The sequence below is a fragment of the Pseudophryne corroboree genome, chromosome 8 (genome assembly GCF_028390025.1).
Source record: "Pseudophryne corroboree isolate aPseCor3 chromosome 8, aPseCor3.hap2, whole genome shotgun sequence".
NCBI classification, from domain to species: Eukaryota; Metazoa; Chordata; class Amphibia; order Anura; family Myobatrachidae; genus Pseudophryne; species Pseudophryne corroboree.
Genome location: NC_086451.1, coordinates 139069790 through 140223222, shown reverse-complemented (window position 1 = coordinate 140223222; position 1153433 = coordinate 139069790). Strand labels below are relative to the sequence as shown.

The 1153433-nt window shown below is 45.2% G+C and overlaps 2 protein-coding genes, 1 long non-coding RNA gene and 4 pseudogenes across 7 annotated transcripts in view; 5 read left to right on the top strand and 2 right to left on the bottom strand.

Moving 5' to 3' along the window:
* Positions 1–4308, top strand: part of ANAPC13 (anaphase promoting complex subunit 13) — a 27331-nt gene extending 23023 nt beyond the window's left edge. For all 4 annotated transcript variants that reach the window (XM_063936973.1, XM_063936972.1, XM_063936974.1 and 1 more), the window contains exon 3: positions 4080–4308. In XM_063936973.1, the coding sequence (XP_063793043.1) occupies positions 4080–4205 (126 nt within the window). In that variant the 3' untranslated portion in view covers positions 4206–4308. The remainder of the gene's footprint in view (positions 1–4079) is intronic.
* A 174242-nt stretch (positions 4309–178550) lies between these two features.
* Positions 178551–178669, top strand: LOC134950058 (5S ribosomal RNA; annotated as a pseudogene).
* A 9717-nt stretch (positions 178670–188386) lies between these two features.
* On the top strand, positions 188387–833042 carry LOC134948761 (gamma-aminobutyric acid receptor subunit beta-4). 2 transcript variants are annotated; one of them, XM_063936970.1, is made up of 9 exons: positions 188387–188606; positions 467405–467493; positions 572088–572155; positions 656061–656281; positions 712006–712088; positions 736668–736808; positions 810908–811060; positions 811234–811490; positions 831664–833042. In XM_063936970.1, exons 3-9 carry the CDS (start codon positions 572108–572110, stop codon positions 832030–832032), a joined length of 1272 nt encoding a protein of 423 aa, XP_063793040.1. In that variant the 5' UTR covers positions 188387–188606; positions 467405–467493; positions 572088–572107; the 3' UTR covers positions 832033–833042. The 2 variants fall into 2 exon arrangements, with proteins under 2 accessions (XP_063793040.1, XP_063793039.1); XM_063936969.1 differs by lacking the exon at positions 188387–188606 and adding an exon at positions 199068–199807.
* On the bottom strand, positions 262352–268439 carry LOC134947564 (uncharacterized). The gene is made up of 3 exons (XR_010182624.1): positions 268361–268439; positions 267532–267874; positions 262352–262607 (listed from the first exon to the last, which is right to left on the bottom strand). It is a non-coding gene; the product is annotated as an uncharacterized LOC134947564 (long non-coding RNA).
* On the bottom strand, positions 729036–729154 carry LOC134950137 (5S ribosomal RNA; annotated as a pseudogene).
* Positions 730071–730189, top strand: LOC134950148 (5S ribosomal RNA; annotated as a pseudogene).
* A 261646-nt stretch (positions 833043–1094688) lies between the features above and the next one.
* LOC134951411 (5S ribosomal RNA) lies at positions 1094689–1094807 on the top strand (annotated as a pseudogene).
* Positions 1094808–1153433: the final 58626 nt, after the last annotated feature.

Sequence of the window (1153433 nt, the reverse complement as noted above, 5' to 3'; positions counted from 1 at the left end):
ATGGGAGCTGCATGTATGGGTTAATAGTGTACCCTATTCCTGCGGTTGGAGCTGTAGGGGCCAACCTGTCAGCTATACTGGATAGGGTCTGTGCAAATATGGCCCAAGGTGGATCTATTTGTTGTTGAACAGGGATCTGCCTTGCAATCTGCTGAAATGAAAAACAATTTGCACATAACCCATCATTTCCCAAAGATTGAGTTATTAACCCCACCTTGCAGGATAAACATGTTTTGAGTGTTGGTGTTAATGTAACCTCGTCACCTTTGCCGCTCTTACACATGATAAATAATCAACTTTTTCCACAGTATACTACACAATATGTGACTGAAAACACTTTATATTGCATAAAAGTGATATCAATCTGACCCCAACCCAAGCACCAGCATTGAGGTTCAGAAAAAAACACTGACAAACATATATAAAGTCAGCAATCACACTAGCAGTCAGCCACATGATATATATTAGTCATAAGAGCATATTATCAACTACAAACACATTTCAAGTATGTAGGCGTACATTTACTGTTTTCTGTACTATATAGTTATTTTAATGTATTCAGACGCAATTGCGGAGAAAACCACAGTATTGTACAAAACTCATATGCAATAGGCACTAAACTTAACTATTTATACTAACACAGTAGATAGAAATTTAGTGCTGTATAACCCTTACTCTGTAGAGTGGGATACAGGGAGACTCACCCCACTTCCAGGATCGATCAATACGTTTAGAAACCACTAAGTGGATCCAGACGCTACTAGTGTACACTACCGCTCTGGTATTTTTATTGGACACAAACGCTCCGTAAACGTTGGTGCATGCAGACGCTCATGTCTGCGACCCAGTCTGTTAGCGGTAAACTTCAGTGTATACAACCGCAGCGGCATATGCTGCGACCGAGGTGGTAGCGTCTGAGACGGAAGTGAGGTAATCAGTTCATGGCGGGAGACGTACGGTAACTGGTCATGAACTGGGGGGAGGGACGACCAGGAGAGCGTCTGACTCCCCACTGCTGACATCAACCCTAGGGATCGTGGCCTCAAACTAATCCTGGCGCCTTATGTTCCCTAAAGCCTAGCGCTAGAGCACCCATTGTGATGGCATGCCAGCTACTGTTTGGTAGTCTCCTCCCAAATCAGTGCGGCTGTGTCCGTATTCCCCTTCTAAGCGGAACCGATGCCTTACCTTCTCCCCGTGCACTGGCCACAGCCTGGTAACGTCTGCTGGACCTGCTAGTAATATCCGACACAGACGCCCATCGAGAGAGCACTTGTACCGTGGGTAAGCATTGCGACCCGGCGGAGAGTTGTTGGAGCGACTCTTTCCCATATGCGTGTAAGACGCTGTTAGGAAAGATCACTCAAAAAATAGTAAGACTATAAACATAAATCAAAATTAAAGCTTAGGGCTGCCAAATACAGCAGCCCTGTGACCATGGTCCGACTCCTGTCGCACCAAACAAACAAACAAACAAACTGATTTGACTGATTCGGTGGGCAGGATTATATGGACGAGCCCGGTGCATCCTGGGAGGCCACAAAGCTTGTGATCGATTTGGTGCCAATCCGTTGACGCTCCAGCATATCCCAATGTTATCCTGTGGACCCTGCCGGAGAAATGAAAGTGGAGTAACAGGAGAGGAGCGGAAGGGAAGCAGAGGGGTGGATGGGAAATGGGAGGGATGAGAGGAGATGGTGTAGGAGACTAGGGGGGAAAGATTCAGGACAGTTGCATACCTCCCAAATGTCCCAGTTTTTGAATACTGTCTCATTGCCACACCTGCGGGCTGCAGTGTCCCATGGAATGGGGTTGGGGGGGGGGGGAGGGGGGGTTGTTAGGTCTCTCTCACCTCTTGTTCTGCAAAGAGAGAGGCAATGCAGTAAACATTGTGAGTTATGTGATTGTTTGCTATCTACAGCATATGATAAGGGTAAATAGGGAACATGTGGAGAGATAATTTTGGAAGACGTGGAATGCATTCTGCATTATATTGGGATGTAGTTACTATCCCGGCGGTCAGAATACAGACCCCAGGATCCCGACCGCTGAGAATGCCGACAGCTGCGCCAGGGCTGTCCCCACTTGTGGGAAAAGAACCTGTGGCGAGCCATCGAGCCCGCAAGGGGCTTTCTAGCGCTCGCCCCACTGCCGATACTGATTTTCAGGATCCCGGCTGCCGGTTCCATCCCCAACCCTTATATTTATCCATCACTTAAAGAGAGTGTGACATCCATACAAAATGATTCCCTGCCATGCAGGGTGGATGGACACAGTCATGATGAATGGGAAACTATTCCAGAGAGACAAAACAGTAAAAAAAAATAAAAAAAAAAGCCTCCCTTGGTCAGCCCCTCTTGGAAGGAGTTCTAGTGGCATGAGTGAGACGTCATAGATTCCACAGCATGCACGCTTAGAAGCACAGGCAAATAAGAACTCGGACCGTTTGCTTTGTCTTAGAAGCATTGATAAATTCACTTAGTCTTATGGTGTGTACACACTAGGCAATGGCCGGCTGGACCATGCAGCTTTGGACGATGAATATGAATTGAGCTGCATGCACGACCGAGACAGAGGGTCGTTAACGATATAGTAAACTGTATCGCTAAGGAGGGGGAAAATGAGCGATATAGTTCACTATATCGTTAAGTGTGTACCCACCTTTAGAAGCATTGGCAAATAAGAACTCGGACCATTTACAAGAACAGGATCTAAACGTTCCTGGTGACAGTGTTATTGTGTGTTTGAAGTACATCTAGCCAACCCAAATTTCTGTAATCTGCAACATACTGTACTGTTTTTGACGGGGCTGATGGTGGCTTTCAAAATGTGTAAAGAATAACATGTTAATCAGCTATTTACAAACAAAAGGATACGATTAGGTGTTATAACATCTACCCTAATTTAAGTCACCATGCATTGTGTGACTTTCCACATGCTGCTGACTCACTTCTGAGATTAATGGTGGTTTATTTGTGGCAACTGCATATTGCTGTTAAATTCTTGATTTCCAGCAAAACTAAAATGCAGAAACTTTATTGTAATCCATTTATGATTCCAACTCTTTTTTTATCTTTATCTTGGTGACCACCAAACTCACAGTAATCAAAAGACAATTTTAGAATAAGATCAGTTAGGCACATACAGGTACACCAACCGATAATCCAGCAACCTTGTTTCCAGCACTGTGCTGGATTATCCGTTTTCCCGGATTATCGGTGGTACATACAGCAGCATCCTGTCATTTTACCCTCCCACCCCTCACCGCCTAAAATCTTAATCCTAAAGCTCCTGCTGCCTGACTCCCTCCCATAGCCTAATGGGCCCTACACACATAGCGACCCGCCGCCAAGCTGCCCGACGGCCGATACGGCAGACGCGCGACCCGGCGACGGGTTTCTTTACTCCCCCCGTCACCCTGCCCCATAGCACTGCATGCTAATATGGACGAGATTGTCCATATTGGCCTGCATGTTTAAACGAGCCGGCACCAGCGATGAACGAGCGCGGGGCCACGCATTGTTCATCGGTGGTCCCTACACACTGAAAGATATGAACGGTATCTCGTTCATTAATGAACGAGATCGTTCATATCTTTCACTGGTATCGACCAGTGTGTAGGGCCCATAACTGAGCCCTCCTGTAACCAAACTACCCCCTGCAGCACCTAAACCTCCTGCAGCCTGACACACACACACACACACCCCCCCCCCCCCCCCCCCCCCCCCCCCCGCTAACTGTACCCCACAGTCTAACTCCTCAATGCACCCTAATTCCCCCGGGCACCTGATGTGTCCTGATTAAATGTTGCACCTGTAGTTGTATGTTTATTTGTATTATATTGTATCAGTTGTCTTGTAAAAATGATCTGACCATTACAGTATAATAATAAGCATGGTTAAGATTAATATTGTGTGTATTTTCAATTGATAATGTATAATATAACTAAATACATAATATATCTGGAATGATGTTACAGAGGAATACTTATTTACGTAAATTTTTTGTAAAGTGGCTGCGGAGGGATTACTTGCTAAACTAAAAAAAAAAAAAAAAATATTTCTTGTTTTCCTCTACAGAATGAACTTCCAGAGCCTGAACAGGATAATGGTGGAATAATGGAGTCTGTCAAAGAGCAGGAAATGAAATGGGCAGATCTGGCACTACAGTATCTGCATGAAAACATTCCATTGTCAGGGAGTTAAATGTTCTTAAGTTCATCGTTTCTTACAGTACCGAAAGGAAATGACTAATTATTCACTGTTTTTTGTTGTTGTTGTTTTTTAGGAAATAAATTGATTCATGGTGTGGGTTTGTGTTTGTAAGGGTAAACAATATACATATTATTGTGACTGAGGGGCATATGTACTAAGCCTTGGAGAGAGATAAAGTACCAGCCAATGAACCCCTAACTGTCATGTTTGAAAACTGACAGGCTGTAATTGTAAAGTTATAATTGGTAGCTGGTTGGTTTTCTCCAAGGCTTAGTAGATATACCCCTGCATGTACTGAGGGGCTGTAGCAGAGGTGAAGGCAAGTTGGTTCTAATTGCTTCTGCATTCCATGCACAGAAATATTTCCTTTACACGTCTATGGCTGGAGCGTTGCTATCCGTGTACTTGGCTTCATAGCTGACATCCTGGTCCATGCGCATTTGCACCAGCCCTGTCTTTGATGCAAAAGATCATCTGAAAACAGACTTATTTATGCATAGACACAAATCTGCATACTCCACAGTTCTGGATACATATACCCTTACAGAATTTATCCTGTGTGAGATTATTCTAGTACAACCCAATTACACCCCTTTAGTCACAAGTGACGTTTAGTTCAGTTTGTGTGTTATTGCATTGCCTGTAGTTGCATGTACTCTGTTTTGGAGCATGCGCCAGCAGGACACAGAAGATACAGATGTGGCTTCAATTGTGCAAAACTATCCTCCTCTGTGCACTTGGTCCATGGCATCTCGGTCATTCTCGCTCACAATGTACGTCTTATTTGTATAAATAAAACAAGGGTGACAAAACGACATTGCTCATTTGTACATCTGTGCACGAATGAGTCTGAATCCATATATCCCCACAACGATTAAAACGCAGGCTATACAATGGAGAAGAGGAAAGAGGGGTAGTGGGAGGTTCCCCCCCCAAAGAAGGAAAGCACAATTCCTTAATCAGGAGGACAACAAACAGGAACAGTTAACCTCTCAGAGAAACTCTATCAGACCCACAGATCCAGGTATTAAATAAGGGACTAAAATTTGCACCTGATTCTAATGTCAATAAATTTGACTTACTTATAGATTTAAACAAATTTATCAGAATACTTACCCTTCAAAGACACTTTTTAAAGAATCCTGTGCCTAAATTTGTATATGAGCCGAAAGAAAAAACAGTTGTACCTCTTCCCTCTAAATACTATCCAGTGGAATCATGGGGAAGCTATATTGACATTTCTGCAGCGGGGTACACTGGTATTCCACAGGGAATAACATCGGGGTGTAGAGTAGGATCTTGATCCGAGGCACCAACAGGCTAAAAGCTTTGTTCCCAAGATGCTCAGTGCCGCCTCCTCTATAACCCCGCCTCCGAGCACAGAAGCTCAGTTTGTAAGTTGGTGCCTGCAGTGGAGGCAACTAACAGGCAGGGCTGCTCCTGCAGCCCTAAGAAGAGCTATTTTAAAGAAGATAGAAGACTTCAAGGGCTGCAGCAGAGGCACTCTAGTGCTACATATTCTGATATCTCCTGCTGCAGCTCCATCACCTCCCCCCCAGTGACGCTTTATACTCCCGCATCCCTTGTTGCTGGGTACTTGCAGCGGAGGCTCCGGTTCTTCACCCAGGGCACACACACTAACCAAAGTTCTCCGTGGCTGCACTCAGGGAGGAGGTAAGAGGGTCCCCCAGGCAGGACCCTCTGGAAATCGCGATCCGCCGTAGCCATTAGGAGGCAGGACGCATGCACTGGCGTCGACACTGGCAGTACAGGGACCCCACTAGACAACCATGGCAAGGGCACAGGTCGGATTCTATAATCCATTTTATTAAGGCCCGCAGTACCCAGTGGTGAAGTCCAGCAATGGGATAAGGCTCTGGCCTGTAGCCCCTCACCCAGCCCCTTGGTGCCATTTAGAGTAAATGTTCCCGCCCTGGAGCTGCATCTCTCTGTCTCCCTCACTCCCTGTCAGCGTTTGGGCGCCATTACACACAGCTGCGCCGATTCTGGGACTGCTGAGTGATGTCTCCTCTGTAAAGCCGCCTTTATCATCAGCGCTGTGCATTTGCAGGACATTTAAGTATTCTACATGTCATTTAGACAATGTTAGTTAAGAACAAGTGCATACTTCAGGGTTATTTAGTACAAGTACCCTGTGATATTCATCCAGTTTTTCTCTAACGTCCTAGTGGATGCTGGGGACTCCGAAAGGACCATGGGGAATGGCGGCTCCGCAGGAGACTGGGCACAAAAGTAAAAAGCTTTAGGACCACCTGGTGTGCACTGGCTCCTCCCCCTATGACCCTCCTCCAAGCCTCAGTTAGATTTTTGTGCCCGAACGAGACGGGTGCAGGCTAAGGGGCTCTCCTGAGCTGCTTAGTGTAAAAGTTTAAAGTAGGTTTTTTATTTTCAGTGAGACCTGCTGGCAACAGGCTCACTGCACCGAGGGACTAAGGGGAGAAGAAGCGAACTCACCTGCGTGCAGAGTGGATTGGGCTTCTTAGGCTACTGGACATTAGCTCCAGAGGGACGATCACAGGCCCAGCCATGGATGGGTCCCAGAGCCGCGCCGCCGGCCCCCTTACAGAGCCAGAAGACTGAAGAGGTCCAGAAAATCGGCGGCAGAAGACGTCCTGTCTTCAATAAGGTAGCGCACAGCACCGCAGCTGTGCGCCATTGCTCTCAGCACACTTCACACTCCGGTCACTGAGGGTGCAGGGCGCTGGGGGGGGGGCGCCCTGAGACGCAATAAAAACACCTTTTTTGGCAAAAAATACATCACATATAGCTCCTGGGCTATATGGATGCATTTAACCCCTGCCAATTTTTCCATAAAAAAGCGGGAGAAAGGCCGCCGAGAAGGGGGCGGAGCCTATCTCCTCAGCACACTGGCGCCATTTTTTCCTCACAGCTCTGTTGGAGGAAGGCTCCCTGACTCTCCCCTGCAGTCCTGCACTACAGAAACAGGGTAAAACAAGAGAGGGGGGGCACTAAATTGGCATATAAATATATACAGCAGCTATATTAGGGAAAAACACTTATATAAGGTTATCCCTATATATATATTTCTCTAACGTCCTAGTGGATGCTGGGGACTCCGAAAGGACCATGGGGAATAGCGGCTCCGCAGGAGACTGGGCACAAAGTAAAAGCTTTAGGACTAGCTGGTGTGCACTGGCTCCTCCCCCTATGACCCTCCTCCAAGCCTCAGTCAAGATTTTGTGCCCGAACGAGAAGGGTGCAATCTAGGTGGCTCTCCTGAGCTGCTTAGAGTAAAAGTTTAAATAGGTTTTTTTATTTTCAGTGAGACCTGCTGGCAACAGGCTCACTGCATCGAGGGACTAAGGGGAGAAGAAGCGAACTCACCTGCGTGCAGAGTGGATTGGGCTTCTTAGGCTACTGGACATTAGCTCCAGAGGGACGATCACAGGCCCAGCCATGGATGGGTCCCGGAGCCGCGCCGCCGGCCCCCTTACAGATGCTGAAGCAAGAAGAGGTCCATAAATCGGCGGCAGAAGACTTTCCTGTCTTCATAAGGTAGCGCACAGCACTGCAGCTGTGCGCCATTGCTCTCAGCACACTTCACACTTCGGTCACTGAGGGTGCAGGGCGCTGGGGGGGGGGGGGGGCGCCCTGAGACGCAATAAAAACACCTTTTTTGGCAAAAAATACATCACATATAGCTCCTGGGCTATATGGATGTATTTAACCCCTGCCAGTTTTCCAGAAAAAAGCGGGAGAAGAGCCCGACGTGAAGGGGGCGGGGCCTATCTCCTCAGCACACCGCCATTTTTCCCACACAGCTCCGCTGGTAGGAAGGCTCCCAGAATCTCCCCTGCATCCTGCAACTACAGAAACAGGGTAAAAAAGAGAGGGGGGCACTTATTTGGCAAAATAACAGATATAAGCAGCTATAAGGGATAGACACTTATTGTAAGGTTGTCCCTATACATATATAGCGCTCTGGTGTGTGCTGGCAAACTCTCCCTCTGTCTCCCCAAGGGGCTAAGTGGGTCCTGTCCTCTATCAGAGCATTCCCTGTGTGTGTGCTGGGTGTCGGTACGTGTGTGTCGACATGTATGAGGAGGAAAATGATGTGGAGGCGGAGCAATTGCCTATAATGGTGATGTCACCCCCTAGGGAGTCGACACCTAAATGGATGGCCGTAATTAAGGAATTACGTGACAGTGTCGGCACGTTACAGAAAACTGTTGACGACATGAGACAGCCGGCAGCTCAGTTAGTGCCTGTCCAGGCGTCTCAAACACCGTCAGGGGCTATTAAACGCCCGTTACCTCAGTGGGTCGACACGGACACAGACACTGACTCCAGTGTCGACGGTGAAGAAACAAACGTATTTTCCAGTAGGGCCACACGTTACATGATCACGGCAATGAAGGAGGTTTTGCACATCTCTGATACTGCAAGTACCACAAAAAGGGGTATTATGTGGGGTGTGAAAAAACTACCCGTAGTTTTTCCTGAATCAGAGGAATTGAATGAAGTGTGTGATGAAGCGTGGGTTACCCCCGACAAAAAACTGCTAATTTCTAAAAAATTATTGGCACTATATCCCTTCCCACCAGAGGTTAGGGCTCGTTGGGAAACACCCCCTAGGGTGGATAAGGTGCTCACACGCTTATCAAAACAAGTGGCGTTACCGTCTCCAGAAACGGCCGCCCTTAAGGAGCCAGCAGATAGGAGGCTGGAAAATATTCTTAAAAGTATATACACTCATACTGGTGTTATACTGCGACCAGCAATCGCCTCAGCCTGGATGTGCAGTGCTGGGGTGGCTTGGTCGGATTCCCTGACTGAAAATATTGATACCCTGGACAGGGACAATATATTATTGACTATAGAGCATTTAAAGGATGCATTCCTATATATGCGAGATGCACAGAGAGACATTTGCACTCTGGCATCAAGAGTAAGTGCGATGTCCATTTCTGCCAGAAGAGGATTATGGACGCGACAGTGGTCAGGGGATGCGGATTCCAAACGGCATATGGAAGTATTGCCGTATAAAGGGGAGGAGTTATTTGGGGGCGGTCTATCGGACCTGGTGGCCACGGCAACGGCTGGGAAATCCACCTTTTTACCCCAAGTCACCTCGCAGCAGAAAAAGATACCGTCTTTTCAGGCTCAGTCCTTTCGTCCCCATAAGGGCAAGCGGGCAAAAGGCCACTCATATCTGCCCCGGGGCAGAGGAAGGGGAAAAAGACTGCAACAGACAGCTTCTTCCCACGAACAGAAGCCCTCCCCCGCTTCTGCCAAGTCCTCAGCATGACGCTGGGGCCTTACAAGCGGACTCAGGCACGGTGGGGGCCCGTCTCAAGAATTTCAGCGCGCAGTGGGCTCACTCGCAAGTGGACCCCTGGATCCTGCAGGTAGTATCTCAGGGGTACAAATTGGAATTCGAGACGTCTCCCCCTCGCCGGTTCCTGAAGTCTGCTTTACCAACGTCTACCCCCGACAGGGAGGCGGTATTGGAAGCCATTCACAAGCTGTATTCCCAGCAAGTGATAATCAAGGTACCCCTCCTACAACAGGGAAAGGGGTATTACTCCACGCTGTTTGTGGTACCGAAGCCGGACGGCTCGGTGAGACCCATTTTAAATCTGAAAGCCTTGAACACTTACATAAAAAGGTTCAAGTTCAAGATGGAGTCACTCAGAGCAGTGATAGCGAACCTGGAAGAAGGGGACTACATGGTGTCTCTGGACATCAAGGATGCTTACCTCCATGTCCCAATTTGCCCTTCTCACCAAGGGTACCTCAGGTTTGTGGTACAGAACTGTCACTATCAGTTTCAGACGCTGCCGTTTGGATTGTCCACGGCACCCCGGGTCTTTACCAAGGTAATGGCCGAAATGATGATTCTTCTTCGAAGAAAAGGCGTCTTAATTATCCCTTACTTGGACGATCTCCTGATAAGGGCACGGTCCAGAGAACAGTTAGAGGTCGGAGTAGCACTATCTCAAATAGTACTACGACAGCACGGATGGATTCTAAATATTCCAAAATCGCAGCTGATTCCGACGACACGTCTGCTGTTCCTAGGGATGATTCTGGACACAGTACAGAAAAAGGTGTTTCTCCTGGAAGAGAAAGCCAGGGAGTTATCCGACCTAGTCAGGAAACTCCTAAGACCAGGCCAGGTGTCAGTGCATCAGTGCACAAGGGTCCTGGGAAAGATGGTGGCTTCTTACAAAGCGATTCCATTCAGCAGATTCCACGCAAGAACTTTTCAGTTGGATCTGCTAGACAAATGGTCCGGATCGCATCTTCAAATGCATCAGCGGATAACCCTGTCTCCAAGGACAAGGGTGTCTCTCCTGTGGTGGTTACAGAGTGCTCATCTCCTAGAGGGCCGCAGATTCGGCATTCAGGATTGGGTCCTGGTGACCACGGATGCCAGCCTGAGAGGCTGGGGAGCAGTCACACAGGGAAAAAATTTCCAGGGCTTGTGGTCAAGCATGGAAACGTCACTTCACATAAATATCCTGGAACTAAGGGCCATTTACAATGCCCTAAGTCAGGCAAGGCCTCTGCTTCAGGGTCAGCCAGTATTGATCCAGTCGGACAACATCACGGCAGTCGCCCACGTAAACAGACAGGGCGGCACAAGAAGCAGGAGGGCAATGACGGAAGTGGCAAGGATTCTTCGCTGGGCGGAAAATCATGTGATAGCACTGTCAGCAGTGTTCATTCCGGGAGTGGACAACTGGGAAGCAGACTTCCTCAGCAGACACGATCTTCACCCGGGGGAGTGGGGACTTCACCCAGAAGTCTTCCACATGATTGTGAACCGTTGGGAAAAACCAAAGGTGGACATGATGGCGTCCCGCCTCAACAAAAAACTGGACAGATATTGCGCCAGGTCAAGGGACCCTCAGGCAATAGCTGTGGACGCTCTGATAACACCGTGGGTGTACCGGTCAGTGTATGTGTTCCCTCCTCTTCCTCTCATACCAAAAGTACTGAGATTCATAAGAAGGAGAGGAGTAAAGACTATACTCGTGGCTCCGGATTGGCCAAGAAGGACTTGGTACCCGGAAATTCAAGAGATGCTCACGGAAGACCCGTGGCCTCTACCTCTAAGACAGGACCTGCTCCAGCAGGGACCATGTTTGTTCCAAGACTTACCGCGGCTGCGTTTGACGGCATGGCGGTTGAACGCCGGATCCTGAAGGAAAAAGGCATTCCGGATGAAGTCATCCCTACCCTGATCAAAGCCAGGAAGGATGTAACCGTACAACATTATCACCGTATTTGGCGTAAATATGTTGCGTGGTGCGAGGCCAGGAAGGCCCCTACGGAGGAATTTCAACTGGGTTGATTCCTGCATTTCCTGCAAACAGGACTGTCTATGGGCCTCAAATTAGGGTCCATTAAGGTTCAAATTTCGGCCCTGTCGATATTCTTCCAAAAAGAACTAGCTTCTGTTCCTGAAGTTCAGACGTTTGTCAAGGGAGTACTGCATATACAGCCTCCTTTTGTGCCTCCAGTGGCACCTTGGGATCTCAATGTAGTGTTGGGATTCCTAAAATCACATTGGTTTGAACCACTCACCACTGTGGACTTGAAATATCTCACATGGAAAGTGGTAATGCTGTTAGCCCTGGCTTCAGCCAGGCGTGTATCAGAATTGGCGGCTTTATCCTATAAAAGCCCTTACCTAATTTTTCATACGGACAGGGCAGAATTGAGGACTCGTCCTCAATTTCTCCCTAAGGTGGTTTCAGCATTTCACTTAAACCAACCTATTGTGGTGCCTGCGGCTACTAGGGACTTGGAGGATTCCAAGTTGCTGGACGTAGTCAGGGCCCTGAAAATATATGTTTCCAGGACGGCTGGAGTCAGAAAATCTGACTCGCTGTTTATTCTGTATGCACCCAACAAGCTGGGTGCTCCTGCTTCTAAGCAGACGATTGCTCGTTGGATTTGTAGTACAATTCAGCTTGCACATTCTGTGGCAGGCCTGCCACAGCCAAAATCTGTAAAAGCCCATTCCACACGGAAAGTGGGCTCATCTTGGGCGGCTGCCCGAGGGGTCTCGGCTTTACAACTTTGCCGAGCAGCTACTTGGTCAGGGGCAAACACGTTTGCTAAATTCTACAAATTTGATACCCTGGCTGAGGAGGACCTGGAGTTCTCTCATTCGGTGCTGCAGAGTCATCCGCACTCTCCCGCCCGTTTGGGAGCTTTGGTATAATCCCCATGGTCCTTTCGGAGTCCCCAGCATCCACTAGGACGTTAGAGAAAATAAGAATTTACTTACCGATAATTCTATTTCTCATAGTCCGTAGTGGATGCTGGGCGCCCATCCCAAGTGCGGATTGTCTGCATTACTTGTACATAGTTATTGTTACAAAAATCGGGTTATTGTTGTTGTGAGCCATCTTTTCAGAGGCTCCTTCTGTTATCATGCTGTTAACTGGGTTCAGATCACAAGTTGTACGGTGTGATTGGTGTGGCTGGTATGAGTCTTACCCGGGATTCAAAATCCTTCCTTATTGTGTACGCTCGTCCGGGCACAGTATCCTAACTGAGGCTTGGAGGAGGGTCATAGGGGGAGGAGCCAGTGCACACCAGCTAGTCCTAAAGCTTTTACTTTGTGCCCAGTCTCCTGCGGAGCCGCTATTCCCCATGGTCCTTTCGGAGTCCCCAGCATCCACTACGGACTATGAGAAATAGAATTATCGGTAAGTAAATTCTTATTATAGCGCTCTGGTGTGTGCTGGCAAACTCTCCCTCTGTCTCCCCAAAGGGCTAGTGGGGTCCTGTCCTCTATCAGAGCATTCCCTGTGTGTTTTCTGTGTGTCGGTACGTTGTGTCGACATGTATGAGGAGGAAAGCGGTGTGGAGGCGGAGCAATTGCCTGTGTTAGTGATGTCACCCCCTAGGGAGTCGACACCTGACTGGATGGTCTTATGGAAAGAATTACGTGATAGTGTCAGCACTTTACAAAAGACTGTTGACGACATGAGACAGCCGGCAAATCAGTTAATACCTGTACAGGCGTCTCAAACACCGTCAGGGGCTCTAAAGCGCCCGTTACCTCAGGTCGATACAGACACGGACACTGACTCCAGTGTCGACGGTGAGGAAACAAACGTATTTTCCAGTAGGGCCACACGTTACATGATCACGGCAATGAAGGAGGTTTTGAACATTTCTGATACTACAAGTACCACAAAAAAGGGTATTATGTGGGGTGTGAAAAAACTACCCGTAGTTTTTCCCGAATCAGATGAATTAAATGAGGTGTGTGATGAAGCGTGGGTTTCCCCCGATAAAAAACTGCTAATTTCTAAAAAGGGCATTATAACCTTTCCCGTCAGAGGTTAGGGCACGTTGGGAAACACCCCCTAGGGTAGATAAGGCGCTCACACGCTTAACAAAACAAGTGGCGTTACCGTCTCCTGATACGGCCGCCCTCAAGGAACCAGCTGATAGGAAGCTGGAAAATATCCTAAAAAGTATATACACACATACTGGTATTATACTGCGACCAGCAATCGCCTCAGCCTGGATGTGCAGTGCTGGGGTGGCTTGGTCGGATTCCCTGACTGAAAATATTGATACCCTGGACAGGGACAATATATTATTGACTATAGAGCATTTAAAGGATGCATTCCTATATATGCGAGATGCACAGAGAGACATTTGCACTCTGGCATCAAGAGTAAGTGCGATGTCCATTTCTGCCAGAAGAGGATTATGGACGCGACAGTGGTCAGGGGATGCGGATTCCAATATGGAAGTATTGCCGTATAAAGGGGAGGAGTTATTTGGGGTCGGTCTATCGGACCTGGTGGCCACGGCAACGGCTGGGAAATCCACCTTTTTACCCCAAGTCACCTCGCAGCAGAAAAAGATACCGTCTTTTCAGGCTCAGTCCTTTCGTCCCCATAAGGGCAAGCGGGCAAAAGGCCACTCATATCTGCCCCGGGGCAGAGGAAGGGGAAAAAGACTGCAGCAGACAGCCTCTTCCCACGAGCAGAAGCCCTCCCCCGCTTCTGCCAAGTCCTCAGCATGACGCTGGGGCCTTACAAGCGGACTCAGGCACGGTGGGGGCCCGTCTCAAGAATTTCAGCGCGCAGTGGGCTCACTCGCAAGTGGACCCCTGGATCCTGCAGGTAGTATCTCAGGGGTACAAATTGGAATTCGAGACGTCTCCCCCTCGCCGGTTCCTGAAGTCTGCTTTACCAACGTCTCCCCCCGACAGGGAGGCGGTATTGGAAGCCATTCACAAGCTGTATTCCCAGCAGGTGATAATCAAGGTACCCCTCCTACAACAGGGAAAGGGGTATTATTCCACGCTGTTTGTGGTACCGAAGCCGGACGGCTCGGTGAGACCCATTTTAAATCTGAAATCCTTGAACACTTACATAAAAAGGTTCAAGTTCAAGATGGAGTCACTCAGAGCAGTGATAGCGAACCTGGAAGAAGGGGACTATATGGTGTCGCTGGACATCAAGGATGCTTACCTCCATGTCCCAATTTGCCCTTCTCACCAAGGGTACCTCAGGTTTGTGGTACAGAACTGTCACTATCAGTTTCAGATGCTGCCGTTTGGATTGTCCACGGCACCCCGGGTCTTTACCAAGGTAATGGCCGAAATGATGATTCTTCTTCGAAGAAAAGGCGTCTTAATTATCCCTTACTTGGACGATCTCCTGATAAGGGCAAGGTCCAGAGAACAGTTAGAGGTCGGAGTAGCACTATCTCAAGTAGTACTACGACAGCACGGATGGATTCTAAATATTCCAAAATCGCAGCTGATTCCGACGACACGTCTGCTGTTCCTAGGGATGATTCTGGACACAGTACAGAAAAAGGTGTTTCTCCCGGAAGAGAAAGCCAGGGAGTTATCCGACCTAGTCAGGAACCTCCTAAGACCAGGCCAAGTGTCAGTACATCAATGCACAAGGGTCCTGGGAAAGATGGTGGCTTCTTACGAAGCGATTCCATTCGGCAGATTCCACGCAAGAACTTTTCAGTGGGATCTGCTGGACAAATGGTCCGGATCGCATCTTCAAATGCATCAGCGGATAACCCTGTCTCCAAGGACAAGGGTGTCTCTCCTGTGGTGGTTACAGAGTGCTCATCTCCTAGAGGGCCGCAGATTCGGCATTCAGGATTGGGTCCTGGTGACCACGGATGCCAGCCTGAGAGGCTGGGGAGCAGTCACACAGGGAAGAAATTTCCAGGGCTTGTGGTCAAGCATGGAAACGTCACTTCACATAAATATCCTGGAACTAAGGGCCATTTACAATGCCCTAAGTCAGGCAAGACCTCTGCTTCAGGGTCAGCCGGTGTTGATACAGTCGGACAATATCACGGCAGTCGCCCACGTAAACAGACAGGGCGGCACAAGAAGCAGGAGGGCAATGATGGAAGTGGCAAGGATTCTTCGCTGGGCGGAAAATCATGTGATAGCACTGTCAGCAGTGTTCATTCCGGGAGTGGACAACTGGGAAGCAGACTTCCTCAGCAGACACGATCTTCACCCGGGGGAGTGGGGACTTCACCCAGAAGTCTTCCACATGATTGTGAACCGTTGGGAAAAACCAAAGGTGGACATGATGGCGTCCCGCCTCAACAAAAAACTGGACAGATATTGCGCCAGGTCAAGGGACCCTCAGGCAATAGCTGTGGACGCTCTGGTAACACCGTGGGTGTACCAGTCGGTGTATGTGTTCCCTCCTCTTCCTCTCATACCAAAAGTACTGAGAATCATAAGAAGGAGAGGAGTAAAGACTATACTCGTGGCTCCGGATTGGCCAAGAAGGACTTGGTACCCGGAAATTCAAGAGATGCTCACGGAAGACCCGTGGCCTCTACCTCTAAGAAAGGACCTGCTCCAGCAGGGACCATGTCTGTTCCAAGACTTACCGCGGCTGCGTTTGACGGCATGGCGGTTGAACGCCGGATCCTGAAGGAAAAAGGCATTCCGGATGAAGTCATCCCTACCCTGATCAAAGCCAGGAAGGATGTAACCGTACAACATTATCACCGTATTTGGCGTAAATATGTTGCGTGGTGCGAGGCCAGGAAGGCCCCTACAGAGGAATTTCAACTGGGTCGATTCCTGCATTTCCTGCAAACAGGACTGTCTATGGGCCTCAAATTAGGGTCCATTAAGGTTCAAATTTCGGCCCTGTCAATATTCTTCCAAAAAGAACTAGCTTCTGTTCCTGAAGTTCAGACGTTTGTCAAGGGAGTACTGCATATACAGCCTCCTTTTGTGCCTCCAGTGGCACCTTGGGATCTCAATGTAGTTTTGGGATTCCTAAAATCACATTGGTTTGAACCACTCACCACTGTGGACTTAAAATATCTCACATGGAAAGTGGTAATGCTGTTAGCCCTGGCTTCAGCCAGGCGTGTATCAGAATTGGCGGTTTTATCCTATAAAAGCCCTTACCTAATTTTTCATACGGACAGGGCAGAATTGAGGACTCGTCCTCAATTTCTCCCTAAGGTGGTTTCAGCATTTCACTTAAACCAGCCTATTGTGGTGCCTGCGGCTACTAGGGACTTGGAGGATTCCAAGTTGCTGGACGTAGTCAGGGCCCTGAAAATATATGTTTCCAGGACGGCTGGAGTCAGAAAATCTGACTCGCTGTTTATCCTGTATGCACCCAACAAGCTGGGTGCTCCTGCTTCTAAGCAGACGATTGCTCGTTGGATTTGTAGTACAATTCAGCTTGCACATTCTGTGGCAGGCCTGCCACAGCCAAAATCTGTAAAAGCCCATTCCACACGGAAAGTGGGCTCATCTTGGGCGGCTGCCCGAGGGGTCTCGGCTTTACAACTTTGCCGAGCAGCTACTTGGTCAGGGGCAAACACGTTTGCTAAATTCTACAAATTTGATACCCTGGCTGAGGAGGACCTGGAGTTCTCTCATTCGGTGCTGCAGAGTCATCCGCACTCTCCCGCCCGTTTGGGAGCTTTGGTATAATCCCCATGGTCCTCTCGGAGTCCCCAGCATCCACTAGGACGTTAGAGAAAATAAGAATTTACTTACCGATAATTCTATTTCTCATAGTCCGTAGTGGATGCTGGGCGCCCATCCCAAGTGCGGATTGTCTGCATTACTTGTACATAGTTATTGTTACAAAAATCGGGTTATTGTTGTTGTGAGCCATCTTTTCAGAGGCTCCTTCTGTTATCATGCTGTTAACTGGGTTCAGATCACAAGTTGTACGGTGTGATTGGTGTGGCTGGTATGAGTCTTACCCGGGATTCAAAATCCTTCCTTATTGTGTACGCTCGTCCGGGCACAGTATTCTAACTGAGGCTTGGAGGAGGGTCATAGGGGGAGGAGCCAGTGCACACCAGGTGGTCCTAAAGCTTTTTACTTTTGTGCCCAGTCTCCTGCGGAGCCGCCATTCCCCATGGTCCTTTCGGAGTCCCCAGCATCCACTACGGACTATGAGAAATAGAATTATCGGTAAGTAAATTCTTATTTTACTGTACATTGATATATCTGTTTATATACATAGCTTTACTCAGTAATAGTATTGCTAGTCCAGTGCAGTTTTATTGTTTGTCATAATTCCTGCATTGTACATGTGAGTGTGTGTGTGTGTGTGTGAATATAGCTGCTGGGTGATCTCTACTCCACGTATCTCACTCCTACTGCTATCCCTATATTCTGAAACCTGAGGAGGTTCTGTGCGTCAGGGTTATTAGGTAATATACAGTAGGTATTTCACAGGATATATGTATTTTGTATTTTTCTCTGTGTTTTTCAGTCACATTTTACCTCAGAAATCCTCTGTTTGTGCTGTTATCCTCTGTTTGTGTTAGGTATTATATCTGCTGATATTGTACTGTGTCGCCCAAGGTTTACGCTTTCATATCATGTCCGCTACAGGGGCCGATGGGTCTGGGGCTGATTCCCGCGTGCGCGGTTATGATGTCCCAGATGCATTTGAGGATAACATGGCTGCAGATGGTTCAGGTTTTGGGGGTTCTGTACCCCCCAGTCAGTTTGTAACAACGGTGGCACATCAGGGCCCGGCTTGGGCTGCCTTTTCTAATTTACTGACTACGCTGGTAACTAGACTCGCGCCCCCTATGGGACCTCCTGTGCCTTATCAGCCTTATATGGTCCCTGCGGTTAATCCGCCATGGACAGATGCTCTGTCCACTCAGTTACAGCAATTGAATAACTCTTTGGATAAACGTATTCCTGACCCTCGCCCGCCTAAGACTAAATCTAAGAAGTCCTCTAAGCGAACTGTTCCTTCCTCTCAATCCACGCATGTTCTGGATACCTCTTCCGATGAAGATGGTGTGTATACTGACCCCACAGACTCTGATCATGACATTTCTGATGGGGAATTTGTTTCACAGGTGGATGTTCCTGATCTATTAGAGGCTATCAGGCTCATTCTTCAGATTGATTATGATGATCCTGAGCCTGCTACTACATCTAAGAAACCGGACAGGTTCAAACGTCAAAAGGTTACTAAATTGGTTTTACCTCATTCTGACCACTTGGTTGACATACGTCAGGAGTCCTGGGAGAACCCAGGAAAGAAATTCACCCCACACAAGAAGATGCTAGGCCGCTATCCCCTTGCGGCAGAATTGAGTAAAAATTGGGAAACGCCACTGCCGGTGGATTCGCAAATCGCTCGGCTGGTGGTGTCATCTGCTCTGCCTGTCACTACCGTCACTTCTCTCAAGGAGCCGACGGATAAGCGTGTGGAGGGATGCTTAAAAGCTATCTATACCCATGCAGGGGCTGCGCATAGGCCCACCATTGCGGCTACTTGGGCCGCAAAAACTATTGAGGCGTGGGCTCAGGAAATAGAGGCTGAGTTTCCATCCAATTTTTCTGAACATGCCAGACAATGTCTCTCTTATATTGTCACGGCATCTCATTACATTAAAGAAGCAGCTTCAGATGCAGGTGTTCTGGCGGCCAAGGCTGCTACGACATCCATTTTGGCTTGCCGTATTCTCTGGTTGCGGTCCTGGTCGGTGGACTTCGACTCTAAGAAAACCCTGGAGGTGCTCCCGTTTAAACTAAACATCCTCTTTGGTGAGGATTTCAACAAGATTGTCGCTGACTTGGCGTCTGCTAAGACTGCATGTCTACGTAGTACTACTCGTTCGGCCCCCGAATGCTAAGAGTACTTCAAAGGGTCAGGCTTAGCCGAAACAGTCTCGCACTTCCAAAACCACCAAGCCTAAACGTGCCTGGGCTGCCCATCAGCTGGCTTCCAAATCGGACAAGCCTGCGGCATGATGGGGCGGGCCTCCCCCTGGGGGATCCCAGGGTGGTAGGCCAATTTCTACAGTTCACCCAGGTATAGTTGAAGACCACTTCAGATGCTTGGGTGCGGGAAGTCGTCACTCACGGATACGCTATATCCTTCAAGACACGTCTCCCTCCTCGCTGTTGCCTGACGGACATCCCCTCGGATCAAATGAAGGCAACAACTCTCTGTTTAATGGTACAATCCCTTCTGGACACCGGAGTGGTAGAACCGGTGCCTCTGGTTCAACGCTGTTCCTAGTCCCCAAACCGAATTGTTCCTCCCGGCCCATTCTCAACCACAAATCTTTGAACAAGTTTGTGAGGGTCTCCAAGTTTCATATGGAGACCCTTCGCTCTATTGTCCTGGCTTTGGAACCAGTGGACTATATGGTATCCCTGGATATACAGGATGCTTGCCTGCATATCCTCATTGCCAATAACAAACCGCAGGTATTGCTGATGTGACATGGCAATCTCCATTACCAATTCCGGGCCTTATCGTTTGGTCTGACCACGGCTCCGCAAATTTTCACCAAGGTCATGGCAGTTATGACTGCGTCACTCCGCCGTCGGTGCATCCGGATCCTGCCGTATCTGGACAATCTGCTGATCCTGGCCAATTCCCCAGAAGTTCTCCATCATTTGGATCTGACGGTCTAGTTTCTACAAGCCCACGGGTGGCTCATCAACTGGAAGAAATCATCCCTGGTTCCTGCCCAGAGCATAGTGCTTTTGGGAGCGTTGTTGGACACACATAACCAGAGGTTGTTTTTGTCACAGGAGAAAGTCCTGAAGCTTCAGGACAAGATACGTGCTTCCTCTCTCGTCCGCGTGTGTCGATACACTCGGCGATGCAAGTACTTGGCCTTATGGTGTCGGCTTTCGACATGGTGGAGTATGCTTAATTTCATTCCCGCCCACTGCAGAAACTGATTCTTGCCAAGTGGGACCATCAGGTCTCAAATGATCTCCTTGTCTCTGGAGGTCTGTCTGTCACTGACCTGGTGGCTGCAGGACCATTGATTGAGCAGGTGTTGTCCTTTCTGGATCTCCAACTGGGTCCTTCTGACGACTGATGCCAGTCTGAGGGGTTGGGGTGCGGTGTTGGAGCAACACTGTCTTCTGGGCCGGTGGACAAGGGAGGAGTCTCTCCTCCTGATAAACATTCTGGAATTGCGGGCAGTGTCAATGCTCTGAAACTGGCCCGGCATCTGGTACTGAACAGGCCTGTTCAAGTACAGTCAGACAACGCCACCACGGTGGCATACATAAATCATCAAAGCGGCACTCGAAGCCGCATGGCAATGTTGGAAGTATCAAAGGTTCTTCAATGGGCAAAACGCCATCTGCCAGCCATATCAGTAGTGTTCATTCCGGGGGTCCTCAACTAGGAAGCGGACTTCCTCAGTCGTCAGGACGTACATGCCGGAGAGTGGAGCCTTCATCCAGAAGTATTTCAAACTCCTAGTGGACAAGTGTGGCCTACCAGATGTAGACCTGATGGCGTCTCGACACAATCACAAGTTTCCGGTCTTCGAAGCAAGAACAAGGTATCCTCAAGCGGCATTCGTGGACGCACTGGCAATTCCATGGAACTTTCGGCTGCCATACGTGTTCCCTCCTGTGTCACTCCTGCTCAGAGTAGTGAGGAAGTTCAAGCAAGAAGGAGGAATCTCTCTTCTAATAGCTCCAGCGTGGCCCAGACCGCATTGATCTCAGCCCTACAGGGTCTCTCGCTAGAGTGTCCTCTTCTGCTTCCACAACGACCAGACCTCCTCGTTTTTAGGGCCCTTGTGTTTACCAGGATTTGGCCTAACAAGCTTTGACGGCGTGGCTCTTGAACCTTCCGTACTGAGGGCCAAAGGATTTTCTGAGGCGGTCATTCAAACTATGTTGAAGGCCCGTAAGCCGGCTTCTGCTCGGATTTACCATAGGGTCTGGAATTCTTACTATGCTTGGTGCGCATCTAACAATCATGACGTTTACAAATTTAGTACGGCCAAACTTTTGGCCTTCCTACAACAGGGCCTGGACATGGGCTTTCGGCTGGCCTCCCTCAAGGTTCATATTTCTGCCTTGTCGGTATGGTTTCAGAGTAAAATTGCGACTCTGCCTGATGTTCATACCTACACTCAGGGTGTTTTGCGGATTCAACCTCCCTATGTATTACCTGTGGCTCCTTGGGATTTGTCGGTGGTTCTGGAGGCTTTGCAAGAGTCTCCGTTTGAACCTCTTGAATCTGCGGACCTTAAGTGGCTTTCCCTCAAGGACTTGTTTCTGCTGGCTATTGCCTCTGCTAGACTGGTATCAGATTTGGGTGACTTGTTTTGTAGGTCCCCCTATCTGATTTTTCACCGTGACCGGGCAGTTCTTCTAACGCGCCCTGGTTACCTAACCAAGTCTTCTTTCCACCTTAACCAGGAGATTGTGGTTCCGGCTTTTGTCTCTCCTGATTTATCCTCCAAAGAGCGGTCTTTGGATGTGGTACGAGCTCTCCGTATCTATGTGAAGAGGATAGCCTCCTTTAGGAAGGCTGATTCTCTCTTTGTACTGTTTGGTTTTCACAAACGTGGCTGGCCTGCTAACAAGCAGACCTTGGCCAGATGGATTAGAATGGTGATTGCACATGCTTATGTACAGGCTGGCCTTCCAGCTCCGGCTACTATCGAAGCCCATTCTACTTGGGCTGTTGGACCTTCTTGGGCGGTCCGCCGTGGTGCGACCCTTGAACAATTGTACAAGGCGACTACGTGGTCCTCAGTGAACACATTCATAGGGTTCTATGCTTTCGATACTTCCGCCTCCCAAGATGCTTCCTTTGGATGCCGTGTTCTTGTGCCCGCTACAGTGCGTCCCCTCCCATGAGGAACTGCTTTAGGACACCAACCACCGATGTTATTCCCTGTGGAATACCAGTGTACCCCGCTGCAGAAAAGGAGATTTATGGTAAAAACTTACCCTTGTTAAATCTCTTTCTGCGAGGTACACAGGATTCCACAGGGCGACCACCCTGATGCTTTTAGCTTCTTTGGGTTGGTGTGGCATTAGCCGCTGATACACCACATTCTCATGACAGGAGAAGGTATGTGGCTACTAACGGCTGTCGTCTCTTTTGCCTGCTACTGCATTGGACTGGTTAATGAAGCTGAGCGCCTGTGCACGGAGGCGGGGTTATAGAGGAGAGCATAGCGCTGAGCATTTTGGTGACAGTCAAAGCTTTTAGCCTGTTGGTGCCTCGGATCAAGATTCTACTCTACACCCCAATGTTATTCTCTGTGGAATCCAGTGTACCTTGCAGAAAGAGATTTAACAAGGGTAAGTTCTTACCATAAATCTCATTTTCCTATGATTCAGTTGAGGAGGATTTTATAAAGTTAGCAGTACAAAATATAAGAAAAAGTTCAAATCTAAATTCTACAGAATGACAGGCAGTGAAAGAATTAAAATCTGATGGAGACATAATAATAAAACAGGCAGATAAAGGGGGGGGGGGGGCAGTGGTGATTCAAAGTAGAGAAACATATGCGAATGAAGCCTATAGAATCATTGATGACACTTCCATCTGTGTGAAACTAGAAAGAGACCCTACAGCAGAATATAAAATATAAGAATCTATATGACTTGCTCAATAAATCAAAAAATTATCAGATTAGTTGTGAAAAAGATTTCAATTATCTGTATGCCAAATCCCCTGGGATAGCCATTTTATATCAATTACCCAAAGTACACAAGAACAAGAAATGCCCTCCAGGTAGCTATTATCTCAGGTATGGAATCTCTAACAGCAAACTTTATCACATTTTGTGCATTTAAAACTCCAAAAATACGTAAAAACTTTAAAATCGTATTTAAAAGACTCCACAGCAATCCTTAGAGAATATCAGGACATACATTGGCACACCAGTTTTCTCTGGCTAACCATTGACGTAAAGGCACTCTATTCTTCTATTCTGCATAATAAGGGCCTACTGGCGGTAGAAAAAAATCTTAATCGGGTTACCGAAATCACCCCCAATTCCAGAAAATGAATTCTAGCCCGTATTAAATATATATCACAATTATTTCAAATTTGAGAATGTATATTATCTTCAAAAGAAGTGCACTGCTAAGGGTACAAAATTAGCACCCTCCTATGCAGAGGTGTAGCTAGGTACGATGGTGCCCGGGGCAATATTTTGGCGCCCCCCTCCACTGCATTGGGTGCCTAGCTAACATGTGGTGACATATTACATTTGAAAAGAAACAATATATAAAAATCCTAAATTGGTGACAGGGCTGATTCTAAACCTCATGGAGCTCAGTGCAAAAGTTTCCTTTGACTGCCCCCAATGTTTTAAATCCTGTCAGTGCATGCCGAAGGCTTGCAACAACAATATAGGGGCATGGCAGTATGGACTGTGCAATGGTTAGCATTACTGCCTCACAGCACTGAGGTCATGGGTTCGATTTCCACCATGGCCTAACTTTGTGGAGTTTGTATATTCTCCCCATGCATATGTGTGCACTATATAAATAACTGGTAATAATAAATAATGCCTTCATTAAGAAGGTGCGTGGAATAGTACCAAGTCACATTGTACCGCACATTAGTACTACCCCTTATACACATTATGCCACACAGTAGAGCCCCTTATACAAGTAACACAATGATTGAGCCCCATATACACATTACACCATGGTAGAGCTATGGAAGTAGCTGTTTTTAACTACATGTTTGATTCACATAAATTAAAAACACTATATATGCCCCGACTGACCTCACACCCCCCAATTTCCCAATGAAAATAAAGCCCCAAATGTGATCCCCCCACAGACCTGATAACACCCCAATCTCTGAACGTAAATTCCCCAAAACTGCCCCCCCCCCCACCCCACAGATCTGATAATCTCCCAATGCCTCAGTGAAAATAATGGCCCATATGAAACCCCCACAGACCTGAAACTCCCCCCCCAACTCTTAATTAAAATCATGCACCAAAATTTCCCCTGCTCCCTGATTTGATAATCACCCAATGCTTCAATGAAAATAATACCCTAAAACTGCCATCCCAGACCTGATAATACCACTATGTTAAATGGAAATAATGTCCCATAACTGCCTGAGGGGCAGAGAGAGATGTGCCGCAGCAGCCTGAGGGACAGAGAGAGCTGCATCACAGCAGCCTGTGGGGTATAGAGAAATGCTGCAGCAGCCTGACAGAGTGAGTTGCTGCAGCTTCTAATGCAGAGAGAGGTGCTGGGGCAGAGAGAGGTGCTGCAGCATCATTTTTGCTTACACAATAATGATGTACCAAATACTTCCAAACTTCAAATAGATAGTCATAGACTTTCCTTTGGATAATCGGTGGTATAGATAAAGAGGAACACAAAACATAGTGCAATCATGTTGGTTATATATACAGGTTGAGTATCCCATATCCAAATATTCCGAAATACGGAATATTCCGAAATACGGAATTTTTTGAGTGAGACTGAGATAGTGACACCTTTGTTTTCTGATGGCTCAATGTACACAAACTTTGTTTAATGCACAAAGTTATTAAAAATATTGTATTAAATGACATTCAGGCTGTGTGTATAAGGTGTATATGAAACATAAATGAATTGTGTGTATGTACACTGTCGAAGTCGGAAAATATTGCAATACACACACCACATGCAAACACCACACAGATGGCATCCATATATGTACTTAGTCTGGCGTGCGTGCAGCATACTCGCAAATTGCGTACAATCGCCTCCCACGGGAGTGCGCGTACGGGCGTGGTATGAGCAATTACAGAAACATTCTTTCTATTAATACAGACACATGCCACAGTGCTCAGCCTGTGTCGAGTTACTGTTCACACACAAGCTAATCAAACCACACATACACATTCTTCTAAAACAATGTCTTGAATATATCAAGACATGTCTTGTTTACGCAAAGGTTTGTGATCATGAAACAGGCACCCTGATCTGTGAGGAAAGTAAATATCTCTAGTTATCCTTATTGTTTCAGAGTATATACTGAAGACAACACAAACCGAACAAGTCATCGTTTGGTGGGAGCCAGAACAATGGGAGACAAATATCCCAATAGATACACATAAGCCTGCGTTTTCAAATTATTAACTACAGGCAGCCTGCAGTCTAGAAAACCTTTGATATAATAGCAGGGAAACACTTATATATATATATATATATATATATATATATATTTGTGTGTATCTTGAGAATGGTTGGTCATTTCATGTGTAGGATCATGTTGCCTGGAGATAACATAAAGTAACCTAATGAACATGGAAATATCTGTCACACATTACATATTTCCCAAACTTGGTACACACATTACACATTGTCTCCCCTTTCCCCTCATGCAACTTTTACTTATTTACAAGGCACAACAAGGGAATTATTCACCTTTACAGTATGCGAGGGGACAGTAACTGATCAGAGCATCATGCATGGTATCTACGTGTTCGGATAATTATGAGTAATAATCCGGTGTTGGTTTGGAGAAGATCGCATGTCGTTGCGAATAGTTATTCGCAAAGGCAGATTAAAGGTATATTTGTGTTTATTATGTACTTGGTATGCGGCTGGAATCCAGAGCTGACCAGCTGTAACACACCCCTGGATCAAGGCATCGCCCATCTCTTCAAACCGACCAATGACCTCTCCTGTACTGTAAACGACCATCCCTCCAACCAATCGGTGGAGAGCATACAACCCCATTGTACTATATTTTGGGCAAGGGTATATAAACCTTGCACCTGGGCCGGTCGCTCTCTCTCTCTCTTGCTCTAAGGTCATCTTTCCAGATCGACTAGAGGACCGGATCCGGGTTGCGCAGGCGAACAAACGTACGTATCATTGGGTGTGACTCTCTGTGATTGAATTGTATTGTGTTGTACCATATATATTTTAACTTATTGTAATCCCCTTTTACAAATATATTATTACTTGTTGCTGCTTTGGACCACAACATACAATCAAATACTGGTGTCGCATTCAGTTTCTGTTGAGCGTTTGTATAGTGTAATTGCCACACCTAGAGCTGCCTCGTGCTCTCAGCGTGTCGGTCTGTGTGTATGCACTGAGTGTAAGCTGCACGGCTATTCCGGCGTGTGTACGCAAAGTGCGTGCACAGTACGGGACTGTGTACGCTAACTGGGGACAGAGTACGTAGGTAAAGGATTTATTACAGCGGCTTCAGTTACAGTGTGCAATAGGGGTTGGTGGCTACTTTCCAAGAAGTCTATCGAACTTCTCAGTTGAGGGCATTGTCCGGCTCGTCTCATACCCGGCTTTTGCACAACATTGCAGGCGCTTGCCAGCAGCAAAGGGTGGATTAGCATTATTATATTGTGTTGAGCTATCTTGTGCTGCTGAACCGCGCCTGTACTGCATTGGTTAGGGATGCTGGCGTGAACCGGTAAGGACAAAGGAAAAAAAAAAAGCCATTTAAAAGTGTTTTGTTTTTTTTGTTTTGCACATGTAACCTTGCGTAAAGGCGCACACAGCGTACCCATACTTTGCATCCATCCCACATATTGTTGCCATAGGTTATAACGGTCATTTATAGGTTTGTGTGAAACCGGATACATATGTGTTGCTGTATACATTTGAAGTAACTGTGTTAATGATATAGTTGTAAGAACACAAAACGCAGCTCTGGCCTAGTACTTTAGGTTAAACAGAGCAATTGTGGGGTGTGTTCGTGAGCGACAATAGTTTATAGCGCTCACATTTATACTGTGTGATTTGTTTTAGTGCGGGCGCACTTTTGTACACGTGGCCCGGACAAAGTACGTGAGCACGCACAAGCGTGAAAAGGCACGTGTGGTTGCGTAATTACGCAAGTTGCGTAAGATCGCTAACGCCAAGGACAAACCACACAATAGTTCAATTTAAAGCGGAGTAGTAGATGTTTATCTACAAATAGCACATAACTATCCGGTTTCAAACGCAGATTAGAATAACATTGATAAAGTGTGTTACCTCTGGGGAAAGCTATCAGTTAACAGGAAAGGATATTTTTCTGATCAGAAAACTATTGAGTATTAGTGTGGGCTGAAAAAGGTGTGAATGTATTGAACCCCGCTTGGTGAACTCGGTGAAACTCAGTGAACTTGGTGAGCACGGTCTAGGTGAACACGTGCAACGGAGTGTGATAAAGCTTTGTGAAGTTGTTGTTTTAAAGGTTTTTTTTCTTGGTATTACACTCCGGCTGTTTTGGAGCACAGTGTGAAGACTCCAGTGATCCTACAACTTATAGATAGCAAGTGTCTATAAGCGGTACGATTGGACCGCACGGTTGTGTGAGCGATACGTGGCGCAACGTGATACGAAGTTTTGCATATTTGTGCGTAAATCTCGTCATCATACGCGTTGTGTAAAGCACATGCAAGCGTGATTTGTGTAAAAATTGTCTTTTAGGCAGATATTCACTGGGTACGGTAAGTTACTCCTAAAGGCCCAGGGGATATAGGCCGAAGTAGGGCCTGCACTGGCTACGCGTGTCTGCTAAATAGGGCGGATCCGTGGTACTCGGAGCAGAAGAAGTTAGTGGAAGAACTTTGAGGACTTCCACCGTTAGACTACTGTGTTTGGAGCATTTTAGGAAGTTTTCTCATGTTAAAAGAGTCCACAGAGGGAGCCAAGTGCACAACACAGGGACGTTCCTCAGTCAGGGTTCAGACAGCAGAATTGAGACCCAGGGGGTCAGCTCGGTTGGTAATGTGGGGGAAGTATGGTACCCACACTGAGACCTTTTGTGATGAATGGACACGAATGACTGGGGGATAAAGCATCATTTCCTGGGATAGGTAGTTTTGATCCAGAGGTACTACACAAGGGCCCTCATTCCGAGTTGTTCGCTCGCAAGCTGCTTTTAGCAGCATTGCACACGCTAAGCCGCCGCCTACTGGGAGTGAATCTTAGCTTCTTAAAATTGCGAACGAAAGATTCGCATTATTGCGAAAATACATCTCTGTGCAGTTTCTGAGTAGCTCGAGACTTACTCTTCCAGTGCGATCAGTTCAGTGCTTGTCGTTCCTGGTTTGACGTCACAAACACACCCAGCGTTCGCCCAGACACTCCTCCGTTTCTCCAGCCACTCCCGCTTTTTTTCCCACACACCCATAAAACGGCCTGTTTCCGCCCAGAAACACCCACTTCCTGTCAATCACATTACGATCACCAGAACGAAGCAAATTCCTAACTGCATAGCAAATTTACTTGGCGCAGTCGCAGTGCGGACATTGCGCATGCGCACTAAGCGGAAAATCGCTGCGATGCGAAAAAATTTATCGAGCGAACAACTCGGAATGACCTCCAATGTAAGGATTAGAATATGCCTGTTCAAATCCAGAAAGCAAAGGGTAAGGCATACAGATTGTTTAAACTTGTGGCAACAAGAGGGGGATGTGCAAAGGGAGCTTGCTCGCACAGCAAGTTCCAAACCAGGCAGAAGTGTGAATGCGACAGCACCACCACCACCATATGTTGATGGAGAGAAGAGTGTCACCACCAATGATACAAAGGTAGAGGTCAGGGAAATGTGCAGCGAATGTATTAAAACTAACGCTTGTACCTTGTACCCTGTTTTACCTTCTCCCCAAGATTACAGCAACGTAGAGGATGAGCCTAGCATGATCTCAGCCCTTGCCCTGGCTGCCACCATACACGACACAAGGGTGGGCATTGCCCAACCACCAAGGGCAGTGGCCACATCAGCCAGTGAGGGGGCAGATGAGATCGTGGCGACTGGTAAGTACGGTACCGTCCATTATGCAGAAACAGTGACTCCCCGTATTGTAGAGACAAACAAGAAAGATGTGGTTGAGTTGCATCCAGTTAGGGTGATTGCAGTCCCTAACGGGAGAACTGACACTCAGGGGGTGACCCCAATCAGGAACATTGCAATGTACTGTCCCTGGTCCCGTATGGAGCTGAGGTCAATTATGGCAGAATTCCCTGACCCCAGAAAGGATTTAGTCGGATGCCAGAAATATATAAGAGATTTAGGACTTTCCCAAGAACCCACAAACAAAGATTGGCGGACGGTGTTGCGAGCGAGTCTCCCCTCTAACATTGACATCCCAAAATTTATTACAGACTGCAACCTAGATGCAGAAGTGCCACTCACTGATGCTTACAATCAGGAGAATGTCAGGCAAATCAATATACAACTAGGTTTGTATTTCCCAGCCGTAGTTAGATGGAATAAGATTTTTTCCATAAGACAGAAAGAGAATGAACTGGCATCCGAATATTTCCACAGAGCTTTGATGGAAATGGCTAAATTCACTGGGGTTGAGGATATTAGAGACAATGTCAACCACAGGGAAGTAGCTGTCTCTATTAATGGAGGGATTGAAGGAGGCACTGAAAATCAGGGTGCAAACTTCTCTGCCAAACTGGAGGGGTATTACGGTGACTGCACTTAGGGAATCAGCACTGGAGCACGACCGTAATATCCAGAAAACCAGGGAGGCACAGGGGGAGCGGTTGATGGTGATGAGCATCCAAGCACTGGAAGGAGCACCAACTCGACCAAAACCCCAGGCCCCTGACACATGGAAAAAGCCAAGAGTTTTGTTATCTGTGTAAAAGGGAAGGGCATTATGCCAGCAATTGTAACAGCACACAAAAATTCAGACCCCCTAGACAAGAACACGAGCAAAGTAATTATACACATAGAGGAGATCAGGGATCATACAGGAGAGAGTACGAGCCGCATAGAGGGGAAACAAGGAGATACCCACCACAGGAGGACTGGCGAGCCCCAGAAGACTTACCGTTATCCCCCTCACATATCATAGCCGCCAACGCCCAAAGGGTGGGTCCACGGCCCCAATAGAGGTTAGGCCACACCTGTAGTCTGCAGCCTGTGAAGCTGATCGCTGGCCCTGGGAATGAACCTGAGGTCTTGGTCAAAGTAGCAGGAACACTACAACCATTTCTTGTAGATACAGGGGCGGCCAGATCTGTACTCAAAGCTCCAACCAATTTACTGACCACGGGCAAAACAATTTCGGCTATGGGAGTAACAGGAACGGTGCAACACTACCCTTTGAGTAGACCGGCAGAGATTACGATAGGGCCCCTGCAGACCAAACACTCTTTTCTGCTGGCTGCATCGGCTCCGACTAATCTGCTTGGCAGAGATTTATTGTGTAAAATGCGGTGTGTCATATATTGTACTCCTGAGGGTGTCTTCTTGGATATACCCGAGAATCACGTTCAAGAAGTGCAAGATATATTAGACACCCCTCAAAGGCTAATGTCGCACTCTGCTGTTATAGACAAGTGTCCATCAAAGGTAGAGGAAATGATCTCACAAATACCGGGTTCCCTTTGGACCAAAGATGGACAAGACACTGGATTGATGGCGAATGTAGCTCCAGTAGTAGTGCAAGTAAAAGATGGTAGGATAGCTCCAAAAATCCCTCAGTATCCTCTGAAGCCAGAGGTAGAATCAGGAGTGTACCCCGTCATAGAGCGCTTGCTACAACAGGGCATCCTAGTCAGGACGTCCAGCACTGCCAATAGTCCCATCTTCCCTGTGAAAAAGAGTGGGGGGAGGGGTTACCGGCTAGTGCAGGATTTAAGAGGGGTGAACAAAATAGTTGAGAGTCAATTCCCCGTAGTGCCCAATCCAGCTGTCATCTTGATGCAGATCCCCGCAACCTCTTCATACTTCACTGTCATTGATCTCTGTTCTGCCTTCTTTTCTGTCCCTCTCCACCCCGACAGTCAGTACCTTTTCGCCTTCTCTTACAGGGGAGTACAGTACACCTGGACTCGTCTCCCCCAAGGCTTCATTGACAGCCCAAGTATCTTCTCCCAAGCACTGCATGACTGTTTGCAATCCTTTCAACCTGAAAATGGCTCAGTGCTAATACAGTATGTTGATGACTTATTGTTGTGCTCTGACTCATTTGAAACGTCCTTGGCAGATATGAAGCAGCTGCTGCTTCACCTCTCCCAGACAGGACACAAGGTTTCAAAGGATAAATTACAGTTGTGCAGTAAAAGGGTAAGGTATTTGGGGCATTGCTTGACACAAGGACAACGACACCTCACTGCTGATAGGATAGAAGCGATTCGCAACATGACTCTGCCACAAACCCAGCAACAGATCCGCACTTTCCTAGGAATGTGTGGGTACTGCCGAAACTGGATCCCAGGGTTCTTCATACTGGCTTTACCTTTGCAAGAGATGGTCTCTTCAAACAAACCAGATCGGATTTCGCACACAGATGAGTCCAAACTGGCATTTGAGAGACTCAAACAGTGCCTATCACAGGCACCTGCATTAGGTATGCCAGATTATGGGAAACCCTTTGAATTGTACGGTACAGAGAGTGCTGGGTGTGTGGCAGGTGTTTTAACACAGAAACATGGTGATGCCAGCAGACCAGTAGCATACTACAGTGCACAGTTGGACACTGTAGCACGGTCTCTCCCTACATGCTTGCGAAGTGTTGCAGCGATAGCTTTGCTAGTGAGTAAGAGCGAAGACGTAGTATTATGACACAACCTGACCATCCATAAACCTCATGCAGTATCAGCCTTACTGAACTCTGCCCAAACCAGACATGTCTCATCTGCGCGGTTTACAAGGTGGGAATTATCACTAATTGCCCCTGTAAACATCACCATAAAGAGATGCAGCTCACTAAATCCTGCAATTTATCTGCCAAGTGTGCCTGGACAGGCACAAAGGGTGGAGGATGAGAATGATGGTGAAGGAGGATTTAGTGCAGACACTGATACGCATGATTGTATGGAATATCTGAACCAGACTTTCACTGCGAGACCTGACATTAGTGACAACCCACTGGAAAACGTAGATTTTACTTTTTACACTGAAGGTAGTTGCCACAGACAGACGGACTCGGGAGACCTGTGTACTGGATACGCAGTCGTAGATGACAGAGGTATCATAGAAGCTGAGCCCCTGGGCCCACCGCACTCAGCACAAGTTGCTGAGCTGGTCGCCCTAACCAGAGCGTGTGAATTGGCCAAGGGTAAGTCAACTAATATATACACAGATTCTAGGTATGCCTTTGGAGTGGTACATGATTTCGGGGGCCCTATGGCGCCTCAGAAATTTCATGACAGCAGCTGGCACACCCGTGGCGCATGCGACCCACATCAAAAGATTGCTATCAGCAATACAAGACCCCAACAGAGTGGCTGTTATCAAGTGCAAAGCCCACACTTACAGTCAAGACCCAGTCTCACTTGGTAACAGCCGGGCAGACGAAGCTGCCAAGGCAGCAGCAAGTTCAGCCACACTAACCAACATCACACCACTGATGACATTTAACACAATAAGCACACAACAACTCATTGAAATGCAAGATTTGTGTTCCCTGCAGGAGAAGTCCATCTGGAAGGCGAAGGGATATGGAAGAGAGTCTTCGGGCCTCTGGACAGATGGGCACGGTAAGCCAGTGGCCCCCAAGGCATATCTTCCAGCCCTACCAGAAGCAGCTCACGGCCTGACCCACTTGGGCAAGGAAGGTATGTGCAAACTGGTCAGGGCATACTGGAGTGCACCAGGGTTCTCATCTCATGCAGGTAGGAGGGCAATGGCTTGTATTACCTGCATGAGAAAGAATGTTGGGAAGACAATACCGACGGAACCATCCCATATCCCTCCTACGGACGGACCCTTCCAGGTAATACAAATAGACTTCATACAGTTACTACCCTGTAGGGATCTGAAATATGTCCTAGTGTGTACAGATGTCTTTTCAAATTGGGTAGAAGCATTCCCCGCTGCCACAAATACTGCTACGTTCACTGCAAAGAAAATTGTGCAGGAATTTGTGTGTAGATATGGTATCCCTAGAATAATTGAAAGTGATAGGGGTACCCATTTTACAGGTGAAGTCTTTCAGGTCATGTGCAAACTGATGAGTATTAATAGCAAGCTACATACTCCGTACCGGCCACAGGCGAGCGCAAAGGTGGAGAGAATGAATAGCACTATTAAGAACAAGCTTAGCAAAGTGATGGTTGAAACTGGATTGTTGTGGCCAGAGGCATTGCCACTAGTGTTGTACAGCATCAGAACCACTCCCAGGTCACCACTTAACCTATCACCCTTTGAAGTTCTTTTTGGGCGACAACCTCACGTAATGATTGACCCCCAGGATGATTTGAAATGTAATAATGAAGTGACTGTGCAATATTTGGTTAGGATGAGCCAGCAGCTCAGAAATCAACAAAGAAATCTAAAGCTGGTGATTCCTGACCTACCAAACAGTAATTGTCATGACATTGAACCTGGGGACTTTGTGATGATTCGAAATTTCTTACGCTCAGGTTTCCTCATTGACAGGTGGGAAGGACCGTACCAAGTTTTATTGACCAGTGCAACAGCACTGAAGGTCGGCGAAAGAGAGACTTGGGTCCACTCGTCCCACTGCAAGAAAGTTGCTGACCCGGAGAAGACTCGTGACAAAGAGCAGGTGGAAGAGAACCTCGTATCACTAGAGTGCTTGTTCCGGGAAAGTTGAGAGGCAGGACTGTTGAAAGGCATCTGAGCACGGAGAGTAACGAGAGTTAGAACGGTTGTCGTACCATTTTCTTTTTTCACCTCCCCCTGCATTTTTCCTTTCTTTTCTCTTTCTTATTTTCCTCCTTTCCCCTAACGAAATGGATCGGTTACAAGAGACTGTGTTTCGGGTTCTGTTAGTGACTTTGGTTTTAATAAGGACAACTTGTTTTTGTGAGGGTCCCAGAGAGGTGGAGCAAGGATCTGGAGTGAGTTCTGATGGAGAGTACGGGTTGGTAGGACCCCAGGATCAGCGTATCACTTTCGCCAAGGCTAGCATCAGAAAAAGGTCTGGTAGTCACGGAGCTCGGGGTCACTGTGAAGGGTTATTGTCTGTAGAGTACTGTATATGCAAGAAATGCGACAACATAGTCGGAGACGGGTGCATCCAGAAATGTCAGTCCATTTATAATATCCCCACGGACAGGCATCCCCTGAGTGATTACCACTCATTAGTGGGTAAGGTCTTGTCAAAGTCAGAAAAATATCACTATGCACACTGCCATATTTGCACCTCATATGTGTCCCTGCTGCGCATGCGTGCGCTCTCCCGTGCGTGCGCATACTCGCTGTTGCGGGCACCCGCAGGCGCACGGTATGCGCATTTACGGTAGAGATTGTATGCGTCTAGCGGGCGACTCTTTCGTTACATATTTTCACCATATAATGTATTTTGTAGATTATGGTCCCTTTGATAGAATCTGAAAGTTTGGTTAATGTAGAATGTTCATGGACAGAGAAATCCCTCTTTGTTTGATACGAAGGGTCAGATAGGAGTAATACAGTGGTGTTTAGTATCCATCGGAAGAGTATTTAATTAGCAATATTCCGGTGTTGGTTTGAAGCGAATTAATCGCTCGTGCAAATAGTTATGGACATAAGAAGTTTATGTCCATTTACTATTATTTGCACTTACTTATCCATGCGGCGGGAAACCTAGTTTCCCACCCACCTGAGCAGTTGGAAATCGTCACAGCCCACCTGTATGAATCAACCTATGACCTTTTGTTATAATGCGAGGAGAAATTCCTGTGTCCAATGAACAATGAGATTGTAGGGACCATTGAATCGTATTGTGTGTGGGGCATAAATAGACAAGCCGATCACATCCAGCTCTCACTCTTCAACGGTTCTCATTGCTGATAATCGGGAGCTGGATGTCCAGAGGCGCATGCGATCGTTCCCCTTTGTGCGTAAGTTTTCTCCGCAATCATATTGTATTTCTTGTTATTGTGGGCCATTTCTCTCTCTCTCTCTTCTCCCCTTTCTCTCTTAATTTTTCTGCAAACGTAATTGTATTATATTGTATTTCCTGTGTAGTTATCTGGTTAGTTAGTCTATGTTATATTGTAGTGTGTGACTTGTATTGTATTATTCTTTTTGCAAGTAATAACATTCATATAAGGCGTTAGACCCTAAGCACGGTATCGGTGTATTTCTTATAGTGTTAAGTATTTTCAGAGCGTCGGTGACGCTCGAACAGCTTTTAAGATAATCAGGCTACACAAGGTTGCATCTACACTCTATCATTACACTAAGGGTTTGCTGCATAATACATTGTTTATGGTTTAGATATAAAGGTTTAACATTGTGAGCGTCAGCGCCGCTGGTGATCTCCTCGTGGTCCCGAGCGTCCGCTACGCTATAGCGAATCATTACGTTAGTCAGCAGCCAATAGCGTGCCTGCCTGTGATCTCTTGGCCGTGAGCGAACGTGACGCTTGAGCGTCTCGACCACGGCTAAGCGATTGTTACGCAACGTGCGTACCCTTACGGTACTCCATACGTAAATAGCGTACAGTGTTCTTAGACCTCATAAAGGGTGTTATATAAGATAAATCTTTAGCTTTATCAATTGGGGGCTCGTCCTGTCCTTCACATATCTCTGCTAGGTAATTTCAGCAGACATTATCCATCAGCAAAGGGCGGGAGATCACATTCTTCGCAGTGCTGACGGGATAAGCGTCTGCTTCGCTTAGTAAAGGGTGCTGAGGGAATCCGGAACCGGAGGTAAGAACAACACGCTAGTGTCTTTTAAAACTGTTTATTTCTATCTTGCGTACGCACACACGCATATCTGCATTTCTTTTTCGTGTATTTTCATATATCACTCTCCTGTTTGCCATTTTAAATTGATAAAACGTGCTAAGAGAGATTTGTCGCTATTTCATAGTTAAAGTGTAAAAGTAATATATTAAGGGATAAAGTGTAAAGCACACACGCAGCTCTACCTAAAGGTACAAGGAGAGATTGGTGTGGGGTTCAGTAGAGGATCGAGGATCATCTACATTGATAAACGTGTACATTGTGTTACGGTGGACATTGGTTTTGTGTACACGTGTCTCTAACAAAGGGCTGAGACTCGCGTACGCAAAGGCCGACGCACACAGCGTAAATTACGCAACGGAGCGTCTGGGTACGCCCACGTAACTCAAGTCACACGATAGTGTTGATTTTTAACAAGCTAAAAGGTGGCAACGCGATAAATAGCGCAACAGGCGATAAATAGCGCAACAGGCGATAAGTAGCGCAACAGGCGATAAATAGCGCAAGTTTATTTTAGTATTCGAAATTTAAATTAACAGATCCTTCTCCAAATTTACAACACATCTGGTCTAAAGAAAATTTCTGCGCAGAAATAGAAATAGAAACAAAAGTGTATATGTGGTGAGTGAGTGTTTGTTTTTACAATTTTGGGGATTGAACCACAGAAATCATCGAGTTCTCGTGAAGGTACATACGTGTAAGTGACATGCACGGTGGCTAGGGAGGCATCCCTGGTTAAACATAAAATTTGAGCATTAGAGTGTAGCGGATCAGGAGGTATAGCAGACCAGGAGGTCAGACCAGGAGGTCGTATAACAGACCAGGAGGTCTAGGTACAAAGAAGTCCGCTATAGAGACAAGGCACAACACCAAGAAGGGTTGGTGCAACACCCATATAGGCCAATAAAGCTCAGGCTGAAGGAATTCGCAGCTGCCGAATGTCGATTCCACTGGTCGCTCCGTACATAAGATTAGTTGCTTATGTACTGAACGATTGTACCGCACGTAATTGTGTGCATTAGTTAGTAACCTGACCAGTACCATTTGTGTACAAACCCGGTCACAAACGCTATTTGTACATTCTAACGTGATTTGTGTAATTTTTTATTTTTTCAAAAAGGGAAGTTCGCTGGTCACTCTAGAACTATCCGACAACCCCACCTTTACTGGAAAGGGTTAATGCTCTTCGGATCATACCTACATGTTCCAGTAAACTAAGGTTAATAGGGGCCCTGGGTCGAGTACGCCAGCACTATATCAGTGTGTGGGCATATTGGTCGGCGTGGGCGAGTGAGTGAGGTGCTCGGTAAACTTCACCGTCAACCTATCTTTGAATATTTTGTTTTTTTTGTAAGGGTTCGCTGAACACCCTGATATAAAGGTCAGAGGTAGAGCAAGCAACACCTGCAAATTATGGGGGCCAGTTGTTCAGGAAGGGGGCGATCAACCTCGGTTCGGGTTGATTCTGTAAACCGACCAGTCGGGTCGGCAAGGTATGTAATGTGTGAAAAATACGGAAGACACACAGAAATTTTATGTGATGAATGGGAGAAAATGACTGTACATGACGGGGAGAAATTCCCAAGAGTAGGCAGCTTCAGCCCAGAAGTGTTGCAAAATTTAAGGAGAAGGATATGTCTCATTAAATCAGCAAAGAGACGAATCAAACATTATGATTATTTGCAGTTATGGCAACAGGAGGGTGAAATACAGAGAGGATTGGCTCAGGCGGCGGGATCTGGCCCTATCAGGAAACTGATAGCCACGGCCCCACCGCCACCATACATATCAGGAGAGAAATTGGTTGCGGAGAATGACGCATCAGGGGGTAACAAACAGGCACTTAGCAACTGTATAAATGTTAAGGATAATGTTAATAAGTTAACCCATGCAAGTATTAACCCGTGCAAGTTGTACCCTGTTTTGAACTTTCCCCAGGAGTGTGATCAAGAGGACGAATCGGCAACAATATCGGCGCTCTCTCTAGCAGCCACTATATCAGAAACGGGTGGTCTTCTGTTTGCCGGCGGTCGGCCTCCCGGCGCTCAGTATACCGGCGCCGGGAGCCCGACAGCCGGCATACCGACAATTATTTTCCCTCGTGGGGGTCCACGACCCCCATAGAGGGAGAATAAAATAGTGTGGCGCGCGTAGCGCGCCACCGTGCCCGTAGCGTGGCGAGCGCAGCGAGCCCGCAAGGGGCTCATTTGCGCTCGCCAAGCTGTCGGCAAGCCGGCGGTCGGGCTCCCGGCGCCGGGATGCTGGTCGCCGGGAGCCCGACCGCCGGCCAGCCGTAGTGAACCCATCAGAAACGACAGTAGGCACGGCCCAACCCATAAGATTAGTAACAAAGCCCCCTAGCGGAGGGACAGGTGAGGTCGTATCAACGGGTAAGTACGGCACCATACACTATGCTGAAACCATTTCACCACAGGCTGTAGAATCTACACAGAATGATGTTGTTAGATTTAATCCTGTTAAGGTAATAGTAGTGCCAAATGGGAAAACGGACACTTCAGGAGTCACTCCTGTTAGGAACATTGCCATGTACAGCCCGTTTTCCCGAATGGAATTAAGAACCAGTGTCTGAATTCCCTGATCCTAGAAAAGACTTAGTTGCTAGCCAAAAATACATCAGAGACCTAGGAAACACTTTAGAGCCCAATAACAAAGATTGGCAGATATTGCTGAGGGCTTGTTTACCCTCCAATGTCGACGCAGCTCAATTTTTAGCTGACTGTGGACTGGATCAGGATGTACCTCTTACAGATGTGTACAACAAAGACAATGTAAAAAGAATAAATTTACAGTTAAAGGAGTATTTTCCAGCTGTGGCCAAATGGAATAGAATTTTTTCCATTAAACAAAAAGAGACAGAAACAGCTGCTGATTATTTTCACCGGGCATTATTAGAAATGGCAAAGTACACTGGCATAGAGGACATTAGGACCAATGCAAACCATCAAGAAATAGCAGTATCTGTGCTAATGGATGGTTTAAAAGAGGCATTAAAGACCAGGGTACAGACCACACAACCATGTTGGCGAGGTCTGTCGGTGGCTACTTTGAGAGAGGCTGCTATTGATCACGACCGGAATATCACCAGACACAGGGAGTCACAAGGTGATAAGTTAATGTCAGTAAGTATACAGGCCCTGACCACAAAACAGCCTGTGTTTATATCACCAAACCCTGTGGGTAAGTCAAATGTGGTAACATGTTATTTTTGTCATAAACAGGGACACATAGCACGAGATTGTAGAGCGAAAAATTCGCAAAGATCATACCAACCCCCTAGACAACGACACGACACACGACATTGGGAGCAAGGTCCGCAGAGACGGAGTTATGAGCCACATACAGGGGAAACAAAAAGATACCCCCCGAACAGAGACTGTGTCACAATCCTGACTGTAGGTTTATATTTGGTGACTTACCCCTGCCATCTGTCCTGGATCCTGTGTCTTTTCACTCACGGAGTTAAACAGCTTGTCAGCACTATGAGTTTTCCTGAGTTCTCTGCCTGAGAGGTAATCAGCTCCACCTGTGGTGATCTCCTGTGTGAGGCTGAATTCAGTAATCTAAAAGCAAGCATCCTGTGTTTTGCAGAAGTCCAGGCTTCAGTGTTCTCTTGGCCTGCTAGGCCTCATTCTACATCACAGCCTTGGCTAGAGTAGTCACATGACAGTGACATCACCTAATCCTGCCCACCAATCATCAAGGACCAGGAAGTATAAATCAGGAGGCTGAGTTGGAATCTGGGCCAGTTCCTTGTGTCACATACAGCCTTGTGTGGGTCTTAAGCTGAGCTCCCTAAAGGTAACCTTTGTACCTAAGTTCCTGTGGAAACTCTGTTCCCTTGTTACCGTTTGGTTTATTTGTGTGTTGCCATTTGATTTCACCATTTCCCTGAGTCTCAATGTAAAGGTACAGCTGCAATGTTTCGTCTTAAAGGCACAGTACTGAATTCCGTGTTCTCCACTGAAAACCACAGCTGTCGTGTTTCAGTTTTACTACTGTTGTAGTTGGGATCTCCAGGGCTCAGTACCTCGTGCCTCAGCATCTCCGTGCTTCCAGCATCTCCGTGCCTCAGCATCTCCGTGCCTCAGCACCTCCGTGCTTCCAGCACCTCAGTATCTCCGTGACTCAGCATCTCCGTGACTCAGCATCTCCGTGCCTCAGCACCTCAGTGCCTCAGCATCTCCGTGCCTCAGAGCCTCAGTACCTCCGTGCCTCAGTACCTCCGTGCCTCAGTACCTCCGTGCTTCCAGCACCTCCGTGCCACAGCACCTCCGTGTCTCAGCACCTCCGTGCCACAGCACCTCCGTGTCTCAGCACCTCCGTGCCACAGCACCTCCGTGTCTCAGCACCTCAGTGCCTCAGCACCTCCGTGCTTCCAGCACCTCCGTGCATCAGTACCTCCGTGCCTCAGTATCTCCGTGCCTCAGTACCTCCGTGCCTCAGTGCCTCCGTGCTTCCAGCACCTCCATGCCACAGCACCTCCGTGCCACAGCACCTCCGTGCCTCAGTACCTCCGTGCCTCGGCATCTCCGTGCTTCCAGCACCTCTGTGCCTCAGCACCCCTACGCACCCCAGTGTCTCTACGCACCCAGTGCCTCCACGCACCTCAGTGCCTCCACGCACCTCAGTGCCTCCACGTACCTCAGTGTCTCCAAGCACCTCAGTGTCTCCAAGCACCTCAGTGTCTCCATGCACCTCAGTGTCCGCAAGCACCTCAGTGTCCACAAGCACCTCAGTGTCCGCAAGCACCTCAGTGTCTCCAAGCACCCCGTGCCCTTTAGCACAATTATACCTGGTATTCTTCACTGATTCATCAGTGCCTTTCCAGTTCTGTCTTTCAGGAGACCTTCAGCATGCCTCCTGTCTGCCGACCTAATCCTGCATGAGGAGAACCTAGATTCGGCCATCTCTGCTGCGGTTCCTCTTCCCAGTCACCGGAAGAAACCCAGAGTCCACAACAGTCCCAAACCAGGTCAGTGGTAGTATTCATATAATCCTCCAGTCGCCCGCACAGACCTCACTAACACCGGGTTCACAAAACCTTAGTCATGACAGTAGGAACTGGCCACATGGACCCGGCCGAAAGTGTTTGTCTGTCGCATGACCTCCTAAGCAATATTGCAGGACGCTTGGAAGGTCTGGAGTCGACTCAGCATCGATTGGCACAGTGTCTGCAGCGGAATTCGTCCTCCAGAGATTCTATGACCTTCTGCTCTAAGACTCCTGACCAACTGCAGATTTTCTACCAGATGTTACTACAGTTACAAGAACTTTTGCCTAGTATTCTCTCTGTGATGCCTGATCTCCTCAGGAATACTACCAACGTTGTTGATCCTGTTTTGTCCCATCCAGTTAATAGAGTCTCTTCCTCTGCGCAAGGGAAAGTTTTTCATCAGAGCTATCCACGGCCCAAGCTCTCTGAAGCTGAACGTCAGCGGCGTAAGGAGCTACATCTCTGTCTTTACTGTGGAAATTCTGGTCATTTTGTTAAAGACTGCATTCTTCGCAAGCCAGGTAATAGTGACAAATCTCAGTATCATAGTGCTCATGTCTACAAGTCATCCACAGTATCCGATCCTTCTGCTGCTGACGGGGGTATCAAGAAGGCTACTCTTCTGAGAGAGACTCAAATTTATGACTGGGGTCCGGTGGTTAAAAGACCTTATCCCAAGTTGGGTGTCCAGAGAAGAATGTTCAAGCCATTTACAGTCACAGAGGAGTCCGTGTCCACAGCCCCAGGAGGGGCGTCTTCAGAGCGTCCAGCCCCAGGAGGGGCGTTTTCAGAGCGTCCAGCCCCAGGAGGGGCATTTTCAGAGCGTCCAGCCCCAGGAGGGGCGTCTTCAGAGCGTCCAGCCCCAGGAGGGGCGTCTTCAGAGCGTCCAGCCCCAGGAGGGGCGTCTTCAGAGCGTCCAGCCCCAGGAGGGGCGTCTTCAGAGCGTCCAGCCCCAGTGAGTCTTCAGAGTGCTGCCCAGCCAGTGAGTCTTCAGAGTGCTGCCCAGCCAGTGAGTCTTCAGAGTGCTGCCCAGCCAGTGAGTCTTCAGAGTGCTGCCCAGCCAGTGAGTCTTCAGAGTGCTGCCCAGCCAGTGAGTCTTCAGAGTGCTGCCCAGCCAGAGATTCTACAGAGTGCTGCCCAGCCAGAGATTCTACAGAGTGCTGCCCAGCCAGAGATTCTACAGAGTGCTGCCCAGCCCCGTGAAGAGAGGGCTCTTGCCTCAGCCCAGCCCCGTGAAGAGGGGACTCTTGCCTCAGCCCAGCCCCGTGAAGTGGGGGCTCTTGCCTCAGCCCAGCCCTGTGAAGAAAGGGCTCAGCCCGTCCCGGTTCCAGCCGGTCCAGCAATACTCCAGGCCCTGCCTGGTCAGTCCGTCCCGGTTCCAGACGGTCCAGCAATATTCCAGGCCCTGCCTGGTCAGTCCGTCCCGGTTCCAGCCGGTCCAGCAATACTCCAGGCCCAGCCTGGTCAGTCCGTCCCGGTTCCAGCCGGTCCAGCAATACTCCAGGCTCCGCCTGGTCAGTCCGTCCCGGTTCTAGCCGGTCCAGCAATACTCCAGGCTCCGCCTGGTCAGTCCGTCCCGGTTCCAGCCGGTCCAGCAATACTCCAGGTTCTGCCTGGTCAGTCCGTCCCGGTTACAGCCGGTCCAGCAATACTCCAGGACCAGCCTGGTCCGTCTCCTTTGGCTCCAGCCAATTCAAGTATCCTCGGATCCAATCCAGTCCTACTCGTCCAGCCAAAGCTTTCTTCAGTTTCATCCTCTAAGCCTGCCAAAGATAGTCCAAGTATCTCCTTCCGTAGGAATCCGACCATTCAGGTTGGTCATGTAGGAGTCTCTCCTAGCTCAATACTAAGTTCTCCGCCAAAGAATTTAAAGTTACAGTGCACTTCTAGGTCATTTTCAAACTGTGTATCTAAAGGAGATTCGTATTTTCCGTTAGACTTGGACTCAGACTCTGAATTTGATCCAGTTTATGATGCTACTCCTTTCCTGGGAGGTGCTGTTCCTTCCTGTTATGCTTCCATGCATGAAGAGGTTCCAGAATCACCAAAAAGCTCTACAGGTCTCTGTATGAAAAGTCCTCGTTATAGAACAAGATTTAATTTAAGCCTCAGTGGAGTGCTAGCTTCGAAAGCACAATCTTCTCGCACTACAAAACGAGGAGAGGAACCTTCTACAGTTTATTCCTCAGTCCTTTCGGATGAAGGAAATTCCAGTCTTGTCTATGATGGATGGTCTACCTGTTCTGAAGATGAAGATCAGGAAGACTTCTAAAGAATCCAGCTTAAGTTTTGTTCTGGACCCTCTGGTTTCCACTTTTTAGAAGCTTTGTGTACAAGTTATTCATCAAGTTCCTCTAAGATTCAAGATGGGTGTCCGGAGTCCACCCTTGAAGAGGGGGATACTGTCACAATCCTGACTGTAGGTTTATATTTGGTGACTTACCCCTGCCATCTGTCCTGGATCCTGTGTCTTTTCACTCACGGAGTTAAACAGCTTGTCAGCACTATGAGTTTTCCTGAGTTCTCTGCCTGAGAGGTAATCAGCTCCACCTGTGGTGATCTCCTGTGTGAGGCTGAATTCAGTAATCTAAAAGCAAGCATCCTGTGTTTTGCAGAAGTCCAGGCTTCAGTGTTCTCTTGGCCTGCTAGGCCTCATTCTACATCACAGCCTTGGCTAGAGTAGTCACATGACAGTGACATCACCTAATCCTGCCCACCAATCATCAAGGACCAGGAAGTATAAATCAGGAGGCTGAGTTGGAATCTGGGCCAGTTCCTTGTGTCACATACAGCCTTGTGTGGGTCTTAAGCTGAGCTCCCTAAAGGTAACCTTTGTACCTAAGTTCCTGTGGAAACTCTGTTCCCTTGTTACCGTTTGGTTTATTTGTGTGTTGCCATTTGATTTCACCATTTCCCTGAGTCTCAATGTAAAGGTACAGCTGCAATGTTTCGTCTTAAAGGCACAGTACTGAATTCCGTGTTCTCCACTGAAAACCACAGCTGTCGTGTTTCAGTTTTACTACTGTTGTAGTTGGGATCTCCAGGGCTCAGTACCTCGTGCCTCAGCATCTCCGTGCTTCCAGCATCTCCGTGCCTCAGCATCTCCGTGCCTCAGCACCTCCGTGCTTCCAGCACCTCAGTATCTCCGTGACTCAGCATCTCCGTGACTCAGCATCTCCGTGCCTCAGCACCTCAGTGCCTCAGCATCTCCGTGCCTCAGAGCCTCAGTACCTCCGTGCCTCAGTACCTCCGTGCCTCAGTACCTCCGTGCTTCCAGCACCTCCGTGCCACAGCACCTCCGTGCCACAGCACCTCCGTGTCTCAGCACCTCCGTGCCACAGCACCTCCGTGTCTCAGCACCTCAGTGCCTCAGCACCTCCGTGCATCAGTACCTCCGTGCCTCAGTATCTCCGTGCCTCAGTACCTCCGTGCCTCAGTGCCTCCGTGCTTCCAGCACCTCCGTGCCACAGCACCTCCGTGCCTCAGTACCTCCGTGCCTCGGCATCTCCGTGCTTCCAGCACCTCCGTGCCTCAGCACCCCTACGCACCCCAGTGTCTCTACGCACCCAGTGCCTCCACGCACCTCAGTGCCTCCACGCACCTCAGTGCCTCCACGTACCTCAGTGTCTCCAAGCACCTCAGTGTCTCCAAGCACCTCAGTGTCTCCAAGCACCTCAGTGTCCGCAAGCACCTCAGTGTCCGCAAGCACCTCAGTGTCCGCAAGCACCTCAGTGTCTCCAAGCACCCCGTGCCCTTTAGCACAATTATACCTGGTATTCTTCACTGATTCATCAGTGCCTTTCCAGTTCTGTCTTTCAGGAGACCTTCAGCATGCCTCCTGTCTGCCGACCTAATCCTGCATGAGGAGAACCTAGATTCGGCCATCTCTGCTGCGGTTCCTCTTCCCAGTCACCGGAAGAAACCCAGAGTCCACAACAGTCCCAAACCAGGTCAGTGGTAGTATCCATATAATCCTCCAGTCGCCCGCACAGACCTCACTAACACCGGGTTCACAAAACCTTAGTCATGACAGACTGGCACGCCTCTGGTAGTTCCCAGCTAACTCCCTCACAAGTAGTTGCTGCCAGCGGGATTCAGGGAGGTCACCATACCCAATAGGGGTGTGGCCATACCTGTAATCTCCAGCCAGTAAAATTGATTGCAAATCTTGGAAGTGAACCCGAGATTGCCATGAATGTAGCTGGTAAAACATTAAACTTTCTTGTAGATACGGGGGCGGCCAAATCAGTGATAAATTCGACAGTGGGCATGAGAACCACTGGTAAGACAATTCCAGCCATAGGAGTAACGGGAGTAGTCCAGCACTACCCTGTTAGCAAACCAGCCGAGATTACAATAGGGCCTTTACATACCAAGCATTCCTTTTTGCTGGCTGCATCGGCACCGACTAATCTCCTGGGAAGAGACTTATTGTGTAAAATGGGGTGCGTCATTTATTGTACTCCTGAAGGTGTATTCTTGGACATACCTGAGAATCACGCTCAGGAAGTGCGAGACATGTTAGACTCCCCATCAAAATTAATGTCACATACCATTATGACAAATAGGACTCCATCCCAAGTAGAAGAAATGACATCCCAGATACCAGAGTCACTTTGGACTAAAGATGGACAGGACACTGGATTAATGGCAAACGTAGCTCCGGTAGTTGTACAAGTAAAAGATGGTAGGATAGCTCCAAAAATCCCACAGTACCCTCTGAAGCCAGAGGTGGAGTTAGGAGTGTATCCCGTAATAGAGCGCTTGCTACAACAGGGCATTCTGGTAAGAACGTCCAGCACTGCCAATAGTCCCATCTTCCCTGTTAAAAAGAGTGGGGGGAGGGGTTACCGGCTAGTGCAGGATCTAAGGGGGATTAACAAAATAGTTGAGAGTCAGTTCCCCGTAGTGCCAAATCCAGCTGTCATCCTTATGCAAATCCCTCCCACTGCGAAATTTTTCACTGTTATTGACCTCTGCTCCGCTTTCTTTTCGGTACCCCTACACCCTGACAGCCAATACTTGTTTGCATTCACATACAGAGGAGTCCAATACACATGGACTCGATTACCACAAGGTTTCATAGACAGTCCAAGTATATTTTCCCAGGCTTTGCATGATTGTTTACAGTCTTTCCAACCAGAGAGTGGATCAGTATTAATACAGTACGTGGATGATCTACTACTGTGTTCTGATTCAGTGGAAGCATCCCTGAAGGATACGAAACAGCTCCTGTTTCATCTTTCAGACACAGGACACAAGGTTTCCAAAGACAAGTTACAATTATGCCAAACTAAGGTAAAATATTTGGGACACTGTCTAACACAAGGACTGAGACACCTGACCACTGATAGAATTCAAGCAATTAGAGACATGACTCTGCCACAAACCCAGCAACAGATCAGAACATTTTTAGGAATGTGTGGGTATTGGCGTAACTGGATCCCAGGGTTTTCCATTCTAGCGTTACCTTTGCAGGAGATGGTCTCCTCAAACAAACCTGATCGGATTTCGCATACAGACGAGTCCGAGATGGCATTTGAGAGACTTAAACAGTGCCTAACGCAGGCACCAGCATTAGGTATGCCAGACTATGGGAAACCCTTTGAGCTGTACGGAACAGAAAGCGCTGGTTGCGCGGCAGGCGTCTTAACCCAAAAGCACGGTGATGCCAGCAGGCCAGTAGCATACTACAGCGCTCAGCTAGATACGGTAGCGCGATCCCTCCCCACATGCTTGCGAAGCGTTGCTGCGATAGCATTGCTAGTAACGAAAAGCGAAGATGTAGTGCTAGGTCACAACCTCACAATTCATACACCACATGCAGTGTCAGCCTTGCTAAATTCTGCCCAAACCAGGCACGTCTCATCAGCACGGTTTACAAGATGGGAATTGGCACTAATGGCCCCCGTAAACATCACCATAAGGAGATGCAGTGCATTAAATCCTGCAACATATCTCCCAGGTGTGCCTGGACAGGTACAAAGGGTGGAGGATGAGAGTGGTGGGGAAGGAGAATTTAATACAAAGGAGGACACACATGATTGTATGGAATATTTGACCCAAAATTTTACCGCAAGGCCTGACATCAGTGACAACCCACTGGAAGATGTAGATCTAACTTTCTACACGGACGGTAGTTGTCACAGACAGTCAGACTCGGGAGACTTGTGTACTGGATACGCAGTCGTAGATGACCAAGGCACCATAGAAGCAGAACCGCTAGGCCCACCTCACTCAGCCCAGGTTGCTGAACTGGTCGCCCTAACCAGAGCATGTGAATTGGCTAAGGGCAAATCAGCCAATATCTACACCGACTCTAGATACGCATTCAGGGTAGTCCATGATTTCGGAGCCCTATGGCGCCTCAGAAATTTCATGACGGCAGCTGGTACACCGGTAGCGCATGCAACTCACATCAAAAGGCTTCTAACAGCGATACAGGAACCTGACAGAGTGGCTGTTATCAAGTGTAAAGCACACACATATAGTCAAGACCCAGTATCACTTGGTAACAGCCGAGCAGACGAAGCTGCTAAGTTAGCAGCCGGTACCCCCAGACAGACAGACACCACACAACTGATGGTATTTAATACCATCAACACACAGAAGTTGTGTGAAATGCAAAATTTGTGTTCCACACAGGAAAAGGCAGTCTGGAAGGCAAAGGGATATGGCCAGGAGTCCTCAGGACTCTGGACGGATGGACATGGTAAACCGGTGGCCCCCAGAGCATATCTTCCATGTTTAGCTGAGGCAGCTCACGGGCTGACTCATCTGGGCAAGGAAGGAATGTGCAAGTTGGTAAGAGCATATTGGTGCGCCCCAGGATTTTCATCTCATGCAAGTAAAAGAGCAATGTCATGCCTTACATGCTTGAGAAAGAATATCGGAAAGGCAATACCAACAGAACCATCTCATATCCCACCTGCAGGCGGCCCTTTTCAGGTAATACAGATTGACTTTATCCAATTACCCCCTTGTCGAAATTTGAAATATGTACTTGTTTGTATAGATGTATTCTCAAATTGGGTCGAAGCATTTCCTGCGGCCACAAATACTGCTATGTTTACTGCTAAGAAAATTGTGCAGGAATTTGTATGTAGATATGGTATCCCTAGAATTATCGAAAGTGATAGGGGTACCCATTTTACAGGTGATGTCTTTCAAGGAATGTGTAAGTTGATGGGAATTGATAGCAAGCTGCACACTCCATACCGTCCACAGGCGAGTGCGAAGGTGGAAAGAGTGAACAGCACTATTAAAAATAAACTGAGCAAAGTTATGGCAGAGACAGGATTGACATGGCCAGAAGCTTTACCCATTGTACTGTACAGCATCAGAACCACTCCCAGGTCCCCTCTTAATCTGTCTCCCTTTGAAATCTTGTTTGGTCGACAACCGCATGTTATGATTAACCCTCAGGATGATTTGAAGTGTAACAATAAAGTGACTGTAAAATACTTAATTAACATGAGTAAACAGCTAAGGAATCAAAATGATAATTTGAAGTTGGTGATTCCTGATTTACCAGATAGTAATTGTCATGACATTGAACCTGGGGATTATGTAATGATACGGAATTTTCTACGCTCAGGTTGCCTTATTGACAGATGGGAAGGACCATACCAAGTCTTATTGACTAGCACTACAGCATTGAAAGTTGCCGAGAGAGAGACTTGGGTTCATTCGTCCCATTGTAAGAAGGTTGCTGATCCAGAGAGGTCCCGTGATAAGGAACAGACGGTAGAGGAAGTTGTATCACTGGAGTGTCTGTTCCAGGAGGACTGAGGCGGCACCTGAGCATTGAAAATCACAAGATCAAAAGCAGTTGTCGATTCCCTGTTCCCTTTTATTGTTTTTATCCACTTCCCATCCCCTCTCCCTCAAATTATTTTTTCCCCTTCTCATTCTTCTTCGTTTCCTCCTATAAGATGGACTTGCCTCAAGAGACTGTGATCCGGATTTTCCTGTTGACCATGATGTTGACCAGAGCAGTCTGTTCCGGCGAGAGTACCATGGAGGTCGAGAAAGGTTCTGGAATGGGTTCTGATGACAGAGATGGAGGCGTAGTTTTCCAAGAGCAACCTAATCAACAAGTAAAGGCGAGTATCAGAAAACGATCCGATAGCATTGACAATAGAAGGAATTGTGAAGGATTGTTAGCTGAAGAAAACTGTATCTGTAGGCTCTGTGACAACGTAGTTGAGGATGGGTGCATTAAGAAATGCCAATCCAGTTTTAATATCCACATGGACCGGCATCCATTGAGTGACTATCACTCCTTAGTGGGTAGTGTGTTAAATCAGACAGATTGTTGGGTATGCTCTCAAGTACCTCAAGGTCATAGCAAATCAGGACTAGTACCATTTCCTTTAACGATAGGGGAGGTACGATAGGGGAGGTACTTGAGCTAAAGGGTGGGAGACCGGTGGACAGGAGGTTTAATATCTCCAGTCCTCCTAGTTTGAAGCTCCACCAATATCATGTGGATAGATCCCTAATATGTTTCAACATCTCCAATCCCCGAAAGCCGGGAAATTGGGAAATGTCATGGAGTAACCAAACCATGACCTTTTCATATAGAGCAGATAGAATGCCGACAGATACAGAGCTTATACGCCACATAGCCAGTAGAGAAAAATCTTTCCGGTATAGGTATACCCTAGGAAGTAGGATTACGAGAGTTGGAGAGGTATCACCAGGATACTGCGCACATATCGTACAAACTGATACGTGTACTAAACAGATGGGAGCATTAGGGTTAGGAGATTTCACATGGAAGATGTGTAATATGGTTATGTCCTACTCCGTCCCATATGTTCTCCCCGATGATGCATATTTCATATGCGGGAGGAAGGCGTATAAGTGGCTTGCCCCAAACTCTGAAGGATTGTGTTATATTGGAAAAGTACTGCCTGAAGTAATGACTGTATCACATGCCAAAATGAAAGATATTCACCGTGTTGCCCAAGCTCCTTATACTCACACCCATTACGAGCACGTAGTTAAACGGCACCTGATAGAAAGAACAGAGCATCCGGCCTCTGACATGATCCATGAATCCACCGGAATTCAGTTTCTAATCGCGTTAGACATCACTCGCACCGCCAGAGGAGTGTTGAATTATAAATACATATCTGCGCTCGCAAATTTGTTAGACAATATCACAGAAATGTATGATGACACGTTTAGGTATACTGGAAGAGAACTTCAAGCTTATAAAACAGAACTGGTTCAGCATAGAATGGTTCTTAATTATCTCACAGCAGTGACAGGCAGATATTGCATCACACTGGCAACGCAGTACGGCGTGAAATGCTGCACATATATTACGAATAGCACCGAGGACCCGGTCGAGGTCATAGACCAAAAGATGGACGATATTCTCCAATTGAAGTGGGAATTTCGCAGGAGACACAATCTCACCCTTGCTGCTGTAGGTAATAAGCTGACTGGTTGGGTGTCATGGTTGAACCCGCGAAATTGGTTCTCTGGTTTAGGAGAATGGGCTCAAGGAGTCATAATGGATGTAGGGAAGTTTCTCCTATGTATCTTAGGTGTTATCATAACGATTGGCTTGATATTTAGATGCGGTCAGGCTTTAATGAAGTGCAAACGTCGTACCAGGGTAATGAGTTTAAGGAGTGAGGAAATTGTAATTCCAATGGATTTGATTTATGACCCAACTGTAGAAACAATGATGTGATGAAAATGCGATTTCTACGGTCCGTTTCTTTCACCTGTTTTTCTGGTTTTTCCAAGGTAAAAAGACCCACTTTTGACGAGGAATTTGATGATCCGGTATACAGACAACTGATGGATTAAAGAAGAAGTTTTGACAACCTTATACACAGATTTTGATGAACAATGCCATAGACCCCCAGTTTCCCTAGAAATTTTAAAATTACGCTAGCCCAACACTTTTGTAAGCCTATGGACATTGACAAAGCTTTTTGCCCACACGCCTTTTGGCAAAAGCACAAAGAAGACTGCATTCAACAGACACCGAACAAGACTTCAACCGACAAATGTTCATTAACCTGACATAGAATACCACTGCATTTACCGTAATTATGTCTTTTCTTCATCTCTACAACCTTCAGGTAATTACACACATAGTCGATAGGGAATACAGGCACAGATATCAGCAATCACATATTCCCCCATTCATGTATCATCAACTAAAATGTGCTCCCCATTTTGTTGCAACCAAAATCCGAAAAGAGCTCGGTAAAGTTTGACAGCCCATCCACAGACCCGTACCACGGGATAAGAAGGAATTCAAATGTATACTTCGCAATACCTCGAAGCTTGATTTAAAACACGTACGGCACGATGATACATGACCCCCAAACACGGATTCATACACACATGCTTCTGCTATCTCACTAGGTCATACCCTCTTCACACCTTCTCCTCTCTCCTCCCTTACCCAACCATGGAAATGTATTAACCCCTGACATATATTTTTCTCGTTTTGAAATGTTTTAGGAAGTGGCAGTTATTGTTGACTGCCAAAGGGTGGACTGTCAAAGTCAGAAAAATATCACTATACACACTGCCATATTTGCACCTCATATGTGTCCCTGCTGCGCATGCGTGCGCTCTCCCGTGCGTGCGCATACTCGCTGTTGCGGGCACCCGCAGGCGCACGGTATGCGCATTTACGGTAGAGATTGTATGCGTCTAGCGGGCGACTCTTTCGTTACATATTTTCACCATATAATGTATTTTGTAGATTATGGTCCCTTTGATAGAATCTGAAAGTTTGGTTAATGTAGAATGTTCATGGACAGAGAAATCCCTCTTTGTTTGATACGAAGGGTCAGACGGGAGTAATACAGTGGTGTTTAGTATCCATCGGAAGAGTATTTAATTAGCAATATTCCGGTGTTGGTTTGAAGCGAATTAATCGCTCGTGCGAATAGTTATGGACATAAGAAGTTTATGTCCATTTACTATTATTTGCACTTACTTATCCATGCGGCGGAAAACCTAGTTTCCCACCCACCAGAGCAGTTGGAAATCGTCACAGCCCACCTGTATGAATCAACCTATGACCTTTTGTTATAATGCGAGGAGAAATTCCTGTGTCCAATGAACAATGAGATTGTAGGGACCATTGAATCGTATTGTGTGTGGGGCATAAATAGACAAGCCGATCACATCCAGCTCTCACTCTTCAACGGTTCTCATTGCTGATAATCGGGAGCTGGATGTCCAGAGGCGCATGCGATCGTTCCCCTTTGTGCGTAAGTTTTCTCCGCAATCATATTGTATTTCTTGTTATTGTGGGCCATTTCTCTCTCTCTCTCTTCTCCCCTTTCTCTCTTAATTTTCCTGCAAACGTAATTGTATTATATTGTATTTCCTGTGTAGTTATCTGGTTAGTTAGTCTATGTTATATTGTAGTGTGTGACTTGTATTGTATTATTCTTTTTGCAAGTAATAACATTCATATAAGGCGTTAGACCCTAAGCACGGTATCGGTGTATTTCTTATAGTGTTAAGTATTTTCAGAGCGTCGGTGACGCTCGAACAGCTTTTAAGATAATCAGGCTACACAAGGTTGCATCTACACTCTTTCATTACACTAAGGGTTTGCTGCATAATACATTGTTTATGGTTTAGATATAAAGGTTTAACATTGTGAGCGTCAGCGCCGCTGGTGATCTCCTCGTGGTCCCGAGCGTCCGCTACGCTATAGCGAATCATTACGTTAGTCAGCAGCCAATAGCGTGCCTGCCTGTGATCTATTGGCCGTGAGCGAACGTGACGCTTGAGCGTCTCGACCACGGCTAAGCGATTGTTACGCAACGTGCGTACCCTTACGGTACTCCATACGTAAATAGCGTACAGTGTTCTTAGACCTCATAAAGGATGTTATATAAGATAAATATTTAGCTTTATCAGTCTTAAACCAAACAGAATGCTGGGTGTGCTCACATGTACCTCAAGGACAGAGTAAATCGGGATTAGTGCCACTTCCTTTAACGATAGATGAGGTACTTGAATTATAAGGGGGAAGACCGGTGGACAGGAAATTCAATATATCTAGACCCCCTAGCTTGAAGCTCCACCAGTTCCATGTAGATAAGTCACTAGTCTGTTTCAACGTGTCCAATTTCAGACAACCAGGAAATTGGGAAGTAACATGGAATAATCAGACAATGACCTTCTCACACAGAGCCGATAAAATCGCTATCGATTCTGAACTTGTGCGCAAGGTAGCCACTAGTGGGAGGTATTTTCGATACAGGTACACACGTGGCAGCAAGACCATGTGGGCTGGGAAAGTACCGCAAGAATATTGTGCACATATTATCCAGCATGAAACTTGTATGGAACAGATGAGAGAACTAGGGACTGGTTTCTTTCCATGGAAGATATGTAATATGGTGATGCTGCATTTTGTCCCCTATGTTCTTCCAGATGATACTTATTTCATATGTGGGAGGAAAGCGTACAAGTGGCTGACTCCGAGCTCTGAAGGGTTGTGTTATATTGGCAGAGTACTACCAAATGTTATTACTATAACCCATGACCTAATGAAAGATGTTCACCGCAACGCTCAGACTCCGTATACTCATACCCATTATGAGCATATTGTCAAGAGACACCTCATAGCTAGGACAGAGCACGCAGGCTCTGATTTGATCCATGAATCTACCGGGATTCAAATTCTCCTCGCATTAGATGTCACCCATACTGCCAGGGGAGTTATAAATTATAGGTATATCCATGCACTGGCGAACTTGATAGACAATATTACCGAAATGTATGATGACACCTTCAGGCACACTGGCAGGGAACTGCAGGCTTATAAGAATGAATTGATCCAGCATAGGATGGTTTTAAATTATGTTACAGCTGTGACGGGTGGGTACTGTGTTACTCTAGCTACTCAGTATGGTGTAAAGTGCTGTACCTACATCACAAACAGCACCAACGACCCCACGGAGGTCATCGACCAAAAGATGGATGAGATCCTACAACTTAAATGGGAATTTAGGAGACGACACAATCTGACGTTAACAGCTGTGGGTGATGAAGTGATCGGCTGGGCCTCTTGGTTGAACCCACTCAAATGGTTCTCAGGGCTAGGAGAGTGGGCACAGAATGTGATTGCCAGTGTGGGGAAGATTCTTCTCCTGATCTTAGATGTCGTCATAATTGTCGGGTTAATATTTAAATGTGCTCGAATTTTGACGCGGCGCAAGCAAAGCATAAATTTAATGAGTCTAAGGGGCGAGGGTGTTGTAATAGCGGCAGACTTGACTTATGACCCTTCTGTTGAGACAGTGTTATGATAAAGATTGAAAATGAATTTCATGGCCTGTTTCTGTTTACCTTCTCTCTGTTTCCCCCTTACCCAGGAAATCCACAAACCAGAACCCTACTCATCAATCACCAAAAATGACATTTTATTGTTGTATGTACCGTTACATGTCTTCTGTTCATCTCTGTAGGGCTAGGTTAGTGAAACACACATAGTCATTAGATAATAGGGACACATAATTGCTCACACATATGGATCCCCACAATGTGTCATCAGATAAATGTGCTCCCCGTTTATCATATAGCTCGGTGGAGTTTGTTGGACCATGTACAGACCCTTAATATGGGATGAGAAGGAATATAATGAATACTTTGCAAAGCCTAGAAGCTAGTGATGCACGATGATACATCCCCCTCAGGCAGTTACTCATACATACACGTTTTTTCTATCACACTAGGCCATCCATTTCTCACCTATGACCTTTTCTCCCTCTTCCAAGGTACATACTCGCCCATTGTAATGTATAGCATGTAAATATTTTTTTTTCTGTTATTAATATTAGTGGCAGTTATTGTTGACTGCCAAAGGGTGGACTGTCGAAGTCGGAAAATATTGCAATACACACACCACATGCAAACACCACACAGATGGCATCCATATATGTACTTAGTCTGGCGTGCGTGCAGCATACTCGCAAATTGCGTACAATCGCCTCCCACGGGAGTGCGCGTACGGGCGTGGTATGAGCAATTACAGAAAGATTCTTACTATTAATACAGACACATGCCACAGTGCCCAGCCTGTGTCGAGTTACTGTTCACACACAAGCTAATCAAACCACACATACACATTCTTCTAAAACAATGTCTTGAATATATCAAGACATGTCTTGTTTACGCAAAGGTTTGTGATCATGAAACAGGCACCCTGATCTGTGAGGAAAGTAAATATCTCTAGTTATCCTTATTGTTTCAGAGTGTATACTGAAGACAACACAAACCGAACAAGTCATCGTTTGGTGGGAGCCAGAACAATGGGAGACAAATATCCCAATAGATACACATAAGCCTGCGTTTTCAAATTATTAACTACAGGCAGCCTGCAGTCTAGAAAACCTTTGATATAATAGCAGGGAAACACACATATATATATATATATATATATATATATTTATTTGTGTGTATCTTGAGAATGGTTGGTCATTTCATGTGTAGGATCATGTTGCCTGGAGATAACATAAAGTAACCTAATGAACATGGAAATATCTGTCACACATTACATATTTCCCAAACTTGGTACACACATTACACATTGTCTCCCCTTTCCCCTCATGCAACTTTTACTTATTTACAAGGCACAACAAGGGAATTATACACCTTTACAGTATGCGAGGGGACAGTAACTGATCAGAGCATCATGCATGGTATCTACGTGTTCGGATAATTATGAGTAATAATCCGGTGTTGGTTTGGAGAAGATCGCATGTCGTTGCGAATAGTTATTCGCAAAGGCAGATTAAAGGTATATTTGTGTTTATTATGTACTTGGTATGCGGCTGGAATCCAGAGCTGACCAGCTGTAACACACCCCTGGATCAAGGCATCGCCCATCTCTTCAAACTGACCAATGACCTCTCCTGTACTGTAAACGACCATCCCTCCAACCAATCGGTGGAGAGCATACAACCCTATTGTATTATATTTTGGGCAAGGGTATATAAACCTTGCACCTGGGCCGGTCGCTCTCTCTCTCTTGCTCTAAGGTCATCTTTCCAGATCGACTAGAGGACCGGATCCGGGTTGCGCAGGCGAACAAACGTACGTATCATTGGGTGTGACTCTCTCTCTGTGATTGAATTGTATTGTGTTGTACCATATATATTTTAACTTATTGTAATCCCCTTTTACAAATATATTATTACTTGTTGCTGCTTTGGACCACAACATACAATCAAATACTGGTGTCGCATTCAGTTTCTGTTGAGCGTTTGTATAGTGTAATTGCCACACCTAGAGCTGCCTCGTGCTCTCAGCGTGTCGGTCTGTGTGTATGCACTGAGTGTAAGCTGCACGGCTATTCCGGCGTGTGTACGCAAAGTGCGTGCACAGTACGGGACTGTGTACGCTAACTGGGGACAGAGTACGTAGGTAAAGGATTTATTACAGCGGCCGCAGCGGCTTCAGTTACAGTGTGCAATAGGAGTTAGTGGCTACTTTCCAAGAAGTCTATCGAACGTCTCAACACATACTTTGTTTAATGCACAAAGTTATTAAAAATATTCTATTAAATAACCTTCAGGCTGTGTGTATAAGGTGTATATGATGATAAATGCATTCTGTGCTTAGACTTAGGTCCCATCGCCATGATATCTCATTATGGTATGCAATTATTCCAAAATATGGAAAAATCCAATATCCAAAATACTTCTGGTCCCAATCATTTTGGATAAGGGATACTCAACCTGTATGAATCTTTATTTATTACTGGTCCCACTCACATGAAGGAACAAGCCACAAATATGTTAACCACATGTTTTCTCCATCAGGCACTTGAAATATAAAATAATAATAGTGCAATACCATCTGTGAATGTAGTTAAAAAGAATTTTAATAAAATACACTCAAAAACAGTGATTAAAAACGGCATATAACAAAGAGGTGCTGAGGAGACATCTGGGGAGCAAGATATCGCAATTCGCAATTACAGGAGTATAGTCACCAAAAAGTCCCGGTTACTCAGGTGTCCCCCAGGTTACTTATCATGGCCTCCAGCTCCTTGGTCCTCAGAACGGCACACACGATCTTGAGCGCTTTCGGATGAATATCCTTCTGAAGCTTAAGGGACAACCGTACTATTAACTTTAAATACTGTCCTGATTACAAATGTGGAACAGCTGTAACTGGATGCACCACTAGCGTCCTCCCGGCGGCCGATTACGCGTCACAGGAAGTGACTTTTTTTGCGTTCCATTCACATTCCCGGAAGGCGCGTCACCGGAAGTGATGTTTGCGCGCCATAGCAGTGAAGCTATATGTTCCAGCTCACAATACTAGCGTTCTATAGTATGTAAAGAATCCAAGTCTCTCACAAGACAATCCATAGGCACCAAAACATAAAAACAAATATAAAAAACAACATTTGAATGGACATAGAGAAATTGCTCAAGACAATTTAATGTTCACTGAAATAAAGAGATAAGAGAACCTACAGGATCCACTTAAGTTCGAAGTCACTATTAAGCCCTAATGGTACTAAGGTCTTTAGTTTGTATATCCATTTCATTTCGATTTTGGAAAGGATCACATCAATTTCTTTATTACGTGGTGTTGGGCTAATTGATTGAATCCCCCAGAAGGACTTAAAATTACATGGTTTGCATGCATGTTTTAACTTAAAGTGCTTGGAGACCGTATGAGTATCGAAGCCCTTTTTTACATTATAAATATGTTCAAATAGTCTGGTTTTTAGACAGTCTTTCCGACATATATTAAGCCACAGTCACACTCTAGTGCATAGATAACATTTCTCGAATTGCATGTAATGAAATCCCTTATTGGATAAGTGGTACCTCTCACTGTAAATTCTTTCATTTTACTCACTCCCTTTGTGCATTTACACATTGCACAAAGCCCGCATCTGTAAAACCCTACTTCTTTTAGGTGCATCAATTGAACTATGTACCAATTTATCTTTCAGGGATTTTGATCTGCTATAGATAAAGCTAGGCTTATCTGGTAGTAAAACACCCAAAATGGGGTCTTTAGTAAGTACCTTCCAATGTTTCTTCATAATTAATTCAATTTCTTTATGCTGAGAATTAATTTAGAGACAAAAGACCATTTAAAAGTATTTTCTTTATACTTCTCTCGATTAGTACCTTGTATTAGATCTATTCTATTCTCTATGCTAGTTTTCTCCTGGGCCTTTGTTAGCGCTTCCATGGTGTATCCTTTCTCAATGAAACATTCGCATAATTCTCTCGTCTGAAGTTCAAAACCTTTGGTTCTGTGCAATTACGTTTTATTCTTAAAAACTGGCTATATGGTATCCCATCGCACCAATGCTCATGATGTTGACTAGCCCTCTCATTAAAACTATTGGAGTCGGTGGGTTTACGATATAATTTAGTATTAAGTGATCCATTTTCTATATAAATATATAGATCCAAATACATTATTTCTTTCTGGCTTACAGTAGTAGTTTTATATTGAATTGGTTATTACCAAGAAATTCAATAAAAGAATCCAACACCTCTGGACTTTTATCCCATACAAACAACAAATCATCATTGATGATTTGTTGTTTGTATGGGATGAAAGTCCAGAGGAGTTGGATTCCTTTATTATAGGAAAATAAATAAATATATATATATATTTCTCTAACGTCCTAGAGGATGCTGGGACTCCTTAAGGACCATGGGGATAGACGGGCTCCGCAGGAGACATGGGCACTTTAAGAAAGACTTTGGATCTGGGTGTGCACTGGCTCCTCCGTCTATGCCCCTCCTCCAGACCTCAGTTTGATACTGTGCCCAGTGGAGACTGGGGACTTTCAGGGAGCTCTCCTGAGTTTCCTGTAAAAGAAAGTATTTTAGTTAGGTTTTTTATTTTCAGGGAGCCTGCTGGCAACAGACTCCCTGCATCGTGGGACTGAGGAGAGAGAAACAGACCCACTTCTCTGAGTTTCAGGGCTCTGTTTCTTAGGCTACTGGACACCATTAGCTCCAGAGGGATTGGTACGCAGGTCTCACCCTCGCCGTCCGTCCCAGAGCCGTGCCGCCGTCCTCCTCGCAGAGCCGGAAGAAAGAAACCGGGTCAGTATGTGAGGAAAAGACTTCAGAAGCGGCAGAAGACATGATCTTCATAAGAGGTAACGCACAGCAGTGAAGCGGTGCGCCATTGCTCCCATTCACCTCACACACTCCGGTCACTGTAAGGGTGCAGGGCGCAGGGGGGGTGCCCTGGGCAGCAATAAACACCTCAGGTGGCAAATACACATATATACATGTACAGCTGGGCACTGTACATGTATAAAAAGAGCCCCCGCCATGTTATTAGTAAATTTGAGCGGGACAGTAGCCCGCCGCCGAGGGGGTGGGGCTTCTCCCTCAGCACTCACCAGCGCCATTTTTTCTCCGCTGAGAGGAAGCTCCCCGGACTCTCCCCTGCTTGACACACGGTGAAAGAGGGTTTTAAAGTAGAGGGGGGGCACATAATTGGCGCATATACATTATACATAAGCGCTACTGGGTAAACATTCTGTGTTTTTTCCTGGGTCATATAGCGCTGGGGTGTGTGCTGGCATACTCTCTCTCTGTCTCTCCAAAGGGCCTGGTGGGGAACCTGTCTTCAGAAAAGAGCTTCCCTGTGTGTGTGTGGTGTGTCGGTACGCGTGTGTCGACATGTCTGAGGTTGAAGGCTCACCTAAGGAGGAGGGGGAGTGTATGAATATTAGGTCTCCGTCGGCAGCGCCGACACCTGCCTGGATGGATATGTGGAATGTTTTAAGTGCTAATGGTAATTTATTGCACAAAAGATTAGAAGCTGAAGCTAGGGTACAGTCAGGGAGTCAACCCATGTCTGTCCCTATGTCGCCGGGACCTTCGGGGTCTCAGAAGCGCCCACTATCCCAAATAGTTGACACAGATACCGACACGGATTCAGACTCCAGTGTCGACTACGATGATGCAAAATTGCAGCCAAGGGTGGCTAAATGTATTCGATATATGATTATCGCAATTAAAGATGTTTTGCATATTACTGAGGAACCCCCTGTCCCTGACACGAGGGTACACATGTATAAGGGAAAGAAACCTAAGGTCACCTTTCCCTCCTCACATGAGCTGAACGAATTATGCGAAAAAGCGTGGGAAACTCCAGACAAAAAGCTGCAGATTCCCAAAAGGATTCTAACAGCGTATCCTTTCCCGTCAAAGGACAGAATACGGTGGGAATCCTCCCCTAGGGTAGACAAAGCTTTGACACGCTTATCAAAAAAGATAGCGCTCCCGTCCCAAGATATGGCTATCCTCAAGGATCCTGCTGACCGCAAGCAGGAGGTTACCTTGAAGTCCATTTACACTCATTCTGGTACGTTGCTCAGGCCGGCAATTGCGTCGGCCTGGGTTTGTAGTGCTGTAGCAGCATGGACAGATTCTTTATCAGCGGATATTGAGACCCTTGATAAGGATACCATTTTAATGACCCTAGGGCATATAAAAGATGCTGTCTTATATATGAGGGATGCTCAAAGAGACATTAGTTTACTGTTTTCCAGAATAAACGCTATGTCCATTTCTGCTATGCGAGTCTTATGGACCCGACAGTGGACGGGGGATGCCGACTCAAAGAGGCATATGGAGTTTTTGCCGTACAAGGGTGAGGAATTGTTTGGAGAGGGCCTCTCGGACCTCGTCTCCACAGCTACGGCAGGTTAATCGAATTTTTTGCCTTATGTTCCTTCACAATATAAGAAAGCGCCTCTTTATCAAATGCAGTCCTTTCGTTCAAATAAAAGCATAAGAGTACGTGGATTGTCCTTTCTTGCCAGGGGTAAGGGCAGAGGAAAAAAAGCTGCACAACACAGCTAGTTCCCAGGAACAGAAGTCCTCCCCAGCCTCTGCAAAATCCACCGCATGACGCTGGGGCTCCCGTGAGGGAGTCCGCTCCAGTGGGGGCACGTCTTCGACTTTTCAGCCACATCTGGGTTCAAACACAGGTAGATCCCTGGGCAATGGAAATTGTTTCCCAGGGATACAGGCTGGAATTCAAAGAGGTGCCTCCTCGCCGGTTTTTCAAATCGGCGCTACCAACTTCTCCCCTGGAAAGGGAGATAGTGTTACAGGCGATTCAAAAATTGTGTCTTCAACAAGTGGTGGCCGAGGTTCCCCTGCTTCAGAGGGGGAAGGGGTACTACTCAACCCTGTTTGTGGTCCCGAAACCGGACGGTTCGGTCAGACCCATTTTGAATTTAAAATCCCTGAACCTTTACGTAAAACGGTTCAAGTTCAAGATGGAATCGCTCAGGGTGGTCATCGCCAGCCTGGAAGGGGGGGATTTTATGGTATCGCTGGACATAAAGGATGCATACCTGCATGTTCCCATATATCCTCCTCATCAGGCGTACCTGAGATTTGTGATACAGGATTGTCATTATCAATTTCAGACGTTGCCGTTTGGGCTTTCCACGGCCCGAGAATTTTCACCAAGGTAATGGCGGAAATGATGGTGCTCCTGCGAAAGCAGGGTATCACAATTATCCCGTACTTGGACGATCTCCTCATAAAAGCGAGATCACGGGAGAAGTTGCAGAACAGCGTATCCCTTTCACTGAAGGTGTTACAGCGACACGGCTGGATTCTCAATATTCCAAAGTCGCAGCTGGATCCTACGACTCGCCTGTCCTTCTTGGGCATGATTCTGGACACAGACCAGAAAAGGGTTTTTCTTCCGGAAGAAAAAGCGCAGGAACTCATGACTCTAGTCAAGAACCTGTTGAAGCCGAAACAAGTGTCAGTGCATCATTGCACTCAAGTCCTGGAAAAAATGGTGGCGACATACGAAGCCATTCCCTTCGGCAGGTTCCATGCAAGGACTTTCCAGTGGGACCTATTGGTCAAATGGTCCGGGTCACATCTGCACATGCATCAGCGGATCACCCTGTCCCCCAGGGCCAGGGTTTCTCTCCTGTGGTGGCTGCAGAGTGCTCACTTTCTAGAGGGCCGCAGGTTCGGCATTCAGGATTGGATCCTGGTGACTATGGATGCGAGCCTCCGCGGTTGGGGAGCAGTCACACAGAGAAGAAATTTCCAAGGCCTTTGGTCAAGTCAAGAGACTTGTCTTCACTTCAACATCCTGGAACTGAGGGCCATGTTCAACGCCCTACGTCAAGCGGAAACCTTACTTTGCGACCGACCGGTGCTGATTCAGTCGGACAACGTCACCGCAGTAGCTCATGTAAACCGCCAAGGCGGCACAAGGAGCAGAGTGGCGATGGCGGAAGCCACTAGAATTCTTCGTTGGGCAGAGAATCATGTAAGTGCACTGTCAGCAGTGTTCATTCCGGGAGTGGACAACTGGGAAGCAGACTTCCTCAGCCGACACGACCTGCATCCAGGAGAGTGGGGACTTCATCAGGAATCTTCGCACAGATTGCAAGTCGGTGGGGATTGCCCCAAATAGACATGATGGCGTCCTGTCTCAACTAAAAGCTACAAAGGTATTGCGCCAGGTCAAGAGATCCTCAGGCGTTAGCTTTGGACGCCCTAGTGGCACCATGGGTGTTTCAGTCGGTCTATGTATTTCCTCCTCTTCCTCTCATACCCAAGGTGTTGAGAATAATAAGAAAAAGAGGAGTGAGAACAATACTCATTGTTCCGGATTGGCCACGAAGGACCTGGTATCCGGATCTGCAGGAAATGCTCACAGAAGATCCGTGGCCTCTTCCTCTAAGACAGGACCTGTTGCAACAGGGTCCCTGTCTGTTCCAAGACTTACCGCGGCTGCGTTTGACGTCATGGCGGTTGAACGCCGGATCCTAGCGGAAAAAGGTATTCCGGATGAGGTCATTCCTACGCTAATACAGGCTAGGAAGGGCGTGACATCTAAACATTATCACCGGATATGGCGAAAATATGTTTCTTGGTGCCAGGCCAGGAATGATCCTACGGAAGAATTCCATCTAGGCCGTTTTCTTCACTTCCTACAGACTGGAGTGAATTTGTGCCTAAAGTTAGGCTCCATTAAAGTTCAGATTTCGGCCTTATCCATTTTTCTTTCAAAAGGAATTGGCCTCTCTGCCTGAAGTACAGACTTTTGTGAAGGGAGAACTGCATATTCAGCCTCCTTTTGTGCCTCCGGTGGCACCTTGGGACCTTAACGTGGTGTTAAGTTTTCTTAAGTCACATTGGTTTGAACCACTTCAAACAGTGGAGTTGAAATATCTCACTTGGAAGGTGGTCATTTTGTTAGCATTGGCTTCGGCGAGGCGAGTTTCGGAATTGGCGGCTTTATCACATAAAAGCCCCTATCTGGTTTTCCATATGGATAGAGCGTAATTGCGGTCCTCAATTCCTACCTAAGGTGGTCTCATCCTTTCATATAAACCAACCTATTGTCGTGCCTGTGGCTACACGGGACTTGGAGGATTCCGAGTCCCTTGATGTGGTAAGGGCTTTGAAGATTTACGTGGCCAGAACGGCTAGGATCAGAAAAACAGAAGCACGGTTTGTCTTATATGCAGCCAACAAGGTTGGCGGCCCTGCTTCAAAGCAGACTATTGCTCGCTGGATCTGTAACACGATTCAGCAGGCGTATTCTACGGCAGGATTGCCGTTACCAAAATCGGTTAAGGCCCATTCCACTAGGAAGGTGGGCTCGTCTTGGGCGACTGCCCGAGGGGTCTCGGCACTACAGCTGTGCCGAGCTGCTACTTGGTCGGGGTCAAACACCTTTGCAAAGTTCTATACGTTTGATACCCTGGCTGAGGAGGACCTCCTGTTTGCTCGTTCGGTGCTGCAAAGTCATCCGCACTCTCCCGCCAGTTTGCGAGCTTTGGTATAATCTCCATGGTCCTTACGGAGTCCCAGCATCCTCTAGGACGTTAGAGAAAATAAGATTTTAAACCTACCGGTAAATCTTTTTCTCGTAGTCCGTAGAGGATGCTGGGCGCCCGTCCCAAGTGCAGACTATTTCTGCAAGACTTGTATATAGTTGTTGCTTTCATAAGGGTTCTATTATAGTTTACTCGGTTATGGACCGATGATATGTTGTTGTTCATACCGTTAACTAGATTGTATATCACAGATTATACGGTGTGATTGGTGTGGCTGGTATGAATCTTGCCCTTAGATTAACTAAAATCCTTTCCTCGTACTGTCCGTATCCTCTGGGCACAGTTTCTCTAACTGAGGTCTGGAGGAGGGGCATAGAGGGAGGAGCCAGTGCACACCCAGATCCAAAGTCTTTCTTAAAGTGCCCATGTCTCCTGCGGAGCCCGTCTATCCCCATGGTCCTTACGGAGTCCCAGCATCCTCTACGGACTACGAGAAAAAGATTTACTGGTAGGTTTAAAATCTTATTATATATATATTTTTTTTTTCCTATATATAGAAAATGGATCACTTAATACTAAATTATATCGTAAACCCACCGACTCCAATAGTTTTATTGAGAGGGCTAGTCAACATCATGAGCATTGGTTTGATGGGATACCATATAGCCAATTTTTAAGAATTAAACGTAATTGCACAGAATGTGAATGGAACGCAAAAAAAGTCACTTCTTGTGACGCGGAATCGGCCACCGGGAGGACGCTAGTGGCGCGTCCAGTTACAGCTGTTCCCCAGTTGTAATCAGGACAGTATTTAAAGCTAATAGTACGGTTGTCCCTTATGCTTCAGAAGAAGGATATTCATCAGAAAGCGCACAAGCAGGAGATCGTGTGTGCCGTTCTGAGGACCAGGGAGCCAGAGGCCGTGATAAGTAACCTGGGGGACACCTGAGTAACCGGGACTTTTAGTGACTATACTGTAATTGCGAATTGCGGTATCTTGCGCTCCAGATGTCTCCTCAGCACCTCTTTGTTATATGCCATTTTTAATCAGTGTTTGTGGGTGTATTTTATTAAAATTCTTTTTAACTACATTCACAGATGGTATTGCACTATTATTATTTTATATTTCAAGTGCCTGATGGAGAAAATATGTGTTTAACATATTTATGAAGTGGAATTGTGCATATCCAGAGTCTTGATTTCTACATGTAATTTGCTTGTTCCTTCATGTGAGTAGGACCAGTAATAAATAAAGATTCATATATATTATCAACAGGGACGTGCAGTGAGCTAAAAGGCTAAGGAGGCACTAGCTGGCACCAGAGCCATATTTACACACAAAATATGAGCCAAAGGGTACATCTGGGCATTATACACAGGTGTAGCATTATAAACTCCTGGAAATTTGGTGAGTTTTGATCAGAGATGGGTTGAAAAGATAAGCAGGTGAGGCAGTGCCATATACTTTTTACCCCAGAGTTTTGGCTATAAAAATGATTAGAATAATGCAAAGAAGATATTTCTAACATATTCTTTGAATTTTCATATACTTTATACAATCAAAACTCTGGTACAAACGTAAGTATGACAGGAAAGGCTCTGTCTCACCTGCCTCACCCCACTGCACATCACTGATTATCAACAGGATTGCACTATGTTTTTGTTCTTCGGGAGGCTTGCCACCTAGCAACTGCAGGTAGGTTAGGCAGCAAGCCTCCCGAAAACGCTGAGGGAGAGAAAGTGAGTTTTCACCTCTCTCCCTCATAGCTCCAGCGGCGGGCGAGCGCGCGCGCCCGTGGTCACGTGCACGCGTGCGGTCACGTGAGCGCGCGCCCCCATCGCTGGTCAGATTTTTCTGTCAGCGATGGCATGGAGGACAGCGTTTCTGTATCAGCTACAGATTCACTGTCTCTGTCCTCCATGGCTGGCAGTATAGGGGGGAAAAGAGCCCTTAAAAGGGCACTAACACACTCCTCATCTTCTTCCTCATCTGAGGAAATATTTACAAAAAAAAAAAGACTAAGTCAGCCAGAAGTATTATTGAGTCTGACTCCTCTGATTCTGAGGTAAGAAAATCACCTCAGCAGCATGAAGGGTTATCCCACAGCTCAGGGACCCCTTTTGCACACAAGAAAAAATTAGACAGACAAAATTAAGTCTTACGATAAGGGGACCTGTTCAGGTGAAATTCCCCCATTTCCCGGTATTGTCCGTAGCAGACAACTTAACAGTGCTCGGAGCAAGCACACTACTTCTGCCCGTAGCTGGCAAAATATTCCTGTCCGTAGCAGGCAGCCCGAAGGTACCCACTCTCAGTATATGGGGTCACCTACCAGACAGCCACATTCTTCCCATAGGGAACAAGGGACCTCTTCCTCAGTAGACTGGGAATCTAAGGAAGTGACAAGATCATCCGCTTCTTCCCAGCGTGGGGAATTTAGCGATATCCAAATGGCTAGGGTGGCTCTAGCGGGAAAAACTCCACCTAAATTATATGCCGCGCACTGGGCACTAAAGCATGAGTCTGAAGTCCAGAAGTTGGCTCAGCTGGCATTTAGGGCAACACTGATTAAAGAAGATGAGCTAGTGTTGCGCTCCTATACAGGGTTACCAGACGTCCCTGCACTATTTGCCCTGGGCATTGACCCAGCTCTAACATCAATAGTGGGTGGAAAAAGATATAACGACCCCACTGACCGCTCTTTTAGAAAGATACAGTATAAAATAGCGGACGCAGCCGGACCCCTCCTGTATGTACTTGACAAAGCAGAAAGAGAAGGGGAATCCAGCGTCTCCCTAGACTCACTAGTGGCATCCAAGCTTACTCTACTTAAGACCATTAGTAGTGCAACGCTGATTATAGGCCAAACCTTTAATCACATTACAAATATCAACAGATCTAGATGGCTTACTACCGCAGGCCTAGCAGATCTAGCTCCAAGGTCACTAGAATTCCCTAACTTGGATAATGCTGACCTTTTCGGGCCCCAATTCATTGAGGAAATAAAAATACGACACAAGGTCCGTACATCTTTCTCTGACCTCAAAAAGGCAACGAGCATTTCAAAAAGCCCTTTCCCCAAGGGGGCCGGACTTCAAGAGCCACAGGTCCGACCCGAGACTTCCAAGGCACAAGAAGAGCCCAGACAGGAGGCTTCGGTAACAGAACAAACGACGCCTCTAGAGCATCGTCCTCAAACACCTGGAACAACTCCAAGAGAGGACGCAATTTCGGTAAGCATACCCACACACCCTGTTCCACACAAAACACTCAATCAAGCTTTTACAGAATGGCAAAAGATTTCAACAGACAAATGGTTAATGAGAACAATTAGGCTCGGCCTGAACCTTCCCCTAATTCGGTTCCCACACCAGATACTCCATATTCCTTGTTCAAGGGATTGCAGTCCTCAACTAGACGAGGTACTTACAATAGCCCTGCTTCAGGAGAAAATAGAACCAGCAAACCCAGCAGTTTCGGGCTGGATAAGCCACCTGTTTCCAATAATCAAACAAGACGGTTCAGTAAGACCAGTGTTAAATGTCAGAGGGCTGAACCGTTACCTAAAACCAAAAAGGTTTCGCATGGAGGGTATCGCAGACATCCCATTCCTACTCACAAGGGACTGCTTCTGCATAAAACTAGATTTAAAAGAAGCTTTCCACTCTATATCGGTTCACCCCAACCACAGGCGGTTTCTCAGATTCGCTTGGAAAGGCAGTATACTCACAAGGGACTGCTTCTGCATAAAACTAGATTTAAAAGAAGCTTTCCACTCTATATCGGTTCACCCCAACCACAGGCGGTTTCTCAGATTCGCTTGGAAAGGCAGTATATATCAGTGGACTGTCATGGTATTTGGCCTCTCCTGTGCACCTTATACATTTACACGGGTCATGAAATCGGTAATATCCCAGCAGGGCGTACTCTGCATTGTTTACTTAGGCGATATATTAATAGTGCACCCGGACCTCAATACTATTCTGAAACACAGAGAACTAGCTCTCTCCCTGTTATCCAGTTTGGGCTTTACTCTGAGCACCCAGAAGTCCATCCTTACCCCAACCAGAACATTGACGTTTTTGGGGTTCGATCTGGACACCCATTTTTTCTCTCTAGCGGTCCCACCAGACAAATGGCTACACACGAAACTTTTCATACAAAAAACTGTAAACAAATGCAGACTGTCACTTCGGGACTTTGCGAAAATCATTGGGAAGATGATTGCGACATCCCCGGGTTTCAACACGCACCCCTACTATGCAGAGAAATGCAGGGTCTTCTCAGATCCCTAATTCATAATCAATACACCTGGACAGATACAATATTCCTGTCAAAGAGAGCGAAGACAGAATTGTCCCAATGGAACAGTCTTCCGATTCCTCCTCCTCGCCCTCTCCTAGACCCCCCACCTTCCATGACAATAACCACAGACACGTCTCTAACAGAATGGGGAGGCTTCTCACAAGAAAGAGCAGTCAGGGGCACTTGGTCGGCCGAGGAATCCCAACTGTTCATAAACATTTTAGAACTACGGGTGGCAAAACTAGCTTTAAAAACCTAGTTCCTAAACACATGACGAACACTTGCATACAACTATGTTTGGACAACACAACAGCGGTGTCATACATAAACAAAATGGGAGGCACCAAGTCAATATCACTTTGCAGAGAAGCCCTAGAAATTTGGTAATGGGCAACCCAAAGAGACATCATCCTTCTCGCATCGTATATTCCGGGTCAACTAAATGAACTGGCAGACTCGTTATCCCGTGAGAAAATTTCCCTAAACTCCATGGCACTAAAAAGTAAAGTTTTCCAAAAAATAATAGATACTTTCGGAAAATTAGAAATAGACCTCTTTGCCAATCCCACAAATGCCCAGATCCCATGCTTCGTATCTAGAATATGGACCAAAGGAGTATAGAAAATGGATGCGATGTCCTTCCCATGGACGGACATCCCTCACCCTTACGCATTCCCTCCCCCAGCCCTTCTACTGAAAGTCCTTAAAAAAATCAGGGAAGACCGGGTACCCCAGATAGTGCTAGTGTACCCTCTGTGGCCATGCAGAGTTTGGTTTCCACTAATCAGCCAACTACGCATAGGCCCCAAAATTCCACTGGGACTGTCCAGGTAATGCTTCCAGGGAACTCCCGACATACTGGAGACTCTTCCCCAGTGCATGTGGATGGCAATATCACTGGGCTGTTAACTGACCGTTCTCTAGCATCTCCTACAAAAGCACTAATTAACGCTTCCTTAAGACCCCGCACTAGAGCTAGATATTGCGCAATTATCAAAGAATTAAATCTCTGGAAATCTCAACAAAATTCATCTACTCGGGGTTCACTACTCCATTTAGCTTTAGACTTTCTAGCCTCTAAATATCAAGCCGGCCTAGCCTCGGCTACACTAAGATCGTATGGCTCTGCTTTGGCCATTATGATTCCAAACCTAACTCACAATAAACTCTACATCCGCCTACTCAGAGGTATTCACCTCTCTAGGCCCCTCCAACCAAAATATTCTAATACCCGGGACATTGAACCATTCCTATCATTCCTGGCTTCATGGGAAGCAGACGCTAACATCAGTATACTTTCTCGCAAACTGGCATCCCTAGTAGCGCTGGCTAAAGCAGCAAGGGGGGCCGAACTTACCCTCATTCACATCTCAGACCCATGGCTATCGTACACCCCAACAGGATACCATATCATCCTCAACGGACATACAAAAACCTCTTCATTCAATACCCCAATAGTAGAATTTTATATTATAAAAGATACCTCAGAACCTAATCTATGCGTAGCCGCATGCTTATCAACCTACCTTTCCTTAACCTCACCTATTAGGGACAATATCACCCAGCTTTTCATCACCTGTAGAAAAGCCTATCGTCCCGCTAAATCCGCAACAATTAGGGGATGGATAGTAACCTCTATGAGGGAAGCAGGAATTGATACCAGGGCCGTCATCAAGGGGGTGCTAGGGGTACACTTGTCCCGAGCCCAGTACTCTGACAGAGAGTGGAGGGCCCAGGCCACTCATACCGCCCGCCGCTGCTGCTTTTCCCGGCGCAGCAGTACTGCCCACGGCCGCTGCTGCTTCTAATTCCTGGCCGGCACCGGCTGTACTGCCTGCGGCCGCTGCTGTTAATATTTCCAGCACCACTGCCCTTCTCCCCTCGCTGCCGTTAAAACTTCATCCCCGCAGCAGCTCCTCCCTGCCACTCCCAAGTCCTGAGGCTTTGCCTGTGTAGCAGAATACAGTGAGAATGAGCCACGGCAGGGAGGGGTCACGGTGACGCTGGAAACAGTGCAGTAGTGGAGTGGAGTAGTGGGCGGGGGGCAGTCAGCACCTTCATGCCGCTGCTGCCGGGGGTCTGGCTGCTGGGAGCCACGCACCTCCTCCCCCAGGACGGCCCACAGTAGCAGCTCCTCCCCACCTTGGGGGCCCCCGGGTCGCGACACTGAGCCAGAGCCCAGCACAGTAGAAGCAGGAGGATGGTATTTTCCAAGGAGCAGCTGTATGAGCTGTGGCTGCTTTACCAGGTGAGCACCCGTATGTATACACCTGTATACAGACACACCTGGGGGCCCTACCTGTACACACCTGGGTCACACCAGTCCAGTGTCTCCCCCCTTTCCCTCCCCAACTGCCCCCCCACCCTAACCCCCCAGCCAGTAGTCACAGTGCCCTTCAACCTCATTCAGCAGTGTCCCCCCTTTTCAAGCCTAGTGTTTGCCCCTCCTATCTCTATTTCACAGCCTCTCATCCCATCCAGCTCAGTACCCTCCACATATAGTACCCACCTTCCCCCTCTCCAGTCCAGTGGCTACCACTTGCTCACTGACCCCCCTATCTCAGTGTCTCACACCCTGCCAGCCCAGTATCTCTCCCCCATTCCCTTCCAAACCAGCCCACTGCCCCATCTCACTGACCACCACCTAGAACCCCCTCCAGCCCAGTGTCCTCCACATATATCACCCCATCCAGTCCAGTGGCCCCACCTGCTCACTGACCCCCCATCTCAATGTCTCACACCCCTGCAGCAAAACAGTGGTAAATAAAATATATTATTATGCTTTTTTTGATGTTCCTTAATTAATTTATTTAAAGATATTAAATTCAGATTTTTGTAGTATTTATTTGTATTGTGCAAACATTAAAAAAAAAAATTAAAAAAAGATTATATATATATATATACTGTATATAAACATAGGGAGGTACATATTATATATTCACATAGCATGTGTGTGTGTGTGTGTGTGTGTGTGTGTATATATATATATATATATATATATATATATATATAGATGTATATTCTTGCAGTGTGCTCGGGGGGTACTTTCAAAAAGTTGCTATGGGGCCCACAAAGGTCTAGTTACGCCCCTGTACAATAAAAATTTTTGTACAGTGCGGCATGATGTCATGACGTCACGCCGCGCCAGTAAACAGAGTAAGAGCCACGGTGTCGGAGTCAGGACTGAGGAGCGGACATCACTGGGCGTGTGGTGTGAAGAACGGACCGAAGTGGAGGAGGTCTTTTCACAGCAAGATAGGTAAGTATGTATTGATTTAATTGTTTGCGAGAGAGGCAGAAGAGGGCCCGGGGATGGCTGTGAAGAAAATTTTAGGAGGACACACTGTGCGTTTCAGGGCTTGTCCATAGAGGGGTCAGAGGACTGCCTGGCTGCATTTTGTTTTCCACTGAATTAAGGACTATTAAAATATGTTTTCATTTAATTAAACCTTTATCAAAGAACATTATTCCTTTGCTTATATTGAAGGATAAAGGAGATAAAATTAAAAAAGAAGCATAGTTTAGGTGCAATTTTCCAGATCCGACTAGGGTTGCCAATTGCTGTATAATCCCATCCCTTTCTATGCTTACTGCACACACATTGCAAGCAAGCTGGTTGATGTGGTTATTGTGGAAGAACAGACTATCTGTGTGGCAGTACAGATGGTGTAATGGTTAGCATTACTGTCTCAAAGGGTTCAAAGCCCCCCATGGCTCTAATTGTGTGGAGTTTGTATATTCTCCCTGTGCTTGTGTGGGTTTTTCCCGGCTGCTTCAAGTTACAAATATGTTTAAAACTGTGCTTAAAATGCTATATGTTATACGTGCAGATGTTGCAAGAAAATTTGAAAACAGATTAATAATGTTTTTCACATAATGCAATGCATAATATATATTTTTTATTTAAACCTAGATATGAATTGGACAGGCTTGCTCTAATTGTATGAAAGAGATGCAGTTAATTGGCTGGCAGTCGGGATCCCGGCTGCCAGAATACCAATGCCAAAATATCTGACTAAAATATTTTTTGTAAAAGGGGGGCTCTGCCTATTTTGTCAGTCCCGGGCCCCACAATTTCTGATGGCAGCCCTGATTGATACAGACCGTTTTTAAAGCCATTCCCTTCGGGGAGCAGCTGCAACAAGAGCGGCTGCTAAAGGCATTATGTTAGTGGCAAGATGGTCCTCCGCACGTACTTTTGAAAGACACTATTGGAGACCAACCGATCTACAAAAGATTGAGTTTCTAAGAGCAACCACCAGGTATGTGGTAGTCTACCCACCTGCTGTTGCTAGGTGGCAAGCCTCCCGAGGAACTAAACACTGGTTTGCAGGAATCAATGATCTGAAACTGGATTTGTTCTAGGGAACAGGGTTGCCACCTAACAACAGCTCCCATCCGTCCCACCCTTGGTTTACACCAATGTAGCTAGGTCTTTTGTTTCCTCTTGAGAACTCTACCGGATATTAATATTCCACTTTTTTCAATATTCCAATTTTACAATATTCCACTTTTCTTCCCTAAGGCGGACCAAGGGACCAAAAGAAGCTGCAAGCAGCTGCCAATAAAGATCAGAAGTAGACGTCGTCCTTCCTCTAAGAATTAAGCAGAATGTGGCTCCAGGCTCTACTCGTTTCAAGTTTCGTTCCTACTACTTTCGTTTACAACATTCAGTTCGTAAACCCATTGCTATAGCCCAACTGTTGCCATAGGGCTGTCAGTTTACAGTTTAAATAAATCATTCCTGGTTTCAAGGCACTTCCTGTTTGTGGTTTTTTCTTACAGTGTCTAATCCAGGTGAAATTAAGCCTGAAGGTTATCCTGCCTTCATATATGCTTTGGGGACAGGTTTGTCACCAGTGAGCTTCCGAAAAATCTTATCAGCGGTGGGGGCGCACGCTCACGTTACCGCACGCGTGCACGTGACGCAGCGTGCACGTGACCGTGGGCACGCACAAGCGCCCGCCGCTGGAGCTGTGAGGGAGAGAGGTGAAAACTCTTTCACTTTCTCTCCCTCAGCGTTTTCGGGAGGCTTGCTGCCTAACCCACCTGCTGTTGCTAGGTGGCAACCCTGTTCCCTAGAACAAATCCGGTCTGCAGATCATAGATTCCTGCAAACCAGTGTTTGTGTTGCTCTTTATCTATAGCACCGATTATCCAAAGGAAAGTCTATGGGGTATATGCAATTGCGGTCGAATTCTGGCTGGAATTCGATCGTTTTTTAATTCGACACAATTCGACAGTCAGACACCCTGCCGCCGGGACCCGAATTCGACATATTCAATAAAAAACGGATTCGACAGTCCCGCTGTCGAAAAACGGACCAATTGACGGATAGTGTGCGTCCTGGATTCGACTTTTTGGATGGCACAAAAGTGTTTAAAAAACCCAGAAAAAAATTGCGTGGGGTCCCCCCTCCTAAGCATAACCACCCTCGGGCTCTTTGAGCCGGTCCTGGTTGTAAAAATACGGGGGGAAAATTGACAGAGGATCCCCCGTATTTTTACAACCAGCACCGGGCTCTGCGTCCGGTCCTGGTGCAAAAAATACGGGGGGTAAAAAGCGTAGGGGTCCCCCATATTTTTAACACCAGCACCGGGCTCCACTAGTCAGAGAGATAATGCCACAGCCGGGGGACACTTTTATATCGGTCCCTGCGGCCCTGGCATTAAATCACTAACTAGTCACCCCTGGCCCGGGTACCCTGGAGGAGTGGGGACCCCTTAAATCAAGGGGTCCCCCCCTCCAGCCACCCAAGGGCCAGGGGTGAAGCCCGAGGCTGTCCCCCCATCCAAGGGCTGCGGATGGGGGGCTGATAGCCTTGTGTCAAATAAAAGAATATTGTTTTTTGTAGCATAACTACAAGTCCCAGCAAGCCTCCCCCGCAAGCTGGTACTTGGAGAACCACAAGTACCAGCATGCGGGGGGGGGGGGGGGGGGAACGGGCCCGCTGGTACCTGTAGTTCTACTGCAAAAAAAATACCCAAATAAAAACAGTACACGCACACTGTGAAAGTAAAAACTTTATTACATACATGCACGCCGACACACACACATACTTACCTATGTTCACACGCTGACTCTGTCTCCATGTAGAACCCAAGGGGTACCTGAAAATAAAATTATACTCACAAAAATACTGTGTAGCATCTGTCCTCTCCTCCTTATAATCCACGTACTTGGCAAAAAAACAAACCGCATTACCCGGTTGACGCACTGAAAGGGGTCCCATGTTTACACATGGGACCCATTTCCCCGAATGCCGGGACCCCCCGGCATTCCTTTTGTATATATACTCTAAACACTTTAACCCCCTAAGGGCTTAAATGAAGGATTAATCATCCCCTTTTTGTAGATATAACATCTTTTTTTTTAGATTTTACCAACATGAAATTTCTTATATATTAAAAACTTCCCTGTATGTCATATACTTATTATTGTTTCATTACAATACTATAATATATTTGAGGTCATTTTACAGTATAGTGTATTGGCTGTCTGCTCTAATGAGGGGGGTCATCATTGTGAAAGCCCTTATACTCATATAGAGAGATACATATATGGTCAAAAAATACAGAAAGAATGGTTAAATATGGTGATCATGCCCAACATGTATTGCTCACAAAACTATGTTGTTTGCTACTTATTCATTGGTAAATCATTGTGTAAAAAAAATTGCTGTATTCCTTATAATTATTCACTGTCTGTGTAAAATTATTTCATAACTACTTCTTTTCACCTTTTTGAATAAATTTTTTACATGATTTGTCTTTTTTTAATTTATAACATATTACAATGAAATGTGTAGTATGTTTGTACATGTGTTTGTCATATCTTCCACAGTGACCTACTATATTATAATACGTTAACCATTTGTGGGATATATATATATATATATATATATATATATGTATATATATTACACACACACACTGCTCAAAAAAATAAAGGGAACACTTAAACAACACAATGTAACTCCAAGTCAATCACACTTCTGTGAAATCAAACTGTCCACTTAGGAAGCAACACTGATTGACAATCAATTTCATATGCTGTTGTGCAAATGGAATAGACAACAGGTGGAAATTATAGGCAATTAGCAAGACACCCCCAATAAAGGAGTTGTTCTGCAGGTGGTGACCACAGACCACTTCTCAGCTCCTATGCTTTCTGGCTGATGTTTTGATCACTTTTGAAAGCTGGCGGTGCTTTCACTCTAGTGGTAGCATGAGACGGAGTCTACAACCCACACAAGTGGCTCAGGTAGTGCAGCTCATCCAGGATGGCACATCAATGTGAGCTGTGGCAAGAAGGTTTGCTGTGTCTGTCAGCGTAGTGTCCAGAGCATGGAGGCGCTACCAGGAGACAGGCCAGTACATCAGGAGACGTGGAGGAGGCCGTAGGAGGGCAACAACCCAGCAGCAGGACCGCTACCTCCGCCTTTGTGCAAGAAGGAACAGGAGGAGCACTGCCAGAGCCCTGCAAAATGACCCCCAGCAAGCCACAAATGTGCATGTGTCTACTCAAACAATCAGAAACAGACTCCATGAGGGTGGTATGAGGGCCCGACGTCCACAGGTGGGGGTTGTGCTTACAGCCCAACACCGTGCAGGACGTTTGGCATTTGCCAGAGAACACCAAGATTGGCAAATTCGCCACTGGCACCCTGTGCTCTTCACAGATGAAAGCAGGTTCTCACTGAGCACATGTGACAGATGTGACAGTCTGGAGACACCAAGGAGAACGTTCTGCTCCCTGCAACATCCTCCAGCATGACCGGTTTGGCAGTGGGTCAGTAATGGTGTGGGGTGGCATTTCTTTGGGGGGCCGCACAGCCCTCCGTGTGCTCACCAGAGGTAGCCTGACTGCCATTAGGTACCGAGATGAGATCCTCAGACCCCTTGTGAGACCATATGCTGGTGCAGTTGGCCCTGGGTTCCTCCTAATGCAAGACAATGCTAGACCTCATGTGGCTGAAGTGTGTCAGCAGTTCCTGCAAGACGAAGGCATTGTTGCTATGGACTGGCCCGCCTGTTCCCCAGACCTGAATCCAATTGAGCACATCTGGGACATCATGTCTCGCTCCATCCACCAACGCCACGTTGCACCACAGACTGTCCAGGAGTTGGCGAATGCTTTAGTCCAGGTCTGGGAGGAGATCCCTCCGGAGACCATCCGCCACCTCATCAGGAGCATGCCCAGGCATTGTAGGTAGGTCATACAGGCACGTGGAGGCCACACACACTACTGAGCCTCATTTTGACTTGTTTTAAGGACATTACATCAAAGTTGGATCAGCCTGTAGTGTGTTTTTCCACTTTAATTTTGAGTGTGACTCCAAATCCAGACCTCCATGGGTTAATAAATTTGATTTCCATTGATAATTTTTGTGTGATTTTATTGTGAGCACATTCAACTATGTAAAGAACAAAGTATTTGTTCTTTACATTCATTCAGATCTAGGAGGTGTTATATCTATGTGTGTGTGTGTGTGTGTGTGTGTGTGTGTGTGTGTGTGTGTGTGTGTGTGTATATATATATATATATATATATATAATTTATTTATTTTTTCCACAAACTGCACACATCACCTGTAGGTGCTTGTTCCAATGAAATTTCACAAAACAATCTTCATCCTCACATCCAGCAGAGCTGAGTAAGTAGAAGGGATCAGCACAACCAATAGAATCATAAAAGTCAATTTATTCCACCATATTAAAGTGCTTCCAACAGTGCTCAAACCACTATAAAATATTACATATCCAAAGTAGCAGCGTGTTGTCGAAGTCGGAAAATATTACAGTACACACATCACATACAAACTCCACAGATGGCCTCCATGCGCGTACTTGTTCTGCCGTGCGTGCGCATATTCGCAAATTGTGTATGACCGCTCACGCGGTCGTGCGTGTTAGCGCGTGGTATGAGTAATTACGGTAGCATTTGTACTCGCATGGAAAAGCCACAAAGACATATCACATATTTAATCCACATAGTGCACAATGAACACATAGCCCACATGCACCACACCAGCAATTTATACTTGTTTAAATGGTACAACAACAAAGGGATTCACCTTTACAGGATATGAGGGAACAGCATTAGGTTATGAGGTGGTGTTTGGTATCCAGCTGTAGGGTATTTTAAGGGCAAAATTCCGGTAGCAGCTTGCAGAAGATAGCATGCTCCTGCGAATAATTATGCGCAGGAACAGAATATTACTATTATACTGTATTTACTGTACTCTGATATTCGGCGGGAACCCAGTGGAGACCAACTGCAAGCACACCTGGAACAGACATCGCCCACCTATTCAAACCAACCTATGACCCACCCTGTACTGTAAATGACCATCCCTTTGACCTATGGATGAAGAGGTTACAGTTTCCAATGTATTGTGTTTTTACCAACTGTATAAAGGCCAAAGCTGCCTAGCCGGTATCTCTCTCTCTCTGAAGGTCATCTTGCTAGATTGATCTGAGCACCGGACCGTGTGGCGCTGGCAAAACCAAACGTATGTACCATTGTATTGTAGCCTCTTTTCTCTTATTGTAATTGTATATTTGTTGTAACCCCCTTTTATCAATTATATGTTGGCGGGTCGGATCCCAACTTCTTAAATACAATTGGTGTCTTGTCTCTTTTCCTGCTAAGGTATTAAATGTATTTCAGCCACACGTGATGCTGCATTGTGCTCTCAGCGTGTCGGTGTGTGTGTATGCACTACGTGTACTTTGTACGTCCGTCGCGGCATGTGTACGCAAAATGCGTACACGGTACGGGGCTTTGTACGCTAACAAAATGTACGTAGGTTAAGGATTGAATACAGCGGCCGCAGCAGCTCGATTTTAATGTGTATTGAGTGTATTTTAAAGTATTGCTTTTAGTCCTGTAAGTAAATCAGCATTTACAATTGGGGGCTCGATCCGGTTTTTCACACGCTCATAGGCTAGCAGATTATAGCAGACTTTAATCTATCAGCAAAGGGTGGAGACACATCTTTAAGTAAAACCTTTTTCTGGTTGCTTGGATGTTTTAAAACCCTATTTGTGTGCTGTTAGATTGTGTCTGCTCTGTCTGGTCTGCAGAGGTGCTGAAAGAACCCAGAGGTAAACAGGAAAAAAGCTATTTAAAAATCGGTGTAATTTTTTTTGGTGCCAAAAGCGTACACAAAGCGTAACAAAGCGTACCAATATTTTGCATACTCCCCCCACATAGTGTTGCCATAGGTTATTAGTCATTTTAGACCTGTGTGAAATCGGATACATTTGTTGCTAAATAGATAAATTTGAAATAAGTGTATTAAGGGAGTAATTATAAAGACACAAAACGCAGTTCTGGCCTGGTTGTAAAGGTTTACACAGAACACGGTGGGTTGTGTTTGTGAGCGATTATAGTTTGTATTGCTCACATTTATAGAGATTGTGTGGTTTGTTTTATTGCGGACGCACGTTTGTACACGTGGTCCGGACAAAGTACAGGGTCGCACACGCGGCGTAAAAGGCACACAAGGTTCTGTAGGAGTATGGACGCTAAGTACAAATCACACGATAGTTGTTCAATTAAAAGGTGGGATAGTATACATTTAATACAATAGCACATAACTATCCGATTTTAAAAGCAGGTTACCTTAAGTATTTAGTTTAAAACTGTAAGTACCTCTGGTGTAAAGTAACCAACCTAAGGTAGTGGAAATTTTCTGTACAGAAAAGAAAAACAAGGTGTATTTGAGTGAGTGAAAGCGGAGTGAGTGGAGCTGAACCCCAGAAATTCGGGGCCCGTGGGAACACTGGGTTAGTAGAGGCCCAGTGGCGTAAGGTTCGCTACCTTACGTGAACATATTGTGGAAATACGCAAGTCGTGAGGAGACTTGCACAGGAGCGTGGTAGGGAATTGTGAATTGAGAATTGTGACCCCCATGTCGTTTTTGTTACGCTCCGGCTGAGGATCGCAGCTTGTGAATTCAACTCCCGCGATCGTAGGGCATATAGATAACTAGTATCTATAGGCTGTGCGATTGAACTGCACGTCCGTGTGTTCTACACAGCGCAACGTGATACCATTGTGTCATATGCGCTGTGGAAAAGCATACACAGGCGTGATTGTGTAAACAAAGGGGTTTTTCTTTGATAACGTCGGGAAATCTCCCTGGTGGACTTTCATTGGAAAGGGTGAACAATAGTTATCTAATTTCTCTGTTTTTCACCCTACAAAAAACTTCCAGTGGAAAGATACTGAAAAGGAATTTTTCGCTGCCTCTCTCAGGAAAATATTCCAACAGAACCTCCACCGAAAGAAATTGCGGTGCTGTAAGGTCTTATAGGAGCCCTAAGTTGGGTACATTGCGATACACTATCGACAGTGTATCATTGTACTGGCCAGCATGGGCGAGAGCGAGTGAAAGGCACTCGAGTAACTTTCACCGTCTGCTTGCATTGAGTATTTTGGTGTTTGTGGGTAAAGACCCACACTTATGGGAGCCAGTTGCTCAAGTGAGAGACGTTCAGTATGCAGGGTTCAGGCTGGAGAATTGCAGCCCAGGGGGTCAGCAAGGTTTATTATGTGTGGGAAATATGGTTCACACGCAGAGGCTTATTGCAATGAATGGGTACGTATGACTGCTAAAGATAGGGCATCATTCCCTGGGGTGGGTAGCTTTGAATCAGAGGTTCTGCATAACATAAGGATTAAAATATGTCTGATTAAATCTAGAAAATAAAGTATCAGACATAACGATTGTTTAAATCTGTGGCAGCAAGAAGGGGAGGTACAAAGGGAACTAACTCACACAGCAAGTTCCAAACCTGGCAGGGATGTGAGTATGAGCACACCATTATCGACACAAGTCGAAGGGCAGGAAATGGCTACAATCAATGGTACATCTGTAAATGATAGTAGAATGCAGAAGCAATGTGTTAACCCTAACCCGTGCAAGTTGTATCCTGTTTTGAAATCTCTCCAAGGTTATAGGTCACAGGAAGATGAAGGATCCAGCCTAATCTCAGCCCTCATTCAGGCAGTCACCTTACAGGAAACTCAGATGGGCCAGGCCCAACCAGTAAGAGCAGTAACAGTGTCCCCCACTGAAAGGACTGGTGAGATCACAGCTATCGGTAAGTGTGAGACTGTTCATTACACGGAGACATTAACACCTCACAGTGAGCAGATTAGGAATGGAATGGTAGGATTACATCCTGTCTTGGAAATAGTAACTCCCAATAGGAGGACCGATAGTCAGGGAATAATCCTCACCAGGAACAATGCAATGTATTGCCCGAGGTCCAGATCAGAGCTGCGGTCAATCATTTCAGAATGCCCCGATCCCCAAAAGCATTTAGCCAGATGTCAGAAGTTTATCAGGGATCTGGGTAATACCCATGAACGGCAAACAAAGATTGGTGGACACTTTTGAAAGCGTGCCTACCCCCTAATATTGACACCCAAAAATGTATTACGGATTGTAAATTAGAGTCGGATAGTCCTATGACTGACAAACACAAACAGGAGAACGTGGAACGAATTAACATACAACTAGGATTGTATTTCCCCACTGCTGTTAAGTGGAGCAAAATTTTCTCCATAAGACAGAAGGACAGTGAAATGACATCTGAATATTTCCATAGGGCTTTGCAAATAATGGCTAGATACACTGGGGTATCGGATATAGGGAATGATGAAAATTACGGGGAGGTGGCTGTCTCTGTGCTAATGGACGGGCTCAATAAGGCATTGAGGGTCAGGGTGCAGACTTCTTTACCAAATTGGAAAGGGGTCACAGTAGATAATCTTAGAGAGTGTGCTATTGAACATCACAAGAATATTGATAGGCGCAGAGAACAACAGGAGGATAGGCTGAGGACTGAAAATACACAGGCTCTTACAGCAAAGTCCCATCTACCTAAACCCCAGACCATTGATGTTTGGAAAAGATCAAGACTGTAGTAGGACACATAGTCAATATAGACCCCCTAGACAGAAAACACAAGCCACATTATTAAACACATAGATGGGACCAAGGGACATATATAAGGAATCACAAGCCATATAGAAAACACAGATTCGGCTAATGGGAAGAACAAAATAAATGCAACATTACCCTTTGACAAAACTTGCTAGGGTTAAGATGGGGCCTCTAAACTTTTGCTTCTTCTTCTAGCAGAAATGGCCCCTGTTTAACTTAACAGGAGCTTTGTTAGATATGATATACATGTAATGTGCTCCCGCTCAGTAAGTACAAAGTATGTCAGACACCCACGAAGACTTATGTTACAGTTCTCTGTTCTAGATTCATGCCCATCACAGGTAGAGGAAATTATCTCACAGATACCGGGTTCCCTATGAACTTAGGATGGACAGGACACTGAATTGATGGACTTTGGACAGATGGACATGGTAAGCCAGTGGCCCCCAGAACATATCTCCCAAGTCTAGCTGAGGCGGCACACGGTCTGACTCATCTGGGCAAGGAGGGTATGTGCAAGCTGGTAAGAGCCTACTGGAGTGCACCAGGATTCTCTTGTCATGCAGGTAAGAAAGCAATGACATGTCTTACTTGCTTGAGGAAGAATATTGGTAAGGCAATACCAACGGAGCCATCCCATATCCCTCCTACAGACGGACCTTTTCAGGTAATACAAAACGACTTCATACAGTTACCACCCTGTAGGAATTTGAAATATGCGTTATGTACTGATGTGTTTTCCAATTGGGTAGAAGCATTCCCTGCTGCCACAAATACTGCTGGGTTCACTGCAAAGAAATTCATGCAGGAATTTGTGTGCAGATATGGTATCCCTAGAATGATTGAAAGTGATAGGGGTACCCATTTTACAGGTGAAGTCTTTCAGGTCATGTGCAAACTGATGGGAATTAATAGCAAGCTGCATACTCCGTACCGACCACAGGCGAGTGCAAAGGTGGAGAGAATGAACAGCACTATTAAGAACAAGCTGAGCAAAGTGATGGCTGAAACTGGATTGTTGTGGCCAGAAACTTTGCCACTAGTGTTGTACAGCATCAGAACCACTCCTAGGTCACCGCTTAACTTATCACCCTTTGAAATTCTTTTTGGTCGACAACCCCATGTAATGATAGACCACCAGGATGATTTGAAATGCAATAACGAAATAACTGTGCAATACTTGGTTAGGATGAGCCAGCAGCTGAGAAATCAACAAAGAAATCTAAAGCTGGTGATTCCTGACCTACCGAACGGTAATTGTCATGACATTGAGCCTGGGGATTATGTGATGATTCTAAATTTTCTACGCTCAGGTTGCCTCATAGACAGGTGGGAAGGACCATATCAAGTCTTGTTAACCAGCATGACAGCACTAAAGGTCGCCGAAAGAGAGACTTGGGTCCACTCGTCCCACTGCAAGAAGGTCGCTGACCCGGAGAACTGTGTGTTCAAAGAGCAAGGTGAAGAGAATCTCGTATCACTAGAGTGTTTGTTCCGGGAAAGCTGAGAGGCAGGACTGTTGAAACAGCACCTGCGCGCAGATAACAACAAGATCAGAGGCGGTTGTCGTACCAGTTTTCTTTTTTCACCTCCCACTGCCTTTTTCTCTTTCTCCCCCCTCCTTATCTTCCTTCTTTTCCCTTAACGAAATGGATCTACCTCAAGGGACGTGTTTCGGGTTTTTCTAGTAATTCTATTTTTGATCAGGACAATCTGTTTTGGTGAGGGTCCCAGAGAGGTCGTGCAGGGATCTGGAATGGGTTCTGATGGCAAGTACGGATTTGTAGGATCTCAGGAGCAGCACATCACTCAAGTAAAGGCTGGTATCAGTAAGCGCTCTGGTAGTCATGGAGCTCGGAGGCAATGTGAGGGGTTATTGTCTGATGAATACTGTATTTATAGAAATTGCGAGAACATAGTCGAAGATGGGTGCATCCAGAGATGTCAGTCCAACATTAATATCGACATGGACCGACATCCGTTGAGTGATTACCACTCATTAGTGGGTAAAGTCTTAAACCAGACAGAATGTTGGGTGTGCTCACAAGTACCTCAAGGACAGAGTAAGTCAGGATTAGTACTATACCCTTTAGCAATAGATGAGGTACTCGAATTACGGGGTGGGAGACCGGTGGACAAGAAATTCAATATATCTAGGCCCCCTAGCTTGAAGCTCCACCAGTACAACGTAGATAGGTCCCTGTTGTGTTTTAATATTTCCAATTTCCAAAAACCAGGAAATTGGGAAGTGACGTGGAATAACCAATGACCTTTTCACACAGAGCTGATAGGATTCCTATCGACTCTGAACTTGTACGCAAGATAGCCAACAGTGGGAAGTATTTTTGGTACCGGTATACACGTGGAAGCAAAACCATGTGGGTTGGAAAGATATTGCAGGGGTATTGTGCCCACATCATCCAGCCTGATACTTGTACTGAGCAAATGGGAGAACTAGGGACTGGATTCTTTACATGGAAGATTTGCAATATGATGATGTTACATTTTGTCCACTATGTTCTCCCAGATTATGCCTATTTCATATGTGGGAGGAAAGCATAAAAGTGGCTTACTCCGAGCTGGGAGGGATTGTGTTATATTGGGAGAGTACTACCAGAGGTCATGACCATAACCCACGACAAAATGAAAGACGTTCACAGCAGCGCTCAGACTCCTTATACTCATACTCACTATGAACACATCAAGAGACACCTCATAGATAGGACAGAGCACACAGCCTCTGATTTGATTCACGAATCCACCGGGATTCAAGTTCTTCTCGCATTAGATATCACCCATACTGCCAGAGGAACTATAAATTATAGGTACATCCATGCGCTAGCGAACTTGATAGATAATATCACTGAGATGTATGATGACACCTTCAGGTATACAGGAATGGATTTACAAGCCTACAAGAAATAATTGATCCAGCACAGTCAGGGTTAGGAGAGTGGGCACAGAATGTTATTATGAGTGTGGGAAAGTTTCTCCTAATAATTATTGGTCTGATATTCAAGTGTGTTCGAATTCTAACATGGCGCAAGCACGGCACAAATTTGATGAGTCTAAGGAGTGAGGGCGTTGTCACAGCAGCAGATTTGGTTTATGACCCATCAATAGAAACAGTGTTATGATAAGGATTGCAAATTAATTTCATGGCCTGTTTCTTTCACCATTTATTCTCTGTCTCCCCCTTTACCCAGAAAACATCCAACCGGAAAAGACGTCAACCCTACCCAATGTTTATGTGAATGTATTTTTATATATATATGTGTCTTATCTTCATCTCTGCAACCCTCAGTTAATGGCACATATAGTTGACAGGTGTTATACACATATAGTAGCATTCACATATATTCCCCCTCCATGTATCATCAACTAAATGTGCTCCCCATTTGTTAGAAGCCGAAAAGAGCTTGGTAGTGTTTGTTTGCCCATTTACAGACCCTTAATACGGGATGAGAAGGATTTAATGTATACTTCGCAATACCTTGAAGCTTACCTAGAACATATACGGCACGATGATACATACCCCTCAGACATTGATTCATACATACACGCTTTTACTATCCCACTAGGCTATACATTTCCCACCTACAACTCTCCCCCAATCATCCAAGCTTGTATATAAATTGTATAGGTAATATTTTTAGTTTATTAGTTAAGAGTGGCAGTTATTGATGACTGCCAAAGGGTGGACTGTCGAAGTCGGAAAATATTACAATACACACATCACGTACAAACTCCACACAGATGGCCTCCATGCGCGTACTTGTTCTGCCATGCGTGCGCATATTCGCAAATTGCGTATGACCGCTCACGCGGTCGTGCATGTTAGCGCGTGGTATGAGTAATTACGGTAGCATTTGTACTCGCATGGAAAAGCCACAAAGACATATCACATATTTAATCCACATAGTGCAAAATGAACACATAGCCCACATGCACCACACCAGCAATTTATACTTGTTTAAATGGTACAACAACAAAGGGAGTCACCTTTACAGGATATGAGGGGACAGCATTAGGTTATGAGGTGGTGTTTGGTATCCAGCTGTAGGGTATTTTAAGGGCAAAATTCCGGTAGCAGTTTGCAGAAGATAGCATGCTTCTGCGCATAATTATGCGCAGGAACAGAATATTACTATTATACTGTATTTACTGTACTCTGATATTCGGCGGGAACCCAGTGGAGACCAACTGCAAGCACACCTGGAACAGACATCGCCCACCTATTCAAACCAACCTATGACTCCTCCTGTACTGTAAATGACCAGCCCTTTGACCTATGGATGAAGAGGTTACAGTTTCCATTGTATTGTGTTTTTACCAACTGTATAAAAGCCAAAGCTGCCTAGCCGGTCTCTCTCTCTCTCTGAAGGTCATCTTACTAGATTGATCTGAGCACCGGACCGTGTGGCGCTGGCAAAACCAAACGTATGTACCATTGTATTGTAGCCTCTTTTCTCTTATTGTAATTGTATATTTGTTGTAACCCCTTTTTATCAATTATATGTTGGCAGGTCGGATCCCAACTTCTTAAATATAATTGGTGTCTCTAGTCTCTTTTCCTGCTAAGGTATTAAATGTATTTCAGCCACACGTGATGCTGCATTGTGCTCTCAGCGTGTCGGTGTGTGTGTATGCACTGCGTGTACTTCGTACATCCATCGCGGCATGTGTACGCAAAGTGCAAACATGGTACGGGGCTTTGTACGCTAACTGAGTAAAAAGTATGTAGGTTAAGGAGTGAATACAGCGGCCGCAGCGGCTCGATTTTAATGTGTATTGAGTGTATTTTAAAGTATTGCTTTTAGTCCTGTAAGTAAATCAGCATTTACAGTGTATTAGCATATTATCACTTGGGGAGAGTGGTATATATGAGGACAAAGGAGTGATATTGCGCCACATGCGAAAACAGACAAACTCTCAGAAGATTTATACTATATAAGTAAAAACTATTACCCAAACTCTGTGGGTGTAGTATGTCACATCAATACCACCCAAACTCTATATAGGGCGTCTGCTCTCCCCCAAGAAAACAGGAATGGTAAGTCCCTGAAAACAAATTAATCTAGCGTAAGAGGATGAGGGCTAAAGCGACCAATGGTGTCTAGATAATTTTTATAAAAAAAATAATATACATATACCCACTGTTAAAAAATGTATAAGCAATTTATTAACAAAATTCTAAAGTATCACATTAATATAATTGTAAAAAATGGGATACAAAATACATGAATAAAAATATATATAAATACTCTAAGAAGTGCAGTTTTATATTAAAGAGGTAAGTATCTTATCTGGATCTAGGTCAGTACTGGTTGTCCAACGTGTTTTGTCTCAACAGACTTCATCAAGGGGTGAATACAGAATGGGACTGAATGTCTATTTATACTAGTAGTGATCTGACCTCAATTGTGACATCATATCCTGTCTAAGAATTAGACTTATTGTTACTGGAGTCAATACGAGAGTTATATAATCAGTATCTATATTATAAGGTATTTAGGAAGACCGCTTAGACTAACTATGTCATTATACTAAAATATAATAATTCTAGTTCAAAACATGTTTAGATTCGGAGAGCGGTCACTTCCGCCTCTCTTCCGGTATCTGAGCACACGTAGTACGCATGCCCGGCACTTCCGCCCCGCTTCTGGGGTCCTTCTGTTCATGCGCCTGCTGTAATCACTGACAGCGGATGTTAGGAGAGCCCATGTATCGGCGGTGCTGTGAATTCATATATCTTACGGACGCCAGTGTGACCAGAAAACTTGGAGGAGTGAGCCCATTGTAGCCAGGGGTGTAAGGAGGGTGGCTCCAGTGGGCCACGCGACTGACAGTTGCAGATCAGGAGGAGGAGAAGCAGAGGGGGTGCACACTGACTCAGAGACTAGATAGAGAACAGGGCATGCCAGAGGTGAAAGCAGGAGCCACTGACAGCCGGAGCTCTGCCCGCCATCTTTATATGTCTCACTGTCAGCTTGTAGCTGTGCAGCAGGGTTACTTCTGTCCTGCAGCACCACTCTCTGCCCCCGCTGCTGCATCACCTCTCTTTTTCTGGAAGTTGCAGCACATGTCTACTTCAGATGCTGCAGCAGCTCTATCTGCCCTAACTGCTGCAACACCTCTTTCTGACCCAGCTGGTTGATGCAGCACATCTCTCTACATTGATGTTGCAGCACCTCTCTCTGCCCCAGCACCTCTCTCTGCATTAGAAGCTGCAGCAACTCACTCTGTCAGGCTGCTGCAGCATTTCTCTCTACCCCACAGACTGCTGTGATCCAGCTCTCTCTGTCCCTCAGGCTGCTGCGGCACATCTCTCTCTGCCCCTCAGGCAGTTATGGGACATTATTTCCATTTAACATAGTGGTATTATCAGGTCTGGTATGGCAGTTTTAGGGTATTATTTTCATTGAGGCATTGGGTGATTATCAAATCGTGGGGGCAGGGGAAAATTTTGCTGCATTATTTTAATTGAGAGTTTGGGGGGAGTCTCATTTGGGTCATTTTCATTGAGGCATTGGGAGATTATCAGATCTGGGGGGGCAGTTTTGGGGAATTATTTTCATTCAGAGATTGGGGTGGTATCAGGTCTGTGAGGGTTCACATTTAGGGCTTTATTTTCATTGGGAAATTGGGGGTTGTGAGGTCAGGTAAATAGTTAAAAACAGCCACTTCCATAGCTCTACCATGGTGTAATGTGTATATGGGGCTCAATCATTGTGTTATTTGTATAAGGGGCTCTACTGTGTGACGTCATGTGTATAAGGGGCTCTACTGTGTGGCATAATGTGTATAAGGGGTAGTACTAATGTGCGGTACCATGTGAATTGATACTATTCCACACACCTTCCTAATGAAGGCATTGTTTATTTATTATTACCAGTTATTTATATAGTGCACACATATGCATGGGGAGAATATACAAACTCCACAAAGTTAGGCCATGGTGGAAATCGAACCCATGACCTCAGTGCTGTGAGGCAGTAATGCTAACCATTACACAGTCCATACTGCCATGCCCGTATGTTTTTGTTGCAAGCCTTCGGCATGCACTGACAGGATTTAAAACATTGGGGGCAGTCAAAGGAAATTTTGCTCTGAGTTCCATGAGGTTTAAAACCAGCCCTGTCACCAATTTAGGATTTTTAAATATTGTTTCTTTTCATATGTAATATGTCACCACATGATAGCTAGGCACCCAATTCAGTGGGGCGCCAAAACATACCCTTGCTCTGGGCACCATGGCGCCTAGCTACACCTCTGATTGTAGCAGCTTTGTGCGAGACTCAACCAAAACTGAAGATCTTCCTAGAGGCCGTGAGAGTGTTGTTGGACCAGCTGTAATTGATATAGGTTTAATAATCAAACTCTTTTTGGAGGAGTTTTCCTCATCTGTAGCGGATAAAGAACGAGACAAGGCATCTTCTTTTGAGTTGAGGATACCAGCACGGTACTTGATAATAAAAGAGAATCGAGTAAAGAAGAGAGACCATCTTGCTTGATGAGGGTTTAAACATTGAGCACTTTTGATATATAGCAAGTTCTTGTGAACTGTGTAAATCGTGAAAGGGTGTTTCGCACCCTCGAGTAAATATCTCCACTCTTCAAAAGCCGATTTAATCACCAAAAGTTCCTGGTCTCCAATAGAATAGTTGCGTTCTGCGGGAGAATACTTTCGAGAGTAGTAGCCGCAAGGATGCAATTTCCCATCGGAAGAGTACTGAGAAAGAACGGCTCCAAGTCCGACTGAAGAGGCGTCAACTTCAAGTACGAAAGCTTTTTTAAAATAGGGCTGTTGTAATACAGGTGCTGACATAAATGCTGACTTTAAGTGACTTAATGCCTTGATGGCTTCTTGTGCCTAAAGACTTGGATCCGCACCCTTCTTGTTCAGGGTAGTAATGGGACCTATAATAATGGAGAATCCCTTAATACATTTTCTGTAATAATTGTCGAAGCCTAAAAATCTCTGCACAGACTTTAAGGAAAGTGGTTGGGACCAATCTCAGATCGCTTTTTATTTTCTCTGAATCCATGCGAAGTTCAGTGCCTGAAATGACATATCCGAGGAATGGTATTGAAGACACTTCGGAAGTGCATTTAGAGATCTTGCCATACAGATGAATTTTGTGATGATGTTGTAACACCTCTTTGACTCGGAGTCTGTGTTCAGAAAGGTTTTCGAGAGAAAATAAGAATATCGTACAGATAGACCATGACACTTTGATACAGCATATTCCGGAAAATTTCATTAACAAAGCCCTGAAAGACCACGGGGGCATCACTGAGCCCGAACGGCATTACCAGATATTCGTAATGCCCGTCTCTGGTGTTAATAGCGGTCTTCCACTCGTCTCCTTGTCTAATACGAATGAGGTTGTAAGCTTACGTCGAGTTTTGTGAAAATCATTGCTCCACGGACTTTATCAAACAATTCGGTAATCAGAGGAAGTGGATATCCATTCTTAACCGTGATATCATTTAAGCCTGTGCATGAAATTATGCATGGTTTCAGCCTGCCATCTTTTTTCTTTTACAAAAAAAAAAAAAAAACAGCCCCAGCTGGGGAACTAGACATTCAAATGAATCCCTTCTGAAGATTTTCCTTAATATAGGCTGACATTGTGTCAGGAACTGGTGCAGAATCCGGAATTTGGGATCAGGTACCAAGTGGTTGACGTTACCCAGAACAGAGGCGCGGAGTCTAACACGCCGGAAGGTTTTCACCAGGGAACCCCGCAAGGGGATATGGGCTTCGCGGCTTCAGACGTGCAGGTCGCGGCCCCCTGTCTGGGTCACTTGATACCTGAACTGGACTGGAGTTATGGTAGAGGTGTTGTATATGACCAACCGCAGGGATACACAGGAACAAACAGGAACTGGAGAAGGTGGCAGGGTGCACACGGCCAGATGGTACGCTGGGGCCAAGGAGATGGAACAGCAGCAGGCACTCCAGGGGTGACACAGGAGGTAGCGGCAGTCGGCAGACTAAAGTCATCAGCAAGATGTTGAAGATGGAATTCAATACTGGAACAAGGCAATACCCACTGGACAGAGGAACCAGGAAGCAGAACACCACATGGAGTAGTTATAACTGGCAAAGCCTCTTGGGATTGAGAGGCTTAAAAGAACAGGCTGGACCAATCAGTTGTGAGCACCAGACAGGCCCCCAGTAATTGATATAACATGCAGCTGCAGTGCAGACTGAGCAGGCTGACAAGCTGAATAGTAGTTTCCAGGTAACGAGCTGTAATTACAGAATCCAGACACCTGTGAAGTCAGTTGCTGAGTGCAGGAGCAAAGGCACTGGGAGACAACTATGCAGGAGCTAGCTGTGAACTGTAGTTCCACAAACTGAAGCAAAGGTAATTTATAACAAAAACAAAACATGAGTGCTCAGGATTGTAACAGTACCCCCCCCTTGAAGAGGGGTTAAGAACCCCTAGAACCAGGCTTATCCGGAAATTCACAGAAGAAAGACCTCTTAAGTCTGGGTGCATGAAGAAACCGCTCTGGTACCCAGGTTCTCTCTTCCAGACCGTAACCCTTCCAATGCACGAGGAAATGAACTTGACCCCTCCTGAACTTGGAATCCAGAATCTTTTCCACAACAAACTCCTTGTGACCTTGAACTAACACAGCGGCAGGCCTTCTGGAAAGAGACCTTCTAAATCTCTGGGACACAAATGCTGGTTTCAACAAGGAACAGTGGAAAGTGTTATTGATCTAAAGTGATTTTGGTAAAAGGAGTCGAAAGGCTACTGGATTAATCTGTTTAATAATCCGGAATGGACCAATGAACCTAGGCCCAAATTTTTGAGAGGGCTGGCGTAACTTGATATTTCGAGTGGACAGTCACACCATGTCACCCACTTTAAGAGTACAAGGTCTTCGTCGTCTGTCAGCAAATTGTTTGGAACGAACAGAGACTTGGTTGAGTGCCATACGTACTCTCCTCCAAATTTTCCTCAAACGAGCTACAGGATCAAGGGAAGAAGTCTGTTGCTACAGGATGTCAAAAGCGTTAGACCTAGGATGGAACCCAGAGAGACAAAAGAAGGGTGACATGGATGAAGAAGAGTGACTGGAATTATTATATGCAAATTCAGCAAATGCCAGATGGTCCACCCAATCGTTATGGTACTTGGAAACATAACAACGGAGATACTGTTCAAGAGACTGGTTCACTCGCTCAGTCTGTCCATTGGATTGCGGATGATAACCAGAGGACAGACTAAGATTAATATCCAAGGCTGAACAGAAAGCTCGCCAGAATTGAGCAATAAACTGAGTTCCTCTGTCGGAGATGATGTCCTGTGTAATCCATGTAATTTAAAGATATGTTGGATAAACAAGGTTGCCAATTCCCTGGCACTGGGGAGCTTGCGAAGAGGAACAAAGTGAGCCATCTTACTGAACCGGTCTACCACAACCCAAATGGTATTGTACCCCGATGACTTGGGAAGATCAACCACAAAGTCCATAGAAATATGGGACCAAGGTCTTGAGGGAACCGTAAGAGGCGTAAGATGTCCCATGGGAGCTTTACGAGGAGTTTTATGTTGAGCACAGATCTCACAAGCAAGAATGAACTCTCTAACATCCTGATACATAGAAGGCCACCAAACTGAGCGAGACAATAAATCCAGAGTCTTAGAAATCCCTGGATGCCCAGAGACTCTTTTTACATGAAATTCAGATAAAACTGCTTTTCTTTACTCTTTAGGGACAAAGAGGAGTCTTGAGGGAGTCCCCATGGGTGCAAGAGACTGTTTGGCTTGAATCTGGGAGACTAAATCTTGAGCAAGACCAGCATGGATATTGGAAACAGGAATAATTGGTTCAGAAGAGCAGGATGAATTTTGAATTGGAAGGAAGCTTCGTGACAAGGCATCTGCTTTAAGATTCTTCGATCCTGGCCGATAGGAGATCACATAGTTGAATCTAGTGAAGAATAATGCCCATCGTGCCTGTCTTGGATTCAGTCTCTTGGCTGACTCAATATAGGATAAGTTTTTATGTTCAGTGAGGATTGTCATCACGTGTCTCGCCCCTTCCAACCAATGCCTCCATTCTTCTAGAGCCCACTTGATAGCAAGCAGTTCACGATTTCCAACATCATAGTTGGCTTCGGCAGGAGAGAACTTTCTGGACAGAAAAGAGCACGGGTGAAGTTTAGAATCCACAGGATCTTTCTGTGATAGGACTGCTCCCACTCCCACTTCAGAAGCATCCACTTCCATAACAAAAGGCAGGTCAGGATTTGGATGACTAAGAACAGGTGCAGATATAAAGGCTTTTTTTAACTTGAGAAAAGCTTGTAGAGCTGAAGGTGACCAATGTGATGGATCCGCACCTTTCTTGGTCAAAGCAACAATAGGTGCAACAATGTCTGAAAATGAACGAATAAATCTCCTGTAATAATTAGCGAACCCAAGAAAGCGTTGTATAGCTTTAAGGTTAGTAGGTTGTGCCCAATCTTGAATTGCTTGAAGCTTACTGGGATCCATGGAGAACCCCTTGGGAGAGATGACGTATCCTAAGAAAGCGACTTCCTTCACTTCGAATTCACATTTTTCTAACTTGGCGTATAGATGGTGCTCCCGGAGCTTTTGCAACACCATCTGGACATGGACTCGATGCTGCTCAAGTGACCGTGAATATATCAGGATGTCGTCCAAGTAGACCACAACAAATTTTCCCAGGAATTCTCGGAGCACATCATTGATAAAATCTTGGAAGACGGCAGGAGCATTTGACAATCCAAATGGCATAACAAGGTATTCATAATGCCCAGAATGAGTGTTGAAGGCCGTCTTCCACTCGTCACCGGCCTTAATTCGTATGAGGTTATATGCCCCCCGAAGATCAATTTTAGAGAAGATTTCCGCCATCCGGAGTTGATCAAACAACACGGAAATCAAAGGCAAAGGATAAGAATTCTTAACCGTGATTTTGTTGAGTCCTCTATAATCAATGCATGGACGTAAGGAGCCATCCTTTTTTGCCTCAAAGAAGAATCCTGCTCCTACTGGTGATTTTGAGGGACGAATAAACCCTTTGCTTAGGTTCTCCTGAATATAGTCTTCCATGGCTTTAGTTTCTGGCAAAGAAAGAGCATATAATCTACCCTTAGGTAATTTATCTTCGGATACCAGACTGATGGCACAGTCGTAAGGTCGATGGGGGGGGGGGGGGAGAGTATCCGCCTCTTTCTTGGAGAAGACATCCGCAAATGAATGATATGGAGTCGGTAGCCCCTCTGGTATAACTTGAGAGCATCGCACTGGCAAGGACAGACATCTTCCTGTACATTCTGTTCCCCACTGTAAGAGTTCTCCTGTCTTCCAGCAGATGGATGGATTATGGGATTTCAACCATGGAAGCCCTAGGACTATGGAGGCCATGGGGCAATTGACAAGGAGGAAAATAATCTTCTCCGAATGCAGAAGACCAGTAGTTAAATGAACAGGAGGAGTTTGCTGAGACACTTGCCCACTGAGGAGGGGTTACCGTCAAGGCCACAAATAGTCACAGAAGGCTTCATCTTTAGTATAGGAATGTTCCATGACCGGGCGAAAGAGATATCCATAAAGTTGGCAGCTGCACCACAATCAACAAAAGCCTTGACTGCAACTTGCTGAGTAGGTAGACTAATTTGAACTGGAAGCAAGACTGAATTTTTTGGAGAGATTCCAGCCAGACCCAGGAGTAACTACCCTTTTACCCCTGGGTCTTGTCTTTTCCCGACTTCAGGGTGCAAACATTAGCAAAATGACCCTTTGCTCCACAATATAAGCATAGGCCCATAGATCGTCTACGAGATTTTTCCTGAGCAGAAAGACGAAAGGCCCCAATCTGCATGGGTTCACTGGAATCTTCGGCATCTTCCAAGGCTACTGCTGAGGGAGATGGTGACCCTCCACCTTTCTCCATCCTCCGTTCCCTGATCCGACGATCTACTCGAATTGCTAACTGCATGAGCTTGTCCAGGGTTTCAGGAGTAGGATACTGGACAAGGTAATCTTTAATTTGCTCAGTGAGGCCTAAGCGGAACTGACTTCGGAGGGCTGGGTCATTCCAACCACTATCACCTGCCCATCTGCGAAACTCAGTGCAGTATACCTCGGCCGTGTTTTTCCCTTGTCTCAGGGCTCGTAAGTGAGCCTCTGCAGAAGCTGCTCGGTCCGGGTCATCATAAAGAATTCCTAGGGTGCTAAAAAAGGCATCCACTGTGTGCAAGGCGGGATTCTCCGTTTTTAATCCGAACTCCCAGGACTGGGGTTCCCCCTGCAGGAGGGAGATGATGATACCTACTCGCTGAGCCTCAGAACCAGACGATAATGGCCGGAGTCTGAAATATAGCTTGCAGCTATCACGGAAATTCTGGAACTGTTTCCGGTCACCTGTAAACCGATCTGGAAGATGCAGCTTTGGTTCAGGCCCAGGAGCTCTGGTTACAACCAATGACCTGCTAGTTTCTTCCTGGGTGGAAACTCGGAGCTTTAGATCTTGCAGTTGCTGCGTCAAATTTTGTATTTGACCCGCCAAGATTTGAGCCGGATTTTGCTGTGACGGGTCCATGCCCAGGAAGTGGTGGGCCAGTTATAATGTCAGGAACTGGTGCAGAATCCGGAATTCGGGATCAGGTACCAAGTGGTTGACGTTACCCAGAACAGAGGCGCGGAGTCTAACACGCCGGAAGGTTTTCACCAGGGAACCCCGCAAGGGGATATGGGCTTCGCGGCTTCCGACGTGCAGGTCGCGGCCCCCTGTCTGGGTCACTTGATACCTGAACTGGACTGGAGTTATGGTAGAGGTGTTGTATATGACCAACCGCAGGGATACACAGGAACAAACAGGAACTGGAGAAGGTGGCAGGGTGCACACGGCCAGATGGTACGCTGGGGCCAAGGAGATGGAACAGCAGCAGGCACTCCAGGGGTGACACAGGAGGTAGCGGCAGTCGGCAGACTAAAGTCATCAGCAAGATGTTGAAGATGGAATTCAATACTGGAACAAGGCAATACCCACTGGACAGAGGAACCAGGAAGCAGAACACCACATGGAGTAGTTATAACTGGCAAAGCCTCTTGGGATTGAGAGGCTTAAAAGAACAGGCTGGACCAATCAGTTGTGAGCACCAGACAGGCCCCCAGTAATTGATATAACATGCAGCTGCAGTGCAGACTGAGCAGGCTGACAAGCTGAATAGTAGTTTCCAGGTAACGAGCTGTAATTACAGAATCCAGACACCTGTGAAGTCAGTTGCTGAGTGCAGGAGCAAAGGCACTGGGAGACAACTATGCAGGAGCTAGCTGTGACCTGTAGTTCCACAAACTGAAGCAAAGGTAATTTATAACAAAAACAAAACATGAGTGCTCAGGATTGTAACACATTGCTTGTGATTCAGGCAAAGATATGCCCGACCTCTGGGAGGCATTTTTCCGGGAATCAAATTAATTGGACAATCCCACGGTCTGTGTGAAGGTAATTGGTCGGTTGCATGTTCCGAAAATACGTCAGTTAACTCCTGATAGTCTTCTTGGAAGAAGTTCTTGAACTGGCTTTGAAGAAACTTGCAAGGGACAGACCGTCAAAAGACCTTTAGAAAAACAATAAGGACTACAAGATGAAATCTGCGAAGAGACCCAATCGATATGAGGGCTGTGGATCCTTAGCCATGGTAATCCTAAAACCAAGTCGTGAGACATCTCAGGAACTACCAAAAATTCCAAACATTCGTGATGCAAGACTCCTAATTACAGCTCAAGAATTCCGGTGTGGAAAGACACAGTGCCATTAGAAATTTGAGTTTGGGTTCTATTGACAGCAGTCACCATGACTGGATGGTCGATGGGCTTTAATTGTAGACACATCTTTTGCACACAATTAGCAGCGATAAAGTTCCTGGCAGCTCCGGAATCCAATAGTGCAGAAAGAGACTTTGTCACGGACCTGGAAGACAACTGTACAGGAAGTAGACAGACCAAACTTGGAGAAGATTTGGATACAACTCCTAACTTGACTCCTCCAGAACAAGCTAGGATAGTTAATTTCCCGGATGAGACTTACAAAACTTAAGAAAATGATCCACTGCTCCACAATAAAGACACAATTGCGGTGGCGTTGACATTCGTACGCAGTCAGACGAGAACGGTTAACCTGCATTGGTTCATTCTGGCATGGAGAAGAGGCCCATCTAGTAAGAGGAACCCGTGATCGATCTGCACGACTACGTTCACTACCGCGTTCACGCAAACGCAGGTCCACTTTCACACAGAGCAAAATTAGCTCCTCAAGCTGGTTAGGCAGATCCTGAGTGACCAGTTCATCTTTAAGGCGGTCTGAAAGGCCATTCCAAAATGCCACTCTAAGGGCCTTGTTGTTCCAACGGAGTTCCGAAGCAATAGTCTGGAACTGAACAACTTACTGTCCAACAGAACGAGAACCCTGCCGGATATGAAGAAGATCTGAAGAAGCTGCGGTGGACCGGCCAGGCTCATCAAAAATCCTTTGAAAGGACTTTTTAAACTCTGGATACAAGTGAGTCAGAAAGTTCCCACAACAGAGACACCCTGTCCAAGGCTGATCCTTCAAGCAAGGAGATGATGTATGCCCCCTTGGACCTATCAGTAGGAAAATTGTGTGACAGCAATTCAAAATGAACCTCGTATTGGTTTAAAAATCCTCTGCAATGCTTAGGATCTCCGTTATACCAGTATGCAGTGGGAAGTTGCAAACAAGACCTGACTGCACCTTGTGGCGGAGTAGTTCTGGGAATCATTACCGGAGCAGCTGGAGTCAGAGTTCGCATTGATAAGTCCATTGGACCTAAGTATACTGTCACAGAGCGGGGGGTGGATGTTGGATCTGTGTGGGGAGAGAGCAGGAGATGAGCACCTGTGTGGGGCAGGAGGAGGGGGTCAGAGGATGATGTGGATGGGTGGAGTTGGAGCTACTAGAGGAGAGAGAGCAGGAGAGGGGAACTTGAGGGGGGATCCGGTCTGAAGATCAACACTGTCTAGGTCGACAATGTTTAGGTCGACCACTATAGGTCGACAGTCACTAGGTCGACAGGGTTGGAAGGTCGACAGAGTTTCTAGGTCGACATGTGCTAGGTCGACAGGTCAAAAAATCGGCATGAGTTTTTCACATTTTTTTTGAACTTTTTCATACTTAACAATCCATGTGAACTACGATTGGAAAGGTAATCTGTGCCAAGCGAAGCGATGCACCTTGCCCTCGCATGGCTCGCTGCGCTCACCATGAGAGGGGACACGGTGCATAATTCGGCTTTCCGGTCACTGGGGGTAATTCTGAGTTGATCGCAGCTTCAAGTTTGTTAGCAATTGGGCAAAACCATGTGCACTGCAGGGGAGGCAGATATAACATGTGCAGAGAGAGGTAGATTTTGGTGGGGTGTGTTCAATCTGCAATCTAAATTGCAGTGTAAAAATAAAGCAGCCAGTGTTTACCCTGCACAGAAACAATATAACCCACCCAAATCTAACTCTCTCTGCAAATGTTATATCTGCCCCCCTGCAGTGCACATGGTTTTGCCCAACTGCTAAAAAATTTTCTGCTGCGATCAACTTGGAATTACCCCCACTGTACGCAAAAAATGACACAAAAAACAACATGTTGACCTTTCGACCTAGCACATGTCGACCTAAAAACCCTGTCGACCTTCCAACCCTGTCGACCTAATGAGTGTCGACCTATAGTGGTCGGCCTAAACATTGTCGACCTAGACAGTGTCGATCTAATGATCCACACCCCTTGAGGGGGGGAGGTCAGGGGATGTTATAGATGATGGGGTGGGAGTTTGGAGCTGTAATGGAAGAGCAAGTGAGAGGAAATTGCAGAGAGGGTGAGTATGTAGCACTGGGGGGAGCAGGAAAGGGGAACCGAGGGTGGAGGGAGAGGAAAGGAAGGTGAGTAATAGTAAGGAAAGGCGCCAGACCAAGAAAACAAGCCACTCACTGTGCCTCACAATGAATCTGCTTCCCATAAAATAAGGCATTTTGGGTCAGGAACTGTATGTTGGTAAAGAAATCACATGTAACCATAGTCATTGGAGTGTTGTGGGTGTGTATGTAAATCTTAGTGCAATTCTGAGTCATATGGGCAAATAAAGTCTGTTTCAGAAGTATCTCATGGGATGGTGGAAATTATAATGATTGTAATGATAATATTGTTATGGTGCAAATATGGGATGGTGCAAATTATAATGATTATAATGATAATATTATTTGGCATAATATGTAATTTGGGGGCACACTGGGCTGTTTAATGTGATTTTGGGGCACAGTGTGGTGTATGAATTAAAGGCAAGTTGCGGCAGTGTGCATACAGTGTCCTCGGTTCCTGAGAGCATGCTTTAGTGGTGGTGGAGAGGACCTAAAGCATATTTTTGTACCTGGGCCACCACTCGCTAGCAAGGGCATAGCTACCATAGGTGCAGGGGATGCGGCTGCTATGAGGCCCGAGTTGTATCTGGGACCCGAGCCTTCCCCTGCACCCACTCTCACGGACTCTCACTGCTGCTGCAGCACGCCGCCCACCGCTAACCTAGTTTAGTATTGGTGTCGCGACATCAGCAGCTCACACCTTGCTGTCTCACCGGCAGGCCAGGCACCCATGTGATAGTTAGCGCTGAAGTCATTCTGAATCCGACCAGCAGCCAATCAGGAGCAGCTGCTGTGGCAGCTCTGAGTCCTGATTGACTGGTGATCGGTGCAAGATTCAAAATGACAGCAGCGCTGAATCTGACTTTGGTTATGGCCGGGGCACGGCATGCAGAGCGGAGTGTGGTCATCCCTCCTACCTTGCGGTGCTGCTGCTGTGTTCACCTTCTGTGACCTCCCCCACTCTCCTCTCAGGTACTTATTTGTAGATATAGGAGGAAAAAAAACCTATATCGAAGCCAAGTTCAGGGGGTGATGGAACCGGATCAGTTCAGGTCTCCAGGAAACTCCCCTTGAAGGTTTATTGGCCCGGCACAGGTCTATGCAGGATGATTGACAGTCTGGTCCCTCCCAGGGGACCAGTTATCTTACTGCATATGGCAGCTAGTGGCTCTGTTCCTCCCTGTGAGTAACTGTGTCCCCGCCCCCTGACAGCAGCATACCGTCACAGTCACACTGTCTCAGGAGAATGAGCAGCAAAAGAGGAGTATTCCCCGGGCGGCGAATCTGTGCAGTTGGGGCATGGAATTCTGCTATGGGGCCCCAAATGGCATAGCTACGCCCCTGCTCACTAGTATCAGTTCTGGATACAGCCAAGTTGATCTGGCTCAGAATAGGATGGACATATGAAGATAAATAAATTAACAACTGTGCATGTGCTGTGTACAAATACAGTTGCATCAATGAACAGAGATCTGTATGACAAAGAATCATTCCTTTTTCCTTATAACACTGAATTTAGTAGAAGCTTAGCAACATAGTCTAATTGCAGTATTTTAATGAAAGATGTCTTGTACCCATTTGACTGTTTATATTTTTATTCCACTTACCATTTTACTGCTAAAGTCATTCACGACCAACAATTTTGTTTGAATTAATATAATTTGTAATATTGTAGCTCACACATAGGGGATAGGATGCATCAAACCTAAAAATGCTGTCAAACCTCCGACAATACAGTTTGGCTGCATTTCTCATATGTACCAAGCTCGCTTGGACCAGGTAGGCAATGTCAATGCCTACTAGAAGATGGCAATGCCTAATTATCGTAATGTTCCCTTAGAGGGATCCAATTGGATCCCTCCCAGTATCCTCTGCAGCACATGCGTCAGATGATGCATGTGCAGATAGGATTCCCAGGTCATTAAACCAGAAGTCTTACCATTGCATAGGACAGCTCTTATCGTGAGAGCTGTCCATGGTGAATGTATTTAATGGTACTAAACGGCGTCATGATTGTGATAAGTGGAATGATTCATTGCATCCACATGTGGTACAAAATGTTGACATTTGGAATGTTGATATTCAAAATGTCAAAATTGTCTGAATGTCGACAGTCAACATGTCAAAATAGCATTTTTAGAGTGTTTAAACTCTAATCTCAGCCTAACCTTACACCTAACACTAACTGTAGCCCCTCACTAACCCTAACCATCAACCTAAACCTATCATAACATGGACTGCGGACATTGTGCGGGTGGACATTCACAATGTCAACATTATGCCCATATAGACCTCGTGATTGTCAGCATTTTCACTGTCAGCATTTTAACTATGTCAACATGCTGGCAGGGGTGCCATTAGTAACTGTGGGGCCAGGGACTGACAAAATAGACAGACTCCTGCCCTGACATCATTGCTACACCCAGGCCCGGCGCTCACCGCTCAGCAAAGGGATGCAGTGCAGGGAGGTGGCAGGAAGGAGAGGCGCTCTTCCTGCTCAGTATCCCTGTGCCGAGCAAACGTCCCTGCTGCCGCCGGCTGCTGTGCCCTTCCAGAGGCATCAGGACGGGGAGGGGGGGGGGGGGGGGGCGGCAAGGGGGCAGCTGGCCCCCCCAAACATGAGAGGGGCCGGCCAGAGTTGGCCTTACCTAGAGACATTCTAGGCAAATCATCAATGCCTTAAGGTATCCCCAGCCTAAGACCAGTCTGCCTCCCCACCGCTCACTGCCAGCAGGAAAAGTGTAGTGTGTGGCCGATACGGGAACGGAGAATGTGGAGCGAGGGTGAGGAAGACAGCTCAGCAGCAGCAATGGTGATCAGCATGCAGGGATGTGGGGGCATGGTTTGGGTGGAGCGTGAGCCAGTGAGGCTGACTTTTGACACCGTGCAGTGGTGGATATAGCAGCGGTGCAGCCAGTGCATTGCACGAGACCCACTGCTGTCAAGGGGCCCACAGCCAGTGGTATTACTCATTACACACCGCCTGACACTGTGCTGCAGGCAGTAATGAGAAGAGGAGCAGAGACGCTACAATGATATGAGGAGGAGGAAGGGGGACTCGGGGAGCTCCAACCGCTTAATGTAGGAACATCACTTGGCCCTTTACGTCTTTGCCCCCACCTGCATTGCAGCTCTCTCTTGTTGGCCGCACTGACTGATGGGAGGAGGGACGGACCGGAGCTCCGGGGCTGGCTGCAGCTGCAGTGAGTACTCGGAGCCTAGCAGCTTAACAACGGAGCCAGTGAGTAGAAAGACAAGCAGCTGCCAGGCTTAGCAAAGTATATTTTGAAATTTAATTTTTTTAGATACCATGGTACTAAAATCTCTCTCTCTCTCTCTCTCTCTCTCGTCTACTTATTTACCTCTACTGTATATCTCTATCTGTCTGTCTGTCTATCTATCTATCTCTACTGTATATCTATGTCTGTCTATCTATCTATCTATCTATCTATCTATCTATCTATCTATCTATCTATCTATCTATCTCTACTGTATATCTATGTCTGTCTATCTATCTATCTATCTATCTCTACTGTATATCTATGTCTGTCTGTCTGTCTGTCTGTCTGTCTATCTATCTATCTATCTATCTATCTATCTATCTATCTATCTATCTATCGCTACTGTATATCTATGTCTATCTATTTCTCTATCTCTACAGTATATTTATGTTTGTTTATCTATGCCAATTCCCACCACCTGCCGAGCAATTTGCATTAGTTGCTATCTGTTCTGACTAGCAAGCACTTTTTTTAAAGGGATCTTTTATATAACTATTACTGCTATATTTATTTATTTTGCATTGTATTCATTGTTTATGTCTGCAGATCCCCGTGTGTGGTTTCTATTAGAATAGACATTTTGGGAGGAGTAGATATGGAAGCAACAAGGTGGGAGGAAGCAGCAGCGATACACAGGCCCCAGTGTGTATATCACCATGCTCAGGGCCGTCTTAACAGCTGTGTGGGCCCCTGGGCACAACAATGCACTGGGGCCCCTACCTATCCTCCAGCGGTAGGGGTTGGGGGTGCTATCAGCGGCAGCTTTGATGGCCCGTGGGCGGCAGGGGGTGTTCTATCTGTCGCTCAGCATGTACTGTAGGACCTGGAGCAGTGATTTCTGTTAATTAATCCTTTACTGCACAGATGGGTCAGAAGTGAGAACACTAAACTGTAGAAGGTGGCATTGGGCTGAATGAAGGGGCCCTGGTACATAACTTCCAGGATGGTAGGGGGTTTTTAATGTGCAGGGGAGGGGTGGATAGTGGAGTTGGCTTAATATTCATTATTTGGGAGGACAGCTTGCTTGACTGCAGATATCTCCAGTACCTGTAAATAGATTTCTTAGCTTTCAATGGGATAAAAACACTAGAGAGTCTCACCTTTCAGGAGGTACTGGGGACTTGGGGATCAGAGTTCAGGAGCCAGAGCAATCCACCAACGAAAATATAAAACTGTATACCAGGCGTGTGGAGCTGGAGCAGAGACCAGCTGCTGGAAGGCTGATATCTCTGGTTCTGGGCATAGTAGAGACAAGCTGCCAGTGTTCACCAAAAGGGGAGAGTCCCAGATTTTGGAGTATACCGTCAGAAAAACTGTAAGTCAAACAGAATCTGAGATATCTGGCTGGGTAGAGCAATTAACAGGCTTGGATGGAGACCACTGCTTTGAAGTCGGATATCTCTGGTTCCCCTGGCCCGATTTTAAAAAATCTGGTACCCCTGGAAAGAGGGGACCCTCAGCTATCAGTCTAGGGCCCTTATACCCCTGGGGCCCTTGGGCAAGAGCCCATTGAGCCCATACGGAAAGACGGCCCTGACCATGCTCCTCAGGCCCCATTATGTGTCACTATATCCCTATTTCAGGCCCCTGTGTATGTCACCATGCCCCCCCCCCCCACACCCCCACACCCCGGTCCCAGTATGTATTTCACCATGTCCCCCAACAAAGGGAGAGCTCGGCAGCCATTTGAGTTCAGTGGCCGAACAGGGTTGGACACAGGACCAATCTGGCGGGGGACCTCCGGGCACATAGAGATGGGATCCAGTACCAGTCCACAGACAAGAACTTTGCCAATGGTGAGCAGAGGTAAGCAGTCAGTACATCCATTCACACACATCCATCCCACTGGAGCTTCCAGCTCGCTCCACTCCCTCTCTCTCTCCCTGTCCCACTCTCTCACCCTAACACTCTCTGTCCTCTTTCCCCTCTCTCTCTCCCTGACACTCTTTATCTCTTCATGACACTCTCTCTCTCTACCTGACACTCTCCCTCTCTTCCTGACACTGTTTCCCTCTCTCTCTTCCTGACACTGTCTCCATCTCTCTCTCCCTGACACGTCTCTCTCTTTCTATCCTTGATACTCTCCCTTTCTGTCCCGTGGTGCCGCCTTCCATTTCGTCCCCATAGTCCCGACTCCTCCTCCCGGTAACTCCGCCCCCTGGGGCAACAAAATGAGGCTCTAACTCTCCCCCCAACCTATAAATGTTCTGATGCCCCTACGCCTGTCACAGTCTACCACAGGCAGCAGCGCCAGCAGCATGAAGCCTCCTCTCCCCTCCTCTCTCCTTCCCTGTCACAGACTCACAGACAAAGTGGTCAGTGCGGACCTAAAAGAGGGCGGAACTACATGGGTTAAGGGGGCAGAGCTACACTGGACTAGGCTGCAGACTGCACTGCAACACGGGAGGATGGGCTGCCAGACTTCCTTATGTAAGTGGCTGGAAAGAGAGTGAGTGAAAGTGTGTGTGTGTATGTATACAGTATATGTATATATGTGTGTGTGTGTGTGTGTGTGTGTGTGTGTGTGTGCAACTGTGTATGTGTGTAATGTATGTACAGTATGTGTGTTGTGTGTGACTGTGTGGCATAATGTGTGTAAGTGTCACTGCTGCAGGGGGCGTTACGTGTGCAAGCATCACTAGTACAGTGGGCGTTACATGTGCAAGCGTCACTACTACAGGGGGCATTATGTGTACAAGTGTCACTACTACAGGGGGAGTTACGTGTGTAAGCATCACTACTACAGGGGGCATTACGTATGCAAGTGTCACTACTACTGGGGGCTTTACGTGTGTAAGCATCACTGGTACAGGGGGCATTACATGTGTCTGCGTCACTACTACAGGGGGCGTTACATGTGCAATCGTCACTACTGCAGGGGGCATTACATGTGCAAGTGTCACTAATACAGGGGGCATTACATGTGCAAGCATCACTACTACTGTGGGCTTTACGTGTGCAAGCATCACTGGTACAGGGGGCATTACGTGTGTAAGCGTCACTGCTACAGGAGCATTACGTGTGTAAGCATCACTACTAAAGGGGGCGTTACGTGTGTAAGCGTCATTGGTACAGGGGGCATTGTGTGTGTAAGAGTCACTGGTATAGGGGGCGTTACGTGTGTAAGCGTCACTGCTACATGGGGCATTATGTGTGTAAGTATCACTACTACAGGGTGCTTTACGTGTGTAAGCGTCCTTGGTACAGGGGGCGTTGCGTGTGTAAGAGTCACTGATACAGGGGGTGTTGCGTGTGTAAGCGTCACCACTACAGGGGGCGTTACGTGTGTAAGCGTCACTGGTACAGGGGGGGTTACATGTCTAAGCGGCACTACTACAGGGAGCATTATGTGTATAAGTGTCACTGCTACAGGGTGGTGTTATATGTGCTGTCCCATTGTAAAGTATAGGAGGGCGCAAATTTATAGTTTGCAGGGGGGCGCCGAACACCCTTGCATCGGCCCTAGCTACACCTTTTTGAGAAGCATCCACTAACAGGAGCATAACAGGCCCAATTCCTTTTTGAACACAAATAAAAAATTTTAACAGTGCCTATAAACAGCCCCACTTTCTTTTTGGACACAGCTAGCTAGCCCCACTTGCTGGCTGGACAGAGATGGTAGCGCTGCACAGATACTGCCACACTGCTGGCTGGATGGATGTTGCCTGATAGTGCCACACAGATGGCCCAATGATACACAACAAATGGCCTCTGATACACAGGTAGTGGACACAGCCAGTCCACTCTCTTCAATCTTCACTGACGTCTGTTCCCGCCCCCAACAACACTCCTTTCCTTTTATACTGGTGGATGGATCTGCTCTGCTCGTCAGTCTAATTCCGCCCGGCACTGTGACATGGCCAATAAGCTGCGATCAGAGCCGGCCCTAACCAATATGATGCCCTAGGCAAAATTTTGGCTGGTGCCCCCTAGCACCACCGCTGGTTCCGCCTCTGACCTTGCACCTCTTTCCCAGCACCGTCACCCCTCTCCCATAGCAGTCCCTATTTTGGTGTTTGTACCCCCTATATTTTAAATAGGAACAGTTTGCACATTTGGCGCACAGCCCAAAAAGGGGTGTGTTTTTGCTGGCAAGGGGCATGGCCACACAATAGTAACCCCAATTCCAATTACGCCACACAGTACTGAAACTTTATTCACATTTTATCATGCGATAGTGTCCATAATTCATATTACATCCCACAGTAGTATCACTTTACCTTATAAACGTTACTCCTCACAGTAGTGCCCCTTATTCACATTACATCACACTGAATTGCTCCTTATTCACATTATACCACACCCAATTGCTCTTTATTCACATTAGACGACACAGTAGTGCCCTTTCTATACGCAACGCCACATAGTAGAGCACCATATACACATAATGGCACACATTAGTAATGCATTTATACACAATTCCACACAGTAATGCCCCTTACACATATGAGACACATTAATGTCCTAATAAACATAATGTGCCTTACACATTATGACAACCTTTATTAATGCCCTTTTACACATAATGTCCCTTACACATATGCCGCACATTATTAATGCCCTTATACACATAATGAAACACATAGTGCCCCCTACACATTTGCTGCACATTATTAGTGCCCCTACACACATAATGACACACATACAGTAGTACCCTGTTACAAATATGCCACACATTATTAATGCCCTTATACACATAATGACACACATAGTGCTTCTTACACATATGTTGCACATTATTAATGCATTTTTACATGACACACATAATGCTCCTTACACATATTCCGAACACTACTGCACAACCAACCCACTCACATGCACACAGCACTCACACTGCCACTAACACTGTGACCTCTGCCTCTGCCTGGATACAGATGTGTCCTCATAAATCTTGCCTCAATGCTAATGTCCGGCACCTTTTTTTTATGAAAATGCATCTTATTTGCATTGCTATGTGGCTAGGATGCACAAGCAGCTTCTGTTGATTAAACTGATATGCAGCATGCCTATATACTGTGTGAGACTGTGCCTGTATCTGCATATGAAATGCTACATACAGAATATAGGCATGCCGCATATCATTTTAATCAACAGAAGCTGCTGATGCCCCTAGGCATATCAAATTCCCTAGGCAATTGCCTAGTTTGCTTATGCCTATGGCCGGCTCTGGCTGCGCTGCACTAATGTATCTATATGAATCATCAGTGTAGCATGACTTTTGGCCGTATCAAAGTGCCAGATAGCAGGGAAAGACCACCCGAGAAGTGAAGCATGGGGAGAACACTGATATAAATATATATATATATATATATCTATATATATCTATCTATATATATATATATATATATATATATAGATGGAGGGAAGTGCGGCACTCGGCTCTTAATGAATATTACAAAGTCAAATATTGATATAACAACGTTTCAGTGCCTCCGCACTGTCGTCGGGTTTTATCAATTATTGTACACTATCCCTCTGCTGTGACTATTCCTCCAAGAGCTCACACCGTAAGGTGAGGAGGATTGTCATTATAACATCATAAGCATTTTTTGGTGTGTGTACCAAACATTGAATATGTTTTATATTGTCAAAAAATCCTTTTGAGTATGGATTAAAGATTATACACAAAGTATTTTTCTTTCACTAAATTGTATATTTTTGTCGGGTGATTTTCTCTGGTGAGAGGGTTTCTCTTTAGGCTTCAATCAGGAGCTGTCTAAGAGAATAAAGAACTCAAGAGAATTCTTGAATCTGGAAGTGACCAATTATCAGCCAGTTGCACTGCCTCAGCGCACTCTGTATTTATTGTTTGTATCCATTTCCAAGATCCCACTAACAGGGGACCTTTCAGGGGTGCTGCTATACCTCAGCGCAGGAAGGGTATTTTTGTTTTTGTCATATATATATATATATATATTTCTCCAACGGCGGCACTCCGGACTTGTAAAAATTACTCAGAGTCAGTTGTGTATAGCAACGTTTCAGTGCTCTGCGGCGCTTTTATCAAGCCATATAAACCATACAAATCAAAGCATTTTTATACATACCGCCACCAACACCCGTGATCCTCGCCGTCCCTTCTGTTCCGGTCATTGCTGACCTCACAGGAAGTGACGACGGGTCTCCCTGACAACCATATAAACAAAACAAAAAACACTGCCGTGCAGTGGCTAAATGACATATATAAAGATAAAAACAATCGAATACAAGTGTTTATGACCAGAGTCATATACCATATAATACATATGTAATCACAATTAAAATATGTAGATGTTGAGCAGATTGAATTGGAGCGCTACCATATATGTGTTTCATTTTTTTCATATATATAATGTAAATATTTAGCCGGGGTGGTAAACCTGGCACTAATAATTAGTATGAATTTTGATCATATTACACAACTGACTCTGAGTCCGGAGTGCCGCCGTTAGAGAAATATATGATAAGCACCTAGCCTGGATGACTAAGTGTTGGAGGGCAACTGGCAAAGTATCTTTTCGATTCACCTGGGGAGTGCCGGAGCTGGGAGCACTATATTTGTCTACCTGCACAGCAGCTGAACCCATGCTGATTGGAGTTCCATATGCATTGCAGTGAGAATCCAAGGCACCCTGGTATCGTGAGTAAGCCACTCAGCTTAGTGAAGCTCTCACATGACTGTTATTACAAGCTGATTCTTGTGAACACAAGTGTTTTGGGACTGACCGTGGTTGTGGCCGCAGATGCCTTGAAGCTACGTATTAGTTCCTTCTGCCTACATGTTTTATTGGTGGCTGTTGCTCAATATTCCATATCCTGAATTGACAATTATTTATTTAGAAAAATTACGTGCAACATATGACTTTTCAGCTGTGGCCGTGGTAGCCTAGAAGCTGTTCTTTATACCTGTGATAGGAGATAAAGGTTTGCCTTTTTAGCCTCTAGTTGATTGAGATAATTTCCAATTGATCACAGCTGCTTTCTGATTATTTGGATTAGTTCCATTTGAAATACGGAGCGAGCTATTAGCATGGCTGCAGAAAATGTAGAAGGTTTACATCAGAGGATCGTATTGGATCCAGGATCAATCTTCAGTTTCTCTGACTCTGAAGTTGTGCCATTTTATCCATTAATGTTTTCAACGAGACATTGCCGGTATCTTCCTCAGTAGAACTATTTAACAACTTACTACGGCTTAAAAAGAAAGAAATTGACTTTTTATACCATGGGATAACCTTAACAAGTTATTACAAGGATAAACGTATACCAAGGGGTTTTAGAATTAAAAATTCACCCACCATAGGTAGATACAATGTGGACTTTTGTAAAAAATGGGCGTCCATCTTGAATAAGTGCTCGTATGATTTGTTACTTCTGGTAATAGAAGAATCCAAGCGAGAGATTTCTGTCTTAAAGGATAAAATTGGCGTTTTTGAAGCAGCACATTTAAACACCTTGGTTGCTGATAAACAAGGTGATTGGATCAATAAAATCAACTCACAATTAGATGTGTATAAAAATGATTTGATCAAATTTAAAGCTGAAAAAAGACGTAAAGTTGATATGGACTACGAACAACAAAGGGTGTACCCATGGTTAACAGGGGCATATCCACGTGACGACAGATGCCCGTTGTTTAGACGCACATTACATCGATCTAGACCTGACACTTCAGATGATTATAGCACTACTGAAAGTGAGAATGAATCCGGCCGCACGAGAGGGCGAGGAAGGGGCCGCAATAGTTCACCAGTAGGGCAACGCACCAGGGCACGTTTTTTAGATCAACACACCGATTCACCCGTCGTGGCAAGCAAAACACGAGGCAAAGGAAATGTCAAAAAGCCACCGAGGGGGTCGAAAGACTTAATTTATAATCTTTCAGATAGGACATTATCTGACTGTGAACTGTCGGTATTGGGTAGGGGGTTATCATTTGTACCTACTGTCCCATTCGATAAGGTACAATGGAAGATTGAATTATATCAATTAAACCGTAGTTTAAGATTAAAATAATTTTTTGGGACAAAACCCATGGCTCCCTCTGCTTTGCCACCTCAGCTGCTTAAATTGCAAAATCAATCTAAATTTGATCCTGCTAGTAATATTGCAGCGATTAAAACATACAGTCGGATGTTGGACAAGGCAGTATGTGAATCTCCCTTGTCTAAAAAACCAAAATATTGGAATCTTTCTAGGGAAGAACGCTTAGCTTTAAAACAATTACAGAATTATGATGACATCGTGTTTCGTCAGGCAGACAAGGGCGGGGCACTTGTAGTCCTTAATCTGTCTGATTATAAAGCTGAGGTGTCAAGGCAATTGGAGGATGGCAAGATTTATAGATTATTAGATTGTGATCCCACGATGGTTTTTAAAAGGGAGTTGGACACGTTATTAACACAAGCGTGTACACATGGTTGGATTTCTGACGATTTGAAAACAGCTTTAATGGTACAGTGGCCGATCAAGCCTCTTATGTACATGATACCTAAAATCCATAAGAGCCTCCAAAACCCTCCTGGGCGTCCGATTATTTCGGCAAGAGGTTCTTTATACCAACCTATTTCAACATATTTGGATACTCTTATGCAACCGTGTGTACAGGCAAAACCCACCTACCTTAAAGACACGAACAGTCTTTTGTTGTCATTAAAAAATCTTGCAGATTTACCTGAGAATTGTTATCTGTGTTCGGTTGATGTGTGCAGCCTATATACCTGCATCCCTCACGATGCAGGTATACAGGCAGCCAGATCACTACTCACTGGGAATCCATTATACAAAGGACCACCAGTGCAATTTTTTATGCAACTTTTAGAATTGGTGTTGACGCAGAATTATTTTTGTTATGATAACGCTGTATACCTTCAAACATCTGGATGTGCGATGGGGTCCAATGTGGCCCCATCCTACGCAAATTCATATATGTTCCAAATTGAACAACACTTATTTTTTGTCAATAGGTACACCGCGAGTAAAATATTGACTTATTTTAGATTCATAGATGATCTTCTCATTGTATGGGGAGGTACAAAAACTGAGTTTGAGACACTTATGGCTGACCACAATAAGAGCGATTGTCCTGCTAAGCTCACCTTTACTATGGATACTAATACTGTCAACTTTTTGGATGTGGCCCTGGTCAAGGAGAATGGCAGATTGTTGCCTTCCCTGTTTGTCAAACCCACAGATAGAAATAACTTACTTCATGCAAGTAGTGCACATCCTGAACCATTGAAGAATGCGTTACCTTATTCCCAGTTTCTGAGAGCATTGCGGATCTCTAAAAACAGGGAATTAGGCGTTCAACAAGTAGATGTGATGGTAAAAAAAATTCTAGATAGAGGCTATAGTGCAGCAGTTCTAGCAAAGGCAAGGGCTAAAGCACTAGCAGTCTCTCCTGATGAGTTATTTAGATCTCGTAAGGATATGAAAAATTCCAACCGACATATTTGGTGCAATAAATACACACATTTAAGCCCTTATATTAAAAAGAAGGCCAACGAATTGTGGCCAATTGTAGAAACAGACAAAGATTTGGTTGCATTAAATCAGAAATCATTGATGACTTGTTATAAAAGAGGAAAGAACTTGAGAGATTACTTGGTACACAACGATGTTTCCAACTTGGGCAAAAAGGAAAACATAAGCTTTTTGGGAAAACCGAAAAACGGATGTTTTAAATGCCCTAACTGCACCACATGTGGATATTTGTTGACAGGACCCACTTTTAATCATCCTCATACAGGTGTTAAATATACTATCAGACATCGATTAACTTGCACAAGCCGTTTTGTGGTATATATCATAATTTGTCCTTGCTCAATAATGTATGTTGGCAAAACTGAAGTCACGTTTCGTGAACGTATGGCTCAACATCGTACAGCCATCCGTGCAGCCATTAACACAGGTACCAGCATACAACCGGTTGCCCGACATTTTTGGGAGGCTAGACATAATCTATCAGCCTTACGTTATCGTATTATTGATCACATACCTCCATTAGCAAGGGGTGGTGATAGATCTGCCCGACTATTACAGAGGGAATGTGAATGGATTATGCGTCTAGATACGTTAGCCCCGCGAGGCTTGAATGAAAATTTGGGGATGCAGATTTTCATTCGATAGACCTCAAAACACCATCAACAATTTACGAGTTATTAAATGTAATATACATTTTATGTGTAATCACAATTAAAATATGTAGATGTTGAGCAGATTGAATTGGAGCGCTACCATATATGTGTTTCATTTTTTCATATATATAATGTAAATATTTAGCCGGAGTGGTAAACCTGGCACTAATAATTAGTATGAATTTTGATCATATTACATATGTATTATATGGTATATGACTCTGGTCATAAACACTTGTAGTCGATTGTTTTTATCTTTATATATGTCATTTAGCCACTGCACGGCGGTGTTTTTTGTTTTGTTTATATGGTTGTCAGGGAGACCCGTCGTCACTTCCTGTGAGGTCAGCAATGACCGGAACAGAAGGGACGGCGAGGATCACGGGTGTTGGTGGCGGTATCTATAAAAATGCTTTGATTTGTATGGTTTATATGGCTTGATAAAAGCGCCGCAGAGCGCTGAAACGTTGCTATACACAACTGACTGAGTAATTTTTACAAGTCCGGAGTGCCGCCGTTGGAGAAATATATGATAAGCACCTAGCCTAGATGACTAAGTGTTGGAGGGCACCTGGCAAAGTATCTTTTCGATTCACCTGGGGAGTGCCGGAGCTGGGAGCACTATATATATATATATATATATATATATATACTAGGTGATTCATCGCGCCCTACGGGCGCTCTTCACACCGTCGGAAGGGGCTGCGCCCCTGTAACCTGAGTATCGTGCAAATGTATTCTTGGCTCAAACCCATGGCAGAGATCTGCTTTGCACCCGTGCGATGCAGTGTGGTAGGGAGAAGCTACGGAGAGGTGTTGCAGGTGTGGTAGGGGCGGGTGTGCTGCGGGTGGTGTTGGGGGTCCGGTGGGATGGCAGGCCGGTGAGGGGCTGGGGTTACGTGGGTGGGAAAGGGGCGGTGGTGCGGTGGATGGTGGATGGGTTTCAGAGGCACTGCGGGTGATGTAGGGGTGGGTGTGGGTGTGCTGTGGGTGGGATGGAGGTAGGTATAGTATATTTGTTATACATAGGCAGAATACAGTAGTGCATATACAGTTTGAGATAGTGGGGAGGTGGGTTACCCAGAATGTGACGGGTTATGCAGCTCTGCAGCCCTCCAGCCTCTGGATCTATGCGCTGGGTGTCCCCCTTGTCCTCAGGCTCCATCCGCCTGCTACTGCTGCTGGCCCCGCTCCGGTGTCCACACGTAGCGGCTGGGTATGTATTTGCTGCTGTAGGTCAGGGCGAGTAGGCAGAGGTTGTGCCTGATACCGCTCTGGAGCACGCAGGGGCAGAGGAGCAGTTTGGTGTGCGTGCTCCAGAGCATCCCCAGCTCCTTCCATACAGCGGGGACGGGGGATGAGTCCAGGTAGCGAGAGGGGCGCAGTATGAGGGGACGGCGCGGCATCCCAGTGTCCGGCAGCGGCGCCATGCGTGAGAGCCAGCAGGAGTGAAGCCTAGCACTGCTAGCAGCTAGCCGCAGCGGCCAATGACAGCGCGGGCTTCCGCCATCTGTCCAATGGCTGCGTCGGAGGGCGGGACGTGGACGGAGCCTTAACCTGGTGCAGCTGCTGATGTCTCCGCACACAATCCAGCGGTCTGTACTGGTCTCAATAATTACATCCTGCGGTACTTTTATCATCAGTAACTCTATCTATATAGCCTATTCGCCTATGTATTCTCCTATATCTCTCCTATATATTAGGGCAGATCTGTGACTTGACTCCGCCCAGCGATGTGACTCCGCCCAGCGTTAGCAAATGAGTCACAAAGTCACAGATCTGGGCTAATATATAGGAGATATATATGTATATATATATATATATATTGATAAAGCTAATTATTTATCTTATAACATTCACTATATTTTGGTAAGAGACTCAGTACGCAATGGGCGTACGGGGTACCGTAAGGGTACGCACTTAGCGTAGCAGACGCTAGGCCGTGGTCGAGACGCACGAGCGGCACGTTCGCTCACGGCTTACGCTGGGTATCGAGCACGCTATAGGCGGTCCGAGTACCGTAATGCTACGCTACTAGCGTAGCGGACGCTGTGCCCACAAGAGGAACACGAGCAGCGCAATCGCTCACAGGATAACACACTGTAAACCTTGTATGCAACACAATGTAACGCTGATTAACCTCTATTATATAAAAGCTGCTTGAGCGATTGAGACACTCCGAATACCCTTAGCAATGTAATGATAAACACACAATACCTTGTAAGGTTCCAAAACCTTTATCTAGATGATTTTAGTATGTAAAAGGGGAAAATAGTTACAGCTTATACACTACAGCACTAACATAAAACACCTAAACAAAATAACTGAAATTATACAATATACAACAGCGTCTTAATCCTAAACAATAACAGAGAGAGAGAGAGAGTATGGCAAATACAAACAGAGAATAAGTTGGTTACAGAGAAAAACTTACACACTGGGGAATGATCGCTGCGCAGTCCTGGTACCAGCTCTCTAGTTAGTCAATGATGAAAGCCGTTGTGGAGAGTAGACTGAGCTGGGCCAGGCTGGCTGTTCTTATATACACTATATACAGTACACTACAAAGGGCCCTACAATCTCATTGTTCATTGGACACAGGAATCTGTCTTCACATTATAACAAAAGGTCATAGGTTGATTCGAACAGGTGGGTTGTGACTATTTCATACTGCTCAGGTGGGAGGGAATCTCAGGATTCCCGCCGCATGGATAATGAACTGCAAATATAGTAAATGTCCATAAACTTCTTATAAACATAACTATTCACAGGAGTGATTAATCTCTTTCAAACCAATACCGGAATGTTTCTAATAATATACTCTACCGTTGCATACTAAACACCACTGCTCAAAACCTGTCTGACCCTTCGTATCATGTAAAGAGGGATCTCTCTGTCCATGAACCAGTTACACTAAACAAACTTACTGATATTATTAAAGGGAATATTACCTACAAAACATGCTATGTGGGTTAAATATACTATAAACGAATCGCCCGCTACAAGCTCATAAACTCTACTGTAAATACGCATATACCGCGCGTACTCGCCGGGGCGAGCGTACGCACTTTGCGGACATGTGCACGTACAGCAGACTGAATGTACGCGCAGCGGGCATGAGCATTGGGGTTAGTACAAGGCGATGAGAATAACGATATTTTTCGACTTTGACAGTCCACCCTTTGGCAGTCACCAATAACTGCCACTTCCTAAACAGTTCAAACAGAAAAAATATATGTCATCATGTAAATACCTTTTTGTGATTGGGTAAAGGGAGGAGAGGAGAAGGTGGGAAAAGTATGACCTAGTGAGACAGTAAAAGCATGTGTGTATGAAATCCATGTTTGAGGGGTCATGTATCATCGTGTTGTACGTGTTTTAAATCAAGCTTCGAGGTATTGCGAAGTATACATTTGAATCCTTCTTATCCCGTATCAAGGGTCTGTGGATGGGCTGTCAAACTCTACCGAACTCTTTTCGGCTTTTGGTTGCAACAAATGGGGGAGCACATTTAGTTGATGATACATGAAGGGGGGGAACATGTGAATGCTAATATGTGAGAATCACCTGTCGACTATGTGAGATACTACCTGGAGGTTGTAGAGATGAAGATAAGAAACAATCGTTATAAATGCAGTCGTAAACTATGTGAGTTTAAATAAACAGTCACCGATTGAGGTCTTGTCTGATGTCTTGTCTGATGTACATGTTGTCTGGTGTCTCTTGGTGCTTTTGTTGTAAATAGCGAGCAAAAGCCGTTCCAGTGTCCATAAAATTACAGTCTCTAAAGTATTGGGCTTTCGTAAAAAGTTAAAGTCACTAGGGATATTGGGGGTCTGGGACATAGTTCATCAATGGTCTGTATAAACGAGGTTGTCAAATTCTTCTTCCAAGCGGATGTCTTTGTACCTTGGAGGAAAACAAAGGAGAAACGGGTGAAAGAAACGGACCGTGGAATCACATTTTCATCACAACATTGTCTCTATCGTTGGGTCATAAATCAAATTAGTTGTTGTTATTACGGTGTCCTCGCTCCTCAGACTCATCACTCTGGTACTACCTTTACACTTCGTTAAAGTCCGAACGCATCTAAATCTCAGACCAACCAATATGACGACTCCCAGAATACACAAGAGAAATTTCCCTACATCCATTATAATACCTTGGGCCCATTCTCCTAAACCAGAGAACCAATTTCGTGGGTTCAACCATGACACCCAACTGGTCAGCTCATTACTCACAGCCGCGAGTGTGAGATTGTGTTTCCTTCGAAACTCCCACTTCAATTGCAAAATGTCATCCATCTTTTGGTCTATGACCTCAGCCGGGTCCTGTTTGTAATATACTCAGTGCTGTTTGTAATATACGTGCAGCACTTTACTCCATATTGAGTTGCTAGGGTAACACAATACCCGCCTGTCACTGCTGTGAGGTAATTGAGAATCATCCTATGCTGAACCAGCTCTGTTTTGTAGGCTTGTAACTCTTTCCCAGTGTACCTGAACGTGTCGTCATACATTTCGGTGATATTGTCTAACAAGTTTGCTAGCGCAGATATATATCTATAACTTATCACTCCTCTGGCGGTACGAGTGATATCTAACGCGAGTAGGAATTGAATCCCGGTGGATTCATGGATCAGATCAGAGGCCGGATGCTCTGTCCTTTCAATCAGGTGCCGTTTAACGATGTGCTCGTAATGAGTGTGAGTATAAGGAGCTTGGGCACCGCGGTGAATGTCTTTCATTTTGTTATGGGATACAGTCAGTACTTCAGGCAGTACTTTTCCAATGTAACACAATCCCTATGAGTTTGGGGCAAGCCACTTATACGCCTTTCTCCCGCATATGAAATATGCATCATCGAGGAGAACATATGGGACAGAGTATGACATAACCATGTTACAAATTTTCCATGTGAAATCTCCTAACCCTAACTCTCCCATCTGTCTAGTACACGTATCAGGTTGTACGATATGTGCACAGTATCCTGGTGATACTTCTCCAACTCGCATGGTCCTGCTTCCTAGAGTGTACCTATACCGGAAATATTTTCCACTGTTGGCTATCTGGCGTATAAGCTCTGTGTCTATGGGCATTCTATCGGCTCTATATGAAAATGTCATGGTTTGATTACTCCATGACACTTCCCAATTTCCCGGCTTTCGGGGATTGGAAATGTTAAAGCATACTAAGGACCTATCCACATGATATTGGTGGAGCTTCAAACTAGGAGGACTAGAGATATTAAATCTCTTGTCCACCGGCCTCCCACCACTTAACTCAAGTACCTCTCCTACAGTTAAAGGGAATGGTACTAGTCCTGATTTGCTATGACCTTGAGGCACTTGAGAGCATACCCAACAGTCTGTCTGGTTTAACACTTTACCCACTAAGGAGTGATAGTCACTCAATGGATGCCGGTCCATGTGGACATTAAAACTGGACTGACATTTCTTGATGCACCCATCCTCAACTATATTGTCACAATGCCTACAGATGCAGTTCTCTTCAGCTAACAATCCTTCACAATTCCTTCTATTGTCAATGCTACCAGATCGTTTTCTGATACTCGCCTTTACTCTGTGATTATGTTGCTCTTGGAAAACTACGCCTCCATCCTGGTCATCAGAACCCATTCCAGATCCTTTCTCGACCTCCATGGTACTCTCACCGAAACAGACTGCTCTGGTCAACATCATGGTCAACAGGAAAATCTGGATCACAGTCTCTTGGGGCAAGTCCATCTTACAGGAGGAAAAGGAGAAAAATAAGAAAGGGGGAGGAAAATAGGAGGAAGATGGGAACTGGAGAAAATAACAAAAGGGAAAAAGAAATCTGGCTCGACAAACGCCTCCGGTCTTATTATTCTCAGCGCTCAGGTGTCGTCTCAACCTTCCCGGAACAGACACTCTAGTGATACAACCTCTACCGTCTGTTCTTTATCACGGGACTTCTCTGGGTCAGCAACCTTTTTACAATGAGACGAATGGATCCAAGTCTCTCTCTCGGCAACCTTCAATGCTGTTGTGCTGGTCAATAAGACTTGATATGGTCCTTCCCATCTGTCAATAAGGCAACCTGAGCGTAGAAAATTCCGTATCATTACATAATCCCCAGGTTCAATGTCATGACAATTACTGTCTGGCAAATCAGGAATCACCAACTTTAGATTATCATTCTGATTCCTCAATTGCTTACTCATCTTAACCAAATACTTTACAGTTACTTCATTGTTACATTTCAAATCATCCTGGGGGTTAATCATAACATGGGGTTGTCGACCAAACAGAATTTCAAAAGGAGACAGATTAAGAGGGGACCTGGGAGTGGTTCTGATGCTATATAATACGATTGGCAAAGCTTCGGGCCACAACAATCCTGTTTCAGCCATTACCTTGCTTAATTTGTTTTTAATAGTGCTGTTTACTCATTCCACTTTCGCACTCGCCTGGGGGCGGTACGGAGTGTGCAGCTTACTATTAATTCCCATCAACTTACACATTACTTGAAAAACTTCACCTGTAAAATGGGTTCCCCTATCACTCTCAATGATTCTAGGGATACCGTACCTACACACAAATTCCTGCACAATTTTCTTTGCAGTAAACACAGCGGTATTTGTGGCCGCGGGAAATGCTTCAACCCAATTTGAGAACACGTCAATACAAACCAATACATACTTTAAATTTCTACAAGTTGGCAATTGTATGAAATCAATTTGTATTACCTGGAAAGGGCCATCTGTAGGAGGAATATGGGATGGCTCTGTTGGTATTGCCTTTCCGATATTCTTCCTCAAGCAGGTGAGACATGTCATCGCTCTTTTACCCGCATGGGAAGAAAATCCTGGGCGCACCAATAAGCTCTTACCAACTTACACATTCCTTCTTTGCCTAGATGAGTCAGCCCATGTGCCGCTTCCGCTAGACTTGGAAGGTATGCTCTGGGTGCCACTGGCTTACCCTGTCCATCTGTCCAGAGTCCTGAGGACTCCTGGCCATATCCTTTTGACCTCCAAACTGCCTTTTCTTGTGGTGAACACAAATTTTGCATTTCATATAATTTCTGTGTGTTTACAGTATTAAATACCACCAGTTGTGTGCTGTCTGTCTGTATGGGGGTACTGGCTGCTGATTTAGCAGCTTCGTCTGCTCGGCTGTTACCAAGTGATACCGGGTCTTGGCTATACGTGTGGGCTTTACACTTGATAACAGCCACTCTGTCGGGTTCTTGTATCGCTGTTAGAAGTCTTTTGATGTGGGCTGCATGCGCTACGGGTGTGCCAGCTGCCGTCATGAAATTTCTGAGGCGCCATAGGGCCCCGAAATCATGGACTACTCCGAAGGCGTACCTAGAATCTGTGTAGATATTGGCTGACTTGTCTTTAGCCAATTCACATGCTCTGGTTAGGGCAACCAGTTCAGCAACTTGTGCTGAGTGTGGTGGGCCTAGGGGTTCCGCTTCTATGGTACCTTAGTCATCTACGACTGCGTATCCAGTACACAAGTCTCCCGAGTCCGTCTGTCTGTGACAACTGCCGTCAGTGTAGAAAGTAAAATCTACATCTTCCAGTGGGTTGTCACTGATGTCAGGCCTTGCCATGAAATTTTGGGTCAAATATTCCATACAATCATGTGTGTCATTTTCCTTACTAAATCCTCCTTCACCATCACTCTCATCCTCCACCCTTTGTGCCTGTCCAGGCACACCTGGGAGATATGTTGCAGGATGGTGATGTTTACGGGGGCCATCAACGCCAATTCCCATCTTGTAAACCGCGCTGATGTGTCTGGTTTGGGCAGAATTCAGTAAAGCTGACACTGCATGTGGCGTATGAATTGTGAGGTTGTGTCCTAGCACTACATCTTCGCTTTTACTTACTAGCAATGCTATTGCTGCTACACTTCGCAAGCATGTGGGGAGGGATCGCGCTACCGTGTCTAGCTGAGCGCTTTAGTAGGCTACCGGCCTGCTGGCATCACCATGCTTCTGGGTTAAGACACCTGCCGCGCACCCAGCACTCTCTGTTCCGTACAGCTCAAAGGGTTTTCCATAATCTGGCATGCCTAATGCTGGTGCCTGCGTTAGGCACTGTTTAAGTCTCTCAAATGCCATCTCAGACTCGTCTGTGTGCGAAATCCGATCAGGTTTGTTTGATGAGACCATCTCCTGCAAAGGCAGGGCCAGTATAGAAAACCCTGGGATCCAGTTACGGCAATACCCACACATTCCTAAAAACGTTCTTATCTGTTGCTGGGTTTGTGGCAGGGTCATGTCACGAATTGCTTGAATTCTATCAGCGGTGAGGTGTCTCAGTCCTTGTGTCAGACAGTGTCCCAAATATTTTACCTTGGTCTGGCATAATTGTAACTTGTCTTTGGAAACCTTGTGTCCGGTGTCTGAAAGATGAAACAGGAGTTGTTTCGTATCTCTCAGGGACGATTCAAGTGAATCTGAACACAGCAGTAGGTCATCTACGTACTGTATTAATATTGATCCACTCTCAGGTTGAAAAGACTGTAAACAATCATGCAAGGCCTGCGAGAAAATACTTGGACTGTCAATGAAACCTTGTGGTAATCGAGTCCAGGTTTACTGAACTCCTCTGTATGTAAATGCGAATAAGTATTGACTGTCAGGGTGCAGAGGTACCGAGAAGAAAGCGGAGCAGAGGTCAATAACAGTGAAAAATTTGGCAGTGGGAGGGATTTGCATAAGGATGACAGCTGGATTTGGCACTACGGGGAATTGACTCTCAACTATTTTGTTGATCCCTCTTAGATCCTGCACTAATCTGTAACCCCTCCCCCCACTCTTTTTAACAGGGAAGATGGGACTATTGGCAGTGCTGGACGTCCTTACCAGAATGCCCTGTTGTAGCAAGCGCTCTATTACAGGGTAAACTCCTAACTCCACCTCTGGCTTCAGAGGGTATTGTGGGATTTTTGGAGCTATCCTACCATCTTTTACTTGTACAACTACTGGGGCTACGTTTGCCATTAATCCAGTGTCTTGTCCATCCTTGGTCCAAAGTGATTCCGGTATCTGGGAAATCATTTCCTCTACCTTGGACGGACACCTATTTACAACAACAGTGTGTGACATTAATCTTGTTGGGGAATCTAGCATATCCTGCACTTCCTGAGTGTGGTTTTCGAGTATGTCCAAGGACACACCTTCAGGAGTACAATATATGACACCTCCCATTTTGCACAGTAAATCTCTCCCTAGGAGATTAGTCGGAGCCGATGCAGCCAGCAGAAAAGAATGCTTGGTATGCAAAGGCCCTATCGTAATCTCTGCAGGTTTGCTTAAAGGGTAGTGTTGTACTACTCCTGTTACTCCCATGGCTGGAATTGTTTTACCAGTGGTTCTCATGCCCACGGTCGAATTTATCACTAACTTGGCCGCCCCCGTATCTACAAGGAAATTTAGAGATTTACCAGCTACATCAATTGTGACCTCGGGTTCACTTCCAAGGCTCGCAATTAATTTCACTGGCTGCAGACTACAGGTGTGGCCCCACCCCTATTGTATGTGGTGACCTCCCTGCATTGCGCTGGCAGCTATTACCTGTGAAGGGGGTAAATGGGAACTATCAGAGACTTGCCAGTCTCTTCTTGGGGGATACCTTTTTGTTTCCCCTGCGTGTGGCTCATAACTCCGTCTCTGCGGTCCTTGATCCCACTTTTGTGTGTCATGTCGTTGTCTAGGGGGTTGATATGATTTTTGTGCATTTTTCAATCTACAGTCTCGTGCAAAATGTCCCTCTTTATGACAGTAATAACAAGTTACCACATTTGACTTACCCACAGGGGTCTGAGACTTATGCTGTGTTGGCCTTGTGGTAAGGGCCTGTATACTTACGGCCATCAGCTTATCACTCTGCGACTCCCTGTGTCTGGTGATGTTCCGATCATGATCAATAGCGGCCTCTCTCAAAGTAGCCACCAACAAACCTCGCCAACATGGTTGGGTGGTCTGTACCCTCGTCCTCAATACTTCCTTTAAACCATCCATTAACACAGATACTGCTACTTCTCTATGATTCACATTTGTCTTAATGTCTTCTATCCCTGTATACTTAGCCATTTCCTGCAGTGCCCGATGAAAATAATCAGCAGCTATTTCTCCCTCTTTTTGCTTGATGGAGAAAATGTTGTTCCATTTAGCAACAGCTGGGAAATATACTCCTAGCTGCAAATTAATTCTTTTCACATTATCTTGATTGTACTCCTCAGTAAGGGGTACCTCTTCATCTAGTCTACAGTCAGCTATAAATCTCGCTGAGTCGACATTGGAGGGTAAACATGCCCTCAGCAATGTCCGCCAATCTTTGTTATTGGGCTCCACAGTATTTCCTAGCTCTCTAATGTACTTCTGGCTTGCAACTAGATCTTCCCTAGGATCAGGGAATTCAGACACCATTGATCTTAATTCCGTTCGGGAAAAGGGGCAATGCATGGCGATGTTTCTGACAGGAGTGACTCCTGAAGTGTCAGTTTTCCCATTTGGTACTGCAATTACCCTAACGGGATTAAGTTCAATAACATCATTCTGAGTAGATTCTACAACATGTGGTGTAATGGTTTCTGCATAGTGTACAGTGCCGTACTTACCAGTTGATACGACCTCACCTGTCCCTCCACTAGGGGCCTTTGATACTGCTCTTACTGGTTGGGCTGTGCCCACTGTTGTTTCTGCTATGGTGGCTGCTAGAGAGAGTGCCGATATTGTTGTGGGCTCATCCTCTTGGTCACAATCCTGGGGAAAGTTTAAAACAGGGTACAGCTTGCACGGGTTAGTATTAGCATCAGCAATCTTAGTTACATTATTCTTAACATCTATACAGTTACTAAGTGCATGTTTATCATACACCAGTGTGCCATTCTCTGTAACCACTTTATCTCCCGTTATGTATGGTGGTGGTGGTGCGGTGGCTATCAGTTTCCTGATAGGGTTAGATCTAGCCGCTTGAGCCAATCCTCTTTGTATTTCACCTTCCTGCTGCCATAATTGTAAATAATCATAATGTTTGATCCGTCTCTTTGCAGATTTAATGAGACATATCCTTCTCCTTAGATTTTGTAACACCTCGGGGCTAAAACTGCCTACCCGTGGGAACTTTTCCCCGTCATGCACAGTCATTCTTTCCCATTCATCGCACAAAACCTCTGTGTGTGAACCGTATTTCTCACACATGATATACCTTGCCGACCCTATTGGCCGGTTTACTAAATCAACCTGAACCAGGGTTGATCGCCCCCTACCTGAACAACTGGCCCCCATCTTTGCAGGTGTTGCTTTCACTACCTCTGACCTTCAAATCAGGGTCTTCAGCGAACCCTTACAAAAACCAAGATGTCCGGGGTAGGCCGACGGTGAAAGTTTCAACCGAGTGCTTTCACACACTTCTCGCCCACGTTGGCCAGTACTGCAATCACTGACTCAGAGCTGCTGTACCCAACCTAGGGCCCCTATGAACCTTTATTTACTGGGGCGTTGTGGGAGTAGGTTACCCGTCCCCAGCAAGTATCGGTTGTTAGAGAATTCCTGAGTGACCAGCGAACCTCCCTTAAAATAAAAAAAAATTACACAAATCACGTTAGAATGTACAAATAGCGTTTATGACCCCTCTAGCGTACGCAAATGGTACTGGGTCAAGTTACAAACTAATGCACACAATTACATGCGGTACAATCATTCTGCACATAAGCAACTAATCAATGGAATCGAAAATTGTGGCTGCGAATTCCTTCAGCCAGAGCTTGATGGCCTATATGGGTACCGCACCAACCCTCCTGGGGTTGTGCTTCTTGACTTTATCTTATAGCGGACTTCCTAGTCTGCTGCACCTAGACCTCCTGGTCTGTCTCTGGACCTCCTGGTCCGTGACCTCCTAATCTGCTATGCTCTAATGCTCTTATTTCAATATTTAACAAGGGATGCCTCCCAAGCCACCACGCGCCGTCACTTTCACGGATGTACCTCACGAGAACTCGACTTCCGGGGGTTCCAACCAAAAATGAGAAACTTATATATATATGCACACACTCTTTCACCTCATATACTCTTTTCTTTCGTTTCTGTACAGAAATCCCTTTCATTCAGTATCACAGTCTAGTCCCGAAAGGAGTTACAACTAGAGAAGGATCTTTACGCTAAAATTTAGGACACTGAGATTGACTTGCGCTATTATCGCGTTGCTTCCGTATCGCCTACTAAAACGATACTATCATGTGATTTGTATCATGTGGGCATACCCATACGCTCCGTTGCGTAATATACGCTACTTGTGTAAGCCCTTGCCCCGCCCTTTGTTAGGGACACGTGTACACAGGCCAGACACGTCCACAGTAACACAAGTAACACGTTTCTATCAATTCAAATGATATTTAACTGTAATCATATACTGAACACCACACAGATTTCACTTGTATCTTAGGCAAAGCCGTGTGCGTGTTTTACAAATTACTTCCTTACGTATTAATTTTACTTTTAACTACCAATAGCAACAAATCTTTCTCAGCACGTTATCAATGATAAATGGCAAACAGGAAGGCGAGATGTGAAATGACACAAATGAAAAATGCAGGTGTGTGCGTGTGTTGCGTACGCAATGTGTATCAAACAGAAATAAAACAGTTTTAAAAGACAATAGCGCACTGTTCTTACTTTCCGGTTCCGGATTCCACCAGCACTCCTACAGCGTAGCGATGCAGACGCTTATCTAGTCAGCACTACCGTATCCCTCACCACCAACACGGATACGAAGGGATACACCTTCCCGCCCTTTGCTCACAGATAAAGTCTGCTTGTGTTCGCTAGAGCGGATATGTGGAGGACGGACGAGCCGCCAATTGATAAAGCTAATTATTTATCTTATAACATTTACTATATTTTGGTAAGAGACTCAGTACACAATGGGCGTACGGGGTACCGTAAGGGTACGCACTTAGCGTAGCAGACGCTAGGCCGTGGTCGAGACGCAAGAGCGGCATGTTCGCTCACGGTTTACGCTGGGTATCGAGCACGCTATAGGCGGTCCGAGTACCGTAATGCTACGCTACTAGCATAGCGGACGCTGTGCCCACAAGAGGAACACGAGCGGCGCAAACGCTCACAGGATGACACACAGTAAACCTTGTATGCAACACAATGTAACGCTGATTAACCTCTATTATATAAAAGCTGCTTGAGCGATTGAGATACTCCGAATACCCTTAGCAATGTAATGATAAACACACAATACCTTGTAAGGTTCCAAAACCTTTATCTAGATGATTTTAGTATGTAAAAGGGGAAAACAGTTACAGCTTATACACTACAGCACTAACATAAAACACCTAAACAAAATAACTGAAATTATACAATATACAACAGCGTCTTAATCCTAAACAATAACAGAGAGAGAGAGAGAGAGAGAGAGAGTATGGCAAATACAAACAGAGAATAAGTTGGTTACAGAGAAAAACTTACACACTGGGGAATGATGCTGCGCAGTCCTGGTACCAGCTCTCTAGTTAGTCAATGATGAAAACCGTTGTGGAGAGTAGACTGAGCTGGGCCAGGCTGGCTGTTCTTATATACACTACATACAGTACACTACAAAGGGCCCTACAATCTCATTGTTCATTGGACACAGGAATCTGTCTTCACATTATAACAAAAGGTCATAGGTTGATTCGAACAGGTGGGTTGTGACTATTTCATACTGCTCAGGTGGGAGGGAATCTCAGGATTCCCGCCGCATGGATAATGAACTGCAAATATAGTAAATGTCCATAAACTTCTTATAAACATAACTATTCGCAGGAGCGATTAATCTCTTTCAAACCAATACCGGAATGTTTCTAATAATATACTCTACCGTTGCATACTAAACACCACTGCTCAAAACCTGTCTGACCCTTCGTATCATGTAAAGAGGGATCTCTCTGTCCATGAACCAGTTACACTAAACAAACTTACTGATATTATTAAAGGGAATATTACCTACAAAACATGCTATGTGGGTTAAATATACTATAAACGAATCGCCCGCTACAAGCTCATAAACTCTACCGTAAATACGCATATACCGCGCGTACTCGCCGGGGCGAGCGTACGCACTTTGCGGACATGTGCACGTACAGCAGGCTGAATGTACGCGCAGCGGGCATGAGCATTGGGGTTAGTACAAGGCGATGAGAATAACGATATTTTTCGACTTTGACAATATTTATATAAGGAATCATATAGCCCGGCACTCCCTTGATAAAGTCCGTGCCCCTGTGCCCTCAGTGGAACAATCTCTTATTCACACCTTGACAAAGGGGTTGAACTCCCCGAAACGTTGGTGCTATTCTGATGTGATTTTTGACCAATACACAGCATCTTCATAAGACCCTGAGTGACGCAGTATTTTTTGCTATATATATATATATATATATATATATATATATATATATATATATATATATCTATATCAAACAGCAGTAACCCCACTTCATAGTAAGCCAAACAGGTACCCAATTCATATCATGCCACACCGCAGTATACCTTAATTCATATTAAGCCACACAGCAGGGCCCCCAATTCATAGTAAGCCACACAGCAGGGCCCCCAATTCATAGTAAGCCACACAGCAGGGCCCCCAATTCATAGTAAGCCACACAGCAGGGCCCCCAATTCATAGTAAGCCACAGAGCAGGACACACAATTTATAGTACAGAGAATGTCATGTCAGCAGCTGAGGAGGGTGCTGAGGGTACAGGGGTTATATATCAGCAAAGGATTCCGGGGAACTGTGGGTTGCCATGCAAGCAGATTGGTACAGGATTCTGAGGAGACTTGATATCAGCAGAAGTAGGGTATGGTAATGAGAAGACCCGGTGATAGTGGATGAGTAATGGAACTGGTGAGGTGCCATGTCAGCAGGAGGGGGAAACTAGAGCAGATTGAGACTGCTGATGTCTACAAAGAGTGACAGAACCACAGTACTCTGTTATTCAATCAGGATACATAGGGTCCAGAGATCAACACACACTGACCTGACTCTGCTCTGATAACCCAGCATTATTCTATCTCATAAAGGGGCCTAATTATCATTAAAAATATTTGTGACATATTCCCTCATTTTGGGGGATATCTTCAAATATTTTGTATCACCCCAATATATGAAGGAGGGATCGCAGAAGATGTCTCCAATATCTGCTGTGGTCCCTCCATTTCCAACAATAGTCACAGCTCCCATAGGTTTTTATGGGGGATGTGGTGCTGTTTTACCAAGCTCCAGCATGCCTCGCATTAGCTGCTGTAGTCTAAGGGCTACACTACAAAAATTACAGAACCCTCCCGGCATTGACAGCTGCATACGCATGGTCAACAGGCCGTGCATGTGCAGGAGTCTCAACATAGGATTGAAGAGACTGCTGATACTGGGCCTAATTCAGAGTTGATCGCAGCAGCAAATTTATTAGTAGTTGGGCAAAACTATTGGGGTCATTCCGAGTTGATCGCTTTTCGATGTGTACGCAAGCAGCGTTCGTACGGCAGCATACACTCCGCACGAGTGCAAATAAACGCCCACCACGTACAACTGCAAACGAATGTGCAGCAATGCACAAAGTGGGTGTTTGCTATTGTGCTTCGCATGACTGCCAAACGCATCGCTAGCAACACGGGGAATGTCGTACATGTGTGATTCATTCAGTAGCTTGCAAATATTCACACAATGTTTTTTTTTCTTCCTTTTTTGTTTTTTTCACATCCCATTCCTTTCTAAAGGTGCATACACACGGAGCGATATAACTGAGCGATTTTGACTATATAGTCAAAATTGCTCAGAAAGTTAGTGCATATCGCTCCGTGTGTATACAAGCAGCGATAGCGATGCGCGTCCCTGCTAGGTCGCTATCGCTGGGAAAAATAGACTGAGCAGGCAAGTCAATTTAGACTAGGTCGCTGGAGAAGTTAGTTAAAATCGCTTATATTTTAAGTGCCCAGCAATATTTCCCAGCGATAGCGATCTTTAGCCACTCCCCGCCGCCCCTTTTACCTCAGTGCGTGGAGGCTGAAGTTGAGGGAACAGCACAGCAGCATTCCGAACTGAATATACTCATCAAACTGTGAGTATATTATGGACTGCTGTTCTCACACTCGTGCCTGGTGTCCGGTCCGCGGGGGGATGAGAGGGGGAGGAACGGCCGCTTTGTACTGTGCGTCCCCTGGCCGCTATGCAGTGTCCGCGGTCAGGGGGGAGGAATGGGCGCTCTCCACTGTCCGTCCCCTGGCCGCTCTGCAGTGTCCGCGGTCCGGGGGGATGGAGGGGGAGGAATGGGCGCTCTGTACTGTCCGTTCCGGGGGGTGGGTGGGGGCACGGGGGGGGGGAAGATTGGCTACAGTGGGATGGTGCTGTGTGGGGGTTACCTGCTGCACAGTGGGCCGGAGCTCAGCTTCCCTGTGCGTGTAGAGGCTGGGAGCAGCTCTACTGGCTGACGTCCGGGGTGTTTGGGGGGAGAGAGAAACGGAGATGGTGCTATGCTGCCTGGTGGGGGGGGGGATGGAGCAGGTTCTATCTGTCAATGGGGGGGGGATGGAGCAGGTTCTGTCTGTCAATGGGTGGGATGGAGAAGGTTCTGTCTGTCAATGAGGGGGGGGATGGAGAAGGTTCTGTCTGTCAATGAGGGGGGGTGGGGTGGAGAAGGTTCTGTCTGTCAATGGGGGGGGTGGAGAAGGTTCTGTCTGTCTATGGGGGTGAGGGTTGATGGTACTGTCATGTCTGTCTATTGGTGGAGGGGGGTGTGTGCCTGCATTGTCTGTATGTGGAGGGAGGGTGGGGGTGCCGGCGCTGTCTGTGTGTGGAGGGAGGGTGGGGGTGCCGGCGCTGTCAGTTGTCTGTGTGTGGAGGGAGGTGCGGGTGCCGGCGCTGTCTGTTGTCTGTGTGTGGAGGGAGGGTGGGGGTGCCGGCGCTGTCTGTGTGTGGAGGGAGGGTGGGGGTGCCGGCGCTGTCTGTGTGTGGAGGAAGGGTGGGGGTGCCGGCGCTGTCAGTTGTCTGTGTGTGGAGGGAGGGTGGGGGTGCCAGCGCTGTCTGTGTGTGGAGATAGGGTGGGGGTGCCGGCGCTGTCTGTGTGTGGTGGGAGGGTGGGGGTGCCGGCACTGTCTGCGTGTGAAGTGAAGGGTGGGGGTGCCGGCGCTGTCTGTGTGTGGAGGGAGGGTGGGGGTGCCGGCGCTGTCTGTGTGTGGAGGGAGGGTGGGGGTGCCGGCACTGTCTGTGTGTGAAGTGAAGGGTGGGGGTGCCGGCGCTGTCTGTGTGTGGAGGGAGGGTGGGGGTGCCGGCGCTGTCTGTGTGTGGAGGTAAGGGTTGGGGTGCCGGCGTTTTCTGTGTGTGGAGGGAGGTGCGGGTGCCGGCGCTGTCTGTTGTCTGTGTGTGGAGGGAGGGTGGGGGTGCCGGCCCTGTCTGTGTGTGGAGGGAGGGTGGGGGTGCCGGCGCTGTCTGTGTGTGGAGGGAGGGTGGGGGTGCCGGCGCTGTCAGTTGTCTGTGTGTGGAGGGAGGGTGGGGGTGCCAGCGCTGTCTGTGTGTGGAGATAGGGTGGGGGTGCCGGCGCAGTCTGTGTGTGGAGGAAGGGTGGGGGTGCCAGCACTGTCTGTGTGTGAAGTGAAGGGTGGGGGTGCCGGCGCTGTCTGTGTGTGGAGGGAGGGTGGGGGTGCCGGCGCTGTCTGTGTGTGGAGGGAGGGTGGGGGTGCCGGCACTGTCTGTGTGTGAAGTGAAGGGTGGGGGTGCCGGCGCTGTCTGTTTGTGGAGGGAGGGTGGGTGTGCAGGCGCTGTCTGTGTGTGGAGGTAAGGGTTGGGGTGCCGGCGTTGTCTGTGTGTGGAGGGAGGGTGGGGGTGCCTGCGCTGTCTGTGCGTGGAGGGAGGGTGGGGGTGCTGGCGCTGTCAGTTGTCTGTGTGTGGAGGGAGGGTGGGGGTGCCAGCGCTGTCTGTGTGTGGAGGGAGAGTGGGGGTGCCGGCGCTGTCTGTGTGTGGAGGGAGGGTGGGGGTGCCGGCGCTGTCTGCGTGTGGAGGGAGGGTGGGGGTGCCGGCGCTGTCAGTTGTCTGTGTGTGGAGGGAGGGTGGTGGTGCCGGCGCTGTCTGTTGTCTGTGTGTGGAGGGAGGGTGAAGGTACATGTGCTGTCTGGGTGTGGAGGTGCATTCGCTGTCTTGTGTGGAGGGAAAGGGGGCTGATCAGGGTGACTGCGCTGTGTATGGAGGATGTAATATTAAACACCATATGCGCCGCCTGGCTTCAGGGACACACTCAGCGCCATCCCACTGTGCAGCCATCCCCCCACCCCCAGACCTGACAATACTGGGACGAAGTGGGACGAACTGCATCGGATAATAGGTGAGGTTTTTTTTTTACAGGTACCCCTATTGGATTCTACTGGACAAGGGGACGTGATTGGCGGCGTGGGATGTAGGTAAGTATGTGTGAGTGTGGAAGTGTGTTTAAATAAATTTTTACTGTCACGGTGTGTGAGTTGTGTTTTTATTTGGGTATTTCTTTTGTTGTGGAACTACAGGTACCATTGGGTCCGTTATTTCTCCGCATGCTGGTACTTGGGGTTTTCCAAGTATCAGCATGAGGGGGAGGCTTTCTGGTACTTGTAGTTCCACAGCAAAAGACAATATTCTTTTTTTGTCACTTTGAAAGACTATCAGCCCCCCATCCACTGCCCAGGGATGGGGGGGACAGCCTCGGGCTTCACCCCTGGCCCTTGGGTGGCTGGAGGGGGGGTGACCCCTTGATTTTAGGGGTCCCCAGTCCTCCAGGGTACCCCGGCCAGGGGTGACTAGTTGGTGATTTAATGCCAGGGCCGCAGGGACCAATATCAAAGTGTCCCCCGGCTGTGGCATTATCTCACTGACTAGTGGAGCCCGGTGCTGGTGTTAAAAATACGGGGGACCCCTATGCTTTTTGTCCCCCATATTTTTTGCACCAGGACCAGGCGCAGAGCCCGGTGCCGGTTGTTAAAATATGGGGGAACCCCTGCCAATTTTTTCCCTGTATTTTTACAACCAGGACTGGCTCAAAGAGCCCGAGGCTGGTTATGCTTTGGAGGGGGGACCCCACGCCATTTTTTTTCTTATTTTTAACCCTTTCACACCCCTTCCCACTGATAAACATGCACGGATCTCACTGATCCGTTCATGTAGGGCCGGCACTTCCATTAGGCAGCTTTAGGCATGTGCCTATGGGAGGCAGGACTTGACGGGGCGGCCCGCTGTGGCTGCCTGTGAGAAAAATGTAGGATCACCCATCCTGCAAAGATAGCGAACGCATTTCTCACCAGCACCACCAGCTCCTGTCTTGTTTGAGGCTCCGAACAGTTGACCCTCCAGCTGCGGCTGCCCGCCCCCCGCCAGCCGCTTCTGCCCGCACCCTTGTCGGCCGCTTCTGCCCGCACCCCCACCCGATGCATCTGTCCACCGCCTCTGTTGAGCTCTTGTCCGGTAACGGAGCTCCACTCACCTCTGATCTTTTTTTGGATGCCAGAGTACCTGCCCGCCTGCTGCCTCCCTGGTCTCCATCCCTCTGGTGACATCACCGGAATCCTCCAGGGTGAATATAGTGAGCTTCGAGTCCTGGCCGATCCTGACCTGGTCTGTTAAAAGACTGCGGCTACAGAGCAGACTGCAGGCGGGACCCCTGCTTCACTGGGACTCCTTCTGCAGCCATAAAGGTGCCCTTATAATGCAAGATGTGTGTGTGTGTGTGTGTGTGTGTGTGTGTGTGTGTGTGTGTGTGTGTGTGTGTGTGTGTGTGTGCATATATATATATATATATATATATATATATATAAAATGTGTGCGTGTGTGTGTGTGTATATATATATATATATATATATATATATACACATACATACACACACACACTCACATCTTGCATATATATATTTATATATAAATATATATATATATATATATATATATATATATAAAAGAGCAAAGAAATGGCAGCGGCACTTCGTTAAAGTAAATCAACAAACGTGTATTTAAAGTGAAAATAACATCATAATGGTCACATGAAGAACCTTCATGTGACCATTATGATGTTATTTTCACTTTAAATACACATTTGTTGATTTACTTTAACGGAGTGCCGCTGCCATTTCTTTGCTCTTTTGTGGATTGTTTGCTGCGGAGGGCATCCGGATTCATTGTAATTTACTGGGAGTGCCGGGCATTTCAACACTTTATATATATCATGCAGGACAGCAGTCAACACATCAGAAAGAAGGTCTAGGGGGTGCAAGAAATTAAGTAATAATAGAGACACTGGGGGTAATTCCAAGTTGATCGCAGCAGGATTATTGTTAGCAATTGGGCAAAACCATGTGCACTGCAGGGGAGGCTGATATAACATGTGCAGAGAGAGTTAGATTTGGGAGGAGTGTGTTCAAACTGCAATCTAAATTGCAGTGTAAAAATAAAGCAGCCAGTATTTACCCTGCACAGAAATAAAATAACCCACCCAAATCTAACTCTCTCTGCACATGTTATATCTGCCTCCCCTGCAGTGCACATGGTTTTGCCCAATTGCTATCAAAAATCCTGCTGCGATCAACTTGGAATTACCCCCACTCTCTTTCCTAAAGAAAAACACACAAAAATCCCCAGCACTCGCGATTGAGATGAAAGCAGGACAAGATTTATTCTTCAACAAGAATCCATAGTAGGTAAATCCTACAGCTGTGGGCCACAGCTGTAGGATTTACCTACTATGGATTCTAATTGAAGAATAAACCTTGTCCTCTCTCTCTGTATATATACGTGTGTGTATGTATATAACTCCCAGCTCCATATAGAAGTCTGTATATCTGTCCATTGTCCACCCCCACCCCCTACACACACACTATACCTTGCCTGGGGGTCACCACAAAATGTAACACCTAGTGGGCTTTTTCATTTATTTATTTTTTTCATTTTTCGGGGGGGGTGGGGTGGGGGTGGGGGGGGGGGGGCGTGCAGTAGGCATTATGCCTAGGGTGCACAGACACCTTGCACCGGCCCTGCGTGCATGCCTATCAGAACACGGTAAAAAAAAAAGCAGGTCTATTTGAAAACTGCTTTTTTTTACGAATTGTACTTTTTCCCGGCAGTGTATGGCTATTGTCGGCAGTGATTGAGATTAGTAAATGACCGAGTTCTATAATAACAGGCGTGTTTGACCGATGGTGTATTCATTCGTATTTTTTTTCTCAGCCCACGAAAAAAAACCCCGAATGCCCTCATCACTGCCGAGATTGGTGTTTAGTAAATGACCGACATGACACTTTGAAGAAAAAACATCAACGCGGTCAAAATCGGGAGCTTAGTAAATATACCCCTCTGTCTTTCCCTGTCTCTCTCTTCCTCCATCTCTCTCTCGAATTCCAGTGACTGTACCAAGTCCAAAAAATCATCTGTTGGGAGGCCGTCGTTCAGTATACCGATGCCGGCATTCCAATCACAGTAATGCCAACAAGGGTGCAGAGAGTACCCAAACCTCCCTCCCGTACCCCTAACCCTCCCACTCTGTAGACTATACCTAACCCGCCCCCCTTAGTGCCTAACCCCCCTCTCTGTAGCCTAACCCTCAAACACCCCCCCCCCCCCCGAGTGTGCCTAACCATAACCCATAACCCCCCCTGCGTGCTGTGGCAGGGCTGGCTCCAGGCATGTTCCAATAGAGTGGCCACGCAGGGCGGCAGCCTTAAAGGGTGGCGCATGCTAGTGCCGCCATATTAGAGCCTGCCTGCAGCCCGGTCCTGCAGTAGTGGCTGTGTGCGCCAATGATGGGGGAGTACTGTGGGTGGGACAAAGCTAAACTACTCTGCACGCTGTGCGGCACCAGCGTCACACAGCGCGCACAGATTAGCTTTGCTTTAGTCCGCCCACAGCACTCCCCCTCGTCGGCACACACAGCCACTGATAGGACTCAGCCAGAAGGTGGGCCGCGGGATGGACACTGGTGCAGACTCAGTGCAGCTGGCACTCTGGGGGCAAGTGTATCTGGCTCTGTTGGGTGCACGTGTATCTGGCACTGCTGCGGGCATATACTGTGTATCTGGCACTGCTGCGGGCATATGCTGTGTATCTGGCACTACTGGGGGTGTATGTGTATTTGGCACTACTGGGAGTATATGTGTAACTGGCACTGCACACTATACTGGAGACATTATGTGTAAAGTACACTACTGTGAGCGTTATGTGTAAGGCTGCTAATTGTGTGTGTGAAAATATATCTATAGTCTGATAATATAAAGTTGCAAGGCCACGCCCACTTCCCCCCCAAAAAAAGGGGGGGCCACACTTTCAAATTTCCTCGCTCTGGGTGCTAGTAGGCCTGGTGCCGGCCCTGTGCTTTGGGGATTCCAGCGTCTATATTACGGCTGCCGAGATCCCCACAGCTGGGAATCTGAACGCATACCTTGAGTATGATAACTGCCCAAAAGCATTGTCACCCTCTCGCCCCCCACCCCCTGCAATACTTTTGTAATGTCTAAATCCAGTCTCTGGCTCCGATCATAGCAGCACCATGAACCCATTGCATATATAAAATGTATGTTTTAGTAATGTGTTTAGAATAATTTATTGACCTGTTTTTTAATGTAATAATTGCTAAGTGCTCTACCTGGCGCAAAGTGTATAACGTGCTCTACCTGTTGCAATGGGTGTAGTACTGCTGACTTACCGACTCCGGGATCCCGGCAGCATACCGACGCCGGGATCCCGGCGGGGAGGGGAGAGTGCAGCAAGCCCCTTGCGGGCTCGCTGCGCTCGCCACGCTGCGGGCTCGGTGGCGACTTGCGGTCGCCACGGGTTCTATTCCCACTTTATGGGTGTCGTGGACACCCACAAGTGGAAATAGTCCCTGTTGGTCGGCATGCTGACCATCGGGATAATGAGCCGTCGGGCTGGTGGAGGAGGTCATGTGACTGTCGGTCAGCTGACCGGCGGTCACATGAATACCACCCGTTGCAATGTGTACTGTATAATGTGCTGTACCTCGTGCAATGTGTATTGCTCTGCCCGGTGCAATGTGTATAATGTGCTTTAACAGGTGCAGGGGAAGTGGGGGCAGATATGTGTTTTTCAACCACTGCATTTCTGGGGGCATATTTGTTTACCAGGCACTGTGTTTTTAATTTTTACACAGAAATGGCTAGTGAGCAGTATCGTCAATTCTGGGCAGTCTTCATTGAAATTTATCATGAGAATGAGTGCCTGTGGAGAGTGAAGAGCGCAGACTATTCCAACAGGACCAAGAAGAATCGGGCATTTCAACAGTTGATCGAGTACAGTAGAGGCCAAAACAGTTCTGCAGACATTGCTTGGGTGAAGAAGAAAATTGCTAATTTCCGAACAGTCTTCATAAAGGAGCACAAGAGGGTGGAAGAGTCACAGCGATCAGGAGCCGGGACAGATGAGGTCTATAAGCCGACGCTGTGGTACTATGACCTCTTCAAGTTCACATTGGAGCAGGAGCCGCGGACAAGGTCACTGGGAAGCCTGGATCCAGAATCTCCAATCCTCATGGAAGAGGAGGCCCAGGAGAGTTTGGATCTGGTAAGTACATACATATTTGTATTGTATTGTTCCCACAACATTTTGACTTGGAATCAATTTGTGGTTTTCAATTATTTTGCAGGATCTTACCCAGGAGCTGGAGGTGGAGCAGTCGACTCCGGAATCTGCAGAGGTGGTCGAGTCTGAGGAATCTGCAGCACCTCAGCCACGTCCTCCCACACGACGGAGGACATCCAGGAGGGTCACCTCTGCCGCCTCCAGCTCACAACATTTTTTTTACATATGCTGAGGAGGTTCTGAATAGGTCCCCGGATTATGAACAAACCTTTGCCAATTTCATCGCGGCGGAGATGAGGCAGATAACTGAGGATCAAAAGAGGATCCACAAGAGCCTGGTACTTGATGCTACCACACGCGCCATCGACCGGACACTGGTCGATGAGTGTAAGATAGTGCCACCTGCCAGACGCCATCTCCAAAATGTTCCCCCATCCACCTTTCCACATCACCATCCCATGCAGTATGCGCCGAGAAACCCTCCTCATCAGATGTCTTATTTTCCGGCGGGACCCACACAGCCCAGCCCCTCCCCTCAGCCTCACACGTCGTCCAGTGGCATGTACTCCGACATGCCACCTTCATAGGCATCGGTCCTGGGCGATCCTCATTTTTTTCATTTATAATTTTGTTTTTCAGCCCGGTTTTTTAGTAAGTGTAAAAATCTGTTGTTGAACTTTTCCTACACTGTTGCTCCAAGTGAACTATACTGAGGTCTATAGTTCTGCAGCGTTGGTTTTATCACCTCATTGTCCCGGACTTTTGATCGTTGTGATGAGTCCACTAATTGTGCTCCTTCAAGAGACTGTTCGGAAAAGTGCACTATTTCTTCTTCACCCAGTGCATGTTCGCAGCACTGTTAGCCTCTACTGTACTGTTGTAAGAGTTATGCCCGATTCTTCTAATGTTCTGTTGGGATAGTCCGCGCAAAAGGGCAGTTATTCTCATGATACAGTTAATGAAGCCTGCCCAGAATTGGCTTTATACTGTAATATTTTCAAATTTTATAAAGTTTTGCAAAAGCTACAAATTGTCTTGAGTATTTTTTCCAATTCAGTATGGGTGATTTATATTGTAACTTTTTAAAAGAAGATATTTCTTTAAACAGCACAGGACCAGTCTTCCCAAAACCATGAGATATTCAGTGATTGCTAAAACGCACCATAGTGCGTATTATATCCAGTTTTGTGGACTGGAGACCCACATTGCCAAACTGGGTGGGTCCCCAGGACACGCTATGCTGCAATCAATCACTGAGTGTTCTCGTGGTGGGAGGAGCCAGCCAGCCGCTGAGTGTTACTGCAGCAAGAGGGGCGAGCTAGGATCAGTGTTACCGCAACGGAAGGGGGTAGCCAGGGAGCTGAGTGTTCCCACGGCGGGACTAGAGTGGGGAGCAGGGAGCTGAGTGTTACCTCAGTGGAAGGGGAAGCCGGGCGCTGTATTACCGTGATAGGAGAGGGAAGCTGGGCGATGAGTGTTACCGATGGGAGGTGAGTTCATGGGCACCAAAAGATCTAATCTATCTATGTAACAGAAGAAACTAATAGTACTAGTATACTAGTACTTAAACCCCTTTCACATCACACATATAACCGGATATCGACCCGCTATATTGCCGGGTCGGCTCGGGTTACTGTGCGATGTGAAAGGGGCCATGGAGAATTCCCGGTCTGCCTTACCCGGTAATTCAACCCAGTTTAGAACAAGGGTTATTCCCGGGTTGAATACTGGGTCAGTGGCAGTGTAAATGGGTTACTGAGGCGATGCAACCTGGGCCCCATTCACTACATAGGGAGAGGCGGTGCAGAGATGACCTTATCTCCCAGTGCTGCTGCCAGCTCTGCCCCCTCCAATGTTATTGCAACCATCACGACATATTGCCAGGTCAGGAAGCCTGCCAAAGACTGCCGTTAGGGTCCATTGCCAAATTCCACCCGGGAAAGCCCCATTTCCAAATCCAGGGTGGGATTCAGCATTGGAGATGTGAAATGGGTATTGTATATTGCACTTGTTTACATAGATGTTTGGATATGTGGTTAATCAGGATGAATAATGAAATCCTGACTGCCGCCACAACGATATACAAGATAACAACATCGGGATGCAGGCCACCCGAATGCAGTCAGTGGGTCAAGCACAAATAAGCACCTTGCGGGATCCCAAGTATGTCCCTGTTATTTAGCTGCAGTGCAGTTACGTTTTTAAAACCACAATATGCAAACAAATATGTAAATTTGTAATAGATGGTGGCACAAATCTCTTTGTCATTAACCGATGACTCTCTGGCTTCATAAAATTTGGGTAATCTTTTAAAAAATACTGCACAGAGGGAAACACAAGGCCTTGCATGGAGGTAAGGGATTTGTAATTAATTTCAGGACACGGTTCAATTAGCTAACAAATACAAATTTAAAACAAATCAAAATCGCAGACACAAAGTAAAAAGGACACACCAAAACCATGCAGCAGACATCATTTATTTCACCACAGATAGTAACCAATCCCTGAAATACATTTACTCAATTGCAGTGTCCTGCCAGTCCTCTGCCCCAACACCGTTAAAGTAGGCCATGTACTCCTCAATGACTTTTTTGGCCTTTGTATTGGTGGCTTGGGCGTTATGTCCTACAGGTGTTTACACACCAGGCCACCTGGCATAGTCAGGATCGCGTGGCTTGTCTATTGGCGGTGCTGTAGGCGGTGACCTTGTGGGTGTTTTTTTGCGCCTCAAATAATTGTGCAAGGCGCAACACCCAAACACCACCCAGTTTATTTTGTCCACCCTCAAATCAATTGGAGAAGTGAAGATACGAAATCGCCTACTCATGATCCCAAAAGTATTCTCCACTACGCGTCGGGCCCGAGACAGGCGAAAGTTATAGATCCTCTTTTCCAAGGTAAGTTGCCTTTGAGGGTAGGGCTTTAGAATGTGTTCATACAGAGCAAAGGCTACATCTCCTACAAATACAAAATTCAGCCCTTGCGTGCACTCCTCTGCTTTAGGCAGATGTAGCTGCTGTGTGAGGAGCCGCCGATAGAAGCCGGTGTCTTTTAATGAACCCCCATCTGAGGCTCTCCCATTTTTGCCAACATCTATGAAAATAAATTCGTAGTTGGCATTAACAATTGCCATAAGGACTATGCTGAAAAAGCCCTTATAGTTGTAGTAAAGGGAGCCACTCTTGGAAGGAGGTGTTATGCGCACGTGCTTCCCGCCAATTGCTCCGCCACAATTAGGAAAATGCCAGCTCTTTTTTAAATCCTCAGCAATGACTCTCCATTCCTCGGCAGAGGCAGGAAACTAAAAAAAAATGAAAAGTAAAATTTTCAGACCACACACAGACTGATGTTGGCATCACCCCAGCAGACGGGATCCCGTGATGCAGGATAGCCATGCTTGTGACCCAAACATCCTGAGGGTAAATGTAGTAAGACAGGAGCTGTATTTAAGATGGCCTGTTGTCCGTAGCAAACAAACTCATTCCAGGTATTAACTTCTACTAAGTGCTTGAATAATGAGAAGTAGAATCTGATTATTTGCTAAGGGTAACAATCCATCTTAAAAACATCTCTCATCTAAGTAAATGAACCCACTATTGTCTCTCTTGGGGTGTCCAATCCTGGAGTCAGTGGCGTAAGTTCGTCCCAGTTGCTCGGAGGCAAGATAAATATTGGCTCCCCCCTATATTTAGATAAATATGTGTATGTAATGTATATGTGCGTATGTGTATATTTTATATATATATATATATATATATATATATATACTGTATATATGTGTGTGTGCGTGTGTGGAGTGTTCTGAAAAAGAATTATATACTGTATATATACATTTCACTGTGTAAATCACACATTTTTTAGCAGTCATACACAGGATTAGAACCCATGACCTGTTACACTGACAGCAGACACTTTACTGATGGAGCTATTTGCTCCTGTACAGTAAGTATGAGAATTCTTATGTGTAATTGTCAGAGAAGTAACTTCATATAGTGAGACTTCTCACATTTCCTATACAGGAGCAAACAGCTTCATCAGTAAGGTGCCTGATTCCAGTGTAATAGGTTGTGGTTTCTAATCCTGGGTATGACACTTGTAAAATGTACAAGTCTACAGTATAAAAATGGTGTGATTTGTAAGGTGCAGGGACCAGTGAGGAAGTTGGCCACTGAAAAAGACAGCGGCAGCTATCAAATAACTTAATTCAATGGTGTCACAGAATGGAGGATAAGTGCCCCCCTTCAGAGCAGGAGCCCGGTGGCAGGTGACTCCATTGCCTCCCAGAGTTCTGCCTCTGCCTGGAGTGAAAATCTAATATGTGGATCGCTTAATGTCCACAGCGTGGGGAGCTCAGCAAGGGCTTCTTTCGCATTTGTCCCGCATCTGGCATTACTGTGGGCAGCATCCCACAAAACAAATTAACTAATATTAATGCAATGCCAAGACCATACAAATATGGTCCAAAACAACATGTGATGTATGTACTATGTAATGGAAAGTGTGGAGAAGTGAGCAAGTGGTGAGGTTGCCCATGTCAACCGCTCATATTTGAGGTTTTAAGTTTTCAAAGTTGCATAGTAGACTAATTTATATAGCAGCTAATTGTATGCCATTGCTAACCTCTCTAGCTTACTTCTTCACACTTTCCACAGGTTATTACATGACCCCCATAGGTGCCTAGATGGTGGCATTGATTTTGGCGGACAGATTTTGGCCACTGTAATTACAGATGCCAGAATGGTGGCAAGGAACAGATTAGAAACCCAAACAATTGTTATTATTCAGTTGTGGTTTGCGCACCCATTGTGACTTTATGCCAACTGGAATGCCTGCATCGTCATGATGGCCGCTGGGACCCCAAACGGCAGATGCATGCCAGGAAGCAGGCAACATACAGATTGTGTCTGTAACCAGCACAGTTTTACACCCCACAAACACTATTTTGACTGTCACACAATAAATCCTCCATAACCTCCACCCCCTCCCCAGCCCCACCCCCAGGTCATCACACACACCTCAGAAGCAATACACAGTATACACGGCTAACCATCTACAAAAGCATGCTGTAATGAAATCATTAAAATATTACATAATAAAAAAACATTTTGCCTGTCACACAATCAAATCTCCATTCCCCCCAGGTCATTACACACAAATCAGAAGCATACACTTTATACACAGCAACCCACCAGAAAAGCATGCTAACATTAACCTGGGTGACATGTTTAAAGCTATGCAGTAGCCCACATTAGACACTTTAAAAAACCCTGCATGTTCTTACCTTAAAGTAGTCCTTTTTAAGGACGGTGTACAAGGCCTTGCAGGTCTCCGGAATGATGAGCCCCAAAGCCTGAGGGGAGATCAGGGTGCTGAACTTCAGGTCCTGCAGTGATCTCCCGGTAGCCACGTAGCGCAGGGTAGCCACTAGTGAGGAGCGGGTTCGGTTCCTCGGAATCCGAACCCGCCCGAACTTCACCTTTTTTTTACACGGGTCCGAGCGACTCGGATCCTCCCGCCTTGCTCGGTTAACCCGAGCGCGCCCGAACGTCATCATCCCGCTGTCGGATTCTCGCGAGACTCGGATTCTATATAAGGGAGCCGCGCGTCGCCGCCATTTTCACACGTGCATTGAGATTGATAGGGAGAGGACGTGGCTGGCGTCCTCTCCGTTATAGTAGAACACAGAGTGACTTAGTTAGTTATAATTGGGGGGACGGGGAGCAGCTGTTAGGGAGTACAGTGCAGGGTTTTGATTAGTTTAATCCTTTGTTTCTCTGCCTGAAAAAAAGTCTCCACCATATCTGTGCTCACTCAGTGTGCTGCACTGCTGCATGATATATCTGTGCTGAGTGCACTGCTCACACTGCCTAATTGTGGGGACTGGGGAGCAGTTATAGCAGGAGTACAGTGCACAGTTTTGCTGACAGTGACCACCAGTCCAGTATACGTTTGTCTGCCTGAAAAACACTGTGGTGTTTTTTTTTTCTTTCTTCATACTAGTTTGTTTAGCAGTCTGCTGACAGTGTCCACCAGGTCCGTTATACAGTATATTATATATATATAAGCACTAAGCAGCAGTACGGTAGGCCACGGCTGTACCTACCTCTGTGTCGTCAGTGCACTTGTCGTCCATAAGTATAAGTAATACTATACTATCCATCCATCTACATTGTATACCTGTGGTGTTTTTTTTTTCTTTCTTCATACTAGTTTGTTTAGCAGTCTGCTGACAGTGTCCACCAGGTCCGTTATACAGTATATTATATATATAAGCACTAAGCAGCAGTACGGTAGGCCACGGCTGTACCTACCTCTGTGTCGTCAGTGCACTCGTCCATAAGTATAAGTAATACTATACTATCCATCCATCTACATTGTATACCTGTGGTGTTTTTTTTTTCTTTCTTCATACTAGTTTGTTTAGCAGTCTGCTGACAGTGTCCACCAGGTCCGTTATACAGTATATTATATATATAAGCACTAAGCAGCAGTACGGTAGGCCACGGCTGTACCTACCTCTGTGTCGTCAGTGCACTCGTCGTCCATAAGTATAAGTAATACTAATACTATCCATCCATCTACATTGTGTACCTGTGGTGTTTTTTTTTCTTTCTTCATACTAGTTTGTTTAGCAGTCTGCTGACAGTGTCCACCAGGTCCGTTATACAGTATATTATATATATAAGCACTAAGCAGCAGTACGGTAGGCCACGGCTGTACCTACCTCTGTGTCGTCAGTGCACTCGTCCATAAGTATAAGTAATACTATACTTTCCATCCATCTACATTGTATACCTGTGGTGTTTTTTTTTCTTTCTTCATACTAGTTTGTTTAGCAGTCTGCTGACAGTGTCCACCAGGTCCGTTATACAGTATATTATATATATAAGCACTAAGCAGCAGTACGGTAAGCCACGGCTGTACCTACCTCTGTATCGTCAGTGCACTCATCCATAAGTATAAGTAATACTATACTATCCATCCATCTACATTGTATACCTGTGGTGTTTTTTTTTCTTTCTTCATACTAGTTTGTTTAGCAGTCTGCTGACAGTGTCCACCAGGTCCGTTATACAGTATATTATATATATAAGCACTAAGCAGCAGTACGGTAGGCCACGGCTGTACCTACCTCTGTGTCGTCAGTGCACTCATCGTCCATAAGTATAAGTAATACTATACTATCCATCCATCTACATTGTGTACCTGTGGTGTTTTTTTTTCCTTTCTTCATACTAGTTTGTTTAGCAGTCTGCTGACAGTGTCCACCAGGTCCGTTATACAGTATATTATATATATAAGCACTAAGCAGCAGTACGGTAGGCCACGGCTGTACCTACCTCTGTGTCGTCAGTGCACTCGTCGTCCATAAGTATAAGTAATACTAATACTATCCATCCATCTACATTGTATACCTGTGGTGTTTTTTTTTTCTTTCTTCATACTAGTTTGTTTAGCAGTCTGCTGACAGTGTCCACCAGGTCCGTTATACAGTATATTATATATATAAGCACTAAGCAGCAGTACGGTAGGCCACGGCTGTACCTACCTCTGTGTCGTCAGTGCACTCGTCGTCCATAAGTATAAGTAATACTATACTATCCATCCATCTACATTGTATACCTGTGGTGTTTTTTTTTTTCTTTCTTCATACTAGTTTGTTTAGCAGTCTGCTGACAGTGTCCACCAGGTCCGTTATACAGTATATTATATATATAAGCACTAAGCAGCAGTACGGTAGGCCACGGCTGTACCTACCTCTGTGTCATCAGTGCACTCGTCGTCCATAAGTATAAGTAATACTATACTATCCATCCATCTACATTGTATACCTGTGGTGTTTTTTTTTCTTTCTTCATACTAGTTTGTTTAGCAGTCTGCTGACAGTGTCCACCAGGTCCGTTATACAGTATATTATATATATAAGCACTAAGCAGCAGTACGGTAGGCCACGGCTGTACCTACCTCTGTGTCGTCAGTGCACTCGTCGTCCATAAGTATAAGTAATACTATACTATCCATCCATCTACATTGTATACCTGTGGTGTTTTTTCTTTCTTTCTTCATACTAGTTTGTTTAGCAGTCTGCTTACAGTGTCCACCAGGTCCGTTATACAGTATATTATATATATAAGCACTAAGCAGCAGTACGGTAGGCCACGGCTGTACCTACCTCTGTGTCGTCAGTGCACTCGTCGTCCATAAGTATAAGTAATACTATACTATCCATCCATCTACATTGTATACCTGTGGTGTTTTTTATTTCTTTCTTCATACTAGTTTGCTTAGCAGTCTGCTGACAGTGTCCACCAGGTCCGTTATACAGTATATTATATATATAAGCACTAAGCAGCAGTACGATAGGCCACGGCTGTACCTACCTCTGTGTCGTCAGTGCACTCGTCGTCCATAAGTATAAGTAATACTATACTATCCATCCATCTACATTGTGTACCTGTGGTGTTTTTTTTTCCTTTCCTCATACTAGTTTGTTTAGCAGTCTGCTGACAGTGTCCACCAGGTCCGTTATACAGTATATTATATATATAAGCACTAAGCAGCAGTACGGTAGGCCACGGCTGTACCTACCTCTGTGTCGTCAGTGCACTCGTCGTCCATAAGTATAAGTAATACTAATACTATCCATCCATCTACATTGTATACCTGTGGTGTTTTTTTTTTCTTTCTTCATACTAGTTTGTTTAGCAGTCTGCTGACAGTGTCCACCAGGTCCGTTATACAGTATATTATATATATAAGCACTAAGCAGCAGTACGGTAGGCCACGGCTGTACCTACCTCTGTGTCGTCAGTGCACTCGTCGTCCATAAGTATAAGTAATACTATACTATCCATACATCTACATTGTATACCTGTGGTGTTTTTTTTTCTTTCTTCATACTAGTTTGTTTAGCAGTCTGCTGACAGTGTCCACCAGGTCCGTTATACAGTATATTATATATATAAGCACTAAGCAGCAGTACGGTAGGCCACGGCTGTACCTACCTCTGTGTCATCAGTGCACTCGTCGTCCATAAGTATAAGTAATACTATACTATCCATCCATCTACATTGTATACCTGTGGTGTTTTTTTTTTCTTTCTTCATACTAGTTTGTTTAGCAGTCTGCTGACAGTGTCCACCAGGTCCGTTATACAGTATATTATATATATAAGCACTAAGCAGCAGTACGGTAGGCCACGGCTGTACCTATCTCTGTGTCATCAGTGCACTCGTTGTCCATAAGTATAAGTAATACTATACTATCCATCCATCTACATTGTATACCTGTGGTGTTTTTTTTTTCTTTCTTCATACTAGTTTGTTTAGCAGTCTGCTGACAGTGTCCACCAGGTCCGTTATACAGTATATTATATATATAAGCACTAAGCAGCAGTACGGTAGGCCACAGCTGTACCTACCTCTGTGTCGTCACTCGTCGTCCATAAGTATAAGTAATAATAGTATACTATCCATCCATCTACATTGTATACCTGTGGTGGCTTTTAATATGGTGGCGCAAAATATGGAGAACAAAAATGTGGAGGTTAAAAAAATAGGGAAAGATCAAGATCCACTTCCACCTCGTGCTGAAGCTGCTGCCACTAGTCATGGCCGAGACGATGAAATGCCATCAACGTCGTCTGCCAAGGCCGATGCCCAATGTCATAGTACAGAGCATGTAAAATCCAAAACACAAAAGATCAGTAAAAAAATGACCCAAAAATCTAAATTAAAAGCGTCTGAGGAGAAGCGTAAACTTGCCAATATGCCATTTACGACACGGAGTGGCAAGGAATGGCTGAGGCCCTGGCCTATGTTCATGGCTAGTGGTTCAGCTTCACATGAGGATGGAAGCACTCATCCTCTCGCTAGAAAAAAGAAAAGACTTGCGGCAAAAGCACAGCAAAGAACTGTGCGTTCTTCGAAATCCCAAATCCCAAAGGAGAGTCCAATTGTGTCGGTTGCGATGCCTGACCTTCCCAACACTGGACGGGAAGAGCTTGCGCCTTCCACCATTTGCACGCCCCCTGCAAGTGTTGAAAGGAGCACCCGCAGTCCAGTTCCTGATAGTGAAATTGAAGATGTCAGTGTTGAAGTACACCAGGATGAGGATATGGGTGTTGCTGGCTCTGGGGAGGAAATTGACAAGGAGGATTCTGATGGTGAGGTGGTTTGTTTAAGTCAGGCACCCGGGGAGACACCTGTTGTCCGTGGGAGGAATATGGCCATTGACATGCCTTGTGAAAATACCAAAAAAATCAGCTCTTCAGTGTGGAAGTATTTCAACAGAAATGCGGACAACAGGTGTCAAGCCGTGTGTTGCCTTTGTCAAGCTGTAATAAGTAGGGGTAAGGACGTTAACCACCTCGGAACATCCTCCCTTATACGTCACCTGCAGCGCATTCATAATAAGTCAGTGACAAGTTCAAAAACTTTGGGCGACAGCAGGAAGCAGTCCACTGACCAGTAAATACCTTCCTCTTGTAACCAAGCTCGCGCAAACCACACCACCAACTCCCTCAGTGTCAATTTCCTCCTTACCCAGGAAAGCCAATAGTCCTGCAGGCCATGTCACTGGCAAGTCTGACGAGTCCTCTCCTGCCTGGGATTCCTCCGATGCATCCTTGAGTGTAACGCCTACTGCTGCTGGCGCTGCTGTTGTTGCTGCTGGGAGTCGATCGTCATCCCAGAGGGGAAGTCGGAAGACCACTTGTACTACTTCCAGTAAGCAATTGACTGTCCAACAGTCCTTTGCGAGGAAGATGAAATATCACAGCAGTCATCCTGTTGCAAAGCGGATAACTGAGACCTTGACAACTATGTTGGTGTTAGACGTGCGTCCGGTATCCGCCGTTAGTTCACAGGGAACTAAACAATTTCTTGAGGTAGTGTGCCCCCGTTACCAAATACCATCTAGGTTCCACTTCTCTAGGCAGGCGATACCGAGAATGTACACGGACGTCAGAAAAAGACTCACCAGTGTCCTAAAAAAATGCAGTTGTACCCAATGTCCACTTAACCACGGACATGTGGACAAGTGGAGCAGGGCAGACTCAGGACTACATGACTGTGACAGCCCACTGGGTAGATGTATTGCCTCCCGCTGCAAGAACAGCAGCGGCGGCACCAGTAGCAGCATCTCGCAAACGCCAACTCGTTCCTAGGCAGGCTACGCTTTGTATCACCGCTTTCCAGAATACGCACACAGCTGAAAACCTCTTACGGCAACTGAGGAAGATCATCGCAGAATGGCTTACCCCAATTGGACTCTCCTGGGGATTTGTGGCATCGGACAACGCCAGCAATATTGTGCGTGCATTACATCTGGGCAAATTCCAGCACGTCCCATGTTTTGCACATACCTTGAATTTGGTGGTGCAGAATTATTTAAAAAACGACAGGGGCGTGCAAGAGATGCTGTCGGTGGCCAGACGAATTGCGGGCCACTTTCGGCGTACAGGCACCGCGTACAGAAGACTGGAGCACCACCAAAAAAACCTGAACCTGCCCTGCCATCATCTGAAGCAAGAGGTGGTAACGAGGTGGAATTAATCCCTCTATATGCTTCAGAGGATGGAGGAGCAGCAAAAGGCCATTCAAGCCTATACATCTGGCCACGATATAGGCAAAGGAGGTGTAATGCACCTGTCTCAAGCGCAGTGGAGAATGATTTCAACGTTGTGCAAGGTTCTGCTGCCCTTTGAACTTGCCACACGTGAAGTCAGTTCAGACACTGCCAGCCTGAGTCAGGTCATTCCCCTCATCAGGCTTTTGCAGAAGAAGCTGGAGGCATTGAAGGAGGAGCTAAAACAGAGCGATTCCGTTAGGCATGTGGGACTTGTGGATGGAGCCCTTCATTCGCTTAACCAGGATTCACGTGTGGTTTATCTGTTGAAATCAGAGCACTACATTTTGGCCACCGTGCTCGATCCAAGATTTAAAACCTACGTTGGATCTCTCTTTCCGGCAGACACAAGTCTGCAGGGGTTCAAAGAACTGCTGGTGAGAAAATTGTCAAGTCAAGCGGAACGCGACCTGTCAACATCTCCTCCTTCACATTCTCCCGCAACTGGGGGTGCGAGGAAAAGGCTACGAATTCCGAGCCCACCCGCTGGCGGTGATGCAGGGCAGTCTGGAGCGACTGCTGATGCTGACATCTGGTCCGGACTGAAGGACCTGCCAACGATTACTGACATGTCGTCTACTGTCACTGCATATGATTGTCTCACCATTGAAAGAATGGTGGAGGATTATATGAGTGACCGCATCCAAGTAGGCACGTCAGACAGTCCGTACGTATACTGGCAGGGAAAAGAGGCAATTTGGAGGCCCTTGCACAAACTGGCTTTATTCTACCTAAGTTGCCCTCCCTCAAGTGTGTACTCTGAAAGAGTGTTTAGTGCCGCCGCTCACCTTGTCAGCAATCGGCGTACGAGGTTACTTCCAGAAAATGTGGAGAAGATGATGTTCATTAAAATGAATTATAATCAATTCCTCCATGGAGACATTCACCAGCAGCAATTGCCTCCAGAAAGTACACAGGGACCTGAGATGGTGGATTCCAGTGGGGACGAATTAATAATCTGTGAGGAGGGGGATGTACACAGTGAAAGGGGTGATGAATCGGACGATGATGATGAGGTGGACATCTTGCCTCTGTAGAGCCAGTTTGTGCAAGGAGAGATTGATTGCTTCTTTTTTGGTGGGGGCCCAAACCAACCAGTCATTTCAGTCACAGTCGTGTGGCAGACCCTGTCGCTGAAATGATGGGTTGGTTAAAGTGTGCATGTCCTGTTTATACAACATAAGGGTGGGTGGGAGGGCCCAAGGACAATTCCATCTTGCACCTCTTTTTTCTTTCATTTTTCTTTGCGTCATGTGCTGTTTGGGGAGTATTTTTTGGAAGGGCCATCCTGCGTGACACTGCAGTGCCACTCCTAGATGGGCCAGGTGTTTGTGTCGGCCACTAGGGTCGCTTAGCTTACTCACACAGCTACCTCATTGCGCCTCTTTTTTTTTCTTCTTTGCGTCATGTGCTGTTTGGGGAGTATTTTTTGGAAGGGCCATCCTGCGTGACACTGCAGTGCCACTCCTAGATGGGCCAGGTGTTTGTGTCGGCCACTAGGGTCGCTTAGCTTACTCACACAGCTACCTCATTGTGCCTCTTTTTTTTCTTCTTTGCGTCATGTGCTGTTTGGGGAGTATTTTTTGGAAGGGCCATCCTGCCTGACACTGCAGTGCCACTCCTAGATGGGCCAGGTGTTTGTGTCGGCCATTTGGGTCGCTTAGCTTAGCCATCCAGTGACCTCGGTGCAAATTTTAGGACTAAAAATAATATTGTGAGGTGTGAGGTGTTCAGAATAGACTGAAAATGAGTGGAAATTATGGTTATTGAGGTTAATAATACTATGGGATCAAAATGACCCCCAAATTCAATGATTTAAGCTGTTTTTTAGGGTTTTTGAAAAAAACACCTGAATCCAAAACACACCCGAATCCGACAAAAAAAATTCGGTGAGGTTTTGCCAAAACGCGTTCGAACCCAAAACACGGCCGCGGAACTGAACCCAAAACCAAAACACAAAACCCGAAAAATTGCCGGTGCACATCACTAGTAGCCACCAGACGGTCCTGCACAGATATGGCCTTCCGCATGTTCGTATCCTGCTTCTGAATGAGAGGTGTCACCAGTCGCAGCAGCTCCTGGAACATCTCCTCGTCCATCCGCAGATAATTCCGGTAATCCTCCGGATTGTTCTCCTGAATCTGCTTCAGCAATGGCATATGAGAGAGAGATTCCCTCTGCAACAGCCACTGTTTGGTCCAACAGGATCGAGCACGTCTCCTCTCCCTCCTCCGTGCTCTCTCCATATCCCACACTGCCACAGCCTGAGCATATAATACCCTGACTTGGTAGTTGTGATCCATAATGAAAAGCTCTTTGTTCTGACTTGCCAAACAAAGAATAGCGCACTAGCAATGTGAAGCGTTCAAGTAGGTAAACCTAACTAGAACTAGCCACAGAGCATATAATGCACTGAGTTATAATGGCTGATGCTATTTATTACCACAATACTGACACAACCCCCACTGTGTAATATCACCCTATTTTAGTGACACTCCCCACCCTATCAAAACTCCCTATGTGCACAGATAGTGACACTCTCCCACCCTGTACAATCAACCTATTACAGCCACCCTGTAAAATCATCCTATATATGACACTCCCTCACTCATCCCCTTATTTAAATGAGATAGTCAAAATCTCCCATAGCCAAAATCTCCCATAGCCAAAATCTCTTGCACACTTAGGCCCTCATTCCGAGTTGTTCGCAGCAGTTCATCGCATCGCAAACGGCAAAAAAACGCTACCTGCGCATGCGCGAATGCTGAAGTGCGCGTGCGCAAAGGGAGCGATACGAAGCTTGTGCAAACTTACTAACTGAAATTCTGCTCGTAACACAACACCGAAAACAGGATGTGACGGAGGCTTGGCTTCGCTATCTAACGAAATGGGCGTGAAAGTGGGCGTATAGTGTGGGAGTATGCAACCAGCAGTAGGTGTGTTTTTAGCAGAAATGCGTATCCGATGTTAAAATGTACACAACAAATGTTCGCTATCTTGTGGCAGCTGAAGAGTAAGTCTGCATCTACTCTGCAGTTGCGAAGTACTGTTACAAGTGTGTCTGGTCTAATTATCAATTAATTGGTCAATGAATTCACCTGTTCAGCAATTACTTCCCAAACACTGCAGTTACAAACGACTCCAAACAGCAATTGTCTGGCCACATAAGATTTTTAGTGTTAGCACCTATAAATGTGACACGCTAACAAATCATTCAATTTTGTTGTTAAATTGTAAAATAAACTTTGTTGTTAAATGCAGAGGCGGAACTACCGCCAGTGCAACCAGTGCGTTGCACTGGGGCCCGCCTCTGTCCAGGGGCCCAAAGCATGTAATGAGTCAAACTGACTCATTACATGCCGCTGCGTGCTGCGGGCAACCGCTGCCCGCAGCGCACAGCCACCCAGAGAGGAGAGGAGCAGCGGTACGGGGGAGAAGGAGAAGGAGGAGGAGGGAGCCGGAGGAGGGAGCCGCAGCAGCGCTTTGTTACTGGTGGAGGCGCTGCTGCTGCTGCCCCTCTGCTTCACTATAGGCTGTCTTCCGAGAACAGCCTATAGTGAAGCAGAGGGGCAGCAGCAGCAGCGCCTCCACCACTAACACAGCGCTGCTGCGGCTCCCTCCTCCACCTCCCTCCTCCTCCTTCTCTCCTGCCCGGGAATCGTCTGACGCTGCACCGAGGAGCTTGAGCCAGCGGAGAGGGTAAGTATAATTCTTCTTTCTTTCTTTCTTTCTTTCTTTCTTTCTTTCTTTCTTTCTTTCTTTTCTACAAAAAAGGGGGACTGTCTGCCACAATGTGTAAAAAGGGGGAATCTGCTTGCCGCAATGTGTAAAAAGGGGGAATCTGCTTGCCGCTATGTGTTAAAACGGGGAATCTGCCTGCTGCTATGTGTAAAAATGGGGAATCTGCCTGCCGCTATGTGTAAAAATGGGGAATCTGCCTGCCGCAATGTGTAAAAATGGGGAATCTGCCTGCCGCTATGTGTAAAAATGGGAAATCTGTCTGCCGTAGTGTGTAAAAAGGGGGAACCTGCCTGCCGCAATGAGTAAAACCGGGGAATCTGCCTGCCGCAATGTGTAAAAAGGGGGAATCTGCCTGCCGCAATGTGTAAAAACGGGGAATCTGCCTGCCGCAATGTGTAAAAAGGGGGAATCTGCCTGCCGCAATGTGTAAAAACGGGGAATCTGCTTGCCGCAATGTGTAAAAAGGGGGAATCTGCCTGCCGCAATGTGTAAAAAGGGGGACTGTCTGCCGTAATGTGTAACAAGGGCACGCTGTCTGCCGTAATGTGTAACAACAAGGGCACACTGTCTGCCGTAATGTGTAACAAGGGCACGCTGTCTGCCGTAATGTGTAACAAGGGCACGCTGTCTGCCGTAATGTGTAACAAGGGCACGCTGTCTGCCGTAATGTGTAACAAGGGCACGCTGTCTGCCGTAATGTGTAAAAAGCGTACGCTGTCTGCCGCTATGTTTAACAAGGGCACGCTGTCTGCCGTTATGTGAAAAAAGTGTACGCTGTCTGCCGTAATGTGTAACAAGGGCACGCTGTCTGCCGTAATGTGTAAAAAGGGCACGCTGTCTGCCGTTATGTGTAAAAAGCGTACGCTGTCTGTTGCTATGTGTAACAAGGGCACGCTGTCCGCCGTTATGTGAAAAAAGTGTACGCTGTCTGTTGCTATGTGTAACAAGGGCACGCTGTCTGCCGTTATGTGTAAAAAGGGTACGCTGTCTGGCGCTATGTTTAACAAGGGCATGCTGTCTGCCGTTATTTGTAAAAAGTGTACGCTGTCTGCTGCTATGTGTAACAAGGGCACGCTGTCTGCCGTTATGTGTAAAAAGGGGACGCTGTCTGCCGTTATGTGTAAAAAGTGCACGCTGTCTGCCGTTATGTGTAAAAAGTGCACGCTGTCTGCCGTTATGTGTAAAAAGGGCACGCTGTCTGCTGCTATGTGTAAAAAAGGGGGACGCTGTCTGCTGTAATGTGTAAAAAGAGGAATCTGTCCGCCGTAAGGTGTAAAAGGGTCTCTACCTGGTGTAGTGGTGCTACTGTGCGGCGTAATTTGAATAATGGAGACTACTGTGCACCGTTTTATGAATTGGTATTATTTTGTGGCCACACCCCTTCCCCACGAAGCCACGCCACTATGTATTTTTGCGCACGCCTGCGGCGCGCACTGCCCCTGTTTTGCATGCAGGTGTGGGGCTCCGATGCCATTTCTTGCACACAGTGCTAAAATGTCTAGTTACGGCACTGTTGCTAGGTATCCACTTCCCTGAGCAGGTCCCCCTCACCAGATCCTCTCCAGGGGTGAGGGGGTGGACTTGGATGGGATGGGGGGGGGGGGCAAGCCATTTTGTCGCACATGGGCCCACCGCTCGCTAGTTCCGCCACTGGTTAAATGCATGTTGTAATTATGTTTTTTATACTATCAAATGTAATCAAGTGGGAATAAACCAAGTTATAAACTACATCAGCAAAATCTTCTACACATACACATATTCCTTTGTACATACCAAATAACGTGAAATACATAATGCAGCCTACACTTAATGTTACTTAAGACAATTGTTTTTTTTTTAAATTATGTGTCCATATATAATATTATGCCATGTTGCCCCTAGTAACCCAACAACCTTAGTTGTCTATTTCATTTATATTCCCAGTTAAGTGTTGTGCAAGCCATACATGTTTGAAAATATATTAGGCAATGTTTGTCTGAATATTTTGATTGTTCCCTTGTCCCACAAATGTCTATATGCCATGTTACATTTTACAGGACACAATTTTCCATAGTGCATAACCTTTAATAAAACTCAAAAAACATTTTATTATTTTTAATTTTTTACTTCAAAAAATTTATGAAAGCAGAAACACAACATGGCTACAGATGAGCATCACATACAAAGATGGACATAGCAACAAGCAGATGCCACTGGTAACATTCACAGAGCTGAACCCAGTACTATGTTAACACCATCTTCGTACAAAATATTATGTTAAATATGTTCAAAGTATATGTAGTGAACCCCCAGCCAGATGAAATTTTTGGTGAAACTGAGGGAGATTCTGGAACCAACACACAAACACAACCATACACAGCACGCTAGGAAGGGAAGATGGCTCAGGTGTACACGAAAATAACTCACAGGCTACAATTTTAAATTTAGAACAAAAGACCCTTTCACTTTGAGGGAGTTGTACATTCTGGCCACACAAGCCACAATACAAAAAAACATTGAGGCAACATGTAAAACATGGGTGCTGCCCATCTGGAGAGACATCACTTTCTCTTCTTTTTTCCCGCCTGATGTTGTTCTTCACGGCTGGGTCTGCGAAGCGACCTTCGAGGGCCCTGCCCAGTGGGATGTTCTTCCTGGGCAGAGGGAGGGGAGGGAGCAGATGTGGCTGGCTCTCTGCCACTGTGGGCAAGGGAGACAGCGATGTCCTGGAGCCCTTGCAGAATGGAATTTGCAAGGTCTTTGAAGGAGGAGGCGAGTTGCTCTTGGCCCTTCCTGATCTCTGCCAGACCTTGGCAGAGTTGAGCTACACATTGCTCCACACTGGTTCTGTGATCAGTGAGCCGGACAGGTATCTGGCTTACCTTCCAAGATCATCCTGTCTTGAAACGCATTCAGGCTCTCACCATACCTTGCTATTTGAGACAGGATGTCCGGGATAGCAGAGGGTTGGGTGGGGGGGCCAGTTGGAATCTGGACTGATGGAATTTGCGGTCCCACAGTGCCTGAGACACTAGGTCCCCCCACCTCAGCCTCAGCCACATAACCCTCCTCTGACTCTACCTGCTCACCCACCTATGCTGTGTTATGTTCAAAGCAAATAGAAGAATGAGTGGAAAAAGAGTAGAAAATAAAAACATGAGACTTTTTTGCCAACTAAAATGGAGCTTTAGTAAAATGTGTGTGAACTTACCTGGCAAGTCATGTGCCATCAGTATTTCAGGCAGGTCCATGTCCATATGAGACACCCCAACCCCCTCCTCGTAGCTCACACAGTCCATCGCCATCTCCTCAAGATCTGTGTACTCCACAGTGGCAGCTGGACCTCCCCCTGATGCCCTCGAGGCATTCCACTCCGCAGCCCTCTTGCCCTTCAGGCGGGATTTGAAGTCGGCCCAACTACATATGTGAAGAAAAATAGGGTCAAGGTACTGAAAAGTTCAGAATACCTGCTTTAATTGATACTACACGTGTTATGTATTCCATTGCTATAGGCAGCATCACATATAGCTAAGTTTTTAATAATAGTTCCCACAGAAAATGGTGTGTGAATATACACAGAGTCAGTGTGTCCCTCCAGATTTGCTCTTTCGATGCAGCACCCATGTTTTTAGGCTCTCGATGAATTTTGGACATGGCCTGTGTGACCAAAACACGTAACTCCCTCTTAGTGAAGGCCGGCTGTCATTTTTTTTTTTTTTGGATGCAGCCTGTGAGCTATCCTCCTTTCCCTCCTCACCATCTTCCTCTTCCAGAATCTCCCTCAGTTTCACCAGTATCTATGTCTGGCAGGGGATTCACTCCTAACTCCTGGGTCTCCAAAGATGGTATTTCTACAGTACTGGGTCCAGCGACTTCAACATTCGCACTTGCAGCTTCAAACATCTGCCTCCGTTGCGCTAAGCGCCTATGTGCTAAAGCGGACATCTGCTGCTGCACCCGGTCCATCTCTGCTGCCATCTGCTCACGAGTAGCCATGTTGCTGGTGGCATGTGTGTTTGCACAGGTGTCTAGCGATTTATAGCTGCGTGTGATTTCCAGTGCGGTAATTTGCACAGGTGTCAATTATGCTAATACTTCCCGTAATTGTTATTCAGCCTATTTAAAGGCCTGGATTGCAGCCTGTGTGTGCGGGTGTATGATGGCAAATTGTATTTGTTCGAATTTCCAGCAAGGTGGTCGTGTCTATTCACACATTTCAGAGTGAGTTTTTATTGCTGTTTATAGCAGAAAAAACTGTGCGTTTGTTTGCTTGTTTTACTGTTGTGTTGCGGAGTGATTATTTTTGCAGCATGTGTAATTTGTATTATAAATACATTAGGATAGTAACAAACCAAGTATGTATGGGTGTGCAATGGTCCTTTGTAGTGGTTTAAACAGGGTATTATTAGTTTGGTGGTTAATGTTTGTGTATAGACATTTAATATCATGTACTATAAAATATTTAAGTTACCTGTAATTTACAGTGTGTCCGTTCTATTGTTGAGACTGATTTTTTTAGTTCTTATACTCTATTTCTGTCTTTTGTAGGTGTCTCTTGGTATTTATATTTTGTTACATTTATTTCTGACTGCAAGTCTCAGTCAGCCCTAGTAGCTGTTTATTTTCTGGAGCAGGTAAGTTGGCTGTCGCTGGGTGTCCTCATGTGTGTTTGCAGCAAGTGTGTATGTGTTTTGTTATACTCTATTTCTGTCTCCTGTGGGTATTTGAATAGGAGAAAGTTTTACAAAGCATTTACTTTTGACAAAGTAGTCCAGATGTTTACTGTATTAGCTACTAAAGGCGCCTTTAAAAAAAAAAAAAAAAATTACCCAAAAAATTGTGTTGTATTCCTGAATTTGTAACACTAAAATAATACATACTTATTATTTGTTACATATATTGTTTCAGTAATTATATGTGTATTTTTCACTTCTCAAAAAAATTGTGATTTGTTATGTTAGCCTATCTTGTACCTAATTTGTATGAATGTTTTTATAGATTTTTTATTCATTCATGTGTTTTTGTTCCGTTTTTCCCCTCTAGAATAATGGAGTACGCTCCTGCAGTAAGTGAACATCCATACACTTGTACTTAGATTTTGTATTACAATGTGTGTTGTGACTTGTTTAGGGTTTATAATGATTCTTACCTTCATTTAAAGTTGATGATGTCCATTCATGTGGCCGCTGAAGCGCTCCCCCCACAACCCACGGATCCACTCCCACCTCAACCGCCGCAAGCCCTCCAACCCCAACAGGCTCCTCATCCTCCAAGGCAACGGAGGCATGCTAGGCCACCAATTTTCCGTACCCGTGTCCTCCTTTTTGGGATGCCTGATGATGTTGTGTTGCATAGATACAGACTGTCACCTCATCTAATCCTAGACACTCTCTCCATAATAGAGAGTGATCTAGAACAATCCATTAGGTATCCTACAGCAATACCAGCATTGACACAATTCCTTGCTGTGTTACATTTTGTGGCCACTGGTTCCTAACAGCATGTTGTGGGAGATCTGGTTGGCATGTCGCAGGGCCAGTTCAGTAAGGTCATGCGGCGTGTCAGCCATGCTTTCCTTAAACGAGTTAAACAATTTATCTCAATGCCTTTGGATGTTGGTGCCCTGGATGTGGTGAAGCGGCAATTTCAGGAAGGTGGTAGTCGCTTCCCATACGTTATTGGGGTTGTGGATGGAACACATGTAGCTATAGTTGCACCAAGATATAATGAAGAAATTTATAGAAACAGGAAACTGTTTCATTCTCTGAATGTAATGGTTGTTTGTGGGCCATCCCTCCAGATCCTGTCCCTGAATGCAAAGTTCCCTGGGAACTCCCATGATGCACATGTCATTAGACAATCAGGGATATGGCAGAGATTAAGATCGATGGAAGGCCAAGACATGTGGTTATTGGGTGAGTCCTGTATTTTAAATGTTTGGTGCAGTCATATGTGTGTTTTTTTTTTTAAATTCTCTATTTTCTAATTTCATCTTATCAAACAGGAGACCGTGGGTATCCTTGCACCCCCTGGCTCATGACTCCTTACAGTAAACCCAGGCCAGGACCACAGACTGCATTTAACTCCACGCTTACTGCCACTAGACAGCTGGTGGAGCGCACGATTGGTGTCCTTAAAGGGCGTTTTTGTGTGCTACACCGCACTGGTGGCGACATCATGTATTCGCCGGAGATGGTAAGTAAAATTGTGGTCCTGTGCGCTATCCTACATAACATCGCTGTAAGGAGTCGCATAGAGCTTCCTCAAACGGAGGAATTGCCTGATGAGGAGCCAGGGGTTGGGCGGAGAATCGGTGGGGAGAGTGTTTCCCGGCGGGGGAATGAAGTGAGGGCAAGAATTGTGCGTGATTATTTCAGATAATGTTATCAATTTATCTTTATTGTGGTTTCTCAAAGGTCACTGTATTAGTAACTTCATTTTGGCCTGATGTCATTTAGGTAGCTTGGTAAAGTTCTTAGTGTGTTGGTGTTGTTTTGTGAATCTATATTGTTGTTTTTGTTTACAATTAATGTGTAATGTTGTCCTTATCATGTTATTAATGTAATATCTTTTTGTGGGCAAGTTTCCATTTGTGTTTTTATGTATGAAATAATGAAATTTAATTTAATTGTGTTAATTACCTTATTTTTTTTAATTAATGTTTGGCTTGTGCATCTGTTTACTTTACAAATGAGACACCATATGATCCTAAATGACGTAAGCCTTTATAACTTTGTGTAGCTGATTGATATTGCAAATTGTGGTGAGTAAACATATTTGTATTATTAACATTTGTTTGTTGTTAATTTGTTGTGTTTGGTATATTTCTATCACTCTCTCTCTCTCTCTGAAAAAAAAAATATATATATAAAGATAAATATATATATATCTTTTAATTTTTTTTTATTTTTTATTTTTATCTTTCATCTCTACAAGTTACATAATGATGAATTATGAAACATTACATATATGTAATATATATATATATATATATAGATATAGATAGATATAGATATATATAGAATTGTGGCAACAAATATAATATATATATATAGATAGATAGATAGATAGATAGATAGATATAGATATATAGATATATAGATATATAGATATATATATATAGATATATATATATAGAGAGACACAGAGAGAGAGAGACTTATATGTTTCTGATTACAAATCACAAATAAACTGGTATGTGTGTGTATGTATATATATAACTCTATAAAGACATATTTCTAAACCTAATTTTAAAAATAAATAAATGTGAACATACAAATCTCCAATGCTACAATATGCAATGCTAGTAAATTCTAAGCCTGTGTGTGGACCCCACATTTACAGAAATAAGTGTGTGTGTGTGTGTGTGTGTGTGTGAGTGTGATTGTGGTTGAGTTTGTGTGTGAAAGTTTGAGTTAATATAATATTGTTAGACATTTACACTAACTTTTGGCAGGTGTGAATTTTTGCTGAAGCTAAATGTACACACTGTTAGAAACATTAATGTACACATATCAATAAAGCTTATTACAGATGACACCATACAATTTCAACCAATAACAAGTAACCCCACACACTATAAATACATGCCCATGTATGGAAAACGCCATTGGCACCATGCGCGCAGCTGCCTTCTCACGCCGGGAGCTGCGCGTACTTGTGGCTGTGATGGACCGCCGCGTAGGTCGCGCAGGGCCCGCTATCCCTAACAGGGTTAAGCGCGAGGCCTACGCGGAGGTCCGCCGCATACTGCAGAGAAGCATCCGCAGTCGCCGCATGATAATACAACTGGAGAGGCGGTGGAGCGACCTTCGCCGTCGCACGCTGGAGCTGTTGGCGGAGCTACGCCAACAAATACGCATACGGCGTAGACGCAGTAAGTTTAACAGTACATACAATTTGTTTTCACTGAGATTATTTGCAGAACTTTAAAAATGTAAAAACAACACTTTTTGACTAAGACAGAGGTTCCCAAACTGTGTGCCATGGCTCCCTGGGGTGCCTCGGGACACTTGCAGGGGTGCCCTGGGTTGGTGGTCCAGGACCAATTCAAATAATTCATGGTCAATATAATAGGCAAAACCAGTGCTGGTGGCTGCCAGTCATAAAATATATGGCCAAACAGAAGCAAATCTTGTCCCTCACCACACAACTGACCCTAAGGATGACATATAAACGCAATCTACTTAATGTAATATTTCTTTCTAAATTTCTCAGTAAGAAATTTTTGGCCTAGGGGTGCCGTGAAAAAAATTCTGATAATCTAGGGCGCCGTGATTCAAAAAAGTTTGGAAACCACTGGACTAAGAGGATCTATAGTTAAACATTTAGCAAACTGGGTAATTACAATATTGTAGCTAAATCCTTACACAAGCTTCTACATTGTGTTTGCTTATGGTTTGCAGTACTGAGTGTGTAGCTAAGTGCTTGTGAAACTGATAATGTCGGTGTACTGAGTTGGTACACATGCTAGCAGCTGGACCTAATCACTTTTTTATGTCTATTTAACATGCTTACTAACAATGTTTGTTAAACATTATGTTTGGAAATCAATACAACCTAATAAACTAATTATGACATATGTCATTCTAGGGCAAGCCCAACGGCGAGCAGTGGCTGGCAGAAGAGGACAACACCCTTCTCCGGCCCACTCCCCCTCTCCGGACCACTCCCCCTCTCCAGCCCAATCCCCCTCACCAGCCCAATCCCCCTCTACCGCACACTCCCCCTCTCCCACCCACTCCCCCTCTCCAGCCCACTCCCCCTCTCCAGCCTTCTCCCCCTCTCCGGCCACCTCCCCCTCTCCAGCCCACTCCCCCTCTCCAGCCTTCTCCCCCTCTCCGGCCACCTCCCCCTCTCCAGCCCACTCCCCCTCTCCAGCCTTCTCCCCCTCTCCAGCCACCTCCCCCTCTCCAGCCCACTCTCCCTCTCCAGCCTTCTCCCCCTCTCCGGCCACCTCCCCCTGTCCAGCCCACTCCCCCTCTCCGGCCCACTCCCCCTCTCCGGCCCAATCCCCCTCTTCAGCCCAATCCCCATCTCTTACCAAAACCCCCCTCTCCCACCCAAACCCCCTCTCCAGCCCAATACCCCTCCTATTCCCAATTCCCCTCTCTGCCCCCCTCCCCCTCTGTGTCCCAAACCATCTCTCCACCACCCTCACCCTATATTTCCAAAACACCCTCTGTAACCGACTCCCCCTTCCATTCTCTTTCCCAAATGGACCCTCCTTCCCCCATCCTGACTCCTTCCACCATCCAGCCACCATCCCCCATGCAGCCAACCACCCCCATCCAGTCGCCATCCCCCAGCCAAACCCCTTCGCCCCCATCTGAATGGGCAACAGAGGCCCCGGACCAACTTCAGGGAGGTGGTGAAGTGGCAGAGGAAAGTAAGTTCAAACACATTTTTACAAATGGTTAAATAGTATTGAACGACACATTAAAATAATTGCATTGCTGTACTGTGACCAATCTTTTGACAAGGTTAAATGCTTATGTGGACAGGTTTGAATGCACAACACGGTTTGTATGTGAAACATTATATGGCAAACATGTAGACCTGAGTGGAATTTTTTGTGTGGTTAAAATTTTAGAATAGTGCCTGGTTAATGCAATATTTGCACATTAAAGTCGCAGGAGTCTATTTGTTAGCCAGGCTAAGGACACAATGATTTGTGTTGTAAAAGTTACACTCAAAAAATGATTTATTTAAAAAACAAACCTGTTTCACCTTATGTAGTAAGGCAGGCTTTCAGGGAGTGTGAACTAAAACAAACAAAAAAAACCCCTTGCGCTATTCAGACTCAATTGGAGGCAACAAGGCTTGAATAATCTCAAATAAGATTATAATTACAAGATGTTTTTATTATCTATAAAATTGATCAAATATGAACATATATAATTCATTAATAACTGTAATATGCGCATATACATAAAAATAAGACTAAAACATTAATAATAATACAACTACTAATGAGCATAAGAGGTGGATCATATAACTAACAGTGACCACAGTGGGCTAGACACTGATAACATCCTTGCTTTTAATTTTCAAATAAGACCTTCTCATCAAATGTGTTCATGAGTCATTCATAATTAGATATCATATGGTGTAATATATTTGAAGCCTTTGTTTAAAGATCTCTCAATGAATAGAATTCATCCAATTGCTCACATATACTGATGGTGCTTTACTTGTGGGGTATCATTCAAAAAGGTCATGGAGGAAGTAATACACACCCGGGACTCTTAGTGCATCGCAAGCACCTGTGAGAACAAAGCTCCCGTCTCAATTGCCACAAATGATGTCCTCCGTCTCCCACTGAAACTGGCTCCCGTGCACACACCTGTATTGGTTTGGAGAGAGAAGTAACAGTCCGGCTCCCGGAGCCCCGCGCACTGCAGGCGCTAGAGATAGATTCCGCTCCTGTTTTCCAGCCGCCGCATATAGCGTCCTCTCGTCTCCTGCGTGTCAGTCTCAGACACCGCTGCACTTCAATGAGAGCTAACAGCCAAGGTCCACCGGGTCACAGATAGGGCACTTTCTCTTTTTTAAAAATCGGGTGGATTGTGTTGGCCATATCCACAGGCCATTTCACCTTTGTTGCTGCTGGATAGATCTTGTGAGGTATGAGAGTATTGGATTAATTCCCTGATACCTGTGCGGAGTGGGTTTGACTGTGTATATAGGCACCCACTCGCAATTACACATATTTATATATATATATGTATATATGTATATATATATATATATATATATATACAATAGCGCCAGACATCACTAGTGTTTTTCAGGGAGTGTGGGCATGCTAGGATATGTTGTCCTTCTGAAGATGTTGATATGCAGTGTGATGATGCATGGCAAACACCAAAAAGACAAGTCTGCTTCACTCCAGATGTTAATGAATCCCAGCATGGGGTTACATTTACTAAGATGGGAGTTTTATTCAAGATGGGATGTTGCCCATAGCAACCAATCAGATTCAACTTCTCATTTATTTAGCACCTTCTAGAAGATATGTGGAGTCTGATTGGTTGCTATGGGCAACGTCCCATCTTAAATAGAACTCCCATCTTAGTAAATGTACATCATGGTGTGGTACTCTTTTTAAATTTTTAATTTAACAATAACAAACATTGCTGAGCATGCTTGTGTGTTGGTATGCTACTGTTTTAACATTCAAACATCCATGATGTAGTCCCTTTGCAATTAAAGTGTGCTTTGTGGCTTGCTTGTGTAATAGGTAATGTGAGTTAGTTTTTTATTTTTATTTTTGCTCTTCATTTCAGATGGTGCAGTTGGAGATCCCACAAGCCTGCCTGGCATCCTTGCCAGCCTAAAGGCAAATTTGCAGGCCATGCTGGCCGATGTTGACCGGCTGCAACAATATTTTTAAATGAAAAATATTTTTTATTTGTTAAAAAAAAAATATGTTCAAAAATAAAAAAAAATTGTTTACAGTTAAGCGGTTGTTGTGTTGTTTAATGCAATAAAGGAACAGCATATTGTCAAGCAGAAATTGGTTACCTTACAAAAAACACACATCAAAATTACGATTATCAATCTTATTATTTACAAACAAACAAACAAATTATGTCAGTTAGGAGCTTATTGTTCAGAAAAACATGTAAACACATATATTCACACACTACACATCCACACAAAAATATGCTATTTAACATTAGCCCAGGCACAGTTTACACATCTATTTCACTTATTTATAAACAAACATGGTAATGGCCAATTATGCCCACAAAGTGTTCTGTAGGTATTCTTTGAAGACTTAATTGGTCATGACCACATTCATTCATTACACTAATTGGATTCATAATTGAGGAAGGCTTGTTGAGTTTGAATTGAAAGGTGTAATATAACTTGAAAAAACCCCCATTGCTGTGCGTTTTTTCAGCAAAAGCGTGTGCAATGTTAAGAAGAATGTGTAAATCTACGAGAAGTTTGTATTTTTACGATGAGGTTTGTAGTAATGCAATGAGTTCGCATTAGTGCGATGTCATTTGGCATACGCCTACTTTGTGTAATACTGTGTACGAAATAGCAAAAATACGAAGGGGGCGGATATTCGCTATTGTGCAACGTGTTCGCAATTTTGCAAATATGTTGTGCAAACAAAAACAATAGCGAACAACTCGGAATCACCCCCTTAGTCAAAATCTCTGGTAAAGTTAGTCAAAATCTCCTACTGCCAGTTCAAGGGAAATCTCTCAGTCAAAATCTCTCATAGTCAAAATCTCTCCATGTGTATGCACCTTTAATTAATAAAACAATTAGCTGTAGGAAATGTAATGTGATTGATCAATTAAGTGATCAAACTCTGCAAAATGAAGAGTTTGACAACCTAATTTCACAATAACATTCAGCAATTAAGCCAACAAATATATCATTTTAATATATTTGTTGGCCTATTTGCTCAATACCCCAAAATGTATTAAAATAAGATTTTACTCACCGGTAAATCTATTTCTCGTAGTCCGTAGTGGATGCTGGGACTCCGTAAGGACCATGGGGATTAGTGGCTCCGCAGGAGACTGGGCACAACTAAAGAAAGCTTTAGGACTACCTGGTGTGCACTGGCTCCTCCCACCAAGACCCTCCTCCAGACCTCAGTTAGGATACTGTGCCCGGAAGAGCTGACACAATAAGGAAGGATTTTGAATCCCGGGTAAGACTCATACCAGCCACACCAATCACACCGTATAACTCGTGATACTATACCCAGTTAACAGTATGAAATATAACTGAGCCTCTCAACAGATGGCTCAACAATAACCCTTTAGTTAGGCAATAACTATAAACAAGTATTGCAGACAATCCGCACTTGGGATGGGCGCCCAGCATCCACTACGGACTACGAGAAATAGATTTACCGGTGAGTAAAATCTTATTTTCTCTGACGTCCTAAGTGGATGCTGGGACTCCGTAAGGACCATGGGGATTATACCAAAGCTCCCAAACGGGCGGGAGAGTGCGGATGACTCTGCAGCACCGAATGAGCAAACTCTAGGTCCTCCTCAGCCAGGGTATCAAACTTGTAGACTCTTACAAAAATGTTTTAACCCGACCAAGTAACAGCTCGGCAAAGTTGTAAAGCCGAGACCCCTCGGGCAGCCGCCCAAGAAGAGCCCACTTTTCTCGTGGAATGGGCTTTTACAGAATTAGGGTGCGGCAGTCCAGCCGCAGAATGTGCAAGTTGAATCGTGCTACAGATCCAGCGAGCAATCGTCTGCTTAGAAGCAGGAGCACCCAGCTTGTTGGGTGCATACAGGAGAAATAGCGAGTCAGTTTTCCTGACTCCAGCTGTCCTGGAAACATATACTTTTCAGGGCCCTGACTACATCCAGTAACTTGGAATCCTCCAAGTCCCAAGTAGCCGCAGGCACCACAATAGGTAGGTTCACATTAAAAAATTATACCACCTTAGGAAGGAATTGGGAACGAGTCCTCAATTCCGCCTTATCCATATAAAATACAGATAAGGGCTTTTGTATGACAAAGCCGCCAATTCTGATACACGCCTGGCCGACGCCAAGGCCCACAGAATGACCACTTTCCACTTGAGGTATTATAGCTCCACGGATTTAAGTGGCTCAACCCAATGCGACTTCAGGAAATCCAACACCACGTTGAGATCCCACGGTGCCACTGGAGGCACAAACGGGGGCTGACTATGCAGCACTCCCTTAACAAAAGTCTGAACTTCAGGCAGTGAAGCCAGTTCAATTTTGGAAGAAAATCGATAGAGCCGAAATCTGGACCTTAATGGAACCCAATTTTAGGCCCATAGTCACCTCTGACTGTAGGAAGTGCAGAAATCGACCTAGCTAAAATTTCTCCTTTGGGGCCTTCCTGGCCTCACAGTACGCAACATATTTCCGCCATATACGGTGATAATGGTTTGCGTTCACTTCTTTCCTAGCTTCAAATAGCGTAGGGATAACTTCCTCCGGAATTCCCTTTTCCTTCAGGATCTGGCGTTCAACCGCCATGCCGTCAACGCAGCCGCGGTACGTCTTGGAACAGACAGGCCCCCTGCTGCAGCAGGTCCTGTCTGAGCGGCAGAGGCCATGGGTCCTCTGAGATCATTTCTTGGAGTTCTGGTTACCAAGCTCTTCTTGGCCAACCCGGAACAATGAGTATAGTTCTTACTCCTCTCCTTCTTATTATTCTCATTACCCTGGGTAAGAGAGGCAGAGAAGGGAACACATACACCGACTGGTACACCCACGGTGTTACCAGAGCGTCCACAGCTATCGCCTGAGGGTCCTTGACCTGGCGCAATATCTTTGTAACTTTTAGTTGAGGCGGGACGCCATCATGTCCACCTGTGGCCTTTCCCAACAGTGTACAATCATTTGGAAGACTTCTGGATGAAGTCCCCACTCTCCCGGGTGGAGGTTTCTTAGTTGTCCACTCCGGATATGAACACTGCTGACAGTGCTAACACATGATTTTCCGCCCATCTGAGAATCCTTGTGGCTTCTGCCATCGCCATCCTGCTTCTTATGCCGCCCTGTCGGTTTACATGAGCGACCGCCGTGATGTTGTCTGACTGGATCAGCACCGGCCGGTGTTGAAGCAGGGGTCTAGCCTGACTTAGGGCATTGTAAATGGCCCTCAGTTCCAGAATATTTATGTGTAGGGAAGTCTCCTGACTTTTCCATAGCCTTGGAAGTTCCTTCCCTGTGTGACTGCCCCCCAGCCTCGAAGGCTGGCATCCGTGGTCACCAGGACCCAGTCCTGCATGCCGAATCTGCGGCCCCCTAGAAGATGAGCACTCTGCAGCCACCACAACAGCGACACCCTGACCCTTGGAGACAGGGTTATCCGCCGATGCATCTGAAGATGCGACCCGGACCACTTGTCCAACAGATCCCACTGGAAAATCCTTGCATGGGACCTGGCGAATGGAATTTCTTCGTAAGAAGCTACCATCTTTCCCAGGGCTCGCGTGCATTGATGCACCGACACCTGTATACGTATTAGGAGGTCTCTGTCTAGAGACAACAACTCCTTGGACTTCTCCTCCGGGAGAAACCCTTTTTATCCTGTTCTGTGTCCAGAACCATACCCAGGAACAGTAGACGCGTCGTAGGAACCAGCTGCGACTTTGGAATATTCAGAATCCAGCCGTGCTGTTGTAGCACTTCCCGAGATAGTGCTACTCCTATGAACAGCTGCTCCCTGGACCTCGCCTTTATAAGGAGATCGTCCAAGTACGGGATAATTATTTCGGCCATTACCTTGGTAAATACCTCGGTGCCGGGGACAGACCAACGGCAACGTCTGGAATTGGTAATGACAATCCTGTACCACAATATTGAGGTACTCCTGGTGAAGAGGGTAAATAGGGACATGCAGGTAATCATCCTTGATGTCCAGTGATACCATGAAATTCTCCAGGCTTGCAATAATCGCCCTGAGCGATTCCATTTTGAACTTGAACCTTCGTATATAAGTGTTCAAGGCTTTCAATTTTAGAATGGGTCTCACCGAACTGTCTGGTTTCGGTACCACAACATTTTGGAATAGTAACGCCGGCCTTGTTGAAGGAGGGGTACCTTGCTTTCACCTGCTGGAAGTACAGCTTGTGAATTGCCGCCAGTACTACCTTTCTCCGAGGGCAGCCGGCAAGGCTGATGTGAGGTAACGGCGAGGGGGAGTCGCCTCGAACTCCAGCCTGTATCCCTGTGATACTATTTGCAGAACCTAGAGATCCACCTGTGGGCAAGCCCACTGGTCCCTGAAGTTCCCGAGACGCGCCCCTACCGCACCTGTCTCCATCTGTGGAGCCCCAGCGTCATGCGGTGGACTCAGAGGAAGCGGGGGAAGATTTTTGATCCTGGGAACTGGCTGCTGGTGCAGCTTTTTTCCTTCTTCCCTTGTCTCTGTGCAGAAAGGAAGCGCCTTTGACCCGCTTGCTTTTCTGAAGCCGAAAGGACTGTACCTGAAAATACGGTGCTTTCTTAGGCTGTGAGGAAACCTGAGGTAAAAAAATTTCTTCCCAGCTGTTGCTGTGGATACGAGGTCCCAGAGACCATCCCCAAACAATTCCTCACCCTTATAAGGCAGAATCTCCATGTGCCTTTTACAGGCAGCATCACCTGTCCACTGCCGGGTTTCTAATACCCTCCTGGCAGAATGGACATTGCATTAATTCTGGATGCCAGCCGGCAAATATCCCTCTGTGCATCCTTTATATATAAGACAACGTCTTAAATATGCTCAATGTTAGCAAAATATTATCCCTGTCTTAGCGTATTAATATTATCTGACAGGGTATCAGACCACGCTGCAGCAGCCCTATTTATGCTGAGGCAATTGCAGGTCTCAGTATATAACCTGAGTGTGTAAATACAGACTTCAGGATCGCCTCCTGCTTTTTATCAGCAGGTTCCTTCAAGGTGGCCGTATCCTAAGATGGCAGTGCCACCTTTTGACAAACGTGTGAGCGCCTTATCCACCCTAAGGGATATCTCCCAACGTGACCTATCCTCTGGCGGGAAAGGGTACGCCATCAGTAACTTTTTTAGAAATTACCAGTTTCTTATCGGGGGAAACCACGCTTCTTTACACACTTCATTCATTCATCTGATGGGGGAACAAAACACTGGCTGCTTTTTCTCCCCAAAAATAAAACCCCTTTTATGTGGTACTTGGGTTCATGTCAGAAAATGCGTAACACATTTTTCATTGCCGAGATCATGTAACGGATGTTCCAAGTGGATTGTGTATATGTCTCAACCTCGTCGCCACTGGAGTCAGACTCCGTGTCGACATCTGTGTCTGCCATCTGAGGTAACGGGCGTTTTTGGAGCCCCTAATGGCCTTTGAGACACCTGGGCAGGCGCGGGCTGAGAAGCCGGCTGTCCCACAGCTGTTACGTCATCCAGCCTTTTATGTAAGGAGTTGACACTGTCGGTTAATACCTTCCACCTATCCATCCACTCTGGTGTCGGCCCCACAGGGGGCGACATCCCATTTATCGGCCTCTGCTCCGCCTCCACGTAACCTTCCTCATCCAACATGTCGACACAGCCGTACCGACACACCGCACACACACAGGGAATGCTCTGACTGAGGACAGGACCCCACAAAGTCCTTTGGGGAGACAGAGAGAGAGTATGCCAGCACACACCAGAGCGCTATATAACGCAGGGATTAACACTATAACTGAGTGATTTTTCCCCAAATAGCTGCTTGTATACATATATTGCGCCTAAATTTAGTGCCCTCCTCTCTTTTTAACCCTTTGAGCCTGAAAACTACAGGGGAGAGCCTGGGGAGCTGTCTTCCAGCTGCACTGTGAAGAGAAAATGGCGCCAGTGTGCTGAGGGAGAAGCCCCTCCCCTTTTTCAACTGACTTTCTCCCGCTTTTTCTGGAATACTGGCAGGGATAATTTTACATCTATATAGCCTCTAGGACTATATATGATGTAGATTTGCCAGCCAAGGTGTCATATATTGCCCTCAGGGCGCCCCCCCCAGCGCCCTGCACCCATCAGTGACCGGAGTGTGAGGTGTACATGAGGAGCAATGGCGCACAGCTGCAGTGCTGTGCGCTACCTTGGTGAAGACCGAAGTCTTCTGCCGCCGATTTTCCGGACTCTTCATGCTTCTGGCTCTGTAAGGGGGACGGCGGCGCGGCTCCGGGAACGAACACCAAGGTCGGGTCCTGCGGTCGATCCCTCTGGAGCTAATGGTGTCCAGTAGCCTAAGAAGCCCAAACTACCACCTGTTAGGTAGGTTCGCTTCTTCTCCCCTTAGTCCCTCGCTGCAGTGAGTCTGTTGCCAGCAGATCTCAATGTAAAATGGCCCTCATTCCGAGTTGTTCGCTCGGTATTTTTCATCGCATCGCAGTGAAAATCCGCTTAGTACGCATGCGCAATGTTCGCACTGCGACTGCGCCAAGTAACTTTACTATGAAGATAGTATTTTTACTCACGGCTTTTTCTTCGCTCCGGCGATCGTAATGTGATTGACAGGAAATGGGTGTTACTGGGCGGAAACACGGCGTTTCAGGGGCGTGTGGCTGAAAACGCTACCGTTTCCGGAAAAAACGCAGGAGTGGCCGGGGAAACGGTGGGAGTGCCTGGGCGAACGCTGGGTGTGTTTGTGACGTCAACCAGGAACGACAAGCACTGAACTGATCGCACAGGCAGAGTAAGTCTGGAGCTACTCTGAAACTGCTAAGTAGTTAGTAATCGCAATATTGCGAATACATCGGTCGCAATTTTAAGAAGCTAAGATTCACTCCCAGTAGGCGGCGGCTTAGCGTGTGTAACTCTGCTAAATTCGCCTTGCGACCGATCAACTCGGAATGAGGGCCAATAAAAAACCTAAATATACTTTCTTTCTAGGAGCTCAGGAGAGCCCCTAGTGTGCATCCAGCTCAGCCGGGCACAAGAATCTAACTGAGGTCTGGAGGAGGGTCTTGGTGGGAGGAGCCAGTGCACACCAGGTAGTCCTAAAGCTTTCTTTAGTTGTGCCCAGTCTCCTGCGGAGCCGCTAATCCCCATGGTCCTTACGGAGTCCCAGCATCTACTTAGGACGTCAGAGAAATTAAATTCCCTGACTGACATACTGTACATTACACAGTTTAGCATATATGCTTCATTGTTTTGAATGTGTTAAAATTGGGAGTGATAAAGTACCAAACAATCAGCTCATAACTGTCATGTCACAGCCTTTGTTTTTTAAATGTCAGTTAGTAGTTGATTATCTACTAATTTTTCGCTCTTCATTTTAACCCTTTACAAGTGTGGATACATCTGTAGATATATGTAATTTCCCTTTTACACAACACACTACACAAAATGTTGATTATTATGTTTTTATTTTTATTGTTAACAAAAAATTAAATGAAAGTTTATTCATATACAAAACAGGAATATGGGCATCAGCGACCAATGGTGTCTATTGTAAAGGAACATATAAGATTTTTTTATATAAAAAATACATATTTATTTTACAAAAAACAATCTGATTTTGTTAAAAATACTTGAGCATAAAAGTTCATTAAAAAAATGGAGAAAATAAGACTAATAGAATAAAAGTACAAGGTACACATCAAATTGTAATATCTCCTATATATTTGCCTTGTCTGTGCCTTGCCCTCTAACGCTGGGCGGAGTCACAGGCACAGATCTGGCCAGGAACAGTCCCCTCCCCATCTCCGCCCAGTCCCCTCCCTATCTCCGCCCAGTCCCCTGTCTCCCTTCTCCCCGTACACTCTCTGGTGACAGAGCAGCCGCTGACTGTGAGCAGAACTCACACTACCCGCCTCACAGACTAACGGCTGCTGCAGAGTTCAGGGGGACATGCTGAGCACTGGCAGCTGCTCTCGCTCCCCCTCCCACCTGCGGCAACCACCCGCATCTGCCCCCCACCCGCGGCACTCCCGCCCTCTCCCCCTCCCGCAGCACCAACATCCGCGGCACTCCCGCTCAGAGGCGTCACTTACTGTTATAACACCACCCGGTGCGGTCGCGGGTGAAAAGGGGGCGTGGCTTCGCGGAAGGGGGCGGGGTTTCGCGTCCCGACCCCCGTTTTCGGCACATTGTAGGTCGTGGGGATACGGCCTTCACCCGGACACTGCTGAATCTGCAGTGCTGGCTTCTGCGCTGTGACAGGAGCCGGGTTGCAGCATCCAGCTCCTGTCACTGAGCAGGAGCCGGCACTTTGGTGTCACCCCTCAGAGGGTAACACCCGCACCCACGTTGTGGCGCCACTGCTCCTGCCCCCTCCCCCACCCGTAGCACAAACAACCGCCGCATCCACCCACCACCCGCGGCACTCCCGCCCCCTCCCCCACCCAGAGCACAAACACCCGCGCCACCCACCCGCGGAACTCCCGCCCCCTCCCCCACCCATAGCACCAACACCCGCGGCAACCAACCGCATTCGCCCCCCACCCGCGGCACTCCCACCCTCACCCCCACCCGCCGCACCAACACCCGCGCCACCTACCCGCGACACCCACCGCATCCACCCACCACCCGTGGCACTCCACCCCCTCGTTGGGTGCCGCAGCACCAACACCCGCACCACCCGTTGCACTCTGCCCCCTCCCCCACCCACAGCACCAACACCCGCTGCCCCCCCTGCGGCACCCAATGCATCCCCCACATCCGCTCCCACCCGCGGCACTCCCGCCCCCACCCGTAGCACCGACACCTGCAGCATCCCCAGCCCCTCCCCCACCCGCTGCAACCCTGCCCCTCTCCCATACCCACCCTCTCCCCCACCCGCAGCACCAACACCCGCGCCACCTACCCGCGGCACCCACCGCATCCACCCACCACCCACCACCCGTGGCACTCCACCCCCACCCGCAGCACCAACACCCGCACCACCAGTGGCACTCTGCCCCCTCCCCCACCCACAGCACCAACACCCGCTGCCCCCCCCTGCGGCACCCAACGCATCCCCCACATCCGCTCCCACCGCGGCACTCCCGCCCCCACCCGTAGCTCCCACACCTGCAGCACCTCCGCACCTCCCCCACCCGCTGCAACCCTGCCCCTCCCCCATACCCACCTCTCCCCCCGCTGCACCCTTCACCCAACCCGCACCACCACCGCATCTGCCCCTCCTGCACCCACCCCTCCCCCACCCGCACCCCCCCCAAACCTCGGAATCCCAGCAGCTGCCTCCCACCACCCAACTGCACCACCACTGCTCCAGCCCCTGCCCCCCTCCGCACTTGTCCCCCCACCCATGGCACCACTGCCTCACACCCACCCAACCGCACCACCCCGCCAGATAGCCCCCTCCCCCACCCACAGCACCAGTGCACCCGCCCCCCCCCCCCCCCCCCAACACCCACGCACCTGCCCCTCCACCAACCGCAACACCACCACAGCCGGCCCTCCCCAACTGCGTTAACCCCGCACCAGCCCCTCACCCACCCACAGCGCCCTCTGATCCCCTCCCCCATCCGCCCCATCCCCGCACCCGCCTGTCCCCTGCCCGCGGCGCATCCGGACCCCCACCACACCCCCACAGCCACCACTGCCCCACCCACAGCACCTCCGGCCCCTCCCCCACCCCCATCATCTATAGATACCTCCCCCACCCCCAGCACTTCTACAGACCATCATCCAACCTCCCCCTCTGCAACCCCACCTCCCCCTACATCACCCTCCCCCACACACAGCACCTCCAGACCCCTCCTTCATCCACAGCCTCCTGCACCTGCCCCTCCACCACCAGCAGCATCTACAGACCCCATCCACACCCCCTCACGCCCCACCCCCACCCCTGGTACCCCACCCGCAGCATCCTCACACCCGCCCCTTCCCCACCGCCGCACCCCCTCCCCTGCCCCTCCCCTACCTGCCGCAGCTGCACCAACCGCCCTACCCCAACCGCGGTATCCCTGCACCGGCACCCTCCCCCACCCTCCGCAGCAGCACACCTGGCCCACCACAACCGCCGTAACCCCGCACCCACCCCTCAATCATCCACAGCGCCCGCGGACCCTCTCCCCCATCCGTGCCATCCCCGCACCCGCCCCTCCCCTGGCTACCGCACATCCACATCACCTACCCCATCCAGATCACGTACCCCACCCGCAACACCCCCGCCACTCCCACAACCACAGCACCTACCCGCCCGCATTATCTACAGACACCCTCCACATCTGCGGACCTCCCACACCAGCCCCTCCCCCACCCGCAACACCTCTGGACCACCACCCGAACCACCTCCGGACTCCCTCCCCCATCCACAGCTCCCCCGCATCCACCCCTCCCCCATCCACAACATCTACATCCCCCATCCGTGCCATCCCACACCTCCCCCACCCACAGCACTTCTGAAACCCATCACCTAAGATCACCCCCCCTGCACCTCTAAACGCACACCCCTACATCGCCCCTCCCACACACACACATTACCTCCATACCCCCTCCTTCATCCACAGTCCCCCGCACCCACCCCTCCCCCACCAACAGCAACTACACTCCCCATCCGTGCCCCCTCCCACACCCACCCCTCCACCACACATAGCACCTTGGACACCATCCACAGCCGCTACAAGTGATTCCCTGAATCGGGCTGATCAGCCGCACGGATAGGAACCTCACTGAACCCACCCCCTTTCCAAACCCCCAAACTTTTGTGAGTATAGTTGCTACCAATGGACATTGGATTAATTAGAAACACTAATACTGTGGCCATTATGTGTATAAGCAACACTGCTACCTGTGCCCATTGTGTATAAGTGGCGCTGCTACCTGTGCACACTGTGTGTATAAGCGGCTCTGCTACCTGTGGGCACTGTGTGTATAAGCGGCTTTGCTACCTGTGGGTATTGTGTGTATACACCACTCTGCTACCTGTGGGTATTGTATGTACACGTGGCTCTGCTACCTGTGCCCATTGTGTGTATAAGCACCTCTGCTACCTGTGGGCACTGTGTATAAGCACCTCTGCTACCTGTGGGTATTGTGTGTATAAGCGGCTCTGCCACCTGTGGCCATTGTGTGTATAAGCGGCTCTGCTACCTGTGGCCACAGCACCTTGGTATCTTATCTACAGTGCATTGCTGTTACTCATCTGGCACTTCATAATGCAGACACTAGCAGTATATACTACACTATGTTATTCATTGTGCCCTGCGTCCACTCTGCATGCCCTCACAAAGGCCTACGACCCCTTGACAATCGCTTGCCCTCCCCCCTTACAATATTTACCCACTGCCATAAAAAAACAATCAGGTAATACTCCATGTAATAACAATTATAGCACAGCTGAAGCCCGTGCAGGCCCGTAGCCTCTTGCAACGGTATTTTCTCTCTAACCCCTTGCCTCTCTTTATCCTCTCCCTACCACCCTGACTCTCCCTATCCTTTACCGATCGCACAGCGTGTCTGTACATTCCCTTTCTCCCCCCCTACGCCTCTCTATCTTATCTCAACCGGACACCATTTCTGTATGCCCTCTATACTGCCCTGCGTTTCTGATTCTGTTATCTACCGCCCTGCGTATGTTCAAAGCCGTGCAGAGGTTAACGGGGCGTAGCTCCTAACGACGGTGTGAAGAGCGCCCGTAGGGCGCGATGAATCACCTAGTATGTGTATAAAGTGCTTATCTTAGATAAAGGAGGTCAGTCTGGGAAAGATCATGAAATGTCCAACGCGTTTCGTCCGTCAGGACTTCATCAAGGGCAGTGTAGCATTTGGACAGGTCTTGTATTTATACCTCTATCAATTAGAAGACTATGTGTGACATCACTTCCTCCCAAAGTGATGCTTAGGGAGCACATGTTAGTAATATATGACATATTTAGATGAATTCAATATATGTGATGCAAGTATCTATAACAAAGCTAATTATTATAACTAAATTTCAAAACGAATAGTTTGGTGAGTATAAAGAATTATTGTTATCGGAGTGTGCTAGCAAAAGTTACTTCCGCCCCACTTCCTGTGGTAGAGCGGGCTCCTCTGCGCATGCGCCCGTTTCCGTGTCAAAGACCGGGTACCGGAAGCCGCGTCACATTTGCCGGAAGTCGCGTTCGCGTCACCTCCCGCATGCCTCATCACGTGTGGGAAACAGGAAGCCGTATGACCCGTGGAACGCACTCCAAAGTCGGAAATATCTTCTTTCATGCCGCGCGTCACTTCCGGCCAGTGGAACCCCATTCAACAGATAGTGTCCAGAGATTCATTCAATGTTGGAATGCATTTGGACGGCAAATAGCGTTTCTAAAAACAGTCTTTCAATAGTGAGCCCCAGTAATAGATCACTATTCTTTAAAGTTTTGATGGTTATTGGTGGATATAGATTCTTCGTTTAAACGGCATATAAGTATACAGTCTATTGTTATGCCAGTCTCTGCCCAGGAAGACATAGGAAGAGAATAAAATAAAATGTATGAATTACCGGGGAATCGTGAACATATTTGTGAATACGTATTTAAAACAACATGTATATTCATTTATTTATCTCAGGTTGATAAAAGGTAATTACCATGGATAACAATAAAATTATTATAGTTAAAGTGCCTGTGCTAAATCTCTTGTGTCTCTTATTATTATTAAAAACTTATGAGGAAGGGTGTGAGTACTTAGTTGAGTATTTCTATGTGTCTATAGTGCAATAGATTATATCCATTAGGGGTGTATTCTTTCTATGAATAGTATAATCGATTATATCCATTAAAGGAAGAGGTAAAAAAGAGAACACCAGGGTGTTTGGAAGAATACGTGAGTGATGAGTAATGTTACATTAGGTGATTTACAGCTGTTTTACAGATTTGGGAACTCCAATGTGCATGCACTGTTTCTACAGCACCTAGTCTTCTCCGGAGGTCACCCTCCTTGATACTGGCCAGGCCCATAAAATGCGTAGCTTCCACGATCGGACGAGAGTGGGCGTTCCATTTTGGTATGGCTGTAGTCTACTTAGCACAGGTTCCCTAAAAGGATATCACAACTGAAGTATAGAACCTAGAAATAAAAAGCCATACCCAGGCATTACAGTGTTTATTTAAAAGAAAAAAGGGGAAGAAAATAAATATCTAGAGAAAGGGAGAGATTTCGTAGCTTTTGTTGAATCCAGCCGGATACATCATCTTCAATTGGAATATCCAGAACATTTCCCTTCTGGATAGCAGATTCGCGAGGTCGCCACTTCTTTCACCGAGTGTGACATGTTCTATGGCCTTGTACGTTAGGGCGTCAGGATTAGAGTTATGGTGTAACAAGAAGTGCTTGGAAACTGCATGTGTTTCCACCTTGTTCTTTATATTCCGGACATGTTCTTGGATTCTTAATTTGAGTTGTCTCTTAGTCTTCCTAATATATTTTTTACCACAGTCACATTCCAGAAGGTAAATAACGGAGGTTGAATTACAGTTCATATATTCCTTGATCTTGAATTCCTTCACGTCACCTGTTGCAGAGAAAGTTTTCCGGTTTGGGTGTAAATACCTACAGACATTGCAGTGTCCACACTTATAGCTACCTACACACCTGATAAGGGGTTCTTTTTTGTTGGTCACAGATCTCAGCATGCTCGGTGCCAACAAATCCTTAAGATTTTTGGATTTCTTAAAAACAATCTCAGGTTGCGGTGGCAATATGTCTTTTAAAACAGGATCCATGAGTAAGATGTTCCAGTGGGTTTTCATTGATTGCCTGATGAGTTTCTCATGTCTACTGTAAGTCGTAATAAAAGCAGTGGAGTCCTTTTTCGTTTCCCTGTTCTTGTACGTTAAAAGGTCATTCCTCTCCAGGGTTCTTGTCTTGTTGACTGTCTCGTCAAGAATACTGGTGGGATACTTCTTGTCTAGGAATCTGTTTCTGTATTTTTCAAGTTGGTCATTGCACTCCTCTATTTCGCTGCAGTTCCTTCTAATTCTGTGGAACTGGGAGTAGGGGATGTTGTTTTTCCACTGTTTTTGGTGATTACTCCTGTAGTCCAAGTAACTGTTGGTGTCCACTGGTTTAATGTAATTTCTTGTGACAATTCTGTTTTCTTTCCCCACAAGGATAAGATCCAGGAACTCTATTTGTACTTTGTCCACATTTGAAGTAAAGGTGAGATTCAGATCATTATGTGCCAGATAGTTCGTAAAAAAGTTGTTAAAATCTTCCATTGTACCATCCCAAATAATCAAAATATCATCAATGTACCTTTTGTAAAAGACTATAAAATTCCTAAAAGGGTGATCATTGTAGATAAAAGTTTCTTCCCATCTTCCCATGAATAAATTTGCGAAACTCGGCGCAAAAATAGTTCCCATAGTGGTTCCGCAGCTTTATATATAAAAATTGTCCAGAAATTTAAAATAATTGTGAGTTAAAATGAAAAACATGATATCACAAATGAATTGTCTGTGGGAGTCCGTCAGGGAAAGGTCATTATCTAGATATTCTTTACATGCTGCCACATCCTTTGAATGTTCAAAGTACTATCCGTTAGAGTCCAAGGGGAGCCATCTCAGCATCTTCTATGACCTAGTGAAAAAGGACCTCTGTGATTCAGAAACAGAACCTATCTTGGAAAAGAATATTTCCAATAAAGAGAGGGAGGCCTTAAATAAACTACAAAAGAACACCGAGATTGTCATCAAACAAGCTGACAAAGGGGGGGGGGGGGGGTTAGTGATCATGGATCGAGACAAGTATGTAACAGAAGCTAAGAGACTACTAGGAGATACCAATTCTTATAAAATCCTACAGAAAGATCCAAAAGATGAATTCCTAGAGGATCTACGATCACTACTACTAAATGGACTACATACCAGCATTTTAACGAAGGAGGAATACCAGTTTTTAATGCAGTCCTGCCCCGTTACCCCTATATTTTATTTTTTACCCAAAATACATAAATCAATCACAAATCCACCGGGCAGACCAATAGTAGCCGGTATAGACTCTCTCACTTCAAATCTCTCTGAATATGTAGATGTATTTCTTAGGAAATATGTGAACCAGTTACCATCATATCTGAAGGACACAACAGCGGTACTTAATCTGGTGAAAGACATAGAATGGAAACCAACATATTTGTGGGCAACAATCGATGTACAAGCACTTTATATATGCATCGAACATTCAAAGGGTGAGGCAGCATGTAAAGAATATCTAGATAATGACCTTTCTCTGACGGACTCCCAAAAACAATTCATTTGTGATATCATGTTTTTCATTTTAACTCACAATTATTTTAAATTTCTGGACAATTTTTATATATAAAGCTGCGGAACCACTATGGGAACTATTTTTGCGCCGAGTTTCGCAAATTTATTCATGGGAAGATGGGAAGAAACTTTTATCTACAATGATCACCCTTTTAGGAATTTTATAGTCTTTTACAAAAGGTACATTGATGATATTTTGATTATTTGGGATGGTACAATGGAAGATTTTAACAACTTTTTTACGAACTATCTGGCACATAATGATCTGAATCTCACCTTTACTTCAAATGTGGACAAAGTACAAATAGAGTTCCTGGATCTTATCCTTGTGGGGAAAGAAAACAGAATTGTCACAAGAAATTACATTAAACCAGTGGACACCAACAGTTACTTGGACTACAGGAGTAATCACCAAAAACAGTGGAAAAACAACATCCCCTACTCCCAGTTCCACAGAATTAGAAGGAACTGCAGCGAAATAGAGGAGTGCAATGACCAACTTGAAAAATACAGAAACAGATTCCTAGACAAGAAGTATCCCACCAGTATTCTTGACGAGACAGTCAACAAGACAAGAACCCTGGAGAGGAATGACCTTTTAACGTACAAGAACAGGGAAACGAAAAAGGACTCCACTGCTTTTATTATGACTTACAGTAGACATGAGAAACTCATCAGGCAATCAATGAAAACCCACTGGAACATCTTACTCATGGATCCTGTTTTAAAAGACATACTGCCACCGCAACCTGAGATTGTTTTTAATAAATTAAAAAATCTTAAGGATTTGGTGGCACCGAGCATGCTGAGATCTGTGACCAACAAAAAAGAACCCCTTATCAGGTGTGTAGGTAGCTATAAGTGTGGACACTGCAATGTCTGTAGGTATTTACACCCAAACCGGAAAACTTTCTCTGCAACAGGTGACGTGAAGGAATTCAAGATCAAGGAATATACCTCCGTTATTTACCTTCTGGAATGTGACTGTGGTAAAAAATATATTGGGAAGACTAAGAGACAACTCAAATTAAGAATCCAAGAACATGTCCGGAATATAAAGAACAAGGTGGAAACACATGCGGTTTCCAAGCACTTCTTGATACACCATAACTCTAATCCTGACGCCCTAACGTACAAGGCCATAGAACATGTCACACTCGGTGAAAGAAGTGGCGACCTCGCGAATCTGCTATCCAGAAGGGAAATGTTCTGGATATTCCAATTGAAGACGATGTATCCGGCTGGATTCAACAAAAGCTACGAAATCTCTCCCTTTCTCTAGATATTTATTTTCTTCCCCTTTTTTCTTTTAAATAAACACTGTGATGCCTGGGTATGGCTTTTTATTTCTAGGTTCTATACTTCAGTTGTGATATCCTTTTAGGGAACCTGTGCTAAGTAGACTACAGCCATACCAAAATGGAACGCCCACTCTCGTCCGATCGTGGAAGCTAAGCATTTTATGGGCCTGGCCAGTATCAAGGAGGGTGACCTCTGGAGAAGACTAGGTGCTGTAGAAACAGTGCATGCACATTGGAGTTCCCAAATCTGTAAAACAGCTGTAAATCACCTAATGTAACATTACTCATCACTCACGTATTCTTCCAAACACCCTGGTGTTCTCTTTTTTACCTCTTCCTTTAATGGATATAATCGATTATACTATTCATAGAAAGAATACACCCCTAATGGATATAATCTATTGCACTATTCATAGAAATACTCAACTAAGTACTCACACCCTTCCTCATAAGTTTTTAATAATAATAAGAGACACGAGAGATTTAGCACAGGCACTTTAACTATAATAATTTTATTGTTATCCATGGTAATTACCTTTTATCAACCTGAGATAAATAAATGAATATACATGTTGTTTTAAATACGTATTCACAAATATGTTCACGATTCCCCGGTAATTCATACATTTTATTTTATTCTCTTCCTATGTCTTCCTGGGCAGAGACTGGCATAACAATAGACTGTATACTTATATGCCGTTTAAACGAAGAATCTATATCCACCAATAACCATCAAAACTTTAAAGAATAGTGATCTATTACTGGGGCTCACTATTGAAAGACTGTTTTTAGAAACGCTATTTGCCGTCCAAATGCGTTCCAACATTGAATGAATCTCTGGACACTATCTGTTGAATGGGGTTGCATTGGCCAGAAGTGACGCGCGGCATGAAAGAAGATATTTCCGACTTTGGAGTGCGTTCCACGGGTCATACGGCTTCCTGTTTCCCACACGTGATGAGGCATGCGGGAGGTGACGCGAACGCGACTTCCGGCAAATGTGACGCGGCTTCCGGTAGCCGGTCTTTGATGCGGAAACGGGCGCATGCGCAGAGGAGCCCGCTCTACCACAGGAAGTGGGGCGGAAGTAACTTTTGCCAGCACACTCCGATAACAATAATTCTTTATACTCACCAAACTATTCATTTGAAATTTAGTTATAATAATTAGCTTTGTTATAGATACTTGCATCACATATATTGAATTCATCTAAATATGTCATATATTACTAACATGTGCTCCCTAAGCATCACTTTGGGAGGAAGTGATGTCACACATAGTCTTCTAATTGATAGAGGTATAAATACAAGACCTGTCCCAATGCTACACTGCCCTTGATGAAGTCCTGACAGACGAAACGCATTGGACATTTCATGATCTTTCCCAGACTGACCTCCTTTATCTTAGATAAGCACTTTATACACATATATTACAATTTGATGTGTACCTTGTACTTTTATTCTATTAGTCTTATTTTCTCCATTTTTTTTATGAACTTTTATGCTCAAGTATTTTTAACAAAATCAGATTGTTTTTTGTAAAATAAATATGTATGTTTTATATAAAAAAATCTTATATGTTCCTTTAGAATAGACACCATTGGTCGCTGATGCCCATATTCCTGTTTTGTATATCATTTTACAGCAGCTTACCACCACTGTTTTATTTAGGGGCCTGCTGACACCCTTTGTACCAAGGGAGTGTAATTTTGGACATATATTTATTATATATTTGCTTTGCTGGGTAAATTACCACAAGTGGCGCTGTTTTTTCTTCTTTTTTACAAAAGTGTATTCATGATAAATTTTCATTTTAACATTTTGCCTAAACTAATTATTCCATCCAGGAGCCCCCTCGCAGTGCATCTCCATTCTGGAAACCAGTTGCCGTTTTTCCGCATTGGGATCTCCAACCGCAGCATCTGTAATGAATGTTTGTAAATAATACAAAATTAATTACACAAATTACGCAATATAGAAGCAAGGCACAAAGCACACTTCAACAGCTCACTAGCTAGGTCAGGAATGGTGAACGTTTGGCCCTTCAGCTGTTGCTGAACTATACATACCAGCATGGCCTGCAATTTGTAAAAAAAAATGGCCATGCAAAAACTGTAGCAGGGCATGCTGGGATGTGTAGTTCAGCCACATCTGGAGTGCCAAAGGTTCACCATTTCTGGTCTAGGTCCAGGGTCAGGAACCTGCTGATCTACATCTGCTGTGGAACTACATATCTAAGCATGTCCTGCCTCAGTGATAGCATGCCTTAATATCTAAACTGTGACAGGGAATGATGGAATGTATTTTAGCACAGCAGTTGCTGGGACACAGTTTGAAAACACATGTTGTTGGCTATAAATGTAAAAACTTACAAATACATTTGTATTGTAAAAATGACTTACTCTCCACCAAGACTGGAAAATCCCCCTCAACTCCCACCGGGGCCTCAGCTGCCCACTCTCCTTCGCTCACATCAGAAGGGGGTGCGGAACTTTGGATGGGGGAAGGGTATTGAAAGGGGGTGGTAGTTTGGATGGGGGAAGGATCTGGATAGGGGGTGGTAGTTTGGATGGGGGTAGGGTCTTGTAAGGGTGTTGGAGCTTGGATGGGGAAGGAGGATGTGATTGCGAAGGTGTAGGAATGTCAAGGGTGTTTTGATTGGGGGAGGGTGGTTGAGAGGAGGAGGAGGGGACAGATTGATGGTGGGAGGGTGGTTGAGAGGGGGAGGAGAAGACTGATTGATGCGGGGCGGCAGCAAGAGAGGAGGAGGAGTAGGAGACAGATTGATGGAGGAGTGGTTGAGAGGGGGAGGATGATTGATGGGGGGAGGGTGGTTGAGAGAGGGGGAGGGTGGTTGAGAGGGGGATGAAGCTTCTTGTGCAGGTCCTGCCACCTGCCTTTGTGCTCTGCCTAAGGAGAGAGAAACACAGAAATTATGTTTTTTTAAAATACATTTTTCTTTGTTTATTTTAGAATATTAATAATAAAATGGTAACTTTTTAGTTTTTTATATGGTCCCATTGTAAACATGGTTTTTAAAAAATAAGTTAGTTTTACATACATTCGTAACCTGTTCTTATGTGATATACAGTGTTTTAACAAATTTAAAACCAAATGTTAAATTTTAGTTTAAAAATTGCTCAGACATACAGGAATGTACTGGGCCACAGGAGTACATGGGAGTTCCCTGGGGGCCCATTGTACCTTGGCCCACCACCTACACCTCTAGGGATCATGCTCCAGGCTGTGCACTTGAATTATACATAGCGGGTCATTCCGAGTTGATCGCTAGCTGCCGTTGTTCACAGCACAGCGATCAGGCTAAAAACTGGCATTTCTGTGCATGCGTATGCACCGCAATACGCACACGCGACGTACGGGTACAAAGGCTTTTGTGGTTTTGCACAGGTTCCAGCGACGTTTTCATTTGCACTGGCAGCCGCAAGAAGACTGACAGGAAGGGGGCGTTTCTGGGTGTCAACTGACCGTTTTCAGGGAGTGCTTAGAAAAACGCAGGCATGCCATGGAAAATGCAGGCATGGCTGGGCGAACGCTGGGCGGGTGTGTGACGTCAAAAGCCAACCCTCCAACTTTAGAATCAATGCACATGAAGAGTAAGTTCAGGGCTGGTCTTGTTTTGCACAAAATGTTTTTGCAGGCGCTCTGCTGCATAGGCGTTTGCACTTCTGCAAAGCGAAAATACACTCCCCAGTGGGTGGCAACAATACGTTTGCACGGCTGCTAAAAACTGCTAGCGAGCGATCAACTCAAAATGACCCCCATAATATATATGTAAACTTAGACTACGCAGGACTATGGGCATTTTTCTGCATTGCATTGTTATTATGCTTGCATTTGGAATGTTTACTGTATATATTTATGAAGGTGCACAGTCCATGCTCTCTAAACTTGTTTGGCAAACCAAAGTGGTGTCTATCTACACCCTCTCGGGAGACTGGCTACACCCCTACACATGGGCCCCTACCACTACATTCTCCGGTGTGTCCTTCATGGGCATCTCCCACACAGTCTATATACATACACTACAGGCCTTTTTAAAAATATTGGTATGATATTAGCAAATATTGCTAAACATTTCAGTGCTACAAAAACACACTCATGCAAACACAAATGGTAGTGTGGATTACTCACTTGCACTTATTTGCTGGCGCAGTTGCGCCAGAAATTCGGGCTGACGGCGGTGGAGGTCAGACCACCGCAGCTCAAGTTGGACTATGTTCCTTCTGGTGAGGACCCTTACCCGCAGTCTTCTGTGGACCTCCATGTGTTTGGGACATACAGCCCCGCACAGCCTATGTGGCAGTCCATTACAGCTGTCAGAAGCTGCAGCTCCTTCATGGAGAAAGCGGCAGCTCGCATGGTGCCAATGGCGTTTATTCACAGGGGCTAATATTTATACTGTGTGCTAACTGTTGATTGGAGGACACCTATGATGGTGTCATCTTTATTGATAAACTTTATTAATCTTACTGTATGTTGACATTATTCTGCCTGGTCCTTTTGCATACGCATATGCGACTATTTGCTATTGTCATTGCTAAAAACCTCACTGTTCCAAAAATTTTGTTAACTTACCACATTTGGCCTCATCATTCAGCTAAACAATCCAGGATTGTTGTATTAGTGTGTACATGTGTATATGTTGAGAGAAAAATAAAGCATATATTAAAACTGAGGATTGCATGTAAAATGAACAACAACATAGACCAATTTACCATTTTCTTTGGAAGCATAAAAAACTAGTATAAAAATCAAAAACAAAAAGCATTATGATATATCCAAGATATATATTAACACCACAACAATACTGGTGTTAATTACCCATTTACATACATATAAACTTCTCATTAACTTAATTAGCAACTCAACACATACAAATATAATATTTACATGAAAACCTTTTTAATATTATTATTTTTAATATCAAATCTGTAACGACATATGTTATACCTTACACAAATATCACTATAATTACTACCATAAACACTTGTCTAACGTGTTCAGAACATAGGCATACCTGAAATATTGTCTGACAATTCGTGCCCTAAGGGCATGCCCCAGAGGCCCCTCCTAGCCCTGGAGCCTTGTCCGGCCAACCCCTAGCTCCTCATCCTCTGGGGACAATTCCTCACTTTGAGGAAGCTCCACATGACTCCTTACAGCAATATTGCACAGGATAGCACACAGGACCACAATTTTACTTGCCATTTCCGACAAATACATGAGGTCGCCATCAGTGCGGTGGAGCACACAGAAGCGTCCTTTCAGGATGCCAATTGTGTGCTCCACCATCTGCCTAGTGGCTGTAAGTGCGGAATTAAATGTAATTTGTGGCCCTGGTGTGGGTCTGCTGTAAGGAGTCATGAGCGAAGGGGTGCAAGGATATCCACGATCTCCTGTAAAAACACAATACAATCATAGATATAAAATATTTTCAACAGAAAACAAACAACACTACTACATCATGCCAATACTACTCACCCAATAGCCACGTGTCTTGGCCTTCCAACAGTCTAATATTTGCCAAATCCCTGATTGCCGTATCATGTGGGAATCATGTGAACTTCCTGGGTATTTGACGTTCACGGAAAGGATCTGGAGGGATGGGCCACAAACAACCACCACATTCAAAGAGTGGAACATTTTTCGGTTCTTATAGATTTCTTCATTATGTTTTGGTGCCACAAGTGGAACTTGTGTCCCATCCACAACCCCAATAATGTATGGGAAATGACTACCCTATTCCTGGAATTGCCGCTTCAACACAGCTTGGGACTCCACATCCAATGGCATTGATATGAACTGCTTAACTCTCTTAAAAAATGCACCAATTACGCGCCTGAGAATTTTAGATAAGGCAGACTGGGATATGCCTACCAGCACCCCAACCATGTGCTGGTAGGAACCTGTGGCACAGAAATGTAACACAGCAAGAAATTGTGTCAGTGCTGGTATTGCTGTAGGATGCCTTATTGATCTCTCCAAATCACTCTCTATTATTGAGAGAGTTTCTAGGATGACATGAGGGGGCAGCCTATAGCGCCGCACCACCTCATCATCTGGCATACCAAAATGGCTGACACGGGTACGGAATATAGTAGGCCTTGCACGCCTCTGTTGCCTTCGAGGATGAGGGGCCGATTGGGGTTGGCCAGCTTCAGACCCTAGATATGATGCTATCAGCATCTTAAAAAGTAAAAAAAAAGTGTCAAAACAACATCCAATGTGTTTTTTAAATTAACACAGAAAAATATATGCAAAATTAAATAAACACTTCTGTATGATAATCCATATTTAAATGTAGAACACCAGGAGGAAAGATTTAAAAAAAAAGCCCAATCTTTAACACAATTTAGACAACAAATACTACACCAAAAAATCCACCACAACATAATGAGCATGAATATACTAACCTTAAAAATACAAAGAAAAAAATATATACTTGCGTAGAAAAACCCCCATTGAGTTGGCAAAATAAAAAAAAAATTATAATAAAAACACAGTAAGCACACCCAGCACCCCAACATACCACACACACCTAGGAGCATGCATATACTTACCAGCAGATGAATGTCGTTTCAGGAAAAGGCAAAAGGCCTTGGAAGGGAAAAAAGGGGTAACCTCCCCAAAAAATAAACAAAAATGCAATCTTCCTTGAGAAAGGAACAAATAAATAAATAAATAAATAATAAAACTAAATAAGCACACATATATATAGCCACATCTCTACAAACCACATACAATTAGGAGCATGCACATACTTACCAGCAGATGAATGTAGTTTCAGAAAAAGGCAAAAGGCCTTGGAAAGGAAAAAAGGGGTAACCTCCCCAAAAAATAAACAAAAATGCAATCTTCCTTGAGAAAGGAACAAATAAATAATAAAACTAAATAAGCACACAAATATATATAGCCACATCTCTACAAACCACACTAGGAGCATGCATATACTTACCAGCAGGTTAATAGTAAAAATTAAATGGCAAAAGGACAAGGAAAAACAAAAAAGGGAACCTCCACACAAAAAAAATATATATATCCTGGAATCTTCCTTGAGAAGGGACAAAAATAAATAAATAAATAAACGCACAAATATATACCCACACCCAAACACACCAACCACAACAAATAACACGCACATATTTACCTGCAAATAGATTTACTGTTGGACCAATTACAATAACGGAAATGTAATATAATTATAATCAGAATAAATACTTTATTTAAATAAAAAAAGCTAAAAATATATATATATAATATCAAAAACAGTAAGCGTATGCACATAATAATACAAAAGATGCCACCCACCACATAAGGACGACCTGCATACACATCACATAATACAAAAGATACACATTTCTTATAGTAAACAATTACACGTGGCTGCATAAGATGGACCCAATCGTTAAAGCTCGGCTTAGTTTTACACATATCAAACAAAACATATCTTACCTTCAATACTGGACACCACTCTAACTGCCAAACACTCCTGCACTCCTGAACACTCTAACTCCTGAACACCAAATAACTCTTGCATACACCCACAAACACAGACTGCATAGAACATGCTTAATTAGGACGAGCAATCAAAGCACATGTAACAGTTGTGTATGCATCACCTGTGCTGTTTCCCACATAACCATGCATACGAAGGTATAAAAAAGCACCACAGAACCATACGCACATGCTATCAGCATAATGAAGCATGATTCAGTTGCAGAGGAGATGGCCAGGCTGAATGAAGAGATGATGGCCATCCTGCAAAAGGAGCAGACAGCTGGAGCAACAAACACAACAGCAACAAACACCTGCCAGTGCAGAGGAGGAACGACCAGGACACAGTAGTAACGAACACCCATCTATTGGCCCACAAACACAAGAAGGGGTTGGTGTGAGGGCCCTGGCTGAGGAACATGTGGCAAAAACTGAGGAAGATTCTGGGCCAACTACCCAAACCCAGCTATCACAGCCACAAAGTGAAGAGGAAGGTGGAGATACTACTCAGGCTGATGCATCTCAGGCAACAGGCAAAAAGAGAAGGCGACAACCCCCCATTTACAAAGAGGAAGTTGGGAATTCTTGTCCCACAGGTCATTTATAAAATCCATTTTGGAGATAAAAACATGGGTGCTGGGACAAAGGACCAGATCTGGAGAGAAATCACAGACTGTGTGAATGGTGTTGGCCCAATTGTCCGCACACCCCAGGAAGTAAGAAGACAGTAAGTACATACTTAGCCACAATGACAAACACTAAGCTAAGATTTAAGCTGCATTTCCCAAGTCATGTTGCCTATAGCAACCAATACTATGACATGTGCTCAAAATGTAGGCATCACATTAACTTACGTTTAATTTCTTCTCCTTTAACCCAAACTCCAAAACATATGTAGTTGGGCTAACTTCAAGTCCCGCCTGAAGCAGAAAAAGGCTGCGCACTGGAACGCTTCGAGGGCAACAGGGGGAGGTCCACTCCCTGAGACTGTGGAGTTTACAGACCTGGAGGAACTAGCAAAGGTCTGTGTGTCCTATGAGGAGGTGGCAGGTGTGTCCAAAATGGACACCGACACACCTGAAATGTCCACATGCCTTGGAAGGTAATTTAAGAAACAAATATTGTCAAGTGTTTACTGTATAAGCTGTAAAAAAAATAATATTTTTTTTTACTCTTTTTTACAAAACACAGCACAGGAGGGCCATCTCACTGAGGCTGAGGAGGGTGGAGGTAGTTACACCTCCAGTGTGGGCCATGATATACCACCAGCTCAGTCCCACACTGGCACCTCCCTTCTCCCCCCCCAAAGCACTCTCCCGGTAATTCTGGCTGAGGTAACCAGTCATGGAGTTAGAAACACCAAATTCCATTACCAGATGATCCAGGAGGTACGTGAGAAGTCCTTTCGGCTCACTGACCTGACCACCTGTGTTCGCCAAGGCATGTGCGACATCAACTCCTCTTTCCAACAACTAACCAACACAATTGGACAAGGCATACAGACCATCGCTGGCCTCCTTGGCCACAGTCTCATGGAGGCTCCAACACCTGGCTCATCCCCTACCCCTGCCCAGGAACAAGATCCCACTAGGCAGGGCCCTCGAAGGTCAGTGCGCAGACCTACCACTGACCAACTTCCCCTTCAGGTGGAGTGGAAAAAGAAGAAAAAATAAATTCTTTCCAGATGCGGCCACAGTTCCCAGCGCACATGTTGTTTATGTTCTAAAATGGTTTATCAGTGGCTTGTGGGACTAGAAAAAAAAACTCCCTCCTGCTGAATGTGGTTTGGCATCTTCTCTTTTTGTTACCAGCCTGTGATGCATTAGCCTGTGAACTTGTCCCACCTTCCTCTTCAGATTGTGGTCTGGATAGTTGGGTTAGGGTATTTTGTCCAGATTCTTACTCAATTTGCCCCACATGTTCCTCAGGCAGGGTAATGAGACTAGTCTCTTGTGTTTGATGGGCAGTAGATGGGGGTGCTCCACTACTGGCCACTGGCATCCTATTTTGGCCTCAGGCAGGTGCTTGTTGCTGTGCTTGTTCTGTTATGTTGTACAAATATTTATTTTTCGTTACACATTATCTAATATTGTTTTGACTAGTAAAAATACTTTTAACCCATACACTTTTGTGGTAACCCAGACCCTTTGTGTACCTACATGTTGAGTCCTGCTGTATGTAAAACGTATATTAATTTATGCTGTGCCATCATATTTACTGGTAGAGCTTTCAATCACAGTATTGCCACAGTGATATGGCTAAATGAGCTCTCATGTGCCTCAGTCTGCGCAAGGACACTAAAAGGACAGTTGGTGAGAGGAAGGATTTGAACCTGCTCACGCTGCAGGCGAGATAGATCCGGCAACTGGGCCAGAGGTTATAAATTAAAGTTCTGACTGACAGTTGGGAGAGCTGAGGTAACGGTCCAGGGAGCAGGATCCTTGCTGCCCTCTGACAAGAGGTCTGGTGTCCTGGCAGGGGAACAGAGTACAGGAGGCTATGGGAGACGGACTGGGTGGAAAAGACACTTGAGGCTAGTCCCCAGCAACCATTGCAATCGGATACTGTTAATGACAGCCTGGAGGGACGGAGTAAAGCAGCAGCTGTCCGGGGACCTGAGTGAAGGAGAGAGCAGCGGTGAGGTGGGTGATGTACCTCACTTTCGCACAGCCTAAGTTATGCGGCCCAGCACTGATACCAATATGGCTGCAAATGCTGCACAACACTATTAGCAGCAGGTGTAGAGCAGAACAATATCCCCCTCTGCCCTAGCTAGAGAGCTAGCCCTCAATTGAACAAGTGCTAAATAGCATCATGCTTGTTAAGAGACTGACTGGCCATTAATGATTTACTCACATAACACCTGGCTACAGTATATGGTAGGGGAACAGGATTAACCTAACACGTCAGTGAAAACTGTCTAAAGCCTCAAAAGGAACGTCTAGCAGAGGCTTCTTAGAGCGGCTTCTCCCTATTTACTCCATCTGCATAATACTGCCTCCAAAGCCTATAAACTGTGTTGCAACATCAAAACAAAAGGAAAATGATAGGGGAATAGCTATAAATCGACTCTCAACATATGGGACAGCAAAGTAACCTTGATTACTGTTAATGCCCTGTCTCTATTTCATATAACAAGCAGGAGAGAGCATGATTCAAAACAACAGGTCATGGCTCAGTGACCTTTCCTTACAGCCAGACTGCAGAACCCTCAAAACTGACTCATTTTCTAGTGGATTTACAAACTTGGCAAAATAACATTCAGCTCATTCGTTCACTCTTTAGAAAGTGCACCAACAATATCCTGGCCAGGAGGGACTACCAGGAATAGCCTGGAGCTAGGGTACATGGGATTATTCGCTTATAAGTGTATTTAGATGCATGCATATAGTTATGATGCTGAGGCATATTTTCAGTGGGTAACTTAAAGTTTTAAAACCACATGCACATAGGACTGCTATATTTTAATGACATTAACCCTGTTAGTAGTTAGAGGAGGAAAAGGATGCAGGGACATACAGGAGCTGTTTCCTCTATTATATTTATTTGATGTTTTATGAAGTGTCAAAATGCGTAGAATGCTATGTGGTATTGTTTCCATTTATGCATAAATAGATCTGTAATTATCAAATGCAATTCTTTTGTTAATGTGTATTCCTTTTAAATATGATTAGTTAGCACATATACATATTGATGTAAAGTGGTTATTGCAGGTGCTCCAAACTGAGCGGTGGTACTTTCTTATTAAATTAAGATAAACCTTTTTAAAGACATTTGCAATTATTCCTTACAACAAAGAGTAGACCTCCTTACGGGATCAGTACTAATTGCCGCCGGTCGGAATCCCGGCGGTCGAAATACCGACGCCGGAATCCCGACCACACAATCCCGACAGGGGTGGTGAGCGGAACGAAGCCCCTTGCGGGCTCGCTTCGCTCGCCACGCTGCGGGCACGGTGCCTCGCTACGCTCGGCACACTATTATATTCTCCCTCTATGGGTGTCGTGGACACCCACGGAGGGAGAATATGTCGGGATTGTGGCGGTCGGGATTCCGGCGTCGGTATTTCGACCGCCGGGATTCCGTCCGGCGGCATCCTGACCGCATCCCCTCCTTACCTCTCTGTCATCTCAAAAGGATCACAAAGACAACTGTATGATCTAGGTCTGGCAAGGATTGGCAGGATTTCACTGCATTCTCTTACACCATTTAGTGAGTGTTACACTTTGGTCTTAAATTGTGTTTATATTATTGTGGGTGTGTGAAAAGTTTTACATTGAGCTAAATATACAAATGTTTTTCTTTTATGATTGTGTTATTTCCCTAAAAACATGGGATGTTGCATATAGTAAAATAAACAAATTCAGGTTGAGTATCCCATATCCAAATATTCAGAAATACGGAATATTCTGAAATACGGAATTTTTTGAGTGAGACTGACATAGTGAAATCTTTGTTTTCTGATGGCAGAATGTAAACAAACTTCGTTTATTACACAAAGTTATTTAAAATATTGTATTAAATGACATTCAGGCTGTGTGTATAAGGTGTATATGAAACATAAATGAATTGTGTGAATGTACTCACATTTTATTTAATGCACAAAGTTACTAAAAATATTGGCTAAAATCACCTTCAGGCTGTGTGTATAAGGTGTATCTGAAACATAAATGCATTCTGTGCTTAGACTTGGGTCCCATCACCATGATAACTCATTATGGTATGCAATTATTCCAAAATACGGAAAAATCCGATATCCAAAATACTTCTGATCCCTAGCATTTTGGATAAGGGATACTCATCCTGTATACTTCACATGTATCTTGCTCCTTAGACAATATAAGGCCAGGAATCTGTTTGGTTACTATGGGCAACCAGCCATCTTAAATATAACTCACATCTGACCTAATTAATCCACAGGAAGGTATTAACTAAAGCAGGAGTTGATAACATGATAGGTTAGGGTGCATTATGTTGGGAATGTTGTTATATGAAACACACAACAAATGTGGGAATCAGGAAAACATGGCATGGATGTATAAAAATTAATTTGGTTTTAATTCCTAAAAAATAAACACTAATTGATACACAAACAAGACATGTTTGGCATGTGCAATACACATGTATTTGATAATAATAAACTTGCGTGCTGCTTGAGAGAGTAACATATTTTGTTAACGTTTAACTAATAACATTGCCAGGGAGTGTAAATGTACATACCATCTGTGAGAGTGCTAGAGCTACAATGGCCTGATGATGCGTTTGCATTGCAAACAGCTGCGTTCTATTGGCAATGATTAGCTAGAAGCGCCCTGTCAGGCACCTGTGGCAACCATTCGCTAGCTCTGCGCAGCCCTAAACTTACTCTGCTGCTGTGAACGCCTTGTGTGTACCAACAACGGGTAGCTTTGCTGTGGTGCGATAACCACGCCTACAGACCTTAGCATACTCCCCCACAAGACACCCACCTTCACGCCCCTTTTCTCTTGCCAGCGAAGCCATTCCCCCGCACCGCCTTCAACACGCCTCTTTGTCGTTGCGTGGCAGCGAACATAGAAAGAGTGTGTATTTCTACACATTCCTCGTACAGTGGACTTGGCACATGCGCATTCAGTACTTTGCGCGTGCGCATTTGGCTAAATCCTGCTGCTTTTGATGCGAAGATTCGCTGTGATCAACTTGGAATGAGGGCCTATGTGCACTACGGGGTGAGGGGCGGCTGCAGATATAATATGTGCAGAGAGAGTTAGATTTGGGTGTGGCGTGTTCAAACTGAAATCTAAATTGCAGGGTAAACATAAAGCAGCCAGTATTTACCCTACACAGAAACAAAATAACTCACCCAAACCTAACTCTCTCTGCAAATGTTATATCTGCCACACCTGCAGTGCACGTAGGGGGTCATTCTGACCCGATCGCATGCTGCAGTTTATCGCAGCACAGCGATCGGGTCAGAACTGCGCGTGCGCCAGCGCCGCAGTGCCCAGAGCATGCCAGACGGCCGAAGGCTGTCGCTGAGCTACGATCGCCCCTACCTGATTGACAGGCAGAGGCGGTCGCTGGGTGGGGGGAGCGGAATGGCGGTGTTTGGCTGCCGTTTTGTGGGCGCGGTCCGGCCAGCGCAGACGTGGCCGGACCGTGCGGGGGGCGGCCGCAGTGGCTGCGTGACATCACACGCAGCTGCTGCAGGCCGGGGAGTGACGAGTATCTCCCGGCCAGCATGCTAAATCTGCGCTGGCCGGGAGCTACTCCTAAAGTGCAAAAGCATCGCCACTGTGCGGCACTGACATGCGGGGCGGGATAGCCATGTGCTGGGCATCCCCCCGCATGCCTATTGTCATGTTCGTAGCCCTGCAAAGTTTTGCAGGGCTATGATCAACTCGGAATGACCCCCATTGTTTTGCCCAACTGCTAACAACTTTGCTGCTGCGATCAACTCTGAATTACCCCCCTTGTCCCTATATTTACTCTTTTATAGATCCAGGAAGTATAATTGCATCCGGCAATACGAGTTTCGGGTCTAATATGCATAGATCACGTTGGAGATGTGATTAAAGTCATCATCCAATAATTAGAACATTTAATGGTTTGTTTGTCCTTTTTATCTTTGAAAAATCTAGCGACGAAAGGGGTTAATAGTTGAATGTCACCTGTTTGCTGTGCATATCTTCACACTGGGCCTGATTCACTACCGTTTGCAAATGTGAGATTGCACACAGTGAGTGATTATCGGCAGAATATGATGCGCTGTGAACACACTGCACGTGCGTGAAGAACAAAATGCGATCGCCTTGCGTATGCATCTTAATTGTAAAAAGAACACATTTTGATTGACAAGAAGTTCCTGTTTGTGGGTGGTAACATGGCATTTGTGGGGAGTGCTTGGGAAAACGCAGGCATGTCATGGATGTTTTTGGGGCGTGTATATGATGTCATCTGTGAATGCTGAGTTCAAAAACATGGTGCACCATGTGAGACTGCTTTCCCATTGATTTGAGTATGCTAGGGTCATCCATAACTGTTGCTGGTGCTCATTTTTTGCGTAAGCATTGCAATTCTACTAATGCATAGACATATGTGGGAAGGCATCGGTGGATGTCATTTATCCTTTCTGGGAGGCTCTTCACATGCAATTTTTAGCAATAGCAGATTTGTGAAAATCGCTATCTTAGCCTTAATAGCGATCCATAGTGAATTAGGCCCACTGTGCATGCTCAAGGACCAAACGTACATAAGAATAGAGTCATATGGGAGGTCTCAAACAGGCAAAGTTCATTAAGCATACGTTGGTACATACTGCTGGCTATTCAGATTTGGATGAATGTTTGAATACAACTATTTCCAGGTGTGTCCTTTGCACCAAATATAGGCCCCCATATATCAAGCCTCGGAGAGTGATAAATTGCATGGTGATAAAGTACCAGCCAATCAGCTCCTAACTGACATGTCACATGCTGAGTTTGAAAAACAACAGCTAGCAGCTAATTGGTTAATACTTTATCATTGTGCTATTTATCACTCTCCAAGGCTTGATAAATCTCGGACATAGGCTGGTGGAAAAGAGCAATGAAAATAATGGCAATTATCAAACCAAGCACTCAGATAGGAAGGAGGGAGGGGGTGCAGTTTAGTAATGTATAAGGTCGAATATAAGCATTTATTTCCTTGCATGCAATGCAGGCGTTTCTATGGTCAATTTTTATTAAACTCTGCATCAGGACCAAAGTGTTTATTATCCTGTACGGTGTCTATCAGTTCTATTCTTTTACCAGTATCTGTAAGTGAGGTGTGTAATTACTTTCCCAATCAAACCATCGTTTTACTGTATACATCCTATTAACTGCTTTTATCTAAAAAGATTTGCTACCATTTCCAAAGAAAAGAACACCATTAGTTTGCCACAATGCCTTCTCATGTAATAGATTGCGAGATGCAGCAAGTGTAAAAACGCGGGCAAACCTTCAGTTTCTGGAGGTTTGGGTGCATATTGCATATCCATGAAGCCCCGAAATTTGATAGATTCTGGGGCTTTGGTGCAGTGGGCAACGTCATCTTCAGATGGTGTCCTTTACATATGATGCTTGACCAGGGCATAAAGTGGTCTGGAGAGGTGGTGGAACTCATTTACTCCGCCACCTAACCCCCCCCCCCCCCCACACACACACACAAATTAAACAGAGCCAGGGCCAGTGCTAGTGTTTTCAGCACCCACTCACCCCCCTACCCTCCCTGTAAACTATAAAGTAATGCCCTATTTCTCACACTTTATATAGGGACATTAATCTCATAAAGAGGAAGCGTGGTCACGTAGTCACACACCAGAGCCCCTAATTCAAATTACATCACACAGTAGCACAATTTTATTCATATTACACCACATAGTAATGACCGTTATTATGGTTACCTCCCTCAGTAGTGCCCTTTATACACATTGCGCTATACAATGGATCTCTTATACATATTATGTCCACAGTAGTGCCCCTTACACATAATGCCCACAGTTCTAGTGCCCTTTACACATAATGACCACAGTAGTGCTGCTTATACACATAATGCCCACAGAAGTGCCGCTTATACACAAAATGGCTACAGTACTAGTACCGCTTATATACAGAATGCCCACAGTAGTAGTGCCCCTTACACACAATGCCCACAACAGTAGTGCCCCTTACACACAATGACCACAGTAGTACCGCTTATACACATAAAGCCCACAGGAGTGCCGCTTATACACATCTCTGACCCTGCAGTAGCTGCATGCCCTGTATCCCTCCAGCAGCTTCCCCATCTGTCTTGTCCCTCCAGCCCACTCTCATCTTGTCTACAAGATGCACAGCTCTAATTCACATACGCTGTGCCAGAAAAGGAAGCCACTGGGACCTGAGGAGGGGATGAATGCTGTCCAACAGACACACCATGTGTGAGTACCAGGAGGAGTGGGCTGTAGATGGAGGAGGACCATGGAGCCACCAGGACCTGAGGAAAGGGGAGATGGCTGCAGGTCATCAGTAACACTAGCACTGCTTGCATCATCAATTAAGTAAGGTGATGGGGTGGGCTTTTCTGTTGGAATTACTGTGCAGGACAATGGAGGAGGTGAAAACAGTTGTACCAGAAGTACTGCTAACAGCGCTAATAATAAGTCTGTGCAGACAGGTGTGAAGATCAATCAGTAATTTAATACAATGAAATAAAAATAATAAAAATAATAAAAATGAAGCAATTAGGATAGTGTAATACACATGTTAGAAATATTTAAAAACATAGCTGACTGTAAAATATCCAAATAGGGACCTGATAAGGACACAGTTGTGTTATATATCCAGTGGTTGGTGGACCTTCATTTTCCTAAGCCAAATGCAAGAGACTGTCTTTCCACAAATAATTACCAATCCTGGAGGTGATAATAAAAGATGCCCAGGCGATGGTCCAGCAAGGCACAGTTTCCAGCGAACCAGTTGTGGGAAATGTGAAAGTCCTCCGTATAGCAATAGGATGGATGTGTACAAAGAGTCCCAGGCTGTAAGAAGTCCACCGTCCAAATATTCTGGAAAGTATGGTGTCCACAGGTCCAGCAAGTAGGTCCTTAAACGTTTCGCTGTCTTCCAGGGGCAGTTTTATCAAAGGTGGGGACACCCACCCTTTTGAGGGAGGGAATTTTTTTAACCAATGGAGGAGGTGCAACTAGTTCCCCCTACCATTACAGATCATGGAACTCAGCTCCACCTCATCCCCCCATCCCCACGCCCCCACACACTTTAACCTCTGCGGAAGTCCTATCATCGCAAAGTACAGCTCTTACCACAAGAGCTGTCCTTTGTGACTTTCTTCTTGAAGACAGCATTAGTAAATGATGATATGCATGCAGAGAGTGGCCGGTTACTTCGGAAAGCAAAATGCAATTCTTGCTGCATCCCACCCCCTTAGAATAACATGGATATCTATAGGCACATATGGTGTTATTATTTAGAAACCCATTGTTGCACATTATTCTAAATATATTTGCATGTGTTGTGCTGCACCAGGCTGTCAGTAATGCTAAGATTTGTCCATTTTATCATGATTCTGAACCCACAGTATGTGGCTTTAAGGGGCATATGTACTAAGCCTTGGATGGACATAACGTGGAGAGAGATAAAGGGTCTAATTCAGACCTGATCGCAGCAACATTTTTCTCTAATGGACAAAACCATGTGCAGGTGGGGCAGATATAACATGTGCAGAGAGAGTTAAGGGCCCTACACACTGGCAGAGGTGCCCAACAGCTGATACAGCCAACGGACGACTCGGTGGTGGGGTGGGAGGTGATGGGGGAAGTGAAGTTTCTTCACTCCCTGGCGTCACCCGGCCCCATAGCCCTGCATGCTAATATGGACGATATTGTCCATATTCGCTTTCATGTATAAATGAGCCGGCACCAACGATGAACAACCGCGGGGCCGTGCATCATTCATCATTGGTTCCTACACACTGAGCGATATGAATGATATCATTAATGATTGAGATCGTTCATATCGCTCAGTGTAATCGGCAAGTTTGTAGGGTCTATAAGATTTAAGTGCGGTGTGTTCAAACTGAAATTTATATTGCAGAGTAAAAATAAAGCAGCCAGTATTTCCCCTGCACAGAAACAAAATAACCCACCCAAATCTAACTCTCTCTGCACATGTTATATCTGCCACCTCTGCAGTGCACATGGTTTTGCCCATTTGAGAAAGATTTTGCTGCTGTGATCAGGTCTGATTTAGGCCCAAAGTATCAATCAACCAACCAACTCGTATATGTCATTTTTTTCAAACACACCCTTTAACATGACACAAGGAGATTTGCTGGTACTTTATCTCTCTCCAAGGCTTAGTGTTGCTCCGTTCAGTGACGCACAGCCACCAGCGCTGACATTCTTATGTTGGTCCAGCATTTAGATGGAAAAGAAAGAAAGAAAGAAAGAAAGAAAGAAAGAAAGAAAGAAAGAAAGAAAGAAAGAAAGAAAGAAAGAAAGAAAGAAAGAAAGAAAATAAAAGAACTCTACAGGTTCCTATGTAATATTATCCAATAGTAACACTGTAGCTTCAGTAGTCACGGCTGCAGCATTCATCATCTCCACGGCAACCAGTCTGATTCTTCCCTGGGCATCGTGAGGGGATGCTCCTGTGTTATGTGAAACGAGGGGGGCAATATAGAGAGGAAGAAATAAAATATGGATAGAAAACGAGATGTGAGAAAACTGGGAGAAGGATACGGACTGGAATAAACGAGGAGCAGAACACTCGGAGAAAAGCATAGACAGAAAGCTAATTGCTAAATTGTATAACATACTGTAAATGTGAATCAGCATGACAATAGACAGGGAAATGGCTCAAAAGAATTGTGCTACAGTGTGTGATAAAAGGGAATCATATCTGAACGAGATATAAAACATAATTCCTGCCATTGGCGGTACAAGGTATGCTCCAATGCTGTATGTGCTGCTTATCTATATGCAGGGGGATTTCCGCAAAATGCGCAGCGTACTATACAATGGCAGGAAGCCTACACTGTGCATTGAGATGTGAGCTATGGTCAGGAGAACATACAGTATCCATGCTAGGGGTAATATGCCTCTCTCTTGTAGAGTAACAATGTGACAACCCACCTGGGGCTTTCCCTGTGTGCAGGCTTGCACGAAGGCAGATGCAGTGCTTTCCACACTGGTGGAATTAATTGTGTGATGACTATTTTATTTAAAGCAAAACGAATGACAGAAGAGAGAGAACATGAAAGCACATATATCCTTCCAAGGAACAATAAGGGAACTTTGGGCATGTTGGCTATGTGGAGAAATTGGTTGGCAGAGGAGGAGCTTGCTATTCTTAGCTCTGAGAGGCAGAGTGACAGGACTGACCTATGAGACAAAGCTAAGGCCTACGTATGTGTAGCAGCAGCTGAGATGCCAAGAAGTCCACAGCAAAGACATATGAGTGAAAAAACGACTCCATATTAATTAAGATATAATGTGTCACGGTGCACATTCCATGCTAAATGTATCGTTTCTAGTGATATTTCCACTTCAGGGCCTCATTGCTGCCTACTGGTAATGCTTGGCTTACTTATAATGTTGCAAGTGGCAGCTTTTCGCAATAAAAGCAGGATGCATTATGACATGTATGTAGTATGTTGTTTCTTGCCCAATGACACCGCACAAATGAGAAAATAAAGTCTGTCCTTAAATCTCAATGTGACAACGTCCCCCAGGTAGCAGACTGTCGCGCTACATGGACTGAGCACGATAAGATGTAAAAGAAACGCATAGGAAGAAATGCGGAGTTACAGTATGTTTGTAAAACTACTTCCACCAGACAGACATGATAAAAATAACGGGAGCCCTCCCCGTCCTCCCAGCGACACTGTGCTGGACATCACATTTATCTGTTCGTGAATTTGTTCCGGATCCCTGCTGCTCTCTTGTGTTCTCTCTTCTTAATACAACTGAACGATGAATAAAATATTTTTTTAGTACACTACAATGTATCCCTTCACGGCTGTCAGTGCTGTGATGATCATATACATCGTATTCACTATTGTACTGTGTAAGGTAGGGATGAGAGTGGGAGAACGCTGGGAATACGGTTTTTCTAAAGAATGCATACTGTACTGTATAAAAGCTGTGATTCTGTAGTTAGATTGTATTAGCAGGCTTCTGCAGGCGAGATAAACTGTATACAATTATATTGGAGAATGCATTAAAAAACATTGCGTGGACTTCACACGTAGATAAACCTGTCAAGTGAAATGCTCAACCCTAATAAATAAGCTCAGCACCTGGGACAGCTCTCCTCTGCACCACAGTGCCCTCCCCCTCTCATTTGTACCCAGAGCACAAGTTCTCCTCTCTTCAGACGGGGGGTTTGTGAGACGAGGATGGATTCATCCAGGAAAGAGTTAATACTGTCACATATGACGTCAGAATTCCAATATGCCCAGTGATTTTTCTCTCCCTCCTTTCCTATTTTTTCTGCCTCCCTCCTTTGCTTCCTCTCTTCACTCCCATCGTTTTCTACGTACCCTCCTATCTCTTCTCCTTCTCTTCTATCGCACCGTCCCTCCTTCACCCCTCCCTGCACACAATGTGCAGTAGTCAGATCCTTCTGCAGCAGATATAATGGAGCATCCCTCCACCTCCTCCTTGTGCTGAAGCTTACCCTTTTTTCCCCCCACTCCTTTATTTTTCCCATTTCTGTTTCATTTCATCCCCCTCCTGTACAGAAGAAAGGACAGAGGAGGGGGTGTGAGAGGGGCAAAACATAGACCCCCCTCAATTTGAGCAACATACAAAAAGGGGGAGCAAGGTACAAAGGGGGAGATCCCAATTTGCTACTTAGATCACCCTCCCTCCCCCTTCACCCTGGTTTACAGGAGCCATGAACAAAATGCAGATGGAGGAATAGGCAAGAAAGAAAGAGAAAAATAGAGGTTGAAGAAACGCACAGTCCACCCATCTTCTGGACTTGAAGTCTGGCTTCTCATGTCTTTTCTGTTACAGGGAAGGAAGAGGATTAGCCTCTCTACTTGCTCTTACCCCATTCTCATCCATTTTCACTTAAAATTTGGGGAGAAAAAATATTCTCCCTTTTTTCATAAAGGAAGGATTCATTTTTATATCTTTGAGATTTGGATTTTGCATTTTTTTATTGAGGGGCTGCAGGAATTATAAGACCTCCCCCACCCCCATCCCTTTCCCCCTCCATCCAAAAAACCCTCTCCACTCCATGGTCCAGGTGGAAATGTTGAGTTTGGGGAGAGAGAGCTGGATTGGAGCAATTCTCTCAGCTTTGGCTACACTCCTGCTTGTCTGTTCTGCACAAAGGTAAGATGACTGGGATAGGTGGGAGGTGTACAGAAAATGGAGAAACTGATGTATTAGTGAGGATCTGGTAGACAAGCTACTTAATGTCTCATGGTTTTGAAAAAGGAAAAAAGCCCATGACAATGATATGCTGCTATAAATTGGTGTAGTAGTGGTGGCAGAATCGTGGCAGGATTGTCTTGAAGAAGAAATGAGCTTTGGGTAGACAATACTAGTCTGAATGGTAGCAGAAATAGATATCTGAAATTAATTTTGTTATGGGGAGGGCTATTGGAAGAGGCCAGAATTACATTTGGGCAAAGGGAAAGAATTTGGGTAAAGGGAAATAGCAGCGTTTCGGTAAAATTCCAGTGAATAAGAAGTGCTTAAATTGAGGACAAGGAATAGAAATTTTGGTAGAAAAAAAAAATAAGAAATAGGGATTTTCAAAAGCATCTGGATAATCTAAAGGGATATGAGGAATGATTGAAGAAAATGGTTGCTGGAGTGATAGAGATGTTGGTTGTGTTATTAGGAGGTACAAGCATGTACAAATATCGCTTGACCATAATTCTAATATGTGTAGTAGATGGTGAAAGCTAAACTGGTAAACTATGTGAATCATACAAGAGCTTTGGGATTATAGAGTAGCAGAAGTTTAACTATACTGGTAGAGAAATCATTAGATTGTTAGATACTGGTTTGCTATGCACTGTAAGGGGAGGAGCACCTGCAGAACTGTCACTGAGGAAATTGGGGCCTTGCTCTGGATACATGCAGATTGCATACTGTAAGGATTATTTAAATTATGACAAAACATATCACAGTGACATGCCTGAGTTTTCTGTATTTAAATCATGTAAACATTTTGACACCATACTTGTAAGGGTACCATTATGCCAGTCTGTGCTATATACGTGTTGTGTAGACTTAGTGTCCAGAGATGTTCTGCTGCATATGGTGAACAAATGATTTGTGTGAAGAATGATATACATCAATTATTTTATACACACATAGATTCTAAAAAAAATGCATATTCAAAAGAGAATGGTGTTCTACTGAAGTGGTGTGTGGTGACAATACACAAATGACAGATAAATATGATGTAATCAGAGAAAAAATATTGTCTAGTGATAGTACATAGCATAGTCATTGGATATCTGCCATATAATATGTATAGTTGTAGCTGCCTACAGATGTGAAGAGTTGGATGCTTATGCAGGTACATCTATCTGATTACTGGTTTTCTGATCACATGAAGGTGATTATACAATATACAGTATTAAAATAGAAAAAGCTGGAATACAGTGCTAATTCTGGAAGGTCTATTTTTAATTCAGACAATCAGAGCTGTAATCTTTTCAATCAAATACTAATGTATATTCATGAGGATTTGCTCTCTCTTTGTTAAGGAGTCTATCTGCCTTTATACATGTGTTTTGTATGTAATCTTCTGTCTTTATATTCATGGACAATTATGTTGTATATAATATACAGTAATAGGTTCAAAAAATATGTACTGTAATGCTTCACTGACAGCTCCATAAAGTTTATCAAGAGGTGTTTTTCCTATTTTTACAAACAGAGGCCACAACTGCTTGCATTAACAACACTAATCCCATATACATTATAGTAATATGTGCTTTGAAGTTTCCCTCTGATTCTAGTTATTACTAAGTTGCTAAAAGTGATCATGTAACAGATGCTTACAGTATGTGCATAATCATGACAATGCTATCATTTTCTTGCCAAAATAATGTCTTTTCTATCTTTTGTATTTAGGGACAGGATGTAATATATAGTATCTGTATGTTTCAGCATACAATAAATATATATATATATATATATATATATACATACAGTATATCAAATATCAGTATATAAAGTATAAAGTAAAAGTATATCAGTAAATATCAGTATATCAATTATGTGTGCATAGTCAGAAAATCAAAGAATTAGGTTCTGTGGCCTATAAAAGCCTATAAAAGCTATGTGTGTGTATATATATATATATATATATATTTATATATATATATATATATGTGAGATTGAGAATGGACTAAAATGTATGCAAGGAATTCATTTAAAATAATGATATATATATATATATATATATATATATATTTCATGCTAGGGTGTGGAGTCAACAAAGAAGCTGCTTGAGAGCAAAATGTAAATCATGTAAATTTAATATATACAGGCTTGTGTAATATCATCAAATTAAAATATTACCAGGAATTTATGGTCACAGATATTTCAGTATTGGTGTTGGGCTTCCCCTTCAGACCTCTCCCCTGGAACCCCACGTGTTGTTATCACAAGTTCAGGATATCATCTAGCTATAGGCATTGCTGGACAGTTCCTGGACAGTATACATATGTGAGCAAAGACATGTGACATGGAGGGGTTTTCTCTTATCTTATTAGTTACTAAGTTTGAACTTTCCTTATGTCTTTATTCCAGGTCAATAGGCTCTGAACCACTCGTAGCCTTGTGTAGCAGTTTTCCTGTAGATCCCATTGTTTAACTGTTTCTTTGAATAAAACTTTGTTTAAATTGGAGTTTAATGGGTGCTGTGGCATTTAAAGTTTATTGATTAAAGTTGTGTTTCCTGGACTCTGAACTAGAAGCTTTGTTATATAAGACTCTAACCTTTTTCATTTAATCCTTATTCACCACACCCTGGAATTGGAGGGGGAGTCCTTTTACATCTTTACAATATTAAAAAAGTATTGTCTGCTGGTAATCATTGGTTCCTGTAATCACAGGGTTTTTTTCTTGCTCTTACTCAAGGCAAGCAATGACCTCCCCTGTTCTTGCATTCACTTTTATGAAGTACTCCAAGGGTTTCTTTGCGTGTTGTGATACATCTGTTCACTGGTCATTTGATGCTGCAAGATTCCTGAAACCACGGAGGATACCTGGTAGCTCAGGGAAGCCAAGGGGTTTCCTGGAAGAAACTCAGGCTTGGGAGATCCTCAAGTATATGGGGATTGGAGATGTGATGCAGGACACATGGCTGTGTCATGCTCAGGGATCTCGGTTAACATCAGAACCTGTAATTAAATCATGTAAAGTGGTAAATGCAATTTTCTCCAATTAGATTTGTGGAGAGTTTATTGTAAAGAACAAAATGTATAAAGTTTGCAGGCTGTTGTTAGAGAGGCATAATGCCTGTAAGAAAGTATACAATGACTAAATAGTTGTAATCTGTATTTCTCTATCGTCCTAGTGGATGCTGGGGTTCCTGAAAGGACCATGGGGAATAGCGGCTCCGCAGGAGACAGGGCACAAAAAGTAAAGCTTTAGGATCAGGTGGTGTGCACTGGCTCCTCCCCCTATGACCCTCCTCCAAGCCAGTTAGATTTTTGTGCCCGGCCGAGCAGGGTGCAATCTAGGTGGCTCTCCTAAAGAGCTGCTTAGAAAAGTTTAGCTTAGGTTTTTTATTTTACAGTGAGTCCTGCTGGCAACAGGATCACTGCAACGAGGGACTTAGGGGAGAAGGAGTAAACTCACCTGCGTGCAGGATGGATTGGCTTCTTGGCTACTGGACATCAGCTCCAGAGGGACGATCACAGGTACAGCCTGGATGGTCACCGGAGCCTTGCCGCCGGCCCCCTTGCAGATGCTGAAGTAAGAAGAGGTCCAGAATCGGCGGCAGAAGACTCCTCAGTCTTCTAAAGGTAGCGCACAGCACTGCAGCTGTGCGCCATTTTCCTCTCAGCACACTTCACACGGCAGTCACTGAGGGTGCAGGGCGCTGGGAGGGGGGCGCCCTGGGAGGCAAATGAATACCTATTTTGGCTAAAAATACCTCACATATAGCCTCCGGGGGCTATATGGAGATATTTAACCCCTGCCAGAATCCGTTAAGAGCGGGAGACGAGGCCGCCGAAAAAGGGGCGGGGCCTATCTCCTCAGCACACAGCGCCATTTTCCCTCACAGAAAGGCTGGAGGGAAGGCTCCCAGGCTCTCCCCTGCACTGCACTACAGAAACAGGGTTAAAACAGAGAGGGGGGGCACTAATTTGGCGATATGCTTATATATATATTAAGATGCTATAAGGGAAAACACTTATATAAGGTTGTCCCTATATAATTATAGCGTTTTTGGTGTGTGCTGGCAAACTCTCCCTCTGTCTCTCCAAAGGGCTAGTGGGTCCTGTCCTCTATCAGAGCATTCCCTGTGTGTGTGCTGTGTGTCGGTACGTGTGTGTCGACAGGTAGGAGGACGATGTTGGTGAGGAGGCGGAGCAATTGCCTGTAATGGTGATGTCACTCTCTAGGGAGTCGACACCGGAATGGATGGCTTATTTAGGAAATTACGTGATAATGTCAACACGCTGCAAGGTCGGTTGACGACATGAGACGGCCGACAAACAATTAGTACGGTCCAGACGTCTCAAAAACACCGTCAAGGGTTTTAAAACGCCCGTTTACTTTAGTCGGTCGACACAGACACAGACAGGGACACTGAATCCAGTGTCGACGGTGAATAAACAAACGTATTCCTTATTAGGGCCACACGTTAAAGGCAATGAAGGAGGTGTTACGTATTTCTGATACTACAAGTACCACAAAAGAGGGTATTATGTGGGATGTGAAAAAACTACCATAGTTTTTCCTGAATCAGATAAATTAAATAAAGTGTGTGATGATGCGTGGGTTCCCCCCGATAGAAAATTATGGGCGGTATACCCTTTCCCGCCAGAAGTTTGGGCGCGTTGGGAAACACCCTTTAAGGTGGATAAGGCGCTCACACGCTTATCAAAACAAGTGGCGGTACCGTCTATAGATAGGGCCGTCCTCAAGGACCAGCTGACAAGGCTGGAAAATATAATAAAAAGTATATACACACATACTGGTGTTATACTGCGGCCAGCGATCGCCTCAGCCTGGATGTGCAGAGCTAGGGTGGCTTGGTCGGATTCCCTGACTAAAAATATTGATACCCTTGACAGGGACAGTATTTTCTTGACTATAGAGCATTTCTATATATGCGAGATGCACAGAGGGATATTTGCACTCTGGCATCATGAATAAACGCGATGTCCATAACTGCCAGAAGATGTTATGGACACGACAGTGGTCAGGTGATGCAGATTCCAAACGGCACAGTATGGCCGTATACAGGAAGAGGACTTGTTTGGGGTCGGTCCATCGGACCTGGTGGTCACGGCAACTGCTGGAAAATCCACCGTTTTTTACCCTAAGTCACATCTCTGCAGAAAAAGACACCGTCTTTTCAGCCTCAGTCCTCTCGTCCCTATAAGATCATATCTGCCCAGGGATAGAGGAAAGGGAAGAAGACTGCAGCAGGCAGCCCATTCCCAGGAACAGAAGCGTTCCACCGCGTCTGACAAGTTCTCAGCATGGCGCTGAGACCGTACAGGACCCCTGGATCCTACAAGTAGTATCCCGGGGGTACAGATGGGAATGTCGAGACGTTTCCCCTTCGCAGGCTCCTGAAGTCTGCTTTACCAAGTCTCCCTCCGACAAGGAGGTAGTATGGGAAAAAATTCACAAGCTGTATTCCCAGCAGGTGATAATTAAATTACCCCTCCTACTACAGAAAAGGGGTATTATTCCACACTATATTGTGGTACTGAAGCCAGAAGGCTAGGTGAGACTTATTCTAAAAATTTGTTTTTGAACACTTACAAAGGTTCAAATTAAGATGAAGTCACTCAGAGCAGTGATAACGAACCAGGAATAAGGGGACTATATAGTGTCCCGGGACATCAGGGATGCTTACCTCTATGTCCCAAATTTGCCCTTCTCACTAAGGGTACCTCAGGTTCGTGGTGCAGAACTGTCACTATCAGTTTCAGACGCTGCCGTTTGGATTGTCCACGGCACCCTGGGGTCTTTACCAAGGTAATGGCCGAATTGATGATTCTTCTTCGAAGAAAAGGCGTCTTAATTATCCCTTACTTGGACGATCTCCTGATAGGGGCATAGTCCAGGGAACAGTTGGAGGTCGGAGTAGCACTATCTCGGATACTGCTACAATCAGCACGGGTGGATTCTAAATATTCCAAAATCGCAGCTGATCCCGACGACACGTCTGCTGTGCCTAGGGATGATTCTGGACACAGTCCAGAAAAAGGTGTTTCTCCCGGAAGAGAAAGCCAGGGAGCTATCCGAGCAAGTCAGGAACCTCCTAAAAACAGTGCATCATTGCACAAGGGTCCTGGTAAAAATGGTGGCTTCCTACGAAGCAATTCCATTCGGCAGATTTCACGTAAGAACTTTTCAGTGGGATCTGCTGGACAAATGGTCCGGATCGCATCTTCAGATGCATCAGCGGATAACCCAATATCCAAGGACAAGGGTGTCTCTCCTGTGGTGGTTATAGAGAGCTCATCTTCTAGAGGGCAGCAGATTCGGCATTCAGGATTGGATGCTGGTAACCACGGAGCCCAGCCTGAGAGGCTGGGGAGCAGTCACACAAGGAAAAAATTTCCAGGGAGTGTGATCAAGTATGGAGACTTTTCTCCACATAAATATACTGGAGCTAAGGGTAAATTTATAATGCTCTAAGCTTAGCAAGACCTCTGCTTCAAGGTCAGCCGGTATTGATCCAGTGGGAAAAACATCACGGCAGTCGCCCACGTAAACAGACAGGGCGACACAAGAAGCAGGAGGGCAATGGCAGAAACTGCAAGGACTTTTCGCTGGGCGGAAAATCATGTGATAACACTGTCAGCAGTTTTTCATACCGGGAATGGAAACTGGGAAGCAGACTTCCTCAGCACGACCTCCACCCGGGAGAGTGGAAACTTCATTGAGAAGTTTTTTCCACATGATTGTAAACCGTTGGGAAATACCAAAGGTGGACATGATGGCGTCCCGTCTGAACAAAAAACGGGACAGGTATTGCGCCAGGTCAAGAGACCCTCAGGCAATAGATGTGGACGTTCTGGTAACACCGTGGGTGTACCAGTCGGTGTATGTGTTCCCTCCTCTGCTTCTCATACCTAAGGTGCTGAGAATTATAAGACGTAGAGGAGTAAGAACTATACTCATGGCTCCGGATTGGCCAAGAAGGACTTGGTACCCGGAACTTCAAGAGATGCTTACAGAGGTCTTATGGCCTCTGCCGCTAAGAAGGGACTTGCTTCAGCAAGTACCATGTCTGTTCCAAGACTTACCGCAGCTGCGTTTGTCGGCATGGCGATGGAAAGCCGGATCCTAAGGGAAAAAAGGCATTCCGGAAGAGGTCATTCCTACCCTGGTCAAAGCCAGAAAGGAGGTGACCGCACAACATTATCACCACGTGTGGCGAAAATATGTTGCGTGGTGTGAGGCCAGGAAGGCCCCACAAAGAAATTTCAACTCGGTCGTTTCCTGCATTTCCTGCAAACAGGAGTGTCTATGGGCCTCAAATTGGGGTCCATTAAGGTTCAAATTCGGCTTTGTAAATTTTCTTCCAGAAAGAATTGGCTTCAGTTCCTGAAGTCCAGAAGTTTGTCAAGGGAGTATTGCATATACAAACCCCTTTTTTGTGCCTCCAGTGGCACTGTGGGATCTCAACGTAGTTCTGGGATTCCTCAAATCACATTGGTTTAAAACCAGTCAAATATGTGGATTTGAAGCATCTCACATAAAAAGTGACCATGCTCTTGGCCCTGGCCTGGACCAGGCGAGTGTCAAATTGGTGGTTTTTTCTCAAAAAAGCCCATATCTGTTTGTCCATTCGGACAGGGCAGAGCTGCGGACTCGTCCCCAGTTCTCTCCCTAAGGTGGTGTCAGTGTTTCACCTGAACCAGCTTATTGTGGTGCCTTGCACCTACTAGGGACTTGGAGGACTCCAAGTTGCTAGGAGTTGTCAGGGCCCTGAAAATATGTTCCAGGACAGCTGGAGTCAGAAAATCTGACTCGCTGTTTATACTGTATGCACCCAACAAGTTGGGTGCGCCTGCTTCTAAGCAGGCGATTGCTCGTTGGATTTGTAACACAATTCAACTTGCACATTCTGAGGCAGGCCTGCCACAGTCTAAATCGGTTAAGGCCCATTCCACAAGGAAGGTGGGCTCATCTTGGGCGGCTGCCCGAGAGGTCTCGGCATTACAACTCTGCCGAGCAGCTACGTGGTCAGGGGAGAACACGTTTGTAAAATTCTACAAATTTGATATCCTGGCAAAAGAGGACCTGGAGTTCTCTCATTCGGTGCTGCAGAGTCATCCGCACTCTCCCGCCCGTTTGGGAGCTTTGGTATAATCCCCATGGTCCTTTCAGGAACCCCAGCATCCACTAGGACGATAGAGAAAATAAGAATTTACTTACCGATAATTCTATTTCTCGGAGTCCGTAGTGGATGCTGGGCGCCCATCCCAAGTGCGGATTATCTGCAATACTTGTACATAGTTACAAAAATCGGGTTATTATTGTTGTGAGCCATCTTTTCAGAGGCTCCGCTGTTATCATACTGTTAACTGGGTTTAGATCACAAGTTGTACGGTGTGATTGGTGTGGCTGGTATGAGTCTTACCCGGGATTCATAATTCCTCCCTTATTGTGTACGCTCGTCCGGGCACAGTACCTAACTGGCTTGGAGGAGGGTCATAGGGGGAGGAGCCAGTGCACACCACCTGATCCTAAAGCTTTACTTTTTGTGCCCTGTCTCCTGCGGAGCCGCTATTCCCCATGGTCCTTTCAGGAACCCCAGCATCCACTACGGACTCCGAGAAATAGAATTATCGGTAAGTAAATTCTTATTTTCTTCCAACAAAAATGAATCTATGCCTAACATGCATTTGTGCACATTACTGGAGATTATTGACCATATGAAGAATGGCCCCACAATGAACACATATGCTTTTCTCTTTTCATTCTCATGTGCACTGTTGCCCCCATCTCAATGGCAATTAATGATCCATAGTCTGGAAATCTCAGGAGTCTGTGTTCTAATATGGATGTCCACCAGAAAATCTGGTAATTTTTTTTATAATCTTAAATTCCCCTGTTAACTTTTGCTTGCAAATTGTCAGTATTTTACTGAAAATTGTTGCGATTTTAATGCTAGAATGTTTAGGGTTACTCCAGAAATGCTCCATGCACGTTGGACGTTTTCATACATACTGTATGTCATTCATGAATGACAGCTCTGTAGTAAAGAAGACCATTACAGGTTAGCAAACAGCTGTTCCTCAGTGTTCATAAAAACAACAGGGAGCAATCAGAGAGTTCAAGAATCCTGCCACTATATAGTGTGGACATTTACCCTGTTAAATGATTGCAACCAGAATACTGAGTGAAATAAACAACAAATATCTAGTCACATGCAGGTCTGGTTCTATACCTGTGAGTGCCATAGGTGTGCACATGGGGTGTGCAGTGCACACCCAATAGGCCAAGGGTTCCCAACCACAGTCCTCTAGGGACACCAACATTGCAGGTTTTAAGGCTAGCCATACTTAAGCACAGGTGACTTAATTAGTACCTCAGTTATTTTTATTTAACTATCTGTGCTCAAGCCTGGATATCATGAAAACCTGGAGTATTAGTGTGCCTTGAAGACTGATGTTGACAAATACTTCCTTAGGCAGTCCATATCTAAATTTGCACTGACTGTACTGGGTTTGGCAGACAGCAATCCTGGTCGTCTTCCTGGGGGAAGGACAGCACGGGCAAAGACGTTGGCGGGCCCTCCAATCAGTGCCATCACATCATCAGCTGACAACAAGGATAAGGTGAATGGGCTGACTTGGGGGCATGGCTAAGTGAGGGTGTTGCTGTGGGGTCATAGCTATGCCAAACACACCCCTAAAGAAGACCCTGTATACGACTATGGTGACTACCCTAGATTGCACCCCATCCCGCCTATTGGAGACAATGCTTCACCCCCCCCCCCCACGCCCCTACTGCTTACCTTTGATGCATCCTATCCTCCTAAGACAAAAATTATGGTGCAAGGTTGTGACATCATAAATGGAGCTAGTGACTGGTAATTCTTCATGTCAGAGGTCAGTGGCATTAAAAACACTAGACAAGTGACATTTTACACATACCGTTTTTTAGGGAACACCTAACCATTTGCATTGGGCCCATGGTTAGATGTTCCCCAGTGAATAAAATAATGTCACTCACGGGCAACCACATAGATTCACCTAGTAGTAGACTTGCAAATTTCAATGCCAAACAGCTTGCTATTCCATATCCCATAGTCAATCGCACCATCATTGCCTGCCCCTGCTGCTATGAATGGCATTACACAATTGGGGTGGACTGTGATGATGCGACTTGTGAAGCCACATCCCAAACTTGCCACTTGGACACCCCTTTAGGCATTTCCTAGAGTATAGGTCCATAAACCAGGCAAGTATGAGTTACATCTAAAGTTTGTATTTCTTTTTTTACATTTCTTTTATTTTCCCATTTTTGTTTAATTTCTTCCTCCTCTACACAGAAGAAATGACCGAGGAGTGGGTGTGAGAGGGGCAAAATAGAGACCCCCCTCAATTTTAGCAACAAACAAAAAAGGGTAGCTAAGGTAGGAAGGGGGAGATGACAATTTTCTACCTAGATCACCCTCTCTTTCCCTTCACCCTGGCTTACAGGAGCCATGAACAAAATGCAGATGAGGAATAGGCAAGAAATAAAGAGAAAGCCAACATATAATTTGCATTTGAAGTCTGGCTTCTCATGTCTTTTCTGTTACAGGGAAGGAAGAGGATTAGCCTCTCTACTTGCTCTTACCCCATTCTCTTCCATTTTGACTTAAACATTTATTATTGAGGGGCTGCAGAAATGATACAACCATTCCCACCCCCATCCCTTTCCCCCTCCATCCAAAAAATCCTCTCCACTCCATGGTCCAGGTGGAAATGTTGAGTTGGGGAGAGAAAGCTGGTTTGGAGCAATTCTTTCAGCTTTGGCTACACTCCTGCTAGTCTGTTCTGCACAAAGGTAAGATGTTTGGCACAGTTGGTAGGGGTACAGAAAATAGTAAAAACTTATGTATTAGTGAGGATCTGGTAGACCAGTTTCTAAATGTCTCATGATTTTGAAAAAGTGAAAAAGCCCATGACAGTGATATGCTGCAATAAAGTGGGGTAGCAGTGGAGGCAGAATGCTGATAGGATTGTGTTAATGAAGAAATTAGCTTTGAGTAGGCAATACTAGTCTGGACTGTGGCATGAATTAGAGTTATAGGGAGTATTTTGTTAAATTTCCAATGAATAAGAAATGCTTGAATTGGGTACAAGGAATAGAAATGTTGTAGAAAAAAAAAAGTATGAGTTTTCAAAAGCATCTGGATAATCTAAAGGGAAATGAGGATAGATCAAATAAAATGGCTGCTGGAGTGAAAGAGATGTTGGTTGTGGGCTCTGGTACATGCAGATTTGATACTGTAAAGATTATTTAGTTCATAATAAAACATATCACAGTGACATGCCTGCGTTTCCTGCATTTCCTGCATTTAAATCATGAAAACATTTTGACAACATACTTGAAAGGGTACCATTATGCAGCCAGTCTATACTATATACCTGTGTGTAGGTTTAGTATCCAGAAATGATATAAAGATTCTAAAAAAAACATACTCAAAAGAGGATGGTGTTCTACTGAAGTGATGTGTGGTGACAATACACATATGACATAAATGTGATGTAAACATTGAATAAAAATTTCCTAGTGATAGTACATAGCATAGCTATATTGGATATCTGCCATATAGAAACATAGAATTTGATGGCAGACAAGAACTATTTGGCCCATCAAGCCTGTCCTTTTAGGATTAGGTTATTAGGGTTAGGGGTTTGGTTTGGGTATTAGTGTTAGAGTATTAGGCTTAGATTATGGTTGAGGGTTGGGTTATTAGGATTAATGATGAAGGTTTTAGTGTTAGAGGTTAGATTTAAGGGTGATTAGTGTTAGGGGTTACTATTAAGGGTGAGGGTTAGGGTAATTGTGTTAGGGTATTAGTATTAGGGGATATAGGTGGCCGATTTGTCATCATCCGCATCCTCAGATGCGGATGTAAGGTGATAAAATCGACCCAATCAGCACTAAGATAATTGATTACATCAAACAGATGCAGCGATGGACTGGGTCTCAAAAACGGTCCGGGCATTTGTGAGCACAGGGGCGCACACTCATGTCACGGGGGTGCGCCACAACGATGAACAGGGCCGTGCCATGAGTCATGGGGGTGTGGACTCGTGGCATACCCCCATTACCATGGCGATGCTTGATGGGGGTGGGGGCGCACCGCGAGTCCTGGGGCATGGACTCGCGGCACGCCCCCATTTCCATGGTGACCAGTGGGGGCGGCTGAACCAGAGAGCCGGAGGCTGCGCTGAGCGCGGCCTTTCCGGCTCTATGAGGGACCGGATCGGCCCACCTGCCCATCGGCCCTTCTGGCATGTGCCAGATGGCCAGTCCGGCCCTGAACAGATGTATCAATTATCGCATGCAGAGACAGAGCTTGAGAGCAAGCCCTGTCCCTGTGAATTTCCTCCACAGCATTATCGGGGTATTTTTCATTAAAAAAAATATCCTGATCTCCTACTGCGCATGTGCCACTGCTATTGAGAACACCGCTACCGGCGCCGCGCCGACACCCCCCATCACGACTACCCCCCCCCCGCGCGCGCACGCGTGCAGAGTACCCCCACCGGTAAATATAGTTACCAGTCCAGGGAGCCATGATCGGATCCTGTGCGCTGCTGTGAACCCCAGTGCTGTAAAGTGAGCTGCCGTTTTGCAGCATCACTTTACTGCATAGGGAGCCACAGCAGCGCAAACGAGGACCCGATCACCAACAGCCCGCACCGGAACTCCAATCACCGGTTCCTGGGACTGGTAAGTATCTTTTTTTTTTTACTTTTTTTTAAAACTGTGATCAGCCTGTGTGTCCATCGTACACACAGAGCTGATCATCGGAGCCCAATCCCGGCACAGCTTTCTCTGCCAGGGGACAGAGATAGCTGTGCTGAAGTAGGGATCTCACAGTCAGCACTGCTGAAGCTGGCGTAATTATCGCAGGGCTCATTGCGGCTTTTTTGAACATTTTTTTTTAAATACATTTGCCCAGATCTGATTACTAACAAAAAAATGGATTAAAGGGTTTGGAGCTGTTTTTCATGAAAAATGCTTCAAATGCCCTTTAATACATTTGAGTGATACTAAAATAATGTGAGAATGGGTGTGAAAACACCCTTTTTCACATTTTTTTTGTAAAAATAATGTTAACAAATAGGTCACATAACAGTTGTAGCTGCCTACAGATGTGAAGAGTTAGATGCTTATGCAGGTAAATCTGATCACTAGTTTTCTGATTACATATAGGGGATTATGGTGTAAATACAGCGCTTTTTGACACAATATGTATTTAAAATAAAAATGAGTATTTAATAATAAATTGTTTTCTTATATAAAACAGTAAAATATAATAAAATTAAAACAATTGTGTTTATGTCTGTAACACAATATGTCACAAAGAACCTGGTGGACTAGAATTAGTAAGTACTGACACTAACTGGTATGTTTAGCACACATCAACATATTTCTTGGCCAACAAATAAACAGTCATGTATATGGACCAAATAGAGGCCAAGACCTGTGTGGACATCTGCTGACCTGCACCTTCATCAAGCCACCTCATACAGTCAGGACCCTGCACCCTTTTATCTCCGTGAACCAGGACCCCTACAGGCATTGCCTTTTGCCAACCATTTCCCCAGGAGAGTCCATTCAATGGAACACGGAGTTCCGAGTGAACTGTGAACCAGGACCCAAACAATTGTCACCGTTGCTACACGGACTTTGCACTATATGGGAACCTCTATAAACGGAACACAGACGTGGTAACAACATCCACTCGGATGAACTATTATTTATTTGGTCCATATACATGACTGTTTATTTGTTGGCCAAGAAATATGTTGATGTGTGCTAAACATACCAGTTAGTGTCAGTACTTACTAATTCTAGTCCACCAGGTTCTTTGTGACATATTGTGTTACAGACATAAACACAATTGTTTTAATTTTATTATATTTTACTGTTTTATATAAGAAAACAATTTATTATTAAATACTCATTTTTATTTTAAATACATATTGTGTCAAAAAGCGCTGTATTTACACCTTTTTCTCTTGTTATCTAAAGGGTTTGACTACCCCTATTTATTCAGCTGCTAGGAAAAACACACTCATAACGGCGCCTATATATATACTTGTTATATATACCTTTTCACCATATAGGGGATTATACAATATATTAAAAGACAAAAAACTGGAATATAGTGCTAATTCTGGAAGGTCTATATTTAATTCAGACAATCAGAGCTGTAATCTTTTCAATCATCTTAAATACAAATGTATATACATGAGTTCATCTGCCTTTATACATGTGTTCTGTATGTAATCTTCTGTCTATATTCATGGACAATTATGTTGTATATTATAAAATTTGAGCTGTAATTCTTCACTGACAGTTCCATATAGTTTATCCAGAGCTGATTTTCCTACTTTTACAAACAGAGCCTACGTCTGCACGCATTAACAACATTAATCCAATATACATTGCTAAAAATGATCATGTAACATATGTTTATGTGCATAACCATGACATCACTTGTACTTTGGGATATATTGTATATGCATAATGTGAGATTAGGAATGCACTAAAACATACTGTATGCAGGGATTAATTCAATTAAATATAATTAATTCTAGGGCATGGAGATACCTATCCACAGTACAGTAAAGACAGAAACAAACTGCTTAAGAGGAAAATGTAAAAGTGTAAAGTTAATATATAGGGTGATTCAAAAGTTGCAGTATACCCTTGTGTTTCAAAAACTGTGCAGAAAATGGGAAAACTGACATAGATTCAAGATGGCCCCCATGTTCGGTACATACCCTAAAAGATAACCCACCTCACCCATACCTTACTGGAGTATTCAGTTTTCCCATTTTCTGCACAGTTTTTGAAACAAAAGGGTGTACTACAACCAGTAGCGGCTCTTGCCATGGGCAAGCAGGCTTTTTGCCGGGGCGCCCTTGTCCTGAGGGTGCGCCGCCGCCGCTGCCATGGCAAGAGCCGTTACTGCCGGTGCCGTGCAGTGTGCTTGACGTCATCGCGCACCGCACGGCATTGTGGGAGCAGACGCTAGAGGTCTGCTCTCTAGTGTCTGTGCAGTGTGCGGCGCTATGGGAGAGACATCATGACGTCTCTCCCATAGATCTGAGGATCGGCGGCCAGAGATGGAGGACAGAAGCAGCAGTCGGGAAGCAGGAGCGGAGCTGGTGAGTATTTTTTTTAAGCGCCGCTACTAGGGGCACAGCAACAGGGGGCACAACTACTGAGGGCAAAACTACTTGGGGCACAGCTACTGAGGGCAAAACTACTGGGGGCACAGCTACTGGGGCACAACTACTGAGGGCACAGCAACAGGGGGCGAAACTACAGGGGCACAACTACTGAGGGCACAGCAACAGGGGGCAAAACTACAGGGGCACAACTACTGAGGGCACAGCAACAGGGGGCAAAACTACAGGGGCACAACTACTGAGGGCACAGCAACAGGGGCAAAACTACAGGGGCACAACTACTGAGGGCACAGCAACAGGGGGCAAAACTACAGGGGCACAACTACTGAGGGCACAGCAACAGGGGCAAAACTACAGGGGCACAACTACTGAGGGCACAGCTACAGGGGGTAAAACTGCAGGGGGCATGACTGTGACAATGCCCCTTCCCTATGAAGCCACGCCCCTGGGCTTTTTACTAACCCTTTTTTACCTGTTTTTATTCTATTTATTTATTTATTCTATAAATGTATTTATTTATTTTTTATTTATTTTTTCTTTTTATTTATTTATTATTATTTAGTTATTTATTTTTAAAAAAATTTTTTTTTTTTTTTTGGCGGGGCGCCAAAGGAAACTTTTGCCCTGGGTGCCACAAGGTCTAGAACCGCCCTTGACTGCAACTTTTGAAACACCCTGTATATAGGCTTGTGTTATAACACCAAATTAAAATATTACCAGTAATTTATGATTACATACATTTTGATATTGATGATGGGCTTTCCCTTCTAGTCCTCACCACTAGAAGCCCACCTGTTGTTTTGCATAAATCCAAAACAACATTAAAGCCCCATATACACTAGGCGATAATGTGAACAAAATCACTCAGAAAGGGCTTTCACAATATCACCTAGTATGTACACTCATTATAGTTAACAATGCGCGCTCCCGCACGTCGTTAATGATCCCCTCCCTCATCTGAACTTGTACAGACGATGGAGGTCCTCGTTAACGACAGCCATGCTGCACTGCACTCACACTTTAGGAGCCTAACACGCCATTACACAGGATATTCTATTTTAAATGAGTGATTGTTAGAAGCTCACCTAAAGTGGAGTATTCTATTTTGGGATATCCAATTGTGAATGGACCCATTCACAGTATAAAAGGGAGCATTTCTCTTTTAACTGTACAGATAACCCCTCTGAAGAAGTCCTTTAAGGTCCTGTCAGGGTCGTGAAGAGCAGTACCCTATTACCACTATCCGTGACATGAAATTATGCTCAAATATATATGTATGTCGAAAGGGTTTGCTCATTTATCTGTTATGATCTAAGTATATTTTTTGAATAAAAATATTATTGGAGATAAATTGAATTTCTTTACAAAATGCTGGTATAATCATAGAAAGTGAATTTTGCGCCCTCTGATTCTTTTGGTGGGCATATATATATGACCTGTACCTACCTCATATCCAGATAAGGAATAACCTTTTTATTGATCATATTGTAGTTTTTATTTATATTTTAAGTGCTTTATTTCAGCTGCGTTTGTATTATTGTCCCATTTTTATGTGTCATGTCTTATTGTTAATAAATTGTAATTATTTTTTTATCTATTTTTATTGGTATTTCACCTTATTGTTAGACACCAGTGGTCACTATATATCCCTCATCCCTTTCTCACTAAATCCATTTACCCAGGGAAATTACCACCCCTGTTTTTATTGAGGGAAAAAGCTGACGCCTCATAAGTAGTATAGGGGAGTGTTTAACTACTTGCTATTACAATATGACATATCTGATAAGTGTTCCTATCACATGTGGCGCAATAATAATCCTTTTCTTGATATATATATATATATATATATATATATATATATAGAAACAATTGATAGCTGTGAAGTGAATCCTGAGGCATTGTTGAAGGATTTTATTTGCTTGTCCATGAATTATTCTATCCATCACTTTCACTTATTATTGTGAAGTGACCAATTGATACATTCAGAAGGAATTGTTCACAGCACCACATTTTATACTTTTCATTGATATTTGTTGGCGATGATAAATTGATATCTTGTTTAAGTTCAACGGCTTAATCTGGATCTGACATTTGAAATTCATAAATATTGATATCTGATTATAACCCCTGATGAAGTCCTAATGGACGAAACGCGTTGGGTTTCTTCAAATATGTGAATTAGATCATACATCTGGAAAATTTAATTGAACATCTTATGCAACAGTTGATATCATCAGAATATTATTCTTCATTTTATTGTCAAACAACATGTTCTTGTTCATATGATGTATATGATCTAAAAGGAATTTTTATTGATGTTACAAACATCTACAATAGTATTTAAGATCTATTGTCAATTTTATGAATAAATAATTCTTTATATAACTGGTTTGATTTTCTGAGGTGGTTTAGATCCCATGAGAATTCTGTCTTTTTCTTTTTATATATATATATACATATATATATATATATATGTGTGCATATTTTTGTAATAATGACAGAAGTGCGTATTTGTCATTTTGCCCATTTTGCTGTTTTGAACATAATGGTCAGAATTCGCTTCAAATAGTTAGAATTGCGAAAAAGTTAAAATGATAAAGCTTGGGCAGTACCATGTTAGTATTAATATGAGGCTGTGAACTCAATTGTAGACCAAGGTCTTATGTATGGGGAGTATGTAAATTCTCCCTGCGCTTGCACGGGATCTTCCTGGTTCTTCCTGGTTTCGTTCCGCACTTAAACCTACTGGTAGGTTATTTGTTGATGATCACACATACACCCAGGGCTCGCTGTACCATCAGGCAGCTTGGGCGGCTACCTACAGGCAGGGCTGCCATCAGAAATTGTGGGGCTCGGGACTAACAAAAGAGACAGCCCCCCCCCCCAAAAAAAAAAAAAAATAAGATTCTTCCATGCCACTCCACACCTATGTGATGTCATATATTGTGATATTACATATAGGGGGAGTGTTGCAGACCTACAGGAATGGTTCACAGAGAGCTGATGCACAGTTTAAGACTTGTTTTAAGAAATCTTCACTCTACAGGTATTGATAGTAAGAGTCAGGGGTGGCCCCCTCTTTATAAGGGCCCGGGACACCAGTCCCCACAGTCCCCCTCATGGCTGCCCTGCCTATAGGCACTGGCCCCTGGGGCGCAACACTAAGTTCATCTAGTAAAAAACTGAAGGATGTCTCTGTATGTGGCCTCCTCCTTTTACACTGCACTTGCTGCTGCTGTGGGTCTAATCAGGTGCAGATGCCACTATCAGGCTGTTCCACATAGTGCCTCAGCACTTCCTTCGTGCTGACATGTGTAACATCAAGCCATGTGAAGGCACATAGGAAGCGGATGTAACTATAGCTCCTGAGGGGTGCCCCCATAGCCGCTCCTCATATCCCTGATGCACCTCCTCCAGTCCCCTGGATCCCATTACTCCAGCAGCAAGCAGCACCTGACTACATGTCTGTACCCAGCAGTGTCGCTGTAATGCTGCTGCTGCCTGTAAGAGGAGCCATGCCAAATACGAGGGAAAGCAAGGAAACGACTTTAAGTTAAGTTACCCATGGGGGTTCTGCGGGACCACAGACAGAACAGATCTTACAGCCGGATGGGTGGTTTGCACTTGTAAACCGCATTATAGGGAAAACACAGGCTCTGGGGCACAATACAAATGGAGGAGAGGGGGGTCAGTAATGAACTTACAGATGGGGTATGGAACACAATAAGGAGCATACAAATATATTTATGTGTGTATATATGTATGTATCATACGCGCCTACCTTGCTGTACCCTCCTCCGGGAGATGGCAGTATGGTAGGCTACTGGGGGTGTGGCCAGCAACAATGGGGGCAGTCTGCGGGTGTGGCCAGTGGGGGAAGTTGGTAGTCCAGGGGCATGGCAGCATGAATGCATCATTATGTCCTCGCCCCCCACTAGACAGTGCCGAGGAATCTGGCACTGTAAAACAGGGGGCGGAGCTATGATGACACGATTCAGCATGAATCGCGTCATCATATCCCCCTCGGACCGCCCACTTGTTCTCTCTTGTGGGTGGCCGAGGGGGGGTGTTGGAGACTGCCTGGAAAAGCGGTAGACTTGCCCACCTTTCTGGGGGCCGGGAGGAACACCCAATTTTCGGGAGCCGGTAGGCAAGTATGGTATGTATACACATACAATTAAATATCCCCACCAGAGCCGATATGCAGTTTATACAGTATTTATAACTTGTGCTGCATCTTGTGTCATTCCAGTGCTGTCTTGTGCTACATCAGTCTAGTGGTGGTATCTTGTGCTGCATCAGTCCAGTCACAGTGGTGGTGTCCTCTGCTGCCATATGTCCAGTGCTGCTGTATAAGTCCAGTCCAGTGGTGCTGTGTTGTGCTGCATCAGTCCAGTGGTGGTGTCTTGTGTTGCATCAGTCCAGTCACAGTGGTGGTGGCCTCTGCTGCCATATGTCCAGTGATACTGCCGTATAAGTCCAGTGGTACTGCCGTATAAGTCCAATGATGCAGCCGTATAAGTCCAGTGGTACTGCCGTATAAGTCCAGTGGTGCTGTCCTGTGCTGTATATTATTTACTCCAAATAAAGAGGTTATTAATATTAAATCCAAATAATTTTTACAGGGTTTGCCCTGTATGGTGTAAAGGTACGCTCTCCTGTGCTGCATATTGTTATATAACGCCAGAAAAATAATGGAGAACAAAAATTTGGAGGATAAAATAGGGAAAGATCAAGAACCACTTCCTCCTAGTGCTGAAGCTGCTGCCACTAGTCATGACATAGACCAGAGGTTCCCAAACTGTATGCCGTGGCTCCTTGGGATGCCTCGGGACACTTGCAGGGGTGCCCTGGGTTGGTGGTCCAGGACCAATTCAAATTTTTCATGGTCAATATAATAGGCAAAACCAGTGCTGGCTGCTGCCAGTCATAAAATATGTGGCCAAACAAAAGCAAATCTTTTCCCTCACCACACAACTGACCATAAGGATGACATATAAACGTGATCTACTTAATGTAATATTTCTTTCTAAATTTCTCAATAAGAAATTTTGGCCTAGGGGTGCCTTGAAAAAAATTCCGATATTTTAGGTCGCTGGTTTGGAAACCACTGACATAGACGATGAAATGCCATCAGCGTCGTCTACCAAGGCCGAAACCCAATGTCATAGTAGAGGGCATGTAAAATCCAAAAAGCCAAAGTTCAGTAAAATGACCCAAAAAAATAAATTGTAATGATCTGAGGAGAAACGTATACTTGCCAATATGCCACTTACGGAGTGGCAAGGAACGGCTAAGGCCCTGGCCTATGTTCATGACTAGTGGTTCAGCTTCACCTGAGAATGGAAGCCCCCATCCTCCCGCTAGAAAAATGATAAGAGTTAAGCTGGCAAAAGCACAGCAAACAACTGTGCATTCTTAGATGGTATCACAAATCCCCAAGGAGAGTCCAAGTGTGTCTGCGGTTACAATGCCTGACCTTCCCAAAACTGGACAGGAAGAGGTGACATTAACAGTGACATCTTCAATTTGAATATCGGAAACTGGACTGTGGGTGCTCCTTACAACACTTGCAGAGGGCGTGCAAATGGTGGAAGGAGCTTCCACCATTTGCACGCCCTCTGCAAGTGTTGGAAGGAGCACCCACAGTCCAGTTTCCGATATTCAAATTGAAGATGTCACTGTTGAAGTACACAAGGATGAGGATATGGGTGTTGCTGGCGCTGAGGAGGAAGTTAACGAGGAGGATTCTGATGGTGATGTGGTTTGTTTAAATCAGGCACCGGGGGAGACAGTTGTTGTCCGTGGGATGAATAAGCCCATTGGCAAGCCTGGGCAAAATACCAAAAAAGCAACCTCTTCAGTGTGGAATTATTTCTCCACAAATCCGGACAACAGGTGTCAAGCCATGTGTTGCCTTTGTCAATGCGTTATAAGTAGGGGTAAAGACAGTTAACCACCTAGGAACTTCCTCCCTTATACGTCACCTGCAGCACATTCATCAGAAGTCATTGTCAAGTTCAGAAACTTTGGGTAAGAGCGTGCGCAGTCCACTGACATCTAAATCCCTTCTTCCTCTTGTACCCAAGCTCCTGCAAGCCACACTACCAATTCCCTGAACGTCAATTTCCTCATCAGTCAGGAACGTCAGTAATCCTGCAGTCAATGTAACTGGCATGACTGATGAATCCTCTCCTAACCGGGTTTCCTCCGGAGGATCCTTGAGTGGTATGCCTACTGCTGCCGCTGCTGTTGTTGCTGCTGGGAGTCGATCGTCCTCCCAGAGGGGAAGTCGGAAGGCCACTTGTACTACTTCAACTAAGCAATTGACTGTCCAAGAGTCCTTTGCGAGGAAGATGAAATATGACAGCAGTCATCCTGTTGCAAAGCGGATAACTGAGGCTTTGACAGCTATGTTGGTGTTAGACGTACATCCGGTATCCACCATTGGTGCAGTGGGATTTAGACAATTGATGGAGGTAGTGTGTCCCCTTTACCAAATTCCATCTAGATTCCATTTCACTAGGAAAGCAATTCCCGGACTGTACAGGGACATTAAGAAAAGTGTCCTCAGTGTCCTGAAAAATGCGGCTGTACCCGGTGTCCACTTAACCACGGACATGTGGACAAGTGGAGCAGGGCAAACTAAGGACTACATGACTGTGACAGCCCACTGGGTAAATGTATTGCCTCCCGCAGCAACAACAGCAGCGGCACCAGTAGCAGCATCTCACAAACGCCAGCTCGTTCCTAGGCAGGCTACGCTGTGTACAGAGCCGTAACTAGGTGTGTGCGGAGGGGGCTCCGCACACAGCACAGGCGTCTTGTGGGCGGAACCGGCCGCAGTTCCTGCTGCAATGTATTGTACAGTGAAGCTCCTATTACACTGTACTACAGTATAATAGCAGCTTCATGACCTCTATCTGAGCTGCGGCACCACTCACCCGCTGGTAAGGGACCCGCTCCTGCTCCCAGCCTGCTGCTTCAGAGACATGCGCGCTAGAAGCCCCAGTGTGTGTGCTATCCATCTGACTCAGGAATCCCGACCCACTGGTATAGTGTGCGCCACAGACGCCATCCTGTGCTCCCCACCAGCTACACCCCACACTCTGCCGCCACTGTCCGGCCCGTAGTCCTTGATTCCACCGCCCCCGCTGCCACTGTATGGTCCATGGCCACACAGCAGGTTACTTTCTTCACAGGTGGCTCATCCTTGCACCACAAATGCCGTACAAGCCGGCTACGGGACCGGCTTCGCTTCCACCACACAGACCACGCAAGTGTGACTGTGAGAGCACCAAGCTGCAGGTCGGTCACACACTGAAATGGGGGTTATTTTAGATTGCAGGGTTTTTTTCTGTTGTGCTCCCCCTCTCAGTCCCTTTCTCTCCCCCACCCCCATCTCTCTTCCCACCTCACTCTCTACCCCCAACATCTCACCCACTCCCCATGTTTCACTTTCCCACATGTCTCTTGCTCTCCCCCATGTCTCATTCTCACTCTGCCCGACATCTCGCCGCTCACTCCCCCCACGTCTCGTCTCTCTCGCTCAGCCCCGCATCTCGTATCTCTCGCTGTCCCCCGCATCTCGTCTCTCTCACTTTCCCCCGCATCTCATCTCTCTTGCTCTCCCCCGCATCTTGTCTCTCTTGCCGCGTCTTGCCTCTCTCACTCTCCCCCGCGTCTTGCCTCTCTCTCACTCTCCCTTTCATCTTGCCTCTCTCGCTCTCCCCCGCGTCTCATCTCTCTTGTTCTCCCCCGCATCTTGTCTCTCTCACCGCATCTCACCTCTCTCGCTCTCCCCTGCGTTTTGCCTCTCTCGCTCTCCCCCGCGTCTCTTCTCTCTCGATATCCCCTGCATCTCGTCTGTCTCGCTCTCCCCCGTGTCTCGTTTCTCTCGCTCTCCCCGTGTATCGTCTCTCTCGCTCTCCCCTGCACGTCTCTTCTCTTGCTCTCCCCCACTTCTCGTCTCTCGCTCTCTCTTCCACATCTCGTCTCTCGCTGTCTTCCCTACGCATCTCTTTCTCTTCCATGTCTCTGTCTAACCCACATCTCATCCCCACCCCGTCTCTCTCCCTAACTTGCTCTTCCCCCTAAACATCTCGCCCACTCCTCCATGTCTCACTCTACCCAATGTCTCACTCTCCTCACATGTCTCTTGCTCTCCCCCACATCTTATCTCTCACTCTCCTCCACGTCTCATCGCTCGCTCTCCCCCACATCTCTCGCTTTCTCCCCTACACATTTTTCTCCTCGCTGTCGCTGTCTTATCCACATCTCTCTCTTCCAAGTGTCTCTCTGACTTTGTCCCTACCCCCCATCCCTCTTCCATAGCAAACACTCCTCCAGGGAGGCTCACTCTCTGCTCAGAGCATGTATCTTAAGCTGGGTACACACCTGTCGGACCTATCTAACGATTGGTTAGTGCATACACACTTACCAATCGTCCGCCCGATGTGTTGTGCCTGATGTCACAACTGGGTGGGCATTTAAATGTGCCCTCCCAATTGATATGTCAGTCACCGGCGGTCCCTGCAGCAAGTCCGTACACACAACCAGATACGCCGATATATCTGTGGATATATTAGGCATTGGCTGTGCTGCAGGGGCGATGCAATATGTCTGTGAACGACATTGTTCACAGACATATCTAAGGTAAGCAGCTGCCGACGGGCTTGCAATATACGTATCGGCCGTAAAGTGTGTGCCCAGCTTTAGACTTGCCCACTTGTTTCTTGCACACAGCGCTAAAATGTCTAGTTACGGCACTGGCTGTGTATCACTGGTTTCCATAAGAGGCACACTGCTGACAACCTCTTACAGAAACTGAGGGACATTATCGCAGAATGGCTTACCCCACTTAGACTCTCCTGGGGATTTGTGATATCGGACAATGCCACCAATATTGTGCGTGCATTACATCTGGGCAAATTCCAGCACATCCCATGTTTTGCACATACAATTAATTTGGTGGTGCAGAATTTTTTTTTAAAATGACAGGGGCGTGCAGGAGATGCTGGCGATGGCCCGAAAAATTGCGGGCCACTTTCGGCATTCAGCCACCGCGTGCTGAAAACTGGAGCGCCATAAAACACTCCTGAACCTGCCCTGCCATCACCTGAAGCAAGAGGTGGTAATAACGTGGAATTCAACACTCTATATGCTTCAGAGGATGGAGGAGCAGCAAAAGGCCATTAAAGCCTATACATCCACCTACGATATAGGCAAAGGAGGGGGAATGCACCTGACTCAAGCGCAGTGGAGAATGATTTCTGTCTTGTGCAAGGTTCTCCAACCCTTCGAACTTGCCACACGTGAAGTCAGTTCAGACACTGCCAGCTTGAGTCAGGTCATTCCCCTCATCAGGCTTTTGCAGAAGCAGCTGGAGTAATTGAAGGAGGAGCTAAGATGGAGCGATTCCGCAAAGTATGTGGGACTTGTGAATGGAGCCCTTCATTCGCATTGCCAGGATTCAAGGGTGGTCAATTTGGTAAAATCAAGCACTACATTTTGGCCACCGTGCTCGATCCTAGGTTTAAAGCCTACGTTGTATCTCTCTTTCTGGCAGACACAAGTCTGCAGAGGTGCAAAGACCGGATGGTGAGTAAATTGTCAACTCAAGCAGAACGTGACCCGTCAACAGCTCCTCCTTCAATTTCTCCCACCACTGGGGTTGCAAGGAAAAGGATAAGATTTCCTAGTTTCCCACTGGTGGTGATGCAGGGCAGTCAGGAGCAAGTGCTGACATCTGGTCTGGACTGAAGGACCTACCAACGATTACTGACATGTCTACTGTCACTGCATATGATTCTGTCACCATTGAAAGAATGGTGGATTATATAAATGACAGCATCCAAGTAGGCATGTCAGTCCGTATGTATACTTGCAGGAAAAAGATGCAATTTGAATGCCCTTGCAAAAACTGTCTTTATTTTACCTAAGTTGCCCCCCTCCAGTGTGTACTCTGAAAGAGTGTTTAGTGCAGCCGGTAACCTTGTCAGCGATCGGCGTAGAAGGTTACTTCCACAAAATGTGGAGAAGATGATGTTCATCAAAATGAATTATAAATTCCTCCAGAAAGACCTTTACCAGCAATTGCCTCCAGAAAGTACACAGGGACCTGTGATGGTGGATTCCAGTGAGGACGAATTAATATTCTGTGAGGAGGAGGATGTACACACTGAAAGGGGTGAGGAATCGGAGGATGAGGTCGACATCTTGCCTCTGTAGAGCCAGTTTGTGCAAGGAGAGATTGATTGCTTCTTTTTTTGGTGGGGGCCCAAACAAACCAATAATTTCAGCCACAGTCATGGGGCAGATCCTGTCGCTGAAATGATTGGTTTGTTAAAGTGTGCATGTCCTATTTATACAACATAAGGGTGGGTGGGAGAGCCCAAGGACAATTCCATCTTGCAACTTTTTTTCTTCTTATCATCATGTGCTGTTTGGGGACTATTTTTTAAAAGTGCCATCCTGTCTGACACTTCCGTATATGTCCAGTGGTATTGCCATTTAATTCCAGTGATTTGGACGTGTAATTCCAGTGATTTGGACGTATAATTCCAGTGATTTTGCAGTATAATTCCAGTGATTTTGCAGTATAATTCCAGTGATTTGGACGTATAATTCCAGTGATTTTGCAGTATAATTCCAGTGATTTGGACGTATAATTCCATTGATTTTGCAGTTTAATTCCACTGATTTTTCTATGTAATTCCAGTGATTTTGCAGTATAATTCCAGTAATTTTGCCGTATAATTCCAGTGATTTTGCTATTTAATTCCAGTGATTTTTGCCATTTAATTCCAGTGATTTGGACGTATAATTACAGTGATTTGGACGTATCATTACAGTGATTTTGCAGTATAATTCCAGTGATTTGGACGTATAATTACAGTGATTTTGCAGTATAATTACAGTGATTTTGCAGTATAATTACAGTGATTTGGACGTATAATTACAGTGATTTTGCAGTATAATTACAGTGATTTTGCAGTATAATTCCACTGATTTTGCCATTTAATTTCAGTGATTTGGACGTACAATTCTAGTGATGTTGCCATTTAATTCGAGTGATTTTGCCATTTAATTCCAGTGATTTGGACTATTATTCCAGTGATTTGGACATATAATTCCAGTGGGAATTGTTTGTGTCGCTTGGCTTAGTCATACAGCTACCTCATTGCACCTCTTCGACATCTTTGCATGAGGTGCTGTTTGGGGCCTAATTTTTGAAAAGTGCCATCCTGTCTGACACTGCCGTATGAGTCCAGGGGTACTGCTGTATTAGTACTGGTGTACTGCCATATATGTCCACCAATTGCAGATTTTTTTTTTAAATGACAGGGGCATGCTGGAGATGCTGTCAGTGGACCGAACAATTGCGGCCCACTCTCGACATTCAGCCACTGAGTGACACTATGGGCCAGGAGGTTGTGTCGCTTAGTTTAGTCATACAGCAACCTCGGTGCACCTTTTTTTCTTCTTTGCATCATGTGCTGTTTGGGGCCTTTTTTTGATATCTGCCCTCCTGTCTGCCACTGCAGTGCCACTCCTAGATGGGCCAATTGTTTGTGTCGCTTGGCTTAGTCATACAGCTACCTCATTGCACCTCTTCTACATCTTTGCATGAGGTGCTGTTTGGGGCCTAGTTTTTGAAAAGTGCCATCCTGTCTGACACTGCAGTGCCACTCCTAGATGGGCCAGGTGTTTGTGCCGCACACTTGTGTCGCTTCGCTTAGTCATACAGCAGCCTCGGTGCACCTCTTTTTCTTCTTTGCATCATGTGCTGTTTGGGGACTAGTTTTTGAATAGTGCCATCTTGTCTGCAATTGCAGTGCCACTACTAGATGGGCCAGGTGTTTGTGCCGCACACTTGTGTCTCTTAGCGTAGTCATACAGCCACCTCGGTGCAACTTTTAGGCCTAACAATATTGTGAGGTGTGAGGTGTTCAGAATAGACTGGAAATTAGTGGAAATTAATGTTATTGAGGTTAATAATACCGTAGGATCAAAATCACCCCCAAATTCTGTGATTTTAGCTGTTTTTATGTTTTTTTCAAAAATCACCCAGATCCAAAACCAAAAACAAAACACGAAAGGGTGGTTTTGGCAAAACCAAGCCAAAACCAAAACACAAAAGTGGAATTAGAACCAGAACCAAAACACAAAACACAAAAAGTGCCAGCCGCACATCTCTACTTTTAGTATTGTCAGATTGAGAGATTATTCAGTGCCATCTTAAATCCAAGTCTCTCAGCCATCCTAACCCCTTCATGCACTTCTGTCTTTACTCAGTTGGCCATAAAAGTAACACCTTTGCCCTTTAACATTCAGTTCTGGCCCCAACCCCCATCTCTCAGTTCCTCATGAAGCCACCTGGATACAGATCTGGGGATGCCATTGAACAGCAAAGATCGGGAGGCCATGGCTTCCATTAGTGTAGCCATTAGAGAAGCGTATTTAAGGTTTACTCCTGTTGGTATTTAGTACCCATAAAACTGAAAAGCCATGTTTCTCAAAGGGTCCGGAGTCTTACCATTGGTCCTGGGTCCCGGGGTCTCCCTGTTCGGGTCATGGCAGAGCTGCAGGTGGCCGGTCCTACTTGTGGTGAGAGCTTGCAGTGTGTCTGGCAGAGTCAGATGGTGTGAGCACTAGAGTTCAGTAATAGGGGACTCAGCAAGAAAAGGGATCACTTCCTTTTGTGTCTGCAGTTATGGGAGCCGCCATGTTGGAGACCAATGCATGCACTTTAACCAATAGTATTGCTCTCTGAGGTTTCTCATCCATTCCCACTCTGCTTCCCCTTTTAAAACGGGTTGGATGTGAATCAAACACAGCCAGTACTTTATGTTGCTCTTTCTAGAAGGCGCTTCAGGTCTGTGCTCCTGCAGACATCCTTGTTGCTTGATTCTCTGAGTCCGTGGAAATCTCCTGCGTCATTCTCCAGCACGATACTCCGCTATCGTCTGCGCTCTGGTTCCAAGTTCGGTACCGGCACTGCCACCTGCAGCTGCTAGCTCGCCAGGTGAAAGCTGTGGGATATCTGGAGCTGTTAATGATTCCTTTGGTTCTCTGCTCAGTTGCTCAGTCTTGGGTTTCCACAATTCAAGTCTTTCAGTCAAGTTTTCCAAATTTCCAAAGTTCACGGTTCAAGTCTTTCAGTCACGTGTCCAAGTATTCAGAGTTCACAGTTCAAGTCTTTCAGTTACATTCACCAAGTATCCAGAGTTTACAGTCCAAGTCTTCCAGTTGCAATTACTAAGTATCCAGAGTTCACAGTCCAAGTCTTTCAGCCACGTTTTCCAAATATCAGTCTACAGTTCAAATCTTTCAGTCACATTTTTCAAATATCCAGAGTTCGCAAAGTCTTTCAGTAATGTTGTCCAAGTATTCAATTCCCACAGTTTGAGTCTTTAATCCACGATTTTCAAGTATTTAATTCTCACAGTCTGAATCTATCATCCATGATTTCCAAGTATCCAATTCTCTCAGTCTGAGTCTTCCATTCATGATTTCTAAGTATCCAGTTTTCTCAGTTAATATCTACAAGCCGTCATTACAAAGTTCTCAGTTTCCGCAGTTACTGTTTACAAGCCACTGTTGACAAGTTCCCAGTTTCTACATTCATTATCCCCTTGCCACAGTTATCTAGCTCACAGTCTTCATAGTTAATGTATGCTGATCACAGTTACTAAGGTTCCAGTCTTGGTAATCACATATAACGCCCAGTTGTCACAGATAATGTCTCTTCCTGTCCGGGGAGTCCATGAGAAGAAACCACCTTCGGACTCCACGCCGGCTCCCTTCAGTGGTCTCTGCCACTTCAGCTCAAGTCCATTCGTCGCATATCTTATTACAGCCTGACCTGACAGTAAGCATTGCCCTGCAAATGTATTCGGTGAGTGAACAAGTGTCTATGGTGGAACTGGCTATTGATAACCTAACCTGTCTGGGCAAGCAAGAGTCCACACAGTTGCTACTGGTCCAGTTCATGCAAGATATGTCTGTCCAACTTAATACCCTTCATGCGGCAATTACAACTCCTTGCAGCCCTGCTACAGTTGCTTCTTTGCCCATGTTCTCACTTACAGCTCCTTCAGCTCTTAGTCCAGTTTCAGGTTCAAACCCAGTGTCTCGTTCCCTGTTGCTTAGTCCAAACAAGTCCGATGGACTTTCTATTAAAGCTATGCCATCTGAGAGTGTGACCTTCCCACTCAACTCCGCAGTTCTATATTGCTGTGAATCCTGAACTTCTGAAGATCCTTCATATACTGTTGGAACAGTTGCAAAATCTTCTTTCCAGTATTATGCAGATAATACCAGAACTTCTGGGAAGTACTCAGTGAAAACCTCCTCACGATTCCCCATGACCAAAGAAACGCCTGTTTCGGACTCTCATAGAACTAAGTCCTCTTCTCCTGCGCGGAGTGAAAATAAGTTCCAGAGTTATCCACGGTCCAAGATGTCAGAAGCTGAATGTCACCGTCACAGGCAGCTTTAACTCTGCTTTTACCATGGGAGTTCTGGTCACCTGATAAGGGACTGTTTCCTTCACAAGGAGAAAACCATAGATACATCTCAGTGTCTAAGTCCCAGTGTCTACAAGTCGACTTATGTGCCTTCTGCAGTAAATGACTCTGTTAATACTGGTAGAAGCGTTGAGAAAGTTATTCAAAGTAAAGTTCAAGGTTATTATTGGGGTCCTGTGACCAGGAGTTCCAATTTCAAGTCCAGGAACCAAAAGAGATTGATTAAAGCTCTAGTTTCCAGAGAGGCACCAGAAGCCAGCAACAGCGGTGATGTACTAGTTGTTGCAGCATAGCCGCTATCCCCTGTACTTAAGCGTCCAGCAGTGGTGCTATGGTCAAAGGTGCTGGTATATTCCGCTGCTTGTGGTTGAGGCTCCAAAGGCCGGTGGCGGTTCTCTAGTGTAAGAGGCCTGAGGGTGCGGTCCTAAGGGTACTCACCTACCTTGCACCTCTTGTCCCTACATTCATTCCATCGTGGCGACTCAGACGGCACTGGAACACACCTCGGACATACACGAGAGCCTCCTGGGGTAACCTGGAAGGAATTGAAAACATGCTACGCAGGGGTGGCCTCCATTGGGCTCAGTGAATGGTCCTCATTGGCACTTGTGGCCTCAAACTGGGTGCCCCTGTTGTGGTGCAAAGCACCAGGTGTGACCCTGAACGGAAACGTCCAAAGGAGAAATGGGTTTCCTGCCAGACAACTGGCTCTTCTTCCTTCATTCCTGTAATAGAACACAACGAGGCAGCCCACGGACATGGCGCTACTTACGCGATAGAATGGGAGACACTATGCAGAGGTTATGACATAATGCGGTTATACTGTTTCAACCTTATGATACTCACCAGCTCATAACTTTAGACAACCTACCTTTCATGAGGGCCTGGCTGTGGGGAAAACTGAGAACTTACCACAGTCTATCTTTAATGGGGGTCTGACTGTACACCCTAAACCTAGGGGTCTAGCAGCCTAGTGCCGGATCAAAAGATACCACGGCCTAGCACCGACTTACCACTCCTGTTGTTAATCGCACCATGTAAAACTACTGGGCCTTGTGCCCTTGCCTATACCAACCCTGTCATCCACACAATAGCTTTATGCTTCCTTCCTGCCCACTGTGCCCCGGCCTATTGTTGCCTATCTGGGGGACTTCTCTGCTGGGCCTGTTGCCCGCCTACCTGAAATAATCCAAATGCTTTGGGCCTATTGCCCACCTACCTGTGCCTACACAGTAGCATTTGCCTGTTGCCCCTTTGCCCTGGCCTACTGCTGCCGTTGGGGGCCAAATACTCTCCCTAAGGGCTTCCGACGTCTTCACAGACAGGCCTCAGCTCTTTGATCTTCACCCAGCAGGCGGCGGCGTGTAACAGCTCTTTCACCACTGCTGCCACCCTCCAAGACTTCCGGCGCCTTCCCCTGCGTCTTCTATCTTCAATCTTTGGGAGCTCTTCACTGCTCCCTCCCGGATGATAAATTGAGCTCCCGCACCCAATGCTGGCTAATATCAGGCAGTGCCACGGGGGCAGGACTATGACTTGGCAAGCCGGGATTGGCTCACCACTGCCGCTTCTGATTGGTCGCCAGCCCATGAGCCGTGATTGTCTCACAGTTGGTGCCAAATTCAAAAAACCTAATAACTTAGATGGAGAAATGTTGCTTGGCTGTGCCGGGCAGCCTCTTTCTGATGATGATATGCACAATGAAGCTGTGAGGAAGTCCCGTGGGGACCAATTAAAAAGCAGTACTCAGTGGTGGTGATTTTTTAACCTACTACTAAGTACTGCTTATATTTGTAGGTATTATTTTGTTCCCTTTCTGTCCACTTGGTCCTACTACACTAAGCTCTTCAATATTAATAGGTCCATATCGGCTACTGTATTTGTTACAATTCTTATGCTGTTTACCTTATTGGAAAACCCAACAGCAATTAGCATTTTGTATATTGCATTCTATTGCCCTTATTTACAGTATGGTGGTTTTTAATTTTTCAATTTTTTTTTTTAAGAGACCACAATTATTTTTACTCTTTTATGTAGTAAATGTAAAGGTCATATTTTGAGTCTCTTTTTTGCTTTGTTTTAGTCAAGATATTGGGCCAAATGTATCATTGCTTAGAAAGTGATAAAATGGAGAGTGAAAATGTACCAGCCAATCAGATCCTAACTGCCATTTTTCAAACACAGCCGGTGACATGGCAGTTAGTAGCTGATTGGCTGGCATTTTTTCTTTCACCATTTTATCACTCTAAAAGTGATGACGCATCTATCCCTTAGTCAATGGATCTAAGTTTTCATTTTAGTCTGTTAGTCAATGTTTTATTCGTAACTTTTGCAAACAATTTAATGAAACTGTACTGGATTTTGCTGAAGAACATTTCTCTAAAATGCCCTTGAGACATGTGCCTACCTATTAACTATGTATTTAGTAATCTAGGTTCAGTAGGCTTAGAATGTGTTACATACTGAGTGTGACTTACCATAGTACTCCCATACAGGGCCGGATCCAGGCCTACTAGCACCTTGAGCGAGAAAATTTCAAAGTGCCCACCACCACCCTCCCCCACCCACCATGCGCGCCTGGAACACACCTCGGACATACACGAGAGCCTCCTGGGGTAACCTGGAAGGAATTGAAAACATGCTACGCAGGGGTGGCCTCCATTGGGCTCAGTGAATGGTCCTCATTGGCACTTGTGGCCTCAAACTGGGTGCCCCTGTTGTGGTGCAAAGCACCAGGTGTGACCCTGAACGGAAACGTCCAAAGGAGAAATGGGTTTCCTGCCAGACAACTGGCTCTTCTTCCTTCATTCCTGTAATAGAACACAACGAGGCAGCCCACGGACATGGCGCTACTTACGCGATAGAATGGGAGACACTATGCAGAGGTTATGACATAATGCGGTTATACTGTTTCAACCTTATGATACTCACCAGCTCATAACTTTAGACAACCTACCTTTCATGAGGGCCTGGCTGTGGGGAAAACTGAGAACTTACCACAGTCTATCTTTAATGGGGGTCTGACTGTACACCCTAAACCTAGGGGTCTAGCAGCCTAGTGCCGGATCAAAAGATACCACGGCCTAGCACCGACTTACCACTCCTGTTGTTAATCGCACCATGTAAAACTACTGGGCCTTGTGCCCTTGCCTATACCAACCCTGTCATCCACACAATAGCTTTATGCTTCCTTCCTGCCCACTGTGCCCCGGCCTATTGTTGCCTATCTGGGGGACTTCTCTGCTGGGCCTGTTGCCCGCCTACCTGAAATAATCCAAATGCTTTGGGCCTATTGCCCACCTACCTGTGCCTACACAGTAGCATTTGCCTGTTGCCCCTTTGCCCTGGCCTACTGCTGCCGTTGGGGGCCAAATACTCTCCCTAAGGGCTTCCGACGTCTTCACAGACAGGCCTCAGCTCTTTGATCTTCACCCAGCAGGCGGCGGCGTGTAACAGCTCTTTCACCACTGCTGCCACCCTCCAAGACTTCCGGCGCCTTCCCCTGCGTCTTCTATCTTCAATCTTTGGGAGCTCTTCACTGCTCCCTCCCGGATGATAAATTGAGCTCCCGCACCCAATGCTGGCTAATATCAGGCAGTGCCACGGGGGCAGGACTATGACTTGGCAAGCCGGGATTGGCTCACCACTGCCGCTTCTGATTGGTCGCCAGCCCATGAGCCGTGATTGTCTCACAGTTGGTGCCAAATTCAAAAAACCTAATAACTTAGATGGAGAAATGTTGCTTGGCTGTGCCGGGCAGCCTCTTTCTGATGATGATATGCACAATGAAGCTGTGAGGAAGTCCCGTGGGGACCAATTAAAAAGCAGTACTCAGTGGTGGTGATTTTTTAACCTACTACTAAGTACTGCTTATATTTGTAGGTATTATTTTGTTCCCTTTCTGTCCACTTGGTCCTACTACACTAAGCTCTTCAATATTAATAGGTCCATATCGGCTACTGTATTTGTTACAATTCTTATGCTGTTTACCTTATTGGAAAACCCAACAGCAATTAGCATTTTGTATATTGCATTCTATTGCCCTTATTTACAGTATGGTGGTTTTTAATTTTTCAATTTTTTTTTTTAAGAGACCACAATTATTTTTACTCTTTTATGTAGTAAATGTAAAGGTCATATTTTGAGTCTCTTTTTTGCTTTGTTTTAGTCAAGATATTGGGCCAAATGTATCATTGCTTAGAAAGTGATAAAATGGAGAGTGAAAATGTACCAGCCAATCAGATCCTAACTGCCATTTTTCAAACACAGCCGGTGACATGGCAGTTAGTAGCTGATTGGCTGGCATTTTTTCTTTCACCATTTTATCACTCTAAAAGTGATGACGCATCTATCCCTTAGTCAATGGATCTAAGTTTTCATTTTAGTCTGTTAGTCAATGTTTTATTCGTAACTTTTGCAAACAATTTAATGAAACTGTACTGGATTTTGCTGAAGAACATTTCTCTAAAATGCCCTTGAGACATGTGCCTACCTATTAACTATGTATTTAGTAATCTAGGTTCAGTAGGCTTAGAATGTGTTACATACTGAGTGTGACTTACCATAGTACTCCCATACAGGGCCGGATCCAGGCCTACTAGCACCTTGAGCGAGAAAATTTCAAAGTGCCCACCACCACCCTCCCCCACCCACCATGCGCGCCTGGAAAAGTGGGCGTGGCCTCACAATTTCATATTATCAAACTATAAATAAATATATTTTCACACCCCCTCTATATTTTCACACAATTAGCAGCCTTACACATAACAGCCACAGTAGTGTTCCTTACGCATAATGTCTCCAGTATAATGCCAGATACACATAGTGTCTACAGTAGTGCAGTGCCAGCTACACAGGACATGCCCCCCAGCAGTGCCAGCTACACAGGACATGACCCCCAGCAGTGTCAACGACAGAGGACATGCCCCCCCAGCAGTGCCAGCTACACAGGACATGAGCCCCCAGCAGTGCCAGCTACACAGAACATGCCCCCCCCCCAGCAGTGCCAGCTACACAGGACATACCCCCCCAGCAGTGCCAGCTACATAAATGCCCCCACAGTGCCAGCTACATAAATGCCCCCACAGTGCCAGATACATAAATGCCCCCAGCATTGCCAGATACATAAATGCCCCCAGCATTGCCAGATACATAAATGCTCCCATAGTGCCAGATACATAAATGCCCCCAGCAGTGCCAGATACATATATTCCCCCCACAGTGCCAGAAACATAAATGCCCCCATAGTGCCAGATACATAAATGCCCACAGCATTGCCAGATACATAAATGCCCCCACAGTGCCAGATACATAAATGCCCCCACAGTGCTAGATACATAAATGCTCCCACAGTGCTAGATACATAAATGCCCCCAGCATTGCCAGATACATAAATGCCCCCACAGTGCCAGATACATTAATGCTCCCACAGTGCCAGATACATAAATGCCCCCAGCAGTGCCAGATACATAAATGCCCCCAGCATTGCCAGATACATAAATGCCCCCACAGTGCCACATATATAAATTTCCCCACAGTGCCACATACATAAATGCCCCCACAGTGCCAGATACATAAATGCCCCAGCAGTGCCAGATACATAAATGCCCTCAGCAGTGCCAGATACATAAATGCCCCCACAGTGCCAGATACATTTATGCGTCCACAGTGCTAGATACATAAATGCGTCCGCAGTGCCAGATACATAAATGCGTCCACAGTGCCAGATACATAAATGCCCCCCACAGTGACAGATATGCCCCCACAGTACATGCTGTCCGGCGTCGGCGATGAGGGAGGGGGACTGCTTTGGGCCACGGGCGGACTAAAGTTAAACTACATAATGCACGCTATGCGCGCTGTGTGGTGCCGGTGTCTGATGTCAGACGCCAGCGCCGCACAGCATGCATAGCGCACACTGAGTAGTTTTTAGCTTTAGTTTACCATAGTCTATAGAGCTGGGACGGGCGGACGCTGCTGGAGGCGCACACAGGACCAGGCTCCAATATGGCGGCGCCAGCGTGCAACGCCCATTAAGGGTGGCGTCCTGCGCGGCCGCTCAACTGGAACATGCCTGGAGCCGGCCCTGCTCCCATATATCATATTACAAATGAATGCCTTAAGGTTATTAGCACAAACAGGTGCAATACGCAATCATATTTCCTTCACAGAAGGTCAAATTTATTTTCTGCAAATATCAAGAACACATAATTGTTCTTTAAGAATGTAAAACCTTATTTTCAGTGTTAATTTTGACAAGGATTTTAAATTTACTTTTAGTCTTAGTTGCTTTTTTGTTGTTGCTTTGTTTTAATCAAGATTTAGTCAGTGGACCTCAGTTTTCAATTCAGTCTAATTTAGTTTCATTTTAGTCATGAAATAAAACTGTTGTTGACAATTAATTATAGTCAAAATTAATACTGTAAGGGTGATTACTGACTACTGGGGGGAAGTGAAAGGCGAGTTTATAGCCTGAGTAAAAGAAATCATGTTTCACACCTAGTACATATTGGGGGTAATTCTCAGTAGATCGCAGCAGAAACTTTGTTATCAGTTGGGAAAAACCATGGCCCTCATTCCGAGTCGTTCGCTCGGTATATTTCATCGCATCGCAGTGAAATTCCGCTTAGTACGCATGCGCAATATTCGCACTGCGACTGCGCCAAGTAATTTTACAATGAAGAAAGTATTTTTACTCACGGCTTTTTCTTCGCTCCGGCGATCGTAATGTGATTGACAGGAAATGGGTGTTACTGGGAGGAAACACGGCGTTTCAGGGGCGTGTGGTTAAAAACGCTACCGTTTCCGGAAAAAACGCAGGAGTGGCCGGAGAAACTGAGGAGTGTCTGGGCGAACGCTGGGTGTGTTTATGACGTCAAACCAGGAACGACAAGCACTGAACTGATCGCAGATGCCGAGTAAGTCTGAAGCTACTCTGAAACTGCTAAGTAGTTTGTAATCGCAATATTGCGAATACATCGTTCGCAATTTTAAGAAGCTAAGATTCACTCCCAGTAGGCGGCGGCTTAGCGTGTGTAACTCTGCTAAAATCGCCTTGCGAGCGATCAACTCGGAATGAGGGCCCATGTGCACTGCAGGGGAGGCAGATATAACATGTGCAGAGAGAGTTAGATTTGGGTGGGTTATTTTGTTTCTGTGCAGGGTAAATACTGGCTGCTTTATTTTTACACTGCAATTTAGATTTCAGTTTGAATGCACCACACCCAAATCTAACTCTCTCTGCACATGTTATATCTGCCCCCCCTGCTGTGCACATGGTTTTGCCCAACTGCTAACAAAGGTGGTCATTCCGAGTTGTTCGTTCGTTGCCGATTTTCGCTATGCTGCGATTTGTTGCAAAATGCGCATGTGCAAGGCACGCAGGACGCATGCGCTTAGTTATTTAACTAAAAACTTAGTAGTTTTGCTGTGGATTCTGTGACGCTTTTCAGTCGCACTGCTGATCGGTGAGTGATTGACAGGAAAGGGGCGTTTCTGGCTGGTAACTGAGCGTTTTCCGGGAGTGTGCTAAAAAACGCAGACGTGTCAGGGAAAAACGCGGGAGTGTCTGGAGAAACAGGGGAGTGGCTGGCCGAACGCTGGGCGTGATTGTGACGTCAAACCAGGAACTAAACGGACTGAGCTGATTGCAATCTGTGAGTAGGTCTGGAGCTACTCAGAAACTGCAAGAAAATATTTATTAGCAATTCTGCTAATCTTTCGTTCGCTATTCTGCTGTGCTAAGATACACTCCTAGAGGGCGGCGGCCTAGCGTGTGCAATGCTGCTAAAAGCAGCTAGCGAGCGAACAACTCGGAATGACCCCCAAAGTTCCAGCTGCGATCAACTCAGAATTACCCCCATTATGTGTTGTACTGTGAAAAGAATGTTACAGAATGCAGAATTTTACTGTTCCACTTTCAGGCTAATTCTCTATGAGGTGACACTCACACTTAGATATTTACCCATAACCCCACAGGTTTCACCTATGACCCCATATACGGTATGTTGCAAGGTGAAATTATTTCTTGAAGTTTCTATCTTGTGCTTTAGGCTTGATAGAATTAGTGGACCATTTTACTTGGAAAAAAAAAAAGAACTTTTCAGCAGGCGTAAAAATACGTGATGTTGAAGATAAGGATCCATGCCCTCAAACTGGGAATGCTGAATATAAATATAAATGTAATAGGTATATCAATTGGTAGTGTTTTCTGTGGTAAACAGAGAAGAGGAATCCAGAACCTCTTTCTGAAACTCAATTATCGAAGTTACTTTTGGTGCAAGTTCTACAGATTAGAAAATTAATGAATCTCATTAGAATTAAACTTCTGTGTTTATTTGAAGTTCATTGTAATTCCAAATCCACAAACAATGGATAGGAAATCATCAATTCCTTTTTTAGTACATTACAGTAATTCTCATAAACTTTGTGATGCGTTTCACGAATACACTGCCCTATTCCTCAGACTGTTTATGCCAGTATTTTTAAGATTGTTATTTAACCAGCATGGTTCTTTGTTGTAAACTGGGTAAAGCATATTGAAAAGAGAGATCAGATCAGTGAATCTGATAACTGTGGTCCATGTTTTTAGTGTTGCTTGTCTGGTTTGTGAGTTCTCTTTTTGGAATTTCTAATGAAGAACAAGTTATAAGAAAATATAGTGTATATGGTTGATAATAAAGAAAATGTTTGAAATCTAATACACTAAATAGGGTGTGGTATAATATCTGCATTCATCATGTCGGCACAAGAATGTCGATATGTCCATGATGTTGACATTAATCATGTCAAAATTCATCATGTGGACAGTGATGAAATGTCTACATGATGGAATGTCAACATATCACACCTGGTGGCCAGCGGTGACTCCTGATGTCTGTAGCTGCTCCAGCATGGCTTCCATGTGCCAGAAGTCATGTAACCGTCACTTCTGCGTAAGACCTTTGATCCCCCAGCACCCCGGTAAGCATTATTCTCTTAATCCCTAGCCTTAGTGCCTAACCCTAACCCCTCTGTCCAGCATCCTAATCTTAATGTTGACATTCTGACAATGTTGGCATTTTGCCTATCAACATTTTAACAATGTCGACATCGTAACTGTCAACATTGTAGTTTCTATATTGTGAATGTTGAAATTCTATATGTCAACCTAATGACTACATCCCCAATAAAAGATAATTGTTCAGATCAGTCATAAATCATCCAGATTGTTCAGGTTATATTTCATTGTCTAGCTGTCTTTAGACAGTCTTGTGCTTATAGATTATTCAGCAGCAGAATGTTTCAGGATGTGATACCCTGTGTGAGGCAGATCTTGAAACAGTCATGTAAGGCTAAACCATCATTTAACAGAGTTTGGGATCCATTTATCAAACAATATTTGCGGCCATTTTCGGGGACTAGCCACATTTCTTATGTATCCCTGCAATGTATGTAGGATGGACTACAGCTGTTATCAGTATCGCAGCAGGTATTGTCGCACACAGTATCTCCCATAGGTTTCTGTTGGGGGATGCAATGCTGTATTATTTACCAATATCAGCCGGCGTAGCTACCGTAATCTTTTCATTGTGGTAGCCCATTGTAGACTTCGCGGGATGTAGTTCTTGCAGGGTTCCCCAGGAACCCTCCTCTGGAAATGGCCACTGTGCATTGCGGTCACCCTGACAGTGCATGCGCAGTGGCCCGGCACCATACTCAGTGTATCGCAGGGACGGGTTCCTACACCCAATATGATCACATTCTGCAATGTGATCATGGGTACATTGCAAATGCGTTTATTGATCATTGGGACCCTAAGTTGTATGCCTTGTATAATTAGCAGCTCATACCTTCTTGAACACTGGCCCTCATTCCGAGTTGTTCGCTCGTTGCCGAGTTTCGCTATATTGCGATTAGTCGCTTACTGCGCATGCGCAAGGGTCGCCGAGCGCATGCGCTTAGTTATTTTACTCAAAAGTTAGGTATTTTACTCACGGCATAACGAGGATTTTTCATCGTTCTGGTGATCGGAGTGTGATTGACAGGAAGTTGATGTTTCTGGGCGGAAACTGGCCGTTTTATGGGAGTGTGCGAAAAAACGCTGGCGTTTCTGGGAAAAACACGGGAGTGTCTGAAGAAACAGGGGAGTGTCTGGGCGAACGCTGGGTGTGTTTGTGACGTCAAACCAGGAACGAAACTGACTGAACTGATCGCAATGGCTGAGTAAGTCTGGAGCTACTCAGAAACTGCTAAGAAATTTCTATTCGCAAATCTGCTAATCTTTCGTTCGCAATTTTGCTATGCTAAGATTCACTCCCAGAGGGCGGCGGCTTAGCGTGTGCAATGCTGCTAAAAGCAGCTAGCGAGCGAACAACTCGGAATGAGGGCCACTGTTCCCTTTTTAACAAATTGTAATCTGACCATTCTATTTTGGTATTGATGAGAGGTTTGCGTCCCTTTTTGTAGCCTTTGTAATCTTTCTATCAAAGTCTACTCTGAATAATAGGTTTAATACTCTCACCAATGCACTGTGGTTGTTGCTGGTAATTCAGAAACAATTGTTTTAGAGCCCTAATGTTTTTTTTGTCTGGACTAATAGATGTTGATTGCTTACACTTTTTTTTTTTTTAACATGTCCAATTTAATTAGGTATTGGGAAAACTGAAAATTGTAATGTTTTTTATTTCACTTAAACTGGGTAGACCCTGTACAATTATTGTGCAGATCAGCCGAAATTTGTAAGATTGCCCTGATTAATGCATATCCTGCATGCATTAGCGTAAATCAGTAAATGGCATCAAATACTGCAAAGATCAGACCTGGAGGTCAAGATTTTATGTCCTTCTTCGTTTTGATCGACAACTTCCCAATCCCACTGAAGACAGCATACTGTACACTGAAAATAGCTAAATGTGTACAAAGGTGCACACTGATTAGATAATAATCGCTTTGTCAGAGCATTTATCTGATCTGCAATTGTGTACCCAGCTCAAGTGTGGGAGAGCTGGTGAAACCATCATGTCATGTGAAAGGTGTCCAGTCATAGCATCATCTATCTGAGAAAGTTATGCTGATTTATTTGTTCTGCAAAAACAAGTTTACTAAATTCCCCTGGAAAAGGTTCACCATTTAAATACATACAGTTGTGCTCATAAGTTTACATACCCTAGCAGAATTTGTGATTTTTTTTGTCCATTTGTCAGAGAATATGAATGATAACTCACAAACTTTTCTTTCACTCATGGTTAGTGGTTGGGTGAAGCCATTTATTGTCAAACAACTGTGTTTACTCTTTTTAAATCATAATGACAACAGAAACTACCCAAATGACCCTGATCAAAAGTTTACATACCCTGGAGATTTTGGCCTGATAAAATGCACACAAGTTGACACAAACGGGTTTGAATGGCTACTAAAGGTAACCATCCTCACCTGTGATCTGTTGGCTTGTAATCAGTGTGTGTGTATAAAAGGTCAGTGAGTTTCTGGACTCCTGAAAGACCCTTGCATCTTTCATCCAGTGCTGCACTGACATGTCTGGATTCTGAGTCATGGGGAAAGCAAAAGAATTGTCAAAGGATCTGCGGGAAAAGGTAATTGAACTGTATAAAACAGGAAAGGGATATAAAAAGATATCCAAGCAATTGAGAATGCTAACCAGCAGTGTTCAAACTCTAATTAAGAAGTGGAAAATCAGGGATTCTGTGGAAACCAAATCACGGTCAGGTAGACCAACAAAAATTTCAGCCACAAATGCCAGGAAAATTGTTCGGGATGCAAAGAAAAATCCACAAATATCTTCAGCTGAAATACAGGACTCTCTGAAAAAAAGTGGTGTGGTTGTTTCAAGATGCACAATAAGGAGGCATTTGAAGAAAAATGGGCTGCATGGTCGAGTCGCCAGAAGAAAGCCATTACTATGCAAATGCCACAAAGCATCCCGCTTACAATACTCCAAACAGCACAGAGACAAGCCTGAAAACTTCTGGAACAAAGTCATTTGCAGTGATGAGACCAAAATTTAACTTTTTGGCCACAACCATAAACGTTACATTTGGAGAGGAGTCAACAAGGCCTATGATGAAATGTACACCATTCCTACTGTGAAACACGGAGGTGGATCACTGATGTTTTGGGGATGTGTGAGCTACAAAGGCACTGCACTGGAAACTTGGTCAAAATTGATGGCAAGATGAATGCAGCATGTTATCAGAAAATACTGGAGGAAAATTTGCACTCATCAGCCTGGAAGCTGCGCATGGGACGTACTTGGACATTCCAACATGAGAATGATCCAAAACACAAGGCCAAGTTGACCTGTTATTCTGCTATAAAGTAGAGATGAGCGGGTTCGGTTTCTCTGAAACCGAACCCGCACGAACTTCATGTTTTTTTCACGGGTCCGAGCAGACTCGGATCCTCCCGCCTTGCTCGGTTAACCCGAGCGCGCCCGAACGTCATCATGACGCTGTCGGATTCTCGCGAGACTCGGATTCTATATAAGGAGCCGCGCGTCGCCGCCATTTTCACACGTGCATTGAGATTGATAGGGAGAGGACGTGGCTGGCGTCCTCTCCATTAGAAATTAGATTAGAAGAGAGAGAGAGATTGTGCAGAGTCAGACAGAGTTTACCACAGTGACCAGTGCAGTTGTTGTTAGTTAACTTTTATTTATTTTAATATAATATATCCGTTCTCTGCTATATCCGTTCTCTGCCTGAAAAAAAACGATACACAGCAGCAGCCAGTCACACAGTGTGACTCAGTCTGTGTGCACTCAGCTCAGCCCAGTGTGCTGCACATCAATGTATAAAAGGCAAAGCTTATAATAATTGTGGGGGAGACTGGGGAGCACTGCAGGTTGTTATAGCAGGAGCCCCCAGGAGTACATAATATTATATTAATTTAAAATTAAACAGTGCACACTTTTGCTGCAGGAGTGCCACTGCCAGTGTGACTAGTGGTGACCAGTGCCTGACCACCAGTATAGTAGTATATTGTTGTATGTATTGTATACTATCTCTTTATCAACCAGTCTATATTAGCAGCAGACACAGTACAGTGCGGTAGTTCACGGCTGTGGCTACCTCTGTGTCGGCAGTCGGAACTCGGCAGGCAGTCCGTCCATCCATAATTGTATTACAATATATACCACCTAACCGTGGTATTTTTTTTTCTTTCTTTATACCGTCGTCATAGTGTCATACTTGTTACGAGTATACTACTATCTCTTTATCAACCAGTGTACAGTGCGGTAGTTCACGGCTGTGGCTACCTCTGTGTCGGCAGTCGGCAAGCAGTCCGTCCATCCATAATTGTATTATTATTATTATATATACCACCTAACCGTGGTTTTTTTTTCATTCTTTATACCGTCATAGTGTCATACTAGTTGTTACGAGTATACTACTATCTCTTTATCAACCAGTGTACAGTGCGGTAGTTCACGGCTGTGGCTACCTCTGTGTCGGCAGTCGGCAGGCAGTCCGTCCATCCATAATTGTATTATTATTATAATATATACCACCTAACTGTGGTATTTTTTTTTCTTTCTTTATACCGTCGTCATAGTGTCATACTAGTTGTTACGAGTATACTACTATCTCTTTATCAACCAGTGTACAGTGCGGTAGTTCACGGCTGTGGCTACCTCTGTGTCGGCAGTCGGCAGGCAGTCCGTCCATCCATAATTGTATTATTATTATAATATATACCACCTAACCGTGGTTTTTTTTTCATTCTTTATACCGTCGTCATAGTGTCATACTAGTTGTTACGAGTATACTACTATCTCTTTATCAACCAGTGTACAGTGCGGTAGTTCACGGCTGTGGCTACCTCTGTGTCGGCAGTCGGCAGGCAGTCCGTCCATCCATAATTGTATTATTATTATAATATATACCACCTAACCGTGGTTTTTTTTTCATTCTTTATACCGTCGTCATAGTGTCATACTAGTTGTTACGAGTATACTACTATCTCTTTATCAACCAGTGTACAGTGCGGTAGTTCACGGCTGTGGCTACCTCTGTGTCGGCAGTCGGCAGGCAGTCCGTCCATCCATAATTGTATTATTATTATAATATATACCACCTAACCGTGGTTTTTTTTTCATTCTTTATACCGTCGTCATAGTGTCATACTAGTTGTTACGAGTATACTACTATCTCTTTATCAACCAGTGTACAGTGCGGTAGTTCACGGCTGTGGCTACCTCTGTGTCGGCAGTCGGCAGGCAGTCCGTCCATCCATAATTGTATTATTATTATAATATATACCACCTAACCGTGGTTTTTTTTTCATTCTTTATACCGTCGTCATAGTGTCATACTAGTTGTTACGAGTATACTACTATCTCTTTATCAACCAGTGTACAGTGCGGTAGTTCACGGCTGTGGCTACCTCTGTGTCGGCAGTCGGCAGGCAGTCCGTCCATCCATAATTGTATTATTATTATAATATATACCACCTAACCGTGGTTTTTTTTTCATTCTTTATACCGTCGTCATAGTGTCATACTAGTTGTTACGAGTATACTACTATCTCTTTATCAACCAGTGTACAGTGCGGTAGTTCACGGCTGTGGCTACCTCTGTGTCGGCAGTCGGCAGGCAGTCCGTCCATCCATAATTGTATTATTATTATAATATATACCACCTAACCGTGGTTTTTTTTTCATTCTTTATACCGTCGTCATAGTGTCATACTAGTTGTTACGAGTATACTACTATCTCTTTATCAACCAGTGTACAGTGCGGTAGTTCACGGCTGTGGCTACCTCTGTGTCGGAACTCGGCAGGCAGTCCGTCCATCCATAATTGTATTATATACCACCTAACCGTGGTTTTTTTATACCACCTAACCGTGGCAGTCCGTCCATAATTGTATACTAGTATCCAATCCATCCATCTCCATTGTTTACCTGAGGTGCCTTTTAGTTCTGCCTATAAAATATGGAGAACAAAAAAGTTGAGGTTCCAAAATTAGGGAAAGATCAAGATCCACTTCCACCTCGTGCTGAAGCTGCTGCCACTAGTCATGGCCGAGACGATGAAATGCCAGCAACGTCGTCTGCCAAGGCCGATGCCCAATGTCATAGTACAGAGCATGTCAAATCCAAAACACCAAATATCAGAAAAAAAAGGACTCCAAAACCTAAAATAAAATTGTCGGAGGAGAAGCGTAAACTTGCCAATATGCCATTTACCACACGGAGTGGCAAGGAACGGCTGAGGCCCTGGCCTATGTTCATGGCTAGTGGTTCAGCTTCACATGAGGATGGAAGCACTCAGCCTCTCGCTAGAAAAATGAAAAGACTCAAGCTGGCAAAAGCAGCACAGCAAAGAACTGTGCATTCTTCGAAATCCCAAATCCGAATTCCGAGCCCACCCGCTGGCGGTGATGCAGGGCAGTCTGGAGCGACTGCTGATGCTGACATCTGGTCCGGACTGAAGGACCTGACAACCATTACGGACATGTCGTCTACTGTCACTGCATATGATTCTCTCACCATTGATAGAATGGTGGAGGATTATATGAGTGACCGCATCCAAGTAGGCACGTCACACAGTCCGTACTTATACTGGCAGGAAAAAGAGGCAATTTGGAGGCCCTTGCACAAACTGGCTTTATTCTACCTAAGTTGCCCTCCCACAAGTGTGTACTCCGAAAGAGTGTTTAGTGCCGCCGCTCACCTTGTCAGCAATCGGCGTACGAGGTTACATCCAGAAAATGTGGAGAAGATGATGTTCATTAAAATGAATTATAATCAATTCCTCCGCGGAGACATTGACCAGCAGCAATTGCCTCCACAAAGTACACAGGGAGCTGACATGGTGGATTCCAGTGGGGACGAATTGATAATCTGTGAGGAGGGGGATGTACACGGTGATATATCGGAGGATGATGATGAGGTGGACATCTTGCCTCTGTAGAGCCAGTTTGTGCAAGGAGAGATTAATTGCTTCTTTTTTGGTGGGGGTCCAAACCAACCCGTCATTTCAGTCACAGTCGTGTGGCAGACCCTGTCACTGAAATGATGGGTTGGTTAAAGTGTGCATGTCCTGTTTTGTTTATACAACATAAGGGTGGGTGGGAAGGGCCCAAGGACAATTCCATCTTGCACCTCTTTTTTCTTTTATTTTTCTTTGCGTCATGTGCTGTTTGGGGAGGGTTTTTTGGAAGGGACATCCTGCGTGACACTGCAGTGCCACTCCTAGATGGGCCCGGTGTTTGTGTCGGCCACTAGGGTCGCTTATCTTTCTCACACAGTCAGCTACCTCATTGCGCCTCTTTTTTTCTTTGCGTCATGTGCTGTTTGGGGAGGGTTTTTTGGAAGGGACATCCTGCGTGACACTGCAGTGCCATTCCTAGATGGGCCAGGTGTTTGTGTCGGCCACTAGGGTCGCTAATCTTACTCACACAGCTACCTCATTGCGCCTCTTTTTTTCTTTGCGTCATGTGCTGTTTGGGGAGGGTTTTTTGGAAGGGACATCCTGCGTGACACTGCAGTGCCACTCCTAGATGGGCCCGGTGTTTGTGTCGGCCACTAGGGTCGCTAATCTTACTCACACAGCTACCTCATTGCGCCTCTTTTTTTCTTTGCGTCATGTGCTGTTTGGGGAGGGTTTTTTGGAAGGGACATCCTGCGTGACACTGCAGTGCCACTCCTAGATGGGCCCGGTGTTTGTGTCGGCCACTAGGGTCGCTGAGCTTAGTCATCCAGCGACCTCGGTGCAAATTTTAGGACTAAAAATAATATTGTGAGGTGTAAGGTGTTCAGAATAGACTGAAAATGAGTGTTAATTATGGTTATTGAGGTTAATAATACTATGGGATCAAAATGACCCCCAAATTCAATGTTTTAAGATGTTTTTTAGGGTTTTTTGAAAAAACCACCCGAATCCAAAACACACCCGAATCCGACAAAAAAATTTCGGTGAGGTTTTGCCAAAACGCGGTCGAACCCAAAACACGGCCGCGGAACCGAACCCAAAACCAAAACACAAAACCCGAAAAATTTCAGGCGCTCATCTCTACTATAAAGTAAAGGTTCTGGTGTGGCCATCTCAGTCTCCTGACCTCAATATCATTGAGCCACTCTGGAGAGATCTCAAACAAGCAGTTCATGCAAGACAGCCCAAGAATTTACAGAACTGGAGGCTTTTTGCCAAGAAGAATGGGCAGCTTTACCATCTGAGAAAATCAAGAGCCTCATCGACAACTACCACAAAAGACTTCAAGCTGTCATTGATGTTAAAGGGGGCAATACATGGTATTAAAAACTGGGGTATGTAAACTTTTGATCAGGGTCATGTGGGTAGTTTCTGTTGTCATTATGATTTATAAAGAGTAAACACAGTTGTTTGACAATAAATGGCTTCACCCAACCACTAACCATGAGTGAAAGAAAAGTTTGTGTGTTATCATTCATATTCTCTGACAAATGGCCAGAAAATCACAAATTCTTCTAGGGTATGTAAACTTATGAGCACAACTGTATACTGAGTTATGTATTCTTAAGGAAACACATTTATCCTTTTATCCTGATGAAAAAGCGTTGAAAAATTGATACTTAACATGTGAATTTGATTGTTTTGTACAAGTGCCACCTCACATCTGCCTATTTGGAACCAGACCTGGATGGATGGGTAACCAGGAGGGCACCAGGACGCGATTGCCATATTCAGCCAAGGAGTGCCGGCATAGCCAATTCTCTTTTATATATATATATATATATATATATATATATATATATATAAAATTTCTGCCAGTACCATACTTCCAGGTGTTGGCGGCCTGTCCATTGGCATGATGTCAAGTGCTGTTTGGCAGTATTTTTGATATGGGCTCCCACAAACCTTAATCCGGCCGGCTTCCCGGGTCCCAGTACCGCTGTGAGGTCCAACCGGGAACCCAAACCCTCTAAAACCTGTCCAGGATCCAACTGGACCACCTTGTATTGGTTTCATCCTAATTGGTGCAGGGGTGTCCGAATACAAAACTGGACAGACAAACAGACCAATTAATTTTATATAAAAGATTTTGTTACCAAAGCCAACGCCATATGTTACCTACAGTATTTTGACATTAATATTTCTACAATAGCAAGGAGCCTTAGAAACAGAAATATACATGACATTAAAGAGCTGATTAAGGGCCTAATTCAGCAAGGATCGCAAATCAGCAAAATTAGCAAAAAAAAGCGTAAAAACGCAATTTCTGAGACAGCAAAAACTGCGTATGCACTACAAAAAGTAGGCATGTATGGGGCATACTAAAGGGCTGGACTCGCAAAAACTACGATCATGGGTGTGTTGTGGGCGTATGCTGATGGTCGGTGGGCGGTGCATTCGCAATTTTTACAACAGATCGCACATTTCTGATGTGAAGTTTCTGAGTGACTACAGGTCTACCTTAAAAATTGCACAAGCTGACCTCAGTGGTAGACTGCTTGTATACTGCAATCATTGCTTCATTACACCCAGCTGAAGAAGCTCACACCTCAGACCACAAATCACTTCATTCAGCTGTATTGGAACTTAGAAACATGTAAGGTATTGTTTAACTCTGTAATACATGTTGATTGTGAAAATATATGTTACTGACCGATTTGTGTTTATACTTACTAACAATCGAGGTTTGACAACCACACTAGTTGATAGAAGCAAATGTAAAATAACCTTTACAAGCATTTTGCTTAGTAGTATCTGCTGAATGACATTTAGCTTACTAACATGTTTTTTTTTTTTTTTAAAAACAACCAACATTTTTTTGTTAAACAAAACATACCTACATACATTTTTTTTTCTTTTTTCAATTTTATTTGTGCACTACACACATAAACATATGTTGAAGAACAGCAACACCATCTTTTTATTTTCAAGTTTTGCAAATTCTGCTCCATTTGTATACTTATTGAATCAAATATTTACACATAATTCCTTAAAGTAAGGTATGTAAATAAAAGCAAAGAAACAATAATATGTAATGTTTGACCACTTCACAATCAAACACTTTTTTTTATTTATAAAAATGTTACTGTTGTTTCCGAATTAAAATATTTTGACTACAAAAAAAGTGTGTTTGTTAAAACATATACCAATAATTGCTGTTGTGTAGAGTTTAGAGCACAGGTTCTCAAACTTGGTCCTCAGGACCCCACACAGTGCATGTTTTGCAGGTCACCCAGCAGGTGCACAGGTGTATTAATTACTCACTGACACATTTTAAAAGGCCCACAGGTGGAGCTAATTATTTCACTTGCGATTCTGTTAGGAGACCTGCAAAACATGCACTGTGTGGGGTCCTGAGGACCGAGTTTGAGAACCTGTGGTTTAGAGGCTAGAATTCACACTCTCTCTAGTTGAATATATTTGAACACAGTTATGGGCATTAGTCAATGTTTGAAGAAAAACACTATGGTGTCTTTAAGATAATAATTGCTAAATTACCACAAGATAATTTGATAAAGTGATGATTGAATTGATTTACAATTGTTGAGTAGTTTCTTTAATTTGGGTGCAGGAAAGTAGGTTGTGCAATTTTTAAGGGGGGAAAAACACTGTTGTTAGCAAAAAATGCAACATCAGAAACATGTACGCAAAAATTGTGATTATTAGGATGGTTTTCGCAATATTTGTACATTTCACAAGGCCACCTTCTTTTTGTTAAATTAATGTTGCAGTTTTTCCGTTTGGGCGTGCTTTCGCAATTTTGCTTTTGCTCACAATTTTGGCTAATTTGTAATTTTTGCAATCCTTACTGAATTTGCCCCTAAGTGCGATTTGGGAATGACTAGGATGTATGGTTTGGGAGAAAGGAGGCATGTAACCAATCATACACCACAAAACAGTTTTGTTTCCATTTTTAAGCTATTTTATAGCTTAAATAAAACTGTAGATTTGTACATACCATGATTCATGTTGCTGTTACACAGGAGCAATTATGTTGTTATTTGTACTTAAGTTAAAAGTTACATGGGCAGTCCTGGTATGCACCCTGATTTAATTAACTGGTCAGCCAGTCATCTGAGATTTTGTATGACCTTACAAGGGGGTGGTGTGATAAAAGGTATGGGAGTCATTTGTTCTGCATCAAGGTGGGTACACACTAGGCAATGTGCTTGATGAGCAACGTCACCTAGTGTGTTGCCTTCCCTGCCGGGCGGTCATTGGTAGTGCATACACAGTGATCAATATGCAAATGATATCTCCAAGTGATGTCTTGTCGTGGCAGGGCATGCAGATTTTGGATGACAGTCCAAATTGTGCAACATGCACGGCCGACAGCGAAGGTCATTAACAACCCCTCGGGCCGTACATTGCTTGTCGTTCTGCAGCATACATGCTAGTCGATATGGTAAACGACGTCGCTCAGGAAGGGCAAAATGATCGTTGTTGTTTACTTTATCGGCAAGTGTGTATGCACCTTTAGACTTTGTGGATCAATCTAATTTAAAGACTACATCATCATTCTCCATCTGTGTCCAAAGCCAGTATAGGCTGTGCGTTGTATTCTCTACTTTTTCCTTTTTTTCCAAAAAGCAACATGTTTGTCTAGGTTCAGTAGGATTTGCCGATGGACGGGATGCCAGCTGTCAGTACACCGACAGTTGCATCCCATCCATCATAATCCTGACAGCCCTCAATTCAGCCTCCTAACCCTCACATTTTCCCTACCCTAACCCTAACCCTCCCTTCTGGGTGCCTAACCTTAACCCTCCCCGGTGGTACCTAATCCTAACCCTCCCTATCCCTGCCAGCTTAATGCCTAACCGTAACCTCCCTATCCCTGCCAGCTTAATGCCTAACCGTAACCTCCCCTTTTAAGTGCCTACCTTAATGCCTAAACCTAACCTCCCCCTCCTTCCCCGCAGCAGGACATCAGCGCGTCCCGCTGTGAGGTTGATTGGAATGCCAGCTGTTGGTAATGTTATGCCCGCATCCCGAGCGGCATCGGTATGTGGACGCCGGCATCCTCTTTTGGGATTCCAGCGTCGGTATATTGACGGGCAGGATCCCATCCAATGGGAAGCTACTGCTTCCCATTTGTCTATGTAATAAGTAACCCTTGGTCTTTGAGGAAGCTATTGGATCACTATGGTTTTATTCTATTATTTATTGCTTGAAGCATGGAGTGCTAACCATGTAACTAGCTGGCAGTTTGTATTTGTAATTATCCTTATTGTGGTGAACCTGTTATTTAAGAAGAGCAGCATGGTGGGTCAGAGCTCCACAGCAATTATTGTATTTCTCTTACATCCTAGAGGATACTGAGAAGCCATTTAGTACCATGGGATATAGACGGGGTCCACTAGGAGCCATGACGAGTCCACTAGGAGCCATGGGCACTTTAAGAATTTGATAGTGTGCGCTGGCTCCTCCCTCTATGCTCCTCCTACCAGACTCAGTTTTGAAAATGTGCCTGGAGGAGCCGGTCACGTCGCTTGAAGCTCCTGAAGAGCTTTTCTGCATTTATTTTATCTATTTGTTATTTTCAGGCAGGACTGGATGACACCAGCCTGCCTGCTTCATGGGACTTAGGGGAGGGAACGGCCCAACCTCTTGAAGGGTTAATAGTCCCATTCCCGCTGACAGGACACTAGCTTCTGAGGGAACTATTCGCACGCCCCACCACGGCAAGCTTACATTCCCGCAGCACGCCGCCACCCCTAACAGAGCCAGAAGATAGAATAGTGATGAGTACTAAGCCAGTGTCCCGGTTAGTGGGTCGCCGGCCATTATGTCGGCATGAGGGTACAGAGATGCATGTCTTCTACAGGGGGTGGATGACTCTCCAGACTCAGTGCGGACGCACCGCTACTGAGGAAGCGAACTGAGTCTAAGTACACTACGAGTGTACACAGTACCCAGACTAGCATTACAGACTTAAAAGGCAACTGACTCCATTTTAAGCACTAAAATTACCTCAGCCAGAATAAAAACGCAGGAAGACCGTGCCATTGAAGGGGCGAGGCCTCACTATGAGCAGATCCAGCAGCTCACCAGTGCCATTTTTCTTCTGCAGTGGACACAGACGCTGACTGACAGGGATGCGCAGCTCCTCTGGAGAGACTCCAGATTATCTCAGCGGTACCAGGGGGTCATAGCAGGGGTGGGGGGGGGGGGGGGAGTGCTTACTAGTATACTGAGTTCCTAATCTGGGTACTTAGTCTGCAACCCGGCTACACTTGGCATTAGCAGTAAGGGTGCTGTGTGCTGGCTCCAGGCTATCTCTGTGTCTCTCTGAAAGGGCTCTTTGTGGGATAATTGTGCATTTAACCTGTTCCTGTGTGTGTGTGCTGTCACTGTCACAGTATGTCAGACAAAGAGTGTGTTTCATGTAAGGCACAGTGTTCCTCTTCTCCGGGGGCTTCACTGCAGTGTACTCAGTGCAGTGTACCCTCCCAGGCTAGCGGGGCAGAGCCAGCTTGGCTGGATTCTATTAGGGGAATGATTTTCAATATTTCTTCTAAATTGTTCCACAATGAGAAAGAGACGCAATACTTAAGAAAGTCGATGTACCCAAACCAGTGTCTCAGTCCCCTGCCTTTGGCCCATATCCTGCAGTCTGACTCTGATGACGACGGGTCAGACATGGAGGAGGCTACTCTGTCACAGGGAATAGAGACTTTCATAGAAGCTATTAGAGAAGTTCTGCATATCCCAGAGGAGTATGAGGAATCTTATTTTAATATAAAAAGTAAATCCTCAGCCAATTTGCCTGTGTCAAAGGAACTAAATACCCTGTTTGAAGAACAATTGGGGTCATTCCAAGTTGATCGCTAGCTGCCGTTGTTCGCAGTGCAGCGATCAGGCTAAAAATCGGCATTTCTGCGCATGCGTATGGGCCACAATGCGCATGCGCGTCGTACGGGTACAAAGTCCATTGTGCACAGGTTGTAGCGAAGTTTTCAGTCGCATTGACGGCCGCAAGAAGATTGACAGGAAGGGCGCGTTTCTGGGTGTCAACTGACCGTTTTCAGGGAGTGTTTGCAAAAACACAGGCATGTCTGAAAAAACACAGGCGTGGCTGGGCGTTCGCTGGGCGGGTGTATGACGTCAAATCCGGACACGAATAGGCTGAAGTGATCACAAGCGCTGAGTAGGTTCGGAGCTACTATGAAACTGCACAAACTTTTTTTGCAGAGCTCGGCTGCACATGCGTTCGCACTTCTGCTAAGCTAAAATACACTCCCCAGTGGGTGGCGGCATAGCGTTTGCACGGCTGCTGAAAACTGCTAGCGTGCAATCAACTCGGAATGACCCTCTATGGGTTAATCCTGATAGGAAATTTCAAATCCCTAAAAGTTTAATATCATCTTTTCCTTTTCCTCCTGAGGATAGGAAAAATTGAGAAAATCCACCGATGGTGGATGCAGCAGTATCCAGGCTGTCATGGAAAATTTTATTGCCTGTCCCGGGTGCAGCCTCCCTAAAAGACACGGCTGATCGTAGAATTGAGAATACACTCAAATATTTGTATACAGCTGCTGGGGTGGCTCAGAGGCCCACTATTACATGTGGGTGGATTACTAAGGCCATCGCCAAATGGTCGGGTAACCTAATTGAAGGGTTAGGTACTTTACCTCAGGGGGAGATTGTTTTACTCCTGCAACATATACAGGAATCTGCAAATTTTATGGTGGAAGCCATAAAAGAAATAGGCTTGCTTAATGCACAGGCTTAGGCTTGCTATGGCATTGTCAGCACACGGAGGCTTATGGCTATGCCAGTGGACTGCTGACGCGGACTCCAGGAAAGGCGTGGAAAGCCTACCCTTCACAGGAGAGGCCTTATTTGGCGATGAACTAGACAAACGGATCTCTAAAGCTACTGTAGGTAAGTCCAAGTATCTTCCTTCTGCAGCTCCCCCAGCCAGGAAGGCCTACTCAGGACCTAATCTGCAGTCCTTTCAGACTGCAGAGTTTAAGGGCAAAACCAGAGGTTTTTCTACAGCCACCAGAGGCACTAGAGGTAAACCATGAAAACCAGCAACTGCCGGTTCTTAGGAACAGAGCTCAAGCTCTGCTTCCTCAAAGCCTTCAGCATGATGGTGGACTACGATGTCTGGAAGACTGGCAGGTGGGAGCTCGACTAAAGTTTTTCAGTCACATCTGGACAACATTATGCCAGGATCCATGGGTCATAGATCTTATTTTTCAGGGCTACAGACTAGAGTTTCAGGAGCTCCCACCTTACAGAGTCTTCAAATCAGGCTTACCAGTTTCACAAGAGGCAAGTGTGAACGGACGGTCCCGTACAACAGCCCTCATCGCTTTGCGTCCCGTCCTCAGTCACAGAATGGAGTTTTGGGTCACACCAGACCAAGCCACATAGGGAATTCCCGCTTACCATCAGTAACCACCTGTTACTGACTCCACCCACTGCGCAGTGGACGGGTACTACGCTGCCACCACCAAACTCCTAGTAGCCGTGACTTCTGGAACCACAGTTCTGCTCTGTATGCGTTGACACGCTACCTTACCACACCTGTGTGGTGTTGACGAATCCCCACTAGTTGCCTAGCCCTGCCCAAATAGTTCTGAAAAGAACTTCAGCAATACAACAGATGTTTACAGCAGAAGAAAATTGTATAATACACTTTTCATGGGGCAGCTGCCCTCCTTTTATCCTATCGAATACGCAATACCACAAGGGGTAAGTCTGCCCTGTAGTTTACAACCAATCACGGTTTACCCATGTGCTGTGCATGCCTTGGTCACATGCATAGCTACCATTGTCCTCTATGGACAGTGGGGAGTGGTCACTTTCCTTTGACCATCCCATCCTAGAAGATCTGGATCCGCCCCGGTGACGTTCAGTCTGTTCTGGGGGAATTTTTCCCGCCTAAACTTACTTCCAGGAATCTGCCTGGGACCCAGCTCAGCATCTGCAGCCTGAATTCGGGCTCCAGAGCTGGGCAGCCTAGATCCCCGGTCAGGTGATCCCTATGGAGCTCCAGAAAACCACTCCGCTTGTTGGGAAGCTGAACGTTTCCTCTCTCTGCCCATGATACTTCTATGGGGAATGCTAGAGGAGAAGGCATTCCATTTCGGGGGGAAAGGACTGGAGAAATCCAACAGCCTGCACAGCCATGGAGTCCCCCCTCCTGGGACACACAACCAAATAAGTGCATTTTTCCTCTAAAATACATTTAAATACATGGTACATATTCCTTTACAGTGTGGTTGAAATTGCTGCCTTGCCACAGCCCCTGATCCGAGGCTGCGGCGCACCCCCCTTTTGAAACCCGGCGGCTCGGGATGCTCATCCCAGCCGCCGTGGCTCTGTGCCTCCCTGTAGCGCTGAGGTATCGGGAGCATAGCTCCTGGACCCCAGCGCTCACCATCCTAACACACCTCCGCCGCATAGGGAGCCGGCTAGCTAGGGGCGGCGCACCCTCCCTGCAGCCCGGGATAAGCTAGCCACCTACGTTGCACTGAGGCACCGGGAGCAGAGCCCCCGGCCCCCAGCGGTGGCACACTCTGGGTGCTGCAGCGGGAGCTGATCTCCCAGCTGCAGGGGCTCTCTCTTCTCCCCCAGCGCGCACACACAGCTCAGCGTACCGAGGGGCTCCCTCACTGCCATGGTCACCGGAGAGGTCCGGGACCGCGGCGCACACAAAATATATTTTAAACATTATTAAACACTCGGCACCTGGCGCCTTCACAGTTTAAAGATGGCTCCTAGTGCCAGTACATTTGTAAAGTGGCGCCAAGCGCCTAATGTCTCTCAACATGGTGCCGGCAGCTGAGGGTTAACCCCTTCAGCGCCGTGGCCACCATTGTCCATGTGGGAGGGGGGTTTCCGGCCACCCCCCCCCCCATTCAAGCGAATCAACCAGGGACCCATGTCCCAACGATTTGGTCCTTGGTCCCACAGTCTTTATTGGGGTTCCGGGAGATTCCTGGGGCTTCAGGCTCCTCCTGACATGACAGTCCATCCGCATTGCTGTGAGCCTTACCTTGCTTGTGGATAATATGAAAGTCATAAACCTGAAGAGCAAGGCTCCACCGCAACAGTCTGCCATTTTCCCCCATGGTGTGCTGAAGCCACTGTAATGGATTGTGGTCCATTACCACCGTAAAATGGCGGCCATACAAATATGGCTGGAGCTTCTTCCAAGCCCAAACAATAGCCAAGCACTCCTTTTCAATTGTGACATACCCCACCTCCCACGGTAGAAGTTTTCTGCTCAAATAGGCTACAGGGTGCTCCTGTCCTTCCAGCCCCTCCTGGCTCAGTATTGCTCCGAGTCCGTACTGTGATGCATCAGTCTGTACAACAAAGTTTTTACTATAGTCTGGCGCCATCAGTACTGGAGCTGGTACTAGAGCCATTTTCAACGACTGGACTGCCAACTCACATGCGGTCGTCCAGTCGACTCAACTATCTTGGGGAGTTTCTTCTTAGTCAGGTCAGTCAGGGGTTTGGCCACAGAACTAAAGTCAGGGACAAAACATCTGTAGTGCCTTACAGGTTCTAAGGTCAGTACCAGTCTGGGTGATTCGGGCCGGGGACTGCCTCTGGTTGCCTCTGGTTTTGACCTACCCCTGTGTCCTCCCACACGATGCCCCATGCACTGCACCTCCATCATTCCTATCTGGCAACTGTCTGTCCTAACTGTTAGACCTGCCCTCCAATCCTCCTCTGTCGACCTATGACTCGGGAAACCTACCCTGTCACGTAGGTCTGCTTTTACCTCCACGTCCGCTACCTGTACTACAGTGATGGCGGCCAGACCACCAACCTCTGGATCCTGTGTGGCATCCATGACAGGGAGGCTGCGTGTCTTCCCCGATCTACTGCACACAGGCAGGGGACCTGCTATGTTCACAGCAACTTGCTGTAAGGGTTCTCCTATGGCCAGAGGCCCAGAGACAACAGAAACGCTGGAGTGCCCCAGTTGCCAACGCATGGCACCAGCCTTACACTTGGTCTGGGCATCATCCGACATTCCAGACCAGGGTAAGCTCTGTGACATGAACTTCAGGGTACGGTCTATCTCTGGGTTACTGTCCAAAGGGGTTTCGCTGGCAATCGACACCGGTTGCGCAGGAAAGTTCCCTGGGGGGACCAGTTGGACACGTTCTCTATCTGGTCTATCCCCTCCCACTTTCCTGGCTACCCTGTACCTTGACTCTTCCCGCCAGGTCAAACTTCCCACCCCAACCCCATCAAGGACGCTGTCAGCTTGGCGCCTCTGGCCTTTCAGGGATGGGTCAGAGAGTTTAGCCTCCCTAAACTCCTGCCTGCGGCCCTCAATCTCTCCTAAATTGGAACACTCTACAGGGGGATCTAGGTGGGGACTACTAGGGTCAGTCTGGTAGAGGTCAGTCACGGAAAGGTTAGTGTGGATTCTCATACTCACCGCCGGAGTTGGCAAACCAATTGGGTCAGGAGCATCATTAGGCACACCCATAGGAACAAACGAGCAGGAACCAACATCCTCTGCGTTGCTAGGGGACGTAGGCATACCAGAGGCAAATGGCATGCGGGGTCGATGTGCTGATCTAGCCGCTGTAATCTTTCCCTCTGGGCTGGTTGATGCTGTGGTTGGCTGTGCTGGCAGTTGTCTAGCAGCTGTAGTCTTTTCCTCTGGGCTGTGTTGTGCTGGAGTAGCTGATGTCATCAGTGGTTGTGGAACTTGACTCCGGGAAATGGCGCCAGCAAAATTGGTGACAATCCCACCACTCAGATCATTTCCTAGGACCACATCAGTTGGGAGACCATCCATGACGGCAACTTCTCACAACTCTGGTCCAGCTCCCCAGTCCAGGTAGACTCTTGCCATGGGAACCTCCTTCTTCGTTCCATCGGCCAGGGTGACCTTGGCAGTGCGACCCTGCAATACTGCAGCAAGATCGATAAGGTGGGGGCTCACTACAGTGATTGAGGCCCCAGAGTCTCTTAGGCCTTCCCCTTGAAGGGATCTCATGTGAACCGGCTGCAGGTGCCTCCACATATTGTGTAGGGGCCATTTGGCCCCTACACAATATGTTACATAATACACCACAGAGTGCACCTGTTTCTTGCCACACTCCATCGGATCGACTGGAGGGGGAACAGTCTCTGTAGGCTCATCTCTGCTCGTTAAACAAGCGAGCTGGGTTCCAGCACTCAGATTTGGAACACGAGTCTGGGGTGCTTGGGGTGCGGAACAGTTTATCCTCAGATGCCCAATTTTCCCACAGTCGTAGCACTTCTCCAGTCATGACACCGATGGTTTTCTGATCACTTGCAGGGATGCTGCGGTTGCTGGCCAAGAGCACCCAGGTTGGAGGATGCTTATTTTTGGGTGTGATGAGCTGAAGAGGGGTGTCCCCCTGGCGGTACAGTCCTTTGGGGCTGGATGCTAGTTGGGCACTTCTGCCATTGTGGCCAAATTGCCACATACTTGTCAGCTAACTGGGCAGCCATCTTTAAGCTGGGTGGCTCCCGGTCTAGCACCCACTTCTTCACTTCTGGGGCGCACCTGCAATAGAACTGCTCCCTGCAGATCAGGTCGATCAGTGCGTCCCATGTAGTGGCTTCAGAATCCTTCACCCACTTCACCATGTACTGCTGCAGCTGAGTGGCGAACTGCTAATGGGTGCTGCTAGGATTCTTGGGAAAGTCCCAGAATTTCTTCCTGTATGACTCTGGAGTGATGAAGAATCGCTGGAGGAGGGCTTTTGCGACTTCGTCATAATTCCCACTCCTCGATAGGCCTCCAAGGCCTCTCCATGCAGAGTGGACACAAGGTGTCCTACTCACTCCGACTTGGGTAAATCATGTAGTTTGCAAGTCCTTTCAAAAACTTGCAAATGTCCATCAATGTCCCCATCACTGCCTGCAAACTTGGCAAACTGAATGCGTCCCGATCTGTGTGCAGCAGTGGGCAATGGCTCCCGGGGTACCACGGCTTGTGATGCCCGCTCCGCATGCCACATTCGAATGACAAGCATGCGTTCTTGCTCCATTGCCCTTTCCCCCAATACAGCTGGCTGATCTGCTAGGGTATCCCACCACTATGCCACCAATTTCTGTGACCGGACGGTCTCGTACAACAGCCCTCACCATTTTGCGTCCAGTCCCCAGTCACAGAATGGAGTTTTAGGTCACACCGGACCTGGGACACATAGGGGATTCCCGCTTACCGTCAGTAACCACCTGTTACTGACTCCACCCACTGCGCAGTGGGCAGGTACTACGCTGCCACTACCAGACTCCTTGTAGCCATAGCGTCTGGAACCATGGTTCTGCTCTGTATGCGTCGACACGCTGCCTTACCATACTTGTGTGGTGTTGACGAATCCCCACTAGTCGTTGTAGTAGGCTTCTACCCGGAAGCTGACTGGAGGCAGAGCTTGGAGACGTTGGGTACACCCTGGACAGCCGGAAAATGGAGCTAGGTTTCGCCTGGCCCTGCAGGTCACAAGATTAAGCAGTTGTCTTGAGGCAGAAGATCTTTATTTGCCCAAATAGTTCTGAAAAGAACTTCAGCAATACAACAGATGTTTACAGCAGAAGAAAATGGTATAATACACTTTTCATGGGGCAGCTGCCCTCCTTTTATCCTACTCCAATACACAATACCACAAGGGGTAAGTCCACCCTGTGGTTTACCCATGTGCATGCATTGGTCACATGCACAGCTACCATTATCCTCTATGGACAGTGGGGAGTGGTCACTCTCCTTTGACCATCCCATCCCGGAGGATCTGGATCCGCCCCAGTGACGTTCAGTCTGCGCTGGGGGAATTTTTCCTGCCTAAACTTACTTCCAGGAATCTACCTGGGACTCAGCTCAGCATCTGCAGCCGGAATTCGGGCTCCAGAGCTGGGCAGCCTAGTTTCCCGGTCAGGGTTTCCTGCTCACCAGAGGTGATCCCTATGGAGCTCCAGAAAACCATTTAGCTTGTTGGGAAGCTGAGCTTTTCCTCTCTCTTCCCATGATACTTCCATGGGGAAGGCTAGAGGAGAAGGCATTCCGTTTTTTGGGAAAAGGACTGGAGGAATCCAATAGCCTGCACAGCCATGGATTCCCCCCTCCGGGGACACACAACCAAGTAAGTGCATTTTTCCTCTAAAACACATTTAAATACATGGTACATATTTCTTTACATATACTGAGCCCGTGCCCTGCACAGGCTCCACATACCCAGGCACTGCAGTGCCTCATCATACAATATATATTTACACCTTTAAATACATTGTTGTTATGCTTTACTGTGCCCAGCGGCCTGGCTGCTAGGGCTCTCTCCAGGGTCAGCAGGGTGCACTGGGGGGGAGAAGCTGGTTGCAGCAGGGGTACTTACTGTTACCTGTCCCGCTGCTGCCCCCCCGCCACCCAATGTGGTTGAAATTGCTGCCTCACTGAAGCCCCCTATCCGAGGCTGCGGCGCACCTCCCTTTTGAGACCCGGCGGTTCGGGACACTTATCCCAGCCACCGTGGCTCTGTGCCACCTTGCAGCACTGAGGTGGCAGGAGCGTAACTCCCGGACCCCAGCGCTCACCATCCTAACACACCTCCACCGCATAGGGAGCCGGCTAGCCCAGTCCCCTGTGAGCGGCACATCCTCCCTGCAGCCCGGGACGAGCTCATCCCGGCTGCCACGGCTGGCCACCTACGTAGCGCTGAGGCACTGGGATCAGAGTCCCCGGCCCCCAGCGGCGGCACACTCTGAGCGCTGCAGCTGGATCTGATCTCCCAGCTGCAGCGGCTCTCCCTTCTCCCCCAGCGTGCACACACAGCTCTGCTCGCCGGGGGCTCCCTCACTGCTGCGGTCGCCGGAGTGGTCCGGGACCGCGGCGCACACAAAATATATTTTAAACATTATTAAACACTCGGTGCCTGGCGCCTTCACAGTTTGAAAAGTGGCGCCAAACGCCTCTTGTCTCTCAACATGGTGCTGGCTGCTGAGGGTTAACCCCTTCAGCGCCACGGCCGCCATTGTCCATGTGGGAGGGGGGTCTCCGGCCACAGCAAGTATAACCTTAGAGGACGCCATTCAATAACTGGTACAGACTCAGGTTCCAGTTCCACTTCATCTGCAAAACAAGGGATATTATTCCAACTTGTCTGTAGTACCGAAACCAGACGGTTCGGTAAGACCGATTTTGAACCTCAAGTCATTGAACCCGTACTTACGAGTGTTCAAATTCAAGATGGAGTCTCTGAGAGCGGTGATCTTAGGTCTGGAGGAGGGGGAATTCCTAGTGTCTCTGGATATCAAGGATGCGTACCTTCACATTCCGATCTGGCCACTTCACCAAACTTATCTACGGTTTGCACTGCAGGATTGCCACTACCAGTTCCAGGCCCTGCCATTTGGTCCCTCCACGGCACCGAGTGTGTTCATCAAGGTGATGGCAGAGATGATGTTTCTCCTTCACAAACAGGGAGTGAACATAATTCCGTAACTGGACTATCTTCTGATAAAGGCGCCGTCCAGGGTGAGGTTGTTTGACAGCATTGGTATCACAACCAGACTACTCCTGGATCACAGGTGGATTCTGAATCTTCCGAAATCTCACCTAGAGCCAACATGGAGGCTTCCATTCCTGGGAATGATACTGGACACAAAATCACAAAAAGTGTTCCTTCCATTGGAAAAGGCATTGGTAATCCAGTCGATGGTTCGGGATGTCCTGAAGACAACTCAGATATCAGTGCATCTGTGCATTCGCCTTCTGGGGAAAATGGTGGCCTCTTATGAGGTGCTTCAGTATGGAAGGTTTCATGCAAGACCCTTCCAGCTCGATCTGTTGGACAAATGGTCTGGATCACTTCTTCACATGCACCAGAGGATCCGTCTTTCGCCAAAATCCAGTATCTCTCTTCTATGGTGGCTTCAGACTTCTCACCTAATCGAGGGTCGACGGTTCGGGAATAAAAAGGAAAAGTTTTAAGCAATATACTGGATATAGGATACTGGGCGCCCTCTTGGTGCTTCATTCTTCCTGCACTGTTACTTGGTTAAGTATTGTTGTTTGGTTCAGCTGTTGCTGTTTTCAAGTTTGGTTAGCATGGCTTTCCTCTTGTTTTGTGTGTGCTGGTTCGGAATCTCACCACGATCTTTTTATATCCTTCTCTCAAAGTATGTCTGTCTCCTCGGGCACAGTTTCCTTGACTGAGTCTTGTAGGAGGGGCATAGAGGGAAGAGCCAGCGCACACTATCAAATTTTTAATGTGCCCATGGCTCCTAGTGGACCCATCATGGCTCCTAGTGGACCCGTCTATACCCCATGGTACTAAATGGTTCCCCAGTATCCTCTATGGACTACGATAAAAGTATTTACCGGTAGGTAATTAAAATCCTATTTTTATTATTGTTTCAAGTGTAGTACCAGACAGCGTGATCAAATTACGGACTCTGATCTTAGTCAGACTGCAAAATCAGGGGTCCCTGACAAAGGAAGACCAATATATGCAACAAATGTTTTATTATTTCGGACTGAGTCAGTAAATGTAGCATATTCACCTGATTTTTCTGTAAAACATACTGCTACACTGAAAAATTGCTGAAAAAGCTACACTTTTAAAATCATGTAACTTATACCCCCTTACTGTCAATTTGCATAAAAAAGGGCATACAGTACACTGAAACTGGAAAGGTATATATAAATTTGTAGCTTAATTTACTAAACTAAACAGAGTGCATAGAAAGATGACTAATTTAATATAATATTCGTGAGTATGATGATATGGGGAGTATAATCACTGTACTTAATTATCCTATTAATTGTTCAGTATCAGTTGGTGTAGATTTTTTGTAGAGGACAAAAGGTCTCAAGCTGTGAAAAAGGTTCTTAAATGTATTGAGTAGCATTGGTCTGTTAGGTATTTTATTACCATTATGGAGTCAGAAAAGATCTCTCTCCGTCGTAAAGCAATCTTTATTACAATATGCTTTGTTGGATTTTTTAGAAGAGGAACATACAGGATATGGTAATGACATTCACTGTTCTGTCTGAACTGTTGCAATCCAGAGGGATCAATATAATGAGGATTCCATTCTGAAGGTTGTCATGCAAAATCTGAAAAAAATATTCATAGCAAGTTCAAATATTAACAAAATAACTTCCTAAACATTTGGTTTAAAAGTAATGGTGGCAACAGTATACATCTAGCTGATCTACACCATGAACATATAGGTTCATTTAGCCACTGATTCCCTAGTACACATTCAGTGTAAACTGTAGTATAACATTATTTGCCTTTAGCTGGCTTGAGGTGTTAATTAAAACTACATAATAGCTCCAGGGTCCGATGTAATATCTCTAGCTGCAACATAACAGCACCAATATGCTCCAACATACAGCATGGTAGCCATAGTAGCCGTTATATGTGAACCTATGTGAACCTAATGCTCTACTTAATTGCCTCAATGATCCTATAGTATCACTACATGTAATATCTCCACAATCTACAAAATATAGCTTAGTAGTAGCTACATTGTAGTATTGAAAGGCCCAACATAGTAGTTCCAAATACCAATATTATAGTAGACAAAAATTCTACTTGAGTAACCAAAATACTAACATACTATAGAGACCCCAAAGTTGACATAATTATGCAATTTTAGCATTTAAACATATTTTATGCAGATTCAATTATCCGTGGGTTGTGTTGGGCAGTCTGATTTGCACATTAGTGGCTACTTTGGGGCTACTTTTGAGTTGATTGCAAGTCTCTGAATAGTTTAGATGCAACCTAAAAGCTGTGTCATACCAGGATCCTTCTCTGGGAGAGAGATAAATATTTTAGCTGGAGTCCCACAAATTGCAGCAAACCCCACTTATCAGTGTAATATATTAATGATAATTAGACATAATGAAAAATAGAGTTACAAAGTATCTAAATCACATTTACATACCTCCCAACATGACCCTCTCCAGGAGGGACACCATGCTCTGCTCCTGGACTTTTCTCTTAATGTATGATTGCCAGCACCTGTGCTGAAACACCTTTCTTATCCATTAACCTGTTCAAAACAGGTGCTGGCAATCATACATTAAGAGGGAAGTCCAGAAGCAGAGCATTGTGTCCCTCCTGGAGAGGATCATATTGGGAGGTTTGCATTTATTAATTTTCCCTAACTTAAGGTTACCATGAAAGCAGTTTTAACAAAACCTTAAGTACAGTATATAACACAGATGTGCTCAACCCACAGCCCATGGGCTGCAATGTCATGTTTTGTAGCCAAAGAAAGCAGGACAGATATATAGGGAACCTGAAAAGAAAAGCTTCCTGGCTTCCCTGTATATAGCCTGTCCAGTACAGCATTGGGTCTCACCGTGAACGAAGGTGTGAGGTTGGAGGCAGAGAAAATGTTACTGCACTACTGTGCCCATACATCAAAAATTAATTGGCCCATTTGTGTGTGGTTTGCCAATGGTTTGATCTGCAAATTCCAACATTTTGGAAATCCTCAATTTGCCAATTCTGACCCAAAATGATCAGAATTAGCCAATCAGGATTTTCTAATATGGGGAATTTTGGTGATCATGCAAGAATCGGAGATCAAGGAATCAGGCTTGTTATCTATGGGCCCCATTAATCTCACTGATGAGACACGGTCTCATCTTGGGAGACTAATTTCTTCTGTTGCTGCCTGTGAGCCATCTCGTGATCACCATAGGACAGGTAAGTAGATTGATTAAAATAGGCAGGGTGGAAAAAGGGGAGTAGAAAATGCTGCAGTTTTTAGCTGACAGTAGATATGTGCTACAGGTGAAGGTCACGTCAGAGGAGTGTGTGTTATAGATGTATCCCAGCACGGCAGCGGTGTGGATTGGAGCGCACCACAGGCTGCCATAGAGGGAAAGCACCAATAGTATTTTGATTGGCTTGTGGATTGGCAGTCAAGTGGCCACAGCTGCAGCTCCTGATAGGCTGCCAGTCTGTGAGCTCCGATTGGATGAAAGTCAGCTCCAAATTTGATATATTGCTGGTGCTGTCCCTCTATGGCTGCTTGCTCTTCACTTTTTCCCTGTACTGCTACTGTCGTCCCGGCCAGCCGCGGCCATGCTTAGGGGCGCCATCCTGGAGCCGTCAACAGGCGCCTGGAACAGTAAGTTGTGGGGGCAATTCTGGCAGTCCCATCCCCACAATTTTGGATGGCAGTCCTGCCTCTGGAGCTAGGTTGCCCTAGGCAAGTCCTTTAGGTTGTCTACAGTCAGGGCTGGCGCTACACATGACACAACCTGTAGCTAATTGAATCTGCCCTTTGAGCTTACAGAAAATATTATTCAGGGCTAATTAACATAAACATATCTAATGTTCTGCTTCATTGCAGTATTGGCAAGCCAGCCTGGGTCCCTTCTGAGCATGTTTAAACTTGGCACCTAGAGTCTGTTTTTGGACTTCAAAGTGCAGATTTGCAATCAGCCAATAATCATCATCAGTGTGTATTTGCACCAGTTCCCAGGCATCCCTAAGTAAATTGGTGATTCGCAATGTATGTGACACTGTTTCTGACTCACAGCTATTCTGTGACTACAACAAACAGCGATGGTTTTCTCTCTCTAAGTGTAAGGAAGTGAAAAAGCTCTGCATATGGATTAGGGATGTCCATCGGTGCTACTGCCATCGATGTTTACCATCGATGTCGATGGCGAAACAAACCATCGATGGCAGCAAAGTATTCTTTGCATAACCATCAATGGTTTTTACCATCGGTGTTTATGTGCATGCGCAGCTGGTTGCTCTTCTGATGTGTAAGAGCCGGGGGCGGGGCTGAGCTGTGAGTGACAGCTCAGCCTCTTAAAGAGGAGGGACATACCATTCCTGGCTCTTACACATAGTGTAAGAGCTCGGAGGCTGCGCAGGGCTGCTGGCTGACAGCCTAGCAGCCCTGTGCAGCAACAGGCAGCCCCACAATTGAAAGGTGGGGGGTAAAAACCATTGTGCATACAGCTACCATCAATGGTGTATAACCATCTGGTTATACACCATCGATGGTAAAAGTATTCAACATTGGCTATAGACCATCAATGATTTTGAATAATCGATGGTTGATGGCTATCCCTAATATGGATATAGGGATACACATTTTTGTGTGTATATGCACAGTATCAATATTTCATATTTTACAGTAAGCTAGGTTTGCTATATTTTACAAAAATGGGACACACTGGGGGCATGACCATTTCAGGGTGTGTGGCCAAATCCAGGGCATAGCCACGCCCCAACGCCAAAAGGTGGAAAAAAAAACCCAATATATTCCATATGTCCATCCACCCCTTTCCCATATCTGTTTTAATTAATCTTTCCTCTATGTTTCATGTCATCCCTGCAACTTTTACTCCATACTTCTCTTACTTACCTGCTCCACCTCTCCTAGCCTCTATCCCTCTTTAACCCTGCAATTTTCATTCCCTCCTTCCACATACTTGCCTACTTTTGAAAAGGCATTTCAGGGAGATTGTGAAAGTAACACCTATCAGCGCGGACGTGTACTGCTACATCTGAGAGGCGTGTCAAGAAAATAACTTACATCCAAATGTAAATTAGCCCCAAAGTTAGTAAGATTTACTTGTTGAAGAAAAGACACTGATATTTTGCAGGATTTGTTTGTGTATTGTGTTTTACAAGAGGTTCCATATACTGTAAATGGACGAGAAACCTTATTTAAAATGCATGTAGCCATAAGGATTATTGTGCCTTATAGCCATTGCAGGAAAATGGCACTGATGATCCAATTTTAATGTATATATCTCTGATTTCTCTCCCCCCCCCCCCCCCCCCCCCCCCCCCCACCCTCTCCCAAGAACATAACAGCTGTATAATGGAGATAAGGTGTAATCAGGGAGATTGCTGGACTATTCAGGTAGTCAGGGAGACTGCTACTATTTCAGGGAGTCTCCTGCAGAATGAGGGAGGGTAGGCACTCACTCCTTCCTTATATCAGCCCTACACCTCTCCTTCCCTCTCTTTCTCACCCTTTGTACCTCTTTCCATCTATCACTTCTGCATCTCTCACTTCCTCCTTCACTCCATCAGATATTCAAATATCCTTCACTCCCTCTCTCACCCTTTAAAACTCTCACACCCTCCTTCTCTCAACCCAGCCGCTCTCCTTTCATCCCACAGGATTTAAAGAGAATATGGTCAGCAACTAGCCTAGGGCAGAATTCCATGATGGTTACAGGACAAAGGGCACATGAGTTCTATAGTAATGCAAATGCTATACAGGTGTTTTGTATGGCATACATGTCAAATTATGTTGAGAATTACTTGCCTGGCTGAAGTGTTTACCTCTAGTGGTAAGGTGGCCTCAGATAAGATATGTCTAATAAATCTATATTGGAAGTGGATAATCAACTGTACATACATTTGGAGAATAATGAATTAAATGTGATGTTTAGCTCCAGGTTAGTTTGGGACATCCTAATGTGGAGAAAAACTCCATCACCAGAACATCACAAAGAGATGTTACAAGCATCAGTATTCATTTTATGTAGGGCAGTATGATTTCGAATTTGAAGGAGATCAAACCTTTTTTTCATTAAAAAAGGGGACAGACTGGTGTACAAGACAAAACTACCCAGAGAAGCCCATACTGCTCAAAGCTGAAAACTAGAGATGAGCGGGTCCGGTTCTCTGAGAACCGGACCCACTCGAATATCATTCTGAGTTGCTCGCAGCAGCAAATTTGTTATCAGTTGGGCAAAACCATGTGCACTGCAGGGGGGGGGGGGGGGGGGCAGATATAACATTTGCTGAGAGAGTTAGATTTGGGTGGGTTATTTTGTTTCTGTGCAGGGTAAATACTGGCTATTTTATTTTTACACTGCAATTTATATTTCAGTTTGAACACACCACACCCAAATCTAACTCTCTCTGCACATGTTATATCTGTCCTCCCTGCAGTGCACATGGTTTTGCCCAACTGCTGACAAATTTGCTGCTGTGATCAACTCTGAATTAGGCCCATAGTCCGGCTCTGTGTTTTCCCACCTGATTTGGAAGCCAAAGCAAAGCATAATGTCATCCTCCCACTGTCAGATTCTCGTGGGTTTTGGATTCTATAAAGGTCGCCGGTGATCGCTCCATTTTCACTCCGGCTGTAGAGCTTGTATGGTGCAGACATGCTGTGTCCATCCAGGGTGCTGTGTTCACGCTGTGTCCATCCAGAGGTACTGTGTTATCCATCCAGCGGTGCTGTGTTGTCCATCATGGGACTGCTATGTCTGTCCATCTTGGGGTGCTCTGTCCATCCATCTAGGGGCTGCTATGTCCTCCAGGGATGCTCTGTCCATCTAGAGGTGCTCTGTCCATCCATCAAGTGGGTGCTCTGTCCCTTCATCGAGTGGGTCAGGTAAAAATAAAATGTTACTTTTTTTTTTGGTGCTGTACCTTAGTGTACTTTATTATTATTTTTCATATACATGTACTGTGAAACTGCCAGTCAGACTGCAGTGTAATATTCATAAAAGTATTGTGACTCTGCAAGTCATACAGCAGTTTAATATATTTATGCAAGTATTGTCATGCTGCAGATCATACCCCAATTTCATACAAGTATTGTGACACTGTAGGTGGTACCACTGTGTAATATTCGTACACATATTGTGACACTGTAGGTGATACCGCAGTGTAATACAGTGTTACAGTGTGCTACCCCAAAGCAGCCCAGCCCCACCAGTCCAGGGAGCACCGCGCACAAAACTCATCCTCAAAACAAATAACAGCATATATTTGCTTGATACATGGCCACATGATAATGGCACATACACAAATACAACTAACTGGGAGCAATATTACCAGGAGCTACCCCTATATTCACCTGTGGCACTGCAGGAACCAGCATGCCCTCATAATGCTGATCCCATCCGTGCTTCTCAGAACAGCAACAAGAAGTTTGGTAACTGCTCTTATCCAATTAGTAATGTCATCCAGGTGCATGAAAGGGAGGGGTTATTCTGAACAAGAAACATTGGTATCCTCCAGCACACTGGATGACATCAGCAACAGGATTGATAACCACATGGTGGTAGAAATTTCAGAGATCTCAGTTGCATACAGTACTGGAGGTACCTAACGTTAACTCTAAGGGTGTGTACACACGGTGAGATCCTTGCTATACCCGATTTTCACTTGTGATTTCCCTTGAACTTCCTGGAGCCCAGATAGCACAGATTTTGACTAATGAGATGTCATTGACATGTGAGATGAACTAGATAGTACACCGATCTAGCGAGGATTGACTTGCCTGCACAGTCTATCTTTTCTTGCGATGCCAACCTGGCGGGACCGCGCATCGGGATCGCAAGGTGACTTTCACCTTGCGATCTGCACTAACTTTTCTTGCGATTTTGACTATATAGTCAAAATCGAAAGAGAATATCTCACCGTGTGTACCAGGGGTGTCAGAACGTTTTTTGGTTGGGGGGGGGGGGGGGCAAGATAAAATCTCAGTTTGGCGCCCCTAACTTCTGGACACCTTAGACAGGTCACTTGTACCTGTACGGAACTCTATAGAGTAGCTAGGAGTGAGTGGCACCTTGTACACATTATGCCAGGTAGAGCAGCTTATACACATTACACCAGGTAGAGCCCATTATACACATTACGCTAGGTAACCGCAGCTCTGTGCAGGGGGTCTTTATTCTGGTAGAGCATCTCCTCCTCTTCTGCTCCTTTTCCCTACCTCTTTCCCCCGGGCAAACAGCTATACTGCTGCTTACCTCTGTTGTCACCGGTGGCAGCACGTCCCTGCAGAGCGCAGACACTACAGTAGATGTGATGGGGGTGGAGCACACGGGGCAGGCGCAGGCTGCTTCAGCACTGCGCACACTGTATTAGCAGCAGTGCGTCCGGCACCACTGTTACTTTACACCAGGGCCGGTTGCTAGGGTGTTCGGAGCCCCCCTGCAAACTATAAATTTGTGCCCTGCCTCCCATATTTAATAAAGGGATAGTACACGCCGAAGGGGTGTGGTCTCAAAAGGAAGGGGCATGTCCACACAATACAAATTCAAATTACGCCACACAGTAGCACAATCTTATTCACATTACACCGCACATTGTGAACCTGATTCACATTACACCACATAGTAGTGTCTTCTCAATGCCCAAAGTAGTGCCCCTTATACACAAAAAGCCCACTGTAGTACACTGCACAATAGCGTCTGTTAGTCAGATTTCACCGCACAGTGGCGTCCGTTACTCACATTACAGCACACAGTGGCGTCCATTACTCACATTACACTGCACTGTAGCGTCCGTTACTCACATTTCACCACACAATAGCGTCCGTTAGTCACAGTACAGCGCACAGTAGTACCCTTATACACAGTACATCACACAGAAGAGCCCCTTATACACAATACACCACAGCAGAGGCCCTTATACACATTACGATACAGTAACGCCAGGTAGAGCTGCTTAAACACATTATACCAAGTACAGCCCAAACACCTCCTACCTGCCACCCAAACCCACCCCCCTACTGTTATTCATTAAATACTTATTCACATTGATGCTGATTTTATTATATATATATATATACACACACACACACACACACACACACACACACACACACACACATACATACATTTTATTTGTGTGGTTCTATTTATTCCTATTAAATTTATTTTAAAACCAACACAGTTAATTCATACTTGCCTACTTTTGAAAAGTAGTTTCAGGGAGATTCTAGATGACCTGATAATGTTGTATGCGGCGCACCTCGTCACTATGGGAGGGTCCATGCCCCACCTAATGGGCGTGTCTAGCTTCACCTATGGGCATGCCTATCGGTACTAGTGCACACACACACACACATAGGGATCGGTACCAGCGCACTCACACACACACACATATAGGGGTCGGTACCAGATCGCACACACACACACACACACACACACACACACACACACACGGATCGGTACCAGCGCGCACAAACACACACACATAGGGATCAGTACCAGCGTACACACACAAACAGGGATCGGTACCATGCCACATACACAAAGGGATAAGTAGTAGACCACACACAAACAGGTCAATGCCTCCCTACACATAGTTCAAGCCTATGGAGCCGCTGTTGGTAGAATCACAGACACCCACCTTGGTATGGGCACTGCTCCTCCGGGCTCACCAGCCTATTGCCTCCACATTGTAAAGTCTCCCGCCAGAGTTGCTCTCCACGCGGGCAAGAATCTCTTCCAGCGACAGCTGCTACCTGACATGCTGCTACACTACTTTAATCTCTGTGTGGAGATGCGGGTGCACAGCAATCCCTTGCTCCCCGCAGACCCTAATAGTGAATGCTAGGGCAGGAACATTTGTCTCTATGTGTGTGGGGAGCAGGTGTGCTGCGAGGCTGTCCTGCAGTGACTCACCGCACATCCCTGCTATGCAAGCTCTCCTCCGCGGCCCCCTGTTATAGTGGGTGAGCTCTAGTTCTGAAGCGCTCTCCTCACTCCTACAGTCACCGCCAGAGAGCACTTGCGGGCGGGATGGACTGCAAGGGTCCTTCTAGAGTCTGTCCGGGTGTCGGGTGCCACTTCCGGTTAATCAGCAGAGGGGTTGCCAGCACTTAAACCCCCGATTCCAGGTCTCTGCTAGGTCCTGCCCCAAAACTTCCTGACGCGGCAGCAGCAGGTAATCCGGAGTTTTTATGTAATTATCCAGGGCAGCTGGGGAGCCATGCTAGATGCTGACAGCACCGCTTCCTGTCATACCATTTGACAGGCGCTGCGCTTGTCAAATGGTATGACAGACAGCGGCGCTATCAGCATCTAGCAGCAGCTGCGGAATACAGCAGAGTTGCAGAGCGGGGAGAGCGCCTCTCAATGTCAGTGCCTCCCTGCTTTGCAGACTCGCTGAGCGGTACACAAAGGTCTCCGCTGCAGCTTCTGGATCCGGGTGGATGGCGCCTCTCTCATGTTTGGGGGGAGCGAACTGCCCCCTTGCCCCCCCCCCCATTCCGACGCCCCTGGTGTGTATACTAGAGATGAGCGGGTTCGGTTCCTCGGAATCCGAACCCGCCCGAACTTCAGTTTTTTTTACACGGGGCCGAGCGACTCAGATCTTCCCGCCTTGCTCGGTTAACCCGAGCGCGCCCGAACGTCATCATCCCGCTGTCGGATTCTCGCGAGGCTCGGATTCTATCGCGAGACTCGGATTCTATATAAGGAGCCGCGCGTCGCCGCCATTTTCACACGTGCATTGAGATTCATAGGGAGAGGACGTGGCTGGCGTCCTCTCCGTTTATAGAGATGAGAGTGAGACTAGAGTAGAGAGAGACACAGTAGTAATTTTGGGGAGCATTAGGAGGAGTACTTTAGGAGGAGTACTACTACTTGCTGAAGTGATAGATAGATAGATAGTGTGACTGTATAATGTATATCTGACTTGTGGGGAGACACTGACAGTGGGGAGCAGTTAAAGTCTGAGAGCAGGACTTGCTGCCAGAGTGCCACACTGCCATTGTGACCACACTGACCACCAGTATAATATATATTGTGATTGTCTGCTTAGGAGTACTACTTGCTTGCAAGTTGCTGATAGTGTGACCAGTGACCTGACCACCAGTTTAATAATCACCACCAGTTTAATATATATAATATATATATATATATATATATATAATTGTATTTAATATATATATAATATTGTATACCACCTACCCGTTTTTTTTTTTTTTCTTTCTTCTTCTTTATACATACTACTATAGTAGCTTACTGTAGCAGTCTGCGGTGCTGCTGAGCTGACAGTGTCCAGCAGGTCCGTCATCAGTCATTACATAATAAATATATCTACCTGTCCGGCTGCAGTACTAGTGTGATATTATATATATATATATATATATATATATATTGATTTCATCTCATTATCATCCAGTCTATATTAGCAGCAGACACAGTACGGTAGTCCACGGCTGTAGCTACCTCTGTGTCGGCAGTCGCTGGTCCATCCATAATTGTATACCACCTACCCGTGGTTTTTTTTTTCTTTCTTCTTTATACATACTACTATAGTAGCTTACTGTAGCAGTCTGCGGTGCTGCTGAGCTGACAGTGTCCAGCAGGTCCGTCATCAGTCATTACATAATAAATATATATTATATACCTGTCCGGCTGCAGTACTAGTGATATTATATATATATTGATTTCATCTCATTATCATCCAGTCTATATTAGCAGCAGACACAGTACGGTAGTCCACGGCTGTAGCTACCTCTGTGTCGGCAGTCGCTCGTCCATCCATAAGTATACTAGTATCCATCCATCTCCATTGTTTACCTGAGGTGCCTTTTAGTTGTGCCTATTAAAATATGGAGAACAAAAATGTTGAGGTTCCAAAATTAGGGAAAGATCAAGATCCACTTCCACCTCGTGCTGAAGCTGCTGCCACTAGTCATGGCCGAGACGATGAAATGCCAGCAACGTCGTCTGCCAAGGCCGATGCCCAATGTCATAGTACAGAGCATGTAAAATCCAAAACACCAAATATCAGTAAAAAAAGGACTCCAAAATCTAAAATAAAATTGTCGGAGGAGAAGCGTAAACTTGCCAATATGCCATTTACCACACGGAGTGGCAAGGAACGGCTGAGGCCCTGGCCTATGTTCATGGCTAGTGGTTCAGCTTCACATGAGGATGGAAGCACTCAGCCTCTTGCTAGAAAACTGAAAAGACTCAAGCTGGCAAAAGCACCGCAAAGAACTGTGCATTCTTCGAAATCCCAAATCCACAAGGAGAGTCCAATTGTGTCGGTTGCGATGCCTGACCTTCCCAACACTGGACGTGAAGAGCATGCGCCTTCCACCATTTGCACGCCCCCTGCAAGTGCTGGAAGGAGCACCCGCAGTCCAGTTCCTGATAGTCAGATTGAAGATGTCAGTGTTGAAGTACACCAGGATGAGGAGGATATGGGTGTTGCTGGCGCTTGGGAGAAAATTGACAAGGAGGATTCTGATGGTGAGGTGGTTTGTTTAAGTCAGGCACCCGGGGAGACACCTGTTGTCCGTGGGAGGAATATGGCCGTTGACATGCCTGGTGAAAATACCAAAAAAATCAGCTCTTCGGTGTGGAAGTATTTCAACAGAAATGCGACAACATTTGTCAAGCCGTGTGTTGCCTTTGTCAAGCAGTAATAAGTAGGGGTAAGGACGTTAACCACCTCGGAACATCCTCCCTTATACGTCACCTGCAGCGCATTCATAATAAGTCAGTGACAAGTTCAAAAACTTTGGGCGACAGCGGAAGCAGTCCACTGACCAGTAAATCCCTTCCTCTTGTAACCAAGCTCACGCAAACCACCCCACCAACTCCCTCAGTGTCAATTTCCTCCTTCCCCAGGAATGCCAATAGTCCTGCAGGCCATGTCACTGGCAATTCTGACGAGTCCTCTCCTGCCTGGGATTCCTCCGATGCATCCTTGCGTGTAACGCCTACTGCTGCTGGCGCTGCTGTTGTTGCTGCTGGGAGTCGATGGTCATCCCAGAGGGGAAGTCGTACTCGTAAGCCCACTTTTACTACTTCCACCAAGCAATTGACTGTCCAACAGTCCTTTGCGAGGAAGATGAAATATCACAGCAGTCATCCTGCTGCAAAGCGGATAACTGAGGCCTTGGCATCCTGGGTGGTGAGAAACGTGGTTCCGGTATCCATCATTACTGCAGAGCCAACTAGAGACTTGTTGGAGGTACTGTGTCCCCGGTACCAAATACCATCTAGGTTCCATTTCTCTAGGCAGGCGATACCGAAAATGTACACAGACCTCAGAAAAAGAGTCACCAGTGTCCTAAAAAATGCAGCTGTACCCAATGTCCACTTAACCACGGACATGTGGACAAGTGGAGCAGGGCAGGGTCAGGACTATATGACTGTGACAGCCCACTGGGTAGATGTATGGACTCCCGCCGCAAGAACAGCAGCGGCGGCACCAGTAGCAGCATCTCGCAAACGCCAACTCTTTCCTAGGCAGGCTACGCTTTGTATCACCGGCTTCCAGAATACGCACACAGCTGAAAACCTCTTACGGCATCTGAGGAAGATCATCGCGGAATGGCTTACCCCAATTGGACTCTCCTGTGGATTTGTGGCATCGGACAACGCCAGCAATATTGTGTGCGCATTAAATCTGGGCAAATTCCAGCACGTCCCATGTTTTGCACATACCTTGAATTTGGTGGTGCAGAATTTTTTAAAAAACGACAGGGGCGTGCAAGAGATGCTGTCGGTGGCCAGAAGAATTGCGGGACACTTTCGGCGTACAGGCACCACGTACAGAAGACTGGAGCAACACCAAAAACGCCTGAACCTGCCCTGCCATCATCTGAAGCAAGAAGTGGTAACGAGGTGGAATTCAACCCTATATATGCTTCAGAGGTTGGAGGAGCAGCAAAAGGCCATTCAAGCCTATACAATTCAGCACGATATAGGAGGTGGAATGCACCTGTCTCAAGCGCAGTGGAGAATGATTTCAACGTTGTGCAAGGTTCTGCTGCCCTTTGAACTTGCCACACGTGAAGTCAGTTCAGACACTGCCAGCCTGTGTCAGGTCATTCCCCTCATCAGGCTTTTGCAGAAGAAGCTGGAGACATTGAAGGAGGAGCTAACACGGAGCGATTCCGCTAGGCATGTGGGACTTGTGGATGGAGCCCTTAATTCGCTTAACAAGGATTCACGGGTGGTCAATCTGTTGAAATCAGAGCACTACATTTTGGCCACCGTGCTCGATCCTAGATTTAAAACCTACCTTGGATCTCTCTTTCCGGCAGACACAAGTCTGCTGGGGTTCAAAGACCTGCTGGTGAGAAAATTGTCAAGTCAAGCGGAACGCGACCTGTCAACATCTCCTCCTTCACATTCTCCCGCAACTGGGGGTGCGAGGAAAAGGCTCAGAATTCCGAGCCCACCCGCTGGCGGTGATGCAGGGCAGTCTGGAGCGACTGCTGATGCTGACATCTGGTCCGGACTGAAGGACCTGTCAACGATTACGGACATGTCGTCTACTGTCACTGCATATGATTCTCTCCCCATTGAAAGAATGGTGGAGGATTATATGAGTGACCGCATCCAAGTAGGCACGTCACACAATCCGTACTTATACTGGCAGGAAAAAGAAGCAATTTGGAGGCCCTTGCACAAACTGGCTTTATTCTACCTAAGTTGCCCTCCCACAAGTGTGTACTCCGAAAGAGTGTTTAGTGCCGCCGCTCACCTTGTCAGCAATCGGCGTACGAGGTTACTTCCAGAAAATGTGGAGAAGATGATGTTCATTAAAATGAATTATAATCAATTCCTCCGTGGAGACATTGACCAGCAGCAATTGCCTCCACAAAGTACACAGGGAGCTGAGATGGTGGATTCCAGTGGGGACGAATTGATAATCTGTGAGGAGGGGGATGTACACGGTGATATATCGGAGGATGATGATGAGGTGGACATCTTGCCTCTGTAGAGCCAGTTTGTGCAAGGAGAGATTAATTGCTTCTTTTTTGGTGGGGGTCCAAACCAACCCGTCATTTCAGTCACAGTCGTGTGGCAGACCCTGTCACTGAAATGATGGGTTGGTTAAAGTGTGCATGTCCTGTTTATACAACATAAGGGTGGGTGGGAGGGCCCAAGGACAATTCCATCTTGCACCTCTTTTTTCTTTAATTTTTCTTTGCGTCATGTGCTGTTTGGGGAGTGTTTTTTGGAAGGGCCATCCTGCGTGACACTGCAGTGCCACTCCTAGATGGGCCCGGTGTTTGTGTCGGCCACTAGGGTCGCTTATCTTACTCACACAGCTACCTCATTGCGCCTCTTTTTTTCTTTGCGTCATGTGCTGTTTGGGGAGTGTTTTTTGGAAGGGCCATCCTGCGTGACACTGCAGTGCCACTCCTAGATGGGCCCGGTGTTTGTGTCGGCCACTAGGGTCGCTTATCTTACTCACACAGCTACCTCATTGCGCCTCTTTTTTTCTTTGCGTCATGTGCTGTTTGGGGAGTGTTTTTTGGAAGGGCCATCCTGCGTGACACTGCAGTGCCACTCCTAGATGGGCCCGGTGTTTGTGTCGGCCACTAGGGTCGCTTATCTTACTCACACAGCTACCTCATTGCGCCTCTTTTTTTCTTTGCGTCATGTGCTGTTTGGGGAGTGTTTTTTGGAAGGGCCATCCTGCGTGACACTGCAGTGCCACTCCTAGATGGGCCCGGTGTTTGTGTCGGCCACTAGGGTCGCTTAGCTTAGTCATCCAGCGACCTCGGTGCAAATTTTAGGACTAAAAATAATATTGTGAGGTGTGAGGTATTCAGAATAGACTGAAAATGAGTGGAAATAATGGTTATTGAGGTTAATAATACTTTGGGATCAAAATGACCCCCAAATTCTATGATTTAAGCTGTTTTTTAGGGTTTTTTGAAAAAAACACCCAAATCCAAAACACACCCGAATCCGACAAAAAAAATTCGGTGAGGTTTTGCCAAAACGCGGTCGAACCCAAAACACGGCCGCCGAACCGAACCCAAAACCAAAACACAAAACCCGAAAAATTTCAAGTGCACATCTCTAGTGTACACACCCTTAGTCCAGGGCGCGACACCCCACAAACCGGCAAGTCTACCCCAGACACCCCAGGGCAGTGCACATGTGTGAGGTTAAAGTGTAAGTGAATATTAGGAAGCAGAGGCTATACATAAAAGAAGGTATACATTAAAAGTGTAATTAAAAAAGTGATATTAGTAGAAAATTGTATGAAAGTGATATATAAAGTGCAATATTCATACACTTGTTGTGACACTGTAGGTGGTACCCCGATTTCATACAAGTATTGTGACACTGTAGGTGGTACCACAGTGTAATTTTCATACTCGTATTGTGACGCTAAAGGTGGTATCCCAAATTCATCCAAGTATTGTGACACTGTAGGTGGTGCTGCAGTGTAATATTCCTACATGTATTATGACACTGTAGGTGGTAAGGCAGTGTAATATTCATATACATATTATAACACTGTAGTTGGTACCCCAATTTCATCCAAGTATTGTGACACTGTATGTTATACTGCAGTGTAATATTCATCCAAGTATTGTGACACTGTATGTAATACAACAGTGTAATTTTCATACATGTGTGGTGACACTGTGGGTAGTACCCCAATTTTATCCAAGTATTGTGACAATGTATGTAGTACAACAGTGTAATTTTCATACTCGTATTGTGACGCTAAAGGTGGTATCCCAATTTCATCCAAGTATTGTGACACTGTAGGTGGTGCTGCAGTGTAATATTCCTACATGTATTATGACACTGTAGGTGGTAAGGCAGTGTAATATTCATATACATATTATAACACTGTAGTTGGTACCCCAATTTCATCCAAGTATTGTGACACTGTATGTTATACTGCAGTGTAATATTCATCCAAGTATTGTGACACTGTATGTAATACAACAGTGTAATTTTCATACATGTGTGGTGACACTGTGGGTAGTACCCCAATTTTATCCAAGTATTGTGACAATGTATGTAGTACAACAGTGTAATTTTCATACAGGTGTGGTGACACTGTGGGTGGTACCCCAATTTCATCCAAGTACAGTGACACTGTATGTAGTACAAAAGTGTAATTTTCATACATGTGTGGTGACACTGTGGGTGATACCCCAATTTCATCCAAATATTATGACCCTGCAGGTGGTACTGCATGGTATTATTCATACACTTATTATGACTCTGTAGGTCATACCTCAGTGCAATCATATAAGCAGTGTGACTCTGCAGTGTTATTGGTGAACAAAGTAAAAAAAAAATTGTGCGTATTGTGGTGTGGGCTGTACCCCATGTCATTCATGTTTGTTGATATGGAGGACAATCAATTGAAAAGAGAGCAGGAACCACATTCTAGTGCTGCAGATGCTGTCATGACAATACAAGTCCGTCAATATAATCTACTAAAGCGATGCCCAAGGGCAAAGAGGGTTTAAGTCAGGGCATGTAAAATCAAAGAAGCAATATAATTTTACAGTGGTAAAGAAAAAAAACATCAAAAGGAAAGTTCGCTCCAGAGAAAAATATAATTGGAATATGACATTCAACACACGAAGTGGCAAGAAAAGGCTAAGGCCTTGGCCTTTATTTATGACTGGTGGTTCTGTCTCTTATGATGATGTAATCTCTTTTTCCTGTAGAGGTATCAAAACAAATGAAACTCATTACGACACAAGAACCAAATGTGTGCTCAGAAACATCACAAATCCCTAGGAGAGTCTAAATGTGTCCGTGGGTGCCATGTGTGAGCCTGATCTTTCCAATACAGTACTCGAAGAGTCCTTCCATCATTTGCAAAAAAATCCACCTCTTATGTGTGGAATTATTTCTACCCAAATCCGTACAACAAATGTCAAGCCATCTGTACTCTTTGTAAAGCCATAGCAAGTGACCTTAACCATCTAGGAACCTCCTCCCTGTTACGTTACTTGCAGCGCGTTCATCAAAAGTTTTTGACACATTCAGAAACTTTTGCTAAAAACCAGGGCCGGTTCTAGACCTTGTGGCGCCCAGGGTGAAAGTTTCCTTTGGCGAAAACATCACATATTAGAAGGAAATATCACACAGAGAAATTTCTATACAACTAAGGGACTACACTTAGTGATCGTTTAGTTGGACAGATAAGTTGGTTAGTTGAATAAAAGATGGTTAGATTTAGGACCAGCTTGAGTGACAGATAATAACAATAGCAGTTGGAGTTGGAAATGATGTATGAACGTGTGTTGATATTGCAGGGTTATATAAGCACACACCAGCTTATGACTCAAACTCAAACAGCAGACTATATGGGAATAGTTAATAAGAACAAGGAGCACTGCTGGTAGCTTAATACTGTATATTCATTAATATATCACATTTTTAACTATTAATATCATGAATATTTGTTGTATTATAAAAATAATCATGAGACAGACTACTTATAAATAGAAAAACACAAATGATGATTCTTAAGGGGAATTCAATTAGCGGTATTTACCATGGGCTAATTGATCCCCCAGAGCTATTCAATTATTCCCGGAAGGCAGACCGCAGGCTGCCCTTAACAGGGTTTTCTTTTCAGATATGAACAGACACGAAAAGAAATCCCAGATTAAATAGCCTGTTTATGGGTGCTGTGACCATGTTAACACATAGGTTCAAGAACTTATATTGTATTCTTTAACGAGAAAATGGTCTCTAACTGAATATCCACAGGCATTAAAGCTCTAGGCTAGCCCCTTTTTGTACCCCTGTTAAATTGGCGTGGCTAATTGAATTCTCCGCTATATAACTATTTCCAACTGCCTTGCTTGAAGATTACATAATGAATGCATATGGTAATCTTCCTTCTCATGGGGTAAATGGTAATCATAAAATCCACTATCTAAAAATGTTCATAGAACTACAATCCCTAAATTTCCCTATGTGTGTGAGTGGCAGGGTCATAACTCCCAGAGACAATGGAGACACCTGCCTCCAGGCTCCAAGCCTTGAAGGGGCACATGCATGTACAGCAGCACCTGTGTGGTTCACAGCGGGATCCTAGTGTGCCCACTGCTCTTCCAGTGGAGCTCTGCGGCGCACCTGTTGCTAAATAGTTCATTGGTTTTATCCCAGGAACCCTGTTAACACCTGAAATAGGGGACAGGATGGCTTCCGTTTGGTACCATTCAGCTTATGCTGCACCAGTGACGGTGCACCCACCGCTGCTGGTGGACTGTGAGATAGGACCCACGGTGAACACTGATTCCGCCAAAACCATGTGCACTGCAGGTGGGGTGGATATAACATGTGCAGAGAGAGTTAGATTTGGGTAGGTTATTTTTGTTCTGTGCAGGGTAAATACTGGCTGCTTTGTTTTTACACTGCAATTTAGATTTCAGTTTGAATACACTGACCCCACCCAACTCTAAGGGGTAAATTTACTAAGATGGGAGTTCTATTTAAGATGGGATACAACCAATCAAATTCCAGGTATTATCTTCTAGAAGGTGCTAGATAAACGAGACGTAGAATCTGATTGGTTGCTATGGGAAACATCCCATCTTCGTAAATTTACCCCTAACTCTCTCTGCACACGTTATATCTGCCTCACCTGCAGTGCACATGGTTTTGCCCATTAGAGAAAGATTTTACTTTTGCGATTAACCCTGAATTAGACCCATAGAGAAAAGTTTAAAGATTGTAGTTCTTTGAACATTTTAAGATAGTGGATTCTATGATTACCATTTATTCCATGAGAGGGAAGATTGACATATGCATGTATTAAGTAATCTTCAAGCAAGACAGTTGGAAATAGTTACATAAGATCATCATTTGTCTGTTGCATGCTTATTTTTCATAGTACAGCAAATATTTCTGATATTAATAAATAGTTAACAAACGTGATTTTATTAAATATTATTGAATGTATTAAGCTACCACCAGAGGCGTATTGGGCTACCGGGGTACCGCCATAGTCCCCGTGGGGCCGGTTCCATATGTCCATTGGTTGAACCAGTTCATTCTGCTTACAGGGCTGGCCAAGATGCACACTTCTGGGTGCCGCGAACCGGGAGTATGTAATGTAGCTCCGGCAGTGGTTACAGGGAGGGAGGGCAGTCAGGGACTCAGCAGAGGAAGGGGCTACACGGGGCTCAGAAATTGAGGGGCCTGGACTGTCAAAATAGACAGGCCCCCCCCCTCCAAAATTTTTTTTTTAAATTTGCAGCACTGCACCACTGCTATGTAATGTAATACATTGTGAAGTTACATATTAGTGGAGCATTACGGACCTGCAGGAACGATTCACAGAGAGCTGATGCGCAGGGAAGGATTGATTTAAAAGGTTCTTCCTATGCATCAGCCTGCTGTTGTATGCACCTGGTGCAGATCTCCAGGTATCGGCGGTAGGAGCCAGGGGTGGCCCCTCTCTCTGTAAGGACCCGGGACACCAGTCCCTGCAGTCCCTCCCTGATGGCTGCCCTCAGTGAGATTGTTACTGCAGTCTGCTTAGTGTTTGTAAGGTAGGAGGGAGTGGATGAAAATGTGTGTCTATGTGCTGTGTCTGTGTGTGACATGCATGTGAGCTGCTGTGTGTGTTTGTGACTTGCATGTGCATACCTCCCAACATCAAGTGTCTGCAAATCGGAACTCCCTGGTGCGGCTGAGCCGCGCGAACGGGAAATCGTTGTGGCCTATGAAAAGGAGGCATGGCTTCGTGGGAGTGCCGCGTTTGGATCCATGCCTCCCTTTATCATCACTAAGGGGGCATGCCCAGTGCTCTGTGAGCTGCTAGTTTGCCCCCTGTCCCTCTGTCTTCCGTGAATAGATGCTGTGCGCATGCGCACAGCGTCTATTTAATGCTGCTCAGGAGCCTTCCAACTGCCCCCCTATCCCAACACAGGGGGTAATTCCAAGTTGATCGCAGCAGGAAATTTTTTAGCAGTTGGGCAAAACCATGTGCACTGCAGGGGAGGCAGATATAACATGTGCAGATAGAGTTAGATTTGGGTGGGGTGTGTTCAATCTGCAATCTAATTTGCAGTGTAAAAATAAAGCAGCCAGTATTTACCCTGCACAGAAATAAAATAACCCACCCAAATCTAACTCTCTCTGCACATGTTATATCTGCCTCCCCTGCAGTGCACATGGTTTTGCCCAACTGCTAAAAAATTTCCTGCTGCGATCAACTTGGAATTACCCCCACAGTACACTGCTGCCTGCGGATGGGACAGTGGGACAGTCCCAAAAAATTGGGACTGTCCCACAAAAATCGGGACAGTTAGGAGGTATGCATGTGTTCTTGTGTTATTTGCATGTGAGCTTGTGTTTGTATGTGACTTGCATATGTGCTTGTGTGTGTATGTGTGTAACTTGCATATGAGCTTGTGTGTGTGTGTGTGTGTGTGTGTGTGTGTGTGTGTGACTTGCATGTGAGCTTAGGTGTGTGTGTGTGTGTATATATATATATATACATATATATATATATGGGTTCACTACGGCTGGCCGGCGGTCGGGCTCCCGGCGACCAGCATCCCGGCGCCGGGAGCCCGACCGCCGGCTTACCGACAGCTTGGCGAGCGCAAATGAGCCCCTTGCGGGCTCGCTGCGCTCGCCACGCTACGGGCACGGTGGCGCGCTACGCGCGCCACACTATTTTATTCTCCCTCTATGGGGGTCGTGGACCCCCACGAGGGAAAATAAGTGTCGGTATGCCGGCCGTCGGGCTCCCGGCGCCGGTATACTGAGCGCCGGGAGCCCGACCGCCGGCAAACAGAAGACCACCCATATATATATATATGTGACTTGCATGTGAGCTTAGGTGTGTGTGTGTGTGTGTGTGTGTGTGTGTGTATATGTATGTGACTTGCATGTGAGCTTGTGTGTGTTTGTATGTGTGTCACTTGCATCAGGGCCGAAACTAGGATTTTTGTCACCCGGGGCAAGGTAGTCATTTGACACCCCCCCGCAAAAAATAATAATAATCTTTTACAATAAATAAATAAAAATAATAAAAAAAACAATTTAAAATAAATAAATAAATGAATAAAAATATTATTTATATATATATCTCTTTCAGAACTTTTTTACCTGAAAAATTGCCTTTTCTAACATAAATTTCATATCCAAGAAAAAGTGTCCCCATTTTACACAGTACGACAGGCAAGTGTCCCCATTCCCCATTTTACACATTGCGGCAGACAGGTGACCCCATTTTACACATTGCGGCAGACAGGTGTCCCCATTTTACACATTGCGGCAGGAAAAAGTGTCCCCATTTTACACATTGCGGCAGGCACGTGTCCCCATTTTACACAGTACGCTGGCAAGTGTCCCCATTTTACACATTGCGGCAGGAAAAAGTGTCCCCATTTTACACATTGCGGCAGGAAAAAGTGTCCCCATTTTACACATTGCGGCAGGCACAGGTCGCCATTTTACACAGTACGCTGGCAAGTGTCCCCATTTTACACATTGCGGCAGGAAAAAGTGTCCCCATTTTACACATTGCGGCAGGCACAGGTCGCCATTTTACACAGTACGCTGGCAAGTGTCCCCATTTTACACATTGCGGCAGGAAACAGTGCCCCCATTTTACACATTGCGGCAGGAAAAAGTGTCCCCATTTTACACATTGCGGCAGGCACAGGTCGCCATTTTACACAGTACGCTGGCAAGTGTCCCCATTTTACACATTGCGGCAGGAAACAGTGTCCCCATTTTACACATTGCGGCAGGCACAGGTCCCCATTTTACACAGTACGCTGGCAAGTGTCCCCATTTTACACACTGCGGCAGGAAAAAGTGTCCCCATTTTACACATTGCGGCAGGAAAAAGTGTCCCCATTTTACAGATTGCGGCAGGTGTTTGTGTAATACATCTGAAACAGCAGGCACAGGTCCCCATTTTACACATTGCGGCAGGTGGTGGAGGGAGAGAGAGAGAGAGAGAGAGAGAGAGAGAGGAAGGGAGAGGGGCTGACTTACATTTGAAGCGGTTCTCGCCGCTCTTCAGCCGCCTCTCCCTCCTCGTCTGCGCGGCTCCCCCTTCTCCCTCCTCCAGCGGGGTTTCGTGGAATGACGCGTTTGCGCCGTGACGTCACGACGCAATCGCGTCATTCCACGAAACCCCGCCCCCCGAGCTGGGCACTCGGGAGAAGGGGGTTTCAAAGTCTAAAAGTGCCGCGGCAGGTGTTAGGGGGTCTCGGCGCCCCCTCCTATCCGGCGCCCAGGTCGCCTGCCCCCCTAGCCCCCCCCCTAGTTTCGGCCCTGCTTGCATGTGAGCTTAGGTGTGTGTGTGTGTGTGTGTGTGTATGTGTGTAAATGTGTGTGACTTGTATGTAAGCTTATATGTGTGTGTACAATTATAGCTAGTACAGAGATATAGCGCTTCTGGATTTGTTATCTCATGTAATCTTATTATTATTATTATTATCCTTTATTTATATGGCACCACAAGGGTTCCGCAGCGCCCAATTACAGAGTACATATGCACATAATCAAAACAGGAAAACAGTGACTTACAGTTGAAGACAATATAGGACAAGTACAGGGTAACTAAGCATAACTACACCAGTAAATGACAGAGATAAGTTCCAGTTTGCCAAAAAACTGCGTAATTTGGGAAGTTGAGGATTATTAAAGTAAGAAAAGGATAAGCACATGAGGGAAGAGGGCCCTACTCGTGAGAGCTTACATTCTAAGGGGAGGGGTAGACAGACAGGGGTGACACAGATGGGGTACATAGAGAGTGTGGAACAGAGGGTTAGAATGAGATTTGGCTGGTTTTGGTAAAGAAATGGGTCTTAAGAGACTTAGGTGCAGCATGAACCCTAACAAGGGTACCCTACCCTTGTGAATAGTAATGAGTAAAATCTGGATGTGGGTTCTAGCGCTCTCACAGATTTGATAGGTGTGGAAGATTAATGTTTAATAAATATAACAATGTAACAATGTAACAATGATGCATATATTTAATAAATGAAAAATGTGGTACAGAATATTAATGTGCAGTGCAACACTGAGAATTGGTAGCTGCATAAATGCGTTGCTAAATTAACTCAATAGGATTTAATTATGTTGCCAGTCCAAAAGGAATTAACCCATAAGGGATTGGATTCAGTTAAACTGAGGAGAAAAAATGTCTCCTGTAAATTAACAAGTTCTGCAAAGGCAACATCTTATTCCAATCGTATGATTGTTGTTATAATTGCTGAGTCACAGAAATTAAATTGAAATTGACATCCATAATTTACTTACATGTGTGTGTGTATGTGTGACTTGCATGTGAGCTTATGTGTGTTTTGCATATGTGTGTGTGTATGTGTGACTTGCATGTGAGCTTGTGTGTGTATGTGTGTAAGGTGGGTTATAGATAATTCCTAGTGTGTTACGTTCGCAGTACTCGGTACTCAGGGTGGACAAGCCCCAAGCACTGGAACGCAAGCTGCAGTATAAACGGAGCTCGGCAGCACCCCCAAGGATCCCTAACTCCGTTGTCTCACCCTCGTTGTCAGCCTACGCCTGCGTGACTATGGTTTTTTGGGCCCACGGCAGCCGCGTTTGAAGGGCGGATTATGTCTGCCCAACTCTGATGCCCCCCGGTCTTAGTTGGAGACAAGGTGTAGACTGAGACGGGGCGATGACAAGGGGAACCTCTAACTAGAGAAGGAAGTACCCAGTTAGGGGTGCTACAGAACTAAAATAAAGTATGTGCGGCGTAGCCACCAAGACAAAAACTACAACAAAGGCAGTGCTGTCCACATGCCGACACAACACCGCTGTGTTCGGCGAGGACAGCACACGCAGAACCCTCTGCAGAAAATCTTAAGCAAAAGCAACAAGTAGCTACGGCCTAGGCCGAGGGACGCGGCGAATCCGCTACTCATGAAACCGGTACGAATACTGGCAAAAGGACAGGAACCCCCAAAGTAGCTGACACAGGCTCTCAGGACCGGAGGACAGGCAGAATCCCAAACGACAGACCAGTGGACATAAAGAAGCAGGATACTGGATCAGGCACAGGCAAAGCCACAGGACTTCTGGACAGGAATGCTTCAAGGCAGGATACTGGATCAGACACAGGCAAAGTCACAGGACTCCTGGACAGGAATGCTTCAAGGCAGGATACTGGATCAGAGACAGGCAAAGCCACAGGACTCTTGGACAGGAATGCTTCAAGGCAGGATACTGGATCAGACACAGGCAAAGCCACAGGACTCCAGGACAGGAATGCTTCAAGGCAGGAAGCAGCTAGACAGAAGCTATCACCGGCGTCTGTGTCAGGCAGTGAGGGAGAATATAACAAGGAATTCCTCCAATCACAGCAGGGAATTAATTATGTTGTGCAGCTGCCCTGCTGCACGACTCCAAACTGACAGGCGCAATTAACAGACAGGTGAGGCTAAACACATGGAAACAGGCTGCAATTACACAGACTCACCACCGGTGGCCAACAAGAGTCTTCCAAACCAGAGCAAATGAAATCCTGGCCTGCAAGAGAACTATAACATAAAATACATGAACAGAAAGTGAACAGGAATGAACCACTGCTTGTGGTTCATAACAGTACCCTCTCCTTAAGGGTGGACACCGGACACCCCACAAAAGCTAAGAGAACAGAAACAGAAGTAAAACATAAAATACATAACCAAAATGCAAAACAGGAATGAGCCACTACCGTGGCTCCTAACATAGTGTATTGGTGTATGAAAAAGCCAGGGGTCCCCTTGATGAAGTCTTAGGACAAAACGCGTTGGGTTTCCCTATCCTCCTACAAAGATAAGATATACCTCCTGACTCTTTTTTGTATTATTGTATCTATCTTTTAAAAAAATGTTTTATATACATGCCTTTTTCTATATGCAATGTTTTAAGTAAGCCTGGTTTAATTCCATTTTTAAATCTGTTATTAAGCAATATATGACACCATTGGTCGCTGAACCCCTATCTGCTTTTTCCCATTTTTGACGCCTTTAAAAGGGAGTGCCGACTTAAACTTGTTTTCTATTCATAAATCAAAGTAAGGCTATGTCGTAACTCACAAGTGGCGCCGAACATTCCATTTTCAATATAAATATATATATCACCCAAATGGATAAACAATGTATGAGTATATATACATATGCATAAACCCCAAATTACTAATCTTGTGTTTGCCCCTGATAATCGCAATATAAACATTTATAATGTTAACATGCTCTATTTCGAGTAGCCATTTAGAAAGAAGTTGAAAAGTCGGAACATAAATTTTGCTGGTAGCGTGGAAATATTGTCCAATAATGAAAATTTAATTTCTCTCCATCATTGTGTATTTTGTGGCTATGTTTAATGCACATTCTAATACAAACTATACAGTACCATATACAGTACATATAAAGCTGGAGTTTTACAATGTCACATAGTATGTATTGAGTTATTTAATAACATTTAACTATTACCTACAGTACAAAGCCCTGTTTAGCACTTCAGTGGCGCTTATGACAAATCAATTAGTGAAATTAGCAAATCAAAACTCCTCTCTAGTGGCTATATAATGGATGTAGTAATGACCATACAGTGGTTGCTTAGTAACTAAACCATGGTTGCACATTGCAGAAAACACAGCATTGTCAATATAGTCAATGCAGAAGTTTCTCAAAATAGCTGCCGTAGTAGCTATTCACTTATCGTATAGATGCTATCCAGTGAGGAGTTTCACATTGGACAGAAATATACAGTAGTTGTATTTTTTTTTTTTAACTGTATACCAAAAATGTTAGTTAATCCAGTCTTATGATGGCTGAAATGCAACTTGTGCTAATAAGGACATGATGGGAGTAGGAGGGGGTGCGTAAGTACAGCCAAAGTGCAGTAAGGGTGTTTGTGCAAAGTGCATGCCATACTAATCCACAAGGATTACACCTGTGCACCAGTTTGTAAGTCGGATTACTTGCAATCTCTCAACCTCTGGTGAAAAATGCAAACTGTTACACTGCAATTTTTTTGCATTGTTATTAGAGATATCCGCGGACCCTCGTGTTTTGGTTTTACCAAGGTTACCCTCAGTATTTTGGTTTTGTTTTATGCAGTAAAACCTACCCTCAAGTCAAGTGTTTTTCTTTTGGATCTGAATATGGTTTTAGATTTCTTGAAAATTTATAAAAACAGCTAATATCATGTAATTTGGACCCATTTTTGTTCCTACAGAATTATTAACATCAATAACATTAATTTTCAATATATCCAGTAAATTTTGACCACCTCACAGCTCACAGCTTTTGAACAATATTGTTCACCCATATTGGTCAAAAGCTGCAGCGTGCTGGCTAAACAAAGTGACAGAGCAGTGGCAAAACCACATGGAAGTTACTTTAAAAGAATATACAGTTGCATCCGCAGTCGTTTTATCTACAATTGCGAAGATTGTTTGCCATGAGTAGTGTGCCCACAAACATGCAATGCATATGCAGATGCGATCTATAGGATTGCATGGTGCATACGCTCCTGCACACGGGTTGCACATGGGCATAGTTAGTTGCAATCACTATGCATATGCAATCAATCTGACTGCAAACACACCTGTAGCACATCTATGAAACATTGCAGCACAGCAGTAGCAGACAAGATGGGGGTTTAATAAACTATATAACCCTATAGAATGTTTTCAATAATCAAGAACTAGATCAGAGGCCCAGGGCCAGTACAGGTAGATGGTGGAACAGTGCTTTTATACTATTATGTAGTGAAATCCAGGTATAGCATTAGTTTATTTTTTTATTGATTGATTGAATGGATTGATTGATTGATTGATTGAAATAATTATAATAAAGAAAATACCTAGGCCTAGTACACATGTAGTGTGTAAGAAGCCAGGTAAAGCATGTAATTGATGGCTTCATTTGATAGATTGATTGATTAATGATTGATTAGTGACAATCAGCATTAAGAATAGAGAAGCATATCATTGATGGTATGATTTTATTAGAGGCATGGTGCACTATTAAGAGTAGAGAAGAATTTATCATTGTAAATAATAACCAAAGAGAAAGAGACCTGGGCCTTGCAAACCAGAAGACTGCCAACAATACCCTAGTAAAGTACAGCCTAGTAAATTACAATAAAACGAAAAGTGGTGCACAATAGAATTGCCCTTGAGACCTCCCACCCACCTTTATATATATATATATATATATATATATATATATATATATATATATATATATATTAAAAAGGTCTAGCACAGTTTAACAAACCAAGTACTTAGGCAACAAGAACTGTCAATTTGTGGCCGAAATGCTTGGTTTGTTTGGACCCCACAAACCAAGCTACCAGTGGGCTTTAGGCGTCTTAACGGTGTTATTCATCATGACATTTGAAACATGTCATCATCGCATCATATCACCCTCCTTACTGTTGTTAATCTAATCATCGTCATTACACAATGGCCCAAATGTATTAAGCATTAAGAAGAGATAAAGTGGAGAAGGATAAAGAGTGATAAAGTACTAGCCAATCAGCTCCTAACTGCCATGACACAGGCTGTGTTTGAAAAATCCAAAATCACAAAAACGAGGGGGCGCTAGTAGGCTGGCTATGAGACAACTAATCGAGAATGACTGCTGCTTCACAAATTGAGGTGCTGAGCCTCAAAAAACAGAAACTGAATATCAAACGAAATGAAGCGCTATCATTATCGATATAATAATTTATTTTTAAAAAATTCAAAATGTATTATTAAACATCCTGTGACTAAAAACATGTGAAATTTCTTTGAAACATGCACAAAACACGGTAACAATTTACTATAACTTACTAGCAAAATGCTCCTACTAATAATGTATTCATTTAATATTTAGAATAACATAATGTGACACTCTGCAATGGACCAATTAATTCAGCATAAATCTCCACCCGTATATCCACTAGACATAAAGGTCCATATATTGCTTCTATAGGTGTACGTGAGAGTCCCTCAATAGTGGAACAATTAGCAAAGTCCATGATTAATAATTCCACTTTTCCAGTGCTCCGGTAATATTAAACACAACTTGAGCGGCTTAGCAGGGGGTATTTAATTTTGTATATTTGTTGTATATAGCACATTAACAGTTTTAAGCAGAAATGCTATTTGGCAGTCTGTTAATTATGCTTACCCCAGCCACTAACGGTGCAGATGGTCGTGTGATAATTTGTGGGCGCCGGCTACCCACTTGGCGGCACTGAAGCCGAAACTGATCTACCAGAGCTGTGGATAACTGAAGAGTCTTTATTCCATATTGTGGACGAAGCTGACCGCTCTCTCACTGTGGTTATAAAGCGTCTGAAACTGACCGCTCTCTCACTGTGGTTATGAAGCGGCTGAGGCTGACCGCTCTTTCCCTGTGATTATGAAGCGGCTGTCGGAAGCAGCCTATATCTTGTATCTCCGTGGCGGTCAGCAGTATGCCGTGCAGAGTGCCGGGCAATGCAATTGCCGTGGAAGACGTCCGAGCCGTGCTGCTGGATGTAAGCCGTGCATCTACCGGTGGTCAGCAGGATGACGGGCAAATTGCCAGGCGGGGAGCTTGACGCGTTTCTCAGCCTCAATCCCGGGGCTGTTTCATCAGAAGTACCGCCTCCAAAGCCTTTGGGCTCTTTTATACACCTTTTTTCCTAATTACTATTGCAGCTGTCAATTAACTAACAAACGAACAAAGAGATCAGAGCTATATCTACTATTGATCCTAGCCCTTGATTAATAGTACATTAATATGCACATAAAAAGCATTTTATAATCTTAAAAACAATCTAAAAAATTGTTTCAATTTATTACAAAGAGTAGTATCAATTTACAACGTATATTATATATATATGAATACAGCTGCCTTTTAGCAGGGCATAGGGCTAATAGCAAGGTTAAAGATCAGTGTCTCATAGCCAGACCTTACCACATACAATCAATTAAGCCTATTAATATTTCAAAATACGTTAAAAGCTGAAACAACCTTTTAATCATCATTTTTTAATTGTTAAGACTCTATGGTAAAAGGTTTCAAGTACCAATAGAACATAAACAGAGCAGAGATGATAAAAATAAAAGAATATAATTAAAAATTAATTATTTTAGGTAATTGATCTGTTTCCAGAAAACAATAGACACACCACTAATATAGAGACATAAAGATATAAAGATGGAAAAATATCTGATAGTAGCTTGATCAATATATTATGATTTTGGACCAGATACTGTATGTAATAACATGTACTATCAGGAAATATATATAAATATTCAAGAAAAATAAATACTTAATAAATAATAATGTAAAAGAATCCTTGTTTTAATTTATTACTAACACTAGTACAGTGAATTATATATAGAGGCATGTATTTCCTTTCACTGGTGAATCCTAAAGTCCACCCTACCTCTCTACATAGAGACAAAAACCAATCTCAATGCACAAGCCAGAAGTATATTCGTATCTGGAAACTACAGGGTTAGGGCAACTAACCATAATGCAATAAATTGCCACTAAAGTGTCTAATAACCTATAGAGGAAAAATGGAATTGGGAAGAGAACAAGGAAGGAAAGGACGACAAAGGGGGAGGGGAATTAGTATATTCATATATTGAAAAAGGGAAAAATGAAAGAACAAATACTTAGATGTTATTGAGTTCGATGGTATCGTTAAGGCCTGCAGGAACCATGGTTCCAAGTTTGTAGATCCAAAATGCCTCCTTACGGCAGAGCTTCTTGAACCTATCTCCTCCTCTGATTGAGGGGGGGATCTGTTCAATGGCTTGAACTTTCACATCTTTAAGGATCCCCTTGTAACATGTTTCAAAATGATGTGGTAAACTATGTGTTCTATTACCTTTAATAAGGAATCTCCTGTGTTCTAGAAACCGAACATTCAATGTTCTTGTGGTGCGGCCCACATATTGGATGCCGCACCCGCAGGTGACTACATATATGACATAACGGGACTGGCAGTTAAGAAAAAATCCTAATTCAAACATTTCTTTATTGCTGAATGATGTGATGGTACTGCAGCGATGTGCTGCATGATCACAAGTATGGCACCTGGGTTTACCACACTTGAAAAAACCTTTTGGTTTAGGATTTACATCTAGCCAATTCGTTGTATTGATTGTCTTACTAAAACCAGGTCTCAACATACTTGGTGCTAGTTTAGATTTTAGACTATCAGCCTTTCTAAAGACAACTTTCTGTGAGTCACAAATGTCATTTGATAAAAATTTATCAAGCTTCAACAAACTGTAGTTTTTGTTGATAATGCGTTTGATCTCAATAGCTGATGTATTATATTTCGTTACGAAAGTGATTGAATGTTTGGAACTCATTTCTAGTGGGTTCTTCTTATTTTTCTTAGGCGCAAGAAGTTCTTCTCTATCCATTGAATCCAATCCAATGTCTTTGACAAATGTCAATTAGGAGCTGGTTGGCTTTATCACTCTCTATCTGTCTCAACTTTATCTCTTGTTAAGGCTTAATACATTTAGACCAATATTAGTTCATCCCCTCTTGAATACACTGTTACAGAAGAAGTTTGGTTTGTTCCTTATAGAATTTGAAATTCATATTAATGAATCCTTTGCTGCTCGCTCACAAGGTTCCCGACTGTGCTAAATATTCTTTCCAAATTCACTCTGGAGGGTAAGCAGCTTAAGTACACCAAAATGAGTTTTTATAAGAGGCTCCAAATTGCCTTTTGTTCTTCCAAGAATTCAAAGGAACTGTGTGACACACTAATTTGTACATGGTATTAAAAATAATCTTCCACCATCCTTTTGATGCTTACTGTATCAGATTAGAAGGCTCAATAATTGTGGGCAATTGTTTTAAGACTGACCAGATGTCATAATCTTTTTTCACTCTGGTGTGCTGAGTTGACTCATTATTATCTTCATCATCATCATCATCATCATCACCACCACCACCGCTACCACCACCAAAAGTGGATCCTTGGAAAAGTTTTTTTCCTGCCAGTAGCAGCTGGAGGAAGAGATGCTGAAGCAGGAGACATCGTTGTTTCATGTGCCACTTGAGCTGACAATGTGCTCACAAGGAGCTCTTTGCATCTCTTAAGATTTGGGTCATTTGGAAAGAAAGACATATTTTGGGCCATAGCCAGCAGTTTCTGTATGCACCAGTTATTTTTTTTAGGAAACTCTGAAGCACCAAGTGTATTGTGCGTGCAAACCATGGTACGTGTTGAAATTCACACACTTATAATGCTCTTACTATGTTACTTGCATTATCAGAAATCAGTATACAGACAGAGGATAACCCCTGGGGTGATTATGCACAGGATAGAATATCAAATAGCAGTGAATTTAATGAAACCAGCCAATCTATGAATTTTCTACATATTATATGTTGTAATTTTTAATTTTTAATGGGCTGGAGGTGCACCCGAAAGCAAGAAATACAGTATTAGGGTTTGGGGATGAGTGAGCAATAAGAGAAGCTCGCTCTTAGAGTGAGCTTCTCTTATTGCTCACTCATCCCCAACCCTAATATTATTAGAAATATCACATCCTGAGGAGAGTCTTAGTGGGTTAAGGCATTTTGCGATCCGAGGTGGTTAACGTCCTTCTTTTTTCATTCTTCTTTATACATACTACTATAGTAGCTTACTGTAGCAGTCTGCGGTGCTGTGCTGACCTGACAGTGTCCAGCAGGTCCGTCATCAGTCATTACATAATAAATATATATAGTACCTGTCCGGCTGCAGTACTAGTGATATTATATTGATTTCATCTCATTATCAATAATTTATCATCCAGTCTAGACTCTATATAGCAGCAGACACAGTACGTTAGTCCACGGCTGTAGCTACCTCTGTGTCGGCACTCGGCAGTCCATCCATAATTGTATACCACCTACCCGTGTTTTTTTTTCTTCTTTCTTCTTTGTACATACTACTATAGAGTATAGTAGCTTACTGTAGCAGTCTGCGGTGCTGCTGAGCTGACAGTGTCCAGCAGGTCCGTCATCAGTCATCATTACCTAATAAATATATTATCTACCTGTCCGGCTGCAGTACTAGTGATATTATATATACATACATATATATATTGATTTCATCTCATTATCAATCATCCAGTCTATATTAGCAGCAGACACAGTACGTTAGTCCACGGCTGTAGCTACCTCTGTGTCGGCACTCGGCAGTCCATCCATAATTGTATACCACCTACCCGTGGTTGTTTTTTTTCTTTCTTCTTTGTACATACTACTATAGTATAGTAGCTTACTGTAGCAGTCTGCGGTGCTGCTGAGCTGACAGTGTCCAGCAGGTCCGTCATCAGTCATCATTACCTAATAAATATATTATCTACCTGTCCGGCTGCAGTACTAGTGATATTATATATACATACATATATATATATTGATTTCATCTCATTATCATCCAGTCTATATTAGCAGCAGACACAGTACGGTAGTCCACGGCTGTAGCTACCTCTGTGTCGGCACTCGGCAGTCCATCCATAATTGTATACCACCTACCCGTGGTTTGTTTTTTTTCTTTCTTTCTTCTTTGTACATACTACTATAGAGTATAGTAGCTTACTGTAGCAGTCTGCGGTGCTGCTGAGCTGACAGTGTCCAGCAGGTCCGTCATCAGTCATCATTACCTAATAAATATATTATCTACCTGTCCGGCTGCAGTACTAGTGATATTATATATACATACATATATATATTGATTTCATCTCATTATCAATCATCCAGTCTATATTAGCAGCAGACACAGTACGTTAGTCCACGGCTGTAGCTACCTCTGTGTCGGCACTCGGCAGTCCATCCATAATAGTATACCACCTACCCGTGTTTTTTTTTCTTTCTTCTTTGTACATACTACTATAGTATAGTAGCTTACTGTAGCAGTCTGCGGTGCTGCTGAGCTGACAGTGTCCAGCAGGTCCGTCATCAGTCATCATTACCTAATAAATATATTATCTACCTGTCCGGCTGCAGTACTAGTGATATTATATATACATACATATATATATATTGATTTCATCTCATTATCATCCAGTCTATATTAGCAGCAGACACAGTACGGTAGTCCACGGCTGTAGCTACCTCTGTGTCGGCACTCGGCAGTCCATCCATAATTGTATACCACCTACCCGTGGTTTTTTTTTCTTTCTTCTTTGTACATACTACTATAGTATAGTAGCTTACTGTAGCAGTCTGCGGTGCTGCTGAGCTGACAGTGTCCAGCAGGTCCGTCATCAGTCATCATTACCTAATAAATATATTATCTACCTGTCCGGCTGCAGTACTAGTGATATTATATATACATACATATATATATATTGATTTCATCTCATTATCATCCAGTCTATATTAGCAGCAGACACAGTACGGTAGTCCACGGCTGTAGCTACCTCTGTGTCGGCACTCGGCAGTCCATCCATAAGTATACTAGTATCCATCCATCTCCATTGTTTACCTGAGGTGCCTTTTAATTGTGCCTATTAAAATATGGAGAACAAAAATGTTGAGGTTCCAAAATTAGGGAAAGATCAAGATCCACTTCCACCTCGTGCTGAAGCTGCTGCCACTAGTCATGGCCGAGACGATGAAATGCCAGCAACGTCGTCTGCCAAGGCCGATGCCCAATGTCATAGTACAGAGCATGTCAAATCCAAAACACCAAATATCAGTAAAAAAAGGACTCCAAAACCTAAAATAAAATTGTCGGAGGAGAAGCGTAAACTTGCCAATATGCCATTTACCACACGGAGTGGCAAGGAACGGCTGAGGCCCTGGCCTATGTTAATGGCTAGTGGTTCAGCTTCACATGAGGATGGAAGCACTCAGCCTCTCGCTAGAAAACTGAAAAGACTCAAGCTGGCAAAAGCACCGCAAAGAACTGTGCGTTCTTCGAAATCCCAAATCCACAAGGAGAGTCCAATTGTGTCGGTTGCGATGCCTGACCTTCCCAACACTGGACGTGAAGAGCATGCGCCTTCCACCATTTGCACGCCCCCTGCAAGTGCTGGAAGGAGCACCCGCAGTCCAGTTCCTGATAGTCAGATTGAAGATGTCAGTGTTGAAGTACACCAGGATGAGGAGGATATGGGTGTTGCTGGCGCTGGGGAGGAAATTGACCAGGAGGATTCTGATGGTGAGGTGGTTTGTTTAAGTCAGGCACCCGGGGAGACACCTGTTGTCCGTGGGAGGAATAGGGCCATTGACATGCCTGGTCAAAATACAAAAAAAATCAGCTCTTCGGTGTGGAAGTATTTCACCAGAAATGCGGACAACATTTGTCAAGCCGTGTGTTGCCTTTGTCAAGCTGTAATAAATAGGGGTAAGGACGTTAACCACCTCGGAACATCCTCCCTTATACGTCACCTGCAGCGCATTCATAATAAGTCAGTGACAAGTTCAAAAACTTTGGGTGACAGCGGAAGCAGTCCACTGACCAGTAAATCCCTTCCTCTTGTAACCAAGCTCACGCAAACCACCCCACCAACTCCCTCAGTGTCAATTTCCTCCTTACCCAGGAATGCCAATAGTCCTGCAGGCCATGTCACTGGCAATTCTGACGAGTCCTCTCCTGCCTGGGATTCCTCCGATGCATCCTTGAGTGTAATGCCTACTGCTGCTGGCGCTGCTGTTGTTGCTGCTGGGAGTCGATCGTCATCCCAGAGGGGAAGTCGTAAGCCCACTTGTACTACTTCCAGTAAGCAATTGACTGTCCAACAGTCCTTTGCGAGGAAGATGAAATATCACAGCAGTCATCCTGCTGCAAAGCGGATAACTGAGGCCTTGACAACTATGTTGGTGTTAGACGTGCGTCCGGTATCCGCCGTTAGTTCACAGGGAACTAGACAATTTATTGAGGCAGTGTGCCCCCGTTACCAAATACCATCTAGGTTCCACTTCTCTAGGCAGGCGATACCGAGAATGTACACGGACGTCAGAAAAAGACTCACCAGTGTCCTAAAAAATGCAGTTGTACCCAATGTCCACTTAACCACGGACATGTGGACAAGTGGAGCAGGGCAGGGTCAGGACTATATGACTGTGACAGCCCACTGGGTAGATGTATGGACTCCCGCCGCAAGAACAGCAGCGGCGGCACCAGTAGCAGCATCTCGCAAACGCCAACTCTTTCCTAGGCAGGCTACGCTTTGTATCACCGCTTTCCAGAATACGCACACAGCTGAAAACCTCTTACGGCAACTGAGGAAGATCATCGCGGAATGGCTTACCCCAATTGGACTCTCCTGTGGATTTGTGGCATCGGACAACGCCAGCAATATTGTGTGTGCATTAAATATGGGCAAATTCCAGCACGTCCCATGTTTTGCACATACCTTGAATTTGGTGGTGCAGAATTTTTTAAAAAACGACAGGGGCGTGCAAGAGATGCTGTCGGTGGCCAGAAGAATTGCGGGACACTTTCGGCGTACAGGCACCACGTACAGAAGACTGGAGCACCACCAAAAACTACTGAACCTGCCCTGCCATCATCTGAAGCAAGAAGTGGTAACGAGGTGGAATTCAACCCTCTATATGCTTCAGAGGTTGGAGGAGCAGCAAAAGGCCATTCAAGCCTATACAATTGAGCACGATATAGGAGGTGGAATGCACCTGTCTCAAGCGCAGTGGAGAATGATTTCAACGTTGTGCAAGGTTCTGATGCCCTTTGAACTTGCCACACGTGAAGTCAGTTCAGACACTGCCAGCCTGAGTCAGGTCATTCCCCTCATCAGGCTTTTGCAGAAGAAGCTGGAGACATTGAAGGAGGAGCTAACACGGAGCGATTCCGCTAGGCATGTGGGACTTGTGGATGGAGCCCTTAATTCGCTTAACAAGGATTCACGGGTGGTCAATCTGTTGAAATCAGAGCACTACATTTTGGCCACCGTGCTCGATCCTAGATTTAAAGCCTACCTTGGATCTCTCTTTCCGGCAGACACAAGTCTGCTGGGGTTCAAAGACCTGCTGGTGAGAAAATTGTCAAGTCAAGCGGAACGCGACCTGTCAACATCTCCTCCTTCACATTCTCCCGCAACTGGGGGTGCGAGGAAAAGGCTCAGAATTCCGAGCCCACCCGCTGGCGGTGATGCAGGGCAGTCTGGAGCGACTGCTGATGCTGACATCTGGTCCGGACTGAAGGACCTGACAACGATTACGGACATGTCGTCTACTGTCACTGCATATGATTCTCTCACCATTGAAAGAATGGTGGAGGATTATATGAGTGACCGCATCCAAGTAGGCACGTCACACAGTCCGTACTTATACTGGCAGGAAAAAGAGGCAATTTGGAGGCCCTTGCACAAACTGGCTTTATTCTACCTAAGTTGCCCTCCCACAAGTGTGTACTCCGAAAGAGTGTTTAGTGCCGCCGCTCACCTTGTCAGCAATCGGCGTACGAGGTTACATCCAGAAAATGTGGAGAAGATGATGTTCATTAAAATGAATTATAATCAATTCCTCCGTGGAGACATTGACCAGCAGCAATTGCCTCCACAAAGTACACAGGGAGCTGAGATGGTGGATTCCAGTGGGGACGAATTGATAATCTGTGAGGAGGGGGATGTACACGGTGATATATCGGAGGATGATGATGAGGTGGACATCTTGCCTCTGTAGAGCCAGTTTGTGCAAGGAGAGATTAATTGCTTCTTTTTTGGTGGGGGTCCAAACCAACCCGTCATTTCAGTCACAGTCGTGTGGCAGACCCTGTCACTGAAATGATGGGTTGGTTAAAGTGTGCATGTCCTGTTTATACAACATAAGGGTGGGTGGGAGGGCCCAAGGACAATTCCATCTTGCACCTCTTTTTTCTTTAATTTTTCTTTGCGTCATGTGCTGTTTGTGGAATGTTTTTTGGAAGGGTCATCCTGCGTGACACTGCAGTGCCACTCCTAGATGGGCCCGGTGTTTGTGTCGGCCACTAGGGTCGCTTATCTTACTCACACAGCTACCTCATTGCGCCTCTTTTTTTCTTTGCGTCATGTGCTGTTTGGGGAGGGTTTTTTGGAAGGGCCATCCTGTGTGACACTGCAGTGCCACTCCTAGATGGGCACGGTGTTTGTGTCGGCCACTAGGGTCGCTTATCTTACTCACACAGCTACCTCATTGCGCCTCTTTTTTTCTTTGCGTCATGTGCTGTTTGGGGAGGGTTTTTTGGAAGGGCCATCCTGCGTGACACTGCAGTGCCACTCCTAGATGGGCCCGGTGTTTGTGTCGGCCACTAGGGTCGCTTATCTTACTCACACAGCTACCTCATTGCGCCTCTTTTTTTCTTTGCGTCATGTGCTGTTTGGGGAGTGTTTTTTGGAAGGGCCATCCTGCGTGACACTGCAGTGCCACTCCTAGATGGGCACGGTGTTTGTGTCGGCCACTAGGGTCGCTTATCTTACTCACACAGCTACCTCATTGCGCCTCTTTTTTTCTTTGCGTCATGTGCTGTTTGGGGAGGGTTTTTTGGAAGGGCCATCCTGCGTGACACTGCAGTGCCACTCCTAGATGGGCACGGTGTTTGTGTCGGCCACTAGGGTCGCTTATCTTACTCACACAGCTACCTCATTGCGCCTCTTTTTTTCTTTGCGTCATGTGCTGTTTGGGGAGGGTTTTTTGGAAGGGCCATCCTGCGTGACACTGCAGTGCCACTCCTAGATGGGCCCGGTGTTTGTGTCGGCCACTAGGGTCGCTTATCTTACTCACACAGCTACCTCATTGCGCCTCTTTTTTTCTTTGCGTCATGTGCTGTTTGGGGAGGGTTTTTTGGAAGGGCCATCCTGCGTGACACTGCAGTGCCACTCCTAGATGGGCCCGGTGTTTGTGTCGGCCACTAGGGTCGCTTATCTTACTCACACAGCTACCTCATTGCGCCTCTTTTTTTCTTTGCGTCATGTGCTGTTTGGGGAGTGTTTTTTGGAAGGGCCATCCTGCGTGACACTGCAGTGCCACTCCTAGATGGGCCAGGTGTTTGTGTCGGCCACTAGGGTCGCTTAGCTTAGTCATCCAGCGACCTAGGTGCAAATTTTAGGACTAAAAATAATATTGTGAGGTGAGAGGTATTCAGAATAGACTGAAAATGAGTGGAAATTATGGTTTTTGAGGTTAATAATACTTTGGGATCAAAATGACCCCCAAATTCTATGATTTAAGCTGTTTTTTAGTGTTTTTTAAAAAAAACACCCAAATCCAAAACACACCCGAATCCGACAAAAAAAATTCGGTGAGGTTTTGCCAAAACGCGGTCGAACCCAAAACACGGCCGCGGAACCGAACCCAAAACCAAAACACAAAACCCGAAAAATTTCAAGTGCACATTAGAGATGAGCGCCTGAAATTTTTCGGGTTTTGTGTTTTGGTTTTGGGTTCGGTTCCGCGGCCGTGTTTTGGGTTCGAACGCGTTTTGGCAAAACCTCACCGAATTATTTTTGTCGGATTCGGGTGTGTTTTGGATTCGGGTGTTTTTTTCCAAAAACACTAAAAAACAGCTTAAATCATAGAATTTGGGGGTCATTTTGATCCCAAAGTATTATTAACCTCAAAAACCATAATTTACACTCATTTTCAGTCTATTCTGAATACCTCACACCTCACAATATTATTTTTAGTCCTAAAATTTGCACCGAGGTCGCTGTGTGAGTAAGATAAGCGACCCTAGTGGCCGACACAAACACCGGGCCCATCTAGGAGTGGCACTGCAGTGTCACGCAGGATGTCCCTTCCAAAAAACCCTCCCCAAACAGCACATGACGCAAAGAAAAAAAGAGGCGCAATGAGGTAGCTGTGTGAGTAAGATTAGCGACCCTAGTGGCCGACACAAACACCGGGCCCATCTAGGAGTGGCATTTTTGTTCTCCATATTTTAATAGGCACAACTAAAAGGCACCTCAGGTAAACAATGGAGATGGATGGATTGGATACTAGTATACAATTATGGACGGGCTGCCGAGTGCCGACACAGAGGTAGCCACAGCCGTGAACTACCGCACTGTACTGTGTCTGCTGCTAATATATAGACTGGTTGATAAAGAGATAGTATACTCGTAACTAGTATGTATGTATAAAGAAAGAAAAAAAAACCACGGTTAGGTGGTATATACAATTATGGACGGGCTGCCGAGTGCCGACACAGAGGTAGCCACAGCCGTGAACTACCGCACTGTACTGTGTCTGCTGCTAATATATAGACTGGTTGATAAAGAGATAGTATACTCGTAACTAGTATGTATGTATAAAGAAAGAAAAAAAAACCACGGTTAGGTCACTGGTATATACAATTATGGACGGGCTGCCGAGTGCCGACACAGAGGTAGCCACAGCCGTGAACTACCGCACTGTACTGTGTCTGCTGCTAATATATAGACTGGTTGATAAAGAGATAGTATACTCGTAACTAGTATGTATGTATAAAGAAAGAAAAAAAAACCACGGTTAGGTCACTGGTATATACAATTATGGACGGGCTGCCGAGTGCCGACACAGAGGTAGCCACAGCCGTGAACTACCGCACTGTACTGTGTCTGCTGCTAATATATAGACTGGTTGATAAAGAGATAGTATACTCGTAACTAGTATGTATGTATAAAGAAAGAAAAAAAAACCACGGTTAGGTGGTATATACAATTATGGACGGGCTGCCGAGTGCCGACACAGAGGTAGCCACAGCCGTGAACTACCGCACTGTACTGTGTCTGCTGCTAATATATAGACTGGTTGATAAAGAGATAGTATACTCGTAACTAGTATGTATGTATAAAGAAAGAAAAAAAAACCACGGTTAGGTCACTGGTATATACAATTATGGACGGGCTGCCGAGTGCCGACACAGAGGTAGCCACAGCCGTGAACTACCGCACTGTACACTGGTTGATAAAGAGATAGTAGTATACTCGTAACAACTAGTATGACTGACTATGACGGTATAAAGAATGAAAAAAAAACCACGGTTAGGTGGTATATATTATAATACAATTATGGATGGACGGACTGCCTGCCGAGTGCCGACACAGAGGTAGCCACAGCCGTGAACTACCGCACTGTACACTGGTTGATAAAGAGATAGTAGTATACTCGTAACAACTAGTATGACTGACTATGACGGTATAAAGAATGAAAAAAAAACCACGGTTAGGTGGTATATATTATAATACAATTATGGATGGACGGACTGCCTGCCGACTGCCGACACAGAGGTAGCCACAGCCGTGAACTACCGCACTGTACACTGGTTGATAAAGAGATAGTAGTATACTCGTAACAACTAGTATGACACTATGACGGTATAAAGAATGAAAAAAAAACCACGGTTAGGTGGTATATATTATAATACAATTATGGATGGACGGACTGCCTGCCGACTGCCGACACAGAGGTAGCCACAGCCGTGAACTACCGCACTGTACACTGGTTGATAAAGAGATAGTAGTATACTCGTAACAACTAGTATGACACTATGACGGTATAAAGAATGAAAAAAAACCCACGGTTAGGTGGTATATATTATAATAATACAATTATGGATGGACGGACTGCCTGCCGACTGCCGACACAGAGGTAGCCACAGCCGTGAACTACCGCACTGTACACTGGTTGATAAAGAGATAGTAGTATACTCGTAACAACTAGTATGACTATGACGACGGTATAAAGAAAGAAAAAAAAATACCACGGTTAGGTGGTATATAATTATACAATTATGGATGGACGGACTGCCTGCCGAGTGCCGACTGCCGACACAGAGGTAGCCACAGCCGTGAACTACCGCACTGTACTGTGTCTGCTGCTAATATAGACTGGTTGATAAAGAGATAGTATACAAAAATATACTACTATACTTGTGGTCAGGCACTGGTCACCACTAGTCACACTGGCAGTGGCACTCCTGCAGCAAAAGTGTGCACTGTTTAATTTTAAATTAATATAATATTATGTACTCCTGGCTCCTGCTATAACAACCTGCAGTGCTCCCCAGTCTCCCCCACAATTAGTATAAGCTTTTATACATTGATGTGCAGCACACTGGGCTGAGCTGAGTGCACACAGACTGAGTCACACTGTGTGACTGCTGTGTATCGTTTTTTTCAGGCAGAGAACGGATATAGCAGAGAACGGATATATTAAATAAAAGTTAACTTAACAACAACTGCACTGGTCACTGTGGTAAACTCTGTCTGCACAATCTCTCTCTCTCTCTTCTAATCTATTCTAATGGAGAGGACGCCAGCCACGTCCTCTCCCTATCAATCTCAATGCACGTGTGAAAATGGCGGCGACGCGCGGCTCCTTATATAGAATCCGAGTCTCGCGAGAATCCGACAGCGTCATGATGACGTTCGGGCGCGCTCGGGTTAACCGAGCAAGGCGGGAAGATCCGAGTCGCTCGGACCCGTGAAAAAAAAAGTGAAGTTCGTGCGGGTTCGGATTCAAAGAAACCGAACCCGCTCATCTCTAGTGCACATCTCTAGTTTCCTCAGTGAGTTCTATTTCTCAGCTAGCAGAAATTACTCCAGTGTGTTTTGCTGAATCCATGCACTTCCTGATTGTTCTGCAAGCAAGTTCCCTACCTGCTTCAAGTTAAGTTTCAGTCTGCTACTGTAAGCACACGCTATAGGACACTGGTATCTCAGTAGCACAGAGAAGGGGAGGGGGTGGGGAAGGGGCAGGTACTCATTACCTGGGCCCAGGCTTGTTGGAGGGGTCCTCATTGTAGGCAGCAGCATCTGAGTGCATAGGACTTACTACTGATGCTTCAGCATCCTCTCTCCCAAGCCAAGCACACGGCACACACTGTTTTGTGCTTCACTGGGCAGAGGCAGTGTCTTCTCTCTCCCTGCGTGATGTGTAAGGGGTGAGCAATCGCACCTGCCGCCGCCCTCCCCCTCAGCTGCTGCCCATTGCTCCTCACCCATCGCCTCCCTGTGCAGTGTATGCGCCCGCTTCGTGGCAGCCTACAAACTATTGTTTTAATATTTCCTAAGGAGGGTGGCTTGCCACACCTCCTTGCATTGGCCACACCCCTAAAAGTACCTGGACCCGGCTCAGATGTTGGTGCCCGTGATCTTTTGAATCCTTCTACAGCAAGCATTTATTGTGTGTGCAATCCCACAGTCTCCTACCTTTGTATAAGCACAACATAATCCATTACAGACTTTAAGTATATCGAGGCTCTATTACTAGGCTTATCATACTATCCCTTTAAATTGGGACACAAATTAATCAGCCATAGAAACAGTGTAATTCATGAGTGTTCCAGTTTAAAGGGAAAGTACGGTAAGCCTACCTATTACATCATTGTTCCCAGCCTGTCCCAGCAATTCTGAGCCTAGCTTAGTTTAACTTGATCCATTGCCACACTAAATCCAGCAATACCCAGCATCCAGCTATTCTGGTTCCAGCCAGGATTCTGCCTATACTGGTCCCAGTCTAAATTGTGCCTGTTTCGGTTTGTTTCTGCCTGTCTTGGTCCCAGTCCTTCATCCAATTCAGTCCAGATCCCACAGTATACCACCTCCCGTACCAGGAAACCCAGTAGGAGGACTGCAACCTGCATGCTGGGTGCAACAAATTCCATGGGTGGTATTCAATTCCTTTTACTCCTTCCACACCCGTTCTGTTTCTGCCCTCAGGGGCATGGTATCATCATTTCAGCTCGCTACCCCTGGAGTAGTGAGGCAACCAACCCTTTACACAGCTAAACCTGATTACCATTGACGAGATATGTGCGATAATGGGGATCATTTGGATGTGATATATCATTTGAATACCGCCCAATATCTCCTTGCGGGGGTTCCTTGGCGACCACCACCAGCATTTTAGACTCTGCACTGGGTTAGCCAACTCCTAGTATTGGAATGTTCATATTTCCATCCAAGAATCATGACGTAGCTAACATGGACACCCTTAAATAGGAAACACAGTAGAGTTCTTTTTTTGGGCACTGATTTCTCTCTTTTAAAGGTGACACATATAGGTGTTGAATGTGAGGTTACAGAAGATGCCTGACTGTATTTGGCCCTGGGTTTCACAATAGGCCTTTTATTGCATGAAACAGCAGTAGCAGGACCACCACTTGCATGGTCTGAGTCTGTCCTTGCCACTGCATGCGGTCTATGGCATGTTAGCAATTTTACATGTTTTGGCAGTACATTTTAATTTCATAATTAGAGGTACAGTAATATTTTCTTAAACATTGTGAAATGTTGTTTAGAGTTAAGGTGCCCTTTCACATACCTTCTTTCCCTTGTCCACCTTTAGTAGCTGGTGAAGAAGTAATATGACTTACAGCAGCTGCAGCACTAGTACTGGGTTGTTTCTGCTCTTCTATTGACTGATACAAGGTTGGTTTTTATATTTTAAATCCAGGACCGGAGTAAAGCCATACCTCCCAAGACTGAGCAACAGGTAAGAGGGACATCAGCACGCGTTCCTGAAAAAGGGACTTGGTCTTTGCGAAAAGGGGCAAGGCTTCATGGCAATGTCGTGATTACAAGCAACGCCCCTCATTTTCCGTCACTGTGGGGGCATGCTGCTCCCAGTCCCTCTGTCATCCATGAATAGACTCTGTGCAAATGCACACAGCATCTAGTCACCACTGCTCTAAGCAGAGCTGCAAGTGACGGGAACCTCCCAACTGCCCCCCTCCACCGCGAGACACTGTGGCCCCACGGGTGGGACACCAGGATAGTCCCCCCAAAAAAAGTCACTGTCCCGCTAAAATTTAGCGGGACAGTTAGGAGGAATGGTAAAGCTACTGTTTTTGGACTTAACTGCCTCAACACAAAGTGAATTTACAATTATTATTATTATTATTATCAGTTATTTATATAGCGCACACATACTCCGCAGCGCTTTACAGAGAGAATATTTGGCCATTCACATCAGTCCCTGCCCCAGTGGAGCTTACAATCTATATTCCCTATCTCATTTACAATGAGATAGGGAAAGGAGGGATCACTGTTACCGTTACCATGCACTTTTATTTTATGCACCTTATATTTATTCATATATATATGTGCATTTATCACCTTATATTCACTTTCTATATATTCCAGATATATTAATTATAATATTATTCTTATATGTGCGTTTATATTCACTATTTATATATCAGATGTCGTCACTAATTTATTCTGTGATTTATATCACTATTAATACACATTAGGTTCCAAATATTCATTTTCAATCAAGTTTTATCATTGTTTCATTTTCATAAAAATGGCTGTGTTTCCCATTTTTTTTAAAGTATAAAGCTGCTCAAAGTTACATAAGAAAGATGGCCGTGCGTTTCAGGAATAATCCGGAAATGACTATAAGACTGTCTAGCTGCTGGCTGGTGTTTCCCTACTAATCCGGACCGGAAGTGACGTTCCGCTGCCGTTTGTCACAAACGGAAGTGACGGAATGTGGCTCACAGTGCGTTCCAGCACTGTATGATGTGACTACCGCCTTTTCTGCATGACTACATCTGGCGGAAGCGACGCGGCGTGGTTCACCATGCGCCTCACAGTAAGGAGAGGGCTTCCTGGTTTACCCTCTTCCGGCAGAAGTGACTTTATCGCGGCTTAGTGCCGCTGCTTAAGACATTCTACTACTCGTTTTTCATTATTATTTTTACCCTAGCACTATGTGTATTACAACTTTGGACTGCTGCTTGCAATTTCTGTTTTTATATACATAATTGTGGTTTTATATATATATATATATATATATATATATATATATATATACATATATATACATACATAAACGCACTTTACACATACATACAAACACATAATGGCAACATGACATAGAGCCAAAAGTTCCAATTTAACAACATGATAGAAAAAAAAAATTACAGCCAGCTTACTTTTTTTCGCAGCTGGCAGGCTGCTTGTGACCCATGAGAGTGAGACACAGGAGAGTGTGAGTGCAATCCTCCACGCTCCTCCACGCTGCTACGGTTAGGTTGCCAGGGCAACCTATAGGGAGCCGCTGGAAGCACAGCGCCTTCACACACCATTGGACAGCTGAGCCGTCGCTCAGCTGTCCTGTACTTCTGTGAGGTGCTAGGGCAACCAACAGTAAGCCGCTGGGAGCTTAGCGCCGCAGATCGGAGGTCCGATCTGTGGCGGGTGGTGGGGGGCCCTTGTAAAGAGGGGGTCTCGGGGTACTTACCCCCTGGGCCCCCCCTTAATCCGGCTCTGCCTGAGCCACGGCTTGGGTGTTCCCACCAGACTCGGATTTCCACGTTGAGGCCGAACGTCATCTTCCTGGTGTACGATTCTCATGGGACTTGGATTCTACATAAGGTGCCGTAGACAGGTCTTGGTGCCATTTCACTCAGTTGTGCAATTCTCTGCTGTTTAGGCTGTGCTGTGTTCATTCAGATACTCCTAATTGTGGCTGTGCAGTAAATAGAGACTGTATATATAGATGCATGCTGCGCTGTACTCTCTGTTTAGGCTGTGCTGTGTGTTCATCCAGTAACTCCAGACTAATTGTGGCTATGCACTGTGCGTGCAGTATAGTGGCTGTATAGGGGCACACTGCGCTGTACTCTGCTGTTGAGGCTGTGCTGTGTTCATCCAGAGACTCCAGACTAATTGTGACTGTGCTGTATAGTGATTGTGTAATGTGTATACAGGCCGGGGCATGCTGCACGTTATTGTGTGTTGCGCTATACTCTGCTGTATTAACTGCTTTACTCTAGTGCGCTTTGGTCACATACATACACCCTGTGATCCGTGCAGTTTGAGTGGAACTGCAAGTTAAAAAATAGAAAAACGTATACACTGACAGTGCACGATTCTCTTATAATGTACAGCGGAACTAATTTTCCATGGGAGAAATAAATCAGGTAGATTGCTGGCTAATCTAGTTCGGTCATACTCTGCTCCTTCCTGCATCACCCAATTATGTACTGGTCCCGCTTCCTCGATCATGGATACCCCAGCTATATCTGAGGCCTTCTTACGCTATTACGAATCTCTGTATGAGGCACCCCCTGATAACCCTATTGATGGTTGCCTGTGTTGACGGAGGAAGAATGGGTGTCATTGTCGGAACCGGTTACAGAACCAGAGTTACTGTACTTGCTTTAATTAAATGCTTGCATAACGGAAAATCACCCGGCCCAGATGGGAATTACCAAATGTTAGCTCCTCATTTGATGTCTCATCTACTAGCTCTTTTTAATTCATTGTTGCAAGGAAACCTTCCGCCATCAGGATTTACTGATGCTAGAATTGTTGTTTTCCCAAAGTCTGGTAAATACTCCAGATACAGTATGTTCAGTCTTATCGGACCATTTCCCTCCTGAATCAGGATTTGAGGTTGTTCACTAAGTTTATTGCATCCCGCCTTCAATTAATTACTATAGCAACGTATCTTACATCCTGCTTAATCTGTTTTTTTTTAAATCCAGAAGTTCAGTGCACACTGCAGCAATTCACAGTTCTGGTACTTCGGCCTGCAGCAAAGCACTTGTAGTTAGCTGTTACACTGATAAGGCATTTTACCGCATCTCTTGGTCTCATCAGCTCCGAGTCCTACACTTTGGAGTTGATTTTATTAGGATATTCTGATTGCTCTATACAGACCCTCAGGCATTCCTTACGATTAATGGTCTGAACACTCCCTCAAATTGTTATAGAGGTACACGGCAAGGTTGTCCCCCTTCCCCCCTACTATTTACTCTGCCTATCCATTAATTCATACATGTATACAGGAGGTTTCATGGAAAGAGATAGAAGTTGGTCCGTACTCAATAAAAGTATCTGCTTTTCCAGATGATTTGCTGCTGTACTTTAATGACCCTATCACAGTGTTTCCCTCATTATTAAATGTTTTAAAGGATTTCAACTTGGTGTCTGGCTTTTTGGTTAATTTTGATAAAATGGAGGCATTGGCACTGGCTCCACTGGTGAAAAAATCCTGGGTAAACACATTCCTGTTTAAATGGGCAAATGATCACCTAGGTTTACACTTTTTGCCTAATCTCTCCGAATTATATTCCTTACATTTTTCTTATTTCATCAATAAGATGGTGGACGATTTTGCACGATGGTAACACTTACCGAAATTGCTGTTGGCCTGTATAGCTGCAGCTACAAAGAAAACTATATTGTCCCAATGGGTACATAAGGATCCTCTGTCCATATCACTTATGCTCTTACCTCTATCAAACGGATTGGATGGATTGTCCTTTAGATGCAGAATTTTTGCTATATGGATACCTTATATTGTCACACTGCCGATCTCCACTAAAGACCTTATACGCAAGTGGTCAGACTTACTACGTGGTACAACATGGAAACTCTTACCAATGGGCCTCCACCTTTCTAGGAGGTTTTCTATCATTAATTGCACTGTTTAGTTTCACTACTAGCTGTGGCTCATTCACATGAATGTTATTCTGTATGCTTTCTTTAATTACTTTGATTACTGTAATTACAGTATTTATGGTTCTACGTAATTTCTTTCACTTACCTGCTGTATTGTGTGTAAAATTTCTCAATAAACATTTTTTTTTAAATAGAAAAACAAAAAAATGTTTTTGTATTGGTTGGTGCGCCTTACTCAAGTGTGTTTTGTTCACATGCATCTATAAGCCCTATGATCCAAGTAGTTTGAATTGAGCTGCAGGTTTAATAATAGAAAAAAAAAATATATATCTATTGTTTTTGTACTAGTTGGTTGGTGCACTTTACTCAAGTGCACTTTGTTCACATGCATCTATAAGCCCTGTGATCTCCACGGCGATCTGCGACTTGACAAATGGATAACTATCAGTTTAGAGAAGATCAACCAAATACTAGTACAGCTGCTACCATCAGTCATGATGACAATGCTTGTCCAGCAACATCATCTACTAAAACTGATGGTCAAGGGCATAGTGGGTCTAAGTTAGGACTTCTAAAATAAAAAACCCAATATACAGTATTAAAGAAAAATACATTGCTTATAAAGGGAAAGTTTGGTGCAGAAAAACATAAAATTGCCAACATGTCATTCGTGGCAAGGAAAGGCTCAGGCCTTGGCCTTTATTTCTGAGTGGTGGTTCTGCAAATATCAGTGGGGCATCTTTTTCTGCCTCTCATGATGATACAAGAACTTTTCACTTAGAATGTATAACAGGTGTCAAAAAAATTAAAACCACTAAGGTAGTAGAACAAACTGTGTGTTCAGAACCGTCAAACATTCCTGAGGAATGTTTAGAGGTATCCATGTTAGCTATGTGTGAGTCTGACATTTCTCACACTGTCCTCATAGAGAAGCCTCTTTCAACTTTTTCCACCATTTCTGCACCAGCTGCACAAGTGGGGAGCAGTACAAGTAAAGATGATGATGAGGGCATAATAAAAAATGAGGATTCATGTGTGGAAGTGAAACAGGATGAGGGGGATATGTGTGTACTTCCTATATCTGACAGTAAGGATGTTGATGATGCTGTTTGAATAATCAGCCACCAGTGGCTGCAGTTCTTTCCCAGGCATAAGACTTAAAATGCCACCTCGGGTGTGGTATTATTTTTACCCAAATCCTTACAATGTTTGTGAAGGCATCTGCTCCATTTGTGAGGCCAAAATGAATAGAAGTACTGTTGTTAGCCATCTAGGCACCTCCTCCATGTTACATCATTTGCGGCAAGTTCATGAAATTTATTTTACAAGATTATAATGTAATTAACAACATCAACCTTCTCGTTAGTGATCGGAGGTAGTCCTTCCAGAAGATTGTCTTGTGAAGGCCCAAACAAAACTACCACTTCAGCCACAAAAGTGTCAGTCCCTGTTGCTGAAGGGCTTGGTTTCTTAAACTGTACATGTCCTTTTTAATATCCAACATAAGGGCAGTAGGAAGGGCCAAAGGACATTTCCATATTGCACCAACTTTCATTTTTGCCATTGCTGTGTTGCATTGTTTCATAAATGTGTTATAAACTGCCATGTGTTTGTGCAGCTGCTCGCTGCAGCCTTTGCCGAATAATGGTGAAAACAATATTGTAAGCTGTGAGGTGGTCAAAATTTACTGGAAATGACTGGAAATTAATGTTATTGATGTTAATAATATTCAAGGAACAAAAAAGGCACTTTTATTCATTTTTTAAAAAGATCCAAATCCAGCCACGACGGTTTGGCAAATCCAAATCCAAAGCCAGATGACGAATCCGAGCCAAACAAAAAAAAATATATATATATTTTTTTAATTATGATTTTAGGCTTTTTAATTTTATCTTTTATTATTTTAATTTTACACTGGGACAGATCACTCCTTGCAGATACAGCAGACAGAGCACTATAGTGCCCTATTTGTTCATTTTCTGATCCATAGCAGTTACTGTCATGGCCCACAGTAGTGCCCTAGTTACTGCTATACCCCATAGTAGTGCCCTAGTTTATTTTTTGAACTTTAGTAATGCCCTAGTTCACGTTATGTCATGTTACAGTGATCCCAGTTCATATTATGTCACACTATAGTGCTTCCATTTCATACAGTACAGTGTTCCAGCTCATATTATGTAAAATTATAATGCCACCCGGTTTGTTTTATACCACATTACACATACCCTCCAACAATGAACACTCGAAAACCGGTACAAATTAGGAAAAGGGGCGTGGTCACTGGTAAAAGGGGTGTGACCACACCCCCTTTACTATACCTTCTATGGAGATTTAGTGAGCAAAAAATTGTTACAAAGTCCTTTTTGGAAAAAAGGTACAGTTGGAGGGTATGCATTACAGTGAGCAGGTCCAAGGGCAAACAAAAATATTTTGCAGGCTTGCAGTCAAAGTCTTTAAGTGCCCCTATGTATCACCCACTGGTGAAAAATTAATACAGCACACGTAACTTTGACAGGAAGGTGGGCCCCTCTCAGCATTGGGCCCCATAGCAGCTACACTTGCTGCACCTATGGTTGATACTGATAGGACACACCAGCCCTTGGATGTTACTGGGTTAAGTTAATTAAAACTGGGGCATAGCGCCCTGGATGTATGCACAGATCACCCCTTTCAAATACAGCAGACAGAGCACCCCTGGATTGATACTGATAGGACACACCAGCCCCTGGATGTTAATTTAATTAACACTGGGGCAGAGCACCCTGGATGTATGGACAGATCACCCCTTTCAGATACTGTACAGCAGACAGAGCACCCCTGGATTGATAACAGCAGAACAGACAGAGCACTCCAACTGATACAGCAGAGCAGACACAGAGCACACCTTTCAGCTACACCCGCCCCATGCTGAAATAACACAATACTGACGAACACATCTGTCCAGTACACTCTCCACAGCCGGAGTGAAGATGGCGCCAATCACCAGGGACCTTTATAGAATCCAAAAAATATGAGAATCTGACAGCGGGAAGATGGCGTTCGGCTTCGCTTTGGGATCCAAGTAAGACGGGAAGTCCCGAGCCATACTCGGATGTGGACTCGTATTGCAAAGTTCAGGTGGGTTAGTTTCTCAGAGAACCGGACCCGCTTGTCGATAGCTATGAGCAACATCACCAGTTCTAAAAAACTCCCACCTTAGTAAATTTACTAGAGATGTGCGACTGGCTCTTTTCGTGTTTTGTGTTTTGGTTTTGGTTCTAATTCCACTTTTGTGTTTTGGTTTTGGCTTGGTTTTGCCAAAACCACCCTTTTGTGTTTTGGTTTTGGTTTTGGAGCTGGATGATTTTTGAAAAAAACATAAAAACAGCTAAAATCACATAATTTGGGGGTAATTTTGCTCCTACGGTATTATTAACCTCAATAACAACCATTTCCACTGATTTCCAGACTATTCTGAACACCTCACAATATAGTTTTTAGGCCTAAAAGTTGCACCGATGTGGCTGTATGACTAAGCTAAGCGACACAAGTGGGCGGCACAAACACCTGGCCCATCTAGGAGTGGTACTGCAGTTGCAGACAAGATGGCACTATTCAAAAACTAGTCCCCAAACAGCACATGATGCAAAGAAGAAAATGAGGTGCAATTAGGTAGCTGGATGGCCAAGCTAAGCAACACAAGTGTGCGGCACAAACACCTGGCCCTTCTAGGAGTGGCACTGCAGTGGCAGACAGGATGGCACTTAAAAAAACTAGTCCCCAAACAGCACATGATGCAAAGAAGAAAAAGAGGTGCAAGATGGAATTGTCCTTGGGCCCTCCCACCCACCCTTATGTTGTATAAACAGGACATGCACACTTTAACAAGCCAATCATTTCAGTGACAGGGTCTGCCACACAACTGTGGCTGAAATGACTGGTTTGTTTGGGCCCCCACCAAAAAAGAAGCAATCAATCTCTCCTTGCACAAACTGGCTCTACAGAGGCAAGATCTCGACCTCATCCCCATCCTCTGATTCCTCACCCCTTTCACTGTGTACATCTTCCCCCTCACAGAGTATTAATTCGTCTCCATCACTGTTTTCTGTGTACTTTCCGGAGGCAATTGCTGGTAAAGCTCTTCCCGGAGGAATTTATAATTAATTTTGATGAACATCATCTTCTCCACATTTAGAGGCAGTAACCTCCTACGCCGATCGCTGACAAGGTTACCGGCTGCACTAAATACTCTTTCGGAGTACACACTGGAGGAGGGGCAACTTAGGTAAAATAAAGCCAGTTTGTGCAAAGGCATCCAAATTTCCTCTTTTTCCTGCCAGTATACACTGACATGCCTACTTGGATGCTGTCACTCATATAATCCTCCACCATTCTTTCAATGGTGATAGAATCATATGCAGTGACAGTAGACATGTCAGTAATCGTTGGCAGGTCCTTCAGTCCGGACCAGATGTCCGCTTTCGCTCCTGACTGCCCTGCATCACCGCCAGCGGGTGGGCTAGGAAATCTTATCCTTTTCCTTACAGCCCCAGTGGAGAGAAAAATTTAAGGATGAGCTTTTGACTGGTCACGTTCCGCTTAAGTTGACAATTTACTAACCAGCAGGTTGTCTTTTTACCTCTGCACACGTGTCTGCTGGAAAGAGAGATACAACGTAGGCTTTAAACCTAGGATTGAGCACTGTGGCCAAAATGTAGTGCTCTGATTTCAACAGATTGACTACCCTTGAATCCTGACAAAGCGAATGAAGGGCTCCATCCACAAGTCCCACATACTTTGCGGAATCGCTCCGTCTTAGCTCCTCCTTCAATTTATCCAGCTGCTTCTGCAAAAGCCTGATGAGGGGAATGACCTAACTCAAGCTGACAGTGTCTGAACCGACTTCACGTATGGCAAGTTCGAAGGGTTGGAGAACCTTGCACAAGATGGATATCATTCTCCACTACGCTTGAGTCAGGTGCATTACCCCTTCTTTGCCTATATCATAGGTGGATGTATAGGCTTGAATGGCCTTTTGCTGCTCCTCCATCCTCTGAAGCATATAAAGTGTTGAATTCCACCTCGTTACCACCTCTTGCTTCAGCTGATGGCAGGGCAGGTTCAGGAGTGTTTGTTGGCACTCCAGTCTTCGGCACGCAGTGGCAGAATGCCGAAAGTGGCCCGCAAATTTTCAGGCCACCGACAGCATCTCCTGCACACCCCTGTCATTTTTTACAAAAATTCTGCACCACCAAATTAATTGTATGTGCAAATTATGGGACATGCTGGAATTTGCCCAGATGTAATGCACGCACAATGTTGGTGGCGTTGTCCGATATCACAAATCCCCAGGAGAGTCCAACTGGGGTAAGCCATTCTGCAATGATGTTCCTCAGGAACGAGTTGGCGTTTGTGAGATGCTGCTACTGGTGCTGCTGCTATTGTTGCAAACAATTCTCTTAGTCCCACTGAACTAATGGCGGATATCGGACGCACGTCTAACACCAACATAGCTGTCAAGGCCTCAGTTATCCGCTTTGCAAAAGGATGACTGCTGTCATATTTCATCATCCTCACAAAGGACTGTTGGACAGTCAATTGCGTACTGGAAGTAGTACAAGTGGTCTTCCAACTTCCCCTCTGGGATGATGATCGACAACAACAGCAGCGGCAGCAACAGCAGGCGTACCACTCAAGAATCCTACGGAGGAATCCCAGTTAGGAGAGGACTCCTCAGTATTGACAGTGGCATGGCCTGCAGGACTACTGATGTTCCTGACTGAGGAGGAAGTTGACGTTGAGGGAGTTGGTGGTGTGGCTTGCAGGAGCTTGGGTACAGGAGGAAGAAGAGATTTAGGTGTCAGTTGACTGCTTACGCTCTTACCCAAAGTTTCACAACTTGACACTGACTTCTGATGAATGCACAGAAGGTGACGTATAAGGGAGGATGTTACTAGGTGGTTAACATCCTCACCCCTACCTATTATAGATTGACAGAGGCAACAGATGGCTTGACACCTGTTGTCCGGATTTGTGGAGAACTAATTCCACACCGAAGAGGTGGCTTTTTTGGTAGTTTGCCCAGGCATCACAATGGGCTTTTTCATCCCAAGGACAACAGGTGTCTCCCCCGGTGCCTGACTTAAACAAACCACATCAACATCAGAATCCTCATCGTCAACTTACTCCTCAGCGGCAGCAACACCCATATCCTCATCCTAGTGTACTTCAACAGTGACATCTTCAATTTGAATATAAGGAACTGGACTGTGGGTGCTCCTTCCAGCACTTGCAGGGGGCATGCAAATGGTGGAAGGAGCCACCTCTTCCTGTCCAGTGTTGGGAAGGTCAGACATCACAACCGCCGACACACTTAGACTCTCCTTGGGGATTTGTGTTACCATCTCAGAACGCACAGTTCTTTTCTGTACCATTTCCAGCTTAACTCTTTCCATTTTTCTAGCGGGAGGATGAGGGCTTCCATCGTCATGTGAAGCTGAACCACTAGCCATGAACATAGGCCAGGGCCTCAGCCGTTCCTTGCCACTACGTGTCGTAAATAGCATATTAGCATGTTTACGTTTCTCCTCAGACGATTTAAATTCCTTTTTTTGGTTCTTTTTACTGAACTTTGGATTTTTGGATTTTACATGCCCTCTACTATCACATTGGGCATCGGCCTTGGCAGACGATGTTGATGGCATTTCATTGTCTATGTCATGGCTAGTGGCAGCAGCTTCAGCACTAGGAGGAAGTGGTTCTTCTTGATCTTTCCCTATTTTATCCTCAAAATATTTGTTCTCCATTATTTTTTGGGAGTTATATAAAACAATATGCGGCACAGGAATGACTGGAATGACTGATGGACAGGACACTACCACTGGTCTGATGCAGCACAACACATCAGCACTGTAAGGGACTTGTGGTTGTTGTTATTATTATTATACGGCAGCAGTGGACATATAGCAGCAGCTAGGGAAGCCAATCCCGGGCCATTTTTTAAATCCCGGGTATCGGGATTGAAAAATGGCCAATCCTGGGATTCCCAGGATACCCGGGATTGGCTTTTACCTAGGTGGCCGCCCCCTCGCCCCACCCCGCCCCGCCCGCCCCGCACATATAACTCACCATATACCGGGGGCGGGCGGGAAACATTGTTTGAATGCTGCTGGTGTCTCCCAGCAGCAGCTAACAGCACAGCGTGACCTCTCACGCTGCGCCGGGGACCCGGAAGCAGGAAGCCGGGCAGCGTTTGAGCGTCCTGTGGATGCTCAGCGCTGATCCCTCAATCCCCGGGATTGGAGCTTCCAATCCCGGGATTGAATCCCGGCCATTTTTGGGCCTAAATCCCGGGATCCCGCCGATCCCGGGATTGGCCACCATAGCAGCAGCGTATATCGTCACTTGAATGACTTATGGACAGGACACTACCGCTGGTCTGATGCAGCACAACACAACAACACTGTAAGGGACTTGTGGTTGTTGTTGTTATTATTATTATTATTGTACGGCAGCAGTAGCAGTGGACATATAGCAGCAGCGTATATCGTCACTGGAATGACTGATGGACAGGACACTACCACTGGTCTGATGCAGCAGACACCACTTTATACAGCTACACTGGATATATGGCAGCAGAGGATACCAACACTTTGACTGGCTGGACTGATGCAGCACAATACACTGATTACACTGGACTGGACAGCACAACACAGCACCACTTTATACAGCTACACTGGATATATGGCAGCAGAGGACACCAACACTGTGACTACACTGGACTGGACTGATGCAGCACAATACACTGACTACACTGGACTGGACAGCACAACACAGCACCACTTTATACAGCTACACTGGATATATGGCAGCAGAGGACACCAACACTGTGACTGGCTGGACTGATGCAGCACAATACACTGACTACACTGGACTGGACAGCACAACACAGCACCACTTTATACAGCTACACTGGATATATGGCAGCAGAGGACACCAACACTGTGACTGGCTGGACTGATGCAGCACAATACACTGACTACACTGGACAGCACAACACAGCACAAGACTCGCCACCCCACTTTTCCGCCCCCACACAGACACTGAACACTGAGGACACGTCCTCTCAATACACTCTCCGAGACTGGAGTGAAAATGGCCGCAACGCACGGCTTCTTATATGGAATCCAAATCCCGCGAGAATCCGACAGCGGGATGATGGCGTTTTGCCGGTCTATTTTGTGAAAATTTGGCTCTGGTACTAAACAGTACCTCCTCAGCCATTTACCTCACTGCACGTTACTGGCTGCAGGTAGCTGGTCCGAAGTTTGTATTTCCTCCTCTGATAGAGGTGTACATAGCATTTTCCCTGAAACTTGCACTAACAGCTTTCTGATTTCGCTTCCACTATTGCCAAATTTAACAAGAAATTTAATGTTCATTCATTGCTCTAATTCAAGCTCCGGCAGCACACCAAAACACAAACAGACAATAACAGACATGCCACTCAGGAAGAGACTGCCATACATTATTAACAATACAGCTGTAAATGCAGCTCTGCCAACATCATCATACTATTCTGTGGTTTCTGTCCAGTGCCGCCAAGGCAAGAACACGGTGGTGAGTTTGCGAAGTTAATTGTCAGATCTAGTACGTATTTTAACCACTTAATTGCCTTTTCCAAAAACCGCTCAGAAATTGTTAGGGTTATTTTTGGATTGAATTAGGTTAAGAACATCTATTTATAACATCTCCGACATGATTTTATTTCCCCCCCAAAAAATAAAAAAGTGATTTTTCCCCCCCATAAACTTCGGTCAAACATCGATGCTCACAGAATAAGACCATCAATGATTGGAACCAGTGCAAGCATTGCAAACTTTCTTTTTCCTGGTGGCTGTAGAGGGTAGCACTCCCTAGGTACACAGGGGAAGTTAAGGCAATCGCGTCACAAGCAGGGTGTGGGGGGTGACACCAAAATACTGGCTTCTGCTCAGTTACAGGAACCGAGTGCTGCACTGTAACATTATGTGCAGCACTCAGCTCCTGCCACTGTGTAGGAGCTGGCACTGCAGCCACAGCACTCCCCAGGGACAGCTTGCATCTCCAGAACCCCCAGAGTGACGAAAACGGGTGTCGGGCGCAAATCTCCCCTCCCTCCCACAAAGTCCCTCCCCTTCTCATGTTGCCCTGCCCTCTTTATGCGGCAGTCACTTTAGTAAGCAATACCGCTGTGTAAAGCTTCTATTACATTTAATGTCTGCAGCCTGGGGAGTGGGGGTGTGATGCAAAGCAGTGACCGGTAGCACTGCAGGCAATGGGGGGAGGGAAACAGGAAACAGAGGGACCGGGAAGTCCTTCTCAAAGCAGCAGCTGCTGGACGATTCTCTTCCAGCAGCCGCACAATGGGCTTTCTGACTGGTCGCATCAGATGTGACCATGCAAGGGAAAGCCCAGCCTGGAGTGGTCGCATCTGATGCAACCACGCCAGGTAAGAGGCTAATGAATTAAATTTTCTTCCTTGGGCTCAGTATGCCAAATAGCAGTGTTAACTGATAGTAGGTGCTTCTCCAAAGGATTATATTAACTCCCAGCACTGAGCAAACAAAATTGATATAGTCTGTTGGGATTGTGGAAAGTGGATGTTAGGCCACACAGAGAGTCCTTAACCAGGTGCCAGTTTATTGGTATCTACAGGTACACAGGTAACAGCAGTAACACAGTAGTATCAGTGGTAACAACAATAATGGTATTGCAGGGGCAATAACAGTGGTGGCTACAGCAGCGGTATATAGCAGGTAATAAATATCTCACCTCAGGAGCTAAGTACTGTGTCACTGTACATAGTAAGGATGGCACAGGCTGCAACATGATCTACCATGATCTTTAAAAACTTACAAAATCAAAGGTTTGTCCTTATACTCCTTGGGGTAAATGTAATAGCCTGCAAACTGCTTATCTCCCACCATCTTCAGCAGGCAAAGCACAACTGAAAACGGGATGTGACCTATAGGAAAGGGGCGTGGCTTCATGGGAGTGCCGCTATTGCGAGTCACGCCCCTGTATTAGTCACTTAGGGGGCATGCCGAGCGCTCTGTGAGCTGCTGGCCATGCCCCCAGTCCTTCTGTGCCTCCCGTGAATAGATGTTGTGCACATCTGCACTGCTAAGCAGAGCAGTAAGAGACAGGAGCCTCCCAACCACCACCGCAGGACACCGCTCTCGGTTGGGACAGCGGGACAGTCTCAGAAAAACAGGACTGTCCAGCGAAAATCGGGACACTGTGAGAGGTATGAAACTGCAGGCATCGACTGGTTCAGTGTGAGTTTTCCCAATGTTTTAAAGTGGCAATCATTAAAAAGACAAAGCCAGGTTTCTTTTATTTAATGATTGCTGCTTTAACTATTGCTTCTTGCAGTGGCAAACACAGGATTTCTAGAGGGGGGTTTCCAAATGACGTACACAATCTCCCACTCTGTGGAACATTGGAGCAATAGTGGGAGTCTGGGGGAGCGGTAGAAGAACCTAGTAAAGACCCTGGAGATTAATGTATACTGTATGGAATACAGTATTAATATTTAACACTATAGATGGTCTATAGTATAGGCTGTATCACACATTTAAATAATATAAATAAGTGGTCAGGAAAAAGATTAAACATACCATAATAAATAAATACACAAACATAATAGAACCAGTCCTGCACTTTTTAAGCACACATTCTCCCACCTCATAATAAGGCTCCTGTCTTTTCTTCCTGGTAGCTGCTCTCTTGTCCAGTGTACTGATTGAGGATTCACACAGCAAACTGGGTAGAAGAAGATGCTACCACTGGGCATGTGCAGCAGCTCTGCTCTGTCCCTTAAACGGCATTATGTGGTGGTAGCTCTAGTTATCATATACCATTGCTATTGTTTTCATAATTTGAGCCACTTGCCAAGAGGAGGGGGGTTTCCGGGCAACCGGAAACCACTCCTGCGTTTGCCTATGCTTCTTGGGCAGACTTGCACGGAATCCACAGATGCCTGCAGTTTTCAAGCTATTACATTTATCCCCTTGAGTCCAAAACAGACATTTTTCATAACTTCCTTTGCAGCTTCTCAGGCAGAATGGTGCTTTGTCATACATACGCAGTAAGTGTAAATGTATATTTATTTTCCTGGTCACATCATATATGGGTCGCAGAAGCATACAAAAGTGTGGAATAAAAGGTCTACAAGCGCCTTGAGTCCTGTTGGAGAAAAATAAAAATAAATAAAATTATTATTATTATTATTATTATTATTATTATTATTCCAAAATTCAAACAAGCCTTATATAGTATGAGCTTCATTCCTTGTTGTTGGAGCCTATTTGCAAATAAGACCAGCAACAGCTAACGTATAATCTTCATGAAACAGGATTTCAAAATCCCCAGGAACTTAAAAGTTTGTTTTGGGCCTTGCGTTCTCTACTTTACATATGGTTAACAACAGAGCCCCATACACACATTATGCCAGGTACAGCCCCTTACACATAATATGCCAGGTAGAGCCCCTGGCATAATGCACATGCACACGGCATCTATTCAGTGTTCACAAGCTGCTTTGCAGAGCAGAGCAGCGGTGATCATTGGCTCTCCCAATCTGCCCCCACCCGCAGGACACTGCGGCCCGTGGGTGGGACAGCAGGACAGTGTCCAATTAGTAGGACTGTCCCGCTGTATTCGGGACAGTTGGGAGGTATGTGTCAGTAATGCCATCAGAAATTGTGGGACTGACATTAGTCAGGGCCCACTCAAAATTTCAAGGCTCCTGGGTGAGGCACATGTCAGAATGTCTCGGGGGCTGAGTGGCAGAGCGGATGATTTATGTCCCTTGAGCTGGGGGGCAGGGAGTGTTTGTCTCTTGGGCTGGGGGTTGTCCCAGGAGTCGGGAGGTAGGTACTGTACGTTTCTGAGCAGGGGGTGTTACTGTCTGTCTAGGGGGTGAGGGATAGTGGCTGGGGGGTTAGGGTGAATACTATATATCCCCTTGGGGGTGCCTGGTGACAGGTTGAAGTGCAAGGGGGTCTTTAACTTTAACACCTACCTAAGTCTGAGTTTAATAATGGTCTGGGGTATAGGCGAGGCTCACACACCAATGCTACACTGCTGCTTGCTCACAGCTAACGCACACACACACACACACACACACACACACACACACACACACACACACACACACACACACACACACACACACACACATATATGTGTGTAAATATATGTATATGCACATACATACACAAATAAACACACATGCATATATTTACACACATCAGATAGAAATAGCTGTGTTGTTAATTGTTTATATGAAATTATTAGTGAAACTTATTTTTCCTTACTTGCCAAACTGCAGTCTTCTTGCTGGGTCATGTTGCTGGCTGCACCTCATAGGAAGAAAGATCAGTGTTGTGGTGTGTACACACGGTGAGATTTTTTCTTACGATTTTGACTATATAGTCAAAATCGTAAGAAAAGTTACTACAGATCGCAAGGTGAAAGTCACCTTGCGATCCCGATTCGATGTCGATGCGCGGTCCCGCGCAGTTGGCATTGCAAGAATAGATAGACTGTGCAGGCAAGTCAATTTTGACTATCTCTATAGAAGAGATAGTCAAAATTGACACTTAGCCAAAATCGCACATAGCCAGTATCGCAAGCACACTTGTTATGTGCTTGCGATACTGACTATGTCCCGATCTAGCCCCTGTTGCATAGTGAGAATCGGGCATAGCCCGAATCACACCGTTTGCATGGGCCATTGGAGTTTACCTGCAGGAGTGCACATGAGGAAAGAGGGGGGGGGGAGTTAGTCTACAGGGGATCACACGACAAGGGGGTGGGGGAGGGGTGGATGCTTGCTACAGGGGGCACATTTCAAAGTGGGAGGGTGCTTTCTACAGGAGGCACACTACAAGGTGGGATGGTGGAGGCTTGCTACAGGGGGCACACTGCAAGGGGGAGGGTGCTTGCTACAATAGGAGTGGTGGAGGCTAACTACTGGGGTTTTAGGATTGGTACAGCGGTGGGGATTGGTACAGTGTGCACACTATTGGGGGGAGATGGTTGTGGTTGGCTGCAGCAGCTCAGTGCACACATCACTGGGGCACACTCCATCTCCCTCTCCACTAATACCACTTTGGTATAACTCAGATTTCTCTCATGTCCTTCGTCTGTCTGATTTTGCTTGGCTATCATGGCTCTTTCCGGTCTGCTTTATCAATGACTTATTACTCTGGGCACTCTTCCCCTCAACAAAACATCAATCTTCCCTTCTCTAAAGGTAATCCATTTTTAGAAAATCTGCGTCTCTTTCAGTCCTCAGTGACCGGACTCTTTTCAACGCCTCTAACCTTAGTTAAACAACTCTGCCTCCAAGGCTTTACATTCAAGTGTCTCATCTTGTCCCTCTACCCCTCTTCTCATGAATATTTCATTTATAAAGCCTTCTCATGATAGAAATTGGGAGGTTGATCTGGCTGAATTGTTGACGCATACAACTGGTCTGATATACTCTATGGTTAGGACTGCCAAGTCTTCCATATGTATTCATACCATTTGCTGAATAAATAGTTAAATGACAGGTTCTTTTATTTATATTTGATGAGTATCTCCTACCTTGCATAGATTTTATCTCCTTAGAGGTTTCCCCTTCCTACCTTCCTATTTAATTTTTTAATTTCAAATACTTTTATCTAGCTCTTTCCCTCCTGAATGTTTGCAAGCATGTTAATAAACTTACAGTATACACCATATTGTGACTGCTATTTGTAAAAAAAAAAGTGAATATCTATAAAATGGGGCTAACTGTATAACTAACATACTTTGGGACTCCTTGCTATTATTTCATATTATTTGGGATCCCTGGACACTCCACCATTTTAATTATTTTCCACTTCTAAAGATCCATGTTCCTCCTTGTGTGAGGTTATGTGGTCCTTTACCGTGCATTACTCAAGAGTTATCACTCTTCCCTTCCCCTCTCCCTATTCTTTTCCCTGTTTGTTCTGTATGCCAGAGGTTCCCAAATGCAGACCTCAAGGCACCCTAAAGGTCCAGGTTTTAAGTGTATCCATGCTTGGCCACAGGTGACATAATTAGTACCTCAGTCATTTTGATTTAACAACCTGTGCTGAGCCATGGATATCTTTAAAACCTGGACTGTTAGTGTGCCTTGAGTACCTTGTATACCTCCCAAGGGTTGGATATGCATGACCGCCGGTCAGCATACCTCCGCCAGTATCCCGGCAGCGGAATGCCGGTGGTGGTGGTGGTGGGGGGGGGGACGTGAGCGCAACAAGTAACAGGTTCTATTCCCAATAGTCCCTGACAGTTGGCATGCCGACTGTCGGGATTCTCAAGGAGCAGTATGTAGGGGGAGGTGTTGAAACCAGTGGTCACCTACCTATATCCCCTTCCCAACAGGACCCATCCCAGGAGGGACAAAATGCTCTGCTCCTGGACTTCCTTCTTAATTTATGGTTGCCATTACCTGTGGTGAAACGCCTTTCTGATCAATTAATTAGTTCAAGACAGTTGAGGGCAATAAGAAATTAGGAGGGAAGTCCTGAAACAGAGCATTATGTCCGTCCTGGAATGGGTCATGTTGGGAGATATGTACCTGACTTGTGAGTAGTTTTATATGATGTTCTCTTTTTGGGTTGTTTCATATTACTTAATCTTGCTTGACATTGATTTCTGTATTGTTTGATACTTTTAATAAAATTTGCTTGAAAAATAAATAAAATAAATATAAATTACTGTCAAAACAATTTCCACTTCATATACTATACCAGTGATTCCCCAAAATAATCCTCAAGACACCTTAGCTATCTAGGTTTTAAAGATAATCAGGTTTAAACCCAGATGGCTTCATTAGTATCTTAGTCAGTTTGATTACACCATTTGTGCATAGTTAAAGTGCACTGAGAACCGAGTTTGGGAAACCCTGTACTGTACTAATGCAATTCTACTTGCAGCACCATTTGTTCTAGACAAAGCATTTATTTGTTTGCAATGTTCTGATAATATAATGACCAGAAGACACAATGAAAGGGTAAAATAAACTATTTATACTCTGCTTCATTGATGAGTAATAGAATAATAGCTGCAGAGAGTGTGTCACGAACCTCGGGCAGCGGCGACCGCGCTTGTCCCTGCGGGTGGCCTGGTCTGCCCGGCGCCTCTCTTCCCCTGTCAGTCTCCGGCTTCAGCGGCGGGTCGGCGCTGCTCTCCGGCGGCTTCCCGGAAGCAAGGGCGCCGCCATCACAAGCGAGGGCAAGGAGGCGGAGCGGGTCTGACGTCACCTGCCTGCTCCGCCAATCAGGCTAGGGCGGGGAATTTAAAATCAGATACCAGGCAGAGATCCGATGCCTGAGTATCTTCGTTTCTCCTGTGGAAGCTATGATCCAGAGCTCCCTCGTCCCTGCAAGCATCCTGTGCTTCCAAGCATCCTGTCCCTGCAAGCATCCTGTGCTTCCAAGCATCCTGTCCCTGCAAGCATCCTGTGCTTCCAAGCACCTCCGTGCCTCCAAGCACCTCCGTGTCTCCAAGCACCTCGTGCCTCCAAGCACCTCCGTGCCTCCAGTTACCTCCGTGTCTCCAAGCACCTCGTGCCTCCAAGCACCTCCGTGCCTCCAAGCACCTCCGTGCCTCCAAGCACCTCCGTGCCTCCAAGCACCTCGTGCCTCCAAGCACCTCCGCGCCTCAAAGCACCTCCGTGCCTCCAGTTACCTCCGTGTCTCCAAGCACCTCGTGCCTCCAAGCACCTCCGTGCCTCCAAGCACCTCCGTGTCTCCAAGCACCTCGTGCCTCCAAGCACCTCGTCCCTCCAAACACCTCGGTGTCTCCAAACACCTCCGTGCCTCCAAGCACCTCGTGCCTCCAAGCACCTCCGCGCCTCAAAGCACCTCCGTGCCTCCAGTTACCTCCGTGTCTCCAAGCACCTCGTGCCTCCAAGCACCTCCGTGCCTCCAAGCACCTCCGTGTCTCCAAGCACCTCGTGCCTCCAAGCACCTCGTCCCTCCAAACACCTCGGTGTCTCCAAACACCTCCGTGCCTCCAAGCACCTCGTGCCTCCAAGCACCTCGTGCCTCCAAGCACCTCCGCGCCTCAAAGCACCTCCGTGCCTCCAGTTACCTCCGTGTCTCCAAGCACCTCGTGCCTCCAAGCACCTCCGTGCCTCCAAGCACCTCCGTGTCTCCAAGCACCTCGTGCCTCCAAGCACCTCGTCCCTCCAAACACCTCGGTGTCTCCAAACACCTCCGTGCCTCCAAGCACCTCCGTGCCTCCAAACACCTCCGTGCCTCCAAGGGTCTCCCAGCACTCCCTGTACTCCCAGTACCTCAGTGCCTCCAATACCACAGTGTCTCCAATATCTCAGTACCCCAGCCTTCATTATTTCTACAAGTCTTGTCTTACAGGAGACCTACAAGAATTCCTCTGGGCCTCCCGCCTGCCGTCTTAGTTCTGCATGAGGAAGACCTACATCCGGCCATCTCTACTACGACCCAGTGGCGGTTCCTCTTCCCGGTCATCGGAAGAAGCCCCGAGTCCACAACACTCCCAAACCAGGTCAGTGATAGTATACTCAGGCCTCATGGACTCGGGGGATCGGAACACGGACTCTAGTGCCATCCAGAACCTGGCTTCTCGAGTGCAAAGTCAGGAAGCAGCACAAGGTCAGGTGATGCAGTACCTCCAGCAGTTGTCCGGGCGTCTGGATCAGATTCAGGCGTCTCTGGCCTCAGTAATTCCGGCTCCTGTTCCAGCAGTTGCACCAGTTGCCGTTGCCAGCAATGTTCAACCATCGGCCGGTGTCACTCCACGCCTTCAGTTGCCTACTCCGTCCCGCTATAATGGGAATCCCAAAAATTGTCGTGGTTTCTTGAACCAGTGCGAGGTACATTTCGAGCTACTTGCACACAACTTTCCTACAGACCGGTCCAAGGTAGCATATATTATTTCTCTGTTGGAAGGTTCTGCTTTGGATTGGGTGTCTCCATTATGGGAACGATCTGATCCCATGGTTTCCAACTACACCAACTTCATCTCGTCCTTTCGAAGGATTTTCGACGAGCCCGGCAGAATGACCACTGCTTCTTCCGATTTGCTCCGTGTTCGGCAGGGCGCCCGTTCCGTGGGCCAGTACGTGGTTCATTTCCAGACCATTGCTTCCGAACTACGCTGGAATAATGATGCCCTGAGAGCTGCCTTCTGGAACGGTCTTTCCGACCGGCTGAAAGACGAGCTGGTTACTAGAGATCTGCCGGATCCATTAGAAGATTTGATTTCCCTTTGCGTCAAGGTGGATCTTCGGATGCAGGAGCGTGGAAGAGAACGTAACCGTTCGGATCGTTCCAGGTTCCGGAATCCTACTCCTAGGCCGGTGGCCTCACCTAGCTCAGATGAGCCCATGCAAATTAACCGCTCCCGACTGTCTCCGGAAGAACGACAGCGTCGTCGTGAGGGTAAACTCTGCCTTTACTGTGGAGCCGCAGATCATTTTCTTAAATCTTGTAAAGTCCGTCCGGGAAACGGGCAGACCTAGCTTGTTCCGGAGGAGTCAAGCTGGGAGTTACGACAAAAGCTTCTCCAACTTCGGACTGCTTGCTTCCAGTAACTCTAGTCTCCAATTCAGTCTCCAGGTCTTGTGAAGCCCTATTGGATTCCGGAGCTGCAGGGAACTTCGTTTCTTCCTTCTGTGCCCAAAGTTTGGGTTTAAAGTTACGGCCTATCGAGCGGCCAATTTCACTGACGGCTATCAACGGGACTAGAATTTCCAAAGGTCTCATAATGTGGCGCACGGGGCCAGTTAAGCTGCGGGTCGGGGCTCTACATCAGGAAGATTTGGAACTCTTGGTAATCCCAGAAATGCCCCATGATCTGGTTCTTGGAATGCCTTGGCTGAAAAGTCATAACCCCCACATCGACTGGAAGTCGTCACAAATTCTGTCCTGGAGTTCCTTTTGTCACACTAATTGTCTTACTCCTGTTTGTCCGCTCCGTGTTACCTCCAAAACGGATGAAGAGCACATTCCGGAGGCATATCAAGGGTACAAGGACGTATTTTCGGAACAAGCTGCTGACCTGTTACCACCTCACAGGCCTTGGGACTGCCCTATTGACCTTGTCCCAGGGAAGACGCCACCTCGTGGTCGCACATATCCTCTGTCTCTTCCCGAGACTCAAGCCATGTCGGAGTATATTAAGTCCAATATGCTCAAGGGATTCATTCGCCCCTCTTCCTCCCCTGCTGGTGCAGGCTTCTTTTTCGTGAAGAAAAAGGACGGGGGGTTGAGACCATGCATCGACTACCGCGGCCTAAACGACATTACTATTAAGAATAAATACCCCTTGCCACTAATCACAGAGTTATTTGATAGGGTTCGTGGTGCCCGCATTTTTTCAAAACTCGACTTGAGAGGAGCTTATAATCTTATACGCATCCGAGAGGGGGATGAATGGAAGACTGCCTTTAATACCCGAGATGGGCATTACGAATACTTGGTGATGCCGTTTGGTCTTAGTAATGCTCCCGCGGTTTTCCAGGGATTCGTCAACGAAATCTTTCGTGATATGCTGTATCAGAGCGTTGTGGTATATCTGGACGACATACTGATTTTTTCCAAGAATCTTGTCGAACACAGGACTCAAGTCAAAGAGGTGCTACACCGTTTACAAGAGAATCATCTCTACGCCAAGCTTTCCAAATGTACCTTTGAAGTAACATCTATTCCGTTCCTCGGTTATGTCATCTCGGGGACGGAGCTTCGCATGGATCCGGAAAAGTTGTCGGCCATTCGTGATTGGACTCAGCCTCTTTCCCTGAAAGCAATACAAAGGTTCCTGGGCTTTGCGAACTACTACAGGAAATTCATTAAAGGTTTCTCCACCATTGTTGCACCCATTACTGCCCTGACGAGAAAGGGTTCTAATCCTAGTTTGTGGCCTCCGGAAGCCATTGTAGCTTTTTCTCGCTTAAAGTTAGCTTTCACGACGGCTCCAGTTCTCCAACAACCAAATTTCGAGGAACCCTTCTTCTTAGAAGTTGATGCATCTTCAGTCGGGGTGGGGGCTGTCCTCTCCCAGCATTCCTCTGATAAGAAATTACATCCGTGTGGCTTCCACTCTCGTAAATTCTCTCCAGCCGAACGAAATTACTCTATTGGAGACCAGGAACTCTTGGCAATCAAATCTGCCTTGGAAGAATGGAGATATCTTCTAGAAGGGGCTAAACATGTGTTTACCATCTACACGGATCACAAGAATTTACTGTACATCAAATCCGCACAATGTTTGAATCCTCGCCAGGCGAGATGGGCACTTTTCTTTTCCCGATTCTCGTTCATTATCAAGTACCGTGCCGGGACTCTCAATATTAAAGCAGATGCGCTTTCCCGTTCACAGGTTCCCACAGACGAGGATGAACCTCCGGAGCGGGGTTTAATTCTGAATCCAGTTTCTGTCTCTGCTGCTTTAACTACTCCAGCTCCTCCTCCTGGAAGAATGTCCGTACCAGCTAGATTCCGCCCAGGAATACTACTGTGGGTCCATAACTCCAAGTTTTCCGGTCATCCCGGCGCTCAGAAGATGTACAAGTTTCTGCAAAGGTCTTACTGGTGGAACACCATGAGGAAGGATGTACAAGATTGCGTTAATTCGTGTCCCCAATGTACACAACATAAATCTCCTCGTCTGCCTCCTGCAGGGTTACTTCGTCCTCTGCCTATCCCTGTGAGACCCTGGACTCACGTTTCCATGGACTTCATCACTGACTTGCCCTGTTCCAAGGGTTGCAACACCGTTTGGGTTATCGTTGACCGTTTTTCGAAGATGGCACACTTTGTGCCCTTGACTGGTCTTCCGACAGCACCGAAACTGGCTCTATTGTTTATCCGAGAACATTTTCGTTTGCATGGGTTGCCACAAGAGATTGTTTCTGACCGTGGAGTACAGTTCACCGCCAGGTTTTGGAAAGCCCTTTGTTCAACTCTACACATTAAACTTAAGTTTTCGTCGGCTTATCATCCCCAAACAAATGGACAAACGGAACGAGTCAATCAAGATCTAGAGACTTTTCTTCGGTTGTATCTCTCTCCTTCACAGGACAACTGGGTGGAGTTGTTGCCTTGGGCGGAGTTTGCCCATAACCATTTGTTTCATTCTTCCACTGGGGAATCACCATTTTTCGTCAACTACGGGTTCCATCCCCGTGTTCCGGAATTTCCAAGCCTTCCGATAATAGAGGTTCCTGCTGTAGCGTCCACTCTACGACACTTTGGACAAATTTGGAGAAAGGTTCATGCTAATCTTAAGCAGGTTTCTGTTCGGTACAAGTTCTTTGCAGATAAGAAACGGCAAGCCGCACCTCAATATAAAGTTGGGGACAGGGTATGGCTGTCCACACGGAATCTCCGGTTGAAGGTGCCCACCATGAAATTCGCTCCAAGGTTCATCGGTCCTTACCCTGTGCTACAAGTCTTAAATCCTGTGGTCTGTAAACTGGGTTTGCCTGCCCATCTTCGCATACCTAACGCCTTCCATGTTTCTCTACTCCGTCCCCTCATACTGAATCGATTCCACTCAGCACTCCCAAGGCCAACGTCCGTAGTGGCAGAAGCTGGAGCGGAGTTTGAAATCAAAGCTATTCTGGACTCTCGTTATCTTCATAAAAAATTACAGTACTTGGTGGACTGGAAGGGTTATGGACCTGAGGAGAGAAGTTGGATTGGGGCTACTGAAGTAACGGCTCCTCGTCTGATTCGGATCTTCCACTCCAGACATCCGACTAAGCCCGGGAAGTGTCCAGGGGCCACTCCTGGAGGAGGGGGTACTGTCACGAACCTCGGGCAGCGGCGACCGCGCTTGTCCCTGCGGGTGGCCTGGTCTGCCCGGCGCCTCTCTTCCCCTGTCAGTCTCCGGCTTCAGCGGCGGGTCGGCGCTGCTCTCCGGCAGCTTCCCGGAAGCAAGGGCGCCGCCATCACAAGCGAGGGCAAGGAGGCGGAGCGGGTCTGACGTCACCTGCCTGCTCCGCCAATCAGGCTAGGGCGGGGAATTTAAAATCAGATACCAGGCAGAGATCCGATGCCTGAGTATCTTCGTTTCTCCTGTGGAAGCTATGATCCAGAGCTCCCTCGTCCCTGCAAGCATCCTGTGCTTCCAAGCATCCTGTCCCTGCAAGCATCCTGTGCTTCCAAGCATCCTGTCCCTGCAAGCATCCTGTGCTTCCAAGCACCTCCGTGCCTCCAAGCACCTCCGTGCCTCCAAGCACCTCCGTGTCTCCAAGCACCTCGTGCCTCCAAGCACCTCCGTGCCTCCAGTTACCTCCGTGTCTCCAAGCACCTCGTGCCTCCAAGCACCTCCGTGCCTCCAAGCACCTCCGTGCCTCCAAGCACCTCCGTGCCTCCAAGCACCTCGTGCCTCCAAGCACCTCGTGCCTCCAAGCACCTCCGCGCCTCAAAGCACCTCCGTGCCTCCAGTTACCTCCGTGTCTCCAAGCACCTCGTGCCTCCAAGCACCTCCGTGCCTCCAAGCACCTCCGTGTCTCCAAGCACCTCGTGCCTCCAAGCACCTCGTCCCTCCAAACACCTCGGTGTCTCCAAACACCTCCGTGCCTCCAAGCACCTCGTGCCTCCAAGCACCTCGTGCCTCCAAGCACCTCCGCGCCTCAAAGCACCTCCGTGCCTCCAGTTACCTCCGTGTCTCCAAGCACCTCGTGCCTCCAAGCACCTCCGTGCCTCCAAGCACCTCCGTGTCTCCAAGCACCTCGTGCCTCCAAGCACCTCGTCCCTCCAAACACCTCGGTGTCTCCAAACACCTCCGTGCCTCCAAGCACCTCCGTGCCTCCAAACACCTCCGTGCCTCCAAGGGTCTCCCAGCACTCCCTGTACTCCCAGTACCTCAGTGCCTCCAATACCACAGTGTCTCCAATATCTCAGTACCCCAGCCTTCATTATTTCTACAAGTCTTGTCTTACAGGAGACCTACAAGAATTCCTCTGGGCCTCCCGCCTGCCGTCTTAGTTCTGCATGAGGAAGACCTACATCCGGCCATCTCTACTACGACCCAGTGGCGGTTCCTCTTCCCGGTCATCGGAAGAAGCCCCGAGTCCACAACACTCCCAAACCAGGTCAGTGATAGAGTGTTGGTGCAGTGTGAATTTGCCCTGGTACAAGGTGAAACTGAAGCATTATAAGTAGAGATGAGCGGGTGCGGTTCTCTGAGAACCGAACCCTACCGAACTTCACGTGTCAAACACGGGTCCGAGCCAGGCTCGGTTGTTCCCGCCTGACTCGGAAAACCTGAACAAGGCAAAACGTCATCATCCCCCTGTCAGATTCTCACGATATTCGGATTCCATGTAAAGAGCCGCACGTCACCGCCATTTTCACTTGTGAATTGTAGAGGGTACAGAGAGGACGTGGCTACGTTCTCCCAGTGTCAAATCTCAGTATCAGTGCTCAGTATCAGTGCTTATTGCTGCTCAGTAATACTAGTACAGTGTCTCTGTTGTGCTGCATCTTGCTGCTGTAGGGTGCTCTGGTAGTAGTGTCCTGTGACTGTGCATCGGTCATCATCATTCCAGTCACAGTGGTATCTGGGGGTGACAAGTCCAGAGTGCTTTTGTGCTGCTCAGTAATACTAGTACAGTGTCTTGTGCTGCATCTTGCTTCTGTAGGGTACTGTGGTAGTAGTATCCTGTGACAGTGCATCGGTCATCATCATTCCAGTCACAGTGGTATCTGGGGGGTGACAATTCCAGAGTGCTTTTGTGCTGCTCAGTACAGTGCTGCATTGTGCTTCTCCGTAGTATCATCAGTGCTCAGTATCATCAGTGCTCAGTGTCTTGTGGTGCTCAGTAATACTACATTACTAATACTAGTACAGTGTCTTGTGCTAATCGTGCTGCTCAGTGTCAGTTCTAGTGATGAGCGCCGGAATTTTTCGGGTTTTGTGTTTTGGTTTTGGGTTCGGTTCCGCGGGCGTGTTTTGGGTTCGAACGCGTTTTGGCAAAACCTCACCGAATTTTTTTTGTCGGATTCGGGTGTGTTTTGGATTCGGGTCTTTTTTTCAAAAAAACCCTAAAAAACAGCTCAAATCATAGAATTTGGGGGTCATTTTGATCCCAAAGTATTATTAACCTCAAAAACCATAATTTCCACTCATTTTCAGTCTATTCTGAACACCTCACACCTCACAATATTATTTTTAGTCCTAAAATTTGCACCGAGGTCGCTGGATGGCTAAGCTAAGCGACCCAAGTGGCCGACACAAACACCTGGCCCATCTAGGAGTGGCACTGCAGTGTCACGCAGGATGGCCCTTCCAAAAAACACCCCCCAAACAGCACATGACGCAAAGAAAAAAAGAGGCGCAATGAGGTAGCTGTGTGAGTAAGCTAAGCGACCCTAGTGGCCGACACAAACACCTGGCCCATCTAGGAGTGGCACTGCAGTGTCACGCAGGCTGGCCCTTCAAAAAACTACTCCCCAAACAGCACATGACGCAAAGAAAAAAAGAGGCGCAATGAGGTAGCTGTGTGAGTAAGCTAAGCGACCCAAGTGGCCGACACAAACACCTGGCCCATCTAGGAGTGGCACTGCAGTGTCACGCAGGCTGGCCCTTCAAAAACTACTCCCCAAACAGCACATGACGCAAAGAAAAAAAGAGGCGCAAAGAGGTAGCTGTGTGAGTAAGCTAAGCGACCCAAGTGGCCGACACAAACACCTGGCCCATCTAGGAGTGGCACTGCAGTGTCACGCAGGCTGGCCCTTCAAAAAACTACTCCCCAAACAGCACATGACGCAAAGAAAAAAAGAGGCGCAATGAGGTAGCTGTGTGAGTAAGCTAAGCGACCCAAGTGGCCGACACAAACACCTGGCCCATCTAGGAGTGGCACTGCAGTGTCACGCAGGCTGGCCCTTCAAAAAACTACTCCCCAAACAGCACATGATGCAAAGAAAAAAAGAGGCGCAATGAGGTAGCTCTGTGACTAAGATAAGCGACCCAAGTGGCCGACACAAACACCTGGCCCATCTAGGAGTGGCACTGCAGTGTCACGCAGGCTGGCCCTTCAAAAAACTACTCCCCAAACAGCACATGACGCAAAGAAAAAAAGAGGCGCAATGAGGTAGCTCTGTGACTAAGATAAGCGACCCAAGTGGCCGACACAAACACCTGGCCCATCTAGGAGTGGCACTGCAGTGTCACGCAGGATGGCCCTTCAAAAAACTACTCCCCAAACAGCACATGACGCAAAGAAAAAAAGAGGCGCAATGAGGTAGCTGTGTGAGTAAGCTAAGCGACCCTAGTGGCCGACACAAACACCTGGCCCATCTAGGAGTGGCACTGCAGTGTCACGCAGGCTGGCCCTTCAAAAAACTACTCCCCAAACAGCACATGACGCAAAGAAAAAAAGAGGCGCAATGAGGTAGCTCTGTGACTAAGATAAGCGACCCAAGTGGCCGACACAAACACCGGGCCCATCTAGGAGTGGCACTGCAGTGTCACGCAGGATGGCCCTTCAAAAAACTACTCCCCAAACAGCACATGACGCAAAGAAAAAAAGAGGCGCAATGAGGTAGCTGTGTGAGTAAGCTAAGCGACCCTAGTGGCCGACACAAACACCTGGCCCATCTAGGAGTGGCACTGCAGTGTCACGCAGGATGGCCCTTCAAAAAACTACTCCCCAAACAGCACATGATGCAAAGAAAAATTAAAGAAAAAAGAGGTGCAAGATGGAATTGTCCTTGGGCCCTCCCACCCACCCTTATGTTGTATAAACAGGACATGCACACTTTAACCAACCCATCATTTCAGTGACAGGGTCTGCCACACGACTGTGACTGAAATGACGGGTTGGTTTGGACCCCCACCAAAAAAGAAGCAATTAATCTCTCCTTGCACAAACTGGCTCTACAGAGGCAAGATGTCCACCTCATCATCATCCTCCGATATATCACCGTGTACATCCCCCTCCTCACAGATTATCAATTCGTCCCCACTGGAATCCACCATCTCAGCTCCCTGTGTACTTTGTGGAGGCAATTGCTGCTGGTCAATGTCTCCACGGAGGAATTGATTATAATTCATTTTAATGAACATCATCTTCTCCACAGTTTCTGGATGTAACCTCGTACGCCGATTGCTGACAAGGTGAGCGGCGGCACTAAACACTCTTTCGGAGTACACACTTGTGGGAGGGCAACTTAGGTAGAATAAAGCCAGTTTGTGCAAGGGCCTCCAAATTGCCTCTTTTTCCTGCCAGTATAAGTACGGACTTTCTGACGTGCCTACTTGGATGCGGTCACTCATATAATCCTCGACCATTCTTTCAATGGGGAGAGAATCATATGCAGTGACAGTAGACGACATGTCCGTAATCGTTGTCAGGTCCTTCAGTCCGGACCAGATGTCAGCATCAGCAGTCGCTCCAGACTGCCCTGCATCAGCAGTCGCTCCAGACTGCCCTGCATCACCGCCAGCGGGTGGGCTCGGAATTCTGAGCCTTTTCCTCGCACCCCCAGTTGCTGGAGAATGTGAAGGAGGAGATGTTGACAGGTCGCGTTCCGCTTGACTTGACAATTTTCTCACCAGCAGTTCTTTGAACCCCAGCAGACTTGTGTCTGCCGGAAAGAGAGATCCAAGGTAGGTTTTAAATCTAGGATCGAGCACGGTGGCCAAAATGTAGTGCTCTGATTTCAACAGATTGACCACCCGTGAATCCTTGTTAAGCGAATTAAGGGCTCCATCCACAAGTCCCACATGCCTAGCGGAATCGCTCTGTGTTAGCTCCTCCTTCAATGTCTCCAGCTTCTTCTGCAAAAGCCTGATGAGGGGAATGACCTGACTCAGGCTGGCAGTGTCTGAACTGACTTCACGTGTGGCAAGTTCAAAGGGCAGCAGAACCTTGCACAACGTTGAAATCATTCTCCACTGCGCTTAGACAGGTGCATTCCACCTCCTATATCGTGCTCAATTGTATAGGCTTGAATGGCCTTTTGCTGCTCCTCCAACCTCAGAAGCATATAGAGAGTTGAATTCCACCTCGTTACCACTTCTTGCTTCAGATGATGGCAGGGCAGGTTCAGGCGTTTTTGGTGGTGCTCCAGTCTTCTGTACGTGGTGCCTGTACGCCGAAAGTGTCCCGCAATTCTTCTGGCCACCGACAGCATCTCTTGCACGCCCCTGTCGTTTTTTAAATAATTCTGCACCACCAAATTCAAGGTATGTGCAAAACATGGGACGTGCTGGAATTTGCCCAGATTTAATGCACACACAATATTGCTGGCGTTGTCCGATGCCACAAATCCACAGGAGAGTCCAATTGGGGTAAGCCATTCCGCGATGATCTTCCTCAGTTGCCGTAAGAGGTTTTTAGCTGTATGCGTATTCTGGAAAGCGGTGATACAAAGCGTAGCCTGCCTAGGAAAGAGTTGGCGTTTGCGAGATGCTGCTACTGGTGCCGCCGCTGCTGTTCTTGCGGCGGGAGTCCATACATCTACCCAGTGGGCTGTCACAGTCATATAGTCCTGAGCCTGCCCTGCTCCACTTGTCCACATGTCCGTGGTTAAGTGGACATTGGGTACAACTGCATTTTTTAGGACACTGGTGAGTCTTTTTCTGAGGTCTGTGTACATTTTCGGTATCGCCTGCCTAGAGAAATTGAACCTAGATGGTATTTGGTACCGGGGACACAGTACTTCCAACAAGTCTCTAGTTGGCTCTGCAGTAATGATGGATACCGGAACCACGTTTCTCACCGCCCAGGATGCCAAGGCCTCAGTTATCCGCTTTGCAGCAGGATGACTGCTGTGATATTTCATCTTCCTCGCAAAGGACTGTTGGACAGTCAATTGCTTGGTGGAAGTAGTAAAAGTGGTCTTACGATTTCCCCTCTGGGATGACCATCGACTCCCAGCAGCAACAACAGCAGCGCCAGCAGCAGTAGGCGTTACACGCAAGGATGCATCGTAGGAATCCCAGGCAGGAGAGGACTCGTCAGAATTGCCAGTGACATGGCCTGCAGGACTATTGGCATTCCTGGGGAAGGAGGAAATTGACACTGAGGGAGTTGGTGGGGTGGTTTGCGTGAGCTTGGTTACAAGAGGAAGGGATTTACTGGTCAGTGGACTGCTTCCGCTGTCGCCCAAAGTTTTTGAACTTGTCACTGACTTATGATGAATGCGCTGCAGGTGACGTATAAGGGAGGATGTTCCGAGGTGGTTAACGTCCTTACCCCTACTTATTACAGCTTGACAAAGGCAACACACGGCTTGACAAATGTTGTCCGCATTTCTGTTGAAATACTTCCACACCGAAGAGCTGATTTTTTTGGTATTTTCACCAGGCATGTCAATGGCCATATTCCTCCCACGGACAACAGGTGTCTCCCCGGGTGCCTGACTTAAACAAACCACCTCACCATCAGAATCCTCCTGGTCAATTTCCTCCCCAGCGCCAGCAACACCCATATCCTCCTCATCCTGGTGTACTTCAACACTGACATCTTCAATCTGACTATCAGGAACTGGACTGCGGGTGCTCCTTCCAGCACTTGCAGGGGGCGTACAAATGGTGGAAGGCGCATGCTCTTCACGTCCAGTGTTGGGAAGGTCAGGCATCGCAACCGACACAATTGGACTCTCCTTGTGGATTTGTGATTTCGAAGAACGCACAGTTCTTTGCTGTGCTTTTGCCAGCTTGAGTCTTTTAATTTTTCTAGCGAGAGGCTGAGTGCTTCCATCCTCATGTGAAGCTGAACCACTAGCCATGAACATAGGCCAGGGCCTCAGCCATTCCTTGCCACTCCGTATAGTAAATGGCATATTGGCAAGTTTATGCTTCTCCTCCGACAATTTTATTTTAGATTTTTGAGTCCTTTTTTTACTGATATTTGGTGTTTTGGATTTTACATGCTCTGTACTATGACATTGGGCATCGGCCTTGGCAGACGACTTTGATGGCATTTCATCGTCTCGGCCATGACTAGTGGCAGCAGCTTCAGCACGAGGTGGAAGTCGATCTTGATCTTTCCCTATTTTTGGAACCTCAACATTTTTGTTCTCCATATTTTAATAGGCACAACTAAAAGGCACCTCAGGTAAACAATGGAGATGGATGGATACTAGTATACTTATGGATGACGAGCGACTGCCGACACAGAGGTAGCTACAGCCGTGGACTACCGTACTGCGTCTGCTGCTAATATAGACTGGATGATAATGATATAAAAAATATATATATATCACTACTGCAGCCGGACAGGTATATATTATATAATGACGGACCTGCTGGACACTGTCAGCTCAGCACTGCAGACTCCTAAAGTAAGCTACTAGTATCAAGAAGATAGAAAAAAAAAAAAACACCACGGGTAGGTGGTATACAATTATGGATGGACGAGCGACTGCCGACACAGAGGTAGCTACAGCCGTGGACTACCGTACTGCGTCTGCTGCTAATATAGACTGGATGATAATGAGATAAAAAATATATATATATCACTACTGCAGCCGGACAGGTATATATTATATAATGACGGACCTGCTGGACACTGTCAGCTCAGCACTGCAGACTCCTAAAGTAAGCTACTAGTATCAAGAAGATAGAAAAAAAAAAAACACCACGGGTAGGTGGTATACAATTATGGATGGACGAGCGACTGCCGACACAGAGGTAGCTACAGCCGTGGACTACCGTACTGCGTCTGCTGCTAATATAGACTGGATGATAATGAGATAAAAAATATATATATATCACTACTGCAGCCGGACAGGTATATATTATATAATGACGGACCTGCTGGACACTGTCAGCTCAGCACTGCAGACTCCTAAAGTAAGCTACTAGTATCAAGAAGATAGAAAAAAAAAAAACACCACGGGTAGGTGGTATACAATTATGGATGGACGAGCGACTGCCGACACAGAGGTAGCTACAGCCGTGGACTACCGTACTGCGTCTGCTGCTAATATAGACTGGATGATAATGATATAAAAAATATATATATATCACTACTGCAGCCGGACAGGTATATTTTATATAATGATGGACCTGCTGGACACTGTCAGCTCAGCACTGCAGACTCCTAAAGTAAGCTACTAGTATCAAGAAGATAGAAAAAAAAACCCACCACGGGTAGGTGGTATACAATTATGGATGGACGAGCGACTGCCGACACAGAGGTAGCTACAGCCGTGGACTACCGTACTGCGTCTGCTGCTAATATAGACTGGATGATAATGATATAAAAAATATATATATATCACTACTGCAGCCGGACAGGTATATATTATATAATGACGGACCTGCTGGACACTGTCAGCAGAATGCGTTTATAGAATAAAAAACACCACACGACGAGTGTTTAACTTTTTCAGGCAGACAATCACAATATACTGGTGGTCAGCAGACAATCACAATATACTGGTGGTCAGTGGTCACTGGCCAGTCACACTGGCAGTGGCACTCTGGCAGCAAAAGTGTGCACTGTACTTAAAATATGTACTCCTGCTATAACTGCTCCCCAGTCTCCCCCACAATTAAGCTGTGTGAGCAGTGAGCACTCAGCACAGTCAGATATACAGTATTACATATGATGCAGCACACTGAGGCTGAGCACAGATATGGTATGTGACTGTGTCACACTGTGTATCGTTTTTTTTCAGGCAGAGAACGGATTAATTAAACTGGTGGTCACTGGTCACACTATCAGCAACAGCAAGTAGTACTCCTAATATGCTCCCCAAAATTAGTAAATCAACAATCAAGTCTCTACTCTAGTCTAAATGGAGAGGACGCCAGCCACGTCCTCTCCCTATCAATCTCAATGCACGTGTGAAAATGGCGGCGACGCGCGGCTCCTTATATAGAATCCGAGTCTCGCGATAGAATCCGAGCCTCGCGAGAATCTGACAGCGGGATGATGACATTCGGGCGCGCTCGGGTTAACCGAGCAAGGCGGGAGGATCCGAGCCTGCTCGGACCCGTGTAAAATAAGCTGAAGTTCGGGGGGGTTCGGTTTCCGAGAAACCGAACCCGCTCATCACTAGTCAGTTCTCTGTAGTATCATCAGTGCTCATTATCATCAGTGCTCAGTATCACTGCTCATTGTCTTGTGGTGCTCAGTAATACTACATTACTAATACTAGTACAGTGTCTTGTGCTAACCGTGCTGATCAGTGTCAGTTCTCCGTAGTATCATCAGTGCTCAGTATCATCAGTGCTCAGTATCATTAATGCTCAGTATCACTGCTCATTGTCTTGTGGTGCTCAGTAATACTACATTACTAATACTAGTACAGTGTCTTGTGCTAATCGTGCTGCTCAGTGTCAGTTCTCCTTAGTATCATCAGTGCTCAGTATCACTGCTCATTGTCTTGTAGTGCTCAGTAATGCTACATTACTTATACTAGTACAGTGTCTTGTGCTAAACGTGCTGCTCAGTGTCAGTTCTCCGTAGTATCATCAGTGCTCAGTATCATCAGTGCTCAGTATCACTGCTCATTGTCTTGTGGTGCTCAGTTATACTACATTACTAATACTAGTACAGTGTCTTGTGCTGCATCTTGCTGCTGTAGGGTGCTGTGGTAGTGTCCTGTCACTGTGCATAGGTCATCATCATTCCAGTCACAGTGGTATCTGGTATCTATCTAGTGGTATCTAATTCCAGACATTACTCCCGTCTAATTCCAGATATATTACTGGCATATAATTCCACACATTAAAAAATGGAGTACAAAGATTTGGAGGGTAAAATAGGGAAAGATCAAGATTCATTTCCACCTAGTGCTGAAGCTGCTGCCACTAGTCATGGCAGAGACGATGAAATGCCATGAACGTTGTCTGCCAAGGCCGATGCCCAATGTCATAGTAGAGAGCATGTAAAATCCAAAAAGTAAAAGTTCAGTAAAATGACCCAAAAATCTAAATTAAAATTGTCTGAGGAGAAGCGTAAACTTGCCAATATGCCATTTACGACACGGAGTGACAAGGAAAGGCTAAGGCCCGCTCCTATGTTCCTCAATACTAGTGGTTCAGCTTCACATGACGATGGAAGCACTCATCCTCCCGCTAGAAAAATGAAAAGAGTTAAACTGGCAAAAGCACAGTAAAGAACTGTGCATTCTTCTAAATCACAAATCCCCAAGGAGAGTTCAATTGTGTCGGTTGCGATGCCTGACCTTCCCAACACTGGACAGGAAGAGGTGGCTCCTTCCACCATTTGCACGCCCCTTGCAAGTGCTGGAAGGAGCACCCATAGTCCAGTTCCTGATATTCAAATTGAAGATGTCACTGTTGAAGTACACCAGGATGAGGATATGGGTGTTGCTGGAGCTGAGGAGGAAATTGACGAGGAGGATTCTGATAGTGAGGTTGTTTGTTTAAGTCAGGCACCCGGGGAGACACCTGTTGTCCGTGGCATGAATAAGGCCATTGACATGCCTGGTCAAAATACAAAAAAAAAATCACCTCTTCGGTGTGGAATTATTTAAAAAGAAATGCGGACAACAGGTGTCAAGCCGTGTATTGCCTTTGTCAAGCTGTAATTAGTAGGGGTAAGGACGTTAACCACCTAGGAACTTCCTCCCTCATATGTCACCTGGAGCGCATTCATCAGAAGTCATTGACAAGTTCAAAAACTTTGGGTGACAGCGGAAGCAGTCCACTGACAACTAAATCCCTTCTTCCTCTTATACCCAAGCTCCTGCAAACCACACCACCAACTCCCTCAATGTCAATTTCCTCCTTAGACAGGAACGTCAGTAGTCCTGCAGGCCATGTCACTGGCAAGTCTGACAAGTCCTCTCCTAACTGGGATTCCTCCAATGGATCCTTGAGTGGAACGCCTACTGCTGCTGTTGCTGCTTGCGCTGCTGTTGTTGCTGCTGGGAGTCGATCGTCATCCCTGAGGGGAAGTTGGAAGACCACTTGTACTACTTCCAGTAAGCAATTGACTGTCCAACAGTCCTTTGCGAGCAAGTTTAAATATCACAGCAGTCATCCTGTTGCAAAGCGGATAACTCAGGCCTTGACAACTATGTTGGTGTTAGACGTGCATCCGGTATCCACCGTTAGTTCACAGGGACTTAGAGAATTGCTTGAGGTAGTGTGTCAACGGTACAAAATCCCATCTAGGTTCCAGTTCTCTAGGCAGGCGATACCGAGAATGTACACAGACGTCAGAAAAAGTGTCCTCAGTGTCCTAAAAAATGCAGTTGCACCAACTGTCCACTTAACCACGGACATGTGGACAAGTGGAGCAGGGCAGACTAAGGACTATATGACTGTGACAGCCCACTGGGTAGATGTATTGCCTCCCGCAGCAACAACAGCGGCGGCACTAGTAGCAGCATCTCGCAAACTCCAACTCGTTCCTAGGCAGGCTACGCTTTGTATCACTGCTTTCCATAAGAGGCACACAGCTGACAACCTCTTACGGAAACTGAGGAACATAATTGGAGATTGGCTTACCCTAATTGGACTCTCCTGGGGATTTGTGATATCGGACAGCGCAACCAATATTGTGCGTGCATTACATGTGGGCAAATTCCAACACGTCCCATGTTTTGCACATACAATTAATTTGGTGGTGAAAAATGACAGGGGCGTGCAGGAGATGCTGTCGGTTTGCCGAAAAACTGCGGGCCACTTTCGGCATTCAGCCACCGCGTGCCGAAGACTGGAGCACCAGCAAACACTCATGAACATGCCTTGCCATCAGCTGAAGCAAGAGGTGGTAACGAGGTGGAATTCAACCCTCTATATGCTTCAGAGGATGGAGGAGCAGCAAAAGGCCATTCAGTCCTATACATCTGCCTACGATATAGGCAAAGGAGGGGGAATGCACCTGACTTAAGCGCAGTGGAGAATGATTTCCATGTTGTGCAAGGTTCTCCAACCCTTTGAACTTGCCACACGTGAAGTCAGTTCAGACACTGCCAGCCTAAGTCAGGTCATTCCCCTCATCAGGCTTTTGCAGAAGCAGCTGGAGAGATTAAAGGAGGAGCTAAAATGGAGCGATTCCGCTAGGCATGTGGGACTTGTATATGGAGCCCTTCATTTGTTTAACCAGGATTCACGGGTGGTCAATCTGTTGAAATCAGAGCACTACATTTTGGCCACCGTGCTCGATCCTAGGTTTAAAGCCTACGTTGTATCTCTATTTCTGACAGACACAAGTCTGCAGATGTTCAAAGACCTACTGGTGAGACAATTGTCAAGTCAAGCGGAACGTGACCTGCCAACAGCTCCTCCTTCATTTTCTATCGCCACTGGAGCTGCCAGGAAAAGGATAAAATTTCCAAAACCACCCGCTGGCGGTGATGCAGGGCAGTCAGGAGCAAGTGCTGACATCTGGTCCGGACTGAAGGACCTGCCAACGATTACTGACATGTCTACTGTCACTGCATATGATTCTGTCACCATTGAAAGAATGGTGGAGGATAATATGAGTGACCGCATCCAAGTAGGCATGTCAGACAGTCCATACGTATACTGGCAGGAAAAAGAGGCAATTTGGAGGCCCTTGCACAAACTGGCTTTATTTCACCTAAGTTGCCCCCCCTCCAGTGTTTACTCCGAAAGAGTGTTTAGTTCAGCCGGTCACCTTGTCAGCAATCGGCGTAGGAGGTTACTTCCAGAAAATGTGGAGAAGATGATGTTCATCAAAATGAATTATAAATTCCTCCATGGAGACATTTACCAGCAGTTGCCTCCAGAAAGTACATAGGGACCTGTGATGGCGGATTCCAGTGGGGACAAATTAATACTCTGTGAGGAGGAGGATGTACACAATGAAAGGGGTGAGGAATCGGAGGATGATGATGAGGTTGACATCTTGCCTATGTAGAGCCAGTTTGTGCAAGGAGAGATTGATTGCTTTTTTTTGGTGGGGGCCCAAACCAACCGGTAATTTCAGCCACAGTCGTGTGGCAGACCCTGTCGCTGAAATGATGGGTTTGTTAAAGTGTGCATGTCCTGTTTATACAACATAGTGGGTGGGAGGGCCCAAGGACAATTCCATCTTGCACCTCTTTTTTTTATTTATCTTTGCATCATGTGCTGTTTGGGGACTATTTTTTTAAGTGCCATCCTGTCTGACACTGCAGTGCCACTCCTAGATGGGCCAGGTGTTTGTGCCGCCCACTTGGGTCGCTTAGCTTAGTCATCCAGCGACCTCGGTGCAAATTTTAGGACTAAAAATAATATTGTGAGGTGTGAGGTGTTCAGAATATACTGGAAATGAGTGGAAATTATGGTTATTGAGGTTAATAATACTATAGTATCAAAATTACCCCCAAATTCTATGAATGTAGCTGTTTCTGAGTTTGTTTGTTTTTTAAAAACACCCGAATCCAAAACGCACCCGAATCCGACAAAAATCCGAAAGGGTGGTTTTGCCAAAACGCGTCCGAATCCAAAACACGGCCGCGGAACCGAATCCAAAACCAAAACACAAAGGGGGTCATTCCAAGTTGATCGCTCGTTGCCGATTTTCCCTATACTGCGATTAGTCGCTTACTGCGCATGCGTAAGGTTCGCAGAGCGCATGCGCTTAGTTATTTTACACAAAAGTTAGGTATTTTACTCACGGCATAACAAAGCTTTTTCATCGCTGTGCTGATCGTAGTGTGATTGACAGGAAGTGGGTGTTTCTGGGCGGAAACTGGCCGTCTCATGGGAGTGTGCGGAAAAACGCAGGCGTTCGAGTTGCAAAACGCAGGAGTGGCTGGAGAAACGGGGGAGTGGTTGGGCAAACGCTAGGTGTGTTTGTGACATCAGTGGCGCACCAAGGGGGGGTTTCCGAGCACCCAGAAACCCCCCTCCACTAAAAAAAAATATATATATATATATATATATATATATATATATATTATTATTTTTTTAAGCTGCATGAGTATTATTAATGGCTGTCTAGCGTCCTCTGCAGCCTGCTGTCTTCCTGGTGGCACTTGTAAGTGCAATAAAAGTTTACTTTATTTTAATTATAGTACATATATATTAGAGATGAGTGGGTTCGGTTTCTCTGAATCCGAACCCGCCCGAACTTCATGTTTTTTTTCACGGGTCCGAGCGACTCGGATCTTCCCGCCTTGCTCGGTTAACCCGAGCGCGCCCGAACGTCATCATGACGCTGTCGGATTCTCGCGAGGCTCGGATTCTATCGCGAGACTCGGATTCTATATAAGGAGCCGCGCGTCGCCGCCATTTTCACACGTGCATTGAGATTGATAGGGAGAGGACGTGGCTGGCGTCCTCTCCATTTAGATTAGGGTTGAGAGAGAGAGAGAGAGATTGACCTGAGGCTGTGATACTGTAGAAGAGAGTGCAGAGTTTAGTGACTGACGACCACAGTGACCACCAGACAGTGCAGTTGTTTGTTTTATTTAATATATCCGTTCTCTGCCTGAAAAAAACGATACACACAGTGACTCAGTCACATACCATATCTGTGTGCACTGCTCAGCCCAGTGTGCTGCATCAATGTATATATATATCTGACTGTGCTCAGCTCACACAGCTTATAATTGTGGGGGAGACTGGGGAGCACTGCAGTGCCAGTTATAGGTTATAGCAGGAGCCAGGAGTACATAATATTATATTAAAATTAAACAGTGCACACTTTTGCTGCAGGAGTGCCACTGCCAGTGTGACTAGTGACCAATGACCTGACCACCAGTATAAATAATATTAGTAGTATACTATCTCTTTATCAACCAGTCTATATTAGCAGCAGACACAGTACAGTGCGGTAGTTCACGGCTGTGGCTACCTCTGTGTCGGCACTCGGCAGCCCGTCCATAATTGTATATACCACCTAACCGTGGTTTTTTTTCTTTCTTTATAGTCATACTAGTTACGAGTATACTATCTCTTTATCAACCAGTCTATATTAGCAGCAGACACAGTACAGTGCGGTAGTTCACGGCTGTGGCTACCTCTGTGTCGGCACTCGGCAGCCCGTCCATAATTGTATATACCACCTAACCGTGGTTTTTTTTTCTTTCTTTATACATACATACTAGTTACGAGTATACTATCTCTTTATCAACCAGTCTATATTAGCAGCAGACACAGTACAGTGCGGTAGTTCACGGCTGTGGCTACCTCTGTGTCGGCACTCGGCAGCCCGTCCATAATTGTATATACCACCTAACCGTGGTTTTTTTTTCTTTCTTTATACATACATACTAGTTACGAGTATACTATCTCTTTATCAACCAGTCTATATATTAGCAGCAGACACAGTACAGTGCGGTAGTTCACGGCTGTGGCTACCTCTGTGTCGGCACTCGGCAGCCCGTCCATAATTGTATATACCACCTAACCGTGGTTTTTTTTTCTTTCTTTATACATACATACTAGTTACGAGTATACTATCTCTTTATCAACCAGTCTATATATTAGCAGCAGACACAGTACAGTGCGGTAGTTCACGGCTGTGGCTACCTCTGTGTCGGCACTCGGCAGCCCGTCCATAATTGTATATACCACCTAACCGTGGTTTTTTTTTCTTTCTTTATACATACATACTAGTTACGAGTATACTATCTCTTTATCAACCAGTCTATATATTAGCAGCAGACACAGTACAGTGCGGTAGTTCACGGCTGTGGCTACCTCTGTGTCGGCACTCGGCAGCCCGTCCATAATTGTATATACCACCTAACCGTGGTATTTTTTTCTTTCTTTATACATACATACTAGTTACGAGTATACTATCTCTTTATCAACCAGTCTATATATTAGCAGCAGACACAGTACAGTGCGGTAGTTCACGGCTGTGGCTACCTCTGTGTCGGCACTCGGCAGCCCGTCCATAATTGTATATACCACCTAACCGTGGTTTTTTTTTCTTTCTTTATACATACATACTAGTTACGAGTATACTATCTCTTTATCAACCAGTCTATATATTAGCAGCAGACACAGTACAGTGCGGTAGTTCACGGCTGTGGCTACCTCTGTGTCGGCACTCGGCAGCCCGTCCATAATTGTATATACCACCTAACCGTGGTTTTTTTTTCTTTCTTTATACATACATACTAGTTACGAGTATACTATCTCTTTATCAACCAGTCTATATATTAGCAGCAGACACAGTACAGTGCGGTAGTTCATGGCTGTGGCTACCTCTGTGTCGGCACTCGGCAGCCCGTCCATAATTGTATATACCACCTAACCGTGGTTTTTTTTTCTTTCTTTATAGTCATACTAGTTACGAGTATACTATCTCTTTATCAACCAGTCTATATTAGCAGCAGACACAGTACAGTGCGGTAGTTCACGGCTGTGGCTACCTCTGTGTCGGCACTCGGCAGCCCGTCCATAATTGTATATACCACCTAACCGTGGTTTTTTTTTCTTTCTTTATACATACTGTGACAAGAACACTGGGATAGTGTTTGAGGGCAGGTATATTTGTCCCAGGTTCTTGTCTTACATGTTTTAGAAAATGTTTACTTCTAGGAAAAATGCTTTTTGTTTTGTCTGAACCTTTTCAGTTTGCTGTAAAAGCTGGGTAAAGGCTCTGAGAGAGAGATAAGGCGAGTTCTAGACATTGGGCCCAGTTCGGGTCTTTGGCCTCACAGAGGGCTAATCAGGGTTTCAGCTGTGTAAGAGTGATATAGTGCTTCTAACCTGATTAGTATGGGCAGACTGCCTGGGAAGGCTGCAGGATCTGTGTGTGAGAGACACGCTTTCTGATGCAAGTAAGCTATACAGTATGTACTAAAGAACTCTGTGTTTTGTTTAGTGACAGTTAGGAATATCTTATGTTTAGTTAGTGCCGGACAGGCAAGGTATTTTTATTTTGGGGTTTGTTTTATTTTCTGTTTCAATAAAACTGGCCGGGGTCAGTTGTACCAGAAACTGGACTTGTGTTGTTCCTCAGCTGCTGCGTGCGGCCATATTCCCCAGGAAAAGGCGCCTTGCACCCCTACAGTGTTACAACTTGGTGGAGAATGCGAGCAACCCCGTTCTGCGCATAAGTGAAAGCAGCAGCTTTGTGAGGCCTGCAGAAAACGGTGGTTTATGCAGATACAGCCAGGTGTGAAGTTACTGAGACTCACCCCTGAGGGTTTGATATATGTCCTGGGTGAAAGCAGCTGCAAAGCCGCCTGAAAAATCTGTTGACATGGAGGATCTGCTTAAAGCCTTGCTGCAAGCTACAGCGGCTCAGCAGGAGGCCAACCGACAGCAGCAGGTGGCAATGGAGGAAAATAGGAGACAACAGCAGGTGGCAATGGAGGAAAATTGGAGACTACAGCAGGAGGCCAACAGACAGCAGCAGGTGGCAATGGAGGAAAATAAGAGACAACAGCAGGCAGTTGTTGATGAACTTTACAGGCAACAGCGTCAGGATAGAGAGGCCTTAGCAGAAGTGGTGCAGAGACTTGCAGCTCGGGTTGGAGATGTGGCCGTCAGTGCTCCAACCAGCTCTAGTTCTATACGAGCCAGTCACTTCCTGCAGAAAATGACAGAGGCTGATGATGTGGAGGCCTATCTGACCACGTTTGAAAGGACTGCCGAGCGTGAGAACTGGCCGAAAGCACAGTGGGCCAGTCTGCTGGCACCTTTCCTGTCAGGTGAGCCCCAAAAAGCTTACTTTGATTTAAGCCCTGCTGAGGCTCGGGACTATGATAAACTAAAGACTGAGATCCTGACCCGCCTGGGAGTCACGCTGTCAGTACGAGCACAACGGGTGCACCGTTGGCTGTACGCCATGGAGAAGCCTCCGCGCTCCCAGATGCACGACCTTATTCAGCTAACAAAAAAATGGCTGCAGCCAGAGACATTAACTGGTCCCCAGATGGTGGAAAGAGTCGTCATGGACCGCTACTTGAGATCTTTGCCCATGGTCCTGCGCAAGTGGGTGAGCCATGGAAACCCGGGTACTGCTGACCAATTAGTGGACATGGTAGAGAGGTATTTGGCAGCAGAGGAACTACTGATGACCACCCAGCAACCCATAGATCCTCGACAGCGCCCTTCAGTAAAGACTGGTAAGACTGTTCCGTGGGAAAACGTTGCTGGGCGGTTAAGAGAACGCAAGGCTGGAGAGACTGTAAACACTGGCCCTGGAAACAGGCCAATGGGGCTAGAACGGTCTATGCTGCCCAAATGGGTTGATAATCGTGTGGTTAAATGTTTTAGGTGTGGTATGCCAGGTCATGTTATTGCCAATTGCCCAGTCACGCAAGAACCCATGCAATGTGATGCTGCCTTTGAATGTCGCAGAATGTCTTTCTTTGCTAGGTTAGCCTGTACTGTGGTACCTTCACCTGAGCTGGAAAAACAAATGTGTGATGTGTTCTTAGAAGGTAACCGGGTAGAGGCCTTGCTAGATTCAGGAAGTTTAGTTACCCTCGTGAAAGCTGGGTTAGTGAACCCCTTAAAGGTCCAGCAAATACCTATTGGGGTAACTTGCATACATGGGGATACCCAATATTATGCAACTGCTGAGGTGAATATAGAAACTTGTTGTGGGTCAGCAATGGTTAAAATGGGACTGGTCCCTACCTTGGTGCATGAGGCCATAATAGGGAGGGATTTTCCTCATTTTTGGAAACTGTGGGAATCACGGTTATCAACAGATGTGAGAAGTAAAAAGCCAGTTGATAATACCGGTGATTTTATGGATGTACGTGGGTCTTCGGAACTTTCTGGCCCTTTGCCTTTTGCTAGTTTGGCTGGGGAAGTGACAGATGGGGAGTCCAGTGAGGACCCTCTTGCCGGGAACAGAGACATAGTAGTTAGAACTGAAAGCGTGCCTGACCTGGAGGTATAGAAGGATCTGTTTGCGTCTGAACAGTTAAAGGATCCTACCTTAATAAAGGCTAGAGAGAATGTTAAGATTGTTAATGGGGAACCTGTGGTACCAGGTGACAGGGTTACGTATCCCCACATGGCCATCTGTAATGAGCTCTTGTACCACATTGTCAAAAGGGGTGAGGATGTGGTGGAACAGCTGGTAGTTCCCCAGCCTTATCGGAGAACGGTACTAGATTTAGCTCATAGTCACGTTACCGCAGGACATTTAGGGGCAGAAAAAACCACTGAAAGAGTTTTACAAAGGTTCTTTTGGCCAGGGGTTTATAAAGAAGTGTCTGAATATTGTTCTTCCTGTCCTGAATGCCAGTATCATGCCCCTAGACCCCATTTCAGGAGCCCACTAGTTCCCATGCCTATTATAGAGGTCCCGTTTGACAGAATAGCCATGGATCTCGTGGGGCCCTTGTTAAAGTCTGCTCGGGGCCATCAGTATATCCTGGTAATTATGGACTATGCCACTCGATATCCTGAGGCTGTCCCTTTACGCACTATCACAACCAAGGCGATAGCTAGGGAGCTGGTGCAGGTATTTAGTAGAGTGGGAATACCAAAAGAAATTTTGACTGACCAAGGTACTCCATTTATGTCAAGGATCATGAAAGAATTGTGCAAGTTATTTAAGGTCACTCACCTCAGGACGTCCATCTACCATCCCCAAACTGACGGGTTGGTGGAAAGGTTTAATAAAACATTAAAAAGTATGTTAAAAAAGGTTGTTGAGAGAGATGGGAAAAACTGGGATTGTTTGTTGCCCTACTTGTTAATGGCCATCAAAGAAGTTCCTCAGTCCTCTACGGGGTTTTCTCCATTTGATTTGTTGTATGGTAGACACCCCAGAGGGCTGTTGGATGTTGCCAAAGAGACGTGGGAAGGACAGCCCACTCCTTATAGAAGCGTTATTGAGCATGTAACACAAATGCAGGATAGGATTGCAGCCGTGGTACCTGTTGTCAGAGAGCACATGGAACAGGCCCAAAGTGCTCAACAGAGGGTCTATAACCGGAGTGCCAAGATACGGGAATTTGCTCCTGGAGATAGAGTTCTTGTTTTGGTACCCACTGTGGAAAGCAAATTCCTAGCTAAATGGCAGGGTCCATTTGAGATTAGGGAAAAAGTGAATGAGGTTAATTACAAAGTATACCAGCCGGGAAAGAGAAAACCCGAACAGATCTACCATGTTAACTTAATCAAACCCTGGAAAGATAGGTTGTTTCTGTCAGCGGAGCCTTGCCCTTCGGTGTCTACACCCCGGTTGCTTCCCGCAGTGAAGGTGTCAGAGACATTATCAGCTGATCAGAACAATCAGGTTAAAGAATTTCTCATCCAAAATAGGGAGGTATTTTCAGAGCTGCCTGGCCGAACGACCATAATAAAACATGACATTGTCACAGAACCAGGGGTCAGGGTTCATTTAAAGCCATATAGGATTCCTGAAGCTCAGCGAGAAGCTATTTCTAAGGAAGTTAAAACCATGTTAGAACTTGGAGTCATAGAGGAGTCTAACAGTGAGTGGTCCAGTCCCATAGTGCTCATCCCGAAGCCCGACGGTAGCATACGCTTCTGTAATGACTTTCGTAAGTTAAATGAGGTGTCCAAGTTTGACGCATACCCCATGCCCCGTGTGGATGAGCTTGTAGAAAGGCTGGGAACAGCCAGGTTTCTCACCACATTGGACCTGACCAAAGGTTACTGACAATGCTAAATTCTTTTGTCGTATAAACAACCCTTAATGAAGTCTAAGAACACTGTACGCTGTTTACTTAAGAAGTACCGTAAGGGTACGCTGGTTGCGTAACGATCGCTCAGCCGAAGGCGAGACGCTCAAGCGTCACGTTCGCTCACGGCCCAGTGATCACAGGACAACACGTTATTGGCGATGACTAGAGTAATGATTCGCTACGGCGTAGCGGACGCTCGAGACCACGAGGAGATCACCAGCGGCGCAGACGCTCACAACGCTATACCTTTATGTCTAAACCTTTTATCAATGAAATACACAGAATACCTTAATGTGAATACAGGGTGTAAGTGCAACCTTGTGTAACCTGACTAACTACAAAGCTGCTTGAGCGTCACCGACGCTCAAGTGAACACTTAAAACTATAGGAAATACACAGATACTGGTTTAGGGTCCAAAGCCTATTATCTGTATTATAACTATTATACTTGCAAAAAGAATCACAGTACAAATGATACACTACAATATAACAGAGACTTCCTAACCGAATAACTATACAAGAAATACAATACAATACTATGCTGATCTAATACAATACAATATTAGTCAATGGGAGATACGAGAAAAAGAGAAGGGAGAGAGAGAGAGAGAGAGAGAGAGAGAGACGGAGAGAGAGAGAGATTGGCTCACAGTGAGACAATATGATTACAGAGAAAAACTTACGCTCAAAGGGTATGATCGCATGCGCCTCTGGACATCCAGCTTCCCGATTATCAGCAATGAGAACCGTTTGATGAGAAGTGAAAGCTGGATGCCACAGGCCCGTCTTTTATGCTACTCACACAATGCAATCTAATGGTCCCTACAACCTCATTGTCCATTGGACGCAGGAATTCGGCTTCGCACTATAACAAAAGGTCATAGGGTGATTCATACAGGTGGGCTGTGACGATTTCAAACGGCTCAGGTGGGTGGGAAACTAGGTTTCCCGCCGCATACCTGAGTATGAGTAAATAATAGAAATGGACATAAACTTCTTATGTCCATAACTATCCGCACGAGCGATTAATACGCTCCAAACCAACACCGGAATATTGCTATTTAAATACTCTTCCGATGGGTACCAAACACTGCTGTATGATTCCTGTTAGGCCCTTAGCACAATACAAAGAGGGATTCCTCCGTTCAGGGACATTCCATATTAACCAAACTTTCAGAATCTATCAAAGGGATCATGGTCTACAAACTACATTAATTGTGAAAATATGTAACGATTGGGTCGCACGCTACGACTACATACTCTTTACCGTAAATACGCATACCGATGCGAGCGGGTGCACGCATCAGCGGGTATGCGCTATCACGGGAAAGCGCACGCAGCGCAGCGCGGACCAGCGTGAGGTGCAAATATGGCAGCGTGTATAGGGATATTTTTCTGACTTTGACAGTCCACCCTTTGGCAGTCAATAATAACTGCCATCTTCAAAACAAAAAGGGAGAAAAATATGTCAGGGGTTAATTCATTTCCATGGTTGGGTAAGGAAGAAGAGAGGAGTAGGTGTGAAGAGGGTATGACCTAGTGAGAAAGCAGAAGCATGTGTGTATGAGTCCATGTTTGGAGGGTCATGTATCATCGTGCCGTACGTGTGGTAAATCAAGCTTCGAGGTATTGCGAAGTATACATTTGAATTCCTTCTTATCCCGTGGTACAGGTCTGTGGATGGGCTGTCAAACTTTACCGAGCTCTTTTCGGCTTTTGAACAAAATGGGGAGCACATTTTAGTTGATGATACATGAATGGGGGAATATGTGATTGCTGATATCTGTGCCTGTATTCCCTATACTATGTGTGTTATTACCTGAGGGTTGTAGAGATGAGGATGAAGAACACTTATGGAAAATGCAATGATATTCTATGTCAGGTAAATGTACATCTGTCGTTGAAGTTTTGTTCGGTATCTGTTGAGAGTCGTCTTCTTTGCGCTGTATTGCTCCTTGGGCATGAGCAAATAGCTTTGACAGTGCCATCAGATTTACAAAAATGTTGGGCTAGCGTGAGTTTAAAAATACTAGGGAAACTGGGGATCCATGGCAAAGTTCATCAAGTGTCCATATCATAGGTTATCAAAACTTCATCTTTGGTGCTTGTCTGTTGTCTGTATAGCGTCTCGTCAACTTCCTCGTCCAAGGGGGTCTTTGTATCTTGGAAGAAAGCAGAAAAACAGGTGAAAGAAATGGACCGTATAATCGCATTTTTCATCACATCCTGGTTTCTATCATTGGGTCATAAATCAAATCCAGGTTAATTACAGTTTCCTCACTCCTCAAGCTCATCACTCTTGTACTTTGTTTGCACCTCATTAAAGCCTGCCCGCATCTAAATATCAATCCAATAGATATAACAACACCTAAAATACATAGGAGAAACTTTCCAACATCCATTATGACTCCTTGAGCCCAGTCTCCTAAACCGGAGAACCAATTTCGCGGGTTCAACCATGACACCCAACTAGTCAGCTCATTACCTACAGCAGCAAGGGTGAGATTGTGTTTTCGACGAAATTCCCACTTCAATTGGAGAATATCGTCCATCTTTTGGTCTATGACCTCTACCGGATCCTCGGTGCTATTTGTGATATACGTGCAACACTTTATGCCGTACTGTGTTGCCAGTGTAACACAATATCCGCCTGTTACTGCTGTAAGATAATTAAGAACCATCCTATGCTGAACTAGTTCTGTTTTATAAGCTTGAAGTTCTCTTCCAGTGTATCTGAACGTGTCATCATACATTTCAGTGATGTTATCTAACAAATTGGCGAGTGCGGAAATGTATCTATAATTCATCACTCCCCGAGCGGTGCGAGTGAAATCTAACGCTACCAGAACCTGAATCCCGGTGGATTCATGGATAAGATCAGAGGCCGGATGCTCTAACCTTTCTGACAGTTGTCTTTTAACTCGGTGCTCGTAATGAGTGTGAGTATAAGGAGCTTGGGCACTACGGTGTATGTCCTTCATTTTGTCATGTGTAACAGTCATCACTTCAGGCAATACCTTTCCAATATAACACAATCCTTCAGAGTTTGGGGCAAGCCACTTGTACGCCTTTCTCCCGCATATGAAATATGCATCATCGGGGAGAACATATGGGACGGAGAAGGACATTACCATATTACAAACCTTCCATGTGAAATCTCCTGACCCTAATTCTTCCATCTGCTTAATGCACGTATCAGACTGTACGATATGTGCACAGTATCCTGGTGATACTTCTCCAACTCTAGTAATTCTATTTCCTAGGGTGTATCTATACCGGAAAGATTTTCCTCTACTGGCTATGTGGCGTACAAGCTCTGTATCTGTAGGCATTCTATCTGCTCTGTGTGAGAAGGTCATGGTAAGGTTGCTCCATGACACTTCCCAATTTCCCGGCTTACGGGGATTGGAGATATTGAAACATAAGAGGGACCTATCCACATGGTATTGGTGGAGCTTCAAACTAGGAGGGCTGGAGATGTTAAACCTCCGGTCCACCGGTCTCCCACCACTTAGCTCAAGTACCTCCCCTAACGTTAAAGGAAATGGTACTAGCCCTGATTTGCTATGACCCTGAGGTACTTGAGAGCATACCCAACAATCTGTTTGGTTTAATACGTTACCCACTAAGGAGTGATAGTCACTCAATGGATGCCGGTCCATATGGATATTAAAACTGGATTGGCATTTCTTTATGCACCCATCCTCAATCAAATTGTCACAGAGCCTACAGATACAGTTTTCTTCAGCTAACAATCCATCACAATTTCTTCTATCGGATCGTTTTCTGATACTCGCCTTTGCTTGTTGGTTTGGTTGATCTTGGAAAACTACGCCTCCATCATCATAATCGGAACCCATTCCAGAACCTCTCTCGACCTCTATGGTACTCTCGCCGGAACAGACTGCTCTGGTCAACATCATGGTTAACATCAAAATCCGGATCACAGTCTCTTGGGGCAAGTCCATCTTCGAGGAGGAAATAGAGTAGAATGAGAAGGGGGAAAAAGAAATTTTAAGGGAGAGGGGATGGGAAGTGGAGAAAAACAATAAAAGGGGGAAGGGAGTCAACAACTGCTTGCGGTCTTCAAGGCTCAGGTGCCGCCTCAGTCCTCCTGGAACAGACACTCCAGTGATACAACCTCTACCGTCTGTTCCTTATCACGGGACCTCTCTGGATCAGCAACCTTTTTGCAGTGGGATGAATGGACCCAAGTCTCTCTCTCAGCAACCTTCAATGCTGTGGTGCTAGTCAATAAGACCTGGTATGGTCCTTCCCATCTATCAATAAGACAACCTGAGCGTAGAAAATTTCGTATCATTACATAATCCCCAGGTTCAATGTCATGACAATTACTATCTGGTAAATCAGGAATCACCAACTTCAGATTATCATTTTGATTCCTCAACTGCTTACTCATGTTAATCAAGTATTTTACAGTTACTTCATTGTTACATTTCAAATCATCCTGAGGGTTAATCATGACATGCGGTTGTCGACCAAACAGAATTTCAAAAGGGGACAGGTTAAGAGGGGACCTGGGAGTGGTTCTGATGCTATACAAAACAATGGGTAAAGCTTCTGGCCACGTCAATCCTGTCTCTGCCATTACTTTACTCAATTTATTTTTAATAGTGCTGTTCACTCTTTCGACCTTCGCACTCGCCTGCGGACGGTACGGAGTGTGCAGCTTGCTATCAATACCCATTAATTTACACATTCCTTGAAAGACATCACCGGTAAAATGGGTACCCCTATCACTTTCAATGATTCTAGGGATACCATATCTACATACAAATTCCTGCACAATTTTCTTAGCTGTAAACATAGCGGTATTTGTAGCTGCTGGAAATGCTTCGACCCAATTCGTGAAAACATCTATACAAACAAGTACATATTTCAAATTTCGACATGGGGGTAATTGAATGAAGTCAATTTGTATTACCTGGAAAGGGCCGCCGGCAGGTGGGATATGGGATGGTTCTGTAGGTATTGCTTTTCCAATATTCTTTCTCAGACAAGTAAGGCATGACATTGCTCTTTTACCCGCATGAGAGGAGAATCCTGGGGCGCACCAGTATGCTCTTACCAATTTGCACATTCCCTCCTTGCCTAGATGAGTCAACCCATGAGCTGCTTCAGCCAGACATGGAAGATATGCTCTGGGGGCCACTGGTTTACCATGTCCATCCGTCCAGAGCCCTGAGGACTCCTGGCCATATCCCTTTGCCTTCCAGACTGCTCTTTCCTGTGTGGAACACAAATTCTGCATCTCACACAACTTCTGTGTGTTGATGGTATTAAATACCATCAGTTGTGTGGTGTCTGTCTGTATGGGGGTAGCAGCTGCAAGCTTAGCTGCTTCGTCTGCTCGGCTGTTACCAAGTGACACTGGGTCTTGACTATATGTATGTGCTTTACATTTGATAACAGCCACTCTGTCGGGTTCCTGTATCGCTGTTAGAAGCCTTTTTATATAAGCTGCATGCGCTATCGGTGTACCAGCTGCCGTCATGAAATTTCTGAGGCGCCATAGGGCTCCGAAATCATGTACTACCCCGAAGGCGTATCTAGAATCGGTGTAGATATTGGCTGACTTACCCTTAGCCAATTCACATGCTCTGGTTAGGGCGACCAGTTCAGCAACCTGGGCTGAGTGAGGTGGACCTAGCGGTTCCGCTTCTATGGTGTCTTGGTCATCTACGACTGCGTATCCAGTACACAAGTCTCCCGAGTCTGACTGTCTATGACAACTACCGTCAGTGTAGAACGTGAGTTCTGCATCTTCCAGTGGATTGTCACTGATGTCAGGCCTTGCGGTAAAATTTTGGGTCAAATATTCCATACAATCATGTGCATCTTCCTTTGTATTAAATCCTCCTTCCCCATCACTCTCACCTTCCACCCTTTGTGTCTGACCAGGCACACCTGGGAGAAATGTCACAGGATTTAATGCGCTGCATCTCCTTATGGTGATGTTTACTGGGGCCATTAATGCCAATTCCCATCTTGTAAACCTTGCTGATGAGACGTGTCTGGTTTGGGCAGAATTCAATAAGGCAGATACTGCATGTGGTGTATGGATTGTGAGGTTGTGGCCTAGCACGACATCTTCGCTTTTTGTCACTAGCAATGCTATCGCCGCAACGCTACGCAAGCATGTGGGGAGGGATCGCGCTACTGTGTCTAGCTGAGCGCTGTAGTATGCAACTGGCCTGCTGGCATCACCGTGTTTTTGGGTTAGTACACCTGCTGCGCAACCAGCACTTTCTGTTCCGTATAGTTCAAAGGGTTTCCCATAGTCTGGCATACCTAGTGCTGGCGCCTGCGTTAGGCACTGTTTGAGTCTCTCAAATGCTGTTTCGGATTCGTCTGTATGCGAGATCCTATCAGGTTTGTTTGAGGAGACCATTTCCTGCAAAGGTAACGCCAATATGGAAAACCCTGGGATCCAATTACGGCAATACCCACACATTCCTAAAAACGTCCTGATCTGTTGCTGGGTTTGTGGCAGTGTCATGTCTCTAATGGCTTGGATTCTGTCAGCGGTCAGGTGTCTCAGTCCTTGTGTTAGACAGTGTCCCAAATATTTTACCTTAGGTTGGCATAATTGCAACTTGTCTTTGGAAACCTTATGTCCTGTGTCTGAAAGATGAAACAGGAGCTGTTTCGTATCCTTCAGGGAAGTTTCCAGCGAATCTGAACACAGTAGTAAATCATCTACATACTGTATCAATACTGATCCACCCTCCGGTTGGAAAGACTGTAAACAATCATGCAAAGCCTGAGAAAATATACTTGGACTGTCTATGAAACCTTGGGGTAACCGAGTCCACGTGTATTGGACTCCTCTGTATGTGAATGCAAACAAATATTGGCTGTCAGGGTGCAGAGGTACCGAAAAGAATGCGGAGCAGAGGTCAATAACAGTGAAAAATTTGGCAGTGGGAGGAATTTGCATTAGGATGACAGCTGGATTTGGCACTACGGGGAACTGACTCTCAACTATTTTGTTAATCCCCCTTAGATCCTGTACTAGCCTGTAACCCCTCCCCCCACTCTTTTTAACAGGGAAGATGGGACTATTTGCTGTGCTGGACGTTCTTACTAGAATGCCCTGTTGTAGCAAGCGCTCTATTACTGGGAAAACTCCTAACTCCACCTCTGGCTTCAGAGGATACTGTGGGATTTTTGGAGCTATCCTACCATCTTTTACTTGTACAACTACTGGAGCTACGTTTGCCATTAATCCAGTGTCCTGTCCATCTTTTGTCCAAAGTGACTCTGGTATCTGAGATGTCATCTCTTCTATTTGGGATGGATTCCTATTTGTCATAATGGGATGTGACATTAATTTTGATGGGGAGTCTAACATGTCTCGTACTTCCTGAGCGTGATTCTCAGGAATGTCCAAGAATACACCTTCAGAAGTACAATAAATGACGCAACCCATTTTACATAGTAAGTCTCTTCCCAGGAGATTGGTTGGTGCCGATGCAGCTAGCAAAAATGAATGCTTGGTATGCAAAGGCCCTATTGTAATCTCGGCTGGTTTGCTAACAGGGTAGTGCTGGACTACTCCGGTTACTCCCATGGCTGGAACTGTCCTACCAGTGGTTCTCATGCCCACTGTCGAATTTATCACTGACTTGGCCGCCCCTGTGTCTACAAGAAAGTTTAAGGTTTTACCAGCTACATTGATTGCAATCTCTGGTTCACTTCCAAGACTGGCAATCAATTTCACTGGCTGCAGATTACAGGTATGGCCACACCCCTATTGGGTATGCTGACCTCCCTGAATCCCGTTGGCAGCAACTACTTGTGGGGGAGTTAGCTGGGAACTACCAGAGGCATGCCAATCTCTGTTCGGGGGGTATCTTTTTGTTTCCCCTGTATGTGGCTCAAAACTCCGCCTCTGTGGACCCTGATCCCAATGTCGTGTGTCGTGTCGTTGTCTAGGGGGTTGAAAAGATCTTTGTACACTCTTTGTTCTACAGTCTCGTGCATAGTGTCCCTGTTTGTTACAAGAAAAACATGTTATTACACTTGACTTACCCACAGGATTCGGTGGTACATACGCAGGCTGCCTTGTGGTCAGCGCCTGTATACTTACTGCCATCAACTTATCACTTTGCGACTCCCTGTGTCTAGTGATGTTTCTGTCGTGATCAATAGCAGCCTCTCTCAATGTGGACACCGACAGACCTCGCCAACATGGTTGCGTGGTCTGAACCCTAGTCTTTAATGTTTCCTTTAAACCATCCATCAGTACAGATACTGCTACTTCTTGGTGGTTTGGGTTGGTCCTAATGTCTTCTATTCCAGTGTACTTTGCCATTTCTAATAGTGCCCGATGAAAATATTCTGTTGCCGTTTCGGACTCTTTTTGTCTAATGGAGAATATTTTGTTCCATTTAACAACGGCTGGGAAATACTCCTTTAGCTGTAAATTTATCCTTTTTACGTTATCTTTGTTGTACACATCTGAAAGTGGTACATCTTTATCTAGTCCACAATCAGCTAAGAATTGAACTGAGTCGACATTTGAAGGTAAACAAGCTCTTAGCAGTATCTGCCAATCCTTGTTGTTGGGTTCTACAGTGTTACCTAGATCCCTGATGTATTTTTGGCTAGCAACTAAGTCTTTCCTGGGGTCAGGAAATTCAGACACTATTGTTCTTAATTCCATTCGGGAAAATGGAGTGTACATGGCAATGTTCCTTATGGGAGTGGCTCCTGATACATCTGTTTTCCCATTGGGAACTGCTATTACTCTAACAGGGTTAACTCTAACAACCTCATTCTGTGTAGATTCTACAACTTGTGGTGAAATTGTTTCAGTATAATGCATGGTGCCGTACTTACCCGTTGACACGACCTCACCTATCCCTCCGCTAGGGGCCTTCGCTAATCTCGTGGGTGTTGCTGTGCCTACTGTGGTCTCTGCTATGGTGGCCGCTAGAGAGAGAGCTGAAATTGTTGCTGGATCGTCTTCTTGATCACACTCCTGAGGAAAGTTCAAAACAGGGTACAACTTGCACGGGTTAATACTTGCATGAGTTACTTGGTTAACATCATTAACATTTACAGGGTTACTAAGTGTTTGTGTTTTACAACCCAGTGCGTTTCTCTCCGTAATCAACTCCTCTCCTGCTATGTATGGTGGTGGCGGGGCTGTGGCGATCAGTTTCCTGGCTGCCCCAGATCCCGCCGCCAGAGCCAAACCTCTCTGTATCTCACCTTCCTGTTGCCACAGCTGTAAATAATCATGATGCTGAATTCGTCTCTTTGTTGATTTTATGAGACATATCCTCCTCCTTAAATTTTGTAACACTTCTGGACTGAAGCTACCTATTCTTGGGAACTTCTCCCTGTCTTGTACAGTCATTCTCTCCCATTCATCACATAAAACCTCTGTGTGACTTCCGTATTTTTCACACATGATGTATCTTGCCGACCCGACTGGTCGGTTCTCTGAATCAACCCGAACCGAGGTTGATCGCCCCCTACCTGAACAATTGGCCCCCATAATCTGCAGGTGTTGCTTACTACTCCTTTGATCTTTATATCAAGGTTTTCAGCGAACCCTTACAAACAAACCAAGATGTCCTGGGCAGGCTGGCGGTGGCGGTTTACCAAGTACCCCACTCACTTCTCGCCCACGTTGGCCAGTACTGCAATCACTGTATCCAGAGCTGTTGTACCCAACTCAGGGCCCCTGTGAACCTTTTTTTACTGGAACATATGAGGGTTACCCGCAGGACACTTACTCTTTCCAGTAAAGGTGAGGTTGTTAGATAGTTCCTGAGTGACCAGCGAACTTCCCTTTAAAAATAAAAAATTACACAAATCACGTCAGAATGTACAAATAGCGTTTGTGACCACTTTACTCTAATGGTATTAGGTCAGATTACTAACTACTGCACACAATTACGTGCGGTACAATCGTTCAGTACATAAGCACTACCTGTTATGTGCTGAGAGATCAATGGAATCGAAAATTGCGGCTGCGAATTCCTTCAGCCAGAGCTTCCAATGGCCTATATGGGTTTTAGCACCAACCCCCGGGGTTGTGCTTCTTGTACCTTTATAGCGGACCTTCTTGTACCTTATGACCTCCTGGTCTTGTTACCTTGTGACCTCCTGGCCTTGTTACCTTGTGACCCGCTATACTCTAATGCTCATATTTTATTTAACCAAGGATGCCTCCTTAGCCACCGTATATGTCACTTACACGTATGTCCTACCCGATTTCTTTTTGGTTCAACCTCTAAGTTATATAAACTTATGTAATAAAAAAAAACACACTCACTCAACACATGTACACTTTCGTTTCTATATCTATTTCTGCGCAGAAATTTTCTTTAGCCCAGCTGTGTTACCAATTAGGAGCAGGATCTGTTAAACTAAATTTCAAATTTTCCAAAAATAGATTTGCGTTATTTACCGCGTCGCGTTATCTATCGCCTTTGCGTTACTTGAGCTACGTGGGCGTAACCGGACGCTACGTTGCGTAATGAACGCTGCGTGCGTCGGCCTTTGGATTGCGTACGCTAGTCTTTGTTAGAGACACGTGTACGCAAAACAAAGATCCACCGTAACACAATATACTTTTATCAATGTAAATGATCCCTGATCATCTACCGCGTACCCCACTGGCTTTGCCTTATCTCCCAGGCAAACCTGTGTGTTTGTCTACACTTTTAACTATTACCTCTATTATGAAATAACAGCAAATCTTTTTTTAGCACTTTCTATCAACTATAAAAATTGGCAAACAGGAATAGTGATATACGAAATTTATGAAATACACAGATGGAAAAGAAATGCAGATATATATATGTATGCGTGCGTATATACGCAAGACAGAAGAAAAATAAACAGTTTTAAAAGACACAAGCGTTTTGTTCTTACTTCCGGTTCCCGGATTCCTTCAGCACTCTTTATCTAAGTGAAGCAGACGCTTATCCCGTCAGCACTGCGAGACAACCTCCCACCCTTTGCTGGGGGATAATGTCTGCTGATCTACCTAGTGCAGATATGAGAAGGACAGGACGAGTCCCCCAATTGACAATGCTAAATTCTTTTGTCGTATAAACAACCCTTAATGAAGTCTAAGAACACTGTACGCTGTTTACTTAAGAAGTACCGTAAGGGTACGCTGGTTGCGTAACGATCGCTCAGCCGAAGGCGAGACGCTCAAGCGTCACGTTCGCTCACGGCCCAGTGATCACAGGACAACACGTTATTGGCGATGACTAGAGTAATGATTCGCTATGGCGTAGCGGACGCTCGAGACCACGAGGAGATCACCAGCGGCGCAGACGCTCACAACGCTATACCTTTATGTCTAAACCTTTTATCAATGAAATACACAGAATACCTTAATGTGAATACAGGGTGTAAGTGCAACCTTGTGTAACCTGACTAACTACAAAGCTGCTTGAGCGTCACCGACGCTCAAGTGAACACTTAAAACTATAGGAAATACACAGATACTGGTTTAGGGTCCAAAGCCTATTATCTGTATTATAACTATTATACTTGCAAAAAGAATCACAGTACAAATGATACACTACAATATAACAGAGACTTCCTAACCGAATAACTATACAAGAAATACAATACAATACTATGCTGATCTAATACAATACAATATTAGTCAATGGGAGATACGAGAAAAAGAGAAGGGAGAGAGAGAGAGAGAGAGAGAGACGGAGAGAGAGAGAGAGAGAGATTGGCTCACAGTGAGACAATATGATTACAGAGAAAAACTTACGCACAAAGGGTATGATCGCATGCGCCTCTGGACATCCAGCTTCCCGATTATCAGCAATGAGAACCGTTTGATGAGAAGTGAAAGCTGGATGCCACAGGCCCGTCTTTTATGCTACTCACACAATGCAATCTAATGGTCCCTACAACCTCATTGTCCATTGGACGCAGGAATTCGGCTTCGCACTATAACAAAAGGTCATAGGGTGATTCATACAGGTGGGCTGTGACGATTTCAAACGGCTCAGGTGGGTGGGAAACTAGGTTTCCCGCCGCATACCTGAGTATGAGTAAATAATAGAAATGGACATAAACTTCTTATGTCCATAACTATCCGCACGAGCGATTAATACGCTCCAAACCAACACCGGAATATTGCTATTTAAATACTCTTCCGATGGGTACCAAACACTGCTGTATGATTCCTGTTAGGCCCTTAGCACAATACAAAGAGGGATTCCTCCGTTCAGGGACATTCCATATTAACCAAACTTTCAGAATCTATCAAAGGGATCATGGTCTACAAACTACATTAATTGTGAAAATATGTAACGATTGGGTCGCACGCTACGACTACATACTCTTTACCGTAAATACGCATACCGATGCGAGCGGGTGCACGCATCAGCGGGTATGCGCTATCACGGGAAAGCGCACGCATGCGCAGCGCGGACCAGCGTGAGGTGCAAATATGGCAGCGTGTATAGGGATATTTTTCTGACTTTGACATTACTGGCAAATACCTTTATCTGATAGCGCCAAAGAAAAAACAGCCTTTTCGGTTCCGGAGGGGCTGTACCAGTATAAGATGTTACCCTTTGGGTTGCATGGGGCTCCAGCAACCTTTCAACGGGCGATGGATAAAATTTTGAGGCCCCATAGAAAATATGCAGCTGCCTATTTGGATGATGTGGTAATTCACAGTACAGACTGGGGGTCACATTTGGTTAAAGTACAAGCAGTACTGGACTCAATCAGAGAGGCAGGGTTAACTGCTAACCCAAAGAAGTGCTGCCTCGCAATGGAGGAGGTCAAATACTTGGGCTTCACCATAGGCAGAGGTCTGATTAGGCCCCAATTGAATAAAGTTGATGCTATTCAAAACTGGCCTCGTCCAGTGAATAAAAAACAGGTAAGGGCTTTTTTGGGAATTACTGGGTACTATAGACGGTTTATTCCTAATTTTGCGACAACAGCGGTGCCGTTGTCAGACCTTACCAAAGGGAAGCAGTCAAATGTGGTGAAATGGAACCCTGATGCAGAAAAGGCGTTCCAAGCGTTAAAAGTGGCTTTGTGTTCACAACCGGTGTTGATAACACCAGATTTTTCAAAAGAATTTGTGGTACAGACAGATGCCTCAGAGGTTGGGATAGGTGCTGTGCTGTCCCAAACCAGAGATGGGGACGAACACCCTATCATTTATTTGAGTAGGAAACTCAATGAGCATGAAAAAAGGTATGCCATTGTGGAAAAGGAGGCTTTGGCCATTAAGTGGGCACTAGATACCTTGAGATATTACCTCTTGGGTAGACAATTCAGACTAGTGACAGACCATGCCCCTTTAAAATGGATGTATGTAAATAGAGGCAAGAATGCTCGTGTAACTAGATGGTTTCTAGCGTTGCAGGACTTTAAGTTTACTGTCGAACATAGACCGGGAACACAATTGGCCAACGCAGATGCATTGTCTCGCATCTTCTGTTTGGGGGCTACAAGTGTTCCGGCCCCTAGGTCGAAACAGGGGAGGGGGATATGTGACAAGAACACTGGGATAGTGTTTGAGGGCAGGTATATTTGTCCCAGGTTCTTGTCTTACATGTTTTAGAAAATGTTAACTTCTAGGAAAAATGCTTTTTGTTTTGTCTGAACCTTTTCAGTTTGCTGTAAAAGCTGGGTAAAGGCTCTGAGAGAGAGATAAGGCGAGTTCTAGACATTGGGCCCAGTTCGGGTCTTTGGCCTCACAGAGGGCTAATCAGGGTTTCAGCTGTGTAAGAGTGATATAGTGCTTCTAACCTGATTAGTATGGGCAGACTGCCTGGGAAGGCTGCAGGATCTGTGTGTGAGAGACACGCTTTCTGATGCAAGTAAGCTATACAGTATGTACTAAAGAACTCTGTGTTTTGTTTAGTGACAGTTAGGAATATCTTATGTTTAGTTAGTGCCGGACAGGCAAGGTATTTTTATTTTGGGGTTTGTTTTATTTTCTGTTTCAATAAAACTGGCCGGGGTCAGTTGTACCAGAAACTGGACTTGTGTTGTTCCTCAGCTGCTGCGTGCGGCCATATTCCCCAGGAAAAGGCGCCTTGCACCCCTACAGTGTTACAATACATACTAGTTACGAGTATACTATCTCTTTATCAACCAGTCTATATTAGCAGCAGACACAGTACAGTGCGGTAGTTCACGGCTGTGGCTACCTCTGTGTCGGCACTCGGCAGCCCGTCCATAATTGTATATACCACCTAACCGTGGTTTTTTTTTCTTTCTTTATACATACATACTAGTTACGAGTATACTATCTCTTTATCAACCAGTCTATATATTAGCAGCAGACACAGTACAGTGCGGTAGTTCACGGCTGTGGCTACCTCTGTGTCGGCACTCGGCAGCCCGTCCATAATTGTATATACCACCTAACCGTGGTTTTTTTTTCTTTCTTTATACATACATACTAGTTACGAGTATACTATCTCTTTATCAACCAGTCTATATATTAGCAGCAGACACAGTACAGTGCGGTAGTTCACGGCTGTGGCTACCTCTGTGTCGGCACTCGGCAGCCCGTCCATAATTGTATATACCACCTAACCGTGGTTTTTTTTTCTTTCTTTATAGTCATACTAGTTACGAGTATACTATCTCTTTATCAACCAGTCTATATTAGCAGCAGACACAGTACAGTGCGGTAGTTCACGGCTGTGGCTACCTCTGAGTCGGCACTCGGCAGCCCGTCCATAATTGTATATACCACCTAACCGTGGTTTTTTTTTCTTTCTTTATACATACATACTAGTTACGAGTATACTATCTCTTTATCAACCAGTCTATATATTAGCAGCAGACACAGTACAGTGCAGTAGTTCACGGCTGTGGCTACCTCTGTGTCGGCACTCGGCAGCCCGTCCATAATTGTATATACCACCTAACCGTGGTTTTTTTTTCTTCTTTATACATACATACTACTACGACATCTCTTTATCAACCAGTCTATATTAGCAGCAGACACAGTACAGTACGGTAGTTCACGGCTGTGGCTACCTCTGTGTCTGCACTCGGCAGGCAGTCCGTCCATAATTGTATACCACCTAACCGTGGTTTTTTTTTCTTTCTTCTTTATACATACATAGTTACATAGACATCTCTTTATCAACCAGTCTATATTAGCAGCAGACACAGTACAGTACGGTAGTTCACGGCTGTGGCTACCTCTGTGTCTGCACTCGGCAGGCAGTCCATAATTGTATACTAGTATCCATCTCCATTGTTTACCTGAGGTGCCTTTTAGTTGTGCCTATTAAAATATGGAGAACAAAAATGTTGAGGTTCCAAAATTAGGGAAAGATCAAGATCCACTTCCACCTCGTGCTGAAGCTGCTGCCACTAGTCATGGCCGAGACGATGAAATGCCAGCAACGTCGTCTGCCAAGGCCGATGCCCAATGTCATAGTACAGAGCATGTCAAATCCAAAACACCAAATATCAGAAAAAAAAGGACTCCAAAACCTAAAATAAAATTGTCGGAGGAGAAGCGTAAACTTGCCAATATGCCATTTACGACACGGAGTGGCAAGGAACGGCTGAGGCCCTGGCCTATGTTCATGGCTAGTGGTTCAGCTTCACATGAGGATGGAAGCACTCAGCCTCTCGCTAGAAAAATGAAAAGACTCAAGCTGGCAAAAGCACAGCAAAGAACTGTGCGTTCTTCGAAATCACAAATCCACAAGGAGAGTCCAATTGTGTCGGTTGCGATGCCTGACCTTCCCAACACTGGACGTGAAGAGCATGCGCCTTCCACCATTTGTACGCCCCCTGCAAGTGCTGGAAGGAGCACCCGCAGTCCAGTTCCTGATAGTCAGATTGAAGATGTCAGTGTTGAAGTACACCAGGATGAGGAGGATATGGGTGTTGCTGGCGCTGGGGAGGAAATTGACCAGGAGGATTCTGATGGTGAGGTGGTTTGTTTAAGTCAGGCACCCGGGGAGACACCTGTTGTCCGTGGGAGGAATATGGCCGTTGACATGCCAGGTGAAAATACCAAAAAAATCAGCTCTTCGGTGTGGAGGTATTTCACCAGAAATGCGGACAACAGGTGTCAAGCCGTGTGTTCCCTTTGTCAAGCTGTAATAAGTAGGGGTAAGGACGTTAACCACCTCGGAACATCCTCCCTTATACGTCACCTGCAGCGCATTCATAATAAGTCAGTGACAAGTTCAAAAACTTTGGGTGACAGCGGAAGCAGTCCACTGACCAGTAAATCCCTTCCTCTTGTAACCAAGCTCACGCAAACCACCCCACCAACTCCCTCAGTGTCAATTTCCTCCTTCCCCAGGAATGCCAATAGTCCTGCAGGCAATGTCACTGGCAATTCTGACGAGTCCTCTCCTGCCTGGGATTCCTCCGATGCATCCTTGCGTGTAACGCCTACTGCTGCTGGCGCTGCTGTTGTTGCTGCTGGGAGTCGATGGTCATCCCAGAGGGGAAGTCGTAAGCCCACTTGTACTACTTCCAGTAAGCAATTGACTGTTCAACAGTCCTTTGCGAGGAAGATGAAATATCACAGCAGTCATCCTGCTGCAAAGCGGATAACTGAGGCCTTGACAACTATGTTGGTGTTAGACGTGCGTCCGGTATCCGCCGTTAGTTCACAGGGAACTAGACAATTTATTGAGGCAGTGTGCCCCCGTTACCAAATACCATCTAGGTTCCACTTCTCTAGGCAGGCGATACCGAGAATGTACACGGACGTCAGAAAAAGACTCACCAGTGTCCTAAAAAATGCAGTTGTACCCAATGTCCACTTAACCACGGACATGTGGACAAGTGGAGCAGGGCAGGGTCAGGACTATATGACTGTGACAGCCCACTGGGTAGATGTATGGACTCCCGCCGCAAGAACAGCAGCGGCGGCACCAGTAGCAGCATCTCGCAAACGCCAACTCTTTCCTAGGCAGGCTACGCTTTGTATCACCGCTTTCCAGAATACGCACACAGCTGAAAACCTCTTACGGCAACTGAGGAAGATCATCGCGGAATGGCTTACCCCAATTGGACTCTCCTGTGGATTTGTGGCATCGGACAACGCCAGCAATATTGTGTGTGCATTAAATATGGGCAAATTCCAGCACGTCCCATGTTTTGCACATACCTTGAATTTGGTGGTGCAGAATTTTTTAAAAAACGACAGGGGCGTGCAAGAGATGCTGTCGGTGGCCAGAAGAATTGCGGGACACTTTCGGCGTACAGGCACCACGTACAGAAGACTGGAGCACCACCAAAAACTACTGAACCTGCCCTGCCATCATCTGAAGCAAGAAGTGGTAACGAGGTGGAATTCAACCCTCTATATGCTTCAGAGGTTGGAGGAGCAGCAAAAGGCCATTCAAGCCTATACAATTGAGCACGATATAGTAGGTGGAATGCACCTGTCTCAGGCGCAGTGGAGAATGATTTCAACGTTGTGCAAGGTTCTGATGCCCTTTGAACTTGCCACACGTGAAGTCAGTTCAGACACTGCCAGCCTGAGTCAGGTCATTCCCCTCATCAGGCTTTTGCAGAAGAAGCTGGAGACATTGAAGGAGGAGCTAACACGGAGCGATTCCGCTAGGCATGTGGGACTTGTGGATGGAGCCCTTAATTCGCTTAACAAGGATTCACGGGTGGTCAATCTGTTGAAATCAGAGCACTACATTTTGGCCACCGTGCTCGATCCTAGATTTAAAGCCTACCTTGGATCTCTCTTTCCGGCAGACACAAGTCTGCTGGGGTTGAAAGACCTGCTGGTGACAAAATTGTCAAGTCAAGCGGAACGCGACCTGTCAACATCTCCTCCTTCACATTCTCCCGCAACTGGGGGTGCGAGGAAAAGGCTCAGAATTCCGAGCCCACCCGCTGGCGGTGATGCAGGGCAGTCTGGAGCGACTGCTGATGCTGACATCTGGTCCGGACTGAAGGACCTGACAACGATTACGGACATGTCGTCTACTGTCACTGCATATGATTCTCTCAACATTGATAGAATGGTGGAGGATTATATGAGTGACCGCATCCAAGTAGGCACGTCACACAGTCCGTACTTATACTGGCAGGAAAAAGAGGCAATTTGGAGGCCCTTGCACAAACTGGCTTTATTCTACCTAAGTTGCCCTCCCACAAGTGTGTACTCCGAAAGAGTGTTTAGTGCCGCCGCTCACCTTGTCAGCAATCGGCGTACGAGGTTACATCCAGAAAATGTGGAGAAGATGATGTTCATTAAAATGAATTATAATCAATTCCTCCGCGGAGACATTGACCAGCAGCAATTGCCTCCACAAAGTACACAGGGAGCTGAGATGGTGGATTCCAGTGGGGACGAATTGATAATCTGTGAGGAGGGGGATGTACACGGTGATATATCGGAGGGTGATGATGAGGTGGACATCTTGCCTCTGTAGAGCCAGTTTGTGCAAGGAGAGATTAATTGCTTCTTTTTTGGGGGGGGTCCAAACCAACCCGTCATATCAGTCACAGTCGTGTGGCAGACCCTGTCACTGAAATGATGGGTTGGTTAAAGTGTGCATGTCCTGTTTTGTTTATACAACATAAGGGTGGGTGGGAGGGCCCAAGGACAATTCCATCTTGCACCTCTTTTTTCTTTTCTTTTTCTTTGCATCATGTGCTGATTGGGGAGGTTTTTTTGGAAGGGACATCCTGCGTGACACTGCAGTGCCACTCCTAAATGGGCCCGGTGTTTGTGTCGGCCACTAGGGTCGCTAATCTTACTCATACAGTCAGCTACCTCATTGCGCCTCTTTTTTTCTTTGCGTCATGTGCTGTTTGGGGAGGGTTTTTTGGAAGGGACATCCTGCGTGACACTGCAGTGCCACTCCTAGATGGGCCTGGTGTTTGTGTCGGCCACTAGGGTCGCTAATCTTACTCACACAGCTACCTCATTGCGCCTCTTTTTTTCTTTGCGTCATGTGCTGTTTGGGGAGGGTTTTTTGGAAGGGACATCCTGCGTGACACTGCAGTGCCACTCCTAGATGGGCCCGGTGTTTGTGTCGGCCACTAGGGTCGCTAATCTTACTCACACAGCTACCTCATTACGCCTCTTTTTTTCTTTGCGTCATGTGCTGTTTGGGGAGGGTTTTTTGGAAGGGACATCCTGCGTGACACTGCAGTGCCACTCCTAGATGGGCCCGGTGTTTGTGTCGGCCACTAGGGTCGCTAATCTTACTCACACAGCTACCTCATTGCGCCTCTTTTTTTCTTTGAGTCATGTGCTGTTTGGGGAGGGTTTTTTGGAAGGGACATCCTGCGTGACACTGCAGTGCCACTCCTAGATGGGCCCGGTGTTTGTGTCGGCCACTAGGGTCGCTTATCTTACTCACACAGCGACCTCGGTGCAAATTTTAGGACTAAAAATAATATTGTGAGGTGTGAGGTATTCAGAATAGACTGAAAATGAGTGTAAATTATGGTTTTTGAGGTTAATAATACTTTGGGATCAAAATGACCCCCAAATTCTATGATTTAAGCTGTTTTTTAGTGTTTTTTGAAAAAAACACCCGAATCCAAAACACACCCGAATCCGACAAAAAAAATTCGGTGAGGTTTTGCCAAAACGCGTTCGAACCCAAAACACGGCCGCGGAACCGAACCCAAAACCAAAACACAAAACCCGAAAAATTTCAGGCGCTCATCTCTAATATATATCCATGTGCATACATATATACACATGTATATACATACATACATACATACATATAAACACACACACACACACACACACACACACACACACACACTATATATATACATGTGTATATATATGTGTACTGTATGTGTGTGTACACACACATATATATATATATATATATATTATAGCTGAGCAACGATTACAATTTTTAATTGCAATTAATCGCAGGATTTCATGCGATTAATAGCGATTAATCGTATTGTTAGCCGACTAAAGTCAGTAATGAATTCAAAAGGGGTGTATTGCGCACTTTTAGTACTTCTATATGAACAACAGTGCAATAACATTAAACAACACTGCAAAAACATTTGGTTTGCAGTTTTCCCTTAACACAGTAGCATTTAAAAAACGTTACAAATTAAAATTAAAAATAAAGTATGTTTTCTGAGAATCTAAATCTGTTTTCTTTCCCAGATTTTTGTTCCCACCAGATTGGACAGATATATTTTAGGTGTGTAACCTATTTACTCCTCTGCACCAAGCCAGTTGCTAAGACACACAAGGTTATTTACATTTTCAGATGATAAAGAAACTCTCTTCTTCTGTACAATATGACCAGCAAGAGAAAACAACCTTTCACAGGGTACTGATGTTGCAGGTGTGGCCAAGTACTTCTGTGCAATGGAGGCCAGCCTGCTGTGTGAGCCTGCATGTTTGGACCACCACTCTAATGGACAGGACTCTGTACTGATGGTGGGCTCCGCTCTGAATCGACGCACACTGTTCTCAACTGAATCTTCCTCCTGTTCAGAATCAGACTCTGATGAAGCAGCCAATAGGGCTAACTTTTTATTTGGTGGCTCTGATATTGTTGCTTCCACAGGTTTCTCTGCAACAAACCTCTGTTCCTTTAGTAAGTTGGTGACTAAGGCCCACACCTCACCCCTCTCAGCTCTGGGTATACACTTGAGGTCCCTGAATCTAGGGTCCAATGCGGTAGCAATCTTCAGATATGCAATGTTGGCATTTTCTTTGCGTGTCTCCAGGTCTGTTCTGAATGTAGACTTAAATTTGACCACGTAGGCAGGGTCATCATCTGAACTCTCCATGACCCGAGAGAGATGGCAAAAAGCAGGCAGAACCACAGAGCATGAAACATACTTTTCTCCTCCCAGAAGTTCAGTCACATACCTGCAGCAGCAAAAAAAAATCAAACCCATTTCTTTGGGTACGGGAGAATGCTGGTGGTCAGAAGACCAACAGCGGCATCCTGGAATCCAGATACCCAAAAGTCCCCTAACCCTCCCTGCTCCCTACTAACCCTAACCCTCCCTGCTTCCTACCCACCACCAGTAAGTGCCTAAACCTACGTAACTACATCCCATTCATGCTATATTTTTTACAGACAGGACAGTGGAAAAATGAAATATATGAAGTATGTAAAATATACCTGCAGGGCTCCAGTAGCGTTTCCAACCTCTGCAGTTTGTCCATTTCAGCTGTAGTTGGCATGGCAATCTTGGTGTTGTGTATGGTGAGGACATCCCTCAGTGGCTGTTCATTTCTACAGACACTTCTTATCATGTCCAGAGTCGAATTCCATCTGGTTGGAATATCTTGTATAAGCGACTCCTTATTTTGTCTATGTTGAATTTGTTGTTTTTGTAATTCTGCAGCACTTGCTGGACTGTGTTTAAAGTGGCCTACAACTTTTCTGCATTTGGCCAGGACATTGTCAAACGCACTGTTCTGCAGAGATACTGTGACAGAACGCTGGAGACTGTGCGCAGTGCAGCGGACATGTTCAAAAGGCAGGTGTCTTGCAGCAGCAATCATATTTCTTGCACTATCTGTGCAAAGTGTGCCGACTTTATCTGAAATGTTCCACTCCTGTGCAACATGAATAAAATGTTCAGCGCACGTTTCAGCAAAATGTCTCTCTTCTGTTTTCATTACAGTCAGAGCATGTGAATGTAGCTCCCAGTGTTCATCAATATAATGCACTGTAACTCCGAGGTAATTATGGTTACCCAGCGATGTCCAGTAATCTCCAGTGAGAGCAATATGTGGTGCACATTGTAACGCCATCGCTTTTGTAGTCCTCTCATTTTCATACAAGTCATGTATTCTTCTTGTGATGATGCGTCTTGAGGGAGGCTCATACGTGCTGTCATTCGTTGCGATCCTAAGAACGTTCCTTAGACCGACATCTTCGACAATACTAATTGGCCTGCAGTTTGTAGCTATCCACTTCGCTATGTTATTTGTTAGCTTTTCTTGCTTTTGTTTATCTATACTTCCCCCATACGCTGTATCCAATGTAGTCTGCCGAAGCTTCCCTCCACTGTTTGTTTGAGTGGTTGAGTTGCTGGCATCAACGGTGTGTATTGCATTTAAGTGATACTTCAGACTCGAAGTACTCCGGTGATAAGAAAATTCAGCTTTGCAGTGTTTACAAATAACTTTGGTTTTATCAACTGTGCCATCTGGTAGAGATTTAAAATGAAAATGTCCATGTAAGATTTCGGTTCCTTTCTCCATTTTCTGTGAAAACATTTTTAAATAAATAAAATAAAATTTATAGCAGATTAGGCACCCCAGCAATAAAAGGGAGTATAATAGCTCAGCAGGGAGATCTTAATGAACGAAGGAGGCCCAAACTTCCAATCCCATCCACTAACTCTCCTGTTAATATAAGCAATATCAGCCTCAATGTACATAAACCCGTCACATCCAGTCCCACAGCGATGTTGATAGAACCAGTGAATAGCCGCCGGTGAGAAGTGCTTCCTGCGCTGTCTCTGATACTTGCGCGCCGGCCAGTGCGCACGCTGCGGGACTATTCTCATCCAGTCCCACAGCGGCGCCCGCCGGAGAAGAGAAGGGCTGCCCTGCGCGCTGCAACCCACGCGACTGAGGTTTCTCCTCAGCCACGCGTACCTAAGTTACCCAGTTCAGGCCAGCGTGCGCTACGGGATCCCACTCACCCAGTCCTATCGCGGCGCAGCTCCCGCTTGTGTTCTAACTTAGAACACAAGCGGGAGCTGCGCCGCGGTGGGACTGGGTGAGTGGGATCCCGTAGCGCACGCTGGCCGGAGCTGGGTAACTTAGTTAGAACTTCTAAGTTAATCGCTACCTATCTAACTAAAAACTAAATGCTAAAGAGCAGCTATAAGGGAATCCTATGCCTTTGCTAGGGCCCTGTATAAAAACCAGTACTCACAGAGATATTGTGAAGATGTCTCAGTCTCAAGAGGTTATGGCGGCTGGCGGCTTCCTCTTCTCCGGCGGCATCCAGAGGCTTCTCCATCAAGGGGGTCAGATGAATTACTGCTTCCGGCGGCTTCTTCCGCTACTGCTTCCGGCGCAGCAGCGTTAACGATGTTAACAATATTATCGCCGTTATTGCCTTATGGCGTTAACGCGTTAATAACGCGTTATCTTGCCCAGCACTAATATATATATATATATATATATATATATATATATACTGTCCTTGTGATCCGGCTCTCCTTTAGATGTGATTGCTGCACCGGTTGCCTCCGTAATAGATGAATCATATATACTGCAGCCGTGGCACTCCTGGTGTCTGACTTAAAAAAACTCTCATGCAGGCAAGTCTAACGTGACAACGTTTCAATTACTTTTATTTAGTAATTTTCCTCAGGTCTAACCGAAAAACACATACATCTTACCTTATAAAGCGTCTAAACACCCTGTGTAACCAAACGCCTCCGGACAGCGGGATCCCGCCCGCCCCGTACAGCTGACCGGAAGTGACGATCCGCCGCGTCACTTGCCCCGGCCGTGCTCCCCATCACCATGCCAACATAGTAAACAATACAAGAGACAGCTGCAGAGACAGACATATATACGAAATCACTCAATTGACTGGTGCAAAAACGTGGTAACAGGATATTAAATATACATTAATATGATAATTACTCTATTTGGAAATAAATGAGAGCGCAATTGCAATTAAAAATATAGTAAATACTTTAATACATGCACAACATATATTAGACAAAATTAAAAACAAAGTTATTCTAAAAGGTTATTCTAAAAAGTCAAATAAATTATTGGTGCTTGACACACCCCCAGAGGGTTCCACAACCTGTAACTGATCCGGTAATTGTCTGTAAATCAATCACTGTCTCAAATGTTGGTAGCTTTTTCTACTATGTTTGAATAAAGTTCCACAGAATGATGGTTTTTTTTAGAAGTAAATCTGATGCTCACCGCTGCTGGAGTTCAATAGCAATAAACTTCCCATTATCTGATGCAGCGGAGGGAGAAGGAGCATACACCTCTCTGGATCCAAATGCCGTATGAAGAGAGGAAGGAGTGGCTGTCAGCAGCGCCGCTCACAGTGTCCCTGTCAGCCCGTGCTCCGTACTCCACAATTAGGGGCGAGCTTGATGAGATGTTTCTCAGGGTACACGTGGAAAGGAGCGCGGCTGTAGACTGGCAGTGGAACAGTGGAGACAGAGCCCGGCAGTGTTGTGGTCCTCACGGGGGTAGCCTTTACGCGTTTCTCCGCTGTCAACGTATAGCGGTTTCCTCAGAAGGTATAATTAGGTGTCAAGCTGATCCGATATTTATTGTGCAGTTGGCCAATCCACAGAGGCCATTTAACAACAAACAGGTGTACTTAATAGTCTAAAACAAGTGTTCAATATTAGTAGAGTTAATCTCTAACTCCACTTTTTAAAAATAATATCATAAAACATCAACAATATTTATTAATATATACACAGGCTTTCAATATTTTTATATATATAAAACGTTTTTTTACAAAAACAATTGATGTTTTGTTTGTTATAAGAAGGCATCACCGCAATTCATGTTCCAAGGAATAGATTTCAACTAATAGAAAACAACCAATATAAATACCAAAAAGGTCAGTGGCACAGCAGACTAATGCAGGAGTCATGTATGCCACTAGACCTGTGTTCGATTCCCATCCAAACCCAAATTGTATCACCAATCTATATTTTTTATTATTATTTATTTATTATTAGTATTATTATTGTTATTTGTTTTTCTCTCCTCTCCTCTATCTCCTTCTTTATTCGGCTTTTTATTAATCAAATTATATATTCTCTCTCTAGCGATCTTATATATTATTTTCAAAAATACCTATGCATTGTTAATATATAATCAGATCAGTTGTCTCTAATCATATTTCTCTAAAGAGCGTAATCATATAAACTCATAGATGAGAAGGAGAGAGGAGAAAAACAAAAACAAAAGCAAAATTTCAATCATCACAAAAGGGTACATATAGTCATAAGAATGGGGAAGGGAATTGGAAGAGGGGAGGGGGAAAGGGAAGTTCCATTTATCAAAGCTTAACTTATTAATATCTTCAAGCTGATTTGATCATGCTTTTTAGAACCAGCCCTCCGATTTACCAATTTTTTATATATATTTCACCAATAATTATAGTTCTGTTTTCTTCACAAGTACCTATATACACATATACTAGTAATCGATTTGTAGCTATAGATAAATCCAAATAACAAAAAATGAGAAATTATATATATATATATATATAGAGAGAGAGCAAGTATTTTTCTGAAGTCAGTGTAACTAATATAACTCCCTAGGGTAGTTATAAGCACACTAAGAGATAGGCAGACAAACCATAAATCACGTTCTCCAGTAGATTATCTTATGCTAAGAGGACATTAAAGATTATTTAGTTCAACTGACTCATTTAATCCTGCGGGGAACAAAGACCCTAGAGAGAAGATCCAATAAGCCTCTCTTTTACATAGGAGGTTAAAGCGATCTCCACCTCTGGTTGTGTTCCCAATATGTTCGATTCCTTGTACCTGTAATACATTAATATTCCCCTTATGTTTAGTCTGTACATGGCGGGATAGGCTATGTATACATAGCCCTTTCAGGACATTCCGCCTATGTTCCAGGAATCTTGTATTTAAGGAACGAGTTGTTCTTCCTACATATTGTGCTCCACATTGGCATGTTATCAGATATACAACATATGTGGAGTTACAATTAATGTGATGATTAATATTAAAGATGGTTCCTAGTGCAGTAGAATTAAATGTGGTACTTTTATTAATTATAAAATTACAGGTAATGCAACCTATCCTGCCACATTTATAACATCCCTTAATATTTGATATCTTGCCTAACCAAGTTATAGCAGTATTATCCAATTTCTTCTCAATTTTAAAATGACTAGGGGCTAAGAGACTCTGCAGACTTCGATTTTTTCTATAGACTATTCTAGGTTCTTCCTTCAAGCATGTGGATAGGACTCTATCTGTTTTTAAGAGTCCATAGTTCTTCTTAATAATTCTCTTAATATCTTTCGAACAAGAATTATACTTGGACACAAAGATCAATTCATGATCAAGTCCTTCCATCATAGATTCTTGTGTATCTATACTTGTTTTTCCCAGTAACAATGTTTCTCTCTCTTTAGAGCTGGCTTCTTCGAGTGCAGAGCTAAGTAGATTTACAGGATATCCTTGTTCTAATAGAGCATTAGTAAGATCTTTAGCTTGTGATTCGAATTTCTCATATTCTGAACAGTTTCTCCTTAGTCTAAAGTATTGACTTTTTGGTATGTTATCCAACCATGGCCTATAGTGACAACTAGAATAATTCAAATATTTATTAGAGTCCACTTCTTTCTTATATGTGGAGGTGACAATTCTATCTTTATCTACTTCTAGGGCAATATCCAGGAAGGTGATGTGACTATCGTTAATAGTGCTAGTAAATTTTAACCCAAAAGTGTTATGATTAAGATAAGTGACGAACTGTGAAGCTGAGAAGTGATCCCCATCCCAAATAAAAAATAAATCATCTATGTACCGCCCGTAGAGCACTAGGTTCGCCCCAAATGGGCCGCCCCAAATATATTTTTCTTCGAAGCGGCCCATATATAGATTGGCAAAACAACTCGTTCCTTAAATACAAGATTCCTGGAACATAGGCGGAATGTCCTGAAAGGGCTATGTATACATAGCCTATCCCGCCATGTACAGACTAAACATAAGGGGAATATTAATGTATTACAGGTACAAGGAATCGAACATATTGGGAACACAACCAGAGGTGGAGATCGCTTTAACCTCCTATGTAAAAGAGAGGCTTATTGGATCTTCTCTCTAGGGTCTTTGTTCCCCGCAGGATTAAATGAGTCAGTTGAACTAAATAATCTTTAATGTCCTCTTAGCATAAGATAATCTACTGGAGAACGTGATTTATGGTTTGTCTGCCTATCTCTTAGTGTGCTTATAACTACCCTAGGGAGTTATATTAGTTACACTGACTTCAGAAAAATACTTGCTCTCTCTCTATATATATATATATATATAATTTCTCATTTTTTGTTATTTGGATTTATCTATAGCTACAAATCGATTACTAGTATATGTGTATATAGGTACTTGTGAAGAAAACAGAACTATAATTATTGGTGAAATATATATAAAAAATTGGTAAATCGGAGGGCTGGTTCTAAAAAGCATGATCAAATCAGCTTGAAGATATTAATAAGTTAAGCTTTGATAAATGGAACTTCCCTTTCCCCCTCCCCTCTTCCAATTCCCTTCCCCATTCTTATGACTATATGTACCCTTTTGTGATGATTGAAATTTTGCTTTTGTTTTTGTTTTTCTCCTCTCTCCTTCTCATCTATGAGTTTATATGATTACGCTCTTTAGAGAAATATGATTAGAGACAACTGATCTGATTATATATTAACAATGCATAGGTATTTTTGAAAATAATATATAAGATCGCTAGAGAGAGAATATATAATTTGATTAATAAAAAGCCGAATAAAGAAGGAGATAGAGGAGAGGAGAGAAAAACAAATAACAATAATAATACTAATAATAAATAAATAATAATAAAAAATATAGATTGGTGATACAATTTGGGTTTGGATGGGAATCGAACACAGGTCTAGTGGCATACGTGACTCCTGCATTAGTCTGCTGTGCCACTGACCTTTTTGGTATTTATATTGGTTGTTTTCTATTAGTTGAAATCTATTCCTTGGAACATGAATTGCGGTGATGCCTTCTTATAACAAACAAAACATCAATTGTTTTTGTAAAAAAACGTTTTATATATATAAAAATATTGAAAGCCTGTGTATATATTAATAAATATTGTTGATGTTTTATGATATTATTTTTAAAAAGTGGAGTTAGAGATTAACTCTACTAATATTGAACACTTGTTTTAGACTATTAAGTACACCTGTTTGTTGTTAAATGGCCTCTGTGGATTGGCCAACTGCACAATAAATATCGGATCAGCTTGACACCTAATTATACCTTCTGAGGAAACCGCTATACGTTGACAGCGGAGAAACGCGTAAAGGCTACCCCCGTGAGGACCACAACACTGCCGGGCTCTGTCTCCACTGTTCCACTGCCAGTCTACAGCCGCGCTCCTTTCCACGTGTACCCTGAGAAACATCTCATCAAGCTCGCCCCTAATTGTGGAGTACGGAGCACGGGCTGACAGGGACACTGTGAGCGGCGCTGCTGACAGCCACTCCTTCCTCTCTTCATACGGCATTTGGATCCAGAGAGGTGTATGCTCCTTCTCCCTCCGCTGCATCAGATAATGGGAAGTTTATTGCTATTGAACTCCAGCAGCGGTGAGCATCAGATTTACTTCTAAAAAAAACCATCATTCTGTGGAACTTTATTCAAACATAGTAGAAAAAGCTACCAACATTTGAGACAGTGATTGATTTACAGACAATTACCGGATCAGTTACAGGTTGTGGAACCCTCTGGGGGTGTGTCAAGCACCAATAATTTATTTGACTTTTTAGAATAACCTTTTAGAATAACTTTGTTTTTAATTTTGTCTAATATATGTTGTGCATGTATTAAAGTATTTACTATATTTTTAATTGCAATTGCGCTCTCATTTATTTCCAAATATTGTCTTTAATTAGGTGATAATCCAAATCACCTGTTGGGAGCAGCAACTACAATTATTTATTTACAAGTGTTCAATTAGACTTAAGGGAAACTTGCGCCTGATAAACAAGTGTTATTGTTTATTATTGTTTTTTATCAGCTATTGGATAATATTTGGGCTGCAAGTGTTGATATAAGTATGGCATCACGGCAAAAAATTGATGATAGAAATTCCAGGCGTAATGTATTGTTTGCAGATTCAATCAGTGGTGAAACAGAAACAGCTGAAATTAACCCTCTAGATATGCATCAACTTTTTAATAGACTTGAAGTCCTGTTAAAGGCTGAAACCAGACATTGGCTGGATAAAATGCTCTTGACCAATTATCTGAAAAATAAGATCATACCTAGAGGGCTAAGGATATTTAAAACATGCTCCTTTAAGGAGGATGATGAACTAATTAAGAAATGGAATGATACTCTTGATAAATGTTCACTTTCGCTAATTGAATTATTGATAACCTATAGAGAGCAGAAGGTCTCCATGATTAATCTAGAGATTGAAAAAATACAAGAGCTACTTAAACCTTATGAGGTTAGAGTTGACTTTAGAGATTTTGACTATAGATTAAATCAGAAGATAGAGGAATATGAGCAATCAATAATTGTATCCAAAAATAAAAAATTATCCAGAGATAACCAGGACTACAATACTAATCAAGTAAGAACCTATAACAGAAAATTTAGGGATTACACTGAGGCATCTTGGAAACCTCAGGGAAATCCCCGATTCAATCAAGTATATAGAGAGAGGAAGAAGTCAGCAGGTTCTAATAGAAAAATCTACAATAAGGATTTAGGTTCAGACTACACAAATAGAACTAAAGCTAGCCCCCGTAAACCAGAAAGATCAAATACTGATAAGGACATCTCCTCTGATTATGTCCAGAGGGGAGCTAGACCAAAAAATAATCAAACTACCAAAAATGATTCACGGCCATCACATGATTTTTTAGAAAGGGATCTGTATCCGATCTGGAAGAATCGGAACAAATACAGCCCACTAAGACAGGATTCACCCAAAAGAAAAGCAGGCGATATAGAGGATCCAGAGGCGGACGTAAGGAATCAATCAAAAAGTGCAAAAAGAGATTAAGGAATCAGGGCCTATTTAATCTTTCTTCAAAAATATTAACTGAAAACGAAAAAGCCATTATTTCCAAAGGCTTAAAATTTGCACCGTCTACTGGTCCAGATCCCTTTGAGTTGTATGTAGAACTAAATAGATATACCAGAGATCTATGTAGACAACGATATTTCACTACTAAGCGACTTAGAAATCTAGATATAGAGGCCTTACCGATTCTTCTAGATAAAAATGACATGGAGGCTCTTGGCACTTTGGAGGCATTAGAATCAGAGAATAGATCTCATGATATCCCTCAGCAAATTTATGATGTTAATACTAATCAAATCACTAGATTAAAGAAAAAATCCGAATTTTACCCAACACAACATAAAAAAGGGTGTATAGAGGCATTTTATTCAACAACTTTAGAAGATTTCAGGGAGCTATGCAATAGACCAGCTGCAAATAATAAGAGACGTGATAATCTACACCCAAATGAACGTAGAGCATTAATTAATCTAAAGAAGGATGATACAATTATTATTAAAGCCGCCGATAAAGGCGGCGGTACTGTGATTCAGGATAAGAACGATTATCTTTCCGAGGCCTATCGACAACTAGAGAATAAGAGATTCTATACAATCTTACCAAATGACCCAACCACTAGGTATTTGGGTAAATTTAAAATGTTTTTGGAAAAGGGTTTGGAGGAAGGGGCAATATCCAGGAATGAATATTTATATTTATTTAACCCTTACCCCGTCATCCCCACTTACTACCACTTACTGAAAATACACAAAACCCTTCAGTCACCTCCTGGGCGTCCTATTATTTCGGGTATAGGGTCCCTTACCACTAATTTGTCGGCTTTTGTTGATCACCTTTTGCAAACACATGTCACATCACTTAGATCTCACATCAAAGACTCGACACAATTTTTGAATCTTATAAAAGGAGTCTCTTGGGACCCAAACTATATATTCATGACATGTGATGCAGAGTCATTATACACAAATATCCCACACAAGGAAGGTGGATTGGCACTCCAGTTCTATTTAGAACAAAATTCGAGTCTAACTGATGTAAGACGGAAATTTATATTAGATGCGGTCCAATTTATTTTATCACATAATTACTTCACGTTTAATGGTGCTTTTTATTTACAGATCATGGGTACCGCCATGGGCACTCGGTTCGCCCCAAGTTTTGCCAATCTATATATGGGCCGCTTCGAAGAAAAATATATTTGGGGCGGCCCATTTGGGGCGAACCTAGTGCTCTACGGGCGGTACATAGATGATTTATTTTTTATTTGGGATGGGGATCACTTCTCAGCTTCACAGTTCGTCACTTATCTTAATCATAACACTTTTGGGTTAAAATTTACTAGCACTATTAACGATAGTCACATCACCTTCCTGGATATTGCCCTAGAAGTAGATAAAGATAGAATTGTCACCTCCACATATAAGAAAGAAGTGGACTCTAATAAATATTTGAATTATTCTAGTTGTCACTATAGGCCATGGTTGGATAACATACCAAAAAGTCAATACTTTAGACTAAGGAGAAACTGTTCAGAATATGAGAAATTCGAATCACAAGCTAAAGATCTTACTAATGCTCTATTAGAACAAGGATATCCTGTAAATCTACTTAGCTCTGCACTCGAAGAAGCCAGCTCTAAAGAGAGAGAAACATTGTTACTGGGAAAAACAAGTATAGATACACAAGAATCTATGATGGAAGGACTTGATCATGAATTGATCTTTGTGTCCAAGTATAATTCTTGTTCGAAAGATATTAAGAGAATTATTAAGAAGAACTATGGACTCTTAAAAACAGATAGAGTCCTATCCACATGCTTGAAGGAAGAACCTAGAATAGTCTATAGAAAAAATCGAAGTCTGCAGAGTCTCTTAGCCCCTAGTCATTTTAAAATTGAGAAGAAATTGGATAATACTGCTATAACTTGGTTAGGCAAGATATCAAATATTAAGGGATGTTATAAATGTGGCAGGATAGGTTGCATTACCTGTAATTTTATAATTAATAAAAGTACCACATTTAATTCTACTGCACTAGGAACCATCTTTAATATTAATCATCACATTAATTGTAACTCCACATATGTTGTATATCTGATAACATGCCAATGTGGAGCACAATATGTAGGAAGAACAACTCGTTCCTTAAATACAAGATTCCTGGAACATAGGCGGAATGTCCTGAAAGGGCTATGTATACATAGCCTATCCCGCCATGTACAGACTAAACATAAGGGGAATATTAATGTATTACAGGTACAAGGAATCGAACATATTGGGAACACAACCAGAGGTGGAGATCGCTTTAACCTCCTATGTAAAAGAGAGGCTTATTGGATCTTCTCTCTAGGGTCTTTGTTCCCCGCAGGATTAAATGAGTCAGTTGAACTAAATAATCTTTAATGTCCTCTTAGCATAAGATAATCTACTGGAGAACGTGATTTATGGTTTGTCTGCCTATCTCTTAGTGTGCTTATAACTACCCTAGGGAGTTATATTAGTTACACTGACTTCAGAAAAATACTTGCTCTCTCTCTATATATATATATATATATATAATTTCTCATTTTTTGTTATTTGGATTTATCTATAGCTACAAATCGATTACTAGTATATGTGTATATAGGTACTTGTGAAGAAAACAGAACTATAATTATTGGTGAAATATATATAAAAAATTGGTAAATCGGAGGGCTGGTTCTAAAAAGCATGATCAAATCAGCTTGAAGATATTAATAAGTTAAGCTTTGATAAATGGAACTTCCCTTTCCCCCTCCCCTCTTCCAATTCCCTTCCCCATTCTTATGACTATATGTACCCTTTTGTGATGATTGAAATTTTGCTTTTGTTTTTGTTTTTCTCCTCTCTCCTTCTCATCTATGAGTTTATATGATTACGCTCTTTAGAGAAATATGATTAGAGACAACTGATCTGATTATATATTAACAATGCATAGGTATTTTTGAAAATAATATATAAGATCGCTAGAGAGAGAATATATAATTTGATTAATAAAAAGCCGAATAAAGAAGGAGATAGAGGAGAGGAGAGAAAAACAAATAACAATAATAATACTAATAATAAATAAATAATAATAAAAAATATAGATTGGTGATACAATTTGGGTTTGGATGGGAATCGAACACAGGTCTAGTGGCATACGTGACTCCTGCATTAGTCTGCTGTGCCACTGACCTTTTTGGTATTTATATTGGTTGTTTTCTATTAGTTGAAATCTATTCCTTGGAACATGAATTGCGGTGATGCCTTCTTATAACAAACAAAACATCAATTGTTTTTGTAAAAAAACGTTTTATATATATAAAAATATTGAAAGCCTGTGTATATATTAATAAATATTGTTGATGTTTTATGATATTATTTTTAAAAAGTGGAGTTAGAGATTAACTCTACTAATATTGAACACTTGTTTTAGACTATTAAGTACACCTGTTTGTTGTTAAATGGCCTCTGTGGATTGGCCAACTGCACAATAAATATCGGATCAGCTTGACACCTAATTATACCTTCTGAGGAAACCGCTATACGTTGACAGCGGAGAAACGCGTAAAGGCTACCCCCGTGAGGACCACAACACTGCCGGGCTCTGTCTCCACTGTTCCACTGCCAGTCTACAGCCGCGCTCCTTTCCACGTGTACCCTGAGAAACATCTCATCAAGCTCGCCCCTAATTGTGGAGTACGGAGCACGGGCTGACAGGGACACTGTGAGCGGCGCTGCTGACAGCCACTCCTTCCTCTCTTCATACGGCATTTGGATCCAGAGAGGTGTATGCTCCTTCTCCCTCCGCTGCATCAGATAATGGGAAGTTTATTGCTATTGAACTCCAGCAGCGGTGAGCATCAGATTTACTTCTAAAAAAAACCATCATTCTGTGGAACTTTATTCAAACATAGTAGAAAAAGCTACCAACATTTGAGACAGTGATTGATTTACAGACAATTACCGGATCAGTTACAGGTTGTGGAACCCTCTGGGGGTGTGTCAAGCACCAATAATTTATTTGACTTTTTAGAATAACCTTTTAGAATAACTTTGTTTTTAATTTTGTCTAATATATGTTGTGCATGTATTAAAGTATTTACTATATTTTTAATTGCAATTGCGCTCTCATTTATTTCCAAATATTGTCTTTAATTAGGTGATAATCCAAATCACCTGTTGGGAGCAGCAACTACAATTATTTATTTACAAGTGTTCAATTAGACTTAAGGGAAACTTGCGCCTGATAAACAAGTGTTATTGTTTATTATTGTTTGATAATTACTCTGTTAACCAATAAGGTATCCACAAATGCTACAAAAACATTGTTCAGCAACAAAAAAACATAATTAACAGGGGTATCCACCCTGCAAGCAGTCAGCATATATAGCATACCTTAATCATATTCCTGATGCATAGCAAAATAAGATCAACAAATGCGATGCTCAATGCATGTCATGCAATATCATATTGCTAGCTGTGCATAGCACACGCTGTGTGTAATGCTAAAATCTACTGACAGATAATTTTATAGCAGAAAATTTTATAAGAAACAGCTGAGGCCATGGGACTCGTTAAGTCCCCGTGGATGGACAGTATCCAAGCGATATATCCACCGTGCTTCTAATCTAAGAAGTTTGGCCGCCCGGTCACCACCCCGAATAGAGGCGGGCACATGATCGATCATGCGATATCTCAATGTAGTTAGTGAATGACGTTGTAGTGCAAAGTGCCTGGCGACCGGTTGTTCGCTAGTACCTTTGTTGATGGCTAATTTGATGGCAGACCTATGGGCTGCCATCCGTTCCTTAAACATCCTTTGGGTTTTGCCTACGTAAGACAACCCACATGGGCATATCAACTGGTACACCACGAAACAGGATCCACAAGTTAGAGTGTGTAGAATGAATAAAGTTTTCCCTGAATGGGGATGCTGGAAGGTGTCACCTGCTATCATGTATTGGCAGGTTGTGCAGGTGCATCGGATACACCCCCTATGTCTACCTAAAGTAGAGTTGGTAGTGGTAGTATCTTGGGTCACATCTGTTTTAACAAGAATGTCCCTGATATTCTTGTTACGTTTGTAACAGGACATTAATTTAGTATTTTTTAAAGGAAGCTCCGGATCGCCCTGCACTATGGGCCATAATTGTTTGGATATGTGGTTAATCCCAGTACTAGCTGCATGATATTGTGTCACCCAGGGGATGATTGGTTTGGGATCTCTATGTACCTGTGATGGACCAATGAGTGAAGCTCTATCAATATTTAGAACTTTTTGCTTCGCCTCCTGTAGCAACTGAATGGGGTACCCTCGTTCAACAAACTGCTTGATCATTACATCCATTTGTGACAATGCTTTGATTGGATCAGATGTGATCCGTCTAATACGGAGGAGCTGGGAGAAAGGTAGTCCACGCTTGAGTGGTTGGGGATGAAAACGATTATAATGCAAAACATTGTTTTTATCAGTGGATTTGTGATATAAAGAAGTAGAAATGCGGCCTTGATGGATAGAAATTTCCACATCCAAATAATTAATTACTTGCTCACTGATGGTATATGTCAGTTTAATAGGATGCTGTTTGGCATTGTGCGCTATGATGACCGATTCTAATTGTGATTGGGACCCCTGCCAAATTAATAACAGGTCGTCAATGTAGCGGCAGTAAAACAAAATACTGCCAGCTACCTCAGGATCTGTGAAAAATATTTGTTCCTCTATCTCAAACATAAATATGTTCGAGTATGAAGGGGCCACAGAGGACCCCATGGCACACCCCTTTCGCTGCAAGTAAATGCGCCCATCGTACAGAAAGAAAAAATTTTCTAACGTCATCTTTAATAATTCAATACACAGCTGTGTATTGGGTCCCTGATACATAACATGATTGGTAAGGAACCGCTCTGCTGCTGCCAACCCTAAATCATGGGGAATGACTGTGTATAAATTCTGTACATCTATACTACATAGCAGTTCGTTGCCCTCAAAGGTGGGCAGCTGCTGCAATTTGCATAGAAGTGTAGTAGTATCAAGTAAGAAACGGGGGTGTGATTGTATGCATGGCTGCATGATAGAATCTAAATATACTGCAACATGTTGAAATAGAGAGGCCCGAGCTGAAATTATGGGGCGTCCTGGGGGATTATGCAAGGATTTGTGTATTTTGGGGGTAGTATATAGTATGGGTATAACCGGATGAGCCGGGATCAATGCATCACGTATGGTACTGGAGATTTTACCGTCCTGGACAGCTAACTGTAAAGTCCTCGTAAGTTGTTCTTTAAATTCACCAATGGGATCCCTACTAAGGCGACAGTAAGTGTCCAAGTCCTGTAATTGCCGCTCTATTTCCGTTTTATAGTCCTGTAGATTTTGAATGACCAGGGCTCCACCTTTATCCGCCGGGCGGAATATAAGGTTTTGTTGCTTGGATAGATGCCGCAAAGCCTCGTTCTCAGCTTTTGTCAGGTTGTGATGTAACTGTATTTTTCGCCAAATATGCATTAGATTGTTCATCTAAAAGACGAGTAAAGGTCTTAATTGAGGCATTATGCGACTGTGGCTCAAACTTGGATCTGGGAAGGATCTTCTGCAATTTTGCTGGAATCTCAGAGCATGGCACAGTGGTGGGTTGTTTATGGAAAAATTCTTTGAGCTTAAGTTGGCGCTGTAGGCGATACTTTTCTATCTGTCACTCAAATGGGTCTTGCTTGCATGCTGGGATAAAGGACAAACCTCTAGAGAGCACCTGTTCCTCCGTGTTCGACAAGTCATAGTCAGATAAATTGACTATCAGCGTCTCTGGTTTTTGGGTGGCCTGCCCACTCTTCCTCTGCCTCTGCCATTGTTTGCCCCTTCGTGTGTACGGCCGCCGGCATCTTTTTGATCTCGGGTCAGAGTCCGTGGGGCAACCCCTAAAGGGTGCACTGCTTGTGATGGTTGGCTCACTGAATCCGACTCGCTGGACGTCAAAGTGTGTTCATGTGAGGACTCAGGATCCCTCTGTCTATATCGTCTCCGATGAAAGAATGGTTTTCTCTGTTCATAGCGTGTGGTGGAATCAGTCCATTTATACACATTATGATTTTCGTAGTCGCCATCGACCTTGCTGCGTTTTTGTGCTTTAAATTTAATGAGATCACGTTTGTAGATTTGTAATTGCCCGTTGAGTTTTTCATACCAATTGGTACTGGCATCAGCCTCTAAGATGGGTTTGTGTATGGTCTCATGCTCCACTATTTTGGCTTTAATGCTATTCATTTCCTTTGTGGATTGCTCAATTATTAGGAGCATTAAGTCCATGGTGCATTTATTAAGGATGCCCACCCACTTTTTGCAAAAGCCTAGATCATTACGGCCAATAGTGGGTGAGTTCCTGACCCTGAGGCCCCGGGGTATCTTTTTAGCTCTATAATAATCGGAAATGGAGATGCAATGGTAATAATAATCAATCTCCTTGCGATGCAAACGTAGCAGTTCACGATAAGAGCTATCCGGTGTGTTTGCTTCCTCTTGGGTCTCCATAACAGCACTATATAATATCTCCTCAGCCTCGGCTTCAGAATAGCTGTGGAGATCACCAGTGGCATAATTGGTAGACTGGGGACAATCCCCTAATTCATCATTGGCCTCCGCCATCTTTGTTAATATAGTGTTACCCACCTCGTAGGCAAATTGTGCAGTCTCATACAGAAAGTCTCACTATCGATTAACTTGTGTGATACCAACCATCGTTATTGTGCAAAAAACGCATGCAAAGTGCTGGTGCTAATGCTGCTGTGCAGCTGTGCAAATAGGCAGAGGAAACAGAGGGGTAAACAACAGTTAAAATATAAGGGAGCCTTGATCAAATGTGTATTGGAGATGCCGCTCCAACCACTTACTGATACACTGTCCTTGTGATCCGGCTCTCCTTTAGATGTGATTGCTGCACCGGTTGCCTCCGTAATAGATGAATCATATATACTGCAGCCGTGGCACTCCTGGTGTTTGACTTAAAAAAAACTCTCATGCTGGCAAGTCTAACGTGACAACGTTTCAATGACTTTTATTTAGTCATTTTCCTCAGGTCTAACCGACAAACACATACATCTTACCTTATAAAGCGGACAAACACCCTGTGTAACCAAACGCCTCCGGACAGCGGGATCCCGCCCGCCCCGTACAGCTGACCGGAAGTGACGATCCGCCGCGTCACTTGCCCCGGCCGTGCTCCCCATCACCATGCCAACATAGTAAACAATACAAGAGACAGCTGTGCAGAGACAGACATATATACGAAATCACTCAATTGACTGGTGCAAAAACGTGGTAACAGGATATTAAATATACATTAATATGATAATTACTCTGTTAACCAATAAGCTGTGTATTGAATTATTAAAGATGACGTTAGAAAAAAATTTCTTTCTGTACGATGGGCGCATTTACTTGCAGCGAAAGGGTGTGCCATGGGGTCCTCTGTGGCCCCTTCATACTCGAACATATTTATGTTTGAGATAGAGGAACAAATATTTTTCACAGATCCTGAGGTAGCTGGCAGTATTTTGTTTTACTGCCGCTACATTGACGACCTGTTATTAATTTGGCAGGGGTCCCAATCACAATTAGAATCGGTCATCATAGCGCACAATGCCAAACAGCATCCTATTAAACTGACATATACCATCAGTGAGCAAGTATTTAATTATTTGGATGTGGAAATTTCTATCCATCAAGGCCGCATTTCTACTTCTTTATATCACAAATCCACTGATAAAAACAATGTTTTGCATTATACAGTTTGAGTATCCCATATCCAAATATCCGAAATACGGAATATTCCGAAATACGGACTTTTTTGAGTGAGAGTGAGATAGTGAAACCTTTGTTTTTTGATGGCTCAATGTACACAAACTTTGTTTAATACACACAGTTATTAAAAATATTGTATTAAATGACCTTCAGACTGTGTATATAACGTGTATATGAAACATAAATGAATTGTGTGAATGTAGACACACTTTGTTTAATGCACAAAGTTATAAAAAATATTGGCTAAAATCACCTTCAGGCTGTGTGTATAAGGTGCATATAAAACATAAATGCATTCTGTGCTTAGATTTAGGTCCCATTGCCATGATATCTCATTATGGTATGCAATTATTCCAAAATACGGAAAAATCCGATATCCAAAATACCTCTGGTCCCAAGCATTTTGGATAAGGGATACTCAACCTGTAATAGTTTTCATCCCCAACCACTCAAGCGTGGACTACCTTTCTCCCAGCTCCTCCGTATTAGACGGATCACATCTGATCCAATCAAAGCATTGTCACAAATGGATGTAATGATCAAGCAGTTTGTTGAACGAGGGTACCCCATTCAGTTGCTACAGGAGGCGAAGCAAAAAGTTCTAAATATTGATAGAGCTTCACTCATTGGTCCATCACAGGTACATAGAGATCCCAAACCAATCATCCCCTGGGTGACACAATATCATGCAGCTAGTACTGGGATTAACCACATATCCAAACAATTATGGCCCATAGTGCAGGGCGATCCGGAGCTTCCTTTAAAAAATACTAAATTAATGTCCTGTTACAAACGTAACAAGAATATCAGGGACATTCTTGTTAAAACAGATGTGACCCAAGATACTACCACTACCAACTCTACTTTAGGTAGACATAGGGGGTGTATCCGATGCACCTGCACAACCTGCCAATACATGATAGCAGGTGACACCTTCCAGCATCCCCATTCAGGGAAAACTTTATTCATTCTACACACTCTAACTTGTGGATCCCGTTTCGTGGTGTACCAGTTGATATGCCCATGTGGGTTGTCTTACGTAGGCAAAACCCAAAGGAAGTTTAAGGAACGGATGGCAGCCCATAGGTCTGCCATCAAATTAGCCATCAACAAAGGTACTAGCGAACAACCGGTCGCCAGGCACTTTGCACTACAACGTCATTCACTAACTACATTGAGATATCGCATGATCGATCATGTGCCCGCCTCTATTCGGGGTGGTGACCGGGCGGCCAAACTTCTTAGATTAGAAGCACGGTGGATATATCGCTTGGATACTGTCCATCCACGGGGACTTAACGAGTCCCATGGCCTCAGCTGTTTCTTATAAAATTTTCTGCTATAAAATTGTCTGTCAGTAGATTTTAGCATTACACACAGCGTGTGCTATGCACAGCTAGCAATATGATATTGCATGACATGCATTGAGCATCGCATTTGTTGATCTTATTTTGCTATGCATCAGGAATATGATTAAGGTATGCTATATATGCTGACTGCTTGCAGGGTGGATACCCCTGTTAATTATGTTTTTTTGTTGCTGAACAATGTTTTTGTAGCATTTGTGGATACCTTATTGGTTAACAGAGTAATTATCATATTAATGTATATTTAATATCCTGTTACCACGTTTTTGCACCAGTCAATTGAGTGATTTCGTATATATGTCTGTCTCTGCAGCTGTCTCTTGTATTGTTTACTATGTTGGCATGGTGATGGGGAGCACGGCCGGGGCAAGTGACGCGGCGGATCGTCACTTCCGGTCAGCTGTACGGGGCGGGCGGGATCCCGCTGTCCGGAGGCGTTTGGTTACACAGGGTGTTTAGACGCTTTATAAGGTAAGATGTATGTGTTTGTCGGTTAGACCTGAGGAAAATGACTAAATAAAAGTCATTGAAACGTTGTCACGTTAGACTTGCCTGCATGAGAGTTTTTTTTAAGTCAGACACCAGGAGTGCCACGGCTGCAGTATATATATATATATATATATATGCATGTTTAATATGCTATGTATATGTGTATATGTATGTGTTTGTATGTATATATATTAGAGATGAGCGCCTGAAATTTTTCGGGTTTTGTGTTTTGGTTTTGGGTTCGGTTCCGCGGCCGTGTTTTGGGTTCGAACGCGTTTTGGCAAAACCTCACCGAATTATTTTTGTCGGATTCGGGTGTGTTTTGGATTCGGGTGTTTTTTTCCAAAAACACTAAAAAACAGCTTAAATCATAGAATTTGGGGGTCATTTTGATCCCAAAGTATTATTAACCTCAAAAACCATAATTTACACTCATTTTCAGTCTATTCTGAATACCTCACACCTCACAATATTATTTTTAGTCCTAAAATTTGCACCGAGGTCGCTGTGTGAGTAAGATAAGCGACCCTAGTGGCCGACACAAACACCGGGCCCATCTAGGAGTGGCACTGCAGTGTCACGCAGGATGTCCCTTCCAAAAAACCCTCCCCAAACAGCACATGACGCAAAGAAAAAAAGAGGCGCAATGAGGTAGCTGTGTGAGTAAGATTAGCGACCCTAGTGGCCGACACAAACACCGGGCCCATCTAGGAGTGGCACTGCAGTGTCACGCAGGATGGCCCTTCCAAAAAACCCTCCCCAAACAGCACATGACGCAAAGAAAAAAAGAGGCGCAATGAGGTAGCTGACTGTGTGAGTAAGATTAGCGACCCTAGTGGCCGACACAAACACCGGGCCCATCTAGGAGTGGCACTGCAGTGTCACGCAGGATGGCCCTTCCAAAAAACCCTCCCCAAACAGCACATGACGCAAAGAAAAAAAGAGGCGCAATGAGGTAGCTGACTGTGTGAGTAAGATTAGCGACCCTAGTGGCCGACACAAACACCGGGCCCATCTAGGAGTGGCACTGCAGTGTCACGCAGGATGTCCCTTCCAAAAAACCCTCCCCAAACAGCACATGACGCAAAGAAAAAAAGAGGCGCAATGAGGTAGCTGTGTGAGTAAGATTAGCGACCCTAGTGGCCGACACAAACACCGGGCCCATCTAGGAGTGGCACTGCAGTGTCACGCAGGATGTCCCTTCCAAAAAACCCTCCCCAAACAGCACATGACGCAAAGAAAAAAAGAGGCGCAATGAGGTAGCTGACTGTGTGAGTAAGATTAGCGACCCTAGTGGCCGACACAAACACCGGGCCCATTTAGGAGTGGCACTGCAGTGTCACGCAGGATGTCCCTTCCAAAAAACCCTCCCCAATCAGCACATGATGCAAAGAAAAAGAAAAGAAAAAAGAGGTGCAAGATGGAATTATCCTTGGGCCCTCCCACCCACCCTTATGTTGTATAAACAAAACAGGACATGCACACTTTAACCAACCCATCATTTCAGTGACAGGGTCTGCCACACGACTGTGACTGATATGACGGGTTGGTTTGGACCCCCCCCAAAAAAGAAGCAATTAATCTCTCCTTGCACAAACTGGCTCTACAGAGGCAAGATGTCCACCTCATCTTCACCCTCCGATATATCACCGTGTACATCCCCCTCCTCACAGATTATCAATTCGTCCCCACTGGAATCCACCATCTCAGCTCCCTGTGTACTTTGTGGAGGCAATTGCTGCTGGTCAATGTCTCCGCGGAGGAATTGATTATAATTCATTTTAATGAACATCATCTTCTCCACATTTTCTGGATGTAACCTCGTACGCCGATTGCTGACAAGGTGAGCGGCGGCACTAAACACTCTTTCGGAGTACACACTTGTGGGAGGGCAACTTAGGTAGAATAAAGCCAGTTTGTGCAAGGGCCTCCAAATTGCCTCTTTTTCCTGCCAGTATAAGTACGGACTGTGTGACGTGCCTACTTGGATGCGGTCACTCATATAATCCTCCACCATTCTATCAATGTTGAGAGAATCATATGCAGTGACAGTAGACGACATGTCCGTAATCGTTGTCAGGTCCTTCAGTCCGGACCAGATGTCAGCATCAGCAGTCGCTCCAGACTGCCCTGCATCACCGCCAGCGGGTGGGCTCGGAATTCTGAGCCTTTTCCTCGCACCCCCAGTTGCGGGAGAATGTGAAGGAGGAGATGTTGACAGGTCGCGTTCCGCTTGACTTGACAATTTTGTCACCAGCAGGTCTTTCAACCCCAGCAGACCTGTGTCTGCCGGAAAGAGAGATCCAAGGTAGGCTTTAAATCTAGGATCGAGCACGGTGGCCAAAATGTAGTGCTCTGATTTCAACAGATTGACCACCCGTGAATCCTTGTTAAGCGAATTAAGGGCTGCATCCACAAGTCCCACATGCCTAGCGGAATCGCTCCCTTTTAGCTCCTTCTTCAATGCCTCCAGCTTCTTCTGCAAAAGCCTGATGAGGGGAATGACCTGACTCAGGCTGGCAGTGTCTGAACTGACTTCACGTGTGGCAAGTTCAAAGGGCATCAGAACCTTGCACAACGTTGAAATCATTCTCCACTGCACTTGAGACAGGTGCATTCCATCTCCTATATCGTGCTCAATTGTATAGGCTTGAATGGCCTTTTGCTGCTCCTCCAACCTCTGAAGCATATAGAGGGTTGAATTCCACCTCGTTACCACTTCTTGCTTCAGATGATGGCAGGGCAGGTTCAGTAGTTTTTGGTGGTGCTCCAGTCTTCTGTACGTGGTGCCTGTACGCCGAAAGTGTCCCGCAATTTTTCTGGCCACCGACAGCATCTCTTGCACGCCCCTGTCGTTTTTTTAAAAATTCTGCACCACCAAATTCAAGGTATGTGCAAAACATGGGACGTGCTGGAATTTGCCCATATTTAATGCACACACAATATTGCTGGCGTTGTCCGATGCCACAAATCCACAGGAGAGTCCAATTGGGGTAAGCCATTCCGCGATGATCTTCCTCAGTTGCCGTAAGAGGTTTTCAGCTGTGTGCGTATTCTGGAAAGCGGTGATACAAAGCGTAGCCTGCCTAGGAAAGAGTTGGCGTTTGCGAGATGCTGCTACTGGTGCCGCCGCTGCTGTTCTTGCGGCGGGAGTCCATACATCTACCCAGTGGGCTGTCACAGTCATATAGTCCTGACCCTGCCCTGCTCCACTTGTCCACATGTCCGTGGTTAAGTGGACATTGGGTACAACTGCATTTTTTAGGAGACTGGTGAGTCTTTTTCTGACGTCCGTGTACATTCTCGGTATCGCCTGCCTAGAGAAGTGGAACCTAGATGGTATTTGGTAACGGGGGCACACTGCCTCAATAAATTGTCTAGTTCCCTGTGAACTAACGGCGGATACCGGACGCACGTCTAACACCAACATAGTTGTCAAGGACTCAGTTATCCGCTTTGCAGTAGGATGACTGCTGTGATATTTCATCTTCCTCGCAAAGGACTGTTGAACAGTCAATTGCTTACTGGAAGTAGTACAAGTGGGCTTACGACTTCCCCTCTGGGATGACCATCGACTCCCAGCGGCAACAACAGCAGCGCCAGCAGCAGTAGGCGTTACACGCAAGGATGCATCGGAGGAATCCCAGGCAGGAGAGGACTCGTCAGACTTGCCAGTGACATGGCCTGCAGGACTATTGGCATTCCTGGGGAAGGAGGAAATTGACACTGAGGGAGTTGGTGGGGTGGTTTGCGTGAGCTTGGTTACAAGAGGAAGGGATTTACTGGTCAGTGGACTGCTTCCGCTGTCACCCAAAGTTTTTGAACTTGTCACTGACTTATTATGAATGCGCTGCAGGTGACGTATAAGGGAGGATGTTCCGAGGTGGTTAACGTCCTTACCCCTACTTATTACAGCTTGACAAAGGGAACACACGGCTTGACACCTGTTGTCCGCATTTCTGGTGAAATACCTCCACACCGAAGAGCTGATTTTTTTGGTATTTTCACCTGGCATGTCAACGGCCATATTCCTCCCACGGACAACAGGTGTCTCCCCGGGTGCCTGACTTAAACAAACCACCTCACCATCAGAATCCTCCTGGTCAATTTCCTCCCCAGCGCCAGCAACACCCATATCCTCCTCATCCTGGTGTACTTCAACACTGACATCTTCAATCTGACTATCAGGAACTGGACTGCGGGTGCTCCTTCCAGCACTTGCAGGGGGCGTGCAAATGGTGGAAGGCGCATGCTCTTCACGTCCAGTGTTGGGAAGGTCAGGCATCGCAACCGACACAATTGGACTCTCCTTGTGGATTTGGGATTTCAAAGAACGCACAGTTCTTTGCGGTGCTTTTGCCAGCTTGAGTCTTTTCAGTTTTCTAGCGAGAGGCTGAGTGCTTCCATCCTCATGTGAAGCTGAACCACTAGCCATGAACATAGGCCAGGGCCTCAGCCGTTCCTTGCCACTCCGTGTGGTAAATGGCATATTGGCAAGTTTACGCTTCTCCTCCGACAATTTTATTTTAGGTTTTGGAGTCCTTTTTTTACTGATATTTGGTGTTTTGGTTTTGACATGCTCTGTACTATGCCATTGGGCATCGGCCTTGGCAGACGACGTTGCTGGCATTTCATCGTCTCGGCCATGACTAGTGGCAGCAGCTTCAGCACGAGGTGGAAGTGGATCTTGATCTTTCCCTAATTTTGGAACCTCAACATTTTTGTTCTCCATATTTTAATAGGCACAACTAAAAGGCACCTCAGGTAAACAATGCAGATGGATGGATTGGATACTAGTATACAATTATGGACGGGCTGCCGAGTGCCGACACAGAGGTAGCCACAGCCGTGAACTACCGCACTGTACTGTGTCTGCTGCTAATATATAGACTGGTTGATAAAGAGATAGTATACTCGTAACTAGTATGTATGTATAAAGAAAGAAAAAAAAACCACGGTTAGGTCACTGGTATATACAATTATGGACGGGCTGCGGAGTGCCGACACAGAGGTAGCCACAGCCGTGAACTACCGCACTGTACTGTGTCTGCTGCTAATATATAGACTGGTTGATAAAGAGATAGTATACTCGTAACTAGTATGTATGTATAAAGAAAGAAAAAAAAACCACGGTTAGGTGGTATATACAATTATGGACGGGCTGCCGAGTGCCGACACAGAGGTAGCCACAGCCGTGAACTACCGCACTGTACTGTGTCTGCTGCTAATATATAGACTGGTTGATAAAGAGATAGTATACTCGTAACTAGTATGTATGTATAAAGAAAGAAAAAAAAACCACGGTTAGGTCACTGGTATATACAATTATGGACGGGCTGCCGAGTGCCGACACAGAGGTAGCCACAGCCGTGAACTACCGCACTGTACACTGGTTGATAAAGAGATAGTAGTATACTCGTAACAACTAGTATGACGACGGTATAAAGAATGAAAAAAAAACCACGGTTAGGTGGTATATAATACAATTATGGTTGGACGGACTGCCTGCCGAGTGCCGACACAGAGGTAGCCACAGCCGTGAACTACCGCACTGTACACTGGTTGATAAAGAGATAGTAGTATACTCGTAACAACTAGTATGACGACGGTATAAAGAATGAAAAAAAAACCACGGTTAGGTGGTATATAATACAATTATGGTTGGACGGACTGCCTGCCGAGTGCCGACACAGAGGTAGCCACAGCCGTGAACCACCGCACTGTACACTGGTTGATAAAGAGATAGTAGTATACTCGTAACAACTAGTATGACGACGGTATAAAGAACGAAAAAAAAACCACGGTTAGGTGGTATATATTATAATACAATTATGGATGGACGGACTGCCTGCCGAGTTCCGACACAGAGGTAGCCACAGCCGTGAACTACCGCACTGTACACTGGTTGATAAAGAGATAGTAGTATACTCGTAACAACTAGTATGACGACGGTATAAAGAACGAAAAAAAAACCACGGTTAGGTGGTATATATTATAATACAATTATGGATGGACGGACTGCCTGCCGAGTTCCGACACAGAGGTAGCCACAGCCGTGAACTACCGCACTGTACACTGGTTGATAAAGAGATAGTAGTATACTCGTAACAACTAGTATGACTATGACGACGGTATAAAGAAAGAAAAAAAAAACCACGGTTAGGTGGTATATAATACAATTATGGATGGACGGACTGCCTGCCGAGTGCCGACACAGAGGTAGCCACAGCCGTGAACTACCGCACTGTACTGTGTCTGCTGCTAATATAGACTGGTTGATAAAGAGATAGTATACAATACTACTAATATACTGGTGGTCAGGCACTGGTCACCACTAGTCACACTGGCAGTGGCACTCCTGCAGCAAAAGTGTGCACTGTTTAATTTTAATATAATATTATTTATCATGTACTCCTGGCTCCTGCTATAACAACCTGCAGTGCTCCCCAGTCTCCCCCACAATTATAAGCTTTATATACAATACATTGATGTGCAGCACACTGGGCTGAGCAGTGCACACAGACTGAGTCACTGTGTGACTGTGTATCGTTTTTTTCAGGCAGAGAACGGATATATTAAATAAAACAAACAACTGCACTGTCTCTGGTGGTCACTGGTCACTGTGGTCGTCAGTCACTAAACTCTGTCTGCACTCTGCACTCTCTTCTAATCTACAGTATCACAGCAATCTCTCTCTCTCTCTCTCTTCTAAATCTAATCTAAATGGAGAGGACGCCAGCCACGTCCTCTCCCTATCAATCTCAATGCACGTGTGAAAATGGCGGCGACGCGCGGCTCCTTATATAGAATCCGAGTCTCGCGAGAATCCGACAGCGTCATGATGACGTTCGGGCGCGCTCGGGTTAACCGAGCAAGGCGGGAAGATCCGAGTCGCTCGGACCCGTGAAAAAAAAAGTGAAGTTCGTGCGGGTTCGGATTCAAAGAAACCGAACCCGCTCATCTCTAATATATATATATATATATATATATATATGTGTGTAGATATAGATATATATACATATATATACACACACACACACACACACACACACACACACACAGACACACTAGTTTTACGGACCCAGTATCACCTCATTCCCCCCCCCCCCCGTGATTTGCTCCGCCCAGTTCTGGAAACCCCCCCATGCAAATCCTGCGTTTGCCACTGTGTGACGTCAAACCAGGAACGAAAAGGACTGAGTTGGTTGCAATGGCTGAGTAAGTCTGGAGCTACTCAGAAACTGCTAAGAAATTTCTATTCGCAATTCTGCTAATCTTTCGTTCGCACTTCTGCTAAGCTAAGATACACTCCCAGAGGGCGGCAGCTTAGCGTGTGCAATGCTGCTAAAAGCAGCTAGCGAGCGAACAACTCGGAATGAGGGCCAAAATACGAAAAATGCCCGCTGCACATCTCTAATTAGAAGGTGCCAGGCTGTTTTATGCCTGTAGAATTTACATAAGATACAGTATTTAAAAAACAAAATAGAGACACATAATTCTGAAGCAGCATTTATCGATTTTACAATGCTGCTTAAACATATTTAATCTTAACATGTTTTCAATAACTACCACAAAATATATAAAATAAGATCTGCAGCAAAATATGAACTCTGTAATCCGTGTACTGTACGTCAACTATACATTGTTACCTGCTCATCTTCACATAAGCACAATTCACCCTTGCAACCACCCCATGAATCCACTTAACTAATTTCAGCAACAAATATGCCACCCTTGGGTATAAACTCACCACACCTCCCAACTGTCCTGAATACAGCGGGAAAGTCCCGCTAATTGGACACTGTCCCGCTGTCCAATCCGCCAGCCACAGTGTCCCGCATGCGGTGGGGGGAGGGGGGACAGATAGGACAGCCAGTGATCCCCAGTGACGTCAAAGCAGCCGGTGAACACTGAATAGATGTGTGCGCATGCGCATGGCATCTATCAGTGCAGGAAGGGTTAGTCAGGGGCTGCCCAGTTGCTTTCGGCCACAGTAGGTCCTGACTCCCACGTGTCTAAAGTTGAGAGGTATGAATTTACTAAAGCTTCTAAAAATGAAAATTGATGTTGCCCATAGCAACCAATCAGATTCTGTCTGTCATTTTCTAGGATGCAATAGAGAAATGATAGACAAAATCTGATTGGTTGCTATGGGAACATCACCGCTTTTCATTTTTAGAAACTTTAGTAAATGTACCCTTCAGACAGCTAACATAGCTGCTATGTTTTACCAAAGGGAAAATAACAACACTGAATTCATCAGCTGCGAGAAAGAGAGAAATACATATACAGTATTATACAGAACAAAACGTGGGAAATTGGTGGTCATTAGAAAAGAGAGACATTTCCCCTGTATTTCCAGATGTATGAATAAAAATTTAGGAAGGTTAATGGAACAGTAAAAGTATGAATGTTCTGGTTGTGACTAGAGAGGAACAGGTTTTTAATAAAAATTGCCATTTGCTGCAGAATATGTAGTTTTTCAGAGTTGTGGTAATCTGTCAATACAATCTTCAGGTTCTATTTTTGCTTCATCATTTTTTCTGGGAATATCCATTATGCACCACAAGGCTAATTCAGATGTGGTTCCTTAGAAGCAGCAGTGATACTATAGCTCTATATGTAAATGCAGCAGGTGGTATCTATTAAGTAGATGCCTCCTGCTGCAGTAATGATCCAAGCTGCATCCTAGGACAGAGCATTGGATCACTGCAACACTATCAGGCGGTTTGCAGCACCCATGGGGTCATGCAAGCCGCCTGTCGCAGATCCTACTAAGAGACTAGAAAATCTCCTTTCAACAACAGAGATCCTGGCATCTTCTCTCCCCCTAAACGGCAGGTGGCACACCACCATTGTCACAAATGGAGGCCGTTGCTGCCTCCCCCGAGTGTGGCGCCAAGTCTTAGGGTCTCATGCGACCTATCCAACATTGAATGTGTCATTCCATCTTGCTGAAAAATTAAGTCATCTGAATTTTCATTAAGTTGTCGGAAGAGCCAGTTCTGCAGCATTTCGAGATAGGTTTGACCTGGGCTGTAACTTTGTTTCCCTCGAAAAAGAAAGGGCCAAAAACCCGTCTTTGAGAAATGGCACAAAACATGCTAACTTACAGGGAATCACGCACATACCAGTGGTGAATTTCCCATGAGGCACATGAGGCACATGCTTATGGGTGGCATTTGCGTGGGGGCAGTACTTGTTGGGGATAGCACTTGGATGCTTGTGTTGGTACTGTCAGCCTGAAATGTACCAGTAACTGCAAAATATTTCCACTGTACTGTACCAAATGCCATCTTGAGTGGAGTGTAAATTGGTAGGACATGCACATACTGCCCCTGTAAGCTGTTCTACTTTGTAAATACAGTAAACATAAGTAAAAATAAAAAGTAATAGGGTTTTTTATTATTCTATTAAACTGGCTATCATCCTGTGAGGACCTTATAACCAATCAATGAAAATAATAAAATTAGGCAAGGGGGTAGCGTCCTTACTGTTGTGCCTAGGGGCGACCTCACCACGTAATCCGCCCCTGGCTCATACAGTACACTACAGTTTCATGTGGATTCTCTAATCCCCATATGAGCACATTGTGACGTTAACTTTACCGCTAAGATCAGTGGTTCCCAAACTTTTTTGAATCACGGCACCCTAGAGTATCAGATTTTTTTTCACGACTCCTCTAGGCCTAAAGTTTCTTACTGAGAAATTGAGAAATAAATATTAAATGAAGTCAATTGTGTTTATATGTCATACTTAGGTTCCATTGTGTGGTGAGGGGTAAGATTTGCTTCTGTGTGTCCACATATTTTATGATCTGCAGCCACCAGCACTGGTTTTGCCTATTACATTGACCATATATAAGTTGAATTGGTCCTGGACCACCAATCCAAGGCACCCCTGCAAGTGTCCTGAGGCACCCCAGGGAGCCACGGCACACAGTTTGAGAACCACTGGCTTAGATGAAACATTACTTCATCACTAAAAATCAAATGCATTAAGAAGCTGTCATCTTCCATGGTTTGTAACATTGCATCACTAAATTCTACGTTTCCTTTTTCACCTGCACGAAGAGCCTGTACCAATTGCAACCGGTATGGCCTTATGGTTAAATGTTGCCTCAAGACGGCAGACAGTCATATGAGGGATTACAGTTCTCAGCTCACACAATGAGTGGACATGCGCAGGCTATGCAGAAAACTCTCTTGAATTCTTCTCACGTTTTCCTCTGACATGTGTGGTCACTAGAGATGAGCGGGTTCGGTTCTCAGAGAACTGAACCCTACCGAACTTCACGCCTCGAGCCTGAATCCGAGTCCGGCTCGGGTTTTCCCGCCTAATTCGGAAACCAGAACGAGGCAAAACGTCATCATCACGCTGTCGGATTATCGAGGGTTTGGATACAATATAAGGTGCCGCACGTCGCTACCATTTTAATGAGAGGACGTGTCTCCGTCCTCAGTGTCTGTGCGGGAGGTAAAGTGGGGTGGCGATTATAGTGCTGTCTTGTGCTGCTCAGTCCAGTGGTAGTGTCTTAGCTGCATCAGTCAGTCCAGTGATCAGTCACAGTGGTGGTGTCCTCTGCTGCCACATGTCCAGTGCTGCTGTATAAGTCCCTTACAGTGTTGCTGTGTTGTCCTGCATCAGACCAGTGGTAGTGTCCTGTGCATCAGTCAGTCCAGTGATCAGTCACAGTGGTGGTGTCTTCTGCTGCCATATGTCCAGTGCTGCTGTATAGTAAGTCCTTCACAGTGTTGCTGTGTTGTCCTGCATCAGACCAGTGGAAGTGTCCTGTGCATCAGTCAGTCCAGTGATCAGTCACAGTGGTGGTGTCCTCTGCTGCCATGTAATTGTATTTGTATAATATTAGTACTTGCTTATAGCTGATATTATCTCTTGTATAGATGTTGGTCAGTGGAGTGGAGTTTATTAGCATACATGGACTGGTGTTTACTTAACACAGGGTAATATAAGCCCTTTGATTAGATGTCCAATTGGCTTCAGCTGAAGCCTTTGTAAATTAGAACTAGTATATGTTAGCATTCAGTTATGGGGCAGTTGTCTGCGGGGCAGTTGTCAGAGTTTAGAAATATACGAAGTTTGGAAATTACAAAGTTAGGAAATTTTAAAAAGAACAGTTAAACCAACAGTTGAACAAACATTGAAAAACATTGGAAAGCAGGTTAATCTACCATTTAACTAACAATTTCCATAAGCATTTTCCTATCTATACTTTTCTCTTTAAAAACACAGTGTTCCACAAACTGTTTTTCCTCATAGCACTTCATGGTATCCTCTATAAAATGACATCGTCCTCCACTATTCCTGTTATGTATCGCTCTGTACACATTGCAGCCTCATTAATCCACTCCCCTCTTATTAACACTCATGAGCTTTTAACCTATCTATGTACACTAACTGTCACATACTCTACCTGTCACCATAAGAAACTATCACACACCTCCCCCAACTATACCTATCTCTCTCTTCTTCTGCTTCTACTCGCTGGTGACATATCCCCAAATCCAGGTCCCATCCACATACCACGCTCACATTCAGCTGATTCACAACGGAATATAAAACCAACTAACCTTATCAACATCACATGTCTCCCATCTACCTCCAAGTCACTAAAATGTGCTTTATGGAATGCACGCTCTGTTTGCAACAAATTAACAGCTATTCATGACCTTTTCATAGCAAAAAAATTCAATATGCTAGCCATAACAGAAACATGGCTCACACAATCAGACACTGCCTCCCCTGCAGCACTGTCACATGGTGGCCTCCACTTCACACCCCCCCCCAGGCCTGGTAACATTAAAGGAGGTGGTGTTGGAATATTACTGTCCAAATCTTACACGCACATCGTTTTACCACCTGTTTCCTCACTCACATTTACATCCTTTGAAGTACACTCTATTAGGATTTTCACCCCTTTCTCTCTGCGTGTTGCAGCTATCTATTGCCCACCTGGGCAACCCAAAAAGTTTCTGGAAGATTTTTCTGCTTGGCTCCCTCACTTTCTATCCTCTGACATCTCCACCATCATTATGGGCGATTTCAATCTCTCTATTGACAGTCCACAATCTCCCCATGCCTCTAAACTACTCTCTCTAACCTCCTCTCTTGGCCTCTCCCAATGAACTGACTCCCCTACTCATCAGGAGGGCCACTGCCTTGATCTTGTATTCACCAGACTATGCTCTGTTTCTGAACTCACTAACACTCCTTTCCCTCTCTCAGATCACAACCTTATCACCTGCATGCTCTCCTCCATTATTTCAAACTCAATGTCCCTAAAGTCTACAAGGACACCTCTTACCCGCAGAAATATTAACGCTATTAATTTTCAACAACTATCTACCTCTCTGCAACCACTGCTCTCACCAATTTCTACATTCACCTCTCCAGAGACTGCTGTGTCACACCTTAACCAAACTCTAGAAACAGCACTTGATGAAGTGGCTCCAGCTACCCATCACACTCCACGTAGACTTAGATGTCAACCGTGGCATTCTAAAAACACTAAACACTTACAAAAACTCTCACGTAAAGTTGAACGCCAGTGGCGTAAATCTCGTAGTTCAAGTGACTTTCTCACATATAAGACCACCTACCACTCTTATCGTAATGCTCTGGACACTGCCAAACAAACATATTTTCAATCTCTCATCTCTGCTCAAGCCTCTAACCCCAAGCGACTTTTTAATACATTTAAATCACTTCTTGTCCCTCCCTCACCTAACCCACCAGCCACTGTCAGTGCGCAAGATCTTGCTTCCTATTTCAAGGACAAGATTGACAAGATCCGAAATGAAATGGTATGCTCTTCCACAGCAAGTGACCTGCTCAATTCCCTGCCTGAACCCTCTAACATCTTCTCTTCCTTTGATCCTACAAATGAAGATGAAGTATCTGCACTCTTTTCATCTCCCCTTGACTCTATACCCTCACAAATTAGTAAAGCTCTGTCTACTGTGCTCATCCCAACCTTAACGAAAATCTGTAATCTCTCCCTGTCTACTGGTATCTTTCCTTCTCTATACAAGCATGCAGTGATTACTCCCATTCTGAAAAAACAAAACTCTGACCCGAACTCTCTCTCTAACTACTGTCCCATCTCTCAGCTCCCATGCCCCTCCAAGCTACTTGAGAGACTTGCCTACACTCGCCTCACACACTTTCTTAACTCACACAGCCTACTGGACCCACTTCAGTCAGGATTTCGTGCCCAACACTCCACAGAGACAGCACTGACTAAGGTAGTGAATGATTTGGTCACTGCTAAATCTAAAGGACATTACTGTCTACTTATTCTCCTTGATCTCTCTGCTGCTTTTGACACTGTTGACCACTCTCTTCTCATACAAACACTACAATCCCTAGGTATTCAGGACACAGCCCTTTCTTGGTTCTCATCCTACCTATCTAATCGCTCCTTCAGTGTTCGTTTCTCTGATTCCACCTCTCCTCCGCTACCTCTCTCAGTTGGAGTACCGCAAGGCTCAGTCCTAGGTCCTCTGCTTTTCTCTATCCATACCACATCTCTTGGCAAACTAATCAACTCTTTCGGATTTCAGTACCATCTGTATGCGGATGATACTCAAATCTACCTATCCTCCCCTGATTTGTCATCATCTGTATTGGGCCGTGTCACTGAATGCCTTTCTGCCATTTCATCTTGGATGACATCTCGCCACCTCAAACTTAATATTTCCAAAACAGAATTAATTATATTTCCACCGGCCAATAGTAGTTTCCAACCTGATATCTCTATCACTGTTGAGAACTCGGCAATCACCCCTACCCCACAAGCTCGCTGCCTAGGTGTCATTCTTGACTCTGAACGGTCCTTTGTTACCCACATTCAATCTGTCTCAAGATCATGTTACATACATCTAAGAAACATATCCAAAATATGACCATATCTTACACAAGACACAGCAAAAACTCTAATCCATGCTCTCATTATCTCCCGCATTGATTATTGTAATAGTCTCCTGACCGGTCTTCCCAAACATAGGCTCTCACCACTACAATCCATTTTGAATGCAGCTGCGAGGCTAATCTTCCTTGCCAGACGTTCATCGTCTGCAGATCCGCTCTGTCAGTCCCTCCATTGGTTACCGGTATTCTACCGTATTAAATATAAAATACTTTTACTCACATACAAGGCTATTAACCAAACTGCACCAACATACATCTCTTCACTCATCTCAAAATATCTCCCCCTACCCGACCTCTCCGCTCTGCACAAGATCTACGTCTCTCATCCACACGCATTACTTGTTCACACTCAAAATTACAGGACTTTATCCGGGCTTCACCCACTCTGTGGAATGCCCTCCCACGCACAGTAAGACTCGCCTCTAGTCTCCAAACCTTTAAATGTTCCCTGAAAACTCACCTCTTCAGACAAGCCTATCAAATTCCAGACCCACCCACATAACCTTCAGTGCTTCCCTATCTAATTACATCCTCTGTAGAGTATTCATAACATCACATATCTTGTTTTTCTTTAGTCTCACACCCTCCTGACACTTGGATAACTTTGTGGGGTATCATCATACAACCCATTAAGAACCTAGCAATCTGGTGGACCATTATGCAATAGGTAGCATCTATCCTTGTGTATCTATGCCTATTTCCCTATAGATTGTAAGCTTGCGAGCAGGGCCTTCCTACCTCTATGTCTGTCTGTTTTTACCCAGTTTTGTTCTATTACTGTTGTTCTAATTGTAAAGCGCAACGGAATATGCTGCGCTATATAAGAAACTGTTAATAAATAAATAAATAAATATGTCCAGTGCTGCTGTATAATAAGTCCCTCACAGTGTCGCTGTGTTGTCCTGCATCAGACCAGTGGTAGTGTCCTGTGCATCAGTCAGTCCAGTGACCAGTCACAGTGGTGGTGTCCTCTGCTGCCATATGTCCAGTGCTGCTGTATAATAAGTCCCTTACAGTGTCGCTGTGTTGTCCTGCATCAGACCAGTGGTAGTGTCCTGTGTTGTATATTATTCACTCCAAATAAAGGGGTTATTAACATTTAATCCAAATATAATTTTTACAGGGTTTGCCCTCTATGGTGTAGGGGTATGCTCGCATGTTCTGCATATTATTATAATAGCTCAAAATAAAAAGGCTTATTATTATCCAAATTAATTTTACAGGCTTTGCCGTGTGTGTGTGTGTGTGTGTGGTTTAGGGGTACGCTCTCCTGTGCCACCAATATTGTGTGTGTATTTCATCTGGGCAAATTCCAGCATGTCCCATGTTGTTTGTGCCGCACACTTGTGTCGCTTAGCTTAGTCATACAGCTACCTCATTGCACCTCTTTTTCTTCTTTGCATGATGTGCTGTTTGGGGCCTAGTTTTTTTAAGTGCCATCCTGTCTGCAACTACATTGCCACTCCTAGATAGGCCAGGTGTTTGTGCTGCACACTTGTGTTGCTTAGCTTAGTCATACAGCTACATCATTGCACCTCTTTTTCTTCTTTGCATATGTGCTGTTTGGGGCCTAGTTGTTTAAGTGCCATCCTGTCTGCCATTGCAGTGCCACTCTAAATAGGCCCGGTGTTTGTGCCACACACTTGTGTCGCTTAGCTTAGTCATACAGCTACCTCATTGCACCTCTTTTTCTTCTTTGCATGATGTGCTGTTTGGGGCCTAGTTTTTATAAGTGCCATCCTGTCTGCAACTGCAGTGCCACTCCTAGATAGGCCAGGTGTTTGTGCCGCACACTTGTGTCGCTTAGCTTAGTCATACAGCTACCTCATTGCACATCTTTTTCTTCTTTGCATGATGTGCTGTTTGGGGCCTAGTTTTTTTAAGTGCCATCCTGTCTGCAACTGCAGTGCCACTCCTAGATAGGCCAGGTGTTTGTGCCGTACACTTGTGTCACTTAGCTTAGTCATACAGCTACCTCATTGCATCTCTTTTTCTTCTTTGCATATGTGCTGTTTGGGGCCTAGTTTTTTTTAAGTGCCATCCTGTCTGCCATTGCAGTGCCACTCTAGATAGGCCAGGTGTTTGTGCCAGACACTTGTGTCGCTTAGCTTAGTCATACAGCTACCTCATTGCACCTCTTTTTCTTCTTTGCATGATGTGCTGTTTGGGGCCTAGTTTTTTTAAGTGCCATCCTGTCTGCAACTGCAGTGCCACTCCTAGATAGGCCAGGTGTTTGTGCTGCACACTTGTGTAGCTTAGTCTAGTCATACAGCTACTTCATTGCACCTCTTTTTCATCTTTGCATGATGTGCTGTTTGGGGCCTAGTTTTTTTAAGTGCCATCCTGTCTGCAACTACATTGCCACTCCTAGATAGGCCAGGTGTTTGTGCTGCACACTTGTGTCGCTTAACTTAGTCATACAGCTACCTCATTGCATCTCTTTTTCTTCTTTGCATATGTGCTGTTTGGGGCCTAGTTTTTTAAGTGCCATCCTGTCTGCAACGGCAGTGCCACTCCTAGATAGGCCAGGTGTTTGTACCGCACACTTGTGTCGCTTAGCTTAGTTATACAGCTACCTCATTGCACATCTTTTTCTTCTTTGCATGATGTGCTGTTTGGGGCCTAGTTTTTTTAAGTGCCATCCTGTCTGCAACTACATTGCCACTCCTAGATAGGCCAGGTGTTTGTGCCGCACACTTGTGTCGCTTAGTTTAGTCATACAGCTACCTCATTGCATCTCTTTTTCTTCTTTGCATATGTGCTGTTTGGGGCCTAGTTTTTTTAAGTGCCAATCTGTCTGCCATTGCAGTGCCACTCCAGATAGGCCAGGTGTTTGTGCCACACACTTGTGTCGCTTAGCTTAGTCATACAGCTACCTCATTGCACCTCTTTTTCTTCTTTGCATGATGTGCTGTTTGGGGCCTAGTTTTTTTTTAAGTGCCATCCTGTCTGCAACTGCAGTGCCACTCTAGATAGGCCAGGTGTTTGTGCCGCACACTTGTGTCGCTTAGCTTAATCATACAGCTACCTCATTGCATCTCTTTTTCTTCTTTGCATGATGTGCTGTTTGGGGCCTAGTTTTTTAAGTGCCATCCTGTCTGCAACTACATTGCCACTCCTAGATAGGCCAGGTGTTTGTGCCGCACACTTGTGTCGCTTAGCTTAGTCATACAGCAACCTCATTGCATCTCTTTTTCTTCTTTGCATGATGTGCTGTTTGGGGCCTAGTTTTTTAAGTGCCATCCTGTCTGCAACTACATTGCCACTCCTAGATAGGCCAGGTGTTTGTGCCGCACACTTGTGTCGCTTAGCTTAGTCATACAGCAACCTCATTGCATCTCTTTTTCTTCTTTGCATATGTGCTGTTTGGGGCCTAGTTTTTTTTAAGTGCCATCCTGTCTGCCATTGCAGTGCCACTCTAGATAGGCCAGGTGTTTGTGCCACACACTTGTGTCGCTTAGCTTAGTCATACAGCTACCTCATTGCACCTCTTTTTCTTCTTTGCATGATGTGCTGTTTGGGGCCTAGTTTTTTTAAGTGCCATCCTGTCTGCAACTGCAGTGCCACTCCTAGATAGGCCAGGTGTTTGTGCCGCACACTTGTGTCGCTTAGCTTAGTCATACAGCTACCTCATTGCACCTCTTTTTCTTCTTTGCATATGTGCTGTTTGCGGCCTAGTTTTTTTAAGTGCCATCCTGTCTGCCATTGCAGTGCCACTCCTAGATAAGCCAGGTGTTTGTGCCGCACACTTGTGTCGCTTAGCCTAGTCATACAGCTACCTCATTGCACCTCTTTTTCTTCTTTGCATGATGTGCTGTTTGGGGCCTAGTTTTTTTAAGTGCCATCCTGTCTGCAACTACATTGCCACTCCTAGATAGGCCAGGTGTTTGTGCCGTACACTTGTGTCACTTAGCTTAGTCATACAGCTACCTCATTGCATCTCTTTTTCTTCTTTGCATATGTGCTGTTTGGGGCCTTAGTTTTTTAAGTGCCATCCTGTCTGCCATTGCAGTGCCACTCTAGATAGGCCAGGTGTTTGTGCCACACACTTGTGTCGCTTAGCTTAGTCATACAGCTACCTCATTGCACCTCTTTTTCTTCTTTGCATGATGTGCTGTTTGGGGCCTTGTTTTTTTAAGTGCCATCCTGTCTGCAACTGCAGTGCCACTCTAGATAGGCCAGGTGTTTGTGCCACACACTTGTGTCGCTTAGCTTAGTCATACAGCTACCTCATTGCATCTCTTTTTCTTCTTTGCATATGTGCTGTTTGGGGGCCTAGTTTTTTAAGTGCCATCCTGTCTGCCATTGCAGTGCCACTCTAGATACGCCAGGTGTTTGTGCCACACACTTGTGTCGCTTAGCTTAGTCATACAGCTACCTCATTGCACCTCTTTTTCTTCTTTGCATGATGTGCTGTTTGGGGCCTTGTTTTTTTAAGTGCCATCCTGTCTGCCATTGCAGTGCCACTCTAGATAGGCCAGGTGTTTGTGCCACACACTTGTGTCGCTTAGCTTAGTCATACAGCTACCTCATTGCACCTCTTTTTCTTCTTTGCATGATGCGCTGTTTGGGGCCTAGTTTTTTTTTAAGTGCCATCCTGTCTGCAACTGCAGTGCCACTCCTAGATAGGCCAGGTGTTTGTGCTGCACACTTGTGTCGCTTAGCCTAGTCATACAGCTACCTCATTGCACCTCTTTTTCATCTTTGCATGATGTGCTGTTTGGGGCCTTGTTTTTTTAAGTGCCATCCTGTCTGCAACTACATTGCCACTCCTACATAGGCCAGGTGTTTGTGCCGCACACTTGTGTCGCTTAGCTTAGTCATACAGCTACCTCATTGCATCTATTTTTCTTCTTTGCATATGTGCTGTTTGGGGCCTAGTTTTTTTTAAGTGCCATCCTGTCTGCCATTGCAGTGCCACTCTAGATAGGCCAGGTGTTTGTGCCACACACTTGTGTCGCTTAGCTTAGTCATACAGCTACCTCATTGCACCTCTTTTTCTTCTTTGCATGATGTGCTGTTTGGGGCCTAGTTTTTTAAAGTGCCATCCTGTCTGCAACTGCAGTGCCACTCCTAGATAGGCCAGGTGTTTGTGCCGCACACTTGTGTCGCTTATCTTAGTCATACAGCTACCTCATTGCACCTCTTTTTCTTCTTTGCATGATGTGCTGTTTGGGGCCTAGTTTTTCTTAAGTGCCATCCTGTCTGCAACTACATTGCCACTCCTAGATAGGCCAGGTGTTTGTGCCGCACACTTGTGTCGCTTAGCTTAGTCATACAGCTACCTCATTGCATCTCTTTTTCTTCTTTGCATATGTGCTGTTTGGGGCCTAGTTTTTTTTAAGTGCCATCCTGTCTGCCATTGCAGTGCAACTCTAGATAGGCCAGGTGTTTGTGCCACACACTTGTGTCGCTTAGCTTAGTCATACAGCTACCTCATTGCACCTCTTTTTCTTCTTTGCATGATGTGCTGTTTGGGGCCTAGTTTTTTTAAGTGCCATCCTGTCTGCAGCTGCAGTGCCACTCCTAGATAGGCCAGGTGTTTGTGCCGTACACTTGTGTCGCTTAGCTTAGTCATAGCATATGTGCTGTTTGGGGCCTAGTTTTTTTAAGTGCCATCCTGTCGGCAACTGCAGTGCCACTCTAGATAGGCCAGGTGTTTGTGCCACACACTTGTGTCGCTTAGCTTAGTCATACAGCAACCTCATTGCACCTCTTTTTCTTCTTTGCATGATGTGCTGTTTGGGGCCTAGTTTTTTTTAAGTGCCATCCTGTCTGCAACTGCAGTGCCACTCCTAGATAGGCCAGGTGTTTGTGCCGCGCACTTGTGTCGCTTAGCTTAGTCATGCAGCTACCTCATTGCACCTCTTTTTCTTCTTTGCATGATGTGCTGTTTGGGGCCTAGTTTTTTTAAGTGCCATCCTGTCTGCAACTACATTGCCACTCCTAGATAGGCCAGGTGTTTGTGCCGCACACTTGTGTCGCTTAGCTTAGTCATACAGCTACCTCATTGCATCTCTTTTTCTTCTTTGCATATGTGCTGTTTGGGGCCTAGTTTTTTTAAGTGCCATCCTGTCTGCCATTGCAGTGCCACTCTAGATAGGCCAGGTGTTTGTGCCGCACACTTGTGTCGCTTAGCTTAGTCATACAGCTACCTCATTGCATCTCTTTTTCTTCTTTGCATATGTGCTGTTTGGGGCCTAGTTTTTTAAGTGCCATCCTGTCTGCCATTGCAGTGCCACTCTAGATAGGCCAGGTGTTTGTGCCACACACTTGTGTCGCTTAGCTTAGTCATACAGCTACCTCATTGCACCTCTTTTTCTTCTTTGCATGATGTGCTGTTTGGGGCCTAGTTTTTTTTAAGTGCCATCCTGTCTGCAACTGCAGTGCCACTCCTAGATAGGCCAGGTGTTTGTGCTGCACACTTGTGCCGCTTAGCCTAGTCATACAGCTACCTCATTGCACCTCTTTTTCATCTTTGCATGATGTGCTGTTTGGGGCCTAGTTTTTTTAAGTGCCATCCTGTCTGCAACTTCAGTGCCACTCCTAGATAAGCCAGGTGTTTGTGCCGCACACTTGTGTCGCTTAGCTTAGTCATACAGCTACCTCATTGCACCTCTTTTTCTTCTTTGCATGATGTGCTGTTTGGGGCCTAGTTTTTTTAAGTGCCATCCTGTCTGCAGCTGCAGTGCCACTCCTAGATAGGCCAGGTGTTTGTGCCGTACACTTGTGTCGCTTAGCTTAGTCATACAGCTACCTCATTGCATCTCTTTTTCTTCTTTGCATATGTGCTGTTTGGGGCCTAGTTTTTTTAAGTGCCATCCTGTCTGCCATTGCAGTGCCACTCCTAGATAAGCCAGGTGTTTGTGCCGCACACTTGTGTTGCTTAGCTTAGTCATACAGCTACCTCATTGCACCTCTTTTTCTTCTTTGCATGATGTGCTGTTTGGGGCCTAGTTTTTTTAAGTGCCATCCTGTCTGCAACTACATTGCCACTCCTAGATAGGCCAGGTGTTTGTGCCGTACACTTGTGTCGCTTAGCTTAGTCATACAGCTACCTCATTGCATCTCTTTTTCTTCTTTGCATATGTGCTGTTTGGGGCCTAGTTTTTTAAGTGCCATCCTGTCTGCCATTGCAGTGCCACTCTAGATACGCCAGGTGTTTGTGCCACACACTTGTGTCGCTTAGCTTAGTCATACAGCTACCTCATTGCACCTCTTTTTCTTCTTTGCATGATGTGCTGTTTGGGGCCTAGTTTTTTTAAGTGCCATCCTGTCTGCAACTGCAGTGCCACTCCTAGATAGGCCAGGTGTTTGTGCCGCACACTTGTGTCGCTTAGCTTAGTCATACAGCTACCTCATTGCATCTCTTTTTCTTCTTTGCATATGTGCTGTTTGGGGCCTAGTTTTTTTAAGTGCCATCCTGTCTGCCATTGCAGTGCCACTCTAGATAGGCCAGGTGTTTGTGCCGCACACTTGTGTCGCTTAGCTTAGTCATACAGCTACCTCATTGCATCTCTTTTTCTTCTTTGCATATGTGCTGTTTGGGGCCTAGTTTTTTAAGTGCCATCCTGTCTGCCATTGCAGTGCCACTCCAGAAAGGCCAGGTGTTTGTGCCACACACTTGTGTCGCTTAGCTTAGTCATACAGCTACCTCATTGCACCTCTTTTTCTTCTTTGCATGATCTGCTGTTTGGGGCCTTGTTTTTTTAAGTGCCATCCTGTCTGCAACTGCAGTGCCACTCTAGATAGGCCAGGTGTTTGTGCTACACACTTGTGTCGCTTAGCTTAGTCATACAGCAAACTCATTGTACCTCTTTTTCTTCTTTGCATGATGTGCTGTTTGGGGCCTAGTTTTTTTTAAGTGCCATCCTGTCTGCCATTGCAGTGCCACTCTAGATAGGCCAGATGTTTGTGCCACACACTTGTGTCGCTTAGCTTAGTCATACAGCTACCTCATTGCACCTCTTTTTCTTCTTTGCATGATGTGCTGTTTGGGGCCTAGTTTTTTTAAGTGCCATCCTGTCTGCAACTGCAGTGCCACTCCTAGATAGGCCAGGTGTTTGTGCCGCACACTTGTGTCGCTTAGCTTAGTCATACAGCTACCTCATTGCACCTCTTTTTCTTCTTTGCATGATGTGCTGTTTGGGGCCTAGTTTTTTTAAGTGCCATCCTGTCTGCAACTACATTGCCACTCCCAGATAGGCCAGGTGTTTGTGCCGTACACCTGTGTCGCTTAGCTCAGTCATACAGCTACCTCATTGCATCTCTTTTTCTTCTTTGCATATGTGCTGTTTGGGGCCTATTTTTTTAAGTGCCATCCTGTCTGCCATTGCAGTGCCACTCTAGATAGGCCAGGTGTTTGTGCCGCACACTTGTGTCGCTTAGCTTAGTCATACAGCTACCTCATTGCATCTCTTTTTCTTCTTTGCATATGTGCTGTTTGGGGCCTAGTTTTTTAAGTGCCATCCTGTCTGCCATTGCAGTGCCACTCTAGATAGGCCAGGTGTTTGTGCCACACACTTGTGTCGCTTAGCTTAGTCATACAGCTACCTCATTGCACCTCTTTTTCTTCTTTGCATGATGTGCTGTTTGGGGCCTTGTTTTTTTAAGTGCCATCCTGTCTGCAACTGCATTGCCACTCTAGATAGGCCAGGTGTTTGTGCCACACACTTGTGTCGCTTAGCTTAGTCATACAGCAACCTCATTGCACCTCTTTTTCTTCTTTGCATGATGTGCTGTTTGGGGCTTAGTTTTTTTTAAGTGCCATCCTGTCTGCAACTGCAGTGCCACTCCTAGATAGGCCAGGTGTTTGTGCCGCACACTTGTGTCGCTTAGCTTAGTCATGCAGCTACCTCATTGCACCTCTTTTTCTTCTTTTCATGATGTGCTGTTTGGGGCCTAGTTTTTTTAAGTGCCATCCTGTCTGCAACTACATTGCCACTCCTAGATAGGCCAGGTGTTTGTGCCGTACACCTGTGTCGCTTAGCTTAGTCATACAGCTACCTCATTGCATCTCTTTTTCTTCTTTGCATATGTGCTGTTTGGGGCCTAGTTTTTTTTAAGTGCCATCCTGTCTGCCATTGCAGTGCCACTCTAGATAGGCCAGGTGTTTGTGCCACACACTTGTGTCGCTTAGCTTAGTCATACAGCTACCTCATTGCACCTCTTTTTCTTCTTTGCATGATGTGCTGTTTGGGGCCTAGTTTTTTTAAGTGCCATCCTGTCTGCAACTGCAGTGCCACTCCTAGATAGGCCAGGTGTTTGTGCCGCACACTTGTGTCGCTTAGCTTAGTCATACAGCTACCTCATTGCATCTCTTTTTCTTCTTTGCATATGTGCTGTTTGGGGCCTAGTTTTTTTAAGTGCCATCCTGTCTGCAACTGCAGTGCCACTCCTAGATTGGCCAGGTGTTTGTGCCGCACACTTGTGTCGCTTAGCTTAGTCATACAGCTACCTCATTGCACCTCTTTTTCTTCTTTGCATGATGTGCTGTTTGGGGCCTAGTTTTTTTTAGTGCCATCCTGTCTGCAACTGCAGTGCCACTCCTAGATAGGCCAGGTGTTTGTGCCGCACACTTGTGTCGCTTAGCTTAGTCATACAGCTACCTCATTGCATCTCTTTTTCTTCTTTGCATATGTGCTGTTTGGGGCCTAGTTTTTTTAAGTGCCATCCTGTCTGCCATTGCAGTGCCACTCTAGATAGGCCAGGTGTTTGTGCCGCACACTTGTGTCGCTTAGCTTAGTCATACAGCTACCTCATTGCACCTCTTTTTCTTTTTTGCATGATGTGCTGTTTGGGGCCTAGTTTTTTTAAGTGCCATCCTGTCTGCAACTGCAGTGCCACTCCTAGATAGGCCAGGTGTTTGTGCTGCACACTTGTGCCGCTTAGCCTAGTCATACAGCTACCTCATTGCACCTCTTTTTCATCTTTGCATGATGTGCTGTTTTGGGCCTAGTTTTTTAAGTGCCATCCTGTCTGCAACTTCAGTGCCACTCCTAGATAGGCCAGGTGTTTGTGCCGCACACTTGTGTCGCTTAGCTTAGTCATACAGCTACCTCATTGCACCTCTTTTTCTTCTTTGCATGATGTGCTGTTTGGGGCCTAGTTTTTTTAAGTGCCATCCTGTCTGCAACTACATTGCCACTCCTAGATAGGCCAGGTGTTTGTGCCGTACACTTGTGTCGCTTAGCTTAGTCATACAGCTACCTCATTGCATCTCTTTTTCTTCTTTGCATATGTGCTGTTTGGGGCCTAGTTTTTTTAAGTGCCATCCTGTCTGCCATTGCAGTGCCACTCTAGATAGGCCAGGTGTTTGTGCCACACACTTGTGTCGCTTAGCTTAGTCATACAGCTACCTCATTGCACCTCTTTTTCTTCTTTGCATGATGTGCTGTTTGGGGCCTAGTTTTTTTAAGTGCCATCCTGTCTGCAACTGCAGTGCCACTCCTAGATAGGCCAGGTGTTTGTGCCGCACACTTGTGTCGCTTAGCTTAGTCATACAGCTTCCTCATTGCACCTCTTTTTCTTCTTTGCATGATGTGCTATTTGGGGCCTAGTTTTTTTAAGTGCCATCCTGTCTGCAACTACATTGCCACTCCTAGATAGGCCAGGTGTTTGTGCCGTACACTTGTGTCGCTTAGCTTAGTCATACAGCTACCTCATTGCATCTCTTTTTCTTCTTTGCATATGTGCTGTTTGGGGCCTAGTTTTTTTAAGTGCCATCCTGTCTGCAACTACATTGCCACTCCTAGATAGGCCAGGTGTTTGTGCTGCACACTTGTGCCGCTTAGCCTAGTCATACAGCTACCTCATTGCACCTCTTTTTCATCTTTGCATGATGTGCTGTTTGGGGCATAGTTTTTTTTTAAGTGCCATCCTGTCTGCAACTTCAGTGCCACTCCTAGATAAGCCAGGTGTTTGTGCCGCACACTTGTGTCGCTTAGCTTAGTCATACAGCTACCTCATTGCACCTCTTTTTCTTCTTTGCATGATGTGCTGTTTGGGGCCTAGTTTTTTTAAGTGCCATCCTGTCTGCAACTACATTGCCACTCCTAGATAGGCCAGGTGTTTGTGCCGTACACCTGTGTCGCTTAGCTTAGTCATACAGCTACCTCATTGCATCTCTTTTTCTTCTTTGCATATGTGCTGTTTGGGGCCTAGTTTTTTTTAAGTGCCATCCTGTCTGCCATTGCAGTGCCACTCTAGATAGGCCAGGTGTTTGTGCCACACACTTGTGTCGCTTAGCTTAGTCATACAGCTACCTCATTGCACCTCTTTTTCTTCTTTGCATGATGTGCTGTTTGGGGCCTAGTTTTTTTAAGTGCCATCCTGTCTGCAATTGCAGTGCCACTCCTAGATAGGCCAGGTGTTTGTGCCGCACACTCGTGTCGCTTAGCTTAGTCATACAGCTACCTCATTGCATCTCTTTTTCTTCTTTGCATATGTGCTGTTTGGGGCCTAGTTTTTTTAAGTGCCATCCTGTCTGCCATTGCAGTGCCACTCTAGATAGGCCAGGTGTTTGTGCCACACACTTGTGTCGCTTAGCTTAGTCATACAGCTACCTCATTGCACCTCTTTTTCTTCTTTGCATGATGTGCTGTTTGGGGCCTAGTTTTTTTAAGTGCCATCCTGTCTGCAACTGCAGTGCCACTCCTAGATAGACCAGGTGTTTGTGCCGCACACTTGTGTCGCTTAGCTTAGTCATACAGCTACCTCATTGCATCTCTTTTTCTTCTTTGCATATGTGCTGTTTGGGGCCTAGTTTTTTTAAGTGCCATCCTGTCTGCAACTGCAGTGCCACTCCTAGATTGGCCAGGTGTTTGTGCCGCACACTTGTGTCGCTTAGCTTAGTTATACAGCTACCTCATTGCACCTCTTTTTCTTCTTTGCATTATGTGCTGTTTGGGGCCTAGTTTTTTTAAGTGCCATCCTGTCTGCAACTACATTGCCACTCCTAGATAGGCCAGGTGTTTGTGCCGCACACTTGTGTCGCTTAGCTTAGTCATACAGCTACCTCATTGCATCTCTTTTTCTTCTTTGCATATGTGCTGTTTGGGGCCTAGTTTTTTTTAAGTGCCATCCTGTCTGCCATTGCAGTGCCACTCTAGATAGGCCAGGTGTTTGTGCCGCACACTTGTGTCGCTTAGCTTAGTCATACAGCTACCTCATTGCACCTCTTTTTCTTTTTTGCATGATGTGCTGTTTGGGGCCTAGTTTTTTTAAGTGCCATCCTGTCTGCAACTGCAGTGCCACTCCTAGATAGGCCAGGTGTTTGTGCTGCACACTTGTGCCGCTTAGCCTAGTCATACAGCTACCTCATTGCACCTCTTTTTCATCTTTGCATGATGTGCTGTTTTGGGCCTAGTTTTTTTAAGTGCCATCCTGTCTGCAACTTCAGTGCCACTCCTAGATAGGCCAGGTGTTTGTGCCGCACACTTGTGTCGCTTAGCTTAGTCATACAGCTACCTCATTGCACCTCTTTTTCTTCTTTGCATGATGTGCTGTTTGGGGCCTAGTTTTTTTTAAGTGCCATCCTGTCTGCAACTACATTGCCACTCCTAGATAGGCCAGGTGTTTGTGCCGTACACTTGTGTCGTTTAGCTTAGTCATACAGCTACCTCATTGCATCTCTTTTTCTTCTTTGCATATGTGCTGTTTGGGGCCTAGTTTTTTTAAGTGCCATCCTGTCTGCCATTGCAGTGCCACTCTAGATAGGCCAGGTGTTTGTGCCACACACTTGTGTCGCTTAGCTTAGTCATACAGCTACCTCATTGCACCTCTTTTTCTTCTTTGCATGATGTGCTGTTTGGGGCCTAGTTTTTTAAGTGCCATCCTGTCTGCAACTGCAGTGCCACTCCTAGATAGGCCAGGTGTTTGTGCCGCACACTTGTGTCGCTTAGCTTAGTCATACAGCTACCTCATTGCACCTCTTTTTCTTCTTTGCATGATGTGCTGTTTGGGGCCTAGTTTTTTAAGTGCCATCCTGTCTGCAACTACATTGCCACTCCTAGATAGGCCAGGTGTTTGTGCCGCACACTTGTGTTGCTTAGCTTAGTCATACAGCTACCTCATTGCATCTCTTTTTCTTCTTTGCATATGTGCTGTTTGGGGCCCAGTTTTTTTTAAGTGCCATCCTGTCTGCCATTGCAGTGCCACTCTGGATAGGCCAGGTGTTTGTGCCACACACTTGTGTCACTTAGCTTAGTCATCCAGCCACCTCGGTGCAACCTGTTGGCCTAAAAACCATATTGTGAGGTGTGAGGTGTTCAGAGTAGACTGGAAATGAGTGAAAAGGAATGTTATTGAAGTTAATAATACCGTAAGGTCAGAATTACCCCCAAATTATGTGATTTTAGCTGTTTTTATGTTTTTTTTTCTTCAAAAATTGTCCAGATCCAAAACCAAAACACGAAAGGGTGGTTTTGGCAAAACCAATCCAGATCCAAAACACCATCATGGAAGCAGAACCAAAACCAAAACACAAAACACGAAAAGTGCCCGCCGCACATCTCTACCGGTCACCATCTGCTCTTACCCTTACATAAACAGCCTGTTTCCTCAAAGTGTCGTAACCAATGACAAATGCTCTTTGGCATTGGCGGCTCAATGCCAAAATGCTGTTGAAACTCACGCTGCACCACAATTATGGATTCAGTCTTGCTGAGCTGCCGAATGGGTTTGTTGGCGTGCTGGGAGAGACACCTATTGGTTGATATCTGAAATGCTATGTCACACCCTTTCAAGTGGTAAGAGTTTCATTCATGGGCGGGTCGTGGTTGCAGAGATATAACGATTTCAAATCAGGTCCATCTTTTTGAAGCATCCTGGTGTGTGTGTGTATATATATATATAAGAGAGAGAGAGAGAGAGAGAGAGATACTAACAGTGCCTACCCATCGTTGCTGAGTGATAATTCATTTTATTCAGTTATACTGAGTGATTATTAATTTTAATTAATGATACATTTTTTCTGTAAAAATTGTTTACTTCACTCATATGTCTTAATATCGTCTAGTTATTTAAGTAATACTTATTTATTTTTGCAATTAAATGCCATTGTAAAATAAAAACAGATTTCACAAAAGTGAAAAAGATGTCATAATATGAAAATTCTTAAAGATCGTAAAGACACATCTGATGTATAAAAAGCCCACTTGCACAGTGCCCGTGCGACCAGAAGCGCTATAGATGTACGGCTGTGTCCTCATACATCTATTTTCAATAAACCTGAAAAATGCCGGCAGTTCCTGGGAAGCTCTGCTAACGTTGGGTGTGCTTTTTGAGGAAAATGTGTCTCATTCACATCACTATGTGAATAGGATGCACAAGCAGCATATGCTGATTAAAATGATGGCCCTCATTCCGAGTTGTTCGCTCGCAAGCTGCTTTTAGCAGCTTTGCACACGCTAAGCCGCCGCCTACTGGGAGTGAATCTTAGCTTATCAAAATTGCGAACGAAAGATTCGCTATATTGCGAAAAGACTTCTCTGTGCAGTTTCTGAGTAGCTCGAGACTTACTCTGCCAGTGCGATCAGTTCAGTGCTTGTCGTTCCTGGTTTGACGTCGCAAACACACCCAGCGTTCGCCCAGACACTCCTCCGTTTCTCCAGCCACTCCCGCGTTTTTCCCAGAAACGGTAGCGTTTTTTCAAACACTCCCATAAAACGGCCAGTTTCCGCCCAGAAACACCCACTTCCTGTCAATCACATTACGATCACCAGAACGAAGAAAAATCCTCGTAAGGCCGTGAGTAAAATACCTAACTGCATAGCAAATTTACTTGGCGCAGTCGCAGTGCGAACATTGCGCATGCGCAGTTAGCGGAAAATCGCTGCGATGCAAAGAAAATTACCGAGCGAACAACTCGGAATGACCACCGATATGCGGCATGCCTATATTCTGTGTGCATCTGCGGCTGTATCTGCATACAAAATACTACGTTACAGTGATCTCCAGGGAAACACTGTAACATAGCATTTAGTATGCAGATACAGCCCAGGCACAAACAGAATATAGGTATGCCACATATCATTTTAATCAGCATAAGCTGCCTGTGCATTATATTTGCATAGCAAATTTTTCATTTTATTTGAAAAAGTTGCACATAAAGACGCTCACCGCTATGGACTTACGCTGCGGAATTGCATGACTAGAGCTGTTTAACATGACCGCAGCAAGAATGTAGGAGGGCACATCTGTAGACTTGAGTATGTCTCACTTGCACACCTGTTTTGACTTGTGTGTGGTGGTGGTAGTGACCTGGCAGCAATGTACAGTACCATGCATATGCGAATTCAGGGGGGCACCAAGGCAGATTCCCTTCCTGTCATGTAGAAACATTTTTATTTTACTATTTCAGGTGCAGCAGCAGGGTACAAATGTAACACCCCCGGGTTGGCGGGAATGTCTAAGTGGTTGGAAGAGGTATCACAGATGTTGGGTGGCTATATGACAGACCTTTTCCCTAAAATGTACTTCCTCATACCTTGTTTTTACTTTTTTGTACCTTGCTCAGAGAGGTAGGATAAATTGATATGAAACAGGAGTGAATCAGCAAATCCAACAGGATGCGTTTTTATTGAGCCGCAATGAACTCTGGATTTAGGATGATGATTGGTTAATTGGCAAAAATATTAGATAATCAAAAGAAGAATTGGGCATAAAAAGAAGATAAAGAGATGACAATACTGTTCATATCACATTGGATCATATAAGAATGCAATAAGACAATCAATCAAATCACGGATATAGTCGCAGCCGGCAATTGCTTCATTAATTCCTTTAGGAATAAAAGAAATTAAAGGAGCAATCGCCGGCTGCAAATAGTCACAGCTTGGCATACCATGCAGCAAGCCGTGTTGCAGCATGCTGCAGTGCAGCAAAGATGAGCATGCCTACATCAGTATGCGTATTTCAATAATAAACAATAATGTGGCAATGAGAAGAGTGATGAAAAACACAATTCACCTGTACAGTCTCTAAATTCCTAACTTTTACTAACAAGGATGTTTTAATCTTCACCGGCAAATAACATTGGAGCCCTCTTTAAATCCTAAAGTGCCACAGTTTTGCACTGGGGGAATGGCACATGTAAATACAATAAATCCTTAGGTTAGCATGGTCACTTTGACCCAGACTTCAAAGAGGATGAAATTAGCGAAGTTATTGTAGTGTCTTTCAACAAATATAGCTTACTTAGTTATTAGGCAAATAAACTCAGCCCTATCCAGATAAAGTAACTAATTCAGATCTAATTGCAGCAGAAAATTTGTTAGCAAAAGGGCAAAACTATGGGGGTAATTCAGTCCTGATCGCTGCTGTGCGTTTTCGCACAGCGGGGGATCAGGTCCAAACTGCGCATGCATATGCACCGCAATGCGCAGGAGCATTGCACGGGTACAAAACGGATTGCGCTCAGCGATGGGTTTGTGCGACAGATCCGTTCACATGGGCGATCGCAAGGAAATTGACAGGAAGAAGGTTTTTGTGGTAGAGATGAGCGGGTTCGGTTCGTCGAGATCCGAATTCCCCCCCACTGAACTTCACGTGGTTTACACGGGTCCGAAGCAGCCTCGGTTCTTCCCGCCTTACACGCAAAACCTGAACGGGGGAAAATGTCATCATCCCGCTGTCGGATTCTTGCAAGATTCGGATTCCATATAAAGAGCCGCGCATCGCTGCCATTTTCACTCGTGCATTGTAGATTGAGCGGAGAGAAAGTGGCTACGTTCTCTGCCTGAATAGCCCGATATCAGCTAAATATCAGCTCAATATCTGTGCTCAGTATCAGTGCTGCATTGTGGTGACCAGTATATAGTAGTACAGTACAGTAGTCCATTGCTGCTGTATCTTGCTGCTCCGTGTCAGTTCTAGTATCCTGAACAGTGCTCAATATCTGTTCTCAGTATCAGTGCTGCATTGTGGTGACCAGTATATAGTAGTACAGTACAGTAGTTCATTGCTGTATCTCGCTGCCGAGTGTCAGTTCTAGTATCCTGAACAGTGCTCAATATCTGTGCTCAGTATCAGTGCTGCATTGTGGTTACCAGTATATAGTAGTACAGTACAGTAGTTCATTGCTGTATCTCGCTGCCGAGTGTCAGTTCTAGTATCCTGAACAGTGCTCAATATCTGTGCTCAGTATCAGTGCTGCATTGTGGTGACCAGTATATAGTAGTACAGTACAGTAGTTCATTGCTGTATTTCGCTGCCCAGTGTCTGTTCTAGTATCCTGAACAGTGCTCAATATCTGTGCTCAGTATCAGTGCTGCATTGTGGTGACCAGTATATAGTAGTACAGTAGTCCAGTGCTGTTCTCGCTGCCCAGTGTCAGTTCTAGTATCCTCATCAGTGCTCAGTATCACTGGTCAGTGTCATGTCAGAACAAAATGTTTTGGAGGTTGTGGAGGTGTCTTCCTCAGAGGAGTCTGTACCAGGTACTCAGGATTGCCTTGAGTGGTTTCATCCCATTAGGATGGAGACAGAATGGTTGGATAGCCTAGGAAATAAGATTCCTCAGAGTTCATTAGGGCATACTCTTTTAAGTTGCTGGAAAAAAGGTACGAAGAATGCTCTAGATATGGATCAGTCCATTTCATCTAGGACCCCCTCAGCTCCTGATACACAGGTCTTGCAGGCCAACGCGGACATCGATGCTGACACAGGGATTGACACAGAAGTTAGAGGGGGGCACTATGATAGATTGGAATATAAAATTCAGCAATTTATCAATGCCATTAGGGATGTGTTAGAAATACCTATACAAATAGAGGAAAATTCTTGTATGCTAACTGCAAAATCATTAGTGACATTCCCGGTTTTGGAAGAGTTGAATACCCTATTTGAAAGATCCTGGTTAAACCCTTAAGGGGTTTTTCACATCCCCAATAAGTACTTAAGACATATCCCTTTCCTGAGGAGGATAGAAGGAGATGGGAGATTCCTCCCATAATGGACATTTCGGTGTCCAGGCCATCAGGGGTAATTACATTACCTGTACCAGGCTCGGCCTCGTTAAAGGAGCCAACTGACCACAAGATAGAGACAACTCTAAAATCCATTTACACGGCTACTGGAGCTGCCCTTAGGCCCACTATTGCACGCACTTGGGTAGCTAGGGCTATGTTAAAATGGTCAGATAATTGAATAGAAGACCTTGATACAATCCATAGGGATGATGTTGTCTTGATTCTAGGTCACATAAAGGATTCGGCTAAATTCATGTTGAAAGCCATGAGCGACATTGGGCTGATGAATTCTAGAGCATCCTCCATGGCAGTAGCAGATCGCAGAAGTCTCTGGATCCGCCAATGGAACGCAGACGCTTAATCCAAGAGGTACCTCCCCTTTGCAGGTGAGACACCGCTTGGGGACACTCTGAATACAAATTCTTCCGCAGCACCACCTGTGAGAAGACGTAACTCTGCTTCTCTGATGCAGTCCCCTTGGGCTGCCAGATCGAGAAAATTCGGGAGGGCCTACTTCTGCACGAGGCTAGGCCATAGAAAGAGTCTGCACCCTCTACAGGTGCATGGGTTCAGAGGTTGGATTCTACTCCCTTAGCTCCTCAGCACGACGCGGAAGGACTCCCATGTGGGGGTCCACTGGGGGGGGATCTCATCTACATCACTACAGGGGAGCCTTAGTGATTATTATTATATCCCGGGTAATAACAATTATTACCCAGGGTTAGAAACTGGATTCAGGAGTTTCCCCCTGGCTGTTTGTTTAATCAGCCCTGCCAATTGTTAGGACAGTGGGTTTATCCCTGTCATATAAATAAAAAGTATTTTTTAAAGTGCCATCATGTTTGACACTATATGTCCAGTGGTACTGCCATTTGATATAATTCCCAACATTACTGCCATTTAATTCCAGTGATTTTGTCATTTTCCTTCAGTGATTTGGACCAATAATACCATTGATTAGAACAAATAATTCCTGTGATACTGGCTTTTCATTCTAGTGATTTGTCATTTTCTTCCAGTGATTTGGACCAATAAATAATACCATTGATTAGAACAAATAATTCCTGTGATATTGAGGTGTTTGTGTCGCTTAGCTTAGCCATCCAGCGACCACAGTGCACCTCTTTTTCTCTTTTCTGTGCATCATGTGCTGTTTTGGGGACTATTTTTTTTAAAAGTGCCATCCTGTCTGACACTTCCGTATATGTCCAGTGGTACTGCCATTTGATATAATTCCCGACATTACTGCCATTTAATTCCAGTGATTTTGTCATTTTCTTCCAGTGATTTGGACCAATAATACCATTGATTAGAACGAATAATTCCTGTGATACTGGCTTTTCATTCTAGTGATTTTGTCATTTTCTTCCAGTGATTTGGACCAATAAATAATACCATTGATTAGAACGAATAATTCCTGTGATATTGAGGTGTTTGTGTCGCTTAGCTTAGCCATCCAGCGACCTTGGTGCACCTCTTTTTTTCTTTGCATCATGTGCTGTTTGGGGACTATTTTTTTTAAGTGCCATCCTGTCTGACACTGCAGTGCCACTCCTAGATGGGCCAGGTGTTTGTGCCGCCCACTTGGGTTGCTTAGCTTAGTCATCCAGTGACCTTTGTGCAAATTTTAGGACTAAAAATAATATTGTGAGGTGTGAGGTGTCCAGAATAGACTGGAAATGAGTGGAAATTATGGTTATTGAGGTTAATAATACTATAGGATCAAAATTACTCCCAAATTCTATGATTTAAGCTGTTTTTGAGGGTTTAAAAAAAAAAACACCCGAATCCAAAACGCAGCCAAATCCGACAAAAATTCTTAAGGGAGGTTTTGCCAAAACGCGTCCAAATCCAAAACATGACCGCGGAACCGAATCTAAAACCAAAACACAAAACCCGAATAATGTCCGGTGCACATCTCTAGTTTGTGGGTGTCAACTTGACCATTTTCAGAGAGTGTTTGTAAAAACGCAGGCGTGTCCATGCGTTTGCAGGGAGGGTTCCTGACGTCAATTCTAATCCTGGACAGCTTAATGTGATCGCAGCAGCTGAGTCCTGAGCTGCGCAGAGACTGCACAAAATCTGTTTGTACAGCTCTGCTACACATGCGTTCGCACATTTGCACAGCTAAAATACACTCCCCTTGTAGGTGGAGACTATCTGATTGCAGCAGTGCAAAAACCGCTTGCTACAGTAGCGATCAAGTCTGAATTAGGCCCCATGTGCACTGCAGGGTAGGAAGATATAACATGTACAAAGAGAGTTAGATTTGGGTGGGTTATATTGTTTCTGTGCAGTGTAAATACTGGCTGCTTTATTTTTACACTGCAATTTAGATTTCAGTTTGAACACACCCCACCCAAATCTAACTCTCTCTGCACATGTTATATCTGCCCTGCCCTCTGCAGTGCACATGGTTTTGCCCATTTGCCAACAAATTTGCTGCTGCGATCAGATCTAAATTCGACCCTAAATTTCACTTGCATAAATGTGTTGTGTTGTAGGGCTGTATTACACTGGTCGTCAGGGCCGGATTATGCGAGGGACGACAGAGGCGTTCGTCCTGGGACCCCCACACATTAGGGGCCCCTACACACTGGCGTAACTACCATATGTGCCGATCTTCATTGTACCGGTGGGGCCCCCGGGAGCGCATATTTGCCGTTGAGTGAAGGCGCAGACGGCTGCTGTTTATATATGCTGCTAGATGGGGTCGGGAGGGAGAGGCGTTGTGCTGCCTGCTGCTTTCACTACTCTGTAGAGGCGGCCGGGGAGGAGAACGCTCCGGCTTTCACTCTGACTGGAGTGGGTGAAGGTGTACCGGCTGCCGCTACTCTGTTGATGGAGGTTTATGGTGAGTGTGCGGGGCGGCAGGATAGAGGGTTTGTTGGACGATGCAGCAGTATACTGTATGGATTGTGGGATTTGTGCCACAGTGCTACAGTATGTACTAGCATTCCGCATGCTGTGCCCTTCTCCTAGCCCTCCTTAGATATGTGTGCGTGTGTGTGTGTATATGTATGTATGTATGTATGTATGTATGTATGTATATATATATATATATATAGTCCAGCTAGCCTCATATGACTATACTAGAACCTCATATGTACAGTATATACATACACACACACAGATCTATATACACTGTGTCCTTCTAGTGTGTATATGTATATATATATATATATATATATATTTATATATATATAGCAGAGTGAGAGAATCCGGCACTCAAAGGACTAAATATAAGCAATAAGCTGGTTCAAGTAGTAAGCTGACAGCGCATATATATATATATATATATATATATATAGCAGCTGTCCATAAACCGCACATCACTGAATCATTAGTAGCAGGGTGCCAGGTCAAAAATTGACAATATGATAGTATCCACAACCAGAGGCTCCAGCAGGGGCTATGTTAGTAGATAGGATCAGCATTACATAAGTAGAAAGGGTTATTTAATGTCAACAACGACACCACATAGCAAGTTCAGCATCGAGCATATTAGGCTGCAGCTGGGTTGGACACAGGTCCCCAGCATGGAAATCTATATCTCTATTGAAAACGGGACTCCCAGAACGGCACTCTGGACACCATAAATAATCCACAACACTCAAATGATGAATTAAAAGTTTCAAGGGTTTATATTTTACCCCTTTCATCAGAACAGCCAGTCAGAAAGGGGTAAAATGTTAGTTGATAGAGTGCCGTTCTGGGAGTCCCATTTTCGCTATATATGAACAGGAGTTGAGGCATCGGACCAGGTTGTTATTAGATTATGGAGTACCTGATCTTTAGGAGAGAAAATCATATATATATATATATATATATATATAAAATATATATATATAAAAATAAATGTGTGCGGTGTGTGTACATACTGTATGTATTTTATGTTTTTACACATGTGTGTTTGTATACAAGTGTGGTTGTGTGTGTGTGTGTGTTACCTCGGGGGCAGGGGGTGCACAGTGGTATTTGGCAGCAATTTTATTACTTGGGGACCCCACAACTTCATTGCCCCTGGGCCCCCACATGCCTTAATCCGGCCCTGCTGCTCGTTCCATTTACAATGTGCAGCGTGTGACAAATTGACACTTGGGCTTGGCACTTTGTTAGCCTTTTGCTTCGTCTTGAGGAAGTCTCAAATGCGTTGACGCCCCCTTCCACTATTGAGTTTGTTTGAATGAACAGCACAGCAGCACGGACCAGCTCTCTGCAATTTACCACTCCCGCACTTCGTTGTTCATTCACAGCCCAGCCATCCAGTCCATCTCAGCTAAACCTCCGCAGTGAGGTACGATCACCACGATCATCACTGTACAGCTGTTCTCTGGATACCATCTCTGGGAGCCGGACACCCACAGACTCCCGCTGTAAGGCTGAGACAGCACCGGCCAATTGCAGGCGTATCGCCACTCACCGCTGCCGCCAGCTAAACGGATGACGTCCTCCACTGTGAGGTTTTCTCATTAAACAACATCCCGCTGATGACTGACGGCCTTCACAGCATCGAGTTTACATTACCAGTGGGTTTGCTCTACATTCATTTTCAAAGGCAACAAAAATATCATCTTTATTTACCAAGTGCATTTGCACATAGGACCCTGTAGCAATATTCAGGAACCAGCACGGTGGTAACTATTACAGCTTGTATGCCTTAATTAATTTCACAATCAATGTGGAGCTTTATGATTCAATGTTACACTGGGACGCCAGTGTTTTAATCCTTAATTATTTATTTTAGAGAGAGCTTTTGTCCAAAATTTAACTTAGCACAATTTATGCTGTCTCAACTAGCACATTCCTGAGACAGTGATTATTATTCTCTATTGTGCATGTAAGAAGTTGCAACTTTTGTTTCTTTTAACTTGCTTCATATGTATCAATCACTTCTTTAAGCTGTGTGTCTGTTTCATATATTATTTCGATATAAAGATATTCATTTTAAAGTGAGTTGCATTGAGTCAATCATTCTCCCTGCTAGACTGCACCTAATTAAACCAATTAATTAATAAATTGATTTCTGGAGCGCAGAGCATTCTCCTTTTTTCTGTTTTGCACCATAATTCATTTCAGTCTAACCAACTGTTTCTGCTCAGCGGCTCCATAGTTCACAACTATTTTTTTGTGAATACTATTGTATATAGCCCCAGGTTATATAGTTTGAGATTATTCTCTTACTATATTTACACATTTGTACTTCTAGCCTTTTGCTCATAACAATAACAATCTCTCACTCACTAGCTGGACCTGCCTCAGTGTTTCCTTGCTGCACAAGATGGCCACAGCGCCTTTCAGTAGGCCTGGCGGTGTCCGGTCCCCAGCTGCGACGTCTCACACTCACTCACCGGGCTCTCTGTGTCCTGGTAGCACCCCGCTTCTTCTGCTCTGCAGCGCTGCTCTCACCACCCAGCATGACGATGCGGATATCATCCGTTACTAAGCTCCTGCTCTGCTCCTCACTCAGCATGTCCAGCACCTACAATCACTTCCATCAGACTCCTGCTTCTTCCTCCTACAAGGCACCTCTGCTCCTAGCCCGCCTTGTTCAATCCGCAGTCACCATCTGGAACCGCATCTCGCGGCAAGTTGGATACCTAATCATCTTCGAATTATGTATAGGCTCTTTTATAACATTTTCATTTTACATACCTCCATTATATAGTTGTTATATAAATCAAAGCTGCAGGGGCACCTCAAGAGAGGATCAGCACTGTGTGCAGTTTCCATCTATGCCCCCTCCTCTCTAGCCGGAAAGGCAGTAGATGCTGGGCACTAGGATCACTAGGAGACCCTAGCGCTGTCTAGTCTAGACACATGCGCAGGTCTCCTGGAAAATGGCGCTGCTGCTGCCGAAGCAGGACAATGGAGGAGAAGTATTGAAAAAATGGGTGCAGGGTGTGCGGTGTGGGTACCACACACACTGTACCCATTATAGATATGCCAGTGCAAATCTGTCTATATAAAATATACATATATACCCATGCTTATGTTTCAAACCTTTGTCTATAAACAGTATATACAGTATACATATATTTATTAAGTTATAGTCATATATGTAATTGTACACCATCAACTTCTTATAATAGAAATAAATAAAAAAAGAATGTCTAAAAAAGAAACAAACATAATTGAATATAAAAAAACATGCTTTATTGATCACATAAAACTTTAATTATACATAAATACAATTTACCTTACTCTCAAAAGACAAATTTCAGGAGTAAAAAATACTAATAGAGGATGAATGAATCCCCCTTCTAGAACAGCCAGGATTAATACCCTCAACCACCAATGTGAAATGCCGTAACTGAAGTATTGCGGTATTTTGAGCTAAAGTTGAGGAAGTTTTCTTCAATTTAACTTCATTAGTACATTGTCAGTCATGATACCACCCTGGCCAGATGAGATTAGAACCATGGTAAGTATTAGTTCCTCCCCGTCCTCTGTATGTAACTATGCACATTACTGGATTGGAGACAGGGAGCATCTGCTTCTTGGGTTAACTTAAAGCTCCTTCATAGAGCTGATGTCATAGAGCTGATGCTAATTGTAAGACTCATGGGCATACTGTAACTATAATGGATACAAAGGGTGCCATTGCTGTGGGGCCCAGAGGCTTAGCGGGGTCTGGACCCAGGTTATAAAGTTGCATACCAATTTCCAAGATTTGCCTGCTAAGCAGTTGGATCTGAACCATTGCCCAGGCTGAATTGTCTTACATTACATTTTCAGTGGGAGGTGTGTGTGGTAGAGATGTGTGCCAGACCATTTTTGCTGGTTTTGGTTATGATTCATTGTCTGGTTTTGTATTTGCCTAAACGCTGTGACTGGTTTTGGTTTTGTATTTTTTTTAAACTGACAAAAAAGCTAAAATCACATAATTTGGGCCTCTTTTTGTTCTTACATTATTAATAACTTCAATAACATTAATTTCCAGACATTTCCAGTCAATTTTAACCACATCACAGCTCACAATATTATTTTCATTCAGTTTAAGCCAAAAGCTGCAGTGAGCTGGCTGGTTACTAAGTGATAAAGCAGCAGCACAAACACAAGGCAGTTTATAGTATGTCTATGAAATATTGCCACACAGCAGTGACAGAAATGAAAAGGTGTGCAAGATGGAAGTGTAATTAGGCTCTCCCACTCACCCTTATGTTGTATATTAAAAAAGGACATGCACAGTTTAAAAAACCAAGCACTTCAGCAACAGGGACTGACAGTTTTGTGGCTCAAGTGCTTGGTTTGTTTGAGCTTTTAAAGACTACTTCCAAACACTAATGAGATTGTTGATGTTGAGGGTGTTATTTACATTATAATATTGTAAAATAAATTTCATGAATTTCATTTGGAAGTTATGTAACATGGAGGAGGTGCCTAAATGGCTAACGTCCCTACATCTGCTAACTTTGACCTCACAAACGGAGCAGATTCCTTTCAGAAATGTTGTCAGGATTTGGGTAAAAATAATTCCACACTCAAGAGTTGCATTTTTTGGTCTTATGCTAAGGTATCCCCAGGCATCACAATGGCTTCCCTTTTATCACGGGCAAGAACTGCAGTCAATGGTGGTCGACTTGCACAAACAACATCATCAACATTCTCATCCTTACTCTATAGTAGTCCACACAGCTCCCCCTCATTCTGTTCAAATTCTACACAAGCATTCTCAATTTTTATTATGTCCTCATCACCATCTTTACTTGTACTACTCTCCAAAAGTGCAGATGGTGCTGAAATGGTGGAAGAAGGCAAAAGAAGCTTCACTATGAGGACAGTGTGAGAAATGTCGGAATTGCACATAACTAACGTGGGCCCCCTTTGACCTCAGGGATGTGTGACGGTTCTGAACACACAGTTTGTTTGTGTCTGAACCACTGCCTTAGTGGATTTTTTTTTTTTACACTTTTTTACACCTCTTCTAAACTCTGAGTGAAATGGTCTTAGATTATCATGACAGGCAGAAGAAGATGCCTCACTGACAGTTTCAGAACCACCACTCATAAATAAAGGCCTGAGCCTTTCCTTCCCAGTGTGTTGAATGGCATGTTGCTAATTTTGTTTTTCTGCACTAACTTTCCCTTTATTAGAGGTTTGGTTTTTTACCCCAGTAAAATATATATTTTTTTTATTTCTGATGCCCTGACTTAAACCCTTGAGCATCGGCTGTAGATGACGTTGAAAGACTAGTATCATCATCATGCCTGGTTGCAGCAGCTACAGTGATAGTATTGGGTTGCTGCTCCTGCTCTTCTCTAAACTGATCGTTATACATTTTTTTTAAACTGGCAGCTCAGCTCACACTGCATGGAGTCGCAGGGCTTACGTGAAGTGAACAAAGCGTACTGTGGTACAAAGTGTACTGTGGTACAAAGTGTACTGGGGTAGGCAGAGTGCACAAAACATTACAAACAATTATACAATAATATATATATTTTTTTTCAACTGGCAGCTTGGCTCACACGGTGTGGAGTCTGACCACTTTTACACACGCGTACTGGTCTACAGTGTGTACTGGGGTAGGCAGTTTGCACTGAACAGTACAAACAAATTATACAACAATATATGTTTATTTTTTTACTGACAACTCAATCCCACACTGTGTGGAGTCACAGGCTTACGTAAAGTAAATGGGATGTAGTTATGTGACCGGTGGTCATATAACCTCCACCTACATCCCACCCCTCAAATCCCAATGGTCGGCATGCCGAACAACAGGGACTACTCCCAATCGTGGGTGTCCACGACACCCATAGTTTGGGAATAGAACCCATAGTGAGTGCAGCGAGCCCACAAGGGGCTTGTTGCGCTCGCCCCACCCACCAGCGTTTCACTGCTGAGGTATGCTGACTGCCGGTCACGCATACCACACCCAAGTAAACAAAGCTCACTTCTTTTGTACCACACACATCCCAATGTACTTGAGTGGTGTTGTACAGATGTACTGTAGCCACGCTAATCCATCCTGCAGACAATTTATAATTCATTTTGATGAACCTCATTTTCTCCACATTTTGTGGAAGTAACCTCCTACGCCGATCGCTGACAAGGTTACCGTTTGCACTAAACACTCTTTCGGAGTACACACTGGAGGTGGGGGGGGGGGGGCAACTAAGGTCAAATTAATCCAGTTTGTGCAAGGGCATCCAAATTGCCTCTTTTTCCTGTCAGTATACATACGGACTGTCTGTTATGCCTACTTGGATGCTGTCACTCATATGATCCTCCACCATTCTTTCAATGGTGACAGAATCATATGCAGTGACAGTAGACATGTCAGTAATCGTTGGCAGGTCCTTCAGTCTGGACCAGATGTCAGCTTTCACTCCTGGCTGCCCTGCATCACCACCAGCGGGTGGTTCCTTGCAGCCCCAGTGGCGGGTGAAATTGAAGGAGGAGCTGTTGATGGGTCATATTCCGCTTGAGTTGACAATTTACTCAACAGCAGGTCCTTGCACCTCTGCACACTTGTGCCTGCCAGAAAGAGAGATACAACGTATGCTTTAAACCTAGGATCGATCATGGTGGCCAAAATGTAGTGCTCTGATTTCAACAGATTGACCACCCTTGAATCCTGGCAAAGCGAATTAAGGGCTCCATCCACAAGTCCCACATACTTAGCGGAATCACTCCGTCTTAGCGCCTCCTTTAATTTCTCCAGTTGCTTCTGCAAAAGCCTGATGAGGGGAATGACCTCACTCAAGCTGGCACTGTCTGAACTGACTTCAAGTGTGGCAAGTTCAAAGGGTTGGCGAACCTTGCACAAGACGGAAATCATTCTCCATTGCGCTTGAGTCAGGGGTACTCCCCCTTCTTTGCCTATATCATAGGTGGATGTATAGGCTTTAATGGCCTTTTGCTGCTCCTCCATCCTCTGAAACATAGAGTGTTGAATTCCACCTCATTACCACTTCTTGCTTCAGTTGATGGCAGGGCAGGTTCAGGAGTGTTTGCTGGTGCTCCAGCCTTCGGCACGCAGTGGCAGAATGTTGAAAGTGGCCCGCAATTTTTCGAGCCACCGACAGCATCTCCTGTTTACCCCTGTTATTTTAAAAAAAATTCTGCACCACCAAATTAATTGTATGTGCAAAACATGGAACGTGCTGGAATTTGCCTAGTTGTAATGCACACACAATATTGGTGGCATTGTCCGATATCACAAATCCCCAGGAGAGTCTAAGTGGGGTAAACCAATGCGCGATGATGTCCCTCAGTTTCCATAAGAGGTTGTCAGCTGTGTGCCTCTTATGGAAAGCGGCGATACACAGCGTAGCTTGCCTAGAAACGAGTTTGGATTTGCGAGATGCTGCTACTGGTGCCGCTGCTACTGTTGTTGCTGCGGGATGCAATACATCTACCCATTGGGCTGTCACAGTCATATAGTCCTTAGTCTGCCCTGTTCCACTTGTCCACATGTCCGTGGTTAAGTGGACACTGGATACAACTGCATTTTTTAGGACACTGGCGATACTTTTTCTGACGTCTGTGTACATTCTCGGTAAAGTCTGCCTAGTGAAGTGGAATCTAGATGAGATTTGGTACCGGGGACACAATACCTCCATCAATTGTCTAAATCCCACTGCACTAATGGCGGATACCAGACGCACGTCGAACACCAACATAAGTGTCAAGGCCCCTGGTATCCGCTTTGCATCTTCCTCACAAAGGACTGTTGGACAGTCAGTTGCTTACTGGAAGTAGTACAAATGGTCCTCCGACTTCCCCTCTGGGATGACGATCGACTCCCAGCAGCAACAACAGCAGCGGCAGCAACAACAGCAGGCGTACCACTCAAGGATCCTCCGGAGGAATCCCAGTTAGGAAAGGACTCCTCAGTCTTGCCAGTGGCATGGCCTGCAAGACTACTGACGTTCCTGACTGAGGAGGAAGTTGACGTTGAGAGAGTTGGTGGTGTGGCTTGCAGGGGCTTGGATACAAGAGGAAGAATGGATTTAGGTGTTAGTGGACTGCTTACGCTCTTACCCAAAGTTTCACAACTTGACACTGACTTCTGATGACATGTAAGGGAGGATGTTCCTAGGTGGTTAACATCTTTGCCCCTACTTATTACAGATTGACAGAGAAAACACACGGATTGACACCTGTTGTCCGGATTTGTGGATAAATAATTCCACACCGAAGAGGTGGCTTTTTTGGTATTTTGCCCAGGCATCAGAATGGGCTTCTTCATCCCACAGACAGCAGGTGTCTCCCCCAGTGCCTCATTTAAACAAACCACATCACCATCAGAATCCTCATCGTCAACTTCCTCCTCAACACCAGCAACACCAATATCCTCATCCTGGTGTACTTCAACAGTGACACCTTCAATTTGAATATCAGAAACGGGACTGTGGGTGCTCCTTCAAGCACTTACAGGGGGCGTACAAATGGTGGAAGGAGCCCCCTCTTCCCGACCAGTGTTGGGAAGGTCAGGCATCGCAACCGCCGACATACTTGGACTCTACATGGGGATTTGTGATACCATCTTAGAATGCACAGTTCTTTTCTGTGCTTTTTCCATCTTAACTCTTATCATTTTTCTAGTGGGAGGATCAGGGCTTCCATCGTGAAGCTGAACCACTAGTCATGAATATAGGCCAGGGCCTTATCCGCTCCTTGCCACTCCGTGTCGTAAATGGCATATTGGCAAGTTTACGTTTCTCCTCAGACCATTTAAATTTTTTATTTTGGGTCTTTTTACTGAACTTCGGCTATTTGGATTTTACATGCCTTCTACTATCACATTGGGCATCAGCCTTGGCAGACGACGTTGATGGCATTTCATCGTCTATGTCATGGCTAGTGGCAGCAGCATAAGCACTAGGAGGAAGTGGTTCTTGATCTTTCTCTATTTTATCCTCCAAATTGTTGTTCTCCATTATTTTTCTGGAGTTATATAAAAATATGCGTTACAGGAGAGCGTACCTCTATACCACACTGGGCAACCCTTGTGAAAAATATTTGGATTAAATATTAATAACCTCTTTATTTGGAGTAAATAATACACAGGACAGGACAGCACCACTGAATTTATTTCTCTGGCAGCACCACTGCACTATACTTATATGAAATTATTGGGATTTATATGCATTTATACAGCAGGAACACTGGATTTATACGGCAGTACCACTGAACTGGATTTATACGCCAGTACCACTGGAATTATACGGCAATATCACTGGATTTATACACCAGTATCATGGTAATTATACATCAATATCACTGGAATTATACGGCAGTATCACAGGCATTATACAGCAATATCACTGGAATTATACGCCAATATCACTGGAATTATATGACAATATCACTGGAATTATACGCCAGTATCACGGGAATTATACGGCAATATCACGGGAATTATACAGCAATATCACTGGAATTATACGCCAATATCACGGGAATTATATGGCAGTATCACTGGAATTTTACGCCAGTATCACTGGAATTATACGCCAGTATCACTGGAATTATACAGCAATATTACTGGAATTATACGGCAATATCACTGGAATTATACGGCAATATCACTGGAATTATACGCCAATATCACTGGAATTATACGCCAGTATCACGGGAATTATACGGCAGTATCACTACAATTATACGGCAGTATCACAGGAATTATACAGCAATATCACTGGAATTATACGGCAATATCACTGGAATTATACGCCAGTATCACGGGAATTATACGCCAGTTTCACAGGAATTATACAGCAATAACATTGGAATTATACGGTATATCACATGAATTATACGCCAGTATCACTGGAATTATACGCCAGTATCACGGGAATTATACGCCAGTTTCACAGGAATTATACAGCAATAACATTGGAATTATACGGTATATCACATGAATTATACGCCAGTATCACTGGAATTATACGCCAGTATCACGGGAATTATACGGCAATATCACTGATATTATACGACCGTATCACAGGAATTATACAGCAATATTACTGGAATTATACGCCAGTATCACAGGAATTATACAGCAATATTATATTACTTGAATTATACGGCAATATCACTGGAATTATACGGCAGTATCACAGGAATTATACAGCAATATCACTGGAATTATACGGCAGTATCACGGGAATTATACCCCAGTATCACAGGAATTATACGCCAGTATCACAGGAATTATACAGCAATATCACTGGAATTATATGACAGTATCACAGGAATTATACGCCAGTATCACAGGAATTATACAGCAATATCACTGGAATTATATGACAGTATCACAGGAATTATACAGCAATAGCACTAATTATACGGCAATATCACTGTAATATACGCCAGTATCACGGGAATTATACACCAGTATTAATGGAATTATACGACAGTATCACGTGAATTATACGCCAGTAACACTGAATATATTGCAACAAAGGACGGGTGTAGTACGGGTGACCGGCGGTCTCCTGACCGCCGGTCTCATGGGTGTAGTAAGGGTGACCGGCGGTCTCCTGACCGCCGGTCACCTTACCGACGCCGGGATCCTGGCAGCATACCGACGCCGGGATCCCGGCGGGGAGGGGCGAGTGCAACAAGCGGTCGCCACAGGTTCTATTCCCACTCTATGGGTGTCGTGGACACCCACGAGTGGAAATAGTCCCTGTTGGTCGGCATGCCGACCATCGGGATAGTGAGCCGTCGGGCTCACAGAGGAGGTCATGTGACTGTCGGTTAGCCGACCGGCGGTCACATGACTACCACCCCAAAGGACACCACCACTGTGACTGGTCATTGGACTGATTCTGCACAAGACACTACCTCTGGTCTGATGCAGGACAACACAGCACCACTGAAAGGGACTTATACAGCTACACCGAATATATGGCAGCAGAGGACACCACCACTGTGACTGGTCACTGGACTGATGCTGCACAAGACACTACCCCTGGTCTGATGCAAGACAACACAGCAAAACTGCAGGGGACTTATACAGCAGCACTGGGGACAAATAGCAGCAGAGGACACCACCACTGTGACTGGCTGGACTGATACAGCATAAGACACTGCACTGGACTGAGCAGCACAAGACAGCACTGGAATCACCACCCCACTTTCCCGCCTACACAGACACTGAGGATACGTCCTTTCACTACACTCTCCGAGACAGGAGTGAAAATGGCGGCGACGAGTGGGTTCTTACATGGAATCCAAAGCCCGCGTAAATCCGACAGCGGGATGTTTACGTTTTGCCTCGTTCTGGTTTCCGAGTCAGGTGGGAAAACCCGAGCCTGACTCGGATCCGGGCTCGTGACGTGAAGTCCGGTAGGTTCGGTTCTCTGAGAACTGAACCCGCTCATCTCTAGTATATATGTATACTGTGTTCGTCTAGGCCTGCCTTGGCTGCTGAAGGAGTTCCTAACCTGAATCTGGTAACACTTGGGAAGATCCTTGCTGAGAAAAAGAACTCAGGTTGACTGTCTAAGGGGGTAATTCTGAGTTGATCGCAGCAGGAACTTTGTTAGCAGTTGGGCAAAACCATGTGCACTGCAGGGGAAGCAGATATAACATGTGCAGAAAGAGTTAGATTTGGGTGGGTTATTTTGTTTCTGTGCAGGGTAAATACTGGCTGCTTTATTTTTACACTGGAATTTAGATTGCAGATTGAACACACCACATCCAAATCAAACTCTCTCTGCACATGTTATATCTGCCCCCCCTGCAGTGCACATGGTTTTGCCCAACTGCTAACAAAGTTCCTGCTGCGATCAACTCGAAATTACCCCCTAAGTTCCTATGTTTTGGTGCTCGATATGGTGGCTGTTGTAGTTTGTAATTACACTTTACTATTCTAACTTGAATTGAACTAAGTTGCATTTTTTTACTGTGAGCACTAATTGTCATTGTTCTTTCGTTTCTTCTCCCTAAAAACCTACTTGCTTTAGGGGGTGATTAAGACCTGATCGAACGCTAGCTTTTTTTGCTGTGCTGCGATCAGGTCAGAACTGTGCTTGCGTATGCACCGCAATGCGCAGGCGCGCCGCTCGGGTACAAAGCGGATTGTTGCTGTGCAATAAGTTTTACAAAGAATCCACTCACACAGCCGATCGCAAGGAGATTGACAGAAAGAAGGTGTTTGTGGGTGTCAACTGACCGTTTTCTGGGAGTGGTTGGAAAAATGCAGGCGTGTCCAAGCGATTGCAGGGCGGGTGTCTGACATCAATTTCCGGTCTCGGACAGGCTGAAGTGGTCGCAGCAGCTGAGTAAGTTCTGGGCTACTCAGAAATTGCAAAATATCTTTTTGTACCACTCGGCTGCACATGCGTTCGCACACTTGCACAGCTAAAATACACTCCCCTGTAGGCGGCGACTATCCGATTGCAGTGCTGCAAAAAACTGCTAGTGAGCGATCAGGTCTGAATTAGGCCCTTAGTCTTTGAATACAATCTTAAAATAACAATGTCTCACTCCTGTACTGTAATTCCCTCTCAGTGATTGTATGTATGTAAATTCTAGAAGCCTTACAGGTAAAAAGGGGGAACTAGAAATCCTCGCAGCAAGCAAGGAATATGATATTATAGGCAATACTAATACGTGGTGGGGCGAATCTCACGATTGGACAGTCAATCTAGAGGGTTACACGCTGTACAGGAGAGCCAGACTAAATAAACGGGGTGGAGGGGTATGTCTTTACGTAAAGCCATTTCTACAGTCTGTTATACGGGAAGATATTCAAGAAGGGACTGTAAATACTATTGAGACGTTATGGGTAGAAATTGCATGCGGGGGTAAAGGAATAAAGAAGTTATTATTGGGGTTATGCTACAGGCCGCCTGGTATTAATGTGTCCGACGAGAAATTGTTACTGAATCAAATTGAAAAAGAGCAGCAGGAGTAGGAGACATAGTAGTGATGGGTGACTAACTATCCCGAGATAAACTGGAAAATCAATTCATGTGATACTGTAGAGGAAATATGTTTTTAAACATCCTAAATGATAATAACTTAGTTAAATTAATCGAGGAACCAACTAGGTATAATGCAATCTTAGACCTGGTATTAACTAGCAATGGGGAATTGGTATCAAATATTGAAGTAGGAGAGCCCATAGGTAACAGCGACCACAATTTGGTCACATTCAATATCAGTTTTCATAAGCATTCCTATACTGGCTCAACTAGGACTTTAAACCAGTGTCGGACTGGGGCATGAAGGGCCCACGGGGGGGATGCTGCTATAGGGGCCCATGCTTAAAGGTGTAGCCAGGTTCCAGTGGGGGCGTGGCCAGCCACCACAGAGGTGTGACTAACCATTACATGTTCTGTGCCCTTTGGTAAATATATAATAATCCATATTCTTGTGTAGTATAATGTAACATATGTATAATGCATAAATCCAGTGCACTGGGATAGTCTGGAACTTGATCCCTAGAGGAGGAGGAGGGCCCACAGGCAGTAGGGCCCACCGGTGGTTTCCCCTGTTCCCCTGTGGGCCAGTCCGAACCTGCTCTAAACTTTAGCAAAGCCAACTTTGACATGATGAAGGACGCGTTAAGGGACATTGAATGGGAAATTCTGTTTCATGGAAAAAATATTACAGAGATATGGGATGTATTAAAATCACTGCTAATTAAATAATACTTGTTAATTTATTCCCACCAGCAGCAAAAAATGAATAAAAATCCCAAACCAATGTGGTTTAACAAAAATATAAAGGAATTAATGGACAAAAGTAAAAAAGCATTTAAAAAAATACAAATCTGAGGGGGATGCGGAGTCATTTCAGCACTATAAGGACTGTAACAAAATATGCAAAAAAGGAATAAGAGCGGCTAAAGTAGAAACTGAAAAACTAGTAGCAAAGGAAAGCAAAGCGAATCCCAACATTTTTTTTAAGTACATCAACAGCAAGAGACTAAAGAAGGAGAGTATAGGCCCTTTAAAGGAAAAGAGTTGAGTCTTAATCAAAAATGATAATGACATAGCAAACAAACTAAACAAGTTTTTTTCAACGATATTTACCAGAGAGGACCAAATGCTGGGTCTAATACAAAATCTTAACAAAGATAATGTCCCACTGCTAAATGCTTCTTTATGTGAGGAGGTAGTCTGGGACCGATTAAAAAAGTTAAAGATTAATAAGTCACCTGGTCCCGATGGAATTCACCTGAGGGTTCTTATGGAGCTGCACGCTGAACTAGCAAGACCTCTATTTTTGATCTTCATGTATTCGGTTAAATTGGGTATGGTTTCCAAAGACTGGCGTATAGCGGAGATAGTGCCGATATTCAAAAAGGGGAGCAAAGCTGAACCAGGTAGTTATAGACCAGTTAGTCTTACATCTATAGTGCGGAAAGTATTGGAAGGTATTCTAAGTGACAGTATTCAAAAGTTCCTTGAAGCAAATAAGGTCATTAAAAGGAACCAACATGGATTTGTGAAGGACAGATCATGTCAGACCAATTTACTTGGCTTTTATGAAACAGTAAGTGCAAACCTTGATCAGGGTAAGGAGGTGGATGTAATCTTTTTAGACTTTGCCAAAGCTTTCGACACTGTACCACACATGCGTCTTATCTATAAGCTACAAGAAATAGGGCTAGGGAGCACAATATGCACTTGGGTCAGTAATTGGTTACATAATAGGGAGCAGCGCATTGTGGTCAATGGATCATTTTCAAATTGGACTAAAGTACTAAGTGGTGTGCCACAAGAGTCTGTACTTGAACCTCTTTTGTTCAACATTTTCATCAACGAACTAACAGTCGGTCTAGAGAGCATGGTGTCAATTTTCGCAGACGATACCAAATTGTGTAAGGTTATAAATACGGCGGGGGATGCTGAGTCTCTTCAGAACGACTTAACTAAACTGGAAGCATGGGCAGCAAAATGGAGAATGAGATTCAACACAGACAAGTGTAAGGTAATGCACTGTGGGGACAAGACCAAAAATAACACCTACACACTAAATGGGGTAATATTAGAGGATTCTGTACTGGAAAAAGACTTAGGGGTTCACATAGATAACAAATTAAGCAGCAGTACCCAAAGTAGGAGTGCAGCAAAGAAGGTTAATAAGATATTAGCATGCATAAAATGGGGAATTGATGCAAGGGACGAGAGTATTATACTCCCATTATATAAATCACTAGTGAGGCCACATCTTGAAAACTGTGTATAATTTTGGGCACAATATTCCAAAAAGGATATCCTGGAGCTAAAAAAGGTTCCGAGGCGGGTGACCAAACTAATCAAGGGCATGGAGATGCTGGAATACGAGGAAAGGCTTGCAAGGCTAGGCATGTTTACACTGGAAAAGAGGAGACTAAGAGGGGACATGATCAACATCTACAAATAATAAGATTTTAAACCTACCGGTAAATCTATTTCTCCTAGTCCATAGAGGATGCTGGGGACTCCGTAAGGACCATGGGGTATAGACGGGCTCCGCAGGAGATAGGGCACCTAAAAAGAACTTTGACTATGGGTGTGCACTGGCTCCTCCCTCTATGCCCCTCCTCCAGACCTCAGCTAGAGAACTGTGCCCAGAGGAGATGGACACTACAAGGCAGGATTTCGAAATCCACGGGCAAGATTCATACCAGCCCTCACCAAGCATACCACGTAACCTGGATCATACAAAACCAGTCAACCGTATGAACAATAACAGCAATGGTCCAAGACCGATGTCAACTGTAACATAACCCTTATTTAAGCAACAACTATATACAAGTCTTGCAGAGTTTCCGCACTGGGACGGGCGCCCAGAATCCTCTACGGACTAGGAGAAATAGATTTACCGGTAGGTTTAAAATCTTATTTTCTCTTACGTCCTAGAGGATGCTGGGGACTCCGTAAGGACCATGGGGTTTATACCAAAGCATCCAATCGGGCGGGAGAGTGCGTATGACTCTGCAGCACCGACTGAGCAAACGCTAGGTCCTCATCAGCCAGGGTATCAAACTTGTAGAATTTAGCAAAAGTGTTTGACCCCGACCAAGTCGCCGCTCGGCAAAGTTGTAATGCCGAGACGCCTCGGGCAGCCGCCCAAGAAGAGCCCACCTTCCTAGTGGAATGGGCCTTAACCGAATTTGGTACCGGCAATCCAGCCGTAGAATGAGCCTGCTGAATCGTATTACAGATCCAGCGAGCAATAGTCTGCTTCGAAGCAAGTGCGCCAATCTTATTGGCAGCATACAGGACAAACAGAGCCTCTGTTTTCCTAATTCTAGCCGTCCTGGCTACATAAATCTTTAAGGCCCTGACTATGTCCAGGGATCTGGAATCCCCCAGGTCACTTGTAGCCACAGGCACCACAATAGGTTGATTCACATGGAATGAAGAAACCACCTTAGGCAAAAATTGCGGACGTGTCCTCAATTCAGCTCGATCCACATGAAAAATCAAGTAGGGGCTTTTGTGTGACAAAGCCGCCAATTCTGACACTCGCCTTGCTGATGCCAAGGCCAACAACACGACCACCTTCCAAGTAAGAAATTTCAACTCAACCTTGTTAAGCGGTTCAAACCAGTGTGATTTTAGGAACTGCAACACCACGTTGAGGTCCCACGGTGCCACTGGAGGCACAAAAGGAGGCTGGATGTGCAGCACTCCCTTTACAAACGTCTGGACTTCTGTAAGAGAAGACAACTCCTTCTGAAAGAAAATCGAGAGTCCCGAAATCTGTACCTTAACAGAGCCTAATTTCAGGCCCATATCCACTCCTGTCTGTAGGAAGTGGAGAAAACGACCCAGATGAAAATCTACCGTAGGTGCATTCTTGGTTTCACACCAAGACACATACTTTCGCCAGATACGGTGGTAATGCTTAACCGTCACCTCCTTCCTAGCCTTTATTAAAGTAGGGATGACCTCTTCTGGAATCCCCTTTTTCGCTAGGATTCAGCGTTCAACCGCCATGCCGTCAAACATAACCGCGGTAAGTCTTGAAATACACAGGGCCCCTGTTGCAACAGGTCTTCCCTCAGAGGAAGAGGCCAGGGATCTCCTGTGAGCATCTCTTGTAGATCTGTGTACCAGGCCCTTCGAGGCCAGTCTGGGACAACGAGTATCGTCTGTACTCTTCTTTGCCTTATGATCCTCAACACTTTTGTGATGAGAGGAAGAGGAGGAAACATGTAGATCGATTTGAACACCCACGGTGTTATTAGAGCGTCTACAGCCACTGCCTGAGGGTCCCGAGACCTGGCACAATACCGCCGAAGTTTTTTGTTGAGGCGTGACGCCATTATGTCTATTTGAGGAGTTCCCCAAAGACGTGTTATGTCTGCAAAGACTTCTTGATGAAGTCCCCACTCTCCTGGATGGAGATCGTGTCTGCTGAGGAAGTCTGCTTCCCAGTTGTCCACTCCCGGAATGAAGACAGCCGACAGAGCGCTTACATGATTTTCCGCCCACCGAAGAATCCTGGTGGCTTCCGCCATCGCGACTCTGCTTCGTGTCCCGCCTTGGCGGTTCACATGAGCCACTGCTGTGACATTGTCTGATTGAATCAGAACCGGTAGGTTTCGAAGAAGACTCTCCGCTTGTCGAAGGCCGTTGTAAATGGCCCTGAGTTCCAACACATTGATGTGTAGACAGGACTCCTGGTCTGACCAAAGTCCCTGAAATTTTTATCCTTGTGTGACTGCTCCCCATCCTCGGAGGCTTGCGTCCGTGGTAACCAGGATCCAATCCTGAATTCCGAACCTGCGACCCTCCAGCAGGTGAGCACTTTGCAACCACCACAAGAGAGACACTCTGGCTCCTGGGGACAGAGTTATTTTCTGATGTAAGTGCAGATGGGACCCGGACCATTTGTCCAGAAGGTCCCATTGAAAAGTCCTTGCATGGAACCTTCTGAAGGGAATGGCCTCGTAGGCCGCCACCATTTTTCCCAGAACTCGAGTGCATTGGTGAACTGATACCCTTTTCGGTTTTAGCAGGTCTCTGACCATGTTCTGGATGTCCTGGGCTTTCTCTATTGGGAGGAAGACCTTCATTTGTTCCGTATCCAGTATCATACCTAGGAACGGTAGTCGAGTTGTCGGAATCAACTGTGACTTCGGTAGATTTAGAATCCAACCGTGTTGCTGGAGCACTCTCAGAGAGAGCGCCACACTGCTCAGCAATTTCTCTCTTGATCTCGCTTTTATCAGGAGATCGTCGAAGTATGGGATAATTGTGACTCCATGCTTGCGCAGGACCACCATAATTTCCGCCATTATCTTGGTGAAAATCCTCGGGGCCGTGGAAAGTCCAAACGGCAACGTCTGAAATTGGTAATGACAATCCTGTACAGCGAATCTCAGGTATTCCTGATGGGGGGCATATATGGATGGGGACATGAAGGTATGCATCCTTTATGTCCAGAGACACCATAAACTCCCCCTCCTCCATGTTGGCTATTATCGCTCTGAGTGATTCCATTTTGAATTTGAATCTTTTTATGTACAGGTTTAGGGATTTCAGATTCAAAATAGGTCTGACCGAACCGTCCGGTTTTGGGACTTTCCAACACCCAGGGATTCAGGTCTGATCTGACCCAGGCCTGACTGAAAAGTCGAAGACGTGCCACCACCGGTGCGGACTCCCTCAGGGGAGCCCCAGCGTCATGCTGTGGGTTTTGGAGCAGCCGGGAAGGACTTTTGTTCCTGGGCACCTGCCGAAGCAGGTGCTCTTTTGCCTCTGCCCTTACCTCTGGCAAGGAAAGAGGATCCCCGATCTCTTCTGGACTTGTGCGACCAAAAGGACTGCATCTGATAGGGTGGTACTTTCTTTTGCTGTTGGGGAATATATGGTAAAAAATTTGATTTACCTGCTGTAGCTGTGGAAACCAGGTCCGTCAGCCCATCCCCAAACAATACATCTCCCTTATAGGGTAGTACTTCCATATGTTTTTTGGAATCCGCATCACCCATCCATTGGCGAGTCCATAAGGATCTTCTCGCCGAGATAGACATGGCATTGGCCCTAGAAGCTAGCAATCCAATGTCCCTTTGAGCATCCCTCATAAATAAAACTGCGTCTTTTATATGGGCTAGAGTTAAGAATATAGTATCCTTATCCATATTATCAAAGTGATCTGTCAGCTCATCTGTCCAAGCTGCAATTGCGCTACACACCCATGCCGACGCAATTGTCGGTCTTAGCACAGCACCCGTATGAGAATAAATACACTTTGAGGAAGTTTCTTGCCTGCGATCTGCAGGGTCCTTAAGGGCCGCTGTGTCAGGAGACGGTAGCGCCACTTTCTTGGACAAGCGCGTCAGGGCCTTGTCCACAGTGGGGGGTGATTCCCAAATCTCCCTGTCCTGTTTAGGGAAGGGGTATGCCATATAAATTCTTTTGGGGATCTGCGGTCTCTTTTCCGGAGTCTCCCAAGCTTTTCCAAAGAAATCATTGAATTCATGAGATGTGGGAAAATTAATAATCTGTTTCTTTCCCTTAAACATGTGTACCCTTGTGTCGGGGACCGAGGGTTCATCCTCAATATGCAACACATCCCTTATTGCCACAATCATACACTGAATGGTTTTAGTCACCCTAGGGTGCAATTTTACTTCGTCATAGTCGACACTGGAATAGAATCCGTGTCGGTAGTAGTGTCTTGTGTTAAGGGACGCGTTTGAGACCCCGATGGGCCCTGTGAGTCGGTCCAATCCGAGGATTGACCCCCTGATGTCCCCCCTAATTCAGCCTTATCAAGCCTTTTATGTAAAGATGCCACACTTGCATTCAACATATGCCACATGTCCATCCAATCCTGAGTCGGCACAACCGACGGGGACACACCACTCATTTGCTCCACCTCCTCCTTGGAGAAGCCTTCCGCCTCAGACATGTCGACACACGCGTACCGACACCCCACACACACACACAGGGATTAACCTATAAGGGGACAAAACCCCAATCAGGCCCTTAGGAGAGACAGAGAGAGAGTATGCCAGCACACACCCAGCGCTTAAAAACACTGGAATATATATGACCAGATAGCGCTTTTTATATATATAACCTTAATTCCCACTCACTGCGTCGCCAAAGTGCCCCCCTCCTCTTTTTTCCAGCCTGTGAAGTTCAGCAGGGGAGAGATCAGGGAGCCAGCGTATCCTCATGCAGTTTCTGTGGAGAAAATGGCGCGGGTTAGTGCTGAGGATCAAGTCCCGCCCACCCGACGGTAGAGATGAGCGGGTTCGGTTTCTCTGAATCCGAACCCGCACGAACTTCATGTTTTTTTTCACGGGTCCGAGCGACTCGGATCTTCCCGCCTTGCTCGGTTAACCCGAGCGCGCACCGAACGTCATCATGACGCTGTCGGATTCTCGCGAGGCTCGGATTCTATATAAGGAGCCGCGCGTCGCCGCCATTTTCACACGTGCATTGAGATTGATAGGGAGAGGACGTGGCTGGCGTCGTCTCCGTTTAGAATAGATTAGAGAGACACTTGATTTACTAATTTTGGGGAGCATTAGGAGTACTCAGTACAGTGCAGAGTTTTGCTGATAGTGACCACCAGTTTTATTTATAATCCGTTCTCTGCCTGAAAAAAGCGATACACAGCACACAGTGACTCAGTCACATACCATATCTGTGTGCACTGCTCAGGCTCAGGCCAGTGTGCTGCATCATCTATTATCTATATATAATATTATATATATCTGATTATCTGTCTGACTGCTCAGCTCACACAGCTTATAATTGTGGGGGAGACTGGGGAGCACTACTGCAGTGCCAGTTATAGGTTATAGCAGGAGCCAGGAGTACATAATATATTATATAGTGAGTGACCACCAGACACACAGTGCAGTTTATTTAATATATCCGTTCTCTGCCTGAAAAAAGCGATACACACAGTGACTCAGTCAGTCACATACCATATCTGTGTGCACTGCTCAGGCTCAGGCCAGTGTGCTGCATCATCTATATATATTATATATCTGTCTGACTGCTCAGCTCACACAGCTTATAATTGTGGGGGAGACTGGGGAGCACTACTGCAGTGCCAGTTATAGGTTATAGCAGGAGCCAGGAGTACATAATATTATATTAAAACAGTGCACACTTTTGCTGCAGGAGTGCCACTGCCAGTGTGACTAGTGACCAGTGACCTGACCACCAGTATATATAATATTAGTAGTATACTATCTCTTTATCAACCAGTCTATATTAGCAGCAGACACAGTACAGTGCGGTAGTTCACGGCTGTGGCTACCTCTGTGTCGGCACTCGGCAGCCCGTCCATAATTGTATATACCACCTAACCGTGGTTTTTTTTTCTTTCTTTATACATACATACTAGTTACGAGTATACTATCTCTTTATCAACCAGTCTATATTAGCAGCAGACACAGTACAGTGCGGTAGTTCACGGCTGTGGCTACCTCTGTGTCGGCACTCGGCAGCCCGTCCATAATTGTATATACCACCTAACCGTGGTTTTTTTTTCTTTCTTTATACATACATACTAGTTACGAGTATACTATCTCTTTATCAACCAGTCTATATATTAGCAGCAGACACAGTACAGTGCGGTAGTTCACGGCTGTGGCTACCTCTGTGTCGGCACTCGGCAGCCCGTCCATAATTGTATATACCACCTAACCGTGGTTTTTTTTTCTTTCTTTATACATACATACTAGTTACGAGTATACTATCTCTTTATCAACCAGTCTATATATTAGCAGCAGACACAGTACAGTGCGGTAGTTCACGGCTGTGGCTACCTCTGTGTCGGCACTCGGCAGCCCGTCCATAATTGTATATACCACCTAACCGTGTTTTTTTCTTCTTTCTTTATACATACATACTAGTTACGAGTATACTATCTCTTTATCAACCAGTCTATATTAGCAGCAGACACAGTACAGTGCGGTAGTTCACGGCTGTGGCTACCTCTGTGTCGGCACTCGGCAGCCCGTCCATAATTGTATATACCACCTAACCGTGGTTTTTTTTTCTTTCTTTATACATACATACTAGTTACGAGTATACTATCTCTTTATCAACCAGTCTATATATTAGCAGCAGACACAGTACAGTGCGGTAGTTCACGGCTGTGGCTACCTCTGTGTCGGCACTCGGCAGCCCGTCCATAATTGTATATACCACCTAACCGTGGTTTTTTTTTCTTTCTTTATACATACATACTAGTTACGAGTATACTATCTCTTTATCAGCCAGTCTATATATTAGCAGCAGACACAGTACAGTGCGGTAGTTCACGGCTGTGGCTACCTCTGTGTCGGCACTCGGCAGCCCGTCCATAATTGTATATACCACCTAACCGTGTTTTTTTTTTCTTTCTTTATACATACATACTAGTTACGAGTATACTATCTCTTTATCAACCAGTCTATATATTAGCAGCAGACACAGTACAGTGCGGTAGTTCACGGCTGTGGCTACCTCTGTGTCGGCACTCGGCAGCCCGTCCATAATTGTATATACCACCTAACCGTGGTTTTTTTTTCTTTCTTTATACATACATACTAGTTACGAGTATACTATCTCTTTATCAACCAGTCTATATATTAGCAGCAGACACAGTACAGTGCGGTAGTTCACGGCTGTGGCTACCTCTGTGTCGGCACTCGGCAGCCCGTCCATAATTGTATATACCACCTAACCGTGGTTTTTTTTTCTTTCTTTATACATACATACTAGTTACGAGTATACTATCTCTTTATCAACCAGTCTATATATTAGCAGCAGACACAGTACAGTGCGGTAGTTCACGGCTGTGGCTACCTCTGTGTCGGCACTCGGCAGCCCGTCCATAATTGTATATACCACCTAACCGTGGTTTTTTTTTCTTTCTTTATACATACATACTAGTTACGAGTATACTATCTCTTTATCAACCAGTCTATATATTAGCAGCAGACACAGTACAGTGCGGTAGTTCACGGCTGTGGCTACCTCTGTGTCGGCACTCGGCAGCCCGTCCATAATTGTATATACCACCTAACCGTGGTTTTTTTTTCTTTCTTTATACATACATACTAGTTACGAGTATACTATCTCTTTATCAACCAGTCTATATATTAGCAGCAGACACAGTACAGTGCGGTAGTTCACGGCTGTGGCTACCTCTGTGTCGGCACTCGGCAGCCCGTCCATAATTGTATATACCACCTAACCGTGGTTTTTTTTTCTTTCTTTATACATACATACTAGTTACGAGTATACTATCTCTTTATCAACCAGTCTATATATTAGCAGCAGACACAGTACAGTGCGGTAGTTCACGGCTGTGGCTACCTCTGTGTCGGCACTCGGCAGCCCGTCCATAATTGTATATACCACCTAACCGTGGTTTTTTTTTCTTTCTTTATACATACATACTAGTTACGAGTATACTATCTCTTTATCAACCAGTCTATATATTAGCAGCAGACACAGTACAGTGCGGTAGTTCACGGCTGTGGCTACCTCTGTGTCGGCACTCGGCAGCCCGTCCATAATTGTATATACCACCTAACCGTGGTTTTTTTTTTCTTTCTTTATACATACATACTAGTTACGAGTATACTATCTCTTTATCAACCAGTCTATATATTAGCAGCAGACACAGTACAGTGCGGTAGTTCACGGCTGTGGCTACCTCTGTGTCGGCACTCGGCAGCCCGTCCATAATTGTATATACCACCTAACCGTGGTTTTTTTTTCTTTCTTTATACATACATACTAGTTACGAGTATACTATCTCTTTATCAACCAGTCTATATATTAGCAGCAGACACAGTACAGTGCGGTAGTTCACGGCTGTGGCTACCTCTGTGTCGGCACTCGGCAGCCCGTCCATAATTGTATATACCACCTAACCGTGGTTTTTTTTTCTTTCTTTATACATACATACTAGTTACGAGTATACTATCTCTTTATCAACCAGTCTATATATTAGCAGCAGACACAGTACAGTGCGGTAGTTCACGGCTGTGGCTACCTCTGTGTTGGCACTTGGCAGCCCGTCCATAATTGTATATACCACCTAACCGTGGTTTTTTTTCCTTTCTTTATACATACATACTAGTTACGAGTATACTATCTCTTTATCAACCAGTCTATATATTAGCAGCAGACACAGTACAGTGCGGTAGTTCACGGCTGTGGCTACCTCTGTGTCGGCACTCGGCAGCCCGTCCATAATTGTATATACCACCTAACCGTGGTTTTTTTTTCTTTCTTTATACATACATACTAGTTACGAGTATACTATCTCTTTATCAACCAGTCTATATATTAGCAGCAGACACAGTACAGTGCGGTAGTTCACGGCTGTGGCTACCTCTGTGTCGGCACTCGGCAGCCCGTCCATAATTGTATACTAGTATCCAATCCATCCATCTCCATTGTTTACCTGAGGTGCCTTTTAGTTGTGCCTATTAAAATATGGAGAACAAAAATGTTGAGGTTCCAAAATTAGGGAAAGATCAAGATCCACTTCCACCTCGTGCTGAAGCTGCTGCCACTAGTCATGGCCGAGACGATGAAATGCCAGCAACGTCGTCTGCCAAGGCCGATGCCCAATGGCATAGTACAGAGCATGTCAAAACCAAAACACCAAATATCAGTAAAAAAAGGACTCCAAAACCTAAAATAAAATTGTCGGAGGAGAAGCGTAAACTTGCCAATATGCCATTTACCACACGGAGTGGCAAGGAACGGCTGAGGCCCTGGCCTATGTTCATGGCTAGTGGTTCAGCTTCACATGAGGATGGAAGCACTCAGCCTCTCGCTAGAAAACTGAAAAGACTCAAGCTGGCAAAAGCACCGCAAAGAACTGTGCGTTCTTTGAAATCCCAAATCCACAAGGAGAGTCCTATTGTGTCGGTTGCGATGCCTGACCTTCCCAACACTGGACGTGAAGAGCATGCGCCTTCCACCATTTGCACGCCCCCTGCAAGTGCTGGAAGGAGCACCCGCAGTCCAGTTCCTGATAGTCAGATTGAAGATGTCAGTGTTGAAGTACACCAGGATGAGGAGGATATGGGTGTTGCTGGCGCTGGGGAGGAAATTGACCAGGAGGATTCTGATGGTGAGGTGGTTTGTTTAAGTCAGGCACCCGGGGAGACACCTGTTGTCCGTGGGAGGAATATGGCCGTTGACATGCCAGGTGAAAATACCAAAAAAATCAGCTCTTCGGTGTGGAGGTATTTCACCAGAAATGCGGACAACAGGTGTCAAGCCGTGTCAAGCTGTAATAAGTAGGGGTAAGGACGTTAACCACCTCGGAACATCCTCCCTTATACGTCACCTGCAGCGCATTCATAATAAGTCAGTGACAAGTTCAAAAACTTTGGGTGACAGCGGAAGCAGTCCACTGACCAGTAAATCCCTTCCTCTTGTAACCAAGCTCACGCAAACCACCCCACCAACTCCCTCAGTGTCAATTTCCTCCTTCCCCAGGAATGCCAATAGTCCTGCAGGCCATGTCACTGGCAATTCTGACGAGTCCTCTCCTGCCTGGGATTCCTCCGATGCATCCTTGCGTGTAACGCCTACTGCTGCTGGCGCTGCTGTTGTTGCCGCTGGGAGTCGATGGTCATCCCAGAGGGGAAGTCGTAAGCCCACTTGTACTACTTCCAGTAAGCAATTGACTGTTCAACAGTCCTTTGCGAGGAAGATGAAATATCACAGCAGTCATCCTACTGCAAAGCGGATAACTGAGTCCTTGACAACTATGTTGGTGTTAGACGTGCGTCCGGTATCCGCCGTTAGTTCACAGGGAACTAGACAATTTATTGAGGCAGTGTGCCCCCGTTACCAAATACCATCTAGGTTCCACTTCTCTAGGCAGGCGATACCGAGAATGTACACGGACGTCAGAAAAAGACTCACCAGTGTCCTAAAAAATGCAGTTGTACCCAATGTCCACTTAACCACGGACATGTGGACAAGTGGAGCAGGGCAGGGTCAGGACTATATGACTGTGACAGCCCACTGGGTAGATGTATGGACTCCCGCCGCAAGAACAGCAGCGGCGGCACCAGTAGCAGCATCTCGCAAACGCCAACTCTTTCCTAGGCAGGCTACGCTTTGTATCACCGCTTTCCAGAATACGCACACAGCTGAAAACCTCTTACGGCAACTGAGGAAGATCATCGCGGAATGGCTTACCCCAATTGGACTCTCCTGTGGATTTGTGGCATCGGACAACGCCAGCAATATTGTGTGTGCATTAAATATGGGCAAATTCCAGCACGTCCCATGTTTTGCACATACCTTGAATTTGGTGGTGCAGAATTTTTTAAAAAACGACAGGGGCGTGCAAGAGATGCTGTCGGTGGCCAGAAAAATTGCGGGACACTTTCGGCGTACAGGCACCACGTACAGAAGACTGGAGCACCACCAAAAACTACTGAACCTGCCCTGCCATCATCTGAAGCAAGAAGTGGTAACGAGGTGGAATTCAACCCTCTATATGCTTCAGAGGTTGGAGGAGCAGCAAAAGGCCATTCAAGCCTATACAATTGAGCACGATATAGTAGGTGGAATGCACCTGTCTCAAGTGCAGTGGAGAATGATTTCAACGTTGTGCAAGGTTCTGATGCCCTTTGAACTTGCCACACGTGAAGTCAGTTCAGACACTGCCAGCCTGAGTCAGGTCATTCCCCTCATCAGGCTTTTGCAGAAGAAGCTGGAGGCATTGAAGAAGGAGCTAAAAGGGAGCGATTCCGCTAGGCATGTGGGACTTGTGGATGCAGCCCTTAATTCGCTTAACAAGGATTCACGGGTGGTCAATCTGTTGAAATCAGAGCACTACATTTTGGCCACCGTGCTCGATCCTAGATTTAAAGCCTACCTTGGATCTCTCTTTCCGGCAGACACAGGTCTGCTGGGGTTGAAAGACCTGCTGGTGACAAAATTGTCAAGTCAAGCGGAACGCGACCTGTCAACATCTCCTCCTTCACATTCTCCCGCAACTGGGGGTGCGAGGAAAAGGCTCAGAATTCCGAGCCCACCCGCTGGCGGTGATGCAGGGCAGTCTGGAGCGACTGCTGATGCTGACATCGGGTCCGGACTGAAGGACCTGACAACGATTATGGACATGTCGTCTACTGTCACTGCATATGATTCTCTCAACATTGATAGAATGGTGGAGGATTATATGAGTGACCGCATCCAAGTAGTCACGTCACACAGTCCGTACTTATACTGGCAGGAAAAAGAGGCAATTTGGAGGCCCTTGCACAAACTGGCTTTATTCTACCTAAGTTGCCCTCCCACAAGTGTGTACTCCGAAAGAGTGTTTAGTGCCGCCGCTCACCTTGTCAGCAATCGGCGTACGAGGTTACATCCAGAAAATGTGGAGAAGATGATGTTCATTAAAATGAATTATAATCAATTCCTCCGCGGAGACATTGACCAGCAGCAATTGCCTCCACAAAGTACACAGGGAGCTGAGATGGTGGATTCCAGTGGGGACGAATTGATAATCTGTGAGGAGGGGGATGTACACGGTGATATATCGGAGGGTGAAGATGAGGTGGACATCTTGCCTCTGTAGAGCCAGTTTGTGCAAGGAGAGATTAATTGCTTCTTTTTTGGGGGGGGTCCAAACCAACCCGTCATATCAGTCACAGTCGTGTGGCAGACCCTGTCACTGAAATGATGGGTTGGTTAAAGTGTGCATGTCCTGTTTTGTTTATACAACATAAGGGTGGGTGGGAGGGCCCAAGGACAATTCCATCTTGCACCTCTTTTTTCTTTTCTTTTTCTTTGCATCATGTGCTGATTGGGGAGGGTTTTTTGGAAGGGACATCCTGCGTGACACTGCAGTGCCACTCCTAGATGGGCCCGGTGTTTGTGTCGGCCACTAGGGTCGCTAATCTTACTCACACAGTCAGCTACCTCATTGCGCCTCTTTTTTTCTTTGCGTCATGTGCTGTTTGGGGAGGGTTTTTTGGAAGGGACATCCTGCGTGACACTGCAGTGCCACTCCTAGATGGGCCCGGTGTTTGTGTCGGCCACTAGGGTCGCTAATCTTACTCACACAGCTACCTCATTGCGCCTCTTTTTTTCTTTGCGTCATGTGCTGTTTGGGGAGGGTTTTTTGGAAGGGACATCCTGCGTGACACTGCAGTGCCACTCCTAGATGGGCCCGGTGTTTGTGTCGGCCACTAGGGTCGCTAATCTTACTCACACAGCTACCTCATTGCGCCTCTTTTTTCTTTGCGTCATGTGCTGTTTGGGGAGGGTTTTTTGGAAGGGCCATCCTGCGTGACACTGCAGTGCCACTCCTAGATGGGCCCGGTGTTTGTGTCGGCCACTAGGGTCGCTAATCTTACTCACACAGCTACCTCATTGCGCCTCTTTTTTTCTTTGCGTCATGTGCTGTTTGGGGAGGGTTTTTTGGAAGGGACATCCTGCGTGACACTGCAGTGCCACTCCTAGATGGGCCCGGTGTTTGTGTCGGCCACTAGGGTCGCTAATCTTACTCACACAGCTACCTCATTGCGCCTCTTTTTCTCTGACGTCCTAGTGGATGCTGGGACTCCGTAAGGACCATGGGGATATAGCGGCTCCGCAGGAGACAGGGCACAATAATAAAAGCTTTAGGATCAGGTGGTGTGCACTGGCTCCTCCACCTATGACCCTCCTCCAAGCCTCAGTTAGATTTTTGTGCCCGACGAGAAGGGTGCAATCTAGGTGGCTCTCCTGAGCTGCTTAGAATAAAAGTTTAAGTTAGGTTTTTTATTTTCAGTGAGTCCTGCTGGCAACAGGCTCACTGCTACGAGGGACTTAGGGGAGAGAAGTAAACTCACCTGCGTGCAGGATGGATTTGCTTCTTAGGCTACTGGACACCATTAGCTCCAGAGGGATCGAACACAGGCCCAGCCATGGAGTCCGGTCCCGGAGCCGTGCCGCCGACCCCCCTTGCAGATGCCGAAGTTGAAGAGCTCCAGAGGTCCAGAAACAGGCGGCAGAAGACTTTCAGTCTTCATAAGGTAGCGCACAGCACTGCAGCTGTGCGCCATTGTTGTCAGCACACCTCACCAACAGTCACCAACTGTCACTGAGGGTGCAGGGCGCTGGGGGGGGCGCCCTGGGCAGCAATGTATAATACCGTTTTTATGGCTAAAATACATCACATATAGCCCCTGAGGCTATATGGATGTATTTAACCCCTGCCAGATCTCACAAACTCCGGGAGAAGAGCCCGCCGTTTTAGGGGGCGGGGCCTATTCTCCTCAGCACACAGCGCCATTTTCCTGCTCAGCTCTGCTGTGAGGAAGGCTCCCAGGCTCTCCCCTGCACTGCACTACAGAAACAGGGTTAAAACAGAGAGGGGGGGCACTTATTTGGCGATATGATTACATATATAAAAATGCTATAAGGGAAAACACTTGTATAAGGGGTTGTCCCTGTATAATTATAGCGTTTTTGGTGTGTGCTGGCAAACTCTCCCTCTGTCTCCCCAAAGGGCTAGTGGGGTCCTGTCCTCTATCAGAGCATTCCCTGTGTGTGTGCTGTGTGTCGGTACGTGTGTGTCGACATGTAGGAGGACGATGTTGGTGAGGAGGCGGAGCAAATTGCCTGTATTGGTGATGTCACTCTCTAGGGAGTCGACACTGGAATGGATGGCTTATTTAGGAATTACGTGATAATGTCAACACGCTGGAAGGTCGGTTGACGACATGAGACGGCCGTCAAACAAATTAGTACCTGTCCAGGCGTCTCAGACACCGTCAGGGGCTTGTAAAAACGCCCATTTACCTCAGTCGGTCGACACAGACACAGACACGGACACTGACTCCAGTGTCGACGGTGAAGAAACAAACGTATTTTCCTTTAGGGCCACACGTTACATGTTAAGGGCAATGAAGGAGGTGTTACATATTTCTGATACTACAAGTACCACAAATAAGGGTATTATGTAGGGTGTGAATAAACTACTTGTAGTTTTTCCTGAATCAGATAAATTAAATGAAGTGTGTGATGATACGTGGGGTTCCTCCGATAGAAAATTATTGGCGGTATACCTTTTCCCGCCAGAAGTTAGGGCGAGTTGGGAAACACACCTTAGGGTGGATAAGGTGCTCACACGCTTATAAAAACAAGTGGCGTTACCGTCTCCAGATACGGCAGCCCTCAAGGAGCCAGCTGATAGGAAGCTGAAAAATATCCTAAAAGTATATACACACATACTGGTGTTATACTACGACCAGCAATCGCCTCAGCCTGGATGTGCAGCGCTGAGGGGGCTTGGTCGGATTTCCTGACTGAAAATATTGATACCCTTGACAGGGACAAGATTTTATTGATTATAGAGCATTTTAAGGATGCATTTCTATATATGCGAGATGCGCAGAGGGATATTTGCATTCTGGCATCAAGAGTAAATGTGATGTCCATATCTGCCAGACGAAGACACGACAGTGGTCAGGTGATGCAGATTCCAGACGGCACATGGAAGTATTGCCGTATAAAGGGGCGGTCCATCGGACCTGGTGGCCATGGCAACAGCTGAAAAATCCACCTTTTGTTACCCCAAGTCACATCTCAGCAGAAAAGGACACAGTCTTTTCAGTCTCAGTCCTTTCGTCCCCATAAGGGCAGGCGGGCAAAAGGGCCAGTCATATCTGCCCAGGGGTAGAGGAAAGGGAAGAAGACTGCAGCAGGCAGCCCATTCCCAGGAACAGAAGCCCTCCACAGCTTCTGCCAAGTCCGCAGCATGACGCTGGGGCCGTACAAGCGGACTCAGGTGCGGTAGGGGGTCATCTCAAGAGTTTCAGCACGCAGTGGGATCACTCACAAGTGGACTCCTGGATCCTACACGTAGTATCCCAGGTGTACATTGGAAATTCGAGACGTCTCCCCCTCACAAGTTCCTGAAGTCTGCTTTACCAACGTCTCCCTCCGACAGGGAGGCAGTATTGGGAACAATTCACAGGCTGTATTCCCAGCAGGTGATAATCAAAGTACCCCTTCTACAACAAGGGAAGGGGTATTATTCCACACTATATTGTGGTACTGAAGCCAGACGGCTCGGTGAGATCTGAAATATTTGAACACTTACATACAAGCGTTCAAATCAAGATGGAGTCACTCAGAGCAGTGATAGCGAACCAGAAAGAAGGGGACGATATGGTGTCACTGGATATCAGGGACGCTTACCTACATGTCCAAATTTGCCCTTCTCACCAAGGGTACCTCAGGTTCGTGGTACAGAACTGTCACTATCAGTTCAGACGCTGCCGTTTGGATTGTCCACGGCACCCCGGGTCTTTACCAAGGTAATGGCCGAAATGATGATTCTTCTTAAAAGAAATATGGACGCTTTCCTGATAAGGGCAAGGTCCAGAGAACAGTTGGAGGTCGGAGTAGCACTATCTTAAGTAGTTCTACGACAGCACGAGTGGATTCTAAATATTCCAAAATCGCAGTTTTTTCCGACGACACGTCTACTGTTCCTAGGGATGATTCTGGACACAGTCCAGAATAGGATGTTTTCTCCCGGAGAAGAAAGCCAGGGAGTTATCCGAGCTAGTCAGGAACCTCCTAAAACCAGGAAAAGTATCAGTGCATCATTGCACAAGGATCCTGTGAAAAATGGTGGTTTCTTACAAAGCGATCCCATTCGGTAGATTTCACGCAAGAACCTTTCCGTGGGATCTGCTGGAAAAATGGTCCGGATCGCATCTTCAGATGCATCAGCGGATAACCCTGTCTCCAAGGACAAGGGTGTTTCTTCTGCGGTGGCTGCAGAGTGCTCATCTATGAAAGGGCCGCAGATTCGGCATTCAGGACTGGGTCCTGGTGACCACGGATGCCAGCCTGAGTGGCTGGGGAGCAGTCACACAAGGAAAAAATTTCCAGAGAGTGTGATCAAGTCTGGAGACTTCTCTCCACATAAATATACTGGAGCTAAGGGCAATTTACAATGCTCTAAGCTTAGCAAGACCTCTGCTTCAAGGTCAGCCGGTATTGATCCAGTGGGACAACATCACGGCAGTCGCCCACGTAAACAGACAGGGCGGCACAAGAAGCAGGAGGGAAATGGCAGAAACTGCAAGGATTCTTCGCTGGGCGAAAAATCATGTGATAACACTCTCAGCAGTGTTCATTCCGGGAGTGGAAAACTGGGAAGCAGACTTCCTCAGCAGGCATGACCTCCACCCGGGAGAGTGGGGACTTCATCGGGAAGTCTTCCACATGATTGTAAACCGTTGGGAAAAACCAAAGGTGGACATGATGGCGTCCCGCCTGAACAAAAACTAGACAGATATTGCGCCAGGTCAAGGGACCCTCAGGCAATAGCGGTGGACGCTCTGGTAACACTGTGGGTGTACCAGTCAGAGTATGTGTTCCCTCCTATGCCTCTTATACCAAAAGTACTGAGAATCATAAGAGGGAGATGAGTAAGAACGATACTCGTGGTTCCGGATTGGCCAAGAAGGACTTGGTACCCGAAACTTCAAGAGATGTTCACGGAAGACCCGTGGCCTCTACCTTTAAGAAAGGACCTGCTCCAGCAGGGGCCTTGTCTGTTCCAAGACTTGCCGCGTTTGACGGCATGGCGGTTGAACGCCGGATCCTGAAAGGGCATTCCAGATGAAGTCATCCCTACCCTGGTCGAAGACAGGAAGGATGTAACCGCAAAACATTTTCACCGCATTTGGCGAAGATATGTTGCGTGGTGTGAGGCCAAGAAGGCCCCTACAGAGGAATTCCAACTGGGTCGTTTCCTACATTTCCTGAAAACAGGACTGCCTATGGGCCTAAAATTAGGGTCCATTAAGGTTCAAATTTCGGCCCTGTCGAATTTCTTCCAGAAAGAACTGGCTTTAGTGCCTGACGTTCAGATGTTTGTAAAAGGGGTACTGCATATACAGCCTCCTTTTGTGCCCCAGTGGCACCTTGGGATCTCAATGTTGTTTTGAGTTTCCTAAAGTCACATTGGTTTGAACCACTCACCACTGTGGACTTAGCATCGTCACCTTCCATGTGAGATATTTTATTAGCCCTGGCTTCAGCCAGGCATGTGTCAGAATTGGCGGCTTTATCATATATAAAGCCCTTACTTAATTTTTCATTCTGACAGGGCAGAATTGTGGACTCGTCCTCAATTTCTCCTTAAGGTGTTTTCTGTTTTTCACATGAACCAACCTATTGTGGTACTTGCGGGTACTAGGGACTTGGAGGACTCCAAGTTACTTGACGTTGTCAGGGCCCTGAAAAATATGTTTCCAGGTCGGCTGGAGTCAGAAAATCTGACTCGCTGTTTAGCCTGTATGCACCCAACAAGATGGGTGCTCCTGCTTCTAAGCAGACGATTGCTTGCTGGATTTGTAATACAATTCAGTTTACACATTCTGTGGCAGGCCTGCCACAGCCAAAATCTGTAAAAGCCCATTCCAAATGGAAGGGGGCTCATCTTGGGCGACTGCCCGAGGGGTCTCGGCTTTACAACTTTGCCGAGCAGTTACTTGGTCAGGGGCAAACACGTTTGCTAAATTCTACAAATTTGATACCCTGGCTAAGGAGGACATGGAGTTCTCTCATTCGGTGCTGCAGGGTCATCCGCACTCTCCCGCCCGTTTGGGAGCTTTGGTATAATCCCCATGGTCCTTACGGAGTCCCAGCATCCACTAGGACGTCAGAGAAAATAAGATTTTACTTACCGATAAATCTATTTCTCGTAGTCCGTAGTGGATGCTGGGCGCCCATCCCAAGTGCGGATTGTCTGCAATACTTGTACATAGTTATTGTTACAAAAATCGGGTTATTATTGTTGTGAGCCATCTTTTCAGAGGCTCCTCTGTTATCATGCTGTTAACTGGGTTCAGATCACAGGTTGTACGGTGTGATTGGTGTGGCTGGTATGAGTCTTACCCGGGATTCAATATCCTTCCTTATTATGCACGCTCGTCCGGGCACAGTATCCTAACTGAGGCTTGGAGGAGGGTCATAGGTGGAGGAGCCAGTGCACACCACCTGATCCTAAAGCTTTTATTATTGTGCCCTGTCTCCTGCGGAGCCGCTATATCCCCATGGTCCTTACGGAGTCCCAGCATCCACTACGGACTACGAGAAATAGATTTATCGGTAAGTAAAATCTTATTTTTTCTTTGCGTCATGTGCTGTTTGGGGAGGGTTTTTTGGAAGGGACATCCTGCGTGACACTGCAGTGCCACTCCTAGATGGGCCCGGTGTTTGTGTCGGCCACTAGGGTCGCTAATCTTACTCACACAGCTACCTCATTGCGCCTCTTTTTTTCTTTGCGTCATGTGCTGTTTGGGGAGGGTTTTTTGGAAGGGACATCCTGCGTGACACTGCAGTGCCACTCCTAGATGGGCCCGGTGTTTGTGTCGGCCACTAGGGTCGCTAATCTTACTCACACAGCTACCTCATTGCGCCTCTTTTTTTCTTTGCGTCATGTGCTGTTTGGGGAGGGTTTTTTGGAAGGGCCATCCTGCGTGACACTGCAGTGCCACTCCTAGATGGGCCCGGTGTTTGTGTCGGCCACTAGGGTCGCTAATCTTACTCACACAGCTACCTCATTGCGCCTCTTTTTTTCTTTGCGTCATGTGCTGTTTGGGGAGGGTTTTTTGGAAGGGACATCCTGCGTGACACTGCAGTGCCACTCCTAGATGGGCCCGGTGTTTGTGTCGGCCACTAGGGTCGCTTATCTTACTCACACAGCGACCTCGGTGCAAATTTTAGGACTAAAAATAATATTGTGAGGTGTGAGGTATTCAGAATAGACTGAAAATGAGTGTAAATTATGGTTTTTGAGGTTAATAATACTTTGGGATCAAAATGACCCCCAAATTCTATGATTTAAGCTGTTTTTTAGTGTTTTTTGAAAAAAACACCCGAATCCAAAACACACCCGAATCCGACAAAAAAAATTCGGTGAGGTTTTGCCAAAACGCGTTCGAACCCAAAACACGGCCGCGGAACCGAACCCAAAACCAAAGCACAAAACCCGAAAAATTTCAGGCGCTCATCTCTACCCGACGGCGGGCTTCGGTCCCAGTAATTCTATATAAAAAATGGCGGGGGATTTTAGGATTTACTGTCCCACAGCCTAATCCTGCTTTATATTGCCAAAAAATGAGGAAACTTGCTGCCCAGGGTGCCCCCCCCCTGCGCCCTGCACCCTTCAGTGCCTGCTTGTGTGTGTGTACTGGGAGCAATGGCGCACAGCATACCGCTGCACGCTTACCTCATGAAGATCTGATGTCTTCTGCCGCCTGATGTCTTCTTTGCCTTCTCATACTCACCTGGCTTCTATCTTCGGCATCTGTGAGGAGGACGGCGGCGCGGCTCCGGGACGAACCCCATGTGAGACCTGTGTTCTATCTCCCTCTGGAGCTAATGGTGTCCAGTAGCCTTAGAAACAGTGCCCAACTTGACAAGCCAGCTCTGCTTCTCTCTCCTCAGTCCCACGATGCAGGGAGCCTGTTGCCAACAGGACTCCCTGAAAATTAAAAACCTAACAAATTCTTCAAAACAGAAAACTCTGGAGAGCTCTCTGCATTGTACCCTTTCTCCTCTGGGCACAGAATCTAACTGAGGTCTGGAGGAGGGGCATAGAGGGAGGAGCCAGTGCACACTCATAGTCAAAGTTCTTTTTAGGTGCCCTATCTCCTGCGGAGCCCGTCTATACCCCATGGTCCTTACGGAGTCCCCAGCATCCTCTAGGACGTAAGAGAAATATGAGGGGTCAATACACAGAGCTTGGGAGGCACCTGTTTTCTATAGGATCAGCACAGAGAACACGTGGTCACTTGCTTAGGTTAGAGGAGAGGAGTTTCCGCACATTGAGGCGAAAAGGTTTTTTCACAGTAAGGACAATACATGTTTGGAATTCCCTGCCTGAGAGAGTAGTAACAGCGGACTCAGTCAACACCTTTAGGAATGGGTTAGATAAATTCCTATTGGATAAAGATATTCAGGGTTATGGTGCGTAGGCACGCATTATAGTTAATATAACTAGTCCTAACATAAAAATAACTAGTCCTATAATAAGACTGCATAGGAGACCACAAATAAGTTGAACTCGATGGACAATTGTCTTTTTTCAACCTTAGTTACTATGTTACTATATTACTATGATCCTCTGATCTGTGACTGTCCTTGCACTGTTTGGTTGGAGTAGAGTGTTCGTGAATGTGGAGATCTGACAGGCAAATAAGAGTCTTACTGGTGCTGGATTCCCCTTTATATGTTACTGACTGGATAATAGAGATTGAAGGACGAATGGCACCCTGCATTGGGCTGGTGGTGACTTGTACGGTAACACCAGGGTAAGGCATCACTACTACCCGAAGCATGTAGTGGAAACGTGTATGACACATACTAACAGGGTTCCAGTTTGGTTGAAGGGAGCAGTCTCTTTATTCCTCAGAGGTGCCTCTGTATAGATTTTCCCTCTCTGTGCTAGAGATTCCCCTGCTGAGGCTGGCTCCCTCTCTTCTCCTAATGCTGTGGGATGTCATGGGTTACTTAAAGTTGTAGTCCCCCTCTTGTCCAGGTTTCCCTGTGATCACTAGCTGGAGCGCTGGGATGAGTCAGGTGGTCCACTGGCGGTGTGGTGCAATAGTCAATATGGGCAGGCACGTTGCTATGACATCTGTGCTCCTGTAATAAGGCCTCCTGGATAGCCCACACACCTGGTCTCCCAGAGCCCTCTCTCCCCTCAGGGTGTCAGCTCCTTGCTGTCTTTTCTCTGTCACAGCTGAGCTGCAGCTCTCTGTCCCTCTCTTTCCATTCACTGAGCAGCTTCTTTCTCTCCACTCAGGGACTCTATATCCCAGCTTCATGCAGACCTCTCGGTTACTTTTCACTTTTTTAGCACATTGCTTTCAACCCCTCCTTCTCCTCCTGACTCCACACATGCTCTCCAATCAGTGCTCTTCAGCTGTGAACAAGATAGAGTCTCTTTGGCTGCATTAACGCCTTCATGTCCTGAAGTCCAGTGCAGTGGCAAGAGTCTCACAAAGCAGATCAAAGGAATGCACCACAAAACTTGGTATTCTATAGAAAACATACATCTACACATTAATAAAATACCTTTGGGGGTACCACAGTTGACCCACTGGGGGCTATCCAATTAGCCCTGTAAATTCGCTGCTTGATCCGGCTTATGTGGGGTTTTGTTTCAACTGCCTCTGGCAGGCAAAACCAAATCCCTTGAAACAGCCCTGTTGGATGAAAACGGGGCTGTTTCTGCCAAAAACACACAGGTTTCACTGAACCTGTGTGTTTTCAGGAGATAATGTATTTTTTTTACAGGCAATCAAATTGGATAGCCTGTATAAAAAAATACAGGTGAAACATCTGGAAAAATCATGATGAACATTAGTTTTTCACGCCCAGTGTTTCTTAGACTGTAATTGGATACCTCCCTATATATGGCCAAATGAGAGCAGGAGAGGAAGCCATAGGCAAACGCAGTGGGATTTCTGGTTGCCCGAAACAAGTGCCTCAAATTATGACAACAATAGCAATCGTATATAATACATTTATAAGAGCTGCAGACACATTATGCAGTTTAAGGGACAGAGCAGAGCTGCTGCACATGCCCAATAGTGGCAGCTTATTCTACCAAGTTTGCTGTGTGTGTGTGGATCTGAGTCCTTAATCAGTGCACTGGACCAGAGAGTAGCTACTAGGAAGAAGAGACCGGGGCCTTACCATGAGGTGTAAGAATGTGTACTTAGAAGTGCAGTACTGGTTCTATTATGTTTTTATATACATTTTTTATGGTATGTTTAACCTTTTCCTGTCCACTTATTTATATTTTTTAAATGTTTGATACAGCCTATACTAGAGACCACCATTTATAGTTAGATACCATCTATAGTGTTCAATATTAATACTGTATTCCATACAATATCCAGTGTATAAAAAGACCAATGTTTACATTAATGTTCAGGGTCGTTACTAGGTTATTTGCCGCTCTCCCAGACTCCCGCACTTGCTGTAGTGTTCAGCAGATAGGGAGACTGTAGACTTCATTTGAAAACCCCCCCTCTAAAAATCCTGCGTTTGCCACTGGAAGCGAGGAGGAGAGCTGCAGGTGGAGCAACTATGGAGGAATAATCTTGTCCTGTCGCAGGTGCTTCTGATCCACAGTATCAGAAGATCAGGATCCCTGTGCAGATGCTGCTGCTTGCGCTGCCTGAAGAGTTAATTAATGAGCTTACCTGTGTGATGAGTCTTTCATTCATATCACTCTCTGGTCAACGCTAGCAGCTCGGCTGTGCTAGTGTAATGAGTAACTCTGCTGGCGGCCGGGCATCCTCAGCTTTTAGGGCACAGGCCTCCAGTCCCGGCAGTCCCCTCCTGGGGGCGACCCTGAGTAGGAATCTCAGTAGACAGCCCATTAGTTGTGGTTTCAGAGGTACTGTATAAATGTGTGGTGTTGGTAAGGACTTTGTAGTTGAGGGTGAGTTATTTCAGTTTGTTCTGGAGGATATGGGCATTAATTGCTTATTTACTTAATGCAGTCTATTACCCAAAACCCAACTGCTCAGTTGGTCTGAAAATCTTCCAAAATCTTAGCTTCAGTGGAGAATAGAATAAAAAAAAAAAAAGGAAAATAGAAAAAACAGTTTTGTTTTCTGCTTTTGGTTTACCTTAATGTTAATAACTATATTTATATGTTTATTTTAACTACGTTTTATTGCCTTCCACTTGTTTATTTTCCTAAATCTAGCTGTCACGTCAGTTCTCATGGGGCCTGATTAGGATTTGAAAGCAAGGCAGAAAAAGCACGTAACTTTGTATATGGAACATGCCATGTTCATGTTCAATGCAAGGGGAGGAAATATTTTTTTTTTCTGTACTGGGTCAATTCTGGCTGCTATTGCATGTAGCCCACAAATGTTTGACAGCTTTATGTTATATCTGCCCCCCCCCCCCCCCCTGCAGTGCAACATGGTTTTGCCTAGTTTGCTTTTTTACTTTGCTACCAAATTCACAGCCTAATCCTAACCCTCTCCCCCTGAAGCCTAACCCTAACCCTCCCCGGGGGGTGCCTAATTCCCCTTCCCTGCAGCCTAACCTTAACCCTCCCTTCCCACGTCCTAACCCTAACCCTCCCTGAGGGGTGCCTTAACCTAACTCACCGTATACTTATGATCAGGATTCCGGCATCTGCATTTCATCCATGTGACAGAGTTCCGGTGTCGGCATAATGACCGTGTTTCAGGATTCCGGCACCGGGTCTCCGACCGCAGGCATCCTGACTAGATCCCGCAATAAAGCTAGATATTAAAATATATTTACAATGGTAAATGGTAATTAAAGTGTGTTTTTAATGTATGTCAACAAAGGATATGAAATATCTAATAACATCTAACCCAGGCATGTCCAAACTACACATCCCAGCATGCCCTGACACAGCTTTAGCATTCTCTGACAGCAAAACTGTGCCAGGGCATGCTGGGATATGTCGTTTCACAACAGCTGGAGGGCCGCAGTTTGGACATGTCTGATCTAACCTGTCATGCTCTCGGATACCTGTTCCAAGTGTACTGTATGTACATTTAAAGATGTAAAATACATTCATAGGTTTTGGATGTATGCAATTAATGTATAAATTAATAATAATATGAATTATATACAGGTAATAAAGAAAAACAAATAAGCATTTTTGCAATAATATGTCAAATCATGTAAAAATGAAATTTCCATATGTGCATAGACAAATATGTATTAGTAAAAAGATCTCATATACATGCATATCAAATATTTCACTATATTGGCAATAAAAGGTATTACAGATGTTTTGTTATGATTTTCCAACAGTCAGTTCTGATTCTGTAACACAGTTCTCCTTTAAAAGTCAGGTTACCTTACTACTGTATGTAGGTTTTCAGTAACTGTTCACACTGAAACCGTCCACTCACTCAGTAGCAGTGGCGTACTTAAAATATTTGGCACCTGAGTTTGGACCTTCATTTAGCACCTCCAAAAAGGGGTGGCATAGCCTCTTGGGAAAGGGGCATGGGCTCTCATCATGCCCACGTTTCTGTTGCTCTGGGGGCATGCCCAGCGCTCCTCAAACAGTTGGCTGCCGTCATTCTCAACCCTGCACTATTTAGATGCTGTGCACATGTGTACGGCTGCAGTATTCAGCACCTGCTCTGCTGGTGGGACAGTCTCCAAAAAGTGGGACTGATTGTGGGTTATGGTGTACTCAGTATGCCCGAGTGCCCCCCAATATGCCCCCCCCCCTGTATTCTTCACAGTTCCCCCACAAGTGTCCACGAGTGTTCACCTCCTGTGGCTGGCTCCTATTAAATATTTCTAGCTCTGTGTTCTGCCTGAACAATGCATACAGCTAAGAGTGGCCCCCAACCAAATTCCCTCATCAGTGTGGCGGACATGATGAAACAAGGAGAAAACGTGGGGTGGGGTGAACGCAGAGATCAGCATCACTACAACTCAACCCCCCCCCCCCCCCCCCCACCCCCACCCCCTCCCCTTCCCTTATCACAGAGTATGCAACTGCTCAGTGGGGTTTAAAAATCGTACTCAAATGACATAGTGGTCAGCAGGAGCAAAATGCAAGCATGGTAAGTAGAGGCAAGATATAAGCAAAACAGTTAGGTGGAATTAAATGATTCATGTGATTAAATAAGAAATGTATACAGTTTTTCCCATGATCTGAAACTATATTTGCATTTGCTTACAGATGCATATACAGTAGGTTGAGATTCAATTATGCGTGAGGTACCATGGACACATTGTGGTTATTTTTGGGGGCGGGGTGATCTTGCGAGTGTTTGCTTGTACCCAAATGTTGTGCAAAGAAAACTGAGCTAAGCTATCCAGCCTAGATACCCCTTTCATAGTACCGAAGGAACCTTGGGGCAGATGTACCAAGCCTGGAGAAGTGATAAAGCAGTAATAAGTGCAAGGTGATAACACACAAGCCAGTTAGCTCCAATATGTAAATTTACAATTAGGAGCTGATTGGCTGGAGCGTTATCACCTTGCACTTATCACTGCTTTATCGCTTCTCCAGGCTTAATACATCTGCTTGTGCTTAATTGAATCTGCCCCATAATGTAGCATTTGTCTATTGCTGTTAAAACCTGCAAGATCTTAATGGTGATAAAAATGTATAACAGATCGCTGCTGTTTAAAAAATACTTCCATGAACTATCAAAAACATTCACCACTCATATACTTGCTGTTTATCCTTTCTTTACATATTTTCATTTTACGTTTTCAGCCCACATACTGGGAATATATCTGTGGTGAAGAAAACTGTGGACAAATTATTGAAGGGATATGACATCCGCCTGCGGCCAGACTTTGGAGGTGAGGAAGATGCATTGTTCCCTAATAAACGTTCTTATACTATTTAATGGAAAATTCTATGAAACAATATTTATATAAGAATAACCAAATAATGAACATCACAATTTGACATATAAACAGTTTTAAATGAACACTAACGGAGACAATAGACTGAGCTCTCCCTCTCTCCTTTCTCGGAAATTATGAGAGAGGCCCACCATTCAAATTACTGCATGTTTAATAGACATAGGGCCTAATTCAGCGTGAGATGTAGTTTTGCAAAAAATCGCAAAACTACAACTCCTTTTTCTAACAGGCCCCTCTCCCCCACCGGAATGCGAGCACTTTGCTAAACAGCGAATCGCTCGCATATTAGGTAGTTGCTGGGCTGCCATGTTTCGGGTCGCAGCGGCTGTGTCACGCAGCTGCAGCGGCCTGCCCTGCAAATGCCCCTGGTGGCTCTTAAACTGTGATCGCAGAAGTGCAGAAATGGCTGAATAGTAATTTCTGCACCTCAGCAATCCATGCTTAATTAGGCCCGTAATCCTGGAGGTCACATAAAGCATTGAATGGAATTATTATTGGTAAAGTGAGAAGATGAGAGAAAAGCAAAATAGAGAGATTGCTGATGTCAGAGTTTAGTGGTAGACTAAATTTATTGTGGTAAGCAGCATGTTTAAAACTATTATACCCTCACGGGCAAAATGCTCTAAGTAACATTACTCCTGTGTTGGGATCCTGGCCAGTATTAGAAGCTGACATACCCACTGGTGACATAGTGTTGGCTTCCTCGCCGAATACTCTTTGACTTGGTCATTGTAGACCATGCACCTTTTTTATTGTTTAAACACAACAGCATTGTTTTGGTCTTTTACCATTTTCCTGAAAGGTGAACTTTCTCCCAAACTTTATATTTCCAACAGACTGAAGCAGCATGTCTTCTAGTAACAACCTATATTTTCCACCATCCATAAGTTCTTCAATTTTAACAACTTACCCAGTCCCACAGAGGAAAAGCATTCCCGCAACATGATGCTACTACCCACATACTTAACTGTTGGGCTGGTGTTTGCTGAAGGATTGGCAGTTAGATTTGCATCACACACAGTTTGTTGTATTGGAGCCAAAAAGCACAAATTTGTCCCCTCTGTACACAAAACCTCAACCCACATATTATCTGGGCCACTCTGATGTTTCCTTGCAAACTTCAGATGTGCTCCGGTACGTTTTTTTCTTCACTAACGTCTTCTTTCTAGCCACTCTTCAATACAAGCCAATCTTGTGAAGATCTCTTAATATGGTTGACTGGCGCACCTTAAATCCAGTCTCAGTCACCAAACTCTGTAGCCCCTTCAAAGTGATAGTTGGCCTTTGAGGGACAGCTGTGCTTAGGTCCATTTATTTTCCTAACAGTGGAACAAACAGTGCTCATTGTATATTATTTTGTAGCCTTTTCCTATCTTGTGCATGTCTGTAACATTATCTTTTATTTCTCTTATGTCCTAGAGGATGCTGGGGACTCCGTAAGGACCATGGGGTATAGACGGGCTCCGCAGGAGACATGGGCACTATAAAGAACTTTAGAATGGGTGTGCACTGGCTCCTCCCTCTATGCCCCTCCTCCAGTTAGATCCTGTGCCCAGAGGAGATTGGGTGCACTACAGGGGAGCTCTCCTGAGTTTCTCTGATTAAAAGAATTTTGTTAGGTTTTTTATTTTCAGGGAGCCCTGCTGGCAACAGGCTCCCAGCATTGTGGGACTGAGGAGAGAGAAGCAGACCTACTTAAGTGATAGGCTCTGCTTCTTAGGCTACTGGACACCATTAGCTCCAGAGGGATCGGAACGCAGGTCTCACCCTTGCCGTTCGTCCCAGAGCCGCGCCGCCGTCCTCCTTGCAGAGCCGGAAGATAGAAGCCGGGTGAGTATTAGAAGAAAGAAAACATCACAGGCGGCAGAAGACTTCTGATCTTCACTGAGGTAACACGCAGCGGTAACGCGCAGCGCCATTGCTCCCACACACAACACACACTGAGGCACGGATGGGTGCAGGGCGCAGGGGGGGGCGCCCTGGGCAGCAATATAAAACCTCTAGGCTGGCATTTTAGTATATATGGGCTGCGGAGGTAATATATATACAAATCCCCCGCCAGTATTGTATTTTTGAGTGGGACCGAAGCCCGGCGCTGAGGGGGCGGATCTTGATTCCACAGCACTGACCAGCGCCATTTTCTCCACAGCACACTGCAGAGAAGCTGGCTCCCCGGACTCTCCCCTGCTGAACACGGTGACAGAGGGCTTAAAAAGAGAGGGGGGGCACTTAATTTGGCAGTGAAGGTATATTGAATAATATTAAAGCGCTGTGTGTCTGGGAAATTGTTTTCCAGGGTCATTGGCGCTGGGTGTGTGCTGGCATACTCTCTCTCTGTCTCTCCAAATGGCCTTATTGGGTTTGTAGCGCTGTAGTAGCGTGGAGAGATACCTTGTCTGCTGACATTGATACCCTGGATAAAGATACCATTTTACTGACCTTGGGTCATATAAAGGATGCTGTCCTATATATGAGAGATGCTCAGAGAGACGTTGGCCTACTGGGTTCCAGAGCAAACGCCATGGCGATTTCTGCTAGGCGAGCCCTGTGGACCTGCCAATGGATGGGTGATGCCGACTCAAAGAGGCATATGGAGGTTTTGCCTTACAAGGGTGAGGACTTATTTGGGGAAGGTCTCACGGACCTGGTCTCCACAGCTACCGCAGGTAAATCCGCTTTTTTGCCTTATGTTTCCTCACAGCCAAAGAAACCGCCACATTATCAGATGCAGTCCTTTCGGTCACATAAATCCATAAGAGGACGGGGATCTTCCTTTCTCGCCAGAGGTAAGGGCAGAGGGAAAAAGCTGCCAGCTACAGCTAGTTCCCAGGAGCAGAAGTCCTCTCGGCTTCTACTAAATCCACCGCATGATGCTGGGGCTCCGCTGAGGGAGTCCGCCCCAGTGGGGGCACGTCTTCGACTTTTCAGCCACATCTGGGTTCAATCACAGGTGGATCCCTGGGCAATAGAAATTGTTTCCCAGGGTTACAAGCTGGAATTCGAAGATGTGCCTCCTCGCCGGTTTTTCAAATCGGCCCTACCAGCTTCTTCCCCAGAGAGGGAGGTAGTTTTAAGTGCAATTCAAAAACTGTGTCTTCAACAAGTGGTGGTCAAAGTTCCCCTGCTTCAATAGTGGACGGGGTACTACTCAACCCTGTTTGTGGTCCCGAAACCGGATGGTTCGGTCAGACCCATTCTGAATTTAAAATCCTTAAACCTATACTTGAACAGGTTCAAATTCAAGATGGAATCGCTCAGAGCGGTCATCGCCAGCCCGGAAGGGGGGGATTATATGGTGTCTCTGGACATAAAGGATGCATACCTTCATGTCCCCATATATCCTCCTCATCAGGCGTTCCTGAGGTTTGCTGTACAGGATTGTCATTACCAATTCCAGACGTTGCCGTTTGGACTTTCCACGGCCCCGAGGATTTTCACCAAGGTAATGGCGGAAATGATGGTGCTCTTGCGCAAGCAGGGAGTCACAATTATCCTATACTTGGACGATCTCCTGATAAAAGCGAGATCGAGAGAACAGTTGCTGAACAACGTGTCACTCTCCCTGAGGGTGTTGCAGCAGCACGGCTGGATTCTCAATCTACCAAAGTCACAGTTGGTTCCAACGACCCGATTGCTTTTCTTAGGCATGATTCTGGACACGGAACAAAAAAGGTATTTTCTCCCGATGGAAAAGGCCCAGGAACTCCAGAGCTTGGTCAGGGACCTGTTGAAGCCAAAAAGGGTGTCGGTCCATCAATGCACTCGAGTTCTGGGAAAGATGGTGGCGTCTTACGAGGCCATTCCCTTCGGCAGGTTCCATGCGAGGACTTTTCAGTGGGACCTTCTGGACAAGTGGTCCGGGTCCCATCTACATATTCATCAGAAGATCAGCCTGTCCCCCAGGGCTAGGGTATCTCTCTTGTGGTGGCTGCAGAGTACTCACCTTCTAGAGGGTCGCAGGTTCGGCATTCAGGAGTGGGTTCTGGTGACCACGGACGCGAGCCTCCGAGGATGGGGAGCAGTCACACTGGGAAGAAACTTCTAGGGACTGTGGTCAAGCCAGGAGGCTTGTCTACACATCAACGTACTGGAATTGAGGGCCATATACAACGGTCTCGGTCAAGCAGAGAATCTTCTTCGCGACCTACCGGTTCTGAATCTGATTCAATCAGACAACGTCACAGCCGTGGCTCATGTAAACCGCCAAGGCTGGACAAGGAGCAGAGTGGCAATGGCGGAAGCCTCCAGGATTCTGCGCTGGGCGGAAAATCACGTAAGCGCTCTGTCAGCGGTATTCATTCCGGGAGTGGACAACTGGGAAGCAGACTTCCTCAGCAGACACGATCTCCATCCAGGAGAGTAAAGTCTTCATCAAGAAGTCTTTGCAGAAATAGCAAGTCTTTGGGGACTTCCTCAAATAGACATGATGGCGTCACGCCTCAACAAAAAGCTTCCGAGGTATTGTGCCAGGTCAAGGGACCCTCAGGCAGTAGCAGTGGACGCCCTGGTGACACCGTGGGTGTTTCAGTCGGTCTATGTGTTCCCTCCTCTTCCTCTCATCTCAAAAGTATTGAGAATCATAAGACGAAAAGGAGTACAGACAATTCTCATTGTTCCAGATTGGCCTTGAAGGGCCTAGTATCCGGATCTACAGGAAATGCTCACAGAAGATCCGTGGCCGCTTCCTCTCAGAGAGGACCTGTTGCAACAGGGGCCCTGTCTGTTCCAAGACTTACCGCGGCTGCGTTTGACGGCATGGCGGTTGAACGCCAGATCCTAGCAGGGAAGGGCATTCCGGACGAGGTCATCCCTACTCTGATAAAGGCTAGGAAGGAGGTGACAGCGAAACATTATCACCGTATCTGGAGGAAGTATGTCTCTTGGTGTGAAACCAAGAATGTTCCTCCGGAAGATTTCCATCTGGGCCGTTTTTCCCACTCCCTACAGACTGGGGTGAATATGGGCCTAAAATTAGGCTCCATTAAGGTTCAGATTTCGGCCCTATCCATTTTCTTTCAGAAGGAATTGGCTTCTCTCCCAGAAGTCCAGACTTTTGTGAAGGGAGTGCTGCATATCCAGCCTCCTTTTGTGCCTCCAGTGGCACCATGGGACCTTAACGTGGTGTTACGATTCCTTAAGTCTCCCTGGTTTGAGCCTCTTCAATCCGTGGAATTAAAGTATCTCATTTGGAAGGTGGTCATGTTGTTGGCCTTGGCATCGGCAAGGCGAGTGTCTGAGTTGGCGGCTTTGTCTCATAAAAGCCCCTATCAGATTTTCCATGTGGATAGAGCTGAGTTGCGGACTCGTCCTCAATTTTTGCCTAAGGTGGTTTCCTCTTTTCATATGAACCAACCTATTGTGGTGCCTGTGGCTACGCGGGACTTGGAGGATTCCGAGTCTCTTGATGTGGTCAGGGCGTTAAAAATGTATGTAGCCAGAACGGCTCCGGTTAGGAAAACAGACGCACTGTTTGTCCTGTGTGCAGCCAACAAGGTTGGCGCTCCTGCTTCTAAGCAGACTATTGCTCGCTGGATCTGTAACACGATTCAGCAGGCTCATTCTACGGCTGGATTGCCGTTACCAAATTCGGTAAAGGCCCATTCCACTAGGAAGGTGGGCTCTTCTTGGGCGGCTGCCCGAGGCGTCTCGACATTAGAGCTTTGCCGAGCGGCAACTTGGTCGGGTTCAAACACCTTTGCAAAATTCTACAAGTTTGATACCCTAGCTGATGAGGACCTCATGTTTGCTCAATCGGTTCTGCAGAGTCATCCGCACTCTCCCGTCCGTATTGGAGCTTTGGTATAATCCCCATGGTCCTTACGGAGTCCCCAGAAATCCCCTAGGACGTAAGAGAAAATAAGATTTTAAACCTACCGGTAAATCTTTTTCTCCTAGTCCGTAGAGGATGCTGGGCGCCTGTCCCAGTGCGGTCAAATTCTGCAAGGCTTGTATATAGTTGTTGCTTACATAAGGGTTATGTTACAGTTGAGATCAGTCTTTAGCTGATACAGTTTTGTTCATACTGTTAACTGGTTGTGTATATTCCAGGTTATACGGTGTGGATGGTGTGGGCTGGTATGACTCTTGCCCTTAGATTAACAAAATCCTTTCCTCGTATTGTCCATCTCCTCTGGGCACAGTTTCTCTAACTGAGGTCTGGAGGAGGGGCATAGAGGGAGGAGCCAGTGCACACCCATTCTAAAGTTCTTTATAGTGCCCATGTCTCCTGCGGAGCCCGTCTATACCCCATGGTCCTTACGGAGTCCCCAGCATCCTCTACGGACAAGGAGAAAAAGATTTACCGGTAGGTTTAAAATCTTATTTTTTGTAATTTTCTATTTGGTCATTTTCACACATTACCTCAGATTCAGGCTGGCCATTGTTAGTTCAATTAGAGTATCTGTTATCCAGAAAAAAGCTGAACTTTTGTAATGACTGACAAGTAAAGGGTAATTGAAAGCCAATTGTTAGGGCAATATCTTTCATCTTTGTAAACTACAGATATGTCCTCATACATCTTACCTCAAAACGCCACGTAGTGGGAGATCCCTGATGTGAGTGAGCTAACAGGTCCTGTGCAATTCTGTTAGCATCATTTGTTACCGAAAATCGCTATGTGAAAAGGATGCACAAGCAGCTTCTGTTGATTAATATATGTGGCATGCCTATATGCGGTGTGCTACTGCGGCTGTAACTGTATAAGACATGCTACATTACAGTGTTTTCTAGGAAAACACTGTACTGTAGCATTTCATCAGCAGATACAGCCACGGTGACACACAGAATATAGGCATGCTGCATCCTCTTCGCTTAGTTTTGTGAATAAGACGCATTTTAATTGAATAGTTGCACTAAAGATGCTCGCCGCTACTGAGTAACGCCACAGCATGGAGTGACTAAAAGGGCTGTTTAATGTGCAGGGAGGCTAGATGTAAGTGGACAGATCTGTATGAGCTTCCTTAGGACTGGGATTGTATACTTATACAAGCAGCATTTTTCCATTTTTATTTAAAAAATAAACTGCAGACAAATAATGAATTTTGAATATTAAAAATTTACTGGTTCACAATGAAAGTACTGTCTTGAACATTAAATGTGTCATTTGTAATATCTGGTTTTTTTTTTTTAGGAGGTTGGGATACTTTACAAGCACCTATAATAAATTTGGTTATACTTTCCAGTTTATTAGATCACTACAATTAATAAGAAAAAAAATGTTTTAAAAAATGTGTTAGGACAAAGTTTAATCACTTAAAAACATAATAAGTAAATATGTGTATTCTTATACTGTACATTCAATAGGTTTTTCATAAAATTTTGTATCTAGAACATTAAGTGCCAAATTCAGTTAGTCGCAAAAAGTCATTTTCGCTGTAAAACAATGCAAATTTACAGGAAATTGTAAAAAGTGTCTTTTCAATTGTTCACGAAAAAGGATTTTTACCGCAAAGTGAATTCACCACATCTGAGCAGGTGAAAAGTTGGGAAAAATCCATCTTTTAAGTTAAAAATGTCGGGATTCAGAACCCCTGGGACACCCTCCTGAATGACTAATTAGGCACTTATAAGTTTTTAATTACTGTATTTTTAATTGGCCAATAATCAGAGGCGTCACTCACCTCTGTGACACCTGGTGCGGAAACGAGTATAAAGGGGCGGGGCTTCACGGGAATGGGCGTGGCTTAAACAGAGGGGCGCGGCTTTACGGGCGGAACCCGTTTTTAGATTATTGCAGGCACACAAAGGGGCGGGGCTTTGCGAAGGGGCGGGGCTTCGCGTCCCGACACCCGTTTTTTTTTTTTCAACTGGGGGGTGTGGGAGGTGAGGGCTCACTCCCGGGAGGTGCTGTCCCTGCAGTGCTGGCTCCTACACAGTGACAGGAGCCGAGTACTGCACATAATATAACAGTGCAGCACTCGGCTTCTGTCACTCTGCAGGAGCCGGCATTTTGGTGTCACCCCTCGGCGGGTGACACCCGGGAGCGGGCCGCACCCCCCGCACCCCCCTTGTGACGCCACTGCCAATAATGACATGTCATTTTTGGGGTGAAAAAAGTGCAAAATGACGGAAGTGGGGAACAAGGTATGGGACTGGTATAGTGGGTCACTTTATGAGTGGGACAAGTCTTTTTAGGCTTTCTGGTAATCTTTTTTGTTTTTAATAACTTTTTCAAAGTGGTGTAAAATGACCCAATTATATGCTTACATATGTCTCCATACATATCCTTGCTGCGGGAGGCTGCATACAGTGACGTTGCTGTGATGGCAGCCTCCCGCCACCACATCTTTTCACATTGTGGGCTATTAACGGCGGCAGCATGCGTACGCATGCTTCCACTTCCACCGCCACTTCACCAAGCTGCAGTAACAGGTAGTGGGAGCACAAGCTCCCAGTACTCTCACCTACAACGCTGTGCCAGCTCCTGCTATTGCACTCCCCTTACTTGTTATTTAATGTTGCTAGTGTGAGTGTTCGTACACACATTCCCACTAAAGGCCCGTACACACTGGGCGATAAATCGGCCGTTCTATTGATAACCTTGGATAGCTTTTTCATTCAGAAATTTATCCATTCCTTTTTTAAATCCAATTACAGAGTCCGCCATTACCACCTTCCCTGGCAGGGAATTCCACATCCTGATTGCCCTAACAGTGAAGAACCCTTTCCTCCGTTGCGTTCGGAACTTTCTCTCCTCCAGTCGCAGCGAGTGCCCATGTATCCTAAACTGTATTCTTTTAATAAATAATTCCTCTGATAACTCTTTGATGTCCCTTTACATATTTGAAGATATTAATAATATCTCCTCTTAGACGCCTGTTTTCTAGTGTATACATATTCAGCCTAGTAAGTCTTTCCTCATAGTCCAGTCCTTCTAGGCCTTTAATCAATTTAGTAGCTCGCCTTTGAACACTTTCGAGTTCACTGATGTCTTTTTTATACAATGGTGCCCAAAACTTAACACAATACTCCAGGTGTGGACGTACCAATGCCTTATACAGCGGCAGGATTACATCCGAGTCCCTTGTCTCAATTCCCCTTTTTATGCACACTAGCACCTTACTTGCCTTCTTCACTGCGTTTTGACATTGTGTACGGTTATTAAGCCTATTATCAATGAATACCCCCAAATCTTTTTCCAACTCTGTTTCCCCTAGACGTTCCCCATTTAATATGTAGGATGCAAGTTTGTTTTTAGTCCCAAAATGCATAACCTTGCATTTGTCTGTATTGAACCTCATTTTCCATTTAGACGCCCAGAGTTCAAGTTTAGATAGATCATTCTGCAAGGACTCCACATCCAATTCTGATTTAATTACCTTACACAGTTTACTATCACCTGCAAAGATTGACACTGTGCTTTCCAGGCCTATTTCTAGGTCATTGATAAATATGTTGAACAGTAGTGGTCCGAGTACGGACCCTTGTGGTATTCCGCTGACTACTGGGGACCAGGTTGAGGACTTCCCGTTGACCACTACTCGCTGTACCCTGCTATCCAACCAGCTGCTTATCCATGTGCAAATAGTTTTTCCTAGGCCACTCTCCTTTAATTTGATCATCAGTCTCCTGTGAGGAACTGTATCGAAGGCTTTTGCAAAATCTAGGAAGACCACATCCACTGCTTTTCCTTGATCAAGATTATTGCTCACTTCCTCGCAGAAGCTAATTAGGTTAGTCTGACATGACCTGTCCCTCACAAACCCATGCTGGTTTTTGCTAATAATCCTAGCGGTCTGTAGATACTCCTGTATGCTTTCCCTTAGAATTCCTTCCAATATTTTCCCCACTATAGACGTCAAACTAACCGGTCTGAAGTTACCCGGAAGATTTTTGGATCCCTTTTTAAATAATGGAACTACCTCAGCTATACGATCAATCCTTCGGTACCATGCCTGATCTAATTGAACTATTGAAAATCAAGTATAGGGGTCGTGCTAGTTGTGAACTGAGCTCCATAAGAACCCTCGGGTGAAGCCCATCAGGACCAGGTGATTTATTAATCTTAATTTTGCTTAGTTTCTCCCGGACTACTTCTTTGCTTAAACAAGTATCTAACCATGAATCATTACTGTCACAATTGTTATGCTCTACTCCCACCATCAGTTCTTCACTGGTAAATACTGAGGAAAAGAATTTGTTCAATATTTCCGCTTTTATTTCGCCATCATTTATCAATTCTCCTAATTCATCTTTTAATGGACCTATACTCTCCTTTTTTAACCTTTTACTGGTTATGTATTTAAAAAACTTTTTAGGATTGGTTTTACTCTCTATAGCGATTTGCTTTTCATTTTCCATTTTAGCTGCTCTTATTGCTTTTTTGCTTTTCTTATTACACTCCTTGTAATACTTGAAAGACTCCTCCTTTCCATTAGATTTAAATGCTTTGAAAGCCCGCTTTTTTTTATCCATTTCTGCCTTAACCTTCTTGTTAAGCCACATCGGTTTGAGTTTAATGCTCCTGCGTTTACTGCCCATGGGAATAAAGTTATGAATATTGCTATGCAGCAACCCTTTTAAAATATCCCACATTTCCGAAGTGTTCTTGTTATTAAACAGTACCTCCCCACTCTATGTCATTAAGTGCACATCTAAGCATACTGAAATTAGCCTTCCAAAAGTTAAAAGTTTTGGTGGAACTCCTGTAGCTATGTTTCCTGAAACTGATGTCGAATGTGATCATATAGTGATCACTGTTACCCAAAGTCTCCCCAACTTTAGTGTTTGATATAATGTCCACATTGTTAGTAATTACTAGATCCAGGGTAGTTTTACCCCTAGTTGGGTCCTCGACTAATTGAGACAAGTAGTGATCCCTAAACATATTTAAGAACCTGCTGCCCCTCGCTTTAGCACATTAATCATTACTCCAGTTTATATCCGGGTAATTAAAATCCCCAATGACAAGGATGTCCCCCAATCCCGCAGCCATTTTGATTTGCTGCAATAGTTGTTCTTCCTCATGTATGCTAATATCCGGCTGTTTGTAGCACGTGCCTATGACTAGTTTTTTTGCATCAATTCCCCCACTTGAGATTTCTACCCATAGTGAATCCACATTATCGCCAGTCTCCTCATAGATAACCTTCTTTAGGTATGGTTTAAGTGATGGTTTAACATAAAGACATACACCTCCTCCCTTTTTGTTAGCCCTGTCCCTCCTAAAAAGAGAATACCCCTCCAATTTAGCAACCCAGTCGTGAGAGTCGTCCCACCATGTTTCCGTAATACCTATAATGTCATACTCAGCCTTTGATGCTAACAATTCCAATTCCCCCATTTTACCTGCTAGACTTGTTGCGTTTGCAAGCATACATTTTAGTTTATCGGTTCCTTTATTTGTTTGTTTTCCGAAAGATTTCCCATCCTGGTTAACTAGTGCATCCGTACAGTTACTGATACAGTCTGTCCTTCTTGCTCCCTCTCCAACCCCACCGTACTTAGTATTGCCCACCTTACTTTTCTCTTTGGTCAACCCAATGTTCCCGTCTAAAATCACCGCCCTGACATAAGTATTTTCCCTTAAATCCCGTACATTTTCTATAGTCTGTAATGATGACACATAATTGTTATTATTTAATGCTTTAGCAATACCTTTCTTAACACCCTTAATAGAACCCATGTAAATACCCTTACCGGCTGCACTTTCCCTCCCCCCTTCTCCACCCCCATTTATCTCACTAACACCATCCCTACTATACTCGCTGCATGACCCATAGTTTCTAGCTAAACCCTCTCCCCAGGCTCCTAGTTTAAAAGCTCCTCCAACCTACTAACCATCCTACCCCCAGCACCACAGCCCCTTCCTCATTCAGGTGCAATTCGTCACGAGAAGAAAGATGGCGCCTGACTGAGAAGAACACAAACCCCTCTTTCCTACACCAGTCTCTGAGCCACACATTTACCTCCCTAATCTCCCTCTGTCTCCCTGGGCTAGCGCGTGGCACTGGTAAAATTTCGGAGAAAATTACCTTAGAGGTCCTTTTTTTTAGTTTCTGGCCTAAATCCCTATAATCTTTCTTAAGGACATCCCACCTACCACTAACTTTGTCATTGGTGCCAACGTGCACCAAGACTGCCGGGTCTTTCCCAGCCCCTCCCAACAATCTATCTACCTGGTCCGCGATGTGCCATACCCGAGCACCCGGGAGACAACAGACCGTACGGCGATCACGGTCCCGTTATCAGATTGCCCTATCTGCCTTCCTAATGATAGAGTTCCCTACCACCACCATCTGCCTGGTCGCCTCTCTAGCTTTCATCCCATCTGAGCCAGAGGGACCACTCCTCCGGTTGCTAGAGTGAGCAGTCTCCTCCAGCTCCGTTATTTTGTCGCTATCATCCACCGAATCTTCGTCCAATCGGGCAAATTTGTTCGGGTTTGATAGATCCGTGATGTTGTGCCTCCCCCTCTTTTTCTCCCTTCTAACAGTGACCCAACTGCCTACCTGATTTTCCTCATCTACCAGTGACCCCTTCTGCAACTCCTCCACCGTTCTATCTAAACTTCGCTCGAGATTGTAGATATCCCTCAGTCGCGTAACAGTCTGCTCTAGATCAGTTACCTGGGCTTCCAGGGCACGATACCCACCTAGCAGTTGCAGTTGTTCCAGGTCACTGCACCTCCTTTTCACTCGGCTTCTGGCTCCTGCTTAAAAAAAAAAATGCCCCTCACACACGCACAATCACAGCCCCTCTGCTACACCAAGTAAGAGACCCTCTCACTCACAAGGTCAGCCCCTTGCAGCCTCACCAGAAGTTTAATGGTATTGCAAATATGTGTGTTCCTGATTGCGTATTATAAAACTCACCTTTTTCTGTATTCTAACTCACCTTCTGCTGATTCCAACTCACATACACTTACAAATCCAAGTTACACTTTGAAATACAAGCTCCCTTACAATGAGCAAGCTCAAATGAGTCTGATCACTGATTATATAGACTCTCAGCCAGCTGCTTTAATCAGCCCCTCCTCCTCCTGATTACTCACACCTGATTCAACCCCCTCCCCCTGGCTTTCTCCTCACACCTTTTTTAAAAAAAAACAGTACAGATACAATCAGATTCAGAATAACTTTCTCCCACAATATTACTATCCCTATATGGATAGACAGAGAATAATCAGAACTCACCTTCTGCTGATTCCAACTCACATACACTTACAAATCCAAGCTACACTTTGAAATACAAGCTCCCTTACAATGAGCAAGCTCAAATGAGTCTGATCACTGATTATATAGGCTCTCAGCCAACTGCTTTAATCAGCCCCTCATCCTCCTGATTACTCACACCTGATTCAACCCCCTCCCCCTGGCTTTCTCCTCACACCTTTTTTTTTCTTTTAAAAAAACAAACAGTACAGATACAAACAATCAGATTCAGATTAACTTTCTCCCACAATATTACTATCCCTATATGGATAGACAGAGAATAATCAGAACTCACCTCCTGCTGATTCCAACTCACACACACTTACAAATCCAAGCTACACTTTGAAATACAAGCTCCCTTACAATGAGCACGCTCAAATGAGTCTGATCACTGATTATATAGGCTCTCAGCCAGCTGCTTTAATCAGCCCCTCCTCCTCCTGATTACTCATAACTGATTCAACCACCTCCCACTGGCTTTCTCCTCACACCTTCTGCTGATTCCAACTCACATACACTTACAAATCCAAGCTACACTTTGAAATACAAGCTCCCTTACAATGAGCAACAATTTACTTAATTTAATATGTTTTTTTAAATTTCTCAATGATAAACTTTTGACCTAGGGGTGCCATGAAAAAAAATTCTGATACTCTATGGCGCCGTGATTTAAAAAAGTTTGTGAACCACGGTTCTATACTGTTATATGAGGTTAGTTTAGGTTTTTTGGAGGGTACAGGCAGATTTACCCATTTTTCACTTTCCACTCTGACAACAGTTTTCACAGTGATCCAGTTTTTGTGAATTTGAAATTGAATATTCGAATCACGGGAGTGCGGATCCCTGCAAAAAAGTCTGTGAAAACGGCAATCACATTAATTTTCATGGCTAATTGAATACGGCCTTGATACTTTTGTTCTATGTGTGTTTGGTGACAGTGAATCTCCACCCTGGATGCACACTTGGTGCTCATTTCAAAACACTTTGTTTTCACCCCAGGGCACCACAATGGTCTGCACAGCACACACCATTCCACACCCCGCGGCTGTCAGGATCCCGGCAGTCGAAATTCCGACACCAGAATCCCGACACTGCTTGGATTGCCGGCGCCGCAACCTCAGACATTTATGAAGAACAAGTGTTTGTCACGCCGGGGTGTGTGTGTTAGGTTTAGGCTGTGTGTGTAGGGAGGGGGGCAATATTAGACTGTGGGGAGGGGGACTTAGGGTTAGGCACCCCTGGGGAAGGTTAGGGTTGGCTGCGGGGGGAGGAAGGGTTAGGTTTCGGCTTTAGGAAGGGGTGTTTAGGGTTACATAGTTGTTGAGGTTGAAAAAAGACAAATGTCCATCGAGTTCAACCTGTATTATAAAAATTTATATTAATTAAATGCTTTATCCTTGGATATTTCTTTGTGCTAGGAATTTATCTAATTCGTTTTTAAACTTATTGATTGAATCCTCCATTACTACCTTCTCTGGCAGAGAATTCCAAATCCTTACTGCTCTTACTGTGAAGATCCCTTTTATCCGTTGTGTATGAATTTTTTTTTTCTTCTAACCTCAGGGGGTGTCCTCATGTCCTACATTGCATTTTCTTGATAAACAGATTGTTTGATAAATCCTTGTATTGTCCTTTTATGTATTTATAAATATTAATAATGTCCCCTCTCAAACGCCTCTTTTCCAGTGTAAACAAATCTAACCTTTTAAGTCTTTCCTCATAATTCAGTACCTCTAACCCCTTAACCAGTTTGGGGGCTCACCCCTTTCGAGTTTCAAGATATCTTTTTTATAGTGAGGTGCCCAGAACTGTACACAATATTCCAGATGTGGCCGCACCAATTATTTATACAGTGGCAGGATTACACTCTCATCTCTGTCTCCATTCCCCGTTTTATGCATACTAACACCTTATTTGCGTTTGTTGCTGCATTTTGATATTGCGTACTACTACTAAGTCTATTATCAATGAGCACCCCCAAATCTTTTTTCACTACCGTTATCCCTACATTTTCCCCATTTAGTTTATAGGCTGCCCTATTGTTCTTAGTCCCAAAGTGCATAACATTACATTTGAACCTCATTCTCCATTTGTCTGCCCAGACCTCAAGTCTAGATAAATCATTCTGTAGAGACTCAACATCCTTGTCTGAATTAATTACTCTACATAGTTAGTATCGTGTGCGAAAATTGACACTGTGCTTTCTAGGCCCAATCCTAGGTCATTAATGAATATGTTAAACAGCAATGGCCCTAGTACTGAACCCTGCGGTATTCCACTGAGCACTGAGGCCCATTCAGAGAACATCCCATTAATCCCCACTCGCTGTTCCCTGTTGTACAGCAAAATTTTTCACATAAGTACAAATAGTGTTTTCTACCCTAAGCTCTCTTAATTTGAAAATTAGTCTCTTATGTGGGACTTTGTCAAAGGCCTTAGCGAAGTCCAAAAAGATCACATCCACTGCTTTACCCTGATCAATATTATCACTCACATTCTCGTAGAAGCTTATTAAGTTAGTTTGACATGACCTGTCATTCATAAAACCATGCTGATTCCTAGTAATAACCTTGGAGGTATCCAAGTACTCTAGTATGCTATCCCTTAATATTCCTTCCAGTATTTTCCCCACTATAGATGTCAAACTTACCAGTCTATAGTTACCGGGATGAGTTTTAATACCCTTTTTAAATATTGGGACTACCTCTGCTGTATGCCAGTCCTTCGGTATCATACCTGATGTAATTGACTCATGAAATCAAATATAGGGGTCTCGATAGCTCTGCGTTAAGTTCCATAAGAACCCTGGAGTGAAGTCCATCTGGCCCAGGAGATTTATTTATCTTAATTTTACTTAGTCTCTCCTGGCCTTCTTCCTCGCTTAACCAAGTATTTAGCAACGGGTCGTAATTAAAGCTTATGTTGTGCTTTACTCTCGTCAACCTGTCCTCTCTCGTGAATACTGATGAAAAGAATTTATTAAATAAATCTGCTTTTTCCCTATCATCATTAATCAAGATATCCAACTCGCCTTTTAATGGCCCAATAGTCTCCTTTTTTTAACTTTTTACTGTTTATATACTTAAATAACTTTTTGGGGTTTGTTTTACTCTCCTTTGCGATTTGTTTTTCGTTTTCTATTTTAGCGGCTCTGATTTCTTTTTTGCTTTTTTTGTTACATTCATTGTAGAACTGGCATGATTCCGCCTTCCCGTCAGACTTAAATGCTTTGAAAGCACATCTCTTTTTATCCATTTCTTCCTTGACCTTCTTATTAAGCCACATCGGTTTGAATTTACTACTCCTGTTTTTGTTGACCTTGGGAATAAACAAATGAGTGTACATTTTGAGCACAGTTTTAAAAACATCCCACATTTCAGCCATATTCTTACCATGAAATACAATTTCCCAGTTTATGTCCTTCATTGCTTATTTCAGCAAGTCGAAATTAGCTTTTCTAAAGTTAAAAGTCTTAGTTAGACCCTTAAAGTGTTGTTTTTGGAAGCTGATATCGAATGTGATCATATTATGATCACTATTTCCTAAGGTCTCCCCTACTTTAGTATTTGATATTATCTCCTCATTATTAGTTAGTACTAGGTCCAGTATAGTCCTATGCCTTGTTTGTTCCTCGATTACCTGGGACAAGTAATGATCTTTAAGCATGTTTAAGAACCTGTTACCCCTAGCTGTATTTACTGTTTCGGTGTTTCAATTTATGTCCGGGTAATTAAAGTCCCCAATGATAATGACATCCCCATTCCTGCAGCTTTTTTGATTTGCTGCAAGAGTTGTAATTCGTCAGACACACTGATATCTGGCGGTTTATAGCATGTCCCTATTAAAAGCTTTTTTGTATCTTTACCCCCCCCCCCCCCCACCTGAAATCTCAACCCATAATAACTCCACGTTATCTCCAGTCCCCTCGTAAATTACCTCCTTTAAATACGGTTTTAAGAATGGCTTAACATAAAGACAAACACCCCTCCTTTTTTATTAGTCCTATCTCTCCTGAAGAGGGTGTACCCCTCCATGTTTGCTGCCCAGTCGTGAGAATCAACCCACCATGTCTCTGTAATGACTATTATATCATATTGGTCATTATGTGCAATTGTTTCTAATTCCCCATTTTACTTGTTAGGCTTCTTGCATTTGCAATAATACACTTAAGTTTAGTAATTCCTTGATCCGCAAGTTATGTTGTAGATAACGTTTCCTTAGGAATTTTAGTTTTCCTTAAATTACCATCACTGACTATTTTTCTCCTTCCCCCCTCTCCACCTCCATTATAGTTTCTCTGACGTCCTAGTGGATGCTGGGAACTCCGTAAGAACCATGGGGAATAGACGGGCTCTGCAGGAGACTGGGCACTCTAAGAAAGTATTAGGACTACTGGTGTGCACTGGCTCCTCCCTCTATGCCCCTCCTCCAGACCTCAGTTAGAATCTGTGCCCGGCTCGAGCTGGTTGCACACTAGGGGCTCTCCTGAGCTTCTAGTAAAGAAAGTATTTATTAGGTTTTTTATTTTCAGTGAGATCTGCTGGCAACAGACTCACTGCTATGAGGGACTTAGGGGAGAGAAGCGAACCTACCTGCTTGCAGCTAGCTTGGGCTTCTAGGCTACTGGACACCATTAGCTCCAGAGGGATCGAACACAGGCCCAGCCTCGGTCGTCCGGTCCCGGAGCCGAGCCGCCGTCCCCCTTGCAGAGCCAGAAGCAAGAAGAACTTCCTGGAAATCGGCGGCTGAAGACTCCGGTCTTCATTAAGGTAGCGCACAGCACTGCAGCTGTGCGCCATTGCTCCCTATGCAAACCACATACTCCGGTCACTGATGGGTGCAGGGCGCTGGGGGGGGCACCCTGGGCTGCAATTAGAGTACCTTAAATTGGCAAAAAGCACATAATATGGTCTAATAAACCATATATGTGCAAAAAATCCCCTGCCATAATATTAACAAAAGAGCGGGAGAAGCCCGCCATGAAGGGGGTGGGGCTATCTCCCTCAGCACACTGGCGCCATTTCCTCTTCACAGCTCCGCTGGAAGACAGCTCCCCAGGCTCTCCCCTGCAGTTTCCAGGCTCAAAGGGTAAAAAAGAGAGGGGGGGCACTAAATTTAGGCGCAAACTGTATTTATATAGCTGCTATAGGGAAAATCACTTTGTGTAGTGTAAATCCCTGTTTATATAGCGCTGTGGTGTGTGCTGGCATACTCTCTCTCTGTCTCCCAAAGGACTTTGTGGGGTCCTGTCCTCAGTCAGAGCATTCCCTGTGTGTGTGCGGTGTGTCGGTACGGCTGTGTCGACATGTTTGATGAGGAGGCTTATGTGGAGGCGGAGCAGGTGCCGATAAATGTGATGTCACCCCCTGCGGGGTCGACACCAGAGTGGATGGATATGTGGAAGGTTTTACACGACAGTGTCAACTCCTTACATAAAAGGTTCGATGACATAACAGCTGTGGGATAGCCGGCTTCTCAGCCAGTGCCTGCCCAGGCGTCTCAAAGGCCATCAGGGGCTCAAAAACGCCCGCTACCTCAGATGGCAGACACAGATGTCGACACGGAGTCTGACTCCAGTGTCGACGATGACGAGACTAATGTACATTCCACTAGGGCCATCCGTTGCATGATTACGGCAATGAAAAATGTGTTGCACATTTCTGACATTAACCCAGGTACCACTAAAAAGGGTATTATGTTTGGGTAGAAAAAGCAACCAGTGGTTTTTCCCCCATCAGATGAGTTGAATGAAGTGTGTGAAGAAGCGTGGGCTTCCCCCGATAAGAAACTAGTGATTTCTAAAAAGTTACTGATGGCGTACCCTTTCCCGCCAGAGGACAGGTTACGTTGGGAGACATCCCCGAGGGTGGATAAAGCGCTCACACGCTTGTCAAAAAAGGTGGCACTGCCGTCTCAGGATACGGCCGCCTTAAAGGAGCCTGCGGATAGAAAGCAGGAGGCTATCCTGAAGTCTGTATATACACACTCAGGTACTATACTGAGACCTGCTATTGCTTCAGCATGGATGTGCAGTGCTGCAGCAGCGTGGTCTGATTCCCTGTCTGATAACATTGATTCCCTTGACAGGGACACTATATTGCTAACCATAGAGCATATTAAAGACGTAGTCTTATATATGAGAGATGCACAGAGGGATATTTGCCGGCTGGCATCTAGAATTAATGCAATGTCCATTTCTGCCAGGAGAGTATTATGGACTCGGCAGTGGACAGGTGATGCGGATTCTAAAAGGCACATGGAGGTTTTGCCTTACAAGTGTGAGGAATTGTTTGGGGATGGTCTCTCGGACCTCGTTTCCACAGCAACAGCTGGGAAGTCGACATTTTTACCTCAGGTTCCCTCACAGCCTAAGAAAGCACCGTACTATCAGGTACAGTCCTTTCGGCCCCAGAAAGGCAAGCGGGTTAAAGGCGCGTCCTTTCTGCCCAGAGGCAGGGGTAGAGGGAAAAAGCTGCACCATACAGCCAGTTCCCAAGAACAAAAATCCTCCCCTGCTTCCACTAAATCCATCGCATGACGCTGGGGCTCCACTGGTGGAGCCACGTGCGGTGGGGGCCCGTCTCCGGAACTTCAGCGACCGGTGGGTTCGCTCACAGGTGGATCCCTGGGTTCTACAAGTGGTATCTCAGGGATACAAGCTGGAATTTGAGACGTCTCCCCCTCACCGTTACCTCAAATCAGCCTTGCCAACTACTCCCCAGGACAGGGAGGTAGTGCTGGCGGCAATTCACAAGCTGTACCTCCAGCAGGTGATAATAAAAGTTCCCCTCCTTCAACAGGGACGGGGTTACTATTCCACAATGTTTGTGGTACTGAAACCAGACGGTTCGGTGAGACCCATTCTAAATTTGAAATCCTTGAACACTTATATAAGGAAGTTCAAGTTCAAAATGGAATCGCTCAGGGCGGTTATTGCAAGCCTGGAAGAGGGGGATTACATGGTATCACTGGACATCAAGGATGCTTACCTGCATGTCCCCATTTACCCACCTCACCAGGTGTACCTCCGGTTTGTGGTACATGACTGCCATTACCAATTCCAAACGTTGCCGTTTGGTCTGTCCAAGGCACCGAGGGTATTTACCAAAGTAATGGCCGAAATGATGATACTCCTTCGAAAGAAGGGAGTTATAATTATCCTGTACTTGGACGATCTCCTTATAAAGGCGAGGTCCAGGGAGCAGTTGTTGGTCGGAGTAGCACTATCTCAGGAAGTGCTACAACAGCACGGCTGGATTCTGAATATTCCAAAGTCGCAGCAGGTTCCTACGACGCGTCTGCTGTTCCTGGGTATGATTCTGGACACAGAACAGAAGAAGGTGTTTCTCCCGGAGGAGAAGGCCAAGGAGTTGTCATCTCTGGTCAGAGACCTCCTGAAACCAAAACAGGTGTCGGACTGTCGGTGCATCACTGCATGCGAGTCCTGGGAAAGATGGTAGCTTCTTACGAGGCAATTCCATTCGGCAGGTTCCATGCAAGGATCTTTCAGTGGGATCTGTTAGACAAGTGGTCTGGATCGCATCTTCAGATGCATCGGCTGATCACCCTGTCCCCGTGGGCCAGGGTGTCTCTGCTGTGGTGGCTGCAGAGTGCTCATCTTCTCGAGGGCCGCAGATTCGGCATACAGGACTGGGTCCTGGTGACCACGGATGCAAGCCTCCGAGGTTGGGGTCAGTCACTCAGGGAAGAAACTTCCAAGGACAATGGTCGAGTCAGGAGGCTTCCCTACACATAAATATTCTGGAACTAAGGGCCATTTACAATGCCCTAAGTCAGGCAAAACCCCTGCTTCAAAACCAGCCGGTGCTGATTCAGTCAGACAACATCACGGCGGTCGCCCATGTAAACCGACAGGGCGGCACAAGAAGCAGGATGGCGATGGCAGAAGCCACAAGGATTCTCCGATGGGCGGAAAATCACGTGATAGCACTGTCAGCAGTGTTCATTCCGGGAGTGGACAACTGGGAAGCAGACTTCCTCAGCAGGCATGACCTCCACCCGGGAGAGTGGGGACTTCATCCAGAAGTCTTCCAGCTGATTGTAAATCGTTGGGAAAGGCCACAGGTGGACATGATGGCGTCCCGCCTCAACAAAAAGCTAAAAAGATATTGCGCCAGGTCAAGGGACCCTCAGGCGATAGCTGTGGACGCTCTAGTGACACCGTGGGTGTACCAGTCGGTTTATGTGTTCCCTCCTCTTCCTCTCATACCAAAGGTGCTGAGGATAATAAGAAAAAGAGGAGTAAGAACTATACTCATCGTTCCGGATTGGCCAAGAAGGACTTGATACCCGGAACTACAAGAAATGATCTCAGAGGACCCTTGGCCTCTGCCTCTCAGACAGGACCTGCTACAGCAGGGGCCCTGTCTGATCCAAGACTTACCGCGGCTGCGTTTGACGGCATGGCGGTTGAACGCCGGATCCTGATGGAAAAGGGCATTCCAGTTGAAGTCATTCCTACGCTGATAAAAGCTAGGAAGGATGTGACAGCAAAACATTATCACCGCATATGGCGAAAATATGTTGCTTGGTGTGAGGCTATGAAGGCCCCCACAGAAGAATTTCAGCTGGGTCGATTTCTGAACTTCCTACAATCAGGAGTGACTATGGGCCTAAAATTGGGATCCATTAAAGTCCAGATTTCGGCCCTGTCTCTTTTCTTTCAAAAAGAACTGGCTTCGCTGCCTGAAGTTCAGACGTTTGTTAAGGGAGTGCTGCATATTCAGCCCCCTTTTGTGCCCCCAGTGGCACCTTGGGATCTTAACGTTGTGTTGGATTTCCTAAAATCACATTGGTTTGAGCCACTTCAGACCGTGGAATTAAAATATCTCACGTGGAAATTGGTCATGCTTTTGGCCTTGGCTTCGGCTAGGCGGGTGTCAGATTTGGCGGCTTTGTCCTGTAAAAGCCCCTATCTGATCTTCCATATGGACAGGGCAGAATTGAGGACTCGTCCCCAATTTTTCCCTAAGGTAGTATCAGAGTTTCATTTGAACCAACCTATTGTGGTGCCTGCGGCTACTCAGGACTTGGAGACTTCCAAGTTGCTGGACGTAGTCCAGGCCCTGAAAATCTATGTTTCCAGGACGGCTAGAGTCAGAAAGACTGACTCGCTGTTTATCCTGCATGCACCCAACAAGCTGGGTGCTCCTGCTTCTAAGCAGACTATTGCTCGCTGAATCTGCTCCACGATCCAACTTGCACATTCTGCGGCTGGACTGCCGCATCCTAAATCGGTAAAAGCCCATTCCACGAGGAAGGTGGGCTCTTCTTGGGCGGCTGCCCGAGGGGTCTCGGCTTTACAACTTTGCCGAGCTGCTACCTGGTCGGGATCAAACACGTTTGCAAAATTCTACAAGTTTGATACCCTGGCCGAGGAGGACCTTGAGTTTGCTCATTCGGTGCTGCAGAGTCATCCGCACTCTCCCGCCCGTTTGGGAGCTTTGGTATAATCCCCATGGTCCTTACGGAGTTCCCAGCATCCACTAGGACGTCAGAGAAAATAAGATTTTACTCACCGGTAAATCTATTTCTCGTAGTCCGTAGTGGATGCTGGGCGCCCGTCCCAAGTGCGGATTGTCTGCAATACTTGTATATAGTTATTGCTTAACTAAAGGGTTATTGTTATGAGCCATCTGTTCAGTGAGGCTCAGTTGTTATTCATACTGTTAACTGGGTATAGTTATCACGAGTTGTACGGTGTGATTGGTGTGGCTGGTATGAGTCTTACCCGGGATTCCAAATCCTTTCCTTGTAGTGTCAGCTCTTCCGGGCACAGTTTCCCTAACTGAGGTCTGGAGGAGGGGCATAGAGGGAGGAGCCAGTGCACACCAGTAGTCCTAATTCTTTCTTAGAGTGCCCAGTCTCCTGCGGAGCCCGTCTATTCCCCATGGTCCTTACGGAGTTCCCAGCATCCACTACGGACTACGAGAAATAGATTTACCGGTGAGTAAAATCTTATTTTCTACATCCCTCCTTTCTTCGCTCTCTAGTTGTCCCACTAATTCTTTCTAATCACTCCCCCCAGGTACCTATTTGAAAATCTCCTCCAACCTTCTAACTAGAGATGAGCGGGTTCGGTTTCTCTGAATCCGAACCCGCACGAACTTCTTGTTTTTTTTCACGGGTCCGAGCGACTCGGATCTTCCCGCCTTGCTCGGTTAACCCGAGCGCGCCCGAACGTCATCATGACGCTGTCGGATTCTCGCGAGACTCGGATTCTATATAAGGAGCCGCGCGTCGCCGCCATTTTCACACGTGCATTGAGATTGATAGGGAGAGGACGTGGCTGGCGTCCTCTCCATTTAGATTAGGAGAGAGAGAGAGAGATTGACCTGAGGCTGATACTGTAGAAGAGAGTGCAGAGTTTAGTGACTGACCACAGTGACCACCAGCAGTGCAGTTGTTTTATTTAATATATCCGTTCTCTGCCTGAAAAAAACGGTACACACAGTGACTCAGTCACATACCATATCTGTGTGCACTGCTCAGCCCAGTGTGCTGCATGCCTGCATCATCTATGTATATATTATATATCTGACTGTGCTCTGCTCACACAGCTTATAATTGTGGGGGAGACTGGGGAGCACTGCAGTGCCAGTTATAGGTTATAGCAGGAGCCAGGAGTACAAGACAGTCACATACCATATCTGTGTGCACTGCTCAGCCCAGTGTGCTGCATCATCTATGTATATATTATATATCTGACTGTGCTCAGCTCACACAGCTTATAATTGTGGGGGAGACTGGGGAGCACTGCAGTGCCAGTTATAGGTTATAGCAGGAGCCAGGAGTACATATTATATTAAAATTAAACAGTGCACACTTTTGCTGCAGGAGTGCCACTGCCAGTGTGACTGACCAGTGACCTGACCACACTGACCACCAGTATAGTTAGTAGTATACTATATTGTGATTGCCTGAAAAAGTTAAACACTCGTCGTGTGACTTCACTTGTGTGGTGTTTTTTTTTTTATTCTATAAAAAACTCATTCTGCTGACAGACAGTGTCCAGCAGGTCCGTCATTATATAATATATATACCTGTCCGGCAGCAGTAGTGATATATATATATTTTTTATATCATTATTTATCATCCAGTCGCAGCAGACACAGTACGGTAGTTCACGGCTGTAGCTACCTCTGTGTCGGCACTCGGCAGTCCATCCATAATTGTATACCACCTACCCGTGGTTTTTTTTTCTTTCTTCTTTATACATACATACTACTACATCTCTTTATCAACCAGTCTATATTAGCAGCAGACACAGTACAGTACGGTAGTTCACGGCTGTGGCTACCTCTGTGTCGGCACTCGGCAGTCCGTCCATAATTGTATACCACCTAACCGTGGTTTTTTTTTCTTTCTTCTTTATACATACATACTACGACATCTCTTTATCAACCAGTCTATATTAGCAGCAGACACAGTACAGTACGGTAGTTCACGGCTGTGGCTACCTCTGTGTCGGCACTCGGCAGTCCGTCCATAATTGTATACCACCTAACCGTGGTTTTTTTTTCTTCTTCATACATACATACTACGACATCTCTTTATCAACCAGTCTATATTAGCAGCAGACACAGTACAGTACGGTAGTTCACGGCTGTGGCTACCTCTGTGTCGGCACTCGGCAGTCCGTCCATAATTGTATACCACCTAACCGTGGTTTTTTTTTCTTTCTTCTTTATACATACATACTACGACATCTCTTTATCAACCAGTCTATATTAGCAGCAGACACAGTACAGTACGGTAGTTCACGGCTGTGGCTACCTCTGTGTCGGCACTCGGCAGTCCGTCCATAATTGTATACCACCTAACCGTGGTTTTTTTTTCTTTCTTCTTCATACATACATACTACGACATCTCTTTATCAACCAGTCTATATTAGCAGCAGACACAGTACAGTACGGTAGTTCACGGCTGTGGCTACCTCTGTGTCGGCACTCGGCAGTCCGTCCATAATTGTATACCACCTACCCGTGGTTTTTTTTTCTTTCTTCTTTATACATACATACTACTACATCTCTTTATCAACCAGTCTATATTAGCAGCAGACACAGTACAGTACGGTAGTTCACGGCTGTGGCTACCTCTGTGTCGGCACTCGGCAGTCCGTCCATAATTGTATACCACCTACCCGTGGTTTTTTTTTCTTTCTTCTTCATACATACATACTACGACATCTCTTTATCAACCAGTCTATATTAGCAGCAGACACAGTACGGTAGTTCACGGCTGTAGCTACCTCTGTGTCGGCACTCGGCAGTCCGTCCATAATTGTATACTAGTATCCATCCATCTCCATTGTTTACCTGAGGTGCCTTTTAGTTGTGCCTATTAAAATATGGAGAACAAAAATGTTGAGGTTCCAAAATTAGGGAAAGATCAAGATCCACTTCCACCTCGTGCTGAAGCTGCTGCCACTAGTCATGGCCGAGACGATGAAATGCCAGCAACGTCGTCTGCCAAGGCCGATGCCCAATGTCATAGTACAGAGCATGTCAAATCCAAAACACCAAATATCAGTAAAAAAAGGACTCCAAAACCTAAAATAAAATTGTCGGAGGAGAAGCGTAAACATGCCAATATGCCATTTACCACACGGAGTGGCAAGGAACGGCTGAGGCCCTGGCCTATGTTCATGGCTAGTGGTTCAGCTTCACATGAGGATGGAGGCACTCAGCCTCTCGCTAGAAAAATGAAAAGACTCAAGCTGGCAAAAGCAGTAGCACCGCAAAGAACTGTGCGTTCTTCGAAATCCCAAATCCACAAGGAGAGTCCAATTGTGTCGGTTGCGATGCCTGACCTTCCCAACACTGGACGTGAAGAGCATGCGCCTTCCACCATTTGCACGCCCCCTGCAAGTGCTGGAAGGAGCACCCGCAGTCCAGTTCCTGATAGTCAGATTGAAGATGTCAGTGTTGAAGTACACCAGGATGAGGAGGATATGGGTGTTGCTGGCGCTGGGGAGGAAATTGACCAGGAGGATTCTGATGGTGAGGTGGTTTGTTTAAGTCAGGCACCCGGGGAGACACCTGTTGTCCGTGGGAGGAATATGGCCGTTGACATGCCTGGTGAAAATACCAAAAAAATCAGCTCTTCGGTGTGGAACTATTTCAACAGAAATGCGGACAACAGGTGTCAAGCCGTGTGTTCCCTTTATCAAGCTGTAATAAGTAGGGGTAAGGACGTTAACCACCTCGGAACATCCTCCCTTATACATCACCTGCAGCGCATTCATAATAAGTCAGTGACAAGTTCAAAAACTTTGGGTGACAGCGGAAGCAGTCCACTGACCAGTAAATCCCTTCCTCTTGTAACCAAGCTCACGCAAACCACCCCACCAACTCCCTCAGTGTCAATTTCCTCCTTCCCCAGGAATGCCAATAGTCCTGCAGGCAATGTCACTGGCAATTCTGACGAGTCCTCTCCTGCCTGGGATTCCTCCGATGCATCCTTGCGTGTAACGCCTACTGCTGCTGGCGCTGCTGTTGTTGCTGCTGGGAGTCGATGGTCATCCCAGAGGGGAAGTCGTAAGCCCACTTGTACTACTTCCAGTAAGCAATTGACTGTTCAACAGTCCTTTGCGAGGAAGATGAAATATCACAGCAGTCATCCTGCTGCAAAGCGGATAACTGAGGCCTTGACAACTATGTTGGTGTTAGACGTGCGTCCGGTATCCGCCGTTCGTTCACAGGGAACTAGACAATTTATTGAGGCAGTGTGCCCCCGTTACCAAATACCATCTAGGTTCCACTTCTCTAGGCAGGCGATACCGAGAATGTACACGGACGTCAGAAAAAGACTCACCAGTGTCCTAAAAAATGCAGTTGTACCCAATGTCCACTTAACCACGGACATGTGGACAAGTGGAGCAGGGCAGGGTCAGGACTATATGACTGTGACAGCCCACTGGGTAGATGTATGGACTCCCGCCGCAAGAACAGCAGCGGCGGCAGCAGTAGCAGCATCTCGCAAACGCCAACTCTTTCCTAGGCAGGCTACGCTTTGTATCACCGCTTTCCAGAATACGCACACAGCTGAAAACCTCTTACGGCAACTGAGGAAGATCATCGCGGAATGGCTTACCCCAATTGGACTCTCCTGTGGATTTGTGGCATCGGACAACGCCAGCAATATTGTGTGTGCATTAAATATGGGCAAATTCCAGCACGTCCCATGTTTTGCACATACCTTGAATTTGGTGGTGCAGAATTTTTTAAAAAACGACAGGGGCGTGCAAGAGATGCTGTCGGTGGCCAGAAAAATTGCGGGACACTTTCGGCGTACAGGCACCACATACAGAAGACTGGAGCACCACCAAAAACTACTGAACCTGCCCTGCCATCATCTGAAGCAAGAAGTGGTAACGAGGTGGAATTCAACCCTCTATATGCTTCAGAGGTTGGAGGAGCAGCAAAAGGCCATTCAAGCCTATACAATTGAGCACGATATAGGAGGTGGAATGCACCTGTCTCAAGCGCAGTGGAGAATGATTTCAACGTTGTGCAAGGTTCTGATGCCCTTTGAACTTGCCACACGTGAAGTCAGTTCAGACACTGCCAGCCTGAGTCAGGTCATTCCCCTCATCAGGCTTTTGCAGAAGAAGCTGGAGACATTGAAGGAGGAGCTAACACGGAGCGATTCCGCTAGGCATGTGGGACTTGTGGATGGAGCCCTTAATTCGCTTAACAAGGATTCACGGGTGGTCAATCTGTTGAAATCAGAGCACTACATTTTTGCCACCGTGCTCGATCCTAGATTTAAAGCCTACCTTGGATCTCTCTTTCCGGCAGACACAAGTCTGCTGGGGTTGAAAGACCTGCTGGTGAGAAAATTGTCAAGTCAAGCGGAACGCGACCTGTCAACATCTCCTCCTTCACATTCTCCCGCAACTGGGGGTGCGAGGAAAAGGCTCAGAATTCCGAGCCCACCCGCTGGCGGTGATGCAGGGCAGTCTGGAGCGACTGCTGATGCTGACATCTGGTCCGGACTGAAGGACCTGACAACGATTACGGACATGTCGTCTACTGTCACTGCATATGATTCTCTCACCATTGAAAGAATGGTGGAGGATTATATGAGTGACCGCATCCAAGTAGGCACGTCACACAGTCCATACTTATACTGGCAGGAAAAAGAGGCAATTTGGAGGCCATTGCACAAACTGGCTTTATTCTACCTAAGTTGCCCTCCCACAAGTGTGTACTCCGAAAGAGTGTTTAGTGCCGCCGCTCACCTTGTCAGCAATCGGCGTACGAGGTTACATCCAGAAAATGTGGAGAAGATGATGTTCATTAAAATGAATTATAATCAATTCCTCCGCGGAGACATTGACCAGCAGCAATTGCCTCCACAAAGTACACAGGGAGCTGAGATGGTGGATTCCAGTGGGGACGAATTGATAATCTGTGAGGAGGGGGATGTACACGGTGATATATCGGAGGGTGATGATGAGGTGGACATCTTGCCTCTGTAGAGCCAGTTTGTGCAAGGAGAGATTAATTGCTTCTTTTTTGGGGGGGGGGTCCAAACCAACCCGTCATATCAGTCACAGTCGTGTGGCAGACCCTGTCACTGAAATGATGGGTTGGTTAAAGTGTGCATGTCCTGTTTTGTTTATACAACATAAGGGTGGGTGGGAGGGCCCAAGGACAATTCCATCTTGCACCTCTTTTTTCTTTTATTTTTCTTTGCGTCATGTGCTGTTTGGGGAGGGTTTTTTGGAAGGGACATCCTGCGTGACACTGCAGTGCCACTCCTAAATGGGCCCGGTGTTTGTGTCGGCCACTAGGGTCGCTAATCTTACTCACACAGTCAGCTACCTCATTGCGCCTCTTTTTTTCTTTGCGTCATGTGCTGATTGGGGAGGGTTTTTTGGAAGGGACATCCTGCGTGACACTGCAGTGCCACTCCTAAATGGGCCCGGTGTTTGTGTCGGCCACTAGGGTCGCTAATCTTACTCACACAGTCAGCTACCTCATTGCGCCTCTTTTTTTCTTTGCGTCATGTGCTGATTGGGGAGGGTTTTTTGGAAGGGACATCCTGCGTGACACTGCAGTGCCACTCCTAAATGGGCCCGGTGTTTGTGTCGGCCACTAGGGTCGCTAATCTTACTCACACAGTCAGCTACCTCATTGCGCCTCTTTTTTTCTTTGCGTCATGTGCTGATTGGGGAGGGTTTTTTGGAAGGGACATCCTGCGTGACACTGCAGTGCCACTCCTAAATGGGCCCGGTGTTTGTGTCGGCCACTAGGGTCGCTAATCTTACTCACACAGTCAGCTACCTCATTGCGCCTCTTTTTTTCTTTGCGTCATGTGCTGATTGGGGAGGGTTTTTTGGAAGGGACATCCAGCGTGACACTGCAGTGCCACTGCTAAATGGGCCCGGTGTTTGTGTCGGCCACTAGGGTCGCTAATCTTACTCACACAGTCAGCTACCTCATTGCGCCTCTTTTTTTCTTTGCGTCATGTGCTGATTGGGGAGGTTTTTTTGGAAGGGACATCCTGCGTGACACTGCAGTGCCACTCCTAAATGGGCCCGGTGTTTGTGTCGGCCACTAGGGTCGCTAATCTTACTCACACAGTCAGCTACCTCATTGCGCCTCTTTTTTTCTTTGCGTCATGTGCTGATTGGGGAGGGTTTTTTGGAAGGGACATCCTGCGTGACACTGCAGTGCCACTCCTAAATGGGCCCGGTGTTTGTGTCGGCCACTAGGGTCGCTTATCTTACTCACACAGTCAGCTACCTCATTGCGCCTCTTTTTTTCTTTGCGTCATGTGCTGATTGGGGAGGGTTTTTTGGAAGGGACATCCTGCGTGACACTGCAGTGCCACTCCTAGATGGGCCAGGTGTTTGTGTCGGCCACTAGTGTCGCTTAGCTTAGTCATCCAGCGACCTTGGTGCAAATTTTAGGACTAAAAATAATATTGTGAGGTGTGAGGTATTCAGAATAGACTGAAAATGAGTGGAAATTATGGTTTTTGAGGTTAATAATAATATGGGATCAAAATGACCCCCAAATTCTATGATTTAAGCTGTTTTTTTAGTGTTTTTTAAAAAAAACACCCGAATCCAAAACACACCCGAATCCGACAAAAAAAATTCGGTGAGGTTTTGCCAAAACGCTGTCGAACCCAAAACACGGCCGCGGAACCGAACCCAAAACCAAAACACAAAACCCGAAAAATTTCAGGCGCTCATCTCTACTTCTAACCATCCTTCCCCCCAGCACCGCTGCCCCCTCCTCATTCAGGTGCAATCCATCGCAACAAAAAAGATGGCGCCTGACTGAGAAGTCTGCCCAGTGTTCCAAGAAAGCACCTCCAGGGAGGGTTAGGGTATCGGATGCAGAGTGCAGAGTTTAGATCAAGCTATGGAAAAGGAGGGTTAGGGGGTTTCGGGATTAGGGATAGAATATTTACCCACTAGGTGTTGGGATACTGAGCGTCGGGATGCCGTGGTCGATATTATGACTGCCGGCATCCCAAGTGCCAGGATACTGATACCATCCCCTCTACAATGTGTAAGTGTGCTTTGTTATGTGAAAAATGTTTAGAAGGTGTATATAAATGTCACATCGAAGACCAACCTGTTTCCCCCTTAGTATCCAAACTGAATAATATATTTTTTTGCCAAAATTGATCAGCTTTTTTTTTTTTTACAGTCTGAAGAAAACATGAGGGACATCATTACTGTCTTTTTTTCATGAATAACTTTTATTTGTAAAGATTTTCCATTACTCAAAGTAAGCTGCATTACCTTATTCATGCACAAAATAATGTAATGAAGTGTCATATACACAAAGTAGCATAGTCATGTGCAGGCTAAGCAAATTCGCTTCCTCTTCCCCGCGCCTGGGACAAGGACGATCCCATTGTCGCTCCCTCCCGCTAAAGCCGGATTTAGGCCTCACGGGGCCCTAGGCAAGATATCAGTTTGGGCCCCCCTCCCTAAAACAAACCATAGCACTATATTTTGGTTCCTGATTCCTGCCCAATACATTATTGGTGCACCTACCACATAGTCTGTACTAACATATAATCCACGTTAGCTATTACAAATGATAACTACACTAAGGGGCAGATCCAGAACAAAATAACAGTGGGGGCACAACAATAGCAAGGGGGTGTCATGGCCGGCTTTACCATTAGGCAGCGTTAGGCGGCTGTCTGGGGTCACTGGAAGGCACTACTGGATTCATCTAGCAAAAAAATGAATGATGTTTCTACTGTATATTTAGTCAGTAATTAACTTACAGATGGGGATGGTACACAATAAGGAGCATACGAATATATGTATGACTGTGCGAATATATGTATGTATACACACATACAGTTAAAGGGATGTAGTTGGCATCCCGGCGGATGGGTTTCTGGCGTTCAGAATATCGGCTCCAGATTCCTGACACGTGTCAGAATGCCGATGCCATAATCCCAACAGCCGGCATCCTGGAAGTTAGTATGCCAGGGAGGGTTAGGATTAGACTGCGGGGAGTGTGGGTTAGGGTAAGGGGTAAGGTTAATAGATTTAACTTGTCGGTATTATGGTGGTCAGAATGCCTTTACCCAACTTCAATTAAATATCTCCACCAAACCCCATATACAGTATTATACAATATATAAAGAAAAGATGGCACTTAAGGACACTTATACTTATGTGAAAGTATACTGTGAAAAAGACTTTTTGACTTTGTTTACAATATACTTTATCACTTTAAAAGTCCTTCAGTGTTGTCCCTTTTCTTTGTATATGTATAATGCAATTCACCCCAGCCCACTTAGTGGCCACCTGCATCTCCCCTCCAGGAAGTGTGTGTGTGTGTGTGTGTGTGTGTGTGTGTGTGTGTGTGTGTGTGTGTGTGTGTGTGTGTGTAGGGGGGGAGGGGGGGTTGGGGGGAGATTTGCAGGTTAGGGGGCACTAGACTGAAGCTTTGTCTAGGGCACAGAGAGACCGTGCACCAGCGCTCCTATGAAAGAGGGTGTGGATTCATACCAAGGGGCCTTATAGTGAATGCCATACTCGTGAACCATACCCTCATTTTCATCGTGCTTGGGCCATGGAGTACAGGTCCAGTGGGTGACAGGATGAGTGTATGGGGACAGGTCTGGTAGAGGACAGGTTGAGTGTGCGGGGACAGGGTGAATGTGCATGGGCAGGCCTGGTAGGGGACAGGGTGAGTGTGCGGGGACAGGTCTGGTAGGTACAGTACACCTTTGCCCGGAATACATACTCCCAGAAAACGGTCAGTTGACACCCATAAATGCCCTCTTCCTGTCAATCTCCTTGCGATCGGTTGTTCGAATGTCGTCGCTAGAAGCATTGCACAGCAACGATTCTGTTTGTACCCGTACGATGTGCTTGTGCATTGCGGTGCATACGCGTGCGCAGTAGTAACCTGATCGCTGCGCTGCAAAAAATGGCAGCGAGCAATCAACTCGGAATGAGGGCCTAAGTCCGACTGCCCTGGCACAGTTAATCCTGTTAAAGGCATAGATGAGGAGGGCTCCATCTGTATCTCCTATCCACCACACACCAACCTCACAGCAGCAAACTTGCATTTTTCTCCCAGCTCCTCTGCCAGGCAACATTGCATCCTCATCACAGCAGATGTGCAACGTGGCTGGGAGCCGGGAAACTGCTGATGTAAGGGACCAAGCGAGGAGACATACCCTGCTTGCTCCATCCTTGGGCTCTGATCAATAATGGTTGCACAGGGGAGGGTGACAGCAGCAGCCTCATCCTGGTTGCTCCCCACCAGTACGAGCCTACATACAACAATACCCCATAAAACATAAATATCAGTGAAGGGGTCCTTTTTTCAATAGATTAGTCAAGCAGTTAGTAAGGTACTGTACATTGCATGGTCGATTATATGCAGTACAGTATGTGTGTATATATATATATATATATATATATATATATATACGTAGATGCAGTACCGGCACTCAGACTCCAACAGTGAAAAAATTGCCTTGGTGCCGCCATTACACTGCTGTGCAGCAGTGCAGTATAGTCAAACGTTAAGTGTGGCACTCACAGGACTTGTCACTTCAAAACACACAGGCGCAGGGCGTCACTGCGCCTGTGTGTTTTGAATAGAGATGTGCACCGGAATCTTTTCAGGTTTTGTGTTTTGGTTTTGGATTCGGTTCCGCTGCCGTGTTTTGGATTCGGACGCGTTTTGGCAAAACCTCCCTGAAATTTTTTTGTCGGATTCGGGTGTGTTTTGGATTCGGGTGTTTTTTTTTTACAAAAAACCCTCAAAAACAGCTTAAATCATTGAATTTGGGGGTCATTTTGATCCTATAGTATTATTAACCTCAATAACTACAATTTCCACTCATTTCCAGTCTATTCTGAACACCTCACACCTCACAATACTATTTTTAGTCCTAACATTTGCACCAAGGTCGCTGGATGACTAAGCTAAGCGACCCAAGAGGGTGGCACAAACACCTGGCCCATCTAGGAGTGGCACTGCAGTGTCAGACAGGATGGCACTTAAAAAAATTGGCCCCAAACAGCACATGATGCAAAGAAAAGAGAAAAAGAGGTGCACTGTGGTCGCTGGATGGCTAAGCTAAGCGACACAAACACCTCAATATCACAGGAATTATTCGTTCTAATCAATGGTATTATTGGTCCAAATCACTGGAAGAAAATGACAAAATCGCTGGAATTATTCGTTCTAATCAATGGTATTATTGGTCCAAATCACTGGAAGAAAATGACAAAATCACTGGAATTATTTGTTCTAATCAATGGTATTATTGGTCCAAATCACTGGAAGAAAATGACAAAATCACTGGAATTATTCGTTCTAATCAATGGTATTATTGGTCCAAATCACTGGAAGAAAATGACAAAATCACTGGAATTATTTGTTCTAATCAATGGTATTATTGGTCCAAATCACTGGAAGAAAATGACAAAATCACTGGAATTATTTGTTCTAATCAATGGTATTATTGGTCCAAATCACTGGAAGAAAATGACAAAATCACTGGAATTATTCGTTCTAATCACTGGTATTATTGGTCCAAATCACTGGAAGAAAATGACAAAATCACTGGAATTATTCATTCTAATCAATGGTATTATTGGTCCAAATCACTGGAAGAAAATGACAAAATCACTGGAATTATTCGTAAACATTTGTAGAATGTCGCTGCTTTCTGATTACAGAAATGCTCAGATATTCCTGCGAATCCACAATCCCTTCCCAGAGGAAAAAGAAATTGAGAAAACGTTGTTTGAGAACATTTGTTCTCTTTCCCTTACAAAGGAACAAACCACTTTCCAAGAAGACTGACATTTTTGGGATTATGGAGACATAATGTTTTTAAATATAAATCCTAAAGCAGGTGGTGTATTAGAGCAAAAGAGTGCAAGAGACCAGCCATGGAGTTTCTGAAATATTATGACAAAATGTTACTGTATTTCATAAGCACTCATTCCTAACTCCGCTAAGTACTGTTTGGTATACTGTATCTGGCTTCCATGAGGTAGTTGTCCATTATTTCAGCTTCCATTGACCTTTTTGAAAGCGGTAGAAGTTATCGATTCTTCCCCCCCCCCTATTTTTAATTTTCTCCTGCATAGCCCAGTAAAATGTTGCAATGTTAAGTATTGACTTATGCCTTCTGGGGGGTCCACTTCTTCACCAAACCCAGCCAAATCTCATCCTAACCCTCTGTTCCACGTTCTCTATGTACCCCATCTGTGTCACCCATGTCTGTCTACCCCTCCCCTTTAGATTGTAAGCTCTCACGAGCAGGGCCCTCTTCCCTCATGTGCTTATCCTTAGTCTTACTTTAATAATCTTCAACTGTACCACATTCAGCAGTCTTCTGCCACCTGATACTTATTCCAGTGTTATCTGCTGATGTAACTATGTTTATTTACCCTGTACTTGTCCTATACTGTCATTAACTGTAAGTTGCTGTTTTCCTGTTTGATTATTTATGTACTCTGTAATTGGGCGCTGCAGAACCCTCGTGGCGCCATATAAATAAAGGATAATAATAATTATAATAATATAGGGTGTATAATCCCCAGGTGTATCTCACACATCACACAGTACAGTATATAGGGTGTATAATCCCCAGGTGTATCTCACACATTGCTCAGTACAGATTACAGGATGTATAATCACCAGGTGTATAACACAAGTCGCACAGTACACTATACATACTGGTCACAACAATGCAGCAGATATCGAGCACTGTTCAGGATACTAGAAGTGACACAGAGCTGCAAGATAGAGCAATGGCCTACTGTACTGTACTATATATGTATACTGCTGGTCACCAAAATGCTGCACTGTTCTACTATATACTGCTCACAATAATGCAGCACAGATATGGAATGGATACTTGCAGTGACACAGAGCTGCAAGATACAGCAATGGTCTACTGTACACAACTATATACTGTTGGGTCACCAAAATGCTGCACTGTAATACTATATATACTGCTCACAAAAATGCAGCACAGATATGGAATGGATACTTGCAGTTACACAGAGCTGCAAGATACAGTAATGGCCTACTGTACACAACTATATACTGTTGGGTCACCAAAATGCTGCACTGTAATACTATATATACTGCTCACAAAAATGCTGCACAGATATGGAATGGATACTTGCAGTGACACAGAGCTGCAAGATACAGCAATGGCCTACTGTACACAACTATATACTGTTGGGTCACCAAAATGCTGCACTGTAATACTATATATACTGCTCACAAAAATGCAGCACAGATATGGAATGGATACTTGCAGTGACACAGAGCTGCAAGATACAGCAATGGCCTACTGTACACAACTATATACTATTGGGTCACCAAAATGCTGCACTGTAATATTATATATACTGCTCACAAAAATGCTGCACAGATATGGAATGAATACTTGCAGTGACACAGAGCTGCAAGATACAGCAATGGCCTACTGTACTGTACTACTATAAGTATAAGTATATACTGGTGGTCCCCAGCCCCCACTTAAAGCACACTGAGCACAGATACAGTGGGGATCGAAAGTTTGGGCACCCAGGCAAAAATTTATTTTAATGTGCAAAAAGAAGCCAAGGCAAGATGGAAAAATCTCCAAAAGGCATCAAATTACAGATTAGACATTCTTATAACATGTCAAAAAAAGTTTGATTTTATTTCCATCATTTGCACTATTAAAAGAACAGAAAACAAAAAATGGCGTCTGCAAAAGTTTGGGCACCCTGCAGAGTTAATACCTTGTACTGCCCCCTTTGGACAGCTGAGACCTGGCAGTGTCATGGATTGTTCTCAATCATCGTCTGGAAAGACCAGGTGATGTCAATCTCAAAGGTTTTAAATGCCCAGACTCATCTGACCTTGCTCCAACAATCAGCACCATGGGTTCCTCTAAGCAGTTGTGTAGAACTCTGAAACTGAGAATAGTTGACGCTCACAAAGCAGGAGAAGGCTATAAGAAGATAGCAAAGCATTATCAGATGCCCATATCCTCTGTTTGGAATGTAATTAAGAAATGGCAGTCATCAGGAACAGTGGAAGTTAAAGCAAGATCTGGAAGACCAAGAAAAATACAGAACAGCTCGCAGGATTGTGAGAAAAGCAAGTCAAAATCCACGTTTGACTGCACAATCCCTCCAGGAAGATCTGGCAGACACTGGAGTTGTGGTACACTATTCATGGAAGAGTCATCAGAAGAAAACCTCTTCTACGTCCTCACCACAAAAATCAGCGTTTGAAGTTTGCAAATGAACATATAGACAAGCCTGATGCATTTTGGAATAAAGTTCTGTGGACCGATGAGGTTAAAATAGAACTTTTTGGCCGAAATGAGCAAAGGTACGTTTGGAGAAGGAAGGGCACAGAATTTAATGAAAAGAACTTCTGTCCAACTGTTAAGCATGGGGGTGGATCAATCATGCTTTGGGGTTGTATTGCAGCCAGTGGCACAGGAAACATTTCACGAGTAGAAGGAAAAATGGATTTAATAAGATTCCAGCAAATTTTGGACGCTAACTTGATGCCATCTGTGAAAAAGCTGAAGTTAAAGAGAGGCTGGCTTCTACAAATGGATAATGATCCTAAACACACATCAAAATCCAGGGTGGATTACATCAAGAGGCGTAAACTGAAGGTTTTGCCATGGCCTTCACAATCTCCTGACCTCAACATAATTGAAAATCTATGGATAGACCTTAAAAGAGCAGTGCGTCACAGACAGCCCAGGATCTCAAAGAACTGGAAGACTTTTGTAAGGAAGAATGGGCGAAGATACCTCAAACAAGAATTAAAAGATTCTTGGCTGGCTACAAATAGCGTTTACAAGCTGTGATACTTGCCAAAGGGGGCAGTACAAGGTATTAACTCTGCAGGGTGCCCAAACTTTTGCAGACGCCATTTTTTGTTTTCTGTTCTTTTGATAGTGTAAATGATGGAAATAAAATCAAACTTTTTTTGACATGTTATAAGAATGTCTAATCTGTAATTTGATGCCTTTTGGAGATTTTTTCATCTTTCCTTGGCTTCTTTTTGCACATTAAAATAAATTTTTGCCTGGGGTGCCCAAACTTTCGATCCCCACTGTATTTTCAGCACACTGAGCACAGATATTTGCAGCACACTGAGCACAGATTACGGAGCTTTTCAGGGAGAGAACGCAGCCACGTCCTCTCCGTTCAATCTCCAATGCACAAGTGAAAATGGCGGCGACACGCGGCTCTTTATATAGAATACGAATCTCGCGAGAATCCGACAGCGGGATGATGACGTTCGGGCGCGTTCGGGTTAACCGAGCAAGGCTGGAAGATCCGAGGCTGACTCAGACCCGTGTAAAATGGGTGAAGTTCGGGGGGGTTCAGATCTCGGTGAACCGAACCCGCTCATCTCTAGTTTTGAAGTGACAAGTCCTGTGAGTGCCACACTTAACTTTTGACTATATATATATATATATATATATATATATATATACACAGTATATATATATATATATATATATATATATAACCTTCCAAAATGACCCGGCACTCCTGCGGTCCCCTCCGCTGTAATGAAACTGCTCCCGGTGCCCTCCTCTGAGAGGCAAACCTCTGGTATATATGGCAAGCAATGAGGCGGCACTCCGGAGTCTTTTAAGTGAGGTTTATTGCAGTGTCTACGTTTCGGGGACGCAGCCCCTTCGTCAGTATCCTGACGAAGGGGCTGCGTCCCCGAAACGTAGACACTGCAATAAACCTCACTTAAAAGACTCCGGAGTGCCGCCTCATTGCTTGCCATATATATATATATATATATATATATGTGTGTGTGTGTGTGTGCGTTTAATAACAGTCTTATAAGTAGTATACTAGTCCTCACCTGCGAATGGCTTATTGCAGGCTCCTCATTGTCTGCTGGGTGGTACTGCAGTAGAACTGAGCCTGACAGTCCGCAGGCTCCTGTCTGCTGGTGTTAGAAAACTCCAACACAATTGTGTAAGACCCCATAGAGCCAGCGAGAGGGTATTTTACCTATAATAGCCACCTATTGTTCCTTTAGTACTAATTATGCACAGCAGTAGTTAGGATGCCATCAGGACTTATATCTCTAGCAGTAGGGGCTTACTCAATTGGCTGGAGACTTCAGGATATAGACTGAAGTAATATATTACGTGACACTGACTTAAACACAAAGGGTTAAGGCAGATCAGGGTCAGAACCTCAGCGAATACAGGTGCAACACAGTCATTGGTACGGAGTACTGTGCAGATGGTATTACTTGCAGGCTGGTCACAGGGTTAAAGCACTCTGAGAGTACACAAGGGCTGAACTGGACAGGTACAAGACAGGTGTTAAGACAAGGGTGTAAATTTACTAGGATGGGCGTTCTATTTGAGATGGGATGTTGCCCATAGCAACCAATCAGACTCCAGGTACAGGTTGAGTATCCCATATCCAAATATTCCGAAATACGGAATATTCCGAAATACGGACTTTTTTGAGTGAGAGTGAGATAGTGAAACCTTTGTTTTTTGATGGCTCAATGTACACAAACTTTGTTTAATACACAAAGTTATTAAAAATATTGTATTAAATGTCCTTCAGGCTGTGTGTATAAGGTGTATATGAAACATAAATGAATTGTGTGAATGTACACACACTTTGTTTAATGCACAAAGTTATAAAAAATATTGGCTAAAATGACCTTCAGGCTGTGTGTATAAGATGTATATGAAACTTAAATGCATTCTGTGCTTAGATTTAGGTCCCATCACCATGATATCTCATTATGGTATGCAATTATTCCAAAATATGGAAAAATCCGATATCCAAAATACCTCTGGTCCCAAGCAATTTGGATAAGGGATACTCAACCTGTATTATCTTCTAGAAGGTGCTAGATAAATGAGAAGTAGAATCTGATTGGTTGTTACGGGCAACATCCCATCTTAAAAAAAACTCCCATCTTAGTAAATTTATCCCCAGGTATGGAGTCTTTGGCCTCCTACAGGAAGACGATCCAAAACGGACAGAGTATCCACAGGACAGGCACAAAGTACAGAAACCTGCGATATGGACCATCAGCTTACAGAAATGCATTAACTATAACCAGCAGGGAGGAGCTGGTCTGGCAGCCTTATCATTGGGGGATCAACCAAACAGTGCAGCCAGGGAAGGAGGGACTCCTAATTATACATGCAAATGCATCTAGAGCATTGCATATATACCTAAGGTCAGTGAACAGAAGCCTGAGGACTCCTTGTGACTGCCCGGCATCCTGATCACCGGGCAACAGCAGTCGCCATCTTAATCCGGCATCGCGGTTGCTTAGCAACCAGCAGGACTGTCGGACTCTACAGCCAGAAGTTGTGGTGTTCCTGTTGCTTAGCAACAACCAGGACCTGGCCAGGAGACAAGCCACAGTGGTGGCTTGTGACAGTATCCCCCATTAAGGAGGGGTTAAGGAGCCCTTAGAACTCGACTTATCCGGAAATTCCTTGAAAATATACTTTATTAGATTTGGTGCATGTAGAGATCTTCCAGACACCAATGCTCTATTTTCTGGCCCATAGCCTTTCCAGTGAACCAGGAAATAACTTGCCCCTGTACAAACTTGTAAACCAGAATCTTTTCAACAACAAATTATTAATGACCCGTTAGCGTTAGCACTGAGGAACGAAGGCGGCCTGCGTTAGGGAAACTGGGGGGGTGTTGTCCCTGTTTTCCTGGAGTGGCAAGGCCAAGTACTTTGTCACGAGTCCCACTCAACAGAGAGATAAAGTGGAGAGAGATAATGTACTAGTCAATCAACATCTACCTGCCATGTTACAGTCTGTGTTTGAAAAAGGACAGGAGCTGATTGGTTGGTATTTTATCTCTCTCCACTTCATCTCTCTCAAAGGCTTAGTAAATAAACCCCTTAAACTTGCTTCTTCTAAACTTTGTGGCTCTGAGAGTGCAATATTGGCAAATTATTCAGTAATACAGATGTGCCCAGGTTGATCTTACCCGCAAACTGGTACTGTGAGAAGCTACATTTTGATTGTGACTAGCCGCAGCAAGCTTCACGGAAGCATATGCATCATGTGATCCTGGATTGTGAGTGCGTGCGCAGTGCAGGCGCACACCCGCAGGCACTCTATTTGCAGCAAGCGATTTGTGTTTGCCACAAATACAGTAGAACCTGAGAAAAGTCAATCTGTACCTTTTGGGGGGTTCCCTTTGTTATACCTTGTTGAAATCTTTGTTTGCTGTTGGCTTTCAAGGTTTAAAGAATTTTGTTAGAAGAATTGTTATTCACAGGTAGTTTAAGCATTTCTCAAGCAGTTCACAGTTTGACTCATGACATCTCGGGATTTAACAAGTTTTTTGTTAGCAATATGCCAATGTCTTCTGTATATCCCTTGCTCTCAAGAAAATATCCAAGAAGAATACAGTCTTGTTATTTGTAATCCAACTTGTGTCTACTTCTTTTGGGATACTGTATGTAGATAAGCTTTGCAACCAAATACTCTCAAGTACTTATAATAATAATAATTATATTTATATAGCACTCTTTCTCCAACAGGGCTCAAGGTGCTTTACAGACATCAAAAACAATGCCCATAATAGGGAAGATTTAAGTAATACAGCAACAGACAAGCCACATAGACAAAAAACAAAACAAACGTAGAGCACACAGAAAGCATAATGCAGGATTGGTATAGGCATTTTGGGTGATAACGTACATGGGTTATCTATTCTACCCTCACAGGTACCAAGTGAGACAGCCGTCTTAGGCGCACTGTGTAGGATTACCCTGGACGGAATAGTCTAGCCCTAGAAGAGATGACACAAAATAGGGTGATTGCAGTGTCCTATTGCTCAGTAAGGTCCCAACAAAACTAGAGATGAGCGGGTTCGGTTCTTTAAGAACCGAACCGTACCGAACTTCACCATTCGAGTCCGGATCCGAGCCAGTCTCAGGTTTTCCCGCCTGACTCGGAAACCAGAATGAGGCTAAACGTCATCATCCCGCTGTCGGATTCTCGCGGGGTTTGGATTCCATATAAGGAGCCGCGCGTCCCCGCCATTTTCACTCCGGCATTGGAGAGTGTAGAGAGAGGACAAGTCTTCGTTCTCTCAGTGTCCTCAGTGTCCGTGTCTTGTGCTGAATCTGTCCAGTCACAGTGCTTATGTCCTATGCTGCCATATGTCCAGTGGTGCTGTGTTGTGCTGCATCAGTTCAGTGGTGGTGTCCTCTGCTGACATATGTCCAGTGCTGCTGTATAATAAGTCCCTTACAGTGTTGCTGTGTTGTCCTGCATCAGACCAGTCCTGACCATCAGTCATTCCAGTGACCAGGCAGTCACAGTGGTATACGCTGCTGCTATATGTCCACTGCTGCCGTATAATAATAATAACAACAACAACAACAACAACAAGTCCCTTACAGTGTTGCTGTGTTGTCCTGCATCAGATCAGTCCTGACCATCAGTCATTCCAGTGACCAGGCAGTCACAGTGGTATACGCTGCTACTATATGTCTATTGCTGCCGTATACTAATAATAACAACAAGTCCCTTACAGTGTTGCTGTGTTGTGCTGCATCAGACCAGTGGTAGTGTCCTGGCCATCAGTCATTCCAGTGACCAGGCAGTCACAGTGGTATACGCTGCTGCTATATGTCCACTGCTGCCGTATAATAATAATAATAACAACAACAACAACAAGTCCCTTACAGTGTTGCTGTGTTGGTGCTGCATCAGACCAGTGGTAGTGTCCTGGCCATCAGCTATAAGTCATTCCTGTGCCGCATATTGTGTTATATAACTCAAAAAAAATAATGGAGAACAAAAATTTGGAGGATAAAATAGAGAAAGATCAAGAACCACTATCTCCTAGTGCTGAAGCTGCTGCCACTAGTCATGACATAGACGATGAAATGCCATCAACGTCGTCTGCCAAGGCCGATGCCCAATGTGATAGTAGAGGGCATGTAAAATCCAAAAAGCCAAAGTTCAGTAAAAAGACACAAAAAAAGAAATTTAAATCGTCTGAGGAGAAACGTAAACTTGCCAATATGCCATTTACGAAACGGAGTGGCAAGGAACGGTTAAGGCCCTGGCCTATGTTCATGACTAGTGGTTCAGCTTCACATGATGATGGAAGCCCTCAACCTCCATTTTGCCAATTAATTCCATTGATTTGGACGTATAATTCCAGTGATTTTGCAATTTAATTCCAGTGATTGTGCAGTATAATTCCAGTGATTTTGCAGTATAATTACAGTGATTTTGACATATAATTACAATGATTTTGGCGTATAATTCCAGTGATTTTGCCGTATAATTCCAGTAATCCTCCCGTATAATTACAGTGGTACTGGCGTATAATTACAGTGATCCTGCCATATAAATCCAGTGATCCTGCCGTATAAGTCCAGTGATCCTGCCGTATAATTACAGTGGTACTGGCGTATAAGTCCAGTCCAGTGATACTGCCGTATGTGTGTATATATATATATATATATAAATATATATATATATTAGAGATGAGCGGGTTCGGTTCCTCAGAATCTGAACCCCCCCGAACTTCACCCATTTTACACGGTTCCGAGGGGACTCGAATCTTCCCGCCTTGCTCGGTTAACCCGAGCGCGCCCGAACGTCATCATCCCGCTGTCGGATTCTCGCGAGATACGTATTCTATATAAGGAGCCGCGCATCGCCGCCATTTTCACTCGTGCATTGGAGACAGAGGCGTAACTAGGGTTTTCGGAGCCCAGAGCAAGATGGAAAATGGCGCCCCCCCCCAAAAAAAAAACCCCACACAAAAAGAAGCATGTGCGCGCGCGCGGCGAAAAAAAACAGGTGTGGGCACACACCAGAAGGGGTGTGGCTACGCTCCAGAAGGGGTGTGGCCAATGAAAATGGCCCACAGTGCCAGTTACATTGCCCCACAGTGCCGGATACATGCCCCACAGTGCCAGTTACATTGCACCACAGTGCCGGATACATGCCCCACGGTACCGGATACATTGCCCCACAGTGCCGGATACATTGCCCCACAGTGCCAGATACATGCCCCACAGTGCCAGATACATGCCCCACTCAGTGCCAGTTACATTGCCCCACAGTGCCAGTTACATTGCCCCACAGTGCCAGTTACATTGCCCCACAGTGCCGGATACATGCACCACAGTGCCAGATACATTGCCCCACAGTGCCAGATACATGCCCAACTCAGTGCCAGATACATGCCCCACAGTGCCAGTTACATTGCCCCACAGTGCCGGATACAATGCCCCACAGTGCCAGATACATGCCCCACAGTGCCAGATACATTGCCCCACAGTACCAGATACATGCCCCACTCAGTGCCAGTTACATTGCCCCACAGTGCTGGATACAATGCCCCACAGTGCCGGATACATGCCCCACAGTGCCAGATACATTGCCCCACAGTGCCGGATACAATGCCCCACAGTGCCGGATACATGCCCCACAGTGCCAGATACATTGCCCCACAGTGCCAGATACATGCCCCACTCAGTGCCAGATACATGCCCCACTCAGTGCCAGATACATTGCCCCACAGTGCCGGATACAATGCCCCACAGTGCCGGATACATGCCCCACAGTGCCAGATACATTGTCCCACAGTGCCAGATACATGCCCCACTCAGTGCCAGTTACATTGCCCCACAGTGCCGGATACAATGCCCCACAGTGCCGGATACATGCCCCACAGTGCCAGATACATTGCCCCACAGTGCCGGATACAATGCCCCACAGTGCCGGATACATGCCCCACAGTGCCAGATACATTGCCCCACAGTGCCAGATACATGCCCCACTCAGTGCCAGTTACATTGCCCCACAGTGCCGGATACATGCCCCACTCGGTGCCAGTTACATTGCCCCACAGTGCCGGATACAATGCCCCACAGTGCCGGATACATGCCCCACAGTGCCAGATGCTTTGCCCCACAGTGCCGGATACATGCCCCACAGTGCCAGATACATTGCCCCACAGTGCCGGATACATGCCCCACAGTGCCGGATACATTCCCCACAGTGCCAGATACATTGCCCCACAGTGCCAGATACATGCCCCACTCAATGCCAGATACATGCCCCACTCAGTGCCAGATACATTGCCCCACAGTGCCGGATACAATGCCCCACAGTGCTGGATACATGCCCCACAGTGCCAGATACATTGTCCCACAGTGCCAGATACATGCCCCACTCAGTGCCAGTTACATTGCCCCACAGTGCCGGATACAATGCCCCACAGTGCCGGACACATGCCCCACAGTGCCAGATACATTGCCCCACAGTGCCGGATACAATGCCCCACAGTGCCGGATACATGCCCCACAGTGCCAGATACATTGCCCCACAGTGCCAGATACATGCCCCACTCAGTGCCAGTTACATTGCCCCACAGTGCCGGATACATGCCCCACTCAGTGCCAGTTACATTGCCCCACAGTGCCGGATACAATGTCCCACAGTGCCGGATACATGCCCCACAGTGCCAGATGCATTGCCCCACAGTGCCGGATACATGCCCCACAGTGCCGGATACATGCCCCACAGTGCCAGATACATTGCCCCACAGTGCCGGATACATGCCCCACAGTGCCGGATACATGCCCCACAGTGCCAGATACATTGCCCCACAGTGCCAGATACATGCCCCACTCAGTGCCAGTTACATTGCCCCACAGTGCCGGATACAATGCCCCACAGTGCCGGATACATTGCCCCACAGTGCCAGATACATGCCCCACTCAGTGCCAGTTACATTGCCCCACAGTGCCGGTTACAAAGCCCCACAGTGCCAGATACATTGCCCCACAGTGCCAGATACATTGCCCCACAGTGCCAGTTACATTGCCCCACAGTGCCAGTTACATTGCCCCACAGTGCCAAATACATTGCCCCACAGTGCCAGATACATGCCCCACAGTGCCAGGCCCCCCTTCGTGCCAGATACCTGCCCCACTGTGCCGCCGCCCCCCCCCCCCCCCCCCGTGCCGCCGCCCCCCCCGTCATTTACCGGCCGCTGGCTTGTTGTTATGTGAGGGGAGGAGAGCTCAGCGCAGCGCCTCTCCTTCCCCTCACCGCTCCAGGTCTCCGGCGGCTGTTTGGCGCCGGTTCGCCAGCCAATCAGAGCTCGCGGACCGGCAGCCAATCAGGAGCTCGTCCGCAAGCTCTGATTGGCTAGCGCCGGAGACCGGACACAGCAGCGCTCTCCTCCCCTCACATTTAGGGTTGACGTGGGCGAGTGGGGCATAATGCCCTGGACGCCGGCGGCGCCCCCCTCTCCTGGGCCTGCCAAGGCGCCCAGGGCACGTGCCCCACTCGCCCTACCCTAGATACGCCTCTGATTGGAGATGATAGGGAGAGGACGTGTGCAGCGTTCTCTCAGTTGTGTTCAGTGTGCTGCAAATATCTGTGCTCAGTGTGCTTGCAAATATCTGTGCTCAGTGTGCTGAAAATATCTACGTTCTCTGCCTGAAAAACACTCCATATCTGTGCTGAGTGTGCTGCAAATATCTGTGCTCAGTGTGCTTTATTGTGGGGACTGGGGACCACCAGTATTATATAGTAGGAGGACAGTGCAGAGTTTTGCTGACCAGTGACCACCAGTATTATACGTTCTCTGCCTGAAAAACGCTTCATATCTGTGCTGCATTGTAGTATATAGTAGGAGGACAGTGCAGAATTTTGCTGACCAGTGACCACCAGTATTATATCAGTATGGTACAGTAGTCCACTGCTCAACCTACCTCTGTGTCGTCAAGTATACTTTCCATCCACACCTGTGGTGCATTTTAGTTGTTGTGTGCAGTATATATAGTAGGAGGACAGTGCATAATTTTGCTGACCACCAGTATATAATATATAGCAGTACGGTACAGTAGTCCACTGCTCTACCTACCTCTGTGTCGTCAAGTATACTATCCATCCATACCTGTGGTGCATTTAAGTTTTGTGCAGTATATATAGTAGGAGGACAGTGCATAATTTTGCTGACTACCAGTATATAATATATAGCAGTACGGTACAGTAGTCCACTGCTCTACCTACCTCTGTGTCGTCAAGTATACTATCCATCCATACCTGTGGTGCATTTTAGTTGTTGTGCGCAGTATATATAGTAGGAGGACAGTGCATAATTTTGCTGACCACCAGTATATAATATATAGCAGTACGGTACAGTAGTCCACTGCTCTACCTACCTCTGTGTCGTCAAGTATACTATCCATCCATACCTGTGGTGCATTTTAGTTGTTGTGCGCAGTATATATAGTAGGAGGACAGTGCATAATTTTGCAGACCACCAGTATATAATATATAGCAGTACGGTACAGTAGTCCCCTGCTCTACCTACCTCTGTGTCGTCAAGTATACTATCCATCCATACCTGTGGTGCATTTAAGTTTTGCGCATCAATGTCATCTGCCAAGGCCGATGCCCAATGTCATAGTAGAGAGCATGTAAAATCCAAAAAACAAAAGTTCAGTAAAATGACCCAAAAATCAAAATTAAAAGCGTCTGATGAGAAGCGTAAACTTGCCAATATGCCATTTACGACACGGAGTGGCAAGGAACGGCTGAGGCCCTGGCCTATGTTCATGGCTAGTGGTTCAGATTCACATGAGGATGGAAGCACTTATCCTCTCGTTAGAAAACTGCAGTGCCACTCCTAGATGTGCCAGGTGTTTGTGTCGGCCACTTGGGTCGCTTAGCTTAGCCACACAGCTACCTCATTGCACCTCTTTTTTTCTTTGCATCATGTGCTGTTTGGGGACTATTTTTTAAAGTGCCATCCTGTCTGACACTGCAGTGCCACTTCTAGATGGGCCAGGTGTTTGTGTCGGTCACTTGGGTCGCTTAGTTTAGCCATCCAGCGACCTTGGTGCACCTCTTTTTTTCTTTGCATCATGTGCTGTTTGGGGACTATTTTTTGAAGTGCCATCCTGTCTGACACTGCAGTGCCACTCCTACATGGGCCAGGTGTTTGTGTTGGCCACTTGGGTCGCTTAGCTTAGTCATCCAGCGACCTTGGTGCACCTCTTTTTTTCTTTGCATCATGTGCTGTTTGGGGACTATTTTTTGAAGTGCCATCCTGTCTGACACTGCAGTGCCACTCCTAGATGGGCCAGGTGTTTGTGTCGGCCACTTGTGTCGCTTAGCTTAGTCATCCAGCGACCTCGGTGCAAATTTTAGGACTAAAAATAATATTGTGAGGTGTGAGGTGTTCAGAATAGACTGGAAGTGAGTGGAAATTATGGTTATTGAGGTTAATAATACTATGGGATCAAAATGACCCCCAAATTCTATGATTTAAGCTGTTTTTGCGGGGTTTTTTGTAAAAAAAACACCCAAATCCGACAAAAAATTTTCAGGGAGGTTTTGCCAAAACGCGTCCGAATCCAAAACACGGCCGCGGAACCGAATCCAAAACCAAAACACAAAACCCGAAAAATGTCCGGTGCACATGACTATATATATATATATATATATATATATATATATATATACCCTATTGCAAAGACAATTACTGAGGCCATAACAACTATGCAGGTGTTAGACGTGCATCCGGTGTCCACTATTAGTGCAGTAGGACTGCAGTGCCAACCCTAGATGGTCCAGGTGTTTGTGCCGCACACTTGTGTCACTTAGCTTAGTCACACAGCTAACTCCTTGCCCTCTTTTACTTCTTGGCATGATGTGCTGTTTGGGGATTTTTTTTTTAAAGTGCCATCCTGTCTGACACTTCCGTATACTGTATGTCCAGTGGTACTGCCATTTAATTCCAGTGATTTTGCCGTATAATTCCAGTGATTTGGATGTATAATTCCAGTAATTTTGTAGTATAATTCCAGTGATTTTGCTATTTAATTCCAGTGATTTTGCCATTTAATTCCAGTGATTTGGATTTATAATTCCAGTGATTTGGACGTATAATTCCAGTGATTTTGCAATATAATTCCAGTGATTTTGCAGTATAATTCCGGTGATTTGGACGTATAATTCCAGTGATTTGGACATATAATTCCAGTGATTTGGACGTATAATTCCAGTGATTTGGACATATAATTACAGTGATTTTGCAGTATAATTCCAGTGATTTTGCAGTATAATTCCAATGAATTTTCCAGCTATTTCCAGTGATTTGGACGTATAAGTCCAGTGATTTGGACGTATAATTCCAGTGGGAATTGTTTGTGTCGCTTGGCTCAGTCAGACAGCTACCTCATTGCACCTCTTCTACATCTTTGCATGAAGTGCTGTTTGGGGCCTAGTTTTTGAAAAGTGCCATCCTGTCTGACACTGCAGTGCCACTCCTAGATGGGCCAGGTGTTTGTGCCGCACCCTTCTGTCACTTGGCTTAGTCATACAGCAGCCTCGGTGCACCTATTTTTCTTCTTTGCATAATGTGCTGTTTGGGGACTAGTTTTTGAATAGTGCCATCTTGTCTGCAACTGCAGTGCCACTTCAAGATGGGCCAGGTGTTTGTGCCATACACTTGTGTCGCTTAGCTTGGTCATACAGCCACCTCGGTGCAACTTTTAGGCTTAAAAACAATATTGTGAGGTGTGAGGTGTTCAGGATAGACTGGAAATGAGTGGAAATGAATGTTACTGAGGTTAATAATACCGTAGGAGCAAAATTACCACCAAATTTAGTGATTTTAGCTGTTTTTATGTTTTTTTTTTTAAATCATCAAGCTCCAAAACCAAAACCGAAACATGAAAGGGTGGTTTTGGCAAAACTAAGTCAAAACCAAAACACCAAAGTGGAATTAGAACCAAAACCAAAACACATAACACGAAAAGTGCCAGCCGCACATCTCTAAACAAAACCATCAGGTCCATGTATTTTTCATCCCATCCACAAGCTTACCAGATGAAGCAGCCATGTTGGGCGCACTACAAAGGTTAGACTGTGGGATGTGAGCCATACAAGGGCCCAATGGATATACAGTATGGGAAAACTGGCAATTTTGTAGTAGTATAATATAAACTGTTCATAAAGATCCATCCCACCCTTGGGGGAACCATGTGAGGCAACCATCTGGGGTGCACTGCGTAGGTTTCTGCTGGTAGGCTGTGCAATAAGTGGAGGTACACATTACAAGGATAGCACATAATGGGGTGGAAGTAAGTTGTATGGAAAAAAAAAAAACACCACATGGTATAAACACATTTGCAGGTAACCAACAGAAGAAAGAAAATTGGGATAGCTTTATTATAAATCCATAAATGTCCTGGTCTGATGGGAGCAGTATGGGTGGGTGTGATCCTGTGGGGAGTGCTCTAATGTTCAATGGAAATATCCCTGCTGAACCTGGCCCTGGTTCACCCCGCCCCCCGCCAGCTCCCTGCTCACCTTGAGTGTTCTAATGGCAGAGGTGAGGAGAGGCTACATAATAATCCTGAACTTTAGTTGTTTTATTTTAGATTCTATAGTAGTCCAACAGCCAAATCCAGTTCAAACTCCGGTTCTAACTAAATCATTGAAATTATTAAATGCAGCCTTAACAGATGCAGGCCTTGTCAATAATGCTCTTAAATACTGCACACAATATCAGCTGGCACAGAGGGAGGTGTGTTCATCAGTAAATTCAGCAATCTAATTAACAGAGGGCGTGTTGCTCTGCAGACAGTATCACAGTTGCAGACAAACTGTCTTGGGGTATGAAGTGTAGTTGGAGATAGATGGAAAGCTCAGATATATAAATGTGAAGATGGTTTTTACCTGTAAAGAAAGGAGAGATGGGTTTTAAATTCCGGTTCTGACATCCTTAAATTACAGCCTTAGTAAATGCAGGCCAAGGCCCTGACCTAAGGGCTTGTCAATAATGCTCTTAAATACTACAGATGAAAACTCTGATATATAAAACTTGAAGATGGTTTTTACCTGTGAAGAAAGGAGAGATGGGATTTCAGTTCTGGTTCTAACTGCATCCTTGAAATGACATTCTCTAACACCACTTTACCTGGGTCTTCTAGGTAATGGTATGTGTTTAAAGGTCTTCCCTTTTCAATGGTTCTTACCTTGTGGTTCTCTTTGTATCAGTGCCTCCACCCCAGTGGTGCAAGTAGAAAAAATGGGTGTGGCCAAATGCCACATGGGGCGTGGCTAATGAAAATGGGGGTGTGATAAACATATGGGGGGAGCAGATACACATATTACCCCAATAGTGCCAGAAACACATTGCCCCACAGTGCCAGATATACATTGCCCCACAGTGCCAGATACACAGTGCCCCCACTGTGTCAAATATACATTGCCCCCAGTGCCAGATACTGAAATGCCCCCACAGTGCCAGAAACGTATATGCCCTCAGTGCCAGATATGCCCCCAGTGCCAGATACAGAAATGCCCCCAGTGCCAGATACACATGTCCCCACAGTGCCAGATATGCCCCCAATGCCAGATACAGATATGCCCCAAGTGCCAAGTACAGAAATGCCCCCACAGATATGCCCCCAGTGCCAGATACAGCTATGCCCCAGTGCCAAATTCAGAAATGCCCCCACAGTGCCAGATATGCCCCCAGTGCCAGATACAGAGATGCCCCCAGTGCCAGATTCAGATATGCCCCAGTGCTAAATATAGAAATGCCCCACAGATATGCCCCCAGTACCAAATACAGAAATGCCCCCACAGTGCCAGATAGAGATGCCCCCAGTGCCATATATGCCCCCAGTGCCAGATACAGAAATGCTCCCAGTGCCAGATACACATGTCCCTCCAGTGCCAGATACAGAAATGCCCCCACAGTGCCAGATATGCCCCCAGTGCCAGATATGCCCCCAGTGCCAGAAAGAGATGCCCCCAGTGCCAGATATGCCCCCAGTGCCAGATACACATGTCCCAGCAGTGCCAGATATGCCTCCAGTGCCAGGTACAAATGCCCCCCCTTCCCCTGCTGCTCACCGCGCTGCTGCTGTCCTGTTCCTGTGTGTGAGGGGAGGAGAGCGCAGCGTGCGCCTCTCCTGCCCCTCAGTCTCCGGCGGCGGTGCGGGTGTCACTCTACCTTCAATTAGGCGCTGAACCGTGAGCCAATCAAAGCTCACGGTCTGCAGCCAATCAGGAGCCTTGGCTGCTGGTCCGCGAGCTCTGATTGGCTCAAGGGCCAGCGCCAAATTGAAGGTAGACACTGAAGGGCTGGAGAGGTGCACGCTGCGCTCTCTTCCCCTCATGCAGCAGCAGCGCGGTGAGCAGCAGTGGAGGGAGCAACGACCCCACAGCTAAATTCTTAAGGGTACGCCGTACCCACGCGTACCTGTCCACTTGCACCCCTGCACCACCCAAATCATAACATGTTGTGCTCTTCTGGGGTATGCTTGAGTTCAGGAACAGAGGGAGATTCGCCCCCACCTTCCCCCCTGCCTAACACATGCTTAGGCCACCCCCACCACAGCAATGTAAAACGCTGAAATGTTGCAAAAGCCACCCTGGCACATTTATTATAAAGGCCCATACACATTAGACGATGTCGCTCTGTGAGCGACATCGTCTAACGTCTCCCCCTCCCGGGCCGGCCAGTCGGCGGCCGGCTGTACGCACTGAGCGATATGACCGCTCATATCGCTCAGTGACGTCACGCCCCCGCCAGCCCTGCATGAAGGTCGTGGACGACAGTCCACATCCTTCATGCATGCCCTACCGACAGCGACGATCGTTGCCGACCCGCGGGGCCGCGCATCGATCGTCGCTGGCGGCATACACACTTAACGATATAATGAGCGACGTCGCTCAAGGAGGGGGGAAATGAGCGATGTCGCTCATTATATCGTTAAGTGTGTATGGACCTTAAGGGTCTTGGATAGCTATTGTTTTTGTGCATTTTATATAAAAGGCAACATATTAAAATCAATAAAAGAAGACATCCTAAATACTGTAGGCATATAGATAAATTGAACAGGCCTAACCCTAACAGTCCCCAGCATACTTACGATCGGGATGCTGGCTATCAGGATTCCAGCACCTGCATTTCAACTGATGATGGTATTCCAGTGCCGGTCTTCTGGCTGTGTGTTGGAATTTTAGTGCCAGGAATTTGACTGCCAGCATCCCAACCACCGACATCCTAAACATATCCCCTTACAGGGATGGAGCTCTTAGCTACTGGGTTTGCTTACCCTTGATGCAACTGTTATATACTGGACGATCAGGATTGCTTATAGTCATTCCTGTCACCATCCTTTCTTGATGTTTTTGTACGTTCTCATACCCTAAATTTCACAATCACCGCTATGCCACAGTTCCATAGCCTGGCTAGAGTAAGCATCAGTCATCTCATAATACTGTTCAGTATCTAAGACATATAGTTGTTGACATCAGGTATTGCAAAAGTAACTTTTATTGTCCCTTTCATATTGCGCGTGATACTGTACGCTTGCCTTCTGTGAACTTGATTTTGTTGTTTTTTTTCCTCAAGGATACTGATGGCAGTCAAGTTACTTCCAAGGTCTGGTACAAATAAAACTTATCTGTGATTACAGTTTTGCCTTTTAGGTTCACTTTAGGCTTTAGAAGATGTGATGACTTTATGCCCGATTCCTCTGACTGTAATGGGTTCACATTCAGTCAGTGATTTGAACCATTTTTCATTGCAAATAAAATGTCTAATGTCCCACAAGTTCATGTAACAGCAGTCTCTCTTATGACTGTCTGCTATGTTCAAAGCTTTTGTTATAATGCTTTTTCTGTGTACCACTGGCAAATTAAGTATTTGTCCTTACTTTTTTATTAAACTTACTGACTTTAGTTTATAAGGTAGATGTCCCAGGAATACTGTCCACAGGTATTCGCTCCTGGAACTGTAGCAGCTTTGTAATTACAATATCAGTAGTTAATGCCCCAATGGCACTTCCCAAAAATCAAATTCTGGGGTTAGGTTCTGCAGCATAGCCATAGCAACCTCTTCATCATCTACATGGACTCTAACAGAAGCTATATGCTGGGTAATTAACAACATTTTATCTATGTTTTTGTTCATGTCCTTACACTCAGTTTAGTCCCATACAAAGTGTGTCTGAGGTTTATGCTTCTCATAAGACCCTTATCTTTGTAAACTGTTTGCAGGGCTACTCACATGTCCTTTGTAGATGCTCTCCCATTAATAATGGAATATACAGTACTTGTTCTACAACTCAGCAATTTGTTCAAATGCCTTTATCCAGCTCATTGGAATTTGGGTTTTCTACTGGATCAGTTATGACTTTCCATAGCTTCTCATGCTTTAACTGCATTTCTACAGCAAATTTCCAAATAGATTAATTCTCTGAAACTTTCAATTTTATGAAGTTCATTCTTGTGCTTCAAGTATACATATTCATATATAAACATAGAATATATAGCGCTATAAAAGGTATAAGCAGACAGGTGTAAATGACAATAACATTTATTGGACATAGATTATTCAATAAAAAATAAAAAATAAAAATAAAAATTAGGCACAATATTAAAAGAGGAGCTATTCATAAAAATTCATAGAAACCAGTCTCTGGTAAGTTAGGATCTATGGGACTTTGTAATACTGTCCAGTGGTCAGTGGACCTGAAAGATGTTACAGCCTTTTGTATGGGATAAATTGTTCCACAATATTTACCACTCTTTGTAGATGGATGATTCCCTTAGCGGTGGTTAAGATGGCACAAGCTCCCACGCCGTAAAGTGAAGGGAAAATCGGTGGATACTCAACAGCAGGATCGCACACTATAAGTTGAATCCCAGGCTTAAGGTCCACTTTCCGATGTTCTGGATGTCCCAAATAGAGTCCTTTTGAAGGTCACCAATGTCCGGATAGACAATGTGCTTACATACAAATACATAGATACATACATACATACAGTAGCACCATAGAGCTGCAGGCACTCAAATCATTTAAGTACCTACTTTAGAGCACATGTTTTCCTCAGGGTATGAACTGCCATGGCTATACGTATTCTGGTCACTCTCACTGTCTCCTCTCTGCCTCTTCCCCCGGAGCCCCGATCAGCCCGACATCTAGCCGAGCAGGACAACAATAACCTTACCCTGGGCACCAATCAGAGGGGACTTCGGGACCTGCAGGCCAGTACAGGGACAACAAAAACTATCCCTGGGAACACACAGGACCTACAGCACATCACTGCACTATCTCCAGCCATCTGATGCTGCCGGCTTGCAGAGAACATAAAGACATGAAGACAGCTTACTGAAGCCGGGAGCAGTGCGCACCGCTTGGAAGTGTAACATTCATCTCAGCGGCGGGTGCTTGAAAGAGATCACAGCGGCTGCGCCCCCAGCGCATTTGCACTGTGTGCTGCGCACACTTCGCCCATAGGTAGTTACGGCCCTGGGTTCCACTATATCAGGGAAAACATAAGCTGAGGTCTTCTAAGTGAATCCAAGTCCAAATCTGGTCAGTGTATAAGTGGAGCCACAACAGAAAAAGCATGCCCCATCACAGATGACTCATGCTGAAAAGAACTGATACTCTTTCTGCGTCATCCTGGCTATGGGGGTCAGAGTAGTTAACAAGATTGAGAAAGCTGGAATGGCATGTTTGCCAACTCAATGGTACTGTACAAGCATGAGGACCATTAAAACAATATACAGTAACAAAGGCGAAAAATTAAATATGTACATACATTATTTTAAAAAAATACTTTTCAATAAGAGGTAAAAAAACAATTTTCACTTTTTTAAATACAACATATTTTTTTTTAAATTGATCTATTGTAAATACCATAAAAAAATTTCACACACTGAAGCGAAATAACAACACAAGGTGTTCAATCACACAAGTTGTGAAGATAGGTAATTATTTGTAATTGTCTGGTGGCGAAATCCTGCATGACTCTAGTGTCATGCAGAAGGAAAGAAGATATAATATTGGATTTAATAATGTAATTAATTTGGGTTTAGTGACCTTGTTTACTCAATCTGTATTAGAGTAATAAAAGGCCAATAGGTCTGAGGGACATTAAACCTCTAGATTGGGTCTCTAAATTAATATGTAGGGTTTTAAGCTTTAAGATGTGTGTTTATTTTGGAACCAATGGTATGGTGGGGGTGGGGACTTGGAGAGGAAATCAACCACTTAACTGACGATTTTTTTCCTAAAAAGACGCTCCGAAATTGTCAAGTTTTTTATGAGTGAATTAGGTGAAGAACATTAATTTAACCCTATCCAAAATGATTTTAAAATATAAAAATATAAAATATATATTTTTTTTAACTCCCCCCACAAACATTGAAACATCTATCGGGAGCATTGCGAACATCGGAAACATCGTGACCATCGCAGCTTTCATTTTGAAAGCCAGGACAGCCTCCAGGTATACAGGGGGGTTCTGGGGGTGGCTTGGGGGGGTTAATTTACACTTCCCAGCGGCTGCTATTGTCTGCAGCCGCTGGAGGAAGGGGGGTCCTGCTGTGCTGACCGATCAGCAGGAGAGAGTTTGGAGAGGCAGAGGGACCTTCCGGTCCCTCTGACAGCAGCAGTGGAAGGAAGTTTGCCTTCCCTGCCGCTGCTAACACTGTTTATCTGACTGGTCGCATCCTGTGCGACCAGGTCAGATAAAGCACTTGCAGGCATGGTCGCATCCGATGAGACCATGCCAGGCAAGTGGTTAAAGGAGGTGCTGGAGGACTGGGGTCTCTGTTATTTCGGATATTGTTGTTATTTTTTGTAATCAATGTTTATTGAGACTCAAATCACACAAGAATCATATACAGGAAACATTAAAATAAGCAATAGTGTGAGAGCTTATTTTTTTAAAATACTATATATAAACAAAGAGGGTCACAATGCAAAACAGGAAAGAAGGAGAACAGAAAATGAATGAGGAAGGGTAGAGGTAAAAGAGGCAGATAGGAATGGAGGTTGGGAAAAGAAAAAAAATCCTTTTGTTTGGTAGCACAGAAACATTGTAGCAAAATGATGTCTTAGTGTGGGCAAGAAAACTTGGGAGATCCCTTGTATTCCAGCCAATAAAATTAATTCTTGGTACACAATGGTCAATATATCAACCATTTCGATTTATTGTGAGCCAATTTGTAGGTGTGTACCCCAAATATGTCTGTGAGTGACCGCTTACAGACATATCACGTCGGCTGTTTGTTGTCTACACAAGAAGATAGTCAGCAATTCTCTAAACAGCACATAGGCCCTCATTCCGAGTTAATCGCTAGCTGCTTTCGTTTGCAGTGCAGCGATCAGGCCAAAAAAACGGCAATTCTGCGCATGCATATGGGGCGCACTGCGCACGCGCGTCGTACTTTCACAAAAGCCGATGCAGTTTTACACAAGCTCTAGCGGCGCTTTTCAGTCACACTGCTGGTCGCAGAGTGATTGACAGGAAGTGGGTGTTTCTGGGAGGTAACTGTTTTTGGGGAGTGTGTGAAAAAACGCAGGCGTGCCAGATAAAAACGCAGGAGTGGCTGGAAAAACGTAGGCGTGGCTGGGCGAACGCAGGGCGTGTTTGTGACATAAAAACAGGAACTAAATAGTCTGAAGTGATCGCAAGCTAGGAGTAGGTCTCGAGCTACTCAGAAACTGCACAACCTTTTTTTGTAGCAGCGTTGCAAACCTTTCATTCGCACTTCTGCTAAGCTAAGATACACTCCCAGAGGGTGGCGGCTTAGCATTTGCACGGCTGCTAAAAGCAGCTAGCGAGCGAACAACTCGGAATGAGGGCCATAATGCAAAGAAAAGATGTGCAAGTGTTACATGTGCTGTCTGCAATTCTGTTCTGTCAGTTTAATTGCAGCTTAATTCTGTCTGTTTAATTGCTGAAGCAGCACACCTGTTGGGAGATGCCTTGTTACTTTACTCCAGCATGTGGTTTCTTGTTAAAGTTAGGAGCCTGGTGGATGTGCAACAGCACAGTTGCACTGAGTTAGTAATTAAAGGGGGCTTGTCTGGACTGAACTTTGTCATTGGTTAGTACTCCCTTTATATTCCCATTCTGCCCATTACTCCCTGCTGGTCTTAAGGCCTAATTCAGAGTTGATTTCAACCAGTGGCGTGCGGTGAGGTCAGAGGCTGGTGAGGCACTACAGCCATAATGTCCGCCGAATCCTGCCGATGACCCCTACCGCCGCCGAGCCAATGCCTGCTACTGCCTCTGAGCCGATGCCTGCTGCCACTGCCAATGGCTTACAAACTCGCCCACCATCAACTGACCCAGCCCTCCGCCACTAATTTGCATCTCAATCCGATGCCGCCAATGCCCGCTGCCTGCCTGCTCATCATACTTGTGATATATTGTACATTTTTATAGAAAAAAATTAAAATTAGTGTTTGGGAAGGGAGTGGGAGGAGGACATGAATGCAATTTTGTTGCCCAGGGCTTCCATTAACTTAATGAAGAAGGTAGCAATTAATGTAAAGGAGTATATACTCCTCATATCTTTTTTCTCTTTAATGAAGAAGGGTCTGAATGGGTTAAAAAATTTAAAAAAAAAATGCGTGAGGTCCCCCTTCCTAAGTATAACCAGCCTCGGGCTCTTTGAGCCGGTCCTGGTTGTTTAAATATTGGGGAAAAATTGGACAGGGGTTCCCGGTATTTAGACAACCAGCACTGGGCTCTTAGACCGGTCCTAGTTCCAAAAATACGGGGGACAAAAGATGTAGGGGTCCCCCGTATTTTTAAAACCAGCACCGGGCTCCACTAGCCAGGGACGTAATGCCACAGCCGGGGGACACATTTATGTAGGTCCCTGCGGCCGTGGCATTACCCCCCCAACTAGTCACCATTGGCCGGGGTTCCCTGGAGGAGTGGGGACCCCTTAAATCAAGAGGCCCCCCCCCTCCAGGCACCCAAGGGCCTGGGGTGAAGCCCGAGGCTGTCCCAGCACCCCTGGGCGGTGGGTGCTGGGCTGATAGCCATAAGTGTGTATAAAAAAGAATATTGATTTTTGTTGTGGAACTACAAGGCCCAGCAAGCCTCCCCCGCTTGCTGGTGCTTGGAGAACCTCAAGTACCAGCATGCGGGGAAATAACGGGCCCGCTGGTACCTGTAGTTCTACAACAACAAAAAATACCCAAATAAAAACACAACACACACACCGTGAAAGTAAAAATTTATTAAAACACACTTACACACTCACACATACTTACCTACATCCCACGCCGATCACGTCCACTTGTCCATGTAGAATCCAATAGGTGGTTCCTGTAAAAATGAGAGAGAGATTACTTACCTACATCCCACGCCGGTCACGTCCACTTGTCCAGTAGAATCCAATAGGGCCGGTACCTGTAAAAATGAAAATTATACTTACAAACAAAGTAATCCACAGGAGGAGAGAGAGAAATTAATGAATGTTATACACTCGCTGACGCGGGAGGACGTTAGCATAGACAGGGGAGAGTGCTGCTGCTAGCTGGGATGATGGAGCAGGCTCCCCCAATAGTTGTGAGCCTAGTAGCTGTACCCCTAGTAGCTTTGCCCCCTGTAGCAGTGCCCCCAGTAGCAGTGCCACGAGTAGTTGTGACCCCTGTAGTTGTGCCCCCAGTCGCTGTGCCCCCTGTAGCTTTGTCCCTTGTGGCTGTGCCCCCAGTAGTTGTGACCCCTGTAGCTGTGCCCGTTGTAGCTGTGCCCTGAGTAGTTGTGCCCCCAGTCGCTGTGACCCCTGTAGCTTTGCCCCCAGTCGCTGTGCCCCCAGTAGTTGTGACCCCAGTCGCTGTGCCCCTTGTAGCTTTGCACCCAATAGCTGTGCCCCGAGTAGTTGTGCCCCCAGTCGCTGTGCCCCCAGTCGCTGTGCCCCCTGTAGCTTTGCCCCCAGTAGCTGTGACCCCAGTCGCTGTGCACCCTGTAGCTTTGCCCCCAGTAGCTATGCCCCCAGTAGCTGTGACCCCTGTAATTGTGCCCCCAGTTGCTGTGCCCCTTGTAGTTGTGCCTCCCAGTTGCTGTGCCCCTTGTAGTTGTGCCCCCCAGTTGCTGTGCCCCTTGTAGTTGTGACCCACAGTTGCTGTGCCCCTTGTAGTTGTGCCCCTTTTGCTGTGCCCCTTGTAGTTGTGCCCCTTTTGCTGTGCCCCTTATAGTTGTGCCCCTTGTAGTTGTGCCCCTGTTGCTGTGCCCCTTGTAGTTGTGCCCCTGTTGCTGTGCCCCTTGTAGTTGTGCCCCTTTTGCTGTGCCCCTTATAGTTGTGCCACTTATAGTTGTGCCCCTTTTGCTGTGCCCCTAATAGTTGTGCCCCTTATAGTTGTGCCCCTTTTGCTGTGCCCCTTATAGTTGTGCCCCTTATAGTTGTGCCCCTTATAGTTGTGCCCCTTTTGCTGTGCCCCTTATAGTTTTGCCTCTTTTGCTGTGCCCCTTATAGTTGTGCCCCTTTTGCTGTGCCCCTTATAGTTGTGCCTCTTTTGCTGTGCCCCTTATAGTTGTGCCCCTTTTGCTGTGCCGCTTATAGTTGTGCCCCTTATAGTTGTGCCCCTTTAGCTGTGCCCCTTATAGTTGTGCCTCTTTTGCTGTACCCCTTATAGTTGTGCCCCTTTTGCTGTGCCCCTGTTGCTCTGCCCCTTATAGTTGTGCCCCTGTTGCTGTGCCCCTTGTTGTTGTGCCCCCCAGTTGCTGAACCCCTGTTGCTCTGCCCCCAAAACACACATAAAAAAAATAAAAAAAACACACACACATACTTACCGCTCCAGCAGCGCAGCTCCATTAGCGCTGTCCTCCGTCTCCGTCCACCGGCTCGTCTCTGCTGTACTATGGGAGAGACGTCATGACTCATGACGTCTCTCCCATAGTAGCGCCGCTCAGCGGCGCTGGCTGCAGCGGGCGCCCACACAGCCCACGGTGCCCGCTGCAGCCGGGAAGGGGGCTCGCTAGTGATTGAACAGCGGATCCAGCACTGGATCCGCTGGGCCAATCACATCTGGGGCACTGACAGGGGTGTGCATTCATCGGGGCTGAATGCACGCCCCTGTCATTGCGGCACCAGTATAGGTGCCGCTTCCCCATTCATTTTCAATGGGCTTTCACAGCCCATTGCTGCGCCCCACCCCCTGCCCGCCCCCCGCTGCCCGGACTTTTAGTGTTAGCAGCGGGAGGCACCTCTCCCGCTGCCTCCCACCCTCACAAGCAGCCACAGGGGGGGGTAATTATTAAAATAATGAAAAAAGATATTTATAACAGACTGTGTTATAAATATCTTATGTTAATCATTATGACAGGGGAGGCACTGCCTCCCCTGCCTCCCCTGACTGCATGTCCCTGATCTCAACAGCAAATTTGTTGGCAAATGGGAAAAACCATGTGCACTGCAGGGGGTGGGGCAGATATAACATGTGCAGAGAGAGTTAGATTTGGGTGGGGTGTGTTCAAACTGAAATCTAAATTGCAGTGTAAAAATAAAGCAGCCATTATTTACCCTGCACAGAAACAATATGGGGGGTCATTCCGAGTTGATTGCTAGCTGCATTTGTTCGCACCGCAGCGATCAGGCTAAAAATCGGCAGTTTTGTGCATGCGTATGCGGCGCAATGCGCACTCGCGACGTACGGGCACAACAACCGATGCAGTTTTGCACAGGGCCTAGCGATGCATTTCAGTCGCACTGGTTGCCGCAGAGTGATTGACATGAAGTGGGCGTTTCTGGGTGGCAACTGACCGTTTTCAGGGAGTATTAGGAAAAATGCAGGCGTGCCAGGGAAAATGCAGGTGTGGCTGGGCGAACGCTGGGCGGGTGTGTGACGTCAATTCCGGAACTGAATAGTCTGAAGTGATCGCAAGCGCTGAGTAGGTTTTGAGCTACTCTGAAACTACACAAATTTTTTTTGCAGGTGCTCTGCAAAACAACCGTTCGCACTTCTGCTAAGCTAAAATACACTGCGGCGGCATAGCGTTTGCACGGCTGCTAAAAACTGCTACCGAGCAATCAACTCGGAATGACCCCCTATAACCAACCCAAATCTAACTCTCTCTGCACATGTTATATCTGCCACACCTGCATTGCACATGGTTTTGCCCAACTGCTAACAAATTTGCTGCTGCGATCAACTCTGAATAACCCCCATAGATCCTGTTTGCTGTGAAAGCCTTTGGCTCTCTGTTTTATACTCTTGTCCTGTGAGATCCTGTGCTAAAGTGTCTTTGCCAGACCCAGTCCTGTCTGGTTCCTGTCTGTTTTGTCTTTAGCTGCAGTGGGGATTTCTCCACACCGTCCTTGTTCTTTGTCTTGTCTGTATCTTGGTCTTTCTGTTGTTATCCAGTATCATTTCATTTACATACAGCTGCTTTACACATACCGCCACCTGTGTCACTGCTTCCACAGCCCCATTCCACTACAGTCTCTCTCTTGCCTGTTTATCTGTTTACATTGTCATAGTAATCAGGGGCGTCAGAACGTTTTTAAGTTGGGGGGGCAAGATATAATTTCTGTTTGGCGCCCCTAAGTTGCTAAATGTCGCCCCTCCTGTGTTGTACCTCATAACAAAAATGAAGAGAGAGGGATAGAGAGAGAGAGAGAGAGCTACATGGAGGCATGGAGAGAGAGATGAAGAGAGAGAGAGCGAGAGTTATATCATCATCAGCAGAATGTGAGGTGCCCAGGAGAGCAGTACAGTACCTGGAGGTCTCCGTGAGGAGGCTGCATTGTCTCTCCGCCCAGGCAGTGATTCTGCAACGGTTCCTGCAGGCTCCCAGGCCGTAGTCAGTAACCCAGCAAAAAGTTGGTGGTCGTGGGAGGGAGGGGGGAGGTAGACAAGGATGGGTGGTCTTCAGGTTGCCGACTGACGGGATCCCGGCGCACAGTATACCGTCGCCGGAATCCCGACAGCCGGCATACCGACAGTTTTTCTCCCTCATGGGGGTCCACGACCCCCCTGGAGGGAGAATAAATAGCGTGGCGCGCCACCGTGCCTGCAGCGTGGTGAGCGAAGCGAGCCCGCAAGGGGCTTATTTCCACTCACCACGCTGTCGGTATGCCGGCGGTTGGGCTTCCGGCTCCGGTATTCTGGTCGCCGGGAGCCCGGCCGGCGGCATACCATACCACACCCGATGAGGATAGGCAGTGACAAGGCGGCTGACGCAGGACGGTGTGAAGTAGGGACGTAACTAGAACTTTGTTGAACATTTTTGAAAGGGCCTCCCTTGCCCGCTGCTGTTGTCACTGTAATTCCCCTTAGGGAGAGCAGGAGAAAGTGATAGAGACAAAGTGGGTCTCGGGGGAAAGAGAGAGAGGAGCAAGAAAGGGAGAGAGGGTTTCATGGAAAAATAGAGAATGAGCAAAAGAGAAGAGAGAGAGAGAGAGAGAGAGAGAGGGTGTCAGATAGATAAAGATGAGAGAGAGAGAGAGAGAGAGAGTAAGGGAAAAAGAGAGAGAGAGTGCCAGGGAGAGAGTGAAAAATAGTGTCAGAACTTGAAAAGAGAGTGTCAGGGAGAGAGACAGTGTTAGAGAGTGAGAGAAAGAAAGAGGCAGTGTCAAAGAGAGGGAGAGAGAGACAGTGCCAAGGAGAGAGATTTACACAGCATCAGGGAGAGATAGTGTCACAGAGATAGAGAGAGAAAGAGAACGTGCCAGGGAGCAAGACGGTGTCAGAAAGAGGGTGAGGGAGACAGTGTCAAAGAGAAGAGAGTGTGGGGAGGGGGACACAGGGAGACAGTGTCAGCGGGGCAGGTGTTAGGGTATACTGTACCCCCCTGCAAACTAAAAGTTTGTGCCTTACCATATTTCTGAAAGGGGGGGGATGACCCATTGGCTGGGACAAGACACAGATGGTGGTGAAAAACAGCAACAGAACACGGAGGGCGGGGGGGGGGGGTGAAACAGTGACAGAACACACACAGAGGGAGGAGAAATAGTAATAGAACATAGTGCAGGGGTGGCTACACAATGGCTGGGATAGAACACAAGGGGGGTAAAATAGTGACAGAACACAGGGGGGTGAAACACTGACAGAACACGGGGGGGGGGGTGAAATAGTGACAACACGGGGGGTGAAACAGTGGCAGAACACAGAGGGGGGAAAAATAGTGACAGAATACAGAGGTGGGGGTTACACAATGGCTGGGATAGAACACAAGTAGGGGTGAAGCGGTGACAGAACACGATGGGGGGGTGGTAAAACAGTGACAGAACACAGAAGGGAGTGAAATACTGATAGAACACAGAGGAGGGGGGCTTACACAGCGGCTGGGATAGAACACAAGTAGCGGTGAAATAGTGACAGAACACAATGTGGGGTGAAACAATAACTGAACACAGAGGGGAGTGAAATAGTGACAAAACATGAGGGAATGGTGAAACAGTGACAGAACACAGAAGAAGGGGGTTACACAATGTCTGGGACAGAACACAGAGGGGGGAGAAATAGTGACAGAACACAGGGGGGATGAAACGGTGACAGAACACAGGGAGGGGGGAATTAGTGCCAACACAGGGGGGAGGGGGGGGGTTAAAAAGTGGCAGGACACAGAGGGGGTAGAAGTAGTGACAAAACACAGAGGAGGGGGGTTACACAATGGCTGGGATAGAACACAAGAGGGGGTGAAATAGTGACTGAACACTGTGTGTGTGAAAGAGTGACATTACGGGGGGAGGGGGGGATAGAGACAGAACACGCTAATCCCAGAGTCTCAGTGGGTAAGCTAACGTGGCTACTTGCGTCCCTGTGCTCTATACCAGCCTGGTGACCTGTAGTGCTGCACAGCCCCAGTGCTACATGCCTCTGCCCGCGGCTGCCTTGTATTATTGGTTGACTTACTTGGGGCCAGGAGAGCTTATGCGTTTGGGACCGAAGCTGTGGGACTCTGGAGGCTTCATGGCGGCCGCAGAGGAGCAAGGCGTGCGCGAACGCAGCAGCAATAGGAGGAGCTGCAGTGGTGTAAGGGGGCGGAGCTTACCACAGTCTCGCTGGAGGGGGTTGCTGAAGCTTGACCACTGTACTGTCTGTGACTGCTGAAGAGGAGCCCAATAAAGTGCTTAGCTGGCACAGTGCACACCATATTCACACAGCTGCTGGTGCCTCTGCATGACTGGCGCACTAGCAGCAATATTCATGTAGAGCAGCAGGGAGAGCCTGCTCCGCATCCTTTGCAGAGTGGGGGGAGAGAGAGAGCGAGGGACTAAAAGAGAGAGAGACACTACCTCACTGCAGGACAGCACAGGTCTCTTGTGGGGGCGGCCACTCATGGAATTAGGCTCCGCCCCCTAAATAGCCGCAAATCACGGCATTACCACCGTGAGCCGACTAGGGCAGGTAGGGCTGGGGCAGAGCAGGCCTGGCCAGGCTCGGTGTCCCCTCTCCTGCTACATCTTCTGTGGGTGCAGGGGAGTTTCCAGGTGGAGCCACTGAAAAGAGAGAGTGGAGCCACTGTGGGAGGGGGGCGGAGCCACTGCTAGGGAGGAGGTGGCAGTGGCACTATGGAGGAGGTCGGGACCTGTGACTGGCTGAGACACAATGTCAGTGATGAGGAAGCTGGAGGAGCTGCTGCCGCACATCAGCTGTAAAGTGTGGCAGCCGGCAGCGGTATTTCACCTGACTGCCGCTCCTCAGCTATAGCTGATAAGCGCCTCTATCATCTTTGCGGGGGGCAAGCTGCCCCCTTGCCCCCCCTATTCCGACGCCCATGATAGTAATATCAGTCTGTTATCTGAACAATTCCATGGGCCAAATGTGAGAGTTTTAGAAAGTGAGAGATTTGGTAAGGTTATGCAGTTTTTTTTAAAGTGGCAATCATTTACACAGCAAGATCAACCTGGTTTTTCAGTGTAAATGATTGCCACAAAAAAACGGAAAAAACTTACCAAATCGCTCACTTTCTGTAACTCTCACTCTATTACATTTGGCCATTTGGACCCTTGTCTCAGTATTGTCTGCTCCTTTGTGTTGGTACTGCTGTTGCCAGGAGTAAAATCCACTGGCCTGTAGCATTCTGTTTTGTTTGTATGTCTGTTCTGCTTTCCCTGTCTGTATTCTATTGTCATTCATTTCTGTTGTTGCCAGTAGCAACCACTGTGAGTTCAGAGCATTCTTTGTCATTATGTACCAGTTGATACTGTATGTGTCTTATCCAGTCCTGATTCCACTGTGTGTTATACTACTGCTATTTACCATTACATGGCAGTCCAGTCTTGTCTTATCCATTCCTGATCCCACTGTTTTATACTGCTGCTATTTACCAGTACCTGCCAGTCCAGTTTTGTTTAGTCCTTGTCTAGTGTGTGCCTATTTGTCCAGCTTTAGCCCACTCTGAGCCAGGTGAGTGTCTACTCCAGCATATTCCTTGCACTTGCCCAGCCTCCAATTGTTTCCTTGTCCACATTAAGACCTGAGGGCATCTGGGTACTGGGTGGATACTAAAGGCGAAGCTTGAGTATGCAGGAGACTTGAGGATTGCTGGGCTTGCGTAACACTCCATCCAGATACATGCCCCAGATCGTAATAGCAAGATGGAATTGTCCTTGGGACCTCCCACCCACCCTTATGTTATATATATTAAACAGAACATGCACAGTTTAAAAAAACAATAGCATCAGCAAAAGTGATTGTCATTTGTGGCTGAAATGATTGGTTTGTTTGGGCACCACAAAATAAGCTGCGATTGGGCAGTGAACATTGCTAGCAATGATCTCTACATACACAAACTGACTCTACATAGGCAGGATGATGATATTGTCATCATCATCCGATTCCTCGTCCCCATCAGTATTCATCTTCTTCACACAATATTAACCTAACCCCGCTCAAATCCACCATTACAGGTGCCTCTGTATTTTTTGGATGTAATTACAGTATTAAGGTCTTCCTTGTGGAATTTGTAATTCATATTGATGAACATCATCTTTCAACATTTTTGAGAATTAATTTCCAACGCCGATCACTGACAAGGTTTCTGGCTGACCTGAAAACTCTTTCTGAGTATACACAAGAGGGTGGGCAACTTAAGTAAAGCAAAGCCAGTTTGCGCAAGGGCCTCCAAATTGCCTTTTTTTGCTGCCAGTAGTGAAACGGACTGTCTGACATGCCTATTTGGATGCTATCACTAATCGTCAACCATTCTTTGAATGGTGACCATATCAGATGGAGTCTCAGTAGACACGTCACTAATTGTAGGCAGCTCTTTTAGGCCCGACTAGATGTCATAAGGTTTATCTGACTGATCTGCATCACCACCAGTGGGTCTCTTAGGAAAACTAAGTTGATTCTTGGCAGCAGCAGTTGCAGGAGACTCTGTAGGAGGAGATGTTGCCATGTCACATGCTGCTTGAGCTGACAATTTGTTCACCAACAGCTCTTTGCATCTCTTCAGATTTGTGTGCATTGGAAAGAAAGACACAAAGTACAACTTAAACCTAGGATCAAGTATGGTCGCCAAAATATAGTGATCTGATTTCAAGAGCCTGACTACCCCTGCGTCCTGGCAAAGCAAATGAAGGGCTTGATCTACAAGTCCGACATGCTTAGCAGAATCGCTTAAGTTCAGCTCCTCCTTTCCGTTTCTCCAGCAACTTTTCTAAAAGTCTAGTAATATGAAGCTGGCAGTGTCTGAATTAACTTCACCTGTTGCAACTTTAAAGGGTTTGAGAACCTTGCACAACACGAAAACTATTCTCCACTGTGCTCGGGTAAGGTATATTCTCCCTCCTTTCTATATGTCATAGGTCATTGTGTAGCCTTGGATGGCCTTCTACTGCTCCTCCATCTGCTGAAGAATATAAACGGTAGAATCCCACCTAGTTACCTCTTGCTTTAGCTGATGGCAGGGCAAATTCAACAGTACTTGCAAGTGCTGCAATCTTGACATGCACTTGCTGAATGTTGAAAATGTCCCCAAATTTTTCGAGTCACAAATAGCATCTCTAGCATGTCCCTGTCATTTAAAAAAAAAATTACAACATCAAATTAATTGTGTGTTTTCCTTGAGTTTTTAGCGGTATGCCTCTTAGTGAAACCAGTTATACTCTGGTATATGTTAGATGCTGCTGCTGATGCTGCTGCTGTTGGTGCTGCTGAAGGATATACAGCTACCCAGTGGGCTCTCACAGTCATGTAATCTTTAGTTTGCCCTGTTCTGCTTGTCCACATGGTTATGTGGATAGTGGGTACAACGACATTTCGAAGAACACTAATTAAATTTTTTTTAACGTTCTTCTACATACTAGGAATTGTTTTTCTAGTGAAGTGGAATCTAGATGGGATTTGGTAGCAGGGACACAGGATCTCAAGTAACTGTCTAAAACCCACTGCATTAATGGCGGATACTGGATGCACATCTAATTCCAGCATACAGCAGTTATTGCATCAGTAATCCACTGTGCAACTGGGTGACTGCTGTCGTACTTGCTCCGCCCTGCAAAGAATTGTTTAACAGTCGAATATTTTGTTAAACTACTAAAAGAAGTCTGCCTGGTCCCCTTCTGGGATGAAGATTCCCTCACAGCAGCAGCAGCAGCAGCAACAACAGGCGTAGCACTCAAGGATCCTTCTGAGAAAGCCCGGATAGGAGAGGAGTCAGTCATGCTTCTGAAATTTATGAAATTGAATGCAGGACTACTTCCGATCATGAATAAGGATATTGATGATGAAGATGTTGGTGGTGGAGATTGCAGGTGCTTGGATCTAACAGAGAAAAGGGAGCTAGTTGACGCTTGACGTTAAGTTTGTAGCCAAAGTATTGTAAAACATTTTTTAAAATGATGAATGTGCTGCAAGTGATGTACAGTAACAGGGAGGAGGTTCCTAGCTGGTTAAGGTCTCTACCTCAACTTACTTTGGCTTTACAAAGGCTACAGATGGCTTGACACTTGTACCGATTTGGGTAGAAATAATTCCACACAGAAGAAGTGGATTGTCTTGTCTTTTGCGCAGGCATGAAAATTATTATTATTATTATTATTATTATCCTTTATTTATATGGCACCACATGGGATCCACAGTGCTCAGTTTCAGAGTACATAAACAAATAAGCAAAACAGTTCAAGACAATATAGGATAAGTACATATAAACATAGCTGCATCAGCAGACAACACTGAAATAAATATCAGGGCGTCAGAAAACTGGGGGATTTGGTGCTATCGTATTGAAAATAAGATAGGTTAAGTCAGAGATGAAAAAGCACATGAGGGAAAAGAGCCCTGCTCATGAAAGCTTACATTCTAAAGGGGAGGGACACAGAGACAGGGATGACATAGATGGGGTCGAAAGTGAGCGTGGGGCAGGGGGCTTAGGATGAGAGACAGCTGGGTTTGGTGAAGTGGATCTTAAGAGCCCGTTTGAAGTTTTGTAAAGAGAGGGGGAGAGTCAGAGGGGAAGAGGTAGAGAATTCCAGAGAAAGGGTGCAGCACGTACAAAATCTTGGAGGTAAGAGTGAGAGGAGGTAATCAGAATCAGAATAAGCATCAGCTTTATTGGGCAGGTATACTTGCGTATACTAGGAATTTGTCTTTGGTTTGCTAAACAGTGGCCACATAGGTAACAGATAAGCTGGTGGGGGGCAAGTAAAGTCATACAGATAGGTATACCATAGGGACACAAGTGAGTTACATGTACGTCTACTAGTCAATGTTCAGGAGTTCAGCAGGCGGACCGCTTGGGGAAAGAAACTTTTGAGGCTTCTGGTGGACCCAGCGGGGATGGCCCTGTAACACCTGCCTGAAGGAAGCAAGTTAAACATGCTGTGACCAGGGTGTATGGGAACTTTACTATCTTCGTTGCCCACTTTTTAGCTCTGGACAGGTACAGGTCCTGGACTGAGGGAAGGTGAGCTCCGATGATCTTCTCTGTGGTTCTGACCACCTTTTGGATCCTGCATCTGTCCCTCGCTCTGGCGGAGCCATACCATAGCAGTATCAAGGAGCACAGTACCGACTCCACAAATGGAGTAGAAGAGGAGCAGAAGCTTCTGTGGGATGTTGAACTTCCTTAGGTGCCTGAGGAAGAACAACCTCTGCTGCGCTTTCCCGACAGTGGCATCAGTGTTCAACCCCCATTTAAGGTCCCGGGAGATTTTGGTCCCTAGGAACTTGAAGGCGTCCACTACCGATACCACTCTGTCAGCAATCGTTAGTGGAGGTGCACTAGCTGACTTCTTCCTGTAGTCCACTATCATCTCCACAGTTTTTAGGGGGTTGAGCTCAAGGCTGTTGTGGCTGCACCACTGGGCCAACCGATCTGCTTCCCGTCTATAGGCCGATTCATCCCTGTCCTTGATGAGGCCGATGCTGGTGGTGTCGTCTGCGAATTTGATTATCTTTACTGATTGCTCCTCTGTGGTGCAGTCATTTGTGTACAGGGAGAAGAGCACGGGTGAGTGGACACAGCCCTAATGGGCCGTGCTTGAGAGGTGAATTCCCCCGCTTTCACCACCTGTGTCCTATCTGTCAGGAAGTCTACTATCCAGGAACAGGTAGCTTCTGGGACCCCTAGGCAAAGTAATTTGGGGTGGAGGATGCTGGGGACGATTGTATTGAAGGCTGAGCTGAAATCGACAAACAGGACCCTCACGTAGGTACCGGGAATGTCTAGGTGCTGTAGAATGTAGTGCAGACTCATGTTGACTGCATCTTCGACACACCGATTTGATCAATAGGAAAACTGCAGGGGGTCCAGTTGGGGGCCGATCACAGTTTTCAGGTGATTCAAAACCAGACGCTCAAACGTTTTCATGACCACAGACGTCAGTGCTATTGGCATGTAGTCGTTGAGGTTCGTGATAGAGGGTTTCTTGAGGACCAGGATGATAGTGGACCTTTTGAGGCAGGAAAGGACTTTCTGTAGCTCTAGCGATTTGTTGAAGAGCTTGGTGAATATGTGGGCGAGCTGACCCGCACATGCTCTGAGAGCAGATGGTGACACTCTGTCAGGACCCGGAACTTTCCTGGGTTTGGCCCTTTTGAACAGTGCCTCCACCTCTTCTTGGGCGACTTGCAATGCCTGGAGTTAGGCATCGGTGTTCGGGGCATCATAGAGGTGATTGTTTGGGTCGCATGGGACTTCTTTTGCAAACCTGCAATAAACGTGGTTCAGCTCGGCTGCTAGGTCTTGGTGCATGGTGGTGGACTTCAATGTTTTCTTGTAGTTGGTTATGGATTGCATTCCTTTCCATACAGATACGGGGTCATTGGTGGAGAGATCATTTGTCAGCTTGTCCGAGAACCACTTTTTTGCTAGCCTGATTTCTTTAGTCAGAGAGTTCCTAGTTTGGTTGTATAGTGCTCTGTCACCACTGCTATAGGCCCCCTCTTTGGCCCGACAAAGTTGCCTGAGCTGGGCGTTGAACCAGGGCTTGTTGTTGTTGTAAATGCGGTAAGTCTTGGTAGGTACACACATGTCCTTACAGTAGCTGATGTAGGATGTGACAGTGTCTGTTAGGTCTTCAGGTCAGTTGCCGAGGCTTCGAAGACCCCCCATTCCGTGCAGTCGAAGCAGGCCTGGAGCTTCATCTTCAGCTTTGTTGGTCCATTTCTTAACAGTCTTGACAACAGGCTTAACCGCTCTCAGCTTTTGTGTTAGGTAGGGAGTAGGTGGACAAGGCAGTGGTCAGATAGACTGAGTGCAGCACATGGGATAGACCAGAAGGCAGACTTGAGGGTAGTGTAGCAGTGGTCAAGGGTGCACCCTCCCCTAGTGGGACACATGACTTGTTTGTACTTAGGTAGTGTCTTGCTCAGGTTAGTTCTGTTGAAGTCACCCGGCACTATAAGCAGAGAGTCTGTGTGTTTTTGTTCTTCAGTATGTCGTATATGCATACGGCCAGGTGGTGCAGGGCTTCATTCATGCAGGCAAGGGATGGGATGTACAGTCCCACAAGGACAATTGAGGCAAATTCCTGGGGGGCAAATAGAAGGGGTTGCAGTTAATACTCAGCATCTCCACGTGAGGGCTACCTGATTTGCCTAGGATCATGACATTGGTGCACCATCTGTCGTTGATGTAGAAGCAGATGCCACCACCCTTCGTTTTTCCTGAGAAACCTTGGCGCGATCGGCCCTGAAGAGACTGAAACCCGGCAGAGACACTGGGTTGTCCGCAATATGGTCGTCCAGCCACGTCTCCGTAAAGCAGAGGACGGATGATCCTGTAATACCTGACCTTGCACTGCCCAGAAGGAGGGACAGTTCATCGAACTTGTTTGCCAGTGAGTGCACGTTCGAGAGCAGGTCCTTCCACTAAGCCCGCCATGAGGGCCTCCATCATTCTCTTTTCGGGGCCGCCGATCCACCTACCAGTCGCTGCCTGGGCTGCAGGGGTGTCTTCAGCATCCACCACGTCTGCAACCTTGCCAGAAAAGAGCAGTGAGGGCTGCTAGGGTCGCTGATCCGCCCGTCGACGGGCCCGAACATGAGGAAAGCTCTGTGGGAGCGCTCCAACTTAGGAGGGCCTCCCTACTGTATTTGGTCACCGGTGAGGGTAGACAAGGGCAGGGGAGAACAAGGGGAAATAGGTATTTTGGCTGACCTGCACAGCTCCGAGGCAGCCATCTGCAGCGCCATCTTGGATTGTAATTGCTATAATCATTATTGCTATAACCTATTGCTGCTCTTTAATCCAATGGGTATATTTGAAACAAGTGAAAAATAAAATAACTTTGCTTTTTCTGTTGCTGATTTAGTCAATTATTCCAGGACAAAGCAGGCTTCTGGAAAGGTGTTAGAATCCAATTCCTATTGTATAGGTGTGAAAGATCTCAGTGTGAGAAGCCTTTGAAGTAGATTTCTTGTGGGGGTAGTATCACATGTGTCCTGTGGAATGGCTCCTGCAATTTGAAATGAACAGTGACCCTTCAGCAATTCAGAGCCTGAATATACTGTATATTAGTTGCTTAATGCAAGAAGTCAGAGTTATTTGATGCTCAGATCACAAAGGTGCATGATGTCTAAGTGAGAGGCTGGATGGGGCCAAAGATAGGTTGTAGACCACAGTACCTTGTCTGGGATGTCAAATGCAGAGTACAGTAGATTCCAAACTGAAGGACTTCTCAGTGGAGAGATGCAGAGGTTTCAATCCAGTGTGTATCTCAGCACAGGAATGCAATCCGTTGGTTTTGATGAGATGTCCGCATAGACTAGTACAAGTTAAAGGTAAGTCCTTCGATATTTATGATGATTCATAGGTCAGTTGTGGTGAATTTAAGCTGTTTTATGGAGAGGATCAGGAGCATTCAAAAGGTGAGGCAGCCATCTCAGTGACAGGAGAGGCGATGTACATTAGCAGAGAGAAGAGGATGGGCAGGAGTATAAAGGGTGATAAGGTCAGATATGTAAATGGGTGAGGAGTGTGTGAGGGCTTTGTAGGTGACTGAGAATTGTGAGAAGTTTGAAATGGATTCTGAAGGGGAAAGGGAAGCCAGTGAAGGGCTTGTAAGAGAGGGCAGGTGCATGTAGTACGTATCATGAGGAAGATGAGCCAGGCAGCAGCACTGAGGATAGATTGGAGTGGAGAGAGACATTTATCAGGGATGCCAGATAGGAGAAGATTACAGTAGTCCAGTTTGGAGATGACCAGTGAGTGGATAAGGGTCTTAGTGGGTGAGAAAGGTTCTGATCCTGGAAATATTTTCGAGATGAAAATGACAGGGTTGGGAGAGGTGCTGAATGTGTGGTGTGAAGGAGAGGAAGGAGTCAAGGATTACTCAAAGACAGCGCACTTGGGGGCTAGAGGAGATAGTGCCATCAATACATAGTGAAAGTGTGGGAGGAGCGGTTGTGCGGGAGGGTGGGACATCCAAGAAGAGATAGCAGAGAGACAATGGGATACATGAGTGAGGAGAGCAGGTGAGAGGTCAGGCGTGGAAAGGTAGATTTGAGGATCATCAGTATAGAGATTATATTGTAAGTCAAAAGAGGTAATGAGCTCACCTTAAGAGGATGCATAGAGAGAGAGAAACGGAGCAGACCAAGGACAGAACCTTGGTTGACACCTACTGTTAGTGGAAGTGGGGGGGGGGGGGAGGGTGGGAGGTGGAGTAATGAGTCAGGAGGGGAGACAGTGAAGGAATGGTTTCAATGTAGTGCAAAGGATAGAAGCCAGACTGGAATGGGTAAAGCTGTGAGTGGAGGAAAGAAAGGCAGTAGGGAGGTTGTAGACAATACGTTCAAGGAGTTTGGAGGCAAAAGGGAGGAGATGGATCTATAGTTATAGAGAGTGTGTGGATCAAGGGTAGGTTTTCTATGAATAGGGGATATGAAGTGCATGCTTGAAGGCAGAGGGGACAGTGCTAGATTCGAGGAAGAGTTTGAGGTGGGCAAGATGGGAACAGGCAGAGAGAGGTAGCGGAGTAGGCGGGAAGGGATAAGGTCAAGTGGGGAGGTGGATGAGGGTCGTGACTTCCTCACCAGATACATGGTAGAAAGAGATCAGAGTTGGTAAGAGGGAGAGGAGGTGGCTGGTTGCTGATGGTTTGGTTGGATGTGATGTCCTGATATTTGGAATCAATTTTGGAAGTGCAGTAAGTGGCAAAGTCAAAAGCAGAGAGTAAGAAGGTGAGACGGCGTGGTGGTGGGCAGACGGGCAGACGAGGGAGTTGACCGTGGCAAGGAGGCGCCAGGCGTTCAAAGACTGGGAGCAAATTAGGTTCTTGAAGTATGACTGTTTAGCGAGGGAAAGGGCAGCACTGAAAGATGAGAGCATAAGTTTGAAATGGAGGAAGTCTGCCTTAGAGCGTGTCACTCACCAGTACGAGAGCATTTTTGCAGATATCTGGTGCATTTGGTGTGCCAGGATTGAGCGGTTGATCTGCGATGGTGAATAGTGGTTGGTGGAGCGACAGCGTTAAGAGTAAAAGTAAAGGAAGCATTGTATAGGAAAGTGGATTGTTCAGGGCATGAGAGAGACAATATAGGAAAGAGAAGTGAGTCGAGCCGGGTAGATAGGGATGTGGCGTTGTTAGGCTCAATGTTACGTTTAGGGATGTAAGCCTTAGGAGATAGAAATGGAGTAGCAGGGAGAGATAAGTTAAAATAGAGCAGGTGGTGGTCAGAGAGGTGAAATGGGGAGTTGGAGAAACTAGAAATATCACAGCGATGAGTGAAGACCAGATCCAGTGAGCTCCCATTCACATGAGAGGGGGAGGAGGTCCACTGGGAGAGACCGAGCAAAGATGTAAGGTTAAGGAGTTTAGAGGTAGGGGATTTAGTGGGGATATCGATTAAGATGTAAAAACCAACTGAGATAATGGAGGGAATGTCAGAAGAGAGGAAGTCAGGAAGCAAAGTTGTCAAGGAATTTAGAGGGAATGCCAGGGAGTGGTAAATGACAGCTACTCAAAGATGAATAGGTAGGAAGAGACAGATAGCATGGACTTCAAATGGCCTTTTTCATATCATGGGCAATAACTGTTTCCACTGGTGCCTGATTTACACAAACAACATCCTCATCAACATCCTTATTAGCACCAGCTACACAAATATACTCCTCATGATGGTACACTTCCACAGAAGCATCATCAATTTCTATGTCAGTATGGTGACTTGTGCTGCTCATCCCTACATTTTCAGAGGGCGCTCAAATGGTGGAAGGAGCCTCCTGTTTGAGTACAGTATTGGAAAGGTAAGTCTCACACATTGCACTTGCGGACACATTTCTGAGCACTTGAGCAGTTGATTCCTGTGCCTTAACAGGTTTCATTTTTTTGACACTTTTACAGACAGAAGGGCTTACATCATCATAAGAGACAGAACCACCAGTCATAAACAAAGGCCAAGGCCTTAGCCTTTTCTTGCCACTTCGTGTACTGAATGGCATATTGCCATTTTTGTTTCTCTGTAGCTAGCTTTATTTTTGATGGTTTCTTCTGTACCACTGTAAAATTATATTGCTTCATTGATTTTACATGTCCTGACTTAAGCCTTTTATGCCCTTGGGCATCGGCCAAAGTTGATGACATTGACGGACTTGTATCGTTATGACTGGTGGCAGCACCTGCAGCACTAGTATGTGATTCCTACTCTCCTCTCAATTGTTCGTCCTCCATATCTATCAACAAACACAAATGAAGTGGGGTAAAGCCCACACAACAATTTGTGCAAAAAATGTGCCACCTACAGTGTCAGAATACGTGTGTGACACTCCAGATGTCTCCTGGTGCTATTATTAACTGATATTACCTTTAACAATCTAGTAACCCTGAAATGGGTGATTTTTAATCAGCTGCAGAATGTCAATTGTGCCTGTGTAAGCACAATAAAATATATACACTCCTATTGGATATATGAGAATAACTACAATAAATTCAAGGTCACTCTGCGCTTATTGATATTTTATCTCAGGCTTTGAAATGAGTGAAGTCTTGTATATATATATATATATATATATATATATATATATATATATAAATATATATATATATATTTATATAAAATATTTAATATATAAATCACTTTAAACAGTGCACAAATAGAATCAAGGCACCTTATAAAATTAAATCAGTTATAATATAACCATACAGATAAAATTGTTTCTATCCCTATATAGACAATAAAAATATTCAATAATCAATAATATTTCAAAATGTAGCAAAGCAAACTTAATTAGCTATTCGTATAGAGGTGGATCAATACAGTCTCTAAACCAAATCAGTCCTTTGCCAACCAATTCACCGTAATGACTGCAATATGTGCAAACAATATACTAAGTGGCCACGTTTGGAGTATATTCTCAAAACTGGAGGGATGCGGCTAGGAGGCGCCTCCTAGCCGCATCCCTCCAATTCAGCATAGGATGTCTACAGCCTGACTCACCTATTAACAAAATTGCATGGTGAGCTTGTTACAGCACTTAGGCATTTGCCTTATCAGTTTTGAGAATATACTCCAAACGGGTTAACTATTGGTACGGGAGACTAACACTCTATTGATTCAATTGTGGCCGACAGGTCCAGTATCTTATACGTAGTAAAAGAACTGCATCAGGATTAAAATCATTCCAGTCATATGCAAACAAAAGAACGTGGCCACTTAGTATCATACCTCCCAACATGACCCTCTCCAGGAGGGACACAATGCTCTGCTCCCGGACTTCTCTCTTAATTTATGATTGCCATCACCTGTGCTGAAACACCTTTCTTCTCAATTAACCTTTTCAAAACAGGTGCCGGCAATCCCAAATTAAGAGGGAAGTCCAAGAACAGAGCATGTTGTACCTCCTGGAGAGGGTCATGTTGGGAGGTATGTAGTATATTGTTTGCACATATTGCAGTCATTACAGTGAAGAGGTTGGCAAAGGACTGATTCGGTTTAGAGACTGTATTGATCCACCTCTATACGAATAGCTAATTAAGTTTGTTTTGCTACATTTTGAAATATTATTGATTATTGAATATTTTTATTGTCTATATAGGGATAGAAACAATTTTATCTGTATGGTTATATTATAACTGATTTAATTTTATAAGGTGCCTTGATTCTATTTGTGCACTGTTTAAAGTGATTTATACAGGTTGAGTATCCCATATCCAAATATTCCGAAATACAGAATATTCCGAAATACGGATTTTTTTGAGTGAGAGTGATATATTAAAATCTTTGTTTTCTGATGGCTCAATGTACACAAACTTTGTTTAATACACAAAGTTATTAAAAATATTGGCTAAAATGACCTTCAGGCTGTGTGTATAAGGTGTATATGAAACATAAATGCATTCTGTACGTATACTTAGGTCCCATCTCCATGATATCTCATTATGGTATGCAATTATTCCAAAATACTTCTGGTCCAAAGCATTTTGGATAAGGGATACTCAACCTGTATATTAAATATTTTATATATATATATATATATATATATATGCATATGTGACTTCACTCATTTCAAAGCCTGAGATAAAATATCAATAAGCGCAGAGTAACCTTAAATTTATTGTAGAATACGTTTGTGAGTCAGAAATAATAATGTTACAGTGAAGATTAATTTCAACTACAGTAATAATAATACTCTAACATTGTGGTTTACTTTTACACAATACATGTATGAGTCAGAATATATTTTATACCGCAGTTCTGTTAGACCTACAGTGTCACACTTTACATGTATGATACCCCGCAGTTTGACCAGCAGTGTCACAGAAAAATATTAGTATAGTACACTGGGGTACAGCACAAAAATAAATGTATATATGTTTTTTTCCAATTCCATTTGTGGCTTTATTTCTTTTACACTTGGTCGCACCCCTAGTTTGACAAAGCACCCCTGGATGGATAACGCAGCACCCCTGCGGAAGGACCACCTACAGTGTTATGCAATATGTGTATAGTACACTGTGGTCTGACCAGCAGTGTCAGAAAAATAATAGTATAGTTCACTGAGGTATAGCACCAAATAAATATATATATATATATATATATAAGGAACAAAACGGGCGGCACTCAGAGTCTTACTCTCAATGAAAGAAGTGCAGTGACTTTAATGTCATCATGGACATTAAAGTCACTGCACTTCTTTCATTGAGAGTAAGACTCTGAGTGCCGCCCGTTTTGTTCCTTCTATTGCTGGGCCACAACCCTGGGGGAAGGCACCGTGAGCATCATTCTATGTTTGGAGGGACCAGCGAGTGCCGGGTCGATTTGGCATCATATATATATATATATATATATATATATATATACCTGTATATATAAAATTTAATTATTTTAATTTTTTTTGTTATTGAAGCAACATGATACAATACATTTCATACTGTTTAAAGGACACAGTACATATAGAAAAAAAAAGTATTTCAGAAGTTCTATTACGTATTATCAAGAAATCACAACACATGTGAGGATTCCATTTATATCAAGCAGTAATAAAAGAAACAAAGTAGTAAGGGTCAGGAGCCATGGTCATCGGGTTGAGATTGTTTCATAGAGATGGTTGTATCATGAAGGAAAACTCTAGTTTCATAGCATAAACTGTAGTATTACAAAGCAGCAATGGCTTCTTTAGTGGGTCTAGGTAAAATTTCAATAAAACTTTACCATGTAGCGAAGACCTTTTCAGTATGGGATTAATTATATATATTTTTTAAACTAGATATTTATCTTTTATTTTGTTTATAAAAACTGGGGCAGAGCACCCCTAGATTGACAGTGCACCCCTGGAGAACCCAGCAGCCCTTTATGTACGGAAAGAGTACCTCTGGAGGACGCAGCGCCTCTTTATGGATGGAGAGAGTACCAGTAGCACCGCTGGATGGACAACACAGCACCCCTGGATGGACACCGCATGGACAAGTCCATTCAATACAAGCTCCACAGCCGAAGTGAAAATGGCACGATCACGGGGCCCTTTATAGAATCCAAAATCCATGAGAATCTGACAGCAGGAGTATGATGTTTTGCCTAGTTTTGGGATCTGAGTAAACCGAGAAGCCCCAAGCCGGACTTGGATCCCGGCTCAGATTGTGAAATTTGGGTGTGCCCGGTTCCTGGAAAAACCGGATGTGCTCTTCTCTAAAATATATATACGCATACATATATTTGTATGGTCCTTATTGTGTTCCATCCCCCATATGTAAGTTCATTACTAACTCCCCCTCCTCCATATGTACTTTATTGTGCCCCAGTGCCTGCGTTCTCCCTAAATTGCTGTTTACAAGTGCAAACCACCCAGTGGGTTGTAAGATCTGTACTGTCTGTGGTCCTACCAAAATCCCCCACGGGTTACTTACCTTAAAGTTGTTTCCTTGTTTTCCCTCATAATTGGCATGGTTCCTCTTACAGGCGGCAGCAGCAATACAGCGATGCTGGGTGCAGACATGTAGTCAGGTGCTGCTTGCTGCTGGAGAGCTGGGATTCAGGGCCCTGAAGGAGGTGCATCAGCCGTATGAGGAGTGGCCATGGTGGTGCCCCTCAGGAGCCATAGTTACATATACCTTATATGGGCCTTCACATGACTTGATGTTACACGTGTCAGCACGGAGGAAGCGCTGAGACACTATGTGGTACAGTGTGATAGCGGCATCTGCACCTTATTCTACCCACAGAAGCAGCCAGCGCAATGTAAAAGGAGAAGGCTGCATACAGAGACATCCTTAATTTTTTTGCTAGATTTATTCAGTGGCGCCCCCCAGTGACAGGTGCCCCTAGGCAGCCGCCTGAAGATAGAGCTGGCCCTGACAGTCCAAAATTCAATTATGGGAGTCATACCAATTCCCACCCCAAATACTGCCAAAAATCAGCAGCCTGGACTTATACCCTTTTTAAACTTACCTAGCCGGGATGCACCCTTTCAGACTTGTGGCCCGACCCGGCCTATTGCCGGGTTGGTGACGTCACAGCCGACGCTACAGGAGATGGTAGTCTCCTTGCGCCCCTTCCTCCTATGCAGTTCACACTGCATGCATCCTAGGTCGATTCCGGCTTCAACCTAGGTCGTGACCCTGGATATTGCTTTAGGACTCTTTCAGACTAAGCAAAATCCCGTGTTGATGCACGTTCATGTGCAATAAACCGGGAAATTTTTGCTAGTCTGAAAGGCGTATTACTGGTATTTAGTGTGGCTCCGCTATTTGAATTTTGGACTGCACTGCAGACCCACCCCTGGAACCACCACTGCTTAGGACACCTGATGTATGGTTTCACAGGTGTACCGCCCTAGTTTGACTTTATCAATGAGCAATTTATTGGAGGTAGTGCTTTACATGACAAAGTAAATGCAGCAGCAGAGGTATGCATCCTCAGGTTAAGTATCCAGTTGAAATCGCCACCAACGACAAGGACACTCCTGTTGTAGAGAATTAGTTTTTTTCCAGAATTAACAGGAAGATCTAACTCTGACCCTGATTTATAGCATATAGGCAGGGGCGAAGGGTGGGTGGAGCGAGTGGAGCTCGAACTCCAGGCGTTGCTGGGGACAGAAGGCATCGGTTCCCTGTAACAGAGCTGGGAGCCGGGACTCGGGGTAGGAGGAGATGACTAGAAGAGAGGGAAGGGGTGGCCACCACACTGCCTGCATGTTCTATGTCACTGATTGCAGTGCAGAGAGTGCAGTGCAGTGTGGTGTGTTGTTAGGGAAGTGGGGAGGTTTGTAGGTTTGTCAGAAGAAGCTTCCTGGCTGTCAGGTATCTGCATTCAGTGATATGAAACATGCAGGCAGTGTGGTCACCACCCCCTTCTCTTTCCTCTGTCCTTTCCTCCTACCCACGGAGGCCCAGCCTGTCAATCACATAGAAACTCCGCCCCTTCAGGCTAGAATGAGGAGCTGCTCTGCTGCTGCCCACTTTGTGAGAATTAATGTGTGTATATGTGTGTGTATGTGTTTGTCTGTGTGTACTGTGTGTTTATGTGTATATGTCTGTGTTTGTATGTAAATGTGTGTATATGTCTGTGTGCATATGTCTGTTTATGTGTATACATGTATGTGTGTCTTTGTTTATATATCTTTGTATACAGTATGAGTATATGCGTGTGTTATGTATATCTGTGTGTACATTATGTCTGTGTGTATATGTGTATGTCTGTGTAAATCTGTGTGTATATTTGTGTGTGTGTGTGTGTGTGTGTGTGTGTATATATGTGTGTGTTTATGTATGTCTGTTTATATCTGTGTGTATATTTGTATGTTTATGTGTGTGTGCGTGTGTATATATCTGTGTATATGTATGTCTGTGTATATCTGTGTGTGTATATATGTGTGTGTGTATATGTGTATGTTTATGTATACCTGTGTGTATATTTGGGTATATGTGTGTGTGTGTGTGTGTGTGTGTGTGTGTGTGTGTGTGTGTATGTGTATATATCTGTGTATATGTGTATATGTGTGTTTTTATGTATGTCTTTGCCAAAATTTGTGTGAATCTACAGTATGTATGTATTTATGAATGTATGTGTGGTGGTGGGTGGGGGCGCCGTGACATGACCCTGCTCCGGGTGTCATGTCTCCACGCTACGCCTCTGCATATAGGTTAATTAAAATCCTGGTTGAAGAGCTATCCCCTAACCAGCAGACCATTACCAGCAACTGGAGAGTGAGACAAGGGGATTTACGTAGAAATAGTTATAGATATACGCTGGACCATATTTGCTGGTATTGGTTCTAAGTAGAGATGTGCGGGTTCAGTTTTACTCGGATTCACTCGGGTCTCAAAACGGCATCTTATTGGTTCACGGATGTCACGCGTTTTGGATAGCCAATAAGAAAAATCCGAAAAACCAGAGTAAATCCAAGTAAAACCGAACCTGCACATCTCTAATTCTAATGTGATGTCTGGTTTTGGTTTTGGATTTCAACCGTGACTGGTTTTGGTTGTGTGTTTTTTTTTTAAATTGACAAAAAGAGCTGAAATCACATAATTTGGGCCTCTTTTGAGTTTTATTAACCTCAATAACATTAATTTTCACTCATTTCCACTCAATTTTGACCATTTCACAGCTCACAATATTGTTTTCAATAGGCTGCAGTGAGCTGGCTGGTTACAAAATGACAAAGCAGCTGGACAAACACAAGCAGTTTATAGCACATATGAAAAACATTGCCACACAGCAGTGGCAGAAATGATAAGTGGTGCATGACTGGTGGCTGCAGCTGCAGCGCTAGAATTTGGTTGCTGTTCTCTAAACTGATCGTTATCCATTTTTCAATACGCAGATCACTGTGTGGAGTCACAGTGCTTGTGAACAAAGGAGCTCATTCAGAGATGGATGCAGATCGCTGCATACGCAGCCAGATTTGCGTCCAGCTCCTCACTTGCTGGGTGCCGCCCAGCACAGGGCAAGGCCGCCCACAGTTTGTGTGAGGCTGCCTCCTGATGCTTCCACAATTAGATTGCGGACACATCAGAACTAAGGTTGATCCCTGGCAGCGCAGCTCAGCTGCGCTGTCAGACAGTGGGCAGCCATTTTTTAATTGGAGAGGACGCGTGTGAAGTTAAGGGAAGTCATATAAGAGGTTTGTTAGCAAAAATGTGTTATGGGCCTGCCCACCATCGTCCAGGTCACCTCAACGGGCAAGTCCCTAACATTCTAGGGGTTCAAATCTGGGGCGCAGAGCACCCCCAAACCAGACTAGCAAAAGCCTCCCCAGGGTATCACGCAAATGAAAGATAGCAGTGAAGTGTTACAGAGTATCAGGTGAGTGAAAGCAGCTACTCTGTGTTAGGAGTGTTACAAGAGTGAAAAAATACAAAATTTTAATGTTTTAAGTGGTGATGCCCTAAATTGGCCAAGTCAGAGTAACTCAGGGGGCCCCACACCCAAACATTCACCCCAAAACTGACACTATATAAATATAAGGAGGAGATACTTTTGATTATGCCTAATTAAATGTGCAATCAAATGCTAGTTCCCTGCTTAAAAACAATTAGAGGCAGAAGGGAAGGGGTGCCAATCCAGGCTGAAGGAATCTCAACCTTCATGTGTACATATATACACATATTACGGAATATATAACGGGTTGGACTCTAGACACCCTATCTGCATTTAATTAGATATGTGTGGCGGGCCCTTTCCGTGTTTTGTGCTTTGGTTTTGGTTCTGGTTCCATGCTCGTGCTTTGGATCTGGATTGATTTTGCCAAAACCACCCTTTCGTGTCTTGGTTTTGGTTTTGGATCTGGACGATTTTTGAAAAAAAACCATAAAAACAGCTAAAATCACATAATTTGGGGGTAATTTTGATTATTTAATTATTATTAACCTCAATAACATTAATTTCCACTCATTTCCAGTCTATGCTGAACACCTCACAATATTGTTTTTAGGCCAAAAGGTGTCAGCGTCCGGAGTCTTACCGGTACGCTGGGGCCGAGGGGCTGGCTTCCTTGGCGATGTGCGGGCAGCGGCGGAGGTGGGCTGCTGCACCAGATCCGTGGGCAGCAGTAGCGGCGGTGAGGGGGTCCGCTCGTGGCGGCGGGATGTCGCTACAGTGGGTCGCTCTTGCTGAGCCATTGCTAGGAGACCAGGGGCAGTGAGCAATGTGGCTTTGCAAAAAGGTCTGCATTACTGGGCGCCGCCATGTTGGAGACCAAGTTTTGAGCATAGTTCCTGTTTCCTGTCTCTTCCAGCCAATCCAGGGGAAGCTCTCCCTATAAAAGGGGACTGGTTTAGGACAGGGATGCCAGTGCTTCAAGTTTTACAACCCTATTGTAGGTGCTTTAGCCTGTGCTCCCAGGATTCCTGCTGTATACTGGTTCCTCCTGATCCTGCTTGGTCGGTTCTCTGTTGCTGCTGCAGTCCTGTCATTCCTACCCTGCTACTGCCTGTGGAAGCGCCCCTGGAAAACCCGGTCCAGTAAGACTCTTTGGGCACAGTCGGCCCCGGGTCTTCTGCCTCGTCTTTCAAGCCACACTCCACAGATCTCCTTCACCAGCCACGCCTTTGTACCACCGACCACCGCCTGCAGATTATTATCTTCAGCCTCGTTTTCCAAACCACAGTCCACAGTCCTTGTCTCCAGCCACGTTTTCAACCATCATCCACAGTTCATCATCTACAGTCTCGTCTTTTAAATCACAGTCCACAGTTCTTTGCCTCCAGCCACGTCTTAACCATCGTGCTCCAGCCTCGGTTCTCTACCTCAGCCCTGTACATAATAAATACTTTCCATTGACTCTCAAACCCCGCCTACGTTCTTCATTGCTCCGTGTCCCATGCGAAGAAACTATATCCAGCCCCCTCATCTGGTTCATTCACAGCCTGCTACCTCCTCGGGCAAATCTCAGCTGCTGGATCCTCAAACTCTGCTAGACGTGACAGTAAGCACTGGCCCAATGGATTCGACGGGTGATCAGGGCTCAGGAGGGGATTCAACTACAGATATCTGGTCTCGCTTAAGTAAGCAGGAGGCCACACAATCTCAAATCGTGCAGTTCATGCAGAGTATGTTCGAACGTCTCGATTTTCTCTGTGTTGCCATGACGGCCTCTCAAGTATCTACAGATGCTCCCACATTAGCACCTCCTGTCCCGCTTCCTCCTGTACCTGTACCAGTACCACTTCCACGGTTGCATTTGCCACCTCCCAATAAATTCGATGGGAATCCAAAACAATGCCGCGGGTTTCTTAACCAGTGCAAAATCCAGTTCGAACTACAGTTGGCCAACTTCCCATCGGCACGAACCAAAGTAGCCTATATAATTTCTTTACTTACCGGGCAAGCGTTGGAATGGGCTTCACCTTTGTGGGAGAGGATGGATCCCATCTTATCTAACTATCCAGAATTCGTGGCCACCTTCCGAAAAATCTTCGACGAACCGGGCAGGACTTCAGCTGCCTCGTTGGAGATCCTGCGTCTGCGTCAGGGCACGCGTACGGTCAGTCGGTACATGATCCAGTTTCGCACCCTTTCCTCGGAACTGAACTGGAACGAGGAGGCTCTCATTGCAGCTTTCTAGAGCGGTCTCTCCGAAAAGATCAAAGATGACCTCACAACTCAGGACGTACCTGATAAGTTGGATACACTAATTTCTTTATGCAATAAGTTAGACCTGAGGTACAGAGAACGCTGTATGGAGAGGTTGCGGTCAGATCGCCCTAAGCCTAGAGTTGTTCTTCCACCAACACCATCATCACCAACTGCGGAAGAACCCATGCAGATTAATCGTTCCGGCCTCTCCAATGAATAACGTCAGAGACGGCGACAAGGGAACCTCTGCCTGTATTGTGGTGCATCTGATCACTTTGTTAAAACTTGCAATCTACATCCGGGAAACACCCGCTCCTAGTTTGTGCTGGAGAGGTCAAACTAGGAGAATTCTCAGAATTACATACCAAGAAAGAGTCTGTCCTGTTAACCCAATTGGAGCTCCCTTCTTCTTCTCTTCTCATCCCTGCACTACTCAACTCCAGAGCCGCCGAAAGCTTCATTACGTCAGCTCTGGTCAAACGATCTGGAATACAAACAGTTCCTTTGGATCGTACCATTTCTGTTACCGCAGTGGATGGAAGTTATATCCCTGAGGGTATTATATACTTTCGTACTATTCCTCTCAAGATGAAGGTCGGAGTTCTCCATTCAGAAGAAATCTCTTTCCTTGTAATTACTAAAGCCTCTCATGAACTAATCCTAGGGTTTCCATGGTTAATCAGACACAATCCCCACATAGATTGGCAAACTATGGATGTTCTCTCTTGGGGACAAGACTGTTTTCAGAACTGTTTACCTTCAGTTAGACCTCTCTGTTCTTCCAGCTCTTCCAGCCTTCCTGTGGAGTACCAAGCTTTTCAAGATGTTTTCAGTAAGCAAGGGGCTGACACCTTGCCTCCGCATCGTACTTGGGATTGTATCATTGAGCTAGTACCGGGTAAGACTCCTCCCCAAGGTCGAATTTACCCTCTCTCACTTCCCGAGACACAGGCCATGTCGGAGTATATCCGGGAGAACTTGGAGAAAGGGTTCATCAGGTCTTCTACATCTCCGGCTGGAGCGGGGTTTTTCTTTGTCAAAAAGAAAGATGGGGGTTGCGGCCCTGTATTGACTATAGAGGTCTCAATGACATAACAGTTAAGAACAGATATCCGTTACCTCTGATTCCAGAACTGTTCGACCGTGTTAAAGGAGCTACTGTATTTACTAAGTTGGACTTACGGGGGGCCTACAATCTTATACGTATTCGCCCAGGGGACGAATGGAAGACGGCATTTAATACCCGCGACGGCCATTACGAATACCTGGTAATGCCTTTTGGCCTATGTAATGCCCCAACCGTCTTTCAAGAGTTCGTTAACCAAATCTTCAGAGATCTTCTCTATGACTGCTTGGTAGTATATCTGCTGACATCCTCATTTTTTCTAAGGATCTGAAGACCCATCGGGAACAAGTCAAAGAAGTGTTAACTCGTTTACGAAGGAATCAGTTATTCTGTAAGTTAGAGAAGTGCACCTTTGAAGTACCCACAATTCCATTCCTCGGTTACATTCTTTCAGGGCAGAAGTTACAGATGGACCCCGCTAAAGTCCAGGCGATTCAGGATTGGGCACTTCCAGCTACCCTTAAAGGAATTCAACGTTTCCTGGGGTTTGCAAACTTCTACCGAAGATTCATTCAAAATTATTCTTCTGTCAAAGCTCCTATATCCGCATTAACTAGGAAGGGAGCCGATCCTGCCAAGTGGTCTCCTGAGGCTTTGGAAGCTTTTTCATCTTTAAAGGAGGCCTTCACAACTGCTCCAGTTCTTCGACAACCCGATCTCAGCCGTCCGTTCTTGGTGGAGGTTGATGCCTCTACTGTGGGAGTGGAAGCAGTATTATCCCAGCTTTTCGAGGACAAGAAGGTCCATCCCTGTGCGTTCTTCTCGCGAAGATTCTCCCCCGCTGAACAGAATTATGCTATAGTGGAACAGGAATTACTGGCAATTAAGTTGGCCTTTGAGGAGTGGAGGTATTTGTTGGAGGGAGCTCAGCATCCAATTTCGGTAACCACAGATCACAAGAACCTCCTGTATCTACAGTCAGCCCGATGTCTGAACCCACTCCAAGCAAGATGGGCACTCTTCTTTACCCGTTTTAATTTTAAACTCAGTTACCGACCAGGTTCCCTCAACAAAAAGGCAGATGCCTTATCTCTTTTCCTAAGTTCAGAAGAACCCTCTGACCGTTCAAAAGAGCAATTTATCCTGGAATCCACCTCTTTTTCTGCAACTAATACCTCTCCACTTCCTCCTCCAGGAAAGATCTTCGTTGCACCAAATCTGCGCAAAAAACTTCTCACATGGGCTCACTCCTCCTCCTTCATGGGCCATGCGGGCGGTCATAAGACACTTAAATTCATGCAGCGCTCCTACTGGTGGCCTCATCTCAGGACTGACGTTCAGGAATTCGTGGCTGCCTGTCCAAAATGTGCTCAGCATAAAAGTCCCAAAGGTCCACCAGCCGGGTTACTCCATCCTTTACCGGTACCACTAAGACCATGGACGCATATTTCTATGGACTTTATTACAGATTTACCTATGTCTGGTGGGCGGAACACCGTATGGGTCATAGTTGACCGATTCTCTAAAATGGCACACTTTGTTCCTCTGGCTATCCTTCCATCTGCATCCCAGTTGGCAAAATTGTTTTTAGCAGAGATCTTTCAACTCCGTGGTCTACCACAGGAAATTGTGTCTGATAGAGGGCCTCAATTTGTGGCCAAGTTTTGGAGATCCCTATGTTCTGCTCTCGGCGTGAAATTAAACTTCAACTCAGGCTATCATCCCCAAACGGATGGTCAAACAGAGAGAGTGAACCAGGATCTGGAGACTTTCTGCGTTTATTCATGTCCTCCTCACAGGACAACTGGCTGAACTTCCTCCCATTCGCAGAATTTGCCCATAACAATCTTTATCACTCTGCCACAAAATCTTCTCCATTCTTCATTAATTATGGTTACCATCCAAGAGTTCCTGACTTCCAACTTCTGCCTACGCTCGAGGTTCCTGCCGCAGAGTCAACACTTCGACAACTTACTGAAGCCTGGAAACAAGTTCACAAGACTTTGCTCAAGACTTCCAAGAGATATAAGACCTATGCAGATCTGAAACGAAAAGCTGTACCAAGCCTTAAGGTAGGAGATCGTGTTTGGGTTTCCACACGTAACCTAAGATTAAAGGTCCCTACAAAAAAGTTTGCTCCCAGATTTATTGGGCCTTACCCAATCGAAAAAGTGTTGAATCCTGTGGCTTACAAAGTGAAATTACCTCCGCAGTTAAGAATTCCTAATGCATTTCATATTTCTCTCTTAAAACCATTGGTACTTAATCGGTTCAGAGCCGCTCTGCCTAAATCACCCAAGATCCAATCAGCACATGGAGACGAATTTGAGATTCACAAGATCCTTGATTCTTGCAGACGTTATGGTCGCATCCAGTACCTTGTCGATTGGAAGGGGTATGGGCCAGAAGAGAGATCTTGGGTAGATGCAGAGGATGTCCATGCTCCAAGACTTCTTCGGACATTTCATGCCAAGTTTCCAACTAAACCACATAGGTGTCCGGAGTCCACCCGCAAAGGGGGGGTACTGTCAGCGTCCGGAGTCTTACCGGTACTCTGGGGCCGCGGGGCTGGCTTCCTTGGCGATGTGCCGGCAGCGACGGAGGTAGGCTACTGCGCCAGATCCGTGGGCAGCACTAGCGGCGGTGAGGGAGTTCGATCGTGGCGGCGGGACGTCGCTACAGTAGGTCGCTCTTGCTGAGTCATTGCTAGGAGACCAGGGGCAGTGAGCAATGTGGCTTTGCAAAAAGGTCTGCATTACTGGGCGCCGCCATGTTGGAGACCAAGTTTTGAGCATAGTTCCTGTTTCCTGTCTCTTCCAGCCAATCCAGGGGAAGCTCTCCCTATAAAAGGGGGCTGGTTTAGGACAGGGATGCCAGTGCTTCAAGTTACAACCCTGTTGTAGGTGCTTTAGCCTGTGCTCCCAGGATTCCTGCTGTATTCTGGTTCCTCCTGATCCTGCTTGGTCGGTTCTTTGTTGCTGCTGCAGCCCTGCCGTTCCTACCCTGCTACTGCCTGTGGAAGCACCCCTGGAAAACCCGGTCCAGTAAGACTTTTAGGGCACATTTGGCCCCGGGTCTTCTGCCTCGTCTTTCAAGCCACACTCCACAGATCTCCTTCATCAGCCACGCCTTTGTACCACCGACCACCGCCTGCAGATTATTATCTTCAGCCTCGTTTTCCAAACCGCAGTACACAGTCCTTGTCTCCAGCCAGGTCTTCAACCATCATCCACAGTTCATCATCTACAGTCTCGTCTTTCAAATCACAGTCCACAGTTCTTTGCCTCCAGCCACGTCTTAAACCATGGTGCTCCAGCCTCGGTTCTCTACCTCAGCCCTGTACATAATAAATACTTTCCATTGACTCTCAAACCCCGCCTGCGTTCTTCATTGCTCCGTGTCCCATGCGAAGGAACTATATCCAGCCCCCTCATCTGGTTCATTCACAGCCTGCTACCTCCTCGGGCAAATCTCAGCTGCCGGATCCTCAAACTCTGCTAGACGTGACAAAAGGTTGCACCGAGGTAGCTGGATGACTAAGCTAAGCGACACAAGTGTGCGGCACAAACACCTGGCCTATCTAGGAGTGGCACTACAGTGTCCAACAGGATGGCAGATTTAAAAAATAGGTCCCAAACAGCGCATGATGCAAAGAAGAAACAGAGGTGCAATTAGGTAGCTGGATGGCTAAGCTAAGCGACACAAGTGTGCGGCACAAACACCTGGCCTGTCTAGGAGTGGCACTGCAGTGTCAGACAGGATGGCACTTAAAAAACTAGGCCCCAAACATCACATCATGCAAAGAAGAAAAAGAGGGGCAACGAGGTAGCTGTATGACTAAGCTAAGCGACACAAGTGCGCGGCACAAACAACATGGGACGTGCTGGAATTTGCCCAGATGTAATACACGCACAATATTGGTGGCACAGGAGAGCGTACCCCTAAACCAAATTAATTTGAATATTAATAACCCTTTTATTTGGAGCTATTATAATAATATGCTGCACAGGTGAGCGTACCTCTACATCACACAGGGCAAACCCTGTAAAAATTATATTTGGATTAAATGTTAATAACCCTTTTATTTGGAGTAAATAATATACAGCACAGGACACTACCACTGGTCTGATGCAGGACAACACAGTGACACTGTAAGGGACTTATTATACAGCAGCACTGGACATATGGCAGCAGAGGACACCACCACAGTGACTGATCACTGGACTGACTGATGCATAGGACACTACCACTGGTATGATGCAGGACAACACAGCGACACTGTAAGGGACTTATTATACATCAGCACTGGACATATGGCAGCAGAGGACACCACCACTGTGGCTGATCACTGGACTGACCGATGCAAAGGACACTACACTGGTCTGATGCAGGACAACACAGCGACACTGTAAAGGACTTATTATACAGCAGCACTGGACATATGGCAGAAGAGGACACCACCACTGTTACTAATCACTGGACTGACTGATGCACAGGAAACTACCACTGGTCTGATGCACTGGTCTGATGCAGGACAACACAGCAACACTGTAAGGGACTTATTATACAGCAGCACTGGACATATGGCAGCAGAGGACACCACCACTGTGACTGGTCACTGTACTGACAGATGCAGCTAAGACACTACACTGGACTGAGCAGCACAAGACAGACACTGAGGACGGAGACACGTTCTCTCACTACACTCTCCAGGACCACAGTGAAAATGGCGATAACGCGCGGCTCCTTATATGGTATCCAAACCCCGCGAGAATCCGACAGTGGGATGGTCATGTTTTGCCTCGTTCTGGTTTCCAAGTCAGGCGGGAAAACCTGAGCCGGACTTGGATCCAGGTTCGAGACGGGAAGTTCGATAGGGTTCGGTTCTCTGAGAACCGAACCCGCTCATCTCTACTTTTAATAAGAGATGCTATCTTGTGAGATTTATAGTATTACACTATTGGATGTTCAGTATTATCAAGCACTTCAAAACTTTCCTTCATTGGTGCATCACTGCTAGGACCAGGAAACAGGGTGTATTACATTATGTGGAAGGTTTCCTAACTTCTCTATATGGCTGGAATTGTTATTTTCTGTTAGGTTTCTCTTCTACCGGTTTAAAATTCAATTTGAAAACAATTAAGGGCCTTACTCCAGGTTGACATATTTGGGCACTTTTCAGAGGGTGTCAGTTGTAGTCCCTTTTGGGCTTGCTGAATTTTGCATGGAGGTTCATTCGCATAGTTGAGAAGGAAACCAGAGAGAGAAGAAGGATCTGTTTCTGGTGCACTGAAGGTTTAAAATATAACTTTTAATTAATTTTTAAAACAAATTTTACAGATTTTACTCGTCAATTCTTTCACTTTGTCAATTCATACACTACTTCTTATATGATTTTTAATATTTTGCATGTACTTCGTCTGTAAAATCTCGGATGAAACAATAGATATTATTTATTTAAAAATTATTTAAAAGTTATATTTTAAACCTTCAGTGCACCAGAAACAGATCCTTCTTCTCTCTCTTTTTTCCTTCTCAACAATGATATGATCTGTGGTAGCACCCCCTATAATGATACCCGTATGATATGAATAACTGACACTAGGGGTTCCTGATAATTATAATAAACAATAGAGCAATTCAAATATTTGGTTTCTTGTGCAACAATTATCATTTCCCCCTCTCTTTGTTACAATCATTTGCATACTTGCAGGATGTTTAAATGAGTGACAGCAGGTTTTGCAGTCCTCCTTCTTTTCACTAGGCTATCTTAAGAACTTAAGAGAGACTTGAGAGTTGGGGGCTCCTTCCTGACCAGCTTCAATGAGGTTGCTTTTGATTGTCCCCACGATATGGTTTTCACGTGTACCTTGAAAGTACTGTAGATAATACTGTATGCTGTGTTATGGTTTTATGACTGGTATCAGAGGGGTCTGATGCATAATTGCAGGTGCAGATGCTGGAGCTGTTCCCTATCATTGTTGCTTGTGTGACATCTGGAGGTTGAAGCAATAATTGAGTGGCTTTCATCTTCCCTCCCAAAAGTCAACCTGTATATTGAGCATAGTCAGCCATGCGCTGGGTGTAGTAAATGGCTTACTGATGCCCTCTCTCAATTTGATTGGGTTAATTTCAGTGTTTCAGTGCTCTTGTGTCCAATGCTGCTGTGCAGGAAGCCTTATGTGATTCTTTTGTTTGACAGTCGATTCGGATTATCTGAATTGGTAGAAAAGTCCATTACCACAGCAACTCTGAGATTCTATTGTTTGGATTATAATGGGTGGGTTTTCTTTAGCACTGCTGGATCCCTGCCAGGTGAGAGTATCACCAGATGCTTGCTTTTATTTGGGGGATGTAGAAAAGCAGTCAATTTAGGCTGGTGGTTGCAAGAACTTTAGCCAGAGTTTCATACTTTGCAAGGCTGTTACAGGGAGGGTGATTGAACGAAGGGCTTTCTCATTTGTAAGGCCTTGAAGTGTTCGGCATATAGTAGATTAATTCAAAAGTGTAGCAAATTTGGCTTTCTAGTGATGTTTCTTTGCTGCTCTGCTTACTGGCATCCATATAAGCAGTTGTAGAGGTTGCTTATGAAGTCCTCTTTTTTTAGCCTTGCATCTTCCATAGTTTATTTTGGGCCATTCTAGGTTGGTAAGCTGATGGCCACATTTAAGTTGAAGGTGAACTCCAGCTTCCTGTTGCTGGGTGTTTTGGTTGGTTCCAGAGCACTTTTATATTTAAGATCTGCTGTTCCATGACAGATAAGGTCAATATGTTGTTCGGTTCAGTTGATATTTTTGGATACAGAACCCTGTTTGGCCCCTTGATCTGTACATAGAGAGTTGACACCCTTGTTCAATTTCAGTGTAAGTTGCTGTTGAAATATTGTGTGTGATAAAGGGGAGCCCAGGAAAGGGCACCCTTTGCTTAACCAAGTTCAAGCACGCATTTAGTCAGTCAGCATCAGGTTCATACACAGCTGCAGCCAGTGACCAGTCAACGAAATAACCTTTGTAATAACTAGCCACACGTGTATATAGTGGAAAGTAATAGAACAGAGAGAGAGCTTTATTTCCTACCAGCAGTACATTATAAAGTGATACCAATTAACATATCGTGTCGTCGTTTCCTGACACAAAGCTTAATCTTATTGGCTACTAAAACTTCTATCTTATACGTAATATATTTTGCCAACGTCTATATTTTTTATATGTGCTCTTAAGTGGAATAACTAGGGGGTTTTGCTAACCTCGAAACCTACATATGTCTGGTTATATTTTTACACCTGCTATACCGCAAACTGACAAATACCCTTTGAAGCTCACATGTCTAGCTGCTGACATTATATTTCTGCTATGAAATTACCGTAAAATATATCTTAGATAAAGGTCATAACTTCACAATGTGGGTTCAAACAAAATGCAGTGTCTGTACTTTTTCCTGTTTCAATTCTAAGCTGAAAAACAATTTGAAACAACTTGTCAGATAAAATGGAGTCTTATGAACAAATATGGCTTCCATCTTTATCAACTTCCCCTCTTTGTTTCTAATTTTAATTTACCCTTCCTTTACCTGGTCATTGATTCTATAGGGACACCTACTTTCACGACTGTGTACCATAAGGGCACTCCAGGCATGGGCTAGTCCATTCAACATCCCTATGCTTGGGCAGAACCAATGTTCCCTATTTTCTTATCCCTAACCACAAAAGAAAGTTCATAAAGCAGAGGAGTCTTTTGAGGATGGAATCATTATAATGTTCATAGTCCTTGCTCAATAGTCCTTGAAAGTCTTTTTGACTCAATATTGTGACAGCAAAGTCCATTAGATTACGTCATCATAACAGTAGGGACAGCTGGAAGCTTCTGTGTATCTGGTATGGCAGGTCTCACAGTAGTAGAATGTGGAATTGTATATTATAGCTCCTCCAATAAGTTTCATATAAATTGGTTGCGGTTTAGCAGTTTCAGCAATGCCTTAGGTAGAAAAACATTTTAGTGTCAGTATCCACATAATAAGCCTTAAAATATGCAATTAATAGCAAAACAAGTTCCTTAGCAACAATAGATAATATTTCTGAAAAGCAATTGGTTGTATAGTGTTTATAAAACCAAGAAAAGAAAGAATCTGGAAATACACTGGTATAATTATGATTAGTAGCGAACTGATTTTTCAACTGTATTACTTCATTTATCTTTTCATCAATAATATCTTCTGGGCTAGTATAATTTATTAAATAAGTACAACATTTTACTTCATAGATGGTCTGCAAAGTGACATACTAGCCTGCAGATACAGTAAACAATTGGTGACAACTGTTTATATTGGTCCTGTTTTACATTCAATGACTAGCATCTTCTATGCCTATTTGTCTTTACCTGGGTAATTGTTGACATCCTATGTGTATTCCCTTTTGTTCTGTTATTTTTGGCATAGTTACTGATTATTGCACTATCACTTGACTCCTTATATAAGTAAGGTTCAATCATTACTGTTTATATAAGAATAATTATGCTAACAAGAAGAACTAAGTAACACATTATACATCCCCCAGACCCTTATATGGCCTGGGGCCTATTAAATTGTGTCTATATATTTTGATTATGTATCGTGATTGGATAATACTTCCTTTGTCACTTTCTTGCAATGAGATGCGTCTATTCACGAGTCTTTTTCACTAAACGTGACTGAAGTGGCGGTAGTCAACAGAACTTAAAACGGTCCTTTGAATTTGGGTTCAAGAGACTTTCTTTTTCTTAGTGACCACCCAATCACCTTGCTTTAGTTCATGTGAGTCTTGGGAACAGTTGGTGTCTGGAATAGAATCAAAAACTTTGCCGTGCAATTTGGTTAGTTGCTGTTATATATGCATTACATAATAAGTTAAGTTACCATGCTCATGCAGAAGCTGCTGGGGAAAATAACATACTGTTCTAGCAACAATACCAAAATAAGATTTCATATGGTATTAACCCATGCTTTTCACTTGAAGTATTTGTGAGAACAGAGCAATGGGTAAACCTTCTAGCCATGTTTTGCCTGTTTCTGTAACTTATTTTTATAGCTTTAGTTTTAAGGTAATAAGTTTTTCTACATGTTTACTACTCTGCCTATAGGGAGTGTAAAAGGCCTGAGTAACACCTAAATCTGACAGAATTTTGCCTAATACTTCTCCTGTGAAATGGGTACCTCTGTTGCTTTCAATAACTTAAGGTACTCCATATCTACATATTACTTCTTGCATTATCTTCTTTGCAACTGTTTTTGGCGTTTGCTGCTCTACAAGGCCAAGCTTCAACCCAATTTGAGAATAGGTCTTTGCACACAAGTACATTTTCATACCCAGAACATTTGGGTAACTGGATAAAGTCTATTTGTAATCTCTGAAAGGGGTAGCAAGTTTGTGGGGTACTTTTTGCTGGTACCTTCACAACCTTTCCTGGGTTATGTAAAGCACAAGTTACACACCCTGCAACATAAGCTTGTGCTGCCTGTGTGAAACCTGGTGCCACCCAATGCTGGTTCAGAATCCTCACCATTGCATCTCTTGATTGGTGAGTTTTTTTATGCAATATTTGTGCTAAGGCTGGGTAAAGTGAGCGTGGTAAACAGACACGGTTCTCCACCATCCACCTGTCACCGTGTATTCGCCCACCTAATTTTTCCCAATCCCTTTTCTCCTTGCCTAAGGCCTGTGCTTGTAATTTGCACAATAACTTTAAGTCTAATGACACTGGTGTGACAGTTAACATCACCTGAGTGTCTGGCAGAGGCTGGACTGCTGCAGGTTTTGCAGCCTGATCAGCTAGAGCGTTTCCTCTGACCTCTGCAGTATCCTCTTTAGTGTGCGCTTTGACCTTTATGACTGCTAATTTCTTTGGCAATTGAAAGGCAGTAAATAATGCCCTAATACAGTCTGCATGTTTTATTGGTTTTCCTGAAGAACCTATAAAATCTTTGCTCTTCCAGATAACTGCATAGTCATGGGCAATACCAAAGCAGTACCTTGAGTCTGTATAAACGTTAACTGTTGACCTTTAGCATAAATACAGGCTGCTATTAATGCCCTAAGTTCTGCCTCCTGAGCTGAACTACCTGATGGCAAAGGTTCCTGTATTAAGATATCTGTTTTTGTGGTAACTGCAAAAACCTGTATGCGGTTCCCCATCCACATAGTACCTGGAGCCATCCACAAATAAATGTAAATCTGCATTTAGTAGAGGATGTTCCTGTATGTCTGGTGTACTTGCGGCTTCAAGATTCATTAATTCTATACAATCATGTTGTTGATCGTGTATAGAAATTGAAAAATTTGATTGGTTTTCTGTGTAATTTCATCATCACTCGCAGCATTCCCCTCTTTTGAAACCAGCGGCAATAATGTAGCTGGGTTCAAAGAAGTACAACGTTTGATGGTGACATTGGATGGTGTAAGCAATGCTACTTCATATTTGGTTAGTCTAGCAGCAGATAAATGTTTAGTCTGCGCTTGGTTCAGAATTTCAGTCACTGAGTGAGGCACCTGTACAGTTAAGGGATGACCCAGAACAATATCAGCTTTGTCTAACAATAACGCTGCTGCTGCTACTGACTTGACACATGTTGGTGCTGCCCGTATGACTGGGTCTAACTGTACTGAGTAATACGCTAGGGGTCGCTGTTTGTCACCATGTACCTGCGTTAATATATTTTTTTTTTATGGCCTGAAATTTCACAACAAAACAAATTGAAAGGCCTTGCATAATCAGGAAGTCCCAGTGCTGGTGCTGATATTATGTTTGTTTTTAGCTGACAAAAAGCATTTAGCTGTTCTTGTGTTATGAGTAATGCACCTTGTGCATTTTGTCCCTTTAGGGCATCATATAACACTAGTAGTTTTTGTGATGCGCCTACAATTCACTCTTTGCAATAAGTGATCAGTCCTAAAAGGATATGAGTTGTTTACATGTTTGAGGAGGTTTAACTTTTGAAATAATTTTCCTCCTTTTTGTAGTGATATGCTTACTATAAGCAGAAATGCAGTGTACCACAAATTGTACTTTGTCTGGTGCATATTGTAACTTATTTCTATGTACCCTACATTTCTTTTTTTAGTATATGAATAGCAATAAGTCTTGACATTTGGGTTTTATTTAAAAATACCTTACACTTGTTGTTCTTTTGATGGCATCATATAAAACTTAGTTTTCTGTGATGCCCTTGGAATGTATTTTGTACAATAGGTGATTAATTTTAGAAATGACTTAAGCTGTTGTAAGGTGCGTCATAGAGATATTTCTAAAATAAACCTCCCTCCTTTACTGTTATATGCCAAGCATCAACAGTGATGCAATGTTAATGTATGTTCACCTAACATCTTTTAGAGGTATTATTTATGCATTGTTACAGTTTACAGTTACAATCTTGATTTTATACCATGTAAATGTAATTGTATCATGAGGGCAGACTTTTATCTTAGGGGTATGGACTATAACTACAGTTCTGCCCACTTCTCATACCTAGTTTACCTCATCACTTGGCCCCACCCCTTGTAATAGTTACCCAAACACTTCCTGATTCTCTGGCATTTCATTACACACTGTAACTGGAACAGTAACAAGCTGTACATTAAAGAAAATATTTTCTTACATCTGTAACATGTTTCTAATTATCTACCTATGAACTGTTACTGTTTTAGACACAGAGATATTAATTTTACTGTGGAGATTTTTTTTTTAATGCAAATACATGTCATATTTGTAGTCTTATGACAGCCCTTTGCTATTGGCTGGGGCAATATTCATTTGGCCACAACACATTTCATTATACTTATCCAAAACTTTATATTAAGAGAATACTATTTTACACACACAAATAAAACACTGAGAGTGAGCCAGCACTCTCCCAACTCCGAACAGGGGTTAGCTGGAGTTTAATGATAAACCATTAGAACTTACATAATACATTATATTACACAGTTCCATTGAAGTCTACAAGTCATTTGTAGCCACTGATTAAATACATATTTACCAATGTAATTTATAGACTATATATTTTGCTATTCTGTGGCACAAATTGACAGAAAAGTGCAAACACACTGATTACAATTTATGAATAATTTCTTTACACCATTTGATAAGCATGCAGTTTCAGAGACAAAAGCAGCCTGAAACTGAGACTTTTGGACCCCAGTTTTACTTAATGATGGACCAGACCAGCCCACATGGGAAGGCAAAAAAGAGTAAAGAATAGATTACCACCAGCTGGTTTTATGTTTGCATTTCCATGCCACCTGAGTCCAATTGTCCATCACTAAGCAGGATCCAGAAAACTTATAACCCTTTTTGGATTTTATTTCTAGGTTTAAATTATTTTTAATTTTTTTTACATGTTTAATGAACTTCATAAATTGTTGTTTAACATCAGGGAGTTCTGTTACTGTTATGTTAACAGTTTTGAATTTTTTTATATCATGCAGTGGTTCAGCGCAACTTTTGGCGCACTGGATTAGGTCCGTCATCAGCTACACCAGGTGTGACAGCATCTTATGTGTATACCGGATATAGTTTGCAGGGACCAAATTCTTAAGTAAATTATACACTGGAGGTGCAGATGCCAAGCTTGAGACCATACATAAAAAAAAAATTTTTAGGAGACATTTTTGGTCTCTTGACATTACATGCTGTACAATTTTTAGTCTACCAATATATTAGTCTGTGGCATGCACATCTTCAGGTATAATTAGTAGGTCTTTTATTTTTTTAACACTGGCAACCATTTACTGATTAACTTTTTAGATTTAACAGATTTCCTAACATTTGGTTCTTTACAGGCCTTACATTTATAGGACCAAGGTGTTTGACTAATTGGACATAGTGTATCATCTGGTGGGTTACAATGTCTACAATTTGGACATGCCCAGTACGGATACCCTTTGGTTTTCTTGGGACCTCTATGTATCATTGTTTCCTGTCCAGATATGTCTGCATCTTTAAAATCATCCATATTAATTAGAGCCGTTTGCTCTTGAGTTTGTCCTAACTCTTCTAACTTTTTCTTATACCGAAGTAATTTACCTGTTTTAATCCACAAATCAAGACTCTGTTCCAGATTATTATCCTTCACATATCTCCCATAGGTTACTCTAATTTGTTTCAACCTATCCGGGTCTAGTGCCATTAGTAGTCACTTTTGCCCATTGAAACAATCGTCTCATACCCTTCAAGCATTGCTCACCATGTACATTCTTCATAATGTCCATGGCACTCCGAGGTGCTTCATCCGAAGGATAAGTATTTGTATTTCCCAATACTTATGGCCAGTAAGTATTCAATAAAATCCGGGAAATATCAGTAACCTGGATCTAACAGATCCTCAGAGATATAACTGTGAGGAAAATTGCCTGAAACAGAGGTGATCTGTAACCAATTTTTACCTATGTCACTATCTTTTGGAATGAAATGACATCCCATTAATATGAACACATCATCTGGGTTTTTTCTATTTTCCCAAACCCCTTCTTCTGCAAAGTACACTACTGCTTTTAAAACAAATGGATGTCCCTCTCCTAACCTATGTATAATAGCTATGCAGACACAATTCTGACAGGACATTCAACTTGCATTCATTGCTTGCAGCAGTCTGTGGTTACAGCTCACGGAAGAGAGAGAAGAAAAAGAAATTTTAAACGGCTTCCGGTTCTGATTTTTTTTTCTTAACTCTGTACGCTATAATTTTTAAAGCGACAGGACGTGGTTTTATGGTACTAACAAGGTATGAAAGTCAGATGCAATGAGATTCTACTGTGAGTACAACTTAGACTTTTATATTATGTACAATATATTGTTCTGAACCTTCCAATTCAGACAGTATATCTGACCAATCCTTTCCAATATTTCTTACTTTAAGAATAAAATGACAACCTATTGGTACAAAAATGTTAAACCCCTCTTCCCACGGTTCAGAGAATAAGGGTGATTCTCCTGGACTACAAATATAATGTAAATAAAATTTCTGATCGTGGTGTGCCTTTACTAAGAGTACTACACACTTACAAAAGGGGACATGTCTGTTTCATAACTCTGTAGAGGAATGGGGGTTGTGGACTTGCACCAGCTTGAATAGTATGTGTTGTAAATGGCAGAGAAATAAATCTATTCATTTCATACAGTTTCATAACTCTGACTTATTTTTAGAGTCTTTCTACAATATTCTACACATATAGACTGCAGTAACACAAACTTAACCTACGTTTTAATTCTCAATATAAGACAAAACAAGACAGTGGTCGCAGCAACGTTTAGTGTAACAATCCATCAGTTGGTTATATGCAGACACACTCTAAATACTCAGAATTCATTTACTTCCACATTCATTCATTGTTACGCCTTTATAACACATATATAAGCACATATAAGCAAGAGATAGAATGAAAATGAGAAAAACCTGTTTACTGAGTGAACTTTGTGCGTGCGATCCCGATGCCTGTCTCCCAGCGGAACAGAGTGGATAGTTAACAGGAATGAGAGTCTACAGAGAAATATCTCTACGTACCATGCATGGGTTTTGAGTCTCAGTCCAGGAACCGTCCGCTCAGTCGTCCGCTGTTCAACAGGTGATGTGGGATCTCGGATTAGGAACCTCCATATTGAAAAAGGGGAGCCCAGGAAAGGGCACCCTTTGCTTAACCAAGTTCAAGCACGCATTCAGTCAGTCAGCATCAGGTTCATACACGGCTGCAGCCAGTGACCAGTCAACAAAATAACCTTTGCAATAACTAGCCACACGTGTATATAGTGGAAAGTAATAGAACAGAGAGAGAGCTTTATTTCCTACCAGCAGTACATTATAAAGTGATACCAATTAACATATCGTGTCGTCGTTTCCTGACACGAAGCTTAATCCTATTGGCTAATAAAACTTCTATCTTATACGTAATATATTTTGCCAACGTCTATATTTTTTATATGTGCTCTTAAGTGGAATAACTAAGGGGTTTTGCTAACCTCGAAACCTACATATGTCTGGTTATATTTTTACACCTGCTATACCGCAAACTGACAAATACCCTTTGAAGCTCACATGTCTAGCTGCTGACATTATACTTCTGCTAGGAAATTACCGTAAAATATATCTTAGATAAAGGTCATAACTTCACAATGTGTGTTCAAACAAAATGCAGTGTCTGTACTTTTTCCTGTTTCAATTCTAAGCTGAAAAACAATTTGAAACAACTTGTCAGATAAAATGGAGTCTTATGAACAAATATGGCTTCCATCTTTATCATGTGCATACAGTGAGTTTCTATGTGATGGAGATTGACATGCATTCTTTTGGCACTGGCACATCGGAAGCAAGTGCTTTTGTAGGTTTGGCTTTTGCTAGTATTAATGATTTTGACCCATTGGCGCTCAGGTATTGTAGTTTAATTATTACATTCACAATGGTTGGCTTGTGGCTGGTACTCCTTGCATCCCTTAACCCATAACCCAGGGTTTTTAGCAAAATTGCTTCATATTACTTTTCACCCATAGCAGGAAGCAGTGGGCTACACAGAACAGATGGTGATTGTGTGTCCTTGGCACACACAATCACCAACTTTTTATATGCACAGTCCGCCATTGTGTTCTCCCACCAGGTCACTGGTTGATGGCCATAGCCAGGATAATAATTACAATTCTGTATGTATTCTGTATGTATTTTAAAGTAGATTGTACTTTTCAGGAACAGAGGGGTACTATGACAGAGTGTAGTATGATATAGTGTGTGAAATGAGCAGGACTGGTTGTCAAGTGAGTGGCTTGAAGCCTTGTTCATTGTGTTCATTGGGTTGTAAAGCTGGAAATTTTGATCGAAGAATTGAAGAGGGTGTGTGACTGGTTAGACCTCTTTTATAGTGTCCTGATTCTAAGTGCTCAGCATTTGCATACAGAAAAGGGATAAGATGTTCGGGCTTGTTATTTTACAGCATTGTCTAATCTACCAATTTGAAGCATTTGTGCATTATGATCCATGGAATGTATGAATAAATGGTGTAATAGAAATGTACATATCCATTGTACATGCATAAAAATCCACATTTCCAGCATATAATGAAATAGAGCAGGGACGTGCAGTCAGGGGAGGCAGGGGAGGCAGTGCCTCCCCTGTCATTAATGATTAAGTTAATACAAAGAAGATGCATATGACACATATTCTGTGTCATATGTATCTTCTTAATATTATTCTTTACATTGCTCCCCTCTGTATGTGTTTGGGAGGCACCGATCGTGGTGCCTCCCGTTGTCACTGGGGAAAGTATGGGGAGCGGGGGGCGGGCACGGGCGGGGACTAGCCATGGGCTGTAAAAGCCCATTGAAAATATATGGGAAAGCGGCACCATTAGAGGTGCCGCTTTCCTACAGGGAGTGCTTTCAACCTATGAAAGCACGTCCCTGTCGGTGAGGCCACAGTGATTGGCCAGCGGATCTGTCACTGGGGGGGCAGATTAATGTTATGGCAGGGGGACACCACACTGTCTCCCCTGCTATGGCATTACTCCCCCTGGCTGGTTCTGCCTAGTGCTGGTTTTACTGATGTGTCGGGGGACCACACTTTTTTTTTTTTCGGGGGGGGGGGGGGGGGGGGGGGAGGGCTTGTTAGCTGCCAGTGCCTCCCCAACCAGTGACCTCACCGCACGTCACTGAAATAGAGGTACAGTGTTTCCTCAAAGATAGTCCTAACATAGAATACATAAAAATCCTTTGCAGCTGGTGGGAAGAACCAAGTTTGTGCAATTTCGCAAAAATAAGAAAACATTCCAAATAAATTAAGACTTAGGAAAAATGAGGACATCATTGTAGCATGTAGGTATTAATGTTTGTATTACACATATTTATGCACAAAAATATTCATAGAAGTTGCAGATGTAATTCCACTGAAAATATGTCACAGTAAGGAGGTCAAGAGGCTCTGCAACCTCTACTCACCTGATATAAAGTACTCTCCACCTCCTGAAGAGTATTCAAATATCTTAACCCATAACAAAAAAATATCCTTTTTTCCATGTTAGTAAAACAGAATGTACAGGAATACACATAACCCACATGAAGTATAGCTGGCCATACATTGAAAGATTTTTCTAGTCAATTAGGCTGATGTATGACAGTTCTGAACAATTATCATTTAGTGTATACACAAACTGTAATCAGCCAATGCTGAAAAATGATCATAAGCATTGATTTGATTTTCAACCACGCTCAATCTGTCAGACCATCGGTCTGACAATTTTAATCAATGTTCTGTACATCATTGCGAAACATCAGTGTATGGAGGTGCTCCAAAATTGTTTGAATCACCCACACAATCGTAATATTGGATGGATCGTCTGAATAAATCTACAGTACATGGCCAGTTTTATTAACATGCTGATTCATCAACCATCTCCCATCATGAACAAACCTTTGAATCTCAACAGGTGTTGCTATCTTGGCCAGCAAAGTCACATGAGATCTCATGTATAGGGAAGCATTCAGGCAATAGTAGGAGCATGAAAACACAAAACTGCATTTGCATTGCATTTTCACAGCTTTCTAAATGACCATTACTGTGTATTATATCCATTACAAAAATTTAATTAACATTGGTATCAACATTAGCTGTTACTGTATTTAATGGCAATGCAGAAAGATATATTAAGAATACTTATTTATTATGAATTATATTATTTATTAAAAATGCTAGCATACGGAATATTTTAATCATAAGATTATTTGATTCATGTTGTAATTGCAAGTACAGGTTGGGTATCCGCTATACGGATACCGGAAAACCGAAATATTCAGAAAACCGGAATATTTTGGCTCTGTAATGATGTCACTGGAGTCTACAGCCAATCACAGACAGGTGGGGGAGTGGCTTTGCAGCCATTCCCTCACCTTCACTACTGCCATGACCAGCCACGGACCCCCCGCCAATGTGACAGACCTACCATGGACCCCCAGAACCTCCCCCTGCCAACATGACAGACCCGCCGTGGATCCCCAGAGCCCCCTGCCAACACAACAGACCTGCTGCGGACCACCAGGTCCCATCCAGATAACAGGTATTCTGTTATCTTGAAAAACACCATATCAGGAATGTTCCTGGTTCTGAGCATTGCAGATATGGGATACTCAACCTGTACTTAGTTTTTGTCTTTGCTGACTTAATATTTATAATACCCCTTAAATTGCAGTACTTCTAAAGCCTTTAAGATTGACACTATGGGGTATATTTACTAAAGGTCAGTTTTCATTGATTTTTATCAATTTTAAATCAATATAAATCGATCAATCTAAATCAATGTTGTATCCCCAGGGCTAAAACACACATTTACTAACATTTTAAAATTAATATAAAATATCATCTGTTAGTAAATGTGTGTTTTAGCCCCTGAAACACAACATTGATTAAGATCGATTTTCATCAAGTTAACTGACCTTCAGTAAATATACTCCCTTTGGGTTGCAACATTCCATATTTTAATTGCAATACAAAATCCTACCCTTCTAATCCTGGTAATCCTTTCTTTCAGGTCCTCCAGTCACTGTGGGGATGAGTATACATATCTCCAGCATTGACCAGATATCAGAGGTCAACATGGTGAGTAATGATTCTTACAACGTTCTCCTGAATTTTTCTCTAATATCCAGACCAAGTTTGTATTTTAAAATACCACAAAATCCACTAATATTCCCTATGCCTAAAAAGGGATAACATGTTACAATAATATAGAAATTGAATAATAATAAAGCACACTTAGGGGGATATCCAATTAGCCCCGGTAATTTACCAGGGCTTATTGTCCCACCGGGGGCTATCTAATTAGCCCCGATAAGCCGTCACGTGCCGCAGCTTATCAGGGATTTTGTTTCACCTGCCTCCGGCAGGCGAAGCAGTATCCCCGGACGAAAACGGGGCTGTTTCACACGAAAACACACACGTTTCACTGAACCTGTGTGTTTTCAGGAGAAAGGGGTTGTTGTTTTTTTACAGGCGATCAATCTGGATAGCCTGGGGGGAAAAAATCGGTGAAACATTGGAAAAAAGTCAGAAAAACACCTGAAAACAGACATTTTTTGGACCCAATGTTTTACCGGGGATAATTGGATATCCCCCTTAACATAGTAAGTAAGTACCACCTGCAATCAACCCAAATCATCTTCATAAAATCCCACATTATATCAGGCCAAATTCCTTATAAGCTATAACAATTGAGAAAGTCCCATAAGAATGACTTTTGTTGAAATGTTTTGACTTTCAGCACACCATATTTTTTTAATTTTTACGGGGCTGTGAAAATTGTTATAATTTAAAAGGGATTTTACCTGACATAAAGTGGGATTTATGTGGATAAGCTATATACCACCTTAATTTTTTCATAGACAGGAAACTGTATAACCAGTTTTATGTCTATTACTATCAATCAGTGCCAGTGCCAGTTATCATTTATATGTAGCTCAGGCAATGACAAAATAACAAAGAAGTGCAGGAAATGTTAAGTACTGTACCTCAGAAAATTGAAGTTCGTTATGCATGCCACCAAGGATTACAGGTGTTAAACACTAGATACCAGTGACAAAAAGTCTGTCGTGCACAACCCACCAGACATTGGATGTGTGCTATTTACTGACCAGAGACTAAAGGTGTGCTATACACCAGTGATTGAAGCTCTGCAAAGTACTGGCAAGCTTGAGATCGGTATGTGCTACTGTATACATTGGATACCAAAGATTAAAGAAGGACTACATGGGCAAATGCAGGATTTCAAAAGGGTGGTTTCCAAATGCATTTCACAATCTCCCACTCTGCGGGATGTTGGAGCAAGTGCAGACGTTTGGGGAAGTGAGACTGAACTTATTACCGACCCTGGTCATATATGTACACAATGGCCTTTTTATACACTAAATTTATAGATGGTCTATTTTATACACTAAATTTATAGATGGTCTATAGGGCTTTAGTATGAAGTACCTACAATCAAAATCTCGACGGTCAAACTCCTGACAACAATTGACCAATGGTCAAAATCCCGACAAGGTCAAAATTCCAACATTCAAAATGTCAACAGGTTAAAATACCGACATTTAAAATGTCAACAGGTCAAAAAGTCGACATAAGCTTTTCATATATTTTTTGTGTGTATGTCAACATAAGTCGACATGGACACAGTATAAGTGTACCGTGTCCTCTTGCATGGCTTGCGTCGGGCACAGTGCTTCGCTGCGTTCAGCACACTATTATATTCCCTCTCCAGGTCCACAGGGATGGTAAAGTATGAACAAATCAGTTTCAATGTGAAAATCATCTAAAACTCATGTTGACTTTTTGACCTGTTGACATTATAAATGTCTGTATTTTAAATGTTGGTATTTTGACCATGTCGGGATTTTGACCTTGTCGGTATTTTGATTGTGGATAAAGTGACCACATCCCGTTCTATAGCATTGGTTCTCAAACTGTCTGCCTAGGCACCCTGGTGTGCCTCGGGACACCTGCAGGTGTGTCTTGGATTGTTGGTCTAGGACCAATTAAAATTATTTATTGTCAGTGTAATAGGCAAAACCAGTGCTGGTGGCAGCCAATTATTAAATATGTGGACAAAAAGAAGCAAAAAGACGAGCCTGTCCCTCGCCACATAACTGACCCTAAGGATGACATATAAACACAATTTACTTAATTTAATATTTCTTTCTAAATTTCTCAATTTGTCCTACGGTTGCCATAAAGAATATTCTGATTCTCTAGGGCGTCGTGATTCAAAAGTTTGGTTACCACTGGTCTATAGTATAGGCTGTATCAAACATTTAATATAAACAACTTAAGTGGTCAGGAAAAGGTTAAACATCCCATAATATATAAATACACATACATAATAGAACTAGAGCTCTGCGCCGACTGCCGTGTTTTGGTTTTGGATCTGTATCACCCTTGTGTTTTGATCTGTACTTGTTTTTTTCCAAAACCACCCTTGTGTGTTTTGATTTTGGATCTGTGTTTTTGTCAAAAATCATAAAAACAGCTAAAATCACAGAATTTGGGCCTGTTTTTGTTCCTACAGTATTATTAACCTTAATATTATTCATTATCAGTGAATTTTGACCACCTCAGAACTCATAATATTGTTTTCACCAATATTGGCCAAAGGCTGCAGCGAGCTGGCTGGTTACTAAGTGCCAGAGCAGGGGTAGAAACACACAGCAGTTTATAGCACATCTATGAAACATTGCCACACAGCAGTGGCAGAAAAGAAAAGTGGTGCAAGATGAAATTATCCTTGGAACCCCCCCAATGATGGATATTAAAAAGGAAATGCACAGTTTAACAAACCAAGAACTTCAGTGACAGGGTCTTACCCCTTTTGTGACTGAAGTGCTTGATTTGTTTGGGTCCCCACAAAACAAGTTTTTGGAAGGACTACCTCTGATCACTAATGAGGAGGTTGATGATGAGAGTGTTAATGACATTATAATCTTGTACAATAAATTTCATGAACTCACTGCAAATGACGTAACATGGAAGAGTTGCCTAGATGGCTAACGTCCTTACCTCTACTAACTCTGGCCTCAGAAATGGAGCAGATTTCTTCACAAACATTGTCAGAATTTGGGTAAAAATAATCCCACACCCAAGAGGTGGCTTTTTTGGTCTTATGCCCAGGCATCAAAAAGTTTTTATTTTTATGGCTGGCAAGACTGCAGCCACTGGTGGCTGTCTTACTGTACCAAACAACATTATCATCAACATCCTGTGTCAGATAGTAGTACACAGATATTCCCCTCATCCTGTTCCATATACACACACGATTTCTCAATTTCTAGTATGCCCTCGTCATGACCATCTTTACTTGTACTGCTCCCCACATGTGAAGATGGTGCAGAAATGGTGAAAGGAGGTGAAAGAGGTTTCTTTATGAGATCACTGTGAGAAATGTCAGACTCACACATAGCTGATGTGGACACCCCTAAATGTTCCTCAGGAAGTGTGATGGTTCTGAATGCAGTTTGTTCTACTGCTGTAGTGTTTTTAATTTTTTTTGACACCTTTTCTACACACCTCTTCTAAAGTTCTTGCATCATCATGAGATGCAGAAGAAGATACCTCACTAACAGTTGCAGAACCACCACATAAAGGCCAAGTTTCATGTTTCTCTGCAGATGTTTTTTTCTTTACCACTGTAAAATTAAATTGCTTTATTTGGTTTTACATGCCCTGACTTAAGGCCTCTATGCCCTTGAGCATCAGCCTTAGTAGATGACATTGACAGACTTGTATCATCATGAATGGTGGCAGCACCTGCAGCACTAGTATGTGCTTCTTGCTCTCCTCTTAATTGTTCATCCTCCATATCTATCAACAAACACAAGTGGGGTACAGCACACACCACAATTTGTTAAAAAATGTACCACCTACAGTGTCACACAATACGTGTATGAGTCAGAATATATATTACACTGTGGTTTAATTTCACCTACAGTGTCACAAATTGAATATGTGTATGACTAGACACTGTGGTCAGATATAGAAATTTAACACTGTGGTTTAATTTCACCTACAGTGTCACACAATGCATGTATGAGTAAGAAATTGTAATCTAAAACAGCAGTTTAATTTCAACTACAGTGTCACAAAATATGTGTATGAGTCAGAAATAAAAACGCTGTGGTTCACTTTCATCTACAGTGTCACACAATATGTATACGAGTCAGAAATAGTAATTTAACACTGCGGCTTCATTTCAATAACAGTGTTGCAAATTGAATATGTGTATGATTATACACTGAGGTCAGAAATAGTAATTTAACACTGGTTTAATTTCACCTACACTGTCAGAAATAATAGTCTAACACTGCAGTTTATTTTCACCTACAGTGTCACACAATGGGGGTAATTCCAAGTTGATCGCAGCAGGAAATTTTTTAGCAGTTGAGCAAAACCATGTGCTCTGCAGGGGAGGCAGATATAACATGTGCAGAGAGAGTAAGATTTGGGTGTGGTGTGTTCAATCTGCAATCTAAATTGCAGTGTAAAAATAAAGCAGCCAGTATTTACCCTGCAGAGAAACAAAATAACCCACCCAAATCTAACTCTCTCTGCACATGTTATATCTGCCTCCCCTGCAGTGCACATGGTTTTGTCCAATTGCTAAAAAATGTCCTGCTGCGATCAACTTGGAATTACCCCCAATATGAGTACGAGTCAGAAATAAAAAACACTGCTGTTCACTTTCACCTAGTGTCACACAGTATGTGTATGAGTGAGAAATAGTAATTTAACAATGGGGTTCACTTTCACCTACAGTGTCACAATACGTGTATGAGTCAGACATAGTAATCTAACACTGCGGTTTAATTTCACCTACAGTGTCACAAATTGAATACGTGTATGATTATACACTGCGTCAATGTCATAGAAAAATTATATAGACAACCCTGGAACACCCTTGGATGGACACCGCATGGACACGTCCGTTAAATACAAGCTCCACAGCTGGAGTAATATGGCGCGATCACCGGGGGCCTTATATAGAATCCAAAACCCGTTAGAAACCAACAGCGGGAGGGTGACATTTTGCCTCGATTTGGGATCCAAGTCAGGTGGGAAAACCCCAGCCGGACTCTGATCGGAAGCATTCGATTTTGCTGGGTATTTTAATGGGGATTTGAGGTCCGATTATTTTCAGGGATTTCAAAATCTCAATCAAAATCCCTTCTAAACATGAATCAAAATCAAATTCGATTTGAAAATCAAATGCAAAATCGATTTTTAGTAAATGAGGGATTTCTTTAGGGATTTAGAAAATCAAATAGAATCGATTTTCATAAAAGTAATTTCAAAATTGAATTTTATTAAATATACCCCCTGGTCTGTAGCATTAGGGTAATTTACTAAACTAATGCTCCTGAGCTGCAGGCGCTCGCTGTTGCTGGTACTTCAGCTCCTAGGACTCCCACCCCTTCCCTGCGCTAGCCCTAAGTACCAAGCCGATCGCGAGCCTGCTGCCAAGCATGAAGAGGCAGTGCATCAGCATTTCAAATTTTCCACTGTCCGTGAACCAATCACAGCTCGTGGACTGGCGGCCACCCCTGATTGGCTGCCGGTCTGTGAGCTGCGACTGGCTCCAGGACATTGGCAAATTCGAAATTCTATTGTGCTCCCTCTGTACCCATGACTTGCTACTGGTCGGAGGATGTCCTTTTGGGCCCTCTGTCTCTCTGGGCCCGGGAGACCAATACCGACAGACCCTCCTTGATGGTGGCCCTGAATATTTGCAATAAACTGGATACCAGAGACATTGGCTATATCCAATCCAAAAGAGTTTGTTGTGGTGTATACACTATCTGCCATAGATTGGAGGCCATCTATATCTTAGCCTGCAAATAATTGAGCTCCTCTGTACATTAGCCACCAGTTCTGAGGGCTCTTTTATATACTAGCCAACCTGTAGCATACTAATTACCAGATTGGAAGTATGCTTATACTAGACTCCATTGTGGTATGTTTTGTGTACTGTTCACCAAATTGGACTGCTTGCAAATTAGTCAACATACTGTATAGCCACTGGTTTCTTTATTGGAATCAGTATAATTAAAAGAAAAGAACTGTACAATAAAGAAATTAAATGTTGTTTAACTATTCCTCAAATGTCCTTAGCACACACACAATCACCAACTTTTCATATGCACAATTCGAAGTGGTGATGTTTGTAGATAAAAGGACCTATCAAAATAGAAATAATTTCTACTCAGAATAAGTTCTAATAAATTCATGAAGAAATTAACCGCAGTACCCGAATAACAGGTAAAGAAATGGGAAGTTATTTCAAAAGACCAAGAAAGAGGATAAGGAAACCCTCAGATGGGTTAATTTCACACATCTTAGACCACAAAAAAAAGCAAAGGGTTTGTGGCCTATGATACACACAGATCCCGACTTGCAGACATTGAAAAACACAACACATTGACCCTGCTATAGGAGTGGTAGAAATTTGAGAGACCATTTGGTCCAAGTAGACATAGCTAATATAAAAAAGAATAAAATAAACTACTTTTGTAGGCAAACTTGGCTGCTATAGATGCCGAAACTGTGTCACCTGTGGATATTTGCAGACAGGCAAAACAATTTGCCATTCTTATACAGGAAAGAAGTTCCGTATTAGTCACCATCTTACATACACTAGTAGTAATGTAATCTATTGGATCATGAGCCCATGTTCACTCATATATGTCAGAAAAACAAAACGACAATTGAAAGAACGTATAGCATTACATAAATTAACTATTAAAGCTGTAAAGAGCAAAGATAACGGTGATCACCCTTTAGCTATTATACATATTATGCACGCTAAACACAACTATACGGGTATCAGATACAGGATTATTGATCACATACGACCACTGACTAAAGGAGGAGACCAGAACAAATTACTACTTCAGTTGGAAACTAGATGGATCCACAGATTGGGTTCCATCTCCCCGGAGATGGGGGTAGGGGGTTAAATGAGACTTTGGGACTACATAACTGTCTGAAAAAAAAGTACTGAAAAAAAGGAACTGTAATACTGTTACTTGTTATACAATAATTAAGTTACAAGTATGCAAGCCGATCTATTAGTAGTAACAACTGTAAAGCCCAGTACTCACGGGCCGATCAAGGAGAGATGCGTGCTGAGCGAACCGCTCAGCACACATCTCTCCTGCCGCTCAGCACAGCGCGATCTGTGCTGAGCGTGCGGGGGGAGACGGGGGGGCCGCTCACTTCACCCAGCGGGTGAAGTGAGCGACCCGCTAGATTGGCCTGCATGCAGGCCAATCTAGCAGCGGCGATAGCGATGTGCGGGGCCGCGCATCGCTATCGCCGAGGGGGCTACACACGGAGCGATCCTGCCGATATTCTAAGCAATCTAGTCAGATTGCTTAGAATATCGCTCCGTGAGTACCCCCCTGTTATCTGTTACCTGTGGCTGGTTAACATATACTACATTAAGTGAGTTAAACAACATAGAGATTTATGATAACGCTTACCAGATAGTAGAATAAGGGGGGTAATTCCAAGTTGATCGCAGCAGGATTTTTTTTAGCAGTTGGGCAAAACCATGTGCACTGCAGGGGAGGCAGATATAACATGTGTAGAGAGAGTAAGATTTGGGCGGGTTATTTTATTTCTGTGCAGGGTAAATACTGGCTGCTTTATTTTTACACTGCAAATTAGATTGCAGATTAAACACACCACACCCAAATCTAACTCTCTCTGCACATGTTATATCTGCCTCCCCTGCAGTGCACATGGTTTTGCCCAACTGCTAAAAAACATCCTGCTGCGATCAACTTGGAATTACCCCCAATGATGTCTATACTTGCAATAACTGCCTGAGTATATTTTAAATCGTATGTATTGCTCTGATTGTGATTACACCTTATTTTGTTATCACCGGTGTCTAGACAATGGGTATGCGCACTGCTGTCGTCACTTCCCTGCGGCGTTCACAGAGCAGGAGAACAGGAAGCTGCGCCGAGCACACACATATCTATATATACATATATATATATATATACACACACATAGCTGCCATCAGAAATTAAGGGTCCAGGGACTGACAATATAGGTAGCCCCCCCTGCGCTACCTACATTATAGTAACAATAGAATCTGCTCCACCCTTTTTACGGTAACAGCAGAGACTGTGACAAGTTTATCATAATAATAACAACAGAGTCTGCGCCTCCTTTAATATAGTAACAATAGAATCTGCTCCACCTGATTTATAGCAACAGCAGAGACTGTGTTACCTGTATTATAGTACACCTATATTATAGTAACAGCTTAGTCTGTGCCACCTGTATTATAGTACACCTATATTATAGTAACAGAGTCTGCGCCACCTGTATTATAGTAACAGCAGAGTCTGCGTCACCTGTATTATAGTAGCAACAGAGACTGTGCCACCTGTATTATAGTAACAACAGAACACTGAGCCACATGTATTATAGTAACAGCGGAGTCTGCACCACCTGTATTATAAAAATAGGACACTAGAGTGTAACCTACCTGAACAATCATAAAGCAGCACCAGTCTGTTCCAGCTGTACTATAACAAGGAATCAGTGGCTGCTCCCCCTGTAGTACCATAACACCTGACACTGGAGCTTCTCAGTCTATAGAATAATAATATCATTACCTGCTGCCAGACACAACGTTGGCTGCTCTCTGTCCCTGCTTCCTAGTGGGAGTCATAGAAGGAAGGCAGAGCTCTGACCACGGGAAAATGGCCGCTACTCCTAATTTAGCTACACTGCCAGGGAACAGAGTACTGCTAGACTGGTATACAAGAAAATGACCACCTACTTCCTAGACTGAGGACATGTATGATAAAATAGAGAAGTATCTAAGCAGCCATCTTGTGAGAGTATGGTTTCGGACAGCAGGGGCTGCTGTTTTTAAGTAGATGTTAGTTTGCTTGGAGTCCGACGAGACAGATATCAATTCTGTCTCACTTTATTGTAGAAGCCAGGGTTGGGCCCCTCTCTCTCTGGGTCCAGAATTCCAGTCCCAGCAGTACCCCCTGGATGGCGACCTCGTATATATATACAGAAAACTCAGCACTCACCATAGCAAGCTCATTTATCCTCAACACATCAATAAATAAATGATGGTTAGTTAGTGAATTGGCCAATGAACGGAAACCTGCAAACCGAGCGCCAAGGTACCCCACCTTCATGCAGATCCTACACTATCACAGAATCTTAAAACCTGGCAGCTGTTTCACACATCATAATCTAACTGCAAGTATGCCTACTTTGTTTAATGTGCACCTGCCAATTACCTTATGGCTTTTAAAGGTACACTAGTCACTTGACACTGGCTAATAAATTACTAAGGAACAGCTGACACAGGTTCAGGATAATTGAGTCTATATAGGGGTGCATGAGAAAGCTTGTGGCCACAGTTAATAAGAGTTAACCATATGGCATTCGGTTTGCAGGCTTCTGTGCATTGGCCAATTCACTAACTAAACCCCCATCATTTATTTATTGATGTGTTGAGGATAAGTGAGCTTGCTATGGTGAGTGCTGAGTTTTCTGTTTGTATGTATTTAAGTAATGTGGTCATGGGCTACATGCACCCCACCCTATGAGTGGTTATGTACCCCTCTTCTGGGGTGGCTAGTGGTGTGGTTTTGTATTTGTGTGTGAGTGATTGAATAAATGCACTTTATGCACCTTACTTGCTGAGTGCCGCCGCTGCTGGGCTTACTATATATATATATATATATATATACATGTGGTGATGGTTGGCACTCTCAAACACAAAGTCACCTGGCCCTGGTGCCCTCCTTGGTGTATGCACACCAAACAGTATGAAGCTGGAGACAGGCGGCACTCACGGGACTTGCTCACAGAATACACGGGACAGCACCCGTGAATATCAACGTTTCAATTTTATTAATAGTCTTCAGGACTGAAGACGATTAATAAAATCGAAACGTTGATATTCACGGGTGCTGTCCCGTGTATTCTGTGAGCAAGTCCCGTGAGTGCCGCCTGTCTCCAGCTTCATATATATATATATATATATATATATATATATTGTATATATACACACACACGCATGCACACACATCACACCTTCTTCATGGCAGCATACAAACAGGTACATATTAGTGGGTATCCAACTTATTGTGATGACATCTTATTCTATGTACAGTGCATTGACGACCTGTTCCTCATGTGCCAGAATGGCAAAAAAACGTCTTTCCATTAACTATTTGAATTCCCATCCAGGTAACATCAGAGTAGCACAGGGTAACACATGGCACAGGGGGGAAGGGGGGGCACATTGTAACACTTGACACAGATGGGGGCATAGGATAGCACATGGCATAGGGAGACACTGCCAGTAGACCTTATGGAGTAAGAGGAGGGGAAGGATGGGCACAGTACCTGGTGGTAGCCGGTTGAGGGGTTACACCATGCACTGCAGGAGTGCTTGGAAAACATATTGCTGCCTCCTGTAACAGTTTCCCAGGGGATCCTCTGCTGCTGCTCCTTGGTCCTCGGCTGATGTTTCTGGGTCCTCCCCGACTGACATCGGTGCTGGGCTTTCCACAGGGCTTCCATCGGCAGCATGGGAAGAGGGCAGGGGGGCATGGGGGAGAGAGGTTGCTGATACTGTGCAGCTAGGCAGGAAGTGCCAGCACAGGCCATGCCCCCCCACCCCCCGAGGCAGATCTGATAGAGAAAGAGCCGGTCCTAGGCATAGGCAAACTAGGCAGATGCCCAGGGCATTTGGTATGCCTAGGTGCACAAGCAGCTTCTGCTGGTTAAATTATATGTGGCATGCCTATATTTTGTGTGTGACTGCGACTGTGTCTGCATATGAAATGCTACATTACAATGTATTCCTGGAAATGATTGTAACGTAGCCTTTCGTATGCAGATACAGTCACAGTCGCACACAAAATATAGGCATGCCCCATATCATTTTAATCAGCAAAAGCTGCTTGTGCATCCTAGCTGCATAGTAAATTTCATCAAAAATGCAACTGACGTTAGCAGAGCTGCCAGATGACTCACACCAGGCATCTCCTGCTGCATGGCGTATTGAGGCAAGATGTATCCAAGCAGATGCAAGGTCAGAGTGTTAGCAGCCATGTGAGTGCTGTGTGCAGGTGGGTTGGTTTTGCAGCAGTGTAATTATGTGTATAAGTGCACTAATAATGTGCAGCGTATGTGTAAGGGACATTATGTGTATAAGGGCATCAATAAATGTTGGCATAATGTGTTAGGGGCATTACTGTGTGGTATTATGTGTATAAGGTGCTCTTCTGTGAGGCGTAACATATAGGAAGGGCACTACTTTGTGGTCTAATGTGACTAAAGAGCAACATGGTGTGGTGTAATGTGAATAAGGGGCACTACTGTGAGGAGTAACGTTTATAAGGTAATGTGGTAATAATGTGAGATGGAACGTTACGGACACTATCGCATGATAAAATGTAAATAAAGTTGCACTACTGTGTGGCGTAATTTGAATTGGGGTTACTATTGTGTGGCTATGACCCTTCCCAACAAGAACACACCGCTTTTTGGGCTGTGCGCTGAATGTGCACACTGTTTAAAATATAGGGGTATGAACAGGTTGGGTATGGCTTACCGGCACTGGGGATCCCAGTGGTCAGTATACCGACCACGGGATCCCGGCAGCAGAATGCCGGCAGGGGGGCCAGCGTGACGAAGCCCCTTGCAGGTTCGCTGCGGGCTTGGTGTGCACTTACCACAGGTTCTATTCCCACTCTATGGGTGCCACGGACACCCACGAGTTGGAATAGTCCCTGCTAGTCGGCATGCCGACTGTCGGGATTTAGAGGGGTTGGGATGTAGCCGTCGGTATTGTGACCGGTGGTCTCCTGACCCCCGGTCACATAACTACACCAAGTAGGGATACCAAGATTAGGACTGCTATGGGTGAGGGGTGATGGTGCTGGGAAAGGGATGCAGGGTCTGAGGCGGAACTAGCGGCGGTGCTAATGGGCACCAGCCACAATCTTGCCTAGGGCATCATATTGTTTAGTGGTGGCTCTGGATAGAGCCTCGCAGTGTCCGTTTTCTAAGCAGCATTATTAGCTGCAGCTCGGCCCCGCTGACAGCTCTAGGCACAGTCTGACATACGGAGAGGAGGCAAAACTGGTACTGCCTCTCCCTGGATTCTCCCAGCCTACTCCCCCCGGTAGAATCTATAAATGTTAGCAGAATACTACAAAGAAGATTTATAAATTATAAATATCTTGTTTGCGTTATTCTATTACTTTTATAGTCAAAACTGTGGTGTAGTATGACAAGGGAGGCACTGCCTCCCTGCCTCCTCTGACTGCACGTCTCTGTCTCACATTCAGTAAAAAAACCTCATTCATTTCCTGGATGTGTCCTTCACCATGGAAAACAACTTATTATTGACTAGGATCATCTCTAAAGATTCAGACAAGAACACCCTACTTCACTCTAAAAGCTTTCACCCTGGACCACTGAAACAATGGCTGCCATATTTGCAGCTTTTTAGAGTTATGGTATTCAGACTTCAAAGCATTGGCAGCCATTTTACAATGTTTCATTGAGAGAGGATATGACAGAAGAGACATCAATGAGGCCTACTTGAAAATTGAGCAACTCAAATGTGATGAACTTTTGATGAATTAACAGCGGACCGCCCATAGTGCTCCAGATAAACATAATTTTTGCAGCATGTTAACTATTACCTCCAGATTTATTAAAGAAAAATGCTGGAACACTGGCACGTCTATTTACTAAGCCTTGGATGGAAATAAAGTGGACAGAGATAAATGACCAGCCAATCAACTCCTAACTGCCATGTCACAGGCTGTGTTTGAAAAATGACAGTAAGGAGCTGATTGGCTGGTACTTTATCTCCATCGGAGGCATAGTAAATAGACCCCTAAATTTCCAGCAATACTGTTCTTGCAACAGCATTTGATACTCCTCTTATGTTTGTTTAACGACGAGGTCATATCCTTAAGGACTTGTTAGTTGTAACAGACTTCTCTAGAAGAGCCATTACTAAAGTGCACATTAGCTGAGTCAGAAAAATGGTGCGTTCAAGCGCTCGGGCTGCACCAATTGTCAGTTTTTATTGACTTGAAAACATTTCCACAGGACAACAAAAAATATAGCATTAGTGTCAGGTCCTGGCGACTGCTACGAGCCTTCTTGCCGGCTGCGGGCCACTGCTGGACACTATGGTATGCTTCCACTTCCCTCCTGCAGCACCGATCACTGTCCCCACCAGCATCCCACGTGTGTGGCTCCGGTCCATGGGCAGCACCATCTTGCTGTAAACTGACCACAGGTGACCACTGGCAGTACCGCACTCAGTCAACCTCCCTGTGCCACCAATGTCAACAAGCTTTGTGTCTGGCAGCTGGCGGCGGTAGCTGGGTGTGTGTACACATGCACCGGCTACCCATAGCAGACAATTGGGATGCCACGCTATGCTGCATCGGGGCAGTGCCAGGATACATTGCCCCCCGCAGCAACATTATAAAAGGACATATCTGTAAGCCTGTATCTATGCACTCAGAGGTTGCCTGAACAACGTCGCTGCCAGCTTAGGTTCCTGTTACCAGTTACTGAGAACCATTTTCTGTGAATTTCAGTTACCGCTAGCAGTGTTCATAACATAACCGAACCGTCCGGTTTCGGGACTACAAACATGGTCGAGTAATATCCCTTTCCTAGTTGGAGGAGGGGAACCTTGACCACCACCTGTTGAAGATACAATTTTTGTATTGCATATAACACTATCTCCCTTTCCTGGGGAGAAGTTGGTAGGGGCGATTTGAAAAATCGGCGAGGAGGCACTTCTTCGAATTCCAGCTTGTAACCCTGAGAAACAATTTCTATTGCCCAGGGATCCACCTGGTAGTGAACCCAGATGTGGCTGAAACTCCGAAGACGTGCCCCCACTGGGCCGGACTCCGCCAGTGGAGCCCCAGCGTCATGCGGTAGATTTTGTAGAGACCGGGGATGACTTCTGTTCCTGGGAACTAGCTGTGTTGTGCAGCTTTTTTCCTCTGCCCCTACCTCTGGCAAGAAAAGACGCACCTCGCACTTTCTTGTTTCTTTGTGACCGAAAGGACTGCATTTGATAATGCGGAGCTTTCTTATGCTGTGAGGGAACATAAGGTAAAAAATTTGATTTTCCAGCTGTAGCTGTGGAGACTAGGTCCGAGAGACCTTCCCCAAACAATTCCTCACCCCTGTAAGGTAAAACCTCCATATGCCTTTTTGAGTCGGCATCACCTGTCCATTGCCGTGTCCATAGGACTCTTCGGGCAGAAATCGACATAGCGTTTATTCTAGAACCCAGTAGACTAATGTCTCTTTAAGAATCTCTCATATATAGGACAGCATCTCTTATATGCCCCATGGTCAATAAAATAGTATCCTTATCTAGGGTATCCATCCCCTCAGATAAGGTATCCGTCCATGCCGCTACAGCACTACACACCCAGGCCGACGCAATTGCCGGTCTGAGTAAGGTACCTGAATGTGTATAAATGGACTTCAGGGTAATCTCCTGTTTGCGGTCAGCAGAATCTTTGAGGGTAGCCGTATCCTGGGACGGGAGGGCTAACTTCTTGGATAAGCGTGTTAATGCTTTGTCCACCCTAGGGGAGGATTCCCATCGTAACCTATCCGTTGACGGGAAAGGATACGCCATAAGAATCCTTTTGGAAATCTGCAGTCTTTTATCTGGAGATTACCAAGCTTTTTCACATAACTCGTTCAGCACGTGTGAGGGAGGAAATGTTACCTCAGGCTTCTTTCCCTTGTACATATGTACCCTCTTGTCAGGGACAGGGGGTTCCTCTGTGATGTGCAAAACATCTTTTATTGCCATAATCATATATCGAATGGATTTTGCCAATTTTAGCTGTAACTTTGCATCATCGTAATCGACACTGGAGTCAGAATCCGTTTCGGTATCTGTGTCAACAATCTGGGATAGTGGGCGCTAATGAGACCCTGATGGTCCCTGCGACATAGGATCAGGCATGGGTTGAGACCCTTACTGTCCCAAAGCTTCAGCCTTGTCTAATCTTTTGTGCAATGAGTTTACACTAGCATTTAAAACATTCCACATATCCATCCAGTCAGGTGTTGGCGCTGTCGGCGGAGACACCACATTCATTTGCTCCCGCTCCTCTCTAACATAGCCTTCTTCCTCAGACATGTTGACACACGCGTACCGACACACCACACACACAGGGAATGCTCTTTCTGAAGACAGTTCCCCCACAAGGCCCTTTGGAGAGACAGAGAGAGAGAGTATGCCAGCACACACCCCAGCGCTATATAACCCAGGAATAACACAGTAACTTAATGTTTACCCAGTAGCGCTGCTGTATGTAATCTGCGCCGAATTATGTGCCCCCCCTCTCTTTTCAACCCTCTTGTCTACCGTGGTATAAGCAGGGGAGAGTCCGGGGAGCTTCCTCTGAGCGGTGCTGGGGAGAAAAAATGGCGCTGGTGAGTGCTGAGGGAAAAGCCCCGCCCCCTCGGCGGCGGGCTTCTGTCCCGCTTAAACTGTAAAATTGGCGGGGGCTCATACATATATACAGTGCCCAGCTGTATATATGTTATATTTTTGCCAAAAAGAGGTTTATATTGATGCCCAGGGCTCCCCCCCCCCCCCCCCTGCGCCCTGCACCCTTACAGTGACCGGAGTATGTGAGGTGTATGGGAGCAATGGCGCACAGCTGCAGTGCGTTACCTCAGTGAAGATCATGAAGTCTTCTGCCGCCTCTGAAGTCTTCTTTTCTTCTCATACTCACCCGGCTTCTATCTTCCGGCTCTGCGAGGGGGACGGCGGCGCGGCTCTGGGACGGACAGCGAGGGTGAGATCCTGCGTACCAATCCCTCTGGAGCTAATGGTGTCCAGTAGCCTAAGAAGTAGGACCTTGCAGCTCAGAGAGTAGGACTGCTTCTCTCCCCTCAGTCCCTCGATGCAGGGAGTCTGTTGCCAGCAGTGCTCCCTGAAAATAAAAAACCTGACAAAATACTTTCTGTCAGAAAGCTCAGGAGAGCTCCTGAAAAGCACCCAGTCTCCACTGGGCACAGTATCAAACTGAGGTCTGGAGGAGAGTCATAGAGGGAGGAGCCAGTGCACACCCAGAACTAAAGTCTTTCTTAAAGTGCCCATGTCTCCTGCGGAGCCCGTCTATCCCCATGGTCCTTACGGAGTCCCCAGCATCCTCTAGGACGTTAGAGAAAATTGGTTAATTTATTCTTCAAGTCTTCACAAACATCAGTTTCATGTATGCTAAGAATTATAGCATTTAAGGTCAAATTGATTGTTTGCTTAAAATAAAAAATATGAGTTTGTTTCTAAGATTTTTAGTTTTATGTTGTTTACACAGATGGCTTTTCTATATATACTTTAAGAAGGTGAAAATAAATTAGGAATGGGCTGTGCAACCTTTATTCTACATAATAATTTTACTGTGTTTTCTGTGTTCTTTTAATTTTATATTGCCCATTGTATCCCTTTCATCTTTAGCAGTATTGAGTTCTGGCATGGAGGCATGTCCTCTCTAGAGATGAGCGGGTTCGGTTCCTCAGAATCCGAACCCGCCCGAACTTCATTTTTTTTTACACGGGGCCGAGCGACTCGGATCTTCCCGCCTTGCTCGGTTAACCCGAGCGCGCCCGAACATCATCATCCCGCTGTCGGATTCTCGCGAGGCTCGGATTCTATCGCGAGACTCGGATTCTATATAAGGAGCCGCGCGTCGCCGCCATTTTCACACGTGCATTGAGATTGATAGGGAGAGGACGTGGCTGGCGTCCTCTCCGTTTAGAATTAGAATAGATTAGAGAGACACTTGATTTACTAATTTTGGGGAGCATTAGGAGTACTCAGTAGTGTACAGTGCAGAGTTTTGCTGATAGTGACCAGTGACCACCACTTTTGAGAGCAGGACTCAGGAGTACATATAACGTACAGTGCACACTTTTGCTGCCAGAGTGCCACACTGCCATTGTGACCACACTGACCACCAGTATAATATATATTGTGATTGTCTGCTTAGGAGTACTACTTGCAAGTTGCTGATAGTGTGACCAGTGACCTGACCACCAGTTTAATAATCACCACCAGTTTAATATATATATATATATATATATATATAATTGTATATAATATATATATATAATATTGTATACCACCTACCCGTTTTTTTTTCTTTCTTCTTCTTTATACATACTACTATAGTAGCTTACTGTAGCAGTCTGCGGTGCTGCTGAGCTGACAGTGTCCAGCAGGTCCGTCATCAGTCATTACATAATAAATATATATACCTGTCCGGCTGCAGTACTAGTGATATTATATATATATATATTGATTTCATCTCATTATCATCCAGTCTATATTAGCAGCAGACACAGTACGGTAGTCCACGGCTGTAGCTACCTCTGTGTCGGCAGTCGCTCGTCCATCCATAATTGTATACCACCTACCCGTGTTTTTTTTTTTCTTTCTTCTTTATACATACTACTAAAGTAGCTTACTGTAGCAGTCTGTGGTGCTGCTGAGCTGACAGTGTCCAGCAGGTCCGTCATCAGTCATTACATAATAAATATATCTACCTGTCCGGCTGCAGTACTAGTGTGATATTATATATATATACATTGATTTCATCTCATTATCATCCAGTCTATATTAGCAGCAGACACAGTACGGTAGTCCACGGCTGTAGCTACCTCTGTATCGGCAGTCGCTCGTCCATCCATAATTGTATACCACCTACCCGTGGTTTTTTTTTTCTTTCTTCTTTATACATACTACTATAGTAGCTTACTGTAGCAGTCTGCGGTGCTGCTGAGCTGACAGTGTCCAGCAGGTCCGTCATCAGTCATTACATAATAAATATATCTACCTGTCCGGCTGCAGTACTAGTGTGATATTATATATATATATATTGATTTCATCTCATTATCATCCAGTCTATATTAGCAGCAGACACAGTACGGTAGTCCACGGCTGTAGCTACCTCTGTGTCGGCAGTCGCTCGTCCATCCATAAGTATACTAGTATCCATCCATCTCCATTGTTTACCTGAGGTGCCTTTTAGTTGTGCCTATTAAAATATGGAGAACAAAAATGTTGAGGTTCCAAGTGCCACTCCTAGATGGGCCCGGTGTTTGTGTCGGCCACTAGGGTCGCTTAGCTTAGTCATCCAGCGACCTCGGTGCAAATTTTAGGACTAAAAATAATATTGTGAGGTGTGAGGTATTCAGAATAGACTGAAAATGAGTGGAAATTATGGTTTTTGAGGTTAATAATACTTTGGGATCAAAATGACCCCCAAATTCTATGATTTAAGCTGTTTTTTAGTGTTTTTTGATAAAAACACCCGAATTCAAAACACACCCGAATCCGACAAAAAAAATTCGGTGAGGTTTTGCCAAAACGCGGTCGAACCCAAAACACGGCCGCGGAACCGAACCCAAAACCAAAACACAAAACCCGAAAAATTTCAAGTGCACATCTCTAGTCTTCTCCCTTATCATATTAGAAGTCCTATCAGAATTAGGTTCCAACCTTCCTGCCAGCAATTGTTGGTGATAGTGTTTAGTAAACTGTTTACTAATCTAGCCACTCCAATTGCTGAGGCTTCTGGCTCTGACTCTATTTTGTTTACTTCGGACTCTGATTGTTTTACGGGATGTGTTTAATTTGCTGGCTGTTGGCGGTCAGGATACTGACGCCGGAATCCCAACCGCAGACAATGCCGCCAGCCGGAATCCCGGCGCAACAGGACTATTCCCACTCGTGGGTGTCCACAAGACCCATTGAGTGGGAACAGATCCTGTGGCGAGCGCAGTGAGCCACCGAGCCCGCTCTTTGAGCTTGTCCCGATGCCTGCATTCTAGCAGGTGGGATGCCACTGTTGGGATATTGACAGCCAGCATCCGTCCGCTGGAAAGTCATACTGAATCACTGTTTTATAATCTGACCTGGGAGCTGTATGCTGATGCAGGGAAGCTGCTCTCCATTATCCAGCTGAGGGTATTAAGAAAATCCTGACAGTTAAGTTTGGATTTTAGTGATTCCTGGCTCTGATTGGTTCTCTTGCATATATTACTTCTACTCCTGTACAAAGAAGACTTACCATATTGCAGATGCATAATGTACGATAGTGACTACACTGAGGGCTCATGTGCCTGTCTCATTCTCATGTCTCATTCTAAGGGGTAAATTTACTAAAGCTTCTAAAACAGACAATTGCCCATAGCAACAAATCAGATGCTGTCTATCATTTCTCTATTGCCTTTTAGAAATTGATAGACAGCATCGGATTGATTGCTATGGGCAACATCACCAATTCTCTGTTTTAGAAGCTGTAGTAAATTTACCCCTTAGTTGTTTTGTGGATTTACTGTATGTGCTCTTGCAGCAGACTGTCAACTCTGTTTTAATATAGTACACGTTCGACTCACATTATTATGACCACCTCCTACATTTGACGTAGCCCATTATTATGATTATTTATTATTATCCTTTATTTATATGGCGCCACAAGAGTTCCGCAGCGCCCAATTACAGAGTACATAAATAATCAAACAGGAAAACAGCAACTTACAGTTGATGACAGTATAGGACAAGTACAGGGTAAATAAACATAGTTACATCAGCAGATGACACTGGAATAAGTATCAGGTGGCAGAAGACTGCTGGATGTGGTACAGTTGAAGATTATTAAAGTAAGACAAAGGATAAGCACATGAGGGAAGAGGGCCCTGCTTGTGAGAGTTTACAATCTAAAGGGGAGGGGTAGACAGACAGGGGTGACACAGATGGGGTACATAGAGAATGTGGAACAGAGGCTTAGGATGAGATTTGGCTGGGTTTGGTGAAGAAGTGGGTTTTGAGAGCCCGTTTGAAGTTTTGTAGAGAGGTGGAGAGTCTGAGGGGGAGAGGTAGGGAATTCCAGAGAAGTGGTGCAGCACGGGAAAAATCTTGGAGGTAGGAGTGGGAGGAAGTAATCCGTAGGCAGGAGAGTCGGCATGCATTAGCAGAGCGAAGAGGACGGGTGGGAGTGTAAAAGGAGATAAGGTCAGAGATGTAGGTGGGAGAGGAGTGGGTGAGGGCTTTGTAAGCGAGTGTGAGTACATAAAGTACATCACGTGTCGTGCGCTGGATTGGTGGGTATATAAGCTGTGCGATAGGCCGTCTGCACACATATCACTCGTTGCTGTCATAAGTAAAAGGGGCAATTTATTCGAGTTGCCCCAAGGGCCAAGGGTGGCAGTATTTCTGAAACAGCACAGTTTGTGAACTGTTGGCGTGCTGCTGTGGGGAAGGTGTATTGTGACTGGACAATTGGCATCATTGCGAATAACCAACGTTGAGACTGCGGAGCACCACGTGCCATTGATGTGAGTGGTGAACGTCATCCACGAAGGTGCCTGAGGGCTGACTGACACGCTTCAATGGAGCAGCTTACCATTAAAATGAACCTGGGGGCTACCAGAAATGTTTCTAAAACAACAATTCAGCCGATCTAAGTGCTGTCCGTGCTGCATGCGCTTGTTACTCTGGCTATTAGCTGGTAGTCATAATAATGTGACTCTACCGTGTATATATTCCAGCGTGGATTTTTATATTTTTTCCATTTGTGACAGCAACAACATAAGTTTTTTTTTGCTAGCATTTACCTTATTGTATCAACATCATCTGTACTTTTGTTTATACCAGCAAATCCTGTCTGTTGTTTATGCCTGTTATCGTATGGAAAATTATTACTGTGCTGCCTCTAAAATACTATGACTGTGTGAGCAGTAAATTTCTAATAAACAAACTCAGTGGCTCTTAAACTCAGGACCCCAAACAGTTCATATTTTACAGGTCACAAAGCTGGACAAAATAAGAATTTACTCACCGGTAATTCTATTTCTCGTAGTCCGTAGTGGATGCTGGGAACTCCGTAAGGACCATGGGGAATAGCGGGCTCCGAAGGAGGCTGGGCACTCTAGAAAGATCTTAGACTACCTGGTGTGCACTGGCTCCTCCCACTATGACCCTCCTCCAAGCCTCAGTTAGGTACTGTGCCCGGACGAGCGTACACAATAAGGAAGGATTTTGAATCCCGGGTAAGACTCATACCAGCCACACCAATCACACCGTACAACTCGTGATATGAAACACAGTTAACAGTATGAAACAATAGAGCCTCTCAACAGATGGCTCAACAATAACCCGATTTAGTTAACAATAACTATGTACAAGTATTGCAGATAAACCGCACTTGGGATGGGCGCCCAGCATCCACTACGGACTACGAGAAATAGAATTACCGGTGAGTAAAGTCTTATTTTCTCTAACGTCCTAGTGGATGCTGGGAACTCCGTAAGGACCATGGGGATTATACCAAAGCTCCCAAACGGGCGGGAGAGTGCGGATGACTCTGCAGCACTGAATGAGAGAACTCCAGGTCCTCCTCAGCCAGGGTATCAAATTTGTAGAATTTTGCAAACGTGTTTGCCCCTGACCAAGTAGCTGCTCGGCAAAGTTGTAAAGCCGAGACCCCTCGGGCAGCCGCCCAAGATGAGCCCACCTTCCTTGTGGAATGGGCATTGACAGATTTTGGCTGTGGCAGGCCTGCCACAGTATGTGCAAGCTGAATTGTACTACAAATCCAACGAGCAATAGTCTGCTTAGAAGCAGGAGCACCCAGCTTGTTAGGTGCATATAGGATAAACAGCGAGTCAGATTTTCTGACTCTAGCCGTTCTGGAAACATATATTTTCAGTGCCCTGACAATGTCTAGCAACTTGGAGTCCTCCAAGTCCCTAGTAGCCTAGGCACCACAATAGGCTGGTTCAGGTGAAACGCTGACACCACCTTTGGGAGAAACTGGGGACGAGTCCTCAATTCTGCCCTATCCATATGGAAAATCAAATAAGGGCTTTTACAAGACAAAGCCGCCAACTTTGATACTCGCCTGGCAGAAGCCAAGGCCAATAACATAACCACCTTCCACGTGAGATATTTCAGATCCACGGTTTTTAGTGGTTCAAACCAATGTGATTTTAAGAAACTCAACACCACGTTGAGATCCCAAGGTGCCACAGGAGGCACAAACGGGGGCTGACTCTGCAGCACTCCTTTTATAAATGTCTGAACTTCAGGTACTGAAGCTAGTTCTTTTTGAAAGAAAATCGACAGAGCCGAGATCTGTACCTTAATGGAACCCAATTTAAGGCCCATAGTCACTCCTGCTTGCAGGAAATGCAGAAATCGACCTAGTTGAAATTCCTCTGTTGGGGCCCTTTCGGCCTCACACCATGCAACATATTTTCGCCATATGCGGTGATAATGAGTTGCTGTAACCTCTTTCCTGGCTTTAGTAAGCGTAGGAATTACTTCCTCCGGAATGCCCTTTTCCTTCAGGATCCGGCGTTCAACCGCCATGCCGACAAACGCAGCCGCGGTAAGTCTTGGAACAGACAGGGCCCCTGCTGCCGCTGGTCCTGTCTGAGTGGCAGAGGCCATGGGTCCTCTGATATAAATTCTTGAAGTTCTGGGTACCAAGCTCTTCTTGGCCATCCACGAGTATCGTTCTTACTCCTCGCCTTCTTATTATTCTCAGTACCTTTGGTATGAGAGGCAGAGGGGAGAACACATAAACCGACTGGTACACCCACGGTGTTACCAGAGCGTCCATAGCTATCGCCTGAGGGTCCCTTGACCCGGTGCAATATATTTTATAGCTTTTTGTTGAGGCGGGACGCCATCATGTCCACCTGTGGCCTTTCCCAATGGTGTACAATCCTATTGGAAGACTTCTGGAGGAAGTCCCCATTCTCCCGGGTGGAGGTCGTGTCTGTTGAGAAGATCTGCTTCCCAGTTGTCCACTCCGGGAATGAACACTGCTGACAGTGCTAACACAAGATTTTCCGCCTATTGGAGAATCCTTGTGGCTTCTGCCATCGCCATCCTGCTTCTTGTGCCGCCCTGTTGGTTTACATGGGCGACTGCCGTGATGTTGTCTGATTGGATCAGTACCGGCTGGTTTTGAAGCAGAGGCCTTGCCGGCCTCAGGGCATTGTAAATGGCCCTCAGGTCCAGAATATTTATGTGTAGGGAAATAACCTGAATTGACCAAAGTCCCTGGAAATTTCTTCCCTGTGTGACTGCCTCCCAGCCTCAAAGGCTGGAATCCATGGTCACTAGGACCTAGTCCTGTATGCCGAACCTGCGGCCCTCTTGAAGATGGGCACTCTGCAGCCACCACAGTAGAGATACCCTGGTCCTTGGAGACAGGGTTATCAGCCTATGCATCGGAAGATGCGATCCGGACCACTTGTCCAACAGGTCCCTCTGAAAAGTTCTTGTATGGAACCTGCCTAATGGGATTGCTTCGTAGGAAGCTACCATTTTTCCCAGGACTCGCGTGCAATGATGCACCGCTACCTATTTTGGCTTCAGGAGGTCTCTGACTAGAGATGACAACTCCTTGGCTTTCTCCTCCGGGAGAAACACTATTTCTGGTTTATGTCCAGAACCATCCCCAGGAACAGTAGACGTGTCATAGGAACCAGCTGTGACTTTGGACTGTTTAGAATCCAACCATGCTGTTGTAGCACTTTCCAAAATAGTGCTACCCCGACTACCAACTGCTCCTTGGACCTCGCCCTTATAACGAGATTGTCCAAGTACGGGATAATTACAACTCCCTTTTTTTGAAGGAGTATCAACATTTCGGCCATTACCTTGATAAAACACCCTCGGTGCCATGTACAGTCCAAACGGCAGTGTCTGGACTTGGTAATGGTAATCCTGTACCACAAATCTGAGGTACTCCTGGCGAGGATGGTAAATGGGGACATGCAGGTAAGCATCCTTGATGTCCCAGGATACCATGTAATCCCCCTCGTCCAGGCTTGGAATAACCGCCCTGAGCGATTCCATCTTGAACTTGAATTTTTGTGTTCAAGGATTTTAAATATAAAATGGGTCACACCGAACCATGCGGTTTCGGTACCCCAACCCGTGTGGAATAGTAACCCTGTCCTTGTTGAAGTAGGGGCACTTTGAGTATTACCTGCTGGGAATACCGCTTATTAATTGCCTCTAGCAAAGCCTCCCTGCCTGAGGGAGTTGTCAGCAAGGCATATTTTAGGAAACGGCTGGGGGGAGACATCTCGAATTCCAGCTTGTACCCCTGAAATACTACTTGAAAGAAACAGGGATCCACCTGTGAGCGAGCCCACTAATTGCTGAAATTTTTGAGACGACCCCCCACCGTACCTGGCTACACCTGTGGAGCACCCGCGTCATGGTGTGGCCTCACAGGAGGCGGGGGAAGAATCTTGATTCTGGGAACAGGCTGACTGGTGCAGCTTTTTTCCCTCTACCCTTGTCTCTGTACAGAAAGGAAGCGCCATTTGACCCGCTTGCTTTTCTGAAGCCGAAAGGACTGTACCTTTGTCTGTGAGGAAACCTGAGGTAAAATTATTTCTTCCCAGCAGTTGCTGTGGATACGAGGTCCCAGAGACCATCCCCAAATAATTCCTCACCCTTATAAGGCTCTCTATGCGCTTTTTAAGTCAGCATCACCTGTCCAGTGACAGGTCTCTAATACCCTCCTGACAGAATGGACATTACATTTATTTTGGATGCCAGCCGGCAAAATATCCCTCTGTGCATCCCCCATATATAAGACGACGTCTTTAATATGTTTTTATGTTTGCCAACTAGTATCCCTGTTTGACAGGGTCACCGACCACGCTGCAGCAGCACTATCTGCAGGTCTCAGTCTAGTACCTGAGTGTGTAAATACAGACTTCAGGATAGCCTCCTGTTTTTTATCAACAGGTACCTATTAAAGTGGCCGTATCCTAAGACGGCAGTGCCACCTTTTTTTGACAAACGTGTGAGCGCCTTATCCACCCTAGGGGATATCTCCCAGCGTAACTTATCCACCTGGCGGGAAAGGGTACGCCATCAGTAACTTTTTATAAATTACCAGTTTCTTAACGGGGGAACCCACGCTTTCGCACACTTCATTTATTCATCTGATGGGGGAACAAAACACTGCCTGTTTTTTCTCCCCAAACCTAAAACCCATTTTTAGAGGTGCTTGGGTTAAAGTCAGAAATGTATAACACATTTTTATTGCCGGGATCACGTCACGGATGTTCCTAGTGGATTGTGTATATGTCTCCACCTTGTCGACACTGGAGTCAGACTCCGTGTCGACATCTGTGTCTGCCATCTGAGAGAGCGGGCGTTTTTGAGCCCCTGATGGCCTTTGAGACGCCTGGGCAGGCGCGGGCTGCGAAGCCGGCTGTCCCACAGCTGTTACGTCATCCACCCTTTTATGTAAGGAGTTGACACTGTCGGTTAATACCTTTCACCTATCCATCCACTCTGGTGTCGGCCCCACAGGGGGCGACATCACATATATCGGCCTCTGTTCTGTCACCATATAAGCCTCCTCATTCAACATGTCGACACAGCCGTACCGACACACCGCAGACACACAGGGAATGCTCTAAACGAGGACAGGACCCACAAAAGCCCTTTGGGGGGACAGAGTAAGAGTATGCCAGCACACACCAGAGCGCTATATATATACAGGGACTAACTGAGTTATGTCCCTAATAGCTGCTTTTTATATAATATACTGTATACAGTGCCAATTTTAATGCCCCCCCTCTCTTTTCCCTCTTACTGTACTGTAGAATTTCAGGGAAGAGCCAGGGAGCTTCCTTCCAGCCGAGCTGTGAGGGAAAAATGGCGCCAGTGTGCTGAGGAGATAGGCTCCGCCCCTTTTTCGCGGCCTATTCTCCCGTTTTTTATGGAATTCTGGCCGGGGTATTTACCTCATATATAGCCCCTGGGGCCATATATTGAGGTATTTTAGCCAGCCAAGGTGTTTTTATTGCTGCCTCAGGGCGCCCCCCCCAGCGCCCTGCACCCTCAGTGACCGGAGTGTGAAGTGTGTGAGAGGAGCAATGGCGCACAGCTGCAGTGCTGTGCGCTACCTTGGTGAAGACAGAGTCTTCATGCCGACGATTTTCCGGACCATCTTCTTGCTTCTGGCTCTGTAAGGGGGACGGCGGCACGGCTCCGGGACCGAACATCAAGGCTGGGCCTGCGGTCGATCCCTTGGAGCTAATGGTGTCCAGTAGCCTAAGAAGCCCAATCCGGCTGCAAGCAGGCGAGTTCGCTTCTTCTCCCCTTAGTCCCTCGCTGCAGTGAGCCTGTTGCCAGCAGGTCTCACTGAAAATAACAAATTCTAAGACTATAACTTTCTAAGAGCTCAGGAGAGCCCCTAGTGTGCATCCAACCTCGGCCGGGCACGAAATCTAACTGTGGCTTGGAGGAGGGTCATAGTGGGAGGAGCCAGTGCACACCAGGTAGTCTAAGATCTTTCTAGAGTGCCCAGCCTCCTTCGGAGCCCGCTATTCCCCATGGTCCTTACGGAGTTCCCAGCATCCACTAGGACGTTAGAGAAAGGTGTTTTACCTAGGGCCGTAACTAGGGTGGTGCAAATGGTGCTTGGCGCACAGCACATTTGCCATGTGGTTGCATCATCTGCATCCACCCACTAACGTATGCCGCCAAAACTCAGCTGCAGCGCCTGTCCGCTGCTATGTGTGTGTAAAAGTGAGGAAGGTCGCACAGACTCCTATTATCTTAATGTATATTCATTCTTATCATACATAAGTCCTTCCCCATTTCTAATATCCTTCAATTGTATTTAACTCGGGAGGTGCTCCAGGAATATAGGAATATAGGAATATGGTTATACATATCATGAATCCAAAAGAAAGGAAGTATTCTCTATTATGGGCACCATCTGACAAATGTACTTCTATGTGTGTGCCTGGCAGTCCCCAGCACTGCAGCAGCCTGCCCCTTTTTGGTCCACCCTACCCCCCCCCCCCCCCCCCCCCTCCACTCCCATCCAGCAATGTCTCTTGCCACTGTGATGATCGCGGAAGTTCTAATTCCCCCCAGCTGTATTTATGTACTGTATGTATGCTGTGTGTGTGTGCGTGTATGTATGCTATGTGTGTATAACGGGTTCTACTGCACTGGGCATTGTGTATAAGGGGTCATACTGTACTGGGCATTTCCCTCACTACCTACACCCCCCCCGCCCCCTTCACATCAACCAGAGGCAGGGCTGGTGCTAGGGTGTTTGGCGCCCCCTGCAAACTATAAAATTTGTGCCTACCGCCCATGCTTTCTATAGGAACAATGAGCACCGAAGGTGCATGGCACAAATAGGGGTGTGGTCTCACAAGGAAGGGGTGTGGCCACACAATAGTTCCGCCTCACAGTAGCACAATCTTATTCTCATTACACCGCATGTAGTGCCCCTACATTATATTACACCACATAGTAGTGCTCCTTACAATACCCCACACAGTAGTGCCCCTTATACACAATGCCCACAGTAGTAGTGCCACTTTTACACATAATGCCCCCCGTAATCGTGCCACTTATGCACATAATGCCCACATTATTAGTGCTGCTTTAATACATAATTCCTCCAGTAATAGTACTGCTTATACACATAATGCCCATATTATCAGTGCCTCTTTTACACATAATGCCCACAGTAGTAGTGCCACTTATACATGTGATGCCCACATTTTCAGTACCGATTTTACACATAATGCTCACAGTAGTAGTGCTGCTTATATAATACACACAGTAGAAGTGCCTCTTGCATATAATACACATAGATGTGGTGCTTACACATAATGCCCACAGTAATAGTGCCGCTTAAATATAATACACACAATATTATAAAACATGAGAGCGCAAGTACAATTAAACATATGAGTTTTTAATTACAATTAAAATGATATAAAATGTATCCATATACAAGATAGACAAGAAATTAAAACTATGGTAACAAATCACACCCACTTAGGAAACAATACCTCTACTTGATAAAAATAGGTACAGTTCACAATAGTAATCCGAACTTATGTTCCTAATGTGGTTATACTGTAGATTGCACAGTCACACTATTGTTGAGATGTTAATTAATTGTCCACTGAAGACTTGTATAATAATGTAGATATTTATGGCGTGATGAAAAACTCCCACACATAATTCAGTCAGCGCTTTTCTTGACCTCCCCATAAAAGTATGTATGCTCACCGCTATTTAGGAGATTCTTGCAAAACTCTGATGTTGCTTACAAGCAGTGTTTCTCACTGACTGCTTCCGCAGTTCATGCTATGCGGGAGCCCATGGCTGCAGATTGCCCATGATTCCACTGCTGACAGGGTCCAGTGCTAGCAGCACACAGGGATCAGAAGCTCCAGGGGTGGGATAGCATGGCTGTGTTTGCAATTTCTGCTCCTTGTGTGATCCTGAGCGGGGTATTCAGCTCCAGTAGTAATAGTGATGTAACCAAATCCTCGACGCGTTTCTCCGCTGTTGAATAGTAGCGGTTTCTTCAGAATGGGTATGTGGTGTCTATTAATTATATATTACAGGTGTTCAACCACATACAAAATTAGCTTATGAGTGATCAGTATAGTTTTAACCAAGAAGAATATTTTTACTAGTTTGAGAATGAATCATACAAATACATACATTTATAAGAGCAATACATAAGATTAAATATACTTTTAGATTATTTTGACTAAGTTAATTCTTGATTCTTCTTGGTTAAACTGTACTAATCAGTTGTAAGCTAATTTTGTATGTGGTTGCACATTAGGAAAGGCTTACCATACTATCCTTTAAACTGGGACACTCATTAATTACACAGGTTCTCTAGCTGATTAAACCCAGATGAAATGCAGGTTCGAAGTTATCCAGCCTCAGAACCTGTGTAATTCATGAGTGTCCCGGGTTTAAAAGGATAGTATGATAAGCCTATGGAGTAATCTTCTAAATTGAAATATTGCAACACTGTGTGCCATGATGGCAGCAACATGGCCACTTAATCAATATCATGCCATTGTGAAACACAATGTTTCAGATCTTTGGGAGCGGTGTGTTTGAAAATTTTCAGTTCCCAAACAATTATAGTTACAGTAATAGCTGTAGGGCCTTGTCTCACTTGTCTCAGACTTTCCAACTATCACCCCCTTCGTCCAACATGTGTCATACTGTACTTGTTCCTCATTATGGGTGACTATGACCATGTCAATGGAAGCTTTTTTTTCATTACATGCATACCACAGTATTATAGATTAACATACACCTACAGTACCTATTGCTTATATATTATATTATATAATACAGCAAAGTATTAGTTAGGGACGAAGGCCAAATGTATTAAGCTTTAACAAGAGATAAAGTGGAGACAGGGAAAGAGTGATAAATAACCAGCCAAACACTTCCTAGCTGCCATGTCACAGGCTGTGTTTGAAAAATGATAGTTAGGAGCTAGCTGGCTGGTCGCTTATCACTCTTTATCCATCTCCACTTTATCTCTTGTTAAAGCTTAATACATTTGGGCCCAATGGGTCTATTTACTAAGCTTTAGAGAGAGATAAAGTAAACACAGATAAAGTACCAACCAACCAGCTCCGAACTGTCACTTTTCAAACACATCCTGTAACATTATAGTTAGAAACTGAGTAGCTGGTACTTTATCTCCATCCAAGGCTTAGGAGATGCACTAAGCAGTGATAAAAGTGGAGAAGTGAGCCAGTGGAGAAGTTGCCCATGTTAACCAATCAGCTGCTCGGTATACTCTTATAGTATGCAAATTGTAAATGTTATGTCAATGCTGATTGGTTGCCATGGGCAACTTCTCCACTGGCTTACTTCTCCACTTTTATAACTGCTCAGTACATCTCCCCCTTAGTAGATAGACCCCTAAATTCAGGGTCGGACTGGCACACAGGGGTATCAGGGAAACCACCGGTAGGCCCCACTGCCTGAGGGCCCTCTCCTTCCTCTAGGGATCAGGTTCCAGACTGTGCACTTGTATTATAAATGGTAGATATCAGTGGCTTGCAGTGAGGTCAGTGGCTGGTGAGGCACTGCGGCCATAATGTCTGCCGTGTCCGCCAATGCCCGCTGCCGCCGCTGTCCCTGCATGCGCTGAAGGTACGCGTGCTCCCGGAAAAGTGGTTATGATCTTGCAATGAGGGTGTAGCCTCACAACAAGGGACATGGTCGTATGAGGAGGAGAGGGAGATGCCTTGGAAAGGCAGAGGGTGATGCAGTGGGTGACAGTCAGAAGGTGACAGAGAGAGGCAGTGGGAGACAGGGAGAGGGTGACACCAGGGAGAGGATGACAGCAGTGGGTGAGAGGAAGAGGGTAACACCAGGGAGAGGGTGATAGCAGTGGGTGATATCAGTGAGAAGGTGGTACTAGGGGAGAGGGTGACAGAGAGAGGCAGTGGGGTGACAGGTAAAGGGTGACAGAGAGGGGCAGTGGGTGACGGAGAAAGGCAGTGGGTGATGCCAGGGAGAGGCAGTGGGTGACAGCAGTAGGTGATGCTAGGGAGAGAGTGACAGGGAGAGGGTGATGCCAGTGGATGACAGGGAGAGGGTGATGCCAGGGAAAGGATGACAGCAGTTTGTGACAGGGAGAGGGTGACAGCAGTGGCTGATGCCAGAAAGAGGGTGATGCCAGGGAGCTGGTGACAGGAATAGGGTGACAGCAGTCGGTGCCAGCTCTGGGTGACTGGAAGAGGGATGTGCCCTGGATGTGGCATGACCACTGCCCGCTTTTGGCTAGTAATAGTTTTCCACCAGCTGTCATGTCCTTTCATATCTATCTACAGCACCAGTCACTATACACACAGATGCTGTGGTTAGAATCTGGGGTTTCATGTATATCTTGTCAGACATAAAACACTTTCCTTGTGTCCTTGTGTTCTATCTTCTTAATAACCTATAATACTGTATACTCACTATACTGCAGTACTAGGATGGAATACTGATTGCAAGCTCTTGGGACGCCAAACTATACACACTGACACCACTGTAACTCCCTATTACATGTTAGCAACTGTAACACTTCCATTCAATGCTGGTTTGGAGATTACAGTGGCTTGGCAAAAAGTTACACAACATGTGATGTTATGGAACTACAAACCCCAGCGTGACGTGGCAAGACATGCTGGGAATTGTAGTTCCACCAACCTGTGGAGAGCCACAGGTTGGCCAGGCAAGCTACAGGGGCTTATTTTGTGCCTATCTATATAAACAATAATGCAACTTCCTGGCTGCACGGTGCCCGCCTCACCTGGTAGGTGTTCTCGGTGATCTTGGCCATGGCTTCAGGGTCCCGGGACATGGCTCCGGCTGTCTCCTGGTCACCACACGCAGTCACACGGGCAGATTAGAGGGGCAAACGCAGGATTTCTGTAGGGGGGGTTTCCAAATATTTGTCGCCAGCCCAAGAAAGAAGCATAATTAGCAACATCAGTGCGACTAAAAAGCTTCGCTAGACCTTGTGTGAAACTACAATGTTCATTGCATTAGTACGACGTGTGTGCACATTGCACCGCATACACATGCGCAGAAGTGCCGTTTTTTTGCCTCATCGCTGCAGAGCGAACGAAAGCAGCTAGCGATCAGCTCGGAATGACCACAATAGTCTTCCCCAAACACATTGCCGTGAGTCCCACCCCCTTCCAGACAGGTCAGGCACCAAGAACACACACACACACACACACACACACACACCCACCCACACACACACACACACACACCCCCACCAGCAGCACCCCCCACCCCTCCATGGAAAGCAAAGATACCAAGATCACCCCCACCCACCCCCTCCAGACAGGTCAGGCACCAAGAACACACACACATACACAGCCACCAGCAGCACCCCCACCCCTCCATGGAAAGCAAAGATACAAAGATCACCCCCACCCACCCCCTCCAGACAGTTCAGGCACTAAGATCACTTTCACCTGCAGAACCCACCACGGTCAACCCTCACCTTCCCGTCCCTCCTCCTCCCATCGGCCCCTGCACTCATGTTGCATACTGTACTGTAGTAAATACCGGTGCCGCATCCACCCGCAGCCTGTCACCGACATATACAGAGAGTGAGACTCCTCGCTCTGCCATGGCCGGGAGCAACACCAGTGACAGCGCCTCCTACTTGCCCCTTCCTGCGTGTGCGTATGACTCCCCAGGCTTCCCTAGAAGCCAGGATCCCGGCAGCAGCTCTCCCTCCTCTCAGCACACCTGGCTCTGCCCTGCGCCCCGCCTCAGCTCAGCCTCTCGGGTCCTTACTGTCACAACTTGCGGGGACCGGCGGCAACGGAGAGGCTGGAAGGTAGGGCCAGTGAGGTCAGCGGCATCAGTCGGGGAGGGGCGCACCTGCGTGGGGAAAGGGGTGAAGTAGACACTGGGAGAGTAGAGGAGAGGGGGTGAGCTGGCTCCTGGCTGCTGGAGCTTGTATGCAGGGAGCAGTGTGTTAGTGACAGGGGCGTGCTTTCATATGGACTGAAAGCACGCCCCTGTCACTTCTAGTAAGTGCCGCTTTTGCTGCTTTTTTTAATGGGCTTTCGCTGTCCAGTGCTTGTCCCCGCCCCCTGCTTCCGGTCCTTTCTCACTGATAGCGGGAGGCACCGAGAGCGGTGCCTCTAAAATACATTAAAAACATTTTTAAATAAGGTAAAAATGATTCAAATAAAGTAAAGGCTATAGCAGATACTTATGACATATAATATGTGTCATAAGTATCTTCTTTGTATTATTTTAAACATTAATGATGACAGGGGAGGCACTGCCTCCCTGACTGCACGTCGCTGCAGTAAACTATTACACTAAACTATTGTGTATTTCAAGCCTCTGTGGAGGCTGGCCACACCCCCTTTGTAGGCTGGCCACACCCCTAAGTATGGGCCCCTATAACTGCATTTCCCCGGTGGGTCCTTCATGCCCCAGTCCGACACTGCCTATATTACAGGGAGGGGGACACAACTGCAAATTACATGCAGACAGAGGCGTAACTAGGGTTTTTGGAGCCCAGGGCAAGATGGAAAATGGCGCCCCCCCAAAAAAAACAAAAAAAAAGAAGAATGTGCGCACGCCGAAGGCGCGTGCGGTGAAAAATGGGCATGGCCACACAGCAGAAGGGGTGTGACCACGCACCAGAAGGGGTGTGGCCACTGTGCCAGTTACATTGCCCCACAGTGCCAGTTACATGCCCCACAGTGCCAGATACAATGCCCCACAGTGCCAGATACATGCCCCACAGTGCCAGTTACACAAGACTCTCCTCCCCCCCCCCCTTGTCAGTCAGTCACCGCTGCGGCGCTATCACTCTGCTATGTGAGGGGAGGAGAGCGCAGAGCAGCGCCTCTCCTGCCCCTCACCGCTCCAGGTCTCCGGCGACGGCTGTGTGGCGCCGGTTCGCTAGCCAATCAGAGCTCACGGACCGGCAGCCAATCAGGAGCCAGTCCGCAAGCTCTGATTGGCTAACGCCGCCGGAGACCGGACACACGCAGCGCTGCTAGTGCTGGCAGCGGCGGTGAGGGGAGGGAGAGACGCTGCGCTCTCCTCCCCTCACATTTCGGCGTGATGGGGGCGAGTGGGGCATGATGCCCTGGCCGGCGGCGGCGCCCCCCTCTCCTGGGCCTGCCAAGGCACCCAGGACACGTGCCGCACTCGCCCTACCCTAGTTACGTCTCTGCATGCAGAATGTTGTGGATTAAATTGTAGGGGACAGATTAGGGATGAATGAACAACAGAGAGGAGAGAGGGGATGGTGGGTGGGGGGTGGGGTGGGGGTGTCAATTACAATGAGGAATGGTTGAAAAAATATAACATAAGAGGGGGAAACTGGGGAAAAACTGAATAACAGGGGAGATGCTGGTGATATGGAAATCATTAGAAGACAAGGGCCTAATTCAGAGTTGATCGCAGCAGTAAATTTATTAGCAGTTGGGAAAAACCATGGCCCTCATTCCGAGTTGATCGCTCGCTAGCTAGTTTTAGCAGCCGTGCAAACGCTATGCCGCCGCCAACTGGGGAGTGTATTTTAGCTTAGCAGAAGTGCGAACACTTGTGCAGCCGAGCTCTGCAAAAACAGTTTGTGCAGTTTCTGAGTAGCTCTGAACCTACTCAGCGCTTGTGATCACTTCAGCCTATTCGTGTCTGGATTTGACGTTATACACCTGCCCAGCGAACGCCCAGCCACACCTGTGTTTTTTCAGACATGCCGGCGTTTTTGCAAACAGTCCCTTGAAAACGTGCAGTTGACACCCAGAAACGCCCCCATCCTGTCAATCTTCTTGCTGCCGTCAGTGCGACTGAAAACTTCGCAAGAACCTGTGCACAACCACAACGGGCTTTGTACCCATACGTCGTGCGTGCGCATTGCGGAGCATACGCATGCGCAAAAATGACGATTTTTAGCATGATCGTTGCGCTGTGAACAACGGCAGTTAGCGATCAACTCGGAATGACCCCCTATGTGCACTGCAGGGGGGGCAGATATAACATGTGCAGAGAGAGTTAGATTTGGGTGGGGTGTGTTCAACTTCAATCTGAAATCTAAATTGCAGTGTAAAAATAAAGCAGCCAGTATTTACCCTGCACATGAACAAAATAACCCACCCAAATCTAACTCTCTCTAAGGTGAAAATGCGCATGCGCATGGTACGCTGTGCGCATGCGCTAAGTATTTTAGCACAAAATTTTGTAGATTTACTCACGTCCGAACGAAGAATTTTCATCGTTGAAGTGATCGGAGTGTGATTGACAGGAAGTGGGTGTTTCTGGGTGGAAACTGACCGTTTCCTGGGAGTGTGCGGAAAAACGCAGGCGTGCCAGGATAAAACGTGGGAGTGTCTGGAGAAATAGGGGAGTGGCTGGCCGAACGCAGGGCGTGTTTGTGACATCAAACCAGAAACGAAACGGGCTGAGCTGATCGCAGTGTAGGAGTAAGTCTCGAGCTACTCAGAAACTGCTAAGAATTTTCTATTCGCAATTCTGCTAATCTTTCGTTCACAATTCTGCTAACCTAAGATACACTCCTAGAGGGCGGCGGCATAGCGTATGCAATGCTGCTAAAAGCAGCTAGCGAGCAAACAACTCGGAATGAGGGCCCTGGTTTTGCCCAACTGCTAACAAATGTGTTGCTGCGATCAACTCTGAATTACCCTCCAAAACTTTTAAAGCATATGCACACCTAATCTCATGGCCAATTTCCCTGATTTGTTATATTTAATCTTACTGCAATTCAGCTCATATTAAGGTGTCCAGATGTTCAAACAAGGTTATTGGTTTCTGGAGTTGTCTATTTTATTTTACAGTAGGTCTCTGTCATATCCCCCATCTTGAGAGTTCATAGTTTATCTCTTGTATTAGTTAATGTTCTATTTCTATTCTGTCAATCTCAACTTTCACATAAACTCTCTCTCTCTCCCTCCATCCATCCATCCATCCATCTCTATCTTTCTGTCTGCATCCACCTCTCTCTTTTTGTGTCCACCTCTTTCTCCCTGTCCCCCTCTTTCTCTTTTTGTCTCTCCTCCCGTCTTATACTCTCCCTCTCTATGTCAGGATGTGTCGAGAGAGCATAGCAATAGTCTGTGAAAGTCACAGTGCTGGAAGTAAGCAGTGCAGCAATTGGTTACCACGGAGCACGTGAAAAGCAGTCTGCTGATTATTTATTGCTGGGCACTGCCCGCACAGAAGTTTCTTTGTGACCTGCGACTGATGGAACTGCAGTGATAGCGGTTATTATATGATTCAGTATCTGATCTTGGTATGGTACAGAGATTCAGTGGATGGCTGGCCACTGAAAACAACATGGGCAAAAATCATTGGTGCGCGATGTGCATTTTTAGACCATTGTACACATGAGTGCCTGTGTGGACTGATCGAAGGTGTGAAGTGTGAACATGTGTCTATGTGTGGCTAAACTACGTCCCAGTGGTGTGTGGGTGTGTGCGCGCAGAATGTGTAAAGGTTTTAATTAAACTTGGAAGCAGGTGTGTGTCGTACTGTATGTTAGGTCTCAAATACATTAGAGATGAGCGGGTTCGGTTTCTCTGAATCCGAACCCGCACGAACTTCATGTTTTTTTTCACGGGTCCGAGCGACTCGGATCTTCCCGCCTTGCTCGGTTAACCCGAGCGCGCCCGAACGTCATCATGACGCTGTCGGATTCTCGCGAGGCTCGGATTCTATCGCGAGACTCGGATTCTATATAAGGAGCCGCGCGTCGCCGCCATTTTCACACGTGCATTGAGATTGATAGGGAGAGGACGTGGCTGGCGTCCTCTCCATTTAGATTATAAGAGAGAGAGATTTACTGGAGCTTAGGACTAGGAGGAGTACTGTAGAAGTGTAGAGAGTGCAGAGAGTTTACTAGTGAGTGACCACCAGACAGTGCAGTTTATTTAATATATCCGTTCTCTGCCTGAAAAAAGCGATACACACAGTGACTCAGTCACATACCATATCTGTGTGCACTGCTCAGGCTCAGCCCAGTGTGCTGCATCATCTATATATATTATATATCTGTCTGACTGCTCAGCTCACACAGCTTATAATTGTGGGGGAGACTGGGGAGCACTGCAGTGCCAGTTATAGGTTATAGCAGGAGCCAGGAGTACATAATATTATATAGTGAGTGACCACCAGACAGTGCAGTTTATTTAATATATCCGTTCTCTGCCTGAAAAAAGCGATACACACAGTGACTCAGTCACATACCATATCTGTGTGCACTGCTCAGGCTCAGCCCAGTGTGCTGCATCATCTATATATATTATATATCTGTCTGACTGCTCAGCTCACACAGCTTATAATTGTGGGGGAGACTGGGGAGCACTGCAGTGCCAGTTATAGGTTATAGCAGGAGCCAGGAGTACATAATATTATATTAAAATTAAACACTGCACACTTTTGCTGCAGGAGTGCCACTGCCAGTGTGACTGACCAGTGACCTGACCACACTGACCACCAGTATAGTTAGTAGTATACTTATATTGTGATTGCCTGAAAAAGTTAAACACTCGTCGTGTGACTTCACTTGTGTGTTGTTGTTTTTTTTATTCTATAAAAATAAAACTCATTCTGCTGACAGACAGTGTCCAGCAGGTCCGTCATTATATAATATATAATATATACCTGTCCGGCTGCAGTAGTGATATATATATATTTTTTATATCATTTATCATCCAGTCGCAGCAGACACAGTACGGTAGTTCACGGCTGTGGCTACCTCTGTGTCTGCACTCGGCAGGCAGTCCGTCCATAATTGTATACCACCTAACCGTGGTTTTTTTTTCTTTCTTCTTTATACATACATAGTTACATAGACATCTCTTTATCAACCAGTCTATATTAGCAGCAGACACAGTACAGTACGGTAGTTCACGGCTGTGGCTACCTCTGTGTCTGCACTCGGCAGGCAGTCCATAATTGTATACTAGTATCCATCTCCATTGTTTACCTGAGGTGCCTTTTAGTTGTGCCTATTAAAATATGGAGAACAAAAATGTTGAGGTTCCAAAATTAGGGAAAGATCAAGATCCACTTCCACCTCGTGCTGAAGCTGCTGCCACTAGTCATGGCCGAGACAATGAAATGCCAGCAACGTCGTCTGCCAAGGCCGATGCCCAATGTCATAGTACAGAGCATGTCAAATCCAAAACACCAAATATCAGAAAAAAAAGGACTCCAAAACCTAAAATAAAATTGTCGGAGGAGAAGCGTAAACTTGCCAATATGCCATTTACGACACGGAGTGGCAAGGAACGGCTGAGGCCCTGGCCTATGTTCATGGCTAGTGGTTCAGCTTCACATGAGGATGGAAGCACTCAGCCTCTCGCTAGAAAAATTAAAAGACTCAAGCTGGCAAAAGCAGCACAGCAAAGAACTGTGCATTCTTCGAAATCCCAAATCCACAAGGAGAGTCCAATTGTGTCGGTTGCGATGCCTGACCTTCCCAACACTGGACGTGAAGAGCATGCGCCTTCCACCATTTGCACGCCCCCTGCAAGTGCTGGAAGGAGCACCCGCAGTCCAGTTCCTGATAGTCAGATTGAAGATGTCAGTGTTGAAGTACACCAGGATGAGGAGGATATGGGTGTTGCTGGCGCTGGGGAGGAAATTGACCAGGAGGATTCTGATGGTGAGGTGGTTTGTTTAAGTCAGGCACCCGGGGAGACACCTGTTGTCCGTGGGAGGAATATGGCCGTTGACATGCCAGGTGAAAATACCAAAAAAATCAGCTCTTCGGTGTGGAGGTATTTCACCAGAAATGCGGACAACAGGTGTCAAGCCGTGTGTTCCCTTTGTCAAGCTGTAATAAGTAGGGGTAAGGACGTTAACCACCTCGGAACATCCTCCCTTATACGTCACCTGCAGCGCATTCATAATAAGTCAGTGACAAGTTCAAAAACTTTGGCTGACAGCGGAAGCAGTCCACTGACCAGTAAATCCCTTCCTCTTGTAACCAAGCTCACGCAAACCACCCCACCAACTCCCTCAGTGTCAATTTCCTCCTTCCCCAGGAATGCCAATAGTCCTGCAGGCCATGTCACTGGCAATTCTGACGAGTCCTCTCCTGCCTGGGATTCCTCCGATGCATCCTTGCGTGTAACGCCTACTGCTGCTGGCGCTGCTGTTGTTGCCGCTGGGAGTCGATGGTCATCCCAGAGGGGAAGTCGTAAGCCCACTTGTACTACTTCCAGTAAGCAATTGACTGTTCAACAGTCCTTTGCGAGGAAGATGAAATATCACAGCAGTCATCCTACTGCAAAGCGGATAACTGAGGCCTTGGCATCCTGGGTGGTGAGAAACGTGGTTCCGGTATCCATCATTACTGCAGAGCCAACTAGAGACTTGTTGGAGGTACTGTGTCCCCGGTACCAAATACCATCTAGGTTCCATTTCTCTAGGCAGGCGATACCGAAAATGTACACAGACCTCAGAAAAAGAGTCACCAGTGTCCTAAAAAATGCAGCTGTACCCAATGTCCACTTAACCACGGACACGTGGACAAGTGGAGCAGGGCAGGGTCAGGACTATATGACTGTGACAGCCCACTGGGTAGATGTATGGACTCCCGCCGCAAGAACAGCAGCGGCGGCACCAGTAGCAGCATCTCGCAAACGCCAACTCTTTCCTAGGCAGGCTACGCTTTGTATCACCGGTTTCCAGAATACGCACACAGCTGAAAACCTCTTACGGCAACTGAGGAAGATCATCGCGGAATGGCTTACCCCAATTGGACTCTCCTGTGGATTTGTGGCATCGGACAACGCCAGCAATATTGTGTGTGCATTAAATATGGGCAAATTCCAGCACGTCCCATGTTTTGCACATACCTTGAATTTGGTGGTGCAGAATTTTTTAAAAAACGACAGGGGCGTGCAAGAGATGCTGTCGGTGGCCAGAAGAATTGCGGGACACTTTCGGCGTACAGGCACCACGTACAGAAGACTGGAGCACCACCAAAAACTACTGAACCTGCCCTGCCATCATCTGAAGCAAGAAGTGGTAACGAGGTGGAATTCAACCCTCTATATGCTTCAGAGGTTGGAGGAGCAGCAAAAGGCCATTCAAGCCTATACAATTGAGCACGATATAGTAGGTGGAATGCACCTGTCTCAAGCGCAGTGGAGAATGATTTCAACGTTGTGCAAGGTTCTGATGCCCTTTGAACTTGCCACACGTGAAGTCAGTTCAGACACTGCCAGCCTGAGTCAGGTCATTCCCCTCATCAGGCTTTTGCAGAAGAAGCTGGAGACATTGAAGGAGGAGCTAACACGGAGCGATTCCGCTAGGCATGTGGGACTTGTGGATGGAGCCCTTAATTCGCTTAACAAGGATTCACGGGTGGTCAATCTGTTGAAATCAGAGCACTACATTTTGGCCACCGTGCTCGATCCTAGATTTAAAGCCTACCTTGGATCTCTCTTTCCGGCAGACACAAGTCTGCTGGGGTTGAAAGACCTGCTGGTGACAAAATTGTCAAGTCAAGCGGAACGCGACCTGTCAACATCTCCTCCTTCACATTCTCCCGCAACTGGGGGTGCGAGGAAAAGGCTCAGAATTCCGAGCCCACCCGCTGGCGGTGATGCAGGGCAGTCTGGAGCGACTGCTGATGCTGACATCTGGTCCGGACTGAAGGACCTGACAACGATTACGGACATGTCGTCTACTGTCACTGCATATGATTCTCTCAACATTGATAGAATGGTGGAGGATTATATGAGTGACCGCATCCAAGTAGGCACGTCACACAGTCCGTACTTATACTGGCAGGAAAAAGAGGCAATTTGGAGGCCCTTGCACAAACTGGCTTTATTCTACCTAAGTTGCCCTCCCACAAGTGTGTACTCAGAAAGAGTGTTTAGTGCCGCCGCTCACCTTGTCAGCAATCGGCGTACGAGGTTACATCCAGAAAATGTGGAGAAGATGATGTTCATTAAAATGAATTATAATCAATTCCTCCGCGGAGACATTGACCAGCAGCAATTGCCTCCACAAAGTACACAGGGAGCTGAGATGGTGGATTCCAGTGGGGACGAATTGATAATCTGTGAGGAGGGGGATGTACACGGTGATATATCGGAGGGTGAAGATGAGGTGGACATCTTGCCTCTGTAGAGCCAGTTTGTGCAAGGAGAGATTAATTGCTTCTTTTTTGGGGGGGGTCCAAACCAACCCGTCATATCAGTCACAGTCGTGTGGCAGACCCTGTCACTGAAATGATGGGTTGGTTAAAGTGTGCATGTCCTGTTTTGTTTATACAACATAAGGGTGGGTGGGAGGGCCCAAGGACAATTCCATCTTGCACCTCTTTTTTCTTTTCTTTTTCTTTGCATCATGTGCTGATTGGGGAGGGTTTTTTGGAAGGGACATCATGCGTGACACTGCAGTGCCACTCCTAAATGGGCCCGGTGTTTGTGTCGGCCACTAGGGTCGCTAATCTTACTCACACAGTCAGCTACCTCATTGCGCCTCTTTTTTTCTTTGCGTCATGTGCTGTTTGGGGAGGGTTTTTTGGAAGGGACATCCTGCGTGACACTGCAGTGCCACTCCTAGATGGGCCCGGTGTTTGTGTCGGCCACTAGGGTCGCTAATCTTACTCACACAGCTACCTCATTGCGCCTCTTTTTTTCTTTGCGTCATGTGCTGTTTGGGGAGGGTTTTTTGGAAGGGACATCCTGCGTGACACTGCAGTGCCACTCCTAGATGGGCCCGGTGTTTGTGTCGGCCACTAGGGTCGCTAATCTTACTCACACAGCTACCTCATTGCGCCTCTTTTTTTCTTTGCGTCATGTGCTGTTTGGGGAGGGTTTTTTGGAAGGGCCATCCTGCGTGACACTGCAGTGCCACTCCTAGATGGGCCCGGTGTTTGTGTCGGCCACTAGGGTCGCTAATCTTACTCACACAGCTACCTCATTGCGCCTCTTTTTTTCTTTGCGTCATGTGCTGTTTGGGGAGGGTTTTTTGGAAGGGACATCCTGCGTGACACTGCAGTGCCACTCCTAGATGGGCCCGGTGTTTGTGTCGGCCACTAGGGTCGCTTATCTTACTCACACAGCGACCTCGGTGCAAATTTTAGGACTAAAAATAATATTGTGAGGTGTGAGGTATTCATAATAGACTGAAAATGAGTGTAAATTATGGTTTTTGAGGTTAATAATACTTTGGGATCAAAATGACCCCCAAATTCTATGATTTAAGCTGTTTTTTAGTGTTTTTTGAAAAAAACACCCGAATCCAAAACACACCCGAATCCGACAAAAAAAATTCGGTGAGGTTTTGCCAAAACGCGTTCGAACCCAAAACACGGCCGCGGAACCGAACCCAAAACCAAAACACAAAACCCGAAAAATTTCAGGCGCTCATCTCTAAAATACATGATGACATTATGTTTCACCTGATGCATACTTGCCAACTGTTCCTGATTGTCAGGGAGACTCCCAAAAATAGTAGCAATCTCCCTGACTGCCAGAAGCATACCTCCCAACTGTCCCGATTTTGGTGGGACTGTCCCGCTGTCCCACACGCAGCTCGCAGTGTCTTGCGGTGGAGGGGCAGTTTGGAGACCCTCTATAAGTTGCTGCTCTGCTTAGCAGAGCAGAGGTGAACAGATGTTGTGCGCATGTGCCCTGGATGTGGCATGACCACTGCCCGCCTTTGGCTAGTAATAGTCTTCCACCAGCTGTCATGTCCTTTCATATCTATCTACAGCACCAGTCACTATACACGCAGATGCTGTGGTTAGAATCTGGGGTTTCATGTATATCTTGTCAGACATAAAACACTTTCCTTGTGTCCTTGTGTTCTGTCTTCTTAATAACCTTTAATACTGTATACTCACTATACTGCAGTACTAGGATGGAATACTGATTGCAAGCTCTTGGGACGCCAAACTATACACACTGACACCACTGTAACTCCCTATTACATGTTAGCAACTGTAACACTTCCATTCAATGCTGGTTTGGAGATTACAGTGGCTTGGCAAAATGTTACACAACATGTGATGTTATGGAACTACATACCCCAGCGTGACGTGGCAAGACATGCTGGGAATTGTAGTTCCACCAACCTGTGGAGAGCCACAGGTTGGCCAGGCCAGCTGGACCCGTTGCCGCAGGTGTATAAAATCAAGCACCTTGTCATGCAGTCTCCAGTTGCAAACATTTGTGATATAAAATGGGTCGTTCTGAAGAGCTCAGTGACTTCAAGCGTGGTACTGTGGTAGGATGACACCTTTGCAATAAGACGGTTTGTGAAGTTTCTTCCCTGCTGGATACTCCACGGTCAACGACTGCTAAGGTGCATGGTGCGTAAACGTCACCAATGCTCTGCTGATTCTAGCTGAAGAGTTCTGAACTTCCACTGGCATTAATTTAAGCACAAAAACTGTGCATCAGGAGCTTAATGGAATGGGTTTCCATGTCCGATCAGTTGTTGCAAGCCTCACCTGGCAAAGTCCAATGCTAATCATCTGATGGAGTGGTGTAAAGCACACCGACAGTGGGCTGTGGAGTGATGAATCATGCTTCTCTGCTTGGCAGTCAGATGGTTGAGTCTGGGTTGCCAGGAGAACATTACCTGCCTGATTGCATTATGCCATCTGTGAAATTTGGTGGAGAGATAATGGTATGGGGCTGTTTTTCAGGGTTTGGGCTATCTCCAGTGAAAGGCAATCTTAATGCTTCAGCATACCAAGACATTTTGGACAATGCTATGCTTCCAACTTTGTGGCAACAGTTTGGGGAAGGACCTTTTCTATCCTGAGATGACTGTGTCCCAGCGCACAAAGCAAGGACCATAAAGACATGGTTTGATGACTTCGGTGTGGAAGAACTTGACTGGCCCGCACAAAGCACTGACCTCAATCCCATCAAGCACCTTTGGGATGAACTGAAACGGAGCCAGTGACACCTCTCCTGACTACAGTGGCTTCTCACCCCCAAGTTCCCACAGTGCGCCGCACTGGGGGAACTGCCTTGGGGCGGCGCACTGTGGGAACTAGGGGGTGAGAAGCCACTGCAGCCCGGAGAGGTGTCACTGGCTGCAGCACTCAGTGACAAGCGCTGGGAATTGGGAACTCCGCTCCCTGCACCCCAGCCACACAAGGTGGAAGGAGAGGAGAGCCTGGCGCAACGGGGGGGTGGAGGTAATAACGGCTTCCAGTGTGGCGGCGGGGAAAGGATGGATCCGCTGCGGTGCACGAGTGTGCCACACAAAGGGGGACCGGGATAGCCAGCTGCATGAACAGTGATGAGGTCTCCACGCAGGGGGCCTCGAGCTCAGCTCATTCCGTCGGGCCTGCTCAGTGCTCAAAATGGCAGGTGTGTCATACCGTTGTATACTGCCCCACTTCGAGCACTGCTTCCATCCAAATGTAAATTAGCCCCAAGGCAGTTAGTAACACTTGTAGTGCCATCTTGTGCTGCTGGGCAGCAGTCAGCAGTGAGAGCTGCGGCCCTGGACAGGTCTCCCGGCTGCAGCGGCTCCTTTACATCGCCGCACCCCCAGCGCAGCATGCCGGTGGTTAACCCATAACTTCCGCTGCCTCTAGAAAGGGTCTAGTCATGACAGAGCAAACGTTTAAAAAAAAACAATTTTGATTTTACACTTGGTGCCTAGCGCCAGTATTACACTTTTAAATTGGCACCCTTTGTCCTTTTAAAAATGGTGCCCTGACAATGAGCATGAAACCGATGGCAACGAGCATGAAGCCACTGGCAACTAGCATGGAACACAGGGCATGAAACCATTGGCAATGAGCATGAGACCCCTGGCAACGAGCATGAAACCGATGGCAACGAGCATGGAACCAAGGGCATGAAACCATTGGTAATGAGCATGAGACCCCTGGAAACAAGCATGGAACCCAGGGCATGAAACCATTGGCAATGAGCATGAGACCCCTGGCAACGAGCATGAGACCCCTGGCAACCAGTAGGTTATTTTTAAAATAATTGGGGGCCTTACTGTGGCCATAATTTGTAGGGGAACATTATTGTGTGTGGAGCATAAAATGGTGTCAGGGGCATAACTGTATGTGGCATAATGGGTAATGGACATTATGGTTTTAAATAATGGAATGGGTATTACAGTGTGTGGAATAATGTGGAATGGGCATTACGGTGTGTGGAATAATGTGGAATGGGAATTACGGTGTGGAATAATGTGGAATGGGCATTACGGTGTGAAATAATGTCTAATGGGCATTACGGTGTGTGTGGCATAATGTGTAAGGGGCATTACTGTCACGTTTAGCAGAGTTTGAGGATCCGGCAGCTGAGATTTGACCGAGGAGGTAGCAGGCTGTGAATGAACCAGATGAGGGGGCTGGATATAGTTCCTTTGCATGGGACACGGAGCAATGAAGAACGTAGGCGGGGTTTGAGAGTCAATGGAAAGTATTTATTATGTACAGGGCTGAGGTAGAGAACCGAGGCTGGAGCACGATGGTTAAGACGTGGCTGGAGGCAAAGAACTGTGGACTGTGATTTGAAATACGAGACTGTAGATGATGAACTGTGGATGATGGTTGAAGACGTGGCTGGAGACAAGGACTGTGGACTGTGGTTTGGAAAACGAGGCTGAAGATAATAATCTGCAGGCGGTGGTCGGTGGTACAAAGGCTTGGCTGGTGAAGGAGATCTGTGGAGTGTGGCTTGAAAGACGAGGCAGAAGACCCGGGGCCGACTGTGCCCAAAGAGTCTTACTGGACCGGGTTTTCTAGGAGCGCTTCCACAGGCAGTAGCAGGGTAGGAACGGCAGGGCTGCAGCAGCAACAGAGAACCGACCAAGCAGGATCAGGAGGAACCAGAATACAGCAGGAATCCTGGGAGCACAGGCTAAAGCACCTACAACAGGGTTGTAACTTGAAGCACTGGCATCCCTGTCTCAAACCAGCCCCCTTTTATAGGGAGAGCTTCCCCTGGATTGGCTGGAAGAGACAGGAAACAGGAACTATGCTCAAAACTTGGTCTCCAACATGGCGGCGCCCAGTAATGCAGACCTTTTTGCAAAGCCACATTGCTGACTGCCCCTGGTCTCCTAGCAATGGCTCAGCAAGAGCGACCCACTGTAGCGATGTCCTGCCGCCACGAGCGGACCCACTCACCACCGCTACTGCTGCCCACAGATCTGGCGCAGCAGCCCACCTCCGCCACTGCCCGCACATCGCCAAGGAAGCCAGCTCCGCGGCCCCAGCATACCGGTAAGACTCCGGACGCTGACAGTACCCCCCCCCCCCTTTGCGGGTGGACTCCGGACACCTATGTGGTTTAGTTGGAAACTTGGCATGAAATGTCCGAAGAAGTCTTGGAGCATGGACATCCTCTGCATCTACCCAAGATCTCTCCTCTGGCCCATACCCCTTCCAATCAATAAGGTACTGGATGTGACCATAACGTCTGCGAGAATCAAGGATCTTGTGAATCTCAAATTCATCTCCATGTGCTGATTAGATTTTGGGTGATTTAGGCAGAGCGGCTCTGAACCGATTAAGTACCAATGGTTTTAAGAGAGAAATATGAAATGCATTAGGAATTCTTAACTGCGGAGGTAATTTCACTTTGTAAGCCACAGGATTGTTACGCACACCAGTGCTAACAGGAGTATACCGGTGTATGAACAGAGAGGGAAGCGAAGCAAATGAACTCACAGACAGTATAACATAACATACACAGGAGGTGATGGAATAACTAATAAACACAAAGTGAACGGAGAAGCCCAAAGGCTCAGGAATTGGGTGTCTCCCTAGTGTCAGGAATGCTCAGATGGAATAGAGCGGACAATGAAGCGAGGTGTAGTGATTTAACATGTGGAGCACCTGAAATGATGTTGCTAAGAGCAACAGAAAAAACCCCAAAGGGTTACCAACGGGTGTGGGAATAAACTCCTTGGTCAGAGATAGAAATATAGACACAAGGAGAGTATCCACAATCCTAACCGCCACTTGCAGGGCACAGGTTCAGCTTACTGCCACTAAACTGACACCTGGACGCCCTGCACAGTGAGGGAGGATTAAGCAAGCAGGTCTGAGAGTACAGCCGCAAACCTGCTGGGTTCACAGAATAGCAAAAGAACCCCAGCAGGTCAAACAACTGACTCCAGTCTTACTGCTAGGTCCGGATTGGCAGAATGAAGTACCGAATCCCAAGGCCTATTCGCAGTAAGCAACAAGTAAATACAAAGTCACACAGTACTAGTTAACTCTCTGGAACTGACTAGCAAACAAAGATTCAGCAGCATTTGCCTAGCCTGAGAGGATGGTTTATATAGCAGGTGCTGTCCACGCCCCACTCAGACCTCACAGACTGTGAGCACAAAACCAGCGCCGGATTCCCTGCTGTGCACAGAGCCTGTAACCACTACACAGTAAAAACCCGGACCGGAGTATCAGCTGCGCTCAGGATACTTCGCTAACACTTGCCTCCCAGTTGCCATGGCGACGTGGCAGCACAGAGCAGGAGATCCTAACAGTACCCCCCCTCTGACGAGGGGTCACAGAACCCCTACCACCGGGTTTATCGGGGAACTGCGATAAGAAAGAGTGTATCAGTCTGGGGGCATGAAGATCACAACTGCGCACCCACGACCGCTCCTCCGGGCCATACCCCTTCCAGTGCACCAAAAATGACAGCCGACCCCGAACCATCTTGGAGTCAAGAACCCTTTCAACCACAAACTCCCTCTGACCCCGTATCAGAAGAGGAGAAGGTCTTCCACTGGAAGAAGGATTACTAACCGCCAGTTTTAAAAGGGAACAATGAAATGTTTTATTGATACCCAATGAACGGGGCAGATCTAACTGAAATGCCACCGGATTGATAACCCTGGTGATCTTATAAGGGCCGATGAACCGGGGGCCTAACTTATGAGATGGCTGTCTCAACTTCAAATTCTTGGTGGACAACCAGACGAAGTCTCCTAATTTGAAGCTGCAGGGTCTTCTCCGCTTATCAAAAACCCCTTTGGTCACTAATGACACAGACACAAGGGCTTTCTTCACTTTCCTCCAAATATCCCTAAGGACCGAAACAACAGAGGAACCACCAGGCGTGGAATCCAGGGGGTCAAAAGAATTGGCCTTAGGATGATGCCCATACACACAAAGGAAGGGAGAGATCCCTGTAGCAGAGTGAGCCGCGTTGTTATAGGCAAACTCCGCCATGGACAGATGAGCAACTCAGTCAGTATGACACTTGGAGACATAACACCTGAGGAACTGCTCCAAGGACTGGTTCACCCTCTCAGTCTGCCCATTAGACTGTGGATGGTAGCCTGACGACAAGCTCACAGAAATCTGGAGATCAGAACAAAATGCCCTCCAGAATTTGGCCACAAACTGGGATCCACGGTCAGAGACCACATCAAGTGGCAACCCGTGGAGGGGCACAACATGCTGCATAAATAACTCAGACAGGCGTCTTGCCGATGGCAACCCAACCAGTGGAACGAAATGCGCCATCTTCGAAAACCTGTCAACGACAACCCAAATGGCTGTCATCCCCGAGGATTTGGGCAAGTCCACCACAAAATCCATGGAAATGTGGGTCCATGGCTTAGACGGAATAGAGAGTGGATGTAATGGGCCGACAGGAACCCCTCTAGGAGTTTTATTTCGGGCACAAACGTCACATGCCCGAACCCTCTGATCCACATCCCTAGCCACCGAGGGCCATCACACCGCCCTAGACAGCAACTCCCGAGTTCTGGCAATACCCGGATGCCCTGCCGACCTCTTGGCATGGAATTCCAGGAACACTCGCTGTCTTAACCTAGGAGGCACAAACAAGAGACCTACCGGAAGGTCTGGAGGAGCCTGCTCCTGTGCTCTAAGGACTAATGACAAGAGGTCCTGGGTAATGCCCACTTTAATACATGATGGGGACACAATGGGCAATGGCTCCTCGGTGGTCTCTTGAACTGGAGCAAAACTCCGCGAGAGCGCATCAGCCTTGATGTTTTTTGACCCAGGGCGATATGTTATCAAAAAATTAAAGCGAGCAAAAAACAAAGCCCATCGTGCCTGCCTGGCATTGAGCCGCTTCGCTGACTCTAAATATGCCAGATTCTTATGGTCGGTGAGAATTGAGACCACAAACTTAGCCCCCTCAAGCCAGTGTCTCCACTCCCCAAGTGCATCCTTTATAGCCAACAATTCCCGGTTACCCACATCATAATTCATCTCGGCAGACGAAAATTTACGGGAAATGTAAGCACAGAGATGAAGGCAATTATCAGACACCCCCATCTGAGAGAGCACTGCCCCAATACCTATCTCAGAGGCATCCACTTCTACCACAAAAGGACGCTCTGGATCTGGGTGTCGCAGCACCTTGGCCGAGACAAATGCCCTTTTGAGACGGGCAAAGGCCGCTTTGGCCTCACAAGACCAGTGAGCAACATCCGCCCCTTTCTTAGTGAGTGCCACCAAGGGGGCCACTATAGACGAAAATCCAGCGATAAACCGTCTATAAAAATTCGCTAAGCCCAGAAAACGCCTTCAAACTAGTGGGCTGCACCCAATCCAGGACTGCCTGTACCTTAGAACCCTCCATTTGGAAACCTTCTGAGGAGATAATATACCCTAGAAATGCGATTTGCTGGACTTCAAACTCGCACTTCTCCAGCTTCGCCCCAAGCTGGTGGTCTCTGAGTTTCTGGAGGACTAAGCGTACATGCTTCCGATGTTCCTCCAGGGAATGAGAGAAGATTAGGATGTCATCTAGATAAACAACTAAGAATCTATCCAAATATTCCCTGAGCACATCGTTCATGAATTCCTGGAAGACTGCCGGGGCATTAGAGAGCCCAAAAGGCATCACCAAATATTCATAATGCCCTGAGTGGGTATTAAAGGCAGTCTTCCATTCATCCCCCTCTCTTATTCGGATTAGATTGTAAGCACCGCGTAGGTCAATCTCAGAAAAATGGTGGCAGTACGAAGCTGGTCAAACAAAACCGAAATGAGAGGCAGTGGGTACGAGTTTTTAATCGTGATACGGTTCAATTCCCTGAAGTCGATGCAGGGTTGCAACGAACCGTCCTTTTTACCCACGAAGAAGAACCCCGACCCAACTGGGGACTGTGAGGGTCTGATAAATCCCTTAGCCAAGTTCTCCTGAATGTACTCTGCCATAGCCTGAGTCTCAGGACGTGACAGGGAGTACAACCTGCTCTTGGGAAGCTTAGCATCCGGCAACAAATCAATGGCACAGTCATAGGGGCGATGGGGAGGTAGTACCTCCGCAACTTTTTTGGAGAACACATCCGCAAAATCTGCATAACATCCTGGCAATCCTGGCAAACTTAGCTGCGAGAGCCTGACTGGAAGGCTCAAGCAACTCCTGAAACAATCACTACCCCAACTAAGAATCTCCCCAGAGACCCAGTCAAATTGAGGGTTATGGGCCCTTAACCAGGGTAACCCCAAAACCAATGGGGCAAAAGAACAGACAGTCACATAAAAAGACAATTTTTCAGAGTGTGTGGCTCCAATAAACAAAGGAATTTGGCTGGTGCAGGAGGTAATTTTACCCTGGGACAATGGTTCCCCGTTTAACCCACAGATCTCAATCTCTGATGCCAAAGGTACTGAGGGAACAGAGTGTTCCAGGGCGAATTGACGGTCCATGAAAACCCCATCGGCCCCACTGTCAACAAAGGCCTCAGTCTTGACAGTTTGACCGAGGATCTCCAAAGTCACCGGAATGAGAAAAGTCTTTTTGGGAAATTCTGACTTCTGGCCTGACAGGATATTGCCCATCACCCTCAGGCCCTGAAGTTTTCCGGTTTTTCTGGGCATGATACTACAACATGACCTTTATTCCCACAGTACAAACACAAACCCTGCTGTCTCCTCCGCGTCTTCTCACGCGAGGAGAGGCGGGTAGCCCCAATCTGCATAGGCTCCTCGGAATATTCATCAGAGTCTGAGGTTCCCTTGGGAAAAAAGGAAACTGCGGTCTCCCTTTCAAGCCTACGCTCTCTCAGCCGTCTATCCACCCGGATGGATAACTGCATGAGCTGATCTAAGCTATCAGGCGAGGGATATTGTACCAGTTGGTCCTTTATCTGGTCAGAAAGGCCCCTTCGGTATTGGTTTCTCAGGGCTGGGTCATTCCACTGGGTATCATGAGCCAACCTCCGAAACTCCGTACTATAAACCTCAGCTGGCCGTCGCCCTTGCTTAAGAACCGTAATCTGAGCCTCGGCTGAAGCCATCTTGTCAGGGTCATCATACAAAATGCCCAGTGCCGTAAAAAAAGCATCAACACTTTTAAGCGACGGACAGTCAGGCTGTAACCCATATGCCCAGACCTGTGGGTCTCCTTGTAGCAAGGAAATCACCATGCCCACCCGCTGAATCTCCGACCCAGAAGACTGGGGCCTAAGCCTGAAATATAGCTTACAGCTCTCCTTGAAACAAAAGAACTGCGAGCGATCTCCAGAAAAACGATCCGGGAGATTTACTTTTGGCTCCTTAACCCCTGAACTTGCCGCTGCTGCTGCGGGAGCTCCGCTAGCGGCCTGCGGGGTGTTCATTTTAATGGACATCTCATTAAATTGTCGAGTCAGGACCTGCACCTGATCGACCACCTGTTGCAAAGTATTTTGAGGGGTATGCTCCATATTCCCACAAAATGTCAACAGGAGTAGGGCTGCTGAATATGTTATGCACACCAGTGCTAACAGGAGTATACCGGTGTATGAACAGAGAGGGAAGCGAAGCAAACGAACTCACAGACAGTATAACATAACATACACAGGAGGTGATGGAATAACTAATAAACACAAAGTGAACGGAGAAGCCCAAAGGCTCAGGAATTGGGTGTCTCCCTAGTGTCAGGAATGCTCAGATGGAATAGAGCGGACAATGAAGCGAGGTGTAGTGATTTAACATGTGGAGCACCTGAAATGATGTTGCTAAGAGCAACAGAAAAAACCCCAAAGGGTTACCAACGGGTGTGGGAATAAACTCCTTGGTCAGAGATAGAAATATAGACACAAGGAAAGTATCCACAATCCTAACCGCCACTTGCAGGGCACAGGTTCAGCTTACTGCCACTAAACTGACACCTGGACGCCCTGCACAGTGAGGGAGGATTAAGCAAGCAGGTCTGAGAGTACAGCCGCAAACCTGCTGGGTTCACAGAATAGCAAAAGAACCCCAGCAGGTCAAACAACTGACTCCAGTCTTACTGCTCGGTCCGGATTGGCAGAATGAAGTACCGAATCCCAAGGCCTATTCGCAGTAAGCAACAAGTAAATACAAAGTCACACAGTACTAGCTAACTCTCTGGAACTGACTAACAAACAAAGATTCAGCAGCATTTGCCTAGCCTGAGAGGATGGTTTATATAGCAGGTGCTGTCCACGCCCCACTCAGACCTCACAGACTGTGAGCACAAAACCAGCGCCGGATTCCCTGCCGTGCACAGAGCCTGTAACCACTACACAGTAAAAACCCGGACCGGAGTATCAGCTGCGCTCAGGTTACTTCGCTAACACTTGCCTCCCGGTTGCCATGGCGACGTGGCAGCACAGAGCAGGAGATCCTAACAGTACCCCCCCTCTGACGAGGGGTCAAAGAACCCCTACCACCGGGTTTATCGGGGAACTGCGATAAGAAAGAGCGTATCAGTCTGGGGGCATGAAGATCACAACTGCGCACCCACGACCGCTCCTCCGGGCCATACCCCTTCCAGTGCACCAAAAATGACAGCCGACCCCGAACCATCTTGGAGTCAAGAACCCTTTCAACCACAAACTCCCTCTGACCCCGTATCAGAAGAGGAGAAGGTCTTCCACTGGAAGAAGGATTACTAACCGCCAGTTTTAAAAGGGAACAATGAAATGTTTTATTGATACCAAATGAACGGAGCAGATCTAACTGAAATGCTACCGGATTGATAACCCTGGTGATCTTATAAGGGCCGATGAACCGGGGGCCTAACTTATGAGATGGCTGTCTCAACTTCAAATTCTTGGTGGACAACAAGACGAAGTCTCCTAATTTGAAGCTGCAGGGTCTTCTCCGCTTATCAAAAACCCTTTTGGTCACTAAAGACACAGACACAAGGGCTTTCTTCACTTTCCTCCAAATATCCCTAAGGACCGAAACAACAGAGGAACCACCAGGCGTGGAATCCAGGGGGTCAAAAGAATTGGCCTTAGGATGATGCCCATACACACAAAGGAAGGGAGAGATCCCTGTAGCAGAGTGAGCCGCGTTGTTATAGGCAAACTTCGCCATGGACAGATGAGCAACCCAGTCAGTATGACACTTGGAGACATAACACCTGAGGAACTGCTTCAAGGACTGGTTCACCCTCTCAGTCTGCCCATTAGACTGTGGATGGTAGCCTAACGACAAGCTCACAGAAATCTGGAGATCAGAACAAAATGCCCTCCAGAATTTGGCCACAAACTGGGATCCACGGTCAGAGACCACATCAAGTGGCAACCCGTGGAGGCGCACAACATGCTGCATAAATAACTCAGACAGGCGTCTGGCCGATGGCAACCCAACCAGTGGAACGAAATGCGCCATCTTCGAAAACCTGTCAACGACAACCCAAATGGCTGTCATCCCCGAGGATTTGGGCAAGTCCACCACAAAATCCATGGAAATGTGGGTCCATGGCTTAGACGGAATAGAGAGTGGATGTAATGGGCCGACAGGAACCCCTCTAGGAGTTTTATTTCGGTCACAAACGTCACATGCCCGAACCCACTGATCCACATCCCTAGCCACCGAGGGCCACCACACCGCCCTAGACAGCAACTCCCGAGTTCTGGCAATACCCGGATGCCCTGCCGACCTCTTGGCATGGAATTCCAGGAACACTCGCTGTCTTAACCTAGGAGGCACAAACAAGAGACCTACCGGAAGGTCTGGAGGAGCCTGCTCCTGTGCTCTAAGGACTAATGACAAGAGGTCCTGGGTAATGCCCACTTTAATACATGATGGGGACACAATGGGCAATGGCTCCTCGGTGGTCTCTTGAACTGGAGCAAAACTCCGCGAGAGCGCATCAGCCTTGATGTTTTTTGACCCAGGGCGATATGTTATCAAAAAATTAAAGCGAGCAAAAAACAAAGCCCATCGTGCCTGCCTGGCATTGAGCCGCTTCGCTGACTCTAAATATGCCAGATTCTTATGGTCGGTGAGAATTGAGACCACAAACTTAGCCCCCTCAAGCCAGTGTCTCCACTCCCCAAGTGCATCCTTTATAGCCAACAATTCCCGGTTACCCACATCATAATTCATCTCGGCAGACGAAAATTTACGGGAAAAGTAAGCACAGGGATGAAGGCGATTATCAGACACCCCCGTCTGAGAGAGCACTGCCCCAATACCTATCTCAGAGGCATCCACTTCTACCACAAAAGGACGCTCTGGATCTGGGTGTCGCAGCACCTTGGCCGAGACAAATGCCCTTTTGAGACGGGCAAAGGCCGCTTTGGCCTCACAAGACCAGTGAGCAACATCCGCCCCTTTCTTAGTGAGTGCCACCAAGGGGGCCACTATAGACGAAAATCCAGCGATAAACCGTCTATAAAAATTCGCAAAGCCCAGAAAACGCCTTCAAACTAGTGGGCTGCACCCAATCCAGTACTGCCTGTACCTTAGAACCCTCCATTTGGAAACCTTCTGAGGAGATAATATACCCTAGAAATGCGATTTGCTGGACTTCAAACTCGCACTTCTCCAGCTTTGCCCCAAGCTGGTGGTCTCTGAGTTTCTGGAGGACTAAGCGTACATGCTTCCGATGTTCCTCCAGGGAATGAGAGAAGATTAGGATGTCATCTAGATAAACAACTAAGAATCTATCCAAATATTCCCTGAGCACATCGTTCATGAATTCCTAGAAGACTGCCGGGGCATTAGAGAGCCCAAAAGGCATCACCAAATATTCATAATGCCCTGAGTGGGTATTAAAGGCAGTCTTCCATTCATCCCCCTCTCTTATTCGGATTAGATTGTAAGCACCGCGTAGGTCAATCTCAGAAAAATGGTGGCAGTACGAAGCTGGTCAAACAAAACCGAAATGAGAGGCAGTGGGTACGAGTTTTTAATCGTGATACGGTTCAATTCCCTGAAGTCGATGCAGGGTCGCAACGAACCGTCCTTTTTACCCACGAAGAAGAACCCCGACCCAACTGGGGACTGTGAGGGTCTGATAAATCCCTTAGCCAAGTTCTCCTGAATGTACTCTGCCATAGCCTGAGTCTCAGGACGTGACAGGGAGTACAACCTGCTCTTGGGAAGCTTAGCATCCGGCAACAAATCAATGGCACAGTCATAGGGGCGATGGGGAGGTAGTACCTCCGCAACTTTTTTGGAGAACACATCCGCAAAATCTGCATAACATCCTGGCAATCCTGGCAAACTTAGCTGCGAGAGCCTGACTGGAAGGCTCAAGCAACTCCTGAAACAATCACTACCCCAACTAAGAATCTCCCCAGAGACCCAGTCAAATTGAGGGTTATGGGCCCTTAACCAGGGTAACCCCAAAACCAATGGGGCAAAAGAACAGACAGTCACATAAAAAGACAATTTTTCAGAGTGTGTGGCTCCAATAAACAAAGGAATTTGGCTGGTGCAGGAGGTAATTTTACCCTGGGACAATGGTTCCCCGTTTAACCCACAGATCTCAATCTCTGATGCCAAAGGTACTGAGGGAACAGAGTGTTCCAGGGCGAATTGACGGTCCATGAAAACCCCATCGGCCCCACTGTCAACAAAGGCCTCAGTCTTGACAGTTTGACCGAGGATCTCCAAAGTCACCGGAATGAGAAAAGTCTTTTTGGGAAATTCTGACTTCTGGCCTGACAGGATATTTCCCATCACCCTCAGGCCCTGAAGTTTTCCGGTTTTTCTGGGCATGATACTACAACATGACCTTTATTCCCACAGTACAAACACAAACCCTGCTGTCTCCTCCGCGTGTTCTCACGCGAGGAGAGGCGGGTAGCCCCAATCTGCATAGGCTCCTCGGAATATTCCTCAGAGTCTGAGGTTCCCTTGGGAAAAAAGGAAACTGCGGTCTCCCTTTCAAGCCTACGCTCTCTCAGCCGTCTATCCACCCGGATGGATAACTGCATGAGCTGATCTAAGCTATCAGGCGAGGGATATTGTACCAGTTGGTCCTTTATCTGGTCAGAAAGGCCCCTTCAGTACTGGTTTCTCAGGGCTGGGTCATTCCACTGGGTATCATGAGCCAACCTCCGAAACTCCGTACTATAAACCTCAGCTGGCCGTCGCCCTTGCTTAAGAACCGTAATCTGAGCCTCGGCTGAAGCCATCTTGTCAGGGTCATCATACAAAATGCCCAGTGCCGTAAAAAAAGCATCAACACTTTTAAGCGACGGACAGTCAGGCTGTAACCCATATGCCCAGACCTGTTGGTCTCCTTGTAGCAAGGAAATCACCATGCCCACCCGCTGAATCTCCGACCCAGAAGACTGGGGCCTAAGCCTGAAATATAGCTTACAGCTCTCCTTGAAACAAAAGAACTGCGAGCGATCTCCAGAAAAACGATCCGGGAGATTTACTTTTGGCTCCTTAACCCCTGAACTTGCCGCTGCTGCTGCGGGAGCTCCGCTAGCGGCCTGCGGGGTGTTCATTTTAATGGACATCTCATTAAATTGTCGAGTCAGGACCTGCACCTGATCGACCACCTGTTGCAAAGTATTTTGAGGGGTATGCTCCATATTCCCACAAAATGTCAACAGGAGTAGGGCTGCTGAATATGTTATGCACACCAGTGCTAACAGGAGTATACCGGTGTATGAACAGAGAGGGAAGCGAAGCAAACGAACTCACAGACAGTATAACATAACATACACAGGAGGTGATGGAATAACTAATAAACACAAAGTGAATGGAGAAGCCCAAAGGCTCAGGAATTGGGTGTCTCCCTAGTGTCAGGAATGCTCAGATGGAATAGAGCGGACAATGAAGCGAGGTGTAGTGATTTAACATGTGGAGCACCTGAAATGATGTTGCTAAGAGCAACAGAAAAAACCCCAAAGGGTTACCAACGGGTGTGGGAATAAACTCCTTGGTCAGAGATAGAAATATAGACACAAGGAAAGTATCCACAATCCTAACCGCCACTTGCAGGGCACAGGTTCAGCTTACTGCCACTAAACTGACACCTGGACGCCCTGCACAGTGAGGGAGGATTAAGCAAGCAGGTCTGAGAGTACAGCCGCAAACCTGCTGGGTTCACAGAATAGCAAAAGAACCCCAGCAGGTCAAACAACTGACTCCAGTCTTACTGCTCGGTCCGGATTGGCAGAATGAAGTACCGAATCCCAAGGCCTATTCGCAGTAAGCAACAAGTAAATACAAAGTCACACAGTACTAGCTAACTCTCTGGAACTGACTAACAAACAAAGATTCAGCAGCATTTGCCTAGCCTGAGAGGATGGTTTATATAGCAGGTGCTGTCCACGCCCCACTCAGACCTCACAGACTGTGAGCACAAAACCAGCGCCGGATTCCCTGCCGTGCACAGAGCCTGTAACCACTACACAGTAAAAACCCGGACCGGAGTATCAGCTGCGCTCAGGTTACTTCGCTAACACTTGCCTCCCGGTTGCCATGGCGACGTGGCAGCACAGAGCAGGAGATCCTAACAGTACCCCCCCTCTGACGAGGGGTCAAAGAACCCCTACCACCGGGTTTATCGGGGAACTGCGATAAGAAAGAGCGTATCAGTCTGGGGGCATGAAGATCACAACTGCGCACCCACGACCGCTCCTCCGGGCCATACCCCTTCCAGTGCACCAAAAATGACAGCCGACCCCGAACCATCTTGGAGTCAAGAACCCTTTCAACCACAAACTCCCTCTGACCCCGTATCAGAAGAGGAGAAGGTCTTCCACTGGAAGAAGGATTACTAACCGCCAGTTTTAAAAGGGAACAATGAAATGTTTTATTGATACCAAATGAACGGAGCAGATCTAACTGAAATGCCACCGGATTGATAACCCTGGTGATCTTATAAGGGCCGATGAACCGGGGGCCTAACTTATGAGATGGCTGTCTCAACTTCAAATTCTTGGTGGACAACCAGACGAAGTCTCCTAATTTGAAGCTGCAGGGTCTTCTCCGCTTATCAAAAACCCTTTTGGTCACTAAAGACACAGACACAAGGGCTTTCTTCACTTTCCTCCAAATATCCCTAAGGACCGAAACAACAGAGGAACCACCAGGCGTGGAATCCAGGGGGTCAAAAGAATTGGCCTTAGGATGATGCCCATACACACAAAGGAAGGGAGAGATCCCTGTAGCAGAGTGAGCCGCGTTGTTATAGGCAAACTTCGCCATGGACAGATGAGCAACCCGTGGAGGCGCACAACATGCTGCATAAATAACTCAGACAGGCGTCTGGCCGATGGCAACCCAACCAGTGGAACGAAATGCGCCATCTTCGAAAACCTGTCAACGACAACCCAAATGGCTGTCATCCCCGAGGATTTGGGCAAGTCCACCACAAAATCCATGGAAATGTGGGTCCATGGCTTAGACGGAATAGAGAGTGGATGTAATGGGCCGACAGGAACCCCTCTAGGAGTTTTATTTCGGTCACAAACGTCACATGCCCGAACCCACTGATCCACATCCCTAGCCACCGAGGGCCACTACACCGCCCTAGACAGCAACTCCCGAGTTCTGGCAATACCCGGATGCCCTGCCGACCTCTTGGCATGGAATTCCAGGAACACTCGCTGTCTTAACCTAGGAGGCACAAACAAGAGACCTACCGGAAGGTCTGGAGGAGCCTGCTCCTGTGCTCTATGGACTAATGACAAGAGGTCCTGGGTAATGCCCACTTTAATACATGATGGGGACACAATGGGCAATGGCTCCTCGGTGGTCTCTTGAACTGGAGCAAAACTCCGCGAGAGCGCATCAGCCTTGATGTTTTTTGACCCAGGGCGATATGTTATCAAAAAATTAAAGCGAGCAAAAAACAAAGCCCATCGTGCCTGCCTGGCATTGAGCCGCTTCGCTGACTCTAAATATGCCAGATTCTTATGGTCGGTGAGAATTGAGACCACAAACTTAGCCCCCTCAAGCCAGTGTCTCCACTCCCCAAGTGCATCCTTTATAGCCAACAATTCCCGGTTACCCACATCATAATTCATCTCGGCAGACGAAAATTTACGGGAAAAGTAAGCACAGGGATGAAGGCGATTATCAGACACCCCCATCTGAGAGAGCACTGCCCCAATACCTATCTCAGAGGCATCCACTTCTACCACAAAAGGACGCTCTGGATCTGGGTGTCGCAGCACCTTGGCCGAGACAAATGCCCTTTTGAGACGGGCAAAGGCCGCTTTGGCCTCACAAGACCAGTGAGCAACATCCGCCCCTTTCTTAGTGAGTGCCACCAAGGGGGCCACTATAGACGAAAATCCAGCGATAAACCGTCTATAAAAATTCGCAAAGCCCAGAAAACGCCTTCAAACTAGTGGGCTGCACCCAATCCAGGACTGCCTGTACCTTAGAACCCTCCATTTGGAAACCTTCTGAGGAGATAATATACCCTAGAAATGCGATTTGCTGGACTTCAAACTCGCACTTCTTCAGCTTTGCCCCAAGCTGGTGGTCTCTGAGTTTCTGGAGGACTAAGCGTACATGCTTCCGATGTTCCTCCAGGGAATGAGAGAAGATTAGGATGTCATCTAGATAAACAACTAAGAATCTATCCAAATATTCCCTGAGCACATCGTTCATGAATTCCTAGAAGACTGCCGGGGCATTAGAGAGCCCAAAAGGCATCACCAAATATTCATAATGCCCTGAGTGGGTATTAAAGGCAGTCTTCCATTCATCCCCCTCTCTTATTCGGATTAGATTGTAAGCACCGCGTAGGTCAATCTCAGAAAAAATGGTGACAGTACGAAGCTGGTCAAACAAAACCGAAATGAGAGGCAGTGGGTACGAGTTTTTAATTGTGATACGGTTCAATTCCCTGAAGTCGATGCAGGGTCGCAACAAACCGTCCTTTTTACCCACGAAGAAGAACCCCGACCCAACTGGGGACTGTGAGGGTCTGATAAATCCCTTAGCCAAGTTCTCCTGAATGTACTCTGCCATAGCCTGAGTCTCAGGACGTGACAGGGAGTACAACCTGCTCTTGGGAAGCTTAGCATCCGGCAACAAATCAATGGCACAGTCATAGGGGCGATGGGGAGGTAGTACCTCCGCAACTTTTTTGGAGAACACATCCGCAAAATCTGCATAACATCCTGGCAATCCTGGCAAACTTAGCTGAGAGAGCCTGACTGGAAGGCTCAAGCAACTCCTAAAACAATCACTACCCCAACTAAGAATCTCCCCAGAGACCCAGTCAAATTGAGGGTTATGGGCCCTTAACCAGGGCAACCCCAAAACCAATGGGGCAAAAGAACAGACAGTCACATAAAAAGACAATTTTTCAGAGTGTGTGGCTCCAATAAACAAAGGAATTTGGCTGGTGCAGGAGGTAATTTTACCCTGGGACAATGGTTCCCCGTTTAACCCACAGATCTCAATCTCTGATGCCAAAGGTACTGAGGGAACAGAGTGTTCCAGGGCGAATTGACGGTCCATGAAAACCCCATCGGCCCCACTGTCAACAAAGGCCTCAGTCTTGACAGTTTGACCGAGGATCTCCAAAGTCACCGGAATGAGAAAAGTCTTTTTGGGAAATTCTGACTTCTGGCCTGACAGGATATTTCCCATCACCCTCAGGCCCTGAAGTTTTCCGGTTTTTCTGGGCATGATACTACAACATGACCTTTATTCCCACAGTACAAACACAAACCCTGCTGTCTCCTCCGCGTCTTCTCACGCGAGGAGAGGCGGGTAGCCCCAATCTGCATAGGCTCCTCGGAATATTCCTCAGAGTCTGAGGTTCCCTTGGGAAAAAAGGAAACTGCGGTCTCCCTTTCAAGCCTACGCTCTCTCAGCCGTCTATCCACCTGGATGGATAACTGCATGAGCTGATCTAAGCTATCAGGCGAGGGATATTGTACCAGTTGGTCCTTTATCTGGTCAGAAAGGCCCCTTCAGTACTGGTTTCTCAGGGCTGGGTCATTCCACTGGGTATCATGAGCCAACCTCCGAAACTCCGTACTATAAACCTCAGCTGGCCGTCGCCCTTGCTTAAGAACCGTAATCTGAGCCGCGGCTGAAGCCATCTTGTCAGGGTCATCATACAAAATGCCCAGTGCCGTAAAAAAAGCATCAACACTTTTAAGCGACGGACAGTCAGGCTGTAACCCATATGCCCAGACCTGTGGGTCTCCTTGTAGCAAGGAAATCACCATGCCCACCCGCTGAATCTCCGACCCAGAAGACTGGGGCCTAAGCCTGAAATATAGCTTACAGCTCTCCTTGAAACAAAAGAACTGCGAGCGATCTCCAGAAAAATGATCCGGGAGATTTACTTTTGGCTCCTTAACCCCTGAACTTGCCGCTGCTGCTGCGGGAGCTCCGCTAGCGGCCTGCGGGGTGTTCATTTTAATGGACATCTCATTAAATTGTCGAGTCAGGACCTGCACCTGATCGACCACCTGTTGCAAAGTATTTTGAGGGGTATGCTCCATATTCCCACAAAATTTCAACAGGAGTAGGGCTGCTGAATATGTTATGCACACCAGTGCTAACAGGAGTATACAGGTGTATGAACAGAGAGGGAAGCGAAGCAAACAAACTCACAGACAGTATAACATAACATACACAGGAGGTGATGGAATAACTAATAAACACAAAGTGAACGGAGAAGCCCAAAGGCTCAGGAATTGGGTGTCTCCCTAGTGTCAGGAATGCTCAGATGGAATAGAGCAGACAATGAAGCGAGGTGTGGTGATTTAACATGTGGAGCACCTGAAATGATGTTGCTAAGAGCAACAGAAAAAACCCCAAAGGGTTACCAACGGGTGTGGGAATAAACTCCTTGGTCAGAGATAGAAATATAGACACAAGGAGAGTATCCACAATCCTAACCCCCACTTGCAGGGCACAGGTTCAGCTTACTGCCACTAAACTGACACCTGGACGCCCTGCACAGTGAGGGAGGATTAAGCAAGCAGGTCTGAGAGTACAGCCGCAAACCTGCTGGGTTCACAGAATAGCAAAAGAACCCCAGCAGGTCAAACAACTGACTCCAGTCTTACTGCTAGGTCCGGATTGGCAGAATGAAGTACCGAATCCCAAGGCCTATTCGCAGTAAGCAACAAGTAAATACAAAGTCACACAGTACTAGCTAACTCTCTGGAACTGACTAACAAACAAAGATTCAGCAGCATTTGCCTAGCCTGAGAGGATGGTTTATATAGCAGGTGCTGTCCACGCCCCACTCAGACCTCACAGACTGTGAGCACAAAACCAGCGCCGGATTCCCTGCCGTGCACAGAGCCTGTAACCACTACACAGTAAAAACCCGGACCGGAGTATCAGCTGCGCTCAGGTTACTTCGCTAACACTTGCCTCACGGTTGCCATGGCGACGTGGCAGCACAGAGCAGGAGATCCTAACAAGGATTCAACACTTTTTCGATTGGGTAAGGCCCAATAAATCTGGGAGCAAACTTTTTTGTAGGGACCTTTAATCTTAGGTTACGTGTGGAAACCCAAACATGATCTCCTACCTTAAGGCTTGGTACAGCTTTTCGTTTCAGATCTGCATAGGTCTTATATCTCTTGGAAGTTTTGAGCAAAGTCTTGTGAACTTGTTTCCAGGCTTCAGTAAGTTGTCGAAGTGTTGACTCTGCGGCAGGAACCTCGAGCATAGGCAGAAGTTGGAAGTCAGGAACTCTTGGATGGTAACCATAATTAATGAAGAATGGAGAAGATTTTGTGGCAGAGTGATTAAGATTGTTATGGGCAAATTCTGCGAATGGGAGGAAGTCCAGCCAGTTGTCCTGTGAGGAGGACATGAATAAACGCAGAAAAGTCTCCAGATCCTGGTTCACTCTCTCTGTTTGACCATCCGTTTGGGGATGATAGCCTGAGGAGAAGTTTAATTTCACGCCAAGAGCAGAACATAGGGATCTCCAAAACTTGGCCACAAATTGAGGACCTCTATCAGACACGATTTCCTGAGGTAGACCATGGAGTCGCAATTTTGCCAACTGGGATGCAGATGGAAGGTTAGCCAGAGGAACAAAGTGTGCCATTTTAGAGAATTGGTCAACTATGACCCATACGGTGTTCCGCCCACCAGACATAGGTAAATCTGTAATAAAGTCCATAGAAATATGCGTCCATGGTCTTAGTGGTACCGGTAAAGGATGGAGTAACCCGGCTGGTGGACCTTTGGGACTTTTATGCTGAGCACATTTTGGACAGGCAGCCACGAATTCCTGAACGTCAGTCCTGAGATGAGGCCACCAGTAGGAGCGCTGCATGAATTTAAGTGTCTTATGACCGCCCGCATGGCCCATGAAGGAGGAGGAGTGAGCCCATGTGAGAAGTTTTTTGCGCAGATTTGGTGCAACGAAGATCTTCCCTGGAGGAGGAAGTGGAGAGGTATTAGTTGCAGAAAAAGAGGTGGATTCCAGGATAAATTGCTCTTTTGAACGGTTAGAGGGTTCTGCTGAACTTAGGGAGCGAGATAAGGCATCTGCCTTTTTGTTGAGGGAACCTGGTCGGTAACTGAGTTTAAAATTAAATGGGTAAAGAAGAGTGCCCATCTTGCTTGGCGTGGGTTCAGACATCGGGCTGACTGTAGATACAGGAGGTTCTTGTGATCTGTGGTTACCGAAATTGGATGCTGTGCTCCCTCCAACAAATACCTCCACTCCTCAAAGGCCAACTTAATTGCCAGTAATTCCTGTTCCCCAATAGCATAATTCTGTTCAGCGGGGGAGAATCTTCGCGAGAAGAACGCACAGGGATGGACCTTCTTGTCCTCGAAAAGCTGGGATAATACTGCTCTCACTCCCACAGTAGAGGCATCAACCTCCACCAAGAACGGACGGCTGAGATCGGGTTGTCGAAGAACTGGAGCAGTCGTGAAGGCCTCCTTTAAAGATGAAAAAGCTTCCAAAGCCTCAGGAGACCACTTGGCAGGATCGGCTCCCTTCCTAGTTAATGCGGTTATAGGAGCTATGACAGAAGAATAATTTTGAATGAATCTTCGGTAGAAGTTAGCAAACCCCAGGAAACGTTGAATTCCTTTAAGGGTAGCTGGAAGTGCCCAATCCTGAATCGCCTGGACTTTAGTGGGGTCCATCTGTAACTTCTGCCCTGAAAGAATGTAACCGAGGAATGGAATTGTGGGTACTTCAAAGGTGCACTTCTCTAACTTACAGAATAACTGATTCCTTCGTAAACGAGTTAACACTTCTTTGACTTGTTCCCGATGGGTCTTCAGATCCTTAGAAAAAATGAGGATGTCATCCAGATATACTACCAAGCAGTAATAGAGAAGATCTCTGAAGATTTCGTTAACGAACTCTTGAAAGACGGCTGGGGCGTTACATAGGCCAAAAGGCATTACCAGGTATTCGTAATGGCCATTGCGGGTATTAAATGCCGTCTTCCATTCGTCCTCTGGGCGAATACGTATAAGATTGTAGGCCCCCCGTAAGTCCAACTTATTAAATACAGTAGCTCCTTTAACACGGTCGAACAGTTCTGGAATCAGAGGTAACAGATATCTGTTCTTAACTGTTATGTCATTGAGACCTCTATAGTCAATACAGGGCCGCAACACCCCATCTTTCTTTTTGACAAAGAAAAACCCCGCTCCAGCCGGAGATGTAGAATACCTGATGAACCCTTTCTCCAAGTTCTCCCGGATATACTCCGACATGGCCTGTGTCTCGGGAAGTGAGAGAGGGTAAATTCGACCTCGGGGAGGAGTCTTACCCGGTACTAGCTCAATGGGACAATCCCAAGTACGATGCAGAGGCAAGGTGTCCGCCCCTTGCTTACTGAAAACATCTTGAAAAGCTTGGTACTCCACAGGAAGGCTGGAAGGGCTGGAAGAACAGAGAGGTCTAACTGAAGGTAAACAGTTCTGAAAACAGTCTTGTCCCCAAGAGAGAACATCCATAGTTTGCCAATCTATGTGGGGATTGTGTCTGATTAAACATGGAAACCCTAGGATTAGTTCATGAGAGGCTTTAGGAATTACAAGGAAAGAGATTTCTTCTGAATGGAGAACTCCGACCTTCATCTTGAGAGGAATAGTACGAAAGGATATAATACCCTCAGGGATATAACTTCCATCCACTGCGGTAACAGAAATGGTACGATCCAAAGGAACTGTTTGTATTCCAGATCGTTTGACCAGAGCTGACGTAATGAAGCTTTCGGCGGCTCCGGAGTCGAGTAGTGCAGGGATGAGAAGAGAAGAAGAAAGGAGCTCCAACTGGGTTAACAGGACAGACTCTTTCTTGGTATGTAATTCTGAGAATTCTCCTAGCTTGACCTCTCCAGCACAAACTAGGAGCGGGCGTTTCCCGGATGTAGATTGCAAGTTTTAACAAAGTGATCAGATGCACCACAATACAGGCAGAGGTTCCCTTGTCGCCATCTCTGATGTTCTTCATTGGAGAGGCGGGAACGATTAATCTGCATGGGTTCTTCCGCAGTTGGTGATGATGGTGTTGGTGGAAGAACAACTCTAGGCTTAGGGCGATCTGACCGCAACCTCTCCATACAGCATTCTCTGTACCTCAGGTCTAACTTATTGCATAAAGAAATTAGTGTATCCAACTTATCAGGTACGTCCTGAGTTGCGAGGTCATCTTTGATCTTTTCGGAGAGACCGCTCCAGAAAGCTGCAATGAGAGCCTCCTCATTCCAGTTCAGTTCCGAGGAAAGGGTGCTAAACTGGATCACGTACTGACTGACCGTACGCGTGCCTTGACACAGCCGCAGGATCTCCAACGAGGCAGCTGAAGTCCTGCCCGGTTCGTCGAAGATTTTTCGGAAGGTGGCCACAAACTCTGGATAGTTAGATAAGATGGGATCCATCCCATAGGCTACTTTGGTTCATGCCGATGGGAAGTTGGCCGACTGTAGTTCGAACTGGATTTCGCACTGGTTAAGAAACCCGTGGCATTGTTTTGGATTCCCATCAAATTTATTGGGAGGTGGCAAATGCAACCGTGGAAGTGGTACTGGTACAGGAGGAAGCGGGACCGGAGATGCTAATGTGGGAGCAGCTGTAGATACTTGAGAGGCCGTCATGGCAACACAGAGAGAATCGAGACGTTCGGACATACTCTGCATGAACTGCACGATTTGAGATTGTGTGGCCTCCTGCTTACTTAAGCAAGACCAGATACCTGTAGTTGAATCCCTTCCTGAGGCCTGATCACCCGTCGAATCCATTGGGCCAGTGCTTACTGTCACGTTTAGCAGAGTTTGAGGATCCGGCAGCTGAGATTTGACCGAGGAGGTAGCAGGCTGTGAATGAACCAGATGAGGGGGCTGGATATAGTTCCTTTGCATGGGACACGGAGCAATGAAGAACGTAGGCGGGGTTTGAGAGTCAATGGAAAGTATTTATTATGTACAGGGCTGAGGTAGAGAACAGAGGCTGGAGCACGATGGTTAAGACGTGGCTGGAGGCAAAGAACTGTGGACTGTGATTTGAAATACGAGACTGTAGATGATGAACTGTGGATGATGGTTGAAGACGTGGCTGGAGACAAGGACTGTGGACTGTGGTTTGGAAAACGAGGCTGAAGATAATAATCTGCAGGCGGTGGTCGGTGGTACAAAGGCGTGGCTGGTGAAGGAGATCTGTGGAGTGTGGCTTGAAAGACGAGGCAGAAGACCCGGGGCCGACTGTGCCCAAAGAGTCTTACTGGACCGGGTTTTCCAGGGGCGCTTCCACAGGCAGTAGCAGGGTAGGAACGGCAGGGCTGCAGCAGCAACAGAGAACCGACCAAGCAGGATCAGGAGGAACCAGAATACAGCAGGAATCCTGGGAGCACAGGCTAAAGCACCTACAACAGGGTTGTAACTTGAAGCACTGGCATCTCTGTCTCAAACCAGCCCCCTTTTATAGGGAGAGCTTCCCCTGGATTGGCTGGAAGAGACAGGAAACAGGAACTATGCTCAAAACTTGGTCTCCAACATGGCGGCGCCCAGTAATGCAGACCTTTTTGCAAAGCCACATTGCTCACTACCCCTGGTCTCCTAGCAATGGCTCAGCAAGAGCGACCCACTGTAGCGACGTCCCGCCGCCACGAGCGGACCCCCTCACCACCGCTACTGCTGCCCACGGATCTGGCGCAGCAGCCCACCTCCGCCGCTGCCCGCACATCGCCAAGGAAGCCAGCCCCGCGGCCCCAGCGTACCGGTAAGACTCCGGACGCTGACAATTACAATAAGGAGCAGAAATGACAAATAATGTAAAGGGCATGAATCAGGTTTTTTTTTTACCTGTGTTCTTGTTTTTCCTGGGTTATGTAGGGGGCTCTACCTGGCGTAATGTGTATGAAGGGTACTACTGTGTGGTGTAATGTGAATATCGGACAGTACTGTGCGATGTAATGTAAATTGGCACTATTCTGTGGCCACACCCCTTCCCATGAAGCCACGCCCCTATTTTTGACACGTGCCTTTGGCGTGCAGTAACCCATAGCCCCACTTCAAAATGTACACTTGGACCACTGGATGTAAGCCATTTTTATTACACATCTCTCAGTACATGTCTGCTTTTATAGGCATTACTTTCACAATCTTCCTGAAATGCTTTTTCAAATGTAGGCAAGTATGACCTAATGGGCTACACAGGATCGCTACAGAGACTCAGAAGATTAAAAAAAGGGGGGCGGGGGGTGCAGTCTGTAGACTCTACCTCACTGTGACTCGGTATGCCTGTGTCTGTTTGGCTCTGTACATGTCTGTATCTCTGTGCCTGCTTGACTCTGATCATGTTTGTGTGGCTCTAGGCATGTATATGTGTGACTCTGGGCATGTCTGTCTGTCTGTAACTGTGGGCGCGTTTTTATATCATACCTCCCAATGTTTAGTAGTACAGGTTGAGTATCTCATATCCAAATATTCCGAAATACAGAATATTCCGAAATACGGAATATTTTGAGTGAGCGTGAGATAGTGAAACCTTTGTTTCCTGATGGCTCAATGTACACAATCTTTGTTTAATACACAAAGTTATTAAAAATATTGTATTAAATGACCTTCAGGCTGTGTGTATAAGGTGTATATGAAACATAAATGAATTGTGTGAATGTACACACACTTTGTTTAATGCACAAAGTTATTAAAAATATTGGCTAAAATGACCTTCAGGCTGTGTGTATAAGGTGTATATGAAACATAAATGCATTCTGTGCTTAGATTTAGGTCCCATCACCATGATATCTCATTATGGTATGCAATTATTCCAAAATACGGAAAAATCCCATATCCAAAATACTTCTGGTCCCAAGCATTTTGGATAAGGGAGACTCAACCTATAATTAGATGGGACACTGAAAAAGGGATATGGCTTCATGGCAATAGGGCATGGCACACAGTAACTTTTTACGGTGAAGGGGGTTGGGGGGTGTTCCAGGCATGTGCATGGCAAATAGTCACAATGGTATGTTATGTTGGCTCATTGCATCCAAGTCACATAAACAGGTAAGAGCAATTTACTCAGGTCACATTACTAATGGATCCTAAATCTAGTTCTAATATTACCAAAGGAAGAGCCTTCAATGTAAGATTACTTCTTTTTGACTTTGTAACAGGGTAGTTCAAAAAGTTGTCCTCGAGCGGTTGTGAAACTACACATATCAGCATGACCTGATTTACTATTAGGGAATGCTAACTGTGATAGGACATGCTAATATGTGTAGTTCCACAACAACTGGAGTGCCGCATGTTGAACATCCCTGCTTTGTAAAAAAGCAAATATGATTGGATTCTAAATTTGGTTATTAGGTTAACTGCCAGTTTTGAAAATCACTATCTCTATTTTAAGGGTACAACTAAAATCATTATAGCTTTAGCTGAACTGTAATGTCTCATCTATTTGATTATGGTGCATCGTTTAAACAATCAAAAATGACAAACTATGGGGGTATTTTATTGAAAATGGACTTCTTATCAGATGGCATAACAGAGGCAGTAGAGAACAACAAATGTGCCAGGGTATTGAAACCAGTTAGTACAAAATGTTATTGTGGAAAAGTAACAAAAGCTTGCACAATGAGAAAGCGGTGATAGATGATTTTACAGGAAGCAAGGGATTTTGTAACAGCCAACACAACATGACCATATAAAAAAACATGCAGTATCTTGCAAAATTCCAAATGGAATATCAGTGGCAGATTACAATCATTATATCCATTACGAAACCCTCAACAAATATATTAACAAAGAAATGAAGGAAAATAGGACAATAGGAGCAAAATCTAATTCATCCAAGATGAATCTGAATAAAATGCTGACCTGATATTCAGGAAAATGAAGTGCAGTCAAAAACTAGTCAGGTGCTTGAAGTGACCTTAGCGGGCCCTAGTTAAGTTACTGATTCGGAGATCAAGGCAAAGCTTAAATAATAGGATTTTAATACCTACCGGTAAATCCTTTTCTCTTAGTCCGTAGAGGATGCCTGGGACACTTCAAGAACCATGGGGCATAGACGGGATCCGCAGGAGACTTTCAAAGGGGTGTGAACTGGCTCCTCCCTCTATGCCCCTCCTCCAGACCCCAGCTATAGGAACTGTGCCTGTTATGCACACCAGTGCCTGCAGGAAAGTACTGGTGTCAGGACTGTTATGCACTCCAGTGCCTGCAGGAATGTACTGGTGTTTGAACTGTTATGCAAAACAAATGGACTTACAGACAGACTGGGAATATGACATAACGTACACAGAAGGTGATAGGGTAACAAAATACACACAAAGTGAACAGAGAAGCCCAGAGGCTAAGGAACTGGGTATCTCCCTTGTATTAGAACTGCTCAGATGAGAAAAGCAAGATGTTGTGTTTTAATACGTAGAGAACCCGAAATGCTGTTGCTAAGGGCAACAGCAAAACCCTAAAGGGTTACCAACGGGTGTGGCAGTAAACTCCTTGGTCAGAGATGGAATGATAGACACAAGGAGAGTCTCCACAATCCTAATTCTCACTTGCAGTGCACAGGTTCAGCTTACTGCCACTAAACTGACCCCTGACACCTAGCAAAGTGAGACAGGATTAGACAGGCAAGTCTTAGAATACAGCCGCAAACTTGCTAAGTTCACAGAGTAGTAACAGAACCCCAGCAAGCTAAACGACTGACTCCAGTCTTACTGCTAGGTCTGGATTGGCAGAGTGTAATACCAAATCCCCAGGCCTATTTGCAGTAAGCAACAAACAAATACAAAGCTACACAGTACTGGCTAACTTTCAGAAACTGACTAACCAACAAAGATTCAGCAGCATCTGCTTACCCTGAGAAGAGGCCTTATAAAGCAGGTGCTGTCCACGCCCCACTCAGACCTCACAGACTGTGAGCACAAAAACCAGCACCGGATCCCCTGCCATGCACAGAGCCTATAACCACTGCACAGCAAAAGACCCGAACCGGAGTATCAGCTGCGCTCAGGTCACTCCGCTAGCACTTGTCTCCCGGTTGCCATGACGACGTGGCAGCACAGGGCAGGAGACCCTAACAGTGCCCAGGGAGACGGACATTTCGAGGAAATGGATTTATTGTTAAACTAAGGTGAGATACATACCAGCTCACACCTCAAGTACGCCGTACAACATGGCATTCAACAACGCAAGTCAACGGCATGAACAACATCAGCAACAGGCTGACCACAAACGTAACACAACATGTGTGTAACCATAACTAATAACTAACAACTGCATATACAGTACGCACTGGGACGGGCGCCCAGCATCCTCTACGGACTAAGAGAAAAGGATTTACCGGTAGGTATTAAAATCCTATTTTCTCATACGTCCTAGAGGATGCTGGGGACAGTTCAAGAACCATGGGGTTTATACCAAAGCTCTAGAACGGGCGGGAGAGTGCGGATGACTCTGCAGCACCGATTGACCAAACATGAGGTCCTCATCAACCAGGGTATCAAACCTGTAGAACTTCGCAAAGGTGTTTGAACCCGACCAAGTAGCCGCTCGGCAAAGTTGTAATGCCGAGACCCCCCGGGCTGCCGCCCAGGACGAGCCCACCTTTCTGGTAGAATGGGCCTTCACCAATTTCGGTAACGGCAATCCAGCCGTGGAATGAGCATGCTGAATCGTATTACAGATCCAGCGCGCAATAGTCTGCTTGGAAGCAGGAGCTCAAATTTTATTGTGAGCATACAGGACAAACAGAGCCTCTGTTTTCCTAAACTGAGCCGTTCTGGTGACATACATTTTCAAAGCTCTTACTACATCGAGAAGCTTTGATTCCAGCAAGGCGTCAGTAGCCACTGGCACCACAATAGGGTGGTTCAAGTGGAACGATGAAACCACTTTCGGCAGAAACTGCTGACGAGTCCTCAATTCTGCTCTATCTTCATGGAAGATCAAATAATGGCTCTTGTGAGATAAGGTCGCCAATTCAGACACCCGTCTGGCGGATGCCAAGGCCAACAGCATGACCACTTTCCAAGTGAGGAATTTCAACTCTACCTTTGGTAATGGTTCAAACCAATGAGATTGAAGGAATTGCAACACCACATTAAGATCCACGGTGCCACAGGGGGCACAAAGGGAGGTTGGATGTACAACACGCCTTTCACAAAAGTCTGAACTTCTGGAAGGGAGGCCAATTGTTTATGGAAGAAAATCGATAAGACTGAAATTTGCACTTTAAAGGAGCCCAACTTTAGGCCTGCATCCACACCTGCCTGCAGAAAATGAAGAAAACGTCCTAACTGAAATTCTTCTGTAGGAGCCTTCTTGGATTCACACCAAGACAAATATTTTCTCCAAATACGGTGGTAATGTTTCGCCGTCACTCCTTTTCTAGCCTGAAGAAGTGTGGGAATGACTTCACTGGGAATACCCTTTCGGGCTAGGATCCGGCGTTCAACCGCCAAGCCGTCAAACGTAGCCGCGGTAAGTCTTGATATACGCACGGCCCCTGTTGTAACAGATCCTCTCGTAGAGGAAGAGGCCAGGGATCTCCTATGAGTAATTCCTGAAGATCTGGATACCAAGGCCTCCTTGGCCAGTCCGGAACAATGAGGATCGCCTGAACCTTTGTTCTTCTTATGATCCGTAGCACCTTTGGAATGAGTGGAAGCGGAGGGAACACATACACCAACTGAAACACCCATGGTGTCACTAGGGCGTCCACTGCTATTGCTTGAGGGTCTCTCAACCTGGAACAATATCTCTGAAGTTTCTTGTTGAGGCGAGATGCCATCATGTCTATTTGAGGAATTCCACAATGACTTGTCACTTCTGCAAAGACCTCTTGATGAAGACCCAACTCTCCTTGATGGAGATCGTGTCTGCTGAGGAAGTCTGCTTCCCAGTTGTCCACCCCTAGAATGAAGATCGCTGACAGAGCGCTTGTATGTCTTTCCACCCAGCGGAAAAATTTTGTGGCCTCTGCCATCGCCGCTCTGCTCTTTGTTCCGCCCTGGCGGTTTATGTGGCGCTACTGCTGTTATATTGTCCGACTGGATCAGGACGGGCAGATTGCGAAGAAGATGTTACGCTTGAAGAAGGCCATTGTAAATGGCCCTTAACTCTAGGACGTTTATGTGTAGACAAATTTCCTGGCTTGACCATCTTCCCTGGAAGGTTTCCCCCTGCGTGACTGCACCCCAGCCTCGGAGACTCGCATCCGTGGTCACTAGGATCCAGTCCTGGATCGCAAACCTGCGTCCCTCTAGGAGGTGAGAGCTGTGCAGCCACCACAGGAGTGAGATTCTGGTCTTGGAGGACAGGATTATTTTCCGGTGCATGTGCAGATGGGATCCGGACCACTTGTCCAACAGATCCCACTGAAACACTCTGGCATGGAATCTGCCAAATTGAATGGCCTCGTAGGCCGCCACCATCTTCCCCAGCAATCGAGTGCATTGAAGGATTGACACTCTCGCTGGTTTCAGAATTTGTTTGACCAGACTCTGAATTTCTAGAGCCTTTTCCACTGGAAGAAAAATTCTCTGTAATTCTGTGTCCAGAATCATTCCCAAAAATTACAGCCATTTCGGCGAAATTAACTGCGACTTTGGCAAGTTTAGGAGCCAACCATGTTGTTGCAGAACCGTCAGGCAGAGCGTAATGTCCTGCACCAGTTTGTCCTTGGATCTCACCTTTATCAGGAGATCGTCCAAGTACGGGATAATTGTGACTCCTTGCTTGCGCAGGAGAGCCATCATTTCCGCCATTACCTTGGTGAAAATCCTCGGAGCCGTGGACAGACCAAACGGCAATGTCTGAAATTGGTAATGACAATCCTGAATGGCAAACCTCAGGTAAGCCTGATGCGGAGGATATATGGGGACATGTAAGTAGGCAACCTTTATGTCGACCGACACCATAAAATCCCCTTCCTCCAGACTGGAGATCACTGCTCGGAGAGATTCCATCTTGAATTTGAATTTTCTTAGGTAGAAATTGAGGGATTTTAGGTTCAGAATTGGTCTGACCGAGCCGTCCGGTTTTCGGGACCACGAACAGACTCGAATAAAAGCCTTCTCCCTGTTGTGACGGGGGAACCATGATAATGACTTGATTTTGACACAACTTTTGTATCGCATCGCATACTACCTCGCTGTCTGGAAGAGAAGCTGGTAAGGCCGATTTGAAAAATTGACGGGGGGGGAATGTCTTGAAACTCTGGTTTGTACCCCTGGGACACTATTTCTAATACCCATGGGTCCAGGTCCGAACGACCCCAGAACTGACTGAAGAGTTTGAGACGTGCCCCCACTGGTGCGGACTCCTGCAGAGGAGTCCCAGCGTCATGCGGTGGATTTGGCAGAAGCCGGGGAGGACTTCTGCTCCTGGGAACCCGCCACAGCTGGAGATCTTTTACCTTTTCCTCTTCCTCTTTTAGCAAGGAAGGAATAACCTCGGCCTTTTTTGTATTTATTTTGCCAAAAGGACGGCATCTAATAGTGGTGAGCTTTCTTTTGTTGTGGAGGAACATATGGCAAAAAAGACGACTTACCCACGGTAGCCGTAGATACCAAATCAGCGAGGCCGTCACCAAACAAAACACCACCTTTATACGGTAGAGACTCCATAGCTTTCTTAGAGTCAGCATTCCATTGATGAATCCACAATGCCCTCCTAGCTGAAACTGCCATGGCATTGGCCTTTGATCCCAAAAGGCCAATATCTCTCGCCGCTTCCTTTAGGTAGGCTGCAGCATCCCTGATATAACCCAGCGTTAAAAGGATGCTATCCCTATCCAGGGTATCTATATCAGATGACAAATTATCTGCCCACTTCTCGATAGCACTACTCACCCACGCAGATGCAATGGCTGGTCTGAGTAGTGTACCTGTGGTGACGTAAATGGATTTTAACGTATTTTCTTGTCTACGATCCGCAGGATCCTTAAGGGCTGCCGTGTCAGGAGACGGTAGAGCCACCTTTTTAGACAACCGTGATAGAGCCTTGTCTACAATGGGGGGTGACTCCCACTTTTCTCTATCCCCAGAGGGGAAGGGATACGCCACCTGAATCCTTTTGGGAATCTGAAACTTTTTGTCAGGATTTTCCAACAGCTTTTCAAAGAGAGTATTCAGTTCATGAGAGGGAGGAAACGTTATCTCAGGCTTCTTTCCCTTAAACATACAGACCCTTTTGTCAGGAACAGTAGGGTCCTCAGTGATATGCAATACGTCTTTTATTGCCACAATCATGTACTGAATGCTCTTTACCAATTTTGGGTCTAATCTGGTATCACTATAGTCGACACTGGAGTCAGTGTCCGTGTCGGTATCGGTGTCTGCCAACTGAGTAAACGAACGCTTATGTAATAACACAACCTCCACAGATTACTTCCATACCTGGTTTTGAGACTCAGATTTGTCTAATCTCTTACTAATAAGAGCCACATTAGCATTCAAAGCATTCAACACATTTACCCAATCAGGAGTCGGCGGTGCCGACAGGGTCACTCACACAGCCGTTTCTGTCCCTAATACAGTCTCCTCCTGGGAAGAGCACTCAGCCTCAGACATGCCGACACACGTGTACCGACACCTACAGACACACTGGGCATATAGGGTACAGACCCACAGTAAAGCCTGTCAGAGAAACACTCTTTGCCAGTCTCATATGAGGTTTTATATGCTGCCCAGGGCATCTCCCTCCCCCCCCCCCCCGCGCCCTGAACCCTGTAGTGCCGCTGTGTGGGAGCAAATCATAAAAAATACCACAAGGGACTCATCACAAGCCACAGTGGTATACTGATAGAGCACCTGTGAAGAATCCATTCACAAGTGCTCACGTGCATTATATGTGACTCACAATCATACCTGCATTATCCTTCTTTTCTTTTGTTTATTATACATTATACATTTTATTTTTGTATTACCCATGTTTTCTTTTCCTTTGCTCACAGTAGCAGTATTACCTACCCAGGTTTATTCTAATTTAATAAATATTCACTATTTTATTCATCACAACTCAGTGTACTCAATCAGTCACCAGTTGTTTTGCACAATATATTCCGAAGCAGACACTGCTGTAGGGGTTGAGCGCTGTTAGGCTTAGCAGCCATTTGTTTAGATTATTAAAAAGAGGGTAAGGACACCCTTTAACTAGCAGCACATCCCAAACAGCATCAATTTATTACCGCAGTGCGCAGATTACCCCTGTCATTTAAGTAAAAAAGTGTGTGGGAGCATGGCGCGCAGCGCGATCGCTGTGCGGTACCTCAAAGCCGTCACTGAAGTCTTCTGATCTTCTTCTACTCACCTGTCTTCTGACTTCTGGCTCTGCAAGGGGGGTGATGGCGCGGCTCCGGGAATGAACCTCTAGGCGTACCTAGTGTTCCAAACCCTCAGGAGCTAATGGTGTCCTGTAGCCAAGAAGTAGAGCCTTTAACTCACTGAAAGTAGGTCTAACTTCTCTCCCCTAAGTCCCACGAAGCAGGGAGATTGTTGCCAGCAGTCTCCCTGAAAATAAAAAACCTAACATAAGTCTTTTTCAGAGAAACTCAGTAGAGCTCCTCAGAGTGCATCCAGTCTGCCTGGGCACAATTCTAAAACTGGGGTCTGGAGGAGGGGCATAGAGGGAGGAGCCAGTTCACACCCCTTTGAAAGTCTTGAGGTGCCTGTGTCTCCTGCGGATCCCGTCTATGCCCTATGGTTCTTGAAGTGTTCCCAGCATCCTCTAGGACATATGAGAAATCCCATATATGTGGACCTATATTGCACTACAGTTACAATAATGCAAGATTAGAGCGCTGCAATATGTTTTGATGAATAAAACATATAAATTTGCTGCTTTCCTGAAGGATGATCTCTTTCCAGCGAAGACCCGAAAAATACTGCAAAAAGGTGGTCTTGTAGAGTGCCAAGTTGACGTCATCTTTACTTTACTATTTTCGTTAAATAAACAACCTTTGCTTATATTATGATGTAGATAAAGAGAGAACCCAATATAACCCGGCCTACACCCAATAAGATACATCTTTTTCAATTGATATAAAAAATGTATTCTAAAACAAACTTAAAAATATACTTTACATCACACATACATAGTGGCCATTGTGAGGCAGATATTGTTTAAACTTGCTGTCACCCTTAGGCAGGGCAAACTCATTGACAGCTTGTTTAGCTCACTTCTGCTCACTATATCGTATCACCCAATGCGTTTTATCATAAAAGGACTTCCTCAGGGGTGTTTAATTTCTAATGTAAAGAATTACCAGGTAGGCGCTCAATGCCAATGATGAACACAAAAATAAATAAATAAAACAATTTATTGAACAAACTAAAAACATATAACACTTTAAAATATATAGACCACAGCATAACAATCATATGATGCTGAGGTTTCTGAAACCTCTAGAATAAGCAATGGTATAGGCTAATTATAAGCACTTGGAAGGCAGTCGCAATAACCTTGAATATGAGATAATTCTCTATTTGATTTTATCTTTGTTTGAATACTCGCCCACAATAGAAGCACAAAGATTCTAACACGGCCGTGCATATGAGTGTCCTCAAATTTTGAAAGTTCAATTCCAGCTGGAAAAAGTTAATCAACTTCCAAATCCACTAGATGTATGAACGGTGCAGAAATAGGAGTTGTATAGTAACTGTTACTCACAGTCTACGTCGACTTTTCCTCTTGAAAAGCCGCCTGGGGTGCGGAGAAAAGCGTTGAGGGAACAGAGAGAAGGGGTCACCAATACCCAATTGCCCACAAGAATCAGATCGTGTCCTCACAGCAGCTGATTACAGCATTTGCCAGCAACTGCTTATCTCTAAGGCGACTGCACCATTTATTTTCCTGTATCATACTGGGAACACCAGACATCCTGCCCAGTTGAGCACTATTCCATCTGTGCTGGGGGTAGAGAACGGTGTATTGGTGCACCCACACTGTGCTGGAGGGTGGAGAGCGGTTCCCTGCTTGCGCCGCAGACGGATTGCGCCATTGACGAATCCCGCCGCTGACGGATGTCTCACCCGTGCACAGGGTGACATAGAGCGGCCTCACACAAACATCTGCGGTGCAGCGAGGAAAAGTCGACGTAGACTGTGAGTAACAGTTACTATACAACTCCTATTTCTGCACCGTTCATACATCTAGTGGATTTGGAAGTTGATGAACTTTTTCCAGCTGGAATTGAACTTACAAAATTTGAGGACACTCATATGCACGGCCGTGTTAGAATCTTTGTGCTTCTATTGTGGGCGAGTATTCAAACAAAGATAAAATCAAATAGAGAATGATCTCATATTCAAGGTTATTGTGACTGCCTTCCAAGTGCTTATAATTAGCCTATACCATTGCTTATTCTAGAGGTTTCAGAAACCTCAGCTTCATATGATTGTTATGCTGTGGTCTTATATATTTTAAAGTGTTATATGTTTTAATTTTGTTCAATAAATTGTTTTATTTATTTATTTTTGTGTTCATCATTGGCATTGAGCGCCTACCTGGTAATTCTTTACATTTGCTTTGTTGTTTGAGGAGGCTGGCTACCTCCTCACCAGGTGGCAGCTAATCCCAGGGTGCACACATACACAGTTCTGCTCAGCACCATCATAACCTTTTTTCCTTTGCTTGTGTTTAATTTCTAGTGTGAACTTCCAAAGGGTACTTAGTTCTTCTGTTAAAAATGCCAAATTTACTTTCTGACCTGTGAACTGTGCACTGGTGCAGACAGTACAACGGGATATCCAACTGGAAGCCCAAATCCCTAGTATGTCTGCTGGGATCCAATGTTCCCACTCTGCGAAGTTATCTTCCAAATCCATAAAATGGAAATGGTGTACAAACGGTACCCTAAGCCCCTAGTCTTCTGGGATACAATGTTACCACTCTATGAAATTTCTTCCATATCTATCAAGTGGAAGGCCCAAAACAGGCTCCTGGGTCACAATTCTTTCCAGCACTTTCCGCCGTGAGGTCTGACCAACCCAATCCCCCTAGTATATCTTCTGTCCAGGGACGTGCAGTCAGGGGAGGCAGGGGAGGCAGTGCCTCCCCTGTCATTAATGAGTAAAATAATTTTATTATTTTACTCATCATTAAAGCAGTTTAGGAGGCACCGATCGTGGTGCCTCCCGCACCTATTGTTAAAAGATATGGGAGCGGGGGGCGGGTGCGGGTGGGGCCTAACAATGGGCAGGAAAAGCCCATTGAAATTGTATGGGAAAGCGGCACCATTAGAGGTGCCGCTTTCCTACAGGGACGTGCTTTCAACCTATGAAAGCACGTCCCCTGTCAGTGAGGCCACAGTGATTGGCCAGCGGATCCGTCACTGGATCCGCTGTCAATCACTGTGTGGGCCTCGGTGGCGGCGGAGGTGCGGGATGCGGCGGGCCGGGCCCCGGAGGTGCTGGCGGCGGTGATGCGGACGATGGTAGCGGCGGCGGGACCCGGCATTACATACAGTTCAGCAGAGTTTGGCAGCGGAAGCGGTACCCATTTCAAAAATGGCGCCTCAGCGTCATTTTTGAAATTCAAGATGGCCGCCGCGAGCCAATCATGGCTCGCCGCGTCATCGCCCCGCCCCCTCCGCTGACTTATATAAGTCAGCGCGAGGCAGCGGCTGTCAGTCCGACGGCGGAGGAGTAGCTGAGAAGAGCTCCTGAAGACCGAAGACGCCGGAAGTCCTGGATGGGCGGCGGCTATGCAAAAGAGCTTAGCAGCCGCCGCCCACCAGGTGAAGATGCTGGAAGTCCTGGGAAGGCGGCGGCCATGCAAAAGAGCTTACAGGCCGCCGCCTCCCAGGTGAAGACGCCGGAGGAAGACGCCAGAAGCCCTGGGGAGGTGGCGCCCCCCCAGGTGAAGACGCCAGAAGCCCTGGGAAGACGGCGGCCACGCAAAAGAGCTTAAAGGCCGCCGCCCCCAGGTGAAGACCCTGTTTAATAAAGTTTTTTTTAAAGTATGTGTTGTGTTTTTTTTTTTTATATTTTCTTTACAGGTGGACTACGGGTGCCAGCGGGCCCTTTATGTCCGGGCATGCTGGCACTTGTGGTTCTCCAAGTGCCAGCTTGCTGGGGCAGGCTTGCTGGGACCTGTAGGTCACCTGTAAAGAACAATATTACTATTCTTTACAGGTGGACTGCAGGTGCCAGCAGGCCATTTATGTCCGGGCATGCTGGCACTTGTGGTTCTCCAAGTGCCAGCATGCTGGGACAGGCTTGCTGGGACCTGTAGGCCACCTGTAAAGAACAGAGCATACAATGAACCCCGCACCCACCGCCACCAGGGGTGCGGGGCATAGCACTGGGCTATCAGCCCAGTGCTGGTTATTGCTCGGGAGGGGGGACCCCATGTTCATTTTTTGGGGGCTCCACTTTCCGAGGAATGCCAACACTGGGATGACTGGACTGGCTGGGGGGTGTATAATGGCATGGCAGGGGGACCCCACACTGAGTGTCTCCCCTGCTATGGCATTACCCCCCCCAGCTGGTTCTGCCTGGTGCTGGTTTTAGCGGTGGGGGGGAAACTGCGTTTTTTTTTTTTTTTTTTTGCAGGGGGGGGGGGTGGTAGTTGCAGTGCCTCCCCAGCCCCTGACCTCACCGCACGTCACTGCTTCTGTCATGCAATGTTTCCACTCTGTGAAGTTTTCATCCAAATCCATCCAGTGGCATGCCCAGAATAGGCTCCTCGGGTCACCGTTTTTGCCAGCATACACTAACGAGAGGTCAGACTGGGACTCCAATCCCTAGTATGTCTGATGGGATCCAATGAAGCCACTCTGTGAAGTTTTTTAAAAATCCACCCAGTGCGACTCCCAAAACAGGCTCCCTGGTAGGGATAGACATCGGAAGCCAACCATCATATGATGACTAGGCTACCGCCATTGAAACTTTCGATGCAATGGTTACTAACCATCGCCTCAAAAGTATTCGATGGTGAAAACTTTATATGACTTGAGCATGTGCTAAAAGCCTGCAGCGCGGTTGCCAGGAGGCTGGATTGGGGGCGAGATCAGAGGTGGGATTAGGGGCGGGGCCAGTACTTCTATACCCTCATCAATGGGGACAACCTGCTCAGTGATACTAGCTTACAATGCAGGTGGTCTATGCGCGTGGTCTATGTATACTGTTCCAGCACTAGGAGTACTCTCTGTATATACTACTTAATCACTGGGCACTGTGTGTGTATAATAAATATAACATACGCACACAATGCCCAGTGATGAAGTAGAATATACAGAGGGTTCTCCCAGTGCTGATGGTGCAGTGTGTGTACATACATGGAGTTGCAGGAACACTGGGAGTGCACACGTTGTTTGTTATCAGTCACACTGCGTGTCCTGAGCTCCGTGTATCAGACTGTGTGGCAAGTGCTGTGTGAGTGTGTGAATGACTGGCTGCTGCAGCAGCAGGAAGAGTGCTGTGCTCCGATTGGCTCTCACTGACTCAGAGAGCCAATCAGAGCTAACAATGTGCACTGTTGCCTAGCAGCAGCCTAGAGGGGAAGGGAATAAGAGGACTGAGCTGGCTCGGAATAAGAGGACTGAGCTGGCTCATGTGTGAGGCAGACAGTCAGCCTCCAATGAGCCTAGGAAGATTCCCTGATGAGGACACAGCAGCCAGGGGAGGCATACTATTAGGAATTTTAAAAAAATTCCACCATCGGAAGACCATTGAATGATCACCATTCAATGGTGGCAAACATTGGAAGGTCACCATCGAATTGTAAAAACACTACCATCGGAAGAAAAACATTGATGTTTTGGAAACATCGACCATCGATGTCAATCCCTACTCCCTGGGTCAAAGTTATTCCAGGCGCATTCCGCCGAGAGGTCCGACCGGCCCCAACCCTCTAGTATGTCTTCTGAAACCTGACCAGGATCCAACTGGACCACCTCACATTGGTTTCATCCCAATCGGTGCAGTTTTCTTCCAAATCCTTTCAGTTAAAGGCCCAGAACAGGCTCCCTCAGTAAAAGTTCTGCCCAGTGCATTCCGCTGTAAGGTCCGACTGACCCCACCTGACGTGCGGTGGGGTGAGGCAGAGCCTTTCCTGTCATATTAATGTTTGCGCAAGAGTTTACTGTGTAAAGTATATGAAAAATACAAAGAATATGTTATAAATATCTTCTTTGTATTATTCTAATAATTTTTATAGTCAAAATTCTGGAGTAAAAAGTCTGTGGGGTAATTCACAGTTGATCGTAGCAGCAAATTTGTTAGCAGTTGGGCAAAACCATGGGGGTGATTCCGAGTTGTTCGCTCGCTAGCTGCTTTTAGCAGCATTGCACACGCTAAGCCGCCGCCCTCTGGGAGTGTATCTTAGCTTAGCAGAAGTGCGAACGAAAGATTAGCAGAATTGCGAATAGAAATTTCTTAGCAGTTTCTGAGTAGCTCCAGACTTACTCAGCCATTGCGACCAGCTCAGTCCTTTTCGTTCCTGGTTTGACGTCACAAACACACCCAGCGTTTGCCCAACCACTCCCCCGTTTCTCCAGCCACTCCTGCGTTTTGCAACTCGAACGCCTGCGTTTTTCCGCACACTCCCATAAAACGGCCAGTTTCCGCCCAGAAACACCCACTTCCTGTCAATCACACTACCATCAGCACAGCGATGAAAAAGCTTAGTTATGCCGTGAGTAAAATACCTAACTTTTGTGTAAAATAACTAAGCGCATGCGCTCTGCGAGCCTTGCGCATGCGCAGTAAGCGACTAATCGCAGTATAGCGAAAATCGGCAACGAGCGAACAACTCGGAATGACCCCTTATGTGCACTGCAGGTGTGGCAGATATAATATGTGCAGAGATAGATAGATTTGGGTGGGTTATTTTGTTTCTGTGCAGGGTAAATACTGGCTGCTTTATTTTTGCACTGCAAGTTAGATTTCAGTTTGAACACACCACACCCAAATCTAACTCTCTGCACATGTTATATCTGCCGCCCCTGCAGTGCACATAGGGGGTAATTCTGAGTTGATCGCAGCAGGAACTTTGGAGGTCATTCCGAGTTGTTCGCTCGCAAGGCGATTTTAGCAGAGTTGCTCACGCTAAGCCGCCGCCTACTGGGAGTGAATCTTAGCATCTTAAAATTGCGAACGAAGTAATCGCAATATTGCGATTACACACCTCGTAGCAGTTTCTGAGTAGCTTCAGACTTACTCGGCATCTGCGATCAGTTCAGTGCTTGTCGTTCCTGGTTTGACGTCACAAACACACCCAGCGTTCGCCCAGACACTCCTCCGTTTCTCCGGCCACTCCTGCGTTTTTTCCGGAAACTGTAGCGTTTTTTCCCACACGCCCATAAAACGGCCTGTTTCCGCCCAGTAACACCCATTTCCTGTCAATCACATTACGATCGCCAGACCGATGAAAAAGCCGTGAGTAAAATTACTAAGTGCATAGCAAATTTACTTGGCGCAGTCGCAGTGCGGACATTGCGCATGCGCATTAAGCGGTAAATCGCTGCAATGCGAAGATTTTTACCGAGCGAACAACTCGGAATGAGGGCCTTTGTTAGCAGTTGGGCAAAACCATGTGCACTGCAGGGGAGGCAGATATAACATGTGCAGAGAGAGAGTTGGATTTGGGTGTGGTGTGTTCAATCTGCAATCTAATTTGCAGTGTAAAAATAAAGCATCCGTATTTACCCTGCACAGAAACAAAATAACCCACCCAAATCTTACTCTCTCTGCACATGTTATATCTGCCTCCCCTGCAGTGCACATGGTTTTGCCCAACTGCTAACAAAATTCCTGCTGCGATCAACTCAGAATTACCCCCATAGTTTTGCCCAACTGCTAACAAATTTGCTGCTGCGATCAACTCTGAATTAGGCCCTATGACAGGTGAGGCTGTCAACCTTTTCTGTACTTCTCTGATCAAAACTCACCAAATATCCAGGATCTTATACTGCTGCACCTTTGCATAATGCCCACATGAACCCTTTGGCTCATATATATTGTGTGTAAATCTGGCTCTGGTGCTAGCTAGTGCCTTCTCAGCCATCTACCTCACCGCCAGTCCCTGATATACTTGTATTAGGGTTTGTATGGGGAAAAAAGCTTCAATATTTGTGAATCAAAAGACATGAGCAACATTAATAATTAGTTAATTTGAAGGCACTATACAGTACATCTGCAAAATAAATATGCAGGTGAGAGACCTTGTTTGACCTCGTGACCAATTTTGACAACATATGGTCATTTGTAGAGACAAAGTCATAGTGGAAGTTCTCCTAGGTCAGATCTCGTGTCGGAACATGCGCAAAATGCTCATGATACCAGTATCCCCCAACATGACCCTCTCCAGGAGGGACAGAATGCTCTGCTCCTGGACTTTCCTCTTAATTTATGATAGCCATCACCTGTGCTGAAGCACCTTTCTAATCCATTGACCTGTTTAACACAGATGCTGGCAATCATAAATTAAGAGAAAAGTCCAGAAGCAGAGCATTGTGTTCCTCCTGGAGAGGGTCATGTTGGGAGGTATGATTACTGTACAAGCTATGAATCACATTGTCTATTTTGCCATTCCATAGCCATTACACTATTTTTAAAGTATACTTAATATATAGTGTATCAACACAGCTGGAAAGACTGCAAAGCCAATTCCTTCTGCTCTATGGTGTGGTTTGAATTCTGGAAGAATAAACCATATTTCATTTAGGATGTTTCTGAAAATGGTGCAAAGGAAACATATATCGGTGGTCATAATTACCAATCAGATATATGCTTTAATTTCAGCAACTACACTAGAATAATTATAGACTTGTTTCTATGGCCTTCGCCAACTTTTTATGTGAATTATTTAAAAAAAAAGTTCTATTTTATATCTTTTATAGGCTAGTCAATTGATACAGTATGTAATAGTACCTGTTACACAGTTCTATAATCTAATGTCTAGAAGGTTGCTTATTCTGATAAATGTTTATTTATTCATTATGCCTTTTTCATGCAGGATTATACCATCACCATGTATTTCCAGCAGAGCTGGCGTGATAAGCGTTTGGCTTACACTGCACTTCCCCTCAATCTCACACTGGATAATCGAGTCGCTGACCAGCTCTGGCTCCCAGACACATACTTTTTGAATGATAAAAAGTCCTTTCTGCATGGTGTAACAGTCAAAAACAGAATGATCAGACTGCACCCAGATGGCACTGTTCTCTATGGACTAAGGTCAGTTTGTAACATTCAAGTTTTCTGTTATTATTATTATTATTATTATTATTATTTTTATTCCTACTGCACTGTATTATTAGTATCTCAGTGTACTACCCCTGAAGTATCTCTGGATCTCAGTGTAGCCTTTATTATTAATATTATTGCGCAAGGACTTAGATTGCAATTGCAAGCGATTGCGTCACAGTGGGGCGGCATCACAGTGTTTTTTTTGCATCTGGCATTGGGGGGAGCGGTCTGGATAACAGAGGTGTGTCCAGACCATTCGCAGGCCGGGCCACGGCAGCTGAGTGGGTCGCAGCGGCTGCGACCCAAAACATGCCAGCCCGGCGACTGCCTTGGCAGCTAGGCTGCGCGGGCAGGGGGCTACCCTAAAGATTCTGTTTAGCGAAGCGCTCACATTTTAGAGGGGAAGAAGGACCCGACATGCGGGGTGGCCTTGCCCCGTGCTGGGTGGCTCCCCCTCATGATAGTGGAAGGAGTTGTAGTTTTGCGAATTTTCGCAAAAATCCCAACTCATGCTGAATTAGGCCCAAAGTGTGTTATCCTTCCACATGTATGAGTTCATTTAGATGTTCCTTCTATGAGACTGAGGGATGTAATTAGGAAGTTAATGAATATAAATGGAACTTATTGATGATATGTGTATTAATTAATAATAGAGATAAGAGAGTCAGTATTTGTATATGGTCTAAATATGTCAAATTTGGTTGATAGAATGATACTGAAAGAAATAATGATTTTTGAGGAGAGGTAAATTAATGATGTGGTGTATTATATTGTTTGGTAATCTGAAAATATTCCTACTACAGTATACTGTGATGACTAGGATGTCTCTATGTCTCTGGGTTGTAGATCAGTCACTATGGTGGACTCTGCTCTATGTATGATCTGGCAATTACTAAGATTTTGTCTGTATTGTATGGTGATCTATGGAATACTCAATACAGATAGTATTTCAGAGATCAGTAACATTACAGACACCATCATTCAGTACAGAGATCATTGCAAAGGCAGATATACAATACAGAGAGCATTCAAAAGACCACCATTTTATTGTCTCTGTGATTCTCTATTTACTGTATATCTGCCTTTGCAATGCTTCTGTACTGAATGATAGTTGCTGCAATGTTCATTTGTTTGTATATTTCTCTCTGAAATGCTGCCTGTAGTGTCAGGTGGTATGATGTTCTCTTTACTGTGTGGCTGTCTCTGTAATGCTCTCTATACTGTATTACTGTATTATAAATAGGTGTCTAGACTGTTTTAAGATCTCTGTACTGGATATATGGGGTCATTCCGACCCGATCGCTCGCTACAGTTTGTCGCAGCGCAGCGTTCGGGTCAGAACTGCACATGCGCCCGCGCCACAGTGTGCCGGTGCATGTCAGTCGTCGGTGCCCAGCGATCGCATCTGAGACAGAGGCGGTCACTGGGCGGGAGGGGGCTGAACGGCGGCGTTAAGCTACCGTTTAGTAGGCGCGGTCCGGCCAACGCAGGCGTGGCCGGACCGTCGGGGGGGCGTGGCGCGGCGGCTGCGTGACATCTCAGCGACACACAACTCCCAGCCAGGAGTTACTCCACACATACAAAGGCATCGCCTCTTTGCGATGCTTTTGTATTTGTGCGGGGGTGGGGGGAGGGTGGCACTGACATGCGGGGCGGACTAGCCCTGTGCTGGGCGTCCCCCCGCATGTCTGAGTTTACGATCGTAGCTGTGCTAAATTTAGCCCAGCTACGGTCAACTTGGAATGACCCCCATAGTTCCCTATAAAGCATGACGTTATTTTACAATAGTGGTGGGGTGTAAAATGTAATGCAAAAATACTATGTTAATAATGTATCGATTAAAACAATATTTTGAGTAGAGATGAGTAAAACTAAATTATATGCAAACCAAAACACACAAGAGATTACATTTCTGGACAGTGTGGCCCATTAAAGATGACCTGTAGCCTCATTCTGAGTTCTGAACTCGGCGAAAAGATCCAAGGCAAAAATGAGGGAGATATGTACTAAGCAGTGATAAAAGTGGAGAAGTGAGCCAGTGGAGAAGTTGCCCAAGGCAACCAATCAGCATTGAGGTAACATTTATAATTTGCATACTACAAAAATATACAGAGCAGCTGATTGGTTGCCATGGGTAATTTCTCCACTGGCTCACTTCTTCACTTTTATCACTTCTTAGTACATGTCCCCCTGAGCTACTTATCTCTAACTTTGAGTTTTCAATAAATAAAGGATCTACTTCTCAATGTGAACGAATAGCAGATATTGTGGTTGGTGGCTATAATGCTCAATACTTGTTATTCATATCTATCATTAATAAAAGCATGTGCTACATTTAAGCCAGGAGGATGATTTAGACATAGCCAGCATGCTGGGAGTTGACTAGGATGAGGATTATGGTTTCTTTTTAGTGCAAACAGCAGTTCTTTTGGGTCACCAGCATAATCTTAGAAATTTTCTGATGTAGCATTTGCAAGGAAGGACTAGGACAGAGGTTCCCAAACGCGGTCCTCAAGGCACCCCAACAGTCCAGGATTTAGGTATATCCATGGCTCAGCACAGATGGTTAAATCAAATTGACTGAGGTGCTAATTAAGTCACCTGTGGCCAAGCATGGATACATTTAAAACCTGGACTGTTGGGATGCCTTGAGGACCACGTTTGGGAACTTCTGGACTAGGAGTTTATGAAGGTACATTAAGACAGTGATGGTAGGTAAAGATCTAAGGCATGAAGATATTGAGTACTTTGCTTATACCACTCTCATGAAAGAGTTTCATAGCAGGGTTAGTGACAGGATTCAACTGAGGCAAATCATGGATATGTTCATAGCACCAAGGCAAGTAGTTAACAAGTGAGTTTGGGCAAAACTTTAACTAACAGAGGGAGAGTTCTCTCCCTTCCAAGTACTGCACTAAAAGCAACCGCTCCTTACAGCCGATAGTCCAGCATAAAAGCACCCACATCCTGTTAATTATGGGGAATATTATAACATCACTCATATAGCCTTTAGAGATGAGCGGGATCGGTTCCCTGAGAACCGAACCGGCCGAACTACACTACCCGAGCCCAGGTCCGAGTCCAGTTCGAGTTTTCCCACCTGACTCAGAAACCAGAACGGAGCAAAACGTTATCATCCCGCTGTCGGATTATCGCGGGGTTTGGATTCCATATAAGGAGCCGTGCGTCACAGCCATTTTCACTCCAGCATTGGAAAGTGTAGCGAGAGGACATGTCTCCGTCCTCAGTGTCTGTGCGGAAGGGAAAGTGCGATGCGATTCCAGTGCTGTCTTGTGCTGCTCAGTCCATTGTAGTATCTTATGCTGCATCAGTCCAGTCACAGTGGTGGTGTCCTCTGCTGCCATATGTCCAGTGTAGCTGTATAAGTCCAGTCCAGTGGTGCTGTGTTATCCTGCATCAGTACACTGGTAGTGTCTTGTGCTGCATCAGTCCAGTCACAGTGCTGGTGTCCTCTGCTGCCATATGTCCACAGTGCTGCTGTATAAGTCCAGTCCATTCCAGTGGTGCTGTGTTGTCCTGCATCAGTCCAGTGGTGGTGTCCCTGTGCTGCTGTATAACTCCAGTGGTACTGCCGTATATGTCCAGTGATACTGCCGTATATGTCCAGTGATACTGCCCTATATGTCCAGCGGTACTGCCGTATAAATCCAATGATACTGCCATACATGTCCAGTGGTACTGCCATATAAGTCCAGTCCAGTGATACTGCCATATAAATCCAGTGGTACTGCCATATAATTCCAGTGATACTGCTGTATATGTCCAGTGGTACTGCCGTATATATCCAGTGGTACTGCCATATAATTCCAGTGATACTGCCGTATAATTCCAGTGATACTGCCGTATAAGTCCACTGATACTGCTGTATTATTCCAGTGGTACTGGCGTATAAATCCAGTGGTACTGCCGTATAATTCCAGTGATACTGCCGTATAATTTCAGTGATACTGCTGTATAATTCCAGTGTTACTGGCATATAAATCCAGTGATATTGCCATATAATTCCTGTGATACTGGCGTATAATTCCTGTGATACTACTGTATAATTCCAGTGACATTGCCGTATAATTCCCGTGATACTGGCGTATAATTCCTGTGATACTGGCGTATAATTCCTGTGATACTGGCGTATAATTCCAGTGATACTGGTGTATAATTCCAGTGATACTGGTGTATAATTCCAGTGATATTGCCGTATAATTCCAGTGATATTGCTGTATAATTCCTGTGATACTGCCGTATGATTCCAGTGATAGTACCATATAATTCCCGTGATACTAGCATATAATTCCTGTGATCCTGCCGTATAATTCCAGTGATATTGCCGTATAAATCCTGTGATACTGTCGTATAAATCCAGTGATATTGCCTCATAATTCCCGTGATACTGGCATATAATTCCTCTGATACTGCTGTATAATTCCAGTGATATTGCCATATAATTCCTGTGATACTGGGGTATAATTCCTGTGATACTGGCGTATAATTCCATTGATATTGCCGTATAATTCCTGTGATACTGGCTTATAATTCCAGTGATATTGCCGTATAATTCCAGTGGTACTGGCGTGTAAATCCAGTCCAGTGGTACTGCCGTATAAGTCCAGTGATCCTGCCATATAGTTCCAGTGATCCTGCCGTATAATTCCAGTGGTACTGGCGTATAGGTCCAGTCCAGTCCAGTGATCCTGCCGTATATGTCTATTGGTACTGCCATATAATTCGAGTGATACTGCCGTATATATATATATATATATACACCCTGTTGCAAAGCGGATTACTGAGACAATAACAACTATGCTGGTGTTAGACGTGCGTCTGGTATCTGCCATAAGTGCAGTGGGAATGCAGTGCCAACCCTAGATGGGACAGGTGTTTGTGCCGCACACTTGTGTCGCTTAGCTTAGTCATACAGCTACCTCACTGCACCTCTTTTACATCTTTGCTTGATGTTCTGTTTGGGGCCTTTTTTTTTATATCTGCCCTCCTGTCTGACACTGCAATGAAACTCCTAGATGGGCCAATTGTTTGTGTCGCGTAGCTTAGTCATACAGCTACCTCATTGCACCTCTTTTTTTTCTTTGCATGATGTGCTGTTTGGGGCCTATTTTTTTAAATCTGCCATCCTGTCTGCCATTGCAGTGCCACTCCTAGATGGTCCAGGTGTTTGTGCCTTACACTTGTGTCGCTTATCTTAGTCATACAGCTACCTCTGTGCTTTTAGGCCTAAAAACAATATTGTGAGGTGTAAGGTGTTCAGAATAAACTGGAAATGAGTTGAAATTAATGTTATTGAGGGTAATAATTAGAGATGAGCGGGTTCGGTTTCTTTGAATCCGAACCCGCACGAACTTCACTTTTTTTTCCACGGGTCCGAGCGACTCGGATCTTCCCGCCTTGCTCGGTTAACCCGAGCGCGCCCGAACGTCATCATGACGCTGTCGGATTCTCGCGAGGCTCGGATTCTATCGCGAGACTCGGATTCTATATAAGGAGCCGCGCGTCGCCGCCATTTTCACTCGTGCATTGAGATTGATAGGGAGAGGACGTGTCTGGCGTCCTCTCCATTAGAATAGAGATAGATAGATTAGATAGAGAGAGATTGTGCAGAGTCGCAGACAGAGTTAGTTTACCACAGTCAGTGACCAGTGCAGTTGCTAGTTAACTTTTATTTAATATAATATATCCGTTCACTTCTCTCTGCTATATCCGTTCTCTGCCTGAAAAAAAAAACGATACACAGCACAGTCAGTCACACAGTGTGACTCAGTCTGTGTGCACTCAGCTCAGCCCAGTGTGCTGCACAGTCATCAATGTATAAATTAAAAGCTTATAATTAATTGTGGGGGAGACTGGGGAGCACTGCAGGTTGTTAGCAGGAGCCAGGAGTACAATTATATTAATTAACAGTGCACACTTTTGCTGCAGGAGTGGTGACCAGTGCCTGACCACCAGTATAGTATTGTTGTATACTACTAATATCTCTTTAAATATCAACCAGTCTATATTAGCAGCAGACACAGTACAGTGCGGTAGTTCACGGCTGTGGCTACCTCTGTGTCGGCACACGGCAGGCAGTCCGTCCGACCAGAATTGTATTATTTATTATTATATACCTACCACCTAACCGTGGTTTTTTTTTCATTCTTTATACCGTCATAGTGTCATCCTAATTGTTACGAGTATACTACTATCTCTTTATCAACCAGTGTACAGTGCGGTAGTTCACGGCTGTGGCTACCTCTGTGTCGGCACACGGCAGGCAGTCCGTCCGACCAGAATTGTATTATTTATTATTATATACCTACCACCTAACCGTGGTTTTTTTTTCATTCTTTATACCGTCATAGTGTCATCCTAATTGTTACGAGTATACTACTATCTCTTTATCAACCAGTGTACAGTGCGGTAGTTCACGGCTGTGGCTACCTCTGTGTCGGCACACGGCAGGCAGTCCGTCCGACCAGAATTGTATTATTTATTATTATATACCTACCACCTAACCGTGGTTTTTTTTTCATTCTTTATACCGTCATAGTGTCATCCTAATTGTTACGAGTATACTACTATCTCTTTATCAACCAGTGTACAGTGCGGTAGTTCACGGCTGTGGCTACCTCTGTGTCGGCACACGGCAGGCAGTCCGTCCGACCAGAATTGTATTATTTATTATTATATACCTACCACCTAACCGTGGTTTTTTTTTCATTCTTTATACCGTCATAGTGTCATCCTAATTGTTACGAGTATACTACTATCTCTTTATCAACCAGTGTACAGTGCGGTAGTTCACGGCTGTGGCTACCTCTGTGTCGGCACACGGCAGGCAGTCCGTCCGACCAGAATTGTATTATTTATTATTATATACCTACCACCTAACCATGGTTTTTTTTTCATTCTTTATACCGTCATAGTGTCATCCTAATTGTTACGAGTATACTACTATCTCTTTATCAACCAGTGTACAGTGCGGTAGTTCACGGCTGTGGCTACCTCTGTGTCGGCACACGGCAGGCAGTCCGTCCGACCAGAATTGTATTATTTATTATTATATACCTACCACCTAACCGTGGTTTTTTTTTCATTCTTTATACCGTCATAGTGTCATCCTAATTGTTACGAGTATACTACTATCTCTTTATCAACCAGTGTACAGTGCGGTAGTTCACGGCTGTGGCTACCTCTGTGTCGGCACTCGGCAGCCCGTCCATAATTGTATATACCACCTAACCGTGGTTTTTTTTTCTTTCTTTATACATACATACTAGTTACGAGTATACTATCTCTTTATCAACCAGTCTATATATTAGCAGCAGACACAGTACAGTGCGGTAGTTCACGGCTGTGGCTACCTCTGTGTCGGCACTCGGCAGCCCGTCCATAATTGTATACTAGTATCCAATCCATCCATCTCCATTGTTTACCTGAGGTGCCTTTTAGTTGTGCCTATTAAAATATGGAGAACAAAAATGTTGAGGTTCCAAAATTAGGGAAAGATCAAGATCCACTTCCACCTCGTGCTGAAGCTGCTGCCACTAGTCATGGCCGAGACGATGAAATGCCAGCAACGTCGTCTGCCAAGGCCGATGCCCAATGTCATAGTACAGAGCATGTCAAATCCAAAACACCAAATATCAGTAAAAAGCCTCTTTTTTTCTTTGCGTCATGTGCTGTTTGGGGAGGGTTTTTTGGAAGGGACATCCTGCGTGACACTGCAGTGCCACTCCTAGATGGGCCCGGTGTTTGTGTCGGCCACTAGGGTCGCTAATCTTACTCACACAGCTACCTCATTGCGCCTCTTTTTTTCTTTGCGTCATGTGCTGTTTGGGGAGGGTTTTTTGGAAGGGACATCCTGCGTGACACTGCAGTGCCACTCCTAGATGGGCCCGGTGTTTGTGTCGGCCACTAGGGTCGCTTATCTTACTCACACAGCGACCTCGGTGCAAATTTTAGGACTAAAAATAATATTGTGAGGTGTGAGGTATTCAGAATAGACTGAAAATGAGTGTAAATTATGGTTTTTGAGGTTAATAATACTTTGGGATCAAAATGACCCCCAAATTCTATGATTTAAGCTGTTTTTTAGTGTTTTTGGAAAAAAACACCCGAATCCAAAACACACCCGAATCCGACAAAAAAAATTCGGTGAGGTTTTGCCAAAACGCGTTCGAACCCAAAACACGGCCGCGGAACCGAACCCAAAACCAAAACACAAAACCCGAAAAATTTCAGGCGCTCATCTCTAGTAATAATACAGTAGCAGCAAAATTATAGCGGTTTTTATGTTTTTTCAAAAATCATCCAGATCCAATGCCAAAACCAAAACCAAAACACGAAAGGGTGGTTTTGGCAAAACCAAGCCAAAAAAACCTAAACACGAGCTGGGAATTAGAACCAAAACCAAAACACAAAACACGAAAAGTGCCCGCCGCACACCGTGAATGTTATTGTAACTGATTTATGTGGAACTCTGAATCGGCCCTTTTATCTCTTTCCATTCCTGTTCTGTACACTTTGCCATGTTCCTACACTTTGTCACTCTGCATGTCACTCTCCAAACTCTACACCTCCCATGTCATTTCACTTGCCCTGTTGTCACTTTGCTTGGTTGTATCTCTCCCCACTATCCCTTCTCTCCTTCCTCACTTTGTGCTCACAGATTGATAGACTCTACACCAGGGGTGGGGAACCTCCGGCCCACGAAGCCGTTTGCTTTGGCCCACCCGCTTCTCTCAGTGAGACACGCTGCCGCTCAGTCCGGCAGCAGTGTGTCTCAGCTGTCAGAACAGGGAGGAGAGCGCGGCTGTCGGGTGGGAGCGGCGGCGTGTAGGACTTGAAACCAGCCGCCGGTTCGTGAGCCAATCAGAGCTCGCGGACCGGCAGCCAATCAGGAGCCGCGGCTGCCGGTCCGCAAGCTCTGATTGGCTCTCAAACCGGCGGCTGGTTTCAAGTCCTACACGCCACCGCCCAACATAGCCGCGCTCTCCTCCGTGTCCCGCCGAAAGGAGCGGTAAGCAGCACGGGGGGCATCTGTATACCTGGCACTGTGGGGGGCATCTGTATACCTGGCACTGTGGGGACATGTGTATACCTGGCACTGTGAGGGGCATTTGTATACCTGGCACTGTGGGGACATCTGTATACCTGGCACTGTGAGGGGCATTTGTATACCTGGCACTGTAAGGGGCATTTGTATACCTGGCACTGTGGGGGCATTTGTATACCTGGCACTGTGGGGGCAATTGTGGATCTTGCACTGCACTATTGGGGGCATATGTGTATCACGTCCCATTTAACTGGCCACACCCATTTTTTGGGGCGCACGACTCCGGAGCGCACACACAGTACCTCTAAGGGGCAGACCTACTGGGTGCGGGGTAATTTTTTAAGTTGAGAATTTTTGTATGGCCCCCGAAGGATTTTATAAATATCCAATTGGCCCTCGATAGAAAAAAGGTTCCCCACCCCTGCTTTACACCTATACTGCTTTTAGTATACATCCACTCTTGCTAACAAGTCAGGCTGATAATGCCTGGTTTAGCTGCACCTATGAACTCTCAACAATACACAGAGAAGCAACATGTCTAGCTAGGTTTCAGAGATGACGTCTCAGAACTCAAGTTGTTTTTTACTGGCACCCAGGGCCCAGACTCTATCAGAATTCACAATGACTCACATTTGTTATTCAGTGGTTGGTACTATCTCTAGCCCTGCTGTAAGACAGAAGGGCATTGCAATAATATTTATTTATTATTACCGGTTATTTATATAGCACACACATATTCCACAGCGCTTTACAGAGAATATTTTGCCCATTAACATCAGTCCCTGCCCCAGTGGAGCTTACACTCTATATTCCCTTCCACATGTACACACACAGACACATACATTCACATTAGGGTTAATTTCGTTGGGAGCCAATTAACCTACCAGTTTATTTTTGGATTGTGGGAGGAAACCGGAGTACACGGAGGAAACCCACGCAAGTACGGGGAGGATATACAAACTCCACACAGTAGGAACTTTAAAGACCATAACACCATGATTTAAGCCTGTAGGGAAATGGTTAGACGTTGAAGAGATTAGAATCACATTCAGGGTCTGAAGATCACAGTTGGACTCAAAGTGATGGACTACCTTATTCCGCAGTGCCTTACAAAGAATATTTGCCCATTCACATCAGTTTCTGCTTCAGTGGAGCTTACAATCTAAGGGCCTAATTCAGACCTGATCGCTCGCTAGGGGTTTTTTGCACTGCAGCGAGCAGATAGTCGCCGCCCATAAAAGTGTATTTTTGCTTTGCAAGTGTGCGATCGCATGTGCAGCCAGGCGGTAAAAAAAATATTTGTGCAGTTTTTGAGTTGGCCAGAACTTACTCAGCCCTTGCGATCACTTCAGCCTGTCCGGTCCCGGAATTGACGTCAGACACCCGCCTTGCAAACACTTGGACAAACCTGTGTTTTTCCAACCACTCCCAGAAAACGGTCAGTTGCCACCCACGAACGCCTTCTTCCTGTCAATCTCCTTGCGATTGGCTGTGCGAATGGATTCTTCGTTAAACCCATCGCACAGCAACGATCCGCTTTGTACCCGTGTGACACGCCTGCGCATTGCGGTGCATACACATGCACAATTCTGACCTGATCGCAGCGCAGCAAAAAAATCTAGCGTGCGATCAGGTCTGAATGACCCCTATATTCTTATAACATGTACATGCAGACACATTCATGCTAGGGTTAATTTTGTTGGGAGCCAATTAACCTACCAGTATATTTTTGGATTGTGGGAGGAAACCCACGCAAGTACAGGGAGAATATATAAACTCCACACAGTTAGGGCCATGGTGAGAATTGAACCCATGACCTCACTGCTATGAGGCAGTAATGCTAATCATTACACAATCCGTTCTTTCCTGCATTGTTTCTGTATCACAGTGTACCCATCCCTGTAATATCTCTGGATCCATCCCTACAGTGTCTCTGTATCTCAGTGTAGTATCTTTTCCTCTGCGGGTACAACTCAGCCACCTGAGTGGACATTTAAATTATTTAGTCCCACCACTACGCTACCGCCAGAGCCAAGAAACTCAGGGGTGTCACTCAAGCCATCACTTAGGTACACACAATTTTGTTAAAGCTTTCCTTTCTCTCATAAAAACAAATAATTAAACAAAAACTTTAGTACTTAAGACACAATTTAATAACATGTCAATAAACCTAGGTTTCAGAACATTTTGACTTTGACTTGTCTGGTCCTTATATGTCACAGTTTCGGGTGCAGTGATCCAAGTATTGTACCACCCCTGTGTGACTTTCTCAGTGTGTTCTATTTCCACAATTAGGACTGGATTACCTACCAGGTAAGCTAGTCCCCTGCCTAGGGCCCTATGGGACTGCCAGTTGTCCGAATTACCTAACCTACTGGTGCCCAAATGGAGGACATATACAGAGAGAACCAGAATGCTGTCCCAGATCTCCTGTATCTATTTTGCACTGGTTCTCATCACACTGGCTGTAGATTTTGGGACCTGGCCATTTGTAAGTGAGGTCAGTTGGGTAACTAATCATAATGAAAATTCTGATTGCTGCCAGATTGCACCTGTGTTACAGCAGACCTCATGCTAGCCATACATCAGAACGATTTCTTTCCAACCAGCCAACTTTTTGGCTGGTTGGAAAGCTAATCTGGCAGTGTGTGGGAGCAAACGATTATCAGCCGTTTGCTCCCACTCGCTAAACAAAGGCCAGAAACGGTCTGTCCAACTAGTTGGGAAAATCAAACCTGTTTTATTTTGCAACTAATTGTTCAGGTGTAGGGGAAACTTTCATCCCAACTGAACGATAAGTAGGCGGACACTGGCCGGCAGTATCCGCCTACTTCTTCACCATCAGTGCCGGCTGGGCTGTCCCTGTCAGCCCAGGATCCCCGGCAGCGGCGGTACTGTGGAGCGGGAGCCGGTTCAGGGGCAGCTGCGGCTGGCATTACTGCTGTCAGGCTGCCCCTCTCACCCTGGCAGCGGCGGCAGAGGAACAGGAGGTGGGAGGAGGTTCAGGGGCAGCTGCGGCAGTGCATTACTGCTGTCAGCCTGCCCCTCTCACCCCGGCAGCGGTGGCAGAAGAGCGGGAGGTGGGAGGCGGTTCAAGAGCAGCTGTGGCAGTGCATTACTGCTGTCGGGCTTCCCCTGCTCACCCTGGCAGCGGCGGTAGAGGAGCGGGAGGTGGGAGAAGGTTCAGGGGCAGCTGTGGCAGTCCATCACTGCTGCCAGGCTGCCCCTGTCATGCAGGCAGCGAAGGCGGCTGGATTATCAGGGGCAGCAGTGGCAGTACTTCACTGCTGCCTGGCTGCCCCTATTAACCTGGCAGCGGTGGTGCGGGAGCAATTCGGAGGCAGGGAGTTTGATAGGATGTCAACGGGGAGCGAGAGCTTAGAGCCGGCTACCCTCACAAAGCTGCAGGTGCCACTGCCTTACTAACAGGAGACTGGAGCTGCTCCCGGACTGCTGCGGCAGTTCATTATTTTCGGGCTTCCCCTGTCAGCCAAGCATCAGCAGCAGTGGAGTGGGGAGAGGCCTGGATCTGTAGCCGCATGTCTCACTGCCACTTCTCCCCCCTTACCGGCACCAGCGATCACGGTGTCCCCTAGGCCGGCACCGCCCCTCCTTCCCGGTGATCACTCTGCACTCCCCCCTTGCCTGCATCTGTGACCACAGTGCATTTCCACCAGCCCACCAGCGATCACGGCAACCCACCCCACCATCCGCAATTGTGGCACACACACACCTCTCCCTCCTGCGGCACCCTCACCCACGACCACCTTTACCTGCTGCCATACTACCACCCATGATCCCCATATGATCCCCGTATCCCACCACCCGCGAAGGCGGCACCCCCGTACATCACCACCCGCAATCACCGCGATCACGGTATCCTCGCATGCAACCACCCGCAATTATGGCACCCCCGTGCTTCCCCACCAACGATTGTGGCACCTCCACAATTGTGGCACCCTCACCCATGACCACCTTCACCTGCCGCCATGGTTCCATGTCGGCAGCAGCGTTAGTGCAGGAACCGGGAGGAGGACCAGGAGCAACCACAGCAATCCATCACTGCTGCTGGGCTGCCCCTGTCAGCTGGCATAGAGCCCCCCAATATGTCCAACACTGCACCTAGCCGGCATCATCCATACCCCCACTCCCCTCAATCACCAGCACCTTTGTCTCAAATTCCTGCATACTACCCCCATGATCACCTGGCACACCTGCCCCCGCAATCACCATCACCGCCAGTCCATTGGTGCTGGGGCTCTCGTCAGCCCAGTATCCCTTGTAGCAAAAATGACAGTGGGAATGGAACATGCAAAACTGACCTGTAGGAGTGGGTCCACCTGATTGTCTGCGTTTTTCTTGAAATTTTGATTGAAATAACTAAAAGACTTCCAACCTCTAATTGGCGTAATGCATGTAAGGGGCTCTACTTGGTGCAATATGTGTAAGGCAGTGGTTTCCAAACTTTTTGGAATCACTGCGCCCTAGAGCATCAGAATTTTTTTCACAGCACTCTTAGGCCAAAAGTTTCTTATTAAGAAATGTAGAAAAACAAAAATTAAATTAAGTAAATTATTTTTATATGTCAGGTTTAGTTATGTTATGGGGGACAAGATTTGCTTCCATTTGTCCACATATTTTATGATTGGCAGCCACTAACACTAGTTTTGCCATTACATTGCCAATAAATAGTTTGAATTGGTCCTGGACCACCAACCTGAGGCACTCCTGCAAGTGTCCCGCAGCACCCCAGAGTGCCACGGCATACAGTTTGTGCACCCCTAGTGTAAGGGGCTCTACTTGGCTTAATGCGTGTAAGGGGCTCTACTTGGTGTAGTGTGTGTAAGGAGCTCTACTTGGCATAATGCATGTAAGGTGCTCTGCTTGGTGTAATGCGTGTAAGGGGCTCTGCTTGGTGTAATGCTTGTAAGGAGCTCTACTTGGTGTAGTACGTGTAAGGGGCTCTACTTGGCGTAATGCGCGTAAGCGGCTCTACTTGGCATAATGCGCATAAGTGACTCTACTTGGCGTAATGCGTGTAAGGAGCTCTACTTGGCGTCATGTCTGTAAGGGGCTCTACCTCTACTGTAGGCAGGCACTGTCCGCCTACTTTGGTGACATCACAAGTTGGACAGAAGTTGGCAGGTTGGTTGGTCTGATAAAAAGTTGGTTAGATGTATGGAGCACTGATGAAAAGTTTGTTAGATGTGTGGAGCACTGTTTTAGTTGGACAGACAAGTTGGATGGTTGGAAGTTTAGAGTGTTGGAGAAATGTTGGTCTGATGTATGGCTAGCATTAGTATCTCTGTCCAGTCACCTGACAGGACCAGAATGTGTGTTCAGGTGAATCTGTTGTCGATAAGGAGGGATGTGTTATTAAGGATGTGGTTATTAAGGATATGCTAGTAAGGGAAATATGGAGCTGCTGGAAAGGTGTGATATTAAACACCTAAACAATAACATTGAGGAAATTACTAAGAATAAGCTGTATTCAGTTGTGTATGCTATAACGGGATCAGTACGGGATCCCGGCGGTCAGGAGACCAATGCTTGGAGCCCGACGGCTGGGATCCTGGCGGCGAGTGCAGCATGTCCCCTTGCAGGCTCGCTGCGCTTGGTGGCGACCGGTTTCTATTCCCCTCCGAGTGGTGGCGTGGACCACCACCTAAGAGGGGTAACCAGCCGGCGGTCAGGACTCCGACCGCCGGTATTTCAGCTGGTGTCAGGATCCTGACTGCCGGGATCCCAACAGGTGGTCAATTGATTGACTCCCGCTATAACATGTATTCCATGTTTTCATACCAAAATGAAATATTTTTAGAAAGTGTGTTGGATATTATTGGATATATTAGTCATTTTTCTTCCAACAATCACTCACTACTTTCTGAGGTTGAGACACTCCACTATGAAATCAATTAGGCACGAGGTTCCATGCTAGCATTAAGTTTGTGGTCGACAGTCATTAGGTCAACCACTATTGGTCGACATTGACATTGTCGACATGGGCACATGGTCGACACATGAAAAGGTCGACATGAGTTTTTTAACTTTTTTTTCTTTTGGGGAACTTTTCCATACTTTACGATCCACGTGGACTACGATTGGAACGGTAATCTGTGCCGAGCGAAGCGGTATGCCTGAAGCATGGCGAGCGAAGCGAGCCATGCGAGGGGATGTGGTGCACTAATTGGGGTTCCCAGTCACTTTACGCAAAAAATGACACAAAAAAAGTTAAAAAACTCATGTCGACCTTTTCATGTGTCGACCTTTCATGAGTCGACCATTTTCATGTGGCGACCATGTGTTCATGTCGACCATGTCAATGTCGACCAATAGTGGTCGACCTAATGACTGTCGACCATAACATGGTCGACCATTCATACCGGAACCAAGTTTGTGCACACAAAATGTGAATTCTGGTAATGATAACATCACTCATGGTAATGATGATACCATACATCATAGGGGGAGCAAAGATCATTGATGACACAGCATATGGAAACATAACCTGCAAGGCTACTACAGAACCTTTACCAGGGTTGTAAGTTCATACCAGCAGTAGCATTGTTGAGGGGGTAAAGGAGGAAGTTTACTTCTCACTGATCTCTGGGGTGGGCTCCTTTTGGTACATCTGGGCAAATAAAGATTCTTTATTGCTGCGAATTGCACATTTTGGGTCACATTTATCAACAAGTGATAAATGGTGCTTCAGCTAATCAGCTCCTAACTTTCAGCTATTTAAAAAATGACAGGGGTTGATTGGCTGGAGCACCATTTATCATTCGTAACGAGTGATAACAAGAATATCACTCATTGATAAATCTGCCCCTAAATTTTTGGTGTATATCATCAGGAATATGGAATGACCTCATAAAAAACACATAGACTGACATGTGAAATGGTGTTAAAAATCTAATCTAGCTAAAATGTGTATATAGCTATTTATTCAGCTGCCTGGGTCACAGCCACTGACACCTGCTTACCTCTGGAATCTGATGAAATATAGGGGTGCTGATGTAATTAATAACATTACACTGACCCTGTCTGCTATACAAATTTGGGTGCAGTTCTTACAAATTAAATGCACATTGTTCCTGTATGCTGTGAAATATAGGGGTGCTACTGATGTCTTAATAACATTACACTGGCCCTGTCTGCTATTAAAATTTGGGTGCAGTTAAAAATTAAAAGCACACTGTTCCTGTATGCTGTGAAATATAGGGGTGCTGATGTCTTAATAACATTACACTGGCCTTGTCTGCTTTAAAAGTTTGGGTATAGTTACAAATTAAAAGCAAACTGCTCCTGTATGCTATGAAATATAGGGGTGCTGATGTCTTAATAACATTAACACTGGCCCTGTCTGCTATAAAAATGTGGGTGCAGTTCTTACAAATTAAAAGCACACTGCTTCTTTATGCTGTGAAATATACGGGTGCTGCTGATGTCTTAATAACATTACACTGGCCCTGTCTGCTGTAAAAACTTGGGTGCAGTTCTTACAAATTAAAAGCACACTGCTTCTGTATGCGGTGAAATATAGGGGTGCTGCTGATGTCTTAATAACATTACACTGGCCCTGTCTGCTATAAAAGTTTGGTTGCAGTTCTTACAAATTAAAAGCATACTGCTCCTGTATGCTGTAAGAATACAGCGGAGCTGTGTAAATAAAGGGGCACTGTTCTGTGTGCTGTAATAATAAAGGGGTACTGTCCTGTGAAATGGAGAACAACAATTTGGAGGAAAAAATAGTGGAAGATCAGGAACCACTTCCAGTTCCTAGTTCTAGTGCTAAAGCTGCTGCTGCCACCAGTCATGACATTGACGATGCAATTTCATCAACGTCGTCTGCTAAGGCCAATGCCCAATATCATAGAGGGCGTGTAAAATCCAAGAATCAAAAATGAATAACCAGCAAAAAAAAAAGAAATTATCTGATGACTGGTGGCTCACCTTCTCATGAGGATGGAAGCCCTCCTCCCTCTCAAAAACAGGATTTTAATACCTACCGGTAAAACCTTTTCTCCTAGTCCGTAGAGGATGCTGGGGTCCACTTCAGTACCATGGGGTATAGACAGTTCCGCAGGAGCCATGGGCACTCTAAGACTTTTCAAAGGGTGTGAACTGGCTCCTCCCTCTATGCCCCTCCTCCAGACCTCAGTTATAGGAACTCTGCCCAGGGAGACGGACATTTTGAGGAAAGGATTTACTTTTATACTAATGGTGAGATTCATACCAGCTCACACCTCAACCATGCCGCACAACATGGCATATAACATAACACACGCCAACAGGCATGAACCATTTGCAGCAACATGCTGAAAACAAATGTAACACAACTTGTGTAACTATAATGAACAAATTGCAGGTAAAGTACGCACTGGATCGTAGTGCCCAGCATCCTCTACGGACTAGGAGAAAAGGATTTACCGGTAGGTATTAAAATCCTGTTTTCTCATATGTCCTAGAGGATGCTGGGGTCCACTTCAGTACCATGGGGTTATACCAAAGCTCCAGTACGGGCGGGAGAGTGCGGATGACCCTGCAGCACCGATTGACCAAACTTGAGGTCCTCATCGGCCAAAGTGTCAAACTTATAAAATTTAGCAAATGTGTTTGACCCTGAACAAGTAGCTGCTCGGCAAAGTTGTAAAGCCAAGACGCCCCGGGCAGCCGCCCAGGATGAGCCCACTTTCCTAGTAGAATGGACCTTCACCAACTTCGGTACCGGCAAGCCTGCCGTAGAATGAGCGTGCTGAATCGTCCCTCTGATCCAGCGCGCAATAGTCTGCTTAGGAGGACACCCAATCTTGCTGGGAGCATATAGGACAAACAGAGCCTCTGTTTTCCGTATCTGAGCTGTTCTTGCGACATAAATCTTCAAAGCTCTAACCACATCTAGAGGCTTTGACTCGGTGAAAGTGTCAGTAGCCACTGGCACCACAATAGGTTGGTTTATGTGGAAGGACGAAACCACCTTTGGAAGAAATTGTTGACGAGTTCTTAACTCTGCTCTATCTTCATGGAAGATCAGGAAAGGGCTCTTGTGAGACAAGGCCCCCAACTCAGACACCCGCCTTGCGGATGCCAAGGCCAAAAGCATCACCACTTTCCAAGTGAAAAACTTCAATTCTATCTCCTGGAGAGGTTCAAACCAATCCGATTGAAGGAACTGCAACACCACATTAAGGTCCCATGGTGGCACTGGAGGCACAAATGGAGGCTAGATGTGCAGAACCCCTTTCACGAACGTCTGAACTTCTGGAAAGGAGGCCAATCTAAGGCTCGCATCCACACCAGCCTGCAGAAAATGGAGAAAACGTCCCAACTCAAACTCTTCCATAGGAGCCTTCTTGGATTCACACCAAGACACATATTTTCTCCAAATACGGTGGTAATGTTTAGACGTTACTCCTTTCCTGGCCTGAATAAGAGTGGGGATGACTTCCTTGGGAATACCCTTTTGGGCTAGGATCCGGCGCTCAACAGCCATGCCATCAAATGTAGCCACGGTAAGTCTTGATACACACATGGCCCCTGCTGTAGTAGGTCCTCTCGAGGAGGAAGAGGCCAGGGATCTTCTATGAGTAACTCCTGAAGATCTGGATACCAAGCCCTCCTTGGCCAGTCTGGGGCAATGAAGATTGCTCAAACTCTTGTTTTTCTTATTATCTTGAGAACTTTTGGAATCAGTGGAAGTGGAGGGAAAACATATACCGACCGAAACACCCACTGGGTCACCAGTGCATCCACTGCTATTGCTTGAGGGTCTCTCGACCTGGAACAATATCTCTGAAGCTTCTTGTTTAGACGAGATGCCATCATGTCTACTTGAGGAACTCCCCAAAGACTTACCACCTCTGCGAAGTCTTCTTGGTGGAGGCCCCACTCTCCTGGATGGAGATCGCGTCTGCTGAGGAAGTCTGCTTCCCAGTTGTCCACTCCCGGAATGAAAATTGCTGACAGAGCTCTTACATGACTTTCTGCCCAGAGGAGAATCCTTGTCATCTCTGCCATCTTGCCTGTTTATGTACGCGACTGCTGTTACATTGTCCGACTGGATCTGCACGGGATGATCTTGAAGAAGATGTACCGCTTGTAGAAGGCCGTTGTAAATGGCTCTCAATTCCAGCACATTTATGTGAAGGCAGGCTTCCTGACTTGACCATTTTCCTTGGAAGCTTTCCCCCTGTGTGACAGCTCCCCAGCCTCGGAGACTTGCATCCGTGGTTACCAGGACCCAGTCCTGAATCCCGAACCTGCGCCCCTCTAATAAGTGAGAACTGTGTAGCCACCACAGGAGCGAAATCCTGGCTTTGGGGGACAAGATTATTTTCCGGTGCAAGTGTGTAGGTGGGATCCGGACCACTTGTCCAACAGGTCCCACTGGAATACTCTGGCATGAAATCGGCCAAACTGTATGGCCTCGTAGGCTGCTACCATTTCCCCAACAACCGAATGCATTGATGGATCAAACCGCTTGTTGGTTTCAATATTTGTTTGATCATTTTCTGGATTTCCAGAGCCTTTTCCACTGGAAGAAATACTCTCCGTACTTCTATGTCCAGAATCATCCCTAAAAAGGACAATCTTGTCGTCGGTTCCAACTGCGACTTTGGAAAATTCTTGATCCAACCGTGTTGTTGGAGTATTGACAGGGAGAGTGCAATGTTCTGCACCAACTGTTCCCTGGATCTAGCTTTTATCAGGAGATCGTCCAGATAAGGAATTATATTGACTCCTTTTTGACGAAGGAGGACCACCATCTCTACCATCACCTTGGTGAATACCCTCGGTGCCGTGGAGAGTCCGAACGGCAACGTCTGGAACTGGTAATGGCAATACTGTACTGCGAATCTCAGATAAGCTTGGTGAGGAGGATAAATGGCAACATGCAAGTAAGCATCCTTTATGTCTACTGACACCATGAAGTCCCCCTACTCCAGACTGGAAATCACTGCCCTCAGGGATTCCATCTTGAACTTGAACCTTTTCAGGTAGAGATTCAGTTTTTTCAGGTTTAAAATCGGTCTGACCGAGCCGTCCAGCTTCGGACCTACGAAGAGGCTTGAATGAAAACCTTCTTCTTGCTGTGACAAGGGTGCCAGGACATCGACCTGATCCTGACATAATTTTTGAATTGCCGTTGTTACTGCCTCTCTTTCTGGAAGAGAATCTGACAAGGTAGATTTGAAAAATCGGCATGGGGGGACATCTTGAAACTCCAGTTTGTACCCATGAGACACTATTTGTTAGACCCATGGGTCCAGGCCAGATTGAATCCAGATTTGACTGAAAAGTTTCAGACGTGCTCCCACCCGAGCGGACTCCCGCAAGGTAGTCCCAGCGTCATGCTGCAGATTTGGCAGAAGCAGGGGTTGACTTCTGCTCCTGGGATCCTGGAGACGCTGCGGATTTCTTTCCTTTTCCCCTTCCCCTACCTACAAAGAAGGGGGAACCTTTGGCCTTTTTGTATTTGTTGGGCCGTAAGGACTGCATGTGAGAGTGATGTGTCTTTTTCGCCGGTGCAGGAGCATAAGGCAAGAATGTCGACTTACCTGTGGTAGCCGCCGATACTAACGCATCCAGCCCATCACCAAATAATACCTCACCTTTATACGGGAGAGCCTCCATATTTCTTTTGGAATCTGCATCAGCATTCCACTGGCGAATCACAACGCCCTCCGAGCCAATACTGCCATGGTAGCGGCTGTTGAACCTAAGAGTCCGATATCCTTCATAGCTTCCAGCATGTATGCAGCAGCGTCTTTGATATTATCTAACGTTAGGAGTTTCTTGTCTCTATTAATCGTGTCAATTTCCGATGACAAGTTATCTGACCATTTTTCGATAGCACGACTCACCTACGCGCAAGCAATGGTGGGTCTAAACAGCGTACCATTGGCCACATAAATAGATTTTAATGTAGTCTCCATTTTGCGGTCTGCCGGCTCCTTTAGTGAAGCCGTCCCAGGTGCAGGGAGAATCACCTTTTTTGTTAACCTTGACAGTGCACTGTCTAACACCGGGGGTGACTCCCATCTTTTCCTGTCCTCTAATGGAAAAGGATAAGCAATCTGAATCCTTTTGGGAATATGAAATTTATTTTCAGGATTCATCCAAACTCCCTAAAAAAGAGTATTTAGCTCGTGGGAAGGAGGGAAAGTTACCTTACATTTCTTTTCTTTATAGAAACAAGCCTTCTCCTGAGGTACAGTAGGGGCTAACGTAACTTCTAAGACCTCCTTTATAGCAACAATCATATATTGTATGCTTTTTGCCAATTTAGGATCTATCCCCCTGGAATCACTATCGTCGACACAGGAATCAGAGTCCGTGTCGCTATTAGTATGTACAATGTTTGCAAACGGTCTCTTATGTGACCCAGAGGGGCCGCCTGCGGATGAGAAAGCAGAACCCTGATTTTCTCCAGCTTTCTGCATGAGACTCAGACTTATCTAATCTCCTACTGATATGATTCACACTATCACGTATTTCTTTCACCCATTAGGCTTGTGGTGTGCCGGCAGCGCCACCACATTACAACTCTGTGTCCCTAAAATGGCTCCCTCAGGTGAAGAACTCCCTGCCTCAGACATGTCTCACACGTGCACAAACACACCACAGACACTCCGGGACTTATAGGGGACAGACCCACAGTAAAATCTGTCAGAAGGACACAGATAGGAGCAGCCAGTTCACAAACCCAGCGCCAATAACACAATGCCTGTGAAACATAAAATGCCCACTGACATGCATCACTTTTTTATAATGTAAATACACAATATAAAGCACCAATTTCACTGTGCCCCCCATGTTTTGCACCCTGATACTTTTATTCAGTAGTGGAGGAGGACCAGCGTTGTCTCTGCAGCCTGAGGAGAGAGAGAAAATGGCGCTGAGCAGTGTGCTGGCTGACTGAGGAGGAAGCTACGCCCCTGCAATGGCGCGTTTCTCCTCAGAGATTCTGATAACTATATTTATACTGGCGGGGGTAGGGCTGTTCCTCGGCAACTTATGCCCCTTTCCTACCAGTTTTATAAGGTTTCATGCTGCCCAGGGCGCCCCCCCCCCCCTGCACCCTGTAGTGCCTGTGTGGTGTGGGCAATATGGTGCGCTGCGCTCCCGCCAGCCGCACGGTACCTTTAGCCGTCACCTTGATTGAAGATCTCTCTTCTAACACTCACCTTTCTTCTGACTTCTGGCTCTGCAAAGGGGGTGACGGCGTGCTGTGGGAGTGAGCATCTAGGCACAGCTAGCGTTCAGTACCCTACTGGAGCTAATGGTGTCCTTTCAGCCAGAAGCAGAGCCATGAAACTATTTAGGAAGTTGGTTCCTACTTCTGCCCCCTCAGTCCCACGAAGCAGGGAGACTGTTGCCAGCAGTCCTCCCTGAAAATAAAAAACCTAGCATAAGTCTTTTCAGAGAAACTCAGTAGAGCTCCCCTGGAGTGCATCCAGTCTGCCTGGGCACATTTCTAAAACTGAGGTCTGGAGGAGGGGCAAAGAGGGAGGAGCCAGTTCACACCCTTTGAAAAGTCTTAGAGTGCCCATGGCTCCTGCGGAACCGTCTATACCCCATGGTACTGATGTGGACCCCAGCATCCTCTAGGACGTATGAGAAAAAAAAATAAGCTTCTTAAAACACAGGAAAAAACAACTGTACGTTCAGAGATATCATAAATCCCCAAGGAGATTCCAAGTGTGTCCGCAGTTGCGATGTCTAGGCCTGACCTTCACATGTATGGAAAGAAGAGGCTCCTACCACCATTTGCACGCCCCTGCAAATGCTGGAAAGAGCACCGCCAGTCCAGTTGCTGATACTAAGATTGAGGATGTCACTGTAGCCGTACACCAGATGAGGAGGACATAGGTGTAGCTGGCGCTGAGAAGGAATTTGACGATGAGGATTCTGATAGTGATGTGGTTTGTTTAAAAAAGGCACCAGTGGAGACAGTTGTTGTCCGTGGGATGAGAAAGCCCATTGTCATGCCTGGGCAAAATACCAAAAAAGCCACCTCTTCGGTGTGGAATTATTTCTCCACAAATCCGGACAACAGATGTCAAGCCATGTGTTGCCTTTGTCAATCCATAATAAGTAGGGCTAAGAACGTTAACCACCTAGGAACATCCTCCCTTATATGTCACCTGCAACACATTCATCAGAATTCATTGTCAAGTTCAGAAATTTTGGGTAAGAGCGTAAGCAATCCACTGACACCTAAATCCCTTCTTCCTCTTGTACCCAAGCTCCTGCAAGCCACACCACTAACTCCCTCAATGTCAATATCCTCCTCAGTCAGGAACGTCAGTAGTCCTGCAGACTATGTCACTGGCATGACTGACGAGTCCTCTCCTAACCGGGATTCCTCCGGAGGATCCTTGAGTGGTACGCATACTGCTGCTGCCGCTGCTGTTGTTGCTGATGGGAGTCGATCGTCATCCCAGAGGCTAAGTCAGAAGACCACTGGTACTACTTCAACTAAGCAATTGACTGTTCAACAGTCCTTTGCGAGGAAGATGAAATATGACAGCAGTCATCCTTTTGCAAAGCAGATAACTGAGGCCTTGACAGCTATGTTGGTGTTAGATGTGTGTCCGGTATCTGCCATTAGTGCAGTGGGATTTAGACAATTGATGGAGGTAGTGTGTCCCTGGTACCAAGTCCCATCTAGATTCCACTAGGAAAGCGATTCCCGGAAGGTACAGGGACATTAAGAAAAGTGTCCTCAGTGTCCTGAAAAATGCGGTTGTACCCACTGGGTAGGTGTATTGCCTCCTGCAGCAACAACAGCAGCGGCACCAGTAGCAGCATCTCACAAATGCCAGCTCGTTCCTAGGCAGGCTACGCTGTGTATCACCGGTTTCCATAATAGGCACACCGCTGACAACCTCTTACAGAAACTTAGGGACATCATCGCACAATGGCTTACCCCACTTAGACTCTCCTGGGGATTTGTGATATCGGACAACGCCACCAATATTGTGCGTGCATTACATCTGGGTAAATTCCGGTACGTCCCATGTTTTGCACATACAATTAATTTGGTGGTGCAAATTTGTTTTAAAAATGACAGGGGCGTGCAGGAAGATGCTGTCGGTGGCCAGAAAAATTGTGGGCCACTTTCGACATTCAGTCACTGGGTGCCGAAGACTGGAGCGCCAGCAAATACTCCTGAACCTGCCCTGTCATCACCTGAAGCAAGAGGTGGTACCGAGGTGGAATTCAACACTTATATGATTCAGAGGATGGAGAAGCAGCAAAAGGCTATTCAAGCCTATACATCCACATACGATATAGGCAAAGGAGGGGGAATGCACCTGACACAAGCACAGTGGAGAATGAATTCCATCTTGTGCAAGGTTCTCCCACCCTTCGAGCTTGCCACACGTGAAATCAGTTCAGACACTGCCAGCTTGACTCAGGTCATTCCACTCATAAGGCTTTTGCAGAAGTAGCTGGAGAAATTGAAGGAGGAGCTAAGACGGAGTGATTCTGCTAAGTATGTGGGACTTGTGGATGGAGCCCTTCATTCGCTTTGCCAGGATTCAAGGGTGGTCAATCTGTTGAAATCAGAGAACTACATATTCTCCACCGTGTTCGATCCTAGGTTGAAAGCCTATGTTGTATCTCTCTTTCCAGCAGACACAAGTCTGCAGAATGCAAAGACCTGCTGGTGAGAAAATTGTCAACTCAAGCGGAACGTGACCCGTTAACAGCTCCTCCTTCATTTTATCCTGCAACACGGGCTGCGAGGAAAAGGATAACATTTCCTAGCCCACCCACTGGCGGTGATGCAGGGCAGTCAGGAGCAAGTGCTGACATCTGTCCATACTGAAGGACCTGCCAACGATTACTGACATGTCTACTGTCACTGCATATGATTCTGTCACTATTGAAAGAATGGTGGAGGATTATATCGGCGATAGCTTCCAAGTAGGCATGTCAGACAGTCCGTATATATACTGGCAGGATAAAGAGGAAATTTGGAGGCCCTTGCACAAACTGGCTTTATTTAACCTAAGTTGCCCCCTCCACCCCCTCCAGTGTGTGCTCCGAAAGAGTATTTAGTGCAGCTGGTAACCTTGTCAGCGATCGGCGTAGAAGGTTACTTCCAGAAAATGTGGAGAAGATGATGTTCATCAAAATGAATTATGAATTCCTCCAGGAAGACATTTACCAGCAACTGCCTCCAGAAAGTACACTGTAGTGGTGGATTCCAGTGGGGACGAATTAATACTCTGTGAGGAGGAGGATGTACACACTGAAAGGGGTGAGGAATCGGAGGATGAGGACAACATCTTGCCTCTGTAGAGCCAGTTTGTGCAAGGAGAGATTAATTGCTTCTGTTTTGGTGGGGGGGATTAATTGCTTCTTTTTTTGTGGGGGCCCAAACAAACCAATCATTTCAGCCACAGTTGTGTGGCAGACCCTGTTGCTGAAGTGATTGGTTTGTTAAAGTGTGCATGTCCTGTTTATACAACATAAACATGGTGGGAGGACCAAAGGACAATTCCATCTTGCACCTCTTATTTTTTTCATTGCATGATGTGTTGTTTGGGGCCTACTTTTTAAAAGTGCCATCCTGTCTGACACTGCAGTGCCACTCCTAGATGGGCCAGATGTTTGTTCTGCACACTTGTGTCGCTTAGCTTAGTCACTAAGCGACCTCGTTGCACCTCTTTTTTTTCTTTGCATTATGTGCTCTTTGGGGCCTAGTTTTTAAAAGTGCTATCTTGTCTGACACTGCAGTGCCACTCCTAGATGGGCCAGGTGTTTGTGCCGCCAACTTGTGTCGCTTAGCTTAGTCATCCAGCTACCTCATTGCACCTATTTTTCTTCTTTGCATTATGTGCTCTTTGGGGCCTAGTTTTTAAAATCATAGTTTTAAGTCATCCAGATCCAAAACCAAAACCCGAAAGGGTGGTTTTGGCAAAACCAATCCAGATCCAAAACACGAGCGGGGATCCAGATCCAAAACCAACACATAAAACACGAAAAGTGGCCGCCACACATCTCTAGTCAAAACACGGAGCAGGAGACAATGGAGGAGAGGTGCCCCTTTAGGGCAGGCGCCCGGAGGCAGCAGACTCCATTGTTTTTGGTAGTTCCGCATCTGGGCCTCACAGCTAATTCTGCCCACCATAGTGCAGGGATTCTAGTTTTTTCTCTGAACCACAAGTGGCACTTAATACGTAGAGAAGTTAACAAGGCTAGGTTTGTTATTATTACTTACCTCACTTAACCTAGGACATACAAAATATTTATACAGGTTGAGTATCCCATATCCAAATATTCAGAAATACGGAATATTCCGAAATACGGACTTTTTTAAGTGAGAGTGAGATAGTGAAACCTTTGTTTTTTGATGGTTCAATGTACACAAACTTTGTTTAATACACAAAGTTATTAAGAATATTGTATTAAATGACCTTCAGGCTGTGTGTATAAGGTATATATGAAACATAAATGAATTGTGTGAATGCAGACACACTTTGTTTAATGCACAAAGTTATAAAAAATATTGGCTAAAATTACCTTCAGGCTGTGTGTATGAGGTGTATATGAAACATAAATGCATTCTGTGCTTAGATTTAGGTCCCATCACCGTGATATCTCATTATGGTATGCAATTATTCCAAAATACGGAAAAATCCGATATCCAAAATACCTCTGGTCCCAAGCATTTTGGATAAGGGATACTCAACTTGTATATGTAAAAGGCAGAATGACAATAGTGTGTGCTTATTGTTACAATTTTAAAATAAATATACAGAAAAAGAACATATATAAAGTATTTCTTCTAATCAATTTAGGGTGTCTGTTTAGTTGATTTTATTTTTGCTTTCTAATGTGTTTTTGTTTATGTATAAATGTGAGCATGCAATATCTATCTTTAGCAGCATCCACTATGCTCAGTATAGAGATACATTTAGCACATGGAATAAATGTTGGGAGACTCGCAAAGTATGAGTGTTCTTCACATGCTTATCTACTATTCCCCTCAATTTTCTATTTGTCATTTTTTTAATCCCTCTGTTTCACAGTTTATCCTTTATTCTCTCACCCCTTCCTCCTATATTTACTCACCCTGCCTCCCATTTGTACTGTATGTTCTCCCTCCCTGATCCTCTCTCTCCTTGTTTCCATAGAAACCACATCTACTTGGAATGAAACTGATCATTCATATTGTAAAGAGAAATAGAAGAGAAAAACAAAAAAAACAAAAAAAAGGTTGGCTTCTACCATAGCTTGGTCTGCAGTGGTATCATAGAAAAATCTGATAGATTTGAATACACGTGCTTCATGCAGTTGTTTCCCTTTTATTAATAACTTCCCTATATTAAGAACTTCATAGACAAAAGAGCTTAACAGATGCAAGTGTGGCCACATTGCATTCACATAAATGGATACTCACCCTTATGCAAGGTTGCATGCACACCTACAGTGAAACATGATTGCATTTAACCAAAACTATGTTTAGTTACTTCTACTATTATTAGTTCTATAACTGTAGGTTGCTGATTGTCATAAATCAGGTAAATATGCTGCAAATGTGGATCTGGATGCATCTTGTGGTGTGTATGGCCTGAAATATGTTATTTTTGTGTGCACATTATCTTACAGAAATGTGTGCCCATTTTCTGATCAGCACTGAATAAGCCTCATCATTTGTGCACAGCAAAGAGTAACATAAACACAAATCATGGCCATGTTCACAGATATATATCTGCACTTTGATAACCTACAGGATGTTTTGATTCATAGGGTGGTATTCAAATGATAAATCACACCCAATCTCATTTCTAAAGGGATCCATGTTATCGCGCATATCGCACCCATAGTGATAAGGTTTAGCTGCGTAAAGGGTTAGGGCGCCTTGCTACCCCAGGGGTAGCCAGCCGAAATGATGATACCACACCTGTCAGCAGAAACAGAATGGGTGTGAAAGGGGGTGAAAAGAATTGAATACCGCCCATAGAGTGCAAATGCAAGTTTCTATTATATTTGGCAAACTCCCTGCATACATTATACAAATAGCCCTCTCACAACTTTAAATCTGTACACATAATGTAAATTTGCACCCTCCCTAGTCTCTGCTTTGCAACCTGATTTTGCTAACATAAGTCGGCTATGATTATACTCACATTGTGTACACAGAACCAAATAGATAGTTGCTTGTATCCCAAGTTGAATGACCCCTACCCGTACACCTTGTTGTATAGCTGACATCATTATCAGTGCGCACTTGCACTAACCCTATTCTTGCTGCCAGAGATCCAGCTGAAAACAACTCTGCATATGCACCAACCACACACCCTCATTAGACCTTACCTACATGCAAATACCTAATTTACACAGGTGATTGAAATGCGTACGACTCATAGATGAGTTTGCTTTGGTATGGTCGTGTGCAGTACTAAAAATCACTAGATCACTCTACAAAATGGACTAACGTGCAACTCTGCATTGGCCCCTCAAGCTAGATGTATCTGAATAATAGAAGAGGCCCTCAATATTTTTCAATCAGACGAACAGAATATGATTCAGATATGTTCTGCACAGCTTGTTTGCATTGCCATGTACAAACTTCCTAACCAGACCAATTTCGAGGACAATCCCGATTTCAGAGGACTGTCCCACCTTCCCAGAGTCAGAATTTTCAGACCAACTCGCATGGAGTTTGAAATCATGTCCGCAGTGAACTATTGCCGCATTCAAAAGAGACATGCAAGTCAAGGGTGTATAGATGGAGTGGAAGGATGTCTTTTTTTACTTAATAGTACAGAAGTGCTCTCTTGCTAACAGTGTAAAGCCCCGTACACACGGGGAGAGATGTGTGCTGAGCGATCTGTCACAGACCGCTCAGCACACATCTCTCCCCCTGCTCAGCACAGCACAATGTGTGCTGAGCAAAGGGGGGGGGGGGGGGGCGCTCATTTCACCCAGCGGGTGATTTGAGCGATGTCCTAGATTGTGGGCAATCCAACACCGGCGATAGCGCCGCGCATCGCTATAGTTGGGGGGCATACACATGGAGAGATCCATGATTAAAATCTAAGCAATCTAGTCAGATTGTTTAGATTTTAAGCACGGATCTCTCCATGTGTACCCCCCTTAATCCTGCTCACTATGAATAGGCACAATTGAAGCATTCGGCAAGCAAGTGCCCATGTCCCGTTATAATGTTCGGAGGTATGTATGCCTGCCATTCATTAATTCATTCATCATTATATAAACACGTTATGGCAATGGTCTTATAAAAATACACTGCTCAAAAAAATAAAGGGAACACTAAAATAACACATCCTAGATCTGAATGAATGAAATATTCTTATTAAATACTTTGTTCTTTACATAGTTGAATGTGCTGACAACAAAATCACACAAAAATTATCAATGGAAATCAAATTTATTAACCCATGGAGGTCTGGATTTGGAGTCACCCTCAAAATTGAAGTGGAAAAACACACTACAGGCTGATCCAACTTTGATGTAATGTCCTTAAAACAAGTCAAAATGAGGCTCAGTAGTACATTTGGTGGCAAAGTTGATGTCTCTGCTTAATAATATAGGCCTACCTAAAATGACTGATGTATATATTTTAATAAGTCTATTCAGTTGTCAGCTGTATGTTTTAGGGAAAGTACATAGGGGCTGATTCAGCATCAGTCGCAATTGTGCTAAAATTGCTATTCGCCAATTGCAGCATATGTGCACAAGTGCGCACGCCGGTGCGCGCATGTGCAAGGTCTTAAACTGCGATCGCATATGATCGCAGTTTAAGACCTAGAGGGAAGGGGGGGGAAGTGCCGTTGATGCCACGTTTTGTGGGCGTGGACGCACTGTTTAAGTGGCGAGGTCTGGACAACAGAGGCATGACCGGACCATTGCTGTGGCGGGTCGCTGTGGCTGCGTGATGTCAGACGCAGCCACAGCAAACAAAAAGATGGCGGGTACCCGTCTGCCTTCATAGCTAGACTGCGTAGGCAGGGTGCAACCCTAATCATGCAAGCTAATTGCTGGTTAGCGATTCGCTCACATGTTAGCGGTGGAGAGGGCAGGACCCGTCATGTGGGGCGGCCTTGTGACCCCTCCCCCCGCCTGCTAGCGGAAAGAGTTGTAGTTTCAGTTTCATGCTGAATTAGGCACATAGTTCTAGATCTGTTATTGCCAATAAAAAAAATCCACAGAAAATTGGCCAAGTGGTGTTTCTCTGTCCTGTATAACTTATACGCAATGCTGAGCCAGTCCTTGTGTAATGGGATCAAGCAGTCCAAAATGCACAATTTACACTTCCAGTGGTGGAACTAGTGAACAGTGGGTCAAGGTGCAACAATGTGCTTAATACCCCCTTTCTCCCGGTCCCAGTGGATAGCAGTAACCCTTTACCTACAGTATATGACCACCATATAATACAGACAGTATCAATGATCGCAATGTACTACAGACAGCGTTAGTGACTGCCATATACTACAGATATTGTTAGTGACTGCCATGTACTACAGACAGCGTTAGTGACCTACATATACTGCAGACAGGTTAGTGGCCACTATATATTATAGACCGCGTTAGTGACCACCATCTGCTACAGACATCATTAGTGACCTACATACTGTATACAACAGACAGCGTTACTGATCACATATATTACAGACAACATTAGTGACTGTCATATGCTACAGTGTCAGTGACCACTTATAAACCAGTGATATTCCTGGACAAAAATATCCTATTGCTGATTTTGTTTACCTTTTTAATTCTGATTTTATTGTTGGAGATATAAATTCACTCTTTGGATAAAACCATAATGGAATTACCCCGCATTTACCGCTAGATGGCCATTGATATCAGGATCACCTTGTGGATCAATATTGGACTGTATGAAGAATTATGTATTTCTAAGGAATTCCTTATCTTCCAAGAAAATTAATTAAATGGATGGTTGTTAAAATGTGGATTGTTGAAAATAGGATATAGTCCAATTTCATTATTCACTCTTGTTATTTTTTTGGTATACACACACACACACACACACACACACACACACACACACACACACACACGCACACGTATGCTTGTCCACAGCACCCAATAAATAAACTTTAAAGAAACAGCATTTCTGCAACATTTCGAAGTTTAATTACTTTGTCATCAGGCATATAACAATATGAAAAATTTAGCTCACCTTATTCCCTGTACCCCACACGTGACGGCGGTGGCATCCGGAAACGGAAACACGACGTCATCACATCCGCCCGTTGCCATACCAACCGATCTAAACAACATACATTTAAAAAATATAATAAACATTTAAAAACATAAAATAACAACGGCTGAGGTAACGATGTATAGGACTGGAGTAAAAAGAAATACATAATGTTACAATTTATACAGCAGCGTGGATCTATTCAGATACAGGCATAAATACCAGACTGTTCATTTAATCCTTTAGGGGATAAAGTTTGTAGGTAATGTATCCAACGAGCTTCACACTTTAATAGACATGCAGCACGATCACCTCTACGTCATTTAAACAGAACATGATCAATCATGTAACGTAATGTTGATACATTGTGTCCAGCCTGCATAAAATGACGAGCAACTGGCTGATCACTATGCTTAGACGTGATGGCATTATGTATCGCATATCTGTGCGCAGCCATCCTCTCCCTGAGCGTACGCTCAGTTTTACCGACATAGCTGAGTCCACACGGGCAAGTAATTAAATATACTATAAACTGGGTAGTGCATGTTACTCTATGTTTAATAAATATTTTCCTACCACTATGGGGATGACAAAAACTATTACCCTCCACTAATGACCGACAAGTGGTGCTATCAAGGCACCGGTAACAACCATTCCTGCGAGCTAGGAGGTCTCCATCTTGTGTTCCCTTTCCTAGATTTGTAATATCTGTCTTCATTAATATATCCCGGATATTTCGTCCGCGTGTGTAGCAGTTCATTAAGGAAGTATCAGATAATTCCAATGATTTATCTTTCTGAACAATTGACCAAAGTTTCTTACTAGTATGTCCAATTGTGCTGCTGGATTCATTAAAGTGTGTTAGCCATGGCATTTTAGCTTTATGACATTTCTTACATTTGGTCTTTAATAATTCAGCCCTAGGTATTCTAAGGACTCGCTCTTTGGTCTTGAGCAGGGGAGTTCTTTTACAACCTTTCATGGAAAAGTCAGTGATCATACTATCAATATTTTCAACTAGGTGCTTCATCGCGCCCTACGGGCGCTCTTCACACCGTCGCAAAGGGCTACGCTCCCTTAACCCTTGCATGCCTTTCTGGGGTTCAATATTTGTTTTATATAAAGTATTACCTGCATTCCTTTGTTAGTGGTTAAATATTGCACAATGAAAGGGCGTGCGATGGTGAAGGAGGCGCAGCCCCTTGCGACAGCGTGAACAGCACCTGCAGGGCACGATGTACAGAATGTAGCGGGTGCGGGGGGGACTGCGATGGTGTCTGTAGATGCTGCAGGTGGAGGGGGGGCAGAAGTGGGGGTGGGGCCCGGATGGGGAAGAGTCGGGAGGTGCTGCGGGTGGGGGAGGGGCAGAGGAGTGGGGGATGCAGATTGGGGAGGGGTCCGGAGGCACTGCAGGTGGGGGAGGGGCAGGGGTGCCATGGGTGGGAGAGGGGCAGGTGTGGGGATGTTGTGGATGGGTGAAGGGTTCCGGAGGTGCTGTGGGATGGGAAGGGGCGGGAGTGCCGGGGGTGGGGTAGGGGTCCGCAGGCGCCATGGGTAGGGAAGAGGCAGGTACGGGTGGTGCGGCGCATAGGGAAGGAGGTCCGGAGGTGCTGCTGGTGGTGGAGGGGCAGGTGCGGTGGTGCCATTGGTGGGGGAGGGGTGGGTGAGGGGGGACCGCGGATGGAGGAGGGTGTCTGCAGATGCTGCGGGTGGAGGGGGGCAGGTGTGGGGGGAGACATATAAAGGGGGTGGATGGTGGAGGGGGCCTGGAGGTGCTGTGGGTGGTGAAGGGGCGGAGGAGTGGGAGCCGCGGGTTGTGTAGGGGGTCTGGAGGCACAGTGTGTGGGGAAGGGGTGGAGTGCCGCATGTGGTGGAGGGGAAGGTGCGGAGGTGTGGTGCATTGGGGAGAGGTCTGGAGGCGCTGCGGGTACTGTACCTGCCAAAAAGGTAGTTGGAGAGTATGCAGTAACAGGGCCAGAACAGGGGTGACAGGGTCAGAACAGGGTTGACGGGGCCAGGACAGGGGTGACAGGGTCAGAAAAGGGGTGACGGGGCCAGGACAGGGGCGACGGGGCCAGGACAGAAATGACAGGGACAGGATAGGGGTGACAGGGACAGGATAGGGGTGGCAGGAACAGGACAGGGGTGACAGGGCCAGTATAGGGTTGACAGGGCAAGCACAGGGGTAACAGGGCCAGCATAAGGGTAACAGGGCCAGCATAAGGGTGACAGGGCCAGCATAAGGGTGAAAGGGCCAGGATAAGGGTGACAGGGCCAGGATAAGGGTGAAAGGGCCAGGATAAGGGTGGCAGGGCAAGGCCAGGGGTGACAGGGACATGACAGAACACAGGGCACGGGAGAGATTGGTATTAGGGACAAAACAGTGGTGACAGACAGATGTGTCTTACCGGAGTCACTGCTGCTGGCTGCTGCTGTTCCACTCCAACCTGTTGGGATCTGCTGCTGGTGGAGACTTGGCATGGCTGACTCTCTTAGGCTGGAGTCCTGCTTCCTCTGCCCGTCCGCATCCCTCCCCCCCTCCTCAGTCACACACCGCAGACCTCGCGCAGCTGCCGGGCACTGTGGTAAGGGGAGACTGGGCGTGACTGGTTAGCCCCCAGGAGATGCTGCGGCTGGAGAGAGGAGGGGGTCAGAGCCTGCAAGCAGCTCGGACTTCTGCAGCGTTACCCGCCGGCTAAAGTGTGTGAAGGAGCTGGGCGCACCTCACTGTGGGTGGCAGCGCTGCAGCTAGCGGTGGGGTTGCCGGGGCTGGAGATAACAGAGGCAGTACGGAACCTGCACAGCGGCAGGTGCCCTACAAAACTGCAGCTAAGAAGCGTGGAGTGTGCCAGAAAGTGACGCTCCCCCGCGCCAGAGAGGGGGGGGGGGTCCGTCTGTCTGTACGGCATACCCCCTCACACACCCCCATACCTCCCAAATGTCCCGATTTTCGCGGGACAGTCCCATTTTTTTGGGTCTGTCCCGCTGTCCCACCCGCGGGTCGCAGTGTCCCGTGGTAACGGGGGGGGGGGGGTCAGTTGGAAAGCTCCTGTACTCGCTGTTCTGCTTAGCAGAGCAGCGGTGAATAGTGGAGACAGAGGGAGAGGGGGCATCAGGGGGTATGGATTAAGGGGGGGTTCCAGCAGCAGAGCCGGATTAAGGGGGGGGGCAGGGGGTACATACTGTTGGCCCCACAGTTTTTGGGGGGCCCCCGGCTCGAGTAGCTCTGTCCCAGCTCAGAAGCTCCCCCGTCCTGCCAGCAACAACGGCAGCATTGTGCTACTGTCAGCACACGCTGCTGCGTATTGGCAGGTCTGTGGTGTTGCAGGGAGGCAGCAGTCTCCCTGCTTTCTTCTGCCTGTGCGGGTGTGTAGAGGGGAGCAACCACCCCCTCTGGATTTACCCCTAGCTGAGGGGCCAAAATTCCATTAAAAAAAAAAAAAAAAAATCCCGGAATTTTCATAAGGGGGCGTGGCCTCGTGGGCCGCGATTAGGCCACGCCCCCCCCAACCCACAGCAGGCACAGCAATGAGATAGGGCTCCCCTGTCACAAGTGCCCTGGGCCCCCCGGACTCATAATCAGCCCCTGGGGGCATGCCAGCAGCTCACAGAGCGCTGGGCATGCCCCCTCATTGACGAAAACGGGGGCCCTCCCGTGAAGCCACGCCCCCTTTTCGCCGAGTGTGTGTCCCTCCTTCTGCCTGGAGAAAGCTCCTGAAGAAAGCTGGGAGGTATGCACCCCTGCATGTGCCATGCCCATACTATCTGCTTCTGCTACTAGTCTCCTATAGATTTGGCCAGATCTGTGACTCATTTGACTAACTCCGCCCAGTGTTGTGACTCCGCCCAGCGGTAGCAAATGAATCACAAAGTCACAGATCTGGGCTATTATATAGGAGATAGCCTTTTCTTTACTACTACAAATACGACAGGCACGTAAAAAGTGGGAATCCAGCAGCACAATTGGACATACTAGCAAGAAACTTTGGTCAATTGTTCAGACAGATAAATCATTGGAATTATCTGATACTTCCTTAATGAACTGCCTTGATAGCACCACTTGTCGGTCATTAGTGGAGGGTAATAGTTTTTGTCATCCCCATAGTGGTAGGAAAATATTTATTAAACATAGAGTAACATGCACTACCCAGTTTATAGTATATTTAATTACTTGCCCGTGTGGCTATGTCGGTAAAACTGAGCGTACGCTCAGGTAGAGGATGGCTGCGCTCAGATATGCGATACATAATGCCATCACGTCTAAGCATAGTGATCAGCCAGTTGCTCGTCATTTTATGCAGGCTGGACACAATGAATCAACATTACGTTACATGACTATTGATCATGTTCTGTTTAAATGACGTAGAGGTGATCGTGCTGCATGTCTATTAAAGTGTGAAGCTCGTTGGATACATTACCTACAAACTTTATCCCCTAAAGGATTAAATGAACAGTCTGGTATTTATGCCTGTATCTGAATAGATCCACGCTGCTGTATAAATTGTAACATTATGTATTTCTTTTTACTCCAGTCCTATATATCGTTACCTCAGCCGTTGTTATGTTATGTTTTTAAATGTTTATTATATTTTTTAAATGTACTGTATGTTGTTTAGATCTGTTGGTATGGCAATGGGCGGATAGTGATGACGTCGTGTTTGGGCGCCGTCCCTCTTTTTCCGAATGCCACCACCGTCACGTGTGGGGTACAGGGAATAAGGTGAGCTAAATTTTTCATATTGTTATATGCCTGATGACAAAGTAATTAAACTTCGAAACGTTGCAGAAAGGCTGTTTCTTTAAAGTCTATTTACAGAGTTCTGCAGACATGCATACATATACTTGGATTTTGCCTTGAAATACCTACCGGTGGCACCGGGACTTTCCAAATGAGTTAACGATTTGTGCTGTTCCTACATTAGATATATATATATATATATATATATATATATATATATATATACATACAGTATATATATATATATATATACACTGCTCAAAACAATAAAGGGAACACTGAAATAACACATCCTAGATCTGAATGAATTAAAAATTCTTATTAAATACTTTCTTCTTTACATAGTTGAATGTGCTGACAACAAAATCACACAGAAATTATCAATGGAAATCAAATTTTTCCATGGAGGTCTGGATTTGGAGTCACCCTCAAAATTAAAGTGGAAAAACACACTGCAGGCTGATCCAACTTTGATGTAATGTCCTTAAAACAAGTCAAAATGAGGCTCAGTAGTGTGTGTGGCCTCCACGTGCCTGTATGACCTCCCTACAACCCACACAAGTGGCTCAGGTAGTGCAGCTCATCCAGGATGGCACATAAATGCGAGCTGTGGCAAGAAGGTTTGCTGTGTCTGTCAGCGTAGTGTCCAGAGCATGGAGGCGCTACCAGGAGACAGGCCAGTACTTCAGGAGATGTGGAGGAGGCCGTAGGAGGGCAACAAACCAGCAGCAGGACTGCTACCTCCGCCTTTGTGCAAAGAGGAACAGGAGGAGCACTGCCAGAGCCCTGCAAAATGACCTCCAGCAAGCCACAAATGTGCATGTGTCTACTCAAACGATCAGAAACAGACTCCATGAGGGTGGTATGAGGGCCCGACATCCACAGGTGGGGGTTGTGCTTACAGCCCAACACCATGCAGGACGTTTGGCAATTGCCAGAGATCATCAAGATTGGCAAATTCGCCACTGGCGCCCTGTGCTCTTCACAGATGAAAGCAGGTTCTCACTGAGCACATGTGACAGACGTGACAGAGTCTGGAGATGCCAAGGAGAACGTTCTGCTGCCTGCAACATCCTCCAGCATGACCGGTTTGGCAGTGGGTCAGTAATGGTGTAAGGTGGCATTTCTTTGGGGGGCCGCACAGCCCTCCATGTGCTCGCCAGAGGTAGCCTGACTGCCATTAGGTACCGAGATAAGATCCTCAGACCCCTTGTGAGACCATATGCTGGTGCGGTTGGCCCTGGGTTCCTCCTAATGCAAGACAATGCTAGACCTCATGTGGCTGGAGTGTGTCAGCAGTTCCTGCAAGATGAAGGCATTGATGCTATGGACTGGCCCGCCCGTTCCCTAGACCTGAATCCAATTGAGCACATCTGGGACATCATGTCTCGCTCCATCCACCAATGCCACGTTGCACCACAGACTGTCCTGGAGTTGGCGGATGCTTTAGTCCAGGTCTGGGAGGAGATCCCTCAGGAGACCATCCACCACTTCATCAGGAGCATGCCCAGGCATTGTAGGGAGGTCATACAGTCACGAGGAGGCCACAGACACTACTGAGCCTCATTTTAACTTGTTTTAAGGACATTACATCAAAGTTGGATCAGCCTGTAGTGTGTTTTTCCACTTTAATTTTGAGAGTTACTCCAAATCCAGACCTCCATGGGTTAATAAATTTGATTTCCATTGATAATTTTTGTGTGAATTTGTTGTCAGCACATTCAGCTATGTAAAGAACAAAGTATTTAATAAGAATATTTCATTCATTCAGATCTAGGATGTGTTATTTTAGTGTTCCCTTTATTTTTTTGAGCAGTGTATTTATACTGTATACAAAGACAGATCAGCCGGCACTCAATGGTAATAACCATATATATATATATATATATATATATATCAATATATACATATATCTTAACCAATATATATATATATATATATATCATAGTAAAGTCCATGGTCATTATAATTCACCACAAGCAGTCTAATGCACTAAATGACTAATACAATAAAGCATCTTATATTAAATTGCTAGTATTGGGGAGTTCCATCATTGAGAATTGGGACTAGATCTAAGGGACACTTACATAATGCTGCTCCAATTTATCTTGTCATTAAGCCCCATAGGTGACATTGTATTGAGACGAAAGATCCATCTGGATTCACCAAGGAGTAACGCTTTATGACGATCACCCTCTTGCAATGACAGAGGAATGTGATCAATCATAAAGTATTTCAACATAGACAGCATATGGCCCTTTTCTTTAATGTGGTGTGCCACTGGCTGATCCAAAGTCCTCTCAGACAAGTGAATAGCAGATCTATGCAGTGCCATGCGGTCCCTAAATTGACGCGAGGCTTGCCTGACCTAATAGAGACTGCACAGACAATATATAACAATATATGACATATACCACAAATTCAGATTTACATGTAAGAACATGACGGATTTCATAGGTCTTGTCTAGATGTGGATGTTTGAACTTTTTACACGCCTACATGTATTTGCAAGTAGTACAATTAAAACAATTGTAACATTCCGGAGGTTTAAAGTATACATTAGGAATAACAGTTTTGCCCAACCCAGAAATATCTGATTTTACTAGCTTATCCCTCAGGTTGTGGCCCCTCCTAAAAGCTGCCATAGGTCTAGTGTCTTTAAAGCAAGGCAACTCTTTATCTGATTTAATTATGGACCACAAAGCCTGTGTTGCATGTTTAATAATAGAAACAAAACTGACCCTAGCTCTCCCTCAAACTACCGTCCCATCTCTCAGCTCCCATGCCTCTCCAAGCTACTTGAGAGACTTGCCTACACTCGCCTCACACACTTTCTTAAATCACACAATTTATTTGACCCACTTCAGTAAGGCATTCGTTCCCAACACTCCACAGAGACAGCACTGACTAAAGTAGTGAATAATCTAGTCACTGCGAAGTCAAAAGGCCATTACACACTTATTCTTCTAGATCTCTCTGCTGCTTTTGACACTGTTGTTCATTCTCTTCTCATACAAACACTACAATCCCTAGGTCTTCATGACACAGTCCTCTCTTGGTTCCTATCCTACCTATCTAATCACTCCTTCAGTGTACGCTTCTCTGAATTCACCTCATCTTTGCTACCTCTTTCAGTTGGAGTACCACAAGGCTCTAAGGTCCTATGCTTTTCTCAATCTATACCTCATCTCTTGGTAAACTAATCAGCTCTTTTGGATTTCAGTATCATCTGTACGCAGATGGTACTCAAATCTACCTATCCTCCCCAGATTTGTCACCATCTGTATTGGTGAGGGTCACTGAATGCCTTTCTGCTGTTTCATCTTGGATGTCATCTCGCCACCTCAAACTTATTATTTCCAAAACAGAGTTACTTACATTTCCACCGGCCAATAGTAGTTACCAACCTGATATCTCTATTGCTGTGGAAAACTCAACAATCATCTTTGCCCCACAAGCTCGCTGCCTGGGTGTCATACTTGACTCAGAACTGTCCTTTGCTCCCCACATTCAACCTGTCTCAAAATCATGTTACATGCATCTAAAAAACATATCCAAAATACGACCGTACCTTACACAAAACACTGCAAAAACTCTAATCCAAGCTCTCATTATCTCCCGCATTGATTATTGCAATAGTCTTCTTACTGGTCTTACCAAAAAGAGACTCTCACCACTACAATCCATTCTGAATGCAGCTGCGATGCTAATCTTCCTTGCTAGATGTTCATCGTCTGCAGATCCACTCTGTCAGTCCCTCCATTGGTTACCTGTATTCTACCGTATTCAATTTAAAATACTTTTACTCACACATAAGGCCATTAACCATACTACACCAATGTACAGCTGTTCGCTCATCTCAAAATATCTCCTAACCCGACCTCAAGATCTACGTCTCTCATTACTTGCTCTCATGCACGATTGCAGGACTTTCTTTGGGCTGCACCCACTCTGTGGAATGCCCTACCATGCACAATAAGACCATCCCCTAGTCTCCAAAACTTCAAATGGTCCCTGAAAACTCACCTCTTCAGGCTAGCTTATAACATTCCAGAACAGCTCACTCAACCTTCATAAGCCTTCCTATCTGATTATATCCCTCTTGTACAGTCCGCACATATCCTCCACATATTTTCTCTTTCTTAACTTTCCCTTCTTTCTGACCATGGTAAACAAAAAAAGCAAGTTGGAGGCTGCGCTAAATTTGTATAATATAACAATGATAATTCGTCTAATATTTGCACAATTAAATAATAATAACACTAAAATGCTGTGGTGAATACACCATAAAATACATGCAACATGAATGCAGATTTATAAAAACATACAATTGAAGTGATAAGCGTTTAGAGGGTTACCCAAATTGCCAGGAATTGGAAGGAGATTTAGAGATGGAAAGTCCGTTCCAAAATGATCCCCCAAATTGGTCAGAGTCCAGTATATATAGGTATTTAGGAGGTAAGCAGTGGCAAGCAGTGTCCCATATAGTAACAAGTTACTGCTAGAGGATATGGTGCTCCTGGATTTTGAATGATGAGCTCCTCATGCAGTGCGGTATGTAGAAATCATCGGTTCAGCTTGCTATTAAAGTCCTCCAAATGTAAATGATGGTCTGAATCTTGGTAGGGGTGGTTCGGTCTTCCAACAATGTGTATCTGGCTTGGGTCCCTGTGCATCTGACGCGTTTCGCTGCAATCAGCTAGCAGCTTTTTCATCCCTCTTGTACAGTCCGCACATATCCTCCACGTATTTTGTCTTTCTTAACTTTCCCTTCTTTCTGACCATGGTTCATAATTGCTGTGATGTGATATCATGCGACCCACCTAGAACCTTTGCAATCCAGTGGACAAATATGCAATAGTGCCTTTCCTTTTGTATCAATGCCCATTTCCCTATAGATTGTAAGCTTGTGAGCAGGGCCTTTCTACCTCTGACTGTTTGTTTATTACCCAGTTTTGTTTTATCGTGTCCAATTGTAAAGCGCAACAGAATTTGCTGTGCTATAAAAGAAACTGTTAATAAATAAATAATAATAAATACACTGCTCAAAAAAATAAAGGGAACACTTAAACAACACAATGTAACTCCAAGTCACTCACACTTCTGTGAAATCAAACTGCCCACTTAGGAAGCAACACTTATTGACAATCAATTTCACATGCTGTTGTGCAAATGGAATAGACAACAGGTGGAAATTATAGGCAATTAGCAAGACACCCCCAATAAAGGAGTTGTTCTGCAGGTGGTGACCACAGACCACTCCTCAGCTCCTATGCTTTCTGGCTGATTTTTTTGGTCACTTTTGAAAGCTGGTGGTGCTTTCACTCTAGTGGTAGCATGAGACGGAGTCTACAACCCACACAAGTGGCTCAGGTAGTGCAGCTCATCCAGGATGGCACATCAATGCGAGCTGTGGCAAGAAGGTTTGCTGTGTCTGTCAGCGTAGTGTCCAGAGCATGGAGGCGCTACCAGGAGACAGGCCAGTACATCAGGAGACGTGGAGGAGGCTGTAGGAGGGCAACAACTCAGCAGCAGGACCGCTACCTCCGCCTTTGTGCAAGGAGGAACAGGAGAAGCACTGCCAGAGTCCTGCAAAATGACCTCCAGCAAGCCACAAATGTGCATGTGTCTACTCAAACGATCAGAAACAGACTCCATGAGGGTGGTATGATGGCTCGACGTCCAGAGGTGGGGGTTGTGCTTACAGCCCAACACCGTGCAGGACGTTTGGCATTTGCCAGAGAACACCAAGATTGGCAAATTCGCCATTGGCGCCCTGTGCTCTTCACAGATGAAAGCAGGTTCTCACTGAGCACATGTGACAGACGTGACAGAGTCTGGAGACGCCAAGGAGAACGTTATGCTGCCTGCAACATCCTCCAGCATGACCGGTTTGGCAGTGGGTCAGTAATGGTGTGGGGTGGAATTTCTTTGGGGGGCCGCACAGCCCTCCATGTGCTCGCCAGAGGTAGCCTGACTGCCATTAGGTACCGAGATAAGATCCTCAGACCCCTTCTGAGACCATATGCTGGTGCGGTTGGCCCTGGGTTCCTCCTAATGCAAGACACTGCTAGACCTCATGTGGCTGGAGTGTCTCAGCAGTTCCTGCAAGATGAAGGCATTGATGCTATGGACTGGCCCGTCCGTTCCCCAGACCTGAATCCAATTGAGCACATCTGGGACATCATGTCTCGCTCCATCCACCAATGCCACGTTGCACCACAGACTGTCCAGGAGTTGGCAGATGCTTTAGTCCAGGTCTGGGAGGAGATCCCTCAGGAGAACATCCACCACCTCATCAGGAGCATGCCCAGGCATGTAGGGAGGTCATACAGGCATGTGGAGGCCACAGACACTACTGAGCCTCATTTTGACTTGTTTTAAGGACATTACATCAAAGTTGGATCGGCCTGTAGTTTGTTTTTCCACTTTAATTTTGAGTGTGACTCCAAATCCAGACCTCCATGGGTTAATAAATTTGATTTCCATTGATAATTTTTGTGTGATTTTGTTGTCAGCACATTCAACTATGTAAAGAATAATAAGAATATTTCATTCATTCAGATCTAGGATGTGTTGTTTAAGTGTTCCCTTTATTTTTTTGAGCAGTGTAATAGGGCTGGACACCGTAAAGCTGCTAACCCAAGAGATGGTATTGTTCTTAGATCGTATACTGGGCTGTAAAAACTGAGATCATGGCATCTGTAAAACCTTCTCTTTTTGGGACTGCAGGAGTTTAGGGTTTAGGGTCATAGCCAGCTCGAATTAATTTTATGATTTTATCATCCAATCAGAAATTACTGTAGTATCACTGACAATCCTGGCTATTTTCATCATTTGGGACAATGACAATCCCTGTTTAAGGGCTGCAGGATGATGACTATCAGCTCAAAATCCTTGAGGTAGATATCAGTACTTCTCATACCTCTGTTGATCATCACTTTAAGATCCAAAAACTGCATTACTTCAGTGCTGCACAGGTACGTATATTTAATGGGTGAATCTAGCTGATTAACCTCACTCATCAACTTCACAAAACCATCCAGACACCCGGTCCATAGAATGAATATATCATCTATGTACCGGGAGTATAGTAAAATGTGCTGGCTTACATCAGGGCGATTAAGAAACATTTATTCTTCCAGGAGAAACATAAATACATTTGCATATGAGGGGGCTACTGCTAACCCCATATCACATCCTCACAATTGTAAAAAGAACTGACTATTGTACAGAAAATAATTCCTATATAATGTCAGTTCTAACAACAGAATAAACAAGTCATGATCGAACACAGAGAGATCAAGATGATCTCTAAAAAACTTGTGCATAGCCTCCACACCATCCACATGTCTTATGGAGGTGTAGCGGCTACACACATCTAAGCAACACATAATTGTACCCTCCGGTAGTGTTTGAATGTCTAACAACAGATTGATAAAGCTGGTTGTATCTTTTAGAAAGGCTTTTAACATGAAAGTAATGGCTGCAAAAGATGAGCTATAGTCTGCAGCAACAAATTTCAAGCGGATATAATAGGCCTACCAGGCGGTGTTTATGAAGCTTTGGCAATGTATATAACACAGGGGTTATAGGGTATTCTTTAAAGAGGATCTTCTGTAATATATACACGTGTGTGTGTGTGTGTGTGTGTGTGTGTGTGTGTGTGTGTGTGTGTGTCTCAGTATATATCTGCAAGCTTGAAAATAGGCAAAAAATGGAAAATGAACGTCAGGAAATAATTATGGACAGGTCGAGGACGGTCACGGAGGAACAGTCATTATTCAGAAACTGATGCACTAAACCAAGACCATGGAGGTGCCAAGTCCTAAAAACTGTATCCGCATCACCATCTTGAAAGTCCCGATTAAATACCAATGGTAAAAACAGCAAGTGAGTAAATGACAAGTGTAATCATCTTCGAGAGATATACCAGGTCACACAGAGGGTATTTAATTATGGATTATATCACTCACATCCAATGGAAGAGAAGCTGCCGGTGTATGTAATAGATCACAGGTTCTCAAACTCGGTCCTCAGGACTCCACACAGTGCATGTTTTGCAGGTCTCCTCACAGAATCACAAGTGAAATCATTTGTTCCACCTGTTGACCTTTTAAAATGTGTCAGTGAGTAATTAATACACCTGTGCACCTGCTGGGTTACCTGCAAATCATGCACTGTGTGGGGTCCTGAGGACCGAGTTTGAGAACCTGTGTAATAGAGTAACTAAAGAACTACCTAGGATAAATCTTAGTTTTTTATTTTTAATAAATTTGCAAAAATCTCAAAAAAACTTTTTTTCACAATGTCATTATGGGGTATTGTGTGTAGATTTTGGAGGGAATAAATTAATTTATTCAATTGTGGAATAAGGCTGTAACACAACAAAATTTGGAAAAAATGACGTGCTATGAATACTTTCCGGATACACTGTATGATATCCCGGCAGACGGGATGATGGCTTTCACTATACCGACACGCATCGGGCCCGGTGGCTCTATTCCCACTCGGTTAGTGGCATAGACCTATCAACCGATTGGGAATACCCAGCGTGTGTCGGGATTCAGGGCATCAGTATATCACTGACTGTCGTGATTCTGGCGTCGGTCTCCTGAATATCGGGATCCCGACAGCCAGTATATTATTGACCGCTTCCCATTCCAACCTTAAGGTTAAAAAAACAGAGGAGCAGCACATTGACTAAAACATCTTTTCATTTGCTATTGTTTTGGGTACTTGCTGAGTTGAAACTGCACTTTTTTTTCTTGAAAGACCAATATGTTTAGGGTGTGTGGCTTAGGCAAAAAAGGATCAGACTTACTGAATGCCAGAGGGTTTTTTGTGACGAAAGCAATGGAGAATTTACCGCAAGGCAACCAAAGCAGCTGCCTTTGGGCCCTCTTGGTCCCAGGGGGCCCCACCGAAAAGGCTGTGTAAAGGGCATTTCCGGTGGAGCACGAGCTTCAATGAAATTGTCCAAGAGCTGGGCTTGCTGAATACTCCCAGCAGGCTGTCAGTGATTAGGTGCCGGATCCAGCGCGTGCCTGTGTTTCCAATCTTGCAGTACTGTGCGTGTGACCAGTCATGACACAGATGTGTATGACATCAGATTCTTAGAGAGAAGAGCCAGGATGTGCAAAGAAAGAAACATGAGGTCTTCCAGTGTACTTTATTACAGTATTTTTAAAATTTTATTTAACATCCACCTACTTCAAATTCCAATCAGGCAAGAGTGGGGGATGGTGGGGTGGACAGTGTTATTTTAAGTACAGTGTCTAACATCCGCCTGCTACAATCATGACTGGGGAGGAGGCACACACCGACTGGTAATACATAATACCTCAATATATATATATATATATATATATGTATATAATATATTAGAGATGAGCGGGTTCTGTTCTTTGAGAACTGAACCCCCCCAGACTTCACGTCACGAGCCCGGATCCGAGTCAGGCTCGGGTTTTCTCGCCTGACTTGGAAACCAAAACGTCATCATCCCGCTGTCGGATTCTCGCGAGGTTTGGATTCCATATAAGGAGCCGCGTTTCCCCACCATATTTACTCCGGCATTGGAGACTGTAGAGAGAGGACGTGTCTCCGTCCTCAGTGTCCTCAGTGGTAGTGTCTTGTGCTGCATCTGTCCAGTCACAGTGGTGGTGTCCTCTGTTGCCATATGTCTAGTGCTGCAGTATAAGTCCAGCCCAGTGGTGCTGTGTTGTGCTGCATCAGTCCAGTGGTGGTGTCTTGTGCTGCATCAGTCCAGCCACAGTGGTGGTGTCCTCTGCTGCCATATGTCCAGTGCTGCTGTATAAGTCCAGTACATTGCAGTGGTGCTGTGTTGTCCTGCATCAGTCCAGTGGTGGTGGTGCTGCCGTATATGTCCAGTGGTACTGCCGTATATGTCCATTGATACTGCCGTATATGTCCAGTGATACTGCCGTATATGTCCATTGATACTGCCGTATATGTCCAGCAGTACTGGCGTATAAATCCAGTGATCCTGCCGTATAATTCCAGTGATCCTGACGTATAATTCCAGTGGTACTGGCATATAATTCCAGTGATTTTGCCTTATAATTCCAGTGGTACTGCCATATAAATCCAGTCCAGTGATACTGCCGTATATGTCCAGTGATACTGCCGTATATGTCCATTGTTACTGCCGTATATGTCCAGCAGTATTGCCGTATAACTCCAGTGATCCTGCCGTATAATCCCAGTGATCCTGCCGTATAATTCTAGTGGTACTGGCGTATAAATCCACTCCAGTGGTACTGCCGTATATGTCCAGTGATACTGCCGTATATGTCCAGTGATACTGCCGTATATGTCCATTGATACTGCCATATATGTCCATTGATACTGCCATATATGTCCAACGGTACTGGCGTATAAATCCAGTAATCCTGTCGTATAATTCCAGTGATCCTGACGTATAATTCCAGTGGTACTGGCGTATACATCCAGTGATCTTGCCATATAATCCCAGTGATCCTGCCGTATAATTCCAGTGGTACTGTCGTATAAGTCCAGTCTAGTGATACTGCCATATATGTCCAGTGATACTGCCGTATATGTCCATTGATACTGCCGTATATGTCCAGCGGTACTGCCATATAAATCCAGTGATTCTGCTGTATAATTTCAGTGGTACTGGCGTATAAATCCAGTGATCATGCTGTATAATTCCAGTGATCCTACCGTATAATTCCAGTGGTAATGGCGTATAAATAGAGTCCAGTGATACTGCTGTATATGTCCAGTGATACTGCTGTATATGTCCATTGTTACTGCCGTATATGTCCAACAGTACTGCCGTATATGTCCAGCAGTTTTGCTGTATAACTCCAGTGATCCTGCCGTATAATTCCAGTGGTACTGGCGTATAACTCCAGTCCAGTGATCCTGCCGTATATGTCCAGTGGTACTGCCATATAATTACCCTGTTGCAAAGTGGATTACTGAGGCTATAACAACTATGCTGGTGTTAGACGTGCGTCCGGTATCCGCCATTAGTGCAGTGGTACTGCAGTGCCAACCCTAGATGGGCCAGGTGTTTGTGCCGCACAGTCACTTGTGTCGCTTAGCTTAGTCATACAGCTACCTCATTGCCCTCTTTTACTTCTTGGCATGATGTGCTGTTTGGGTACTATTTTTTTTTTAAGTGTCATCCTGTCTGACTGCAATGCAACTCATAGATGGGCCAGTTGTTTGTGTCGCCTAGCTTAGTCATACAGCTACCTCATTGGACCTCTTTTTCATCTTTGCATGATGTGCTGTTGGGGCCTTTTTTTTATATCTGCCCTCCTGTCTGACACTGCAGTGCCACTCCTAGATGGGCCAATTGTTTGTGTTGCTTAGCTTAGTCATACAGCTACCTTATTGCACCTATTTTTCTTCGTTGCATGATGTGCTGTTTGGGGCCTAGTTTTTTTAAGGGCCATCCTGTCTGCCACTGCAGTGCCACTCCTAGATGGGCCAGGTGTTTGTGCCGCACATTTGTGTCACTTAGCTTAGTCATACAGCTACCTCATTGCAATTCTTTTTCTTCTTTGCATGATGTGCTGTTTGGGGCCTATTTTTTAAAATCTGCCCTCCTGTCTGCCACTGCAGTGCCACTCCTAGATGGGCCAGGTGTTTGTGTCGCACGCTTGTGTCGCTTAGCTTAGTCATACAGCCACCTCGGTGCAACCTTTTGGCCAAAAAAAAAATATTGTGAGGTGTGAGGTGTTCAGAATAGACTGGAAATGAGTGGAAATGATTGTTATTGAGGTTAATAATACCGTAGGATCAAAATTACCCCCAAATTCTGTGATTTTAGTCGTTTTTATGTTTTTTCAAAAATCATCCAGATCCAAAACCAAAACACGAAAGGGTGATTTCACCGATTTTGGCAAAACCAAGCCAAAACAAAAAAACACGAAAGTGGAATTAGAACCAAAACCAAAACACAAAACATTTAAAAAGTGCCAGCCGCACATCTCTAGTATTTATCTCTGTAAAGCGCTGCGGAATATGTGTGTGCTATATAAATAACTGGTAATAAATAAGTAAATATTTATCCTGCACAGAAAAAAGATAAATGTATTTGCTTGCCTTTCATGACATCATGGTTTGTTCCAGAAACAAAGTTAATTGTTTTATTTGCTTTACTTCCAAATCAGAATCAGGCCCAATGTTTTCCTTTGTGTTTATTCTTTGTGTTGAGGTGGATAAAATGTATCTATTGTACAGTAATTTATGGACACTCTTAAACCTTAACTACTGTAAACAAAATCAGGACAACATAATTAGAGATGAGCGGGTTCGGTTTCTCTGAAACCGAACCCGCACGAACTTCATGTTTTTTTCACGGGTCCGAGCAGACTCGGATCCTCCCGCCTTGCTCGGTTAACCCGAGCGCGCCCGAACGTCATCATGACGCTGTCGGATTCTCGCGAGACTCGGATTCTATATAAGGAGCCGCGCGTCGCCGCCATTTTCACACGTGCATTGAGATTGATAGGGAGAGGACGTGGCTGGCGTCCTCTCCATTAGAAATTAGATTAGAAGAGAGAGAGAGATTGTGCAGAGTCAGACAGAGTTTACCACAGTGACCAGTGCAGTTGTTGTTAGTTAACTTTTATTTATTTTAATATATCCGTTCTCTGCTATATCCGTTCTCTGCCTGAAAAAAAACGATACACAGCAGCAGCCAGTCACACAGTGTGACTCAGTCTGTGTGCACTCAGCTCAGCCCAGTGTGCTGCACATCAATGTATAAAAGGCAAAGCTTATAATAATTGTGGGGGAGACTGGGGAGCACTGCAGGTTGTTATAGCAGGAGCCCCCAGGAGTACATAATATTATATTAATTTAAAATTAAACAGTGCACACTTTTGCTGCAGGAGTGCCACTGCCAGTGTGACTAGTGGTGACCAGTGCCTGACCACCAGTATAGTAGTATATTGTTGTATGTATTGTATACTATCTCTTTATCAACCAGTCTATATTAGCAGCAGACACAGTACAGTGCGGTAGTTCACGGCTGTGGCTACCTCTGTGTCGGCAGTCGGAACTCGGCAGGCAGTCCGTCCATCCATAATTGTATTACAATATATACCACCTAACCGTGGTATTTTTTTTTCTTTCTTTATACCGTCGTCATAGTGTCATACTAGTTGTTACGAGTATACTACTATCTCTTTATCAACCAGTGTACAGTGCGGTAGTTCACGGCTGTGGCTACCTCTGTGTCGGCAGTCGGCAGGCAGTCCGTCCATCCATAATTGTATTATTATTATAATATATACCACCTAACCGTGGTTTTTTTTTCATTCTTTATACCGTCGTCATAGTGTCATACTAGTTGTTACGAGTATACTACTATCTCTTTATCAACCAGTGTACAGTGCGGTAGTTCACGGCTGTGGCTACCTCTGTGTCGGCAGTCGGCAGGCAGTCCGTCCATCCATAATTGTATTATTATTATAATATATACCACCTAACCGTGGTTTTTTTTTCATTCTTTATACCGTCGTCATAGTGTCATACTAGTTGTTACGAGTATACTACTATCTCTTTATCAACCAGTGTACAGTGCGGTAGTTCACGGCTGTGGCTACCTCTGTGTCGGCAGTCGGCAGGCAGTCCGTCCATCCATAATTGTATTATTATTATAATATATACCACCTAACCGTGGTTTTTTTTTCATTCTTTATACCGTCGTCATAGTGTCATACTAGTTGTTACGAGTATACTACTATCTCTTTATCAACCAGTGTACAGTGCGGTAGTTCACGGCTGTGGCTACCTCTGTGTCGGCAGTCGGCAGGCAGTCCGTCCATCCATAATTGTATTATTATTATAATATATACCACCTAACCGTGGTTTTTTTTTCATTCTTTATACCGTCGTCATAGTGTCATACTAGTTGTTACGAGTATACTACTATCTCTTTATCAACCAGTGTACAGTGCGGTAGTTCACGGCTGTGGCTACCTCTGTGTCGGCAGTCGGCAGGCAGTCCGTCCATCCATAATTGTATTATTATTATAATATATACCACCTAACCGTGGTTTTTTTTTCATTCTTTATACCGTCGTCATAGTGTCATACTAGTTGTTACGAGTATACTACTATCTCTTTATCAACCAGTGTACAGTGCGGTAGTTCACGGCTGTGGCTACCTCTGTGTCGGCAGTCGGCAGGTATCCAATACTAGTATCCAATCCATCCATCTCCATTGTTTACCTGAGGTGCCTTTTAGTTCTGCCTATAAAATATGGAGAACAAAAAAGTTGAGGTTCCAAAATTAGGGAAAGATCAAGATCCACTTCCACCTCGTGCTGAAGCTGCTGCCACTAGTCATGGCCGAGACGATGAAATGCCAGCAACGTCGTCTGCCAAGGCCGATGCCCAATGTCATAGTACAGAGCATGTCAAATCCAAAACACCAAATATCAGAAAAAAAAGGACTCCAAAACCTAAAATAAAATTGTCGGAGGAGAAGCGTAAACTTGCCAATATGCCATTTACCACACGGAGTGGCAAGGAACGGCTGAGGCCCTGGCCTATGTTCATGGCTAGTGGTTCAGCTTCACATGAGGATGGAAGCACTCAGCCTCTCGCTAGAAAACTGAAAAGACTCAAGCTGGCAAAAGCACCGCAAAGAACTGTGCGTTCTTCGAAATCCCAAATCCACAAGGAGAGTCCAATTGTGTCGGTTGCGATGCCTGACCTTCCCAACACTGGAGGTGAAGAGCATGCGCCTTCCACCATTTGCACGCCCCCTGCAAGTGCTGGAAGGAGCACCCGCAGTCCAGTTCCTGATAGTCAGATTGAAGATGTCAGTGTTGAAGTACACCAGGATGAGGAGGATATGGGTGTTGCTGGCGCTGGGGAGGAAATTGACCAGGAGGATTCTGATGGTGAGGTGGTTTGTTTAAGTCAGGCACCCGGGGAGACACCTGTTGTCCGTGGGAGGAATATGGCCGTTGACATGCCAGGTGAAAATACCAAAAAAATCAGCTCTTCGGTGTGGAGGTATTTCACCAGAAATGCGGACAACAGGTGTCAAGCCGTGTGTTCCCTTTGTCAAGCTGTAATAAGTAGGGGTAAGGACGTTAACCACCTCGGAACATCCTCCCTTATACGTCACCTGCAGCGCATTCATAATAAGTCAGTGACAAGTTCAAAAACTTTGGGTGACAGCGGAAGCAGTCCACTGACCAGTAAATCCCTTCCTCTTGTAACCAAGCTCACGCAAACCACCCCACCAACTCCCTCAGTGTCAATTTCCTCCTTCCCCAGGAATGCCAATAGTCCTGCAGGCCATGTCACTGGCAAGTCTGACGAGTCCTCTCCTGCCTGGGATTCCTCCGATGCATCCTTGCGTGTAACGCCTACTGCTGCTGGCGCTGCTGTTGTTGCCGCTGGGAGTCGATGGTCATCCCAGAGGGGAAGTCGTAAGCCCACTTGTACTACTTCCAGTAAGCAATTGACTGTTCAACAGTCCTTTGCGAGGAAGATGAAATATCACAGCAGTCATCCTACTGCAAAGCGGATAACTGAGGCCTTGGCATCCTGGGTGGTGAGAAACGTGGTTCCGGTATCCATCATTACTGCAGAGCCAACTAGAGACTTGTTGGAGGTACTGTGTCCCCGGTACCAAATACCATCTAGGTTCCATTTCTCTAGGCAGGCGATACCGAAAATGTACACAGACCTCAGAAAAAGAGTCACCAGTGTCCTAAAAAATGCAGCTGTACCCAATGTCCACTTAACCACGGACATGTGGACAAGTGGAGCAGGGCAGGGTCAGGACTATATGACTGTGACAGCCCACTGGGTAGATGTATGGACTCCCGCCGCAAGAACAGCAGCGGCGGCACCAGTAGCAGCATCTCGCAAACGCCAACTCTTTCCTAGGCAGGCTACGCTTTGTATCACCGCTTTCCAGAATACGCACACAGCTGAAAACCTCTTACGGCAACTGAGGAAGATCATCGCGGAATGGCTTACCCCAATTGGACTCTCCTGTGGATTTGTGGCATCGGACAACGCCAGCAATATTGTGTGTGCATTAAATCTGGGCCAATTCCAGCACGTCCCATGTTTTGCACATACCTTGAATTTGGTGGTGCAGAATTTTTTAAAAAACGACAGGGGCGTGCAAGAGATGCTGTCGGTGGCCAGAAGAATTGCGGGACACTTTCGGCGTACAGGCACCACGTACAGAAAACTGGAGCACCACCAAAAACTACTGAACCTGCCCTGCCATCATCTGAAGCAAGAAGTGGTAACGAGGTGGAATTCAACCCTCTATATGCTTCAGAGGTTGGAGGAGCAGCAAAAGGCCATTCAAGCCTATACAATTGAGCACGATATAGTAGGTGGAATGCACCTGTCTCAAGTGCAGTGGAGAATGATTTCAACGTTGTGCAAGGTTCTGATGCCCTTTGAACTTGCCACACGTGAAGTCAGTTCAGACACTGCCAGCCTGAGTCAGGTCATTCCCCTCATCAGGCTTTTGCAGAAGAAGCTGGAGGCATTGAAGAAGGAGCTAACACGGAGCGATTCCGCTAGGCATGTGGGACTTGTGGATGCAGCCCTTAATTCGCTTAACAAGGATTCACGGGTGGTCAATCTGTTGAAATCAGAGCACTACATTTTGGCCACCGTGCTCGATCCTAGATTTAAAGCCTACCTTGGATCTCTCTTTCCGGCAGACACAGGTCTGCTGGGGTTGAAAGACCTGCTGGTGACAAAATTGTCAAGTCAAGCGGAACGCGACCTGTCAACATCTCCTCCTTCACATTCTCCCGCAACTGGGGGTGCGAGGAAAAGGCTCAGAATTCCGAGCCCACCCGCTGGCGGTGATGCAGGGCAGTCTGGAGCGACTGCTGATGCTGACATCTGGTCCGGACTGAAGGACCTGACAACGATTACGGACATGTCGTCTACTGTCACTGCATATGATTCTCTCAACATTGATAGAATGGTGGAGGATTATATGAGTGACCGCATCCAAGTAGGCACGTCACACAGTCCGTACTTATACTGGCAGGAAAAAGAGGCAATTTGGAGGCCCTTGCACAAACTGGCTTTATTCTACCTAAGTTGCCCTCCCACAAGTGTGTACTCCGAAAGAGTGTTTAGTGCCGCCGCTCACCTTGTCAGCAATCGGCGTACGAGGTTACATCCAGAAAATGTGGAGAAGATGATGTTCATTAAAATGAATTATAATCAATTCCTCCGCGGAGACATTGACCAGCAGCAATTGCCTCCACAAAGTACACAGGGAGCTGAGATGGTGGATTCCAGTGGGGACGAATTGATAATCTGTGAGGAGGGGGATGTACACGGTGATATATCGGAGGGTGAAGATGAGGTGGACATCTTGCCTCTGTAGAGCCAGTTTGTGCAAGGAGAGATTAATTGCTTCTTTTTTGGGGGGGGTCCAAACCAACCCGTCATATCAGTCACAGTCGTGTGGCAGACCCTGTCACTGAAATGATGGGTTGGTTAAAGTGTGCATGTCCTGTTTTGTTTATACAACATAAGGGTGGGTGGGAGGGCCCAAGGATAATTCCATCTTGCACCTCTTTTTTCTTTTCTTTTTCTTTGCATCATGTGCTGATTGGGGAGGGTTTTTTGGAAGGGACATCCTGCGTGACACTGCAGTGCCACTCCTAGATGGGCCCGGTGTTTGTGTCGGCCACTAGGGTCGCTAATCTTACTCACACAGCTACCTCATTGCGCCTCTTTTTTTCTTTGCGTCATGTGCTGTTTGGGGAGGGTTTTTTGGAAGGGACATCCTGCGTGACACTGCAGTGCCACTCCTAGATGTGCCCGGTGTTTGTGTCGGCCACTAGGGTCGCTAATCTTACTCACACAGTCAGCTACCTCATTGCGCCTCTTTTTTTCTTTGCGTCATGTGCTGTTTGGGGAGGGTTTTTTGGAAGGGCCATCCTGCGTGACACTGCAGTGCCACTCCTAGATGGGCCCGGTGTTTGTGTCGGCCACTAGGGTCGCTTATCTTTCTCACACAGTCAGCTACCTCATTGCGCCTCTTTTTTTCTTTGCGTCATGTGCTGTTTGGGGAGGGTTTTTTGGAAGGGACATCCTGCGTGACACTGCAGTGCCACTCCTAGATGGGCCCGGTGTTTGTGTCGGCCACTAGGGTCGCTAATCTTACTCACACAGCTACCTCATTGCGCCTCTTTTTTTCTTTGCGTCATGTGCTGTTTGGGGAGGGTTTTTTGGAAGGGACATCCTGCGTGACACTGCAGTGCCACTCCTAGATGGGCCCGGTGTTTGTGTCGGCCACTAGGGTCGCTTATCTTACTCACACAGCGACCTCGGTGCAAATTTTAGGACTAAAAATAATATTGTGAGGTGTGATGTGTTCAGAATAGGCTGAAAATGAGTGTAAATTATGTTTTTTGAGGTTAATAATACTTTGGGATCAAAATTACCCCCAAATTCTATGATTTAAGCTGTTTTTTAGGGTTTTTTGAAAAAAACACCCGAATCCAAAACACACCCGAATCCGACAAAAATAATTCGGTGAGGTTTTGCCAAAACGCGTTCGAACCCAAAACACGGCCGCGGAACCGAACCCAAAACCAAAACACAAAACCCGAAAAATTTCAGGCGCTCATCTCTAAACATAATCCTTGTCTTTATTTCCACTGGCCCCCTCTGGGTCAGCAACACTATGAGGGGATTAATCTAGTGTGGAAAAGACACAATTTTTAGATTTACAGTTTGACAGAGTTCTCATTGATCAATGCTTCTGATTTTGGATGAAGTTTCCAAGAGCAGAGTGTAGCGGGTGTGGTATTGAAAGTCGACAGTAACTAGGTCGACAATGTCTAGGTTGACCACTATTGGTCGACAGTAACTAGGTCGACAGGGTGTCTAGGTCGACAGGGTCTTTAGGTCGACATGTTCTAGGTCGACATGTCAAAAGGTCGACATGAGTTTTTAATGTTATTTTGATGTCGTTTTCTTCGTAGAGTGACCGCCATGCTTCGGGCATGGTGCCTTCGCTCCGCTACCGCTTCGCTCAGCACAGATTACCGTTCCAATCGTAGTCCACGTGGATCGTTAAGTATGAAAAGGTTCAAAAAAAGAAAAAAATTGTGAAAAAACTCATGTCGACCTTTTGACCTGTCGACCTAGAACATGTCGACCTAAAGACCCTGTCGACCTAACACCCTGTCGACCTAGTTACTGTCGACCAATAGTGGTCAACCTAGACATTGTCGACCTAGTTACTGTCGACTTTCAGTCCGGATCCCAAGTGTAGCCAGGTACCTTGTTGTGTGCTAAATGGATAATCAAAGGGCAAATGTGTAAACCCAAGGCATGTTTTGTTGCGCATCAGACGAACTTCGTAGTTGACTTTCACTGTCTGTATTAATTAATCCAAAGTACCACTTACTTTATTCTTAATGCTGAATATAATTGTTATTGTATGTCTTAATTCTGTTTATAGCAATAATATTAAATGCATGTCTCGTATTCTTTATGCTTGGTGTAATCATATCATTACCTTAATTTATTTATTGTGTGTTTGTATAAATTACATAATTAATTGCAGCAATAAACCAATTGCCACCCCCACCCCCCAAAATAAAGAAAGTTATGATGAGAATGTATCTCAGTGACAACAGCCAAGCTGACCTCCTATTCTTGTTCTACAGAATAACAACCACTGCTGCCTGCATGATGGATCTACGCAGATACCCTCTGGACCAACAGAACTGTACCCTGGAGATAGAGAGCTGTAAGTGTTTTTGCACAGGATTTAATGGCTTTTATTGTTTCTTAATGTAAGCAGTAATTTAATCAATCATTCAATCAAAACTTTATTGTCACCAACAAATCACATAAGTGAACATTCAACAACAAAAAAAAAATCCATGTGCAATCAGTGCAATCAACAGATTCATAAATCTAAACTTAAAATGTAATGCACAAAATGCAATGGTTGACTGTATTTTTATTTTATTTTACCACTCTATCTCAGTGTGTGCATATGGATCTTTGGTGCTCTAATAAAACATCAACACACTATGGGGGTCATTCCGAGTTGATCGCTCGCTAGCAGTTTTTAGCAGCCGTGCAAACGCATTGTCGCGGCCCGCCGGGGAGTGTATTTTTGCTTTGCAGAAGTGCGAACGCTTGTGCAGCAGAGCGCCTGCAAAATCATTTTGTGCAAAACAAGACAAGCCCTGTAGTTACTCTTCGTGCGCGTTGATTCTAACGATGGAGGGGCGGCTTTTGACGTCACACACCCGCCCAGCGTTCGCCCAGCCACGCCTTCGTTTTTCCTGGCACGCCTGCGTTTTTCTAAGCGCTCCCTTAAAAAAGTCGGTTGCCACCCAGAAACGCCCACTTCATGTCAATCTCCCTGCGTTCTGCTGTGCGACTGAAAGCTTTGCTAGAACTTGTGCAAACCCACAAAGGACTTTGTACCCGTACGTCGCGCGTGCGCATTGTGGTGCATACGCATGCGCAGAAATGCCAATTTTTAGCCTGATCACTGTGCTGCGAACAACGGCAGCTAGAGATCAACTCGGAATAACCCCCTATAACAGTTGTTTTTCAATATGTTGTGCAAAATGAATCAGAAGAGCACTCTTGGACCTTAGCCAAGGGCATAGTTACCCAGGGGCGGATTCGGATCGCAAACCAGCCCGGGAAATCCATGGAAGCAGCCCTAATGGGGGTGGGATCTGTCGAGGGGTGGAGTCTGTCAAGAGGGCGGGATCACGGCTCCTAAGGTCTGATTCTGAGTTGTACACAGATGCTGCCTCCTTGCTACTTTTGCAGCAGTTGTGTCTGCAACTTTGTGCTAATGCCGCTATATAGCCCTTCCCTGGTGTACATCCGTGCATCTCACTGTGTATGGACTGAGATGCCCTCTGTCAGTGTATATAGGTGCTGCAATCATGCTTTGTGCGTCTTTACACTCCACCATAGGTCGCACTGTTGTAACCTGCACCAGCCCTATGCTAGGTACAGATCACCTGTCTGAGCATGACCTCCAATCTGAGCAATGCAGCATCTCTATATGCAGCCACTTTCAACAACATGCCAATTATTATGACACATCTGCATCTGATTAGCCAACCCCCTGCAACGGCCTAGGGTTGTGCAACACGTCTAATACACTTCTTGGTGCGTGCGTCTGACTCTGTACTGCAACTCTTTGCGAACACCACATGGGACACATGCACGGTGCAACTCATATGCATGTGGAATCTAAACACATTGCACAAGAAAAAAAAAACATGTTGGCCTCCACAGTGTCGGACTGGGGCATGTAGGGCCCACCGGGGAATGCAGTGGTAGGGGCCCATGTTTAGGGGTGTGGCCAGTTTCTAGAGGGGGTGTGCCCAGCCACCACATTGGTTTGCCTAACCATTTTGCATGTGTTGATCCCCTAGATAAATATATACAGTAAATACTGTAGTGCATGCATGATGATGTACTAGATTAGTAACAGCACAGTCTGGAACCTGATCCCTAGAGGAGGGGGTGGGCCCCCAGGCAGTGGGGCCCACCGGTGGTTTCCCCTGTACCCCTGTGGGCCAGTCCAACCCTGGGCCTCCACAGGAAAATAAAACAAAAACACATTGGCCTCAAAAAGTAGAAATTTATACACATTGGCCAACACAAACACATAAACCTCACTACACATATGGCGGCAGCAGGGGGCACACACTGCATACAGAATACTACACACATGGTGGCAGTGGGCACACACCACATGCAGCACACTACACGCATGGAGGCAGGGGGCACACACTACATTCAGCACACTGCACACATGGCGGCAGCACGTAGCACACACTACATACATACAGCACACTACACACATGGCGGCAGCAGTGGGCACACACTACATGCAACACACTACACACATGGAGGCAGCAGTGAGCACACTACATACACGGCGGCAGCAGGAGGCACACACAACATACAGCACGCTACATACATGGTGGCAGCAAGGGGCACACTACATACAGCACAATACACACATGGCGGCAAGGGGTACACACAACACACAGCACACTACACTCATGGCGGCAGCAGAGGGCACATACTACGTAAAGCGCATTACATACATGTCGGCAGCAAGGGACACACACTACATACAGCACACTACACACATGGCGGCAGCAGGTGGCACACACTACATACAGCACACTACACACATGGAGGCAGCAGTGAGCACACTACATACATGGCGGCAGCAGAAGGCACACACAACATACAGCACGCTACATACATGGTGGCAGCAAGGGTCACACTACATACAGCACACTACACACATGGCGGAAGGGGGCACACACTACATACAGCACACTACACACAGGGCGGCAGCGGGGGGCACACACTACATACAGCACACTACTTACATAGCCGCAACAGGTAACACACACTACACACATGGCAGCAGCAGGGGGCACACACTATGTACAGCACACACATATGGCAGCAGCCAGAACAAAATCACACACAAGGAGTTATATACACTCACAGGGAGGCCAGGGATGGCCGGGCACTTTCAGAGAGCTTACGCATGCCTGCCGACATGGGGGATGACGGCAGCCACTGAGGGAACGACTGGACCAGCCAAATTAAATCTGGTCTGGCGTACATATCCGCCTATATATATATATATATATATATCTCTGTATATATATAGATAGATATATACATAATTTATATATATATATATATATATATGCATACATATATATAACATTTATATGATATATATCTAATATATATATATATATATATATATAAAATATATATTTTATTTACAGTATATATATATATATATATATATATACAGCTTAAACATGGCAGGCACAACTTAATTATTAAAAGGTGTACTACTTACTGACTGTCACATAACTCGTGTGTGACTCAGTCAGAATCTGCTGGTTGCCGGCTCCAGATTTGGCTGCTAGCTGCAGCAGCCGCTCTGTGTGCAGTGTGACGACCGAGGCTGGAGGGTAGGCGGAACATGTGATGGGGCTGGAGGGGAGGCGTAGCAGTCAGTAGTAACTGATGGCTTGGTACTGTTTTATGGGGAGGAGGCACTGCCGCGATCGGAGCTGAGCTCCGATTGCGGCTGGCAGCCTGCATGGGGAATGACAATCAGCCAATTAGGGGACGACCGGACCAGCCAAACGGAATCCGGTCCATGCTAATCCACCCCTGTTGCTATGGGGCCCACAAAGTTCTTTCCATGCACCTAACCTCATCAGTTCTGCAAATAACTTTGTTCAACTAGTTTTTCTGACTGCATACTTACCTACTAATGCTGATAATGCTGATGCTAATGAAGGAGTGTAACTGGAAACCTTAGCCACCTCTGCCACAAGATGCATAATAATACATATGTAGCCTAATACTGTACATAGTTGTACGCCATTCCGATGTTCACGCAGTTAAGAGATTATTAGTCGTCCGCAGATGCATCACTGCTGCAATGCACATATGCTGTTATTGAATTGTGATTATGGTCACAATGAGGATTCATTAGCAAGTGATTGACAGGGAGCATCTGTTTTGTGGGATATAAGAGGTAGTGGCAGCAAAATGCTGGGACCGTTTTTTGAGTTGTGTATCAACCACCAACTGTGATGACATATATAGGAAATACACCTTCAGCGTCTCAGATACGGCGACCATAGACACAATCAGAACTTTTGCTTGATCTATGTCAATGCTAAAATTGTGTACTTCAGGGGGTAATTCTGAGTTGATCGCAGCAGGAACTTTGGGGGTGATTCCGAGTTGTTCGCTCATTATTTTTTTTTCGCAACGGAGCGATTAGTCGCTAATGCGCATGCGCAATGTCCGCAGTGCGACTGCGCCAAGTAAATTTGCTATGCAGGTAGGTATTTTACTAACGGCATTACGAGGTTTTTTCTTCGTTCTGGTGATCGTAATGTGATTGACAGGAAGTGGGTGTTTCTGGGCGGAAACAGGCCGTTTTATGGGTGTGTGCGAAAAAACGCTACCGTTTCTGGGAAAAACGCGGGAGTGGCTGGAGAAACGGGGGAGTGTCTGGGCGAACGCTGGGTGTGTTTGTGACGTCAAACCAGGAACGACAAGCACTGAACTGATCGCAGATGCCGAGTAAGTGTGGAGCTACTCAGAAACTGCTAAGAAGTGTCTATTCGCAATTTTGCTAATCTTTCGTTCGCAATTTTGATAAGCTAAGATTCACTCCCAGTAGGCGGCGGCTTAGCGTGTGCAATGCTGCTAAAAGCAGCTTGCGAGCGAACAACTCGGAATGAGGGCCTTTGTTAGCAGTTGGGCAAAACTATGTGCACTGCAGGGGAGGCAGATATAACATGTGCAGAGAGAGATGCAAAAGAAGGTAATAAAAAATACCCTAGGGTATTCGGGCGCTGTAAGGCGAGATGCTCAGCTAAGCGGCAGCCAATATTAAGAGGGAAGTCACTCCCAATATATATACACAAATAAAAAGAAAAAGAGGAGGCTGCGCTTCAAGAGGAAAAGAACCTTTTCCTCTTGAAGCGCAGCCTTCTCTTTTTCTTTTTATTTATGTGCAGAGAGAGAGTGGGTGTGGTGAGTTAAATCTGCAATCTAAATTGCAGTGTAAAAATAAAGCAGCCAGTATTTACCCTGCACAGAAACAAAATAACCCACCCAACTCTAACTCTCTCTGCAAATGTTATATCTGCCTCCCCTGCAGTGCACATGGGCCCTCATTCCGAGTTGATCGCTCGCAAGGCGAATTTAGCAGAGTTGCTCACGCTAAGCCTACGCCTACTGGGAGTGTATCTTAGCTTCTTAAAATTGCGACCGATGTATTCGCAATATTGCGATTACAAACTACTTAGCAGTTTCAGAGTAGCTTCAGACTTACTCGGCATCTGCGTTCAGTTCAGTGCTTGTCGTTCCTGGTTTGACGTCATAAACACACCCAGCGTTCGCCCAGACACTCCCCCGTTTCTCCGGCCACTCCTGCGTTTTTTACGGAAACGGTAGCGTTTTTATCCACACGCCCATAAAACGGCCTATTTCCGCCCAGTAACACCCATTTCCTGTCAATCACACTACGTTCGCCAGAGCGAAGAAAAAGCCGTGAGTAAAAATACTATCTTCATTGTAAAATTACTTGGCGCAGTCGCAGTGCGAATATTGCGCATGCGTACTAAGCGGAATTTCACTGCGATGCGAAGAAAATTACTGAGCGAACGACTCGGAATGAGGGCCATGGTTTTGCCCAACTGCTAAAAAATGTCCTGCTGCGATCAACTTGGTTTACCTCCTCAGTTGCATGCATCTATATAAATCAGCAGTAAAATTAGCATATTTTCACACACCTTCAAATATTGCATCTACTGTGGCACTAGCTTACAACTGTGACTCAGTCCCATTGCTATATATGAGTTTGTTAAAACATATAAATATAAATGAAAACTATGTTAAAAAAAGAGCCTTTGCAATATATTTACTGAATAATTGTAAATCGTAAGCTAAGAAAAGCACTTTAACTATGGAAAGGTGAATCTCCAATGGGGTTCTAGACAGAAAAAATGCACTGGACATCGCCATCGGAATTCTACTGAAGGTCAGATCCGATGGTTAGTAAATATTGTATTTTTGGGTTTCAGTCTGACAGCGATGTCTAGCAGATTGAATTTGAAGTCAAACACAATTCTAAAGGGCCCTACACCCTTGCCGATGTGTGCGGCCGATATAAAGAATCTCGTTCAGTAATGAACGAGAAATTGTTCATATCTTTCAATGTCTAGGCACCAATGATCAACGATGCGCGGCCCCGCGGTCATTCATCGTTGGTGCCGGCTCATTTACACCTGCAAGCCAATATGGACAATATTGTCCATATTTATTTATTTATTACCAGTTATTTATATAGCGCACACATATTCCGCAGTGATTTACAGAGACTATTTGGCCATTCACATCAGTCCCTGCCCCAGTGGAGCTTACAATCTATATTCCCTATCACATGTACACACACACACATTCACACTACGGTTAATTTTCTTGGAAGCCAATTAACCTACCAGTATATTTTTGGATTGTGGGAGGAAACCGGAGTACCCGGAGGAAACCCACGCAAGTTCGGGGAGAATATACAAACTCCGCACAGTTAGGGCCATGGTGGGAATCGAACCCATGACCTCAGTGCTGTGAGGCAGTAATGCTAACCATTATACGTATTATACGTATTATAGTGCGGATGGCACTGCCCATATTAGCATGCAGGGCCATGGGGCTGGGTGACGTTAGGCAATGAAGAATCTTCACTCCCCCCCACCACCACCATAGGGTTGTCTGTCGGCCGTATCAGCCGTCGGGCATCTCAGCAGAATATCGACAATGTGTAGGGGGCATTAGTTAATTTATCCCTTTTGGTTAACTTTACCTACTTTATTTACATGCTTATCCCTGTTGCCTTACATCCATTCCACCTGTAATACCTGTTTATCAATAATAAAGGAGAAATTAGAGTAGCAATATCTTAATTATGATGTGTTATTTTTTGGCTTGTCAGTCCTCATATGCAGTAAAGATTATGGGCCTAATTCAACATGGAATGCTGCTGCGGCAGTGTTCGCATGCTGATGCCCTGTAAAGTGTACACATGCACAGAAGCCGCACTGTACGTGCGCACACTGTAAGATGTAATGGCATCTCACATCTATGAAAACCTCTGCCTGATTGACAGGCAGTGGCATTTGCAGGGTGCGAGGGGTCATCGCGGCGGCATTTGGGGCAGACAATGCAGGCATGTCTGGACCATTTGCAGGGCAGGCCGTTGCGGCTGCGTAACATCATACGCACCTGCTGCGACTCCAAATATGGCTGTGTAGGCAGAGGGATGCCCTAAACATGCAAAAGAGCAATGCTTTCGCATGTGTGCACACGGGGGAATTGGGGGCTGGATCCAGTATACGGGGCGGACTTGCCCTGTGCTGGACGTCCCCCCGCGTGTCCGTGTAATGGATCGTAGATGTGCGATTTTTCGCACATCTGTGATTCATGCCTCTCTCCTGCTGTGTGCTGCGCTGGGGAGAGAGGCAGCTGCAGCAGTGTCCTCTCTCCCGGCGTGACATGTACGATGGTGAGTGATTCCCCCCGCAGCCCCTGCTGCTCACCTGATGACCCCCTATCCAGCATGTGCGGATGCTTTACAGCCACATGACATCTTTAATAAAAAATATATTTCTAAAGCAGGAGGGCTGGCTTCACCTCCCTCCATTGGCCGCACCCCCTCCAATTACCTGAGCCTGGATCAGCTGTCGCCGCCTCTGCCTGTGTGATGTGGGGAACAGGGGGCATGTACCTTGATGGATGCAGGAACACAGTGATGATCAGATCCAAACTGCGCAGGCGCATCAGACAGCTACAATGGGCATTGCCGGCCAGCAGCGGGATGGTTCGAAGGTTCCATTTGCACGGGCGTACGCAAGGTGATTGACAGGAAAAGGCCATTCATGGGTGGCAACTGACCATTTACAGGAAATGTCCAGAAAAACGCAGGCGTATTCAAGCGTTTTGATGGAGGGTGTGTGACATCAGCTCCGGCCCTGCCCTGATCAGCAGGATTCAGTCACACTGGAACAGTAAGTCCTGGGCTGCGCACATGGCTGGATCCAACTATGGGCGACAGGTGCTGTCATCCAAGGCTCCCCACACATTAGGGGCCCCCACACTCTCCCCCTGCATTGTTCCCGCCGCCGATCCCCCTGCATTGCGCCCACTGCCGCTAGCCCTGCTTTGAGCCCACTACCACTGATTGCAGCTGCAGCGCAGGCAGTCATACATTGTAGAGATAGTGGTGAAGAGCCCGCGCCATTTCACATTAGGAGCCGGCTGTGAGCCAATAGGAGCTCGCGGATGGCAGCCAATCAGGAGGGAACGGCTTCTGATTGACTGCCATATGCAAACTCCTGTTGGCTTGCAGCCTGCTCCTAATGTGCAGTGCCGTTGGCGCTGCACCGCTATCTCTGCAATGTATGACTGTTTGCGCTGCTGCTGTAATCAGCTGGATGCACCTATCTACACTGCTGCTGCCACCTGGGCCCCCTCTCTGAAGATAAATGTTATGAAAATCAAGAGTCTGGGGCTGCAGAAGTGACTCCACTCCAAGCAGTAACACACCGACCTGCAAGATCTGCTTCAAGTAGGTGAGCCGCAACTCAGGGCACAGACTCAGAGCCGGCCCTAACCAATATGATGCCCTAGGCAAGATTTTGGCTGATGCCCCCTAGCGCCACCGTTGGTACCGCCTCTGACCCTGCACCCCTTTCCCAGCACCATCACCCCTCACCCAAAGCAGTCCTTATTTTGGTGTTTGCACCCCTATATTTTAAATAGGAACAGTTCGTACATTTGATGCACAGCCCAAAAAGGGGTGTGTTTTTGCTGGCAAGAGGCATGGCCACACAATAGTAACCCCAATTCCAATTACGCGACACAATACTGCAACTTTATTCACATTTGATCATGTGATAGTGTCCATAATTCATATTACATCCCACAGTAGTATCACTTTACCTTAAACGTTACTCCTCACAGTAGAGCCCCTTAATCACATTACATCACACTGCATTGCTCCTTATTCACATTACACCACACCCTTTTGCTCTTTATTCACATTAGATGACACAGTAGTGCCCTTTCTATATGCAACGCCACATAGTAGAGCACCTTATACACATAATTCCACACAGTAATGCACCTTACACATTATTAATGTCCTTATAAACATAATGCGCCTTACACATTATGACAGCCTTTATTAATGCCCTTTTACACATAATGTCCTTTACACATATGCCGTACATTATTAATGCCCTTATACATATAATGACACACATAGTGCCCCCTACACATTTGCTGCACATTATTAGTGCTCCTATACACATAATGACACACATACAGTAGTACCCTGTTACACATATGCTGCAAATTATTAATGCCCTTATACACATAATGACACACATAGTGCCCCCTACACATATGTTGCACATTATTAATGCATTTTTACATGACACACATAATGCTCCTTACACATATTCCGAACACTACTGCACAACCAACCCACTCACATGCACACAGCACTCACACTGCCACTAACACTGTGACCTCTGCCTCTGCTTGGATACAGATGTGTCCTCATAAATCTTGCCTCAATGCTAACATCGGGCACCTTTTTTTATGAAAATGCATCTTATTTGCGTTGCTATGTAGCTAGGCTGCACAAGCAGCTTCTGCTGATTAAAATTATATGCAGCATGCCTATATACTGTGTGAGACTGTGGCTGTATCTGCATATGAAATGCTACACACAGAATATAGGCATGCTGCATATCATTTTAATCAGCAGAAGCTTCTGATGCCCCAAGGCATATCAAATGCCCTAGACAATTGCCTAGTTTTCCTTTGCCTATGGCCGGCTCTGCACAGACTGCTCAATCACCCTGTCTCAGTGTCCCACTCAGGCCCCCCCAGCCATACTGTGTGTGTGTATATATATATATATAAAACTCCATGTCCCGCTCAGGCACTACCCTGACCCCCACCTACCCACAGTATTGTCTCCATGTTCGCCCTCCGAGCAAACCCTGCCTCCCCAATCACCAGCAGTGTGTATGTCTCCATTTCATCGTCCCTTTCCCCCAATAATTCACCAACAGTGTATGTCTCCGTGCCTGGCCACTCCAGTTACCAGTGTCTCTGTCTGTATGCCCCCTTACCCACCCATCAGTCACCTGTGTGATTTTTTTCTTTTCCCTCCTTCCTGTTCCTGCATCTACTGTGTCCCCACCACCCATCGTTCCCCTGTTCCCATCACAAACACTTCTCCTATTGCCTTGACCCTAATCCCAGCTAGGAAGGGGGGAAGCTGCCTATTTTGTCAGTCCTGGGCCCCACAATTTCTGATGGCTGCCCTGCGATTTCCCCAGTACACGGTAGTGATGTGCACCGGACATTTTTCGGGTTTTGTGTTTTGGTTTTGGATACGGTTCTGCGGCCGTGTTTTGGATTCGGACGCGTTTTGGCAAAACCTCCCTGAAAATGTTTTGTCGGATTCGGGTGTGTTTTGGATTTGGGTGTTTTTTTACAAAAACCCCTCAAAAACAGCTTAAATCATAGAATTTGGGGGTCATTTTGATCCCATTGTATTATTAACCTCAATAACCATAATTTCCACTCATTTTCAGTCTATTCTGAACACCTCACACCTCACAATATTATTTTTTGTCCTAAAATTTGCACCGAGGTCGCTGGATGACTAAGCTAAGCGACACAAGTGGCCGACACAAACACCTGGCCCATCTAGGAGTGGCACTGCAGTGTCAGACAGGATGGCACTTCAAAAAAATTGTCCCCAAACAGCACATGATGCAAAGAATAAAAGAGGCGCACCAAGGTCGCTGTGTGACTAAGCTAAGCGACACAAGTGGCTGACACAAACACCTGGCCCATCTAGGAGTGGCACTGCAGTGTCAGACAGGATGGCACTTCAAAAAAATAGTCCCCAAACAGCACATGATGCAAAGAAAAAAAGAGGCGCACCAAGGTCGCTGTGTGACTAAGCTAAGCGATACAAGTGGCCGACACAAACACCTGGCCCATCTAGGAGTGGCACTGTAGTGTCAGACAGGATGGCACTTCAAAAAAATAGTCCCCAAACAGCACATGATGCAAAGAAAAAAAGAGGTGCACCAAGGTCGCTGGATGGCTAAGCTAAGCGACACAAGTGGCCGACACAAACACCTGGCTCATCTGGGAGTGGCACTGCATTGTCAGACAGGATGGCACTTCAAAAAAATAGTCCCCAAACAGCACATGATGCAAAGAAAAAAAGAGGCGCACCAAGGTCGCTGGATGGCTAAGCTAAGCGACACAAGTGGCCGACACAAACACCTGGCCCATCTAGGAGTGGCACTGCAGTGTCAGGCAGGATGGCACTTCAAAAAAAATAGTCGCCAAACAGCACATGATGCAAAGAAAAATGAAAAAAAAAAGAGGTGCAAGATGGAATTGTCCTTGGGCCCTCCCAACCACCCTTATGTTGTATAAACAGGACATGCACACTTTAACAAACCCATCATTTCAGCGACAGGGTCTGCCACACAACTGTGACTGAAATGACTGGTTGGTTTGGGCCCCCATCAAAAAAGAAGCAATCAATCTCTCCTTGCACAAACTGGCTCTACAGAGGCAAGATGTCCACCTCCTCCTCATCATCCGATTCCTCACCCCTTTCACTGTGTACATCCCCCTCCTCACAGATTATTAATTCGTCCCCACTGGAATCCACCATCTCAGGTCCCTGTGTACTTTCTGGAGGCAATTGCTGGTGAATGTCTCCACGGAGGAATTGATTATAATTCATTTTGATGAACATCATCTTCTCCACATTTTCTGGAAGTAACCTCGTACGCCGATTGCTGACAAGGTGAGCGGCTGCACTAAACACTCTTTCGGAGTACACACTGGATGGTGGGCAACTTAGGTAAAATAAAGCCAGTTTCTGCAAGGGCCTCCAAATTGCCTCTTTTTCCTGCCAGTATACGTACGGACTGTCTGACGTACCTACTTGGATGTGGTCACTCATATAATCCTCCACCATTCTTTCAATGGTGAGAGAATCATATGCAGTGACAGTAGACGACATGTCAGTAATCGTTGGCAGGTCCTTCAGTCCGGACCAGACGTCAGCACTCATTCCAGACTGCCCTGCATCACCGCCAGCGGGTGGGCTCGGAATTCTTAGCATTTTCCTCGCACCCCCAGTTGCGGGAGAATGTGAAGGAGGAGCTGTTGACGGGTCACGTTCCGCTTGACTTGACAATTTTCTCACCAGCAGGTCTTTGAACCTCTGCAGACTTGTGTCTGCCGGAAAGAGAGATACAAACTAGGTTTTAAATCTAGGATCGAGCATGGTGGCCAAAATGTAGTGCTCTGATTTCAACAGATTGACCACCCGTGAATCCTGGTTAAGCGAATTAAGGGCTCCATCCACAAGTCCCACATGCCTTGCGGAATCGCTCTGTTTTAGCTCCTCCTTCAAGGTCTCCAGCTTCTTCTGCAAAAGCCTGATGAGGGGAATGACGTGACTCAGGCTGGCAGTGTCTGAACTGACTTCACGTGTGGCAAGTTCAAAGGGTTGCAGAACCTTGCACAACGTTGAAATCATTCTCCACTGCGCTTGAGTCAGGTGCATTCCCCCTCCTTTGCCTATATCGTAGGCAGATGTATAGGCTTGAAATGCCTTTTGCTGCTCCTCCATCCTCTGAAGCATATAGAGGGTTGAATTCCACCTCATTACCACCTCTTGCTTCAGATGATGGCAGGGCAGGTTCAGGAGTGTTTGCTGGTGCTCCAGTCTTCGGCACGCGGTTGCTGAATGCCGAAAGTGGCCCGCAATTCTTCGGGCCACCGACAGCAACTCTTGCACGCCCCTGTTGTTTTTTAAATAATTCTGCACCACCAAATTCAATGTATGTGCAAAACATGGGACTTGCTGGAATTTGCCCAGATGTAATGCACGCACAATATTGCTGGTGTTGTCCGATGTCACAAATCCCCAGGAGAGTCCATTTTGGGTAAGCCATTCTGCGATGATGTTCCTCAGTATCCATAAGAGGTTGTCAGCTGTGTGCCTCTTCTGGAAAGCGGTGATACAAAGCGTAGCCTGCCTAGGAACGAGTTGGCGTTTGCGAGATGCTGCTACTGGTGCTGCCACTGCTGTTCTTGCTGCAGGAGGCAATACATCTACACAGTGGGCTGTCACAGTCATATAGTCCTGAGTCTGCCCTGCTCCACTTGTCCACATGTCCGTGGTTAAGTGGACATTGGGTACAACTGTATTTTTTAGGACACTGGTGACTCTTTTTCCGAGGTCTGTGTACATTTTCGGTATCGCCTGCCTAGAGAAATGGAACCTAGATGGTATTTGGTACCGGGGACACCGTATCTCAATCAAGTCTGTAGTTGCCTGTGAATTAACGGTGGATAACGGAAACACGTTTCTCACTGCACAGGCTGCCAAGGCCTGAGTTATCCGCTTTGCAGCAGGATGACTGCTGTGATATTTCATCTTCCTCGCAAAGGACTGTTGGACAGTCAATTGCTTACTGGAAGTAGTACAAGTGGTCTTCCGACTTCCCCTCTGGGATGACCATCGACTCCCAGCAGCAAAAACAGCAGCGCCAGCAGTAGGCGTTACACTCAAGGATGCATCGGAGGAATCCCAGGCAGGAGAGGACTCGTCAGACTTGCCAGTGACATGGCCTGCAGGACTATTGGCTTTCCTGTGTAAGGAGGAAATTGACACTGAGGGAGTTGGTGGTGTGGTTTGCAGGAGCTTGGTTACAAGAGGAATGGATTTTGTAGTCAGTGGACTGCTTCTGCTGTCATCCAAAGTTTTTGAACTTGTCACGGACTTATGATGAATGCGCTGCAGGTGACGTATAAGGGAGGATGTTCCAAAGTGGTTAACGTCCTTACCCCTACTTATTACAGCTTGACAAAGCCAACACACGGCTTGACACCTGTTGTCCGCATTTGTGTTAAAATAATTCCACACCGAAGAGGTGATTTTTTTTTGTAATTTGACCAGGCATGTCAATGGCCATATTTGTCCCACGGACAACAGGTGTCTCCCCGGGTGCCTGACTTAAACAAACCACCTCACCATCAGAATCCTCCTTGTCAATTTCCTCCTCAGCGCCAGCAACACCCATATCCTCATCCTGGTGTACTTCAACAGTGACATCTTCAATTTGACTATCAGGAACTGGACTGCGGGTGCTCCTTCCAGCACTTGCAGGGGGCGTGCAAATGGTGGAAGGCGTGGTCCAGTGTTGGGAAGGTCAAGCATCGCAGCCGACACAATTGGACTCTCCTTGGGGATTTGTGATTTAGAAGAACGCACAGTTCTTTGCTGTGCTTTTGCCAGCTTAAGTCTTTTCATTTTTCTAGCGAGAGGATGAGTGCTTCCATCCTCATGTGAAGCTGAACCACTAGCCATGAATATAGGCCATGGCCTCAGCCGTTCCTTGCCACTCCGTGTCGTAAATGGCATATTGGCAAGTTTACGCTTCTCCTCAGACGCTTTTAATTTTGATTTTTGGGTCAATTTACTGAACATTTGTGTTTTGGATTTTACATGCTCTCTACTATGACATTGGGCATCAGCCTTGGCAGACGACGTTGATGGCATTTCATCGTCTCGGCCATGACTAGTGGCAGCAGCTTCAGCACGAGGTGGAAGTGGATCTTGATCTTTCCCTATTTTACCCTCCACATTTTTGTTCTCCATTTTTTAATGTGTGGAATTATATGCCAGTATCAATAGCAATGGCCTACTACTATATATACTGCGCACAACTGAAATGCACCACAGGTATGGATGGATAGTATACTTGACGACACAGAGGTAGGTAGAGCAGTGGCCTACTGTACCGTACTGCTATATATTATATACTGGTGGTCAGCAAACTGTGCAAAACTGAAATGCACCACAGGTATTGATGGATAGTATACTTGACGACACAGAGGTAGGTAGAGCAGTGGCCTACTGTACCGTAATGCTATATATTATATACTGGTGGTCAGCAAACTGTGCAAAACTTAAATGCACCACAGGTATGGATCGATAGTATACTTGACGACACAGAGGTAGGTAGAGCAGTGGCCTACTGTACCGTACTGCTATATATTATATACTGTGGTCAGCAAACTGTGCAAAACTTAAATGCACCACAGGTATGGACGGATAGTATACTTGACGACACAGAGGTAGGTAGAGCAGTGGCCTTCTGTACCATACTCCTAATATTATATACTGGTGGTCAGCAAAATTATGCACTGTACTCCTACTATATACTACAATGCAGCACAGATATGGAGCGTTTTTCAGGCAGACAACGTATAATACTGGTGGTCACTGGTCTGCAAAACTCTGCACTGTACTCCTCCTATATAATACTGCTGGTCCCCAGTCCCCACAATAAAGCTGTGTGAGCACAGATATATGCAGCACACTGAGCACAGATGTGGAGCATTTTTCAGGCAGACAACGTATAATACTGGTGATCACTGGTCAGCAAAACTCTGCACTGTACTCCTCCTATAATACTGCTGGTCCCCAGTCCCCACAATAAAGCAGTGTGAGCACAGATATATGCAGCACACTGAGCACAGATATGGAGCGTTTTTCAGGTAGAGAACGTATAATACTGGTGGTCACTGGTCAGCAAAACTCTGCACTGTACTCCTCCTATAATACTGCTGGTCCCCAGAATAAAGATATGCAGCCCCCTGAAACAAAGTGAGAGGACGCCAGCCACGTCCTCTCACTATAATTTCCAATGCACGAGTGAAAAATGGCGGCGACGCGCGGCTCCTTATATAGAATCCGAATCTCGCGAGAATCCGACAGCGGGATGATGACGTTCGGGCGTGCTCGGGTTAACCGAGCCATACGGGAGAATCCGAGTATGGCTCGGACCCATGTAAAATGGGTGAAGTTCGGGGGGGTTCGGTTTCCGAGGAACCGAACCCGCTCATCTCTAGTACACGGCCGCTGGCCTGCTCCGTCCGCTGAGCTGCTGCTGCAGAGTGCAGACGTCAGAGACTATTGTGGGATTTCACTCAACTCCGCGGCCGTTGCCATTTTTGTGATGTCCAGGAGCTGAGAGTGAGGCGGCGCCATTTTACTCTCAGCTCCTTCCTCAGCGGTGCCGGCTGTGTATGAGTGACTGGCTGGGACTGGAGCTGCTTTGTTTTCTGTGGCGCCGGACCCCTCCACCGCTTCCCATTGTGGTGCAGCAGCTCAGCTACCTGCAGCATTGATGCGCCTCGGCTGCACCTGATTGTTATTTATTTTCAATTCCACGTTATTAATATTATATATATATGTATATATATATATATATATATATATATATACTCTATAGTATACAAACACAGCACTGTGTCTGGCTGTAGCACACAGCACGTATGACTAGGCAAGAGGCGATCGGCACCGGTCAAATTAGTGCTGTATTGATACTAGAGAACCAAGATTTGGACAATTAAACACTCCAAAATAGGGAAAAAGAAGAAAAAAAATTGTTTTTTACTTCGATCGATAATGTGGTCCTAATTGGTGGTGCGCCCAGAGCCAGAGAGTACATATGCTAGAAAAAAAGGGAGAAAAAGAAGGCTCTTGTGTGGGCGCACTCTTAGAAAGAAAGGAAAATTCCTATAACATATAAAGAGAAATACTTAAAACATAACTTTTAATGTTGACGTTTCTAATGAAAGTACCCATATAGCTGATCCATATAAGAGAAAAAGTGTGATGATAAGAATTTTAAAATGTTCTGGTCTGTTTAATCACAAATGTGATTGGAATGGTTGTAGACATTTGTTCGTCTTACCCCCATTTCCCCTGACCAGTACAGAATATCTGTATTGATGGAACCAAGGAGTGGTCATAAGGATTATTTAATAAGTACGTCCCACTAGGGCTACTTAATTCAAAGATAGGTGGTCTCCTGCCTTCAACAGGACCTGACTTTCTAACGTAAGCCCCAAAAATTACAAAAATTGCTTGTAAGTCTCAAATGAAGAGAGGGAAGTAAGAATTAGTGGTGATACTGCTGTTGGCGTCACAACTCACATAGGGAGGGAAATAGTCCCTGCTCTACAACACCGGGTATTCGCAGGAAGTCTCCTCTCCCGGTACTAACCCGGCCCAACGCTGTTTGGTTTCCAAGATCGGACGAGATCGGGCATTGGCAGCGTGGTATGATAGTAGAGAATTTACATGACAGTACACCAATGAGAGTGCACCTATATAAGAAAATAGAAGAAAGAGAAAGGGAAGAATGAAAGAAAATGAGAACAGTATACACAAGGAAAGGGATGAGGGGAAGATTTTATGCTATATATGTTTTGCTTTTAGGCAGTAGCACTATAACAAAGAACTGTATGTGTGCTACACAGGTCTAATCACATATAGTAGAATAAAGCAAATTAATAAATGCACATCAAATGTTGCTGTCTGTGCACAATGTACACAGAACCGCAGTGGGCTTACGGTCACCAGCGCTATAACAGTGATCTGTATGTGTGCTACACAGGTCTAATCACATATTGTCTAATAAAGCATGTTAATAAATGCACATAAAGTGTTGCTGTCTGTGCACTTTGTACACAGAACAGCAGTGGGCTTACGGTCACCAAAATTGGAAAAAGAAAGGCAGGTCAGGGCATCGTCAGGTGCCCATGCAGGAGCTGAAAGTTCACTCCGTGTGTGCCCCCCCCGTGGAAAACGCGTGCTTGTTCACTTCCGGGTTAGAGAGGTGAGTGATGTTTAAAATATCATGAGGATTTCTCTGAGGACATACATAATCTCATTCTACTTCAATTCCTTCTTGTGACAATTTTTCACTGATAATTTAATTAAATCATATATTTCATACCCCTTGTTCACACTTTACTATTTTTTCGTGGACTCTCATCTGCGATTCACGGAGCACAATACCACAGAGTTGGGATTTGATGAGCTGTGTCTAACGCAGAAAGCAGATCCACCCATTTGTACTGTACTAATTCATCTCTTTCCTTGTGTATACTGTTCTCATTTTCTTTCATTCTTCCCTTTCTCTTTTTTCTATTTTACCTATATTTTCTTATATAGGTGCACTCTCATTTGTGTACTGTCATGTAAATTCTCTACTATCATACCACGCTGCCAATGCCCGATCTCGTCCGATCTTGGAAGCCAAACAGCGTTGGGCCGGGTTAGTACCGGGAGAGGAGACTTCCTGCGAATACCCGGTGTTGTAGAGCAGGGACTATTTCCCTCCCTATGTGAGTTGCGACGCCAACAGCAGTATCACCACTAATTCTTACTTCCCTCTCTTCATTTGAGACTTACGACCAATTTTTGTAATTTTTGTGGCTTACGTTAGAAAGTCAGGTCCTGTTGAAGGCAGGAGACCACCTATCTTTGAATTAAGTAGCCCTAGTGGGACGTACTTATCAAATAATTCTTATGACCACTCCTTGGTTCCATCAATACAGGTATTCTGTACTGGTCAGGGGAAATGGGGGTAAGACGAACAAATGTCTACAACCATTCCAATCACATTTGTGATTAAACAGACCAAAACATTTTAAAATTCTTATCATCACACTTTTTCTCTTATATGGATCAGCTATATGGGTACTTTCATTATAAACGTCAACATTAAAAGTTATGTTTTAAGTATTTCTCTTTATATGTTATAGGAATTTTCCTTTCTTTCTAAGAGTGCGCCCACACAAGAGCCTTCTTTTTCTCCCTTTTTTTCTGTAGCACACAGCAGCCAGACACAGTGCTGTGTTTGTATACTATATAGTATATATTATATCTTCACTAAGTGGCTGTGCAGTATAGTGACAGTGTATATAAGGCAATGCTGCATGTTGCGCTATACTCTGCTGTTTTTGCTGTACTGTGTTCAGACTCCAGATACTCCAGATATCTCTGAGTGGATGTGCAGTATAGAGACAGTGTATATATACTAGGGAAACACTGTGCTATACTCTGCTGCGTCAATCCAGAGACTAATTATGGCTTTGCATTATAGTAACTGTATATGGGCACACTGCACTGTACTCTGCTGTTTTGGCTGGCTGTGTCCTTAAAGAGACTCCAGACTAATTGTAGCTCTGCAGTATAGTGACTGTGTATATAGGGGCACACTGCACACTTCTGTGTGTTGTTTTGCACTCTGTTGTATTGACTGTACTTTCTCAAGTGCATGTTGTTGACGTGTATCTATAAACCCTGTGATCCACACAGTTGAAACCAAGCTGCAGGTTTTAAAATATATATTTTATATATATATATATATATATATATATATATATTGTTTTGTCCTGGTTGGTTGGTACGCTTTACTAAAGTACATTTTAGTAACGTGCATCTATAAACCCTGTGATCCATGCAGTTGGAACCAAGCTGCAGGTTAAAAAAAATAAAACATATATATATATTAATTTTGTACTGGTTGGTTGGTGCGCTTTACTAAAATGCATTTCAGTAACGTGCATTTATAATCCCTGTGATCCATACAGTTGGAACCGAGCTGCAGGTTTAAAAATAGAAATATATATATATATATATATATATATATATATATGTATTGTCTTTGTACTGGTTGGCTGGTGCACTTTACTCAAGTGCATTTTGTTCATGTGTATCTTTAAGCCCTGTGATCTGTGCAGATGGAGCCGAGCTGAAAGTTTACAATTAGAAAAAAATAATAATAATAAAAAAAAATATATATATATATATATATAAGATGGACCAGGAGGGCGCTATAAACATGAAATTGTCCGAATAGAGTCCATAAACAATTTGTTGTATGGTGAATGTCCCAACGATGTATTCCTAATCGGACTTAATTTAATATTCAACTTGGGATGAAGACACAATTCTGATTCAAATTCAGCCAAAAGGTAATCCTCTTGTAACGATACCCTCTCACCAAGGATATGAACACCCAAAACATTTGGCCAAATGCCTTAGATTAATAATAATGTATTGATGTTAAAACATCCAATTTAAAATACAGTACAATGCCAGATCAATTTTGCATTATCACACAGGTGTTTCCAGGAACCACATATACATTAGGGCAGATGTAATAAGTGCCACCAACCACCCTAGGATGTGAGCTCAGTGGTAGGGGCTCCCAATATTGTACACAATACAACAGAGATTCTAATATGATAAGAAAAGTCCTAAATAAACATTGGGATATTTTGTTAAAAGACCCGATATTGGGTCCTTGTCTTCCTGAAAAACCACCCGTGGTATATAAAAGGGTGCCCAATTTAAAACAGATATTAGCCCCAAGTAGACTAAAACCCACTATTAGTAAAAATTATTCTGTTCCCTTCCTCACAAAAACAACTGGTTGCTTTCCGTGTAGGAAATGTATTTGTTGCAAACACATGGAGAAAAAAACTTCCAATGGCAACTTGATGGGGGGGTCTAAATATACCCTAAAAGAAATGGTATCATGTAATACCACATTTTTAATATATCGAATTAAATGTAAATGCGATTTGGCTTATGTAGGGAAGACAAAAAGGCCTGTAAAACTTTGAATACAGGAACATCTACGAAATATAAAGAATAATATTAAGACACACAGTCTGCCTCGACATTTTTCGGAGTTACATGGATCAGACATAGGGGACCTAACATTCACTATTGTGGAGCATATATTCGTTATCTGGCTATGAGGTCAGTAAATCATAAAGTAATATATTAATATTATTTTAAAGCCACGTTATGATTTGCTGTTTTCCTAACAGAAAGTTATGTCACAATTAGTTCCTGATTATCACCACTATAAATTATCATTCAGTCCCACTTCACCTTAGCCCCTTGATGAAGTCTATTTGACGAAACACGTTGGTAGACTTATACTGACCTCATATCCAGATAAGGAATAACCTTTTTAACAATTTTATTGTAGTTATTTATTTATTTTAAGTACTTTAGCTCAACTGTGTTTGTATTTATTGTCCCATTTTTTATATATTTTTTTATATGTGATATACTGTGTTAATAAATTGCAATTCTTTTTATATCAATCTGGCATACTACCTTACTGTAGACACCAGTGGTCGCTATAAATCCCTCATACTTTCCTTACCAATATATATTTATATATATATATATATATATATATAAGATGAATGAAGGAAGCAGCACTCGGAGGCTGAAAAAAGTAAAAGTGCGTTCCACTCTCAGTATGTCCGTCTCCTCATGCACAGTTTCCTAGACTGAGTCTGGTAGGAGGGGCATAGAGGGAGGAGCCAGCGCACACTATCAATTTCTTAAAGTGCCCATTGCTCCTAGTGGACCCATCTATACCCCATGGTACTTAATGGATTCCCAGAATCCCCTAGGACGTAAGAGAAAAATACATTCAACATTAGCAGAGTTGCATGGGACCTGGCAGCTCAATCACACCAGGCATCTTACACTGCTTGGCGTATTGAGGATAGATGTGTGAGGACACATATTTACATAAACTCCCACTGAGATTTTTATTGTAGAGTGATTGACAGAAAGGAACCATTTTAGTACCCCATGGTACTAAATGGAATCCCAGTATCCCCTACGGACTACGAGAAAAGGATTTACCGGTAGGTAATTAAAATCCTATTTTGCCAAAAATGCATCTTAGTCACAATGCACCTAAAAAAAATGAGGAGACTGTTTATTTGATATATTACACTTGTATATTGTGTGGGACTAAGTCTGTATATGATATATAGATTCAGAGACTCAGTCGCACGCAGATATACAAGAGTCATATCAAATGAATCAGCATAGTCTCCTTGTGCATCTTAGTCTATTTGCATTGAGACTGAGGTGCATTTTTGGCAAGAAAAGAAGCAAAACAAGATGCCTGATGCTACAAGATTCTCACACGACCTGGTGTGCCATGAGGTATGATGCCACATCTGTATATATAAGAGCAGCCAGCAGCAGGGGGTGCCATCACTGCTGCTGGTATCTGGGAGACACTGGGGGAGGTGCAGCCATGCAGCTGTGCTGAAGGGAGCTCCATCGAAGACTGTGATTGCAACTGGGGCATGTAGGGCCCACCGGGGGAATGCAGTGGTAGGGGCCCATGTTATGGGTGTGGCCAGTCTGCAGAGGGGGTGTGGCCTGCCACTTCATTGGTTTGACTAACCATTAGATAGTGCAATCTCTGGGCCCCTTCATAAATATATACAGTAAATTCAGCTGCTGCATGCATGATAATGTACCAGATTAATAACAAATTAATAACGGCAATGCACGGTAGAATATACACCATAATCCAGTATAAGGTAACATATGTATAATTAAAGTGCACAGTCTGGAACCTGATCCATAGAGAAGGAGGTGGGGCCCCAGGCAGTGGGGCCCACCGGTGGTCAAGTTGATTGCATGAGCAGCAAAAAGTTGCTACGTGTGATCAACTCTGAATGAGGGCCCATGGGCACTGCAGGGGGGCAGATATAACATGTGCAGAGAGAGTTAGATTTGGGTGGGGTGTGTTCTAAATTGCAGTGTAAAAATAAAGTAGCCAGTATTGACTCAGCACAGAACCAAAATAACCCACCCAAATCTAACTCTCTCTGCACATGTTACATCTGCTCCATCTGCTCCACCTGCAGGAAGATGGGGGGTCATTCAGACCTGATCGCATGCTAGCTTTTTGTGAAGCACTGTGATCAGGTCAGAACTGCGCATGGAACGAACAAAGAAAGATTGACAGGAAGAGGCCATTTGTGGGTGTCACCTGTCACCTGACCGTTTCCAGGGAGTGTCCGCAAAAACGCAGGCGTGTCCAGCCGTTTGAAGGGAGGGTTCCTGACGTAAACTCCTGGCCGGATCATCACACTAGAAGAGTAAGTCCTGAGCTGTGCAGAGAGATTACACCCCTCCACAGCGATTTCCCCCTCTCCCTGCAGGCGGCATCTACCTGATCGCGGGGATGCAAAAAATGCACCTTAGCGATCAGGTCTGAATTAGGCCCTATGTGAGTTTTTCTGCTTAATGACCGCTGAATGGGATCACAACCAGTGGCGGTATGGTAAAAGCAGTGGATTGTTTATATACTGCAGCTTAGCAGCCACTGCACAGCGGGTAACACATTTGGAATTACTGCAGGTCACGAATGCCATACAAAATAAAGCAGTTACAGCAACAGGTTTGTCACTCTGACTCCCAATACAATACTAACCACCACCCCAACCTATTGCCTGGCCAACTAGTCTGGTGTCAGGAGCCCTGTGCTCTGTTTGCAGCAGAGCTTTTCTTAATTCAAATGTAATTGCTAACAATAAAAAAAAAAATCATTACTGTCTGTTAATTTCTTACTGCACTGGCTGCAAGTAGCTATCTCTTCTTCATCACTATCTCTTCTTCATCCTCCATATGCTGTGTCCATGCCTTCCCTTCTTCCTGTATCCTGCCCCCTCCTTGCCTGCAGCTTCACCATCCATTGGCAGCCTCCAGCAGCCCAGTACTACTCTGTGTGCCGTTACAGCTGTCTGTCAGCATGGTGCTGGTGCAGGCTGCAGTGCTGTGGATTGGATCAGTAATAAAAATCTGATCTGTGGTAGGGCACCCTCTCAGAGAGGGGTGACCGGGGTACTTGACCCCAGTCCCCCCCCCCCCCTTAATCTGACATTGCCCCTTGAGAAAAGATCTGTGCTGTTGATGATGATCATTAGCAGAGACCTTTATACTGTAAAAAAAAAGCTTGTAAATGTATATTTTTTAATTTAATGATAATAGTAATAATATTCTAAATCGTACTGCAGAAGTAGGGTTGGGTACAGACTTGAGCAATATCGGCCCGATATGTAGTTTCCAGGGAAATTGGAATAACATATTGTGTGGATAACAGTATGTATTCACAATTACGTGCTCCCGTGGGTCATTTATGATACATTCCGGTTGGCCATGCGGCATGGTCAATCAGAACATAATGTGTATGATGCCATGCTGCTAAATGCATGGTACAATGTCGCTGTCATCCACTGCATTGCACACTGTGGTCCACAGTGTATCCATGGCACAATATATTGTCCCGTTGCACGTCGGACTGGCTGGGAACACTTCTTTCTGATGTGTTCCAGGCCTGAGGGATTCCCGGAGTTGTGATATATAGGAGTGCAAACTTTGCATTGATAAGTATTTTTTGGTCCAGAGCTTTCTTTAAGAGGAGAGAGTCTACATTAATATGAAGTGGCTTCATCCAAATCTAGTGATTTGTAGGTAATCGTGTCCTGTAAAAGTCTCTCAGATTCAGTATAAGATTTCTCAATGCTGAGTGTCACCGATATGTGGCACAGATAAAATTCAATGTTTATCTTCTGAGTAATGAGAATTTTTATTTTTTTAATCCTGAGCAATTTCTTTTAAGCACATTGACTCTCTGCATCCTTCATAAAACACCAAGGACTGTCATTCATTGACTGGTTAATGCAAAGTGACAGAATGCTTTCTCTAATGAAACATATCAACCAAGGTGGGATAAAGTACAATTAAAATTCCAACCACAAGTATTCTGGTTACAAACTGGTTTAATAAAGCAGCAGTTTGTTTTTATGCTCAATTACAAAATAAAATAAACAGTAAACAGCAAAAAAAACAAACAGTTACCCATGTTATCATTGAAGACGTAAAAGACACAAAGATACTATAGGTTGTAAGTATTTTACCTTTAACTGAACAACTGACATTTTTTATTTTACCTTTCAGATGGTTACACAACAGATGACATTGAGTTCTTCTGGCAGGGAGGGGAAGAGGCGGCTGTGACAGGAGTACCTGCTCTGGAGTTGCCCCAGTTCTCTATCATTGAAACCAGACTGGTTACTAAGAAAGTTGTATTTACAACTGGTAAGAAATATTAGCATGCAGATGAGCACGTATCCATTTGCTAATTAGTTATTTTGAAAATAAGAAAAATTAAATTTACTTACAGCATGACAGATGTAGTTTCTTTTTAAAGGTCCTTTTTTGGAAAAAAAAATGTGATGACAGTAACTGTGAGATAGAAGGATGGTTCTATTGACTTTCAGTGTTGAATGAATTACCAAAAAAAAATATATGTTGATTAAATGATGAAAGGTTTGTTGAAATCATGACAAATATATATAAAACATTCCCCATAGTCAAAGATTTTGCATACTATTATACATTGAGTAGGTGTAAGAGTCTTGTTTATCTTTTGACTAGTAAACAATCAGGAACATTTATTAAAACTGGTGTTCATCAAAGAGATGCTTTAGTCCATAGCAAACAATTAGATATTAGCTTTCATTATAAAATTATATCTAAAATTGGCAGCCACAATATAACTGTTTCCTATAGACTACTTTCCCCTGTGCGCTGTAATAGTCTGCTGGGGAAAATCATGTTACTTTCCTGCATTACCAAGTGGTTGTTCGTGCATTAATTAAAAGGATAATTCTATGTTCATTTAAAAAAAAATAAAAAAAATAAAAATCCAAGATTTCATAAATGTCCCTGATATTGGGGGGTAATTCCAAATTCATCGCAGCAGGATTTTTTATAGCAATTAGGCAAAACCATGTGCACTACAGGGGAGGCAGATATAACATGTGCAGAAAGAGTTAGATTTGGGTGGGTTATTTTATCTCTGTGCAGGGTAAATACTGACTGCTTTATTTTTACACTGCAAATTAGATTGCAGATTGAACACACCACACCCAAATCTATCTCTCTCTGCACATGTTATATCTGCCACCCCTGCAGTGCACATGGTTTTGCCCAATTGCTAACAAAAATCCTGCAGCGATCAACTTGGAATTACCCCCATTGTTCTAAAAGTATTAATTTTTTAATGTCATTTTCTTAGAGAGGACATTATTATTATTTTTATTATTATTATTATTATTTATCAGAATTTATTTATAGGGTGCAACAAAGTTCCAAAATGCTGTACACAGCAGTGATAATAAATAGGGTATGCTGTTTTATCCTGTGGGAATGAGTTTATTCTGTTAGCCATAATAGAGAAATCGGTGGGTTGAGTATAATAAATAAATCAAATATTCAAAAGAGGGGTGTGCCCAGGGGGATATTTGTGGACAATGGAGATGATAGAATAGCTACAAATATTTCAGTCGAAATTAACTGAAAGATATCAGGGGGTTATTATCAACCATTTTGAGCTCATACCAAGCAGAGTCTGGTAAGCTCTTGTGAATTTGATCTTTACTGGTATTGGGAAGTAAGCCAATGTACTGTAGTTCTGCCAAACTTCAAAGAAGAAACCTGCACGTTGCTCTGTTTACCACAGTGTCTCAATCCAATTGTGATAAAAGCACTGGTAAGGTTGTACACATGAGATATGTATGTCCTAAGTTTCTGACCTATATGATTTAAAAACCGAGGAAAATATCTGTGATTGCAAAACAGACTGGTTAAATCTTATGGGCATTAGTAAAACCCGGTTAAAGGTTCCTGGGGTTGTGGATGGAGAGAGAAGGCAGGCATCCACTTTGGGTATTTATGCCTTCAGACTGGCAAAATAGGATGCCCTTAATCTCAATCGTTCTTTCAGTGGGATGCGCTTTTGTCCTGCCATAGGGGTGGGAGGTTAGGTTTAGGTATCAGAAGGGGGACGGGAAGGGTATGGTTAGGTACCGGGCAGTGGAGGTTAGGGTTAGGCACTAAGAAGGGGAGGTTACAGTTGGGCACCACCGGGGAAGGTTAAGGTTAGGAAACAGGTGAGGGTTATGGTAATTTCTGGGGGGCTGTCGGGATTCTGATGCTCGGGGTTCCGCTGTCAGTATTCTGACCACCAGCATCCCATCCATGGGGCTGTCATACTGAATCCAGCTACAACTAGATTGCATGAAAACCCTGGACAAGTGTGTTGTTTTTCTTGCTGATGTGTGTTTGGAGATGCCCATCTACCCCAGGAGAGGGCACACTTACTGTACATTGATCTTCTTACGCAATCCATTCTAAACACATCCTAACTTTTCATTAAAGAGAGCAAAAGAGGGAGGTTCACTTTAAATCAAGTTTTGGAGAATGGTATTCCTACCCACTGCTCTGATAGCTAATAATAGTGTCTTACTTCCCCTAGTAAATATTTGATAATCAGGGAAGAGCTCCAACATAGCCCACTCAGGACCAAGAGGAACATAATTCAATCACGCAAGTAACGTAATATAGCTGCTTGGTTATACTTAGTGACATTGGGGAAGTTTATCCCCCATTTGCTTTAGGTTGATATAATTTGCGGAGTTAATTCTAGCATACCCACCTTTCCAAATAAAGTTACGAAACATAGAATTAATATGTTTAGCATTGTCCTAAGTAAGGAGAATAGGAAGGGACTGCAGCAAATGCATTATTTTGTTAAGAATAACATCTTAATAAGGTTGTCCCTACCAAGAAAAGAAAGCAAAAAATTACTCCAACCCTTCAATAACTTCATCAGCCAGAGCCAGAGCTGACGTCACGCACATCCTCTCTGAAAATGCTTGTTGCTGCCCAGTTACCACCCCCAAATGCCCCCTTCCCATCGATCAACTTGCGTAAGCCTAGTGATCAAAAAAGTAGCTGGATTTTTTTTTGCAGTTTGGCCTTGCATGTACGCACTACGATCCATATGCATGCGCAGCCAATCGATAATCAGCTGCCTTGCAAATTCACACAAAAGAGATTAGGTCTGAATTACCCCCATAGAACCATAAACCTGTAGCTTCTCCAAAATGGCCTCCAATGAGGTTTCAGGTTTGCCAATACATTGAAAGACATCATCTGCAAAATCCAACAATTTAACTTCCCTTCTACAGTACTTAAAGATATACCTGAAACACTGGTCAATTCTGTAATATTCTTAATAAGGGATCCAGGGCAAAGTTAAACAACAATGAGGAATGAGGGCACCACTGACAAGTTCCCCTTTTCAATTCAATAAGATCCCCCCTGTAAACCTTTTGTAAGGAGATAGGATTTGGGGCATGTATAGAAAAATTGTGTTAAACAAATGAACTCTGGGTCAAAAGCCTTATGATCCAATACTGCAAACAAGTGGGTCCACAAAACCATATCAAGGACCTTCTGTGCATCAAGACTAAGAAGCATGGGTTGAAGCGTATGATATCTCTGGGATGCTAAGATCACTGCACTGAGCAGCAGAGGTCTGCCCAGTACACTGTGCGATTAGCCAGGTTACAGGGATATCCCCTCAGGTAATTGCACTAGCGGTGACATCCTTTAGAGAGCCAGGTTCATACGGCTTCACAGACCAAGAATACTACCATCGTTAACGGGTCTTTGTAGAGTTGTATCTACAGTAGTTCAGAAGTCTATCAGTGGAACCCATGCAAACTACAGACAATTGACTTTCACCCCAGTTACCATATGTAAAATTTACAAACTGACCATTTATCTGGTGATTTCCATACTGTACAGACTCGTTTTAATTTAGAATTTTTTGCTCAGGATATATTATAATGAACTTGTATATAATTGTTTTTAATGTTAATGTGATTAGATTGAAGGCTTTCTATATATTCTCAACTTTCTATATACAGTATTCTATAAATAAATTCAGTGTGTAATCTCATAATGTTCTCAGTAGAACTGTATTTCTACCTGCTCAATTTTTACTTGGAACACCTACTCCTGCTATGTTGTTTTCTTTTTTGAACTCCTTGCACCTTAGGACAGGTATTCATAGCAGCAGGGCCGGTGCTAGGGTGTTCGGTGTCCCCCTGCAAACTATAAATTTGCGCCTTCCCATATTCCTTTGGCGCGTGCCGTGAAAAGGGGTGTGGTCTCACAAGTAAGGGGCATGACCACACAATAGTACCCCCATTTAAAATTACGCCACAATGTAGCACAATCTTATTCATCTTATACGTAATGCCCCACCCGTAGTAGTAGTGTCCTTATATGTAATGCACCCCAGTAGTAGTAGTAGCATCCTTATACATAATGCCCCCCCAGTAGTAGTAGCATCCTTATACATAATGCCCCACCAGTAGTAGTAGCATCCTTATACATAATGCCCCCGAGTATTAGTAGCTTCCTTATACATAATGCACCCACAGTATTAGTAGCGTCCTTATACGTAGTGCACCCCCAGTAGTAGACGCATCCTTATATGTATTTCCCCCCTAGTAGTAGTAGCATCCTTATACGTAATGCGCCCCCAGTAGTAGTACCGTCCTTATACATAATGCCCCCCAGTAGTAGTAGCTTCCTTATACGTAATGTCCCCCAGTAGTAGCATCCTTATACGTATTGCCCCCCCAGTAGTAGTAGCATTGTTATACGTAATGCCCCCCCAGTAATAGTAGCATCTTTATATATAATGCCCCCAAGTAGTAGTAGCTTACTTATACGTAATGTGCCCCCAGTAGTAGTACCATCCTTATACATAATGCCCCCCAGTAGTAGTAGCATCCTTATATGTAATGTCCCCCAGTAGTAGTAGTGTCCTTATACATAATGCCCCCCAGTAGTACTAGCATCGTTATATGTAATGCCCCCCCCCCCAGTAGTACTAGCATCGTTATATGTGATGCCCCCCCCAGTAATAGTAGCGTCCTTATACGTAATGCCCCTAGTAGTAGCGCTCTTATACATAATGCCCCCCAGTAATAGTAGCATCCTTATACGTAATATCTCCCCTGTAGTAGTGACGTTCTTACATGTAATGGCCCCCCTAGTAGTAGCGTCCATAAAGCGCGTGCCCACAGACATGCCTCATACACACACACACACACACACACACACACACACACACAATTCACACATATATATACACACACACACACACACACACACACCTGGCCGTCACTACAGTGATTACTCTCCCACTGTTCAGCTGCCTGGTCCCGTGTAGCTCCGCCCCTCTATCCCATGTAGTTCCACCCCTCATGCCATCGTAGCTCCGCCCCCATTTCAGGACCCGCACTGCACACAGCCGCTGTCACAGTTGATTTGGGGGGGGTTGGGGAGTGGGCTTTTCATGCTGCCGATGCTGCTGCCTGTCATACAGTGACAGACACAGCAGCTGGCAGCAGCAGCAGGGGGGACAGAACGATGCAGCAGCAGGGAAGGGATGTAGAGCTAGGGGAGCACCTCTCCGTCCCAGCGCCTCCCTGCACTGCATCCCTTCACTGAGCGGGTAGCACTGGGCCTGAGGGAAGGGAAGCAGAGCTGGGGGAGCGCCTCTCCGTCCCATCGCCTCCCTGCACTGCATCCCTTCGCTGAGCGGGTAGCACCGGGCCTGCATAGCAGACTGCTACCTGATATTTGAAACAGCTGCAGTAATGGAGTGTGTGTTCTTATAATTATTTTGATATTTAATTATTTATGTTGCACATTTTCATTGAATCTGATTAGCTGTATTCCTTTCTCTTTTCTTGGTTACTGCTCTGTTCTAGTACTGAAGTTTACTTCAATATTTGTGCTCTGTTCGAGTACTAAAGTTTACTGCAAGGGTGCTGTGTTAAGGGATATGGAGTGCAGTGTTTATGGTGGGGGAGTGTTTAGAACTGGGGAAGGGTGTGGCATTTACAACGAGTGAGGCATTTCTATTTGCTTTTGCATCAGTTGCTGCTTTGTTGGTGTCTTTTCTCACATTGCGGCATTTACACATTTGCACAACAAAAAACAGTGGTTCCAAAATTACACATCAACGAAGATTCAAAATGAGTGGATAACCAATATATACATATAAGCATGATCTAAAAGGAAGCAGGGTAGGGATCGACCATACAGTATAGGGTTAATAATCATGGATGACTAACACTGATGGATAATGGTTTTGCCATCAATGGTGGAGATCCAAAGGTCCTCTGTTGTCAATGGTACAGGGTCCCGCAATGTATTTTTCCTATGTGGAACCGGGATATGCTCAATGTGACCTGCAAAGGCCACCCCCCAAGTCTGATTGCCCCCCTTCCGCTGAGTAATATAGCTGGGAACACCATCGTTGGGCAAAACCATTGCTGCCCCCCATCCCCCGTCGCCCATTGATGGTTTCACACCATTGAACAAAGCCATCAATGGTACCATTGATGATTACTTCACCGATGGCCATCTCCATAGAAGGGTTGGAATGGGGAAGGGATGGCCCTTCTTGTGAGCGCTTTTGTAAAGCAGAGAGAACAGTATCATAGCCAGCCAGTCTGTATGATTGTTGAAACGTAAACTGTATCTCACAGGCCTAAAAGTTATTCTTTATATTAAATCAAGAAAAAGCAAAGCAAAAATATAATATCTAAGCAAACACAAATTTTCAGATTATACAGTAATACTTTATTATTCTAGCAAGATCAGTATTGCTGACTGTATTACAATTTGATTGGCCACGGAGGTCAGATGATACTACATCTCACTGACAATTGGTTGCCAGGTATAATATAGCCATTGTGGCTGTGACAATCAGGTCCGCCTGACGAAGCTGGTTGTAAAACACGTGTTGCGGCGTGCTAGCCGTACTCACTTTCTACAATCCTATGTGCATCTATATGCTAATTTCAGCAATCATTTAAGCATGATTAATATAAGTATTAATGTGCACTTGTATTCCTATGTTAAATACATTTAATGTGATACTTTCTAAGTTATAAAAAGGAATTATATACGTATCATGTATCTGCCCCCTCAGTCCCATGAAGCAGGGAGTCTGTTGCCAGCAGTTCTCCCTGAAAATAAAAAACCTAACAAAAGTCTTTTCAGAGAAACTCAGTAGAGATCCTCAGAGTGCATCCAGTCTGCCTGGGCACATTTCTACAACTGAGGTCTGGAGGAGGGGCATAGAGGGAGGAGCCAGTTCACACCCAATGAAAAGTCTTTGGAGTGCCCATGTCTCCTGCGGTTCCCGTCTATAGCCCATGGTCTTGATGTCGTCCCCAGCATCCTCTAGGACCTATGAGAAATATTTTTACAGAGGGCAAGTGTTAATAATCCCACCTTGTTACGTGACTGTTGTTTTGCTATATGTATCGCAAATCACTGCGTTACATGGTTAGATCTTCATGACAGCTGTCATGCATGCAGTGATTTATATGGCAGCTTGAAGCAGCATGTAACTAAATAGCATTTGGCAACAATTGTATTTGTGCATTATATCTTACCTTCACAGAGAAAACAAATGTTGCTAATTGTAGCAAAATCCATCTGTTCCAATACACACTGATATGTGTCATATAAATATCAATCTCAGTGGATAGAGTGGAATATTTATACACTGAATTTTGAAGAGACTGGGACTTCCAGCTATTTAAATTAATGCTGACTAACCATCACTATAAGAGACATTCATTTTGATCCACCACATACACTAATATTATCATAGATAGTTAGATCTGAGAACTGCAGTGATTTATATGGCAGTTTATACAGCTCTCAGATTATTGAGTAGCATGTAATTAAATAGCATCTGGTAACAATCGTATCCATGTTTTATCTTGTATGCTCTTAAGGGGGGTACTCACCGAGAGATCCATGCTTAAAATCTAAGCAATCTGACTAGCTTGCTTAGATTTTAAGCACAGATCACTCGTGTGTACCCCCCACGCGCATCGCTATCGCCGGTGCTAGATTGAGCCAATTGAGCCAATCTAGATGCAGGCCAATCTAACACGTCGCTCATTTCTCCGCTGGGTGAAATGACCGCCCCCCCCCACCTGTCCTCCCCCGCATCGCTCAGCACACATCGCGCTGTGCTGAGCGGCGGGAGAGATGGGTGCTGAGCGGTTCGCTCAGCACACATCTCTCCCATGTATACCAGCCTTTAGACAAAACAAATGCTAATAATTGTTGCAAAATGTATTCACTCTAATATATACTGATAAGAAAAACATAAATATTACTCTCAGTGGACGGAGAGGAATATACACACGCTGAGTATTGAAGAGACTGGGAATTCAAGCTATCTAAATCCATCTTTATAAGAGACACTGTGGCCCCATTTATCAAGCCTTGGAGCGTTATAAATAGCACGGTGATAAAGTACCAACCAATCAGCTTCTAACTGTCATGTCACAGGCTGTGTTTGAAAAAAGAGAGTTAAGAGCTGATTGGTTGGTACTTTATCACCGTGCTATGTATCATTCTCCAAGGTTTGATAAATCTGGGCCACAATGTGATAGTTGGAAGAGAATAACAATCTTTTATATATAAATTGGTATATAGGAATATACAGTAGACAGGGCAGTATTGATATAACAGCCATTGTGACATATACAGTATGTGGAACCTATCTCATCTGCACTATAAGATGTGACAGGAAGGATCACAGTCAGCAGATGTAGTGATGGCAACTCACCCGCATACTGTAATTAACGGTATCATCTTATTAGTATCAGCAATGTGAGTAATGACTTATCACTATGATACACATGCTCAAACTTCTTCAGTCTGCACAACTGACATGACAATTTGTCATGTTTAGCAGACATCATCAATACATATCTAGTGCACAATATAAAAGCCTGATCTACTATTTTCAATAGTGGGCTTCAGTGCAATATTTTTATATATCACCAATACCAAGTTTTGGGAAAATGTATATATCCAATTTATTTTCAACTGTGCATGAGTAACAATATATTATATTTTTTAACCAGTTAAATGGAATTTTACTTTTAATAATATACAATAATATATATTTATTGACGGGTATATTTAATAAAAGATCATCATTTACTAAACCAAAAATTTTGTTCCAATAAAAGTGACAATACATATAGGATGTAAAGCCTATTATGGATCAAATTCTCTCCTTCTCACAGTTGAAGTTACATAATTCAATACTAAATGGATGCTATGCTCATACAGTCAGTATATTAATAATAACTAAACAACAAGAATAAAAATACATAAATGGAATTAAATTATATAAACAACAAATGTCATGTATAGGAATACATTGACAAAATAACTTTATATACGTATAATGAATAAATATTAAATAAAAGACAGTGAGGCCCGGCTTTTTATAAATAACTTTAATTCAGTTCGCCACATTTATGTATGTTTTATTTCAGAAACCATTATGTTTATAAATAATATTAAATAAAAGTTACATTTTAATAATCTCTTCACTGCGCCAGCAAAAAGGACAACCCATTTTTTCTTTCTGTTTTCAATTTCTGTATTACAATTTGCCATGTACAGAAAAGTAGAAGATAAATTCAATAGTAACAAAAGGAGACTGAAATGCTATTCTGTGTCATAGACAACTCCATAGGCATTCAATGTAATGTCACAAGGTACCAGATAATTCAGCAACTAAATTGCAGGGACAGTATAGTCGCCATTAGTAAGCAGAGGTCAATAATTAGCCAGAGACCTTTAAGGTTAAACGTAAAACCAAAAAAAACAAAAAAAAACACAGCACACTGGAATAAAGAAAGGAATAGCTACAACCAGACAAACAAACTTAAAACTACATGGTTAAGTCACATTATTATGACCACCAGCAAATAGCCAGAGTAACCACCGTGTGCAGCACAGACAGTAGCTAGACATTCATTTAACTGTTGTTTTAGACACAAGTCTCGTAGACCCCAGGTTCATTTTCATGGTGAGCTGCTCCACTTTAGCAAATCGGTCGGCCGTCACGTGCCTTCATAGCCAAAGTTCACCTCTCACATCAATGGCATGTGGTGCTCTGCAGTTTCCACGTCGTTATTTGCAATGGTGCCATTTGTCCAGTCACGATACACCTTCACAACAGCAGCAAGTAAACCGTTCACAAACTGCGCTGTTTCAGAAATACTGCCACCCTTAGCCCGAAAGCCGATAATCATCCCTTTTTTCAATTCAGATAAATCGCCTCTTTTACTCACGACACTAATATGTGTGCAGATGGCCTATCGCACACCTTACAGTAAATACCCACCAAACCAGCACATGACAAGTGACATACTTCATGGGCTATGCGCTGCCGACGTTAAATGTAGGAGACGGTCATAATAATGTGACTCAACCATGTACTGTATTATCAGACCTATATTCAGTAGAGCACAGGTTCTCAAACTCGGTCCTCAGGACCCTACACAGTGCATGTTTTGCAGGTCTCCTCACAGAATCACAAGTGAAATAATTAGCTCCACCTGTGGGCCTTTTAAAATGTGTCAGTGAGTAATTAATTCACCTGTGCACCTGCTGGGTTACCTGCAAAACATGCACTGTGTGGGGTCCTGAGGACCGAGTTTGAGAACCCGTGCAGTAGAGCATGGAAATTAAATGCCACAGACTAGTGAATAAACACACAGGTGCAAAAAACAACCAAGAACTAAAACAAAATAGTGGCTACCATACTATTGTGCAATTTTCTGAAAATAATCCTATAACAAGGACTTTTTTCTGACTGTCTTTCTATCCGGCATCTGTAACTTGATTAAAGGTGCATACACACAGTGAGATATTGACTAACTGCCAATTTTTGACTATGGGGCTAAATCAACAAGGAACGCAAAACTGCAAAAATCGCAAAAAAAAATCCAAAAATACTTAACATCTGAGACAAAATATAACATTTCTGAGACAAAAAATACAACTTCTGAGACATAGCAAAAACTGCATATGCACTACGGCAACTAGGTGTGTAGGGGGCGTACTAAAGGGCTGGACTCACAAAAACTATGAACAGGGGCGTATTGTGGGCGTATGCAGATTTTAGATAGGCGGAGCATACGCATTTTTTGCAATTGAATGCACATTTATGGTGTGCAGTTTCTGAGTGACTACAGGTCAACCTTAAAATCTGCACAAGCTGAGCTCAGTTGTAGAATGTTCGATGTATACTGCAATCATTGCTTCATTACACCCAGCTGAAGCAGCTCACACTGCTGACAATTCATTTTTTTAAGCTGCATTGAAACTTCACAAAATGTAAGGGAGCTTTAAACAATGTATTACTCTAAAATATATGTTAGTAGTAACCTAATAATTCTATAAGTTAATAACAATGCATGTTTATCATGAACACACTTGTTTTCCTACAAACATGTACAATAACATTCACAAGCCAATGTTTGTTTGTTTGTTTGTTTGTTTTTGGATAATGGCTTTTAGCTTAAAGGGTGAGTTTTTTTTATGATTTAAAGGAACAAACAATTATTATCATCAAAAATCTTACCCACATACAGTACATGTGTAAGGTTTTTTTTCTTCTTTTTTCCCCTTGACAAATAAACATATGTTCAGTACCATCGCCACAATAATTGTGATTTTGTGGACATTTTAATTATCTTTTTTTTATATATATATATATATATTTTCACATTAAACAATAACATAAGGAATGTTAATAATAACAAAGATACATTAATATGTCATGTAGGTAAACTTTCAACATAAAAAAAAACTATTTCCCCCCCCATTTTCCGCCTCCGTTTGTGGATTCACCAGCGGAAGTAGCTCATCTTGTTGTTTGACGCATCCTGTCAGTAGGCATGGTTGGCTCAGTGTTATGTGTGGTTGATGTTAAATTGTGACATTAGAAACCTTTATGCAAAAAATGCGACTAAAGGGCCCTACTCACTGGCCGACCCGCCGCCGAGCTGCCCGACGGCGGATACGGCCAACGAGCGACCCGGCGGCGGGGGGGCAGTGACGGGGGGAGTGAAGTTTCTTCACTCCCCCCGTCACGCGGCTGCATTGAAGTGCAGGCAAATATGGACGAGATCGTCCATATTGGCCTACATGCACAGCCGACGGGAGACCAGCGATGAACGAGCGCGGGGCCGCGCATCGTTCATCGCAGGAGTCTCCACACTGAAAGATATGAACGAGTTCTCGTTCATTTATGAACGAGATCGTTCATATCTTTCAAAAAATCGGCCAGTGTGTAGGGCCCTTTAGTGTAAGGTTTTTCACAAAAAATGCGGATTTTTAAATCTAATCACCTTTTTTTGTAACATTAAATTAGTGTTGCAGATTTTCCGTTTGGGCGTGCTTTCGCAATTTTGCGATTGGTCGCAGTTTTTGCTAATTTATACTTTTTACAATCTTTACTAAATTAGCCCCTACATACAATTTTAACTATTCTAGAAACTAGATTGTACACAATGTAGTCAAAATTGCCTTCCCTGCCCAGTCTATTTTTTCTTGCAATACTGACCCCATGGGAACGCACATCAGATTCTCAAGCTATGTACGCATGGTGCGATATCTGTAATACCCCACTATGGGGGTCATTCCGAGTTGAACGCTCGCTAGCAGTTTTTAGCAGCCGTGCCAATGCATTGTCGCCGCCCACCGGGTAGTGTATTTTCACTTTGCAGAAGTGCAAACGCCTATGCAGCAGAGCGCCTGCAAAAATATTTTGTGCAGAACAAGACTAGCCCTGTACTTACTCTTCGTGTGCATTGAATATAATGTTGGTGGGTTGGCTTTTGACGTCACACACCCGCCCAGCGTTCACCCAACCACGCCTGTGTTTTCCCTGGCATGCCTGCGTTTTTCCAAACACTCCCAGAAAACGGTCAGTTGCTACCCAGAAACGCCCTCTTCCTGTCAATCTTCTTGCGTTGTGCCATGCGACTGAAAGCTTCGCTAGAACCTGTGCAAAACCACAAAGGACTTTGTATCCATACATACGAGCCTAAACTTAACTACAGTAATGGGCGCGATCGTAAAGAGACCCCCAAATGGGTCTCTTTACACGCATTCCAGATCGCTACCTCCGGAGGTAGTGAGCTGAAATGAAGTTGTTGCGCCCATCAACAGTAACATTGGAATACCGCCAGCGGGCGCGATGCGGGGGATGGAACATTTGAATCCTGCCTTTGAGTTACCTAAGTAATATATGTGATTACAGCCTGAGGTAGCAGTCCGGATACTTGAAAAGGACAGTTCATTTAAAGAAAAACAGCTTATGATCCTTTACTAGCAAACAGAGACAGCCCTAGGCATAGGCAAACGAGGTAATTGCCTTGGGCATTTGGAATGTCTAAGGGCACAAGCCACATATGTTGATTAAAATGATATGCAGCATGCATATATTCTGTGTGTGACTGTGGCTCTATCTGCGTATGAAATGCTACATTATAGTGTATTCCTGTAAATCACTGTAATGTAGCATTCCGCATGCAGATATGTAGTATCCCTAGAACCCCTAGATGTATATGTGAAGTAAACTGGCTGAGCTGCTGCAGGCTGATGTTTATTTAATTAGTTGCGGTGTGTGAGCTGCGGGAGCTGGCGCGAGCTGCAGGAGCCAGCGCGAGTGAGGGTCTTGCGATACCCCGCGTGCTGCCTCCGGAGCAGTGCCCAGATCACTGGGAGCGAGGGGGGTGAAGGTGGTAGCAGCCAGAAGCGGTTAAAGACTGTTGCTGCGTAGACAGAGGGAGGCAGTGAAGCGGTGAGAGGGATCCCGGTACTAAGATCCTGTGAGCAGGTCTATTGAGGAGCGCAGCGGTAGCCGGTGCCTGGTACCTAACCCAGTTTCAGCAAGGTCCTCACCTGATTACTGGTTCCCCGATCCTGCCAGAGCTTCTGACAAGCAGGGGTAGGCGGAGGAGCTGACTGCAGCCACCCAGAAGGCAGACGGAGGGCCGTCTGCATCCACCCAGGAGGCTGAAGAAGGTGGCGCTGTAACCCAGAGGGGTGGTGAGATTAAACTCCCCTCCCATTTACATTGAGCAGAACCACTCTCAGGATAGCACTGGGAGGTGGAGTCATACCTGGCAGCTTCACACCCCTTTTAGTGACAGCTCCTAGTAAGCAGCAGCTCTGCCATTTAGCTACAAAGTTGCCTGTAACCTCATAATTAGAGGCTATTGACTTAGTTGCAGAATTTTCTAACTAACAGAGTGTATTCACGGCCCAGAACGTAAGAGAATTGTGAAGCTGCTTCATATAACCCTTATGGTGAATAAACTCTCGCTCTGGCCAAGTATAGTTGTTTCCTTGGAAGAGACTACAATCGTCTAATTATCCCCAGTGTACTTAAGTCTCTATTGTATGACTAGGAGTATGCAGCTGGAACTCATAGTTGCTTAGCCTTAAGCTTAATCCTCCTACAGTATCTCCAATAACTGTTACCAGAGGATTTGTGGAAATAGGAAACTCCTTACAAGTAAGCAGCAGGCTAGGACAGGGAGGAACCAGTTCGTCATAAATAAAGTCTGCTGTCTTCACGATACTAACCCCCTAAGGAAAACAAATGCACTAATATGCACGCTATGTCATTGTGACTTGCCCGATACACAAGCTCTTTGAGGTATATGGATTCAGTCTGGCACCTCTCTGAGTTATTCCTGCTGGCTATCAACCGGATTGCAATTGGGCCAATACTATAGAACCTGCTGCCAAGACTTTGATTGTGTATTATCTAATATGCTTAACTGCTAACGCACTTTACTTTTTGTTATTAATTGCTTATACTTGCCATTAAACCCGATGCATGTTTTTTCCTGGGTAATTTATTATATATAACTTAGAACTTTAGCCTTAGTTTAGAGAGTTCACCTGTGGTATTTAAAACATTGCGATACACTGTTAACGGGGAATTGTCTGATAATTCTGTGAATGTCTATTGTTCAAAACAGATTTTAAGTGTGTTACCTTCTGGTCTATATAGAGGTCCTACGTACTAGTTTCTGTGCTAAACCCAAAAGAATTGCTAGATAATAAACCAAGTTCCCTCAAATCTCACTACGTGACTTGCATCTATTAGAAGAACCTTACCTACAGCCACACTTACCTTTTGGGGTGTTGCATCCGAATTTTCCTGGGGTCACAAACAGGATTCGGGCCCTAGTATAGAGACCCTCTGAACCTACCGCTGCAAGATGTCACAAGACAAAGGTACCATAGGAGATTCTGCCAATACTAACACTAACGAGACGAGACCAGAAGGCCCTACAATGTCCCAGCTAAATCCAATAACAATGCCTTATTATTTCGGAGCTCCTTGGCTCCCAACATTCACAGATGATTGTGATAGTGAGAACAAGACCTTGAAGGAGTTACAAACCAAAATGAAGAGCATGTTACACCTTTATTCTCTGACCAACCTACAGCAAGTAGAGATTCTCACCGGACAACTCAAGGGATCCGCGCTTAGAGAAGTAACTTCCTGGCCTCAAACAGAATGACAAAACATTTATCAGATCCTAAAAAGGTTGACCACCACATTTGATGTTAGTACAATTTCTGAGATTAAAATTAGGTTTTATGCTCGGCGACAACAATTGGGTGAGTCCTTGAGAAATTGTGCTCTAAGTATTCAGGAGGCGTTGAGAGCTATAATTGTTGTTGATGCATCTGAAGTGAAAAATATCGATGTAGCTCTGATAAACCAATTCATTGATGGGTCTAGAGGCGACAGCGTAAAAGCTCAGTTAAGCCTACTAAGGATGCAACTCCCAGAGAGTCCCTTTTTAGATTTTAAAGAGGCTGCTATAAAGATGATAGGAACTCGCCAAAGCAATGAAGTAACTTTTCCCGAAATGCCCTATTTCAGGGAGGATGTTTGGGAAACTAATTTGGAAAATTCCCCAAAGACAAAGAAACCTACTATACACAGTGCTCAGATTTCCACCTCAAATTCCATGCAGGGGCAATTGGAGAATCTAACATTGGGAATGGTGGAGATGTGTAAGGAATTTAAAAACTTCACTAAACAACATACTGGTGGGCCAAGAGAGAATAGGTGGATATCAGAGAGGGGAAGGGCCAACGTTGACTGGTGGGACCCTCCTTGCCAATCCAGGCACCACTTAACTTATCGTTTCAACCCACAGGGGCGTCCGATATGCCGTCGCTGCAATAGAAGCAGACATATTGAGAGGAATTGTACACAGGTAGCTGATTTAAACTTCAACTCCCCCAGGATGGAACACAGTCCTCGGGGGGACCAGATGGAATAAAACTCATATTCAAAGAGTGGTGGCCACATTATGTGGGACGTGCCCAGTTTTGAATATCTCTCAGAGTGAAGGTTCCAGCAATGCTCGACATGGGGTCCCAGGTCACCACTATCCAAATGAAGACTTTCTTATACCATTGGAAAATGGAACGAGTCATACAACCACCACCAACCTGGCTATAGTTAATTGCCAGTAACGGCACCAGAATATTTTATCTTGGCTATTGGGAGGCTTATATACAGATTGGAAAAGTTTTCTTGCCCAATCAGGGGTATCTTATCACTAATGTGGATGATACCGGCACCATTCCCATAATTGTCGGAATGAATGTCCTACAAAACTGCTCTAAAGAACTGATATCAGAATTGAAAATCGAACTTTCAAAAGAGAACCCAAAAATATATGCCCTGCAACACACCATCAAGACCATGCAAGAGCATCAAAGGCTTATGGGTCTAAATGGAGAGATTGGGTAAGTTAGAATCGTTGATCAATGTCCAATTACCTGAAGTCCCAACTCTGAGACAATCATATGTGGAAAAGTATGCTGTGGTCCCCAAGAAATTAGTTATGAGGCAGTAATAGAACTCAATAAGACCCAGTCTAGGAGTGACGTCATTGTAGCCAGGGCCCTAGTTAAAATCACAAATGGACAGGTTCCTTTACGAATCTTTACTTCTCATAATCATCACGTTAGATTGTTTTGACATTATCCAATTGCTAAACTAACCTGGACTACTTTTCAAGACATAATTGAAGCTAGCTTTCATGTAAATCAACTCAGTATGATGGTCGAAGCTGAATGAACTGTAGAACAAAAGGTGTGGTGGGAAAGGATAAAGATAGGGGATGAACATACTTCACATGAACAAAAACTGGGAGTACTCCAATTAGTAAAAGAGGACTCTAATACTTTTAGTAGTAATCCCTCCGATTTCGGAAAAGTGACCATCATACAACATCAACCTCTCGTACCCACCTTATATCAACCAGTGAGGCAAATGATAGAAGTTATGAAAACTTCCAGGGTTATCAGAGAGAGTCACAGCCCTTGGGCAGCCCCAAACATAGTTAGAAAGAAAAATGGTTAACTACGTTTTTGGGTTGATTATAGGAAGCTGACCAGTGTCACACACAAAGATGCGTACCCACTTCTGTGCATAGAGGAGTCACTGGCAGCTCTGAAATCTGCCAGATATTTTTCCACGCCAGATCTGACAAGCGGATTTTGGCAAATCGAGATGGCGGCCGATGACAGAGAGAAAACCTTCTTTACTACTCCCATGGAGTTTTTTGAGTTTGAATGTATGCCTGTCGGTCTATGCAATGCTCCAGGGACTTTCCAGTGCATCATGGAGCACTGTTTTGGACATAGAAACTTTGAGATGGTTCTATTGTACCTAGATGATATAATTATCTTCTCGAAAAGTTATCAAGGACATCTGCAGCACCTGGAAGAAGTCTTTGAGCAGCTAATTAAATATGGATTGAAATTAAAGCCATCTAGCTGTCATCTCCTCAAACCAAAAGTGGCATACCTGGGACACATAGTGACTCCCTAAGGAGTCTCTCCAGATCTGGAAAAAATCTGAACAGTACAAGACTAGCCCGTTCCATGAACCATCAAGGATATCTGGCGATTTCTTGGCTTTGTAGGATACTACAGATGGTTTATTAAACAGTTTGCTATGATTGTGGCCCCAATACATGGTCTACTCCGGGAAATTCCGACCGGTCAAAGACTCTTCCGATCGTCTGGACCCCCCAATGTCAAGAGGCATTCGATCAAATGGAAAAACTGCTCACAGATGCACCATTATTGGCGTATCCAGATTACAAACAAGTATTCCATCTTCATACAGATGCAAGTAAACACGGGTTGGGGGCAGTCCTTGCTCAAGTTCAAGACGGGAAAGTGCATCACAGCATACGTCAGTAGGAGTCTACGAAAGATGGAGCGTAATGATACAAATTATAGCGCATTTAAATTGGAGCTCCTGGCACTTGCCTGGGCTGTTATAGAAAAAATAAGAACTATCTTATTGCTATCCCATTCATCGCCTTTACTGATTGCAATCTGCTTGCACATCTACCCACTGCTCAACTGGGAGCTCTGGAGCAGTGGTGGGTGTCCAGATTTGCTAATTTTCAGTAAGTTATCCAGTACCGAAGTGGAAAAATTAATGGCAATGCCGATGCCCTTTCAAGACTACCCTCACCAGATTCGCAGGAAGAGGGAGAGGAAGAAAAGGAAGAGATTGAGCTACCTGACTTCCACAGCTTCAAAAACCCAGTGACACACAGTGTAATTTTATCTGATGAGACAGAAGTAGACTCGGCTGAAGTGGGGGTAGCCGTTGATATAGCGAAACAGTGGCAAGAACATAGGGGGTAATTCTGAGTTGATCGCAGCAGGATTTTTGTTAGCAGTTGGGCAAAACCATGTGCACTGCAGGGGAGGCAGATATAACATTTGCAGAGAGAGTTAGATTTGGGTGTGGTGTGTTCAATCTGCAATCTAAATTGCAGTGTAAAAATAAAGCAGCCAGTATTTACCCTGCACAGAAACAAAATAACCCTACCAAATCTAACTCTCTCTGCATATGTTATATCTGCCCCCCCCCCCCCCCCCCCTGCAGTGCACGTGGTTTTGCCCAACTGCTAAAAAATTTCCTGCTGTGATCAACTTGGAATTACCCCCATAGCCCAGTGTTACAAAAATTGAAGGTTTTACTGCAAAAGGACATTCATCTGTTCAAGCATAAATGACAGACCATCATCCCAGAACTTTTAAAATTGTGGAGACAGCAGGATCGGTTGACTATGCGACATAACCTCCTAGTATTGAACAGCGTTGATTCTAAAACACATTTCCTCATTGCAAAAATTGTTGTACCTAGGGGGTAATTCCAAGTTGATCGCAGCAGGATTTTTGTTAGCAATTGGGCAATACCATGTGCACTTCAGGGGAGGCAGATATAACATGTGCAGAGAGAGTTAGATTTGGGTGGGGTGTGTTCAATCTGCAATCTAATTTGCAGTGTAAAAATAAAGCAGCCAGTATTTACCCTGCACAGAGATAAAATAACCCACCCAAATCTAACTCTTTCTGCACAAGGTATATCTGCCTCCCCTGCAGTGCACATGATTTTGCCCAATTGCTATCACTAGCTCGAAATTTAGTCTTGTATTCCATGTACATCATGACTGTTCCGAACACTTTGGATGCCAAAAAGCTGAAGCTAATATTAGGAAGAGATTCTACTGGATGGATATGCGTCAGGATATCGAAAAATGGTGCAGGGAGTGTGCTGCTTGCGCAGTGAGACAACGCACCCCAGCTTCTCAAAGTGCTCCCTTGCATCCCATAATGACTAGACATCTATAGGATATAGTGGCCATCGATCACATTAAATTAGAAAAAAGCAGCTCGGGATATCAATATGCGATCACCATAGTAGATCATTACACTAAATTTGCAGTAGTCCTGCCCATCTGCAATGTATCCGCGAAGGCCACAGCAGAGATTTTCTGGAAGGACTTTGTTCATACACCCATATGGCTTTTCAGAAAGAATTCTGACTGACCAAGGGCCAGCCTTTGCATCTTACCTGTTTAAGGAACTGTGCGCTTTATACGGCTTTGAAAAAGTTCACACAACTGCCTATCACCCCCAAGGAAATGGAGCATGTGAGAGGATGAATCAAACGATCATTAACATGTTAAGGGTGATTCCGTTATCACAACGGTCCAAGTGGCCTACCCTGCTGGCAGAACTGGTGTATATCTACAATAATACCATCCACCAAACCACCAGATATACCATGTATTTCCTAATGTTTGGATGACAGGGCAAGCTGCCGGCAGATGTCCGACTAAATGTATCCTTAGAAAAGTCACAGGATTCTAATCCCCAGACTCAATGGGTGATCGAACACCAGCACCGCTTACAGAATGCCTATGCTCTGGTTAGTCGACAGATAGAAACTGCTTGAAAGCGGCAGGAACATGGGTACAATGTCAACGCCTGCACTGAACCCTTGAGCATTGGTTGTCGTGTCTAGAGGAAGAAGAACCAACGAACAAGTAAATTTGACCATCAATTTGGAAACCATTCCATATGTAAGCATAGACATACCCAGAAAAGGTATAGCTGTATATAGAATCGAACTAAAGGAAAGGAGCCACAGAAGTCTAATTCACAGAGACCAGCTCAAGGTGCATCACACTCCAAATCGTAGTGCTGAAAACTTAGAGGAATGGGAAGCCGAAATTCTCCACGCTCCACAGGAAGAAACCCCCATCAATTGTATGGACCTCATGTATGCACTGGACGATGCATTGTAGTACAGGACTGACTGGAATGGGGCAAAGCACCCCAGGCCAGATCCCGCATCAGATAGAAATGCCAGAGACTTCTGTAAATGAAATCCCTGACTCTATTCCAATTAACCTACTTTCTTCTCCCCTGATACCAACCCTGATTCCCCAAGTTGCAAAATGGGAACAGCAATATCCTACAGATAGTTAGGTCCTAATATAGTAGAATCGTTCTATGATACTAATGCATGTAAATTTGTTAGCATTTAGTGTTCATTACAAATACCTGACTCATGTGGTAAAATGCATGGGACATTCATCATTCTTGTGGGGTTGCATGTAGTACCCCTAGAACCACTAGATGTATATGTGAAGTAAATTTGCTGAGCTGCTGCAGGCTGCTGTTTATTTAATTGGTGGTGGTGTGCGAGCTGCGGGAGCCAGCGCGAGTGAGGGACTTGCGATACCCTGCATGCTGCCTCTGGAGCAGTGCCTGGATCACTGGGAGCAAGGGGGTAAAGGCGGTAATGGATGGCGACTGTTAAAGACAGTTGCTGCAGAGACAGAAGGAGGAGGTGGACTGGTGTGAGGGATCCCGGTACTAAGATCCTGTGAGCAGGTTGATTGAGGAGCGCAGAGGTAGCTGGTGCCCGGGACCTAACCCAGTTTCAGCAAGGTCCTCACTTGATTGCTGATTCGCCGGTCCTCCCAGAGCTTCCGGTGAGCAGAGGTAGGTGGAGGAGCTGACTGCACCCACCCGGAAGGCAGATGAAGGGCTGGCTGCATCCACCCAATGAGGCTGAGGAGGGTGGTGCTGTAACCCAGAGGGGTTGTGAGATTAAGCTCCCCTCCCATTTACATTGAACAGAACCACACTCAGGATAGCACTGGGAGGCGGAGTCATACCCGGCACATTCACGCCCCTTTTAGTGACAGCTCCTAGTAAGCAGCAGCTCTGCCATTTAGCTACAAAGTTGCCTGTAACCTCATACTCAGAGTCTATTGACTTAGTTGCAGAATTTTCTAATTAACAGAGAGTTTCACAGCTCATCCCATAAGAGAACTGTGAAGCTGCTTCATATAACCCTTATGGTGAATAAACTCTCGCTCCGGCCAAGTATAGTTGTTCCCTTGGAAGAGACTACAATCGACTAGTTATCCTCAGTGTACTTAAGTCTCTATTGTATGACTAAGAGTACGCAGCTGGAACTCATAGTTGCGTAACGTTAAGCTAAATCCTCCTATCTCCAAAAACTGTTACCAGAGGATTTGTGGAAATAGGAAGCCCCTTACAAGTGACATTGTAAGCAGCAGGCTAGGGCAGGGAGGAACCAGTTCATTATAAATAAAGTCTGCTGTCTTCACGATACTAACCCCATAAGGAATACAAATGCACTAATATGCACGCTATGCCATTGTGACTTGCCCGATACAAGAGCTCTTTGAGGTATATGGATTCAGGACTGGCACCTCTCTGAGTTACTCCTGCTGGCTATCAGCCGGATTGCAATTGGGCCAATACTATAGCATCGGCCACCAAGACTTTGATTGTGTATTATCTAATATGCTTAACTGCTAACGCACTTTGCTTTTTGTTATTAATTGCTTATACTTGCCATTAACCCTGATGCATGTTTATTCCTTGGTAATTTATTATAGATAACTTAGAAGTTTAGCATAAGGTTAGAGAGTTCACCTGTGGTATATAAAACATTGCTATACACTATTAACGGGGAATTGTCTGATAATTCTGTGAATGTCTATTGTTCAAAACAGATTTAAAGTGTTTTAACCTCTGGTTTATATAGAGGTCCTACGTACTAGTTTCTATGCTAGACCCAAAAGAATTGCTAATTAATAAACCAAGTTCCCACAAATCTCACTACGTGACTTGCATCTATTAGACGAACCTTACCTACAGCCACACTTACTTTTTGGGATGTTACAGATACAACCATAGTCGCACACAGAATATACTGTAGTCATGCTGCATATAAATGTAATCAGCAGAAGCTGCTTGTGTGTCCTAGTCACATAGCAATGCAAATAAGATGTTAGAGCTGGCTGGGAGCTGCCAGCTGACTCATGTCAGGCATCTTCTGCTGCATGGCGTATTGAGGGAATATGTATGAGGACACATCTGTATCCAAACAGAGGCAGAGATCACAGTGTTAGAGGCCATGTGAGTGCTGTGTGTAGGTGAGTTGGTTGTGCAATAGTGTTCGGCATATGTGAAAGGGACATTATGTGTGTCATTATGTGTATAAGGGCATTAATAATGTGTGGCATATGTGTAAGGGACATTATGTGTGTCATTATGTGTATAAGGGCATTAATAATGTGTGGCATATGTGTAAGGGACATTATGTGTGTAAGGGCATTAATAAAGGGTGTCATAATGTGTAAGGTGCATTATGTTTATAAGGACATTGATAATGTGTGTCATATGTGTAAGGGGCATTACTGTGTGGTATTATTTGTATAATAAAGGCATTACTAATGTGTGTCATTATGTGTATAATGTGCTCTACCGCTTTGCTTAACATATAGAAAGGCACTACTGAGTGGTCTAATGTGAATAAAGAGCAATATGATATGGTGTAATATGAATAAAGGGCAATTTAGTGTGATGTAATGTAAATAAGGGGCTCTACTATGAGGAGTAATATACATAAGGTAATGTACTATTGTGTGATGTAACGCGAATAAGGGACACTATCGCATGATATAATGTGAATAAAGTTGCACTATTAGGTGGTGTAATTTTAATTGGGGGTACTATTTTGTGGCCATGCCTCTTTCCAGCAAGAACACGCCCCTTTTTGGGCTGCACACCAAATGTGCACACTGTTCCTATTTAAAATATAGAGGGTAGGAGCACCAAAATGAGTACTGCTATGGGTGTGGGGTGATGGTGCTGGGAAAGGGGTGCAGGGTCGGATGCAGAACTAGCGCCGGTGCTAGGGGGCACCAGCCAAAATCTTGCCTAGGGCATCATATTGGTTAGGGCCGGCTTTTCTGGCAATGCAGCTTTCCTTAAGGAAACAGCTTTAACGTAGACAGAATACTTCCGACGGGCTATTGCCAGTAGTTGTACAAGTTTGAGGCTTCAGGTATTGGCCAGCAGCAACTCGTAATCGTCTATGGATACTGATGCTGCATAACACCTGAAGGATTGTTACTTTGTAAACTAACTCACAAATCACATTGTTCTCAGGAAGAGACTCTTTTAGTGCGCACAAAACTCAATATATAACAGACAGTGGTAATACGGGGCCCCAACCGTTGAGTTCCTTAAATGTAATTGTTTCTGCTTTGCAATTTAGTGTGATAAATTGTTAAATATTAAAATGTACTTTTCTGCTTCGTAGATGTGCATGCTCTGTTCATAGGGGGTCATTCCGAGTTGTTCGCTCGTTGCTGATTTTTGTTATGCTGCGATTAGTTGCAAATTGCGCATGCGCATGGCACGCAGGGTGCATGCGCTTAGTTATTTAACACAAAACTTAGCTGTTTTGCTGTGGCTTCTGCGGCGCTTTTCAGTCGCACTGCTGTTCGGTAAATGATTGACAGGAAAGGGGCGTTTTTGGGCGGCAACTCAGCGTTTTCCGGGAGTGTGCTAAAAAACGCAGGCGTGTCAGGGAAAAACACGGGAGTGTCTGGAGAAACGGGGGAGTGGCTGGCCGAACGCAGGGCGTGTTTGTGACGTCAAACCAGGAACTAAACGGACTGAGCTGATTGCAATCTGTGAGTAGGTCTGGAGCTACTCAGAAACTGCAAATAATTATTTATTAGCAATTCTGCTAATCTTTCGTTCGCAATTCTGCTATGCTAAGATACACTCCCAGAGGGCGGTGGCCTAGCGTGTGCAATGCTGATAAAAGCAGCTAGCGAGTGAAAAACTCGGAATGAGGGCCATAGTTATTATCAAATGCAATACTTTTTCTTGAGTTAACAGAAAGGAGAGATTGCTACATTGAAGCAATCCAGTCAAATAAATTCCTACAACAAAATTGTAAAGTTAATGGCCCTTATTCCGAGTTGTTCGCTCGCTAGCTTCTTTTAGCAGCAGTGCAAACGCTAAGCCGCCACCCTCTGGGAGTGTATCTTAGCTTAGCAGAAGTGCGAACGAAAGGATCGCAGCGCTGCTACAAAAAAATTGTGCAGTTTCAGAGTAGCTGCAGACCTACTCCTACCTTGCGATCACTTCAGACTATTTAGTTCCTGTTTTGAAGTCACAAACACGCCCTGCGTTCGGCCAGCCACTACCCCGTTTCCCCAGCCACTCCTGCGTTTTTATCTGGCACACCTGCATTTTTCAACACACTCCCCGAAAACTGTCAGTTACCACCCAGAAATACCCACTTCCTGTCAATCACTCAACGATCAGCAGTGTGACTGAAAAGCGTCGTTAGACCTTGTGTGAAACGGCATCGGCTTTTGTGAAAGTACGTTGCGCGTGTGCACTGCGCATCATACGCATGCGCAGAAGTACCGATTTTTTGCCTGATCGTTGCGCTGCGAACGAAAGCAGCTAGCGAACAACTCGGAATGACCCCCAATGTCTGCAAGTAATTTATCTTATTGCATTATGTTGTGAACTGAAATTGAAATTTATTCTTGAAAAACTTTTTGACACTTACTCTCGGGTGTCACATATGTGCTAACTATTCTTACAATTTTGACTATATAGCCAAAATCATAAGCAAACATCGCACCGTGTATATGCACCTTAGTCAGGATAGAGCGTCTAAGTACTGAAACCTGGTATAAATAAAGAGATAGCAACTGTAGTCCTATTGAAAGTAAATAGTAAAAATGTATGTCTTTAGTTTATAGACAGTAAAATGGTTGTTTTCTCATACATCCTAGAGGATGCTGGGATCCACTTCAGTACCATGGGGTATAGACGGTTCCGTAGGAATCATGGGCACTTTAAGACTTTTCTAGAGTGTGAACTGGCTCCTCCCTCTATGCCCCTCCTCCAGACCTCAGTTTAGAAAATGTGCCCAGGCAGACTGGTTGCACTCCAGTGGAGCTCTACTGAGTTTCACTGAAAAGACTTTATGTTAGGTTTTTTTTTTTCAGGGAGACTGCTGGCAACAGTCTCCCTGCTTCGTGGGACTTAGGGGGAAGAAGTAGGAACCAACTTCCTAAATAGTTTCATGGCCCTGCTTCTTGCTGATAGGACACCATTAGCTCCTGAAGGGTACTGAACACTAGCTGCGGCTATGCGCTCACTCCCACAGCACGCCGTCACCCCCCTAAAAGAGCCAGAAGTCATAAGACGTGTGAGTATTATTACCGGAGCTCTGCAAGAGGGACCTCCGGTCATCGTGACGGCTCAAGGTACCATGCAGCGAGCGGGAACGCTGCACGGACATGCTACCCATACACAGTGCACAGCAGGGTGCAGGGCGCGGGGGGGGGCACCCTGGGCAGCAAGAAAACCTACTCTTAAACTGGCAAAAGTAGCATATTATGCCGTGGCAAAATCCTACACCCCCGCCAGTATAAATATTACCTCGTGTTTGCTGAGGAAGAACGTGCCATTGCAGGGGGCGGGGCTTCTTCCTCAGGCAGCCGGCACACTGCTCAGCGCCATTTTCTTCTAGCAAAAAGCAAGGGAAGAAACGCTGATCCTCCTCTCAACTTATGATTTTAGTATCAGAGTGCAAAAAGGGGGGAAAGTGTATATTGTGGTATTATAACCTATTATTGACAATATATGGAGCAGAAAGTCTCTGTGTACAAAGTACACGACACAGGGATTTTTTATTTATATCTGAGTTGTGGACTGGCAATGTTTTTTCTGTGTCCCTCTGACAGATTTATCACAATGGTCCAAGTGGCCTACCCTGCTGGCAGAACTGGTGTATATCTACAATAATACCATCCACCAAACCACCAGATATACCATGTATTTCCTAATGTTTGGATGACAGGGCAAGCTGCCGGCAGATGTCCGACTAAATGTATCCTTAGAAAAGTCACAGGATTCTAATCCCCAGACTCAATGGGTGATCGAACACCAGCACCGCTTACAGAATGCCTATGCTCTGGTTAGTCGACAGATAGAAACTGCTTGAAAGCGGCAGGAACAGGGGTACAATGTCAACGCCTGCACTGAACCCTTGAGCATTGGTTGTCGTGTCTAGAGGAAGAAGAACCAACGAACAAGTAAATTTGACCATCAATTTGGAAACCATTCCATATGTAAGCATAGACATACCCAGAAAAGGTATAGCTGTATATAGAATCGAACTAAAGGAAAGGAGCCACAGAAGTCTAATTCACAGAGACCAGCTCAAGGTGCATCACACTCCAAATCGTAGTGCTGAAAACTTAGAGGAATGGGAAGCCGAAATTCTCCACGCTCCACAGGAAGAAACCCCCATCAATTGTATGGACCTCATGTATGCACTGGACGATGCATTGTAGTACAGGACTGACTGGAATGGGGCAAAGCACCCCAGGCCAGATCCCGCATCAGATAGAAATGCCAGAGACTTCTGTAAATGAAATCCCTGACTCTATTCCAATTAACCTACTTTCTTCTCCCCTGATACCAACCCTGATTCCCCAAGTTGCAATATGGGAACAGCAATATCCTACAGATAGTTAGGTCCTAATATAGTAGAATCGTTCTATGATACTAATGCATGTAGATTTGTTAGCATTTAGTGTTCATTACAAATACCTGACTCATGTGGTAAAATGCATGGGACATTCATCATTCTTGTGGGGTTGCATGTAGTACCCCTAGAACCACTAGATGTATATGTGAAGTAAATTTGCTGAGCTGCTGCAGGCTGCTGTTTATTTAATTGGTGGTGGTGTGCGAGCTGCGGGAGCCAGCGCGAGTGAGGGACTTGCGATACCTTGCATGCTGCCTCTGGAGCAGTGCCTGGATCACTGGGAGCAAGGGGGTAAAGGCTGTAATGGATGGCGACTGTTAAAGACAGTTGCTGCAGAGACAGAAGGAGGAGGTGGACTGGTGTGAGGGATCCCGGTACTAAGATCCTGTGAGCAGGTTGATTGAGGAGCGCAGAGGTAGCTGGTGCCCGGGACCTAACCCAGTTTCAGCAAGGTCCTCACTTGATTGCTGATTCGCCGGTCCTCCCAGAGCTTCCGGCGAGCAGAGGTAGGTGGAGGAGCTGACTGCACCCACCCGGAAGGCAGATGAAGGGCTGGCTGCATCCACCCAATGAGGCTGAGGAGGGTGGTGCTGTAACCCAGAGGGGTTGTGAGATTAAGCTCCCCTCCCATTTACATTGAACAGAACCACACTCAGGATAGCCCTGGGAGGCGTAGTCATACCCGGCACATTCACGCCCCTTTTAGTGACAGCTCCTAGTAAGCAGCAGCTCTGCCATTTAGCTACAAAGTTGCCTGTAACCTCATACTCAGAGTCTATTGACTTAGTTGCAGAATTTTCTAATTAACAGAGAGTTTCACAGCTCATCCCATAAGAGAACTGTGAAGCTGCTTCATATAACCCTTATGGTGAATAAACTCTCGCTCCGGCCAAGTATAGTTGTTCCCTTGGAAGAGACTACAATCGTCTAGTTATCCTCAGTGTACTTAAGTCTCTATTGTATGACTAAGAGTACGCAGCTGGAACTCATAGTTGCGTAACGTTAAGCTAAATCCTCCTATCTCCAAAAACTGTTACCAGAGGATTTGTGGAAATAGGAAGCCCCTTACAAGTGACATTGTAAGCAGCAGGCTAGGGCAGGGAGGAACCAGTTCATTATAAATAAAGTCTGCTGTCTTCACGATACTAACCCCATAAGGAATACAAATGCACTAATATGCACGCTATGCCATTGTGACTTGCCCGATACAAGAGCTCTTTGAGGTATATGGATTCAGGACTGGCACCTCTCTGAGTTATTCCTGCTGGCTATCAGCCGGATTGCAATTGGGCCAATACTATAGCATCGGCCACCAAGACTTTGATTGTGTATTATCTAATATGCTTAACTGCTAACGCACTTTGCTTTTTGTTATTAATTGCTTATACTTGCCATTAACCCTGATGCATGTTTATTCCTGGGTAATTTATTATAGATAACTTAGAAGTTTAGCATAAGGTTAGAGAGTTCACCTGTGGTATATAAAACATTGCTATACACTATTAACGGGGAATTGTCTGATAATTCTGTGAATGTCTATTGTTCAAAACAGATTTAAAGTGTTTTAACCTCTGGTTTATATAGAGGTCCTACGTACTAGTTTCTATGCTAGACCCAAAAGAATTGCTAATTAATAAACCAAGTTCCCACAAATCTCACTACGTGACTTGCATCTATTAGACGAACCTTACCTACAGCCACACTTACTTTTTGGGATGTTACAGATACAACCACAGTCGCACACAGAATATACTGTAGGCATGCTGCATATAAATGTAATCAGCAGAAGCTGCTTGTGTGTTCTAGTCACATAGCAATGCAAATAAGATGTTAGAGCTGGCTGGGAGCTGCCAGCTGACTCATGTCAGGCATCTTCTGCTGCATGGCGTATTGAGGGAATATGTATGAGGACACATCTGTATCCAAACAGAGGCAGAGATCACAGTGTTAGAGGCCATGTGAGTGCTGTGTGTAGGTGAGTTGGTTGTGCAATAGTGTTCGGCATATGTGAAAGGGACATTATGTGTGTCATTATGTGTATAAGGGCATTAATAATGTGTGGCATATGTGTAAGGGACATTATGTGTGTCATTATGTGTAAGGGCATTAATGATGTGTGGCATATGTGTAAGGGACATTGGGCGGGATGTACTAAAGCAAAAATGCGGTAAAACCCCCGAAAACGGGGGTTTTACCGCATTTTCATATTTACTAAGACCCTACCGCAGCGTTTTCGGCGTCCAGGGTTTCGCCATCTCTGGATGGCGAAACCCTATAGAAGCCTATGGGCTTCTTTTCGCCGACCGCCGCAACCCGCCGACACCGTCGACCAACGCCGCAGACGCCGACCCCCCTTCCCCCTGGCTTACCTTCCTCCAGGCTGCCCTGGACCCGGAAGGTAGTGTCCTCCTCCCCCTAGCAACGCAGCCGGACGTCCTTCCGGCTGCAGAGGGGAGGAGGAGGTGCCGGGGGCAGCCTGCTGCTGCTTCCCGGCATCTAGCCAGTGTGGGGACCACGGGGAGGTGACGGAGACCCCCCGCAGACCACCTAACAGGTATCGCGGGGGGCCTCCGTCACCGCATCGCGATGTTGATCGCATATGTTAGTACATATGCGATCAACATCGCTGCGGTAACCGGCGAGGGGCGGCGATGTATGTTAATACATCCCGCCCATTATGTGTGTAAGGGCATTAATAAAGGGTGTCATAATGTGTAAGGTGCATTATGTTTATAAGGACATTGATAATGTGTGTCATATGTGTATAATGTGCTCTACCGTTTTGCTTAACATATAGAAAGGCACTACTGAGTGGTCTAATGTGAATAAAGAGCAATATGATATGGTGTAATATGAATAAAGGGCAATTTAGTGTGATGTAATGTAAATAAGGGGCTCTACTATGAGGAGTAATATACATAAGGTAATGTACTATTGTGTGATGTAACGCGAATAAGGGACACTATCGCATGATATAATGTGAATAAAGTTGCACTATTAGGTGGTGTAATTTTAATTGGGGGTACTATTTTGTGGCCATGCCTCTTTCCAGCAAGAACACGCCCCTTTTTGGGCTGCACACCAAATGTGCACACTGTTCCTATTTAAAATATAGAGGGTAGGAGCACCAAAATGAGTACTGCTATGGGTGTGGGGTGATGGTGCTGGGAAAGGGGTGCAGGGTCGGATGCAGAACTAGCGCCGGTGCTAGGGGGCACCAGCCAAAATCTTGCCTAGGGCATCATATTGGTTAGGGCCGGCTTTTCTGGCAATGCAGCTTTCCTTAAGAAAACAGCTTTAACGTAGACAGAATACTTCCGACGGGCTATTGCCAGTAGTTGTACAAGTTTGAGGCTTCAGGTATTGGCCAGCAGCAACTCGTAATCGTCTATGGATACTGATGCTGCATAACACCTGAAGGATTGTTACTTTGTAAACTAACTCACAAATCACATTGTTCTCAGGAAGAGACTCTTTTAGTGCGCACAAAACTCAATATATAACGGACAGTGGTAATACGGGGCCCCAACCGTTGAGTTCCTTAAATGTAATTGTTTCTGCTTTGCAATTTAGTGTGATAAATTGTTAAATATTAAAATGTACTTTTCTGCTTCGTAGATGTGCATGCTCTGTTCATAGGGGGTCATTCCGAGTTGTTCGCTCGTTGCTGATTTTTGTTATGCTGCGATTAGTTGCAAATTGCGCATGCGCATGGCACGCAGGGTGCATGCGCTTAGTTATTTAACACAAAACTTAGCTGTTTTGCTGTGGCTTCTGCGGCGCTTTTCAGTCGCACTGCTGTTCGGTAAATGATTGACAGGAAAGGGGCGTTTTTGGGCGGCAACTCAGCGTTTTCCGGGAGTGTGCTAAAAAACGCAGGCGTGTCAGGGAAAAACACGGGAGTGTCTGGAGAAACGGGGGAGTGGCTGGCCGAACGCAGGGCGTGTTTGTGACGTCAAACCAGGAACTAAACGGACTGAGCTGATTGCAATCTGTGAGTAGGTCTGGAGCTACTCAGAAACTGCAAATAATTATTTATTAGCAATTCTGCTAATCTTTCGTTCGCAATTCTGCTATGCTAAGATACACTCCCAGAGGGCGGTGGCCTAGCGTGTGCAATGCTGATAAAAGCAGCTAGCGAGTGAAAAACTCGGAATGAGGGCCATAGTTATTATCAAATGCAATACTTTTTCTTGAGTTAACAGAAAGGAGAGATTGCTACATTGAAGCAATCCAGTCAAATAAATTCCTACAACGAAATTGTTAAGTTAATGGCCCTTATTCCGAGTTGTTCGCTCGCTAGCTTCTTTTAGCAGCAGTGCAAACGCTAAGCCGCCACCCTCTGGGAGTGTATCTTAGCTTAGCAGAAGTGCGAACGAAAGGATCGCAGCGCTGCTACAAAAAAATTGTGCAGTTTCAGAGTAGCTGCAGACCTACTCCTACCTTGCGATCACTTCAGACTATTTAGTTCCTGTTTTGAAGTCACAAACACGCCCTGCGTTCGGCCAGCCACTACCCCGTTTCCCCAGCCACTCCTGCGTTTTTATTTGGCACACCTGCATTTTTGAACACACTTCCCGAAAACGGTCAGTTACCACCCAGAAATACCCACTTCCTGTCAATCACTCAACGATCAGCAGTGTGACTGAAAAGCGTCGTTAGACCTTGTGTGAAACTGCATCGGCTTTTGTGAAAGTAGGTTGCGCGTGTGCACTGCGCATCATACGCATGCGCAGAAGTACCGATTTTTTGCCTGATCGTTGCGCTGCGAACGAAAGCAGCTAGCGAACAACTCTGAATGACCCCCAATGTCTGCAAGTAATTTATCTTATTGCATTATGTTGTGAACTGAAATTGAAATTTATTCTTGAAAAACTTTTTGACACTTACTCTCGGGTGTCACATATGTGCTAACTATTCTTACAATTTTGACTATATAGCCAAAATCATAAGCAAACATCGCACCGTGTATATGCACCTTAGTCAGGATAGAGCGTCTAAGTACTGAAACCTGGTATAAATAAAGAGATAGCAACTGTAGTCCTATTGAAAGTAAATAGTAAAAATGTATGTCTTTAGTTTATAGACAGTAAAATGGTTGTTTTCTCATACATCCTAGAGGATGCTGGGATCCACTTCAGTACCATGGGGTATAGACGGTTCCGTAGGAATCATGGGCACTTTAAGACTTTTCTAGAGTGTGAACTGGCTCCTCCCTCTATGCCCCTCCTCCAGACCTCAGTTTAGAAAATGTGCCCAGGCAGACTGGTTGCACTCCAGTGGAGCTCTACTGAGTTTCACTGAAAAGACTTTATGTTAGGTTTTTTTTTTTCAGGGAGACTGCTGGCAACAGTCTCCCTGCTTCGTGGGACTTAGGGGGAAGAAGTAGGAACCAACTTCCTAAATAGTTTCATGGCCCTGCTTCTTGCTGATAGGACACCATTAGCTCCTGAAAGGTACTGAACACTAGCTGCCCACAGCACGCCGTCACCCCCCTAAAAGAGCCAGAAGTCATAAGACGTGTGAGTATTATTACCGGAGCTCTGCAAGAGGGACCTCCGGTCATCGTGACGGCTCAAGGTACCATGCAGCGAGCGGGAACGCTGCACGGACATGCTACCCATACACAGTGCACAGCAGGGTGCAGGGCGCGGGGGGCGGGGCACCCTGGGCAGCAAGAAAACCTACTCTTAAACTGGCAAAAGTAGCATATTATGCCGTGGCAAAATCCTACACCCCCGCCAGTATAAATATTACCTCGTGTTTGCTGAGGAAGAACGCGCCATTGCAGGGGGCGGGGCTTCTTCCTCATGCAGCCGGCACACTGCTCAGCGCCATTTTCTTCCAGCAAAAAGCAAGGGAAGAAACGCTGATCCTCCTCTCAACTTATGATTTTAGTATCAGAGTGCAAAAAGGGGGGAAAGTGTATATTGTGGTATCATAACCTATTATTGACAATATATGGAGCAGAAAGTCTCTGTGTACAAAGTACACGACACAGGGATTTTTTATTTATATCTGAGTTGTGGACTGGCAATGTTTTTTCTGTGTCCCTCTGACAGATTTTACTGTGGGTCTGTCCCCTATAAGCCCCGGAGTGTCTGTGGTGTGATTGTGCACATGTGTGACATGTCTGAGGCAGGGAGCTCTTCTTCTGTGGGAGCCATGTTAGGGACACAGAGTTGTAATGTGACACCAAGAGCCTGACTTGTTGAAAGATTTACGTGATAGTGTGAATCATATCAGTAAGAGATTGGATAATTCTGAGTATCATGCAGAAAACTGAAAATAATCTGTTGAAGATGTGATTTTTAATAGTTCTGCCTTTCATCCACAGGGGACCCCTCTGGGTCACATAAACTTTTGCACAAGTAGTATGAACTGATACCGACACGGACGCTGATTCCTGTGTCGACACTAGTGATTCCAGGGGAATAGGTCCTAAGTTAGCGAAAAACATTCAAAACATGTTTTTAGCTATAAAGGAGGTATTAGAAGTTACAGGGCCCCCTCCTTTACCACAGGAGCAGGTTTACTTTAGTAGAGAACTAATGTAACTTTCCCTCCACCTCATGAGCTGAACAGTCTCTTGGAGGGAGTCTGGTTTAACCCAAAAATAAATTTCAGATTCCCAAAAGAAGTCAGGCAGCTTAGCTTTTTCCATGCAGAGGACAGGAAAAGGTGGGAGTCACCCCCCATTTTAGACAGTGCCCTGTCACGGTTAAAGGAAAAAGGTGTTTCTTCCTGCACCTGGGATGGCTGTACTTAAGGAGCCGGCAGACCGCAAATTGGAGTCTACGTTGTAATCTATTTATGTGGCCAATGGGACACTACTTGGGCCTACCATTGCCGGTGCGTGGGTGAGTGGTGCTATTGAAAAGTGGTCAGAAAACTTGTCATTAGACATTGACACAATAGATAGAGACGAGATACTCCTAATGTTAGGTCATATCAAAGACGCTGCTGCGTACATGCTAGAAACCGTGAAAGATATTGGTCTCTTGGGATCAAGAGCCGCTGCCATGGCAATCTCAACACGGAGGGAATTGTGGATTCGCCAATGGAAGGCTGACGCAGATTCCAAAAGGAATATGGAGGCTCTCCCGTATTAAGGTGAGTCCTTATTTGGAGATGGGCTGGATGCTTTAGTTTCTGCGGCTACCGCAGGTAAGTCGACATTCTTGCCTATTGCTCCTGCGCCGGCGAAAAAGATACATCACTCTCAGATGCAGTCATTTAGGCCCAAAAATTACAAAAGAGGGTAAAGGTTCCCCTTTCTTTGTGAGTAAAGAAAAGGGGAAAAGGAAATAAAGTCCACAGCATCTCCAGGATCACAGGAGTAGAAATCAGCCTCTGCTCCTGCCAAATCTTCAGCATGACGCTGGGGCTCCCTTGCGGGAGTCCGTTCAGGTGGGAGCATGTCTGAAACTCTTCAGTCAGTTCTGGGTTCAATCTGGCCTAGACCCCTGGGTCATACAATTAGCGTCCCACGGGTACAAACTGGAGTTTCAAGACATTTCCCCAGGCCGTATTTTCAAATTGACCATACCAGCTTCTATCCCAGACAGGGAAGTGGTGGCAGCAGCAATACAAAAATTGTGTCAGGATCAAGTTTTTGTCCTGGTTCCCTTGCTACAACAAGGAGAAGGGTTTTATTGCAACCCTATTCGTGGTTCCGAAGCCGGACGGCTCGGTCATACCGATTCTAAACCTGTATACTCTGAATCTCTACCTGCAAAGGTTCTAGTTCATGATGGAATCCCTGAGGGCAGGGGTTTCCATTCTGGAGGAGGGGGACTTCATGGTGTCAGTAGACATAAAAGTTGCCTACTTACACGTTCCTATTTATCCTCCACATCAAGTTTATCTGAAATTCACAATACAGAATTGTCATTACCAATTTCAGACATTGCCGTAAGGACCTTCCACGGCACCGAGGGTTTTCACCCAGGTGATGGCAGGAGATTATGGTCCTCCTTCAACAACAAGGAGTCAATTTGATTCCTGACCAGGAAGATCTCCAGATAAAAGCAAGATCCAGGGAAAAGTTGGTGCAGAACATGGCACTCTCCCTGACAGTACTTCAACATCACGGTTTTCCAAAGTTACAATTGGAACCGACGACAAGATTGTCCTTTCTGGGGATGATACTGGACACAGAAGTACAGAGGGTATTTCTTCCAGTAGAAAAGGCTCTGGAAATCCAGAGAATGGTCAAACAAATTCTGAAACCAACAAGAGTGTCGATTCATCAATGCATTTGGGTGTTGGGGAAGATGGTAGCGGCCTACGAGGCCATACAGTTTGGCCGATTCCATGCCAGAGTATTCCAGTGGGACCTGTTGGACAAGTGGTCCGGATCACACCTACACATGCACTGGAAGATAATCCTGTCATCCAAAGCCAGAATTTCGCTCCTGTGGTGGCTACACAGTTCTCACCTACTAGAGGGACGCAGGTTTGGGATTCAGGACTGGGTCCTAGTAACCACGGATGCAAGTCTCCGAGGCTGGGGTGCAGTCTCACAGTGAGAAAGCTTCCAAGGAAGATGGTCAAGTCAGGAAAGCTGTCTTCACATAAACGTTTTGGAGTTGAGAGCCATTTACAATGGCCTTCTACAAGCGGGGCATCTTCTTCAAGATCAACCCATACAGATCCAGTCGGACATTGTAACAGCAGTCGCGTACATAAACCGTCAGGGCGGAACAAAAAGCAGAGCGGCGATGGCAGAGGTGACAAAGATCCTCCTCTGGGCAGAAAGACATGCAGAATGGGGCCTCCACCAAGAAGTCTTCGCAGAGGTGTCAGGTCTTTGGGGAGTTCCTCAAGTAGACATGATGGCATCTTGTCTCAACAAGAATCTTCAGAGATATTGTTCCAGGTCAAGAGACCCTCAAGCAATAGCAGTGGATGCACTGGTGACCCAGTGGGTGTTTCGGTCGGTGTACGTCTTCCCTCCACTTCCACTAATACCAAAAGTGCTCAAGATCGTGAGAAGAACAAGGGTTCGAGCGATCCTCATTGTCCCAGACTGGCCAAGGAGAGCTTGGTATTCAGATCTTCAGGAGTTGCTCATAGAAGATCCTCGGCCTCTTCCTCTTCGCGAGGACCTGTTACAGCAGGGGCCGTGCGTGTATCAAGACTTACCGCAGCTGCGTTTGACGGCATGGCTGTTGAGCGCCGGACCCTAGCCCGAAAGGGTATTCCAAAAGAAGAATTTCCCACTCTGATTCAGGCCAGGAAAGGCGTAACGTCTAAACATTACCACCGTATTTGGAGAAAATATGTGTCTTGATATGAATCCAAGAAGGCTACGGAAGAGTTTCAGTTAGGACATTTTCTCCATTTTCTGCAGGCAGGTGTGGATGCGGGCCTAAGATTGGGTTTAATCAAGGTCCAGATTTTGGCCTTGTCCGTTTTCTTTCAGAAACAATTGGCCTCCCTTCCAGAAGTTCAGACGTTTGTGAAAGGGGTTCTGCATATCCAGCCTCCATTTGTGCCTCCAGTGGCACCATTGGATCTTAACGTGGTGTTGCAGTTCCTCCAATTGGATTGGTTTGAACCTCTACAGGAGATAGAGTTGAAGTTTCTCACTTGGAAAGTGGTCATGCTGTTGGCCTTGGCATCTGCAAGGAGGGTGTCTGAGTTGGGGGCCTTGTCTCACAAGAGTCCTTACTTGATCTTCCATGAAGATAGGGCTGAGTTAAGAACTCATCAGCAATTTCTTCCGAAGGTGGTTTCTTCTTTCCATATAAACCAACCTATTGTGGTGCCAGTGGCTACTGACACCTTCGCTGCGTCAAAGTCTCTGGATGTGGTCAGAGCTTTGAAAATTTATATCACAAGAACAGCTTGGATACGGAAAACAGAGGCTCTGTTTGTCCTGTATGCTCCCAACAAGATTGGGTGTCCTGCTTCTAAGCAGACCATTGCGCGCTGGATAAGAGGTACGATCCAGCACGCTCATTCCACGGCAGGATTGCCGATACCGAATTCGGTGAATGCCTATTGTACTAGAAAGGTGGGCTCATCCTGGGCGGCTGCCCGGGGATCTCAGTGTTACAACTTTGCCGAGCAGCTACTTGGTCAGGGGCAAACACGTTTGCTAAGTTTTACAAGTTTGACACCTTGGCCGATGAGGACCTCAAGTTTGGTCAATCGGTGCTGTAGGGTCATCCGCACTCTCCCGCACGTACTGGAGCTGTTATAACCCCATGGTACTGAAGTGAACCCCAGCATCCTCTAGGACGTGTGAGAAAACAGGATTTTAATACCTACCGGTAAATCCTTTTCTCCTAGTCCGTAGAGGATGCTGGGCACCCAGCCCAGTGCGTACTTTACCTGCAGTTGTTATTTTGTTAAAAATGTTTTCAGCTTGGTTGCTGTAATGTTCATGCCTGTTGCCATGTGTTTTGTTGAATGCCATGTTTACGGCATGGTATGAATCTCACCGTTAACTTAAAAGTAAATCCTTTCCTCGAAATGTCCGTCTCCCTGGGCACAGTTCCTATTCTGAGGTCTGGGGGAGGGGCATAGAGGGAGGAGCCAGTTCACACTCTAGAAAAGTCTTAAAGTGCCCATGGCTCCTGCGGAACTGTCTATACCCCATGGTACTGAAGTGGACCCCCGCATCCTCTATGGACTAGGAGAAAAGGATTTACCGGTAGGTATTAAAATCCTGTTTTTGCTGAATGGGGATTGACAAAATCTATTCTGACAAGTGTAAACGGCATGCGGTTATGTGACCAACGGTCAGTAGACTGCCAGTCACAATTCTGACACTGGGATTCCACTCATGGGTATCCACGACACCCATATCAAGCGCAGCGAGTCCACAGGGGGCTTCATTGCACACCCGAGCCCGCAAGTAGCTTAATTGCACTCGCCCCACCGGCCATCTAAAAGCCGTGATCACAGTGTCAGTATGGTGACCAGCGGTCTTCCAACTGCCGGTTACCCAAACCCAACCCGTCTAAACAAAGCACCTGAGAAACTGATCCAAGAATCTGGTACTTTCTTTCTCCTTGACCATTCTTTGAAATGATTTGTCTGTACCTATTCGATATAATTTTTTACGTTACTAAAGACTGGTGAACTACTGTTCCTGTACACCAATGGTGGAACTTGTGGGTTGTGGGCCAAGGGACAAAAATATGCTTTGGTCCCCCTCCTCTACTCCATCTCAAGTTCATAATATGCCATATGGCAGAGGGTGACAGTGAGAGAGAAATAGGGAGAGGCAGATGGTGACAGGGAGAGGCAGTGGGTGGCAGGGAGAAGGTGACAGACAGTGGGTGACAGGAAAAGGGTGAAAGGGAGAAGGTGCTGGAAAGATGCCGTGGGTGACACTAGGGAGAGGATGACTGGCAAATGGTGACAGGAAGAGGGTGATGGAGAGAGGCAGTGGGTGACACCAGGGAGAGGGTAACTGGCAGTAGGTGATGCCAGGGAGAGGGTGATTGGCAGTTGGTGACAGGAAGACAATGACAGCGAGAGACAGGGTGACAGGGAGAGATAGGATGACAGGGTGACAAGGAGAGACAATGGGTGATGCCAGGGAGAGGGTGACTGGCAGTTGGTGACAGGGAGAGGCAGAGGATTTTGCCAGTGAGAGGGTGACTGGTAGTGGGTGACATGGAGAGGGTTACAGAGAAAGGCAGTGGGTAACACCAGGGAGAGGATGACTGGCAGTGGGTGAAAGGGGTGGGGTGACAAGGAGAGGTAGTGGATGATGCCAGGGATAGGGTGACTGGCATTGGTTTACAGGTACAGGGTGACAAAGAAAGGCAGTTGGTGATGCTAGGAAGAGGGTGACTGGCAGTGGGTGACAGGGAGAGAGTGAAGGAGAGAGGCAGTGGATGATGCCAGGGTGAGAGTAACTGGCAGTGGGTGACAGGGAGACGGTGACAAAGAGAGGCAATGGGTGATGCCAGGAAGAGAGTGACTGGCATCCCAGGTAATCAAATTGTAATATCTTACATAACTGCAGTGCAGCTCCTTTCTTGAGTTTTATGCCTGGGACTTACACAAGATAGTGAGGTCAGTGCAACCAGGTCAGCCTTTTAGTAGAGATGAAGCAATAGGGAGAGAAGAGGGGAGTTTGGAGGAGAGGGGATCATGGCCCCTCTTCTCCCTCCAGACTCTTGCAGGACTTTCACTGACTGCGGTCAGATACTGTAGGGGAAGATCGGTCTGAGCTGCTGATGTAGTTACTGGGGGATTTTCCACTGGCTGCTACAATAGGAGCAGGGAGGGACAGGTGGGTGGTCGCAGTCGCATAAAATGAGTCAGAGAGACTCATTGTAATGCTGTATTCCATGGCACGCTGGTAGTTCTGCCTCTGCATTGTATCACTATATCCTAATATTTTTTTTTCCAGTATACCCTAATGAAATCCTAAGAGATAACTACTCTAGCACAAATAATGAGGCAATAAGAGTCCACTGTTTTTTTGTAGGGTGAGTATCAGTACTAATTAATTCATATTATTAGGTCTTTCTCCCATACAGCCTCTGATTACAGTAAATTTTCATTCCTCCAACCATCCCGATTTTGACAGGACGGTCCCAAAATTTAAAATGGCACTCACGTTAAGGGTAAAGTACAGCAGGCTTTACATGTTAGTGCCACTTTCATTTTTCACCTCAAACCCGCCAAGAAGCGCTTGGTGAATAAAGCCCTAACTGTTTTCGCACCACCTGCTGCCAGTACAACCAGGAAGCTGAGCATCAATCTATTAACCCCTTCGGACAAAAGGGACTCGTCCTTTAGATGTACTTTCCTCCAAAGCTAGGTGCTGAGAAAACAAAAGTTTTTACCTTACCCCCACTGTTCAATTCCAATAGATATTACCTTTTATATCTAAAAAATTATAGGGGGTAATTCCAAGTTGATCGCAGCAGGAAATTTTTTAGCAGTTGGGCAAAACCATGTGCACTGCAGGGGAGGCAGATATAACATGTGCAGAGAGAGTTAGATTTGGGTGGGTTATTTTGTTTCTGTGCAGGGTAAATACTGGCTGCTTTATTTTTACACTGCAATTTAGATTGCAGATTGAACTCACCACACCCAAATCTAACTCTCTCTGCAAATGTTATATCTCCCTCCCCTGCAGTGCACATGGTTTTGCCCAACTGCTAAAAAACTTCCTGCTGCGATCAACTTGGAATTACCCCCATAGTTAGTACTTGCTAGGTGCACCACACTTTTCCTTGAGTTCTGTGAAACCTATTAGTCCTCTGTTCTATGGATTTGGAACATGGATATGGCAGTGTACCAACAGCAATTAATAAAGTATTGTATTTTTAAAAAGAAAAACCCATTTAGAAAACAAAAATGTTATGTTAAAATAAGAGTAAAAAAAAGAAACAGTAAATGTGGAGGGTGAAGTTGGTTACACAAAAACTGTAAAGCATCCCTCCCAACTTTCTTTTGTGTGGAGGAGGAACAAAATCACGCTCCGAAGGCGTGCACCTGAATTTAGGGGGCATGACCTCACGGAGGGGGATCATGTCCTGTGATCGTGGCACTTCCCACAAGGCTATGCCCACATTTTTGCCACTGTGGGACATGGCCAGCACTCTTTGAGCTGCTGGCATTCCCTCAGTCCCTCTCTCCCATTGAACCAGACACATGTGCATGCGTCTATTCACCACTGCTCTGCTAAACAGAGCTGCGAGTGACAGAGGGCCTCCCAACTCTCCCCCCCACACACACACACACAGCGGGACGGTTCCACAAAAACGGGACTGCCTTGCTTAAATTGGGACAATTGGAAGGTCTGATAAAGTAACATGCATTGCGCCCCAGTATTTTGGAAGTCCAAGGTTTCCCACTGGCAGGGCAAGCACAATATTGGAGAGCCACAGAAACGAAAAGATTTTTCCTCACATATTTGGAGTCTCTAACACTGACAGACGCACAAGCTGTGTCTCTTACAAACACACTGACATATACTCTATGTCTCACAGCAGGGACATTTTTACGGAAGAGGGAGCCCATGTGCAGACTCCAGATGGCCCCCCCACCTCTTCACAGCACTGTAGACACTGGCATTGTGCCAGAGTATACTGCGCATGCACAGGTGTCTGGAAACATGGCGTCCACAATGTTCCGAATTCAATGTTCTGGAGACTACCCATTTTCTAGAGACTACCCATGCAAGGTGGCCATTTTGATGGGGATTTACTACAGGGGCTGGGGCTCTGTTGAATGACTCCGGAATATCTCAGCCTCAATAGCAATCCATAGTGAATTACGCTCTCTGTCTCTAACATACACACACTGACACACACTCCGTGTCTCATGCACAGCAACTGACACACACTCTGTGTCTCATGCATAGAAAATGACACACACTCTGTTACACCTACCCCCACCTCCCCCCCCCCTACACACACACACACACACACACACACACACACACACACACACACACACACACACACACACACACACACTCTGTCTTACACATAGAAACAGAAGCTCACCCTTTTGGCCTAATTCATATTTTACGCAAACCCAATACAAATATGATTGTTGTGGGTCTGCGCAAGCAGAATGGGTCTTGCAAGATCACTTGCAGCACCTTGACAGCTGCAGCATGATTCAACAGGACTTGCAATATTTCTAACAGCCCCTTTGTCAGCTGCAGCATTATTGTATGCATGCTGTGTGTGTGTGTAGGTATGCTGTGTGTGACTGTGTTGTGTGTGTATGTATGTATGAATGCTGTGTGTGTGTTGTGCATATGTTTGCTATGCATGCATGATATATACAGTTGCAGTGTTCCTTGCGCCTTTTGCTGCAGTTGCGACTGCAACCTTAGGCTTATGCTACTGCAAAGCCCTTCCCTGGTGTACATCCGTGATCCAACTGAGATACCCGCTTTCAATGTCTACAGATGTTGCAATCAATCTTTGTGTGTCTTTAGACATCACCATTGAAAATCTGCCCAGCCCTATGCTAGGTGCAGATAACCTGTCTGAGTATGGCCTCCAATGTAAGCAATTCAGTGCCTCTATAAGAAACACACCCATACTAGTTTACATCTGCGTCTGATTAGCAAACCCCCTGCAACTGCCTAGGAATGCTCAGCGCATTTCTGATACATTACTTGGTGCATGTGTCTGAATATGTACTGCAATTCGAACACTGTATGAACACCATCAGGACACATGTGTGCTGCAACTCAGAAGCATACGCAGATGAAAAAAATGCACAAGAAGAAAATATATCACATTGGCCCGGAATAAAATTACAAATATTGGCCCACGCAGAAAAGAATACATTGGCCACCACATAAAAAACAAACACATAAGCCTCTACAGAAAACAATAAAAGACATTGCGCCTAATTCAGATCAGATCGTAGATGTGATAAATTTAGCACATCTCTGATCAGTTTCTCTGACATGCGGGGGGACACCCAGCACAAGGGTGCCAAAGCATCGCACAGCGGCGATGCTTTTGCACCCGGTGAGTAGCTCCCTGCCAGCGCAACTCCTGCGCATTGGCAGGGAGCTAACCACCACGTTCCGGGTCAGATCAGCTGCGTGTGATGTCATGCAGCCGCCCACGGCCCACCCTGCAATGGTCCGGACAACGCAGGCCCCGCCAACGGCATTCTAACGCTGTTGGCACACCCCCTCCCGCCCCGCCTCTGCCTCTGCCTGTCAATCAGGCAGAGGCGATCGCAGCCCTAGGATGCTTTTAGCATCTCACTGGGCTCTCATGGTGCATACGCGCAGTGCGCCTGCTGCACGGTACACTCCACAAAGGATTTTATACTGCGATCGCTGCACCAGTCTGAATTACCCCCACTGATACCCAGGGAAAAACAAACAAATGCAATGCCCTCAATAGGAAAACACATTGGCCCCCACAGGAAAAAAATTGTAGTGTATGTCCCCAGGGCTGGATGGGGTGGGGTGGGGGGTGGTGGTGGTGCACCTAATGTGCACCTAATTAGTGAGTGGGGCATGTTTTAATTTTGCAGGGCATTTTATATGTGATGTAATGCTACAGCTACAGTAGTTGTAGTGATACATCACGTGTAACATTTTACTCTTCAAGATTAAAATATGCCCTCACTGATTAGGTGCAGGGTGCTGGAATGAACAATAGGTCGTGTGGGTGGGATATGTCCCGGGGGCTTGCTGGTATGATGGGTAGTGTACAGTATGTCCCAGGAGCCAGGGGGTTTACTGTACTTTATATCTAGTGAGCTCGGGGGTAGGGTATGTTTTGTAGGCCAGAGAGTAGTATAGGTTCCATTGTTAGGGATGGTGGTTAGGGTGTTTACTGTACTGTGAGGCTAGTGGGTAGGGCTGGTTAGCCTATCGTCCAACACCCACCCCACCAGAGCCCATGTCTTAAACATGAGCTCCATACACTCCACCACCTCTTGGGGCAGGCTAGGAGTAGTAGAAGTAATGAGGATCAGTAGGAAGGATGGGAGTAATAGTAGTGCTGAGCAGGGGGAAAGATAGGAGTAGTAGTAGAAAGCAGGGGACAGGATGGGAGTAATAGTAAAGAGAAAGGATGGGAGTAGTAGAGCAGAGCAGGGGGCAGACTGGGAGTAGTAATGAGGAGAACAAGAGATGTGGGAGTGAGAGAGACAAGGAGGAGAGAGAGGGAGACATGGGCGAGTGAGAAGGAGAGAGAAGGGGGAGGCAGAGGGAGAGAGATAGACCCACAGAGAGACTGAAAAGGGGGTGTAAGTGAAAAAAAAAACTGCAATAGCTACAGTAGAACATAAAATAAACTAAATTTTCAGTGTCCTGACACTTACCAGCTTGCTCACTAACTATCTGACTTTTCAATTAACCCCAACTCCAACATTTTTTTTTATTTCTTCAGACACTGAATCCTATTTTGCTTCTTGTATTCTATAAGGCTTTAGGTTAACCTTAACCCCTGGGTCAGTGATTTAGGGGTCTTTTTACATACCTCCCAACAATGGGAGATTGAAAAGAGGGACTTGCTGGTGTGGCAAAGCAGCACCCGAACGAAAAAGGGGCATAGCCTATTGTAAAGGGGGTGTGGCTTGTGATCATGGTACTCTGTGAAGCCATGCCCCCTTTCCCCAAATTTCATCACTGTGGGGGCATGCCCATCGCTCTGTGAGCTGCTGGCATGCTTCTTCTCCCTCTATCTCCCGTGAATAGAGGCTGTGCGCATGTGCACAGTGTCTGTTCACTGCTGCTCTACTAGGCAGAGCAGTGACTACAGGAGCCTTCCAACTGCCCCCACCGTGAGACACTGCGGCCTGCGGGTGGGACAGCGGGACAGTCCCCAAAAAACAGGACTGTCCTGTCCATGGCCTATAGGAAAGGGGGCATGGCTTCACCGAATATTGCACTCACAAGCCACTCCCCCATATTTCATCACTGTGATGGCATGCCCAGCGCTCTGTGAGCTCTGGTATGGCCCCTCTCCCTCTGTCTCTCATGAATAGACGCTGTGCACATGCTATTCACCACTGCTCTGCTAGGCTCTGCTGGGACTATCCTGCGAAAATCAGGACAGTTGGGAGGTATGTATTTACTAAGCCTTGGATGGAGATAAAGTGGACAGAGATAAAGTACCAGCCAATCAGATGCTAACTGCCATGCCACAGTTTGTGTTTGAAAAATAACAGTTATGAGGTGATTGGTTGGGACTTTAACTCCGGACACTTTATTTCCATCTAAGGCTTAGTAAATAGACCCCTATGTCATGTTTAATGACTGTTGTTTACCTGATATATCTGAAAACAAAACTGTTTCTTATGATAAATTCTCTATCCTCCTGGTGTTGAACAGTTACTTCAGTAACTAAAGGCACTGGGTTTACTGGAGGGACTGGGAAGGCTGACTTAGCTGCTCTATCCTTACAAGATTTTATTAGATTTACAGGGTATATCTGTTCTGGCTCTCTTTTCCCGGGCTGGTACACTTTATAATTAGCCTCCCCCACTTTTTCTATGATTTAAAAGGGCCCTTGCCACTTAGACTAAAGTTTACTTTTTACTGTGGGAACTAAAGCAAGCACTCTGTCCAGGGGCGTAGCCAGAACTTTGTGGTCCCCATAGCAACATTTTGAAGGGGCCCCTGTCCCAATGATTCTACAGAGACACCTCTCCAAAGTAGTTAATTTTATGCCCCATGATAGTGCCCTAGCTCATTGTCTGACCTATAGTAGAGCCTTAGTTAATGTTATGCCCCATAGTAGTGCCCTCGTTTATTTTCTGAACCACAGTAGTGTCCTAGTTCACATTATGTCGATTGTAGGGCTGCCAGTACACATTATGTAACACAGTGCCCCCAATTTACATTATGATATACACTGTCCCCAGTTCATATTATACCACATTATAATGCTTTCCAGCTAATTGTATAATGCATTACAATGAGCAGGTCAAGGGGCATAAGCAGATATACTGCAGGACCCAAGGCAAAAGTTTGTAAGGACCCCTGTGTATCACCCTATGGTAAAAAAATATATATATATAGCACATGTAACTTTGACACGGAAGGTGGGCCCCTGTGAGCTCTGGACCCCATAGCAGCCTGCACCTATGGTAGCTAAGCCCTTGACTCTGTCCCCTGGAGCAAAGATGCATAACTAGGCATTGTGATTTTACACCCGCAGCTGTCCCTGTTGATGATGGTGGCGTGGACCCAATTGAGTGGGAAATACCTGTCGCTGGTCAGGATTGTGGGCATCGGAACTTCACCGCCTGTCGGGATTCCAGCATCAGTCTCCTCTATGCCGGGATCCTGACAGCCAGTGCATCCCATCTCCAGTACAACAAATCAAAAGGTGAAATCCCTGTGTGGTATTGGGAACTTCTCATATGGCCAGCAATAAATAAGGTAGTAAATAATCCCAATCTCTTCCATCTTTATCCACCTCTTTCTTTTGTATGTTTTGTTAAACCTCTCCACTAACCCATCAGTCTGGGGGTGATACATGGTGGTTCTTAACTGAATAATTTAAACAAGCGGCATGATTCTTTCATGATTTTTTACATAAATGGGATACCCTTTTCAATAAGCATTTCCTTAGGTATTCCCAACCTGCTTAAGACATATACTAGTTCTCTAGCAATGGTCTTTATTGACGTATTGCCAGTGGTATCGCTGCTGGCTATCTGGTAGCATAATCCAGTATCACCAAAATATAATGAGGCCCAAGGCGGATTTTATTAGAGGTTCAACCAAAGCCATAGCTATTCTTTCAGATGGAACCTCAATAATGGGTAATGAGACCAGCAGACTTTTAAAATGTGGCGATAACAGTTCTAATACTGGTAATCACAAACAGTGCATGTTCCAAATGGCTCCTAATGTAACCACACACTCCCACCTATCAGCTGGGCACTAACTGCCATCAGGAGCAATGGCTCTGTTACCTGAACACATACTTAAATGCAGACTACATGTACTGTTAATTACTTGGCCTAGCTTCTGGCTGACACCTTATTGAGGCAAAACCTGGAATGGACACTTCAGACCTGCTGCTGCACTACTAAACTTGGGGAATACGGATGTTTCACATTAACTCGACATGGAACTATGTTGTCCCTGCCACATTATATACATCACAGGTGCAGATGCGGCACTCAAGGCAATAATACTCTCAAAAAATCACAGGAGCGACCTTGGTTCACACACATATCACAAGGTGTAGCTGGCCATTATAATTGGTTTCACATTTTTCCTCATGTCTTATCTTGCTAATATTAAATCATAGTGGTAATAATTGGCTACAAATGTATCCATTATCATCATACTGTCTAGGCAGATTCTTAAAAAAGACCTGATCCTTCTGTTCTCTTGAAAAGTATTAATACATTTGAATAAACAACAGAACGTCAGCTTAAGCATAACAATATGGAAGATATAGACAAGATGGTTGCTGTGAACGTTTCTAATTTCATAGTCCCCTCTTTTTGTTCAAATTGCAGTTATTCTTATAAATCCACTTCTTGACAGTGTCACCAGCTAGTTGTGAATCCACCTGCCTAGAGCCTGCAGATATGTGGGGTTCCCCCAAGGGCAAGAAACCCATTCTTAGCAGATAGCCAATGGGGCCACTTTTCCTGATCTACTTCCAAAGTCCATTTTCATCTTTACTGAGTCCACTCAGTATAGTGCTACAAGTAGCAAAAACATCCTGTCCATCTTTTAGTGGCTTATCATTACAAATTGAGCATTTTAGTTCATAAGACTGGTAAGGTTTCATCAGCATCAGAGAGTTTGGTCCTTTTTTCTTGTCCCTGGAACAACAATCCAGTGTATTTTGACTACCTGCCATATTACAACCTTAACACCAATATATATAATGAGAAGCAAACCTAATCCCTTAAACACTATACATTTATCTGCAGATCATCTGACAGATCTGGCAGGTTGGAATGAAAATCTGGTAATGGATTAGAGCAAATGACAATTGAGGGGTATCCATTGCTTTTCCACCAGTACGCCTATTATGTCTTTAGACATGTGTCTTGCCATGCATGATTTGGGCCATTGCTGGATATAGGGGGTCATTCAGACCCAATCGCATGCTAGCTTTTTAGCAGCGGTGCGATTGGGTCTGAACTGCACATGCATATGACCCCCGCTGGCGACGGGGATCGCCCATATTTAATGAAGAAAGCAATCGCACCTGCGATTGCAAGAAGATTGACAGGAAGAGGCCATTTGTAGGTGTCAACTGACCGTTTCTAGGGAGTGTCCGGAAAAATGCAGGCGTGCCCAGCCGTTTGGAGGGAGTGACTGACTTCGCAGCGTAAGAGTAAGTCCTGAGCTGTGCAGCAGCTCCCTGCACAAGGAATCACACCCCTGCACAGCGATTACCCCCTAACCCTGTAGGCGGCAACTACCTGATCGTAGCACTGCGTGCGATCAGGTCTGAATCATCCCCATAGTACCTTTGGCAGACAGTAGTGCTCTTTCAGGCACTACTCATCACCGATTTTCTTAGATGCTTAACCTTTTACATCTTGCTCAAGAGGCCTCTTGTTGGAGCTTAAGTGTGTCTTTATTTAGTGTTTGGGGCCTTATGTCCACTAAGTGGGTCTGTCAGGTAATGGTAACATGGCTGCCTGCTTTACAAACTACAGCCAAACTATTGCCCGTAGTCTCAGGTGTTTGCTCTCAAGTGTGTTCTTTGATCTTAACCACAGCTAGCTTAGAGAACAGCTGAAAAACAGTAACAATGACCATATGCATAAATGCAGGCCTTAAACACTGCTTCTTGTGCAGACATGTGTGAAGGTAGAGATTCCTGTATCATACATCAGTACAGATGGAGCCACGCTCATCTTGGCTTCTCTGCTGCGCCTAGGTGCACCATGGTTTTTTAGAATAAGCCTTTCATCTATTGTTCTCAGCTTCAATACAATACAGAGAGAACAGTACATCAGGGGATTAAGTCATTACGCAGGGGATTAAATCCGACTGCCCTGGCTCAGTTAATCCTATTAAAGGCAAAGATGAAGAGGGCTCCATATGTATGTATGGTACGGTATAACCAGTGTATGGGGTACCATCAACATAATATCTTGACCAATCTACAAACAGTTCCAAACTGGCCTTAGGCAGTGGGGTATCAGAAATATCAGGGGTGTCTGCACACTTCTCATGCATTAATTCATTGCAATCATGTAAGGGAAAAAAAAGAAAAAGTGTTTTGTTCTCCTGGCTGAGCTACTGCTGCCATGTCATTACTTCCTCTTTCTGCGCTCTTGGTGTCAGTGTATGTGTCTTCAGCTGCAGCTTCAAGCAGTTCTACCTCATGCTCTTTCCCCTTTTTTGAGCACAGCGGTAATAACGTAGCTGGGTTCAATACAGTACAGCTCTTGGTAACTACATTAGATGATGTTAGGTTAGGAGAGCAAACTCATACTTGGTAAGTCTTCCTGCTGACAGTTGCTTTGTTTGTGCTTGGTTGAGTATTTCTGTTACTAAGTGTGGGACCTGTATAACAAGCTGGTGTCCAAGTACCATCAGAGCTGTTTTGTCTAGCAGCTGTCTACTGCCGCTACTGCTTTAACACAGGTAGGGGCAGCCCTTACTACTGGGTATAAGTGAAGTAAGTAATAGGCTATTGTCCTTTGTTTTCTCCAGTGTTCTTGTGTGAGGACACCTTGAGCATGTCCTTGCGTCTTATGACAGAATAAATTGACGTGCTTTGTGTAGTTGAGTAATGCCAATACCAGTGCCTGTAATATGTCATATTTCTTTCATTCTGGTGTTAGTGTTAACGGTCCCTGTTGCTTTTTACCTTACAGTGCATCATAGAGTACTTGTAATTTCTGTGATGCAGCAGGGATCCATTCTCTGCAGTATGTAAGTAGACCCAAAATGCTCTCAATTGTTTCAGGGTCTTAGGCAATCCTGCATTAGCTTTAGCCGCCTTTCCTTTTTCTGTGGTTATGTGCTAGGCTTGTTGTGAGATGCAGTGACCTAAAAACTGTACTTGTGTCTGTGCTACAGTACCTGTATTTTGTCCTTTGAGAGTTTACAGTTTAAAAATGTAGCAATGATATTGTCTCTTGTACACATTTGTCTTTGTCAGATGCACATAACAGTAAATTATCAAAATAATGGATTACTACAGTGTTAGTCCTTTATGATGACCATTTCTGGAGAGTCAGAGCCATTGCCAGTCCCTCGTTGTGGAAGAAGCTTCCACTTGTATTGTCTGTCCTTGTGAGTGAATGAAAATAGCTGCTGACTTTCTTCAGTAAATGGTACAGAAAATAAAGCATATGCTACATTAATTACAGTGAAATACACTGCAATTGGTGGTATCTGATTTAACAGAGTGTGCAGGTTAGGCACAATAGGACTGTCAGTCAACATTCTTTTATTAACATCCCTTAGATTATGCACCGTATGGTAAAATAATGGTTTTCCAGATTTGGACTTCTTTTTAACGTGAAAGAGAGGTGCATTTTATGGGGATTTACATTCCCTTAAGACTTCTGCCTTGGGGTAGTTTTGTATTTGTTTCATAATTGCCTACCCTCCCTCATTCAGCAGGAGACTCCCTGAAATAGTAACAATCTCCCTGACTCCCTGAATAGTCCAGCAATCACCCTCATTGCATCTTACCTCCATTATGTAGCTTTTACATTCTTGGAGGAAAAAAATAAATCACAGATACATACATTCAAATGGGATCATCAGTGCCCTTTCCCTGCATTGGTTATAAGGCACAATAATCCCTATGGCTACAAACATTTTAAATAAGGTTTCTCATGGCCATTTACAGTATATGCAACATCTTGTAAAACATAGGGGGTCATTCAGACCTGATCGCACGCTAGGTTTTTTCGCTGCGCTGTGATCAGATCATAACTGCGCATACATATGCACCGCAATGCGCAGGCTCGTCGCACAGGTACAAAGCGGTTCATTGCTGTGCAATGGATTGTACGAAGAATCCATTTGCACAGCCAATCGCAAGGTGATTGACAGGAAGAACGCGTTCATGGGTGGCAACTGACCGTTTTATGGGAGTGTTTGGAAAAACGCAGGCATGTCCATGCAATTGCAGGGCGGGTGTCTGACGTCAGTTCCGGGCCCGGACAGGCTGAAGTGATCGCAGCGGCTGAGTAAGTTCTGGGCAACTCAGAAACTGCACAAAACTTTTTTGTTGTGCTCGGCTGCACATGCAATCGCACACTTGCAAAGCAAAAATACACTCCCCTATGGGCGGCGACTATCTGCTCACAGCAGTGCAAAAAAATCCTAGCTAGTGATCAGGTCTGAATTAGGCCCAATATACACAAATAAATCCTGCAAAATATCAATGTCTTTTCTTCAACAAGTAGATCTGACTAACTTTGGGGCTCATTTTCCACCCTGATTAGTGCTACTTCATAATCTCCCTGAAATGCTTTTCAAAAGTAGGCAAGTATGATTTGTTTTCCTATGGCTTTTAGAACCATTAAAAAAATCTGTGGAGTCACTGAGGAATGCTCAGAACTCGCAATAGTTAAAATTAAATTCAGGGGAGGTGATAGCCCATTGAAGAATGTTAATTTGAACAATCTGACAATTTTAGTATTAACCATATCATCACCTTAGTCCTCATGTTTACAGTTTACAGAATCAAAGAAGGATGTTATAGGTTCATATTTACCTTGTGTCTGCTCATAATCTAGCATATTATGAATTTGTTTTATACAATATGCATTTCATTTATCTACCCATTATTTACCACTTTGAGCAATCTTTTGATGTTGTATGTCAGGGGCATTGACTGGTGCAGAAGGGTATACTTGTGTGTTTTCTATGGCTGCTGTTGTGTATGTGCCTGCAGCTATTTTTGCCATTTCACTTTAGTCCATCCATGCTGCAGTATATATCTGCTGGAAACAGGACATTTCCCTAGCAAAGCCTATTGGGTTGATCTTGATGTCTGAAACATCTTTTAAGAGACCAATTTCATCTCTAGGGGTCCAGCGCTTATACCATGTGGTCGTTCTAGGTGGTTGGACATTTTGTGCTTGAGCACCAGTATTATCTTCAACTATAGTGTTGCTTCTTAGAGTGACTACAGGGTACAATCCAGTATACGACTGTACCTGATATGCCGCTGGGGCAGTTTGTGTAATGACAGGGTTAACAACAGGCTCTGCAGAATGTACATACATAACTTGATCTTTTTTTAAAGTATTACAAGTAATACATTTTTCTTTTTTTTAAATTGCAGTCCCCCTAGACAATTACATTTCAAAGTGTATTTTACAAGAGATTTAAGGATATTAACAACCTCATTAGGGATTCGGATAAGTTTGGGTTTTAAGTTAGGACATGACATGTCTTTTTTTTTAAAGGGCATACAACCTACACTTCATGCTTGACCACAATTAACACATATATTGTCATCAGGATAGTTACAAAAGTCACATCTTGGACATTTTAAGTCCAGGTATTTCAAATTAACTTAGTGGTTTCTCTGTCTGATACCAGAAACACATTAATTTGCCAAACTTACTCCAGTCATTCTCTACTCCATATCATCCAACTTTATTTAATACTGTATTCTCTCACATGTTTCAATTCCCCTTGTCTACCTTGTGCTCCAGGTTGTGTCTGTCAATATATCCTGAAAATGTACTCCCTATTTTTGTCATTTTCATTGGACATAATATTCTCCACTCACTTACTTCTGCTTTATTAAATAACTTCTACAACCACTTCATTGAGTCCTTGCCATGGATTACTTTTATTATGTCCATGGGTGACTGTATCTCTGAAGGTACGCCTGCACTTTCACTGTTCCTCATGACTGAAGAGCCTTACAGTCAATATCTGTGGTCAAAGTTCCTTATGACCTGTTAGATCAAAGTCCCTTATGATCTATTTTCTGACAGTCAAATTAGCTTTATGAACTGCAGCCATCTTTGGAGAAGCTAATAATCTAGGACAGAGAGTTATTTTTCCTTTACTGTCAGTCTTCTCTACCACATTAGCCCACTAATTCCCTATGTGTGTTTTTAAAAGTTCAGGATCTACCAATATCTAACAACCAATAATACAAGAAATTAGACTTATGTAGGTCTGGGTCTCCCCAGATACCAGGCTTGGAACAATAACTGATATAACAGAACAATAGTGGATTGTTACCCCTCTTTTGCAAAAACAAAGTCCATGTACACCACAAACAGAACTTGGTTATTTCAATGAGTTATGAACAAAACCTCTGTATTCTGTTAACAAAGTATTCCAAGGTTTCCCTATATCAAACACATTAGGTACAAAATGATAAGCAACTGTTATACAGATATCAAAACTTTCTTGCAAAGGTTCAGAAAACAGTGTGGCATCCCCTTAGTTTATTATGGGGTATATGCAATTGCGGTCGAATTCACGAAATTGTCGAATTTCGGGAATTTTTCGCCCCCCCCCCCCAAAAAAAAATCGTCAATGCAATTCAGTGCTTTCCGTCAAAAAAACGGACTTTCAAAATTCGACTTTTTGAAATTCGACTTTTGTCAAATTCGACTTTTCTGCAATGATACAAGTGCTGCAATTCGACCAAAGTGTATTCAATTCAAGTTTGAAAATTCGACAACAGTGCTTTTAGACAGTAAATTCGTCATTTTCAATCCGCCACACTTTGGAGGGTGAAACCAATAAAAAAAATTTAAAACATGTTTTTTTGGTGTTTTTTTTTTTTGGTAATAGCATATCTATTTATATTAGAAGGGATTAGGTACTTGGTTTGTCTTTTTTGGAGACACAAGTAATATTTATATATTTTTAAAAATATATATATTTTTTATAGCTGGAACGGTAAAATCAAGGAAAAAAAATGGCGTGGGGTCCCCCCTCCAAAGCATAACCAGCCTCGGGCTCTTCGAGCTGGTCCTGGTTCTAAAAATGCGGGGGAAAATTTGACAGGGGATCCCCCGTATTTTTAAAACCAGCACCGGGCTCTGCGCCTGGTGCTGGTGCAAAAAATACGGGGGACAAAAAGAGTAGGGGTCCCCCGTATTTTTTACACCAGCATCGGGCTCCACTAGCTGGACAGATAATGCCACAGCCGGGGGTCACTTTTATACAGTGCCCTGCGGCCGTGGCATTAAATATCCAACTAGTCACCCCTGGCCGGGGTACCCTGGGGGAGTGGGGACCCCTTCAATCAAGGGGTCCCCCCCCAGCCACCCAAGGGCCAGGGGTGAAGCCCGAGGCTGTCCCCCCCATCCAAGGGCTGCGGATGGGAGGCTGATAGCCTTGAGAAAAATGTCAGAATATTGTTTTTTCCAGTAGTACTACAACTCCCAGCAAGCCTCCCCCGCAAGCTGGTACTTGGAGAACCACAAGTACCAGCATGCGGGAGAAAAACGGGCCCGCTGGTACCTGTAGTACTACTGGGAAAAAAATACACACCGTGACAAGTACAACTTTATTACATACTGCCGACACACACATACTTACCTATGTTGACACGCCGACTGCCACAGTCTCCGACGATCCGAGGGTACCTGTGAAAAAATTATACTCACCTTCCAGCGTCCAGAGATAAATCCACGTCCAGAGTATAATCCAGGTACTTGGCAAAATAACAAAACGCAAAAACCCGTGCCAGCGGACTGAAAGGGGTCCCATATTGACACATGAGACCCCTTTCCCCGAATGCAGAGACCTCTCCGTGACAGCTGTCACTGAAAGGTCTCTTCAGCCAATCAGCGAGTGCAACGTCCTTGCACTCTGCTGATTGGCTCTGCGCGTCTGAGCTCAGACAGCGCATCGCAAAGCCTCTCCATTATATTCAATGGTGGGAACTTTGCGGTTAGCGGTGGGGTCACCCGACGGTCAGCGGCTGACCGCGGGTAACCCCCCCGCTGGCGGCAAAGTTCCCACCATTGAATATAATGGAGAGAGCTGTGCGATGCGCTGTCACAGCACAGACAGCGCACAGCCAATCAGGTGAGCGCCACGTAGTAGCGCTTCCTGATTGGCTGAAGGGACCTCAGTGACAGGAGTCACGTGGGGTCCCGGCACATTCGGGGAAAGGGGTCTCATGTGTCAATATGGGACCCCTTTCAGTCCGCTGGCACGGGTTTTTGCGTTTTGTTATTTTGCCAAGTACCTGGATTATACTCTGGACGTGGATTTATCTCTGGACGCTGGAAGGTGAGTATAATTTTTTCACAGGTACCCTCGGATCGTCGGAGACTGTGGCAGTCGGCGTGTCAACATAGGTAAGTATGTGTGTGTCGGCAGTATGTAATAAAGTTGTACTTGTCACGGTGTGTGTGTCCTGTTTTTATTTGGGTATTTTTTCCCCAGTAGTACTACAGGTACCAGCGGGCCCGTTTTTCTCCCGCATGCTGGTACTTGTGGTACTCCCAAGTACCAGCTTGCGGGGGAGGCTTGCTGGGAGTTGTAGTACTACTGGAAAAAAACAATATTCTGACATTTTTCTCAAGGCTATCAGCCTCCCATCCGCAGCCCTTGGATGGGGGGGACAGCCTCGGGCTTCACCCCTGGCCCTTGGGTGGCTGGGGGGGTACCCCTTGATTGAAGGGGTCCCCACTCCCCCAGGGTACCCCGGCCAGGGGTGACTAGTTGGATATTTAATGCCACGGCCGCAGGGCACTGTATAAAAGTGACCCCCGGCTGTGGCATTATCTGTCCAGCTAGTGGAGCCCGATGCTGGTGTAAAAAATACGGGGGACCCCTACTCTTTTTGTCCCCCGTATTTTTTGCACCAGCACCAGGTGCAGAGCCCGGTGCTGGTTTTAAAAATACGGGGGATCCCCTGTCAATTTTTTCCCCGCATTTTTAGAACCAGGACCAGCTCGAAGAGCCCGAGGCTGGTTATGCTTTGGAGGGGGGACCCCACGCCATTTTTTTCCGGGTTTTTCCCGTTTGTTCCCGTTTTTTTTATTCGCTGCAAAATCCAGCAAATCGGCCGTTTTTCGCCCGCGGGAATGTCGAATCCGTTTTTCATTGAATATGGTGAATTCCGGCAGCCACCTGCCGGAATTCACCTGTCGAATTGTGTCGAATTAAAAAAACGGCGATAATTTGCCGCGATTCGCCCGCAATTGCATATACCCCTATATATACAGCCTAGACAAGTCACAAGCATGTAAATAAAATAAACCATCATCATACAAATTGGTAACACTGAAAAAGTTACCGACCTCCGTACCTGACTCTCTGACAGAAGAAACTTATGGCACGCAGAACGACAAAGACCAGCGTGAAAAGAAAAGTACTCACCGTGGTATAGGGTCTATAGTCTGCGTCTACTCGTCCAGATACCCACTGAACTGTTGAATTTGGATCAATATCAGGCCCAATAGAGCTCTTTGTGAAGTTTTCAGTGTACCTGTAGAATCAAATAGTCTCAGCTGGAGAGAAGAATTATGCAGACAGATGTGAACATGCAAACATAACTTCTCTACCTTATAGAGTGAGTGATGTTCCATACTTTGCATGGAGACAAAGAAAAATGTTCTACTCGTGCAAACATTTACTTATCTTGGTTAGATTTAAATACATTTTAATAACTTTTAAGAATAATATATTGCCATCAGAGGTCAGTATTACACTAAGGGGTCTATTTACTAAGCCTTGGATGAAGATAAAGTTGCTGGAGATAAAATACCAGCCAAACGGTCATTTTTCAAACACAGTCTGTGGTATAGCAGTTAGGAGCCAATTGGTTGGTACTTTATCTCCAGCAACTTTATCTTCATCCAAGGCTTAGTAAATAGACCCCTAAGTAAAATAACTGGCATTAATAAGAACACATACTAATATTTTACTATTGGATTCAACCTTGGTTCACACACATTATAGTTGGTTTCACATTTTCCTCGTCTTATCTTGCTAATACTAAATCATAGTGGGTATAATTGGCTACACATTTTTACATTATCATCATGCTGTCTAGGCAGATTGTTAAGAAAGACCTGATCATTCTGTTCTCTTGAGAAATACTAATACATATGAATAAACAACATAACATCATCTTAAACATAACAATATGGAAGATACAGACCAAATGGTTGCTCTGAACATTTCCAATTTCACACCATGCGGTCTCCATTTGCAAACATATGTGAAACAAAATAGGTCATTCTGAAAAGCTCAGTGACTTCAGATGTATTAACCTGGAAAAGGCATAAGGAAGTGATAAACCAGTGATAAGTGCAAGGTGATAAACCCACCAGCCAATCAGTTCCTAACTGTCGATTTGCATATTGGAGCCGATTGGCTGGTGTGTTTATCACCTTGCATCTATCACTGGTTTATCACTTCCTTATGCCTTCACCAGGTTAATACATCTGCCCCAGTGTACCTTTGCAATAAGACGGTTCATGAAATTTAATCCCTGTTGGCTATTCCACGGTCAGTTGTAAGTGATATTAATTGAAAGTGGAAGAGTTTAGAAAGTCGCCAAAGCTTTACTGATTCCATAGCTGAAGAGTTCCAAACTTCCACTGGCATTAATGTAAGCACAAAAACTGTGCTTAATAGAATGGGCAGAGCAGCTGCATGCAAGCCTCACATGGCACAGCCCAATGCCAAGCGTCAGATGGAGTGGTGTAAAGCACACCGACACTGGACTGTGGAGCAGTGGAAACATGTACTGTGGAGTGATGAATCATGCTTCTCTGTTTGCCAATCAGATGGTTGAGTCTGGGTTTGGTGGATGCCGGGAGAACGTTACCTGTCTGACTGCATTATGCCAACTGTGAAGTGTGGTGGACAAGGGGTAATAGTATGGGGCTGTTTTTCAGGGTTTGAGCAAGAGCCCTTATCTCCACGGCAGGGCATTCTTAATGCTTCAGCATACTAAAATATTTTGGACATTGCTATGCTTCCATGACTGTGCCCCATGACTGTGCCCCAGTGCACAAAGCAAGGACTATAAAGACATGGGGCCTTATTCAGGTGTGTTAGCAAACAGAAAAAAGCACATTAATGGACAAAACCAAGTTGTACTGCAAGTGAGCCAGATGTAACATGTGCAGAGAGATTTAGATTTGGGTGGGGTGTGTTCATACTGAAATCTAAATTGCAATGTAAAAATAATGCAGCCAGTATTTACCATGCAAGGAAACAATATAACCCACCCAAATCTAAATCTTTTTGCACATGTTACATCTGCCACACCTGCAGTGGAATGTGGTTTTGTCCATTAGTGTTTTTTTTTTTTCTAACAAACCTGAATAACCCCCTCTAATGAGTTTGGTGTGGAAGAACTTGACTGGCCCACTCAGAGCCCTGACCTCAACTCCATTGAGCACCTTTGGGATGAACTGGAAAAGAGATTGGGAGCCAGGCCTTCTCGTCCAACATCAGTGCCTGACCTTATAAATGTGCTACAGAATGAAAGGGAACAAATTCCCACAGAAACATTCCAAAATCCTGTGGAAGGTGTTATAGTTGCACAAGGGGGACCGACTTGATATTAAAGTATATGTATTTGAATACAATGTCATTGCAGTTCCTTGTTGTTGTAATGATCAGGCATCTAAACTATATATATATAACATTGCAATCCGAGACAGGATACGAGTCTTCCCACTCCAGCTGTTGAGAGTGTACTAGATGGACATGTCCATCTCCAGTACTGTGTTGTCTGGCGTGGCTTGGGGCGGGTACTCTGTCTGCTGTATCTGAAAGGGGGTCTCTCCCTGTTTGCTGTATCTGAAAAAGGGTGCTCTGTCTATCTGCTGTATCTGAAAAAGGGGGTCTTTCTCTGTCTGCTGTATCTGAAAGGGGTGCTCTCTCTGTCTGCTGTATCTAAAAGGGGTGCTCTCTCTGTCTGCTGTATCTGAAAAAGGGGTGCTCTCTCTGCCTGCTGTATCTGAAAAAGGGGTGCTCTGTCTGCTGTTTCTGAAAAAGGTTATCTGTCCATCCATCCAGAGGCTTCTTCTCCCCCCTTCCATGTAAAATTAAAATAATAAAAGCTAAAAACAAAAAGCCTAAAATTCTAATTATATTTAAAAAAAATATTTTTGTTTGTGCTGTACCACAGTGTACTATACAATTTTTATTTTATTTTCATAAATACTGTGACAGTGCCGGTCAGACTGCAGTATATTATTTCCAACTCATACACATATTATACGACGCTGTCGGTGAAGGTCAACCGCAGTGTGTAATTACATATATTTCTGACTCATTTGTGCAACACTGAAACTGCCGGTGTGTGATATAAAAGAAATCGTACATATTTTTGACTCAATTGTGTAACACTGTAACCGCAGTATGTGATATAAAAAATAATATATATTTTGATTCACATTAATATATTGTGCTGTATCATCCCAGTATACATCCAGGGACTGCAGCTGCTTCGTCCATCTAGGGGTGTTCTGTCAGTCCACCCAAAATAAAAGAAATCTTTTTTTTTTAAATATATTTTGTGCTGTATCCTCCCAGAATACAGTACATCCAGGCATGCTCCATCCATTTCAGCGTGTGATGTCCGTAGCTCATATTCTTATGTTATACCTTATTGTCCTATAATCTTTCTTATCGCCATATTGTGATTAATTAAAATTAATTTTATTAATAATTATTATAAATTAGCTCAATTTAAATTAAATTAATATAAATAAACTCTCCACATTTATATACTGAACTTTCTGCATATCGAAGATATCTTTTAGGAAATGAAGAATTTGATCCTAAATAAATTAAATTATATAACTTAAATTAAAATAAATTGAAGTTAAAAATAGGATTTTAATTACCTACCGGTAAATCCTTTTCTCATAGTCCAAAGAGAATACTGGGGTCCACATTAGTACCATGGGGTATAGATGGGTCCATTAGAAGCAATGGGCACATTAATAATTTGATAGTGTGGGTTGGCTCCTCCCTCTATGCTCCTCCTACCAGCCCCAGGAAACTGTGCCCGAGGAGACGGACATACTTTGAGAGAATGATAGAAAAAATAGTGGTGAGATTCCGAACCAGCACACACAAACTAGAGGAAAGCCAAGCTAACCAAACTTTAAACCAGGAACAGCAACAGCTGAACCAACAATACTTAACCAAGTAACAGTGCAGGAATAAACAAAGCACTGGGCGGGCGCCCAGTATCCTCTATGGACTACAAGAAAAGGATTTACCGTTAGGTAATTAAAATCCTATTTTCTCTTACGTCCTAGAGGATACTGGGGTCCACATTAGTACCATGGGGATGTACCAAAGCTCCCAAACCGGGTGGGAGAGTGCCGAGGTTCCTGCAGAACTGATTGACCAAACTGAAGGTTCTCAGAGGCCAAAGTATCAAAATTGTAGAACTTAGCAAACGTGTTCGAACCTGACCAAGTAGCTGCTCAGCAGAGCTGTATAGCGGAGACACCCCGGGCAGCTGCCCAGGAAGAACCCACTGACCTAGTAGAGTGGGCCTGTACAGATTTTGGACATGTCAAACCTGCCGTACATTCTGGATAGTAAGCCTGATTCAGCATGCAATGGTCTTCTTTGAAGCAGGACACCCAATTTTATTGGGATCATAGAGAACAAACAGCGAGTCAGATTTTCTGTGACGAGCTGTCTGCTTCACATAGATCTTCAAAGCCCTCACAACATCCAAGGACTTTGAAATAGCAGAGGTTTCGGTAACCACCGGAACCACAATAGGTTGGTTGATATGAAACGCAGACACCACCTTTGGACCAAATTGCTGACGACTTCTGAGTTCAGCTCTATCTTCATGAAAAATCAAATAGGGGCTTTTGTGAGACAACTACTCCAGCTCCGACACACGCCTTGCAGAAGCCAAGGCCAACTGTGTGACGGCCTTCAACGTCCTGTAAAGGCTCAAACCATTCCGATTGCAGGAACTACAACACCGCAATGAGATCCCAAGGTGCCGTAGGAGGCACAAAGGGCGGTTGATTGTGCAGAACCCCCTTCAAAAATGTCTGAACCTCGGCGAGAGAAGCCAATTATTTCTGGAAGAAAATGGATAAGGCCGAAAACTAGACTTTTATGGAGCCCAAATGTAGGCCCACATCCACACCTGACTGCAGAAAAAAGAGAAAACGTCCCAGTTGAAATTCCACCGCAGGAAATTTCCTGTTCTCACACCAAGAGATGTATTTTTTCCAAATACGGTGGTAATGTTTAGACGTTATCCCCTTTCTGGCTTGGATTAGGGTTGGAATAACCCTATCCAGGATCCCTTTCCAGGCTATAATTTGACTCTCAACCTCCTTACCGTCAAACGTAGCCATGGTAAGTCTTGATAGATGAACGTCTCCTGTTGTGGAAGGTCCCCGCAAAGAGGTAGAGGCCATGGGTCCTCTAGGAGCATCTCCAGTAGGTCCGCATACCCGGCCCTTCTTGGCCAGTCTGGAGCAATGAGAATTGCTTGAACCTTTTCCCTTTTTATTCTTTTGTGAATTTTTTTTGGATTAATGGAATTAGTGGAAACACGTACACCATCTGGTAGACCCATGGAGTCACCAGAGCATCCACCGCCACTGCTTGTGGGTCTCTCGACCTGGAACAATACTGCTTGAGCTTCTTGTTGAGACTAGAGGCCATCATGTCGATCTGTGGCTTTTCCCACCGACGTGTCAAGCACCCGAACACCTCCGGTTGAAGGCCCCACTCTCCTGGGTGGAGGTCATGTCTGCTGAGGAAGTCTGCTTCCCAGTTGTCTACTCCCAGGATGAAGATTGCCTCTGACATTGTTGCTCTGCTCTTTGTTCCTCCCTGTCGGTTTATGTACGTTACCGCCGTCACATTGTCCGAATGAACCTGAATGGCATAATCTTGAAGAAGATGTGATGACTGAAGAAGGGCGTTGTATATGGCCCTTAGTTTCAGAATGTTCCTGACTTAACCATTTTCCTTGGAACTGCTCCCCTTGGGTGACTGCTCCCCAACCTCTGAGGCTTGCATCTGTGGTTAGCAGAATCCAATTTTGAATCCCAAACCTTCGGCCCTCGGTCAGGTGAGAAGTCTGAAGCCACCACAGAAGAGAAATCCTGGCTTTTGGTGACAGATGGATTCTCTGGTGCATGTGAACATGCGTTCCGGACCATTTGTCCAACAGATCCAACTGGAAGGACCTTGCGTGAATCCTTCCGTACTGCAGTGCCTCGTAAGAGGCTACCATCTTCCCCAGGAGGCGAATGCATAGATGCACCGATATCCGGGTTGGTTTTAGAACATCCCGTACCATCGACTGGATTACCAATGCCTTGTCTAAAGGAAGAAATACCTTCTGTGCCTCCGTATCCAGTATCATCCCCAGGAACGGAAGCCTCTGTGTTAGTTCCAGTTGAGATTTAGATAGGTTCAGAATCCACCCGTGATCCTGAAGTAGTCGTGTTGAGAGGGCAATGTTGTTTAACAACCTCTCCCTGGATGGGGCTTTTATCAGCAGATCGTCCAGGTACGGTATTATGTTCACTCCTTGTTTGCCGAGGAGAAACATCATCTCTGCCATTACCTTGGTGAACACCCTCGGTGCCGTAGAGAGGCCAAATGGCAGGGCCTGGAGCTGATAGTGACAGTCCTGTAATGCAAACCTTAGATAAGCCTGATGAGGCAGCCAAATCGGAATATGAAGTTATGCATCCTTAATTTCTAGAGACACCAAGAATTCCTCCTCCTCCAGACCTTAGATCACCGCTCTCAGAGACCCCATCTTGAACTTGGACACCCGTAAGTATGGGTACAATGACTTGAGGTTTAAAATGGGCCTTACCGAACCGTCCGGTTTCTGTACCGCAAACATGTTGGAATAATAACCTTTGTTTTGCAGTTGAAGTGGAACTGGAACAATGACCTGAGTCTGTACCAGTTTTTTAATTGCTTTCTGTAAAGTCATACTTGCTTCTGGAGAAGAAATATCTTAATCATGCTCCCACCTGCCTGTCTTCCAGGCAGTGCAGACCACCGTCATGCTGAAGGCTTAGAGGAAGCAAAACCGGGGTTCTGTTCCTGCGAACCTACAGTTGATGGTTTTCTGGGTTTACCTCTATTGCCTTTGAAGGCCGTAGAAGAACCTTTGGTTTTATTTTTAAATGTTGCCGTCCGAAAGGACTGCAGCGTTGGAGCCGAGTAGGTTTTCCTAGCTGGGGGAAGGGAGGTATGTAGACTTACCCACCATAGCCTTGGAAATCCATGTATCTAGTTCAGCTCCAAACAGGGCCTCACCTGTAAATGGTAAGTTTTCCACGCCTTTCCTGGAATCTGCGTCCGCAGTCCACTGGCGTGGCCATAGGCCCCTGCATGCTGACACTGTCATGGCGGTGTTGCATACATTGAGCAATCCTATTTATTTTATGGCCTCTACCATAAAATTTGCAGAGTCCTGTATATGCTGTAGGAGTAAAACTATCTCCCCCCTGGATAAAGAATCCAACTCGTCAGTTAGATTTCCTGACCATTTTGCAATGGCCTTAGTGATCCATGCACAAGCAATAGTGGGTCTCTGGGCCACCCCAGCAGCAGTGTGCAGGGATTTGAGAGTGTTCTCAATTTTGAGGTCACCCATGTCCTTTAAGGAGGCTGCCCGAGGGACAGGTAAAACTATCTTATGTGACAACCTAGATAACAATGCGTCAACAATCGGTGGGTTTTCCCATTTTTTCCTATCATCCTGAAGGAAAGGGAAGGATGTGAGTAATCTCTTAGGGATCTGAAACTTTTTATCAACATTAACCCAGGTTTCCTCAAACAGAGAATTCAACTTTTTCGATGTAGGAAAAGTAGCCGAGGATTTCTTTTTTACATTAAAATAAGACACCTTATCCTCCTCTGTCACCTTATCAGGAATTTGCAGAACGTCTCTAATAGCTTCTATCAGAGCCTGTACCCCCTGTGACAGAGCTACATCCCCCCCCCCCCCCACACACACACTGAGTCCACCCTCCTCTGCCTCTGACACGTTGTCATCAGTGTCAGTCTGCAGGGTCTGGGCCAGTGTACGCTTTTGTGGACAAATGGCAGGGGTCTGAGACGCTGGTATGGGAACTGAATCTCTATTCATCAGGTCATCCACAGACTGTCTTAAGTATTGCGTCTCTCTCTCATTCTGAGATAATTTATTAGAAATATTCGAGATCATCTCTTTTAGAGAATCCAACCATGCTGTTTCGGATCCACTAGCCTGAGAATGAGTACTATCCTGAGTTCATTGTAGTGATCCCCCTGGGGAAGAAAAGCATTCTGCCGTGCATGAAACACACTCAGACATTGTAATGTGAGGTACACACACACAAGAGGAAAAAGGTTAAGTCCAGTTAACCCTCACAGAGCCCTTCTAGGGAGATACAGAGTAAGATGGAGCCAGCCACACAGCGCCCTTCTGCTAAAGATTAAGCCTAGCTGGGTCGCAGACTAAGTACCCTTAATATGGTATCAGTATTCTTATACTGCTCCCCTCTTGCTATGACCCCCTGGTACCGCTGAGGTAATCTGGAGACATGGTGGAGGAGCTGCGCTTCTCTAGCAGTCTGCACAGTGAGAGCTGTAGAGGGAAAATGGTGCTGGTGAGCCGCTGGATCCGCTCAGAGTGAAGCCTTGCCCCCTTTATGGAGCGTGGTCTTCCCAGTTTTTTATACTGGCTGAGGTTTATAATGTGCTTTACAGTGGGTTAGAACCCCTGTGAGCTGCTGCCAGTGTGGGTATTTTGTATTTTAAGGCTTCAGCTCACCACTCACAGCGGAACACACATAGTATGCCTCTGAAACCTGGAGCCGCAACCCGCCTGTCAGCGCTGCATCTCCATACCCTTATGCCGCCATAACCGCCGGCGACCCACTAACCTGGACACCAGCTTTCTACTCACCACTCTTCTCATTTCTGGCTCTGTTAGGGGTGGCAGCGTACTGCGGGAATGTACGCTCGCCGTGGTGGGGCTTGCGAATAGTTCCCTCAGGAGCTCAGTGTCCTGTCAGCGGTGAACAGGTCCATTAACCCTATGGGAGGTTGGGCCGTTCCTCCCCCTAAGTCCCATGAAGCAGGCAGTCTGGTGCCAAATAGACCTGCCTGAAAATAACATATTGAAAAATAAATCGGAAAACTCTTCAGGAGAAGCGTGACCGGCTCCTCCGGGCACATTTTTTAAACTGATTCTGGTAGGAGGGGCATAGAGGGAGGAGCCAGCCCACACTATCAAATTCTTAAAGTGCCAATGGCTCTTAGTGGAGACATCTATACCTCATAGTACTAATGTGGACCCCAGTATCCTGTAGGACGTAAGAGAAATAAATTAAATCTAAAATACTGTATGTTTTTTATTATTCTTTGCCTTAATCATCTTTTTGTGAACTGAAATCTTAAGCCTTGCCCAATTTAAATATTTTTTTGTCCCAGTATATACATCCAAGGGCTTGCTGCTGCTCCGTTCAGCTACCTCGGTGCAACCTTTTGGACTAAACTGGATGTAAACAATATTGGCCCTCATTCCGAGTTGTTCGCTCGCTAGCTACTTTTAGCAGCATTGCACATGCTAGGCCGCCGCCCTCTGGGAATGTATCTTAGCATAGCAGAATTGCTAATGATAGATTAGCAATTCTGCTATTAAGTATTTCCTTGCAGTTTCTGAGTAGCTCCAGACCTACTCCTAGATTGCGATCACCTCAGTCCGTTTAGTTCCTGGTTTGACGTCACAAACACGCCCTGCATCCGGCCAGCCACTCCTCCATTTCTCCAGCCACTCCTACGTTTTTACCTGGCACGCCTGCATATTTTAGCACACTCCCTGAAAAATGGGCAGTTTCCGCCCAGAAACACCCACTTCCTGTCAATCACACTACGATCAGCAGAGCGATTGAAAAGATTTGTTCGCCCGTGAGTAAAATAGCATAGTTTTGTGTAAAGTTGCTTAGCGCGTGCGCCCTGCTGTGCAAACGCATGCGCAGAACTGCCGGATTTTAGCCTATTAGCAATTCTGCTCAAAATAGCAGTGAGCGAACAACTCGGAATGACCACCATTGTGAGCTGTGAGGTGTTCAGAATAGTCTGGAAATAAGTGGAAATTAATGTTATTGAGATTAATAATACTGTAGGAACAAAAACACCCCCAAATTCTGTTATTTTAGCTGTTTTTATGATTTTTTTCCCCAAAAAAATACAGATCCAAACCAAATCCCGCAAGGGCGGTTTTGGCCAAACCAATACAGATCCAAAATACTAAGGAGATACAGATAAAAAAATAAAAAAAAAAATGGCCCGGCACACACCCCTAGTTGTTTAGCATTCTTATGAACTGTCTGTAAAGATAGGGCCAGTTTATAAAGCTTTTAAAACGTAACATAGAAACATAGAATTTGGAAGCAGGTAAGAACCACTTGGCACATCTATTCTGCTCCTTTAACCACTTAACTGACACATTTTTTTTGGCTCAAAAATTGGTCAGAAATTGTAAGTTCTTTTAATTTAATAAAGTTTAAACATTTTTTTTAAAATATATTAAAAATAAAATATTTAATAAAAAAATAATACTTAAAAACTTATGGAGAGTGGAGACCTATGGACACGACCATGTTCATAGGTCTCCACTTTAATACTTCCCTCCCCCAAGTCCAGTGGCAAAATAATCCACAGCATTATCACCCCCACTCCCTACTCGTAATAAACAGTAGTAAAAGACAGTATCAGGTGCGCAATCAACAGCAGCCGGTAAAGGGAAGGTCAATTCCCTTAAAGGAATAAACAACAATAGAAAAGTAAACCAGCGCTGGCAGGTTAATGAAAAAATGGAACGGCTTGTTTCTAGTTAGAAAACCACATTTATTAAAAATCGACACAGTGATTCTAAAAATTCAGCATTCATACAGAGTTTTCATAATCAATTAAAAGCCACAAATGGTTGTGCTTAGTAAATCAAATTGCCATAGGTCTCCATTAAAACGAAACTGGCTAGGACTGATTCATATATTCGACAATCTGGTAGTGGGTGTTGATAACAATACCGGAATTATAAATTGTCAATGTCCCGATAAATCGGTGTGATGTTAGTTACCGGTAGGCCAGAAGCAGGTTTGCAGTCCCCATATTCCTCAGCTTGGAATGATTCCTCTATGCAGCGGTGTCCCGTTCAGCCAAAGGATGTTATGTAAGTCCCAGAATAGCAAGAAGCAAGTCCAGTTATCGCGAGTATTAGAACGGAGATCCAAAAGGGCAAGGCACAGTAGTGAATAAGCTCAATGCGTTTTGCTGGTGTAATGTGTCCAGCTTCCTCAGGAGCATATGTCAAATGGCCATTAGAATCCCTGTATATACCCTATTGAGTGGCTAGATCAATTTCACCTATCACAATCAATACTAAACTAATAAAACAAGCCGTCCATAGATCTATTACCATACTGGTAATAGATCCCTGGGGCACAGCCCCCATCCTCACCCCTAAAGTCACTTTTTAGTGCCCCCTCCCCAAGTGTCACTATATAGGTTACTTTCTTTAGCTATTCTGCCCGTTCTAAGCACGGGAGTTTCTGATTTTCACGGTTGTAAATATAAATGAGTGTTAATAATTTGGTAAATCTATAGAGCTGTATATTAGAGACATCTTAATTTAAGTAAATATTAATCCATGGTTCTTGGCGTTACCCAAGGAGCACCTGTACCGGATACAGTGAAAAGTGACAGGTCCATTTTTGTAGTTTATTAAATTCTACAACCTGGAGGTGCAATCCAAATTTTGATTGGATTGTCCATTTGGGCGTTATCATTCAAGCAACGCAAGTCACGCATCGGTAATAACGTCATTATGTCAACCCCCTTTTCATCACTGTTATGCACACCAGTGCCTGCAGGAAAGTACTAGTGTCAGAACTGTTATGCACTCCAGTGTCTGCAGGAATGTACTGGTGTTTGAACTGTTATGCAAAACAAATGGACTCACAGACAAACTGGGGAATATGACATAACGTACACAGAAGGTGATAGGGTAACAAAATACACACACAGTGAACAGAGAAGCCCAGAGGCTAAGGAACTGGGTATCTCCCTTGTATTAGAACTGCTCAGATGTAAAAAGCAAGATGTTGTGTTTTAATACGTAGAGAACCCGAAATGCTGTTGCTAAGGGCAACAGCAAAACCCTAAAGGGTTACCAACGGGTGTGGCAGTAAACTCCTTGGTCAGAGATGGAATGATAGACACAAGGAGAGCCTCCACAATCCTGATTCTCACTTGCAGTGCACAGGTTTAAGCTTACTGCCACTAAACTGACCCCTGACACCTAGCACAGTGAGACAGGATTAGACAGGCAAGTGTTAGAATACAGCCGCAAACTTGCTAAGTTCACAGAGTAATAACAGAACCCCAGCAAGCTAAACGACTGACTCCAGTCTTACTGCTAGGTCTGGATTGGCAGAGTGTAATACCAAATCCCCAGGCCTATTTGCAGTAAGCAACAAACAAATACAAAGCTACACAGTACTGGCTAACTTTCATGAACTGACTAACCAACAGAGATTCAGCAGCATCTGCTTACCCTGAAAAGAGGCCTTATAAAGCAGGTGCTGTCCACGCCCCACTCAGACCTCACAGACTGTGAGCACAAAAACCAGCACCGGATCCCCTGCCGTGCACAGAGCCTATAACCACTGCACAGCAAAAGACCCGAACCGGAGTATCAGCTGCGCTCAGGTTACTCCACTAGCACTTGTCTCCCGGTTGCCATGATGACGTGGCAGCACAGGGCAGGAGACCCTAACAGTACCCCCCCTCTGACGAGGGGTCAAAGAACCCCTACCACCGGGTTTATCGGGGAACTGCGAGAAGAAAGAGCGTATCAGTCTGGGGGCATGAAGATCACAACTGCGCACCCACGACCGCTCCTCCGGGCCATACCCCTTCCAGTGCACCAAAAATGACAGCCGACCCCGAACCACCTTGGAGTCAAGAATCCTTTCAACAACAAACTCCCTCTGGCCACGTATCAGAAGAGGGGAAGGTCTTCCACTGGAAGAAGGATTACTAATCGCCCGTTTTAAAAGGGAACAATGAAATGTTTTATTGATACCCAAAGAACGGGGCAGATCTAACTGAAATGCCACCGGATTGATAACCCTGGTGATCTTATAAGGGCCGATGAACCGGGGCCCTAACTTATGAGATGGCTGTCTCAACTTCAAATTCTTGGTAGACAACCAGACGAAGTCTCCTAATTTGAAGCTGCAGGGTCTTTTCCGCTTATCAAAAACCCTTTTGGTCACTAATGACACAGACACAAGGGCTTTCTTCACTTTCCGCCAAATACCTCTAAGGACCGAAACCACAGAGGAACCACCAGGCGTGGAGTCCAGGGGGTCAAAAGAATTGGCCTTAGGATGATGCCCATACACACAAAGGAAGGGAGAGATCCCTGTAGCAGAGTGAGCCGCGTTGTTATAGGCAAACTCCGCCATGGACAGATGAGCAACCCAGTCAGTCTGACACTTGGAGACATAACACCTGAGGAACTGCTCCAAGGACTGGTTCACCCTTTCAGTCTGCCCATTAGACTGCGGATGGTAGCCTGACGACAAGCTGACAGAAATCTGGAGATCGGAACAAAATGCCCTCCAGAATTTGGCCACAAACTGGGATCCGCGGTCAGAGACCACATCAAGTGGCAACCCGTGGAGACGCACAACATGCAGCATAAATAATTCAGACAGGCGTCTGGCTGATGGCAGCCCAACCAGTGGAACGAAGTGCGCCATCTTCGAAAACCTGTCAACGACAACCCAGATGGCTGTCATCCCCGAGGATTTGGGCAAGTCCACCACAAAATCCATTGAAATGTGGGTCCATGGCTTAGATGGGATAGAGAGTGGATGTAATGGGCCAACAGGAACCCCTCTAGGAGTCTTATTTCGGGCACAGATGTCACATGCCCGAACCCACTGATCCACATCCTTAGCCACCGAGGGCCACCACACCGCCCTAGATAGCAACTCCCGAGTTCTGGCAATACCCGGGTGACCTGCCGACCTCTTGGCATGGAATTCCAGGAACACTCGCTGTCTTAACCTAGGAGGCACAAACAAGAGACCTACCGGAAGGTCTGGAGGACCCACGTCATAATTCATCTCGGCAGGCGAAAATTTACGGGAAAAGTAAGCACAGGGATGAAGGCGATTATCAGACACTCCCATCTGAGAAAGCACTGCCCCAATACCCATCTCAGAGGCATCCACCTCCACCACAAAAGGACGCTCTGGATCTGGGTGTCGCAGCACCTTGGCCGAAACAAATGCCCTTTTGAGACGGGCAAAAGCCGCTTTAGCCTCACAAGACCAGTGAGCAACATCCGCCCCTTTCTTAGTGAGTGCCACCAAGGGCGCCACTATAGACGAAAATCCAGCGATAAATCGTCTATAAAAATTCGCAAAGCCCAGGAAACGCTGAAGCGCCTTCAAACTAGTGGGCTGCACCCAATCCAGGACTGCCTGTACCTTGGAACCCTCCATTTGGAAACCTTCTGGGGAGATAATATATCCTAGAAATGCGATTTGCTGAACTTCAAATTCGCACTTCTCCAGCTTCGCCCCAAGCCGGTGGTCTCTGAGTTTCTGGAGGACTAAGCGTACATGCTTCCGATGTTCCTCCAGGGAATGGGAGAAGATTAGGATGTCATCTAAGTATACAACTAAGAATCTATCCAAATATTCCCTGAGCACATCATTCATGAAATCCTGGAAGACTGCCGGGGCATTACAGAGCCCAAAAGGCATCACCAAATATTCATAATGCCCTGAGTGGGTATTAAAGGCAGTCTTCCATTCATCCCCCTCTCTTATTCGGATTAGATTGTACGCACCGCGTAGGTCAATCTTAGAAAAAATGGTGGCAGTACGAAGCTGGTCAAACAAGACCGAAATGAGAGGCAGTGGGTATGAGTTTTTAATCGTGATACGGTTCAATTCCCTGAAGTCGATGCAGGGTCGCAACGAACCGTCCTTTTTACCCACGAAGAAGAACCCCGACCCAACTGGAGACTGTGAAGGTCTGATAAATCCCTTAGCCAAGTTCTCCTGAATGTACTCTGCCATAGCCTGAGTCTCAGGACGTGACAGGGAGTACAACCTGCTCTTGGGAAGCTTAGCATTTGGCAACAAATCAATGGCACAGTCATAGGGGCGATGGGGAGGTAGTACCTCTGCAACTTTTTTGGAGAACACGTCCGCAAAATCTGCATAACACCCTGGCAATCCTGGCAAACTTAGCTGCGAGAGCCTGACTGGAAGGCTCAAGCAACTCCTGAAACAATCAGTACCCCAACTAAGAATCTCCCCAGAGACCCAGTCAAATTGAGGATTGTGGGCCCTTAACCAGGGTAACCCCAACACCAATGGGGCAAAAGTACAGACAGTCACATAAAAGGACAATTTTTCAGAGTGTGTGGCTCCAATAAACAAAGAAATCTGGCTAGTGCAAGAGGTAATTTTACCTTGGGATAATGGTTCCCCGTTTAACCCACAAATCTCAATTTCCGATGCCAAGGGTACTAAGGGAACAGAGTGTTTTAGGGCGAATTGGCGGTCCATAAAAACCCCGTCGGCCCCACTGTCCACAAAGGCCTCAGTCTTGACAGTTTGACCGAGGATCTTCAAGGTCACCGGAATGATAAAAGTCTTCTTGGGAAATTCTGACTTCTGGCCTGACAGGATATTTCCCATCACCCTCAGGCCCTGAAGTTTTCCGGCTTTTCTGGGCATGATACTACCACATGACCTTTATTCCCACAGTACAAACACAACCCCTGCTGTCTCCTCCGCGTCTTCTCACGCGAGGAGAGGCGGATAGCCCCAATCTGCATAGGCTCTTCAGAAAATTCCTCAGAGTCTGAGGTTCCCTTGGGAAGGAAGGAAATCTCAGTCTCCCTTTCAAGCCTACGCTCTCTCAGCCGTCTATCCACCCGGATGGATAACTGCATGAGCTGATCCAAGCTATCAGGCAAGGGATATTGTACCAGTTGGTCCTTTATCTGGTTAGAAAGACCTCTTCGGTACTGGTGTCTCAGGGCTGGGTCATTCCACTGGGTATCATGGGCCAACCTCCGAAACTCCGTACAGTAAACCTCAACTGGCCTTCGCCCTTGCTTAAGGATCGAAATCTGAGCCTCGGCTGAGGCCGTCTTGTCAGGGTCATCATACAACATGCCCAGTGCCGTAAAAAAAGCATCAACACTTTTAAGCGACGGACAGTCAGGCTGCAACCCATATGCCCAGACCTGTGGGTCTCCTTGTAGCAAGGAAATCACTATGCCCACCCGCTGAATCTCCGACCAAGAAGACTGAGGCCTAAGCCGGAAGTATAGCTTGCAGCTCTCCTTGAAACAAAAGAACTGCGAGCGATCTCCAGAAAAACGATCCGGGAGATTTACTTTCGGCTCCTTAACCCCTGCAGGTGCTGCTGCTGCGGGAGCTCCGCCAGCAGCCTGGGAGGTGTGCATTTTAATGGACAAATCATTAAATTGCCGAGTCAGGACCTGCACCTGATCGACCACCTGTTGCAACGTATTTTGAGGGGTATGCTCCATATTCCCACAAAATTTCAACAGGAGTATTAGGCTGCTGAATATGTTATGCACACCAGTGCCTGCAGGAAAGTACTAGTGTCAGAACTGTTATGCACTCCAGTGTCTGCAGGAATGTACTGGTGTTTGAACTGTTATGCAAAACAAATGGACTCACAGACAAACTGGGGAATATGACATAACGTACACAGAAGGTGATAGGGTAACAAAATACACACACAGTGAACAGAGAAGCCCAGAGGCTAAGGAACTGGGTATCTCCCTTGTATTAGAACTGCTCAGATGTAAAAAGCAAGATGTTGTGTTTTAATACGTAGAGAACCCGAAATGCTGTTGCTAAGGGCAACAGCAAAACCCTAAAGGGTTACCAACGGGTGTGGCAGTAAACTCCTTGGTCAGAGATGGAATGATAGACACAAGGAGAGCCTCCACAATCCTGATTCTCACTTGCAGTGCACAGGTTTAAGCTTACTGCCACTAAACTGACCCCTGACACCTAGCACAGTGAGACAGGATTAGACAGGCAAGTGTTAGAATACAGCCGCAAACTTGCTAAGTTCACAGAGTAATAACAGAACCACAGCAAGCTAAACGACTGACTCCAGTCTTACTGCTAGGTCTGGATTGGCAGAGTGTAATACCAAATCCCCAGGCCTATTTGCAGTAAGCAACAAACAAATACAAAGCTACACAGTACTGGCTAACTTTCATGAACTGACTAACCAACAGAGATTCAGCAGCATCTGCTTACCCTGAAAAGAGGCCTTATAAAGCAGGTGCTGTCCACGCCCCACTCAGACCTCACAGACTGTGAGCACAAAAACCAGCACCGGATCCCCTGCCGTGCACAGAGCCTATAACCACTGCACAGCAAAAGACCCGAACCGGAGTATCAGCTGCGCTCAGGTTACTCCACTAGCACTTGTCTCCCGGTTGCCATGATGACGTGGCAGCACAGGGCAGGAGACCCTAACAATCACCTTAGGGGAGGTTTATTAAATTCTAATTACATTGGTTTCTCATTTCCCACCTGCAGAAATACCTATGTTTAATTTCAGCTTCCTAACATATAAGGAAGTTAAAGAATTTGTGATCAGTCAGTCAGTGAATGAGTGAGGGCTTTTGCATTTTTGTAGTTTATTAAATTCTACACACTGGAGGTGCAACACAAATTTTGATCCTGTTGTCCCTTTGGGTATTCTTTCACAAAATGCAAGCCATGCATTGGTAATGACGTAATTATGTCAGCCCCCTTTTTTTCCCCTTAGGGGAGTTTACTAAAATTCTAATTACGTAGTTTTCCTATTTCCCACCTGCAAAATACTGTATCTGTGTTAAATTTCAGATATCAGCATAGTTGTGCTGGTGGGGACAACAATGTTCCCCTCGTTGCAGTTTTAGTTCCAGCACATGTGCCTCTGAATGCCGCTCGCAAGGCTTTCAGGGGTGCGATTTTGGGAGTAATGTTGGAAGTCAGAGACCACTGCTTCACTCCCAGAGGGCCACATCAGAAAGAGGAAATCCTTTCTGCACTTGTACAAAATGGATTTCCTCCATGCACACGTGGGACACAGCCGGGCAGCAGAGACTCCTGGTTGCGGTCATATCACATATGTTTAAGCCAGGCAAGTGGTTAATGTAAGGGCTGGGTTAGGAGTTTGGGTTAGAGATAATGGTTTGTTAGGGTTACGAATTAGGGTTTAGGTTTAGGGTTTCATAGAAACAGAGAATTTCATGACAGTCAAGAAGAACTTAATATGTATAGTTTGGAGCAGAGAAAGGAAAGGGGAACATGATAGAAACCTTCAGATATATCTAGGGTGTGAACAAGGAGGGGAAGATTCTCCAAAGGAAGAAAATTATTAGAATACAAGGATATGCACTGAAACTGGAGGGAAGTAGGTTCAGTGGCAATTTGAGGAAAAATTGCTTTACAGAAAGGGTAGTGGAATAGCCTCACATCAGAGATTGTAGAAGCAAATACAATAGAGCAATTTAAACATGATTGGTATAGATATGATATCCTTAAAACTAACTAGGGATCAAATAGGGTTTAAAGTTACAGATGTGCCCAAGTAATATGTGACAGAGGTAATAACAAAGAAACAATTCTTCTAATTCCATACTGTTAAATACTGTTAAAAGGTCTTTATCCTGTGCTTGTTTTTCAGGTTCCTACCCCCGGCTCTCACTGAGTTTCAGAATCAAGAGGAACATTGGATATTTTATACTACAGACCTACATGCCATCCGTCTTGATCACTATCTTGTCATGGGTTTCCTTCTGGATTAACTATGATGCATCTGCAGCTAGAGTCGCACTGGGTATGTACTGTAAAGAAGACATAGTAGATATAAGAAAATGGCATTCAAACAACACGTAATACAGGTTTTTTTTGTTAAGCAGAAGAGAACAGTGTATTTTGAGTTATAAGACTTTTTGTAGAGAGACTGTGAGTTGGTAAGATGAGTTACATATGAATTCTTTTGTATTTCAGGAGTGACTACTGTACTCACTATGACAACTATAAACACCCATCTGAGAGAAACATTACCTAAAATTCCCTATGTTAAAGCTATTGATGTGTATCTTATGGGATGCTTCGTGTTTGTGTTCCTGGCTCTCCTGGAATATGCCTTTGTTAACTATGTATTCTTTGGCCGGGGCCCTCAACAGCAGAAAAAACTGAATGAGAGAGCAAGCAAATCAAATAACGAACGTCATCGCTATGAGGAGAGGAGAGTAAGAGAACAGGTTAGTGGCTATGACATGAACATAAAAAGGATGTTATAATTAGTAAATTACAGATGGTGCTGGCATTGTGGTTCTGGATTCTAAATGCATGCTACTGGGAAGAAGGGGTGTGAATTATTAGATCTACACTAAAAGGTCTACAGTCAATAGGTCAATCACTAATGGTAGACATGCATTAGGTTGACAGGGTCAAAAGGTCGGCATATAATAGGTAGACAGTGGAAAAGGCAGACAGAGTCAAACGGTCGACAAAGAAATGGTTTTTTTTGAGGGGTGGGGGTCTAGGTGTTTTGTCACTTTTCTGCCACAAACAAGCCCCATTAGTGTATTGTGTCCCCTCACATTGATCACTTTGCTCGGCATGCTTCGGGCAAGGTGCCTCATTGCGCCCAGCACAGGTTACTATTCCCAATCATAGTCCACGTGGATGAGCACAAGAGAAAGGACTAATATCATTTAAGAGAAGATAGAGTCAAGTAGACAAGTAGTAAGTAGAGTGTAGACATTTCTCTTGATTTGTGGGATCAAATAAAGAATATATACAGTATGTGAGGGAAAACCATTGAGCCTAATGTAGCTTGTGAAAGAAGATACGATATCTTGCCAATATTTTCCTTGAAATAGGAAGAAAGTTCTTGGCCAGTAATTAACATCAGAGAGCTTGGAAAGGATGGGTTGAGAAAAGATTTAAATATATTAAAGAAGAATTTAGAAGCCTAAACAGAGGTGAGAGATTTGATATATGTTCGGCAGTGTCAAGACACTTCTGCATAAGATGTATGCCAATGGAGAGTTTTTGAATGCAGCACATTATTTTAGCTTACACACGGATGAGTTTGTGCTTGACTCCGAGAGGAAAGAGTAGTTGCAGCCATTGGATCAAGGGCTGTTGCTAGATTTCATTAAAATGTGATATAGCCAAGTCAAAACAGTGAAATGTAAAAATTAGGAAAAGACAATGTTGCAGAGAAATGAAAAGTTGATGAAAAAATTAATAGAGTTGAGATTTTTGTGGGTATGTGGAGTCTTGGAAGATAGAATTCAAAGAGGTAAAGTGGTTGAGGACAACTTCCTGGTAATGTGGTGATGGTCTGAGAGAGGGAAATGGTTGTTTAAGAAAACAGAAAATGAACATGGCTTGAATAAAATAAGATCAAGGCATAGGCTATCAAGATGAGTGAAAGAGTCATTCCACTTTGAGTTTAAACGAGGAGGATAGAGATAGATGTTTAATGGGCAAAGAGGAATGGAGAGGATCAAGACTAAAGAATATATCACCGATCATGGGAATATGAGAGAATAAGAAAGAGTGAAGTCCAGCACAATTTCTGTCCTTGCCTCCACTAATGGGCTCCACATCATTATTGGTGTGGTCCATGAGGATGATAGATCATATGTAGAGAAGTGATTGAAAGTCCAAAAATGATGTACTTAAAATGATGCTAACATGAGTTATGTAATAGTTGGAAGAACTGTGCAGTGAGTGGAAAAGAGTCCAACCCCACATGTGATCCAGTGTCTAATTACGGTAGCCATGTTTTTGTTATTACCAGAATATTGTTTGAGAAGAAGAGATGTATAGATACATTATATATTGATTTGTTGCAAATAGCATGTGCATTTAAAAGAGCACATTTAAGTCATGGAAGATAGGTATTATATTCATCATCATAGCAATATATACCTTATTACTTTATTCAATGAAACCAACAGCTTTAGTTATTTCCAATGATTGTTTGAGCAGCAAGGAAACTCAGAACTAGAATTTTGTGTACAGTATTTCAGTGTACAGTAGGAGAATTTAAGATATCACAGAATGAAACTTTGGTTAGGAGATAACTTTGTGTATGCAATTCTTGAAAAATCTGATAAATGCAAAAATATACAGTATAGCACTACATGACGTTATCCAATAAATAAGGGCATTACCAGGGCCCACATCAGAAGGGGCTTCACTACTGGGCCCAGACATAGAGGTGGAGTCTGCACTTTAGTCGGGGATATTCATTTAGGACTTCATAAAGGGAGCCCTGGTGAAGACTTCGAGACCCTGGTGCTGTGGTACTTCCAGGTAGACACAGAGACTGGCATTGTTTGGACACTGCGACTGCTAGACAGGGAGAGGAGGGAATGCTGCAGCATTGTGGATGCCACCCTACAGGCAGACATGCTACAGGTGGAGATTAGGGTGCGGCATGCTAATGACCACTCACCATACATGCCAACCCTTCTGCTACAAGTGTCTGTGTTGACCCCCCCCCCCCCCCCCCCCCCACCCCCTAACACAGCCTTCAGGCTTCCTGCTGACTGGGACCTGGCCAGTGGCCACTATGGGCTGATGAGCCACACTCTACTCTGCGGCAGCCCAGGGGCAGCCTTCATTTATTAGCAGTTTCTTATATAGCGCAGAGGCAGCCTTCATTTATTAGCAGTTTCTTATATAGCGCAGAGGCAGCCTTCATTTATTAGCAGTTTCTTATATAGCGCAGCATATTCCGTTGCGCTTAACAATTAGAACAACAGTTATAGAACAAAACTGGGCAAAGACAGACAGACATAGAGGTAGGAAAGCCCTGCTTGCAAGCTTACAATCTATCTATCATTAGGTATGGGATTGGCACATTCAGTGTGGGCTCTGGGAAGGAAAATATATATAGAGACACGAGTGTTGGTCCAGCAGGCCTTATCATACATAATATCAATGAGTTTACTTTTATAAGAACAAACAAATAAAGAATGTAAAAATGAATTGCACATTAAAGTGTCTATCTAAGATCCAGGTACTGTATACTGAATTACAGTATAGGAAGTAAGGATATATGTAAGCAGAGAGTAAGGCTATATTGCTGTTTAGTATGAATTTTCTGATTAAGTTATATACTGTATGCATGTATACAGTATAGGCTTATATACCTTATTTATTTTGCCCATGAATTAATGATTGGATGTAAACAATCGGTATGTGTGGACAATAATAATAAGTGGATAATAATAATATATTAAACTTGCATGTTATCAGTAACAGGAAACATTCATGGGCAATGCAGCAGGTATACATTCAGCATCTTTGAATGTGAAGTAAACTACCAGAAGGAGTAAATGTAATAGGGTCAGAGTTTCTAATATTTGCTATTTTAGCGCTCGCACATTTTTACAGCTCGGACAATAGACTTTAGTGGTGAGAACTGCTACATTGTATCCTATGATTGGAACCACAAGGTTATGCTCTAATAACCTTGTGGTACTCATCATAGGATTCAATGTAGCAGTTCTCGCAGTTGAAGTATATGGAGCGAAGGGGCGCTTGTTTTTGGTAGCGGTCGTTGATTGGCTGCTGGAGCTCCTCGTGACAGCAGTCACGTGGAGGCCGGTATTCACAAGAGAAATCCTGTGTGTTAACACGTAGACCTCCTCAGTCCATTAGTTTGGGTGATTCGATTTCTTATGTTTTAATCCCTTATATGCCTACATAGACCAAAGAGGACCTGATCTTCACCGAGGACAGGTGAGTATGGAATTTGTTTTTACAGGTATCATGGAGGCTACAGGGGAAGAGAGCATGAATGGTTACAGGGAGTGTAGGTAAGTATGTGTGAGTGTAAGTGTGCAAGGATGTTAAACTATCATGATGTGCGCATACTGTCTTTTTTAACATTTTTATAGGGGCAACTATATTGCCTCACCTGCTGATACTTGTGGTTTCCAAGTACCGGCATCTGTGGAAGGCCTACTGGGAACTGTAGTCCTCATGTAAAAAAAATTTGATGTCCAAAAATTAAACTTTAAATGCTATCAATCCCAGGGGTGCAGGGGATAGGTCCAGGCTTCATCACAGGTCCTGGATGCCTGGAGTGGGGGACCCCTTTATTTGTCTCCCAGGGAACCCCAGCCTGGGCTGACTAGTTAGGTGGGGCAATGCTTCGGCCATGGGACCCGGTCAAGTGTATTCCCATTATTTTGGCATTACCTCCATCGTGGTGGAGCCTGTTGCTGGTTCTAAAAATATAGGGGACACCTATATCTCCCCCCCCATGTTTTCTTTAAACATTTTTAACTATTTCTAAACTTTTACAAACAGAAGCATGCACACATCTCACAGATCTGTGCATGCTTCTGTATAACTCACAATGTAATGTAACTCATATTACAAAAACTTTCAGACACTTGTACTTGTAATAGCCTTGAACTTTAAAATGTGGAGGCTATTAGATTTGCAAGTTGCGGGTCAAACTCGTACTTTTAAAATGTGTGAGAAGGTGTGACTTTGAGTCGCACAAAAATCTCTGACCCTTTATCCCACCATGTCACTTAGCAACTTAACTTACAGTAGGTAGTGAACAAGGAAACTAGCCTCTCATACTGAATGTATTTGTAGATACAGTAGAGCCAAGTGTTTGGGTAATAGTGTCTGCACAAATATTTTTATGAAACCATTGTAGTGTAGAATCCCATATAATGCTTATATCAGATTGAATGATTTAGATGAGATCCGGTCAAAATACTGACACTGGAATCCTGACATTACTTGGAATGCTGACACTGGCATTCCGAATAGGGTCACAAGCCCAGCTCCGGAATCCCGACCGCTGCGATCCCAACCGAGCATGTACCAGCCCATCTGAGAGGTAAGCCAAGGGGTGGGGGTGGGGTAGGTTTAGACTCCAGGGGGATGGGGTTAGGCTGCATGAGGGGGGTTAGGTTTAGGCTCCCTAGGAAGGGTTAGGCACCCCAGGAAGGGTTAGGGTTAGGCTGTGAGGGTGGGGTGGGGGGGGGGGATAGGTTTAGACCCTACCGGGGAGGGTTAGGGTTAGGCAGTGGGGGAGAAGGTTAAGGGCTGGATTTAGGCTGCTGGAAAGGAGGGTTAGTGAGGCATTAGGAGAAGGTAAGAATATTTACCTTCTCCTGCCGGAATTCTCAACATTGGGATGCCATTGTCGGTATTCTGTCCGCCGGCATATATATATCCCAACCCATTCAGATATTTCTGTCTTATTCCTCATTAGCTAGATTTGCTTAACTTGGCTTTATAGTCATTTTTATATATATTAAAACTGGATGTGCATCCCCACTCAGGCAATGTGGTGAGTTCTCAAGGAATTCATCAAAGTACTCATTTGATGGTGTATGTAAGGCATATAAGAAAAGACCCTATAGGCATACAAGAAAAGACCCTATTAAAAAGTGTTTAGGGGAATCATCAACTACAATTTGGTACAGTTTATGCTGCATGCTTTTGCCAATCTTGAAAAAAGTACTTAACACACAACTTCCTATGGAAAGTCAGAAGGACGTAACTCTTTTATCGAAGGACCATTGCGCATGATACATGATGTATGTGTACCTTTAAAACCTGTTGTCTTATAAAGGCCCCATCCTTGATTCAGTATGGACTAGTTTTTTGAGAATGACCTGATTCAACTGAGTCTCAGAGGTAAGTGCTTGGTATATAATAGAAAAAAAAATATTTTTCTCTTTCAACTTCCACACTTGTGTAAGTAAAAATAGAGTGTGCTGGGTAGAACAGACATAGGTGGATACAGTTGTAACAATGACTGCATCTTTTACCACAGCCTCTACTGCGTGTTTATGCTACTGCCACAGCTGATGGTCTTCCTACTGAACGTCCACCGGCTTTATCGCTAATCTGCTGCTGTGTGCACCATTGAACATTGCACCAGGCCAATGAAGGAGCAGATTTTTTGTCTGAACATGTCTGTCGATATAAGTTCAACTGCACCTTTAGATGCAGTCATTGACTGCGACACTTCCGTATCTGTCTAGCCACCTACCTCGTTACCAGCCAGAAATGGCCACTGTAATTGCATGTATCTGCATGCAATTTTGACCTGCATCTTTGTACTGTAACAATCTTAATTGATGTTGTGTATCATGGGTCTATGATTCTCTAATGCTAAGCCTCATTTTCAAATACAGTATCCAGTCTTTGGGTTAATGTCATATTAGCACAGAGTAGGAACAGTATAATTATTATGATCACATTTTAGCCTCAGTTTGACTAAATGTATATAGCATTTTTGCCAAAACTGGGTAATAACAATCAGTCATAAAGGTAGGAAGGCCCTACTCACAAGCTTACAATCTGTAGGGAAATGGGAATTGATACACAAGGATAGGTGCTACAGTGCATCCGGAAAGTATTCACAGAGCTTCACTTTTTCCACATTTTGTTATGTTACAGCCTTATTCTAAAATGGAATAAATGACTTTTTCCCTCAAAATTCTACACACATTACCCCATAATGACAACGTGGAAAAAGTTTTTTTGAGATTTCTACAAATGTATTAAAAATAATAAACTAAGAAATCACATGTACATAAGTATTCACAGTCTTCGCAATATTTTATTGATGCACCTTTGGCAGCAATTACAGCCTCAAGTCTTTTTGAATATGATGCCATATAAGCTGGCACACCTATCTTTGGGCAGTTTCGCCCACTCCTCTTTGTCATTATGGGGTGTTGTGTGTAGAATGTTGAGGGGATAAAAAGTATTTATTCCATTTTGGAATAAGGCTGTAACATAACAAAATGTGGAAAAAGTGATGCGCTGTGAATATTTTCCGGAGGAAAGGAAAGGAAAGGAAAAGGAAAAGGAAAGTTTTCAGGGAACGCTTGAAAGTTTGGAGACTAGAGGAGAGTCTTATTGTGCGTGGTAGAACATTCCACAGAGTGGTTGCAGCCCAAAAAAGTCCTGCAATTGTGCATGGGAGTGAAACATATTGAAGCCAACATGAACAAAATCTTTTTGACAGTTTGTAGCATTTGCCCTGACAAATTCAATCTACTCTGAGCTCCAATAGGGAAGCAATGCTTTGTTAGGCAATTTTACTTTCTAAACTATGCTTAAAACTAAGCGAAACAATTTGACAAATGTTCATAGAGCCTATTTCAGACCTGATCGTAGTAGCAAATTTATTAGCAGATGGGCAAAACCATGTGCACTGCAGGGGGGCAGATTTAACATGTGCAGAGAGAATTAGATTTGGTTTGTTTTGTGTTCAAACCGAAATCTAAATTGCAGTGTAAAAATAAAGCTGCCAGTATTTACCCTGCACAGAAACAATATAACCCACCCAAATCTAACTCTCTGCACATGTTACATCTGCCCCCCCTTCCTCCTAAAGTGCACATGGGCCCTCATTCCGAGTTGTTCGCTCGTTCTTTTTCATCGCATCGCAGTGAAAATCCGCTTAGTACGCATGCGCAAAGTTCGCACTGCGACTGCGCCAAGTAACTTTACTATGAAGAAAGTATTTTTACTCACGGCTTTTTCTTCGCTCCGGCGATCGTAATGTGATTGACAGGAAATGGGTGTTACTGGGCGGAAACACGGCGTTTCAGGGGCGTGTGGCTGAAAACGCTACCGTTTCCGGAAAAAACGCAGGAGTGGCCGGGGAAACGGTGGGAGTGCCTGGGCGAACGCTGGGTGTGTTTGTGACGTCAACCAGGAACGACAAGCACTGAACTGATCGCACAGGCAGAGTAAGTCTGGAGCTACTCTGAAACTGCGAAGTAGTTAGTAATCGCAATATTGCGAATACATCGGTCGCAATTTTAAGAAGCTAAGATTCACTCCCAGTAGGCGGCGGCTTAGCGTGAGCAACTCTGCTAAATTCGCCTTGCGACCGACCAACTCGGAATGAGGGCCATGGTTTTGCTCATCTGCTAACAAATTTGCTGTTACGATCAGATCTGAATTAGGCCCATGGTTCTAAAAAATTCTTTCATTCCAAGCTTGTAAAATCAGTTCACAAATGCAGATGAAAATTTTGGGGGAAATATTCCATTCAATGAAGGCAAAATACCCCCCAGGTCCTTAGTCTAAGCCTTGTAATGCCCATTTCAATCCTATATCAGGGCTGGTTCTAGGCCTTGTGGCGCCCAGGGCGAAAGTCTCCCCCCCCCCCCCCCCAAGGCAAAAAAGTGTTAGTGCACACCCACGGCACACAGCAAAAAATAGGCGCATAGCTTCATAGGGAAGGGGCGTGGTCACAGTTATGCCCCCTGTAGTTGTGCCCCCTGTAGCTTTGCCCCCAGTAGATTTGCCCCTGTAGCTGTGCCCGCAGTAGTTTTGCCCACAGTAGTTTTGCCCTCAGTAGCTGTGCCCTCAGTAGATTTGCCCCTGTAGTTGTGCCCCCAGTAGCTGTGCCCTCAGTAGTTGTGCCCCCAGTAGCTGTGCCCTCAGTAGATGTGCCCCTAGTAGTTTTGCCCCCATTAGCTGTACCCTCAGTAGATTTGCCCCCTGTAGCTGTGCCCTCAGTAATTGTGCCCCCAGTATTTTTCTCCCAGTAGCTGTGCCCTCAGTAGTTGTCTGCCCAGTAGTTTTTCCCCCTGTAGCTATGCCCTCAGTAGATGTGCCCTCAGTAGTTTTGCCCCTGTAGCTGTGTCCCCTGTAGCTGTGCCCCCAGTAGTTTTGCCCCCTGTAGCTGTGCCCTCCGTAGATGTGCCCCTAGTAGATGCTTACAAAAAAATTATAATAAAAAAAAATACTCACCAGCCCCGTTCCTACTTCCCGACCGCTGCTGCTGGTGTCCTCCATCTCTGGCCGCCGATCCTCAGATCTATAGGAGAGACGTCATGATGTCTCTCCCATAGTGCCGCACACTGCACAGACACTAGAGGTCAATTATGACATCTAGCATTTGCGGCCGCTCCCACAATGCCGTGCGGCATGCAAAGACGTTAGGCGCACCACGCGGCACCAATAGAGGCTATTGCTACGGCAGCGGTGGCGGTGCCCTCAGGACGGCGGCGCCCCGGGCAAAAAGCCTGCTTGCCCATGGCAAGAGCCGCTACTGTTCTATATGTACAGCTTGATATTTGTTTCCACTTCATTTTGTACATATACAGTACCGTATACATGGCCAAACTTATCCTAACTATATAGCTCACCTGTTGCATCATTTAGTACTGGTAACGGGGTTTATTATCACACTTTTTCCATCTAAGTCAAAAGAATCATATACTACAGTAAGTACAGTTTGTAGTGCAACATAGTAAAATGCAGAATGTGTACTGTCTATAATAGAGATGAGTGGCTTGTTATCTGAGCCGCTCCGAACTTCTGGGATCCGAGTTACTCCGAACCGTGGCTCGGGTGTTCTCGTCAGACTTGGTTTCCAGATCGAGGCAAAACATCATTCACCTGGCTTCGGATTCTCATGGGTTTTGGATTCGATATAAAGGGGCCGTAGTGGGGTCTCAGTGCCATTTCACTTCAGTCCAGGCACACTGCTGTTTGCTGTGCTCTGTTCTGCAGCCTGGGGCACTCGATTGTGACTATCCGTAGCCGGCGAACATGCGATTAAGACATAATGGAGCAATCACCTGCTGCAAATAGTCACAGCCTGGCACGCCTTACAGCATGCCGCGATGCAGCATGCTACATCAAAGCAAGTTGAACATGGCTACATCTGTAAGTGGCTGTGCAGTGTCCAGAGTGACTAATACAAGTGGCTGTTCTTAACTTATACAAGGCACGCTGCTGTATGCCGCGCTCTGCTGATTTACAGATGTAGCCACGTTCATATTTGCTGCGATGCCCCATGCTGCAATGCGACTTTGCAGCATGGAGCGCTCGGCTATGACTATCCGTAGCCGGCAAACACTCGATTAAGACATAATGGAGCAATCACCTTCTGCAAATAGTTGCAGCCTGGCACGCTTACAGCATGCCGCGATGCAGCATGCTACATCAAAGCAAAATGAACATGGCTACATCTGTAAGTGACTGTGCAGTGTCCAGAGTGACTAATACAAGTGGCTGTTCTTAACTTATACAAGGCATACTGATGTATACCGCACTCTGCTCTGCTGATTTAAGTGGCTGAGTGACCAATACTCCGCAGACCCCACCCTCTGTGTTCACATAAGCAGTGGATAAAAACAAGCAAAAAAAGTTTAAAAAAAGTTTTAAATGTTTAAAAAAATTGTATAACTTATTTCTACTGTTCTGCACACTGCACCCCAGTATGCTGCACCCCATTATGCTTTGTATCCCTGTGCGTGTGTAGAAAAGTGGTCTGACTCCAGACAGTGTGAGCTGAGCTGCCACTGAAAACAAAAGAAAAAAAATTATAATGTTGTAAAATTTGTACTGTTCTGCGCAATGTACCTACCTCAGTCCTTTCTGTACCCAATTGCATGTGCATAAAAGTAGTCTGACTCCACACAGTGTGAGCAGCCAAATACTAGTGTGCAGCTGCTGCCACCAGTCATGATGACAATGCTAGTTCTTCAACGTCATCTACTATAGACAATGCTCAAGTGCATAGAGCATCTAAGTCAGAGTATCTAAAAAATAAATTATACAGTGCTAAAATAAAAAAAACTACCTCTAATATAGGGAAAATTTGGTGCAGAAAAATTTAAAATTGGCAACATGCCATTCACCACACACAGTAACACGTAAAGGCTCAGGCTTTGTCCATTATGAGTTCTGAAACTGTCACTGAGGCATCTTCTTCTGCCTCTCATGACAATGCACAAACTTTTCACTCAGAGTGTAGAAGAGGTGTAACAAAATGAAAAACACTAAGGCAGTAGAAGAAACTGTGATTTCAGAACTGTCACACATCCCTGAGGAGAGTCTAGGGTTGTCCACGTTAACTATGTGTGAGTCTGACATTTCTCACACTGTTCTCATAGAGAAGCCTCTTTCACCTCCTTCCACCATTTCCGCACCATCTGCACATGTGGGGAGCAGTACAAGTAGAGATGGTGATAAGGACATAATATAAAGTGAAGATGCTTGTCTGGAAGTGGAACAGGATGAGGGGGATATGTGCGAACTACTACTATCTGACACTGAGGATGTTGATGATGTGGCTTCAGTTCTTGACCATGATAAAAAAAAGCCATTGTGATGCCTGGGCATAAGTCATAAGACAAAAAAAAACATCTCTTGGGTATGAAATTATTTTTTCCCAAATCCTGACAACTTTTGTGAAGGCATCTGATCCATTTGTGAGGCTAAAGTTAGTAGAAATAGGGATGTTAACCATCTAGGCACCTCCTCCATGATACAACATTTACATAAGGTTCATGACATTTATTTTACAAGATTACAAAGTAATTCCCTCTTCATCAACCCCCTCATTAGTGGTTGGAGGTAGTCCTTCCAAAAAAATTTTGTGGTGGCCCAAACAAAGCAAGCACTTCAACCACAAAATAGGCAATATCTGTTGCTGAAGTGCTTGGTCTGTTCAACTGTGCATGTCCTTTTTAATTTCCAACATAAGGGTGGATGTGAGAGCCCAATGACAATTCCATCTTGCTCCACTTCTCGTTTCTGCCACTTCTGTGTGGCAATGTTTCATAGATGTGCTATAAACTGCTGCGCATTTGTGACGCTGCTCTGTCGCCTAGTAACCAGCCAGCTCACTGCAGCCTTTGGCATAAAGCAGAAGAAAACTAAATTGTGACCAGTGAGGTGGTCACAATTGACTGGAAATAAGTGAAAATTTATGTTATTGAGGTTAATAATACTGTAGGAACAAAAAAAGCCCAAATTATGTGTTTTTGCTTTTTTGTAAACTTTTGGTAAAAATACAAAACCAAAACCAGTCACGGCTGAAATCCAAAGTGAATACAAAACCAAATCCGGACAAAGAATTAGAACAAAATCAAAACCAGCAAAAATGGTCCGGCACACATCTTGAATGTACAGATGTAGTCACACTCATCGTGGCTACATCTAGGCACCACATGCACTCCCAGCGTGGCAAGACGTGCCTGCGCCTGGCCATGCCGAGTTGCATCTTTTGCTGCCCCATATACTGGGGCACAACTAAAATACACATGCACTCCGTCATACGCACGCATCAAATGAGCCGCATTTGTGCCTAGATGTAGCCATGAGGAGCATGACTACATCTGTATAACAACTGTACTAACAATGATAGCAAGAAATAACAAGTATACAGTATAAAAGCATGCAGTTTTAAATTGTATATTTATTTCAAACACTTCAAATTTTAACAAGAAAACATGAATTTCAAATGTGTCAGAGTAAATGTTTTAATGCAGTAGCTCATAAGCAGACTAGAATAATTAAGATGTATATATTTACTTTTGGCCACAAGAATGGAAAACTACTGTAAGTGAAATTGTAAAAAAATTAAAGATTGTAGAAAATGTACAAAAATTTAAAAAATTACAACAAACATGAAATTTACTGTATTCTCAAAAGTTTTAGAACACTTGCATTTTCTAGTTTTTTATTGAAAATTAAGCTTTTCAAGCTTAATGAATACTCTGAAGTGGTAAAAAGGTAAGTGATACATTGCTACAGGTTAAAAAAGTTTTAGTTTGCAAAAACTGGAAAATTATGCCAATTTCAACAAATTATTAAAACAGATATTAAAACAAATGTCTTTTTAATAACAAGTAGTGGGTTACAGCTGTTAAAGAGCAAAGATAAATATTCTTAACTAGGCCATGAAATGCTTCCAATGGACCACTGAAGAATGAAAAAAGTTATTGACTTTGAAAGTCATTGGTTATATGCATCTTTACATGTAGGATTTAAAACAGCAATACTGTGAAGTGTAAAATAAAGTTTTGTCTTTGCAGCATAGCTGGCTCTAATCAATTTGATACCCTAGGTAATATTTTGGCTGGTGCCCCCTAGTACAATAGTACCCCCAATTCAAATTATACCACACAGTAGTGCAATCTTATTCACATTACAATACACGATAGTGCCCTTTATTCACATTATTTCACACAGTAGTGTCCCTCCCTTATTCACATTAGAGTCCATTATCACATTAAGCCACTCTGTATTGCTTCTTATTCATATGAAGCCACACAATAGTGTTCTTTATTCACATTGTTTGTTCAATACTGTCATTTCAAAGTACAATGAGACATTAAACTGCGTACATTTCACCAAAAATATAAAAAATGGGAGTGTTCTTAGATTTTCGACCGGTAGTCTACATATATATGACATGAATATGAGACATTACAGACATGCAAATTAAATGATCAAAGACATATGAGTAAAGATGGTTCTGATCTGAAAAGCTTAAAATCTGAATAAGGAAGGTATGACATACTAGGTTGAATCAGGGGAATTACGTGTATTTACTAAGAAGCACTTAATACTTTATTATGTGAAATACTGTATATTAAATGCTCCAGAAACTAGAATTTCAGCTTTGACTGACTTAAATGAATAAGACGGGTCAATACTGAGAGAAACAAAAAGAGATAAAGCAAGTGTCTGAGCGAAAGGATTGAAAATGAAGTATTTTACTAGTAAGTATAATGGATGTTAATGATGCACTGCAGAAAATTCAAATACTGAGCACATCCCAAGTTCCAGATTTTAGTAAAGAGAGACTGTCCATGCAGTGTCTTGCAGTAGAGAGGGGATTTATTAAAGCCGTTTTATGAAAGATATAGTTGAGCAATTGGAGTAGATTGTCTGATGGTTCCAGTTGTGGTATGTAACAAAGCTGCACATGTTTGTCATATTCTGAAAGGAAAAAAGTTTTAGCAAAACAATTAATGTAGTTTATCCTATAAAAGGAAAAGTTAGACACCACCACTAATTTTGTTTCAAAATCATATGGCTACTTACAGCTCCATATGTAGACAGACTGGTAATTTCAGTGCTTTTCCAACCGTTAATTAATAGTGTTTTTTGGGTACAGAGAGAGAATAGAAATGTATATAGGCCCTCATTCCGAGTTGTTCGCTCGTTCTTTTTCATCGCATCGCAGTGAAAATCCGCTTAGTACGCATGCGCAAAGTTCGCACTGCGACTGCGCCAAGTAACTTTACTATGAAGAAAGTATTTTTACTCACGGCTTTTTCTTCGCTCCGGCGATCGTAATGTGATTGACAGGAAATGGGTGTTACTGGGCGGAAACACGGCGTTTCAGGGGCGTGTGGCTGAAAACGCTACCGTTTCCGGAAAAAACGCAGGAGTGGCCGGAGAAACGGTGGGAGTGCCTGGGCGAACGCTGGGTGTGTTTGTGACGTCAACCAGGAACGACAAGCACTGAACTGATCGCACAGGCAGAGTAAGTCTGGAGCTACTCTGAAACTGCTAAGTAGTTAGTAATCGCAATATTGCGAATACATCGGTCGCAATTTTAAGAAGCTAAGATTCACTCCCAGTAGGCGGCGGCTTAGCGTGAGCAACTCTGCTAAATTCGCCTTGCGACTGACCAACTCGGAATGAGGGCCATAGTGTACACTGTATAACATGAGTGCCCGCTTTGATCCATGACCACTGGTGTGTGTCAGTATAATTTTACCCAAGATGCAATTATCTAATACCACTTGCTGAATAATTGTTTCACAAATATTACACAATGGGGCTGATGTAGGGAGTAGTGGAGTTAGAGAGGGCCTTGTATGTGATGATGAGGAGTTTGAAGAGGACTCTGTAAGGGAATGGGAGCGAGTGCAGGATTTTAAAGGGAGTGGCGGATGTGGAATGCGGGAGGTGAAGATAAGTCTAGGTGCAACGTTGAGAAAAGAGGGGAGCGAGATGGGAATGTGGGAGGCCAGTGAGGAAAAGGTTGCAGTAGTTGAGCAGATAAATAATTAGTGAGTTTATAGTTTAGTAGCAATCTGGGAGTGGAACGGCCTGATTCAAGCAATGTTGTGTATCTGGAACAGACAGGATTGAGCCAGAGATTGAATGTGGGGGTCAAAGGAAAGGGTGGAGTGAAGGGTGATACCGAAGCAGTGGAGTTGGGAAACAGGGAAGATGATGGTATTGTCACCAATGATAGAGAGATTAGGAGGTGTGGAGACTCTGTTAGGAAGACCATGTTGAGCTTCTGAGAGTGCAGACGTTCAAGAGTAGTTGGCAGAGGGGCAGCTGTATACTCGAGAGAGGACAGAATTGGAGAGGTCAGGAGAGGAGAGGTATAGTTGCACGTCATCGGCAGAGAGGTGATATTGGAGGCTGAAGGAACTGATGAGTTCACCCAGAGAAGAGGTGTACAGGGAAAAGAGCAGGGGTCCAAGGACAGAACTTTGTGGTATTCCAACAGAAAGGATGGAAGGTGTGAGGTGGAGCTGGATGCAGACACAGAGAAGGATTGTTTGGTGAGGTAAGAGGTGAACCAGGCATCGACAGTGCTAGAGAGGCCAATGGTCTGAAGGATACTAAGGAGGAGATGTTGATCCATGGTGTCAAAGGTGGTGGAGAGGTCCAGGAGTACAAATAGAGAAAAGTGGCCACTGGATTTGTCCGAAAGTAGGTAATGGGTGACTTTGACCAGGGCAGTTTTAGTGGAGTGAAGTTGGCAAAAGCCAGATTCGGGAGAATCAATGATGGAGTTGTCAGAGAGGCAGCTAGAGAGATGGTTGTAAGACAAGCCACTCAAGTAGTTTGGAGGTGAAAGGGAGAAGAGAAAGTAGGCAGTAGTTAGTGGGTACAGATGGATTGAGGTTGTTTTTTTTAAGAATAGGTGAGACAAGAGCATTTTTGAACGGTGATGAAAAGGTGCCAGTGGAGAGAGATAGGATGAAGAGGTGAGCAAGGTGGGAGCAGGCAGTAGTGGAGAGGAAGTGGAGGAGATGGGTAGGGAGGGGGCACAGGGAGAAGGTGCAGTGAGAGATGACAAAATAAGGGAGTAGACTTCATCACCCATAGTGGAGCAGAAGGAGCATCCACCTTTGAATCAGGCCCTAAGTATTTTCAATTTTACTTTTTTTGTTTGAAAAACATTTTAGGATTAGGCTTGCTATCTATAGCAATCCATTTTCAGCGTTAATCTACAGTAACTTGATTTCCTCTTTACAAGTTTTGCTATATTCTTTGGTTTATCCATTATATTTTTTTAATCCGTTCTAGCATTAACAATTTAAATGCTGTATGATTTTCTTGTCTCACTTCCCATACTTTCTTATTTTCCGCACAGGTTTTTTTTTTCCCCTATAGTAGACATTGTGTTACCATATGGTTTGTACTCAATAGTATTTATGAAAACAATCTGTTTTAAATACTTCCGTTTGGTGTTCATGCTTTTTATTTCATTTTAATTCACTTTCCCAATCTACAAATTATAATGAATTCATTTTTTAACTGACTAAACTGCAAAATGTTTTGTTAAAATTGTGTCATAATTCTCTAAAAACCTGTTCACATATATATTTTTGTTCAAATAAAATTTTTAAAAATGATCCCGAAACACTCCTCTGTAGCTGGTTGTAGTTGATTACTGTACTTAAAATGCAGGAAAATTACCTTCAACAAAATATCTGGTTGTAGTTGATTACTGTACTTAAAATGCAGGAAAATTACCTTCAACAAAATATCTAGTTGTATCTTACATTCTAGTTTTATTACCCAGTTTATATCTGTTAATTACAATCATCCATGAGAAGGATTACATATTTCTTTGCTGCCATTTCCATTATTAACAGTGATTGAATATCAATATAATTATTTATGCACTCCCCCCTCTTTTCAATGTCTGTTTTACAGCACTCCACTCCCCTTCACTGTCCACCTCACAGCACCCCCGCCACCATCAATAATTGACTCGCAGCACAAACCTCTCCCCGTTCAATGTCCACCCACAACCCCCCCCCTCCCCCACCCCCCCCACTTCAGTGTCTCCACCCCAGGCACCAGCAAACATACCTTCTTTGCATTGGTCTGAGAAGGTTCTTGCATCTTGATGGTGTCTTGCTCGCCTGCAGTGGTGTGCAGCATCATGGCAATGCTGACTGCATGACTAAGAGGAGCTCAGGCTACTCTAATTGTGTTGTGTCATGCAACTGGGGACCTAATATTGTACCAGCTCAAGGGGCAGATGGTACCCTGCTCCCCAACCCAGCCCACATTGTCACAGATTTCACTAATACCATTCTGCTGCAAACAGGTTTTTATATATACGTAGTTACGTACATAATCTAAATTCTAGTGAAAAAACTAAACATTCTTAGGAAAAAAGGTTTTCCCAGCTGCTACTCAGGATGCAAACTATTATTTAAGAAATAATCCTACTTTCTCTACATATTCATACTGTATATGTCACATTTTTTTCCTGATATATAAAATTATTTTATTTTTACAAGACATTCAATAATATTTACTTACAGACTGTAAAAATGGCAAAGTAAGGCACAAATTCCATTTTATCTCTAGTTTTGTGGAAGTGTTCCTAGCGGTACTGTACACGTAGGAAATGTTCAAAGGTTGCCACAGATATTAGTGATTTATTCACTAATATTTGTGTAGCAAATTAATAATTGTTTCCTGTATGCACACTTTTAGTGTTGTTTTTTTTTTTTTGAGGTGGGGTCCGGTGGGGGGACTAGCACTAGCCACATAAAGAGTAAGTAGTGGGCATGCTCTGTTTCTGAAATACAGTAACTAGCTTTATGAGGAAGCACACATGGTGATGTTTGCATGGGCACAGAAGGTAGCATCAGCTAATAGCAAGAATTTGGTACACTGAGTCTGTTCATGGATATATATGAAGCAAGTGCATGAACATTCTACATGTCAAAGGCCGTAATTTTTGCTCCATCTCAGAAGATCTTTACTTCTTCCAAATGCACTTCTGTTGGAAAGTGCATTTCTAAGTTCCCTTTAACCAAGTAATGAACATTTTTAAAATATAGAAACAATCGTCTGGGCACTCTGTTCATTTAACTTATACTAACAGCATCAGGTAGCAGGTTCTACAATGAATACAGTTTTGTGGTTGCAATACCTTCATCATGAATAGCTTGTATATGCAAAAAGAAGTCTTTTTACCCTTACTAGTAAGGAAACCCAGCATATGCTGGCTCACCACAATCGGCTCCCTGCTATGTCCCACTCCCTCGTGGCCCCAAACCCCCCCTTTCACTGTTCCGTCCCAACTCCACTGTATACTTACTGCAGCCTGTTCCCAGTGCATGTGGTCTGTCCCATCGCTGCAGTGACACGCACCCTTACTGTCACTGGGCATGTTGGAAATAAGGACAGACCTAAGGCAATTATTATGTAGATTTGGTAGCCTAGCCTTTCCTTTTAAATATTAACCCTTTATAGTTTGTATATTTTTAAATGGGTTTAGGACTTTTTCACACTAAAATCTTGAAATTTATAAAACATATTAAAACAAATAATATACATTGATAAGTGCAGTATGATTAATATTTAGAATTTTGGACAATAAGATTACACCTCATCGGTGCATCATTTATTTATGTTCATGGTTATAAGAGCTTATGTCAAAAGTGCTTAATAGCTAGATAATGTTAGGCAAAGACTCGATCCTTTTAGATGCTGTGGAGTGATCCAATGTAAGATCCTAAGATCCTTGGCCTAGCAAGATGCTGTAGAGTACTCCAATACTCTCCAGGAACATTGCAGCCTTGGACTTGCTTAAAGTCATGGGAAGCTCGAGTACTATTGGGGTGAGATTCCTAGAGCCCTTCAAGAGGCTGTTCACCATTAGCAACCCCCCACTGTTTTCTTAGTGCTTGTTGCCCCCACTAGTCCTTAGGAGGCCTTAATTCCTCCAGCTGTAGGAGCTCACCCAATAGACCGACGATCCCGGGATCCCCAGAATTGTGACAATGAAGAGCAGATATAATGGTTGGTAATTTAGACACTACTTGTTTGGACTTCGGTACCACTGGGTCCTAAGGGATCCTCCTTTACCAGAGGCTGCAAGGAGGTAGGGTAGGCCGTAGGCAGATGAAGACTGACCAGAATGTCAGGGACCGTTGCGACTAAGCCATGAAGGGTAACAACTGCCTGGCCAGATATACTTGAACAGTACAAGCTGAGTTTTGCAAGATGTTGGTTGTTAGGTCCAATATGCAAGTTTGGCTGAAGTATGGCACTATAGGGTGTCGGCAGACAAATCAGGTGTGCAGGTCTGGCCGTAGGTTTGACTCTGCAGGATATTAACAGATGGACCAGAAATGCAGGAATTTCCGGAGCTTGGCCTTACAGGATGTTAATAGACAGACCAGGAATGCAGGATTAGTTGAAGCTTAGCTTTACAAGATGTTAGCAAGCAAAAAAGGCATGCAGAATAGACCGAAGGTTATCTTTTCTAGATGTTTACCAACTGACCAGGTGTGTAGGATAGACCAAAGCTTGCCTTGCAGGATGTTAACTGACAGGCCAGGTTTGCAGGATAAACCAAAGCTTGCCTTGCAGGATGTTAACTGGTAGGCCAGGTGTGCAGGATAAACTGAAGCTTGCCTTATATGATGTTAACTGACAGGCCAGGTGTGCAGGATAGACCAAAGCTTTCCTTGCAGGGTGTTAACTGACAGGCAAGGTGTGCAGGATAGACTGAAGCTTGCCTTGCAGAATGTTAACTGACAGGTCAGGTTTTCATGAACAGCCACAGCAGACAAAGAAGCAAGGAAGATCCAGAGTACAAAACAGAGCGACAACGACTCCCGCAGTAACTGAGGACTATAACTGGCAAGGACAGGCAGGAGTGTCTGGGAGATATAGGGAAGGGGAGCCAATACGGAGGCCCATTGGAAGAATCCCCCTCTAGATTACAAACTCTGTACATCCCTACAGGCAGCCCAGACCCCCCGCATGGCCCTGTTGCCTGGGCGACTGTCAGGGAATCTGCCAGGCCGAAGCGCTGTGACATCCCGGATGGCTAGCAATGGCCCGACTCTAGCGCTGAGCCACCACAGTGGCTCGTAACAGCTGTGTAGTTCCCCGTGTCCATGTTTCAGACATAATTTTTCTTGACAATAAATATTTTCAAACAAACAAAAAACAAACAACTCACTTTCGGGAATAGTTAATAACTCAAAGTCTCCAATCTGTTGTCATTAATTTCAGTCATAAATAGTGCCAACCCAATGGGAAGACATGAAAAGTTTAAATGAATAAAGGTAGTGTTCCTAAAGTGTTAATAGATTGGTCTATGATATTTTTCCCCTTCCCTCTTTTGCTGCTTTTCAATTAATCCCAAATCTGAACAATAAATAATTAAAAATTAACATACTGTACATTACCAAGAAAATTGAATAATCAGTCGAACTAAAATGAGATTTACATTCACTCCATGCTAAGATTTAGATCAAATGCAAATAAAAATGGGACAGAGAGAGGGTATGACAGAAATGATACAGAAAGACAGAAGTGGATGTAATATGCCTGTAATGTTTCACAATGACAACAATGTCCATTTCTCTATCCTAGGTGGATCCTTATGGGAACATTCTTCTCAGCACCCTTGACATGAGCAGCGAGTTGATGTCAGCTGATATGGGAAGTAACATTGGTGATTCCCGGAACTCCGTCCTGTCATATGAAACCTCAGGGATCCAGTTCCACAAACGGCTGACATCTAGAGGGGACAGTTTTGGCCACACTCCCCTAGAGCGCCATGTTCCCCTAACAGCCACACGTGGACGTGCCAACTGCCGACTTCGGCGACGCTCTTCTAAGTTAAAGCTTAAGATTCCAGACCTGACAGATGTCAGTACCATCGACAAATGGTCAAGGCTCATTTTTCCCATCACTTTTGGATTTTTTAACTTGGTTTACTGGATGTACTATGTCAACTGAAACATCTCCATTGACCTTCACCCTAAGCTGTGCACACCCTTCCTTCCACAGGACACAAGCTTCACCTAAGTCTCTCACCTCCTCTTGCTTCATAGTTTGATGTTTGGCCAGAGAAAGAAGCAGTCATTCAAGCCTACAAAGAGGGGGAAGGAGAATTGCACTTTTGTCACACATTTTTTTCACCAAATTTCTTACGTGATTTTTTTTCTCTTTTGCCTGGAAATAGATTATGGCTGGGTAATGTGGGTCATTTTGGATGTTATAATGAAGATACTGTACCTTCTCTTGAGACTTAGTTAAGTAAGGTAATAACAAACAGATTATATGTGAGACATCTCCAATATGGAGTATGTATTGGTAGTACAAGGTTAATCTGAGGAAAGAAGAATGCCAGTAATTGTTTCTCTCTTTATGCAGTTTTAACATGATTTTGCTATATATTGTAAGGCTGAAATGGCACAGACAAGTTTATACATGCATGCAGACAACTCTGTAGAGCAGAATATCTCTAATTGCTAACTTGACCTGCACCTAACTGCTCTGACCGAGCACCTTTGACTAAAGTATATATTTAGGAATGATTTTGGGGTAAAAAAAAAAAAAGCCAGACACATTTCTCAAACAAATAAATGGAAAGGCACAGCTAAACAAAAACAACAATAATACTAGTTAAAGGGTTTGGACTAGTAGACTGTCATACATAACTACAAAGAAAAAATGTTCACGAAACACAAATTTGCACATTTTAATTTATTATATACAGTGCTTATATTTTTTATGTTTTGTTTAATTAAAGTAGACAAAACCCATCAAATTAAATGGTGCAAATTGCTGTCCTTTAGTCAGATGCCATAGATTCCAAACCATATATCAGAGAATATGTGTGTATTTTTCCTAAATGAAGTCAAGATTAGAACAGTGCCGGGAGATGGTATATGTAATATACTAAGTGCCAATAATTTTATAAGCTAAAAAATAAACTGAACATATTCTGGTTAATTGTTACACAACTATGGTTCTTGACATTTTTGTTATAACTGTTTGCCAAAAACACAAATGTAGTGTAGAGTGTATAGTGAACTAATAGAAAGTGCCACATTCATTCATTATTATGCACAGGAAAACACATGCCCATGATGCACAGTAATTATGCCAGTTACAAAACAGTAGCTACAGTATTAAACTCACTAAAATTGTGGCTTCTGTGCTAAATGACCCCTAATATCAGCAGATTTTAAATCATAGTTAGATGTGCTTGAAAATGGAATACAGACATGCATTGAAACACACAGATGAAGTGCCAAGTCATAAATATTCATGGGGGACATTTATTAAATTTGGGCCAGTAATTTGATGCAAAACGGATGCAAAGAAGGTATGACAGATTTATTACGATAGATGTGCAATCTAAAAATTTTTATGATCAGTGCAACTTTTGTCCTATTGCTAAAAAAGGGGTGGCTCCTGAGGATGTATGGCTTTGAAGCATTTAGTAAAGACTTCAACTTTTTGTAATACAGTATGTTGATGCCAAAAAAAGACAGTATTAACACCACCAATAGCCAGACCTGGCAAGGTTAAAATTTGACACGTATAGAAATGATGGAATATTTTTAAAAACGTCATGCAGGGAAGAGGCCCAATGTGCATACAGAATTTTGTCTGATCTATTTTTACTTAACCCCAGTTTAAATAAATGCCCCCCATTGGCTCAGGGACATGAGCAGTGCCAAAACTACTGAGGACTAGAGTTTTATAAATATTATTAAAAACTGTGAGGCTATCCCTCCATGTGGCACTGTCTCAAAAAGTTACAATAAGGAGCCATGCCTAAAAAAAACTTGAATGTTAGTGATACATTATTCTAGAATTTTTAATATAAAATAATTTTCAGAGGTTCAAGGATATTAAGTAAATATTCATGAAGCTTTCAGAGAAAAAAATATGTAGGGGTCTTTGCATCAAAGTAAAAGGTGTGGGGCAAAACAATTGCACCATGTTTATCAACAACAACATATCCCATTGTGATATGCCGTTTGGGAATTATTTTGTTACATGTGAAGCAAAGATTCTTCCTTGAATTGCTTATGTTTGTTTTTATATACATATAACCTCCTCTTTAAAGCAAGAAACAGGTGTATGAAAGGACATTTACAGTATGTGTCACATAATGTTATATCATAAAACATATTTGTTAATTTATTTAAAATGTTAAACAATATAATGTTCTTACTCCTACATACGTTCTGTGCTGTAGAACCGGCACAATTTATTTCAAACATATATTCCATTCCATTTCCTAGCAATTCTGTTTTTTCTTCAGCATTCCTTTCTTTGATATCATGTACTGTATGAGTTGAATGGCACTTCGAAATTAAGTGAGTGTGATTACGTACAAGAGATACATTTCCACACTTGACCTGAAATATGTATTTTCTGCAAAAAAAAGAAAAACATTTTTTAAAGTATGATCTGTCCCAGTGGTTCTCAAGCATTTTTATCAGAAAACACCCTTATTACAGTGAATAATCATGTCTTGGTTATAGAAAAAGTTAATCAATTCACTAACAGATCTGTAGAAATGTTATATATTTTTCTATGTAACATTGTCATATTCTCATCTTTAAATAGTACCATTATCTTGGCACCTCTTACCAATTTAATGCACTCCACCAAGACCTAATTTAATAGAAACCCCACAGACTAAATACACAAAACACATAATATACCCTTATAATTACATATATGTTTCCTCTTCGCTCTTGTGTCATATATGTTTTCCACATTCATCTACAGTATTTATGCTTTTCCCATTCAGATGAAGCTTTTGTATGTTTGTTTAGAATGACAGCTACACCTTCTGTGATTTTTTTTTAGATTTTATTTACTTGCTTCACTTGTTTGTTGTTAAATGAATATGTTGTTTGGTAAATTCATATTTTATTGAGATGTTTAAATTCAATTACATTTTAAAGATACAAATATAATGTTAAACTTATACTTAACTAATTTATTTTCTTGGGTTTTTTTTTTTTTGGGGGTTAATGGCATCATTATGGCCCAGCACTGCCCCCTATAGTACAACCCCATTAAACATGGCAACATGCAGTGGGGACAGGCCCATTATTATGCAATCTGCAAAGAATCTCACCATCATGAACCCATTCCTGCCCATTCCACTGAGAAGAGGGCAGGATGTGGAAATGTGGCCTGCTCTCCCTGGAGGTCAGGTGACTTCCCAATATGGGAGTCTCCTGAACTTTATCAGAGAGTAGGAAAATATAGCTATACTCTGTGCTGTACTACCACGCTCAGTTTCTTATTTTCATAAGTTTACAATTTACTTAATATATCTTCTCAGTTCATACACAGCGTATGTGACATGTTAACAAAGCTGCATCATTTTATTGCTGTCAGATGGTTCGTAATAACTACATTATATAGAAGCTCTATATAACATAAATTACATGATAACGCTCAATAAAATATGGATATTTATAACAAAATAATCATATTGTTAAAATATTAGGTAGGCTCAAAACTCACTGAAAACTGTCAGTGATTTTTTTGTATTCCTTTGTAGCCTCTCCTGAAAAAGACCTGATCAAATTGTATAACTATTCCGGCATTGGTATGATATGGAGAGCTATAAATTGGGATAATTCATCCACCAGTGTTAAAAATGTAATAGATTATTTTTCAAATATCAACTATGAATTTCAGTATTTAATGGTAACAAATGAGTTTGTGAGTCATGTGCTAACACAAATCTTTGAACACACATTTTTTTCACAACAAAATTTATTAAAAAGAATAACAATACATTATGTATGAGAACACATTGTTATACACTTCAAACATTTTAATTTACATATTTGTGTAACCAAAAAGCCCAGCCTACTGCATAAAAGTAGTAAATCAATGCACAAATCAATCCACAGGATATTCACTGATGTCTTTCTAGTTTCCACTGCTCTCATTATTGCCTGTGGTACCCGTAGACAGGGCCGGCAACAGAAATCTTGGGGCCCAGTACAGTGATATATCTGGGCCCCCTTGGATTTGATATATGTGCTATGTAATAAATCTCTCCCCAATAACTCCATGCTGCATTCCCAGCTCCCCCACCCCATCACAAAGCCCTGTATCCTCTCACCAAGCAACTTGTACCCCAGGGAGAGACTCACCTGCGCTGCGCTGCACTACCCAGTACCCAGACCCGAACACCACACAACAGACCCCAACAGAAGAGGCCGGCGCAGGCCACGGAATCATAGTCAGTGGAGCGTCTGCTATGTCCCATAACTGCCTGTAACAGAGCTGGACCAGGTAGAGCAGGTGCACGCTCATGCTGCACAGTCATTGTGAGAGGCTCCTGTCACTCAGGCTGCGCCCACACCGCCTACAGCCCGCTGCCCTATTTGTACAAGACAGCTCACAAACCTGCGGCATATCCTTGGGCCCCTCTGATCCTTGGGGCCCGGTACAGGTGTCCCCTTTGACCCCCCCTGTTGCCAGCCCTGCCCCTAAAACACTGTTCCTGCTGACATTGAACAGTATGACAATATCAACAGCAGATCACTTTTTTCATATTTTCCCTCCTATACTATAGCTCCATTATTGTAAAGGACTCTGAAGTCCAATGCATTGGGCAACATAAAATAGGGAACAGTAATATTCTTACAAGCAGGACTGCCATCAGACAATCATGCCCCCTAGCTTCTCTCTGCAGACACCCTCTTCCCAGTTTCCAAACAGAGCCATCCAAACAACTAAAATAGAGAAATGAATGTAAATGAGTCCAAATTTGGAAAATTACAAATTTCTCAGTGATTTTGCCACAGTATATAAATAATAATTTTTTTAAGGCATCTAAACCATTGCCACTTTAAAAACTGTGGCAAACACAGAGAAGTGTGCATGTTTGCAATCTTGGACAATATTACATTCCCTATTGTAGTGTGTTGCGTATTTTTCTTACAAAAGAAAACTTGAACACTTGATATTGCTACATGTACACAGGCTGCCCAGAGGGAGAGACTGATCCAGTGTTGGATTCAGGTAATCTGGGGAGCTGGGCTGTAGTACTGTATGCCGTAGGCATCCACACAACATGTGTCTCAAAAACATGTCAAATGTACATTAAGTACACATGCACTGCCTTATATATGTTTAACATGCAACTCTCTTCTGGTCTTTTGTCATATTATGTTCCCAATGCTCTTTGCTCTTGTCACATAGCCCCTTACTCTCCTAGACAATGTCAGTTTTAATCCTCACACGGCATTTGTACTTATCACATGTGATAATGGGAAAAAAGGTGGATGTGTGACATGACATGGGGGTATATGTGACATAAATAGAATAGTTGGTAGCTTATTCTATTCTCTCGACCTGTTTTTGCAGCTTTGGCTACCTTCTGTAGCAGCTGCCTCAACCACAGTTAGGCTAGATCCCGGAATGTCATGGTCATGTGGCAGTAAAATAGGGTGGCAGCATTACCCGGAGCTACTGTACAGACTGGTGCATGGCCGGAGATTCCAAAGGACACAGTGATACTGTCTGCAGGGTGCCGTTCTAGGCTTCCTGCCTGCCAGAAGCAATGGCTGTGGGGCAGCAATAAACACTGTGCGACATTGTTACGACCCTGTTGTTCTTTTTGGAATAGGGATAAATATTCTTTCCCTCCAGGAAAGCTGAGTAATGAGTGGATATTCTAGGTTCTCCTTCCCCTAACCAGCTTGGATACATATGCCATTCACATTTAATAATGAGGCCTCTTAGTCGAAACCAGTTCAACATCAAATAAGTAGCACACAAGTGTAATAAATAGGTTTCCTTACCTCAAACCAGACTTAATATAAATGTATTATTTTCAACATTTAATACAGACTTGACTTTGCATTATTAGTGTATTATTAGCCCCTAAAATATATTAAAAGCCACCATTATTCCCACGTTAAATAGCTCTCACATTTAATAAAAATAAACACTATTAAATAAATAACGCCACCAGCCGCTAAATTACAAGATCATTCCTGATACTAGATTAATAGACCCAATCAGTTCCATTTTTCATTAATAGCCCCCGTATTACCTCAATAGTATCCTTCTCCCTCACACACATATATCAATGCCCTATGCCAAAACACATATTACATCAGTACATTTCCACACTAACTTACACAATCACATTAATACCCCATCCCAACACTTACGTATACACAGAACTTTACCACTATGAGGCAGACTCTCCTGTCACATTTGCGGAAGATTTTAGGGAACTGTCCTCATGGGCCTGCAGCTGAAACTTATTAAGGGCCTATTGTGAGAAGCAGAGGTGTGGCCAGTCATATGTGGGCTGGTACATCCCTTCACTATCAGCCTCAAAATCTCCTTAAACATGTAAAAGTAGAAAAACGACACCATTTTGTGAGAAAACTAGAAATACTTATGCTTTATTTCCAACCATGTGGCCAACTGGGCAGCTGGGTATCCTCACGCTGTCATGATACAATGATGGCGCTTAGTCAATATCAAAATTAGATGTACTACTGTAGCAGCTGCCAAAGAAAATGAAGAATGCAGACTTTCACAGAAAAACAAATAGTTTGGCAGCAGATATACTCTATATACACAATATCAAAAGAAATCTCTCAAAGCTCTTACAAATAAATGCATCAATATGTAGTATCTAAAATACTAATAAAAGAAATCCCATTACTAATGTGCATATAGATAAAATACACATAAACAACAATACAAAATAAGTGTCTCTTGGATCAAATTAATGTTTGATAGACACACTATTAAAAAAACAACAGGTTATTCAAAGTGCATATACTGTCTTCTCATAGGAATGGGCTGCCCAGAGCCCACTAGTATATTACTCATTTTGAGCTAGAGGTAGTTACTGTGGGTCAGGGGTATTCAGTGTGATAGTAATGGGGCTATGTAGCTGATTCCCCTGGCTTATTGAACCTGGTCAACTGTCAAATATCAAATCACCAAGGTTTACTGTAGGTACAGTACTGGTAGAAGTTCAATTAATTGTGTAGAGTATACAACGGGCAGCACTGACTCACCCCTTAACCCACTTATGTATGATGGAGGAGAGTAATAATGTCCCAGTGTATAGTAGAAGGGAGTGTATGTAAGTCCTGATGGTCCAGGGGATGATATACTAGCTCTGCTTTCTCTCCCCTCACTCTGCTATGGATTATCAGGGACCAGGAGCATGCATATGATGGTTTGTGACAGTATGTTGTCTCCATGGCAGCTAAGTAACAGCGAGGATCCTTTGGCTAATAGGCAGTGATTTATGTTTTTTGTCACAATGAAGGGCCTCTTTTTATATGGGGGCAAGAGGCTGTAGTCCAAGCTGTCCCTTTGTTAATCTGGCCCTTTGGTCATATAATGTCGTGGGGAGGTGCAGGAAAGGAGAAATCTTGAGGTAAAAACACAGTGAAAAGTAAAAGAGAGAAGGGGAAGTATAGAGAATAAGGGGAGGGGAGGAACAGGATGAAAGCTAGTTAGATCATCAGTCCCAGGGCCTTCCTACCACTATGTCTGTCTGTTATTACCCAATTTTCTTCTATTACTGTTGTGCTATATAAGAAACTGTTAATAATAATAATAATAAATAATAATAATAATAATAATAATAACAACAAGAACAACTGTAAGCCTGCCCATCAGCCAACATTCTGCTGTGTGCTGATAGACTGGGAGATCATCTAGTGATGGCAGTGAGCTGATCTCCCCTTCAAGTTATTCATAGTCAATGAGTAAATTTAAAATGACACATCATTTTAGTAACATTTTGGCGGCTTACGGTCATTAGGTAGACAAGACTTAGAACGACAGTTATTAGGTCGACCACTATTGGTCGACATGCATTAGGTCGACATGGTCACTAGGTCGATGTGGTCATTAGGTCGCCGTGTGCTAAGTCGACATGGAAAAAGGTCAACATGAGTTTTCACATTTCATACTGGACTTCGATTGGGAATAGTAACCTGTGCCAAGTGCAGTGATAGCAGAGTGAGGCTCCTTGCCTGAAGCTCGCGAGCCATGCGAGGGGACACGGTGCACTAATTTGGGTTCCCCGTCACTTTACAAAGAAAACGACACCAAAAAAAGTAAAAAAAACTTGTGTCGACCTTTTTCCATGTCGACCTAGTACATGTCAACCTAATTTCCATGTCGACCAATAATGGTTGACGTAATGACTGTCGACCTAAATCTTGTCGACCTAATGACCCATACCCATTTTGTCTGGAGCTATAAACATGCAATTTTACTGTGCAATTAAGTAAATAGTGATTAACAATAATGTATGAACTAAGTTTAAAAGAGTTTAATTTGCAGGTTCAGTATATTAGGTTCACAGTGACTATATTGGCATTCATAGTATCGACATGATCATTATGTCACAGAAAGCATATTGACATGTTCATCATGCTGACATTTAGCATGCAAACACAGATGAAATATCAACGTGGTCACAATATAGGGGGTAATTCCAAGTTGATCGCAGCAGGAATTTTTTTAGCAGTTGGGCAAAACCATGTGCAGTGCAGGGGGGGCAGATATAACATGTGCAGATAGAGTAGATTTGGGTGGGGTGTGTTCAATCTGCAATCTAATTTGCAGTGTAAAAATTAAGCAGCCAGTATTTACCCTGCACAGAAATAAAATAACCCACCCAAATCTAACTCTCTCTGCACATGTTATATCTGCCTCCCCTGCACTGCACATGGTTTTGCCCAACTGCTAAAAAATATCCTGCTGCGATCAACTTGGAATTACCCCCATAGATCGTTTGTCATTTATTTGTAACTCTAACCCTGGGCATAACCCAAATGTAAATGTCAACATTTTCACTATCTCAACATTTCATATGTTGACGTTCTGTCCATGTCTGTATTTTTCAGATGTCGACATTTTAACAAATTTTGACACTCTGAACATTAACTATATGACTGCATACCTTATTTGCAACTGTTGCTTCCTGGATTAGTGTGCAGGAGCCCATTTTTATTACACTGCTCCTGCTATTGTATCTGAATCTTGCTTGGTAATTTTCAGTTGGCCTGCACTCATCATAAGAATTCCGCATCAAATTCAGTCCTACCCTCAACATAAACTCACACATGTGAACATGTCACTGTCTAACACCAGAGTAGCACACTTGTGTCTTCAATAATCTGTACTGCTGCGAACATTATGATGATCTGATTGGCTGTAGACTTTTCAAATTTTCCCATCCACACAAACCTGATATTATACATGGGGTGTGATACACGTTACTGGCGATCAGGATGCCAGCGGTCAGAAGACTGACTGCAACATCCCAATGGATAGAATCCTGACAGGGGGTAGGTAAGTATACTTACTGTCATCCAATACCCCCTAACCCTCCCTTACCGCATCCTAACTCTAACCACCACCCTTGCAGACTAACCATAAAGGTCCATACACACTAAACAATGTCACTCTATGTTTCCCCTTCCAGGCCAGGCGCTCGGTGGCCGCCCGTACACACTGAGCAATATGACAGCTCATATCGCTCAGTGACGTCACACAGCCGCTGGCCATGCATGCAGTTCCTGGACGACAGTCCACATTGAGCATGCATGCACTGCCGACAGCGATGATCATTGCCGACCCGTGGGGCCATGCATTGAATGTCGCTGGCGGCATTCACAGCTGCTGATAAAATGAGCGAAGTCGCTCAGGAAGGGGGAAAATAAGTGACGTCTCTCATTTTATCGGCAAGTGTGTATGGGTCTTAACCTTCCCTGGTGGTGCCAAAACCTAACACCACCTCCCCACGCCGTAGCCTAACCCTAACCCTCCCTGAGGTTCATTTTGGCCGCATGTTGGGATTCCAGCACCAGGATTGCGATCACCGGCATCCTGACTGCCACCATCCTGATCGCATCCCCATATACTGTATGCATGCAATAGATAACAAATAATCGATTATTCAATACTCTGACCCCAGTCACCTTAACAAATCCTAGATAAAACTTGATACAAATTTCCTTATGTAAAGGGACCATACAGTGTCATAATTTCAATAGAAGATTATGGGTTCTATTTACTAAGCCTTGGATGGAGATAAAGTAGCTGGATATAAAGTACCAGCCAGTCGGATCCTAACTGCTATGACACAGGCTGTGTTTGAAAAATGACAGTTAGGAGCCGATTGGATGGTACTTTATCTCCAGCAACTTTATCTCCATCCAAGGCTTAGTAAATAGACTCCTATGATGGTACAGATATCTCACAAAACACATACTGCTGGTCAGATGTGATTTAAATGCAGACACAGATTATACATTTTTGTTTATGAAAATGACATCCAAGAAAGGTGTGCCACAATACTATTGTGTTTTCTGAATGCATCTTGTCTATAAAAGATGTGCACAGATCTAAAAATAATATAAATTTGAGTTAAACATTGTTAAAAAAATTGTAATTGTTCTTAGCACTGACTTAATGTAACAGTCAATGCAGTTCAACATATTAACATATTAACTTTTCAAAAACTGTAAGTTATCATATCATACATTTTAATATTGACCTATAATTGTTATTACACATCAGGCTATTTTTTTTATTTTGATACATAGTTGTAACATATTTTAAACTTTTAAGTGAAATAAGTTAACTGCTGACAGATACATTAGATAATACTCATTTTTCTGTTTGTTTGGTATAATATGAATTGACAGACAAATCAGACACTTATAAACTAATATCTTGAAGAAACTAGTAAAAGTAGAAAAGGTGAAACAAATTTCCACTAGATTGTAGCGTAGAAAATGCCTTTTTGCCTTATAATGACTAAAGGAATTTGTAAAATGGCAAAATATGGGGCCTGATTCAGACCTGATCGTAGATGTACTAAATTTAGCACATCTACGATCAGTCACACAGACATGCGGGGGGACGCCCAGCACAGGGCTAGTCAGCCCCGCATGTCAGGCCCGACTCCCCCCACACAAGTGCAAAAGCATCGTACAGCGGCGATGATTTTATACTTTAGGAGTGGCTCTCTGCCAGCGCAGCTCCTGCGCGCTGGCAGGAGCTACTCGTCGTTGTGAAGGTCGCAGCAGCTGCGTGACATGTATGTGTTGCCCGGACCGCGCCCCCTAAATGGCGGCTAAATGCCAACGGCCCGCCCCCTCCCACCCAGCGACCACCTCTGCCTGCCAAACAGGCAGAGGCGATCGCAGTGCTGAGACTGCCGTCGGCTGTCTGGCATGTGCCTGCGAACTGCTGCGCCAGCACTTGCGCAGTTCAGACCTGATCGGCTGCTGTGCAAAAAAAATTAGGCCCATAGTGACAATGATGTTTGGGAAACAGGAATAAGAAAAAGATATTAGCCACCAAAAATCAGTGATTTGGAAAAAATGTTGATTGATAATTAAAACACTGAAACTTGTAAATCCTTAAATATTCTTTCACTTAATAATAATAATAATAATAATAATAATAATAACAACAACAATAATAATAATAACAATAATAATAATTTTATTTATATAGCGCTCTTTCTCCAACAATTCAAAAACAATTCACATAATACAGAAGATTTAAGTAATACAGCAATAGATAAGCCACACAGATATAAAAGAAAACCTTAAGCACACAGAAAGCATAATGCATGATTGGTGTAGGCATTTTGGGTAATTACTTCCAAGGGTTGTGTATTCCATCCTCACATTTAATAGAAAGATGAATCATTCCATAGTTTATGCAGCCTGTGGACTTTTGAGATACAGTAAAGATCTTTGCTCTCATTCAGTGGTGATGTCTGGGTTAATGCAGTCAAAACTAATTGGAAAATACAAGACAGCTGTCCCCCAAATAAAACGAATTATTGTGACATTATAGTAGAAGCCCAGTTTCATCACCTGTTTTGCTATATTTGCAATTGTGGAAGTTAAATTTATGTTTTAACATTAGAAGTAAGGCAGAGTTGTTAGGCTTGTGCAGAAACACATTGAAGTATCTAAAATTAGAAGAGTTTTATTGTTTTTGCTGTAATTTTTCTCCATGAGCCTCTATTGCATGTTGCCTATTGCAGAAAAAGGTAGCAGTGTTCATACTAATTAGCTGATAGTTCTGTCTATAGCCTACAGAGCCAGAACTAGGCAAACAGAGTGACTGGCACCAGAAATATAACAAATGATTTCCTCCTATGCAGAAATACTATGGCTCTGTATACACAAATATCAATCTAACTAACGTTTAGACATAAACACGATTGTCTCTATTTAGACTATCATTACTTGATATAACATGCTCCTCACCCCACATAGAAATTAAACCACCCACCTTGGTAAAAACAACTACCGTTACCTACTGTATCTATAAAAGAACAATTAGGTTGCTCTATTGAAGTGCTATGGAAAGATTATGTCCTCCTGGCAGGATCTGGCTATCAGGAAATGGGGGAGGATGGTTTAAACTTCCGGTATAGGGAAGCATGTTTTATTGAAATAGGATTATTCAAAAGGAGACTTATGGTGAGATGTACTAAGCCTTTGACAGTGATAAAGTCGAAAAAGATAAAGTACCGGGCAATCAGCTCCTAATTATCATTTTTCCAAACACAGCCTGTAACATGGCAGTTAGAAACTAATTGGTTGGTACTTTATCTCTCTCCACTTTATCACTCTTCAAGGCTTAGGACATCTCCCCCTAATAGCACCTGCCAATCAGCTCCTAACTGCCATGTAACAGGCTGATTTTTAAAAATTATAGTTACAGTCAGTAGGAACTGGTTGATTGGTAGATTATCACTCTTCAAGGCTTAGTGCCTTATTAGTGCCTTAGGGGTCTATTTACTAATCCTTGGAAAGAGATAAAGTGGATAGAGAGAAACTACCAGCCAATTAGCTCCAACTGTCATATTTCAAACACAGCCTGTAATATGGCATTTAGGAGCTGATTTAGCTCAATGTGGGCTATTCAGAGATGAATGCAGATGGCTGAATACGCACGCAGACAGATCTACGTTCATCTCAGCACATGCTTGGGGCCACCCAGCACAGGACAAGGCCACCCAGCATGTGGGAGGCTGCCTCCCAATGTGTCCCCAATCTAATTGCAGATGCATCGGAACTAAGGTTGACCCCTGGCAGCGCAGCCTGGCTGCCCTGTCAGATGGTCAGCGGGCATTTTTTTCAGAGCAGCTGCTTGTGATGTCAGAAAAATGTCCTGGCCCACCCAATGCCACAAACACCCACAGCTGTCAGTCACATTTGCCATCAGCAAACTGCACTGTAGGCCACATCACCGGCCAGGTCTGTATGACCCTCAAAGTCTCAGTAAGTAGACCCCTTAGTCCCTTATTGTATGTCATACAATAACTACAGAACACTAACTATATTAACATCACACCACATAATTGTAGAACACTATTATATTTAAAAATATGGTTTTCAAAGTTTGTTTTTATCAAAATAATGTCCTTTTTATGTTATGCATAAGAGCAGAATATGTCTTAAATGCAGATTTTGCTGATTTTGTTTACCTTCTTATGAATTAGTTTTATGGTACTAATTATGTACAGAGCATGTTAGTCCCTCTTATTCTACATGACATATCTGAGTTTGTTCATACAGGAGTTTGACCATTAAGGCAGGAAAACATGAGTTAAACCAACATCTGGTAATTCCCAAGTGCTAAGAAGCTATCTGGCCGTGTATTACTATTAGTGCCTAATGCTTGAACGAGTATGTGTGCACACATTAAAGCCTGCTTTGAGTCCTAACAAAATAAAATCAGAGTGGCTTATACAATGTAAACCATTGTTTTATCCTTTAAGAAGATCTCAAAACCTTGTTGCTGGGCTCGGATTATATGTTGTTATAGTGACATGAATTCCTTCACTGATGCAGTATACAGTATAACAGAACAATTTAACCCTTCATAATAATTTTATCATGCAATGATATCCATCATTCTTAATTTGCAGCATAGATCTTCCTTATGATAGGATTTGCATATTTCAATCTTTATAGGGTTTGCATATTTTCCTAGTTTAACTAGTTAGAAAAGATGTATAAACAACAGCAATCTAAAATTTTGTATGAGCTTACCAAATTGATCAAAGCTACTAATGAACTTCTAATTAATATTTATGGATTACCTACATTTTCAGTTATGCAACATAATATTGCATCACTGTGCTTGATTAACTTTTAATTATAAAACAACAGACTTGGTCATTAATCAAGGTCAGATCTTAGGATCCATGAAAACAAGAAAGCTGTGCAATTATTGTTTTGCAGTGCCACATGCTGGTCCTCCTGTATGCAACGGCCTGGACCAATCACCAAAGCTTACACATCAGTTGATGGGAGGAGCAATTGACCCCAAAACATTACGGTGATTTTCACAATATTATTAATAGCCCTCCAGCCACAGTTCCAGTTTTCTGTTCAGCACAAATGTGAAGAAAAACCCCAGCAATAAAACTCCATAAATGTTCTCCAGTCTTATTCTGTAAACAAAATAATAAAATAATTAACTCCAAATCACAACTTTCATTATACTGCGCATCTCCCCCCTTACTGACATTAAGCAACATCTACTTCTGTATATATAGTGACATTTTACACCCAGTACTGCTGACCTTTACAAAATATTACTGAATTTTGCCTTAAGTCCAATATCACAATTGTATAGCTTTGTGGTGGTTTTAAAGGAGCAGCTAATGATGTTTTATTTCTGGTAGTGTTCTGCTTTGTGCTTGTAATACTAAAACTAGTGCCAAAGGATACTGCTCAGGACATAAAACTCTCTGTTGCTGGAACTAGAGGGGTGCTGGAAAACCAACATACCATAATGGATTTTAGCAAAAATAGGGATAAACCAAAAATGTAATAATGACAACTTTAATTAAAAGAGAACTCGAGTCTCCAGTTAAGCTTTATTGAAAACCAGTTTATCCCGACAAGCTGAACCTTGATGGTTAACGCTGCTGATCAAGGTGAGTTGAGCTGCCACTATCATTTGGGTGACAAGAGAGTTCTCCCAGACTCAGTAAGACTTAACTTGTAAAAACTCCCACTCCCATTATTTTAAACATTCAGGGTTAAGTAGTGAATGGACCAGGGCAGTGTTCAGGATTGTATCACTGTGATTTTATAAATTGGTAGAGATTGGAGCTCTTGTAATAATAGTTGAAATAGTGTTATTATGGTTTAGAAATTATATTTAAATCAGCGTAATAACACAGTTTGAATTTTATAACATGTAGATGATCAGTCATTTAAATTGTGATTTTTATCCAATTATTAAATTACGTTATTTACATTATAACAATATTATTTTCAAATATGTACAGATACCTTGATAGTTTATTTTCCATGAGGCAACAGTGATCTTAAAACTGACAGTTTAAGAATTTAATGTTTGGAATTTCATTATTTTTTTATACTGAGTGGTACTCTGTTCTATCCATCTGAAATCCAGCTTGAACAAATTCTCCCTACAAATAAATTTTTATTTCCAGTAGTGCTAACTAAATCCTCTAAAATTTCCATTTTTGATGGATCTGTAAAAAAGAGTCTGTTGGAGTCACGCACTCTCCCAGTTTATAGCACACATCCACCAAGTAAAACAAAGCAAAAAAAAATTAATTATATCTAAAATGCCACTGCAAGTAAGCATTTTGTAATACGGATATTTCTTGCATTGTAATCAGAAGGAAGTAAAGTATAAGTTAAATGCCATCATACTACAGTATGTAAAAATCTTTCTGGAATTTTCCATGTTCCTTAGTTACAAGCATGATGAAATATCCACAAAAAATGCTAAAGAAATAATATCTACAGACTAAAGGCCTTGATATGTGGAGACAGTTTCTTTTTCTTTCTGAATGTTGTGTGGCTTTCTTTATGCAAACTTTGATTCATATTTTTGTGTACATTGAAACTTCTGTTTAACTTACAGTATAGCACAAATTGTACATAGTGGGATGCCACACACCCTCTATACCTACTTCTTTGACTATTACAATTTCAAATTCCATTGTCTTGCATATTTCCATACCACCACATCTAATTTAAACTTTGACCACTGAAGATCAGGCAATACTTCATAGGGAGGGTTGTCTTAATAGAAATGCCCTTTATACACAAATACATGTCAAAAGGTTTTGTGTGAAGTAGTAATCTCTATAATTCAATAATTTCCATCTATATACCCCACCCTCACCTTGACCAGTAATATCAGAACCAAGTTTCATTTTTTTTTGTCTGTCTCACATAGAGATTACATAATGTTCTTCAAATTAATAAACAGGTGCTCCCAGATGCACACATTATTCTCCAGGCCAATATGGCTCTATGGTTTGTTTAGATGTTTACAAAGAAGGCTGAATTCACTCATATCTTTATACATAGTGTATACAGTATGTCACTTTCTTCAGATGTTCTACAAATTGATAACCTTATTACACTGAATGCATTGTAAAGTAAGAGCATTACTCTCACTATATTGTTATCACTTGCTTAGGAAACACCATTATCGTTATTACTCTTTTTTTCATTCCAACTGTTTACATTTTTACAGTGAAGATTTTCTCAAACAAAGGTTACAGCTAGGGGTAGGCCATGTGTTTATGGGATAAGGGTATGTGGACATATTTTACAAAAAGATGAAGATGTGAAAACAGTTGAGACTTCAAAGTTGCACTACTTTGTCCAAATACAATGACTCTGTGGCTGAAATAGTTGCACACTTTAGAAGCTATGCTTGAGTCATTATTTTATTTGAAATGGAAAGTTAGAAAATGGATGCTATACTGTACTGTAGTTGTTTTACCCTTGATATCACTGAGGAAGGATTTATAATATGCCACTCCAATTTCTAATAAAAGGTTACATATTTTTACTGTACCGATTTATATTGCTGAGTTCAACAGTATGCTGTAATAAAGGAAATTGGGATATTTGTGTGCATGAAATTCAAATTGCTTTTACATTAATGTGACAACAACATGCATTTCCTATAAATACAAGAGACTGAAATGTTATTGATTGCATAGAAATATTTGTAAAAGCTTTTAAACATCTTTATAGTTCACCTCTTCTTTTTCTATACTTTCAGCATTGTCATTTATGTATTTACAAGTTGCATTCATGTTCATATGCAATTCATAGGCAGAAATGTTTTACAGTTAAGAAATACCTTGACAAGAATTTTCAGTTCGGTCCTTATATATACATTTAGTATTTTCTTTTACAGATTTATTCAGGGAAAGTTAATTCTTTATTACACAAACAAATCCTATTGCTATCTTAGAAATGGTTAAGTTTAAAATGTAAAGAATACCTATGGGTGGGTTACATACGTTATCCCGGCGGGTGGGATGCTGGCCGTCAATATCCCAACAGTGGCATCCCACCCGCCAGGATGCCGGCAGCGAAGTGAGAGTTAAGATTCCCCTTGCAGCTGCGGGCTCTGTGACGCGATGCGCCCGCCACAGGATCTAGTCCCACTCTACGGGTGTTGTGGACACCCACAAATGGGAATAGCCCTTATGCGCCGGAATTCCGGCTACCGGCATTGTCGGCTGTTGGGATTTTGGCGTCGGTATCCTGAACGCTGGAATCCTGACAGCCAGCATTTTAACTGCATCCCCTTAGGGGTCTATGTACAAAGCCATGGAGAGAGATAAAGTGGACAGAGATAAATTACCAGCCAATCCTAACTGCCATGTTACAGGCTGTGTTTGAAAAATGACAGGAGCTGGATGGTTTTACTTTATCTCCGTCCACTTTATCTCTCTCCAAGGTTTAGTACATAGACCCCTTGTTGTAGTTTTGAATGTAAATTGTTGATTTAGACAATAATATACTGAATATTACTTACCTGGAGTATGGCATTCCTTACACTTCAAGCGGTCTCACAATGTTTGTAATAGTCCAGCAACTGTCTCATTTCTTCTGCCACTTTTCTGAATAATAATAATAATACAGGTTGAGTATCCCATATCCAAATATTCCGAAATACGGAATATTCCGAAATACGGACTTTTTTGAGTGAGAGTGAGATAGTGAAACCTTTGTTTTCTGATGGCTCAATGTGCAAAAACTGTGTTTAATACACACAGTTATTAAAAATATTGTATTAAATGACCTTCAGGCTGTGTGTATAAGGTGTATATGAAACATAAATTAATTGTGTGAATGTAGGCACACTTTGTTTAATGCTCAAAGTTATAAAAAATATTGGCTAAAATTACCTTCAGGCTGTGTGTATAAGGTGTATATGTAACATAAATGCATTCTGTGCTTAGATTTAGGTCCCATCACCATGATATCTCTTTATGGTATGCAATTATTCCAAAATACGGAAAAATCCGATATCCAAAATACCCCTGGTCCCAAGCATTTTGGATAAGGGATACTCAACCTGTAATAATAATAATAATAATATTTATCATTAGTATTATTATTACTACTACTAATAATAATGTTATTAATAACAATATAAGTTGTTATAGTATCAGTGGTAGATGCAATAGTATTGTAGTATTTGTAGTCTTTTTTTTTCTTAGCAAAATTTGTATTAGTCGTCATAATAGATTTTGATCTTAATTTACACAAAAATTGCTTCTTTTATCCAAAGCAAGAAATAAACTTATAAAGATATTGCTATACTTATTATAACAAAAATGAAACCTTTACAGGTTCTGTTTCTGTCAATCTTTATCATTAGTAGTAGCAGTAGTATTTATTTGCCCTTAGTCTGCACTCTTCTATTTATCAATGAACCCACCACTTAAGGTGCTCCCAAAATATTTCAGTACTTAAATCCGCATTCTGGGGGAAATTCATTTGTCTCTATTTGTGAATTAGCCCCGCCAATTCACTTTGGCTTATTGATATCCCCCCATGTGTCATGTCTCTCATCTGAGGTTTTGCTTAACTAATATATGGCTATAGTTTCTTTAAAAATGATAAGGGCATATGTAACCATAGCTTGAGTGCATTGAAATAATTGGGTAGGTCTATTACAGACCCAGCCAATTGACCGTCATACCCAACCCAACGCTTTAAAAATGATCCATGACATTGTCTGTTTATTGTGGACCAACACATATCAGTATTTTTAAAAAACATTTTTTACCCGTTTACCCGCTGCAATACTCAGTATATGTTGTAATTGGATATGAAATGTAATTTAATATTTGATGAAAATAAGGGTAAAAAAATCTTGGAAATCTGCATTATGACCATAACCAGTAGTCATGCGATGTTGACAGTAAAGTGTTAGGCCTCCTGAGAGGGTAAAGTCTTAACCAAGAGTCAAAATGTCCCTGTCGGAATGATATAGCTATTGGTAACTGTGCTGTTAACCATGTAAAGTCACTAAAATTTGTACACTCACATTATGTGTAAAAGGCTTGGCAGAGGTTTATTATAGTCAATCCTGCTGTGTTGACCACATATTATACCAATGTTATGATGCCTAATGCACTAAGTACTGTAGAACAAGCGACCTAGTGAGCAATGGATATTTTGAAAAATTAAACATGGATATTTTTAAAAAATTAAACTACATTGCTTCCTGTAATAACCAGAACCTTATTCTGTAAATCTCATTAATATCTATGTTACTTTACAATGAAAATGTGCAATTTAAATGCAAGTATATCCAGTATATATTTTTTTGTTCTAAATCAAATCACCTACTTTCCACCAAGAGCCGGGATATACCACACTGCAATAATTTCCATCAACTGCCTTCTAAACGAGCATCCAGCAGTTACTCCCCATAATAAACAAAAAAGATTTAAAAAGTTACAAATACTGTTTTAACATACAATTATCTTTAAAAAAAAAAAAAATCACACTGGAGAAAAGCCGAAAAAAAACAACTTTAAAAGAGTCTACAGTTTTGTACAAAATTCTTAAATATGGAAAAAAAAAATCAATAAAAAGTTTTTTAAAACAAAATTGAAAAAAATACATTTTCATGCCACTTGCCAACATGTAGTTATTGGGGACACATTTTATTTCTCATTGTGTTTTAAGTTTTAATTCCTAAATGTCATGTTCATTTGAAGATGAAAGACTGGGATTTGTATTTAAGGCATGGGTAAGGGGTGGGGGGACTAAGCTGGTGTCTATTTTTTTTCTTTTTCATATTATTTTTACGCTGTATGTTAGATATTAATGTATTTGCAAATTGTAAATTGGTTCTAAATATTTTTATTTACTTATTTTGAGGGGGCGGGAGTTTGGGGGAGGGGGTGATTTGTGTTATTTTCTCTAAACATCAAAATAAAAAATGATTTAAGGATAAAATAAATGTTTGTTTTTCTCTTTGATTATGATAACATAATGGTTAAGGGGGTACTCACGGAGAGATCCATGCTCAAAATCTAAGCAATCTGACTAGATTGCTTGGATTTTAAGCACAGATCACTCGTGTGTACCCCCCACAGCGATAGCGATGCGCGGCCTCACACATCGCTATCACCGGTGCTAGATTGGCCTCCATGCAGGCTCAATCTAGCACGTCACTCATTTCACCTGCTGGGTGAAAGGAGCGGCCCCCCGTCCTCCCCCGCATCGCTCAGCACACATTGCGCTGTGCTGAGCGGCAGGAGAGAAGTGTGCTGAGCGGTTCGCTCAGCACACATCTCTCCAGTGTATATGGGCCTTTAGACTCTCATTGATGTACTATTCTCCTGTAGTAAAAATGTAATTATGTACTGTAAATTAAAGAAGCTATGAAGCAACATTTGATTATATTTAGCACGTTTCATATAAAATGTGTTAGCTAATGTTATCTCAAGCAATTTACTCATTATATTCTTCCTATTAGATGCACATAATAGGGCTCATACGTTATTGCACCTTATACTTATGGTTTTTTCACTGGAGATACAGAATAGATGGAAGGGGCAGTTCAGTGTAAACCATGTACAGTACTTACATATTGATCTAATTGCAGCTGAGGGAGACCTGAATACAAATTCTTACTCTGTCATGAGGCATATCTCTTGTACAATATGCAATGAGCAAATGCAATGGAAAAAAGCAGAACTACTGTACAGTAGCTATTCGATTCTGATTGGCTGGTTATGTCACTTCTAACTGTTAATATTCAAGCAATTAATGAGGTTACAGGGGAAGAGCTAGGAGGGGCAGGAAAATTGTTCATCAGGTTTTGGAATTATAGAAAATTATTCCATTGTGGATTTTAACAACCTTTTTCTTGACGTATAGTAGTAAACAAGATGTTGGAGGGTGAGATTTGTGTTGGTGGGGGGTGGGGGGGGGGTGCAAAAGATTTACAATATATGCATTAAAGTGGCATTTGTAAAAGAAGCCTATGCAGACATAAGAGATTTAATCTGACATTTTGTTTTTATTTCATCGTAAATGATTTACACCTTGTCTCCTAGTGCAGACTACTATTTGCTGTCACTGTAAAGCTTGAATCTCAATCACCCTTGTGACACAGAAGTTTGGATTGATTCTGAAGAGAAATAGCAAGTCTGCTATGTGCAGAACTCACTTGGATTAATCAGCTGTTTCAGGAGTTAACTGTTTACTGTACATGAATTCATAGGGGTGAATTTAATTGGCCACTAGATGGTGCCCAATGGAGCAATTCAATTGTTGCTCTGTTCGAGTGCACATGCAGCTGGAGAACACATTTCAGCTCACAGCCTCCTGAGGTGTGAGCTAAAATGTGCGAAAACACTGGGCTTTTGGCACTCAGATGGGAGTTTGAGTGCTCTATCCAGGACTTTAGACAGATTTAGCTACTTTGCGTGTCTGGGTGCGCACACATGGCATGCGTGCCCAATGAGGAGAACAATTGAATTTCTCCAGTTGGCATCCATTACATTTGGGCAACCACAAAACAAGTGAATTGCCCCTGTACTATGAATGTCATACTGCACAAGAGAATTGGTACCTGCCACTTGTCTGAGACTTGATATCATGTTTAGTATTGTGTACAATCCAAATTTGCATCAGTGTTCTATCCAATATTATAAAATCAGGATGTTGGTCTGAGCAGCAGAGAAGACAGAGTATGGGTCACAAGTAAGAGGCCAGTGTAGGCAGTGGTGTTGGGAAGGATAGGAACTAATTACCCGGGCCTCTCGTGGAGCACAGCAGGGACCCGGGTTAGATGGAGTGCACAGTGCCATAGTATTTGGCATTGTTTTTTTTTTACGGAGAAGACATGGCCATGTCTCCCAGATATGCCCATGCCCCCTGCAGATCTCTCAACAGCCTTGGGTGCAGAAAGCATTAAAGTGCAGAATTGAGGTCACAAATAGAGATCACAATACTGGCTATACAGGAACACTGAAGCATGCTGCATGCAAACTCTTTAGCCATCAAGGGATGCTCTATATACTGCTAAATGTGTTATGGAACTCCAGCATAATTGTATGAGACATCTACAGCCATTAAGAGAGTTTTCTGCCTGTTATTCCCTTAGTGTTTTATGCACACACTGGTACTTAGGATGCCACTGAGTCTTAAATCTTAAGCAGTAGGGGCTTATACAATTGGCTGGAGACCTCAAGATTAATGACTGTAGTAAAATACAAGACAGACTGATTGCCAATGAGATAAAGGCACACAGAGAGTTAACTGGTAAAGCAGGATTTTGATCTCAGCAGCAATAGATGGGGCACCGTGTGTGATGTTATGGCTTGACACAGTGCAGCTGGTATGGAAGCTAGAAGGCTGAGCTGTGGGAGCAAAGAACAATAGGAAAGTAATGACAAGTTAATAACCAAGGATAACAGCAGTAGATAGGACTAGGTTCAGGCATGACTGGGAATCCAAGGCACTGACATGCAGAATATCCACATAAATGGTACTGAGTACACTAATCCGGGACACAGACCAGCAACTTACACAGAGGTATAAGCTATAACTGAGTTTGTGTTGGAAGTCCATCTTTCAAAGGAAGAAACAAATTTTCAGTACCAGATTAAAGTTCACATGGGCCTGGAGCTGAAATGTATGAAGGGCCTATTGCATGCTGCCACAGGGGGTGTGACCAGTGTCACGGGATGGGGGTGGGACTAGTTGTAAGTCATGTCAAACAGCAGAGGACAAATGGGGCAATACATGGGGCAGATATTAGGCAATACATGGGGAAACTTTAAGGGGAATATATGAGGCAAGTCAAGATAAGGCTAGATATTGGGCAGATGATGAGAGGTCAGCCATCAGGCAAGACAGCAGACCTGAGACAAGGTATGAAAGAGTGACAGGTAACCTGTAGGGGAAACAGGTAAAGGTAAGCATAGGGCACACTTTTAGAAACTGTACGACAATGGTGTAAAATGAGACACAGATCAAGAAATGTCCCTACTATGCTGGGAAAGCAAGTCATGATGGGAAAGTCATCTGGTTTTTAAGTGTCTGATGGGTGACTTGGGGTGAGGTGGTTTGTGGGGTTAAGGATTTGGAGATCTTGGAGGTAATGAAGGGGAGAAGGGGATGGGGTCTGAATTTTGCCAGTTATAGAGGCCTCAGGATACTTTTATAGTGTATATGGAAACGGGGCCTGGACTGCACACCCTAGCTTATTATAATGGGATGTGCTACCTTGCTGGGACTAAGTACTGTAATACTACAACATAGGAACAAAGGGTGCAGGTGCACCATACACCATTAAAATTATTATAACCATAATATAATATTTGAGGTTCTTGGCATATATTGGCCAGTATATGAGTATATACAGTATATGAGACTTTTACAGTGCTGCTGCTGGTGCTCACTAACACCAGGGGGTAGTCAATCACTCTCTTAATGGGCAAAGATCAAATAAATCTGCTATGGCTACTTTTAATTTAGAGAGCTCCAGCAGCCTCCACGAAGATCACCTGCTCTGTTTTCTGTCCATTTGGGCATGCCCAGCATGATAGTGGGTGGTGTGGTGTCCCAAGCCAGTATAGCAGCAGCATACCCCAGCAGTATCTATGAGGCACACTTTCAGGGGCTCAATGCTAATGCTGCATCATAGCAGAGCAGCTGGAACCGGAGCTGCCACCACACGTGTTCACAGAGTTACCAGATGCTGCTCTGGGCTGCAGTGCCACGCTGTGTAGCTGCGGTTACAAGGTATCCCAGTCCTGAGCACTTTAACCAGATCTCACTGCAGCTAACTGCACTGCACACCAACCACCATCACCACCACCACCACCACCAGGGAGTGGGCTCCAATCACTCACCGTCCCTGGCCGTTCCCATCAGCTGGTCCAGCAGAGCTTTTATTTGGGCCTGAGCCAAAATTATGCTGAGATACCTCTGCCTGCCTGGGCACATTGAGCTTCTGATCCGCCATCTCTGTCCTCCTCCCACAGCTCAGTCAGTTGGCCGCAGCGCAGTTACATGGTGGAGGAGGTGCTGAGATGCTAGTCATCACAGGGAGGGCCCATGAATCCTTCCTCTTTGCTGCCACTTTATTATGGCCGAGACACAATGATCTGGACTGTACTTGACCAAAGGCTGTGCAGACAGGCAGTGTCAGACCTCAGATGGTACTGGCAGCCTTTAACAGGATTTTCTTTCTCTTTCCTGTGGATCCGGGATACTGTGGGCCTATTTTCACTGTGGGCCTGGAGCTACAGCTCCATCACCCATTGTTAATCTGGCCCTGCAAATTTGCTCTAGGGTGATATCCAGATACACAAACAAAAGGAGACACCTTATTAGATGAATGACAAGCGCTGTTATAACCAAATTCTGCTATGGGTAAGTATTTGGCCCAATCATTGTGACACTTACAAAAGTAACAGCAGGGTTATCGCTCAAGTGATTGATTGACACATTCAGTCTGACCATTAGATTGTGGATGATATCCCAAAGAAAGACTGAAGCTGATACCTAAAGAAGAGCAGAATGATACCTCTATCCAACACAATATCTTGTGGTAATCCATGCAATCTAAAGACATGTTTGACAAATAATAATAATAATAATAATAAAAATAATAATAATTTTATTTATATAGCGCTCTTTCTCCAATAGGAGAACTTTGAGATAAAGCATTGGCTTTGTAGTTTTTGGATCCAGGCCTGTAAGTGATGATGAAATTAAAATAATAAAGCCAGATCTTTAGCACTGGGGAGTTTTGTCAAGGGAACAAAATTAGTAATTTTGCTAAAATGGTCAACCACTACCCATATAGTATTATAGGTAGAAGAGACTGGTAGATCCACAATATATGAGAAATCCATAATTATCTCACATCCATAGACATAAGGGACCAAGGTTTGGTAGGCACAGACAGAGGTAGGAGATTTCCTGCAGGTGACACAAAAGGAATCTTATGCTTGGTACAAGTTTCACATGATTGCATTAATTCCCAGATGTCTTGAATAATAGAGGGCCACAACATAGAGCGGATAATAACTCGAGTTCTGGAGATTCCAGGATGACCAGAAGCTTTATTGTAATAGAAATCGGGCAACACTGCCCCTTTAGGGATGAACGGGAGTCCTGGAGGGGTCTCTGGAGGGGCCTGGACTGAACCTGGGAGGCAAGATCTTGAGCTACTGTAGACCAGCATGGATAGATGTGGCTGGAAGAATTTGAATTATAGGAGTCAAGGTATCTTGAATGTGAAGGAAACTTTGAGATAAAGCATCGGCTTTGTAGTTTTTGGATCCAAGTGATGATGAAATTAAAATAGATAAAAATAATGGCCTCTGCAGGAGAAAATTTCTGGGACAAGAAGGCACAGGGATGTAACTTACAGTCATTTGCATCCCTTTGAGTGAGGATTGCCCCCACAACCACCTCAGAGGCATCCCCTTCCACAATAAAAGGCAGGTCTGGGTTTGAATGGCAGCGGATTGAAGCTGAAACAAAAGTTTTATTCTGAGCTTCAAAGGCTTGAATGGCTTGAGGTGACCAGTTGGAGGTGTTATCCCCCTTTTTCATTAATGCGATGATCAGTGGCTAAAACAGAGAAAAAGTCGATGAACATCTGATAGTAGTTTGCAAAGCCTAATAATCATTGCATGGCTTTTAATTTGGTAGGATGAACTCAGTCAAGAATGGACTGGAGTTTACTAGGGTCCATAGAAAGCCCCTTCAGTGTGATGACATATCCTAAAAAGGAGACCTCCTTCACTTCAAACTCATACTTCTTCAGCTTGGCATAAAGATGATGTTCACAGTGTGTTTGAAGAACTTTCTTGATATGGTGATGATGTAATTCCACACAATCTTTCTCTGCTTTCCATTATGAAATGTTGCCCAATCATGAGGGAGGAACTATTACATGGAATCCAAAACATGTTAGATCTGTTTCCGGGAAAATCCAAAACACTCAAGTTCTGACACTGGGTAACTGATTTTTTTCTGCGTTTGATGGAAGGCCCAAGCTTGGACTCGGAAATACTTGGATCCTGTAGGTTCAGGGATGTTTGGATTTTACCCGTGCTGCCCCCCTTCACTGGAACGAGCTCACTTGCTCTATTAGACTCTCTCTGACCTTGCAAAGCTTCAAACTGGCACTGAAATCCCACCTGTTCATCAAAACATACCCTTCCGTATAACCTAGACTCGAGGCCACTCTCCTGACTCACTGCCTCATACCTTAGCCATTTATATCTCTCTTACTTCCCACCACCAGGCCGCCTTCCGCTTGCTTGCACCTCAAGTCCTCAGTCTCCCCCCACCTGCTGTATTGCGAGATCCTTGGAACAGGTCCCTCTTCCCTCCTGTTCTCACAACCCTCTTCTCTCACACTTCTATTACAGCTCTCTCCTATTTAGCGAATGTCTACACCTGCATCTCCTCTTGCTCGTTACTGTGTATCTATTTCAGTGGTTGCCTGCCCCTGGTAGTATGCCGACTGCTCCTTTGCATCTCAGCTGTAGTGTGTACTGAGAATTGTGGTGCTAATTGTTACCTCTGCTTTGTTTTAGTTATTCTGTTACTGTAATGTTATGTTCTGCGTACCGGGTAGTAATCTGTATTGTTCTAATGTCTGCAGTATGTAAGGCACTGCAAAACACTCTGCGCCTTATAAATAAAATGTAATAATAAAAATAATAATAAACTGCTCATCTCTACACAAAAGTAAAGTAAATGTTGATGGAAGTTGGGAGAAGGAGGGTGATCAGATGGGACAGGGAGACAGATGTCACAAGGGATCAAAGGGGGAGAAGAAAGTGTCAGTTTGGCAGAAGCACACATGGGGAGCAGAGGCAGAGGCACACATGGGGATGGGATGCAAAGACACACATGTAGAGGTGGGGCAGAGGCACACATGTAGATGTAGTGCATAAGCACACATGGAGAGGTAGTGTAGAGGCACACATGGGGAGGTTGTGCAGAGCCACACATTGGGAGGCATACATGGGGAGGTGGCTAAGAGGCACACATGTGGAGGGAGAGGTAGAGAGGAGAATAAAACTTCTTTCAGAAAGAGAATATGACCTGGGAATTAGCCAGGGCAAGCAGGGTCAACCCGTATCCTTTCTCTGTGTGAAAGGGTCTACCCGGGTCCAAATTTTTGGGGCTATGACCTTAGTGTCTACCAATGTTATTCCCAGGTCTGACCCAGATTGGCAGCAGTCTGAAAGGGTGCAGCCTGGGATTTTCAACCCAAGTTGCACTGAAACATGTTGATTGGCTGAGCGAGTGGGTTGCTGGTGAATGATGTCATTAGGGAGCTGCACAAACAGACCCCATTGCACACTGGAAGGATGGGGGAGGTGCATGAGCTGCTGGCAATGAGTGAGGGAGGAGGAGATTTGCAGGCAAATAACTGGGACTGTGAAAGATGTCTATTCCAATACTCACCACCAGCGGTGTAGTCTCCGGGATGTATTTAATTTGCCGGCTGTTGGGATCCCGGTGGTCAGGATACCGATGCCGGAATCCTGAGAGCAGACAATGCCGCCAGCTGAAATCCTGGTGCAACAGGACTTTTCCCACTTGTTGGTGTCCACGTGCAGTGAGCCACCAAGCCCACAAGGGGACTCTTTATGCTCACTCTGTTGCCGGCATTCTGGCAGGTGGGATGCCGCTGTCGGGATATTGACAGCCAGCATCATGTCCGCCGGTAAATCATATTCAAGTTGTAGTCTCCAAACCTTCAAGTGTTCATTGAAAAACTATCTTTTCAGGCAAGCTCACCAAATTCCAGAAACGCCCACGTAGCCTTCTAAGCTATCCTACTCAAGTGCAGCCCTTCTATACAGTCCACACGTAACCTCACATATTTTGCCATTATTCAATTAACATCCTCCTGAACCCTGGCCAACATTGCTGTGTGACAATATATCGTACAGCCCTTTGCAATCTGACTGGACCATTTTGCAATAGATAGCACCTGTCAGTGGCGACACTAAGCCCCTTCACACCCGATACGGTGGGCACAAAAGGGGGCTTGGCTTCGCGGAATAGGGGCATGGTCTCATGTGCTGGGAGCATGGCTAGCCGTGGGTTCGTAAAAAGAAAAGAGAAAGTTTCCAGCTCTTCCCTTGTATTACCTTATTAAAATCAATTTATAAACACAGTTTTATAATTATAACGTTTTTATTCATATATATCTGTTTTCATAGATATTTCCTAAAAGGTTTGTCATATACCATAATATATACCCTTATATAATACCAGAAAAACCGAAGATAATATATAGAAGACCCCCCACCATAGGAACAAATCTCGTAAGAAGCCATATTACCAATAAGAAAGAAGAAAAGAACACCTTGTTGAATGACAACATGAAAGGCTTCTATTATTGCAGAATGTGTGCGGCATGCAAAAAAGTACGTAATATGTCCAATAAGGCAATAACAACAATTACAGCAACCTCGAATAAAACCACTTACACTATAAGAAACAAAATAACATGTCATACAAAAGGAGTGGTCTATTTGCCATCATGCCCGTGTGGCTTCCAGTATATAGGCAAGTCATCCAGGAAATTAACTATAAGAATTAATGAACATCTGTGTAATATTAAAAATAAAAAAGAAGATCATAGTGTACCAGCACACTTCAAAAAAAAAAAAAAATCATGGAAGTGATCCATCATTATTACAATTTTTGGGACTCAAACAAATAAAACAACCATAGAGAGGAGGTGATTTAAAGGATCTCCTTTTAAAAGAAGAAACTAGACTTATTTATGAACTAGGAACATTAAGTCTGAACGGGCTTAATATAGATTTTGAACTAAAACCTTTTTTTAAATGATTGAGGAACCCAGTGTACAGTTAAATGGATCTAATTTATTTTAGAACATACTAATTAACTACAAATTTCATTATATTAAATTATATAAAAATAGATATCCACTAGAAGACAAGGAAGCTAATGTTTAATCCCAATTTATGTTGAGTGTGTGTCTACGTTTTTGTATTGTCATGTCTTTTGTCTAAAAATATAAGGAACAAGGACTTAATTAATCATTGAACAATCATTGAGCATCCTGATGAACAAATAATCATTAATTAAACACAGAGGTGTCAATTAAGAATGAAGCACACACAAGATAAAAAGCAGCCCCGTAATGAAATCGATTAACTTGAGCTTCCTAACAAAGCCGCAAGGTGAAACGCATAGATTGCAGAGAGTATCGGTCACCGCCAGCCCGCTGATCCTCGCCTGACGCCGGACACCGAAAACGGGGAGCCCAGGAACAAGGAGGAGGATACAGTAAGCGGAGATAAGTCTGCCGGCAGACTATTGTTTGTTACGGAGCAGCTCACAGGACTTTTTTTTTTAAACGGACTAATTAATTAGATTCCAACACCTGTATAAGATATTGACTGTGACGAGATAAACTTCACAGTGGGAAGTAAAGACTAATTGTAAAAATAGAGACTACCATCATTCTAATGGTCCCAGTTTGGAAAGAGGAACCCGTGTATTTTTAACAGGATAAAAAGGGAGAAGAGTAAAACGCTATTAAGTGTATCAACTCCCCTGCTAATTGAAACAATTGTGTCTGTCTTAAGTTACATGTGTCCAATTTGTGTCTGTGTTTGTATGTATTTATGTTTGCGAGTTTAACAGATACACCGGTATTTTATAGTATTATTAGTACATTCTTGTGATCACAAGTACTTTATTAATCTTTGACAAACCTTTTAGGAAATATCTATGAAAACAGATATATGAATAAAAACTTTATAATTATAAAACTGTGTTTATAAATTGATTTTAATAAGTTAATACAAGGGAAGTGCTGGAAACTTTCTCTTTTCTTTTTACGATATACAAACTGTTTAGGGGGGGGAGTACCCCTAATGATTCCTTGTTTCCAATAGCAGCTACTTTGCTATAACATCACAACGAGTAAAGCGCAGCTTACCACCGCTGAAGCATATTTGTTCTTAGCAGTGGGTTCGGGAGGAGCAGGCTCATACTCGGTGACAGGAGCCGGGTAGCTGCACTGTAATGTTACAGCACTCGCCTCCTGTCATTGAACAGGAGCTGACACTTTGGTATTACCCAGTAGCAAACGCAGGATTTTGAAAGGGGGGTTTCCAAATACGATTGTAACATAGATGGAGCAGTCAGAGCTGGAGTAAGGCTTGTGTGTGTGTGTGTGTGGGGTGGGGGGGGGGAGCTGCAAATATATATATATATGATTATATACACATGATGTGCAAAATAAGACGGCACTCAGGAATTCTAAGCAGTAATGAAAGAATAATTACACCGATAGTTAAACCAATGTTTCAGAGTGTGACATCTTTTCACTCGGGGTAGCTCAGTGCCCTCTGATTTTGCACATCACATTTATTTTACTGGAAACGCATCTGGACATGCTGCCTGATTTGAACCAGAAGCATGCTCTCACACACACATATACATGTTTTCACTTAAAAACATGCATGCACGGAAATAAACACAGTTGCTAACATTTCACAAAGATGCCTCCGCTGAATAAAGATGATGGAGACAGGTGCGTTTGAAGAGAGGAGGGGACCTGTGCCTTTTTCCTGGGGACATCTCCAGTGTGCATGCGCAAATTACTCGAAAATGGCTGTAATGGCCATTTTCCAAATGATTTGTATCCGCACTGCAGGACCACCACCATGGGACTCTGGAGGGGTAAGTATAATACATGGGTGCAGGGTGTGCGGTGTGGGCTCATGTGCACTGCACACACTGCACCCATTATAGAAATGGGTTGGGTATGTGTGACCGGCGGTCAGGAGAGCACCGGTCACAATTGTGATCGCCACGCACCAGGCTCGGTGGCTCGCTGCACTTGCCCCAAGTTCTGTTCCCACTCTATGGGTCACATAAACGCATCCCATAAAAACACCTATGAATGGAGAAAGTGGGAAGGAACATACATAATACTGCTGCCTCTTTATTTTTGAATCCACACAGACACAATAATAAAACACAGCCACCGTCATTCATTAAAAGCAAATAAACACCTACATCATTTATTAAAATTATTCCTCCCCCCACACCCGCTACCACCTCCCGACATGCGAGTTACCTGGACAGGGCAGAGTTGAAGACAGTGAGTGCCTCAGTGGCAAGGATCACGTGACACAAACATACTCACCTAGTGTCACGATCCGGGTATCTGGACGCCATTACCTGCCTTTCAGATGTCTCCTGAGGCTCGCTCAGCGTTCCAAGGCCGGATCTCATCTGTGTCCACATACTGCACATCCCTCCTGTCACACTGAGATGCTGTCACAGCGGCGCCATGTTTGAATCCTGCATGGTGTCTCCCGTCCTCCGCGGCCTCCGCCGTCGCTCCTGTGTTATAGGTGCAGGTTGTCAGTGTGGTGTTCCATGCCTGCCGCGGCCTCCGTTGTCATCCTCGAGTATCAGCATACATTTCTCAGTCTGGCGTCTCCTGTCCTCTGCGGCCGGCGCCGTCATTGCAGTTATGTTTCCACATGGTTTCCTAAACCAGTTTTCCCTCCAAGTTCTAACATGGGCGCAGCCATGTTGGATTCAATCACATGTTTCAGTTCCTCCAATCCACTGCCTGGAAATCTGCATAATTGCCCAACCAATACCTGCATTGCTGCAGGTATAAGTATCCTGTGCCTGGGCCAGCAAATGGTCAGTGCTTTGTTTGTCATACCTTGTTCCAGTCTCTCTCCTGTGGTTGTGTCTCCAGGTTCCAGCTCCTGTCTCCAGCATCCACTAGAGACCCGCACCTGCCTACCATCCTGCGGTGCAGCATGACTCTGCAGTCCTCCGTGGCTGATCCAGTTTCCAGCTTCCAGCTATTTCATCTGCTTCCAGCAGTATCCACTACCACCGGTAATCATCCTTCAACTCCTCTGTTTCCACGCTCCCTAGCATCTTACTATATTCACTCCGTGTTTCATCACCTGGCTGGTTCCACCCAGCATTCATTCAGTGACTTTATCATCTGGCTGATTCCATTCCGCATCCACTCCGTGTCTTACCACCTGGCTGGTTCCATCCAGCAATTACAACAGCTGATTCAAGTTACCAGCTTCATCTGTTCCATCTACTGGCATGTTCCTTGGATATCTTCACTACTACAGCCAGGCCTGGTAAGGTTATTCCATCTAAGGACTTTAACAACTGTTCTTAACCTACCAGTGTCCTGTGAAACCATTTCATGGTCAGAGTGCTCCAGGAATCATATTATTTATTACTGCCATTATTAACCTTGAATGCTGTCTGTTTACACGGAGTCTGTTAATAAACTTTTATTTTGACTTTTACCTGGTTGTCATGGTCACACCTTCGGGTTTCATTTTAACACTTACATGTCCAGGGGTCTGATTAAACCTCCCCGGTTTAAGTTCCCCTCAGCCCCTACAACTGAGGCTTTCTCCTGTCAGCCAAAACCCTCAGTTGTGACAGTAAGCACTGACCATATGAATCCAGCTGGAGACCAGGATCAAGCGGCCAGGCCGATGCAAGAACTGGCAACCCGACTTGAACATCAGGAGGCTGCACAAGGCCACATCATCCGCTGTCTCCAGGATCTCTCTACGCGGCTGGACGGGATTCAAACGACCCTCCGTGGACCTGGCACGTCCGGTGCGTCCACAACAGTGACACCAGCTGTAACCCCACCCACCTTACCCATTTCCATTCCACGTCTTCATCTCCCAACGCCAGCAAAATTTGACGGATCTCCAAGGTTCTGCAGGGGATTTCTTAACCAATGCGAAATCCACTTTGAGCTTCAGCCTGGCAATTTCCCCAGTGACCGTACTAAAATTGCCTATATCATTTCTCTTCTCAGCGGCTCAGCCCTTGACTGGGCATCACCTTTATGGGAGAAGTCTGATCCCCTGCTGTCCTCCTATACGGACTTTGTGGCAACATTCAGGCGCATCTTCGACGAGCCAGGCCGGGTAACCTCTGCTTCATATGAGATTCTCCGTTTACGCCAGGGAACACGTACTGTGGGACAGTATCTCATACAGTTCAAAATCCTGGCATCCGAACTGGCATGGAACGACGAGGCCCTGTATGCTGCATTCTGGCATGGCTTATCAGAACGCATCAAGGATGAGTTAGCTACCAGAGACTTGCCCTCTAAGTTGGATGAGCTAATTTCTCTTTGCCCGAAGGTTGATCTACGTTTCAGAGAGAGAGAGCAACCGAGCGAGGAAGATCGTCTGCTCCAAAATCTTCTGCTCCTCCTCTTCGTCAACCGTCTCCATCCAAGGATGAGCCCATGCAAATTGGCCGTTCCCGTCTATCTCCCGCTGAGCGCCGAAGACGTCTCTCTGAGTCTCTCTGTCTCTATTGTGCAGCTCCGTCTCACATTATCAATGCCTGTCCAGGGCCGGATTAAGCCCTTGGGGGGCCCAGGGCACCCAAGACAGGGGGCCCCCCCACCAGCAACCACCCCCCGCAGGGGCAAAAGCAGGATTCGGAAGGGGGTTTCCTTTGATGCACGCACATGTGTGTGTGTGCGTGTATATATATATACACAGTGGTCGAAGTGGAAATTTTGAAGTGGGGGTATGCAAAAGTCAAGGTCACAATTATGCGCCTTCGGCGCGCGGTCACACAAAAGGGGCGTGTCCAGTGTAGTAGAACCCCTTATACTATCTAGTACTGGTGCCCCTTTCACCTTATAGCACATGGTACGAGCTGAATTTTACATTATAGCACATGGTACGAGCCAAAATTCACATTATAGCACACTGAATGAGCCGAAATTCACATTGTAGCACACTGAATGAGCCAAAATTTACATTGTAGCACACTGAATGAGCCGAAATTCACATTGTAGCACACTGAAGAGCCGAAATTCACATTGTAGCACACTGAATGAGCCGACATTCACATTATAGCACACTGAATGAGCCGAAATTCACATTGTAGCACACTGAATGAGCCAAAATTTACATTGTAGCACACTGAATGAGCCGAAATTCACATTGTAGCACACTGAAGAGCCGAAATTCACATTGTAGCACACTGAATGAGCCGACATTCACATTGTAGCACACTGAATGAGCTGAAATTCATATTGTAGCACACTGAATGAGCCAAAATTCACATTGTAGCGCACTGAATGAGCCGAAATTCACATTATAGCACACTGAATGAGCCGAAATTCACATTATAGCACACTGAATGAGCCGAAATTCACATTATAGCACACTGAATGAGCCGAAATTCACATTGTAGCACACTGAAGAGCCAAAATTCACATTGTAGCACACTGAATGAGCCAAAATTCACATTGTAGCACACTGAATGAGCCGACAGTCACATTGTAGCACACTGAATGAGCCGACAGTCACATTATAGCACACTGAAGAGCCGAAATTCACATTGTAGCACACTGAAGAGCCGAAATTCACATTGTAGCACACTGAATGAGCCGACAATCACATTGTAGCACACTGAAGAGCCGAAATTCACACTGTAGCACACTGAATGAGCCAAAATTCACATTGTAGCACACTGAAAGAGCCGACAGTCACCTTGTAGCACACTGAATGAGCTGAAATTGTGACAGCAGGGACAGCCAGAGTGACGACAGGGAGAGAGAGAGAGTGACGACAGGGAGAGAGAGAGAGTGACGACAGGGAGAGAGAGTGATGATAGGGAGAGAGAGTGATGATAGGGAGAGAGTGACGACAGGGAGAGAGAGTGATGATAGGGAGAGAGAGTGACGACAGGGAGAGAGAGTGACGACAGTGACAGCAGGGAGAGAGAGAGTGATGACAGGGGGAGAGAGTGACAACAGTGACAGCAGGGAGAGAGAGAGAGTGACGACAGTGACAGCTGGGAGAGAGAGAGTGACAGTAGGGACAGGGACGGTAACGACAGGGAGAGAGGTGACAGCGGGGGAACATTGCCTCATTTGTTGCGGGTGAGCGGCGGTTGGCTGGCGGCGGTGAGCGGCATGCGGTGGGTGGTTGGCGGAAGTGAGCGGCTGTGAGCTAGTACAGCGCACTACACAGCCGCCGGCCGCTGCGCAGGGATGGGGAGCAACATGTGCAGCAGGATGGCCACTTCCCTCGCCTCCTGCTGCACTTTAATTTCCTCATTTCTGGGTCAGTGGAAGAAGTGGCGGTATACCAGACCACCGCATACTGCCCCACTTCGACCACTGTATATATATATATATATATATATATATATATATATATACACACTTCAAAAGTATGGCACTCAACGAACTTCTTAATCACATATCACAACGCCAGCTAGTTCAGCAACATTTTGGGTTTTATTTACCCTTTGTCAAACAGCACATCTACGACAAAAGGGTAAATAAAACCTGAAACGTTGCTGAACTAGCTGGCGTTGTGATATGTGATTAAGAAGTCCGCTGAGTGCCATACTATTGGAGGTTATGTGAAGGCAGTGTAAAGAGCACCACGGCTGCTGATTAAGGAGAGGGAGTGCCGGCCAATCCATTTGTATATGTATATATATATATATATATATATATATACACACACATACACATTACATAGATCTCATACACCCACAGACACACAAATACATAACATACACATAAAACACATACACACACATAGAAAATATACACATACATATACACTAATAGAACATATATACATACATACAGTATACACAGATAGAGCACAAACTGTGCACACACTTACACTGAAGCCTGAGGAAAGGGGTGAGGAATGGATGCCACAGCCAGGAGATATTGCTGGTAGCCAGGGACACAGTTCACCATTAGGCCACGCCCCCACGTCAAAAAATGCCGCGATTCGCAGGTCGGCGGGAAGGGGGCGGAGTCAATATATCGTGATTCTATTAATTATCTCATATTAGCTCCCTCTGCTTCGACCCCCGAATCGCGGTATACAGCTACAAGGGGGCGGGGCTCCGAATGCCTGCCGTATGACCGGACAGCGATGTGGGCCACCTCCCTATTCTCTCCTCTCTCACTCTCCTCTCACCTACCCCTCCCCCCCCCCCCCCCCTCAGCTGCTGGGGAGGGAGGATTCCGAGCTGTGCTGCCAGCGGGTGTATGATGTCCCGCTCGCGGCTGTTTCATGTGGCTCCCTCCCCACTCCTCACGGGTCAGCGGCAGATACAGGGCAGAGGGGACAGCAGCGGTGCAGAGCAGCTTCGGCTGGGGGGCCCCTTATGCCAGGGGGGCCCGGGGTACTGACCCCCTTGGCACCCCCCTTAATCCGGCTCTGTGCCTGTCCCAAACGTCCGGGAAACTCCAAATCCTAGCTCGCCAAGGAGAGGGTGAAAGGGTTAAAGCTCGTCTCTGCTTCAATGTCATAGAATTGCTTGTGTTATAGAACTTAATGTTCCAGCACATTCCTTGCTACTGTCCTTGTCTCTTATCTTTTTCTTATACCGTGTGAACAACCTCCCTATTTGAAATACAAACTTGCCCATATATGCATATCCTTCCACTGCGGCAGTTCCTAGCCAATCATGTTATGTTAGCCCCTTTTTGTGTTCTGTCCAATTAGTTATTGACTTGGGATATACACGCCCTAAATCCTTTCTTTTATATACTTTTGTTAAACGAACAATAAACAGTGTGAATCTTTACTGCTTGTGTTGTGCATGTAACTTGTGGCTAAAGGTTTACACTCACAGACGTCTGAGAGGCCATCACATCGAGGGTTAAAGAATATAGGGGCATATCCTTTCAAGTGGGGGCTACGTCCGCGATTCAGTGATCGTCCCTGGATGGTAAAGATAGAGAATTTATTGTCTGTCTTTGCCATACGGGATTGCGGTCATACACTGAAGCTGAATCCGTGTCAGTGTTCTGGGAACACGTGACCAAACATCTTTAATGTCTGGGACTTAAAGATACGTCTGAGAAGGGACCAGGGGTCCAAGCGCAATTCTCCAAAGACGTTAGTATCTGGGATACTTAAAATAGACCTGGGAGTCTATACATAACGTGACGTTAGTATCTGGGATACTTAAAAATAGACCTGGGGTCTATACGTAACGTAGAGAATACCTCGATTTGATCGTCTATATATTCTTGTATGTTTGTAGTGAGATAAGTTCTTATATTTGGTCAGATGGCTGGTAAGTTCTCGTCTGCCAGATATCTTTACTCAAACACTTTTCCTGCTTCCTGTTTAAAACGCTGTATTTTTCTGACATCTTGTACGAATGGTAAGTATCGTACACGTCAAAAGATTTCATGTTCTCACTATACAGATAATATTGTGATATTGTCAATGACTAATTAACTGGTTAGCTGATGCATATAGTAAGTAGAGTGTTGTAAATTTTAGATATTTTCTTTTAAAGTTGTACTGTTGATTTATATTACTGTCTGACAATGGGCTCTAGTCAGAGAAAAAAAAAAAAAAAAAACTACATATCCCCCGCCCCTCCCTGGTGAGACATGCAAGATGTATGTCGCCCGCAACTCTACCTCAGAGTATTACTTAGTTAACCCATGGGTGGATAATTTAGCGGGATGGACAGAGAAAGCAGGACAGGACCCATTCCTACGGGAAGGCAGTAATTACCCTTTCTATATGGAGGATTACAAAAATGTCAGTTCCCAACAGCACAGAAGCGAAGAAGTGAGAAACTGTAAAATCTTTGAAAACCCTCTCCCTCCCCCTTACATTCCAAAGACCCCGCGCACTGACGGGGCCCGGAGGAGGGTATCCCAGCCTTTATTCAACTCACCCGTCATAGTAAAGATTCACCTCTGCTGCCACTTATTATAAATGGAAGTAAAATTCCCTTTTTAGTGGACAGCGGTGCAACAACCAGTGTTTTGTGTTCTGACCTATGCAGTATCCCCTCTCACCAGAAAAGATAGAAGGTCTCCGCCCCATGATACAGCAATTCTTACAACAGGGTATTCTCAGACATATTGTATCACCATACTGTACTCCTGTGAACCCTGTTGCCAAAGCTGATGGCAGTATAAGATTTGTACAGGATCTCAGAGCGATCAATCAGTTAATTGTCCCAATTGCACCAATTGTTCCAGATGTAAACTCACTCATTTCTGCAATCCCTGCAGATGCTGCGTTCTTCTCTGTAATTGATTTGAAGAATGCCTTTTTTCAGCATACCTGTAGATTCACAGACACAATTACTTTTTGCCTTTTCTTTTGAGGGTAAACAACTTACCTGGTGCAGATTATTGACGCACCTGTTGTCTCCAGGCCACATTGAGGCCCTGGCAACCTCACCATGGTTCAGTCCTGCTACAGTATGCAGATGATCTGCTGCTCTGTAGTAAAACTGAGGAGGCCTGCCGAGAGGATGGTGTTTCATTACTAAACTGGCTTTGTGAATGTGGACACAAGGTGTCCAAAACAAAAATGCAATGGTGTAAAAAGCATGTTGATTACTTAGGTTTTGTGCTCACTCAGGGAGAGAGGAAAGTCAGTCCACAACGCATACAGTCTGTATTGGGCCTGGTCACCCCAACTACCCAGAGGGAACTACTGTCCTTCCTGGGTATGGTAAATTACTGCAGACAGTGGATTTCTGATTGCTCTTATTATGATAACATTTTGAGACAAGCCACACTGAAGGACAAATCTAAAACTGTACAATGGTCACAAGAAATGTTAACTGCATATGAAAGTTTAAAATGTATGTTGATGAAAAGTCCGGCACTTGGCCTCCCCAATTATGTACTACCTTTCCATCTATATGCAAGGGACAATTGTAAAACCATGGCGGGGGTGCTCACACAGTTTCATGGAGGGAAGTTGCGCCCCGTGGCATTTTTTTCCCAAAGTCATGCCAGTGTCTGTGCAAGGTATGCCTGCCTGCCTCAGGGCTTTGGCAGCCTGTGCAATGGTTGCAGAAATGGCCACTACCCTCACTTTAGGCCACATCACAGTACTCCACACCACACATGATGTCCTGGCAATACTTAAAAGCTTGCACACACAGCACATGTCAGCACAACGCCTTAGTGGATATGAAGTACTCCTTTTGAGTAACCCTACCCTTACCATCAAGTACACTGCTAGTTCTTCTGGCCCTGCACCCATTCTCAATGCCCTTTTAGGCTTGAAAGGTCCCGAGGATGAATCACCCGACCTACATGGCTGTGCTGCTTCCATTGAAGCTGAAACTTCTCCCAGACTTGACATGTCTCCCGTTCCCATACCAGGCGCAGACATAGTTTTTGTTGACGGCTCCTGTAGTAGGCCCAATGACAATACATACCAGGCTGGCTATGCCATTGTCACCCTCCCTGACACTGTGTTGGAAACCCTGCCAATACCTTATCAGTCCGCGCAAGCTGCAGAACTCATTGCACTCACTAGAGCATGTCCCTCCCTTGACAGCGTCCATCTGCTCACTCAACTTCAAGCTGCTGCGACTAATACTGATCTCTCCGACTGGACTTACCCAATTCTGCAGAAAAAATCCTAAATCAGGATTAATCTGCAAAGAGGGGAAACCCTGTATACCCCAGTCCAGTGCCCCTTTGCTCGTTGCCCAGTGCCGTGGTGTTGGTCACCGTGGTGAAGCCACAACACTCCTCCTACTAACCAATGATTTTTATGTTACTAATGCCAAATCACTTGTGGACCAGTATGTTAGCAGATGCATCACTTGCCTCAGGAACAACCCTAACAACCCTAATAAAGCTAAACACCAGCATCTTGAATACCCCACCACCCCTTTTACACACTTACAAATTGATTTTACCCATATCCCTGGTACAGGTAAACAAGAATATGCCCTGGTCATTGTAGATATGTTCTCTCGCTGGCCAGAAGTATTCCTAACTAAGTCAGAGGATGCCAAGACAGTAGCAAGAATCCTAACACAGAAAATCATCCCTAGATGGGGGTGCCCCCTGCAAATAAATAGTGATAAAGGCTCAGCCTTTACAGCCAAAATCACACAGGCCTTAGTAAAAGCTCTGCAGGTGGAGTGGAAGTTTCACATCCCGTACCACCTGCAGAGTTCAGGGGTCGTAGGAAGAATGAATAGGACCCTCAAAGACAAACTAAGGAAGGCCACAGGAGGTACCTTCCACAAGTGGAAGCAGGTCCTTCCCATTATCCTAGCAGAAATCAGAATGACCCCACAGAAAACTCTAGGATACTCACCCTTTGAAATACTAATGGGCAGGCCTTTTCCTACACCCTGGGCTAAGAAACCACTAGTAATACAGGAAGGAGATCTAGAACTCATCAGAGAAGAGTATGTCAGGTCCCTGATAACAAAACTGAATGAAATTGAACATGAGGTTGTTTGTAAAAACCCTTTGAATCCACAGGAACCTACACACCCCTTTAAAGTCAGAGACAGAGTCGTGGTGAAGGTGCTCCCCAGGAACAAGAGCCCAGGAGACTTCACCTATGGTCCAGAGACAGAGGTCGTAGCAGTTACCCGAACAGCAGTCCTGACAGAGGAAAGTCCTACCTGGATCCATGCATCCCGAGTAAAAAAGGTTCCTAGACCAGACCTAGAGAGGGAAGCAAGTGATTCCAGTGAGGTACGAACCGGGGCGGACAGCCCTGACCTCCCACCTAGCGAAGACAGAAGAACAGAAAACGATGAAGAACCTGCCCCCTATCTTTACCCTGGGGACTATCTTGATAGCCCTACTGGCCCATTTTCCCCTCTCAATGACTGAGGTTGATATAACTCAGAATAAGGGAAACTGACACTATGGTATAACTCTTCCACCACATACACCGCAACCTACATACTAGATTATTTCCAATTCCCCCAACTAGCTGCTGTCCAAAAGTCTGTTGACTACCAGATCCGCGCTGACACCACAGACAACCTAAGCCCCGAGGTACCCTATATTTGCGTTACAGGCCATAACTGGGGAAATGATTGCAGCTCATGGTCCGCGGCTGCCTGGAACACAGGTACCCCATGGGGCTATAAGCCCGCTGAAGCCTTAGATGAAAAGGATAAACACGGAACATCATTAACCCAACGATTAACCCTTCTTAAAATGCCCAACAATTACTGCAACTCCCGCTCAGGCTAAAAATTGCGCCATTGGTGTGCAGAAAGACGTAAGCTTTGCAAGAATCATATAGTATAACAATAATGATTCTAAGAGGGGATTGAAAGGGTTAAAGCTCGTCTCTGCTTCAATGTCATAGAATTGCTTGTGTTATAGAACTTAATGTTCCAGCACATTCCTTGCTACTGTCCTTGTCTCTTATCTTTTTCTTATACCGTGTGAACAACCTCCCTATTTGAAATACAAACTTGCCCATATATGCATATCCTTCCACTGCGGCAGTTCCTAGCCAATCATGTTATGTTAGCCCCTTTTTGTGTTCTGTCCAATTAGTTATTGACTTGGGATATACACGCCCTAAATCCTTTCTTTTATATACTTTTGTTAAACGAACAATAAACAGTGTGAATCTTTACTGCTTGTGTTGTGCATGTAACTTGTGGCTAAAGGTTTACACTCACAGACGTCTGAGAGGCCATCACATCGAGGGTTAAAGAATATAGGGGCATATCCTTTCAGAGGGCCGGCTAGGAGTAATGATCTCCTCTCCATCTCCTCATGATTGTAATCTCCAAGTCTCGCTCCAAATTGCTCAACGTTACAGGAACGTCATTGCCCTCCTTGATTCCGGAGCAGCTGGGAATTTCATAACCGAAGCTTATGTTAAACGGTGGTCCCTACCCACCGAGAGACTTCCTTCGTCCATCTTCTTAACTGCAGTAGATGGCAGCAAGATTTTTGACACAGTTATTTCTCTAAGGACTTTACCAGTTCGTCTGAGAGTGGGAGTTCTTCATGCAGAATTTTTTTCCTTCCTAGTGATTCCAAGAGCCACACATCCAGTGGTTTTGGGCCTTCCATGGCTCCGTTTCCACAATCCGTCGATTGACTGGACGTCTACGCAAATACTAGCATGGGGTCCCTCCTGTGCAAAGACTTGTTTGTCCAAAGTGCTTCCTGTTTGTTCTTCTTTCCCCAGGTCGTCTGATGTTCCACCTCCTCCATATCAAGACTACACGGACGTGTTCAGTAAAGCTTCTGCTGATATCCTTCCTCCTCATAGAGAATGGGACTGCCCAATTGATCTCATTCCAGGGAAGGTTCCACCTCGAGGCCGAACTTACCCGTTGTCTCTGCCTGAGACGCACTCCATGGAGGAGTACATCAAAGAGAACCTGGCGAAAGGTTTTATCCGACCTTCTTCTTCTCCAGCTGGCGCAGGCTTCTTCTTCATTAAAAAGAAAGACGGTGGTCTGCGACCGTGCATCGATTACAGAGGTCTGAACGACATTACCGTTAAGAACCGGTATCCTTTACCTATGATTACAGAGCTCTTCGATAGAGTCAGCGGAGCAACCATCTTTACAAAGTTGAATTTGAGGGGTGCCTACAATCTCATCCGAATCCGTGAGGGTGACGAGTGGAAGACCGCCTTTAACACCCGTGATGGACATTATGAGTACCTCGTCATGCCCTTCGGATTGAGTAATGCTCCAGCTGTCTTCCAGCATTTCGTGAATGAGATCTTCAGATACATCTTATACCGCCATGTCGTGGTTTATTTAGATGATATCCTAATCTTTGCCAATAATCTAGAGGAACATCGTTTCTGGGTAAAGGAGGTTCTGTCCCGTCTCCGTGTCAATCATCTCTATTGCAAATTGGAGAAATGTGTCTTTGAAGTTAAATCCATTCCGTTTCTAGGTTACATTGTGTCCGGTTTCGGACTAGAGATTGATCCTGAGAAACTACAAGCAATCCAGAATTGGCCGATACCCTTAACCCTCAAAGGGGTCCAGAGGTTCTTAGGGTTCGCCAATTATTACAGAAAGTTCATACGAGACTTTTCCACCATTGTGGCGCCTATCACTGCATTAACCAAGAAGGGTGCTAACCCGTCCAAGTGGTCTGAAGAAGCTACGCAAGCTTTTCATCTTCTAAAACAACGTTTCATCTCTGCACCAGTTCTGAAACAGCCCGACACCGACTCTACTTTCATCTAAGAGGTGGATGCCTCCTCCGTTGGAGTAGGAGCGGTGTTATCCCAGAGGGCTAAAGATGGCCATCTACATCCTTGCAGTTTCTTCTCCCGGAAGTTCTCCCCAGCTGAGCGCAACTATGCCATTGGTGACCAGGAGTTGCTAGCCATCAAGCTCGCTCTAGAGAAGTGGAGATATCTGTTGGAGGGAGCTTCTCATTCAATCACGATACTTACCGACCACAAGAATCTTTTATACCTGAAAGGCGCACAATGTCTTAACCCTCGTCAGGCAAGATGGGCACTTTCCTTTTTCAGGTTCGACTTTATACTCCAGTTCTGTCCGGGCTCTCAGAATCGCAAGGCCGATGCCCTTTCCCGCTCTTGGGAGCAAGAAAACGAGTCAGAGTCTTCAGACAAGCATCCTATTATTAATCCGTTGGCATTCTCTATGGTAGGGATGGACTCTACGCCCCCACCAGGGAAAAGTTTTGTGAAGCCGGTGTTAAGGAAGAAGCTCATGCATTGGGCCCATGCTTCCCGTTTTGCCGGACATACAGGCATTCAGAAAACCCTCGAGTTTATCTCTAGGTCCTACTGGTGGCCAACTCTGAAGAAGGACGTCAAGGAGTTTATTGCCTCTTGCCCAAAGTGTGCCCAACACAAAGTTCCCCGCCAGTCTCCTGCGGGGCAGCTGGTTCCATTATCTGTTCCCAGTCGACCGTGGACCCATTTGTCGATGGACTTTGTTACAGATCTGCCTATATGCAACAAGTTTAATACCATCTGGGTGGTAGTTGACCGGTTCACCAAGATGGCACATTTCATACCCCTCACCGGTCTTCCGTCAGCTTCCAAGTTGGCTCAAGTGTTTATCCAAGAGATCTTCCGACTTCACGGTCTTCCTGAAGAGATCATCTCCGATCGTGGATTACAATTTGTAGCCAAATTTTGGCGAAGTTTGTGTCAAGCCCTCCAAGTCAAGTTAAAGTTTTCTACGGCTTACCATCCTCAGACCAATGGTCAAACCGAGAGGGTGAATCAGGACTTGGAGGCCTTCCTCCGCATTTACGTGTCTTCCTCCCAAGATGACTGGGTTCAACTCCTTCCTTGGGCCGAGTTTAGCCACAACAATCAATACCATTCCTCATCCTCCTCAACACCATTCTTCATCAACTATGGATTTCACCCTAAGGTTCCAGAATTCCAACCGCTTCCAGCAACTTCTGTTCCAGCAGTGGATGTCACCTTGCGTCAGTTTTCAAACAACTGGAAGAATGTCCGCGCAGCCCTGCTTAAAGCCTCATTTAGGTACAAGAAGTTTGCCGATAGGAAGCGTAGAGCGGTTCCTGCTCTCAAGGTGGGTGATCGAGTATGGTTGTCCACGAAGAATTTGAGGTTGAGAGTTCCCAGCATGAAATTTGCTCCTTGTTACATCGGTCCTTTTAAAATTGAACAAGTCATCAATCCTGTTGCTTACAGACTCCAGTTACCTCCCTTCTTGAAAATACCCAGGACATTCCATGTTTCCCTGTTGAAACCGCTGATCCTGAATCGGTTTCATTCTGCACTTCCTCCAACTCCTAAAGTTCAGACTCAACAGGGAATCGAGTATGAGGTGGCCAAGATTCTGGACTCATGTTTCCGTTACGGTCAGTTGCAGTATCTTATTGACTGGAAGGGTTATGGTCCTGAAGAACGCTCTTGGACCAATGTGTCTGATGTCCATGCTCCTGCCTTGGTCCAGAATTTCCACTCGAAGTTTCCTCTAAAGCCTAAGAAGCGTCCTGGGGCTACTCCTAAAAGGGGGGGGGGTGCTGTCACGATCCGGGTATCTGGACGCCATTACCTGCCTTTCAGATGTCTCCTGAGGCTCGCTCAGCGTTCCAAGGCCGGATCTTATCTGTGTCCACATACTGCACATCCCTCCTGTCACGCTGAGATGCTGTCACAGCGGCGCCATGTTTGAATCCTGCATGGCGTCTCCCGTCCTCAGCGGCCTCCGCCGTCGCTCCTGTGTTATAGGTGCAGGTTGTCAGTGTGGTGTTCCATGCCTGCCGCGGCCTCCGTTGTCATCCACGAGTATCAGCATACATTTCTCAGTCTGGCGTCTCCTGTCCTCTGCGGCCGGCGCCGCCATTGCAGTTATGTTTCCACATGGTTTCCTAAACCAGTTTTCCCTCCAAGTTCTAACATGGGCGCAGCCATGTTGGATTCAATCACATGTTTCAGTTCCTCCAATCCACTGCCTGGAAATCTGCATAATTGCCCAGCCAATACCTGCATTGCTGCAGGTATAAGTATCCTGTGCCTGGGCCAGCAAATGGTCAGTGCTTTGTTTGTCATACCTTGTTCCAGTCTCTCTCCTGTGGTTGTGTCTCCAGGTTCCAGATCCTGTCTCCAGCATCCACTAAAGAGACCCGCACCTGCCTACCATCGTGCGGTGCAGCCTGACTCTGCAGTCCTCCGTGGCTGATCCAGTTTCCAGCTTCCAGCTATTTCATCTGCTTCCAGCAGTATCCACTACCACCGGTAATCATCCTTCAACTCCTCTGTTTCCACGCTCCCTAGCATCTTACTATATTCACTCCGTGTTTCACCACCTGGCTGGTTCCACCCAGCATTCATTCAGTGACTTTATCATCTGGCTGATTCCATTCCGCATCCACTCCGTGTCTTACCACCTGGCTGGTTCCATCCAGCAATTACAACAGCTAATTCAAGTTACCAGCTTCATCTGTTCCATCTACTGGCATGTTCCTCGGATATCTTCACTACTACAGCCAGGCCTGGTAAGGTTATTCCATCTAAGGACTTTAACAACTGTTCTTAACCTACCAGTGTCCTGTGAAACCATTTCATGGTCAGAGTGCTCCAGGAATCATATTATTTATTACTGCCATTATTAACCTTGAATGCTGTCTGTTTACACGGAGTCTGTTAATAAACTTTTATTTTGACTTTTACCTGGTTGTCATGGTCACACCTTCGGGTTTAATTTTAACACTTACATGTCCAGGGGTCTGATTAAACCTCCTTGGTTTAAGTTCCTCTCAGCCCCTACAACTGAGGCTTTCTCCTGTCAGCCAAAACCCTCAGTTGTGACACCTAGCCAGCTTCCAAAGCTCCTTGGGAACTGCCTGCGTGGATCTACGCGCTATTGCTTCAGCTCCCCCTAGATTCAGCGAGACTCCTACTGTAAACATAAGAAGGCAGCTGTCACACCCCCATTTACATAGCTGCCTGAAATCCTAGATCTCCATCCACCCCCCCAAACCCCCCCAACACATTGGTTAGCTGCTGCGATGGAACGGTGGGTGGGGGGGTGGGGGGGTCTAGGTACTCAGAACCCCCCCACCCCTCAGAGAGTAGAGTGACACCCGGGTGCGGCCACTGGAACCTGTCTGTGTATCAATGCCTATTCTCCCTATAGATTGTAAGCTTGTGAGCAGGGCCTTCCTACCTCTATGGCGGTAGTTGGTGTGTGTGCTAACTCCTGTGCTCATTCTCAAGAATATATACCCTTTGAAATGGACTGCAGCTCCACAAATAAGAAAAGATGGCCCTCAAAAAAGTGTCGTCTCAAAACACATATACAGTAGGAGTGCTGTCCATAAACATATGGGTGTTTATACTCACATTTATTAGTATCTTTGAATAAAATGTCTCTATATCAATCCACATAAAATATATTGACAAAATAATTCAATTAAACCTAATAATTGCTTCTCTCATAAACAAGGCAACAGACTAAACAGTGTTAAAATATATATCCATGCAGCATTGGTACAGGTGTTAGTACAAGAAGGACTAAATACATACCGCCCAATATTACTAACCCTTAAAGAGGTACACCTGCGAGCCCACCTGAAAAGGGGCGTGGCCTATGAGAAAGGGGGCATGACTTTGCGGGAGAGCCCACGATCGCGAGCCACGCCCCGTTTTCATCACTGAGGGGACATGCCCAGCGCTCTGTGAGCTGCTGGAATGCCCTCTCTCCCTCTGTCTGCACTGAATAGACGGCCTATTCTCCGCTGCTCTTCTAAGCAGAGCAGCGAGTGCAGGAGCCGCCCAACTGCCCCCCACCGCGGGACACTGCATCCCGCGTGTGGGATAGCGGGACAGTCCCAAAAAAACTGAACTATCCAGTGAAAATCGGGACAATTGGGAGGTATGTAAATAATAAAAATATTAAAAAAATAAAAAAACAGGCCCAATTTATCACTCTCCAAGGCTAGATATATCTGAGTAAAAAAAAAGTATTTTGTAATGTTAGTATAGCTCTTCTTTCCAGATACATTTAAGTGTGCAATAAGTAGAAGCCCAAGTAATAAGGCACACAGGCCCTCATTCCGAGTTGTTCGCTCGCTAGCTGCTTTTAGCAGCATTGCACACGCTAAGCCGCCGCCCTCTGGGAGTGTATCTTAGCATAGCAGAATTGCGAACGAAAGATTAGCAGATTTGCGAATAGAAAATTCTTAGCAGTTTCTGAGTAGCTCGAGACTACTCAGCCATTGCGATCAGTTCAGTCAGTTTCGTTCCTGGTTTGACGTCACAAACACACCCAGCGTTCGCCCAGACACTCCCCCGTTTCTTCAGATACTCCCATGTTTTTCCCCAGAAACGCCAGCGTTTTTTCGCACACGCCCAGAAAACGGCAAGTTTCCGCCCAGAAACACCCGCTTGCTGTCAATCACAGTACGATCACCAGAACGATGAAAAAACCTTGTTATGCCGTGAGTAAAATACCTAACTTTTGTGTAAAATAACTAAGCGCATGCGCTCTGCGAACCTTGCGCATGCGCAGTAAGCGACTAATCGCAATATAGCGAAAATCGGCAATGAGCGAACAACTCGGAATGACCCCCACAGTACAGGTATTAACATGCAGAATGGTATGTTTAGTATCCAAATGTTAGTACTTGTGTAATACCCCACTATGTGAGTTATTATTCTGACACTGTTCATCACACTACAGCACACATATACTGTATGTCATTTCACAGACAGATCACAATTCCCAGCAGCCTCTGCCGCTGCTCTGGAGGACAGGTGCACTTCACATGACCAGTGTCAGGTGGTACAATGTGACAGTAGATAGTGTGTGGCAGTTGGAGCGGACATCTTAAGTGACAGGATGGAGAGGGGATGCAGCTCCTCTCTTAGAGACGGGTAGTGCGCAGCCCACAGAGAAGCAGGTTCTCCCCTCCGCAGTGAGCATGTATCCGGCAGCCTCCACAGGGGACAGAAAAACAGAGGTAACCTCAGGAGCAGCAATTTCTACAGGACAGCTGAGCAGTGTATAGGAAGAGGTCTGTAGAATATCAACAAGCACAACCCTGCATCACACTCATGCATTACAGCTGCAGCAATAATTAACTCATCAGCCTTAGAGGACAGTGAGAACTATAATGAATAGGTACAGAGATGATGGATGGCATTGTGCAGGAGTGCTGCTCATCTAACCTGTGCAGAGTGGTGTTTCCCGGTACCCGGACACAGTAAGCAGAGCTACTGGACTAGAGAATAGGGACAGAGGCAGAGTGCATGCAAAGTTGAGCTAGTACTTCACAGCAACCCCCACTTGTACTCCAAATTGCTTTCCAGCTCAGTTCACTATTCTCTTGTTGCAAGTAAACTGAATCACACAGGCAAAGGAGCAGGAATAAAGTAACATTTCTTCAGAGGTTGAGACACTAAAGCCACCTACAACATGGCCGCAACAAGGGGGGGCATAGGGGGTCACGTGCCCCGGGTGCTGGGATGTAGGGGGCGCTATGGAGGCAGGTTTTGTTTCTGCACATAGCTGCCGTTGCTCCCGTTGGCTTCTGCTGGCTCCCGCTGACAGCCTGTGACCTGCTGTCGGGTGCCAGCAGCAGAGGGTCTCAGCGCTTCCGGGTTGCGGCTGGAGCATTGTGCGTGTGACGTCACACGCAGGCATTGAGAGGCATGGAGAGAGAATGGAGGCGGGAGTCCAGCAACCAGGAGGGAACCACAGCGCACCCAACAATAAAAGAAGGTTAGTGCTTGGGCAGCACTGGGGTAACACTAGACTAAGCCTGCACACTGCACTGATAGAATAGAAGGAGGAGGGGGGTGAATGCTGATCTGCCTTTTGGCCAATAAATGTGGATTTTGGAAACAGTATCCTCCATTGTATGTATATATATATATATATATATATATATATATATAATTATTTTTCTCATACGTCCTAGAGGATGCTGGGGATGACATTAAGACCATGGGGTATAGACGGGATCCACAGGAGACATGGGCACTCTAAAGACTTTTCATTGGGTGTGAACTGGCTCCTCCCCCTATGCTCCTCCTCCAGACCTCAGTTTTAGAAATGTGCCCAGGTCGACTGGATGCACTTTGAGGAGCTCTACTGAGTTTCTATGAAAAGACTTATGTTAGGTTTTTTATTTTCAGGGAGATCTGCTGGCATCATACTCCCTGCTTCGTGGGACTGAGGGGGCAGAAGCAGAACCAACTTCCTCAGAGTTTCATGGCTCTGCTTCTGGCTGACAGGACACCATTAGCTCCTGAAGGGAACTGAACGCTAGCCATGTCTAGATGCTCACTCCCACAGCACGCCGTCACCCCCCTCACAGAGCCAGAAGTCAGAAGACAGGTGAGTATGAGAAGATTGAACTTCAATCAAGTAAGTAACGGCTGAGGTACGACGCGGCTGGCGGGAGCGCATCGCGCCATTGCTGCCCACACACACAGGCACTGCAGGGTGCAGGGCGCGCGGGGGGTGGGGGGGCGCCCTGGGCAGCAAAATATCTCTATCAACTGGCTAATAGGGGGCATAAAATGCTCAGGCACAGCCCTACCCCCGCCAGTATAAATATTACAAATAGTCTCTGAGGTAAAAAGGGCGGAGCTTCTTCCTCAGGCAGCCAGCACACTGCTCAGCACCATTTTTCTCTCTCTCTCCTCGGGCTGCAAAGATATAGCTGGTCCTCCTCCACTTCTGACTACAAGTATTCAGGGTGTAAATAAGGGGGGCACAAAGTGATTTAGGTGCTTTACAAATGTGTTTTACTGTGTAAAGAGCGCTGCATGTCAGTGGGCATTCTGTGTTCACAGACATTAAATACAGGTGCTGGGGTTGTGAGCTGGCTGCTCCCATACTGTGTCCCTCTGACAGATTTTACTGTGGGTCTGTCCCCAAATAAGTCACAGTGTGTCTGTTAGTGCTGTACAAGTGTGAGGCATGTGTGAGGCAGGGAGTTCCTCCCCGGAGGAAGCCATTTTAGGGACACAGAGTTGTAATGTGGTGGCGCTACCTGCACACCAAGAGCCTGCATGGGTGAAAGAGCTACGTGACAGTATGCATCTGATTAACCGTAGATTGGATAAGTCTGAATCTAAGGCTGCATGCTGGAGAAAATCTGTGGAAGATGTGATTTTTCAGGATTCTGTTATTCCTTATGCGGGCGGCCCCTCTGGGTCATATAAGAGACCATTTGCAAATGTTGTAAACACTGATACCGACATGGATTCTGATTCTTGTGTCGACGATAGTGAATCCAGAGAGATAGATCATAAACTGGCAAAAAGTATACAATATATGATTGTGGCTATAAGGGACGTGTTGGAGGTTACAGAAAGCACTCCTGTACCTCAGGAGAAAGCTTATTTATGTAAGGAAAAGAAATCCAAAGTCACGTTCCCTCCTTCACACGAACTACATGCTCTGTTTGAAAGGATGTGGGTGAATCCTGATGAAAAATTTCGTATTCCCAAAAGCATTCACATAGCTTATCCTTTCCCGGTTGAAGACAGGAAAAAATGGGAGTCACCCCCTGTGTTAGACAGTGCACTTTCCAGGTTGACAAAGAAGGTAATTCTCCCTGCTCCTGGCACGGCTTCTCTTAAAGAGCCGGCAGACCGCAAAATGGAAACGACATTGAAATCCATTTATGTTACCAATGGTACACTGCTCAGGCCCACTATTGCCTGTGCATAGGTGAGTCGCGCTATTGAAAAATGGTCAGAAAGCGTTTCATCAGAAATTGACACGATTGATAAAGATGAGATACTCCTTAAGTTAGGGAATATCAAGGACGCTGCCACCTACATGCTGGAAGCAATGAAGGATATTGGACTCTTGAGTTCACAAGCCGCTACCATGGCAGTATCGGCTAGGCGGGCCTTATGGATTCGCCAGTGGAACGCGGATGCAGATTCCAAAAGAAACATGGAGGCTCTCCCATATAAAGGTGAGGCCTTATTTGGCGATGACCTGGATGCGTTAGTCTCGGCGGCTACCGCAGGTAAGTCAACATTTTTGCCCTCTGCACCAGCACCAGCAAAAAAGACCTATCACCCGCAAATGCAGTCCTTTCGGCCCAATAAATACAAAAAGACAAGAGGTTCCCCCTTCTTTGCAGGTAGGGGAAGGGGAAAGAAGCCCACCATGGCTCCAGGTTCCCAAGAGCAAAAGTCTATCCCTAATTCTGCCAAATCCCCAGCATGACGCTGGAACTCCCTTGCGGGAGGCTGCTTGGATGGGGGCACGTCTCAAACTCTTCAGCCAGGATTGGATTCTATCTGGCCTGGACCCCTGGGTGTTGAAAATAATATCCCAGGGATACAAACTCGAGTTTCAAGATGTTCCCCCATGCCGATTTTTCAAATCGACCTTGCCAGCTTCTCCGCCAGAGAAAGAAGCAGTAACAGCGGCAATCCAAAAATTATGTCAAGACCAGGTCATAGTCCTGGTACCGTTGTCACAACAAGGGCGGGGTTTTTATTAAAGCCTCTTTGTTGTTCCGAAGCCGGACGGCTTGGTCGGACCGATCTTAAATCTAAAAGATCTGAATTTCTTCCTGAAAAGGTTCAAGTTCAAGATGGAATCACTTCGGGCGGTGATTGCCAGTCTGGAGGAGGGGGACTACTTGGTGTCGGTGGACATAAAGGATGCTTACCTGCATGTACCCATTTATCCTCCTCACCAGGCTTATCTGAGATTCGCGATTCAGGATTTCCATTACCAATTCCAGACGTTACCTTTCGGTCTCTCCACGGCGCCGAGGGTATTCACTAAGGTGATGGCGGAGATGATGGTCCTCCTTCATCAGAAAGGAGTCAATATAATCCCTTATCTGGATGACCTCCTGATAAAGGCGAGATCCAGGGAGCAGTTATTACAAAAAAAAAAAAAAAAAACAAGCAGATCTAGTTGGTTAGTCTCTTGGCTCTTTCCAACTTAGCAGTCATTTGCAGAACAGTGGTTATTAATACTGATGAAAGCTGGTCAGTTAGTAGCAACAGATACTACTCATTTGCAGTTCCCACTAATACAAGCTTGTCAGTTAGTTGCAGCAGACATTCAAAGCAATATTTGTCAATTAGTGCAGCATGCTGTTCTTTGTATTAGATAAGCTACAACAAAAGTCCACGTTAGTAAATCAATATGACCTGCTTCAAGGATCTAACAATTAACCCTTTGGTACAGCCGGGAGACACCAACATACTGGACCAAACGGTTAATTGTTAGATCCTTGAAGCAGGTCATATTGATTTACTAACGTGGACTTTTGTTGTAGCTTATCTAATATAAAGAACAGCATGCTGCACTAATTGACAAATATTGCTTTGAATGTCTGCTGCAACTAACTGACAAGCTTGTATCAGTGGGAACTGCAAATGACTGTAGTATCTGTTGCTACTAACTGACCAGCTTTCATCAGTATTAATAACCACTGTTCTGCAAATGACTGCTAAATTGGAAAGAGCCAAGAGACTAACTAACTAGATCTGCTTGAAATAGTTCATGCACTGAATACTAGTATAAAGGCTTAGAACTGTATTGTGCTATTTAATGTTATGCTTTGCAGGAGTAACCGGTACTTAGGATAATATTCATTTATAAATGTGAAGTTTTTATTGTTTTTAATTGTGTAAAATAAAAGTACACACATTTTTTGAATCAGCGCTGTTATATGTGTGTCTATATTTTGAGTTATTACAAAACATATCCCTCTCCCTGTCAATACTCCAACAACACGGGTGGATCATAAATTACCCAAAGTCACAGTTGGAACCGACGACAAGGTTGTCTTTCCTCGGGATGATTCTGGACACAGAAGTTCAGAGAGTATTTCCTACGCTGGAAAAGGCTATGGAAATCCAGAAAATGGTAAAACAGATATTGAAACCATCAAGTGTGTCGATCCATCAGTGCATTCGGTTGTTGGGGAAGATGGTGGCGGCCTACGAGGCCATACAGTTTGGCAGGTTCCATGCCAGAGTATTCCAGTGGGACCTGTTGGACAAATGGTCGGGGTCACACCTACACATCCACAGAAAGATAATCCTGTTGTCAAAAACCAGGATTTCGCTCCTGTGGTGGTTGCACAGCTCTCACCTGCTAGAGGGACGCAGATTCGGGATTCAGGACTAGGTCTTAGTAACCACGGATGCAAGTCTCCGAGGCTGGGGAGCAGTCTCTCAGTGAGAAAACTTCCAGGGACGTTGTTCACAACAGGAAGCCTGCCTTCACATAAATGTTCTGGAGCTAAGAGCCATTTACAACGGCCTTCAACAAGCGGTACATCTTCTTCAAGACCGTACCGTGCAGATCCAGGCGGACAATGTAACAGCAGTCGCATACATAAACAGGCAGGGCAGAACTAAAAGCAGAGCGGCAATGGCAGAGGCGACAAAAATCCTCCGCTGGGCAGAAAAACATCTACAAGCTCTGTCGGCAATATTCATTCCGGGAGTAGACAACTGGGAAGCAGACTTCCTCAGCAGACACGATCTCCATCCAGGAGAGTGGGGCCTCCACCAAGAAGTCTTCGCAGAGGTGACAAGTCTTTGGGGATTTCCTCAAATAGACATGATGGCGTCTCGTCTCAACAAGAAGCTTCAGAGATACTGTTCCAGGTCGAGAGACCCTCAAGCAGTAGCAGTGGATGCACTGGTGACCCAGTGGGTGTTTCCGTCAGTGTATGTTTTCCCTCCACTTCCGCTGATCCCAAAAGTACTCAGGGTCATAAGAAAGACAAGGGTTCGAGCAATCTTCATTGCCCCAGACTGGCCAAGAAAGGCTTGGTACCCAGATCTTCAGCAGCTACTCATAGGAGATCCTCGGCCTCTTCCTACTCGGGAGGACCTGCTGCAGCAGGGGCCGTGTGTGTACCAAGACTTACCGCGGCTACATTTGACGGCATGGCTGTTGAGCGCCGTATCCTAGCCAGGAAGGGTATTCCTAAGGAGGTCATCCCCACCCTTATTCAGGCCAGAAAGGGAGTAACGTCAAAACATTACCACCGTATTTGGAGAAAATATGTGTCTTGGTGTGAATCCAAGAAGGCTCCTTCGGAAGAATTTCACTTAGGACGTTTTCTCCATTTTTTGCTGGATGGTGTGGAGGCGGGCCTACGATTGGGATCAATCAAGGTCCAGATTTCGGCCTTGTCAGTGTTCTTCCAAAAACAATTGGCCTCTCTTCCAGAGGTTCATACCTTCGTGAAAGGGGTTCTGCACATCCAGCCTCCATTCGTGCCTCCAGTGGCACCATGGGACCTTAACGTGGTATTGCAGTTCCTTCAATCGGATTGGTTTGAGCCTCTACAAAAGATAGAGTTGAAGTTTCTCACTTGGAAAGTGGTGATGCTTTTGGCATTGGCATCCGCAAGGCGGGTGTCTGAATTGGGGGCCTTGTCTCACAAGAGCCCTTACCTGATTTTCCATGAAGATAGGGCAGAGTTGCAAACTCGACAACATTTTCTTCCTAAGGTGGTTTCTGCTTTTCACATTAACCAACCTATTGTGGTGCCAGTAGTTACTGACACATTCACTGATTCAAAGTCTCTAGATGTGGTTAGAGCTTTGAAAATCTATGTTGCTAGAACAGCTCGTATACGGAAAACAGAGACTCTGTTTGTCCTGTATGATCACAACAAGATTGGCTGTCCTGCTTCCAAGCAGACTATTGCACGTTGGATTAGAAATACGATTCAGCAAGCTCATACTGCAGCTGGATTGCCGCTACCGACGTCGGTGAAGGCCCACTCCACTAGGAAGGTGGGCTCATCCTGGGCGGCTGCCCGGGGGGTCTCGGCATTACAACTTTGCAGAGCAGCTACTTGGTCAGGGTAAAACACATTTGCTAAATTCTACAAGTTTGACACCTTGGCCGATGAGGACCTCAAGTTTGGTCAATCGGTGCTGCAGGGTCATCCGCACTCTCCCGCCCGTACTGGAGCTTTGGTATAGACCCCATGGTCTTGATGTCATCCCCAGCATCCTCTAGGACGTATGAGAAAATAGGATTTTGATAACCTACCGGTAAATCCTTTTCTCCTAGTCCGTAGAGGATGCTGGGCGCCCGTCCCAGTGCGTACTTTACCTGCAGTTTAGTTATTACAATTACACAAGTTGTGTTATCTTGGTTTCAGCATGTTGCTGCAATTAGTTAATGCCTGTTGGCATGTGTTATGTTGAATGCCATGTGTGCGGCATGGTTGAGGGTGTGAGTTGGTAGATAGCACACTACTAGTTAAGTAATTCCTTTCCTCGAAATGTCAGTCTCCCTGGGCACAGTTCCTACAACTGAGGTCTGGAGGAGGGGCATAGAGGGAGGAGCCAGTTCACACCCAATGAAAAGTCTTTAGAGGGCCCATGTCTTGTGTGGATCCCGTCTATACCCTATGGTCTTGATGTTGTCCCCAGCATCCTCTACGGACTTGGAGAAAAGGATTTACCGGTAGGTTATCAAAATCCTATTTTTTTTTAAAGAGGTTGATTATACATGATTATCTGGTAATGTCCTAAGAGTGCCGTCTGTCCCTCTATCCATATCCAGCATTACAACGCTTTCTACTGCATGTTTTTTACAACACCTTTCTACTGCATGTCAAACCTGGAGTGTGTATACTGTATATTAGAGATATGCGGCTGGCATTTTTCGTGTTTTGTGTTTTGGTTTTGGTTCTAATTCCACTTTTGTGTTTTGGTTTTGGCTTGGTATTGCCAAAACCACCCTTGGTTTTGGATCTGGATGATTTTTGAAAAAAACATAAAAACAGCTAAAATCACAGAATTTGGGAGTAATTTTGCTCCTACGGTATTATTAACCGCAATATCAACCATTTCCACTCATTTCCAGTCTATTCTGAACACCTTACACCTCACAATATTGTTTTTAAGCCAAAAGCTTGCACCAAGCATGCTGGATGACTAAGCTAAGCGACACAAGTAGACAACACAAACACCTGGCCCATCTAGGAGTGGCACTGCAGTGCCAGACAGGAGGGCAGATATAAAAAAAAAGGCCCCAAACAGCACATCATGCAAAGAAGAAAAATAATTGCAATGAGGTAATTGTATGACTAAGCCAAGCAACACAAACAATTGGCCCATCTAAGCGTGGCACTGCAGTGGCAGACAGGAGGGCAGATATGAAAAAAAGGCCCCAAACAGCACATCATGCAAAGAAGAGAAAGAATTGCAATGAGGTAGCTGTATAACTAAGCCAAGCGACACAAACTATTGCCCCATCTAGGAGTGGCACTGCAGTGTCAGACAGCAGGGCAGATATAAAAAAAAGGCCCCAAACAGCACATCATGCAAAGATGAAAAAGAGGTGCAATAAGGTAGCTGTATGACTAAGCTAAGCGACACAAGTGTGCGGCACAAACACCTGGCTCATCTAGGAGTGGCACTGTAGTGGCAGACAGGATGGCAGATTTAAAAAATAGGCCCCAAACAGCACATCGTGCAAAGATGTAGAAGAGGTGCAATGAGGTAGCTGTATGACTAAGCCAAGCGACACAAACAATTGGCCCATCTAGGAGTGGCACTGCAGTGGCAGACAGGAGGGCAGATATCAATAAAAGTCCCCTAACAGCACATGATGCAAAGAAGAAAAAAAGGTGCACCGAGGTTGCTGTATGACTAAGCTAAGCGACACAACCACCTGGCCCATTTAGTAGTGTCACGCAGTGGCTGAATGTCGAGAGTGGGCCGCAATTGTTCGGTCCACTGACAGCATCTTCTGCATGCTCCAGTCATTTTTTTTAAATTCTGCAATTGGTGGACTTATACGGCAGTACCCCAGGACTAATACAGCAGTACCCCTGGACTCATACGGCAGTGTCAGACAGGATGGCACTTTTCAAAAACTAGGCCCCAAACAGCACTTAATGCAAAGATGTAGAAGAGGTGCAATGAGGTAGCTGTATGACTAAGCCAAGCGACACAAACAATTCACACTGGAATTATACGACCAAATCACTGTAATTAATTGGCAAAATCACTGGAATTATACGTCCAAATCACTGGAATTAATTAGCAAGATCACTGTAATTAATAATTATAAGTCCAATCACTGGAATTAATTGGCAAAATCACTGTAATTAATAATTATACGTCCAAATCACTGGAATTAATTGGCAAAATTACTGTAATTATACAACCAAATCACTGGAATTAAATGGCAAAATCACTGTAATTAATAATTATACGTCCAAATCACTGGAATTAATTGGCAAAATCATTGTAATTATACATCCAAATCATTGGAATTAATTGGCAAAATCACTGTAATTATAAGTCCAAATCACTGGAATTAATTGGCAAGATCACTGCAATTAATAATTATATGTCCAAATCACTGGAATTAATTGGCAAAATCACTGTACTTATACGTCCAAATCACTGGAATTAATTGGCAAAATCACTGTAATTAATAACTATACGTCCAAATCACTGGAATTAATTGGCAAAATCGCTGTAATTAATAATTATACGTCCAAATCACTGGAATTAATTGGCAAAATCACTGTAATTATACATCCAAATTACTGGAATTAAATGGCAAAGTCTCGCTATCGCCTGCCTAGTGAAGTGGAATCTAGATGGGATTTGGTACCAGGGACACAATACCTCCATCAATTGTCTAAATCCCACTGCACTAATGGCGGATACCGGACGCACATCTAACACCAATATAAGTGTCAAGGCCTCAGTTATGAGGGTTTCCAACGTCATGTGAAGCTGAACCACTAGTCATGAACATAGGCCAGGGCCTCAGCCGTTCCTTACCACTCTGTGTCGTAAATGGCATATTGGCAAGTTTACGTTTCTCCTCAGACCATTTAAATTTATTTTTTTGGGTCTTTTTACTGAACTTTGGCTTTTTGGATTTTACATGCCCTCTACTATCACAATGGGCATCGGCCTTGGCAGATGATGTTGATGGCATTTCATCATCTATGTCATGGCTAGTGGCAGCAGCTTCAGCACTAGGAGGAAGTGGTTCTTGATCTTTCCCTATTTTATCCTCCAAATTTTTGTTCTCCATTATTTTTCTGGAGTTGTATAACACAATATGCGGCACAAGAGAGCGTACCCCTACACCTCACAGGGCAAACAGTAAAAATTATTTGGATTAAATATTAATAACTCCTTTATTTGGAGTAAATAATATACAGCACAGGACAGCACAACTGAACTTATATGGCAGCACCACTGGACTGGATTTATACGGAATTATATGGACTTATATGGAATTTTACGGCAGGATAACTGGAACTATACGGCAGTATCACGGGAATTATATGGCAGTATCACATGAATTATACGCCAGTATTCTGAGAATTATACGGCAATATCACAGGAATTATACGCCAGTATCACGGGAATTATACGCCAGTATTCCAAGAATTATATGGCAGTATCACAGGAATTATACGCCAGTATCATGGGAATTATATGGCAGTATCACATGAATTATACACCAGTATCACAGGAAGTATATGGCAGTATCACAGGAATTATACGCCAGTATCACGGGAAGTATATGGCAGTATCACAGGAATTATACGCCAGTATCACAGGAATTATATGGCAGTATCACAGGAATTATACGCCAGTATTCCAAGAATTATATGGCAATATCATGGGAATTATAAGCCAGTATCACAGGAATTATACGGAAGTAACACTGGATATATGGCAGCAGAGGACACCACCATTGTGACTGGTCAATGGACTGATGCTGCACAAGACACCTCCCCTGGACTAATGCAGGACAACACAGCACCACTTAAAGGGACTTATACAGCTACACTGGATATATGGCAGCAGAGGACACCACCACTGTGACTGGTCACTGGACTGATGCTGCACAAGACACTACCCCTGGTCTGATGCAAGACAACACAGCATAAATGCAAGGTATTTATACAGCAGCCAGCAGCACTGGGAACTAGAGATGAGCGCCTGAAATTTTTCGGGATTTGTGTTTTGGTTTTGGGTTCGGTTCCGCGGCCGTGTTTTGGGTTCGACCGCGTTTTGGCAAAACCTCACCGAATTTTTTTTGTCGGATTCGGGTGTGTTTTGGATTCGGGTGTTTTTTTTTCAAAAAACCCTAAAAAACAGCTTAAATCATAGAATTTGGGGGTCATTTTGATCCCAAAGTATTATTAACCTCAAAAACCATAATTTACACTCATTTTCAGTTTATTCTGAATACCTCACACCTCACAATATTATTTTTAGTCCTAAAATTTGCACCGAGGTCGCTGTGTGAGTAAGATAAGCGACCCTAGTGGCCGACACAAACACCGGGCCCATCTAGGAGTGGCACTGCAGTGTCACGCAGGATGTCCCTTCCAAAAAACCCTCCCCAAACAGCACATGACGCAAAGAAAAAAAGAGGCGCAATGAGGTAGCTGACTGTGTGAGTAAGATAAGCGACCCTAGTGGCCGACACAAACACCGGGCCCATCTAGGAGTGGCACTGCAGTGTCACGCAGGATGTCCCTTCCAAAAAACCCTCCCCAAACAGCACATGACGCAAAGAAAAAAAGAGGCGCAATGAGGTAGCTGACTGTGTGAGTAAGATAAGCGACCCTAGTGGCCGACACAAACACCGGGCCCATCTAGGAGTGGCACTGCAGTGTCACGCAGGATGTCCCTTCCAAAAAACCCTCCCCAAACAGCACATGACGCAAAGAAAAAAAGAGGCGCAATGAGGTAGCTGACTGTGTGAGTAAGATAAGCGACCCTACTGGCCGACACAAACACCGGGCCCATCTAGGAGTGGCACTGCAGTGTCACGCAGGATGGCCCTTCCAAAAAAGCCTCCCCAAACAGCACATGACGCAAAGAAAAAGAAAAGAAAAAAGAGGTGCAAGATGGAATTGTCCTTGGGCCCTCCCACCCACCCTTATGTTGTATAAACAGGACATGCACACTTTAACCAACCCATCATTTCAGTGACAGGGTCTGCCACACGACTGTGACTGATATGACGGGTTGGTTTGGACCCCCCCCAAAAAAGAAGCAATTAATCTCTCCTTGCACAAACTGGCTCTACAGAGGCAAGATGTCCACCTCATCATCATCCTCCGATATATCACCGTGTACATCCCCCTCCTCACAGATTATCAATTCGTCCCCACTGGAATCCACCATCTCAGCACCCTGTGTACTTTGTGGAGGCAATTGCTGCTGGTGAAGTTCTCCACGGAGGAATTGATTATAATTCATTTTAATGAACATCATCTTCTCCACATTTTCTGGATGTAACCTCGTACGCCGATTGCTGACAAGGTGAGTGGCGGCACTAAACACTCTTTCGGAGTACACACTTGTGGGAGGGCAACTTAGGTAGAATAAAGCCAGTTTGTGCAAGGGCCTCCAAATTGCCTCTTTTTCCTGCCAGTATAAGTACGGACTGTGTGACGTGCCTACTTGGATGCGGTCACTCATATAATCCTCCACCATTCTTTCAATGGTGAGAGAATCATATGCAGTGACAGTAGACGACATGTCCGTAATCGTTGTCAGGTCCTTCAGTCCGGACCAGATGTCAGCATCAGCAGTCGCTCCAGACTGCCCTGCATCACCGCCAGCGGGTGGGCTCGGAATTCTGAGCCTTTTCCTCGCACCCCCAGTTGCGGGAGAATGTGAAGGAGGAGATGTTGTTGACAGGTCGCGTTCCGCTTGACTTGACAATTTTCTCACCAGCAGGTCTTTCAACCCCAGCAGACTTGTGTCTGCCGGAAAGAGAGATCCAAGGTAGGCTTTAAATCTAGGATCGAGCACGGTGGCCAAAATGTAGTGCTCTGATTTCAACAGATTGACCACCCGTGAATCCTTGTTAAGCGAATTAAGGGCTCCATCCACAAGTCCCACATGCCTAGCGGAATCGCTCCGTGTTAGCTCCTCCTTCAATGTCTCCAGCTTCTTCTGCAAAAGCCTGATGAGGGGAATGACCTGACTCAGGCTGGCAGTGTCTGAACTGACTTCACGTGTGGCAAGTTCAAAGGGCATCAGAACCTTGCACAACGTTGAAATCATTCTCCACTGCGCTTGAGACAGGTGCATTCCACCTCCTATATCGTGCTCAATTGTATAGGCTTGAATGGCCTTTTGCTGCTCCTCCAACCTCTGAAGCATATAGAGGGTTGAATTCCACCTCGTTACCACTTCTTGCTTCAGATGATGGCAGGGCAGGTTCAGTAGTTTTTGGTGGTGCTCCAGTTTTCTGTACGTGGTGCCTGTACGCCGAAAGTGTCCCGCAATTCTTCTGGCCACCGACAGCATCTCTTACACGCCCCTGTCGTTTTTTAAAAAATTCTGCACCACCAAATTCAAGGTATGTGCAAAACATGGGACGTGCTGGAATTTGCCCAGATTTAATGCACACACAATATTGCTGGCGTTGTCCGATGCCACAAATCCACAGGAGAGTCCAATTGGGGTAAGCCATTCCGCGATGATCTTCCTCAGTTGCCGTAAGAGGTTTTCAGCTGTGTGCGTATTCTGGAAACCGGTGATACAAAGCGTAGCCTGCCTAGGAAAGAGTTGGCGTTTGCGAGATGCTGCTACTGGTGCCGCCGCTGCTGTTGTTGCGGCGGGAGTCCATACATCTACCCAGTGGGCTGTCACAGTCATATAGTCCTGACCCTGCCCTGCTCCACTTGTCCACATGTCCGTGGTTAAGTGGACATTGGGTACAGCTGCATTTTTTAGGACACTGGTGACTCTTTTTCTGAGGTCTGTGTACATTTTCGGTATCGCCTGCCTAGAGAAATGGAACCTAGATGGTATTTGGTACCGGGGACACAGTACCTCCAACAAGTCTCTAGTTGGCTCTGCAGTAATGATGGATACCGGAACCACGTTTCTCACCACCCAGGATGTCAAGGCCTCAGTTATCCGCTTTGCAGTAGGATGACTGCTGTGATATTTCATCTTCCTCGCAAAGGACTGTTGGACAGTCAATTGCTTGGTGGAAGTAGTACAAGTGGTCTTACGACTTCCCCTCTGGGATGACCATCGACTCCCAGCAGCAACAACAGCAGCGCCAGCAGCAGTAGGCGTTACACGCAAGGATGCATCGGAGGAATCCCAGGCAGGAGAGGAATCATCAGAATTGCCAGTGACATGGCCTGCAGGACTATTGGCATTCCTGGGGAAGGAGGAAATTGACACTGAGGGAGTTGGTGGGGTGGTTTGCGTGAGCTTGGTTACAAGAGGAAGGGATTTACTGGTCAGTGGACTGCTTCCGCTGTCGGCCCAAGTTTTTGAACTTGTCACTGACTTATTATGAATGCGCTGCAGGTGACGTATAAGGGAGGATGTTCCGAGGTGGTTAACGTCCTTACCCCTACTTATTACAGCTTGACAAAGGGAACACGCGGCTTGACACCTGTTGTCCGCATTTCTGGTGAAATACTTCCACACCGAAGAGCTGATTTTTTTGGTATTTTCACCAGGCATGTCAACGGCCATATTCCTCCCACGGACAACAGGTGTCTCCCCGGGTGCCTGACTTAAACAAACCACCTCACCATCAGAATCCTCCAGGTCAATTTCCTCCCCAGCGCCAGCAACACCCATATCCTCCTCATCCTGGTGTACTTCAACACTGACATCTTCAATCTGACTATCAGGAACTGGACTGCGGGTGCTCCTTCCATCACTTGCAGGGGGCGTGCAAATGGTGGAAGGCGCATGCTCTTCACGTCCAGTGTTGGGAAGGTCAGGCATCGCTACCGACACAATTGGAGTCGGACTCTCCTTGTGGATTTGGGATTTCGAAAAACGCACAGTTCTTTGCGGTGCTACTGCTTTTGCCAGCTTGAGTCTTTTCATTTTTCTAGCGAGAGGCTGAGTGCTTCCATCCTCATGTGAAGCTGAACCACTAGCCATGAACATAGGCCAGGGCCTCAGCCGTTCCTTGCCACTCCGTGTGGTAAATGGCATATTGGCAAGTTTACGCTTCTCCTCCGACAATTTTATTTTAGGTTTTGGAGTCCTTTTTTTACTGATATTTGGTGTTTTGGATTTGACATGCTCTGTACTATGACATTGGGCATCGGCCTTGGCAGACGACGTTGCTGGCATTTCATCGTCTCGGCCATGACTAGTGGCAGCAGCTTCAGCACGAGGTGGAAGTGGATCTTGATCTTTCCCTAATTTTGGAACCTCAACATTTTTGTTCTCCATATTTTAATAGGCACAACTAAAAGGCACCTCAGGTAAACAATGGAGATGGATGGATACTAGTATACAATTATGGATGGACTGCCGAGTGCCGACACAGAGGTAGCTACAGCCGTGGACTACTGTACTGTGTCTGCTGCTAATATAGACTGGTTAATAAAGAGATGTAGTATGTATGTATAAAGAAGAAAGAAAAAAAAACCACGGGTAGGTGGTATACAATTATGGACGGACTGCCGAGTGCCGACACAGAGGTAGCTACAGCCGTGGACTACCGTACTGTACTGTGTCTGCTGCTAATATAGACTGGTTGATAAAGAGATGTAGTATGTATGTATAAAGAAGAAAGAAAAAAAAACCACGGGTAGGTGGTATACAATTATGGATGGACTGCCGAGTGCCGACACAGAGGTAGCTACAGCCGTGGACTACTGTACTGTGTCTGCTGCTAATATAGACTGGTTGATAAAGAGATGTAGTATGTATGTATAAAGAAGAAAGAAAAAAAAACCACGGGTAGGTGGTATACAATTATGGATGGACTGCCGAGTGCCGACACAGAGGTAGCTACAGCCGTGGACTACTGTACTGTGTCTGCTGCTAATATAGACTGGTTGATAAAGAGATGTAGTATGTATGTATAAAGAAGAAAGAAAAAAAAACCACGGGTAGGTGGTATACAATTATGGATGGACTGCCGAGTGCCGACACAGAGGTAGCTACAGCCGTGGACTACTGTACTGTGTCTGCTGCTAATATAGACTGGTTGATAAAGAGATGTAGTATGTATGTATAAAGAAGAAAGAAAAAAAAACCACGGGTAGGTGGTATACAATTATGGACGGACTGCCGAGTGCCGACACAGAGGTAGCTACAGCCGTGGACTACCGTACTGTACTGTGTCTGCTGCTAATATAGACTGGTTGATAATGAGATGTAGTATGTATGTATAAAGAAGAAAGAAAAAAAAACCACGGGTAGGTGGTATACAATTATGGATGGACTGCCGAGTGCCGACACAGAGGTAGCTACAGCCGTGGACTACTGTACTGTGTCTGCTGCTAATATAGACTGGTTGATAAAGAGATGTAGTATGTATGTATAAAGAAGAAAGAAAAAAAAACCACGGGTAGGTGGTATACAATTATGGATGGACTGCCGAGTGCCGACACAGAGGTAGCTACAGCCGTGAACTACCGTACTGTGTCTGCTGCGACTGGATGATAAATAATGATATAAAAAATATATATATATCACTACTGCAGCCGGACAGGTATATATTATATAATGACGGACCTGCTGGACACTGTCTGTCAGCAGAATGAGTTTTTTATAGAATAAAAAAAAAAACACCACACAAGTCACACGACGAGTGTTTAACTTTTTCAGGCAATCACAATATAGTATACTACTAACTATACTGGTGGTCAGTGTGGTCAGGTCACTGGTCAGTCACACTGGCAGTGGCACTCCTGCAGCAAAAGTGTGCACTGTTTAATTTTAATAATATGTACTCCTGGCTCCTGCTATAACCTATAACTGGCACTGCTCCCCAGTCTCCCCCACAATTATAAGCTGTGTGAGCACAGTCAGATATATACATAGATGATGCAGCACACTGGGCTGAGCAGTGCACACAGATATGGTATGTGACTGAGTCACTGTGTATCGTTTTTTTCAGGCAGAGAACGGATTATATTAAATAAAACTGCACTGTCTGGTGGTCACTGTGGTCAGTCACTACTAAACTCTGCACTCTCTACAGTACTCCTAAGCTCCAGTAAATCAAGTGTCTCTGTCTCAAATCAATCTCACTCTCTCTCTTCTAATCTAAATGGAGAGGACGCCAGCCACGTCCTCTCCCTATCAATCTCAATGCACGTGTGAAAATGGCGGCGACGCGCGGCTCCTTATATAGAATCCGAGTCTCGCGATAGAATCCGAGCCTCGCGAGAATCCGACAGCGTCATGATGACGTTCGGGCGCGCTCGGGTTAACCGAGCAAGGCGGGAAGATCCGAGTCGCTCGGACCCGTGAAAAAAAACATGAAGTTCGGGCGGGTTCGGATTCCGAGGAACCGAACCCGCTCATCTCTACTGGGAACATATAGCAGCAGAGGACACCAACACTGTGACTGGCTGGACTGATGCAGCATAAGACACTGGACTGGACTGAGCAGCACAACACAGCACTAGACTCGCCACCCCACTTTCCCGCCCCCACACAGACACTGAGGATGGAGACACGTCCTCTCACTACACTCTCGGAGACTGGAGTGAAAATGGGCGCGATGCGCGTCTCCTTATATGGAATCCTAATCCCGCGAGAATCCGACAGCAGGATGATGAAGTTTAGCCTCGTTCGGGTTTCCGTCAGGCTGTGCATATAGAACAATGATACAATTGATAGTCAATTGTATCATTGTTCTATATGCACAGCCTGACGAAAAGACCGGAATGGTCTTGAAACGTTGCACTATGCTGTAATCTCTCAATACAAGTTTATTCAAAAAGACCTTGGAGTGCCGCCTATTTTCTTCCACCAAGTACCTACTGGACTGAGGGAAGGATTCCTTTGTTTATATATATATATATATATATAGCCATTTTGTGATCCTGCACTCTCATCTTGTATTCAAGACAGAAGATGGTCCACTCATAAATAGCAAAAAAGTTCCACACTATGGAGGGTGCACTGCACTCTCGCTGTAAAATAATCTATCAGCCATAGTATCTTCTTCTTTGTCACCGATTACTTCATTGTCGACGTTTTGGTCTGTTCACAGACCTTTCTCAAGACTGGTGATACGTCGGATCAATTTTTCCACTAGATTTAAATACATCAATGTATCTGCGGGACACATGAGTCATGGAGAGACCAAGTCACTAGCCGTATATGGACACAAGTGTCAAAGAGACAGTTCATGCTGCCCGCTGATGAGTAATTCTCCAATACACGGATACAGCTACTCACATCAGAAGAAGCAAGCGATGCCCTACAGGTCAGGTCTCATCGAGCTAGTATACAGCTACTAGCACGATGAGACCTGACCTGTAAGGCATCGCTTGCTTCTTCTGATGTGAGTAGCTGTATCCGCTTGTGTCCAACTTTTTTTGGTATACATTTATACACACACACACACACACACACACACACACACACACACCCACATATATATATATATATATATATATATATGCAGTGGCGCAACTAGAAATGTTTCTCCCCCAAGCCAAAAAATTCTCTGGCACGTCCCCCCCCCCCCCCTTCTCATAATTGGCACCAGCAGAGTGAAGAATTAGCGCACGCCGAAGGTGCGTGCGCCAGAAAAGGGGTGTGGCTTCATTAGAATGGGTGTGGCTTTGCTGAAAGTGGCGTTGCAGGAAAAGACTACCTTATACCCCAGTTTTGCAACCTGCATGCCGAGACATTGGCCACCACAGGAAAAAAATAATAATAATCCTGATTCATGCCCCTTACATTATTTGTCATTATTCCTCCTTAGGGTAACGTCCCTTACACATTATGACACACACTGCAATGCCCCTAAGACATTATGCACAATGCCCGTGATACAGTATACCATACACCATCATGTCTGTGACACATTATGACACACACCGCAATACCCGTTATACATTATAACACACACACTGCAATGCCCCTAAGACATTATGCCACATACAATGCCCGTGATACAGTATAGCACTCACCGTCATGTCTGCGACACATTATGACACACACCGCAATGCCCAGTATACATTATACCACACACCACAATGCCCGGTATACATTATACCACAATGTCTGTGATAGATTGGGTTCACTACGGCTGGCCGACGGTCGGGCTCCCGGCGACCAGCATCCCGGCGCCGGGAGCCCGACCGCCGGCTTACTGACAGCGTGGCGAGCGCAAATGAGCCCCTTGCGGGCTCGCTGCGCTTGCCACGCTACGGGCACGGTGGCGCGCTACGCGTGCCACACTATTTTATTCTCCCTCTATGGGGGTCGTGGACCCCCACGAGGGAAAATAAGTGTCGGTATGCCGGCTGTCGGGCTCCCGGCGCCGGTATACTGAGCGCCGGGAGGCCGAGCGCCGGCATACAGAAGACCACCCGATAGATTATGCCACACACCACAATGCCCGTTATATATTATGCCAGACATTGCAATGCCCATTCCACATTAAGCCCTACAGTAAGGCCTCTAATTACTTTTAAATTACCTGATCGTTGCCAGGGGTTTCATGATCTTGGTTCCATGCACGATGCCAGGGTTTTTCATGCTCAGGGTGTTATGCTCGTTGCCAGGGGTTTCATGCGCTGGGTGTTATGCTCGTTGCCAGGGGTTTCATGCGCTGGGTGTTATGCTCGTTGCCAGAGGTTTCATGCGCTTGGTGTTATGCTCATTGCCAGGGGTTTCATGCGCTGGGTGTTATGCTCGTTGCCAGGGGTTTCATGCGCTGGGTGTTATGCTCGTTGCCAGAGGTTTCATGCGTTGGGTGTCAAGCTCGTTGCCAGGGGTAATGCTTGTTGTCGAGGATTTCAACACGCTCCCCTCTGTGTAGTGTGCCGCGGGCACCGCTGCCCAATCCCCCCGTTGCTGTTGCTGTGCCAGCTATGCCCCCAGTGCCAGATATACATGTCCCCACAGTGCCAGATATACATGTCCTCACAGTGCCAGATATACATGTCCTCACAGTGCCAGATATGCCCCCAGGGCCAGATATACATGTCCCCACAGTGCCAGATATACATGTCCTCACAGTGCCAGATATGCCCCCAGGGCCAGATATACATGTCCCCACAGTGCCATATATACATGTCCTCACAGTGCCAGATATACATGTCCTCACAGTGCCAGATATGCCGCCAGGGCCAGATATACATGTCCCCACAGTGCTAGCTATGCCCCCAGTGCCAGTGTCCCCTCAGTGCCAGATATGCCCCCAGTGCCAGTGTCCCCACAGTGCCAGATATACCCCCAGTGCCAGATATACATGTCCTCATAGTGCCAGCTATGTCCCCAGTGCCAGTGTCCCCACAGTGCCAGATATGCCCCCAGTGCCAGTGTCCCCACAGTGCTAGCTATGCCCCCAGTGTCAGTGTCCCCACAGTGCCAGATATGCCCCCAGTGCCAGTGTCCCCACAGTGCCAGAAATGCCCCCAGTGCCAGTGTCCCCACAGTGCCAGATATGCCCCCAGTGAGAGTGTCCCCACAGTGCTAGCTATACCCCCAGTGTCAGTGTCCCCACAGTGCCAGAAATGCCCCCAGTGCCAGTGTCCCCACAGTGCCAGAAATGCCCCCAGTGCCAGTGTCCCTACAGTGCCAGATATGCCCCCAGTGAGAGTGTCCCCACAGTGCTAGCTATACCCCCAGTGTCAGTGTCCCCACAGTGCCAGATATGCCCCCAGTGCCAGTGTCCCTACAGTGCCAGATATGCCCCCAGTGAGAGTGTCCCCACAGTGCTAGCTATACCCCCAGTGCCAGTGTCCCCACAGTGCCAGATATGCGCCCAGTGCCAGTGTCCCCACAGTGCCAGAAATGCCCGCAGTGCCAGTATCCCCACAGTGCCAGATATGCCCCCAGTGCCAGTGTCCCCACAGTGCCAGATATGCCCCCAGTGCCAGTGTCTCCACAGTGCCAAATATGCCCCCAGTGCCAGTGTCCCCATAGTGCTAGATATGCTCCCAGTGATAGTGCCTCACAGTGCCAGATATGCCCCAAGTGCCAGTGTCCCCACAGTGCCAGATATGCCCCCAGTGCCAGTGTCCCCACAGTGCTAGATATGCTCCTAGTGAGAGTGCCCCACAGTGCCAGATATGCCCCCAGTGCCAGTGTCCCCACAGTGCCAGATATGCCCCCAGTGCCAGTGTTCCCACAGTGCCAGAAATGCCCGCAGTGCCAGTGTCCCCACAGTGCCAAATAGGCCCCCAGTGCCAGTGTCCCAACAGTGCTAGATATGACCCCCTCCCCTTCCCCCCATGCTGCTCACCGCGCTGCTGTTGTTTTGTGAGGGGAGAAGAGCGCAGCACGTGCCTCTCCTGCCCCTCACTCTCCGGCGGCGGTATCTCTCTTCAGTTAGGCAGCCAATCAGGAGCCTCAGCTGCCGGTCCGCGAGCTCTGATTGGCTTATGGCCCGGCGCTGAATTGAAGAGACACCGCCGCCGGAGACAAGTGTGTGTGCCGGGCAGCGGTGGGCAGGAGCCGGCCGAGCCGCATGCGGCAGATGAAAGAGCCGCGGTTTGGCCACCGCTGTCCTAGACGCTAGAGGTAAAGTATGACCTCTAGCATGCTTCCTCCATGGCGCTAGCCATTTTGGAGGGGACGCATGTCAATCTGCATGTCAATCTGCTCTGAAAGTGGCGGCGCCCCCGCAGCCCTGCGCCTCCAAGCCTCCGCAGTGGCTGCGGGGGCAGTAGTTATGCCACTGTATGTATATATATATATATATATACACACACACACACACACACACACACACACACACACACACACACACACACACATATAGGCACTTAGGGTCTTTTGAAGTGTTTAAAGCATATTGTCAGGTGTCTCGTCAAATAAACCAATGTTCCGGGGCAATTGCCCCTTTTGTCAAGGCGTGACAGAGGGGCTACGGGCCCCAGAACATTGGCTTATTTGATGTGACACCTGACAATATACTTTCTCTTACGTCCTAGAAGATGCTGGGGACTCCGTAAGGACCATGGGGTATAGACGGGCTCCGCAGGAGATAGGGAACCTAAAAAGAACTTTGACTATGGGTGTGCACTGGCTCCTCCCTCTATGCCCCTCCTCCAGACCTCAGTTAGATCTTGTGCCCAGAGGAGAAAGGGTACAATGCAGAGAGCTCTCTAGAGTTTTCTGTTTTAAAGAATTTTGTTAGGTTTTTTATTTTCAGAGAGTCCTGTTGGCAACAGGCTCCCTGCATCGTGGGACTGAGGAGAGAGAAACAGAGATGGCTTGTCAAGTTGGGCACTGTTTCTAAGGCTACTGGACACCATTAGCTTCAGAGGGAGTCAGAACACAGGTCTCACCTGGGGTTTGTCCTGGAGCCGCGCCGCCGTCCTCCTCACAGATGCCGAAGATAGAAGCCAGGTGAGTATGAGAAGGCAAGAAGACATCAGGCGGCAGAAGACATCAGATCTTCATGAGGTAAGCGCGCAGCGGTAAGCTGCGCGCCATTGCTCCCAGTACTCACACACAAGCAGGCACTGAAGGGTGCCCCGGGCAGCAATATTCCTCAGTTTGTGGCAATATAAGCAAGATTAGGCTGTGGCACAGTAAATCCAAAAATCCCCCGCCATTTTTTATATAAGTTTACCGGGACCGAAGACCGCCGTCGGGTGGGCGGGGCTTGATCCTCAGCACTAACCAGCACCATTTTCTCCACAGAAACTGCATGAGGAGAAGCTGGCTCCCTGATCTCTCCCCTGCTGAACCATCACAGGCTGGAAAAAAGAGGAGGGGGGCACTTTGGAACGCAGTGAGTGGGAATTAAGGCTAATATATATAAAAAGCGCTATCTGGTATATATATTCCAGTGTTTTTAAGCGCTGGTGTGTGCTGGCATACTCTCTCTCTGTCTCTCCTAAGGGCCTGGTTGGGGTTTTGTCCCCTTATATCCCTGTGTGTGTGGGGTGTCGGTACGTGTGTGTCGACATGTCTGAGGCGGAAGGCTTCTCCAAGGAGGCCGTGGAGCAAATGAGTGGTGTGTCCCCGTCGGTTGTGCCGACTCCGGATTGGATGGACATGTGGCATATGTTGAATGCAAGTGTGGCATCTTTACATAAAAGGCTTGATAAGGCTGAATTAGAGGGGACATCAGGGGGTCAATCCTCGGATTGGACCGACTCACAGGGCCCGTCGGGGTCTCAAAAGCGTCCCTTAACACAAGACACTACTACAGACACGGATTCTGATTCCAGTGTCGACTATGACGAAGTAAAATTGCACCCTAGGGTGACTAAAACCATTCAGTGTATGATTGTGGCAATAAGGGATGTGTTGCATATTGAGGATGAACCCTCGGTCCCCGACACAAGTGTACACATGTTTAAGGAAAAGAAACAGATTATTAATTTTCCCACATCTCATGAATTAAATGATTTCTTTGGAAAAGCTTGGGAGACTCCGGAAAAGAGACCGCAGATCCCCAAAAGAATTTAGATGGCATACCCCTTCCCTAAGCAGGACAGGGAGATTTGGGAATCATCCCCCACTGCCCTGACGCGCTTGTCAAAGAAAGTGGCGCTACCGTCTCCTGACACAGCGGCCCTTAAGGACCCTGCAGATCGCAGGCAAGAAACTACCTTAAAGTGTATTTATTCTCATACGGGGGCTGTGATAAGACCGACAAATGCGTCGGCATGGGTGTGTAGCGCAATTGCAGCTTGGACAGATGAGCTGACAGATCAATTTGATAATATGGATAAGGATACTATATTCTTAACTCTAGCCCATATAAAAGACGCAGTCTTATTTATGAGGGATGCTCAAAGGGACATTGGATTGCTGGCTTCTAGGGCCAATGCCATGTCTATCTCAGCGAGAAGATCCTTAATGACTCGCCAATGGACGGGTGATGCGGATTCCAAAAAACATATGGAAGTACTACCCTATAAGGGTGATGTATTGTTTGGGGATGGGCTGACGGACCTGGTTTCCACAGCTACAGCAGGTAAATCAAATTTTTTACCATATATTCCCCAACAGCAAAAGAAAGTAACACCCTATCAGATGCAGTCCTTTTGGTCGCACAAGTCCAAAAGAGGTCGGGGATCCTCTTTCCTCGTCAGAGGTAAGGGCAGAGGCAAAAGAGCACCTGCTTCGGCAGGTGCCCAGGAACAAAAGTCCTCCCCGGCTGCTCCAAAACCCACAGCATGACGCTAGGGCTCCCCTGAGGGAGTCCGCACCGGTGGGGGCACGTCTTCGACTTTTCAGTCAGGCCTGGGTCAGATCAGACCTGAATCCATGGGTGTTGGAAATAGTTTCCCAGGGGTACAAACTGGAATTCGACGAGGTTCCCCCGCGCCGATTTTTCAAATCGGCCCTACCAGCTTCCACATCGGAAAGGGATGTAGTGTTAGCTGCAATTCAAACGCTGTGTATACAGCAAGTGATAATCAAGGTTCCCCTGCACCAGCAGGGAAGAGGTTACTACTCAACCCTATTTGTGGTTCCGAACCGGACGGTTCGGTCAGACCTATTTTGAATCTAAAATCCCTAAACCTGTACGTAAAAAGATTCAAATTCAAAATGGAATCACTCAGAGCGATAATAGCCAACATGGAGGAGGGGGAGTTTATGGTGAATCTGGACATAAAGGATGCGTACCTTCATGTTCCCATATATGCCTCCCATCAGGAATACCTGAGATTCGCTGTACAGGATTGTCATTACCAATTATAGACGTTGCCGTTTGGACTTTCCACGGCCCCGAGGATTTTCACCAAGATAATGGCGGAAATTATGGTGGTCCTGTGCAAGCATGGAGTCACAATTATCCCATACTTGGACGATCTCCTGATAAAAGCGAGATCAAGGGAGAAATTGCTGAGCAGTGTGGCACTCTCTCTGAGAGTGCTCCAGCAACATGGTTGGATTCTAAATCTACCGAAGTCACAGTTGATTCCGACAACTCGACTACCGTTCCTAGGTATGATACTGGATACGGAACAAATGAAGGTCTTCCTCCCAATAGAGAAAGCCCAGGACATCCAGAACATGGTCAGAGACCTGCTAAAACCGAAAAGGGTGTCAGTTCACCAATGCACTCGAGTTCTGGTAAAAATGGTGGCGGCCTACGAGGCCATTCCCTTCGGAAGGTTCCATGCAAGGACTTTTCAATGGGACCTTCTGGACAAGTGGCCCGGGTCCCATTTGCACTTACATCGGAAAATAACTCTGTCCCCAGGGGCCAGAGTGTCTCTCCTGTGGTGGTTGCAAAGTGCTCACCTGCTGGAGGGTCGCCGGTTCGGGATTCAGGACTGGATTCTGGTTACCACGGAAGCGAGCCTCCGAGGATGGGGAACGGTCAAACAGGGAAAAAACTTTCAGGGACTTTGGTCAGACCAGGAATCCTGTTTACACATCAATGTGTTGGAACTCAGGGCCATTTACCACGGCCTTCGACAAGCGGAGAGTCTTCTTCGAAACCTACTGGTTCTGATTCAATCAGACAATGTCACAGCAGTGGCTCATGTGAACCGCCAAGGCGGGACAAGAAGCAGAGTCGCGATGGCGGAAACCACCAGGATTCTTCGCTGGGCGGAAAATCATGTAAGCGCTCTGTCGGCTGTCTTCATTCCGGGAGTGGACAACTGGGAAGCAGACTTCCTCAGCAGACACGATCTCCATCCAGGAGAGTGGGGACTTCATCAAGAAGTCTTTGCAGACATAACACGTCTTTGGGGAACTCCTCAAATAGACATGATGGCGTCACGCCTCAACAAAAAGCTTCGGAGGTATTGTGCCAGGTCTCGGGACCCTCAGGCAGTGGCAGTAGACGCTCTGATAACACCGTGGGTGTTCAAATCGGTCTACGTGTTTCCTCCTCTTCCTCTCATCACAAAAGTGTTGAGGATCATAAGGCAAAGAAGAGTACAGACGATACTCGTTGTCCCAGACTGGCCCCGAAGGGCCTGGTACTCAGATCTACAAGAGATGCTCACAGGAGATCCCTGGCCTCTTCCTCAGAGGGAAGACCTGTTGCAACAGGGGCCCTGTGTATTTCAAGACTTACCGCGGTTACGTTTGACGGCATGGCGGTTGAACGCCGAATCCTAGCGAAAAAGGGGATTCCGGAAGAGGTCATCCCTACTTTAATAAAAGCTAGGAAGGAGGTGACGGTTAAGCATTATCACCGTATCTGGCGAAAGTATGTGTCTTGGTGTGAGACCAAGAATGCACCTACGGAAGATTTTCATCTGGGTCGTTTTCTCCACTTCCTACAGACAGGAGTGGATATGGGCCTAAAATTAGGCTCTGTTAAGGTTCAGATTTCGGCCCTCTCGATTTTCTTTCAGAAGGAATTGGCTTCTCTTCCAGAAGTCCAGACGTTTGTAAAGGGAGTGCTACACATCCAGCCTCCTTTTGTGCCTCCAGTGGCACCGTGGGACCTCAACGTGGTGTTGCAGTTTCTAAAATCACACTGGTTTGAACCACTTAACAAGGTTGAGTTGAAATTTCTTACTTGGAAGGTGGTCATGTTGTTGGCCTTGGCATCAGCAAGGCGAGTATCAGAATTGGCGGCTTTGTCACACAAAAGCCCTTACTTGATTTTTCATGTGGATCGAGCTGAATTGAGGACACGTCCGCAATTTTTGCCTAAGGTGGTTTCTTCATTCCATGTGAATCAACCTATTGTGGTGCCTGTGGCTACAAGTGACCTGGAGGATTCCAGATCCCTGGACGTAGTCAGGGCCTTAAAGATTTATGTAGCCAGGACGGCTAGAATTAGGAAAACAGAGGCCCTGTTTGTCCTGTATCCGGCCAATAAGATTGGCGCACCTGCCTTGAAGCATATTATTGCTCGCTGGATCTGTAATACAATTCAGCAGGCTCACTCTACGGCTGGATAGCCGGTACCAAATTCGGTTAAGGCCCATTCCACTAGGAAGGTGGGCTCTTCTTGGGCGGCTGCCCGAGGCGTATTGGCATTACAACTTTGCCGAGCGGCGACTTGGTCGGGGTCTAACACTTTTGCTAAATTCTACAAGTTTGATACCCTGGCTGATGAGGACCTAGCGTTTGCTCAGTCGGTGCTGCAGAGTCATACGCACTCTCACGCCCGATTGGATGCTTTGGTATAAAACCCCATGGTCCTTACGGAGTGCCCAGCATCCTCTAGGACGTAAGAGAAAATAAGATTTTAAACCTACCGGTAAATCTATTTCTCCTAGTCCGTAGAGGATGCTGGGTGGCCGTCCCAGTGCGGAAACTCTGCAAGACTTGTATATAGTTGTTGCTTACATAAGGGTTCTGTTACAGTTGGAATCGGTCTTGGACCGTTACTGTTGTTGTTCATACGGTTAACTGGTTATGTATGATCCAGGTTACATGGTATGATTGGTGTGGGCTGGTATGAATCTTGCCCTTGGATTGCTAAATCCTGCCTTGTATTATCCATCTCCTCTGGGCACAGTTCTCTAACTGAGGTCTGGAGGAGGGGCATAGAAGGAGGAGCCAGTGCACACCCATAGTCAAAGTTCTTTTTCGGTGCCCTATCTCCTGCGGAGCCCGTCTATACCCCATGGTCCTTACGGAGTCCCCAGCATCCTCTATGGACTAGGAGAAATAGATTTACCGGTAGGTTTAAAATCTTATTTTTAATACTTCAAAAAGGTCCTGAATGCCACTGTCTTTTTTTCACCAGGCATCCAGTCAGTACAGAGGGCACCTAGGCCGCTGCTATTACTGGTTGAAAAATGTCTGAAAGGGCAGAGTCTACAGTTGTGGTGTTTCTTTGTTTATTTATTTTTATTTTATTTATTTATTATTAGTAATATATATATATATATATTTTTTTTTTAAGTATATAAATAGGTGCTAGGCATTCGGCGACCAATGGTGTACCTTGCGGAAAGTACTTAGAGGACAACCTTACTGGTTTGAAACATATAAATATATAGACTAGAGAGATATTTCTATGAGGATTAAAAAAATTTACACATTTATTTAACATATATATCAATGGTTTAAACAACAAATATATTATAAGGGAAAAAAGGTCGTGTATGTTAAACTATAAATGCAGTTTTCACTTAAAAAACGGGGGAATTTTGCTTAAAAGATAATTACATAAAAATTTTGATAAAGTGCATGCAGAAGATTTTAATAAAAAGTATATCGCATAAAAAATATATACGTGATCAAAGATCCTAAAATGTATAAGAAATCTTTAAAAATAAAAGTGGAGGGTCAAGGCAAGGCTATTTTTAACATTTATTTATTTTGTGTTAGTGTGTGCGTGTGTGTGTATGTGTGTGTGTGCGTGTGTGTGGGTGGGGTGTGGGGGGTGGGCACGCTGATTTACTGCTTTGCCCCGGGTGTCAGAAATCCTAGTTTCGGCTCTGCCTACAAACTACTCTTTACTCGTCAGTTCATGCAACGGCATAAAGTACCCATATCATTAATGACTAGCAATGACTCATAGACTACTGGTGCGGTAATAGCAGAGCCGGCCCTAACCAATATGATGCCCTAGGCAAGATTTTGTCTGGTGCCCCCTAGCACCACCGCTGGTTCAGCCTCTGACCTTGCACCTCTTTCTCAGCATCATCACCCCTCACCCATAGCAGTCCTTATTTTGGTGTTTGTACCCCCTATATTTTAAATAGGAACAGTTCGCACATTTGGTGCTCAGCCCAAAAAGAGGTGTGTTTTTGCTGGCAAGGGGCATGGCCACACAATAGTAACCCCAGTTCCAATTACGCCACACAGTACTGCAACTTTATTCACATATGATCATGCAATAGTGTCCATAATTTATATTACATCCCACAGTAGTATCACTTTACCTTATAAACGTTACTCCTCACAGTAGGGCCCCTTATTCACATTACATCACACTGAATTGCTCCTTATTCCCATTACACCACACCCTATTGCTCTTTATTCACATTAGACAACACAGTAGTGCCCTTTCTATACGCATCACCACATAGTAGAGCACCTTATACACATAATGCCACAGAGTAATGCCCCTTACACATATGAGACACATTATTAATGTCCTTATAAACATAATGCGCCTTACACATTATGACAACCTTTATTAATGCACTTTTACACATAATGTCCCTTACACATATGCCGCACATTATTAAGCCCTTATACACATAATGACACACATAGTGCCCCCTACACATTTGTTGCAAAGTATTAGTGCCCCTATACACATAATGACACACATACAGTAGTACCTTGTTACACATATGCCGCACATTATTAATGCCCTTATACACATAATGACACACATAGTGCCCCATACACATATGTTGCACATTATTAATGCATTTTTACATGACACACATAATGCTTCTTACACATATTCCGAACACTAATGCACAACCAACCCATTCACATGCACGCTGTGTGCATGTGAATGGGTTGGTTGTGCATTAGTGTTCGGAATATGTGTAAGAAGCATTATGTGTGCTGTACTCACACTGCCACTAACACTTTGACCTCTGCCTCTGCTTGGATACAGAGGTGTCCTCTTGCTTCAATGCTAATGTCGGGCACCTTTTTTTATGAAAATGCAGCTTATTTGCATTGCTATGTGGATAGGATGCACAAGCAGCTTCTGCTGATTAAAATGATATATAGCATGCCTATATACTGTGTGAGACTGTGGCTGTATCTGCATATGAAATGCTACAGACAGAATATAGGCATGCTGCATATCATTTTAATCAGCAGAAGCTGCTGATGCCCCTAGGCATATCAAATGCCCTAGGCAATTGCCTAGTTTGCCTATGCCTATGGCCAGCTCTGGGTAATAGTTTCATTAGCAAGAGTTGTTTCCTAAGAGAGGTACATGGATGTCAGCACCAGCGTTTATTAGAGGGAACAGAGGCTTACATCCATTGGTCTGATCATTAGCAAGCTGTCATTAAGAGACACACCAAGCTTTGCAGTTACACAGAGATCATTTAGAAGGATACAAAGCCACCAAATATTATCATTGTTACCCAATAAAGGAAGGATTGTTACATCTTAGAGTAATTGCTTATAGCAAAGGAAAATCCGCAAAACTGCTCGGATAAACAGAACCCGCTGTGTTCAATATACTTTAGCTCACGCTTATTTTATTCTATTTAGAGTTCACCCCGGAATCACTCCTATTTAGAGTTCTCCGGAAATAGACCTTTAAAGTGCACTCAAAACATTATAGCTTCCAGTGGTTATAAGTAGAGATGTGCACCGAACATTTTTCGGGTTTTGTGTTTTGGTTTTGGATTCGGTTCCGCGGCCGTGTTTTGGATTCGGACGCGTTTTGGCAAAACCTCCCTGAAATTTTTTTGTCGGATTTGGGTGTGTTTTGGATTCGAGTGTTTTTTTTCAAAAACCCCTCAAAAACAGCTTAAATCATAGAATTTTGGGGTCATTTTGATCCCATAGTATTATTAACCTCAATAACCATAATTTCCACTCATTTCCAGTCTATTCTGAACACCTCACACCTCACAATATTATTTTTAGTCCTAAAATTCGCACCGAGGTCGCTGGATGACTAAGCTAAACCAAACATCACATGATGCAAAGATAAATTAAAGAAAAAAAAAGGGTGCAAGATGGAATTGTCCTTGGGCCCTCCCACCCTGGGCCCTCCCACCCACCCTTATGTTGTATAAACAGGACATGCACACTTTAACAAACCCATCATTTCAGCGACAGGGTCTGCCACACGACTGTGACTGAAATGACTGGTTGGTTTGGGCCCCCACCAAAAACGAAGCAATCAATCTATCCTTGCACAAACTGGCTCTACAGAGGCAAGATGTCCACCTCCTCCTCATCGTCCGATTCCTCACCTCTTTCACTGTGTACATCCCCCTCCTCACAGATTATTAATTTGTCCCCACTGGAATCCACCATCTCAGGTCCCTGTGTACTTTCTGGAGGCAATTGCTGGTGAATGTCTCCATGGAGGAATTGATTATAATTAATTTTGATGAACATCATCTTCTCCACATTTTCTGGAAGTAACCTCGTACGCCAATTGCTGACAAGGTGAGTGGCTGCACTAAACACTCTTTCGGAGTACACACTGGAGGGTGGGCAATTTAGGTAAAATAAAGCCAGTTTGTGCAAGGGCCTCCAAATTGCCTCTTTTTCCTGCCAGTATAAGTACGGACTGTCTGACGTGCCTACTTGGATGCGGTCACTCATATAATCCTCCACCATTCTTTCAATGGTGACAGAATCTTATGCAGTGACAGTAGACGACATGTCAGTAATCGTTGGCAGGTCCTTCAGTCTGGAACAGATGTCAGCACTCGCTCCAGACTGCCCTGCATCACCGCCAGTGGGTGGGCTCGGAATTCTTAGCCTTTTCCTCGCAGCCCCAGTTGCGGGAGAATGTGAAGGAGGAGCTGTTGACGGGTCACGTTCCGCTTGACTTGACAAGTGTCTCACCAGCAGGTCTTTGCACCTATGCAGACTTGTGTCTGCCGGAAAGAGAGATACAACGTAGGTTTTAAATCTAGGATCGAGCACGGTGGCCAAAATGTAGTGCTCTGATTTCAATAGATTGACCACCCGTGAATCCTGGTTAAGCAAATTAAGGGCTCCATCCACAAGTCTCACATGCCTAGTGGAATCGCTCCGTTTTAGCTCCTCCTTCAATCTCTCCAGCTTCTTCTGCAAAAGCCTGATGAGGGGAAGGACCTGACTCAGGCTGGCAGTGTCTGAACTGACTTCACGTGTGGCAAGTTCAAAGGGTTGCAGAACCTTGCACAACATTGAAATCATTCTCCACTGCGCTTGAGTCAGGTGCATTCCCCCTCCTTTGCCTATATCGTAGGTAGCTGTATAGGCTTGAATGGCATATAGAGGGTTGAATTCCACCTCGTTACCACCTCTTGCTTCAGATGATGGTGGGGCAGGTTCAGGAGTGTTTGCTGGTGCTCGAGTCTTCGGCACGCTGTGGCTGAATGCCGAAAGTGGCCCGCAATTCTGCAGGCCACCGATAGCATCTCTTGCACACCCATGTCGTTTTTAAAAAAATTCTGCACCACCAAATTCAATGTATGTGCAAAACATGGGACGTGCTGGAATTTGCCCACATGTAATGCACGCACAATATTGGTGGCGTTGTCCGATGTCACAAATCCCCAGGAGAGTCCAATTGGGGTGAGCCATTCTGCGATGATGTTCCTCAGTTTCTGTAAGAGGTTGTCAGCTGTGTGCCTCTTATGAAAAGCGGTGATACAAAGCGTAGCCTGCCTAGGAACGAGTTAGCATTTGCAAGATGCTGCTACTGGTGCCGCTGCTGCTGTTCTTGCTGCGGGAGGCAATACATCTACCCAGTGGGCTGTCACAGTCATATAGTCCTGAGTCTTCCCTGCTCCACTTGTCCACATGTCCGTGGTTAAGTGGACATTGGGTACAGCTGCATTTTTTAGGACACTGGTGAGTCTTTTTCTGACGTCTGTGTACATTCTCGGCATCGCCTGCCTAGAGAAATGGAACCTAGATGGTATTTGGTACCGGGGACACAGTACCTCAAACAATTCTCTAATTCCCTGTGAATTAACGGTGGATACCGGACACACGTTTAACACCACCGCAGCTGCCAAGACCCGAGTCTTGCAGCAGGATGACTGCTGTGATATTTCATCTTCCTCGCAAAGGACTGTTGGTCAGTCAATTGCTTACTGGAAGTAGTACAAGTGGTCTTCCGACTTCCCCTCTGGGAAGACGATCGACTCCCAGCAGCAACAACAGCAGCGCCAGCAGCAGTAGGCATTACACTCAAGGATGCATCGGAGGAATCCCAGTCAGGAGAGGACTCGTCAGACTTGCCAGTGACATGGCCTGCAGGACTATTGTTTTTCATGTCTAATGAGGAAATTGACACTGAGGGAGTTGGTGGTGTGGTTTGCAGGAGCTTGGTTACAAGAGGAAGGGATTTAGTTGTCAGTTGACTGCTTCCGCTGTCACCCAAAGTTTTTGAACTTGTCAATGACTTCTGATGAATGCGCTCCAGGTGACGTATAAGTGAGGATGTTCCTAGGTGGTTAACGTCATTACCCCTACTTATTACAGCTTGACAAAGGCAACACACGGCTTGACACCTGTTGTCCGCATTTCTGTTAAAATAATTCCACACATTCCATTTTTTTTTTGTAATTTGACCAGGCATGTCAATGGCCATATTCATTCCACGGACAACAGGTGTCTCCCCGGGTGCCTGACTTAAACAAACCACCTCACCATCAGAATCCTCCTTGTCAATTTCCTCCTCAGCGCCAGCAACACCCATATCCTCATCCTGGTGTACTTCAACAGTGACATCTTCAATTTGACTATCAGGAACTGGACTGCGGGTGCTCCTTCCAGCACTTGCAGGGGGCGTGCAAATGGTGGAAGGCGCCACCTCTTCCCGTCCAGTGTTGGGAAGGTCAGGCATCGCAACCGACACAATTGGACTGTTCTTGGGGATTTGTGCTTTAGAAGAACGTACAGTTCTTTGCTGTGCTTTTGCCAGCTTAAGTCTTTTCATTTTTCTAGCGGGAGGATGAGTGCTTCCATCCTCATGTGAAGCTGAACCACTAGCCATGAACATAGGACAGGGCCTCAGCCGTTACTTGCCACTCTGTGTCGTAAATGGCATATTGGCAAGTTTATGCTTCTCATCAGACGCTTTTTATTTAGATTTTTGGGTCATTTTACTGAACTTTTGTTTTTTGGATTTTACATGCTCTCTACTATGACATTGGGCATCGGCCTTGGCAGACGACGTTGATGGCATTTCATCGTCTCGGCCATGACTAGTGGCAGCAGCTTCAGCACGAGGTGGAAGTGGATCTTGATCTTTCCCTATTTTACCCTCCACATTTTTGTTCTCCATTTTTTAATGTGTGGAATTATATGCCAGTAATATATCAATAGCAATGGCCTACTGTACTGTACTATATATGTATACTGTTGGTCACCAAAATGCTGCACTGTAATACTAGAAGCTATAGAAAAGTATATATATATTTGTGTATATATCAGTACAGAGTGGTGTAACTGTGACACATGTGTCCTGACAAGCAGTATAGAAGCTGTAGAATAGTATATATAATACTATATATATATATATATATATATATATCAGTACAGAGCGGTGTAACTGTGACACATGTGTCCTGACAAGCAGTATAGAAGCTATAGAATAGTATATATATTACTGTATATATATATATATATATATATATATATATATATCTATCTATCAGTACAGAGCGGTGTAACTGTGACACATGTGTCCTGACAAGCAGTATAGAAGCTATAGAATAGTATATATATTACTGTATCTATGTATATCAGTACAGAGCGGTGTAACTGTGAAACATGTGTCCTGACAAGCAGTATAGAAGCTATAGAATAGTATATATATTACTGTATATATTTATCAGTACAGAGCAGTGTAACTGTGACACGTGTGTCCTGACAAGCAGTATAGAAGCTATAGAATAGTATATATATTACTGTATATATATATATCAGTACAGAGCGGTGTAACTGTGATACATGTGTCCTGACAAGCAGTATAGAAGCTATAGAATAGTATATATATCTTACTGTATATATGTATATCAGTACAGAGCGGTGTAACTGTGAAACGTGTCCTGACAAGCAGTATAGAAGCTATAGAATAGTATATATATTACTGTATATATATATCAGTACAGAGCGGTGTAACTGTGACACATGTGTCCTGACAAGCAGTATAAAAACTATAGAATAGTATATATATTACTGTATATATATATATCAGTACAGAGCGGTATAACTGTGACACATGTGTCCTGACAAGCAGTATTGAAGCTATAGAATAGTATATATAATACATTTACTATATATATATATAGCAGTACAGAGCGGTGTAACTGTGACACATGTGTCCTGACAAGCAGTGTAGAAGCTATAGAATAGTCAGGGCCGGCCCTAACCAATATGATGCCCTAGGCAAGATTTTGGCTGGTGCCCCCTAGCACCACCACTGGTTGCACCTCTTTCCCAGCACCATCACCCCTCACCCATAGCAGTCCTTATTTTGGTGTTTGTACCCCCTATATTTTAAATAGGAACAGTTTCTCACATTTGGCGCACAGCCCAAAAAGGGGTGTGTTTTTGCTGGCAAGGGGCATGACCACACAATAGTAACCCCAATTCCAATTACGCCACACAGTACTGCAACTTTATTCACATTTGATCATGCGATAGTGTCCATAATTCATATTGCATCACACAGTAGTATCACTTTACCTTATAAACGTTACTCCTCACAGTAGAGCCCCTTATTCACATTACATCACACTGAATTGCTCCTTATTCACATTACACCACATCCTATTGCTCTTTATTCATATTAGATGACACAGTAGTGCCCTTTCTATACGCAACGCCACATAGTAGAGCACCCTATACACATAATGCCACACATTAGTAATGCATTTATACACATAATTCCACACAGTAATGCCCCTTACACATTATTAATGTCCTTATAAACATAATGTGCCTTACACATTATGACAACCTTTATTAATGCCCTTTTACAAATAATGTCCCTTACATATATGCCGCACATGGGGGGTCATTCCGAGTCATTCGCTCGGTATTTTTCTTCGCATCGCAGCGTTTTTCGGCTTAGTACGCATGCGCAATGTTCGCACTGCGACTGCGCCAAGTATTTTTGCTATGAAGATAGTTTTTTACTCACGGCTTTTTCTTCGCTCCGGCGATCGTAATGTGATTGACAGGAAATGGGTGTTACTGGGCGGAAACACGGCGTTTTATGGGCGTGTGGATAAAAACGCTACCGTTTCCGGAAAAAACGCGGGAGTGGCTGGAGAAACGGGGGAGTGTCTGGGCGAACGCTGGGTGTGTTTGTGACGTCAAACCAGGAACGACAAGCACTGAACTGATCGCAGATGCCGAGTAAGTCTGAAGCTACTCTGAAACTGCTAAGTAGTTTGTAATTGCAATATTGCGAATACATCGTTCGCAATTTTAAGAAGCTAAGATTCACTCCCAGTAGGCGGAGGCTTAGCGTGTGTAACTCTGCTAAAATCGCCTTGCGAGCGAACAACTCGGAATGACCCCCATTATTAATGCCCTTATACACATAATGACACATAGTGCCCCCTACACATTTGCTGCACATTATTAGTGCCCCTATACACATAATGACACACATACAATAGTACCCTGTTACACATATGCCACACATTATTAATGCCCTTATACACATAATGACACACATAGTGCCCCTTACACATATGTTGCACATTATTAATGCATTTTTACATGACACACATAATGCTCCTTACACATATTCTGAACACTACTGCACAACCAACCCACTCACATGCACACAGCACTCACACTTCCACTAACACTGTGACCTCTGCCCCTGCTTGGATACAGATGTGTCCTCATAAATCTTGCCTCAATGCTAACGTCGGGCACCTTTTTTTATGAAAATGCATCTTATTTGCATTGCTATGTGGCTAGGATGCACAAGCAGCTTCTGCTGATTAAAATGATATGCAGCATGCATATATATACTGTGTGAGACTGGGGCTGTATCTGCATATGAAATGCTATACAGAATATAGGCATGCTGCATATCATTTTAATCAGCAGAAGCTGCAGATGCCCCTAGGCATATCAAATGCCCTAGGCAATTGCCTAGTTTGCCTATAGCTATGGCCGGCTCTGAGAATAGTATATATATTACTGTATATAAATATATATCAGTACAGAGCGGTGTAACTGTGACACATGTGTCCTGACAAGCAGTATAGAAGCTATAAAATAGTATATATTTTACTGTATATATATCTATCAGTACAGAGCGGTGTAACTGTGACACATGTGTCCTGACAAGCAGTATAGAAGCTATAGAATAGTATATATACAGTATTACAATTACTGTATATATATATCATATGTTCTAAGACTTGTGGCGCCCCGGGCAAAATATGGGGGCGTGGCTTCAATTGGGGCGTGGTCACGACGCTGAAAGAAAATAAATAAATAAATAAAAAGTATACTTACCATCCCCGTTCCTGATCCAGACCCCCTCCGCCGGCGCCGCCGCTCTTCTCCTCTCCCCTCTTCTCTTCGATCTATGGGAGAGACGTTATTACGTCTCTCCCATAGAACAGCATAGACACTAGAGGTCAATTATGACCCCTAGTGTCTGTGCCACTATGCTGTGCGGTGCGCGATGACGTCATCGCGCATCGCACAGCAAAGGTCCTCTACACGAAGGGAAACTAGACCGTAGCGTCTAGTTTCCCTTCATGGAGAGGACCTTTGCTGTGCGGTGCGCGATGACGTCATCGCGCACCGCACAACTAAGGTCCTCTCAATGAAGGGAAACTAGACGCTACGCGTCTGTTTCCCTTCAAAGCGGGGGGGGGCACAGCAGTGGCGGATCTTGCCCTGGTGCGGCGCCCTCCGGAAGGCGGCGCCCCGGCAAAAGTACTGCTTGCCCGTGGCAAGAACCGCCACTGATATATATATCAGTACAGAGCGGTGTAACTGTGACACATGTGTCCTGACAAGCAGTATAGAAGCTATAGAATAGTATATATTATTATACTGGTGGTCCCCAGTCCCCACAATGCAGCACACTGAGCACAGATATGGAGCGTTTTCAGGCAGAGAACGTAGATATTTTCAGCACACTAAGCACAGATTATTTGCAGCACACTGAGCACAGATATTTGCAGCACACTGAGCACAGATATGGAGCTTTTCAGGCAGAGAACGTAGATATTTGCAGCACACTGAGCACAGATATTTTCAGCACACTGAGCACAGATTACGGAGCTTTTCAGGGAGAGAACGCTGCCACGTCCTTTCCGTTCAATCTCCAATGCACGAGTGAAAATGGTGGCGACGTGCAGCTCCTTATATAGAATACGAATCTCGCGAGAATCCGACAGCAGGATGATGACGTTCGGGCGCGTTCTGGTTAACCGAGCAAGGCGGGAAGATCTGAGGCTGCCTCGGACCCGTGTAAAATGGGTGAAGTTCAAGGGGGTTCGGATCTCAACGAACCGAACCCGCTCATCTCTAGTTATAAGGGGCCCCAATTGTATAAATATTTTAACTGTAATTGTATACATATGTTGAATGTAATTGTTCTTGTTATGCAATTCAGTATGATAATCATTTAAAATTCTTTGCAGCATAACAAGCTTAACTGATGCATTCCAGTGAAATAAAACATCCTTCGCTAAAACTGTATCATTATTTGTACGTATTATAACTAGAGATGAGAGGGTTCGGTTCCTCGGAATCCGAACCCCCCCGAACTTCAGTCTTTTTACACGGGTCCGAGGCAGACTCGGATCTTCCCGCCTTGCTCGGCTAACCCGAGCGCGCCCGAACGTCATCATCCCGCTGTCGGATTCTCGCGAGGCTCGTATTCTATCGCGAGACTCGGATTCTCTATAAGGAGCCGCGCGTCGCCGCCATTTTCACACGTGCATTGAGATTGATAGGGAGAGGACGTGGCTGGCGTCCTCTCCGTTAGAATAGATAGAGACACTTGAGTTGATTACTTAGTAATTTTGGGGAGCATTAGGAGTACTCAGAGTGCAGAGTTTTGCTGATAGTTAGTTACTAGTGACTGACCACCACCAGTTTTATTTATTATTTAATATAATCCGTTCTCTGCCTGAAAAAAAACGATACACAGTCACATACCATATCTGTGCTCAGCCTCAGTGTGCTGCATGATAATATCATCTATGTATATCTGACTGTGCTGAGTGCTCACTGCTCACACAGCTGAATTGTGGGGGAGACTGGGGTACAGTTATAGCAGGAGTACAGTGCACACTTTTGCTGCCAGTGTGACTGACCAGTGACCACCAGTATATTGTCTGCTTGAAAAAGTTAAACACTCCTGTGGTGTTTTTTTTTTTTTATTCCATAAACGCATTCTGCTGACAGTGTCCAGCAGGTCCGTCATTCATTATATTATATAAATATTTACCTGCAGTAGTGTTATATTTTTTTTGTTCATCTCTATCATCTTTATCATCTCTATACTAGCAGACGCAGTACGGTAGTCCACGGCTGTGGCTACCTCTGTGTCGTCAGTGCTCGTCCATAATTGTATACCTACCTGTGGTGGGGTTTTTTTTTCTATCTTCTTCATACTAGTAGTTTAGGAGTCTGCTGACAGTGTCCAGCAGGTCCGTCATTATATTATATATACCTGCAGTAGTGATATATATATATTTTTTATATCATTATCATCTCTATACTAGCAGACGCAGTACGGTAGTCCACGGCTGTAGCTACCTCTGTGTCGTCAGTGCTCGTCCATAATTGTATACCTACCTGTGGTGGGGTTTTTTTTTCTATCTTCTTCATACTAGTAGTTTAGGAGTCTGCTGACAGTGTCCAGCAGGTCCGTCATTATATTATATATACCTGCAGTAGTGATATATATATATTTTTTATATCATTAGCATCTCTATACTAGCAGACGCAGTACGGTAGTCCACGGCTGTGGCTACCTCTGTGTCGTCAGTGCTCGTCCATAATTGTATACCTACCTGTGGTGGGGTTTTTTTTTCTATCTTCTTCATACTAGTAGTTTAGGAGTCTGCTGACAGTGTCCAGCAGGTCCGTCATTATATTATATATACCTGCAGTAGTGATATATATATTTTTTATATCATTATCATCTCTATACTAGCAGACGCAGTACGGTAGTCCACGGCTGTAGCTACCTCTGTGTCGTCAGTGCTCGTCCATAATTGTATACCTACCTGTGGTGGGATTTTTTTTTCTATCTTCTTCATACTAGTAGTTTAGGAGTCTGCTGACAGTGTCCAGCAGGTCCGTCATTATATTATATATACCTGCAGTAGTGATATATATATATTTTTTATATCATTATCATCTCTATACTAGCAGACGCAGTACGGTAGTCCACGGCTGTAGCTACCTCTGTGTCGTCAGTCACTCGTCATCCATAAGTATACTAGTATCCATCCATCTCCATTGTTTACCTGAGGTGCCTTTTAGTTGTGCCTATTAAAATATGGAGAACAAAAATGTTGAGGTTCCAAAAATAGGGAAAGATCAAGATCCACTTCCACCTCGTGCTGAAGCTGCTGCCACTAGTCATGGCCGAGACGATGAAATTCCATCAACGTCGTCTGCCAAGGCCGATGCCCAATGTCATAGTACAGAGCATGTAAAATCCAAAACACAAAATATCAGTAAAAAAAGGACTCAAAAATCTAAAATAAAATCGTCGGAGGAGAAGCATAAACTTGCCAATATGCCATTTACCACACGGAGTGGCAAGGAACGGCTGAGGCCCTGGCCTATGTTCATGGCTAGTGGTTCAGCTTCACATGAGGATGGAAGCACTCAGCCTCTCGCTAGAAAAATGAAAAGACTTAAGCTGGCAAAAGCACAGCAAAGAACTGTGCGTTCTTCGAAATCACAAATCCACAAGGAGAGTCCAATTGTGTCGGTTGCGATGCCTGACCTTCCCAACACTGTACGTGAAGAGCATGCGCCTTCCACCATTTGCACGCCCCCTGCAAGTGCTGGAAGGAGCACACGCAGTCCAGTTCCTGATAGTCAGATTGAAGATGTCAGTGTTGAAGTACACCAGGATGAGGAGGAAATTGACAAGGAGGATTCTGATGGTGAGGTGGTTTGTTTAAGTCAGGCACCCGGGGAGACACCTGTTGTCCGTGGGAGGAATATGGCCATTGACATGCCTGGTGAAAATACCAAAAAAATCAGCTCTTCGGTGTGGAAGTATTTCAACAGAAATGCGGACAACAGGTGTCAAGCCGTGTGTTGCCTTTGTCAAGCTGTAATAAGTAGGGGTAAGGACGTTAACCACCTTGGAACATCCTCCCTGCAGCGCATTCATCATAAGTCAGTGACAAGTTCAAAAACTTTGGGCGACAGCGGAAGCAGTCCACTGACCAGTAAATCCCTTCCTCTTGTAACCAAGCTCACGCAAACCACCCCACCAACTCCCTCAGTGTCAATTTCCTCCTTCCCCAGGAATGCCAATAGTCCTGCAGGCCATGTCACTGGCAATTCTGACGAGTCCTCTCCTGCCTGGAATTCCTCCGATGCATCCTTGCGTGTAACGCCTACTGCTGCTGGCGCTGCTGTTGTTGCTGCTGGGAGTCGATGGTCATCCCAGAGGGGAAGTCGTAAGACCACTTTTACTACTTCCACCAAGCAATTGACTGTCCAACAGTCCTTTGCGAGGAAGATGAAATATCACAGCAGTCATCCTGCTGCAAAGCGGATAACTGAGGCCTTGGCATCCTGGGCGGTGAGAAACGTGGTTCCGGTATCCATCATTACTGCAGAGCCAACTATAGACTTGATTGAGGTACTGTGTCCCCGGTACCAAATACCATCTAGGTTCCATTTCTCTAGGCAGGCGATACCGAAAATGTACACAGACCTCAGAAAAAGACTCACCAGTGTCCTAAAAAATGCAGTTGTACCCAATGTCCACTTAACCACGGACATGTGGACAAGTGGAGCAGGGCAGACTCAGGACTATATGACTGTGACAGCCCACTGGGTAGATGTATTGACTCCCGCCACAAGAACAGCAGCGGCGGCACCAGTAGCAGCATCTCGCAAACGCCAACTCTTTCCTAGGCAGGCTACGCTTTGTATCACCGCTTTCCAGAATACGCACACAGCTAAAAACCTCTTACGGCAACTGAGGAAGATCATCGCAGAATGGCTTACCCCAATTGGACTCTCCTGTGGATTTGTGGCATCGGACAACGCCAGCAATATTGTGTGTGCATTAAATATGGGCAAATTCCAGCACGTCCCATGTTTTGCACATACCTTGAATTTGGTGGTGCAGAATTATTTAAAAAACGAGAGGGGCGTGCAAGAGATGCTGTCGGTGGCCAGAAGAATTGCGGGACACTTTCGGCGTACAGGCACCACGTACAGAAGACTGGAGCAACACCAAAAACGCCTGAACCTGCCCTGCCATCATCTGAAGCAAGAAGTGGTAACGAGGTGGAATTCAACCCTCTATATGCTTCAGAGGTTGGAGGAGCAGCAAAAGGCCATTCAAGCCTATACAACTGACCACGATATAGGAGGTGGAATGCACCTGTCTCAAGCGCAGTGGAGAATGATTTCAACGTTGTGCAAGGTTCTGCAACCTTTTGAACTTGCCACACGTGAAGTCAGTTCAGACACTGCCAGCCTGAGTCAGGTCATTCCCCTCATCGGGCTTTTGCAGAAGAAGCTGGAGAGATTGAAGGAGGAGCTAACACTGAGCGATTCCGCTAGGCATGTGGAACTTGTGGATGGAGCCCTTAATTCGCTTAACAAGGATTCACGGGTGGTCAATCTGTTGAAATCAGAGCACTACATTTTGGCCACCGTGCTCGATCCTAGATTTAAAACCTACGTTGTATCTCTCTTTCCGGCAGAAACAAGTCTGCAGGGGTTCAAAGAACTGCTGGTGAGAAAATTGTCAAGTCAAGCGGAACGCGACCTGTCAACATCTCCTCCTTCACATTCTCCCGCAACTGGGGGTGCGAGGAAAAGGCTCAGAATTCCGAGCCCACCCGCTGGCGGTGATGCAGGGCAGTCTGGAGCGACTGCTGATGCTGACATCTGGTCCGGACTGAAGGACCTGACAATGATTACGGACATGTCGTCTACTGTCACTGCATATGATTCTCTCACCATTGAAAGAGTGGTGGAGGATTATATGAGTGACCGCATCCAAGTAGGCACGTCAGACAGTCCGTACGTATACTGGCAGGAAAAAGAGGCAATTTGGAGGCCCTTGCACAAACTGGCTTTATTCTACCTAAGTTGCCCTCCCACAAGTGTGTACTCCGAAAGAGTGTTTAGTGCCGCCGCTCACCTTGTCAGCAATCGGCGTACGAGGTTACTTCCAGAAAATGTGGAGAAGATGATGATCATTAAAATGAATTATAATCAATTCCTCCATGGAGACATTCACCAGCAGCAATTGCCTCCACAAAGTACACAGGGAGCTGTGATGGTGGATTCCAGTGGGGACGAATTGATAATCTGTGAGGAGGGGGATGTACACGGTGATGAATCGGAGGATGATGATGAGGTGGACATCTTGCCTCTGTAGAGCCAGTTTGTGCAAGGAGAGATTAATTGCTTCTTTTTTGGTGGGGGTCCAAACCAACCCGTCATTTCAGTCACAGTCGTGTGGCAGACCCTGTCACTGAAATGATGGGTTGGTTAAAGTGTGCATGTCCTGTTTATACAACATAAGGACAATTCCATCTTGCACCTCTTTTTTCTTTCATTTTTCTTTGCGTCATGTGCTGTTTGGGGAGTGTTTTTTGGAAGGGCCATCCTGCGTGACACTGCAGTGACACTCCTAGATGGGCCAGGTGTTTGTGTCGGCCACTAGGGTCGCTGAGCTTAGTCACACAGCTACCTCATTGCGCCTCTTTTTTTCTTTGCGTCATGTGCTGTTTGGGGAGTGTTTTTTGGAAGGGCCATCCTGCGTGACACTGCAGTGCCACTCCTAGATGGGCCAGGTGTTTGTGTCGGCCACTTGGGTCGCTGAGCTTAGTCATCCAGCGACCTCGGTGCAAATTTTAGGACTAAAAATAATATTGTGAGGTGTGAGGTGTTCAGAATAGACTGAAAATGAGTGGAAATTATGGTTATTGAGGTTAATAATACTTTGGGATCAAAATGACCCCCAAATTCTATGATTTAAGCTGTTTTTTAGGGTTTTTTGAAAAAAACACCCGAATCCAAAACACACCCGAATCCGACAAAAAAAATTCGGTGAGGTTTTGCCAAAACGCGTTCGAACCCAAAACACGGCCACGGAACCAAACCCAAAACCAAAACACAAAACCCGAAAAATTTCCGGTGCACATCTCTAATTATAACCTAATTTGCATTGTTTTGTGTGCTACAGTGAAGACTTAGCTTGATAGAATTTCCTGATGCTTACCCTGGTGGGTGTCACACTTGTTCAGCTGTTTTATACTGGATATGGTTACATACTGTATATCTCTCACAGCCATGGGTACAATAGTAATACATTAGATATTATAGCAACAGATCCTTATGCCCATTTTGTAAGGGGATTTCCACAAAGGCTTACCAAACAGTGGGGCTAAATCAGCATGGACCGCACAAGTGCACAGGCGCAGGACCTGTTCTGGGCATGTGCAGAGCGGGTCCTGCGTTTGGCTCGCAATTTAACAACAGCCTCTGCAGAGTTGACAGGCCAACGGATTCGTGGGGGCGGAGCAGGAGGTGTTTTCCAGGAGTGGGGAAGCCAAGGTCTGAGTCTCAGATGCAGATTCATACCCTCCAACATTTTACACATAAAAATTGGTACAAATTAGAAAAGGGGCGTGTCTGGGTAAAGGGGGCGTGGCCATGCCCCTTTTCCTATACTTTCAATGGAAGTTTGGAAAGTCAAAAATCAATACAGACCATAAAAAAAGGTACTGTACCTGCTAAAAAGGTACAGTTAGAGGGTATGCACATTCTTCAGCCTCGCAAGGCCCTCTGTGGCGGCCGGCCTGAATAAGATGGGGTTTACTCAGTAGCGGATCTTGCCACGGGCAAGCAGGACTTTTGCCCGGGGCGCCGCCTTCCGGAGGGCACCGGCGCCGTCCAGAGGGCGCCGCACCTTGGCAAGATCCGCTACTGTGCGTCCCGCTGTGTCCCGCTGTGTCCCCCGCTGGTCTTCCGCTGTGAAGGGAACTAGACGCTACGTGTCTAGTTTCCCTTCATGGAGAGGACCTTTGCTGTGCGATGCGCGATGACGTCATCACGCACCGCACAGCATTGTGGGACTGACACAGAAGCTAGGGGTCATAGTGTCTGTCTATGCTGTGCTATGGGAGAGACGTCATGACGTCTCTCCCATAGATCCGAGGAGAGGAACGGCGCCGGCGGAGGTCTGCAGTGGTCGGGAATCAGGAGCGGGGATTGTAAGTATTATTTTTTTATTGTGTAAGCGGCGCTACTCTACAGGGGGCACAAATGGGGGCACAACTCTACAGGGGGCGTAGCTGACCACGCCCCCTGTATGAAGCCACGCCCCTATTTTCCACCCAGGGCACCAAATGGGCTAAAACTGGCCCTGGGTTTACTCAGCTGGCAGTCTGCGAGGAACATCGCGACTATAAGTTACGATGTTGATCCAGGGCCGGATTAAGCCTTAGGGGTTCCCGGGGCACTTAAGACAGGGGGGCCCCGGTGGAAGGGGGGGTGTATATTAGATTGTGCATACCTCCCAATATGACCCATTCCAGTAGGAACAAAATGCTCTCTACCTGGACTTCCCTCTTATTATATGATTGTGTTGAAATATTTAATTTATAAGAAAGGCGTTTCAACACAGGTGATTGCAATCATAAACTAAGAGGGAAGTCCAGGTAGAGAGCACGCTGTCCCTCCTGGAATGGTTCCTGTTGGGAGGTATGGATTGTTTAAATAAAATTTAAATCAATGGTGTATATTAGATGTAAACGAATAGTTTAATAATACCTGAGTACTGTTTATAGCTCCACCTAATTGAGAGACAACTATTTTATAAACTTTTCTTGTAGTGGAACAAAGACAACTTAAACAATCTTAAAATACACATAGTAAAATAAAATCTATCATCTATGCCTATTGTGTCCCATGTAGAATAGCAGCAGCCTCTGTACTACTTACACACTGGGACAGGAATTAGGAGGACACTCTGTGTGTGTCTCTAGACCCAAATGCACTCATTACAGTACATAACAGGTTACAAAGGACCTAGGCAGGGAGGAGGAGAAGCTGTGGTCCCTGGGTCACTTACAGCTCCCCCTCCTATCTCTCCTCTGGTCAGGAAGCTCCATCGGTAGCTCATAAAACCTGATACTCCTGTGTCTCTGCCTGCACTGCTTACTGTCTTGCTCACATGCTTGCTGCCTGGTTCAGCTACTGCACAAGAGGGAGAGCTAGTGATGTCACTGCTCTGGCCAGGGGGCCCCCTGACAGAAGGGGGCCCGGGGTACAGTATGCCCTGCATCCCCCTCTTAATCTGTGTTGATCCCAGGCGGCGACGCAGTTACAGAGCTGGGATCGCAGCTGCACGTGCATTACTATGGATCGTATTTACAAAACTTCCTGCGAGCAGCTTTACAAATGTTATGCATGCTGAATGAGGGCCTGTGTTCCAACTTCCAACTGGGACAGAGGAGAGTGTGCAGATCTTTCTTGTGTGCTCTGTGCTTTGAGCCTTGCAGCTTGTTACATACAGCAGACCGCTGGGACTGCAGCCTTGTAAGTTTATTAAACAGTGGCTGTCAGGTGGGGCTGATCGGAGCTATATTGTGTGGTCACACTGGCATGCAGTACGAGTGGCAGATAGACCCCGTCTGTGAGAGTGCAGTGTAACCTTCATAGTGTGTCCAACATGGCTGCCTCATCTGGTATGCTTGTGGATGGGATACATTGACCTGACTGTTTTGTTGGGATCGTTTTCTGAGTGTTAGGACGCTGCAATCATGCCATCCATTTTGTGTTGGGTGGCACTCGATATCCCGGCTGTCGGGATCCCAGCGCTCAACATATCAGTGCCAGGATCCCAACCGCCAGGATATCTACAACTATTTTCCCTCTTGGGGTGTCCACGATACCCTGTGCTCGCCCCGCTGCCGTCATTCCGACAGCTGGGCAAGCGTAGTAGACCCTTTGTGTCATCTATTCTAGGGGTAGACTATTCCACCCAGGGTAATCCTATGCAGTGTGCCTAAGATTGCTTCCTTACCTGGTACCTGTGAGGGTGGAACACACAACCCGTGGAAGTTATTACTCAAAATGCCTATACCAATCCTGCATTATGCTTACTCTGCACTCTAGATTTTCTTTTTTTGTCTGTGAGGCTTGTATATTGCTGTATTACTTAAATCTTTCATACAGTATATGTACATTGTTTTTGATGTCTGTAAAGCGCATTGAGTGATGTTGGAGAAAGAGCGCTATATAAATAAAATTATTATTATTATTTTTCTCAAGCTATAGAACAAATGGCTCTTTCCGCAGAAGACTTCTGTACAAGTATTTATGTACATTTTCTTAGAAAAAGTTTGCTATTTTTTTAGGCATATCTATATATGGATGCTATACTTGTACGTTTTTGTACACTATTATATTTGTTTTTATTTATGTATACAGTATGTGCAAATTTTTGCCTATAAAAAGGCTTTGGCATATTTTTGTACGCTAATACAAAAAAACACTTCTAGACAGAAAACTCAGTTTATTATTTATATAAATACATATGATATAATATAATATGTACCTTAAAAAGTTAACAAAAAAATATTTGGCCCTCATTCCGAGTCGTTCGCTCGGTAATTTTCTTCGCATCGCAGCGTTTTTCTGCTTAGTATGCATGCGCAATGTTCGCACTGCGACTGCGCCAAGTAATTTTGCTATGAAGATAGTTTTTTTACTCACGGCTTTTTTTTCGCTCCGGCGAACGTAATGTGATTGACAGGAAATGGGTGTTACTGGGCGGAAACACGGCGTTTTATGGGCGTGTGGATGAAAACGCTACCGTTTCCGGAAAAAACGCAGGAGTGGCTGGAGAAACGGAGGAGTGTCTGGGCGAACGCTGGGTGTGTTTGTGACGTCAAACCAGGAACGACAAGCACTGAACTGATCGCAGATGCCGAGTAAGTCTGAAGCTACTCAGAAACTGCTAAGTAGTTTGTAATCGCAATATTGCGAATACATCGTTCGCAATTTTAAGAAGCTAAGATTCACTCCCAGTAGGCGGCGGCTTAGCGTGTGTAACTCTGCTAAAATCGCCTTGCGAGCGAACAACTCGGAATGAGGGCCTTTGTTTGTTAATAAACAAATTTTCAGAGTAGTCTTTGTGTTCTCTACTCACTCATACTTGTTAAGTTAGCAGTTATGGTGGTTTGTATGAGCTCAGCACTGCTATTAGTAGTCTCTCCTGCTGCTGCTTCTATCGGAGTATCAGACAGTTCAGATCATGGAGAATTCCACTCAGGTAGAACCCCTTTTTCATGTTCAAAATTATTGTGTAGAATGCCGCAAGCAGCAACCACATCAGGCATCAGGGTGATGACTATGTCATTCCTTTATAATAAACAGTGCCAACACCCTTTGAGTATACCAAAGGCTTTTTCCATTTCCATCTTGGCAGATCTGAGGGTAAGTGTGAAGAAGGATATCTGATCCGAAAGCGCTTAAGCGGGGGACTCTTGTTTTTCTTGCTGGACTGACTGGAACTTTGGAGAACGGACCTGACGGCACGGAGACACCTCGAGTAAACCGGGACTTTGTGGTGACTATAATCCATGCTGCCGGTGGCTGCTTTTCCCTTACCCTGATGTCCAAGCAATTCCTATTTATTATATGCTATTGTCAAGTCTGTGTTTTGTGAGTGTTTTCCTTAATAAATACCCTTTGAAATATACACAGACAGGATTGCACTATTTTCCTATTTCTCTCTTTTATGTACCATATGGAGTTTATGTTTCCTGCATACCTATGAAGTTGATTCATCACATTTATGGATTTCTATATGTGAATTGAAAAAATTCCACCATGTGAGTGAGACCAAGAAGTATTAAAGACACATCAATCAATTTTATTGGAATACACTATGTTTGTTGTCTCTTTTTACTATATTTAGAGAATCCTCTTTATGGAAGGTGGATTATAATTCATACAACCTTCTTACTGCTGTAGGAACATTTTTGATGTAAGCATTTCTGTGTGTCTATAAGGGTGACAAGTGGCGCCATTTTTTCCACACGTTTTTTGGTGTATGGTCCACAGAAAGCTGAGGATGCCAGGTGTACCCCTTCAACAACCATATTCTCAGTGTATGTTGATTCTTGAATAAAGTGTACTGGAAACTCGACCCCGGCAACGGTCTTTAATTTCTGTAAAGGCAAAAAAAAGCTTCACTATATAGTATAGGTTGAACAAGTATGCTCGGGATGTGTTATGTGAGCAGCGGTCCGGAGACTGATGGTCACAATCAGGGCTGGTTCTAGACCTTGTGGCACTCAGACAGGCAAAACAGGGTTAGTGCATGGCAAAAAATAGGGGCATGGCTTCATAGGAAAGGGGCATGGCCACAGTGACAGAATAGTACCGATTCACGTTACAATACCAGGTGTGCCCCCAGCAGCTGTGCCCCTGTTGTTATGCTTCCTAGCAGCGCCGCTTACACACAAATAAAATTAAAAACACTCAGTACTCACCAGCCCCACTCCTGCTTCCTGACCACTGCAGCCCTCCATCTCTGGCTGCCCGCTCCTCTCTATGGAAGAGACGTCAAGAGGGCTTTTTGCGCTCATTCCCCCCCACACACCGGTAACGCATACCACACACATATGTTCATGTGGTTGTCTGAATTATTCTATTTCATTCATTGCAGAATATGTGTGCTCCATTATAATATTATGGACCAGATGTACTAAGCCCAGAGGTGTAGCGTGTAGCCATAGCACCCAGAGCAAGCTCATGCCACAGCGCCCCCCCAGAAATATACAAAGACACATCCCCATCACTTTCTTCAGATACAGCTCCCTTCACCTTCCTCAGCCCACAGACCCATCACCATCCTCAGCTCCCAGACCCTCATCTTCCTCTGCCACAGCCCAATCTTCAGCCTCCAGCACCTTCCTCAACCCTTCACCTTACTCATCCTCCAGCTCCATCATCTTCTTCAGCCCCTAGCTCCATAACCTTCCTCAGCTCCCAGTCCCCTCAGCTTCCCCATATACACACCAGGTAGCCCCCATATACATATTATGCCAGGTAGCCCCATATACACATTATGCCAGGTAGCCCCATATACACATTGCACCAGGTATCCCTTACATACACATTACGCCAGGTAGCCCATTATAAACATTACGCTAGGTAGCCCCATTTACACAATGCACCAGGTACAGTGGGGCAAAAAAGTATTTGGACAGCCACCGATTGTGCATATTGACCCACTTAAAAAGATGAGAGAGGTCTGTGATTTCCATCATAGGTATACTTCAACTGTGAGAGAAAGAATCTGGAAAAAAAAATAGGAAATCATATTGTATGATTTTTAAACTATTTGTATATCCTTGCGGAAAATAAATATTTGGACATTCAAAAAGTGTAACTCAATACTTTGTAATATAACCTCGGTTGGCAATTACAGAGGTCAAATGTTTCCTGTAGTTCTTGACCAGGTTTGCACACACGGTAGCAGGTATTTTGGCCCACTCTTCCATGCAGATCTTCTCTAGATCTGTCATGTTTTGGGGCTGTCGCTGGGCAACATGGACTTTCAACTCCCTCCACAGATTTTCTATTGGGTTGAGGTCTGGAGACTGGCTAGGCCACTCCAGGACCTTGAAATGCTTCTTACGGAGCCAGTCCTTAGTTGCCCGGGTAGTGTGTTTGGGGTCATTGTCATGCTGGAAGACCCAGCCACGTTCCATCTTCAATGCTCTTACTGAGGGAAGCAGGTTTATGCCCAAAATCTCACGATACATGGCCCCATTCATCCTCTCCTTAATCATCCTGTCCCCTTTGCAGAAAAGCAGCCCCAAAGTATGATGTTTCCACCCCCATGCTTCACAGTGGGTATGGTGTTCTTGGGATGCCATTCATCATTCTTCTCCCTCCAAACACGGTGAGTTAAGTTTATTCCAAAAAGTTAGATTTTGCTCTCATATGACCACATTACATTCTCCCAATCCTCCTCTGGATCATCCAGATGGTCACTGGCAAACTTTAGATGAGCCTGGACATGTGCTGGCTTAAGCAGGGGGACCTTTCGGGCGCTGCAGGATTTCAATCCATGACATCGTAGTGTGTTACTAATGGTAACCTTTGTGACTGTGGTCCCAGCTCTCTTGAGGTCATTGACCAGGTACCCCCGTTTAGTTCTGGGCTGATTCCTCACTGTTCTCAAGATCATTGATACCCCATGAGGTGAGATCTTGCATGGAGCCCCAGGTCGAGGTAGATTGTCAGTGATCTTGTATTTCTTCATTTTTTTTTATAATTACGTCAACAGTTGATCTCTTCTCACCAAGCTGCTTGCCTATTGTCGAGTAGCTCATTCCAGCTTTGTGCAGCTCAACAATTTTGTCCCTGGTGTTCTTAGACAGCTCTCTGGTCTTGGCCATGGTGGAGAGGTAGCAGTCTGGCTGTTTGAGGGTGTGGACAGGTGTCTTTTATACAGCTAACCAGTTCAAGCAGGTGCCATTAATACAGGTAACGAGTGGAGGATAGAAGAGCTTCTTAAAGAAGAAGTAACAGGTCTGTGAGAGCCAGAAATCTTGCTGCTTTGTAGGTGTCCAAATATTTATTTTCCACAAGAATATACAAGTACATTTTTAAAAATCATACAATGTGATTTCCTGGTTGTTGTTTTTTTCAGATTCTGTCTCTCACAGTTGAAGTGTACCTATAATGGAAATTACAGACCTCTCTCATCTTTTTCAGTGGGTCAACTTGCACAATTGGTGGCTGTCCAAATACTTTTTTGCCCCACTGTATCCCTTACATACACATTATGCCAGGTAGCCCATTATACACATTATGCCAGGTCGCCCCATATACACTCTATGCCAGGTAGCCCCATATACACTCAACTCCAGGTAGCCCCATGTACACTCTATGCCAGGTAGCCCCATGTACACTTTACGACAGGTAGCCCCATATACACACTATGCCAGGTAGCCCCATGTAAACTTTACGCCAGGAGTCCCATGTACACTTTACACCAGGTAGCCCCATGTACACTCTATGCCAGGTAGCCCCATATACACTTTGCGCCAGGTAGCCCCATATACACTAGCCAGGAGAGAGTGAGATTGTGTGTGTCTCACCCTCCCTGCAGCTTTGGGACCCACTGCTCCACAATTCACGGAACCCGCCGCACTGCTGCTTGCCCTTCCTGCAGCTCTGGGACTCGCTGCTCTGCTGACCACGCTCCCTGCAGCTCCGGGACCCGCCGCTCCACTGACCATTCTCCCTGCAGCTTCAGGACCCGCCGGCGCCCTCTGTAGGTTTCTGCACCTGGAGCTTGCGCTCCGCTGGAGCCGCCCTCCCTACACCCCTGACTATGCCTTGAAAAGTGATAAATTGCACGGAGATAAAGTACCAACCAACCAGCTCCTAAAGATAATTTTTCAAACTCAGCATGTGACATGACAGGAGGTGATTGGCTGGTACTATATCACCGTGAAATGTATGACTTTTCAAGACTTAGTACATCTCCCCCTAAGAGTTCTTTCTATAGCGCACATACAGATGTGTCCCTTTATATCCGTGCTGCGATCAGAGGTTAAAGTGAGCCGGAACAGGGGGAACAATGGCTGGGGTCACATCCACTGAGGGCACAATGGCTGGGGGCACAACTACTGGGGGCACAATGGCTGGGGTCACATTTTCTGGGGGCACATCTGCTGGGGTCACATCCAGAGCCGGCCATAGCTATAGGCAAACTAGGCAATTGCCTAGGGCATTTGATATGCCTAGGGGCATCTGCAGCTTCTGCTGATTAAAATGATATGCAGCATGCCTATATTCTGTATAGCATTTCATATGCAGATACAGCCCCAGTCTCACACAGTATATATATGCATGCTGCATATCATTTTAATCAGGAGAAGCTGCTTGTGCATCCTAGCCACATAGCAATGCAAATAAGATGCATTTTCATAAAAAAAGGTGCCCGACGTTAGCATTGAGGCAAGATTTATGAGGACACATCTGTATCCAAGCAGGGGCAGAGGTCACAGTGTTAGTGGAAGTGTGAGTGCTGTGTGCATGTGAGTGGGTTGGTTGTGCAGTAGTGTTCGGAATATGTGTAAGGAGCATTATGTGTGTCATGTAAAAATGCATTAATAATGTGCAACATATGTGTAAGGGGCACTATGTGTGTCATTATGTGTATAAGGGCATTAATAATGTGTGGCATATGTGTAACAGGGTACTATTGTATGTGTGTCATTATGTGTATAGGGGCACTAATAATGTGCAGCAAATGTGTAGGGGGCACTATGTGTCATTATGTGTATAAGGGCATTAATAATGGGGGTCATTCCGAGTTGTTCGCTCGCAAGGCGATTTTAGCAGAGTTACACACGCTAAGCCTCCGCCTACTGGGAGTGAATCTTAGCTTCTTAAAATTGCGAACGATGTATTCGCAATATTGCGATTACAAACTACTTAGCAGTTTCAGAGTAGCTTCAGACTTACTCGGCATCTGCGATCAGTTCAGTGCTTGTCGTTCCTGGTTTGACGTCACAAACACACCCAGCGTTCGCCCAGACACTCCCCCGTTTCTCCAGCCACTCCCGCGTTTTTTCCGGAAACGGTAGCGTTTTTATCCACACGCCCATAAAACGCCGTGTTTCCGCCCAGTAACACCCATTTCCTGTCAATCACATTACGATCGCCGGAGCGAAGAAAAAGCCGTGAGTAAAAAACTATCTTCATAGCAAAAATACTTGGCGCAGTCGCAGTGCGAACATTGCGCATGCGTACTAAGCAGAAAAACGCTGCGATGCGAAGAAAAATACAGAGCGAACGACTCGGAATGACCCCCCATGTGCGGCATATATGTAAGGGACATTATTTGTAAAAGGGCATTAATAAAGGTTGTCATAATGTGTAAGGCACATTATGTTTATAAGGACATTAATAATGTGTAAGGGGCATTACTGTGTGGAATTATGTGTATAAATGCATTACTAATGTGTGGCATTATGTGTATAGGGTGCTCTACTATGTGGCGTTGCGTATAGAAAGGGCACTACTGTGTCATCTAATATGAATAAAGAGCAATAGGATGTGGTGTAATGTGAATAAGGAGCAATTCAGTGTGATGTAATGTGAATAAGGGGCTCTACTGTGAGGAGTAACGTTTATAAGGTAAAGTGATACTACTGTGTGATGCAATATGAATTATGGACACTATCGCATGATCAAATGTGAATAAAGTTGCAGTACTGTGTGGCGTAATTGGAATTGGGGTTACTATTGTGTGGTCATGCCCCTTGCCAGCAAAAACACACCCCTTTTTGGGCTGTGCGCCAAATGTGAGAAACTGTTCCTATTTAAAATATAGGGGGTACAAACACCAAAATAAGGACTGCTATGGGTGAGGGGTGATGGTGCTGGGAAAGAGGTGCAACCAGTGGTGGTGCTAGGGGGCACCAGCCAAAATCTTGCCTAGGGCATCATATTGGTTAGGGCCGGCCCTGACTATTCTATAGCTTCTACACTGCTTGTCAGGACACATGTGTCACAGTTACACCGCTCTGTACTGCTATATATATATATAGTAAATGTATTATATATACTATTCTATAGCTTCTATACTGCTTGTCAGGACACATGTGTCACAGTTACACCGCTCTGTACTGCTATATATATATATAGTAAATGTATTATATATACTATTCTATAGCTTCTATACTGCTTGTCAGGACACATGTGTCACAGTTATACCGCTCTGTACTGATATATATATATACAGTAATATATATACTATTCTATAGTTTTTATACTGCTTGTCAGGACACATGTGTCACAGTTACACCGCTCTGTACTGATATATATATACAGTAATATATATACTATTCTATAGCTTCTATACTGCTTGTCAGGACACACGTGTCACAGTTACACTGCTCTGTACTGATAAATATATACAGTAATATATATACTATTCTATAGCTTCTATACTGCTTGTCAGGACACATGTGTCACAGTTACACCGCTCTGTACTGATAGATAGATATATATATATATATATATATATATACAGTAATATATATACTATTCTATAGCTTCTATACTGCTTGTCAGGACACATGTGTCACAGTTACACCGCTCTGTACTGATAAATATATACAGTAATATATATACTATTCTATAGCTTCTATACTGCTTGTCAGGACACATGTGTCACAGTTACACCATTCTGTACTGATATATATATATATATATATATATATATATATATATAGTATTATATATACTATTCTACAGCTTCTATACTGCTTGTCAGGACACATGTGTCACAGTTACACCACTCTGTACTGATATATACACAAATATATATATACTTTTCTATAGCTTCTAGTATTACAGTGCAGCATTTTGGTGACCAACAGTATACATATATAGTACAGTACAGTAGGCCATTGCTATTGATATATTACTGGCATATAATTCCACACATTAAAAAATGGAGAACAAAAATGTGGAGGGTAAAATAGGGAAAGATCAAGATCCACTTCCACCTCGTGCTGAAGCTGCTGCCACTAGTCATGGCCGAGACGATGAAATGCCATCAACGTCGTCTGCCAAGGCCGATGCCCAATGTCATAGTAGAGAGCATGTAAAATCCAAAAAACAAAAGTTCAGTAAAATGACCCAAAAATCTAAATAAAAAGCGTCTGATGAGAAGCATAAACTTGCCAATATGCCATTTACGACACAGAGTGGCAAGTAACGGCTGAGGCCCTGTCCTATGTTCATGGCTAGTGGTTCAGCTTCACATGAGGATGGAAGCACTCATCCTCCCGCTAGAAAAATGAAAAGACTTAAGCTGGCAAAAGCACAGCAAAGAACTGTACGTTCTTCTAAAGCACAAATCCCCAAGAACAGTCCAATTGTGTCGGTTGCGATGCCTGACCTTCCCAACACTGGACGGGAAGAGGTGGCGCCTTCCACCATTTGCACGCCCCCTGCAAGTGCTGGAAGGAGCACCCGCAGTCCAGTTCCTGATAGTCAAATTGAAGATGTCACTGTTGAAGTACACCAGGATGAGGATATGGGTGTTGCTGGCGCTGAGGAGGAAATTGACAAGGAGGATTCTGATGGTGAGGTGGTTTGTTTAAGTCAGGCACCCGGGGAGACACCTGTTGTCCGTGGAATGAATATGGCCATTGACATGCCTGGTCAAATTACAAAAAAAAAATCACCTCTTCGGTGTGGAATTATTTTAACAGAAATGCGGACAACAGGTGTCAAGCCGTGTGTTGCCTTTGTCAAGCTGTAATAAGTAGGGGTAATGACGTTAACCACCTAGGAACATCCTCACTTATACGTCACCTGGAGCGCATTCATCAGAAGTCATTGACAAGTTCAAAAACTTTGGGTGACAGCGGAAGCAGTCAACTGACAACTAAATCCCTTCCTCTTGTAACCAAGCTCCTGCAAACCACACCACCAACTCCCTCAGTGTCAATTTCCTCATTAGACATGAAAAACAATAGTCCTGCAGGCCATGTCACTGGCAAGTCTGACGAGTCCTCTCCTGACTGGGATTCCTCCGATGCATCCTTGAGTGTAATGCCTACTGCTGCTGGCGCTGCTGTTGTTGCTGCTGGGAGTCGATCGTCTTCCCAGAGGGGAAGTCGGAAGACCACTTGTACTACTTCCAGTAAGCAATTGACTGACCAACAGTCCTTTGCGAGGAAGATGAAATATCACAGCAGTCATCCTGCTGCAAGACTCGGCTCTTGGCAGCTGCGGTGGTGTTAAACGTGTGTCCGGTATCCACCGTTAATTCACAGGGAATTAGAGAATTGTTTGAGGTACTGTGTCCCCGGTACCAAATACCATCTAGGTTCCATTTCTCTAGGCAGGCGATGCCGAGAATGTACACAGACGTCAGAAAAAGACTCACCAGTGTCCTAAAAAATGCAGCTGTACCCAATGTCCACTTAACCACGGACATGTGGACAAGTGAAGCAGGGAAGACTCAGGACTATATGACTGTGACAGCCCACTGGGTAGATGTATTGCCTCCCGCAGCAAGAACAGCAGCAGCGGCACCAGTAGCAGCATCTTGCAAATGCTAACTCGTTCCTAGGCAGGCTACGCTTTGTATCACCGCTTTTCATAAGAGGCACACAGCTGACAACCTCTTACAGAAACTGAGGAACATCATCGCAGAATGGCTCACCCCAATTGGACTCTCCTGGGGATTTGTGACATCGGACAACGCCACCAATATTGTGCGTGCATTACATGTGGGCAAATTCCAGCACGTCCCATGTTTTGCACATACATTGAATTTGGTGGTGCAGAATTTTTTTAAAAACGACATGGGTGTGCAAGAGATGCTATCGGTGGCCTGCAGAATTGCGGGCCACTTTCGGCATTCAGCCACAGCGTGCCGAAGACTCGAGCACCAGCAAACACTCCTGAACCTGCCCCACCATCATCTGAAGCAAGAGGTGGTAACGAGGTGGAATTCAACCCTCTATATGCCATTCAAGCCTATACAGCTACCTACGATATAGGCAAAGGAGGGGGAATGCACCTGACTCAAGCGCAGTGGAGAATGATTTCAATGTTGTGCAAGGTTCTGCAACCCTTTGAACTTGCCACACGTGAAGTCAGTTCAGACACTGCCAGCCTGAGTCAGGTCCTTCCCCTCATCAGGCTTTTGCAGAAGAAGCTGGAGAGATTGAAGGAGGAGCTAAAACGGAGCGATTCCACTAGGCATGTGAGACTTGTGGATGGAGCCCTTAATTTGCTTAACCAGGATTCACGGGTGGTCAATCTATTGAAATCAGAGCACTACATTTTGGCCACCGTGCTCGATCCTAGATTTAAAACCTACGTTGTATCTCTCTTTCCGGCAGACACAAGTCTGCATAGGTGCAAAGACCTGCTGGTGAGACACTTGTCAAGTCAAGCGGAACGTGACCCGTCAACAGCTCCTCCTTCACATTCTCCCGCAACTGGGGCTGCGAGGAAAAGGCTAAGAATTCCGAGCCCACCCACTGGCGGTGATGCAGGGCAGTCTGGAGCGAGTGCTGACATCTGTTCCAGACTGAAGGACCTGCCAACGATTACTGACATGTCGTCTACTGTCACTGCATAAGATTCTGTCACCATTGAAAGAATGGTGGAGGATTATATGAGTGACCGCATCCAAGTAGGCACGTCAGACAGTCCGTACTTATACTGGCAGGAAAAAGAGGCAATTTGGAGGCCCTTGCACAAACTGGCTTTATTTTACCTAAATTGCCCACCCTCCAGTGTGTACTCCGAAAGAGTGTTTAGTGCAGCCACTCACCTTGTCAGCAATTGGCGTACGAGGTTACTTCCAGAAAATGTGGAGAAGATGATGTTCATCAAAATTAATTATAATCAATTCCTCCATGGAGACATTCACCAGCAATTGCCTCCAGAAAGTACACAGGGACCTGAGATGGTGGATTCCAGTGGGGACAAATTAATAATCTGTGAGGAGGGGGATGTACACAGTGAAAGAGGTGAGGAATCGGACGATGAGGAGGAGGTGGACATCTTGCCTCTGTAGAGCCAGTTTGTGCAAGGATAGATTGATTGCTTCTTTTTTGGTGGGGGCCCAAACCAACCAGTCATTTCAGTCACAGTCGTGTGGCAGACCCTGTCGCTGAAATGATGGGTTTGTTAAAGTGTGCATGTCCTGTTTATACAACATAAGGGTGGGTGGGAGGGCCCAGGGTGGGAGGGCCCAGGGTGGGAGGGCCCAAGGACAATTCCATCTTGCACCCTTTTTTTTTCTTTAATTTATCTTTGCATCATGTGATGTTTGGTTTAGCTTAGTCATCCAGCGACCTCGGTGCGAATTTTAGGACTAAAAATAATATTGTGAGGTGTGAGGTGTTCAGAATAGACTGGAAATGAGTGGAAATTATGGTTATTGAGGTTAATAATACTATGGGATCAAAATGACCCCCAAATTCTATGATTTAAGCTGTTTTTGAGGGGTTTTTGAAAAAAAACACTCGAATCCAAAACACACCCGAATCCGACAAAAAAATTTCAGGGAGGTTTTGCCAAAACGCGTCCGAATCCAAAACACGGCCGCGGAACCGAATCCAAAACCAAAACACAAAACCCGAAAAATGTTCGGTGCACATCTCTACTTATAACCACTGGAAGCTATAATGTTTTGAGTGCACTTTAAAGGTCTATTTCCGGAGAACGCTAAATAGGAGTGATTCCGGGGTGAACTCTAAATAGAATAAAATAAGCGTGAGCTAAAGTATATTGAACACAGCGGGTTCTGTTTATCCGAGCAGTTTTGCGGATTTTCCTTTGCTATAAGCAATTACTCTAAGATGTAACAATCCTTCCTTTATTGGGTAACAATGATAATATTTGGTGGCTTTGTATCCTTCTAAATGATCTCTGTGTAACTGCAAAGCTTGGTGTGTCTCTTAATGACAGCTTGCTAATGATCAGACCAATGGATGTAAGCCTCTGTTCCCTCTAATAAACGCTGGTGCTGACATCCATGTACCTCTCTTAGGAAACAACTCTTGCTAATGAAACTATTACCCAGAGCTGGCCATAGGCATAGGCAAACTAGGCAATTGCCTAGGGCATTTGATATGCCTAGGGGCATCAGCAGCTTCTGCTGATTAAAATGATATGCAGCATGCCTATATTCTGTCTGTAGCATTTCATATGCAGATACAGCCACAGTCTCACACAGTATATAGGCATGCTATATATCATTTTAATCAGCAGAAGCTGCTTGTGCATCCTATCCACATAGCAATGCAAATAAGCTGCATTTTCATAAAAAAAGGTGCCCGACATTAGCATTGAAGCAAGAGGACACCTCTGTATCCAAGCAGAGGCAGAGGTCAAAGTGTTAGTGGCAGTGTGAGTACAGCACACATAATGCTTCTTACACATATTCCGAACACTAATGCACATGTGAATGGGTTGGTTGTGCATTAGTGTTCGGAATATGTGTAAGAAGCATTATGTGTGTCATGTAAAAATGCATTAATAATGTGCAACATATGTGTATGGGGCACTATGTGTGTCATTATGTGTATAAGGGCATTAATAATGTGCGGCATATGTGTAACAGGGTACTACTGTATGTGTGTCATTATGTGTATAGGGGCACTAATACTTTGCAACAAATGTGTAGGGGGCACTATGTGTGTCATTATGTGTATAAGGGCTTAATAATGTGCGGCATATGTGTAAGGGACATTATGTGTAAAAGTGCATTAATAAAGGTTGTCATAATGTGTAAGGCGCATTATGTTTATAAGGACATTAATAATGTGTCTCATATGTGTAAGGGGCATTACTCTGTGGCATTATGTGTATAAGGTGCTCTACTATGTGGTGATGCGTATAGAAAGGGCACTACTGTGTTGTCTAATGTGAATAAAGAGCAATAGGGTGTGGTGTAATGGGAATAAGGAGCAATTCAGTGTGATGTAATGTGAATAAGGGGCCCTACTGTGAGGAGTAACGTTTATAAGGTAAAGTGATACTACTGTGGGATGTAATATAAATTATGGACACTATTGCATGATCATATGTGAATAAAGTTGCAGTACTGTGTGGCGTAATTGGAACTGGGGTTACTATTGTGTGGCCATGCCCCTTGCCAGCAAAAACACACCTCTTTTTGGGCTGAGCACCAAATGTGCGAACTGTTCCTATTTAAAATATAGGGGGTACAAACACCAAAATAAGGACTGCTATGGGTGAGGGGTGATGATGCTGAGAAAGAGGTGCAAGGTCAGAGGCTGAACCAGCGGTGGTGCTAGGGGGCACCAGACAAAATCTTGCCTAGGGCATCATATTGGTTAGGGCCGGCTCTGGTCACATCTACTGGGGGCACATCTACTGGAGGCACAACTACTGAGGGCATAACTTCTGACTGGGGGCACAAGTACTGGGGACACATTTACCGTGTGCACAACTGCTGGGTGTACATCTGCTGGGGGTACATCTACTGGGGGCATAACTTCTGACTGGGGGCATAACTACTGGGGACACATCTACTGGGAACAGGTCTGCTGGGGGAATGTCTACTGGGAGCATGACTACAGAGGGCATAACACCTGAGTGGGGACATATCTACTGGGGGCATATCTACTGGGAGCATAACTACAGGGGGCATAACACCTGAGTGGGGGCATATCTACTGGGGGCATATCTACTGGGGGTATATCTACTGGGAGCATAACTACAGGGGGCATAACTACTGACTGGGGGACATATCTACTGGGGGCATCACTACACGGGGCATTACCACTTGGGGCATTACTACTGGGGGCATTGCATAGGGGGCACTTTATAAGGGGCATCACTCCTGGGGACATAAGGGGCACTACTACTGGGGACATTGTATAAGGGGCACTATTGCTGTGGGAATTATGTGTATTTAGGGTGCTACTACTGTGGGCTCTGTGTATAAGAGGCACTAATGTGTGTCATAACAAGAATAAGGGACACTACTATGTGGTGTAATGTTAATAAGACTGTGCTACTGTGCGGCATAATTTGAATTGGGGATACTATTGGGTGACCATGCCCCTTTTGAGACCACGCCCCTTTGCAATCCCTTTATTTCACAGGCATGGGCGGGGGGGGGGGGGGGGGGTGAGTTCCACCACCTCTCTAGGACCACTTTAAGCACTGGCTGTGATGCCTACGCATGGCATAGTGGTGTGCGTGCGATTGCACGCTCCTGCTATGCCATATATTTGAATGGAAGCCACGCATGCACCCACCTCCCATTCACTTATATGTGTCCAGGCAGTGATGTGAATCAGTATGGCATGCTGCACTGCATTCAAATTGTGATCCTGATTAGAGATGAGCGCCTGAAATTTTTCGGGTTTTGTGTTTTGGTTTTGGGTTCGGTTCCGCGGCCGTGTTTTGGGTTCGAACGCGTTTTGGCAAAACCTCACCGAATTTTTTTTGTCGGATTCGGGTGTGTTTTGGATTCGGGTGTTTTTTTCAAAAAACACTAAAAAACAGCTTAAATCATAGAATTTGGGGGTCATTTTGATCCCAAAGTATTATTAACCTCAAAAACCATAATTTACACTCATTTTCAGTCTATTCTGAATACCTCACACCTCACAATATTATTTTTAGTCCTAAAATTTGCACCGAGGTCGCTGTGTGAGTAAGAAAAGCGACCCTAGTGGCCGACACAAACACCGGGCCCATCTAGGAGTGGCACTGCAGTGTCACGCAGGATGTCCCTTCCAAAAAACCCTCCCCAAACAGCACATGACGCAAAGAAAAAAAGAGGCGCAATGAGGTAGCTGTGTGAGTAAGATTAGCGACCCTAGTGGCCGACACAAACACCGGGCCCATCTAGGAGTGGCACTGCAGTGTCACGCAGGATGTCCCTTCCAAAAAACCTGAACCGCTAGCCATGAACATAGGCCAGGGCCTCAGCCGTTCCTTGCCACTCCGTGTGGTAAATGGCATATTGGCAAGTTTACGCTTCTCCTCCGACAATTTTATTTTAGGTTTTGGAGTCCTTTTTTTACTGATATTTGGTGTTTTGGATTTGACATGCTCTGTACTATGACATTGGGCATCGGCCTTGGCAGACGACGTTGCTGGCATTTCATCGTCTCGGCCATGACTAGTGGCAGCAGCTTCAGCACGAGGTGGAAGTGGATCTTGATCTTTCCCTAATTTTGGAACCTCAACATTTTTGTTCTCCATATTTTAATAGGCACAACTAAAAGGCACCTCAGGTAAACAATGGAGATGGATGGATTGGATACTAGTATACAATTATGGACGGGCTGCCGAGTGCCGACACAGAGGTAGCCACAGCCGTGAACTACCGCACTGTACTGTGTCTGCTGCTAATATATAGACTGGTTGATAAAGAGATAGTATACTCGTAACTAGTATGTATGTATAAAGAAAGAAAAAAAAACCACGGTTAGGTGGTATATACAATTATGGACGGGCTGCCGAGTGCCGACACAGAGGTAGCCACAGCCGTGAACTACCGCACTGTACTGTGTCTGCTGCTAATATAGACTGGTTGATAAAGAGATAGTATACTCGTAACTAGTATGTATGTATAAAGAAAGAAAAAAAAACCACGGTTAGGTGGTATATACAATTATGGACGGGCTGCCGAGTGCCGACACAGAGGTAGCCACAGCCGTGAACTACCGCACTGTACTGTGTCTGCTGCTAATATATAGACTGGTTGATAAAGAGATAGTATACTCGTAACTAGTATGTATGTATAAAGAAAGAAAAAAAAACCACGGTTAGGTGGTATATACAATTATGGACGGGCTGCCGAGTGCCGACACAGAGGTAGCCACAGCCGTGAACTACCGCACTGTACTGTGTCTGCTGCTAATATAGACTGGTTGATAAAGAGATAGTATACTCGTAACTAGTATGTATGTATAAAGAAAGAAAAAAAAACCACGGTTAGGTGGTATATACAATTATGGACGGGCTGCCGAGTGCCGACACAGAGGTAGCCACAGCCGTGAACTACCGCACTGTACTGTGTCTGCTGCTAATATAGACTGGTTGATAAAGAGATAGTATACTCGTAACTAGTATGTATGTATAAAGAAAGAAAAAAAAACCACGGTTAGGTGGTATATACAATTATGGACGGGCTGCCGAGTGCCGACACAGAGGTAGCCACAGCCGTGAACTACCGCACTGTACTGTGTCTGCTGCTAATATAGACTGGTTGATAAAGAGATAGTATACTCGTAACTAGTATGTATGTATAAAGAAAGAAAAAAAAACCACGGTTAGGTGGTATATACAATTATGGACGGGCTGCCGAGTGCCGACACAGAGGTAGCCACAGCCGTGAACTACCGCACTGTACTGTGTCTGCTGCTAATATATAGACTGGTTGATAAAGAGATAGTATACTCGTAACTAGTATGTATGTATAAAGAAAGAAAAAAAAACCACGGTTAGGTGGTATATACAATTATGGACGGGCTGCCGAGTGCCGACACAGAGGTAGCCACAGCCGTGAACCACCGCACTGTACTGTGTCTGCTGCTAATATAGACTGGTTGATAAAGAGATAGTATACTCGTAACTAGTATGTATGTATAAAGAAAGAAAAAAAAACCACGGTTAGGTGGTATATACAATTATGGACGGGCTGCCGAGTGCCGACACAGAGGTAGCCACAGCCGTGAACTACCGCACTGTACTGTGTCTGCTGCTAATATATAGACTGGTTGATAAAGAGATAGTATACTACTAATATTATATATACTGGTGGTCAGGTCACTGGTCACTAGTCACACTGGCAGTGGCACTCCTGCAGCAAAAGTGTGCACTGTTTAATTTTAATATAATATTATGTACTCCTGGCTCCTGCTATAACCTATAACTGGCACTGCAGTAGTGCTCCCCAGTCTCCCCCACAATTATAAGCTGTGTGAGCTGAGCAGTCAGACAGATATATAATATATATAGATGATGCAGCACACTGGCCTGAGCCTGAGCAGTGCACACAGATATGGTATGTGACTGACTGAGTCACTGTGTGTATCGCTTTTTTCAGGCAGAGAACGGATATATTAAATAAACTGCACTGTGTGTCTGGTGGTCACTCACTATATAATATATTATGTACTCCTGGCTCCTGCTATAACCTATAACTGGCACTGCAGTAGTGCTCCCCAGTCTCCCCCACAATTATAAGCTGTGTGAGCTGAGCAGTCAGACAGATATATATAATATTATATATAGATAATAGATGATGCAGCACACTGGCCTGAGCCTGAGCAGTGCACACAGATATGGTATGTGACTGAGTCACTGTGTGCTGTGTATCGCTTTTTTCAGGCAGAGAACGGATTATAAATAAAACTGGTGGTCACTGGTCACTATCAGCAAAACTCTGCACTGTACTGAGTACTCCTAATGCTCCCCAAAATTAGTAAATCAAGTGTCTCTCTAATCTATTCTAAACGGAGAGGACGCCAGCCACGTCCTCTCCCTATCAATCTCAATGCACGTGTGAAAATGGCGGCGACGCGCGGCTCCTTATATAGAATCCGAGTCTCGCGATAGAATCCGAGCCTCGCGAGAATCCGACAGCGTCATGATGACGTTCGGGCGCGCTCGGGTTAACCGAGCAAGGCGGGAAGATCCGAGTCGCTCGGACCCGTGAAAAAAAACATGAAGTTCTGGCGGGTTCGGATTCAGAGAAACCGAACCCGCTCATCTCTAATCCTGATATACTGTAGCATGCTGCTAAAAGCAGCAAAGCAGTAGCGGGACACATCTTTATTCTGCAGCACTATACAGAAAATATGTTGGACATTACATCAGTCACTACACCAGTGAAGCATACAATCTATTTCTCCAATCACATGGACTCACAATATACACACTAGGTCTAACAAAAATCTACTACTACAAATAATACTATCTAATTAGAAACACTGTGATATGTCCTTCACATAATGTGTTAGACTGCTGTGAAAAGCATCACAAAATTGGCCATATATACTGTATTACCTCTCTAGGAAACAACCAGCCATCTTTCATGTCCTCTGCAATCTGGTACAAGTCCGAATTGACAAGTACCAGGATATCATGAGCACATACAAGCCAGCCAATGAAGACATACAGTATGTGAAACTGAAAAGTAAACCTTACAATACACAGAAACATGGAATTCGACCTTATGGTAACCTCAAACCCTCTTAAATCCTTATTTCTTTGAAAGATATCATTATGTCTTTCCCATGCATGTTTTTATTGCTCTACTGTAAAAGCTTCTAGGACCTCTGATGGGAGGCTATTTTAGGTGTCCACTACCCTTTCTGTGAAATAACTTTTCCTCAATTTTCTCTTAAACCTACCTCCCTTCAATTTCAGTATATGTCCTTGTGTTCTATGACTTCCTGTGCCATTAATACAGGTAACGAGTGGAGGATAGAAGAGCTTCTTAAAGAAGAAGTAACAGGTCTGTGAGAGCCAGAAATCTTGCTGCTTGGTAGGTGTCCAAATATTTATTTTCAACAAGAATATATAAGTACATTTTTAAAAATCATACAATGTGATTTCCTGGTTGTTGTTTTTTTCAGATTCTGTCTCTCACAGTTGAAGTGTACCTATAATGGAAATTACAGACCTCTCTCATCTTTTTCAGTGGGTCAACTTGCACAATTGGTGGCTGTCCAAATACTTTTTTGCCCCACTGTATCCCTTACATACACATTATGCCAGGTAGCCCATTATACACATTATGCCAGGTAGCCCCATATACACTCTATGCCAGGTAGCCCCATATACACTCAACTCCAGGTAGCCCCATGTACACACTATGCCAGGTAGCCCCATGTACACTTTAAGCCAGGAGTCCCATGTACACTTTACGCCAGCCAGCCCCATGTACACTCTATGCCAGGTAGCCCCATATACACTTTGTGCCAGGTAGCCCCATATACACTAGCCAGGAGAGAGTGAGATTGTGTGTGTCTCACCCTCCCTGCAGCTTTGGGACCCACTGCTCCACAATTCACAGAACCCGCCGCTCTGCTGCTTGCCCTTCCTGCGGCTCTGGGACCCGCTGCTCTGCTGACCACGCTCCCTGCAGCTCTGGGACCCGCCACTCCACTGACCATGCTCCCTGCAGCTTCAGGACCCGCCGGCGCCCTCTGTAGGTTTCTGCACCTGGAGCTTGCGCTCCGCTGGAGCCGCCCTCCCTACACCCCTGACTATGCCTTGAAAAGTGATAAATTGCACGGAGATAAAGTACCAACCAACCAGCTCCTAAAGGTAATTTTTCAAACTCAGCATGTGACATGACAGGAGGTGATTGGCTGGTACTATATCACCGTGAAATGTATGACTTTTCAAGGCTTAGTACATCTCCCCCTAAGAGTTCTTTCTATAGCGCACATACAGATGTGTCCCTTTATATCCGTGCTGCGATCAGAGGTTAAAGTGAGCCGGAACAGGGGGAACAATGGCTGGGGTCACATCCACTGAGGGCACAATGGCTGGGGGCACATCTAATGGGGGCACAATGGCTGGGGTCACAATTTCTGGGGGCACATCTGCTGGGGTCTCATCTACTGGGGGCACATCTACTGGAGGCACAACTACTGAGGGCATAACTACTGACTGGGGGCACAAGTACTGGGGACACATTTACCATGTGCACAACTGCTGGGCGTACAACTGCTGGGGGTACATCTACTGGGGGCATAACTTCTGACTGGGGGCATAACTACTGGGGACACATCTACTGGGAACAGGTCTGCTGGGGGAATGTCTACTGGGAGCATGACTACAGAGGGCATAACACCTGAGTGGGGGCATATCTACTGGGGGCATATCTACTGGGGGTATTATCTACTAGGAGCATAACTACAGGGGGCATAACACCTGAGTGGGGGCATATCTACTGGGGGCATATCTACTGGGGGTATATCTACTGGGAGCATAACTACAGGGGGCATAACTACTGACTGGGGGACATATCTACTGGGGGCATCACTACACGGGGCATTACCACTAGAGATGTGCACCGGAAATTTTTCGGGTTTTGTGTTTTGGTTTTGGGTTCGGTTCCTTGGCCGTGTTTTGGGTTCGAACGCGTTTTGGCAAAACCTCACCGAATCATTTTTTGTCGGATTCGGGTGTGTTTTGGATTCGGGTGTTTTTTTCAAAAAACCCTAAAAAACAGCTTAAATCATAGAATTTGGGGGTCATTTTGATCCCAAAGTATTATTAACCTCAATAACCATAATTTCCACTCATTTTCAGTCTATTCTGAACACCTCACAATATTATTTTTAGTCCTAAAATTTGCACCGAGGTCGCTGGATGACAAAGCTCAGCGACCCAAGTGGCCGACACAAACACCTGGCCCATCTAGGAGTGGCACTGCAGTGTCACGCAGGATGGCCCTTCCAAAAAACACTCCCCAAACAGCACATGACGCAAAGAAAAAAAGAGGCGCAATGAGGTAGCTGTGTGACTAAGCTCAGCGACCCTAGTGGCCGACACAAACACCAGGCCCATCTAGGAGTGGCACTGCAGTGTCACGCAGGATGGCCCTTCCAAAAAACACTCCCCAAACAGCACATGATGCAAAGAAAAAAAGAGGCGCAATGAGGTAGCTGTGTGAGTAAGCTAAGCGACCCTAGTGGCCGACACAAACACCTGGCCCATCTAGGAGTGGCACTGCAGTGTCAGGCCGGATGGCCCTTCCAAAAAATACTCCCCAAACAGCACATGACGCAAAGAAGAAAAAAAAGAGGCGCAATGAGGTAGCTGTGTGACTAAGATAAGTGACCCTAGTGGCCGACACAAACACCTGGCCCATCTAGGAGTGGCACTGCAGTGTCACGCAGGATGGCCCTTCCAAAAAACACTCCCCAAACAGCACATGACGCAAAGAAAAATGAAAGAAAAAAGAGGTGCAAGATGGAATTGTCCTTGGGCCCTCCCACCCACCCTTATGTTGTATAAACAGGACATGCACACTTTAACCAACCCATCATTTCAGTGACAGGGTCTGCCACATGACTGTGACTGAAATGACGGGTTGGTTTGGACCCCCACCAAAAAAGAAGCAATTAATCTCTCCTTGCACAAACTGGCTCTACAGAGGCAAGATGTCCACCTCATCATCATCCTCCGATTCATCACCGTGTACATCCCCCTCCTCACAGATTATCAATTCGTCCCCACTGGAATCCACCATCACAGCTCCCTGTGTACTTTGTGGAGGCAATTGCTGCTGGTGAATGTCTCCATGGAGGAATTGATTATAATTCATTTTAATGAACATCATCTTCTCCACATTTTCTGGAAGTAACCTCGTACGCCGATTGCTGACAAGGTGAGCGGCGGCACTAAACACTCTTTCGGAGTACACACTTGTGGGAGGGCAACTTAGGTAGAATAAAGCCAGTTTGTGCAAGGGCCTCCAAATTGCCTCTTTTTCCTGCCAGTATACGTACGGACTGTCTGACGTGCCTACTTGGATGCGGTCACTCATATAATCCTCCACCATTCTTTCAATGGTGAGAGAATCATATGCAGTGACAGTAGGCGACATGTCCGTAATCGTTGTCAGGTCCTTCAGTCCGGACCAGATGTCAGCATCAGCAGTCGCTCCAGACTGCCCTGCATCACCGCCAGCGGGTGGGCTCGGAATTCTGAGCCTTTTCCTCGCACCCCCAGTTGCGGGAGAATGTGAAGGAGGAGATGTTGACAGGTCGCGTTCCGCTTGACTTGACAATTTTCTCACCAGCAGTTCTTTGAACCCCTGCAGACTTGTGTCTGCCGGAAAGAGAGATACAACGTAGGTTTTAAATCTAGGATCGAGCACGGTGGCCAAAATGTAGTGCTCTGATTTCAACAGATTGACCACCCGTGAATCCTTGTTAAGCGAATTAAGGGCTCCATCCACAAGTCCCACATGCCTAGCGGAATCGCTCAGTATTAGCTCCTCCTTCAATGTCTCCAGCTTCTTCTGCAAAAGCCTGATGAGGGGAATGACCTGACTCAGGCTGGCAGTGTCTGAACTGACTTCACGTGTGGCAAGTTCAAAAGGTTGCAGAACCTTGCACAACGTTGAAATCATTCTCCACTGCGCTTGAGACAGGTGCATTCCACCTCCTATATCGTGGTCAGTTGTATAGGCTTGAATGGCCTTTTGCTGCTCCTCCAACCTCTGAAGTATATAGAGGGTTGAATTCCACCTCGTTACCACTTCTTGCTTCAGATGATGGCAGGGCAGGTTCAGGCGTTTTTGGTGTTGCTCCAGTCTTCTGTACGTGGTGCCTGTACGCCGAAAGTGTCCCGCAATTCTTCTGGCCACCGACAGCATCTCTTGCACGCCCCTCTCGTTTTTTAAATCATTCTGCACCACCAAATTCAAGGTATGTGCAAAACATGGGACGTGCTGGAATTTGCCCATATTTAATGCACACACAATATTGCTGGCGTTGTCCGATGCCACAAATCCACAGGAGAGTCCAATTGGGGTAAGCCATTCTGCGATGATCTTCCTCAGTTGCCGTAAGAGGTTTTTAGCTGTGTGCGTATTCTGGAAAGTGGTGATACAAAGCGTAGCCTGCCTAGGAAAGAGTTGGCGTTTGCGAGATGCTGCTACTGGTGCCGCCGCTGCTGTTCTTGCGGCGGGAGTCAATACATCTACCCAGTGGGCTGTCACAGTCATATAGTCCTGAGTCTGCCCTGCTCCACTTGTCCACATGTCCGTGGTTAAGTGGACATTGGGTACAACTGCATTTTTTAGGACACTGGTGAGTCTTTTTCTGAGGTCTGTGTACATTTTCGGTATCGCCTGCCTAGAGAAATGGAACCTAGATGGTATTTGGTACCGGGGACACAGTACCTCAATCAAGTCTATAGTTTGCTCTGCAGTAATGATGGATACCGGAACCACGTTTCTCACCGCCCAGGATGCCAAGGCCTCAGTTATCCGCTTTGCAGCAGGATGACTGCTGTGATATTTCATCTTCCTCGCAAAGGACTGTTGGACAGTCAATTGCTTGGTGGAAGTAGTAAAAGTGGTCTTACGACTTCCCCTCTGGGATGACCATCGACTCCCAGCAGCAACAACAGCAGCACCAGCAGCAGTAGGCGTTACACGCAAGGATGCATCGGAGGAATCCCAGGCAGGAGAGGACTCGTCAGAATTGCCAGTGACATGGCCTGCAGGACTATTGGCATTCCTGGGGAAGGAGGAAATTGACACTGAGGGAGTTGGTGGGGTGGTTTGCGTGAGCTTGGTTACAAGAGGAAGGGATTTACTGGTCAGTGGACTGCTTCCGCTGTCGCCCAAAGTTTTTGAACTTGTCACTGACTTATGATGAATGCGCTGCAGGTGACGTATAAGGGAGGATGTTCCGAGGTGGTTAACGTCCTTACCCCTACTTATTACAGCTTGACAAAGGCAACACACGGCTTGACACCTGTTGTCCGCATTTCTGTTGAAATACTTCCACACCGAAGAGCTGATTTTTTTGGTATTTTCACCAGGCATGTCAATGGCCATATTCCTCCCACGGACAACAGGTGTCTCCCCGGGTGCCTGACTTCCCCTCACCATCAGAATCCTCCTTGTCAATTTCCTCCCCAGCGCCAGCAACACCCATATCCTCCTCATCCTGGTGTACTTCAACACTGACATCTTCAATCTGAACAATCTGACTATCAGGAACTGGACTGCGGGTGCTCCTTCCAGCACTTGCAGGGGGCGTGCAAATGGTGGAAGGCGCATGCTCTTCACGTCCAGTGTTGGGAAGGTCAGGCATCGCAACCGACACAATTGGACTCTCCTTGTGGATTTGTGATTTCGAAGAACGCACAGTTCTTTGCTGTGCTTTTGCCAGCTTAAGTCTTTTCATTTTTCTAGCGAGAGGCTGAGTGCTTCCATCCTCATGTGAAGCTGAACCACTAGCCATGAACATAGGCCAGGGCATTAGCCGTTCCTTGCCACTCCGTGTGGTAAATGGCATATTGGCAAGTTTACGCTTCTCCTCCGACGATTTTATTTTATGTTTTTGAGTCCTTTTTTTACTGATATTTTGTGTTTTGGATTTTACATGCTCTGTACTATGACATTGGGCATCGGCCTTGGCAGACGACGTTGATGGAATTTCATCGTCTCGGCCATGACTAGTGGCAGCAGCTTCAGCACGAGGTGGAAGTGGATCTTGATCATTCCCTATTTTTGGAACCTCAACATTTTTGTTCTCCATATTTTAATAGGCACAACTAAAAGGCACCTCAGGTAAACAATGGAGATGGATGGATACTAGTATACTTATGGATGACGAGTGACTGATGACACAGAGGTAGCTACAGCCGTGGACTACCGTACTGCGTCTGCTAGTATAGAGATGATAATGATATAAAAAATATATATATATCACTACTGCAGGTATATATAATATAATGACGGACCTGCTGGACACTGTCAGCAGACTCCTAAACTACTAGTATGAAGAAGATAGAAAAAAAAAACCCACCACAGGTAGGTATACAATTATGGACGAGCACTGACGACACAGAGGTAGCTACAGCCGTGGACTACCGTACTGCGTCTGCTAGTATAGAGATGATAATGATATAAAAAATATATATATATCACTACTGCAGGTATATATAATATAATGACGGACCTGCTGGACACTGTCAGCAGACTCCTAAACTACTAGTATGAAGAAGATAGAAAAAAAAACCCCACCACAGGTAGGTATACAATTATGGACGAGCACTGACGACACAGAGGTAGCTACAGCCGTGGACTACCGTACTGCGTCTGCTAGTATAGAGATGATAATGATATAAAAAATATATATATATATCACTACTGCAGGTATATATAATATAATGACGGACCTGCTGGACACTGTCAGCAGACTCCTAAACTACTAGTATGAAGAAGATAGAAAAAAAACCCCCACCACAGGTAGGTATACAATTATGGACGAGCACTGACGACACAGAGGTAGCTACAGCCGTGGACTACCGTACTGCGTCTGCTAGTATAGAGATGCTAATGATATAAAAAATATATATATATCACTACTGCAGGTATATATAATATAATGACGGACCTGCTGGACACTGTCAGCAGACTCCTAAACTACTAGTATGAAGAAGATAGAAAAAAACCCCCCACCACAGGTAGGTATACAATTATGGACGAGCACTGACGACACAGAGGTAGCTACAGCCGTGGACTACCGTACTGCGTCTGCTAGTATGGAGATGATAATGATATAAAAAATATATATATATCACTACTGCAGGTATATATAATATAATGACGGACCTGCTGGACACTGTCAGCAGACTCCTAAACTACTAGTATGAAGAAGATAGAAAAAAAAACCCCACCACAGGTAGGTATACAATTATGGACGAGCACTGACGACACAGAGGTAGCTACAGCCGTGGACTACCGTACTGCGTCTGCTAGTATAGAGATGATAATGATATAAAAAATATATATATATCACTACTGCAGGTATATATAATATAATATAATGACGGACCTGCTGGACACTGTCAGCAGACTCCTAAACTACTAGTATGAAGAAGATAGAAAAAAAAACCCCACCACAGGTAGGTATACAATTATGGACGAGCACTGACGACACAGAGGTAGCTACAGCCGTGGACTACCGTACTGCGTCTGCTAGTATAGAGATGATAATGATATAAAAAATATATATATATCACTACTGCAGGTATATATAATATAATGACGGACCTGCTGGACACTGTCAGCAGACTCCTAAACTACTAGTATGAAGAAGATAGAAAAAAAAACCCCACCACAGGTAGGTATACAATTATGGACGAGCACTGACGACACAGAGGTAGCTACAGCCGTGGACTACCGTACTGCGTCTGCTAGTATAGAGATGATAATGATATAAAAAATATATATATATCACTACTGCAGGTATATATAATATAATGACGGACCTGCTGGACACTGTCAGCAGACTCCTAAACTACTAGTATGAAGAAGATAGAAAAAAAAACCCCACCACAGGTAGGTATACAATTATGGACGAGCACTGACGACACAGAGGTAGCTACAGCCGTGGACTACCGTACTGCGTCTGCTAGTATAGAGATGATAATGATATAAAAAATATATATATATATCACTACTGCAGGTATATATAATATAATGACGGACCTGCTGGACACTGTCAGCAGACTCCTAAACTACTAGTATGAAGAAGATAGAAAAAAAAAACCCACCACAGGTAGGTATACAATTATGGACGAGCACTGACGACACAGAGGTAGCTACAGCCGTGGACTACCGTACTGCGTCTGCTAGTATAGAGATGCTAATGATATAAAAAATATATATATATCACTACTGCAGGTATATATAATATAATGACGGACCTGCTGGACACTGTCAGCAGACTCCTAAACTACTAGTATGAAGAAGATAGAAAAAAAAACCCCACCACAGGTAGGTATACAATTATGGACGAGCACTGACGACACAGAGGTAGCTACAGCCGTGGACTACCGTACTGCGTCTGCTAGTATGGAGATGATAATGATATAAAAAATATATATATATCACTACTGCAGGTATATATAATATAATGACGGACCTGCTGGACACTGTCAGCAGACTCCTAAACTACTAGTATGAAGAAGATAGAAAAAAAAAAACCACCACAGGTAGGTATACAATTATGGACGAGCACTGACGACACAGAGGTAGCTACAGCCGTGGACTACCGTACTGCGTCTGCTAGTATAGAGATGATAATGATATAAAAAATATATATATATCACTACTGCAGGTATATATAATATAATATAATGACGGACCTGCTGGACACTGTCAGCAGACTCCTAAACTACTAGTATGAAGAAGATAGAAAAAAAAACCCCACCACAGGTAGGTATACAATTATGGACGAGCACTGACGACACAGAGGTAGCTACAGCCGTGGACTACCGTACTGCGTCTGCTAGTATAGAGATGATAATGATATAAAAAATATATATATATCACTACTGCAGGTATATATAATATAATGACGGACCTGCTGGACACTGTCAGCAGACTCCTAAACTACTAGTATGAAGAAGATAGAAAAAAAAACCCCACCACAGGTAGGTATACAATTATGGACGAGCACTGACGACACAGAGGTAGCCACAGCCGTGGACTACCGTACTGCGTCTGCTAATATAGAGATGATAAAGATGAACAAAAAAAATATAACACTACTGCAGGTAAATATTTATATAATATAATGAATGATGGACCTGCTGGACACTGTCAGCAGAATGCGTTTATAGAATTAAAAAAAAAACACCACAGGAGTGTTTAACTTTTTCAGGCAGACAATATACTGGTGGTCACTGGTCAGTCACACTGGCAGCAAAAGTGTGCACTGTACTCCTGCTATAACTGCACCCCAGTCTCCCCCACAATTCAGCTGTGTGAGCAGTGAGCACTCAGCACAGTCAGATATACATAGATATATCATGCAGCACACTGAGGCTGAGCACAGATATGGTATGGAGCGTTTTTTTCAGGCAGAGAACGGATTAAAAAAAACTAGCAAAACTCTGCACTGACTGTACTCCTCCTAACAGCTCTCCCCAATCCTCCCCACAATAAGCTAAGCAGCAATCAGATCAACTAACTACTAACAGTAACTATAAACGGAGAGGACGCCAGCCACGTCCTCTCCCTATCAATCTCAATGCACGTGTGAAAATGGCGGCGACGCGCGGCTCCTTATTTAGAATCCGAGTCTCGCGATAGAATTCGAGCCTCGCGAGAATCCGACAGCAGGATGATGACGTTCGGGCGCGCTCGGGTTAGCCGAGCAAGGCGGGAAGATCCGAGTCTGCCTCGGACCCGTGTAAAAAGGCTGAAGTTCGGGGGGGTTCGGATTCCGAGGAACCGAACCCGCTCATCTCTAATTACCACTAGGGGCATTACTACTGGGGGCATTGCATAGGGGGCACTTTATAAGGGGCATCACTCCTGGGGACATAAGGGGCACTACTACTGGGGACATTGTATAAGGGGCACTATTGCTGTGGGAATTATGTGTATTTAGGGTGCTACTACTAGAGATGAGCGGGTTCGGTTTCTCTGAATCCGAACCCGCACGAACTTCATGTTTTTTTTCACGGGTCCGAGCGACTCGGATCTTCCCGCCTTGCTCGGTTAACCCGAGCGCGCCCGAACGTCATCATGACGCTGTCGGATTCTCGCGAGACTCGGATTCTATATAAGGAGCCGCGCGTCGCCGCCATTTTCACACGTGCATTGAGATTGATAGGGAGAGGACGTGGCTGGCGTCCTCTCCGTTATAGTAGAAAAGAGTAAAGACTGAGTGACTTAGTTATAATTGTGGGGAGGATTGGGGACGGGGAGCAGCTGTTAGGGAGTACAGTGATTTAGATTAGGAGAGAGAGAGAGAGAGAGATTGACCTGATTTACTGGAGCTTAGGAGTACTGTAGAAGAGAGTGCAGAGTTTACTAGTGACTGACCACAGTGACCACCAGACAGTGCAGTTTTATTTAATATATCCGTTCTCTGCCTGAAAAAAACGATACACACAGTGACTCAGTCACATACCATATCTGTGTGCACTGCTCAGCCCAGTGTGCTGCATCATCTATGTATATATTATATATCTGACTGTGCTCAGCTCACACAGCTTATAATTGTGGGGGAGACTGGGGAGCACTGCAGTGCCAGTTATAGGTTATAGCAGGAGCCAGGAGTACAAGACAGTCACATACCATATCTGTGTGCACTGCTCAGCCCAGTGTGCTGCATCATCTATGTATATATTATATATCTGACTGTGCTCAGCTCACAAAGCTTATAATTGTGGGGGAGACTGGGGAGCACTGCAGTGCCAGTTATAGGTTATAGCAGGAGCCAGGAGTACATATTATATTAAAATTAATTAAACAGTGCACACTTTTGCTGCAGGAGTGCCACTGCCAGTGTGACTGACCAGTGACCTGACCACACTGACCACCAGTATAGTTAGTAGTATACTATATTGTGATTGCCTGAAAAAGTTAAACACTCGTCGTGTGACTTCACTTGTGTGGTGTTTTTTTTTTTATTCTATAAAAAACTCATTCTGCTGACAGACAGTGTCCAGCAGGTCCGTCATTATATAATATATATACCTGTCCGGCTGCAGTAGTGATATATATATATTTTTTATATCATTATTTATCATCCAGTCGCAGCAGACACAGTACGGTAGTTCACGGCTGTAGCTACCTCTGTGTCGGCACTCGGCAGTCCGTCCATAATTGTATACCACCTAACCGTGGTTTTTTTTTCTTTCTTCTTTATACATACATACTACGACATCTCTTTATCAACCAGTCTATATTAGCAGCAGACACAGTACAGTACGGTAGTTCACGGCTGTGGCTACCTCTGTGTCGGCACTCGGCAGTCCGTCCATAATTGTATACCACCTAACCGTGGTTTTTTTTTCTTTCTTCTTTATACGTACATACTACGACATCTCTTTATCAACCAGTCTATATTAGCAGCAGACACAGTACAGTACGGTAGTTCACGGCTGTGGCTACCTCTGTGTCGGCACTCGGCAGTCCGTCCATAATTGTATACCACCTAACCGTGGTTTTTTTTTCTTTCTTCTTTATACATACATACTACGACATCTCTTTATCAACCAGTCTATATTAGCTATATGTCTATATGTGCTGATTGGGGAGGGTTTTTTGGAAGGGACATCCTGCGTGACACTGCAGTGCCACTCCTAAATGGGCCCGGTGTTTGTGTCGGCCACTAGGGTCGCTAATCTTACTCACACAGCTACCTCATTGCGCCTCTTTTTTTCTTTGCGTCATGTGCTGATTGGGGAGGGTTTTTTGGAAGGGACATCCTGCGTGACACTGCAGTGCCACTCCTAAATGGGCCCGGTGTTTGTGTCGGCCACTAGGGTTGCTAATCTTACTCACACAGCTACCTCATTGCGCCTCTTTTTTTCTTTGCGTCATGTGCTGATTGGGGAGGGTTTTTTGGAAGGGACATCCTGCGTGACACTGCAGTGCCACTCCTAAATGGGCCCGGTGTTTGTGTCGGCCACTAGGGTCGCTTATCTTACTCACACAGTCAGCAACCTCATTGCGCCTCTTTTTTTCTTTGCATCATGTGCTGTTTGGGGAGGGTTTTTTGGAAGGGACATCCTGCGTGACACTGCAGTGCCACTCCTAGATGGGCCAGGTGTTTGTGTCGGCCACTAGGGTCGCTTAGCTTAGTCATCCAGCGACCTCGGTGCAAATTTTAGGACTAAAAATAATATTGTGAGGTGTGAGGTATTCAGAATAGACTGAAAATGAGTGGAAATTATGGTTTTTGAGGTTAATAATAATATGGGATCAAAATGACCCCCAAATTCTATGATTTAAGCTGTTTTTTAGGGTTTTTTGAAAAAAACACCCGAATCCAAAACACACCCGAATCCGACAAAAAAAATTCGGTGAGGTTTTGCCAAAACGCGGTCGAACCCAAAACACGGCCGCGGAACCGAACCCAAAACCAAAACACAAAACCCGAAAAATTTCAGGCGCTCATCTCTAGCTACTACTGTGGGCTCTGTGTATAAGGGGCACTAATGTGTGTCATAACAAGAATAAGGGACACTACTATGTGGTGTAATGTTAATAAGACTGTGCTACTGTGCGGCATAATTTGAATTGGGGATACTATTGGGTGACCATGCCCCTTTTGAGACCACGCCCCTTTGCAATCCCTTTATTTCACAGGCATGGGCGAGGGGGGGGGGGTGAGTTCCACCACCTCTCTAGGACCACTTTAAGCACTGGCTGTGATGCCTACGCATGGCATAGTGGTGTGCGTGCGATTGCACGCTCCTGCTATGCCATATATTTGAATGGAAGCCACGCATGCACCCACCTCCCATTCACTTATATGTGACCAGGCAGTGATGTGAATCAGTATGGCATGCTGCACTGCATCCAAATTGTGATCCTGATATACTGTAGCATGCTGCTAAAAGCAGCAAAGCAGTAGCGGGACACATCTTTATTCTGCAGCACTATACAGAAAATATGTTGGACATTACATCAGTCACTACACCAGTGAAGCATACAATCTATTTCTCCAATCACATGGACTCACAATATACACACTAGGTCTAACAAAAATCTACTACTACAAATAATACTATCTAATTAGAAACACTGTGATATGTCCTTCACATAATGTGTTAGACTGCTGTGAAAAGCATCACAAAATTGGCCATATATACTGTATTACCTCTCTAGGAAACAACCAGCCATCTTTCATGTCATCTGCAATCTGGTACAGGTCCGAATTGACAAGTACCAGGATATCATGAGCACATACAAGCCAGCCAATGAAGACATACAGTATGTGAAACTGAAAAGTAAACCTTACAATACACAGAAACATGGAATTCGACCTTATGGTAACCTCAAACCCTCTTAAATCCTTATTTCTTTGAAAGATATCATTATGTCTTTCCCATGCATGTTTTTATTGCTCTACTGTAAAAGCTTCTAGGACCTCTGATGGGAGGCTATTTTAGGTGTCCACTACCCTTTCTGTGAAATAACTTTTCCTCAATTTTCTCTTAAACCTACCTCCCTTCAATTTCAGTATATGTCCTTGTGTTCTATGACTTCCTGTGCCATTAATACAGGTAACGAGTGGAGGATAGAAGAGCTTCTTAAAGAAGAAGTAACAGGTCTGTGAGAGCCAGAAATCTTGCTGCTTGGTAGGTGTCCAAATATTTATTTTCCACAAGAATATATAAGTACATTTTTAAAAATCATACAATGTGATTTCCTGGTTGTTGTTTTTTTCAGATTCTGTCTCTCACAGTTGAAGTGTACCTATAATGGAAATTACAGACCTCTCTCATCTTTTTCAGTGGGTCAACTTGCACAATTGGTGGCTGTCCAAATACTTTTTTGCCCCACTGTATCCCTTACATACACATTATGCCAGGTAGCCCATTATACACATTATGCCAGGTAGCCCCATATACACTCTATGCCAGGTAGCCCCATATACACTCAACTCCAGGTAGCCCCATGTACACACTATGCCAGGTAGCCCCATGTACACTTTACGCCAGGAGTCCCATGTACACTTTACGCCAGCCAGCCCCATGTACACTCTATGCCAGGTAGCCCCATATACACTTTGTGCCAGGTAGCCCCATATACACTAGCCAGGAGAGAGTGAGATTGTGTGTGTCTCACCCTCCCTGCAGCTTTGGGACCCACTGCTCCACAATTCACAGAACCCGCCGCTCTGCTGCTTGCCCTTCCTGCAGCTCTGGGACCCGCTGCTCTGCTGACCACGCTCCCTGCAGCTCTGGGACCCGCCACTCCACTGACCATGCTCCCTGCAGCTTCAGGACCCGCCGGCGCCCTCTGTAGGTTTCTGCACCTGGAGCTTGCGCTCCGCTGGAGCCGCCCTCCCTACACCCCTGACTATGCCTTGAAAAGTGATAAATTGCACGGAGATAAAGTACCAACCAACCAGCTCCTAAAGGTAATTTTTCAAACTCAGCATGTGACATGACAGGAGGTGATTGGCTGGTACTATATCACCGTGAAATGTATGACTTTTCAAGGCTTAGTACATCTCCCCCTAAGAGTTCTTTCTATAGCGCACATACAGATGTGTCCCTTTATATCCGTGCTGCGATCAGAGGTTAAAGTGAGCCGGAACAGGGGGAACAATGGCTGGGGTCACATCCACTGAGGGCACAATAGCTGGGGGCACATCTAATGGGGGCACAATGGCTGGGGTCACAATTTCTGGGGGCACATCTGCTGGGGTCACATCTACTGGGGGCACATCTACTGGAGGCACAACTACTGAGGGCATAACTTCTGACTGGGGGCACAAGTACTGGGGACACATTTACCATGTGCACAACTGCTGGGCGTACATCTAATGGGGGCACAATGGCTGGGGTCACAATTTCTGGGGGCACATCTGCTGGGGTCACATCTACTGGGGGCACATCTACTGGAGGCACATCTACTGGGGGCATAACTTCTGACTGGGGGCATAACTACTGGGGACACATCTACTGGGAACAGGTCTGCTGGGGGAATGTCTACTGGGAGCATGACTACAGAGGGCATAACACCTGAGTGGGGGCATATCTACTGGGGGCATATCTACTGGGGGTATTATCTACTAGGAGCATAACTACAGGGGGGCATAACACCTGAGTGGGGGCATATCTACTGGGGGCATATCTACTGGGGGTATATCTACTGGGAGCATAACTACAGGGGGCATAACTACTGACTGGGGGACATATCTACTGGGGGCATCACTACACGGGGCATTACCACTAGAGATGTGCACCGGAAATTTTTCGGGTTTTGTGTTTTGGTTTTGGGTTCAGTTCCGTGGCCGTGTTTTGGGTTCGAACGCGTTTTGGCAAAACCTCACCGAATTTTTTTTGTCGGATTCGGGTGTGTTTTGGATTCGGGTGTTTTTTTCAGAAAACCCTAAAAAACAGCTTAAATCATAGAATTTGGGGGTCATTTTGATCCCAAAGTATTATTAACCTCAATAACCATAATTTCCACTCATTTTCAGTCTATTCTGAACACCTCACACCTCACAATATTATTTTTAGTCCTAAAATTTGCACCGAGGTCGCTGGATGACAAAGCTCAGCGACCCAAGTGGCCGACACAAACACCTGGCCCATCTAGGAGTGGCACTGCAGTGTCACGCAGGATGGCCCTTCCAAAAAACACTCCCCAAAAAGCACATGACGCAAAGAAAAAAAGAGGCGCAATGAGGTAGCTGTGTGACTAAGCTCAGCGACCCTAGTGGCCGACACAAACACCTGGCCCATCTAGGAGTGGCACTGCAGTGTCACGCAGGATGGCCCTTCCAAAAAACACTCCCCAAACAGCACACGACGCAAAGAAAAAAAGAGGCGCTATAAGGTAGCTGTGTGAGTAAGCTAAGCGACCCTAGTGGCCGACACAAACACCTGGCCCATCTAGGAGTGGCACTGCAGTGTCAGGCCGGATGGCCCTTCCAAAAAATACTCCCCAAACAGCACATGACGCAAAGAAGAAAAAAAAGAGGCGCAATGAGGTAGCTGTGTGACTAAGATAAGCGACCCTAGTGGCCGACACAAACACCTGGCCCATTTAGGAGTGGCACTGCAGTGTCACGCAGGATGGCCCTTCCAAAAAACACTCCCCAAACAGCACATGACGCAAAGAAAAATGAAAGAAAAAAGAGGTGCAAGATGGAATTGTCCTTGGGCCCTCCCACCCACCCACCCTTATGTTGTATAAACAGGACATGCATACTTTAACCAACCCATCATTTCAGTGACAGGGTCTGCCACACGACTGTGACTGAAATGACGGGTTGGTTTGGACCCCCACCAAAAAAGAAGCAATTAATCTCTCCTTGCACAAACTGGCTCTACAGAGGCAAGATGTCCACCTCATCATCATCCTCCGATTCATCACCGTGTACATCCCCCTCCTCACAGATTATCAATTCGTCCCCACTGGAATCCACCATCACAGCTCCCTGTGTACTTTGTGGAGGCAATTGCTGCTGGTGAATGTCTCCATGGAGGAATTGATTATAATTCATTTTAATGAACATCACCTTCTCCACATTTTCTGGAAGTAACCTCGTACGCCGATTGCTGACAAGGTGAGCGGCGGCACTAAACACTCTTTCGGAGTACACACTTGTGGGAGGGCAACTTAGGTAGAATAAAGCCAGTTTGTGCAAGGGCCTCCAAATTGCCTCTTTTTCCTGCCAGTATACGTACGGACTGTCTGACGTGCCTACTTGGATGCGGTCACTCATATAATCCTCCACCATTCTTTCAATGGTGAGAGAATCATATGCAGTGACAGTAGACGACATGTCCGTAATCGTTGTCAGGTCCTTCAGTCCGGACCAGATGTCAGCATCAGCAGTCGCTCCAGACTGCCCTGCATCACCGCCAGCGGGTGGGCTCGGAATTCTGAGCCTTTTCCTCGCACCCCCAGTTGCGGGAGAATGTGAAGGAGGAGATGTTGACAGGTCGCGTTCCGCTTGACTTGACAATTTTCTCACCAGCAGTTCTTTGAACCCCTGCAGACTTGTGTCTGCCGGAAAGAGAGATACAACGTAGGTTTTAAATCTAGGATCGAGCACTGTGGCCAAAATGTAGTGCTCTGATTTCAACAGATTGACCACCCGTGAATCCTTGTTAAGCGAATTAAGGGCTCCATCCACAAGTCCCACATGCCTAGCGGAATCGCTCAGTGTTAGCTCCTCCTTCAATGTCTCCAGCTTCTTCTGCAAAAGCCTGATGAGGGGAATGACCTGACTCAGGCTGGCAGTGTCTTAACTGACTTCACGTGTGGCAAGTTCAAAAGGTTGCAGAACCTTGCACAACGTTGAAATCATTCTCCACTGCGCTTGAGACAGGTGCATTCCACTTCCTATATCGTGGTAAGTTGTATAGGCTTGAATGGTCTTTTGCTGCTCCTCCAACCTCTGAAGTATATAGAGGGTTGAATTCCACCTCGTTACCACTTCTTGCTTCAGATGATGGCAGGGCAGGTTCAGGCGTTTTTGGTGTTGCTCCAGTCTTCTGTACGTGGTGCCTGTACGCCGAAAGTGTCCCGCAATTCTTCTGGCCACCGACAGCATCTCTTGCACGCCCCTCTCGTTTTTTAAATCATTCTGCACCACCAAATTCAAGGTATGTGCAAAACATGGGACGTGCTGGAATTTGCCCATATTTAATGCACACACAATATTGCTGGCGTTGTCCGATGCCACAAATCCACAGGAGAGTCCAATTGGGGTAAGCCATTCTGCGATGATCTTCCTCAGTTGCCGTAAGAGGTTTTTAGCTGTGTGCGTATTCTGGAAAGCGGTGATACAAAGCGTAGCCTGCCTAGGAAAGAGTTGGCGTTTGCGAGATGCTGCTACTGGTGCCGCCGCTGCTGTTCTTGCGGCGGGAGTCAATACATCTACCCAGTGGGCTGTCACAGTCATATAGTCCTGAGTCTGCCCTGCTCCACTTGTCCACATGTCCGTGGTTAAGTGGACATTGGGTACAACTGCATTTTTTAGGACACTGGTGAGTCTTTTTCTGAGGTCTGTGTACATTTTCGGTATCGCCTGCCTAGAGAAATGGAACCTAGATGGTATTTGGTACCGGGGACACAGTAGGGAGTTGGTGGGGTGGTTTGCGTGAGCTTGGTTACAAGAGGAAGGGATTTACTGGTCAGTGGACTGCTTCCGCTGTCGCCCAAAGTTTTTGAACTTGTCACTGACTTATGATGAATGCGCTGCAGGTGACGTATAAGGGAGGATGTTCCGAGGTGGTTAACGTCCTTACCCCTACTTATTACAGCTTGACAAAGGCAACACACGGCTTGACACCTGTTGTCCGCATTTCTGTTGAAATACTTCCACACCGAAGAGCTGATTTTTTTGGTATTTTCACCAGGCATGTCAATGGCCATATTCCTCCCACGGACAACAGGTGTCTCCCCGGGTGCCTGACTTCCCCTCACCATCAGAATCCTCCTTGTCAATTTCCTCCCCAGCGCCAGCAACACCCATATCCTTCTCATCCTGGTGTACTTCAACACTGACATCTTCAATCTGACTATCAGGAACTGGACTGCGGGTGCTCCTTCCAGCACTTGCAGGGGGCGTGCAAATGGTGGAAGGCGCATGCTCTTCACGTCCAGTGTTGGGAAGGTCAGGCATCGCAACCGACACAATTGGACTCTCCTTGTGGATTTGTGATTTCGAAGAACGCACAGTTCTTTGCTGTGCTTTTGCCAGCTTAAGTCTTTTCATTTTTCTAGCGAGAGGCTGAGTGCTTCCATCCTCATGTGAAGCTGAACCACTAGCCATGAACATAGGCCAGGGCCTCAGCCGTTCCTTGCCACTCCGTGTGGTAAATGGCATATTGGCAAGTTTACGCTTCACCTCCGACGATTTTATTTTATGTTTTTGAGTCCTTTTTTTACTGATAGTTTGCGTTTTGGATTTTACATGCTCTGTACTATGACATTGGGCATCGGCCTTGGCAGACGACGTTGATGGAATTTCATCGTCTCGGCCATGACTAGTGGCAGCAGCTTCAGCACGAGGTGGAAGTGGATCTTGATCTTTCCCTATTTTTGGAACCTCAACATTTTTGTTCTCCATATTTTAATAAGCACAACTAAAAGGCACCTCAGGTAAACAATGGAGATGGATGGATACTAGTATACTTATGGATGACGAGTGACTGACGACACAGAGGTAGCTACAGCCGTGGACTACCGTACTGCGTCTGCTAGTATAGAGATGATAATGATATAAAAAATATATATATATATCACTACTGCAGGTATATATAATATAATGACGGACCTGCTGGACACTGTCAGCAGACTCCTAAACTACTAGTATGAAGAAGATAGAAAAAAAAACCCACCACAGGTAGGTATACAATTATGGACAAGCACTGACGACACAGAGGTAGCTACAGCCGTGGACTACCGTACTGCGTCTGCTAGTATAGAGATGATAATGATATAAAAAATATATATATATCACTACTGCAGGTATATATAATATAATGACGGACCTGCTGGACACTGTCAGCAGACTCCTAAACTACTAGTATGAAGAAGATAGAAAAAAAACCCCCACCACAGGTAGGTATACAATTATGGACGAGCACTGACGACACAGAGGTAGCTACAGCCGTGGACTACCGTACTGCATCTGCTAGTATAGAGATGATAATGATATAAAATATATATATATATCACTACTGCAGGTATATATAATATAATGACGGACCTGCTGGACACTGTCAGCAGACTCCTAAACTACTAGTATGAAGAAGATAGAAAAAAAAACCCCACCACAGGTAGGTATACAATTATGGACGAGCACTGACGACACAGAGGTAGCTACAGCCGTGGACTACCGTACTGCATCTGCTAGTATAGAGATGATAATGATATAAAAAATATATATATATCACTACTGCAGGTATATATAATATAATGACGGACCTGCTGGACACTGTCAGCAGACTCCTAAACTACTAGTATGAAGAAGATAGAAAAAAAAACCCCACCACAGGTAGGTATACAATTATGGACGAGCACTGACGACACAGAGGTAGCTACAGCCGTGGACTACCATACTGCGTCTGCTAGTATAGAGATGATAATGATATAAAAAATATATATATATCACTACTGCAGGTATATATAATATAATGACGGACCTGCTGGACACTGTCAGCAGACTCCTAAACTACTAGTATGAAGAAGATAGAAAAAAAACCCCCAGCACAGGTAGGTATACAATTATGGACGAGCACTGACGACACAGAGGTAGCTACAGCCGTGGACTACCGTACTGCGTCTGCTAGTATAGAGATGATAATGATATAAAAAATATATATATATCACTACTGCAGGTATATATAATATAATATAATGACGGACCTGCTGGACACTGTCAGCAGACTCCTAAACTACTAGTATGAAGAAGATAGAAAAAAAAACCCCAGCACAGGTAGGTATACAATTATGGACGAGCACTGACGACACAGAGGTAGCTACAGCCGTGGACTACCGTACTGCGTCTGCTAGTATAGAGATGATAATGATATAAAAAATATATATATATCACTACTGCAGGTATATATAATATAATGACGGACCTGCTGGACACTGTCAGCAGACTCCTAAACTACTAGTATGAAGAAGATAGAAAAAAAATCCCCACCACAGGTAGGTATACAATTATGGACGAGCACTGACGACACAGAGGTAGCCACAGCCGTGGACTACCGTACTGCGTCTGCTAATATAGAGATGATAAAGATGATAGAGAAGAACAAAAAAAATATAACACTACTGCAGGTAAATATTTATATAATATAATGAATGATGGACCTGCTGGACACTGTCAGCAGAATGCGTTTATAGAATAAAAAAAAAAAAACACCACAGGAGTGTTTAACTTTTTCAGGCAGACAATATACTGGTGGTCACTGGTCAGTCACACTGGCAGCAAAAGTGTGCACTGTACTCCTGCTATAACTGCACCCCAGTCTCCCCCACAATTCAGCTGTGTGAGCAGTGAGCACTCAGCACAGTCAGATATACATAGATATATCATGCAGCACACTGAGGCTGAGCACAGATATGGTATGGAGCGTTTTTTTCAGGCAGAGAACGGATTAAAAAAAACTAGCAAAACTCTGCACTGACTGTACTCCTCCTAACAGCTCTCCCCAATCCTCCCCACAATAAGCTAAGCAGCAATCAGATCAACTAACTACTAACAGTAACTATAAACGGAGAGGACGCCAGCCACGTCCTCTCCCTATCAATCTCAATGCACGTGTGAAAATGGCGGCGACGCGCGGCTCCTTATATAGAATCCGAGTCTCGCGATAGAATTCGAGCCTCGCGAGAATCCGACAGCGGGATGATGACGTTCGGGCGCGCTCGGGTTAGCCGAGCAAGCGGGAAGATCCGAGTCTGCCTCGGACCCGTGTAAAAAGGCTGAAGTTCAGGGGGGTTCGGATTCCGAGGAACCGAACCCGCTCATCTCTAATTACCACTAGGGGCATTACTACTGGGGGCATTGCATAGGGGGCACTTTATAAGGGGCATCACTCCTGGGGACATAAGGGGCACTACTACTGGGGACATTGTATAAGGGGCACTATTGCTGTGGGAATTATGTGTATTTAGGGTGCTACTACTGTGGGCTCTGTGTATAAGGGGCACTAATGTGTGTCATAACAAGAATAAGGGACACTACTATGTGGTGTAATGTTAATAAGACTGTGCTACTGTGCGGCATAATTTGAATTGGGGATACTATTGGGTGACCATGCCCCTTTTGAGACCACGCCCCTTTGCAATCCCTTTATTTCACAGGCATGGGCGAGGGGGGGGGGTGAGTTCCACCACCTCTCTAGGACCACTTTAAGCACTGGCTGTGATGCCTACGCATGGCATAGTGGTGTGCGTGCGATTGCACGCTCCTGCTATGCCATATATTTGAATGGAAGCCACGCATGCACCCACCTCCCATTCACTTATATGTGACCAGGCAGTGATGTGAATCAGTATGGCATGCTGCACTGCATCCAAATTGTGATCCTGATATACTGTAGCATGCTGCTAAAAGCAGCAAAGCAGTAGCGGGACACATCTTTATTCTGCAGCACTATACAGAAAATATGTTGGACATTACATCAGTCACTACACCAGTGAAACATACAATCTATTTCTCCAATCACATGGACTCACAATATACACACTAGGTCTAACAAAAATCTACTACTACAAATAATACTATCTAATTAGAAACACTGTGATATGTCCTTCACATAATGTGTTAGACTGCTGTGAAAAGCATCACAAAATTGGCCATATATACTGTATTACCTCTCTAGGAAACAACCAGCCATCTTTCATGTCATCTGCAATCTGGTACAGGTCCGAATTGACAAGTACCAGGATATCATGAGCACATACAAGCCAGCCAATGAAGACATACAGTATGTGAAACTGAAAAGTAAACCTTACAATACACAGAAACATGGAATTCGACCTTATGGTAACCTCAAACCCTCTTAAATCCTTATTTCTTTGAAAGATATCATTATGTCTTTCCCATGCATGTTTTTATTGCTCTACTGTAAAAGCTTCTAGGACCTCTGATGGGAGGCTATTTTAGGTGTCCACTACCCTTTCTGTGAAATAACTTTTCCTCAATTTTCTCTTAAACCTACCTCCCTTCAATTTCAGTATATGTCCTTGTGTTCTATGACTTCCTGTGCCATTAATACAGGTAACGAGTGGAGGATAGAAGAGCTTCTTAAAGAAGAAGTAACAGGTCTGTGAGAGCCAGAAATCTTGCTGCTTGGTAGGTGTCCAAATATTTATTTTCCACAAGAATATACAAGTACATTTTTAAAAATCATACAATGTGATTTCCTGGTTGTTGTTTTTTCAGATTCTGTCTCTCACAGTTGAAGTGTACCTATAATGGAAATTACAGACCTCTCTCATCTTTTTCAGTGGGTCAACTTGCACAATTGGTGGCTGTCCAAATACTTTTTTGCCCCACTGTATCCCTTACATACACATTATGCCAGGTAGCCCATTATACACATTATGCCAGGTAGCCCCATATACACTCTATGCCAGGTAGCCCCATATACACTCAGCTCCAGGTAGCCCCATGTACACACTATGCCAGGTAGCCCCATGTACACTTTACGCCAGGAGTCCCATGTACACTTTACGCCAGCCAGCCCCATGTACACTCTATGCCAGGTAGCCCCATATACACTTTGTGCCAGGTAGCCCCATATACACTAGCCAGGAGAGAGTGAGATTGTGTGTGTCTCACCCTCCCTGCAGCTTTGGGACCCACTGCTCCACAATTCACAGAACCCGCCGCTCTGCTGCTTGCCCTTCCTGCAGCTCTGGGACCCGCTGCTCTGCTGACCACGCTCCCTGCAGCTCTGGGACCCGCCACTCCACTGACCATGCTCCCTGCAGCTTCAGGACCCGCCGGCGCCCTCTGTAGGTTTCTGCACCTGGAGCTTGCGCTCCGCTGGAGCCGCCCTCCCTACACCCCTGACTATGCCTTGAAAAGTGATAAATTGCACGGAGATAAAGTACCAACCAACCAGCTCCTAAAGGTAATTTTTCAAACTCAGCATGTGACATGACAGGAGGTGATTGGCTGGTACTATATCACCGTGAAATGTATGACTTTTCAAGGCTTAGTACATCTCCCCCTAAGAGTTCTTTCTATAGCGCACATACAGATGTGTCCCTTTATATCCGTGCTGCGATCAGAGGTTAAAGTGAGCCGGAACAGGGGGAACAATAGCTGGGGTCACATCCACTGAGGGCACAATAGCTGGGGGCACATCTAATGGGGGCACAATGGCTGGGGTCACAATTTCTGGGGGCACATCTGCTGGGGTCACATCTACTGGGGGCACATCTACTGGAGGCACAACTACTGAGGGCATAACTTCTGACTGGGGGCACAAGTACTGGGGACACATTTACCATGTGCACAACTGCTGGGCGTACATCTGCTGGGGGTACATCTACTGGGGGCATAACTTCTGACTGGGGGCATAACTACTGGGGACACATCTACTGGGAACAGGTCTGCTGGGGGAATGTCTACTGGGAGCATGACTACAGAGGGCATAACACCTGAGTGGGGTCATATCTACTGGGGGCATATCTACTGGGGGTATTATCTACTGGGAGCATAACTACAGGGGGCATAACACCTGAGTGGGGGCATATCTACTGGGGGTATATCTACTGGGAGCATAACTACAGGGGGCATAACTACTGACTGGGGGACATATCTACTGGGGGCATCACTACACGGGGCATTACCACTAGGGGCATTACTACTGGGGGCATTGCATAGGGGGCACTTTATAAGGGGCATCACTCCTGGGGACATAAGGGGCACTACTACTGGGAACATTGTATAAGGGGCACTATTGCTGTGGGAATTATGTGTATTTGGGGTGCTACTACTGTGGGCTCTGTGTATAAGGGGCACTAATGTGTGTCATAACAAGAATAAGGGACACTACTATGTGGTGTAATGTTAATAAGACTGTGCTACTGTGCGGCATAATTTGAATTGGGGATACTATTGGGTGACCATGCCCCTTTTGAGACCACGCCCCTTTGCAATCCCTTTATTTCACAGGCATGGGCGAGGGGGGGGGGGTGAGTTCCACCACCTCTCTAGGACCACTTTAAGCACTGGCTGTGATGCCTACGCATGGCATAGTGGTGTGCGTGCGATTGCACGCTCCTGCTATGCCATAAATTTGAATGGAAGCCACACATGCACCCACCTCTGATTCACTTATATGTGACCAGGCAGTGATGTGAATCAGTATGGCATGCTGCACTGCATTCAAATTGTGATCCTGCTATACTGTAGCATGCTGCTAAAAGCAGCAAAGCAGTAGCGGGACACATCTTTATTCTGCAGCACTATACAGAAAATATGTTGGACATTACATCAGTCACTACACCAGTGAAGCATACAATCTATTTCTCCAATCACATGGACTCACAATATACACACTAGGTCTAACAAAAATCTACTACTACAAATAATACTATCTAATTAGAAACACTGTGATATGTCCTTCACATAATGTGTTAGGCTGCTGTGAAAAGCATCACAAAATTGGCCATATATACTGTATTACCTCTCTAGGAAACAACCAGCCATCTTTCATGTCATCTGCAATCTGGTACAGGTCCGAATTGACAAGTACCAGGATATCATGAGCACATACAAGCCAGCCAATGAAGACATACAGTATGTGAAACTGAAAAGTAAACCTTACAATACACAGAAACATGGAATTCGACCTTATGGTAACCTCAAACCCTCTTAAATCTTTATTTCTTTGAAAGATATCATTATGTCTTTCCCATGCATTTTTTTATTGCTCTACTGTAAAAGCTTCTAGGACCTCTGATGGGAGGCTATTTTATGTGTCCACTACCCTTTCTGTGAAATAACTTTTCCTCAATTTTCTCTTAAACCTACCTCCCTTCAATTTCAGTATATGTCCTTGTGTTCTATGACTTCCTTTACTTTGAAGAATGTTTCCGTTCTATACCTTATCAAAACCCTTGATATGTTTAAAAGTTTCAAAAGTCCTCTTCTCTGCTTCAAACGATACACATTCAGAACTTTTAGTCTTTCTCTGTAAGTTTTGTGATGTAGGCCATGCACCATTTTAGTTGCCCTTCTTTGCACTTTCTCTAATTTATTAATATCTTTCTGGAGATACAGTATGGCCTCCAAAATTGCACACAATTCTTTAGATAAGGCTGTACCAATGACCTATTCAGTGGCATTACTCCTTTCTTTCTGTTACTGTTTCCTCTCCCTATGCAACCAAGCATCTGACTTGCCTTCCTCATTGCTTTGTTACATTCTTACCTGTTATCACGGTTTGATGCACAGTGTTACCTGCTTCAGGTGATGACTGGTGTACAGCGGGTGTGACTCTGGGCAGGTTCTGCGCAGGTTCTATATAACTCTTTTGCGTGAGACTTGGGTAGCAGTGAGAACTACAGTTGGCAGAGCTGGCGTTTGCCGCTCAGCAAAGGGATGCAGTGCAGGGAAGCCCCAAACTGAATAGGCGCTCAGCCTCTCCCTGCTCTGCATCCCTGCTGCTGCCAGCTGCCGCTGCGCCTGTCACCCTGAAGGACAGGTAGCGGCGCTGGCAGATTGCAGTGCGGCGGCTCCCCCCCTCCCCAGAAAGTGTGCATGCAGTGTGTGGCCTCAGCCTACACACAGCGCCGCTGCCATCCCGAGCTGCTAGAGGGTTGGGGGCGTGGCCTAATCACAGGAGTAATTGCTGTACAGAGCAGGGTAGGTGTAGTCCATGATCCCTGAGCCCCCAGCACTCAGCCCCTGAGCCAGGGTCAATTCGAGGGGGGAGTGTGATCACTGTGATCACAATCCACCCACCCATACAGGAACAATAACAATATCAGCAGCCTCTCTGCCCCACTGCAGCACAGCACACTGCAGCAGATGCTGTGCTGCCAAGATGAGAGCTGCTGCTGCTGCCCAGTAAGGTGGGAGGGGGTTGGGAGTGCAGGGGACCAGGGCCCCTCCGGGCCCCTCCATCAGTCCCAGGCCCGGGTAATTAGTTCCCGCTCCCGCCCCCTCTCGGGGTCACTGACAATATCCTACAGAGCCACTGGAGTAACGGAGCCTGCGAGAAACCAGAGAAGAAGGGAGAGGAGGAGCAGCGCCCGAGCCGGGATCTCCAGCAGGTACCAGAGCCGCACTGTGGAGGGAATGAAGGCTGTACCTGGCATAGAGGGTAATTCAGAGATGACCGCAGATCGCTGCATATGCAGCCGGATCTGCGTTCACCTCTACACATGCTCAAGGCCACCCAGCCGGACACTACTGTGCAGTGTAATGTGACTAACAGACACTACTTTGCAGTGTAATGTGACTAATGGACACTTCTATGCGGTGTAATGTGACAAATGGACACTACTATGCGATGTAATGTGATGAACGGACGCTACTATGCGGTGTAATGTGACGAACGGAAGCTACTATGCGGTGTAATGTGACGAACGGTTGCTACTGTGCGGTGTAATGTGACTAACAGACACTAGTGTGCGGTGTAAAATGAGTAACGGACACTACTATACGGTGGAATGTGAGTAACAGACACTACTGTGCGGTGTAATGTGACTAACAGACACTACTGTGCTGTGTAATGTGACTAATGGACACTACTATGTGGTGTAATGTGACTAGCGAACACTACTGTGCAGTGTAATGTGAATTGGTACTATTCTGTGGCCCCTATATTTTTGGCTCTTCCCCCTGCCGGGGGAAGTGGCATGTCTAAAAGGGTGCTTTACCTGGTGCAAAGTGTAAAAGGGAACTCTACCTGGCTCAGTGTGTAAAAGGGTGCTCTACCTGGAATAATGTGTGACTGGCTCTACCTGGTGTAATATGTAAAAGGGGGCTGTATCTGGTGTGATGAATATAAGGGGCACTACCTGGCTTAATGTATATAAGTGGTACTATTGTGTGGTGTAATTTTGAATAATGGAGACTACTGTGCAACATAATTATTTTACGCCCCTATATTTTAGGTAATTTTTTTATGACCGTATATTTATGGATCTTGAGGGGGGCACCAAAATGTCTAGTTACAGCTCTGAGGGTGAGATCGGTCACATTTGTATTTGCAGAAAGGCGCAAAAATTATAGGTTGCAGGAGGGCGCCGAACACCCTAGCACCGGCCCTGACCGTTGGTATATATTTCATGTAACGAACCACCAAGTGGCTCTATTCCGGACTGGCTACTGGCTGAGGAATTATAGCTGGACTGGACTGGCTACCGGCTGAGGAATACAGATGAAACAGACTGGCTACCGGCTGATGACATGCTGCTGGACCGGACTGGCTTCCTGCTGAGGAATACAGCTGAACCGGAGTTGCTACCAGCTGAAGAGATGCTGCTGGACCTAGTAACTGCACAGAAGACAAAATGCAGGTTCACTTGTCACACCTACAATGTAACTAGTTGCACAGGCCCAGAATGCTGCAGCTGGACTTTCTTTAAACCCATTGTTGGGCTGTGATTGGCTGCAGGGTAACTGAAAGTCAGGACTGAGACTTAGGTTGGTAAAGTGGAGGTCAGCTAGAAAACATGTAATGCAGCAATATCAGAAAATATCATAGACTGCAGACAGGAGCTTGAATAAATCTCAGGTAAACGAATAGTTAACAACTGGTCTGAGAACACTGCTGCAATCTGGAATCTGTGCACTGGTGTAACCAGCCTAGGAAGGTTGTGTAGTTTGGAAACTAGTGTGCACAGCAAACACTGGAGTCCCCCAGGAACCCTGCAGAGGCTCATCAAAGCTTGCCAGATGCCGGAGCCCTCCTGTCAGAGGACCTGACAGACCCCCCACTGCACCTGAAGTGACACTGGTGTGTGTATAGGATGCCGATGCTGGTTGCATGTCCTGACACCTGTGTTTAAGTCATCTCCAATAGTGACTCCTAAATCCCTTTCCTCCTCAGTAGTTTCTATTATAGTGCCATTAATACTATATTTAGCCTTTTGGATTTTACACATACACATCATGGGCTCTTCATATAACTCACTTTCAAACACAGCATTATTCTTACCAATATTTGTCTACTACACCCTGTAGGATGATGGAATCTCAGCCTTTGCGGTTATTGTAGTCCGCTGGGATGTCCCTGGGAGCAATAATTGGGATGTGTGTCCCATCTATAACTCCATCACAGGGGAAATGAGACAAGGGATGAGAGTGTAATCCTGCCACTGTATAAATCATTGGTGCGACTGCACCTTGAGAATTGTGTACAGTTCTGGGCACCTCACTATAAAAGAGACATGTTAGAACTTGAAAAGGTTCAGAGGCGAGGTACCAAATTAAGGGGTTGGAGACACTGGACTATGATGAGAGGCTTTCTAGATTAGATACTGTATGTTTACACTAGAAATGAGACGACCAAGAGGAGATATAATTAATATTTACAAATATATAAAGGGGCAATATGCAGTGATTTGTTTATTATGAGACCTCTACACAAAATGCGTGGACACCCACTAAGGTTTGAGGAGAGGAAATTTTGTACTCAGCGCAGGAAGGGATTCTTCACTGTAAGGGCAATACGAATATGGATTGCACTGCCAGTGAAGGTTGTAATGGCGGACTCGGTCAATGCGTTCAAAAATGGGTTAGATAAATTTCTAGCAGAAAAAAATATCCAAGGACATAGCCTTTAACCAGACTAGAATAGGGAGTATAATATATTTCAGGCTGAACTTGATGGACAACCGGTCTTTGTTCAACCTCATTATGTTACACTGTGGATATTCATGTCACAAAAAAACTGTTTTGGTGTCATCTAGGTGCTGACCTTAAGGTAAGGAGATGAAACGGTTGTAAAGGGTTTCCAGCAATGCCTTTGTCACTTAATGCAGTAGAGTGCACCCTGTGATTATCCCACTGCCAAACAAGCAGGAGATTGTGTGGTATTCTCCCAGGATTGTATACACCATAACATAATCGCCAGTCATACAACATAATCATATGTGTTGGGGTGAGATGTTCCAGCAGGTAGTTAAATGTCGCATGTGACATCTGAAAATGTGTCATCCAGTGCTCATCCTGAAAAGCTTCCACAGTCAGCCAGAAAGCTTCTCCATGCCTGTGGTCTCTGGCCCACATTGCTCGAATTGGGGACGAATTAATATTGCGTGAAGAAGAATATGTACACACTAATAGGGATGAGGAATCAGATGATGGTGACAATGACATCATCTTAGCTATGTAGAGCCAGTTTGTGTACACTGAGACCATTAGCAGCTTGTTTTGTGGTGGCCCAAACAACACAATAATTTCAGCCACAAGTGGCAGTCACTGTCACTGAAGTGATTGGTTTGTCCTGTTTTATATATACACACAACATAAGGGTCGGTGGGAGGGCCCAGGGACAATTCCATCTTGCACCTTTTTTCTTTGCATTATGTGCTGTTTGGAGCATTGCTGACTGTTTTTTTTTTTTTTTTGCATTGTTTTTTAAACAACCATACTGTGCAGTACCACTCTTAGATGTGCTTAGCTTAGTCATTCAGCTACCTTGATGCAACCTTTTGGTCTAAACTGGATGAAAGCAATATTGTGAGCTGTGAGGTGGTCAAAATTGACTGGAAAATAGTGAAAATGAATGTAATTGGTGTTAATACTGTAGGAACAAAAACAGGCTAAAATTCTATAATTTTATCAGTTTATGATTTTTCTAAAAAAAATATTGATCCAAAGCCAAAACCCGCCAGAATGGTTTTGGTAAAACCAATACAGATACAAAACAGGGAGATACAGTTCAAAACCAAAACCCATGATTTGGGCCGACACTCATCTTTAAATACCAATATTAGTTAGACAATGCTTGTGCCCATTTAGTTATTTATTACCAGTTATTTATATAGCGCACACATATTCCGCAGCACTTTACAGAGAATATTTGGCCATTCACATAAGTCCCTGCCCCAGTGGAGCTTACAATCTATAAGAAAATTAACCTACCAATATATTTTTGGATTGTGGGAGGAAACCCACGCAAGCATGAGGAGAATATACAAACTCCACACAGTTAAGGTCATGGTGGGAATCGAACACTTGACTTCAGTGCTATGAGGCAGTAATGCTAACCATTACACCGTTTGTGTTAATTGTGTCGATGGTGATTTATCGAAATATGGAGAACAAAGTTGCATTTGAACTCATCCTTAGTAAATTCGCGATTCACGACATTGCTACTTTTTTGCAAAAAACAAACAAAAACCCAGCGAATTGACCAAAGATGACCTCAAGTAAATCCCCCCTGTTGGAGAGTACTTAAAATTAAGGTGGTCATTCCGAGTTGATCGTTCGTTATTTTTTTTCGCAACGGAGCGATTAGTCGCTAATGAGCATGCGCAATGTCCGCACTGCGACTACGCCAAGTAAATTTGCTAAGAAGTTTGGTATTTTACTCACGGCATTACGAGGTTTTTTCTTTGTTCTGGTGATCGTTGTGTGATTGACAGGAAGTGGGTGTTTCTGGGCGAAAACTGTCCGTTTTATGGGAGTGTGTGAAAAAACGCTACCGTTTCTGGGAAAAACGCGGGAGTGGCTGGAGAAACGGGGGAGTGTCTGGGCGAACGCTGGGTGTGTTTGTGACGTCAAACCAGGAACAAAACTGACTGAACTGATCGCAGTGGCAGAGTAAGTGTCGAGCTACTCAGAAACTGCTAAGAAATTTCTATTCACAATTTTGAGAATCTTTCGTTCGCAATTTTGCTAAGCTAAGATTCACTCCCAGTAGGCGGCGGCTTAGCGTGTACAATGCTGCTAAAAGCAGCTTGCGAGCGAACAACTCGGAATGAGGGCCTAAATGCGGTGACTTGAAATTAAGCAGAAAATTGTCTGAATTGCACAAGATTGTCAAAATCCTTTGCTTGCTGGCAGAAATTCCCTGGTAGCATAATTATAGACCTAAATGAATTATATGACAGGGTAACCCTAAGGAGCGGGGATGAATTGAATACTTTAGAATACATAAAGTGTTACCGAAAACAGAATATCAGTATATGAAAAAGTAATAGTGTTCCTAATATCCAGAATGACATATAAACTAGCTGTTTCACCTAACATTGCCCTTCCCCCTCCTCTCTCTCATTAAGGACAGTATCCTATTAGCTGTTGTGTTGTCATGCATCAGACCAGTGGTAGTGTCCTGTGCATCAGTCATTCAGTCCAGTGACCATTCACAGTAGTGTACTCTGCTGCCATATGCCCAGTGCTGCTGTATAATATATTAATAAGTCCCTTAAAGTGTTGCTGTGTTGTTCTGCATCAGACCAGTGGTAGTGTCCTGTGCATCTGTTAGTCAGTCCAGCGACCATTTACAGTGGTGTCCTCTGCTGCCATATGCCCAGTGCTGATGTATAATATATTAATAAGTCCTTTAAAGTGTTGCTGTGTTGTCCTGCATCAGACCAGTGGTAGTGTCCTGTGCATCTGTCAGTCAGTCCAGTGACCATTCACAGTGGTGTCCTCTGCTGCCATATGCCCAGTGCTGATGTATAATCACTGGTGTGCGCAGCACATTTTATTAGGGGGTGCACCGTTGGAGGGGTGGGTCTAGCACCATCTATTGATGGTCAACGCAATATAAAATATCCACCCTTTTACCAATCCTAATAAAGCAGATACATTGTCAGATGTGCACCAAACAAACACCCCTGATGGCACTCACTGCAATTACAGTGCTCCTCCTCAGCCGGGTCTGGCTCCCTCTCTCTTTCCCCTGCAAGCTGCAGCAGCTTACTTACAAGTCAGTCACTCACTGACAGTCGCAGACTAGTATTGCCGCTGCTGGGAAAACGAGTGACGTGTCAATGTTGCTGCCGACTGCCTGCCAGTATTGAATTTGTCTTCCTAAGAGGAACGCTGGCTGCATGCTGTTCCTTATCAGTGGCTGGCATTGGCATAGCATAGAAGGAGAGAGGTGGGCATGTGGCGGGTGAGCATGCGAGCAGCATGACGTAATAACGTCACATCACACTGTTTTTGTACATGGAGGTGGAGCTGGGAATTTGAAAGCCGGTGTCAGTGGCATCCTTGATTAACCCAGGCGTCTGGTCGGTAATGCAGTCCTGACAGGGTGCAGCGCAGAGGGGACAGTAATCAGCCTGCTCGGCGATCGCTGCTTTAGGCATGTGAGATCGGGGTGCCAGACATTAGGGGGTGCCTGTGCGCACCAGGCACCCCCCCTGCGCACACCTATGTGTATAATATATTAATAAGTCCCTTAAAGTGTTGCTGTGTTGTCCTGCATCAGACTAGTGGTAGTATCCTGTGCATCAGTCAGTCAGTCCAGTGACCATTCACAGTGGTGTCCTCTGCTGCCATATGCCCAGTGCTGATGTATAATATATTAATAAGTCCCTTAAAGTGTTGCTGTGTTGTCCTGCATCAGACTAGTGGTAGTATCCTGTGCACCAGTCAGTCAGTCCAGTGACCATTCACAGTGGTGTCCTCTGCTGCCATATGCCCAGTGCTGCTGTATAATATATTAAGTCCCTTAAAGTGTTGCTGTGTTGTCCTGCATCAGACCAGAAGTAGTGTCCTGTGCATCAGTCAGTCCAGTGACCTGTCACAGTGGTGTCCTCTGCTGCCATATGTCCAGTGCTGCTGTATAAATCCAGTCCATTGCAGTGGTGCTGTGTTGTCCTACATCAGTTCAGTGGTGCTGTCCTGTGCTGTATATTATTTACTCCAAATAAAGGGGTTATTAATATTTAATCCAAATAACTTTTACAGGGTTTGCCCTGTGAGGTGTACAGGTACGCTCTCCTGTGCCGCATATTGTGTTAAATAACTCCAGAAAAATAATGGAAAACAACAATTTGGAGGATAAAATTGGGAAAGATCAAGAACCACTTCCTCCTAGTGCTGAAGCTGCTGCTACTAGTCATGACATAGACGATGAAATGCCATCAACGTTGTCTGCCAAGGCCGATGCTCAATGTGATAGTAGAGGGCATGTAAAATCCAAAAAGCCAAAGTTCAGTAAAAAGAACCAAAAAAAAAAAAAGAAATTTAAATGATCTGAGGAGAAACGTAAACTTGCCAATATGCCATTTACAACACGGAGTGGCAAGAAACGGCTCAGGCCTTGGCCTATGTTCATGACTAGTGGTTCAGCTTCACATGACGATGGAAGTCCTCAACCTCCATTTTGCCATTTAATTCCAGTGATTTGGGCGTATAATTCCAGTATTTTTGCCATTTATTTCCGATGATATGGACGTATAATTCCAGTGATTTGGATGTATAATTCCAGTGATTTTGCAGTATTATTCCAGTGATTTTACCATTTAATTCCAGTGATTTTACCATTTAATTCCAGTGATTTGGACGTATAATTCCAGTGGTTTGGACGTATAATTCCAGTGGTTTGGACGTATAATTCCAGTGATTTGGATGTATAATTCCAGTGATTTTACCATTTAATTCCAGTGATTTTACCATTTAATTCCAGTGATTTGGACGTATAATTCCAGTGATTTGGACGTATAATTCCAGTAATTTGGACGTATAATTCCAATGAGTTTGCCATTTAATTCCAGTGCTTTGGACGTATAATTCCAGTGATTTAGCAGTATAATTCCAGTGATTTTGCCATTTAATTCCAGTGATTGGACGTATAATTACAGTGATTTGGACGTACAATTCCAGTGATTTTGCAATTAATTCCACTGATTTGGATGTATAATTCCAATGATTTGGACGTATAATTCCAGTGTGAATTGTTTGTGTCGCTTGGCTTAGTCATACAGCTACCTCATTGCACCTCTTCGACATCTTTGCATGAGGTGCTGTTTGGGGCCTAGTTTTTGAAAAGTGCCACCCTGTCTGACACTGCCGTATGAGTCCAGGGATACTGCTGTATTAGTCCTGGGGTACTGCCGTATAAGTCCACCAATTGCAGAATTTTTTAAAAATGACAGGGGCGTGCTGGAGATGTTGTCAGTGGACCAAACAATTGTGGCCCACTTTCAACATTCAGCCACTGCGTGACACTACTAAATGGGCCAGGTGATTGTGTCGCTTAGCTTAGTCATACAGCAACCTTGGTGCACCTCTGTTTATTCTTTGCATCATGTGCTGTTTGGTGCCATTTTTTGGATATCTGCCCTCCTGTCTGCCAGTGCAGTGCCACTCCTAGATGGGCCAATTGTTTGTGTCGCTTGGCTTAGTCATACAGCTACCTCATTGGACCTCTTCTAGATCTTTGCATGAGGTGCTGTTTGTGGCCTAGCTTTTGAAAAGTGCCATCCTGTCAGACGCTGCAGTGCCTCTCCTGGATGGCCCAGGTGTTTGTGCCGCACACTTGTGTCGTTTAGCTTAATCATACAGCCACCTCGGTGCAACCTTTTGGCCTAAAAACAATATTGTGAGGTGTGACGTGTTCAGAATAGACTGGAAATGAGTGGAAATTAATGTTATTGAGGTTAAAAATTACCCACAAATTCTGTGATTTTAGCCGTTTCTGTGTTTTTTTCAAAAAATCATCCAGATCCAAAACCAAAACACGAAAGTGTGGTTTTGGCAAAACAAAGCCAAAACCAAAACACGAAAGTGGAATTAGAACCAAAACCAAAACACAAAACACGAAAAGTGCCAGCCGCACATCTCTAAATTATATATGTCTCTCTTGACATTCTTAAGGGCCCTACACATTTAAAGAACCGCCACCGAGCTGCCCGACGGCGGATACAGCCGATGGGCGACTCGGCGGCGGGGGGGGGGGGCAGTGACGGGGGGAGTGAAGTTTCTTCACTCCCCTCATCACCCGGCTCCATAGAAGTGCAGGCAAATATGGACGAGATCGTCCATATTGGCCTGCATGCACAGCCGATGGGGCACCAGCGATGAACTAGCCCGGGGCCGCGCATCGTTCATCGCTGGTGCCTCCACACTGAAAGATATGAATGATATCTCGTTCATTAATGAACGAGATTGTTCATATCTTTCAGTGAGATCGACCAGTGTGTAGGGCTTATTACTTTTCACATTAGAGGGTGTGAAGTGCAGGAGCAATGCAGAAGTGAAGGCATACCTAGCAACATGACCATCTTCAGGAGGGACAAAATGCTCTGTTCCTAGACTTCTATTAATGTATGAGTACCGTCAGCTGTTTTGAACAGGTTAATGGATAAGAAAGGTGTTTAAGCACAGGTGATGGCAATCATAAATTAAGAGGGGAGTCCGGGAGCAGAGCATTCTGTCCCTCCTGGAGAGGGTTATGTTGAGGGGTATGGTGAGGGGCATGATAAGGAAAACTGCTGTAAAACTAGGATAATATTATTCAGGAAAACTTTTATGCCTTATTGGTAGAGATGAGCGGGTTCGGTTCGTCGAGATCCGAACCCCCCCGAACTTCACCTATTTTACACGGGTCCGAGGCAGCCTCGGATCTTCTCGCCTTGCTCGGTTAACCCGAACGCGGCCGAACGTCATCGTCCCACTGTCAGATTCTCGCGAGATTCGTATTCTATATAAAGAGCCGCGCGTCGCCGCCATTTTTACTCGTGCATTGGAGATTGAACGGAGAGGACGTGGCTACGTTCTCTGCCTGAAAAGCTCCATATCTGTGCTCAGTGTGCTGCAAATATCTGTGCTCAGTGTGCTGCAAATATCTACGTTCTCTGCCTGAAAAGCTCCATATCTGTGCTCAGTGTGCTGCAAATATCTGTTCTCAGTGTGCTGCAAATATCTGTGCTCAGTGTGCTGCATTTTGGTGACCAACAGTATATAGTTGTACAGTACAGTAGGCCATTGCTGTATCTTGCATCTCCGTGTCACTGCAAGTATCCATTTCATATCTGTGCTGCATTTTTGTGAGTAGTATATATGGTAGTACAGTGCAGTATTTTGGTGACCAACAGTATATAGTTGTACAGTACAGTAGGCCATAGCGTTATCTTGCTGCACCGTGTCACTTCTAGTATCCATTCCATATCTGTGCTGCATTTTTGTGAGCAGTATATTTGGTGACCAACAGTATATAGTTGTACAGTACAGTAGGCCATTGCTGTATCTTGCAGCTCCGTGTCACTGCAAGTATCCATTCTATATCTGTGCTGCATTTTTGTGAGCAGTATATATAGTAGTACAGTGCAGCATTTTGGTGACCAACAGTATATAGTTGTACAGTACAGTAGGTCATTGCTGTATCTTGCAGCTCCGTGTCACTGCAAGTATCCATTCTATATCTGTGCTGCATTTTTGTGAGCAGTATATATAGTAGTACAGTGCAGCATTTTGGTGACCAACAGTATATAGTTGTACAGTACAGTAGGCCATAGCGTTATCTTGCTGCACCGTGTCACTTCTAGTATCCATTCAATAACTGTGCTGCATTTTTGTGAGCAGTATATTTGGTGACCAACAGTATATAGTTGTACAGTACAGTAGGCCATTGCTGTATCTTGCAGCTCCGTGTCACTGCAAGTATCCATTCTATATCTGTGCTGCATTTTTGTGAGCAGTATATATAGTAGTACAGTGCAGCATTTTGGTGACCAACAGTATATAGTTGTACAGTACAGTAGGTCATTGCTGTATCTTGCAGCTCCGTGTCACTGCAAGTATCCATTCTATATCTGTGCTGCATTTTTGTGAGCAGTATATATAGTAGTACAGTGCAGCATTTTGGTGACCAACAGTATATAGTTGTACAGTACAGTAGGCCATTGCTGTATCTTGCAGCTCCGTGTCACTGCAAGTATCCATTCTATATCTGTGCTGCATTTTTGTGAGCAGTATATATAGTATTACAGTTCAGCATTTTGGTGACCAACAGTATATAGTTGTACAGTACAGTAGGCCATAGCGTTATCTTGCTGCACCGTGTCACTTCTAGTATCCATTCCATATATGTGCTGCATTTTTGTGAGCAGTATATATAGTAGTACAGTGCAGCATTTTGGTGACCAACAGTATATAGTTGTACAGTACAGTAGGCCATTGCTGTATCTTGCAGCTCTGTGTCACTGCAAGTATCCATTCTATATCTGTGCTGCATTTTTGTGAGCAGTATTTATAGTAGTACAGTGCAGCATTTTGGTGACCAACAGTATATAGTAGTACAGTACAGTAGGCAATAGCGTTATCTTGCTGCACCCTGTCACTTCTAGTATCCTGATCAGTGCTTAATATCTGTGCTTAGTGTCAGTGCTGCATTGTGGTGACCAGTATACTACAGTACAATAGTCCAGTGCTGTTCTCGCTGCTCAGTGTCAGTTCTCCGTAGTATCATCAGTGCTCAGTATAATCAGAGCTCATTATAATCAATGATCAGTAAAATCAGTGATCAGTTTAATCAGTGATCAGTATAATCAGTAGAGATGTGCACCGGAAATTTTTCGGGTTTTGTGTTTTGGTTTTGGATTCGGTTCCGCGGCCATGTTTTGGATTCGGACGCATTTTGGCAAAACCTCCCTGAAATTTTTTTGTCGGATTCGGGTGTGTTTTGGATTCAGGTGTTTTTTTTACAAAAACCCCTCAAAAACAGCTTAAATTATAGAATTTGGGGGTCATTATGATCCCATAGTATTATTAACCTCAATAACCATAATTTCCACTCATTTCCAGTCTATTCTGAACACCTCACACCTCACAATATTATTTTTAGTCCTAAAATTTGCACCGGGGTCGCTGGATGACTAAGCTAAGCAACCCAAGTGGCCGACACAAACCCCTGGCCCATCTAGGAGTGGCACTGCAGTGTCAGACAGGATGGCAAATTTAAAAAAAAGTCCCCAAAGAGCACATGATGCAAAGAAAAAAAGAGGTGCACCAAGGTCGCTGTGTGACTAAGCTAAGCGACCCAAGTGGCCGACACAAACACCTGGCTCATCTAGGAGTGGCACTGCAGTGTCAGACAGGATGGCAGATTAAAAAAATAGTCCCCAAACAGCACATGATGCAAAGAAAAAAAGAGGTGCAATGAGGTAGCTGTGTGACTAAGCTAAGCGACCCAAGTGGCCGACACAAACACCTGGCCCATCTAGGAGTGGCACTGCAGTGTCTGACAGGATGGCAGATTTAAAAAATAGTCCCCAAACAGCACATGATGCAAAGAAAAAAAGAGGTGCACCAAGGTCGCTGTGTGACTAAGCTAAGCGACCCAAGTGGCCGACACAAACAGCTGGCCCATCTAGGAGTGGCACTGCAGTGTCAGACAGGATGGAAGATTTAAAAAATAGTCCCCAAACAGCACATGATGCAAAGAAAAAAAGAGGTGCACAAAGGTCGCTGTGTGACTAAGCCAGTGGCGGAACTAGCGAGCGGTGGGCCCAGGTGCGACAAATTGCTTTGCCCCCCCCCCCCCCCGTGCGCTTGCAAAAATACATAGTTGCGTAGCTTCGTGGGGAAGGGGTGTGGCCACAAAATAATACCAATTCATAAAACGGTGCACAGTAGTCTCCATTCTTCAAATTACTCCGCACAGTAGCACCACAACACCAGGTAGAGACCCTTTTACACCTTACAGCGGACAGATTCCTCTTTTTACACATTACGGCAGACAGCGTCCCCTTTTTACACATTACGGCAGACAGCGTCCCCCTTTTTACACATTACGGCAGGCAGATTCCCCCTTTTTACACATTGCGGCAGGCAGTCCCCCGTTTTTACACATTTAGGCAGGCAGATTCCCCGTTTTTACACATTGCGGCAGGCAGTCCCCCGTTTTTACACATTGCGGCAGGCAGATTGCCCATTTTTACTCTTTGCGGCAGGCAGATTCCCCCTTTTTACACATTGCGGCAGGCAGTCCCCCTTTTTACACATTACGGCAGGCAGATTCCCCCTTTTTACACATAGCGGCAGGCAGTCCCCCATTTTTACACATTGCGGCAGGCAGTCCCCCATTTTTACACATAAAGAAAGAAAGAGACAGAAAGAAAGAGACAGAAAGAAAGAATTATACTTACCCTCTCCGGCGTCTCCGCTGGCTCAGGCTCCTCGGTGCAGCGTCACACGATTCCCGGCCTGGAGTGAAGGAGGAGGAAGGAGGTGGTGGAGGGAGCCGCAGCAGCGCTGTGTCATTGGTGGAGGAGCTGCTGCTGCTGCCCCTCTGCTTCACTATAGGCTGTTCACTATAGGCTGTTCTCGGAAGACAGCCTATAGTGAAGCAGAGGGGCAGCAGCAGCAGCGCCTCCACTAGTAGTAAAGCGCTGCTGCGGCTCCCTCCTCCTCCTTCTCCCCCATACCGCTGCTCCTCTCCTCTCTCCGGGTAGCTGTGCACTGCGGGCAGCGGTTGCCCGCAGCGCACAGCGGCATGTAATGAGTCAGTTTGACTCATTACATGCTTTGGGCCCCTGGACAGAGGCGGGCCCCAGTGCAACGCACTGGTTGCACTGGCGGTAGTTCCGCCTCTGGACTAAGCTAAGCGACCCAAGTGGCCGACACAAACACCTGGCCCATCTAGGAGTGGCACTGCAGTGTCAGACAGGATGGCAGATTTAAAAAATAGTCCCCAAACAGCACATGATGCAAAGATAAATTAAAGAAAAAAGAGGTGCAAGATGGAATTGTCCTTGGGCCCTCCCACCCACCCTTATGTTGTATAAACAGGACATGCACACTTTAACAAACCCATCATTTCAGGGACAGGGTCTGCCAAACGACTGTGGCGGAAATGACTGGTTGGTTTGGGCCCCCACCAAAAAAGAAGCAATCAATCTCTCATTGCACAAACTGGCTCTACAGAGGCAAGATGTCCACCTCCTCCTCATCGTCCGATTCCTCACCCCTTTCACTGTGTACATCCTCCTCCTCATAGTTGATTAATTCGTCCCCACTGGAATCCACCATCTCAGGTCCCTGTGTACTTTCTGGAGGCAATTGCTGGTGAATGTCTCCACGGAGGAATTGATTATAATTAATTTTGATGAACATCATCTTCTCCACATTTTGTGGAAGTAACCTCGTACGCCGATTGCTGACAAGGTGACCGGCTGCACTAAACACTCTTTTGGAGTACACACTGGAGGGGGGGGGGGGGCAACTTAGGTAAAATAAAGCCAGTTTGTGCAAGGGCCTCCAAATTGCCTCTTTTTCCTGCCAGTATACGTACGGACTGTCTGACGTGCCTACTTGGATGCGGTCACTCATATAATCCTCCACCATTCTTTCAATGGTGACAGAATCATATGCAGTGACAGTAGACGACATGTCAGTTATCGTTGGCAGGTCCTTCAGTCCGGACCAGATGTCAGCACTCGCTCCAGACTGCCCTGCATCACCACCAGCGGGTGGGCTCGGAATTCTTAGCCTTTTCCTCGCACCCCCAGTTGCGGGAGAATGCGAAGGAGGAGCTGTTGACGGGTCACGTTCTGCTTGTCTTGACAATTTTCTCACCAGCAGGTCTTTGAACCTCTGCAGACTTGTGTCTGCCGGAAAGAGAGATACAATGTAGGTTTTAAATCTAGGATCGAGCATGGTGGCCAAAATGTAGTGCTCTGATTTCAACAGATTGACCACCCGTGAATCCTGGTTAAGCGAATTAAGGGCTCCATCCACAAGTTCCACATGCCTAGTGGAATCGCTCCATTTTAGCTCCTCCTTCAATCTCTCCAGCTTCTTCTGCAAAAGCCTGATGAGGGGAATGACCTGACTCAGGCTGGCAGTGTCTATACTGACTTCACGTGTGGCAAGTTCAAAGGGTTGCAGAACCTTGCACAACGTTGAAATCATTCTCCACTGCGCTTGAGTCAGGTGCATTCCTCCTCCTTTACCTATATCGTAGGTAGCTGTATAGGCTTGAATGGCCTTTTGCTGCTCCTCTATCCTCTGAAGCATATAGAGGGTTGAATTCCACCTCGTTACCACCTCTTGCTTCAGATGATGGTGGGGCAGGTTCAGGTCTGTTTGCTGGTGCTCCAGTCTTCGGCACGCGGTGGCTAAATGCCGAAAGTGGCCCGCAATTCTTCAGGCCACCGACAGCATCTCTTGCACGCCCCTGTCATTTTTTTAAATAATTCTGCACCACCAAATTCAATGTATGTGCAAAACCCGGGACGTGCTGGAATTTGCCCACATGTAATGCACGCACAATATTGGTGGCGTTGTCCGATGTCACAAATCCCCAGGAGAGTCCAATTGGGGTAAGCCACTCTGCGATGATGTTCCTCAGTTTCTGTAAGAGGTTGTCAGCTGTGTGCCTCTTATGGAAAGCGGTGATACAAAGCGTAGCCTGCCTAGGAACAAGTGGGCGTTTGCGAGCTGCTGCTACTGGTGCCGCTGCTGCTGTTCTTGCTTTGGGAGGCAATACATCTACCCAGTGGGCTGTCACAGTCATATAGTCCTGAGTCTGCCCTGCTCCACTTGTCCACATGTCCGTGGTTAAGTGGACATTGGATACAACTGCATTTTTTAGGACACTGGTGACTCTTTTTCTGACATCTGTGTACATTCTCGGTATCGCCTGCCTAGAGCAGGGCCGTAACTACGTGTGTGCCAAGGGGGCTTGGCACACAGCGCAGTTGCCCTGAGGGCGCAACGGCCAGCGGCATGTAATGAGTCAAATTGACTCATTACATGCCGCCGAAGTCTGCGCCGTGCGCCCCGCTGTGTAGGGAGAAGAGGACCAGCGCCGGGCAGCGGAGAGAAGGAGGAGGAGGGAGGGGGAGCAGTGAGCCGCAGCAGCGCTATTTGATTGGTAGTAAGCGCCGCTGCAGCATCCCCCTCTCCTCCTGTATTGGCTGCCCGGCGCTGCTAAGGATGCTGGGATGCGGTTCCCCAGCATCCACAGCAGCGCCAGCAACCAATACAGGAGGAGAGGGGGATGCTGCAGCGGCGCTTACTACCAATCAAATAGCGCTGCTGCGGCTCACTGCTCCCCCTCCCTCCTCCTCCTTCTCACCTCACACAGCCTGCACCAAGAGGAAGCTGCACGAGGAGCCTGTCAGCGGGGAGAAGGTAAGTATATCCCCCCCCCTCTCTCTCTCTCTCTCTCTCTCTCTCTCTCTCTCTGGGACACCGTCTGCCGCAATGTGTAAAATGGGGTCTCGTCTGCCGCAATGTGTAAAATGGGGTCTCGTCTGCCGCAATGTGTAAAATGGGGTCCCGGCTGCCGCAATGTGTAAAATGGGGTCTCGTCTGCCGCAATGTGTAAAATGGGGTCTCGTCTGCCGCAATGTGTAAAATGGGGTCCCGGCTGCCGCAATGTGTAAAAAGGGGTCCCAGCTGCCGCAATGTGTAAAATGGGGTCCCGGCTGCCGCAATGTGTAAAATGGGGTCCCGTCTGCCGCAATGTGTAAAAAGGGGTCCTGGATGCCGCAATGTGTAAAAAGGGGTCCTGGATGCCGCAATGTGTAAAAAGGGGTCCTGGATGCCGTAATGTGTAAAAAGGGGGCCTGGATGCCGCAATGTGTAAAAAGGGGGACTGGCTGCCGCAATGTGTAAAAAGGGGGACTGGCTGCCGTAATGTGTAAAAAGGGGGCCTGGATGCCGCAATGTGTAAAAAGGGGGACGCTGTCTAATGTAATGTATAAAAAGGGCGCTACTGTGCAGCGTAATTTGAATAATGTAGACTACTGTGCACCGTAGTATGAATTGCTATTATTTTGTGGCCACGCCCCTTCCCCATTAAGCCACGCCCCTGTAATTTTTTTGCGCGCCTACGGCTTACATTGGGGGGGGGGCGCCACTATCGTTTCTTGCACACAGCGCTAAAATGCCTAGTTACAGCACTGGCCTAGAGAAATGGAACCTAGATGGTATTTGGTACCGGGGACACACTACCTCAAGCAATTCTCTAGTTCCCTGTGAATTAACGCTGGATACCGGACACACGTTTAACACCACCGAAGCTGCAAGACCTGAGTTATCCGCTTTGCAGCAGGATGACTGCTGTGATATTTCATCTTCCTCGCAAAGGACTGTTGGACAGTCAAGTGCTTACTGGAAGTAGTACAAGTGGTCTTCCGACTTCCCCTCTGGGGTGACGATCGACTCCCAGCAGCAACAACAGCAGCGCCAGCAGCAATAGGCGTTACACTCAAGGATGTATCGGAGGAATCCCAGGTAGGAGAGGACTCGTCAGACTTGACAGTGACATGGCCTGCAGGACTATTGGCTTTCCTGTCTAAGGAGAAAATTGACACTGAGAGAGTTGGTGGTGTGGTTTGCAGGAGCTTGTTTACAAGAGGAAGGGATTTAGTTGTCAGTGGACTGCTTCCGCTGTCATCCAAAGTTTTTGAACTTGTCAATGACTTCTGATGAATGCGCTCCAGGTGACGTATAAGGGAGGATGTTCCTAGGTGGTTAACGTCCTTACCCCTACTTATTACAGCTTGACAAAGGCAACACACGGCTTGACACCTGTTGTCCGTATTTCTGTTAAAATAATTCCACACCGAAGAGGTGATTTTTTTTTGTAATTTGACCAGGCATGTCAATGGCCATATTCATTCCACGGACAACAGGTGTCTCCCCAGGTGCCTGACTTAAACAAACCACCTCACCATCAGAATCCTCCTTGTCAATTTTCTCCTCAGCGCCAGCAACACCCATATCCTCATCCTGGTGTACTTCAACAGTGACATCTTCAATTTGACTGTCAGGAACTGGACTGCGGGTGCTCCTTCCAGCACTTGCAGGGGGCGTGCAAATGTTGGAAGGCACCACCTCTTCCCGTCCAGTGTTGGGAAGGTCTGGCATCGCAACCGACACAATTGGACTCTCCTTGGGGATTTGTGATTTAGAAGAATGCACAGTTCTTTGTTGTGCTTTTGCCAGCTTAAGTCTTTTCATTCTTCTAGCGAGAGGATGAGTGCTTCCATCCTCATGTGAAGCTGAACCACTAGCCATGAACATAGGACAGGGCCTCAGCCGTTCCTTGCCACTCCGTGTCGTAAATGGCATATTGGCAAGTTTACGCTTCTCATCAGACGCTTTTAATTTTGATTTTTGGGTCATTTTACTGAAATTTTGTTTTTTAGATTTTACATGCTCTCTACTATAACATTGGGCATCGGCCTTGGCAGACGACGTTGATGGCATTTCATCGTCTCGGCCATGACTAGTGGCAGCAGCTTCAGCACGAGGTGGAAGTGGATCTTGATCTTTTCCTATTTTACCCTCCAAATTTTTGTTCTCCATTTTTTAATGTGAGGAATTATACGACAGTAATATATCAATAGCAATGGCCTACTGTACCATACTGCTATATATTATTTACTGGTGGTCAGCAAAAATATGGACTGTACTCCTACTATATATACTGCGCACAACTAAAATGCACCACAGGTATGGATGGATAGTAGAGGTAGATAGAGCAGTGGCCTACTGTAACGTACTGCTATATATTATATACTGGTGGTCAGCAAAATTATGCACTGTCCTCCTACTACTGCGCACAACAACTAAAATGCACCACAGGTATGGATGGATAGTATACTTGACGGCACAGAGGTAGGTAGAGCAGTGGCCTACTGTACCGTACTGCTATATATTATATACTGGTGGTCAGCAAAATTATGCACTGTACTCCTACTATATATACTACGCACAACTAAAATGCACCACAGGTATGGATGGATAGTATACTTGACGCCACACAAGTAGGTAGAGCAGTGGCCTACTGTACCGTACTGCTATATATTATATACTGGTGGTCAGCAAAAGTATGCACTGTACTCCTACTATATATACTGTGCACAACTAAAATGCACCACAGGTATGGATGGATAGTATACTTGATGACACAGAGGTAGGTAGAGCAGTGGACTACTGTACCGTACTGCTATATATTATATACTGGTGTTCAGCAAAATGATGCACTGTACTCCTACTATATATACTGCGCACAACTAAAATGCACCACAGGTATGGATGGATAGTATACTTGACAACACAGAGGTAGGTAGAGCAGTGGCCTACTGTACCGTACTGCTATATATTATATACTGGTGGTCAGCAAAATTATGCACTGTACTCCTACTACTGCACACAACAACTAAAATGTACCACAGGTATGGATGGATAGTATACTTGACGACACAGAGGTAGGTAGAGCAGTGGCCTACTGTACCGTACTGCTATATATTATATACTGGTGGTCAGCAAAATTATGCACTGTCCTCCTACTACTGCGCTCAACAACTAAAATGCACCACCGGTATGGATGGATAGTATACTTGACGACACAGAGGTAGGTAGAGCAGTGGACTACTGTAGCGTACTGATATAATACTGGTGGTCACTGGTCAGCAAAATTCTGCACTGTCCTCCTTCTATATACTACAATGCAGCACAGATATGGAGCGTTTTTCAGGCAGAGAAAGTATAATACTGGTTGTCACTGGTCAGCAAAACTCTGCACTGTTCTCCTACTATATAATACTGGTGGTCCCCAGTCCCCACAATAAAGCACACTGAGCACAGATATTTGCAGCACACTGAGCACAGATATGGAGCGTTTTTCAGGCAGAGAACGTAGATATTTTCAGAACACTGAGCACAGATATTTGCAGCACACTGAGCACAGATATTTGCAGCACGCTGAGCACAGATATTTGCAGCACACTAAGCACAGATATTTGCAGCGCACTGAACACAACTGAGAGAACGCTGCACGTCCTCTCCCTATCATCTCCAATGCACGAGTGAAAATGGCGGCGACGTGCGGCTCCTTATATAGAATACGAATCTCACGAGAATACGACAGCGGGATGATGACGTTCGGGCGCGCTCGGGTTAACCGAGCAAGGCGGGAAGATTCGAGTCTGCCTCGGAACCGTGTAAAATGGGTGAAGTTCGAGGGGGCGGGGGGTTCGGATTCCGAGGAACCGAACCCGCTCATCTCTAATAATCAGTGATCAGTATAATCAGTGCGCTGTTAGACGTGCGCCCGTTTTCCGCCATTAGTGCATTGGGATTTAGACAATTGATGAAGTTATTGTGTCCCCGGTACAAAATCCCATCTAGATTCCACTTCACTGGGCAGGCGATAGCGAGATTTTACCAATTAATATCAGTGATTTATAATTATTAATAACAGTGATCTTGCCAAATATTTCAAGTGATTTTGTCATTTTCTTCCAGTGATTTGAACCAATAATACCATTGATTAGAACGAATAATTCCTGTGATATTGAGGTGTTTGTGTCGCTTAGCTTAGCCATCCAGCGACCAGAGTGCATCTTTTTCTCTTTTCTTTGCATCATGTGCTGTTTGGGGACTGTTTAAGTGCCATCCTGTCTGACACTTCCGTATATGTCCAGTGGTACTGCCATTTGATATAATTCCCGACATTACTGCCATTTAATTCCAGTGATTTTGTCATTTTCTTCCAGTGATTTGAACCAATAATACCATTGATTAGAACGAATAATTCCTGTCATTTTATCATTTTCTTTCAGTGATTTGGATCAATAATACCATTGATTAGAACGAATAATTCCTGTGATATTGAGGTGTTTGTTAGAGATGAGCGCCGGAAATTTTTCGGGTTTTGTGTTTTGGTTTTGGGTTCGGTTCCGCGGCCGTGTTTTGGGTTCGACCGCGTTTTGGCAAAACCTCACTGAATTTTTTTTGTCGGATTCGGGTGTGTTTTGGATTTGGGTGTTTTTTTTCAAAAAACCCTAAAAAACAGCTTAAATCATAGAATTTGGGGGTCATTTTGATCCCAAAGTATTATTAACCTCAAAAACCATAATTTCCACTCATTTTCAGTCTATTCTGAATACCTCACACCTTACAATATTATTTTTAGTCCTAAAATTTGCACCGAGGTCGCTGTGTGAGTAAGATAAGCGACCCTAGTGGCCGACACAAACACCGGGCCCATCTAGGAGTGGCACTGCAGTGTCACGCAGGATGTCCCTTCCAAAAAACCCTCCCCAAACAGCACATGACGCAAAGAAAAAAAGAGGCGCAATGAGGTAGCTGACTGTGTGAGTAAGATAAGCGACCCTAGTGGCCGACACAAACACCGGGCCCATCTAGGAGTGGCACTGCAGTGTCACGCAGGATGTCCCTTCCAAAAAACCCTCCCCAAACAGCACATGACGCAAAGAAAAAAAGAGGCGCAATGAGGTAGCTGACTGTGTGAATAAGATAAGCGACCCTAGTGGCCGACACAAACACCGGGCCCATCTAGGAGTGGCACTGCAGTGTCACGCAGGATGTCCCTTCCAAAAAACCCACCCCAAACAGCACATGACGCAAAGAAAAAAAGAGGCGCAATGAGGTAGCTGACTGTGTGAGTAAGATAAGCGACCCTAGTGGCCGACACAAACACCGGGCCCATCTAGGAGTGGCACTGCAGTGTCACGCAGGATGTCCCTTCCAAAAAACCCTCCCCAAACAGCACATGACGCAAAGAAAAAAAGAGGCGCAATGAGGTAGCTGACTGTGTGAGTAAGATAAGCGACCCTAGTGGCCGACACAAACACCGGGCCCATCTAGGAGTGGCACTGCAGTGTCACGCAGGATGTCCCTTCCAAAAAACCCTCCCCAAACAGCACATGACGCAAAGAAAAAAAGAGGCGCAATGAGGTAGCTGACTGTGTGAGTAAGATAAGCGACCCTAGTGGCCGACACAAACACCGGGCCCATCTAGGAGTGGCACTGCAGTGTCACGCAGGATGGCCCTTCCAAAAAACCCTCCCCAAACAGCACATGACGCAAAGAAAAATAAAAGAAAAAAGAGGTGCAAGATGGAATTGTCCTTGGGCCCTCCCACCCACCCTTATGTTGTATAAACAAAACAGGACATGCACACTTTAACCAACCCATCATTTCAGTGACAGGGTCTGCCACACGACTGTGACTGATATGACGGGTTGGTTTGGACCCCCCCCAAAAAAGAAGCAATTAATCTCTCCTTGCACAAACTGGCTCTACAGAGGCAAGATGTCCACCTCATCATCATCCTCCGATATATCACCGTGTACATCCCCCTCCTCACAGATTATCAATTCGTCCCCACTGGAATCCACCATCTCAGCTCCCTGTGTACTTTGTGGAGGCAATTGCTGCTGGTCAATGTCTCCGCGGAGGAATTGATTATAATTCATTTTAATGAACATCATCTTCTCCACATTTTCTGGATGTAACCTCGTACGCCGATTGCTGACAAGGTGAGCGGCGGCACTAAACACTCTTTCGGAGTACACACTTGTGGGAGGGCAACTTAGGTAGAATAAAGCCAGTTTGTGCAAGGGCCTCCAAATTGCCTCTTTTTCCTGCCAGTATAAGTACGGACTGTGTGACGTGCCTACTTGGATGCGGTCACTCATATAATCCTCCACCATTCTTTCAATGGGGAGAGAATCATATGCAGTGCCAGTAGACGACATGTCCGTATCCGTAATCGTTGTCAGGTCCTTCAGTCCGGACCAGATGTCAGCATCAGCAGTCGCTCCAGACTGCCCTGCATCACCGCCAGCGGGTGGGCTCGGAATTCTGAGCCTTTTCCTCGCACCCCCAGTTGCGGGAGAATGTGAAGGAGGAGATGTTGACAGGTCGCGTTCCGCTTGACTTGACAATTTTCTCACCAGCAGGTCTTTCAACCCCAGCAGACTTGTGTCTGCCGGAAAGAGAGATCCAAGGTAGGCTTTAAATCTAGGATCGAGCACGGTGGCCAAAATGTAGTGCTCTGATTTCAACAGATTGACCACCCGTGAATCCTTGTTAAGCGAATTAAGGGCTCCATCCACAAGTCCCACATGCCTAGCGGAATCGCTCCGTGTTAGCTCCTCCTTCAATGTCTCCAGCTTCTTCTGCAAAAGCCTGATGAGGGGAATGACCTGACTCAGGCTGGCAGTGTCTGAACTGACTTCACGTGTGGCAAGTTCAAAGGGCATCAGAACCTTGCACAACGTTGAAATCATTCTCCACTGCGCTTGAGACAGGTGCATTCCACCTCCTATATCGTGCTCAATTGTATAGGCTTGAATGGCCTTTTGCTGCTCCTCCAACCTCTGAAGCATATAGAGGGTTGAATTCCACCTCGTTACCACTTCTTGCTTCAGATGATGGCAGGGCAGGTTCAGTAGTTTTTGGTGGTGCTCCAGTCTTCTGTACGTGGTGCCTGTACGCCGAAAGTGTCCCGCAATTCTTCTGGCCACCGACAGCATCTCTTGCACGCCCCTGTCGTTTTTTTAAAAATTCTGCACCACCAAATTCAAGGTATGTGCAAAACATGGGACGTGCTGGAATTTGCCCATATTTAATGCACACACAATATTGCTGGCGTTGTCCGATGCCACAAATCCACAGGAGAGTCCAATTGGGGTAAGCCATTCCGCGATGATCTTCCTCAGTTGCCGTAAGAGGTTTTCAGCTGTGTGCGTATTCTGGAAACCGGTGATACAAAGCGTAGCCTGCCTAGGAAAGAGTTGGCGTTTGCGAGATGCTGCTACTGGTGCCGCCGCTGCTGTTCTTGCGGCGGGAGTCCATACATCTACCCAGTGGGCTGTCACAGTCATATAGTCCTGACCCTGCCCTGCTCCACTTGTCCACATGTCCGTGGTTAAGTGGACATTGGGTACAACTGCATTTTTTAGGACACTGGTGAGTCTTTTTCTGACGTCCGTGTACATTCTCGGTATCGCCTGCCTAGAGAAGTGGAACCTAGATGGTATTTGGTAACGGGGGCACACTGCCTCAATAAATTGTCTAGTTCCCTGTGAACTAACGGCGGATACCGGACGCACGTCTAACACCAACATAGTTGTCAAGGCCTCAGTTATCCGCTTTGCAGCAGGATGACTGCTGTGATATTTCATCTTCCTCGCAAAGGACTGTTGAACAGTCAATTGCTTACTGGAAGTAGTACAAGTGGGCTTACGACTTCCCCTCTGGGATGACCATCGACTCCCAGCAGCAACAACAGCAGCGCCAGCAGCAGTAGGCGTTACACGCAAGGATGCATCGGAGGAATCCCAGGCAGGAGAGGAATCATCAGAATTGCCAGTGACATGGCCTGCAGGACTATTGGCATTCCTGGGGAAGGAGGAAATTGACACTGAGGGAGTTGGTGGGGTGGTTTGCGTGAGCTTGGTTACAAGAGGAAGGGATTTACTGGTCAGTGGACTGCTTCCGCTGTCGGCCAAAGTTTTTGAACTTGTCACTGACTTATTATGAATGCGCTGCAGGTGACGTATAAGGGAGGATGTTCCGAGGTGGTTAACGTCCTTACCCCTACTTATTACAGCTTGACAAAGGGAACACACGGCTTGACAAATGTTGTCCGCATTTCTGGTGAAATACTTCCACACCGAAGAGCTGATTTTTTTGGTATTTTCACCAGGCATGTCAACGGCCATATTCCTCCCACGGACAACAGGTGTCTCCCCGGGTGCCTGACTTAAACAAACCACCTCACCATCAGAATCCTCCTGGTCAATTTCCTCCCCAGCGCCAGCAACACCCATATCCTCCTCATCCTGGTGTACTTCAACACTGACATCTTCAATCTGACTATCAGGAACTGGACTGCGGGTGCTCCTTCCAGCACTTGCAGGGGGCGTGCAAATGGTGGAAGGCGCATGCTCTTCACGTCCAGTGTTGGGAAGGTCAGGCATCGCAACCGACACAATTGGACTCTCCTTGTGGATTTGGGATTTCGAAGAACGCACAGTTCTTTGCGGTGCTTTTTCCAGCTTGAGTCTTTTCATTTTTCTAGCGAGAGGCTGAGTGCTTCCATCCTCATGTTAAGCTGAACCACTAGCCATGAACATAGGCCAGGGCCTCAGCCGTTCCTTGCCACTCCGTGTGGTAAATGGCATATTGGCAAGTTTACGCTTCTCCTCCGACAATTTTATTTTAGGTTTTGGAGTCCTTTTTTTACTGATATTTGGTGTTTTGGATTTGACATGCTCTATCGGCCTTGGCAGACGACGTTGCTGGCATTTCATCGTCTCGGCCATGACTAGTGGCAGCAGCTTCAGCACGAGGTGGAAGTGGATCTTGATCTTTCCCTAATTTTGGAACCTCAACATTTTTGTTCTCCATATTTTAATAGGCACAACTAAAAGGCACCTCAGGTAAACAATGGAGATGGATGGATACTAGTATACAATTATGGATGGACTGCCGAGTGCCGACACAGAGGTAGCTACAGCCGTGGACTACCGTACTGTACTGTGTCTGCTGCTAATATAGACTAGTTGATAATGAGATGTAGTATGTATGTATAAAGAAGAAAGAAAAAAAAACCACGGGTAGGTGGTATACAATTATGGACGGACTGCCGAGTGCCGACACAGAGGTAGCTACAGCCGTGGACTACCGTACTGTACTGTGTCTGCTGCTAATATAGACTGGATGATAATGAGATGTAGTATGTATAAAGAAGAAAAAAAAAACACGGGTAGGTGGTATACAATTATGGATGGACTGCCGAGTGCCGACACAGAGGTAGCTACAGCCGTGGACTACCGTACTGTACTGTGTCTGCTGCTAATATAGACTGGTTGATAATGAGATGTAGTATGTATGTATAAAGAAGAAAGAAAAAAAAACCACGGGTAGGTGGTATACAATTATGGACGGACTGCCGAGTGCCGACACAGAGGTAGCTACAGCCGTGGACTACCGTACTGTACTGTGTCTGCTGCTAATATAGACTGGATGATAATGAGATGTAGTATGTATAAAGAAGAAAGAAAAAAAAACCACGGGTAGGTGGTATACAATTATGGACGGACTTCCGAGTGCCGACACAGAGGTAGCTACAGCCGTGGACTACCGTACTGTACTGTGTCTGCTGCTAATATAGACTGGATGATAATGAGATGTAGTATGTATAAAGAAGAAAGAAAAAAAAACCACGGGTAGGTGGTATACAATTATGGATGGACTGCCGAGTGCCGAGACAGAGGTAGCTACAGCCGTGGACTACCGTACTGTACTGTGTCTGCTGCTAATATAGACTGGATGATAATGAGATGTAGTATGTATAAAGAAGAAAAAAAAAACCACGGGTAGGTGGTATACAATTATGGATGGACTGCCGAGTGCCGACACAGAGGTAGCTACAGCCGTGGACTACCGTACTGTACTGTGTCTGCTGCTAATATAGACTGGATGATAATGAGATGTAGTATGTATAAAGAAGAAAGAAAAAAAAACCACGGGTAGGTGGTATACAATTATGGACGGACTGCCGAGTGCCGACACAGAGGTAGCTACAGCCGTGGACTACCGTACTGTACTGTGTCTGCTGCTAATATAGACTGGTTGATAATGAGATGTAGTATGTATAAAGAAGAAAGAAAAAAAAACCACGGGTAGGTGGTATACAATTATGGATGGACTGCCGAGTGCCGACACAGAGGTAGCTACAGCCGTGGACTACCGTACTGTACTGTGTATGCTGCTAATATAGACTGGATGATAATGAGATGTAGTATGTATAAAGAAGAAAAAAAAAACCACGGGTAGGTGGTATACAATTATGGATGGACTGCCGAGTGCCGACACAGAGGTAGCTACAGCCGTGGACTACCGTACTGTACTGTGTCTGCTGCTAATATAGACTGGATGATAATGAGATGTAGTATGTATAAAGAAGAAAGAAAAAAAAAACCACGGGTAGGTGGTATACAATTATGGATGGACTGCCGAGTGCCGACACAGAGGTAGCTACAGCCGTGAACTACCGTACTGTGTCTGCTGCGACTGGATGATAAATAATGATATAAAAAATATATATATATCACTACTGCAGCCGGACAGGTATATATTATATAATGACGGACCTGCTGGACACTGTCTGTCAGCAGAATGAGTTTTTTATAGAATAAAAAAACACCACACAAGTCACACGACGAGTGTTTAACTTTTTCAGGCAATCACAATATAGTATACTATACTGGTGGTCAGTGTGGTCAGGTCACTGGTCAGTCACACTGGCAGTGGCACTCCTGCAGCAAAAGTGTGCACTGTTTAATTTTAATAATATGTACTCCTGGCTCCTGCTATAACCTATAACTGCTCCCCAGTCTCCCCCACAATTAAGCTGTGTGAGCACAGTCAGATATTATACATAGATGATGCAGCACACTGGGCTGAGCACAGATATGGTATGTGACTGAGTCACTGTGTATCGTTTTTTTCAGGCAGAGAACGGATTATATTAAATAAAACTGCACTGGTGGTCACTGGTCAGTGGTCAGTCACTAGTAAACTCTGCACTCTCTAGTACTCCTAAGCTCCAGTAAATCAAGTGTCTCTGTCTCAATCTCACTCTCTCTCTTCTAATCTAAATGGAGAGGACGCCAGCCACGTCCTCTCCCTATCAATCTCAATGCACGTGTGAAAATGGCGGCGACGCGCGGCTCCTTATATAGAATCCGAGCCTCGCGAGAATCCGACAGCGTCATGATGACGTTCGGGCGCGCTCGGGTTAACCGAGCAAGGCGGGAAGATCCGAGTCGCTCGGATCCATGTAAAAAAAGCTGAAGTTCGGGCGGGTTCGGATTCCGAGGAACCGAACCCGCTCATCTCTAGTGTTTGTGTCACTTAGCTTAGCCATCCAGCGACCACAGTGCAACTCTTTCTCTTTTCATTGCATCATGTGCTGTTTGGGGACTAGTTTTTTAAGTGCCATACTGTCTGACACTGCAGTGCCACTCCTAGATGGGCCAGGTGTTTGTGCCGCCCACTTTGGTCGCTTAGTTTAGTCATCCAGCGACCTCGGTGCAAATTTTAGGACTAAAAATAATATTGTGAGGTGTTCAGAATAGACTGGAAATGAGTGGAAATTATGGTTTTTTGAGGTTAATAATACTATAGGATCAAAATTACCCCCAAATTCTATGATTTAAGCTGTTTTGAAAAAAAAAACACCCAAATCCAAAACACACCCGAATCCGGCAAAAAATTTTCAGGGAGGTTTTGCCAAAACGCGTCCGAATCCAAAACACGGCCGCGGAACCGAATCCAAAACCCGAAAAATTTCCGGTGCACATCTCTAATTATTGGTAGTATCCACATTCCCTTTGTTTATTGAATGATGATAAGGAGGTATTATAGTGACATCTAATGGTGAAACCAAAGAATGCAGCCATTATTATAAGATCAATAGACTAAATTCATAAAATGTGTAACTTTTATGGGATCAACTACAATATTTTTTGTCAAAATAATGTATGAACACTGAGCAGATATTCCATATTTATTACAAAATATGGTTTTATTAATATATTTTTTTTATTCTGTTTAGATCGATTTAAACAGATTGATAATGGTATTTACCAGTGGTTGATTTTACCAATGGACTGTTGTACTGCAGCCTCCCCTAGGTAAAATCCACCACCCAGCTCATTGTCGGTGAAGCCAGATGCAGTCCATGACTGCACTGGCTTCACTGTGACTGGATGTGACGTTTCCACAGACACACAAGGCCGTCCCTTTGGGAGGTGTTTCCCCTTCTGGGACTGCCAGAGTGGTCTGCAATAAGCAGAGACCTGGCTTCATGTAGGAAGCCACTCCCTGTCTTTCACGCAGCCCAGTCTGGCTTCTGTGAGCTGCAGTCGGTTCAGTCCATAGAAACCAGGGGTTTGCTCAGTCACATTGCAGTGTCTGCACTAGTAATGTGCACCGGAAATTTTTGGATTCGGTTCCGCGGCCGTGTTTTGGATTCGGACGCGTTTTGGCAAAACCTCCCTGAAATTTTTTTGTCGGATTCGGGTGTGTTTTGGATTCTTGTGTTTATTTACAAAAAACCCTCATAAACAGCTTAAATCATAGAATTTGGGGGTCATTTTGATCCCATAGTATTATTAACCTCAATAACCATAATTTACACTAATTTCCAGTCTATTCTGAACACCTCACACATCACAATATTATTTTTAGTCCTAAAATTTGCACGGAGGTCGCTGGATGACTAAGCTAAGCGACCCAAGTGGCCGACACAAACACCTGGCCCATCTAGGAGTGGCACTGCAGTGTCAGACAGGATGGCAGATTAAAAAAATTGTCCCCAAACAGCACATGATGCAAAGAAAAGAAAAGAGGCGCAATGAGGTAGCTGTGTGACTAAGCTAAGCGACCCAAGTGGCCGACACAAACACCTGGCCCATCTAGGAGTGGCACTGCAGTGTCAGACAGGATTGCAGATTTAAAAAATTGTCCCCAAACAGCACATGATGCAAAGAAAAAAAGAGGCGCAATGAGGTAGCTGTGTGACTAAGCTAAGCGACCCAAGTGGCCGACACAAACACCTGGCCCATCTAGGAGTGGCACGGCAGTGTCAGACAGGATGGCAGATTAAAAAAATTGTCCCCAAACAGCACATGATGCAAAGAAAAAAAGAGGCGCAATGAGGTAGCTGTGTGACTAAGCTAAGCGACCCAAGTGGCCGACACAAACACCTGGCCCATCTAGGAGTGGCACTGAGGTGTCAGACAGGATGGCACTTCAAAAAAATAGTCCCCAAACAGCACATGATGCAAAGAAAAAAAGAGGCGCAATGAGGTAGCTGTGTGACTAAGCTAAGCGACCCAAGTGGCCGACACAAACACCTGGCCCATCTAGGAGTGGCACTGCAGTGTCAGACAGGATTGCGCTTCAAATAAATAGTCCCCAAACAGCACATGATGCAAAGAAAAAAAGAGGCGCAATGAGGTAGCTGTGTGACTAAGCTAAGCGACCCAAGTGGCCGACACAAACACCTGGCCCATCTAGGAGTGGCACTGCAGTGTCAGACAGGATGGCACTTCAAAAAAATAGTCCCCAAACAGCACATGATGCATAGAAAAAAAGATGCGCAATGAGGTAGCTGTGTGACTAAGCTAAGCGACCCAAGTGGCCGACACAAACACCTGGCCCATCTAGGAGTGGCACTGCAGTGTCAGACAGGATGGCACTTCAAAAAAATAGTCCCCAAACAGCACATGATGCAAAGAAAAAAAGAGGCGCAATGAGGTAGCTGTGTGACTAAGCTAAGCGACCCAAGTGGCCGACACAAACACCTGGCCCATCTAGGAGTGGCACTGCAGTGTCAGACAGGATGGCACTTCAAAAAAATAGTCCCCAAACAGCACATGATGCAAAGAAAAAAAGAGGCGCAATGAGGTAGCTGTGTGACTAAGCTAAGCGACCCAAGTGGCCGACACAAACACCTGGCCCATCTAGGAGTGGCACTGCAGTGTCAGACAGGATGGCACTTCAAAAAACACTCCCCAAACAGCACATGATGCAAAGAAAAATGAAAGAAAAAAGAGGTGTAAGATGGACATGCACACTTTAACAAACCCATCATTTCAGCGACAGGGTCTGCCACACGACTGTGACTGAAATGACTGGTTGGTTTGGGCCCCCCCAAAAAAGAAGCAATCAATCTCTCTTTGCACAAACTGGCTCTACAGAGGCAAGATGTCCACCTCCTCTTCATCCTCCGATTCCTCACCCCTTTCACTGTGTACATCCCCCTCCTCACAGATTATTAATTCGTCCCCACTGGAATCCACCATCTCAGGTCCCTGTGTACTTTCTGGAGGCAATTGCTGGTGAATGTCTCCACGGAGGAATTGATTATAATTCATTTTGATGAACATCATCTTCTCCACATTTTCTGGAAGTAACTTCGTACGCCGATTGCTGACAAGGTGAGCGGCTGCAGTATACGTACAGACTGTCTGACGTGCCTACTTGGATGCGGTCACTCATATAATCCTCCACCATTCTTTCAATGGTGACAGAATCATATGCAGTGACAGTAGACGACATGTCAGTAATCGTTGGCAGGTCCTTCAGTCCGGACCAGATGTCAGCACTCGCTCCAGACTGCCCTGCATCACCGCCAGCGGGTGGGCTCGGAATTCTTATCCTTTTCCTCGCACACCCAGTTGCGGGAGAATGTGAAGGAGGAGCTGTTGACGGGTCACGTTCCGCTTGACTTGACAATTTTCTCACCAGCAGGTCTTTGAACCTCTGCAGACTTGTGTCTGCCAGAAAGAGAGATACAACGTAGGTTTTAAATCTAGGATCGAGCAAGGTGGCCAAAATGTAGTGCTCTGATTTCAACAGATTGAAAGCCTGAAGAGGGGAATGACCTGACTCAGGCTGGCAGTGTGTGAACTGACTTCACGTGTGGCAAGTTCAAAGGGTTGCAGAACCTTCACAACGTTGAAATCATTCTCCACTGCGCTTGAGTCAGGTGCATTCCCCCTCCTTTGCCTATATCGTAGGCAGATGTATAGGCTTGAATGGCCTTTTGCTGCTCCTCCATCCTCTGAAGCATATAGAGGGTTGAATTCCACCTCGTTACCACCTCTTGCTGCAGATGATGGCAGGGCAGGTTCAGGACTGTTTGCTGGTGCTCCAGTCTTCGGCACGCGGTGGCTGAATGCCGAAAGTGGCCCGCAATTCTTCGGGCCACCGACAGCATCTCTAGCACGCCCCTGTCGTTTTTTAAATAATTCTGCACCACCAAATTCAATGTATGTGCAAAACATGGGACGTGCTGGAATTTGCCCAGATGTAATGCACGCACAATATTGGTGGCGTTGTCCGATGTCACAAATCCCTAGGAGAGTCCAATTGGGGTAAATCATTCTGCGATGATGTTCCTCAGTTTCCGTAAGAGGTTGTCAGCTGTGTGCCTCTTATGGAAAGCGGTGATACAAAGCGTAGCCTGCCTAGGAACGAGTTGACGTTTGCGAGATGCTGCTACTGGTGCCGCCGCTGCTGTTCTTGCTGCGGGAGGCAATACATCTACCCAGTGGGCTGTCACAGTCATATAGTCCTGAGTCTGCCCTGCTCCACTTGTCCACATGTCCGTGGTTAAGTGGACATTGGGTACAACTGCATTTTTTTAGGACACTGGTGACTCTTTTTCTGACGTCTGTGTACATTTTCGGTATCGCCTGCCTAGAGAAATGGAACCTAGATGGTATTTGGTACCGGGGACACAGTACCTCAATCAAGTCTCTAGTTCCCTGTGAATTAACGGTGGATACCGGACACATGTTTCTCACCATCCAGGCTGCCAAGGCCTGAGTTATCCGCTTTGCAGCAGGATGACTGCTGTGATATTTCATCTTCCTCGCAAAGGACTGTTGGACATTCAATTGCTTACTGGAAGTAGTACAAGTGGTCTTCCGACTTCCCCTCTGGGATGACGATCGACTCCCAGCAGCAGCAACAGCAGCGCCAGCAGCAGTAGGCGTTACACTCAAGGATGCATCGGAGGAATCCCAGGCAGGAGAGGACTCGTCAGACTTGACAGTGACATGGCCTGCAGGACTATTGGCTTTCCTGTCTAAGGAGAAACTTGACACTGAGAGAGTTGGTGGTGTGGTTTGCAGGAGCTTGTTTACAAGAGGAAGGGATTTAGTGGTCAGTGGACTGCTTCCGCTGTCATCCAAAGTTTTTGAACTTGTCACTGACTTCTGATGAATGCGGTCCAGGTGACGTATAAGGGAGGATGTTCCTAGGTGCTTAACGTCCTTACCCCTACTTATTACAGCTTGACAAAGGCAACACATGGCTTGACACCAGTTGTCGCATTTCTGTTAAAATAATTCCACACCGAAGAGGTGATTTTTTTTGTATTTTGACCAGGCATGTCAATGGCCATAATCGTCCCACTGACAACAGGTGTCTCCCCGGGTGCCTGACTTAAACAAACCACCTCACCATCAGAATCCTCCTTGTCAATTTCCTCCCCAGCGCCAGCAACACCCATATCCTCATCCTGGTGTACTTCAACAGTGACATCTTCAATTTGACTATCAGGAACTGGACTGCGGGTGCTCCTTCCAGCAGTTGCAGGGGGCATGCAAATGGTGGAAGAAGCAACCTCTTCCCGTCCAGTGTTGGGAAGGTCAGGCATCGCAACCGACACAATTGGACTCTCCTTGGGGATTTGTGATTTAGAAGAACGCACAGTTCTTTGCTGTGCTTTTGCCATCTTAACTCTTTTAAGTTTTCTAGCAGGGGGATGAGTGCTTCCATCCTCAGGTGAAGCTGAACCACTAGCCTTGAACATAGGACAGGGCCTCAGTCGTTCCTTGCCACTCCGTGTCGTAAATGGCACATTGGCAAGTTTACGCTTCTCCTCAGACGATTTTGATTTAGATTTTTGGGTCATTTTACTGAGCTTTATTTTTTGGGATTTTACATGCTCTCTACTATGACATTGGGCATTGGCCTCGGCAGACGACGTTGATGGCATTTCATCGTCTCGCCCATGACTAGTGGCAGCAGTTTCAGCAAGAGGTGGAAGTGGATCTTGATCTTTCCCTATTTTACCCTTCACATTTTTGTTCTCCATTTTTTAATGTGTGGAATTATATGCCAGTAATATATCAATAGCAATGGCCTACTACTATATATACTGCGCACAACTGAAATGCACCACAGGTATGGATGGATAGTATACTTGACGACACAGAGGTAGGTAGAGCAGTGGCCTTCTGTACCGTACTGCTATATAGTATATACTGGTGGTCAGCAAACTGTGCAAAACTGAAATGCACCACAGGTATGGATGGATAGTATACTTGACGACACAGAGGTAGGTAGAGCAGTGGCCTACTGTACCGTACTGCTATATATTATATACTGGTGGACAGCAAACTGTGCAAAACTGAAATGCACCAAAGGTATGGATGGATAGTATACTTGACGACATAGAGGTAGGTAGAGCAGTGGCCTACTGTACCATACTGCTATATAGTATATACTGGTGGTCAGCAAACTGTGCAAAACTGAAATGCACCACAGGTATGGATGGATAGTATACTTGACGACACAGAGGTAGGTAGAGCAGTGGCCTTCTGTACCGTACTGCTATATAGTATATACTGGTGGTCAGCAAACTGTGCAAAACTGAAATGCACCACAGGTATGGATGGATAGTATACTTGACGACACAGAGGTAGGTAGAGCAGTGGCCTTCTGTACCGTACTGCTACATAGTATATACTGGTGGTCAGCAAACTGTGCAAAACTGAAATTCACCACAGGTATGGATGGATAGTATACTTGACGACACAGAGGTAGGTAGAGCAGTGGACTACTGTACCGTACTGCTATATATATATAGTTATACTGGTGGTCAGCAAAATTCTGCACTGTCCTCCTACTATATACTACAATGCAGCACAGATATGGAGCGTTTTTCAGGCAGAGAACGTATAATACTGGTGGTCACTGGTCACTGGTCAGCAAAACTCTGCACTGTCCTCCTACTATATAATACTGCTGGTCCCCAGTCCCCACAATAAAGCAATTAGCACACTGAGCACAGATATTTGCAGCACACTGAGCACAGTCAGATATGGAGCGTTTTTCAGGCAGAGAACGTAGATATTTGCACTTGCAGCACACTGAGCACAGATATTTGCAGCACACTGAGCACAGATATTTGCAGCACACTGAGCACAGATATTTACAGCACAATTTGCAGCCAGCTGAACATAGAAACTGAGAGGACGCCAGCCACGTCCTTTCACGATCATCTCCAATGCACAAATGAAAAATGGCGGCGATGCGCGGCTCCTTATATAGAATACGAACCTCGCGAGAATCCAACCGCGGGATGATGACGTTCGGGCGCGCTCGGGTTAACCGAGCAAGGCGGGAGGATCCGAGTCTGCCTCGGACCCGTGTAAAAAGGGTGAAGTTCGGGGGGGTTCGGATCCCGACGAACCGAACCCGCTCATCACTAATACATTCATGGTTATTTTTTACAAGTACCCTGTGATATACATCCAGTCTTTACTGGGCATTGTTTTATATATATATATATCAGTGCCGTAACTAGCTATGGGCCAGTGGTGCCTGGCACAAAGCGCAAAAGCACTGAGAGTGCAGGACCGCCGGCAGAACCCGCAGGGCCGCGACCACTGCCACTGCCCGCGGTGAGCTTCAGTACACTTAGCCAGGCAGACATGTGGATGAGGATCACGGGGTTGTCTCCCTTTCCATCCTGTGCCGGCCGCAAACCAAGAATCTGCCCTGCCTCCATAGCACACATGCTGGACAGGAGGGAGCGCTAAACGCTGGAGAAGAAAGCTGCTACGGGGGAGGGGGGGGGGAGATGCCTAACACCACCACTACTGTTAAAACAGGGGTAGCGGCGGGGATACAACTGATTGCTGCCGCTGTGCTGAGGGGAGAAGAGCAGAACACAGTCACCACTCTCCTGGAAAGAAGGAGGAAAAAACAAAGCTGAGACAACCGCTGCTGCAAGGCTGGCGATGGCTGCTGTATGTCTGCGCGGGGTGAGGGGCGATGTGCCATTGTTGCTGCGTGAGTGGAGCTGGGGTGTCGGATGCAGGCTGCTGTGTGAAGCAGTGGAGAGGGGGTTTTGAATGGCTGCTGTTGTGTCTATTAGGGGTGCGTGTGTGTGTGTGTGTGTTATCTCTCTGGTCACAGATACTGTATACTAACAAGGGGAGGGGGGGTAGTGTAGTATGGCTGCTGTGTGTGGTGGTGGGGGATACTTACTGTGACTGTGTGGTGGAGTCTCCCTGTATTGCCCCCTCTCCCTCTTAAAAAGGGGGACTGGCTGCCGTAATGTGTAAAAAAGGGGACAGTGTGTCTGCCGTAATGTGTAATAAGGGGGACGCTGTCTGCCGTAATGTGTAATAAGGAGGACGCTGTCTGCCGTAATGTGTAATAAGGGACGCTGTCTGCCGTAATGTGCAAAAAGGTGCTCTACCTGGTGTAGTGGCGCTACTGTGTAGCGTAATTTAAATAATGGAGACTACGGTGCACCATAGTATGAATTGGTATTATTTTGTAGCCACGCCCCATCACCATGAAGCCACGCCCCTATATATTTTGCACGCGCCTACAGCACGCACTGCTCCTATCTTACATGGGGGGGCACCAATACCGTTTCTTGCACACAGCGCTAAAATGCCTAGTTACGGCACTGATATTATATATATATATATATATATATATATATGTAAAAAATGAAGTGCAATAGAGCGCCTAATGGTGTTATCAAAATTCTAAAATGATAGGATTTCTATGTAACCAATTCACCATGTGAAAAGTGCAAAGTGTAAATTAAAAAGGATCGACTTAGTTTCCTTGGGAGACAGCTTCAGTCTGATGACACTTTTAGAACATGTAAAACAGAAATAAAAACCAACATAGTGTGTACTGTTTAGATTAAAGTTGAAGTTGTCTTCAACTCTGTTTTGGAAGCAGGCTGACGGGCAGCCCAGGCACGTTTAGGTTTGGGCTTAGTAGATTTGGAAGTGCGAGCCTGTGTCGGGTACGCCTGACCCTTTGCCTAACCTGGAGGCCGAAAGGAACAAAAGAAGGTACTCTTAGCCTTTGGAGCCGAAGGAGTAGTACTAGGCAGATATGCAGTCTTAGCAGATGGTAAGTCAGCAATGATCTTGTTGAGATCTTCCCCAAAAAGTATGTTTCCCTCAAAAGGGATCACCTCCAAGGCCTTTCTAGAGTCCAGATCTACAGACCAGGACTGCAACCAGAGGATCCGGCGAGCCAGAATAGATGTAGTAGATGCTTTGGTCACCAGGATACCTGCATCAGATGCCGCCTCCTAAATATAATGGGAGGCCATAATAATATATGAAAGACACTGTCTAGCATTATCAGGAAAATTAGACAGTAGTTCCGCCTCAACTTCCTAAACCCAGGCCTCTGTAGCTTTAGCAGCCCAAGAGGCCGCAATAGTAAGCCTATGCATAGCTCAGGCAAGAATGTAAATAGACTTCGAGCAACCTTACACACACTTATCCATCGGTCCCCTCAGGGAGGTGACGGTAGTGACAGGTAGAGCAGATGAGACCACCAGATGCACAACTTGTGAGTCCACATGCTACGGTGTTTCCCAATTGTTACTTAACTCTGCAGTGAGGGGATAACGAGCTAGCATCTTCGTAGACAAGGAAAACTTCTTACCAGGTTTTCCCAGGATTCCTGACTAATGTCAACCAAGTGGTCAGAATAAGGTAAAACCAACTTAGTAACCTTCTGACATTTAAACTTATCTGGTTTCGCAGCTCTTCATCATTGATTTGAAGTATCAGCCTGATAGCCTCCAAGCTGTCAGGAACATCCACCTTTGTCAGAAATTCCCCATCAGAAGCATCTGCATCAGAGTCTGAAGGACCAGTAAAAGTGCCATTTACATCAGATGAGGTATCCAAAACATGTGTTGATTGTGAGGAAGTAATGGCCCATTTAGATGACCCCCTGGCCTTAGGCGGGCGAGAATCAGGATTTTGCTTAGCTAGTGACTGATGTAATTGCTGTAACGGAGAGAACAGAGTATCTGCCCACGGCGGATTAACTGCAGGGACAATATGTGACTGTAATGGCACAGGAGGTCCCACAGGGGGCGCAAGTCTAATTACTAGCGTAGTCAGTAAATTAGAGAAAACAAAAATCAATAACACAAATACACATATACATAAACAACTGAATGCTAAAATCTGGCACTACTAGTGCTAAACATACAATATAAAATTGAGCCTTAATACGCCACTCTCTGTCAGTGATTTTTCACTTGGGGCAGACCTTTGAAAAAGCTGCCAAGTGACAGTGAAACGCGTTAGGGGGGCCACATCTCTGACCTGGGCACCTCTGAGGACTCCTGCAAGTGATATACAGGACGTTGTTTATCGTCTGGAGTTTCCAGTCCTTTTCTGGTGTGGACATTAATAAAGGGAGAACCACCATCTTTGTTGCGAGGGATAGAGAGTCTGCTCCAGAACCCCGCCAGGTGGGATACCCGGCTGAACTACCACCAAGGACTTGGTAAATATTCTCCTTCATCTGGATACCTGTTTTTGCACGTCAACGCATGCGTTGCAGGGCTTGACATCATCCTCCAACAATCAGCTGTTTATCGGCTATTTTTTGCATAAAGACTGCCCCAAGTGAAAAATCACTGACAGAGAGTGGCTTATTAAGGCTCAATTTTATATTGTATGTTTAGCACTAGTAGTGCCAGATTTTAGCATTCAGTTGTTTATGTATATGTGTATTTGTGTTATTGATTTTAATTTATATATAAAAATACATTTGAGCGCAGTTGGTATTTCTTGTTCATCCATGTATATGTATTTGGGGTGAACAACTATCATCCCGTTTCCAACAGCGGCTTAGGAAACCAGCCCAGTTACAGCGCCTGTTGTTTCTTTTCCATTTATGGTAAAGAGATTTACTTTTTTCTTGAAATTAGAGAAAACAGCCTAAGGTGGGTCTTGATTTGCCCCCATTGCTGCAGACTGACCATGGGGTATAGAACCCCCTGTACCTGAACCCTCAGCTGCTATGTTTTACTCCTGGAAATCCATGGCATCTACACTGCATGGTGCAGGATCAGCCATGGATTTACCACCCTGTGAGGCAGATATGTAAGCATAACCCTAGGGTGTAACAGTACAAGATAAGCAGACAAACGACCTGACAAAAATCCCCTGTATGGTGTGATTGCAAGGCAGAGCACAAACAGAGGATTCCTGAGGTAAAATGTGAGGTAAAATGTGACTGGAAAACACAGAGAAAAATACAAAATACGTATACCCTGTGAAATACCTATATTATCTAATAACCCTGATGCACGGAGCCCCCTCAGGGCACAGAATATAGCGATAGCCATATGTGTGAGATACACAAAATAGAGGCCACACAGCAGCCATTGGCACACACCCAGTCGCATATACAATGCAGAGATTATTACCAACAATAAAACTGCACTTGACCAGCAATACTAAGTAACTATACCACTGAGTAAAGCTATGTAGGTAGGTATGTATGTATGTATGTATGTATGTATGTATGTATGTATGTACACTGCTCAAAAAATAAAGGGAACACTTAAACAACACAATGTAACTCCAAGTCAATCACACTTATGTGAAATCAAACTGTCCACTTAGGAAGCAACACTGATTGACAATCAATTTCACATGCTGTTGTGCAAATGGAATAGACAACAGGTGAAAATTATAGGCAATTAGCAAGACACCCCCAATAAAGGAGTTGTTCTGCAGGTGGTGACCACAGACCACTTCTCAGCTCCTATGCTTTCTGGCTGATGTTTTGGTCACTTTTGAAAGCTGGCGGTGCTTTCACTCTAGTGGTAGCATGAGACGGAGTCTACAACCCACACAAGTGGCTCAGGTAGTGCAGCTCTTCCAGGATGGCACATCAATGCGATCTGTGGCAATAAGGTTTGCTGTGTCTGTCAGTGTAGTGTCCAGAACATGGAGGAGCTACCAGGAGACAGGCCAGGAGATGTGGAGGAGGCTGTAGGAGGGCAGCAACCCAGCAGCAGGACCGCTACCTCCGCCTTTGTGCAAGGAGGAACAGGAGGAGCACTGCCAGAGCCCTGCAAAATGACCTCCAGCAAGCCACAAATGTGCATGTGTCTACTCAAACGATCAGAAACAGACTCCATGAGCGTGGTATGAGGGCCCGACGTCCACAGGTGGGGGTTGTGCTTACAGCCCAACACCGTGCAGGACGTTTGGCATTTGCCAGAGAACACCAAGATTGGCAAATTCGCCACTGGCACCCTGTGCTCTTCACAGATGAAAGCAGGTTCTCGCTGAGCACATGTGACAGACGTGACAGAGTCTGGAGATGCCAAGGAGAACGTTCTGCTGCCTGCAACATCCTCCAGCATGACCAGTTTGGCAGTGGCTCAGTAATGGTGTGGGGTGGCATTTCTTTGGGGGGCCGCACAGCTCTCGATGTGCTCGTCAGAGGTAGCCTGACTGCCATTAGGTACCGAGATAGAGATCCTCAGACCCCTTGCGAGACCATATGCTGGTGCGGTTGGCCCTGGGTTCCTCCTAATGCAAGACACTGCTAGACCTCATGTGGCTGGAGTGTGTCAGCAGTTCCTGCAAGACGAAGGCATTGATGCTATGGACTGGCCTGCCCGTTCCCCATACCTGAATCCAATTGAGCACATCGGGGACATCATGTCTCGCTCCATCCACCAACGCCATGTTGCACCACAGACTGTCCAGGAGTTGGCGGATGCTTTAGTCCAGGTCTGGGAGGAGATCCCTCAGGAGACCATCCGCCACCTCATCAGGAGCTTGGCCAGGCATTGTAGGGAGGTCATACAGGCACGTGGAGGCCACACACACTACTGAGACTCCTTTTGACTTGTTTTAGGGACATTACATCAAAGTTGGATTAGCCTGTAGTGTGTTTTTCCACTTTAATTTTGAGTGTGACTCCAAATCCAGACCTCCATGGGTTAATAAATTTGATTTCCATTGATAATTTTTGAGTGATTTTGTAGTCAGCACATTCAACTATGTAAAGAATAATAAGAATATTTCATTCATTCAGATCTAGGATGTGTTGTTTAAGTGTTCCCTTTATTTTTTTGAGCAGTGTATATATATATATATATATATATATATATATAATATAAAAAAAATGGAGAATAGCGCCAAGGCTAATCCTGAATTTAGACACATAAAATGAAATATAGTGGATGTGATCAAATAAAAAATATTTTGACACCCCCCATAGGTCAATGGGTGGCAGCTCATGCCCAGTATATGGATAAAATGTAAAAAATGAAGTGCAATTGTTATGCACACCAGTGCCAGCAGGAATGTACTGGTGTCTGAACGGTGAGGGCTGCAAAACAAATGAACTCACAGACAGACTGGGGAATATGACATTACATACACAGAAGGTGATAGGGTAACAAAATAAACACAAAGTGAACAGAGAAGCCCAAAGGCTAAGAAACTGGGTGTCTCCCTAATATTAGGAATGCTCAGATGGAAAGAAGCAAGATGTAGTGATTTAATACGTAGAGAACCCGAAATGCTGTTGCTAAGGGCAACAGCAAAACCCTAAAGGGTTACCAACGGGTGTGGCAGTAAACTCCTTGGTCAGAGATGGAATAATAGACACAAGGAGAGTCTCCACAATCCTTGTCCTCACTTGCAGTGCACTGGTTCAGCTTACTGCCACTAAACTGACACCTGAACACCTAGCACAGTGTGAAAGGATTTTGGCAGGCAAGTCTGAGAATACAGCCGCAAACTTGCTAGGTTTACAGAGTAGCAAAAGAACCCCAGCAGGTTAAACGACTGACTCCAGTCTTACTGCTAGGTCTGGATTGGCAGAGTGTAATACCAAATCCCAAGGCCTATTTGCAGTAAGCAACAAACAAATACAAAGTTTACACAGTACTAGCTAGCTTTCAGGAACTGACTAACCAACAAAGATTCAGCAGCATCTAGGAAAAAGCAAACGGCTGCGCTGAATATCAGGAAAGTAATATAATGTACAGAGAGCCAGCGTAAAAAATAATAACAGTATTTATTAATAAAAACATATAAACCGGTAAATGATTAAGAACATTCACTAAATGTGAACTGGTGGTATCTTGTAATAGCTCAGGATAGTAACATGCTTTTTACAGTGAAAGTTCCGTGTTCCACTAATTAGTTGATAATTGGTAAGTACCAGGTGTACTGATGGAATCCCAGTAAAATCAGAGTCCCTCAGTTGAAAGTAAAATTCAATACCTCTCCAATGGGCTGGTAAGAGCCGAGCGTCCTCGGCTTCAGTGTCCTGCAATGCCCATATGCGCTGTGCAGCGGAGAGGAGTGGGCCGTCTCTCTCACAACCCGGTCCGAGCGGCGTGTATGCTGAAGCCGCTAATGACGGATGCTGTAGGCAGAGAGTGCGGTAGGGACCAAAGTGCACCTGGAGATTTCACCTGAGCTTGGTACGAATGGGGGCGGGTCCTGATATATTGAAATATTCGGAGAACCTTTAGGGAAGTTCACCTATATTACCATTTTTGTTATGGTTGGTGTCCTCTGTGTGTATTATTCTTCATTCTCATTTATTTATTTTTTGTTTATTATCTTTTGGTTTTATTATCCATCCATTATAAATATAGCATAATTAAGAAGATGAACCAATGAACTATATTTGTGGTGAAGTTGCGCACAGAGGATACCCAACCATTAATAAGATTCATTTGGAGACATTGGAATGTGTCCCTTCACATGAGATATCTTTCTGCTAGAATATCCTCACCCCCTTATAACACATCTAAACAAGTAAATCATTGTGTCAATCCCTTAGTCCGTCTTCTATACTAACTTCAGATTCAGTGGCGCGTTATGTTAGATGACGGATTAGTATTAGCATAGAACCTTAGTATCTCAGAGTTCGAATCATCCCTATGCTGGTACATTAAGGTTTTCCCCCTCTGCCCTGTTTTGTTTGATTTTTCTGCAGATGCTATATGTATAAATATACACTTTTTATCTTTGCTTTTCTCTGGATTAGCCTCTCTTAACTTAAGGTGGCACCACTAGTATACATATAGTTAATACTATCTATCCAGTGCCCCTTGCGAGAATTGTCTGTTATTTATTGCAGGAGAAGTCAGTAGCTGATTAAATGAGTTGTTAATTAATACATCTGCTACAACATCTGAGCCGCAATCATTATCTCTAATGGTTCACTGTATATTAAAACATAAAGTATGTATATCAAACTAATGTCCGTCTCTGATCTTAATAGGTTAATTATTAATGTATTTTTATTATTAGTTATCTCTGCCAACTATCTTTAATTCTATGTGCTAGTACAAGAGAGCCTTCGTTTTATGCATTTGATTTGCTTTTAACACTGCTGATGACAGCCACCTGTCCATACTAATCAACTCAGCCTTTAAATACCGGACAATCTTGGAGGCAGGTATCTACCTTCGAAAAAGTCACGTGAACGTGACGAAACGCATCAGGACCCGCCCCCATTCGTACCAAGCTCAGGTGAAATCTCCAGGTGCACTTTGGTCCCTACCGCACTCTCTGCCTACAGCATCCGTCATTGGCGGCTTCAGCATACACGCCGCTCGGACCGGGTTGTGAGAGAGACGGCCCACTCCTCTCCGCTGCACAGCGCATATGGGCATTGCAGGACACTGAAGCCGAGGACGCTCGGCTCTTACCAGCCCATTGGAGAGGTATTGAATTTTACTTTCAACTGAGGGACTCTGATTTTACTGGGATTCCATCAGTACACCTGGTACTTACCAATTATCAACTAATTAGTGAACACGGAACTTTCACTGTAAAAAGCATGTTACTATCCTGAGCTATTACAAGATACCACCAGTTCACATTTAGTGAATGTTCTTAATCATTTACCGGTTTATATGTTTTTATTAATAAATACTGTTATTATTTTTTACGCGGGCTCTCTGTACATTATATTACTTTCCTGATATTCAGCGCAGCCGTTTGCTTTTTCCTTTATGTTGTCACTACAATACTACACATAGTATTCCGGCAAGCGCAGCTTCTCAGGAATCACAACTGTGGTTATTATATATATTTTTATGACATATTTATTAGTTGTATTTATTATAATTTGATGATTAGGCGTTTGTTTTTTGCAGCTTTCTGTCTTATTCAGCAGCATCTGCCTAACCTGAGAAGAGGGTTTATATAGCAGGTGCTGTCCACGCCCCACTCAGACCTCACAGACTGTGAGCACAAAAACCAGCACCGGATCCCCTGCCGTGCACAGAGCCTGTAATCACTGCACAGCAAAAGACCCAAACCGGAGTATCAGCTACGCTCAGGTTACTCCGCTAGCACTTGTCTCCCGGTTGCCATGACGACGTGGCAGCACAGAGCAGGAGACCCTAACAGTACCCCCCCTCTGACGAGGGGTCAAAGAACCCCTACCACCGGGTTTATAGGGGAACTGCGTGAAGAAAGAGCGTAACAGTCTGGCGGCATGAAGATCACAACTGCGCACCCACGACCGCTCCTCCGGGCCATACCCCTTCCAGTGCACCAAAAATGACAGCCGACCCCGAACCATCTTGGAGTCAAGAATCCTTTCAACAACAAACTCCCTCTGGCCACGTATCAGAAGAGGGGAAGGTCTTCCACTGGAAGAAGGATTACTAATCGCCCGTTTTAAAAGGGAACAATGAAATGTTTTATTGATACCCAAAGAACGGGGTAGATCTAACTGAAATGCCACCGGATTGATAACCCTAGTGATCTTATAAGGACCGATGAACCGGGGGCCTAACTTATGAGATGGCTGTCTCAACTTCAAATTCTTGGTAGACAACCAGACGAAGTTCCCTAATTTGAAGCTGCAGGGTCTTTTCCGCTTATCAAAAACCCTTTTGGTCACTAATGACACAGACACAAGGGCTTTCTTCACTTTCCTCCAAATACCTCTAAGGACCGAAACCACAGAGGAACCACCAGGCGTGGAGTCCAGGGGGTCAAAAGAATTGGCCTTAGGATGATGCCCATACACACAAAGGAAGGGAGAGATCCCTGTAGCAGAGTGAGCCGCGTTGTTATAGGCAAACTCCGCCATGGACAGATGAGCAACCCAGTCAGTCTGACACTTGGAGACATAACACCTGAGGAACTGCTCCAAGGACTGGTTCACCCTTTCAGTCTGCCCATTAGACTGCGGATCGTAGCCTGACGACAAGCTGACAGAAATCTGGAGATCGGAACAAAATGCCCTCCAGAAATTGGCCACAAACTGGGATCCGCGGTCAGAGACCACATCAAGTGGCAACCCGTGGAGGCGCACAACATGCAGCATAAATAATTCAGACAGGCGTCTGGCCGATGGCAGCCCAACCAATGGAACGAAGTGCGCCATCTTCGAAAATCTGTCAACGACAACCCAGATGGCTGTCATCCCCGAGGATTTGGGCAAGTCCACCACAAAATCCATTGAAATGTGGGTCCATGGCTTAGATGGAATAGAGAGTGGATGTAATGGGCCAACAGGAACCCCTCTAGGAGTCTTATTTCGGGCACAGATGTCACATGCCCGAACCCACTGATCCACATCCCTAGCCACCGAGGGCCACCACACCGCCCTAGATAGCAACTCCCGAGTTCTGGCAATACCCGGGTGACCTGCCGACTTCTTGGCATGGAATTTCAGGAACACTCGCTGTCTTAACCTAGGAGGCACAAACAAAAGACCTACCGGAAGGTCTGGAGGAGCCTGCTCCTGTGCTCTAATGACTAATGACAAGAGGTCCTGGGTAATGCCCACTTTAATACATGATGGGGACACAATGGGCAATGGCTCCTCGTTGGTCTCCTGGATTGGAGCAAAACTCCGCGAGAGCGCATCAGCCTTGATGTTTTTTGACCCAGGGCGATATGTTATCAAAAAATTAAAGCGAGCAAAAAACAAAGCCCATCGTGCCTGCCTGGCATTGAGGCGCTTCGCTGACTCTAAATATGCCAAATTCTTATGGTCGGTGAGAATTGAGACCACAAACTTAGCCCCCTCAAGCCAGTGTCTCCACTCCTCGAGTGCATCCTTAATAGCCAACAATTCCCAGTTACCCACGTCATAATTCATCTCGGCAGGCGAAAATTTACGGGAAAAGTAAGCACAGGGATGAAGGCGATTATCAGACACCCGCATCTGAGAGAGCACTGCCCCAATACCCATCTCAGAGGCATCCACCTCCACCACAAAAGGACGCTCTGGATCTGGGTGTCGCAGCACCTTGGCCGAGACAAATGCCCTTTTGAGACGGGCAAAAGCCGCTTTGGCCTCACAAGACCAGTGAGCAACATCCGCCCCTTTCTTAGTGAGTGCCACCAAGGGCGCCACTATAGACGAAAATCCAGCGATAAATCGTCTATAAAAATTCGCAAAGCCCAGAAAACGCTGAAGCGCCTTCAAACTAGTGGGCTGCACCCAATCCAGGACTGCCTGTACCTTGGAACCCTCCATTTGGAAACCTTCTGGGGAGATAATATATCCTAGAAATGCGATTTGCTGAACTTCAAATTCGCACTTCTCCAGCTTCGCCCCAAGCCGGTGGTCTCTGAGTTTCTGGAGGACTAAGCGTACATGCTTCCGATGTTCCTCCAGGGAATGGGAGAAGATTAGGATGTCATCTAAGTATACAACTAAGAATCTATCCAAATATTCCCTGAGCACATCGTTCATGAAGTCCTGGAAGACTGCCGGGGCATTACAGAGCCCAAAAGGCATCACCAAATATTCATAATGCCCTGAGTGGGTATTAAAGGAGGTCTTCCATTCATCCCCCTCTCTTATTCGGATTAGATTGTACGCACCGCGTAGGTCAATCTTAGAAAAAATGGTGGCAGTACGAAGCTGGTCAAACAAGACCGAAATGAGAGGCAGTGGGTATGAGTTTTTAATCGTGATACGGTTCAATTCCCTGAAGTCGATGCAGGGTCGCAACAAACCGTCCTTTTTACCCACGAAGAAGAACCCCGACCCAACTGGAGACTGTGAAGGTCTGATAAATCCCTTAGCCAAGTTCTCCTGAATGTACTCTGCCATAGCCTGAGTCTCAGGACGTGACAGGGAGTACAACCTGCTCTTGGGAAGCTTAGCATTCGGCAACAAATCAATGGCACAGTCATAGGGGCGATGGGGAGGTAGTACCTCTGCAACTCTTTTGGAGAACACGTCCGCAAAATCTGCATAACATCCTGGCAATCCTGGCAAACTTAGCTGCGAAAGCCTGACTGGAAGGCTCAAGCAACTCCTGAAACAATCAGTACCCCAACTAAGAATCTCCCCAGAGACCCAGTCAAATTGAGGATTGTGGGCCCTTAACCAGGGTAACCCCAACACCAATGGGGCAAAAGTACAGACAGTCACATAAAAGGACAATTTTTCAGAGTGTGTAGCTCCAATAGACAAATAAATCTGGCTAGTGCAAGAGGTAATTTTACCCTGGGATAATGGTTCCCCGTTTAACCCACAAATCTCAATTTCCGATGCCAAGGGTACTAAGGGAACAGGGTGTTTCAGGGCGAATTGGCGGACCATAAAAACCCCGTCGGCCCCACTGTCCACAAAGGCCTCAGTCTTGACAGTTTGACCGAGGATCTTCAAGGTCACCGGAATGATAAAAGTTTTCTTGGGAAATTCTGACTTCTGGCCTGACAGGATATTTCCCATCACCCTCAGGCCCTGAAGTTTTCCGGCTTTTCTGGGCATGATACTACCACATGACCTTTATTCCCACAGTACAAACATAACCCCTGCTGTCTCCTCCGCGTCTTCTCATGCGAGGAGAGGCGGGTAGCCCCAATCTGCATAGGCTCCTCGGAAAATTCCTCAGAGTCTGAGGTTCCCTTGGGAAAGAAGGAAACCTCGGTCTCCCTTTCAAGCCTGCGCTCTCTCAGCCGTCTATCCACCCGAATGGATAACTGCATGAGCTGATCCAAGCTATCAGGCAAGGGATATTGTACCAGTTGGTCTTTTAACTGGTTAGAAAGACCTCTTCGGTACTGGTGTCTCAGGGCTGGGTCATTCCACTGGGTATCATGGGCCAACCTCCGAAACTCCGTACAATAAACCTCAACTGGCCTTCGCCCTTGCTTAAGGATCGAAATCTGAGCCTCGGCTGAGGCCGTCTTGTCAGGGTCATCATACAACATGCTCAGTGCCGTAAAAAAAGCATCAACACTTTTAAGCGACGGACAGTCAGGCTGCAACCCATATGCCCAGACCTGTGGGTCTCCTTGTAACAAGGAAATCACTATGCCCACCCGCTGAATCTCCGACCCAGAAGACTGAGGCCTAAGCTGGAAATATAGCTTGCAGCTCTCCTTGAAACAAAAGAACTGCGAGCGATCTCCAGAAAAACGATCCGGGAGATTTACTTTCGGCTCCTTAACCCCTGAAGGTACTGCTGCTGCGGGAGCTCCGCCAGCGGCCTGCGAGGTGTGCATTTTAATGGACAAATCATTAAATTGTCGAGTCAGGACCTGCACCTGATCGACCACCTGTTGCAAAGTATTTTGAGGGTTATGCTCCATATTCCCACAAAATTTCAACAGGAGTATTAGGCTGCTGAATATGTTATGCACACCAGTGCCAGCAGGAATGTACTGGTGTCTGAACGGTGAGGGCTGCAAAACAAATGAACTCACAGACAGACTGGGGAATATGACATTACATACACAGAAGGTGATAGGGTAACAAAATAAACACAAAGTGAACAGAGAAGCCCAAAGGCTAAGAAACTGGATGTCTCCCTAATATTAGGAATGCTCAGATGGAAAGAAGCAAGATATAGTGATTTAATACGTAGAGAACCCGAAATGCTGTTGCTAAGGGCAACAGCAAAACCCTAAAGGGTTACCAACGGGTGTGGCAGTAAACTCCTTGGTCAGAGATGGAATAATAGACACAAGGAGAGTCTCCACAATCCTTGTCCTCACTTGCAGTGCACTGGTTCAGCTTACTGCCACTAAACTGACACCTGAACACCTTGCACAGTGAGAAAGGATTTTGGCAGGCAAGTCTGAGAATACAGCCGCAAACTTGCTAGGTTCACAGAGTAGCAAAAGAACCCCAGCAGGTTAAATGACTGACTCCAGTCTTACTGCTAGGTCTGGATTGGCAGAGTGTAATACCAAATCCCAAGGCCTATTTGCAGTAAGCAACAAACAAATACAAAGTTTACACAGTACTAGCTAGCTTTCAGGAACTGACTAACCAACAAAGATTCAGCAGCATCTGCCTAACCTGAGAAGAGGGTTTATATAGCAGGTGCTGTCCACGCCCCACTCAGACCTCACAGACTGTGAGCACAAAAACCAGCACCGGATCCCCTGCCGTGCACAGAGCCTGTAACCACTGCACAGCAAAAGACCCGAACCGGAGTATCAGCTACGCTCAGGTTACTCCGCTAGCACTTGTCTCCCGGTTGCCATGACGACGTGGCAGCACAGAGCAGGAGACCCTAACAGCAATAGAGCGCCTAATGGTGTTATCAAAATTCTAAAATTATAGGATTTCTATGTAACCAATTCACCATGTGAAAAGTGCAAAGTGTAAATTAAAAAGGATCGACTTAGCTCCCTTGGGAGACAGCTTCAGTCTGATGACACTTTTAGAACATGTAAAACAGAAATAAAAACCAACATAGTGTGTACTGTTTAGATGATATACAATGCTCCACACTTTAGGGACCTTGCTAGTCCCAATATAGATATATGGGATGGATAAGAAATGCTGGTTTCAGTATACGAGGGCTGGACAAAGTTATAAAACAAACAATATTTAATATAACAAATCCTGAAGCAAATGTAGGTAGCACACGTACAAGATAAAAACGTATAAACAGCTTATCTGTCCACAATCGGAATCACAAGGTGAGCAGCAGCCCAATCCTGTTATTATATATAAAAATGTCCTGAAGCAAATGCAGGTAGCATACGTACAAGATAAATAAATTAAAACGGCTTATCTGTCCATTCTACGTTGCAATGTACTAGATAAAGAAGAATACCAATTTCTGATGACATCTTCTCCGGTCATTCCAATATTCTATTTCCTGCCCAAAATACACAAGAACCTTCAGAATCCTCCCGGAAGACCGATCATTGCAGGAATCGACTCACTCACATCACACCTATCCGAATATATAGATGTTTTTTTGAGCAGATATGTCACTAAACTTCCATCCTACCTTAGGGATACTAAAAGTGTACTGGACGCCCTTAAAGGTGGCATATGGAAGGAAACCTATTGGTGGGTGACAATCGATGTTGAAAGTTTATATAACTGTATCGTTCATGACATCGAAGTCTCAGCTTGTAAGAAGTTCCTTGATAGAGATACAGAGATGACACAGGTCCATAAAGAAGCCATTTGCGACTTTAGAAGGTTCATCTTAAGCCATAATTACTTCAAGTTTCAAGATTCCTTTTTTCTGCAGACATATGGGACAGCTATGGGGACAATTTTTGCCCCTAGCTTCGCAAATTTATTGATGGGGAGTTGGGAGGAAGAACACATTTACTCTAACAACCCATTTCTTAACCAATTGATACTATACAAAAGATATATAGACGATATCATCATCATTTGGGACGGCACCGAATCATCCTTTCTGGAATTCTTCAGGAATATGTCTATCAACCAATACAACTTGAAATTCAGTGAGAAACATGACCAAACCCAAATAGAGTTCCTTGATCTGACACTCTCTTCGAAGGAATCTAAAATCACCACCTGCAACCATATCAAAAAGGTAGACACCAATAGTTATTTACATTTCAAGAGTTGTCATCAGCAGAGCTGGAAAACTAATTGTCACAACTGAGGGCCTGAGCTGACGGGAGGCAGCCTCAGTTGTAGGGGCTGAGATGTACCGGAACCTGGGAGGTTGTATCAGACCCCTGGACATGTAAGTAACATGAATAATAACTGCCCGAAGGCGTGACCACGACAACTTGGATAAAAGTCAATGATGTTTATTATGACAACTCCGCAACACAGCAGCAGTAAAAGAAAACGTAAAAGTCAGCAAAGAATAAATACAGTTCCTGGGTACTACAGGATGGCAGGAGCCACAGGGCACTGGTAGTGTGAGATAGTTCTTATGATCTTCTAGATGGAAAGTCCTTACCAGGCCCGACTGTAGCAATGGAGATAACCCAGGATTGTGCCAGCTGGTGTTCCAGGAAAAGCTGGGTTGCTGAAGATAAAACAGCTGCTGTGGATACTGGCTGGAACCAGACTGTTGTTAGCACGGAGTGGATACTGGCTGGAACCAGTTAAATAATAAATGAACTTGGGAGCGATGAAATATGAACTGAAATGTAGAACTTGAGAGCGGAGAAATAATAATACCGGTGGAGAGTGGTAAAGTGTAGAAAGGACACCGGCCCTTTAAGGGAAGCTGTACTCTGCTGGAAGCTGAGCTGGAAGCAGGTAATGTTGTAGCTGGAAACAGATGAATCCACAATGGATTGGAGAGTCAGGCTACACCGCAGGTGGAATGCTGGTGCGGGTCTCTATGGTGGAAGTCTTGAGACAGGAGCTGGAACCTGGAAGACAATCACAGGAGAGAGACAAACAGGAACTAGGTTTGACAACCAAAGCACTGACGCCTTCCTTGCTCAGGCACAGTGTATTTATACCTGCAGCAAGGAAGGAATTGGCTAGGCAATTATGCAGATTATCAATACTGAGAACAGATTGGTGGAAATGATCAGCTGACAGAATCCAAGATGGCTGCGCCCATGCAGACACTTGGAGGGAAGTTTGGTTTGTAATCCATGTGGTAATGAAAACAGTAATGGCGGCGCCGGCCACCGGAGACAGGAGGCGCCAGGCTGACAGATGCACATCCAACCACGCGGACACAGCGGAGGCCACGGCTGACGTAATCGCCACTCAGACACTCTGCATGCAGAAGTTCAGGGACGGCGGCGGAGGCCGCGGGAGACGCCATGCCAGGTGTAATATGGCGTTTACTGTGACAGCGTCCCAGAGTGACAGGAGAGGATACAGGAATGTACACATCAGGATAACAGATGGAATCCGGTCCTGGAGCGCTGAGCCAGCCTTAGGAGGCATCTGATGGGTAAGAAATGGCGTCCAGATACCCGGATCGTGACAGCACCCCCCCCCCCCCCTTTAGGAGTGGCCCCAGGACTCTTCTTTGGCTTTTGAGGAAACTTGGAATGGAATCTCCGGACCAAAGCAGGAGCATGGACATCAGAAGCATTGGTCCATGAACGTTCCTCAGGACCATAACCTTTCCAGTCAATAAGATATTGTAGTTGACCGTAACGGTGACGTGAGTCCAGGATCTTGGCCACTTCATACTCAACGCCTCGTTGAGTTTGGACTTTCGGAGTTGGAGGAAGTGAGGAATGAAACCGATTCAAGATCAGCGGTTTCAACAGGGAAACATGGAATGTCCTGGGTATTTTTAAGAAGGGAGGCAACTGGAGTCTGTAAGCAACAGGATTGATGACTTGTTGAATCTTGAAAGGACCGATATAGCGAGGTGCAAACTTCATACTGGGAACTCTTAACCTCAAATTCTTCGTGGATAACCATACCCGATCACCCACCTTGAGAGCAGGAACTGCTCGACGCTTCTTATCCGCAAACTTCTTGTACCTGAACGATGCCTTGAGCAGAGCTGATCGTACGCTCTTCCAGATATTGGCAAACTGATGCAAGGTGATATCCACTGCGGGGACAGAAGTTGCTGGAAGCGGTTGGAACTCAGGGACTTTAGGGTGGAATCCAAAGTTAGTGAAGAATGGTGTTGAAGCAGATGAAGAATGATACTGGTTGTTATGACAGAACTCGGCCCAGGGAAGTAATTGAACCCAGTCATCTTGAGCGGAGGACACATAGATGCGGAGGAAGGCCTCCAAGTCCTGATTCACCCTCTCGGTTTGACCATTGGTCTGAGGATGGTAAGCCGTGGAAAACTTTAGCTTGACTTGGAGGACTTGACATAAACTTCGCCAGAATTTGGCTGTGAATTGAACTCCTCGATCTGAGATAATTTCTTCAGGAAGACCGTGGAGTCGGAAGATCTCTTGTATGAATACTTGAGCCAACTTGGAAGCTGACGGAAGACCGGTGAGAGGAATGAAGTGTGCCATCTTGGTGAACCGGTCAACTACCACCCAGATGGTATTGAACTTGTTGCACATGGGTAAGTCTGTAATGAAATCCATCGACAAGTGGGTCCATGGTCGACGGGGAACGGATAGTGGAACCAGTTGCCCCGCCGGCGACTGGCGGGATACTTTATGTTGGGCACACTTTGGGCAAGATGCAATAAACTCCAAGACGTCCTTTTTCAGAGTTGGCCACCAATAGGACCTAGAGATAAACTCCAGGGTTTTTTGGATACCTGTATGTCCGGCAAAACGGGAAGCATGGGCCCAATGCATGAGCTTCTTCCTTAGCATCGGCTTCACAAAACTTTTCCCTGATGGGGGCGTAGAGTCCATCCCTACCGTGGAGAATGCCAACGGATTTATAATAGGATGCTTGTCTGAAGACTCTGACTCATTTTCTTGCTCCCACGAGCGGGAAAGGGCATCGGCCTTGCGATTCTGAGAGCCCGGACAGAACTGGAGTTTAAAGTCGAACCTGGAAAAGAAAAGTGCCCATCTGGCCTGACGAGGGTTGAGACATTGTGCGCCCTTCAGGTATAAAAGGTTCTTGTGGTCTGTAAGTATGGTGATTGAATGAGAAGCTCCCTCCAACAGATACCTCCACTCTTCTAGAGCGAGCTTGATGGCTAGCAACTCCTGGTCGCCAATGGCATAGTTGCGCTCAGCTGGGGAGAACTTCCGGGAGAAGAAACTGCAAGGGTGTAAATGGCCATCTTTAGCCCTCTGAGATAACACCGCTCCTACTCCAACGGAGGAGGCATCCACCTCTAAGATGAAAGGAGAGTCGATGTCAGGCTGTTTCAGAACAGGCGCAGAGATGAACCTTTGTTTTAAAAGATGAAATGCTTGCATGGCTTCTTCAGACCACTTGGACGGGTTAGCACCCTTCTTAGTGAAAGCAGTAATAGGCGCCACAATGGTGGAAAAGTCTCGTATAAACTTTCGGTAATAGTTGGCGAACCCTAAGAACCTCTGGACCCCTTTGAGGGTTAAGGGTACCGGCCAATTTTGGATTGCTTGTAGTTTCTCAGGATCCATCTCTAGTCCGGAACCGGACACAATGTACCCTAGAAACGGAATGGACTTGACTTCAAAGACGCATTTTTCTAATTTGCAATAGAGATGATTGACACGGAGACGGGACAGAACCTCTTTAACCCAAAAACGATGTTCCTCTAAATCGTTGGCAAAAATGAGGATATCGTCTAGATAGACCACGACATGACGGTATAGAATGTCTCTGAAGATCTCATTGACAAAATGCTGGAAGACAGCTGGAGCATTGCTCAATCCGAAGGGCATGACGAGGTACTCATAATGTCCGTCACGGGTGTTAAAGGCGGTCTTCCACTCGTCACCCTCATGGATCCGGATGAGATTGTATGCACCTCGCAAGTCCAGCTTTGTAAAGATGGTAGCTCCGCTAACACTGTCAAAGAGCTCAGTCTTTAGGGGTAAAGGATAATGGTTCTTGATGGTAATGTCGTTCAAACCTCTGTAGTCGATGCACGGCCGCAGACCACCATCTTTCTTTTTTACAAAAAAGAAGCCTGCGCCGGCTGGAGAAGAAGAAGGTCGAATGAACCCCTTTGCTAGGTTCTCTTTAATATATTCCTCCATAGAATGCGTCTCAGGCAGAGACAATGGATAAGTTCGGCCTCGAGGTGGAACCTTCCCTGGAACGAGATCAATCGGACAGTCCCATTCTCTATGAGGAGGAAGGATATCAGCAGAAGCTTTACTGAACACATCCGTGAAATCTTGATATGGAGGAGGTGGAACATCAGACGACCTGGGGGAGGAAGAACAGACAGGCAATACTTTAAACAAACATGTCTCAGCACAGGAGGAACCCCATGCCAGGATTTGCGTAGTCGTCCAATCAATTGTAGGATTGTGAAGACGGAGCCATGGAAGGCCCAGGACCACAGGATGTGTGGCTCTTGGAATCACTAAAAAAGAAATAAGTTCGGAATGAAGAACTCCCACTCTCAGACGAACTGGTAGAGTCCTTAAAGAAATAACTGCATCAAAAATTTTGCTGCCATCCACGGCAGTTAAAGAAATGGACGAAGGAAGTCTCTCGGTGGGTAGGGACCACCGTTTAACATAGGCTTCGGTAATAAAGTTCCCAGCTGCTCCGGAATCAAGGAGGGCAATGACGTTCCGATAAAGTTGAGCAACTTGAAGTGAGACTGGGAGATTACAATCTTGAGGAGATGGAGAGGAGATCATTACTCCTAGCCGGCCCTCTCCTTGGCGAGCTAGGATTTGGAGTTTCCCGGACGTTTGGGACAGGCATTAATGGTGTGAGACGGAGCTGCACAATAGAGACAGAGAAACTCGGAGAGACGTCTTCGGCGCTCAGCAGGAGTTAAACGGGAACGGCCAAGTTGCATGGGCTCATCTTTAGATGGTGACAGTTGACGAGGAGGAGGAGCAGAAGATTTTGGAGCAGATGATCTTCCACGCTCAGTTGCTCTCTCTCTGAAACGTAAATCAACTTTCGTGCAGAGTGAGATTAGCTCATCTAACTTAGAAGGTAAGTCTCTGGTAGCTAACTCATCTTTAATACGCTCAGATAAGCCATGCCAGAATGCAGCATACAGGGCCTCGTCGTTCCATGCCAGTTCGGATGCCAGGATCTGGAACTGTATCAGATATTGTCCTACAGTACGTGACCCCTGGCGTAAACGGAGAATCTCGGATGAAGCTGAGGTTACCCGGCCTGGCTCGTCGAAGATGCGCCTGAATGTTGACACGAAGGCAGTGTAGGAAGATAGCAGGGTGTCGGACCTCTCCCATAACGGTGATGCCCAATCAAGGGCTGAGCCACTGAGAAGAGAAATAATGTAGGCAATTTTTGTACGGTCACTGGGAAAATTGCCAGGTTGTAGCTCAAACTGAATCTCACACTGGTTGAGAAATCCCCTGCAGAATCTTGGAGATCCGTCAAATTTTGCTGGCGTTGGAAGATGAAGACGTGGAGCAGAAATGGGTAAGGTGGGTGGGGTTATAGCTGGAGTCACTGTGGTTGATGCACCAGACGCGCCTGATCCACGGAGAGTTGTCTGAATCCCATCCAGCCGAGTAGAGAGATCCTGGAGACAGCGGATGATGTGGCCCTGTGCAGCCTCCTGATGTTCTAGTCGGGCTGCCAGTTCTTGCATCGGCCTGGCCGCTTGATCCTGGTCTCCGGCTGGATTCATTAGGTCAGTGCTTACTGTCACAACTGAGGGCCTGAGCTGACGGGAGGCAGCCTCAGTTGTAGGGGCTGAGATGTACCGGAACCTGGGAGGTTGTATCAGACCCCTGGACATGTAAGTAACATGAATAATAACTGCCCGAAGGCGTGACCACGACAACTTGGATAAAAGTCAATGATGTTTATTATGACAACTCCGCAACACAGCAGCAGTAAAAGAAAACGTAAAAGTCAGCAAAGAATAAATACAGTTCCTGGGTACTACAGGATGGCAGGAGCCACAGGGCACTGGTAGTGTGAGATAGTTCTTATGATCTTCTAGATGGAAAGTCCTTACCAGGCCCGACTGTAGCAATGGAGATAACCCAGGATTGTGCCAGCTGGTGTTCCAGGAAAAGCTGGGTTGCTGAAGATAAAACAGCTGCTGTGGATACTGGCTGGAACCAGACTGTTGTTAGCACGGAGTGGATACTGGCTGGAACCAATTAAATAATAAATGAACTTGGGAGCGATGAAATATGAACTGAAATGTAGAACTTGAGAGCGGAGAAATAATAATACCGGTGGAGAGTGGTAAAGTGTAGAAAGGACACCGGCCCTTTAAGGGAAGCTGTACTCTGCTGGAAGCTGAGCTGGAAGCAGGTAATGTTGTAGCTGGAAACAGATGAATCCACAATGGATTGGAGAGTCAGGCTACACCGCAGGTGGAATGCTGGTGCGGGTCTCTATGGTGGAAGTCTTGAGACAGGAGCTGGAACCTGGAAGACAATCACAGGAGAGAGACAAACAGGAACTAGGTTTGACAACCAAAGCACTGACGCCTTCCTTGCTCAGGCACAGTGTATTTATACCTGCAGCAAGGAAGGGATTGGCTAGGCAATTATGCAGATTATCAATACTGAGAACAGATTGGTGGAAATGATCAGCTGACAGAATCCAAGATGGCTGCGCCCATGCAGACACTTGGAGGGAAGTTTGGTTTGTAATCCATGTGGTAATGAAAACAGTAATGGCGGCGCCGGCCACCGGAGACAGGAGGCGCCAGGCTGACAGATGCACATCCAACCACGCGGACACAGCGGAGGCCGCGGCTGACGTAATCGCCACTTAGACACTCTGCATGCAGAAGTTCAGGGACGGCGGCGGAGGCCGCGGGAGACGCCATGCCAGGTGTAATATGGCGTTTACTGTGACAGCGTCCCAGAGTGACAGGAGAGGATACAGGAATGTACACATCAGGATAACAGATAGAATCCGGTCCTGGAGCGCTGAGCCAGCCTTAGGAGGCATCTGATGGGTAAGAAATGGCGTCCAGATACCCGGATCGTGACACTAATATTCCATACTCTCAATTCCATCGGCTCCAAAGGAATTGCAGCCAAAAAGAGGATCAAGACACACAACTGAAAATTTATGCCGAACGCTTCAAAGAAAGGGTATACCCAGAGGATGTCATTGAAAAAGCTCTTATGAAGACCAGGACCACACACAAACCATCACAAAAGACAGAAGCAGAAGAGACAGAGAGAAGGATTACGGCCCCTTTCATCACAATTTACAGCTGTCACGAAAAACTCATCCGTCAATCCCTGAATAAACACTGGAACATTTTAATGATGGACCCAGTTCTAAGAGATGTCTTGCCTCCAAAACCCCAAGTTGTCTATAGAAAAACAAGCAATCTTAAGGAGATTTTGGAACCCAGTCTTTTGAAGTCTACTACACAGTGGCGCACCCAGGGGGGGTTTCCGAGTACCCAGAAACCCCCCTCCACTAAAAAAAAAAGCTGCATGAGTATTATTAATGACTGTCTAGCGTCCTCTGCAGCCTGCTGTCTTCCTGGTGGCACTTGCAAGTGCAATAAAAGTTTACTTTATTTTAATTATAGTACATATATATCCATGTGCCTACATATATACACATGTATATACATACATACATACATACAAACACACACACACACATATGATAGATATATATACATGTGTATATATATATATGTGCACTGTATGTGTGTGTATATATATATATGTATGCATGTTTAATATGCTATGTATATGTGTATATGGGTTCACTACGATCTCCCGGCGGCCGACCTCTCGGCGACCAGCATACCGGCGCCGGGAGGCCGGCCGCCGGCTTACCAACAGCGTGGCGAGCGCAAATGAGCCCCTTGCGGGCTCGATGCGCTCGCCACGCTACGCGCGCCACACTATTCTATTCTCCCTCCAGGGGGGTCGTGGACCCCCACGAGGTATAATAAGTGTCGGTATGCCGGCGGTCAGGCTCCCGACGCCGGTATGCTGGTCGCCGGGAGCCCGACCACCGGCATACTGAAGACCACCCGTGTATATGTATGTGTGTGTGTATGTATATATATATATATATGTGTGTGTAGATATATGTATATATATATATATATATATGTGTAGATATATATATATATATATATACACACACACACACACAGACACACTAGTTTTACGGACCCAGCATATACTGGGTCACCTCAGTCCCCACCCCCGTGATTGGCTCCGCCCAGTTCTGGAAACCCCCCCATGCAAATCCTGCGTTTGCCACTGCTACATCCAACCAAAGCAAGCCATGTCAAGGCTGTTATAAATGCGGAAGTTGCAATATTTGCAAGCTGGTGCACCGCAATCAGAAAAAGTTTTCTAACAGTGACAACTCTCTGGAATATACCATAAAGCATTTAATAAATTGCAACTCTGTAATGGTGATTTATCTTTTGGAATGTCCATGTGGACTGAAGTACGTCGGTAAGACGAAGAGAGTTCTCAAGCTGCGTATCCAGGAACATGCAAGGAACATTAAAAATAAAATCATCACACATGCAATATATAGGCATTTTCATGAAGTTCATCATTCCAATCCTGAAGACATGACCTTCAAAGGTATTGAAATTGTCAATCTTGGAGAAAGAGGTGGAGACATCCTAAATAAATTATCAAAACGAGAAATGTTTTGGATATTTGAATTAAAGATACTTGCTCCCCTTGGATTTAATGAAGGGTCTGAGATTGCACCCTTTTTATAATTTTCCTAATCATTCTCATATACCCAGATATATGGTCTTCTCATTTTCACCTCATTGCACTTCACCCACCACTACTATGAATTTATTCTCCACCCACTAGAGATCATCAATTTTACCAATATTAATATATATGTGTTATTTATATAATTCCACTTTGCACCCACTAAAGATCATTAACTGTACCAATATTAATATATATGTGTCATTTATATAATTCCACTTTGCAAACAACTATTATTATATTCTTTAATGATTTTCACTATACATTATTATACTAAAAACGTTCTTAATTATTCTAGATATAAAAGATCCGTTTATTTCTTCCATCTGTGTAATCAGACTCTATGTCAAGTTTCTGTTAAAATGGCCGTGCGTTCCACGGCACCACTACCAGCAAGATACATTTGGGCCAAGGTGTTTGAAGATGGCCGTGCGTTCCAGGACATTTAAATTAACTATAAACTCCATCTCCACCCTGCTTGAGCCGGACTGAAAAGAGACATTCTTTAGCGGAAGTGACGCGGCGGGTTTTACACTGCGTGTCACCTTGAACTGTTCCTCCCACTGTGCAGTGGAAGTGACGTTTGCAGCTCACGCCGCGTGTCACAAGGCGCACGACCGCTCTCCATAGCGCCGGGCGGAAGTGACGTCATGCGGCTCAAGATGCGGTTCACGACCGCTCTTGAGCCGTTTTCATTATAAAAACCCTCGTTTTGAATATTTATTTTAATATATATGTGTTTTCTATCTGCCTACACTTATTTCAATGTGTCTGATTAGAGATATTTTATGTTAAAAAACGTAGTAGGAAATACTTTCTAGTCCTCACAGGAAGTGATGTCTTCTTCCTGTTAGTCATGTGACTAATTATCAACCTCATAAATACTAGTGATGAGCGGATTCGGTTTTACTCGGTTTTACTCGGTTCTCAAAACGGCATCTTATTGGCTCACGGATGTCACGTGTTTTGGATAGCCAATAAGATGCCGTTTTGAGAACCGAGTAAAACCGAGTAAAACCGAGTAAAACCGAACCTCGCTCATCACTAATAAATACTCTGCTGTGCTCCCACCATGTATCCCCTTGATGAAGTCCTATACTACAGGACGAAACGCGTCAGGACCGGGACTTATGACTCACCCATGACTTCTTTGAATGGACAGATAAGCCGTTTTAATTTATTTATCTTGTACGTATGCTACCTGCATTTGCTTCAGGACATTTTTATATATATTAACAGGACTGGGCTGCTGCTCACCTTGTGATTCCGATTGTGGACAGATAAGCTGTTTATACGTTTTTATCTTGTACGTGTGCTACCTACATTTGCTTCAGGATTTGTTATATTAAATATTGTTTGTTTTATAACTTTGTCCAGTCCTCGTATACTGAAACCAGCATTTCTTATCCAGCCCATATATCTATATTGGGACTAGCAAGGTCCCTAAAGTGTGGAGCATTGTCTATCATCTAAACCAGGGGTGGGCAATTATTTCAGCTGAGGGGCCACTTGACATTTGCTGTCAGTATCCGAGGGTCACATACAAAATAGCAGCTCGCCCCACTTGCCAAAAATATAGGGACGTCGCTTCATGTGGAAGGGGTGTGGGCAAAAAATAATAAAGATTCATATTAGGCTGCACAATAGTCTCCATTATTCAAATTGCGCCACACAGCGCCACTTACACACATTACACCAGGTAGAGCCCCTTTTACACACATTACGGCAGGTAGAGAGCCTTTTTACACATTAACATTTTATTTAGGATAATTATTGTGCAGCAAGCAAATTATCCAGTGTCTTATGGCCCCTGGGGAAAGGTGTGACACGGTGACAGAACACGGTGGGGGTGACACAGTGACAGAACACGGTGAGGGTGACACGGTGACAGAACACGGTGGGGGCGACAGAACACGGGGGGTGTGACACAGTGACAGAACACGGTGGGGGTGACAGAACATGGGGGGGTGACACGGTGACAGAACACGGGGAGGGGGGGTGACAGTGACAGAACACAGGTGTGTGACACGGTGACAGAACATGGTGGGGGTGACACGGTGACAGAACACGGGGAGGGGGGGTGACAGTGACAGAACACGGGTGTGAGACAGTGACAGAAAACGGTGGGGGTAACACAGTGACAGAACACGGGGAGGGGGGGTGACAGTTACAGAACACGGATGTGTGACACGGTGACAGAACACGGGGGGTGTGAAAGAACACGGGGAGGGGGGTGACAGTAACAGAACATGGTGGGGGTGACACGGTGACAGAACACGGGGAGGGAGGTGACAGTGACAGAACACAGGGAGGGGGTGACAGTGACAGAACACGGGGGGTGTGACACAGTGACAGAACACGGTGGGGGTGACAGTGACAGAACACGGATGTGTGACACGGTGACAGAACACAGGGGGTGTGACACAGTGAAAGAACACGGGGAGGGGGGGTGACAGAACACGGTGGGGGTGACAGTGACAGAACACGGGGGGGTGACATGGTGACAGAACATGGTGGGGTTGACCGTGACAGAACACGGGGAGGTGACACAGTGACAGACACGGGGGGGGTGGCACAGTGACAGAACACGGGGAGGTGACACAGTGACAGAACACGGGGAGGTGACACAGTGACAGAACACGGGGGGTGTGACACAGTGACAGAACACGGGGGGTGTGACATAGTGACAGAACACGGGGGGGTGACAGTGACAGAACACGGGGGGGTGACACAGTGACAGAACACGGGAGGGGGGGTGACATAGTGACAGAACATGGGGGTGACATGGTGATAGAACACGGGAGGGGTTGGTACAGCGAGAGCTAAAGATCTCTCCCCCAAACCTAAAAACAGTCTGACGCCACTGCCCACACACACAAATATATGCACACTATCACACACACACACACACACACACACACACACACACACACACACTTTCTTTCACTTTTCCCATTAACTTACTGATATGGCTGGCAGTGGCAGGAAGGATGGATCTGTAGCAGTCTGGCTCTTGTCCCGTGTAGCTCCGCCCCCTGAGGTCCCGTGTAGCCCCGCCCCTTCATCTGCACGTAGCCCCGCCCCCTTCTCGGCTGAACACAGCCGTTGTCACTGGGGACTCTGGGGGAGGCTGCTACAACGCAGCAGCAGGAGCAGCAGGGGAGAGAGGCGCCGCTGGCAGCTTGGAGGTACTGCAGTGCAGAGCAATGACAAGCAGCTCAGCCGGTCGGGCCGCTTGTCATTGCTCGCTGGTGGGAGGCAGTGGGCCGGGCAGGATCGGTTTGCGGGCCGCATCCGGCCCGCGGGCCGTATTTTGCCCACCCCTACTCTAGAGTCTCTAGAGCTCTCTATTTAAACCCTTTAGGGGGTTACATCACTTCCTGTTTAGTAATTACCTTAACTTTTTTTTTAAACCTCTTTATAACCTAATTTTATATGTTTTAAACCATCATGCTATCATTAAACTTTTATTATAGACTCCTTGTGTTTCATTAGTGGTCAGCGTGGCATATTAAACATGTAAAAACGGATTTACTAGTCTAATTTGCATTCCAGAAAGCAGAGAGCCCACTTCCTGGTAGTGCTCCAACCCTCATTCTGAACTTCCAACATCATCTTGACGTCTTTATGCCATACTTGCCTACCCTCCCGGAATGGCCGGGAGGCTCCCGAAAAACGGGTGACCCTCCCGGCCCCCCGGAAGGGCAGGCAAGTCTCCAGATTTACGGGGGTCACCCCCTGCCCGCCGCCCACTTAACGAGTAAAGTGGGCGGTCCGGGCAGGTGATGACGCGATTCTTGTTGAATCGCGTCATCGTAACCACGCCCCCTGCTGTATAATGCCGGTAATCGCGGCATTACACAGCAGGGGCGTGGCTTAAATGACGCTGCCCAGGAGCCACGCCCCGTTCCGCCTCTGGCCCGCCCCCTGTCACATCACCTCAGCCCCCCCCCCCCCCCCCCCCTGCTGAGCCGACGAGCTGCTCTTTCCCGGAGAGAGCAGCCCAGAAGTCGGCAACCATGCTTTATGCCGGTCACGTGATCGCGCCATTTATGCCGATCACATAGTTTCGAACATCACTGATCACATAGGGGTGATCCTGGTTAGTAATAGGGAGGATTATTGTCATGGTAATGCACTCTTTTAGCCGCGCTCACGTCTAAACAGTATTTGATGTCACATTGTCATAGCGACATAGTTTAGTTATAATAAAGTGATATGAATATCTAGTTATCTTAGTGACATGATTTAATAAATATCCTAATGCACAATTAGTGTTAACCGTATACTAATACTATTACTATATTTAATATTGGTGGTGTCCGATGTCCATCAGTGAATGCACATTAACTTTTATTTCATTTTATTTTATTTTTATTTTTATTTTATATTATATTGTAAAAAATCCTTGTATGCACACTGACGTATCGGGAGGTCAACTCAATGTCACTCCCTGGGCGTCTGTGTGCAGACAATATCTCGGGCGCACCAATATACTAATTCAATTAAATATTGCCCTAATCACAATTAAGGAAAAGGGAACTAATTTTTTATCGATTGCCACTTATTAAAAAACAAGCTGCTCCCACTTACGGCTAGAAGTATACCATACAACAATCACAAATAAATATTAAAAAGAGCGCTAAACACCTGCTATGTCTATAAATTAATTATATAAACCAAGAAAGATAATTATAATATTTTTTACATTATATAAAATTTATTACACATAAAAGGTTAAATATTATAATCTTTCATAACTTTTGCATTCATCAAGGGTTCACATAAAAATGAAAACTAGATATTGTAATCTTATCAATTTTCATATATATCACGGATTCACATTGATGGGAACACTCAAAGCGCTAGATGGTACTTGTGAATAGCTATTGGGACAGTCCTTGGTCTCCAACCCAAATAAAGTACATATGTTGCCACTCCTAGTAACGAATTTTGTTTTGTATCACATAACCATAATTGGTACTTTTCTATCGTTAATTCCAGGGTCTGATTCCAGTACTGAATTTTTGATTAGTAGAATCAGTCAATTATAGCTCATGAGGTAGTTCAATGTCCCAGAATTTCATTAAGGGGATATCGTGAAATGTTGTTGCTCACCTCCCCAGCAGCAGGGTTTCAGATGTAAAGCTCCGGGAGACGCAGTGCCCGGCTGCGGCTGCACGCCGCTCGATGTATCTCTGCCGGAGTCGCGTATTCCCGGAGTGGTAGCAGCTTCACGTACTGACCTCAGAGCTTCCAGTTAGAAGGGTGAGAAAACAGCTCTCCACTGTGGCTGCACGCCGCTCAGCTTCTCCTCATTAATACTTTTAAGGGAGCTTCTCACCAAGATATAGGTTGGAGATTTTTGCCAAGATACCGGTTCTATAGTCCCAAACGTTGGTGTTCCTAAATGGAGTGTGGAATATGTCCTTAACGCGTTTCTCTGTTGTATCAGTTGAACGGTTTCATCAGAAGGTGTCTATCACTTACTCCTATCCTAGTATTTAAACACTATTTCCACCAATCATAGACTAGTGCTCATTATAGACTGCAGGTGTACTACATGTGTTATCTAAATAAATAGTTCAATCTGAGGCAATCTTTATTATACTAGCACTTGCTAGAAACTATATCCTTTATAACTATATATTATAATCCACAAAAATAAAAAAAGAGGGAGGTTCACAGTCTCTAACCCATTCAAAGAAACTGCACCACTCCAAATTAAAAATATATTATATCTGGCAACACGTAGGCAATGGGGAACAGACGGATATTAGAGAATAATTCAGAAACAAATGGAAGTGGAACACTATCCATTATTACAGGCTACTATATCCTAGCGGTCAGGGCCACCGCCGCACAAGTCACAGTTGTAATGTACTATAATTCTCATATAATTAGTCCCTATTGGTTAACCACTAATACATATATCCAACACTTTCACCAACAACTCTAGCCAATTCATTAACTGTTACCTGGCCCAGGCAGCAGTCAATGAATCAACTCCAAACTTATTACAGGCTGCTATAGCCCAGTGGTCAGGGCTACTACCCCACAAATCACAGCACCACCACATGCCTGGTTTGAATCCCACATCCTACCACAGTTCACCGTCTATCCAGATTCATCTCATTATTATTTTTTTATTTTAATTTTATAAAAAATGTTTTCAAAATTGGAGAATAAAAATATACTATAATTCTCATATAATTAATCCCTATTGGCTAACCACTGGTACATATATCCAATACTTTCACCAACAGCTCGAGATTTGTACACTAAGTGTACTGTTCATAGATTTTAAAGAGAGATTAAATCCTCATATATCAGTTTGGAGTTAATTCGTTAACCGCCACCTGGCCCAACTAGCTCTCTATGACTCTAATGGACATACCCACATCCCAGACACTAAACACACTAAGGATGAGTGGTATTCATATGTTGTTTATTTCTATATTATCATTTAAACCCAGAGGTGAGAGAGATCCCAAAGAGAAGATCCAAAATGCTTCTCTTTTACTTAATCTGTTATATCTATCGCCTCCCCTGGCTGTAATGGGTATGTGCTCGATCCCTTGCAGTGTTATACCATCCACTTTGCCATCATGTTTGTTCTTAATATGTGCTGACAGGCTATGTGTTCTTAACCCCTTCATTATATTCCGCCTATGTTCTAGGAACCTAGTGTTGAGTTTTCTAGTCGTTCTTCCCACATATTGTACCCCACAGCTGCAAGTAATCAAATAAACAACATATGTTGAATTACAGTCAATATGACCTTTTATTTCAAACTCAGTATTATACGTTGTAGAACGAAAGTGTGTACTATTATGTGCGACATGTCTACATGTCATACATTTCGAACGGCCGCACCTGAAGCAGCCCTTCTTAAGAGGTATCACACCTAGCCATGTCTTATCAGTTTTTACAGTGAGAGAAGAATTAATATAATGACTTGGGGTCAAATGATTTTGTAGACTTCTAGCTTTTTTTAAAAACAATCTGTGGGTCTACCTCTAATAAAGGTGCCAATATTTTATCTGCCCTTAGAACTGACATATTTCTTTTTAACAAGTTCTTAATTTCCCTTGAGCAGGAGTTATATTTAGTTATAAATCTAAGTTGGGTATTCCCTTTAGGGAGGATGGGATTAGAATTCTTGGTAAGTAGTGTTTTTCTATCTTTTTTTCTTACTTCCTCCCTTGCTTCCTCCAAGATTTCCTCAGGGTAGTCTTGTTCTAAGAGTGCAAGGGTGAGATCACGTGCCTGTCGATCGTATTCCTTAATATCTGTGCAATTCCGTCTGTGTCTCATATACTGACTTCTAGGTATATTTCTAAGCCATGGCAAATGATGGCAGCTTGAATAATGTAAAAACTTATTACAATCAACATCCTTCTTAAACGTGGATGTGATTATATTCCCATTTTTTACTTCAAGGGCGATGTCCAGAAAGGAAACTCGAGAATTATGAATAGTCCTCGTGAGTTTTAATCCAAATTGGTTTTGATTCAAATATTCCACAAATTTCTCAGCTGAACTTAAATCCCCTTCCCAAATAAAGAACATGTCATCTATATATCTGCCATAGAGCACCAAGCCCGCCCCAGCCTCAATTAGCCAAATAAGTGTGTTCTCAAAGAGGCCCATATATAAATTGGCGAAGCTGGGGGCGAACTTGGTGCCCATGGCAGTCCCATGTGTCTGTAAATAAATTTGTGTATTAAAAGTAAAATAATTGTGAGTTAGGGTGAAAGTGATAGCATCCAAAACAAACCTACATCTGGCCTCACTCAGATCATCAGAAAGAAGGAATCTTTTTACAGCTTCCACTCCCTCTTTATGAGGAATATTTGTATATAACGACTCTACGTCGCATGTGATGAATATATAATTGTCTTGCCATTTCACGGTAGACAATAATTCCAAGAAATGCATGGAATCTCTAATGTATGATCTGAGTGAGACCATATGTGGCTGTAAAAAAGAATCTATAAATGACGATAAATTAGTGGTCAGGGACCTTATACCCGAAATAATGGGACGCCCAGGAGGTGCTGTGAGGGATTTGTGTATTTTAGGCAAATGATAATAGGTAGGTGTTATAGGGTGTGTTATAAATAAATAGTGAAATTCCTGTCTGGACACCGCCCCGCTCTCAACTGCCTCATCCAACAATCTCCTGTATTCACAAATGAACCTGGAGGTTGGGTTGAATGATAGTTTTGTATAGAATTTTTTATTTTCAAGCTGTCTATAAGCCTCTTTTTCATAATCAACTTTATCTTGCACAACTGTTCCCCCTCCCTTATCTGCATTTTTGATGATAATAGTATCATCTTTCATTAGATTTTTCGGAGCTCTCCTCTCATTTATATGTAAATTATCTTTATATTTATTCTTCTTCTCACAGATTTCTCTCAAACCATCTAAAGTTAAAGTGTAGAATGTTTCAATCATTCCACTCTTGTATTGCATTGGGTAGAATTCTGATTGTTTTCTAAACCTTTTTCTTTCTGTCTGTTCTATATTAAACAACTGAACTGTCCTATAATTTTCCTGTTCTAATTGGATAAGTGTATTAAGGGCCACCTGGTCTGTTTTATCCAAAAGGATTGGAAGGGCATCTTCCTTGTTCTTCAGTTTCTTATTGGCAAAATATCTTTGCCGACATAGGTCTCTTGTGAACCTGTTGAGCTCAATAAAGAGCTCAAACAGGTCCGGCTTTTGTGTGGGGGCATAGTTCAGCCCCTTAGCAATAATGGATTTTTCACTTTCACTGAGGGTTCTGGAAGATAAATTAAAAAGCCCCCTATTTCTTATTCTCTTCTTGCGCTTTTGGTTGAACTTTTTTCTCCCTCCTCTACATCCTCTTCTTCTAGACCCTTCCTCTTTGGGGAATCTTGGCTCAGAGCTGAAAATCTGTTCCGATTCTTCCAAATTGGATAAAGGTCCTTCTCTAAAAAAGAGGAGTTAGAGGTGGAGCTCTGAGGTTCCCTATTACCATTGGCTGATACATCCCTATTCTTTGGTCTAGCTCCTTTTGACTATAATCTACACTCATACCTGTACTGTTCGGGTTTGCTAGTGGGCCTCTTGCTCTCATAGGATTCCTTGGGCTAAATTGTCTGACTCGCTCATATCTCTCTCCCTCCCTTCTTTTATCTATATGTTGTATTTTATTATACCTATTTTTATTTATGTTATTAGAACCATATCTCTCTTTCCCATAGACAGCAGAATTGTCCTGCCCTAGATTTGTTCTGAACCTTCTATTGTAAGTCCTGACTTCATTTCTTTCATAATCCTGTTTGTCCCTAATTACCTTTTGATTTTTTTGTGCTTATCAATTGCTGTTCAAATGTTTCTATTTTTTGGTTTAATTTATAATCCAAATCTTTAAAGTCAGCCCTTACACTAAAAGGCTCCAACAATTTCTGTATATTGTCTATTTCAAGAGAGGTCTCTTTTACCTTAGATTCCCGATATTCAATCAGTAGATCTATCAGGGAAAATGAACACTGATCCAAAATATTATTCCACTTTTCTAGCAACTCTACATTATCTTTAAATGAACAGGATTTAAATATCCTTAGGCCCCTGGGGATAATATTATCTTTTTTTATATTTAGCTAGGAGCATTTTATCAAGCCAGTGTCGAGTTTCTGACATTAACAGTGTTTCTAATCTAAAGAACAGATGCTGCATGTCTAATGGGTTTGCTTCACCTGAGACATTTTCTTTAACTAAGGTAGTGTTTAATATCAGATTTCTCCTCACATTCCTTTCATCCATTGTCCTACGTGTTGCCATTATAGATGCCGCCCAAAAAAACTTCCAAATACAGCACACAGTAAAAAATCCTTGTATGCACACTAAAGTATCGGGAGGTCAACTCAATGTCACTCCCTGGGCGTCTGTGTGCAGACAATATCTCGGGCGCACCAATATACTAATTCAATTAAATATTGCCCTAATCACAATTAAGGAAAAGGGAACTAATTTTTTATCGATTGCCACTTATTAAAAAACAAGCTGCTCCCACTTACGGCTAGAAGTATACCATACAACAATCACAAATAAATATTAAAAAGAGCGCTAAACACCTGCTATGTCTATAAATTAATTATATAAACCAAGAAAGATAATTATAATATTTTTTACATTATATAAAATTTATTACACATAAAAGGTTAAATATTATAATCTTTCATAACTTTTGCATTCATCAAGGGTTCACATAAAAATGAAAACTAGATATTGTAATCTTATCAATTTTCATATATATCACGTATTCACATTGATGGGAACACTCAAAGCGCTAGATGGTACTTGTGAATAGCTATTGGGACAGTCCTTGGTCTCCAACCCAAATAAAGTACATATGTTGCCACTCCTAGTAACGAATTTTGTTTTGTATCACATAACCATAATTGGTACTTTTCTATCGTTAATTCCAGGGTCTGATTCCAGTACTGAATTTTTGATTAGTAGAATCAGTCAATTATAGCTCATGAGGTAGTTCAATGTCCCAGAATTTCATTAAGGGGATATCGTGAAATGTTGTTGCTCACCTCCCCAGCAGCAGGGTTTCAGATGTAAAGCTCCGGGAGACGCAGTGCCCGGCTGCGGCTGCACGCCGCTCGATGTATCTCTGCCGGAGTCGCGTATTCCCGGAGTGGTAGCAGCTTCACATACTGACCTCAGAGCTTCCAGTTAGAAGGGTGAGAAAACAGCTCTCCACTGTGGCTGCACGCCGCTCAGCTTCTCCTCATTAATACTTTTATTTACAGACACATGGGACTGCCATGGGCACCAAGTTCGCCCCCAGCTTCGCCAATTTATATATGGGCCTCTTTGAGAACACACTTATTTGGCCAATTGAGGCTGGGGCGGGCTTGGTGCTCTATGGCAGATATATAGATGACATGTTCTTTATTTGGGAAGGGGATTTAAGGACAGCTGAGAAATTTGTGGAATATTTGAATCAAAACCAATTTGGATTAAAACTCACGAGGACTATTCATAATTCTCGAGTTTCCTTTCTGGACATCGCCCTCGAAGTAAAAAATGGGAATATAATCACATCCACGTTTAAGAAGGATGTTGATTGTAATAAGTTTTTACATTATTCAAGCTGCCATCATTTGCCATGGCTTAGAAATATACCTAGAAGTCAGTATATGAGACACAGACGGAATTGCACAGATATTAAGGAATACGATCGACAGGCACGTGATCTCACCCTTGCACTCTTAGAACAAGACTACCCTGAGGAAATCTTGGAGGAAGCAAGGGAGGAAGTAAGAAAAAAAGATAGAAAAACACTACTTACCAAGAATTCTAATCCCATCCTCCCTAAAGGGAATACCCAACTTAGATTTATAACTAAATATAACTCCTGCTCAAGGGAAATTAAGAACTTGTTAAAAAGAAATATGTCAGTTCTAAGGGCAGATAAAATATTGGCACCTTTATTAGAGGTAGACCCACAGATTGTTTTTAAAAAAGCTAGAAGTCTACAAAATCATTTGACCCCAAGTCATTATATTAATTCTTCTCTCACTGTAAAAACTGATAAGACATGGCTAGGTGTGATACCTCTTAAGAAGGGCTGCTTCAGGTGCGGCCGTTCGAAATGTATGACATGTAGACATGTCGCACATAATAGTACACACTTTCGTTCTACAATGTATAATACTGAGTTTGAAATAAAAGGTCATATTGACTGTAATTCAACATATGTTGTTTATTTGATTACTTGCAGCTGTGGGGTACAATATGTTGGAAGAACGACTAGAAAACTCAACACTAGGTTCCTAGAACATAGGCGGAATATAATGAAGGGGTTAAGAACACATAGCCTGTCAGCACATATTAAGAACAAACATGATGGCAAAGTGGATGGTATAACACTGCAAGGGATCGAGCACATACCCATTACAGCCAGGGGAGGCGATAGATATAACAGATTAAGTAAAAGAGAAGCATTTTGGATCTTCTCTTTGGGATCTCTCTCACCTCTGGGTTTAAATGATAATATAGAAATAAACAACATATGAATACCACTCATCCTTAGTGTGTTTAGTGTCTGGGATGTGGGTATGTCCATTAGAGTCATAGAGAGCTAGTTGGGCCAGGTGGCGGTTAACGAATTAACTCCAAACTGATATATGAGGATTTAATCTCTCTTTAAAATCTATGAACAGTACACTTAGTGTACAAATCTCGAGCTGTTGGTGAAAGTATTGGATATATGTACCAGTGGTTAGCCAATAGGGATTAATTATATGAGAATTATAGTATATTTTTATTCTCCAATTTTGAAAACATTTTTTATAAAATTAAAATAAAAAAATAATAATGAGATGAATCTGGATAGACGGTGAACTGTGGTAGGAGGTGGGATTCGAACCAGGCATGTGGTGGTGCTGTGATTTGTGGGGCAGTAGCCCTGACCACTGGGCTATAGCAGCCTGTAATAAGTTTGGAGTTGATTCATTGACTGCTGCCTGGGCCAGGTAACAGTTAATGAATTGGCTAGAGTTGTTGGTGAAAGTGTTGGATATATGTATTAGTGGTTAACCTAGGGGTGGGCAACATGCGGCCCGCGGACCGATCCTGCCTGGCCCGCTGTGCCCCACCAGAGTGCAATGACAAGAGGCCCGACAGGCCACTTGTCATTGCACAGCTCGCAGACGCGGCGCCGCTGAGGAAATCCCGGTCACGTCACATGGTCAGCTGACCGGGATTTCCTCTATCTCATGCGCTGGGCGTCACGGGGGGCGGCGCTGGGCGGGCACTGCAGAGTGGGACTCGGAGCAGAACGAAGCGGCCAGTGGGGAGCACAAGCGGAGGCCAGTGGGGAGCACAAGCGGAGGCCAGTGGGGAGAAGAAACGGCGGCCAGCGGGGAGAAGCAGCATCATCAGCAGCGCGGATCATCACTGACAGTGGGGATCGTCACTGACAAATAGGTAAACCCCCTGGATAAAGCTGCCCATAAGTTATGGGGAGGGGAGTTAAAAACGGTTGTATGGGTTTAGGGGAGTGTGGGGGGGAGGGGGAGGGTAAGGACTGCTATATAGGTTTAGGGGAGGTTGGGGAAAGGGGGGTAGGGACTGTCTGCCGTAATGTGTAAAAACGGGGGCCCTGTCTGCCGTAATGTGTAAAAACGGGGGCGCTGTCTGCCGTAATGTGTAAAAATGGGGGCGCTGTCTGCCGTAATGTATAAAAACGGGGGCGCTGTCTGCCGTAATTATAAAAACGGGGGTGCTGTCTGCCGTAATGTGTAAAAACGGGGGCGATGTCTGCCGTAATGTGTAAAAAGGGGATGCTGTCTGCCGTAATGTGTAAAAACGGGGGCGCTTGCTGCCGTAATGTGTAAAAACGGGGGTGCTGTCTGCCGTAATGTGTAAAAACGGGGGCACTGTCTGCCGTAATGTATAAAAACGGGGACGCTGTCTGCCGTAATGTATAAAAGCGGGGGCGCTGTCTGCCGTAATGTATAAAAGCGGGGGCGCTGTCTGCCGTAATGTATAAAAGCGGGGGCGCTGTCTGCCGTAATTATAACAATGGGGGTGCTGTCTGTCGTAATCTGTAATAAGGGGACGCTGTCTGTCGTAATGTGTAAAAAGGGGGACACTGTCTGCCATAATGTGTAAAAAGGGCACGCTGTCTGCCGTAATGTGTAAAAAGGGATCTCTTTTTGAGTATTTTGTGTGTGGCCCTCGAATATTTGCTGGAAGTGTTAAGCGGCCCCCCAGCTGAAAGAATTGCCCACCCCTGGGTTAACCAATAGGGACTAATTATATGAGAATTATAGTACATTACCATTCTCAAAAAATTCTAAAAAATTAAAATAATAATGAGAGGAATGGTGAACTGTGGTGTGAGATTTGAACCGGGGATGTGGTGCAACTGTGACTTGTGCGGCGGTGGCCCTGACCGCTAGGATATAGTAGCCTGTAATAATGGATAGTGTTCCACTTCCATTTGTTTCTGAATTATTCTCTAATATCCGTCTGTTCCCCATTGCCTACGTGTTGCCAGATATAATATATTTTTAATTTGGAGTGGTGCAGTTTCTTTGAATGGGTTAGAGACTGTGAACCTCCCTCTTTTTTTATTTTTGTGGATTATAATATATAGTTATAAAGGATATAGTTTCTAGCAAGTGCTAGTATAATAAAGATTGCCTCAGATTGAACTATTTATTTAGATAACACATGTAGTACACCTGCAGTCTATAATGAGCACTAGTCTATGATTGGTGGAAATAGTGACTATAGAACCGGTATCTTGGCAAAAATCTCCAACCTATATCTTGGTGAGAAGCTCCCTTAAAAGTATTAATGAGGAGAAGCTGAGCGGCGTGCAGCCACAGTGGAGAGCTGTTTTCTCACCCTTCTAACTGGAAGCTCTGAGGTCAGTACGTGAAGCTGCTACCACTCCGGGAATACGCGACTCCGGCAGAGATACATCGAGCGGCGTGCAGCCGCAGCCGGGCACTGCGTCTCCCGGAGCTTTACATCTGAAACCCTGCTGCTGGGGAGGTGAGCAACAACATTTCACGATATCCCCTTAATGAAATTCTGGGACATTGAACTACCTCATGAGCTATAATTGACTGATTCTACTAATCAAAAATTCAGTACTGGAATCAGACCCTGGACTGTCCCAATAGCTATTCACAAGTACCATCTAGCGCTTTGAGTGTTCCCATCAATGTGAATCCGTGATATATATGAAAATTGATAAGATTACAATATCTAGTTTTCATTTTTATGTGAACCCTTGATGAATGCAAAAGTTATGAAAGATTATAATATTTAACCTTTTATGTGTAATAAATTTTATATAATGTAAAAAATATTATAATTATCTTTCTTGGTTTATATAATTAATGTATAGACATAGCAGGTATTTAGCGCTCTTTTTAATATTTATTTATATTATATTGGTTTATTAACCCCTTTATGAAATGAAGATCCTCAACAGTGATAGCGACTTATTTATGAGTGACATTTTGATTTTCATTCTTTTTATATTATATTGGTACTGTATATTAACCCCTTTATGAAATGAATATCCTCGAAAATGATAAATAACTTATTTATAAGTGAAAGTTTGATTTTTGTTCTTGTATTTAACCTTTTGTGCAATGTCATACTTTGCTTAAAATACATTACATTCAACCAGATTATATCGTAATCCTCCCACATTAATAATAAATAACAGGTGTCCGTTGTCCTCAACAACGTGATCCCTGAATTAGTTGGACTAGTTTCCTATTTCAGTTTATAATGATTCTAAAGTGGCTCTGGTGGTCTCTATTTTGTGATATTAAAACTTAAAGAAATCCAGCATATATAATTTATTTATTATTATTTATCAAATATTTAAAAATGTGTCCTCTTTTTATAGCTGCTATTACAACCTATAAATATATTCAGTATACCTTAATGACAGTGTCAAAGTCAAAAAATATTGCAGTACACACATCACGTACAAACTACACACAGATGGCCTCCGTGCGTGTACTTGTTCTGCTGTGCGTGCGCATATTCGCAATTTGCGTATGGTCACTCACTAGGTCCTGCGCATTAGCGCGTGGTATGGGTATTTACGGTAGAGTTTGTGAATGCATGGAAAAGCTATCAAAACACATTACATATTTAATCCAAATAGCGCACGATGTACACATAGTCTCCCTGCACCACATCAGCAAGCTACAACAGTTTAAATGGTATCAGAACAAAGGGATATACCTTTACAGGATAGGAGGGGACAGAACAAGGTTATAAGGTGGTGTTTGGTATCCAGCTGTAGGGTATTTTAAGGGTAATATTCCGGTGTTGGTTTGCAGAAGATTGCACGTTCCTGCGAATAGTTATGTGCAGGAGCAGAATATAGATATAAACTGTATTTACTGTACATTAGGTATGCGGTGGAAACCCAGAGGAGACCACCCACAAGTGCATCTTGAACAGACATCGCCCACCTATTCAAACCAACCTATGACCTCTCCTGTACTGTAAATGACAATCCCTGTGTCCAATGGACAAAGAGATTACACTATTCATTGTGTTAAGTTTTGGAAGATTGTATAAAAAGAGCCAGCTGCAGGCCTGGTCTCAGAAGACTCTCAAAGTTATCTATCTAGATGACCGAGGACCAGACTGGGTAGCGCGGCGAAATCCAAACAAGTATGTACCATTGACTGTAGCTATTATTCTTTTGTATTGTATTGCTTTGTGATTGTAACCCCCTTTCAGTAATAATATGCTGAGGTGTCGGAACCCAGCAGTTTAAATACAATCTGGTGTTGTGTCTTCCTTTCCCTGCTAAGGTTTAAAGTGTATTACTATCGCATGCATAGCTGTTAAGGGTCCACAACGTATCTTTGGGTGTGTACGTGCTGCGTGTACTTTGTACAGTCAGCGCAGCGTTTGTACGCAAAGTCCGTATACGGTATGGGACTCTGTACGCTAATGGTGTAATAAGTACGTAGGTTGTGGATTAAGTATAGCGACTGCAGCGGCTTCATTTAAAGTGTATGAAATGTCTTTTTAAAGCGTTGCTTTTAGTCCTGTACGTAAACCAGCATTTACAATTGGGAGCTCGTCCGATTTTCCACATACTCACAGCCTAACAGGTCATAGCAGACTTAATCTATCAGCAAATGGGTGGACAGAAAGTATCCTACGTAACCTTTTCATGGTTGATGGATACACTGAAAACCCTACTTGTGTGCTGATTAGATGACGTCTGCTCTGTATGGTTTGCAGAGGTGCTGGTAGAACCCGTAAAACAACAGGAAAAAAGCTATTTAAAAATCTGTGAATTTTTTTTGGCGCCAAAAAGCGTACACAAAAGACACCCATACTTTGCATACCCTCTCATATTGTTGCCATAAAGACTCAGTGCTAGATTCATTTAGATCTGTGTGAAACCAGATACATTTGTTGCTATATAGTTAAAACTAAAATAAGTGTTTAAGGAAGTAAGTGTAAAGACACAAACGCAGTCTGGCCTGGTTGTAAAGGTTTATACAGAAAAAACTGGGTGTTGTGAGTGATTATAGTTAGCATTGCTCACATTCATAGAAGTTGTGGGATTTGTTTTACTGCAGATGCACGGTTTTGTACACGTGTCTCGGACAAAGTACAGGACTGGGCAAGCAGCGTAAGAGACATGCACGGTCGCGTGTTTACGCAAAGTGCATAAGAAGTGCGGGCGCTAAGTACAAATTACACAATAGTGTTGTTTAGTTCAAAGGTGGGACAGTAGCCATGCTACAATAGCACAAAACTACTCGGTTTCTAAAGCAGATTAGTATAAAACTTTTGTTTAAACTGAGGTTTAAACAAAATTGCCTCTGGCTGTAAAGCTGCCTATCTGAATGAATTAAAATTTTCTGTACAGAAAAAAACAAAGTGTATTTGAGTGAGCGAACGTAGGAGTGAGTGGATTTGAACCCCGGAAATCGGGTCCCGTGGTACACCAAGTAAGTGGAGGCTTGGTGGCGTGAGGCGGCTGACTCACGTTAATATAGATTGAAATACGCAAATCGTGAGGAGATTTGCAGAGGAGCGTAATAGGGAATTGTGCATTGTGTAGTATTGAAGTAAAAAGGTTTTTTTGTTACGCTCCGAGCTGAGGGTCGCAGTTTGTAAATCGACCCGTGGTTGTACGACAGATAGGTAACAAGTACCTATACGCTGTGCGATTGGACCGCGGGTTTGTGGGTGCGATATATAGCTCAATTTGATACCCCTTTTACGAGCTTTTTGCGTAGAATCGCGGTATCATTAGCGCTGTATAGAGCATACGCAAGCGCGATTTGTGTATAAGTGTATAGGGAGTTTTCGCTGGTCTCTCTCAGGAAAATCTCCAGCGGCAGATATTTATTGGAAAAGGTAAGTCACTCCTAACACTTCCAGTAAATAGAAACTAGATAGGGCCTCACTGGGTACGCGGTGTCCACTACTGGAGTGAGTCATGGTACTCAGCAGAGAAGGAGCGAGTGAAAGCACTAGGTGTCTTTCACCGTCTATCTGGGGTGTGCACTGGGGATTGCGTTTATTGGCAAAAAGTCAGTGATGGGATCCAATTGAACAAGCAGTGGGCATTTAGTACCTAGGGTTCAGGCTGAAGAAGTGGGACCGAAAAGGTCAGAATTGCAACCGAGAGGGTCAGCAAGGTTTATTATGTGTGAAAAGTATGGTTCACACACGGAGGCTTTTTGCAATGAATGGTTATGTATGACTGACAAAGATAGGGTACCATTCCCTAAGGTGGGCAGCTTTGAACCGGAGGTATTGCAGAACTTAAGGATAAGGATATGTCTGATAAAATCCAGAAAACAAAGGATTAGACATACAGATTGTTTAAACTCATGGCAGCAAGAGGGGGATGTGCAAAGGGAATTAGCTCGCGCAGCAGGTTCCAAACCTAGCGGGAAAACAATGGTGACCGCAACACCAGCACCACCATATATTGTTGGGGAGAAAGTGGCTACAAGCAATGGTGCATTGGTACAGGATAGGAATGTGATTGATAAATGTACTAAAGCTAACCCTTGCCAGCTGTATTCCATTTTACATTTTCCTCAGGATTGTGAGCAGGAAGATGATCCCAGCACGATATCGGCGCTCTCTCTAGCAGCCACCATACAAGATACTCAAGTGGGCACGGCCCAACCATCAAGAGTTGTAGCAAGGCCCACTAGCGGAGGGATAAGTGAGGTCGTGTTCACAGGTAAATATGGTACCATACATAATGCAGAAACTATAGCTCCCCACATTGTAGAATCAAACCAGAAGGATGTAATTGAATTAAATTCTGTCAGGGTAATTGCAGTCCCCAACGGGAAAACTGACAATTAGACAGTAACTCCCATCAGGAACATTGCCATGCATTGTCCCTGGTCCCAGGCAGAGTTAAGGTCAATGATGTCTGAATTTCCTGATCCCAGGAAAGATCTAGTCGGATACCAGAGATTCATTAAAGAGTTAGGTAACGCCCATGTGCCTACAAATAAAGATTGGCGAACAGTGCTACGAGTGTGTTTACCTTCAAATATTGACATCGCAAAATTTATAGCAGACAGTAAGTTAGATGCAGAAGTACCTCTCACTGATGAATACAATCAGGAGAATGTACGGCAAATCAATCTGCAATTAGGAGTATATTTCCCTACTGTTGTCAAATGGAATAAAATTTTCTCCATAAGACAAAAGGAAGGTGAAACGGCATCTGAATATTTCCATCAGGCACTGCAGGAAATGTCTAGATACACTGGGATCGAGGACATTAAAGATAATGCGCATCACAGGTAGGTAGCTGTTACTGTATTAATGGACGGGTTAAAGGAGGCATTAAGAACAAGGGTACAAACCTCTCTACCTAACTGGAAAGGTATCTCGGTGGCTGCATTGAGAGAATCCGCTATCGAGCACGATCGGAACATCAGTAAACACAGGGAGTCTCAGGGGGATAAGCTGATGACAGTAAGTATAAATGCTCTTGCAACAAAACAACATCAGCCAAAACTCCAGACCCCTGATGGTAAGTCACGGTCAATAATATGCTTCTATTGTAAAAAGGAAGGACATTTTGCAAGGGACTGTAGGAATAAAGGTACACATAACATATACTGACCCCCTAGACCAGAATAAGAACCACACTACAACTCACATAATTGGGATCAGGGACCATATAGAAGAGATTATGAGCCACATAGAGGGGAAACAAGGAGGTACCCACCAAGGAGGGACTGGCAGGCCTCTGAAAAATCACAGCTACCCCCCTCACATATTGTAGCTGCAAATGCGAGAGGATACCCATGCACAATAGGGGTTGGGCCACACCTGTAGTCTGCAGCCAGTGAAATTGATTGCTAGCCTTGGTAGTGAACCTGAGGTCACGGTTGATGTAGCTGGTGTACCATTACCATTTCTTGAAGATACAGGGGCGGCCAGGTCAGTGTTGAATTCCACATCAGGTATAAAGACCACGGGAAAAATGATTCGAGCAATGGGAGTAACAGGAATGGTGCAACAATACCCTTTGAGTAGACCTGCAGAGATTACGATAGGGCCCTTGCAAACCAAACATTCCTTTCTGCTGGCTGCATCGGCTATGACTAATCTACTCGGCAGAGATTTATTGTGTAAAATGCGGTGTGTCATATACTGTACTCCTGAGGGTGTTTCTTGGATATACCTGAGAACCACGCTCAAGAAGTGCAAGATATATTAGACACCCATCAAAGGCTAATGTCGCATTCTACTGTTATAGACAAGTGTCCATCAGAGGTAGAGGAAATGATCTCACAAATACCGGGTTCACTTTGGACCAAAGATGGACAAGACACTGGATTGATGGCGATTGTAGCTCCAGTAGTAGTACAAGTAAAAGATGGTAGGAAAGCTCCAAAAATCCCTCAGTATCCTCTGAAGCCAGAGGTAGAGTTAGGAGTGTACAGGGCATCCTAGTTAGGACATCCAGCACCGCCAATAGTCCCATCTTCCCTGTGAAAAAGAGTGGGGGGAGGGGTTACAGGCTAGTGCATGATCTAAGGGGGATAAACAAGATAATTGAGAGCCAATTCCCCGTAGTGCCCAATCCAGCTGTCATCCTCATGCAAATTCCCTCTACTGCAAAATTCTTCACTGTCATTGACCTCTGTTCTGCTTTCTTTTCTGTCCCTCTTCACCCTGACAGCCAGTACCTTTTTGCCTTTACATACAGGGGAGTATAGTTCACCTGGACTCGTTTCCCCCAAGGTTTCATTGACAGCCCAAGTATTTTCTCCCAGGCTTTGCATGACTGTTTACAATCCTTTCAACCTGAGAGTGGATCAGTACTAATACAGTATGTTGATGACTTATTGTTGTGTTCTGACTCACTCGAATCGTCCTTGAAAGACACAAAACAGCTTCTGTTTCATCTTTCCCAAATGGGACACAAGGTTTCAAAGGATAAGTTGTAGTTGTGCCGGACCAGGGTCAAATATTTGGGACATTGCTTGACTCAAGGACTTAGACACCTCACTGCTGATAGAATACAGGCGATTAGCGACATGACTCTGCCACAAATGCAGCAACAGATCCGCACTTTCCTTGGAATGTGTGGGTACTGTCGAAACTGGATTCCAGGGTTCTCTATACTGGCTTTACCTTTGCAAGAAATGGTCTCTTCGAACAAACCAGAACAGATCTCGCACACAGATGAGTCCGAACTGGCATTTGAGAGACTCAAACAGTGCCTTTCACAGGCACCTGCATTAGGTATGCCAGATTATGAGAAGCCCTTTGAATTGTACGGTACAGAAAGTGCAGGGTGCGCGGCAGGCGTTTTAACTCAGAGACATGGTGATGCCAGCAGACCGGTAGCTTACTACAGTGCCCAGTTGGATACTGTAGCGCGGTCTCTCCCCACTTGCTTGCGAAGTGTTGCAGCGATAGCTTTTCTGGTAAGTAAAAGCGAGGACGTAGTGTTAGGACATGACCTGACCATTCATACACCTCATGCAGTATCAGCCTTACTGAACTCAGCCCAAACCAGACATGTCTCATCTGCTCGGTTACAAAGTGGGAATTATCACTGATGGCCCCGGTAAACATCACCATTAAGAGATGCAGCTCACTAAATCCTGCAACTTACTTGCCAAGTGTGCCTGGACAGGCACAAAGGGTGGAGGATGAGAATGTTGGTGAAGGAGGATTTAGTGCAGACACTGATACGCATGATTGTATGGAATACCTGAATCAGACTTTCACAGCTAGACCTGACATCAGTGACAACCCACTGGAAGGAGTAGACTTTACCTTCTACACTGACGGTAGTTGCCACAGACAGACAGATTCAGGAGACTTGTGCACTGGATATGCAGTTGTAGATGACAAAGGTATTATAGAAGCTGAACCCCTGGGCCCACCGCACTCAGCACAAGTTGCTGAGTTGGTCGCCCTAACCAGAGCGTGTGAATTGGCCAAGGGTAAGTCAGCTAATATATACACAGATCAAGGTACACCTTTGGAGTGGTGCATGATTTCGGGGCCCTATGGCACCTCAGAAATTTCATGATGGCAGCTGGCACACCTGTAGCGCATGTGTCCCACATCAGAAGGCTTTGACAGCAATACAGGAACCAGACAGAGTGGCTGTTATCAAGTGCAAAGCACACACTTACAACCAAGACCCAATTTCACTTGGTAACAGCCGGGCAGATGAAGCTGCTAAATCAGCAGCAAGCACCCCCATACAAATGAACATCACATCACTGATGACATTTAACACGATCAACATAGGCATTACTGAAACTTGGTGGGACGAATCTCATGATTGGACAGTCAATCTAGAGGGCTATACACTGTTTAGGAGAGACAGACTAAATAAAAAGGTGGAGGGGTGTGTCTTTACGTAAAGCCGTTTTTAAAACCTGATATACGGGAAGATATTCAGGAGGGGACTGTAGACACTGTTGAGACATTATGGGTAGAAATTGCATGCAGGGAAAAAGGAATAAAAAAGTTAGTATTGGGTGTATGCTATAGGCCACCTGGTATCAACGCATCTGATGAGGAATTGTTACTAAAGCAAATTGAAAGAGCAGCAGGAGTAGGATACATAGTAGTGAGGGGAGATTTTAACTATCCAGAGATAAACTGGAAAAATGATTCATGTGATACTGCTAGGGGCAATATGTTTTTAAACACACTTAATGATAACTACTTAGTTCAACTAATTGAGGAACCAACTAGGTACAATACCAGGTCTACAATCTTAGACCTGGTATTAACAAACAATGGGGATTTGGTATCAGGTATTATAGTAGGGGAACCCATAGGAAACAGCGACCACAATATGGTCACATTCAATATCAGTTTCCATAAACAGCTCTATACTAGCTCAACTAGGACTCTAAACTTTAGCAAAGCAAATTTTGAAAAGATGAGGGTATTTTTCAGGGATATTGAATGGGAAGGTTTGTTTTTAGGAAAAAATACTACGGAGAAATGGGAGGTACTAAAATTCCTGCTAGCTAGAAATACACTCAAATTTATTCCTACGAGCAGCAAAAAAAGGAATAAAAATCATAAACCGATGTGGCTTAACAAAAAAATTAAGGAACTTATGGGCAAGAAAAGGCGAGCATTTAAAAAATACAAATCTGACGGGGAAGCAGAGTCATTTCAGCACTATAAGGAATGTAACAAAATTTGCAAAAAGGAAATAAGAGCGGCTAAAGTAGAAACTGAAAAACTAGTAGCAAAGGAAAGCAAAGCGAATCCCAAAAAAATATTTAAATACATTAATAGCAAGAGATTAAAGAAGGAGAGTATAGGCCCTTTAAAAGACAAGTTGGGAGTCTTAACCAAAAATGATAATGACATAGCGGACACACTAAATGAGTTTTTTTCAACAGTATTGACTAGAGAGGACCCAATTCAGGGACTAACATATAATCTCAATAATGAGAATATCCCTCTGATAGGTACTTATTTAAGCGAGGAAGTAGTCTGTGACCGATTAAAACATTTAAAGATTAATAAGTCACCAGGTCCCGATGGTATTGACCCAAGGGTTCTAATGGAGCTTCATTCTGAACTTGCAAAACCGCTATTTTTGATCTTTAAGGATTCAGTAATATCAGGTATGGTTCCCAAAGACTGGCGTATAGCGGAAGTAGTGCCTATATTCAAAAAGGGAAGTAAAGCTGAACCAGGTAATTATAGACCAGTTAGTCTTACATCTATAGTGGGGAAATTATTGGAAGGTATTCTAAGAGATAGTATTCAGAAGTTCCTTGAAGTCAATAAGGTCATTAAAAGGAATCAACATGGGTTTATGAAGGACAGATCCTGTCAAACCAACTTACTTGGCTTTTATGAAACAGTAAGCGCAAACCTAGATCAGGGTAAAGAGGTGGATGTAATCTTTTTAGATTTTGCCAAAGCGTTCGATACTGTACCACACATGAGACTTATCTACAAGCTACAAGAATCAGGGCTAGGAAGCACAATATGCACTTGGGTCAAAAACTGGTTAGATAATAGGGAGCTGCGCGTTGTGGTTAATGGATCTTTTTCAACTTGGACTGAAATGCTAAGTGGTGCGCCACAAGGCTCAGTATTAGGACCGCTATTGTTCAATATTTTCATTAACGACCTAACAGAAGGTCTAGAGAGCATGGTGTCAATTTTTGCAGATGATACCAAATTGTGTAAAGTTATAAATGCAGAAGGGGATGCTGAGTCACTTCAGAATGACTTAGTTAAATTAGAAGCTTGGGCAGCGAAATGGAGAATTCGCTTCAATACAGACAAGTGTAAGGTAATGCACTGTGGTAACAAGAACAAAAATAACACCTACCTACTAAATGGGGTAAAATTAAGGGATTCTGTACTGGAAAAGGACTTAGGTGTCCTCATAGATAGCAAACTAAGCAGTAGTACCCAAAGTAGGACTGCAGCAAAGAAGGCTAGTAAGATATTAGCATGCATAAAACGGGGAATTGATGCTGGGGACGAGAGTATTATACTCCCATTATATAAATCACTTGTGAGACCACACCTTGAATACTGTGTACAATTCTACAAAAAGGATATCCTGGAGCTAGAAAAGGTTCAAAGGCGGGTGACCAAACTAATTAAGGGTATGGAGACGCTGGAATACGAGGAAAGGCTTGCAAGACTAGGCATGTTTACACTGGAAAAGAGGAGATTAAGAGGGGACATGATCAACCTTTACAAATATATAAGGGGACAATATACAGATCTTGCGCAGGACCTGTTTTTGGTTAGATCAACACAGAGAACTTGTGGACACTCGCTCAGGTTAGAGGAGAGGAGATTCCACACAATACGGCGTAAAGGCTTTTTTACGGTAAGGACGATACGTGTTTGGAATTACCTGCCTGAGGGGGTGTAATGGCCAACTCAGTCAACACCTTGATAAAGCTAACTATTATCTTATTACATTCACTATAAAATGGGTAAGTGACTCAGTACGCAATTGGCGTATGGGGTACCGTAAGGGTACGCACTTAGCGTAGCAGACGCTTAGCCGTGGTCGAGACGCACATGCGACACGCTCGCTCACAACTTAACGCGTGGTGTCAAGCACGCTATAGGCGGCCGACTACCGTAATACTACGCTACTAGCGTAGCGTACGCTCGTCACCACGAGGAGAACACGAGCGGCGCAGACGCTCACGGGATGACACTCAGTAAACCTTGTATGCAACACAGTGAAAGATTGAGTTTGTACTGTAAACCTTGGTTTTGTAATGTGAGCACAATGCAATGCTAATTAACCTCTATTGTATCAAAGCCTCTTGAGCGATTGAGACACTCTGAATACTCTCAGCAATGTAATAAACACACAATACCTTGCTAAGGTTCCGACACCTTTACTAACAATATCTAGCTATGAAAAAGTTAAAACAGTTAACAGTTCATACAATACAGGCTAACATCAATATCTAAGCAGGATAACTGCACATAAATATACAATATCGTCACAATCTTATACAATAACAGAGAGAGAGAATATGGCAAATACAAACAGAGATTTAGAATGGTTACAGAGAATAACTTACACACACTGGGGAATGATCGCTGCGCAGCTCTGGTACCAGCTCCGAGTTAGTCAAGATGAAAACCGTTTGTGGAGAGAAGACTGAGCTGGTCAGGCTGGCTGTCCTTATATACACTGCGTACAGTATACTACAAAGGGACCTACAATCTCATTGTTCATTGAACACAGGAATGTCTCCCCGCATCATAACAAAAGGTCATAGGTTAGTTTGAACAGGTGGGCTGTGACTATATCAAACTGCTCAGGTGGGAGGGAATCTGAGAATTCCCGCCGCAAGGATAATGAACCGCAAATATAGTAAATGTCCAGAAACTACTAATAGACATAACTATACGCAGGAGCGATTAATCTTTACCTAACCAGCACCGGATTGTTTCTAATAAAATGTTCTTTAGTTAGGTACCAAACACCACTGCTCAAACCCTGTCTGACCCTTCATATCATGCAAAGAGGAATTTCTCTGTCCAGCGACCAGTTACATTAAACAAACTTACAGTCATTATTAAGGGGAACATTATCTATAAAACATACTATTTGGTTTTATTATTTAACGTTTGAGTCGCCCGCTAGACGCACACAAACTCTACCGTAAATGCACATACCACGCGCTCGAGCGCATGGCCGAGGAGGCGCCATCACGCAGCTGCGAGTATCCGCACGCACGGGAGAGAATGTGCACGTGCAGCGGGCAAGCGCATGAGGTGAATATATGGCAACGTGTAGCATGATATTTTTCTGACTTTGACAGTCCACCCTTTGGCAGTCATCAATAACTGCCACTTCCTAAAACAGTTCAAAAAAGAAAAATATATGTCATAATGTAAATACCATTTTATGATTAGGTAAAGGGAGGAGAGGAGCAGGTGGGAAAAAGGTATGACCCAGTGAAATAGTAGAAGCATGTGTGTATGAATCCATGTTTGAGGGGTCATGTATCATCGTGCCGTACGTGTTTTAAATCAAGCTTCGAGGTATTGCGAAGTATAGATTTGAATTCCTTCTTATCCCGTATTACGGGTCTGTGGATGGGCTGTCAAACTTTACCGAGCTCTTTTCGGCTTTTGGTTGCAACAAATGGGGGAGCACATTTAGTTGATGATACATGAATGGGGGGATATGTGAGTGCTGATATCTGTGTCTATATTCCCTATCAACTATGTGTGTCATTACCTGAAGGTTGTAGAAATGAAGATAAGAAGCCATTATTATAAATGCAGTCGTAAACTATGTGAGTTTAATATGCATTCGCCGATTGAGGTCTTGTCTGAAGTCTTGTCTTGATGTACATGTTGTCTGATGTCTCTCGGTGCTTTTGCTATAAATAACGAGCAAAAGTTGTTCCATTGTCCATAAAGTTACAGTCTCTAAAGTATTGGGCTATCGTAAAAGTTAAAGTCACTAGGGAAATTGGGTGCTTGTAGCATAGTTCATCAATGGTCTGTATAAAAGAGGTTGTCAAATTCTTCTTCCAAGCGGATGTCTTTGTACCTTGGAGGAAAACAAAGGAGAAACGGGTGAAAGAAACGGACCGTGGAATCACATTTTCATCACAACATTGTCTCTATCGTTGGGTCATAAATCAGATTAGTTGTTGTTAGTACAGTGTCCTCGCTCCTTAGACTCATCACCCTGGTACTACCTTTACACTTCGTTAAAACCCGAACGCATCTAAATATCAAGCCAACCAATATGACGACTCCTAGAATACACAAAAGAAATTTCCCTACATCCATAATAATACCTTGGGCCCATTCTCCTAAGCCCGAGAACCAATTTCGTGGGTTCAACCATGACACCCAACTGGTCAGCTCATTACTCACAGCAGCGAGTGTGAGATTGTGTTTCCTTCGAAACTCCCATTTTAATTGTAAAATGTCATCCATCTTTTGGTCTATGACCTCGGCTGGGTCCTCCGTGCTGTTTGTAATGTACGTGCAGCACTTTATTCCATATTGAGTTGCTAGGGTAACACAATACCCGCCTGTCACAGCTGTGAGGTAATTGAGAATCATCCTATGCTGAACCAGTTCTGTTTTGTAGGCTTGTAACTCTTTCCCAGTGTACCTGAATGTGTCGCCATACATTTCGGTGATATTGTCTAATAAATTTGCAAGCGCAGATATATATTTATAATTTATCACTCCTCTGGCGGTACGAGTGATATCTAACGCGAGTAGGAATTGAATCCCGGTGGATTCATGGATCAGATCAGAGGCTGAATGCTCTGTCCTCTCTATCAGGTGCCGTTTAACGACGTGCTTGTAATGAGTGTGAGTATAAGGAGCTTGGGCACTGCGGTGAATATCTTTCATTTTGTTATGGGTTACAGTCATTACTTCAGGCAGTACTTTTCCAATATAGCACAATCCCTCTGAGTTTGGGGCAAGCCACTTATACGCCTTCCTCCCGCATATGAAATATGCATCATCGGGGAGAACATATGGGACGGAGTAGGACATTATCATGTTACAAATTTTCCATGTGAAATCTCCTAACCCTAATTCTCCCATCTGTTTAGTACACGTATCAGGTTGTATGATATGTGCACAGTATCCTGGTGATACTTCTCCAACTCGCATGGTCCTACTTCCTAGAGTGTACCTATACCGGAAATATTTTCCATGGTCGGCTATCTGGTGTATAAGTTCTGTGTCTATGGGCATTCTGTCGGGTCTGTATGAAAAGGTCATGGTTTGATTACTCCATGACACTTCCCAATTTCCCGGCTTTCGGGGATTGGAAATGTTAAAGCACACTAAGGACCTATCCACATGATATTGGTGGAGCTTCAAACTAGGAGGACTGGAGATATTAAACCTCTTGTCCACCGGCCTCCCACCACTTAGCTCAAGTCCCTCTCCTACAGTTAAAGGGAATGGTACTAGTCCTGATTTGCTATGACCTTGAGGTACTTGAGAGCATACCCAACAGTCTGTCTGATTTAACACTTTACCCACTAAGGAGTGATAGTCACTCAATGGATGCCGGTCCATGTGGACATTAAAACTGGACTGACATTTCTTGATGCACCCATCCTCAATTATATTGTCACAATGCCTACAGATGCAGTTCTCTTCAGCTAACAATCCTTCACAATTCCTTCTATTGTCAATGCTACCAGATCGTTTTCTGATACTCGCCTTTACTCGGAGATTACATTGCTCTTGGAAATTTACGCCTGCATCCTGGTCATCAGAACCCATTCCCGATCCTTTCTCGACCTCCATGGTACTCTCACCGAAACAGACTGCTCTGGTCAACATCATGGTCAACAGGAAAATCCGGATCACAGTCTCTTGGGGCAAGTCCATCTTAGAGGAGTAAAAGGAGAAAAATAAGAAGGGGGAAAGGAAATAGGAGGGAGGTGGGAACTGGAGAAAATAACAAATGGGAAAAAGAAATCTGGCTCGACAAGCTTCCGGTCTTATTATTCTCAGCGCTCAGGTGTCGTCTCAATCCTCCCTGAACAGACACTCTAGTGATACAACCTCTACCGTCTGTTCTTTATCACAGGACCTCTCTGGGTCAGTGACCTTTTTACAATGAGATGAATGGACCCAAGTCTCTCTCTCGGCAACCTTCAATGCTGTTGTGCTGGTCAATAAGACTTGATATGGTCCTTCCCATCTGTCAATAAGGCAACCTGAGCGTAGAAAATTCTGTATCATTACATAATCCCCAGGTTCAATGTCATGACAATTACTGTCTGGCAGATCAGGAATCATCAACTATAGATTATCATTCTGATTCCTCAATTGCTTACTCATTTTAACCAAGTACTTTACGGTTACTTCATTGTTACATTTCAAATCATCCTGGGGGTTAATCATAACATGGGGTTGTCGACCAAACAGAATTTCAAAAGGAGACAGATTAAGAGGGGACCTGGGAGTGGTTCTGATGCTGTATAATACGATTGGCAAAGCTTCAGGCCATAACAGTCCTGTTTCAGTCATTACCTTGCTCAATTTATTTTTAATAGTGCTGTTTACTCTTTCCACCTTCGCACTCACCTGGGGGCGGTACGGAGTGTGCAGCTTACTATTAATTCCCATCAACTTACACATTGTTTGAAAGACTTCACCTGTAAAATGGGTACCCCTATCACTTTCAATGATTCTAGGGATACCATACCTACACACAAATTCCTGCACAATTTTCTTTGCAGTAAATACAGCGGTATTTGTGGCCGCGGGAAATGCTTCAACCCAATTTGAGAACACATCAATACAGACCAATACATATTTTAAATTTCTACAAGGTGGCAATTGTATGAAATCAATTTGTATTACCTGGAAAGGACCATCTATCGGAGGGATATGGGATGGCTCTGTCGGTATTGCCTTTCCGATATTCTTCCTCAAGCAGGTGAGACATGTCATCGCTCTTTTACCCGCATGGGAAGAAAATCCTGGGGCGCACCAATAAGCTCTTACCAACTTACACATTCCTTCTTTGCCTAGATGAGTCAGCCCATGTGCCGCTTCCGCTAGACTTGGAAGGTATGCTCTTGGTGCCACTGGCTTACCCTGTCCATCTGTCCAGAGTTCTGAGGACTCCTGGCCATATCCTTTTGACCTCCAAACTGCCTTTTCCTGTGGGGAACACAAATTTTGCATTTCACACAATTTCTGTGTGTTTACAGTATTAAATACCATCAGTCGTGTACTATCTGTTTGTATGGGGTTACTAGCTGCTGATTTAGCAGCTTCGTCTGCTCGACTGTTACCAAGTGATACCGGGTCTTGGCTATATGTGTGAGCTTTACACTTGATAACAGCCACTCTGTCGGGTTCCTGTATCGCTGTTAGAAGTCTTTTGATGTGGGCTGCATGCGCTACGGGTGTGCCAGCTGCCGTCATGAAATTTCTGAGGCGCCATAGGGCCCCGAAATCATGGACTACTCCGAAGGCGTACCTAGAATCTGTGTAAATATTGGCTGATTTGCCCTTTGCCAATTCACATGCTCTGGTTAGGGCAACCAGTTCAGCAACTTGTGCTGAGTGTGGTGGGCCTAGCGGTTCTGCTTCTATGGTACCTTGGTCATCTACGACTGCGTATCCAGTACACAAGTCTCCCGAGTCCGTCTGTCTGTGACAACTACCGTCAGTGTAGAAAGTAAAATCTACGTCTTCCAGTGGGTTGTCACTGATGTCAGGCCTTGCCGTGAAATTTTGGGTCAAATATTCCATACAATCATGCGTGTCATCCCCTGTATTAAATCCTCCTTCACCATCACTCTCATTCTCCACCCTTTGTGCCTGTCCAGGCACACCTGGGAGATACGTTGCAGGATTTAATGCGCTGCATCTCCTTATGGTGATGTTTACGGGGGCCATCAATGCCAATTCCCATCTTGTAAACCGCGCTGATGAGACGTGTCTGGTTTGGGCCGAATTCAGTAAGGCTGACACTGCATGTGGTGTATGAATTGTGAGATTGTGTCCTAGCACTACATCTTCGCTCTTTGTGACTAGCAATGCTATTGCTGCAACGCTTCGCAAGCATGTGGGGAGGGATCGTGCTACCGTATCTAGCTGGGCGCTACAGTAGGCTACCGGCCTGCTGGCATCACCATGCTTCTGGGTTAAGACACCTGCTGCGCACCCAGCATTCTCTGTTCCGTACAGCTCAAAGGGTTTCCCATAGTCAGGCATACCTAATGCTGGTGCCTGCGTTAGGCACTGTTTAAGTCTCTCAAATGCCATCTCAGATTCGTCTGTGTGCGAAATCCGATCAGGTTTGTTTAAGGAGACCATCTCCTGCAAAGGTAGGGCTAGTATGGAAAAACCTGGGATCCAGTTACGGCAATACCCACACATTCCTAAAAATGTTCTAATCTGTTGCTGGGTTTGTGGCAGGGTCATGTCACGAATTGCTTGAATCCTATCAGCGGTAAGGTGTCTCAGTCCTTGTGTTAGACAGTGTCCCAAATACTTCACACGGGTCTGGCATAATTGTAACTTGTCCTTGGAAACCTTGTGTCCTGTGTCTGAAAGATGAAACAGGAGTTGTTTTGTATCTCTCAGGGACGCTTCCAGTGAATCTGAACACAGCAGTAAATCATCCACATACTGTATCAATATTGATCCACTCTCTGGTTGGAAAGACTGTAAACAATCATGCAGGGCCTGTGAGAAAATACTTGGACTGTCTATGAAACCTTGTGGTAATCGAGTCCAAGTGTACTGAACTCCTCTGTATGTGAATGCGAATAAGTATTGACTGTCAGGGTGCAGAGGAACCGACAAGAAAGCGGAGCAGAGGTCAATCACAGTGAAAAATTTGGCAGTGGGAGGGATTTGCATAAGGATGACAGCTGGATTTGGCACTACGGGGAATTGACTCTCAACTATTTTGTTGATCCCTCTTAGATCCTGCACTAATCTGTAACCCCTCCCCCCACTCTTTTTAACAGGGAAGATGGGACTATTGGCAGTGCTGGACGTTCTTACCAGAATGCCCTGTTGTAGCAAGCGCTCTATTACAGGGTAAACTCCTAACTCCACCTCTGGCTTCAGAGGGTATTGTGGGATTTTTGGAGCTATCCTACCATCTTTTACTTGTACAACTACTGGGGCTACGTTTGCCATCAATCCAGTGTCTTGTCCATCCTTGGTCCAAAGTGATTCCGGTATCTGGGAAATCATTTCCTCTACCTTGGACGGACACCTATTTACAACAACAGTGAGTGACATTAATCTTGTTGGGGAGTCTAGCATATCCTGCGCTTCCTGAGCGTGGTTTTCGGGTATGTCCAAGAACACACCTTCAGGAGTACAGTATATGACGCATCCCATTTTGCACAGTAAATCTCTCCCTAGGAGATTAGTCGGAGCCGATGCAGCCAGCAGAAAAGAATGCTTGGTATGCAAAGGCCCTATCGTAATCTCTGCAGGTTTGCTTAAAGGGTAGTGCTGTACTGCTCCTGTTACTCCCATGGCTGGAATTGTTTTACCAGTGGTTCTCATGCCCACGGTCGAATTTATCACTGACTTGGCCGCCCCCGTATCTACAAGGAAATTTAGAGATTTACCAGCTACATCCATTGTGACCTCGGGTTCACTTCCAAGGCTCGCAATTAATTTTACTGGCTGCAGATTACAGGTGTGGCCCCGCCGCTATGGTGCGTGGTGACCTCCCTGCATTGCGCTGGCAGCTATTACCTGTGAAGGGGGTAAATGGGAACTATCAGTGACTTGCCAGTCTCTTTTTGGGGGATACCTTTTTGTTTCCCCTGCGTGTGGCTCATAACTCCGTCTCTGCGGTCCTTGATCCCAATTTCGTGTGTCATGTCGTTGTCTAGGGGTTTGATATGATTTTTGTGCATTTTTCGATCTACAGTCTCGTGCAAAATGTCCCTCTTTATGACAGAAATAACAAGTTACCACATTTGACTTACCCACAGGGGTCGGAGATTTATACTGAGGTGGCCTTGTGGTCAGGGCCTGTATACTTACGGCCATTAACTTATCACTTTGTGACTCCCTGTGTCTGGTGATATTCCGATCATGATCAATAGCCGCCTCTCTCAAAGTAGCCACCGACAGACCTCGCCATCATGGTTGGGTTGTCTGTACCCTCGTCCTCAATACTTCCTTTAAACCATCCATTAACACAGATACTGCTACTTCTCTATGATTCACATTTGTCTTAATGTCTTCTATGCCTGTATACTTAGCCATATCCTGTAGCGCCCGATGAAAATAATCAGCAGCTGTTTCTCCCTCTTTTTGTTTGATGGAAAATATTTTGTTCCATTTGACAACAGCTGGAAAATACTCTTTTAACTGTAAATTTATTCTCTTTACATTATCTTGGTTGTACACATCCGTAAGGGGTACCTCTTCATCTAATTTACAGTCAGCTATAAATCTCGCTGAGTCGACATTGGAGGGTAAACATGCCCTCAGCAATATCTGCCAGTCTTTGTTATTGGGCTCCACAGTATTTCCTAGCTCTCTAATGTATTCCTGGCTTGCAACTAGATCTTTCCTAGGATCAGGGAATTCAGACACCATTGATCTTAATTCCATTCGGGAAAAGGGGCAGTGCATGGCGATGTGTCTGAGAGGAGTGACTCCTGAAGTGTCAGTTTTCCCATTAGGCACTGCAATTACCCTAACGGGATTAAGTTCAATAACATCATTCTGAGTAGATTCTACAACATGTGGTGAAATGGTTTCAGCATAGTGTATGGTGCCGTACTTACCAGTTGATACGACCTCACCTGTCCCTCCACTAGGGGCCTTTGATACTGCTCTTACTGGTTGGGACGTACCCACTGTTGTTTCTGCTATGGTGGCTGCTAGAGAGAGTGCCGATATTGTTGTTGGCTCATCCTCTTGGTCACAATCCTGGGGAAAGTTTAAAACAGGGTACAGCTTGCACGGGTTAATATTAGCATCAACAATCTTGGTTACATTATTCTTAACATTTATACAGTTACTAAGTGCATGTTTATCATTCACCAGTGTGCCATTCTCTGTAACCACCTTCTCTCCCGTTATGTATGGTGGTGGTGGCGGCGCGGTGGCTATCAGTTTTCTGATAGGGTTAGATCCAGCCGCTTGAGCCAATCCTCTTTGTATTTCACCTTCCTGTTGCCATAACTGTAAATAATCATAATGTTTGATCCGTCTCTTTGCAGATTTAATGAGACATATCCTTCTCCTTAGATTTTGTAACACCTCGGGACTAAAACTGCCTACCAGTGGGAACTTTTCCCCATCATGCACAGTCATTCTTTCCCATTCATCGCACAAAACCTCTGTGTGTGAACCGTATTTCTCACACATGACATACCTTGCCGACCCGATTGGTCGGTTTACTAAGTCAACCCGAACCGAGGTTGATCGCCCCCTACCTGAACAACTGGCCCCCATCTTTGCAGGTGTTGCTTTCACTACCTCTGACCTTCAAATCAGGGTCTTCAGCGAACCCTTACAAAAACCAAGATGTCCGGGGTAGGCCGGCGGCGGAAGTTTACCGAGTACCTCCACTCACTCGCCCACGTCGACCAATACGCCCACACACTGCCCTAGCGCTGGCGTACTCGACCTAGGGCCCCTGCGACCTGAACCTCTATTTACTGGAACATGTGGGTGTGATCCGAAGAGCACTTAACCCTTCCCAGTAACTATTGGTTGTTAGAGAATTCCCGAGTGACCAGCGAACCTCCCTTAAAATAAAAAAAAATTACACAAATCACGTTAGAATGTACAAATAGCGTTTATGACCCCTCTAGCATACGCAAATGGTACTGGGTCAAGTTACTAATTAATGCACACAATTACGTGCGGTACAATCGTTCTGCACATAAGCAACTAATCTTATGTGCGGAGCGACCAGTGGAATCGAAAATTGTGGCTGCGAATTCCTTCAGCCAGAGCTTAATGGCCTATATGGGTACCGCACCAACCCTTCCTGGTGTTGTGCTACTCTTTATCTATAGCGGACTTCTTAGTCTGCTGTACCTAGACCTCCTGGTCTGTCTGGACCTCCTGGTCTGTGCTACAGTAGACCTCCTGGTCTGCTATACTCTAATGCTCTTTTTTTTTAATGTTTAACAAGGGATGCCTCCCAAGCCACCGTGCCGTCACTTACACGTATGTACCTCACGAGAACTCGATGATTTCCTGTGGTTCAACCCCAAAAATTAGAAACTTATATATATGTATACACACTCTTTCACCTCATATACTCTTTACTTTCGTTTCTGCGCAGAAATCCCTTTCATTCAGTATCGCAGGCTAATCCCGAGGAGTTGCAACTAGAGAAGGATCTATTAGCTTAAAATTTTGGACACTGAGATTGGTTTGCGCTATTATCGCGTTGCCTCCTTATCGCCTAACTAAAACAATACTATCGTGTTATTTGTATTATGTGGGGTACCCAGACGCTCCGTTGCATAATATACGCTCCGTGCGTCGGCCCTTGCGTCGCGTACGCTAGTCCCGCCCTTTGTTAGAGACACATGTACGCAAGCCAGGTATATCCACAGAAATACAATTAACACGTTTATATCAATGTAGATGATCTTTAACTTTAATCATCTACTGAACACCACACCGAACTTCCTTGTATCTTAGGCAAGCCGTGCGCGTGTTTTACAAATTACTCCTTAACGTATTAATATTACGTTTAACTACCAATAGCAACAAATCTTTCTCAGCACGTTATCAATTGTGAAATGGCAAACAGGAAAGTGAGGTGTGAAAATACACAAATGAAAAGAAATACAGGTGTGTGCGTGCGTGCGTGTGTGCGTACGCAAAACAGAAATAAACAGTTTTAAAAGACAATAGCGTACTGTTCTTACCTTCCGGTTCCGGATTCCACCAGCACTCCTACAACGTAGCGAAACAGACGCTTATCTAGCCAGCACTACTGTATCCCGATACGAAGGGATACTGCTTTCCCGCCCTTGCTGACAGATAAAGTCTGTGTTCGCTGTTGCGGATATGTGGAGGACTGACGAGCCGCCAATTGATAAAGCTAACTATTATCTTATTACATTCACTATAAAATGGGTAAGTGACTCAGTACGCAATTGGCGTATGGGGTACCGTAAGGGTACGCACTTAGCGTAGCAGACGCTTAGCCGTGGTCAAGATGCACATGCGACACGCTCGCTCACAACTTAACGCGTGGTGTCGAGCACGCTATAGGCGGCCGACTACCGTAATACTACGCTACTAGCGTAGCGTACGCTCGTGACCACGAGGAGAACACGAGCGGCGCAGACGCTCACGGGATGACACTCAGTAAACCTTGTATGCAACACAGTGAAAGATTGAGTTTGTACTGTAAACCTTGGTTTTGTAATGTGAGCACAATGCAATGCTAATTAACCTCTATTGTATCAAAGCCTCTTGAGCGATTGAGACACTCTGAATACTCTCAGCAATGTAATAAACACACAATACCTTGCTAAGGTTCCAACACCTTTACTAACAATATCTAGCTATGAAAAAGTTAAAACAGTTAACAGTTCATACACTACAGGCTAACATCAATATCTAAGCAGGCTAACTACACATAAATATACAATATCGTCACAATCTTATACAATAACAGAGAGAGAGAATATGGCAAATACAAACAGAGATTTAGAATGGTTACAGAGAATAACTTACACACACTGGGGAATGATCGCTGCGCAGCTCTGGTACCAGCTCCGAGTTAGTCAAGATGAAAACCGTTTGTGGAGAGAAGACTGAGCTGGTCAGGCTGGCTGTCCTTATATACACTGCGTACAGTATACTACAAAGGGACCTACAATCTCATTGTTCATTGGACACAGGAATTTCTCCCCGCATCATAACAAAAGGTCATAGGTTAGTTTGAACAGGTGGGCTGTGACTATATCAAACTGCTCAGGTGTGAGGGAATCTGAGAATTCCCGCCGCAAGGATAATGAACCGCAAATATAGTAAATGTCCAGAAACTACTAATAGACATAACTATACGCAGGAGCGATTAATCTTTACCTAACCAGCACCGGATTGTTTCTAATAAAATGTTCTTTAGTTAGGTACCAAACACCACTGCTCAAACCCTGTCTGACCCTTCATATCATGCAAAGAGGAATTTCTCTGTCCAGCGACCAGTTACATTAAACAAACTTACAGTCATTATTAAGGGGAACATTATCTATAAAACATACTATTTGGTTTTATTATTTAACGTTTGAGTCGCCCGCTAGACGCACACAAACTCTACCGTAAATGCACATACCACACGCTCGAGCGCATGGCCGAGGAGGCGCCATCACGCTGCTGCGAGTATCCGCACGCACGGGAGAGAATGTGCACGTGCAGCGGGCAAGCGCATGAGGTGAATATATGGCAACGTGTAGCATGATATTTTTCCGACTTTGACAACCTTTAAGAATGGGTTAGATAAATTCCTAATGGATAAGGATATCCAGGGTTACGGGGCATAGTCACGCACTATGGTTATTATAAAAAAGAGGGGTTAATCGGAACGGCAGTCAGCAACTTCAGTCAAAATTTTATAAAAAATAATCATGCATAGGAGACCACAAATAGGTTGAACCCGATGGACAATTGTCTTTTTTCAACCTTAGATACTATGTTACTATGTTACTATGTTACTAACACACAACAATTAATCGAAATGCAAAATTTGTGTTCCCTACAGGAAAAGGCAGTCTGGAGGGCAAAGGGGTATGGCCAGGAATCCTCAGGACTGTAGACAGGTGGACAAGGTAAGCCGGTGGCCCCCAGATTATATCTTCCAAACCTAGCTGAGGCGGCACACGGTCTGACTCATCTAGGCAAAGAGGGTATGTGCAAGCTGGTAAGAGCCAACTGGTGTGCGCCAGGATTCTCTTCTCATGCAGGTAAGAGAGCAATGACATGCTTTACTTGCTTGAGGAAGAATATTGGAAAGACAATACCAACAGAGCCATCCCATATCCCTCCTACAGACGGACCTTTTTAGGTAATACAAATTGACTTCATACAGTTACCACCCTGTAGGAATTTAAAATATGTGTTAGTTTGTATTGATGTATTTTGCAACTGGGTAGAAGCGTTCCCTGCTGCCACAAATACTGCTACGTTCACTGCAAAGAAAATTGTGCAGGAATTTGTGTGTAGATATGGTATCCCTAGAATAATTGAAAGTGACAGGGGTACCCATTTCACAGGTGAAGTCTTTCAGGTCATGTGCAAACTGATGGGAATTAATAGCAAGCTGCATACTCCGTACCATCCACAGGCAAGTGCAAAGGTAGAGAGAGTGTACAGCACTATTAAGAACAAGCTGAGCAAATTAATGGCTGAAACTGGATTGTCGTGGCCAGAAGCCTTGCGACTAGTGTTGTACAACATCAGAACCACTCCCAGGTCTCCCCTTAACTTATCACCCTTTGAAATTCTTTTTGGTCGACAACCTCATGTAATGATAGACCCCAGGATGATTTGAAATGCACTAATGAATTGACTGTGAAATATTTGGTTGGGATGAGCCAGCAGCTGAGAAATCAACAAAGAAATTTAAAGCTGGTGATCCCTGACCTACCGAACAGTAATTGTCATGTCATTGAGCCTGGGGATTATGTAATGATTCGAAATTTCTTACGCTCAGGTTGCCTCATAGACAGGTGGGAAGGACCATACCAAGTCTTGTTAACCAGCACGACAGCATTGAAGGTCGCCGAAAGAGAGACTTGGGTCCACTCGTCCTACTGCAAGAAGGTCCCTGACCCAGAGAGAACTCATGACAAAGAGCAGAGTATAGAGAATCTCGTATCACTGGAGTGTCTGTTCCGGGAAAGTGGAGTGGCAGGACTGTTGAAGGGCATCTGAGCACAGAGAATAACAAGATCTAGAACGGTTGTCGTACCATTTTCTTTTTTCACCTCCCCCTGCATTTTCCTTTTTTTTCTCCTTCTTATTTTCCTCCTTTCCCCTAACAAAATGGATCGATCACAAGAAACTGCGTTTTGGGTTCTGTTAATAATTCTGGTTTTGATCAGGACAGTTTGTTTTGATGAGGGTCCCAGAGAGGTTGAGCAGGGATCTGGAATGGGTTCTGATGGCGAGTATGAATTTGTAGGATCTCAGGAGCAGCACATCACTTTAGAAAAGGCTGGCATCAGTAAGCGCTCTGTCAGGGAGCTCGGAGGCACTGTGAGGGGTTATTGTCTGATGAATATTGTATTTGTAGGAATTGTGAGAACATTGTAGAGGATGGGTGCATCCAGAGATGCCAGTCCAACCTTAATATCGACATGGACCGCCATCCGTTGAGTGATTACCACTCACTAGTGGGTAAGGTCTTAAACCAGACAGAATGCTGGGTGTGCTCACAAGTACCTCAAGGTCAGAGTAAGTCAGGGTTAGTACCTTACCCTTTAGCAATAGATGAGGTACTCGAATTACGGGGTGGGAGACCGGTGGACAAGAAATTCAATATCTCTAGGCCCCCTAGTTTGAAGCTCCACCAGTATCATGTAGACTGGTCCTTATTGAGTTTTAATAATTCCAATTGCCGAAAACCGGGAAATTGGGAAGTGACGTGGAATAACCAGACAATGACCTTTTCATTCAGAGCTGATAGGATACCCATAGACTCTGAACTTGTACGCCAAATAGCCAACAGTGGGAGGTATTTCCGGTATAGGTATACTCGTGGAAGCAAGACCATGTGGGTTGGAAAAGTATCGCCAGGGTATTGTGCTCATATCATCCAACCCGATACTTGTACTGAGCAGATGGGAGAACTAGGGATTGGTTTCTTTACTTGGAAAATTTGTAATATGGTGATGTTATATTTTGTCCCCTATGTTCTCCCAGATGATGCCTATTTCATATGTGGGAGGAAGGCGTACAAGTGGCTTGCCCCGAGCTCAGACGGATTGTGTTATATTGGGAGAGTACTACCAGAGGTCATGACCATAACCCATGATAAAATGAAAGACGTTCACCGCAGTGCTCCGGCTTCTTATACTCATACTCACTATGAGCACATCATCAAGAGACACCTCATAGATAGGGCAGAGCACGCAGCCTCTGATTTGATCCACGAATCCACCGGGATTCAGTTCCTTCTCGCATTAGACATTACCCGTACTGCCAGAGGAACTATAAATTATAGGTATATCCATGCGCTAGCGAACTTGATAGATAATATCACTGAGATGTATGACGACACCTTCAGGTATGACGACACCTTCAGGGAAGGGAGTTACAAGCTTACAAGAAGGAACTGATTCAGCACAGAATAGTCCTTAATTATGTCACAGCCGTGACAGGTGGGTACTGTGTTACTCTGGCAACTCAATATGGTGTGAAGTGCTGTACTTATATTACAAACAACACTGACGACCCAACGGAGATCATCGATCAAAAGAAGGACGATATCTTGCAGTTGAAGTGGGAGTTCAGGAGGAAGCACAACCTTACCTTAGCGACTGTGAGTAATGAACTGACCAGCTGGGTCTTATGGTTGAACCGACACAAATGGTTCTCAGGTTTAGGAGAGTGGGCTCAAAATGTCATTATGAGTGTGGGGAAGTTTCTCCTATGTATCCTGGGAGTCATCATAATTATTGGTTCAATATTTAGGTGAGTTCAAATTCTAATGCGGCGCAAGCACGGCACAAATTTAATGAGTCTAAGGAGCGAGGGCGCTGTTATAGCAGCAGATTTAATTTACAACCCATCCATAGAGACAGTGTTATGATAAGGATTGCAAATGAATTTCATGGCCTGTTTCTTTCACCCGTTTTTCTTTTGTCTCCCCCTCTGCCCAGATACATCCATCCGGAAAAGACATCAGCCCTACCCAAAATGTTTATGTGAATGTATTTTATATATGTGTCTTATCTTCATCTCTGCAACCTCCAGTTAATGTCACACATAGTCGACAGGTGATATCCATATATACTAGCACTCACATATGTTTCCCCCTCCATGTATCATCAACTAAATATGCACCCCATTTGTTGGAACAAGAAGCCGAAAAGAGCTCGGTAGTGTTTGTTGGCCCATTTACAGACCCTTAATACGGGATGAAAAGGATTTAATGTATACTTCGCAATACCTCGAAGCTTATGTAGAACATATACGGCACGATGATACATGCCCCTCAGACATGGATTCATACATACATGCTTTTACTGTCCCACTAGGTCATATATTTCCCACCTACAACTCTCTCCCGACCATCCAAACTTCTGTAGATATTGTATAGATATTTTTCTGTTTATTGATTAGGTAGTGGCAGTTATTGGTGACTGCCAAAGGGTGGACTGTCAAAGTCGAAAAATATTGCAGTACACACATCACGTATAAACTACACACAGATGGCCTCCGTGCGTGTACTTGTTCTGCTGTGCGTGCTCCCGCGGTCCTGCGCATTAGCGCGTGTTATGAGTATTTACGGTTGAGTTAGTGAATGCATGGAAAAGCTATCAAAACACATTACATATTTAATCCAAATAGCGCACAATGTACACATAGTCTCCCTGCACCACATCAGCAAGTTACAACAGTTTACATGGTATAAGAACAAAGGGATACACCTTTACAGGATGGGAGGGGACAGAACAAGGTTATAAGGTGGTGTTTGGTATCCAGCTGTAGGGTATTTTAAGGGTAATATTCCGGTGTTGGTTTGCAGAAGATTGCACGTTCCTGCGAATAGTTATGTGCAGGAGCAAAATATAGATATAAACTGTATTTACTGTACATTAGGTATGCGGTGGGAACCCAGAGGAGACCACCCACAAGTGCATCTTGAACAGACATCGCCCACCTATTCAAACCAACCTATGACCTCTCCTGTACTGTAAATGACAATCCCTGTGTCCAATGGACAAAGAGATTACAGTATTCATTGTGTTAAGTTTTGGAAGATTGTATAAAAAGAGCCAGCTGCAGGCCTGGTCTCAGAAGACTCTCAAAGTTATCTATCTAGATGACCGAGGACCAGACTGGGTAGCGCGGCAAAATCCAAACAAGTATGTACCATTGACTGTAGCCATTATTCTTTTGTATTGTATTGCTTTGTGATTGTAACCCCCTTTCAGTAATAATATGCTGAGGTGTCGGAACCCAGCAGTTTAAATACAATCTGGTGTCGTGTCTTCCTTTCCCTGCTAAGGTTTAAAGTGTATTACTATCGCATGCATAGCTGTTAAGGGTTCACGGTGTATCTTTGGGTGTGTACGCGCTGCGTGTACTTTGTACAGTCAGCACAGCGTTTGTACGCAAAGTCCGTACACGGTACGGGACTCTGTACGCTAATGGTGTAATAAGTATGTAGGTTGTGGATTAAGTATAGCGGCTGCATCGGCTTCATTTAAAGTGTATGGAATGTCTTTTTAAAGTGTTGCTTTTAGTCCTGTACGTAAACCAGCGTTTACAACAGTCTCTCAATTAATGTTCACTTAACAAATTTACACAACAGGAGAGGATAGTAGAATATAATAACCACCATGCGAACAGAAAGTTTGTTTAAAATGTTGAAACATACTCAAATTATCCAAAGATAAACCCTATTACAACATCTGATATAACAGATTTACCATACTAGCCCATACTAACCCACTAGCATACCGTATTACAATAAGATAACGATAGTCCATTAAATCGGTTCTTTAGACAAAACTTGATAATTTAAACAATCATAGAAAAGAAACTATATCAATACCCTCATTGATCCCATGAGGGGTTAATGTGTTGAGGGTGAATATCCAATAGGATTCCCCTTTGGACAATTGAATTTCTCAGCTTCCCCCCTTTTCACTTTCCTTAATATGTTCCAAAATTGTAAACTTTAAACCCTTCGTACTTGAACTGTGAAATTCTGAAAAATGTCTTGGTAGACTATGAGTATTCATTTTATTTTTAATATTTCTCAAATGCTCTTGGATGCGTAATTTGATCATACGTTTAGTTTTTCCTACGTAGGCTTTTCCTCATTCACGGGTTATTTTATATATATATATATATATATATATATATATCAAACAATTGAGTCGGCACTCACATAACTGACTGAAGAAAATCACGCTCGGGTGCCCTCCCTGAAGCTGCTAACTCCACCATATGCACATATTGATGGGCGGCACTCACGAGTCTTTGACAGAATAACTCAGACGGACAGCGTCACAAAGTTCAACGTTTCAGTCGCTTTAAGACTTTTTTCAAGAAGAAAAAAGTCTTAAAGCGACTGAAACGTTGAACTTTGTGACGCTGTCCGTCTGAGTTATTCTTCTGTCAAAGACTCGTGAGTGCCGCCCATCAATATGTGTGTATATATATATATATATATCACAAATGTTGAGTTGCATGTATGAAATTCTTTTGATGAAGGAACTTATTATTCATTTTGTCGTATATGACTGGTGACTTTTCAATAAACTTACAGCATATACATTTTGTACATGGATGACATCCTAATTGTTTCAAAAACTTACCTGAGTTGGTACTTGCTGTATCTATAGACCTAATATTACTTGGGGCTAATACATTTTTAAGGTTCTGCGCTTTACGGAATGTGATCATCTATCTGGAAGGGAAATGAGGGCCTAAAATGGTGTCTCTTTGTAAAATACTCCAATTTTCTCATACGTCCTAGAGGATGCTGGGGACACCATTAGAACCATGGGGTATAGATGGGATCTGCAGGAGACATGGGCACTTTAAGACTTTCAAATAGGGGTGTGCACTGGCTCCTCCCTCTATGCCCCTCCTGCAGACTCTAGTTTTAGAATTGTGCCCAGTGAGACTGGATGCACTACAGGGGAGCTCTACTGAGTTTCTCTGAAAAAGACATGTTAGGTTTTTTTTATGTTCATGGAGGCTGCTGGCAACAGTCTCCCTGCTTCGTGGGACTTAGGGGAGAGAAGTATGACCAACTTCCAGTGAGTTCAATGGCTCTGCTTCTGGCTACAGGACACCATTAGCTCCTGAGGGTGCTGATCGCTGGGTACGCCTAGATGCTCACTCCCACAGCCGGCCGTCACCCCCTTACAAAGCCAGAAGACAGGTGAGTAGCAGAAAATAAGACTTCAGTGACGGCATTTCTGAGGTACCGCGCAGCGAACGGACGCTGTACGCCAAGCTCCCACACACACACAGCACTACAGAGTGCGGGGGAGGGGGGAGGCTCCCTGGGCAGCTTGTAACCTCATTTACACTGGCAAGAGGGGACATTAATGCCAAGGCACTGTCCTAACCCCCGCCAGCTTAATTATTTATTAAAATAAGCTGGACAGAAGCGCGCCATTAAGGGGGCAGAGCTTCATCCTCACAGCTCACTTGGCACCATTTCCTCTACAGAAGCTGCAGAGACGCTGGTCCTTCCTCACACTGCTGACAAGTATCAGGGTGCAAAACGGGGGGGGGGGCACAGGATAATTTGGTGCAATATACTTGAAATTAAAAGTGCTACAGGTCTGGGGCATTTTTATTAGTCGCTTCAGACCCGTTGATTTGGCACTGGGTTGTGAGCTGGCAAATTCCCTCTGTGTCTCTCTGACAGACTTTACTGTGGGTCTGTCCCCTATTGGCCCGGTGTGTCTGTGGGTCTTTGGTGCACGTGTGTTGACATGTCTGAGGCTGAGTGCTCTTCCCAGGAGGAGGCTGTATTAGAGGCACAAAAGGCTGTGGGGGCGGCCCTGTCGGCACCGCCGGCTCCTGATTGGGTAAATGTTTTGAATGCTTTGAATGCTAATGTGGCTCGTATTAGTAAGAGATTAGACAAGTCTGAGTCTCAGACCCAGGCATGGAAGAAATCTGTGGAGGATATGTTATTACAAGTCCAGGGCCCCTCGGAGTCACAGAAACGTACATTTGCCCAGTTGGCAGACACTGATACCGACACGGACACTGATTCCAGTGTCGACTATAGCGATTCCAGATTAGATCCAAAATTGGCAAAGAGCATTGAGTACATGATTGTGGCAGTTAAAGAGGTATTACATATCACTGAGGACCCTGCTGTTCCTGATAAAAGGGTCTGTATGTATAAGGAAAAGAAACCTGAGATAAAGTTTCCTCCCTCTCATGAACTGAACACTCTATTTGAAAAAGTCTGGGAAAGTCCTGACAGAAAGTTTCAGATTCCCAAAAGGATTCTGGTGGCCTATCCGTTTCCCTCTGGGGATAGGGAAAAGTGGGAGTCACCCCCCATTGTAGACAAGGCCCTATCACGTTTGTCTAAAAAGGTGGCTCTTCCGTCACCTGGCACGGCAGCCCTTAAAGACCCTGCAATCCGTAAGCAGGAAAATATGTTAAAATCCATTTATACGACCACAAGTATGCTACTCAGACCGGTCATTGCATCTGCGTGGGTGAGTAGTGGTATCGAAAAGTGGGCAGATAACTTGTCATCTGATACAGATACCCTAGATAGGTATTGCATCATCTTGACGCTGGGTTATATCAAGGACGATGCAGCTTATCTAAAGGAAACTGCGAGAGATATTGGCCTTTTGGGATCAAAGGCCAATGCCATGGCAGTCTCAGCTAGGCGAGCATTGTGGATTCATCAATGGAATGCTGATGCTGACTCCAAGAAAAATATGGAATCTCTACCATATAAAGGTGGTGTCTTGTTTGGTGATGGCCTCGCTAATTTGGTATCTACGGCTACCGTGGGTAAGTCATCATTTTCACCTTATGTGCCTTCACAACAAAAGAAAACACACCACTATCAAATTCAGTCCTTTCAGCCCAATAAATACAAGAAAGGGCGAGGTTCTTTTTCCTTGCAACTAGAGGAAGGGGAAAGGGTAAAAGATCACCAGCCATGGCGGGTTCCCAGGAGCAGAAGTCCTCCACGACTTCTGCCAAATCCAGCGCATGACACTGGGGCTCCTCTGCGGGAGTCCGCACCGGTGGGGGCACGTCTCAAACTCTTCAGTCAGTTCTGGGTTCGTTCGTACCTGGACCCATGGGTTTTACAAATAGTATCCTAAGGGTACAAACTGGAGTTTCAAGACGTTCCCCCTCGCCGATTTTTCAAATCGGCCTTACCAGCTTCTCTTCCGGAAAGGGAGGTAGTTTGCGACGCAATACAAAAGTTGTGTCAAAATCAAGTTATCGTCAGGGTTCCCCAGTCACAACAGGGAGGAGGTTTTTATTCGAGCCTGTTTGTGGTCCCGAAGCCGGACGGCTCGGTCAGACCAATCCTAAACCTGAAATCCCTCAATTTCTACCTGAAAAAATTCAAATTCAAGATGGAGTCTCTCCGAGCGGTGATCTCCAGTCTGGAGGAAGGGGATTTTATGGTGTCGGTGGACATAAAGGATGCCTACTTACATGTTCCCATTTATCCTCCGCATCAGGCTTACCTGAGGTTTGCAATTCAAGATTGTCATTACCAATTTCAGACGTTGCCGTTTGGTCTGTCCACGGCACCGAGGATTTTCATCAAAGTGATGGTGGAAATGATGGTTCTCCTTCGCAAACAAGGAGTCACGATTATCCCGTAATTGGACGATCTCCTGATAAAGGCGAGATCCAGGGACCAGTTGGTGAGAAACATTGCACTGTCCCTGACAGTTCTTCAACAACACGGTTGGCTCCTAAACTTGCCAAAATCACAGTTGATTCTGGCGACCCGGTTGTCAGACACTGGTCAAACAAATTCTGAAACCGGCAAGAGTGTCAATCCATCAATGCACTCGGTTGCTGGGGAAGATGGTTGCGGCCTACGAGGCCATTCAGTTTGGCAGATTCCACGCCAGGGTGTTTCAGTGGGAGTTATTGGACAAGTGGTCCGGAGCCCACCTGCTCATGCACTGGAGGATAATCCTGTCTTCCAAGACCAGAATATCACTCCTGTGGTGGCTACACAGTTCTCAGCTCCTAGAGGGGTGCAGGTTCGGGATCCAAGACTGGATCCTGGTAACCACGGATGGAAGTCTCCGAGGATGGGGAGCAGTCACGCAGGGGGAAAACTTCCAAGGAAGATGGTCCAGGAAACTTGTCTCCACATAAACGTTCTGGAGTTAAGGGCCTATTACAATGGCCTTGTGCAGGCGGAACATCTTCTTCGCAGTCTGCCCGTACTGATCCAGTCAGACAATGTTACAGCAGTAGCGTACATAAACCACCTGGGCAGAACAAAAAGCAGAGCGGCAATGGCAGAAGTCACAAAGGTTCTCCACTGGGCGGAAAAGCATACAAGCGCACGGTCAGCGATCTTCATTCCAGGAGTGGACAACTGGGAAGCAGACTTCCTCAGCAGACACGATCTCCATCCAGGAGAGTGGAGCCTCCATCCGGAAATCTTCACAGAAGTGACAAGTCATTGGGGAATTCCTCAAATAGACATGATGGCGTCTCGTCTCAACAAGAAGCTTCAGAGATATTGTTCTAGGTCGAGGGACCCTCAAGCAATAGCAGTGGATGCACTGGTCACACCATGGGTGTTTCCGTCGGTGTATGTATTCCCGCCGCTGCCTCTCATTCCAAAAGTTCTAAAGATCATAAGAAGAACAAAGGTTCAAGCGATCCTCATTGTCCCAAACTAGCCAAGGAGGGCTTGGTATCCAGATCTTCAGGAATTACTCACAGGATATCCCTGGCCTCTTCCTCTACGCAAGGACCTGTTACAACAGGGGCCATGCGTATACCAAGACTTACTGCGGCTGCGTTTGACGGCATGACGGTTGAACGCCAAATCCTAGCCAGAAAAGGTATTCCCAGTGAAGTTATTCCCACACTTCTTCAGGCCAGGAAGGGAGTAACGTCTAGACATTACCACCGCATTTGGAGAAAATTTGTGTCTTGGTGTTAATCAAGAAGGTGTTGATGCGGGCCTAAAGTTGGGCTCAATTAAGGTGCAGATTTCAGCCTTATCGGTTTTCTTTCAAAAACAATTGGCCTCCCTTCCAGAAGTTCAGACTTTCGTGAAAGGTGTGTTGCACATCCAACCTCCATTTGGGCCCCCAGTGGCACCATGGGATCTTAACGTGGTGTTGCAGTCACTTCAATCACATTGGTTTGAACCTTTACAGAAAGTGGAGTTGAAGTTTCTCACTTGGAAAGTGGTCATCCTGTTGGCTTTGGCATCTGCAAGGCGGGTGTCTGAGTTAGCGGCCTTGTCTCACAAAAGTCCTTATTTTCTCCTTCGTCCTAGAGGATGCTGGGGACTCCAAAAGGACCATGGGGTATAGACAGGATCCGCAGGAGACATGGGCACTTTAAGACTTTAAATGGGTGTGAACTGGCTCCTCCCTCTATGCCCCTCCTCCAGACCTCAGTTAGATTCTGTGCTCAGAGAGACTGGACACACACTAGGGGAGCTCTACAGAGTTTCTCTAGAAAATGCTTTCTGTTATGTTTATTATTTTCAGGGAGCACTGCTGGCAACAGGCTCCCTACTTCATGGGACTGAGGGGAGAGAAGCAGACCTACTTCTATGAGTTAACGGCTCTGCTTCTTAGGCTACTGGACACCATTAGCCCCAGAGGGTCTGATCACTTGGTATAGCCTAGCTGCTCTTTCCCGGAGCCGCGCCGCCGTCCCCCTCACAGAGCCAGAAGAGAGAAGCCGGGTGAGTAACCGAAGCAAAGAAGACTTCAGTGAAGGCGGCAGAAGACATCAGTCTCAGAGGTACCACGCAGCGCGCCATTGCTCCCGCTCACAAACGGCACTACACGGGTGCAGGGCGGACACCCTGGGCAGCAATAAAACCTCTTTTAAGATCTGGCACAGAGGTAGACAGTGCGCAGGCACTGTATACAGACCCCCGCCAGTATAAAAGTAGCGGGACACAAGCGCCCCATTTAGGGTGCAGGGCTTCATCCTTCCAGCTCTTATCAGCGCCATCTTTTCTCTTCACAGCAAGCTGCAGAGACGCTGGTCCTGGCCCTTAACTTCTGTCACAAGTAACATGGTGCAATAAAGGGGGGGGGGCACAGCATATTTGGTGTTGAATATATTTATAGATAAAAGTGCTGCAAGGTCTGGGGCATTATATATTCCTTCAGACCGGGGGAGGCGCTGGATGTGAGCTGGCAAACTCCCTCTCTGTGTCTCTGAAGGGCCTTACTGTGGGTCTGTTCCTTATAGCCCAGTGTGACAGTGGGTGTCGGTACGCGTGTGTCGACATGTCTGAGGCTGAGTGCTCTTCCCAGGAGGAGGCTGGTATGGGGGCAGAACAGAATGTGTGAGTGACTCTGTCGGCACCGCCGACTGCTGATTGGGTATATATGTTGAGTGTATTAAATGCAAGTGTGGCTTTGTTGCATAAGAGATTAGACAAATCAGAATCTCAGAACCAAGCATGGAGACAATCCATGGAAGATGTTTTGTCACAAACTCAGACCCCCTCAGGGTCACAGAAACGTTCGTTTACCCAGATAGCAGACACAGATACCGACACGGATTCGGACTCCAGTGTCGACTATAGTGATGCCAAATTGAATCCTAAACTGGCTAAGAGCATTCAGTACATGATTGTGGCAATTAAGGACGTGTTACATATCACGGAAGACCCTGCTGTGCCTGAGACAAGGATCTGTATGTATAAGGGAAAGAAACCTATGGTAACGTTTCCTCCCTCTCATGAACTGAACACTCTTTTTGAAAGGGCTTGGGATACTCCTGACAAAAAGTTGATGATTCCCAAGAGAATTTCTATGGCATATCCGTTTCCCTCTGAGGATAGGGTAAAGTGGGAGTCGACGCCCACGGTGGACAAAGCTCTAGCGCGGTTGTCCAAGAAGGTGGCGCTTCCGTCCCCTGACACGGCAGCCCTGAAGGATCCTGTGGATTGTAAGCCGGAAACTACCTTGAAATCTATTTATTTCACTACAGGTACGCTGCTCAGACCTACCGTAACATCAGCATGGGTGAGTAGCGCTATTGAAAAATGGGTAGATAACTTGTCAACTGAAATTGACACCCTAGATAGAGATAGCGTGCTTTTGACGCTGAGTCATATCAGGGATGCTGCAGTCTATCTAAAGGAGGCTGCGAGAGATATTGGCCTCTTGGGACCAAGGGCCAATGCCATGGCAATCTCGGCTAGGAGAGTGTTGTGGACTCATCAATGGAATGGTGATGCTGACTCTAAGAAGGCTATAGAGGCTCTGCCCTACAAAGGTGGCATTTTGTTTGGTGAAGGCCTCGCGGACCTGGTATCTACAGCTACCGCGGGTAAGTCATCTTTTATACCTTTTGTCCCTCCACAGCAAAAGAAAACGCCTCAGTATCAGATGCAGTCCTTTCGGTCTAATAAATTCAAAAAAGGACGAGGGTCCTCCTTCCTTGTTGCTAGAGGTAAGGGAAGGGGAAAAAGATTGCCGGCTGTGGCAAGCTCCCAGGAGCAGAAGTCCTCCCCGGCTTCTACCAAGTCCACCGCATGACGCTAAGGCTCCGCTGCGGGATTCCGCATCGGTGGGGGCACGTCTTCAGCTCTTCAGTCGGGTCTGGGCTCACTCAGGCCTAGATCCTTGGGCGCTGGAAATTGTGGCCCAAGGATACAAACTGGAGTTTCAAGACGTGCCCCCTCCCCCCCCCCCCCCCACCCCACCGATTTTTCAAATCGGCCTTACCAGCTTCTCTTCCGGAAAGAAAAGTAGTGTGCGCTGCAATCCAAAAGCTGTGTCAACAGCAAGTCATTTTCACGGTACCCCCGTCACAACGGGGAGAAGGGTTTTATTCAAGCCTGTTCGTGGTCCCGAAGCCGGATGGCTCGGTCAGACCAATTCTGAACTTAAAATCCCTCAATCTATATTTGAAAAGATTAAAATTCAAGATGGAATCTGTCCAAGCAGTGAATTCCAGTCTGGAAGGGGGGGATTTTATGGTGTCAGTCGACATAAAGGATGCTTACCTACATGTCCCCATATATCCTCCACATCAGGCTTACCTGAGGTTTGCTGTTCAGGATTGTCATTACCAATTTCAGACGTTGCCGTTTGGTCTTTCCACGGCCCCAAGGATTTTCACCAAAGTAATGGTGGAAATGATGGTGCTTCTGTGCAAGCAGGGTGTCACAATTATCCCGTACTTGGACGATCTCCTGATAAAGGCGAGAACAAACGAGCAGTTACTAAAAAACTTTGCACTCTCCCTGACAATTCTGCAACAACATGGTTGGCTCCTAAATTTGTCAAAGTCACAGTTGATTCCGACAACACGGCTGTCGTTCTTGGGCATGATTTTGGACACGGAACTGAAGAGAATTTTTCTCCCGAGGGAAAAAGCTCTGGAAATACAGAACATGGTCAAGGGGATTCTGAAACCGGCAAGAGTGTCGATTCATCAATGCTGGGGAAGATGGTGGCAGCCTACGAGTCCATTCCGTTTGGCAGGTTCCATGACAGGGTTCTTCAGTGGGACCTGTCGGACAAGTGGTCCGGGTCTCACCTACACATGCACTGGAAGATAAGCCTATCTCCCTGGGCCAGGATTTCTCTCCTGTGGTGGCTCCAAAGTTCTCACCTTGTAGAGGGACGCCAGTTCGTGATCCAAGATTGGATCCTGGTAACCACGGATGTCAGTCTCCGAGGTTGGGGAGCAGTCACACAGGGACAAAATATCCAGGGAAAATGGTCAAGCCAGGAAGCTTGTCTGCACATAAACATTCTGGAATTAAGGGCCATCTACAAGCGGAACATCTTCTTCGCGGCCTGCCCGTCCTTATTCAGGCGGACAACATAACAGAAGTGGAGCACATACACTGCCAGGGCAGAACAAGGATCAGAGCGGCGATGGCGGAGGCCACAAAAGTTCTTGGCTGAGCTGAAAAACAGGCAAGTGCTCTGTCGGTGGTCTTCATTCCAGGCGTGGACAACTGGGAAGCAGACTTTCTCAGCAGACACGATCTCCATCCAGGAGAGTGGGGTCTTCATCAAGAGGTCTTTGCAGAAGTGACAAGTCATTGGGGAATTCCTCAAATAGACATGAGGGTGTCTCGCCTCAACAAGAAACTTCAGACATATTGTTACAGGTCGAGGGACCCTCAAGCAGTAGCAGTGGTCGCCCTAGTGACACCGTGGGTGTATCAGTCGGTCTATGTGTTCCCTCCACTTCCACTCATCCCAAAGGTTATAAGGATCATAAGAAGAACAAGGGTTCAGGCGATACCCGTTGTTCCAGATTGGCCACGGAGGGCCTGGTATCCGGATCTTCAGGAATTGCTCATAGGAGATACCTGGCCTCTTCCTCTAAGAGAGGATTTGTTACAGCAAGGGCCATGCGTGTTCCAAGACTTACCACGGTTGCGTTTGACAGCGTGGCGGTTGAACGCAAAATCCTAGCTCGAAAGGGTATTCCCGGTGAGGTCATCCCCACTCTACTGAAAGCTAGAAAGAAGGTAACGGCGAAGCATTACCACCGGTTTTGGAGAAAATATGTGTCTTGGCGTGAATCCAAGGAGGCTCCTATGGAAGAATTTCAGCTGGGTCGGTTTCTCCATTTTTTACAAGCAGGTGTTGATGCGGGCCTAAAGTTAGGCACCATCAAAGTGCAGATTTTGGCCTTATCAATTTTCTTTCAAAGGGAATTGTCCTCGCTTCCAGAATTACAGACTTTTGTGAAAGGCGTGCTGCACCATGGGACCTTAACGTGGTATTACAGTTCCTTATGTCACATTGGTTTGAACCTTTACAAACGGTTGAGTTGAAATTTCTCACTTGGAAAGTGGTCATGCTATTGGCCTTGGCGTCCGCAAGGCGGTTGTCGGAATTGGCGGCTTTGTCTCACAAAAGCCCCTATTTGGTTTTTCACGAGGATAGAGCGGAGTTGAGAACTCGTCAACAATTTCTACCAACCTATTGTGGTGCCTGTGGCTACTGAAGACTTGGCTGATTCAAAGTCTCTCGATGTGGTCAGAGCTTTGAAAATTTATGTAGCCAGAATGGCTCGTATTAAGAAAACGGAGGCTCCGTTTGTCCTGTATGCTTCCAACAAGATTGGGGCTCCTGCTTCTAAGCAGACTATTGCACGTTGGATCTGTAATGCGATTCAGCATGCTCATTCTACGACTGGATTGACGTTACCGAAATCAGTGAAGGCCCATTCTACCAGGAAGGTGGGCTCATCTTGGGCGGCTGCCCGGGGAGTCTCGGCGCTACAACTTTGCCGAGCAGCTACTTGGTCGGGTTCAAACACTTTTGCAGAATTATACAAGTTTGATACCCTGGCTGATGAGGACCTCATGTTTGCTCAATCGGTGCTGCAGAGTTATCCGCACTCTCCCGCCCGGTCTGGAGCTTTGGTATAAACCCCGTGGTCCTTTTGGAGTCCCCAGCATCCTCTAGGACGAAGGAGAAAATAGGATTTTAATACCTACCGGTAAATCCTTTTCTCTTAGTCCATAGAGGATGCTGGGCGCCCGTCCCAGTGTGGACTCTATCTGCAGTACTTTCATAGTTATTGCTTTTGTTACACAAAGGTTGTGTTTTTGGTCTCGATCAGCCTGTTGCTGAATTTTTTGGTTCATGCTGTTAACTGGTTTTAGTTAAATGCCATGTTGTACGGTGTGTTGTGGTTTGAGCTGGTAGGTATCACACCCTTGGTTAACAAAATCCTTTTCCTCGAAATGTTCGTCTCCCTAGGCACAGTTCCTATAACTGGGGTCTGGAGGAGGGGCATAGAGGGAGGAGCCAGTTCACACCCATTTAAAGTCTTAAAGTGTCCATGTCTCCTGCGGATCCCGTCTATACCCCATGGTCCTTTTGGAGTCCCCAGCATCCACTACGGACTAAGAGAAAAGGATTTACCGGTAGGTATTAAAATCCTATTTAATCTTTCATGAAGATAGAGCAGAGTTGAGGACTTGTCAGCATTTTCTGCCGAAGGTGGTTTCATCTTTCCACATGAACCAGCCAATTGTGGTGCCAGTGGCTACTGACGCTTTTGTTGAGTCAAAGTCTCTGGACATGGTCAGAGCTCTGAAAATCTATGTCGTCAGAACGGCTCAGATTAGGAAAACCGAGGCTCTGTTTGTCCTGTATGCTCCCAACAAGATTGGGTGTCCTGTTTCCAAACAGACAATTGCACGCTGGATCTGTAACACGATTCAGCATGCTCATTCCACGGCTGGATTGCCGTTGCCGAAATCGGTGAAGGCCCATTCTACTAGAAAGGTGGGCTCATCCTGGGCGGCTGCCCGGGGCGTCTCGGCATTGCAACTTTGCTGTGCTGCTACTTGGTCGGGTTCAAACACTTTTGCGAAGTTTTACAAGTTTGACACCCTGGCCGATGACGACCTCAAGTTTGGTCAATCGGTGCAGCAGAGTCATCCGCACTCCCCCGCCTGTTCTAGAGCTTTGGTATAAACCCCATGGTTCTGATGGTGTCCCCAGCATCCTCTAGGATGTATGAGAAAATAGGATTTTAATACCTACCAGTAAATCCTTTTCTCTTAGTCCATAGAGGATGCTGGGCGTACTGTATCTGCAGTTATTAGTTGTGGTTACACACATGTTGTGTTACATTTATTGTCAGCATGTTGCTGCAATTGTTCATGCCGTTGGCTTGTGTTCTGTTGAATGCCACGTTGTGCGGCATGCTTGAGGTGTGTGCTGGTATGAATCTCACCTTAGTTTAACAATAAATCCTTTCCTCGAAATATGTCCATCTCCCTGGGCACAGTTCCTATAACTGGAGTCTGGAGGAGGGGAATTGAGGGAGGAGCCAGAACACACCCCTTTTAAAAGTCTTAAAGTGCCCATGTCTTCTGCGGATCCTGTCTATACCCCATGGTTCTAATGGTGTCCCCAGCATCCTCTACGGACTAAGAGAAAAGGATTTACCGGTAGGTATTAAAATCCTATTATTTTCTATAATTTTCTTAATCTGTTTGTTTTCTTTGTTGTACTGAGTTAGAAACGGTCTGTTTTTAATAGTGTCAGTATTTTTCTTGAAACTTGGATTTAGTAAATCTGTTCTATTTCTGTTAAATGCGTTTTTCCTTGCTTCTTCAATTTTATCGTTACAATAGACTCTTTCTAGGAACCTGATTGCCAATCTATCTGATTGTTCCAGATATCATTACTACAATTTATTGTAATACGAAGGAATTGTCCATATGGTACATTACAGTTTGTTTCCAATTGGGGATGATGACAACTATCTGCATGGATGTAACTATTGGCATCAGTTTCCTTAAAAAATGTTGAGGTTTATTTGACCAGATGACAGACCTTCTAGCATGAGATCTAAATAGTCAATCTTTTTTATATATGTTTTATAAGTGAATTTTAGATTGAAAAAGTTAATATTAATATATTCTATGAATTTTTCAATACTTGTAAGATCTCCCATCCAAGTAATGATTAGGTTGTCTATGTACCTTTTGTACATTTTTATATGATTTTTTTCAAAGTTTGTGTCATAAATAAATTTTAGTTCCCGTTCCCCCATAAGTAGATTAGCATAACCAGGTGCAAATTTTGTGCCCATGGCTGTTCCTTGGCTTTGGAGAAAGAATTCTCCTTTAAATTTAAAATAATTATGCTTTAAAATAAAAAATTAATACTGTCAAGAATGAAAGTACGTTCTTTTGCTGACAGTTCATTATCCTCTAGCAGTTTTTTCTTTACTGCTTCTAATCCTATATTGTTTGGTATTGAAGAGTATAGAGACTGAACGTCACTTGTCAGCCATCTTGAATTTGAACATCAGTCAATATCTTGTAATAAATTTAAAACAGTGGTAGAGTCTTTCAAATTAGATTTGAGATTCTTCACATACTTTTGTAATTTTAAATCCATGAAATGAGATAGGTTCGCTGTCAGGGAATCGATCCCTGATATAATTGGTCTCTCAGGGCGGCAGTTTTTGTCCTTATGGACTTTGGGTATATGGTAAAAAGTTGCTAACCGTGGATGTTTCATATATAAATAATCAAATTCTTTTTCACAAATTAAATTATCAATTTTTTATGTATTTAATAGCTGAAAAAGCTCTTTCTGATACTCAACTGTGGGATCTTCCAATAATTGTATATACGTGGAAGAATCATTAAGAATTTGATAAGCTTCGGTAAGATATTGTTCATGGTTCTGTACTACTACTGCCCCCCTTTATCAGCTTGCTTTATTACAATTGAATTATCTGTTTTTCATTGTTTTATTGCCTGTTTTTCAACTGGATTAAGATTAAATTTTTGATTAACATGATTAATCTTTATTTTCCCAAATTCCTCTTTCACACAATCGTAGAATATATCTATATGACTCCTTTTAGATTCAACTAGATAGTATTTGGAAGAGAGTGAGACTAATGTTTTTTTGATTGGTTCATAAGCTAGTTTCTGTACAGGTTTTTTTTAGAAAATGTCTCTGCAAGGTTAAATTGTGGACAAATTTATTAAGATCTACGAACAATTCAAATCTATTAATGTGAGAGTCGGGCAAACTTCAATCCTTTTTCTAATATCTTACTCTTTGGTTCAGATAACTGTTTGTTTGAGATGCTGATGGTTGCTCTTGGTTCCCATCTAATAAATTGAATTGGTTTCTCCTTTTTTTTGGATAACCTCCCACTGCCCCTTTTTCTTTTTCTCCATTGTACAGTCTTCTTTTTATTGCCTGTGGGGAGTCTATTCTGTGGTGGAGTTCCTCTTTTCTCTGTGCATGGGGGAGCTGTCTACCTCTTCTCTGATCTAAAAAATGTCTCCTTGTTGAAGATGGGGGAGAATGTAGGGATTCATACTGATTGCTGGTTGGGAGAGGTTCAGTTTGCTCCTTATAGCGATTTTGAGGGGCAACTTTTGTTGGTCCTTTTCTATTTCTCAAATAGAAGGCGCATCTTAACAATAAAATTTGTAAAAATTCAATATTAGGGCAAACAATACATCCCTGTAGTTGTTTTAGAAGAGTCTCCATAAGACACTGTGCAAATCTTCTCTTCCTTTACCAGGTGTTATCTCACAAGATGGTGTCAACATGTGAAAAAGACAATAATATATATATGTGTAATAAAGTTTTATCAAAAGAAATACAACAGTCTCTTATTGTGTGATGCACAAACAGAATGGTCAAATGGATGATGGACTTTTTCAATCGAGGGGCGCACCCTGACTCACATTTCAATAGATGTGCCACACATATAATGGTATCTTTATCCACCACGGTGCCTGGAAACCCCAGCATGCAATAGGACCCTTAAATAGTAGGTAAGCGTACCCCACTCACACAACAAAAGGCTGAATCAAAGCACATAAAAGTTTATTTTGTGTTTTAAAGGAATATTCTTATTATTGATGTGGGGCGTACCCTACTCACGGGAAGGTTATTAGTATTAAAGCATATCTGGGTTTCTTTCAAAGGCTGAACATATGCACGATCATCATGATGGACATACTCATATATGGCACTTTCAGCGATGGGACACCATACACGAATTTAACAGCAAAAGTCCATAAAAAAGTTTATTAAATAAACCTCACACAGTTGAGGTACAAGATAAAAAACAAACAGCATACACATGGACCAAAAGTCCAAAGATAACATCAAAAAAAGACTTGCAGGTCTTAGAAAAAAGGTAATGCTTATATAAAAAAAAAAAAAAAAAAAGACTGGATCTTCTTCAGAAAAAACAAATGAATACTGAAAAATAGAATGTCAGTTCATACTCGTATGGGATCAATGATGGTCCACACTCTCAGCTGGTCTGTCTACTGTGCTGTGTAATTCTCAAGGGGTGCTGCCTATGCTGTATAAATCGAGGGGTGGTGCCATATAATTCCAGGGGTGCTGCTGTTCTTGATCCCAGGTTTAAATGAAAGACTAGAGCAGATATGAAACAAGCTATAACACCAAAACAGATTTATGAAAACATAGCCGCAAAGGTGGAAATGGAAATTGCTGTTTTGACAAAGTGTTTTTTAATAAAGTGGAGAGAGTCCACATTTGCGGCCAAAGTCAGTGTGACTCAGAAGAGACAGAATCATAATCCAGCAAAACTAATGGAGAGGTAAAAGAGAGATTTTCTGCCAGAGCAATAGAGAGAGATTCTTCTCAATTATTTCATGTTAGGGACTCACTCAAATGAATGGCTCCAATTAGTCAACCTTAATTTTGATTTATTATTGATGTTCCACATTTTGGGATTATTTATTTACAAGATGCGCTTTTGTTGTACAGGGTTCTTTTCCTCAGGGCTGCGTAGGGTTATCGCAAGACCGCGTGGTATTATAAGAGTTTTAAGTGATCTTGCATTGCATCAGCTTTCCATTGCACTGCAGCGCTAGGTGGGCCAGGAGCTCCTGTGAGGGACAAACAGTTACTGAATAAGGCCCAGTATGGGTGGTCATTTCTGAGTTGTTCGCTCGTTATTTTTTTGTCGCAACGGAGCGATTAGTCGCTAATGCGCATGCGCAATGTCCGCAGTGCGACTGCGCCAAGTAAATTTGCTATGCAGTTAGGTATTTTACTCACGGCATTACGAGGTTTTTTCTTCGTTCTGGTGATCGTAATGTGATTGACAGGAAGTGGGTGTTTCTGGGCGGAAACTGGACGTTTTATGGGAGTGTGTGAAAAAACGCTACCGTTTCTGGGAAAAACGCGGGAGTGTCTGAAGAAACGGGGGAGTGTCTGGGCGAACGCTGGGTGTGTTTGTGACGTCAAACCAGGAACGAAACTGACTGAACTGATCACAGATGCCGAGTAAGTGTGGAGCTACTCCGAAACTGCTAAGAAGTGTCTATTTGCAATTCTGCTAATCTTTCGTTCGCAATTTTGATAAGCTAAGATTCACTCCCAGTAGGTGGCGGCTTAGCGTGTGCAAAGCTTCTAAAAGCAGCTTGCGAGCGAACAACTCGGAATGAGGGCCATGGAGTCTCATGGTGGTTTACAGCCAGGAAGATGTCTGGCTTACCAGGATGAGGCATGCTATGGGCATAGAGGTTAGCATTGCTTCCTCCCACAGTCCTACTTATAGTATGAAATTACTTTCAACTGTAGAGTGGTAAGCTCCACTGGTGCAGGGGCTAAATAACAAGAAAGTCACTGCACAGTCCTGCTTAGTACTGTACTGAACCCACCCAAACTCAACTGCTGCATCCGGGGCTTCTGTGGGGGCTCTGGAGGGGCTGCTAAAACATCTAAGGGGCTGCTCTATTTAAAAATTAAATATTAAAAAAATAAACAAGACACAGGTATGCTCACATGCGTGTAACTGGGACACACAGGTATGCTCACATGCGTGTAACTGGGACACACATGTATGCTCACATGCGTGTAACTGGGACACACAGGTATGCACACATGCATGTAACTGGGACACACAGGTATGCTCACATGCATGTAACTGGGAGCTGTAAAAAACAAAAATAAGTCATCTGCCACAAAATATGGAAATAAAAATGCAATAAAAAATGGAAAAAAAAGAAACCTTTGAGATTTTCACAAAATAAGTCTCCAGACTCTGTGGAGGGGAAAATATCCAATCTTGATCCTGTGGTATCATTCATTTTTGGCTGACCTACTCTGGTTTATACTGAATCATAACCTTTTCACCTTAAATAATAGACTTTACCTGCAAATTAGGGGCACAGCCATGGGGGCAGCGTGTGCCCCTACCTATGCCAATATCTTCTTAGGGTGGTGGGAAAGGGAATTTGTGTTCAGTGACTGCAACGACATTTTCACAGACAATATCATCATGTGGGTCAGGTATATCGATGATATCCTGATGATCTGGGAGGCAGATATAGAGACACTACTGCTATTTATTGAGCACTTGAACAACAACGATCTCAATATCCGGCTTACTCATCAGATAAGCCAGGAGGAACTTCCATTCCTAGATGTCCTCATTTACAAAGATGAAAATTATATGATTGCAATGAAATTATATAGAAAAGAGACATCATCTAATACCCTGCTACATCAGACCAGTTCCCATTTTCCCCCAACCATAGACAATATTCCAAAGGGAGAATTCTTACGTTTAAGAAGGAACTGCTCCAACGATTTGGACTTTGTGGCACAAAGTAAAGACCTTTCAAATCGATTACGTGAAAGAGGGTATAGTAATACATCGATCAAGAAAGCCAGTAGAAGTGTGCAGACTATTAACAGAGAACAACTGATTTTCAACAAAAAACAGAAGCAACAAGATTCAAACACTATTAGATTCGTTGGTGGTTTCTGTAAGGAATGGTACCAGGTGAAACAAGCCATTCAGAAACATTGGGGGATCTTACATTTAGACCCCACTTTATCTGAAAAATTAGGACCACGAGTCTCCATGAGCTGGAGGAGGGCAAAAAATGTTAAAGACAGATTGGTCACCAGCCATTTCCAACAATTTCCAGCTAAGCCACAGATCACAACTGGCACGTACCCATGTGGCCATTGTAGAGCTTGCCAGTACATTCACAAGACTGATAATATCCAAGACCGATACGGCAAGAGCATTAAACTCAGACATTTCATTAATTGTTCCACAGAAGGCGTGGTGTACTGCATTACTTGCAGTTGCCATAAAAGATACGTAGGGATGACAACAAGACCCTTTAAGCAAAGGATATTGGAGCATATAGGCTCCATTCGAAATGCCACCAAAGACCTTGAAAGAATGAAGCAGATTACCTCTGTGGCACGACATTTTTTGTATCAGCATGCCGGCCGATGGGACGAATTGAAAGTATGCGGTCTAGAAAAAGTGAAAATGGGCATACGTGGAGGTGACTGGACCAACATACTCCTACGCAAGGAATGTGAATGGACTTTCAAATTAGACTCTCTGCATCCACAGGGACAAAATGAAACAATGAACTTTGGTGCCTTCCTCCCAATTTGATCATGCATATATTTCTCAGATTCCAGTCAATATATAATTTTTTTTCCTCTTTTCCTTCTTCCCACAACATGTATGTCTATTCACTACATCCAGGCATCACACATTTTTTTTCACACTATATTTGGTCTTTTCACTTAGGTTTCATGAGGTTTTCAATTTAATTCGGGCTTAGTTCACTTTCATTGTATCTTACATCACACAATCTTATCTAATTATATTTACATAATTTTAGGACTTACATCAGCATGCTTTATGCACACACTCACTGATCTCATGCACACTCAGCATACTCCATTCTTTTTCTCTCTAATTTTTCCTCTTTCCTCCCATTCACACAGTTCCTACATTTTTATCACTTACTTATTCACTTAGTCATTATAATACAACTTAATTTGCATATTATTATCTATCTCCTCACATTTTGCAATCTCCTTTATCGTTTCACAATTTCAATCGCTTTCTTCTTTCCCTCTATTTTTTGTTCAGAAAAGAGTAAGAATTTTTCTGCATAAAAATCCCCTTTTTTTATCAAATCTTACAACAACTCCTTTATGTAATTATCCTATTCAAATATCCTTCAGTACTATAAGTAATCAGCACAAAATTTAGCAAGTGGTCCTCGTAGTTTAATACGTATCCTCTAATTAATTAATTACTGGCATCTTCCTTCACTGTTACTGTAATTAAATTGATTAACTAATTCATCAACCTTTTATTAATTATATATTTCAAATCACCGATGATGATGATAATATCATTATTATTTTTTAATAGAGATACTATGGTGCCTTTGTTTTTATTTTTTATTTTCGGTTCTCACTTTGGAATCGACATATAATTACATCATGGTCATAGGTTATTTTCAATTTATATAACAAACTCCTTCCAAGCATCAGATCTATTCTCTTTCAAGTATGTTTCTGCTCCCTGTAAACGCAATACTCTCATTATGTTTAAGCTGTCAGCTCCAATGTAATTAACCAGAACATATGGGTCTCTTATTAAGCCCAGGTTTCTCTGGCGTCAGGCACGGCATTCTTAAACATACGATTCCGCTGTGTTAATCCAGCTACTACAGCCGTTATTGGTGGTATTTCCCAATATAATGCTGTTGCCAGCGCCACAATGCTCACGCTACCCGTGAATAAGCCGACTGCGAAACGTACGTTGGATACGTGATTGAGGGTCACGGAGAGCGCTCTCACGTGACCGGTCTCAGACCAGCGACGGAGGACAGGAGATCGGGCGAGGCGGCCAGTCTGCACACCGCACGGACTTAGGCGGCTCGGCGGCACTTGACGGGACGGGGAGGCGCACAGCCAAATAAGTATCCTCTCTCCCCCTTCCCCCCTGCTCACTGTCCCCATCATCACCATAAAGTCAAACGCTCATTTGGGCAATTCTATCTCGCTGGTTTTGAGGAGCAAGTATATGCTGAGAATTATCAACTGCAGGTGTTGTGTATTATCAATCACACCGCTACCTGTGGTATTTAGCTGCCAACTTTTTGTTTGATAATCACTTAAGCTGCTTTTCATATTTCATATACGTAAGTTAGCAGCAAATTGTTCTGTGAAGCACATAATAATTTACCATAGGTGCTATCTATGATTAACCGCACTATTATCTGTGGCATTTAGCCATCAACTTTTGCCTGTAAATTATTTAGGCTGTTTTGTATGTTTAAAAGATGTAAGTTGAGTATATACTTATAACATAGTGCAGGGCAGTGGTAGCTGCAACGATGTGTGTTTTTTCTCTTTCAAAAATTACATTTGGCTTCTAAGTATCAGTTTATGTCAAATTCATGGCAACAATTGTATTTGTTATATCAGTTGCACTGCATTGTTTAACTAATTGCAGCAAATATATATTTCTTTGAAGCACATTTATCTATTCATCTGTGTGCTATTTTAGCTAATCTTTCCACCTTTGATACAAACTAAGTATCACACCCGACAATTAAGCATGGATCATTTCTCTATTAATGTTGGTGTATCAGAAAATATTATTTAATTAATGTTTTCCTGACGGGCAGATTCAATCTGCAATAACAGACACTTGGTTCATTGGAATTTTGTGTTTGCTCTCCATACATGCCTTAAATTATAATAGGCTATTCTTCTTGCTTTGCCTCACGCCACGAACAGGAATAACAGAGGCTTATGTTATCAACCCTTGTTGACCATATGATTTAACCTCTGCATACCCATGTGTCTGGGTCGCTAAACTGGTGCAATGACGGTCAACAAAATTATTTAATAAGGAGGAATGCATCTGGCTAAACTGGCACAATAACACACATCCCTTACATAATAGCTGCACTCACTGCCCTTTTCCATACGTCACCTACTACCATACCACACTGGGTATGCCCAACCCCGTCTGATCTTGGAGGCAATACAGTGTTGGGCCTGGTCAGTACTTCAGTGGGAGACCACTTAGGAATACCAGGTGTTGTAGGTCTCCAGTGGAATTGAATTGGTGATTGCACTGAACCCACGGAGGGATGAGCATTTGCTTGCTAGACACTGAATTATCACAGTAATAATCCATCAATATGTTCCCAGACTTAACTTTATGTATGGCCTAGAAAATGTTAAGCCATCTCATCATTAAATTGGGTATCTTATGCTTTTTTATTTTTCTTAGTAATTTCAATTAGTGTACATAGCCTTTTATTACATATAGACTATTAAAAGTTATGTTTTAATTAATTCATTACCACATTACTATTCATACAGACATCATATCTGCAAGTAACTCTCCGGGAATGAGTGCTCCCAACCAAGGTCATTTTTTCTTCTCTTTCTAATTTCAAATACGTTTGGACCTTTGGGAGCACCGCTGACAATCACCATTTTTTCTGCCCATAGATATTTATTCTGATGGTAGAAGGTGATCTATCTTAGACCATTGTCTAATCTGTCAGTTTTTCTCGGAGCGAACATTTCATTTACTGTTTTCATCACAATCTCTCTTTTTGATCCTGTGCGGTATTCCCAAACCCAAACCCCCCCTTTTCTGATGGACACAAGGTCGACAGGAACAAGGTCGACACGGAAAAAGGTCGACATGAGTTTTTTATGTTTTTTTGGTGTTGTTTTCTTCGTAGAGTGACCGGGAACCCCAATTAGTGCACCGCGTCCCCTCGCATGGCTTGCTTTGCTCGCCATGATTCGGGCATGGTGCCTTCGCTCCGCTCCGCTCGGCACAGATTACTGTTCCAATCGTAGTCCACGTGGATCTCTAAGTATGAAAAGGTTCCAAAAAAGAAAAAAATTGTGAAAAACTCATGTCGACCTTGTTCCTGTCGACCTTTTGTCCATGTCAAACTTTTGTCCATGTCGACTTAAGGTGTGTCGACCAATTGGCGTCGACCTAAGGTGTGTTGACCTTTTTTGTTGTCGACCTGGAGTCCGGATACCATATAGGAGTGGAGGTGAAAGCCTGTGTATTGTTCCCGATTGTGTGTGCCTCTCTAATTTGTAATCACCTTCTTGACACTGTCCTCTTCCTCTTGCCTCTTCTCATAATGTGAAAAGTCATCAAAGAAGGAGGTGTTATGTTTATAGCTAGCTATGATTCTGAGAACTTGTCAAGCTTTTTCCGGGGGGACCTCCTGTCGCTAAAATGATGGGTTTATTAAACTGTACGTGTCCTGTTTAAACAACATAAGGGTAGGTGGGAGGGCCCAAGACAATTCCATTGTGCACCTCTTTTCTTCTTTGCATTATGTGCTCTGCAGGGTCTAGTTTTTAAAACTGCAATCCTGTCTGCCACTGTAGTGCCACTCCTAGATGGGCCAGGTGTTTGTGCCGGCCACTTGTGTTTCTTAACTTAGTCATCCAACTACCTTGGTGCAACCTTTTGACCTAAAAACAATATTGGGAGGTGTGAGGTGTTCAGAATAGACTGGAAATGAGTGGAAATTAATGTTATTGAGGTTAATAATACCATAAGATCAAAATTACCCCCAAATTCTGTGATTTTAGCTGTTTTTATGGGTTGTTGGTTTTTTCCCCAAAAAACATCCACATCCAAAACCAAAACCCGAAAGGGTAGTTTTGGCAAAACCAATCAAGATCCAAAACACGAGCGGAGATCCAGATCCAAAACCAAAACACAAAACCCGAAAAAGTGTCCGCCGCACATCTCTAATCTGAACCAGGCCCTCAATATGTGTAACCCTATTTGGCACACATTTACAATTAAGTGTACCATCCAGGAGGGCTGTCATAACAGCATTGTGGGCACTGGGCAAAGCAATGCACTGGGGCCTCATACAATGGCAGATCAGGGGGGCATCCAGAAGGACAGTGGCTAATAGGGTGAGAGGGCCAATGGAGGTGTGGTACAGTGATATGGGGACTAGCAAAACCAGATTAAGGGAGGAGGCATGCATTGTCACCCTGCATTTATCTCATTGCACTACTGGCCCATGTATAAGTCCCACTGTCACCCGAGTGCATGACCCACTATCACCCTATGTATGCACCAGTCATCCTGTGTATGTGCTACTGTCACCTTGTGTATTCACAACTGTCACCCAGTGTATGCATCACTGTCACCCTGTGTGTATGTCCCTCTGTCACCCTTTGTATTCCTCTCTGTCACCCTGTGTGTGAGCCACTGTCCTACTGTCCCATGTATATGTCCCACTGTCATCCCGAGTGCATGACCCACTGTCATCCTGAGTGCATGACTCACTGTCACCCTATGTATGCGCCCCTGCCACCCTGTGTGTGCGGCCCTAAATGTATGCGCCACTATATGTTAAGATGGCCCTGCTGTTTAGTCCTTGTCTGCTTCATATAAATGAGTAGTCTGAAGACAGATGCAATAAAAGACAACACATAGAAAAAGCGTCCTTACATGTGTATGTGGAATCAGAAGTATCTCAAGATGTGTCCAGCTCAAAAACTGTAGTATATGTGCCAGATGCATCAAGTATATATGTGGTACCTCATTACTTGTTGCCACTAGTTGTTAAGAAACTGTCTTATCTGCTTCATCTATAGAGTGGAACTGTGTATCTGCTTGCTTACTCTGTACTGCAGAACTAAACTATGGGCCTAATTCAGACCTGATCGCTATTGTAACCCCCCTTTTACCCATAGAGGGAATCTAGGTTACCAACCATCTTGTTGTCTGAAGGGTACCCACCCTTAACCTCCTGGTAAAGGGGTACCTTTATTAGTGCCTCCACACAAGTATCGGAAAGTATTTATGGGCCAACTTGGGAAAGCCTCTACAATGACCTGTTACCAGATCAAACCCTGAATGAGGTGCTATGTGAGAGATATTAGCAAGGCTTAATACACTTACGCTGGATATAGACCTGCATCTCAGTTCCTGCCAGTCATTTCTCCTTCAACCCTTACAAGTTGCCAGTAACAGTAACAATTTTATTGAGCAATTCAATTAAAGTGCATACATGCAAAGGTTTAAATATAGATAATCAGGGCGTTCACCCAATCTCCACGTTTCACTAGGATAGTGGTTAACCACAGATTGCATATAGTCACAAAGCTTATGAATATTCTAACTCATACTCTAAATTATACTGCAGTATAATAGCTGGTCTCTACATGACTAGTCACTGTTTTACCTAAGTGCACTTGTTGGGTCCCTTTCTTTTACAATCTTGAAGCTGGGATACTTAAGTGGTTTGTGTAAATATATAGACGTTATCCCCATAGGGAAAGATCCAATTGGTCACACCAGCAGTAAGAGTCACACTTTACTCCAGACTGGCCTCAGTTGGCGAGTTTAAACAGATGCTAAGATGAATGAAATTGCTCTGATAAATGTAATTAGTCTGTGAGCTTTTATTCCATAAAAGTCAATCTGTAACTAGGCCAACGTCCAGTCCCCTTTGAATAATATGGCAGCGAAATAACAATAACTAGGATGTCCAATTATATTTAAAGGTTGTGTTCATAAATACCAATAAAGAGGCAGAGTTTCCCTTACCTTCTATAGCATTTAGTGAGGAGTTACCTGATGGCTAACAGCAATAGGCTTTTAATATCACTGGCTGCTTACAGTAAATAATGTGAGCCTTCCCAGACTCAAGTCTCTTGTCCTTAAGCTGTGTACAATTATATCAGTGAAGTGCTGCATTGGTATAATAATAAGCTGTGCAGCTGGTGCTACTGTATAAAGTGAAGGTATACCATTCACCACTATTATTCCCATCAGTCTATGCCTGTCTCAGTCAGCCTTACAGGGCACATAGGGGAAGTACATGGCTGGCAGTTTTGTATGTGCATCTTAATAAGCTCCTCCTTCCAATTATCACTCCCCCGACTTCTACCCTGGGTTGTGTATGTGCAGGGTGTCATTAGATTGTATAGCTCTCACCATCCAGCTGCTCCACAGATGTAGGCCTCTGAGGCCACGCCCCCCTCATAGTAGCTGACTGCAATCTCCCTCAATGTGATTCTGCACACTCTGGCCCCCTGTGCTGCTCCTGTGTCTGAAAAGCTGAGGTGTGCAACTACAGACATCACCCTGCTGTCTTCCTCTCTCTTACGCAAATCGACTGCCTGAGTCTCCAAGCTGCTCCCCCTGCTTGCTGCTCTGCCCAAGTATGCTATGTGTGTGCATGGGGGAACTTTTCTCACCACAGCCAAGTGCCAGGGTTGTACTCCTCCTCCTCAATGATAGCAGGTCAGGAAGGTGTTCTATCGCCATCAGCCCTGCTGTTTGGAGAGCTCTGCACAGCTGTCAATCACCGCTGCAGCACCACCACTTTTGGCACTGGCTCCGTCACGTTCGGTGGTGGCTCTACTCACTTTTGCCACAGCCTTCACCAGCTGTCACAGCTCTGCCTACAGGTAACCATCTGCAGCAGGACCTGCCCCCCCCCCTCCCCCTGGCATCAACTCCACCCCCCTGTGCCTTACAGCATGTCTACAGGCCAATGTTTACAGCAATGCCAGCAAGGCCACAGGGGGGAAAGTGAGCAAGGGAGGGAGGGAACACCAGTCTGGCTGTCAGCTGTAACCAACAGCTTTTTATACCCTGCAGTGAGGTAAGGCCCAGCACACTGGCAATCACCCCATCTCACTCTGGGTGATAGGATTGGGTGATGGGCCCCTCCCACTGGTAATCACCCCACTGGGTGATTGATAGCTAGGAGAGAGAAGTTGCTAGAATGTTCCCCCAGTCACTTGCCACCATTGTGTATATACAGTACATACATTGTAATGGTTCATATCAGCCAAGTGAAAACAAACAAAACACCAATATGACATTTTGGGGGGAAAAAGTACAGTAACTCACCTTGACAAAGGGGCGGGACGACCCCGAAACTTTGGGATGTTGTTGTGAGACGTTGAATACACTGCGATTTGAATTACAGCAAGTCTCTGAGAGTGCCGCTTTTTTCTTCACTGTATTTATTATTGAGGGCACCAGAGTGCTTTGGAAAAATTGGGAAAAGTGTGCCGGTCCATGAAGCTGCGATATATATATATATATATATATATATATATATCAGTGACGTGCGGTGAGGTCAGTGGCTGGGGAGGTACTGGCAGCTAACCAAACACCCCCCACCCCATAGAGGGAAAAAAAAAGTGTAGTTCCCCACACGTCACTAAAACCAGCACCAGGCAGAACCAGCCAGGGGGGATAATGCCATAGCAGGGGAGACACTCAGTGTGGGGTCCCCCTGCCATAACATTAACAGCCCCCCAAGCCAGTCAGCCCAGGGCTGGAACTCCTCGGAAAGCGGGGCCCCCAAAAAATAAAAATGGGGTCCCCCCTCCCGAGCAACAACCAGCACTTGGCTGATAGCCCAGTGCTTTGCCCCGCACCCCTGGTGGCGGTGGGTGCGGGGTTCATTGTATGTCAATAATTGTTCTTTACAGGTGGCCTACAGGTCCCAGCAAGCCTGCCCCAGCATGCTGGCACTTGGAGAACCACAAGTGCCAGCATGCCCGGACATAAAAGGCCCGCTGGCACCTGTAGTCCACCTGTAAAGAAAATATTAAAATAAAACACCACACATCTTGAAAAAAAAGTTTTATTAGTCAGGGTCTTCACCTTGGTGCGATGGCCTTTAAGCTCTTTTGCATGGCTGTTGCCTTCCCAGGGCTTCCAGCGTCATCACCTGGGGGGGGGGGGGCGCTGCCTTCCCAGGGCTTCCAGCATCTTCACCTGGGAGGCGGTGCCCTTTGAGCTCTTTTGCATGGCTGCCGTCTTCCCATGGCTTCCAGCGTCTTCACCTGAGGGGCTGCTGCCTTCCTAGGGCTTCCAGCGTCTTCACCTGGGAGGCGGCGGCATATAAGCTCTTTTGCATGGCTGCCGCCTTTCCAGGGCTTCCGGCGTCTTCACCTGGGAGGCGGCTGCCTTTAAGCTCATTTGCATGGCCGCCGCCTCCCCAGGGCTTCCGGCGTCTTCACCTGGTGGGCGGCTGCTGTTAAGCTCTTTTGCATAGCCACCGCCTATCCAGGACTTCCACGGCGTATTCTTTCTTCTGGAGCTCTTCACTGCTCCTCCTCCGCTGTTGGACTGACGCCGCTGCCGTACGCTGATTTATATAAGTCAGCCAAAGGGGGCGGGGCGATGACGCAGGAAGCCGTGATTGGCTCGCGGCGGTCATCTTGAATTAAAAAATTACGCTATCACCTCCGCCACATCCCACGCCACCCGCACCTCCGCCACATCCCGCCGCCCGCACCTCCGCTGCGCCCAAATTGCATTTTACTATTGGAATTCATGTAAGATTGTCTTACACATCCTATCAGTAAGTATTCTACCCATTTTAAAAGTTTCTTATTTAAACTAAAAATAGAAATAAACTAAAAATAGTTAAATATAATGCTTAATTTAATATATTTATTTAGGCAAAATTGTTCATTATTATATATGGTGTGGTTCCATCTAAGAAATAGAAATTTTTCCGGTTAGCACAATATGAGAGTTCAATCACTCTGACAAATAGTAAGTATAATCTAAAAAAGTGTGGAGCCTTTCAACTGATGAACATTATTTATTTAATACATTGATTGTAAAAAATTATGTGAAAAATATGAAAGATGGATGGTCATGTTAATTTTAATGAAGATAATCCACTGTAACAATTACTATTGCTATTATTTTAAACAAGCAATTTCTAGTGACTATGTATAATTAGTGTTTTTTCAAAGCATAAAAAGAAAAGCTAAAAAATTTTATGTTTATTGTAGTGCTGTATAATAAGATTTTTTTCCCTTCCTTACATCTAAAAACACCCCTGAAGAAGTCGCTACAGATGAAACGCATTGAGTGAAACAGTTTTTATTACCAACTTATAAACACAAAATAATTGTATGAATATGAAATCTATAGACATGTAAACTTGTAAAACATTGGACATTGTTCTATATATGAAAGAAAGTGTATATAATGAACTCTTGAAAAAGTTTTCAAGTGTTTTTTAACAATAAAAAGTCTTTTAAACTAAGGGTGTATTCTTGTAAGGTATACTAGTACATCCTCTGTTCAAATCTTAAGTGGTAATATCTATTAATTTAAGAGCACACCTAAAAAAACACCCAAGTATATATATATATATATATATATATATATATATATATATATATATATATTTAAAATCCTCTGAGGTGCATATACATCGATTCAACCATTTATAAGTATATATTTCACATTTGTTTCCCTCAGTACAGAACCATCAATCCAACCACAGTAACTTATACTTCAGATAAAGCAAAAATACACTCCCCTATGGGTGGTGACTATGTGAACGTAGGACTGCAAAAAAACCCTAGCGAGTGAACAGGTCTGGATTAGCCCCTATATACCTTGCTTGCTAATATCTACTGCTACTCCCTGGTTACAGGCTGCACAGCACCACCTGCTTGTATGCTACCTCAGTTCATGCTACTGCTCACCACCACCCCCACACACACTCCACACATTCTTCAGAGACATTTATTGTCAGGCAGTAGACTTTGAGTTGTGAGGAACATTTATATATATATTAAAGGTTTACACTGTGCCCTCTCAGGGACTATAATGGACAGAGCATTGATTTGTATTCAACAGGGCCTCCAATCCAGGGACTGAGCCATATAGAGTCCTAGCCACCAACCGGTGGACAGTATAGGGTACAGCAGTATCATTACAATTGAACTTTGTTATGTTACAGCCTTATTCCACAATTAAATAAATTCATTTTTTCCCTCAAAATTCTACACACAATACCCCATAATGATGTGAAAAACGTTTCTTTAGATTGTTGCTAATTTCTCATAAATAAAAAACTAAGAAATCACATGTACATAAGTATTCACAGCCTACGCAGTGAAGCTCAAATTTTAGCTCAGGTGCATCCTGTTTCCACTGATCATCCTTGAGATGTTCCTACAGATTACTTGGTGTCCACCTGTGGTAAATTCAGTTGATTGGACATGATTTGGAAAGGCACACACCTGTCTATATAAGGTCCCACACTTGACAGTGCCTGTCTGAGCACAAAGCAAGCATGAAGTCAAAGGAATTGTCTGTAGACCTCCAAGACAGGATTTTCGCAAGGCACAAATCAAGGGAAGAGTACAGAAAAATATCTGCTGATTTGAAGGTCCCAATGAGCACAGTGGCCTCCATCATTCATAAATGGAAGTAGTTCAGAACCACCAGGACTCTTCCTAGAGCTGGCCGGCCATCTAACCTGAACGATTGGGGGAGAAGGGCCCTAGTCAGGGAGGTGACCAAGAACCCGATGGTCACTCTGTCAGAGCTACAGCATTTCTCTGTGGAGAGAGAACCTTCCAGAAGGACAACCATCTCTGCAGCACTCCACCAATCATGCCTGTATGTTAGAGTGGCCAGACAGAAGCCACTCCTTAGTAAAAAGCACATGGCAGCCCACCTCTACTTTGCAAAAATGCACCTGAAGGACTCTCAGACCATGAGAAACAAAATTCTCTGGTCTGATGAGTCAAAGATTGAACTCTTTGGCGTGAATGCCAGGCATTATGTTTGGAGGAAACCAGGCACCGCTCATCACCAGGCCTATACCATCCCTACAGTGAAGCATGGTGGTGGCAGCATCCCCATGTTTTTCAGCGGCAGGAACTGGGAGACTAGTCAGGATAGAGGCAAAGATGAATGCAGCAATGTACAGAGACATCCTGGATGAAAACCTGCTAAAGAGCGCTTTTGACTTCAGACTGGGGTGACGGTTCATCTTTCAGCAGGGCAACGACCCTAAGCACACGGCCAAGATATCAAAGGAGTGGCTTCAGATCAACTCTGTGAATGTCCTTGAATGGCCCAGCCAGAGCCCAGACTTGAATCCGATTGAACATCTCTGGAGAGATCTGAAAATGGCTGTGTACTGACGCTTCCCATCAAACCTGAAGGAGCTTGAGAGGTGCTGCAAAGAGGAATTGGCGAAACTGCCCAAAGATAGGTGTGCCAAGCTTGTGGCATCATATTCAAAAAGACTTGAGGCTGTAATTGCTGCCAAAGGTGCATCAACAAACTATTGAGCAAAGTTTGTGAATACTTATGTACATGTGATTTCTTATTTTTTTTATTTTTAATAAATTTGCAAAAATCTAAAAAAAACTTTTTTCACATTGTCATTATGGGGTGTGTAGAATTTTGAGGGAAAAAATACATTTATTCCATTTTGAAATAAGGCTGTAACATAACAAAATGTGGAAAAAGTGAAGTGCTGTGAATACTTTCCGGATGCACTGTATACCTTATTGTAATTTGCATTTTATGTCATTGCCATTGATGGTATGAACTCCAATTGTTTCACTGTTCTAAAGTTAATTATTTGTCACCAGTTCTTATATAACTTAACCATCCACAGCAGTGACCTGTTATCTTTCCTGATAAATAAATATCAAGTCACCATCCGAATATGTGGCGATTTCTGGGGTTATCTGGGGATGGTCCTTCTCCTTGTGCCTGAAGCCTGTAGGCGAGATCCGGAAGAAGCCAATATCATCAGAGAAACAGGTACGGCCAACATCAGCACCGACTCCACTACCAACTTACTGTTATATTATATATACAGTTCTTACCCCTAACTGTAACGTAGAGATCCGGCATGACAGGGTTAGGACAGCAAATGCTAATGTTGCATTGTCCTAATATAGCAATGTAATAAAGTGCTATATAATAAAGAATGTGTGCATGTATATGCTCAGACTAGATGGGCCAAGTGGTTCTTATCTGCCGTCAATTTTTTTTCTGTCATAAAATTCAAACACTTCTAAATCTGTTGCTTCAACAATCAAATCACAATCTGCTTTACAAACATAAATGTCAGATGAATAACACACTTACTTTACTTAGCTTATAAAGAGTATAAGGTCTAGCACAAACTCTTATTGTGATAAGGGTGAAGTTCAAATATAGAAAGTTCTCACGTCTCCTAACACGATAGGTGAAGATCTTCAACGCAGAGTTTATACAGTTCCAAAGTAGCCAAAGAATTCTTTCAAGGTTTCACAACTGTGAATCTCTCTTCCCTCCACCTCTCATTGATAGATGGTGTCTCAGATATGAAAAAGGGGAACAGGAGGGATCCAATAGTGTAATATTGTATAGTAAGAGTGGAAGGAAACACAAATTTAGCAGCGTACCTTAGGAAAAGGTGTATATTTCACACAGTAGCGGCTCTTGCCACGGGCAAGCAGGCTTTTTGCCCGGGGCGCCGCTACCCTGAGGGCGCCGCCGTGGCAAGAGCCGCTACTAAGTCTCCCTCCCTCCCCGCTCCCCAGCTGCAGCGAGCGCCGTGTGCGCCCGCTGCAGCCGGCGCCACTGACTGACGCTAGAGGTCAAAATTGAGAAGCCGGCGCCCGGAGACAGCGACAGCAGCAGACCAGCGGAAGCAGGAGCGAGGCAGGTAAGTATTTAGATTTTTCTTTTAGTGTTTCAACGCAGCGCTACAACAGGGGGCACATACAGGGGGCACAACTACAACGGGCAGTACTACTGGGGGCACAGCTACAAGGGGCAGTACTACTGGGGGCACATCTACAAGGGGCAGTACTAGTGGGGGCACAGCTACAAGGGGCAGTACTACTGGGGGCACAGCTACAAGGGGTAGTACTACTGGGGGCACAGCTACAAGGGGCAGTACTACTGGGGGCACATCTACAAGGGGCAGTACTAGTGGGGGCACGGCTACAAGGGGCAGTACTACTGGGGGCACATCTACAAGGGGTAGTACTACTGGGGGCACAGCTACAAGGGGCACATCTACAGGGGGCACAACTACAGGGGGCACATACTGGGGCACTGCTACAGGGGGAACAGCTACTGGGGGCAAATCTACTGGGGGCACAGCTACAGGGGGCACTACTACAGGGGACACTTTCGGCGTACAGGCACCACGTACAGAAGACTGGAGCACCACCAAAAACAACTGAACCTGCCCTGCCATCATCTGAAGCAAGAAGTGGTAACGAGGTGGAATTCAACCTTCTATATGCTTCAGAGGTTGGAGGAGCAGCAAAAGGCCATTCAAGCCTATACAATTCAGCACGATATAGGAGGTGGAATGCACCTGTCTCAAGCGCAGTGGAGAATGATTTCAACATTGTGCAAGGTTCTGATGCCCTTTGAACTTGCCACACGTGAAGTCAGTTCAGACACTGCCAGCCTGAGTCAGGTCATTCCCCTCATCAGGCTTTTGCAGAAGAAGCTGGAGACATTGAAGGAGGAGCTAACACAGAGCGATTCCGCTAGGCATGTGGGACTTGTGGATGGAGCCCTTAATTCGCTTAACAAGGATTCACGGGTGGTCAATCTGTTGAAATCAGAGCACTACATTTTGGCCACCATGCTCGATCCTAGATTTAAAGCCTACCTTGGATCTCTCTTTCCGGCAGACACAAGTCTGCTGGGGTTCAAAGACCTGCTGGTGAGAAAATTGTCAAGTCAAGCGGAACGCGACCTGTCAACATCTCCTCCTTCACATTCTCCCGCAACTGGGGGTGCGAGGAAAAGGCTCAGAATTCCGAGCCCACCCACTGGCGGTGATGCAGGGCAGTCTGGAGCGACTGCTGATGCTGACATCTGGTCCGGACTGAAGGACCTGACAACGATTACGGACATGTCGTCTACTGTCACTGCATATGATTCTCTAACCATTGAAAGAATGGTGGAGGATTATATGAGTGACCGCATCCAAGTAGGCACGTCACACAGTCCGTACTTATACTGGCAGGAAAAAGAGGCAATTTGGAGGCCCTTGCACAAACTGGCTTTATTCTACCTAAGTTGCCCTCCCACAAGTGTGTACTCCGAAAGAGTGTTTAGTGCCGCCGCTCACCTTGTCAGCAATCGGCGTACGAGGTTACATCCAGAAAATGTGGAGAAGATGATGTTCATTAAAATGAATTATAATCAATTCCTCCGTGGAGACATTGACCAGCAGCAATTGCCTCCACAAAGTACACAGGGAGCTGAGATGGTGGATTCCAGTGGGGACGAATTGATAATCTGTGAGGAGGGGGATGTACACGGTGATATATCGGAGGATGATGATGAGGTGGACATCTTGCCTCTGTAGAGCCAGTTTGTGCAAGGAGAGATTAATTGCTTCTTTTTAGGTGGGGGTCCAAACCAACCCGTCATTTCAGTCACAGTCGTGTGGCAGACCCTGTCACTGAAATTATGGGTTGGTTAAAGTGTGCATGTCCTGTTTATACAACATAAGGGTGGGTGGGAGGGCCCAAGGACAATTCCATCTTGCACCTCTTTTTTCTTTAATTTTTCTTTGCGTCATGTGCTGTTTGGGGAGTATTTTTTGGAAGGGCCATCCTGCGTGACACTGCAGTGCCACTCCTAGATGGGCCCGGTGTTTGTGTCGGCCACTAGGGTCGCTTATCTTACTCACACAGCTACCTCATTGCGCCTCTTTTTTTCTTTGCGTCATGTGCTGTTTGGGGAGGGTTTTTTGGAAGGGACATCCTGCGTGACACTGCAGTGCCACTCCTAGATGGGCCCGGTGTTTGTGTCGGCCACTAGGGTCGCTTATCTTACTCACACAGCTACCTCATTGCGCCTCTTTTTTTCTTTGCGTCATGTGCTGTTTGGGGAGGGTTTTTTGGAAGGGACATCCTGCGTGACACTGCAGTGCCACTCCTAGATGGGCCCGGTGTTTGTGTCGGCCACTAGGGTCGCTTATCTTACTCACACAGCTACCTCATTGCGCCTCTTTTTTTCTTTGCGTCATGTGCTGTTTGGGGAGGGTTTTTTGGAAGGGACATCCTGCGTGACACTGCAGTGCCACTCCTAGATGGGCCCGGTGTTTGTGTCGGCCACTAGGGTCGCTTATCTTACTCACACAGCTACCTCATTGCGCCTCTTTTTTTCTTTGCGTCATGTGCTGTTTGGGGAGGGTTTTTTGGAAGGGCCATCCTGCATGACACTGCAGTGCCACTCCTAGATGGGCCAGGTGTTTGTGTCGGCCACTAGGGTCGCTTAGCTTACTCACACAGCTACCTCATTGCGCCTCTTTTTTTCTTCTTTGCGTCATGTGCTGTTTGGGGAGTGTTTTTTGGAAGGGCCATCCTGCGTGACACTGCAGTGCCACTCCTAGATGGGCCAGGTGTTTGTGTCGGCCACTAGGGTCGCTTAGCTTACTCACACAGCTACCTCATTGCGCCTCTTTTTTTCTTCTTTGCGTCATGTGCTGTTTGGGGAGTGTTTTTTGGAAGGGCCATCCTGCGTGACACTGCAGTGCCACTCCTAGATGGGCCAGGTGTTTGTGTCGGCCACTAGGTTCGCTTAGCTTACTCACACAGCTACCTCATTGCGCCTCTTTTTTTCTTCTTTGCGTCATGTGCTGTTTGGGGAGTGTTTTTTGGAAGGGCCTTCCTGCATGACACTGCAGTGCCACTCCTAGATGGGCCAGGTGTTTGTGTCGGCCACTAGGGTCGCTTAGCTTACTCACACAGCTACCTCATTGCGCCTCTTTTTTTCTTCTTTGCGTCATGTGCTGTTTGGGGAGTGTTTTTTGGAAGGGCCATCCTGCGTGACACTGCAGTGCCACTCCTAGATGGGCCAGGTGTTTGTGTCGGCCACTAGGGTCGCTTAGCTTACTCACACAGCTACCTCATTGCGCCTCTTTTTTTCTTCTTTGCGTCATGTGCTGTTTGGGGAGTGTTTTTTGGAAGGGCCATCCTGCGTGACACTGCAGTGCCACTCCTAGATGGGCCAGGTGTTTGTGTCGGCCACTAGGGTCGCTTAGCTTACTCACACAGCTACCTCATTGCGCCTCTTTTTTTCTTCTTTGCGTCATGTGCTGTTTGGGGAGTGTTTTTTGGAAGGGCCATCTTGCGTGACACTGCAGTGCCACTCCTAGATGGGCCAGGTGTTTGTGTCGGCCACTAGGGTCGCTTAGCTTACTCACACAGCTACCTCATTGTGCCTCTTTTTTTCTTCTTTGCGTCATGTGCTGTTTGGGGAGTGTTTTTTGGAAGGGCCATCCTGCGTGACACTGCAGTGCCACTCCTAGATGGGCCAGGTGTTTGTGTCGGCCACTAGGGTCGCTTAGCTTAGTCATCCAGCGACCTCGGTGCAAATTTTAGGACTAAAAATAATATTGTGAGGTGTGAGGTATTCAGAATAGACTGAAAATGAGTGGAAATTGTGGTTTTTGAGGTTAATAATACTTTGGGATCAAAATGACCCCCAAATTCTATGATTTAAGCTGTTTTTTAGTGTTTTTTGAAAAAAACACCCGAATCCAAAACACACCCGAATCCGACAAAAAAAATTAGGTGAGGTTTTGCCAAAACGCGGTCGAACCCAAAACACGGCCGCGGAACCGAACCCAAAACCAAAACACAAAACCCGAAAAATTTCAAGTGCACATCTCTAGCACATACTGAGGTCACTGCTACAGGGGGAACAGCTACAGGGGGCAAATCTACTGGGGGCAAATCAACTGGGGGGCACAACTACTTGGGGCAGATCTGGGGGCACAACTACTGGGAGCATAATTGTGGCCATGACCCTCCCCTATGAAGCCACGCCCCTGTTTAGCTGCGGGGGGGGGCGCCAGTGGAAACTTTCGCACTGGGCGCCGCAATGTGTAGAACTGGCCCCGATTTCACACCAAATCTCGTTTCTGGTCTTATGTTTCTGTCTCCCAGTACGATAGAAGGAAATCTTCAAAGTGAAGTATATGCAAATATCGAAGTAGCCCAACAATTTCTTACATTTCAAACTGTAGGTTTCTCCTCCCTCTATCCGACTCTCATACAGGAATTATATTTCATATATGAAAAAAAGGGGAACGGGGAGGGGTCCAAATAGTGTAATACAGTCTTATTTAAGCAAAAGATAAAACACAAACATTTCTCCATTATTAGTTTTTAATGTATAGTATGGAATATGATGGTTTTGTTTTGTTTCATGACCACACTTCAAATAACAGCCAGCCATCTGATTAGAATATGTACCTATTTTACCGGTGGAGCGCATGACCAGAAGTGCCCAGAGGTATGGAACGCACACCATACCTCCGATAATAATAATACTATGATTACAACGAAATGTTTGTTTGATTTGGCAAAATGTATGTATGTAACAGCCAGCCATCCTAGCAAAGTGTGTATTTATCATATGCACTCCAAATGAAGTGTGGAACGCATAACAGGAAGTGCACTAGACGCACTTCCGGCGGAAACTTGTCATTCCCTATGTCCAGTATATTGTTAAGCGGAACTAAAATGAGAGACCAATATGCCAGGGGGCACTATAACTCAACACACTCGGCCCTGTACATACACTTTCAGGATCACACCGGAAGTAGTTTTACTAATATTTTATTATGAGTTTTAAAAAATAAACGAATATTCGTTTTTAACAATGCTTTATTGTTAGATTATATATATCTATATTAGAATGTTTGTACACGAAAAATACTATGTTTATAAATAAATATGTTTGTTATTGTGATGGTTACCACCTGGTGCAGATCCACCAATGGAGTCACAGGAAGTAGTATTTATACCACTTCATATGCAACAGCCCAATGCACCTTGATAAAGGCTCCAAGGAGCCGAAACGCGTTGGTGAGGAACACTTACCTGACAAACTACCCAGCCTTGGACTCTGATGGTGGATTCCTGTTCCTGGAAGGTACCAAAGAAACCTATATACCACAAATGAGATTTGGTGTGTAATATACACCGCTGTCTGAGGTACGCTGCCATATTGTTGTGTTTTATCTTTTACTTAAATAAGACTGTGTTACACTATTTGGACCCCTCCCCGTTCCCCTTTTTTTCATATATGACATATAATTCCTGTATGAGAGTCAGAAAGAGGGAGGAGAAACCTACAGTTTGAAATTTAAGAAATTGTTGGGCTACTTCGATATTTGCATATACTTCACTTTTAAGATTTCCTTCTATTGTCCTGGGAGACAGAAACATAAGACCACAAACGGGATTTGGTGTGAAATATACACCTTTTCCTAAGGTACGCTGCTAAATTTGTGCTTCCTTCCACTCTTACTATACAATATTACACTACTGGATCCCTCCTGTTCCCCTTTTTCATATCTGAGACACCATCTATCAATGAGAGGTGGAGGGAAGAGAGATTCACAGTTGTGAAACCTTGAAAGAATTGTTTGGCTACTTCGGAACTGTATAAACTCTGCTTTGAAGATCTTCACCTATCGTGTTAGGAGACGTGAGAACTTTCTATATTTGAACTTCACCCTTATCACAATAAGAGTTCATGCTAGACCTTATACTCTTTATAAATTCTATATTTTCTTGCCCTACAGGTGGGCAAAAAAGGTCTTTGCTGCACTCTGTTTTGAAGCACCAAACTTTTCCTATACTGTATTTTACTTAGCTTATGCTTACTCGCCCCTTGAACACCTCTCCAGGCGTAAGGGGACACAAGTCAACTATATGCACAAATCTAGATACAGTGGTACGAGTATGCACTTTTGCTGCACATGCACAGTATGGAAATGCGGATTATGCAAAATATAGCTATACATCCAAAACTAAATAATTTCTATAACTTTTTGTAAACTAACACTGTTAGAGGTACAAAATAATGAAATGATAAATTAAAGTAAATGGTTCCAGAAAAAAGTAGATGTACTTTCTGCTAGTGCAGTGGACTGACTCCTTGGTTGCCACGCTTTGGCCTCTCCCTCTGTTGCTCTTGTTTCAGCTTTAGAGCATACATAGCTCTTCGGTAAAGCTCTGTAGAACAAGGAGAGGTGTCAGTATTCTAAGAACAGAATAGCTAATACTTTTAGTTTTTTAAATTCAGCAGTCATTTGTTTAAAAAAGGAGGCCATTACATGTGAGCAATGTAGAACAGAATTAAGACTCTTATGAACATTTTGAAATTTGGTTAATGTTTTATGCAAAAGTTGTACAAAAAAAAGGCATACAGCTAATTATCACCTAGGAGTCTATTCATCATTAGTGTTAGTTAGGAACCTTGGACTTGCTTGAAACTGAGACTTTTGGACTTGCTTAGAGTTGTGATTCTTGGACTTGATGAGTGTGGAAATTCTTTGACTTGTCAAATGTGAAGACACTTGGACTAGATATTCCTAGAGGGAACTTGGACTTGCTGAACTACAGTACTATTGAGGTGAGACTCCCAGAGCCCTATAGAAGGTCTTCACCAATAGCAACACCTCACTGTTCCCTTAGTGCTTGTTGCGCATGCTGGTACTCGAGAGACCCCTTAGACTTAATACCTCCAGAAATAGGAGTTCATCCAGTAGACTGAAGACCACAAATATTACTGAAAAATGGCTGAAAATTAGGTACACGGCTGTCTAAGGTATGAGGTATGAACTGGATAAACCTCCATCTGGGCAGGTATCTTATCAGTTCAGGTGGTATGCAAGCTCCCAGTTGGGATACTGGAGTTGGCAGATGGAGGGTGCAACACTAAACCTGGGTTGTAACAGGCAGGACCGGATACAGGAGACTGACGGGCAGGGTTTCTGGCAGAGAATCCACAGGACAATGAACAAGACAGGTAACAGGGACCAGTGCTTTACACAGCAGGGTAAACTATAACCAGCACTGAGGGAGTAGCATGAAGAGGATTAATAGGGTAGCTGCACCAATCAGCTACCAGTCAAGAGGAGGAACCACAATTACCAAAAAGACGTCCAAGCTAATCAGCTGCACCTGCTTCCCTATTGCCTAGCAACCGGGAACGATGTCTGCATCCAGCGTACCGGCTGCTAGGTGCCTGGCGGCTCCAAGCATGCAATGCGTCCGCCGCATCAGCACCGTGTGGTGACTGTCAGCTGGGTGGCCAGAAGATACGCAGCACCCCGTTCGCCTGGTAATGAGCAGAACCTGTGTGCAGCACAGGACGCCCGGTAGACAATAACAGTATTGCTTATCTCTGCCAAATGCACATGTTTGACCTGAGTTCACTGAGTGCAGAGGTGGCAGAGTGATACATTTGGATCCACCTTAACAACCCCAGACTTCCTTCCTATAAGAAGGAGCAGGGCTCCGGGAATCAACGTCATCTCAAGATGGAGTTAGTTCCTGCAGACAAACTTTGCTGAATACTAGGTGGCCCCTAATAATGAATGGGTCTGTTACTTAAAACATGTAAAGGCATAATTAGCTCAATGGCCACGGATTAATGTTTACTTTATTATGGAAATGTAAGAATCTGCATGTGTATTGTAAAAATACGTGCGACTGCACGTGGAAACCTATCCTGCCCACTGTTCTTAAATCTGCTGCCTCAGCCATCTTCATTAGTGTAGGGACTTACACCAGACCCATGCTGGATGCAAAAGATCTGGCTGAAACAGATGTTCCATCTCCATCCACACCCTGCAAATGAGTATGGGATTTGGCCAACATGCTCAAGATGCTCCTATGACACTCCCATGAGACAGAAGTATTACGTATAATCACATGGTCACCGACCAGAAATGCCCATTTCACAGATAGTGTGGTCCATCAATGATTGGATTAGTCCGTACACATTAGTGATCTTCATCCGTGTGTGGATATCTGATCTGACGCATGCTCAGAAGTCGACATCTTGCTTTGCGACATACGCAGTATCCATGGGCATTGTGACTTTCGTGCGACTTAGAAACATCCCCAGTGACTGTAGGAGGAGGTACTGAATGGCCACATCTATATACAGCAATAACAGTTCTTTACCTGTTTCTTTCTCTCTACGATTAACAAATGTAAGAAAAAAATATTCTATACATACTACATACCTTCCAAATTACTCCTACCTCAACGCTACAGCAATCCTGATAATATCATTCACATCTCTCCCACAAACTCATACCCCCTATCCTGTGCACTCTGGAATGCCAGATATTTGTAACAAACTGGCCCCCACTCATGACCTTTTCATTTCCAACTCCCTGCACCTCCTGGCCATTACAGAAACCTGGATTACTCCCCATGACACCACTTCTCCTGCTGCTCTCTCTGCTGGGGGCCTCACATTCTCACACACACCCCGACCTGGGGGTTGCCATGGGGGTGGTGTTGGGATCCTTTTACCCTCAAGCTACACATACCAACTTATACCTCCAGAACCATCTCTTACATTTGAGGTCCATGCAATACGCCTCTACACACCTACTAATCTTCGAGTCGCTGTCATTTACCGTCCACCTGGCATTTCCTCCAAATTCCTCAACAACTTTGCTTCCTGGCTACCTCACTTCCTCTCTTCTGACATTCCCTCCATTATTCTAGGTGATTTCAACATCCCTATCGATAACCCCACAAAATCACCTGCCTCTAAACTCCTTAACCTCACCTCTTCACTTGGTCTTTCCCAGTGGACCACCTCACCCTCCCATGTGAACGGGAGCTCACTGGATCTGGTTTTCACTCACCGCTGTGATATTTCTGATTTCTCCAATTCCCCTATTCCCCTCTCTGACCACCACTTGCTCTCTTTCAACTTATCTATCTCTGCTTCCCCATCTCTTCCTCCTAAGGCTACCATCACTAAGCGTAACATTGAGGCTATTGACACCTCATCCCTATCCTCCCTGTTGGACTCACTTCTCTCTCCTCTTCTCTCTCTCACATGCCCTGAACAAGCCACCTCCCTATACAATGCATCTCTTACTTCTGCCATTGACTCTGTTGCTCCACCAACCACTGTTCACCCTCGCAGATCAACACCTCAACCCTGGCACACCAAATGCACCAGATATCTACAAAAATGCTCACGTACTGCCGAGCGACTGTGGAGGAAATCACACTCTAAAGCAGACTTCCTCCATTTCAAATTCATGCTCTCATCCTTCAGTGCTGCCCTTTCCCTTGCTAAACAATCATACTTCAGAATCCTCATCTCTACCCAGTCTTCCAACCCCCGGCGCCTCTTTGCCACTGTTAACTCCCTCCTCTACCCACCATCACCTCCTCTCCCTTCTTCACTGTCTGCTCTTGACTTTGACACTTATTTCACATCCAAGATTGACTCTATACGTCAGGATATCACATCCCACCAGACCAGCAACCAGCAACCAGCCATCCCTTGCCACCCCTCCCCTTCCCTCTTACCAACTCTGACATCTTTCTCCCATGTATCTGGTGAGGAAGTCATGGACCTCATCCATCCCGTCCCCCCCCACAACCGCCCCGCTCGACCCTATCCCCTCCCACCTCCTCCGCTACCTCTCTCCTTCTGCCTGTTCCCATCTTGCCCATCTTCTCAATCTCTCCCTCTCATCAGGCACTGTCCCCTCTGCCTTCAAGCATACTCTTGTCTCCCCTATTCTTAAAAAACCTACCCTTGAACCTAACACTCTCTCCAACTATCAACCCATCTCTCTCCTCCCCTTTGCCTCCAAACTTCTTGAGCATATTGTCTATAATCGCCTCACTGCCTTTCATTCCTCTCACTCACTGCTTGACCCATTCCAGTCTGGTTTCCGTTCTCCCCACTCCACTGAAACTGCCCTCACAAAAGTCTGCAATGACCTCCATGCAGCCAAATCTAAGGGCCACTACTCTCTGCTTATTCTTCTTGACCTCTCTGCTGCTTTTGACACTGTGGACCACCCTCTCCTTCTGCAAATCCTTCACTCTCTTGGTCTGCGTGATACTGCCCTCTCCTGGCTGTCCTCCTACCTCTCTGATCGTTCCTTCTCTGTCTCCTCTCATGATGCTACCTCCCCCCCACTTCAACTAACTGTTGGTGTCCCCCAAGGCTCTGTTCTTGGTCCTCTCCTTTTCTCTCTCTATACATCCTCTTTAGGTGAACTCATTAGTTCTTTTAACTTCCAATACCACCTCTATGCTGATGACACTCAAATCTACCTCTCCTCCCCTGATCTCTCCACGGCTCTCCTCACTCGTACCTCAAACTGTCTTTCTGCTATCTCTTCCTGGATGTCCCAGCGCTTTCTTAAACTCAACATATCTAAGACTGAGCTGATCATCTTCCCACCCTCCCGCACAGCCTCACCTCCCACAATCTCATTATCCATTGATGGCACGACTATCTCCCCTAGCCCCCAAGTATGCTGTCTTGGCGTAATCCTTTACTCCTCCCTCTCCTTCAAACCACACATTCAGCACCTCTCACAAATCTGTCATTTTCATCTCAAAAACATTTCCAGAATCAGACCTTTTCTCACCCAGGATGCCACTAAAATCATTATTCACTCACTGATTATTTCCAGACTGGACTACTGTAATCTCCTCCTAACTGGCCTCCCTGACAATTACCTCTCTCCACTCCAATCTATCCTCAATGCTGCTGCCCGGCTCATCTTCCTCACCAAAGCACTATGTCTACCTCCCCTCTCCTACAGGCCCTTCACTGGCTTCCCTTCCATTTCAGAATCCAATTCAAACTTCTCACACTCACTTACAAAGCACTCACCCACTCTTCTCCCATCTACATCTCTGACCTTATCTCCCTTTACTCTCCCACCCGTCCTCTTCGCTCTGCTAATGCACGCCAACTCTCCTGGCTTCTGATTACTTCCTCCCACTCCTATCTCGAAGATTTTTCACGTGCTGCTCCCTTTCTCTGGGATTCTTTACCTCTCCCCCTCAGACTCTCCACCTCTCTGCAAAACTTCAAACAGGCTCTTAAGACCCATTTCTTTACCAAACCCAGCCAAATCTCATCCTAACCCTCTGTTCCATGCTCTCTATGTACCCCATCTGTGTCACCCCTGTCTGTCTACCCCTCCCCTTAGAATGTAAGCTCTCACGAGTAGGGCCCTCTTCCCTCATGTGCTTATACTTTTCTTACTTTAATAATCCTCAACTGCCCAGATCCTGCAGTTTTTTGGCCACTTGGAACTTATCCCTATGTTGTTTACTGGTGTAGATATGCTTAGTTACCCTGTACTTGTCCTATATTGTCTTCAACTGTAAGTCACTGTTTTCCTGTTTTGACTATGTGCATAGGTACTCTGTAATTGGGCGCTGCGGAACCCTTGTGGCGCCATACAAATAAAGGATAATAATAATAACAACAACATATGGAGCCCTCTTCATCTTGGCCTTTAATAGGATTAACTGAGCCAGAGCAGTCGGACTTAATCCCCTGCTGTAATGACTTAATCCTCTGCTGTATTGTTCTCTCCTATTGTATTGCAGCTGAGAACAATAGATGAAAGGTTTATGCTAATAAACCTTGGTGTGCCTAGGTGCAGCAGAGAAGCCAAGATGAGCGTGGCTCCATCTGTACCTGTACTCCAAATGCTTCTAATAAATGTACATGAAGTATGTCCTTGAGGGAAAATAAGTAAATTGGTGGAACAATGGCAAATAATAACAATCTTTAATATTGTTACTAAATAGAGTGTACAAAAAGGACCACAGACACAGGCAGTTTCTAAATGAAAAAATAAACATACATGTTCAACTTATGTACAGATGGGTCCACGGTTATCTTGACTAGTTTTCTGCACCTAGGCACAACATGACTTATTAGCATAAACCCTTCATCTATTGTTCTCAACTGCAATACAATACAGAGAACAATACAGCAGGGGATTAAGTCATTACAGCAGGGGATTTAGTCCAACAGGTCAGTCTCAGTTAATCCTATTAAAGGTCAAGATAAATGTGGACCCATCTGTATAACAAATAGAAAAACCATCATTAGATGAACTCACCAAATGTGTTTCCCATATCTTCAGTACAGGCTCCAACCTCAAGAGATTTTATTTCTTTTTTTGAAACAGATTTTTTCTTTTTCTTTTTTTTCTTGTGATCTGCGTACACAGCAAATACAGCATTTCAGCATAGAGAAGTCTTTACCATACCATTAATGGTCATTTAAAACTAGAGATGTGTGGCGGGCACTATTCGTGTTTTGGTTTTGGTTCTGGTTCCATACTCATGTTTTGGATCTGGATTGGTTTTGCCAAAACCACCCTTTCGTGTTTTGGTTTTGGTTTTGGATCTGGATGATTTTTGGAAAAAAGAATCATAAAAACAGCTAAAATCACAGAATTTGGGGGTAATTTTTATCCTACGGTATTATTAACCTCAACAAACATTCATTTCCAGTCTATTCTGAACACCTCACAATATTGTTTTTAGGCCAAAAGGTTGCACCGAGGTGGCTGTATGACTTAAGTTAAGCAACACAAGTGTGCGGCACAAACACCTGGCCCATCTAGGAGTAGCACTGCAGTTGCAGACAGGATGGCACTTAAAAAAACTAGGCCCCAAACAGCACATCATGCAAAGAAGCAAAAGAGGCGCAATGAGGTAGCTGTATGACTAAGCTAAGCGACACAAGTATGCGGCACAAACACCTGGCCCATCTATGAGTGGCACTGCAGTGGCAGACAGGATGGCAATTAAAAAACTAGGCCTAACACAGCACATCACGCAAAGAAGAAAAAGAGGTGCAATGAGGTAGCTGTATGACTAAGCTAAGTGGCACAAGTGTGCGGCACAAACAACATGGGATGTGCTGGAATTTGACCAGATGTTATACACGCACAATATTGGTGGCACAGGAGAGTGTACCACTAAACCACACACACACACTGCAAAGCTTGTAAAATTAATTTGGATGATAATAACACTTTTATTTGGAGCTATTATAATGATATGCAGCACAGGCGAGCGTACCCCTACACCACACAGGGCAAACCCTGTAAAAATTATTTGGATAATAATATAAGTCATGTATATAACCCTTTTATTTGGAGTAAATAATATACAGCACAGGACACCACCACTGGACTTATGGCAGTACAAGACAGCACCACTGGACTGATGCAGCACAAGACAGCACCACTGGACTGGACTTTTATGTCAGTATCCCTGGACTTATACGGCAGTACCCCAGGAGTTGTATGGCAGTGTCAGACAGGATGGCACTTTAAAAAACTAGTCCCCAAACAGCACATGATGCAAAGAAGAAAAAGAGGTGCAAGATGGAATTGTCCTTGGGCCCTCCCACCCACCCTTATGTTGTATAAACAGGACATGCACACTTTAACAAACCAATCATTTCAGCGACAGGGTCTGCCACACGACTGTGGCTGAAATGACTGGTTTGTTTGGGACCCCAACAAAAAAAGAAGCAATCAGTCTCTCCTTGCACAAACGGGCTCTATGCAAGAGGCAAGATGTCGACCTCATCCTTATCCTATGATTCTCCACCCCTTTCAGTGTGTACATCCTCCTCCTCACAGAGTATTAATTCGTCCCCACTGGAATCCACCATCACAGGTTCCTGTGTACTTTCTGGAGGCAATTGCTGGTCAAGGTCTTCCTGGAGGAATTTATAATTCATTTTGATGAATCTTCTCCACATTTTGTGGAAGTAACCTCCTACGCCGATCGCTGACAAGGTTACCAGCTGCACTAAACTCTCTTTTGGATTTCACACTGAAGGGGGGGGTGAAACTTAGGTAAAATAAAGCCAGTTTGTGCAAGGGCATCAAAATTGCTTCTTTTTCCTGCCAGTATACATACGGACTATCTGACATGCCTACTTGGATGCTGTCATTCATATATTCCTCCACCATTCTTCAATGGTGACAGAATAATATGCAGTGACAGTAGAGATGTCAGTAATCGTTGGCAGGTCCTTCAGTCCGGACCAGATGTCAGCACTCCTGACTGCCCTGCATCACCACCAGCGGGTGGGCTAGGAAATCTTATCCTTTTCCTCGCAGCCCCAGTTGTGGGAGAAAATGAAGGAGTAGCTGTTGATGGGTCACATTCCACTTGAGTTGACAATTTTCTCACCGGGCAGGTCTTTGAACCTCTGTGTCTGCCGGAAAGAGAGATACAACGTAGGCTTTAAACCTAGGATCGAGCACGGTGGCCAAAATGTAGTGTTCTGATTTCAACAGATTGACCACCCTTGAATCCTGGCAAAGCGAGTGAAGGGCTCCATCCACAAGTCCTCCTTCAATTTCTCCAGCTGCTTCTGCAAAAGCCTGAAGAGGGGAATGACCTGACTCAAGCTGGCAGTGTCTGAACTGACTTCACGTGTTGCAAGTTCAGAGGGTTGGAGAACCTTGCACAAGACGGTAATCATTCTCCACTGCGCTTGAGTCAGGTGCATTCCCCCTCCATTGCCTGTATCGTAGGTAGATGTATAGGCTTGAATGGCCTTTTGCTGCTCCTCCATCCTCTGAAGCATATAGAGTGTTGAATTCCACCTCGTTACCACCTCTTGCTTCAGGTGATGGCAGGGCAGGTTCAGGAGTGTTTGCTGGCGCTCCAGTCTTCGTAACAAGGTAACTGAATTTCGAAAGTGGCCCGCAATTTTTCGGGCCACCGACAGCATCTCCTGAACACCCCTATCATTTTTCAAAAAATTTTGCACCACCAAATTAATTGCACGTGCAAAACATGGGACGTGCTGGAATTTGCCCAGATGTAATGCACGCACAATATTGGTGGTGTTGTCCGATATCACAAATCCCCAGGAGAAGCCATCGTGCAAACCCCAGGGTAAGCCATTGTGCGATGATGTCCCTCAGTTTCCGTAAGAGGTTCTCAGCAGTGTGCCTCTTATAGAAAGCAGTGATACATATGTGATATGTGGTTAAGCGTACCTGGAGTCTCGCGTCTGTCCCGTTTCGGCTGGTCCGGTCGTCCGGTTTCTGTTTCTGCTTCTGCGAAGTCTGTTGGAATCTGCGGAGGGCACCTGTGCAGAACCTGGGCAGAAGGGACGGAGATACCCCAGTATAGACAACACCCCCCCCCCCCCCGAATGTGAGAGAACCACTACGGTGGGATACGGTAACAGAGATTTATTGTAAAAGTGGCTAATCCCCGTTCAGGGAAACTGGGTTTGCGGTTAGTAAATCTAGCACATTTCGGTTAAGATCATTTCCATTGCTCACATATTATTCACCAAAGCAATACGAACATAGCATAACAATGACACAAATGCATTTCAGAGCTTTAACATCCCAAAAAGGGTCTCTAGAAAAGCAAGTTTCATGAATACACAGGCAGCACGTTGAACACGCCACTAGGTGGCACTATGAACTCAATAAAGGGGTCTCTGGCCCAAAAATCCATATAATCCGGAGAAGTTCAAACATGCATTTGCACGGTAATGTCACTGGAGTTACGTCTATTCCCCAATGGGAGGGCTTGGTAAGTCCTGCACACGGTATGCGGGGCTATTATCCTCGGAAATGGAAGCCTTGGGGGTACGGACAACTACCTCCGCTGGGAGCAATTTGAACAGTGTCAGTTGTCTCGCTGGGTGCACTTCCCTAAGTACAACATAGGAAGGGGATGCAGGTAAGGTGGCGCTTTGAGATCAAATGGGTTCACGAGGTCAGGCCTGTGGTGGCCCAGAGGACTCCCTCCGCAATTGTATTGCTGTGTGCTGAGGGTGCATATTATGAGGGGAAGCAGGTGCAACCGGCCAGGGCTGGGGTAAATGCGGCTGGCAGTCCCTGTACCCCTGTAGGGTGCTTCTCACTGGTAGAGTGGAGGGGGAAGGCTGGGCAAATTTGAACGTACCTGGTTCTGTGGCTTCTTCCCTTTCACCGCTCGTAGCTGCTCCCGGCCGGCGTGGGGACGTCCTCTGCAGTAGCGCTCGATCTCCTCACTCGCCGCCCGGCTCTCCTCTGACGCGGCAGTGCGGTCCGCTCTCCCACAGGTGGCTCACGCTGCCTCCGTCCTCCTGACCGCGGCTCACAGCTCTCCTCTGCCTGGTCGGTGCAGTGCGTCTCCCCTCTAGTCACCGCCACCAGCACTCTCCGACGTGCTACCCGGTCTTCTCCTCACCCGGGGTCCGTAGCGCGCGTCGCTCCTCTCCCGCTCGTCTCTTCACTTCAGCGGCAGGGCGCACTCTGTCTCGTCAGCCGCGGCTCTTCTCCCCGCTGTCTCCCGCCGGACCTGTCCTCTGGCGCCAGTCCCGCCCTCCTGTTCTCCCGCTCTCTGGGCCGCCAATCCCCTTCAGCCTCCAGATCACTGTCGGGACCACCTTAGTTGCCTAGCAACCGGGCAGCCTATCAAACTCTACCGGGCAGCAGCTGCAATTGTAGTTAGGAGTGTCCCGGAGGGACAGATGCTAGGTATCACATATTCCCCCTCTGGAAGATTGCGTGTCCTCACGCATTAGGCCACATACCAACAGTCAATGCCACAGTCTTTCAAGATGCGAACAATAGTAAATGGGTGAATATAATCAAGTTGGGTACCAACACACCTATACATTTCTGAACAACGTATTTACAGATCAAATATTAGCTTATTCTCTGTACCTGGAGGGTGGGACGCCCTTTGTGCTACGTCCCGACCTTCTAATTTCAACTGGGGAGGCTCTGTGCTCACTATGGGTAGTGACTGGGTTGGGTCGACTCTGACCCTCTAAGGGCCCATTAACCACGAGGTCTAAGGTGTCATGGGGTGCTGAGCTCGATGCGGGTGGACCGCACATAAAGAGTAAGAGCTCCATGGGGTCAAGTAAGGGTATGCCTCCCGGGGATCCCCGCCACTCTGCCGCAGGTGAGTTTGCCGTTTCTGGTGGTACTTCGGAGGTGTAAGGTTTGAGTTGCTCTCTGGATACAACATTGACGGGCCCATCTTGACCTCGGCGGATCTCATAGGTGAACCGTTCTCCCTCCGGGACGCTGACGACGACATAGGGTGCGTTTTCCCACATAGTGTCCAACTTACTGGTGCGGTGATTCCGTTTCCTCCAAACAAGGTTGCCCACGTACAGAGGCGTAGGATGGATGGTTGCATTGTAATTCTTCTCTTGGCGATGTCGGACGGTTCCCATCCGCATCTCCACCAGCTCTCTGGCCACACCAATTCTCCGCTGATGCTCGCGGACCCAGTCGGTTTGTGGAGTGGCAGGAGACGTTAGCTCGGGGGCAAGCTCTAGGTCTTGAGGCAGTTTACCTTGCCGACCGAACATAAGATAGTATGGTGTGAAACCGGTGGAGGAATGTTCCGCATTATTGTAGAGGTAGACGAGTTCGGGCAGCAAGGTCGGCCAACGGGCGCGGTCTCCAGCTGGTAGGCTTCTGAGCATCCCAATGAGGGTCTGGTTAGCTCTCTCGCACAAACCATTCCCCTGTGGATGGTACGCTGTCGTTCTTGCTTTCTGGCAGCCATAATAGGAGCACAGTTCGTAGAAGAGCTGCGACTCAAAGGCAGGCCCTTGGTCAGTAAGTATGCACTCGGGGTACCCGTAGGGCCTGGCGAAGTGTTTCAGGAATAGTTCAGCCGTAGTCTTCGCAGTCAAATCTTTCGCAGGGACCGCCACTAAGAGCTTGCTATAGTGGTCGGTCATGGTTAAGGCATAGTTGTGTCCACTGGTGCTGGGCTCTAGTTTCACGTGGTCGAGAGCGACAATTTGCAGCGGACGGTGACTCTTGATGGGGTGCAAATGGTCCTTCTGATGTGCCTCTGGGCGCCTTTTCAGGTTGCAGTGGACACAGTCCCGACACCATCGTTCTACGTCCTCATGCAGAAGTATCGGGTACGCAAGATGGCTTCCGTTTTTTGTGTACCGAAATGCCCTGACTTGTCGTGGTAGGCGGTAAGTAGGAAATTTGCCTGTTTCCTGGGAACAACTACTTGGTTCACTGTCTGGTGAGTACCGGGGTCAATACTGGTACGTACTAGGATGCCCTGTTTCAGGTGAAATTGTCTCCGATGTCGCAGTAGCTTTACCAGCTCCGGATCTGCTTCGGCACGTTGTGCCCGGGTCAGTTGGTGGTTACGTCGGAGGAGGGCTGCGAGTTCCTTCAGCACTGGATTCTGTCGCTGGGTCGCTTCCCAGTCTACAGCAGGGGCTTCGGGCAAATCCGATCGCTGTTGGTCCGTGACAGCTAATGGGTCTGAGGTGACCGTCCATCTTTTTTTCGAGGCCTTGAAGACAGGGGCTTCTATTTCTTCTTCAACATCCCTTCCTTCTTCCGCCACATCGGTGGTGGGCAACCGGGAGAGAGCGTCGGCGTTGCCGTTGGATTTCCCACTCCTGTAGGACACAGTGTACTGGAAATTGGCGAGCCGTGATACCCATCGCTGTTCAAGGGCGCCGAGTCGGGCAGTGGACAGGTGCGCCAAGGGGTTGTTGTCTGTCATGATGATAAATGGTGTCGCAGCGAGGTAGTGTTTGAATTTTTCTGTGACGGCCCAGACTAGGGCGAGCAGTTCCAATTTGAAAGCACTGTAATTTTTGCAATTCCGTTCTGTCTTGCGTAATCCTCTACTGGCATATGCGATTACTCTCTTGCGCCCATTCTGCACCTGAGACAATACGGCTCCTAATCCATGATGGCTGGCGTCTGTGCAGACTTGGAACGGCTGCTCGTAATCGGGATAAGCCAATAGCGGGGCTTCCGTCAAGGAGGTCTTCAACTTGTGGAAGGCCCATTGCTGTTCTTCGCCCCACTGCACTGGTGACGATCACCTCCTTTCGCGGCCAGACTGACCCCTCAGCAGTTCATGCAACGGAGCTGCCACTTTGGCAAAGTGTTCCACGAAACGTCTGTAGTAGCCCACGAACCCGAGGTAGCTCCGGACATCCCTAACGGTCTTCGGCACTGGCCAATCCCGAACAACTCGGACCTTCTCAGGGTCGGGCGTCGCGCCTTCCGCGCTGATGACATGGCCTAGGTATTGGACCTTGGGCTTGAGCAGGTGACATTTCGTGGGTTTAAGCTTCAGACCACATTTTGTCAGTTGTTGGAACACTTCTTCTAGATGTTGCAAGAGGTCCTCGTAACTCTTCGAGAAAATTATTACGTCATCGAGGTATAGCAGGACCATCTCGAAGTTGTGCTGTCCAAGACATGTTCCATGACGCGTTGAAATGTTGCGGGTGCATTACAAAGCCCGAAAGGCATCCTTTCGAATTAGAACAGGCCCATCGGTGTCGTGAAGGCTGTGTTTTCCATGTCTTCGGGGGCCATCTGAATCTGCCAGTATCCACTGGTGAGGTCAAGGGTCGAAAAGTATGCGGCAGTCTTCAGTGCTGTCAAGGACTCCTCAATCCGAGGGAGCGGATAGGAGTCCTTATGGGTAGCCGCATTGAGCTTGCGGTAATCGACGCAGAAGCGTAGGCTGCCATCCTTCTTCTTAACGATCACTAGCGGAGCTGCCCAGGGACTGTGACTTTCTTTGATAACTCCCGCGTCTTTCATTTCCGCTATCATTTTTCTCACAGGTTGGTACAAGGCTGGGGGAAGGGGTCGGTGTCTCTCCTTTATAGGCGGGGTCGTCCCTGTAGGAATATGGTGGTACACCTTGTCGACTCTTCCAAAGTCTGAAGGGTGTTGGCTAAAAGCTGCTGCATTCCGCCGCACCACTCGTAATACTCCCGCTTTTTGTTCATCGGGGGTATCTGCGCTGCCAATCTGAATATCAACCCACCATGGGGTTTCTTGACCCGTCGTCGACGGCCCCTCGGTCGCCGTCTCTTGGGCAGCTGTGGTCACCTCCTGGCTTACAATGTCTTAGAAGTCGATTGAGCTTATTTTCGCCACCAGGCAGCGCTTGTGTAGTCTAATAGTATAGGGATGCGGGTTCAAGATGCGTACTGGTACTCTCCCCTGTTCTACCTTCGCTAGCGTTCTTGCCACCGCGAAGGGTTGTTGACCCTCCGAGTCGCAGGGTTCCACCAAGGCTTCGTAATCTCATCCTCCTGGACCGATTTTTGCCCTACACCAAATTACATGTTCAGAGTTCGGCTTCAAGAGAATGGCCCGGTGGTCGGCGATTCTGGCCTTCCCCACCTCCCCTCGATGGTTGGCGAATTTCTTCTCCTCCAGCAGGTGCACCGTCTGCTGCAAGGCTCTCCGCTCCACTGGGGCGGCTATCTGCATCTCCTGCCGGAGGGCTTCCACTAGCTCATCAGGGCAGTTCTTCAAGACATTCATCCCCAGGATGACGGGAGGTAGGTGAGTGTTAGGAGCCGTGGTGACAAGATACCCTTGCCGGGGCAATGTCGCGTTTCCAATTGTTGTGTCCGCTTCCCAGTAACCCTGATACGTTATGGGTTGTCCATTGCTGGCCAGCAGATGGAGCCAGGTGGTTGGTGGGGACACAATGGCGGCTCCGTCCCAGTGCTGAAGGAACTCGGTGATTCGGATGGTGGAGACTTGCGACCCAGTATCCAACAGAGTTGGAATTTCAATTCCATTGATACAAATCTTCAGGTGTGGGCACTCCCCGACATATCTGGACCATTCTTGGGGCAGTGGCCCACTTACTGGTTCCTCTCCCGAAGGTCGGTCCGTTGCCTCGGGAGTTCTTCGTTTAAAGCGGCCGCAGGGCAGTTCCTTTCGATATGGCCACTCTGTCGACACCTTCTGCATATCGGGCTCCCCTGAGAGTCGAACTGGTCGGTGGGTCTTCGGCCAAATTCTTTTACCACATCCCAGCGAGGACAACTCCGCCCACTTCATTCTTGACGCCATTCTTGGCGCTTATTCCTCTCTTGGTCCCTGTCGAACTCATCCATCCTTCGATTCATTCAGGAGAGAGTCGCCGTCATTTCCGCCAGCTTTTGGTTGAGCGTTTCCATAGAATCTGGACTCGGTGAGGCTTGCGCTTGTTGGAGGACCGTTCCTCCTTGGGTTGGTCCGTCAGATTTTCTGAGCAGTGTGGTTTCTCTGTAGCTGTCCTCTTCACTCCACTCCGAAGACGCGTCTTTCTCGACATTATTACTCTGATTTTTCCCAAGGATCTGCAGCATCGTCTCTTTGAATTCGGAGAAGGAGCTCTCTGGTTGCCGTCGTCTCTCCATGCGCATTTGAGATCGAATCGTCTCTCCTCTTGCCCCTTCCACAAACAGGTCTGTTAATGTTCTGTCTATCCCTTCGACCTCTCGTTCATCCAGAGCCCATATAGTCTTTGCAGCTTCTTGTAGGGCCAGCGCGAAGTCACGCAGTGATTCATCGGGTCTTTGTTTCCTCGCATAAAGGCGGCTCTTTAATTCCGCTATGGTCTGACAGTCGAATATGGTCACCAGCTTCTTGAAGATGCATTCGACGGTCTTCTTTTCACTGTTTTCCCATGCCTTCACTTCCCGTAGTGCCGAATCCGTCAATTGACCCATCACGATCTCTATTTTCTGTTCTTCGGTTAGTGAGTACAGGCGGAACATGGAGTACATCTTGTCCTTGAATTCTTTGAATGTACTCGAACCCGGCACTTGTTTCCCTGCAAACGTTGGTAACCATGGTGCTCCAAAATAGTATGGCATAGTCAACGGTGATGCCGCCATGGTGGTCGTGTCTCCTTGTCTGGGTGCCGGTGGTAGCATGGGAGTAGCGGGGACCTGTGGATCCGTCATCTTGCTCGTATCCTGTTCGCGGACGCCAAATGTGATATGTGGTTAAGCGTACATGGAGTCTCGCGTCTGTCCCATTTCGGCTGGTCCGGTCGTCCGGTTCCTGCTTGTGCGAAGTCTGTTGGAATCTGCGGAGGGCACCTGTGCAGAACCTGGGTAGAAGGGACGGAGATACCCCAGTATAGACAACTCCCCCCCCCCCCCAAATGTGAGAGAACCACTACGGTGGGATACGGTAACAAAGATTTATTGTAAAAGCGGCTAATCCCCGTTTAAGGAAACTGGGTTTGCGGTTAGTAAACCTAGCACATCTCGGTTAAGATCATTTCCATTGCTCACATATTATTCACCAAAGCAATACGAACATAGCATAACAATGACACAAATGCATTTCAGAACTTTAACATCCCAAAAAGGGTCTCTAGAAAAGCAAGTTTCATGAATACACAGGCAGCACGTTGAACACGCCACTAGGTGGCACTATGAACTCAATAAAGGGGTCTCTGGCCCAAAAATCCATATAATCCGGAGAAGTTCAAACGTGCGTTTGATCGGTAATGTCACTGGAGTTACGTCTATTCCCCAATGGGAGGGCTTGGTAAGTCCTGCACACGGTATGCGGGGCTATTATCCTCGGAAATGGAAGCCTTGGGGGTACGGACAACTACCTCCGCTGGGAGCAAATTGAACAGTGTCAGTTGTCTAGCTGGGTGCACTTCCCTAAGTACAACATGGGAAGGGGATGCAGGTAAGTGGCGTTGTTCCCTTAGGGCCGGCCCGTATCCTGTGATATGGTCGCGGGGATTGGTGGTAGGTGGCGCTTTGAGCTCAAATGGGTTCACGAGGTCAGGCCTGTGGTGGCCCAGAGGACTCCCTCCGCAATTGTATTGCTGTGTGCTGAGGGTGCATATTATGAGGGGAAGCAGGTGCAACCGGCCAGGGCTGGGGTAAATGCGGCTGGCAGTCCCTGTACCCCTGTAGGGTGCTTCTCACTGGTAGAGTGGAGGGGGAAGGCTGGGCAAATTTGAAAGTACCTGGTTCTGTGGCTTCTTCCCTTTAACCGCTCGTAGCTGCTCCCGGCCGGCGCGGGGATGTCCTCTGCAGTAGCGCTCGATCTCCTCACTCGCCGCCCGGCTCTCCACTGACGCGGCAGTGCGGTCCGCTCTCCCGCAGGTGGCTCACGCTGCCTCCGTCCTCCTGACCGCGGCTCACAGCTCTCCTCTGCCTGGTCGGTGCAGTGCGTCTCTCCTCTTGTCACCGCCGCCAGCACTCTTCGCTACCCGGTCTTCTCCTCACCCGGGGTCCGTAGCGCGCGTCGCTCCTCTCCCGCTCGTCTCTTTACTTCAGCGGCAGGGCGCACTCTGTCTCGTCAGCCGCGGCTCTTTTCCCCGCTGTCTCCCGCCGGACCTGTCCTCTGGCGCCAGTCCCGCTCTCCTGTTCTCCCGCTCTCTGGGCCGCCAATCCCCTTCAGCCTCCAGATCACTGTCGGGACCACCTTAGTTGCCTAGCAACCGGGCAGCCTATCAAACTCTACCGGGCAGCAGCTGCAATTGTAGTTAGGAGTGTCCCGGAGGGACAGATGCTAGGTATCACACATAGTGTAGCCTGCCTAGGAACGAGTTGGCGTTTGTGAGATGCTGCTACTGGTGCCGCTGCTGTTGTTGCTGCGGGAGGCAATACATCTACCCAGTTGGCTGTCACAGTCATATAGGCCCTCATTCCGAGTTAATCGCTAGCTGCCGTTGTTCGCAACGCAGCGATCAGGCTAAAAATTGGTACTTCTGCGCATGCGTATGCAGCTCAATGCGCACGCTCGACGTAGTTTCACAAAAGCCGATACAGTTTTACACAAGGTCTAGCGACACTTTTCAGTCGCACTGCTGATCGTTCAGTGATTGAGTGGGTGTTTCTGGGTGGTAACTGACCATTTTCGGGGAGTGTGTGTAAAAACGCAGGCGTGCCAGATAAAAACGCAGGAGTGGCTGGAGAAACGCAAGCGTGGCTGGCCGAACCGCTAGGCGTGTTTATGACGTCAAAACAGGAACTAAATAGTCTGAAGTGATCGCAAGGTAGGAGTAAGTCTGCAGCTACTCTGAAACTGCACAATTTATTTTTGCACTCCTGCTAAACTAAGATATACTCCCAGAGGGTGGCGACTTAGCGTTTGCACTGCTGCTAAAAGCAGCTAGCGAGCGAACAACTCGGAATGAGGGCCATAGTTCTTAGTCTGCCCTGTTCCACTTGTCCACATGTCTGTGGTTAAGTGGACAGTGGCTACAACTGCATTTTTTAGGACACTGAGGACACTTTTTCTGATGTCTCTGTACATTCTCGGTATCGCCTGCCTAGTGAAGTGGAACCTAGATGGGATTTGGCACTGGGGGGACACTACCTACATCAATTCTCTAAGGCCCACTGAACTAATGGCGGATACTGGACGCACGTCTAACACCAACCTAGCTGTCAAGGCCTTAGTTATCCGCTTTGCAAACGGAGGACTGCTGTCATATTTCATCTTCCTCCCAAAGGACTGTTGGACAGTCAATTGCTTACTTGAAGTAGTACAAGTGGTCTTCCGACTTCGCCTCTGGGATGACGATCGACTCCTAGCAACAACAACAGCAGCGTCAGCAACAGCAGCAGTAGGCATACCACTCAAGGATCCTCCAGAGGAATCCCGGTTAGGAGAGGACTCCTCAGTCTTGCCAGTGACATGGCCAGCAGGACTACTGACGTTCCTGACTGTGGAGGAAGTTGACATTGAGTGAGTTGGTGGTGTGGCTTGCAGGAGCTTGGGTACAAGAGGAAGAAGGGATTTAGGTGTCAGTGGACTGCTTACGCTCTTACTCAAAGTTTCTCAACTTCACACTGACTTCTGATGAATATGCAGCAGGTGACATATAAGGGAGGATGTTCCTAGGTGGTAAGTCCTTACCCCTACTTATTACAAATTGAAATAGGCAACACATGGCTTGACACCTGTTGTCCAGATTTGTGGAGAAATAATTCCACACCAAAGAGGTGGCTTTTTTGGTATTTTGCCCAGGCATCACAATGGACTTATTCATCCCATGGACAACCGGTGTCTCCCCCCCCCCCCCCTCCCCCGTTGCCTAATTTAAACAAACCACATCACCATCAGAATCCTCCTTGTCAACTTCCTCCTCAGCGCAAGCAACACCCATATCCTCATCCTGGTGTACTTCAACAGTGACATCTTCAATTTGAATATCAGAAACTGTACTGTGGGTGCTACTTCCAGCACTTGCAGAGGGGGTGCAAATGGTGGAAGAAGCCACCTCTTCCTGTCCAGTGTTGTGAAGGTCAGGCATCGCAACTGCCGACACACTTGGACTCTCCTTGGGGATTTGTGATACCATCTCAGAACGCACAGTTCTGTGCTGTGCTTTTTCCAGCTTAACTCTTACAATTTTTCTAGTGGGAGGATGAAAGCTTCCATCGTCATGTGAAGCTGAACCACTAGTCATGAACATAGGACATAGTCATGAACATAGGACTAGTCATGAACATAGGACACTCCGTGTCGTAAATGGCATATTGGCAAGTTTACGTTTCTCCTTAAAAAAAAAAATTGTTTCTTTTTATTGAACTTTGGCTTTTAGGATTTTACACGCACTCAAACTATCACATTGGGCATCGGCCTTGGCAGACGACGCGTCTATGTCATGACTAGTGGCAGCAGCTTCAGCACTAGGAGGAAGTAGTTCTTGATCTTTCCCTATTTTATCCTCAAAATTTATGTTCTCCATTATTTTCTGGAGTTATATAACAATATGCGGTACAGTAGAGCGTACCTCTACACCACACATAGCAAACCCTGTGAAAATTATGTGGATTAAATATTAATAACCCCTCTATTTGGAGTAAATAATATACAGCACAGGACAGCACCACTAAATTTATATGGCAGCACCACTGGACTGGACTTATAAGGCAGTACCACTGGATTTATACGGCAGTACGATTGAACTGGATTTATACGCCAGTACCACTGGAATTATACGGAAGTATCACTGGAATTATAAGGCAGTACCACTGGACTTTTACGGCAGTACCACTGGACTGGATTTATACGGCAGTACCACTGGATTGGATTTAAACAGCAGTATCACTGGATTTATATGTGAGTACCATAGGAATTATATGCCAGTTTCACTGGAATTATATGGCAGTACCACTGGATTTATATGGCAGTATGACTGGACTGGATTTATACGCCAGTACTACTGGAATTATGCAGCAGTACCACTGGAATTATACGGCAGTACCACTGGAATTATACGGCAGTACCACTGGACTTATACGGCAGTACCACTGGACTGGACTTATACGCCAGTACCACTGGAATTATACTGCAGTATCACTGGAATTATACGGCAGTACTACTGGAATTATACGGCAGTACCAATGGATTGGATTTATACAGCAGTATCACTGGATTTATACGCGAGTACCATTGGAATTATATGCCAGTATCACTGGAATTTGTCGAAGTCAGAAAATATTACAGTACACACATCACGTACAAAACTCCACACACATGGCCTCCGTGCGCGTACTTGTTCTGCCGTGGGTGCGCATATTCGCAAGTTGCGTATGACCGCTCACGCATGGTATGAGTAATTACAGTAGCATTTGTATTCGCATGGAAAAGCCTCAAAGACATATCTAATATTTAATCCACATAGTGCACAATGTACACATAGCCCACACGCACACCAGCAAACTATACTTTTTTAAAAGGTACAACAACAAAGGGATTCACCTTTACAGGATATGAGGGGACAGCATTAGGTTATGAGGTGGTGTTTAGTATCCAACTGTAGGGTATTTGAAAGGCAACATTCCGGTAGCAGTTTGCAGAAGATAGCATGCTACTGCGCATAATTATGCACAGGAACAGGATATTAATATTATACTGTGTTTACTGTACTCTGATATTTGGCGGGGACCCAGTGGAGACCAACTGCAAGCATACCTGGACCAGACATCGCCCACCTATTCAGACCAACCTATGACCCCTCCTGTACTGTAAATGACCAGCCCTTTGTCCTATAGATGAAGAGGTTACAGTTTCTATTGTATTGTGTTTTGACCAACTGTATAAAAGCCAAGCTGCCTAGCCGGTCATTCATCTCTCTCTCTGAAGGTCATCTTGCTATATTGACTGAGCACCGGACCGTGTGGCGCTGGCGAAACCAAACGTATGTACCATTGATTGTAGCCTCTTTTCTGTTATTGTGATTGTATATCTGTTGTAACCCCCTTTCAGCAATTATATGTTGGTGGGTCAGATCCCAACATCTTAAATACAATTGTTATTGTGTCTCCTTCCTGCTAAGGTTTAAAGTGTATTTCAGACACACGTGTAGCTGCATTGTGCTCTCAGTGTGTCGGTGTGTGTGTATGCACTGCGTGTACTTTGTACGTCCGTTGCGGCGTGTGTACGCAAAGTGCATACACGGTATGGACCTTTGTACGCTAACTGTGTAAAAAGTACGTAGGTTAAGGATTATATACAGCGGCCGAAGCGGCTCGAATTTAAGTGTATTGAGTGTATTAAGGTATTGCTTTTAGTCCTGTAAGTAAATCAGCATTTACAATTGGGGGCTCGATCCGGTTTTTCACACACTCGTAGGCTAGCAGATCATAGCAGACTTTAATCTATCAGCAAAGGGTGGAGATACATCTTTAAGTAAAACCTTTTCCTGGTTGCTTGGATGTTTTGAAACCCTATTTTGTGCTGTTAGATGCGTCTGCTCTGTCTAGTCTGCAGAGGTGCTGATAGAATCCGGAGGTAAACAGGAAAAAAGCTATTTAAAATTCTGTGTAATTTTTCTTGGCGCCAAAAGCGTATACAAAGCTACCGATACTTTGCATACCCTCTCACATACTGCTGCCATAGGTTCATAGGTTCATAGTCATTTTAGACCTGTGTGAAATCGGATACATTTGTTGGCTTTATAGATACATTTGAAATAAGTATTAAGGGTGTAATCATAAAACATAAAACGCAGTTCTGTCCTAGTCGTTAAAGGTTTATACAGAACAAGTGTGGGTTATGTAAGTGAGCAATAATAGTTTGTATTGCTCACATTTATAGAGATTGTGTGGTTTGTTGAATTGCGGACGCACTTTTGTACACGTGGTACCGACAAAGTACAGGGTCGCACACGTGGCATAAAAGGCACACACGGTCGCGTGTTTACACAAGGTTGCGTAGGATTGTGGACGCTAAGTACAAATCACACGATAGTTGTTCAAGTAAAGGCGGGGTAGTTTACATTTAATACAATAGCACATAACTATCCGATTTCAAAAGCAGGTTACCTTAACTATTTTGTTTAAAACTGTAAGTACCTCTGGGGTAAAGTAACCAACCTGGGAGAGTGGTATTTTCTGTACAGAGAAGAAATACAAGGTGTATCTGAGTGAGTGAAAGCAGGAGTGAGTGGAGCTAAACCCCAGAAATTCGGGTCCCGTGGAAACACTGGGTTAGTAGAGGCCCGGTGGCGTAAGGTTCACTACCTTACGTGAACATAAAGAGAGAAATACGCAAGTCGTGAGGAGGCTTGCACAGGAGCGTAATTAGGAATTGTGAAATTGAAGTAAAAGTGAATCCCAAATAGATAAAGGTTTTTTGTTACGCTCCAGCTGAGGAGCGCAGCTTGTGAATTCGACTCCCGCGATCGTAGGGCATATAGATAACTAGTATCTATAGGCTGTGTGAGTGAACCGCACGTCTGTGTGTTTTACACAACACAAAGTGATATTATTGTATCATAGGCGCTGTGGAGAGCATACGCAGACGTGATTGTGTAAAAGGAAAAAGAAAGGGGTTTTTCTCTGATAACGTCAGGAAATCTCCCTGGTGGGTGTCCACTGGAAAGGGTCAGCAATAGTTATTAGGCAACTGTTTTTTCACCCTACAGAAATGCCCAGGGTGGGCAGCTTTGAATCAGAGGTACTGCAGAACGTAAAGATTAGAATATGTCTTATCAAATCTAGAAAACAAAGGATCAGACATAACGATTAAAACTTTGGCAGCAGGAGGGAGAGGTGCAAAGGGAACTAGCTCGCACAGCAGGTTCCAAACCTGGCAGGAATGTGAGTACGAACACACCATTACAGACACAGGTCGAAGGGGAGAAAATGGCTACAATCAATGGTGTATTGGAAAACGATAGAGACAGTCATGAAAAATGTATTAACCCTAACCCATGCATATTGTACCCTGTCTTAAGTTCTCTCCAAGGTCATAGGTCAGAGGAAAATGATGCATCCATCTCACTCTCAGCTCTCATTCAGGCAGTCACCTTACAGGAAACTCAGGTGGGCCCTGGCCAACAAGTAAGAGCAGTGACGGTGTCCCCTACTGAAAGGACTGGTGAGATCACAGACATCGGTAAGTGTGAGACTGTTCATTACACAGTGACAATAACACCTCACAGTGAGCAGATTAGGAATGGAATGGTTGGGTTACATCCTGTCTTGGAAATAGTGACTCCCAAAAGGAGGACCGATAGTCAGGGAATAACCCCCACCAGGAATAATGCAATGTATTACCCGTGGTCCAGATCAGAGCTGCGGTCAATCATTTCAGAATTCCCCAATCCCCAGAAGCATTTAGCAAGATGTCAGAAGTTTATCAGGGATCTGGGTAATACCCATGAACCGGCAAACAAAGATTGGCGGACATTCTTGAAAGCGTGCCCCCTAATATTGACACCCAAAAATGTATTACGGATTATAAATTAGAGTCGGATGGTCCTATGACTGACGAACACAATCAGGAGAACGTGGAACAAATTAACATACAACTAGGATTGTATTTTCCCACTGCTGTTAAGTGGAGCAAAATTTTCTCCATAAGACAGAAGGACAGTGAAATGACATCTGAATATTTCCATAGGGCTTTGCAAATAATGGCTAGATACACTGGGGTATCGGATATAGGGAACGATGCAAATTACAGGGAGGTAGCTGTCTCTGTGCTAATGGATGGGCTCAATAAGGCATTGAGGGACAGGGTGCACACATCTTTGCCTAATTGGAGAGGGGTCACAGTAGCTAATCTTAGAGAGTGCACTACTGAACATCACAAGAATATCTCTAGACGCAAAGAACAACAGGAGAGGTTGAGGACGGTAAGTATACAGGCACATACAGGAAAGTCCCATTAGCCTGAACCCCAGACCCTGGATGTTTGGAGAAGACCGAGATGATGTTACATTTGTAGGAAGAAAGGGCATTTTGCCAGAGATTGTAGGAGTAGTAGGACACATAGACAATATAGACCCCCTAGACAGAAAACACAAGCCACATTATTAAACACGTAGACGGGACCAAGGGACATATAGTAAGGAATCACAAGCTAAATTGAAAACACAAATTCTGCTAATGGGAAGAACGAAATAAATGCAGCACTACCCTTTGACAAAACTTGCTGGGGTTAAGATGGGGCCTCTAAACTTTTGCTTCTTTTTCTAGCAGAAATGGCCCCTGATTAACTTAACAGGAACTTTGTTAGATATGATATACAGTACATATAATGTGCTCCCGCTCAGGAAGTACAAAGTATGCTAGACACCCACGAAGACTAATGTTACATTTCACTGTTCTAGATTCATGTCCATCACAGGTAGAGGAAATTATCTCACAGATACCGGGTTCCCTATGGACTTAGGATGGACAGGACACTGGATCGATGGCTGGGATAGTCCCAATAGCGATACAACAAACACAGATTTTTTATTTATTTATTTTTTTAGGGGAGTAGACCAAGTAAAGAATCACTTCCCCGTAGTGCCCAATCCAGTTGTCATTTTTATTAAATCTTCTTTAACTCTACAAACTTATCTGTCACCAACTTCTATTCTGTTTCTCTACAATTTCCTCTTCATCTTTTGCATTCACACAGGGTGGTCCAATACATGGACCAGATTACAGTTCAAACACCTCGGTCCTTCAGAGTTCTGCCCAAACCCAGTATATCTCACCAGCAGGATGACACCAGTATTACTGCAGTGTGCCTTGTCATGCACAAAGGGTGGAGAATGGGAATACTGGTGAAGGGAGATTGTGTACAGACACTGATATGCATGATAGTGTGACAGCCTGTTGGTGAATAGCAAATATGACATTTTCTTTTTCATTTTCCCTCTCTTCTCTCTTCCAGAGATGTTTTTACTTCACACAACTGATAACATGAAATAATTAAATAAAAATTCTAAATTTGTGTTCCCTACAGGAAAGGGCGGTCTGGAAGGCGAAGGGATATGGTCAGGAGTCCTCAGGACTTTGGACAGATGGACACGGTAAGCCAGTGGCCCCCAGAGCATATCTTCCAAGTCTAGCTGAGGTGGCACACGGTCTGACACATCTGGGCAAGGAGGGTATGTGCAAGCTGGTAAGGGCCTTCTGGAGTGTGCCAGGATTCTCTTCTCATGCGGGTAGGAAAGCAATGACATGTCTTACTTGTTTGAGGAAGAATATTGGTAAGGCAATACCAATGGAGCCATCCCATATTCCTCCTACAGACGGACCTTTTCAGGTAATACAAATCGACTTCATACAGTTACCACCCTGTAGGAATTTGAAATATGTGTTAGTATGTACTGATGTGTTTTCCAACTGGGTAGAAGCATTCCCCGCTGCCACAAATACTGCTGTGTTCACTGCAAAGAAAATCGTGCAGATATGGTATCCCTAGAATGATTGAAAGTGATAGGGGTACCCATTTTACAGGTGAAGTCTTTCAGGTCATGTGCAAACTGATGGAAATTAATAGCAAGCTGCATACTCCGTACCGGCCACATGCGAGTGCAAAGGTAGAGAGAATGAACAGCACTATTAAGAATAAGCTGAGCAAAGTGATGGCTGAAACTGGATTGCTGTGGCCAGAAGCTTTGCCACTAGTGTTGTACAGCATCAGAACCACTCCCAGGTCACCGCTTAACTTATCACCCTTTGAAATTCTTTTTGGTCAACAACCCCATGTAATGATAAACCCCCAGGATGATTTGAAATGCAATAATGAAATAACTGTGAAATATTTGGTTAGGATGAGCAAGCAGCTCAGAAATCAACAAAGAAATCTAAAGCTGGTGATGCCTGACCTACCGAACAGTAATTGTCATGACATTGAGCCTGGGGATTATGTGATGATTCGAAATTTTTTACACTCAGGTTGCCTCATAGACAGGTGGGAAGGACCGTATCAAGTCTTGTTAACCAGCACAACAGCACTAAAGGTCACCGAAAGAGAGACTTGAGTCCACGCGTCCCACTGCAAGAATGTCGCTGACCCGGAGAAAACTTGTGACAAAGAGCATGGTGAAGAGAGCCTCGTATCACTAGAGATTTTGTTCTGGGAAAGCTGAGAGGCGGGACTGTTGAAACGGCACCTGAGCGCGGAGAACAACAAGATCAAAGACGGTTGTCATACTATTTCTTTTTTTTTCACCTCCCACTGCATTCTTCGTTCTACCCCCCCCCCCCCCCTTCTTATTTCCTTTTTTTCCCCTAACAAAATGGATCTACCTCAAGAGACTGCGTTTCGGGTTTGTCTGGTAATTCTGTTTTTGCTTAGGACAATTTGTTTTGGTGAGGGTCCCAGAGAAGTCGAGCAAGGATCTGGAATGGGTTCTGATGGCAAGTACGGATTTGTAGGATCTCAGGAGCAGCACATCACTCGAGTAAAGGCTGGTATCAGTAAGCGCTCTGGTAGTCATGGAGCTCGGAGGCAATGTGAGGGGTTATTGTCTGATGAATATTGTATTTGTAGAAATTGCGAGAACATAGTCGAAGATGGGTGCATCAAAAGATATCAGTCCAACATTAATGCCGACATGGACCGGCATCCGTTGAGTGATTACCACTCATTAGTGGGTAAGGTCTTAAACCAGACCGAATGTTGGATGTGCTCACAAGTACCTCAAGGACAGAGTAAGTCAGGATTAGTCCCGTACCCTTTAGCAATAGATGAGGTACTCGAATTAAGGGGTGGGAGACCGGTGGACAAGAAATTCAATGTATCTAGGCCCCCTAGCTTGAAGCTCCACCAGTATCATGTAGATAGGTCCCTGTTGTGTTTTAATATTTCCAATTTCCGAAAACCAGGAAATTGGGAAGTGACGTGGAATAACCAGTCAATGACCTTTTCGCACAGAGCTGATAGGATAACTATCGACTCTGAACTTGTACGCAATAGCCAACAGTGGAAAGTATTTTCGGTACCGGTCTACACGTGGGAGCAAAACTATGTGGGTTGGAAAGGTATCGCAGAGGTATTGTACCCATATCATCCAGCCCGATACTTGTACTGAGAAATGAGATAACTAGGGATTGGTTTCTTTACATGGAAGATCTGCAATATGGTGATGTTACATTTGTCCCCTATGTTCTCCCACATGATGCCTATTTCATATGTGGGAGGAAAGCGTACAAGTGGCTTACTCCGAGTTCTGAGGGATTGTGTTATATTGGAAGAGTACTACCAGAGGTCATGACGATAACCCACGACAAAATGAAAGACGTTCACCACAACGCTCAGACTCCTTATACTCATACCCACTATGAACACATGATCAAGAGACACCTCATAGATAGGGCAGAGCAAGCAGCCTCTGATTTGATCCACGAATCCACCAGGATTCAGTTCCTTCTCGCATTAGATATTACCCGTACTGCCAGAGGAACTATAAATTAATCCATGCGCTAGCGAACTTGATAGATAATATCACTGAGATGTATGATGACACCTTCAGGTATACAAGAAGGGAGTTACAAGCCTACAAGAAGGAGCTGATTCAGCACAGGATGGTCCTCAATTACGTTACAGCTGTGACAGGTGGGTACTGTGTTCCCCTGGCAACTCAATATGGTGTGAAGTGCTGTACGTATATTACGAATAGCACTGACGACCCCACGGAGATCATCGATCAAAAGATGGACGAGATCTTGCAGTTGAAGTGGGAGTTCAGGAGGAAGCACAACCTTACCTTGACGGCTGTGGGTAATGAACTGACTGGCTGGGTCTCATGGTTGAACCCACGCAAATGGTTCTCAGGGTTAGGAGAGCGGGCACAGAATGTTATTATGAGTGTGGGAAAGTTTCTCCTTTGTATCCTGGGTGTCGTCATAATTATTGGCTTGATATTGAGGTGTGTTTCATGGCCTGTTTCACCATTTTTCTCTGTCTCCCCCTTTTTACCCAGAAACATCCAACCGGAAAAGATGTCAACCCTACCCAAATGTTTATGTGAATGTATTTTTATATATGTGTGTTATCTTTATCTCTGCAACCCTCAGTTAATGGCACACATAGTCGACAGGTGTTATACACATATAGTAGCATTCACATATGTTCTCCCACCATGTATCATCAACTAAATGTACTCCCCATTTGTTGGTATTAGAAGCCGAATAGGCGAGCGCAAAAGCCTTTGCCCGAAAGGAGCTCGGTAGTGTTTGTTTGCCCGAGTACAGACCCTTAATATGGGATAAGAAGTAATTAATGTATACTTCGCAATACCTCAAAGCTTACTTAGAACATATACAGCACGATGATACATGCCCCACAGACATTGAGTCATACATACATGCTTTTACTATCCCACTAGGCTATACATTTCCCACCTACAACTCTCCCCTGATCATCCGAGCTTTGTATATATTATATAGGTAATATATTTTAGTTTATTAGTTAAGAGTGGCAGTTATTGATGACTGCCAAAGGGTGGACTGTCGAAGTCGGAAAATATTTCAGTACACACATCACGGACAAACTCCACACAGATGGCCTCCGTGCGCGTACTTGTTCTGCCATGCGTGCGCATATTCGCAAGTTGCATATGACCGCTCACGCGGTCCTGCATATTAGCGCGTGGTATGAGTAATTACGGTAGCATTTGTATTCACATGGAAAAGCCTCAAAGACATATCTCCTATTTAATCCCCATAGTGCACAATGTACACATAGCCCACACGCACCACACCAGCAAACTATACTTGTTTAAAAGGTACAACAACAAAGGGATTCACCTTTACAGGATATTAGGGGACAGCATTAGGTTATGAGGTGGTGTTTAGTATCCAACTGTAGGGTATTTGAAGGACAACATTCCGGTAGCAGTTTGCAGAAGATAGCATGCTCCTGCGCATAATTATGCGCATGAACAGGATATTAATATTATACTATGTTTACTGTACTCTGATATTCGGCGGGAACCCAGTGGAGACTAACTGCAAGCACACCTGGACCAGACATCGCCCACCTATTTAGACCAACCTATGACCCCTCCTGTACTGTAAATGACCAGCCCTTTGTCCTATAGATGAAGAGGTTACAGTTTCTATTGTATTGTGTTTTGACCAACTGTATAAAAGCCAAGCTGCCTAGCCGGTCATTCATTTCTCTCTCTGAAGGTCATCTTGCTATATTGACTGAGCACCGGACCGTGTGACGCTGGCGAAACCAAACGTATGTACCATTGATTGTAGCCTCTTTTCTGCTATTGTGATTGTACATCTGTTGTAACCCCCTTTCAGCAATTATATTGGTGGGTCGGATCCCAACATCTTAAATACAATTGGTGTCGTGTCTCCTTCCTGCTAAGGTTTAAAGTGTATTTCAGACACACGTGTAGCTGCATTGTGCTCTCAGTGTGTCAGTGTGTGTGTATGCACTGCGTGTTCTTTGTACGTCTGTCGTGGCGTGTGTACGCAAAGTGCATACACAGTACGGACCTTTGTACGCTAACTGTGTAAAAAGTACGTAGGTTAAGGATTATATATAGCGGCCGCAGCGGCTCAAATTTAAGTGTATTGAGTGTATTAAGGTATTGCTTTTAGTCCTGTAAGTAAATCAGCATTTATAAATTATAAGGCAGTACCACTGGATTTATATGGCAGTACGACTGGACTGGATTTATATGCCAGTACCACTGGAATTATACGGAAGTATCACTGGAATTATACGGCAGTACTACTGGAATTATACGGCAGTACCACTGGAATTATACGGCAGTACCAATGGACTGGATTTATACTGCAGTACCACTGGAATTATACGGCAGTATCACTGGATTTATACGCCAGTACCACTGGAATTATAAGGCAGTACCAATGGACATATATGGCAGTATCACTGGACATATACGGCAGTATCACTGGACATATACGGCCACACAGTGACACCACCACTGGACTGATGCAGAACAACACAGCACCACTGCAATGGACTGGATTTATACAGCAGCACTGGACATATGGCAGCAGAGGACACCAGGGACGTGCAGTCAGGGGAGGCAGGGGAGGCAGTGCCTCCCCTGTCATTAATGATTAAATTAAAACAAAGTAGATACTTATGACACATTCTGTGTCATAAGTATCTTCTTTATATTAATTGTATCATTTTTTGGGTTTAAATCTTGTTTAAGTTAATTTAGGAGGCACCACGAACGGTGCCTCCCGCTGCCAAGTATAAATTGCAGAGAGCAGGGGGCAGACAGGGGGCGTAGCCAAGCAGAGGGCTGTAAAAGCCCATTAACAAAAACAGTGTTAGCGGCACTCATACAAGTGCCTCAGTGCAGGGACGTGCTTTCAGCTCATATGAAAGCACGCCCCTGTCACTGAAGCCGATGGGATTGGGCAGCAGATTCAGCACTGACAGTGACTGTATCCAGTCACTGTCAGCGCTGTACAGGAAAGGAAGAAAGGCAGTGTCCCGTGGTCCTGTGCGCCTCCTCCCCAGTCATAAGAAGTGCGGCCCCGTGCGCCCGCGCCCCCCTTCCCATCAGAAGTGCGGCCCCGTGCGGCTGCGCCCGCGCCCCCCTGTCAGAAGTGCGGCCCTGTGCGCCCGCGCCCCTCCCCCCCCTCCGTCAGAAGTGCGGCCCCGTGCGCCTGCCACCTCCCCCGTCAGAAGTGCGGCCCCGTGCGCCCGCGCCCCCCTTCTGTCATCAGCAGTGCGGCCAATGAGCCCGCGCCCCCCCCCCCATCAGAAATGCGGTCCCGTGCGCCCGCGCCCCCCTGTCATCAGAACTGCAGCCCCGTGAATGACAGCATCTCCTGACCGGCGCACCGCACTCGCACTACGCTGCACCCGCCCTCCCTGCTATTATATCCCAGCAGTGACAGGAGCCGCAGAGTAACAGTATAGCGGCAGCGGGAAGCAAATGAACCTGGGCACTATTTGCAGCACTGCTGGGCCGGCTCCACAGAACAAGCTGCAGGAGCAGACACCGAGACAATGTAGTAAGTGTCAGCATACATTTACTACTTTATTTCCACTCTCATCAAATCTCTCCACCCCTCACTCTCTGTCTCCCCCTTCCTTCCTCTCTCTTTCTTTCTCCCTCTCCTTCCTCTCCCTCCCCCTCTCTTTCTTTCTCCCTTTCCCTCCGCCCTCTCTTCCTCTTTCTATCCCTCTCTTTCTCTTTCTCCGCTCCCTCTGTCCATCTCCCTTTCTCTCTCCCTCCCCCATTCTTTCTCTACTCCCTCTCTCTGTCTCACTCCCTTCGTACCCCCCTCTCCTTCTCCCTCTCTCTCAGCAGTGTTCGAGCTGGTGCGTGGGTGGAGGTTAAGGTGGTGCCCCGTGATTCCCCAGAAATGTCAGAGTGTGTGTGTGTGTGTGTGTGTGTGTGTGTGTGTGTGTGTGTATATATATATATATATATATATATAAAAAACACACACACACACACACATATATTAAGCAGTGTGGGTGGCACGCATGGGACTGGCATTCAATTCAAATAAGTGGCCAAAAACAGTCTCCTTCACGATCAACATTTCGGTATTATTAACCTTTGCCAGGATCCTGACGAAGGTTAATAATAATACCGAAACGTTGATCGTGAATGAGACTCTTGTGTCCAGTTATTTCAATTGAATGTCAGTCCTGTGCGCGCCACCCGCACTGCTGATATATTCCTAGAATGAGACATACTGTATATATATTAGTTCTTAGAGGGCCCCCTTCGGCACTTCTGCGCATGCGTATGCGGTGCAATGCGCACGCGCGACGTACTTTCACAACAGCCGATGCAGTTTCACACAAGGTCTTGCGACGCTTTTCAGTCGCACTGCTGGCCGCAGAGTGATTGACAGGAAGTGGGTGTTTCTGGGAGGTAACTGACCGTTTTCGGGGAGTGTGTGCAAAAATGCAGGCATGACAGATACAAACGCAGGCGTGCCTGGGGAAACGCAGGCGTGGCTGGCCGAGCGCAGGGCGTGTTTGTGACATCAAATCAGGAACTAAATAGTCTGCAGTGATCGCAAGGTAGGAGTAGGTCTGGAGCTATTCTGAAACTACACAATCTTTTTTAGTAGCCGCGCTGCAATCTTTTCGTTCGCACTTCTGCTAAGCTAAGATACACTCCCAGAGGGTGGCGGCTTAGCATTTGCACGGCTGCTAAAAGCAGCTAGCAAGCGAACAACTCGGAATGACCACCTAAACCCCCATGTTTTCTTCTGTCAACTTCATAGCGCGGCACCCACGGCGACCCCTGCACATTTTGTACATACACTAGCCAGTGCCTCACAAGCCACTGACCTCACCGCATGCCACTGGAGGACACTACCACTGTGACTGGACTGATGCAGCACAACACACTACCACTGTACTGATGCAGGACACTGAAGGACACTGAGGACGGAGACATGTCCTCTCGCTACACTCTCCAATCCTGGAGTAAAAATGGCGGCAACGCGCGGCACCTTATATGGAATCCAAACCCAGCGAGAATCCGACAGCGGGATGATGACATTTTTCCTCGTTCAGGTTTCCGAGTCAGGCGGGAAAACCCGTGCCTGACTCGGATCTGGGCTTGGGTAGTGAAGTTTGGGGGGGTTTGGTTTTCAGGGAACTGAACCTGCTCATCTCTATTTAAAACCCACAAAAAAAATGCAGGTTCACAAAGCCTCCTTATGCTCACAGTTAACCTTTAGACCACTTCACGTTGCTTGGGACTGTCCTGAAAAACAATCTGTGCCTGCATCTGCAGTTACGCAGATGCTCTGCAAAATTTGCGTATGGTGGAAACAGTGAGGATTTAACATCAAAGACCAATATACTTAAGGACCACAATTTTCATTTATGTAAACATTTATGGTGTTAATATTAAACTACTGCTTAATTTAGCCTAATTTGTTGTACAGTGAGGGTAATTCCAAGTTGATCGCAGCAGGATTTTTTTTTAGCAGTTGGGCAAAACCATCTGCATTGCAGGGGAGGCAGACATAACATGTGCGAAAGAGTTAGATTTGGGTGGGTTATAGTGTTTCTGTGCAGGGTAAATACTGGCTGCTTTATTTTTACACTGCAATTAAGATTGTAGATTGAACACACCACACCCAAATCTAACTATCTTTGCACATGTTATATCTGCCCCCCCCGCCCCTGCAGTGCACATGGTTTTGCCCAACTGCTAAAAAATTTGATGCTGCGATCAACTCAGAATTGGGCCCATGGTTTTGCCCAACTGCTAAAAAAAATCCTGCTGCGATTAACTTGGAATTACCCCCTGTATGTCTTAAATTAATCATGAGATTGAAATGACATAGGGCCTTACTTTTTTACGTGTCAGCTTTGTGTTTGGAGATTTTATTACATTCAGCAAAATACACCTAGAAATGTGCATTTCCAACAAATTACAACTTGAAGTGGCAAAATACATTGCATAATGCACTTGCTAATTTGGGTATTTTGAGTATCAGATAACATTTGTTCTAGATCTTCTCAATAGGGTATACCTTTGATGGTAGGAATAAATCCATTATCCCTTTATAGTTGTGTAATGTAGTTACCTCCACTAGTTGCCTGGATCTTATCGTGTGTCTCTGGAGTGATCACAGTTCTATGTCCCACCATGTGAGTGTCATTTGAAGAAGATACTTTAGCTTCAGCTCCTTCCTCACTTTCCCCACCTCCATCTACATTCAAATTATGAGGATGGCCAGTCTCCTTCACTCTCACTTTCCTCCTCCTCTTTTTCATGCTGCGTAGATTGTAGCCCGAGCCGGTCTATAGAATGAAACACAATATTTTTATTTTAAAGGTAAAACCTCTACAATATGTAATTACAAGTGCATTAATAATATAGACAACATAAGGTTAATTTTTTGTGTGTGACCTTGTGCACATATGTGTGTGTTTTATGGGGCATAAATAAATTGAAAGTGCTGGAGTAGAAAGGAAAGGAGGTGGATGGTAGTGGGGAAGAAGTGAACCAAAGGGGTGTGGTACGATATGTCATTCATAATGTTGACATTCATTATGTTCACACTGATGAAATGTCGACATTATAGAACGTCGATATATAGTCCCTGGTGGCCCAGCGGTGACTTACCTATTCTTCACTTATTCTAGTAGCATCTCCCAGATCTCGATGGTCATGTGACTGTCAGTTCTGGTGGAGTAATCTGGCTGAGCAGCGTTTTGATAAGTACACTGGCCCTATCCTTAACACTATACCTAACCCTCCCACTTGTCGACTCTCTTAGAAAGTGGGTAGGGAGAAAAGCAGAACTATCCTGCCCAAAGTGGGACAGTTGGGAGCATATGTTGGGACAGTTGGGATCATACCGGGATATACTTTATTTAGGAAGGACAGAATTGGAAAAATCGGAGGAGGGGTAGCAATGTATGTAAAAAAAAAAAAAAAAAAAAAGCTAGTATACTACCTTAATACAAAGAATTGAGGAAAAAACTGGAGGCCCTTTGGGTGACCATAGAAACAGGGGAGAAGTCAATTTTTCGTATTGGGGTGATATACAGGCCACCAGGGCAGGAAGAGGAGCTCGACAAGAACCTATTGCAGGACATAACTAAAATGGCATTAAAAGGTGAGGTAATAATCATGGGAGACTTTAATCTTCCTGATGTAAACTGGGAGGTGTCTGTTGCTAGTTCCACTAGAAGTGTGGGCATTTTAAATTCCATTCAGTGAGCATCCCTCCACCAATTGGTGAGGGAGCCCACTCGGAAAGATGCAATATTATACCTAATGCTTACAAATGGAGACAGAATATCAGACGTAAAAATTGGTGAAAACCTGGGATCCAGTGATCATCAAGCAGTATGGTTCAGCATAAAGATAGAGACTGACTCACCCCATACAAAAACAAAGGTGTTGGATTTTAAGAAAGCTGATTTTGTAGGGATGGAAAAAATGTGTAAGTGGTTCTTTGGCAGAGTGGAGGAGCTTGGAAGCAGTGCAGGAGAAGTGGGAAACATTAAAAAGTGCGATATTAAAGGCAACAGACCTTTGTATCAAAAGTGTTAAGAAAAACACAAGGAAAAGGAAGCCAGTGTGGTTTGCAAAAGAAGTAGCAAATATTGTGAAAGCAAAAAGGATGGCTTTTAGGAAATATAAGCAGACACAAAAATAGGAATTAAATACCTACCAGTAATTCCTTTTCGCGTAGTCCGTAGTGGATACTGGGGAACTGTACTTTAGTACCATGGGGTATAGATCGTGTCCACTGGAGCCTGGCACTTTAAATCCTTTAGTGTGTGTATGTGTGTGCTGGCTTCTCCCCTCTATGCCACTCCTACCAGACTCAGTCTAGGAAACTGTACCCGAGGAGACGGACATACCACGAGAGAAGAAAACAGGTACAAAAGCGGTGAGGCAATAAGCCAACACACAACCATAACCATCCCAACAACATAAGGGGACCGCAATGGCGGGCCAACCAAACACTTACTCAGTTAAGCAGGAATCCAAGCACTGAGACGGGTGCCCAGTATCCACTACGGATTACGAGAAAAGGAATTACCGGTAGGTAGTAAATTCCTGTTTTCTCTTATGTCCTAGTGGATACTGGGGAACTGTACTTTAGTACCATGGGGAAGTCCCAAAGCTCCCAAACGGGTGGGAGAGTGCTGAGACCCCTGTAACACCGCCTGTCCAAATTGAAAGTCATCCTTGGCCAAGGTGTCGAACCGACAGAACTTAACAAAAGTGTTTGAACCAGACCAAGTAGCAGCACGGCACAACTGTAAGGCCAAGACACCCCGGGCAGCCGCCCAGGAAGAGCCCACAGATCTCGTCGAGTGGGTTTGAATACACGTCGGCAAAGGCAGAGCCACCGAAGTATAGGCTTGTTTAATGGTCAACCAGAGCCAATGAGCAATTGATTGCTTAGAAGCTGGACAACCAATCTTGGTGGCATCATAAAGGACAAACAGCGAATCAGATTTCCAATGACGAGCAGTCCGTTTAACATAAACCTTCAGAGCCCTCACCACATCCAAGGACTCTGGACAAATGGAAATGTCAGACAACACCGGATCCACGATGGGTTGCTTCATGTGAAAAACTGACACCACTTTTGGCAAAAACTGAGGTCAGGTCCTGAGTTCCGCCCTGTCTTCATGAAAAATCAAATAAGGGCTCTTACAGGATAAGGCCCCCAATTCAGAGACACGTCTGGCAGACGCCAATGCTAGTAACATCACAGTCTTCCAGGTAAGAAATTTAAATTCCACCCTATGTAAGGGTTCAAACCAGTCCAACTGAAGAAAGGACAAAACCACATTGAGATCCCACGGAGCCGTGGAAGGTATGAAGGGTGGTTGCATATAAAGAACTCCTTTTTGGAAAGTTTGTACTTCTGGCAACATAGCAAGTTTTTTCTGGAAGAAAAAAGATAGTGCCGAAATCTGCACTCTGATGGAGCCTAAAAGTAGGCCCATATCCACTCCCGCTTGCAGGAAAAGTAGAAAACAGACAATTCTAACTTCCATGGGAAAAACCTTTCTACTTTCACAACACGAAACATACTTTTTCCAGATACGAAAATAATGTTTTGACATAACCATCTTCCTGGCCTGAGCCATAGTGGAAATAACCCTGGAGAGAAGACCTTTTCTGGATAGAATCTCCCTCTCAACTTCCAAGCTGTCAAACATAGCCGCGGTAACTCTGGATAGACGAACAGACCTTGCTGAAGAAGATCCTTTTGAAGTGGCAGAGACTAGGGATCCTCCAGAGCCATGGTTAGGAGGTCCGAGTACCACGCCCGTCGAGGCCAATCCAGGGCAATTAGAATTGCTTGAATGCTTTCCCTTCTTAATCTTTTTAGAACCCTTGGGATTAGCGGTAAAGGAGGGAACAGTTACACAAATTGGTACGTCCATGTTGTCATCAGCGCATTCATTGCTACAGCCTGCGGATCCCTCATTATGGAACAGTAACGGTAGAGCTTCTAGTTTAGATGAGAAGACATTAGATCTATCTGCGGACAGCCCCACTGGTGAATTAACTGTTGAAACACCTGGGGATGTAGGCTCCATTCTCCCGGATGGAGGTTGTGTCTGTTGAGTAAGTCTGCTTCCCAGTTGTCCACTCCTGGAATGAATATGGCTGAGATGGCCTTTGCATTGGCCTCCGTCCAGAAGAGTATTTTTGACACTTCTTGCATCGCCGCTCTGCTTCGTGTTCCCCCTTGTTGATTTATGTACGCTACCGCCATGGCGTTGTCCGATTGAACCAGAATCGCCTGATCCCTCAAGAGATGGGAAGCTTGCAGAAGGGCATTGTAAATAGCCCTGAGTTCCAGGATGTCTATCAGCAGAGCAGATTCCTGATTTGACCATGTCCCCTGGAACTGGGCCCCCTGGGTCACAGCCCCCCAACCCCAGGGGCTGGCATCTGTTGTCAGTAGAATCCACTGAGTGGATATTGAAATTCCTGCCTTCTACCAGGTGAGGAACTTGTAGCCACCATAATAGAGAAATCCGGCCTTTCGGAGATAAGGTCACTTCCTGTTGCATGTTAAGGTGAGACCCTGACCATTTGTTCAGTAGATCCAGCTGAAATGGCCGGGCATGAAACCTGTCATATTGGATTGCCTCATAAGCAGCTACCATTCTGCCCAGCAAGCGTATGCAAAGATGTATGGATGCCCTGCGAGGACGGAGCACTGAGTGGACCATAGCTTGGATAGCCAAGGCCTTGTCCATCAGAAGAAATACCTTTTGAGACACTGTATCCAGTATCATTCCCAGGAACTGAAGTCATTGGGTTGGTTCCATGTGAGAGTTCTAAAAATTTAGGATTCACCCATGATAGCAGAGTCGTCAGATCAATGCTGTGCAGTAGGCGCTTAATGGACATAGCCTTTATCAGGAGATCGTTCAAGTAGGGGACTATGTTGACTCTCATCATGCGCAGTTGCAGCATCATCTCTGCCATGACATTGGTGAAGACCCTCGGAGCTGTGGATAGGCCAAAGGGTAAGGCCTGAAACTGGAAATGGTCATCCAATATGGTGAACCTGAGGTAAGCCTGATGAGGGGGCCACATGGGAATGTGTAGGTAAGCATCCTTGACATTTAGAGATACCAGGAATCTCCCCTCCTCCAGACCGGACACCACTGCCCGCGGGATTCCATCTTGAATTTGAGCACCCACAGAGATGGGTTTAGAGACTTCAGGTTCAGGATGGGTCACACCGACCCGTCTGGTTTTGAAACGACAAAAAGACTGGAGTAAAACCCCTGTTGCGTAACAGAGGAGGCAATGCAACCACCACTCCCGTCTGCAAAAGTTGTTGAATAGCCTCTTGCAAGGTAATTTTTGCTGCGGGTAAAACTGGGAAGTCTGACTTGAAAAATCTGTGAGGAGGAAGTGCTTGAAATTCCAGCCAGTATCCCTGAGAAATGAGGTCCCTCACCCAAGGATCCTGGCTGGATGTCGCCCACACGTGGGCAAAGTGTTGAAGGTGAGCAACTACCTGAAAGTCGCCCTGACATGGGGCCAACCGTCACTTGGAAGGCTTAGTGGCAAGGGACCCGGTGGTCTGGTCCAGGGATGCAGCAGTTGCAGGTTTACGGGACTTACCACAAGATCCTCTGGAAGTAGTGGAGACACCTCGGCCCCTGCCTCTGACCCTTGCCACACGAAAGGACTGCAAGGAGGGTCCTGGGTCTGAACGTCAAGGAGGTGGTGCAGCCAACAGCAGATAGGTAGACTTACCCGCCGTTGCCTGAGAGATCCACTTATTTAACTCGTCTCCAAACAAGGCATCACCTGTAAAGGGAAGATTTTCTGCACCCTTCTTGGAATCAGCGTCCACTGACCATTGACGTAACCACAGAGCTCTGTGTGCCGAAACTGCCATAGCAGTAGTGTAGCCATTTATCTTACACAATTCCTTTACAGCTTCGTTCATAAAATTTGCAGCATCCTGTATGTGTTTCAGCAGAGTAATTACCTCCTCCCGGGGCAGAGTGTCTAATCCATCATTAATATTATCAGACCACTTGACTACTGCCCTAGAAATCCAACCACAAACAATTGTGGGGCGTTGTGCTACGCCCGCTGCCATATATATTGCCTTGAGAGTGGTCTCAATTTTATGATCAGCAGGGTCTTTTAGGGATATAGCCCCTGGTACCGGCAGTACCAATTTCTTAGACAGTCTGGACACAGACGTATCGACTGATGTTTTTTTTTTTTCCATACCTTACCTGTCAACATCTGGGAGGGGAAATGTAGATAAAAATCTCTGAAGAGTTTTGAATTTCTTATCAGGGTTCACCCATGCCTCCCTGGCCAGGGAGTTTAATTTCTTAGACACAGGAAACGTGGCTGAGGTCTTGGGCCTAACATTAAAGTACAACTCCTCATCTGGTTCTGCTTCCTGATCGGGTATGTGAAGAACCTCTCTTACAGCATAAATGAGCTGTCCTCATCCATATCCTCATCATCTATATCAGGCTGGTCAGAATCAGAATCAGAATGGAGAACCTGTGCAGTGAGCGTTTATGTGAAACCAACAGAGGGGGCTTAGAAGCCTTTCTGGTATCTGCTGCTTTAGCCAATCAATAGCTGCAGCTAGTTCTGAATTCACATTGTGAATCATGCTCTTAAAAGTATCTAGCCTGTCAGGTGCCTGTGAACTGTGTCCCTGTGGAAATACGGAGCACTATTCACATGATGGATTCCACATAAGAAGGATTAGAGTTACAAGCAGTACCCATAACCATGTCAACAGACATATTGCACACAATGATAATGCAACACAAACCCTCTGAAAACACCTTCACACAGACCCTAGAGAGCCCCTGGAGTGACACAAAGAAACGGAGACCAGCACAAAACACAGCAGTGCAGTGTTTAAAATTATGTGTATCACCTTACTTATGTGCAGTGGTGCTACCGCTGATGTGCTCCCCCCTGCTATGACCCCCTGTGCAAGTACACAGTCTATAACAGCGTGGGTCCTTGGAGGAGCACCGTGCATGCAGCCTGTGATCCGCAGCAGCAGGAAATGGCGCCTTCCCGCCTCTGGTCTCGCTCTCCGGGAAGCCACGCCCCTGTAATGGCGCACGGTCCCACTGAGTTATTTATACTGGCTGAAGTAATATACACAGTACACACAATGCCTTCTGACAGTGAGCACCCTGTGGAGCATAAAGCCCTGCTAGGCCAGTGTAGTCTGTGGAGGGCACCGCAGCTCATGGCCCATGACAGCTGCGTGACATGCTGCCAAACCGCACCAGGGACCTACTAACCGGGACCCCGGTGTTAACACTCACCGCACCTGCGGCTCTTCGGCATCTGTTAGAGGGTGGCGGCTAGCTGCTGGCATGGGCACACACAGTATGGTGTGTGAAACAGCACCTCAGGAGCTCAGTGTCCTGTCAGCTGAGATTATGAACCATTAACTCTTAGTAGGTTGGTTTGGTCCCCCTCTAAGTCCCGCAAAGCAGGTAGACTGGTTGCCAACCAGTACTAACTGAAAATAAATAACTAAAATAAAAAATAAAGGAAACTCTCTGGAGCTCCAGAGAAATGCACCTGGGCACATTTTTCTAAATGGAGTCTGGTAGGAGGGGCATAGAGGGGAGGAGCCAGCACACACATACACACACTAAAGGTTTTAAAGTGCCAGGCTCCAGTGGATCCGATCTATACCCCATGGTACTAAAGTACAGTTCCCCAGTATCCACTAAGACGTAAGAGAAATAATGAAAACAAAGAGATATATCTTATTAGACAGAAGGAGACAAGAAGATAATCAGATGTGCAAAGGCACAAGCTGAGGAGAAAATGGCCCAGTCAGTGGGTAAAGGAGGCAAAACTTTTTTTTAGGTATATAAGCGAAAGGAGAAAAACAAAAGGCAGAATAATAAAACTACAGACAGAGACTGTGAGTCTTGTTGAGGGAGACAATGTAATAGTAGATCATCTTAATAATCATGTTTGCTCAGTATTCACTACTGAAAGAGAGGGAAGGGGCCACAGTTAAGTTGCAGGGATATTCAAGAAAAGGAAACAAGTACATCTACAGAGGAGAAGTCCTAATAGAACTCTCAAAGCTAAAAGTGGACAAATCTATGGGGCCAGATGGGATACAACCAAGGATACTAAAGAGGTGCTGGTAACACCATTGACAGAATTATTCAACAAGTCATTAGCTACAGGAGTAATTCCAGAGGACTGGAACAGAGCGAACTTAGTCCCACTGCACAAAAGTGGAAGCAAGGAAGAGGCAAACAAGTACAGACCAGTGAGTCTTACATCAGTAGTAGGGAAATTGATGGAAACACTCTTAAAAGAAAGAATTGTAGACTTAAATCCAGCAATTTACAGGATCCCAGACAGCATGGATTCACTGGGGGGAGATCATGTCAAACAAATCTTATTGACTTTTTTGACTGTGTGACTAAAGTGATGGATAAAGGTGGATGGATATAGCTTATCTAGACATTAATAAGGCTTTTGACATTGTTCCACATCGCAGACTGCTAAATAAACTTGAAATCTTGGGATTGGATACTAGGATTATTGAATGGATAAGATCTTGGTTGCAGGATAGAAAACAGAGAGTTGCGGTAAATGGAGTGCATTCACAGGAGGGAAATGTTACCAGTGGAGTACCCCAGGGATCTATAATTGGACCAGTGCTTTTTAATATCTTTATTGGTGACATTGCAAATGGCACTAAAGGGAAAGTATGTCTTTGTTGCAGATGACACAAAGGTATGCAACAGGGTAGACACACCAGGTGGGGTAAAACAAATGATTGAGGATCTAGGTAGACTAGAGGAATGGTCTCGAGTGTGGCAACTACAGTTTAATGCCAAAACATGTAAAATCATGCACTTGGGTCTCAAAAATCCAAAGGCTAAATATAGTTATATGGCACTATACTGGAAACTACTGAGGAGGAAAGGGATCTAGGCGTCACTATTTCAGGTGACTTAAAGGCAGGTAAGCAATGTAACAAAAGAATGAGGACGGCTAGTCAGATGCTTGGCTGCACTGGGAGAGGAATCAGCAGCAGAAAGAA

What these genes read in the sequence shown, in the direction of transcription:
- LOC134948761 (XM_063936969.1), top strand. Translation starts at nt 199,710, where the DNA reads ATGGTCCAGGTGGAAATGTTGAGTTTGGGGAGAGAGAGCTGGATTGGA. An exon ending in GAAAGTTGTATTTACAACTG is followed by an intron (nt 736,809 to 810,907) that starts GTAAGAAATATT and finishes CTTGTTTTTCAG; the next exon opens with GTTCCTACCCCCGGCTCTCA. An exon ending in AGAGGAGAGTAAGAGAACAG is followed by an intron (nt 811,491 to 831,663) that starts GTTAGTGGCTAT and finishes TCTCTATCCTAG; the next exon opens with GTGGATCCTTATGGGAACAT.